The sequence below is a fragment of the Aotus nancymaae genome, unplaced genomic scaffold (assembly GCF_030222135.1).
Source record: "Aotus nancymaae isolate 86718 unplaced genomic scaffold, 86718_ANA_hifiasm-v0.15.2.pri h1tg000008l, whole genome shotgun sequence".
NCBI classification, from domain to species: Eukaryota; Metazoa; Chordata; class Mammalia; order Primates; family Aotidae; genus Aotus; species Aotus nancymaae.
The window spans coordinates 50,058,129-51,211,561 of NW_026988419.1; the positions used below are offsets into that span (position 1 = coordinate 50,058,129).

The 1,153,433-nt window shown below is 36.6% G+C and overlaps 8 protein-coding genes, 2 long non-coding RNA genes and 2 pseudogenes across 23 annotated transcripts; 4 read left to right on the forward strand and 8 right to left on the reverse strand.

Annotated features, from left to right (window-relative positions):
* Positions 1 to 32,966: 32,966 nt before the first annotated feature.
* On the forward strand, positions 32,967 to 418,378 carry PDE1A (phosphodiesterase 1A). 6 transcript variants are annotated; one of them, XM_012468608.3, is made up of 16 exons: positions 32,967 to 33,201; positions 33,917 to 34,027; positions 292,555 to 292,668; positions 315,889 to 316,071; positions 321,906 to 321,972; positions 324,960 to 325,076; positions 325,942 to 326,082; positions 332,094 to 332,194; positions 343,298 to 343,423; positions 348,633 to 348,734; positions 348,859 to 348,979; positions 361,539 to 361,620; positions 363,723 to 363,843; positions 364,340 to 364,527; positions 411,293 to 411,409; positions 415,430 to 418,378. In XM_012468608.3, the coding sequence occupies exons 2-15, from the start codon at positions 33,927 to 33,929 to the stop codon at positions 411,364 to 411,366; spliced, it is 1,638 nt and encodes a 545-aa protein (XP_012324031.2). In that variant the 5' UTR covers positions 32,967 to 33,201; positions 33,917 to 33,926; the 3' UTR covers positions 411,367 to 411,409; positions 415,430 to 418,378. The 6 variants fall into 6 exon arrangements, with proteins under 6 accessions (XP_012324031.2, XP_012324028.2, XP_012324030.2 ...); XM_012468605.2 differs by lacking the exon at positions 32,967 to 33,201 and adding an exon at positions 33,207 to 33,279; XM_012468607.2 differs by lacking the exon at positions 32,967 to 33,201 and adding an exon at positions 33,479 to 33,684.
* On the reverse strand, positions 406,459 to 426,063 carry LOC105728286 (uncharacterized). Of its 2 annotated transcripts, none has more exons than XR_010341443.1 (4): positions 425,923 to 426,063; positions 423,475 to 423,630; positions 418,477 to 418,599; positions 406,459 to 406,626 (listed from the first exon to the last, which is right to left on the reverse strand). It is a non-coding gene; the product is annotated as an uncharacterized LOC105728286 (long non-coding RNA). The 2 variants fall into 2 exon arrangements; XR_010341444.1 differs by lacking the exon at positions 425,923 to 426,063 and adding an exon at positions 425,545 to 425,711.
* A 3,158-nt stretch (positions 426,064 to 429,221) lies between these two features.
* PPP1R1C (protein phosphatase 1 regulatory inhibitor subunit 1C) lies at positions 429,222 to 594,245 on the reverse strand. Of its 5 annotated transcripts, none has more exons than XM_064372847.1 (6): positions 594,041 to 594,245; positions 570,348 to 570,409; positions 566,706 to 566,766; positions 493,188 to 493,225; positions 490,905 to 490,965; positions 438,276 to 438,555 (listed from the first exon to the last, which is right to left on the reverse strand). In XM_064372847.1, exons 1-6 carry the CDS (start codon positions 594,084 to 594,086, stop codon positions 438,467 to 438,469), a joined length of 357 nt encoding a protein of 118 aa, XP_064228917.1. In that variant the 5' UTR covers positions 594,087 to 594,245; the 3' UTR covers positions 438,276 to 438,466. The 5 variants fall into 5 exon arrangements, with proteins under 5 accessions (XP_064228919.1, XP_012324027.2, XP_064228917.1 ...); XM_064372848.1 differs by lacking the exon at positions 594,041 to 594,245 and adding an exon at positions 593,949 to 594,008; XM_064372849.1 differs by lacking the exons at positions 438,276 to 438,555; positions 570,348 to 570,409 and adding an exon at positions 429,222 to 429,374 and having other exon boundaries at positions 593,949 to 594,245.
* LOC105728294 (keratin, type I cytoskeletal 18-like) lies at positions 590,279 to 591,351 on the forward strand (annotated as a pseudogene).
* A 21,635-nt stretch (positions 594,246 to 615,880) lies between the features above and the next one.
* Positions 615,881 to 690,896, reverse strand: ITPRID2 (ITPR interacting domain containing 2). Of its 4 annotated transcripts, XM_012468598.2 has the most exons (18): positions 655,609 to 656,166; positions 655,225 to 655,270; positions 651,854 to 651,903; positions 650,967 to 651,023; positions 649,022 to 649,061; positions 648,835 to 648,933; positions 647,060 to 647,268; positions 645,505 to 646,202; positions 638,018 to 638,090; positions 634,770 to 634,858; positions 632,272 to 633,486; positions 629,976 to 630,053; positions 629,769 to 629,896; positions 629,223 to 629,373; positions 628,023 to 628,088; positions 626,588 to 627,052; positions 621,082 to 621,199; positions 615,881 to 620,104 (listed from the first exon to the last, which is right to left on the reverse strand). In XM_012468598.2, the coding sequence occupies exons 1-17, from the start codon at positions 655,817 to 655,819 to the stop codon at positions 621,095 to 621,097; spliced, it is 3,780 nt and encodes a 1,259-aa protein (XP_012324021.2). In that variant the 5' UTR covers positions 655,820 to 656,166; the 3' UTR covers positions 615,881 to 620,104; positions 621,082 to 621,094. The 4 variants fall into 4 exon arrangements, with proteins under 4 accessions (XP_012324021.2, XP_012324025.2, XP_012324022.2 ...); XM_012468602.3 differs by lacking the exon at positions 621,082 to 621,199 and having other exon boundaries at positions 655,609 to 655,834; XM_012468599.3 differs by lacking the exons at positions 651,854 to 651,903; positions 655,225 to 655,270; positions 655,609 to 656,166 and adding an exon at positions 651,311 to 651,408 and having other exon boundaries at positions 620,016 to 620,104.
* Positions 690,897 to 816,360: 125,464 nt separating this feature from the next.
* LOC135273750 (U6atac minor spliceosomal RNA) lies at positions 816,361 to 816,470 on the reverse strand (annotated as a pseudogene).
* A 43,238-nt stretch (positions 816,471 to 859,708) lies between these two features.
* LOC105728295 (histone deacetylase complex subunit SAP18-like) lies at positions 859,709 to 861,691 on the reverse strand. Its single transcript, XM_064372850.1, is given in 1 exon segment — positions 859,709 to 861,691. A coding segment is annotated over 1 exon segment (474 nt). The 5' UTR covers positions 860,430 to 861,691; the 3' UTR covers positions 859,709 to 859,955.
* A 6,724-nt stretch (positions 861,692 to 868,415) lies between these two features.
* On the forward strand, positions 868,416 to 872,452 carry NEUROD1 (neuronal differentiation 1). Its single transcript, XM_012468597.2, has 2 exons — positions 868,416 to 868,520; positions 870,078 to 872,452. The coding sequence occupies exon 2, from the start codon at positions 870,089 to 870,091 to the stop codon at positions 871,157 to 871,159; it is 1,071 nt and encodes a 356-aa protein (XP_012324020.1). The 5' UTR covers positions 868,416 to 868,520; positions 870,078 to 870,088; the 3' UTR covers positions 871,160 to 872,452.
* Positions 872,453 to 891,441: 18,989 nt separating this feature from the next.
* On the forward strand, positions 891,442 to 1,030,418 carry CERKL (ceramide kinase like). Its single transcript, XM_064373284.1, has 13 exons — positions 891,442 to 891,679; positions 950,473 to 950,715; positions 981,811 to 981,942; positions 989,258 to 989,321; positions 996,368 to 996,510; positions 1,005,611 to 1,005,685; positions 1,006,460 to 1,006,637; positions 1,006,715 to 1,006,774; positions 1,007,447 to 1,007,472; positions 1,007,568 to 1,007,676; positions 1,010,762 to 1,010,858; positions 1,023,877 to 1,024,046; positions 1,025,082 to 1,030,418. The coding sequence occupies exons 1-13, from the start codon at positions 891,442 to 891,444 to the stop codon at positions 1,025,161 to 1,025,163; spliced, it is 1,617 nt and encodes a 538-aa protein (XP_064229354.1). The 3' UTR covers positions 1,025,164 to 1,030,418.
* ITGA4 (integrin subunit alpha 4) lies at positions 1,024,505 to 1,114,368 on the reverse strand. The gene is made up of 28 exons (XM_064373282.1): positions 1,113,712 to 1,114,368; positions 1,113,248 to 1,113,369; positions 1,095,651 to 1,095,757; positions 1,095,429 to 1,095,558; positions 1,091,847 to 1,091,914; positions 1,090,418 to 1,090,547; positions 1,089,006 to 1,089,091; positions 1,088,263 to 1,088,325; positions 1,088,034 to 1,088,171; positions 1,084,744 to 1,084,855; positions 1,077,749 to 1,077,843; positions 1,076,354 to 1,076,444; positions 1,075,731 to 1,075,776; positions 1,075,205 to 1,075,359; positions 1,071,849 to 1,072,003; positions 1,054,292 to 1,054,441; positions 1,052,296 to 1,052,372; positions 1,041,647 to 1,041,797; positions 1,040,535 to 1,040,630; positions 1,039,819 to 1,039,898; positions 1,039,315 to 1,039,404; positions 1,037,521 to 1,037,611; positions 1,035,058 to 1,035,165; positions 1,034,075 to 1,034,200; positions 1,032,889 to 1,033,008; positions 1,028,660 to 1,028,758; positions 1,028,093 to 1,028,212; positions 1,024,505 to 1,027,599 (listed from the first exon to the last, which is right to left on the reverse strand). Exons 1-28 carry the CDS (start codon positions 1,113,906 to 1,113,908, stop codon positions 1,027,501 to 1,027,503), a joined length of 3,102 nt encoding a protein of 1,033 aa, XP_064229352.1. The 5' UTR covers positions 1,113,909 to 1,114,368; the 3' UTR covers positions 1,024,505 to 1,027,500.
* On the reverse strand, positions 1,072,011 to 1,075,198 carry LOC105730337 (large ribosomal subunit protein eL36-like). The gene has a single exon (XM_064373283.1). The coding sequence runs from the start codon at positions 1,072,810 to 1,072,812 to the stop codon at positions 1,072,495 to 1,072,497; it is 318 nt and encodes a 105-aa protein (XP_064229353.1). The 5' UTR covers positions 1,072,813 to 1,075,198; the 3' UTR covers positions 1,072,011 to 1,072,494.
* Positions 1,114,369 to 1,114,524: 156 nt separating the features above from the next.
* LOC135273656 (uncharacterized) lies at positions 1,114,525 to 1,121,039 on the reverse strand. Its single transcript, XR_010341446.1, has 3 exons — positions 1,120,964 to 1,121,039; positions 1,117,731 to 1,117,807; positions 1,114,525 to 1,114,602 (listed from the first exon to the last, which is right to left on the reverse strand). It is a non-coding gene; the product is annotated as an uncharacterized LOC135273656 (long non-coding RNA).
* Between the last annotated feature and the right edge of the window lie 32,394 nt (positions 1,121,040 to 1,153,433).

A 1,153,433-nucleotide genomic window follows, 5' to 3' on the forward strand; every position in this document is an offset into this window, starting at 1 on the left:
TGGATCACCTGAGGTCAGGAGCTTGAGACCAGCCCAGCCAACATGGTGAAACCTCGTCTCTACTAAAAATACAAAAAACAACTGAGTATGGTGGCACGCACCTGTAATCCCAGCTACTCAGGAGGCTGAGGCTAAAGAATCGCTTGAACCTGGGAGGCGAAGGTTGCAGTGAGCTGAGATTGCACTACTGCACTCCAACCTGAGTGACAGAGCGAGACTGTATCTCAAGAAAAAAAAAATCTTTGTATAGCTTTTGCTTTACAAACAATTGCCTAGTGCAGCTCCTGGTACACAATAGCTGCTCACAATTCCTTGTTGAATGGCTAGCTGAATGCTGTGTCAAGGAAGAGCATGTGGAGGAAGAGTTAAATTTGGGGAGTTGCTTATGCTAACATGCTTTCTTTTGAATCTACTTTCTCCGTGTTTTTGAGAGCCCTAGAAGATATGTTCTAGGTTTGGAAAGGCATTACATGTAAAAAGCTGAAGTGATACTCAGGCCCAATATGACTTTTTGGAGAGAGAATGGGAATATTTGAGTTCATTATGCAATAAAAATGAAATGGTAAAAACAAATGCAATATATTCTAAAATATTTTTTAAAGGTTTCAAAATAATTCTGTGTGATGGTTGGCTGGTAGTAATCATAGGAAGTCAAAAGGTGGATCAAGACCACACACCCCTGTGACTTTTACCTTTTCATCCAGAGTAATCTCTAGCTTCTCTGGGTATAGAAATAGACACCGAACTCTTGGCATAAACTCACTCTTCTTGAAAGAGGTCCAGATTGAAGTCAAGTACTGAGTTTAAGAAAACCTAATCCTAAGCTTTCTATCTACCTTTTTTTTTAGCAGGGGTCAAGAGTGAGTTGCCAACCCTCACTTCTTACTGTCCTGGACACTCGTATGCTTGCCACCACTTTAGTCCGACTCCACCAGGACAAATCTCAGTATGCCGCTTATCTCTGTTCGTACTGGTCACCACAGAAAGTCCCAGATTTCCTAAAATCCTGATATCCTTACCATTCTTTCTATAAGAATGCTTTCTAGGGGACATTGGTCTCTCAAAAGAGGACATTCCTTCTCTGCAGCCCTCTCAAGTGGTGGCTGCTTTTAATGCTACAGCTCTTAAATAGCTGGACCTGAAGTTGGGATTAGGCATTCTCTTTTCTCCTCATTACTGCTTTCAAATCATTCTTTTTCTTTCCTCTAAAACTCTGAATTCCATGACACCTACTGCTTTGCTCTGTTACTGTTACCAACTTACTCATGGGGCAACCCCAAGCCTCCACTTAACTATGATTTCAGCTTCTGGATCACCATCACTCTCTCCAACATTATCCCATTATTGGCAAAAATGATTTCTCCAATAATTGGCCTCTCATTCCTTTGACTGACTCTTCTGCAGTGATCCATCTTCCACCCTGCCACAGCCACCTACCGCTATTGTCAGAAGATACCTCTCCCTTTTACCTTGCTCTGAGCTTACTCTGCATCCCCCAATCGCACCTATTATTTTATAATAGATTATGCAATTTATAGGTTATTATGCCTATTTCTAATCATTTGTTTCCCCCAGATAGAATGTAAGTTCCTAAAGGTCAGGGATTTTTTTTTTAATTTGCTGATTGTAGGAAACATTGGCAAGTTATTCTCCAAATCTGTTTCTTTTTTCCCTGTGTACACTGGTAGTCTATATTTCCATGCCCCCTTGCTGTTTGGTGTAGCCTTGTGATTTGTTTCTGGTTGAAGGAATGTGAACAGAATTTATATACCATTTCAAGGTCTTGCCTTTATGCTCTTTTTCCCTCATTGCCAAATGGACACAGAAGATCCAACAGAGGACGCTGATGCTCTTTCCAGGATGGTGGAACCACAAGATGAAAACAATTCTGGGCTCCTGAATCAGCTCCTGATAGATGCCCACCAAACACACTCATTGATCTTTTACCTGGCACAGAGGTATAGAATCCTATTGTTAAGGCATGAAAACTATTGGATTGTCTGTTATAACAATGAGGTCATCCTGAATAATACAATAATGTGTCTCATGCACCTAGAACTGTGACTGGAGTGTAGTAACTGTTCATTAACATATTATTCCTATTTGCCTTCAGTATAATGGAATTAAAGGTCTTAAAATCACCAATACTTGCTTAACTATTATTCCAGAGCCAGTAGTAGACTAAGGCTAACAAAGAGTCTGGCTTGGCTGGAATTGCCCTGAATTCTGATGATCTGTGCCAGAAAAGTATAATAGTTGCCCAGAGCATGATTTCCCTGGAGAACGTGGTTTTATTCCAGCTATAATAACCAAATAGAAAAGACAGCGAAGTGCCCTATGAATTAATCTATTCCAGACTAAGTTTGAAACTAATTATTTATTTCATGGTATTTAACACCTTTGTTTAGAGTTCAGGGAATTTTTGCTGGACTGGGAAAAGACAAATTCAACTAGTTACATATCATTCTCAGACATTTACTTTCTTAACTTATAGGAAGAATTCTCTAGCAGGCTAAATAGATGTAGAACCTGGATTGTAATGCTGGTCTTGATTATCTTGGATATCTGGGGTCAGAAATTTGCTACTTCTTTTCTAGGAATCTCCATGGCAAAATGTTTCTCTTTTTCTTCAGTGATGGCTAGAAAAATCTAATAACTTTGAATAACAATGAATGTGCAAATAAAAATGTCTTAGAGAAAAGCTAAGACATAAAGATAATAACTAAATTGAGAATAATCAGGATTTCTGCTTGATTTTATTTTTATATCAATTTACCTTAACCAAACGTTACTATTTACAAAATGGAATTAAATAATACAGATAGTACAAACTATTTAATAACTCTGCCTATAAGTAATATAAACATACACACACACACAAATATGTCAAAAAACACTAGCTCGTTGAAAGAACCCTAATAACTTGGTGAAGGAATGAAAAGAATATGTACTCAGAATAATAGTGTTGCTTCTGTCTTCTGTATTACATGTCTATTTAAATTGGAAGAGAGTTCCTCAGTTTTACCTTTGCTTATAGTAAATGATTTGTAGCAAAATATAATTTAGATAGAAAAGAAAAAGGCATTTGTTTTCTATTTAAATACACAATGTGTTCAAATTTAGAGACATTTTCCGGATATCAGCCAATCATATTTTGATTTCCTAATTCACTCTTTCCTTCTCCAATGTGTTATACGTTCTATGCATAATACAATGTTATATTGCTGATTATATTACCATTAACTCCTGATTTATGTGTAACTCATGACTTTTAAATTTCCTATATTCTTTTAGAATTATTGGTTTTGTGCCTTTTTGTGTAATTAATACTTGTAATTTGAAAGAGACAAAATCTAAATTAATAGAAACATAATTCTTATTTTCAAGTTAAAGTAGAAGACTTTATCTTCTATGAAAACATCCAATAGAAATTGATTGTGCTTATTATTTTTTCAAGATTTTTGACTATTCAAATATATATCAAATATTTTTTCCATAAAAATGATTTTTTCAAGGAAAACTGCCATCTATGATTAAAGGATTCAAAACTTCTATAATCCAAAGTGAATTATATTTGAGAACTTCAAGGTAGTTTATAAATATTAATTTCTTTTATGATGTATACATACTAACATACATTTGCCTTCACTGCATACTCTCAGCTTTATAAGTTGGGCTTAAAACCTTAAACACATCTCTGCTTTCTGTTAGTCTTACAAATTGTGATTATCAAAAATACTTAATTGGTTATCCACATGGAACATTCTTTAGGACTGGTCTGCACACATTTAGAGAACATGTAGTGGTCAGTTTTTCCATTGTGAAATTGCTGTTTGACCTCAGAATGACCTATCTGAGAGAATGCAGAACCATGAGTGGAATTTTGTTCCAAGTGGGGAAAATATGCTAGTGGGGAAAATGAACTAGGGAATTACCAAAGGGACCTGTCCTACTCCAGATAAACGTTTAGGCAATAGGAGAAAAAACCTCATCCACAAAGAAAGGTAGAAGTCCATAATTTTGGGAAGTGCTCTAGCCCCTTTATTTAAAAAAGAAAAAAATTCTTAAAAATCTGTGGAAAAGCAGCATCTGCCTTCTTGGTCTGTGCGTGTTTTTGAATAAACTCCCAAATGTTTCTTTGACCTCGGCACAGTTTATTGAGAGCAGTTGTTAGGCACAGATTGGGATCCACATTACCCTAATCTGCCTTCCAAATTCCTTCTTGCATTTTGCTTGGTCGTATCCTGTGCATTTCGACTTGGCATTTCAGCATTTGTCACTGATGCTATTTTAAAAAGCAAGCTTGCTGTTGTTTTGGCTCAGGTACTTTAAAAACAAAAGTCGAAAGTCAAGGAACTATTTAGGAGATCTTGGGAAAAAAGGGAAAACTAGTTGTTTCCTGTTAGTAACAATTGAATCTGGAGCATAGGTTTCTTTAGGTGCTGATCTACTGTCTACTGTTTCACCTCTGGTGTCTGAGCAAATACTATATTCACTGACTTAAGATGAGGATAAAAGAAAATCTTTTTCCATCTTCCAGTTCCTTGGGAAAAAGCACAAACTTGGGAAAGGAGATGTTTATTTTAAACTTGTGATAGGAATTAAATAGTACCGAATTCCAGTCCCAGAAAAAAATTGTGATTTTATTTTAGGGTAAGCAATTCCCATATCTACATTTCTCTTTCAGACCCTACTTCTCTGTTTCTCGATATTGTTGCAATAAAAATTACTATTTAACTTTTTTCTTCAAAACTTACTTGTCCTAGGTACTAACCTCTTAGAGAACTGGGAAATAATTACTTTAGCAATTTATTCACATGATGGCATGAAGAGTAATAATTGAAAACTACGTAGTATTTATTCTAGTCATAGAAATTTCTGGCTCTTTCACAGGAGGTTTCTGAGAGATTTTTGGTCAGAGTGGACCTTCTGGTAACTGCCAAATTACATTACAAAGGCATCAGCCTAGTCTGTCTGAGTGTAAATAAATGTAGATCTATTTTTTTAAAGGATATTTGCCTATGTACACTTTCTATGTCATATGAAAAATATGTCAACTGTCTGCATAGTGTATGTGTTTTAATCAGTATTTACTGGGTATTGTTGGTTAACCTGGCCTGATTAGTAAAAACAGCTTACATGAAATAAGTTCTGATGCTGTTGATTAGTTAGCTCCTACCTGGAGTCTTTTCATCAAGAAAATATCTTATGCTCATCATCAAAGGCAGGACGGCATAAGATGGAGGGCTAAATCACACCAACTTTGGTTGGTTTCCTAAGACTTCCCTTTGGTTCTCTTTTTTGTGGGGGTAGATTTATTTTAGGAGATGACAGTTCTGCTAGATACATATGGACAGCAAAAGAGTGCTAGATCAGAAAGGGTAGGCTGGTAGTTTAGAACAGGAACCCGACAATGAGATGGAAACCCAGCACCCAAGATACACAAATGCCTCTTTTTGTATTTCGCAAATGCAGTCATTAATTAGGGCTGTTAATGAAGGCTTTTTTTGTTAAATCCTATTTTTAGATGTATTTACCCCCTATTCACTAATATACTTTCAATTTGATTTTAAAAAAATTAAAAAGTGAGTTCATCTGCTGAAGGAGCACTAACTTCAGTTAGCTGTGAGTGTCTCTCTTAATCATTTTGTATGATTCCATAAAAAATAATGTGAAAGTAACCATTTTGATGAAATATCAACTTGGAGGTAAAAACAGGAAATGATTAAGCTTTTTAATAACTTCTATTGTCCTTTCAGTGGTAGTTCTTTCAAATTAACTATATCTCTTGCTCTGTAGTAGTAAGCTTCCTTAAGATTATTTCAGTTCAATTCTATCACATCCTGTCATTTAGAGTTAATAAAAGGTTTCATTTTGATGGTGAATCCTTTCTTGTCCTCCACACTTCTTCCTCTGGTATTGGTTTAGCAAGGAAGAAGAGGGAAAGATCTGCCCTTTGAGGAACCAACAACAGGGCAATGACACACAGCAAGTTGGCTGGAATCTCTTTGGTTGACTGTAGCTCTTGTTCTTAGATGAGAACAACTACTCATGGGTGGTGGTGAAACTGCTGTTCTTTTGTGGGTGATCACTGCTTCCTTATCCATGTAGATTTCAAATGCTATCACCCTTGCTCAGTTGTTGCTTCCTCACAGGGCCTTATAGTGGCCTCTTGATGCACAGCCCTCTGATAGACGATACCCATCCTAGTCTCAACTTCATCTTTACCTTCTTGCCTCCCTCAGCAGATGGACCACCAAGAATGCCTTGCTCCTGGGGTACATCCATCCAATGAGTGGTCTCTTGGAATGGATATCAGCAAAATGGCTTTCACTTTGCTACCTTCTCCTTTGTCTAGCTCTGTATCAGACACCCTGGTACATCCTAGCAACAGCATATGGTAGGAATGCAGGTTGGACTCTTGGCATTCATGCTTCTGATCTGCCCCTTTTCTCCTGCTTCTTCTTGGTATTGCAACTGCCTCAGGTATTTTGCTTATCAGGAGCTCAGCCACTTTCAGGCAAGAGATGATTACCAATACTTGCTTCAGTAACAAGGGGAGACACTTTGAATACTCCTTTTGGTTGAAAGACCAGAGCCTAGAAAACTGATTCAAATAACTTTCCTCAGACACAGAGGGGATGAAGGGAGCAATGGATTGTTCTTCACGAATTCCATAGACTCGAAAAGGTCACTCCATCTTGCTTCTCTATAGAGTAAAAGTCCTCTTAAAATTCTGTATGATCAAAGTCAGTAGACAGGTTTGGCCTCTGTCACTTACTAATTACATTATGTAATTATACTAACAACTGGCAGGAACAGATCTTGGAATAAGTATAACTGACTGCTGGTAAGAACATAAATTACCATGTAGGAACAGCAGTATAAATTCCTGGAAAAAAGATCACAGATTTGACCTTCACTGTGCTGTGGAAGTCAGTCAGTATGTTTTACAGAGGAACAGACAGTTTTAATATGACAAGTCTGTTCATAAGGTGAGTTAGAGAGCTTTCACTTTAAACTTTGAGCTCTGAGCCATAAAGCAACAATCCAAGGTTGAATGACTTGACCGGAACATCTGACTAGCTACTTAGTAACAATTAAGACATGAAATCAGGCTTTCTCATCTCATGTGTTTTCCACTATAGTATTTGTATCCATCACAGTTATTTTAAAAAAATAGAAACCACTCTCCATATTTCAAATGGAAGGAATTTATTAAAGAGAATTGGTTACACTGGAAATGTAAGAGAAAAGAGATTGAACAGGGAAGAGGGCAACAACTCAGAGGACAGTAAGTGCAGGGAGCGGCCACTATTCCTAGCGCTTGAGTGGGCCATGGGAGCCCGTGGGTTAGAGGTTAGGACCAGGGAAGGGGCTGCTTGGCAGAACCACAGGGGATGGGATTATCCAGTGGGATCTGGAACCATGAAAAAGGCGTAGCCATTCTAAGAGAAGCCAACCACAGCAGAGAGACAAGGAATAGTATTTGATTTCTTCCTTCATCCTGTCTGTTATTCTTACACTTGTGTCTCTCTTTCATTTTTGTATTTTCCTAGTGAGTACATGGCTATGAACTAAGAAAACACATGGCATGTCTAATAACTAAGCTCTAAAGGGATATATTTAAAGGGTCAAAGGAAGCACACTTCCAGTAAGATTGGTATTTAACTATCATAAAATAATAAATAATTACACAAATAGTAAATGATAAAATGAGAAATGACTACTGTACTATTTATTCCTTTTCATCCTTATCACAACTTTTACAGTAATTTTACCTCTGTTTCTTTCGACCACATGAGAAGGAGATAAATAAACAAGGAGAGGAACCAGAAAGATGAGATGGGAAAAAGGGGAAGGCAGTGGAAGCATCAGAGAAGCCAATGTGGACATAAGAACAGACAAATCGAGGCAGAAAAGCAAGGCCAGTAACTATAATGATAAAGTTTTGAAATGATTCTATGCATACTACATTTCAATAGGCATTCTCCTCATTCAAATGAGAGGATGGGGGAAGGCTTAGGAAAGTGAGTGGAAAAATAGTATTTCAAACAAATTCTTCCTCCACTACATCACTTTGCTTTAGGCTGATCTTGATTTCTTGTCACCAGAGCAGGTGCCATGTGTTTAGCTCTCTGAGCTGGTGGTATGCCACAAATCCTCTTTTTTATGAATATTTTACACAACTTTTTCCTTGCAACTTAAACTCATCTAGACTCAAAGGTCTAAGTTTGGACAGCAAAAGGAAGCAAAAACAGCAAAAGAAAGCATCCTGTAGAAAAGATACTAAAACTTGACCATAAACAGAGGAGGGAAACCAGACAGCTGTATTGTACTTCAGTGATTTTTGTTTACTGTTATCTGTCAGGGCTAGTCCTGCTGCTGCTCTGAGCAAGTGGCACTGCTTTAATTTCAGCAGTATCTGTTTATCACCCAGCCCTGGTTGCCAGTTAACGCTCAGGTCATTAATTGCTTTGTCACCTCTTAGCCTCATTTGGGAAAGTTTATGTGTTCATAGTCCTGTAACTTAAACCAGGTCACTGATTTTTAAGAAGGTTAAGATTTTTTATTTTCTGCCTCTCGTTACTAAGAGACATTTACTGAAAAATACAGAGACCACCACTTAAGTAATTTTTCACCAAAGACATTCAATATCATGATAGAATTCAGGATGTGGAGGGAGACTGGCAGGTGGGGAAGGAGAGACAGAGAGGAAGAGTTGGCAGGACCCGTGTGTATCATCTTCTCAGTTTAGAAGCCCATATGGTGCTTCATAATGCTCTGCTCAATTGCCATATAGTTTTAGTCTATATCCTATTAAAAATAAACCCTATTAAGAAGAGTATTTCAGTTAAATTATAAATCTCATATTATAATTCATAAGAATTTTTCAGGAGTATCTGGAGTTTATATAGACTGACCTTGAAAGAGAAATTGAGACATCTATTTTTTAATGAAAAAAATTCTAAAAGAACTGTTTTTAATATTTAATTTGTCAAGGACATAAAGATTACATGTCTTTGTTTAAAATAAGGTTAAAGTTCAATTTTAATTTTCAAAATAAAATAAACCAAAATATAAAAAACAAAATCCACCAAAACACTGTTACCCATAATTGAGGCATCTCCTCTTCCTTTTACAGCTTGATGTACAAAGGTGTGAGTCCTAATTTTAAACCCTGGGATAAACTACCCAAAAAAAATCACAGTTCCTTCCTTCAAGAATCTTGTAATCTGGTTTACCTAGTGAAATATAGCCACAATAGCAAGTTGTAGAAGCTTATAACAATGGTTAGTGATATATTAGGGTTTTGTCTGTCAATGAGTAGAAGCTGGCTACTTAGAATTAATCATACAAATCTGTATGTTTTCTTTCATTTCCTGGACATTTTTTGGGAAAACATTAATAAAGGTACTTAAAAGAAAATGGACTTTATTTTTCACAATCATTTATATTTTAATATCTGAGCTACGTACACTATCAATATTTCATATATAGTGCAGTTACAAAGCATGACTTGAGTGGTCTGTGTAAGGTCACCCTCTCCTCTGATGGCTACCATTTCCAGTGCCCACTGCTTCCTGGATTTGTAACTTGAGGGAAATAGAGCAGCTGCCTTGAGCTGACTCACTCAGAGCACACTCTTAAAAACACAGTCTCCTAAAAAAGCCAAAGGAAAAATGAGATATGGAAGCAATGTACATCAATGATAATTCTTATAAATGTACGTACACTCTGATTTCCTTTATCATTGCATTGTGAGTTCTGTCTTTTGGACATGAAGACATATGCTTATTTTTATTAACATGATTTCCCCTTAAGAGATAAAGATACGATTTTGGCAGAGAAATCAAAACAAATGTGAGCATTGAGAAACATCCAAGTTTTTATCTTGACAATTGGCTTCTATACACCAGTTGGATATCTTCGAGAACCAAAAATTTATCATTCATTGACGCAAACCTATAGTGTAGAAATTCTAATGATATGACATGGAAACAAGAGATTTCTATTCCCTAAATGGGTATTGCTCTTTTATTGCTTAATAAAATAATAGAACATGCTAAGAAGGATAAAATGAGATTTGCAAACAATTTAAAAACTAGAAATACAAATGAAATAATTCAAGACATCCAACACTTGGAATATATCAGATACTATGTGTAATTTAATATATTCATTAAACTTACAAAAATGTTTAACTCATACAGAATGTTAGAAATTCTCATATATCTTCAGTGATGTTTTTACCCAAATTTATTTGGAAAATCTACTTGTTAGCAGTTTAGAAAATCTGGGCCCTTTCTGTAATGTTAAAAAATAATTTGGCCTTAAAGCACATACATAGAGATAGCTGTCAAATAAAAGATCAAATCCATCTCTTTGTAAAATTGAGGATAGCTTAAACAACTCACAGAATACATAACATATTTTGAAATATTTAAGATTAGATTTTTGACTTAAAATATATATTTTCTCTGAAATCATAGGTATAGATATTATAAAATAATAACTAATTTGAAAAGATAATGCCTGATTTAAAAATAATCCAATAAGGCTGAGGACAGTGGCTCACACCTGTAATCCCAGCACTTTGGAAGGCTGAGGCAGGCGGATCACGAGGTCAGAAGTTTGAGGCCAGTCTGGCTAACATAATGAAACCCTATCTCTACTAAAATACAAAACTTAGCTGAGTGTGGTGGTGTGCACCTGTAATACCAGCTGCTAGGGGCGCTGAGGCAGGAGAATCATGTAAACTCAGGAGGCAGAGATTGCAGTGAGCTGAGATTGCGCATTATACTCCAGCCCAGGTGACAGTGCGAGACTCTCAAAAAAAAAAAAAAAAAAAATCCAATAAAAGCAATGTATTTTATAATCACATAAAATTATTAAACTAGGTTAGTTATTTTCAGCAAATGTTTTTAAATTCCTAACATTAAATTCCCAGGTCGATTTTAATTTTCATGCTTTGGATTTGGAATTGATAAGTTTATTAGTTGGAAAAGAAATTTTAATATTTGGGTCTGGCCTTAAACCAGGTTTTCCTGCCCAAGTCACACATAAAGCTTCATTTACAATAATTAATTTAGGATTTTCAAGCTTAATATTTCCTTTTCTAACATGTAAAGATAATTAAGTCACAAGCAGATTTGCCTGTAAACATTCATGGCTAACAACACATTTTCAAATGTTCCACGTTCAGAGCATTAACATACCATTATCAATTAAATTAATTTAAATACGAACAAATGGAGACCTAATGGTCAGTTTATAATGGGTTTTAAAATAGTTACAAGTGTAATAGGCTTTTATAAACTGTATTAGAGATTGAGCCTCACGAGAAAACTCTAAGGTTGGTATGACAGCTTTTCTTATAGCCCATTCAATAGCATACTGATACACTGCATTTATTGAATGTTTCCTTCCACCAAAACCCATGGTCACCATGTTACATGTATTATCTCTCTGAAACCTCATGATAACCTAGTGAAGGAAGTTCTGTGATTAGTGCTTTATGTCAGAAGAATCTAGAAATATTAAGCAGTTTCTCCCAGGCTACTGTGTTAATAAGTGGTAAGACTGGGAATAGATCTAAGCTTATCTGAACCTTTTTGGCTTTTTATTTACAGATGAAGAAACTGAAATATAGAGAGCTTAAGTGTTTGGATCATTAGCAAGGAGTAGGGCCAGAACCTGAACCCAGTTCCTGTGACTCCAAATCCAGCGCTGATTTTACTCCATTACCATGCTGTGCCAAATTATTGTAAGGGGTTTCATAAATATTACTTTTTCATTTAAATCATGTGAAGTTAGTAGTGAATTTCAGTATGTTTAGATTAGATATTTTTGTATATATTTTGAACTCTATCCTCTTACATATAAATATATCTTGTTTCTTTGATTTCTGATTTTATAGCCAATCTGCCTTCCTTCCTCGCAGCCTTCCTTCCTTCCAAGATAATTGCTGCAATTATGTCGGGGGTTTTAGCTAATGGTAATGGGGAAGGCAGTTGGGTTTTCCTGCATGGAATAAGCATAAATATATAATTAGGTAATTAATATTTATTATTTTATGGAGCCTTTCAGTTGGGGGAGGTTGTATGCATACATATTAACATACAGTACAAAAAGTACATAGTCATGTATTTGTGTCAATGTGAATTAAGAGCAACATAAATGAATATATATTATGTTCATTATATTTATTAAAACTACATAAGTGAATGGAACATTTTATACCAGTTTTTGACAAACTGTATACATGTGAAGAAAGGTAAAACTGTGTAAGTCAAGATCATATATGATTTTGAATGTAAAAAATATGGCTTTACTTAAATCAAAAAATAACCAACTTAAAAGTTTTTCAATATAGAGAATTTGGTTAACTCAGACACTATTCGTTTTAAGAAGTAGTTATTCTGCATCAGTGTGACCAATGTAATAATTTGGTAAGGGCTTAAAGTGAGAGAGATTAGTCTCTTGGAAAATAACTTACTCTTCTGTATCCCTTGTCTCCTTCTTCATGCACCAAAACGCTCTTGACCTCTTCTGACTTCCTGCTTCTTCTTTTTTTTCTTTTGAGATAGGGTGTCCCTCTGTCACCCAGGCTGGAGTGAGGTGGCACAATCTCGGCTCACTACAACCTCTGCCTCCCAGATTCAAGCAATTCTCCTGCCTCAGGCTCCCAAGTAGCTGGGATTACAGGCATACACCACCACGCTCGGCTAATTTTTGTATTTTTAGTAGAGATGGGATTTCACCATGTTGACCAGGCTGGTTTCGAACTCCTGACCTTGGAAGGAGTTCAAAACCAGCCTGGTCAACATGGTGAAATGATCCACCTGCCTCTGCCTCCCAAAGTGCTGGAATTACAGGCATGAGCCACTGAACCTGGCCACTTCCTGCGTCTTTCAATAAATGATTTGATGTTAGTAATTTATGCCTTTGTGAAACTTCAGGTCAATGTCTTATTTCTCCAAGAATTATTTGCATTTTGATATTTCTGAGTAACGCTACAATAAAAAGGTTTCTCCTGAATATAATTTTAGTCACTATCAAGTGAGTGGGAGACATATTTGAAGGAAAAGAAGTGACTTCTTGAGCATAGCTGAATGAACTTTACTCCATATCTGCATAAAACTGACAGTGAAACCAACAAATCATTTGATAGATGTTTTTACAAGTGTTTATTAAAAATGCATTTCATTGTTATTTAATGTCCATTGTACTGAAGCTACAGTTAGGCTATTCATACTAAACAATCAGATGAGCTTGGCACTAAATAATCTATAACATGTACAGCAGTGAAATAATACAACCTCTTTTTTCCTGGCAAAATTAAGACTTTTAGTATGGGACGTGATACATATAACAAAATAAAATTATAGTTTTTTCTACCTAATAAACCATGAGCCAAATATTCCCATAGATAGTTTTAAATTAGGATAGAAACTATTTGTTTTTATTCAATTGCTTTGAACGCTAGTGGAGTTATGCTCACAAATGTTCCTTTTTGTGCTGATATTCAGAAGTTTGGTTTATAAACCCTGGGCTGTGTCTGAAAGCTCACTGTTTGTTCTGGGGACTCAAAATAAAACTAATAATGCAAAGTCACCACATGCCTAGCAGCTAGTGGGAGGAAGGAGAAAATCTTGAAAGCTTCCAAGGATTTGTGATGGCTCAAGAGCTTCTTTTGCTTATAATCTTTTATGATATATATTTTACGGAATTTAAGTTTGATTCAGATAACGTGGAAATTTACTATGAATAAAATAGACCATGTTTGTGAAACCCTGTCTCTATGAAACCCTATCTGACTCTAAGTCAGGAAAGAATTTTGTATGTTGAAGGAATGGAACAAAGGCCAGTGTGGCTGGACTAAATCAATAGGAAAGAGAGTGCAGGGGAAAAAGTCATACAGAAGGGTGCTTTTGACACACAAATCAGAGCTCAAAACCTTCATGATCTTGCAAATGAGATCCTTTAACGATAGTGTGGATGTACTGGCAGTTTCTAACGCTATAGATTGATTTCGACATAATCTTAGGTATGGATCTGATGTAGCAAAGGGTAGCAACATGAATGTTGGGTCAGGCCATAACTTATTACTACTGTAGGCTCAACTATATAATGTTGATGTTTCATTTTACTGAATGAGTACTTTTTACCACGTAAAATCAGAGTGAGTTTTAGAAAATCTGACACCACATGTATTTGATTCACCTAGTTTTGACAAATGTCATGGAATACAGTAGAGAAGTACTAGACCTAAAGTATTTCCAAAGAATATTTAGATTTAAAAATCTCTGCTAATCATTATTGAAGTTTTTCTCTTGTTTAGAATCTATTCATAAGATAAATATTTAAATAATTTTATAATTAAAAGTGAAATGTGTATAGTCAAACAAATGAGGACATTTTCCTTATATTGCATGAGCCAAATAAGAATACAGAGTACAGCAAAAATTCTCTAAATGAATGGTGCATGCCAGTATCTTTTTGTACCTTGTATTTCTTCCTTCTCACAGTATCTACAGAAGATATTGTTATTCATGCATTTATCTAGCAAACATTGGTGGAGCACTTACTTTATTTCAAACATTGTTCTACATTTCTGTGTATGTATCAGCAAGCAAGAGAGACACAGTCTCTCTCACCATGGAGTTTATATTTAAGAAGGAGCAACACACCATAAACAAGTAAAAACAGGGAAATGTGATTGGAAGTGTCACCTGATGTGGCCTGATGTTTTAGGTTGGATAAACAGACCAAGGAATGTTTGGTGCAGCATCCATTTGAGGATACGAGGAGGCAGGTGCTGGTGGAGGGAACAGTAACCTCAAAGACCTAAGTCCATGAAGAGTTTTGTCTGCTGAAAGAATAGAAGAACGGCCAGTGTGGCTGGACCAAATTAGTGGGAAAGAGAGCACAGGGGAAGAAGTCATAGAGAAGGGTGGTTTTGACACATAAATCAGAGCTGAAAACTTGCAAGAGCTTCAGTCTTGAAGAGCTTCAATCTATTGTTCAAAATCCTTCAAGAGCTTCCCATTACACCTGGAACAAAATCCCAGGACTTTTCAGGGGCCTCCAAGGCTCTGTATGCTATGACTTTTCCCATCCACTCACCCACTTTTCTTCTGTTTACTTCCTACCAGCAACATAACTTCTTGCTAATTGTCTAATATGCCAAGTATCTCCAGCATCAGGATGTTTTTAGTTGCTGCTCCCTTTGCTTGAAATTCTCTTTCCATGGGTATATACAGGCCTTAATTCTTCTTGTTCATTTTCTTTTTTTAATTATACTTTAAGTTCTGGGATACATGTGCAGAATGTGTAGGTTTGTTACATACGTATACATGGGCCATGGTGGTTTGCTGCAACCGTCAACCCATCATCTATATCAGGTATTCCTCCTCATGCTATCCCTCTTCTGGTCCCCTATGCCACAACAGGCTCCAGTGTGTGATGTTCCCCTCCCTGTGTCCATATGTTCTCATTGTTCAACTCCCACTTATGAGTGAGAACATGTGGTGTTGGGTTTTCTGTTCCTGTGTTAGTTTGCTGAGAATGATGGTTTCCACCTCATCCATGTCCTTGCAGAGGATATGAACTCATTCTTTTTTATGACTGCATGGTATTTCATGGTGTATATGTACCATATTTTCTTTCTCTGCTCAAATTTTAAAACCTTAGAGAAGCCTACCTTCAATATCAACGTAAAATCTAACCTCTTTGTATCCCTCAATATTCCTTTACCCTGCTTCTTCCAGTTGGTATGACTATGTAAGCCGTTACATCAAAGCTTACTTGCTTAAAATAGCAATGATTATTATTTCTCACAGTTTCTGTGAGGTCAGGAATTTGAAAATGGTTCAGCTAAGTGGTTCTGGCTCCGGGTGTTTTACGATGTCGCATTCACGCAGTGGCTGTGGCTGAGATAATCTCTTAGCCTTCACTTACCTGTTTGGCACTTGGTTTAGGAAGACTAAAAAAGCTGGGGATTAGAACACCTGGGTCTCTTTATAAGGACTCTCCAGCATGGTGGCTTCAGGATAACCAGAATTCTTACATGGTGGCTCAAGACTCCAAAGGCAAATGTCCTGAGGGAGAGAGTTAGCCACGTAGAAGCCATACCATTTATGATATAGTCTTGGAAAGTCAGTGAGTGTTACTTCTGCTGCATTCTGTTAGTTGAGGTAGTTACGAAGGTTAAGCCAGCTTCAAGAACGGAGGGGAAAGTGACAATGTAAGAAGAACATGTGTAATGGTATATATAAATATATTCTCCATGTTTGGAAAGTATAATCTTCCACATCCCTTTTTCTTTCTCCAGTGCAGACTTTGCTCTATTTATTTTCTGTTTCTACCATTAGAATGTAAGCCCTATAAAAGCAAGACTTTTACAGCCTTCTTTACTGCTGATCAATCAGGTTTTGCTACATAGATCATATGGTAGGCACTCAACACTTTCTGCTACTGAATGAATAAATATTTCCTGAATTAATGATCTATGAAACAATAGAAGTATTATGAAAACTAGTGTTTTAGAGATGGAAGAAAGTTGTATAAATTTCCATAAACTGTTCCAGAAACACAACAAGAGGATAGAATATACTAAAATTTTCCTAAACGTGCATTGGTTTTTATGACATGTGCCTCAGTAGAAAAAAGAAAATACATCCTTCCTGTATAACATTTGGAAAAACTAGTTTTTAAACAGCATCATACTTCCTGAGTTCTCAGTTGATGCAAATCACAAAAGTTGAGAAATGTGAGTTTAGATTGTAATCTGCTCATATGCACAGATTATAACATTGTAAATAGTGTGTTAGTCACAGCCATACAACTACCTTAATGTAGCTCATGCTATATCAGTGAAGATGACCTGTGTGGTACAGTGACCCTACTCACCATTTTGGACTGTTCACTTTACCATTTTCAGTGTGCCTAAATTTCTGCTTCTTTTAAGGCAGACTGTTTATAACCAGAAGGGAAGAAGTATTCCTTGGATTTTTAGTGAAACAATGGTAATTTTCTAAAGCCAAGGAATGTTCATTTAAAACCCATTTTCCATAATGCACAGTGTAGTGTTTTGTGACACAAACATGGGGATATGCATTAAGGTTGCCCTCTTAATAATAAACCTCCAGCACATGACAATCAGAGGCACAGAGAAATGGGCGATTTCTCATTCCAACTGAGAACAATCTAACTATTCACAGTTTAGTAGAATGGTTGAGAAATTAATTATTTACCACCATCAAATATACATAGATTTAAAAGACTGCAAAAGAGAAGGCAAAAGATCATTTTTCATAGCTGACAGAAGGATTACCTAACTAAAACTTCAAGATAATTAACTAAAGATCAAATTCAATGAGCTAATTGGATAGAAAATAACATAAAAATACCACTAGCTTTCTTATAAAGAGCAATGATTAGTAGACATAATGGAAAAATAAGAAAGCATAATAGCAATAAAATATAAAATACTTAGGAATGATGACAAGATATAAAGGAATAAGTAAAAGGCAAATAAACTATTTAAGAGTACAGGCTTTGGAACTAGACATGTCCAGGTTTAAATCCTGACTCTGTCTTGTACTAGACAGGGAGGGGGCTTAATCTCTTTGAGTTCACTATTCCTCATCTATAAAATGAAAGTAATATTAATCTGAGATTAACAGATAATGTATGCCTGGACAAAGCACTTTAACATAATATCTATTAAATGTAATTTAAAATGCATCAAAACGTTATTACTAAAACTGTAGGATTTACATAAGAATAGACTGATAGGGCAGTAAAATAGTACAGGTGCTTCAGGGACAAATACAGTACTTATATATAAGAAAATACTGTTTGAAAAAGGTCACAATTCAAATCAATGAAGGCAGCAGGAAAATTTTAGTAAATTATTCTGGACCATCATTTAAATCTGTGAAAAGAAATAGTTAGATGTGTTTTTCATTGAAACACAGGTAAATTTCATGTAAAAGAGAGCATTAAGTAAACAACATAAAGCTGCATGTAAATTAGAATAAAATTTGGGTCAATAAGTATTGACTATTGACTTTAGGAAAAACCTGTAAGGCAAAAGAGCAATAGCAGAAACACAGAGAAGAATTGGACAGATTTGACTACATAAAAAGTTAGGTGTAACATCAAACATTTAATAAAAATGGAATTACAAAAGATAAGGAAAAAAGGTAATTGCATCATATATGATAGGCCACAAAATTTATCTGGCAATTGATTTTTCTTCTTTAGACAGTATACTGAATTTTCACAATATGAGCTGAGAATGTCAGTGATCATAAACTTCCCTCCACTTCTCATCCTCACTTTTCTCCCATTATTTGGCAGCTACTCCATCACTTTTATTAAGATTCAAAAGATTATCAAACAGGAATTGATAATATTATGATTATGCAAAAGTTATTGATATATCAATAGAACATGCTGCATATTTGAAATCCATTGAAAAAATGTAATTCTTTCTTTTGCTTTTTTTTTTTCCACTCTGTCACCCAGGCTGGAGTGCAGTGGTGTGATCTCGTTTCATTGCAATCTCCACCTCCTGGGACTCAAGCGATCCTCCTACGTCACCCTGCCAAATAGCTGGATTACAGGCATGAGCCACCACGCCCAGCTAATTTTTGTATTTTAGTAGAGATGAGGATTCGCCATGTTGGCCAGACTGGTCCCGAACCCCTGACCTCAAATGATCCACCCGCTTTGGCCTCCCAAAGTGCTGGGATTACAGGCCTGAGCTGTGTCTGGCCTCTTATTTGCCTGTGAACAACTTTATTGAGGTATAATTTATATACTATAAAATTCACTGATTTTAAGTATATAATTCAGAGGTTTTCAGTAAACATACCAGGTGGTACAATTATCTTCACAATTCAGTTTTAGAACATTTTCACAGTTTCATCAACCCTGTAAGATTCTTATGTCCATTTACAGTTAATCCCGTTTCCTATCCCCAGCCCCTGGAAACAACTAATCTACTTCATGACTCTATAGATTTGCCTTTTGTGCATTTCATATAATTGGAATCATATAATGGGTGATCTCTTGTGTCTGGCTTTTTATAATTTTTGAAAAGTTTTTAATTAAAAAAGTTTAAGCATTCTTAAATTGACACAATAATTGTACATATTTATGGGATACATAGTGATGTTATGATACACAGAGTGTGGACTCTACCTCAGGGTAATTAGCATATTCATCATATCAAACATTGATCATTTCTTTGTATTGGGTATATTCAATATCCATCTTTTAGCTTTTTGAAACTATACAATACATTAATGTTGATTATAGTCATCCTACAGCATTACAGAACACTAGAACTTATTTCTTCTAAATATACTTTTGTATCCTTTAAAAAAAAATTTGTTTTTTTACCAAAATGATGTTAAGATTTGTACATGTTGTGGTATGCATCCGTATTCAATACCTTTTTACCGTTGAGTAGTATTCCATTTTTGGACCCATCACATTTTGTTATTCAACCAATTGATGGGCATTTGGGTCATTTCCATTTTTTTTGGCTGTTATGAATAATTCTGCTATGAATATTTGTGTGTAGATATTTGTGTAGATATATGTTTTTATGTCTCTTAGGTAGAGACCTAAGAAATTTAATTCTGTGTTTTTGAAACCAGTCTACTCAAAGGAAAATGTCTCAGTCAACAAGAGTATTTGGAGTTTATTTTTCTTATATGATGTCAATTTAAATTATTTCATATTTCAGTTTGGTTAATAATATATTCATAGCTTTTTGTTCAGAAATTTTTTTCTAAAACAAATTTTAAATTAAATATTTCATAAATACCAAAGACAGTATCTGTGCACCTGCCTATTCACACCCTGCTTAAGAAACACTTTCAAAAACAGTTGGAATGCCTGACATATTTCACCTCAATAGCATTCCCCTCTCTCTTCAGATGTTACCATTATTTAGAGTTTGATGGTTATCATTTTTAAAATTTCTTCTTACTACATATATATTTTCTAATTAGTAAATAAATAAATGCCATTATACTGTTTGAATTTCTACTGGACTTGTATTTTATGCAAAATTATTTTTGTGTGCTTCATCATGTATGTAGTTTTTTTTTTTTTTTTACTGCAGGTTACACATTTTCACTGTCATGTAATGCCCCATTTTTGTGAATTCACCAGTATTTATTCATTTATCAGTTAATGGAAAGTTATGTAGGTGTTTTCTCTCTCTCTTTCTCTTTCTTTTCTTTTCTTTGGCAAACAATACTATAAGTACAAGTCCTCACTTAATATCATTGACAGGTTCTTGGAAAGTGTGATTTTAATTGAAAGGAAATATAATGAAACCAGTTTTAGCTTAGGCGAATTGATATAAAAAGGAGTTTAGTTCCTGTGGCATACTTCTGGTCGTAAAAACATCACTAAATTTCTCAGTAAAGATCCTAAACACTTCCACTATGCAACACTGAAATACAGTATTAGCTATACATGTATTTGAGAAACATTAATAAAAACAAATAAGATAATGACTTACCTCAGTTTTAGTGAATCAGTGAGTGACAGGGTCTTGTGGTGGTGGGTTTAATCAAGGAATGTGTTTGCAAAGCAAAAATTGTAAGGAGCACTTCCTATCACCACAAAATTAAAACACAAACAATAACAAATAGGGTGGGCTTACTGAGCACTTTCGTACCTTGTCATTTATTGTCATGCATTTGTATGATTATTATCTACTTTACACATTTTTATTTTATAATAACTTACATTCATCCACTCATTTGTTTTTCAGAGCTTATTCCAGTTCAGGGTCCCAAATTGCAGAAGCCTATCCTGGTAGCTCAGGGGTAAGGCGGGAACAAGGCCTGGATAGGATGCCCTTCCGTCACAGGGTACACTCACTCAGGCACTCCATCACACAGGGACAATTGAGACATGCCAATTTACCTAACATGTACATCTTTGTGGGGGGAAAATTGGAGTAGCTGGATAAAATCCATGTAGACATGGGAAAAATGTGCAAACTGCACACAGACAGTGGACCTAACAGGGAATCAATTTTTTTTTCATCAACGTTCCAATGAAAGGAAGTTAAACAAAATGACATTATTTGAAGATCTGCTGTATTATTGTGTCTCATTTCTACATTTAAGAAAATGTTTTAGAGTATGCACATTTTCAGTATTTCTAGATATTGGTAAATTGCTTTCTAAAATGATTTTGCCACTACTATCAGGGAATAAGGCTTCTAGGCCCCCACATCCTTACAGTGTCTGCTATTGCCAGATAAATTTTTCACCAAAATTATTGTATATAAAAGGGTATATTTAGTATTTTTAGTCACCTTAAAATTTCACTGAATATAGTAATCTATTGTCCATTTCTGTTTCTGCCTCGGTGACTTTTTTTTTTTTTTTTTTTTTTTGAGATGGAGTCTTGTACTGTCACCTGGACTGGAGTGCAGTGGTGCAATCTTGGCTCACTGCGACCTCTGCCTCCCAGGTTCAAGTGATTCTCCTTGCCTCATCCTTCCAAGTAGCTAGGATTACAGGCTACTTGGAAGCCATCATGCCCAGGGAATTTTTTTTTTTTTTTTTTTTTTTTTGTATTTTTAGTAAAGACAGGGTTTCACTGTGTTGGCCAGGCTGGTCTTGAACTCCTGACCTCATGATCTGCCTGCCTTGTCCTCCCAAAGTGCTGGGATTACAGGTGTGAACCACTGCGCCTGGCCAGTGGCTTTCTTGTTCATAATTTTATCCATTTTTCTACTAATTTGTCTGTATTTATTTTATGGGTTTCTAGGAATTATTTACAGAATTTAGGTATGAAAACTCTGTGGGTTATGTTACATGCATTGAACTTAATTTTCTTAATCCATTTTTAGAGAATTTTAGTCTTCCTCTGAAGCAAATAACAGACATGCTGACTATCTAGAAGAGTAAAGCTAATGTTTCCCTCTGGAACAAAGATCTGGGATGCCTACTGCCCATTATAAAAGGTTCAAGTTCCCAAGCTCAAGATTTCTCTCCTGAAGCAAAAGTAGCTGAGTGTGCAGGTATTACCTGGCCGTTTTGTGTCACTTTGTGGGGATTGGGGCTCAGAGAAATTCCACAAAAATGCTGATACTCTGGTTACTGCTTTTGATGTGAGTGATAGATGTTGTTCTTTATCTCTGGCTCAGGAGTGTTTTCTACTAGTATTCAGAAAAATGTTGCAGGCTAACTTGATAGCAGGTAAGAATTGTGAAACCTCAGAGCTATCACAGTTAAGCTTGTAAGAATTGTGAAAACTCAGAATCATCACAGTTCATACTATCTTATTGTATTTATTCATAAAATAAGGTATACTAATTTTATTTATGAATGTTTTGATTTTTATTTCATTGATCATCTCTACTATTTTTCTGTTTTCTATTTTATTTGATTTCTGCTCTGATATTTGTTTCCTTATTTTATTTATTTTGTTTTAAATTTGCTTATCTGCTCCAGTTTCTTAATATGAATCCTAAGGTCATTGATATAATATCTTTATTTCTAATATGGATATACAGTGCTATCAAATTTCCTTGTACATACTGCTTTAGTACATCTCACAGATTTTGATATGTTATATTTTCATCTTCATTCAGTTCAAAATAATTTTTAATTTCTTTCTTGATTTCTTTTTGAATCCATAGGTTATTTCAAATTACATTAATTTGTTTCCAAGTATTTGGGAATTTTCCAAAGTTTTTTCTCTCAATGACTTCTAATTTAATTTCACTGGGGTCAGAGAATATACTTTGTATGATCTGTATCCTTTCAATTCAAAAGAATTTATTGAGACTTGTTTTATGGCCCAGAATATGGTTTCTTTTGGCAAATATCCATTGTGCACTTTAAAAGAAGGTGTGTATTGCTTTTGTTGGGCAGAGGGAATAAAAGTCAATTAGTTTAAGTCTGTTAATAGCATTATTCAGGTCTTTTATACCCTTACTGTTTTTCCTTTTATTTGCCCTATTAGTTATAAAGTAATGAATAGCAAATATTTGATTATATGACTATAATTGTGATTTTGTTTACCTCTCCTTATAGAAGAAAGAAAATACATGAACAATACATGAAAATCTTCTAGAATACACGAAATCTCTTTTATGTATTATTTTTGCTTTATATGTTTTGAAACTTTATTTTTATGTGCGTAAACATTTGGGATTTTTATATCTTCATAATGAATTTAAACTCTTTAACATTAGGATATGCCTTTCTTTCTTTTAATAATTTTTGCTTTAAAATCTACATTTTTTGATATTCCTATAATGACTCCAGTGTTCCTTTGGTTAGAATTATTATGGTATATATTTTTACTACCTTTTACTTTTAATTCATTTGAGTTTTTACATTTGAAGTGCTTTTCTTATATACTAGCATTAAACTCATTTATATTTAATGTAATTATTGACATGTTAGGATTTTTTTTTTCTCATTTTTTTCTTTTAAGTGGTGACATGTTAGGATTTAGGTCCTTATTTTTGCTTTCTTTTATTTTCTTCTGTTTTCTTTTTCTTGTCTCCTATGGGTTACTTGAGCACTTTTTTTTTGTAGAATTTTATTTTGATTTATCTATATCTATATATTTAAGTGTATTTGTTTAAATAGCTATTTTTAGCAGTTGCTTTAGATATCATATTATCTGTGCATAGCTTATTGCAATCTACTGATATGTCATTATTTTATCAGTTTGAGAAAAGTATAGAACTCTCACCTTATTTATGTCCCTTTACTTTCTCCCACTTAAAATAATTTTATATATTCCACTGTATACGCTTAGAACCACATCAGATGATATAATTTTTGCTTCAACTTTCAAACAGAATTTATAAAACTCAGGAGATGAAGAAAGGCTACGATATTTACCTGTATTTTTGCTTGCTGTGCTTTTTCTTTTTTTCCTAATGTTCCAAGTTTCATTTTATTATTTTCTGTTTGGAGAATTTCCTTTAGCTATTCTTTTAAGGAAAGTATTTTGGTGACAAATTGTGTTAGCTTTTCTTTATCTGTGATTGTTTTAGTTTCACCTTCATTTCTGAAGGATATTTTCACTGAATATAGATTTCAAGTTTGACAGATCTTTTCTTGCTGTACTTGAAAAAAGTTGTGCCACGTCTTTCTGTCCTCTATGGTTTCTGATGAAAAATCCATTGATTTTTCTCTACAGGTCAATGTTTTTTTTTTTTTTTCCTCTAGAGGTGAGATATTTTCTCTCACTGCTTTCAAGATTTTCCCCTTGACTTTAGTTTTCAGAATCTTGACTACAGTATATCTTGGTGTGGATTTCTTTGGGTTTACCCTGTTTGGAATCCACTCATTCTGAGTCTCTAGGTTTATGTCTCTTGCTAAATTTGGAAAGCTGTTATTCATTATTTCTTTGAGTTTTTTTCCCCGTGCTCTCTTTATTCTTTTCATCTGGGGTCCCATTACCTTTACTGTGGTTTGAAATTTATCTCGAAGGTGCTTATCTGGAGCAACTATACAGTTTACTCTGGTTTTTTTTTCCCTTATCTCTTAAAGATACGGTCCCTTGTTGCCTGATGGCTAAGGGCTTGAAAACAATGTATTTTGTCTGCTTTCTGCCTGATTTATTTAGATGGTCCTAATTACTCAATCTTGTTTGGAAGTAGAAGCCTGGATTTCTTTTTAGTAAGAGTTTACAATGTGTTTTGCTTCCCAAATTTGAATTTTCTTGTTTTCCACCAATTCTGGAATAGTCTTAATTGCTTCCTCTTCATATTTTTCTGCTTCTATATTCAATCTGTTTTAGACTTCTGAAAATACAAAGAGATTGTGTTAGTTTGTTTTCATGCTGCTGATAAAGATATACCCAAGACTGGGTAATTTATGAAGAAAAAGAGGTTTAATGGACTCACAGTTCCACAAGACTAGGGAGGCCTCACAATCATGGTGGGAATAGAGCCATATCTTACATGATGGTAGACAAGAGAGAATGAGAGCTGAATGAAAGGTTTATAAAACAATCAGATCTCTTGAGACTTATTCACTACCACGAGAACAGTATGAGGAAAAGAGTTCACATGATTCAATTATCTTCCACTGGTCCCTCCCACAACATGTGGGAATTATGGGAGCTACAATTCAAAATGAGATTTGGGTGGAGACACAGACAAATCATATCATTCTGCCCCTGGCCTCTCCCAAACCTCATGTCCTCACTTTTCAAAATCAATCATGCCTTCTCAACAGTCCCCCAAAGTCTCAACTCATTTCAGCATTAACTCAAAAGTCCACAGTCCAAAGTCTCATCTGAAACAAGGTAAGTCCCTTCTGCCTATGAGCCTGTAAAATCAAAAACAAGTTATTTACTTTGTAAATAGAATGGGGGTATGGGCACTGGGTAAACATAGCTGCTCCAAATGGGAGAAATTGGCCAAACAAAGGAGCTACAGGCCCCATGCAAGTTCGAAATCCAGCAGAACAGTAAAATCTTAAAGCTCCAAAATGATCTCCTTTGACTCCATGTCTCACATACAGCTCTGATGTAAGAGGTGGATTCTCATGGTCTTTGGAAGCTCTGCTCTTGTGGCTTTGCAGGGTACAACCTCCCTTCTGGCTGCTTTCATGTGCTGATATTCAGTGTCTGTGGCTTTCCCACAGACACTGTGGGAATGGTGCAAACTGTTTGCAGATCTACCATTTTGGGGTCTGGAGGATAGTGGCCTTCTTCTCACAACACCACTAGGTAGTGTCCAAGTGGGGACTCTGTGTGGAGGCTTCAACCCTACATTTCCCTTTCACATTGCCCTAGCAGAGTTTCTCCATGAGGGCCCCACACCTGCAGCAAATGTCTGCCTGGACATCCAGGTGTTTCCATACATCCTCTGAAGTCCTGGCAAAGGTTCCCAAACCTCAGTTCTTGACTTCTGTGCATTTGCAGGCTCAACACCAGTTGGAAGCTGCCAAAGCTTGAGACTTGCATCCTCTAAAGCCATGGCCCAAGCTGTACCTTGGCCCCTGTAGCCATGGCTAGAGTGGCTGGGATGCAGGGCACCAAGTCCCCAGGCTGCACACAGCAAGGGGGGTCTGGGACTGGCTCACAAAACCACTTTTCCTCCTAGATCTCCAGGCTTGTGATGGGAGGGGTGCCACGGTCTCTGACATGCTGTGGAGGCATTTTCCTCATTGTCTTGGTGATTATCATTTGGCTCCTCATTACTTATGTAAATTTCTGTAGCCAGCTTGAGTTTCTCCTCAGAAAATGGGCTTTTCCTTTCTGTTGCATCCTCAGGCTGCAAATTTTCCCAATTTTTATGCTCTGTTTTCCTTTTAAATGCTTTTAACAGCACTCAAATCACCTCTTGAATGCTTTGCTGCTTAGACATTTCTTCCACCAAATACACTAAATCATCTCCCTCAAGTGCAAAATTCCACATATTTTGCAGGGGCCTTGACTCCTGGGCTCAAGTGATCCTCCCACCTCAGTCCCCTAAGTAGCGAGGACAACAGACACACTCTACCATGCCTGGATAATTTGTGTGTGTGTGTGTGTGTGTGTGTGTGTGTGTGTGTGTATATTTATTTATTTTATTTATTTATTTTTTTGTAGAGAGTGGGTTTTACCATGTTGCCCAGGCTAGTTGTGAACTCCTGAGCTCAGGTGATCTGCCTGCCTTGGCCTCCTAACATGCTGGGTTTATGGGCATGACCCACTGCTCCTGGCCTCTTCAGATTTTTCTTATTAGCTAACTCTCTTTCTACTCTTACTTTATACATTGAATATATAATTTCAATGGTTCTTTTTTGATTAAAAAAGATTATTTTTACTTCTTTTCTCAATCTGAATGGTCCTTTAAAAAATAGCATGTCTTCCATTGGTTGTGTTTTGAGTCTCTCTTTTTTTCTATTTATTTAGAGTTTGAACACTATTTTAACTTATTAGGTAATTATAATACCTAAGGTCCTTAAAGATGTGGTTCTATTATTTTTTTGTCTAGTAACTCTCACTAGTGATAACTTGATTAACTATATGTTTTATATTTTGAATTGTAAGCTCATATTTGACTAGATTTATCTGTAAGAATTTTAAGAGGTGTGTTTGAGGATTCATTCCACCAAAGAAATTTGCTTTTCTTATTCTAGGTAACCTTGGATACCACTAACTCAGGATCACTTTAAGTTTTGCTGTTTCTCCGACAAAGTTGGTGGTGTTAAGTTTAATCAAATTCACAGATGGCAGATCCATTGTTAAAAATCTATCAAAGAATGCTTTTATTTTTTTTTTCCTCTCCGAGAGACTAAGCTGAAAGAGAAAATTTTTCATATACCTCTTGGCCACACTTATGCTTTCTTGTCCACATAGAAGCCTTTTATGGTTTCTATCTTTCTGGGAAAACCTTAGTTTCAAGTCTTCATACTGTACAGACTCAAACCCTTATTTACTGTTTCCGATATACTGATCAAAATACAAGGCTGTAGATTACTATGTTTGATAAATATACTTTCAGTTCTATTTTTTTATCACTGTTAATTTTGAACTTCATTTTATTAGGTTCAGCTGTGTATTCAAAATACTATTTATTAGAATTTTTCCAATATTTTAAAATTATTTTTGGTCTGGAAGTTTTAAGAGTACTTTAGTCTGCCATATTGTTCAGAAATTAATGTATTTTCCTAATTTTTTTTGTCAATGAGAAAATAATGTACTTTTATTATCAGTAAAACAGTATTTCTATTTTTTAAATATTCTTAATGAATTTAATCCTACTTTTTCTTGAAGCTATCTTTTTTGATCCCTATGATTTCTTGTTCTCATTTCAACTAATTTTTTCCTAGCACCACTTCACAGATGTCAATTTGGGATTTTGTTTATGAATTTCTATTTCTAGGTTAGGTATGTTTTTGATTTTACTCATGAATTACTTTTTTTCTTTCTTTCAGGTATATTAACTCATCTAATTATTTTTAAAGAGTATTTGAATGGTATGCTTTCTGCATTTGGTGTTTCTGAATGTGTCATCATTAATTTTTGAAATTGAGTGATAGCTTACTGGCTAAAGAATTAAAATTACTTTCTTTACCATTAATTACTGGGTGCCAATGTATTAGTCATTCTTGCATTGCTATAAAGACATACCTGAGACTGAGTAATTTACAAAGTAAAGAGATTTAATTGGCTCATGGTTCTGCAGGCTGTAAAGGAAGCATAGCTACTTCTAGGGAGACCTCAGGAAACTTTCAATCTTGGTGGAAGGTAAAGGGGAAGCAGGCACATCTTACATGGCTGGAGCAGGAGGATGGTGCTAAACCATTAGAAATCACCCCATGATCCAATTACCTCCCACCAGGCCCAACCTCCAGAACTGGGGCTTACATTTTAACATGAGATTTGAGTGGGGACACAGATCCAAACTATATTAGCCAATATAACCATAATATGAAAATCAATAAACTTAGTGACACAAATATTTAGAACTATTTTGCTTATAAATAAGGATGTAGTTTCTAAACATAAGGAACACCAGCAATGAATAAAAATAACTACAAATGATTTGGGAAATAATTGTCACTAAAATATATTGAATAATTATACTATAATCAAAAGGAGAAAAATCATGTAATATTATTAATAATAATGAGAACAAATAATTATTTAGCAATTATGATGTACCAGATACTGTTTTAATTTCTTTACCTGTATTAACTCATTTAATACATGAACACTATGAGGAGATGTTATTATTATGCTCATTTTATACATGCAGAAACAAACAAAAAATTGCAACTTGTAAAAAATCACATAATTCTTTCAGTGAAAGAATAAAGATTCAAACCCAGGTAGTCTAGATTTAGTGTATATGTTATATTGCATCTTGGCATTAATAGATACTAAATTCATTTTATGTATTTTTATTACCATTTCTAATAAAATATTAGGTAAACAGGAATGAAGGAACTACTTATTCTATTAGAGATATTTTACCTGACTGTAGAGTTAAAGCAAAATAAATAGAAACTATGAGAGATGAGGAACATACAAATTCAATCAATTTTTACTGTATTTTCATGACTATTTTCTCCATTTTCCCTTCTAGAAATTATATTGAATGTTTTGTTTTGGCAAATATATTTTAAATTCTAAGAATCTTTTCTTGTCTTATTTTTATTTTTCATGTCATAATTTTTTGGTGTAGCTTACATTTATGAATGCAATATCCGAATTTTTTCAATATATTGATTTTAAAATGTTACACTATTCTCTAAGTTATATTCTTTTTTTTTTTTTTAAAGAGAAAGAGAGAGAGAGAATAGGAAAGAGGAAAAAGGAAGAGAAAGAGAGAGAGAGAATGGGGAGGAGGGAGAAGGAAAAGAAAGAGGGAGAGAGAATGGGAGTATTGCTTTCTTGCCCAGGCTAGAATGCAATTTAGTAATGAGTATTGAAAACCTCTTTTATACTGATAATTATACTTAATGATGTAGTCAGGAAGGAATAAGGGAAGAAGATAACAAACAAACAGCCAACCAATATTTAATTTAAACCTATGAAATGCTATGCGATTACTGAGTGATTTACTTCCAATTATATAGTCACCTTTGGAATAGGTGTGAGGTGGTAATGTATGTTTTGTGTATTTGAAGTGGAGAGTTCTATAAATGTTTATTAAGTTTACTTGTTCCGGGTCTGAGTTCAAGTTCTGAATATCCTTGTTGATTTTCTATCTCGTTGATCTATAGAATCGTTAGCTCTTCTTGTTGCATTGATCCTTTTGCCATTATGTAATGTCATTCCTTGCCTCTTTTGATCTTTGTTGCTTTAAAGTCTACTTTATCAGAGGCGAGAATTGCATCTCCTGCTTTTTGTTTATTAGTTTATTTTTACTCTCTGTTTGATTGGTAAATCTTCCTCCTTCTCTCTGAGTCTTTGTGTATTGTTGCATGTAAGATGGGCCCGGATGCAGCATACCGATGGGTTTTGGCTTTTTATCCAATTAAAAGATATATAAGTTTAATACCGGCGTTTGATGCTAGCTGGCTGTTTTGCCCATTAGTTGATGTAAATTTTTTATTGTGTTAAAGTTCTTTGCTTTTTGATATATTTTTGGAAAGGCTGATATTGGTTGTTCCTTTATATGAATAGTACTTCTTTCAGAAGCTCTTGTAAAGCAGGCCTGGTGGTGGTAAACTCTCTAAGTACTTGTTTGTTCGCAAAAGATTTAATTTTTCCTTCGCTCATAAAGCTTAGTTTGGCTGGATAGGAAATTCTGGGTTGAAAGTTCTTTTCTTTAAGGATGTTAAATATTGGTCCCCACTCTTTTCTGGCTTGTAGGGTTTCTGCTGAGAGATCTGCTGTAAGTCTGATAGGTTTCCCTTTATGGGTAACCTGACCTTTCTCTCTGCCTGCCATTAGTATTTTCTCCTTCATTTCAACCCTAATAAATCTGGCGATTATGTGCCTTGGGGTTGGTCTTCGTGAAGAATATCTTTGTGGTGTTCTCTGTATTACCTGGAGTTGAATATGACCCTGCCTTGCCAGGTTGGGAAAGTTTTCCTGAATGATATCCTGAAGAGTATTTTCCAACTTGGATTCATTCTCTTCATCACATTCAGGTACACCTATCAAACGTAAATTAGATCTTTTCACATAGTCCCATATTTCCTGGAGACTTTGCTCATTCCTTTTCATCCTTTTTTCTGCATTCTTGTCTTCTCGTTTCATTTCACTGAGCTGGTCCTCGACTTCTGATATCCTTCCTTCTGCTTGATCAATTCGACTGTTTAAACTTGTGCATGCTTCGCGAAGTTCTCGTGTTGTGCTTTTCAGCTCCATCAATTCACTTATATTCTTCTCTAACTTGTCCATTCTCGTTAACATTTCGTCAAACCTTTTTTCAAGGTTCTTAGTTTCTTTGCATTGAGTTAGAACAAGTTCTTTTAATTCACAGAAGTTTCTTATCACCCACGTTTTGAAACCTGCTGCTGTTATTGGAACACACGTGTAATCTATTAAGCCTTGTTCCGTTACTGATGAGGAATTGCAATCCCCTGTAGAGGGAGAGGCATTCTGATTTTGAGTATTCTCTACCTTTTTACGCTGGTTTCTTCCCTTCATTATATATTTGTCCGTCTGTCGTCTTTATAATTACTGACTTTCTAACTGGGTCTCTGACGTCCAACTTGTTGATTCCCTGCGCCGAAATCTGAGCAATCCACTGAGCCGGCCAAAACAGCGGTGTTAAGATTGATGGTGCTTTTCTGCCCGGCAATCTCCGGACTCTGCACCAAGAACTGGCGTGCTAAGGCACCAGCAAAACCGCCGCGCCGGCCACAAGAGTCGCCCTGGCGACCCGTGAAGCTCCTCCACTGGGAATCTCCTGGTCCGTGAGCAACTAATATTCGTCTGAAAGTGTGGCGTCCTCTCGTTCTTTGCGCTTTCACTGGGAGGTACGTGCCCGAGCTGCTAATCATCAGCCATCTTGGATCTCTCTCCTATATTCTTTTTTAAAGTGATTTATTTTCATTTTATTAATACATCTTGCAGACATTAGTTATAAACTAGCAAAAAAAAAAATGATTTGAATTTGCTCTATTAACAGAAGTTGCTTTTTGATACTTCCTAAGGATGAAGATTATCTTGGTCAAGGATTTAAATAATTAACTGTTTTATCTATTTTTTTATTCATAATTTTATTTTATGAAACATTTAACGAAATGATTAAGGATTTTTTTTTGTGGTAAGTGACTGAATTAGTATACCTTGAGGTCTTAAATGTTAATGTGTGATAGAAGTTACATAGTGAAGGCAAAGGGCAAATGGATTGTAGTGATGAAACAAGATTCTTGCGACACATACTTAAATAGAATAGTTCTCATTCTTTATTTACCTTGCAGTGTTATTGGTAAGCTGGCCAATGTGAGGACTTGACATTTTATGTCATATTTAGAAAATCATCTGTATTGCCTCAAGGACTTTGGTATCTTGATTCATAAAATAATAATGATAAGAGTGATTGCTTTCTATGGAGATTTTTGGTTGCATTATTTCTTTGAAAGCAGAATATAGATGTTTGTTGACTATTTCATTAAAGAAATATCAGGTAAGAGTGTGTTAAATGAATATTGCTAGGATTACAAATAAAGGCACAGTGAGGGTAAACTTGGTACTTTCAGAGTAAAGATTAACTTATTTCTGACAACTCTGGTAAATGCTTATAGGAATGAAATTTTAATTTCACAAAGCTGTCTGCTAGCTAAAGACTTTACATTCAGATTGAATTCTGGAAATATCTTGCCTGAAAAAGGAAAACGAAAGCTTCTCTTGATTTAACTAATTTGCAAATCAGAAGGCATTTTCTATAACATCTTGCAAAGGTGCTTTTTACATACACACTATGACTGACTACTAGATATCATCAGTGTCATTTGGATAGACATAATAATTTTATATTGGAAGACTTCTTGTTAGTAATAGTTCCCATTTTTAAGGATTGGCTTTAAATCTGGAGAATGCCTCTGTTTCTCAGTTTTCTCAACTGCTGAACAGGAGTATTGCCTATTTCACAGGCTTCTTGTAAGAATTAAAAAAGGTAATATGTAGTAGGTACTGAGAATATTGTCTGAAACATTAGAAACATTCAACAAATACTGGATGTTATTACCTATCTTTGAATATCACTACCTTAAAACTCATAGTAACAGGCTAGTTTTCTTGCAAGGAGAAATAAAACTACATCTGGGTTTTCAAACAAACAAGAAGAAATATTGCTTATAAATATATTTTCCATAGCAGCTTGCAGATAGCAAGAGCTGTTATGGTGCTCATACTTAAGGTCTGTGCTTGTTTCAAAGAAAGCTCGCCATGTGTTGGGAGCTTGGCAGATGACTCAGTTCTGATTCCTTTTATGTCCACTCTCTTTCATTTTTCTTCAAAAATGCACAAGCAGCAAAGCATCAATTTCTCTCTTTTCCCTCTCTCCTCTCTCTCGTAAACACACACACACACCTACACACCTATTCCCTTTTCCTTCAAAAAACACACACACACACACACACACACACACTCACACACATGCATTTACAGTCTTTTCATTTTATTTATTTTTTAATCCCCAAAGGATTCATGGAGCAGGCTGTGTGCAGCTGCCGTATTTTCCACTGGTTAAATTGGCTGTTACCTACTGTGTGGAGTTGCTAGGAGAAGGTGAATAAGCATGATTACAGCATCAGTTGATGTATATATTCTTGCAATAACAACCTGTGGAACTGTGTTCTTTCTTCTGTATGGATCTATATATTATTTTCTCTTTGTTGTCATTAATATTTTTTGCATTTATTGTTAGATCATGATGTATTTTAAGTGTTAGTTTCAGATCAATTTAGAGACAAAAACGGCATTTAAACAGGCACTTTTTTTCTCAGGGTGGTGCTGCTGATACTGGCTCCTACCATCTGTTTCCTTATTACATCCTGCTCTCGTTCTCTTGGTAGAGAGGAATTCAGCTTCTTCTGGAGCGCGAAAGTCATTCACGTTTCTCTTGTGTATAATAGAGCTCGTAAACTGTAGGAATTCTGATATGCTTCAGTGCACAGAACAGTACAGATGAGCTGCTTTTGGGGAAAGCTTGAGTACTCAGTCGGTCAGCAGTACAGTAGCAGGCTCGCATGTACGGATTGTTCTTGTGAGGTCAGAGCATCTGTTTAAACTGCTGTCTACTTGAAGAGGGTGGTGAGGTGGTGAGCAGTGGATATATGCCTGTCAAAGTCAATAGCAAATCTGGCGGAGTCTTCCCTCAGCTTTGCACATCAGCACTGTTTTGATAGATAAGAGAGGCTACTGTATAAGTGTGTAAGATTTGTAGTGGACTGAGGAATGCTTGTTCTAGATACTGAAACTGACTGTAACTGTATTGTCTTAGGAACATCATCATGGGGTCTCGTGTTACAGAAATTGAAGAATTGGAAAACACCACTTTTAAGTATCTTATAGGAGAACAGACTGAAAAAATGTGGCAGCGCCTGAAAGGAATGTGAGTATGCTCTTTGCTTTTTATTTCCCCCTGAAGGACTTGACTATTAACATGACTAATTGTTGGTGCTATCCGCCTTTGTGGATTAGTTTCCTTTAGAAAGATTTTCTCTTGAAAAGCAAAACGTGTCTATCTCAGCTGGCAACTTGTTGAAGGGCGAATGGTTTTTTGTACTTGCACATTTTATTAAAGTAAGGTAACTTCTGGAGAAGTCACGTTACTGTCATACTACATGGTTTCTTTTATGAATTCTGTGTGCTGTTTAGATATATGGCTCAGATATGCAGAAAGGTAACTAAGAAAGCTGTTTGCTGGGATACTGCCCCAAATAAAATTTCCTTCAGGTAAGCAGAGGGAGAAATAAGGCTGATACTTCTTTCTCTGTGATTAGATTTTGAAAAACAATGAGAGTATTAATATGATAATAAATAATTGTACTTCCTTGTGATTATTTTTTGCTTAAATGATATTTCTATAAGAAAAAATGTTTACATGGAAAAAATTTTAACAGCATATCGAACTTATTGGAGAGTTTTGGTTTTAAATTAATCAGTTCACAGTTCACTTCTCTTAAGAGTATAGAATAATCCATAGTACATAATAGCCCTTAGTAAAACAGTTCAAGAATTATGCATTTATGTCAAGGATGGGATGTAATTACCTAAGTCTAACTTTAATTGCAATGCTATTCACCTTGATATTTGCATCTTTACATTTTTTCAGTTGTGTATGCTACTAGTTCCTGTTTAGTGTTCCAGCAACACATTGTATATATGCTTTATCTTAATTGTCATAATTTAAAAATCAGATTTAACATTTGGGTGAATATGTGAAGTATGAATATGAAGTTTACAGGCCATTGGGTATATTTGCAGATCACAAATGAAAATATTAATATATTTGCTTTTCTATAATAACAGCTGAAAGAATCCTACACTATGCAAAATAGATATTTTCTAAGATTTATATCTCTAATGCTCTGTTTACAAACTGTTTTATAAAATTCAGTATCTGAGTAAATTTGATGTCCCTGTTTTGATTTTTTTTTAAAGAAAATTACATCAAACTTTGTTTAGAGGTAAAAATTCCTTCTACTTTCCTCCATTTGAATGTATTTAATGATGTTTATGTATTTTAATATTGTTCTCTGTATATTTTCTTACTTCTTGAAGTAACACATGGCTTTACCGTGCACTAGTGTAAGAGCACAATAATGCAAAGAACATTTAGCAGAGAATAACTTTTAAAAAGAAAGCCATCTTTACATTATTTGGATGGACTAGAGAAATCCGTTTCCCAGATCCACTGAAGATTTAGAAATTACAGCTGTTGGTGAGGTTGTTCTCTAGGGGAACAAGTAATCCTATCAAAGAAAATAACAGCTCTCAAAATTAATTAGCATAAATGCAAATTAAACGTTAGCAGTCATCAGATGATTTATGTTTTAACCTAATGAGTGGATGAACATCTGTACCAGGAAAATTATGTCTCTCATCACAACCTATTTTAGATTTTTTTCTCCTTAGAAGGATGTTTTGCTTATTTTGTTTTGTTTGTATTTGTTCTAGTTTCCTGTAGTTACTTGAATGTATGAAGATGTATGGTGGTGGATTTATGCACATGTCTTTAAGAAATTTGGAAAGTGCTTTTTTGTTTATTTAATACTTTAAGGCAAAGTTATTGACTCACTGTATCAGTTGATCTTAAAGATCAATCTGTCATTTTATTTCAGAAAAGGGTGATAGAGTCATTCAACAGTAGATCTTCATGAATTGATAAAAAGGATATGCTAAAATACGTACATGCAAAATTAATTTTGAGTTGTGTTTACATTGAGCCAGTAAATAACCGTTAACTAAGTTTCTTTCTTTCTTTCTTTTAAAAATCTTTATCTAACTGACTAAAATGACTACTTTTGCATTGAGTGAAGAAGAAATTGCATTTTGGTACTATCACTTTAACTTGTACATTGACTTAACACATTTTCAGTGTTCCAGGCTTAGAATTGTCAAAGCAAGAAACTCTAAATCCAAAATCTGCATGACTAATGACAACCAAATTGTTTAATTATGGTCTTTTGAATCGTTTGCATTCAAAGCAGTGATATGAGGGACTCCCTATTCCATTGCTGAAATTGTCTTGCCTATTTAAAATGCAATATTGATTCAAACAGAATTTTAGCGTATCAAAATTGCCAGTCCTAGAATTCTACACTTAAGTTTTGGCAATTAAAATCATGCTACTCATTAAAACTATCAAACAATCAATCATGCAATAGTTTTCTTATTTTTGTTAAAGTAGACACAAGACTTTTAGATATTTGTTTAGAAAGTGATTTTTTAAATCTTTTACTGTATTTAACTTTACAAATACATTGACTTATTTTGGCATAATATTCTGTTTTTAATTGAGCTTATAGTAGGTAGATTTTAAGGATAAAAATAGAGAAGGTGAACGTAAAATAATGTTTATTCAATTATGCCTTAAATATAGAAATCATGAACCATTACAGGTAGATATATAGAGAAAATCTCTTATAGACATTGCTATATATAACATAACATTCTAGAGTCTTTTGGGTCCATAAAAATAATTTTTAAATTTTGGAACACATGTGGAAACATTGGTAACTAAATTAAAATATCATTGCTTCTCTACCATTGTTTTCTTTTATTGAACTCCTTCTAACTTATTTCATATAATATTTGACACACCATATAAAGTTATGTGCCAAGAAATCTCTTTTTCTTTGTGGCAACAAAGGTGAAACAGTTTCTTACTCCCATTCTGATGTAGACTTCTATGCTTTAGTCTATTAATTTTCTTCTTATATTTATAATCTTTTTATTTAGCTTTTTTCATTTTCAACCACAAATTTGTGACTCAGTATAGCAATTTAAATTCTACACTATAACTCATCATCTATGATAGTAGAAATATGGGCAAATAACTATGGCATCAGGTCTTTCATAAATTAGATTTAAAAAGAATTATATACTTGGCCATAAACTCTCTAAACTGTTTAGGGCTGGAAAACACTTCCTATTATGCCATCTCAACACCAAATGAAATTTCTGATTCAGAAGTTTCTTATGAATCTGGGACCTAGACTTCTTTCTACATACTAAGAAAACATATCGATAGTCTTTCAAAGATTGTTAATTTAACTGATTCCCATGTGGAAAGTTGAAGATTTTATAGTAAATTCACTTACACATTGTGTCGTTTTCCATTTAAAAGATAAATGCCTTTTTGTGTCATGTACTTTTTTTTTATTTAAACATACTAAGAGTTCCACAACTGTGGATTTTATTAAAAAATTAAACATATTTAAAAAACACTGGTGTTGCTCTTTCCAGTTAGTGACATTGTGATAAGAATTCAATCTAAGAGGTGACAGCATTATCAGAAAACTGAAAATTAGCATTTTTTCAGGTAGAAAATTCAGTGAAAACCATGAGAAGTTATAGGGAAAAACCTGAAACAAACTATTATCTTACTCAGGGATTCAATAGAAGAGAAGAAAGTATGCACTGCCAGAAACCAAAAATTACTGACAACTATGTAATACTCACCATGTCATAGTACTGATTGCCCCAATTCCTTCAGTTTTTATAAACACAGTACTAGAACCTATCACAATTTCGGTTAGAAGCTAACTTAATATCTGATCTGTAATTTTACATGTCCAGACACATACTTCCTCATCTCTTCTATCTGACAAATGTCCAGATATTAATATTAAGGCTTGGAATTATGAATGCAATGCTTGAAAGACATTAAGTTAAGCTTTTTTCTTTTTTTCTCTGTGATTGGTAGGGTAGTAAATGTGACTATCAGTAGTGAAGGACAAAATGTTTAGAAGCCAAAAGTGAAGGAGAGAAGAAAATTAGATGGTAATCCTTTAATTCGAAGCAACTGTTATTGTTGAAGAGGGCAGTTATATTGTGCAGTTCTCAGATGGAGTTGTCCAGGCCCTTATCAACAAAAGGATGTAGAAGAAATATACATTTAGAATTAAAATTAGCAAAAAAAGAGGAGGTGACAGGAGCTATTAGCATCATATTTCCACATTGGAACCATACTTTAGGATGAAGCTGCGTTATATATAAGACGCAAATTTGATCCTTTTACTCTTCTGCTTAAGCACCTTTAAAGCTTTGCGTCCTTCACAGGGTCAGTTTGTACCAGCTTGATCTTTAGAGTCTCCTCTGATGCCTCTCCTTCTGTGACACTTCTCCTAATCAGACCGAGGGTCACCCAAAAGAAATATTGCTTACCACGCCTTTGCCTTCACTCATTTTGTTCTCTTCTGGAGGAAACTATTCCTTCATTTTCCTCTTTCAGCCAGAGTTGCTCTTGTTCTCTACGAAACTTTTGGAGTTGTGTGGGAAAGTTTCTGGTGGTTTGGTGACCGCAAGGTGTTTCTGCATTTAGTGGGCAGCAGTGTCCAGGTGGCTAAATGTCCTACAGAGCTCAGGGTACTTCCTTATCAGGAAGAGCTGTCCCATTCAAAGTGCTGATAGATACCCTATTAAAAAATGCTCAAAGATTGCTGCTTAAATTTCACTTGCAAAGGAAATTCTTCCTGACCTTCCATACTAGATTAATTTTCTATTTTCAGCTGATAAATAACGTGAATTTCTCTTCTCATAACAAAATCCACCTTCCCTATTCAACCACAGCTTCCGAGTGCTAGAGCTATGCTCACTTAATTGGATTAGCTCTTGGATTCCAGCACATAGCACAGTACTTAGCACATAGGAGATAATGCAATTAATATTTTAAATCAACTAATGAATAAAATTCTGAATCTTACACTGGCTTTAACGAAAAAATTAGATCAGCCAGGTTGTCAAAATAGGAACTAAAATCAGATGGGAGAATTGGAGATACATTCACAGCTGGAATAAAGGTGGAGAAGGTGGAAGGAAATAATGTTTGCTTTATCATCTACTAGTTGTTAGAATTGTGCATATATAACACATATGTATTCTTACTCCCCACCAGTGTTCTTAAAAAGATAAGTATCTTAAGTTAGTTATTCAGCTAGTATCTGGTAGAACATGGGTTTAAACAGATCTGCCCAGCTCTAATGCTTTTATTTATCTTGCTTCCAAAACAAAAGAGATGACATTCTCAATATGCTTACTCAAATGACACCAGAAAAGAATCTACAGTGGTGCTCCTTAAAATTGAATTTCCAGGCTTGGGTTAAGCAGACTTATCACCCTCCAGAATTGTCTATGTCTTAATCCCCTGAACCTAAGGATGTTACTTTAATTGAAAAGGATAATTAAATGAGTCAATGGAGTTAAAGTTGCTAATCAGCTGACTTTAAAATAGGATTAATTATCCTGGATTATTCAGGTGAGTCCAGTGTAATCACAAGCGTTCATTTTTTCCTTCCTTCCTTCCTTCCTTCCTTCCTTCCTTCTCTCTCTTTCTTTCTTTCTTTCTTTCTTTCTTTCTTTTTCTTTCTTTCTTTCTTTTTCTTTCTTTCTCTCTTTCCCTCTCTTCCTCCCTTCCTCCCTCCTCCCCACTCCCTTCCTCTCTTCTCCTTTCGTTTCTTTTCTTTTCATTTCTTTACAGACAGGATCTCACTCTGGTGCAGTGGTGCAATCTCTGGTCACTGCAGCCTTGACTTCCTGGGCTCAGATGATCCTCCCACCTCAGCCTCCCAGGTAGCTAGGACTACAGGCATGTGCCACCAAACCTGGCTAATTTTTTATATACTTCTAGTAGAGATGGGCTTTTACCATGTTGCCCAGGCTGGGCTTGAATGCCTGGGCTCAAGTGATCCGCTGGTCTCAGCCTCCCAAAGTTCTAGGATTGCAGGCATGAGCCACTGTGCCTGGCCAATCACAAAAGCTCAAAAAGTGGAAGAGAGGCAGAAGAGAAAGTCAGAGGGAGTGACAAAGGCTAACTCGTCTGTGCTACTATTGAAGATGGTGCAAGTGGGCCACGAGCCAAGGGCAACCTCTACAAACTTGAAAAGGTGATAAAACAGATTCTGCCTAGAACTTCCAGAAGGAATGCAGTACTGCTGCCACTAGAGCTCAGTGAAATTTGCACCAGATTTCTGAGCTACAGAACTAAAGATAATTCATTTATTTCAAGCCACTGAATTTGTGGTAAATTTGTTACAGTAGTAATAAAAAACTAATAAATGCCTCCTATACCAGAAGAACACATCAACATGACCATTGCTATCCCCTCCCAACACACAGGTGCACACACACACACACACACACACGATCCCTAGTGGCGAAGCCCTGCCTCACTCTATGACACATTCGACTCAATTACTCTTTACCCTTAGCCATTACACAACTCACTGTACCTCCATCTAACCCTGACTTGCATGCCCAAAACACCAGTTTCCGCACCAAGCTCTGGGATTGAGGGTATTCACTGTATTCATTTCAAATGTCAAAAGAGAATGTGATTTTTCGTGGAAATTGTTGATAAGTCTGAACATTGTTGAGTATGTGATTGTTTTGATGGATTAATCAGGCAACTCAGTTTTTAAAAATCTGTCTTTTAATCATAATCATAACTTAACATAATGATTTAAGGATGATGAGTCTGCTTACCCCAAGTCTGGGAATTCAATTTTAAGGAGCACCAGTGTAAATCCTTTTCTGCTGTCTTTTGAGTAAGCATTTTGAGAATGTCATCTTTTTCATTTTGGAAGCAAATAAATAAGAGCATTAGAGCCAGGCAGATCTATGTTTAAACCCATGTTCTACCGATATTAGGTGCATTACTAACTTAAGATACTTATTTTAAACATAATCATAACAAAGAAAACCACTTCATGAAAATCCATTTTGATGTGTAGACATAGTCTTAATATTCAGTCCTATGTAACATTATGTTATAGTTTATAGAATTAACATTGTTAAGGTGGAATACCTTACTGATTAGGTAGCTTAGAAATTGAACTTAGAGCTAATCATATTATTTTCTAATACTACCTGCTTTTTAACTGAGTGTCCATGAAAAAGTTATTAGTTTCTTTAAAGTTCACTTTTCTTATTTGTAAAACCCATTAATTGAATTGATCACTCATTCACTAATTCAATAAATATACTCTGATTGTATACGATGTCAGGTACAATGTTAGTCACAGAAGCTTATGTTCCAGTAGAGGAGACAACAAAATAGTGAATTATAAAAAGCAAGTTAATATGGAGTAAGAAATGACCAGAAGAAAATGCACCAGGTGATGTGATCAAGTTATTTGGGGAAGGTATTTTGGGTATTCAAGGATGACTTCTTTTATGTTATTTTTCAACTGAGACATGGACAAAGCTGATATCTACCTCATAAGATGCTAGGGTGAGAGGTAGTGCTAATGAATGATACCCCTGATTCCTGCCCAAGTTCAGAATTAAGTGAGAGATAGGTTTAGGAGTTCCATAGATGAAAATCAAAATATCAGCTTATTGCAGATTAAACTTGCATGGAAGGACATGGTTTGGGTGTGCAGCTAAAGAAACCAGAAGGCCTTTGAATTCAACTTAACACTCAAAACTGCACACCTATAGAACAAAATAAACTTTCTGTTCACTCTGTTGAGTTTCTTTTGCTGTGTGGAAGCTCTTTAGTTTAATTATATTCCACTTGTCAATTTGTGTTTTTGTTGCAATTGGTTTTGAAGTCTTCCTCATGAAATCTTTGCCAGGGTATATGTCCAGAGTGGTATTTCCTAGGTTTTCTTCTAGGGATTTTATAGTTTAGATTTTATATTTAAGTCTTTACTCCATCTCAAGTTGATTTTTGTATATGGTGAAAAGAAGGGGTCCAGTTTTGGGGCTCCCATGGCCCTGCAGACCCTCACGGCGGTGAGGTGTGTGCCGAGCCCATCCGGGTGCAGGGCGTGACATGTGGGGAATAAATAGGCATTGTGACCTCAAAAAAAAAAAAAAAGAAGGGGTCCAGTTTCAATATTCTGCATATGACTAGCCAGTTATCTCAGCATCATTTATTGAATAGAGAGTCCTTTCCTCATTGTTTGTTATTGTTGACTTTGTTAGAGATCAGATGGTTATAACTTTATTTTTGGGTTCTCTATTCTGTTCCATGGGTCTATGTGTCCATTTTTGTACCAGTACCATGCTGTTTTGGTTGTAGCTTAGTAGTATAGTTTGAAGCTGGGTAGTGTGCTGCCTCTGGCATTGTTCTTTTTGCCTAGGATTGCTTTAACTATTCACACTCTTTTTTGATTCTGTGTGAATTTTAAAATAGTGTTTTCTAATTTTATGAAAAATTTCATTGATAGTTTGATAGGGATAACATTGAATCTGTAAATTGCTTTGGGCAGTATGGACATTTTAACAATGTTGATTCTTCCTACCTATGAGCATAGAATGTTTTTCCATTTATTTGTGTCTTCTCTGATTTCTTTAAACATTGTTTTCTAATTCTTGTTGTAGAGATCCTTTACTTCACTGATTAGTAGTATTCCTAGGTATTTTATTCTTTTTGTGGCTATTGTGAATGGGATCACATTCCTGATTTGGCTCTCAGCTTGGATGTTACTGGTATATAGAAATGCTACTTATTGGCTGGACACAGTGGCTCACACCTGTAATCCCAGCACTTTGGGAGGCTGAGGTGGGTGGATCATGAGGTCAGGAGATTGAGACCATCCTGGCCAACATGATGAAACCTTGTCTCTACTAAAAACACAAAAAATTAGCTGCACGTGGTGGTATGTGCCTGTAGTCCCAGTTATTCGGGAGGTTGAGGCAGGAGAATCACTTGAACCTGGGAGGCAGAGGTTGCAGTGAGCTGAGATCGCACCACTGCACTCCAGCCTGGGCAACAGAGTGAGACTTCATCTAAAAAAAAAATGTTACTTATTTTTGTACATTGATTTTGTATCCTGAAATTTTGCTGAAGTTGTTTATCAGATCTAGGACCCTTTGGGCAGAGATTATGGGGTTTTCTAGATACAGAATTATATATCTGTGAAGAGAGATGGTTGGACTTTCTGTCTTCCTATTTGGATGTCTTTTATTTCTTTCTCTTGCCTGGTCACTCTGGCTAGGTCTTCTAGTACTATGTTGAATAGGAGTGGTAAGACTGAGCATCCTTGTCTTGTTCCACTTCTCAAGGGAATGCTTCCAGCTTTTGCCCATTTACTATGCTGTTGCCTGTGTTTTTCATAGATGTCTTTTATTATTTTGAGGTATTTTCTTTAGATGCCTAGTTTGTTGAAGGTTTCTAACGTGAAGAAATGTTGAATTTTATTGAAAGCCTTTTCTGCATCTATTGAGTTGATTATGTGGTTTTTGTTTTTAGTTCTGTTTATGTCATGAATCACATTTGTCGATTTGCATACATTGAATCAATTTTGCAATCCAGGAATAAAACCTACTTGATCATCGTGGATTAAGTTTTTGATGTGCTGCTGGATTAGGTTCGTTAGTATTTTGTTAAGGACTTTTGCATGTATGTTCATCAGGAATCCTGCCCTAAAGTTTTCTTTTGTATGTGTGTGTTTCTGCCAGGTTTTGGTATCAGAATGACACAGGCCTCATTGTATGAATTAGGGAGGAGTTCCTCCTCCTCAATTTTTTGAAATAGTTTCAGTAGGATGTAGGATTGGCATTAGTTCTTCTTTGTACTTTTGGTAGAATTTGGCTATGAATCCATCTGATCCAGGACTTTTTCTGGTTGGTAGGTTTTTTTTTACTGGTTCAATTTTAGAGATCATTATTGATCTGTTCAGGGTTTAAATTTTGTCTCCGTTCAGTCTTAGGAAGTTGTATGTTCCCAGGAATTTATCCATTTCTTCTAGGCTTTCAAGTTTGTGTGCAGAGAGGTGTTCGTAATAGTCTCTGAGGGTTTTTTGTATTTCTATATGGTTGGCGGTAATGTCCACTTTGTCATTTTTGATTGTGTTTATCTGGATTTTCCTTTTTTTTCTTTATTAGACTAGTTATCAGTCTATCAACATTACTTATTCTTTTGAAACCCCAACTTTTGGTTTTGTTGATTTTTTGCACAGTTTTTCTTCACATCTCAGTTTCATTCCCTTCAGCTCTGATTTTGGTTATATTTTTCCTGCTAGCTTTGGGGTTGGTTTGCTCATATTTTTGTGGTTACTGTAGGTATGATATTGGTTGTTAATTTGAGATCTTTCTAACTTTTTGATGGGGGGTGTTTAGTGCTATAAAGTTTCCTCTTAACACTACTTTAGCTTTGTTCCAGAGATTCTGGCATTTTATATCTTTTTTTTTAATTAGTTTCAAAGTATTTCTTGATTTCTGCCTTAATTTCATTGTTCACCTAAAAGTCATTCAGCAACAGACTGTTTAATTTCCATGTAATTGTGTGGTTTTGAGATTTTCTTGATTTTAATTTCTATTTTAATTGCATTATAGTATGAGAGTGTAGTAGGTATGATTTCAGCTTTTTAAAATTTATTGAGAATTGCTTTATGGTTGAACATGTGATTGATTTTATAATAGTTGCCATGTGCTGATAAGAAGAATGTACATTCTCTTTTTTGGGGGTTGGGTGGAGAGTTCTGTAGATGTCTGTTAGGTCCATTTGGTTAAGTGTTGAGTTTAGGTACTGAATGTCTTTGTTAGTTTTCTGCCTCAATGATCTGTCCAATGCTGTCAGTGGGGTGTTGCAGTCTTATACTATTATTGTTGTTATCTAAGTTTTTTTGTAGGTCTCTAAGCACTTGTTTTATGAATCCTAGTGCTCCAGTGTTGGGTGCATATATATTTAGAAAAGTTAAGTCTTCTTGTTAAATTGAAACATTTATTGTTATGTAATGTCCTTCTTTGTCCTTTTTGGTCATTGTTAGCTTAATTTCTGTCTTGTCTGAATTAGGAATAGCAATATCTGCTCTTTTTTGTTTTTTGTTTGCTTAATAGATCTTACTCCATCTCTTTACTTTGAGCCTATGATTGTCAGCACATGTGAGATGAGTCTCTGAAGACAGCATACAATTGGGTCTTGCTTCTTTACCCAGGTTGCCACTTTGTGCTTTATAAGTGAGGTGTTTAGCCTGTTTACATTCAAGGTTAACATAGATATGCACAAATTTGATCTGGTCATGTTAATTGGTTGTTATAGAGACTTGATTGTGTACAGGCTTTATAGTGTCAATGGTCTACGTACTTAAGTGCGTTTTTGTGGTAGCTGGTAATAGTCTTTGTTTCTATGTTTAGCACTCCCTTAAGGACCTCTTGTAAGGCAGGTGTGGTGGTAACAAATTCCCTTAGCATTTGCTTAGAGAATATGAAGCTTAGTTTGACTGATATGAAATTCTTGGTTGGAATTTTTTCTGTAAGGATGCTGAATACAGGTCCCCAGTCTCTTCTGGCTTGTAGGGTTTTTGCTGAAAGGTCTGCTGTTAGCCTTTGTTCTCTTTGTAGGCAGCCTGCCTTGTCTCTCTAGCTGCCTTTAATATTTTTTCTTTCACATTGACCTTTGACAATCTGATGACTGTGTGTCTTAGGGATGGTCATCTTGTATAGTATCTCACAGGGGTGAAATACTTTTTCTGATTTCCTAAATTTGAATGTCAATCTTTCTAGTGATGTTGGGAAGATTTTTGTGAACAATATTTTCAAATATGTTTTCCAAGTGGCTTTCTCTCTCACCCTCTCTTTCAGGGGTGCCATTAAGTTATGGGCGTGGTTTTTAAATAATCTCATATTTCTCAGAAATTTTGTTCATTTAAAAAAATTTTTTTTTCATTATTTTTGTCTCACTGAATTGATTCAAGGAATCAGTCTTTGAGCTGTGAGATTCTTTCCTCAGCTTGGTCTATTCTGCTATTAATACCTGTTTTTGTATTATGATATTCTCGTAGTGAGCTTTTCAATGCTATCAGAACAGTTTGGTTCTTTCTTAAAATGGCTATTTTGCCTCTCAGCTCTTGAATCATTTTACTAGATTTCTTAGATTCCTTGGATTGGGTTTCAGGTTTCTCTTGAATCTCAATGATTTTCCATGCCATCCAGATTCTGAACTCTGTGTCTGTCATTTCAACCATTTCAGTCGGGTAAAAAACCAAAACCAAAACCAAAACCAAAACAAAACAATAATATTGCTGGGTAGATGTTATGGTCATTTGGAGGTAAAAGACATTCTATATTTGTGAGTTGCCAGAATTCTTGCATTGTTTCTTTCTTATCTGTGTAGGCTGATGTTCCTTTAATCTTTGAAGTTGCTATCCTGTGGATGGGGCTTTTTGCTTTTATATTCTTTTATGCACGAGGATTTGACCGTATTATAAGGTGTGTTGAGTTGACTGGCTTTGTTTTTGGATTGTCTCAGGGGCCCAAGTCTCAGCTCAGCACTCCTGGGCTGGATGCTGTAACACTGGGGGCTGGGACCTAGCCCATGACTTGGTTTTATGGCTCCTTGAGGTTAAGCACCTGGCACACTGGAGGGATTGAGGTGTTCCCAATTCACTGGCAGCAAAACTGATGTGGAGAAAGGTGCTGGAAAAAGTACTTTATTGGGGTTGTAGCATTAGAGTTTGTACGTGCACATGTGCAATGGTGGTGCTGGGGTAGTGGTGAGGTGGCGGACTCTGTATGCACATTCACTATTGGCAATGGGATGGTGGTGTGAGGAGGTCTGCACACAAGCACTGGCAGCAGCAGTGGTGGTATCTGCTTGTGCACTGGTGGTGGTGGTGCAGTGAGGTCCATGCATGTATGTTTTGGCAGCTGCAGGACACATTTGTGCACATCAGATGGCAAGGTGGTAGGGGATGCTGCAGGTGGGTGTAAACTGGTAGGAGCCCATCTTCAGAAGCTCTCTGATGCTCAGACAAGGTCTGCTGGTGAAGGAGCTATGGTGGTGGCCACTGGAAAGCACCGCAGTTCAGTATCTGTGGTTGCACTGCAAGTGGGTGTAGCCAGGCAGGGGCTCTGGGGAGAGGCTGGCAACAAGGGGACTCAGATTTGATTGGTTCTGTCTCATGGGAAAATAACTCTGTTCTGTCTAGATCTGACAGTCAACACAAGCCAGAGCCTGCTATAGGAGCATGGCAAGCCTTGGGGGATGGGCATCCCTGTGCTTCACTGTAGCTGTTCCCACACTGAACCCTCTGGGCTGTGTGCAGGCTTAAGTCCCAACCCTACCAACTTTCCAAGCAGCTCTCCCTGCCAGCTCAAAAGTCAGTATGTGTCATGGGGTCTCCTGCAGCTAGGATTCTGGAGGTCTGTGGTGAGAGTGGGCCACTCCACACCTCTTTTACTCACCCTGTCCCCAGAAGCTGATCCGGGCCACAAATGAGTCCTGGTGCTTGGCAATCCCATGCAGCATTCACAGTCTCCTTTCCCTTCAGCTTAGGGTCTGTTTCTTCTGTCCAATCTCAATGCCTTCTTCTGAAGATCTGCTTGAAGTGTGCTGGACTTCTTGATGATCTGGTCTCTTGGTGGGAGAAGCTTTTCTTGGCTACATCTAGTTGGCCATCTTGGTTCCTTGCCCTTGATTGATTTTTCAATTCCTCAATTTTCTTGCCTGTAAATGGAAATAATATCATTACCTGTCTCATAGGTGTTAAGAGAATTAATTAAATTAACACATAGATTATTTAGAACAGTGTCCAGAATTCAAGAAATCCTAGATTTTATCATTGTTATTGCTAATATTAAGTACAGAAACATAATTCTATATATTTTTCATGTACTTTTCTTGCTAGAATCAACACACAGAGTGGGGTTTTCAAGATGCAGAAAGAAGACTTCCTCTTAGCTCATTGAAAGTATTCTCATAAGGGGTCCCCAGCTTTCTGTTCACCAGAATCATTATACTTGAGGATTTGTGTTTTCCTAGAGCAGGAGCTAGGGTTATACAAAAAGAGAGAACTGAGGAGAAGTGGGCTTTGAGAGTTTCACTGGTAGAAGAATTGTCTCAATGGCATCCTTAGGTCAACATCTTGAGGTAGCTGTCTAGTGGATTTTATGTCTCTATAATCATGTATATCTCAGGGCTAGACTTATTTTCCTGAGTCACTCTGGCTTGAAAATCATTCTTTAGGCCTTTCCTTATTACAACCTGGATCTGGTTCACAACAGACTTGACTTCTAGGTAATTGTTTCATGTTCCATATCCATCCTTTGCTGATTCATGTTAGAAAATGCTGTATTTCCATTATGTTATCAGAGTTTGTCATTTAACGTATTTCAATTAGCTAGTCAAATGTAATATGTGCTTATCATCTGGTAGAGGCCTATAGCATAGTCCATCTGGTAGAGGACTGTGCTATAGGCCTTTTGGATATGAAAGAAACTCTTAATTACCATTATTAAATAGATGATAGTGTTAAAGCCTCATGAGAATCATATTCTTCATGTATACAGTCTGAGCAAGTTTTAGGCATGAATGACTATAGTTAAGGAAGTCGTAACAATAATAGGTCATTAGAGGGACATATATAAAACGTTATGACCCTTTTGGTTTCTCCTTTCAGCTATACTTTCTTGAAGCTTTTTAAAAAGATCAAATTTTATTTTATATGATATAAAATATTTTAAAACAGGGACTTTTACTAAATAGGCCCAGAAAAAGCTTTGTCATGCAGATAATTTTTGGTAGGCAAATTTTTAATATTTATAGTTATTCAAATAAGTTTATAATGAGTCATGAAAAAAAAAAAAGTAAAATCTCTAGGCACCAGAGTCTCCAGGAGAAGAAACCTGAGGTCAGCATTAACTAAACTCTGAATAAGTATGGATGTTCAAGGGATTCTTGTAAAATAAGTCCTAGATAATTTAAAAGAAAATAAAAATGAGCTTATTAGAATAACAATAGTGTACTGATTCTGGTCCATTTAAAACTGGACTTTCTAAGAGCTGGTGCAAAATAAGCTGTATTTGGAGCAAGATAAGAAAAAGCTGAACAACTTTGATATCAATCACATTTCTGACTACTTTAAATGGTTTAAAAATCTCTTCAAAATTGAAGCATAGTAGTAATCATGCTTTATAATTGTTTTCTGCCTGATACTTCCTGAAAGATTTTACTTTTTATCTGTATGGCTCAGCACAATTATTTCCAGTCTTTCTGATGAGGAAATTGAGCCTCTAAGATATTAAATCACTTGGCCACTATTTCACAGTGAGGAAGGGGAGGGCCAGATTCCAAGGCCAATACTTACTCCATTAAACACTGACTTAGGTAATTCTACTTAATACTCAAGTCTCACTATAAAGCCTGACATTTCAGGAATTAAAAGCTGTTCTCTTGTTTTGATTTTTCCACAGTCCGGCCATCTGTTTGCCTAGTTTTGCATACTCAAAGCTGAATACCAAAGGGAGTTATCATGTGACATACGGTTTAGATGTAGAAACTCTGCAATTTTGTCTCTCTACTCTAGGACATGTGCTACCATTACCTTTTAAATTAATTTATTTAAACAATGATCCTAGCTAATATCCACAAGGGAATTTGACATTTTCTAAACTCTTTTACCACCTTAGAGCTTGGACCTTTGCAAAATCACTGTAACTTATTTGGCCTTTGGTACTCCAAACAACAAAGAAAACCCTGCAAAGTAATGATGTCTGGGTGTCTATTTCAGAAGATTTTTTTTTTTAACCAATAAAAATAAATTCAAGAATTCTAACCGTTAAAACTAGGTATTTTATTTTTGCTTAAGCTACTACTGTCTTCTTCTTTTAACAAAATTTAAGCATGTAAGAATGCTCTTCCCTGAAGTAAAATGTCTTTCTCTTTTCTGTTTATTTTAGAAAAATAATCTTAATATAGTTTATTCTGCTTTACTTCCCAAACAGAACTGAAACTATACAGCATTTCTCTCAGGCTTTCTTAGATTGCACTTAGAGATGGGTAGTATATGGATTAAGGAGTTCCTTTAATAATTTTAGACCTTGAAAAATTTCCCGTACTTCCCACTGGTTGCAGTATCTTTATGTGTGGCCATTTGATACTTCATTTCCTTGCAAATCTCTTCTTCAATATCTTGAGTTTTCCAAAGATATTATTTTTTTATCTTCCAGAAATTCTTCCATGTTGTTGGTTACTCTTGTAGTAATGGCCCAATTTATGCATGACTTCCTGCATCCATTCTCTTGAATAATCTCTCTCATACTTACTTTTGGTCATACACCTTGTTTTTACCTCACCTTAGCAAATGTGACATGATCAAAGTCTTAGAAAGGGCGTATGCACTGGAGTTTATGCCCTTTGGAACCCTCAAACTAGCATGTGAAGAAGCCTTGTGAGGCCTACTGGAGGATGGCCATATGGGGCAGATATAAACTACTCACCTGAGGCCTCTCTAAACCAAACAGTCAACCACTAGACATGTGAGTGAGGACTACCCAACTTTCTCAAAACTGTAAGAAAACAATAAATGTTTATTGCTATTGGCCAGTAAGTTGTGGAGTGGTTTGTTGTACAATAAAAGCTAATTGACATGTACCTACTAGAGGTACATGTCAATTATGTACCTCTAATCATCTCTTAGCCTCTGAATTTTTCACACAATTCTTCTCTGGTTTCTAGTTTTTGTTTTTTTTTTCTCTACCTATCACTCTGCTTACTTCTTTCTTATCATCTCCTATCATTTATTTCTTTGAACTAATCACCAATTAGTAAATATTTTAGAGCTTACGAACATAAACATTGAGGTCTTTCTTTTTAGAAACACAGTCCAATAAAATTCATCTACATATTATTTTCAGCAGCAACACGGTGTCATCAATGACGTGTCCACATACAATATTTCTTCCAATACATGCTCTTTAAGCGGCTGTGTACTGAGCTCGTTTTGCTCTTAGATTTCTGTGAATGAATGTAATTTCCCACCAAATAGGAGAGAAGCACAGAGTAAAGTAGGGAAACTGCATAGTTGCATAAAAGAAGATGGTTCATATCCTGTTACCCTGGCAACAGGCACTAGAAAGGCCAGGGCTCCCCACACATCCTGTTGCCCTGACAACAGGTCATACAGGGCATGGGAAGACCCAGTTCCCAGTCTTCTTTGTAACCACAAAGACAAAGAAGAAAGTGGTGTTGCATCTTGTTCCCTTCCCACCTACCTATTTCTTCTATCATCTGAACCATTCCACAATAAGATTATCTTTCCAGATGTAAGATGGGGGCAGGAAATAGCGACTTCAGTTTTTACATTTATAAGCTCTGAAACATTTGCTAATTTTTGATTAGTTCAAAGGAGTAAATGATAAGAAAAAATGAGAGAGAATCAAAGTAGTAATGAGAATAAATTGTGGAAACCAGAGACACATTAATATTATAAGAACAGTTTAGCAACTGAAAGCTGATTTGGGGTATGCATCACTTAGCCACACTAGTTAGCTTTTAAAATTTTTAGGGAGTCATCACAAGGAGTCACATCTATAAAATGGCTGTTGATCTGGTTGCCTATGTTTTGCAAGCAGACAGTGCATCACTAACATCACAAAATGATGTTATGCTATACAAGTTTTCATCAAATGAATCCCCAATTCTATACAAAATTTTTCCTTTTTCATTCTTGTTCAGCTTTTTCTTTCTTTAGTCACTCATCTTTTCTTTCCACAAAGAGTTTGTAAGAAAGCAATCTGATCAAATTCTTTTTTTCCTCCTCTCTCTCTTTGTTCCCTGTGCAATTGGTTTGATTATAAGAAAGAAATATCATTTGTCTTTATAACTTATAGTTTATTTTAAAATAGTTGTCTGGGCTGGGCACAGTGGCTCAGGTAATCTTAGCACATTGGGAGGCTGAGGTGGGCAGATTGTTTGAGCTCGGGAGTTCGAGGCCAGCCTGGGGAACATGATGAAAGCCCGTCTCAACAAAAAATACAAAAATCAGCTGGGCATGGTGGTGTGGGCCTGTAGTCCCAGCTACTCAGGAAGCTGAGGTGGGAGAATGGCTTGAGCCCAGGAGGTGGAGGTTGCAGTGAGCTGAGATTGCACCACTGCACTCTAGTCTGGGTGACAGATCCAGACCCTAACTCAAAATTAAATAAATAAAATATTAGTATGTTCAAAACTGTCAAATACCATTAATTCTTCTACTATTAAATGTCACTAATTTGTCTGTAGATTAAAATATTAGTTGGCTTCTCTGGGTTAAAAGGTAGAGTAACAACTGTAAATTCTTCACTAAACTAGAAGTTTTATTTGATGAGATGGAAATGTTGGCAAAATCTTCTCTTAAAAAACAGGAAAGGGATTTGTGAAGAAAATGTTTTAAATTTAAATTGGATGTAAAAGAAGTATAGATGAACGTAGAGAAAGTATCTTTGGGAGAATGTAATCATGTGAAAGTTGAATTTCTGAAAGATCAGGTGGAAAAGCTGAGGCCTAATCCAAATATCATTAGGATGCCACGTGTGGTGCCTCACGCATGTAATCCCAGCACTCTGGGAAGCTGAGGCGGGTGGAGAAGTTTGACACCAGCCTGGGCAACTTGGCAGAACTCTGTCTCTAAAAAATGTTAAATATTAGCTGGGCACGATGGCAGAAGCCTCTAGTCCCAGCTACTCAAGAGGCTGAGGTGGGAGAATAGCTCGAACCTGGGAGGTCAGGGCTTCAGTTAGCTGTGATAGAGGGACTGCACTCCAGCCTGGGTGACAGAGTGAGACCCCGTCTCAAAACAACAGCAATAACAATAAAACAATAACAAAGAACCCAGAATATTATTAAAGTTATTAGTGTCAGAGAAATATTCATGATTATCTGAGACTACATTAGGCAACCTTTCTAATACTCTAATTGCACTTCATGTTTCACTGTTATTGTTTATTTAGTTTTTCTGCCTTCTAGGTAACCCTTTATCACACCATTGAGGTCACAAGAGGGAGAAAGTAGAATCCTTCTGCTCGTTAATATATGCTCAGCGCCTACCATAGCACATGGCATAAAGTAAGAGCTTAAAAATGGTTTAATACAACAAAAAATGATAATCAGGCAGTGTGTCACAACATTACAATTGAATAATACAGCCAGTGAAAGCTGTAATTGTTTAACATCAGCTGGAAGGTTATGAAGGTTTTATGGAGGATGTTTGAGCACTTTTGTAAAAAGGAAGAGAGAGAATGATCAGAAAAACTTTACCAGTAGACATTATTGGGGATGTTACTATATCACCGACAAGAACAAATAAACAAACAAAACCCAACAAAACTGAAAACCAAACATTGTACGATGGAACTTGAGAGTCTTTGGAAGACTGTTGTGAGGGATAAAGTCATACGATCAAAGTGCCCAAGCCCTGTGTCTGGCTCAGAATAAGCTTCTACAAATGATAGCTGTTACTGTAAATTACTTTTTTGGTATATCTATGTGGAAAACAATGTGTTCGTTTTTGCCCATTCCTCTGCCAAATGTAAGATTGTGGTAAACATTCACCCTAGATAACTATATAGTGGGTGGAGGTAGAGGAGATTTAAACACTGATTGAATTTCTTGTACTCCAAGGTTCTAATTTCCTAAGTTCTCCACCATGCATATACCAGGAAAACTGAAATTTCTGTTTCATGATGTAGCTGAATAATTAGGATTATGTTGACAGTATCTTTCAGTGATTAGTGAATGTTCTAGCCTCATGTGGCCTTGCAGCCTGGAAAATTCTTGGTTAGTGGAGACTACTGTGTGTCCTGTAAGGGATAATTGCCTGCTGAAGTTTCCCAATTGTGGTGAGTCAGACGGGGGAGATAAGCTGACTGAACTTGAAGACAATCAGGCCAAATACTTTAGAATTAGCTTCCAGGCTACAATGTGTTGTTCACTGCTGAGTTGAAGACTAAATAATCTTCTCTTTGCATGGGTCCTTAAAAAGAAACTTATAAGGCAAGGTGATCTTGAAATTTTCCAATGTAATTGAGGAATTTTAACATTTCTCTAGTTTCATTTTTTACCAGACATTCAAGTTCAAGGTGTGTGATGAACCTTGGACAATAGTCACCATTTTGAAGGTGTCACTTAATTTTTGTTCTTGGACTTTATCCTGTCATGTAAACAAAATTTCAGTTAGGGATAAATACTTGTAAAATGTTTATCAGAAGATGCCTCCTTCTAAAAGTTAACTCATCTGTCCAAAAGGAGATGCTTAACCATATGTGCTTAATGACTGAGAATGTTCCAAAATGAAATTCACAACCAAAATAGTAATACCCAGTTTAAGAGATTAAAATAGTCCTAGCATTAGTCCCCAAATGACTTTATTACATATACTTTCCCATTATTTTACATGAGGCAATAATTTTTAAAATTCCTTACTGTAAATCCTTACTCTTGCTTATCCTTACTTCTTGCTTATCTCCATTCTTATGTTTTTAAAATTCCTAATTCTATGCTAAATTTGCATAATATACACTTTCTGTAATTAGATAAGTTGATTGTATCTACCAATACTGCCTGGGAAACGAGAAATCACATGGAATCACTTTAGAGCACCTTGGAATTAGAAACATACAGCCAAGTAATCTTAAATTCCTTAGAGAAATTAAGCTCACAATGAAAGTAAAGAATTAAAAGAAAAGGCTGTCCTTGAGGAATTCAGATTGTTTTGTTAAGTATATGTCTTGTGGGTATAGCAATAAACCCTAACGTACACAGTGTGAGTCACACCGTGGTAATCTTAGCCACTGATTAGAACTGTCTTAAGAATGAGAGTCATTCAGAAAAAAAGAAAGTTATAGCCAAAGTCATCCAAACTATAGTGATACTTTAAAAAACATTGAGATACTTTGTAAAGTAAAACTAATATTCTTTTATTAAGTCAACTCTGTTGACTTATTAATACAACTTAATTATTTGTTTATTCTACAAATATTCATTCACTGGCACATGGAGAGTTCCAACATTATGCTAGGAACCAGGGGTATAACAATAAACAGTCCAGATACAATCCCTACCTTCCTGAAGTGTATATTTTGATGGTGGGGTTGTATAATAAACAGGCAAAAGAATATAATCTAATTTTAATAAAACAACGTATAGCAACAAAGTTCCTGGGAGTTCTAAAAGTCTCCATTTTAGACCAGAGTGGTCAGGAAGGAGCTTCTCGTGATGATGATTTGTGAAGAGAGACCTTAATGAAGTGAGTAGTGAGTGATGCCAAGGCCTGAAGCATTGCCCTTGGTGTGCAGAGGGAAGCAAGAGCACACACCCTGAGCAGGGTGCGTTTGGCCTGTTTGAAGAAAACTAGTTCAAGCAGAAGGGCTGGAGGAGAGTGGGAGAATTGAATGTGGAGAGATGGGCAGAAGTCAGATGACCCAAGACACAGCAAGCCTTGATAAGAAGTCAAGATTTTATTTCCTGCATGGTGGGAAGCCCTTGGAGCTTAGGAGCAGGAGGGTGGGTGGCAGATCTGACTGATGTTTTAAGAAGACTTCTCTGACCATTTTGTGAAAAATAAAGCTAAGAAATGGTGAGGCAAGGAAGGACAAAATTGAAAATAGGAGGATGTGTCGGGAGGCTTGGGTGAAGGTTCTGTAGCTTTGCTGACATTGGTGCCTTGGAGGTGGTAAGAAGTACAAAGATTTGGAATGTATTTTAGATTAGAGCTGACAAAATGCACTGATGAAATGAACATGGGTTTAAAGGATGGAAAAGAATGAGGCACAATGCCATGGGTGTGTGTGTGTGTGTGTGTGTGTGTGTGTGTGTGTATAAAAGAGAATGAGAGAGAGAGAGAGAGAGAGAGAGAGAGAGAGAGAGAACGAACATGAACAACTGGGTCTACAGTTCCTTATCTGAAACCCTGAAACCTTTGAGCCCAGATCCGAACCAAATTAACAGCTTCCCAAATTTTAGAAAGATAATCATGTGCCTATTCCAAAATTTACCAAACATTCCCAGTGTGATCTAGGGTAGCTCCATAAGCACATATCTGCAACAAAACATAAAAGTATTCACTTAAAGACAATACCTTCTCTCCTCTCAGTTCATGTCCAGTTTTGCTGTCAGAATGATCTCAGGTCCAGCCAAGTTTTGCTGCCAAATGAAAAAAGTCTGATTTTTAGGGTTTTTGAATTTTCAGTTGTGGATAAGGAATTGTTAACCTGTACTATTTCCTGAAATGGGGAAGATGGCAGTGGAAATAAAAACCTCTTTTAAACCCATGCTCTTGGGATGCCCACTACTTGCTCAAGTGGCCTTAACAAATAAATACATAGCTGGACAGATAAGGGGTGAGGGCTGGACACACTTTGGAGTTGTCTCTATGTAGATGTATTTAAAATCATAGGACTCAATGAGAACATTCAGGAAGTGAAAGTTGGTATAAGTGAGAAGAGGATTGAGGGTCTTCAGGCACTCCAACATGTAAAGGTCTGTAGGGAGTGAAAAAAACAATGGAGACACAGATACAGACACCCAGACACACACACATACACACACACAAACACACATGAGAGAGAGAGTAGGTAAGAGGTAAAGGGACTTATGTCTTTACCTCTTTAAGCAGTCACTTAAGTCTAGGAGCAGGGCAGCTTATCTATGATAGCAAGAGGGAAGCAGAATGTTTGGGAACATTTGTAAGTAGATAGGTGAAAACTGGTTACTTTTATTTACTCAGCAAAATGAAAGCAAAGGCTATTTGCAGAGAATGAAGAGGGGTGTGGGGTGGCATTTGAGGAGGGAGGAGAAGGTGGAGTCACCTGAAAGGAGTGTGGCTGAAGACAGGAGGACAGGGCAGGCAGCCTGAGCGCCCACCAGCTAACCTGTATTTAAAGTGAGATCTGTCTCCCTGTGCGCCTTTTTCCATGTTACATTCAGTTCAGCTGTTTCCATGCAGGCTCAGAGGCGCAGGGCAGATTCAGAACTAGGTTTACAGAGTTCATATTTTGCCAGAAAACATAAGTTTGATGGATGAAGAGAGGGAAAACTGGGGCTTGAGGGCGTCTTTAAAGGACAGGGTGTTAAACCTTGATTGACCATGAGATCTACGTTGGGTAGGGAGATAAATGAGGACATGGGAGGAAGGATGGACAGGGAGAAAGTGGGTGAGGTCAATGAATTGGTGGTAGAGAAGAGGGTAATGAATTGCTGGAATAAGGCACTTGAATCAATGACCTTTTCTTCTTCTTCAAGGCACAAAATGATATAATAAACACAGATTAGACAAACTTATACAAGAAATATACTTTGCGAAATGAATATATCGTAGAAGATTGTATTTTCCTCTGTAGAAGAGCTCTGTGAGCACCTTTACATTTCATTAGGAGGCTTTCTCTTCAAAACAGAAGAGGCTGTTTGAAAGCATGGCTATTCCTGAAAGAAAACAAAGCAGGCAGATCCAATTTTAGGATGCTTTTCCTTGACCACAGCTTTTAAAATATTGCCTATACAACAATGAAAGTTACAGTTGAACAGTGTCATCAAAACACATAACAGGGTTTTTCCTTCACCTTGCTTTAGTGACTGGGCTTTACTGTTTATGGTATTGATGGTGGTAGATGGCAAATTTAAAGTATGGATCAGTAGCAACAGGCGAAGCATGAGTTCAAGAACTGCAGTGAGATATGTTATTAACCACAAAAATGTGACAATTGTGTCACTATATAAGGGTTGTTGTGCTTCTATTTAAATTGATAGTAGTTTTAGTTGACTTAAGTAATTCAGGCCTTCAGATTCCTTCTGAAAAGCCAAATTGTTTTGTGAATTTGCACATGCTAAGCAAGCAATTAATTGTCCCCTTTTCTGATGATTTTGTTATCGAGACTAAAGTTTGTTTTGGTTGAAATTTTATAACAAAATAGTTACACACACACACACACATACAAAATAATGATACTAAATTATGTACATTGGTGTAAATGCAACTGCTATTACTACAATATAGTGTTGATCAGATGTGAGGAGAAGTGAAAATCATTGTTTATTTTGATTTTATTTTTATCACAATTAGTGTCATTATATATAGAATTTGGTGGGTCTCAGTGTTAAATAGTTGTAACACTGCCATGTAGAAATCACTGGATAGATTTTACAAGTACTTTTTGCTTTTTTGGAAATGGAATCTTCTATTTTCATGCAATAAACTAACTTGGGGATAATTATATGTGAGTTATATCAATATTAAAAAAATCTTTTGAAGTTTTAGTTGAATTTCTTATTCAGCATTGGAGGGTGGCTCTTATTTGACATTTAGTGTCAGGCTGCTTATCCCAATGTAATTCTTACAATTCTTGGACCCTTAGTGAGATGTTCCCATCAGTAATACTGTGCATTTTTTGGTTGGTAGATTAAACTTTCTTCTTAGCTCCTGGAGATTCTTTCTTCTGCTTTTCTTTATTTTTAAATAATAATTTGATGTAGTTGTTTTTTGATTTATCTAGTTTAAGCATTCTTTACTGATTTTATATAACATGGATGAAAATTGAGCATTTTTAGATCAAGCTCCTGCCACCCCCTCCTGACTGACCCTCCTCTCAATGTAGTTCTATGACTACTTCAGTGAATCAGTACTTGACGTTTATAATCTTATAACTGAATTGGCTTCACAGTTGAGCCAAGTAGTAAAATATGAATATGTTTCCCATAGAGTATAACTCCTTGTTTTTCCTGGGACTAATAAATATCTCATTTTAATCGTTAGTTTGTTGGCCTTGACTACAGCAAAATTATCACTAATTCTTTTCAAGTTTACCAAAGAACTGCAAAACCCTTCAATGTATTACCATCATGTGCTTCTTCTGTCCCACTCTTTTCCTTAGAGACATTTTGTTGTTATTGTTTTTAATTGGCATTGTTTTTCAACTTTTGTCCCCCAGCTCCAACTGGGACTCTCTAAAGCTTGGACAGTCATCCCCTGGGACTGCCCTTTGCTTTCATTCTGGGAAATCCCTTGAACACCCTTATGAATTGGGTCTGTTGTTTCCTGGATCCCATCCTTTCTTGTTTACCCTATTTAGGGGATGAGCTTCTCCAACAGTCCCTGAGATAGGACATTTGAGAAATACATGTATGAAAGTGAATTAACATGTGAAGATATATTTATTTTATTTTGATATAGGTTAATTGACTCAAAAATAAGTAAAAGATATTTTCTCTCAGAATTTTGCAGATATCAATTCATTGCCTTTTAACTCTTGGTATTGCTGTCAAGGAGCCTGATGCTTTTCAGTCTTTTTTTTGTGTGATGCTCTTCCCAACCCTCATAAGCCAGGAATTTTTCTTATTTCTGCTATTCTGAAATTTCATAATAATCACCTGAGGGCAGGTGCAGTGGCTCATACCTGTAATCCCAGCACTTTGGGAGGCCAAGGTGGGTAGATCACTTGAGGCCAGGAGTTCGAGACCAGCCTGGTCAACATAGTAAGAGCCTGCCTCTACTAAAAATACAAAAATTAGCCTGGCATGGTGGCACATGCCTGTAATACCAGCTACTTGGGAGCCTGAGTTAGGAGAATTGCTTGAACCTGGGAGGCAGAGGTTGCAGTGAGCTGAGATTGCACCATTACATTCCAGCCTGGGTGACGAAAAAACAAAAAACAAAAAACAAACACCAAAAACTAAAAAACACTTTAGTGGGATAATTTTTATACTGGGAAATAGATGTTTCCTTTCAGTCTGAAAATACATACCTTTCAGTATGGGGAACGTTTCATCTTTTTTTAATTTGGTAATTTTTTTCTTATTTTTCTTAATTTTTTTTTCTGGATTTTTAGTTCGCCTCTCCTGGATAAAGCCTAAAAGTTTCTTATATTTTTTCGCCTGTTGCCAATTTTTGCCTTTAAAAAAAAGTTCAAAACTTAAGCATCTATATCTCAGCCTTTGTAATACTTTTCTGAGAACTGATCACTTTCTTATTTTGATTCTTATTTGTAGCATTCATCTCTTGCTATGTATATAATAATTTCTATAGCTCTGAAATTGATTTAGTTGATTAACAATTCTTCTTCTATATGAATAGACTATTTCTCTGGAGTTGCCACTTTTGTGTGTTCACTTCAGTGTATCTTTGAGGTTAAAGGCTTTCCTCAGAGGTCTGGCGATTCTTGGCTGCCTGCTCACATTGCAAAGAGAGACACTGCAGAGCTCATTGACGCTCAGTGTAAATGGACAGTGGGCTTCATAACAGCATGGTGGGTGCTCAGTCTTTTAATTGTGTGGTTACCAAATGCCAGTACCTGTGTCCACAGGTCTTTCTTTGGAGCTATGTATTTTCTACATGGGAGAATAATCTCATATCCTGTCTAGCATGTTTAAGCCTTTTTGTGTCCATTCTAGAACTGAGTGAGGAAAAAAGTTGGAGCCATAACATTTATTATGTAGCTTTTACTTATTGAGAATAGAAGCTTAACCTCTCTCACCTCTGTGGTTTAATTTCACAAGAAAACAAACACTCCATTTCCCAAAGCAACATGGGAACAGTAGTTACCAGGTGCTGAGGAGGAAATTAAGGACCTACCTTGCCTTTACATAGACTTTCAACCAAAACCCTACTTTCAGCACCACTCTGCTTCCCTGACTGCTACAGTACATGGTATCTTAAATCCCTGCATCTTTTCCAGGATCTTTAGGGTGAAATGCTTGTTTCTGCTGTCATCCTTTACTAAGGTTTCTGCCCCTCCACCTAGTTTCCAGACTTCCAAAAATGAATCGGTTCTCTTGGATTTTGTTACTTCTTTCTTATTCATACTGTCCTTTTGAGGAATTTATAACATTTTCTGTTTTTACTATCTTTTCAGTGGAGTTTTAGGAGAGAACAATGATAAATGCATGTGTTCAATTAGCTATGGTTAAAAGAGATACACTAAAGTTTTTCAGTAATTTAAAATTAATTAAAAAAAATTTTCCACTTTGTCTGAAAAACCCTGTAAGGTAAGACCATACACTAACTCCATTTATCATATAAGGAAACCAAAAGAAGTGACCTTAAAGTAATTGCATTATATAGGGTTCCATGCAAGAAAGAAAACCCACTGTTATTTGAAATAGAAAGGAATTCAATACAGGAATTAGATGCTTGCAAAATCAAGGAACACGTGTAGGAGCTGGAAGTCAGGGTCACTACTGGATTACCAAGTTAAAAGCTCATCACCTTAGCTGTGATTCAGTCAGGAAGCTATGGCCTCTGGGATGCCATTATTACCACTATCAACCCGCTGCCTCTAGATACCTATGGAGCCAGTGGCTGGACATGTAAAGGCAAAATCCAGCTAATACAAGTGTCTCATGACCTTGTTTGTCGGCTAAAATAGCAGCAGAAAGATGGCTCTTCCTCACTTTGCCTTCCAAATGCTACGAGGCCCCTTTCAATTGGCAGTACCTAATTCATTAGAAACCTAGCTAAAGTGGCCTAGGAATATAGATTTTAACTTTCAAATCTCTCCAAACAGAATGAGTCCATCTAAATTATCTACCGCAATAACAGTTGGTTTGTGAGAGAGCTATAACCAGATCCCAGTTTTTGTCACTTTCAGTATTTTTCTTTCTACTGCTTCCTTTCATTAAGAAAACAATAATAGAAAAGATAAACTAATCACATTACAGTTTGATGTCCAAATAAATGATTATCTAAAATGCAATAACAATGTGATCAACATGTTTTCCTTTTAAGGTTTTTTTTTTTTTTTTTTTTTTTTTCCTAGCAGTCTTTGGTAGTATTTAAATGCTGGGCAATATTTTGTAGCCTAGTTTAATGTTATCTCTTAAGCAATATCTCTGCAGTGAGTGTGTGGACCTATATTACATGTTTAACATTAAACTAGGCTACTTAAGAGACACAAAAATAAAAGACAGCTTTTCCTCTAATTGGGTAGATAAAACAAATTCCTATTAATTGGGATGTATTATAATATTTGGAAGATATGTATTTTTCTTTATTGTTGAGAAGACTTCTATATCTGTTGTATGTCAGCAACTTTATAGTTGCTATCCCACTAACAACTATAAAGGTAGTTAGGCAGTGGGGTGAGCACCGGGTGGGGAAAGTATGATCGATTATATTAAGTAACCAAAGTGTAAATATTTCTGTATAGTCTATAGTCTGTTTCTTTCTGTCTCTTTTTTTTGTAAAGTAATATTGCCTTTGCCATTCTGAAGAGCAGTTCATTGACACTTCAGATTAGATAACTTCAAAAAATTATACTGACATTGGACTGCAGAGTAGGATTTAAATATTTTTGTTCTTTCTTTTATATCAGGCTGTTGCTTGAGGATATTTGAGATGACTCTTAATGAAAGGTAGGATTTGGATGGAGAGAGGGATAGGACAGGTGTCTCAAACTCAAATTCTATCAGGGACCATACTTGAAGGAGGTGGGATGGGTCCATACTGTAGCAGCTCAGAGACTACCTGTTGCCTCTTGGGGCAGGAGGCTAAGAGGCCTTTATATAAGGTCTTTACTTTCTCATTTAGAGAAAAGTTAAAAGTCCATATTTTAAAAATGTATAATCCTTTCATTTAAAAATGTTTGCAAACAAATCACAGCTTTAAAAATCACTGATTGGGTCAACATTCTGAAGGCCAAATAAAACCCATGTGTTACAGCATGTTAAAATGTGATTGGTTCCATTTTAGCTGTGACTGAGTCACTGAAGCCAAAGAAAATTTCAAAAGGTGCCAACCAAAGCCAGATTCTATATGCTGGACCACCCATACAGGAAAGCTAAGTGAGTGCAAAATGGGTTCTCTGGCATTAGAGACAGGTCTTCTCTGGTCTGTAATGAATGAGATACTGAAAGGGAGGATTTCAGGATTTATCTGAAGTGAGTTCTGTCAGAGTGCAGATAGCCTTACCACCCCAAGGAAAAGTCTAAAGGCAAGAGACTGTGACTGGAGCTGCCTTTGTCAGCAAGAAGAAAGAAGCTACAATGTCAGGGGCATGTGCTCTTCTGCAGGCCAAGTTGACCCTTAGAAAGAAGCCAACCTGGACAAATTCAAGAGATCCTGCCTAAGATGACTGCCTGGAAGTGCCAAGCAGCCCCAACAGAGTGGACTACTGAAACTAGGGATGAGAAAGGGAGTCCTTAGTGGTCAGCTAGAGGACAGCATTATGTGCTTTAGAAACTGCAGTGAGGAGACCACAGAGGGAAAAGCCAAAAAAATTCAAAAATTCTGTTGGGAAAAGGGAATCTCACCAGAGACAAAGTCAGCATCTAGAAGGAACCAACACAAGAAACCAATTACATCAGCTATATAAAACTGTGCCGTTTCCCCTAATTCCTTCCTCTTGGAGCCTAGTAATTTAAAAAGTTGGAGAGGAAGGGAATTCCAACTGAAAGAGGCCTGGGTTTGGGAGGGAGGTTAAGGCTTTTCAAATGCTTTGCTTTGAAAATAATATGTAATTCTGATTACATTGGATGTTGGGCATTTCGACTTCTGAGATGAGAACCATCTTGTGACTAAAAGGAACCAGAATGTCTGTGGGAGGTGGATTTCATCCAGTGGTGGAAACAAAGAAATCCAGAGAGTGTGAAGGGACAATGGTAAGAAAACCAAACAGTTACTCATGTCTGTAAGCCAAAACTATGGACTTGCCATTTGTATTCTCCGGGCTAAGGAATGGTAGTTAGGCAGAGGGGTGAGCACCGGGTGGGGAAAGTATGATCAATTATATTAAGTAACAAAAGTGTAAATATTTCTGTATAGTCTATGGTCTGTTTCTTTCTGTCTTTTTTTTGGTAGAATTCAAATGATCTTGTAAGCTCACTACACATTTAGATGAGTGAACAAAATTGATAGTTCTAAGGCTTTTTGATATGTAGATGATAAAATGTTACCTTTGTTCAAGAGACATCCCAGTAAAGACCATTTAACCTTCTTCAAATGATAATACATGACTCAGTTGAAGACTCAGTTATGATTTTGAATTCTCCTTTAAATCCCACCTCGATTGATTGTTTTGAATGTACATTTCTGAAGGACGTAACAAAGCCACCAAATTAAGGAACATTATCATTCTCTGATTATATAACTGCTCACATGCCATCATCTGGAATTTCTTCAAATAGTAGTGAAGAATGCATTGCAAAATATAGTCCGTGTCTGGGCTTGGTGGGTCACACATGTAATCCCAGCACTTTGGGAGGTTGAGGCAAGAGAATCACTTGAGGCCAGGAGTTCAAATAAAATATAGTAAGACCCTGTATCTCCAAAGAACAAAAAAAGAAAAGGTTAGTCCAAAAAATCTCCTTGCTGATTAAAAGTTTGTGTCAGTTAAAGACGGATTTAAAAAGTAGGTATAGCAAGACATGTTTGACTAACTGTTAAAGTTTTTGTTTTGTAATTTTCTGGTAGTGTTTTGTTGTTTGGGGTTCTTGTGGCTGTTGTAATGACTAGGATGATGTAAGCACAGAGTGGATATTTTATGCCATAAAAGAAGTGTGATTGAAAAGCCTGCTGGTCCCCTGACCTTTTGTTGCCACCATAATTGTACATGTGGGCATTACACTGACACTGATTCTAAGCCTGGAATTTGTGTAATTCCCCACACATTTAAGTATGTGGATAACAAAGGCAGTGCTAATGACTTTGGTATGTGGATATCTCTTGTCACAGAATCTCTCTGAGAGTTGGATTTTACAAAACATGTTTCACTGATGAAAAAATTTAGTTAGCCTTGTTTTATTTTTTATTTTTAGAAAGAAAGAAAAAAAAGAATAAAGAAGAAGAAGAAGAAAAAGGAAGAGAAAGAGAGAGAGAGAATGGGAGTATTGCTTTCTTGCCCAGGCTAGAATGCAATTTAGTAATGGGTATTGAAAACCTCTTTTATACCAATAATTATATTTAATGATGTAGACAGGAAGGAATAAGGGAAGAAAATAACAAACAAGCAGCCAACCAATATTTCATTTAAACCTATGAAATGCTATGCGATTACTGAGGAGTTATTTACTTCCAATTATGTAGTCACTTTTGGAATAGGTGTGAGGTGGTAATGTATGTTTTGTGTATTTGAAGTGGAGAGTTCTATAAATGTTTATTAAGTTTACTTGTTCCGGGTCTGAGTTCAAGTCCTGGATGTCCTTGTTAATTTTCTGTCTGGTTGATCTATAGAATCGTTAGCTCTTCTTGTTACATTGATCCTTTTGCCATTATATATAATGTCCTTCTTTGCCTCTTTTGCTCTTTGTTGCTTTAAAGTCTATTTTATCAGAGGCGAGAATTGCATCTCCTGCTTTTTGTTTATTTGTTTATTTTTACTCTCTGTTTGGTTGGTAAATCTTCCTCCTTCTCTTTGTTTTGAGTCTTTGTGTATTGTTGCATGTGAGATGGGTCTGGATGCAGCATACCGATGGGTTTTGGCTTTTTATCCAATTTGAATATATATGAGTTTAACACTGCCATTTGATGCTAGCTGGCTGTTTTGCCCATTAGTTGGTGTACATTTTTCATTGTGTTAATGCTCTTTGCTTTTTGATATATTTTTGGAAAGGCTGATATTGGTTGTTCCTTTATATGTATAGTGCTTCTTTCAGAAGCTCTTGTAAAGTAGGCCTGGTGGTGGTGAAGTCTCTAAGTACTTGTTTGTTCGCAAAAGATTTAATTTTTCCTTTGCTCATAAAGCTTAGTTTGGCTGGATATGAAATTCTGGGTTGAAAGTTCTTTTCTTTAAGGATATTAAATATCGGTCCCCACTCTTTTCTGGCTTGCAGGGTTTCTGCTGAGAGATCTGCTGTTAAGTCTGATAGGTTTCCCTTTATGGGTAACCTGACCTTTCTCTCTGGCTGCCCTTAGTATTTTCTCCTTCATTTCAACCCTAATAAATCTGGCAATTATGTGCCTTGGGGTTGGTCTTCTTGAAGAATGTCTTTGTGGTGTTCTCTGTATTACCTGGAGTTGAATATTATCCTGCCTTGCTGGATTGGGAAAGTTTTCCTGAATGATATCCTGAAGAGTATTTTCCAACTTGGATTCATTCTCTTCGTCACATTCAGGTACACCTATCAAACGTAAATTAGGTCTTTTCACATAGTCCCATATTTCCTGGAGACTTTGCTCATTCCTTTTTATCCTTTTTTCTCCAATCTTGTCTTCTCGTTTCATTTCACTGAGCTGGTTCTCTACTTTTGATATCCTTTCTTCTGCTTGATCAATTCGACTATTTAAACTTGTGCATACTTTGTGAAGTTCTCGTGTTGTGTTTTTCAGCTCCATCAATTCACTTATATTCCTCTCTAAATTGTCCATTCTCGTTAGCATTTCGTCAAACCTTTTTTCAAGGTTCTTAGTTTCTTTGCATTGGGTTAGAACAAGTTCTTTTAATTCACAGAAGTTTCTTATCACCCACATTTTGAAACCTGCTTCTGTTATTGGAACACGCTTGTTCTCCATTCAGCCTTGTTCCGTTACTGATGAGGAATTGCGATCCCCTGTAGAGGGAGAGGCATTCTGATTTTGAGTATTCTCTGCCTTTTTAGGCTGGTTTCTTCTCTTCATTATATATTTATCCCTCTGTCGTCTTTGTAATTACTGACTTTCTAACTAGGTATCTGAGCGGACGTCCGACTTTTGATTCTCGGCACCAAAATCTGAGCAATCCACTGCACCGGCCAAAACAGCGGTGTTAAGATTGATGGTGCTTTTCTGCCCGGGAATCTCCGGACTCTGCACCAAGTACTGCTGCGCTAAGGCGCCAGCAAAACCGCTGTGCCGGCCACAAGAGTCACCCTGGCGACCCGTGGGGCTTCTCTGCTGGGAATCTCCTGGTCTGTGAGCAACAAATATTCGTCTGAAAGTGTGGTGTCCTCTCGTTCTCTGCACTTTCACTGGGAACTATGTGCCCGAGCTGTTAGTGATCAGCCATCTTCAGCCTTGTTTTAAAATATAACAATAAATAAAAGTTTGTGGTTCACAAAGGCTCATGACTGAAAAGTTGATTCTTCTCTAAGTGAAACTGATTCACAAGGTGAATATTTTACTCTTCATCCAGAGTTGTTTTGAGATCATATAGGCAAAAGTGATAATTTATGAGATGATTCTATAACCCTAAATCATTTTCATCAGTAGGTCAGAGTTAAGCTCAGAATTTTAGGAATTTTGATAGAATCTTGCTATTATCAACAATTTTAGGCCGGGCATGGTGGCTCATGCCTGTAATCCCAGCAGTTTGGGATGCCAAGGCAGGTGGATCATGAGGGCAGGAGATTGAAATCACCCTGGCCAACATGGTGAAACCCTGTCTCTACTAAAAATACAAAAATTAGCCAGGTGTGGTAGCACCCACCTGTAGTCCAAGCTACTCAGGAGGCTGAGGCAGGAAAATCCCTTGAATCCAGGAGGCAGAGGCTGCAGTGAGCTGAGACTGTGCTACTGTACTCTAGCCTGGGCAACAGAGCAAGACTGTCTCAAAAAAAAAAAAAAAAAGTATGTGAGGTTTAGATTTGAAAGCCAAAAGTGTAAACAGATCTTGATCCATTTATCATCCATCAATTCACTCATTTGCAAATTCACCTATTCAAATTAAAATACACTGAGCTTCTACTATGTTTAGAGCTTGATGCTTGCTTTTTTAGATGGATAGAAAGATAATTAGTTGTAAACCTTAAGACGTCGAGCACTTAAAAGCTAGTATGAGAGTTAGACTTTGACACAAATAATCACATAAATAGTTAGATGTTGGTATAAATAATTATAGTGTAGTCCAATCTATGAAACAGGCAGACGAAAATAAGCCTGAGGTTTTGTAGTCAAGACTGAAAATTATCCCATTGGCCCAAAATTTCAGCCCACATCTAAAGGTACCAGGTCATGGGGCAACTGTATTGATATGGCAAGGCAAAGCAAGATGATAGAAAATGATCAGACTAGCCTATGACACCAATAATCAAGCAGTGGAGCATCAGGTCATGGTAATAATGATAAAGGTCATAAGTGCATGGAGTTTAATGGGCTGAACATATGCCAACTCTTAAGCAAAGAATCTTAATGTTACTATCAGACATCTGAATGCACAATGTAGAATGAGATAAAAATCCTGGGTGGTGCTCTGCAAGTGCATAGAGAAATGAGAAACACCTTGTAGGAAAAGTGGCATTTACCTGGTGTCTTGAAGGAGTTTATTAAGTAGCAATAAGGAAAATGATAGGGAAAAAGAACAGTGTCAGAATATGTGAGGTAATAGGAAAATATCAAGTATTTGGGAAAAATAGCATTCTATCCCATAAAACCACAGCAGATATGATCAGGTGTTTTGAGAGTGATATGGCTGTACATCATTCAGGGCTATTATAAACACTAGGAAACAGCTTTTCCAAAATTTGTCCTTTTTCTTAGGGCCAATGTCCAGAAGTAGATATGCTGGGTCAAATCTAAATTTCAAGTGACCAATTTTTCAATCACTGCCTGCTATTTTCCAGCCTCGTCCTTTTAGCACCTCAGCTCCAGTAGGTTTTCTCCCCTTCGGGGACCTCCAATTCATTGTAACTTCATGCTGCCTCTCTCATTCCTCTCTGCTCCTCCCATGTGCTCATGTTTCCCCAACAAGCTTAAACGCCACAGTCCATTATTATATCTCTCACTGCATACTCACTAAACTCCCTTGTCCCTCTCATGTATACACTTCCAGAAAAATGTTACTCCTGGTTAAATTCCACTCTCTGTTCATTTCATGCTTGCATTCATGCAGCTGGTTGCATTATACTGTCTGCTCTTACCCTAAACGTATGACCACAAACCCCAAGTGCACCCTATTCGTTGTCCACCAATCTCTGCATTTCCTATTAGGTTGGTGCCAATGTAACTGTGGTTCTAAAAGTAATTAAAACCATTAAAAGTAATGATAAAAACTGCAATTATGTTCACACCAACCTAAATATAACCATGAATGATTATCTTAAGCCTTTTCCTGCCTCCTCAAACCTCAGACACTTCCTTTCCTCTTGCTTCCTACTTCGTTGAGCAAATGAGTTACTGAAAGTACAGAGCCCTTCCCTGCCATGTCCACAGCCCCACATATCTCTTCCTACACGTTGCCTTCTTTTCTGCGACAGTCAATGAACTGTCAGTGCTCCAGTCTAAGACCATCTTCTTGTGTACTGAAGTATATTGTCATTCAAGGACATCATTCTTAAAATTGTCCTTGCTTTAGCTTGCATTATTTTCATTCTCTAGTGTGTAATTGTGATCAGACTATAAGTGTACCATAGTATTTTCAGGTTAAAAAAATAAAAATCTTTTAACGTGTGCCACCTTCAATCTAAGTGAAAGTATTCCTTTACGGTAAAACTCCTTAAAAGTTGATTACTCATTGTTTTCATTGCTCTCCTTCCATTTGATGTTGAATCCACTCTAATAATTTTTTCTCTCCCTTTCCACACCAAAACTGCTGTTGTTAAAAGTCACTGATGCCTCCACATTGCCAAATCAAATGTTTGCTTCTCCATCTTTATCTCTTTTAGCCTGTTAGCAACATTTAGCTTAAAGTTTCTTTTTGAAACACTTTCTTTACTGCTTCCAGAATAACACTTTCTTGGTTCTCCATCTATTTCATTGGCTACTTCTTCTCAGTTTTCTTTGATGATTTCCTCCTTATTTTTATACATCTGAATTTGGAATGTCCCAGGGCTCAATTCTCAGATTAATTGTCTTTATTTGTGCTTTTGCCCTATGTGACAATATCCAGTGTCATGGTGTTATTTTCTATCATTCTATCATAATCTGCTGATTAGTGCCACATTTATATCTGTAGCCTGGACCTTTACAGACTTTAAAACTCACAGTGTATCCAACCTCACTTGTTGCTCAGACTGAACATTTCCAAAACCAAACTCAGTTTTCCCCTTTATCCTTCTAGAAAACTGTCTCTTCCTGCAGACTTCCTCCTCTAAGTCAATGACAACTCCATTCTGTCATTTTCTTGTACCAGAAGCTTCTAAAAGCTTGAGAGACTTTCACTCACAGCCACATCCAATTCATCAGGAAATATTGTGGAATCTACCTTCGAAATATATCTAGAATCCAATCACTTCTATGTCCAATGCAACCTCCCTGGTTTGAGCTACTGTCATCTTTCACCTGGAATACCTCCACCTGCCATGGTCTGCTACAGTCTCCCTAATCCACTTTTCCACCACTGCTCTTTTTCACAGAGTGTCAGAGTGACCCTTTTAAAAAGGAAGAAAAGGAAGCTAGATCATGTCACTTCTCTGTCTGAGAGCTTTCATTGGCTCTTTATCTCGGAGTAAAATCAAACATCCTTATTCTTTATAATTCAGCCCTTCTCTTGCATCTTTTTAACTTCATATCCTATGACTCTTTTCTCACACAGCTCCATTCACACTGGCTTTCTTGCTTCTCTTTCTAAACTTGAGGCATGCTCAGACCCTAGGGCTTTTGAATCTGCCCTTTGCTCTTTTTGGTGCATTCTTTTCTGAGATACATTCATAGTGCACCCTCTCACCTTAGGGCTCTACTCAAATGTCATCTCTCAGAAAAGCTCTCTTTGATCACCTTTTATAAAATGCTCCCCCAATATCAGTCTGTACATTTTTATTCTATTTTGGTTTCATCTATAAACTTTTCACCTTCCAACATACTATTTATTTGCTTAATTGCCCATGCCCATTAGAAAGCAAACTTAATACAAGCAGGCAATTTTATTTTTTTTTGATTGTGCTCTCTTTCCAGGGCCTGAATCATTCCTGCAACACCTAGTTGACATCTACCATTTTTTTGCTGAATGGACAAATGAATAGCATCTATACATTCACACTGTTGAATCATATTATCAAATTGTGTATTACATAATTTCTGTTAGGGCCAGTTTCATCACACACTTATAGGTATTGGATATTACTTTTAATTTTTGCTACTTTGGTGGGCAAAATACAATAGAATGTTTCTGATTACTTATATATTCTTTCATCTTCACATTTTATGTATTTACTATTTTTGAAAACTGTTAATTTTGCATAAGACTTCAGTAGATAGACATGTATTTATCATTGTTTTAGTAATAGTTTAGTGTTAACATGTGAATTAACACTGTAGTACAATTCTAAATTAAAATAGAATGACTTACTATAAAGCTACTAATTCTAAATTAAAATAGAATGTAGTACAATTCTAAATTAACAAAACACTTTGGAATATATAATTCGCCAAATAAAGTGGCTATCTGAACTTTTATTAAATTATTTTCTTTTTCAAATGTTGCCTCTTAGATATCATTATCTAGTTTATTCATAATCAGTTATTTGCTTTTACCTTGAGTCAGTATATTCAGAAGGTCACAGTTGTGAAGAATCCACTGTGGCCCTTGGTAAACATATTCCAGTGTTACAGTCATCATAACTGAATCAAACTGGTTAATCACACTTTAATATTGACAGGTTACAAATTGTGAATTGTGTCCTAGTTATAAATTTCTGATTTATTAAAACATATCTATGTGATGGAACCAGTTTTGAGAATTTTTCAGAAAAAAAGTTAGTAATAACTGAAACTACACCCATTATATAAATCCAAAATTATGAGTGTTTTATTCAACTTATACTTTTTTGTTCAATATTGTAAACCACTTTGATAATATTTACTTATTATAAAAGAAAACTACAAATAGTGGCATATTCAGATCTTGACACATGGATTGAATAATTATTTGATATTTTTTCTGACATTAATGAACCCCTTTTGAACATATTATGCATGAGTCTTTCCGCTACAGAATATCTTTCATTACAAACTTTCTTAGGAAGTCAGTTCCAAATAAAAGATTTTGGTTTAATAACGACAGTTTAAACAGATTTGTTAAGATATAATTTACACATCATAAAATTTATCCTTTTAAATAGATGATTCAGTGATTTTCAAAAAATTTTTAGAGTTATGCCATCCTTAAAAGTTTCCTTGTGCCACTGTGCAGTCAAGGCCCACTCCTACCCATCCCCATAGCCCAACCACAGGTAAATGATCTCTCATACAATATGCAGTTCTCAGTGTTTTTGTAGTGGACATCAGAACTTCATTCCTTTGAAATTCCTTTTTATTGCTGAATAGTTTTCAATTTTATAGATATGTCATATTTTGATCATTAAATAACCAATTGATTGACAGGTTTTGGTTATTACAAATAATGCTGCTGTGAATATCCATTTACAAGATTGTGTAAATATATGTTTTCAACTCTTGAGTAAATTCCTAAGAATGGAATTGTTGGATCCATTCGTAAGTGTAGGTTTAACCCATTCATAAGTTGCTAAACTTCCAGAGTGGCCACACAATTTTATAGTTTTCCCAGCAGTATATGAGAGTTCCACCTTCTTCACTTTCTCACTGGCATCTGGTATGGCAGTTTTAAAAAATGAGAATCCTTCTAGTGAGTGTGGAATTGTATCTCATTGTGGTTTTAAATTGCATTTCTCTAATGACTGATGATGGTGAACATCTTTTGATATGCTTATTTGTTCTTCGTACAGCCTCTTTAATGGAATATCTATTCAAATCTTTTGCCAATTTTTAAGATGAATTAAATCCCTATTTTGAGTTTTAAGAGTCCTTTATCAATTCTGGTTACAAGTCCTTTGTCCAATATATGATTTACAAATATTTTTCTCTCAGTTTATTACTTGTTTTTTATTTTCTTAATGGCATCTTTTGAAGAATAAAGGTTTTTAATTTTAATGAAGTCAAACTTGTCATTTTCTCTTACGGATTATGCTTTAAGTGTCTTAATCTTTGCCTAATCCGAAGTCACAAAAATTCTCTCCTGTTTTCTACTAGAAGTTTTTGTATTATTAGCTCTTACATCTAGATCTGTAATCCTATTTGAGTTAACCTTTATGTATGGTTTGAGGTAAGTGCCTAAAGTCATATTTTTCCATATGAATATCTAATTGACCTGGAAACATTTGTTGAAAAGACAATCCATTTTCCACTGGGAGCTTTGTTAAAAATCAATTGATCAAAAATGTAAGGATTTACTTCTAGTCTTTCAATTCTGTTCTGTCTATATGACAATTTATGCCAATACCATCTGTCTTGATTACTGTAGATTTATAGTAAGTTTGTAACTTCATAGTGTAAACCTTCCAACTTTGTTCTTTTAAAAAATTATTCAGGCTATTCTAGATTTTTTGTAATTCCCTTTCAAGTTTAGAATCATATTTCCAACTTCTATTAAAAAAAAAAGACTGGTGGGATTTTGATAGAAATGTTATTATTTCTGTAGATCAATTCTTGGGAATTTTCTTGTTAACCAATATTAAGTCTTCATCATAAACATAAAATATTCATCTATTTTTATAATCTGTAATTTCTCTCAGTATTATTTTATTATTATCAGTGTACAAATTTTACACTTCTTTTGTTAACTCATTGTTAAGAATTTTATTCTTTTTGATGAGTTTTGAATAGAATTTCTTATTTTCATTTTTGAATTTTTAGTTGCTATTGTACATAAATACATTTGAATTTTTTATATTGATCACAAATTCTGCAAACCTACTATATTCATTTAATAGTGTCTAGTATGTTTATCTTTTATAGATTCTTTAGGTTTTTCCACCTACAAGATCATGTAGTCCATTAATAAAGCAAGTTTTACTTCTTCCTGTCTAATTTGTGTGCCTGTAATTGCTCTGATTTGTCTAATTGTACTGGGTAGACCTTCCAATTTGATAATAAACAGTAGTGAAGCAGGCAGGTGACCTTGCCTTAGTTCTGTCTTAAGTGGAGGGGTGTTCAAGGCTTCTCTTGGATGCCCTCTAAGTTGATGAAGTTTCTTTCTATGCTTTGTTTGTTGAATTTTAAAAAATCATGAATATGTATTAGATTTTGTCAAATAGTTTTTCTGCATCTATTAGGACAACGATATTGCTTTTTTGTCCTTTATTCTATTAATGTGATGGATTGTATTAATTAATTTTTATACTTTAAACTTGTCTTGCATCCCTGGGATAAATCCCACTTGGATGTGTTGTTCTTTTATATGTTGTTTGATTTGATTTGCTACTATTTATTTTTTACATCTTTCAGAAAAAATGGTGTATTTATTTTCCTGCTTTAACTTATACTTGATACTATAGCTTTTTTAAAAAAAACTTTTCTTTTAGGTCTGGTGGTACACATGAAAGTTTGTTACATAGACAAACTTGTGTCATGGGGGTTTGCTGTATGGATTATTTCATCACCTAGGTATTAAGGTATTAAGCCCAGTACCCAATAGTTTATTGATATTAAGGGTGTTAATGTATTAAGCCCAGTACCTATTGATATTAAGGGTATTAATGTATTTAGCCCAGTACCCGATAGTTACCTTTTCTGCTTCTTTTTCTCCTCCCACCTGCTGCTCTCAGGTAGACCACAGTGTCTGTCGTTTCCTGCTACAGTGAACATTTGCATACCAGTGTCTTTATGACAGAATGATTTATATTCCTCTGGGTTTGTACCTAGTAATGATATTGTTGGGTTGAATGGTAGGTCTGCTTTTAGTTCTTGGAGAGATTGCCACACTGTCCTTCATGTGGTTTGAACTAATTTACATTCGCACAAACAGTGTATAAACATTCTCTTTTCTCTACAACCTCACCAGCATCTGTTATTTTTTGATGTTTTAATAATATCTATTCTGACTGGTGTGAGATGGTGTCTCATTGTGGTTTTGATTTGCATTCTGTAATAATCAGTGATTTTGAGCTTTTTTTTCACATGCTTGTTAGCTGCATGTAAGCCTTCTTTTGAAAAGTGTTTGCTCACGTCCTTTGCCCACTTTAAAAAAAAATTATACTTTAAGCTCTGGGGTACATGTGCAGATCATGCAGGATTGTTACATAGGTATACACATGCCATGGTGGTTTGCTGTATCCATCCCCCACATCACCTACATTAGATATTTCTCCTAATGTTATTCCTCCCCAAACCCTTACCCACTGCTATCCCTGCCCTAGCTCCCCCACCCCCAACAGGCCCCTGTGTGTGATGTTCCCTTCCCTGTGTCCATGCATTCTCATTGTCCAACACCCACTTATGAGTGAGAAAATGCTGTGTTTGGTTTTCTGTTCTTGTGTCAGTTTGCTGAGAATGATGATTTTCAGCTTCATCCATGTCCCTGCAAAGGACACAAACTCATACTTTTTTATGGCTGCTTAGTATTCCATGATGCATATGCACCACATTTCCTTTATCCAGTCTATCATTGATGGGCATTTGGGTTGGTTCCAAGGCTTTGCTATTGTAAACAGTGCTGCAATGAACATATGTGTACACGTGTCTTTATAATAGAAGGATTTATAATGTTTTGGGTATATACCCAGTAATGGGATTGCTGGGTCAAATGGTATTTCTATTTCTAGGTCCTTGAGGAATCACCATACTGTCTTCCACAATGGTTGCACTAATTTACACTCCCATCAACAACGTGTAAAAGCGTTTCTATTTCTCCACATTCTCTCCAGCATCTGTCTCCTGATATTTTAATGATCACCATTCTAACTGGTGTGAGATGGTATCTCAATGTAGTTTTGATTTGAATTTCTCTAATTACCAGTGATCATGAGCTTTTTTCATATGTTTGTTGGCTGCATAAATGTCTTCTTTTGAGAAGTATCTGTTCATATTCTTTGCCCACTCTTTGATGAGTTGTTTTTTTCTTGTAAATTTGTTTAAGTTCTTTTTAGATTCTGAATATTAGCCCTTTGTCAGATAGGTGGATTGCAAAAATTTTTTCCCATTCTGTTGGTTGCTGGTTTACTCTAATGATTGTTTCTTTTGCTGTGCAGAAGCACTTCAGTTTAATTTGATCGCATTTATCTATTTTTGCTTCTGTTGCCATTGCTTTTGTTGTTTTAGTCATGAAGTTCTTGCCTATACCTATGTCCTGAATGGTATTGCCTAGGTTTTCTTCTAGGGTTTTTATGGTGTTACGTCTTATGTTTAAATCTTTAATCCATCTGGAGTTAATTTTTGTATAAGGTGTAAGGAAGGTGTAAACTATAATTTCCAGTTTCAGCTTTCTGCACATGGCGAGCCAGTTTTCCCAGCACCACTTATTAAACAGGGAATCCTTTTCCCATTGCTTGTTTTTGTCAGGTTTGTCAAAGATTAGATGGTTGTAGATGTATGGCATTACTTCTGAGGCCTCTGCTCTGTTTCATTGGTCAATATCTCTGTTTTGGTACCAGCACCATGCTGTTTTGATTACTGTAGTCTTGCAGCATAGTTTGAAGTTAGGTATCGTGATGCCTTCAGCTTGCCCTTTGCCCACTTTTTAATGGGGTTGTTTGTTTTTAATTTATTTAATTTCCTTATAGATGCTGGATATTACACCTTTGTCAGATGCATAGTTTGCAAATATTTTCTTCCATTTTGTAAGTTGTCTGTTTACTCTGTTGGTAGTTCCTTTGGCTGTGCAGCTCTTAAATTTAATTAGGTCCCACTTGTCAATTTTTCTTTTGTTGTGATTGCTTTTGGCATCTTTGTCATGAAGTCTTTGCGTGTTCCTATATCCAGGTTGGTATTACCTAGATTGTCTTCCAGGGTTTTTATAGTTTTGGGTTTTACATTTAAGTCTGTAATCCATCTTGAGCTGACTTTTGTATATTGTTTGTTACTATTTTATTAATGATTTTTTGGTATTTGTTCATGAAAAATATTGTTTTATAGTTTTTTTTTCATGTGATATTTTTGGGTTTGAATTTATGCCAAGAGTTGGGAAGTGTTCCTCCACCTCTATTTGATGAAAGAGGATGTGTAGAATTAGTATTATTTCCTTTCAAAAACATTTATAGAGTTCACTAAGGAAGACATCTGGGCTTGAATTTTCCTTTGTGGGAAGATTTTTGATTACAAATTTGATTAATTACTTATTGGTCTATTTAGACTTTTGTTTATCAGTCTTTTGTGGTGATTTAGATCTTTTTATGAATCACTCCATTTCATCTAAGTTGTCCAATTTTTTGGCATAGAGTTGTTCAAAATATTCTTTTATAGTTCTTTTAATTTCTGTAGGGTTGGTAGTGATGTCTACCCTTCCATCCTTGAGTTTCACAAGTGTGTCTTTTCTCTTCTAGGTTAACCTAGCTAAAGATAAAATAATTTTGTTGATCTTTTCAAGGAGCTAACTTTTGGTTTCATTGATTTTGTCTATCATTTTATGTTATCTGTGTAATTTATTTCTGGATCTTTATTTTTTCCATTTGGTTGCTTAGACTTTTCTAGGCTCTTAAAGTAGAACCTTGGATTATTTATTTGAATTTTTTTTTTTCTAATATTGATATTGAAAGCTATATTTTCTTTAAAACACTGCTTTAGGTATATTTCCTACGTTGATGAGTTGTGTTTTTATTAAGTTCAAAATTTATTGTAGCTTCTATTATAACTCCACCTGTCTGTGAATTATTTAGAGTGTGTTGTTTGTTTTCTATATACTTGTGGAGTCCTTAAATTTCTTTCTGTTGTCAATTTCTAATTGATTTATTGTTGCATTTGTGTACAATACCTGAATGATTTCAATCATTTTAAATTTACTGAGATTTGTTCTTTGGTTTAACATATGTGTGCATTTGTAAATAATGTGTATTTTGCTGATGTTGGGTGCTGTTGTATTATATTAATACAGCCACATCAGCTCCCTTATAGTTTTACAGTATAGCTTTTTCCATCCTGTTTATATCTTTGTATCTAAAATGTATCTCTTATAGATAGCATTTGGTTGGATCTGGTCTTTTTGTGCAGTCTGGTAATCTGTCTTTTGATTGTAGTGTTTAGTCCAGTTACATCTAATTGACATGGTTGGATTTATAGCTATCATGTTGCTGTATGTTTTCTCTATCTCACTTGCTTTCTGAAGTCCATACTCTGTTCCAAATCAAGTCAACTACTTTCAGCAGTGAAGCTGCTGGTTTCAAGGCCAGCCCCACTATGGTAAAATGTCAATGTTGACCCAGCTAGGGCAGTGGTTGGGATAATAGCTTTAGGCTTCTACAGACTCCCACTGTTGACTGATATTCCATAGTTTCTGGTGAGCACATGCTTCTCAATTTGATGTTTGCCTGTGGTTGATTTCTAGAGCCTGGAATGATTGTTCTGATAATTTGATCCAGTTGTATAGCTATTTTCACTTCTTTTGGTAGAGAATATTTGTGATATTTTATTGCTTCATAGCTAGAAGTCTCCAACATTTTGAATTTGATAAAATATTTTGATAAAACATGTGGACTTTCTTTTTTTGACAAACAAATGAAAAATGATACGTAAAAAACCCCATAATCATATTTTTTCCTTATACTTTAACTAGACTTTAAAAGTTAAAGGTTTTTATAACTATTAATTTTTTCCAATATTAATATGGTTTGATCTTATAGCAGTTTAAAAAGTAGTCGATAACCTAAAAGTTATGTAAATCTTATAAAGTTTAAGTTTTTTTAAAAAATAAAATCTATACTATTAACTTCCTACAGTTATTAATAGAGTGATTTTATTTTGTCATTGTGCTTAATCGGTTTTGTCAGACTCTAAATTTACCGTGGAATTAAAGCTATACAGACAGTTAATAATAAAATAGTGTGACATTGTTAAATTTCACTTTATTGTGAATAGTTAGTAAAGCCCAGGAAAAGACAGAGACTATACAGTTAGAATTAGGGGACCTCAGAATGTAAAGGTGGGGAAAATCATATACTTTCAGTCCTGTAGCTGAGATAGGAATATCTAATTGAACATCTCTCTCATTGAATCTGTGCTTGAATACCTCCATTCGTGTGGAGCTCACTAGCATACTGATGAAGTCTAATCCGTTTTTTTGAATAGCTCTATTTGACTATGAAGTCTGAAATGAAAAAACCTCCCAAATGCTGAAAATATTTCATTCTAACTATAGAAAAAGGAAAGAATTTCCATTAACTCAAAATGGTAATGACTGATTTGATCATCATAGAGAAACATAAAGGAATTTATAGATTAGAAGTTTCTGTTCTTGTGGAGGAAGGACCTGATTTAAAGCACGGTACAAAAATCCCAGATTGTGGGAATAGCTAGTGACTCAGGGTATCCTGGAATGCAAGAAAAATGAGTATGTGGGGGAAGGCACAGAAGAGCACCAACTTATAGTCCAGTCTTCTCTCTTTTCTTTTAGATTTTGTCCATGCAGAGCAGATGGCATATGGCCCCAGTGCTCTATTAAGTTAGAGTGAATCAGAATGAGAAAGTCCCAAACTAATGATAAGAGGCATCTGTTAGCTGGATATGAGCATTGACTTTAGAATCAGGTGAACTTGGGTTTGAATCAGCGCTATCCCTTGGCAGCTGAGTGACTAAGAAAAGATAGTTTGTCCCTGTTTTTATTTCCTCATCTGTAAGTGGGGCTATGATAACAGAGGTTGTTATAAGGAATAAATAGAACAATATACATCAAACTCTTAAGGCAGTACTTGTCACTTAAGTAGAACATTTGATAAATAATGGCTGCTATATATTGATGGAGTTAATTCAACAGATCTTTACTGAGTACCTACTGCATGTGAGATACTGCACTAGATGTTGGGAATATAACAGTAAACACACAGATTTTGACTTTCGTGGAGCTTATATTCTAGTGGAAAAGTCTAGGTAGAAAGATAGATATACATATATACGTATAAACTTGTGGAAGACCATGATAAGTGTGACTGTATTTTAACAATAATGGACATGTAAGTGGTTTCTTGAGGCCTAAACATAAAACTGTTTCGTTTTTTTTTACAATTGTCCCTAGTTGTTATTACATTCCTCCTTTTCACACAAAGTAGTGCCCCCCTTTAAAAAAAATAAGTCTTGTTTCATAACTTTCCAATCACTTTTGTTTATTAGTTTAATTCTTTTTGTTTCTTTAAATCTTCATCCGGTTTATTTTAAAGTATTAACATTATATCCAATGTAAAACTCTTCACATCCCTGGAAACCCTAAGTGCAAGAATGGAAGGAGTAGTCTTCTCTAATCTTGTCCCACCTTCCTTCCCAGCACCAGATCCTTGGAACCTGGAGAGGGGACAGAGGAGGTAAAGGTTTCCGCAAGTGGCTGCAAAGTACTGGTAGTGACTCCACAGGGAGGGAAGAGAGAAATTATTCCTTCCATGAATACAGCCTCCCTAAAACATGGCCTCCTTCTTTTTCCTATCAACCATCTAAAACATGGCCTCCTTCTTTTTCCTATCAACCATCTTTTTAGGTGTATGTGGGAGAGTGTGTGTGTATGTACATGCACATGTGTGCCAGTACAGTCATCCCTCACTATCCGTGGGGGATTGGTTTTAGGACCTCAGAAGATGCTCAAGTCCATTATATAAAATGGCATAGTATTTGCATGTAACATACACACATCCTCCTATACTTTAAATCAGCTCCAGTTACTTACAATATCCAATACAATGCCTACACATCACTTAAAAAGCATGGATTCAATGTAGTATGCCACAGGTGGCAAATTAAAATTTTGTTATTTGGAACTCTGTAGAAAATTTTTCCAAATATTTTCCATCCACAGTGGAAATCTACAGAGGCAGAACCCAGAGATACAATAGGCCAACTGTATTTCTGGTTCTGTTAACTGTCAATTTTTCAGAAAGCCTTTCAAGGAGGTGGCTATCTCTAAGAGGCAGGGCTCTCTGAACTTTAAATATGTTCTTTACATATGATGCTTTTGCTTCTAACTGTAGGTTTTAATCACCGTGTGCAGTTTCTGGCACCTGATACCATTGTGTCTTAGGTGTTAAATAAAATGACTGTTATTTGACTATATACAGGTTAGTAGCAGATTTTTGTAATTGGGAGAGAATATGATATTGGATTCCCTTTGGTAGAAAATTGTTGTTTTCTTCATAAACTTTTCTTTGCCTTAGCAGTCATACATGAAAACACTATTGATCAAGATGGTGAAGTTTTTTTTGGTCATTTATTTGTTTTTGTGATTACTGTTCTTTACCCTAATGATGCTGAATGTTTAATAGAAAAAGTCCCTTGTAATTGAAAGAGGAAAATAATTGGTATTATAATACTTTAAGAAATTTTGTTCTGTATATGAAAGTGATATGATAGAATAATTTTCAACAGCTTATCACTGACAACAGGAGAGAATTCATACTTAAATCCTTTCTTCCCTATGTACATAAAGAATCAAATGAATTCTGCAGGTAAAGTCTTTTACCAAGACCTTTGATAGTAAAATAAGTACAAGCAAGAAATTGTAATGCAAGATATGTATTTATATAGTACAATAATTACTATTTCTATCATGTATGATTTATATTTTGATGAGCTCAACAAATACTAAATACATGCAGAATATGATAGAGACTGAAATGCTATATATGTTTATTTTTTCTTTAAATTCTTCTTACAGTCTTTAGTGTTGTGACAATCTGCACACTAATGCATTTTTATCCTTTAGGACTAGATCAAAATCAGTCATGTGTCCTAAGCCTGGCTGTCTTCCTGCCTGCCTGTCTTTCTTCCTCCCTTCCTTCTTGCCTGCCTGCCTGTCTTTCATATTTTTCCTTTTTATAAAGAAGAGCATAAAGTTATATCTGTGAGTTTGACACCAATGATTCTGTCAATTAGGGGTTAAATTAGAGCTTTCACATTCCAACCTAACTTGCAAAGGCCAAATTTATCCAAGAATTGTTATGATTGCCAACATGGTAAGCTGTCAACATAACTCTTTTGGATGAACTTTCAAGTGGGAGTAAATGTAATGACAGGCATATTGCTTTTATGCATCTTTAAGATTGCCTACAATTGGTGATTTTTATAGAAGTAAAGTTCACTTTTCATGCTTTGAGTTTGTCTAAGAAAATCCTAACATTTTCTGTATAGACTGCTCTATAAACATGATCTAAAAGGATTCCATTTGTAGGATTAATACTCACATATATTTGCATTTGAGATCCTTAAGGCTTTTATTATTTTTCCTTACTTCTAACTAAAAAGGATTAATAGGAAGTAATATATATGCATGGTTTCAGTAGCTTCAAGTTAAAGGAAATGTCATCAATCCTATCTCTTGTGTTTTGAAGCAAGATGGTTTATATAAAATAGTACAACAGGACAGGAGTCATTTTTCGGACATTGTGACATTATGATTATAGTTTTGAGAAGAGAATATTGTTATAGTCAAGTCACTCAAGGCCAGATTAAGGGGTCTAGTAACCTTTTTAAAGTCATAGCTAGATTTATAATCCCTTCATTTCTTGCATGATGAGAGATGTAAAGTGTTCACTGTATTAGCCTCCAAATGGGATCTGGGGCATGAGAAGTTATAAAAAATGCCAATTTTTCCACACTAAGAAAAGAGTTTGTGCTAGCCAAGAAATTGCACAAAATTTTTGAGGCAGCAAGACAAATGCATTGGCAGTGATATCCAGATGCGATCAGTGCAGGTACTATGTTGACTCTTGTGTTGTGATTTTTCCAGTTAAAACCTGGTCTGAACTAAAAGGTATTTGCAGGAATAAATGACATGAGGAAATATAGTAGGTATGGAGGTGCCCCTGAAATAAGAGTGGCATATATGTGGTGTGTATATATAGTTTCCCCTTTCTCAGCTCAGGTAAGATATTGCTCATCTATCACAGTACCCTCTCTTACTGAGGCTGGACATGGTCCTCAATGCAGTGCTTTAGGAATTCAAGGCCAGTCAGAGAGAATGAGAAAGCAGTTTTTTTTTTTTTTTTTTTTTTTTTTTTTTTTTTTTTGCCAGACCGTTGAGGAAAAGGAATAACCAACTCAGTAGCAGGAATAACCAACTGAGTATTTGACTTAGAAATACCTAATGGATGTTTCTTCATAAATGTATTGAACAAGATGGTTGAAAATTTATAAAATTCCACTGGTGTTTTGTGGATTATAGCAAGTGTTAAGCCACAAAGAAATATATCTTTAGAGTTATTTATTTTCAAAATTCTACTCAAAAGAAGCACTCATCAAAGAAACAAAAGAAATTTAGCAATAGATCATTTTCACATTGGTGTATCCTGGTTTGAGCCACTTCTTTTTGAGATGAGTTTCAACTCTGCCTGCAACACTGTTTCAGCTCTACGTGTTGATGTGCTGTTCATTTTGTTTTTTTGATGTCATAACTCATATGACAAACTCTTAATAGAATTTAAATATTAGAAAAAAAAGTCTTTCTTTTGATTTACTATTGTATCTTCTTTCATGAGGTAAAATGTGTTATATATAATGGATTGCATTTCCCCCTTTACTTGGCTGGCAGGACGTTCAGAGCTATGTTATTTTTTACAAAAACTTTAGCCATGTTAAGAATTGAAACCTTCTTATGTAATTGTTGCTTTCTGGTCACTTTTATTATTGGTATTTTATTCTTTCATTTTTATGTTACTATATTCCAGTTCTGTATTTTCATTTTTATGGTAAACTTGCCCAAGTTCCTTTTTAAATGAATGGATCACTGAAAATGAGAAAATTAGAAAAATAATGTTATATAATTCGGATACACTTTGATTCTACTTTTGCTATCCTGCAACATTCTAAATTAATTTTATTAAATCAGAATTAATTTTGAGACTCAAGTAAATGTTCTAATCAGCAAAGCAATGTACTATCTATTAATAAAAATAATGCATGCATTATGAAATAACATGCTAAGATGGGTAACACTACTCTTATTTTATTATTTTATTTTATTTATTTATTTGAGACAGAGTCCTGCTTTGTTACCCAGGTTGGAATGCAGTGGGGATCTCAGCTCACTGAAACCTCTGCCTCCTGGCTTCAAGTGATTCTCCTGCCTCAGACTCCTGAGTAGCTGGGATTACAGGCATGAACCACCATACCTGGCTAATTTTTGTATTTTTGGTAGAGACGGGGTTTTGCTGTGTTCAATAGGCTGGTGCTTAACTCCTGACCTCAAGTGATCTGCCCATATCGGCCTCTGAAAGTTCTGGGATTATAGGCATGAACCACCCCACCCAGTCTTAAATTTTAAAAATATAATTATTTCTAGTTAATATATTAACCACCTTGTGGATACAGAACATACACATTTATTGTTCTGATATTTTACCTTTAAAAGAAAACTAGTCACAATATAAAAATAGCCCTTTTAATATTAATAGAATTTTTTTTGTGCTTATGTATAACATTTAGCTTTTAATATATTCCTTTGGAAACAAAATTTAAAAATTTGTTCTTTTCTCATATAGCCTTAGTGTAACTAGTTTTATTTTTTAATGAACATCCTACTTCTTCCAAACTTTTACTGTGTTATCTTAAAAACAATGTTAAAAACTATGTTATCTCAAAAAGTAATGAACAGAAATTCATCGTATAATATTTTGGCAAACAAGCAGTTAAGGATTTTAAAAGGGCTTTATTTCCATTGTAGTACTTTTTGCTGAGTATATGGCCCAAGGAAACTGATAAAACAGTTTTAATGAGTGAAATAGGATGAAATTGTGTATTAACTTCATTAAAGGCCAGACAGTTGAGGAAAAGATCTGGTATGTTTGAGAAGTGTTTTGTGGTCCTTAATATTGGAAGAAACAATGAATAGCCTGTATTTGTTTTCTAAGAGATAATTTCAGTCACAAAAATATAACCCCAGCTCTCCCAGAATATATTGGTAATACGAACTATTAAAGTAATAATGAGAATGGTAAAGCAATATAGTCTGGCTGTGGATTCCAGCTCTTTGGAGCTGCTTGGAAGACAAATCGCTTCTCAGTTTGCAAATTGATTCCCATCAGTGAGATACTGTATATGAAATGCCATGCCTGATTTGAAGGGTTTGGGCAGAGGAATGGGGAGACTCAATTACTTCACGTTCCCTGTCTTGCCTCCATGAGTGCTCCTATCAACACTATCACCTGACGGCCTTAGTCTGCACCTGTTGCTGCTGTCCCAGATGGCACTGATCTTGGTCTTTTTTCCCGAGGTCTCATCTTGACAGCGTGAATGTGGAAGTCATCCCATTCCTGAAGTCCATTGTTGCCATACTTGTTGAAGTAGTAGAAGGCTCTATCTTCTTACTTGGCTCCAGAAAGTGTCTAAGCTTCTACTTTACCTTTTCAAGAAGGTATATACAGTCCTTGAGATGGGTGAAGAAGCTACCTAAAGAGAAACACAGAGAGCTACATCTAAAAGTGCTGTGACAAGGGATAACCCAGAATGATGTCCAGCCACACTGACTTTTCTTTCAGACATAATCCATTTCCTATTTAGAGAGATACATGTGGCGGCATGTATCTTCCCTTTTGTGAGGAAGCTTAATTTCTGCATGTCTGAACCTAGTTTTCTGCATAACTTTTATTTTTCTCTTGGAATTCTATGTTGTCTTTGCATAAGTAAGATTTTATAGCATCAACTTGGGCAGTTGAGAGTTCTTGGTCTTCTCCTTACTCTTTTTTTGAAAGAGTAAGCCAAGGAGTTTTAGTAGGGTATACGTATATATAATTGTCCTCATATTCTATCTTTTTTCTATATTATCGAGGAAAAGCAATAACCTGATAGAACTTGTCTATATCATCAAGAGGACTAACCTAATTAAGCACTTACTATGTGCTTTATAATAATCTTATTTAATTCTCACAAGATCCTTAAAAATGAGGAATGTGCATTTTATAGGTAAAGAATACCAAGGTTCAGAGGAGTTAAGTGGCTTGATTAAGATCACATGTTAATTATGTATGGAATCTATGTTCAATTTTGGTGCATTTTGTTGGACCCCAAAGTGCATCCTCTACTTCTAGGGGAGCTTTTGGCCTCCTTGAGCAAATGTACATCTCCACTACTGAATAACCTACTTTGCTGCTGTACATGATGCCTGAGGCATTCCTATTGGTCCTTTCCTTTGATAAACATATTTACAAATACATTTTTTTTTCACTCAGGAAGAGCCTTTCTTAGCTTTAGTGAAAGAGTAAAACTTTCATCATAGTGAAATACTTAGACCCAAGTAAATATTTGCTCTATGTGCTTATCCATCACTTTACACAAAGTAGGTTCAGAATGCATACACACCAAACAAATGTTTATAAAGAGTGCTTATATACTGTTTGTGGGAGTGTAAATTAGTTCAACAATTGTGGAAGACAGTGTAGTGATTCCTCAAAGACTTAAAGACCGAAATACCATTTGACTCAGTAACCCCATTACTGGGTATATACCCAAAGGAATATAAATCATTCTACTATAAAGATGCATACATGTGTATGTTCATTGTAGCACTATTCACAACAGTAATGACATAGAATCAATCTAAATGCCCATGATGATAGACTGGATAAAGAGAGTGTGGTACATAAACACCATGGAATACTATACAGCCATTAAAAATGTTAAGATCATGTTTTTTTACAGGAACATGGATGGAGCTGAAGGCTATTATTCTTAGAAAACTAATGCAGGAACAGAAAACCAAATATCAAATGTTCTCACTTAGAAGTGGAGCTAATTGATGAGAACACATGGACGCATAGAGGGGAACAACACGCACTGGGGTCTCTCAGAGGGTGGAAGGTAGGAAGGGGGTGAGGATCAGGAAAAATAACTAATGATACTAGGCTTAATACCTGTGTGATGAAATAATGTGCACAACAAACCACCATGACACGTGTTTGCCTATGTAACAAACCTACACAGGTACCCCTGAACTTAAAAGTATACAAAAAGAAAAAAGGTAAAAATTAATAAAATAAAAAGGAAAAGCTTATGGGTCTGGACACTAAAGGTAGGCTTTCATGTTAAAGAAGTTCTTCTCAGGTTCTAAATGTATTTATTTTTAAAAATGTTTTGTTTTTGTTTTTTGCCTAAAGAAAATTTTTACTGTGAGGAATGACAAATCAGATTTGGTTTAGAGGGTCTGTGAACTTAATGCAGTTGCATTGGAGTTGATTATGTGGAAATTAGCTTTTTTATTTGTATATATTCATGGGTACAAGTGCAATTTTGCTACATTGATGTACCACACTGTCAGAATCTTCAGTGCATCCATAACTGGAGTAATGCACATTGTACCCACCAGGCAACCTCCCATCATCCACCCCTCCTCATCCCTCACACCCTTTTAAGTCTTCATTGTCCACCATTTCACACTCTGCTTCTATGTGTACACATTATTTAGTTTCCACTTACGAGGAGAACATACAGTATTTGTGTTTGAGTTGTTTCACTTGGATAATGGCCTCCAGTTCCATCCATGTTGCTGCAAAATACATGATTTTATTCTTTTTTTCATGTGGCTGAATAGTATTTCATTGTGTATATATACCACATTTTCTTTATCCAGTTATCCATTGTTGGACACTTAGGTTGATTTTATATTTTGCTATTGGGAATAGTGCTGTGATAAATAGACAAGTTCAGATATCTTTTTGATATAATCGTTTTTCTTTCCCTTTGTGTAGATACCAAGTAGTGGGATTGTGGAATCGTATGGTCATTCCATCTTTAGTCCTTGGAGAAATCTCCATACTGTTTTTCATAAAGGTGGTTCTAATTCTTCACCAACAGAGTATAAGTTCCTTTCTTTCCACAGCCTCTCCAACATGTTACTCTTTGTCTTTTTAATATTGGCCATTCTTATTGGTGTAAGATGGTATCTCATTGTGGTTTTAATTTGCATTCATTTGATTATTAGTGATGTTGAACATTTTTTCATATTCTTGTTGGCCATTTGTTGGCTTCTTTAAAAAAATAGTCTATTCATGTCCTTTGTCCATTTTTAAAAGGGGTTATTTGGGGAATATTTCTTTTGTTGTTGATTTGTCTGAGTTCCTTATACATTCCGGATATTAGTCCTCTGTTGGAAATATTTTCTCCTTCTAAATGGATTTTAAAATAAAAAAGTTTTAGAGGAAGAGTGTCTCATGAAACTCTTTTAGCCACTGTATTGCTGAACCATTGACTTTCTTGACATTCACTGAAGAGTTGGAACACTATTTCTATTCAAGAAAGTTTTCAACAAAAACATTCTTAAAAAAATAAGGAAATGAGAGGGATCCAAGATGACCAAATAGGAACAGCTCTGGAGTGCAGTTCCCAGCAAGAACAACGCAGAAGGTAAATGCCCGCCACATTTCCAAACAAATTTTCACTGCCCACAGACCAAGAGATTCCCGGGCCGAAAAGCACCACAAGTTTTCAGCATGGTGGTCTTAGCCGGTGATGGGTTGGTACACAGAAACTCACACAAATCTGGGTGGCTGTTTCAACTGGTGCCTGGAACACTGGGGAGACAGAGCTGCCCATTCAACTGAAAGGGAGGGAGCAGAGACAAGGAACCAGGCAATCTGGCTCAGTGGATACCACCCCCACAAAACAAGCAATCTGAAATGCTCTGGATTGAGAGTTTCCCAGAAAGTGCAGCTGGACCCACGACAGTCCAGCTCAGTGGGGGAAAGGGTGACCACCACTACTGAGGCAGTCTGCCACTACCGAGGCAGTTCACACAGCAGCTGGGCAGAGCCTGCGGCAGCTCAGCAACACCTCTGCTGGCAGACTGTGACTAGACTACTCCGTGCAGGACAGGACATCTATGAGAAAAGGCAGCAGCATGTCAGGAACTTATAAATAAAGCTGACCTTCCTAGGACAGAGCACCTGGGAAAAGAGATGGTTATGAGTTCCACTGTAGCAGACTTAAAAGTACCTGCCCAGCAACTCTGCATTGAACAACGGAGCTCCCAGCACAGCACTAGAGCTATTAGGGACAGATTGTCTCCTCAAGCAGCTCCCTGATCCCTGTAAACCCAAAGAGACACCTCATAAAGGAGAGCTCAGGCCAACATCTGGCAGATACCCTTCTGGGACAAAGATAACAGAAGAAGAAACTGGCAGCAACCCTTACTGTTCTACAGCCCCCGCAGGGGATCCCCAGGCAAGCAGGGTCTGGAGTGGACCTCCAGCCATTCTGCAGCAGAGGCACCTGGCTGTTACAAGGAAAACTAAGAAACAGAAAGAAATAACTTCATCATCAACAAAAAGGACATACACTCAGAGACCCCATCTGAAAGTCACCAACTACAAAGACCATAGGTAGATAAAGCCACTAAGATGGGAAGAAACCAGTGCAAAAGGATGAAAACACCCAAAACCAGAATGCTTCTCCTCCTCTGAAGGATCACAACTCCTCACCAGCTAGGGATCAAAGATGGAGGGAGAATGAATCTGATGAATTGACAGAAACAGGCTTCAGAAAGTGAGTAATAACAAACTTCTCAGAGCTCAAAGAACATGTGCTAACCCAATGCAAAGAAACTAAGAACCTAGAAAAAAGGTTAGATGAGATGCTAGCTAGAATAAACAGCTTAGAGAAGAATATAAACAACTTGATGGAGCTGAAAAACACAGTACGAGAACTTCGCAAAGCATACACAAGTTTCAATAGCCAAATCGACCAAGCAGAAGAAAGGATATCAGAGACTGAAGATCAATTCAATGAAATAAAATGAGAAGGCAAGAATAGAGAAAAAAGAGTGAAAAGAAATCAACAAAGCCTCCAAGAAATATGGGATTATGTGAAAAGACCTAATCTACGTTTGATAGGTGTGCCTGAATGTGACAGAGAGAATGAATCCAAGCTGGAAAACACTCTTCAGGTTATTATCCAGGAGAACTTCCCCAACCTAGCAAGCCAGGCCACGATTGAAGTCCAGGAAATACAGAGAACACCACAAAGATATTCCTCAAGAAGAGCAATGCCAAGGCACATAATGGTCATATTCATCAGGGTTGAAATGAAGGAAAAAATACTAAGAGCAGCCAGAGAGAGAGGTCTGGTTACCCACAAAGAGAAGCTCATCAGACTCACAGCAGGTCTCTCCACAGAAACCCTACAAGCCAGAAGAGAGTGGGGACCAATATTCAACATCCTTAAAGAAAAGAACTTTCAGCCTAGAATTTCATATCCAGCCAAACTAAGCTTCATAAGTTAAAGAGAAAGAAAATCGTTTATGGACAAGCAATTGCTGAGAGATTTCATCACCACCAGGTCTGCCTTACAAGAGCTCCTGAAAGAAGCACTAAACAAGGAATGGAACAACCAGTAGCAGCTACTCCAAAAATGTACCAAATGGTAAAGAGCATCGACACAATGAAAAAAATACATCAACTAATGGGCAAAACATCCAGATAGCATCAAAATGGCAGGATGAAATTCACACATAACAATATTAACCTTAAACATAAATGGGCTAAATGCCCCAATCAAAAGACACAAACTGGCAAATTGTATACAAAGTCAAGACCCATCAGTGTACTGTTTTCAGGAAACCCATCTCACATGCAAGGACACACATAGGCTCAAAATAAAGGGATTGAGGAAGATTTATCAAGCTAATGGAGAGCAAAAAAAAAAGCAGGAGTTACAATCCTAGACTCTGATAAAATGAACTTTAAACCAACAAAGATCAAAAGAGACAGAGAAGGGCATTACATAATGGTAAAAGGATCAATGCATCAAAAAGAGCTAAGATCCTAAATGTATATGCACCCAATACAGTAGCACCCGAATACATAAAGCAAATTTTTAACGACCTTCAAAGAGACTTAGAATCCCACACAATAATAGTGGGAAACTTGAACACTCCACTGTGAATATTAGCAGATCAATGAGACAGAAAATTAACAAGGATATCGAGGACTTGAACTCAGATCTGGACCAAGTGGACCTAATAAACATCTACAGAAATCTCCACCCCAAATCCACAGAATATACATTCTTCTCAGCACCACATTGCACCTACTTTAAAATTGACCACATAATTGGAAGTAAATCACTCCTCAGCAAATGCAAAAGAACAGAATCATAACAAACAGTATCTGAGACCACAGCACAATCAAATTAGAACTCAGAATTAAGAAACCAACTCAGAACTGCAAAGCTTTATGGAAACTGAACAACTGGCTTCTGAATGTCAACTGAATAAACCATGAAATGAAGGCAGAAATAAAGATGTTCTTTGAAACCAACGAGATTGAAGACACAATGTACCAGAAACTCTGGGACACATTTAAAGCAGTATCTAGAGGGAAATACATAGCAATAAATGCCCACCAGAAGAGCAAAGAAAGATATAAAATTGATACCCTATCATCAAAATTGAAAGAGCTAGAGGAGCAAGATAAAAAATACTCAAAAGCTAGCAGAAGACAAGAAATAACAAAGATCAGAGCAGAACTGAAAGAGATAGAGACACAAAAAACCCTTCAAAAAAATCAATAAATCCAAGAGTTGTTTTTTTGAAAAGATCAACAAAATAGACAGACTGCTAGCCAGATTAATAAAAAAGAAAAGAGAGAAGAATCAATTAGATGCCATAAAAAAATGATAAAGGGGATATCACCACTGATTCCACAGAAATAAAAACTACAATCAGAGATTACTACAAACAATTTTGTGCACATAAACCAGTAAATGGATAACTTCCTGGACACTTGCACCCTCCCAAGCCCAAACCAGGAAGAAGTTGAATCCTTGAATAGACCAATAACAAGGGCTGAAGTTGAAGCAGCAATTAATAGCCTACTAACCAAAAAAAGCCTAGGTCCAGGTGGGTTCTCAGCTGAATTCTACCAGACATACAAAGAAGAGCTGGTACCATTCCTTCTGAAACTATTCCAAACAATACAAAAGAGGGAATCCGTACCAAATCATTTTATGAGACCAACATCATCCTGATACCAAAACCTGGCAGAGACTCAACAAAAAAAGAAGACTTCAGGCCAATATCCCGATGAACATAGATGCAAAAATCTTCAATAAAATACTGGCAAACCAATTGCAACAGCACATCAAAAAGCTTATCCAACACGATCAAGTAGGCTTCATTCCAGGGATGCAAGGCTGGTTCAACATACACAAGTCTATAAAGGTAATCCACCACATAAACAAAACCAAAGACGAAAACCACATGATTGTCTCAATAGATGCAGAGAAAGCCTTCGACAAAATTCAACAGAACTTGATGCTAAAAACTCTAAGTAAACTAGGTATTCAAGGAACATATCTCAAAATAAGTGCTATTTATGACAAACCTACAGCCAATATCATACTGAATGGGCAAAAACTGGAAGTTTTTGGGCATCCCTAGACAAGGATGCCCTCTCTCACTACTCCTATTCAATATAGTATTGGAAGTTCTAGCCAGAGCAATTAGGCAAGAAAAAAAAAATATGGGTATTCAATTAGGAAAGGAGGAAGTCAAATTGTCTCTATTTGCAGATGACATGATTGTATATTTAGAAGACCCTATCATCTCAGCCCAAAATCTCCTGAAACTGGTAAGCAACTTCAGCAAAGTCTCAGGATACAAAATCAATATGCAGAAATCATAAGCATTTCTGTACACCAATAGCAGACTTAAAGAGAGCCAAATCATGAGTAAACTCCCATTCACAATTCCTACAAAGACAGTAAAATACCTAGGGATACAACTAACAAAGGATGTAAAGGACCTCTTCAAGGAGAACTCCAAACCACTGCTCAAGGAAATAAGAGAGGACATAAACAGATGGAAAAACATTCCATGCTCATGGATTAGGAAGAAACAATATTGTGAAAGTGGCCATACTACCCAAAGTAATTTATAGATTCAATGCTATCCCCATCAAGCTACCAATGACCTTCTTCACAGAACTGGAAAAAACACCTTAAACTTCATATGGAACCAAAAGAGAGCCCACATAGCCAAGACAATCCTAAGCAAAAAGAACAAAGCTGGAGGCATCACCCTACCTGATTTCAAACTATACTACAAGGCTATAGTAATCAAAACAGCATGGTACTGGTACCAAAACAGCATGGTACTTGTACCAAAACAGAGATATAGACCCATGGATCAGAACAGAGGCCGTGGAGGCAACACCACAAATCTACAACCATCTGATCTTTGACAAACTTGACAAAAACAAGCAATGGGGAAAGGATTCCCTGTTTAATAAATGGTGTTGGGAAAACTGTCTAGCAGTGTGCAGAAAGCAGAAAATGGACCCCTTCCTGACACCTTACATAAAGTTAACTCCAGATGGATTAGAGACTTAAACATAATACCTAACACCATAAAAACCCTAGAAGAAAACCTAGGCAAAACTATTCATGACATAGACATAGGCAAGGACTTCATGACTAAAACACCAAAAGCATTGGCAACAAAAGCCAAAATAGACAAATGCGATCTAATTAAACTCCAGAGCTTCTGTACAGTAAAAGAAACAATCATTAGAGTGAACCAGCAACCAACAGAATGGGAAAAAATTTTTGCAATCTACCTGTCTGACAAACGGCTAATATCCGGAATCTACTAAGAACTAAAACAGATTTACAAGAAACAAAAACAAACAAACCCATCCAAAAGTGGGTGAAGGATAAGAACAGACACTTTACAAAAGAAAACATATATGAGGCCAACAAACATGAAAAAATACTCATCATCACTGATTATTAGAGAAATGCAAATCAAAACCACATTGAGATACCACCTCATGCCAGTTAGAATGGTGATCATTAAAATATCTGGAGACAACAGATGCTAGAGAGGATGTGGAGAAATAGGAACACTTTTACACTGTTGGTGGGAGTGTTAACTAATTCAACCATTTTGGAAGACAATCTGGCACCTCCTCAAGGACCTAGAAATAGAAATTCCATTTGGCCCAGCAATCCCATTACTGGATATATACCCAAAGGATTATAAATCATTCTAGTATAAAGACACATGCACACTTATGTTCACAGCGGCACTTTTTACAATAGCAAAGACCTGGAACCAACCCAAATGCCCATCGACAATAGACTGTACAAGGAAAATGTGGCACATGTGCAGAATGGAATACTATGCAGCCATGAAAAATGATGAGTTTGTGTCCTTTGTAGGGACATGGATGAAGCTGGAAGCCATCATTCTCAGCAAACTGATACAAGAACAGAAAATCAAATACCGCATGTTCTCACTCATAGGCGGTTGATGAACAATGAGAACACAAGGGAGGGGAGCATCACACACTGGGATCTGTTGTAGGTGGCCAACAGAGGGACAGCGGGGGGTGGGGTGGGGAGATGGGGGAGGGATAACATGGGGAGAAATGCCAGATGTAGGTGACAGAGGGATGGAGGCAGCAAACCACATTGCCATGTGTGTACCTATGCAACAATCCTGCATGATCTGCACATGTACCCCAGAACCTAAAGTACAATAAAAATAAAAAAATAAGGAAATGATAACCTAAAAATTTTCTTCCCAAAGTGCAGTGTAATAAAGTGGTATGTAGTGCACAGCATCTTAACGTGTAAAAGGAATTGAGTTGGTATATCTTGGAGAAGAAACACGTAGGAAACTTTTAACTTACCTTCTATCCTACATCTAAAAACTAGTTTAATTTTAGTCAAAATTTGAGAAGTCATGATTCTAGAGATTTCTGTATTTTGCTTTAATTGAGCTTCTTGTAAGAACAGCCAATAACTGTACTATGTATAAAAGTTTCTTCAGGACGTCTAATGATTGTGTGACTAGGTGAGTTCAATTCTGTGGTAGGCGTAGGGGAACTTCTTGTTCATATTTTTCATCTGCATGACATATAATACCTTTGCGATATGGTATTCATTTTATTAAATAAACAGCTATTGAAATGTATCTCTTCTTTATAACTTTTGAAGTGTTCTAAAGCCACATGACTATGGATTATAGCTAATGGATTTAGAGAATATTTTTGCTGTAGATATAAATATATTGGTCTGTAGAGCAAGTTGACTTGCATGTTACCGCTTAGAAAAAATTAGTTCACCAAATTTTGGAGATTGTCATTTGCCTACTCTCTGTTTTTTAGATAAATGTATATAATTTTAACTATTTGAAATGGTATTCCACCTACATGCAGCAGTTAAGTACAAAAATCACTTAGAACACAGACAAGGTAATTCATGAAAAACAAATTGCTATATTAAAATAGTCATAGTATCTCTGTAAAAATGTGCAGTCTAATGTCATCTCCCACTGGATTGAGCCTAATGCACCTTATGCACCTAATTGAGCCTTATGCACCTAATGCACCTTTTCTTCTGAGTGTTCTATAACACAATAGAGATTCTCCTCATTCCATGAATGTGTTCATATATAGTACCTATTTGCAGTTCCATGAACAGTGCATACTGTCTCTTGCATCTACCCTTGTTTCAGAGGATGACTTCCTCCCATTCTTAAGGTCTCAATTTATAAAAACCTACTTTCAAAAGAAATCCTGGACTCCAAGACAGTAGTGGAAGCCCCTCCACTTTGAATTTACAGCTTCCTGCATGTATTTACTGACTTCACAGCATTCTTCATGTCTTCATTGAAATGTCTTATTTCTCTCTCTTACTAAACTATAAGTTCCTAGAGAGGAAAAATTATCTTCTTGTTTATTGTTAAATAGCTATTTCTATAATAGCTTTTGCTAGAGAATAGCTGCTCAATTAATATTTGGAGAATTGAATTAAACTGAACCTTTAGAATTCTGGAAAGCATTGAGACTTATGCCATTGAGTTTGATGTTAGCCGTAGTTTTTCATAGCTGCCATTAATCAGGTTAATGATATTCCTGTTAAGCTCTAGCTTTCTCAGTTTTTGTCATTAAATGTTAGTCTATTTTGTCAAATTCTTTCACTAAATTTACTGAAATGATTGCATAAACACCTCATTTTTTTACATTCTGCTTTACTGTGCTTCAGTTATTGTGCTTTTCATAAACTAAAAGTTTGTGGAAACCCTCTGTTGACCATGTCTACCAGTGCCATTTTTTCCAAAAGCATGTGCTCACTTATTGTCTTTCTCACATTCTGATAATTTTTGCACTATTTTAAACTTTTTCATTATTATATTTATTATGGTGCTCTGTGATCAATCGATCTTTGTTGTCATTATTATAATTGTTGTAAGGCGCCAACCACATGCAAATAAGACAGAAAACGTAATAAATGTTATGTGTGTTCTGACTGCTCCCACCAACCAGCTGTTCCCTCTCTCTTCTTCTCTTTGGCCTCCCTGTTCCCTGAAACATAACAATATTAAAATTAGACAAATTAATAATCTTTCAATGGCCTCTATAGCCTCTAAGTGTTCAAGTCAAAGGAAGAGCTGCACATTTCTTACTTTAAATCAAAAGCTAGAAATGATAAAGTTTAGTGAAGAAGGTACAATGAAAGCTGAGATAGGCTGAAAGCTTGGCCTCTTGCACCAAACAGTAGGCCAAGTTGTAAATGCAAAGGAAAAGTTATTGATGGAAATTTAAAATGCTATTCTAGTGAACGTGATTTATAAGAAAGCCAAACAGCCTTATTGCTGAATGAAGAAAGTTTTAGTGGTCCAGATAGACGATCAAACCAGCCACAACATTCTCTTTAGCCAAAGCCTAATTCAGAGCAAGCCCTAACCCTCTTCAGTTCTATGAAGGCTGATTGAGGTGAGGAAGCTGGAGAAGAAAAGTCTGAAGCTATTAGAGGCTGGTTCATGAGGTTTAAGGAAAGAAATTGTCTTCCTAACATACAAGTGCAAGATGAAGCAGCAAATCCTGATGGAAAAGCTGCAGCAGTTTTCCAGAAGATCTAGCTAAGATTATTGATGAAGGTGGCTACACTAAACAATGGATTTTCACCGTAGATGACCCAGCTTTCTATTGGAAGAAGATGCCATCTAGGACTTTCATAGCTAGAGAAGAAAAGTTAATGCCTGACTTCAAAGCTTCAAAGGCCTGGGTAATTCCCCTGTCAGGAGCTAATGCAGGTGGTGACTTTAAGTTAGAGCCAGTGCCCATTTACCGTTCTGAAAATTCCAGAGCACTGAAGAATTTTGCTAAATCTACTCTGCCTCTACTTTAGAAATGGAACAATGAAGTCTGGATAACACTACATCTGTTTACAGCAATGTTTACTGAATATTTTAAACCTACTGTTAAGACCTACTGCTCAGAGAAAAAGATTCCTTTCAAAATGTTACTGCTCATTAATAATGTGTCTGGTCACCCAGGAACTCTGCTGGAGATGTAAAAGGTGATTCATGTTGTTTTCATGCCAGCTCACACAACATTCATTCTGTAACCATGGACCAAGGAGTAATTTTGACTTTCAAGTCTTATTATTTAAGAAGTACATTTCATGAGGCTATAGCTGCCACAGATAGTGATTCTTCTAATGGACCTGGGCAAAGTAAGCTGAAAACATCTGGATAGGATTTGTTATTCCAAATGCCATTAAGAACATTTGTGTTTCATGGGAGGAGGCCAAAATATCAACATTAACAGGAGTTTGGAAGTTAACTGCAACCCTCTTGATGACTTTGAGTGGTTCAAAATGTTAGCAGAGAAAGTGGCTGCAGATGTGGTGAAAATAGCAAAAGAGCTAGAATCAAAAATAGAGTCTGAAGATGTGGCTGAATTACTTTAATATTGTAATAATATTTCAATGGATGTGGAGTTGCTATTTATGGATGAGCAAAGGAAATGGTTTATTGAGATGGAATCTACTTCTGGTGAAGATGCTATGAACATTGTTGAAACAACAACAAAAGATATAAACTAGTACATAAACTTAGTTGAGAAATCAATGGCAGAGTTTGAGAGGATTGACTTTAATTTCAAAAGAAGTTCTACTGTCAGTCAAATGCTATCAAACATCTTCACATGCTACGGAGATATCTTTTATGAAAGGAAGAGTCTATTAATGTAAACTTCATTCTTGTCTCATTTCATGAAATTGCCACAACCACTTCAAATTTCAGCAACCACCACCCTGATCACTCAATAATCATCGCACAGAAGAAAGATTCTCTACCAGGAAAAAGATTATGATTCACTAAAGATTCAGATAATCTTTAGAATGTTTTAGCAATAAGGAATTTTTAATTAAGGTATCTATGTTGTATTTTAGCTATAATGTTATTTCACACAATAAATTACCACAAAGTGTAAACATAACTTTTATATGTAGTGCAAAACCAGAAAATGTGCGTAACTCACTTTATTGAGATGTTAGCTTTATTGTAGTGGACTGAAACTGAACCTGTAGTGTCTCTGAAGTATGCCTATATATGTTTTTCCTCTCTTGATTCAAGTAATATGGCTAATTACATTGATTAATTTTCAGATGTTAAATAAGTCTTGCGTTCCTAGGACAAACATCTCTTGTAATGATATATAATCCCGTGTACATAATGCTCAACTTGATTTGCTAATTTTTTAAAACAGTTTTAATATTTGTTTTCAAGTGATTTGGTCTGCAGTTCTCTTGTTTATCTTTGTTTGGCTTTGGAATCAGGATAATTCTGGCTTAATAAAATAAGTTGGGAAGCTTTTTCTAATACTCTAGTCTCTGAAAGAGTTTGCAGATGATAGGTATTTTATTTTCTCTTTAAATATTTGATAGAATTCCCCATTGAAGCTATCTGGGTCCAGTGTTTTCCTTTTGGGAAGATTTTAATTACAAACTAAAAATTTGAAATTTAATATAAAACTGCTCAATTTTTAAAAATATTCTTCATGTGATGTTTAGGAATTTTCCATTTCATTTAGGTGCAAAATTTACTGGCACAAAGTTGTTTGTAATATCTTCTTCATATCCTGCAATTACCTTATTTTCCTTTTAATGTCCATAGAATCTGTAGTGAGGTGGTCTCTTCATTCCTAATCTTGGTAATTTTCTTTCCTCTCTCCCTCTTTCCTTTCCTCCCTCCCTCTCTTCCTCTTTTCCTTCCTTTCATTCTTCCTCTCTTCTTCCTTTTTCTTTTCACCTTTCTTTTCTTCTTTTCCTTTATCCCTTCCTTTTTTTCCCTTTCTCCTTTCCAAGACATAAGCTATGCATACATTTTAATCTCTAGCTGCCCTTTCAGTCTGGTGAGCCTAACAGCTCAAAAGACAAATCCTAAGTGCTCCTTTTACTTTCACCCATATGGGAAGAACAGAGTTGATTTTTCTCCAGTCTTCTATTCAGCAAAACTGTGTCCATACCCTGTTGATTTTTCAAAAATAAGGATTCCCATGAAAAGAATGAAGGCATTAGTTAGGAAGACTAGAACTTTGGTTGACTTCACAACTCTAATGGACAATTCTGCCTCCTGTATACATTTGTGTGCTCTTTTTGGATGCTTTAGCCAAGAGCCCCCTCCAGAGAATGGAATGATTAGTATGAGTAACACTCCTTCTTTAAACATATTCAGTGATGTCCTTCCGTTTATAGCTCAGGGTACATAGCTCTCTGTCTAGTATTCTAAGTCTTTATCTCTTTGGTTTTGTCAACTTTCCAATGTTCTATTTCACTGTTTCCATTTTCACCTCTCCAGGTGAGATGGTTTACTATTTTGCCAACACACCTAGTGGATTTATGTTTCTATGCCTTCACATTTGTAGGACCACCTCACTCCTTAATTTCCTCAATTTCTAATTTCTCCACATTCTCTACATACTCTTGAAGAACTAAAGCCCAGAGAGGTGACAGAAGTTGATCAATGACAAACATTTTCTTTGAGAGAATGAGAAAAGAAGACAAATGTAGGGTTTTTCTTTCCTAGCTCGAAGGGTCTGCTTTTACTCTGGTGAGAAATAGGTTGCCTTTTTAGGTTCCTGGGAGGATAATTCTTAGGAAGGGAATGTGGTCTGGGAAAGATAAACCCAATATCTTTAAATAGTAGGATAGGAGATGAAACTTGTGATAGGAACAAAAGTGAGGAGGATTGAGTTATTCCTGAGGATACGGGTTAGTTCAGAGGTTGTGGGACAAACAGAAAGTTATGCATTTAAAGGCATTATGAAGAAATAAGTGCCAGACACATTCAATACCTTAGGAATGAAGAACTGGCAGGTTACAAAACAAAAAGTGTAGGTAACACCTTAAAATTCTTTATTTAGATGACCCTAAATTTTATCATATTGTTTAGTGTAGTAAATATTTATGTAATTTTATTTATTTTTACAAATATTTTTTGACTACTACTCTTTCTTGGCATCACTCTAGACACTAGGGCCACAAAAGTGAACCATTTATTTAATGAATTGACATGTTCTCATCATCAAAATGCATATGCCAACATTTTACTAAGGCTTTTAGAAAAAATTGATTCTGCATAGTTATTTTAAAAGATGAAGTAATAATCTGATTGGGGGATATTAATAAATATCTTTCATGTTTATCTGTTGATAACTGAATTCAACAGACATTAAGTCAGTAAATATGTATTTGTGTCTAATGGACAAAAAATTATTGCTTTAAACTGCATCAAACATATTTTAAGGTTAATACTTTATGGAGTAAATTAGATGGTGCTATTCTCAAACATTGCCAAAGGACAGAAAAAAGAAAATGCTTTCTAAGCCAAAGAATATCTTATTTTCTACAAAAAAACAAAAAACAAAAAACAAAAAATTTGTAATTCCTGTGGTTCAGTAGGAATTACACAACTCCTAACTGAATGTATCAATATAAGCATTAAACTTTTTTTTGAGACACTGCTTTGAATTTTTTAAAAAAATCAAAGTAAATGGAGGTTCTCAAATTCCAATTCTTTTCTATGTATGCTTGGAAAGGAAAATTGTAAAAATTCTTAGGCGTAGATACTTACAATATTATTGGATGAAAGCAAAGCTAGTTATTCCACTGTGATTTGAAAAGTAAACTTTAGGTTAGATTTTAAATATTTGGTAGTTCAAAATTGTCATCTCCCAATAAATTATTATTACTACAGTCCTTATGAAATAAAGGCACTGTCTTTTTTGCTAGCCATCACCATTTATTTTTTATAATTGTCAAAGATTAAGTCAAATTAAACAAAATGGATGTAATGTCAAGTTAACAAATAGAGGTAGAAAGAAAACATACAGTTAATATTTTTTTAGTAGTCTTTAAGTTTCATTCTTCAATTAAATATTCATTCAAATACATTGATTGAGTACTCACCATGTATCAGTCATTCTGCTTAGCGTGAGGCATACAGTAGTGGAAAAAGCTGAAGGGTCTATGCACAATGGTGCTTTTCTTCTGGTGGTCTCAGCACCCTGGCCTGACTTCAGCAAGATTCTGATTAGGTATGTTTAGCAAGAATACCTCCTTCCTGCCGATGTTTCCCTTTAGTAATTTTGTATTCACTGACTACCCTGACCCTGATCCTTGGCTATGCATTCTCACTTGTCCATGTATTCAGAATTGAGCCTGATTCTCTACTGATGTTTCTTTTCTCCTTACTGCAATTGTCATACATAAAATCTGTTACTTTTTTACCATGTTAACTACTATCCAGCTCTGACTTTTCTTTGACAAAGAAAATAAATCAGCTATAGAATAGAAATAAGAGGTTGGTGCATAGTCTATTTTAGATAGGGTGGCCAAACTCCTACTGAGAGGTATTAGGTCAGTTTAGGCAGAATTCTCCTTACCCCTAATATTTCCTTTTTATTAATTTCCCATGTATTGACCTGCAGACTGCTCTTTGGCTATAAATTTTCACTTGTCTCTGCTGTTTTTGGAGTTTGGAGTAGGATATTTGTCTTATATCCCACTGCAAGAATAATTTTTTTCATTAACACCACTCAGAATTTCAGGTGAACAATTGTAGAATCTCCATGACACCAGTAGCCTAAAGAAAATATAGAAAGTTTTGGGAGTTCTAGGTTTTTGGCATGGTTTGGTATGGGTGACCAGGTCAGGATGGGGGAGAGTGCTTTCATAGAGTAGAATGGCCATCACTGTGGTTCTGAATACCCATTCACTTATCAAACAGATAAAATGAGACATGGGGCTGGCATAGAAGCAGTTCTTCCCTCGTCATTACTGGCTTCATATCCTTGCCAGGAGTTTCTTTGCCAGGAGATCGTTCTGTTACCATGGGCTCCTAAAAGTGTTCTTTGGCAGTCCTGGGTGAATCTGATTTCATGCTTATGCTTTTCCACAGCTTGCACTTGTCTGTGCCTTTGAAAATTAACTGTGAATTTGTAATAAGTGCTATATATTTGCATATTATTTTAACCTTACAGGGACTTGGGCATCAATTATCTTTTAGAGATTTGTTAATTAACAAAAGATAAAATTTTCGCCTTGTGACATGTATTTGTTCTTCCTCTCGTGGAGCAGTATGTGTGTGGGAAGATCTTGAATTGTTTCTGTTCTTCTTGACAGAAGAAAATAAAAGTGTATCTTCCACAACTCTTTTCTTATGGTAACCATTCTTATTTGAGGCTATCAAAATTCCAGCAGGTGATTTCTTTTCTAGTTGAAGTACAATGCAGCACAAATATTCTCTTCCTTCACACAAAGAAGTTTCACACAAATCAGAAGCTTCACACAAATCAGAGTGGGCTTGCTTTCTAAATCTAAAGGTTGAAGGCTAAAGAATAAGATATGTATAGTATATTCGTTGTGCTGTGAATGCTGTAGCATTCCAGGGGATATGACGCTAACTTTGCAATAGTTATTTGTTTTTTTAATTAACTAATATTTTTAGATACATTGAGACCCTTAGATTTTTTTTTTTTTTAGAGCAAGTTTTGCTCTGTCACCCAGGCTGGAGTACAGTGATGCCATCTTGGCTCACTGCAACCTCTGCCTCTGGGTTCAAGAAATTCTTCTGCCTCAGCCTTCTGAGTAGCTGTAGGCACCAGCCACCATGCCTGGCAATTTTTTGTATTTTTAGTAGAGATGGGTTTTTGCCATGTTAGCTAGGCTGGTCTCAAACTCTTGACCTCAAGTGATCTGCCTGCCTTGGCCTCCCAAAGTGCTGGGATTACAGGCGTGAGCCACCACACTCAGCCTACCCTTAGAATTTTAGTCATTTTATTAATACAATGCAGAAAATTAGTCATAAGAAAAATATAATTAGCATTTGATTTTAAAACTCATAAAACATTGTGAAAAACTTCATACCTTTTTATTTTTATTTTAAAATTTCAAAAAATAAAAGAAAAAATGTTCCAAGGTTTTGATATTTTAATTTTTAAAAAATCAGCAGAGAAAAATAATACCAGTATTTTTTATTGAGGGGGGGACATATGTGTCCCCTCTCACTCCAGTACTATCTCTAGGGCTCCCTGCCTACCACCTCCCCCCTTTTTTTCCTTATCCTTCTCTTAAGGTGGAAGTATCGCTAATTTGACTAGTCAATATCTAAGAAAATTGCTGAGAACCACTGCATACTAAAAGGCAGGACCCATGCTCTGTTCCTTCTTTTTCCCTTCTTCATGCACCAAATGAGCAGGTTAGCCTAGACCAGGCTGTCCTTGTCACTTGTCTCTCTCCACAATCAAGTCTAAATCTAATAGACTGTTATATACCAAGAGTTTGGATTTGAGGGTGTTGATCAGAACCCAGTCTTGCTTTTGAAAATTTTGTATATATATATATATATATATATATATATATATATATATATATATATATATATTTCTTTTTAAAGAGAATGAGCCCCCTTGGTTTAATCCAGCCAGCATTATCCATCTTCCTAGGCATGGGACTCGTTGACAGATGAACATGATGAGAAATTTTCTGGGGCATCTGGGAAAAATTAGCTTGGGTTTTTCATCTACTGTATTTGTAAGTATGAAGAGGTGAGACTAGCCTTTTTGCAGCCAGGAAAATCCACCATGAGGATGAGGCTTACTCACAGAGGAAAGGACAGCTGAGATACACAGAGGAAACATATCTTGATGATAGTATTTGAAACTCTAAATCAAACCATAGCTGAAGAAAGCACCAGCACTGGAATATTCATTTATAGATCCTGCATATTTCCCATTTTTCTTTAAGTTAGGTTGAGCTCCATTTCTGTCACTTGCAACATACAAGACTCTAACTGTTACAAGGGAATGTAGGAGGGTTAGAGTGTGCACTCCATCATGCGTTATGAGATGGCTGGTGAGGGATTATTGGTTGCTGGCTCAACTAATAATGATGGGATATTTTGTTTCCCATTTGGCTGTTATTCCCAGGCTTATCACTCTTGGATACCTTGTACGGGAGAGAGATGGGTGAGTCAAAGTAAATAGCGGAGCAGATTCAACATTCCTGGTTGTGAAACTGTATAGGTGCACCAGACACCCGTGCTTTGTCCTGAATAATATGGTGAAAAGTTTTTAATTTTTTTTAATGGAAACTACTTAGTTGACAATATTTAATATTTCTTTGCATGGCTGTACAATATATTATTTCATGTAATAAAATAATATATGCCAGAGTGGAAGTGGTTGAACTTTATTTTAGTTTTTTATATTCCTTTCAGATTCCTATAGTTCTATGCTGTAGAATAATATTTGCTAAAGAGTACATATCAGAACTCCAGGCTCACAAGCACTTCATGAGAAAAAGATTCCATGGCCAAATAAGTCTGTGAAATGCTGCATATAAGGTCACCTTCTGACCACTCATAGTATATTAAAAATGTTATATTAGTATATTAACCTTATATTAGTATATTAAAAATGTTGGAAAATAGTAAATAAGCTTATTTATTTTTGCTTAGTTCATTTGACCATGAATTCTCTTCCCTTTTAACCCTCCACTTTTTCTTTTCCTTGTAATACCAAGTGGAGGAGAGTGGGTTAAATAAGAATGCTACTCTTAGGTTGGTACAAAAGTCATTGCTGTTTTTGCCATTAAAAGCAATAACAAAAACCACAATTACTTTTGCACCAACTTAATAAAATGACAACATTCTCTCTCATTGAAAACCTGATATTTTCTAATTTGTATTTATAGTTAATCAGCAGAATGGCTTATTCTTTTTGTTCAAATCACAGTTGATTATTAGAGGCTCTATTATTTTTAGTCACTCTTGTTTATGCATACTTAATCCAATTTCTATCCACCAACAATTCTACTTGAACTCTGGTTTCATACATGAAAGAAAAGTCATCTTTAAATAGTAGAGCAAAGGAAAGAAGGCGAATGCAATATTAAAGTTATATACAGGTTGTAATCTGGGTGCAGTGGTACACACCTGTAGTTAGTCTCAGATACTTTGGGAGGCTGAAGCAGGAGGATTCTTTGAGCCCAGGAGTTAGAGGAAAACCTTGGCAAAATAGTGAGGCCTTTTAAAAAAATGTGTTACATATGGGTTTCAATATTCTATGAGATCAGAGGGCTTTTACTGTTCTTGAATGGAAGGTGGATCTGGTGTTGGGAAGTAGCATTGGGAAAGTGAGGCTTGAAGTATCTTGATGGGTTACTGAAGGGGCTGCTGGGAGTATTGAAAACAAGAGGAACTGTGTCTGAAGGCTTCTAGGTATGAGATATTCTCTTGTCCTCTGAGGGACAAAGATAACAATAGCTGGATTGATGGATTTTATGCAGATTATATTTTTAGGAAAGTCATTCTTGTGGTAGGTTGGAAGATGGACTAAAACGAATGAGGAAGATGTTAAAAGCAGTAGTATTGATTGTGGCCATGGACTAAATAACAGGAGTAAGGAAGAAGGAAGAACAAAAGATGCCCTGGCAGTTGTCAGTGAATGGAGATTGAGGTCGTTAGGAAGTGGGTTCTTTGACCTTAAGGGTTCAAAGTGGAATAATATGATAAAAGCAACTAAGTATTTATTGAGTTCCTGTTTGTACCAGGTATGGTTCTAAGCACAGTGCAGAATATTACTATTCTCTAGAATCTCAGAGTTTTGAGAAAAAAATACTGAAATACTGTGCATGCTACAGTGGATATTTATTAGGGGTTTTTGGGCTGCTCACATTCAATCTCCTTTGTAGCATTCCCCATTGAATGTTGGCAGTTACTCCTGTTATGGAAGCTAAAGGTGGCCAGACATTCCCTTTCCTTCACTTCCTGGCAGCTAGAGTTTTTTAGGGACCCAGGCTTAGTCAACTGATGCTCTTGACCAGATTCAGAATGTGGAGTTACTGATGGGAAGGCATTGAGTAGTTAGAGATCATTTGTGGATTAAGAGTGCAGCCAACCAGTATCCTTTTAGAAAATTCCTTTTCTGACCAAGTTGCACCTGGCAGGTATAAACACACGCATTAATGAATACAAGGCAGAATATAAAAGTTGATTTAGGAGAATAAGAAAGGGAGAACTTTAAAGATTGCTGTTAGTATTGAAGGAAATTCTCATGGTCCAGCCTCCTCTCAATATGTACTGGAGGGAGCCTTCTCAAGGGGGAGGCTTATAACATTTCCTCCTCTGGGAACTTAGATTATATAGGTTCTCTGAACTCTTCTCTTAAGATGTTAAGCATTTAGTGCTTTGTATTAGGACTTCTGTCTTTGATGTTGGTGCTTCAGACTTTCATTAACTAAATATTAATATTTTACACAGAACCCTTACCTGTTTGTTGAGATTAATTTAATAACCAATAATAGGTATAGGTATTATTTATCTTAGAGGTGAATAAAAATTGTGAGAAATCAAATGTATTAAAATTATAAAATATTTCATGAGTTCAGGGAACAGATTGCTATTGTGTTTATTATGCTTATGTGAAATGCTTTTACTATATTTTACAAGAATTTAAAAAAGAACAAGAGAAGATATTGCTAAGCTTCAAGAGTGGTCTTTAGAATATAATAGATGAAAAGCTGGACCACGAATGGCTAAAAGAGTGGATTAGCACATCTGTGCAATTATCAGGGCACTTAGCAACATTTTAATTAGTGAGAATTTATGAGTTAAGTTTTTTTTATTTTTGCTGTCTAGTTTTTTTGAAAAGTGGTTGCCTACAGCTTTGGCTTCCCCCACATTTTGCTTTGTTAAGAAAAACTCTTCAAATAAGAATAATTTCCCAATCAGAGGCAGGGTGATAAAATAAAATGAATATCAGATTGAATTGGAACCCTGGGATTTAGTCTTGAGTCTACTACTTCCTATAATCATCTCTGAGCTTTAGTTTTTCTCGATCAGACTCAAATGAAACCTCTTTATTTGCTTTAGAGCATTATCGTGAAGATTCAATTAACACCAGTTATAAAATATCACTCTGGTCACTCTCTATTCCCCTCACATAGCCTGTTAATTCTTACAGTTCTTATTGTACCTGATCTATTACTGAGTTTTTCCCATCCTGAGGTAGAATGGAAGATCCACGAACATAGGGACTTTACACATTTTGTTAACTTCTTTTTTCAAAAGCACATGACAGTACCTGACACAGACTATGTGCTGAATAGTTTAGGTAATAAGGAATATTGCTTGTTTTATTTTTTACTATAAATGCATTTCTTGCTTGTTACAGATTGGGGTTAGTTCCAAAGTGTTAGATTTGAGGACGCCTTCTCATATTTGATTGATGATCTTTGTTTGTTTGTTCCCATTGCACCATGGTTATGCCACATTATCTCAAGATGAGAACAGTGGCATTCTCCTAAAATTTTCATTCAAGCTATTTTCTGTAACTACAGTTGTAAATATGTATCTCAATATCATGCATTTCTTATGTACATTTGCTAATACTGATGCCTTATAGAGGAGGGTTTCCCTTATTATAAAGGAATATATAGAAATTTTGACTTGAACCTAAGAGAGCCTAAATTTTACTTTGCCCAACACAAGTCATAAACACAGCTACATCTTAAATAGAATCTAATGAATTTTTAATGTTTAGTATTTATCCCCTCATTAAACGAAACCTATTTTTACTCTAACCATTTTAAATTTCTTCCCTTTGCCATAGCTGTTATTTGTCCAGTTATTGTATGTGGAGAAAACGTCCTTACACAATATCAAAAACAATATATAAATCAAAAGCATTTTCTAGAGTTATTTCTGTTGAGTCCTGCTTGTCAGGACATGCATTTTTGTAAGATAATTTACTTACATAAGAATGAAGACTTTCTATTTTGAGGTTTGCCAGTCATCACATTATTTTAATCATCACTACCAAAATCATACATCAGCATTAATCTACTTTGGCATTATACTGTCCAAAAGACCTTTTCATAGAACTGTAGACTTTGAGAGCTGTAAGCTGACTTGAAAAGTCTAGAATGCTTAATTCCATCTACAAACTTATTTTTTTCCTGAGATTTTTATCTAGTCTTTTTTGTTTACACACAGATTTAATTGTTTGCAGGAAGACGGCTGAAGAAATCTTGCTTATTTGCAGTTTTCTACCTGTTTAAGTGCTTAATATAAACATATATGATAATTGAGAAAAATGGCCTACTATATTATATGGAGGTAATTTCATGACAAGGTCAATAAAATAAGAGGCCACTAGCTAGTATTTAGGAATATTTAAGAGTATAAAAATTTTGCAAAAAGAATCCATCAGGGCAGAAAATTCTTTATATTGTATAAATCATTAAGTTGCTCCTCTACCAAGAAAGTGTAGTTGTTCCTTGAGATCGAGCACAGCTCTCCTGGAAAAATGTATGCATCCTAACAAGAAGCGGAATGTGTACCAACCTAATCAGTGCAGATTGGCTGGTTTTCAGTGTTCTCAAAGGCATTCATACTGACTGTTAGGAAGTGTTTAAAAATGCTGGAGGATGCTTTTATGCTTGTTCCGATGACTAACCACAGGCATTTAGTGTGTGAGATGCTAGCCATCCTAAAATATACAAAATAGTCTCTTTCCTGCAAGAATTTCAAATTCCTCATCAGACATTTGTGTAGGAGAAAACCTGTTTATATTAATTGGAGCCTTGAGACTAATTTGATTTTACATGTAAACACACATGCACACTTTTTGTCAGTTGTTTACACTGATTTTCCAGGAATGCTACTATTGTACATAGTGATAAAAGATTGAGGATTGCATATCTATGTAGTTTAAAATTTCCTGAAGTTACTCAGCTGCATCACATCACTAATGTGATCATGACATTTGATTCAAGAACCCTTCACCGCCCTCCTTCTCTGCATGTGTAGCAGTTGTGCTCACAGTGATTGGTTCAATTGTTGGAGTACTTCAGAATCTCTAAGTGTCATTATGCCTGAGTGCTGAGAAATCTATATCATTTTATTATACTACTTTTGTTTAGGTATTATACAGCTAATATATTGTATTGATTCAAAAATTTGTATGTGTAAATTATGTCATTTATAAAATTCAGGCCAATAAAGGGAGCACTATAAAATAGTTGTTACTAAATAGTTGTTACTTAAAAGGTCTCTATGTCAATGCAGTGACTTTGAAACTAGTGTGCATCAGAGTATCTTGAAGGTCTTGTTAAGATCCATGTTGCTGCCCCCGGTACCCCACCCCCACCCCCTGCCAACAGTTTCTATTTCAGTAGGCTTGGGGAGGGGAGCTGATTGTATGCATGGCTGACAAGTTCCCTGGTAATGTGGATGCTATTGATCCAGGGACCACACTCTGAAGGAACTGGTCTAATAGGTTAGAGAACCCGATTAGAGCTAGGCAACTCTGATGACTAGTGGGGCAGCATTTTACATCCACCTTGAGATCACATCTATATGGTTTCAAAGATATGAATTAGATCTGAATTTTCTTGGGTTAATTTGAATAAATGAATAAATTGTGTCAAAAATAATCTAAATATATTTATTTTGAACAGTCAGCACACACACACACACACACGTTAGCAAATTCTTCTGTTAAAGTAATTCCCTACACCATAATTTTTTTTTTAATGAACAGGTTCAAAATTCTTTTGGAAAATAGACCAAATGGGGCATCCTATGTCCAATTTGACTATGGAGATGTCTTGCTAATTTTTTCTAGGACTAAGGAAAAAAAATGGCCTGCATCAAGAGGTACACCTAAAAGCTTTTTGAGCTCTTTCATCACCGTATCAGCTTCATAATGAATGACTAATAATGACAGTGCCAAAACAAAGAATTTACCTTAATGAGGAGTCTTGCTACCACCAAGCTTTACTGAGGTGGACAATGAAAACTTGAGCAGAAACTATAATTTATCCGATCATTTTTAGGCCATAAAAATTCATCTAGTCACTTCTCGTCACACAAAACAATAGTTTCAATAATGATATACCTAGTTGAATGAAATAAAGTGTCTGTCTTCATTTAAGGTGAAAGGTTTTCTTATCTGTCAGCTTGGCTCTGTTTGTGCGGACTGTCCATGGTAAAAAAAAAAAAAAAAAAAAAAAAAGGGTGAGAGTGCAGTCACCTTCTATTCTTTTTTCTTGGCTAATACCTGTCCACAGGACTGCTTCATGTTTGCTCGACTGGACGTGGGGTGAGAAGAAGGTAAGGGCAGGAAAGTTACAACTTGATTGTTCTGGTTTTGCCACGATTAAACACTGGCATTGCAGGGCTTTAGCAGACTTGAATGGAGCACATTTGAAGGTTACTGGCCCTCTAACTCTTCCTCTGCAAGTCCTCCTTTGATGGGCCTGCAGCTCACTGTCAAACATGAGGCAAGTTGTCACCTTTTTTGCTTGGGGCTTCAGTAGAAACTGACATGGGAAATGCCTCATTGCAACAATCTGTTCCAGTAAAATGTGGTGGCATTGTTCACTCAGCAGAAAAAGATTTTGTGGGTTAGTGGTGATCACAGAATCAAGGTGCCAGAAGCTAAACTGAACAAATCATGAACAACAAAGAAAAGGAAACAAAAGCTTCAAGGACATATGCAAATGAGGCAAGGATTTAACCTTTGTTGGGACAAGAAAATGTGTCTGTCTTGTTTGCTACTGTGGAACCAGTGCCCAGAAGACGTTCTAGCTCATGGTTGGCACTGAATGATGGATGAGAGAAAAAGGAAAAAAGAAAAGCAGAGGTGAGCAGAAGTAGTAAGAAAGACAAAGCCATGAAGGCAACAGGAGAGAGGGGCGGCTCAGAGCTGCATGGGCGGAGATATTCTGCACAACCCTGAGTGTCCTCAGGTTGCCCTTGTTCTCTTTCAGTGTTCTTGGTGCCATCAAAAGTTCAAGCAACTAGATTATAGGTTATGCAAATTTACACTGACATGTGACCTCAGGTCCCTGATTATGGCTTGAAAGAATAGCAGAATCCTTACTGGTAGAAGTATGTAATAAATTTAAGATGAATTTTTATGAAAAACGATTAACATTTCAAAAAAGGCTTAAAGAGTTACTTACACCATTAAGTAAGGTACAGCATTTTCTAATGATGACAGTTAATAATAGAAATAGATCTGGGGAATGTGTGCATATTTTTGTCTTTTCATATGTCCATTTACATACTAATACTTTATGCATTTGTATATTTAAAATAGTTTTGATAAAAAGAAAAATATCTTTCAAGCACGTTTATCCATAGTATTGGTCATCTAAATAAGATTCAGAACCCAACTTTCATTAACTTCAATGGGAATTACACAGGCTTAAGTTAGTTGTAAGTTAAATTTGTCAGAAGGGAAGGACTTGCATATGGTGATTCATGTACTTTTGATATTCTCGATTGTTTCAGAAACTGGTACAACAAACAGTGCCAGCTGTAGATAACTACTTTTTCCCCCCTTTACAGTCAATGTGCATTAATTATTGCAAATGTGAGAAATTAAAAAAAAATTTTTTTTTGCTTTGTATCTTTTTTTTTTTTGAGACGGAGTTTCGCTCTTGTTACCCAGGCTGGAGTGCAATGGCGCGATCTCGGCTCACCGCAACCTCCGCCTCCTGGGTTCAGGCAATTCTCCTGCCTCAGCCTCCCGAGTAGCTGGGACTACAGGCACGCGCCACCATGCCCAGCTAATTTTTTGTATTTTTAGTAGAGACGGGGTTTCACCATGTTGACCAGGATGGTCTCGATCTGTTGACCTCGTGATCCACCCGCCTCGGCCTCCCAAAGTGCTGGGATTACAAGCGTGAGCCACCGCGCCCGGCCCATGTCATTTTTATATGTGGTAAAAAGCTACCAAGTCGCACAGTGATATTCATGTAACATCTCTCTGATGAAGAAATTATAATTGCTAAAACATGGCTCTTTGGAAATTTGAAAAACAAAACAATACCGTTTTTTAAAAGGAATAAGCTTGATTTGATCTTAACCAGTCTTAATTTAATCGAAGCGCAGAGAATTTTCATTGCCCTAGTAATGTTGTTTATTTTGTTAAAAAAATATTTTTGAGGACTAGCTTGATGTCATTGGTGTATTGTTTCCTGTCATGAGTCAATAAATTCACTTTCATGGGCAAATGATTATGTTTTGGGCCTTGGGCTAACCGAGGCACATAACCTTAGGTGGAGTCACAAACTGACCAGCCCTGAATTCCGCTCATGGAAGATTTCATAGCTTATTTTTCCAGTTGGAAACTTTCTGGCTCAATGTGGCACTTTATGTTTCCCTTTATTCCATTCTCTTCCTTTGTCCATTCTCTCATTCTCTCTGGTTAGTAAATTTTATTGGTGCCACAGTCTTGAAAATTTGATATGTGCTTGATGGTGCTTTTGTTTCCTTCAGTAGTGAATAAAAGAGAAGGCAGTTGGCAGAGGAAGAATTAAAGATAATACTAGTAATGATGATTATGATGATTAAAAAGCCAACATTTATTGAGCTCTCATTGTGTGCCAGGTTCTAAGCTTAGAAATTAATATATTTGTATTATTTTATTTAATCTTGACAACAACCTTCTGAGGTAAAAATAATTTTAGCTAGCACATTTTATGTTGTAGTATTATAAGTGCTTTACATGGATGATCCAAGTTAGTTTAATTTAGTTTGGTATAATAGCTGAAGTGTAATCATTTAAAAAAATGTAAATGCTACATATATTATGAAGTTGTCAAAATTCACTCTAATTTCCTTTAGTTATTAGGGTAGCCCTATGCAGTAGTTATTATTCTCATGAGCCTATTTTAGTAATATGAAACGGAAGTGGAGAGATATTCAGGAAATTATCCAGTGTTGAATAGTTAGTAAGTAATGTAACCAATATCCAAATATGGGTCTTTTTCACATCTGACTTTATGAATACTAGGACTTTATGATTCTGTCCTCCTGTAATAGAAATAAAGGCAAAAATGCTGAAGAGTGAATGTTTAGTGTCTCTCAGAGAATGTGGAAAATAAACCTGTATGGCATAAAAAGCAGACAGAGGCACTGTCTCCTTACAACTTGAAATGCTGTTGATGATATTTGAACTACAAACACACTCCTTTGCTGAAGGAGTATAGGAAGAGGTAATGAGGTGAGGAAGGTTGGTTATTCTTATAGCCTCTCCTCATTTTTTTTTCACTATTCATGGTACAGAATGAATTTTTCCATGGAGCTGTTATTTTTTCTTTTCTTTCTTTTTCTTTTTCATTTTTGGTGAAGTTGAGTTAATTATCTTTTCATTTGCTTTTTCTTTTTTGGTATATTTTTTTCTGGGTCAGCCTAGATATTTGGCAAGGATTCTACATTTAGATAAACTATCATTTTGTGATGCCTTTTATTCACAGGCTTACTACAAGGTTTCACAAGACTAGTATCCTAAGAAGATTTAGAAGATTTACCAGGGAGTGTGTGTGTGTGTGTGTGTGTGTGTGTGTGTGTGTGAGATATGATCCTGTAAGTAGTACAATTCTGTTAATCTCCAATAGTTATTATTTTAAATTTAAACATATCTTTAAAAATAGAGAAGAATCAACTTTAAATTTGTATACTACAGGAAAAGGATATTGCTTTAGTATGTCTTGTCTCAGTTTCCCCAGAGGAAAATAGAGTCTGAACCAAAAAATCTCTATAGTGCCTTTTTATACCAACACCATAACCTATGTTTGTATCTGCTAAAAATGGAATTACTGTAGATTAAGACAACTCCGTAGTGTTAGTTTTTAAATGAAAAAGATCGTTTAGATTTTATCCCTCAAACTGCACTAAATTAAACCAATTTAGAACTCTGCTGAAAGTGAATACCTTTGTTGGTAGATGAAAATTGGCTGGCATGCACAGTCATTAGCAGTGGGTGATAGTTTTTTTGGATGTAATGTGGAAAGAACAGGGAGCTGTTTTGGAATGCCTTTGAAGTTTTTTCTTTCAGTTCAAAATATCTGAGATTCTTTACAATTTTCACAGCAGAATGGTCCATAACCCAACATTTCTTTTGGGTTCTAAAATGTCGCTTATACTTTACAATTGTGGAGTTTCGAGGTAGCTGTAAATCAGACTGCAACAAAGGAAATGTAAGTTAAAAGAATAATTCAAAATTAGCTCTAAATTACTAGTCTTTTAAAATCTGCTTTCAACACGAGAACAAAAGAACAATCTAAATGAGAAGACTAAGCAAATGATGTGATTTTATTTGTTTATTGATTAGAAACATATGCTCCAAAATAGTTTAAAATAAAGAAGAAAGGAGTGAGAAGGAAGGAAGGAAGGAAGGAAGGAAGGAAATCAAAAGTTACTGAGCACACCTAATGTGCCAAGCAAGAGTGTTAGAATCTTGAAATGTCAGGAAAGTCGAAGATTTGCAAATTAAAAGAAGGTTCACTGAGTTTATACTGCGGCACTAAAATGTTAAAAATGCAGCTTGTCTTCATATGTTGTTACTGGGGTCTGTGAAAACAGCAGTAACCTCAGGGTTGTGAAGCAAAATTACATAGTTAAAGAGACGAAGCCAGAGCTCCAAGAAGTTTGTGTTCTAGCCCCATAATGTCAGAAAGTTGACCAGTGTTTATGCTCATCAGAAACATCCATATGGCACATTATGGATGACACTCTGAAGCTCAAGCCTGTTTAAACAGTTTAGGCACAGTTCAAAAGGAGACATTTGATGTTAATTGATTGATTAATTAATTAATTCAGAAATCACTTCTTATCTGTAATGCCCAGAAGCATTAGGGAAATGTGTCATGGACATGAGAAACTATAATACATAGTAGAAAGTGAGTCATGCCATAAGAAAGTATAGATATGTTTGTGGTTGTTCAGAGGGAAAGAGCAGAGAGCACCAGTGAAAATAAGGTTGAAACTATAGACTTTGAGATGGGCTTTACAGGGTAGGCATGCATGCCTTGTAGAAGGGATCCCTTAGTCTTCAGGCCTACAATAGCATCATCCTTACTGGGAAGAGTGAGGACCTTTATTTGGTGGTGGTCTACAGTCTACTTGTGATACGCATTGCCATCAGCAAAAAGAGCTCTTCATGAACTGAACTGATAGTCAGGAGGGTCACTGGAAAGTTTCAGAATTTGGCAAGAATGGAAAGTAGAGGGTCGAGTGTGTTTATGGTCTGGAAAATCTGTCAGTTGATTTCGATATGCTCTTACGTGGACATTTCCAAGCTTTACCTGCTTGGAAATGATTGCTCATCGATGACATGAGATATTAGGACATCAAAACTAAGTGTAATATTATATAGGAATAATGAGAAACATGAAAATTTATGAAGGGAAGTATGATAAACAGTGATATGTAAAATATGAAGAGAGAGAGAGAGAGAGAGTGTGTAAGTGAAAAAAAGTTCTCAAAGTAAACATTTTCCCAGTGGCTGTCCTTTTGAACCTAACCAACTTTAAATGTACTTCTAGAGTTTAATGTATAGATTAAAATGACAAAAAAAAAAAAAGATTTTTTGCAGGTTTACTATGTATCAGGCATTTGTCTATGTGACCTGTATATATCATCTCACTTAAAAAAAAAGCACAGAAATCCCCTAAAGTGCTCATGATTATTTTCTCTTCTTTGAAGATGAAGAAATTTAACCTTAACTATTTTAAATAGTTTTCTGGGGATCACACACCTCGTTAGATGAGGAGCTGGGATTGTAATCAAAGCAGGCCATTCCAGAGTTCATACTCTTTATTCTGTACCAGAGAAGGCTGCTTAATCATTGAAGGGCACATAAACTTAATAATTAATCATTTGAACTAAAAAGTCCACATGCGTAATGCAGGTAAGCTAATTAACCAAACAACACTAGTAGCAAATTTGTTAATTGTTTTCTCCTTACATTTCTATTTACAAAGCAAATTTTCAATCTATACATGCTCTTTGCTTCAAAGCAAATAGATAATCTGTCCTCAGTTCTTAAATCTGATATTTTAGACAGAGAATACTTAGTCTCAGTCAAGGTATGTTGTAGTAACCACTCCTGACCAAAACAGGAGACTGCACTCAATTCAACAAATGTTTAATGGCAGTGAAATTTATCTCTATCCTCTCACCAGATTTTATCTGTGGTAAACAGCATGGCTTTATGAGATCAATGGATAAGATAAGTTTATCTTTGTCCTATGTTAATTGAACCTTGTGAAAAATTTGACTCCACTGGTATACCATTCTAACAGAGCTGAGTGGTCCACAATCTCTTCTAGGCAGGAGATGTGGTAATTGTGCTTGCTTTTCATCTAGTCAGCATTTTAAGATACCACAAAATAACCCTGGAAACCATTACTGGCCACTTTGCTTTTTAATTAATATATTCTGGCTATTATATTTAAAATCTGAATATAATGATAAAAGCTGAGATGATGAAAACACAATGCCATCCCTATGATTTAAGTCTAAATGAATCCAAAAAAGCGTACTTGTATTTTTATCTTGCATATTAACATTTTAAGTAGTGATAAATACTGAATATTCATGGCCCAGCATGTTACCTCATTTCTTTCATAACTAATTGCCTAATGAGGTTTGGTGAAATTCTCTTTTGATGCTAAAGTACCTTGAAAATATCTAAATATCATGAAAAATATTTTTAAATGTCATGATTGAGGGTTAAAGAAAATGCTTTTAGGAAGCTGTGCAGTTTTATGCCAACACACCAATCTTTAAAACAGTTCAAGTATTTTTAAGCTTCAATAATGGAAAAAACAACAATATTTGGCAGGAATGAAACAGGAAATGTTTAAATTGGTATTGCTCTAGGCAGAAACTTTTCCAAATAATAATATTAAAAGCTATATGATATTTCAGCTCTTAACATTGCCTAAATCATTGAATTATATTCTTGTGTTATGGATTTTCCTGTTTTGTATAGCTTTCCCATTGAAGCTAATTTAATTTTTATTGGCATAAAATATTATTTTTCTTTCAACTCCCAGATCAGCTCTCTAAGACAATATTTATCAGTTTCAACTCTCCTGAACGAAATCACTGGCATCCGTGGAACCTAGAAAAAATAATCCTGTTTAGAAGCAAAACAATGTCATTTGATTCTATGTCAAATGGGAAAATGGAATGTTTATTTTGAGGAGATAGCTCAAGGCATAAACTATTTACCCTAAATGATTTGTTTTACTGTTATTTTTCTATCAATAAAAAGCTGACTTTAGGCTATTATAATAACCCTATTGAAATCTTGGTATCTATATTTAGAAGCAAGTTCCTTTACAATTCCTCATTGTCTATTGGAAATATTTGTATTTCTCTATTTTCAGTAAGTGGTGTTAAGAAGTAAAACTTCTTTGCTTTTTGCCTGCAAAAGGCTTAAGTGCTGAGAAAGATGCGATCAATCACTTCCAGAAAATATAAACTCATTCAGTCGCACTGAATGCTCAACCATCACATTATGCATTTTCAATCATAATTATAGTATGGCTCAACATGGTCTAAAATTCCATTTTCTACAGCCAATAAAAACAATTTTTTGGCCCAGATCCAATGTATGCCAAGTTTAACTTGTGTATCTCAGGACTGTTTTAGCATACAAAAATCCCAGAGGATTAGCTATCTTTTCCACTCTTTTTCCTTGTTCTATTCAAAAAGAAGAATAAGAGTACTAAATTAAGTACTGAAGTACATTCTTTTGGGAAACATAAGTTATTCAGCTACATAAGCATACATGTAAGTGTGGATAGATGGAAATTTATTTTTAGTAGACAATGATATATAGAAGCTAAGGTCTTGGTACTAGGTGTGCCCATTGATACTCAGCTGTCATTATTTCTAAGCCTTCTCAGTGGTTTGAGCAAGAAAGCAAGAGAGAAAGAGAGAGAGAGAGATTGATAGATAGATAGATTTCTCTTCAAACTCAAAATTCATAAGCAGCATTTTGCTCAAGTACAATATAGATATTAACTGCCAACCTACTTTATACAAGACAGTGTTAAAGAAATGTATGGAATACAAAGTGAGTTATTCCTTCAATACAGTACAAAATGAGACAGGAAAGTAATAGTTAATGATTGATGAAAGGAAATATAAGTGCTATTGTAATCATGCTACAGATGATTTGAAACTGGAAGTAAATATACACAGTCACAACAAAGGGACATCTGTCTCAGATTTGATTCTCAAGGAATATTTCTAGAAGCAAGAGATACCTATCCTGAGGGTTAAATATTAAGCCAGAAACGGCTGGAGGAAGAATTCAAAGGAAACATAGTCTAGGCAAAGAGGTTAAAACTTGGAGGGAGAACATAGTGATTTAGGTGAACTGAAAGTCGTCCAATATTGCCAAAGCCTGTGTCTATTTAGTGGATGAGTAGGTTAGGAGATTTTGAGAGACATAGCCTATAATAGGCCATTCTCACATTGCTATACTTAACTGCCTGAGACTTGATAGTTTATAAAGAAAAGAAGTTTAATTGACTCACAGTTGCACGGGCTGTAGAGGAGGCATGGCTAGGCAGCCACAGGAAATTTACAATCATGGCGTAAGGTGAAGGGGAAGCAAGCACATTTTTACATGTTGACAGGAGAGAGAGATAGCAAAGGGGAAAGTGTCACATACTTTTAAACCATCAGATATTAGAACTCACTCACTATCTCGAGACCAGCAAGGGGCATATCTGCTCCCATGATCCAGTCACCTCCCACCAGGTACCTCCTCCAACACTGAGAATTACAGTTGAAGCTGAGAGTTGGGTGGGGACACAGAGCCAAATCATGTAATAGCTAGACTATATATATATATATATATAATATATGTGATTTATGAAGCTTCAATATAATATATTTTATGTAATATAATATGATATTAAATAGTTTGACAATTTAAGGGCATCTGGGAGCCATTGAAAGATTTTTAAGCAAATGGGAGTTCTATCCTTAAGGGATTTTTTTAGTTAATTCTCAAAGATAATGTGTGTGTACATAATTATTATCCAAGGTAGAAAGTTGTATATGTCCTAGGAAAATGAGAAAAACATGGTATGTGAGTTAAGGGTTGAATGATTAGTTCTACTTGAAGAATTCAGGTAAACATTAGAAGGCAGATTTCCCTGAACCACGTTCAGGGTGAAGGAGGAATATTTTGGTTGGGCTTAATACTCAACATATTCACAGATTACCCATTTTATTGATTACCAGTTGTTTTGTTTGTAAATCACTGTGAACACAGACGTCATCCTCCCAAAGTTGTTAACCTTGCTTATGAAATACGGCATCACAAACTTTTGATGTAGCAAACTTTATTGCAAGAAACAACATTTCAAGATAATGCTAAAATATACATTTCCTTTGACCTTTTAAAGTCTATAACTTCAGTATAATTTAAAAATTAAAGTTGTAACAAGTTTTTAAAAAACTTTCAAATTTAATATAATTTTAAAGTTGCAAGAATAGTACAAGGAACTCCAGGAACAATTGCTTAAATTTTGCCCCATTTATCATTGTCTTTTACTTTCTCTATACATGTATAATTAAACATACATATAAATATAAAATTTATTATATGAATAGAATAAAATTAAAATGTGTTATATAATGCATATAATTTTTATCACACATTTTCACATATATAGCACAATTGAAATCAAAGAATTTAACACAGATAAAATACTATCTAGTCTGCAGTTCTTATTCAAGTTTTGTTTTTGTCCCAATAATTTTTTATATCTAGGTCATTCCTAATGTAGAAACAAATCCAAGAAGATATATTGCATTTAGTTGTCAGGTCTCTTGGGTCTTTTAATTTGGAGTGGTTCTTCAACTTTTCCTTGTGTTTTTTGACCTTGACATTTTTAGAGTACAGGCCAATTATTTGTAGACTTCCCTCACTTTGGTTACATTTGGTATTTCTACCAAAAAAATGAGAGATTTTTATTTTTACTAAAATGAGTAGATTTGTTTTTGTGATATTGGGTCAGGAGGCACATAATTAATGCTAGTTTGTCCTAATAGCGATGCAATAGCACTATTATTTCCATTTTAAATTCTTTGAATTAATTAGAAATTTATAGAATGATACTTTGAGATTATACAAATATCCTGCTTCTTGAGAAAGAATATTTGGTGAGAACCAAATATTCACCCAGTGGTTTTACTATTCACTGATTTTCTAGCTCTGTCATTCCTTTGGTATTTGTTAGTTGGTGTTTTCTAGTAGGAAGAGCTTTATTCCTAGTGTATTCATTCATTTATTTTTATCAGTAATGACTCATGGATTCTGATTTTATTCAGTGGGCAGTAATACATAATACATTATTTATTTTGATGCTGAAATTGTCCCAGATTTGATCAATGAAGTCTCTTCAAGCTCATCCTCATGTTCTTTTGATATGTTCCCATCATTCTTTGAATGCATCCTTACTTTCTAGTGTGATGTATTCCAGATTTATCCTGCACTTTTTCTCTCCCCAGCCCTGGATTTAGCCTATTTTATAAGGAATCCTGATCACTTTTAGTAGCTAATCATATATAGAACCCAAAATTTGGGTGCTAGGTGTGCTATTGCTACTGTTGTGTCGTTGTTTCTTGCTCTTCTCACTGGACATAGCTAGGGTTATATATATTATATTTATAAAACCTGTAGCTTATACCAGCACCTCTAACTTCTAGCCAATGCCATAGTACCTATTTTAGTTCTTCCCCTTTCCATATTCAAAATTCCCTATCCAATCATGAGCAACCTGGCTCCCATTATTCTCAATATTCTTTTGCTCAAATTAATAGGAGATTTTTACATACAAAATGATTATATATAAAAATAAATTTATGGAGAAGAATTAACATGCTGATATGGTTTGACTTTTTTCCTACCCAAATCTCACCTTGAATTGTGATAATCCCCACATGTCAAAGATGAGGCTAAGTGAAGATAATTGAATCATGGGGCAGTTTCCCCCATAGTTCTTGTGGTAGAAATTAAGTGTCATGAGATCTGATGGTTTTATAAATGGGAGTTCCCCTGCACAAGCCCTTTTGCCTGCTGCCGTGTAAGACATCCCTTTGCTTTTCCTTTGTCTTCTGCTATGATTATGAGGCCTCCCAGCCATGTGGAACTGTGAGTCCATTAAACCTCTTTCCTTTATAAATTACCCAGTCTAAGGTATGTCTTTATTAGCAGCATTAGAATGGACTAGTATATATGCATTAGTATCTAAAAAATTTTTGTGGGAAGGGGAAAAATAAACTGAAGGAAGACTGTTATTACTCAATGTTTAGGCATACTAAAAGCTACAGTAATTAAACCAGTTTGGTACTTGAGCAGAAAAATCAACAGAAAAGAGAAAATAGAGCAAAACAAAAAATTAAATGTCTAATAAAAGTAACATTTTAAAGTAGAAGAGAAAATAGAGAATATTTTAAACACATAATATTGGGGTAATAAGCATTTTAGATAATTTGGAAAAATCAAATTATAATATTGAGAACATACCTTAAGGTTTGTGTACTGTTAATTTGCTTCTCAATACAACATTTTAATTTAGAATATATCTTGTTTTAATAATGCAGAAATATGTCACCCATTTATTATTTCTTTTTCGTAAATAAAAACACAATAGGCATTTACTGCAGTTGAATGGGAGTATATGATGCTTGCATATAGTCAAGAAGAATAGATAGCTATGTGAGAGGATTTAAAGGCATGTCTATAACTAAATGGCCTCCCATCAATCTGCCATAGTTACTTTCTGTTAGAGTTCTTGATAATCATGTCCTAGAATGTAATAAGAGGAATTTGTCATCTCCTAATATATTAGCAGATTTCATTTCTTCACCCAGTCAGCTGGCTCAGGGTACCATATTGAACCAACGAAACACAGAATATGCGAGTTTCTATAGAAATCAGAATGGGAAGAAAATATGTAGAATATTAACCCTAGATGATTGCTTCGGTTTGAGACTTGAACTTCCAGAAATCAAAATGAGAGAACTGGGATTCTGGAAGTGAACCCTGAAAGGAAGAGGAGAACATATGAGATAATCTGTGTTTGCTTAAATTATATGCTCTGAGCCAACAGTGTCACTCTTTCTACATATACCATAACCCAAAAATATTATTCAAAAATTCCAACTGAGGAAGACACAATTAGGGTAACTTTTCTTTGGGTTTATATTTCTGTTATGTTCCTACACATGTCCTCCCAAAAGAAAATATTCCTCAGAAACTTTAAATCAAGGCATTAAGGTAGAAAACAACAAATTCTTTGAAGTAAAATGTTGTCACGTAAACAGATAGTTATATGTACTTTTTCTGTGACTTCAAATATTTGTACAGTTGGCCCATATCTTCCTTTCATATTTATTTCCATGGGAAAAATCAACTGACGTGCTTGTTTTGTGTGCCTAATCAGAAAAATTCCCCCCAACCTTGAAGGTTTTCTTGGTTTCAGAACTTTTTGTTTTACTGAATATGGGATTGTTCCAGCACAGAAACTGCTTTAATTAAGGCCATCAGTGGCTTCCATGCTGCCAACTTTACTGGAAATGTTTAGTCGAAACGTTCCTCTAATTTCTCTGACTGCTCTGCAGCTTTGGTGCCAGTGACATCTTCTACTTGATGCCCTCTCCACTTCTATTGTAGGACAAACTTCTCCTGACTCCCAATTCTCTCTGACGTCTTAACTGAATACTCTTCCCAGCCCATCCCCTCAATTGCCAGATTTTTTTTTTCTTGGGACTTTACTTCTGTAATCTAAATGTTCTCTCTGGATGCAAGACCATCCAGAGCAAGACCATCTGGAGCAAGACCCTCCACATTCATAGTTTTATATTTATGCAACTCCCCTCTCCCATTTTTTTATATTGACAATTGTTTTCTATCCTCTTTCATCACACTATCCTCCTGCACCATTTAAATATCTAATTACCCATTAAATATCTTCACTTGAACCATCTTTTGGTATTGCAAACTCACTATGTGTCACCAATAAACTTACCATTATACTTCTTTTTATTACCAATCTGGGTCTTCTTCTTCTTTTTTATTGTATTTGGGCTCTGGGGTACATGTGCACGTCCTGCATCCTGCAGGATTGTTGCATAGGTACATGCATGCCATAGTGGTTTGCTGTCTCTATCCTCCCACCCCGTTGCCTACATCAGGCATTTCTCCTGGTGTTATCCCTCCCCATCCTCCCTGCCCCCACCGATGTCCCCCCCATCCATCCCCCCTACTTTCCCCTGTGAGTATTATTCCCTTCCCTGGGCCCAAGTGTTCTCATTGTTCATCACCCGCCTATGAGTGAAAACATGCAGTGTTTGGTTTTCTGTTCTTGTGTCAGTTTGCTGAGAATGTTGATTTCTAGGTTCATCCATGTCTCTACAAAGGACATGAACTCATCATTCTTTTATGGCTGCGTAGTATTCCATGGTGTATATATGCCACATTTTTTTGTCCAGTCTATCATCGATGGGCATTTGGGTTGGTTCCAGGTCTTTGCTATTGTAAACTGTGCTGCAATGAACATTTGTGTGCATGTGTCTTTATGATAGAACAATTTATAATCCTTGGGTATATACCCAATAATGGGATTGCTGGGTCAAATGGTATTTCTATTTCTAGATCCTTGAGGAATTGGCACACTGTCCTCCACAATGGTTGAACTAATTTACACTCCCACCAACAGTGTAAAAGTGTTCCTTTTTCTCCACATCCTCTCCAGCATCTGTTGTCTCCAGATTTTTTAATGATTGCCATTCTAACTGGTGTGAGATGGTATCTCAATGTTGTTTTGATTTGCATTTTTGCAAATTTGATTTGCATTGCTCTAATGACCAATGATGATGAGCATTTTTCCATATGTTTGTTGGCCGCATATTTGTCTTCTTTTGAAAAGTGTCTGTTCATATCCTTTGCCCCCTTTTGAATGGGTTTGTTTGTTTTTTTCTTGTAAATCTGCTTTAGTTCTTTGTAGATTGTGGATATTAGCCCTTTGTCTGATGGGTAGATTGTGAAAACTTTTTCCCATTCTGTTGGTTGCCGATTTACTCTAATGATTGTTTTTTTTTGCTCTGCAGAAGCTCTTAAGTTTAATTCGGTCTCATTTGTCTATTTTGCCTTTTGTTGCCATTGCTTTTGGTGTTTTAGTCATGGAGTCCTTGCCTATGCCTATGTCCTGAATGTTTTTGCCTAGGTTTTCTTCTAGGGTTTTTATGGTGTTAGTTCTTATGTTTAAGTCTTTAATCCATCTGGAGTTAACTTTATGTAAGGTGTCAGGAAGGGGTCCAGTTTCTGCTTTCTGCACTTGGCTAGCCAGTTTTCCCAACACCATTTATTAAACAAGGAATCCTTTTCCCATTGCTTCTTTTTGTCCAGGTTGTCAAAGATCAGAAGGTTGTAGATGTGTGGCATTGCCTCCAGGGCCTCTGTTCTGTTCTATGGGTCTATATCTCTGTTTTGGTACCATCCCCATGCTGCTTTGATTACTCTAGCCTTGTAATATAGTTTGAAATCAGGTAGTGTGATGCCTTTAGCTTTGTTCTTTTTGCTTAGGATTGTCTTGGCTATGTGGGCTCTCTTTTGGTTCTATATGAAGTTTAAAGTGGTTTTTTCCAGTTCTGTGAAGAAGGTCATTGGTAGCTTGATGGGGATAGCATTGAATCTATAAATTACTTTGGGCAGTATGGCCATTTTCACAATATTGTTTCTTCCTAACCATGAGCATAGAATGTTTTTCCATCTGTTTGTTTCCTCTCTTATTTTCTTGATCAGTAGTTTGTAGTTCTCCTTAAAGAGATCTTTTACCTCCTTTGTTAGTTGTATTCCTAGGTATTTTATTCTCTTTGTAGCAATTGTAAATGGGTGCATAAATATCTAGGATTGCTAGCTCTTGTTGTTGCATTGATCCTTTTACCATTAATGGTAATGGTATATATATATATATATTTCTCCATCTCTTTTGATCTTTGTTGGTTTAAAGGCCATTTTATCAGAGACTAGGATTGCTACCCCTGCCTTTTCTTGCTCTCCATTTGTTTGGTAAATTTTCTTCCATCACTTTCTTTTGACTCTATGTGAGTCTTTGCATGTGAGATGGGTCTCCTGAATACAGCACACCAATGGGTCTTGACATTTTATCCAGTTTGCCAGTCTGTATCTTTTGATTGGGGTGTTTAGGCCATTTACAGTCAACATTAATATTGTTATGTTTGAATTTGATCCTGCCATTTTGTTACTGGCTGGTTGTTTTGCCCATTAATTGATGTGGCTCCTTCACTGCATTGTTATTCTTTACCATTTGGTACCTTTTTGCAGTGGCTGGTACTGGTTGTTCCTTTCCCTGTTTAGTACCTCCTTCAGTAGCTCCTGTAAGGAAGGTCTTGTAAAGATGAAATCTCTCAGCAATTGCTTGTCCATAAAGGATTTTATTTCTCCTTCAGTTATGAAGCTTAGTTTGGCCAGATATGAAATCCTGGATTCAAAGTTCTTTTCTTTAAGAATGTTGAATACTGGCCCCCACTTCCTTCTAGCTTGCAGGGTTTCTGCTGAGAGATCTGCTGTGAGTCTGACGGTCTTTCCTTTGTGGGTGGCTCACTCGACCTTTCTCTCTGGCTGCCCTTGGGATTTTTTTCTTAATTTCAACCCTGGTGAATCTGACAACTATGTGCCTTGGGGTTGCTCTTCTTGAGGAATATCTTTGCAGTGTTCTCTGTATTTCCTGGATTTGAATGTTGGCCTGCCTTGTTAGGCTGTGAAGTTCTCCTGGATAATATCTTGAAGAGTGTTTTCCAACTTGGATTCATTCTCCCTGTCACATTCAGGTACGCCTATCAAGTGTAGATTAGGTTTTTTCATATTATCCCATAGTTCTTGGAGGCTTTGTTCATTTCTTTTCACTCTTTTTTCTCTAATCTTGCCTTCTAGTTTTATTTCATTGATTTTATCTTCTATCTCTGATATCCTTTCTTCTGCTTTATTAATTTGGCTGTTGAAACTTGTGTATGCCTCGTGAAGTTCTCGTGCTGTGTTTTTCAGCTCCATCAAGTTGTTTATGTTCTTCTTTAAGCTGGTTATTCTAGTTAGCATTTCGTCTAACCTTTTTTCAAGGTTCTTAGTTTCTTTGCCTTGGGTTAGAACATGGCCTTTTAACTCAAAGAAGTTTGTTATTACCCACCTTCTGAAGCCTGCTTCTGTCAATTCGTCAGATTCATTTTCTGCCTTTTTTTGTTCCCTTGATGGTGAGGAGTTGTGATCCTTGGGAGGAGAAGAGGTGTTCTTTGGTGGCTTCATCCTTTTTGCGCTGTTTTTTCCCCATCTTCATGGATTTATCTCCCTTTAATCTTTGAATTTGGTGATTTCAGGAGTCTCTGAGTGGACTTCTTTTTTTATTGAGGTTGGAGCTGTATCTTTTTTGACCTGTAGAGGGCGATGCTGGGCTCTCTCTGGTTCACTCAGGTTGTTGGGTGGGTGGTCCTTCCCTGGAGTTTGTTTGCAGGTGAGATTGGCCCCGCCTTCCCAATGGCCTCTCTCCCAGAGTGAGACAGTTTGTCCCGCTGGCGTTAGTCCAAATTATTGCCCAAGTCCCTGTGAGAACTTGTGGAGCCGGGCGGTAGCCGCTGCTCAGATTTGCATCGACTACCCATGGCGCCCCACCGTCTGGCAGGGCCCCCGTGGACCGTGGGTTGCTGGAGGGATGAGGCAAGCACGGGATCTGAAACGGAGCTCCGAGGGGGTTAAGTCCCCCGACCTCCGAGCCGGCTGCACATTTCACCCTGTCTTGATTTGCCCCCCTGGGCGGCTGTCACCCTGCGCTGCGGCTCCTTCCCTGGGCCCAATTCCAGTGCCCTATCAGTCCCACAGAAAAGAACCCGGCACCTAGTTTGGAACCGTAAGCCCTCCAGCCCTCTGCATCTCAGTGGCTGTGAGCTGCATTCCGGTGCTGGCTTCTCTCGGCCATATTGGCCCACCCCGCCCCACTACCAGCCCAATCTGGGTCTTCTTAAACCATCCTCCCAGATAATAAACCAGAAACCTAATTATTAGCTTAGAATCTTTTTCCTTTTTCATTCAGTACACTTGATTATGCACTAAGACCTATGCACTGTCCCTATTAAGATCACCTGAATACACTCTTTTTCAATTAATACCTTTGCCTTACTTCAAGCCACAGTCTTCTTTCACCTAGACTACTCTAACATGATTTTTACTGATATCCTTACACCTGTACTTGCAATCCTCAAAAATATTTTCTACTTTGTTTAGTGAGATCTCCCAAAACTGCAAAGTAGAAGGTGTCACTTCTCTGATGGTAGCCCGCTAGCGGCTCCCCATTGCCTATTGCATATAGTCTCGGCGCTTCAGTATGCCACATATAATTTTGGTCTCTGTAATTTTTCAGATTCATCTCCTGTAATTTCTCTTCATATTTTTACCTTCAAGTCATGCCAGGATACCTTCCTGAATACTACGATATTTCATGCTTCTGCATTATTTTCTACTGTCCTTTGACTGAACTTTTTTCCTACATTATTTTTCTAGTAAATAATTTTCCCCTGATGAACGTCCAAGCACTGGCTAAACCTTGCTAAAACAGCATGATTTCTTCTGTGAGTCTTCCTTTCTCTCCCTTCTTTGCCTCTTTTGTTCCTTTTATGAATGCACTTATTTAAGTGTATTAAAATTACTTTTAAAGATTAATTATGTTTCAAAAATTAAAATCAAAATTTACCTTTCAATATGCCTTGGAAGTGGCCCCATTGGAGATCAACATAGGACTTCTTAGTAAGCTGAACACAGCCAGTTTTCCCTCCATCTTGGAGCAGATTGTTGTTGTATTTTGATCGTGTATTGGGTGAAGAACTTGGTATTAAGAAAAGTCTCTGTCTTTAAATACAAGTAGCATTCAACAAGATGAAATGCTCACATTATGAGAGGTCTTAAAGTTGGAGATCAGGGAGACAGTAGATTTATTTTTACCAGCTCAGGAATACTTGAGAGGTAAGCCCTCTCTGAGAGAAAAAGCAAGAGGAATTTTATAACGGTTAGAAGGGTGAATAATTTGACCTTGAAAAACGCTTCAGATTCCAGAAGTCTGTGATTCTATTTATAACAAATATCTCATTACCTCAAGGTCAAGAAATTGGTGTTCATGAACTATACTGAAACAATGTGTACATGCAAAACAGCAGCAATGTTCTGTGTTTGCAGAACAACCAAGAGAAGTGATTTCAGAATCTCTATAAATTTAAGGTTAGAATTAATTAATAATATACTTGATGCTTATCACTGGAAAAGAAAATTATGAAACAGAGCAAAAGAAAAGAGTGAAGATAAAAATATAAAATGATTGTAAGAAACAGAGAGAAAGAATCAAAGTGAATCTTATTAGATGGCCCCAACCCTAGAAGGCACTAGTAATTAATTTTGTGGACTTCAGCGAAAAAGAGTCCTAGGTTCAAATCTTTGCTTTGTCAGTCTTAGCTGTACAATGTTAGTTATATCTAAAATTAGGATACTAATATTACCCCATATTGTCATCTGGGGAATTCAGTGTAATAGGATCTTTAGAATCCTCAGCAGTGCTTTGTATATATGTGCTCAGTAATGGCACCTTTTTTATTGGATATAGGAGCCAGTAATCTCATAGGTAACTCTAAGCTTGGAAGTCTATGAATGGAACCTATTCAGCCTCTTCAGTGAAAGTGAAACATCTTATGAAGTGATTTAGTAAAAGCTAGAGAATTTTAATTAATCAATTAATTCTTTTTATGATTTGAGTTGCTGCAAACATGATTTCAAAGAGAAAATTACCTTACAGACACATCTTTGTACTGGAGAGCCATTCTGTATGTTGGGGATATAGATCACAACTTTATTTGCACATTTACTAACGATTTTTTTCCCGAGAATTTCTCAGTAATGTTTTGACCGAAAGTTTTGTTTATCCACTTTTGTTCAGTGAAGATTATACAGAAAACAAATGACAAAATTTAAAGTTTAAAGCCTCCAAATATTCAGTCTTCTGTTTTTTATGGTTCATTCATCCATCCATATGTAAGGCTTGTATTGTAAGAATGACCCAAACCAGATTAATGTGTCTCTGACATCAAGTCTGAATTCTTGCTAGGGTTCAACTTAATTTAAATTATCAGAGAATTATAATTTAAAAAATATGGTTGGCCAAGGTGCTTTTTTCTTTAAGGCTGCTATTAAAACTAAGAATATGATCATGAAGGGGCAGTGCAATATGTTAGTAAGAACAAAGACGTCAGCATAAGAAAGACTGAATTCAGATCCTATTATTGTAATATACCAACTATACAGTCTCTGGCAGATTATACAACTTTTCTAAAGTCTAGTTGCCCTGAGTGTAAAATGAATGTATGAGAGTCTACCTTTTGGGTGTGTTATGTAGAATTAACTGAAACAGGGCATATAAAGTATAGTACCTGATAGTAAATGACTGCCAAACACATGCAACCTTTCCTGCCTCCACATTTTCCATTGGGTCATGTAGAGAAAAGAGCAGATGAGGGGAAATTATTATTTTCTAGTACCATAGAGCAAGATAAGGGTTCATAATGTTGAAAAAGATGCAGCATTTCTAGGATAGACTTGATTTCTAATATTCTATTCTGGTATTGAGCCATGCAGTAGACGATGCAGTAAATAATGTGTCCAGTATGGAGCTTGGGAAAGCACTATTGACCAGTTTAAAACTTGTGTAGAATTTGAATTTTGAATTTAATAAAATAAAGGCACAAATAAATTATGGTAACTATGGCATGTCATAGAACAATTAATAGTAATAATGTATTGATATTCAAAAGAAGATAGTAATTCCAAAGATGAGCTTGCCAAGGATAGATCATTACAGAGCACTTGGAGTGGAGGGAGTATTCAGTAGAAGCAAAGAGAAAAGCTGAAATTAGAATGAGTTTTTTAAGGAGTGAGGGTACAAATATATGTGGTATTTATTTTCTCTGTTAATAACTCATTTTTATCTTAGAAAGGTAATAAGGGTTGTAACCTATTTCTATACATTTGGGTTACGTAACCACACAGAACCTTACCAAATACACTACTGGAAGTCTGGCAAAGTCAGTGGCTTGCTTCTACTCAGTCAGTGTGAGTCATGATTATCTCTACTGCAGTCTGATTCTAAAAGCTTAGAGAAGTCAGTAGGTTAGCATTTAGGAATTTTCCGTTACTGACGTTGATTCAATTTGTTTCTTGATTGTAGCTCTGCACGTTTATTCATAAGCATTACTGGAAGCTTAAGCAGACTTAAAAAATTACTAATCCAATTTAGCATCATGTTGAAACCAAACTTAAAATATGGAGGAAGGCTGGTAAGGAGGACTCAATATTAAAGTTAAATTGATGATTTTGTGATGGACTTCAGAGCTGAAGAGAAACTAACCAAGTCTCAGTATGCAGCTACCTTTGAACAGCTTTTCACTGACTGAAGAATTGCAGATAAGAACGTCTTTGGCATGTTTGGGGAGTAATGGAAACCTCTGAATCACATGCTTTTAAACTTTGATATCACATGGACCATTTCCCTAATTATAACCCCTGTTTTTATGTGATGGTATGAACCTCTGTAACTCTGCAGATGAATGCCACGTAAGTGACACCACACTATTTCATCCACAATGTGCACTCTAAATCATGTATTATTGCATGGTACTCAGGGCTTATGAAACTCTGCTTGCTCTTCTTCTTATCCTGCTTGTTGAATATCTATTCATCCTTTGAGCACCTGTTCAGTCATCTCCTTTTTAGACCTCTGACCCAAGATAATTTTATATTAAGAAGACTTCTTTTTGCAATGTTCCTTTAACTACCTATTATACAAAAGCCATTTCCTTTTATAGTAGATTTATATGTTTCCTTGATTACACACTGAGCAATGGATGTTTGGCTATGAGACTCTGTTTTAAATTATTTCCTTTGTGGTTGTTGTTGATGTTTTCTTTTTTTTTTAATACTATGTAAGATTTTATTTTATTTTTATTTGTTACACTACTCATAGGAAGTCATTTGACTGGAAGCACTTAAGGTTGTCCGAACTTGTGGGAGTGCTAATTGGAGCCAATCAAACTTTAACTGACCTACTTCTACACTTCAGTGACAAGGAGGAATTTCTTCTATTTTGTGATGTAGAAAGCCTTGTTTCTGGTGGATTTAAATGACCAGGAAGTTAGCCAATGTGGGAAACAGCTTTTCTTTGTCATTAGAAACTATAAATCTGAACTTTATTATTAATTAATCTAGGAAAATAATAATTCTGGTGTATTTTATTATTGAATTTGTGGCCAATAAACTTTGAGTCTGATACCCAAGTCAAGGGAATCTAGTAATTCAGATGATTTCAGTGTGGTAGTGTTAAGAGGTGGGGACTTTTAAGAGGTGATTAGGCCAGGAGGACTGCTCCCTACTTAATGGGATTAAGGCCCTTTCAGAAAAAAAAGGGTTCATTTTCAATTAGAATTCCTTTCTGCCTTCTGCCATTTGAGGATGTAGCAAAAAAGCCCTCACCAAACCAGAGGATGACACCTTGATCTTGGACTTCCCAGCTCCTATCACTGTGAGGAAATGAATTTCTGTTCTTTTTAAGTTACCTAGTCTCAAGTATTCTGTTATAGCCAGCATGGCATGGACTAAGATACCATTGTATTTGCTCTCATTTGTATAAAGCTTCAGATTTGCAGAAGTGTAATGGCAAATATGAAACAAAATGTAAGTTTTAGAAAATGTTTTGAAGCATCACAAGAGATCAGTGAGTCTATTTTTAGGGTCCTGCAGTCATGTATAGGAAGAAATATATTTTTGGTATAACTTGACTACTTTATTTTTATAGTAGTCAGGATGAGTTACATGTTCTGATCTTTTCCTCAGTTATTGCCTCCTGCAGAATGGATTTATTTATACATTGAACAGATACATTTGTGAATAAAAAATTAAACAGATTATGATGCACATAGATTATGATACTTGCTGAGGGAGGCAAAAACAGTGCAGGTACAGGTACATGAAATTCAAATAGGGTTGTCAAGAGAGTCAAATCTCTGAAGAGGGACACTACAATGATATCTGAGTAATGAGCAGGAAGAAAAGCATTTCAAACAGGAACAGTATGTACAGAGGAGGCAGGATAAGAGTGTGAAGTATTCAAGGCACACAATGCCAGCACAGCTAGTGGGGAATGAGCCAAAGGTTTGGGTCTCGAGATGAGGGGTACAGTACATAAGGGATGGATCAGGCAGAATGTGAATATTGTGGTGTGGCATACTCATTATGCACCCAATGAAATGAATAAGAAAGCTTCATCATTTGTAGGAATAATGTGTTTGTCTCTTCCATTTTGATGGGTATGACCAGAAGCATGGATGTGAGGCACTTTTGAAAACCTAAATGGAAATTTTGAGCCTCTCTAAGACAATACTTCCGAAAGCCAGACTTTGTTCACACCAAAAATTATTTCCCAGATTAAGGCCTGTAGACTTGAAATTGGGTCTGTTATACACCATGGACAAAGTTTGCTCAGGAGATAAACTAAGATATTTTCTGCCACATAAAATGGGGAAAGCATCTCTTACACCCTGATGAAGTGTAGAAAAGGGAACCCCCAATGGAAGGTGTTTTGTGCAAATGGTCAAAGTATTTTGACTTCTTTCCTAAAAGCTGAAATCCCAGAGGAGGACCAGGTTTGGTTGAAAGTGAAAAGCTAAAGCAGAGTGGATTTTGCTGTGGTTTAGTGAGTTAGCTATGACAGAGTAAAAATGGTGGCATGGTGTGACCAATCCCAAGTCTTCCTCAGTGCCTGGGGAGGATGGAGGCTCAGGAAGTTCTGTCAGCCCTGTGAGGATGTCAAAAGCTAGCTGAAATGGGACAGTATATCTGTCATGAGCCTGCCATGACCACAGCAAGAGGCTAGGGGGTCCCAGACAGATGCCAAATGTTTGATAGCCTCAATAAAGATCCAGATGGAGGATGTGGGTGAGACTTAGAGGATATTGAAGCAACAAGGAAGGCTGAGATTGGCTCAATCCATGACAAATGATCAAGATTCCCAAACTGAGGCAATTAATCAGAGAAGCTATGGATTTTAGCTGTAGGTGTGTTCAGGGAACCAAGTCATAAGACAAATAAGGGACGTAGTTGTGGAGACCAGAGGACACAAAGGAGATTGGGGACCTGCAGGTTTGGGGCTGAGACCACCTCTTTCCTGCCACGTCAAGGTCATAGAAACCCACTTCCTTATAAACTCAGGTGTCACCTTGAAGAAGAACAATGGGTTGGAAGAAATATGAAAGATTATACATTTACCAGATATGACCGAGTTTTTAGAAAAAGAATATTTATTTACATAAGAAGATAATGAGATAGTATTAATGATCACTTTGTTCATGTATTCATTCACTTAATAAATAACCACTGAATGTCTTTTATATACTATGCACAAGGAAGACATCACATACTAATCCCTGCCTTTACAGAGCTTAGTGAGGGTAGTTCTAAGTTGAAGCTATAAGGAAAACAACAACAACAAACAGCAGCTCAATTAAAAAAAAAGATGCTATAATTTATTTTCACATTTGAGTAGTGTGCTGTGTTTTTAATCCTACATCAATGGGGATGAAAAGTATTCCGTGGTATACATGACCTTGTGGTTAAGGAAAGTTAAAAATGACTACAGAGTTTATTCTTGGCTGGACACTAAATTTAAATAGCTTGACATTTTATCATAGGGTTAGTCAGAGAGGCAGAATTTTAGAGCTGGAAAGGATCTTAGAGGTCATCTGGCCCAACCTCTTAGCTTGACTAATGAGGAAACTGACACAAAGGGAGTTGAAGGGAAACTTGCTGCTAAAGCTGGGGTTTAAATATGTGTTCTTTGACATTAGTCTAGGGATCTTTACAATAGAACAGAACTTTCATTCATATCCTAGCAGGAGATAATCTATAAGCCTATTCAATTCACCTTGATATCAAGTGAATCAGGGCCCTTTGGAAAAGTTTCTAGGGGTGATGTTTATAGGTATTGGGAACATAATTGGCAATGTTATGAAGAAGAATAGACACTCTCTCTAGTGGTTGGTCGTTTCTCCTTTTCCCCAATAGAATGTTAAATACAGCCCAGAAAGAGCCTGAGTGACCTCAGAGGCAGAGTGCTTGCCAGAATGACAGCCTAACTTAGTTAGGAGTAAAAGCTTGGGCTCAGGAATGAGACATCTGAGTTCAAATCCCAGCTCTTTCCTGTATGTACTAGCTTCTTAGTTGTGAAACTTGTAGCAAGAAATGTGTTATAAAAAATGAACAAAATGCTGAAAGTTGTGAATGACTTACCTTGGAAGGATAAATCAGATTTAAGTTATCTTGAAAACGATTCTACTCTCACTCACTTATATGAAGTAGTTTTTCCTCTAGAGGTAATGGGGTAGAGTTATGGCTAGTTTATAAGGAAGAATTTACACCCTGACATTTATCTTATGGTATAGTTGACCAAGTGGTGTTCCACTTTACTGGCATGATATTTCTAGTCATGACAAATGAAAATTGTAGTAGTGCTTGTATTTAATGCACATGTTTTAATTTTCATGGTTTTAGCAAGACCTTGGAACTTTTCTTGAGGGAGAATCACATGCACTCTTTATCTTTCGTGTATGGTATGTCAAAAAAAGAGAGAAAAGATTGGAAACAACTAAACGAGTTTAGGTGTGTGAGGTACTCTGATCTTACACAAGGCTAGCTTTAATTTTGGTGGATGGTAGAGAGGCAAGAGGAAAAGAAGCAGTGTTGTCTTTTTAAATTAAGATAATATCTCATGTATATCATGATAAAACTTAAAATGCCATCTAATCCTTTCTTTATTGCATTTCCTCTTCCCTCCTACATTTAATTTAAAGCTTATTAAAATATATAACTTGTAACATTGTGTTTAATTAAATGTTGTGTAACAGAAAGAACACACATGGGGTCTCACGTGCTATTTGACTAGACTTAAGTGGTTAAACTGAAAACCTGCAGACACATGCATTTTCCAGTGCTTGGGCTGGCATAATATCAAATGACCTTTTTGCCATTGCATGCTTTGGCACTTGTGTATTACAAACATGACCAGACCATAACAATGAAGAAAATAAGGAAAAGAAAACCTTACCTTTTTTCCATGATGCTTACAAAAAATACTGTGACGCTCTTAGGGTCCTTTTGGTTGGAAAAGTCATATGAGTTGATCTGTGTATTTTGTCACACAAAATGAGTTAGTTAGATGGAATTCTTGGTGTGTTTCAGCTGAGTGTTTTAGCAAATTAACATATTTATTGAGCACCAGTTATGACAGTTTCTAACAGCACTGCGTTGGGCAGTGTGTGTGTGAATGTTTAGACAAAGTCAACCTGACTTTGTTTTTGCACAACAGGAAAAATAAAAACACCATTTCTGACCCCCCCCAGGAAAAAAACTATTCATAATAAATTATAGTCTATTGTGTAAGAGACTTGGCCTTTTAATTTATGCCATATATTTTAGTATTTTGCACACTATAGTTGTGTTAATGTAAGAAATATATTTTTGTAATTTAATTAATAATCATTAAATCTTTTGTCTTATTGAATACTACATTAAAGTTGAATAAGTTGATAAAGCCAACTTTTTTCCAGTGTTAAATTGAAATGCTTCTTAAGAAAAAGCTAATAAAAACATTTAAGAAATAACATATTTTTCTTTGTGCCCAGTTAATATTTAATTTACTGATATCATCTGAATGCTCTATGGGATTTAAGATTGGTTTTAAATATAGTGCTTACCATAAAGTGAATCTAAACTTTCTACCTTAATCACAGGGGTCACGGTGGAAAAAAAAGAATATAAACCTAAGGTAACAAGGGATGTTATGGATTTCCTATGATTAACAACTTTAAGTTTCTTCAGTTGATAATCAAGGCTTTGTGCTTCAAGTTAGATTTCATACTTGCTTGCTGTTTGAACAGTACCTTGGCTACATGTTTATTAGTATTTGTGTTGAGTTCCTTCCATTGTGTTCATGTAGAAATTGTCTCACATTTCTAATTCAAAAGCAGACAAAATGAAAGTTAATTTTTAAAGGTTGATGGGCTTATTATTTTCTTAAATTGTCCCTCAGGAGGAATATTTATGCTGTATTAATAATATAGGTAAACTATGACTACAGAAGTTGAATGCTACCTACAAATGCAAAAACCCTTCCAGAAGACCTGTACAATGTGTTATTACTTATGGGCTTTCCTATGTACAAAGAAAGCCAAAGCATATGGTAATAATAAAGCACTGCTTCAAAGTTCTGCATCTAAGTTTGTTTATAGATGGTCTGTATATTTAACTGCTATATAGCACACATGTGAATTTATCTTTGGATACTTATTGATCATAAAGAGAACAATGACATAGATGTTACTGTATATAACTATATAACTATGTAGTATCTACATAAATATGTCATATGTAATATAAAATCATCTTTTTATTTATAGTTTCCTTCTTTATTTATAACTGTATATGGTAAGTGTGTAGTTTTTGGAGTATCAGGCATCATAACTTCTATTATAGTTTCTTTGCAAGAAGCAGACTAATCATATTTAGAAATAATGTGATAGTATCATTAAGGCTGGAAAGAAATATAGAATTCAATTAACATTATAACTTCATTTTAGAAACAAGAAAATGGGCTCAGATAGGTCAAGAAATTTGCTCACAATATAGAACTAGGACTAGAACCCTTTTATTTTATTTTTACTTCAATGCTCTCAGACCGATTATATTTCCTAGTACAGATTAGAACAGCTCAGTAAAATCAGTGATTTCCTTGTAACTCTCTTCTCCTTGCTTATACTGCTCAGGGAGGAAAAGAAAAAGGTGATTTTGCTCCCTGGAAGTATTTGGAGAGTGTCAGTACTACAGATTTTATCCTCCTTTGTGACGTTTGATCTTTATTTTTATGGATCATTCAACTGAAGGCATGCACGTTACTCATTTCTCTCCTTTTATTACATGTATATATTAAAAACATTCTAATCAGGCTTTGAAATGATTTAGAGTATTACAAATCTCTGACCTGGAATCTTATGACATTATTGATTGAATAGGAACTTTGTTAATGATTGAGATACAGGAAGGTCTCCAAAACAAGTTACACTAAAACATAAGCATTCTCTTTATCTGTAACTTGGATAAGAGTTCCTGCAGTGTAAGTCTGTCTTCTAAAAGAAAACAATTTTTAATGTCATTTATTTTCAGCTGTTCACAAATTCTTTTATATTTGCTTTTCTTTCTTTTTACTTTTATAAATTCAAATTTCATCATATAATACATAAACCATAGGCTCCTGGGCACTTTGGAGGGGCTTTTATTAAAAAGTATGTGGATGTGTGTGTATTTCCATCTATTTATTTTCCAAGAGATGTTTCCTTTTGGTTGGAAAGCCACATTTGGGTACAGACATCTGGGTATAATGTCACCAGCAGAAATTAGCAATTTTTGTTTTTCTAACTTTTGTAGCTCTGGTCAGTTTCACATGCGCTTCTATCAGTTGAAATGGCATCTTCAACTTCAGCCAAGAGGAGTAATGTTATTAGGTTATAAGTGCTAAAAATGATGAGTCGTCTCCACACTTCATCCAGCGTGAATAAAAGCAAAATTGTAAAATAATTATAATCTGAAACAGAGCCAGCCCGGCAACCCGAGCCTATCTTTCTTCATTAATTTGTATACAGTTCTTATTTTAAGAGAACAAACTTTCAGAGGGTACTCACATGGGACTGCTGAACCAGCTGTACAACTTTTATTTTGAAGAAAAAAAGTTGAGCCTCAGAACAGTCTGTTTTAAAAGACAGGGAGGGACTTAGCCGTTCTGAGCTTGACCAGCATGTGGAAGGAGAGCTCTCATGGCTGCGATAACTTAGGGAATTCCTACCTGGGTGGCACTTGGGGCAGGAAGTTTTCTGTTTGTTTTGTTCTGTTTCAGAGGGTCCTGTGCACTTCTCTTGCCTGGATCAACGTGACTCTTGGTGGTTTTTGCACACCCTGCTCTGTGGGGGAGTGCCCCAACGTGCCTGTCTTATGTGGCCTCTATGGACACACTGCTCAGCTGGCAGAGAGCAGGGAAGTTTTCTCTCAGCACCCCAAAAGAGAAAGAGGAAACTACCTTTTCTTTCTGGGCTCCTTGCAGCACAATAGAACAGGATAAGCTTCCACATTTCCTCTCTGGAGTTTCTGGAGTGGTTTCCAGGAAGAAGTTAAACCTTCACCTTTAAATGGATGACCATGTCACAATCAGGAAGAAACATCTCCAAAGACCCATCTTTAGGTAAGTAATGCTACATCCCAGGTGGCTCTAGAGCTGTCAGGAACAATAGTTTCTCTCCTTCATCCTTAATTTGGGGATTCTGCCACTATTCTACAGCAGAGCAATCAAGAATGCTTAAAGTTTAACTTTACGCATACCGAAGGAGTCTTTTTTATTTTCTATTTTCTGAAATTTCATGCACAAACTCTTATCAACTCTTGAAAATACATTTTAAAAACATCTAAACTATTCAAGCACATAAATGACATAGCACTGGAAAAACTTTGGAAACATTATGCAATCTCTAGATGTTTCTGTGGGCTGTTGCACAGCCTTCTAAATGGGAAATGTTGTGTTTAGTTCTTTCAACTGATTACAGGCAAGGGCAGTGTTTCAGTGCTGTGAATACTACACCTTTCTGGAGTTAAGTGCCGGGAGATAATTTGATAGCTACTTTACCAGAGTGCACATTTTACAGCTTGTTCGGGAATATCAGACTAGTTGTTAAAGAAACAATAGGGCCGTAGGAAAAATTTTACACTGTGGTGGAATCTATGACCAGGCTAAATGTAGATACAGTATAATGGATTGAGCTAAAGCTTAATTTTGGAGGGAAAGACACCCTTTCTCTAAGAAAGCAGCCTTATCTTCACTGACTCTTTAATTCTGGATTCTTTAGTTACTTATTATGTACTTTAGAATTTAGAATCAAAAATTAATAATTTTAAGAGTATCTAGAAATTGAACACTATTTTTGCCCCTTAAATCGGATTTTTTAGAAAGTCAATTATCCATCAGTTTTGTTCTTTCCACAAAATAATATTCTAAACAAAGCAGAGATACTGTATGTTAGCTATGTTAAAGTTAAGTTGCAACCACTGATTTTGGTCTGGAAGTAAATACAGGATGATAGAATGTATGGGTAAAATTTCTCTGTGGTTTTTATAATGAACGAGTAGACCTCAAGGAATATAATTATATAAAATGTGGCTATTTTTATGTACTGATTAAACATTACTACTGCATTATTAACAGCAACATTATACTTTTGTAATGCGTAAAACAAGATGTTAGCTTGATTTGTTTTAAAGCCTTCCTTTGAACATAACTTATATTTAAATTTGTATATATGGATTTAATATCGTAATCCTCATCTACTTAAATATGTTTTCGTTAAGTCTTATGCAATGATGTTGGTAAATAACCAAAAATCTAAAATGACTCCAAAAATATATTCACCAACCATATTTCTTAAAAATTTCTTCCAACTGTATGTAATATCTATATTTTCCCAAGTGCATGTGTGACTTCAAAAAAGCATGATAGCTGCACGGATGATTCTAAACTCAACACCAGTGAGGCACAACTCACGGAGAGCACCCACAGCAGTTTGGAAAGGCAAGGTTGTGTTGGATAAAATCAGATCCAACTAGCCATCAACATTATTGTATTAGCCCTTCGGAGAGCTGTTGGGATTGAGGCAGGTGGTTTTCACTAATGAGTGATGCCAAATCCTCATTTCTTCCTAATTTATTAAATATATGCTTAGGTGCTATGGGCAGGTGGATTACAACTGAACTGCACTTCTGTGCTTAGTTACGTAAAGAATAAAACTTTGTAGAAGCTGAGATTCTTTGCCCAGATAATTAGAATAAAATTTGTTAAATTCAAGTGATTGCTTCATGATGCTGGTACTCTCATGCTTTCACCTAGGCAATTAAATGTAGAAATGGGTCTTTGACTGAAAACAGATTGAAGCTATCTGTATATGGGAGCAGGATTTATAGGTCATCTGGCACATCGACAGTTGGCATTGCTTTTACCAGGGTATGATTGTGATGACAGAAAAGGGAGATGGAGAATATCTTAAAAGATTCGAATAACTATGCTTAATTGCACAGAGAAAGTCTGGGGCTGATTTCCATGACACAGACTTTCTGATCAGACTTTGGGGCTGATTTCCATGACACAGCTAGTTGTATTGTTAGGGGAGCTGGGAGTGGGCTAAGCTTGCTTTTGAATCATTGGTTCTTATCCCAAGTCTCACTTCGTTTTCTTGTCAGCCTTTCTTAGGCACCTTGTTCTCTTAGGCTTTCCCTGAGTTGTATGGCATATTACATTGAGGTATCTTTCTCAAGCCTGACTTTTCAGAGACCCATGTACCAGACCTTTCCTTCTCAATATATACTTGTAACTGCACCCCACTTCCTAGGGGCCTTGCACACTGGATCTCAATCTACTTGACAGGCTAATCTATACCAGTGTGTTTTATGTGTGCTGGTGGAGCCAGTTATAAGCTTAACAAAGATTTTACGAAAATAGTATCTTGGCTATTTAAAAGTAATTCATTTAAAATTTCAGTCATTAAGACATATTTGGCTGGGCACCATGGGTCACGCCTATAATCCCAGCAGATTGCCTGAGTTCAGGAGTTCGAGATCATCCTGGGCAACATGGTGAAACCCCGTCTCTACTAAAATACAAAAAATTAGCCGGGCATGGTGGCATGCACCTGTAGTCCCAGCTACTTGGAAGGCTGAGGCAGGAGAATCACTTGAGCCCTGGAGGCAGAGGTTGCAGTGAGCTGAGATTGCGCCACTGCACTCCAGCTTGGGCTATAGAGTAAGACTCCGTCTCAGAAAAAGCAAAAAAAAACCCAGATTAATCCAGGATTTAAAAAAAATATGTGGTTCACTGACATAGTTTCAAATTTCTATATACAGGATAATTTCTCCTATAGTTGAAGGTTCAGCTTTGATGCTAATTCCCTGACCTTCACTGATTGACTGCAAGTGTCTACTTCTGAGACCATGGTGCTTGAGAGTTCAGATATGGGGAAAAAAACTTATCTGCTTTCACATGACATATCATTGAGGATATATCTAGATAAATGTGGTACAGGAAGGCAATGGATACCATAAAGGAGGTAGTAACATCCTGGGAAATTGAAATGAAAGACATAGATCTCAGGAATGACTCATTCTAAACACATAAGTGACCTGAAAGATGTGAGAGCAAGAGTTTTTTTTTTTAATTTAATTTTCAAGATTTAATTAAAATCAGTTTTTCATCAGCACAATCATCCTAAATTTCAGAAAGTAAAAGTCATCCATCAAGTGGAAGAAGTTAGCTGAGAGGTTTTGGAGTAGACGGTGAACATTGAAATTTTGTAGCTGGCTAAGATATTAGGAGGCTTGAGAGGAATCTTCCATATCATTTAGATCCTGCCTCTAAGAATGCCTGGGGTTCCAAAATAAAGATTCCAAATTATTTCCTGTAGTCAGATTATCAAATTCATTTTTAAAAAATTTTTCTTGGAAATTTTAGATATATATTTTCATATCAGGTCAATGAGGCAAGGAACAAAGGCTAAGTTTCTTTTATGGCCAAGGCAGGAGTTTATATTATCTCCTTTATGTCTATCATGTGGAAGTGTGGTATCAATGAGACTGTTCAGCCCTAAGCAAATGTGCATGGTGAGTGCCTTTTGGACACGCTGTGGTTCTGCCTGCACAGGCTCTTCTAGACTGGTGTGGAGAAAACACGATGCTCCTTTTCCTCAAGAGAAACATTTTGAGTTTTATAATTTTCTGGGAAGAAAACGCAATCACAAAAGTGTATTAATATATTTTCAATCAATAATATTAAATCCCTCAGCATGTAATAAAATAAAATTACTGTATGTATATCTTTAAAATCCAAGATGTGAATTGGCACTTGAGATATGGGACCTTACATAGATACATTATTTAGAATTTTGAAAACCACTATTTCTATATTCCCAGAGATCTTTATCTCTGGTAATTATAATAATTTATCTCTTTATATGACTGTATTCATTAATTTGTGTTTTAATGTTAAATGAGATAACACATTCAAATGAAAAATCTTTATGTAACTTTAGTAAAATAATTGAATACATTTTTACCTTATTGTATACTCATCTTGCTTAGTAAACTTTCTATATTATGTGATAAATTGACCTTAGACTATAATAACAAGAAAAATCCGTTTCTTCTAATAAAATTGCGTCAGTAAAAGTATTTGTCTGAATTTCACTGCCTCAAAGCATTTAAGCCTGGGCTTTTGTGACAATTATTTTCTCTTACTTGATATTTTGTTTTATCAAATTCTTTTATATGTGCATTTTTACCATTTGTTTCTCCAAATTCTTTCTAGAAGTATTCAGTTAAAAAATGAATTTAAAAAGTAAATTGAAATGATTCTTACACGTTAAACTTTAGTATTCTTGGAACCAACAACCTTTTGAACCTCTTTCATGGTTCAGAAGTCGTTAAGTCACTTTTCTGGTGATTTTCCATTAGAAATAACACTAAAAAGCCACAAAGAAAATCATGCAGATAGGTCCCGATTAGGCCTGTAATTGAGAACAAGTCTATACATCCAGTATCAAAGACACAAAAGGCAGCCAGGTTTCAAGACTAGTGAAGATCATATTGGGATCTTTACAGCATTTAGATCACATGTTTCTTCTCTTTATGTCTTCTCAGAAGCTTTATTTTCACAAGTATCTGTTAGCAGAGGGATTCTGAGTGTGTATTTGGCTGACATATTTTCTTCACATAATGATGGATGTAGCAGTGGGGTGAAATAAGAAAGCTTAGAAAAAGAAAAGCACATCCTAATTTTGTTTGTGGACCTAATGGGTATGGTTAATACCTATTGCTGTTAGTAACTTACTGATTTTTGAAATGTATTACAAAGATCAAAGCAAAAAACACACACACACACATTTGAATGTAAAACAGTTAATGTTTACCATGAAAAAAATTTTCAGACATTACAGTGTCTTGTTATTTTTCCAGTTGTGATAAAAGTAGCTCTAATTTTTAAGTAGCCATACCTAATAAATAAACTATGCAGTAGCAAGTATTGATATTAACACCAAGAGGGAAAATTCATAGAAAATGATGTATTTTTAGGCAAGGTATATGCATGTAATCTTTTGGATAACTCTAGGAGGCAGTATTAAATCTACAATTAGTAATTTTGGGTATAGAATCAGAAACAGGGTACCGATTAAAATGTGGGGAGGTGTCTCTCACTCAGGAGCTACACAAATGTTGTTTTATCAGCTAGAGCAGCTTGATGATATGTACATTTATCTTAGACATTGTTAAGATTTGGAAGTGGCTTTTCAAAAATTTGGAATGATCAAAATGAGGAAAATCAAGATTATTCAGGTAAAACAATCTACTGGGATTATTAATGATTTTATACCATCTGGAAAATTTTACATTTAAAGTAATCAGCCTGTTTTACATAGTGTTTAGGTAAAAAGCAATGAAGAAAAAAAAAACCCAGTTATACTGGTGGATACTTGTTTAAAAGATGACCTGTAGGTATGAGGGATGGAATAAAGTTAAAGAAGCCTGCAGTATTTTTGAACATAGTCTCTTCAGTTCTGTGACTGGACATAATACAGTTTTGACAGTTAGTTCTCATGGGAAAGCTCCAGTTTATTTACGTATTTGATTACAGCCACTTGGACACGAGCTCTAATTGAGGAAAATTCAACATTTCCTGAGTTGGAGCTGCTGGAAGTGTATGGAGCAAGTTCCAGGACATCTGAAGGAATAGATGATATACTTCCAGATTTTTATCTTTGTAATATCCAAGCCTGCTGCACTGAAGTCTTACTTTTTGTTATGTAGAAGCATTAGTTCTGAGTCAAATTGGTATCTATGTTTAGTGTTTTGGTGTCTCCAGCCTTTAGGATTTTAGGATATTATTGTTAGAAGAGTTTTTACATTAAACCAAAACAGACATTTAAATATTAATTATATATGTATTAACCAGCTGCATATAGGCTTGAAACAATATGTGCTTTTTTTAAATGAAAATCATCACTTCAGCTCTAAAAATATTAATATTTAATTTGACTTTTTTAAGGGCCAAAGAGCTTGGAACAAATTGATTAGAAACCAATGGTAATGAAAAACAGTAGGGCTGTATCTTTATCGTATGAAAGTGGCAGTTTTGTCAGTTCTAACTGAGGTAGGAAAAGAAAATCCCTACCGGGTCAAGTCACTTTTAAATTATATCATTGAATTAAATTGGGATGAAAGCAGGGATATGTAATGATCTGGGCCCACCTGTTTGTTAGAGATCTGTAACAAAGATGGCAAAGACATATCTATTCCAGCAATCATGTGTCTGTGGAAAAAACAACAACAACAACAACAACAGAAAACAGAAAAAAAGAGACTCTTGCTAACATTTGGAGCCATTAGGCATTTACTCCTCAATCCAGCTGCATCCAATTATGTCTAACAGTGCAGTGGCATTTTATCCGCACCTCTTGTGCTGTGCATATCTCTCATTCTATTGTAATTACTTAAATAAGGGGATCAGCTCCCCTACAAAACCGTAAGGTCCCTGAGGCTAGAATCAATACTGAATTCATCTTTGCATTTCTCATAACTTTTAGTAGAATGTGTTTTATAAGTAAGCACTCACCCAAGTCTTCAACTTAAATACCTACAGAGACCACATGGGTATTGTAAATGTGTGAAGTAGGATGTGGTGGGAAGATAGTAGGTGGGAAACAAAAGGCATTTAGTTTGACATTTTTAAAAACACTGAAACACTAAGCAGGATCTAGCTGCAGACTGCTAGCTGGTGCCCCTTGAAATGAATGAAGAGTTTGTTTTGTTAGGTTCACACAGTGGTCTACTCTTCATTTTTAGGGTGAACAAATGGCCAGTAGAGCTTAGCTGAAAATTCTGGCAGCCACATCCAAGAGGTATGATAGGAGGATGAGTACTTGGTTCTTGTTTTTAATCCTTATTAAAGAATGAGAAAATCCATACACTCTATAGCATAACTATCCTGATAACTTGTACATAATTTTGTAGCATTAAAGGAACAGATGAAGTATATAATTATTGAATTAATAAAATGCATTTGTGTTAGCACCAACTTGAATTATTCCAGTATTAGGAAATTCAGTGCGTATAGGCATTTCAAGTTTGAACTTAACTTGTTAGAAAATACTTTCTTAAATTGCAATCTGTCTTCCTATCGGTACAACTTTTTTTATCTCTTTTACTGGAATTGGAACAAGAAGGATTTAAACTCTCTCTTCCATAGGCTAGCTCCTTAAACATTGAAGATGATTGTATCAGTGATTGCCGTTTGTAAATCTTTCCAAAACACAGTGGCTTTAAAGATCTGTGCCTGTGGGTCAGCTGAATGTTTCTGCTGATTTGTGACAGGCTTGGTTGATGTCAGTGGGGCTTTTCCATGCATCTGTGGCCAGATGGTGGATTTTCTGTAAACTGCCTTAAGAAGATGAGGAAACTCACAAACTTTGTCGAGGTTCTGATTAAGTTTGATTGGATTAAGTTGTTACTGTCCCACTGGAAAAAAAATTAAGAAAGCCACATGGCCAAGCCCAGCTTTGGTGTGGGAGGGCATAACCAAAGGGTATAGATGTAAGGAAGCGCTTACATTTGGGTCAGTTAATGCAATTCGTCTGTTCTTAAAATGCTTATGCTTTTTCTGATTCTTCTTTCCCTTAGTCCATCTGCAGTTCATTCAACCATGGAAGAGAAAGCACATAATTTGATCTTTATTTCATGTTGTTAAGTAGTCTGAGTGACCAGTTAGGACAGGAAAAAAATATATATATATGAACAAAGCAGTATAGTCCAGATGACTCTCATGTGACCCAATGGTCAAACATGGCTCACCTGACTCCAGGATTATAGCATTCCTGAGATTCCTAGTTTTAAGAAGTTTTAAAAAGTTAAAAGGTAAAAACGTTTCACCTAATTGCCTAAAACATGAGCTATTACATCCGTAATGACTGTCCACATTTTCCCAGTTCTTTTTCGAGAATTGATTTGTACCAAGTCTCATGCTAGCCGACTTGATGAAATTGGTTATTTTAAAAGAAGCTGGATATAATTAATTACATAATTCTGGGCAATTCCATTACAATTCCACTAAAACTGTGACATGGAAAGGAGGCTTTGAAAATAGTAATAACAAAATAAAGCTTCCTTATGCATTTGAATCTAATTTGAGTTCTAGCCATAATGTATATCCTCTTGGGCCTTAAATTTATTATCTTTAAAAAATTTCTCATTTTTTAATGGGATAGATTTATGATCATGCTTTCTATTATTGAATGCTCCTAAACACTACTATCATAGGTAAATATTTTCATAAAAACTGCAAATTATTTAACCTTTCTTTTGAAACAATTATTCACAAGATGAATGTTTTATAAAAAAATTGACATTAAATTTGCAGTTTACAAAATCAAAACAAAACACTACAAACGTCTGCATTTCTAACCAAAGATTTTGATTCGGTAGGTCTGGGGGTAGAAAGGTTTAATGTATTTCTACAAGGGCTCCAGTGTATGCTGATTCATTGCTAGATTTGGGACCTATTTTCTTAATGATATAATTTGTATGCACTAGGAATGGAAAGGCAAAATAATTTACAAAATGTTTTGGTAAGATCGACATCAGCATTGGAAATATAAGCCATTTTAAAAATTTCCTTTTTCAAGAAAAATCTCTGTTGGGTACAGTGGACTTCTGAATATGAGGAGGGATAAATTTCTCTTTAAAAAAAATCTTCAATGCTTTTTTAGGATATAGAACAGAGACAAACTACTGTGAACTTCAAAGCAATGATTCTCATTATTGGCTGTGTCTTGCAAACACTAGGAAATTTAAAAAAAAATCCCAATACTCAGATGGTATTTCAGACCTACTATATCAAAATCACTGGGTGAGACCCAGGAATCAGTGTTTTTCTTAAATTCCCTAAGCCACGCTTGAAAACCACAGACCTAAAGAGAAGCACAGATAAAGTACAGTAACAGAAAGGAAAACACTTGTGGGTGAACACTGAAGGGTGGATAGGATTTTGACAGGCAATTGGAAGAAAGAAAGAACATCAGCAAAATGGTATAGCATCAGCCAAGACATAGGAATGTAAAAGGACATAAAGTGCTTGGGAAAGTTTCAGGAATAGGGAGAATTCTTCAATGGCCAGCAAAGTGCTGAGCGTCTGCATGTGGAGGGATGTGTGGCTCAGTTTGGTTTGGGCTAGCGAGGCCAGGGCCATAGTCTGTCTATTTTGTGACTGTGTATTGTCACCCATGTGGCATGATGTTGAAACTGACAAATGCAATGAACTGAACTCTTGAGCTCAGAATTTCCAAAATGTCATTTTGTCATAGTACACCATTCCCCTGAGATACTTTGAACAAAAGCATAAAATAAGTTTGGAAATTACTTCCTGTCATACTCATTTTCCTCTTAGAGATTTACAAAGCGTATTAGAAGTTTTGTAGTAAAACTCATTTACTCTAATATTTTCCTAAACACTCTAGTTATGTGTAATACTTATTAATATTCCCAGTAAGTAGTGTTCCAAATAAACATATTTTTGTTTCCCTAAATTTCCTCAGAACATGCCTTCTTTATTTTTCTGAAATTCACTGTGCTTCAGCTAGTCTTCTGTCTTCTTTTAATTATTTCATTTCTTATTTATGTTTTCTGAAAGATAGCCTGTCCTCAAGAAATTTCTCCATAGTTAACATTTTTCATCTCCTCTTAAAGAAGTCAGGCAAAAAAAGTTGCCTAGTTGAGGGAATAGTTAATGTTTTATTACATAACTGTGATTATGTGAGTTTAAAAAAGGAAGAAGAAATATTTTGAAAAGATTGAGAGAGGATGAACAATGTCACATTACTGAAACAGCTGAGCATAAATTAAGAAATAACAGATGGAAGTTATGTGTGGATTATCACACCCAGGTGTCACTATACACCCAGTTGGCAGCATTTTACCTCGTCCTTGTGCCTTTTCCCTTGCTTCATCCTGAAAAGATTTTTAAAAATCATCACCCTGAAATTTACACTTAGTGAAAAGTAGACAGTTCAAAATCTACAAATAATGCCATTTTTGAAGAATGAGCGTTTGCAGATGTGTAGAACCCCATATTTAGTTTATATTTTAAATTTTATACATCTGTCATACTATTTGCTCACACATTTGACCTGTAAAATGAAACCATATAGTTCCCCATTTCATAGATGAAGAAATTGAAATTCAAATGGTCACAGGAAGTTAGAGAAAAAAACATGGGACACTGACATTAAGAACAAGCAGATTAAGTGTGGCTCGGCATTACAGATTTTGTTTTTGTAATAAATATGTTAGGAAACCTTAATGTGTATGCCAGGCGAGCAATACGGTTCTTCTTTGAGGTATAACCCATTCTCACTAGCCAAGGAAGTGATTTAAATTGCCTTAAACATTGTTTTTAGCTACTCAGAGTTATTTAATACCCATGATTTCCATGCAAGTTTTCTTTTCTAGACATGGAGAAAGAGAAAAAAAAAGCTGAGATAAGTAAGTTATATGTTTTCTGGGTCATATGATTTACTGTGATGATTATACAAATATAGATTTGACATGTCACAGATGATACACTTACTAGAAAATTTAGGACCTAAGAACTGTCTCTAGAAGAAGTAAAGACAGGAGGGGAAAAAAATAAAGTTCAGGCAGTTGCTTCGAAAGTGTTTCTAAACAGAAGAGATTTGTTGCTATCATAACATAAATAACATTTTCCTAGGCAGCAGAAAGACCTTTGTAGATCTTGAAGGGTGTGGCTTCTAGGTTGTATAAGACTAGAACTGGATTTCATTGTGATTTTATTAATAGAAATGATTAAAATATAATTTGATAGCCATCCTGTTATTCTATATTTTCAGACATTGCTTTCGGTCAATTTCCTAGTATCCAAAATGCTAAGAATTCATTGTTTTAATGGTGTTTTATTTTAATGTATTTGAAACCATTCTTGGGTGCTATGAAGCTTGCATGTTTTGTTATTTTAAAATATTTTACTTATTGTAATTTTCTGAAATATACTAAGAATTTATTTTCTGAGGAGAAAACAAATTCCACAGTTGGCTAGGCAAACAATATAAAGCCCTCAGAAGGCTATTTTCTCTCTTTTAAGAATAAAATACTTTAAAAGTCTTTATTGAAGGCAACATATTTTATGTGGTACAGAGTGGTAAAGGCAGAATTTTAAATAAACGTTTCTATCTCTAGGGTAGAACCATTATTTCATCATGTTTACTTCAATAACAATCTATCCCAAATTGTTGCTAACTTAAAAAATGGAAAATACTTTCTGACTACAGTCTAAGGATCTGAACAGCTATACCAAGTGACCACTGAGCTAAACATTATATCCAATTTCTTCTCAATTATTCTGTACCAACTTTTAGACAAATTGATGTAGAAGTTGAACTCCTAAAGTTGAAAATTTTTGATCCATGTGTTTAATCTGGATAATTTGTTCTGCTTTATCCTTCTTTCTGCCTACCAACACACAATTTCCCCTCTCCCTACTAGCTCAGTTGGAATTTAGCTCACTCATCTATTTAATGAAAGCCATGTCAACACTGAGCTAATGAATCTAATTTTTTTCCTCATTTAGATGTCTAGATAACAATATGATGCTGCCCCTTCCCACTGCCTTCTCTTTTCTTTCATCCTTTCTCCCTTGACAGAAACCAGAATACCTACCATTTTCTGTGTGAGAACAACTTGCTACATATCCAGAAAACAAGTGGTTATGCCAGTTACTATGTTATCCTAAGGAGTACTACCTACCTCTGTAAACAAACATTAGGACATTTAAGGTCACCTGAAATCTGTGAGTTTATATCTGAGCAAATAGTGGCCTTAGGACTTCTAGATAGATGTTGTTTCTGGTTTTCCCCTAAAGAATGAGACCCCTGGGAGGTCTGAAATTTCACATTTAAGACTCAAACTAAAATGCTTAGATGATATTTTCATAACTCATTGAGTTACTTGCAGATGTCCATTCTATCCATTCTAAAATAATTTCCTCTTATCTACTCCATCTAGTTACAATTCAATCTCTATCTTCCATTCATTTATCTTCAAAATGTAGCAGGAATTCTCTGCTGCTTCCATGTTTTCTCATTAACTTCTTCAGTCCTTTGTGAATACACCTCTTCTCTTAATCTCAACTCTCTTCTATTAGGTAATCCTCAAATTTACATGCTCAGATCTCAACTCTATTCTAAGTGACAATTCACATTTCTTTACATTTCTTAAACATGTCCACCTGATAACCTCCTGATACCCAATACTAATCTGTCCTAAAAATATTTATAATGCATTAATTATAATAATAAGTTCAGAAGCACATGAGTGAATATCTCTCCAAACTTTGTCCCTTTCAACACTAATGTGCCATGAGATTTAATAGATTTAACACACACATACGTGCACACAAACATAAACACACAGGCACACACAGACACAAAATTACAAGAGGAATTCCCAGAAGTTTATAATGTTTATGTTAAATGTAAATATTTAAGCCAAAGATATGATATTTAGTGGTTCCTAAATTGACAGTGAAACTTTCTTTGTGCCTGATAACTGTAAACATATCAAAGTCTTCAGTAAATTGTTTGAGAAATATTGCTTAAAGGAACAGCTTAGCCTCGCTGCTTTGAACCTCTTTGTTGATAGCTATTAAGGAAAGCAAAAAAAAAAAAAAAAAAAAAAAATTCCCTGTACTTTTAGTCCTCTTGTCATTTAAATTTGAAATCTCTGTTATTTTTTATTCGTCTCTACTTATCATTCATAAGAAAACAATTGTCAAGTCCCTTCAATTATGTCCTCAGAAAATTTCTTTCTCTACTCTTTAGTTTGTGCATCTTTACTTCAAAGCCCTCTACCCTCCCATTTAAAATTTTATGATATTTTAAAAATTAATCTTCTAATCTTCAGCCCCTCTTCCACAGTTTCTTCATTCTCAGGTTAGCAGATTAGTCTTCAAACTTTGTCATGGTTATGTCACTCCTTTCATTTGTAATTTTCAGTGGCCCTTTATTTTCTACCAAGTGAAACATGGATTCTTCTGAGATTGCAAGCACTTTATACCTACCCTCCATCTATTTCATCTCTTTCCTCCTTTCATAACTCTTATGCTACAGTCGTTCTGGGTAACTCATTGCTCCTAGGACTTATCTTATGCTTCCCTTTCTGAGCCTTTGTCTACTCTGCTTTGTCTGCTTTTATGCTTCTCTCTCTGTTGTCTGAACTGGCCTCTGTCCTTGTTTATGCTTCAGGTCCTAGTTCAAATGTCACTGTCTTTATGAAGAGCTCCCAGATTCTTCCAAACAGAGTAAGTTTTTATTCCTTTGAACTTGTCATGGCAGTAGTACTTTATTTGTAGCTCTGAATCTCTGAGCATATTTCTCAGAAATTTGTGTCATTATTTAATGCATGTCCTATTTCCCCTTCTTAGTGTAAATTTGATGGCTAAGCCCTTGTCATATCCATAGAATTATAGAATAATCAAGTTAGAAAGACTGTGTATCTAGTATAAGTGTCTTATTTCCTAGATAAATGAAAAACCCTAAGACATTAAATATTTTGGCCAAGTTCTCACAGCTAGTTAGTGATAGAGTCAGGACTAGAACACACATCCTCTCTCAATCCTGTGCTCTTTCTAGTCTAATTTCTTTGGGTCTCTTGTTCTTATAGCTCATGGCAGTAGTAACCATTGAACATCCACTACATGCCAGGGATCTTTACTATATCTAATTATAAGAGTAATACTGAAGTGTGAGCATTAGTATCCCCATATTAGGGATAAAGAAACTGAAGTTCAGTGAGGTTAAATAACTTTACTGGGTAGAAGAATTTGCAGTCAAAGCCAGGTCCACTTTATTTCAGTAACTATGCTCTAGAGACAGATAGTGAATGAATAAAGAGAACTATCTACAGTACAGGGTGGGATCTTGGAGTAGTCATTTTGGGAAACCAAAAATTTGGATAGCTATCTAAGAAACAGGTCTCAGCCTTCAAAATAGTTATATTTAGTTGTCAGGGAAGTGCAAATTAAAACCACAATGCAATACATTTTTATGTCTTCTGAAATGGCTAGATACAGAGGTCAAGAATTTATCCAGGGTTGGTGAGAGTTTAAAGCAGGATTTCTCAACTCCATTATTATTTGGGAACATATAATCCTTTTTTTTTTTTCAAGATGGAGTCTCACTCTGTTGCCCAGGCTAGACTGCCATGGCGCAGTCTTGGCTCACTGCAACCTCTGCCTCCCAGGTTCAAGCAATTCTCCTGCCTCAGCCTTATGATTAACTGGGATTACAGGCACATGCCACCACACCTGGCTAATTTTGTATTTTTAGTAGAGACAGGGTTTCACTATGTTGGCCAGGCTGGTCTTGAACTCCTGACCTGATGATCCGTCCACCTTGGCGTCCTAAAGTACTGGGATTACAAACATGTTGTTGTAGTTGTTTTGTGCATTGTAAGATGCTGAGCAACAACCCTGGATTCTACCCATAAGATTCCAGTAGCATCCTTTTAGTTGTAAAGACCAAAATATCTCCAGGCATTGCCAAATGTTCCTGGACATTTGCAAAATTATGACTAATTAAGAAACATTGATTTAGAGTAATTGGAATTCTCATACATGGCCAGTGAGACTGAAAGTAGGTACAACTTGAAAAACAGTTTGTACTATCTACTAAAGGTTAACATACGTATATCCAGAAATTTCAAACCAAACAGAAGTGAATACATACCCATTGTTATTAAAGACCTGCACAAGCATGTTCTTAGAAGCACTATTTATAATAACCTCAAACAGAAATACCACTCAAATGTTCATCAGTAGTACAATAGATAAGTAAATTGTGTGGAATGCTATACAGCAGTGAGAAAGGAGCAACCAAAAAAACAGTGTGTGCAAACATCACAAACATAATATTGAACGGAAGGAGGCAGATGAAAAATATACTATGTGATTCCATTTCTTTAGGGTTCAGCAACAGGCAACACTAATATAGTAAAAGGTGAAAGATTTATATGATCTGAAGAAAAACCAGAGTATGCAACACTAATGTAGGACAGTGGTTATCCTGGGAACTACTTAAAGTGAGCATGAAAGGGACTCCCTAGGGCATTGGCAACAAACATTTTGTTTCTTTGATCTGGCTTCTAGTTACATGGGTGTGTTTAATTTATGAAAATTATTAGTTGTGTAGTTTTCAGTATGAATGTTACACCATAGTGAAAAGTTAGGGAAAAAACTGGAGCAGATTCTATTTCGAAGAAGACACAAACTTCCCAAATTAGCCAATTACAAAAGAAGCTCATGGGAAAACCTGATGATGGTGTTAAAGTGAGATTGAGGAGAGACACACTTTGTAAAAGGCCTTAGTGTAGCAGGGATAGGCACAAAAGGAATGGATGGTAGTCTTTCCTGTGTCCTATCAATGGAAATCTGTCAAAAAATAATAAATGTGAAGAACAATTAAAGCTTGATGGGAAAACATTAACTTTTCAGTCCTCTATGTTTACCCAGATACCTTCCAAGTTTTATTATTTTACGTTGCTAATGAAAGTGATTATGCTATCTTGATGAGGTTGAGACAGAAATTCTTTGCACAGAATGAAACTGATCATCTGAGCACAGCTGTATTTTTCTGAAATACAGCCATTTATTAATTATACTATAATTCTTATATACTTATTAGAGAGACTCTCACATTAAATATTTAGATTGCTTATTGTTATAGTTGGGAAGAATTCATACAATACACATACTTACTTTAAAATAAGTCACACAGTAATAAATGTTTATTCATAGTTTCAAACTGTAGGTACATTTTCATTTATTTATTTATTTATTTTGAGACAAGGTCTTACTCTATCACTCAGGCTGGCGTGCAGCAGCATGATCATGACTCATTGTGACCTTGACCTTAGGCTAAAGCAATCCTCATGCCTCAGCCTCCCAAGTAGCTGGACTACAGGTGTGCACCACCATGCTTGGCTATTTTTAAAAAATTATTTATAGAAACAGGGTTCCACTATATTTCCCAAGGTGTTCTTGAACTCCTGGGTTCAGGTTATCCTCTTGCCTCAACCTCCCAAAGTGCTGGAATTACAAGCATGAGCTACCATATCTGGCCTGTGAGTGCATTTTAAAACAGTAAATTAGCTGAACTGTTCATTATATAGTTTTTTGAAAATTTTTATACATTTATTTTATAAAGTACATATTTAGAAACCATTTTTAGAAGACATCTTATGAAATACTACTCTGAAGATGGAAAAGAAACAGTAAAACATATTTGTTATTTTGAGCTCTTTATATTAAAATTATTATTCTTACTATTGATTATGACTTGGCTATATAAACTATGTGATATAAATGTCTTTATCATGAAAGAGGAAGCCTCACATTTAATTATATTAACATTTTAACTAATAGACCATATGGTAAACATAATACTAATGTTTTTGACCACTGCACTTGAATGAGATCAAGACTGGAGGTTCAATAAAAGCACATTTTGACTTCCCTTGTGTTTGTGGCATACCCAGTGATCCTCCCATGCATTCAATTGCTGTGAATGGAAGAGTAAGCAAAGAGGCACCCACAGACCCATTAGGAAGTAAGAATGTGATTATTTCATAACATCTGCAACTTGTTTGAAGCCTTTTTCATGGTTTTTAGCTATACATTTACTTTTGTGGTTTGCTTAGTGTCTGCCCTCTCCACTAGAATATATGTTCTGTATTCACAGAGTGGAGACTGGGTTTGTACATATTGTATCTCCTATACTTTGCACAGTATCTCCTGCCTAATTGGTGCTAGATAAATATTTGTTGAATAAACAACCTTATTAAATTTCCTTTAGAGACTTGGGCCTTATTTAATTGGTTATCTAATTAAGTTTGTATCCACTATTTGAGATTAATCATTGAAGTCTTTATTCCATTCAGTAGAAACTTCTAGCAGGGTATTCACAGCCTAGGAGTGGAACCAAAGTTAGAGACACTTTGAGAAAGGTTCTAGTTGAAGGGGGAAAAGGATTTGATTTTGAGGAAGAGCATGTAAAAGGAGAAGGGAAGAGGATTGAAAAATGAATCAAGGGAAATGCCCAGCATTATTAGGAGAGAGAGGATTTACAGAAGAACGAAGAAAGAATGGAGAGTTTTAGAGCAGCAAGTGACTACTAATAAAGCTGAAGACCAAGGAGCTACTGTGGAGGCAGAAGATCTGTGGCTCTGGTCAGTCTCACCGGGTCCCAGCTCAGCCACTAGCTAGTGGAACAAATCGCTTCACCATACTGAGCATCAGTTTTCTCTCTGCAAGATTAGGGGATTGGCTTCTAGCAGATTCCTTCTAGTGGATTTTGCAGTCCCTGAATTTTGTGAAAAGTTTCTGTGAGAGTGAGCAAAGACCATGGTGTTGATGCTTTTTGTTGGTAACATTTAAGCCCCACTTTAAAAGAATGGATGAAAAAGTGCAGTTTATGAACACCGGGTAGTGATAGAGAGAAGCTAAGTTGGTGGTGCAGAAGACACTGCACGCTAATTTAACATGGTCTTTTAGGAAAAAAATAAACCTCTTAGTCCACCCTTTATCACAGGTAATTGCTGCTGAAGGACCCTGAAATATTTAAGGGTCTGTAGCAGATGATAGGTCAGGGTCATGGCTAAGGGATAATCCTGATAGTTACCATTTAATAAGCACTTGATACATGAAGGTGCTTTTCATTTGTTATTTATGAAATGTATGTCATTCTAGTGAGTATCGTTCACATTTGAGAAATTAAAAGTGAAACTCAAGAGGTTCACTTTTTTTAGCTAACTTACTTAAGTTAATACAGCTAAAAAGTAGCAGAGCCAAGATTCAAAACTACATCTGTCAAACTACAAAATCCATGAGTAGTTCAGGTATGTCATGCTTGGTATGTCATATCATTTCCAAATAGCTTTGAGTAATAGTGTAGGAAAATAAAAGGTGGGAGGGATTTAGATAGCCACTGCTTTTTTTTTTGGCAGATACTTTAAAAAATAATTTTGCATAAATTAATTGACTAAATTCCAGTGGCTTATACCAGTGATCAGCCATGTGTGGGGCAGTGGGGGAAGATCTCCCTGGTATACTTCTTATTATCACCCTGTGCTAGCAATTCTAAACAGTATTGGCAATAACACACTCCTCAAAATCGATGTGGATGCTGTTGAGTTTTAATTACCTACTTATCTGTATTAATATAGGATATGTATGACTATATAGTGTATGCATATGTATATAACATATTCATACATGTACATACTACTTATTCTTTAAGAAACATTGTATTCTTTATGGGAGAAACTTCCAGGGCATTTCCAATTATTGGCTACTCTCCCAACATATGAAGGCTCAGCTACATACAGTTGCTTCAAGAGTGAGTGGTTGGTCAACTGTCTTTTGGTCACTGTGGTAGCATTTGTTTCAAATACACTATTTAAAATATGTTGGCCGGGCATGGTGGCTCACATCTGTAACCCCAACCCTTTGGGAGGTCCAGGTGGGTGGATTACTTGAAGCCAGGGGTTTGAGACCAGCCTGGTGAAACCCCAACTCTACTAAAAATACAAAAATTAGCCTGATGTGGTGGTGGGTGCCTGTAGTCCCAGCGACTCCAGAGGCTGAGGCAGGAGAATCACTTGAACCCAGGAGGTAGAGGTTACAGTGAGCTGAGATGGTGCCACTGCACTGCAGCCTGGGCAGAGTGAGACTCTGTCTGGAAAATAAATAAATAATAAAGTATGTTGAAAGAAGGAAAGCAAGAACTGTATCTAAAGCAAACTCAAATTATCCTGGACAATTATAAACTTTGGAAATGTTTACTAAGTATAATTCACATGTATGCTGACTTTTTTGATGAAATTTTTTAGTAGCTTTTTTCTCTTACAGCAGAGACATTTGAAAGGTGTTAGACTCAATCTGCAGAAACAAAGACATGAACAGCATTTAATTATGAAAGGGGATTTTGTAAATCTCTGCCAAACTTATATTTAAGACATTTCTTATCCACTTTTATATTTGTTGCTTCATGTGAAGAAAACATTTTGAAAGTAAATTAATTAAAACAAACTCTTTGCTCTCAGAGAAAATAGATTGATAAATCTGTCTATTCTACCTACTGAACATGAATATTTAAAGGAGAAGTTTAGACAACATCATTGAAATATATGCAGGATTTACAGTTAAAAACAAATATTATTGAGTACTGTGACAGAGCAACATGAAGGCATACCTTTTTGCCTTTGTTAATATAATTTTTAAAATCACTACATTTTTTATTTCTTGTATTACATGTAGTTTTAAAAAATTATTTGTGTTTTCAAACTGGTATACCAGCACAAGTTCAGCTAAAGAAAACGTTTACTGCCTGTATTTCTTTTCTAGTTGTTACTATTATTTCATGATTATTTCTGAGAATAATTTTTTATGCATATAAAAGGAATGTCAAAAAAATGATCTACTCCAGTGTCAAACATGCTAACTATGCCAGTAGCTAAAACTAAGGGTTATTTCTGTAAATATTCTTGGATGATTATGGGAAATAGCTTCTTATTTCATTATGTCCACCTAAATTCTGAGCACAGCAGTTGATAATATATGCCTGTTGAATGAAAAGACAGATGATACACGAATAATAAACAAATGCCTAAAATGCGTCATGCTTGGTCTGCTAGTATTACTGGAAATCTACATTTTTTTACTGTGAGCCAAGAAACCTAAAAATTAATTGACTGCTAGTTAAATCCATAAAACGACTCCATTAGGTATATGCTAAAGATGAGAATGACTAAATAAATATAGTAAATTTCGGAATGCTTAAGTTTAGTCCCCTAAACATAATCTGTAAATATGTTTTGTAATTTTAGGCCTGGTTTGGACTTTTATTTCATCTGTAAAATAGGAAGAAGAATAATAGAGCTATATACGGTTGAAGTGAGAATAAATAAAGTAATATACAGCAAGTGTTTAACAGCATGCTCAAAATATTCTAAGCACTTGATAAATGATAGCTGTTATTATCAAATAGGAAATTTAAATTTTTTTGGTAAAATTAATTTGACCTAACATGGATCCATAAAGCTTTCAATTTGAGGATAAAATACCTATAGAGCAATATTTTATTCTTTTTATTTGTAATATTTAAAAAATTATTATTATTATTATTATTATTATTTGAGACAGAGTTTCGCTCTTGTTACCCAGGCTGGAGTGCAATGGCGCTATCTCGGCTCACCGCAACCTCCGCCTCCTGGGTTCGGGCAATTCTCCTGCCTCAGCTTCCTGAGTAGCTGGGATTACAGGCACGCGCCACCATGCCCAGCTAATTTTTTGTATTTTTAGCAGAGACGGGGTTTCACCATGTTGACCAGGATGGTCTCGATCTCTTGACCTCGTGATCCACCCGCCTTGGCCTCCCAAAGTGCTGGGATTACAGGCGTGAACCACCACGCCCGGTCTAAAAATTATTTTTAATTGGCAAATTATAATTGCATATACTTATGGGATACAAGGTGATATTATGATATATGTACATAATGTGGAATGATTAAATTCATCTAATTAAGATCACCATCACCTCAAATACTTATTTTTTGGGGGGTGAGGTTATTTGAATTTTGCTCTCAGAAATTTTGAAATATACCTAATTAACTAGAGTTACTATGCTATGCAGTAGGTTTCAAAAAAGTATTCCTCTGTCTAACTGAAACTTTGTACCCTTTGACCAACATTTTTTCCAGCATCCCACTCCACCCAACATTATATTCTTAAAATTTTTGAGGAACAAAGATTTGGTGAGTGCAGTTTTTGATAAAATTAAGTGAGAGCCAGAAAATGATAAAATTGAAGTAATAAAAACCATAGTGGATAAAAGGAGCAAAATATTCTCTGAGATGCATATTTGTAGTTTCCTGCCTGTGAAGTTTATGTGAGGACCATTAGATAAAATCTATTCAGAACTTAGCATCGGGAACCACAATTCACTGACCCTGGGGGCACCATGCAGTGTTAGACAGCAATAAGCCTCCTTTCAATAGCAGCTGTGTCTTCTTGCTCTCCTTATATAAATGACACCAGAGAAAGTAGAAGAGTAACAATTAATTTAAATCTTTGATTTCCTTCATATTTCTCATGCTATCCTAGGGAAGGGCTTTGCCACTGGATCATATATGTATAGTCATGTGCTATATAACAACATTTCAGTCAAAAATGGATGGCATATATAATGACAGTGATACCATAAGATTAAAATGGATTTGAAAAAATCCTATTGCCTAGTGACATCATAGCTGTCATATGTCATAGCACAATGCATTACTCACGTGTTTGTGGTGATGCTGATGTAAACAAATCTACTGCACTGCCAGTTGTATGAAGGTAGAGCACATGTAGTTATGTACAGTACATAATACTTGATAATAAATGACTATATATGTTACTGGTTTATGTATTATTATACTATACTTTCCATTGTTATTTTAGAGAGTATTCCTTCTACTTATATTTTTGGTAAGTTAACTGTAAAGCAGCCTCTCGGAAATCCTTCAGGAGGTATTTCAAAAGAATGCATTGTTAACAAAGGAGATGACAGTTCCATGTGTGGTATTTCCTCTGAAGAACTTCCAGGGAGACAAGATACGAAGGAGGAAGACAGTGACACTGTCCTGACCTTGTGTGCCCCTAGGGTAATATGTGTGTTTGTATCTTTGTTTTTACAGAAAATGCTTAAAAATTTAAAACAAAACAAAACAAAAAAACCAAATTTTAAAAATAGAGAACGTCTTATAGAATAAGGATAAAGAAAATATTTTTGTACAGCAGTACAATGTGTTTATACTAAGCATTACTACAAAAGAGTCAAAAAGTGTTTAAAAATTTAAAAGTTTAATAAATAAAATTACAGTAAACAGAAGTTAATTTTTTTATTGAAGAAAGAAACATTTTTAAAAAATTTAATATAGCCTAAGTGTACAGGGTTAATAAAGTGTACAGTAGTGTAATGTCCTAGGCCCTCTCTCACTACTCCTTTCAATATAGTATTGGAAGTTCTGGCCAGGGCAATCAGGCAAGAGAAGGAAATAAAGTATATTCAGATAGGAAGAGAGGAAGTAAAATTGTTTCTGTTTGCAGATTACATGGTTGTATATATAGAAAACCCCGTTGTCTCAGCCCAAAATCTCCTTAAGTTGATAAGCAACTTCAGCAAAGTCTTAGGATACAAAATCAGTGTGCAAAAATCACAAGCATTCCTGTACACCAACACTAGACAAGCAGAGAGCCAAATCATGAGTGAACTCCCATTCATAATTGCTACAAGGAAAATAAAACACCTAGGAATACAACTTAAGAGGGACATGAAGGACTTCTTCAAGAAGAACTAAAACCACTGCTCAAGGAAATAAGAGGACACAAACAAATGGAAAAAAATTCCATACTCATGGATAGGAAGAATCAATATCATGAAAATAGCCATACTGCCTGAGTAATTTATAGATTCAGTGCTACACCAATCAAGCTACCACTGACTTTCTTCACAGAATTAGACAAAAATGCTTTAAATTTTATATGGATCCAAAAAAGAGCCCATAGCCAAGATAATCCTAAGCAAAAAGAACAAAGCTGGAGTCATCACACTACCTGACTTCAAACTATACTACAAGGCTACAGTAACAAAAACAGCATGGTACTGGTACCAAAACAGATATATAGATCAATGGAACAGAACAGAAACCTCAGAAATAACACTATACAGCTACAACCATTTGATCTTCAACAAAACTGACAAAAACAAGCAATGGGGAAAGTATTCCCTATTTAATAAATGGTACTGGGAAAACTGGTTAGCCATATGCAGAAAACTGAAACTTGACCCCTTCCTTACACCTTATACAAAAATTAACCCAAGATAGATTAAAGACTTAAATGTAAAACCCAAAACCATAAAAACCCTAGAAGAAAACCGAGGCAATACCATTCAGGACATAGGCATGGGCAAAGACTCCATGATTAAAACATCAAAAACAATTGCAACAAAAGCCAAAATTGACAAATGGGATATAATTAAATGAAAGAGCTTCTGCACAGTAAAAGAAATTATCATCAGAGTGAATAGGCAACCTACAGAATGAGAGAACATTTTTGCAATCTACCCATGTGACAAAAGTCTACTATCTAGAATCTACAAGGAACTTAAACAAATTTACAAGAAAAAAAAACCCCAACAAAAAGTGGGTAAAGGATATTAACAGACACTTCTTAAAAACGGACTTAGCTTATTTTTACAAATAGAGCTACATGCAGTGGTGTGCCAGTAAACTGGATCTATGAAAAGATGTTGTAAAAGTTCTTATTTGTAGCAGTTGCCAATTCCCATCCTGTAAATATTTCCATCATGGTCAATTTCAAGCTGTGATGTGTTGTCACCTGTCACTGGACTTGGAGTTGGGAAGAGATGAACACAGTGAAATCTCAAAAGCTGGCAGGAGCTGGCTCCAGCACACCACCAGAAAGCTTACCAGAGATCATCATACCCTGACCCCTCAAGTCACAGGGAAGGAAACTGGGACCAAAGCGAAAGCTAATACTCACATGTCTTCCCCCTCCAGCCATCGGTAATTAATTTAGTGACTTACTATACAATACCTCAGGGGTGGGGTGGTGCAATCAATCAGAAAGAGGAGGCAGTGGTAAGAAGCAGGCAGTCAATATAAAGAGTCCCAGGGAGATGAGATAAAGCTAACATAAGTTGATAGAATCAAAATAGATTAATGAAAAGAGGAATGCTATTCCTACCCACAGGTATTACTCTGTAACCCAAACAGGTTTAGACTTTTATCAACAATCAGTTTAAAAATCATTGTGCATTAGACAGGAGAGATATCTGTAGCTTCTTAAAATTTACTGCAATTCAAGTTTTATTTTTATTTTTCAGTCAATGGGAAAGTCACTGAGTAACTTCCTAGTGGTCCACTCAGATACTAGCACAGAAATGTTTGGTTCAGAAATTCACCTCCCTAGGACACATAATGTATGAGGAAGAGTGTCTTCTGTATTAGCCACAATAATAAAGAAAAATCATCAGATTTTTTTCTCTTCATTTTCTCACTTTCTCTTCAGATTCAATTTGTAATTTACATATTCTTTTAATTGTAGTGATTCTTTTTTTTTTCTGGATTTGAACTAAACAGCAGTAATTGACTTTTATCCTCTAAATTTAAATCTCCTAAGTTAATTAGATTAGCATTGTGTATGTCAAGTTTTTGTCTGTGTGAAAACAGGCATGGAATGGGAAGTTCAAATAGTATTATAATTATATATCTAAAAATAAGAATGAGTAGTTGAGTAACAACAGTATTTGCAGTTGTGGAATATAATCAGATTTTTAATGTTTTGGATTTTGAAAACAAATTAGACATTTAAACAGTTGTTCAAATACTATTTAAACCTTAATTATTTCAGTCTTAATTGAATAATTTTCGGGGGATAGGGATAGTGAAATAGAATCTAAGGAAAGAATTGAAGAGGCTTATCTAAGATGGCATTTTTTTTTGTAGTGTATTCTAACACCTGACTGCTTGCCAGCTTCAATTCATTATGTAGATCATGTTGATTTACTGTACCAAAGAACCTGTTGCCAGGCTCTTACAAAACCAGGGATAATAAACCTGAATTTTTAATTTTTCTAAAGCTGCAGGGAGGTTAGATTGAGACAAATTAGAGGACACTGAACACAAGAGTAGATGAACACCAGACGCTCAGTTTTCACGTTTCTAGCTACAAATCAATTGCATAGAGAACATTTAAAAATTGATTTTATAAATTGAGACAGACTTTCTCTATTGACTACTCTTCATATATAAGTTAAACAATCTGGCTGTAAACTGTGACCACTTTCGTAGTTTGTAATGCATGCTTTAATTTTATTTTCAGACATAGATTTACAATTCAGAAAGGCTTTAGTTCTATTGTATTTCTCTGACTAGTGAAAAACAATTACCATCATGCATCATTTAATGATGGGACTACGTTTTGAGAAATGTGTTATTAGGTGATTTTGTTGTGTGAACGTCATTGAGTACACTTACCCAAACCTAGATGGTGTAGCCTACAGCACACCTAGGCTATATGAAACAGCACATTGCTCCTAGGCTACAAACCTGCACACTGCACTATTGTACTGAATACTGTAGGCAATTACAACATGATGATAAGAATTTGTGTGTCTAAACATTTCTCAACATGGAAAATACACAGTAAATTACAGTGTTATCATCTTATAGGACCATTGTAGTATATGTGGTAGGTTATTGACCTAAATGTTGTTATGTGATGCATAAGTATACATAGAATCCAGGCACCACATGAAGAAATCATTCTCAAGAAAAGTGAATATGCTGTCTCCCAAACTTAGCCTAAAACACACCTGACCCCTTAAACAATAATACAAGCAGACAAGACAGAAGGCATCACAAATTAGTAGGTGACTTTTTGGTAATAAGTGATGCTAAAGGAATACTATGGATTTACTGAGATGAGGGATCAGTGACGCTGAATGGAAGAGTCAAGGAAGACTTTGTAAACGAGGCAGAAAATGATTTTTGCCATGAAGTAGGATGGGAGTTAGATATTTTTTAGGTAAGGAGAATAGCATGGGGATATGCTTAATCTATATTTGCACTCTTATTTTTGAATTCAGGGATATGAAAAACTGGCTATAAAGTGAATTGTTAGAAAAAACTTAGATTGCAGTTGTCAGGTGAGATAAAAAGTTGGTCTTCTGCTCTCCTTTTTGATGTGGAAGGGTCCTTGTGGGATGTCATTTTTAGAGCCAAAGAATGAGACCTCTTTCTTAGAAGCTGGCCTATGGAATATAAAGAATTTCATACATTTCCTATAGTGATTTCACCTCTGCTCTTCTCTGCCCTTTGGCTAATAGGCAAAGGATATCCAAGAGAAAAAAAGGCAGAGTTGTCAAATTTGGGGCTTGGATGATTTACCAGGAGCATTTCCAAAGCATATTTTTCTTCTTGTAAGATACAGCTTTTACAAAATTTTGTTCCTGTTGACATAAGTTATACCCCAAATTAAGCTGACCTTTTATTTCTTAAGTGGAGGAAGTCTCCAAGGATATACAGGTTTTTTAATGAATCAGAACTTTTATGAATCAGAAGTAGGGACTTGTAACAAAAAGAGAACACCAATGGAATAATAAAAACTTTCTGGTAGGAGTCATTAATGTTTGGTAACTGGACTTGAAGATGAGAGATGCTCTGACATTTTGGCAAAAGTGATATTCTCTACTAAACTTTATGAGAGAAATCTCTGTGAGAGATTTAGAGCAGGAAATCAAGATAGTACCTGCCATTATTCGGCCCAGCAAGTGGTCCTTCTCTTGCCCCAACCTGTTTTGGCCTCAATTTCTGAATACTTTCCCCAATCTCTCCTTCCTCCCACTCTATGGAACTCAAAATATATAATTCCACTTTCTCTTTGTGCCTTAAGAGAGTGACTCCTTTGAATGAAAACACAGTTATGCTTGATTCCTTAGTTATTTAACTGGAAATCTCCCCTGAGAGTGGCTCCTGAGAGTCTTCTGGAGGGCCAATTAGGGTTGCAGCAACTAAGGAGATATTGAGAGGCTCCTTTGGGTAAAGGTATAAGGAGGAGGGTGAAAACAAACACACGTGTTCTAAAAACTCTTTCTAGGGTCATATACAAAGGCAAATTATTTTGAAGAATTAGCCATAAAAGATTTGTCTTGAAATTATTATGATATAGACGGAGCAAATGTTTCTCATTTTATAGAAGTGTGTTCTAATGTGTGAAAGTATATTGCCACCTTATCAGAGAGGTTGCTAGCCTGAGACAACACTTGGGAAAAGATAAAGGAAAAATTTAATTTAGTTTGCTCAGGATCTGCTCTGTGACAAGTACACATAACCTTCATTTATCATGGGAAAAAGAAAAATAGCCCAATCAAAATTTGTTCAGTCATATGAGCAAAGAATTTAGTGGAGAAAAAAAAATCAAATAGACATTAAATCTGTAATTAAGATTGAAAACAGTCTTAATGCTTGCCATTACAGGAGACTGATTAAATTGATTATAGTATAATCAAACTATGAAACATAGGTAGCTATTAAAAGGAATGAAGTAGATTTCTACCTTAATCTGGAAATACTCCCCAAATATGTTAGTATTGAAAGAGTAAGAGGTAAACTCTATACTAGAATGGTTTGACTTAAAAAATAGGAGTGAGACTCTTTAAGTTTAGATACATTTGTAAATATTTGTGTTAATTGAACATTGAGAAAGTTGTAAAAGGATACACATCATAGTATTACAATTGTTAAGCTTAGATGGATGATATTGGTAAAAAAAAAATAAGAAGACTAACTTCTAATTTTATATACTAATGTATACCATTTTAAAACTTCTTCCAATAAGCATGTATTGATTTCATTATTTAAAACGCATAAAATTGAGGGCATATCAGGAGTTTCCAGGGATTAGAAGTAGAAGGGGCAGGATTTAACTAAAAGGGATCACGTAAGGGAATATTTTTGGCTGATGGAACTCTTCTATATTCTATTTTAATGGTGAGTAATAACAAATGAATCTATGTACGTGTCAAAATTCATAGACTTTTATACCAAAAAAGCACATTCTTTTGTAGCATATAAGTTTAAAAGAAAGTATGCTAGTGAAGAAAAAACCATAGGTTTAAAAACAATACTAAGAAATGAGTAATAAAAATGTCCTCCAAAATCTTCTAATTACAGGCTAAACTGAGACAAAAAAATTTAAAGAGAAAACTGGTAATAATTTTGAAAACTTTAGGGTATTTTCCAGTTTCAGCTCATTTTACCCTTGGCAGTCAACAAAATGTTATTTAATAGGATAGGTCAATAGTTCTGCTTTATAATTAACCCACACTGAAGTTTAGGGGAATTTGGTAGTTTACCAATAACTACATACCTAAAAGAACTTCATGTTGAAATTCAAATCCATGTAACCAAACTGCACGTTCTGCACATGTATTCTGGAACTTTAAGTAAATTTAAAAAAAAAAAAAGGAAGTTAGGATTTCTAAAAGTAAAGTTTCTACAGGATTCAAGCCATTTGTATGAATTAATTAGAATAAGGCAATAATGAAAAAACCAATTAGATTTAAGATAGCAGTATGCTCCTACACTGTAAGAGTAATCAAACAGACCTTATATATACGTAGTCACTTGTGGCTGGTACTCATCCAAGCACCCCGGAGGCTCAGTGGACATAGTGTTCTCTAATTATCATAATCACCTCAGTTTATAATTCAATTGAGGATGCTGAAACTAAGGTCATATATTTTTATAAGGAATCTTGATTCAACTGTGCAGAAGAACATGACCTATGCTCTTGTAAAATAGCTTTTAATGAAATAGTAGAGGATAGTCAATGGTAAATGATTTAATGTGTAGTCATCATAGTAAAAAAAAAGTATAATGAGTTTAAAATACATTTAGTAACCCTATGTTCACATCTATGACAATGTTGAACTGTGAGTTTTCATGTCAGTGGGTTCAAGTGGCATAGGAGGTCAGTAGTTGTATATTTAAGATTGAAATTTGCATTGTAATTCATGGATATGGCTATTTCCAGTATGAATATTAAATATCTGTTGGCCTTTTAAGTGGTCATAATTTAGAACTGCACATTTTAAATAAAAACTGTTTTACAAGAGTAGAATAAGAATTTCCTTACTCACTCCATCCAACTCAAGCTTTTTTTATTTCTTACATTTTCTCTTTTTGTCATTTTTTTCAGTGTCCAATGACGTCTTTCATTTCTTGCCTCATCTATCTAAACCATGTTCATCTGTTCTCAGCACAGCTGAAATACCATATATTTCATGTAAACATCTTTAGAAAGAATTCTTTCTATTTTCTGAACTATTATTATACTTAGAATATAATAGTCTTACATTTATTCAAGTTAATTTCATCTCCCCAAATAAATTGTAAGTGCAGAGACTGTTTCAAGCTTGTTTTACATTTTTCTAGCATCCACCCATTTAATCAAGTAGATATTGATTTTTCTATTTGAAGACCCATGCTATCTGGTGAGGGAGACACACAGATGACTGAAAACTTGTCCCTGATCTTTAAGAACTTATCATCCAGTAAAAGAGATAAGAAGCTGTATATGTGACTCCAGTACTAAATGTTATGTGATGTAGTATAATAGAAAACAACCAAAAAGACACTGCAGTGTTGCTGTAAGAGGTAGAGGACATTTCTTCTAATGGATCTTTGAAATATTCAGTGAAACTCTTCTTGTCTGTTTTCTTATTCCAGAATTTTTTTTTATGTCTGACATTAACAGTAGTAATTCTTAAAATCATATATAACTTTTTTCTGGGAAAGGTTTATTAAAAAATACCATTTTAAAATTATGATTTACCCATTTTTTTTCCTGCATTGGAATGTCTCTGAAATCATGTGTCATGTAAATGGTGTTTTACAATCACTTTTGGGGATATGGCAATCATGACATATAGGAAGAAACAATATGAAATTGTCAATATTCAACTGTTTTTGACTTACAAAAACAGCAATATTATATAACAATAGCCAGCCCCTTTGTAAATTTTGTTATTCCTGTTCATCTTGCCACCACCCAGTTATGTTAGGTGCATTATTGTTACCACATATTCTGAATTTGCTGCCTCTCAAAATGTTCTAAAAATATACTAGATATAGAATTGAAATGAAAAGTTATAGTGCATGCAGAAAGGCATGGAAACAGAGAAGTGAGACCTATATTTGACATTGAAATGAATATTTCCTATAAGATAAATGACCTCAATTATCTATTTCTTGCACAGCAATAACCAAGTCTTGAAGAAGCCTTCCCACATGTAGATAAAGCTGTGCTATGTTGTTTCTTAGATGCATGAACAAGCGCTGCTTTTTACTTCCTAGTCAATACAACCAGAGGTAAAGCAGTTGCCAAATCACCTGGAAGTGAAGGAATAAATGTCTAAGTGATAAGAAGCTGACATGACCACCAGTGTCATGAAAAAGCATTGTAAAAGTGTTTGTTCTATCTTTGATGGGCATCTGGGTTGGTTCCAAGTCTTTGCTATTGCAAACAGTGCTTCAATAAACATACCTGTGCATGTGTCTTTATAGTAGAATAATTTATAATCCTTTGGGTATATATCCAGTAATGGGATTGCTGGGTCAAATGGCATTTCTGGTTTTGGATCCTTGATGAATTGCCATACCGTCTTCCACAATGGTTGAGCTAATTTACACTACCACCAACAGTGTAAAAGCCTTCCTATTTCTCCACAGCTTCTCCAGTATCTACTGTTTCATGACATTTTAATAATTGCCATTTAGAAAATGTGGCACATCTACACCATGGACTACCATGCAGCCATAAAAACGAGTGAGATCATGTCCTTTGCAGGGACATGAATGAAGTTGGAAGCCATCATTCTCAGGAAACTAGCACAGGAACAGAATACCAAACATCAGTGTTCTCATTCATAAGTGGGAGTTGAACAATGAGAACACATGGATACAGAGAAGGGAACAACACACACTGGGGCCTGTTGGGGGCTGGGGGAAAGAGGATGGAGAGCATTAGGACAAATACTTAATGTATGTGGGGCTTAAAACCTAGATGACAGGTTGATAGATGTAGCAAACCACCATGGCACATGTATACCTATGTTACAAAACTGCATATTCTGCACATGTATCCTGGAACTCAAAAGTAAAATTTAAAAATATTTTTTAAAGTGTTTGTTCCAGCTTAAATTACGTTTTTGCCTTTTTCTTAGTGGTATAAAGTTAATAGCATATCTTAAATGGTGATGTTTTAGATACAGTGCAATAGAGTAATTCAGATGCCTGTTCTTTGAAAAACTTAAAAGAAAGCTTTTCATTTAAATTATGCTGTAAAAAAACAGACTTCAAATGGCTGGAAACTTTTGGAGCATACTCAGCCAGCACTTTTTTTCTAACTTTTTTTTAAATTGAAAGATAAAGTTATATATACTTACTGGGTAAAACATGATGTTTTGAAGTATATACACATGGTAGAATGAAAAAAACTGCCTAATTAGCATATGCACTGGCTCACATAGTTATCCTTTTGTGGTGAGAACACATTAATTACCTCAACTATTATGGCATTTTTTTAAAGACTGCAATGTATTGTTGACTATAGTTACCATGCTGTAACATAGATCTCTTGAACTTCCTCTTACTCTCTAACTGACATTCTGTGTCCTTTGACCAACATCTCTCCAACAACTTCTCCTCCTCCCATTACCCCAGCATCTGGTAACCACTATCTTCTCTCTACTTCTTTTTCAGATTCCATATATAAGTGAATTCATGCAGTATTTACCTTTCTGCGCTTGACTTTTACTTAACCTTGGGTCCTCTAGGTTCAACTATATTTTTGCAACTGACAGAATTTTCTGCTTTTTTATGGCTGAATAGTATTTTGTTGTGTGTATATACCACATTTTCTTTATTCATTCATCCATTGATGAACATTTAGATTGATTTGATACCTTGGCTATTGTGAATAATGTTGCAATGAACGTAAGAGTGCAGCTATTTTTCAGCATATTGGTTTTATTTTCTTTGGATATATATAGCTAATAGAAAGATTGCTGGATCATATGGTACTTATATTTTAAATGTTTTAAAGATGTCTCTACTATTTTCCATAATGGCTGTACTAATTTAAATTCTCACCAACAGTGCAAAGTTTCCTTTACTCTACATCCTTGCCAACAGTTACTATCTGTATTAGTCAGGGTTCTCTAGAGGGACAGAAATAATAGGACAGATGTATAGATGAAAGGAAGTTTATTAAGAAGCATTGACTCATGATCACAAGGTGAAATTCCACAACGGGCCGTTAGCAAGTTGAGGAGTAAGAAAGCCAGTCCGAGTCCCAAAACCTCAAAAGTCGGGACGCTGACAGTGCAGCCTTCAGTCTGTGACTGTCAAGGAAATGAATGACTGTTCAAGGAAAACTCTGCTTTTAAAGGATAATTTACTTGGATAATCTACTTATTTTAAGTCTAGCTTTACCACATAACATAACATAATCATGGCAGAGTGATATTTTCACCTATACTCAAAGGAGAGCTTATACAAAGGTGAGGGTTATTGGGGGACATTCCTAGAAGTCTACCTACCAAAATGTGTATTTGTTTATTGTCAAAACTTTCTCTTAATATTATACATACTGTAAATATTGCAAATAACAATTGTCACAGAAATGGATAATGACTTAGGAATTAGTGAAAAACACATGCGATCCAGAAACAATGACTATGTTTCAGCAAGAATAAAATAAAAATGAAAACATAGCTAAATGATTACTCTTTGGGAACAAAATTGAACTCAGTTAATATAACTTTTTAAGCAACTTGTACTTTCTGTGCAACACATGATCTTACACTGATACATTCAACAGAGGCCCTTTAAAAGGGCAGCTTGCCACCATTCTATGAACCCTATAGAGCAACTCTTCATTGACTACTCTGGCAACTATTCTAAATCACATTTCCTAATTAGATCTCCTAACAGTGAATTAAGATGTTTCATGACTGGGCTAGAAAGAGCATGATGATGGAGTGGGAGCTGATAGGAAGCTCGCCTTCCTCCCAGTATTTTAGATGAAAAATAACATTGTTTGTGTTAAAAATCTGTTAGAACTCCAGTAGTTCTATTTCTTCTGAGAAAAGTAAAAAAAAAAAAGTACACATTCACGAAGAAAGAGAAAACCTATCACAATCACATCAGAGTGATCATATAATTTTACTATCTACATATCTGTCCTGACCTCCTCTAGATCCTAAGTGCTTAGAGCTCATTACTACTTCTCCATGCCCATCGCTGCTTTGGCTAAAATACAAAATCACCACATCTGCCATGGCTTATAGTCTTGACTATGAAGTCAACAGGTATTCTTCTCCCAGACACACTACAAGCTGCCCTGTGTCTGACTTCTCATTTCTAGAATACTGGTGCATTTTTTAGTGCTCTTCAGCATAGTAACTGGTCATGGCCCAGTTGAGGTTTATTCAGTGATATTTATTGCTTTATTTAATAACTGTTAGTCCAAATACTTTGTGAACTGGATTATATTAGGCACTATACATGCCTAATAATTATCCTAAAGGCAATTTTTCTTATGATTATCCAATTATAATTATCCTAAGGATGAAGAAATAATTTTCCCAATTAAAAAAATCTATAAATGTTTATTGAAAAGACAGGTAAGGAGAAAAATTATAAGATTACTTGAAACATAAATTTCAAATTTTTGCAAAATTAGTCTTTCAGAAGATCTCATATAAGATAAATTTTAAATTGTTTTTATTTGCTATAAAATTAGCACATACATCATTCTTATTAAAATTAACAAGAAAATGCATTACATTGCTGGGAATGCGGGAAGGGCATGATCTATTCTATCTGGACAGGAGAGACAGAAAGCTAGGAAATTTAGAGGAGCTGGGTCTTCTACAATGAGTTGGTGTTGAAGAGGAGAATTGGGGAGAAAATAGGTAAATGTAGAGAGGCATAATAGAGTAAAAGACCATAGTAAGCATTAAGGAAAGGGTAGAGAAAAGAAAATTAAAAGAAGATATGATTTTGATAGATCTTGTCTGCCATGCTTAGAAGTGTGTCATAAGGATGGTGGTCCAGAATTTCCAGCTTTGCCTGTGAATTGCTGCAAAATAAGGGACTCATATAAGTCCCTGGACCATCAAGGATGAATAGAATGATAGAAAAGATATACAACTTCACTGAAACCCCTCCTACTGCTTTAGACTAAGTAAGATGATCCTGAAAAATACCCACTTTTGGAAAGAAACATATTTCATAAATAAATAATGTACATCTTTATTTTAGATGGAATATTGAAGTGAGGACAATGCTGTTAACATTTTATGAAATTATTTTATGTTGTATTACTATTCATTTTGTTCCAGTTTACCTTTACAGAACGATGCATTTTCATTTCCTCCATTTACAGGAATATTTAGTCATGCAAAATCCTTGCCTTTGAGTACTGCTTTATTCCTGTTTGTGCTGTTAAAGTTCAGCCAGATGGAACTTGTCCAAACCCTTATTTCTATCAGACATTTGAACAGCTGGGATTCTGTAGTTTCTGAGTTTGAAGAAAAAGATCTGCAGAGATCCTGTCACCAAGGGCCATGTGCTTTCATGATCTCTCCTAGAAGCTTTATATTCACACAGTTTCATTTGAAAAAAGCTAACATTTGTAATTTATGCCAGGATGAAAGAAAGAGTGAGAAGGAATTTCATCTAATATCTGGCTTTTAACGTTGCAGGACTTTTGTTACTGCTTTGCTAAATCCATTTTAGAACATTGTAATTATGTTGTTATTCTATCTTGTGAAGTATTTGGCATGAAGCATGGATTTAAGTAGTTCTAGAATGGAATTTTTTTGGAGGAGGTTAAGATTCACCATGTTTAACTTATATTGCTAAATAGAAGGTAATTATGACAAATTGGTGCTGGTATAGCATGTGAGATTTATCTCAAGGCTTAAGTAGACTTCAAAAAATTTGTCTTTTTTTACACTACTAAAAAAACAAGTTATTTTAAATTGTGAAAGTAGGTATCAGTGGGATTTACACAAAAATATTTCTTCCTATTCTCATTTTTTCAATTGCTTAACATAATGTTCATGCAAACTAACTTTAAAAGTTTTGTAAAAAATAAAATTCAACTTGTTTCATGTTGCCCTTGGGGACATGCTGAAAGTCTGAGCAAATACTATATTTAGATTAGGACTATCTAGTTTTGATATAGATAAAGTTTTGTTAAAATAAGAATGACCTTTAAAAATCCAAAAATACTGGATAATACGAAGATTTTGTAGTAAAAAGGTGTAATAACAAAAGAGCAGGATTTTCATAGCAATGTAGTTCTGACTGGAAGTAAAGTCAAAAGATTTGAGATTGACAGCTGTTAACAATACAGTGCATAACATGAGTCACATATGGTAGCATTTTATTTGGATAGCTCATTAGTTGCACATTGAAGCTTATTAAACAGTAACATAGTGTTAAGCTTTAAAACAGTAACATGGAAATGGGTCTAAGCATAACTTACAGAGTTCCTTCAATAATTATATTTATTACAGGTAATACTTGGAAAATTACCATGGTCCTGACAAGAATAGTGGAGTAGAAAGGGACTCCTAGAAATCACTTGGTCCCCAATTTTTAATTAATTGAGGTATAATTTATATACAATAAAACACAGATCTTAAGTACTTAGTCCAATAGAAATGGTCAGTTATTGACACAATATGCAAACACATGACCAATGAAAACACTGAACATTTTTATCTCCCCAAAAAATTTCCTCATGGCAAGTCAATATTGACAGCCCCCCTTCACCCAGAAGCAATCTTGTTCAAATTTCTATTACCTTATCTTAGTTTTACTTGATCTAGAACTTCAGAAAAATGAAATGATTTATTATGCACACTTTTGTGATAGGCTTCTTTAGCTCAATATAATATTTTTGAGATTATTCACATCGTTTTGTGTATGAGTATTTGATTCTTTTTAAAAAATGTCTGAATTGCATTTTGTTGTATGAATACAACACAATTTGTTCATCAGATTTCCATTTGTGGACATGTGGTTTATTTTCATGTTGGGACTGTTATGAATAAAGCTACTATGAACATATTTGTACAAGTCTTTTTGTGGACACATGTTTTTATTTCTCTTGAGTAAATACCAAGGAATGGAACTGCTTGGTCATAAAGAGATTGTATAATTAGCTTTATGAAAAACTGCCAGACTAACTTCCAAAATGGTAATACAATTTTTCACTTCCACTAGCAATTTAGAAGAGTTCTACTTGCTTCATTTTCTTGTCAACACTTGACAATGTCTGTATCAATCTGTTCTTGCATCACTATCAAGAAATACCTGAGACCAGGTAATTTATAAGAAAAAAGATTTAAATGGTTCATCGTTCTGCCGGCTGTACAGGAAGCATAGCTCTGATATCTGCTTCTGAGGAGGGCTTCGGAAGCTATGACTCATCGCAGAAGGTAAAGCAGAAGTAAGCATATCATATGGTGAGAGTGGGAACAAAAGAAAGAGAAAGGATCAGGGGGTAAAGGTGCTGCACCCTTTTAAGCCACCAGACCTCATGGAAACTCACTATCACCAAGACATCACCATCTCTCTCATGAGGGATCCACCCTCATGAACCAAATATTTCTCACTAGACCCCACTTCCAGCATTGGACATTACAATTCAACATGAGATTTGGGCAGGGACAAATATCCAAAGTATGTCAATATTATTTTCATAATTTTTTTACCCAATCAAGTGAAAGTTGATATGGTTTGGCTCTGTGTCGCCACCCAAATCTCATCTTGAATTGTACTCCCATAATTCCCATGTGTTATGAGGGGGACCCAGTGGAAGATAATTTGAATCATGGGGGCAGTTTCCCCCATACTGTTCTCATGGCAGTGAGTAAGTCTCATGAGATCTGATGGTTTTAACAGGTTTCTCTGCTTTTGCATCTTCCTCATTCTCTCTTTGCCTGCTGCCATCCACATGAGATGTGACTTGCTCCTCCTTGCCTTCTGCCATGATTGTGAGCCTTCCCAGCCATGTGGAACTGTTATTCCAATTAAACCTCTTTCTTTTAAACTGACACAAGAACAGAAAATCAAACACCACATGTTCTCACTCATAGGTGAGTGTTGAACAATGAGAACACATGGACACAGGGAGGGGAGCATCACACACTGGGATCTGTTGGGGGGGACTAGGGGAGGGACAGCGGGGGTGGGGAGTTGGGGAGGGATAACATGGGGAGAAATGCCAGATATAGGTGATGGGGAGGAAGACAGCAAACCACATTGCCATGTATATACCTATGCAACAATCTTACATGTTCTTCACATGTACCCCAAAACCTAAAACGCAATAGAATATATATTTAAAAAAAAAAACCGTCTTTCTTTTGTAATTTGCCCAGTCTTGGGTAGGTCTTAATCAGCATTGTGAAAATGGACTAATACAGTAAATTGGTGCCAGTAGAGTTGGGCATTGCTGAAAAGATACCCAAAAATGTGGAAGTGACTTTGGAACTGGATAACAGGTAAAGGTTGGAAGAGTTTGGACGGCTCAGAAGAAGACAGGAAAATGTGGGAAAGTTTGGAACTCCCTCGAGACTTGTTGAATGGCTTTGACCAAAATGCTGATAATATGGACAATAAAATCCAGGCTGAGGTGGTCTCAAATGCTGAGATGAGGAACTTGTTGGGAACTGGAGAAAAGGTGACTCATTATGTTTTAGCAAAGAGACTGGAAGCATTTTGCCCCTGTCCTAGAGATCTGTGAAACTTTCTAGTTGAGAGAGAAAGATGAGGTAGGGCATCTGGTGGAAGAAATTATTAAGCAGTAGCGCATTCAAGAGATGATGTGGGTGCTGTTAAAGGAATTCAATTTTAAAAGGGAAGAAGAGCATAAAAGTTCAGAAAATTTGCAGGCTGACAGTGCAATAGAAAAGAAAATCCAATTTTCTGAGGAGAAATTCAAGCCAGCTGCAGATATTTGCATAAGAAATTAGGAGCTGAATGTTAATCCTCAAGACAATGGGCAAAATGTCTTCAGGGCATTTCAGAGACCTTTGTGGCAGCCTCTCCCATCACAGACCTGGAGGTCTAGGAGGAAAAAATGGTTTCATGGGCAGGCCCAGGGTCCCCATACTTTATGCAGCCTAGGGACTTGGGGCCTTGTGTCCCAGTTGCTCCAGCTGTGGTTGAAAGGGGTGAATATAGAGCTTGGCCATACCTTCATTGGGTGCAAGTCCCAGACCTTGGCAATTTCCACATAGTGTTGAGCCTGCAGGTTCACAGAAGTCAACAATTGGGGTTTAGGAACCTCTGCCTAGATTTCAGATGTATGGAAATGCCTGGATGCCTAGGCAGAAGTTTGCTGCAGGGATGGGGCTCTCATGGGGAACCTTTGCTAGGGCAACGTGGGGTTGGAGACCCTACACAGAATCCCTACTGGAGCACCACCTAGTGGAGCTATGAGAAGAAGGCCACCATCCTCCAGACCCCAGAATGGTAGATTAACCTACAGCTTGCACTGTGTGCCTGGAAAAGCCACAGACATTCAATGCCAACCCATAAAAGCAGCTGGGAGGGAGGCAGTACCCTGCAAAGCCACAGGGGTGGAGCTACCCAAAGCTGTAAAAGCCCACTTCTTGCATCAGCGTGACCTGGATGTAAAACCCAGAGTCAAAGGAGATCAATTTGGAGATTTAAAATTTGTCTGTCTTGCTGGATTTTGGAGTTGCATGGGCTTTGTAACCCCTTTGTTTTGGGTTTCTCCCATTTAGAACAGCTCTACTTATGCAATACCTATACCCCCACTGTATCTAGGAAGTAACTATCTTGCTTTTGATTTTACAGGCTCAAAGTCAGAAGGGACTTGCTTTGTCTCAGATGAGACTTTAGACTGTGGACTTTTGGGTTAATGCTGAAATGAGTTAAGACTTTGGGGGACTACTGGGAAGGCATGATTGGTTTTGAAATGTGAAGACATAACATTTGGAGTGGCCAGGGCAGAAGGATATGGTTTGGCTTTGTGTCCCTACCCAAATCTTATCTTGAACTGTACTCCCATAATTCTCATGTGTTGTGTGAGGGACCCAGTGGAAGATAATTTGAATCATAGATGTGGTTTCCCCCATACCATTCTCATGATAGTGAATAAGTGTCAGAAGATCCGATGGATTTATCAGGGTTTTCCAATTTTGCATCCTCCTCATTCTCTGTTTGCCTGCTGCTATCCATATAAAATGGGATTTTCTCCTCCTTGCCTTCTGCCATTATTTTGAGGCTTCCCCAGCCATATGGAACTGTAAGTTCAATTAAATCTCTTTCTTTTGTAAATTGCTCAGTCTCAGGTATGCCTTTATTGGCAGCATGAAAACAGACTATACCAAAGTGGTAAATCATTGGATGTAATTTGTAGTTCCTTTTTGGCTACAGTGACATTGAACAGCTTTTTATGTGCTTATTCATCACTTATGTGTCTTATTTTGTGAAGTGTTTATTCTAGTATTATGTCTATTTTTATTCTCTTGATTACTGATTTGTAGAGGATTTTAATATGTTCTATATGTAATACTTATGTCAGATATATGTCTGATAACTTTTTTCTTCTAACTTGTTACTTGCATTTTCATTTTCTTAATAGTATTTTTTAAACTGTCTCTTAAATAGCAGAAGTTTAATTGTGATGAAGTTAACTTTATCAGTTTTCTTTTATGGTTAGTGTTTTGGTGTCTCAAGAAATGTTTGCTTGTGCTGGGGTTACAAAGATTTTCCTATATTTTCTTCTATAAGCTTTATAATTTTATCATATGTGTAGGTCTTTGATTCATCTTGAAATAATTCTTATCTATGGTGTTAGGAGGGGGTAAAGTTTATTCTTTCTATATGAATATTCAAGTGTTCATGATGATATCCTAGAATGTACGTATCAGTCTTTGAGAGTTGTCTGTTTCAATTTGACTCATGAATAAATGTACATATATTTTTTAAGTATCACATATGAAAAAATAATGTTTTAAAGAAACTTTGACTAATCGTATATGTGGATTGACTAAATTTTTAATTTTTTGAACATTAGTATTTTAATATTTCTCCTCCAACATTCACCAAATACTTAGTAAATATTTATTGATTGAATAATTGAATGACTGCTGTGGCAAAGCCATTGTAATTTATTGGTTTTTGTCCTTTTCTATTTATCATATATCTTTTTAGTCCCTTTACAAGGTTTGTACATAATTTGGCAACTCAATGAAGTCATTGTGTGAAAATCTGATTTCTTATCCTGTGATATTAATAGCATTTTATCTCGTTTTCTTGTCATATATCTCCCCCAAACATTTCCGGTTACATGTATTTTTAAACTGTCTCTGCCTTAATTCTTCCTTTTGCCTTGAAACAAGTTCATGTGAAATAAATTACTCATTTTTCATCCTTGCTAGTCACCAAATTTTGTCCTTTCTCTTTCTTTACTCCTTTAGTTGTGTGTTTCTCAAGTGAAGTGCTGTGATACATTTCTAGCAATCTGTGACTTTTCCTATGAGAAATTTGAGTTTTCACTTTAAGGAAATTTTATGAAATAGACTTATTCTGTTTCAGCTATGTGAGAACTTTAAAACTATGATTTATTAGAGTTTTAGAACTACCTTTGAATTTCTGTTTTTAAGTCAGTCATGACCAAATCACTTAAGATTAAATCTTTTCAAGTTCTTGAACATAAGATGTGTGGATTACTGATATTAATAGATTGTTGAAGAAGTAATTTACACTCTTGGTTTCTCTGCCCTCTTTCCTCCTTCTTTCCTTAGCAGTCCCTTGTCATTTGGCTTCGCCTTCCACCATTTTATTAAAGTTGGAAGTTGTTCTCCTGACAGTACCACTAGCAGCCCAGGCCACCCCTCAGGCCATTCCAAAAGAGGCAGATTGGATAGTAATTGATTCCACTTCCATTATTGTTACAATGCAGTGTTTGATACTAAACTCCAAAATTCAGAATGCCTGACTCAAGTATATCAGTGAAGCCCCTGTGATGTCTTTTGCCTTCTAGTCTTTTTCACAGACAACCACGGGCAAGAACTGGCATTTTCTGAGGTCATGGAACTGCTCAGCCTCAACAATTTCTCCTTGTCACTACATATTGTCCCAGTGCACAGGGCTTGGGCTTTTGTCTTAGTCCCTTTTCCTAAGTCATGAGTAGATCCCTGGACTGCACACTGTTCCCTTCCTTAATCACTGTCCTTATGACATTTCTGTTTTCTGTGCTGCCTTGTTCCAACCTATCCTTCTGTACAGGAAATGGAATTTTGTCATATGGCTCATCTTGGTGTTTGAGCCTTTTCTCCTACAGGAACACTCCCTGGGTGCTAACCATTGTTCTGCCTCACTCCTAAGCATTCAGTCAGTTCCTGAATTTCTCTGTGTTCTGTATTTTCCCTTGATTGGTTCTCTAGTGTGAATAACTTTGGAATTTGGACCTGAGATTGTGGCATAGCACCCTCTTAGACACTGTAACTTCTCACTGTTCAGGGTCAGACAAGGGGATGGAATTTGTTTCTCCAGTCCCCATCCTACCTAGCCCTAAATTCCTCACTAAATTAGAAAGCTATGCATCCTTTGTACTTAAGGAACTGCTGTAATATCAGCATATAACAGTGTTACCTGTTTAATTCTTTGTAGTTACTATTTTTACATCCTGATCTGTGACATGTTCAAAGTTTTTCTTAAAAATGCCTTTTAAAAAAGAACACTGAAACCCATTCCTGCTTACTTATAGATAAAATGATCACAATTATCATTTTATCAAACAAATATTTATTGAATTTATGCTACACACCTAACGTTTTAGTTAAGATACATTCCACATTTTTACCAATACTTCTTCCCTATGTAATGTCAAACACAATACCTTCCTCCTTATAGCAGTTATGCAGCAGATGAGTTGCGTAAATACAAGAATTACATAAATAAAAGTAAAACCACAGCTTTACTGTATCCTCAGAACTCTTATATCTTGATATGCAAGTCAAGATATGCACATTTGAAAAAGATGATGACAATTAAGAGTAATATAAATATGTCAAAGTTGGCCAGGAGTGGTGGCCCACGCCAGTATTTTGGGAGGCCGAGGTGGGTTCATTGCTTGAGCTCAGGAGTTTGAGATCATCTTGGGCAACACGGCAAGACTTTGTCTATACTAAAACTACAAAAATAAAAATAAAAAAACCAAGCATGTTTGTGCACACCTGTGGTCCTAGCTACTCGGGAGTCCGAGGTGGGAGGATTCCTTGAGCCCAGGAAACGGAGGTTGCAGTTAGCCAAGATGGTGCCACTGCATTCCAGCCTGGTGACAGAGTGAGACCCTATCTCAAAATAACTAATTAATTAATTAAACGTTAATTCATGTTGTAGGTTATTTTAACATTTATTATAAAAGTAAGATAATTATGCATGATTTTTTAATGAAGCAAGATAATACTGTGTGTTAGGAACACCGAAACAAATGGTTATTACTACCGCCTTTGGGAGGAGTCATTTTTATCCTAAAGAGCATCCATGACCTCCCAGATCTCAAGTATGCAAATTGTTAGGGAAAAACTTTAAAAGTGTCTATTACGGCAAAACTGTAAACGCGTCAATTGTTCTGCCTGTTTGCTGAAATACTGTCGGGGAATCCGCTTGTACTTTTACTGGGAGCTTTTCATCACCTGTCTCTGCAGCCTTCTCCCTTTGCTCAGCTCCTGAAGTCCTGTTAATAATAAACTTTTATCAGAATAAGTTTTCATCTCAGGAGGCCTGATAGTCATTTTATAAAAATAACATTTCAAATAAAATATTACTTGGGGAAGTTTCTTCTGGTTTTCTTCTCTTAACAAAACAGAATTTGGCAGGGCCTTGATCTTAAATAGAAACTGATGCCTGTAGGTATTAAAAGAATAATTTAATATGGAAGAAGTCTATATTTAAATGTTTATAGTACATACTTTATAACTATTTTTTTCATAATCTTTTTTTGGAACTGTTGTTCTAATGTTTTTCAAAGATTTTAGAATCAAGTGACATTAAGTTGTGATTCCATCCAGCTGTTGCTTTGGATGGGCAAAGATTTTCTGCCTAGCCTATACCTCTGGGAAAACTTTTCCTTGTATTTCTCAGACATGATAATTGATTGTGTTTGAGTCATTCTCTTTCTCTTTTGCTCTACCCTGTGGTAAGCCTTTAGAGCCTCTTTTTGCAGTTTTTCTTTTTTTCTGGTTCTTTGTTGTAAGGTTTCTGAAGGCTCCTGAAAGATTGTAACTTCAGCATGTTCGATGATAACTCATTCAACAAACTCCTAAATCTCCTATAATCCCATAACTTTTCTGTTTCAGTGGCACACTCACATAGACCTGTCTTTGAGATCTTGAACTTTAGAAGTCCCCTTTCTGATCACAATCTTGTTTCTGTCTTTCTGTAACACATATGAGCTCATCATAATCTCTTCCTCCCAGTTTTCACTCACTCTTGGCTTTCTGTTTCTATCCAGACTGAAACTCATAAATCTAACAGCAGTCTCACCAGTGACAGCAGTCTTGCCACATTCTCTGGGTTCTGGCTTGTCAAATCTCAGCTCAATCATCTACCCCTTCCAAGCTGCTCCTTGCCTGAGTTGTGCTTAAGAAAAATTGCCTGACATTGTTGTCAGTCATCCTTAAATAAAACTTCAGTCACAATCAGCTCTTCTTGATTCCCCATCAGTCTCTCACATTCTCTCACCAATTGTCTGAAATCTTTACAAGTTTCCTCAAACATTCAACCTCAGCAACCTGTCTGTTATCATCCTTTAAAGGAACTAGAGTCCATCAGGCATGCAACCTATTAATTTCGTTCACCTCCATGTCAAAGTTTATCTAATTAATCAGCCACCCTTTCTTCCTATTTTCTTATCTTGCAGGAAAAAGATGAACCTCCTTTCTAAGGCTCCTTTTACTCTTACCTTCATTTCAAGTAATGACTTTATCTCTAACCTTCCATTTGCACTACACGTAATTTTGATTCATTGCTTCTAATTCTTCATGTCCAGTTTATTTGTTATGACACCGCAATTTGACTTTAGTTCTTTCCATATCAATGGAACTTCTTCAAGGTCTAAAAAGCATTACCTGATGGCCAAATGTTTTTTTCTGAGTCTCTTTTTCTTCTCATCTTTCTTGACTTATGCTGCAGGATTTATTCACTGCTGACCACTTCTTCATAGTGTTCTACAAATACACTACTTTATTCGTATGACACCCCAGAGGCCTGAAATTCATTAGAGGTAATCTTGGTAAAGATACAGCTACTATGCAACATCTCCCCCTCATTTTAAATAAATGCTTTGTCAAACTGAAAAGGACCACTTTACTTGTATTTTTACTGCAACGACCTTTTAAGCAATCAATTCTATTTTAAATAGGCTACATATAATTATATTTTATGTCTTCTAAATAGATGTTAACAAAGCGAAACAATAAACCTGTGTGATAAGAAGCTATTATATAAAAACAATGTATCAAGAAGATTAGCTTAGTAAGAATATACACTGCATGGGCTTGTGAAAAGAGAAAATGGAGTCACTGGGTTAGGCATACTTATTAGGTGACTTTTGAGGATGTCATTAGAGACAGACAGAATGCAGAAATAGAGAGGGATAAATATCCTACAGAAGCAGCCTTGCTGAGACACATCAAATTTGAGATAGAAAGATGGGGAAATAATCTAAGGTGGTATATATAGTGGTTCTACCTTGATTTGACATTTAAAAGGATTTAGTGACTATTTAACAATGTTTTATCCAAGTCCACCTCCCAACAACTAGGACAGTTGAGTAACCAAAATATGCCACTACTTTAGATAAAAATTAACATTTTCCTTTCCAAAAGGATAGTTTATAAATCTTGAAATAATAATGTGACAGCAGCTACCATTTAATGAGTGTCCACTATGGGCAAGGAAGGGATTTCATATATTTACCCCTTAATCATAACTCCCAATTCTGTAAGGAGAGATTTATTATCCTTATTTTTCAGATGTGGAAAATGAGTCTCAGAGAGTTTAGGTAACATGGCCAAGATCACTCAGCTGGAAAATAGAATGGACTCCCATCCCAAGTTGCCAGTCTTTAAACTTCTTGCTCTACCTTTTCATGACATTGCTTAAAGCTCTAGATTCAACAACAGAGACTGAGTTGCAGCCCTAAGTTTCTGTTATTTACTTATGCAACAACAGATGAATCATTTCATCTCTCTCAGCCCCAGTGTAGTCCTCTGAAAAAAAAAGGGGGGATGAGAAGTTTAAGGAGAAAATCAGTGAAACTTGAAATGTAGACATTCTATAAGACAAGTGACATGGTTTCTTCAACAGATAAATGACATGAATAAAAATGAGTGGGAAGGGGAAAATGTTACAGATTGAAGGAGACTTAATAAACATATCTACCAAATGCAATGTCTGGCTTTTGGGTGGGTGGGGCTGTGGTGTTCTTGACTTAAGAAACTGAAAAAATACGTATGAGAAAATAAAAAAATTTGAATATGAACTCCATATTTGATGATACTAAGAAATTATTGAAAATGTGATAATGATATTAGAAAATGTTATGGAAAAAGTGCCATATGTAATACTGAGGCATAAACTGGTGAGGTGATAGTAAATGTGAGATTTACTTTAAAATACTCTTAGAAATATAAGCAGAGTGGAGAAGGATGAGAAAAGATTAACAAACTTGATAATTGTTGAAGCAGAGTGGTGAATGTATGATAATTCATGATACTAATGTCTCTACTTTTACATGTGTTTTAAATTTTTCAGAAGAAAAAGTTAAAGAAAGACAGAGACCAGTGATGGTTTCATGGATATAAATTTATCTACCAAATGATCAAGTTGTATACATTAAATATATAAAGCTTTTTGTGTGCCATTATGTCTCAATAAAGTGGATCTTTTTAAGACAGATAAGACATAAAAATAAGATAGCTATTTCCTGGTTAATGTTTACATTTGGCTTTAAAAAATTACATATTAAGGCATCTGTGCATGGCAAAATATAATTTTATTCTTTAATGTATTAAATATGAACGAGATTTTTAAAATTCACTGACTAACCTGTAAATGCTACTTGTCCCATCAAATGCGGTTTTGCACTTGAATTGGCTTTGCTACATTGGCACATTAATTTGTTAGGACTCTTCTTTCAAGAAATTAAGTACCTAAGATGAAGTTCTTTTGTTCCACTTGACATTTTATTGAAAGAACAAATTCTCACCACTAGATTTTAAAATATATTAGAATGTTTTTATTCTAAAATGTAATACAGATTTTAAGTTTTTAAAGCTGGCTTGAACTTGAAATATAAGAAGATAAAAGGATTAAAAAAATGATGTGAGTAAATTTACTGATTCTATCATATAATATAGATATCATACTCTTGTAAACAAATGAGCAAATTATTTTTACATATGATTCTAGTGTTTCTAGTAATAAGAGACTAAATAGTTGCAACAATTAATAATTCAGTGAGATAGTTTTCCTAAAAGAGCCTTAATATTAAACTCAGCTGGCATATATTTTTAAAAATCTTTTCCACATGACTTCTAAATCAAGGAATTAACAAAAACAAGCTTGTTTATTTTTTGTAACTTGAAAATTTAAAAAACCATTTCATATTTTTGACTGAAAGAAGCAAGTTATATTTTTGCCTGCATTAGAGATCACCACATTAGTGATCAATGTTAATTTGAAGAAAGATGGTCAACGAGTAAATGAAATCTCACTTGCCTTTTGTTTGCAACTTTTGTCAGATTTATGATTATCTTGTCATAGTAACAAAGCCCACAATGATTTAATATAAGCTTGTGACAATGATGCTTTACTCTGTTTATTTCTGTACCACTCTGATTGCTCAAGGATCTGCTCTCATTGTTCCACATTAGCCATGACTGCCAAGCCCACTAGTCAAAACAATTTCACAATTGAACATTAATGGACTGAAGAACATTAGCAGAAGCAAATAGAAGCAGGATACCATAGTAACCCATGTAGTCTGAGGAAATAATGTTCTATTAAAGGGAAAGCTAGTGTCCCAAAATAAAGCTTTACATAAACAGTCTGGCTTCTCATACATAAAATGTCTCTTCATATGAAACGAACTTTCAATTTCATATTGTCCATATTCCTCGTTTTAATCATAGTACTTTAAAAATTCTATGAATATTTAATTCATTTTTCAAATTTAAGAACAATAGGTTATTAAATTAATGAGGATGGGGATACAATTATTTTACAGAGCGGTGGTTAGTTTAGGGTGTTTAAGGTTATGTAATGAACTTTAAGAGATAAAACAGGCAAATCATAATTGATAAATCCATGTGATTTTAGATCTAGCTCTAACAGAAATGTCACCTCACCCATAAAGGTGTTTGGGAAACACGTTGCTCATTCTATCTCTTTTTTCTCATCTTTTTACTGATATTGGTCAATCATCTGTTTATAAACAAATATTTTTACAGTGGATCTTATCTTTTTTTGAGGCAAACTCTTTAATATTGGAACTTTTGGAACCACTCTTGAGAGGACTACAAAAGTCAAAATAGCACTAAACACGTAAGGAATAATTAAATTTTTAAAATGACTCTAGAAGAGAAACTTCTCACAGTGCCTGCTCCTATAAAAGTAATCACAGTTTCTCACAATTCACGTCATCACTTTTCAACAGTGTGTTGCTGACTTTAACTGTTTATTGCCAGATGAACATCTCTAGTAGTCAGGAGGCAAATTCCTGCACGTCGCACTCCTTTTAACATCTCTTAACAGTTGGCAGTCCACCTCAGAGGGGTGCGGTAACTAGCAGAAGTGAGAACCATTGATTTATTGAGTGTCTATGGGATATAACACCCTTTAATAAGTTTTAGGCACTTTTTTCATCTGTAGTTTGATTTCAGTTACGTGGAGGGCAATAGAACATGAGGGATAGATTTCTAATCAAGGAGGCTAACAAGTAGAGATTTTTAGCATACATTCAATCAAAAGAATTCTGGGATGGGTCAGCATATTTTTAATGATGAGAAACAAAATCAAGTCTAAACAATATTAATTCATCATTGCAGGCCCAAGACACTTGTAAGAGAAAGAGACACTGGTAAGAGAAAGAAAGGAATAAGGAGAAGAACCTAGGATGAATAGAAATAGGAAAGAAGGGGCACATGATGAGCCAGCAATTTACAACCAAGAATTAACAGGGATGTGCATTGCTGTTAGTTTTATCATTTGTCCATTTTGTGACTGAGAAGCTGATTCAGTTTAATCTGATTCTCCTTGCTTTGTAATACATATTTAATATATTTATACTATGCTAAGTTAAATGTATAGGGTTCAAAATTATGCCGACAGAGGAATGATCCAAAAAAATGGACCTGTATTTAATTTCATAAAAACAGGAGAAAATAGCAAAAGTGGAAATAATCAGTTATTTTAATGGTTAGCTTGCAAAAGAGGAATCACATACATTCACTGTGACCTATATGCAGGATGATTGGATCTGCATATTTACCTGGCATCATCTCAGTTTATGCCTGCTGTCCCTGTGTAAAATTACTAACAACATCCTATTTCATTCTTAAAGAGTTCTGGTTTGCCTGATAAAGAATATGAACACTCTACTCATAAATTGAAGTTATAGTGATATAGATTTTTACTCAAAATTATGAAGAACTTTGTACAAATTGAAATTGTCCAGTAATGAAAGGCATCACATTAAGAACCAATAGAAACACTGGCAGTCCTCAATCAGATACTGAAAAACTATTAGCAATGAGTTTTTAAGAGGCCTAAACCAGACAATGGTAAGCAGCAGATGTATTCATTTGAATTATATGAAAGTGCCAATATTTGTCTGTTTTAGACATATAAAAATGTCAGTTTATTAACTGAATACAACGTCTGTTTTAGACATATGAAAATGTCATTGAATTAACTGAATACAATGTCCACCAACACCTGAGAGTCTATTTTATATTTATTATGCTGTAAAAACACATTCCATGTTTGAAAAGTAACATTTTTTAACTATAAAATCTTAAAAGTTCTCCATTAGGAAGTATAAAAATTAAACTACATCTTTATCTGTTACAAATGTAGTAAGATATTAAAATAGAAGGGATAGCATTGAAAGTTGAGAGAAAAGTTGGGTGTATTTTAATGCCATGCTGTCCTGAAATGTCAGAGCTATGTGCTAGCTTTTCCTGTGAGGGGTAAGATTCCTAGCAAAGAATTCAGAGTAGGTTTTTTTTTTTTTTAACCAAAGTCTTCTAATATAGTCAGAGAATGCTATAAAAACCATGTTAAATTAAACCAAAATTGATAGAGTTTAAGATTACTGAGAGGCATTTTATTGAACCAAACAAAACACAACACACAGTAAGAAACAAAGGAGAAAATATGAAGTTAACACACATGGGACAGGGTGTGAGATGGGGAGAAGGACTGCCTACCTCAATCCTGTAATACACTTGCTTATTATGCCCTACCTGTCTCTTGGCCACATCAACCTTTCTTACTGAAGGTATGGTTGTAAAGACTAGAGTTGCCATGAAGAAGAGGACTCGGAAGGAAGATACTTAGAGCCAACCTATCCTTGTTCTATTGGAGATATTTAGGGCCGAGACCTGGGTAATTGTTATAGCTTTCACATGACCTGCTGAATAGTCATGTGTTTTCTCTGTAGATGTAGAGACAGAGCATAAATGGAACCAAAACTGAATCATGATGCGTACTACAAATGGGTGGCTGACTTGGTGATGATATATACCTTTCTGTCTGGAGGTGGCACGATCTGTACCAAGGCTTTTTTTTTTCTATCTATTTCCATCTATGAGTGATATTCTTGGTTATACCATTCATTTAAAAAAATATGTTCCATTTATTCTCTCTATCCACAGGATAGATGTCCATGTCTTACAAGTTACTAATTTACTTTCTATCAATGCTTAACATGTCTTATGAATTTTAACAATATCTGACAAGAAATCTCTTGCTTACTATCTATACTTAATATCTCTTGTGAGTTTCATCGATTCCATTTCTTTTTCTTGTTTTCTGCATAGAAGAATTAAACATTCTTAAGTAATATGACAAATACACACTGCAGCACCCATAGGAGGGAGGAAGGAGAGGAAATTAAGAGTGAAAGGCTGAGTATCTCCATTTTAGCTTTAACTTGAGTATCTGTGATTTTTACTTTTACTATTTTGTATATTCTGTATGAGATTTTGTATGACAAAGGTGTTCCAGTGGTGTTAATAAGAGGATCAGAGGCTGGTGCAGTGGCTCACACCTGTAATCCCAGCACTTTGGGAAACCAAGGCAGGTGGATCACCTGAGTTCAGGAATTTAGGACCAACCTGGCCAACATGGTGAAACCTCATCTCTACTAAAAATACAAAAATTAGCCGGGCATAATGGTGGGTGCCTGTAATCCTAGCTACTCAGGAGGCTGAGGCAGGAGAATTGGTTGAACCCAGAAGGCAGAGGTTGCGGTAATCCGAGATCATGCCACTGCACTCCAGCCAGGACAACAGAGTGTTGTCAATCCATCAATCAATCAATCAATATTTTAAAAATTAAGTGAATTATAGCAAAATAAAAATATCGTCTTAGATGAAAAGTTATGGTTTAAGTAATTTGAGTTGCCCAGCATCATAATTATTTCAGTGATTCATCAAACTGTCCACTCATCCATCTTTCTAGCAAGTATTACTTAGATGTCAGATACAGTTCTAAAAACTAGTGATACAAAGATGCACAGTCTTAGCACCCATGCTGAAGTAATTCAGCCTGCTGGGGAAGACAGAGAGGAAAAGTGTCAGTTAAAATCCAGTGTAATTCTTTTAAAGGGGTCTGCTCTGGAGATGCAGAGGAGGAGTGAGATGGGCAGGCACTGTAAAGAAAAGCTTCATAGAGGAGCCGAAGAATGAGCAAGAATTCATAGAGGTGGAGGAAGAATTGAGATGAGGGGAGGAAAAAAACATTAATTGCAGTTAGTCAAAATGACATCATTGAGGGGATAAAAGAGAAAGTAGATTCTACATGAAGAATCATCAGGAAATGAGACTTAGATACATCAGATTATGAATGGTTTTTGTGCTCTGAAACGAAGATGATAATTAATTCTGAGATTGAAGGAGTACGCTTGAAGAGTTTTAAGTATGAGAATGTCATGGCCATATTTGTAAGAGAGGAATGGAGAGGAGCAAGACCAGGTTGATTAATAGGTGATGACAACAGTCCAAATAGGAAGGGGTTGGTGCAAGGAGTAGTGAGTGACAGTCTTAGGTTATTTAGGGAGCAACTGAAGATTACATCACATCTCCCAATTTCTGAATAGCCCATTTCTAGCTCTTTACACTACCATGTCACATTCAAAATACTGGTTAATACCATACATACCTATAAAATATATTTGGCTTAGATTTTAAATCTGTAAACTCTGTGTTGACTTTTTAGTCATTTCATTTGTTGCATCAGAAAGATTTTCCCCAACCTTATTCCCCTATTATAAAATTTAAGACTGATGACATTCACACATATTCAGGAAGTGCAACTAGTGTGTTTCATTAATATCACTGTTTCCTCTCATTAAGATACAAGGCAGATTGTTAGCCAATATAAAATAGTTATTCATTTTAATATGGAACAGCTATTTTCCAAACTAGTTTATCTATGCTCATTTTTAGACATAGTAGATACTTGTTCCATGTCTTCTATCTATAAAATTCATGATATATGTATATCATAAAGTTACTACACATACTCATCCGAGGTCTGACTCTCTACAATGATATATGTAGTTTGTGGTATACATCTTTTATTGAGACTAGTGCCTTGTTAATTTCTGATTCTAGAAACTTAACTCTAGAAAGTAAAAGCATTAGTTTCTCATCTCTCCTCATGAAACCACTCCATGGTCAATGCTGTTGTCGTTCAATGTCTTCAGCAGCCTAACCCTTTACCTACTCAGTACTGCATGATGCAGAAAATGGTCTTGGAGAATTCAAATGGCCTTCCTAGCCTCTTTCTTCTTACTCTGTCCCTGATCACAGTGAATTTTCACTATAACACATTTTCTGTTATTTTCAAACAAATAGAGCTTGCCCACCACTTCGGATATTGGCCTGTGTTATTCCCACTGCATGGAACACACTTCCCCCAGACATCCACATGGCTCGTTCTTTTAATCCCCTCAAGTCTAAGTTCAAATGTCACCTTCTTAGAATGGTCTTCTCTTATTGTCTTACTTAGAGTTGCTACCCTGGATCAACTCTACCTCACTCTTCTATTTTTTTCAATAACACTTGGAATCTTCTTATATATTATATACTTTATTGTATTTATTTTCTCTCTTTTCTCCTCCAATAGTATGTAACATCTTTGAAGTAGGAATTTTTATCTTGTTTTCTTTTCTCTACTTTGTATAGGAATATATATGCATGTTATTATTAGTTATTAAATGTTAAGTTCAGGTTCGGGGTACATGAGCAGGTTTGTTGTATAGGTAAACTTGTGTCATGGAGATTTGTTGTACGGATTATTTCATCACTTAGGTATTAAGCCTAGTACCCATTAGTTATTTTTCCTGGTCCTCTCCCTCCTTCTGCCCCCATCCTTCATTAGGCCCAAGGGTGTGTTGTTCCCCTCTATGTGTCCATGTGTTCTCATCATTTAGCACCCACTTCTAAATGAGAACATGTGGTATTTGGTTTTCTGTTTCTGTGTTAGTTTGCTAAGGATAATAGTCTTCAGCTCCACCCATGTTCCTGCAAAGAACATTATCTCATTTCTTTTTATAGCTGCATAGTATTCTATGGCATATATGTACCACAGTTTCTTTATCCAGTCTATCATTGATGAGCATTTAGGTTGATTCTATGTCTTTGCTATTGTGAATAGTGCTGCAATGAACATGAGCATATATGTGTCTTTATGATAGAATGGTTTATATGCCTTTGGGTACATGCCCAGTAATGGGATTCCTGGGTTGAATTGTATTTCTATTTTTAGGTCTTTGAGGAATCACTACACTGTCTTCCACAATAACAACCACATTTTCTATAGATAAGCTTGAAAATAAGATAAAAAGGTAAATTGACAATTTAAAGAAAAACAACATGTTAGGCAAATTGTGCCAGTTTGCATGGGAGTTTCTTGGTTTTAACATGAAAGTCCTTTGTCCTGGGAACCCTCTCAATCCTGTGCAGACCAGGACAGTTGGTCACTTTTTATTCTTTTAATTGTCTATTATTTAAGTTTTCGTAACATAATCACCTGTTTCTGTCTTGCTGTGACATGGCTTACTCTACATATTTTATTTTATTTCTGTTCTATTTCTACTTTTTTCTTATGCTACTGCTGGCAATACTATGGTTTCCAGCAATTTTTAATAAGATTACAAATGTTTACCCCACAAAAAGACCTGGGGGACATCCTTCTTTAACTGATAAGTCTCTAACTGGTATAATTTCATTGATCTTGTGGCTTGATTTGCAGAATTAATGCATGTTCTTCTTGCTAATACTTTTCATGTTATTATGAAGAAAGAACCAGACTAGCAAACATCTGAATTCTAGTGCAAATTCTGCCACAAATCTCAAATCACCTCACCAACATGGCCTTTGTTTTTTTCTTTCATAAAATGAAAAACTGATGCTAAACCAAACTCTTTACACATCCAGCGTTCTAGGATACTAACATTCTGTGTGGTTTCTTCTGACCTGTGGTTGAAACTGTTCCTTCTGCCTGTAGATGGCTTGGCAGCTGCTATGTCCTCAACCAAAGAAGTTGGCAGTTGGGGAAAAGCAGGAGCCTCCCTGGATCTAGAAAGGTCAAAAGAATTTTGGTCCCCTTATGTTATCAGTGTCAGTGTCTGACCTACATTTTACTAACTCAGATTTCCTCATGATAAAAAGGATGAAAAAGTGTGATGTAGCTCTTAAACCTTTTCCTACTGAAGTGGCTATGTTCCCTGCTAAGTTAATTTTCAAGAGATCCAACTGTTCTGTGAGCAATTTAAAATTTAATTTGAATTTAATGATTTATTATCATTTTCCTCATAAAATGTAACGTGGCTATGACTAAAATAATATACACACAGATATAAGGTTGAATTGTGTGTGTAGAAATTAAAGAAAACCTAACTGTTCATATTTTTTCCTTATCCTCTAAATATTTAGCTGTGTGCTATTTGCTATTCTTTCATAAATTGAATAAAACCTGTGGACAAACAAGTATTTTATCTAAATACAACTCTTATATTTAGATTTAAAAATCCTTGGGGGGAAAAATGTTAGCAAAAGCAAGCATAATCATTTGCAATTAAATACTTTATATTTAAATGATGCTTAGGTGTTTAAAGATCACATTTTTTTGTCTATTAATCCTGACAGTATGGAAACCTCAAATACCTTGATTTGATCACTCTGCATTATGTATATCTAACAATATTTCACATGTACCCTGTACATATGTACAAATAATAATAAATATTAATAACAGAATCCTCATAGTGATGTTGGAAAAAAAGCAAGTGTTCAAATCAGATTGGATTCAGATTTTTACACTACCACTCACTAATTGTAAGTGCTTGGGGGAATCAGATCGGACCTCTGATCCTTAGTTTTGGCCGGTGTGTAATGGTGATTGCAGTGTCTGTCTCATTTACGCAACCCTTTTCCAAGTCTTTGTAGAACTAAATGAGGTAATGCTAATAATGTATCTAGAAAAGTGCCAGACAAATAAGCCTTTATTATTATTATTCCTATTCACAGATAAATAAATTGAGGGTCAGAGAGGCTAAATGATTTGTCCGACTGACGTAACTTGTAACTCAAGGACCCAGGATTTGTTTACAAACCCCGGGTGCTTTCTCTGAGAACCACAGTAATATTTTAAAGCTTGTCAAGAATCCATGCAGCAGATCAACTGAGTATAGAGCTGAATTATGACTTTTTGGGCCATGAGCTTTTTTGCCTTCATGGGCTCCTTCTACCATAGGGGGAAAGAAAACTTTTAAAAATGCAAGTGGTATTGAATATAATAGTAATATACATTACTATTATATTCTATTTGTCTTCATATTTTAGAGGAAATTAAAATAAGAACATTTTCATAGGTCTCTACATGCATCATAGGCCCTGGGCACCATGCCCACTGTGCCTAATGGTTAAACCAATCCTAAATTAGAAAAAAAAAAAAAACTGCCTCATATGGAGATAAACCTAACATGAATAAAGGATCCTTCTATCCCTATGTTTGGTCTTGCAATTCAGACTGTTCCAGTGCGGTCTCCCTGCAACCCCCACGGTGCCTTCCTAAGTATACTATAGTTAGCTCCTAAACTGAGTTAGATAAAACTGGGACACCTGCCAAATCCAATTGCCTCACACTCTGTGAGTGATGGATGAGATTATACAAATTTAAAAGTCTGGATAAAGAAGTTAATATTTTAAAACACAACAATTCTTCCACGTCAGATAATGAAATCTAAGATTAATCACAAACAAATGTGTACTAGGAAATGTAGTAATTCATCATGTCTTCTCCAGAAGTCGTGTCTATGTTAAGTGTTCCAAAACAGTGTCAAAGTCTGTGTCTGGAGTTGGTGTAATCAGGAAAGACAAGGAGCCCAGAGTCATGCATTTTAAATGTGTAGTTTTCATAGAATAATCTTTGGGAGAAAGAGGAATGCTACATTAAAACTTTTGTAGCATTTTCTTTATGGTATTCGGGTTCCATTTTGAGGGCTCTATAGTATTTAGCAGTTCCAGGTTTGAACTATATAAAATCATTGGACCATCTTCAAGAAACAAAGCTAAATAAACATGTAATTCCTTGGCAATCTCAAGATAAGCTTGCCCTTCTTTGCTGGGTAATGTTTGGTGTGGTGTGACCATCTGAGTTTCCTCAGACTGGAAGGTTTGTGAATGCAGGGAATAGAAGCTCATGGGAAAATGCCTTCTGTAACCTTTTCCCTGTTACTTTTCTTGACTGCTGGGAGCTTTAGTCTTAGTGACATAAAGTGTGTCTATGACATACGATCCCATACAGATCTTAACTACTTCATTACTATACTGATGTGGATGTCAAACAAACAAAAAAAATTCATTAAAATGACATCAATAATCTTTCTGATGCATGAAAATAATGTTTCAAAGTGAGGGAAATATATTAGTATAGTTATATACTTAAGCATCCAAATTCTTAGACCCAGAAACTGATTTCAAACTGAAAAGGTCATTTACATAAATCATTGATTTGTCAGCTAAGAGCTTGTAAATTTGTCCTCTCTAAAAGCAGTTTTACATTATAAAGTCGCTCAATAAAACCTTTCAAGAATAGGATGGAGGGGTTTATTGCTGTTATTTATTACAAGTTTTAATGTGGTCATTTTGAGTTTGCTTTTTAAAAGAATATCCACTAAATGAGTTAGTGTGCTCTGAAAGAATGTACTTAAATTTTGCTTCAAGTGGATCCTGGTTATTATCAGTTTCAAACTAAGGAAGCAGAGCTGTTTATGTAAAGTTAACTTAGATTTATTAAACTTTTAAGAGTTTGTGTGGGAAGAAGCTGTGCCTACCTTTCCCAAAGACTTACACATGTTCAAACAATGTTAACTTATTCAAGAAACATGTGCAGCTACATGTTAGGAATTCTAATAAGTATTGGAAAGTCAGAAAGGAAAGAAAGAAGAAAAGGAAGGAAGGAAATGGAAGAAAGGAAGATGATAGGACAGGCAGTTAAATAACTAGGGTTACGGAGTCAGATGGCCTCAGTTTAAATGCCATCTCTTCTAATAACAAGAAACAAAACCTTAAGGAAATTACTTAACTTGCCTCTCCTTCAGTTTCTTCATCTGTAACACTGGGATGACAACAGTCGAACCTTCTAGGGCTGCTATGATAATCAAATGGATTTATGCATGTAAATTGCTTGGAATCTTGCCTGTCACTTAGTAAGCCTTCAAAAAAAGTTAGTTATTAGCTGAATATTGTTGCTGCCAAGAAACTCATAGTGTAGTAGGAAAACAGCAAGATACAGATGCAGCTATCATATAGCACGAGAAATACTGTGAAATAAATCTGAACAAAGTGCTAGAGGAGGCACAGAGATCATACCAATGAAAAAAACACAGTGGTGACTAGGAAAAGAAGATAATAGATAATGGATGAAAAACATAAATGCAGAACAGCACAAAGGAGGTGAGATTAATTCTGATTAGTTGGGTTAGACAAAACTTCAGACAGGAAGCTTCCTGATGCATATTAAGATTTAGAAAGTATGCAGATATAACAGCATCAGCAAAGGCTTGGGGGCATGAAAATAAAGGCACACGTAAGAAGTAGTGCTGGTTAAGTGAGAATGGAGGGAGAGTGGCTGAGCTGAGGGAGATAAATCTGAAAAGGAAGATTAGAATCAGGCTACCCATGGCTTTCCAGAACTCTAACATATGAACACTAGGAAGCCATTAAGTATTTACATGAAAAGGTGGTATTATTGGATTTGTCCATAAAAAGATAACTTAAAGTGAGGAAGAGTGCAATCGTGTACACCCAAAACACAAGCCTAGGAAATTCAAGCAATGAAGAGGATAATGTAAGGTGACTGAGAAATGGTTGAGAGCCAACCAAGAGATAGCCATCCACTTAGAGGCAAGAACTGTAACACAGCTCATCACAAGTAAATAGGTGCCAACTTCCCTACCTGGATCTGCAGGCATCTGTGGAACCATATGGTACCTCAGGACTAACTGCTTGTAGATCTAACACATATTTCATGATCTACTCATAATAGTCCATTTATTTCTTTGAGGCATGCACCTTAACTCAAAGGAGCTGCGTTTGAAAGGCATTATGAAACAATTTAAATTAAAATCAAGTCTGGAGCTCAAGATTACTTAGAATACAATAGAATTGGTGAAAAGTCACCAATTTTTAAAATTAATCATTCTTAGTTAAAATTTCTCATAGCATTTTTACCAGGATATTATTAATGTTAATTACTCCTGCTAGGATTTGATATATGTGAAATAATGATATTCTAATTTAAATCATAATGATCCTAATAGCCAAAGAAATAGACACACTTTTTGCAATGCTCAAAATCTGTTGGCAGTATAATAACCCAGTACAGCTCAGTCTTGCAATATTGTAGGTTGATTTCCTCTTCTAAAGAAAGGTCAATGAATTTGTGATTATCCATGTAATACTGTTTTATAAGCTTTGTCATATACATTAAGAAGACTTAAAGTGAATAACTGATTTCAGAGATGACTGAAAATATTGATGTCATCTACATGTTCAGACTACTAGTTCTCTTCTCTCTCCTTTCTGGTTTTCCTTTACTCATTTCTCTGTTTTTTATTTCTTCCTCCTCTCTCTTTCTTGCTCTCTGTCTCTCGCTCTTTCTCTCTAACTCTTGCTCTCTCAGTAGTTCATTGAATCATTGTTTTTTAAGAATCACTTTTCTTTTTTATTTTAATTTTGTTTGAGGCAGTCTCGCTCTCTCCTTCAGGCTGGAGTGCAGTGGCACCATCATGGCTCACTGCAACCTCCACCTTCCAGGTTCAAGAGATTCTCCTACTTCAGCCTCCTGAGTAGCTGGGACCAAACCCCACTAATTTTTGTATTTTTTTAGAGATGGGTTTTCGCCATGTTGCCCCAGCTGGTTTTGAACTCTTGAGTTCAAGTGATCTGCCTGCCTCGGCCTCCCAAAGTGCTGAGAACCGGTTTTCATAAAAATTATTAGATCATAAGACATCAATAAGAAATCTCTATTTTAATAAATTAATAATTATTAATTGATATTAATAAAAAATTCTTAATATGATTTTACTTTTCGAAATTTAGATGCAAAAAAGTATTTGATACAATATAAATACACAAGGTCATGTAATCTTTTGATTTTTTTTACTGTCTAGACTTGTGCTACTAAAGTATTCCCTAGTCACTCACTACTAATGTCTTCTTTCCTGAATTCCTGGTTTCAAGTGATCCTCCTGCCTCAGCCTCCCAAAGTGGTGGGATTATGCACATGAGCCACTGTGCACCATTTAAAGTCCTCTTTCTTTGGAATTTTAGTAACACTGCAAAACATCTTTTCATTTTTGTATAGTTTAATTTTTTTAATATCAACATTCAGCAGAGTAGTTCAAAAGCTCTTGTTACAATCAAACTGACTTTTACCTGCCTGAAAATTGTGCAACTCTTGCATACTAGATATTATTATCCAACTTGGACTTTCCGATTCTAGAATATGAACAACTCATAAAACTATAGGTAAACTTAGTTTCTCTTCAAGTCTCTATAACTCAATGCAAATGAAAATATTTCAAACAAATTATTTTATGGGGAAGAGTCATTTGAAACCAAAAGCCTAAAATTTTATTAAATGTGTTCTTAATTAGAATTGTTAACTTTGAATATTACGTTGAAGGAACTAAACTGAAATTATGAGTTGTCATAGAAACAGCATTGCTGCCAAAACTCTACTTTAATTAAAAGCCTTTTAAAAAAATTTACCATGTAATCATTTTTAGGAAAAAAAAATGCCTTAGAAAATTTGAATTCGATAGCAATAATTTTTATATTAATGGATACATGTAAAATTCAGATGTGTGATGAGATACGGCACACTCTGGCTGTAATAATAGCTACATAAAACATATAGAGATAAAATCCAGTCATTTATAAATAAGATTGAGGTATTATTTTGAATTGTCCTTAGTGTTACATTTTTATTTTCAAAGTTAGGTTTATTTTATAAAATCAAAATAGCAGAATAAAATTTAAACATTTTAAAATTTAAAATGTTTAAATTTTAATTCTTTGGCCTAAGGTTTTACAAATATGAGCCATTTGAAAATATATTTGTATACTTACACTTTTTTTATACTGTGAGTATCAAGACAAATTCAGAAATCGATTTGGTTTTATCTGTTGATAGGGATATGTCGCTAAGTCCTAAAGGTAGGAGTAGCCATATTTATTTTAGTATAATTCAGCAATTGCTATAACTGGCAACAGAATATTTACATATATACGTTTCTTTTTTAATTTAATAATGTTTTCTTGTATATATGAGAAAGATTGTCTAATATTAAATACTAATGTCAGTTAAAATACAAGGCCTCAGCTTACCTCTTATTTTATCCAGGGAACTGTAAAATAAATACTACATTAAGTGAAGTGCTTTAACACTTCAGATATGTGCTGGCTGTAATAGTCATCACTAATTATAGATCAAAAGTTCTCTGAGGATCTTATTAAAAATGCTTTGGTTCACTTTACATTGGATAGGGTCCAGGAACCTATTATTAAAAAGTACCCTTACCCTTTTGTATGACAGTTGATTAGCTGTCATACTGATACAGCTAATCAACAAACCTATAATTAGAAACTTCTGGTCTAAAGTTCTAGTGTTCTTTTAAAAATGATCTTTAAGGTAATAGTAGGTACTAATATTTGAATGTTATCTAACATATAACCTATTTATTAAATTTCCACATTTCAATATTTTTCTGTGTTTAAAAGTTACATTAATTGTTCCCCCTTTAACCATCCAAAAGCTGAGCACCTTATTTTTTCATGCATATATGGTCTTTTTTCAAGCACCAGTTACTATAGATGTTTTTCACTATGGATTTTCTCTTAAAGTGGAGACAGTGCCCTTATCTGCCAAATCGTTCTGACACTTACTGTAAGACGTCATGAATAGCTATAATCAACTTTTGATGACTGACCTGCATCCAGATGGTTGTCAGTAAAGCCTGATTTGAAATACAACCTTAAGGTAGAAAATGTGATTTTCCTGTATATAAAACTAGCTTGTTATCTTTCTAATTTAAGGGGACACTACGTGCTTGATAGGATATGCCCCTGTTCTTGCTTTAAAATATTTTGGGTGGGTAGATTCTATAGTCATGGAATGTCTACTAACAGTCACCAGTGTGACATTGCATATAGTACATAATAGCTGGGCATTTGTTTCTGATGAAAATTATGGTATTCAGGATAGGTTTGATTATGCTGCAGTGATAAACAGCCTTCAAAGTTGGGTGGAGTAAAAAATATAATTTATTTCTTGCTTACACTGGGTGTCAATTATCAGTTGAAGATTGGCAGGGGATTCTGCTCCATGTCATCTTTATGTATCATCTTTACCTTTATGTATTTATGAGATCTCATTCGTGAAAGTATGGTTGACAATTTGGTTATCAGACTAAAGTCTTATGGTTACAAAGTGATATATTTTCAAAAGTATACAGTACATAGATTTACTGATATAATTACAGCCACCTAAGAAGAGTTCCTAAAATGCAGGTTTCTGTATATTACTTCTTAGAATCAGCATATAATTAGATTTATTAAAATTAGATTAAGTTTAATAAGTTAAAATTATATCCATTATTTAACCAGAGGCTTTAGGTATTCAGAAATTCCAGTTTTCAATCATACGGATTAACTGACAATTTAATGTAGTGAGTATTTTATTCTGTTTACTCTGTGCTCAATCTCACATAAGTGAAACAGATAGGTTTTTGTATTATAAATATAAACTTCTATTTTAATTCCCATTCTAATTAAATTTAAGATTTTCATTATTTCCTTTCAATATATGTGTTTGTGCATACTGTAGACATGAATTTAGATCTATAAAATTATGTGTCTTAGAACTAGAAGGGAACTTATGAAATTACCTTATTTTTCCATCTGTCTTCCATAGCTAATGCTATAACAAAACATCAAAATGTGTTAAAATATCAAGCAAACAAAAATTCCTAGCAAGTTAGTGATTTTTTTTTGTTTATACTTCAGAATAGAAATGCAAGAGTTAGAACATATATAATATTCAGATTTACAGCAATCGGTACGTGAGCTTACATTTTCATTCCATAAGTATATTTGCTTTTTATAATATGCATTTCACTCCAAATAATTCTGGATTTAGCAAACACAATAAAGCTGCTACCATTGATAAGTGCTAATGGTCTAAATAATCAATTAGCTGATTAATTTTTAGAAAACAGGCAAAACAGTACATAATTTAACTTATTGGGCCTGTCTACTTCTCCTAACAAGTGTCTGTTTTTTTAGCTTGCAGCTGTAAAATCCACATGTGACTTTTCCATAAGTAACTGTGATAGTAATTGTCAAGGTACATCTTTGCTTCTCCAGCTGTTTATATTTAACTAGCTGTACTTTATAGTCATCTCATTGAACTCTTAGGCCCAGCTCAAATGAAAAGCGCTGTTAAAGTATTGAATTTTTGTTTATGTCACACATATTTGAGATATACTAGGTCAAACTGTTGATTTTTTTTAATGATTTTAAAGTTCTCAGTTTAGAAGCACAATTAACTGATAGTTTCTTTGACTCAAGATGAAATGCAGTCACTGCTTAATTGAATGCAGCAGTTGTGTTTTGTTTACAAAATCTTATCTAAAATAAATGCTTTCTGTCACATATCAAGTCAGCTACTGTAGGCAACTCTTTTAGTCCAGCCAGCAAATGGGCAGAATGCCCACACAATTAAGAGGAAAATTAACTGGGAAAAGAAGACACAACAGAGTGAGCATGACTTTACAGTAAATTGGATGTCCTTGTGCTGATGTCCATAGTTTATTTCTTTCCTTTCTTTATTGGTTTATTTCCTCTTTCTTTCCTTTCTTAGTTCCTTTTTTTTTTTTTGAGATGGAGTTTCGCTCTTGTTACCCAGGCTGGAGTGCAATGGCGCGATTTCGGCTCACTGCAACCTCTGCCTCCTGGGTTCAGGCAATTCTCCTATCTCAGCCTCCTGAGTAGCTGGGATTACAGGCACGCACCACCATGCCCAGCTAATTTTTTGTATTTTTAGTAGAGATGGGGTTTCACCACGTTGACCAGGATGGTCTCGATCTGTTGACCTCATGATCCACCCGCCTCGGCCTCCCAAAGTGCTGGGATTACAGGCGTGAGCCACTGCGCCCGGCCCTTAGATCCATTTTTTTAAATTTCACTTTTATTTTGTTTCAGTATTATATATTTGAGCCCCCTTTTTGTAGAATAGATTTAACCCTACCTAGAAGCCAAGAAGTTTTAAGGCTTCATGGATGCTGGCAGAAGGCACAAGACTCCTGAGTTCAGAAGCAAAACTCTTCTCTTCTTGTGCATAGCACTGCAAGCAGTATGAGTGTTAACATGCACATTGATTCTACTTGTCCTCAAGTCCCACAGGGGCAACATGACATAGACTCAGGTGGGCACTGCTCGTGCAGTGGCTTTGCATCACAGTTGAGGAACACTGAGTTTTGAAACCCATTTTGTACCGTGAACGTAGGCAAGCCTGCTCTTTGTCCTAATGGGATACATTACCTCATCCCTCAAGGTGGCTGGAAGCAAACGATGTGAGAAATAGCCGGGGTAAAAAGTGGTTGTGGTTCCACAGTCTTGGCACGCACAGCAGGACATGTAAGAGTGAAGAGACCCGTGAAGGTCTCTATCTATAACATCTTTATGTATGAAAATTACAAATGTTTTGACACGCATGACTCTTATTTTCGGTAGGTATGTGTGCATATTTCTTATATATTTTGGAAATATGACTAACTGAATGTATATATGGTAAACTATTAATATGCATTACCCGTTCATTTTCTTAACCCAGTAATGTCTTGGAACTTCAGCATCATTAGTTGAATTATTAACATCAACTAATTATGGTTCAGATTCCTTGCCTTAAAAATTAACATTTTATGGGTCAATAAAGTTTGTCTGCACAACAGAACAGGGATGATAGAGTCTTGGCTGTGATTATACTTTCAGAAGTGAGTACAGATTGCTATGATTGATCACAAATGTCACGGTAAGGTGCCAAAGCTGACACTTGAAACACCTCAGATGAAATGATTGGTTTGTGACATGCATGGAAAATCATTCCAAATTTGTGATGAAAAATGACATTCTCTGATATCACGCTGTCGGAATATTTTCATCTCTTATTCAATGTTTTCTTCAGTGTTTATATGCTAAATTGGCACTGATTTCCCCCAGCTTCCAGCTTGATAATCAGGTCCTAAAAGATAGCTGCAAAATGTGTCCAATCAGCCGACCCTTTTCAAAGTTATCTTCTAAGAAATTGGATTTCATCAGTTTGAGACTTTTGGATAAAAACAAATGACTAGAAACTATCCCTTACTTGTGGTCATTTTAATGTACCAAAGGTTTAAGCATTTATCCACATTTACCTCTATTTAAAAAATGGAAATGTAGATGATTACTTTGGGAAAAACAGGTTAAGCTGTAGGAGCAGTGGACTAAGAGGGAAAATTGTCTGTAGTCCTCAAGTGCTGCTAGGCAAAGTGGGAGTTTAATGAAATTATTTCTAGAGTCCCTAGAAGACAGGGTCTGCTTATGTCAAATGCATTTTTCTTCTAATTATCCCAAGAAGAACATGTTCTGTTGCTGTTAATATTCCTGAAACAAGAACAAGCAAAAACATCTTTTACCATAAGCCAACCTTGCATTTATCATAGTTCATAAAAACAAAGAGAAACTATAAAAGTTACAGAGAGGTAACAACTGGACCCTTTCTTTGGGATAAAGAAAATCAGGATCCCAATATTATAGGGCAGGAGTAATGATAGGTGGGTGAGTCAGCCTGTGAGGGTGATATTGGTAGTAGCTAGGGTGGGGGCAATACTGTCCCTACAGCTGGGTCCTGAGGGCCTCTATCTTCGTCCCTCCTCTGGCACTACTCTGGCCATGCCCCACTCTACAGATGAGAAGTCCATGGAGATAACTGGAAATGTCCTCACAGAGTCTGCACACGCCACTCTTCTTGACTAAGAATGAAACCTGGAGCCTTGGAATTCCATGTCTACGTGCATTAGAGTCTGCCTCTAGGCCTGCATGAGCTTTTCTTCAGGTCTGCCTTCCATGGATGGACTAGCCTGACGGTGATAACTACCATTTACTTCCCCTGCCGTGAGAGGTTTTCTTCCACATCTACTTTACTTCAATTGAGACTCGTGGATCTCAGAACTTCTTTGTTAGGGAGAGGCAGATTTCTCTTAAATGTCTTAGAACTCTGTAGCTCTAGTTACCTGTATGTTTTTCATCTACCTACTGTCAAGTATGAAAAAGTCAGATTGCAAACGGCCTTTTTCGTCACTTGAGAACTCACTTGTCTCACTTTCAGCCAATTATCTTGTTGAATCTCTGACTTACAGAACTTCAGTTCATACACATGTATTGTGTGTTGTCTCTTAAGAACATGCTTGGCTTCCAGGAGCTTTGGAACTTTCCTGTGCCTTCTTTCCTTAGCTGATTTCCATGAACTTGATCCTCCACTTGCTTGCTTTTGCTGTTTTTCAGCTCTCTTGTTATCAGTGAGGCTCCTATTCTGGTCTCTTTCTGGTCAAGCCACAGTACTTTCTTTCCCCTTTTACTATCATTCAATTCTCTTTGAATATTCTCTTTTATAATGCATTTTCTTCTTCTTTATTACCTTAAGGATGCTTTTGTTCATTGTAAATAAAATAATAAATGTTGATGAAAGGTGTAAGAAGATGTAGAGAGATCTACTGTAGCATTTTCTCTTACAGGAGTATCCTTGTTGTCAATGTACAGTGTACCTTAGGCTGGCTTCTTGGGTGTGTAACCTGTGTAGTCACACAGAGCTCTGACTCAGAAGGAACTCACGCTTGATTTAAAGCCATGCTGTTGCTGCATGGCTGTAATGCTACCTACTCTGAGGTGAAAGGACTGCTTGAGGTCAGGAGTTCAGGACCAGCCTGGGCAACATAGGAAGACTCCATCTTAAATGAAAATAAAAGTAAATAAAACTGAACAAACAATACCCCATGCTGTTGCCATCTTAGCAATCTTACAAAATTTATCCTTGAATTCTATTTTGTAATTGAAGATTAATGGGATAATGAAACATGTGTCAGGGGCTTGGAGCCTAGGCTCATTCCTGGGGTGTCTAGCACCAGCCTTTTCATGACTACTTTTTCCTCTTCTGGGGAAAACAGTCTTTCTCCTCACCTCTCCCTGCAGTGCTAGGTGACCACTGCCACCCCCTGGGAGGCAGAGATGACAATTTATTGTGTGTAGTGAGGAGTGAGGGAGGTTAGGAGGAAAGGGAGTCCTGAATTCACTTATTGTCTTCAACAGGGGCAGAGGGATGAGGAAGATTGGGGTCTGTCATGAGGAGTGTTAGAGTAGGATGAGGTGGTGATTGTCCTGACCATGGACTGGCAGCAAGGTAGCCTGCTTTTAAGGATCCATGGTGGTCCCTTGTTTTCTGTAGGATGGGACAGCGGGTGCATGGAAAGGTCAGATGCCTGCTGTGATTTCCCCAGAGCCTGCCCCAGCTGTGTCCTGGTGTGTCACTCCTGCTGATGGAAGGGGAACCCAGCAGCCATCAATCCTAAGTGGGAACCTGACCTAGCCATGCAGTGAGCCCAGGTTGCCAGTGAGAGTCTGCACTTAACTGTTAGAATCCAAGGCCTCAGGGAATATTTCCACAGCCAACTCTGTGATGGAGGAATTCTTCCTTTTTCCATTCTTCCTGGTTCTGGGTTGGCTTTGTTCTGACCAGCTCAAGGAACCCTCTGAAATAAGAATTATGCAATATTGGTGATTTTGCATACAAGTTCAATGCTCTTATATTTGCATTTAAAACTGACATTGCATAACATGAACACAAAAAAATAAAAACTGATAAAATCTTTAATTTTTCTTTACCTAGAATGCAATTATATAGCAATTGAAAATCATCATGACAAGTCAAGAAAAATGTCATGGAAGAAAGAAAAAAACATTATACCTCAAACTGCACTTCTTTCCTGCTTTTTAAAAAGGGGCTCTGCATTTTTATTTTGCACTGTACCCTGCACATTCTGTAACTGGCCTTGTATGTAGCCATTCTTTGTGAGAAACTACTTCTACCTATTCTCAAATAAAGATGCAAAAGCTAGCACCTAGGATATAAGCATTCTCTATAACCCAGCAATTCCACTCCAAGGGAAATATCTAATAGCAATGCATACACATATTAATTTAAAGCCATATACAAGAATGTTCACAGAAGTTCCATCTCTCTTGCCCAATACTGAGAATCATCCAAATGCCCAATAAATTCTGGGAACAGATTACATCCACAAGCAACAATATACATTAATCTCCCAAAGATATCCCAAAGATATACAGAAGAGTATACACAGTATAATTTCATGTGTATATGTTTTAAAAATAGGCAGAGCTAATCTATGATGTTAGTTACTGCGATGTTAGAAGTCACAGTAATGGTTACACTTGGTGGGGGCAGGATAAGTACTGAAAGAGGACATAAATGGAACTTTTAGGGTCCTGATAGTATTTTCTTTCTTAATCTGGAAGCTGATATTAATTTGGAAAAGCTCATCAGGTTGTAACTTAAGATTTGTGCATTTTCTATAATGTTTGTTATATGTCAGTAAAAAGTAAAAAAAATACAGTAGAAAATCTTGCATTCTTCTATTCACCCACTGCTACCCTCCAGAGGCTTAGGCTATCTCTTCTTTTAAATCTATGTTTGCATGTGTTTTTTGTTTTGTTTTGTTTTGAGAAGGAGTCTCACTCTGTTACCCACGCTGGAGTGCAGTGGCGCAATCTTGGCTCACTGCAACCTCTGCTTCCCAGGTTCAAGCAAGTCTCCTGCCTCAGCCTCCGATGTTTGTGCTTTAATTTTCAGATCAAGTACCATGTCTAGAAGACTGTGGCTTTGGGAAGAAATGCAGTTTGACAAATCTTAATCTTCCTAATCAGAAGATTGATGGTTTACAGAAATTTCACGTGCCTTTCAGTATCATAAACACTACTAAAAATTCCACCAATTGGGTCTCTGACCAAGAAAAACAAAAAACATGACAGAAAATCTAAACATAAATGCCTGTCACTGAAAAGCTTTTCCATTCAATTTGTTGTTGTAGTTAAGATCCCAAGAACTCAACAGCCATATTACTTTGCTGACCTATGCTGGCTCAGTTGGAGGCCAGTGTTTGATTTTGGCAAAGGGAAATGGAAAGTGGGTCTTTTTCAGAGAGATTCTATGTTTATCCTGTTTATTTATGATATTTTAAAAAGTTAAATTGTAAACCCACGGAGGCTTCCCTTTTTCTCGGTGACCTCCATTTTGTAATCTTCAGTATATTGAAATACTCCTGGCATCCACAGCAAAGAGCTTTCTAACTAAATAAACTTAACAGTCAAAGGTCTGGTCTGTACGTACCCTTGAGTTATTTGCAATTCTCTTGAGACTGAAATCACTATAGCAATGACATTTTATTCTACCTAGATCCTTATTGGAGATGCCTATTAATATAACATTTATCAGAACAGATTAGTTTATTTTGGTGTTATAATAACACTTTTTACAGAAATTTAAACTGTCCCACCTCCTTTATACAGCCCTTTCCATCATCCATTCTTTCCTCTATCCACAGACAAAACCATTTAGCTCAATCTGTTTTAGTAGAGGAAAGTACAGAACAATTTGAACTAAAAATTTAGAATAGGTTAAATTACCCTCTCAGACATCTAGTAGCCCAAAGCTCTGGCACAAGGTAAGATTTTGAGATCCAGGGATACAACTGGGAGTGTAGCTAAACATAGAACTAAGGTGAACTGAGAGCTACTTTATGGATTTAAAAAATGGAATGAAATGAAGTGGATGGAATAGTGTAGAGTTGATTCCAAAGAATCAATTGAATAGATGTAATCGATACAGCTTAGTAAGATGTGCTGAAAAATGGCTGGAACATTTGAGAAGAACCAGGAGAAATTCCCTGAACCATGAGAGAACATGGGAGGAAATATTTTCTAGGGAATTTATGGCCCTTGTGTTAGGTAGTCTGGGCTGATTCCTGTAAGTAATGGATACCCCTAAAGTCAGAGATCACAGAATACTGAATTGTTCTATACATGTTCATTGGCCCCATTCACCTTCTCTGTCTACTACTTTTCTCTTAAGTATGATTTTTTCCTCTATTGAAAGGGTCTGACAATCTGCCTAAGTTCCTGAAGATTCCTAGCAACATGCACAAAATGGAGAACTGATGTCTTTGTATTTTTTGTTTACTTTCCTTTGCTCATACTGGCTTCTTGAAGTCTATTAACATAAAACAAGTCTTTAATTTAACAGATACATTATTTTTCTTAAAGATTTGTGATTATAGCTAAGTAATAGATCCCAAGTAAATGACAAAAATGCTGGCTGGTTTTACATCATCGTAGTATGGGTGAGTTTAAGTGCAATAGTCTTCTCAAATCTCTAGGAGTGGCAATTGACTTAAATGTGTCATTTCATTGTGGATAGCACTACAAATCTTTTTTCCCCTGAAAATACTTGCTGCTTCTTTCAAAGATAATTCTGTATTACCATTCAATTTTTTTCTTACACTTCTCCCCTCATCTAGTATAAACCTTTCTAAATTTTCAGTTTGTACGCCCTTCCTTCATGAAGCTATTTCTGATCCTCTTTGTTAAAATGAATACTCAAAACTTTGTGCCACATAGTGCTTTGTTTATATGTCTCCTATGGGTTTGCACTATAATTATTTATATACAGTCTTGTTTTTTCTACCAGTTGGCAATTTCTTTGAAAATGAAGAATGTAGCAAAACTCTCCAACAGGATATATGTAGGAGCATACATCCTATTCATTCTTATTGCACAGTATCTAGCATGGCACCTATCTTAAATTAGGCAATTGATATGCATTGGAGAGTTTCACTACATGGGCAAAAAAAAAAAAAGAAAACACTCCAAGGACAGAATTCATGCTACAGTTAATAAAGATTTCAATCCCTGATTATACCAGAGGCAAAGAAAGTAATATTATTAGAAGAGATCACGAAGGAGGGAAACATAGTTTTAATGAACTAAATGGATACCCAAGTATATTAATTTTGTGACTGAATATGTGAGTTATACAGAAACATAGCAAAAATGAGCTATTATACTGAAAACTCCAAAGATTTTAGTATTAATTTTTGAGTTTACTCCTTTATATTAGACTCATAGTTAGGCAAATTGCTTTCTAGCAGTCTGTGCATACTCCTTTCTCCTTCGGTTCCTAGCATAGTAGGTCAATGTATGTATCAAAGGGAGATCTGGAGCTTTACACAAAATTAAAATTAAAATTAAAAATTTCTGATAAGGATTTAAGTCAACATTTTCCGACTAAATGGCTTTTACATATCAGCCAGAAGGAAAAGCAAAACTCAACTTTTAGGTAACTTGTTTTTCTTTCTGACCTGGTTGAGGACTTAACCATTGACCATTAGGTCTGTCTTTACATATCTTTATCTCAGCTTTGGTTTCAAAATAATTTTCTGAAAAACAATACAGGGTCTTAATAGTCCACTTCTTTGCTAGCTGCCAAATGAAACCAAAGTGCTTCTATGAAGGACAAGCAAATTTTCTCAGAAGTCTTGTGTGGAATACTTGAGATTTTTTTTTCTTTGGTGTGGGCTTAGATGTAGACAGATATGTGTTCAAATCCTGGCTCTACCATTTATTTTCTAAGTAATCATGGGCTTGCTATTTAAATCCTCTAAGTTGATTTTCTCATTATTGACATAGGAGTCAACCATCATTTTTGTACAGATAAGTAAATATGCACAGATACCTTCGTTTGTATGTGTATAGATCATCTTTAAAAGGTTACAGGAAAAACAGGTTGCAATTGTTTCCTTCAGGGAGAGGAAGTGAATGTACTGCAGGTCAGAGATGGGAGACAGACTTACTTTTCAGGGTATACCCTTTTATACCTTTAGAAAATTGTACAACTACATGTATTATTATTTTAAAAGTAAACTGCTTGATTTCAAAAGTAATGCAATAAAATATGAAATAAAATTTCTAACACTGTTCGTGACATGGTACTCAGTAAATACTATCTTCATCTTCTCTATTTTACCTCCAACTTACCCTCCCTGATCTGGTATCCATAAGAAAATATGCCCACTCTTTCATGGAAATTTTAGTTCTGCCTTATTTTATCTTGATCTATCCTTGTGTTCCATTAAAGGAAGTTTTTCCTTTTGCAATTGTTTGTAATCATAAAGTGAGCTAAAATTTAAGATTAATTTTCAAAACTTCTGAGTATTTATTTAGCATTTTATTGGTAGGGATAATATACCTAAAAACTAAATATTTTACATGAGTAACACCTAAAGTAGATAAATACTAAATATATTTATGTTTCTATAAAATCTAAACTTTATATTATCCCTCCCCAATCCCCTTACCCCATGCTATCTCTCCCCTAGCTCTCTCACCCACCAACAGGCCCCGGTGTGTGATGTTCCTCTTCCTGTGTCTGTGTGTTCTCATTGTTCAACAACCCACTTATAAGTGAGAACATGCAGTGTTTGGTTTTCTGTTCTTGTGTCAGTTTGCTGAGAATGATGGTTTTCAAATTGATCCATGTTCCTGCAAAGGATATGAGCTCATTCTTTTTTATGGCTGCATAGTATTCCATGGTGTATATGTGCAGCATTTTCTTTATCCAGTCTATTATTGATGAACATTTGGGTTGGTTCCAGGTCTTTGCTATTGTAAACAGTGCTGCAGTGAACATACGTGTGCATGTATCTTTATAATAGAACGATTTATAATCCTTTGGGTATATACCCAGTAATGGGATTGCTGATTCAAATGATATTTCTATTTCTAGATCCTTGAGGAATCACCACACTGTCTCCTACAATGGTTAAACTAATTTACACTCCCACCAACAGTGTAAAAACGTTTCTATTTCTTCACATCCTCTCCAGCATTAGTTGTCTCCAGATTTTTTAATGATCGCCATTCTAACTAGTGTGAGATGGTATCTCATTGTGGTTTTGATTTGCATTTCTCTAATGACCAATGATGATGAGCATTTTTTCATATGTTTGTTGGCTGCATAAATGTCTTCTTTTGAAAAGTGTCTGTTCATATCCTTTGCCCACTTTTTGATGGGTTTGTTTGATTTTTTTTTTGTAAATTTGTTTAAGTTCTTTGTAGATTCTAGATATTAGCCCTTTGTGAGATGGGTAGATTGCAAAAGTTTTTTCCCATTCTGTTGTTTGCCAGTTCATTCTAATGATTGTTTCTTTTGCTGTGCAGAAACTCTTAAGTTTAATTAGATCCCATTTGTCTGTTTTGGCTTTTGTTGCTATTGCTTTTGGTGTTTTAGTCATGAAGTCCTGGCCTATGCTTATGTCCTGAATGGTATTGCCTAGGTTTTCTTCTAGGGTTTTTATGGTGTTAGGTCTTACGTTTAAATCTTTAATCCATCACATTAGGAGAAATACCTAATGTAGATGATGGGGGTATGGAAGCAGCAAACCACCATGGCATGTGTATACCTATGTAACAATCCTGCGTGATCTGCACATGTACCCCAGAACTTAAAGTATCGTAAAACTAAATAAATAAAAAAAGAGAAAGTGATAAAGAATTAACCATGAGCTTCTTGGAGCTATCTGCGTCCCTTACCATGAATCAGGCAGTCTCCCATGTTCCCATGTGGGTAATCTGTTATCAGAGAAGTAAAGGTATTCTCTCACACTTCTGCTGTGTATGGGATTATAGACGCTTAAGCTTCAAAATAAATACTATGGGATTTTTTTAATTAAGAAAAAGAAAATCTAAACTTTAATAACATAGTTTGTCTGTTTTTGTTAAGACATATAGATCTAAAAGCCTGATGATAGCATATTTCTTTAAGAAACATTTATGTTGTCTACTATGTGTGTGTCTGATACCCACACTCTTGGGTTACTTCATTTGAATTAATCAGACAAATTTCCTTCTCCTTGTAGAGGTAACATTGCAGGAGACAGATAATAAACAATACGAGTAACAAATAAGTACATTCTTTTGTATGTTGGATGGTGGAGTATGCTATGGAAATAGCACAAAGAAGACTTGGGGGAGAGGATATTAGAGTGCTGGCAGCGTCTTCAGCTTTAACAATGGTGGTTAGAATGGCCTTGAGGAGAAAAAGACTGGAGCAAAGACTTGAAGTGGATGAGGGAACAAGCTACACAGAACCTGGGAGAAGCGTATTCCTGGCAGAGGAAACAACCATTACAAAGACTGTCTAAGCAGGAGCATGCTGGCGTGTTCAACAAATAGCAAGGGAGCCAGGGTAGCTGCAGAACGTGTAAGAGGAGGCATGGGAGGAGAGGAGGTCTCTCAAGTCATATTAAAGAGCTCAGTTTTCACCTTGAGTGAGATAGGGAAACATAGATGGCTTTTGGCAGACAATGGCAAGCTCTACATTTTCTTTTCCTTTCTTTCTCTTTTTTATTATACTTTAAGTTCTGGAGTACATGTGCAGAACATGCAGGTTTGTTACATAGGTATACATGTGCCATGGTGGTTTGCTGCACCAATCAACCTGTCATCTTATTAGGTATTTCTCTTAATGCTATCCCTCCCCCCACCCCCGACCCCCTAGCATGCCCCAGTGTATGATATTCCCCTCCCTGTGTCCATGTATTCTCATTGTTCAACTCCCAACTATGAGTGAGAACATGTGGGGTTTGGTTTTCTGTTCCTACGTTTGCTGAGAATGATGGTTTCCAGCTTCATCCGTGTCTCTGCAAAGGACATGAACTCATTCTTTTTTATGGCTGTGTAGTATTCCACGGTGTATATGTGTCACATTTTCTTTATCCAGTCTATCATTGATGGGCATTTGGGTTGGTATTAAGTCTTTGCTATTGTGGATAGTGCTTCAATAAACATACATGTGCATGTGTTGTTATAGTAGAATAATCAGTAATCCTTTGGGTATATATCCAGTAATGGGATTACTGGGTCAAATGGTATTACTAGATCCCTGAGGAATCGCCACACTGTCTTCCACAATGATTGAACTAATTTACACTCCTACCAACAGTGTAAGGTTCCTGTTTCTCCACATCTTCAGCATCTGTGGTTTCCTGACTTTTTAATGATCACTATTCAAACTGGCATGAGATGGTATCTCATTGTGGTTTTGATTTGTATTTCTCTAATGACTAGTGATGATGATCTTTTTTTCACGTATCTGTTGGCTGCATAAATGTCTTCTTTAGAGAAGTGTCTGTTCATATCCTTCACCCACTTTTTGATGGTTTTTTTTTCTTGTAAATTCGTTTACGTTCTTTGTAATTTCTGGATATTAGCCCTTGTCAAGTTTTCTTTAAAGGATGACTCTGACTGCTGTGTTCAGAATAGATGATAGAAAATTAAGAGAGGAAGCAGGAAATAATATTTATTAGTATAATATAGGCAACAAATTGTGTCCTAAGTCCTGGATTTCTATATGAGGTAAAGGAGAAAGATAACACAAAGATAACATGAAGATGTGTGGGTTAGCATCTTGAAGAACATGCCACCATTCACCAAGATGGGGACAGCTGAAAGTATCAGAAATGGAGGGTGAAACCCTGGCAGGTCATTTACTGGTATATTCAATGTGAGAGGACTATTAGTTATCTAAGTGAAGATGGTGATGGGACAAGAGCTTCAGGCTGAAGATATATATGTGGGAGTAATTTATAAATAAAGCCTAAATAAATAGCAAATAAAGCCCAAATAAAGATTTGAAAATAGTCATCCATTTTAGCCCTCCAAACACGCCAGGATATCCTGGTTGATGATTCTAAGAGAGCGGTGTAGAACTGGTAGAAAACCAAGGAAAAGACAGTGCACTGATTCAGGGTGTTTTCTCTGAGGTCACTTCAAAATGAGGTGTCCATTTAGATTGTGGGTTTGGGACAAGCTCTTTTTTTCTGCACGTGCCTCTGTCAGAGAAGTCAAATAACTGACACTTTGAGCTCGAGGCCCGGATGAGATGCTCTCTTAAAATCTTTGAAATCTTCGTGTGAGTGTGTGAGCACAGTTTATGTGTGTATATGAGAGAGAGAGAGAGAGAGAGAGAGAGAGAGAGAGAGAGGAAGGAAGGAAAGAATGAAAGAAGGAAGGAAGGAAGGAAGAGAAGAAAGAAAGAAAGAAAGAAAGAAAGAAAGAAAGAAAGAAAGAAAGAAAGAAAGAAAGAAAAACAACCCCAGTACACACAACACTATTACTTTAAAGATGCAAGCAGTTTTCCATCTTGCAAAATTAAAGATATGAATACACCTTTGGTACTGAATATTTCTTTGTCCAGAAAATAACCATGAGTATTGACATAATTGTAAAGCAGAGGCCATGACTATAAGTGGAGCTGTTTAAAAAGCCAAGATGAGCCAAAAAGGGGCTCTGCTGTGAGTGATTGTGTATAAAATAGTATGGAGTCTGGAGACAATTAAATTATGTCATATATAAATATAAAGCTAGGAAGATTGAAGCCAATTTGCAGTCATTAGTAAGAACAAATCAACATGCAATGTATTTATGTATATTTATAATCTTGTTTTCATTTTTAAATATTTGTTCATATTTTCAAATATATATAATATAAAACATTATATATATTTTATTGCATATTTATAAGATTCCCTATATTCCTATATTTTTGTAGTAAGATACAAAATATGAACAATAATTTCAATTAAATTTCAGTTATGGCATCAAAAATATTGATTAAGAAGGCCAGGCTTCATGGCTCACACCTGTAATCCCTGCCCTTTGGGAGGCCAGGACAGGACAATTACTTGAACCCAGGAGTTTGAGACCAGCCTAGGCAACATAATAAGACTTTGAATCTACAAAATATATTAAAAAATAGCCAGGCATGGTGTCATGTGCCTGTAGTTTCAGCTACTTGGGAGGCTGAGACAGGAGGGTCTCCTTAGCTCAGGGAGGTTGAGGCTTCAGTGAGCTGTGACTGTGCCCGTGCACTCCAGCCTGAGTGACAGAGTAAGACTCTGTTTAAAAAAAAAATGATTAAGAGATTATTATGTCTTTGGAAGTAGTAATGTGGTCTTTGGATATTCTTGCCAAAAATAAAATATGGTCTATAGTCTTTGGATATTATTTCCAGAGATAAAACATTTAATATCTTAATTACTAAGCATAATAAATCATGAATGGTAATATAATAATTCTGGTTCAATACCCAATTTAATTGTTATCACAACTAATTGATAAGCATATGCAAAAGCACAGTAATAGTGTGGAAGACAAGACACAGACCTGTATAAAATCCTAACCTTGTCAATTAGGCTGCAAAATTTTTTAAGTGTAAGAATTTTTAATGGTTGGAGCAATTTTAATGACAAATTTTCTAGTTTTTTTTATCTTAGAAGAAACATGCTATACTAGTATCTGTAAGAATAAAATTCAAAGATCATTTAGTTAGGCCACTGCTTATGGCATCAGATTGAAAACCTTCAGAATTATTTCATATTTAAATAATATATAGGTACTATGAAGTGGTTAGTTGGTATAATGTTGTATATCTATTAAAAGTTAGCCAGGGAATAAGGGGATAACTATTAACTTTAATTTATAGTGAATTAGCAGGAGTTAGGCCTGCCTGTTTAGTATTACATTTCCACCAAAATGCCCAAAGAAAAACAACCTTGAACTGTGGCTATACCTGAATTGACTGTGTCCTTACAAGAGGTGACATTGTAAATTGAATTATGCACACTCTAAGTGGATGAATTGATTCACACAGAACATTCAGGTGGTCAACCAATGATTCTTATGGGCCTATTTTTATATAGGACAATGTATCCACTCCATAGTCTAATTATTAAAAATGTCGTAGTTGGCCGGGCGCGGTGGCTCAAGCCTGTAATCCCAGCACTTTGGGAGGCCGAGGCGGGTGGATCACGAGGTCAAGAGATCGAGACCATCCTGGTCAACATGGTGAAACCCCGTCTCTACTAATACAAAAAAATTAGCTGGGCATGGTGGCACGTGCCTGTAATCCCAGCTACTCAGGAGGCTGAGGCAGGAGAATTGCCTGAACCCAGGAGGCGGAGGTTGCGGTGAGCCGAGATCGCGCCATTGCACTCCAGCCTGGGTAACGAGCGAAACTCCGTCTCAAAAAAAAAAAAAAAAAAGTCATATTATTCTGGAGCTCTGAACCTCTCTTAATATATCTAGTTATAGGTACAGTAGAATATCTAGAGTATAGGCACATTAGAATATCTACTTATAGGTATGAAAGAGTCTATTGACTTTATACTCTTGCAAAAGAGCTCCTATGAAATTATATTATATAATATTGTTCCACATTAATGATAATTATTTGTATATTTTAAATAGAAAATTCAGTATAAATTAACTTTGTGTTTAAGTGATGTATTTTGCTTATGAATCTTTGAAAAATATTTCTGTACAACAAACCCTCATGACATATGTTTACCTATGTAACAAACTTACAAATATACCCTTGAACTCAAAATTTTTTAAAAAATACTATATATAAAAAACAAACAACAAGAACAGCAAACCTTTCTGATTTGGCTACCAAGTCTGGTTCAGGTATAATACAAAGAAGTGAAATGTTCTCAACCAAAACATAAAAGATTGTTTAATAGTTATAAAATGAACATTTGACACAAAATTTCTGGGAGCAAATTCTGCTAATATATAAAAGATAACTAAAGAAAAGGGCCGGGTGTGGTGGCTCATGTCTGTAATCCCAGTGCTTTGTGAGGCTGAGGTGTGAAAGTCACTTGAGGCTAGGAGTTCCAGATCAGCCTAGGCAACACAGTGAGACCCAGTCTCTACAATAAATAAATATATATATTTAAAAGTAGCCAGGTGGGTGGCACTTTCTGTAGTCCTAGCTACTGGAGAGGCTGAGATGGGGGGATCGTTTAAACCCAGAAGTTTGAGGCCACAGTGAGCCATGATTGTAACACTGCACTCCAGCCTGCATAACAGAGCAAGACCATATCTCAAAGGGGATAACTAAAGAAAATTTACCAAATGTGTAGTTTATTCAAGGGAAGTGTTCCATGTGAACACAATAAAGCACCAGAGTAAGAATAGCTTTCTCCCTATTAATTGCTCACTCAGTGAAGTTACAAAGAAAATTTCACAAGTAAGAGTTTATGCTATATGTGGGTGATGGACAAGATAATACTGCATGTCATATTTGTTTATCAAAATATGTGACCAGGCCAGGTTGGAGTTTCTGGGGCTGCTGAATCTTCAGGGAAGAGAACTATAAGGTTGGAGTTTCCATATGAGTGCACCCTAGGACTAAACAAAGATGATTAACAATGGGGACATCTTCAAAAATGCCATTAAAACAGTTATTGTCACAAATATTGCTGTTTTTATAGTTACAAATTTAGAAAAATAGCCTCTACATTCAAGCATGACTCATAGAAATGACTTCATCAATAGGATGCAGTGGATGAGGAGTTAAAAAACTTGGCTTCTTGAGCCAGATTGGCTACTTCTTGGTCTTGTAATTTAGAAAGAATCCCAAATCCCTTAAATTTTGCTTCTCTCCTTAATAAAATGAGGGGAATTATTCATGTCCATGTTCCTCTCTATATGCTGCAAGAACTGGGACTGAAAGGGTTGATGTTTATAAAAGCGTTTTAAGTGAAACCCCATCTCTACTAAAAAATACAAAAATTAGCTGGGCGAGGTGGCACATGCCTGTAGTCCCAGCTACTCGGGAGGCTGAGGCAGGAGAATCGCTTCAACCCAGGAGGTGGAGATTGCAGTGAGCCGAGATCATGCCACTGCACTCCAGCCTGGCAACAGAGTGAGACTTTGTCTCAAAAAATAAAATAAAATAAAAAGTGCTTTGAAAGAGTAAAGTACTATTGAAAATTTAGGTTTTATTATTATTGAATAGTCAAGTGCCTGTATGCTCAGCAGCATATTAAACAATGCCAGAGCATGTTAGAAAAAGTACAAGATACAGTTGCTGACATAAAACAATTTACACTTTCGAAGCTCCTAGAAGAAAGTAATACTTCAAGTCAGAGTCCAAAGAACTGGAAGACGACTTAGGAGTTAAATTACATATCCAAACTCTGCATTTTATGAATGAGAATTCTGAGACCTAGAAGATCCATTTGATTTAGCCATGATTCCACAACCAGTAAGCCTGGCATAACCAGGCATTATGACTTTAAGGTAGTAATATAATACCACACCATTATAGTGGTTAGGAAGCAGAGAGAAGATAAGCCTGTCCCTGTGTGACATTTCTAAATATTCATGTAAAAGTTGAACATTATATTAGCCTAAAATATGTAAGTGTGTAATGAAATTCTTGTTTAAAATTTGAATTAGATTATGTAAAATTGGGGTATGGGTTTATTACACAATGTATATATTTATGTTTCAAAAGTTTGAGAGTTTGTATGCCAGCTGCTATGAGATGAACCTGCTCTTGTTGAAAAGGGAGTTAGTGACTGTATTTTGGAGTCTTGGTACCCTTCAATTTACCGACAGTGTTTTAGGATGTCAATAAAGAAAAAGTTTACCCTTCAAAATTTTATCAAAAAATTATTTACCTCTGTTTTTCTTACAAAAAAGACTGGATGAGTATGAATATGCTTATGCCCTATTTCTTAAGGGGAAGTTTACTTTTAGCTGTGTGCTATCCATTGCATCGAGGAAATACAGTGTTTATTCCATTTCAAAAGATTTCTGAAGGAGAGGTAAAACAAATTCTCTACAATACATCCATTTGATCTGTTAAAACATTCATCATCATTAAATTATTTTCAATACCCAGGTTTCAGTTAATTTCCTTATGTTTTAACATTAGGGCTACAGAAAAGCTAGCTATTGTTCCTTACATTCCAGCTATTTAATAGGTACATAACATAGTCATACAATTTTCACAGAAAACTCTTTCTTAACCACTTTTCCTCCTACTTAAAAATCTGAAGATGCTAGATCTAGTTAAGGGCTAGCTTCTCTTTTGTATTCTGTTTCTAAGTTTAAACTTTCCATTTTCTGAAATTTTACAAGAGGTATTTTATGAAGTGAGTTTTGTGAGACAAGGTGCCCTTGGCTTAGTTTAATGGCCACAAGAGAAAGGAAGAGTGGGAACTCAATATAGCCTATAGAAGCTTTGTTCTTCAGTACTCATTTCACTTGGAGACTCTCTGAAAGTCTTGACAGCAAACTAGTCTTCAGTGATGAAAGCAGACATTACCCATGCAGAAGTTATGGTGGTGCATTTTGTTAGACGTACTTTCTGAAGAATAGCATTTAAATTGGATATAATTTGCCTGAAAGCAAAAAGCAGCCATTTGCTTATTTTGAAACTCTTTTGACAGTTCTGTAAAGCTGTAGACTGCATTATTTCATTTTAATGTTTACCTTGGCCTTATCATAATTAAACAATCCTCATAAATTGTTCTTTAATGAAAGTTGCATTTTACAGTATAATCTCAGTGATCTACGTCCAAACTACACAGCAGGAGCTTGCTTTATCAGGATTACTTTGAGGCATGTTTACATCTCTAGAATGAAGTAGGATATTGAATATATGATTATCATTCCCTCTGCCCTAAGTAAATTGGGTTTAGGACTTTAGAAAATGAAAACTCTTCTTCCTCTTTCACAAAACATGAGAACAATCGCAAGAGTTTCATGAAATCTACATGGAGTAGACCTGCTAAATCAAAATTTCATGGAGGGTTAGTATTTTTAAAAAGCTCTACAAGTGATTATGAGTGGGCAGGTTTGGGAACCACTACCAGAGATGGAAGTAGAATATTCAGTTTCCTCTGAAAGAGGGACTAGCCCTTGCCTTATGACTCCCAGTAGTTCAAGATTTAGAAGTACAGTATTGTCAATCCAGCAGATTGACAGGACTTGTAGAACTCAGGCCATTTTTTTGTGAGCATTTTAACACAAACAATTGAATTGAGTCACTTTTCAAAGCAATTATGTTCTGATGATTATTTGAGTTACATATTATTACAGTAATGAAAGCATCTTATTCAAATTAAGTAAGCTTAATTTTTATTGAATCTAGATTTTGTTTGAATTTTATAGCTCTTTTAAAAAATAATTTTCAGGAATGAGATTTTTATTGCCATACTCTCATTTATAGAATGGAAATTCATGGATAAGAGCATCAGTTTATATCAAACATTTTCTTAGGCAATTTGAAAAAAAAGTAATATGAAATGAGGCAGGGTAAAAAAATGCACCTTTGAGAAATACAAATTTTATTGAAAGTCTTAATCTATTAAACAAGTGGAAGAGGTTCTATTCATTGTGTCTCTTTTAGTTCTACCAAAGGAGTCCCAGTAACACACCCTGTAAGATTTTCTTTTATGCAGTGGTACAAAGAAGAGGAAATAAGTCTTGAGGTTAGGGCAAGGTAATCCTTTGGTAAACATATATATAAAAATAATATCTTCAGCACAATCTTTGAGGAAGAATTTAATTAAAATTCATATTCTTCAGAAAGGCACTGATAATCATCAAGTGAAAATAAGGTTAAGAGTTTCAAGCAGCTCATTAAATGCAGTCTAGTTACCATTGAAATGTTGGTTACTGCCATTGGGTACAGTCAAGCAAGATAAAACAGATGACCTACTTGTCTGTCATCTCGGGCCCTTGTCTCCTGGTTAAAAATAAAACCATGTGCTTAGTGGAAGGGTAGAATCAGTGATAGCTGATGCTGTGATGAGTAAAGTGATTTTGATCACGTAGGTGCTTGTGCAAGTTAAAATTTGAAGTGCTGAACCACCAAGAAAGGAACTCTCATGTTAGTTCAAGTTAACTAACATTTATTAAAAGCATTTTACACAATCGTTTCATGAAGTCCCTGCAAAATGAGTGATATTATTCCTATTTTAGAGATGAGAAAGCTGAGGCCCAGAGATGGCTTAAGTAATTCCACATCAAATAGTTACTGGGTGGTAGAGTTGGGGTTCAAATGTAGGTGCTGCCAGCTCCAGCATCCTCACTTCTCTTGTGGCCTCACTCAAGGAAGTAAGAGAATGAACTCAGTGCATCCAAAGTGTCATGCATGTTTGAATAACTGTCTCTTCTCTGTAGCCTTACCTCTGAAATGATGGCATTAGAATATTTTAATCCATTCGAACTGTGCTAATAGTGTGCAGGTCTTGCTGAAGGACATTTAAAAATGGAGGATCCTGTAGAAATATACTTAAAGTCATATGCGATATAGACCTAATGGCTCTATAACATCAAATGACAGGTAACTCATTGAGGATGAAAATTGACAAAGAAAGTTTAGGTTTAGTGCCTAATATTTTGACATAGACGTTACTAATAACAGAGGGATCTCACACTGTCTTTTTTTATTTAATCCTATATTTACCTTTAGTGCACTGAAAAGGATCATTTGCTTTTTGTCTAAAAGGTAACAACATGCATTTACTCCAATTTTACAGACTTCTATCCTGTGATGCTTATTAGGATAGGAGACCTTTTCAGACCAGCAATCAAAGGCCATTGACCATGGATGGGGAAGGAAGTGAAGCAGCTTTCTAATGAACTTCTGTTTGTTATCAAGTGCTCTGGCATCTGAAAGTGCAAAAGGCCATTCTCCAAATTATTTGGATACTTTGGTGAAAAGCTAATTTCTAGATTCTAGGGGCTAATTTTTACAGTGGAGAAGATGAAATGACATGCTATTTACCAAAAGTTTTGAGTAATTAAAAATTTTATGACTTTGAAAATGACAGTTATTTATATTCTATTAAAGATTCCACACACTCTACCATGTAGATGGCAAATTGAACATAACTCCACATTATGCTGTGCTTAACTAGATATGTTCCATACACTGTTACATGAAATTAACTGTCAAGCTCTTAACATGCAGGCTATTTTCTTTCTTTCCACTTAATATTCTGCTTTATTATTGTATGTATTTCTTTCATGTGAAAGTCACAATCTTTCAATCTTTTTCTGCTGAAATCCTTTCTCTTCATTTGAGGTTTTGCATTTTACACTGTACATATAAGGTAAAGTGTATACATTAAACTCCAGATAAGGAAAATATGACCTAAGTTGTATTTACCATTTACCGTGTACCAAGTATTTACCACTTATAATGTACCCTTCTAAGTACTATTCTATACATGTGTTTTATTTTAATTCTCGCAGCCAATTGTATCATAGGGACTTTTATTTTTATTCTCTATTTTTTTTCTAAAAAAACTGGGATACATGTGCAAAATGTGCAGGTTTGTTACATATGTATACGTGTGCCATGGTGGTTTGTAACACCTATTGACCCATTCTCTATGTTCCCTCCCCTCACCTGCCAGCCCCTAACAGGCCCTGGTGTATGTTGTTCCCCTTTTCATTGTTCAACACTTACAGGAGTGGGTTTTTTAAATACTTAAGCTCTGGGATACATGTGCAGAACATGCAATTTTGTTACACAGGTATACATGTGCCATGGTGGTTTGCTGAATGCATCTAACTGTCATCTACATTGAATATCCCTCCCCTAGCCACCCACCCCCCAGCAGGCCCTGGTGTGAGATGTTCCCCTCCTTGTGTCCATGTGTGTTCATTGTTCAACTCCCACTTATGAGTGAGAACATGCAATGTTTGGTTTTCTGTTCCTGTGTTAGGTTGCTGAGAATGGTGGTTTCCAGTTTCATCCATGTCCCTGCAAAGGACATGAACTCATCCTTTTTTATGGCTGCATAGTATTCCATGGTGTTTTTATTCAGTCTATTATTGATGGGCATTTGGGTTGGTTCCAAGTCTTTGCTATTGTAAATAGTGCTGCAATAAACATATGTGTGCATATGTCTTTATAGTAGAATGATTTATAATCCTTTGGGTGTATACCCAGTAATGGAATTGCTGGGTCAAATGATACTCCTGCTTCTACATTCTTGAGGAATTGCCACACTCTCTTCCACAATGATTGAACTAATTTACACTCCCACCAGCAATGTAAAAGCATTCCTATTTCTCTGCATCCTATCCAGAATCTATTGTTTCCTTTTTAATGTTTGCTGTTCTAACTGGCATGAGATGGTGTCTCACTGGGGTTTTGATTTGCATTTCTCTAATGATCAGTGATGATGAGCTTTCTTTCATATGTTTGTTGGCCACACAAATGTCTTCTTTTGAGAAGTGTCTGTTCATATCCTTTGCCCACTTTTTGATGGGGTTATTTTTTTCCTGTAAATTTGTTTAAGTTCTTTGTAGATTCTGGATATTAGCCCTTTGTCAGATAGATAGATTACAAAAATTTTCTCCCATCTGTAGGTTGCCTGTTCACTCTGATGATAGTTTCTTTTGCCGTGCAGAAGCTCTTTAGTTTAGTTAGATCCCATTTGTCATTTGGGCTTTTGTTACTATTGCTTTTGATGTTTCAGTCATGGAATCTTTGCCCATGCCTGTGACCTGAATGATATTGCCTAGGTTTTCTTATAGGGTTTTTATGGTTTTAGATCTTACATTTAAGTTTTTTATCCACCTTGAGTTAATTTTTGTATAAGATGTAAGGAAGGGATCCAGTTTTGCTTTTCTGCACATGGCTAGCCAGTTACCCAACACCATTTATTAAAAAGGGAATCAGTTTCTCATTGCTTGTTTTTGTCAGGTTTGTCAAAATCAGATGGTTGTAGATGTGTGGTGTTACTTCTGAGGCCTGTGTTCTGTTCCATTGGTCTGTATATCTGTTTTGGTACCAGTACCATGCTGTTGTGATTACTGTAGCCTTATAGTATAGTTTTAAGTCAGGTAGTGTGATGCCTTCAGCTTTGTTCTTTTGCTTAGGATTGTCTTGGTTATATGGGCTCTTTTTCAGTTCCAAATGAAATTTGAAGTATTTTTCTTTTTCTAATTTTGGGAAGAAAGTCAATGGTAGCTTGATGGGGATAGCAGTGAATCTATAAATTACTTTGGGCCATATGGCTATTTTCACAATATTGATTGTTTCTATCCATAAGCATGGAATGTTTTTCCATCTGTTTGTGTCCACTCTTATTTTTGTGAGCAGTGGTTTGGAGTTCTCTTTGAAGATGTCCTTCACATCCTTTGTTAGTTGTATTCCTAGGTATTTTATTCTCTTTGTAGTAATTGTGAATGGGAATTTACTCATGATTTGGCTGTTTGTCTATTATTGGTGTATAGAAATGCTTGTGATTTTTGCACATTGATTTTGCATTCTGAGACTTTGCTGAAGTTGCTTTTCAGCTTAAGGAGATTTTGGGCTGAGATGATGGGGTTTTCTAAATATACAATCATATCATCTGCAGAGACAATTTGACTTTCTCTCTTCCTATTTGAATACCCTTTATTTCTTTTTCTTGCCTGATTGCTCTGGCTGGAACTTCCAATACTATGTTGAATAGGAGTGGTGAGAGAGGAATCCTTGTCTTGTGCCGGTTTTCGAAGTTTCCAGCTTTTTCCCATTCAGTACGATATTAACTGTGCGTTTGTCATAAATAGCTCTTATTATTTTGAGATACATTCCATCAATACCTAGATTATTGTGAGTTTTTAGCATGAGGGGGTGGTGAATTTTATTGAAGGCCTTTTCTGCATCTATTGAGTTAATCATGTGATTTTTGTCATTGGTTCTGTTTATGTGATGGATTAACTTGATAGATTTGTATATGTTGAACCAGCCATGCATCCTAGGGATGAAGTCGACTTGATCATGGTAGATAAGCTTTTTGATGTGCTGCTGGATTTGCTTTGCCAGTATTTTATTGAGGATTTTCACATCAATGTTCATCATGGATATTGGCCTGAAATTTTTTTTTTTTATTTTTTTTTATTTATTTTTTATTGCATTTTAGGTTTTGGGGTACATGTGAATAACATGCAAGGTTGTTGCACAGGTGCACACGTGGCAGTATGATTTGCTGCCTCCCTCCCCTTCACCTATATCTGGCATTACTCCCCATGCTATCCCTCCCCAACTCCCCACCCCCCCACTATCCCCCCTCCCCCGCAACAGACCCCCGTGTATAGTGCTTCCCTCCCTGTGTCCATGTGTTCTCCTTGTTCAACACCCGCCTATGAGTGAGAACATGTGGTGTTTGATTTTGTGTTCTTGTGTCAGTTTGCTGAGAATGATGTTAGGTTTTGGTATCAGGATAATGCTGGCCTCATAAAATGATTTAAGGAGGAGTCTCTCTTTTTCTATTATTTGGAATAGTTACAGAAGGAATGGTACCAGCTCCTCTTTGTTCCTGTGGTAGAACTCAGCTGTGAATCTGTCTAGTCTTGGGCTATTTTTTTTGGTTGGTAGGCTATTAATTACTGTCTCAATTTCAGAACTTGTTATTGGTCTATTCAGGGATTTAACTTCTTCCTGGTTTAGTTTTGGGAGGGTGTATATGTTCAGGAATTTATTGATTTCCTCTAGATTTTCTAGTTTATTTGCATAGCGGTGTTTTATAGTCTTCTCTGATGGTAGTTTGTATTTCTGTTGTATCAGTGGTGATATCCTCTGTATCATTTTTTATTGTGTCTATTTGATTCTTCTCTCTTTTCTTCTTTATTAGTCTGGCTGGTGGTCTATTTATTTTGTTAATCATTTCAAATAACCATCTTCTGGATTCCTTGATATTTTGAAGAGATTTTGTGTCTCTATCTCCTTCAGTTCTGCTCTGATCTTAGTTATTTCTTGTCTTCTGTTAGCTTTTGAATTTGTTTGCTCTTGCTTCTCTAGTTATTTTTAATTGTCATGTTAGGTTGTTGATTTTAGATCTTTCCTGCTTTCTCCTGTGGGCATTTAGTGCTATAAATCTCCCTTTAAACACACCCTTTAAAACCCAGAGATTTTGGTACATTGTGTCTTTGTTCTGATTGGTTTCAAAGAACTTACTTATTTCTGTCTTAATTTAGTTATTTACCCAGTAGGCATTCAGGAGCAGGTTGTTTAGTTTCCATGTAGTTGTGGGGTTATGAATGAGTTTCTTAATCTTCAGTTCTAATTTGATTGCATTGTGGTATGAGAGACTGTTTGTTAGTATTTCCATTCTTTTGCATTTGCTGAGAAGTGTTGTACTTCCAATTATGTGGTTAATTTTAAAATAAATGTGATGTGGTGCTAAGAAGAATGTATATTCTGTTTATTTGGGGTAGAGAGCAAACTCCAGAAGACCTGCAATGGAGGGGCATGGCTGTTAGGAAGAAAACTAACTAACAGAAAGGAATAGCATCAACATCAATAAAAAAGGACGTCCACACAAAAACCCCATCCTAAGGTCACCAACATCAAAGACCAAAGGTAGATAAATTCACAAAGATGAGGAAAAAACAGAACAAAAATGCTGAAAATTCCAAAAACCAGAAGGCCTCTTCTCCTCCAAAGGATCACAACTCCTCACCAGCAAGGGAACAAAACTAGACAGAGAACAAAACTTGACGAATTGACAGAAGTAGGCTTCAGAAAGTGGGTAATAACAAACACCTTCGAGCTAAAGGAGCATGTTCTAACCCAATGCAAGAAAGCTAAGAACCTTGAAAAATTGTTAGAGGAATTGCTAACTAGAATAACCAGTTTGGAGAAGAACATAAATGACCTGATGTAGCTGAAAAACACAGCAGAAGAACTTCATGAATCATACACAAGTATCAATAGCTGAATTGATCAAGAGGAAGAAAGGATATTAGAGATTGAATATCATCTTAATGAAATAAACCATGAATTCAAGATTAAAGAAAAAAGAATGAAAAAGAACAAACAAAGCCTCTAAGATATATGGGACTATGTGAAAAGATCAAACCTATGCTTGATTGGTGTACCTAAAAGTGATGGGGAGAATGGAGCCGAGTTGGAAAACACTCTTCAGGATATTTATCCAGGAGAACTTCCCCAATTCTAGCAAGTCAGGTCAACATTCAAATTCAGGATATACAGAGAACACCACAAAAATACTCCTTAAGAAGAGCAACCCCAAGGCACATAATCGTCAGCTTCACCAAGGTTGAAATGAAGGAAAAAATGTTAAGGGCAGCCAGAGAGAAAGGTCTTGTTATTTACAAAGGGAAGCCCATCAGACTAACAGTGGATCTCTCTTCAGAAACCCTACAAGCCAGAAGAGAGTCAGCACCAATATTAAACATTCTTAAAGAAAAGAATTTTCAACCCAGAATTTCATATGCAGCCAGCCAAACTAAGCTTCATAAGTGAAGGAGAAATAAAATTCTTTACAGTCAAGCAAATGCTAAGAGATTTCGTTATCACCAGGCCTGCCTTACACAAGCTCCTGAAGGAAGCACTAAATATGGAAAGGAAAAACCAGTACCAGCCATTGCAAAAACATACCAAAATGTAAGGACCATCGACACTGTGAAGAAACTGCATCAACTAACAGGCAAAATAACCAGCTAGCATCATAATGACAGGATCAAATTCACACGTAACAGTATTAACCTTAAATGTAAATGGGCTAAATGCCCCAATTAAAAGGCACAGACCAGCAAATTGGATAAAGAGTTAAGACTCATAGGGACTTTTAAAAATCTCCTTTTGTAGATGAACGAGCTAAAGCACAGAAAAGTGAAGTAATTTCCTCAGCATCAAAATTCGAGTCCTGAAGCATAATGTTTCAAATCATCTACTCCCTAACTGTGTGATCTTGGCTAAACAACTAAGCCTCTCTATGCCGCCATCTGCTCATCTCTAAAGAAGGGCAGTGGGGATACAAAATAAATAGGTATACTTCAAAGAGTTCATAGCACCCTTGGTAGAGATGTTTAGTGAGCAGGTAAAAAGGTACCTCTGGAATTTAAGAGGCAAGGCGGAGCACTATGTCTGGAAACTAGCCATTTATAGCTCCCAGTAGAAGCCCAGTGAGACCTCCAGGAAGAACACATGGAGTGAGATTTCCCTATGGCACCGGGGAAGGGAGAAGTATTAAGAAATGAAAGTGATGCTATAAAGGACCGTGTAGGAGAGAGGTTCAAGAAACGAGCAGAACTGAGAAAGTAATGCTAGAGAAGCCAAGAAACTAGCCAGCAAGGCCAAAGATAACTGTTTATATTCTGAGGACTAAAATCAGATGACTATGTTTGGCAATGAGGTCATCATTGACCTTTTGAGAGACTCCTTTCTAGAGCTATAACAATGGCAGTGGGATTGCAGTAGGTTTGGAGGTAGAGGGCAGGAGGAGCGACAGAGGCACTGTAAGCAGTCTTGCAGAACGAGACAGATACAGCCAGAGAGAAAACATCTGAGAGAAGGGCTTGCACAAAAGGGACATTTATGTGTGTTTCTTAATAATATTTAAGGATCAGAGAAATAATGGGGAGATTGAGAAGGCTGGAGAGTGATAAACTAAGATAGAAGAGAAAGAAGTAGGCTTATAACCCTTCTGAAAAGATTTATTTATTTATTTATTTATTTATTTATTTATTTATTTATTACTATTATTTTTTAGAGTGAGTTTCACTCTTGTCGCCTAGGCTGGAGTGCAAGGTACGATCTCTGCTCACTGCAACCTCTGCCTGCTGGGTTAAATTGATTCCCCTGCCTCAGCCTCCCTAATGGCTAGGATTACAGGCTCTTGCCACCACATCCTGGTCTGACCAACACGGTGAAACCCCATCTCTACTAAAATACAAAAAATTATCCAGGCGTGGTCATGGGTGCCTGTAATCCCAGCTACTTGGGAGTCTGATGCAGGAGAATCACTTGAGCCCGGGAGGCAGAGGTTGCTATGAGTTGAGATTGCACCTTTGCATGCCAGCCAGGGCAACAGGAGCGAAGCTCCATCTCAAAATAATAATAATAATAATAAATAAAAATAAAGAGACATTTGAGTAGAAATCTCAAGGCAGCAAGAGATTCAACTTTATGAATATATGGATAGAAAAAGTTTCAGCAGAAGAACAGAGGGTGCAAAAACCTACAAGTGCAGAGATTATTTTGATATAGTCAAGGAACAACTAAGATGCCACTATGGCTGGAGTGGAATTTGAAAGCACAGGGAATAGGAGGTTGACAATTTAAATTTTACAGCCATATACAGTCATCTACTATGCCTACCGGTAAAGACGGCTCTAGAAATGGATCACGTGTGAATTATTGTTAAGTATAATTTTTTATGCCTTAGTGGTAGTTGTTTATATTTGAAATTATTAGACCACTTTAAGAACCTATGAAAGCTGTGGATTCTTTCCCTAGAGAAAAGCACATCTTTACACAAAGAAAGGAAGCTGCTTACAATTTTACAGAGTTCTTGGAACTCTAGAATCCCTTCCACAGACCCCAGGTTAAAAGCTCTTGCTATGGAGATGAGATACTGTCCAACAATATTCTTCAATGTTACTTTGATTCTAAATAATGCAGAGACCCTTACTCACCTGTCCTTGAATAGTTTAGTATCAGGTTTATTGTTACTTTCTCTAGTAGTATTTCATGGTGGTTCCCCATGGAACTCTAGCCTTTCAGTTCCTTGATCTCCTCATTCTAGATTTTCTCCCCATTCTCTTAACCACCCGCTCCTGTGGTCATCCCCTAGACCTAATAACTGTACCCTTTCCACAATCTCAGCTTCTAGCATCTCAGTCTCCAACCTTCAAGTTGCATCTCATCCTTCAAGTTCACTCCCTCTCATATTCCAACTCCAAAAATTATTGATCACAGTAGAATATATAATATGTTAATCTCACTGCTTTTTTACTATGTCCCTGAACTATACCTTTATTTCTCTCCCCAGCTTATACTCAATGACCTTCCATGTACTACTCTCAATACACTTGTTCCATTACTTTCTATATTATTCTTCAGAAAAAGTCCAAATAACATTACATTGAACTTTTAAACAATTCACACCAGTACTTTGATAGTGTTACTGAATAAAAACAAATCCATGCTTAATATTCTGTGTTTAAATTCACCATCCACCTCAATTATTCCCCTACTGTTTCCTGGCAATCATACCATGTTTTCCTACTGCTCCAGGCTTATCTGCTCTCTTAGAAAGTATTTCACACCTGGTTAAGTCTTGGGAGATTGTAAGTGTCCAGGAATTTATCAATTTCTTCTAGATTTACTGGTTTATGTGCATAGAATTGTTTGTAGTAATTTCTGATGGTAGTTTGTATTTCTGTGGAATTGGTGGTGATATCCCCTTTATCATTTTTATTGCATCTATTCGATTCTTCTCTCTTTTCTTCTTTATTAGTCTGGCTAGTGGTCTATCTATTTTGTTGATCTTTTCAAAAAACCAACTCCTAGACTTATTGATTTTTTGAACGTTTTTTCAGTGTCTCTGTCTCCTTCAGTTCTGCTCTGATCTTAGTTATTTCCTGTCTTCTGCTAGCTTTTGAATTGATTTGATCTTGCCCCTCTAGATTTTTAATTTTGACAATAGAGTGTCAATTTTAGATCTTCCCTTGCTTCTCATGTGGGCATTTAGTGTTATAAATTTCCCTTTAGACATTACTTTAAATGTGTCCCAGAGATTCTGGTACATTTTATCTTTGTTCTCATTGGTTTCAAAGAACATCTTTATTTCTGCCTTCATTTCATTATTTATCCAGTAGTCATTCAGGAGCAGGTTGTCCAGTTTCCATGTAGTTGTATGGTTTTGAGTGAGTTTCTTAATCCTGAGTTCTATTTGATCGTACTGTGGTCTGAGAGACTTGTTGTTATGATTTCCATTCTTTTGCATATGCTGAGGAATCATTTACTTCCAATTATGTGGTCAGTTTTAGAGTAAATGCGATGTGGTGCTGAGAAGAATATATACTCTGTGGATTTGGGCTGGAGAGTTCTGGAGATGTCTGTTAGGTATGCATGGTCCAGATCTGTGTTCAAGTCTTGATATCCTTGTTAATTTTCTATCTTGTTGGTCTGTCTAATATTGACAGTGGAGTGTTAAAGTCTCCCATTATTATTGTGTGGGAGTGTAAGACTCTTTGAAGGTCGTTAAGAACTTGCTTTATGTATCTTTATGTATCAGGGTGCTCCTGTGTTGGGTTCATTGATATTTAGGATAATTAACTCTTCTTCTTGCATTGATTCTTTTACCATTATGTAATGCCTTCTTTGTCTCTTTTGATCTTTGTTGGTTTAAAGTCCGTTTTGCCAGAGACTAGGATTGCAACCCTTACTTTTTTTTTTTTTTTTTGCTCTCCATTTGCTTGGTAAATCTTCCTCCATCCCTTTATTTTGAGTCTATGTGTGTCTTTGCACGTGAGATGGATCTCCTGAATACAGCACATGATGGCTCTTGACATTTTATCTAATTGTCCAGTCTGTGTCTTTTGATTGGGGCATTTAGCCCATTTACATTTAAGTTTAAAATTGTTATGTGTGAATTTGATTCTGCCATTTTGATGCTAGCTGGTTGTTTTGCCCATTAGTTGATGCAGTTTCTTCATTGTGTCGATGGTCTTTACCATTTGGTATGTTTTTGCAGTGGCTGGTACTGGTTGTTACTTTCTAAGTTGAATCCCTGAATAGACCAATAACAAGGGCTGAAGTTGAGGCAGCAATTAATATCCTACCAACCAAAAAAAGTCCGAGATAGACAGGTTCAGCAGAATTTTACCAGACGTACAAAGAGGAGCTGCTACCAATCCTTCTGAAACTATTCTAAACAATACAAAAAGAGGGAATCCTCCCTAACTCATTTTATGAGACCAACATCATCCTGATACCAAAACCTGGCAGAGACACAACTACAAAAGAAAATTTCAGGCCAATATCTATGATGAACATCAATGCAAAAATCTTCAATAAAATACTGGCAAACCAAATGTAACAACACATCAAAAGCTTATCCATCACGATTAAATAGGCTTCATTCTGGGGATGCAAGGCTGGTTCAACATGTGCAAATCTATAAACGTGATCCATCACATAAACAGAGCCAAAGACAAAACCACACGATTATCTCAATAGATGCAGAAAAGGCCTTCGATAAAATTCAACAGCGCTTTATGCTAAAAACTCTCAATAAACTAGGTATTGATGGAACATGTCTCAAAATAATAAAAGCTATTTATGACAAACCCACAGCTAATATCATACAGAATGGGCAAAAACTGGAAGCATTCCCTTTGAAAAGTGGCACTAGACAAGCGTGCCCTCTCTCACCATTCCTATTTAACATAGTATTGGAAGTTTTAGCCAGAGCAATCAGGCAAGAAAAAGAAATAAAGATTATTCAATTAGGAAAAGAGGAAGTCAAAATGTTTCTATTTGCAGATGACATGATTGTATATTTAGAAGACCCCATCGTCTCAGCCCAAAAGCTCCTTAAGATAATAAGCAACTTCAGTAAAGTCTCAGGATACAAAATCAATGTGCAAAAATCACAAGCATTCCTATACATCAATAACAGACAGACAGCCAAATCATGAGTGAACTCCCATTCACAACTGCCACAAAGAGAATAAAATACCTAGGAATACAACTAACAAAGGATGTGAAGGACCTCTTCAAGGAGAACTACGAACCACTACTCAGGGAAATAAGAGAAGACACAAACAGATGGAAAAGCATTCCATGCTCATGGATAAGAAGAATCAATATTGTGAAAATAGCCATACTGCCCAAAGTAATTTATAGGCTCAATGCTATCCCCATCAAGCTACCATTGACCTTCTTCACAGAACTGGAGAAAACCACCTTAAACTTCATATGGAACCAGAAAGAGCCTGCATAGCTAAGACAAGCCTAATCAAAAAGAACAAAGCTGAAGGCATAACACTACCTGACCTCAAACTATATTACAAGGCTACAGTAATCAAAACAGCATGGTACTTCTACCAAAACAGAGATATAGACCAATGAAACAGGACAGAGGCCTCAGAAGTAATGCTATACATCTACAACCATCTGGTCTTTGACAAACCAGACAAAAACAAGCAATGGGGAAAGGATTCCCTGTTTAATCAATGGTGTTGGGAAAACTGGCTAGCCATGTGCAGAAAGCAGAAACTGGACCCCTTCCTTACACTTTATACAAAAATTAACTCCAGATGGATTAAAGATTTAAACATAAGATCTAACATCATAAAAACCCTAGAAGAAAACTTAGGTATACAATTCAGGACATAGGCATAGCCAAGGACTTCATGACTAAAACACCAATAGCAATGGCAACAAAAGCCAAAATAGACAAATGGGATCTAATTGAACTGAAGAGCTTCTGCACAGCAAAGGAAACAATCATTAGAGTGAACTGGCAACCAACAGAATAGGAAAATGTTTTTTGCAATCTACCCATCTGACAAAGGGCTAATATCCAGAGTCCACAAAGAACTAAAACAAATTTACAAGTAAAAAACAAACAACCCATCAAAACATAGGCTAAGGATATGAACAGACGCTTTTCAAAAGAAGACATTTATGCAGCCAACAAAATGAAAAAATGCTCATCATCACTGGTCATTAGTGACATGCAAATCAAAACCACATTGAGATACCATTCACGCCAGTTAGAATGGTGATCATTAAAAAATCTGGAGACAACAGATGCTGGAGAGGATGTGGAGAAATAGGAACACTTTTACAATGTTGATGGGAGTGTAAATTAGTTCAACCATTGTGGAAGACACTGTGGCGATTCCTCAAGGATCTAGAAATAGAAATGCCATTTGACCCAGCAATTCCATTACTGGGTATATACCCAAAGGATTGTAAATCATTCTATTATAAAGACTCATGCACACATATGTTCTTTGAGGCACTATTACAATACCAAAGACCTGGAACCAGCCCAAATGCCCACCAATGATAGAGTGAATAAAGAAAACATGGCACATATACACCATAGAATACTATGCAGCCATAAAAAGGATGAATTCATGCCCTTTGCAGGGACACGGATGAAGCTGGAAACCATCATTCTCACAAAGCTGACACAAGAACAGAAGACCAAACACCGCATGTTATCACTCATAGGTGGGTGTTGAACAATGAGAACATATGGACACAGGGAGGGAAACATCACACACTGGGGTCTGTTGGGGGGTGTGGGGCTAGGGGAGGGGTAGCAGGGTGTGGGGAGTTTGGGGAGGGATAACAATGGGAGAAATACCTAATTAGGTGACGGGGGGATGGAGACAGCAAACCACCATGGCATGTGTATACCTATGTAACAAACGTGCAGGATCTACACATGTACCCCAGACCTTAAAGTATAATAAAAAAAAAAAGAGAGAGAAAAAAAGAAACTATTTCACATCTTCTTGGTCTCTGCCCTGTCATTCTTGAATGTAGTTTTTGTGACTTTGCTTCTTATTTCACTGAAAGAATAAAAGCAATCATAAGAGAAATTGAGATATTTCCTGCACATCTACCTACCTAACTGCACCTATATTCGCATATTCTACCTTCATTCCTATAAACATAGAAGAGCCTGCCTGTTAAAGCCATGGCCCCTACTTAGACATCAAATAGCATTCCTTCTCACCTTCTCACTTTATTCCTGACAGTGCTCCCTTTCTTCACTTCATCAGTTTGTCCTATTGGATTTGTGCTTTCAGCATAGAAACATGTTTTTATCTTTTATATTTAGAAAACACCCCTCCTCAACCCACATTTCTCCCAGCTTTCTCCCCACTCTTCATCATCTGTAAGAAAGTTCTAATGTGTTAACTGTGGGTGCATTCTCTACTTTGTCTTCCTCCATACTTCTCAAACCCACTGGAATCAGGCTTTTTCCCTGGGTCTCCAGTCAGTCTTCAGTGACATTGTGTTGTTAAACCCAGTGGTCACAGCTCAGTCTGCTTATAAAAACTATTAGCAGCATTAGAGATACTCCCTGATTTTTTCAATAATTTCTTCACTTGGTTCTACCCTCACCTCACTCATTGGCCACTCCATCTCAGTGACTTCTGTTGATTCTTCCTCATCTCCTTACCATTAAAATTTGAAGTAATTTTAAGAACCTTTGCCCCAGCCATGCTGACTTCTTTACTCTTCCTCAAACACTCAAGCATATTTCTGTCACAGATTTTAATTGGCTTCTGAAAATAAATTTTTCTCTGCCCGGAATGGTCTTCCTGCAGATATCCACATTACTTACATCTTCTTTCACTCAATTCTCTACTCCAGCATCACATGATCACTTTTTCCAATACGCTTTGCCTTACTCCTTCCAAACAGTCACTCCTTCTCTCCTTTACACTGATTAATTTTTCCCCAGCATTGATCACCGTCTAACATTACATATTTACTCATTTGCCTATTTTCTGTCTTTCTTCAAAGAAATGTCAGCTCTATTAAAACAGGAACTTTGTTTTATATACCATAGTGTCCCCAGGACTTAGAATAATTCTTAGTCATTCTAGACATTCAATAATTATTTGTTGAATGAATGAGAGATAATGAACCAATTTAGCATCACAGGTATCTCTGTTGAGATGTTTACTCAAAATAGTCTGCGAACTTTTTGAGCACAGAAATAATATCTTGTTTACATTACAAATAAATAAAAGTCTTAACATATGCGTTTACATGTTGAATAATTGAAAGACTTAATCGCCAATATTCAGAGAAAGATAAAGTGTGTGCCTCCCTCTAGTCTCGGATGCTAATCCACACGTGAACTTTTTCCTTAAGGGCTTCTAACTCACTCTTGCAAAGTAAATGCAGGGATAGTCTTTTTTATAAATTATTATTGTGGTAAAATAATATAAAATTTACCATTTGTAAGCATACAATTCTGTGGTATCAATTACATTCACAGTGTTGTACAACCATCACCCCACCCATCTCCAGAACTTTTTCATCATTCCAACCTGAAACTCTGTACCCATTAAACAGTAATTCACCATTCTCTGAAAACCACTTTTCTACTTTCTGTTTCTGTGAATTTGACTGTTCTAGCTATCTCATGTATGATTCTAAGAATCATAAAGTGTTTATCTTTTTTGCCTCTGGTTTATTTTACATAGCATGGTATGTTCAAGGTTTATTTATGCTGTAACATGTACCAGAATTTCTTTACTTTTTAAGGGTGATTAATATTTCCTTGTATGCATACATCATACTTTGTTTGCCAACTATTTCATCAATGGACATTTGAATTGTTTCCCCATTTGGTTGTTACGAGTAATGGTATTATAAACATTAGTCTACAAGTATCTGTTTAAGTACCTGCATTCAATTCTTGTGAGTAGATATGGCTCCACCATTTTATATTCTCACTAGGAATGCACAAGTGTTCCATTTTCTCTGCAGTTTTGCTAACACATACTTTCTGTTCTTTTTAAAATATGTATATATATTTTAAATATATATATACACTAGTCATCCTAATTGGTGTGAACTGATATCTCATTGTGGTTTTGATTTGCATTTTCCTAGTGATTAGTGATGCTAACTGTCTTCTCATGTGTTCATTGGCCATTTATATAGCTTTGGAGAAATGTGTATTCAATATTTGAGTCCCTTTGCCAATTTTTTTTTTTTTTTTTTTTTTTTTGAGACAGAGTCTCACTCTGTTGCCCAGGCTGGAGTCCAGTGGTGTGATCTCAGCTCACTGCCACCTCCACCTTCCAGGTTCAAGCAATTCTCCTGTCTCAGCCCCCTGAGTAGCTGGGACTACAGGTGCACACTGCCACACCTGGTTAATTGTTTGTATTTAAGTAGAGATGGGGTTTCATCATATTGCCCAAGCTGGTTGTGAACTCCTGACCTCAGGCAATTCACCTGCCTTGGCCTCCCAAAGTGATGTTTTTGAGTTGCAGGAATTTTTTAAAAATATATTTTGGATCTTAATCTCTTATTAGACATATGATTTGCAAACATTTTCTCCCATTCTTTGAGTTGTCTTTTTACTCTGTTGATAGTCTCCTTTGATGTACAAGTTTTAAGTTGTAATGAACTCAATTTTTTCCATTCTTTTCGTTACCTATATTTTTGGTGTCATATCTAATAATTTATTGCCAAATCTGATATTATAGAGCTTTTCCCTTATGTCTTCTTCTAAGATTTTTTTGTAGCTTTAGCTCTTATCCTAGATCTTTGATCCATTTTTAATTTTTGCATATGTTGTATGGTAAGGGCACATATGCTTTTTAGTCGCATTTAGTGTTATAGGTTGACATAGTATCTATGTAACTTTAAATTAATTACTAACCAACAAGTCTATATTTTCCATTACTCTCATATTCGGGACTTATATCTTCCTATTTCTAATTACTCAGCATGGCCTGAATTTTTTATCATTTTTGCTCCTGTTGACTAGTCAAATGTATGATTGTACCCTGGGATTTTAGCTATGATGCCTTAATAAGATAAGAAAATAGCAGTAAATTCAAAGTCAAAATCTTGGATTGAATCCCAGAAATAACTAGTTCCATGACCCTGAGCAAATCATTGAAGCTTTCTGAGCTGCAGGAGTAATAGTATCTACCTCAGAATTTGTTGTGATAACCTTTGTGAAAGCAACTGGCACGTAATAAACACTTAAATGTTTCCTGAACTTATTGCTCAAGACTGAAGCACTAATTTTTTTCTGAGTGACTAATTTCAGCGGACTTGGTTTTGCATTGAGGGCAGTCAACCATACAGTGGGTAGAGGATGGAGGGGACAAACCGTCTATGCTGGGGGAACAAAAAAAGAATAAGTTCCAAGAGATATCATAAAGGAGTACAGATGTGGGATAACATGTGCTATGAAAGTACCCATAAAACAGTGATTTTATTTTCTTGTAGTTTTGGGGCAAAATGTGAAACCTCAAGTGAAAAGTAACATAATAAATTTGACCTCTAATGTAGATTATGCTTGGCACTAGGCAGAAAGCCTAAATTTTTCAGATTCGATAGAAGGTCTCTGATTTTCATCTGTTTTTAATTTTCTCATATGCAGGTAATTATGACAACTAAGTTACTATGTTTTGGAATCCCCTAAACTTAGGCATTAAGATGATTTTATGCACATCATTTTCATATTTAGCAGAATTAGAGTTTTAAAATATGCCTAAAATTGTATACATTGATTATCTTGTATGCATGGTCCCAAAATGGAAATTTTAGTGGATTAAGTGATGAAGCCAAGATTCTTGTGAGGGAATTGTGGTTGAATAGATTCTGCTCCCTCTTCTATAATCACTGAGATATAGAACCCTTAGTTCTATATCCCTCCTCAACAAAACTGAAATAATACTTCTTTTCCTATCTCCCTCACAGCAATATATTGAGGTTCATGTGAAATGAAGTATATAAACTTATAATGAATATTTTTTTTTCCAGGCATCTTGCTAGGAAATGAACAGTAAAAATTAACACCACCACCAACATTTATGGGTCTGTCTTTCACTCTCCTATCAGTCTTAAAACATAAATGTCTTCCCTAGTAGTTTGGTGAGTCTCTGATTGATTCCCTGGCCCACTAGGAAAATCTATGCTGTAACTGAAAAGGCCTGCACAGCCCTACTGCAATGTCAGGCCCTACAGCTGTGCCCAGGATGGTGTGGCCACACACTGACACACTGGCTTACTTTGCCATTAGCTCTCTTGAGACATATTCTTTGTCAGGAGAACAGCACAGGAAAAAAAAAACCACCTCCATGATTCAATTACCTCCCACTGGATCCCTCCCATGACACATGGGAATTATGGGAGCTACAATTCAAGATGAGATTTGGGTGGGGACAAAGCCAAACCATGTCAGCTTCTAATAGTCTGGAATCTGTGAAGTCTAGAGTTGGTTCTGTGGTTTACTATGTGCCCAACATCATATTAAGAAATTTCCATGCAATATTTCAATCCTGGTCTGTAGATTCTTCTCTTATCTCTTTTTATAAAAGAGAAGACAGAGTTAGAAAGAAAAAATAATATGCCCAAGATCACACAGCTTGTAAGTGGCAGAGGAGGAATTTAAAATTCAACATGACTTTAGAGCTCTTATTTCCAATGATTAGGGACGGAACAGCAGACTGTCCTTCTAAAGGTAATTACCTTGAAATTAAATCCAGAGTAAAACATCATTTTCTAGAACCCTAGAATGGTGAAGCTGGAAGATAAATTAAAATAATATCTAGCCTGGTGGTTTATAAGTTGGTTTCTAGTCATGAAATTTTTCTCTTAAATAAAAACCTTACCTGGAAGCTTCAAGCTATAAAACATGCAAATTTGGAGAGCTGTATGAGGAAAGAAGGGGCAATGGGAAGCTTTGTATGACTCTCAGCTTGAGACACTCTCTAGGTGAGTGTCAAAGAAGGCTTTTTGATTTAAGTCTTAAAGGAACAATTTGCAAAACTGTAAAGGCCAAGATCTTTATTCCATCAATGAAAAAATGGGTGTTCAGCAATGTAATTAAAATGAAAGAATCATTTTACTGTTTGTCAAAGTAATAGACTCTCTTCTTTGTGGCTTCTCTCTCTCATGTTTGACCCATCCATACAAAAATACTTACCATATTTTTGTTCTTTTCATTAATTGTTGAAATTCATTGTTAACAGTGCCTGATACTTTATAAAAACAAAAAAAAATGCTAAGATTTTAGAAAGAAAGGTAACTTTTCATAGCTACAGGTTGATTTGTAACTAATCATCAGACTTGTTCTAACATATATTGCCTTGGGGAGAACTTGTAAACTATTAAAAATGAAACACCGTGTCCCTTCACAGAGAAATAAGCAAGAACTAGAGAAGTATGCCAATTGAAACTACAGGAGAGCTTGAAAATTCTGGCTGTGAGCTCATGAACTGGAATTCAGTCAGAGGGCACTAGTAAATGTTCTTTCTGGAAAATGCCATTACTCCTGCTTTTAATGATCATCTTGGTTTTAGGTCTCATGCAACATGCAAAACGTCTATATGCTTTAAATAAATAGTCACTCACAAGTCATTAGCAGTTATTTGCCCTAAATGTTATTTTTTTTGCTTTTTGTTGATAGCAGAGTTATGTTCTTTAAGCATTTTATTAGGACCTATTGCATGAAATTGAATGTATAAATAGATACAGTAGTAAATAATTTAATTAATGATTACATATTGTATTCCACTAGTGAAATAGGACAAAATATTTTGCAAAATATTTCACTTGCATAATAGCTTACATGTGGGATATTTTTGGTTTAGAGTGTACCTTGGAAATCAGATCTCATGGAGACAAAGGAGTCACAAAATAAGTAACAGTGAATTTGCTATTATAAACCATCAAGATCTTCTGTCAAATGACATGTGTAAATTTACATTAATCATAGGTCTTTTGTAACTAGCCCATTGAAAATTGTTCAACTGAAGTTAGCTAAGAACATTGGAAAAGTAATTTATTGCTAAAATTAACAGCTAACTTTTAAAATGCTGGTTGTATTGAGACCTGAAAAGAGTGAATTCAAAGCAAATACCTACTTATTGCAAATATCTACTTACATAACAAAGATAAACACAAATTTTATTCAAAAATATTTTTACAGTTCCAGATAATATTGTTTCTAATTTTTACTTGGATTTATACTATAGTTTAAAAATTTTGTCAATTTAAAAAATATTATTTCTTGAGCCTATGGGAAGCTGTATTTTTTCTCAAGTTTTCTTCTGCAAATTTCCTTTTGGTCAGTGTGGCCTACACAGAAACAGCCCTCATATTCCAGCACCTCATAGAGAATCCGGCAAGTTACACCAGCTATCTGCTGAATGAGTGTATACGTGCTCTGATAATTATCCCTGTATCCACTCAAATAACCTACAAAACCAACTAACTGTGTTCTTGGGTCACAGGATTAAAGGAAATGGATGGTATCTTCCTATATTGAGCTTATGTTGTCACTAATATTAGTGGCAATAACTAGCCTCATGCATTTCTTAGAATATTAATTAATTAATTTAATTAATGAATATTGTTACTGTATTTGTCCAGTCTTGACTATGAGCCAAGACAACTTGTGTAACTTCCAGCTGGCCCTTATTTTATAGGTCCTGGTGAATGAATGGCACTGAATATAGGTGACATAGGTCTACCAGCCTTTAAATCCACCAGAGAATGCAGACCACTGGCAGAGTCTATATTATTCTAAACAAGAATAAAATGTGAAAATGGAAAACTGCTTCTTAATTTGTCATAGTCTTATAATCCAGTAGAGACTGAATATTCAGAATATTATAGTCTAACTCTGAAGAAAATAATCCCATTACATGCCAATGAAATAATGTGTATTATCTTTATTTACTTTGTCACACCAATTTTTGTGTTTCTTGATGAGTTGTTGTGCTTGTCAGTGGGAGCTGAAGTCATTCTGGCAGCTTCTAAAGAACAGCTGTATAGATATGGATGAGTCAGCTAGGAAAAGTGCTTAAATATACTTCTTACTTCTATTGTCCTTTTGAGACCTCAGAAAATGTGTTTGGGGAAAATTATCCCTTAACTTGCCACAGGAGTAGATGAAGTCTACATAACATCACTCCATTAACGCATATTATGCTAATTGTTCAAGTAAAGTAACTTCCGTTTAGAAGTATAGGAGTAAATAAAGATACAATTACTGCTAAATATGAATAAATTTAAGATAGAAAATTAAGGGCAGACCACAATGAGCATTGTTTAGTTTTCAATTAACTTAAGCCCAGAAAACAAAAGGTTAAACTGGGATTTAGATTTAAAAAAAAAATTTTAAATCTCTTTTGTTCACTAGAAATTTTATCACCCATGTCACAGTTGTTGGTTTAATAACATTAATAAAAACCTGATAGAATATGTTTAGGTTATGTAAAAATAGGTGTTATTAGTTTCTCTCCTAACTCTGTATAATTCTGTTGAGAATTTGAGTCAGTATATCCTCTTATGGCAATCAAAAAGAATCATTTTATCCTGAGGTAAGAGGCATATTGCACAATTTCTTTTTTCAGCAAAGCAAAAATTATCAGTGGGAAAATCAATACATGATGAAAAATAATCTTGCATTTTCAAAACATGAAGACATGAAAGGTAAAATGAGAGAGGGAGTGATGAAAAGAAAATCTTCATTCTCCAAGGCAGTTCTCAACACATTTTTATAAACATAGGAAGAATGACTAAGAAAAGAGAATAATGAGTAATTCATGCTGAGAATACTAAGACATATTGAAATAACTGTGGGCTGAACAAAGTCTTAAAGGTTATGAAAAAGAAAGGAATAAAGAAGAGCTCATATCATATAGACTGAAGTTGGGGGTGACTAGAAAAAATTAGGGCCGCTAGTGTTCTGCAAAATTTTAGAAGCCACAGAACATTATCATGTTGCTGCAAAACTATTCCTTTCCTCCTGGAGTCTCCATGGCACTGAAGTGAGAATTTGGCAGCAGCTGTGATCCTGTGGGTGAAGTTCTTTTCATTCACAGGATTGTCATATGGGCCTCAAGAATAAGTGCTCCAGGGAGTGTGGAACCAGAATTTAATTTTCAGTAAAACAGCCTTAGCACCTCGTAACAATGCTATCTGTGAAAGCTGTTCTTGATTACATGGACTTATGTATATAACATTGTCAGTCTTTCTAAATGAAGGATGTTGAAAATAACAAATGGCAGGAATCATTTCTCGATATGAAGCATTAGGACTTGTGAGGCCAGGGAATAACATGATGTGGGGCAGTGATTTTCAGTAGGGGACAACTGGGGTAACAGGATGTGTGTAGCTTGAAATACATCATTGGCATTGCAATTTTATATTTGGAAATTAAAAATATAATTTGATTTGTATTACAAATTACAGGGATTGAAATTCTTGGCTGGTGAGAATGCAGATTATAGTGATCTATACTGAGGGGACATATTAAATCAGCTAAAATTGTGAGGCTGACATTTTCATGTTTGTGAAAGCAGAGACAGGTTTTTAATGTTTGAGAAACTGGTTTATTTAAAAGAAAATATGTATTATAGCCAGAAAATTCTGTATTTGAATATCAGCCTGGCTAGTTGTACAGCTGGGGCACCTGATTTGTACTCCCTAATAATCATATTTGCACAGAGTTGGACAACCATATCTGTACAATAAGACATATAAATGTAATAATGTTTAAAGCATCAGGCATATGAATTAGCCAAAAATTAATTTATTTTCACCCCCATCTACCTATTCCTTTCTCCTTTTAACTCTTGCTCACCTCTTTCTAGCTTTCTCATGTCTATTTATTTTCCCACCCAGAATGTAAGCATACTCAAGAATCAATTAAAAACTAAAAAGAGAACAACCACCATTGTTCCTAGGTCCCGGCCCCATTATGACACTGACTGTCTCCTGATAGACTGGATAAAGAAAATGTGGCACATATACACCACGGAATACTATGCAGCCATAAAAAAGGATGAGTTCATATCCTTTGCAGGGACATAGATGAAACTGGAAACCATCATTCTCAGCAAACTGACACAAGAACAGAAAAAAAACCACCGCATATTCTCATGCATAAGTGGGTGTTGAACAATGAGAACACATGGACACAGGGAGGGGAACATCACACACCAGGGCCTGGGGGTTGGGGGGCTAGGGGAGGAATAGCAGGGGGTGGGGGATTGGGGAGGGATAGCATTAGGAGAAATACCTAATGTAGGTGACGGGGTGATGGATGCAGCAAACCACCACCATGGCACGTGTATACCTATGTAACAAAGCTGCACGATCTGCACATGTACCCCAGAACTTAAAGTATAATAAATAAATTTTTAAAAATTTCTGGTTTACATTCATTGTCTCTTCTTTCTCATGGTGCAGTAAAGCCTCTGCCCTTTGCAACTGGCTTTGATCTTCATCTGTCCCACGGAAGCTGGTCTCACTGAGGTCCCAATTTCTTTGGTTGCCAAATGTAATCAGTTTTCCAGATTTTTCTCTGGACCTAATCTTCAGGATCACTGGTGCTATAATTATTCTTATTCTTATACATTCTTCCTTGATGTTTTGTCCCTCAGCTTCCTCTCTGCCTTCCTTTTTCTTATTCTCTTCTTACCGAGTTCATCTTTTCCTGCCTTCCTCTTACATATTGTTATTTTTATGGTTCCATCTTTACCGTGTTTTCCTTCTGTCTTTATCACGTCTCCTGGAGACATTAGTCCACACCAATAGCTTTACCTACTATTTATTACTGTACATATGACTGTGAATAACCTGCTTCAAAATCACTTAGGGATACTTAAAAGATGTGCATATTCGGGGCTTGACCCCAGACCTTCCTCTGTCCCACATTCTGATGAATTCCAAGTCTACGTCATCATCTTAAATCTCTTTCCTGAGTGCCAGAACTAAATGCCCTACTTTCTGTTGGGCAAGTTCTCTTGCATGTTCCATAAGTATCACAAGTTTAGAGTGCCCAGAATTGGATCCATCATTTCCCTCAGCTCAGCCTACTCCTTTCTCTCCCATAACCACTATCATGGTGATGCTCACTAATCCCACACTTTCCTAAACCCAAGCGTCCCTCTTTCTCTGTTCCTGCCACAATCCATTAGTCATTAAGTTCCTCTCTCCACCCTTCCTGCCTTCTCATGTTTCTCACTTGGATAACAAAATATCCTCCAAGTTTCCTGTTGGATTCCCGTCACCCTTAGATTTATCCTTCACAATACTGCAAAACTGCAGGAGTGCTATTTCATGCTTTAAATCAGTCACTGAATTTCCCACAGTCCTCTGTATTAATTCCAAACTTCTTAATGGTACAGATGGTCCCTGCATGCTGTCCAGGATCATCAGCTGCCACAGAGTCCCTTGCCTCTAATAATTGGCAGTTTGCTGAAGGTTTCCTGCTCGTGCACGCCTTCAGGCTTTCGGACATCATTATGTATGCCTCTGCTTTTCCTTGTCGCAGCACTCATCATCTTATACGATGATTGTCTTGTACTTGCCTGTCTGCATTTCTAGTCTGTAAAAATGAGAACTGCATGTTGCATTGTAGAATTTGCCACAGCATGAATACTACTTGGTGCATAGTAAGTGTTTAACATATATTTGTTAATGTAATGGCTGTAGTCCTTTAAGGTGGATGATGGTAGCATTGAGTGGAGAGAATGATACTATTCAGAATGTTCTAGCTCAATGAATCATAGTTTTATCAAATAGTTCTCTTAGTCTAAAAAAAAGTTTATGAGAAATGTTCCAAGAGCATCTGTTTTCTTAAAAAATTAAGCAAAAATATTTGAAACAACTCTGGAGTTACATGTATCATTCCAAGTGTCATAAGGTATAAATGCATGTGAATGCTAACATCTGGTTTCTGTGAAAATATGTTTAAGTGTGTGTATTAAGATATACTGCATAAGTAAACTTGTCTAAACTCCAAATCAGAATGTATTATTTGGAAGCAAGATGAAGCCAAAACACAAGCCTTTAAACCTAAACATAGGCTGGTCAGAGGAAAAACAATGAAAATATGATCATCCTTAAACTCTTACAAAAGGATCTAAGAAATTTTTCATTCTTTTAAATGAGTATGTCAATCCAACAGCTATTTGGCAGATTTTCTTTACTTAATACTAAACCAGCACGTATCCGAATGAGACAAACGCCCATGTTTTTCCCTTTATTTTCAAAAATTAATTATACCCAACTTATACAATTTTTTAAATGCTTTCATATATTCAGTGTGCAGTCTGTATAATGCTTAATGAAAAAAATACAACATACAATATCTATTATCATGCAATTTTATAAAGAGAAAAAAATTAAAAAATAAACTCTTTATTCTTGGTTCTCTGAATATCCTCTCTTCAATCCCAAACCAAAAGTGAAAATGCCAACAATATTTTTACAAATATTTTAGTTATTAACAAAACTGACATTGCAAGTCCATTCTTAACACTATGAGTTTAGTAGAATGTGAAGTACTTTAGATTAGAATTCAAAAGACCCACCCTTATCTGGGTCATTTACCAAACATATGGTCTAGGGCAGATCACTTATTTCCTTTGAATCTCAGCTTACTATTCTGTAAAATAATGATAATAATTCCTGCTTGCTTACTTAACATTTACTTAATCAAATGAGGAAAAATATGTAAAAGATCTTTGTAAAAGTTTAAACATGTAAATTAATACATCAGTATAATGCACTGCAACTTTATAAAACGTTACACTCTTTCAAAGTTTCACCACATAAATTACCTCAGTTTTATGTTAAAGTCCTCTGTTACCCTACTGACCACATGGATGAGTTAGAATAATCTGATGTGCATCTTGCTCATTGAGAACCTGTGCAGAACATCTTCAACTCTTAGATGTGCCTGCTTAGCAAGGTCCTCCAACTAGATTTAGAGACTTATTCAATTACTGCTCAGACACCAGGATGTCTCCTCTGAGTTCACAAACAACTTCCAGATTCTTCTGATTTCTTACTGCTTGGTCTTTTTTTATTGCTTCTAAAGTCACTTGTGAACAGAGCTTTGCCAGACTCCTATCATCAGTGTCCCCAGTGGAAATGATGTGTTTGCCGGGAGATGCTCTTTCTTGGTGCTCCTAACACTGCAAACACTTTAAGGGCAAAATGTATATTGAATTTCCCAGATCCTTTCTGCCGAAACCCCATAGTGGTTCTTGAAACTGTGGGAAGAATATTTCTCTTCCCTACTCTGTGCTGAACTGAATTGTCTGTGCACTAAAGCATCCTACATGTGCCTCAGTGTCCCAGAAAGTCCCTCATGAAAATAGATAACCCAGCTAGGTAATCTTTTTTTCTAATAGAGACAGTTCTTGAGGTTGCGCATGGGGACCATTAGCTGACACAGATGCAACTTGAGCTTTTTTTTCTTTAAGTTCTGGGGTACATGTGCAGAATGTGCAGGTTTGTTACATAGTTATACAAGTGCCATGGTGGTTTCCTGCATCCATCAGCTCGTCATCTATATTAGGAATTTCTCCTAATGCTATCCTCCCCTAGCCCTCCATCCCCCGATGGGCCCCGGTGTGTGATGTTCCCCTCCCTGTGTCCATGTGTTTTCATTGTTCAGCTCCTACTTATGAGTGAGAACATGCGGTGTTTGGTTTTCTGTTCTCGTGTTAGTTTGCTGAGAATGATGGTTTCCAGCTTCATCCATGTCCCTACAATGGACACAACTTGTGCTTTATATGCTCATAATGCCAACTCCTCCTCACAGGGAGGAAGCCCAGAAGTAACTCTTCTCTTTTCATCCAAAACATGTAAAATAAACTGGTGTGTCTTCCTTGAATGAATGATCAGACATTGCTTTCTTTTCTTTTTGCTATAGAATTTAACTTTCAATTATATGCATTTTGCTTTTAATTTATTTTCTAATATTTGTCTCCTAGGTTTCTAGATGTAAGTTCTGAGAGAGAAACTGTGTCAATGCTGCCATTATCATAGTTTCAGTACTTGGCACATAGTAGGTGGTAAAAAAATAATTTCTGAAGAATGAGTGGATAAATAAATGCTTGAAAAAATACTCAAAGTAACATTATTTTCAAACTTATTAATGAAAATGATTGGAGAGACCACTTGCATATAAAGACATTTTAATTTTGGCCATATAAATCTTGATATCATTCCATTTTTTTTCCTGAAGACATTTTAACAGTTTTATAATTAAAAAGGTATACTTTAAAAGTTAATCAAGGAATATTAATCAGAATATTTTACTAAGCCATTCTATGATGATTTTTTAAAGAATTTAAAGTGTTTATGGAAAATTCAGGGTCTAGATAAGAAAACATACCTTCCAGACCCCTGAGCCCTCACCTTTACACACTTGTTTTGATATGCTTGTAACTCGGACAGTCTCAGAAGACATTTAGTTCTAAGAAAATTAATCTAACTGAATAAAAATTACAATTTTCCCCAAGGTTTCTTTTTAAAAAACAGCTTTATTGAGGCATAATAAACATATAATACATTGCATGCATAAAGTATACATTTTGATAAACTTTGATATATATTCATCAAATTGCTACTCCAATCAAGATCACAAAAATAGACATTAGCCCAAAAAGTTTCCATGTGCTCTTTGAAAATTTCTTTGTTCCTTCCCTGGCCTCCTGGTCCCAGGCAACCACTTATCTGCTTTTGATCACTATCAATTCATTTCCATTTTCTAGAACTTTACATAAATGACATTCTTTTTGTCTTGTGGCTGCTGTTTCTTCTGCTGCTGCTACTGCTTTTTTCTTTAAGAAGTAGGTCTCACTATGTTGCCCAGGTTGGAGTGCAATGGTTATTCACAGATGCAATTCTACTACTAATCAGCACGGGAGTTTTTACCTTCTCTGTTTCTAACCTGGTCCAGTTCACCCCTCCTTAGACAACCTGGTGGTCTCCCACTCCCAGGAGGTCACCCTATTGGCATGGTGATCCCAGAATTCCTGGATTCAAGCAATCGCCCTGGCCTTCTGGTAGCTGGGACTACAGGAACTGACTTTACCCAGCTTCTAATTTCTTTTCTTTTCTTCTTTTTTTTTTTTAATGAATGAGAGGTTCTCATATTGCCCAGGTTGGCCTTGAACACATAGCCTCGCCTCTTTAAGTGCCAGGACAACTGGCCGGAGCCACCGCGGCTCCCCCAGCTTCTAATTTCTTTTACTCAGTATAATTATTTTGAGATTCATTCATGACACTGTGTGTATCAATTATGCGTTCATTGGTATCCACTGGAGTAGTAGTCCACTGTATTGGTATATCATAGTTTGTTTATATTTCTATTGGTTGATGAACATTTGGTTTTGTTTTAGTCTATTTGGCTATTACAAATAAAGCTCTTATGAATGTTAATGTACAAATCTGTGTATAAACATATTGTGTTCACTACTTTTGAGTAACTATCTAGAAATGGCATTGCTGGACTGTATAAGAAATGTGTATTTACCTTTAGAACATGCTGGGTTTTCCACAGTGACTGCTTCATTTTGTATTCTTACAGTACATGAGTTTCAAGTTGCTCTACCTCATTGCCAGCACTAGGCATTCCCAGTCTTTTTAAATGAGTTACCCTTTAATACTTGATCAATTAATATTTTCATAGTTGATAATTACTCAAGTGTACTTAAGTGGACTTCTTCATATTATCTCCCCTTAATAACCCACAAATGTTTCATCCTATATGCAAAGAAAGACTTAAAATCAATCAATAAATAGTGTTTATTATTAGACATTGATAGCAGTAGAAGCCACACGCTTCTTTCCATCCCTCAATATGCTCATCAATAAAGATCAATACAGGTGAAATACCAAAGTGTATGGAAAACAAAATATGAAAAGAAAATAAAGTGCCAACTAGAACAAATTGAAGATGTCTGCTCTTACTGCTTCTATTCAATGTAGTCTGGAAATTCTAGCAAACTGCAACAAAACGATAAAAAGAAAGAAAAATCTGGATTAGAAAGAATTAAAACTGTTATTTGCAGAAGATCTGATTACGTATGTAGAAAATCTGAAGTAATTTAATTTTTAAAACTTGTAGAACTAATAAGTAAGTTTAGCAAGATAATAAGATACATAACATTTACAATAGCAATAGATATTCTGAAAATTTTTAGGATAAATCTGACAAATGATGTGTAAGATCTATGTACTAAAAATTTTAAAGCACTGCAGAAAGAAATGAAAGAAGTCACAAATAAATAGAGAGGTATACTATGTTTATGTCAAGACTCAAATGTCAGTTCACACTGAGCTGTTCTATAGGTTCAATATAACCTGCCATAATCCCAGCAGGTTTTTTTTTTAAAGTAAAAAGTTTATTCTAAAATCCACATGAAAATACCAAGAACCTGTAATAGCCAAAATAAATTTGTAAAAAAGAACAAAGTTAGAAGACTGACACTACCTGATTTCAAGATTGATTATAAGCTACAATAATCAAGATAGTGTGGCCTCATTGGCATTAGGTAGAAAACAGAAAAATGTAATAAAGTGGAGTCCATAATTAACCCATTTATATACATGGACAATCTATTTTTTACACAAAGGTACAAAGAAAATTCAGTGGAGAAATAATAGCTTTTTCAATAAATGGTGCTCTCAGTAATTGGATGTCTATCTATATACAAAAATAAAATAAACTCCTAGCAGTATCTCACATCATTTATAAAAAATTAACTCAAAATGAATGATAGGCCTAAATGTAAAGCCTAAAACTACAAAACATCTAGAAGAAATTACAAAAGAAAACCTTTGTGATCCTGATTTAGGCAAAAATTGTTTAGATATAACATAAAACATATAATCTACAACATTAAAAAAAGATGATGGACTTCATTAGATATTTAAAAACCACAAAGGTTTGCTCTTTGAAAGACGTTGCACAGAGAATGAAAAGATGCCAAGGACAGGGAAAAAATATTTGCAAACTATATATCTGAAAAAGGACTTATAACAAGAATATATAAAGAACTCTCAAAATTCTATAAACAAAAATAAAAAATTTCCACTAAAAATGGGGAAAAAATCAAAAAGACACTTTTATCAAAGAGGATAAATGAAAGTAAGTAAGCACATGAAAAGATAACTCATAGCAGCAGAAGCATTCGTCACTAGGGAAATGCAAATAAAAACCACAATGAGATACCACTACACATCTATTAGAATTACTAATTTTTTTTTATTATGACCATTAAGTGTTGTCAGGAATGTGGAGGTACTAGAACTTACATAATGCTGTTGGGAATACAAAATAATGCAGTCACATTGGGAAGACGTTTGGAAGTTTCTTAAAAAGTTAAACTTATACCTAATATGTATTTCAACCCTTTCACTCCTAGGTATTTATCCAAGAGAAATTAAATCATGCAAGATACAGAGACTTACATGTGAGTGTCCCTCAGCTAGGGAATGAATAAACAAATTGTGGTTCATCCATTCAAAAAAAAATAGTACTCAACAATAAAAAATAGTACTCAACAATAAAAAGAAACAAACTTCTGATAGAGGCAATAACGTGTTATTCCTAAAAGCATTATGCTCAGGGAAAGAAGCCAGTCACAAAAGGCTACAAATGATATGCTTCCATTTATACGACATTTTAGAAAAGCAAAACTATAGGGCCAGAAGTAGGAAGAGAATTGATGGAAAAGGCAATGATGCAGCTTTTAGGGGTGATGGAAATGTCCTGTGTCTTCAGTGTAGTGATGGTAACATGACTATATACATTTGCTAAAATGTATTGATCTGTACACTTTAGAAAGATTATTTTTATTACATAAATTATACATCAATGAACCTGACTTTTAAAAATATATTTATGCACATGAAATAGTAAACAGAACTGATTAGTAGTGGAGAAAACCAGGACGTGCTGAAGGGGTCAGGAAAGTTTTTCTGGAGTAGGTTCACTTGAGTTTGCTTAGAGAGTTTCTATCTAAATAGGTTGAAGCAGATGAGTTAAGTTATACTATGAGTTAGGAAAAACTTACTGCTATTCAATAATCCAACATTTTAGTGGCTTAACAGAGGAATGATATATTTCTTGCCCACATGGCAGTTCGCTTCAACATTCAGGAAGCGTTCTTCCCACGGATGAGGCAGGATATCAAACCTAGAGTGTAGGTCGTTGTCATCCTCCACTGTGTCTTCTATATCTGGCCTGGAGATAGGAGAAGAAAGATAGGGAAGCAGAGCGCTTATGTGGCAGATGGAGTGGGAGATTTTGGAGGACAGGCATAGAAATTGAGTTTATCATTTCTGCCGGCACTCTATTGGCCAGAACATGGCCACATGACCTTGTTTATCTGCAAAAAGCACTGGGAGATCTGGTTTAAGCTGGGTTCCTAGAAGAAGGAAATGAGTTTGGTGAGCACATAACAATGACTCTGCCACAGGTGGGCCAATGTGAAAGTGAGATGTGCAGCCAGGGAGAAGTGAGGAGTTCAGTTTGGCTATAGGAAGCTGGTAACATTGGTAAGGGAATATGGCAGAAACTAAAGGAGGACATGAAATGTCAATCTATACTGTTTGTAGGGGAATAAATTTGCATTAAATACTTTGCAAAGTAGGATAATACTTGCCTATCACTCAAAGATATACCGAGGATGAAATAGAATAATATATTCAAGCTGTCTCTCAAGGTATATAAAGCACTAAATGGGTATATGACACATTTTGTATTAATCTGAAAATAAAAAGTTGCTGCAATTGCAAAGCATTTCTTTCTTTTTCAATGATTTCCCTTCGAAGTTCAAAGTTTTTCCAATAACTTTTGACTTTTGCTATTTCCTCCATAGACCCCTGAAGGAATAGTTATTTCCTTTGCCTATCTCATTCTCCTCTAAAGAGAAGATATTAATAAGTTATTAACTATAAAGGAAAGGAAACCACAGGATTTCTTAGAACACTTCTTTTCATTCCTGCTGTGTTGTAGCTAAGCTATATAGTGTTACCATCTGTGCTAATAAAAATAACAATCATGTGCACAATGGTGAAGTGAATGATAGACTAATTTTTGGAAAGATGAAATCAAGCCCTGCATTTGTCTCTTCTTTCTGCAGATTTCATTTCTGCCTTATCCATATTTTCTGCTTATCTTTAGTATGTTCCTTGTGCCTTGCCTCAATTACTCTGATAACTCGGAGTATCAGAGTTATTCCCTTAGGGCTGTCTGCCAGCTAGTCACTTCTAAAACGAATTTGATGTTTTTTATTGCATTGGCATTCTCTTCCTCTCTCTTTTCAAATTACCTTCGTGATGCCTTTGAATCTTATTTTAACTATTTTATTGAGTTCCAAGGCAACTTTTCCACCATACTTGAGCTATTCACATCAATCACATGCAGTTTTTTCACTTCTCCCTGTCTATGTCAGAAACATTCTTAAAATTGTTGTTTCGATATTTTCCATCAATTGTATTTCATGCATATTTTACCTGACTGCATATATCTGAAAAATAAGGTTTTCTTCATCAATTCATTCTTCTCACCCTTCAAACAACTCCTCATGTAATTTTGACTGAAATTACCGATTTGACATTCAAATTAAATAAACTTACTTTTTCTCATCTTTGATATTTTTTGATCAGAGATCAAGGATACAGTAAATGCTTTATAGGATTAAAAGATAATTGTGACATCACTGGTAGGAAGCTGGCCTTCTAAGTTTCTTCTAACACTTTGGGTACTTATTTGTTTTATTTTTTATTTTCTACATGCCACATTTCATTGATAAAAATGGAGATGTCTTAAGTTTTGGTTAGGTAAAAGTTCAATAAAGTATATTTTTGTATATGTGATTATCCATGATTGTGGAATTATAACGATGGTATGCTTAATGTTATTTTCCATTTTGTCACAATTTATTATCTTAATATAAGTGCAACACACTGATTTTTTGTTACTTAATATAACTTTAGAAGGAAAAAACATGGTTATGCAAAATAAAGGGATAGTTAATAGGTCTGGTCTCCTTTCAGAATTAATGCAATTGAGTCTCTTAAATGAAGTATTAGATCCAACTTTTTACATAAAAGAAAAACCTCAATCTCATGAAGCAAATTCTCTTTTTTCCCTATGTGAACCTGTCACTTATTTTTTTAAAGCTAGACTAATGCTATTTCATAATTTGCTAATAGATATTTACCTAGCATTTAGGACAAGTTGCAGAAATAGGACATAGGTAAGATAAGGGCATAAATACTATTCCAATTTAAAAAGGAAAAATAAACATGGCAGATTTCTCAGCATGTATATGTGCTTTGACTAAGCTGAATTTTAATCAGTGTTAGAGATTTATAAATTGTCCACTGTACTTTACAAGTAAGGAAACATATATTTTGCCTTCAACTAAGTATAAAAAAGCATTTGGGTTGTTTCAAACACTGTTATACTTTATAACTCACATTGTAATTGTAAAAAAGATATAAAAACACACAATTGGATGAAAATGAAAAACTTTTACATCATTACTGTTTAAAGTTTAAAAAATTAAACTTGACCAAATTATACTTTTTATTGTAATTTATTAATTTATTCTGTAGCTATTTTGTTAATTTCTAGATCATTTTATCTTATTTTATCCTTAAAAGTATTCTGCCTTGTTAAAAATGAAGGGAGAGAAAAGATGACCCACATATGGATTTAGTTAATTTACAGTTGCTTATACCAAGATTTGCTTTATAAATTTCTCAATGACTTTAAATTACTTTTCAGACTTTTAAAAAGAGATTTATAGCAATGCATTTTATTTGGCACTTCAATATTTAATATATTTTTAGCAATTTAAAAGTGATGATTTGTACAAACCACTTCCATCTTTATTGGGGTTAAATAAAAACAATTTCTCTTATATTGCTTCCATAATTGCTTTCCTTATAGCATTACACTTGAAAGAACAACCTTTTTATGCTTCTTAGTTATTATATATGTTACGTATAGTATTTCTTCCTGAGCACTCTAAGTTGGATGAGATTTTGTTCTGATTTAGGCTATAATTAGCTTGTGCAGAATAATATTGTCAACAACACCTGCCATATTAAAAAGAGTAATTTTCCCAGTGGACATTATTTTTCAAATTCAATTTTCATGTAACTGTCAATGTCTTAATGCTAAATGTTCAAAAACAATTATGTTTAGTTTTTTTGAGGGAGCTCTATATAGTTTTTCATAATGATTGTACAGTCCTACCAGCAATGTACAAGGGTTTTCTTTCTCCACATCCTCGCCAACAACTTGTTATCTTTCATCTCTTTTGTTATTTTAGTCTTTGCTTTTGTTTTGAGACAGTCTGTATCTGTTGTTCAGGCTGGAGTTCAGTGGCATGATCATAGCTCACTGTAGCCATAGACTCCTAGTCTCAAGTAGTTCCCCCACCTCAGTTTCCCTGGTAGCTAGGTCTGCAAGTGTAAGCCATGATTCCCAGCTAAACATTTTTTTTTTTAAGTAGAGATAGGATCTTGTTATGTTGCCCAGGGCATTTTCGTGTTTTTGATAGTAGCCATTCTGATAGGCTTCTGGTGATATCTCATTCTGGTTTTAATTTGCATTTTCCTAATTATTGGTGATTGTCTGTGTTTTGTGCTGCTCTAACAGAATACCACAGACTGAGTAATTTATAATGAACAGAAATTCATTGACTCACAGTTCCGGAGGTTAAAATGACAAAACTCAAGAGGCTAGCGTCTGGCAAGGAACTTCTTGCTGCATCACCCCGTGGTGGAAGGTCAAGAGGGGGTGAGAGTGAAAGCACATTCCTCTTTTATAAGGAATCCACTCACACAACAAAAACCCATTCCTGTGAGAACAGCATTAATGCATTCATGAAGGCAGAGCTCTTCTGGCCTAATCACCTTTTAAAGGTCCCACCCTCTAATACTTTTATAATGATAATTAAATTTCAAAATGAATTTGGGAGGAGACAAACGTTCAAACCATAGCAGTAATGTTGGGCATTTTTCATATATCTGTTGATCATTGTATGTCTTCTTTGGAGAAATGTCTATTCAGGCCCCTTGCCTATATTTTAATCAGGATGTTTTCTTGCTATTGAGTTGTTTAATTTCCTTTTATATTACGAGTATTAACCACTTAACAAATACATGCTTGTAAATATTTTCTCCCAATTGGTAGTTTCCCTCTTCACTCTGCTAATTGCAGCTTTGCTATGCAGAAACTTTTTAGTTTGATGTAATCCTATTTGTCTACTTTTGCTTTTGTTGCATGAGCTTTTGGGGTCACGTAAAAAAAAATCAATACCCAGACCAATGTTGCATAGTGTTACCCCTGTGTTTACCCCTGTGTTTTCAGAGTAGTTTCACAGTTTTGGGTCGTACATTTCAGTCTTTAATCCATTTTGAGTTTATTCTATAAAGGGTGAGATAAGGATCCAATGTCATTCTTTTTCTGCATTTTTTTCAATACTTTTTATTGAAGAGACTATCTTCTTCCCATTGTATTCTTGCACTTTTGTCAAAAATCAATTGACTGTAAATGTTTGAGTTCATTTATTAGTTCTTTATTCTATTCCATTGGCAAATGTGTCTGTTTTTATGCCAGTCCCATGCTGTTTTAATTACTATAGATTAATATGATAGTTTGAAATCAGGTGGTGCGGTGTCTTCAACTTTGTTCTTTTTGCGCAAGATTGTGTGAGTGTGTGTGTGTGTGTGTGTGTGTGGTTCCATATGAATTTTAGGATTATTTTTTCCTATTTCTGTGAAAAATGACATTGTAATAACAAAAACTATATGGAGATTCCTCATAAAACTAAAAATAGAGTTACCATATAATCCAGGAATTCCACTTCTGTGTATGTATGCAAAGAATTTGAAATCAATATGTCAAAGAGATATCTGCACTCTCATGTTCACTACAGCATTATTCACAGTAGCTAAGTTATGGAATCAATCTAAATGTACATTATTGGATGGATGGATAATGAAAATGTAGTGTATATATATACAATGGAATACCACTCAGTCTTAAAAAGGAAGAAAATTCTGTCATTTGTGGCAAAACAGATGAACCGTGAGAGCATTATGCTAAGTGAAATAAGCCAGGCAAAGAAACTTATTAAAGAATAAGTTTCACTTATGTATAGAATCTAAAACAATTGAACTCAAAGAAACAAATAGTAGAATGTTGGTTACCAGAGGCTGGGGTGGAGGATATGAGGAGATATTGTTTAAAGAATATAAAGTTTTAGTTAAAGGAAAGGAAAAAGTTTTTTGAACTCTATTGCAGAGTATGATGACTATAGTTCAAAATAGTGTATTGTATATTCTAAAATTGTTAAGATAGTAGATTTCAGATTTTCTCATCACAAAATAATAGTAATTGTTTGAGGCGATGCATATGTTAAGTAGCTTGATTTAATCATTCCATTTTGTATACCTATATCATAATATCACTTTTACCTTATAAATATGTACAATATTATTTGTCAATTTACAATATAATAAAAATAATTATCTACTTATAGTAAAAACAACAACAATAATACATCACTTTAATCATCAGAGAATAAATTTTAAAATTGTAAAGCTCAGCAAAAATTTTAGATTGTTTGATTTTTATGAACTTTATAATCTCTTTATAGAGCTATTGATAATCTCTTGCAATTTGTAGGATTTCCAAAGTGCTTTCTGAATTCAGAGGCATACAATACTGAATTTTAGACTATGACAGAAACTTGGAATTAATTTAGAGCAGGGACCAGCAAACTATAGTTTATGGACTAAATCTGGTTAGCAGTCTCTTTTTATAAAGTTTTATTGGAACACAGGCTCATTTATTTATGGATTATTTGTAAGGGTAAAGCTGAAAGTATATGCCTTGCAAGGCCTGTATTTGACCCTTTAAAGAAAAAAATGGCTTATTCACGATGTAGAGGAAAAACTTAACAAAAGGGGAAGTTGAGGCACTCGAGATTAGTTGCTCTCTCATTTTGAATTTCCCCAAAAATAGACTCTGAAAAAAAGATTCAAATTCAATTTATTTATTGTGAAAGTAGCCCCAACAAACTTCAGTAGAGGATTGGGGAAGAGAGACAAGGCAGGAAGGAAGCCAATAACGTCAGTTTTATTAGGCAAGTGTTATTAATTCATGTGTTTTCTTGGTGCACAACTGAAACTCAATCCTACAGAAGGACTCTGGGGAAAAATACAATGCATGTTTCTCAGAGTTATTTCATCTGAGGGACCATGGAATTAGGGTCTTTATTGAATGTTTATGGCAACACTGCCTGCATCAAGCAAGTTTATTAGTACCATTTTTCCAATAGCACATACTTATTTCATGTCTCTGTGTCATATTTTGGTAATTCATGCAAACTATATTGTTATTATTATATCTATTTTGGTGATCAGTGACCTTTGATGTTACGATTGTAATTGTTTGGGGGCACCACTTAATCATGCCATATAAGACGGCAAACTAATTGACAAATGCTGTGTGTATTCTGGCTGCTCCACCAACCAGCCATTCCCTTAGCTTTCTCCCTCTCTTTGGCCTTCTTATTCTTTGAGACATAATATTATTGAAATTAGGCCAGTTAATAATCCTAGAATGACCTCTAACTGTTCAAGTAAAAGGAAGAGTCACACGTCTCCCACTTTAAATGGTAAGCTAGAAATGATTAAGTCTAATGACGAAGGCAAGTCGAAAGCCGAGACAGGCCAAAAGCTGTTTGTCTCTTATGCTAAACAGTTAGCCTAGTTGTGAATGCAAAGGAGAAGTTCTTGAAGGAAATTAATAGTGCTACTCTACCGAAAACATGAATGGTAAGAAAGCAAAACAGCCTTATTGCCGATACGGAGAAAGTTTTAGTTGTCTGGATAGAAGATAAACCAGTCACAACCTTCCCTTAAGCCAACGCCTAATCCAGAGGAAGGCCCTGACTCTCTTCAATTATGTGAAGACAGAGAGGTGAGAAAGCTTCAGAAGAAAAATTTTGAAGCTAACAGAGGCTAGTTTATGAGGATTTAAAAGTACGCCATCTTCATAACATAAAAGATCAAGATGAAGCAGCAAATACTGATGCAAGAGCTGCAGCCATTTATCCAGAAGATAGAGGTAAGATCATTGATTAGGTGGTTTCATTAAACAACAGACTTTCAATGGAGGTGAAACAGCCTAATAATAGAAAAGATGCCATCTAGTACTTTCATTGCTAAATAGGAGAAGTCAATGCCAAGCTTTGAAGCTAGACATTGACTTCTCAAAGCCTCAAAGGATAGGCTGACTCTATTGTTAGGGGCTAATGCAGCTGGTGACTTTAAGTTAGAGCCAATGTTCATTTACCATTCTTAAGAAGAAAGTAACAGAGCTATTCTGCCTGTGCTCTAGAAATGGTACAACCAAGCCGGGATGACAGCACACCTGTTTACAGCATGGTTTACTAAGTATTGCAAGCACACTGTGGAAACCCATTGCTTGGAAAAAAGATTTCATTTCAAATGTTACTACTCACTAACAATGCACCTAGTCACCCAAGAGTGCAAATGGAGATGTATAAATCAATGTTGCCTTCATGCCTGCTAACAATACATCCATTCTGCAGCCCCATGGATCAAGGAGTAACTTTGACTTTCAAATCTTATTATTTAAGAAATATTTCTCGTAAGGCTATAGCTGCCATTGATAGTGATTCCTTTATCGGATCTTGGCAAAGTAAATTGAAAGCATCTGGAAAAGATTCATCATTCTAGATGACATTTAATGATTCCTGAAAGGAAGTCAAAACATCAACATGAACAGGAATTGGAAGACGTTGATTCCAACCCTCAAGAATGACTTTGAGGGTTTCAAGACTTCAGTGAAGATGTTGTAGAAACAGTAAGAGAACTAGAATTAGAAGTAAAGCCTGAAGATGTAGCAGAATTGCTGCAATCTCATGTTAAAACTTAAGTGGATAAAGAGTTGCTTCTTATGCGTGAGCAAAGAATGTGGTTTATTGAAATGGAATCTATTCTTGATGAAGATGCTATGAACATTGTTGAAATAACAACGAAGAATTTAGAATATTACAAAAGCTTAGTTGGTTAAAAAAAAATCTTAGTTTGTAAAGCAGCGGCAGGGTTTGAGAGGACTGACTTCGATTTTGAAAGAAGTTGTGCTGTGGGTCAAATGCTACAGATAAATATTTTATGAAAGAAGTAATCAGTCAGTGTGACAAACTTGATTGTTGTCTTATTTTTAAGAAACTGGCACAGCTACCTCAACCTTCAGCAACCACCACTCTGATCAGTCAGCAAGCAGACCATCAACACAGAGGCAGAACCCTTTACCACCAAAAAGATTACAACTTGCTGAAAGGCTCAGATGATTGTCAGCATTTTTTAGCAATGAAGTATTTTCAGTTAAGTTATATATATTTTTATACATAATGCTATTTCACACTTAAGAGACTACAGTGTAGTATAAACATAACTTTCGTATATACTGGGAAACTGAAAATTTTGTGACTCACTTTATTGCAACATTTGCTCTATTGCAGTGATCTGGAACTAAGCCCACAGTATCTCTGAGGCATGCTCATAATTGTTTGAGGGCTTTTCATGGGGGTATTAATTCTATTGCAATCTGTCTTCCCATGTTCAGGGGCAGAAGAGGCTTCAATAGCCAGAGAAAGAAGTCAGATAAAGAGACTCAAGAACTGCAGTTGATAGTTGGGCTGGCATGTATTGAAATATTAAGGGCTAAGTTATTATGGGTGTTTGCTGTAATCCAACCTGCCACTATTAATATCCACTGATGCCTCAGTTAATTTCACCCCATCCTGCTATATATATTCTTCTAGGTGGCAAGAGATAACAACTGCTTTTAAAAACCCAACAACTTAGTACAGGAGAAGTAATGGTAGATTTTGTAGTCCTTACTGCTGCAATTAATCTTAAAACTAGAATGAATAATCATCGTGCCCCTCCTCTATTACTAATTCTAGATTCCTCTCATCCTTGGCCAGTACTTCTGTAGGTGTAGGTTGTTTGTTCTACGTGTAACAAAGACTTTCATCCTGAGGGGTCTGAGCCCCTGATTACTATGACCTTTTCAGATAGAGGTTGCTGTAATTGTTTGCCCATGGTTATCACTAGGCTTGAGGGCATCAAGAGCTCCTCAGTGAGTGCCCTGAATTCTAAGACATACTGCTTGTTATCATTTTGCATCCATACTTCCCTCTCCTCACTTTGATTATGATTTATTATTTGTGTCAGCATACTTACTCATTTATATTTTCCTTCTAATATATCAGGATCAGGATAACAAAATGATCAGGTAGCAGCCATAGTTCAGTAGAACCCTTACTCTATTCTCCCTTGTAAATGCACACCTGCACCACTACCACACCTTGGAAATCAAGTGTGTCTTTTACAGCTGAGCTGAAAGTGTAACAGGGGAAGCACACACCACCCAAGTGGGTCACTTGGAGAGATAATAAAAGGGCACTCTTAGTTTGACCTTTTGGTTCTCAGAGCCAGGTATTCCACCTATTACAGCACCATATAGTAGCCACTGGCATTTAAAGGATACTATCCAAATCCCACAGGGTAACAGTGGTATCTACAGAGTGGCTTGTTTACTTGTGCCTTTAAGAAACGGATCCAATATTCTGTCAGGCTGGTAGATTTGGGATAATGCAATATATTGTAAAATGAATGATATTTCACAGTCATTTACATTTCGTCATCTTTCCTTTGCTGTAATATGGGTTCTTTAGTTCAAGGAGGTGTCATACACCATCTTGTGATGATAAATCTCTCATTTTTGAAGCCCTTGGATAGTATTGCTAGATGAGACACTTAGAAAAGCTAAACCCATAAATAAAATATTTATTGATCCCAATAATGAAAAATTACTGTCCTTTCCAGGTAGAAAAAGGTCAGATATTGTCAACTTGCAACCAAGCTGCAAGTTTGTCTCTGATTTTGAGAAATCAGTCATTTGAGAGGAAGTAGCTTGAACAGTTTTGTAAGAGAGAGCCCATACATAGCCTACATCCACGTCACAGTAATTATTCATTTCATGGGCCATTACACAATAAGTGTAGTAGCCAAGAAAAACAAAAACAACTTGTTCTACTAGACATGTAATTCTATCCATTTGTTTGTTCAGTGCATCTAATTCAGAGGACATTTGTACAAGAGGCCAAGATCTACATACTTTGTGCCTACTTCTGTAATTCTTTCCACTATTTCTTCTCTAGACATTGTTATCCTTAGTCTTCCAATCTTGCTTTGTCCAAAGCCACTTACCAAACATTCAAGTCATTTGCAGCTGCTCAGTAGTCCTTATATATCCTTCTCTTGAATATATATTCTTCCCCTGCACAACTGATGGCTAAATACACTGCTTAAAGCTCTGCCCAATGCGAGGATTTGTCCATACTATTGTTTTTCAGGGCTATCACTGAGTGAGGAGTTTTCAGCCTCCAACAATTTATCACAATGGCCTATCAATGAACCAAGTCCAGGTTTTACCCTAGCTCCATTAGCTGGTCATATGGAACCTCCCATGTTACCATAAGTACGAAAAAGGTGTCAGTGAAACACGGAAGTCTAGTCTACCTGTTCCTAAAGCTTATTTATATGTTCTCAGTATATTTGGTATATTAGGCTGTATCTGTTTGATATCCAACTCACCTGATGAGCAGATCAGTGAATAGTATGAAATGGGGCAGAACTGACTTTAAAATCTGAAGAGGCTGTGTTAATGGTCATGTTTCTTTCTTGGTGCTAGATGTGCAAAGTATAATAATTTCTTCTTTACCTTGGGGCCTATGTCCCAGACAATTGGACTACTACAAACTTCACCAATGTGATACACTCCTGAGTTAGGAGGATTTATCTCCCACTATCTGTCTGACATATGTCACAGTATGGTTGTCCTTATTGTTAACTGCCGCTCAAGTTTGAGTAGCATGCTAACATCAAAACAGTGCACTGGTGTGACTTTCTGAAGGATGTCCAAGTGATCAAGGTCCCTTCAAACTATATTGTGTTGGACAGCAAGAAAGTTAACAGTCTTGGTGTATTATCAAGAACACATTGTTATGCAACCATGTGAACCTGAACTGCTTCTGATTCTTCTTTCTGATAGGTATGGAAAAATATTTATCAGTTCAGTAGTTGTATACTCTGTATCAGAGGCTCTTTTACTCTGCTGTAGAACAGATATAGCACATTTAGCACAGAAACTGCAAATGAAGCTGTTGTTTCATTAAATTTGTAGTATTTGACTGTCATGTGCCATGTTCTAGGCTGTTTTTGCAGGTCCAGAGTGGTGAATTAATTTGGGATATGATGGAGATGTCCATCCTTCAGCTTTAAGTCATTGATGGATGATTCAGCTTTAAGTCATGAAATCTCTGCCATTTCATCTAGGATGGCACATTGCATTTGAATTACATTCCTGGCCAGAGAAGAGGAAGCAGTACTAAGGACTTGTACTTGGTCTCTCCTACCATAATGGATCTTACACACCTCAGAGTTATACCACAAATGGAGTGAGGGGATAGGACATTCATATACCAATCAAGGCATGATTCTGGAAGCATAGCCACATGCATAGGCAGAGTGCGCTCTGTGATACAGGGAGAGTTCTCAGCTAGAGATTTAAGTGCTGGATGTTGGAAGTAGAAGAGACATGGACTGAAATCGTTAAGGCTGAACAGATAGGGCAAGGCACTGACAGCATCTTTTGTAAGTGACACCTAATGTCTTAGTGTATGTGAAGTAGAATGGAAATAAGAGCACAGGCTTTTTGACTTGTTTGGTGATCCTACATTAGACTGTTACTTTCACATTTGTCCTTAGGGAACATTGTCTAGTTTTCACTTACTTAAAAGTGGCATTTATAAAAATGAGCCCAGATCCAATTTAATGATCAAACCTCCTCTTTGTTGTCAGCCCAAGGATAAAGATTAAAAAATAGCTTTTGTCTTTTTCTCCATTGAATTCAGGAAATGGAGTTTAATAAGCAAATGGGTGGGAAGAAGAAGAGGAAAAGAGGGCTAATAAGATTTTTTTTCACTAATGGAAAAGATCAAAACCAAGAAAAGACAGTGGAAGCTTTGTGTAATAAGTAACAGTTTTTATAACCCTGTAGCTTCCAAAAATTACTTCATAGTTAACCAGTGCAATGGCAGAATATACATCATAACATATCATATTAGTCAGCATTCTCCGAAGAACAGAGTCAAGAGGATATATTTGAGAAGAGATTTATTATAAGGAATAGCTCACATGATTATGGAGGCTGAGAAATCCCAAAATCTGCTTTCTGTAAGTTGGAGACCCAGGAAAGCAGGTGATATAATTCCAGTCCAGGTCTGAATGCCTGAGAATCAGAGGAGCCTATGGCACAAATCCTTGATCAATGGCAGGAGAAGACTGATGTTCTAGCTCAATTAGAAAGGCAAAAAGAAAACAAAGGGTGAATTCCTTCTTCTTCTATCTTTTTTTTCTATCTAGGCCTTCAATTCAACATTAGTGAGGGAAATCTATTTTGCTAGGCCCACAAATTTAAATACTAATCTAATTGGGAAACATTCTCACAGCATATCCAGAAATAATGTGAAATCTGAGGACTCTATGTCTAGTTGATATAAAATTAATCATCACACACATTCAGTGGCTTGTGGGATAGATTTTAGAGCCTCCAAAGGTAATTTTGCTAGGTGTTCTTCATGTCGAGATTGGTGTGCTCTTTATTAGTCAGCCTCGTTTTTCTTAGGCAATAGATCATAGGCCACTCATTGCTAAAAATACTAAATGGAAAATTCTAGAAATAATTCAGAGATTTTACATTGTAAGCCATTCTGATTTGTGTGATGAAATCTTTTGTTGTTCCACTTTGTCCTGCCAGGGATGTAAATCATTCCTTTGTCCAGTGTAGCCATGCTGTGGACCTTAGGGAAAGGTATATATATATATATACATATATATATATATATATATATATATATCTGTATCTATACCTATATCTATATCTGTATCTATATCTATATATCTATATCATCTATCTACAAGTAGGATTTCCCCAGTAGTAGCCACATATACTCAGACATACAATTATTTGCAAAACCAAATATATTTTCTTCAGTTCACCCTATTTGATAAGTAGCAAATGTGTGCCTTGACATTTGCCTTGACATTTGATAAGTAGCAAATGTGTCCTATATGTATGACAGTTGGGAGAGATGTATCAAAACTAAGAAAAAGATGATAGAAATCTACAGTGTGACACTGGGGCACAGCAGCCCAGAGAGCCCAAGGTGAGCTCAAAAGCAATCCCAAACCTCAAATCAAGGCAATATACTTTCAGTTAGTGTTTTTTGGTCTCATTCCATGGACTCTTATGTATCCCACATGCCTTTATTTAAGCTTACCATGGATATATTTTTAGTTTCTGAGTACTGACTAGTATTAAAATTGAAAGCTTGAAAGCATTACCTTGCTTAAAATATTCAACCAATTGTGAACTCAGAGTGTTATGTTTTGCATGTGTTCCCACATTTAAGTTATATAATGAATAAATTTCTAGTATCTAGCAAGCCACATTTGTATGACTAGACCATGGTGGACTTCTTTCTAATGCTCAAATATTGGCAATGTGACCAAAAAATTCTAATTTCTTTTCCTTATAAGGAATCAATAGTTAGCAACATCCAGGTTTCTGCATTTTTATAGTTCTTATTCAATAATGTTAAATCAAACTTTTTTCTCTCTCAATATATATATAATTCAAAAATAGGACTTTAGCTAATTTTACAAAGAGACAAATTTGTAAAGTTTTAAGTTATTTTAAAAGTAGACATTTTAGCCATCAGTCTGAATGACTGACCATCAGAATAATGTCAGGGAACTCACTTAAAATTCTGAAATTAAGACATAATCGTATCCCTGAAGAATATGAATCTATAGGTCCCAGTCAGGGCCTGGAAATTGACGTGTTATAAACTCTCCTAATAATTCTGACCACTCTTTAGATTTAAGAAAACATCTGTGAAGAAAACATTTATTTGACTTTAAGAGATCTTCCATCACCAACTAAAACACGTTATGACTGTCTGATAGTAGATAGGTGACATCCATTCTTTTAAATTTCTGTTAATCAATTTACAAAGTAGTGATAAGACTACCTTTTATTTTGATTGGTTTCTTTTGGTTGCAATAAACAGAGACTTAACGAAGTTACCTGAAATTGCCCATGGAAAACTGGGGCTCTCAGCTCTAGGCACTGCCTCTCCTTCTCTCTCTCATGGGCCAAAGGACTCTCTTAACTGGCATTTCTGTTTCCCTTTGTTCCCTTATAACTTTGATTTCTCATGACATCTTATGACCCTGATTGCACCTCATGGTTCACCTCTGTAAACATCCTTTCATCTTTACCTGCCAGTATTAACTGCTCATTAAAGGTTATGTGTGTTTTTTTCCTTCAAATATGTGTTAGCAAATGAACAATTTCAGTACCAAGTGAGAGAAAAAAATGTAGGTCATTAATACTGAAGTAACTAAAATGTTCAGAGTAATAATGTTGTTGCAAAATTGCTGTTCTCTAAAGATTTTTAAAATCAAAGTGTGACTTTTTTCTTAATTTATTTTATAATATTTCTTTAGTAAAAATAAATTCTAAAGTTAAAATTGTAGCATAGAATTGACAGTTATCACTTAACCTCTGTAAGAATTCTTTAAGAATGATGAGTTAAGAACACTGGGTCTTCTAGAAAGAAAGGTGCATCAAATTCTTCTTCAGAAGGTAATCTTATCCCTTATACATACAAAGCCTTCTAATGATATGAATATTTCAAAAAGAAGAATATCTTTTGCCTTTATCATAGAGATATTTATTTCCAAATTGGCAATACAGTTTTATAGATCATGCTATACTACTAGACTTCTTTTTTAAAACTAAGAAATATGTCATTTTTGAAATTACAAGTAACAGTCATGCTTCCTGAGCATGTTTCTCCTCCCAATGATGCAAAAGGATATTTAGGGGAGGGGAAACACAGTGAATCTATTTATACTCCAAATTGCCTACAAATGTTATCAAACACAATTTTAAAAACATTCCTTGAATGTCAGAAATGAAATTTTATAAATAGGCACATAATTTTCTCCAAAATTCAGCAGTGCCCTTTCAGCAGACCCTGGCACTGTCCTTACCCAGGACTTTGTCATGCTTTTGTGTTTGTACCGCAGGACCTTGTTTTCGACTTGTTTCCTCATCCCTGTTTTCCACTCATTCCACTTTATGCTCTAAACAGTTGCCGGATTAGGTTCCAAATTAAACAAATTATATTAGTCTCCCGTGTTCCCAGAGGGAATTGGTATATTTTTCTGCAGGAAACTTAAGGCCCCTAGCCACAGAAATAAATAGTTACAACCACAGCCTCAAAGAGTTGACAATCCAGAGGCAGTATAGTCATGTAAACACCTAATCATACCAGCGTGAATAAATATGAAAAAGAGATGTGCAATACTGTTACCAGAAGGGGTGATTAACCCTGTATCAGTAGGTCAGGAAGGATTTCACGAAGAAGAAAACATTTGATCTAGTTCTTGAAGATGGACTAGCAGTTTGCCAGAGTCTTGAAGACTGACTAGTACCTGCCAGAGCAGGTGTAGGCATGCTGAGAAATTTCCTTTGGAAATCTCTGAAAGCAGTAGGAAGCCTGAAGAGTTTAATATTGATTGAATGTGTGTGTGTTTTTTTAAGATCAGTGGTAGTGTACATGAAGGGTTACTTAGGCAGGGCAAGAGGTTTGGAAGGTCTAGAAGGAGGATGGACCAGTTAGTAGACTGAATTATTAGTCCAAGCAAAAGATGGTCAGGATTAGAGCTAACATTGTGGCTGCAGGAAAGAAGAGGAGAGTTTAAATACATGAGCTATGATGGAGAATCAGTGGCATTTAATGTCTAACTGTACATGATGAGTTAGTGTAAGTGTGAAGTCTGAGATCAGATGAAAACCACATTTCTAGCTTGCAGGACTGGGTAAAATGCTGGTGCCATTTATATAAAATTCAGTGTAGGTGGGAAAGAACAGATTTGGGGGAAAATTCATGAGCTTCAGCTGAGGTTATAGAGGGTGAAGTTACTGGTTAAAGTTCTAAACAGAGAACTCAAGTAGGAAGTGCTGATAGGTGGCAGTAGATTTTCAGGGGCATGTAGACTAAAACGAGAAGAGAAGCAACAAGAGAACCCTGGGGAACACTATCATCTAAGCAGAAGGATGAGAAAGGAAACAGTAAAAGTCTCTAAAAATGAGAGACCAGATTGGAGCAAAAGAAGAAATCAGTGCAGTGACAGGCATACAAGCCATAGAAATCCAGAGTTTCAAAGAATGGACATGGGGAGGCCCCTCCAGGCAAGCAAAGGGAGGCTAGATTCTTTATTCTTTGTATATAGGACAGAGACTCATCTGTTATAGTTTTTTTCATATTTTAAGATTAACCAAGCTTACCAGTAGTTCTACCCTTGTTTCTTTCATTTTATCCCTAGTTAGTATTGCTAGACAATAGCCATAAGGTTGAGAGAAATTAGTAAACACCTGAAGACTTTTAGTCTTTCCACCAAAAGATTTGGATATTACTAAACGTTTATCTTGTTTTATTTTTTTTGGGAAAAAAAAAAGGCTTACTCAGAAAATGTATACAAACATACTAATACATGCATATTGAATATACTTTCCTTCTAAAGTTTTGGCATTAATTAATTCTGATAATTCCTGACCTTAATGGACCAAAAAGGCTATAGAATATGTAAAATTTTCTTCAGAGCTAATTTTCTGATGATCTCAATTACTGAGCATATTACTTTAGAGTAACAGAGACTGTCTTTTTAATTTTTTTAATTACACAATTGAGAGTTATTTATTTTTTATGTTTTTCATGTTGCAATGGCATGCATTTTTTTCTAGCAAAATCGAGCATCTTTATCACAATAATTCAATATAACCTTTAACAAATTTGTTTGGAACCTATATAAAATGTAATATGGGGTTTATGTCGGTACAGAATATGTTTGATCCATACATAGTTGAGTCTGTCTTAAGATGAGATTACATTTCTAGTTATTTTTCTCTTAATAAGTTTTATAATTTTTGAAAATTATCACTGATTTTATTCATATTGATTTAAAACATAAAAAAAGAATAATAATAGAATTATTAGATTAAGGATAATAATAGAATCTAAAGAGAAGATGAAAATTTTAGAATTAAGTACATACATTTGCCATTAGTAGACAAAAAGCAGTATGTTTCAGTCCTGGAAATCCAGTAAGGAAGTTGAACAAACTGCTACATTTGAGAAAATAATTGTAGAAACTGTCCTTCCTGTTAAATGCTAAAATGGCCCCTCTTGAAATCTTCTTTTTCTTGAACCAGAAGAGTAAACTAAACAAAGAAGCGTTTGTGATTAAAGAGATACAGTATTAAAACACAGGGAGTGATGTCTAGCCCTAGTTAAAATGTTAATACCCATGTTATTTAACTTGTTCTAGCTGCTATGTTACCACTGCTTCTCTGCTTCTGTGTCCTTTATGTGAAGCTGGGCTCTCCCTCAAGCGATTTGAGGGGCTCTGAAAAATGCTTGCCCATAATGTCTTTCTTCTTGTTCAGCTATATTACCTGAACTCTTAGTAATTCCAATGGTGTGTTTTTAAATAAACGAAATTTTAGCTAGAAAGGCAAGTAAGTATTTCAATCTTTAGCCTCCATTAATATAGGCATTAAAATTAATTTATGCAATTTTCTAATATCTAAGCAAACAGAAAGAGAACATTAAGAACAAAGGGAACAGAATTGCTAAATATTGATGTTGTAATGGGAGTGGGTGGGGATCCTAACTTTAGGAATTGTGTAGATTCTAAAGGTCCAGGGAACTCTAAAGAATTATGGACAACCAGAAGTAGCAAGGTGAGGAAGAGTGGTATATTAAAAAGATATAAATCCAGGAGCAGGAGGCCTGGAATTCTAGTCCTGACTGCCCCAATGACAAATTTCTCTGAAATGATTTGATTCATTGTCAAAAGAAAGATCTTAAACCAGATTGCTATTTTAAAAATCTTTCAAAATCTGAAATTCTGAAACATATGATTTCTTAACTTCTAATGTCACATCATTTCTAACATTCGATTGTACTCAAGCAGGAATGGGCTGAGGGAGTGATTAAGTAGCAAAGTCAGAGAGGGAAGCAAGCATAGTCATCCACAGAAATTCCACAAGCCAGTTTGGCAGCTCCTAGGAGATAACACGTCTGACATTGATGCTACATCGGTGATCTGTGTAAGAGTTCAAGTTTCCCCCAAGCTAGTTGCACTTGCATTTTCTGTGGTGTCTCCCACAGGCAGAAAGTAATGTTATTGGTAGTTCTTTTTGCAAGTATTGAATTGCTGGCCATGAAGGTAATCCTGGGTAGATTTGCCAGAATCTACTATGCCTCACATCATCCAGGAGAACTGGCTAATTATTATAGACTGAACCTAAAAGGATACCTTGTGAGAATGATGATATTCAAACTTAATATAGAATGCCTGTTAATAGACAAACTTGTTGACTGCAGTTTCTTGTAGTCCAGGACATAGAGATTACATTGTGATTTGTAAATTGTGTTTACACTGTGTATAGTGATTATGTTTGATAGCTTTCTAATTTGGGAAAAGTAATTAATTTGCCGCTTTCCCCCTCAGTTGCCTAAGCTCACACAGTTCTTGTAAAGTAAGTATGAAAAGTGACTAGCATATCAAAAGTTCTCAGCAACTATTAACTGCTATGATTTTATTTCTACAAACATTCTACAGGAAGGACATAAAATAGAAGTCTTCATTCCACATTTGCAAACTAAAATTGTACTAAAACACTTATCAAATATTAAGAACTATCTTTCATTGTTTTAAGTACCAATAATTTGAGTTTCCTCGTAAAACTGTTTTTAATTTTTTATTTTAAATACCATATAATACACTTGTTCTCCCTTTGAACTGAGATTTCTCAATGTAAACGAGAAGAACAGTTCAATTCATTAAATTAAAAAGGATATTTGTTCCAGGCTGAAAAATTAAGTGGTTTACTACACATAAAAATAAAATTTCCTTGAAACAAAAAACACAGGTTCCTACACTAGTGAGAAAAAATGTATTGTCTACCATCAGACATTACATTCAGGGTCTTAGGCTCAGTGGAAAGAGAAAAGGTTACAAGTAAATTGGTTAGCTCTACACAGTTCTTTAGGCAAAATTTGACCAGTTTGTTTCCTAGTAAATCTGACTTTCAGTCACAGGTATCTTGTAACGCTAATGTAAGAAACAAACTTGTTTTGTCTTTTTCAGCTCAGTAGAGTTGTTTGGTGGTATGAAAGTATGCCTACCTTAGTGCACAGAAAGTTCAGCAAATTTTATTCAGGAGTCAAACTGTACTGAACTAGCCCTGTGCCAAACAGGGCAAGTATTCTAGGTAATAGAGTTCAGTAGGGAATAAAACACTGAAGGATCTCTGTCTGCATGTGGAGGCATAAATAGAAAGGTAAATAGACTTGATAGATAGGTGATAGATAGGCAGATGAATAAAAAATAAATAGCTATCTGACAGAAAGAAACCCACCAAATTGTCATAAGTTGTATGCAGAATGCTAAAATAGATCGATGTGATAGAAAGTGATTGGGTGATTATTTTCTACTGGGTTGTCAGGCAGGGCTTTTCTGAAGATATGTCATTTAAAATGAAGTCAGTGGGAGGAAGACACCAGCTATGTGATAGTTATGGAAGAGTGTTCTAGAAAGAAAGAAGAGCTGGTATAAAGATGCTAGGGGATCTTACAGATGGTCAAGGAACAGAAAGAAAATGAATGTGAGTAAACCATAGTGTATGATGAAGAGGCTGAAATGAGAAGTTCAGCAAGGTAAAGCAGGGCAAGATTATGAAGTGAAGGTAAGGAGTTTGGGTTTTAGTCAGTGCCCTATGAAAAGACACCGAAAATTTTAAACATAAGAGTGAGATGATCCAATTTATGTTTAACAAACAAATAAAACTCTAGCTTCTTCTAGGAACTGGATTGTAAAAGGAGTAGGCTGGAAGCACAGAGGCAACAGAGGGAAGTGGGGCAATGTATGGCTGGTTGTTCATCATACCTATCACCTCTCTTTCTTTGACACACAGTCAGATTGCCTTTTCCAGCCTCCCTTAAAGTTAGATATGATCATATGATACATTTCCCTCAATGTAATATGAGTGGAAGCTGTGAGCACCACTTCCAACTCTAAAACATAAAACCCTCCACATATAACCATCCATGTTCTTTCCCTCTCCACCAGCTTAATATGAGTGAAAACAGTGGCCATGGAAGAAGCCATGTATTAAAAACAGCAACATCATGTGATGGAAGGAGCTTAGGTCCTAAATCATTCACTAATCAGGAACTCACAACTAAGACTTCTTATGAGTAAGAAGCAAACTGATTATGTTAATGACTGCATTGAGAATTTTATGTCTTACAGTGTTTAGCCTTATCCTAACTAAAACAGATATTAATGCAGTAAAATAAGTGATTTAGATGGTGGGTGTAATGATGAAGGAAAGGTGATGAATAGATAGCATATACAGGAGATAAAATAAAATATATCTTGGTTGAAAATTGGAGAAAAGGGGTAGGGAGGAAGGTAGGGAGGGCCCCTAAATTGCTCATTTGCGAGCTGTGTAAAACAGACTGTCATTTACAATGTTAGATATCAGAGGAGGAGGAAATGTTATGAGTCCATTATGACACCTGTTGATTTTGAGGTCTCAAAGTGCCTTCCCAGATTGGCTTTCTAGCATCATTTTTGAGTCTGGAGATAAGGAAAACATTCTTTGCTTAAATTAGCATTAATTGGGCTTGTACTATGCCATCGTGCTAAGCACTTCACATGTATTCATTTAATTTTCTCAACAAATCAAGTAAAGCAAACTGTTAGTTTTCCAACTTTACAGATGAAAACACTAAGATGCTTACAGAGGATAAATGACTTGCCCATATTAAAGTTTCATGATAAGTAGTGGAGTTGAACCTGTACCTTTCCAGTGGTTGATAATAGTGTTTATTTGATTTATCATTCAGGGGTCTGTGAATCTGCTACTCCTCTGCTGACCTCAGCTAACATCAGCCGGGCCCGGCTCTAGGCTGCAGGTTAGACTCAAGTCTGCTCCACATGTTTCCTCATTGTCCTCATCCACCTACTACTTGAGATATGTTCTTCCTATGGTGGGTCACAGGAGCCTGGGAGGCCAAGCCAAGCTGCTACATTTAAGGCTGCCACTTGTTTAAAGATTCTGTCTTGCCATTGGCCAAGGCAACTCTTATTGTCAAAGTCAACATCCGCATGGGAAATGGTTAGGAGAAAAAGGTTATACTCTACTCACTCAGTTTTTTTCCTCAATTTCCCTCCTTTCCTTCCCTCTCCTAAGTGTCCTTAGGCATAATTTGACCAGATTGTTTCTTAGTAAATCTGACTTTTGGCCACTTCCTTCCCTCCCTCTGCTAAGTGTCCTTTTGATTAAATTAGTGGTTAGCAAAATTAGTGCAAATAAGAAATGGTTCATGCATTTTAATTGTCCTTAGCAGAGAAAGGGAAGGAAGGGAAATTGAGGGGAAAAAAAACAACTTTACCATTCAAACAAAAAAAAAGATGATGCCAGAGAAAACAAGAAAGGAAAACACTCTGAAGAGTGTCCAGAAGTGAAAGACGGTGCAGAACTTTGAGAAACATGAGGACCAAGGAATATCCTTAGATGTAACCATGGAAAAGTCAGGATGGCAGAAGCAAGAGCAGTTGCAGTGCCATCTTGAGGAGTGTGAGGCAGGCACTGGGGAGAGAATCAGAGGTGGCAAAATGATTATCTGGGTGGAAGTTTGCCGTAAAGAGAAAGTACAAAAACATAAGAATGCTGGCTTGAAGAAAGTGAAGATAGCTAGCTAACTAGTGCAGTGGTTAAGACTACATGGCTAACTATCTAAGAAACTCCCAAATAATTATGTGACCTTAGGCTAGTTACTTAACCTCACGGTGTCTCAGATGCCTCATCATAAAATGAAGATAAATGTAAATTACTTCATAAGATCAACATGAGATGAAAGGAATGATTATATGTAATGTGCTTAATAAATGTTAGTTATTATTATTTTATTTCCAGAATGGGAAAATATTCAACATGATCCTATATTGATGACAAAAGCCTTGTTTAAAGAAAAGATAAAAATTTAGGGAGATTTTATATTTTGTCCTTATTATTAAAAAAAATTACCACCCATCTATATTTTCTGTTGACTTAGGTAAATGGGAGAAATCTAATCATCTTTTTCTGAATCATTTTAGCCAACATCCCCTTTTTAAGAAAGATAAATTTGTTGTATATCTGATAATTAATAACACTATATTAAATTTTAATTTACATTCCTTTCCCTCCAAAATATATTTTATATGCAAAGATAGTGAAAACAACAAATTAGCCAATGCTTCTCCAAATTTGTGAGTTTGCTCAATTTAATTTTATCTTCCAATTTTACATTTAATTATCAGTCATCTTATTAAACTCTTGGTGATACGTCAGTAAAATCCTCTAATGCAGCTATTTGTTTATAAGTATAAATGTTATTTTGTATTTAAGATTTGTTCTAGCTAAGAATTAAGCTAAGTCAATCTACCATCTGATGATTTCTTAAAATCTTTCATGTACTGTAAGGCACAGACTCCTCAAACTAGAATTTAAAATCATAGACAATGGAGCCTCAGATTCTATCCTTCGGTTCTTTCATATGTGCCATCTCCTTTCCTTACTGCCTTTCATTCTCCCAAACTGATTCTTGCAATAGGCCTGATAAGGGTTATCAGTTCACTAGCTGCTTGAAGGCTGGGACCTAACACAGTTGTACTCAAGAGAAAGAGAAGGTATGTACTTGATTGTTATAATGTTTACTGTTATAAAACCACCTCCTAGAAATCCTAAGTGGCAGTAGATTTTGTGTGTCATCGAAATCTTTCCTTAGAAAAATATGTTAAAATGAGGTTTGATAATAGATAATCTTTTACAAATCATGATGCTTTTTACAAGCATGGGGGTGTTGCCATGGAGTCCTAGCTAACCACTAATTTCATCAAAAGCATCCTCCTTTGTACTTTCACTTCATAATCTTTATATCTATCTTTGTCAAAAAGTGTCAAATTGTAGTGATGTGATGGTTCTTTGTCTTCTGTTTGGGGATGAAGAACCCAGTTCCTAAGCATGATTTTTTTCCTTCTGGGTGGATGTATCTTTTGTTTCCTTCTAGGAACACTTCAGGATGTATCTTTATAATGCTTATGATTTAACTCATTTTTTTTTTCTGAGCTAAAAGTTGAAAAGATTTTTTAAAACTCATAACAGTTTCATAAATAAATAATATCAAAAGCCCAGAGCCCTATATTGTTTTGTCATTTTCTCAAATCTAATAGTTTGTGTTGTATAGCATTTAATGAAAGCTGCCACTGAGTCATAAACTGTGTGAGAGTGTGTGTGTGTGTGTGTGTGTGTGTGTGTGTAACTCAGGTACACTTTATACCAAAACCATGCTCTCATATTGATAAGGTAGACTATTCAAAGAGATATACAAAGAGTTTAAGCCATTTGTTGTATTATTTTTGGAAAGGTTTGATGGTCAAAACATTACATCAGAATCATTTAATTATAACATACAGGTGACCATTTACTACTATATGTAAAATTTACCTGACCACACATAAGTGGACACTTAACAAGTGTCCAGATTTTACTTTGCCATTACATTACCTAGTCCTTAGGAATGATTACTGGAGCTGACAGTTTATACTTTAAGGATTTGAAAAGAAAATTTTGCTTTCCTATTGCTTATTAATATTGACTAATACTTAAGTATTTACTAAATTTACTAGCCATAATCTTAGTCTTATTTCCAGCTTTATATATATGGAAACAGCATCGATTATGAGAGATTTCTACTTGTTTTAGACATGCCTCTTCTATGAATCAACCATATGGCTATGTACAGGTTCTTTAAAACTTTAAGGCTCAGTGTCCACATTTTCCAATTGAGACTATTTCATTAGGGCTTTTGTGAAGATTAAGTGAGTTTTAATAGTTGATTTAATGAGCTGGATACCAATTATAATTGAGGACTGAAAGATTTATTATGACACAAAACATGCACATAGACTGTATATTTATACATTGGGTCAATTATTTATAAATTGCAAAAAACTAAACAAATTAAATTCTTGGTGTATGTAGGAAAATAACACCAAGTTTTGGAATTATATGTAGATACACACACATAACTAACACAAATCTTCAATATTAGGATATGAAATATGAAATGGGTATCTCCTTACATATAAATATTGCGATGTTTGAGTGTGCTGCATGCAACAGAGCTGAGAGTTGATATTTGGTGAGAATATATGCTTTGTTGCTGAGGTTTTCATAATCTTGAGTTAAGTAACAATGACACTTATGAACTTAAATAATTCAAAAGGGTGAATTTTATTCACATAGAAAATTTATCTTAGGGAAGATGTTTGATAGCTAAAATTAGGGCAGGACATCCAGGGATCCAGGCCACTAACTTGAAAATCACATGTATATAAGGATGCCACAGTGAGATTTCCTGAAAATGATCCTCTCTTCATGGAGCAAAGAGATAGTGAGACCTATTTGAGCATGGATAGTGAAGAAAGGAAAGAGCTCAAGAGTGACAAAGTAGTGAGGATAAGTGAGTGGAATAGTGGTAGAAGACTAGGATTACTGTTAAATATCTTCTGTAAGAGTTAGAGATGAGTGAGTTGAGAAACCAGAGTTAACTCAATGGGGCTACTCCCATAACAAGATTAAACTGTCATCATCCTGTCTGTTAAAATAACATCATTGAAGGTAACAGTGTTCCAGATGACAGAAAGGCATTTGGGTAGCCAATAATAAACATTCAAAATGGTATCAATAATATATTTGTTGCCTTTCTTTACAATTTTAGTCACAGGTTTTTAAAAATTTCTTAACTATATTTAATATTAAACTCTAAGACATTTAGTGTTAGAAGCAAAATTGATCATTTGCATGTTCACAGCATTGAAGAATATTTTTCCTTTCAGCCAATATCCACTTGCTAAATGAGAGCGAGAGTACAACTATCTAAGCAGCCACTGAGAGGAGTAATTTTAAAAAAATGATGACATTTTCACAAATCGATTTCTTTGGACACACTGATATTTGTCACACTCCACTGATTTCTTCAGTTCTCTTTTGGCTGTAAAAGCACGTGGTGAATATAGTGTACATAGAGTATGCATGGTAATTTTTTCTTTCTTAGCAGCAGTAGGAGCAACGTCTTTTCAACAGCTGGCTCTTTTATGAAGCAGTTGATTATTGGAGTTCGGATTGAGTTTTCTGGTCTAGATGGTTAGTATTCAGATAGGTTTCTTGAGATTACTTAGCTAGTTTATTGGCCGCATTTTAAAGTTGCATGACCATTTGTTCCAAAGGCTTGTTTTAAGTCGTTTCTTTGAAAAGCAAGGTTCTTTTAAACACCACTAAGACAAAGCACTCGTTATAACATTCTTCAGCATTTTTTTCCATTGGACATTTTAAAAGCAAATTGCGGTAGAAAACCAGCATCTGTGTTATAGAACTTGACAGAATATCGCACCTTCAAAGGAAAATGAAGTAACTGATAAAAACAAAAAAATTAATGCTAAAATTAACAAATGAAAATGACTCATGCATTTTAGAATACACAGACTCCCTTGAGTTTCTGGACCAAACTTGATTCTCCCTACTATCTAAGTGGACTTTCTCTTATAATTATTTATTTTGTATTTCCTCAGTTATTCTTTCTGCCCCAGAAAAAAACGAAGAGATTATCTTCTATTTGTGAAAAACATCTCTGTAATTTTTCCAATACCAAATGGGTAATGTCCATTTGCATCAACCCTGTAACTTTCCTGCTTCATCATTATTTGTGCAGTTATTTAGATATGTCATTAAAAAGAAGTTTTTACCTTACTGCCACCTTATTAGTATCATTTTGCCAATTTAATCAGGCAGCAAGAAAAGAAAATTCTTACTTTTGAACAAGATGATGGATGGTCACAAGTATTGATTTTATTTCCAACTTGAAACTTCATAAAATTGAAAATAAAAATTTATAAAAATCAAAGAGAAAAAAAGAGAAGGCATTAGAGAATAGGATATTTTAGTGAATTTTTGAAAACTGTAAACAGAAGGAATAGTGGTAACTGCCAGAGCAGAGTCACTAAGCATAGGACTCCCCCAATAAAAGAAATGAAGAAAAGCCTTTAAATTTTGAGAGAAAATACTTTTCAATCTAGAATATTCTGTCAGATTATCAATCAAGTGGGAAGAAAGAACACAATTTTAGCATTCAGAAACTCAAAGATTTATGTCACATACACACTTTCTTGGAAACTACTGGAGAATGTGCAAAATAAAAGAAAAATTCAGAAATGAAGTCATGGGATCCAGAAACAGGGGATCCATCAGGGAATGTGGTCAAAGGCGACCTCAGGACCACAGCTGCTTAAGATCTGGAGAGCAACTCATCTGGATGTCACCCAGAGACAGAGGTCCAAGATAGATTTCCAGCATGAAAGAGGAAGTGCTGATTGATATTTGGAAGATGTAAATGGAGTTTGGGGAAAAACTGGATAGACATTCAGAATATAATGCCAGTAAAAAATATGGTAACTCATTACTTTGAGTAATGAAAAAAAAAGCAAAAATCCCAGGCATGGAAATGTAATCTTCATATACAATTCAGCGATGTAATGAACACTATATGTCTGATCATAAAAATGTAAACCTTGATTATTAATAAGTTGCAAGTATTATAAAACAGTATTTTTGGTAACTTAGGGTAAGGTAAAATGGGGCAGATATGTAAAAAATACCTAAGTCCTTATTCATCATAACAGGAAGCCAATAGGTAGTATCCAATATCAATAAACCAAGAGATAACAGAATAGGCATACTATTTTCAAATGTGGAGTAAAATCCCAGAAAAAACAATCAAAGTATTTTTAAAGAGATGTCCCAGTGAACAGAACATAGGATGGGACTAAGTGGATGAAGAAACTGCCAATTTTAATAAAAAGATTTCAGAGATAAGTAGAGAGAAACAGAAATTAAATATATTTAATTTTGTTATAAAACTATATATATTTGTAAATTAAATATGCATATTTAATTTTGTCCATAATTTATTCCAATAAAGATGTTTTAATAGTGAAGGTCAAGTTCAAAGAATAAGAAAGACAAAAGAAAACCTTAATATTTAGGCCTTAGAAAGATCATTTCCTTAAGATATGTAGACCCTATACCACTGAAGCCCTAAAGGCTACAGGGTAGGTATTCAGGGTGGATATTCTTTCAAGCATATCGACTGTGGAAAGACAAAGAAAGCAAGATTTAAAAAATTTGTTCATGAATGTATATTCCACAAGGAAGGTTACTCTTACCAGTAACGAAAGCCATTATGTTTTGATGGTCATTGGCTCCCCAGGGAACCAGTCCTAAAGAAGGCTGATGGGACTCCTTTATTTTCTATGGTGCTGGCATGCTTTGGGAGTTCCTGTACATTACAGTGATTTAAGTTGTGCTTGCCTAAGAATTACAGTGTGTCATTTTTTCTCCTACTAAAGACTGTTGTTGAAAATCTGCTCATTCTCCAACTCTTGACAGTGAACATTCATTGCCTACATGAGATTAAAAACTAAACTAAAAACTGATAATTTACTTTTTAAGAATCCTGCCTCTGTACCCTGTTTTCATTATACCTTGGTTATTGTTTTTGTTTAGGATTTTGGTTATTGTTTAAAAGAACATAATGTATAGGAGTCTCTGAAAAACTATAAAAGTCTCTGTCATTTACCAATGTAAGGTATCTGAGTTAGAAAAGAAATGAACTTGAACTTTGGAATTTAAACTTTAAGCTTTTACATTAATGCTTCTGTTTCTAATACTCTGTACAAATCTGTATAAACTGTGTTTGGCTTACTTTAAAAAGTTTTAAAAAAAAAACTTCAAATATTCTTTGATTAGTCTATTCTACCAGACTTTTCTTCCCCGCAAAATTGATCATTGCTGAGCTACTGTAGAGAACAGGGTAAACTTACCAAAGTGAAGGCTCCTTCTGGAATGTTAAACAGGTGTTGACTTCTGAGATTGCCCTTACACTTGGATCAACGTAAATCACTGTTTCAGTTAGACTTTTAGTTTTGATACGTATCTATATAATTTTGAAGTCTAGTCCATAATACACAAACAATGTATCTATTTACCACTATACTCTAGATCAAAACTATGAATGAAGTGCTAAAGGATCAAAATGACTTATAAACCTTTCTGATATGATAGAAATGCAAATTTTACTGATAATGATTCTTTGAAGACTGTATTTTAATGCTAAACTTTCTCTATATCTTAGTCTACCAAAACATAGAATTGAAGTCTTTTAGTGTCTGTGGTTAAATAACTGGAAACATAATGTTAAAAATTTGTGCTGGGGTCATCTTCTTCTGCAGATTGATGATTGTTTGTGTTATATCCACTGGAGACTTTGAAATTAGAAGACTCACTCAATTGTTTAAGCTTATTAAATCACATCCTTAACTGGGCCCATTTCCAGACTAGTCCTTGTCTTGATGTGAGTTGGAATCTTTGTAGAGACAAAGGAAAGGGTTGAGAATTTAAGACTTTTACTAAAAAATTGTCCTGTTTAATCACTATTTTAAATGTGTTTTGTGAAGAAATCTTGATCTTCCAAGAAGAAGTCATCAAGACCTCTTGGCCATATCACATACAGTAAATATATCTGTCTGGTACTGTGGATTGATTGACATTGAATGCACTGTAATGGAGGATGGTACTTGACAATTATTCAGTGTAATCTAGTTATGATAGGGACACACTAGAGTTGGATAGGGCTAACTGACATTGTGAACCATTCTTGGTGAGGAGCTTTCTGATAGCATTACATACCACATTGTTTTTCCACAGGACAGTTTAATTCCATCTGAAACACCTGCTGAAACTTGTATCAGTGCATCTCAATATTGATGGAATTGCACTTACTTCAGTTGAATGAGAAAAACTTCGCTAGGGATCAGGTGCCTCTCTTGTATACAGTAGCTCTGTAGCAAAAATCTAGACCATTAAGAATACCTTAAACACAACCTAGGGCAATTTTTTAAAATATTAATACATTATGTTATGTTTAAGATCGGAAATCCATCTGCTGAGTTACTTGCCTTGTTTGCCTCATGTAAGGGCAGACATGAACTTACAAGAGAAGCCCAACTAGGTGGAGAATTCTATCGTGCCTATGCAATGAAACTATGGTGGTCTCCTGGGAAACACTCAGCACTTGACCTTCATTTTAAAAAATCAAAAATTCAAATGGGTTATGGCACTACTGCTGTGTGGATCACTCCCAAATGAGTTGCTATTTGGAGCATAGCCTCTAAGACGAATTTTTGTTGATTTACATTGTAGGAACTCATGAGAACCATGTCTTTACTAGTTTTCTTGAAAGAAAGAAGAAACAAAGAAATGGAGAAAAGAGAGAGAATGGAAAAAGAAAGGAAGGATGGGAGAAAGGAAGGAAAGAAGGGAGAGAGGAAGGAAATGTTTTTTTCTGGTCATTAATTTTTAAATCTCTTAGATTCCTCCTTTATTTCTAGAGTTAGGAGCATTATTTACTATCCTGTATGTTGAGGGTGTTGAAATTAATTGTACCAAAATTTGTAATGCCTTGTTAATATGTAATTTTCAAAAGGTAAAAGTATTACTCTTGTGCAAATATACATTGAACATATGCCAAAGTTTCTATTTAAATCATTAATAATGAGGAAATCAGTAAGAAGCTATGATTGATTGAAAGAGCATTTAAGAAGTTAGATATACATAGGCAATGTTTCAATAAAATGGCTGGGTTAGATGTAAAACTAGCTGAGGTCTAATGAGGTCATGAACTTACGAGGGTGCCTGTTCTGCCAAATAAAAATTATTTTTATTCCCACCAGACAAAAATCTGCAAGTTAACAAAACAGCCTTGCTAAACCTAGGCCCTTTAATCAATAGCAAACAGTAAGATGAACTAAATACCTTATTCTAGATACCATTTGGTTGCCTTTGTCTCTGTGTGACAGAAACAACATGCCACTGACCTTTCTGCCTTATTTGCAAATCTCAGAAAAACTTTCTGACACTTTCTGGGAACTGTGTACTGTGGTTCTGGGCCTGCTCGCCTAGGATCTGTTCCTTGCCTTATCCCTGCCCTGCAGTACTCTGTATCATCATAGCTGAATTTCCCAGGTTCCTGTCAGCTGGCATGTGCTTGGATCTGGCCAATGGCATATAAAGTCAGGATAGGTGAAGAGGAAGAAAAGAGCCAGGGTACTCCTCTCCCTCTCATTCTGCCTGCAGGAAGCCTCCTTTACATCAGTTGTTCTCTTCTGTGGTTTAAGATGCCTGTGGACAGTCTCACTGGTGCTTCTCTCTTCTGCAGAATTCCCAAAGCCACTGGGGTCTGGTGATCCTGCCTTCTTCCTTTGACCCTCTGAAAGCTTCCTGCAGTTGCTTATTTGGGGGATCCTCACTATTCCCTGGTTGTCTTCTCATCTCCCATCATCCAATTAATCAATTGTAAAAATTAAACTTAGATTTAAATGTTCAGAGTTGTTTTGTTTTCCTAGTTAGACCTTAACTAATTTATTTAGGAGTGTTTTTTTTTTTATTCCTATTGTTAAGCTTTGCTAAGCAACTCAGAAGTTTATACCAGTGATGATGCATTCTCAAAACTGCTTCTGTCAATGTCAATACAACACTCCAAATATATCATAAGGAAAGAAGTATTTACAATGATCCTGAGAGATTATGGCTATGAAAGCTACATTTCTACAGAAGCAAGGGAAATTCTGTAAAAATCAAACATGGGTTTTTTGTTATCCAATTTTAGTTTTGTCTTGAAACTTAAGTATTCATACATACATGAAAGAAAGCAGAGAGGAAAAGAGAGAGAGAATCAATCAAATTAGAGTCTAAAATATTTTTTATAATTCATATAACAACCTTCACAATCAATTCTTTTAACTCAGTTTTATTGCTTTTTATGCCACAAATTGCATCTCCAAAAAATTGGTCTTTCCAGAGACTCTTTTTTAAATGACTTGATTTTCCTATCACTGAGTATCAAGAGTAACAGAAGGACTTCTCTGCTCTCCAATAGTATCTGCCATGGAAATATTTCTGGTTTTAGATATTTTTGTGTTGTGTAATCTATTGTAATTGGAAAAATATCATGTTGACTTTTCTTTCTGTGGTTTTTTTTTGTATGCATGTTTGTCTAAAAATCTATTTTTAAAACATTTCCTTCTCTGCTAGTGCATTTTTGAAGTGTGTTGGTACATGGTACTGCATTAATTAAGAATAAATATCCCAAGTCATTTGATATATTTGTTTCACCCCAAAATTCATAGGTTGAAATTCGAATCCTTTCAAGGTAGGAGGTTGGGCCTTGGGGAGGTGATTAGATCATGAGGGCAGAGCCCTCGTAAATGGGATTAGTTTCTTTATAAAAGAGGCCCTAGAGAGCTGGTTTGCTCCTTCTGCCATGTGAGGTTATAGTGAGAAGACAGCCATCTATGAAGTAGGAAGAAGGCTGTCGCCAGGCATTGAATATGCCAACACCTCAGTCATGGATTTCCCAGCCTCCAGAACTGAAGAAAGAAATTTCTCTTGTTTATAAGCCACCCACCATATGGTATCTTGTTATAGCAGCCCAATTGGTCTAGTATATCACTTTTAACCAGTCCTTTGTTATTTTTTATGGAACTGGTGCTGAGATTGCTTTGCTCAGCCTAATAGTAATGGACTTGACTGGTTTTCACCTGCTTAGTGCTTCAGGAGCACCCAAATCTCACAACTCTTTGCCCAGCCAACCTTTTATCTACTTACTTTCCTTCTTTCCAAGCTACAATTTAATTTGATTTTTGTAAAAGTACTCAATACACTTCTTTCTTCTGATTTTGCAAAAAGAAAAAAGAAAATATAAATTAAGCCATCATAGTTCATTTTGTCATATTTTTCTCTCTCTCTTCACTTAATATATATTTTCTTTTTTTTAAATATTTTCTTCTCTCTATCTACCTCAAACCTGAAATATGTGTATATTTTCAGTTAGTTCAGTACATGAGCATGATATATGTGACCAAAAGGTGTGGGCATATATATATATGTGTGTGTGTGTATATATGTGTGTGTGTGTATATATATATATATGTAAAATGTTAAATCTATTTTTTCTTTTACCCTTGGCTTTACCATGTGCCTAAAAGAACCTAGAACTGTATCTCAACATCACTATCAACTTTGAATGCTTTATAGCCTTTCAAAATCTTTTTTATTTTAAATTCAAGGTTAATTTTGACATCTTGTTATTTTTCAGTCATTTAAATTTGTCACGGTCAGTGATTCCAAAACTACCAAGTAAAGGACCTGACTTCTTCTTCTTTTTTTTTGAAGAAAAAAAAGGAAGAAAGAAAGAGAGAAAAAAAAGAATGAAGAAGAGGAAGAAAAAGGAAGAGAAAGAGGGAGAGAGAACGGGAGTATTGCTTTATTGCCCAGGCTAGAATGCAGTCTAAAAATGGGAATTGAAAACCTCTTTTTTGCCAATAATTGTGCTTAACGATGGAGACAGGAATTTATAAGGGAAGAAAATAACAAACAAGCAGCCAACAAATATTTCATTTAAACCTATGAAATGCTATGCAATTATTGAGGAGTGATTTACTTCCAATTATATAGTCACTTTTGGAATAGGTGTGATATGGTACTGATAAGAATGTATGTTTTGTGTATTTGAAGTAGAGAGTTCTATAAATGTTTATTAAGTTTACTTGTTCCGGGTCTGAGTTCAAGTCCTGGATATCCTTGTTAATTTTCTATCTCGTTGATCAGTCTAATATTGACAATGTGATGTTACAGTCTCCCACTGTTATTGTGTGGGAGGCTAAGTCTCTTTATAAGTCATTAAGAACTTGTCTTATGTATCTGGGTGCTCCTGTATTGGGTACGTATATATAGGATCGTTAGCTCTTCTTGTTGCATTGATCCTTTTACCATTATGTAATGTCCTTCTTTGCCTCTTTTGATTTTTCTTGCTTTAAAGTCTATTTTATCAGAGGTGAGAATTGCAACTCCTGCTTTTCATTTGTTTATTTATGTTTGCTCTCCGTTTTGTTGGTAAATCTTCCTTTGTCCCTTTGTTTTGAGTCTTTGTGTATCGTTGCATGTGAGATGGGTCTGGATACAGTGTACCAATGGGTTTTGGCTTTTTATCCAGTTAATAATATATATGAGTTTAATACTGCCATTTGATGCTAGCTGGATATATTTTTGGAAAGGCTGATACTGGTTACTCCTTTATATGTATAGTGCTTCCTTCAGAAGCTTCTGCAAAGCAGGCCTGGTGATGGTGAAATCTCTAAGCACTTGCTTGTTTGCAAAAGATTTCATTTTTCCTTCACTTTTGAAGCTCGGTTTGGCTGGATATGAAATTCTGGGTTGAAAGTTCTTTTCTTTAAGGATGTTGAATATTGGCCCCCACTCTTTTCTGGCTTGTAGGGTTTCTGCCGAGAGATCTGCTGTTAAGTCTGATAGGCTTCCTTTTGTGGATAATCTGACCTTTCTCTCTGGCTGATATTAGTATTTTCTCCTTCATTTCCACCCTAATGAATCTGACAATTATGTGCCTTGGGGTTGGTCTTCTTGAGGAATATCTTTGTGGTGTTCTCTGTATTACCTGGAGTTGATTATTGTCCTGTCTTACTAGGTTGGGAAAGTTTTCCTGAATAATCTCCTGAAGGGTATTTTCCAACTTGGATTCATTCTCTTTGTCACATTCAGGTACACCTATCAAACGTAGATTAGGTCTTTTCACACAGTCCAATATTTCTTGGAGACTTTGCTCATTCTTTTTTATCCTTTTTTCTCTAATATTGACTTCTCGTTTTATTTCATTGAGTTGGTCTTCGAACTCTGATATCCTTTCTTCTGCTTGATCAATTCAACTGTTAAAACTTGTGCATACTTCACGAAGTTCTTGTGTTGTGTTTTTCAGCTCCATTAATTCACCTATATTCCTCTCTAAATTGTCTATTCTCATTAGCATTTCGTCAAACCTTTTTTCAGAGTTCTTAGTTTCTTTGCATTGGGTTAGAACAAGTTCTTTTAATTCACAGAAGTTTCTTATCATCTACCTTCTGAAGCCTACTTCTGTTAATGGAATGCACTCATTCTCCATCAGGGCTTGTTCCGTTGCTGATGAGGAACTGTGATCCCCTGTAGAGGGAGAGGCATTCTGATTTTGGGTATTCTCAGTCTTTTTACGCTGGTTTCTTCCCATCATTGTAAATTTATCCACCTGTCATCTTGGTGATTTCCGACTTTCAAATTAGGTTTCTGAATGGACGTCCAACTTGTTGATTCCCAGTGCCAAAATCTGAGCAATCCACTGCGCCAGCCAAAACAGCGGTGTTAAGATTGATGGTGCTTTTCTGCTCGGGAATCGGCCAAAAGGGGACCCAGTCCTGCTCACTCTGCACCAAGAACTGCCGCACTGAGGTGCCAGCAAAACCACTGCACCAGCCACAAGAGTCGCGCTGGCGACCCGTGGGGCTCCTCCATTGGGAATCTCCTGGTCCGTGAGCAACAAAAATTCGTCTAAAAGCATGGCGTCCTCTCATTCTCTGCACTTTCACTGGGAGCTACAATCCCGAGCTGCTAGTGGTCAGCCATCTTGGATCTCTCTCCAGGACCTGACTTCTAAGTTAAGTCACTTTCCTTGTGACTTGGACATTTTACTTAAACAGGGAACTATATCATTAAAATTCTTTTTATTATTATCAAAAGACATTGGTCAATTCCCCAAAAGTAAATAATCACAATATTTTAGCTCTTTCAGTCCTTCTGTCTTTTGGAGGAAGATTTATATTTCCAATTATATATATAAAGTATATAAATATAAATATAAAGATTTATATTTCATATATATATATAGTAATATGATTTTACTGTTTCTTGATTTATCTATTTCGGACTTTATGGACATCCACAGTGATAACAGTACAAGAGGATATACGTACAAGAGGAAATAACTCTTGTACATTAACTTCAACTTCCTTACTCTAATCTTCTCAAAAGAGAAGACACTTTAATTTTTTTCTTTATTATTCCAGTATCTGTCTTGCTGTCTTTTTGTCCACTTCCTGGGATAGAAATTAGACTTTTCCCACTATCTTTCTGTTGACATTTTCATGTAAATTATTAGTGCTAATTTCCAAAAGCTCTTTCATCACCATTTATTCCATTTAAAAAGTTGCATTAATTTTGCATCATGGATCAATCTCTTTTCTCAAGAGTTTTTTGTTTTTTCTTAATGGTTCTTTTTGTCTATAGCCATATTACCCTGAAGGCGCCCAGTCTCACTGGTCTCTATTTCAATTTATTAAGTCATATTAATGTTTCAGTTGTGAGCATCAATGAAGAAATTTTTTAATCTACCCAGATTAAATGCAAACCTTTTGTCTATTTCTTTTTAACAATTTAAAAAAATTATACTACAAATTCTCTGACTCAGTTATTTCACATGGGTAACACAAGAACACTTGATTGGTTCCTTGTTTAGAGTTGATATGATCTTACTGTTTTCTTATCTTCAAGGAGAAACAAATTGATCTTGAAAGCATGTCTAACTCTTTGAATGTTTACCTTTCTGTACTTATAAGGAACTCGTCAACAAACTTGACATTACATAATGTCCATTTTTGTAGAAAAAAGTTAATACCTCTTGAAGTAAAGAAGTAATTTACCTATATTGTGACTCCTTGTGGAAGAGAGAGAACAATTATATATTCCTTTTTACTTAAAACAATTTTTCAATCACATATTCTCTGCCACAATGGGATTATTTTGCTCCGTTAAATGTAGACTATAAACACATTTTTAAAAGTAATACTGTTTGCCATACTATTTTTTGTTATACATATTGAAGATAGACCAACATAATGTTTTATATACATATACAGTCAAGTGATTAGTACACTCAAGCAAATTAACATATACATCATTTCATATAAATAGTTTTTTTTGGTTTTATTTGGTGGTAAAAGTACTTAAAAGTCTATTCTCATGGCAAAATTCCAGTATACAATACAATATTATTAACTGTAGTCCTCATACTGTACATTATGCCATTGATCCCATTTGTTTTCATTTTGTTCAATTATAAAAATTATTTGGGGAATTATTTATCCCATAAAATAAAGGTATCGTGGAGCTTTACAGTTATATTTGCCTATATTCAAAAAACACTGGAAAAGTCTTTAAATCCATAAGCCTTGCATTTTGACTAAGGTTAGGGTTTAATTTCCTGAGCATTGACTGGCAGAATAGATAAGACTTCATTATTTAATGGATTTTATTATCAATTTTTTATTGTTTTAGAGTCAAGCAGGATTTACTGAAAATGACACAGCTGCTTCTGTTCTGACAGTTTCTATTTATGCAATTTCATGCACTTCTGCTTATGGCCAGATTTTAATGTTAATGTATATTATATGTATATAATTTGTTTTAACCTTAGCTCTTTTGATTCTTAGTATGGATTTCTTACAACCATATCATTCTCACTTTTGTATTTTAATCATATCACAAATGGGAACATTGATAGTAATGTAATAATTATAAATTATTTTAATAAATCTTATTGATTTAATCATTATTTGTTATTCATGCTCTGTCACATGAGGGATATCCTGTGTATTTTATATCCTAAAATTTAAAAAGACATGTATAGACACACAGGATTTTTCCATATGAGAATATTGTTAGTTATGTAGATGGTCATTTTGCAAGATTGGGTTATGTAACCATAACTTAGAAAGTATTCAGAGTACTTGATTATAAAAACTGCATCATTTTACATTGAGTAACTTCATTTGGAATATAGCAGTTCTATATTTGAATAACTCAATAATTCTCTACAACTCAGTACTCTTTGTTCAAAAGTAGAAATTATTTGTCTTCTGCAATTGCTTGATTTAATCACAGAGCCAATCAATTGCTTTCAAAGACGGTATTGCTATTTTGGTTTCTGTCTTCTTTTAAGTGTCCTGATCATTAGAAGTTAAGGAAGTCTCTTTAAAAACTAGCCATATCAAAGTGTGCTCAGCATATACTTTTTGGCTGATTTTTAAAGACTTATGAATTATGAAAGATTTGTGTCATTTTCTTTGGAAAAAGATCATTAGGAGCTTAGCGATGCTTTAGTTTTTTTTCATGTCTTTGATAATATAACTTAGAATTCTAAATATTTTAATAAAATTGATGAAAAGTGAAGGTATATAACAATAGCATCTATTTAGCCCATACCCTTTTTCTTTCTCAAATTACTGACTACAAATTTTAGTTTGTAATTTGCAATTTGATAAGTGCAGACACAGGCATACACTTGTGAAACCATCACCATAACAAAAAAATTAACATTATCCATTACTCTCAAAGTTTCCTTGTACCTCTTCCTCCCTAATTCTCACTTTCTCCATTCCCAAACAACTACTATCTGCTTTCTGTCACTATTAGGATTGTCTGCCTTTTTAAAAATGTTATATGAATAGAATTCTCCTCCTCCTCAATGATTGCATCTAGTTTTGTTGTAAAAGTAATTTGGTCATCTAGAATGAGTTGGATAGTATTTATGATTGGTCAATTTTCTGGAAAAGTATGTATAGATATTATTACATCCTTAAATGTTTTTTAGTAAAATCTTTTGGGCCAGAAGTTTTCTTATATGAAGTTTTAGCTACAAATTTCATTTATTTGTTTCTTTTTGATATTTGGTAGTTTGTGTTTTTAAAGAAAATTATTTTATCCAAGTTATTGAATTTATTGGTCTAATGTTGTTTATATTATTTTGATTTTATAATAACAGTCAACATTTTTGTCTGCAAATTCTATCATCTTTGTCATATTTGGGTCAATTTAAACTCATTTATTTTTATCCTCATCATGGGTGAATTTTTCTGTTTATTTACATACCTGAATATTTTTTATTTGATGAGAGACCAATTGGGAAAACATCATATACAAGAAATTGAAATTATAAGTAAAGTCAGAGAAATGCAAATGCTGTCAATGAGAAATTAATAAAATTTGGTTTGGTTTCTATGTAGGTAGTGATCACAGTGGACAGGCATCTTCATAGGACTTACGAGACTGGTAGCATCCCAGATATGCCTGGTAACCAAACATGATTAGGCAGTTACAGATGGTAGGAATGTGGGAGAAAGAGATTTCAGTAAGAGGGAAGGACTTGAATGTAAGATGATGTGAGAGTTTTTGAGGAACAGTGACTAAACCAGTTTGCTTAGAAATTAGGATGTGCATAAAAGAAGCAATGGGGAATAACTATAGTTTAACATTTGACCACATTGTTTGCATGTCATACAACCCTCAGAGGTTGCAACTACCTTGAAGAAGGTATTGTGGTGCACACACAGGTACCCATGCATTATACACTATATATGTATATATCAGTGTGTTTTGTGTATATCCTTATTTATGTTCTTATATATGTACTAATAACTATATCTAGATATATATTCTTTTACACAGCCCCAGGTGCAGTGATAGACACCCAAAAATTATTTATTTAACTGAACTGGGTTTTTAGTACCTTTTTAGCAATGTTGTCTATACTGTTTGATACAACAGCTGTTAACTTGTTTTGCTACCAAACACAGTAGCCAGTAGAGTCCTCATCCATGATTTTCTGGGTTAGAAAATGGAGCATCAAGAACAGGCCCTCACTCTAAGCTTTGGGCACCAGAACAACTTATCTATGCCAGAAATTAAGAATATTGTTTTCTACTCAGCTTGCTCACACTGATTGATAAAAGAAGCAAAATCATTATTAAAGAGTTTTCACTAAATTAAGGGAACTTGTTTATTTTATGCACATGACTTTGTGCATAAAATACTTTATTTTCAACTCTGAGAATTTGCCTATCGGATGGCTTAAGAATTAGATAAATAGGATGTGATTATCTTCTTAAAAATAGAAATAAGTTTGTACAGATATATACAATAAAGCCTTAACATTTTGGAAACTACCAGTATAGAACATATGATCATTTGAAAATTATGAAGATGTTTGACCTTGTATTATCTAGAAAGAAAGTAAAATAATATCTGAAATAAGATTGTTGAGGATTATTGTATATATAATTTGATTATAAAAGCATATTCACAATTAGGATAGTAATGATATAAATGATTACAGTTAGGACAGTAATGATATAAATTATTCCATTAAACTGATGTTCTAGTTATAAATAATATTTTTACAATATAAAGGTTTTCCTTTTTATGTAAATAGAAATGTGCACTCACTAATGAAAATGTAGTGCAACAAGCAAAGGACAAAAAAAGAGTCCTGGTAACCCCCCAATATACATTCCTATCCAGTCTTTTTGTGTTGGCATTGTGAATTTAGGCGTGTGTGTGTGTGTGTGTGTGTGTGTGAGGGGATATGGTTTTACTGAGTTATAACTACGTGTAATTACATTTTCTAGTTGGGTGGTAAACCTTACTGAAGTGTTTTTCCCAAGTGGAAGTTTTATGTCGAATTATAGGTTTATATACCTAATTATGAATATCAAGACATAATTCATAATATTTTGTTTTAAAACCACATTGAGATCTCCATGTGAAAGGGCATGTTCATTGTGCAAGCATTACAGCCTCTTGACTATCACAGGTCTTATCAGTCATAGCTGCAGATGGGATGATTCTCCTAAGAACAACCACAGGCTGTTGTGAGTTAGGAAATGCACTTGTCAATGGTCTCCCAAGGAGTCATCATCCCATTTGATAATGATGATTTCTCCATTCTTTAGTGCCTTATTTTGATTCATTCTCTATTCATTTACCAGTGTGTTTTTGCTTCATCTGCATATAAAAGAAACTACAAAATAATCATGGCTTAAATGCAATTTTTGTTGTTCTTGCATCAGAAACAAGTCCAGAGATGGGCGATTTCATTCAGGTGGGCCCATAGCATGATATCCAGACCACTTCCATTTTTCTTTTCTACCATTCTTAGTGTGTGGTACACACTTTCTTTTGCCAGGTCATTTCATGTTCCCAGATGGCTACTGGGCCTTTAGACAGTTCCGCTGCATTCCAGGCAGTAAGGAACAGGCAAGGATGCAGGAGAACTCCTTCCAGCACAGCTAGCTCTCTCCAAAGAACTGTTGTGAAAGTGTCACCTAACAACCTCCATGCACAGCTCTGGCAAGAATTTAGTCATGTGACCATACCTAGCTTCAAGAGAGCTGAGAAAATGTAGTATTTTTAGTGGGAAAATCACTAACAAACAAAAATAGAATGCAGTTTTTCAGGAAAAAGGAAAGGCAATCATTTAAAGTATTTATTGCTTTAAACAATGTTACACAACCAAGTAGAACCAAGCTGTATTCAAGTAATTTTCACAAGAAAGACATATGATAGCATATTTGTAAGCCATTGCAGAACTACGGAAAAAAAAAACCAAAATTTTTTTATTTTAATAAATAAAGGATAATTTGATGAAGAATAATGTTCTTGGGTCATAAGCATGACAAAAATCTCAAAATCCTCTATATCTTGATCTGTTATCATCACATTCAGTGTTTCAGACAAGCCTTACAGCCAGGCTTAATTTTCCTTTCTAAGTAACCTGTTTTAGTTGTATTTTTGTTGTGCTTTGTTTTGCTTATTCTGTATTAATAAGATGTATTTATTGGTGCATACAATTTATTTTTCAATGTTGTTGCCTGCTAATATTTTATCACACAAAGTAAATGGCACAAAAAAGGAATTGTTTACAGCTTCCTGAATAAGAAGTTACCATGTAGGTGTGTCTTTTTTCCCATAGAGAAATGAACTATTTCTTATGGGTGGAGAAATGTCAAATAGCTTTGCTGAAATTCTTAACTTGCCTTTGTATCTTCACCCTTGGCATTGGAAGTTATCCAAAATAAATTGCTAAAAATCTGCTAAGTTATCTCTATGGGAGTGCCTAAAAGTAGCTGCACTCTACTCTCTCTGTTGCAATACCTTTGAATAGAATGGAACTAAATTCTGTCTGATGACTTAGGAAAATAAACAAGTAGTCTTCATGTTGCTTATCTATAGTATGGAGAGAGTAAGTATGTTCCTCTTGCACTTGGTGAAGGGCAGTATCTTCAGGAACACGTGGCTGACAATTTAATGCATCGAAGTTGCCAAAGCTATTACAAACTTAAGGTAATTTGTAGCACCTTATTTTATTAGCTATCTATTGCTGTATAACAGTTATCACAAGGCTTGGGGCTTAACATAGTAACATAAATTATCCCATGGTTTCTGTAATTCAGGAATCTAGCTAAGTCCTATGCTTTAAAATTCCTCACAGCATTGGGACACATCATCCTAAAGACTCAAATATGAGAAAATATTTTCACATTTGCCTGAAGTGAAAAACGAGTGCAGGAAGTATGCTACGGGCACACACATGTATTTTTTCTTGTCTCAATTAACCTTCTGAGGAACTTTTGCCTTTCATCTTTGTCTTTATTGCTTTATACAGTAAATAAGAGCTAATCTAGGAGTCAGAAGATCACTCTTTTTTGTTGTTTATTTTATGAAGTCTTTTAATTTTATTTTTCAATTTTTTATTTATTTCAATAGTTTTTTGGGGGGTACGGGTGGTTTCTGGTTACATGAATCAGTTGTTTAGTGATGATTTCTGGGATTTTTGTGCACCCATCACCCGAGCAGTGTACACTGTACCCAATATGTAATATTTCATCCCACACACCCTCCCACCCTTCCTCTGTGAGTCCGCAAAATTCATTATATTATTCTGATGCCTTTGCATTCTCACAGTTTAGCTCCCACTTAAAAGTGAAAACATACAATATTTGACTTTCCATTCCTGATTTACTTCACTTAGAATAATGGCCTCCAGCTCCATCCAAGTTGTTGAAAAATACACTATTTTATTCCTTTTTATGGCTGAGTAGTATTCCTTGGGGTGTGTGTGTGTGTGTGTGTGTGTGTGTGTGTGTGTGTGTATCTATCTATCATTTTCTTTACCCATGCATTGGTCAATGGGCACTTAGGTTGCTTACATATTTTTGCAATTGTGAATTAAAAGGAGCATCCTTTGAATATTCTCCTAGTGTCAACACTGAAAAAGCAGAAAAGCCATGGAATAAATTATAGGAATATACTTTTCTGAAAACGTCTATATTGTCTTGAATTTTCAGGAAGACTATCTCTGAAATATTGCACTTAAACTACCTACCTATACTCTTAATATTATTGAGAGCTGAATATAATTTCTAATAATTTCTTACATAATAAAGATTGGTCTTAATTATGTCAAAGAATCTGAAAATATTGCTCTTTGTTGACTTGGAAATAGCTATGTTAAAAATCTTAACTTAGTGTATTTAATACTGTACTATTTTCCATATAGTTACAATAAATTCCTTTCTGCTTCTCTCTCTTTGGCTATTTTTTGAAAAAGACTAAGATGCTTAGTGAAGCAGCTGGAAAGAGGTGACGTTAACGTCATTGACTTGAAGAAGAATATTGAATATGCAGCATCTGTGCTGGAAGCAGTTTATATCGATGAAACAAGGTAAGTTTTAACCTTCCTCTCTTTTATCTTCTTTGCCTCACTCCCCTCTTTGTTCCTCTTTCTTGAACCTCCTTTATCTCAAACCAGAATTTAGCATACCTTCATATGAAACCGAAATCAAATCTCATTAAAATATGAAAGGTTCTTCTTCATGTAGCTAATTGACTGGACTGTGATTCTCTAAAATTAATACACATTTTAATTCAAATTCTTGAATGTCATAAAATAGTCAAACACTAAAGTTATAAAGTGAAAAAAAAATCTCATCTTCCCTTACCCTCACTCCCCTTGGGATCAGATTTTTAAATGTCAGAGATATATGTAGGCTTATATTGATATTCACTGATGTAGGGATTTTCCCTATTATCTCAAATTTCAGAGTCCCTTTAGGAAAATGGGTGTTACATGCCCAACATTCTCATGAGATGTGTCTATCAGGCCCTCTATACAGGGATTGCTAAGGGGCAGTCCCAAATGTGTATTTTTGATTATCCAAACCTAGCCTCATAATTCTCAGTAGTAAGGAAATTAGGAAAGGGGACTTATTTGAAGAGGGCTACCAGCTTAGTGCTGTGACCTTCAAAGAGGCCTTTCACCCGTGGAGGATATTTTCCAAATCCAGATGTTACCAATGTCTCTTGGTGTTCAAAGATATCTGGTTCCTATTTCTTTTCTCAAAAAGGATAAAAGTGACAGGTGAATTAGGGCTACCTGTGAATTCAGAGGTAAGAGAGAACCTGTGGGAAGAGAGGCATATATTTCCAGAGTTTGATACGGAAAAGGCGCTAATTTTTTTCAAAGCTACAAAGCAGGTAGAATAGAGGTCTCTTAAAGTACCCAAAGTACTTAAGTCAGTGAAAAAGAGGCTGCATAGAGTGAATGATGGCATAAGACCTAGGATAGGAATTATAAAAATTAACCTAAAATATCAGGAAATATATGTTCAATGTACTATCTTGGTGTTAGCAAGTTGTCTCTGAAGGATACACAAATGGTTCCCAGAAGAAAAAAATAGGCAGCATTTGGGCATTTATCACATAGGTGACAGCAAAACCACCAGTCTAGCCAGCCATTCCTCCCTCTCCCACCGCATTGCTGAACGACCAGAAGCAGCAAAGTGATTGGAAACATGGAGGTGAGGACACCCACTAGGCCCTTTTCACTCTCTGCAGGTATCCGTGCGTGTGCCAGGCCTAAGCTTGGGGAACATGAGCAATGTAAAACCAGATGGACAACTACATAACACTAGTTTTTATTTACCTATGTGTATTGAACTTCACAGGCATGCAGATACACACACACACACACACACACACACGTTGTTTAATAAGTAAAAAATTCACATGATGAGATTCTTGCCTGGTCAGTCTACTCTGTTTCTCATAAATTTCTTCTATGTCTTTCCTGTGGTTTATTACATATTTTTATTTTGTATTTTTCTCTCCTCCTTTCATGGAAGGGAGTATACTACATAAACATTTTTTCATTCTGCTTTTTTTCATTGAACAAGGAAACTTAAAAGTATCCCTTTATTGTATTCTCATTTTTTAAATATTTAACAATGAGAATATTTACTAATAGCTGGCAGAAGAGGCCATAGTGAGAGCTTTGTTGCACAAGTGATTCTTTTTTTGTCCTGAGAATGAAACTCCTCTACTAAAGCATAGCTTGGAGACATTATTTAAGGAAAAGAAAATAGGCTGAGCACAGTGACTCACACCTATAATCCTAGCATTTTGGGAGGCTGAAGTGAGCAGATCACTTTTGAGCCTAGAAGTTCAAGACTAGCCTGTGCAACATAGCAAAACCTCAGCTCTACAAGAAAACATAAAAATTAGACAGGCATGGTGGCGTGTGTCTGTAATCCCAGCTACTTGGGAGGCTGAGGCGGCAGGATCACTTGAGCCTGGAAGGCCGAGGTCGCAATAAGCTGAGATTGCGCCACTGCACTCCAGTCTGGGTGGAAAGAAAGAAAGAGAGAGAGAGAGAGAGAGAGAATAACATGGGCATATTTTTAGACTGTAAATTCTATACAGAATTGTTTTCTTGGTGAATGTTCACTGAATGTATATGAATGTACATGATTCTTCTAAGTAAACAGAATCCAAAGTACAAATATTAAAAATACCTGATGTTGTTCCCTTGCTCCCTCTTTTTTATGTGTGCTCTTACTGTTCTTAAGATGACTGAACTTAACAGATTAAAGATTTTATCAATCTGTCCTTGACCAGATATTTTCTTTTCTATTTATCTATAAAACTTAAGAACCAAAGAACTATTTGAAGATTTACATTATTTATCTTCGAATGGCTTACTGCTACCTGGTTTGCCTAAGTGTCCTGTCTTTCGTTTGATAGATTATTATATGCTTTATTTATTTGTTCATTTTTGGATACATTTCTGTTCTCTGAAAAGTCTGACTCCATGGATATTTGCTAACTTAGTTCCCTATGATCCCTAACTCATTTAAATGTATGTTATTACCTAAAGTATAGCTCGTTTTCATTTGAAAATTGCTCTTTTGTGGGGAAAAGAGGTTGAACACAATGCTGCCCTGTTTCGTGGTAGGAATTAATTTCTTTTTTTCCTTCTTATAACAAAACATCCCATTCTTAATGCCACATTATTCCTAATATTTACTCCAAACTTTTATTATTTTATTATAATGCTTCCGTGGCATCATGATTTTTAAATTGGATTAATAATAATATCCCACATTTGTATCATCTTCAAAGGGCTCTTAGTTTCATTGTCTCACATTAATCTCACCACAATCCTATGTGGTTGGCAGGATGATTATTACTTTCTGCATCTTACCAATGGGAGAATTAAAGCTCTTAGAAGGAAAATGGTTTGACAGAGGTCATGGATGGAAGCGTTGGCAAAACTGGGACTCAAACCTAACCCGTGGCTTCTTACTTAGTACTCCTTCCTCTATACCTGGCTCTTCTCAGAGTATTCCTATAAAACAGAATGGTTTTTAATGACCTTTGAAAGATTTAGATGACAACATATAAAACATTCTGATAGCTGGACTTGTAAATCCTGTAGCTAACACAAATTAAGGGCTTACTATGTGCCAAAAAATCTTCTATGCATTTTATATGTACCATTTTATTTAAACATCATAAAAGTCCTATGAGACAGAAACTCTATTATTACCATTTAGTATATGAGAAAACTTAAATCACAGTAAAGTTACATAGCTTATCAAAGGGAAGACAGGAGTTGAAGAGTTGGATTAAGGCCTTGGCAGTTTGACTCTAGGACCTGGGCTATGAAGCACAGTTCCCATCATCATCCCTTTTCTAACATTTGATAAAAAGGTGATTTCAGAGACACTGGAAGTTTGATGAAAGTGAACAGGTTGTCAGGATAGTCAGCCTCAGTGATGTACTCATTGTGTTGCATCTCTCCAATTCTGCCTTCAGTAATTTCATGTGGCTAGCTTGAAATCAGCTACAGTGTGAGTATTCACACCCATGAAAAATAATATGCTACAAATCAGACTTTGTTTTTTCTGGAGAGTCTGTTGCTAAACATTTACCATCATACCACAGGTCAGACCTAAGATTACCTCTTGTAAATCTTCTAAGAGCTGTGATTTTATAATCAAAATATCAGCTTAAGAATTTTTGGAGCAATAAGAATTCATGTGGTTTGATTTTCTACATACTTAGTAAGACACACAGCAGTAAACTGAGGATGTTTCCGTTGAGATGTCTATACAATTATTAAAGTATCATTTCCCTTAAAACTATCAGTAATACAGAGGTTATGTAAAAGGAGTCAGGTCCAAGAAGCGTTTAGTTGCTTTTGAACTTTAAAAACCTTTTGACTTCGGAATGTTTTTTGATAGATAATTCTCTTTCTAGAAAAAAATGATTCCATGAGTATTCCAGAGAAGTATTGTTTTAAAGTTGGGCTGGACTGAAAGAAAACAAGTCAACACAAAATAAAGCAAGATAAAACACTAATTATTAATTGGTTTAAAACACACATACACACAGGGCCTTAATGAATGCAGAATTTCAGTTAAGAAAGCAATCAAATCAAAAATGTTCCTTTAAAGATGGTTTTGCTGAGATAAACAAAAACAATTTCTGAATTCTGACTCTTAGTGGAGATTATAGCACAACACCTTAATGAATATGACTGTTGGATTTTCTAAGACATTTTCAAATGCAAATGCCAATACTTTATGAGTGTGGTGTTCAGATGTGTCTCTAGAGGCTATTGTTTTTCAAACTTACACAGTTTCAATCCAGAAACATGTGGCCTAAAAGATCTGTTCAATTGTCCTTACTTGGATTGGGATATTGCCAAGCAAAGTAGCATCTTTGGCCTCATGAATATCAGGGCAGGAGCTGTCTGAGAGGTATACTTTTAAGATGGGTATCATGCTTACTAATACCTCCTAAAAACATAATTCATAACTTTCTTTGGTTAACATGAACCAATGTGTTTCTTAATTACTATGGTTAGAGCATAGACTCTGGATCCAGAAAGATTAGGTTGTTCAAAGTCTGGATTCTCTACTTAATACTCTCTTTCTTTAAGGAAGTTACTTAACATCCCTGGCTTTACCATCTACGAAATAGGAGTAAGGACAATGTTCACTTAATAGAGTTGACATGAGAATTAAATGTATCACAATGCCTAACAGAGGCGTTAAATTTTACTTAAACTAAAGTTTAAGTAATAACAAAATATTTCTATTTTAAATAAAATTTTTATTTATTAAGTATGAGTAAAATGCAAATAACTCTGAGATACATAACACATGAAAGTATGTGATTTACATTTTCTAATAAAGGTGTCGAATATTTCCCTGAGAGCAGTTTTTAATCCTGAGAAAATTAAAACAGGTGGGCGCTGGTTACCAAGGAATAAAAGCGTAAAATGATGGAAAGAGTGCCTTTCCCTTAATACAGAGTCAAATTATTTCTGTAAAAACATCCTCAGTTGGCTTTTGTGTCTTACTAAATCTAAGGATCTTTAATTTGGGGATAGATACTGCATTGATGTCAATCAGTACTTTAAGAAACTAGTCTGGTGGAAAGAAATTGAGTGACATTCAGGGTACATTAGAGGCTAAGACCCTTGAAATCACTGAGTAGAGGGATTTTCCAAGGACTCCTCACTCATTTAACAAATACCTATTGAGTACCTGAATGGAATACCAGGCACACTGGTAATCAGAATCAGGAGCAAAATTGTGCAGGCAGCTGGTGGCTAGAAATGGGTCTGGAATTGTGAAGACAAACCTAGGCACAAGAACAAATACTCAAACAAGAAATAGAGTGATTGAGAGAGAGACCCAAGCAACACTGACAGATGACCAGGAGGAAACATCAAATAGCAGCAGTAACTCATAATCAGAGGGAGTAACATAGGGTAAGAATTTATACAGAGTCAGACTTCCAAACCAGATGTGTCCAGACTTCTAGATTTGCAGGTATTTTTGAGTGTTAATGAGTTTGTTCTCTGGCAAAGCTCTCCCTGCCTATTCTTGAAGACATGGCTTCTAACAATAGAACTAAAGGCAAAATATGTCTGGAATATGCTAGATATATATGCATGGAAGTTCAGAAATATAGTACCAATTAGAGATGTGAATTACAACTCAAGGGTCTCAGATTTTTTAAGTACCTTTACTTTGATGCTAACCTTCAATAGTTGGAGAGCCTTTGCTATTTGAATATGTTCTCCATCCTAAAGTTCTTGAGAATGCCCAGTGATTGTTTACTTATTTTGCCAATCTGTCCTGGCTGTCACTTTCCTCTGCAACCAGCTCTCTGCCTCCAAACTGATGAATTGTTCCTTTGCATTTTTTCCCTTTTACCTGTTTTTTTTCCTTAAGTCCAGCTATCTATAGCCAGGCTCCCAAGCATGAGCTCAATCCCTTCCTCCTGTTCTCCAAACTGAAGCTAAAATCAGCTATAATTGCTGTAAGGCATTAGTGATAGATGCTTTCAAAATCTACAACTTAAGCCCTTCCATGGAAGTCCCTTATCAAGCATGTCTCTGCATCCTCTAATGCCTGATGCCCATCTCACGAGACCAGCTTATGATCCACTACAGAACTCCTTTCGACATGTCTTGCTGTCCTGAGATCAGGACGTCAAGTTCTATGACCAAGATAAAGACAAGGGGCAATCAAAATTAATTTCATTCATCTCTGAGGATCAGCCCCTATGCTGAAAGACTGTGCACTCTAAATTCACATTTAGAAAAAACATGACAATTTTTTGAAGAACACAGAACGTGAGAGTGATGCAGCTGTGCTCATGGTGAAGACAACCTTGCACATTACTTTCTGGAGATGTTTAGCCTCTTGGAATCTCATTGTCTCAGTCTTCTAAATGCCAGAGGAGAGACTTTACTTTACTTTAGCATAACTAAAAGATCTATTCAAAAGATTTTTTATAAAACAAAAGAGTTATTCTAATGCCTGGTGCCTGTCTCACAGAGACCATCTCACAGAGTCTGCACTGAAGGTAAAATAAAGCCTATGTAGAACAAACCAATTTTTTGACTTCTCAAATGTCAAAGTTTCTTCACTTTCAACCATTAAGGTTTAAAAAACTCTTGGAATTCCATATCAAAATGGGCTACCATGTTATCCTTATAATTGAAGTCAAGGGCGGGGATAAAATTGGAGGTGTAGAACAGGAGGGTAGTTAAGGACAGGCAGGTAGTTAAGGAGAATATGAGTATTTAAGGTAAGGCACAGAACTACCAAAGAGGAGACTAGAAAGCATACACACCAAAGCAGCAGGCATATACGAAAAATATGAAGTGCCAAATTAGCAGAAAGCAGGGGTTCTGAAAGGAGTAAATCAAATGCCGCAGGGTGAACCACTGGATCAGTTAGGAAATTCCTGATGCCCTGAAGTAGAGTTTCAGCAAAGAGGAAAAGCTACCAGCCAGAAGATGATGCTATGAGGAATTAATGTGGAATGGCTTCACAAAGAAATTAGTATAGACTATTTTTCCAGAATTCGCTAGAGTATAAAAAAACAGAGATAGGCCAATCTACCGATTTGGACATATAATTGAGGAATCCTTTTTGTGTGTTTCTTTTGTTCACAATGTTTTTAGGATGAAAGGCTGGTATCTGTAGCCTGGAAATGAAAAGTTAAAAAAACGTGTTTGGCATAACAGAAGCAAAAATGCTTCCTAGAAAGATTAGTCAAGAAGTTATCCTTGGGAAGTTATCTAGGAAGAGAGAAATAGCCAAACATTGTTTGAAAATGTTGATGTGGCCAGGCATGGTGGCTTACATCTGTAATCTCAGCACTTTGGGAGGCTGAGGTGGGCAGATCACAAGGTCAGGAGTTCGAGACCAGCCTGGCCAACATGGTAAGACCCCAACATGGTAAGAAATATAAAAATCAGCCGGGTGCAGTGGCACACACCTGTAGCCCCAGCTACTTGGGAGGCTGAGGCAGGAGAATCGCTCGAACCCTGGAGGTGGAGTTTGCAGTGAGCCGAGATTATGCCACTGCACTCCAGCCTGGGTGACAGAGCAAGACTCTGTCTCCAAAAAAGAAAAAAGAAAAGAATAAAAAAGAAAATATAAATGAACTTGGAGCTAACTAGTGCACAGCCAAAGGTCTTCAAATAAGCAAAACATGAGTAGTATTGTAAAATCAGAAATCATTGGCATTTCATTTTAAACTCAGCTGCTTAGCATGGGTAAATGTGCTGCAATAATTACGGCCAACATATTGATAATGGGCTGCTAAACTTGGGGAACAATGTGGAGAGCAAACTCTTTATGTTTAATCACTACAACCTGCACATCATGACAGCACTGACTCTTGTGTGCTCCTTTGGCATTTAGAGTCAGAATAAGAGAGAGGAAAAAGAGAAATAGATTGGACTAATGAATGGCTTTTATGAATATTTCAATTGGTAAGTGATAGGAAACCCAACCAAGCCAGTTTAAATAAACCATTAACTTACTAGCTTTCATGGCCAAAATATTGATGGCTAGTGGTGCCTATAAACATAGATTGATCTAGGGCACAAATGATGTCAGCAGTTCCACCTCTCTGTTTTGCTTGCTCTGGAATGGCTCTTTTGATGCTTTATCTGGTAGGAAGATGGTGGCAATATTTCCAAGCTTCACATCCTACACCATCAAATCCAACAGGAATGAGAAAAGTTTTCTTTCCCAGAGGATCCGATAAACATCCTTGTGTTTCATTGGCTCTAGTTAGGTAACATATTTATCTTTCAACGAATCATTGTGTTCGGGGGAGTTGTATGTACAAGGTCAGTGGTCAAGCATCCCATGAGATAGGTAAGTGGTCAGTTCTATTTAAATCATATGCCTAAGAACAGAGAATGGAGGAGGGCGCTTTCCCAAACAACTGTGTTCTCTCTGCAGTGAAAACTGAAATGTTTCTGTTAGTGTCACAAGCAGGGAGACCTGGATCACGGTTTGTGTGGGATGTGGTGGAAAGCCCTTGACTGACAATTCAGCAACTCCTTTCTCAGCTTTGTTCCTAGTAATGATTAGTTTCTAATCATTGTTTTTTTTCACATGCCAAATGAAGTCTTCAGTCCCTTTTTGTTCTGGAATTCTATGATTTTATCCATGGTTCCAAAGTCCACCTGTAGAGACCTGCTCATGACTCAGTTACCCTGACTACCAGGAGGGTGTGACAGGAGGAAGCTGCTTATCATTTGCTTAGCATTTATAAATATGGGCTCTTGTATTCTTCAAATTATTTCCATTTGGAAAAGTCCCTGAGGAAATCAGTTTGAGGAAAATGTGCTAAGACATTGCTGGAGCTCAGTGAATCATTAAAAATCAAGTAATGATTTCTCTGAATTCCATTTTTATGGTGTGAGTTGTGGGGAGGGGTGGCTGTTTGGAGTGTTGTGTTTGTAGGCTGTTCTCACCCTGTAGGTGGAGTGTGAAAATCACTTAGAAAAAGTTGCAATACTTTTTGGTTGGTTTTCCCGTTTTCTGTCCATCTGTGGTGTTTTACTTTCTACAAACTTTCAAAAACAGCCTCACTAATGAAAAGGGGGGGGAAAAAACCTGACCAGATCTTTTGAGAAATGACTAACAAAAAAGCTCTATATATTGAATAAAATCTATTTGTGATATTTTGATTCAATGTAATATAAATGAATATTTTCTGGATTTTAAAAAGATGTTTTAAATATTCTTTTCTAATAATGATAATAATAGTGAAAATTTACAGTTAAATCCAAGGAGACATAATATTCAATTTTCATATATGATTCCATATAATTCTCAAAAATTCCTATAAATTAGATACTTATATTATTTCCATTATAAAGTTAAAAAATTTAAGCCATAAAGAAAGTAATTGAATTGCTTAGGATTATATAATTATTAAGCATCAGAGACAAGTTCAAACTTAAATGGAGTCTATCTGGCATCTATTTTTCTCTTTTTCCCTCACCAACAGAACCCATTTTTTTTCCCTAATTCTTTACTCTCCTTTTTAAGGCCAGGTAATTCAGGGGACACCAGCCTCGGCCCCAGGCTCAGGATGGATGACTCCTAATTTATTTAAACCAGTTATTATTCCCTACTTCACTAACCAGTGAGTTTAGACTTGGACATATGATGCGATTCTGGCCAATGAGAATTGCATAAAGGGCAGACTGATAGAGGTGCTGGCAAAAGGTTTCCTTTTCATAGAAAGGGTGTCTTATCCCTCTGGGTGTTGTATCTACATCCGATACTTACAATGAATACAGCCATCTTGCTTCAAGCAGAAAGCTAAACCTAATACTAAAGTCGATGATGAAGAAAGATGAAGGAAACCTTAGTTCTTGGTGATATTGTTGACTTCCTGATTTAAAAAAAATTCCTTACTGGAGTCAACTTATTTTTAGCTTTTTTTTAAGGAAAATAATCAATTTCTCTATTATTTGAGCCACTTTGGTTTAAGTTTGATGTCACTTGTCATTGAGAATATTCTTATAGCCAGGTAGGTTGGACTTGTTCCAAATTCATGTTCTTCATCTCTAATCCTTCCCAGGAGTCACTTTATCCTAACAATAAATCCTAATGCAAATGTTTGATTTCTAAGTTAGCTACTAAGAATTCATAAACCATTTTTTCATAAAATGAGGTAATAGGCTAAGTTTCCAAGGTAAACTTCAAAACATTGATCCCATCATAAAGTCAAACAACATAGGTATTTATTGAGCAAGTATCAAGTACTAGAAATCAGGGACTTAAATTTTTCTACATACAAAGATATTAGTACATTCTTGACCATATTTGTATGCCTACTTCCAAATATATTTTCATTCTGTCTACTCTCCATCTCTGTTAACTCATTTTCATCTTCATCAGTTTAGCTGGAGTCAACATTGTCTGTGAGGCTGTCTCAGGCCTATCTGTCTAGACACACATCAGTCAGTTCCTCACAGGGACCTTTCTGTCCTGCAGGTTCCACCCAGGAGTAAAGGCTGGAGACAGGGTGGGGCATTCAGCTGGCTTCTGCTCCAGGATCCTGGAAACTTGCCTGGAGCATGCTCCCACCCTCCTCATGGTTTGTCTTGGATAGGAGGTCAGGCAAGATTCAGCGTCCTTTCTCAAGATCTCTCCTGCCTTTCTTTCTGACTCCTTTTCATTAACCTGGAGTGTTTTCAGATAATCATAGGAATAGGAATTTTGTTCAGACTCATCACATATTCTTCAATTATCTTTTCCTAGGTCTTTCTTCCTTCCATGGGACATGGATTATTTCCTCCTTCAGGCTATTGTGTGTCATTTACAACTTGAGTCAGTGAGTGAATTCATGGCTGATCATATATACAAAGAGATACAGGATAGCAGCAAATACTTTTTTAATTGTTTTTTAAAAATATTTTTTACACATGAAAAATATCATCTTTTCCTACGTGAAACAGAACGTGACTGAAAACATTGACATATATAACATATGCATCAAAACAAATAAGTATGACTTTATTCCTCATCTGGGCTAATACCTAACTAGTGCAAATACCTGAATATTTTTAAAAATCCCTGAAACCAGAGACCCTATGCCTAAGATTTTATACTTTTATTCATTTATTCAACAAATATTTATGCAGGACACACTATATACACTGATACTTATTTCACTATTCTGTTTGGCTACTGTTACCTTCCAGTTGTCATCATCTCCACTATTTTGGCCTCATGGGTTTAGAAAGAAATATATTCCTTTTCTCCCCTTACACTCTTGTCTTCCAAATATACCCTGCTCTACTAAGGACACATTCACCACCCGTGGTCTGTTGGAAATGGACTTTTTAAGTTTGCAATCAAGTAACACACAGATAATTTCCATTTGTAACATCATTATAAAAGATTCATTAATTAAAATACTTTCATGGGGACTCTTCTGACTGTTCCTCCCTATGTAATTCACCAATATGCCTCATCACTGACAGTGAAATAATGTGCATAAGGAAATAAGCAGTGCCATTCAGTACATGTCATAGAAAAGAAGTAAAACATATTTTCTTGGTAGACAGCTTCCATTAATTGGCAAGCTGTGAATGAAGAACAGTGTTCTCAAACATTAGTAGTCATTGAAATCACCTGAAGGGCTTGTTAAAACAGGGTGCTGGGTCTCACTCCCAGACTTTCTGATTCAATTGGTCTTAGAGCATGGGAAGTTTCATTTCTAACGAGTTCCCAGGTGATGCTAATTATTCTGGTCTAGTGACCACAATTTGAAACTGCTCTATTTGAGGATGTCACAATGAGACCACATGAACACACACTCACACACACACACACACACACACACACACACACACACACAAAAGAGAAACAGAGAGAACATTATAAATTTGATGGTTAGAAATTTAAGATCTTGTCAAGACTATGCTCCCAGTGTTGTTCCAAGCTGAATATAAGATAACTTTGTGCTAAAATGCTCCCCAATCCAACCTCCAGGAAATTTCATCAGGAAATAGAGGCAATAAGCAAGAGGTGCTGAACTGGAGCTTAGCAGTACCTCACAGCAACAAGTCTTGGGTTCCTGGGAGACCAGACCTGTCCTTTGGTCCGTGGTTTGGTCCCCTCTCCCAGGTCTGGGAAACCATAGGCCCTTAGCCTTAATCTGGGAGCTGCAGCCCCACCCTTTTTGTCCAGTCTGCACCTGTTAGTAATCCTTGGAGGGACACAGATGGAGCACGGAATGCCCTTCTCCTATGTCTCATTTCCCCAGTTAGAAGAGGCAACATATCTGTTCTCTGGAAGGTGCAGCAGGAAGACAATACTAGAAAAATATTGTTTTATTGTGATAAAATATACATAACAGAATTTACCATTTAACTATTTTTCAGTGTAAAATTCAGTGGAATGAAGTACATTTACAATGTTATGCAACCACCGCCATCATCTGTCTCCAGAAGTTCTTTAATCATCCAACAGAAACTCTGTACCCATTGAAAAATAATTCTCCATTCCCACTCCCCTCAGACCTGGTAACATTATTCTGCTTTCTCCCTTTATGAATTTTCCTACTCCACTAGGGAACATTTTAAAGTAGGTAAAAACTAGCTTTGGAGATCTCTCCCACTGCCTCTTCACAACCCGTAGAATCCTTACTTTATTCTTTGGTTCCCCAAAGTCCATTTTGATCAACTTCTTCCCACAATGTCTTCAACACTTTCATTCCCATGAGGCCCTCCTTGTTCTAAGTGTTAGAAAAAGGAAATCTGCTTAGACTAATTCATGCAGATGTGTAGGTAGTGAGATGTTTACCAAGGGCTTGCTTTCTCTGTAACAGATGAGCAGATGCTCTTCTAAGTGCTTTCTCTGCACTTATCCATTTCATCTTCACAACATCACCAGTAGGCATACTATTAGTATTGTCTTTTTTGTGCTGACAAAGGAATTAAGACTCATGCAGATGAAATATTTTTTCCAAGACTAAACATTTGATAGGTGATAAAGCCAGGAGTTTGACTCCGGAGGCAGTCTTTCTAACTACAGAGGATGCTTATTAATCAACATTTGGAAATTAGTGAAGCATTAGATTCTGTGCCTAATGGAATATTTCCAAAAATGTTTTTGAGCCAAGAGGATTTTCTGGTTGGAAGCCAAGAGTCATCAGCAAGGCCTTGGGCAATTTTCTGCCTCACCCATTATCTCAATTTCCATCCCCAAATGACTCCAAAAATACAATCTTGATCCCAGCTCTCTAAGCAACTTGATCCCAGCTCTCTAAGCAAAAGGGTCTCTCTAAGACCCTTTCCCTCAACATTCTTTGGGCCCTTTCTGCCTGTCCTGGGGGACAGGACCTCCATTGCCTCCACCTTTGCTTCCTATGGTGGGTACAGAGGAGGCACCAAGCACTCCTTAGACCTTACCTTGGAGAAAGCCACATCTAACTTCAACATTAGCCTTAGTTGACCTCGTTTACATAAAGATTGGCCTTTTGGTAACTAAGCTAAGGTTGGCATAAATGACTTCTCCACCCAAAAGTTCGGTCTTCATAGCCACTCATATACAATGGTCATCTTCTCACAATTAAAAAAAGTGGGGAGGGGCTAACAATACCAGAGGAACGTTGAACAAATCTATCAGGAAACTGTTTTTTTAAAAAGTTGCTGAGATAAATTTATAAGCCTGCCATTTTAAATTCTTTTTGAAACAAAACAGGGAATAAATAAACATGCTTCAGTGGTGGCCTGAAAGAAAGAATTCAAATGTATTTAGCACTTAGGAAGCAGGTTACTGACAAGTAGATATGGCATTTCAAATGTATTACCTTTTTCCATCCTGACATTTAATTTATTGTACTTGAAAGTGTCCTGAAATCATCCAGGTGTATTTCTCTAAAAGAAAACAACTTAACATACCAGCATTGGAAAATAAATTTAAGCTTCCTCTAACTAAAAATTTCCTGATAAATCAAACTCCTTTAAGACTTTTTAAGGTCAATTATTTTTAACACTAAGTTTCAAGGCAGAAATGAGATAGAGAAAATGATTACTGGCATTAGTATGGACCGAATATGAAGGCAGTCTGGGTACTTAGTAAGAAAAATATGCGCTTAAAGTGGAGGATAACATCAGTCAGTAACTCAGACACTGAAACCAGACATTCGTGAGCAAAAAATGTGGCATGGACATTCCTGATTGTATGACTTTGAGCAAATCACTCAAGATGTCTGTGCTTCAGTCTATTTATCAGTAAAATACAAGTAGCAATAATAATTAAGTCTTCCTCAGAACACAGGCATAGGTTAAGCAAAGAAATGATACTAATGGACTCTCCTATGAGGAAATAACTTACTCCAAAAAGAATATTCCTACTATGGAAAGATGAACCACCCTTAATTCCTCTAGCTGTCCTTGAAGATATTTGCAACATATGAGTTCAGTACCACTCTTAGCCCCAGGCCAATGAAGCTGCTTCCCTGGGCACCATTCCCCACTTCAGGGGGCCTGACAAGGGTTCTCTTTGGTGTTCCCCTCCACATGGTGTGCCCCTGCAAGACCAAGAAGAAACTGGAACCCATGGATTTCTTTCCCCTCCAGGTACTATAGGACCCTGGAATTACCTGCCCTTCCCTGTATGTTTCTTTACCATATTTTAGGCAGAAGACCCCAGAATTCTCTTCCCAAAGATGCCCATACCTGTCTCCTACATCTTACTGGGCTTTCTTATTGGGTCTTTTTTCCCAAGGGACCCAGGACACCATTGGTGTTATACCCTTTCAAACCAAGGGGTGGCCAAGAAGCAGCTCCTTTCAAGGTTAGGTAGGTTGCTGGAAATTGTACTTGGGGGCTGAGGTTTCTACCTGCGGTGCAGAGTGGAGCTTCAGGTGGCTGGCCCAGTGCTGTCACACAAGGAGCTGAGAACTTTCAGTTCACCCAACTTGTCTGTTTTTTATGAAACTTATTAAAAGGTAGAAGGATAAAACATAGAGCAGTATATTCACCTCATATATAAGTTTAAAATATTTAGTTAAATGGTATTTGGATAAATTATGCTTCTACCCTGGGCCCATCCAATGTTAGGGGCAGAACTAAATGTGTTCATTGCTGGGTGAAATATGTCCTTTATAAGAATACTAAAGCAGGAAAAGAATACTGCAAACTTGAGAAACCAGTTTCTCTTAATCACACCTAGCACTTGAATTTTAGCACTTAGTAGATATAATTGTGGGTACCAATTGCCTGGAAATAACCACATCAGTACACGGGTGTAATCATTTTCCAAGAGTCCACTGTGGATAGAAATATTTTCACTGACGTGTAATTGTAAGAGTCAAAATCCCATGACCTCTCCTTCCGTGGCTGCCTCCTTCTTTACTTCCCTTCCCTGCAAACTTTTTAGTTCAAAATATAAGCCCTTTGGGAGTTGTGTCATCTGATTTCAAGAGAAAATCTGGATTATAAATAGCTCCAAAGGATCAGTTGATTCACAGATTGGATGAATTGGAAAATTGGTCAGTTTTCACAGTTCACTGGCCCCCATCTGCACCCAGGCCATGTTTAGGAGCCCTTGACTTTATGCTTTATTGATTCCTCTGGGACTAAAACTAAAGGGATATCAAACACCAGTGGAAGTATTTTTCAGAAGTAAACAGTGATAACATTTTACACATATATTCTTTATCATTTCTTTTTCTGTATAGCACATTTTAAGAATTCCATTTTTTTTTTTTTTTTTTGAGTTTTGCTGTGTCCCAGGCTGGAGTGCAGTAGCACAATCTCAGCTCACTTCAACCTCCGTCTCCTGGGTTCAAGCAATTCTCCTGTCTCAGCCTCCCCAGTAGCTGAGATTACAAGCGTGTGCCACCACACTTGGCTAAATTTTTGTATTTTTAGTCATGACAGGGTTTCACCATATTGGCCAGGCTGGTCATGACACATTTTAAGAATCTTAAGGAAAATGTACCAGTCATAATTTTTTCATGTTGTGTGTTTCTTAAACACAAAGTCTTCATTTTTAAAAAGCATCTACAATGTAAATGATTATGCACAGTCTGCCCTTTAACATTAGAATAAAGAGTAATGAAGCTATTAGATGTTTTTAAAACAAAATTAATTATGATATTTGAGATACTATTTTATCATCTTCCTTGCACAAATTTCTTTCAAAAATGAAATAAGAACAAAATGTAGTCCTATATGTTTTACATGTGGTATAATCTTACACAAGTATTCAGATATTTTCATGTCTTAGATAAACATATAGGAAAATTATGTATAATAATTCTCTGTCTATGAAAAGTCCAGGACAGCGATGGCTAGTCCATACTGCATTGTAGTTTTTGTTCCTGTGCTGTCTAGCATGGTCAGATGAAACTTGAGGAACTGCTCATGGTGCTCAGTAGGAAGAAGACAGAGTACAAGACGGGTATGAGAAAAAGGGAAAATGAATAAGTAAGAAGAGGTAAATGGAGGGGAGTAGGGAGAAACATGTCTTTGGGTTTATTAGTTTATTTTAAAAATTTATCCTAATTTAGGTTTGATCTACCTGTTTTTCAACTTTCTTTTCTCCAAACTGGAATAATTATCTTACTGAACCTGTGTCAACTTACTTATGTCTTCATTAGAAGTTTCTTACTCTGTGTGATAAATGAGCACAAAAGCGCTAGTATTTGACAGAAATACTGAGTTTCTTGGCTAAAGGCATATAAACAATGCATACAAATTTTTAAAGTTTTCTTTCCTGTGAATTTAATTCAAAATGCCATCAAAAATGTTTAGTTTTTTTTCTACACCAAATGAATGTTTCCCCACAATTTGTTTCAAAAATATGCAACATGATTATTTAAGAACAACTTAATCTAAAGGCAGTGAAGGAGATGATTGGCAGCAGTGAATTTGCTTCCAAGATGTTGCTGCATAAGCAGCAATAAATTTGATTATATCAATCAAATAGCACAGGATTATACACTAAAACTTCTACCGTTTCCATCCTTACTCCACTCATGAAGGTAATCACTTACAGTTAGTCTACTGTAAATATTTCTGAACATTTTATAGCCATTCAATGGATATATATTGACCCCCTGCTCTGTGTCACACATGATTTTAGAAGCTGTTGATACAGCAGTGAACAACAGAAGGCCAACTTTCTGGTCTCTAGGTGTTTGCTTCCCAGGCTGCTAGGCTGTAAGCATAAAATGAACAAACAACCCAGTGGACTATGATATGGCATCTAGTAGTGGTCAGTGCTAAGGAGACTATAGCAGGATAAGGTCGGACATGGTGGCTCATGCCTGTATACAATACCAGCACTTTGGGAGGCCAAGGCGGGTGGATCACTTGAGGTCAAGAGTGTAAGATCAGCCTGGCCAACATGGCAAAACCTAACCCCGTCTCTACTAAAAATACAATAAAAATTAGCTGGGCATGGTGACATGTGCCTGTAATCCCAGCAACTTGAGAGGCTGAGGCAGGAGAATCGCTTGAACACAGGAGGCGGAGGCTGCAGTGAGCCAACATCAGGCCCCTGCACTCCAGCTTGCATGACACAGTGAGAATCTGTCTCCAAATAAAAAAAAGTGAAGACTAGAGCAGGATAAAACGACAAAATAAAAATGTTTACTATTGGGGATGAGTGCAGGGATGCCCTCTGCACCTAAATGCAGTAAAGAAATGATTCACAAATATCTTGAGTACAAGATTCTAAGTAGAGGGAATAGCAAGTACACAGGCCCTGAAGCAAAAGGAAGCTTGGCAGCTTTGCATCAAGCAAGGCTAGTGTTGCTGGAGCAAAATGAATACAGGGGAGCTGGTTAAAAGGTGAGCTTGGAGACTTAGCTTAATGTGGGGCTTTATGAATTAGGCATTGTGGTTTGACTTAAACTTTAAAAGAGGAATTCTGGCTGTAGTAGGAAGAAGAGACTGACAGAGGTCAGGAGCAAGAGGAGGAGACCAGTTAGCAGGCACCACAGTAGGCCAGGCAAGAGATGATGGCAGCTTGGCCTCTGGCTCATTCATTGCAGGTGGGAATGCAAAATGGTATAGCAAGACAGTTTGGCAGTTTTTGCAAAACTAAACACTTATTATACCATCCAGCCATTGTGTTCCTTGGCATTTACTCAAATGAAAAAACCTGCAGCTGTTTATAGAAGCTTTATTCATAATTGCCAAATCTCAGAGAAACCAAGATGTCCTCCAATAGTAGAATGCATAGAGAAACTATCTATGCATACATCAGAATATTATTTAGCAATATAAATTAGCCATCAAGCCATGAAAAGACATGCAAGCCAATATTAAAAAGTCTAGCCTTTTACTATATGATACTAAGTATCTGATGAAAAGGCCAAACTAAGGAGACAGCAAAAGATAATAGTTGCCAGGGACCAGAAGTGAGGGAAGGAAGGCTGAATAGATGAAGTATAGCGAGTTTTTTAGGGCAGAAACTACCCTGTATGATACTGTAATGGTAGATATATGTTATTATACATTTATCAAAACCCAAGAATGTACAACAGAAAGTGTGAGTCCTCATGTAAACTATGGATATTAATTAATAATTATGCATTAACATTGGCTCATCAACTGAAATAACTGTACCACAATAATACCAGATGTCGATAATAGGGGAACTGTGAAAGTGGGTGTGGAGATGAGATGAATGGGAATTCTCTGTACTATACACTCGATTTTTCTGTAAGCCTAAATAATAAAGTCTAAATGAAGAAAGTGCCTGAGATTGGGCTCTCAGGCAGCGATAGCATAGTACAGAATTCTCTAGATAATCACACTCAATCAAAAAGGAAAAATTAGAAACTTCTCGTCCAGAATGAAAAGGTCAAGGTATGTTGACTGACTATAGAGGCTTCCCGCATTTCACACACTGGAGTAGCAAAGATGTATGCACAGGCAGATGGAGATCTCAAAGGCCATTGTTGCAGTCATGCTATAGAGCAGAGAAAAATCTTTGAGAAACAGACCTGCAGTTACTATTTCTGTCAGCTGAGGAGAAATTTAAGTCAGTTCTTACACTCAGGGACAGACATCTGAACTCATACCCAGATTCACTTCCATTCTTCTGTACCTGTTCTCCTGGTCCTTCTCTTCAACCTTCTGATTTGGAAAGAAGTTCTCTCATACAATACTGAACAAGTCTCAAAAAGAAACGAACACAGAATCCATACCAAAAATACCACAAGAACAAAGGTGGAAAGGATAGGGAAAAACACATGACAAAGATCTCATGCCAGCAGAATGTACAAATCTGTGCCCTCATCCTAAGAACTCAAGAACTTCATGAAATCATCAATTCTGTAGAAAAAAAAAAATACAATTAAGACAAAGAAAAAGATTTCAAGAGATAAATAATATGATAATATGAGGAGGTGAAACGTGGGTACACACAAGTCGGTCAGCAAATGGAGGAGGAAAACTAGGCTACCCAGTAGAGATAGCCAAGCTCAAAGTCACAAAACTTAAAAGAGACATTGCTGAAAACACAGTATAGTATTTTACAAATAAAACACTTTAAAGGTTTTTTAAAAAAGAAAAAGGTAAACAAAACAGTGTAAGATTAAGAGATTAATTTTTCCAAAAAAGGTTTAGTGGAAAAATGATAGATATGGAAACTAGATAAAAAGAGATCCCTGATAGGCATAATCTATTTCCCCAAAGAAGAGAACCAAACAAATGGAACAGAAAAAATAGTATAATCTGAGAAAACATTAATAATATACCATTAACACTTTGAGACATATGTTTACAGAAAAAATGATGCCCAACTCAATACCAATTAGGGTCTTTGAAAAGTAGTGAACTTCCAAAATAAAAGACCATTTTTGCAATTGTGCTCAGTTAACAGTAGCCTCTTAACTAAATTCAAAACACCATTCTTATACAACTTTTTCTATTCCTCCTATAGCATGTACACTAGTCTTTTAGACACATAAATCGTATCACATTCTGCTTAAAACAATACAATGACTTGCCATTGCAAATACGACAGAATCCTTCCCAGGCCTGGTATTAGCTGACTTATAGCTCTGTTTGTCTCTCAACTTGAGTCATTCTCTCTCTCACTCAGTAGACTCCACCAGATTTGGCCTCCTTCCTGTTCCTCAAACATGCCCATACTGATGCTGCCTCGGGCCTTTGTGCTTGCCCTTCTTTCTATCTGGAATAGATAGAACACACTTCCCCCAGACTTTCCTATATCTAATTCTTTCTCATTCTTCAGGTCTTAACTCTCTTATCATCTGATCTAAAGTAGCATTTCCTCTCATAATTAACCTTATATTACATTATTTTATTTTCAGTCTTTTTCTTTTAAAATATAAATTCTACCTGAGAGGTGACCGTTCTAATTTTTTCAATTTTTAATCACTTCATTTAGGTTGACAATAATTCTGTAATGTGTAAACAGTATTGTGTTTAGATATGTAATTGCTAAAAAGGCATTTTAGTCCATTGCAAATAGTATTTTTACACAAGAAATAGGACTGTTATGTTCTATTAAGTGAATATTAATGGAGAACTGAGTCTTTATCTTCTATTTTGTTTATAACCTACACTGGTAGTTATCACACAGTGTTCATAAATGATGGAAAGATTATTTCTTATCCAAACCAACAGGTACACAACAACACATGCACGAGAGAGAGAGAGAGAGAGAGAGAGAGAGGTATATTCTAGGGAGGGGCTCATGTGATTATTGGTGCTGGCAAGTCTGAAATTTGCAAGGCAAACTGGCAGGCTGGAAACCCTGGCAGGAGTCAGTGTTGCAGACTTCATTTCAAAGACAGTCTGAAAGCTGAATTTCTTTCTCTTTGGGGACTTTTTCTTTTTTCTTAAGGTTTTCAACTGGTTAGATGAAGCTTATCCATAATTTAAAGGATAATCTGCTTTACTCAAAGTCTACTTATTTAAATGTTAATCACATCTAAAAAATACTTTCACAGCAACATTAACTTTGGTGTTTGACCAAACTACTGGCCACCGTAACCTACCTATGTCAACACATAAAGTTAAACCTTACAGAGACAGTTGTTGCTTTTGCAAGATTCCCTTTTCAACTTATACAACACCATACTCCACACTCTTCCCTTAACGCACTCTTTTCTTTATTTGTATATCCCTGATTAATCCATATCATTCTTTCTCCCTAAAATTATATGCACTTTCTTCTCAGTGAATAACCTCATGTATCATGATTAAGGATTGCCAGCCTCCTAAGTACCACTCCACTATGTGGAATATCACTTCCATATGCTGGTTTTGTCTTGTTTGATGATCTCTCTTGCATCATTTATGAGTATAGAACATATAGCCTTAAAGCCATCAACAGGAAATTGACAGTGGAGAAATTGGCACCCACAGCCAGGTTTCTGTCATTCTAAGGAGATTAGCTGACAAAACTAGGCTGCATTGGAATACTTGAAACATGGTGACATCACAAGATTACACCACAATGATTCCTATTCCACCTGTCCTACCTACCCTGTGGTTGTATTTGATCACTGCATAAGATATAGTAGAAATGGCATAATCTTTAAAGTAATGAAATTTTCAAGCCATGTAGTTTAGTGAGTTGCTGAAATGGGCCAAGGAATCTAAATTCAAACGGGCAAAAAGGGAAACAAACAATTTTACTTTAATTTTCAAGTTCAGTGGTTTAGGGGTAAATCAAAATCATCAAAATGTAAGATCAGAAAGAAAGTTAAAAATCTTGTAAGTATCAATCAGTATTAACATCCAACTCTAAATCTTTTTCATCTTTATATGTATACATGTATCTTTGTGACTCCAGCACTTATGTTTATTTTTTTCATAAGGCATCTTATAAATGCATTCATGCTTGTTTAATATCATGGAAAAGAAATATTGGCAAATGACTATCTTCTGCAAGTTTATAGAAAACAGCAGCACATGTGGGAGATGATTTAAAGGAACACAAAGAATTGCTCTTCTGCATATTACTTTTTGGGCCTCTCTTTGGCCAGGTTGAGATCTTTGTGGAGATATCTTGTTTTTTGTCCTTTGTTTTGTCCCTGCTTCTTGAGATGGCCTGTGCCTTGTTTCCGAGGCATTAGCATGTATGTACAGCCATCTCTGGCCACCTTCCAACATCTGCTCATAATCCTTAGGCCTAGGTCTGTGCAAAGATATTTTCAAAAGCAGATGAAACCCAAAGGTTAAAGCTAACATGTGCCAAATGAGTTTTTGGGTTGGTGCACAGATAAGGAAAGAACGGAGTCAAATGACAGGCAGAGCTGGCCTGTGTTCTTCCTGGAGGCAGAGCTCAACTATTCTGCAAGCTGTTTCTGTATCTGGTGGGGAATCTCTGGGATGTTGCCAGTTCAGACCTTCAGGAAGTTCCTGACAGCTGAAGCTGACCAGCATTAAAACAATGGTGTTTCCTTAGTTTCCTCTTTAATGGCAGCTGTTGTTACTCAGCAGTCCAGTCAACATTATCTACCTGGAGCTTATACAGGAGCATGGTCGTGGTTTCAGTTCCTGTTCACTGCCTCACTCACTGAGTTGATTTCCTTGGCCAGCAGTTGTAAACCCATGAGCTCTTCACCCCACTGGAGGTGTCTTTTCCCTTTAGACTGTTTGGTCACCTGAAATGAGCTTTAAACATAATCTATTCTCATGTGTTTTCATTCTTTTCTTTTTCCTTTTATAATCTGTGATATTGATTAAATGGATCTTTTAGAACACTTAAGTTGTTGTTTTCCTGAAATTCAGAGGTATTTATTCAATGAAATAGCACCTATGAATGACTTTTTATAAATTGCAAAGCCTTATTCAAATAGCATGTACTATGTGTAAGGTATACACAAGATTATTAAATATATGACAACCATTATAAATTCAATCCCTCCTTTTTCTTTCCATTTCAGTTGTTTCCTTTAATAGCAGACATCTGTTTATGAATTCTCTTCCCTATCTTTCCTTAGTTTTATTCATTATTAGAATAGCACACTAAAGATATTTACAGTAGGTACTTCTAGACTGGTGTATAATTGCACTGAAATGTTTGGGAAACTGCAAATGCTCAAATCTATTAGTTGTTGCCTTTGTATGATCCATTTGAGAAATTAAGAGCTTTCCAAATGTTAATGAATTTTTTTTTCTTTCTTTAGAGAGTACATCTTAAGGAATAATCAGAGAGTGATCGGCTATATTTTACATCCCATTGCAATACTTGCTTTCTTGTTACCCGTTTTTCTTCACTTTTTTAAAATGTTTAATCTGTATAAATTTTTGTAGAAGACTTCTGGATACTGAAGATGAGCTCAGTGACATTCAGACTGACTCAGTCCCATCTGAAGTCCGGGACTGGTTGGCATCTACCTTTACACGGAAAATGGGGATGACAAAAAAGAAACCTGAGGAAAAACCCAAATTTCGGAGCATTGTGCATGCTGTTCAAGCTGGAATTTTTGTGGAAAGGTAAGTGAAATTGTTGGTATTCCAAGACAATAATATTTGAAAGGCAGTAGATAGGCACATTTTATCAAAGGTATGAGCAGTCTGTATTTCACTTATTGAGGAAAACTGCAATCATAATTATAACTAGAATGAACAAATTTGGGACTTTATCATGAACTTACCCATAACAAAAACACCTGGTCCTGGATGCATTCTTTTTATTTATTTTAAGTTGACATGAAGAGTGAAAGCAAAAACTTTCGAACGGCCTTTCTCCTCAAATGAACCTTTGTGAACAATTGTTTAAAAATAATTCTGACACATGTATATGTTACACAACTAATTTTACCTGAATAAAAGGTAACATTTCATTAAATACATTCTACACTGGGTAGCAATCCACTTGTCAGAATCACTCAGGCCTTTCTCTGCCATAAAGACAGAAGACCATGCTCTTCCCATCTTTCCATAATGGGAGGAAATCTCTATCATCATCACTTTTGATAAGTTTTTCTTTTTTCAACATTTCTGTCACTGAATATGTCAAGGGATATTTGATGGCCCCTAGAAATGCCTACTTACATCATCAGAGTCTCCAATGCAAAACACTTGTTAATATGACCCGATTTTACATTCTTTCAACCCTTAAGAATACAGCTTGTTCTTCCATTGAGGAAACAAGATGTTTCCTAGAACTAAAACTACAAAAAGACCCAAAATGAACATTTTATGTTTGACAAAATTGAAAAGTAGTTATCTGAAATCCCTTAGATTAAAAAAGAATTATATGAAATTATATGTAGAAGGATTATTTGAATATTTTAGAAACTAATAAAGTTGAGGAACAGAGAAACGTTTTTGCCAATATGCTTAAAATTAAATTTTAGAGAAAATGCATTCTTTCTCATCTTCTGTTATCTCTAGGCATTACTTTTAATAAACATTACAAACTTTAATTTTTTTCTGCTAAAGGGACAATGGAAAGCATATTTGAATTTCAAAATAAAGGGATGGAGGAAAATTTACCAAGCAAATGGAGAGCAAAAAAAAAAAAGTAGGGGTTGCAATCTAGTCTCTGATAATACACACTTTAAACCAACAAAGATCAAAAGAGACAAAGAAGGGCGTTACATAATGGTAAAGGGATTAATGCAACAAGAAAAGCTAACTATCCCAAATATATATGCACTCAGTACAGGAGCACCCAGATACATAAAGCAAGTTCTTAATGACCTGCAAAGAGACTTAGACTCCCATACAATAATAGTGGGAGACTTTAACACCCCAATGTCAATACTAGACAGATCAACGAGACAGAAAATTAACAAGGATATCTAGGACCTGAACTCAGATCTGGACCAAGAGCACCTAATAGACATCTACAGAACTCTCAACCCCAAAACCACAGAATATACATTCTTCTCAGCACCACATCACACTTATGCTAAAATTGACCACATAATTTTGGAAGTAAAATACTCCTCAGCAAATGCAAAAGAACGGAAATCCTAACAGTCTCTCAGACCACAGTGCAATCAAATTAGAACTCAGGATTAAGAAACTCACTCAAAACTGCACAATTAGATGAATATCTGTAAGTGTAAATGAGAATGCATGGCATGAAATATATTATACAACTTAAAGATGGTTAAATACACTATGCAATTTAAAGATGACTTTTCTCTAGCATCAAATTAAAAAAAAACTAAATAGTACATCAGAAAATCTGTGAGAGAATCACAGATAAAACATGAGAGTATGTTTGATTTGCCAAAGGAATGTATATTTTGCCTTTTTGTTTAAAAAAAAATTGCAGAACTTGGCAAACTGGGAAAAAATGTAAACTGTGGAGGAAGATCAACTGAATTTCCATTTCCATTCAAGAGAAGGCTATAATATATAAAATACATATGAATATGCTAAATTTCAATTATTTCATATGTTACGTAAAATACATTTTATTTAGTAGCTTATGAAAGTATCAAGTTGTACTTAAGGTAACTAAATTAGTAAGCAGTCTTTAAGAAATCAATGTGCTAAGAACATATGGAAATAGTGTTTTTTATCACTGTTGAATCCTCACTAGCAGGTGCATAAAAATAGTGGGACAAGTTTATTGTAAATTTTCAAAAGTAATCATCTTCAGTCCTGACCACTGCAAGTCTGCTTGAAGTCTTGTTGCTTCTTTCTTCAAACACTCTCTCCCAAGATTCAATACTGCAGCAAGCCCTGGCAACTACTTACCCAAATGCATTCTGAATCCACTTCCTCATCTCCACTCCTGCAACCACAATCTAAGACTCCACTATCTGCCGTCAGAAAAATGACAGCAGCTTTCTAACTGGGCTCCTCTCCTCCTCACTTGACCACCCCAAGTCATTCCACAGTGATGTTTTTAGAATATAAATTAATTTCTGTCACTTTTATGCTTCAAACTATCACAGAGTTTCCCAATTCACTTGAGCCTGGCTAGGTCCCCTTTTACTTTCTGGCCTCATCTACTGCAACCTTCATCCTTGACTGAACATGTATACCAGCCTGATTTCAATTTCAAGAACATTTCTAAAACTGTTTCTGCTTTGGAGCCATTCATCCTGTTGTTTTCTCTGTCAGAAGTGGTTCTCCCCACCCTTCAACGTGGCGGGCTGGCCCTTTTACCGTTCCAGAGGTCTTCCTGGATCACTCTATGCTGTTCCTCACTATTGCTGCCCCAGCCAGTGGTTTACCTCCTAACCCTTTTCCCTGTTTGTAATCATATATTACCTAGTATTTTTAAAATTTACCTTCACCACTGGAATAAGCCCTGTGAAACAGCAACAAGAGTTTCCTTACCTTCCACTAAATAAGTCTGTTGCCTCACAGAGTGCCTGGTATAAAATAGTGTTTAATTTGTTTGTTTGTTTTCTTTTTCCTTTTTCTTTTTTTTATGGAGTCACCCAGGCTGGAGTGCAGTGGTGCGATCTCAGCTCACTGCAACCTCCACCTCCCGAGTTCAAGAGATTCTCCTGCAGGAATTACAGGCGCATGCCACCACATCTGCCTAAATTTTTTTTGTGTTTTTAGTAGAGAGGAGGTTTCACCACGTTGGCCAAGCTGGTCTCGAACTCATGACCTCAGGTGAGCCACCCACCTCGGCCTCCCAGAGTGCTGGGATTACAGCCGTGAGCCACTGTGCCTGGACTTCAAATGTTATTTTTTAAGAATTTTTAAATTGTATTTTGTGATTATTATAGAAACTTCCAAAAGTAATCCACTACATTTCCAGCTGGACTTTGATCACCTTTAAGAGCTTAGAAAATTCACTATCCTTTTTCAGAAACTTGTAATATATCACTTGTTTACTAAAGTGTGAGGCAACTGCATTAAAGTTTCTCTGATGCTCATTCTAATTCAAGGATGGGTCATCTTAATTTTCCATCTTAGTTTTCTATTTCTAATTTTCCATCCTTGAATTCTATTCCTGACTATAGAATTAGAAAATAGGGAAGTTTTGCTATCTTTTTGGAAGGGTAATTTTCTTTGTCTTCCTTTACATTCCATGTAATGAGAAAGTACATTGCTATTCATTTCTCTATTATCTCAAGTTTAAGAAACTCAGTAGCATCAGAGGTCCCACTGAGGCCAGGGGGCTCTAAAGATGTAAGATTTTGAACCAATGATACTTGCTGCAAAGTAATAGTTACAATAATAATTAAAAATATGGCTTTCTTGTATTAAGAATAAGTTACTCTTCACAAAAAGCTTATAATTACTCTCATTTTGCAAATGAGTGACATTAAATAGTTTTCCAAAGGTCACACAGCAGTGAGTGGCTAACATGTGATTCAAAGCATGTGCTCTCTTTGCCTTTCTGTGCCATGAAGTCAAGCCAAGATAATATTAATTAACATTTTAAAATTTATTCCTGAATGATTTTTATATTGGCCCTTTTATTGGCCCTTTTATATTGGCCCTGTTTATCATCCTTCCATTTTCCCTGCACTTCCATTTTTTTAGTATTAATAATAATGTCTAGGAACAGGTGGAAAAGACTGTTTCCAAAAAAAAAAAACCTAAGTATCATTGTTGATAGTAATTATTCTATATCTTATATAGTATGATTAGTAGTTCCTTGCTTTGCAAGATTGGAATAATTATACCTATATCAATGGAATAATTAATATAAGTATTTTTGGTTATAACTGTTCTAAAGTCTTTCAATAGAGATGTAGGATAATTTCTTATTCTACTGATCACCCACATCCAAAAATAATTTATAATTATTTAAAATAAACATAAAGTGAAAGCATGAAATCTTTGTGCTTAAGGTCTCTAGAATAAAATGGACACACTTCATTAAGAAAGCCTAGGCTGGAAAGGTAATAAAAACAATATTTTCATTCTGAGCTTCCAACTAGTCAAGACTTAAAAGGAAAGCATAATGAACTGCTTAGCTTTGATTATCTTTAACAAATGATAGCTTTTACATAGGAAGTAATATGTCCCATGCATTTTTAACGTAAGGAACACTGAATCAAAAAATTTAGTATCTTCTATAGTGGTTTTATAAAAGATGAAGAATATTGTCCATGTGACCATTCTTACATTGACCATATTTATCATGACACTTAATTAACTTATGGTGTTGTCCAGTCCTTTTGTAGGGAGAATTGAAAGTCATGTAGGCTGGGAATGCAGCTTGTTGTGGACTAACTTGGTATAAAAATTAAGAGATATGATTAATAATCAATTGAATTCTTTTTTCCCAGGCCTTGGTGGAGGAAACATGTTTCTTTCAGAGTCCTGAATAGAAGCACTATAGCTATTTCACACGCTAGGCTATCATATTGATTTGTTTCTCACATGGAGGGAGTTCTTATATTCGGTTTATGTCATTTGGGCTGCCCAGCAGAAGATGGAAAAATTCAAATTACCTATTAATAAAAACACTTTTGTTGGCTGGACACAGTGGCTCACACCTGTAATACCAGCACTTTGAGAGGCCAAGGCGGGCAGATCACAAAGTCGGAATTTGAGACCAGCCTGACCAACATGGTGAAATCCTGTCTCTACTAAAAATACAAAAGTTAGCTGGGCATGGTGACACACTCCTGTAATCCCAGCTACTCAGGAGGGTGAGGCAGGAGAATGGCTTGATTTCGGGAGGCAGAGGTTGCAGTGAGCTGAGATCGCACCACTGCACTCCAGCCTGGGTGACAGAGCGAGACTCTGTCTCAAAACAACACAAAAAACAAACAACAAAAACCACTTTTGTTATTGATACTATTATGGAAATTAAGATAACCTTGTTTTCTTTCAGAATAATCTTTCTTAAATAATATTGAATGACAATTTGAACAAACTTAAACAATTTTTGCCAATATGATTTCCACAATATCATTAAATTAAAAAAGGGAGTTATATAAATTCTGATGACACTACATATTCCCCTCTGTAATTTTAATTTAAAAATACAAAATAAATATTTTAATGACATTTAGCTTCCAGACTAAACATTTTGCCATATAAATGGACACAAAACAAGTACATTCTGCTGTCAGAGATATGGTAGCATGTTAGAAATTTGCTGCATATGCAAAGTGCAGTGCATCATTTAATACGATAAAGTTCAGGGAAGGGTATCTTTGCTTGGAAACTAAAGTCACATTAACTTTACAGGGTGATTGTGTGTAGAGAATATATTACATTGCCACATTGTAGATGCTTAGTAAAAGGTGACTACAGTTATTATTGTTGACACAAAGGGAGTCTGTAACTAATGATAAGAGGTGAACATATCAAGAGTAATTTTTTCCCTTAAATTTAAGAAGTAGTTGAAAACTTTGAATTTTATATATACATTTTGTCTTTTTTAGGATGTACCGAAAAACATACCATATGGTTGGTTTGGCATATCCAGCTGCTGTCATCGTAACATTAAAGGTGAAATAATTTCAATTATTTTCATTTATAAAATGATCATTTTAAAAAATCTTCTTAAAAAAGCTAGGAGAAAATGAGAATAGGTCTTTACTGCAGCCTACATCTTAGAATGTTAAAACATTCAGCATATTCTAACAATTTAAAAAATGAACTGTGTTCCAAATCATGACTCATTGTAGACTTAAATGATAACTGATTTACACAAACGACATCAACACATATATATGCATGTTTGTATGCACAACACGTGTGATTGTTTTTCTTAATTTTATTTATGTGGATCTTGAATTCATTTTGAGATGGCACTATACTTGTCAGAATGTACGTATTTTGTTATGAATATATTATGGAAGAGTTAAATGCATGTTATGAAAAGATGTTTTAGTCAATTATGTTTAAATGACAAAACATATAGAATGAAATTCTTCAGGATTGTAGGTCTGAAAAAATACACAATGTAAGTTAAAATTAAGAAAGAAAAAAACTTCTCTCTCTCGTCTTTGGCTTCTCCTATGGCTACACTATTCTAAGGCCCAATTGCAGTGCTACATATGTTAGAAATTAGTAGAGTCGAAACTCCGAAGTGGGTAAATTTGTTGGCTCACATACTTCTCCCCATTATGTGTGTGTCTGTGTGTGTGTGTTTGTGTGTGGTATTTATGTTCATTCTTTCTAAATGTTATTTCTATAGAGGCATTTTGTAGGCCTCTCCTTGTAAATTCCTTGTTTCTTTCTCTCACCTAATTTGGTTAAGGGAATTTAACGTTGTCTCCTAAAATGTCTCCATGGTGGTTTTTCTGCATTAACTAAGAATTTAAAGGATGTTGTCAGTGGAAGATCTTGTGTTGATTTATTTCTGACTTACTGTACTTCTTTTTTAATTTTAAATTTGTGTTTCTAAAAATTTTCATTTAAGCATCTTCTTTGCATTTGTTTTACCTCTGCTGCATATTAGATTTTAATCTCATTAATTTTAAAAGGTAGTTCATTTTTCTTGGGTGCCTTTTTATATTTGGGTTTCTCTGCCTCCTCTCAGATCAGAGGGGACATTAGATGCTCTTGGGAGTGCAAACCCTATTGTGAACTGCGCGTGCGAGGGTGGTGTGCTCCTTATGAGGTGGAACAGTTTCATCCCAAAACCATCCTACCCCAACTCAGTCTGTGGAAAAATTTGCTTCCACACAACTAGTCCCTGGTGCCAAAATGTTGAGGACTGCTGCATTAAAGGATATTAATCATTCCTTGGTTCTTGAGAGATTTTGCCTTCTCTATTATTTCCTTAACAATGAGCAAGAAAATTACTCACTTTTATTTATTTTGAGAATATTTGCTTAAAAACCAACTACCAAAATATCTTAGTATGAGAGAATATAGTATTTTTTTCTAAAATGTCATATAGTAAAAAGAAATAAACTAACAGGTTGAGAGAGGGAATATCACCAAGTAAGGAATGTTTAGTTAAATAATTCTTATTTTCTGAGAAGCCTCCTTGTCTTGTTTGTTCTCAATGTAATGACATAAAAGCCAAGCATCTGCAGTAGTTTACAAATGTAAATCATCAGTGTTTATAAAAAATTCTCAAGAAATAAAGAATTAAGCTTTTACCCATTGGGAACCCCCAAGTTGGAACTGTAAATATGAATAGCAGCCTTCTAAGAGTCTGGACTAACTCTTGTTTGTTAGCTTTGGAGTTTGATAAAAGATTTGTTGGCCTCCTTTGAGATTTACTGATGTAAAATGCCTCCTAACAGAACTTACAATAACTTTTAATGTATAAAGAGATAAAGCAAGCATTTGGGGATCAAATAAGGGCCAAATGCAAGGAATTTAATAATGACATACAAACAAACCAGAAACTATTTCATTGGTGTTTATTTTCAAGTGATTAAAAATACCATTTGAAGCTCTCACTATTCTTTTTTGAAGGAAGCATTTTTTAAAAAGATTGAATACTTTTTATCAGATTTTTAGTTTAGCTTTAGCACATAGAGTTGGCCTCCATAAAAATGTGTTAAATGAATAAAATTTGAAACATGCCTACTCGAATAAAAATTAATGCATAGCTTTATGGTTGCCCACTTACTGTTCAATACTAAACCTACTGTATGTTTATAAACAGTAGGCCTTCTTGCTAGCAGTTTCTGATAACCGTTGGAATGGACTACAGTGCTTCTTTAGATTTTTAAAGCAAAATCATGAGGTAGCTACAGTTTATGTCTCTACTCACTGCCCTCTCTTACTGTTAGGGAGTACTTTCCAGTTTCCCTACTAGCCTGCTTATTTACCTTGGGAATTGCATGAAATGCAAGTATTACTATCCTCTTCCTCAATTAAAAGGCCCACTTCCTTTTTCTCACCACCTGTCCCTCAAGCAAATTATTAATAAGTCAGTCAAAGATAGAGCAAATAATAATAGGTGAAAAGTAGTGTAAAATAAAAATACCTTTTAATAATTAAAGATAGTATATACTCTACCACTCTATGGTATTTACATCTTAAAACAGGACATGAATATCAAAACTTTATGCCAAACTGCAAACTCTCATGGTGAAATTTCAAGCAATGTAGCACATGAGTAAGAAAGAGAAACTGAGATTATGTCTGTATTTCCCAATTGACATCACCTGTGTAACTAGCAATTCTGTCCTAAATTGAGGCCCACGCTGGGGAAATGAATTATGGCAGGAAGTTGGAGAAAGATTAAAGGTAAGAGCAGTATTATGGTGTTATCAAATGTATTAAATCAGTTTAGTAACCTTGAGATTAAAGAAAAGGTTTTGGTGCTTTATTAAGCATTAGGGCCTCACTTTTGTGGACTCATGGATACTAACTGGTCCTGTCCTATGAAACTTTGGTCAAAGTGTAGTTTGACATGCTAAATTGAAAGACAACCTGCTAAATGTACAATGGCTTATCTTTTGAATAAATTCTCATAAAAAGAAACAGTATGATATTGGCACCTAAAATGTCTATTATTTTTTCTACAGGATGTTGATAAATGGTCTTTTGATGTATTTGCCCTAAATGAAGCAAGTGGAGAGCATAGTCTGAAGTTTATGATTTATGAACTGTTTACCAGATATGATCTTATCAACCGTTTCAAGGTCAGAAACAGGGAACAAAAGTGAAATGCTCTTAGGATTGGTTATTTGAATAAGAATGAAAATGCAGAACATTGAGTAATTAAGCAATTCATTTTAGGATGTTTTAGTTAGCCGGTCACAGAATTACAGGGATGAGGTCACCACATGATAGAACCATTCTCCACAACTCACTGACATATCTATATATCCACCTAGAGATCATGAGGCCACTATAGGCTCATTCCAGCAAGATGCCAACATCCCCTGACTTATTTACAAAACACTCACATAGGGATTGGCAGCTATGTCTTAAAGAACTATGACAGTCTCTAATGTTCCTAAAACATAGAATGAACCTTTATTGCCAGCTTTTATTAAATTAGAATGAGGGGCTTCTAATTAACTTCATTTAGATCCATCCAAGCAATAGATTTTTTACAGACTACTGAGCAGTCTGTAGCTTATTACTTTGTTCATTTCCTGTAGAATCATCACATTGTTAGAGCTATAAAGTACTGGGAAATAATCTATTTTAACCTCTTTGTACTAAGATAGAAGAACTAGACTTTACTAATTGTAACTGGAAATGTTTATCCTTTTAAGAACTGGTCTTTTAAGAACTGGAAGATATTAAAATTTCAAGGCTATAGTGTGAGTAAGGCTATCACTTCATCTGTCCTAGTTAAATACTTGGGGGTTATAGTCTTTCTTTTTGGGATCAAAAGCTAACATGTTTATGAAGTGGTTTTTCAGAACAATCTACATTTGACATAAAAAAGCTACTGTCTATATCTGACTCACTAATATGTTCCATGACAAACTGTGCTCAAGTTGCTTTAGTACCACTTTTTTGCTAAAATATAATTGTAATTATTACTTTCCACAGATTCCTGTTTCTTGCCTAATTGCCTTTGCAGAAGCTTTAGAAGTTGGTTACAGCAAGTACAAAAATCCATATCACAATTTGATTCATGCAGCTGATGTCACTCAAACTGTGCATTACATAATGCTTCATACAGGTATCATGGTAAGAAAGTCTTTGTAACTGGAGTTTGTTAGTTTGGAAGCGTTAACTTCCATTCCTGTAAGTTCCTATTGTCTTTTTAATGCCCATAGACATATTACAAGTAAGAAGTATTATAAATAATAATTGCCTGGGTTTTTGAAGTTTAATGAGTTATAATATACATTTTTCAAAAAATATTTTAAGTCAGTGCAAAAAAGATAACCAGAGGCAAATAAAAATAAATATTTTCCAAAATTTGGACTACAGAACATTTTTGTTTATAAATCCTTTTTTTCATAGGAATCAACCAAAAAAAGTGAGCTTGAGAAAGTCTTTAGAATAAAAGTTATAGCACCCTTCTCTCACTCATCATGTGCTCCTAACCTGACTTTAGTTTCTTTTGCTCTCTTACTTGTATTGCTAATCACAGTCAAATTCTAATATGGATTTGGGGAAATTACTCACGTGAATTTTTCCAAATCTTCCTTCCTCTTCTTTGCATTTGATGAATCAATGAATGAGTGACTACATGATTCAGCAATACAAAGCCTGAAATAACAGTGAGTGTATGACAGGAACTCTGAGAGAGTTGGGAATTTTTGTAATGACTTAGAACTCAGGATGATTCCCAGAAGGTAAAATGTGAGGAGCTGACCTTCCTGTGAAGGTGCCAAATTGAGCTAGGTTCAAAAAGGAGCAGGCCGTGTGAGATTTCTAAATCTTAGCACCTGCTTTAATCGTGAAGTGCAGTGAAAAAAATGCCTTTTCAGCTTAGGAGGTAACCAGAATTTCATCATTTTAAAATATGTTTCTGCTCGAGTACATTTTTTTTACACTTGCTACAAGTGTAAAGGGAGCCAAATAAAAGTCTTCTATATCAGCTTCAGGACATCTGGTGTAAAGGTGACATTGAAGAGATGCAGGTGTCATATTACTGGGTAAATAGAGAAAATCAAATCCACAATGTGGCTTTACCCTCAGACTTATAAAGAAGACCGTTGCAGGACCAAAGAAGCCATTCCAACTTCTCTGTAAGACTGGGGAATTTGGCCCAGCCTGGCATGACTCGTAGAAAGTTAAAATTGTTAGCAAAGATCACATAGTCACTTTCTGAGACAGCTATGACTTACCAAATGTAAATGTAACTTTCTGATTTTATTCATCCTTTAGCAAAAATGTGTCACTGGGCTCTTTACTTATCCATTAATTTGGCTGTTACAGAAATAGCTTGTTGGTAGACCTTTAGTGTTGTCCAGAATCAAGAAAATACATTTGAACTAAAGAAAATAATGAGAAGTTTTACCATAGACATAGAAAGGAAAGACAAAATGAATTTATGAAAGTTTTGACTATTTTGTCAAAACTAGGTTGTACTTTCAGCTTGACAGTTTTGGGAAAGTTATTTTAACAAGTTTTGTGTACATTGAAAAGTGGTGATAGGTGACAAATTTCATGCATACGAATGTGTTGTTTCTCTGAAACAAAAAAGGATTATAAAAGTTTTCATTAGCAAAAACTCTTTAGTTCTTTCTTATGCCTCAGATTTGATATAAAGAAGACTGGGTCATCTACATTAGTGTTTTAGTTGATGACCTGCTATTTCAGGATGGCCCTATCAGTGTGACATTTATGAAGCACTCCAGTAGCAGCCCAGTACTGTCAGGAGACTAATGCATCTTGTCATCTGCAAGATGTTTTAAGGACTGCTGCCTGAAAGGGATTGCAATGAAGCCATTGTCCTTCTGTTTGTTAATGTCATAAGGGACGCCCTCAAGTCTGGGAGTAGACAATGCAAAGGAGAGTTGATGCTCATACACCTGCTTGTCTCCCTCTCTCTCTGTCACTTGATTCATTTGTAGTCCTGTGCCATGGTGACAGTGATGCACAGTAACTCAGTCCATTTGCTAAAGAGCAAATGCTTTATAAAGTGCTGTCAAGCCACCTTCAAATGTCTCTTTGAATATGAAATTATCCAAGGACCTTGTCCAGAAAACATTGCATCCTGGCACTGTGTTCTCTCTAATACTAAGAGTAGAAGGAAGAGAGATGACTTTAAATCCAGTTCCTTTGGAATTTTCAGTGCACTGACTATACCCAGAAACAGTCTTCCACACTTTGGAATGACTGTATCTTTCTCTGATCAATCTACGAAACATTTAGCACTATGATTTTCTACAAATTATGTGGAAATTCTGTTCTTATAAATGGCTCCCATATGATACTGTTTGGAAGAGGAAAGAGAGTAGGGACTCAGAGAGCAGTCGGACATAGGTTTGAAAACGTGCCCCACCACTTTCTAATTCACTAGCTCTCTATGTTGCTTCCCTTGTCACTAAAATGCAGTTAATAATGTCAGTCACCTTATAGAATGGCAACGAAAAGTAAATAAAATCATATTTGTAAAGCACCTAACCTAGTACCTAAAATGTAATAGCTATTAACATACCTTAATTAATTAATTGTATATGCCAATTTTCTATACTGGTAACTTACAACAAACTACTTCAGCTTATCCAAAGGGATAGAGAAAAATAGTGCCCAACCTCATAAATTCTGGCTAAAAGAGTTGTTAATTATGTGTTTTTAGATACATAAAAAATTAAGAAATAAATTGTTTTTCTGACTTTAAATTCTCCCTCCTTTATGTATAATACACATAGATAGTTTTTCTATCTCACAGGCACATACACACACATCCTGAGTAATTCAGATATGAAAATTACATTATAAGTCCTAAATCAAAACTCTATTAGCTTCTACCCATTCATACAGTAAAATTAGCTAGAAATTCTTCTTTTGAAACTTTAGAAGAAGGTGTTCAGCATATTGCCTTCTTTATGTGATAAATGCTATTGTGATCTATGGAGGAAATAGAAACTTTGAAATCAGACAGATTTGGGTTTGCACTCCTGCTCTTCCGCTAGATAGAAATGTGATCTTTGAAATGTTGATCCAGTTCTCTAGGATTCAATTTTATTATCTGCAACATAGATATAAAAATATTTATCTATAACCACCTTATAAAATGGTTATAAGAATTAAATGAGACCAGCTAACTAACGTGTCCAGTTAACGTTAATTCCCTTCCTTTGTTTCTGTCATAATATATGCTGTTAGTAGCAGTCAATACCTCCTTATAAGTTGATGACTGCCCACTCTAGAGTAAGCCTACCTGAGCACTTCTCCAGACAAAATGCAACCTACAATTCTGATTAAATGCAATGTCTGCATTGCTCATGACTTATCCCTTTATTTCTGACCCTTAGGAATCAGAAGAACCTTGGATTTGTATTGACCACTGCTATAGTTGGGAAGAGTGACAGGATTTAGCCTCATTCTATCTGGCTTGCCCTTAGGAGTCATTTATAAAATTTATGAATTTAAGCACCTGTTTTCCGAGTTATAATTCTTTTTGATACCAGTGCAAAATGAATCAGCAGCTAAGGAGCTAACAATCAGTCCAGAATTCTACTTTTGCTAATACAAAGTAGATGTGTTTTTAAATTAAGTGTTAAAAGTTCAGTGTTTCTCTCTTCCTATACTAGTTTGTAGTGGAATTTAATGATTTAGGCTATAGTGCAAAATAAGAAAGGGGGATTTGTGGAGAAATTATTATTTATGTATGGGAGGCAGAAATTAACCAGAATAAAAACAGGAAATGTATTTATAATAAATTTTCACAGCTAGCAAGATAATAATTTCAAATATTTATGTGTCAATCACTAATTAATTCCATCTCTGATTTTATAATTTCCTTTTACTATTGACACTTTATATTCTGTATTAGCTTAGTAGATATTGAATGCTGCTTTTTTAAAAAAACCACACATATTTATAAATACATAACTTGAACACCCCCAAAAAGTTAAAGAAAATAAGTGATTTTTTTAAAGAAACCATTTTCTTTAATTAAACAGTGGTTTTCTAGGGTACAAAACTAGTTTAACTTCAATTGCTATTCATTGCATGGTGTTCAGTTCTGTAGCTTCATTGGGAACATTGGAGGCTCAGTCCCAATTCAGCCTATAATATAAACCAACATAAGGTCACTTTCGTCCTTTTAATGACACACAATTAAATGCATCTGTGAACACAGAACAGCTAATTATATTAACTGCCTTTGGTTCTGAAAATTATTTCTGCTTCATTCATCCAACTGTGAGGCATTTATACATAATTACAATCGCTAATGATATGTTAGCTATTATTTCCCAGGTTTAATGCCTTAATCAATACATTTAACATAATAAGTTCAGAAAAATGCCATTTATTCTTTATTTTACCATATGACAAGACATGATAGGCACAGTGCATACATGAACTCAAAACTTCTTCTTAAAGGGGGAAAGATCACTATTGCCATTTTCACCAGAACTGTTGCTGAGAGGATAAATAACTTATTTTCCTGAGGATTAACAGAGATTTTAAACCAGGACTGATTCCATGGTCTTTTACCACTGTTACTTCTTTCTAATGCAAAAATAGTGAATTGCAATTTAACAAACAAATAGTAAGTTCCTAATATGTACCAAATATCATGATAGGTTATGTAAAGGGAGCTAAGATAAGTAAGACCATATCTTTCATACCTATGCAATTCAATTGCCACTGCCTTCATTTTTGATTCATGGACCTACAATGGCTTTCTTTAATATTTTATACAAAATCTAAATTCATCAGTTATCACCAACATAGTCCATTAACTCTTTCCATACTCTCCATACTCTTCAATTACACTTCACTTGATTCTCTAACACAATTGTACTATTGACAATTCTATTTTAATACAGACCCTATAGTATGATTCGACATTTGCTATATTTTAAATTCCTCTGTCTCCATCCTTGCACTTAACTATCAATCTTTTTCCATCCTTTTCCCAAGATCCACTGCCACCAAATAGCCCTTCTGTCTATGCTCTTAAATTGCATCTTTATTCTGCAAACTTTTATTGAGTGTGCATATAGTTTACATGATCTCTTTCTGTTGTTTTGTGCAAGGTCTTTTATTGTTTTAAGTGTATAGAATAAGACCACTCAGAGTGAGCTTCATAGCATTTGGATTCTCCATTCCTACCATCAAGTGCCACTTATTTATAGTGCTGTATAGTAGAACTTGTTGTGATGATGGAAAAGTTTTATATCTGTGTTTTATGTCTAAATGGTAACCACCTGTCACATATAACCAATGGGCATATGTAATGTGGCTAGTGTAACTGAGAAGTGAGTTTAATTTTACTTAATTTTCTTTATTTTCAATTTAAATAGTCACATGTGGTTATCCTACTGGCCAGTGAAGTATAAGGGTTTTACAAAATGTGAGTGATGAATAAACTATTGAATTATTTTTGAATGAATTAATAATAGTAGATAACTTTTATTAAAGCATCTAATTAGTAACTGAAAGATGAATGTATATAAAGCAGATAGTCATGGATTTTACATGAAAGTATTTTTTCTTTCTTTTTGCATTATTAAATTTAATTGCACAACCATTTTTATGTCTTATGGATAGAAAATTTTGTGAATTCCAGAAACATTTCTAAATCTTTAAATATGAAAATAAAGTGTACTTTCTCAGTGAGAAAAGTGAATATTTTAAATTTTTGGATGAAAATTTGTTTCATAGTAGATTGTTCTACAACACTTGGATTAAAGACATTTTAATGATGTATGAGCTATATGTTAAAAATCACTAAACTGCAATTGATTTCAAAAGAACCCAAACAGGTATGGCTGTAAATTCAAAATCCAGTTAGCATTCACCTTTTAATTCATGGAAAACTACTCCGTTTTCAATTAGCAAGGACAATTGTATCCTGAATTTTGAACTTATAAGCCATGAAACAATCATTGACCTCATAAAGCATCCATCATGCACAATCAATGGAGGTAAAATAGGAAAAGAAATTAAAGAAATAACAAATAATTTTATATGATTACATATACAGAGTGCACCGAAAATCCTTGTCAAAGAAGGGAAAGATGGTATCTACTTCTTGAATATAATGGATTGTTTCTTTAATTTACTAGCACTGGCTCACTGAACTGGAAATTTTAGCAATGGTCTTTGCTGCTGCCATTCATGATTATGAGCACACAGGAACCACAAACAACTTTCACATTCAGACAAGGTAAGTTTGAAAAAATACTAACTTTCGTTGGTTAAAATTTGAAATTTATTTTTCTGTATATTAGTTACATAAGAGGATTTTTAAAAAATAATAAAGCTTCTAATAAGAATAGGTGTAATGAATTTTTAGCAAAATTTCTTAAGCCGCTAACACTTGGATCAATCAATGGCTATTTTTCAAGAATCTTGTATATAGTATTTTGTGGTATATTTAACAATTTAAAGAACATAAACTGTTTAAGACAATCTGTCTCTGCCCAGAATTTACACTGTGAACTACCACACAAGTCAGACATCTATTCACTGAGAAATCTTGCAACATAATGTTTATGGTACTGGTTTGGTGTCATTATGTATTTGAAAAAAATAAAATTGTGCTTCTGAAATAAAAATGCAAAAATCAAAGAAATCTCATTTTCAGGTCAGCATGAAGTATTAAATTTAAAATAATTAGAAAATGAAATTCCTTAATGATGGTTACAATGGGAGTTATTTAAATCAAAATACCAGAGTAGAAGTATGTTAGTCTGTTAGGTCTGCCATAACAAAACACTGCAGAATGGGTGGCTTAAAGAGCATGAATTTATTTTTTCACAATTATGGATGCTGCGAATACAGGATCACAGTGTCAGCTGGCTTGGTTTCCTCTGAGGCTGTTCTTGACCTACAGACAACACTCTTCTTGCTGTGTCTTCACACGGTCTTTTTTCTGAGCACATGCACCCCAGTGTCTCTTTCTCTTCTTATATGGACACCGGTCATATTGGACTTGGGCCCCACTCTCTTTAGTTCATTAACCTTAATTACACCCTTAATAGTCCTTTCTCCAAATACAGACACACTGAGGATTAGGGCTTCAACATATGAATTTTAGAGCAGACACAATTCAGTCTATAACTGAGAGTTACCCTAAATTCTTTTTAGTTAGGCAGAGAAGTCAGCATCTGAGAAGCAGGATTTGGTCTAGGCCCCATCAGGATCCAATTTACATAATATGTGTGGGATCCTGAAATTTCTCTTTCACTAGTCAGGATGCTTAATAAGGAGATATATGTTAAGAGCTGATGTCTTTCTGGAACCACTGTATAAATCTCCATTCTTGTGAAGGAAAGATTAAAACCTGGTTATTATTTTTTTTTTCTAATTAGGAGACTTTATTTCTTAGAGCAGTTTTAGATTCATAGAAAAATTGGACAGGAAGCACAGAGTTCCATGTGCTTCCTCCTGCTACCCTAAAGTTTCCATTGCTATTAACATCATACACTGGTGTGAGGTATTTGTTACAATTGATACATTGTTATTAACTAAGATCCATTGTTGACATGAGAGTTTACTCTTTGCATTATGGGTTCTGTGGGTTTTGACAAATGTATAATGTCATGTATCGACCACTACAGTATCACACACAATAGTTTCACTACCCTAAAAGTCTCCTGTGCTGCATCGATCATTCCTCTCTTCCTGCCCCTTTACCCCTGGCAACCACTGGTCTTTTTAATGTCTCTTTAGTTTTATGTTTTCCAAAATGTCATATAGCTGAAATAGTACAGTGTACAGTTCTTTCAGACTGGGTTCTTTCACTTAGAAGAATGTGTTTAATGTTCCTCCATGTCTTTTCATGGTTGACAGCTTATTTCTTCTCACCGAATACTATTCCATTGCGTACCATAGTTTGTTTATCCATTCACCTTTGAAGCAAATCTTGGTTGTTTCTAAATTTGGGCACTTATGAATAATACTGATATAAGCATACATGTGCAGGCTCTTGTGTGGTCAGTTCATTTGGATTTTTAATAGATGTATTTTTAACCAACTGATTTTCCAGATGTGGGGAGTTATTGTTTGATGTGGGGAATATAGAAACAGTTTATTAAAATATTAGACAGTTTAGAACTTAAGGGACCCTAAGATGAGTGAGATCCACAGTACAGATCATCTGGTCTAATTTCCATCATCTAAGAATAGAAAATGAAGACCTCAAGAGGTGAAGTGGCCTGTCTATATGTACCTGGTCAGTTGATGGCAGTGGCAGAATTGAGAAGTGAGAAGAGGGACACTCACTCTCAATCCAGCTCCTTATACAACTCTGCTCCCATGGCCAGAGACAGACACATGATAATTCCAACCTGTTAAAGCCTGAAATGGGGTGGGCTTACACACTGTAGCTTTTTGATGGAGACAGAAGAAGAGTTGCAATTCAAAGAGGGAAGTGTTGGGGAGGACATTCTGTGTATCCCTGGAATGGAGGAAATCCCAGGGTCCCTAGATTGACATAGATTGAAGGGAAAAGGAAAACCTCCGAGTCTGGTTATGTAGTAGAAATATTATGTATCTGCCCATATTTGCAGGGCATAGGGAGTTTTTTGCTTTCATTTGTATTAAATGTCAAAGGGAAACAAGACTATGCAGATCATTTTTGCTGACTGAAGGCTCTGTATATCCACTGGATCCACAACATGGAGGATTTTAATTAAAGATGTCTCATTAGGGAGCTGGGCTCTGTACAGGAAAACAGCTCCGGAGGTTTGAGAAGAAAGCAAGTGATTTGTTATCAGTGAATACTAGCTGCTCTTTCGACTTTGAAAGGTAAAGGCCAATGGGCTGGCCTCTCCCAGCAGTAGTGTTAGATCATTACTCCAGCTTTCTCCTTTTACTATTCATCTGCAACTGGATGAAAAGTCCTGATTTACTTACACATTTGACTTTGGAGAAGGAGGAGGAGGAGGTGGAGGAAAGGAGAGGGAAAACAAGGAAGAGGAGGACAAGGAAGGGTACATGGGGGCAGAGAAGAAAGAAAATCATATATTTTTTCAATTTATATTTTAAAACTCTGTATAAAAATGGGAAAAAAAATTCTCTAACAGAGTCAGTTATTTAATGGATTAACTCCACATGAACTTGAAAATTCCATGAACCAAAATGTTGTAATGAGCAAAATGCAATAATAGAACATGATTTTTAACTCTCACTATTGCCTTCACATTTCATCCAAGAAGAAATAAGGTTATATGTCATTGATATCAGTAATTCTATTTGATTTTATATTATTCATTGTTACTTGGATTAAGAGTGTTTTTCTAATCTGGAAACCAATTTACTACATAATGCAAAATGGCTAAAATGCGATTTGGAACATAGGGCAAGGCTAGATTTGAGTTAAATGCAGATATTATAATGCTTGAAATCCTTGAAAGTGTAAATAAATGGAAATAATTTCCTCTTTGTGAAAAGAAAATGCCAGGCTACATGTTACCATGGATACTGGATGTTGCTCAGAGTCTGTTCTTTTCTTAGCAGTCAAAGACCATCTCAAACATTAGACCATGCTGCATTCTCAGCATCCTTGTTAGCTTTATGAGACAAAATCATGTACACTTTGCTACAATTAAATCTGGTTCAAAACCACATCTTAGCTTGTTTCTGAAAGGGTAGATGGTGATACTTGGAGCCATATCATGCGTGTAAGAACCCTGACAAAACTGCTATGACTAGATTTGGTGCCATATAGTGCAAATGTTACTGGAAAATCACAGTTTTCTCCATGATCTCGGCAAACTTCTGGAAATGCATACAGTGTTTTGCTTGGGCAAGATCTAGTTAATTATCTCTTCAATAAGAATTACACATACGTTTTGCTAGTAAAGATTTCTGTATATCGAGGTATGATTATTGATTTTAGGCCTTAACTAAGATTGTTAAAAGGAAATCTATTTTAGAAATATGTGCTATAAGCTAAAGACATATGTCATTTCACTTTTATGATAGTGCTAGAAACAAAAAAAGAAAGTAACTATTCTAATGCCTGGTAGGTCATTTATCATATGTTGGATGAATAATAAGCTTGGTTATCTGGTGGATTATCAGATACAGATCTTAAACAGGTTCTTTGTATAAAATGCCGGATTTATTTAGTTTTTGGTTTTCGTTGTTGTTGTTTTTAAATAGTTTTTATTGTGTACATTTATGTTATATAACATGATGTTATAAGATACAGATGGAGGGTAAAATGATAATACAGAATCAAATTAATGTATCTGTCATCTCACATAGCTACCCACTTGTGTTGTTATTGTTGTTTTAGTGGAAACTTTCGTGTTCTATTTTGTCCTTTTTTTACTCTATGATAAATGTTCAGTGGCAGGGCCAGTGCTAGGTTATAACTAGGACTTTACACACTGAAATGCCTGAAATGGTAAGTCTGGAGTGAGGCAGTTTTACACCTTACAGCCTAAGTATCTACCAAGAGACAGGAGAGTGAGAGAAGCCTGGGTGTTGGATAAGTGGTAGCAAACTTGCTACACGTTTTAACTTGACTTTCTTTTTTGCTGTTTTTGCTGCCAACCTTCAACTTGCCAACTAATTGAATGAGTTAGCCATTTTAAGACATTGAACATAGTGGTTTTGCTTCCATTCCACACTTGCATAATGATCTCATAACATAGGAGAATAGAGGAAGGAGAAGCCCAGGTTCCATTATACAGATCTGAGAATGCTTGAAATATTTCAAACAATGTTAGAATACCAAATTCATCAATGCAACTTGAGGTATATAAATTTATTTGATAATCAAATTATATTAAAATACAGACAGGTGAAAAATGAAAACCTTCCCTTGATGTCTTCATCATTTTAAAAATAAAATGTTCCTTATAAATGAGTTATGAAGCATACCTTTTAAGTTTTCTTTAAAAATGATTTTCTCCATCTTAATTTTAAAGCAAAAGGATCTATAACATTCAATTGTAATCACGACATTATAAGAGAAAAAAAAACTAGAATCATAAATAGATCAAATGATTTTCATCATCCCCTTCACCTACTACCAAAAGTAATTTTAGTTTAAAGAAACAGGGATGGTAATCAACACTCTTGAATGGGTACGAAGGGGTTTGTTCATTCACTGATTGAATGAAGATGTTAGGTAATTTTATTCTTTTTGATATATCTAGAGTATTCTTCAGGTATCTGGATTACAAATGAAAAGGAAAAGGCATAAACATTTAAACTATGATAATGAGAATTAAAAGAAAACTAAGCACCACATCCAAGTGGGATTTATCCCAGGTATGCAAGTCTGGTTCAACATTTGTAATTCAATTAATATAATCTGTCACATCAACAGGCTACAGAAAAAAAATCACATGATCTTATCAATAAATGCAGAAAAAGCATTTGACAAAACATTCCAACCCACATTCATGCTATACACTCTAAGAATAGAGAGGACCAGCTGGGCGTGGTGGCTCACGCCTACAATCCCAGCACTTTGGGAGGCTGAGGCGGGTGGATCATGAGGTCAAGAGATGGAGACCATCCTGGTCAACATGGTGAAACCCGGTCTCTACTGAAAATACAAAAAAATTAGCTGGGCATGGTGGTGCGCGCCTGTAGTCCCAGCTACTCGGGAGGCTGAGGCAGGAGAATTTCTTGAACCCAGGAGGCGGAGGTTGCGGTGAGCCGAGATCGCACCATTACACTCCAGCCTGGGTAACAAGAGTGAAACTCCATCTCAAAATAATAATAATAATAATAATAATAATAAAGAGGACCTTCGTTAACTTGATAAAGAATATCTATACTAGAGTAGAATTGTGGTTACCAGGGACTGGAGTGGAGGTAAAAGTTAGGAAAATGTTGGTCAAAGGATACAAAATTTTAGTTAGATAGGAGAAATAAGTTCAATAGATTTATTGTACAATGTGGCAACTAGAGTTACTAACAATGTATTGTATTCTAAAAGATTGCTAAGAGTAGATTTTAAGTGTTCTCACCTCAAAAAATAAGTTGTGAAGTAATACATATGTTGATTACCCTGAGTTAGTCATTCCACTGTGTGTGTGTATATTTATATATATATATATATAGAGAGAGAGAGAGAGAGAGAGATATGTGTCAAGACATCATCTTGTACATGATAAATATATAAAATTTCATCAATTAAAAAGTAAATAATTAGAAAAATTGAATATCTATTTATAGAAAACCTACAGCTAACATCTTAATGGTGAAAAATTTGAGGCTTTCCCACTAAGACTTGGAACAAGGCAAGGACATCCCCGCTCACAACTAATTTTTGTAGCATACTGGAAGTCTTAGATAATGCAATACAACTAGAAAGGGAAGTAAAAGGCATGCATCTTGTCCATATAGGAAATCTGAAAGAATTGACCAAAAAACTCCTGGAACTAATAAGTGATTATAGCAGGGTTGCAAGATCCAAGATTAATACACAAAAGTCAATTGCTTTCATATATACCAGCAATAAACAAATGTAATTTGAAATTGAAAACACAAATGCCATTTGCATTAGCACCACCTAAAATTAAGTATTTTGGTATAAATGGAACAAAACATACACAAGATCCTTATAAGAAAAACTATAAAACTCTGATGAATGAAATATTGCATGGACAGATATTTCATGTTCATGGATAAACTCAAAATTGTCAAGATGTCAGTTCTTCCCAACTTCATCTATAGATTTAATGCAATCCCAATGAAAATATCAGCAAGTTATTTTATGACACTGACAAAGTGATTCTAAAGCTTGTATGAAGGAACAAAAGACTCAGAATAGCTAACACAATTTTAAAGGAGAAGCACAAAGTTGGAGGACTGACACTACCTACCTTTAAGACTTGCTACAAAACCACAGTAATCAAGACAGTGTAGTATTGCTAAAAGGACAGAAAAATAGATCAACGAAAACAGAATAGAGAGTCCAGTAATGAATCTACAGAAAATATAGTCAACTGATATTTGACAAAGGAGTAAAAGCAATACAATGAAGCAAAAATAATATTTTCAATAAATGGTGCTAAAACAACTGGACATCCACATGCAAAAGGAAAAAGAAAAAAAGAATCTAGACAGACTGCTATGGTTTGAATGTGTTCCCCAGAATTCATATGTTTCAAACTTAACTCCCAGTGTAACAGGGTTGGGAGGTCAGGCCTAATGGGAGGTATTGAGGTCATCAGTATTCTGCCATCATAAATAGATTAATGCCATTATAAAATGGGGCTTGACAGAGAGGGTTTGCTCTCTTACACTCTCGGCCCCTCTGCTATGTGACACCTTCCACCATTTGGTGATACAGCAAGAAGGCCCTCACAAGAAAATGGCATGTTGATCTTTAACTTTCCAGTTAACAACTGTAAGAAATAAATTTCTTTTTTTAAATAAATTACCCAACCTCAGGTATTCTGACACATCAGCATAAAACACACTAAGATACAGGCCTTCCACCCTGTAGAAAATTAACTCAAAATGGATCACAGACCTAAATTTAAAACAAAAAACTATAAAATTCTTAGAAGATTTAGATGACTTTGGATTTAGTGATGACTTTTTAAATATAATATCAAAGGCACAACATATGAAAGGATTAATTGATAAGTTGTATTTCATTAAAATTAAAAAGTCATGCTCTACCGAAGACACTATCAATTAACTAAGAAGACAAGCCACAGACTGGAAGAAAATATTTGTGAAGAACATCTGAAAAAGGACTATTACCCAAAATATACAAAGAATGCTTAAAACTCAACAACAAGAAAACTATCAACCAAATTTAAAAATGGGCCAAAAACTTTATCAGACACTTCAGTAAAGAAGATACACAAATGGCAAATAAGCATATTAAAAGATATGCCATATCATGTCATCAGAGAAATCCAAATTGAAACAATGAGATACCAAATAGATCAATAGACAATACACATCTATTAGAATGGCCAAAATCCCGAACACTAACACCACCAAATGCTGGTGAGAATGGAGCAGCAGGAACTCTCATTCATTGCTGGTAGGCATGAAAAATGGTATAGCCACTTTGGAAGACAGTTTAGCAATCTACTACAAAATTGAAATTACTCTTGCCATATGATCCATGAATTGCACTCCTTGGTATTTACTCAAAAAAATCAAAAACACATTCACACAAAAACCTGCACACAGATACTTAACAGCAGCTTTATTCACAATTGCCAAAACTTGGAAGCAAGCAAGGTGTCTTCAGTAGGTGATTGCATAAATAAACTGTGGTATATGCAGACAAGAAAACATTGTTGCTACAAGGAAGTTAGTTATCAATCTGTGAAAAGACATGAAGAAAACTTGAATGCATTTTGCTAAGTGAAAGGAACCAATTTGAGAAGGCAGTTGTATTAGTTCTCACACTGCTATAAAAAGCTACCAGAGACTGGATAACGTATAAAGAAAGGAGATTCAAGACTCGTAGTTCCACATGCCATACAGAAGTCATGGCTGGCGAGGCTGGGAGGCCTCAGGAAACTTACAATTATGTCAGAAGGCTGAAGGGGAAGCAAACATGTTTTCACATGGTAGCAAGAGAAGGAGTGAAGGGGGAAGTGCTACACACTTCTCAGCAACCAGATCTCATGAGAACTCACTATCATGAGAACAGCAAGGGGGATATCCACTCCCATGATCCAATCACCTTCTACCAGGTCCCTCTACCAATACTGGGGATTAAAATTCAACAAGATATTTGGGCTGGGGACATAGAGCCAAATGGTTTGACTCTGTGTCTCCTATCAAAATCTCATGTTGAATTGTAATCTCATAATTCTCATGTGTTATGGGAGGGACCTGGTGGGAGATAATTCAATTATGGAAGGGGTTTCCCCCATACCCTTCTCATGGTAGTGAATAAGTCTTATGAGATCTGATGGTCTGATAAGGGGAAAACTGTTTCGCTTGGTTCTCATTCTCTCTCTTACCACCACCATGTGAGACTTGCCTTTCACCTTCCACCATGATTGTGAAACCTCCCCAGCCATGTGGAACTGTAAGTCCAATAAACTTCTTTCTTTTGTAAATTGCCCAGTCTCAGGTATGTCTTTATCAGCAGCATGAAAACAGACTAATACTTTACTCCACTTCTGACCCCTCCTGAATCTCATATCCTTCTCATATTTCAAAACCAATCATGCCTTCCCAACAGTCTCCCAAAGTCTTAACTCATTTCAGCATGAACTCAAAAGTCCCACTCCAAAGTCTCATTTGAGACAAGTCCTTTCTGCCTATAAGCCTGTAAAATCAAAAACAAGTTAGTTACTTCCAAGATACAATGGGGGTACAGACATTGGGTAAATGCTCCTATTTCAAAAGGGAGAAATTGGCCCAAACAAAGGACTATAGGCCCCATACAAGTCTGAATCCAAGCAGGGCAGTTGTTTAATCTTAAAGCTTCCAAATAATATTTTTTGATTCCATGTCTCACATCCAGGGTATGCTGATGTAAGAGGTGTGCTCCTACAGGCCTTGGGCACTCCACCTCTGTGGCTTTGAGGGTACAGCCTCCATGGCTGCTTTCACTGGCTGGTGTTGAGTGCCAGTGGCTTTTCCAGGTGCACAGTGCAAGCTGTCAGTCAATTTACCATTCTTAGGTCTAAAGGACAGTGGCTGATATGGTTTGGCTCTGTGTCCCCACCAAATCTCATCTCAGATTGCAATCCCCATGTTTCGAGGCATGGTCCTGGTGGGAGGTAATTAGATCATGAGGACAGCTACCTCCATCCTGTTCTCATGATAATGAGGGAGTTCTCATGAGACCTGGTGGTTTAAAAGTGGTAATATTCCCCCTGCACTCTCTCTCTTTCTCCTGTTGCCATTTAAGATGTGCCTTTTAAGATGTGCCATTTAAGAAGTTCCAGTTTCAGGTCATTTCCTTCTTTATACAAATGAGCATAGGCTTTTAGATGCAGCCAGGCCACATCTTGAACACTTGGCTGCCTAGACATTGCTTCTACCAGATGCCTTAAATCATCTCTCTCAAGTTCAAAGCTCCACAGATTTCTAGAGCAGAGGCACAATGCATCAGTCCTTTTGCTAAAGCATAGCAAGAGTGACCTTTACTCCAGTTCTCAATAAGTTCCTTATCTCTACCTAAGACCTCCTCAACCTAGGTTTCACTGTTCATATCACTATTGGTATTTTGGTCACAACATTTAACAAGTCTCTATGAAGTTCCAAACCTTCCCACATCTTCCTCTCTTCTTCTGAGCCCTCCAAACTGTTCCAACCTCTGCTCATTACCCATTTCCAAGGTTGCTTCCACATTTTAATCTTTATAGCAATACCCCACTCTCAGTACCAATTTTCTGTATTAATCCATTCTCACACTGCTGTAAAGAACTACCTGAGACCTGATAACTTATAAAGAAAAGAGGTTTGATTGACCCACAGTTCCACAGGCCATACACGAGGCATGGCTGGGAGGCCTCATGAAACTTACAATCATGGTGGAAGGATGAAGAGGAAGCAAGCACATCATCACATGGTGGCAGGAGAGAGAGCAAAGGGGGAAGTGCTACACCCTTTTAAACAACTAGATATCGTGAGAACTCACTCACTGTCACAAGAACAGCAAGGGGGAAGTCTGCCCCCATGATCCAATCCTCTCCCATCAGGTCCCTCCCCTAACGTTGGAGATTACAATTCAACATAAAATTTGGGGGGGGACAGAGCCAAACCATATGAGCAACATGCTCTGTGAGTCCAGCTGCATAACATTTTGAAGAAGGCAAAACTATGGAGACAGTGAAAAAAATAAGTGGTTACAAGGGTTAAGGGAGAGAAAGGGATGAAGAAGTGGAGCACAGAGGGATTTTCAGGCAGAGAAACTACTCTGTATGGGACTATAATAGTAGATACATGTCATTATTCATTTGTCTAAACTCATAGAATGTACAACACCAAGAGTGAACCCTAATGTAAACTGTGGACATCAGATGATAATGATATGTCTGTGTAGGTTCATCAATTGTAACAAAAATACCACTCTTGTGGGGGATGTTGACAATGGGGGAGGTTCTGCATGTGTGGAAGAAGAAAATATATGGGGAATTTTGTACCATCTTTAATTTTGCTATGAGCCTAAAGCTTCTCTAATAAATAGAGTTTATATAAAATTTAAAAATATCATACAATAAAAAATAAAATAATTTACTTCCATAATACTCACTGTTCAATTATAGGATTGTTACTGGTCAGATGACTTGATACTTGAGTATGTCTTATTAGACATTCATGATGTCTAAAGAATTTCTCTACCGGGCATTTTGTTTTTAATTCTTAGGTCAGATGTTGCCATTTTGTATAATGATCGCTCTGTCCTTGAGAATCACCACGTGAGTGCAGCTTATCGACTTATGCAAGAAGAGGAAATGAATATCTTGATAAATTTATCCAAAGATGACTGGAGGTAAGTTTCACAGAAAACCTAGAGGAAATTTAATTTCAGGAAAGGGAAAAATTATGTGATTTAAAGTTAAGAAAACAGATGGAAGTCGATGCCTTCCCTGTATTACAAACTAAATTACTGTTGACTGGATGACTCTGAGAAGGATTAGTACTTAGGGACTTTGTTCTGGAGCCAGACTCTGTTAGAGGGAGCTGAAGTATTTTCAGGTTAACTCAACATCCGTATGCCTGAATAAGACTACACAATACAACAAATACGTTTTCATGCATAATAATACACTCTTTGGAATAGAGCTCTGCTCAATTTTTATCAATGTGGGGTGTTACATAATTTCAAATTTTAGCAATATATTTATTCTTTCATATATATATTTTTAAATATGTGGAGTTGAGTTTTTTAAAAACAAAGTTAAATACCTGGGAAGAAATCTCAAATATACTAAAATGACCCAAGTGCAGAGGAAATCTTACATATTTCTCCAAAGTATCTATTTGTTTGAAAACAATTACATGGTATGTTGATACTTATTGTTGTGCATGGAAAAATGACAAGATGTACCCCCATCCTTCTGTATAGCCTTTCTTCTCTTTTTCTTGATCCTTTGGTTATTATCATCTCCTTCAATTGGCAATAGGGTTGATGGACTTTGCAAATAAAAGTAAAGGACAATCAATTAAATATGAACTTTATTAATCATAGAATCTTCTTAGTATATGTCCCTAATATTCTATGGGACTCACTTATACCAAGAAAAGAAAAGGCCTGTATTTATATTTAACAAAAATCTTATTAAAAGTCAGTTAATTGACTAGAAAATATTTCCATTTGAATGTAAATATCAAAGGTTTTTGCTTTCATTCTTGTTTCTTAAATCAAGCTACAAATAAATATCCAAAAGGAAAGTGACAATAAAAACATTAAAAAACATAAAAGATAAAAATCGGAGTTTAAAATAAGCTTAAATATCCTCTGAGTACGTTTTCAAATTTTCAAAGTTTCCTGGTTTTTCAAGGCCAGTTCTACAAATATAGGCTCATTTTTGCAACTCTAAATGCTATCAGGTAGCAGGAAGATGGCACTTTCTTTTGAAGACTGAGTTGAGGCCTTTCATTTTACAGTTGACCCTTGAACAATACAGAGGTTAGGGGCACCTCCCTTGAACTGAAAACCCATGTATACTTTTTGACACTTCAAAAACTTAACTATTAATAGCCCACTCTTGATAGGAAGGCTTGCCAATAATATAAAAGTTGATAGAGACATAATTTGTATGTTATGTGTATTATATACAACATTATTACAATAAAGTAACTAGAGAGAAGGAAATGTTATTAAAATCATAAGGAAGGGAAAATATATTTACTGTTTATTAAGTGGAAGTGGGTCATCAAAAAGGCCTTCATCGTCTGTCTTATATTGAGTGGGCTGAGGAGGAGAAAGGAAGAGGAGAAGTTAGTTTTACTTCTCAGGTGTGACAGAGGGGGAAAAAAATGTGTATAAGTGGTCCCACACAGTTCAAACCTAACTGTATTCTGCAGGAAATAGTAGCCCAAGAGGATTTACAGTCTAGAAATGTCAGGATCTAATTGTAAAAGAATTTTAAAGAGACCACTGTTGGGCTATGTAGAAATTAGATGGGCAAAGGTAGGAAGAAGCAGACAAGTTCTGAGATATTTCCTAAAGCCTGAGAGAGATTATTTACATGTAGGGTATTAGTTTATTTTCTTTTTTTTTTTTTTTTTTTTTTGAACTTTCTTTTTTTTTTTTTTATTGCATTTTAGGTTTTGGGGTACATGTGAATAACATGCAAGGTTGTTGCTCAGGTGCGCACCTGGCAGTATGATTTGCTGCCTCCCTCCCCTTCACCTATATCTGGCATTTCTCCCCATGCTATCCCTCCCCAACTCCCCACCTCCCCACTATCCCCCCTCCCCCCCAACAGACCCCCGTGTATAGTGCTCCCCTCCCTGTGTCCATGTGTTCTCCTTGTTCAACACCCGCCTATGAGTGAGAACATGTGGTGTTTGATTTTGTGTTCTTGTGTCAGTTTGCTGAGAATGATGGTTTCCAGGTTCATCCATGTCCCTACGAAGGATGTGAACTCCTCCTTTTTAATGGCTGCATAATATTCCATGGTGTATATGTGCCACATTTTTCCTGTCCAGTCTATCATCGATGGGCATTTGGGCTGCTTCCAGGTCTTTGCTATTGTAAACTGTGCTGCAATGAACATTCGTGTGCATGTGTCCTTATAGTAGAACGATTTATAATCCTTTGGATATATGCCCAGTAATGGGATTGCTGGGTCAAATGGAATTTCTATTTCTAGGTCCTTGAGGAATCGCCACACTGTTTTCCACAGTGGTTGAACTAATTTACACTCCCACCAACAGTGTAAAAGTGTTCCTATTTCTCCACATCCTCTCCAGCATCTGTTGTCTCCAGATTTTTTAATGATCGCCATTCTAACTGGCGTGAGATGGTATCTCAATGTAGTTTTGATTTGCATTTCTCTAATGACCAGTGATGATGAGCATTTTTTCATATGTTTGTTGGCCTCATGTATGTCTTCTTTTGTAAAGTATCTGTTCATATCCTTCGCCCATTTTTGAATGGGCTTGTTTGTTTTTTTCTTGTAAATCTTTTTTAGTTCATTGTAAATTCTGGATATCAGCCCTTTGTCAGACGGGTAGGCTGCAAAAATTTTTTCCCATTCTGTTGGTTGCCAATTCACTCTATTGACTGTTTCTTTTGTCGTGCAAAAGCTGTGGAGTTTGATTAGGTCCCATTTGTCTATTTTGGCTTTTGTTGCCAATGCTTTTGGTGTTTTGGTCATAAAGTCCTTGCCTACGCCTATGTCCTGAATGGTTTGCCTAGGTTTCCTTCTAGTGTTTTTATGGTGTTAGGTCTTATGTTTAAGTCTTTAATCCATCTGGAGTCAATTTTAGTGTAAGGTGTCAGGAAGGGGTCCAGTTTCTGCTTTCTGCATATGGCTAGCCAGTTTTCCCAACACCACTTATTGAACATGGAATCCTTTCCCCATTGATTGTTTTTTTCAGGTTTGTCAAAGATCAGGTGGTTGTAGATATGTTCTTAATCAGTGATTACCATTCCCAGAGATAATTTTTATGATATTAATTTTTGTTGTTATTCAAATAAATAAACCTTTTTTTCTACAAACTGGACTTTGTTGCTATTTCAGTGTCATTTTATTTCCTATTATATTTTGTTATTTATCATTTTAAATATTTTATTCTAATAGTTTATGACTGTAATTTTCTTTAAATTTCTGTTTGGTAACTTCAGTCATTTTAATTGAATGTTTTTATAGAATTGTTTTAACAAATAGTATACATATTATTTAAATTGTAGAATACAACACATCCAACATTTTCCAAAAATCCAAAAATATTTATTTGCTACTACAGCTTTAATAACATTTACTAAGAATTAAAATATGGATATCTTCTTAAAGACTCATGTTTTCTGTTTGCAAATCTGTTTATTTCTTAAAGTACCTTTAGTAAAAATAAATGCCTTAATCTAAAAGTTTTCACAAAAAAATTTATAAATTAACATTTTCTTATTTTGCCTAATTCATTAGCATATTATTAGTTGATTATTGATAACATCGATCATTTATGTGTAAACCACAATGTACTTATTAGATTCTATAGACTTCCTTAAACTCTAGTCTCATTATCCTTAGTTAACATGAACGTTTTTATTCAGTTGCTTTTCTAATGTGAGTCTTGTCATATTTTCAGAGAAAACAATACAATTAAGAATAATTTTATTCACTACCTTTAATAGCTTCTTTTCCCTTACTACTTGAATAAAAGTAAAAGTAAGCAAGCTATCCAATATTACGAACAGTAAGCAGAGTATTGATTCTCATGGCTTCCGTCTAAAAATTCAATAGAAATTTTGAGTGCCCATGATTTTCAGCAAGAACCTTCAATATGTAGTTTTTTTAAAAATCAAATAATCAAATAGATTATATCATCTTTAGGTAAAATATCTTTGTGCAAGATAATAATTCAAGTTTCCATCACACTTTTGGTTCAGCTTATTCTATGGGGCACACCACACAATGAAAATGAAATATGTTTTCCAGTACAAGTGATTTTTTTAACTTATCTGTACAGAGCAAACAAGGAATTGTGGAACATGCAAGCATTTGCTGGGGTGCCTTATTTTCTATTAACTGTGAGGCTTTGTGATATGGTTATTGTATTTGAAGTGTCTTGGTTAAAACTGTCAGTAATACCAATTGCTCTTTCTATGTTATGTAGGGTCAGATCCCAAAAGCTTGAACAGAGAATCACTACCCACTTTAGCATCTTGGTTTCTCTGGGGTTCTTATGATGGAAGGTTAGCACAGTGGAGTGGTCTATGTGTCTGCTTTGGAAGTGGGAACTCTTGGGTTGAATCTTACCTGCGCCATGTACTAGCTGTGTGACTAGATGACTCAGTCTCCTCTGGTGGGAAATATTAATACTCCCTCAGAGGTTGTTAGGAAGATTACATGTCTTTATACACATAGAAAGCAACTAGTTACTAAAGTATTCTAATATCTCTCTATATTATATGAAGACATTTAATCTTACAGTTCAGTGCCTCACTGATAATTTATTGAAGGAATAGCACTGATTTCATTAATAGTAGTAGTTTTGTTAAAAAATGCAAAATAAAGAAGGATCCAAGAGGGTCTTGAAAACTCATGCCCTTCTTACCCCTATCTCTTCTCTGAGACATCAAGCCTTTTAGTTTCATTGACCATATGGATTTAGAATAGTCTCAGGCCCCACTGGGTTAATTTTTTTCCTCAAAGGATGCAAATAATATACAACACTATATTTGGAATAGTTTTTCTTTAAAATGGCTAAAGTTCCCTTCAGATTAAAAATGATAATATTTAGGAATTATGAGTGCAGGAGAGTTGTGGGAGTGAGAAGGGAGAGCACCAGCTCTTTAGGGAGGTGTGAACACCATTGCAATTCACACTGCTGGTAACTTCTTAGATCCATGACAGTTAAAAAGTAAAATAATGTCAAATTTTTGTGTAGACTTTCACATTTAAAAGTAGCGTCTTTTGTGTTCATATCCATTAAGAACAATAAAACATGGTGAGTGATATTTATGGCAATGTTCCACTTTGGAACAATAAAGAGCTGAATGAACCTTTCTCTTTTTGGTGACCCTACAGGGATCTTCGGAACCTGGTGATTGAAATGGTTTTATCTACAGACATGTCAGGTCACTTCCAGCAAATTAAAAATATAAGAAACAGTTTGCAGCAGCCTGAAGGGTAGGTTTTTGTTTGTTTGTTTGTTTGTTTGTTTTATCATGTTAAAGTTCCATGGCTTGTCCTCAGAAAAGACTGTAATTTGTTCCCTTGTTCTGAATAATTAAGCATGTTCTTGGTTTGACAGGATTGACAGAGCCAAAACCATGTCCCTGATTCTCCACGCAGCAGACATCAGCCACCCAGCCAAATCCTGGAAGCTGCACTATCGGTGGACCATGGCCCTAATGGAGGAGTTTTTCCTGCAGGTGCCTCTTTCACACACTGTGCGAATGTTTTTGGAAACAGTGACTGCCCGTATTAGCCTACACCTTTCCTGTACCGAATCCAGGGCTTGTGACTTACTATTATCCACTGGCCCCCACACATTCTTGGGGGTTTCAGCAAAATTTATTAATCTTTCAGAAAAATGTATTAAGTAGTCCTATGTAGTGTGATACATGTTTTAAAGAGAGTCAAGTTTTGGATATCAGATGCCACTCTCGGGAAAGAAAAACATAAACAGCTAAGAATTGTTGTCTGCTGTTAAGACATAAGTGCCACAGCAGAGACAGCAAATAGCTTTAATAAAAAAAAGGAGAAGAGGATATGTAACAGTTCTGAATAAATCTTGCTGGCCAGAATTTCAATGGAGGCAGAGAAATACAGTTTTTAGCTGGCTGGACACATGCTTAAGTGAAATAAGCAACAACAACAAAAAATCTAGTGTTACATCAGAAACAAGCCTGGATAAGGATTGTGACTGGTGTTCTGTGCCACAAGTACTCATCTTTTCTTTACACATGTTCCTATTTTGCAACACCCACAATCCAAGCTGGAGCACTACAATACAATTGTGATGCAACCCACTCAGAGTTAGCATCAAATTGCACAAATAAAGGGCTCAGTCTTCCACAAGGTTGGCTCCACTTCAGATGCCAGCTACAAATGGGGCTGTGAGACACCAGCACCTCTGAGCACTACCCTCTCTAGGTTCATTGGTTCCCACTACCCTCTCTAGGTTCAATAACTTGCTAGAATGGCTCACAAAACTTCAAAAGTGCTATCCTTACAATTACAATTTTATTGTAAAGGATACAACCCAGGAAGAGCCAAATGAAAAGGCCCATAAGGAAAGGTCTGGGAGGGCCCTGGACGCAGAGCTTCCTTGCTATCTCCAGTGGAGTTCTGGAGTGCCAGCCTCCTGCCTTGTTAATGTTTTCATCAACCAGGATGCTCTACTGAGCTTTCCTGTCCAGAGTATTTATCAGCGTTTCATTTCATAGGTGTGGTTGATTAAACCATTGACCATGTGATCGAATGCAATGTCCAGCCCCGCTTCCTTCCCAGATATCCCCCAGCTGGCTTAAAAGCTCCAACTTTCTAATCAGGAGGTTGGTTTCTGGTGACCTGGCCCTATCGTGAAACTATCTAGGGGATAGGCCAAGAGTTGCTTCATTAGCATAGAGTCTCCTATCACTCAGGAAACTCCACAAGTTTTTGAAGCTCTGTGCCTGGAACTGGGAATGAAGATCAGACAATTTTTTTTATTATATCACAGTCCTATTTAGATAAGTTATTTTATTTCTTTATTTTCAGATTATTTTATTTCTCAGCGTTGTTCTTTATTGTGAATGTTTATTCATTGATTTTATACCTGTTCTGAAGATATAAACATCAAATATATTACTATGTTTGGATGACTCAGGTTTCTGTCTCCCATTGTTGATGGCTATAATACATGGTTTCACTTTTACATTGCAATTCATATTCCTAGAGAAAGGTACTGAGTAGCATCTTCTAAATTCAAATATTTTGATACTAAAAATAGCATTAAGAAATATTTTAATAATTTACTTTGTGCTAAAGAAATACACTAAATGTAGGCCGGGCGCGGTGGCTCACGCCTGTAATCCCAGCACTTTGGGAGGCCGAGGTGGGTGGATCACGAGGTCAAGAGATCGAGACCATCCTGGTCAACACGGTGAAATCCCATCTCTACTAAAAATACAAAAAATTAGCTGGGCATGGTGGCGTGTGCCTGTAATCCCAGCTACTCGGGAGGCTGAGGCAGGAGAATTGCCTGAACCCAGGAGGCGGAGGTTGCGGTGAGCCGAGATCGCGCCATTGCACTCCAGCCTGGATGACAAGAGCGAAACTTTGTCTCAAAAAAAAAAAAAAAAAAAAATACACTAAATGTAAAAATTCTGAAGGCTAACTGCTTATTATGATCAATTAAAAATTATAATAATATACTCAACCAATGAATAACCAGAAAATGATAACTCTAAAGAGACCTTAGAGATCTTTACTAATAGCCCTGTGATATTAGAGATGCAAAAACAGAAACATAAAAAGACAAAAAGATTTTTCAGGTTAAGAAGACATTTTTAAATATCTTAAGTTGAATGATTTTGAAAACAAAATTGTTGGATTTAACTAAAGCAGTACTTAGGGGAAATTTTATAGCTTTACATACTTACATTAGAAAAAACAAAGGTATAATAGTCTGTTGTCTCTGTTTCACCTTAAGAAGCTCGAAGTTAAGAAACTTGAGTCCAGATAAGTTAATGAAAGGATATAATAAATATAGGAGTAGATATCAGTGAAACAGAACAAAGACAAACAATAACAAAAATTAATAAAGATAACATTTGGCTCTCTGAAAAAAGTAAGGAAATTTCTTGCAGGATCAAAAAGAGGAAAAAACTATAAATGAAAGAGAATATCATTATAGAGCCTACATTCATCAAAAAGATGAGGAATATTATGCATAATTTAGGCCAATAAAATTGAAAACTTAGATGAAATTGTCAATTTTTTTGAGAAATATAAATTACTGAAACAGACACAAGAAAAAAACATGTAGTCTGAATATTCATATATCTTTTTTTAAAAGTTGAATTTGTGGTTGAGCATGATGGCTCACGCCTATAATCACAGCACTTTGCAGATCATGAGGTCAGGAAATCAAGACCATCCTGGTTAACATGGCGAAAACCCGTCTCTACTAAGAATACAAAAATTAGCTGGGTGTGGTGATGTGTACCTGTAATTCCAGCTACTCGGGAGGCTGAGTCACAAGAATCTCTTGAACCAAGGAGGCGGAGGTTGCAGTGGCCCAGATCATGCCACTGCACTCCAGCCTGGCAACAGGGCGAGACTCCGTCTCAAAAAAATATATATTAAAAAGTTGAATTTGTACTTTAACTCTTCTTATGAAGAAAACTCCAGGCTTAGACAGCTTTAATTCTTATTTCTGATTTCAGTTCTCAATATTCAATTAAATTGAGAGATGGTGAATTCTCTCAAACATTTCAGGAAGAAATAATGCCAGTTTTACACAAATTCCTTTATGACATAGAGGAAGAGGGAAATTTGACAGCATAATTCCTGACAATACCTGACAAAGACATTTCAAGGAAAGAAAATTACACATCCACATCTGACATAAAACTAAATAAAATTTTTTTTAATTTAAAAATTTTTAGGAAATCAAATCCAGCAATTTATTAAGGAAGTGCATATCATATCATAACTTTAGTCAGTTTAATATTTAAAAGTTAATTAATTCACTATATTAAAGGAAATAAAAGAAAAATATATTATCAACCCTATAGATGTGCAAAATGCATTTGACAAAATTCAACTGACATTAATTATATGAACTCTGAGTAAACCAGAAGTAGGAGATCTTCCTCAACCTGATAAAAGGTATAGCTAATGTAACACTTCAGGATGAAACATTGAACATTTTTATGTTCTAAGATGATTATAGCTACTCTCACCACTTCTACTCAACCTTGCATTCTTCTATAGAAGTGGTGAGAGTTGAAGTTCTAGCCAGTACAGGAAGGTGATAAAAAACAAAGTATAGATTGAATAAAAATAAATAAAACTGTTATTTGCAGAAACATGAGCATCTACATAGAAAACCTCAAGCGATCTACAAAAGGCTACTAGAATTAATAAATGAGTTTATTATTTGTAGGATCAATTCCATTTCTGTATGCAAGTTGCAAACAATTTGAAAATGAAATTTTAAAACAATATGCTTTATAATAGCATAAAATAATAAAATATTTGGGGATACATTTAATTAGATGTATATGAAACCTCCACACTGCAAACCACAAAATATTGTTGAGAGCACTTTTAAGACCTATGTAAATAGAGAGATATATTATGTTAATGACAGAAAAAGCCAATATTTCTAAGATGTGAATTCTTCCAAAATCGATTAATAAATTTAACATAATCTTTATCAAAAATTGCAACAGGCTTATTTGTAGAAGTTGAAAGGCTGATTCTAAAATCTGTGTAGAAACGTAGGACCCTAAGGCAGCCAAAACAATTTTGAAAAAGACTAAAGAAGTTGGAGGATTTACACTTCCTAATTACATGGGTTAGTATAAAGCTACAGTGATCAAGGCACTGTGTTATCGGCTTAGAGCATAGGGATAGGCAAATAGATCATTAAAATAGAGGAGTGATTTCAGAAACAGATTCAGATGTAGAAAGTCATTTGATCTTCTACAAAGGCACCAAAACAACTATGGAAAAAGGAGTCTTTCCATGAAAGGAAATGGAACAATATATGGGAAGAAAAGGAAACTGGTTCCCTACCTACACCTTACGCAAAACCTAATTTAAAATTAAAGGGCTTAACACAAAACCTAAAACTATAAAGCTCTTAGAGGAAAACACAAGAGAATACCTCTCTAATCTTGGGGGTAGGTAAATATTTCTTAGAGAAGACACATAAAGCATTACCCATAAAAGAAAAAAAAAATGAAGCGGACATAAGCAAAATTTAAAACTTCTGTTCTTCCAAAGGCACTATTAAGAAAATGAAAACCATAGACTGAGAGAAAATATTTTTACTACAAATATCTGTCCAAGGATTTGTATCCAATTATTGCATATAGAACTCTCACAAATCAATAGTAAGAAGAAAATTAGGGCCAATATATGAAGTTCAAAAACTAGCAAAATTAATATATGGTGACAGAAATCAGACTGGTCAGTGACTATATGGGTTAGGGTTCCTTGGATGAGGTTAAGGCAACTTTCTGGGGTTGATGGAAATGCTCTATATCTTAATCAAATGTTATACAAGTATGTTCCTGTTTATACACTTCTGATTTGCACATAAATTTCCCTTTAATATTTTTTAAAAATAGTATATCATAATGAAGGTGGCTCATCTCTGACCTAAAGAAGGCCCTAAAAAAAATACTGTGGAAAAAAACTAAACTAAAATCTGAGAGACTCCTGAAAATTACCATTAGGTCTCCAAATAATATCATGATTTATATTATCCTTTTGTTTTACTGATTTCAAAACAGACAAAGAATACCTGACAGGATCATGAGATTAATGAATTCAAAGAAATTGAGTGAGGTGTTTTGTAAGTTCACCAATTTCTGGATTTTTAAAAGTAAATGACTTTCAAATCCCCTTCAGAAACATATGCAGCAAAACAGAAAAATGTGGAGTTAAAGGTCAAAATAAGTAAGTTTGTACTGCCAACCAATATGTCTTTCAAGCAAAACAAGTATTTCTTTATGAAACTTACACTGAAATATATACTGATTCTAACAGGTAAAATGTTTTCTTGCTCTGAACTAACTAAATAAATCCCATAGTACCCTTATTTATTGTTGATCATATCACATAATGTACACCTTTGGGGGTAAATAAGCAATGAATCTGAAACTCCTTGGTGTATGCATTACTCTGATTTGACAAAAAGATATGGAACTGTGTCTGTGTATCTATGCAGATGTCCTAGAAATGAGCAGGACTGCAGTGGTTCTTGTATGTTTTATTTTTGCTCATCCTCGCATAGCCATCTGTAAAACTATCACTTTGTCAGATCCATAGTACTGATACCTTTCTGCTATGCGTTTAGCCAAGGTGACTGGGATTTTCATCTCAGACAGTGAAAACAACACTTTTACAAAGCAATTTGCAAATATATGTCTTCGTTCCTTTAGAAAATACTAAGCATCTAAATACTGTGTCTTAAATCCACTGGCTGTGCTAGAGATTTTGAGGTAAATCAAAGGAGGTCTGTCCAGAACTCATCATGGTCCTCAGCTACAATTTAAATGTAAACATTTTGTGTTTCTTGTTAAAGACTGTATTTTATGTATATTGGTCAAACATAAGAAGCCTAATAATGCGAAATAGAGAGATAATTGGACTTGACTTCAGAAAACTCAAGGGTAAGCCCTAGCTTTTCATTCTTCCAGGAGTGGGACAGATGAGTCTTCCCCTTCCTGTCTGTACATATGCCTTCTTCCTTATTCCCATCCTGCCTTCTTCCCAGGATGATTGTGAAGAACAAAGTGACAGAATAAATTTAAGAAGGCTTCAAGTGTGAGGAATTGGTGGTATTTATTATCCTGCTAGTCTATTTTAAGCTCTATATTTTTTCCAAGGCAAAGTATCAGTATACTATACCATTGCTTATGAAATATTTTGTTGTTTGGTAGTTACTTAAAGCTGAACTTCTAAAGATCTGGGAACAATTTAAAAGCACGTGTCCAAAACAATCATCAAGTTTTAAAAGTAGCCAATTAAGAGAAGTATTTTCCTTTTTGCTCTGCAGAATGTAATGCTAGATTTGAAATTCCTTCTATTGGTTTTGAACAAAATTAGAGCCTGAATAGAAATTCAAAAAATCAGAAAACTACCAAAAGAAAGAGCTGATTTTTAAAATTTTTCAAGAGCAACCTTTCAAGAAAGGTTTGTGTGTGTGTGTGTGTGTGTGTGTGTGTGTGTGTGTGAATATTTCAGATAAATGCGGAGGAATTTTATGATGTGTTAACTTCTAAATCAATTTCTTATTAGTTTGTCTACCAAACTCATTGTATCTAATAAATGGGCTCAGACACCAAGAATTTTTAAAATGCCATATATTTCTGGTAGATAAGCTATTTGTATTATTCTTAAAAATTCCATAAATATTATCCCATTCTTCAGTGCTACTTTAGTTTCACCCTCTAAAGCCATGGGAAACTAGCCAGAGATCAGAATTGTATCAAGAATTTGCAGTCTTGAGAAATGCTGATTTCTGACTCTTGAGTAAGCAGCTGATGGTAAAAGCCAGTGGAGCAGGTTCTCATTTCCAAGGCATTTTCACAACAAGCATGTGATATTTATCAATATGATTAATGTCTCCTCGAGTTTTCACACACATCAACGCAGTTGCCTCTACTGACAGTAATGGGTAGATTTGGAGGATGCTACATTCATTTTAACAATGACTGATATGAGAGAGAGATCAGAGGTGGAGATACCAGCCAAAAAAATAATCATTAGTAAGAGAAGACAGGTTTTTGCTTTTTATTCTCCTCTTGAACACACATGTCAGATTGGTAAGATAAGAAGTCAATGCATTTATATTTTTTACAAAAATAGTCACTTCCATCAAAATGTGTTTGTATTTTAAACTAAATAACAATAACTAAGTGAATTTTTCCCTTCCTCAACTAGTTGTTTTGTGACACATGAAAAACATCTATATGTGAACCAAAGCTGCATTGATTAATAATTATTACCTTGTTAGCCAAGAAGAAAATAATAATTGGAAATGCAAGTTATCTGGAAGGAAAGGTCAAAATGGTTATTTTACCTTGAATTGTATACAGTCAGGCCTCTCTATTTTTAGACGTTGCTAGACGTGAAGTGTGTTATTTCAAAATAAATTTTATTTTTCATAGTAATACAAATGTATTTAGTTAGTCCATTCTCAGCCAAGGATCTGGCATTTTACAAAATCATAAACATAACTCCCAAAATCACATAAATGAAAAGAACTGTAGCTATGAGCCAAGATAATTTTAAATGTAAAAATTAAAGCTTCTAGTTTCAAGAGCTATAAAAATACTATAAAAACTGATTACCCCAGGGGTTCTAATATTCCATAAAATATTTATAACACTCACAGAAATACAGTTATATCCGACCACATATTTTACTGAAAGTGAATGTGTTAGTTGCTATAATTATTAAACACTTAAATGTTTTTCGTGGTGTTCTTTGAATTCAGAAAGGCCCATTTACAGAAGTAAAGAAGGGTAATTAGATGGCCTAAATTCCTTAAGTTTTCCAAATAAGGCTAAGTTAGTGCATCCTCCTCTCCTTTCGCAATTAAATTCTTCTAAAGAACTAATGGGCTCTCAAATTCTACCCTCAGCCTCAGAGTGTCTCCTAAACTGTGGTCAGGGGCTGCCTGCATATTTGTTACTGTCCTTGCTTCTTTGTCTAAAACTGAAGTTTCAATGAAAGGGTTTTCTCAAGATTTCTGTACTATACCGTCTTATCGTCTTCATTAAAAAAACATAGAAATTCTTTTGGCTTCAGAGAAATGTAAAACACAACAACAATGACAACAAAAATGTGCTGTTAAGTCATTGGATTTCACACCTTATTAATGGCTGTCAGAGCACTTTACACTGGTAGGAAAGCATTTAAAAACCATTGCTAGTTCTCTGTTATAGCCTCTCAGAAAAGAAATTTCAAGGATCTCCAGTGAATTGTAAAGACGGGTACAAGCTGTGGAGCCTAAGAACCTCAAGGTGCCTCGAAGGGACCACTTTTTCTACTTTCTGCTGATTTTTTTTTTTTTTTGAGACTGAGTCTCCCTCTTGTTGCCCAGGCTGGAGTGCAGTGGTGCAGTCTCAGCTCACTGCAACCTCGGCCTCCTGGGTTCAGGCAATTCTCCCGCCCCAGCCTTCTGAGTTGCTGGGATTACACGCACCGGCCACTATGCCTGCCTAATTTTTGTATTTTTAGTACAGAGAGGGTTTCACCATGTTGGTCAGTTTGGTCTCGAACTCCTGACCTCGGATGATCTGCCCACCTTGACCTCCCAAAGTGCTGGGATTACAGGCATGAGCCACTGTGCCTGGCCGCCTCCTGATTTTTAAAAGTGTATTTTAGGCTTCCTGATGGCAGCACCCTCAAATGACAGCAAAACCTCCAAGAAAAGTATAAACTCTTCTTACACAATGCTTATTGTGATGACTCCTGGTTTTACCTTGATGGAAAGTAAATATTCCCTGTCCTGGGATAGAATGAGGAAATTATAAACGTGGCCAAATTTATACTCAGAGATCCTAACATTCTCTTTATACGAGTTCTAGTTTCTTCACAGTTTACCTACAGGGCTCCCTACTAATCTTGCAGTCATGGCCTTTATTCACCCTAAAGAGTAAATAACACTTTGAAATATTTATAAATAAATTAAATAATTAATGTACTTTAGCATTCAATTTGACAGTGAAAATTTAATATTCTAACTTAATTGTGGGGTACAGGAAGCAGATAGAAAATAAAATCTCTTGCTTCATCTGTAGAAAGGTCAGTCCTGCATATATCTGTCAAATTCCTAAGCCCTATATGAAAAATGTTGCCATTCAACATTCTATAAAATTTAGCTCAAGAAAGTGGCTGGGTGCGGTAGCTCATGGCTTTAACTCCAGCACTCTGGGAGGCTGAGGTGAGTGGATTACCTGAAGTCAGGAGTTCGAGACCAGCCTGGCCACCATGGTGAAACCCTGTCTCTACTAAAAATACAAAAAATTATCTGGGTGTGGTGGCGGATGCCTGTAATCTCAGCTACTTGGGAGGCTGAGGTAAGAGAATTGCTTGAACTTGGGAGGCGGAGGTTGCAGTGAGCCGAGATGGCACCATTGTATTCCAGCCTGGGCAACGAGGGAAACTCCATCTCAGAGAAAAAAAAAAGAAAGTAAATCACCATAATGCCTTTTTCAGTTAAGAACTTGTACCACAGAGCATAAAAATACATCTATTAAATGTGTGCTCTTAACATACTAGATAGCAGCATCTTGACCCCCCCATCCAAAAAAAGTTAAATGTAGCTTAGCTGCATTTAATAGATACAGTCATATAATATTTAGGGTGATGCAAAAGTAATTGTGGTTTTGCAGTTATAATTGCCAATATACAACTGACTGTATCTTCTGACTCTAAGACTACTGACAATTAAACCACGAGTACTTTTGCACCAACCTAAGAAATATACAAAAAAATAGAATGCAGTTATATCTGCATATATTAAATAAGCATCTCTAATATCAGGTTCCCAAAAGCCTATCAGTAGCTTTATTTCTATTTTATTTTATTTTATATTATTTTATCAATAGTAATATTATTACTTATATTTTAACATAAGCCATTGATATTATTCTTGCACCTTATCCTCAACATGTTAGAAACCAAATCCATAATAATATTCAACGCCCACCCCCCCACCAAGATCATCTGGTCTGCATTAGTGGCACCAATAGACCCCTCCTTTCCATTCACACTGGAAGCCAAGGAATCATCAGCTCACCCCAAGTCATCTCTCATATTGAAGATAAACTAATCTTTCAAAAGTGGAATTCCTTTCTTGTCAATTCCTTGCTAGAAAAAAGAAGGAGAAAAAACTGATGCCTATCTATTACATGCTAAATTAAGCACTACTTCAATTTCCTGTGTTTTAAAACTATTTGATATATTCATTAGACATCATAAATATCTTTAATTTGCACATATTGCATTCATATTATTGCTACTATAAATTATGTTTCTTTTTTTTTTTTTTTGAGAGGGAGTCTCACTCTGTTAACCAGGCTGGAGTGCAATGGCACAATCTCAGCTCATTGCAACCTCCGCCTCCCGGGTTCAAGCAATCCTCCTGCCTCAGCCTCCTGAGTAACTGGGACTACAGGCACATGCCACCACACCTGGCCAATTTTTGTGTTTTTAGTAGAGATGGGGTTTCACCATGTTGGCCAGGATGGTCTCGATCTCCTGACCTCATGATTCACCCACCTCAGCCTCCCAAAGTGCAGGGATTACAGGGCACAAGCCACCGCACCCAGCCTAAAATATGCTTCTTATTAGCTAAACTTAATGACTACTAAGTGGCAGGCACTGTCCTTATGCTTCATATAAATTATCTTAGATAATCTCAGGATAGATACTATAATATCTATTATATTTTATTCCTAAAATGTGTAAATCAAGATCACAAAATTAGGTAATAGATAAGGAGAATTCATTTCAGCAAAAGTTGTGCTATGTCTGAAGTAAGAGCAATAAGCCCTACAACAGCAGCGATTCAGCTGACTGTATCTTCTGACTCTAAGACTAATGGGATTAATAATTCCCTTCCATCTGTCCTTTAAGCTGAGTATAAATAAGAATTTCAAATGGAATTAGTGTTATTATTATCCAGAGGAACTAGGGGAGTTGCTGGCAGAGGTCACAGAAATTCTTATTCCTTATTTTCTCTGAGTTATGACAGAGTAAAATGTCCTTTTTGTAACTAATTTTGCTACTTCTTTGATGGTTATGTCTAGATTTTCCCCAACATTTCTGATTCCAGACTTTCTGCCTATAACTCTCATAATCACAGGCATCGTTTAGGGGAACTGCACGAGAAGATATTCCAAAAAAAATTTGTAAAGCTGCATGTAGACATGATGTTTTAAAGAGTAGGATATAAAGATGTTAATGGAAACAGAGTGAAAGGAAACTGAAGTCCTTAGACAGGTATTTTATCCTAAGTTATGGACTTACGATGCAAGGCTGGTGTTCCTCATGAAGGTATACAGCCAATAAATTCGGAGAAAATCGAACCTAAAACATTCTTTCAAATGGCCAGGCAATTGCAATGAACAAGAACAAAGAAGTATCCTCTCCTGTTCCTTTCATAAGCACATCCCCTTTAATGCAAAGGAAAAAAGACAGTTTAATAAACCTTGCGATATTAAAGGTTTGACCAGAACAGCAGCCTGTGTTTTAGAAGATGAAAATCTAATTACTTCTCATGATGTAAAACCCAAATATAAATGGAATTCTTTAATATATATGCTTAATTAATCTATTTTAGATGGGATCAAATGATTAAAAAGCTATCGACATTTCAATTTTCTCTGATAATACGTTAGAATAAATTTATGCACACTGAATGTAAGAATGTTGAAGATAGTCCCTATTTTTTTTTTTTTCTGAGACGGAGTTTCACTCTTGTTACCCAGGCTGGAGTGCAATGGCGCGATCTCGGCTCACCGCAACCTCCACCTCCTGGGTTCAGGCAATTCTCCTGCCTCAGCCTCCTGAGCAGCTGGGATTACAGGCACGCACCACCGTGCCCAGCTAATTTTTTTGTATTTTTAGTAGAGACGGGGTTTCACCATGTTGACCAGGATGGTCTCGATCTCTTGACCTCGTGATCCGCCTGCCTCGGCCTCCCAAAGTGCTGGGATTACAGGCGTGAGCCACCGCGCCTGGCCCGATAGTCCTCATTTTATATTGAGGAAGATTTCATAAAACTTGGTTAATGAATAGAAACGTTTCAAAATGCTCGTTTACTTTTAATTTTGAAAAACAGTTCTGTCACAAAATTTTGACATTAAAGGTCTATTGGTATACTTGGCATAAATAAATTAACTTGGATTGTTAATTAAATGTCAGATAACACACTAAGATGGCTAGGTATTTTACGGTGACTTTAGAAAATTCCAAAAATAAAACGTTTGTCTCTTTACAGTGAAGGGATTGTAATGCAAAGCAAAGTCTCCAGGTGCTGAAAACATTCATCATTTTTCTCCCTGCAAACTGTCCTCAAAAGGAGATCATCCAAGAAAAATTATATAAACGTGGACAATAGTTTTTGGTTTTTACAAAAAAGTAGTGCTAATTAAGAAAGGAAAGATGTGACTTTTCTAGGCTTTCTATCTTAGGTTGCTCGTTATTTTAGCTTCTCCGACCCAAGTCTATACTAACGTGCTTTTCTTTCTCCAGGGAGATAAAGAAGCTGAGTTAGGGCTTCCATTTTCCCCACTTTGTGATCGGAAGTCAACTATGGTGGCCCAGTCACAAATAGGTAATACTGATGACTTGTGGTGGTGGAGTATGTGTGTGCTTGTCAGTTTTCAAATGTATAAACCATATTGTTCAAAGGGCAACTTCCATGAAAACTTCATTCCATATTCATGATAAATTCGATTTTTAAATTGATCTATATGGTGCTAAATAAGAATTATTGAAGCATTTTTCACAAGATGAATTCAATAAAGCAACATTAGTAAATATAATGGTTATCATTACCTTTTACAAAATACAAAATTTTCTTCTTGTGCCGGAGACTATTTTATGCTGTTTTTCTGCTGATTATTGTTTTCTGTAATTTAATTTTTTAGCTATAGGTCAATTCAATGAAAATGTTAGTATACTTTTTCTATCACTAAGTTTCCATGGTATGCTTAATGTAGTAGTGCACATTTAATTTGGAAAAATATTCTCTCATGATGTGAGATTAACCAGCAACAGGAAATTTGCAAAATGATAATGCTCCCAACCACATTTATTCCTATCATCTGTATTTGTGTTGGGGACTTCAAGCCCAGTCCATTATTAAAACATATTATTGCTGTGCTATATGGCTCAAATACTTGACATAGTTATTCCTTGAGCCAGCATTTTTGTTACTGAATTATATGATCAATAAACATAAGGATCACTCCTTACCTCTGTAGTTATGCTCCGGCACCACGCATCACAAAGATTTGGGGCGGTCAGCTGTTGGAAAGCTGGGTGCTCTGACCTTTTCCCTTCCCATCCAAGTTTCAACAGCTGTTTTTCCAGAGACCATAACACAGGGGCCTATCCTTGTTTAGTAAGTGTGTTAGTGGCAGGCTAAGGACCTGATGTGGCAAGCTGAGGAGAATGGAAGTTTCTGAGGCTTGTTGCTGTAATATAAATTGCTGCCATGTTAGTAGAGGTGATGCCTCAGTTGACAGTCTACACATCTCAGGCATTTAAGAACACAGACAGAACTAGAAGTAGTATGCTGGGTGGTCAGTTAACATTTACTTAACATGAAGGCGTCAATTAAAACTATTGATTTAATGTGAAGGCATCAATTAAAAGTATTGAAGTTTTATTAAATTAAAAATGTGCCTTATTATATACTATAAGTAATCCAGTTACTTGAAATGTGAATAACTTCTATTCAAGCATCTGATGGACAGTCTTGAAATGTGCATACTTTCCAGGACATTATCACTTAAAAAGCCTCCCTCCAGCTATTCTCCTATATTGAGGTGGTAGTTTATTGCTCTCAGATGTGTTTCTAACAACGAACTCTTGACTTGAGGCACCCACACCAGTCCTGGGATCTGGGATGTTGCTGTGTACACAGACCTTAGAATAGCTTGTTGTCTCCTCCTCTGCCTAAACACAGGATGGAAAATTCTCCCAGAGGACAATGCCCTTTTCTCTGTGTGTCATTTTCTATCTTGATGAGTGCTTTAAATGTAAAAGTCTTCATTCAATCCTGACATCTCAAAGTGGTGGGATTAATGCTGTCTCCCAGAGATGTTACTTTTCTCTTCACTGATTTGACAGAACACACCCACATGCTGTGAACTAACACTTTACATTCAGAGAATAATAAACAGAAATTTGAAATATTAACACAACGGCAGAAAGCTCTAATATAGTAAGAAACAAAAAGTAATTGTCTTCCTGTTACCTGAGAAAAATCTTCAATTATTTAATTTCTTTCGAGCTTAGATATGATTTCTTGTTGGTAAATAATAAAAGTCAAAATGCACATAATGTGCTTTCAAAAAGGAGAATGACCCCTGTTGTTGATAGAGGAAACTATAGTCACTCTCTTTAGGTCTAAATTTATTGTTAGCAATAGTATATAAGGCTGAATAGTAAATAGAAAAGCCAATGTACTTGAGTTAGCAAGCTTAAATTCTGTACCTTCCAGGACTTCGAGGATTATTTTATAGAGCAGTTAGACTATCTCTAGATTGTTATTAGATTAAAACAATATCAAAGGGTAAGCAGAACCAATATTTTAGTTGATATTTGCTATCCCAGGATTGTCAGAAGCTCTTTATTATTTCTGATTTCAGAATTCAGGAAATTGTAACACTTGAATTTATCTCTGTCTTTTCATTTTGGCTTTTGTAGGTTTCATTGATTTCATAGTAGAGCCAACATTTTCTCTTCTGACAGACTCAACAGAGAAAATTGTTATTCCTCTTATAGAGGAAGCCTCAAAAGCCGAAACTTCTTCCTATGTGGCAAGCAGGTATGATATTTTCTTTTTTGCATCACTTTTCATCTTTGTGGTGTTTAGTAACCTTTTCCTTAATGATTATCTCTATTTCTCACGTCTAGTCAGGGAATTACAAGAATTGTTTGTTAGTATTGCCACCTAGTGGCTTTATATTATATTGCACCTGCCACCTAGTGGCTTTATATTATATTGCATCTGCCTTTGAGAACAAGTTTAATACACAAAATACCAAATACTAAGGTGTATAGCACCTAAGCAACAACCTTGCATGTTTATCACATGTACCCCAAAACCTAAAATGCAATAAAAAAAAAAAAAAAAAAAAAAAAAAAGAAGAATCCAGTGTGGGGAGAGAGAGAAAGGAAGTGAGCAGCTGCCACATACTCAGAACTGGAACAGAGCATCTGCTATCCTGGTTTTCTAGTCGGTTTTGTAAAGTTTTTCAGGTTTTCTTTTCACCCCATATCCTGACGTTGGTGTTTTTTGTTTTTTTGGTTGTTACTGTTAGCTCAACCACCATTGTGGGGTTACACATTGCTGATGCACTAAGACGATCAAATACAAAAGGCTCCATGAGCGATGGGTCCTATTCCCCAGACTACTCCCTTGCGGCAGTGGACCTGAAGAGCTTCAAGAACAACCTGGTGGACATCATTCAGCAAAACAAAGAGAGGTGGAAAGAGTTAGCTGCACAAGGTAGTGTTGCTTATGAAGCTTTACTGCCATCTCTGTCTTCACTTCTCCTCTAAGAGTTTGAATTATTGTTTTAGATTTCTTCTTCTATAGCATACGTAAGCCCTTGATGGTATTTGGAATTTGGCTACTCTGATTATTCATGAGAAAGTTGGCTTATTTATTAGATAAAAAGAGGTTCTGCTTTGTCTGTGCCACATGGGCTGCAGACATGTGTGTCACTGGGTGGTGGCAAACTGGATACTGAAAAATGAAATAATGAAATAGTGACAAAACTGTGGTACAATATAGACTCCTGTGCTTTCGTAGAGGTGCTTTCCAGCCTGGATGTTACTTGGCAAGTGGCTTTGTGTTGCATTAAGTGTGTTATCACTTCATGTCAGAGATTTCGATGTGTTTTTTTCTGTTTCACTAGGTTGCTTTTTTGACTTAGAATTTCACCCATGAATTGGGGAAATCATTATTAATTAACCACCACAGAAATCAAATGGGAAGGTAGCTGATATGTTATTTTTGACATATCAGCTGCTTCAAATTAATTAATCCACTTAGGAGGTTTGTGAGTCAGTATTCAAATAGTTATTATCTTTCATACAGGAATTAGCTTTCATATGCCAGATCTGGCCTCTGCCTCCTCTCACATTCATTCCCACAGCTCTGTCTCCCTCGTACACTACACTCCCTGCACAGTGGCCTCCTGGAAGTTTCTTAAAATACACCAGGGTCTTGGCAGTTATTTTTTCAGCCAGAAATTCTTTTTCCTTATGCTTTTGGCAGCTTTAATGTACCAAGGAATAAACTTATTTTTCTTAAAATAGATAATAGAAGATCAAAATAAATAGAGTGTTAAATCATATTTATAGTCAGAAGGACTCAATATTGAAATATGCCAAAAGTCAACTGTAAATATAACATGTTTCCAGTGAAAATTCCAATACATTTTTCATTGAATTTAACAAATAGAACCTAAAATTTATATGGTATTGCAAATAGCTAACAATAGTCAAGACACTCCCAAAGGAGAATAAAGTAGGAGTACTTGCCATTTAAGAAATCAAAATTTACTATTATACTGTAGTAATAAAGTCAGTGTGGCTGTGATACAGAGACAATAAGATGGACCTCAGGAATACACCAGAGGGCCAGAAACAATGCATTAATTCCTGCAGAACTTGACAGGTGACAGACACACACATTCATATATGCAATCTTTAGTATGTTCTCACTGATTTACCATTATGATGTTCATTTCTTCCTGTTTGTCTGAGCTACTATCTGGAGCCATTTCTCTTCATACTGAAGTACTTTCTTTAGTATTTTCTTATAATACAGCAATGCTGACAGTTAGATTTCCTTAATCTGGGAATGTCTGTATTTTACTTTTATTTATGAATAGGTTTGCTTGATTTAGATTTTTTTTTTCTTTTAGCACTTTTAATGTGTCATTCTATTGCCCCTGGCTTCCATAGTTTCTGATACGGTGTTGGCCAAAAATAAATTGTATTGTTACTTCCTTGTATGTACTGAGTCTTATTTTTTTTCTTTCTATTTTACATACTTTATTTTGACTTTCAGCAATTTGATGATGATATGTCTAGGTCTTTTTTTTTCTTCTTCAAAATTCTACTTAGTGTTCATTGAGCTTCTTAAATTCATAAACTAATGATTTGCATCAAATTTGGGAAGTTTTCTGTGATTTTGTTCAATGTTTTTTTTAATGCCTCTTTCTCTCTGTTCTTTCTTCTCCTGAGGATCCTATTATGCATAACTTAGGATTCTGGAAATTGTTCCAGATGCTCTGGATCTCTGTCAATTTCTTTAATTCTTTCTGTCTCTCTCTCTCTTTCTCTCTTTCTTTATTTCTTCCTTCCTTCCTTCCTTCATTTTTGATTGCCTACTCTCTAATGATTTATCTTCAAGTTTACTGTTTCTTTCTCTGCCACCTCAATTCTACCGTAGATTTCACTGAATTAACTTTTCATCTCAGCTACTTTTGTTCTGTTTTATTATTTCCATTTGGTTCTTTTTTATAATGTCTATTTCTCTGTTGATATTTTATAGTTTTTAGTTATGGTTAGCATATTTTCTTTAATCCTTCAGAATTGTTTTCTTTAATTTTAAAACCATATTTAAAAACTTGTGTTGAAGTCTTTAAAGTCAATTTTAAAACTGACTACAAATAGCCTTTCCATGCCTCTCTAATTTCTAGAATAGTTCTGTTAAACCCTGCTGGTCTACCCCTTATCCCAACTTGGACCCCAATCTGAGGCTAGCAAAGCTTGGAGTATTTCCCCTCTAGTCTAAGCTAGATTCACCATTTTATGTTCAAGTAACCAGAATTACTTGCTGCCTTCTCCCATTCCAAGTTAGTCTACCACCTCCACCAGAAAAGTTGGTTTTTGCTTCCATTCCCAGGTCAGAGTTGGAGAGGAAGATGGAGGGGTGGGAGCAGCTGCAGGCCAGAAGGTCATAGGCTTCTGCTATTTTTACCTGAATGTCCAAAAATTTTTTTTAAATAAATGTTTCTCAAATTATTGTGTACCCTTGATTGATTTCCAGAGTCATTGAATAGTTGTTTTTGTTAATGCTGTCCAGTTTTACACTTTTTTTTTTGGAGAGAAAAAAACTCACCTTCTTTACATCCCTACAGCAGGAAGTCTTCTTCTTCACCATAGATTTTAAGGGAATTAAATGAGTTTATCAATATAATTTGCTTAGAAGTATCTAGAATACTAAATGCTATATGAGTTGACTATTATTACTATAACTATTATTTATTATGTTTCTGCCAAGTGTTCTAGAAATAAGGGTTATAGGGCTACTATATAGAAATTATTACAGAAATTAAGGGTATCCCTAATGCTGAATTCTAAATCCAGCAAAACTATTCAGAAATGAAGTAAAAGACATTCCCAGATTAAGAATATCTAATTACTTTAGGAATTGGGGATAATTTCTATATAGTAAGCTGGTAAGAAAAGGCTTGACTGAGGAAGAAATAATTTAAATAAATACACAAAGGAGGTTAGAAAGAGAACCATGGAGAGGTCTGGAATAGTGGCGGGGGGAGGGCAATAAATTTTTAAACAGAGGGATTGATCACCACATTATCTAGGAGGCTGAGCTTGCCTGATGTGCCAGAAACAACAAGGGCAGTGAAGCAGAAAGAAATTGGATAAATGGGAATAATGCAGACAACGTGATGAATGGGTAGTGTGTGCCTGACCTTTGGTTTTGGCCCAAGAAAGATAGGAAACCAAATGTATGGTTTTGAGAAAAAAAAGTTGATTGATGTGAGCTGAGGTTTCAAAAGGATTACTCTGTTACAAGATGGAAAATATTCTTTTGTTTAAGAGGCAAAAATGGAAACAAGAAGACCAGAAAGAAGGCTGTTGTTCATAACCCAGGAGAAACATGGGAGCTTAGACCAGGTAGCAATGGTTGAGAGAGTGTATAATTTCTGGATACACGAAGATTGTGGCTTAAACATTTGCATGAGTAGTAGGAGGGTAAGAAAAAAGAGATTGGATTCTTAATATACAGGTATTTTGAAAGCTGGACTGATAGGATTTGTTATCAGATTAGATGTAGGAAACAAAGTCAAGAGAAGAACTAAGAATGATGCCAGGTTTTTTTTAGTTTTCTTACATATTATTTGTTTATGGGTAAAATTACATAATCATTTAATGAAACAGTTTGGCATTCTGTAGCAAATTTGAAGATGCATATGCCATACTTCTCGACAATTTTACCTCTTTATTTTTACCCTAGAGAAAATTTTGTGCATATGCATCAAAGACATGCCTAAAATATTCATAGCAGCATTGTTTATGAATGCAAAATAAAGTGGAAAAAACAGTAAAACTGATTCATATACTATAGTATGTTCATATTATGGAACAGCATAAAAGTGTTAAAGAAAATTTAATGATCACTAACAGGAATGAAGAACACAGTGTTGCACAAAATAAGCAAACTACTGGGCTTTGGTAGGCGGTCTTCCCCTGGTACTGCTAAGACTGGGAGGTTTGGACTGAGCAGAATTCGCCACAGTGCAGCAAAGAAGTTGTGCCCAGACTGCTTCTCTAGATTCATCCTCACTGGGCAGGGCATCTCTGCAGGAAATCCAGCAGCTCCAGTCAGGGGTTACAGACAGAACTCTCAACTCCATGGGACAGAGCACCTGAGGGGAGAGGCGGCTGCAGTTGCAGGTTCAGCAGACTTAATCTTTCTTGACCGCTGGCTCTGAAGAGAGCAGCTGAGCCTGACAAAGGGGATTCTCCCAGCACAGCGCACCAGCTCTGCTAAGGAGCAGACTGCCTTCTCAAGCACGTTCCTGACCCCGTGCCTCTTGACTGGAAGAGACCTCCCAACAGGGGTCAACAGACACTTCATACAGGAGAGCTGAAGCTCCCAGAAGAAGGAGCAAACAACAATCTTTGATGTTCTGCAACCTCCACTGATGATACCCAGGCGAACAGGTCTGGAGTTGACCCCCAGCTAACTGCAGCAGACCTGCAGAAGAGGGGTCTGACTGTTAGAAGATAAGCTAACAAAAAGAAAGCAACAACAACAAAAGCATCAACAAAAAAGACCCCCACAAAATCCCATCCAAGGGTCATCAGCCTCAAAGATCAAAGGTAGATAAATCTAGGAAAATGAAGAAAAAGCAGTGCAAAAATGCTGAAATTCCCAAAGCCAGAATGCCTCTTCTCCTCCAAATAATGATAACATCTCTCCAGCAAAGACACAGAACTGGACAGAGAATGAGATGGACAAATTGACAGAAGTAGACTTCAGAAGATGGGTAATAACAAACTCCACTGAGCTAAAGGAGCATGTTCTAACCCACCACAAAGGAACCAAGAACCTTGATAAAATGTCACAGGAGCAACTAACTAGAATAACCACCTTAGAGAGGACTCTAAAGACCTGATGGAGATGAAAAAAACACAGCACAAGAACTTTGTGAAGCATACACAAGTATCAGTAGCTGAATCAATCAAGCAAAAGAAAGGATATCAGAGTTTGAAGACCATTTTGCTGAAATAAGGTATGCAGACAAGATTAGACAAAAAAGGATGAAAAGGAATTACCAAAACTCCTGAGAAATATGGGACTGTGTGAAAAGACTGAACCTATGATTTATTGGAGTACCTGAAAGAGAGGGGGAGAATGGAACCAGGTTGGAAAACACACTTCAGGATATTATCCAGGAGAACTTCCCCAATCTAGCAAGGCAGGCCAACCTTCAAATTCAGGAAATACAGAGAATACCACTATGATATCTACAAGAAGATCAACCCCAAGACACAAAGTCATCAGATTCTCCAAGGTTGAAACAAAGGAAAAAAAGTTAAGGGCAACCAGAAAGAAAGGTCAGGTCACCTACAAAGGGAAGCTCATCAGACTAACACAGATACCTCAGCAGAAAACCTACATGCCAGAAGAGAGTAAGGGCCAATATTCAACATTCTTAAAGTAAGGAATTTCTGAACCCAGAATTTCATATCCAGCCAAATGAAGATTCATAAGTGAAGGAGAAATAAAATCCTTCACAGACAAGCAGATACTAAGGGATTTAATTACCACCAGGTCTGCCTTGCAAGAGATCCTGAAGGAAGCACTAAATATAGAAAGGAAAAACTAGTATCAAGCACTGCAAAAACACACCAAAATATAAGACCAGTGACACTAGGAAGAAACTACATCAACTAGTGTGCAAAATAACCAGCTAGTATCATGATGACAGGATCAAATTCACATATAACATTATTAACCTTAAATGTAAATGGGCCAAATGCCCCAATTAAAAGACACAGACTGGTAAATTAGATAAAGACCCATCAGTGTGCTGTATTCAGGAGACCCATCTCACATGCAAAGACACACATAAGCTCACAATAAAGGGATGGATGAAAATTCACCAACCAAATGGAAAGCAAAAGAAAGCAGGGGTTGCAGTCCTAGTCTCTGATAAAACAGACTTTAAACCAACAAAGATGAAAAAAGACAAAGAAGGGCATTACATAATGGTAAAGGGATTAATTCAACAACAAGAGCTAACTATCCTAAATACATGTGCACCCAATACAGGAGCACCCAGATTCACTAAACAAGTTCTTAGAGACCTATGAAGATACTTAGATTCCCACACAATAATACTGAGATACTTTAATACCCCACTGTCAATATTAGACAGCTCAATGAGACAGAAAATTGACAAGGATATTCAGGACTTGAACTCAGCTCTGGATCAAGTGGACATTATAGACATCTACAGAACTCTCTACCCAAAATCAACAGAATATACATTCTTCTTAGTGCCACATGGCACTTATTCTAAAAGTGTTCACATAATTGGAAGTAAAACACTCCTCAGAAAATGCAAAAGAACTGAAATCATAACAGTCTCTCAGACCACAGGACAATTAACTTTGAATTTAGGATTAAGAAACTCATGCAAAACCATACAACTACATGGAAATTGAACAACTTGCTCCTGAATGACTCCTGGGTAAATAATGAAATTAAGGCAGAAATCAAGAAGCTCTTTGAAACCAGTGAGAACAAAGAAACAACATACCAGAATCTCTGGGACACAGCAAAAAGCAGTGTTAAGAGAAAAATTTATAGCACTAAATGCCCACATCAGAAAGCTGGAAAGATCTCAAATCAACACCCTAACATCACAATTAAAAGAACTAGAGAAGCATGAGGAATCAAATCCAAAAGCTAGCAGAAGACAAGAAATAACTAAGATCAGAATAGAACTAAAGGAGATAGAGACAAAAGCCCATAAAAAAGGAAAAAAAATGAATTCAGGAGCTTGTTTTTCAAAACAATTAAGAAAATAGACCACTAGCTAGACTAATAGAAGAGAGAAGAAGAAAAGAGATGAATGAAATAGATACAATAAAAAATGATAAAGGGGATATCACCACTGACTCCACAGAAATACAAACTACCATCAGAGAATGTGATAAACACCTCTGTGCAAATAAACTAGAAGAAATGGATAAATTCCTGGACACATACACCCTCCCAAAACTTAACCAGGAAGAATTCAAATCCTTGAACAGACTAATAACAAGTTCTAAAATTGAGGCAGTAATTAATAGCTTCCAAACCAAAAAGCCTAGGACCAGACAGATTCACAGACAAATTCTATCAGAGGTATGAAGAGGAACTGGTACCATTCCTTCTGTAACTATTCCAAATAATAGAAAAGGAGGCACTCCTTCCTAACTCATTTTGTGAGGCCAGCATCATTTGGATCAAAAAACTGGCAGAGACAAAACAAAAAAAAAGAAAACATCAGGCCAATGTCCCTGATGAACATCAATGCAAAAATCCTCAGTACAATACTGGCAAACTGAATCCAGCAACACATCAAAGAGCTTATCCATCATGATCAAGTCTGCTTCATCTCTGGGATGTGATAAACATGATCTATCACTTAAACAGAACCAATGACAAAAATCACATGATAATCTCAATAGATGCAGAAAGGCCTTTGATAAAATTCAACATCCCTTCATATTAAAAACTCTTAATAAATTAGATATTAATGGAACATATTTCAAAATAATAAGAGCTATTTATGACACACCCACAGCCAATATCATACTGAATGTGCAAAAGCTGGAAGCATTCCCTTTGAAAGCCAGCACAAGACAAGGATGCCCTCTCTCACCACTCCTATTCAACATAGTATTGGAAGTTCTGGTCAGGGCAATCAGGCAAGAGAAAGAAATAAAGCGTATTCAAATAGGAAGAGAGGAAGTCAAATTGTCTCTGTTTGCAGATGATTTGATTCTATATTTAGAAAGTCCTATCATCTCAGGCCAAAAATTCCTTAAGCTGATAAGCAACTTCAGCAAAGTCTCGGGATACAAAATCACAAGCATTTATATACACCAACAATAGACAAACAGAGAGCCAAATTATGAATGAATGAACTCCCATTCACAATTACTACAAAGAGAATAAAATACATAAAAATATAGCTAGGAAGGGATGTGAAAGACCTCTTCAAGAAGAACTACAAACCACTGCTTAAGAAAATAAGAGAGGACACAAACAAACGGAAAAATTTCCATGCTCATGGATAGGAAGAATCAATATTGTGAAAATGGCCATACTGCCCAAAGTAATTTATAGATTCAGTGCTATTCTCATCAAGCTACCATTGACTTGCTTCACAGAATTAGAATAAAACTACTTTAAATTTCATATGGAACCAAAAAGGAGCCCATATAGCCAAGACAATCTTAAGAAAAAAAAAAAAAAAAAAAGCTGGAGGCATTATGCTACCTGACTTCAAACTATACTACAAGGCTACAGTAACCAAAACAGCATAGTACTGGTACCAAAACAGCATAGTACTGGTACCAAAACAGATATATAGACGAATGGAACAGAACAGAGACCTTAGAAATAACACCACACATCTACAATCATCTGATTTTCAACAAATCTGACAAAAGCAATGGGAAAAGGATTTCCTACTTAATAAATGGTGCTGGGAAAGTGGCTAGCCATATGCAGAAAACTGAAACTGGACTCCTTCCTTACATTAAAAAATTAACTTAAGATGGATTAAGGGCTTAAATGTAAAACTCAAAACCATAAAAACCCCAGAAGAAAACCTAGGCAATACTATTCAAGACATAGGCATGGGCAAAGACTCCATGACATAAATACCAAAAGCAATTGCAACAAACCCAGAATTGACAAATGGGATCTAATTAAACTAAATAGCTTCTGTACTGCAAATGAAACTAGCATCGGAGTGAACAGACACTCTACAGAATGGGAGAAAAAATTTGCAATTTAGCCATCTGACAAAGATCTAATATCCAGAATCCACAAGGAACTTAAACAGATTTACAAGAAAAAAAAAAAAAACCCATCAAAAAGTGGGCAGAGGATATGAACAGAAACTTCTCAAAATAAGACATTTATGCCACCAACAAACATATGAAGAAAAGTTAAATGTCACTGATCATTAGAGAAATGCAAATCAAAACCACAGTAAGATACCATCTCCTGCCAGTCAGAATGGCAGTTATTAAAATGTCAGGAAACAATAGATGCTGGCAAGGTTATGGAAAATTAGGAACAATTTTACACTGTTGGTGAGAATGTAAATTAGTTCAACCATTGTGCAAGACATTCTGCCATAAAGACACATGCACATGTATGTTTATTGTAGCACTATTTACAATAGCAAAGACATGGAACCAACCGAAATGCCCATTAATGATAGACTGGTTAAAGAAAATGTGGTACATATACACCATGGAATACTACGTGACCATAGAAAAGAATGAGATCATGTCCTTTGTAGGGACATAAATGAAGCTGGAAGCCATCATTCTCATCAAACTAACAGAGGAACAGAAAACCAAACACCACACGTTCTCACTCATAAATGGGAGTTGAACAGTGAGAACACAGGGACACAGGGAGGGGAAAAACACATACCAGGGCCTGTCAGGGAGTGCAGGGCAGAGGGAGGGAGAAAATTAGGACAAATACCTAATGCACACAGGGCTTAAAACCGAGTTGACATGTTGATAGGTGCAGCAAACCACCATGGCACATGTATCCCTACATAACAAATCTGCACGTTCTGTACATGTGTCCCGGAACATAAAGTAAAATTTTAAAAAATAAGCAAACTGCTGAAATATAGCAAGATGCCATTTATAGAAAGTTTAAAAACTAAACAATAGGTTTTAGAATACATATATGATAAAACTAAAGGATTTTTAAAAATATATTCAAAATTGTTCTAGGGAGCAAGATGAGTTATTTATTTAGAAATAAGGAGAATTTTACTTCCTAGATTGGGCACTAGACACACAAAAGTTCATTTTATCATTATGATTATGTCTAATATATGTGCTTTATATATACATATATAATTCATTTATACACATGAAATATTGCATGAAAAAGAAGAAATATGATAAGCTATTAAAATGCATCTACTAAAATAGTCATCAATTTTAAGTCAGTATCAGATATTATCATTTTAATTTCCCGTCACCTCTAGTCTCATACACTGAAGACGAAAGTTTCTTTATTACAATTGCATTGAGATGAAAATAAGCAGGTCATATGATGTTTAGAGCTTTGGAATAATTAATTAAGCATCAGGGCTTTGAAGATAATTCCAGATGTTTGGTCATCATATTAATCCTTAAGCTATATTTTACAGATATCTCAAAAACATCTCCCTAGTCCTGGAGCAATGAGAAACTGTAGTTCCTTAGACTCCAGGGTATGAGGCTCCTGGGTCATCAATAACACAAAACCTTTTTTTAAAGAAAAATTTTATTCATTAAGCCTTCTATTAAGGAGCTTGGAAGATTTGTCTTAGAATGTTGTATGTAAACACATTTTTGACAAGGGGTCTTTTCAAAAAATAAAACAATGCTTTTCATCATCCCCCAACTGTTTCCTTTTTTGCTTAATATCCACTTATGGTGAGGAAAATGCTTTCATCCATTCAGCGTTTCTCAGCATCTTAAGTCTCCACCCTTTTCTGCACTAGTGAAGAGCCAACAAGAGATTTTAAGCAGGTGTATGTCTATTCTTCTAGTGAGGCAGGTAGAGGGCAATAATGAGAAGAATTGTCCCTCCCTTCTATTTCCACCTACAAAGTCTCAGGCAAATCATGTAAGCTTTTTTGGTCTCAACAAATGTGATTATTGAGGTAATAACACTGGCTGTAATGAATGTTCACTACTCAAGGAAGTAGACATTCTCATGAATCCTTGACCAAACTCCAGTTTGCTCCAGACTCTTGAAGATCTAAGAAGCAGCTTTGAGAGGAAGATACCTATATATGGAATTAGAGAAAAATCAGAGCACTTTTGCCTATACTGGACCAGTAGGATTATAAATGCCCCCAATAATAAAGGAAATCATATACAGAAAAGCAATGTCTCAATTTTATAGGGTCATATAAATTTAGCTCATTTTCATTAGTGGCCTATGTGTGTGTGTGTGTGTGTGTGTGTGTGTGTGTGTGTGTGTGTGTGTGGATACACACATAACATTCATATACACAGGTTTATTATACATTTTACTGATAAGAATATGTAACATATAATTTATAATAATAAAATATTCAATAGTCTTTGTTGTAAATTTTATATAGCTGATTGATTCTCAAAGAATGCTTTTTGTTGACTTTTGCCAAATTATTTTGTCCATAGTCACTTATGGTCACTACTGAAAAGTGAGTATAGTTTAGAAATGAATGTTGGTTGATATTTCATTTATGCCAGAAGTACAGAACCAGGTATGGTGGTGCACACCTGCAATCCCAGTGACTACAGAGGCTGAGGCAGGAGGATCCCTTGAGCCCAGGAGTTCCAGGATGCAACAGAGTCAGACCCCATCCCTGGAAAAAAAATTTTAAGGCCAGGCACAGTGACTTATGCTTACAATCCCAGTGCTTTGTGAGGCTGAGGCCAGAAGTTCAGGATGATCCTGAGCACCACAGAGACACCCTGTGTCTAAAAATATGATGAAAGCATAGAAGACGTAGGTCAGAACTTGACTTGTTCATCAAAGATACAAATGACTTCTTGACCATTTGATTGGATAATGGTTTTCAATATTAGAAAAAGTTTCTTCAAATTTTGTGCTATTTATAATGTAATAGCTAAAGATATAATACAACTTTAAATTTAATCTCTATTTTAAACATTATCTTCATCATTTTACACGATAATAAAATAATAAGTTAAGTCTTGATCCATAACTTTTGATGATTTTTGATGATATTCATGGTGTAAATATTCCCAATATGCCAGTTTCAAGCTATCAATATGATGTGTCAGAGCATGGAGTTGGGAAAAGATGTGCACATCATATATTTTCTTCATACAGATATGGTAAACATATCAGGACATGTCTTAACCTCAAGACATAGGTAATAGTAACATTTCTCAAAATAATTAGGCAATGGTGAGTTTTATTAATAAATATCTATTATCCTTCTTTTAAATATAATTTATTTAATTCTAAGTGCATATAATTTTTATAAATGTCTTTAACAATCAGCTTGCAAAAATTCCTGAAAAGTAAAAATTCGATCTGAAGAGCCTGTAGGGGCCAGTTGTACCACACTGCTGTCTACAAGGCTGTGTATAATCCATGTCTGTCCCCAACTACTTATCTGGCTGATTTGATTCCCATTTTTCTTCCCATTGCTGGCTTGTTTTATATACCCCAGCCACATTAACCTCCATACTGTTTCTTTCTTTCAACACATCAGGTGTTTCCTGCTGTAGGAGCTTTTTTTTACAGCATCTCTCTATCAGTAATGTGTTCCTACCAAATACGATGAGGTTGCCTCCCTGTCCTCTTTCAGGTCTAGCTTCCATTGCAACCTTGTCAACAAGGCCGGTAAAAAAATTTTATATTCCACCCACAACGCCCACAACGTGCTCTTCTGATTTCCTTCTCAAGTACTTTACCATGGCATTTATTACTGTCTAGCTTATAAATAGTTGACCTATTATGCTTCATTTTTATTGTCTGTTTTACCCCCTTAAAAATAAGATTCATTAAAATAAGGATATTTGTTTCAATCACTGACGTATCTCAAGCTCTTTGAACACAGGCTGGCATAAAGTAGGAATTCAAATGATTGTCTATAGTAGGCAGGGAACAGAGAGACAAAGAGAGAGAGAGAGAGAGAGAGAGGAGGGGGTGGAGAAAGGAGAGAAGAAGGAAGGAGAGAGGGCTACAGTAACCAAAACAGCATGGCACTGGTACAAAAACAGATACATAGATCAATGGAACAGAACAGAAACCTCAGAAATAAGACCATACAGCTACAACCATCTGATCTTTGACAAACTTGACAAAAACAAGCAATGGGGAAAGGATTCCCTATTTAATAAATGGCATTGGGGAAATTGGCTAGTCATATGCAGAAAACTGACACTGGACCCCTTCCTTACACCTTATACGAAAATAACTCAAGATGGATGAGAGACTTAAATATAAGATGTAAAACCATAAAAACCCTAGAAGAAAACCTAGGCAATACCATTCAGGACATAGGCATGGGCAAAGAATTTATGACTAAAACATCAAAAGCAATGGCAGCAAAAGCCAAAATTGACAAATGGGATCTAATTAAACTAAAGAGCTTCTGCACAGCAAAAGAAACTATCATCAGAGTGAACAGACAACCTACAGAATGAGAGAAAACATTTGTAATTTATCCATCCGACAAAGGGCTAATATCCAGAATCTACAAAGAACTTGAACAAATTTACAAGAAAATAAAATAACCCACCAACAAGTGGCCAAAGGATATGAACAGGCACTTCTCAAAAGAAGATATTTATGTGGCCAACAAACATATGAAAAAAAGTTCATCATTGCTGGTCATTAGAGAAATGCAAATCAAAACCACCATGAGATACCATCTCATACAAGTCAGAATGGAGATCATTAAAAAGTAAAACAAAACAACAGATGCTGAAGAAAATGTCGAGAAATAGGAATGCTTTTACACTGTTGATGGGAGTGTAAACTACCATTGTGGAAGTGTGGTGATTCCTCAAGGATCTAGAACCAGAAATACCATTTGACCCAGCAATCCCATTACTGAGTATATACCCTAAGGGTTATAAATCATCCTATTATAAAGAAACATGCACACATATGTTTATTGCAGCACTGTTTACAATAGCAAAGACTTGAAACCAACCCAAATGCCCATCAGTGATAGACTGGATAAAGAAAATGTGGCAAATATATACCATGGAATACTATGCAGCCATAAAAAGGAGGCGTTCATGTCCTTTGTAGGGACATGGATGAAGCTGGAAACTATCATTCTCAGCAAACTAACACAGGAACAGAAAACCAAACACCATATGTTCTCATTCATAAATGGTAGTTGAACAATGAGAACACATGGACACATGGAGGGGAACATCACACACCAGGGCCTGTTGGGGTGTGGGTGGCTAGGGGAGGGATAGCATTAGGAGAAATACCTAATGTAGTTGATGGGTTGATAGATACAGTAAACCACCATGGCACGTGTATACCTATGTAACAAACCTGTACGTTCTGCATGTATTCCAGAACTTAAAGTATAATTAAAAAAAGAAAATTTAAAAAAAGAAAAAGCAAATGAGATAGGCTATTCTGTTTTATGCCAAGGTATAGGACAATCTTAAAGCGTTATTTGAATTATTTAAATTATTTCTTCCCAGAAAATATTTAAAGGATTATAAAAGCCAGTTTAAAAACTTGAGCACTGTAACAGAGTGTAAATCATGTATTTGCCCTTCTTTGTGTTCAGTGTCTAATGTAGAGAACTTTAAAAATAGATGCAAGAAACAGTTGTTTTATATTCCCCTGTCTCTCAGAGTTTCTCTTGCTCCTTCTGAATATTACAGTTTGAATCAGGCTAAGTCTTCCTTTTGGTTTCAGAGCATGTGAAAAATTGTCACTGAAACAATAAATAAGTAATCAATCTAAGTGCCACCTTTATCTTCCTCCTTTGCTTCTCTGTGAAAAACCTAGGTCTGCATCCATGGATGTCATCAGGAATTAAGGCTGAATGGCTTCAGGCTCCATTCCCAAGCTCTGATTCTGTGGACAGTTAGAGAGGCTCTATCAGTTAATATTTTCAAATCACCTTTAGGACTACTAGATAACAAGCTGCTCAGGGAGAATGAATAGCAGTGTTAGCCTAGGCATCCCACCCAAACCAGTTACAGAGCAGTGACTCTCAAAGACCTACATTCCCCAGTGATATTTACCTGCAGTTTTATCTCACAGGTCTCTGCGAGCTTTGGGGGCACATTTTTTTCTTATTTGCCAGCAATCCCTATGAGTACTCACCAATGGGCCTTACTCTTCCACATCTGTTGCTTAGAGAAAGTAAAAATTTATTTTTTGAAAGAAACAAAAACATGTCAATGCCACTTGTATTAAATTACTTTAAAAAGTTGTGTGTATAAGGGATGTGTTCATAAAATATTTGCTATTCCTTTCCACTATCTTTTTAATTCAATCAAAACCCTTCATGTAAAGCATACTTCACTTTACATTATAACTTCCAAGTTCCCAGGACTGTGAATCCTAAGCAACTCTGAGAAAATATACGTGTAACTTTTACATTTCAAAAGGGACAAGTAATCAAACAGAGGGAAGCAAAGTCTTTCAGAAATAAAAACTAGAGCTTGCTATTATTCTCTTTCTCTCTAATTATGGTTCAAAATGTAATTAGAAGTTTAAATAAGATCATGTTAATAATTTTATATATGTTAAATTATTAGTAAGTTAAATTAATTCTTATCTTATATATTTCCTCTATTGTTCCTATTTCCAATTTAACCTCTTCAGCTTTGTCTTCAGCTCATGATCTACATCATGTTATCAGTACAGTAGAGCAGGTGTATGCATTTGATAGAATGGAAAGTTCAGAAGATCAGAATCACGAAGTTCAAAGAAGTGATATTTAAAGTCACTTAACCCTAGAAGAGCTTAGATAATAGTTTGAATGCTGAGTGTGTGCTTGTGTGTTATCCATTCATTCACTCAATCCTTTATTACAAAGGCATAACTCAATAGTTTTCAACCCAGGCTACCGAGTACCAGCTTGGCCAGGAGACCCTGACCCAGGCAGTGCTGAAAGTAATGAGAGGCAGACACCCAGAGGGAACAACATGGTGGATCTATCCAGGGGGCCAGCAGCCTATCAAGCTGAAAGCCTCAGGGGCTGACAGCATTCCAGGCTGAGGGCCCCCAGCAGATTCTGCTCTGTGTATTTAGCCTCTCTTAAACAGGTGATTCTTATTAATAAACAGGTGTTCTGTATTTACTCATAACTAAAAAATATACCAAGTAGGCAGCTGTTACCCACCTACCACTAATTACAAACTAAAAGGTATTCTCGGGGAGGGAGGATCCAAGATGGCTCAATAGGAACAGCTCTGGAGTGCAGTTCTCAGCAAGAATAATGCAGAGGGTGAGTGCCCACCACAAGTCCGAACAAATTTTCACTGCCCACAGACCAGGAGATTACCAGGCTGAAAAGTACCACGAGTTTTCAGCATGGTGGTTTCAGCTGGTGCCAGGTTGGCACATAGAAACTCACACAAATCTGTGTGGGCGTTTCAACTGGCACCTGGAAGGCCTGGGAGACAAAGCCACCCATTCAACTGAAATGGAGGGGGCAGAGACAGGGAGCCAGGCGATCTGGCTCAGCGGGTACCACCCCCACAAAACAAGCAATCTGAAACGCTCCAGACTGAGAGTTTGGCAGCAAGAGCAGCTAGACCCAGGACGGTCCAGATAAGTGGGGGGAAGGGCAACCACCACTACCGAGGCAGTTCACACAGCAGCTGAGCAGAGCTTGCATCAGCTCAGCAACACCTCTGCTGGCAGACTGTGACTAGACTACTCTGTGCGGGGCAGGGCATCTATGAAAAAAGGCAGCAGCATGACAGGAACTTATAAATAAAGCCGACCTTCCTGGGCACCTGGGAAAAGAGGTGGTTATGAGTTCTTCTGCAGCAGACTTAAAAGTACCTGCCCAGCAGCTCTGCATGGAAAAGTGGAGCTCCCAGCACAGTACTTGAGCTCCTATAAGGGACAGACTGTCTCCTCAAGCAGCTCCCCGACCCCCGTATACCCAAAGAGATACCTCATACAGGAGAGCTCAGGTTGACATCTGGCAGGTACCCTTCTGGGACAAAAATAACAGAAGAAGAAACCTGCAGCAAGCCTTACTGTTCTACAGCCCCCGCAGGTGATTCCCAGGCAAGCAGGGTCTGGAGTGGACCTCCAGCACTCCTGAAACAGAGGGGCCTGACTGTTAGAAGGAAAATTAAGAAACAGAAAGAGAAATAACTTCATCATCAACAAAAAGGATATCCACTCAGAGACCCCATCTGAAAGTCACCAACTACAAAGACCACAAGTAGATAAAGCCACTGAGATGGGAAGCAACCAGTGCAAAAAGGATGAAAACACCAAAAAGTGGAAAGCCTCTCCTCATCCGAAGGATCACAACTCCTCACCAGCTAGGGATCAAAGACGGATGGAGAATGAATCTGATGAATTGACAGAAACAGGCTTCAGAAGGTGGGTAATAACAAACTTCTCAGAGCTAAAAGAACATGTGCTAACCCAATGCAAAGAAACTAAGAACCTAGAAAATAGGTTAGATGAGATGCTAACTAGAATAAACAGCTTAGAGAAGAATATAAACAACTTAATGGAACTGAAAAACACAGCATGAGAACTTCACAAAGCATACACAAGTTTCAAATACAGAGAACACCACAAAGATATTCCTCAAGAAGAGCAACCCCAAGGCACATAACTATCAGATTCACCAGGGTTGAAATGAAGGAAAAAATGCTAAGGGCAGCCAGAGAGAAAGGTTGGGTTACCCACAAAGGGAAGCCCATCAGACTCACAGTGGATCTTTCCACAGAAACCCTACAAGCCAGAAGAGAGTGAGGACCAATATTCAACATCAGTAAAGAAAAGAACTTTCAACCTAGAATTTCATATCCAGCCAAAGTAAGCTTCATAAGTGAAGGAGAAAGAAAATCCTTTATGGACAAGCAATTGCTGAGAGATTTCATCACCACCAGGTCTGCCTTACAAGAGTTTCTGAAAGAAGCACTAAACAAGGAAAGGAACAACAAGTACCAGCCACTCCAAAAACGTACCAAGTGGTAAAGACCATTGACACAATGAAAAAAAATACATCAACTAATGGGCCAAACATCCAGCTAGCATCAAAATGGCAGGATCAAATTCACACATAACAATATTAACCTTAAACGTAAATGGGCTAAATGCTCCAATCAAAAGACACAAACTGGCAAATTGGATAAAAAGTCAAGACCCATTGGTGCGCTGTATTCAGGAAATCCATCTTACGTACAAGGACACACATAGGCTCAAAATAAAGGGATGGAGGAAGATTTATCAAGCAAATGGAGAGCAAAAAGCAGGAGTTGCAATCCTAGTCTCTGATAAAATGGACTTTAAACCAAAAAAGATCTAAAGGGACAAAGAAGGGCATTACATAATGGAAAAAGGATCAATGCATCAAGAAGAGCTAATAATACTAAATATATATGCACCCAATACAAGAGCACCCAGGTACATAAAGCAAGTACTTAACGACCTTCAAAGCGTCTTAGACTCCCACACAATAATAGTGGAAGACTTTAACACTCCACTGAGATCAACGAGACAGAAAATTAACAAGGATATCCAGGACTTGAACTCAGATCTGGACCAAGTGGACCTAATAGACATCTACAGAAATCTCTACCCCAAATCCACAGAATATGCATTCTTCTCAGCACCGCATTGCAGCTACTCTAAAATTGACCACATAATTGAAAGTAAATCACTCCTCAGCAAATGCAAAAGAATGAAAATCATAACAAACAGTCTCTCAGACCACAGGGCATTCAAATTAGAACTCAGAATTAAGAAACTAACTCAGAACTGCACAGCTTCATGGAAACTGAACAACTGGCTCCTGAATGTCGACTAGATAAACAATGAAATGAAGGCAGAAATAAAGATGTTCTTTGAAACTAACAAGAATGAAGACACAATGTACCAGAATCTCTAGGACACATTTAAAGCAGTGGTGTCTAGAGGGAAATTTATAGCAATAAATGTCCACATGAGAAGCAAAGAAAGATCTAAAATCAACACTGTATCATCAAAATTGAAAGAGCTAGAGGAGCAAGATCAACAAAACTCAAAAGCTAGCAGAAGACAAGAAATAACAAAGATCAGAGGAGAACTGAAGGACATAGAGACACACACAACCCTTCAACAAATCAATAAATCTAGGAGCTGGTTTTTTGAAAAGTTCAACAAAAGAGACAGACCGCTAGCCAGATTAATAAAAAAGAAAAGAGAGAAATTTCAAATAGATGCAATAAAAAAACGATAAAGGGGATGTCACCACTGATTCACAGAAATATAAACTACAATCAGAGATTACTACAAACAACACTATGCACATAAACCAGTAAACTTGGAAGAATGGACAAATTCCTGGACACTTGCACCCTCCTAAGCCTAAACCAGGAAGAAGTTGAATCCCTGAATAGACCAATAACAAGAGCTGAAGTTGAGGCAGCAATTAATAGCCTACCAACCAAAAAAAGTCCAGGTCCAGCTGGGTTCACAGCCGAATTCTACCTGACATACAAAGAAGAGCTGGTACCATTCCTTCTGAAACTATTCCAAACAGTACAAAAAGAGGGAATCCTTCCCAAATCATTTTATGAGACCAACATCATCCTGATACCAAAACGTGGCAGAGACTCAACAAAAAAAGAAAACTTCAGGCCAATATCCATGATGAGCATCAATGCAAAAATCTTCAATAAAATACTGGCAAACTGATTGCAACAGCACATCAAAAAGCTTATCTGTCACAATCAAGTAGGCTTCATTCCAGGGATGTAAGGCTGGTTCAACATATGCAAGGCTGGTTCAACATATGCAAGTCTATAAACATAATTCACCACACAAACAGAACCAAAGACAAAAACCACATGATTATCTCAATAGATGCAGAGAAGGCCTTCGACAAAATTCAACAGCGCTTTATGCTAAAAACTCTCAATAAACTAGGTATCCAAGGAACATATTTCAAACAATAAAAGCTATTTACAACAAACCTACAGCCAATAACATACTGAATGGGCAAAAACTGGAAGCATTCCCTTTGAAATCTGGCAGTAGACAAGGATGCCCTCTCTCACCACTCCTATTTAATATAGTATTGGAAGTTCTAGCCAGAGCAATCAGGCAAGAAAAAAAAAATAAAAAGTATTCAATTAGGAAAAGAGGAAGTAAAATTGTTTCTATTTGCAGATGATATGATTGTATATTTAAAAGACTCTGTCATCTTAGCCCCAAATCTCCTGAAACTGATAAGCAACTTCAGCAAAGTCTCAGAATACAAAATAAATCTGCAGAAATCACAAGCATTTCTATACACCAATAACAGACTAACAGAGAGCCAAATCATGAGCAAACTCCTCTTCACAACTGCTACAAAGAGAATAAAATACCTAGGAATACAACTAACAAAGGATGTAAAGAACCTCTTCAAGGAGAATGGCAAACCACTGCTCAAGTAAATAAGAGAGGACATAAACAGATGGAGAAACATTCCATGCTCATGGTTAGGAAGAATCAATATCATGAAAATGTCCATATTGCCTAAAGTAATTTATAGATTCAACGCTATCCCCATCAAGCTACCAATGGCCTTCATCACAGAACTGAAAAAAAAACACCTTAAACTTCATATGGAACCAAGAGAAAACCCACGTAGCCAAGACAATCCTAAGCAAAAAGAACAAAGCCAGAAGCATCATGCTATCCGATTTCAAACTACACAAAAGGCTACAGTAATCAAAACAGCGTGGGGGTGGTACCAAAACAGAGATATAGACCAATGGAACAGAACAGAGGCCCTGGAGGCAATGCCACACATCTACAACCATCTGATCTTTGGCAAACCTGACAAAAACAAACAATGGGAAAAGGATTCCCTGATTAATAAATGGTGTTGGGAAAACTGGCTAACAGTGTGCAGAAAGCAGAAACTGGACCCCTTCCTGATACCTTACACTAAAATTAACTCCAGATGGATTGAAGACTTAAACATAAGACCTAACACCATAAAAACCCTAGAAGGAAACCTAGGCAAAACCATTCAGGACATAGGCATAGGCAAGGACTTCATGACTAAAACACCAAAAAGCATTGGCAACAAAAGCCAAAATAGACAAATGGGACCTAATCAAACTCCACAGCTTCTGTACAGCAAAAGAAACAATCATTAGAGTGGGGAACCAACAGAATGGGGAAAAATTTTTGCAATCTACCCATCTGACAAAGGGCTAATATCAAGAATCTACAAAGAACTAAAACAGATTTACAAGAAAACAAACAAACAAACCCATCCAAAAGTGGGTGAAGGATATGAACAGACACTTTTCAAAAGCAGACATATATGAGGCCAACAAACATATGAAAAAATGCTCATCATCACTGATTATTAGAGAAATGCAAATCAAAACCATATTGAGGTAGCACCTTGTGCCAGTTAGAATGGCAATCATTAAAAAATCAGGAGACAACAGATGCTGGAGAGGATGTGGAGAAATAGGAACACTTTTACACTGTTGGTGGGAGTGTTAACTAATTCAACCATTTTGGAAGACAATCTGGCACCTCCTCAAGGACCTAGAAATAGAAATTCCATTTGGCCCAGCAATCCCATTACTGGATATATATCCAAAGGATTATAAATCATTCTATTATAAAGACACATGCATACATATGTTCATAGCAGCAGTGTTTACAATAGCAAAGACCTGGAACCAACCCAAATGCCCATCGACGATAGACTGGACAAGGAAAATGTGGCACATATACACCATGGAATACTATGCAGCCATAAACAATGACGAGTTTGTTTCCTTTGTAGGGACATGGATGAATCTGGAAGCCATCGTTCTCAGCAAACTGACACAAGAACAGAGAATCAAACACTGCATGTTCTCACTCATAGGTGGATGATGAACAATGAGAGCACGTGGACACAGGGAGGGGAGCATCACACACTAGGGTCTGTTTTTGTTCTTCCCTCCTCATGGAATTCTCTTCCTGGGCCCCCTCCTCCATTCTGCTTATTAAAATCCTACCTGTCTTCCAAGATTCAAATAAAATGCCATGTTCTCCAAGAGGCCTATCACTTAGTTTTATAAACATAGTTGTCTCATTCATACTGTAGTGTAGTTGGACTGCTTATCATATTCTGCTTTGCATTCTCAAAATAAGAAGTGAGAAATGCATTTGCAGGAGGCCTACCCAAATCAGAGTTCTAGTAGGAATGGAGGTGGAGAGGATGTTTAACTACACGTGCTCTGTCAATGTTGATGAGAGGAAAGTTGGCACCACTTTGTGGAAGTCTGATATTAATGGTGAGTCCACATAAATGAAATAGTATTACCCATTATTTTGTAATATGTTTTTTGTTTGTTAGCTAAATGACCTTAAAAATCTGATAAATAGCAAAAGTGCAAACTAAATGTACGGGTTGTTCCCTGAAAGTTTCTCCTCATGTTTTATGTCTGTATTTCTATGTTTTCTGATACCTCAAACCCAGTCACTTGCTCTAAGTGTACTTTGCAATATGAGTAATGCATGCAAGAGTTCATGGGAGTGTTGTGGCTTCTAAAATCTCTGGGATAAGAAGTGTGAAAATTTGGGAAGTAAAGGTAATGATGGGGAAGAGAATATTGGGTTGGATGTTGCACTATTGAACAGAGATAATGGGACAGAGTAAGTTAAAGACTTTGGGTACAAGGTAGGGAACAGCTCTCAGAGACAGTTCCCTCATTCTAGTGCCGCTCTCATCTAGAAGGAGTTTGATGTGTGAGTAGAATTTGACTGGGTCCATGTATAATGCCCACATTAAGGACAGGCTCAAGACTTTGTCATATGCCCCAATAATTAGCCCAGCTCCAAGTACTAAAAATACTTCCAAATTATTGGAAGCTCTGAAGTCTTAACCTTACACCTTGAAGAACGGAAATCCTTTCTTTTGTCACCACTCATCTCTTCTCTCTCCAAAACCTATAGGCCTGCATTCCTCTTGATTCTAGGTCTCTATCCATCTCTCTTCTCATTCTGCTTCTAAAATACTCCCAATTGTTCAGAACAATTTAGTTCTGGCCTAAAGCTTAATCAATTCAACAAAGCAAAAGCCTGAAATTGCCCTAAAATGACACCTATAGTTCTTCAAACAAAAATCACGTACCATATATAATATGCAATATTGCATATTGTCCGGTTGATCATGGTTTGTTTGTTATTTTCAACACCATTAAAATCCCTATAAAAATTTAATTTCCTCATTACCTTCAGGACTTTTTTCAAAAACCTTAATCACTGTACCTATGACCTACCTTTGTAATTAGAAAATCATAACATGAGTTACTGAGTTAGACAGTTGCTTATTTTTTTTAACATTTTATGGTTTATTTAAATCATGTTTTTGCTGGAAAAGCTCATAAATTTTCTCAGTAGAAAACAAAAAAAATTAGAATAGGTCTTATATCACTGGTTAAAAAATTTAAAAACAAAACTAGAAGTGTTTTCCACTAGAAGTGAGAGAAACATTTAAAATTGATGGGAAAGTATTAACATTTAAAAAAGATCAAATTTGCCTTATGATTAGCATAGTATGGTAATATATTGTGATAGTTCACTAAACTTTATATATTGTTTATATTTGAAACATCTTAAAATGCAATATTGTATATTATGTATGGTAAATGATCTTCATAATTATGTTGGTATTAATTCCAAATCAAATGTAGATTCATATTCTACATTATCTACATTATCATTCCTAAATCCAAGGTGAGAACCGAGGTCTAAGGCAGCAAAGTAAGTCTCCAGCATCACAGATGTGTACATGTATTACAAATGAATCTAACTTTCTCATTTCTTTTCAGTTTCGTATAGCACACAGAAAATTCTGGTTTGTAGCAATATGGTAGGAGTAAAGACAGAAAGAGGAAAGAATTTCCTGTGAAACCTTACCCCAAAGACTAGCATAATTGCTCCATCAAATCAACTTCCGTCTAATCTTAGCACAATTTATCCAGTGAGCTTACAAATGTACTCATCAGATTATTTATATCTCATAGATATTTTTATTTTTAAATGTTAAAAATTATGAATTTGGGAGTAAAATTTTATATCATTTATTTATTCACCCATTGGTCATTTATAGAAAAAAATTTTTTAGAGCTAACTCTACAAGGAAAGAATTTTAGTCTGACAAAAGTGAAACTCAGAGAACCTAAGTTATTTGTGTAACGTCACACAATTAATTTTTGAAAAGGTGGGGCTTTTCATCTATTTTGCCCAAATTCAAAACCAGTAACCTTCCTAAACATCTATACTCCTTATGTTCTCTAAACTTCCCTCCAGAGCAAAAAGTGTGCCCAAACTCTACTGACAGAAGGATTCTGACAGCAGAACTTAAAAATATTTTAAGTGATATTGTGCGAGTGTGTGTATAAAAGAGAAAAAGAGAATGTGTGTGTGTGTGTGCGTGCGTGTGTGTGTCCTGTTCACTGTGTTTGCATGGACAACAAAAGTAGGAAGGAAAGTATAGGGAGCGGGCCTGCATCCCATAGAGATTATTCGGTGGCTTGGTGATAAACAAATTTTTTCCCAAAGGTGGCAAGACTAGGACATGAAAGGATCTGGGTTGGTAGGAAGATGAGTTGTCAGATGACGTACTCTTTACTAAATTTGAAAGTAGAGATGGTCTGTGAAGCTGATCTGTCTTGGAGTAATTCTGAGATGTTTGCTTATAGTTAGATATAGTCAGAATATAAGAAATACTATTTCCAGAAGATCCCACTGATCCTCTTCATCCAAGCTATGCATTTTGTCCCTCCCACTTGTTTGCCAGGAACCTTAGCAGATGGTCCTTATTGAGTATTATAGATTTATTTTTCTTTCTCCATCCCATATCTCATTGTTATGATTAAAAGTTTTAGCCAATACTGTCTTTACTATTATTTTAGTTGTATCACTCAGAGCTTATGACATTCATTGTGTTGATATATAAAATCTATGCCACATTTGTGGCAACTAAATAAATATAAGTAATTCTTATGGTATAACTTTCAACATTTATGTTGCAGTATGTTTTTTTCAATGTACAATAGTCTTCCCTTAAAACTGTATTTTCATAACTCTCCTAAACTGGAGATGGAATCAATATAAAGTCTTATAAATCATAAAGAGAAGAAACCTAATTCAATGAATTCACAATTGTTCTAAAAGCCATGTGTAGCCAAAATTAAGATAAACTCCTATAGTTTATCTTAATGCTTATGAGTTTACCAAATGCTCATGAGTTAAAGAAATTATTTATGATATTTATATTCAATTACAAAAACAGGATTATATTGGGCATGATTATAACTTGTCAGATACACACACTGCACACACACACACACAGTGCACACACGACTTAATAATTTTCTTGATGCCTTTTCAGGAGATTAAGAACGATAGAGCACAACTCCACCTGAAAATCATGTTATAACCTATGTGAGAGCATTAGCTCTTTCAGGTCTGTAATTTAATTAGAAATTTTTCTTGTTGTTGTAGCATATTTAAACACTATTTTAATAGGAAAAAGATATTTCCTGATGATAAAGGAAAAGAAAACATGAATTTATTCGTTTATATTTTGAAAATAAATCACAGATAGAATATCATTTCCTTACATAATAAAATTCTACATCCAAATATTTGCATACTGTTTGTCAGCAGACAATATTAATAGGTTTCAAGATAACCTCTCACTAGATTCTGAAAGTGTCTGCTCTGGTTGGTATCAACTAGAGTTGGGCTCCATAGGAATCCGGGCAATAACAATTCAAGTAGAGCAAAAAATAAGTTGAATTAAAAAGAAAAATGAATCATCTTAAGATCACCACTGATGAATACAAGAATCACAAAAGTTTCAGTAGCAAAAGCAAAATATATTAAAAATTAAGGAAAATATGCCAATTATGTTTCTCTTCATAATTTTACCACAGTAATTTTTATAATCATGGCTGATTAGAAATGCACATTATAGTTTTTTTTCATAACTTCTTCCATCATTTTCTCTAAATTATTAAACTAAGTACCTTTTTTTTTCAGAAGCAAGAACTAGTTCACGGAAGTTTAAGTTTATCCATCAGTAAACACCTTTAAGTAAAACCTCATGCATGGTGGCAGCTCTAATTTGACCAAAAGACTTGGAGGTTTTGACATGCTTGTTGGAAATCTACCTTATCCTGGGTGAGAAGGGAATCCATTTTTGCAGCCTGCTCAATAAGCATCATGAGCCACATAAATAACAGTTGTAAACTCCTTGGTTCACCCAGCTCAACTACTATGGAACAGATTCATCTAGTGGCTACATCAGCACTTTGTGCTTTCAAATATCTATTTCAATGGCATTTTGTGGCATTTGTCTTTACTGAGTGCCAATAAATTTTCTTTGAGCAGCTAATCGCTAATTTCGTCATTTCTGCAATAAAGCCTGGTCCACCTGTTTTCACCTTAGATTGTCCCTTTTCTAAAACTTCAAAAAGGTAGTGAGAATTTAAAAAACTTAATTTATCTTTTACATTAATTCTACCATTTGTCCTCTTGGACAAATGCTTTAATGGTTTTCTGAAATTAAAAAGAAATAATTTTAAGGAACAGATATCTTGTAAAACATGTTTACATTGTAGTGAGGGCAAATGGCAGGGGTGAAATGTATTATCCAAAAAACCACCAGATTGGCCAAATAGTAGAAAGGCGAGTTTTACTGGCAATATCAGTTTGCAAACTGGGAAGAGACAGTCTTCAGTGTGTGGCAAAGATGCTCTCTCTTTGAAGAGGGGAAGGGCAATTTTTATGCCTCACAGGGTCTGTATTACACAATAGATGCATACATATTCAGCAGGTTTGGGGAAAAAGCTATACACATTTATGAGCAGAGTCAAGCACATGCCCAATGGGTAAACATACATGTAATGTACATCCTATGTTCATTTTGGGGTGGAGATTTAGCATTAAAATGAGGAGGAATTTGGCTTTTTCTGTCAAAAGAAATATAGAATACAAAGACAGTTTGTGGACAGTCTCTGTAAGCTGGCTGAAACTGGCTGAGATCTGCAGTTGCTTCTCAGGGAAGAATGTTTGTAAGATTGGTCCTCAGTCTTATTAAAGTTGTACTGGTGTGGCCTGTAAATCAGGAGAGGTCTGATAATTTTCCCGATATCTTCTATTGTTAGGGAGTTTAGCAAAAAGTGTGGTTTTTCTTGTAGCCATAGGAATTTAGAAAGTTTCATGACAGTCAAGCCCTCAACCCTCAACCTGGAAGTAACTTTTGTTTTCTTAACCTTAGGGTTCATCTTAGTTAATAAGGGGGCATTTATTTTGGTCTCTTAGAACATAAACGGTTTACTGTACTGCTTTTGTTGGACTTGAAATTGACTTGTCTATTACATAATTCAGTTTAAGTTTAGCCAAGTTATTTCTTCCTGGACAAAGTCTGGTTTTTAAAAGCTGCTTTCCTACATCTTCTTTTACTGTGGTCAGTTTACTTAATAGTTTACTAGACTAGTAGGAGCAATCCAATAATTAATTAGCTAAGAATGGCTGATGTCTAACATTGAAAAATGTATTTTCACAAATAAGTATATTTATTTCTTCTATCTGGCCCTGCCTTCTCATGGGCTGGGGAGCGGGGGTGTAGAAAACTTACCTATAATACATGATCAGATTAGTCAAGATTCTCCAGAGGGACAGAAGCCATAAGATATATATGTGAAATGAAATTTGTTAGGAAGAATTGGCTCATGCAATCGCAAAGGCAAAGTCCCACGATGAGCCATCTGCAAGTTGGAGAGCCAGAGAAGCTGGTAGCTTGGCTCAGTCCAAGTTCAAAAACCTCGAAACCAGGAAAGCCAACAGTGGAGCCTCAGTCTGAGACCAAAGGCCTTAGACACCTCCACTTCCCGGAGGCTGCTAGTACAAGTCTCAGAGTCCAAAGGCTGATGAACCTGGAGCTGAATGTCCAAGGCAAGGAGGATAAATAGGAGTCCTACTCAGAAAGGGAGAGAGAGAGAAAGCCAGAGCAAGCTGCATGTCTCTCTTCTTCTACCTGCTTTGTTCCAGCTGCTCCCCCAGCTGATTGGATAGTGCCTGCCCACATTCAGGGTGGGTCTTCTTCTCTCTCAGTCTTCTGTATTCCAGAAATACTCTTCTTCATCTCCATTGTGGAGCAGTAGGCCAATTTCCCCTTAGTAGCCTAAATCAGTTGCCCTAGCCAACACCCTAACTCCCTTTTAAGCCTGTTGACTCAAGAATCATGAGGAACCCAAAGTGGCTGAGTGACGGTGTTAATTCCCAGTTCAATGGAATCATCTTTGTGTCTCCTGGTAGAAGCATTCCTCCCTCTGGAACCAAGTTCCCTCCAGAACTAGGCCAGAAGAACATAATGTTGCAGGAACAGTGAGAAAAACTTCTGCTAGTGGGTCACTAGGGGTGATGGTAAGTAGTTCCACTTCCATTCCACTTCCATTTCTACCCATTGATTCCTGGACCTGTGACTCTTGGCTATGGGAGAAACAGTACCATATATTGGATGCTGATTCAGAACATATACAACTTTCTGGAGAACTCTGTCTCAGCCCTGTGAAATACTGTAACCTATCTGGTACTGTAACCTATCTGGTACTGTAACTCTGACTTCCAAAGGCCACTATACCATTCTATCAAGTCAGCTTTTTCAGAATGATGAGAAACATGCTAAGACTAGTGAATTCTATGAGCATGAGCCAATTGCTGCACTTTTTCTTTGAGAAGTGAGTTCCTTAGTCAGAAACAATGCTGTGTGGAATAGGATGGCAGTGAATAAATCATTATGTAAGTCTACAAATGCTAGTTTTGGCAATAGCATTGTATGCAGGGAAGACAAATCCATATCCATAGTAAGTGTCTATGCCAGTAAGGACAAAATGCTGCCCTTTCTGTAATGGAAGTAGTCTAATGGAATCAATATGCCCTGGGAAATAGTGCCACATCAGGGCTCACTGTTGGTGTCTGACTGCTTAGTCTTTGGCCTCTGAGTGCTCACTGTTGATCTCTGAGTGCTCAGTCTACAGCAATGGCAATAGCCAGATCAGTTTTAGTGAGTTGAAGCCCATGTTGCTGAGCCCATGATTCACCTCTATCCCTACCACCATGGTCACGTTGTTCATGAGCCCATTGGGCAATGACAGAGGTAGCTGAGGAGGAGGCTGACTGATATCCACAGAATGGGTCATCCTGTTCACTTGATGATTAACAGCCTCCTCTGCTGATGTTATTTTTTGATAAGTATTCACATGGAATACAAATATTTGTACATTTTTTTGCCCACTCAGAGAGGTCTATACACATAATTCTTCCCCAATATTCTGTTATTAGTATTCCAAATATGTTCCTTCTGAGTCCTTGACCATCCAGCCAAACTATTGGACCAGATATTCTCATCCTGCGTCAATTGATTGTAGGGAACTGCCCATGAGGGCACAGTACAAACTGGGAGAGAGGAGGCAGTGTAGAAGGAGAGAGGACTATGGGCATTTGGGCTGCTTCATGTAACTTACTTGAGCCTTCAGGACCTGCTTCAGCCCATTATGTGTATACCACTACCATCTGACGGTAGACTACTGCTGTGTCTGCCCAACTTTATGGCTTAATGGGCCAAAAAACGCCCAGTTAATGGTAGGCAGTTCAGGTCACATGGTAATTTGGTGGCCCAAGGCCAAGAATTCAGCTTTTACTAAGGCCTAGTAGCAGGCCAAGAGCTATCTCTCAAAAGGAGAGTAGTTACCTGCAGATGATGCCAGGGCCTCATTCCAGGATCCTAAAGACCTCTGTTGTGATTCACCTATAGGGCTCTGCCAAAGGCTCCAAACAGCTTCCCTGTCTGCCACCGATACCGCAAGCATGCAAGCACCATTGGAGCTGCTGGGTCATATGGCCCAAGTGGTAGAGCAGGTTGCATAGCAGCCTGGACCTGTTGCAGAGTCTTTTCCTGTTCTGTGCCCCACTCAAAATAAGAAGTTTTTTGTGTTGCGCAGTAAATGGGCCAGGGTAACACACCCAAATGTGTTGCCTCCATAATCCAAATAGGTCGACTAGGCATTGTGCCTTTCTCAGTTGTAGGAGGAGCCAGATGCAACCACTCACAGTTTACTTCGGAAGGGTTATCTTGACAGGCCCCACACCACTGGACTCTTAGAAATTTCACTGAGATAGACAGCCCCTGAAGTTTAGTTGGATTTATTTCCCACCCCCTGACAATACACGTCTTGCCAATAAATCCACAGTAGTTGTTACTTCTTGTTTACTAGGTCCAATTAACATAACATCATCAATGAAGTGAACAGGGTGATATCTTGTGGAAGGGAAAAGCAATCAAGATCCCTGCAAACTAAATTATGACATAGGGCTGAAGAGTTTATATACCCCTGAGGTCGGAGGGCAGAGATATATTGCTGGCCTTGCCAGTGAAATCAAACTGCTTCTGGTGGGCCTTATGGACAGGTATTGAGAAAAAGCATTTACCAGAACAATAGCTGCATAACAGGCACCAGATGTGTTAATGTGTTCAAGAATGAAACTACATCAGGTATAGCGGTTGCAATTAGAGTCACCTCTTGGTTAAGTTTACAATAAGCCATTGCCATTCTCCAGGATCCATCTGTCTTCTGCACAAGCCAAATAGGAGAGTTAAATGAGGATGTGAAAATCACCACATCTGCATCTTTCAATTCCATGATGGTTGCACTAGTCTCTGCAAACCCTTTAAGAATGCTACCTTGTTTTCTATTTACTATTGTCCCAGGTACAGGCAGTTCTAATAGCTTCCATTTGGCCTTTTCTATCATAATGACCCTTACCCACTAGTTAGAGAACCAATGTAGGGATTCTGCCCACTGCTAAGTCTGTCTATTTGAATTATGCACTTGGAACTGGAGAAATAACTACAGTATGAGTTTGGGGACCACTGAACCTGAGCTAAAGCTCCATTAATCACCTGACTCCCCAAAGCCTCTACTAACTGGAGGGCCACAGTGATGTTTTCAGTTTCTTGAAATCAAATGTCGGTTCAGAGCCAGTAGCCAGTCATCCCTGAAAAGTCTGATTATTTTCCTTTCCCTGATAAAAGGCCAGAGGTCCCTTTGAGGAAATATAGGAGAAAGAGTAACAGTGTAAGTTTTATGTAGTGCACCAGGGTCTCTCCTCAATGGAACCTAGTCTCCCGTTCACTTAAAGGGCTCTGGGTCTGTAAATTGGCTCAAGTCTAGAAATTGATTGAGGGGTAGTGATTCCCTGTTGTTATGATTCGAGTTAGATTTTGTTCACTTGACCCAGAAATTTTGTGCTTTTACAGTTCCAGTAAAAGCATAGTAAGTTTCCCATCTATTTTACTTCTAGGAACATCGTGATTAATTAGCCAATGCTGGAGGTCTACACAAGTCAGATTATTCTGATTATTGCTTTGCCTCTGCTGTTAATTCTGGTAACTATGCCCACCTTGCCTTTGGCATTTGAATGCCATCACCTGGCCCCTTCCACCCAGGGATCCAATTATTCCCATGGCATTTAGCCTTTTTTTCTTATTAAGTGATTGTAGTTCCCACTGTAAGGTCTGGAATGCAGAGAAGAACAATCTCAGAGATCTTTAAAAATTCTAGTGCTACCCTCACAAATTTATTTCTTAAAATACGAGTGAAAGGTGTATCTTCTGGACCCTCCCAGTGTGGGTGAGTAGGTTTTAAGTGACAAGACCACTGTAGCATTCCAATTTTTCCAAGCATTTTAATTCCCTCCACTAAGTGTAACCAAGGTAGATCAGGCATCCCCAGCTCACTCATGGGGTGGGCTATCTTTTGATCCATCTTCCAGCCAGTTGGCCAAATAAACTTATAGTGCCTTTTTTTTCACTCCTTGAGCTGCAATATTAAATGCAGAATACCTGCTTAGTGGGCTCATATCAATAAATTTGGCCTCATCCTTTGTGTTTCTTCCACTGCAATCCCACATCCATAATGTCCATTCCCACACATCTTTCTTGGATTTCTGCTGTTTTCAATTAGAACACTCAAGTAGTTCTTTTGAAGTATAGCGCACTTTCTCTTTGGTCACGCTCTGAACCTCCCCTCTGGGGTTTGAGTCTAGTTATAGGTTTACAAACATGAGGAGCGGTAAGGGTAGGTCCTGAGGAGAACCAGCATTGTCTTGCCTGGTAACTGCTGCAGGGGAGACCATTACTGTTTTTTCTCAGCAATGCAGTTAATCTCAGAGAGGGGTGGAAAGGAGATAGCACTGTGGGTGGGGGTGCCGCTGCCTCTGAGGGTGGAGAGGATAAAAAATACTCATCAGAATTTAGGAGCTCAATGTCCCCAGCTCCATCAGGATCATCCCACACATCCCCATCCCCATTGAGATAATTCTATTTTTAGCAGTAGACACCAGGAAGGGGTTAGAGTTCACCTCTTTTGTAACTCAGCCAATGGCATGCAGAGGGCTTGTGTTTGATTTTCAGCAGTTTAAGACCTATGGCTACAGAATAGGAGATTCTCCTTCAGGACACACTTAGAAACTTTTAGGGTATGTATGCATCTGGAGCTGGGAGCTGGAAGTCCTGAGCTCAGCATCTTTTTGTTTTTTCACTTTGTCCAATGATATTAAGAGCACCCAACTCACTTCGTTATTATTCCTTGGTTTTCCACAAGAGTTTGAAAGTATGCAGAGAGTCACTAAACTCCTTACCCTGAAAGTGGTGAATTAGGAGCATCAGGTGCATTTATTATGTCTATAAACAGTTCATGCCAAAGACTATTTAGGTTTAATCAGATTAGAAAGTCAGTTTCAGAAATCCCAAAACCAATTCAGGAAATTCATTTAAAAAATACTGTTCCTCTAGAACCATTCCTGGAAGTGTCTGTATTAGTCAGGGTTCTCCAGGGGAACAGAACCAATGGGATATATATGAAAGAGACTTTATAGGGAAAATTGGCTCACACTGTCACAATGGCGAAGTCTCACCACCAGAGGCCGCCTGCAAGATGAAGAAGCAGTTAGTAGCATGGCTTTCAGGGAAGCCGGTAGTGTGATTTCATCAGGGTCTGAAAGCCTCAAAACCAAGGAGACCAAGAATGCAGCTCCAGTCTGAGGCCAAAGGCCTTAGATCCCACCAGGAAGCGACCGGTGCAAGTCTCAGAATTTAAAGGCCAAAGAACCTGGAGTCTGGTGTCAAGGGTAAAGGATAAAAAAAGTGTTCTACTCAGGATGGGAGAGACAGAGAGGCCAAAAGAGAAAACGAGTGTCCCTCTTCTCCTGCTTGCATTGCTCTACTCACACCGCTAAATGATTGGATGGTGCCTGCCTTCATTGAGAGCTGCCCAGTTCACTGACTCATGGGTCAATCTCTTCTGGACACACTCATAGCCATACCCAAAATGAATACTTCACCACTCAATCCAGTCAAGTTGACACCTAAAATTAATCATCACACTAAGAAAAGCCAAAACATAAGAGGCAGTACATTATATCCAGGGAGGCAGCATAATATACAGTGAGGATCTAGGACTCTAAAACTAGACTATCTTGTGCGATTCTGGTTCCTTACTTATTAGTTATGTAATCTTGGACAATTTATTTAAACTTTTTTGTGTTTCAGTTTGCTCATTTATAAAGTAAGGATCACAAAAATAGTCTCTGTCTCAAGAGCTGTTAGGAGGATTAAATGAGTCAATATATATAAAGTGTTTAGAACTTGGAATTTTCTACAATAATTCTTTTTTTAAAATTTGAGAAAGGGTTTCACTGTGTCATCCAGCTTGAAGTGCCATGGCATAATCACAGCTCACTGCAGCCTCAAACTCCTGGGCCAAAGACATCCTTCTGCCTCAGTCTCCAGAATAGCTAGGATTACAGGCACACACTACCATGCCTGGCTAAATTTTTACTTTTATAGAGATGTGGTCTCACTATGTTCCACAGGCTGGTCTTGAACTCCTGGACTCAAGTGATCCTCTCTCCTCAACCTCCCAAAGTGCTTGGATTATAGGCATGAGCCAAGCACTCAGCCTACATTAATTCTTATTGTCCTCCTGGGCTCACAGACTAAATGGATATTTTATAGAAAGCTTCCTTAAAGAAGTGTGCTATGGAAAAACATTACTTCCTCGTGATGATTTTGATATGAGATTATGCTTAATTCATGACAAAACATGCAATGGTGCAGTCCATCAATCAGTCGGGTGGATTGCTGTATGATGAATTATCTTGGTAGGTGATTTCTATTACCTTTTCATTCTTAGTTAACCTATCAAGATAGTCTATGAAGTTTATCCCCAAATATCTCTCAAATCCATCCAGTTTTCTGTATCAGTAAATGAAGCAATGGAATTGGCTTGTTCTGAATGGTTAATACAGTTGCTCACTCTATATAATTATAAATGAACCATCTTTATCTAGATACTTTCTGTCAAGGATTCTGCCATTTCATAGACTTGAACCCTTGGGGGGAAAAAGGGATTCTAAAAAAGAATGTTCTACAAACTTAAATTTTCTCAAAAAGAGGACACTTTAGCTAATCCACTAAACTTGGTTTATGTCAATTCAATTCTTTCCTGAAGGAATTTTTACTGTTTTAGTTTTTATCTCTTATAGTGTGCCTAGATTTAGACTGTCTACAGCCCAAACTCTTCAGTTTTCCTAATTTTACTTATTCTAGGACTGCTATTCATACTTTGGCTAATATAATTTCCTCTTGTTATTGATAGGAATCTAGAAAATTCCCAGTAATCATGCAAAAAATGTATGACTGAAGTATTTGATCTCTGTCGTATGTCCTTAATTTCTGTATTTTGTTCTTTCTCCAAAGAAAAAAAGTTATACAAAGTGAAAAGGAAAGGAAAAGTGATCTAAAACACCTCTTCAGGTAGGATTCAGTATGCCTTCACGGGAAGATTGCAAAAACCTACAAGAAGCTGACGCTCAAAGTTTATTACAGTATCATCTTCAGAATATAACCAAGGCCCATTCTCTAGCAAGACAACTGGTAGTGAGTGATCTCGGAAGTCATGCGCTAATTTTGATTCATGTCAGGAAAATTTTGTAGAGTTAGTGATAAAAATTCAGTCTAAGTTCATATCAACTCAAAAATAGTAATTCATCACTCTGGACATGGGATTCATTCTGAAGGCTTCTGTGTTCCCACATTACCCCTTCCATCTTAGATGAGGCTTCTATAAAATATGAAGGCTGTGTCTGCAGTTTGAATATGCAAAGTGTGCACAATTTGAGATCTTTAAGATCTACGATGGATGCTTAGCCATGGGGTTGCAGATCAGAGAGTCATAATTCATCAAAACAGGCCAGGTGCAGTGGCTTGCACTTGTAATCCCAGCACTTTGGAAGGCCAAGGCGGGCAGACACCTGAGATCAGGAGTTTGAGACCAGCCTGGCCAACATGGTGAAACCCTGACTCTACTAAAAATACAAAACTTAGCTGGGCTTGGTGGTGTGTGCCTGTAATTCCAGCTACTCAGGAGGCTGAGGCAGGAGAATCGCTTGAACCTGGGAGGTGGAGGTTGCAGTGAGCCAACATCATACCATTGCACTCCAGCCTGGGCAACAGAGCAAGACTCTGTCTCAAAAAAAAAAAAGATTATCGAAACAAAAATGATAACAGCGTTTGTGCTTCTCTACATATTTTGATTTTTTAAGCATAGATACTTCAGTTATATATTTATACTGGATTTTAAATAGAATAGCTTCTCATTATTCTTGGAGTCCCAATGTCTATTATTTCTCCTTTACGGTATTAGCAGCCCTTTACTTTGAAATCCCCAAGGGTAGAGGACTTGTGCAGGCCTTGCTACTTGGGTTCTTTTTAGCTCATTTTCTACTGCTGGGTTTATTGCAGAGAATAGTAGTAAAAAGAGAATCTTATTTCTTACAAATGCTGCTCACACTTCTTAATATCATACTACTCAGCCACCCTTGAAGAACTGAATTTCAAATCCTAGTAGCTTGTCAGGGAAGGAATGAAAAATGTCGTGTTTACTCCACATTTCCCAACTAGAAACTCCAGCATTTTATTTTTCCAGATGACTAGGAATGCTCTCACCCTTTCAAATCAATAGATACTTTCCCCTTTGAGTCAGGGCTTTAGCACTCTGTGACCAAACTCTTCATCTAAGTAATAAAGTTCATGGCTCTGGGTTAAAAGCCCAGCTCTGTCACTTATATGGTGTATGACCTTGGGTTAAAAAAAAAACTGAAAGGATAAAATGATAAAATTTGTGAAGCACTGAGCACAGTGCTTGGCACATAGTAAGTGTTTTCCGAATGTTTACTATTGTTTTTACTGTTTCTACCAATATTGTTCTTAATAATTATAAACTTGCACAGATAACTTTTGATTAAATTGAGCTATAGTAACACTTCATGCTAAAATACATATAGACAGATTATTGATACAGCTGGGGAGGCCTCACAATCATGGTGAAGGCAAAGGAGAAGCAAAGTGATAGCTTACATGGCGGCAGCAAGAAAGTTTATGCAGGAGAACTCCCATTTATATAACCATCAGATCTCGTGAGACTTAACACTACCACGAGAACTGCATGGGAGAAACTTCCCCCATGATTCAATTATCTTCACCTGGCCCCGCCCTTGACATGTGGGGAATATTATATTTCAAGGTGAGACATAGGTGAGGACACAGCAAAACCATATCAATTTCCTAGAGCCATTCATGATAAAGATGAATGATACGTGTTTATTCTACATGTGTATATCTAGTGTATCTAGTTCATATTTAATCAGATAAAAGAATTTAAAATATAAATATGGTTGTATATTGCATCATTTTAAGGTTATTGCATAAAGAGCCAGAATTTCCCAGCTGGATATGGTGGTTCATGCCTGTAATCCTAACACATTGGGAGCCCGAGGCGAGTGTATCGCTTGAGTCCAGGAGTTCAAGACCAGCCTGGGCAACATGATGAAACCCCATCTCTACAAAAAATATTTTTAAAAAGTAGCTGGGCATAGTAGTGTGCTCCTGTAGTTTCAGCTACTTGGGAGTCTGCTGTTGGGAGGATCACCCGAGCCCAGGAGGTGTTGGTTACAGTGAGCCATAATAGCACCACTGCACTCCAGCCTGGGTAACCAGAGTGACACCCTGTCTCAAAAACAAAAACAAAAACAAAACTCCAGAATTTAAAATTTGACATCTTTTTTATATTCATGTTTGGGCCCATTAAAAACAAAACAAAACAAAACAAAACAAGAGCTCAGAATCTTATGAAAAATCATAGGTGAGAGATTTCATGTGGTAAAATTATATAATATGAAAGCATTGTTGGTTTTCTTTCTGACATTCTTAAGCAACTTGAAAAATAATCTGTTAGTATAATATTATGTTATAAAATTCCACATTGAAAGTAGAACCTTCATTTGATTTTTTAATTTGTAAATTGAGAAATGGTAACAAACCAGAAAATTTAAGAATTGATTTTTAAGTGATTTCTGTAGTAGTCTGTTCTCACACTGCTAATAAAGATGTACTTGAGACTGGATAATTTATAAAAGAAAGAGATTTAATGGACTCACAGTTCTGCATGCCTAGGGAGCCATCACAATCATGGCAGAAGGCAAAGGAGAAGCAAAGGGATGGCTTACATGACGGCAGGCAAGAGAGTTTGTGCAGGAGAACTCCCATTTATTAAACCATCCGATCTTGGAAGACTTATTCACTACTATGAGAACAGTATGGGGAAACTGCCCCCATAATTCAATTATCTTCATCTGGCCCCGCCCTGGATATGTGGGGTGAGATATGGGTGGGGACACAGCCAAACCATATCAACTTCCTAGAGGCATTCATGATAAAGATGAATGATACATGTTTATTTGTATATATCTAGTGTACATGTATAGGAGAGTGAGAATTAATGGTTTATGTTTAGAACAATGCACCTTGGGATTTTTTGTTTTTGTTTTTACAGTATTGTCAACATCAAAACAAGTTCAATCATATTCAGCATTCTCCACTGAGGCACAGAAATGGATTTATGTGCTGACATTTTAATTAAGGGCAGTTAAAGTTTGTTTGTTTTGTTTTCTTAATCCAGCCATACATAGAAAACTCAATCAACCAGAATATTTTATTCCGAGTACTTAAAGCCAAAATGTTTGCTTCATTTTACAAATTATTTTTTCCAAGTTCTAGCTTTTGAAACTCACTTAGGTAGATACTTAAAATCTATATTCTATACTTAATTTGTTCCATTTATAAAAGATAAAGTATGAAGTTTTGGCACATCTCTCACAATCAATTTTATTTTTATTTTTTATAGACTTAGGGCATACAACTGCAGTTTAGGTATGTGGATATATTGTGCAGTGAATCTGGGCTTTAGTGCAGCCATCACCTGAATAGAGTATATCGTACCCACTAAGTAATTTCTCATCCCTCACCTGCCTCTGAACCTCCTACCCTTCAGTGTCTCCAACATTAGACTCAATTTTTATCTCATCTTTTCATCCTAATTGAGAAATGAGAGCAGCCCCACGTTGCCTCTCACATCAACTTGCCTTTAAGAGCCAAATTTAATAATTTCCGTGGCTGGTTCCTGCCACTCTTTACAAGAGATAAAGTGATTTCAATGGTTTTAACTTCACCACTCCAGAGCTTCTCTCTCCATTGCCACCTCCCACTTCTCTACCTTCAATCAATGCCCGTACATTTTTATCTTCTCCCTGCTCTCAGAGCCTGCTTTAAAGATCTGCAATTCAGTCACAAAGATCCCTTATAGGAATAATAGCATTTTAATAGGTGTCAGAGCCTTCCTTTAAAAGAACGACACTCTGGGATGTGGACAAATTGAAACCTTCATACGCTCTGGTAGGAATGTCAAATGGTGAATTCACCTTGGAGAGCAGTTGTACAACACCTCAAAAAGTTAAACACAGAGTTACCATAGTACAGTAATCCCAATCCTAGATATACACCCAAGAAAACTGAAAACACATGTTCATACAAAAACTTGTACCTACCTTGATAGTAGCATTATTCATAATAGCTAAATGCTGTACTGCATTTACTATAGTATAATTACACTTAGTACAATGAACACCATAATTAACTACTGGAAGAAATCCAAATGTCTGTTAATTGGTATGAATAAATAAAATGTGTATTGCCATAAAAAAGAAAGGAATGACACTCTGATGGGGAAATAATTGCTTCAGCCAGTGGGTGGGAGCTCATTCGTTTTCTCAACTGGGCTTCATTTCTTCCCTGGCACATCTTTTTCTTTTCAACCTCTTGCCTTTGCTCAGACTCCACCATACCTCCTCATCCCTTCACTAAGAGCATACTCCTACCTGCGTGCCACCAAAACATACACAGCCTATATACCCAATTTTAGACAACTCTTTCAAAAACCAGCTCAACTATCTCCCACATTGTTAAACTCAGTGGAACTTAAACACTAAAATCTCTGGGTATTCGACAAGGTATTAGCTTCCCCAAGTTGAGTATAATTTCACTGATTTGCAGATGAATGTACATATAAATTTTTCATTTTCCATAGATCACCTGTAAAACTTCCTACCTATCTAGATGCCTACCACATACACATTGGGTGTAAGTCTAGACCTTGCTAAAGTAAACTGTTGTATTTTCCTCAGAATCAGAGGTTTTGGTTTTTCTTTAGTGAACCAGTAAATAATATACCTATTTCTTGATTTGTATCTTATGTAACACTTTATGGAATAAGGTATTACTTCCTCTAATTTTACAGGGTTGCAGCTAGCACATTTGGGAATTAAGTGGAATTTTCTTTTTCAGCCTTCTTTTTTTTTTTCTGCTTAGTGTAGTGTCCTCTCTTCTCTTATGATTGCCTTCATGCATACCACAAAGTAAAAGAAAACATACAACTGCTTATTCTCCAAATGCATTAAAATTGAGAGGAAAAAATAGAGAAAGTGTTTCCCCTGGTATTAAAACAGATTTCTTTTTCCCAGCATGTAAGGCAAACTACATTATACAGATGCCAAAGCACCAATTAAAAACAGAATATCTGATTCATCCTACATTACATTTCTCCAATGACTGTAACTTTAAATTTGATCACAATTTATTCTAGTTATCTGCAATATAAACTATATAAATTGTCTTAAAATAAAACTGAAGCAACTTAGAGATGTGCCTGCTTAAGGAAATACTATTATATATAGCAAAGGTAATATTCTTCCCATGAAGAAATAAGAATGCAGTGTTATTCAGAACTAGTATTTCTGTTGAAAAGACTGCACAAACCAATTCTGTGGTAAGTATTTTTGAAACACCATGTACTATTGCTGGTAAATATAACAAATTAACTAGAGCATTGCTCTGAGTAATAGCTTGTGATTCTATCTCCCAAATTCACCTAGGGTGTGGTGCCTTGGAATAGTCAGTTACACCTCTAATCATGTCTTTCTCATCTCTAAAATGAAAATCATAACAATGATTTTCCTACTCACATGCAGGGAGGGATTGTTGGGCTAGATAAGTCAAAAATAGCGAGTACAAAGTAAGCTACTAAATTAAATAATTGTGGTTTTTATATCCACATGAGAAATGATCTTTTAATTATGGATTTGATATATTAGAAAAATACAAAAAGAACATCAAGTTTATTTCTGTTGTGGGAAAATTACTATTTAGAACAAAACTAATTTTTTTAAAGGAGTATATTTCTCCTTGAAGAGGTCCTTTATATCCTTTGTTAGTTGTTTTCCTAGGTATTTTATTCTCTTTGTAGCAATTGTGAATGGGAGCTCACTCTTGATTTGGCTCTCTGTTAGTCTGTTATTGTTGTATAGGAATGCTTGTGGTTTCTGCACATTGATTTTGTATCCTGAGACTTTGCTGAAGTTGCTTATCAGTCTCAGGAGATTTTGGGCTGAGACAATGGGGACTTTGAAATATGCAATCATGTCATCTGCAAATAGACAATTTGACTTCCTCCTTTCCTAATTGAATACCCTTTATTTCTTTTTCTTGCCTGATGGCTCTAGCTATAACTTCCAATACTATATTGAATAGGAGTGGTGAGAGAGGGCATCCTTGTCTAGTGCCAGATTTCAAAGGGAATGCTTCCAGTTTTTGCTCATTCAGTATGATATTGGCTATGGGTTTGTCATAAATAGCTTTATTATTTTGAGATAGGTTCCATAGATACCTAGTTTATTGAGAGTTTTTAGCATAAAGGGCTGTTGAATTTTGTCAAAGACCTTCTCTGCATCTATTGAGATAATCAGAATGGCGATCATTAAAAAATCTGGAGACAACAGATGCTGGAGAGGATGTGGAGAAATAGAAACACTTTTACACTGTTGGTGGGAGTATAAATTAGTTCAACCATTGTGGAAGACAGTGTGACAATTCCTCAAGAATCTAGAAATAGAAATTCCATTTGACCTCGCAATCCCATTACTGGGTATATACCCAAAGGATTATAAATCATTCTATTATAAAGACACATGCACATGTATGTTCCCTGAGGCACTATTTACAACAGCAAAGACCTGAAACCAACTCAAATGCCCATCAATGATAGATTGGACAAAGAAAAATGCGACACATATACACCATGGAATACTATGCAGCCATAAAAACGATGAGTTTGTGTCCTTTGTAGGGACATGGATGAATCTGGAAACCATCATTCTCAGCAAACTGACACAAGAACAGAAAATCAAACACTGCATGTTCTCACTCATAGGTAGGTGTTGAACAATGAGAACACATGGACACAGGGAGGAGAGCATCACACACTGGGGTCTGCTGGCTGGGGGTTAGTGGAGGCACAGCAGGGGTGGAGAGGTTGGGGAGGGATAATATGGGGAGAAATGCTAGATATAGGTGATGGGGGGATGGAGGCAGCAAACCACATTGCCATGTATGTACCTATGCAACAATCCTGCATGATCTACACATGCACCCCAGAACCTAAAGTACAATAAAAAAAGGAGTATATTTAAAGTCTATTTAAAGAAAAATATTAGGCAAGTGAGAGGATAGGTGGCATATGAATACGGCAGAATTGGTGAGGGCACATTACTCATGATTGTAGCTTGGGAAACAGTTGAACTAGAGGCCAATATTTTGGTTGGCATTTGTCAGAGGGATCCAGCCCCTTGAAGACTTTGGGCAGATAGCTTTCAAGCTGTGTCTCAGCTTCCACAATTGTTCAACCCTACCTTATAAGGTTGCTGTGAGGGAGGCTGGGCATGGTGTCTCACATCTGTAATCCCAGCACTTTGGGAGGTTGAGGTGGGTGGATCACCTGAAGGTCAAGAGTTCGAGACCAGGTTGGCCAACACGATGAAATTCCATCTCTATAAAAAATCCAAAAAAAAAAAAAATTACCTGGGCATGGTGGTGGGTACTTGTAATCCCACCTACTTGGGAGGCTGAGGCAGGAGAATGGGTTGAACCCGGGAGGCACAGGTTGCAGTGAGCTCAGATCATGCCATTGCACTCCAGCCTGGACAGCAAGAGTGAAACTTCATCTCAAAATCATCATAATAATAATGAGGTTGCTGTAAGGATTCAGGGAAGTGAGGTGAGTGAAGCACTTAGAATAGTGCCTGCCACCTAGTAGATGTTCACAAAGTATTGAGTATTATTGTTATATTTTCAATTGTATAATAATTTATCCTAACAGGTTATTTCTCAGATAGTTAGTGAAACCCTGACTGGAAAACAAAAGTCCCTAATATCCTCTTGATGGTGTGCTTGGCATAATTCCCCACAAGTGTTATTTACACCACCAGGAGTGTAACAAATGATTCTAATATGATAAAAGTGACCTCACATCGCAATCTAAAAGCCTGGATTCGCTAAATTTAGAGGATTTCTGTTTGTTTTGGTAGGTCTGTCTCTCCTATAACAGCCATCCTCTCCCTGCTCCCTGAAGAACTGAGACTCTGTTTATAAAGCAAACCCATAATATTTCTACCATTTTACAAATTACTTTTGTTAGATTTTGAAATTTTTGAAACTGGTTGGGATGATCACATAAAACTCTTTGAAATGAACAGAATTATTTGTGGTCCTTTATTTTCACTCTTTTTCCTGGCCGACAAACAAGTTTATATGCACTTTCTTTAACAGGCCACTTGCATTCATTCCTAAAAAGTAGCTTTCTATATATATGACCTTGCAAATCCTTTCAGTAAAATGAAATTCAAAGGTCACGTTACTGGTCTTCTTGAAGTGCCAGTGAATTAAAAGCCAGTTATTTTGACTTCGGGTTATCTATTTATCATCTGCATTGAGGAAAGTCAACTGATATTCTGGGCCTATTCCTTGCCTGAAAATTGAAGTTAGACTAGATCAAGTTTTAATCCAGGGTTACATAGATGGGGTCAGGATACTTAGAGAGGGATTTCTTTTTACTAGTCTTTAACTGAAATTTATCATTTCCTTCATCTGTAGGAAACAATACACACCAACATTTATGGTATTTTTGTTTGTCATCAATAGAAACAATATATATTTATTTATTACCTACTTTTTATACAGTTTAGTATAGCAACCTTGAAGTATCATTTGATATTATTATTTCAAAACTACATAGATATTAGACCTTTTTATTTAATGCACACATCACTAGGTTTACTTACATATGTTGATAGCTGTATTTTGGAAAGGTGGGCATAGGTTTCACCAGACTACAGGAGAAGCCTATGATTCAAAACCATTTGGAACCTTGGTATATGGATGTTTCTCAGAGCCTTTTACATGATCCACTCTTTGGCCATGAAGGTCATCTAAGATGATCTTTAATAGATTGAAAATGCAAATTATTTCCTCTTTATGGGAGAATGATATATCAGAATAATATGACTTTTTTTTATGAAGTACTAAGGGTCACTAACTAGTATTGCCCAAGTTAATTGTGAAAGCTTCTACAACTAATTTATCAACTAAAAGTAATATAATTTGGATTTGCAGAGGACTCTAATATTTGGCTGTCATAAAAATTGTGTGTCTACCCCTGAGAAAAGCTGGAATTTTAGTTTTCAAGGAAGACCCTTTTTCAGTGCTACAAAACTCTTGTCTTGAGTTCATCAGAGTTCTTAATTGTTGCTAATCACATGTACAGAATTACTATCGGGTTTAATATATGTATCATTTGGGGGATCTGTTATTTTTTATAATTGCTGGCTTGTTACCATTTGATTACTTTCTTTGTTTTTCTTTTACTCTTTTATTACTGCTGAGTTTTTTATCCACTAGAAAAAAAAGATAAATAATTTGGTGGTGGATGGACCTTGATGTCCTTTCCCCATTCTAAAAACTTCTCTAGACCAGGTGTGGTGGCTCACCCGTGCAATCCCAGCACTTTGGGAGGCCAAGGCTGGTGGATCACCTGAGGTCAGGAGTTAAGAAACCAGCCTGGCCAACGTGGTGATACCCCATTTCTACTAAAAATACAAAAGTTAGCTGGGCATGGTTGGTGGGTACCTGTAATCCCAGCTACTCGGGAGGCTGAGGCAGGAGAATTGCTTGAACCCAGGAGGTGGAGGTTGCAGTGAGCCGAGATCGCGCCATCTCACGTAAGCCTGAGCAACAAGAGCGAAACTCTGTCTCAAAAAAAAGTTCTTTAAAAATTTTTGAGAACCAGTGAATGAATTAATTCTATTCCTTTCTTGTAATTCAGTCTGTTCCTTTTACTCTGTTCTGTTCTATTCTAGACTGTTTTGTTCTGTTCTAATCTAGTCTTAAGTAACAGAATATTAAATCAGAATTTTAAGCCAGGACTCTAACATGATAAATGTAAGACTCCTCTAGCATGATAAATGTCAGAAAAAAAAGCTGATTTGTGAGACAAGAATTTCAAAGAAGATTCAAAAGTCAGTAATAAGATGCATAAAAACCTTACCCAATTCAAACAAATGAAAGGGTCAGGTTACTGAGCTTGAAAAAAAGATTTATGAAAAGGATTCCTTTAAAGAAATCTCTGCTATTGGGAAAAGTGTAGAATCTTTCCTTCTTCACCTTAAATCAAGGAAGAGCTTTACCAAGACCCTTGGAGAAATTGAAGTTAAGAGTATATTGGGAATGGAATCTAGTTCCTACCTGAGAGATCTAAAGAGTTAAATGGTGGCAGGTGAGCCAAAGGAGAGACGGCAATGCAGGTTTCAGCATTTTTTCCAGTCGTTCACGGAAACAAATGCTTCGAGAATGTGTCATATGAACTAATTGTACCCACCCACATTTGGAAGGGTGATGGGACCTCAGCAGACAAAAGTTGGAAATGTGCCAGCAAATTTCCAGGGGCTGTGGACATTGTAAAGAAGCCAGAGATTTGGCCAGGCACAGTGGCTCACACCTATAATCCCAGCCCTTTGGGAGGCTGAGGTGGATAGATCATGCAGTCAGGAGTTCAAGACCAGCCTGGCAAAGATGGTGAAACCCCTCTTTACTAAAAATACAAATATTAGCTATTATCTAGGCCTGGTGGCAGATACCTGTAATCCCAGCTACTCAGGAGACTGAGGTGGAGAATCACGTGAATCTGGCAGGATGGGGCAGAGGTTGCAGTGAGCTGAGATCACGCCACTGCACTCCAGCCTGGGCGACGGGTGAGACTCCATTTCAAAAAAAAAGAAGCCAGAGATTCATGGGTCTTATTAAGCCACTGAAAAGCCATGGTCTTTGGTGAGAAGTCTGTTTAGAGCCCATGATTGTGGTCACAGAAAATAAAATAAAGGCAGCTGTAAACACCTGCCAGGTCTAGTGAGTTTATAAAGCCATCCTACAACACTGCTGCCCCTCTTAGCCTCCTTCTCTCCCCTACGCAGGAGTCCAAAGTAGCCAGTGGAGGAAGAGCAAACAAGAAATGAGAGAAACATCAACCATATACACCCCACCCTGCTCCACACACACATGCACCATTTCTGGGTTCTATAACAAACCCAAGGTGGAAAAGGAGTCTTATCTTTGTTTGATAATGTGTATTACATGAGACCAGACCTTCTCTTGTCTGATTTGAGACTTTGGCAACTTAATGTGATCACAGGATGTTTTTAGTTCTCTAAGAATGATCACGAAAGTGATGAGACTACCTGACATTTTGATCTTGGCTAAGAAGTCCCCATTCTCCATATTTTAAAGACAAATTTGCTTTGTAAATAGCACCTTATAAATTCCGTATGCTCACTAATTACTTAACCTCAACAAAAATCTGCTGCAACTGAGTTGATACAGTCCTATAATATATGTTAAAGGAATTATAACAAAGTTATTTGGTACAAAGTTTAATCGTTAGAATATTTTTACTCAAATTTCAGACACAAAGAATATTCCATTGTATATGACTATTTCCTGAAATATCAAGTTATTTAAAGTAATTGACTCAAAAATTAATTTCTGTTAATTTTGTTTACTTTGTTACTTATGTAATAAGACACTTTTATCTATACCTTTTGCTTTATACTTCTATTTTCCTAGATTCTTTACAACCTCCCAGAAATGTTGAAAGATTTCCCATGCTAATATTTTATTTTTTCTTCAAAGTTGATATGGAAACTGAGTGATTCCAAATTAGTTTGTCTTGACATTGCATCTTATCCTAAACACTACTATCCTTCCATACTCATTTTTTTAAATTCATGGCAACTAAGCAATATATGGTAAAAGACATCAATCATTAGAAAGTTTATTTAAAGGGATTTGTGCCAATTAAAAATATTCAGAAAAACATTATGATTTTTACATGGGATTTAATAGATGTTTAAACATGTTTCATCTATTTTATTTCTGTATTCCCAGATTAAATTGCAGCTTGAGAAAGTTATGTAACCACCAGAAGATAGCTTGTTATGCTCTGTAGATCCACAGGCTGAAAGGAAAATGTTTGGTATCTTGAAAAAATGTGCCACGAAATCCATTGTAAAATCCAGTCTTCATTTTACAAAGTGCCTCAGTCTCCTAACCTTATTAGTTTTGTCCAAAGCCTTATTTTGTTTTGTTTTTGTTTCCTTATATTTTTAGGTGAATCTGATCTTCATACGAACTCAGAAGACTTAGTAAATGCTGAAGGAAAACATGCTGAGACACATTCATAGGCCTGAAACACCTTAAAGACTTCTGTTATTTTAAACATGAGAGGTAATTTTATTTTATAGACAAGAAACTTAACTTCTAAAATAAATGATTTGCAGAATACCATTAGAGATAAAGTTATCTTATTTAAATGCCCTCCTGGACTTTTTAAAAAATCTCCATCATCGATCCTTTGAGACAAAACCTTAACAGGTAAACTTTAAATATTTACCTTTTCAAAGAGTTCTTAATTTGTTAGTCAACAAAAAATGTATTTACTGGGATTGAAATTTTCATCCTTTAAAAAAAAAAATGGCTGGGCGTGGTGGCTCACACCTAGAACTTTGGGAGGCCAAGGCAGGCGGATTATGAGGTCAGGAGTTTGAAACCAGCCTGGCCAAATAGTGAAACCCTGTCTCTACCAAAAATACAAAAACTTAGCTGGGCATGGTGGTGGGAACCTGTAATCTCAGCTACTTGGGATGCTGACTCAGGAGAATCCTTTGAACCAGGGAGGTGGAGGTTGCAGTGAGCCGAGATCATGTCACTGCACTCCAGCCCAGGTGACAGTGTGAGACTCCGTCTCAAATAATAATAATAATAATAAAGTTCATGGGGATATTTAATCCTCATTTCTTTTTTCACGTCATGTAGGAAATGTTTTAGACTGATTTCTAAACATTCATGTATGAATGTTTTAGACTGATTTCTTGTTTTATTTCATGTAAAAATATGAACGTTTATTCCCAGTAATTAAAACAATGCAAGTACCAATCATGTTTGTTAAAATCTGTGCATGTGCATCTGTGGTTCTCATTTTAAAAATTCAGCTTCTAGGGCTTGTTTTCAGTCTACCAAATTATTAACTCTGGGAGCAATGCCTTGAAAATTTGAATTTTTGATGAGCCAGTCTGTTGATATTTCTGTCCACTAAAATTGAGAACCCCTGTCATGAACTGCTAACATATATGTAGGCAGTTAGAAAGGAGGAATGTGTATTTACAATGAGGATGTCTTAATATCTACTAAAAAGAAAAAGATATAAAGAACAAAACCCAAGAACAAAACACGCTTGTTGGGGTGGTGTGTTGGAGGCAAAAGAAAATGCTGAGGGTAGCATTCCAAACCTTAGAGATGTTATTAGTTCCACAGCTGTTACTTTAGATATGAAAGAGTTAAAACGTGATTCACTTTTAAAATAATTTCTTCCTTAACATTCTTGAGTTACAAAGACAGCTAGTTGTAAGACTGTCTTTTATTTATAAGAATAGTTTCATTAATAGCAACAATAAAGTGTCAGGCACTGTGGTGAACATCTTGCATATATTATCTCGCTTAATCTTCTCAACAATTCCAGAGTTAGTGAGTGTGATCCCTATTTTGTTTATAAAGCTTGGGGAGAAATCAAGTTCAAAGTGACTATTCGGCAATGAAAACCCCTCTCTATGTTTAACAATTATATTGTTTTATATGCTACATCAGTTCCTCTCCCTACTGTCTATCCAAACTATAAATTTATTACCTCTAGAGCCTATGATCATTTTAGAAGAGTCCTTGTGTTCTCATGATACACAGCAAAGTCCCTGAAGTATATTTTAGGGAAAACTAATTTAGTGGAAGATTTATAGATGTTTTAAGTAACAGAGTTTCATTGGCAAATGTATGTCTTTAGAAAACCAAGTAAAACAAAATCATGCAAGATACTTTCCTACAGGTCATCTCCAAGCCAGTATACACCAGATATCATCAAAATGAAATTTTAGGATCAGCATTTCCCAGACTTTTATGATAATGGATCTTGAATATTTATGAAAATTTTCAAAAAATTGCATGTAGATAATAGGTTACTAATACATTTGTAAAAATAACTGTTCATTGTATGAAAATACCTAAGGCAACTTATATGCATACATATATCTGTGTGTGTGTGTGTGTGTGTGTGTGTGTATCTGTAAGTAAGAAACTGATATTTCATCAGTAAAAGGTTTTGATGTGATTCACTTGGTAGTTAATGAAGTGTCTTTTTTCATTTTTCAACTAAAAGGACCCCAAAGCCAGAACAGTTTATGGCCCCCTCAAACTAAATATAATATTTAAACCCTAGCAGATGGTTTGGCAATTTTTTTTTCTGTCAAGGCCAATTAAATTATTCAGCTTTTTTCACAGTTTGAGAAAGCCCTGCCTTTGGTGCTCAGTCTTCCGGGAAATGTGGTCTTCAGTAGCACCTTATAAATTCTGTATGTTTACTAATTACATAACCTCAATTGAAGTCTGCTGCAACTGAGTTGATACAGTCCTGCAATATATGTTAAAGGAATTATCTCAAAGTTAATTGGTGCAGAGTTTAATTGTTGGAATATCTTTACTCAAACTTCAGACAGAAATTCACATGCCTTCCAAAAACAAGTAGGTCTTTTAAATGAGGGAAGTGGGCAAGGTCTAAAAACAACAGGAGGGGTAACAATTGGCAACTGTGACTCACTCATGGTGTCTGGGAGACAACAGGCAGTGATCAGTCTTGGAAACAGAGAGGACACAGCATACCCAGCCTGAAGACTACATTTGGCCACTCTTGGGCTCTGGCAGATCTTCACTCTGAAAGAATGAGGGCCCAGTGTTGCCAGCTGTTCATAGTGGTTAAGAGAGGTTCTTAATGTAAACTCTTCCAATTTTTCCTATTGGCTCAAAGTTTTTTGAAATGCTTTGTGGACAAGAAAAAAAATATGTCTGAGGGTCAGATTTGGCTTGCAGGCTTCCTGTTGCAAATTCAGCACACCTTCTTTGTGACTGATAGCTAATTCTTTTGCTGGCCACCATCAAAGAAAGTGTAGCTATTATGGTAGCCTGGCCATGTCTCTGAAAGCCATTGCCTGCTTTGTTCTCAATGTGTAGGTCCCACTGTGAGGCACTTTCCCAGAAAATATTGAACTCTGATTAAGTCTGTGCTATATTGAAACTTTATAAATCAATGTGCAACACTACACTTAGAACAAAAAAAAGCCCTTAAAATCTACTTTTCACATTGTTGTATAATTTCACCATCATTTCTAAGACATTTTAGTCCATGAAAGTGTTTTGTTTAAATTTTTTTTATGTTTTTATTAAAGAAAATAAATAAAATTAAAAAATAAAAATAAAAAGTGCCAGAGAATGGTTGGATATATAATACCATTTTAAATGGCATATCATTTATCACATTATCTTTCTGGCACTTTAAAAGCAAGCCACTGTCAGACCTGTTACTCACTGGAAGGAAAGTGTTCCCTATCACGACCAATGCCTGCTCTTTAACATCAAGTGTACAATCTAACAAGAGACCAGAAATTGATGATTTGTGGGATGTATTTAGTCAACAGACTTGCCTTGACTTTCACACTGATTTAAAGTATCTTTTGGAATGTCTGTAGACAGGGTTTATGTTCTTTAGTTCACTCTAGTCCCTGTGAGTCTAGTTTTCTTACACTCACACAGACCCACTTAACTCATTTACACTACCTGCCACGCCTAAATGCCCATCTGATCTAGAGAACCAAAGTTTTTACTGGGATTGAACACACACGTACATCCAAACACACATGCACACACCCAGAGCAGAAATAGGAAGGGAAATTCCAACTGATATAAAACCACTATCTATTATATATGCTGAGAAAGCCCTTATTTTTGACAAGGTATATAAACTGCAATGTGAATTGCCACACAGTAATTGATACCTGTATATGAGTAAATGATGACCTTCTTTCTATGTTTTCTTTTCTTTTTATTTGTTTATTTTTGAATTCACAAATAAAATTGGTGTGCAACATGTTTTTTTGAAATTGTAGACTGGCTAAATCAAGCTGATTAACATATGTATTACTTCACATGCTCATCTCTTTTTGTGGGGAGAACTTTTAAAATCTACTCTTTTAGCAGCTGTTTTCAGGAATATGATACATTGTTTCTAAACTACTGTAACCGCATTTTACAGTAGACCTCTTGAACTGATTCCTTCTATCTAAATGAAATTTTGTACTCTTTGACTAGCCTGCCCAACCACTGGCCACTCCTTCTCTGATATACATTTTCATTTGGATTTTATTTCAGGACAATGAAAACAACATGAAAACATCATAAATTCTCAACCTTCCACAAAGCTATAGCTCCTCTTTCAACACAGAATTGGATTGGGCCATTTTAATTGACTCCTATACAAGGAATTAAGAAGAACATAAATTTTGAGCTAGTAACTCTGGCCAAATAAATACACTCAAGTTCTTATCGGAGTTTTTGGCCAGTGCTTCTGCCATTTTTTGCCTCCACAATTTGGCCTTCTTCAATCAAGCCAGAGAAATTTTTGAGACAAGAGTTGGACAGTTTTTAATTTTTCTTGCTCTGAACCCAGTCATAATGATTGTGCAATGCATGTGCAGAAGATGAAATAATTTAAAATTTACTTCCTTGCACTGTCTTACACAGAGTGCTATAACTATAATTTTTCAAGGTCTTAAATAAAGGGAAGCAAAAACAAAATTATGGAAAAAAAATCTTTTTGCAGTGATGGGGAATGGACTATTTAGATTGTCCTTCTTATTTCAAATGCATAGGAGCAAAATGACAGGTGTGACTGCCAAGGAGTTGGTTGAAGTGCCAGAGAAATGCTACAATCCAACAATGGAGCATCAGAATCCCAGCTAGGTGACCTGAGGAACACTGCATGTAAACTCTCATGCTAAGAAATAGCAGTGAAACCTTTCTCTGAACCCCGTGGACCAGCCTGCGTCCATCATAACCACCATGGGTGTGGTTACAAGCAAGTCACATGCTATCTGCAGTTCATGATAGGACCATCAGCCATTGGTGGAGACAGACACTAGAATGGAAAATGAAATTTGCCTGTGGGGTGTTTATCCCATCAGGATGTAACAAAACATATTACCAGCCAAGAAATAAGAGACAAGAATGTGTATGTGTGTTCAAAAATGTCTATGAAAATGAAAGCCAACACTTTTCTGTACAGATAACATTATTTGACGTGACTTTTCTATTTCACTACACAGAAACAAACTGCAGCCCTCAGAGGCCCTGCTTCCTTGTCATGTTTTGCCTGAGCATGTGCAAAGTCTTTCCTTTGCTCAAAGCTGAAAAACTACCTTTATGTATTATTAGCTGACAATAAAGCTCAAGCACAATTAGATGTTGTAACTTTTCACTGTACAAGCATTGCAATGATTGTGAGCTTCAGTGAATTTGTCTTTGTGAAAGGTAGAAATTGGATGGAAAGAATCAAGAGTAGCCATCAATTAAATCATGCAAAAGAGGATCCATCCATCCTAACAAGTTTTCTGCTGCACCTGCTTCATTCCTGGGTTCCACAATGCTAAGCAATATTTTAGAAAAAGGATACATTCAGAAGCTTTTAAGCCTAAGTAGTGAGATTTTATAACTCATAACTTAGATCTCTCTTAATGTGTAAGCCATATTCTATATGCATATTTAGTATGCATCATTCATTGTAATTTAAGATATATTTGGGTGTAGGCTGTATAAAATGCTTTTAATTGTTCTGTGAATAGATCCTTAGCTTTAGTTTCACCAAAATCTCATGCAAAACACAGCTAAATAATTGAATTGTATCATAGACATTACAATGTAATTGATATTTTAAATGTAAGCAGTAAGATTGATCTATAATAACGTGCTGGGGGAAAACATTTATAGATATGTACATCATGGTGACTTATTATCCTTTCAAATGGATTTTTATTTCTATTTATGGAGAGACTGTAACTACCGCTTTGAATGTCTTTTTAAAACAAGGCATTTACCAGCTAGAAAATATTGTGCATTTAATAGAATCTATCTGGAGAGTCTAATTACTATTGTTCCTATTTGAGCCAGTTGTCTTTCAGTAAAGCTATAGAATCTCTCAAAGAAGGAGTAAATATAAATACTACTTCTCAAATGTCGTAGGAAGCATATCCACTTTGTTTCTATTAATATTTTAACATCTATAAGACCTTATTACTAAAATAATAGAATATAAAGAATTCATCAATTTATGTACTTGGGATTTAACCTAATTTTCCAGGTTTTGCAACTTATAAAGCACTGTGACCAAATTTCCAGAGAGAGTGCAGAACAAAAACAGTTTCACTCCTTCAGAAGAATTGTCACACTGCTGCTGTACTTACTTTCCTAATCTCTATCTGCTACACTCCCTCCTTCTCTTTCTTTTTCTTTTAAGCTTTTATATTTCTTCCTTCTCTTGTTATCCTCTCTGTAAGACAGCTACTACTTAGCACTAATTAATAGAAAGTCAGAGTGGAGCTTATCTGTGCCTGTCCCTTCTGCAAACATTAATATTGAGCCCATCTGAAGAGAGGGATTGATGAGTTAGGCTGCTGCACCTTGAATGTCCTGCTTTGCATTTTTAACCTCAGCTCCCCAACGTATGTATCCTGCAAGTTTATATGCCTTTTCATTTAACCAAAACCTCTTTTATTTAATTTTTAACATGACAACCTACAATTCTTGTGTTTTTATTATGGTGTATTTCTCTGTTTTTCTTATTAAATGTGATTGCTAAATAAATCATATTTGAGGGAAAACCTTGTGAAACATTTGGTGTTTTATGTAATTCAATTTAGTGGGGCATTGAAAAGTTGGAGAAATTGGGGAAAACCTAAAGGACACCAACTTAAAAATTGATATGAGTTTTGTGAGAAAGTGCTTTTTGCTCTATAGAAGAAATACTTATTGAATTACTTATTATTATACCTACTATTCTTAAGCTCCTGGCTGGAAGCATGGTGCATATATGAATATGGAAACCTTTCCTCTAGAAATTTCAGGTCTCATAAAGGAGAAAATCTACACAGACTATAATTTATACATAATAACTAGGATACCACATAAAAAAGTAACCAGTTGCAAATAAAATGCACCAATGAATATTTGAGGAGGTAATAAACTGCTTCTGTCTTCAGAGCTTTCAAGACTAAGTGGTGCATCACTTGGCACTTAATAAATAAAAACAAAAGTTTACAAACATTGCCTATTTTCCATGTGCGGCCTCCAGGTAAATGTTTAACAATATTATCTCAAATCCTGACAATAAGGTATTGTTATGAACAAAGGAAACCAAGTCTTACAGAATAAGCTTTGTCCAAGGCTATGCCGGTCTCCGCTGGCAGACTCCATGCTGGATTTAGTTCTAGGTTTCTCCAGCACCTTGTTTTCTTTCTACAACATCCACGTGGGGCTGGGCAGAATCTCTGTGAAGAAGAGCAATGTGAATAAGGCAACACCAGAGAATAATAAAGAAGCAGCGTGATGAGTCAAGATGAAGATCTAGTGAGTCTCAATTAATTGAATTAAGAGTAATTGGCATGGTATGTGTTAGCCCTTAAGCTGTGTTTCTATGAAGCCAATGAGTTCTGGAAGAAGGTGGAAAAACCTAACTGGTTATCAAACACATGACACTTAGCGGAATTTTTTACTTTAAGTATGAGTACGTGATAAATTTCCATCGAATATCAAAAAGCTTTCAAATGCTATATTTTAAATATAGAAGTTCATTTTTACATTTAGAAATATAATTTAGATATAAAACATGTATTTCCTTTGGAAGCTATAATATATTAGTCTTCTGTTCTCTGTTTAATTGCTTTTCTAAATACGGCAAAGCTTATCTGCCATTTAGTACAAGTCCTAGACAATAAAGACAATGTATATTTTAAAGTCAAAAGAGCAAACACCTAATAATATCCTGCATTATTATATTCTTAATTCTTTGAAGGTACTGTCAATATTTAAGATACAGTTTCTATATATGGGCCAACATTATGTTTAAAGCTCTAGTTGAGTCTTTTTATTCCTTAATAAAATTAGTTAATTTCTAGGTAATTTGCTTAACATGTGTGAAGGTTGGAGAGCTTCCTTTGCATCTCAAGTTGATATATTTTTATCTCTAACAATTAAAGAGTAGAATTACGTAGTTTTAGTTTATTGTAGTCATACTAGTGAATATTATCTTACATTATCTCTTTTATTTTCTACGACTACTCTGTAAGACATTATTATTCCTTATTATAGGTAAGGAAGTGTGGCAGAGGAAGATAAAATAATTGGTGTAAGGTCAGGCAACTAGTAAGTGGAGGAACCCAGATTTGAAGTCTGAGGGAGTCTGACTCAAAACCACTAGGCTAGGTTGCCTCTGGCCACTGGAGTAGTCTGGCATGCATCACGTCCTGCGCTGCACAAGGGTTCAAGGACCTAAGAGGGAATGGCGGGGCATAAAGAAGGACACAGACACAGACATAGAAACAGAAAGCTGGGTGGGCCAGGTGGTTCGGGAGGTGAGGATGTCAGTCTCTCTGACCTCAGCCTAAGCGTACTTTATTTTATATGTTCACAAAACACATAGCAGAGGGAGGGTGCAATTACTTAGAACAGCCCATGGTTATTATTCTCATACTTCAGTTAATATACTTCAGCTAAAAACTATCTTGCAGCAAGGTCAGCGAAAGCTGGTTATCTCCCTAGGCCCATCTGTTCTCTCTGAGACACACATACTTCTACTGTGGTTTCACTTCCCTGAAGTTCAACGAAAGTTCACAGCAGCCTTGCTGCTGATCGCCCCGGAGGGAGTATGCTACTCCGGCTCCCTACAGAGTAGGATCTGTCATTTTTTTTCTATTTATGATATTCATTACCTTCCCTTTTTACTCTTTGTTCCATTTTGCAGGCTCTTGTCCCTAAAAACTACCACATTGAGAGGGAAGAATTTTCAGTGTCCAACAGCAGGACTGTGTGTGTTTTGGTGACCAATTTAACCATATATTACTGTACACAAGGTGTCTGATTTTGGTGGATGGGAAGAACCATTTTCCATGCTTAATATATGACTTTAAAACATGCTTTTCAAGTAACCACTGGTGCTCACTCTAGACTCTTGCTACTCCAAATGTGGCCCACACCTGTGAACTTCTTAAAAATTATCTCAGGTTTCATATTAAACTGGAATTGGCATTTTGCAAAGATAACTTGGTGATTTCTATACAAATCATTGTTCTAGACAGTAATTACATAATAGGGAGAAAATTCTAAATACCTACTAAGCACTTTAATACAATGTTGTTTTTCTTCACAGTAGAGGTTCTTAATAAGTGCCTTTTGACTCCTGTACCCTTTCTCAGATCTATCAGCAAACATCATGGGACAAAAGCCAAAGGTTCAGGCTCTTTTGTCTTTTAATGATGTGTATGTATCTGTATTGATGAAATGTAGTTCCTTACATGAATAGTTAGAGGAGGACTTGGAAGAAAGACATTAGGCTTGGAAAAAAGACATTAAATGTGTGAGCATGACCATTTGGCTTTTAGAGCAAAAAAAAATCTTTGAAAACAAAATGCTTTATAAGAGGCATTAACATAGTTGGTTCATCCTGTTCTCATTGTCCTATAAAATATTGTAATTGAATCATGTCGTGTACAAAGGCCAGCTTTACCTTACACAAGTGATAAATACATAACTGTTAACCTAAAAACATAGTTTGATGTGTTTCACTCTTATCTGCCAGCATTTTTTAAACCTTAAAATACAGAAAAATTTATGGAAAATATACTTGAAATGTATCGGGTAGGATAAGGGAGAGGACATTAAACATTAGAGCTAATTGTCAAGCCTAGGGGGGAAGGAAAAGAGTTTGTGTTCACTTGGAAGCAGCAAGCCATCTGAGTTCAGAAACATAATATACAAGGGAAAAAAAGAGAAAACAGGGAGCTGAGATTGCTTTATAGAAGAAAGGGAGCTGGGTGTATTTTCACAGCGACATAAGCCCAGAGAATGTGGAGGATGGGTAGCTGGGAGGCCTCATTCCATCTGAGACTGTGGGGTGATACAGAGAGTGAGAAAAAGATTTGTATTAGGCAATAGGAATGAGGGAGAAGTGAAAGGGCAAAAAGATGAACGGTGTGTGAGAAACATTTGTTCTTTGGTTTACCAAAGAAGCATTGGCTTCGGGCAATTGAATTTGGTTGGGCAAACCTTTCTGCATAAGACACAACTTTCTGTCTTTTTGAGTCCTGTATTCACGTCCCATCATAAGCCAACCAGCAGTGTAATCGCTTCTTGTGTGGGTGTCTATTTTTCTGTTTAGGATTGGCACGTTGAAAAGGTTGAAACATGCATGGGATTCTCAGGAGCCTCCCCTGACCTGAAGGACTTTTAAATTACTCTAACTGAATATAAAACTCACAACATTCAGCTTTCCTCTAGGCAAAGCCAGGCTCAGACAGCCCTACTAATGTGGCAACGTCACACCTTCTGGTGTTTCTTGCTTTTAGAGCACAGAGTTAGACATGCACCAACCGATTCAGAAGTCAGATGCTCCAAAGGTAATGGGAACTAAGCCTGTGAGGAGGTACAAAACTGAGGGGCTGTAACATTAATCCATGAGCTGTAATTTTCAATTTTAATATAATAGACCAAAGACAAGTTTAATAAATTTCTGGAAGGTGAATAGTAATAGCCACTAAATGATATTATATGTTGAAATATACAGCTGAGGTATACACACACACATACACACACACACACACACACACACACACATGAAATCTTCCTGATCTCATACCATATGGAAGAAAAAATTGATATTATGATGATCTGTAGTGAGTGAGAGTTTATATGAAAAGCAGGAATCTATTTTTTTCCAAGTCAAATGTTTTTCCTATAGATGATATGATCCTATAAATTATCTTTTAGAGAGTACATAAAGAACCCCTACTCCCCCAGGCAAAAAAAAAAAAAAAGCTTTTTTCAAAATCCTTGACTTTGGATGTTGATGGAATATTTGACTTTTCTCTCAGCTTCATTGGAATTCCATCTTACCATTTCTAAATTACTGCATAAACAAAGATATAAAATATGTTCTTTTTAATGTACTCATCCTAAAATGAGTAAGGTATTAAACTGCACTAGAATTCATTATTAAAAATTGATTTTCCGATGAATAATACCATATATGCATATGAACAAGTGAAAATAAAAATGTCTATTTAGAATTAAGAATATTCCTGTGCATCAAGTATGAATTAATTTTACCTTAGTATGTGTGCGTCTTTGTGTGTATGAGTGTATTTGGGCATATAAAACTTGATGGTTTCAGATGAAATATTAAATTCAAGATTTCAAGTTTCTAAACTCCTTGTTTTCTAACTCCTGCTCCATTCATTAAAATCACAATTTTCCCACTGAGAAACAGAAGAAAATGACAGCTACAGCACCTTTTAAATAATTTTAATAATATTTGTCTTAGATTACAAAACCAGTATGCATTTAATCCCTTATTTTTAAACAAACTCCATTTTTTTTTTTTTGTTACAGATAGCATCTACATAGTATTCTTCACTTAGTCTGCAAAGTAGACTAGGCATTCCATAGGGTCAGGGGTGTATGTTTTGTTACTTTGTTTTGTCTAGCCTAACGCAGCTTGCATACAGCATAGCCTAACTGTTTCGGACAGAATGTGTTAAGTTGACTTCAGCTATATATTTCTGAAGCGTTTTGGGTTTTAAGATTGTTGTGAGAATTAAGTATATTGATAGAGATAAGGAACTTAGAGCCTATTGACTCATGTACTAAGTGAATGTTAGCTATTATTTGTTCATTTATATTAGCATTTTTTCCTGGCTATGTGATGCAAATATATTAGGTTGGTGCAAAATTAATTCCAGTTTTTATATATGAACACATAAGTCTGCTAAGTTCTAAGTTTCTTGTCTCTACCAACTTATTTAATTCTCACAGCAATCCTAAGAGATAAATATTACTGTTATATCCATTTTATAAAGAGGAGACCTGAGACAAAGGAGAATCAATGTGTTCAAGGTCTTCCATCCTAGAAGATGCAGGATTCTGATTTCAGAGTTCATGTCCTCAGCATTGTTTTACTCTTTCAAAACTAAACCAAACCCCAAGAGACTGCTGAACTTGACAGAATCTATGATATTTTCAACTGTTGAGAACCTTGCTGTGGCATTGTGGTCGGGTCAATTTAAAGTTAAAGCATATCATTTCTATAAGGATTACAGCCTCATATCTTCTTTCTATTCAAAGAGTATTGCATTAAGTCTTTACCACTTTACCTGTGTTGAACATCTGGCTTCTCTTTCCAGCTCCTTTTACTTTGTCTTTTCTGCATACTGTTATTATGTTAAATCTCCCTAATGAGTTCTTTAGACATATTGCTCCTCTTCTAAAAAACAGTTTCTCCTTGTCTACATCAGAGGTCAGCAAACTTTCTGTAAAGGGTCAGACAGTAAATATTTTAGGCTCTGCAGGCCACATACCATTATACCACCCCTCATCCTGCTGCTCCTCCTCCCTCTCTTCTCCTTTCCTTTCTCCTCCTCCTCCTTCATCATTTTCTTCTCCTCCTCCTCTTTCTATTTCTTCCAGTCCTTTTCCTTTATCTTCCTTTTCTCCTTTACAATCCTTTAAAAATGTAAACCATTCTTAGCTAGTGGGGAGAGAGCATGCAAAAACAGGTCATGTGGCAAATTTGTCCACAGGCCTACTCTGCACAACGCTACTATTTCAGCTCAAAGAACTCAGTGCCCTAGGAATAAGAATGGGGCGGCTTGTGCCAGTTACAGTCACCCCAGGAGCTCCAGCTTCCCCAGGCCCTGCTAGCCACCCTGAGGACTGCGAAGGTCACTATCTATCTCTAGCACACCTGCCACTCATTCTCAGTACACACATCCATTTGGAAGGCCTGGCTACAGCACTGATTCTCAGCCCTTAGCATCCATCAGCATGGCCTGGAGGGTTTGCTAAACTACAGAAGTCTAAGCCCCATTCCCCAGAGATTCTGATTCAGTAGGTCTAAGATGGAGTCTGAAGCAAAGCTAATGCTAGTAGACAGGGGATCTCACTTTGAGAGCCACTGGACTGCGGGTTAATCTTAAACTCCTTCGTATAATGTTCAAAGCCCCTCACAGCCTAACCCAGCCCATTTTCAGTCATAGCCTTCATTACAGTATTCACTGTTCCTGAGTGCCTCTGCACTGAGTGCCTCTGCTGACTGAGTCTTGCTGCCTCCTTCGCCATCTTTACCTGTCCCCATCCCTCCTTCCTCTAAGGATCTATGCATTTGCCCTCTCTCTCACAAAGCCTCTTGTCATTCCTCTCCAGAACTCCATCTACTCTTTGGATGAACACTTATCTACTATCCCTCTGTGTGAGAGAATTGTAGCTCTCTTTCATACACTTGCTGCTAGATTTTACACATAGTAAGTGTTCAGTAAATATTTGTTGAATAAATCAATGAAGACAGGAAGGAAAAGTGTATTATTATTTGTCCTGCTTGGTATATGAGTGAGTCAGTCCTTTTCAGATAATATCTCCAGTTAATTCAGTCAAAATAAGACCCACTTTTCAAGCACTTTAGATCTGCAGAATCCTAAAAGCCATTTATGTTTTTTTCTCAGAGCAGAAAAATGGGGATTGCATTAATCCTTAATAGCATACTAAAAGCAAATCTGAATTATGTGAGAGAAACAATAAGATTTATTCATCTCTCTCTTGTCTCTATGATGGAGAGATGCGTATGCTGGTGTAGAGATATGTTCATAACAGCAAATCCTAAACATTGTGAAGGAGAAAAGCTCACATATCCGAGGTGATTTCCTGTAGCCTTGACGATTAATAGTGGGAACCTTATAGGATTTAGAACAATAGTGACTCTAATCATTAGTCATTGGTTGTTGGTAGCTGCTAACCTTAATATTTCCTAATCTGAAGACATTTCTTAACCATTAATACTTTGATAGAATGATAAAATAAATAACAAAGAATATTTAAAAGATCCAGACAGTACCTGACACATTGTTGGCCTTGATGAACAGAAATTAATCTTATTTTTCATTTATCCAGATACCATTAAATTTGTTACATTTTATGTGGAAGACCTAAGGCAAGAAATAGCTCACCCAAGATATCTTATGAAATTTGGCCTTCTGTTCAATTTTGGACTTACTTTGTCATTTACCAGTGCTATGTTCTTGGACAAGCCTAAATTTTTTCATCTATAAAATGGAAATAGTAAGAGTGCCTATGTAACAGGTACTTTTGGAATGATTAAATGAATAAGGTGTTGAGAATATCACCTGACACATAGAAAAACAGAAATAATATGAGCTATACAAATAACCTACCTAGAGCTTCATCCTTTTCTTTTAAAATTAGTTGATATTTATAGTTTCAAGAGCATAGCATGGCTTTAACTTTAGCAGCAATATCTTAAAAGTCCACATGATGGAGAAGTTGCTCCATGCAGAGTAGACCAGCCATTCCATAGTAGAGATCATATTATCATTAATTTACCACTCATGTCCTTGCTTGAGAGGAAACGCAAAATTATACATATAGATTAGACACAGAAAGATACAAATTTATAGATTTATGTATATGTGTAGGTAGATATGTTGATTTGCTCATTGGTTGCTATCTCATGTAGATATTCTATTTGGGGAACAATTTTAACAAGAATATTAGAGAGAAAAATATCAACATAAAGATAAAATAACACTAACCTTTAGATTTCATAGACGGCTCGTTAAATAAAAAATATCATCAGACATCCAGGTGCACTGAGAAGCAACAATAACAGTTTCTCAAAGAGGAAAACTATGAACACACACACACACACACACACACACACACACAAACAGCTATGTACACACACACACACAGATATGTACACACACACACACACAAAGAGCAGCAAACTCCCCAGATTTCGCAGACTCTTCATTAGCAAAACAAGCTTTCTGAAGAGGAAATGAGAAAGGAGAGGACTTTTCATAACGTAGAAACTATCCATGCGAGAGGAACAGACGCATTTAACAAGCACAGTAAGTCAGATACAATCTAAAAGTCGAGTGAGTCAACATTGAAATCATCATCAAACCTTTCCTCGGAGAGAAATGGGGGCAAAAGGAAAACAGCCACGGTGCAAAAGATGCATTCATGCAGCAATGACTTAGCAGTAGCGGACAGGAAGCTGCTAAGAACAAGTTGTGTGGCCAGAGAGGAAGAGGGAAGGAGCTGACCTTGCCCTCCCTCAGGTCCTCTCCCTCTGGCCATCTTTCTCTTTTCACCGGAGCCCCTTGTGAGAACCTCCTCACCTCTGTTCCTTTGTCCACTTTACTCCAGATGTCCCCCTCCATTCTCACCTGGCTTCTCCTTAACAGAAGAGAATATGAAGATTGTAACTGTGGGAGGTATACGTGTCTTTTGTTTTTGTTTCTGTTTTTTGTTTTTTATTTTTTTTTGAGATGGAGCCTGGCTCTGTCACCCAGCCTGGAGTGCAGTGGCGCAATCTTGGCTCACTGTAACCTCCGCCTCCCTGGTTCAAGCGATTCTCTCGCCTCAGCCTCCAGAGTAGCTGGGACTACAGGCATGTGCCACCATGCCTGGCTAAATTTTGTGTTTTTGGTAGAGATGGGGTTTCATCATGTTGGCCAGGCTGGTTTCTTAACTCCTGACCTTAGTTGATCCACCAGCCTTGACCTCCCAAAGTGTTGGGATTACAGGTGTGAGCCACCGCACCTGGCCCTTTAGTAAAGTTTTAATTCTTTGTGCTTAATTTAATAGAAATCAGGTTAAATTTCTTCTCTATCTTTCTTTTTAAAAGCTTCTTTTGTATTTCAGTATAGCAAAAGATTTTTTGTATATACATATATACATATTTAGTGTACATTATATATATATGTGTATATATACATATTTTACATACACATACATGTGTATATAGAGATATATACAAACACATATATAAACTATAGACACACACACACACACACACATTGGTCAATAGAAAAAAATTTTAACCCCACATTGCACAATGAAAGAAAACAAGGAGATTAATTTTGGCAACTATATTTTCCCCAAAATATTGCATTAAATTATCTCATACAGATACAGTTTTGGGTGTTTATAATGATAATGTCTTATTTTTGACACTTTTTTGCCGGTACTAAAAAAAAATTACTTTAAAAGTCTTATTTAGTTACCAACCAGTTCCAATTAACTCCTTCCTATATATTCCATTTATTCTGACAATGAAAATGTGTAGCTCAACCTTGCTATCATATACAAGTCCAGGATTTAGTAATATAACTCCTATCTTAGAATTGACCTTCATGTCATTTTAGTTTTTAGACTATTGGGTGTTCTTAAAAGCAAATAAATGACCAATGTAATATTTAAAACACTTGAAAATGTAACAAACAAGTGACAAATTATGTATGTCCCATTAGGGTAGGAAAACACATCCACAGAATATATGCTGCAGGAGAAATGTAACAGGAAACTCACTCATCTACTACAAGGCCTTGAAAAATGTTGGTCTCTGTAAACAATACAGAAAGAAAAACATTCTTTTCTAATTACGAAAGAGATGTTCAACCATCTATAAACGTTTTTTTAAAGTTCTTGTTGTTCCCTTATTTTGCTTCATATAAAGCCACGTTGTACCTTTAATACTTTTGAGAATAATGCGATTTGAAGTCAATTAAACTCATTCCTCAGCTTTTGAGGAGAGCAGCAGGTAGAATGTTGTCTTTGGCTCCTCATTAAGTAGTATTTGTTCCTTTCAATGGTCTATTATCTACAGCATAATCCATAATTCCACATGTAGGTCTGGGTGATTAAGCTTTTTCATATTATTTTTATTTCTTTAGCAATACAAAGTCTGGGAGTAGGAAGTAAAAGTTAGTACTTAAGTCCTAGGGCAAGTAGGGAGGATAATAACAGTAAACAATTTGTGAAATTATTTTTATTTTGCAACTTATGAGAAATCGAGAAAGGGAAACAAATTAAAGATTGATGCCTTGTTCTTTAAGAAAAGATTATACTAAGATTGTCATGAACTCAGCAATGCTCTCATTTTACATGATAAAGGTTATTTTAAGAATATAAATTTAAACATGGGAAACATTTTTAAACGAATCAAATACTTTTTTAAAAGTTTCAAATTTACGTCTTTTATTTCTTATAGGCCATCTTACTTTGAAGCCAATGCCCAAGAATTAAAGTAGAACTCAGGTTTTTCTTCCTACCTTAGCCTTATTAGCAAAAGTATCTGCCTATGCTAAATTTATGTCTGAATTGCAGGAAGTTTCAATACATAAGGAAGTATAAGAAAGCATAAGTCTATGGTTCCTAAGGAGGATGGGCTTTTTTGTCCTAAAGTCTATCACAACCCAACCAGATCAGAAGCTAGCTAGTGGAAGGGTTTGTTGGATTATTGGTTCATTTGGGGCCATTTATCTTCTTTGGACTCTCGTTTTCTTATCTATGACATAAATCCTACCTGTCATACAAATTTAATGTTATTATTAGCAGAGAAACATAGGTGAAGCCACTTAATTAACTGTAAAGAATTGAACAAATTTTTACTAGCAGGATGGCAATGACAATAAAATAGCTTTTCTATTTTTATAAGTCCAATGCTTAATTCAGTAGTTGGCAGGTAGTAGGCCATCAATAAAATTTGTGGGACTAAATTAAATCAAGACCAATGGAATTTGAAAGAGAAACAACGCAATAAATAAACACAGGGGAATCTGGAAAAGGAAGGAAATGTGTTTGAAAAACTCCCTGTTGTAAGACAAGGCTCAGATTCCAAAATTAGAAAATGAAAAATAAATCACTTAAAATTTACCTAAAATCAAGGTCCCTTTTTCAGTTGTAGAGAGAAATAAATTAAAACCAAAGAGAAGAACTTGACAAATGGTGTAACATAAATTATTAGAAAAACGTAAAGTGAAGAAACACCTTCTCAAAAACATGTCAATACTTATGTATAAAACATCTAAAGTGCTTCAGGAGGCAATCCAGTAGAAAGCAACACGGTGTCATGATGCAATCGGAGGTGGTGGTGGTGGTGGTGGTGTTTGTTCCCTGTTGAGATTTTTCCAAGCTCAAGTAGAAGCACAGCACTAACATGTCAACTTCTGGTTGTTACCAACTCATTTCGCACCTGGAGGAGAAAAAGAAAGTACTTCAGAACACAGTGGAAACCTTCCAGAGAATTTGAAACCATGTCATATAAATCTCGGTAAAGGGAAAAATCTGGTATGCAGCACTTAGGAGCAACAGAACTTGTGTGCTAGGATAGAGTCAATTATCCAATTAGCGATTTGTAAGAGGAAAATTATCCTGGAAGAACTTTTAAATTTCAAAAACAACAAACAAAAAACCGGTCTCCACCATTTAGGTCATTTTCTAAAGGGAAATTTTAAAAGACAGAAATCAATTGGTTCAATGCTTATTTTATTATATACATACATACATATGCATGTGTTTGTGCATTTCTAACTCAAGCAATTTTGTTCTATTGGCTGTCATACAAGCACACAGATATCTTTTCTCCTCTGAGCCCATATTCTCACAATACTGTGGCTTTCTGTCTATTCTCATCTCTTCGTTTTTCCTTTACAGCTTGCCTGCAGTTCTTGAAAGAAAATTAGACAGGAGAAACAGATCTTAGAGTCAGAGGGGCCCTGACAAGATTATCTGATCCTCTATTGTATCATTCTCCACATTTTACTGCGCAGAAAACTCAGTTCTAGAGTGGTTAAAGGACTTGCCCAGTGTCACACAGCTTTAATAAAAAGGAGACACTACCTTTTGCAATAATATTACCTCGTTTTATTTCTTTCTGGAAATTTATCATTATTAGAAATGATTTCATTACTTTATTAGTTTACATGTATTTGACTGTCTTCAAACATTAAAATATACACCCATGAGCTTAAGGACTCTCACTATCTTATTGATACCTTTAATTCCCAGCACTTAAACAATGTTTAACATGTCATGGTTATTCATACATATTAATTGAATAATGAACTATAATTTTGGTCTTGGGTTTGTAAAGGATAGCTTTTAAAACTTCACCAAATAATCATATGAAAAGCAGCACAGATTAATTAATAATATCTGACTGGTTCTATCCAGCCACATTACTTAATATATGCATTTTTAATTAGCAAAAATATCTACAGAATGTTAATATTTTTAACTCCTTGACATGTGTAAATAGTCTGTGGTTCCTTGAAATGCCTTAAGGAAGAAGAAAATCCCAAAACTCTGTTCATTTGGGAATCAGATACTGCTGAACGTTCAACAATCACCCATGCTGACTTTCATGATGAGAATGCTAATTTAGCTGGGATTTGGCAAGGCACCTGGTTACACATATTTACTTTCTCCAGCACCGTTGCATTAAGGGCTAGCCTGGTGACAAAGGCTAACGTATGAGACATTAGTTGAGGGTTTCTGGAAAGTCTTCTTCTTCGCTATAGGTTCTTCCCCTTTTTCTTCCAACTGTTCTTTCCACTTGGCCCAACCAGATGCCTGGAGCAGCAGCTTGGTTGAGCTGTGAGTTTACAACTCTGGGAATATTAAGGAAAATAACAATTGTCTGTTTCTTATCGATGTCTTGATTCACCGTTCCAGTCCTAGACATTTTATTTCTTGACATAAACATACCTCTACAATCTACACCATTGTTTGCTGGTTTTTATTTGCTGCCAAATAATTTTCTACATGACACAATTTTGAACTTTCTGGGTGTAAATTTGAAGAAAAATTCTCTAGGCCTCACTTTTCCTGCCTGTAAAATGAAGGGCATAGACCAGAACTCTGCTTCATTTTCCAGCTCAGAAAATGCTAGCACCTCTAGGCTGCTCTCACCTCGTGAAAACAAAGACATGGTAATGTCCTTGACAAACCTTATGAGTTTATTTCACCAAACTTTAGCTGGACTTCTGGTAACCGTCTGCCTTTGTAAGTTAACACTTGTTCTGAAGAATTATTTGCTGAATATACTCTAATATTCTGTTACTTTTAGGATTCTAATATGGTAATTTTATATACTCCTGGGAGTCTCACTATGTTCATTCCTTCAAATCAGCTTCATTGTTACTGAAACTCAGAGAAAAGAGAAAACCCTGTTAAGTTGTGTTTGTACAGTAAGAAATTAAAAACAAAGATGAATACGATATCATTTTAATTTACTTCATCCAGAATTTTTTCCTTGTTTCCAAGTTACAAATTTTCTTCTTTGCCTACTTTTCTCTCTCATCCACTCTCATACTATTCTTCCCTCTACAGACCAAGTCTCCACTGCTTGCCTATTATTACACTCAGTAGGGGAAGTGGCTGCACCCCCTACACACAATGTCTGTGTCCAAAAAATGAATGTCAAGGAAAGATCTACAGTTGAGTGGTAGCCTCTTTACAAAATGTCATCAGGCACCTATCATTCATGTAGATTATTTCAGAATTTAGAGGACATTGCTCCATTGCTGTGTGAATTATGTTAGATGTTTACATTTCACACATTATGTGAGATGTTTATTTACTGAAAATGTCATTTAAAACTGAACATGGCAGGGCGCGGTGGCTCACGCCTATAATCCCAGCACTTTGGGAGGCCGAGGGGGGCGGATCACGAGGTCAAGAGATCGAGACCATCCTGGTCAACATGGTGAAACCCCATCTCTACTAAAATTACAAAAAATTAGCTGGGCATGGTGGCGCGTGCCTGAAATCCCAGCTACTCAGGAGGCTGAGGCAGGAGAATTGCCTAAACCCAGGAGGCGGAGGTTGCCGTGAGCCGATATCGCGCCATTGCACTTCAGCCTGGGTAACAAGAGCGGAACTCCGTCTCAAAAAAAAAAAAAAAAGAAAAGAAACTGAACATTCCCCCCCAGGATTTTTATAAAGTTTTTTTCTGATATATAGTTCTTCAAAATGTGATTATGTTATAAAATCTAACAATTTAATTTTGTTAACATAGACAAAACAGACATTTAGGCAATGTAGACATTTCGGCAACGTAGACATTTCTTATTAGTTAATACACCTAATGGGGCTTTGAGGACTGGTTTTTGGAATCACTGACTTAGAAAATAAGGAAGGGAATTTCTTTCCACATTCTGCTTACTCAGAGAAAGCAAATACTAAAAATTGCATATGTATATAAACACTTTAATGTAAGTAGACATGCTTTTTCTATTATTCATTTTGCAATTAAACTGTTTGCTTTTAAATAGTGGCTGAAAAAACATATAAAGACTTTAAAAAAATAATGCAATATACATGGTTTATTTATGAATGAGTAAATCTGTACCACAATTAAATTAACTTTGTAATATTACACTTGTTTGCTATGACAATATTTAAAAGTAGTCCTTCCCTAAATGCCCACATGAGAAAGCGGGAAAGATCTAAAATCAACACCCTAACATCACAATTAAATGAACTAGAGAAGCAAGAGCAAACAAATTCAAAAGCTAGGAGAAGACAAGAAATAACTAAGATGAGAGCAGAACTGAAGGAGATAGAGACATGAAAAACCCTTCAAAAAATAAATTAATCCAGTAGCTAGTTTTTTGAAAGGATTAACAAAATAGATAGACCAGTAGCCAGACTAATTTTAAAAAAGGGAGAAGAATCAAATAGACACAATAAAAAAAGATAAAGGGGATATCTCCACTGATCCACAGAAATACAATCAGAGAATACTGTAAACACCTTTATGCAAATAAACTAGACAATCTAGAGAAATGGATAAATTCCTGGACACATACACCCTCCCACTAAACCAGGAAGAAGTTGAATCCCTGAATAGACCAATAACAAGGGCTGAAATTGAGGCAGTAATTAATAGTCTACCAACCAAAAAAGGCCCAGGACCAGATGGATTCACAGCCAGATTCTAACAGAGGTAAAACAGGAGCTGGTACCTTCCCTTCTAAAACCATTCCAAACAATAGAAAAAGAGGAACTCCTCCCTAACTCATTTTATGAGGCCAGCATCATTCTGATACAAAAAGCAGAGACACACACACACACACACAAAGAAAATTTTAAGCCAATATCCCTGGTGAATATCGATGTGAAAATCCTCAATAGAATACTGGCAAACTGAATCCAGCAGCGCATCAAGAAGCTTATCCACCACGATCAAGTCGGCTTTATCCCTGGGATGCAGGGCTGGTTCAACATACACAAATCGGTAAATGTAATCCATCACATAAACAGAACCAAAGACAAAAACCACATGATTATCTCAATAGATGCAGAAAAAGCCTTTGATAAAAATTAAACACCCCTTCTTGCTAAAAACACTCAACAAAAAGGTATTGATAGAGCGTATCTCAAAATAATAAGAGCTATTTATGACAAACTCACAGCCAATATCATACTGAATGGGCAAAAACTTGAAGCATTCCCTTTGAAAACCAGCACAAGACAAAGATGCCCTCTCTCACCACTCCTATTCAACACAGTATTGAAAGTTCTGGCCAGGGCCATCAGGCAAGAAAAAGAAAAAAGGTATTCAAATAGGAAGAGAGGAAGTCAAATTGTCTCTGGAGATGACATGATTGTATATTTAGAAAACCTCATCATCCCAGTCCAAAATCTCCTTAAGCTGATTAGCAACTTTAGCAAAGTCTCAGGACACAAAATCAATGTGCAAAAATCACAAGCATTCCTATACACCAATAATAGACAAATAGAGAGCCAAATCATGATTGAACTCCCATTCACAATTGCTACAAAGAGAATAAAATACCTAGGAATACAGCTTACAAGGGATATGAAGGACCTCTTCAAGGAGAACTATAAACCACTGCTCAAGGAAATAAGAGAGGACACAAACAAATTGAAAAATATTCCATGCTCATGGATAGGAAGAATCAATATCATGAAAATGGCCATACTGCCCAAAGTAATTTATAGATTTAATGCTATTCCCATCAAGCTGCCATTGAGTTTCTTCAAAGAATTAGGAAAAACTACTTTAAATTTCATATGGGACCAAAAAAAAAGAGCCTGTATAGCCAAAACAATCCTAAACAAAAAGAACAAAGCTGGAGCCATCACACTATTGACTTCAAACTACACTACAAGGCTACTGTAACCAAAACAGCCGGGTACTGGTACCAAAATAGACATATAGACCAATGTAACAGAACAGAGATCTCAGAAATAACACCACACGTCTACAACCATCTGATCTTTGACAAACGTGACAAACAAGCAACAGGGAAAGGATTCTTTATTTAATTAATGGTGCTGGGAAAACTAACTAGTGATATGCAGAAAACTGAAACTGGACCCCTTCCTTACACCTTATGCAAAAATTAACTCTAGATGGATTAAAGATTTAAATGTAAGACCTAAAACAATAAAAACCTAGAAAAAAACCTAGGCAATCCCATTCAGGACATAGGCATAGGCAAGACTAAAACACTAAAAGCAATGGTAACAAAAGCCAAAATTGACACACAGGATCTAATTAAACTAAAGCGCTTCTGCACATCAAAAGAAACTATCATCAGAGTGAACAGGCAATCTACAGAATGGGAGAAAATTTTTGCAATCTATCCATCTGATGAAAAGCTAATATCCAGAATCTATAAGGAACTTAAACAAATTTACAAGAAAAAAAAATCATGAAAAAGTGGATAAAGGATATGAACAGATACATTTCAAAAGAAGACATTTATGTGGCCAACAAACATATGATAAAAAAAGGTCATCATCCCAGATCATGAGAGAAATGCAAATCAAAACCACAATGAGACACCGTGACATGCCAGTCAGAATGGTGATCATTAAAAAGTAAAAAAAACAAAACAAAAAAACAGATACTGGAGAAGATGTCAAGACATAGGAATACTTCTACACTGTTGGTGTGAGTGTAAACTAGTTCAACCATTGTGGAAGACAGTGTGGCAATTCTTCAAGGATCTAGAACTAGAAATACCATTTGATACAGGAATCCCATTACTCGGTATATACCCAAAGGATTATAAATCATTCTACTATAGACACATGCACACATATGTTTATTGCAGCACTATTCACAATAGCAAAGACTTGGAAGCAACCGAAATACCCATCAACAATAGACTGGATAAATAAAATGTGGCACATATACCCCATGGATTAGTATGGAGCCATAAAAAGAATGAGTTCATGTCCTTTGCAGGGACATGGATGAAACCATCATTCTCAGCAAACTAACAAAGGAACAGAAAACCAAATATTGCATGTTCTCACTCATAAGTGGGAGTTGAACAATGAGCACACATGGACACAGAGAGGGTGTAGAAGGGGAGAGTTTAATATACAGAACAATCAGAGAAAGCTCTTTGGTTGGCTTGGACCTGGAGTTATTCAAGAATAAGTGGGGTGATTAAGCACTTGTTCATGATGTTGAAGAGGATCATGAATTAGATAAGGTTAAGACAGAAGGCCTCTGAAGTCCCTTCTAACTCTAATAATATACACCAATTATTAAATGCTCACTAAGCTTGACTAAATATTTTATAGGTCTTATATCATTTAAGTCTCATAACAACCCAGTAGGTTAGGTATGACTGTACTCATTTTACAAATGAAGAAACTGAGTCTGAAATCTGGTAGAGCTTGGATTTGAATCCAAGTCAGAATGACTTAAAGCCCAGCTACTAACAACTGTATTATAAATGTAGTCTGGGAAATACAGTTTCTGTTTTGTTTCACTTTGTTTTGTTTTGGTCAGTTTCTTTGCCCATTCTGCCAAACTGAAGCCAAGTTGCCTTCTAGAAAAAAAAAAAATGTAAACTATAATTGTGTGGAAAGTAAAGTGAAAAGCCATTATCTCAGCTGGTTTCCTTCAAATTTCTGAGAAAGTCAACACAATTCCCAAGGAAAACTTGAGCTTTTAATTGTGATCTCTTTGTGTTTTCAGAGTGGAGAATAGAATAGCTTGGAAGAAACCACATTTCCCAAAGAAAACTTATGCTTTTAATTTGGATTTCTTTATGTTTTTTAGCAATGGAGAACAGAACAGAAAAGTCCAGAAGCTATTCTGTTTACTACCATTACAAAATCAGCAAAAGCTTTGGTTTCTTTTTGTTTGCCTGAATCCTTTTGAAAAAGCATTTTAAAAGTATCTGTTCAAGGAAAGGGAAGGGCAATATTATGTTTTAGTTCCTCAGAGTGTCTCAAATACTTTCAAGAGCACTGAGATGTTTTCCAAACACAAATAATTCAAAATCACTCAAAACAAATAAGAGCCTTGGCCAGGTGCAGTGGCTCATGCCTGTAATCCCAGCACTTTGGGAGAACTAGGCGAGTGGATCACCTGAGGTTGGGAGTTCGAGACCAGCCTGACCAACATGGAGAAACCCCGTCTCTACTAAAAATATAAAAATTAGCCAGGCGTGGTGGGGCATGACTTGAATCCCAGCTACTCAGGAGGCTGAGGCAGGAGAATCGCTTGGACTTGGGAGGTGGAGGTTGTGGTGAGCCGAGATGGTGCCATTGCACTCCAGCCTGGGTGACAAGAGTGAAACTCCGTCTCAAATAAATAAATAAATAAAGGGCCTTAATCAGGTTTTAAGTAGAGAGAAACTTGGGAAATAAACATACAGTCACAGCAGGTGGTATAGAAACTTCAGAAAGTTTTGGCTTAACAAAGGAAAAGTCTGGAAGGGGGTGGAGAAAGAGAGAGAAAGAGAGGGATAAGGGGAGATAGAAAGAGAAGGAAGGAAGGAAGGAAAGGAGGGAGGGAGAAAGAAAGATGGAAGAAAGGAAAAGTAGAAGAGAGATGAAACTAAAATAGTCATTTATACATGTGTTATGCTTACCAATGGGTTTCACACTTATTAAGGAAAAATACGAAGGAAAATGGTTGTCAACTGACTGTATTATCTTACAACTCCATAAAACTCTCTTAACTTCTACATTACAAAACTCAGATTCAAAATTAAAAACAATCATTTTACATATTTAAATCTTGATATTGAGATCCCACAGTGGATTTCACATTTGATTTTTTTTCCTGCCTTCATTGTTTTTTCTACTAACTTTTGAAAAATCTTTTCATTTTTTTATCCATGATACATTTGAATTTCATTAATACTATTAATATAGGAACCAAATTGGGTACTCTTCCATCCCCCCGAAATTTTGTAGTTTAGATACTTGGCATTCACAAATTATGTAAAATTAAAATTGTTCAAAAGGCCCAGAACTTTAAATTAAGAAAAAGCCATTTTCAATAAATATATACTGTCATATAAAATATTGCTTTATGCTAATGATTTATCTCTTTTGCCAGTTCTATAGGGGTAAAAGTATCTTTCTCTTATTTTTATAATTTCCAGCAGAGTATCTTTTTAGGGATAAGCTCATAAAAGATATTTGTTGAATTAATGAATAAACATCTATATGCATGAATTAATGGAATTTCTTCTTTATAATATGGAAGATTTATACACCGCTAATTATTTGTCAAATGCAATAAGAAATAGATGGTCCAAATTTCAAGTAATAGATAAAAAAGAAGGTAAGAAGATTTGGCATGGTTTTTTATCATTTTTCTTTCTTAATAACTAGAGAAAATGCTGGAAAATATACACCTCACAACTTAGAAAATGAAGAGAATTCTGTAGTTTTATAATCAACCATTAATGTGTCATTGGGAAAAAGATGTTTAGTATCTAATATTGTTGTGTATTGAATCAAGAAAACTGGCATTTATTCATCATTTTAAAATGAACCCTGTTCTATTCTGGATACAGAAATATGACAAATGTAAATCTTAAGCTAAAACTTTTATTCGATATTTCTCTTTAAGTTAAAGCCACACGTGTACATACACACACTCATATCTAAATTTATTTAATATTTATTTTTTACTCTTTAAGTGATGTTATTTACACGTGCTGTTAGAATGCAAACCTTATCATTAGGACATCAAGGGTTAAGCTCTGGCAGTATTAAAGTTAGAACAGTCACATGTCTGCAAATCTCTACATAGTTAAGAAGAAGAATCACTGCAAAATGAATGCTTATTCTTTAATTGTAAGTGACGTGGAACAACATGTACTTAGTTCTAAAGTTCAGTCAAGGAGACTTCCGGAAGGTGCATAGCTACTGTATGAGTGTGGGGTGCAGCGATGGAGGATGCTTCTGGAAGTCTAGCAGTGGAATTCCATAGTATACTCAGAAAAGTTAATAGTTCAGTTATTTCCAAGAAGCCTTCTTGCTGCAGACCACTAATTAATGGTCCCGCTGCTCCTCTCTTTCACTGGTGCCTTCGTCTTCTTCAGGGAATGCTGATTCATTCTGGCCTTTCAGATGCTTAGCCCCTGAAATTATAAAAATTACGCAAAATTTAAATGATTGTCATTGCTGGAAGATTACTGTGCTGCAAGAGATAAAGAAAAGAGTGGGAAGTTTTCATTTGATGTTCATGTGTTTTTCTCCAAGAATCTTAACAATGTAGTGCTATATAAAGTTTTTAATTCACTGAGCAATAAAAACACACCCAGCTGAATTTCCATTAAAGGCGGGCTATCTTTTATAATTAAAGCTTCTCCATTAGAGATTGCATCACAGCCTATTAAAAACCTGTTAACTAAAAATCTGCTCACAGGTTCTTATTATAATTCGCATGTATCACTTAGTTCAAATATTGCTTTTGGCATCCCTCAATTCTATTACAAGAACTATTGAAACTCCTAGGAACAAAAGGATGTGTGTGCCATTTCTGTAACTTATAAACAACAAAACAATCACAATATTGTGAATCTCCTTTCAGAACCTAAACATACCATTGTGATTATGGAACTTCTCTATTCAGAATTCTTCAGTAACTTCCCCCACAGCCTACACGGTGGGGAAAACATGCTACACAAGGCTTTTATGATCTGGGCTCTCCACCATTTCTCACCAGCCTTTCCTGCTTTCAGGGTAATTTACACTTAACAGCACTAACCTACTCTTCCCCCTGGCCACTCCATGCTCCCTCAGGCTTCCATACTTTCCTTGACCTGTTCTCACTGCCAGATATCTTTATCCTGCACACATACCTTATAATCTCCCACTCATCCTTCTGGTATCAGCTTGCCTCCTCTCTGATGGGTACTCCAATTCTCCATGTCTGTAGATTTTCTTATGTTCCCCCCTGCTCTTGGAACATCTATTGTCAGTTACCTTATAGAATTGTATTTATTTACATAACTTTCTCATTTGATAAAACTCCTTGATGTTTAAAATATGTAATTTCATTTTAGAGTCCCAGGCACAGTGCTTAGCAAACAGTAGGCATTCATTAATATTTATTGTCTAAATGATTGATTGAATTAATGAAATAACAATTTGGCATATGCCTTTGGCAGTTCCACAATAATCTATCTTTAGATGTTTTTCAAAATTATTTCAAATTTAGAGTATAAATCAGAAGACAATTACTACAACCACACTCAATCTACAAAATTATCTTTCATTCCCTTGAGTTTATTCTGTTAAGACATTAGCTGAAACTTTATGCATCTAGTGATGGTTAATGGGGTGGGTGGGGGAAATTTTACACTTTTTTTTTTTGAGACAGAGTTTTGCTCTTGTCACCGAGGCTGGAGTACAATGGCACGATCTCCACTCACCACAGTCTCCACCTACCAAGTTCAAGCGATTCTCCTGCCTTGGCCTCCCAAGTAGTTGTAATTATAGGCATGCACCACCACAACCAGCTAATTTTGTATTTTTTAGTAGAGACTGGGTTTCTCTATGTTAGTCAGACTGGTCTCGAACTCCTAACCTCAGGTGATCTGCCCGCCTCAGCCTCTCAAAGTGCTGGGATTACAGGCATGAGCCACCGTGCCTGGACCATTTTTTTGTATTTTATAAAATTGGTTTATAAGATTTTTAAAGTATTACTAAAAAACACTCCAGTAAGAATTGATAAATGAAAGGAAGTCATTACTCATGTTTGCTATAAAGCAAAGAGTCTCAAGAAATGTGTAAGTTTGCATGTACTGCTTTCAGCAGCCTCAGAGTGCTATTTGGCAAAGAATGACATCCTTGGGCTTTATGGATTATCTTGCAAAAATATTTTATCAGTTGTAATAATATTTAAATACTTTAATTTCATCTGCAAACACAGATTACTCACAATTCTTCTTGACCTAAGACTGCAGGGAGAAATTTTTTACTAAGACATGGAATTCATTTCATACGATCATAAATTATTTGAAAAAGAGGTCTCAGTGCTCAGGGAAAGGGAAGAGTGTTTATTGAGTGTCCAACCAGTCACTCTGCTGGAGTCTTACATGCATGAGTCACTAAACCTCAGAATTCCTTATGGTAAACACCTGGATAGTAAAATTTAGACTTAGAGAAGATATATGATTTGTACAATGTTATTAAGGTATTGTGATGCTAAGAGAAGTTCTGACACATCATAGTCCCTCAGTATATACTGAATGAATTAATGAGGGTATGAATGAGCAAATCATAAAGTTCCATTATTAAGAGACACTGATTCATTTTCACCTTTAGCTTTTTGGCTGCTGACACAAACTTTCTATCATTCTCTAGGATTTATCACAGGTTTTAACCTGGCATCAAGGTCTTGGGGTTCCCTCTGAGATATTAAGGCACAGTAATTATTCAGTCACCTGCCAATCTTCTTTCTGAGCTGAGGTTGACTATATCTCGCCAAGTTTGCAAAGGTTCTAATGACTCTAGAGCTCATCTTTTTCATCCACAAGGTGACTACAGAGTAATAAAGCTGTGTTTAAGATAATGTTCTTTAAGTAAGAGGTAATGATCCAATGTTCACATTGATTTGTCTAAATGAGAAGATCAAATGTAAAGGGAAAAAAATGAGTAATTAAGATGTCTAACTCATTAATCCATTAATCACCCACTTTCCACACTTGAGAATAGGTCTGCTTGTTTACCCTGATCCACATTCAATTTATTTTATAATAATAATGGTCACAAAGTTATATGAAAAAGCCAAACCTTTTTAAAAGTAAAATCACTCACTTGGACAAATGTTAGAAGGTCTTCCTTAGCCCTGTGGAACTGTGACATTACTATTTCCAGGTGAAACATTTTGATGAGGCAGGAGCTGGTGACATGTTACCAAAGAGCCATTCAGTATAGTATCTACCACAAATTCTTTGATTCCCAAAGCAGTTTACTCTAATGCCATCTTTCAATTGGATAATGAATAATTGGGTTAATTTGTGCTTTGAAGTAATCTTCAAGGCAATCTTTCTCTTTTTCTGTCATCAATATTCATCTGATTATGGATGCAATAATGCTGAGATTAAAGTGAGAAGTCTGCTGAGGACTATGTATAGATTTCTTTCTCCCCACACCTCTCCTGCATCCCAAAACACATGTATAATTTGTGTTTTAATTTTCTTTAAACCCCCATTTGATTTTTGAGGAGGGTTACATTTGATGTAATTCTAGAGGTGGAGGAAAATGAATTGGTCTGGGGGTGTTGCTGAAATTCGCAGAGCTTCCTCCTCTGCCAGATGCTAATGAGCATCAGGGAAATCCCTCCCCTGCATAGGGTTTGAGGCTTGGCACGTAGCAAACAGCCCTGGGAGCAAGCACAGACTCAGCCACGGCTGCATATGAGCAGAAGGCCAAGGAATCCCAAAAAACACAAAGGAGGTTCTTTTCTTCGAAGCAAAATGAACACACAGGAAAAGGAACCATGTAGAAGACAAGGGTATGCCATATAAAAATGTGCAGGAATGAAGAAAAGAAAGTAGACAATAAAAGAAGAAAAGGAAAAGAAAGAAATGTTGATCCCAAGCAGACTATAATACTTATTCTCTTCTCTGTTCTGTAGATCAAATGGTTAAATGCGGATTCAATGAAGTTGTGAAGTAACTGAGTGAAGAATTTTGAATACTGAATCCATAGAGGGGGCTTTATATTTGGCAAACCACAGGTCAATATTTTTAATCAATTCATTTGAAGCCAAAGATAGGAGGCTCATTATATTTGTAGATGACACAAAATTTGGAAGAGAAGATGACATGAGTGGCAGAGCAAGTAAAGGTTTCCAAGTGCTGGAATGATGGCCTAAGCAATTAAGGAAGAGTTCAACAGAATTTTTGTTTTTAGAAAGGTTAATTTAGTTCTTAAAAAAAAAGTATGAGGGCAACCTTAGTTAACTATGGTTAGGGATTTTAGGTGACCACAATTTCACTTGACCTGATAAGAGCTACCCGTTTCTAGGCACAGAGCTCCTGGCAGTGTTGTTGGTATTCCTAGTGGCAAAGTTGGCCATATAAGAAAGGGAACTGCTCTCTAACCATGTGTTGGTCATACTTTTCCTGCAATATGCTGCCTAGTTATCATCTGCATTTTGAGAGGACCAATTCAGAGGGGAATTGGGATTACAAGTAGTTTTATGACATCACTTTTCTGGAGGAATTATAGATGAAACTGGAATATTTAGCATAGAAGAAACTAATAGAGGACAATAGAGGCTGACTTTGAATTCTTAAAATACTGGAAAAAGAAATAAAATTAATCTACGTGGCTTCTAAGAGCAGAAATGGGGTTAATGGCTGACATTTATGTGTATAAGCAGATTATAGCTCAATATAAAAAAGAAAATTCCCATATTCTTTATGTTTGCCCAGAAATAAACAAATGAGTGAGCTTCTCATCATTGTGTATGTTCAAGTCAAAGCCATAGTTTCATCTCTGAGGCAGGTTACAGATGATTCCTGCATTGAGTAGGAGGGTGAACTCATAACCTTGCAGATCCTAGGATGCTATTAATCCACAAAGGAAATATTCTGTACTATTGAAAAATTAGCTCTATTGTGCATATTATAAGTTACAAAAAAGTAATTATAATGTCAAATGACATAATGGCCCAAATTCACATTTTAAAACTAATTCTCATAGGGAATAGCAAATGTAATTGGATTCATTTTATTTTTTCAACTACATATTTCAGACCATGTAAATCATTCTAAAGTCCTCTAGGGAATCTGTGGGTGGATTTTAAAGAGGCTCTGGCCCTCTTGGAATTCTATTTATAGTGTATTTGTGCTTTTTCAAGGAAGGAGGTCAATAGTTTTCAGCGGAATCTCAGAGGGGTCTCTGATCTGCAAGTAATTGTGAATTTGAATTCTAATCTCTTTAAAGATGAAGAAACAGTTTCAGATGGTGAAATGACTTGCTTAATTTCCCACAGTGGTTACTGGCTGAGCTGGGACACAAACTTTGGCCCCTGACTCCTGTTGGCGTCTCCTTACCTGGGTCACCAGGACCTAATCTTCCACTATTATTTATTTTTTAGAAAGTTAGAATCTGAGGAAACTATGGTGACTCAGTATCATGATGTCTTTTTCTTTATCAGATTATTTTACATAGCTGGTAGATTTTAACTTTTCAATCTTTTTGTTATTGTTGTTATCATTTTTTAATAGAATTTGGAGTAAAAAAGATAATAGAATTTGACCTTGCCCAGGAACACTCCCAGAATAAAAACAAGTTACAAATAGCATTTAGATCATTTAAAAAGAGCCAGCTTTTCTCTCTGTTGTTCTCAAACCTGGGACTGAACTCTGGGAAACACAGGAAAAACTATTGTGGTCCAGTCTGTAGAGATGAGACATTGTCATCAAGCAGTATGTGTTAAATATTATAAAGCCCCCACTGTGTGCTGAGCATAAGAGAGAAACAGCTACAAATCATCTAGGGATGTAGGCCAAAAGGTGATGATGTGCTTATAATGAAGCTAATTCAGTGAAGAAATGCTATGGATCAGTAGAACAAATGATGTATTAGGAAAATTCTGATAAGAAAAGAAGAACTCCAACTCAAGGGATAGTAACTTGGACAGTCATTTATTAATCAATATGCTCACTAGTTTATGGGAAATGGCAAACCTGAGGCCTATTGCAAAAACTATTTGCAAAATAGATTTCACAGGCGTTGGTTTTCTGAAATCCCGCTATGTACAAAGGAGTGATTTCAGTGGCCTTACAAAGATGGCTTTCTAATGGTTCCTTGAGTATTGACCCCCTAAGGTTTATCACAGAAATAATGTTAGGAAAATCATTTTTATATAATAATATGTATATTTACAATGTTATAACTCAATATAATTTAATCTATAATATTTAATATATAATGTAATACAGAAAGGTCCCTCAGTAAAGGTCCACCATCTCTCAGATTTCACATTTCTCAAAATGCTTTTATCTTTATTGTAATTGTTCAATTCTCTTGTCATTCATTTATAATGAACAGCTATGCATTAATACTCAAGGGTCACAGACATCAAGGGACATATTGATTTCATTTCAAAACTAAAAGCATATTATTTCCTGAACTCATCATAAATGTGTCCCTTTCTATTTTATTTGACGTAATTTATATGTGACAGCACAGTTAATCTCTGTTCTAATATGATGACTGGCCAATTAATATAAACTGCAAATCAACACGTGATCATTTAACTTCCCATTACTTAAGGAATCATTTCTTTGCAGAAGAATAAACGTGCAATATACTTTTCATCATCCATAAAAATAGGAACAACATGTTTATGTGATATTCGTAAGTGCGTTTTGTATATTTTTACATATCATATACTTTACCAAAGCTGTTACCCAATAGCAAAGCTGGGATAAAAAGTTTACCAGTAAATACTAAGAAGGTAAGGAAAAAGGTACTATTACATATTAATGTTAGAAATATGAATTAAAACAATATCATTGGAAAATAATATGGTATCACTTATCAAAATGTAAAGAGCCCACATCTTTATCATCTCTCTCTCTCTTTTTAAAAATGTTGCAAGGATTCTGCTGCTTGGCCTAGGATGAGAGCCACTTTAATAGACTGATTGCCTCTTTTGCCCTCCATAGTGCCCCTCTCTCTAATATCCATTTTTCTTCTGAAGCTAATGCATTCCCCACGAATTTATAAATAAAGTTAAATTTTTAAGCCTACACAAAATGGAAGTAAACGATGTTTAGGCAATTTCACTTTACAAAGAGACAGAATGGCTCCTTAGCCTGCAAGACTTGACTGCAATTTTTGAACACAATAGTATATCTAAAATAAAGAATGCATCGATCAGCAGGAGTCAGTGGTTAGCCCTGAAAGCACTAAAAGTAAAATAACGAAAGAAGAGTTACATTTACAGCCAGAGAAGCAAATGTTGTCTGTGTTTTTCAAGCATGTCCAGAAAGAACATCCTGTGCTGGCATTTTAGAAGGCTCTGTCCTTCAGGTAGGGTACATCCCTACTGAAGCAATGGTTATCACAGGCTACCATAGACTGATGCCAGTGTGTGTCCCAGTCACATAATTCAATCACCCAGCTCTGATTCTGAGCTCATGAAGGAAAATCTCTGATAGCAACAGAGCTACCTTACAAGGAGAGAAGGCTCAGACTAGAATAATATCGTCTTTACCTGACAGTAGTCATTTATTTTGAATTGATAAATTAACATTCTAGTTTTATATGTCAGTTTTAAAAATTATATTTTATTTTTAATTAACACATAGCAATGCATTATTTTAATAATAAACTTTATTATTAATTTTAATATAAATATGGAGTACCGTGATATTTTGATACATATGTATATTTTTAAATGATTAAATCAGAGTTAGTAGCATATCCATTACCTCAAATATTTATCAATAATTTATTTAAAATCCTGTTTTTTAGCTCTCTTGAAATATATTCTGTATTATTATTAATTGTAGTAAACTTGCTGGGCAATAGAACATCAGCTTGCTTACAAGGAGAGAAGGCACTGATTAGGCTAGCCTCATCTTCACCTGAAGATGATATGGCTTATTTTGAATTAATAAATTTGCATTCTACTTGTATATGTCAGTCCTGGCATGCTTTTTATTGAGTACAAATACTCCAACTTCAACTGATTCTGAGTCATCATCAAGGAGATCATTTGGGAACATGCCCAGTGGAGGCTGAATCTGGCTAGCAGCCAAAGTAAGTGGCAACTTGCAGGGAACTCTGGAGGTGGGGAACTGACACTACTTTACTTTAAGACTTACTATAAAACTGCAGTTATCAAGACAGTGTGTGGTGAAAAAACAGACAGAGAGAAGAATGGAACAGCATAGAGAGTCCAGAGACTGACCCATGTAAATGCAGTCAACTGAGCTTTGACATAGAAGAAAAGGGAATACAATGGAGCAAAGAGTCTTTCCAACAAATGGGAACTGGAACAACTGTACATCACACACACACACACACACACACACAAAATCTAGGTTCGGACACTACACTCTTCACAAGAAAACCCAAATCAATCCAGACCTCAATGTAAAACACGCGTTTATGATACTCCTAGAAAATAACATAGGAGAAAACCTGGATGGCCTTAGATATGGCGATGGCTTTTTAGATTCAACAGCAAAGACATAATCTATGAAGGAAAAAAACTGGCAAGCAGTTTTTTAATGCTTAAGATATTTTAATTTTTTAATTTAAATGTTTTGATGCTTAAGATATTTTAATTTAAAATGAAATATTCAATTAAAATTAATTTTAATTTAAAATTAAATTGAATAATTAAAATTAAAATTAAAATATCTTCTCTGTGAAAAACAATGTAAAGGATGAGAATAGAAGCCATAGACTGGGAGAAAATGTTTGCAAAAGACGCATCTGATAAAAAGGCTACTATCCAAAACATACAAAGGACTCTTAAAACTCAACAGTAAGAAAACAAACAATCCAATTAAAAATGAAAAATGATCTGAACAGCCAAGGAGATAGATAGATGGCAAGTAAGCATATGAAAAGATGTCCAACATCATCTTTCATTAAGAGCTTCAAATTAAAACAATGAGATACCACTGCACACCTATGAGAATGGCTGAAATCCAAAACACTGACAAAACCTGAAGAAACACTTGAGAAATGCTGGCGAAGACATGGAGCAACAGGAATAAGAAATGGTATCGCCAGTTTGGGAGACAGTTTGGCAATTTCTTACAAAGCTAAACATACTATACAATCCAGAAATCACTGTTTTGTATTTACCCAAATGAACTGAAAACTGATGTCCACACAAAAACTTGCACATAGATATTTATAGCAGCTTTATTCATAATTGCAAAACCTTGGAAGACAAAATAAATAATATTTGCTGGAAAACTGGATATAGATTATAAGAAAAAGAAGAGTCAAGTATATACCACCAAAGTTTTTGGCCAATGTAACTGAATAAATCGAATCATCATTAACTAAGTTGGGGAAAATTTAGATGAAAAAAGTTTTTTTTTGTTTTTGTTTTTGTTTTTTTTTTTTTAATTGCATGTTTTTGTTTTTTTTTTTGAGATGGAGTCTCGTTCTGTCTCCCAGGATGGAGTGCAGCAGCACGATCTCAGCTCACTGCAACCTCCACCTGCCAGGTTCTTGCAATTCTCCTGCCTCAGCCTCGCAAGTAGCTGGGACTATAGGTATATGCCGCCATGTCCAGTTGATTTTTTGTATTTTAGTAGAGACAGGGTTTCACCGTGTTGCCCAGGCTAGTCTTGAACTCCTGAGCTCAGGCAATCCACCTGCCTCGGCCTCCCAAAGTGCTGGGATTACAGAGGTGAGCCACTGTGCCCAGCTGAAAGTTTTATATAGAATATTTGGGTTCAGTCTGAACATATTAAGATTTACAATGTATACCCAAATGAATATGTGATTATACATGTCTGAAATTCAGGCGAGAACATGTTTGTTCTCTGTATATGTTGTGTCTGAACATATTTGAGATTTACAATATATACCCAAATGAATACATGATTATACGTGTCTGAAATTCAGGAGAGAATTCTGGGCTCAGGTATTAATATGGAAGTCATCATTATTTAGACAATATTTAAAATGATTAAACAGGTGAAGATCACCAAGAAAGGGAGTGAGTAAAGAAGAAAATGAGGAGGTTGAAGAGGGATAACATGGGGAGAAATGCCAGATATAGGTGATGGGGGATGGAGGCAGCAAACTACATTGCCATGTATGTACCTATGCAACAATCCTGCATGATCTGCACATGTACCCCAGAACCTAAAGTACAATAATAAAAGAAGAAAACATGTTCAGAAGCTAAGCCCTGTAGTACTCCAATATTGCCAGTCCAAAGAGAACAGGATGACATAGAAAAGAAGACCGTCCAGGAACATTTTATGAAGAGGAAAAAACCCTGGAGTGTAGGAGCATGCAAAAGAGTATACTTACAAGTGATACAACCTTAGATTGTCAAAACCTGCTGAGAAGCCAAATAATATGATCACTTAGGTCCCAGGCACAGGCCAGAGGGTGGAGCCCTTGCTGGGAACGCGCCCTTCTCTACTCAGCACTTCCCTGCCCCCTTCCCATACCAATTGTATCCTTATAAAAGGGAGAAATTTGAACACAGAGACAGTTTTGTACAGAAGGAAAATGATGTGAAAACACACAGAGAAAACCATCTATAAGCCAAGGAACATCTGAGGCTACTAAACACTAGGAGAGAGGCATGGAACAGATTCTCCTTCAGTCCTCAGAGAAATCAAACTCTCAGGACACCTTACCTCAGGCTTCTGGTCTCCAAAACTGTGAGACAATACATTTCTGTTGTTTCAACCACCAAGTTGTGCTTGTTATGGTACATCGTAATGGCAGCCCTAGCAAACTAACACATCCATAGTGTTGAATTTTGTATAGGAAATCTCCTCCATCCTCCCCACCACCATTGTGATACATCCTCAGTTGGATTTAAAACACAGCCACTGAGTTCCTCCTGCTGCCAATGAAACATTCAGCTTCTCCGAAGCACCTGCTATCAGACTGTATCAACTCTTCCTTTCCTTTATGCAGTCATCTACCAACCTCATGATCATATTTACATGATCTCTGGAGATTAGTAACTCCCTAACTTTCTTTATACCTGTACTCTCCTAAAATCATTCTTGAAGACTTCAGTCTCCACCAAGATGCTCCATTCCCTCTCCCGTCATGATAAAGCTTCCTTACCTAGACTCTCACACCTCTACGCTTCTCTCTTCCGTGGTACTCATCAGACAAGACTACAATTGTGATAAAAATCCACCTCTCAGGCTGGGTGCGGTGACTCACACTGTAATCCCAGCACTTTGGGAGGCTGAGGCGGGCAGATCACGAGGTCAGGAGATCCAGACCATCCTGGCCAACTTGGTGAAACCCTGTCTCTACTAAAAATACAAAAATTAACAGGTCGCAGAGGCGAGCGCCTGTAATCCCAGCTACTCTGACAATAGCTTGAACCAGGGAATCACAGTGAGCCGAGATCACACCACTGCACTCCAGCCTGGCAACAAAGTGAGACTCCTTGTCAAAAAAAAAAAAAAAAAATCCACCTCTCTATAATTATAAAATACCTGAACCCAATGGAGAAGCACAACTGACAAAAGTTTACAACTATGCTGACTGATGTCACATAATTGATCACAATTTTTAAATGGGCTTCAACATTTCCTGAAAAATCTATGCTATTTTCCTCTTTTTAAATCATTCTTAAATTTTCTCAGAAGGCTATTTACTCCTTAAATCTACAACATTCCCAAACTTTCCTCAAACTCAGCTGATTTTACATAGTAAAACAAAGCAATTGTTAAAGAAATGACTTCAGCCTGGCCAAATCTACTAATATATTTGAATCTGAACCCATATATCTGCCTTATCTCATAAGATTCAAACTTTGTTTTTTTCACCCCTCATTTTTTTTTTTTACAATATCTCTTCCCCTATTAAAGAAGTACTCCTAAAATTGTAGCCACTCTCTTCTACATTGCCGATTTCTTCCATTCTGCTAAAATATTTCTAATGTCACGAAAACATATTTTAAGATCTCCCAGTTCAGGAAACCCTCTTTTGACTCTGTGTTCCTCTCCAGCCACCAACCCCTGACTCTTCTCCCTTTCATAGCAAAACTCCTTATAGTGTACTAGATTGTCACTTGGAAATATTTTCTTAACCCACCCCAATTAGATTTCTATGCCTATTATTCCATTAAAATAGTTCTTGTTAAATTTTCCAAGTGCATCTAAGAAAATTTCCAAAATTTTCTTAGATAGCTCTTGTTAAATTTTCCAAAATGCATCTAATAGTTCTTGTTAAATTTTCCAAAATGCATCTAAGAAAATCTACTGCTCAGTTTCACATCCATTTTATACAAAATCTTGGCAGCTTCATCACAATTGAACACTTCTCTTTCTCAAAACACTTGCTTTAAGATGACCCAACAATCCTGTTTTTCTACCTACATCATTGGCTACTCATTCTCAGTCTTTTCTGCTAGATAATTTTAATCATTCTTACCCCTTCATGTCAAACATTCCTAAGGCTTTGTTATTGGATGTGTTATCTATTTGCACTAACTCCCTATGTGATCTGATCCAGTATCATTGCTTTAAATATAATCTATACTTTCTTTCCAGCCTTTTGAGGCATAATTTGCATTGTCCTGATGATTAGTGATATTGAGTAAATTTTCAGATACCCGTTGTCCATTTTGTATGTCTTCTCTCAAAAAATTCCTCTTCAAGTCCTTTGCTGGTTTTTGAATCATGTTATTTATTTATTTTCGCTATTGAGTAGTGTGAGTTTCTTATATATTTTAGATGTTAACTCCTTATTAGATATACAGTTTGAAAATCTTTTTTCCATTCTGTAGGCTGCCTTTTCATTTTGTTGATTGTTTCCTTCGCTGTGCAGAAGCTTTTTAGTTTGATGTAATCCCACTTATTTAATGTGTGTTTTTGTTGCCTTTGCTTTTGGTGATGAATCCAAAAAAATTATTGCCAAGATCAATGTCAAGAAGCTTTTTTCCCCTGCATTTTTCTATAAATTTTACTGTTTTAAGTCTTACACTTGAGTCTTTCATCCATTTTAAGGTAATTTTTATACAAGGTGTAAGATAAGGGTTCAGGTTCATTCTTTTGCAGGTGAATATTCAGTTTTCCCAAGATCATTTATTGACAAGACTATGCTTTCCCCATTGTGCATTCCTGGTGCTTTTGTCAAATATTAGTTAACTGTATATACACAGGTTTATTTCTGGGCTCTTTATTCTCTTCTATTTGTCTATGTGTCTGTTTTTATGCCAGCACCATACTGTTTTGTTTAGCTTTGTAATATATGTTGAAATAGGAAGTGTAATGCTTCAAACTTTGTCCTTCTTTCTCAAGTTTGCTTTGACTATTTGTGGTCAGTTGTGGTTCCAAACAAATTTTAGGATTGTATTTTCTATTTCTGTAAAAACTGCCATTGGAATTTTGATAGAGGCTGATTGAATCTATAGATAACTTTGTGTATGGACATTTTAACAATATTAATTTTTCCAGTCCATGGCCATGGCATATCTTTCCATTTATTTGTGTTTTCTTCAATTTTTTATCAATGTCTTATAGTTTTCAATATACAGATATTGTACTTCCTTGAGTAAGTTTATTCCTAAGTGTTTTATTATTTTCTATATTATTGTTAGAGATTGTTTTCTTAATTTGTTTTTCAGATAGTTCACTATAAGTAAAAAAAAATACAACTACCCTGAATGTTTGCACCGTGAAATCAGAGCCAATATATTGTTTTATTCAGTGACTAATCAGCAGAGGTTAGAACAATGCCTGAACCTCGCAGATGCTCAATGAATTTTAGTTGAACAAAAAACTAACTTCAGTCTCACTTTCACAATGCTATTCCCTACTCAGAGTATGAATAATTTTCAACCTGGTGAAATGTTTTTCCGATGAGGGAACTTTTACCCGATCAATTTAGGTCATACTGAAACTGCATTTGCAAAAATTATACAGTGAGAAAATCATGACCGTGAAAGAGATCTGAACTAACTGATTCCATTTTGCTTCTAACCTCCAAGTTATCCTTGTTTATTCTTGGGCATAGGCCAAACTAACTTTGAGAGGATCTTACATTATAGTTGGACTTTGAAACAAAGATGATAATAGTCCTTTCCCAAAACAAACCCCTATTTGCAGGGTAACAGACTGCCTTTGCAGAACTAACAAATTAACCACGAGATTAGAAATTATGGTTTAAGAGTCATGCAGTTAGAGGACACAGGGTTATACACTTTCTCAATTGCTCCTGGGGTAGCATCACTGTTGTAAAGCCTACTTTTGGTGCTCGAGATATTTTTCAGATCTTGCATTTGATGGATCGGCTGGTACCACCTGGATCAATAAACTGACTCATCTGGTCTTGTGGCCTTTCCACCTAGGAACTGACTCAGTGCAAGAGGACAGCTTCAACTCCTTATGGTTTCATCCCAACCTGACCAATCAGCACTTTTTACTGCCTGACCCTCTGCCCACCAAATCATCCTTAAAAAACTATTCTCCAAAATTTTAGGGAGACTCATTTGAATAATATAAATCCCCTGTCATCTGTTCAGCTGGCTCCATGTGAATTAAATTCTTTATTGTACTTCCTCTATCTTGATAAATTAGCTGTATCTGGGCAGTGGGCAAAATGAACCCACTGAGTGGTTACAATAATTCTACGATAAATAGAGGGTTAGAGTGTTTCGGTCTGGAGTTAGTTTGTTCATCTTGGTCTCCTATGCTATTTTAATTTACCAGTCTATACTTGCATAGCAATTACGATTCTCAAATTTCACTTAGTGGCAAGAGAGAGCACAGTAAATCTTAAAAATGGAAGTAAGAAATGGTGCTTTCCCCAGTATACAATGCTCTCTGACCACCAAACATAGTTAATTAATCCCATCAGGTCCATGGCTTTCACAAGTAAGTGATGTAAATGAACTTGATTAAGTATTTTGGTCCCCTCAGTGATTCTCCTGTTACTTAAAATTTTCTTTTATTAAAAGTGTGAATCCTGATGAATTTATAGTCTCAAAATATGCTGGATTCCCTCCATATCCTGAGGCTGTTTTCTTCTCCTTTCTCTGTGGAAGGCCTCTGCACAGTTTGTTTCTCATTACTCATCTCCAGAAAGCTTCTTGAATGAGGAGATTATTTTGCTTTTCGGCCTCTGCTTGACCTGAGGACATGCAGTTTACACTCTGAGCTTTGCAACTGTTTTGCTCTGACCCTGCTTTTCTGTCAGATTTACCATTGTTCACTTAAGCATTCTTCTTCACAGGCGGTTTTACTCTCTGACCATCCTTTTAAATAATAGTAATTCATTGTATCTGCAGGGGGCTAGCTGACCTACTTTCTTCTTTGATTTGCTGCCTTACAGTTGGTCTGTTTTGGTTGTCTTCCACATGTAAAATCATAGCCTCTCTTCTTTTTACATACATTTTAACAAACTCCATAGATAAGCTAATACCATTTCTTTAATTCTTCCTATTTACAAAATTTTTTGAAGAATACTTATGCAAAGGAGCAATGTATTGCTCAAATTTTATAAGGAGTAGCAATTTCATACAGATTACATGAAGGAGAGAATATAGTAACCAAAATTCTTTCTTGAAATGATAACTTTTTGTTATTTCCACTCTATTTTATTCAAATGTATTTAGAGGATAAAAGCAATGACACCAACACCATATGACAGGTGTGAAAACCAAGGCCTGTTTACTGAAGTCACAGAGCAAGAAGCAGTTACTTAATCTAGAACACAGGTTGTCAGCCTTTTATTTCATATTCTCTGCATCAGAAAGCAACACAGAAGGCAAATAAACTGCTGCTTCCTGGGAGTCGCAGCAGAGTTCCCTTTCATGCTTTATCGGTTACTCAACCATTACCTGATGCAGTGCAAAAGAAATCACCACCAGGAGGTAAAATGTATTTCATGGTACTCAGAAGCTGGACTCTTGAGAACGGTTCTCTAATGGATATTTGGTGACATTGAAATGAACTGTTACTATAATAATTTAGGTATATTAAGGATAAACTGGCCTAAAAGCAGAAACACCATTGGTAGCATTGCTTCTATGTATTCTCAGATCCAAACTCCTTACAACTCAATTTTTGGAACACAATTTTTTTCTACAATTGAAGGCTGGCTGCTCTGGAAATTTGCCAGTGGTACTACCAGAACGTAATTTGAAGTAGGCAAAAATAAGGGTTATAGTTTTCTAAGTTTCAGAAGATTTGTTTATTTCTCACCAGGTTAACATTATCCCCTAGATATTCCTAATTTGTTCTTTATGATGGGTGTCTACTGCTGTTTAGTTCTTTTCAGCAGTGCTCTCTGCCTTCCCTTTCTTATAGGGAATGACTTTCCCCACTCTCCTTCCTTCAGAAACCACTCTCCTCATGACTCTAAACATGGGAAAACAATCAGCCCTGCCTGCTTCTTATGTCGCCTTGCCCTCTGATCATTGGGCCAATCACAGTCCTTCTTCCATGATCTTGCTGTCTTGAACCAAGTCATCATTAAAGAGTTTTCGCATTGTAGATGGTGTAAGATATTGTTTGATCTTGATGACTGTGTTTCCTACTTCTGGTGACAGCAGCTAGCGCGGAGGCTGAAAACAAAGGGAATGGCAAAGAGGCAGCCTTTATTTCCTGAGGTTCAGCTGCCTCCTTCCTTTCCTGGAAGTTGGTTTGCCCTTAATAATGGAAGTAACCAAGTAGTCTTTCAATAAATTTCTCTTTTGCCTTAGCCAATTGTACTGGATTTTTGACATGTCAAAGTCAAAGTGTTCTAACCTTTGCATTCTCCCTGTCTTATATGTTCCCTGGAATCTCCTTTTGAGATAGAAGACAGGAAAGGAAAATGAAAGGCAACTGAAATACTTTTTTCTTCTGTGCCCTTACCTCTGAATGACATATGATGAACTGGGAAAAAGAGGTGGGAAGTGTTTCATTATATCTCAGCAGTATCTTTCTAGTTATATCTAAACATTAGATCTGTACCAGAACTAAGGTAGAAAGTTTGGGACTTTTTTTTTTAAGTCACTAATTGTCTTCCTATGGACAAGGCAAAGAAAAATTAACATCCCCAAATAAATTAGTCCTTGAGCTTCTCCTTATCTAACACACCATTTCAATTTGGATTTGAAAATACAAGTAACCAGGATCTATGATTCTATAATTCTTGATGCCATACATATTTTTAATGTTATTGTTCATCTGTATTCTCCCACTTGCCTAAATTATCCTGGCACTATGATCACTGCCAATTCTAGGAAAGAGTGAGGTTTGGTTTAAGCATGACTTACCTCAGCCTCCCCATGGGCCTCCCTGTAGGTTAGTGTGTGTTGAGACAGAACAGCTTGTTCCTTTTTGTTATATATGAAATATCATCATAAGAAACCCCACATCCATCATAGTTGAAGAAAATCCAAAGTTAATGAGTATTTTTCCTGTTTCCATTACTCAAGAAATCTCCAAATTAAAAAGTTTCTATTCCAAAAAACTTGTGGTATTTAGAACTCAATCTATATGTCTACAAGTACAGATGTAACAATGTGAGGAATTTTTTTTCCTAGGCTGCTGGTATACAAATCTTCCAGAAGGAAAGACCTACACTTGCTGTTTCGATAAACTTGTTCATGGTGGAAGTCAGGGTTTGGAGGTGTCTGTTATCAATTGGCATCTAGGATATAGAGAAAACGGTAGGATTATTACACGTGTGAAAGAAAAGAAATACTTTTTCTTTTGGAAGAAAAGAAGGGAAGGACTCAGTAGAAGCTGAGCAGTGAGTGTCTGGGGGAAGAAAAGAGGAAGAAAAAACATCTGTTTGATCATGTGAGAAGTAAAAGAGACCTGAAAGAAGAGAGATGTCTCATGATGATTTTAGAAGATTTTGCCTTGGAGCATTTGATATGAAATCCTCTCTTCAGTTTATTCTGTGAAATGATCAGTATATTCTAAATTACCCACATGCACCTATGTGCAATGATTTATTCAGAGAGCAAGAAGAGAAAAAGCAGAGAAACGTAATCTAGGTTTTATGAGAGTCATTCTGGGGAGACTGCAATGGCTACTTAATACAAAAAGTTACAGAAATGCACAACCAATAGATCCATTTCAAGTCAAATTAAGATGAGCCTTGTTTCTGTAACAAAATACATTCCAAGTTAAATGGAGGGTGCTAGAAACAATTTCTTTAAATCTCACCAATTTCATGGAAAGACTAAAGGGATGAACCAATGACTGTTAGTCCCCATCCCAGTAATAAACTAAGTTTTTATTCCCATGTCAATTCACTTAGAACTTGTATATGTGGTTGTTGGTGGTAGGGGTAGCAGTGGTAAGATTCTGACTCATTTGTTCTATACAGGAGTGATTCCCAATTGTTACGTTTTTCTATAACTTACTTGAAGACACATCAGAATAAAGAATGTGATATGTGTGAATGTATGTGTTCAGGAGTGAGTGTGTATTTTAACCTAGCACATTTGGGGTGGTAGGTAAATATTTCAAGTACATTAATAAGAACTACCACTTGAGAACTAGTTAGTGAACATTTAAAAGACTAATGAAAAACCTCCTCCAGAAGAGCACTAGTTGTAACTCCAATCAGGACCAGAAAGTTTATTAATTAGCATATAATGTACTAGAAATCATTTTTCTTTGGAGAAATGAGTGCTATCAGAGATATGTATATTAGCTGGACATAGTGAATGGGTACCATTGTATTTGCATAAATGGGTTTAAAAGTCTAGTAATACGGTGGCTCACACCTGTAATCCCAGCACTTTGGGAGGCTGAGGCGGGTGGATCACGAGGTCAAGAGATCGAGACCATCCTGGTCAACATGGTGAAACCCCGTCTCTACTAAAAATACAAAAAATTAGCTGGGCATGGTGGCACGTGCCTGTAATCCCAGCTACTCAGGAGGCTGAGGCAGGAGAATTGCCTGAACCCAAGAGACGGAGGTTGCGGTGAGCCGAGATCACGCCATTGCACTCCAGCCTGGGTAACAAGAGTGAAACTCCATCTCAAAAAAATTAATTGATTAATTAATTAAGTCTAGTAATAGCGTATGTTCTTCAGAGTGAAACCTAGTTTTAAGATTCCAATATATTCTGCGTGCAGTCCTTATCATCTGATTCTGATTAAACGTTTAAGTTAATCCTGCCACCAAGAAATTGTCAGCTTTTTCTTGAGCAAGCTTTTCATGGAAGTTAGACGAACTTGAAAGGACAGAAGGCTGAGTTGCATTGACATTTCAGAACAACTTATATGATTTTGAAAGAAGGAGCTACTTCATAACAAACGTGTGCAGGTGACAAAATTGGGACAGGAATCAGGGTTTGTGGAAATAGAACTATGGCCTTCACTCTCACAGCTGGGAGATAACAAAGGAACCAGCCATGTTAATCATCTGGAGAAAGGGAATCCCAGTAAAGTGAACTGAAAATATAAAGGCTGAAGGCTGTTTGGCCTATTTAAGAATGAGGAAAAGGACCATTGAAGACAGAATATAGGAGTGCATTTAAAACCAACTGTAGATTTGTGAAGGGAGGTCACAGGAGTCAGAGCCACCAGATCATGTAGGGCCTGATTAGCTAAGCTAAGAAGTTTGATCTGTTTCTAAGGGCATTGGAAAGCCCTGTCGGGACTCAGAACACAATACCCCAAAACATGGCATCTTAGCAATTAAGAAATCCTCAGAAGCAAGGTTACTCTGATGTTCCCCTGAAACATGGTCATAAAGAAATTCTCTGACTTTCCTTGCCTGAAAGTAGGGTCATATGATCCTCAATCTAGAGAAGTCGCACGCTATACCTAGAAGCCAAAAAGAATCTGAACAAACAAGCCTTGCTAAATTCCCCCCAGTTTTTACCACTAAATTGTACCCCTTTTTGTCCAATTATGTTTCCCCACAACTACCTAATTCTTTCATCAGACAGCATAAAAATATACAATTTTCTCCAGAATTTGGGGTTTTCATTTCTGAAGTCTTGTAAAACTTTGATTAAATAAATTTATTATGCTTTTGTCTTGTTAATCTGCCTTTCCTTATGGAGTATCAGCTACTACCTTTTTTTATAGATTTTTTTGTGTGTGTGTCTGTGATACAGTCCTGCTCTGTTGCCCAGGCTGGAGTGCAGTGGCATGATCTTGGCTCACTGCAACCTCCACCTCCTGGGTTCAAGCAATTCTCCTGCCTCAGCTTCCTGAGCAGCTGAGATTAAAGGCACAGGCCACCACTCCCAGCTAAGTTTTGTATTTTTAGTAGAGACGGGTTTCACTATGTTGGCCAGGCTTGTCTGAACTCCTGACTTCAAGTGATCCTTTTGCCTCAGCCTCCCAAGGCCTCCCATGCCTGGGATTACAGGCATGAGCCACTGCTTCTGGCCAGCTACTACCTTTTTGATGAATGAGGAAAATATATTATTTTTTCGCCTCTACAGCCCCATTGAAACATAACTTATTTATAAATTGAAAACTAACAATATTATGGATTATAGACACTACCATATGAAGCGGCCAAGAAAGTGACAGACATGGATAAAGGAGCCCTACTATAAAAGACAATAGTGTAAGCTCAACAATAAATAACAACTGACAGTAAACTTAGGGCTTAGGGATACAATAATGAATGGTGGGAACTTTGCAAATGATGACCATGTGCTTTATCTTGCATGTGTATGTTCCGGGCATGGTGGTGATGGGAGAGCCTTCACTCTGATCCAGGTAATTGTCATCATGCAGAGATGAGAGTCAAGTATGGCTACATCTTCTTACTTTCTGAGACAAGCCAAACATCTAAAATGTCATGTTAAATCTTAGGTTTAATGATAGCAGCTAATTATAAAAAGATTATACAGGGTAAGTAAAAAATGTCACTTTTTTTTCAAGACCAAGTCTTGCTGTTGCCCAGACTAGAGTGCAGCAGCATGATCTCAGCTCACTGCAACCTGTGCCTCCTGGGTTCAAGTGATTCTCCTGCCTCAGCTTCCAGGGCAGCTGAGACTATAGTCATGTACTACCACAACCCAGCTAATTTTATTTTTGTATTTTTAGTAGAGACGGGGTTTCACCATACCGGCCAGGCTGGTCTCGAACTCCTGACTTTGTGATCCACCTGCCTCAGCATCCCAAAGTACTGGGATTACAGGTGTGAGCCACTGTGTCCAGCCACCATGTCACTTATTAAACGGGGCCCATGAGCTTAAACGGCTCATTCATGAATGACCTTTGATCTATACATAGACACTCCTTGGTTTACAATGGGGATACATTATAATAAACCCATAGTAAGTTGAAAATGTCAAAGTCAAAAATGCATTTAATATACTAGCCCACTGAAGATCATAGCTTAGCCTAGCCTACCTTAATCCATTTATCCCTAGTGTTCCATTATTGGAATGCTAAGTATGTGGGAGTTATTTATATATCGTACCGCTCAAGGTCATCACCAAGGTCTGATTTTTTACACATGTCTGCAATTCAAAAAAGTGCAACCTCCAACATAAACACTTACATTAGTTCTGTAAAATCATATCACAATGCAGTTCACTCTAGACGGTCAGTTGTCTGACCTCCTGACCACATGGCTAACCCAGAGCTGCAACTCACTGCCCAGCATCACGAGAGACTATCGTACTTCCTGTCACTAGCCCAGGAAGAGATCAAAATTCAAAATTTAAAGTACTATTTCTACTAGATTCATATAGCTTTCCAGGCCAGGCGTGGTGGCTCATGCCTGTAATCCCAGCACTTTGAGAGGCTTAGGTAGGTAGAATGCGAGCTTAAGAGATTGAGACCATCCTGGCCACATGGTGAAACCCCATCTCTACTAAAAATACAAAAAATTAGCTGGACGTGGTGGCGCACACCTGTAATCCTAGCTACTTGGGAGGCTGAGGTAGGAGAATTGCTTGAACCCAGGAGGTGAAGGTTGCAGTGAGCCGAGATCATGCCACTGCACTCCAGCCTGGGGACAGAGCAACACTCTGTCTCAAACAAACAAACAAACAACACAAAAAAACCCATATAGCTTTCCCACCATGGTAAAGTTGAAAAATTGTCACATTGGGGACCAGTCTGTACTGAATGTTTAATTTTCAGTATATTTGAAATCTCTCTGATATGATATGGCTCTGTGTTCCCACCCAAATCTCATCTTGTAACTCCTGTAATTCCCATGTGTTGTGGGAGGGATCCAGTGGGAAATGATTGAATCACAGGGGCAGGTCTTTCCCATGCTATTCTCGTGGTAACAAATGGGTCTCACAAGATCTGATGGTTTTAAAAATGGGAGTTTCTCTGCATAAGCTCTCTTTTTGCCTGATGCCATTCACATAAGGTGTGACTTGCTCCTTTTTGCCTTCCATCATCATTGTGAGTCCTCTCACAATGTGGAAGAGTTTGGAACTGCGTGTAACAGGCAGGGGTTGGAACAGTTTTAAGGACTCAGAAAAAGACAGGAGAATGTAGGCAAGTGTGGAACTTCCTAGAGACTTGTTGAATGGCTTTGACCAAAATCTTGCTAGTGATATGGACAATAATGTCAAGGCTGAGATGGTCTCAGATGGAGATGAAGAACTTGTTGGGAACTGGAGTAAAGGTGACTCTTGTTATGTTTTAGCAAAGAGGTTAGTGGCATTTTGCTTCTGCCCTAGAGATTTGTGGAACTTTGACCTTTGGCAGCTTCTATGTGGTGTTGAACCTGATCGTGTACAGAAGTCAAGAATTGTAACTTTGCCTAGATTTCAGAGGATATATGGAAACACCTGGATGTCCAGGCACAAGTTTGCTGCAGGGGTGGGGCCCTCATGGAGAACCTCTGCTAGGGCAGTGCAGATGGCAAATGTGGGGTTGAAGCCCCCACACAGAGTCCCTACTCGGGCACCACACAGTGGAGCTGTGAGAAGAGGGCCACTGTCTTTCAGACCCCAGAATGGTAGAATCACTGACAGCTTGCAACTTGCACCTGGAAAAGCTGCAGACACCAAATGCCAGCCTGTGAAAGCAGCCAGGAGGGAGGCTGTACCCTGCAAAGCCACAGGGATAGTGCTGCCAAGACTATGGAAAGCTACCTCTTGCATCAGTGTGACATGGATGTGAAACATGGAGTCAAAAAAGATCATTTTGGAGCTTTAAGATTTGACTACCTTGCTGTATTTTGGACTTGCATTAGGCCTGTAGCACCTTTGTTTTGGCCAATTTCTCCCATTTGGAATGGCTGTATTTACCTAATGCCTGTACCCCCACTGTAGCTAGGAAGTATCTAACTTGCTTTTGATTTTACAGGCTCATAGGTGAAAGAGACTTGCCTTGTCTCAGATGAGACTTTGGACTGCGGACTTTGGAGTTAATGATGAAATGAGTTGATACTTTGGGAGATTGTTGGGAAGGGATGAATTGTTTTGAAATGTGAAGATATGAGATTTGGGAGAAGCCAGGGGCTAAATGGTATGGTTTGGCTCTGTGTCCCCACCCAAATCTCATCTTGTAGCTCCCATAATTCCCATGTGTTGTGGGAGGGACTTGGTGGGAGATGATTTAATCATGGGAGTGGGTCTTTCTCATGCTGTTCTCATGATGGTGAATGGGTCTCACAAAATATTATGATTTTAAAAATGGGTTTCTCTGCACAAGCTCTTGTTCTGTCTGCTGCCATCTGTGTAAGATGCAACTTGCTCCTCCTTGTCTTCCATCATGATTTTGAGGCCTCCTTAGCCATGTGGAATTGTAAGTCCAATAAACCTCTTTCTTTTGTAAACTGCCTGGTCTCAGATATGTCTTTATCAGCAGCATGAAAATGGACTAATACACTCTCTTTACCCCTCCTTCCATGCAGCTTAATTATTCCTTCTTTGTAGGTAAAAAATGCAGACTTTCAGACTCATCCCTACATTTTTTTTTTAATTCTACAATTCAACAATAAGTAAATCGATGTATTTGTTGAGCATCACTATGTTCTAGGTGCTTAACATATATGAAAGGACAAAAGACAAAGATCTGTGAACTTTACAAAGCCCTGGGAAGACAGGTGCATTTAAGGGGTAAGTGGAAATGTTGGGAATAAGGATATCCTAAAGGAGATTGAGGGTGGAAAGGTAAGGGAGAGAAAGAATAATTGCAACAAAAAGGTGAGGAATAAAGCACTATTAAAGGCAATCAGTGCTATAGAGAAAAGAAAAAGAAGCAGGGCATGAGGGCATTGGAAGTGCTGATGGGATGGGGGCAGGGTGGGGGTAGGTTTCCATACATAACCCAACTCCAATCTCCTCAAGGCTTTGTAGAACTTCTTTGTATCCTCACTACTCCATTCTTCCCTTCAGTTTACAAAGCATACTCAAGTATCTTCTATCCTAGAAACAAGCCGGCAAGTAAAAACATCCTTTAACCCTGCATATTCCTCTTGCTAGAATATTTTTTTAAAGAAAAACAGATGTCTTTGCATCTGGCTCCGCTTTCTCACCTCCTATTCACTCATCCACCTATCCAGTGTGATTTCCACCCTAATCTCTTTACTGAAACTGTCTATAGATAGCCTTATATTGACTTAATCCACTTAGGGTTTCTTACACTTTAATATTTCATCATACTTCAGTCCTTGCCACTGTTAAAAACTCACTTTTTCCTGAATATTTGACTTTCCTCGGCTTCTGAGATATAATTCTTCTGAGTGTGGGGAAGTTCTCCCTACTACTTTTAATTAATTCTCCTTCTCAGTCTCCTTTGTGCTCTGTTTTTCTTCTTTTCCTACTTAGATTTAAGTGAAAGTATTTGCCCAAGGTTATATATTACTTCTTTAAGGTTGGAGAAAAGTCCTTCCCCAATACAGGCACTATAAACTCAACATGTCCAAAACTATTAGTTTATTTATTTTCTTTTAATCATGGTCTTGGTTAACAGTTTTGATTATCTGTTTCTGGGAAATGAAGGTAAGACTTGTGGACAATTCCACCTGCCCTAGGAAGTAGGTTGTCTATTTTTATTCTCAAACTTCAAAGTTTTTATGTTTTTAAGTAATGATTTATATTCCCATTCAACTGTGAAGACTATACATGTGTGAATGGAGAGTATGGGTTTTAATACGTTTGTCTGAAACTTTAAATGTTCTTGGAAAACTCACTAGTTATCATCTGAAAATACTTGATGTTCAAAACCTGGAATATTGTCTACCTTTATTCTCAGGGAAATTGCTGGAATGTCATTGCTGGAAGATTGCATCCAGAATGTTTTATTTATTTATCCTAGAGTAACTTTTCAAATAAGATGTTGCTTAAATATTAAGCACAGCATTTAAAAAAATGAACTCATCTAGTCATCAAATGTTTCAAATGCACTGTTCAGAAGTTGTAGCAGAAGAAATTCTTGTTTGGTTTTTACCTGTTATAAATAGAAAATGTCACCTAATTTACTACTTGTTTAAGATTGGGAAAACATTTTTTACCAATTACCTCCCCACAACATTATTTTAGGAAAGCATATTGAACTACATAGCTTCATCTCTTTCTGTCTCTCTCTCAGTTTTTCTCTCTGTCTTGCTCTCTGTCTCTCTCTCTCTGACACATACACACACAATTTTTAGTTCAAGAGAATTGTTTAACAGTAGTTTGACATAACATCATGTGATAAAATGAAGCTTGGCTTTGGTTCCAAACTGCTGCCCAATCAGAATTAGCATTCATTTGTACACAAAGTATTTTTGTATGATAGATTTGTTAATTCTACATAGATAGGAATGTACAAATTAAATGTACAGCACATATACTAAAGGAAAATGAATATTTCTTGTGAGACTAAATATTTATATTTGAAATGATTTGCTTTTGGTTAGGCTTTCAGATGAAAACCAAATTCAAATATATTACTTGTGAATATGTGAGTATAAAAAGATAATATAAATATTTAAAAATGGAATATATTTAAATATATTAAATAGTTTTAAAATATTTGTGCTATTAGAAGATAATGATGAGTACAGAGTAAAACTTAGGAGGCTTATTTACCTGGAGAACAAAATTATAAAACCTAATTTTTAGAAATTGATATGTACTGTTATTTATCTTATTAGTAACAAAGCATATGACTGAGACAAAATACAATCAGATTAATTAACAGTGTAGCAATGATTACTGTGAATAAAGGAAATTACCCTCTAGTTATCTACCATGTTATCATGCTATTCTTTGAATATTGTTGTTTTAAGTTATACTTGTTTTGTGCTATGTAATGAAAATAAGACATTAGCTATAGAAATATCTGTACCTATTTGCATTTATTAAAAAATAAAGAAGCTAAATATGAGACAAAATATACAATCCATAAACAATTATGATTATTGAAGATATACATGAAACATTTAACTCAAAGTTAGAAAAATCTAAAGATTTCCTAGAAAAGGGCTAGTTTTTCCAACTTTGAAATATGCACATCTCAGCATGCTCATGCTTGGAACAATTTGAGATACCAAATGGATTGTGGTAGCTGGGCCAGTTAAAACCACAAGTAAGAATTAATCTCTTCCTCTTACTACTCTTTCTAAGCTACTGCTGAGTAGGGGTGGTCTTTAGGGATTTGGCATGCTAGCTACCTACAACTTCAAACGAGAATTTACTACTGATAGTGCTTTCAGTGGCAGTATTTAGTTATTCTTGGGTTCAGATAATCCAAACAGCTGGGATCTATTTCAGAATTGTCTGGCTCCAGCTGGACATGCCTTTGAAAAAAATTCTTGAACAGAGCTGGATTTCCACTGTAATCACACGATTTAGTTTACAAAACCAAGAAATAATTGGTGGTCCTGCACAGGGCCAGTTTGACCTGGCTGTCTAGATAAAAGAAGGTCCAAATTCCTATTTATTTTTTCTTTCTAGCATTTGAGATTGTCTGATTCTGTTTAAAAGGCCTAGAGTTCTAGTTCCTATCAGGATTTTGTTAAGCTAGTGTAAATGAATTTGAATAAGGAATGTTGTGTGCACCAGGGAATGACTGTGATTCATTTAGGCTAAGCATGTTTATAGCGTGATTGCTACTAGTAATCCTATTAGCAAATTTGTTTGTATTAGTCTTAATTACATTAAACCAAACACGTAAGTCTAAGGGAAGAACACATTACTACAAAGTAGAGAGAAAGAAATAGTCAATGTAGTGGGAATATCGATACAACTTTCTGGGACAAAAGGAATCAAGTGGTAAGAAAACTGCCAACCGCCCAGTTAGCTTTGCCTCGTTGCCAATCTCTGTCTAGTCATGGAAGTCACCAACATGTATTCCTTGGTTACAGCCTCATTCTATGTCCCCATCACCTTGACTGCTACACACGAAGTCTGATAACCAAGCAGAATAATAAACTCTACATATGGGGTTGCTTAGTTGAGCATCAGCAACCCTCCTCCTAAATTTATCCAACCATTGTTACTAGTTTAGTGATGGTTCAGGATCTTGAAATTTAATCATTGGCTAGAAGATTTTCACAGCAAGAGGTCCAAAGACATGTTAGAAGTATTTGTTTGTAATAGCCTAAAGCATTGAGCTCAAAATCTACTGATAGTAAAGTCCTTGAGTAGAAATGGAGAATTGTTACAAGATTTGCTTGCATCTTCCCTGGTTATCCCAGCAAACCACAGAGGGAAAAATTCGAAACAATTACCTTAGAGATCTACCTGCAAAGCTTTAAATATCATGCAGTGTCTGTCTGCAGATTGGAAATGCATGTAGGCTTTAAATTTTTCCAAATAAAAAGTCAGAAGGAAAATTTCACAAAAGTAAAAAAACAAAAAACAAAAAAACTACCAAGAGCTATCAAAAAGAATCCTATTGCTTAAAAGAAAGCCAGCAAGAGATCACTCTTCTTCTGGAAGATGATGATAGCATTTGGATAAGGTCATTTTCATTGCATAATTTGCAGCACTAGACTGCCATCGCTCCAATTCCTAAGCCCACGGTTATGCCCTATGAGAGCTCATTAAATATTATGCATTACTTTTGTGTAGCTTATAAGGCTTTGTAAGGATTTCCAATTTTGAGCAACAAAGAAAAATACATGATATTATAAACTATGGACTATGACCAAAAGTTGTGCCACGATTGATCAACCCACTTCTAATTCTTCATTTATTCAGTACCAAGTGCTAAATAGTGTGCTGGGCTCTGGGGATCCAGTAATGATCAAAATAGACATGGTCACTTTTTTAAGGCGCTTATAGTCACAACCACTCAGAGTTCTTTCATTCACTCAATAGAGATTTCCTGAGTATCTACTATGTGCCAGGCATTCTTTGGTATACTGGAATATGCACACAAAAAAGAAAAAAATTCCTGACCTCATGGAGTTTATTTTTAGTGGGCAAGTCCAGATAATAAGCATCAAAAATGATTAATAAGTAAATGATAAAATTTGTTAGAAAGATAAAAGTACCATGGGAAAATACAGAGCAGAGTAAAGGAATTCAGGAGTTGTACAAAGGCCTTAAATGCAAGTGGGTGACTGGCATTTTTAAGGAACAACAAAGAAGCCAGGTGCTTCAGGCAGAGTGAGCTAGTAGGAAAGTAGCCTGCGAAAAGGTCAGACAGGTCACAGGCTACAGATCCTGGGTCTCACAGGCATTACGAGGACTATAAAAATCACTCTGATGTATTAAGAATAAACTACAGGGTACAAAGGTGCACACTACAGGCCCATTTAGAGGTTACTGCAGTAGTCCAGGTGAAAACTGTCAACAGCTCCAACAACAGTAGTAACAACTGGCTTCATGAGAAATAACTGGATACTTTTTAAGGGTAGAGCCAATAGGATTTCCTGGTAGATTGGATGTGAAATGTGAGAGTTAAAAAGAAATAAAAAAAGTCTAAGGTGCTTGGCTCATGGAACTGGAAGGAAGAAGAGGTCATTAGCTGAGAGAAAGAAGTGTTTTTGTATTTTTTGGTATTATTCCCTCCTGTAGTGAAGAGATTGGTAGAGGACAGAAGAAAATCTGGGTTTCTGTCAGGGACATGTTAAGTTTGAGATGTCTGTCAGATCAGTCACATAGCAGGTTTTACATAGGTAGTTACTGTGTTAATTAATGAATTTATATGTTTCATATCACGGATTATATATATGTACTCACTGATATAGTGTACATAAATACAGTCTTATTTTTTAATCCTTCAGTTCCCATCTTGGTATAAAACAGTCTCTCGTGCTGGTAACTATCATGCATATTTGCTGTATTTTCTTCCATTTTTTCTTTTCTTTTCTTTTTTTTTTTTTTTTTTTTGAGACGGAGTTTCGCTCTTGATACCCAGGCTGGAGCGCAATGGCGCGATCTCGGCTCACCGCAATCTCCGCCTCCTGGGTTCAGGCAATTCTCCTGCCTCAGCCTCCTGAGTAGCTGGGATTACAGGCACGCGCCACCGTGCCCAGCTAATGTTTTTTTTGTATTAGTAGAGACGGGGTTTCACCATGTTGACCAGGATGGTCTCGATCTCTTGACCTCGTGATCCACCCGCCTCGGCCTCCCAAAGTGCTGGGATTACAGGCTTGAGCCACCGCGCCCGGCCTTTCTTCCATTTTTTCTACAAAATTGAGATCACACAGCAGATAATGCAAATATATAGGTAAGTATTAATCCAGATTTTTTCACTTAATGTTTTGCGGTATGCGATTTCCTCACATCATATGTTAACAGATTCATAGATGCAGAATCCTATAACAAGAGGTCATGCATTTTTCTGTTTCTTGAAAAAGTGGTACCAATTTCCATTTTGGTAACAATGTATGAGCGTATCTTTTCCTACACTCTCACAAATTTTGAGTATGATCCTTTAAAAGAAAAATTCTAAATTGATAGATAGCTTTGCTTTGTATTTTTTAATTATAAATGATATTTAGCTTTTTTTAAATTTTGAGACACAATTATTTTTCTATAAAGTGCCTGTTTCAACTTTTATTCATCTTTCCTTTAAAGTGTTAGTATTTTTTCCTTAATTTATGACAGCTGTTGACATAATGATGATAACATTTTTTTTCTACTTCTTGCTAGTCTGTCACTTATCTTTCAATAATGTTTTAGCTATGGGTATATTTTTCTCTTGGAATCTATAATCCTCTTTCTCATGTTCTTTTTCTTTATAAACTCTTAACATTGCACTTATATTTAAAATACATTTTATAAATGTATTATATTTCCACACCTAATATCTTATTAGTAACCATATTTCATCTGTGTTATTTTGTGGTACCATTTACAATTTTTTACTTTATGATCCATCTAGAGATTTATTTATGGATTTAACAATACACTTTCATTTGACCTGAAAACTAAGATATACTGGAGGGCGAGGTAGAACAAACATGTGTGTTATGTGATCAGCTCTCCTATCTGTTCCCCCTGCCCACCCTGTTTTAAAACAGTTTCCCCCTGTGGCATGTTGCAGTGTCATTTATTCATTGAAAATAAACTACAAATATCGGAACTTCAACAAATATAACTAGGGTCGATTCTGTCGTACAGTCAGAGCAGACAGTTGCCTTAGGCAGCAAAAACATTACATGCAGCAAATTCTTTAGGGATTGTTTTTAGTGTAAAACGCTAGAGGCAACAAAAGACAAGACATTTCCCATTTTGTCTAAAGTAAATTGAACCAGAATTTAATTATCTTCTGGAAGTACCATCTTTGGCACCCATATTCATGTTTATACTCCAATTAGGGCTGAAGGATAAAGCCACTTACACTATTGATAAACATTTCAGAAAAAAATTGGTAACCTACACATTTTCTACAATAAAAGGATGAATATTCATAACCTTTTACTTTTTGGGGGAGTAGTGTGTGTGTTTATGTGTATGCAGATGGATAGGAATGTGTTTATGTGTATGCAGATGCAGAGGGAAAAATTGCAAAGTAAAATAGATAAGAAAAAATTAAGTTTTACCTTCAGGAAGTCCTACTCAGTGCAATTAGACAAGAGAAAGAAGTAAAGGGCATCCAAACTGGAAAAGAAGTCAAACAATCTCCGTTTGCTAATGATATAATCATATACCTAGAAAATCCTAAAGATCCAGCCAAAGGACTCCTAGATTTCAGATATGAATTCAGCAAAATCTCAAGTTACAACACCAATGTACACAAATCAGTAGCACACCAACAAGGACCAAGCTGAGAATTAAATCAAGAATTTAATCTCTCTTACAATACCTGCAAAAAAATAAATGATATAATTATATACCTAGAAATATACTTAACCAAGGAGGCAAAAGATCTCTACAAGGAGAACTATAAAATACTGTTGAAAGAAATGATAGGTGACACAAACAAATAGAAATACATCTCATGATCATAAATTGGAAGAATAAATATTGTAAAATGACCATACTGCCCAAAGCAATCTACAGACTCAATGCAAATCCTACCAAAATATCAACATCATTTTTTTCACAGAATTAAGAAAACAATCCTTAAATTAATATAGAACAAAAATGAATAGCCAAAGTAACTCTGTGTAAAATTAACACATCTGAAGGCATCACGTTACCCAACTTCAAATTATACTACAAGGCAATAGTAGCCAAAACAGCATGGTATTGGCATAAAAGTAGATACACAGACCAATACAACAGAATACAGAAACCAGAAATAAAGCCAAATACTTAACAACCAACTGATCTTCAACAAAACATACAAAAACACAAAATAGGGAAAGGACACCCTATTTAATAAATGGTGCAGAGAAAACTGGATAGCCACATGTAGAAGAATGAAACAGGATCCCTCTCTCTCACCACATGCAAAAGTCAACTTAAGTTGGATTAAAGACTTAAATCTAACAGTTGAAATCATAAAAATCCTAAAATAAAACCTAGGAAAAACTCTTCTGGACATTGGCCTAGGCAAAGAATTTACGACTAAGACACCAAAAGCAAATGCAATAAAACAAAACTAAATAAATGGGACCTAATTAAACTAAAAACCTTCTCCATAGAAAAAGAAATAACTATCAGAGTAAACAAACAGCCCACAGAATGGGAGAGAATTCTTGCAAACCATGCATCAAACAAAGGACTAGTAAGACTGCAAGAAATTCAAACAAATAAAAAAACACAAATAATCCCATTAAAAAGTGGGCAAATGACAGGAATAGATAGCTCTCAATAGAAGATATATATAAATGGCCAACAAACATTTAAAAATGCTCAACATCACGAATACTCAGGGAAATGCAGATTAAAACCACAATGAAATGCCACCTTACCCAAGCCAGAAGGGTCATTATTAAAAAGTCAAAAAGCAATGGATGGTGATGTGGACATGGTGAAAGAGAACGCTTATACACTGCTGGTGGAAATGCAAATTAGTACAACCTCTATAGAAAACAGTATGGAGATTTCTCAAAGAACTAATAGTAAGTAGATCTATCATTTGATTTAGCAATATCACTACTGGGTATCTACCCAAAGGAACGAAAGTCATTATAGCAAAAGGACACCTGCACACATATGTTTATCACACCACAATTCACAATTACAAAGATATGGAACCAAACTAAATGCCCATTAACCGATGATTGGATAAAAAAAATGTGGTATATATACACCATGAAATACTACTCAGGCATTAAAAAAGAACAAAATGTCTTTTGCAGCAACTTAGATGTAACTGGAGGTCATTATTCTAAGTGATGTGACTCAAGAATGGGAAATCAAATACCATATGTTCTCAATTACAAGTGGGAGCTAAGCTATAGGTACACAAAGGTATACATTATGCCACAGAGTGGTATAATGGACATGGAGACTCAAAATGGGGAGGGTGAGAGAGGGGTGAGAGATAAAAAACTACATATTGGTTACAATATACAGTACTTGTATGATGGCTGCATTAAAATTTCAGACTTTACCACTATACAATTCATCCATGTAACCAAAACCCACCTGTACCCCTAAAGCTATTGAAATAAAAATAAATATATGTATGAAAAAAATCACTTTCAACCTAATTATTCAACTCTTTGTTTTGAAGACTCAAACTAAAAACTTATACGAAATTGAAAGTATGAAAATAATCGGCTGGGCGTGGTGGCTCACGCCTGTAATCCCAGCACTTTGGGAGGCCGAGGTGGGTGGGTCACCTGAGGTGGGGAGTTTGAGACCAGCCTGACCAACATGGAGAAACCCTGTCCCTATTAAAAATAGAAAAATTTAGTTGGGCGTCGTGGCACACACCTCAGCTACTCACGAGGCTGAGGCAGGAGAATCACTTGAACCTGAGAGGTAGAGGTTGCAGTGAGCCGAGATGATGCCACTGCACTTCAGCCTGGGTGACAGAATGAGACTCAGTCTCAAGAAAGAAAGAAAGAAAGAAAGAAAGAAAGAAAGAAAGAAAGAAAGAAAGGAAGGAAGGAAGGAAGGAAGGAAGGAAGGAAGGAAGGAAGGAAGGAAGGAAGGACATAATCTAATCTTTCTTTTGTAACTTGACTTCTAGACTTTAGCAACCTGAAGAATTTATGCAACTATAATATCACAAATATCTCAAACCTCTTTTTGACTCTAGGACTCACCTAAGGCCCCTTTAAAAATTTATGATGCTCTGGTCCCGCCCAAAGGCCTTCCGAGTATATATATGTAACAGTGTTCCCAAATACCTGTATTCCAGTTGGGCTGTGTTGATTCTATCCCACAGGGTACCATGGTCTCCCACTGGGTGTCACCAAACTCCAACAAGTATTGCAGCTTCCCAACAGGTACCTTTTCGCTCCATAAACCACTGTCATCAGGAATCCTTAGGATGCCTTTCTGCCTGTATGTTATAGCTGATTAGAGAGGTCCTCTAGTAACATTCTTAGGCCTTCAATGTTTAACAGTGCTTTTATTAAAATATATCAATCTTGAAATTCTTGTATTGCTATTGCTGGAATAATCAACATATATTCAGTGCCTATTGAGTCTATGTTCTTCTGGGACTTGGATGCAGAGCCAGTGAAGGCAGGGCAGTAAATAAGTGTGAGTGACAGAATTGACCCTGTCTTCAGAATCAGGCTTCCTCCATGACCAAGGCCGTCTTACCAGGCCAAGCAGAAACTCAGAAAACCTTGTCTGTTTGACCTTCGGAGTAACTTTCCAACCTTGATTTTATGCCAGACACATGCACATATGCTTTAGAGACAATGTACCATGTTTGTCAAACATAATTTGAAACCTGCTTGAAAACCAGGTGAGATCTTTTCTTTTGAGACCTTTGGGAATTTGAGTCCTGGAAGAAGATATTATCCTAATTGCATCCCCTCTGATCACCTAAGTTCTATCACTTTAAATGCAAATGACTTCCAATTTCACATGCATGCATTCATCTGTCGCTTTATGAGTTTGTTTCTATTCTTTGCATGGTTAAAGTGAGAATTCCTAACTAGCTTACAAGATTCTTAACTGCAAAAAATGTATTTGTGTGTCCTTATGGAAAACAGAGTGGTAGATAAAGGAAAATACATAATCCTGCTCAAATCTCATTATGTCGGTGTCTGCTTTATCAAAGTAATAGCTTTTGTTTATTTCTTTAAGCTTCAGGAATAAAAAATACATTTTTTAAAAAAGAATAGGCATAGGGAGGTATGTAGTCAGAACTTGGTATTTGTTTTCCCATTAACTACAAAGTTTCTGCCCATGAAGCTTTTCTCCCTGATGTTTATGACCTTATATGTGGATGTAAGGAATTGCTAATATGCAGGATAAACAAATCTGTATCCGTAGTGAAATAGGCATAGCCTTTTATGCAGGCAGGATATGAGGTATATGTGAAGAGTGGCTGAAGTGGCTTTTCAACCACACACATTAGACATAGTTAATGTAATTCCTGCTAAGTGCAGGAGTTTTTATTATGACATATTTTAATATGGCACAATATTTTTTTACAAAAGGCATTCAGAAGCTATCCAAGTTCATTTCTAAGTTAACTCTGCTAGCTGTACTTTAGAATTAAGTCTCTCTCATTAGCTTCACTAAATGATCACTTTTATCTGATCAATGCTCTTCAGAATCAACACTCAATAGGTGATAAATATATGTTGATTAATCTAGCAATAGAAATATAAGTATATCAAGAGTTTCTATCACAATTTTCTACTCCTCTATGTTTAGCTACTTCCTATAACTCCTGCAACTGCAATGTATTGAATCTTCTCTTTGAAAGAAGTCTGAAAAGAGGTTAAAGTTATCATTTGTATTCACCTAGAAACTGAAACTTGAAAAAAATTATATAATACTAATAGCCGCTATTTGTTGAATGGTTTACTGTGTGCTCTTTCTCATTCCCTTTAACCTCCTTTTTTATAAATATGGACACTAGTTGGCACTATGCTCAGAAAGGTGCACTACTTACCTCTGCATTTGCCCAATAGCATCTAAAGATGTAGAAACCAAATTCTTCCCAACAATTGCACACACTGCACCCAAACCGCACTGCCTTGTTGAAATGCAATCAAACCTGGAAATATGCTTTAAATGAAGTTAATCATCACATGAAGCAGCAACCAAATAAGTGCAAGACTTTTAAAGAGTTTATGTCAATACGGTGGTAAAATTATATGTAATAACTAGTATGTATTGACCACAAATGAAAGGCATAGTACTATATTGAAGCATTTTACATACAGTTTTCTCATTTAATTTTTATGAAAACCTTGTGAATAGGCATCTTTAAGATTAGATAATTTAAATAACTTTCTCAAGGTCATATTTTACTGATAAGAAAACTGAGGCCAGAGCTATAAAATGTCTCAACAAAATCAATGCATATTAAAATGGCTTTATTTAAATTTTGTGGGTTAGAAGCATAGTTAATATTTTCCTTTTTTCCCTTTAAAGCTTCTCCTTTTCTACAATGAGTCAGTCTGTACGCAGAGCCTCTAAATAAGGCCAACTTACTGTATATTATATTTCATATTTCTTTTGTCATTAAATAGGCATATCATCTGAATTAAAGGAAATACAGTTCTATTTCTACCTGAAATGAGTGTTTATGTGTATTTACAAGATGTGTTATTATGTTACGGTATTATTCTATTTTTTTGTTTTGTTTTGTTTTGTTTCTTCTGGATAAATGTTAAAGAGATCCTGACCTAGAAAAGGAGAAGTGAAAATATAACAAGTGAACTTCTCTCAAGATCCACTCTACCAGACCAAATGGTGGATTAGTTATGGCAACAAAGAAGATGAAGTCCTTATAAATGATATTGAGGCTTTGAATCTGAGAAAATGGGGGATAGTGATATCATTTACAGGAATTGGAGGATCCACTGGCTATTCTTTGGGGATGAACATAAAAGCAGTTTTAGATGGCTTAAGTTTAAGATAGAGCAGGTCACTGGGGGATGTGCTGTCGAGAAGCTATGCAGTGGGACATCTGTAACTTAGGTGAAGCTGGAAACTGCTTGAACTATACATGGAATTTGAGAAGTCACAACTAAAACTTCTGCAATAGGCATTGTCCTAGTGCTTTATGTACAGCAACCTATTTAATCCTCAAAACAACCCAGTGAGGTAGGTAGTGGGTTGAATAGTGTCCTCCAAAATCCATGTCCATTTGGAACCTCAGAAGGTGACCTTATTTGAAAGTAAGGCCTTTGCAGATGTAATTAAAATGAGACTCGACAGGATGAAGTAGCCAATATTCTAAATCCAATAACCGGTGTCCTTATCAGAAGAGGAAACAACACAGACAGACACAGAAGAGCAGGCCACGTGAAGAGTGAGACAGAAACAAGTTAAACTCCCAGGAACACCTGAGAACATGCGGAAAACATCTGGGGCCACCAGAAACTGGAAGAGGAAAGAAAGGATCCTTCCCTATAACCTTCAGTGGGAGCATGGCCATACTGATTTGTAGACCTCTAGCTTCCCAAACTGTGAGAGGAAACATTTCTTTTGTGTTAAGTACTAAGTTTGTGGGAATCTGTTAAGGCAGTCCTTGGAAACTGGTACAAAGTGCACACTTTTATTATCTCCATTTTAGAAGCGAAGAAAATGAAGCACAGATAAGGCATCCAACCCACTCTCTCAAGGTCAGACAGTTAAATGGAACTAGAATTCAAACTCAGATTTTCTGACTTCAGATTTTTGCACTTAGCCACTACTTATACCGCCTCTATTATTTTTTATTACCTGATAATAAAAAATGATCTAACCTGTGTATAGGGAATGAGACACAGCACAGCATTATCTGAAGGCAAACTGTTGCTCAGAATATGTAAAACATCAGGCTCAAACCACTTTTTCCTTATCTAGCTATTAGATTATAAAACCATTGTTTACTGTCTTGTCAAAACCTAATATACTAAAATAAACATATTTTCTATATAAGTAGCAGTAGAAAGCTATCAGAGACATGAATTTATTTGTAATAATCTATGACAACATCTACAACTCATTATCTAAATCCTCTTCATCAGAATATAGTGTTTACATAGCTTCTTTTATAGCCTGATTTAATGGTTTCTGGAACCAATAATTCCGTAGAGTCAACTATATTTCTGATCTTGTCTCCATATCAGATAATAAATAGAATTTTATTGTAGATTGTGTAACTATGGAAAAGTCACATCACATTAACTTCTTTAAATAAAAACTACGTATTTTATATAATTGACAGTGTGTTATCTGGCCATACTTTCAGAAGTTTTGGAAAGGAAATGATTTCTCTTTGACATTCTCTGGGTCATTCTGCTGGTTGGGGCAGAAACCCAGATTTCTCAGGAGTAGTGTTTACTACAATGAAAATGCACCTACTACATATTGAGCACTATACATACATTATTTTTCACTCGCAATGACTCTTTGAGATTATTATCTTCAAATTACAGATACGAACGAGAAACAGTAGAAAGGATAAATAGCTGGAAGAAGAATACACAGATTTAAATTGTCAGAGCTGGGATTCAAGTCCACGTTTCTCCTACTCCAGTTCTCCCTCTTTCTGCTATTTTTTTCCTTTTCCAAATGAAGGTGGTTGTCAATACCAGAAAGATGAGATGCACAGGATTTTAATTGGTCAGTCTGAAGAAGACGTTAATTTCTTTATGTCTTTCCTTTGCCACTCCTTTATATGGAGTAAAGGTATCTTAAGGACCTCAGTGAATAATCCTCTGCCTTATGAAGGAATAGAGCTGTTAATGTGGGGCTGATAGACTCATGAAGCTCACTTTGATTAGGGTTGTCCTGAAAAAATTACCTGCCTACTCTATCTGGAACCTGCTTTTTACTGCAAAAAGTAAGACACAGCAGGAATACATAATGGTTTATTAAAGACAGATGGTGAGCAAGGTGGCTCACAATTTAATAATCATAAAAATAAGAAAGCTTTCTGTTGCTTATTTCTTTAGTTTAAACCCATTTCATACCAAAAATGAAACATTTTTCTCCTAAGGAGCTCTGGTTCTTTTCATCCAGGCTGGAATGCAGTGGCACGATCTTGGCTCACTGCAACCTCGGCCTCCCGGGTTCAAGTGATTCTCCTGTCTCAGGCTCAGGAATAGCTGGGACCACAGGTGTGCGCCACTACACCCAGCTAATTTTTTTGTACATTTAGTAGAGATGGGGGTTTACCACCATGTTACCTATACTGGTCTCGAACTCCTGATCTCAGGCAATCCACTGCCTTGGGTTCCCAAAGTGCTAGGATTACAGGCATGAGCCACCGCGCCCAGTCGCCCAGCCAGGGTTCCAGTTCTTAAACATTCTTTTCTACTTGTACTTTTTAAATTTTCTGAACCAGCAGAGGGAGCTGTAGGGTCACAAGCACTGTGCTCTTTTTAAAATGATGTAATGAGCACTGAATGTGAAGCGTTCCTGTTTTCACTGCCAATGAAGAAAATACTGAGTCAATCCTCCTTGCCTATGTAGTGTTTATTTAAGGGATAAAAACACTCCTAGGAGGCTCTGTTGGCCAATTATCGGGGTAGAACAGAACATTATTAACAGCACACACTGTAGTGGCTCCATGGGATCTGCTCTGGTCTATTGAGTAATTATATAATTATGTGAAAAAATATATTTATCTCAGAGATCAGAAGGGATTAAAATGCCTGTCTGAAAAGCTAAGGATGCTGATATAGATGCAAAGAATTCTTTGGTTTGGCCTTACAAGTAAAACATGGGACATGTGGTAATTCAACAATTAATTAATCTTAATAAAATGAAATAAAGCTTTGACATTGCCAATGAGGCCCTGTGATATTTACTTTTGGGATATTTTTCATAGATAATTTCAAAACACTTATATGTTAATTAAAATTAATTCACATAAAAATTAAGACTATCAGGTGTTTCTCGTTTTTATCATGGTTCTGCTCTCACAAATGTATCTTAATCCAAAAAAACATTTAATTTAATGACATTTTATGTTACTCAAAAGCAAACAGTTTAATGTAGCAATGTTTAAATTATCTGAAACTTGAAACTTATTTTGCCATTCTTTGAGGTCATAAAAGAGTTTTTGTTTTTATTTATACAAATGGGTATTCACATAGTACTTTTTTTAAAATTTGGAGGTAGACTAGAAGTTTTCATTATGTCTAGGACACATTTATGTGCCCAAGTAATTATAGAAAATTAATTAATAATAATCAAATGACACTGCCTACCATCTTGTAAGAAAGACCCAAAGAAAAACTAATTCCATTATTATTTTTACAGAGTTTAGGATGAATAAGACTGGTACAAAGGAGTATACAGGGATCAACATTTTCAGATAGGCTAAGAATCTTTGGCAAACAACCCTCTCTCCCATATTGCTTCATGGTAGGATTTACAGGTGTGTTTTTTAAAATCCAATTAAGTTTCTTAATAGTAGAAAAATTAAAATGTTGAAGAAAATAGCATAAGCAAGATACTACAGGCATACATAATTGAGAAAGATTAATAGAAAGGTATTTTGAAGAAAATTATTGGAAAAGTGCTAATTAATTTATTGCACAAAGAGGGAATTATATCAAGGGATAATGGTAGAGTTAGAGGGTTTGGGAGAGTTCTGACTGACTTCAGTAACCAGCAGGACTTAAAGCATAAACGAGAGCAGTGTAAGAAATCACAGATTCAATGCTCTTTCCCTCTCTTCCCCTGATTTTTATGTATATTATTTCTTCAGTAACATCACAGGCAGGAACAGGTGCTTCTTGCTTGCATTTTTAAAAATGACGAACAGACAGAAAGAGAGGATTTCTCTTTCTGTCCCATTTTTCTATTACAGAAGTTCAGAATTCTTGATTTATAGATAAATTTAGAGATATTAAGAACTGTTCTAAAAGATTCAGACTAATTCCCACAATCACAGTGTTTTTTCAAGGCAAAAATCAACATAATAAGCTATGGGACTAAATGTAGACTCAAAAAAATAGTACATTATAAGCATATACTAAAAAATAAATACATTTAAACTATTTTAAATATTTTTTTGATTTTTACCATACCAAAAAAATTGTTTTGAGACCTATTTTTACACAATGTGAGCATTATTATGCAGTGATAATTTTTGACACATAAAATATATTTTTTTCATGGAAGTACTGTAAGTTGAGGCAAAGCCCATCATCTCAAGAGTATCAATTGAAACTCAAAAGGAAACTCCAAAATTTGAAGTAGGAGGCTCAGACTTCATGGTTTAAACTGAAATAGACACAGTAGTGCATAGAGTCAACAGTCAGCAAGAATTAAAAAACTCTTTTGAAAAGTGGGCTTCAAACCACTTTCCTGCCTTTTAAAATATGCATTATAATAGAAATAGTGCAATTATTTTCTTAGTGACTCTGAATCATTGTTTTGATCATCTTCGTCCTACACAGTGATGGTGTTTAAATTTTGTGTGTTTCTGCCTCTGCTCATCAGGCATCCAGCTTGCACATCCGCAGCCATTTTACGCCTCACTTCTGACCTCCTACTTCCTTTTCATTTGTTCTTAGACTACCATGGTCTAAGAGGACCAACCAGCTTTTAAGAATTAAATATTTAGTAATAGGCTGACTGATGGCCTCAGATTCAGAAGGCAAATGATAGCCATTTCAAGCTCTCAGAGGCTCTATGAATTCTAGCTTCAGCTGTATTTGCATCTGAATTGCCTTGTGGATATTACATGTGTGAAAGCATGGGAGAATCTTTCCCTAAGATAGCCTGTTGGCAGTCAATTAAAATAATTTTAAGTTTGGCTTTGAAAATAAAATGTGGCAAATTTATACATAAAAAAGAATAAAATGATAGCTTCGGCGTACCTACCAAGGATAATGAAAATACAGCATAGCTCCCATAGGTAATTATACCAGAAAAGATGCAATGTAGAATACAGATCATAAATTTAATGCTTCTCAAATAACTTTTATATTGTGCACATAGTAATTTCCGGAAACTGTAACCTTTGAATATTCTTATCCCACTTGGTATTTTTTCTCTTAATGAAAAATCCCAAACTAAACCTTCCTCAAAATTTGACCTATGGTGATTAGAATTTGGTAGTTCATTTGTTTAAAGGAACCCAGATCTGGGAATGCAGCACAGAGTACAAGTTCAATAAATGTTTGTATATTCTTTGACAGCATTGCTGGTATCTTTGTCCCACAGAAAACACTTGACAGAAAGAGTGCCTTCTAGTTCAGCCACAACGGAGGTGCTGGGTATTTTGCCATGACAATCTATTGAGAAAGGAATTAATAAAACTGCTCTTAAAATTATCTTGCATATCAGACTCCTTTTTGAAGTTCAAGCAAGAATATAAGGTCTTAGGAGGGAAAATGTTTATACAAGCTTTATAGACCAGCACAAGTTTGTGAAGAATGTAATCTTGTCTTAAGTTTGCCCCACTAAGAACCAATTTCTCAATTTATCTTGATGTTTTTATATTTTAACACGTTTTACAGGGATTTCCACTGATCTATTCTGGAAGATAATATGATGAGTATTTTGACATCTCTAAGTCATAGCTACTACTTAGAAAATCTAAATGCATAAAAGAAAAAGAAAGGTTGGTGCTAGCAGTTGCCCATTCTTGTATAAATAAGAGCACTGGGAACAGGCAGATAAACTGAGGCAAATACAACCTATCATAGACTAATTTTTAAAAACTAACTCTGTGAATCAACTACTTTGTCCTTTAGCCCTGGCCCCAAATCTTTAAAGCACTCACAAGAAATACTGCAACCTATCAGGCAATCTTCAAAATTATCCAGAAGTGCTCTATTGACTCGGGATAAAATCCCAACTTCTGTGCACAGGACACAGGAGGCCTTTGACAAGTCCCCTGCATCTGTTCAGTTTTTTCTCCTCCACAGGTTCTGCCCCCAGTCCACAGTGTTCAAAGTTCATGTGCCCATTCACATTCTGTGCCTTCAGGTCTGCCAAACCCTCTTTCTGGAATCCACCCCTCATACTTCTCTAGCAAAAGCTCACTTCTCCCTCAACTTACAGATGCCATTCACTTCTTCTGTACAGTCCTCCCTAGCTGTGACAGGAAGAGCCAGATATTTCCTTCTCTGTGTTCAAATTTCATTGTCCATATCAATCTCAGGGAACTTACAAGTATTTTTTTACATAACTTCTTTTTCATTTGACTACATTTTTCATATAAACAGGGACTGTATTAGCTTATCTTGAACTAAAAGAGCCTAATAAATAATCTGGCAGATAGGCAGCAAGCATTTTATTAGAGTCTAGAATGAATGTGTGAGTCAGTGAATAAATTTGTAATTTTGTTCAATGTGGCTAAAACTAAACCAATGTATGTTTATTTTTAAATCAGAAAGATTATTCACTCACTGATTCACCATTGTCTAGGAGCCTTCTAAAATACAAATAGAAGACAAATTAGAATGCTCCTGGAGGACAAATAGAACATGGGCCCTGCCCTCAAGGACTCTGCAGTCTAGCTAGAAGGAATTACAGATATCACATCTATGGGTGTGTAAGATGCATTCTCAGTCTCAAAGAAGCATAACTAAAAGAATTTAGAATTGGGAGGAAGGCAGACAAAGAAACACCTTTGTGTAAATAACACTGCAGAACAAAAGCGTAGAGGCCAGAAACCATGTATTATTTTCAAAGAACTGAATGCAGCTCAGCATGGAGAAAAGGAGCCTGCATCCCGAGGCCAGGCTAGACAAGAGTGAAGAAGCCAATTCATCAAGAGCCTTGCACATCATTTCCAGAGACTTGCTCTAAAGGAATTAGTGAACACTTGAAGGAATGTAAAACAAAAGAGTCAGATTTGTGTGGTCAGCTGTCTGGGAGTGGGAGAAAAACTGGAGAGAGACAAGATTAAAGGCAAGCTTGGTTGGAGTACAAAATTGTTATTACATAAGGATCAATAACATGAGTTTAAAATACAAAAATTATTAAAAACAAAGGTACTAAGCATTTTGTAAAAACAGTAGTATAAAAAGATCTTGTAAAAACTTTCCATCAAGTTATAAGGTTGCAGGGCCTCTGTATTTTAGTTAGGGCAAACAAGATAGATGGGCAAATGGGAAAAATGAAGCCCATTGCTATTCTAACAGAACTTCATAGGACACCCTAAAAAAAGGCTTGGGTCATGACTTAGTTTTGTAAAGGGGAAGGACAATTGACATGGGAACTCTGCTCTTCTGTAATCCTCACTTTCCTCTAAAATAAACTATCTTAGTTACCTTTCCTAGTTTTTTGTAAAAGCCAAATAATTATACAAAAGCATATTGTATATGTTGAAGCACTACGCAACTATAAGGTATTATAAACATCTTTTTAAAAATCTTTGATTTGATTTAAGTAAAGCAAACAGATAATCATCAAGAAGGCTGCCAATCTATTATTAATTCCACATTTATAAAGGGGTAATACAAATCTCATCTCAGAAAACATCAGGGAATACTCCATTAGGTATAAAACAAAGGAGAACAAGTCCATAAAAATGGCATCTGCCTATTCTAGTAATGAAAAATTGTTTTTACTTCCTGAAACTCCTATTAGTGTTAGTATGAGTGAAGTGTGTACATCTTAGCATGCTGATAGCTCTGACACTAATGGACATGGTGTACACACATTTTTGCAAGTAGATAGATTACTCCATTTTTAGTAATCACACGCTTATTCAAACATATATTTTATAGTATACTGACTCAAATAGGAATTAAAATTATATTTGAGGGCTCCTTGGAGAAAAGGCTGATTTTAGGACTAGGAAAAGCAATACATAAAATGAGCCTAGAGTATCTTTCAGTCCTAGAAAGTAAGGACATGCTAAAACAAACCAACACCCTGACATTAATGGGGAGTGTAAATGGGACACAGGAGTCAATGGAAAATCCCCTAATGGCCAAAACTGGAACTATTTGAGCAAACAAAATTAATAATATAGCATGGAGTTATAATCCAAAGTATAAAATAAGTATCTATGTGTTCATACTGATGAAAATAAATGAACAAATAAATCAATGGGGGAGGAGAAACAAATTTGTGCAGAAGAATTCCAAATGATTTATGTGTGTACAGGACATTTCCTTCAAGGAGGTAGAGCCCAGCTTCCCACTCTTTAAATGAGTATTACACACAGTGACTGCCTTCCACAGAGTACAGTACGGAAAGGGAGTGAAAAAGGATAACTTTATACTGAAGAATCCCCAAAACTACTACCTTAGTCAGGTGATCAAGGTCAAAATTAACAGCAATAAACTACATCGATAGTATGTGCCCTTCATATCATGGGATGAAATGTCACTTTATCTCTACCATATTTCTTCCAAAAAACCACTACCCCAATCTAATGATGAGAAAAACATCAGACAAATCCCAATAGGGGATATTCTAGAAAATACCTAACCAGTATTCATTACAATGTTTAAGGTCACCAAAAACAAGGGAAGTCTGAGAAATTGTCACAGCCCAGATGAGCCTAAAAAGACATGAAACCACACATAAAGTGGTATGCTGGATAGATTCCTGGAACAGAAAAAAAGACGTTGGAAAAAACTAAACAAATACAAAGAAAATATGGACTTTAGTTAATAACAATGTCTACATATTGATAAGGTGATTGGATCATAGGGGTGGATCCTTCATGAATGGATTAGCACCATCCTCCCAGTGCTGTTCTCTTGATAGTGAATGAGCGAGTTGTTGTGAGATCTGGTTATTTAAAAGTGTGTAGCACCTCTCCCTCCCTCTCTTCCTCCTACTTCGACCATGGAAAGTGCTGGCTCCCCCTTCACCTTCTGCCATGACTGTAAGTTTTCTGAAGCCTCCTCAGAAGCTGAGCAGGTATCAGCATCATGCTTCCTGTACAGCCTGTGGAACCATAAGACAATTAAACCTCCTTTATTTATAAATTATAAATCTCTTCTTTATAAATTACCCAGTCTCAAGTTATTTCTTTATGGCAATGCAAGAACTGCCTTATACAAGTATGATTTACTAATTATAACTGTGCCATACTATACAAGACATAAATAATAGGGAAAACTGGATATGGGGCATAGGAAAACTCTCTGTACTATCTTCAAAATTTTTCTTTAAATCCAAACCTGTTCTAATATATAAAATCTAACTTTAAAATATGTAATTTGGGTTAGGATTTATTCTGTTTTAAAGATAATACTATTAAGAACAAAGACACAGATGTGAAGCAGAAATTTCAAAATGGACTCAAATGAACAAGAACTTCGAATGCTTTGGAAAGTGATATTATCTACATAGTCCCATTAGTGGGACCTATTTAGTCTTTGCATGGCAGCAAAGGTCTTCGTGATGGTCCATGCAGAATTTAACTGTTCATGTTATGGCATCATCTTAAATGCTTCGCAAGTTTGCATGAGCCCAAGGAATGGTAATGGTATGAGCCATGCATGCCACTTTTCCAATTGTGTGTGCCTGATCTAAGCATGTTCTCTACACATTTGTTTCATTCACTCCCTACAGTAATCCTGTGTGGTAAGTATCACTTTCATTTTCACCATGAGAGAAGTGAGACAGGTTAACCTGTGAAAGTTGCAGATAGTAGGATGAAATCGCTTTTTTGTCAGGTCCAACACACTAAAGCAAAAAGCAAAAAGGAGGAGTTCATGTTTGTATGGCTGAGATACTGTCTCAGGGACTTTATAAAACAGCCTCCATTTTACTCTCCAGACTTATGTGTAAATATGACTGTCCCTTCTGTGATCTGAAAGTGGCCTTACCCTTCTGTCCAGTACGCCGATGGCGAGTCTCCTCCCATCCCCAGATGTCTTTGTCTAAATCACTATTAAAGGACTTAACATGGCATGCTTTATCCACTTGTCTGTTGCTTCCCCCAGACTGGTCTCCCACAGGGCCAGGGCTTTGATTTTCACCTCTGCATCCACATCAGTTTAATGCAGCATTCCATACATGGCAAAGGCTCCTAAGTGATTGTGGCAGTGTGTTATTAGTACTTACACAATTGAATATTGCCACTTGCATATTTGGGAAAGATTTAAAGAAACTGATTCATGATTCAATTATTCAAACCAAATGCAAAAGTTTGTCTTTTACCCTGCTTCTCAAATAGAAAGCAATTTTAAAAGCTGTTATGTTATTTATACAGAGAAATATAAATTTAAAAGATTAATTTTAAAATAGGTAAATATATAGAGACAAATGAATGGAACCATATTGACAAATGGTGTTCTCCTTTTCAAATGTTTAAATGGAATCACATGAAATTAATTAAGTTGCTGGACTCTATTTTAAATTTGCAATTTGATTGATCTCAAGATCTTTTAGACCTTTTAACCTAATAATCCATGACAACATCATACAAGATGAAGTTCACTCATACTTGCTGGTATTTTCCTCTTCCTTCATTCTCTCTCAATGTTGATCTCCAAAAAAAGACATCTTAGTGACTTTCAAGAAAGGTACATCCTCAAATTGCTTCTCCAACCTGACCCCACCCTCCACATCCAAAGATATGAGGAAAGATGAGCATAAAACTCAGTGGAAGAAATTAAAGAGAAGCAAAGGAAGTGGGTCTGGAAATACAAGCATACTTGGGTTTAAAAAAAAAAAAGAAAGCAAGACTTGTATATATTTAGAATGTTCCTTGTTATCTAGAAATCTGTTAAAATGTTTCCTGAGTTGCATAAATAAGCCCCACCCTACACAGTAAATAAACTAAGCCAGCACAGATAAAAAAAGCCAAGATTTAGAAAGGCAAATGTGATGAATACCTGAAGAACACCCACAGAGGATCAGGAGTGTTTCTAAAAGGAATTTAGTGTGGTGGAGATGGCCTGAGGAGAAGCCCGGGAGATCTTGCTGCCTTCTCTTCCTGCCCTCAATTTTCAATGTGCAATAGGTAACAAGAGCAGGATATTACAGCTGATCTATTCCTTTTGAGAGTTTTTTGAGTCATAATTATAAGGAGATTTGAAATCAGGAAGAGTGAATTGGTCACATTCCAACACAGTCATGATTAATTTACCTATGTTGCCGAAGTATAGGCAGCATTTATATGGTGTGATGATTTCGTGCTCATCCCCCTGGCAAGAAATATTTATTGCATAATCTGCTATAGCAACCCAAAATTTACCATCAGCTCTCACCTTTTTCTTCAGCTATTTTGAAATATAAGACTTATTAATTTAAATATCAGTACCTCTGATAGGAATGTTGGAATAGTTGGAAAATAAGGGACATAGTGTCTGAGGACAAGAGCTAGGTGAAATGAAGGAAAAGCCACATTTGTTTAAAAGGAAGCAAAATGTTGAAGATAAACTTCGCACATCTGTCTGAGGCTTAGTGCTAAATAAAAATGGAGTGAATGTTGCAAGTGTGATAATCTGTGTGTATTTTAGATCTAGATATGTTAAATCTGACTTTTCAATTCCTACTGGGATAAGAATAAAGCTATTTTACTCTCCTGGAAGTTCTCTCATCTCTCCTCCGTCTCTCCCAAAATCATTCCTTCATGCCGCAGGGTGAAGCAGACATCGAGGACTATTCACCACTCTCAATCCAGGGCTCAAGTAATTATTCAAAATAGTTCCACATATTGAATGCCTGATCTAAGCATGTTCTCTACACATTTTGTTTCATTCAGTCCCTACAGTAATCCTGTGTGGTAAGCATCACTTTCATTTTCCCCATGAGAGAAGTGAGACAGGCTAACCATGTGAAAATTGCAGATACTAGAGATGAAATTGCTTTTTTGTCAGGTCCAACACACTAAAGCAAAAAGAAAGAGTTCATGCTTGTATGGCTGAGATAAAGACTGTCTCAGGGACTTTCTAAAATAACCTCACAAGAAATACTTTCTTTAGGACTACTGCAATTCAGATAAGATGTTCTCAAAAGAATACCGTTCAGTAATGGCATCTGCAGCCATTACTGGACAGGTATGTCCAGCAATGTAACTAAACTGCCATTTAATTATATTGGCAATTAGCTGATGCCAATTCTGGCTCTGAGTGTCCAAAACCAATAAACTCTGTTTCCAAGCAGCTTACATGAACTTCTCCCTGTGCCAATAAAAGCTTCCCTTTTCCCTTCCCTCTGCAGATGCATATGTGGCTGGCCATAACTGTGCAGCTTGGTCATAATCTTTATTTCTATTTCCCAAATACATTCAACATATTTGAATATATTTTTCTTTGTTGTTGTTTTCTGGGGTTAACAACCCATTGATTTTCTGAAGGTTGCACAGCTAAAAAGTGGTGGCATTGAGGTTTGAACCATGATGGCTTGTCCCTCAAAGGCCATGTCCTTTCATATTTAGTCTCATAAATTACCATGATCAGCAGTTTTCCCTGACTGGAAGATCATGCTTCAGTTGGTGGTCTGAAGTACGTCTTATTCTTGCCATTCTTGCCACTTTCATCTTCCACCCTCCAAAATCCATGTTAGCCTTCTTATTGGGCCTGGTTGATTTGCTCTCTGATTTATTCTGTATTTGTATTTATTGTTTTATTATGAGAAGAGGTTGAAAAAAAAATATCAAGATCACAGCCATCCTTGGAGAGAAAGAAAAAAACTTATGTGTTAAAATGCTGTAAGCATATGTCTTTTTGACATACCAGAAGAAGTCTTTTTGACATAGAAGAAAAATATCCAGACACTGAAGGTTTTACAAGAAATTACAAAGATTGGGAGGAAAAAGATGTTTTTCAGAAGTAAGTGAAAAATCTGACGGGCTATGCATTAAGAATGGTAATGCAATACTAACAGGCCCTGCCCTACAAAGTCATTTTTAAGTCAGCTGCTTTGTTTAATGTTCAAAGTTCCGTTTAAATCAATAGCACTTACTTTGCTTTCTTCAGTAGAAGGCATTTGCTTTCCAGTAAAACACACACACACACACACACACACACACACACACACAAAATGGGGATAGAAATGAGTCAGCCATTTCCTGTCCTAACATTCAAATCCACTTTTCTGAAAACATGATTCAAGCTGTCCAACAATAATTTAATTGGCTGTTCTGTAAATTACAAGGCTGACCACTATATAAACACCAGAGAAGTGTGCATGAGTATTAGTCATCAGCTATCATTTTTCTGATAATCTGAACTTTCTATGTATATAATCATGAAATACTATACTATAAAAGGTTATGAAAAAGTCTGCTTTCTATGCAAACTTCAACTTCTGTCATTTTTATGCATAATATGTATCATAAATTTATGACTCATGGTTAGCACAAGGTATCTGAAATAAAGCAATGTATCTAATAGGAGTGCTGATGATAACCTCTGGTGAAGGAATGGAACCCTGATATAATAAATCTATTTGATAAATGGTTAAATGGTGGCAACAAGGAGATCAATGTGAATTGGAGGGGGATATATGGGCTGCAGGTCTCTCTTTTAGCTGTGTTTTGTTTCATATATTTGTTATGGACCAGATAAAAATAACAACATAGGTTTCTCTTTTCGGTGACGACACACAATTGAGATAGTTGAAAATAGAATCAATCATATAATCAGGATATAAAATATAACATGCCAATGTAACAGCCGGTCTCCAACAATAAAGAATTCAATTGGGATGACAGTACTGTCTTAGTTTTTGATTAAAAAAAAAATTAAGGGCTGGGTGCGGTGGCTCATGCCTATAATCCCAGCACTTTGGGAGGCTGAGCAGGGGAGGATCATGAGGTCAAGAGATCAAGAGCATCCTGGCCAATATGGTGAGACCCTGTCTCAACTAAAAATACAAAAATTAGCTGGGCATGATGGTGCACATCTGTAGTCCCAGCTACTCACGAAGCTGAGGCAGGAGCAACTCTTGAACCCAGGAGGTGGAGGTTGAAGTCAGCCGAGATTGCGCCACTGCACTCCAGCACTCCAGCCTGGTGACAGAGCAAGACTCTGTCTCCAAAAAAAAAAGACATAAAAATAGAAAATACATGGTGAATAATATGGAAAGCTGTACCTGTACAATACCTGGACATTTTGAATTTATGGTCAGCTCACTATTTGTCAACGATATGTAATGCTGCCAGCAAAAGCTAATAAGATCTTGGGTTGCCTTAATACAATTAAAGTATCTGGGTTGAAGGAGGTTTCAGGCTTAATTGAAGTCTCCACAAGTTTCTGATCAGCACACATCTTACTATTAGGTTCATTTGGAATGATGCACTTCTAGAATAATATAGGCAAAGTAGAACTTATTAGAAGATCAAGAATGAAGGCAAAATAACTAAATGACAGGTATAATTGACATCAAGATATTTCAACTGGGAAAAAGAAAACTTAGCATAAGACAAAGACCTAATAGATACCTTGAAATATTTAGCTATCTGTCATTTAAAAATTCACAAATGGAAACAAGAATCTGTGAGTACAAATCCCTTTTTTCATTTTACAATTTTTTTTTAAAGACTGGATCTCACTATGTTGCCCAGGCTGGCATGCAATGGCTATTCACAGGCATGACCATAGTGCACTATAGCCTCCAACTCCTGGGCTCAAGCCATCCTCCTATCTCAGTCTCCCAAGCAGCTGAGACTGCAAGCATGTACCACTGTGCCCTCAGCAAATGTTTTTACACTCAATAATTGCATGTTCCATTCCACTGCAATTTGAAGAATTATACATTTCAGAGCAATTGTGTCATATTTAAGATTTCAATAACATTTCCTTTATTTATTCATCTTTCTTATAACTGAAGCCTCTTAATGTGCCCACAATGTGCCATGGGTTACCATTGTTTAATTTTGTCTTAAAATATTTATTTCTAGCTCTTAGGGACAGGTAAACCAAATAAAATATGTGAATTTAGCTTTCTTTTTGATTTTATCATAAGCAGGGGACTTCCAAGGGAAGTTATAAATGGTTATAAATGAGAACCTACATGACTTGTAATAATACCCTGAAATCCTCTTAAAATAATTACTGTGCTTTCTCAAGCCATTAACTTATGACCACAAATGATTATCATTAAATGAGCATCTTGGGGGGACTTGACAGTATAAGGCTTTATGCAAAAATGTCTAATAGGACTAATTTCCCTAAATGTTAGGATCCCACATTCTTTTGATATTTGAGAAATAAATATAATGAACACCATGGGCCCTTGAGACTTTCGGTTTAAGATTTTCCTTTAAAAATAATACTATTATTCTCTGAGGACATGAGAACAGTATCGCTTTATTTAGCTTAAGCAAACCGAAAATAGATCAGAGGAAATAATGTTCTTTTCTTTTCTTTTTTTTCATTATTCCAGGAAACAGAGGAAATAATTAAATGAGTGAACATATATCTTTCCTTGTTGCCCACTCATGCCAAAACTGATGTGTCTTGAAAGTACAAAATCACTTACAATGGGGGAAATACCCTTAAAATTTAAACTTGTCTTCAGAGAGAGATGCCTAGTAGTCTCAATAATTACCCTAGAATAAAGTACAATGCCGACGATTGTATTATGTACTGCAGTCTTATGAACAAGCAAACATGGTGTTTTATAGCTGCATGAGGAAGGAAGTTTACTGAAAGTAGCTATTAATGTGTTCATTTATATCCTGCCTCCCTGAATAGGCCCCAAATCTAGAGAGAATACAGAGTGGGAAATTTCACTCCCAATTTAGCCCTCTCTCCAGACTCCAGGGGAAGCTGCTCAGCTGGCCTCTCATGCAGTTGAAACTGAGCTGGACAAATTGAGCATGATCAACCACCAGGCCCACAGCCCAAGCACCAGACTGGAAAAAAACATGAGCTAGTGGACTGGACAGACTCTACCTCAAGTCAGGAACATTTCAGTGTGAGAAGTAAGAGATGCTTTCCCTGGAACCCGATGTTGGTCAAGATACTGCTGGGTCTTCTTTTAGCCGTTCCAATTTTGGAGAAAATTCTGGGAAAAATCCAGAATCTGAACTAGATTCTTAGTTGTTGTTTCAACAGCTGTTACATGTACAGCGAATAGCTGTTTGATTTTCTTAGAGCTGCTCCTGACATAAGACAATGAGGCAACACTTCATATTCAGTCTCCCTGAAATTAAACTTATTCTGCTTTGCTTTACAAACCAAGAGAAAAATGGCAATCATCTGCCAACACTGGCAAGAGTAATTAGGGCTTCTGGAAATATCTTTTTAAGGAAGTGTGTGAAGAAGGGGTTAAAAAAAAAATCTTTGTCATTATTTTGGAAATTCTGAATTTCTAGACTGAAATCCTTAGATCCCTAGTTATATCTTGTCCAACCCCATATTCCACTCTGGATGAAACTAAGTTTTAAGTAGATAATGTGTCTTACTGAACATCAACATCACACTGCCAAGTTGCAGAGCTGAGACTAGATCCAGCTTATGATCAAATGTGTGATCCTAGAGAACAGATGGCCAACCAGCCATGATTCAGCACTCATGACAACCCGAAACAGTACCTGAACAGTACCTTTCATGGTGGGTGGTGTGTACACACTCTGCTTCCTTTGCTTAGGGGATGCATTCTGTGACTGTGGAGAAAGAGAAAAAAGTAAAAGCCTTAGATTTGGATACAAAGTACAATGCCATCAGACCTGTGAGGGAAATAAATACAGTTCCATTATGAAAAGCTTTCCGATTTCTCTCTGCCATAAAATAGAATCTCATTAATGAGAAATTATATATATATGTTCAGTCATATTACAGACTTAAGAGATATATGGAGTAGGGTCTATTTAATCTTAAGATTCTTCATTCACAGCAGCCTTGAAATCATTTTACTTTCCCACCTAGTAACATTAATTTATTTTAAAAAGAAAGAGAAAAAGAGACACCAATCCTTTTCATTTAAGAGAAAAACAGTCTGAGTTCCATGACAAAGTATATTCCAAAAGCTACGTCCATGGAATAACAGTATCTGTTCATGGGATTATTGAGTGATTCAGGAGGGACACTGAGGATCCTCGGAAAGTAATAGCAATCTAACCCTCTTGAATTGGCGTGTTCAACTATTACCTCCATTTACTTTGAATTATAATGAGGTAACATCCTTCACATGTTCAAAATGTAAATTCTTTCCTAATAAAACTGCTATGTGACACTCCTATCTAAGCATTATTGGATCAGGATAAAGTTATTTTGCATTTCAAAATGACAAAAATAAGAACTTATTTCAGGGTCAAAATACAGATAAGGACATAGAGCTATATATAATAGATATACATATTATTCATTTAACAAATTATATGATCTACCCCAATTAGAAACTGGCAAAGACTGCGTTTTAATAGTATGTTGATTTGTTTTAATGTGGCATGGGAAGGGGTATTAATCAATGAGTTTTAGTGTCTAGAGCAATTATTTTGACTTTGAAAAGTTCAAGTGCAAATAGTTACAACATACTATTTGAAGATTGTTCCAGGCTTGCTATGCACATTAGGAATAACATAATGTACAAAGTTTGAAATAAACGAGAAACTGTTTTATATTGTTGTAAATAGACCTTGAGGCATCTTTCCTCATACCTATTAAAGATTAATTGCCCTTAAAGGTATCATCAAGATGTTATTTATCTAATGCAAAAGCAATCAATTAAAAACTAAAAACTTCAATAAAACAGTTACCAAATCCATATCAGCTGAGTAAATAATACAAGCAATTTTCTCCAGAATAGAGTTTTGTGATACCTGTATTTTATGCACAGGTGTAGACAGGGGAACTCTACATTAATGTTAAATACGTGAATGATTGACATTTCTGGGGCACTTCTATTTTTTCTGTCACATCTGGCTGGTTTTGAGAAGCAATCACTTCTGGGATTTTTAATGTTTAGTTCCACACACATATATAGAGATCAAATGGAAAATTAACTCAACAGAAATTTTTTATTGTCGTTAGTAACACAGTGTAAAGTTATTAATAAAAACTACTTTATGTACGAGTTTAGTTTTCAAAGCATTTCCACTTTTACTATCTCACAAAATTTTCAGAAAAGTCTTGTGATATACTATTTGATATTTTGTCCTTTCTACATTTTCCTATTTAAGTATTGCTGTATGCCTCCTCCTGCGATCTTGGGAATTGATTATTAACTCTGCATAGCATCCTATTCAATATTTATTTCATTTCTGGGAACAGGTTTATTCACTTCGTGTTCCATATATTCAACATTATATACTTCCCTGTCCTCTCCTGGATCCTATTTTCTACAAAAACTTCTACACATGCATTTGGAGGGAATAGGGAGTGACAGCGTTCAGACACCCTGCTGAATTTAAATCTTAATACATTTCTAGGCGAACTCCTCAGATCTGGTTACTCAGGCTTTGGAGGACTTCAGTCCCCCTAGACTTTGGCTTCAGGTTTTTGGCTCTACACACCAGAAGACCCTTTAAGAGATGTCATCCCTCCACCCCCATCTACTTGCTCTGGGATTCCAACATTACTTGGCTTAGCCCATGGTGTGTATATATAGTCACTCAATAAATTGAATTTGTCAATACCATATTTTGCCATTAAAAGTGATGTTTTATTTTAGAAGTTTTTTTCAGGGGTTAGCATTACATAAGTAGAGAATAAAGGTAACTGAGAGGCAGAGATTTTAATGATGCTATATTACTGTTTATTCAGTCAGAAAGAGCAATCTGAAGTTTTATTCCAGTTGTGTCATATTTTATATCACATCAAATCAAGACAATTTTTGCATTTTTAATGGATTTGAACACATGTATACAAAATATTTTTAAAAACTTACTTCTCCTTGTGTGTTGGGCACCCTCTTGTCATCTATTTCTGTAAGAGAAGTAGGTATAATGTATTATGCATGTAATATTCTTTCTTGTAATACACATATTAACATTTTCAACAACACATATCAAAATGATTTAGTAATTGCCTTATACTTATATAAAACCATAACTTACAGCTAGGAAGGAGAGGGAGACAGAGGTGGGTGGTGTCCTTCTGAGATAACCTTCTCCCAAAGGTTTAAGAAAGGTATAGAAAAAGCTTTCCTCTTGACATCCCAGATTTCTCACCTTTCAGCAGTCCAGAAAGAGGACCAGGGAAACGACTCTTAGGTGTCATCAGCCTCACAGTTAAGGTTTCAGCAATTTCCTATCCTCACTGATTCTGCTGCTGCTGCTATCCATTAATGAGAGCATCTGTCAAATTTCCTCAAGTTTGTCACTATCCAAATCAAATCTCCTTTCCCACTCAGTCCAATCACCACGATTACAGTGAAGACAGCATCCTTTCTATATGTCTCTGGAAATAACTAATTGCTCCATCAAATATTTCTTATGGCAGTGCTTGGGTGGTTCTTATGACAGTGCTGTGTATGAAGGGTTGTGAGGAATGGTGGGGTGGAGGAAGAGGTGCTTGCACATGCATCTTCCATAGCGGGAAGATGTTCTAGGCTGCGTTTCTTTTTCACCTTGTCATCTACATTGCATGGTGTCTGCCTCTTGGCTTCTTGACCTAGGTCCCCTTTCCTAATCCTGAGCCCAAGGCTCAAAAACTAACCAACCATGATCCAAAAACTGAATGAGGAGTTCATTAAAGAATATCTGCTTAAAGACAATGATGTAGATCTGTATTGACATGAAAACATATGCTATATAAGTGAAAAATATTTCAAAACTAAATGAATGGTATTTTTTTTTTTTTTTTTTTTTTTTTTTTTTTTTTTTTTGAGACGGAGTTTCGCTCTCGTTACCCAGGCTGGAGTGCAATGGCGCGATCTCGGCTCACCGCAACCTCCGCCTCCTGGGTTCAGGCAATTCTCCTGCCTCAGCTTCCTGAGTAGCTGGGATTACAGGCACGCGCCACCATGCCCAGCTAATTTTTTTGTATTAGTAGAGACGGGGTTTCACAATGTTGACCAGGATGGTCTCGATCTCTTGACCTCGTGATCCACCCGCCTCGGCCTCCCAAAGTGCTGGGATTACAGGCTTGAGCCACCGCGCCCGGCCGGTATTTTTATTTTATAAAGAATAGATGTCTATAGATAGAGTGGTATGTGTATATATATCACTATATATATATATATATGCACAGAAAGCTACCATTATGTTAACTGTAGTTATCCCGGGGTGATTACATGGCACATTCTGTTTTACCCCATTTGTACTGTTTTTCTTTTTATAATGAGTATGTATTACTTTTATGACAAAAAAGCAGTATATTTGTATGTATGTGGATATATATACACAAATATATATACATATATGTAGTAGAACTTCTCTGTAAATCCAACCATGCACGAAGTTGATATTTCATATAGTAAGAGAACAAAATGGCTAAACAGCTAGGAATGGGAATAGTATATAAAACCATTGTTTATTCTAATCTGATATCTTGGTTGCTAAATGCTAAAAAGTTATGGAAACTTCTGGTAAATTGTACTTTCTTTACATGAAGGAGGGCAGACACTTAGTATGGCGATCACAAGTGTCTGATGCAATCACCATAAGTATGTGGGGCATTGTCAGGCAGCTATGAATATACTAAATTGAACAATCCTGTCTATCAATGTGAAAGCTTTTGCTATCACATTATTATTAAATATCAAATCTGATCCACTGTAACAATGTGTGTAGTTGATCCATTAGATTATTAAATGCCAGTGGGGTTTCTTAATATTTTGCTTTTGATTAGGAGTTTATAAAATTCAACCCAAGACCTACAACTTTATGTTTTAGAAACACAATGGGATCCAATCATTCAGTTTTCTACTTTTCCTACTGTCTCACAACGCCCACTAAGACAGTGTTTTCCCAAGGCAACTATGAGGGCCTCACTTATTAAATATTTCAATAAAACAAGTTTTTGTTTTGTTTTATTTTGTTATTTGCTGTTGTTATTGATTATGCTGATTAAATCAACTATGTTGTGAAGGCAAGATTTAAAAAAATTCAGTCTTATATTCTTATCATGAAATTAAAACATAAAAATTAAATAACTCACCTTTCAAGTCAAATTGACTCAGACAAAAGTACAAAGGAAGCCAATAATATAGTTTTTTTGAGATTCACTGATTTAAGTGTATTTCTATTTTTCTTAATAGATTGTCACTAAATCGGGGAGGTTTATTTTCTGCTTCCCAAGCACCTCATATAAATACACACAAACATAAACACACACAGACACACACACAGACACACACACAGACACACACACAACATGCTCATAGAGCACATACAATGGGACAACAGACAACCACAATTACAGTGTCTCTCTAATTTGTACCAAGGAAGTTATAGTCAAAGAATAACTCCGAAAATATATGCAAATATTGCCAGCTCTTTACACAAAAACATCAAAATGTTCCTAATACTATCTCCAGGTATTCCTTGGGGCCTCAAATTCTGACCCCATTGGCAATCCCAGAAGTCTTCAGGAAACTGGATTCCACATAAAACATAAGAAATACGTTTCAAATACTGTTTAGCTCTCTCATCAAACCAGAAAAAAAAATTATTTTGGAGTAGAGTTGAACAAAATCTGTTCATTTGCAGGTTATCCATAATCAAAAACTGTAAATTTTCTGAAAGAGGCATTTGTAGCTATTCAAGCCATATCTTGTTTATATTTCTCCATTCATTTCTCAAGGACCACTTAGTCTGAAAGGAGAAATTTCTCGGTTTGTGAGGAAAATGTCAAATTCATCTAGGTACAACATTTTAAGAAATACTGTCATCATTAAAGAAGTAGATAGAAATTTTTGTTTTGAGTATTGATTAGTTAGAATGCTAAGATATTTAAATTCATGAAAGAACAGGACAAACTGAGAATGCACGTGGATACACACATAAACTACAAGCACGCAGCCTCTGCTTGTCTCAGTCAATGAGAAGATCTCATTCAATTTTTGAAAACTAGTTGTAATAAAAAATTAAGTGCCTACAAAAATGAAGTGTAAGAGCAAAGGAAACAGGAAGACCATGGTCAAAAAATAAGGAAACGTGAACGATAATAGAATGAGAATTGTAAAAACTAAGAAATGGACGGAATGCAGAGAGAGAACACCAAGGAAAACCTAAGGAGCCATGGTTGAGGCTGGCAGAAAAATCTGTCTTGGAGAAAGCACTGGAGAGCACACATAGTATCTAATACTGTTTCTTCTATTTGTCTGTTGTGGCCACACTTAAGCCACGTAATCTTCCCCAACTACAGAGTTCTTCATGTGTGATATGAGAAAGAGGAAGCATAATAATTCTTACTCTGTCTTCCTCATTTTCTCATATGTTTGTTTGGAGGAATAAAAAAAATGAGAGCATAATTTCCCGTTCCTTAAGTACAGACTGTAACTTCCTTCCAAAGAGTGCAGTGTGGAAAACGAGCGGGCGGAAATAACTATCTTTATGGTGGGGAAACTTTATTCTGCCAGGTGACCAAGGTCAACACAGGTCATAAATCATGTTGACAGTATGATCCCTTGATATGATGCTATGAAGATGGCACTTTATATCAATGATCTTCCTCCTCAAACCCCTTAAGCCCCATCTAGTCATGAGAAAAACATCAGATAATATCCCAGTACAAGGGCATTGTACAACATTGCTGACCAGTACTCTTCAAAACTGTCAAGGTCATGAAAAACAAGAAAAGTCTGAGAAACTGTCATAGCCAAGAGGAGCCTAAGCAGACATGATATTTAAATGCAATGAGGTATCCCAGTTGTGATTCTGGCTCAGACAAAAAGGGCATTATAAAATATCTCACTAATCTATGGATTTCATTTCATAAAATATATCAATACTGGGTTATTTATTGTAACAATTTAATAGTGATGAGTTAGAATATTAAGAATAGGGAAACTATGTGTGATGAAGGTGCTGCATGGGACTTAAAGTGCCCTCTGTTCAATTTTTCTGTAAATCTAAAACTCTTTAAGAAATTAAGTCCATTAATAAAAACTTGAAAAATAAAACATCACTAAATACAAATAAAAGTCACCTTAAGAGTACATTTTTGTTCTTACTGTCAGAATTCTGTGTGTATTTTGAAGAGCAACAGAGAGTCATGATTAAAAAGTAGATAATATAACTAAAAACAAGGTCATGAAAATATCATTTGGAAGTGTTATATGCGGCCAGTTAAAGAGATATAAGAAAAGGCAAGAGCTAGCTTACAAAGAGAATATTTTAAAGTTTAGTTGAAGTTGTTGAAAGCTAATGCAAGCAAAAATGTGTTAGAGGAAACAACGAGGAATTAAACAATTTTCAAATAAGTCCAGTAATAATGGAAACACTTTACCTTGATATATTTACTACTCAATGTGGAGAGAGAATGGAACAAAGTATAAAAGAAATGACCACTAGTATCTGTTTGATTAAACATATCCCCCAGCTTATTGCTTCTGTGAATTTATTCCCTATATCCGGAAAACTCCTGCTCTCATACTGAATACTACCATCCCTCAGAGTTCTGTTCAAGTGGCATTTCTCCTGGGAAATCTTTCCCAATTCATGTCTCCCCGATGCCCAATTGGAACTCAACCCTCCCCCAGTCAACACCCACAGCACTTCCTTTATGCCTGTCTCATAGAACTTATCACCATATACCCTTTATCATGCCCATTAGTGTTTTTATCTCCCACGTAACCTGTTAAAAAAATGAGGATTATCCATCATGTTTGATTCTTCCACAGCTCTTAGCACAATAGCTTAGCTGACACACAATAACAACCTGTCAAATAAATTTATCTTAATGCCTACGTTTCATAAAACCAGACCATCTATTCACTGCTTCTCTGTATTCCAAATTACAATAGTAGTCCAATTATTTGCTCATAGTAGGTGCTAAATACACATTTTTAACAGTTTTTAAGTGTTCGGTTTGCAAACTTTTTAAGGCAGAAGACATTACTTCCATTTTTAAAAATCAATTTACTAGGTTCAAATGCTACACAACTCAAATTCTTATAAATATTGCCTAAGTGGCTCAAAGGGAATCTTAGAGGGAAAATAAGGATGTATGACTTTCCTCTGTTGGTTTCTAGCGATTGGGAAGATTTCTATTTTGAGGACAATATGTATAAGACAAATTAAAAATAAGTGGTAGACAAAGTCAAATCAGATATATAATTTTATAGAAACTAGCCTTAGACAATAATGAAAACCATGGAAATAAATGATTTATTCAGGATATTGGCTGCTGAAGAGCACTGACCTATATATAGTAGGCTTTGGTAAGAAGATATTCAATTTCTTAGACCAAACCCCAAAGTCTTTTGATGAATTTAGATAACAGAGGGTCACTTGAGTCTTTATTTTAGGCAGCTATTTTGGAAATGTAAGGGGGAAAAGTCAGTTTAGTGGAAATTGGAGAGCTTCCAATAAAAACAGTCTTGTAAGTTCATGCTTTTAAGACTCTTCTGCTCAAAAGCAATAGCAAAGGCAGATTAAATACAAAAAGAGATGACTAAAAAGATAAAGCCACAGTTGAAAATTAGTTAAACATCTCCAAGGACCATAAATACAAGAAAAGCAAAAAATGCAATAAGCAGGTTGGAAACCATGGGCTTGAAAGTCTTTAGATCCAGAAGCAGACTGAGGCAACTAGAAGTTGTAATCCCTCAGCAGGATTGACTTTGTGTGAAAAAAGTGACAAAGGCCTAACTTGCTGCCTGGAACTGGAAGCAGGGCTCTCTCATCTATGTTGACTCATCTGTGTATCTAGCAAGAGGGGAGAAAGTGGACATCTTAGAACAAGCCGCCACAAGCTAGGTGAGTGCCTCTGCTTCACTTCTAGTATCATCATAAAGCAGGAGTCCTTGATGTCCCAATTAAGATCTCATTCTAGGCTAAAAGTATATAGTATTGAATAAAGAAAGACTCCAGAACATTAATAAGGAAGAATGAGCATAAAGGAGAGAAAATTCCCATTCACAAGCAGTTGAAAATTAAAATTTCAAAACATAAGAAGAAAAGGAAATTTTTTTTTTTAATATTCCTTAGAAAGCAAGTGGAAGATGAATTCTTCCAGGTGAAATGAAATCAGAGCAGTCTTAAAATGTCTCCAAAATGCATATATTTGGGACTTACAGAGAGATGAAGAAGAAAGCATATCCATTTTTAAAAATAAAAAAAAGTTGAAACCAAAAATGGCTAAAAGAAAACATGAACAGATAGATGTAAAAACAAAAACTTGAAATTCAAAATGTAGTCATGAAAATAAAAAATTCAATAAAGGCAAAAAAGCTCTAGCCTAGACTAAGAGAGAGAAAGAGAGAGAGAGAGTCAAATATATATGTATAGTCTGTACACACACACATACACACACACATATACACACACACACGGCAGAAGGAAGAAAACAGACCAGTGGTGGTTTGGAGACATGAGCAGTGAGGCAGCAAATTCCCTGGGTTTCTTTTTTGACTCATATATCCTTTACTGCATGCTAGAGAAACTGGGAACCTGTAAATGCTAAAAACAGCAGACCAAAATTTTTTTTAAAAGCTTTCAAGAAAGCCTACTATCTCTCATCAAAGGACCAGAAAGAGGACCACGTAGCAAAAACTTGTACACAATGACTGCTCTACTCCAGATATGGAAGGAAAAGAAACATGGCCTCATCACCACCCCTGTAAGAAAAAACAGAGTAGAGAACCTAGATTTTCATGCTCATCTGGTTGTAAGGAGGCACTCCTCACCATCCACTCTGCAGGGAAATAATTAGAGAAGACCAATTGGAAATGCTAGAGGTAATGAGACTCTCTTTCATGGTATCAATATAGACCACACGGAATCTTGGATTTTTACCACTACTCAGTGATAATAAGATGATATTCCTTCCCCAGCTCTGCTGGAGGAATCCAAATGGGAAGATGGCACTTTAACAGCTATCCAGTGGTAATGAGGTATCCAGAGAGAGATGATACCAATAGGGAAAAAGAAACTCATAAAACAGCAATTTCTCATGAGAAATCATGAAGCCAGAAGGAAGCAGCACAATATTTTTCAAGTATTGAATGAAATATCAACTATATATTCTATATTCAGTAAAACCATCCTTTAGGAATGAAAGAGAAATAAAGTTTTCCTTTATCCACCATTAGACGAAGGAAAACTAAGAGAAATTGTCACTAGCAGACATACCTTAAATGAATGGCAAGGGAAGTCCTCTAACCAGGAAAAAAAATGATTTTAAAAAGGAGTCTTAGAACAACAGGAAGAAAATAAGAATGATGAAAAAAGCAAAAATTTGAGTAAATATCATAGGCTTTGCTACCTCTCTTGAGTTGTCTAAATTATGTTTGACAAGTAGATAAAAAATTACGGCTCTTAACCTATATAGAGGACATATTTAAGACAATCATATAACTAAGAAATGGTAAAGAGACTTAGAGGGAAGTAAAGAGACTTAGAGGGAAGTTTCAATACTCACTCTGATAAAAGTTGGCACCAGCTAACTGTGATAAGTCATGTATGTATAATAGCACAATTGCTAAAAATCTATACAAAGAGATACAGTCAAAAATGCTATAGATACATCAAAACGGAATTATAAAAATGTTCAAGTAACCTAGGTGAAGACAAAAAAAATAAAGTAGAAACAAAAAACAAAGTGACAACTGGAAAACTAAAATTGTAGATGTAAGTCCTAACATATCAGTAATTATATTAAATATAAATGGCCCAAATATACCAATTAAAAAATACACTTGGCCAGGGATGGTGACTCATGCCTGTAATCCCAGCACTTGGGGAGGCCAAGGCAGGCAGATCACCTGAGGTCAGGATTTCGAGACCAGCTTGGCCAACATGGTGAAACCCTGTCTCTACCGAAAATAGGAAAATTAGCCAGGTGTGGTGGCACACACTTGTAATTCCAGCTACTGAGGAGGCTGAGGCAGGACAATCACTTGAACCCAAGAGGTATATACTGCAGGGAGCTGAGATCATGCCAGTGCACTCCAGCCTGGGTGACAGAGCGAGACTGTCTCAAAAAAATATATAACCACCTTGGCACAGTGGATAAAAATCAAAATAACCTAACTATACACAAGGGCATTATGCTGAGTGAAAAAAAAAAGTCCAATTTCAAAAGGTCAAATACTGTGTAATTTAATTTATATAACATTCTTGAATGACATTTATTTATTAAAGATGAAGAAGAGATTAGTGGTTGCCAGGGATCAAGAGTAGTGAGAGGAGGAAGGAGTGGGTATAACTATAAAGTGGTAGCAAAAAGGAGAACTTTGTGGTCATGGAATAATTCTATTTGATTGCCATAGTAGATATACAAATCTACATGTGATAAAATTCCATAAAACTATAAACACACATTATACTCATGTCAATTTCATGGTTTTGTTATCGTACCATAAATATTACCAGTAGAGAAATCTCAGTGAAAGGAACCAGGAACCTCTCTAGGCTACGTTTAAAACTTCCTGTGAATCATTTATTATTTCCAAATTAAAAATTAAAAGAAACAAATTATGACAACAAAAATTCAAGATTGGAAATAATTTAAGAGAAAATTAATAAATCAAAAATGTTACTGAGAAATTTACCCAAATCCAATACCAAAAGATAAAGATATGAAAGACATGAAACAAAGGTTAACAGACATAAGAAAGAGATTAAGGATCTGCAAAAACATATAAAAGAGCAGATTTAGAATGACAGGATAAAAGGAATGTTAAAAAATGTTTTATAAGTGAAAAGATACATAAATATTATAAATAAAACAGATGCCAAGAAAGTAAATCAAAATAACTCTAAGCCCAGACCATAGTAGTAAAAGTTTATAACACCACATTTAAAGAGAAATATCAAGGGTAATAAGAGCTAGAAAAGATGATTATTAACTGTGGAAAAATCTCATCTTCAATAACAAACAACAAAGGCAAAGGCATGAAAGTAAATAAAACTAATTTTCTACTCACTAGGTTGTATTCAAAAAGGACGAAATACAGCCATTTTCATACAATTGAAAAAGATCAATAGTTACAATGAGCTTTATTTTATCGATGAATAAAATTGACATATTTATACATTCCAGAGTGTTTAAAAATAAAAGATAAAATATTCACTCGAAGTGAATAAAAACAAATGTTTGTACATTTTATAAACATTTTAGCTGAAAACAATTTTTACCACAAGGTAGATTATACATCTCCAAACAGAATGGAAGATGGAAGAAACTGCAGACAATTGTTTCCAAAGCTCTAATTTTATCCTACTCTAAGAGCAGAATTGGTTTGTTTTTTTCACAAATATCTTTCTTGAACTGATGAAATTATGAACATAAAAGTCCTTTCTTTTAAAAAACATACACTTTTGTTTTGTGTAATAAGCCTGTTTTTCCTTGGTTCCAAAATAACTTCAATTTCCTCCCTATTCTGAATTTTCACAGAGTATCAAAAAAGAGAAAAAATTTTTTAAAGGGAAACATATTATTACATTTTGTTTAGAATTCAAACATATGATTTTTTTTTCTGGCTCACTCATTTGGGAGCTATTCTAATAGCTGATGGGAAGTCAGTCTATGCTAGTCATCTGTCAATAAATTATGATTTTATTTTACTAAAAATATTAGAACATGTTAATAAAAATTGTATGTTTTGTGATTTCAATTAATTTTACACCAAAAGGTTAAGACATAAATCCTATTCCTAAGATTCAGTGGATAATATCTTTTTCTTAATTTATAACCAGCAAAGTGGCAGCCTGCTGTGTTGGGGCAATGGCCTCACTTTTGTCATATTAACGTCAGACACCCAAGCAGTGAGTGTCAGAGGAGAAAGCAGGATTGTGGGCCATCCTAAACCAGTTAGTTATGTAGAATTCACCAAAATCAAAGTAAATTTCACAAAACCACTATTGCTGTGTGAGATGACATGACACACAAAAGAAATCAACTTGATTATTTCACTTATCAAGACTTTACTTTGGCATTGTCTAAAAATAACTATTAGCTGATAGAGCCAAGCATGTCTGCTCTAATAGGAGAAAGGAAATTGAGATTTCCCAATATTCTCTTCTTTGCATGGCAAAGACTAGATTTGTGTTCAGTAATACATGTTTTATCTGACCATTTCATTGACACTTGTTTTATCTGAAAATTTACCTTTATTCTATCGCTTAAAACTAATCCTAGGAAAGAGGTTAGATGAATTTCCTGAATTACCTGGAACTACGAAGAAAAACCAAAAGCTAAATTTTTATTTATGTTGCTAACATTTTTGTTAGATAAAATGATATTTGATACTTTTAACTTCTATCAGATTTATTATTTAAAAATCATCAATCTACAATTGACACAATAATTTTGTCAAAAATATAAGAAAAATATTTAGTATTAATCATTGCATTATCACAATTTTAAAAAGGATTTTGTAAAATACTAGCTCTCAATCTCCACTAAAACTAATACATCTCATATATACTTTAATATCCAAATAACAAATGGTTTAACTGTATTTAAAGAGTGGGAATAAATGTAGAGAGGTCATTATGTCACCACAATTCACTCTTATGTGCAAGTAAAATTTATAAGAAGTGTTGTCTGTTTTCTAAGGCAGTGGGAGTTACCTAGCACAGCTGTGAAAATTCAACATCCTTTCACACTGAAGTTTAAATTGAAAAAATAGAGGCCATGTAAGTTTATGAAGTATGGTGATAAAATAATTTCTTGACTTTTAAAAAAATGTCTATCAATGGAAATACTGCAACTGATGTGGTGGTAATATTTAGTTACCAGAAAAAACCATGGCTAAGTCTTATGAATATTACAACTTCTCCCTGTATAGGTCTGCACTGGAAAATCACTAATTAAACTGCAGTATTACAGCAGTCCTGATAAGTATTACTAGAGGCTGATTCTTTACCTTCCCACATCCTTCAATCTGTAACAAGAGAGTGATCACTACAATTCCACAGACTTTAAACACTAGTCAGCATTTAAATTTTTCTTTCATCTTTCAATAGGCACTAAGAACATATTTTGCCCAGAAAATACTAATAAGATTGCAGAATAAAAGTCTCAATCATGCATATATTCTGTCCCCACTTCCTTTTCTCTTCTGTTGAGCTAGTGTTTAAAACAAATGCTGCATCTTTCTCCATCAATTTCCCCCATGAAATTCAAAGTATTTGGGTGAGGATAGGTTATTTTCACATCCAGCCTATGTGTCTCCAAGGATTATGACAGGCTCAGCTGCTGTCGTTTTGTTTTTGTCTTAAAGCAGGATGTGCTTGATTCCCTTCTTTTTAAAGTTACTCAAGAGAAAATGTTGACTGCTGTAATAAAAGCTGGAAGAAATTGTAGTCCAATGTGTTCTGAGACCGATACTCTAGGAAATGTATGCAGAGTACACTGAGATTGATTAATAAATGAAGTGGAAAGAATCTTCTATATTAAAATGTTTTTCTTTTGAAATTTCCTGTCAGTTTTGCACGTGTTTTATACTCCAGTTTTTGCCAAAGTTTAATTATTGGCTTGTGGATGACAGGTGAGCAGATATGATTGAGGTAAGATTAGTGTTTAATTTGGCAGGAGTCTGGAAGAAATGAATAAACAGGCAAGGCTGTGAGATCAGTGAATGAGTTATTGCCAGAGTGTGACACTGTGATCAGAGAACCAGGTAAGACTGGCATCTGAGCAGGTAGTCCTGACACGCTTTCAGAATTAACACATGAACAGAAAACACAAGCAGAGGCTTGCAGGGTAGAGAGTGGGCTGCAGAGACAGCACTTGTGTATCCAAAAGACCAAACTGAAATAAAGTCAGCAACTGGAGTGGGGTTCTGAGAGATAATTTAGTCCTAAGGACCAAAATTAGGCTTTTTAAAGAACAGTACAAAATAGCAGGTGGTATAAATAGTTGGTGAAGATAAATTTTTATGAAATCAAGCATTATCATCAGAGACATAGACACTAAGAGCCTGGCTATGAGAGAATAGCTACTAGGAAACTGAGTAGAAACAACAGGAGATAATCACAAAACTAGGAAAGTAAGCAAACAAAAAAATTGCCTTGAAGTTTTGCATGAAGTAGTATGGATCAGTTTACAGCACATCAATGATATTCCTTAACAGAACTAGAAAAGCAGAATAAATTATAAAAGACAGCAAGACCCGAAGAAGCAAAGAAAACTGTGGAGAGTAGAAACATTCAGAGCTAGAGGCTCACAATTCAAATTTGGCCCCTGTCAGAGCATCACTACAGGAGAACAGAAAATCCAGAAGAGATTTTGGCAATTGTGTAATACTAGAGTGATAAAATTGAAGACTTCAGGGAATTTAAACATGCAATTTGTCTCTGCCTTAAGACATTTGAGAGTTTCTGAAGCTATATGGGGTGTGTGAATAAATAATACGGAAATCTCCTGAAAACAGACCATAAATTTAAAAAAATACAAAGACCACAGATCATTAGTTGAAAGGCCTAGAAAAGACACAAATCAGAGGTAAATGGAATCATAATAAAACTAAAATATGGACTTTCCTAGCACAATTTGTTATTGGAATACATGATCAGTTTGCTATTCTGCCTTGCAGAGGAAAAGGTAAATCCTTTCATGTTTGGGGGCCTGAAAGAAAGTTCAGCATATTTCTCAGTTTTATGTTCCACCCCTCTGTGTAATAAGTTGAATAATAGCCCAGTTTGCAGCCAAGGGATTATATTCAACCAAGGCTACAAACTGGGACACTTTTCAAAACCTTAGTATATTTTCATTAGATTTTGTTTATAATCTTTTCCTGCATTATTTTGTGGGAAATAAACAATTCTGTAGAGAAGTAGCAACAGAGAAAAACAATTTATGGTCCTCTCTTTGAGGTGCCCTAGAGAGATTTTTGTTTGTTCTCTTTTTTTTTTTTTTTTAAATGGAGTCTCATTTTGTCAACCAGCCTGGAGTACAGTGCATGATCTTGGCTCACTGCAACCTCCGCTTCTCAGGTTCAAGTGATTCTCCTGCCTCTGCCTCCTGAGTAGTTGGGATTACAGGTACCCGTCACCATGCCCAGCTAACTTTTGTATTAGCAGAGACTGAGTTTCACCATGTTGGCCAGGCTGGTCTTGAACTCATGACTTCATGTGATCCGCCCTCCTCGGCCTCCTAAAGTGCTGGGATTATGCGTGAGCCACCGCACCCAGCCTGCCCTAGAGATTTAATCATAAAGACATTGGTGCTACCATTGACAGTCTCAGAAGGAATTTACCATCAGATCTCTGAAAACAACAGTGAAATCTTAATTATCACATTTCAGCAGATTCTATATTGTTGTATCTAACATGTTTCCCATCCAACTACTCACCAGGCCCAATCCTGCTTAGCTTCCAACATCAAATGAGATGGGGTGCTTTCAGGGTGGTATGGCGGTTGACTGTATCTGACATGTTTGAAGGTAGAATCTCCTTCTTTACAGAGACCTTTGAATTATAACTATTGACTAGGTCATCTACAGTTGAACAATGCAAGGAGGGGACACAGACAAAACTTCCACAGAAGGCTTTAGACCTACTAATTCAAAACAATCAGTGACCCATGAGCTTTCAGAATTGAATGGAAATAAATCAAAGACAAATGAAAGAAATTGTTATACACAGCTCAACTTCATTTTGCATATATATTTGCCATTTCCTTGTGTTATTAGCATTCTAGCATAGACTCAATCTGTTCAAAGTGCCAGAGAAACCAATCATGTATTTCTTACCTATAGCAGAGGACTAGAATTATGATTTATTTTTAGTAGGGCTAAAGGTAGTAGGGCTATGCCAAATCTCCTAAGCCAGCTATAGTGAAGCCTGTCTTCCTGACTTATCAAACTCTCCTCCTTTCCAAAATGAGCTCTATTTATGAGTCCTTTGCTGGGCTCTGCTGAAGGCCTGTCATTTGGGGCTTCATGTTAAGCCACCAGGCAGTGGTTTCAGTTATGTTTTTCTTTGAGTTCTTAGAGTTAGTCAAAACTGGGGCCCAAATTGAAACCACCAGAACAATAAATTTATATGCACTGGAAAGGGGAATGTGGGGAAAAGAAGAAAATGGTAAGAATAGTTTTACCCTGTTGTGCCAAGATTCACACAGCTGTATTTTTCTTTCAATATTATTTATAGCTTTCCATTTTAACTGATGAAAGTAGGAACACAACCTCATTACTTAATAGATTTTTATCTCTCTGAACCCCCTAAAATGAGTCTTTATAGGAGATGCCAATAAGAACCTGGTATAAGATATTCTCTGTGGAAATAGTGGTGGAAATGACAAAGAAAACATAAGATGGATTATGCTGATTTATTCAAAAAGAACTCTCAACCAGTAATTGTCTCATGATTCAGGATGGAAATCTTCCAAACTACCTTTCCGCTTATATTTCATAATTTCTGCTGCCACTTCCAAGCATAGTGAAAGAAGAGCAGAAAAAGCAGATTATTTGAAACCTCAAGAGTCTGCTTTTCATTAGTATTCTCAATTTTTATGAACTTAATTTCTCTTATAAGACATATTTTGTCTTACCACACAACCATTTTATATGAGAGCCAAAGAACTATTGCATCGTCTTATCAGTTGTGATTTTCAATCATTGGTATGTTTTTCTGCCTTCTTGGAGTCTGAATTTGCCACGTTTGCTCCAGAAAAATAAGTTATTCATTTAATGGATGGGTTTTCTTTGGGGGTGACATCAGTTTAAACAGCAATACTTATTCCAGTAATTCTAGTTTTTTTTTTTTCAAAATGTATCTTCTTTTGAGAGAACTACCTAGAGAACTGATTGTAAAACATAGATTACATAACTTTTATAGATTAGAAATAATTATCAGCTGTTTTAGGCAATGCTGGAACACTAATGAAGTGATTAATGTGCATTATATCCCTTCCCAATAATATACTTTTATGTCATTTTGATCTGTAATTTTTTTTTTTTTTGAGACAGAGTCTCACTCTGTTGCCAGTCACCAGGCTGGAGTGCAGTGGCACAATCTCGGCTCACTGCAACCTCCGCCTCCCGGGTTCAAGAAATTCTCCTGCCTCAGCCTCTCGAGTAGCTGAGACTACAGGTGTGCTCCACCATGCTCAACGAATTATTGTATTTTTTTTTTTTAAGTAGAGATGGGGTTTCTCCATTTTGGTCAGGCTGATCAACTTTTGACCTCAGGAGATCCACCCACCTCAGCTTCCCAAAGTTCTGGGATTACAGGCATGAGCCACCAAGCCTTTGAATTGCTAGTTAATAATTTTCTATGACTAATTTGGGGATTATCATTCATGCATACAAAATAAAGCAAAGTTATGTTTGATTTTGTTTCTCTCTCTCTCTCTCTCTCTCTCTCTCTCTCTCTCTCTCTCTCTCTGTGTGTGTGTGTGTGTGTGTGTATAATTTATTGCACTTTAGATTCTGGGGTACATGTGCAGAACATGCAAGATTGTTGCATAGTACATACATGGCAATGTGGTTTGCTGCCTCCATCCCCCCGTCACCTATATCTGGCATTTCTCCCCATGTTATCCCTCCCCAAACTCCCCATCCCCCACTATCCCTCCCCTAGTCCCCCCACAACAGACCCCAGTATGTGATGCGTCCCGCCCTGTGTCCCTGTGTTCTCATTGTTCAACACCCACCGATGAGTGAGAACATGCACTGTTTGATTTTCTGTTCTTGTGTCAGTTTGCTAAGAATGATGGCTTCCAGATTCATCTATTTCCCTACAAAGGACACAAACTCATCGTTTTTTTATGGCTGCATAGTATTCCATGCCGTATATGTGCCACATTTTCCTTGTCCAGTCTATCATCAATGGGCATTTGGGTTGGTTCCAAGTCTTTGCTATTGTAAACAGTGCCTCAATGTACATATGTGTGCATGTGTCTTTATAATAGAATGATATACAATCCTTTGGATATATAACCAGTAATGGTATTGCTGGGTCAAATCGAATTTGTATTTTAGGTTCTTGAGGAATCGCTGCACTGTCTTCCACAATGGTTGAACAAATTTACTACTCCCGTCAATAGTGTAAAATTGTTCCTATTTCTCCACATCCTCTCCAGCATCTGTTGTCTCCAGATTTTTTAATGATCACATTCTAACTGGTGTGAGATGGTATCTCAATGTAGTTTTGATTTGCATTTCTCTAATGACCAGTGATGATGAGCATTTTTTCATATGTTTGTTAGTCTCATATATGTCTTCTTCTGAAATGTGACTGTTCATATCCTTTGCCCATTTTTAAATGGATTTGTTTGTTTTTCTCTTGTAAATCTGTTTTAGTTCTTTGTAGATTCTGGATATTAGCCCTTTGTCAGATGGGTAGATTGCAAACATTTTTTACCATTCTGTTGGTTGCTGGTTCACTCTAATGGTTGTTTGTTTTGCTGTGCAGAAGCTCTGGAGTTTAATTAGATCCCATTTGTCTATTTTGGCTTTTGTTGCCAATGCTTTTGGTGTTTTAGTCATGAAGTCCTTGACTATGCCTATTTTCTGAATGGTTTTGCCTAGGTTTTCTTCTAGAGTTTTTATGGTGTTAGGTCTTATGTTTAAGTCTTTAATCCATCTGGAGTTAATTTTAGCGTAAGGTGTTAGGAAGGGGTCCAGTTACTGCTTTCTGCATATGGCTAGCCAGTTTTCCCAACACCATCGATTAAACAGGGAATCCTTTCCCCATTGCTTGTTTTTGTCAGGTTTGTCAAAGATCAGATGGTTGTAGGTGTGTGGTGTTGCCTCCGAGGTCTCTGTTCTATTCCATTGGTCTATATCTCTGTTTTGGTACCAGTACCATGCTGTTCTGATTACTGTAGCCTTGTAGTATACTTTGAAGTCAGGTAGCATGATGCCTCCAGTTTTGTTCTTTTTGCTTAGAATTGTCTTGGCTATATGGGCTCTCTTTTGGTTCCATAAGAAGTTTAAGGTGGTTTTTTCCAGTTCTGTGAAGAGAGTCATAGGTAGCTTGATGGAGGTAACATTGAATCTATAAATTACTCTGTGCAGTACGACCATTTTCACAATATTAATTCTTCCTAACCATGAGCATGGAATGTTTTTCCATCTGTTTGTGTGCTCTCTTATTTCCTTGAGTAGTGATTTGTAGTTCTCCTTGAAGAGGTCCTTTACATCCTTTGTTAGTTGTATTCCTAAATATTTTATTCTCTTTGTAGCAATTGTGAATGGCAGTTTGTTCTTGATTTGGCTTTCTTTAAGTCTCTTATTGGTATATAGGAATGCTTGTGATTCCTGCACGTTGATTTTGTATCCTGAGACTTTGCTGAAGTTGCTTATCAGTTTCAGGAGATTTTGGGCTGAGACAATGGAGTCTTCTAAATATACAATCATGTCATCTGCATATAGAGACAATTTGACTTCCTCCTTTCCTAATTGAATACACTTTATTTCCTTTTCTTGCCTGATTGCTCTGGCTATAACTTTCAATACTATATTGAATAGGAGTGGTGAGAAAGAGGGCATCCTTGTCTATTGTCAGATTTCAAAGGGAATGTTTCCAGTTTTTGCCCATTCAGTATGATATTGGCTGTGGGTTTGTCGTAAATATCTTTTATTATTTTGAGATACATTCCATTGATACCTATTTTATTGAGAGTTTTTAGCATAAAGGGCTGTTGAATTTTTTGAAGGCTTTCTCTGCATCTATTGAGATAATCATGTGGTTTTTGACTTTGGTTCTGTTTAGGGGGTGGATTATCTTTATAGATTTGCATATGTTGGACTAGCCTTGCATCCACAGGATGAAGCCCACTTGATTGTGATGGATAAGCTTTTTGATGTGCTGTTGCATTCAGTTTGCTAGTATTTTATTGAAGATTTTTGCATCTATGTTCATCATGGATATTGGCCTGAAGTTTTCTTTTTTTGTTGAGTCTCTGCCACGTTTTGGTATCAGGATGATGTTGGTTTCATAAAATGATTTGGGAAGAATTCCCTCTTTTTGGATTGTTTGGAATAGTTTCAGAAGGAATGGTACCATCTCCTGTTTGTATGTCTGGTAGAATTCAGCTGTTAACCCATCTGGACCTGGGCTTTTTTTTGGTTGGTAGGCTGTTAATTGCTGCCTCAACTTCAGTCCTTGTTATTGGTCTATTCAGAGTTTCAACTTCTTCCTGGTTTAGGCTTGGGAGGGTGCAAGTGTCCAGGAATTTATCCATTTCTTCCAGGTTTACTGGCTTATGTGCATAGAGTTGTTTGTAGTAATCTCTGATGTTAGTTTGTATTTCTGTGGAATCTGTGGTAATATCCCCTTTATTTTTTTTTATTGCATCTATTTGATTCTTCTCTTTTCTTTTTTATTAATCTGGCTAATGGTCTGTCTATTGTGCTGATCTTTTCAAAATACCAGCTCCTGGATTTATTGATTTTTTGAAGGGTTTTTTGTGTCTCTATCTCCTTCAGTTCTGCTCTGATCTTTGTTATTTCTTATCTTCTGCTACCTTTTGAGTTTTGATCTTGCTCCTCTAGTTCTTTCAATTTTGATGATAGGGTGTCGATTTTAGATCTTTCCATGCTTCTTATGTGGCATTTATCAGTATAAATATTCCTCTAGACACTGCTTTAAATGTGTCCCAGACATTCTGGTCTGTTGTGTCTTCATTCTTGTTGGTTTTGAAGAACATCTTTATTTCTGCCTTCATTTCATTGTTTATGCAGTCAACGTTCAAGAGCCAGTTGTTCAGTTTCCATGAAGTTGTGCAGTTCTGAGTTAGTTTCTTAATTCTGAGTTCTAATTTGATTGCCCTGTGGTCTGAGAGACTGTTTGTTATGATTTCCGTTCTTTTGCATTTGCTGAGGAGTGATTTACTTCCAATTACGTGGTGAATTTTAGAGTAGGTGTGATGTGGTGCTGAGATGAATCTATATTTTGTGGATTTGGGGTGGAGAGCTCTGTAGATGTCTATTAGGTTTGCTTGGTCCAGATCTGAGTTCAAGTCCTGGATACCCTTGTTAATTTTCTGTCTCATTGATCTGTCTAATATTGACAGTGGAGTGTTAGAGTCTCCCACTATTATTGTGTGGTAGCTAAGTCTCTTTGCAGGTCATTAAGAACTCGCTTTATGTATCTGAGTTCTCCTGCATTGGGTGCATATATATTTAGGATCATTAGCTCTTCTTGCTGTATTGATCCTTTTACCATTATGTAATGCCCTTCTTTGTCTCTTTTGACCTTTGTTGGTTTAAAGTCTATTTTATCAGAGACTAGGATTGCAACTCCTGCTTTTTTTTTCTCTCTCTCTCTCCATTTGCTTGGTAAATCTTCCTCCATCCCTTTATTTTGAGCCTATGTGTGTCCTTGCATGTGAAATGGGTTTCCTGGATACAGCACACCGATGGGTTTTGACTTTTTATCCCATTTGCCAGCCTGTGTCTTTTGATTGGGGCATTTAGCCCATTTACATTTAAGGTTATTATTGTTATGTGTGAATTTGATCCTGCCATTTTGATGCTAGCTGGTTGTTTTTCCCATTAGTTGATGTAGTTTTTTTATTGTGTCGATGCCCTTTACCACTTGGTACGTTTTTGGAGTGGCTGGTACTTGTTCCTTTCCTTGTTTAGTGCTTCTTTGTAAGGCAGGCCTGGTGGTAACAAAATCTCTCAGCAATTGCTTGTTCGTAAAGGATTTTATTTGTCCTTCAGTTATGAAGCTTAGTTTGGCTGGATATGAAATTCTAGGCTGAAAATTCTTTTCTTTAAGAATATTGAATATAGCCCTCACCCTATTCTGGTTTGTAGGGTTTCTGCTGAGAGATCTGCTGTGAGTCTGATGGGTTTCCCTTTGTGGGTAACCCGACCTTTCTAACTGGCTGCCCTCAGCATTTTTTTCCTTCATTTCAACCCTGGTGAATCTATGATTACGTGCTTTGGGGTTGCTCTTCTTGAGGAATATCTTTGTAGTGTTCTCTGTATTTCCTGGACTTGAATATTCCCTGCCTTCCTAGGTTGAGGAAGTTCTCCTGGATAATATCCTGAAGAGTGTTTTCCAGCTTGGATTCATTCTCTCCATCACATTCAGGTACACCTATCAAACATAGATTAGGTCTTTTCACATAATCCCATATTTCTTGGTGGCTTTGTTCATTTCTTTTCACTCTTTTTTCTCTATTCTTGCCTTCTCATTTTATTTCATTGAATTGATCTTCAGTCTCTGATATCCTTTTTTCTGCTTGGTCAATTTGGCTATTGAAACTTGTGTATGCTTCACGAAGTTCTCATGTTGTGTTTTTCAGCTCCATCAAGTAATTTATATTCTTCTCTAAGCTGTTTATCTCAGCATTTTGTCAAACCTTTTTTCAAGGTTGTTAGTTTCTTTGCATTGGGTTAGAACATGTTCTTTTAGCTCAGAGAAGTTTGTTATTACCCATCTTCTGAAGCCTGTTTCTGTCAATTCATCAGACTCATTCTCCTTCCAGTTTTGTTCGCTTGCTGGTGAGGAGTTGTAATCCCTTGGAGGAGGAGAGGCATTCTGGTTTTGGGTGTTTTCATCCTTTTTGCACTGGTTTCTTCCCATCTTTGTGTATTTATCTACCCGTGGTCTTTGTAGTTGGTGACTTTCAGATGGGGTCTCTGAGTGGACGTCTTTTTTGTTGATGATGAAGTTACTTCTTTCTGATTTTTAGTTTCCTTCTAACAGTCAGGCCCCTCTGCTGCAGGACTGCTGGAGGTTCACTCCAGACCCTGCTTGCCTAGGGATCACCTGAGGCAGCTACAGAACAGTAAGGGTTGCTGCCAGTTTCTTCTTCTGTTATCTTCATCCCAGAAGGATACCCACTAGATGTCAGCCTAAACTCTCCTTTATGAGGTATCTCTTTGGATACATGGGGGGTCAAGGAGCTGCTTGAGGAGACAGTCTGTCCCTTATAGGAGCTCAAGTGCTGAGCTGTGTGCTCTGTTGTTTTGTTCTGAGCTGCTGGGCAGGTACATTTGAGTCTGCTGCAGCGGAACTCATAACCACCTTTTTTCCCAGGTGCTCTGACTGGGGAAGGTGGAGCTTTATTTATAAGTTCCTGATGTGCTGCTGCCTTTTTTCAGAGATGCCCTGCCCAGCAAGTAGGTGGCCTAGTCACAGTCTGCCAGCAGAGGTGTTGCTGAGCTGCAATGGGCTCTGCCCAGCTGCTGTGTGAACTTCCTTGCGGTTTTGTTTATAGAGATATAGTTAGAACTGCCTCAGTAATGGCAGTCTGTCTCAGTAATAGTGGACTGCCTCTGTAATAGCAGACTGCCTTGGTAATGGCGGATTGCCTTGGCAACAGTGGACTGCCTCAGTAGTGGTGGATGCCCTTCCCCCCACAGAGCTGGACCATTCCAGGTCCAGCTGTCCTTGCTGCCAAAGTCTTAATCCAGAGTGTTTCAGATTGCTGGTCTTTGTGGGGGTGAGACCAGCTGAACCACATCACCTGGCTCCCTGTTTCAGCCCCCTTTTTATTCAGTTTAATGGGCGGCTCTGTCTCCCAGGCATTCCAGGCACCCATTGAAACAGCCACCCAGATTTGTGTGAGTTTTTTGTGGAGACCCACTGCACAGGCTGAAACAGCCGTGCTGGAAACTTGTGGCACTTTTCAGCCAGGGAATCTCCTGGTCTGTGGGCAGTAATAACTTGTTTGGAAATGTGGTGATCACTCACCCTCTGCGTTGTTCTTGCTGGAAACTAAACTCCAGAGCTGTTCCTATTTGGCTATCTTCTCCTATTGTGCAAAGTTATGTTTAACATTGGGTTTCACAGAGAGTAGAACAGTGGTTACTAGGGACGGGGTAAGGGCAGAGGGAATGGGAGGATATAGGTCAAAGTACAAAGTTGCAGTTATATAGGATAAATAAGTCTAGAGAACTAATGTACAACAGGAGGTCTATGGTTAATAATGTATTCATACTGGTAATTTACTAATAGAGTAGATTTTAGGTACTCTTACCATGAAATAAAGAAGGAAGGAAGGAAAAAGGAAGGAAGGGAGGGAGGGAGGGAGGGGAAAGAAAGAAAGAAAAAAGTAACTATATGAGATGTTTGTTTTGTTAATTTGCTTGACTGTAGTAGATACTTCACTATGTATATGTATATTAAGGTAAGTATATCAAAATATCATGTTGTAAACTTTAAATATACATACAGTAAAAGATTAAACAAAATAAAATTAGGTTTCAATGTATTCTTATAAAGCCAAATATGACTGGACATTTGACAATTTTGAAGCTTTTCTACTTTGATCGAATTGCCAAATCACAGAATTGCTCATGTAAGTCATATTCTTATTTTATAATTATTCTATTTTATATACTCCATGGATGAATAATTTATTTTTTTCCAAACCCTTCTACATTTTGAACTGTGTAGATATAACCATTGCAAATGTCAAAATAATTGTATCTGAGTATCACTATTATGAGTAAACCAACCATTAACATAAAATAAAGCAACATTCTCTTTAACTAGAATTCTGTATAACAAGAGGCAAACTTTTCCTTTTTAGTTATAGATAGAAAATTTATTCTTAAAATCACAAGATGTTACTGTACACATTAAATATATATGAATGCTTACTTTAAAAAGTGGTAATCTTTTCATGGCTTAATCAGCTGAAAGTATCCTATCATCAATGGAAGTTTTTTTTTTTGTTGTTGTTACTAAGAGAGAGGTCAATATTCTTAAAATTCTATTTCAGTTTTTATAACTTTTTATCGACTTGAAAAATATAGAAATTAACTTTTGTCACTTGATCATCTGAAATAAACATTCACCTCTCATCCTAAATAACATGCCTAAAAAAAAAGCAATGCTTTATTTATTTCGTTTTAAAGATGGAAGGATTAAATATCTGTATAATTGGATTCTGTTTGCAACTCTTGGTATTTTTACCTATCCTAGAAATCTTAACCTTCATGCAGTTTCTCAATTTTCTTGTCTCAAATGTAATTTACTTAAGGGTTGCACAGTATGTTCTAAAATATAATTATTTATAGTAGCTATATAGAAGAACTGTGAAAGGACAGACCTGTAACAAAATACCAGCTCAGTATATTTGGCACCAAGTTCAGACAGGAAAACAGAATATATGTATATCTATAGATAGAGAGACAGAAAGATGAAGGAAAAGTAGCTTTATCTTTGTATAAGCCTTAAACTAAACCATTTTTTTTCTTATAATGGCAATTCAAGAGAAAAATAGAATAAAAGTGCATTTAAATGCAGTTTGTAGATTGACACCTATGATAGTCTGTGTCTTATGTCAGGTTATCTGCCACTATGGATCAAAATATGCCCAATATTTTAACAATAATTTATTGCATATATACTCTGTGCTATGCATCCTTTTAGGAACTGAGGTCCAACCCTCCTGGGGAGTTTAAACTCTATTGGAAAAGGCAGATGATTAAAAAGCAACCACAGTATAGTGTGATAAATAAGGGCTGCAACAGAGGAAGCACAGAGTGTGGGGGAAGCATATATCAAGGCCATCTATCTTATCATTCTTTCCTTAAAGGAAATAAATATTTATAAGCTTGCTGCTGAGATGGCCAGCAAAGGTGAGTGGGCATGGAAGTTGGGTTGGGTAAGACTGGAGATGAGAAAAGGTTTTCATCAGACAAAACATCTTGTGGGAATGTCCATGAGGTGTGAGAGAGCATGACTTTTTTAGAGATTAGAAAAAACTTAAATATTTGGACTATAGAATGCCAAGGGTAAGTTCAGAGAGAAGAGGTTGAAGACTTAGTAAGCCTAGATGATTTTGGGATTTGAAATTGTATTAAGAAGTTTGTAGTTTATTCCAAAAGTGATGGAAAACAAATGAAGGGTTTTAAGCAGAATGAGGCATGATCAGATTGCTTTTGTAGAAAGATCATTCTGACAGTTATGTGAATAATTCATTGGAGGAGTCCATCCTAGATACAGGTAGCTCTGTTAGGAAGACATTGCAGTTATTCAGGTGATGATGAAGGTTGAACCAGATGAGAGAGATGCTTAAGAGAAAGAATGGACTGGATTTGCACACTGACTCAATATGGGTGAGAGCAGGAGGACAGGTGACAGAAAAAGTGAGTCAAACATATCAGTTTCTGGCTTAGATTTTAAGTTCATGAAATTGTTTATATTGTGGTATTTACTGATTATCCAAGTGGGTAGAATTCAGAAATAGTTACTCTCAGGAGTGAAAGCAGGGCTGAAGACACAGATTTGGGAGTCTTCACCATCTAGGTGGTCAATAAAGCCATGATAGAGGATGAGAATGCCCAGGAAGAGGGTGGAGGACTAGAGAAGCAGAGGGCCAGTATAGCCACTCTGAGTAATAGCAACAAATAAGGAATAGACTGCAGGGCAGAGGCCTGTAAAAAGACACAGGAGAAGCCCAGAGTTGGAGGGGGAACCTCATGGTAACCTATACAACTTAAGTCATTCTTCAGAGGAGGCATGAAGTTGTCCTGGGTCAGCTGTTCCACGTTTACATGAGTAGCACATGTATAAACTGCTTACACATGGCTTGCTGTTTAGGTAGATTATTTAAATCATACCATGTCTGGACGTATATGTGGTTAAAAAAAAACGTTGATATGTTATAGAGCTTTCTCCTATTTTTTTCATGTTCTATGCTCGATTTCAGCATATATGACATTATGGCAGATAAATCAGATATCCTTTGCTTGTTATTTTTCTAATTAAAGTTTTTTAAAGCAGTATTTTGAGGTCAGTATATAATAACCATATTTCAGACCTTTTGAGGAGTTTTGGCAGGAGGTTGGGGGTATCACAAGACTCTTTGGAAATCTGTTCTTGTAAAATAAAATGTTGGTGGTTTAAGAAAATAATTCAGGAACAGATGGATCAAATTTACTTCCACACACATGAATTTGAATATGAAGTGGTTGACCAAATGCATTTTGCATTCATCTAAATATAACTCTGTGAATAGTGAACTGGCAAAAAAAAAAAATAAATAAATGCTGAGTTGTATATTCTTTTGCTTTTCTAATATTTGGCCATTATCTTTTAATAGTCAATTTTTAAAAACTTTTTCTGGCAGCTCATTGTTTGGAGTTGCATACATATTTTTAAGATTAAGGAGAAAGTTTTTAAACAAATATTCTTGTTCAAGTTTCTTAAGGATTACTTATTGTAGCAGATGTTTCAGATGCCCTGCATCACATCCCATCAGCCCACCCCTGGTTTCAGAAATAGCTGCAGTAAACAGTTCCAGAAAGGCTCTCAATCATCTCTAGTTGACTGAACCTATCTCATTTTCTGTCCTTTTCTTAAAACTAATACCTCCAGCTTCCCTGTACTTTTTAATGTGACTTGGTTTCAGTACCACGTTTTCCTGTTCGTCTCACGACTCATGCCACCTCTTAAAAGCTGATGCACAGAACTGAACACAACATTCCAGACTAAGGTATAAGGCATTACAATTCTGTTATTGTAGCAAAAGACTAAGATGCTCTTGTTCACTACATTCCACCTCAACCTCATGCCACATACATCTTTCCTCTTTCTCCCTAGGGCATTCTCTGACTCTAGGAAAATCAAATGCAGGTGAAGTTAATGCTCCTGGGGGAAAGTTCACAATTAGAATGGCGATCATTAAAAAATCTGGAGACAACAGATGCTGGAGAGGATGTGGAGAAATAGGAACAGTTGGTGGGAGTGTAAATTAGTTCAACCATTGTGGAAGACAATGTGGCGATTCCTCAAGGACCTAGAAATGGAAATTCCATTTGACCCAGCAATCCCATTACTGGGTATATATCCAAAGGATTATAAATCGTTCTACTATAAGGACACATGCACACAAATGTTCATTGCAGCACAGTTTACAATCGCAAAGACCTGGAACCAACCCAAATGCCCATCGATGATAGACTGGACAGGGAAAATGTGGCACATATACTCCATGGAATACTATGCAGCCATCACAAACAATGAGTTCATGTCCTTTGTAGGGACATGGATGAACCTGGAAACCATCATTCTCAGCAAACTGACACAAGAACAGAAAATCAAACACTACATGTTCTCACTCATAGGGTAGATGTTGAACAATGAGAACACATGGACACAGGGAGGGAAGCATCACACACTGGGGTCTGCAGGGGGGAAATAGAGGAGGGACAGTGGAAGGTGGGGAGTTGGGGAGAGACAGCATGGGGAGAAATGCCAGATATAGGTGATGGGGAGGAAGGCAGCAAATAAAATAAAATAAAATAAATAGTTGGCAAAATGGGATACAAACACAGGTATGAAATAATCACACATTATATAAAAAAAAAAGGCAGATAAATACATTATAAATTAAACTTTAAGCACTATAAAGCTTCCAAAAGCAGAATAAACAGTCAGAGGTTATCAATTTGGGGGAGGAAGCAAACATGACAACATTTTGTTGCTGGGTAGAGTAAAGGGCAACTACATTAACACATGAAAGAACATATGTTATATGACCCCTTTGGTCTACTATGATAACGTTTTTCTTTTTTTTTTCTTATTGATTGCATTTTCTTAGCTCATACAGTTTATATATCAAAAGTGGCTACATTTGGGACTTTTTTTTTTTTTTTTTTTTTTTTTTTTGAGACGGAGTCTTGCTGTTATCAGCCCAGGCTGGAGTGCAATGGCATGTTCTTGGGTCACTGCAACCTCTGCCTCCTGGGTTCCAGAAATTCTCCTGCCTCAGCCTCCCGAGTAGCTGGGATTACAGATGCCCACAACCACACCCAGTTAATTTTTGTATGTTTAGTAGAGATGGGTTTTCACCATGTTGGCCAGGCTGGTCCTGAACTCCTGCCCTCAGGTGATCCACCCACCTCAGCCTCCCAAAGTGCTAGGATTACAGGCGTGAGCCACTGCATCTGGCCTGGGACAATTTTTACTAAGAGAAGTGCTTCATATAAAGTTCATATCTAATGTCAATGACATATTCCATTTTTAAAAATTGTGGAGAACCTTAGATTAAAACACATCCAATGCAATTCCTATAAAAATATCAACATCATTTCACACAGAATTAGAAAACAACAACCTTAAAATTCATATGCAACCAAAAAGGAGTCTGAAGAGCCAAAGCAATCCTATGCAAAGTGAACAAATCTGGAGGTATCACATTACTTGAATTCAAATTATTCTACAAGGCTATAGTTACCAAAACAGCATGGTACTGGTATAAAAGTAGACACCTAGACCAATGGAACAGAATAGAGAACCGGAAATAAAGCCAATTACTTACAACAAAATGATCTTTGAACAAAGCATACAAAAACATAAACTAGGGATAAGACACCCTATTCAATAAATGATGCTGGGAAAACTGGCAAGCCACATGTAGAGAAATAAAACTAGGTCCCTAGCTCTCACCGTATATAAAAAGCAACTCAAGATGGATCAGAGTCTTCATTCTAGAAGATAATATAGGAAAAACTCTGTAGCACATTGGCCTAGGCAAAGAAATCATGACTCAGACCCCAAAAGCAAATGCAACAAAAACAGAAATGAATAAATGGGACCTATTTAAACGAAAAAGCTTCTGCACAGCAAAAGAAATAATCATCAAAATAAATAGAATACCCAAGAAATGGGAGAAAATATTTGCAAACTATGCATCCAACAAAAGACCAATATCCAGAATCTACAAGGAACTCAAACAAATCAGCAAGAAAAAAAAAAAAATCCCATTAAAAAGTGGGCAAATGACATGAATACGCAGCTTGCAAAAGAAGATATACCAGTGGCCAATAAATTTACGAAAAAAATGCTCGACATTACTAATCATCAAGGAAATGTGAATTAAAACCACAATGAGATACCACCTTACTCCTGCAAGAATGACCACTATTAAAAAGTCAAAAAACAATACATGCTGGTATGGATGTGGTGAAAAGCAAATGCTTATAAACTGCTAGTGGGAATGTAAACTAGTACAACCTCTATGGAAAACAGTATGGAATATTCTCAAAAGGCTAAAAGTAGATTTATCATTTGACCTAGCAATCTCTCTACTGGGTATCTACCCAAAGGAAAAGAAGTGAATATATCAAAAAGCACCCACAAGCATATGTTTATTGCTGCACAAATCACAATTGCAAAGATACAGTACCAACATAAGTGCCCATCAAATAATGAGTGGATGAAGAAAATGTGGTATGTATACACCATGGAATATTAGTCAGCTGTAAAAAGAATGAAATAATGTCTTTTGCAGCAACTTGGGTGGAGCTAGAGGTCATTATTCTGAGTGAAGTAACTCAGGAATGAAAAAAAAACAAATCCTGTATGTTCTCACTTATAATTGGAGCTAAGCTATGGGTACACAAAGGCATACAGAATGAAATACTGGACTTTGGAGACTCAGAATTGAGAGACTGTGAGGGGATTGAGGGATTAAAAAACATATTATGTACAATGTACACTACTCGGATGTCAAGTGCACTAAAATCTCAGACTTCACCATTATACAATTCATCCACATAACCAAAAACCCCTGTACCAGGAGTGGTGGCTCACACCTGTAATCTCAGCACTTTGGGAGACCAAGGTGGGAGGATCACTTAAGTCTGGGGGTTCAAGACCAGCCTGGGCAACATAATGAGATCTTATCTCTACAAATACAGAAAAAATTAGCTGAGCATCATGACACACACCAATAGTCCCAGTTACTTAGGAGGCTGAGGTTTGAGAATTACCTGAGTCAGCGAGGTCGAGGCTGCAGTGAGCTGTGATCATACCACTGCACTCTAGCCTGGGAGACCGAGTGAGATCTGTCTCAAAAAACAAAAAAACAAACAACAACAACCCAAAACCCACTTGTACTCCAAAAGCTACAAAATGAGACATCTCTAACAGGAACCTGGTTTGAGCAGTACCATTTGCAGGTTACCTCTATGACACTTTCAACCAAAATTGTATGGAACAATTCGAGATGACAACATAGGAAAGGAATTCAAAATAGGCCAGTAACAAGTTCATATTTCTCATCCTAGTGTGATATTTATTCTGTGTAATAGCAACAATAGAAAATGAGATCAATACTTATAGAAATTGAAAAGTAAATTTTGCAATATTATGGACAAATGAAGAGTATGCAAGGTTAGAATTGTGTAGGAGAACATAAAGAACATCTACTCCAAACTCATACTCAAAGCAAGGATTCTTTCTGTGTGTCATAACAAACTGTCTCTCAATAACAACTTACACAGTTTAAATAAAAGGGGGTGAATAATAAAAGGACTTTTGACACAATCTCTTATAAAGAAGTAAAATAAAATAACCATTAGAGAATTATTTTCTATACTGAGCTGGAGCTTCTGCCCACATCCTTGTTACTTATGGTAGTTGATGACTCTTAAAAGCTGATTCTTAGAACTGAGCACTACACTCCAGATGAGGGCATGTCATAGCTCTCTTAAGGTCAGGAAGGACTGTATCAGCTGCCAAACACATTAGGCATTCACAGCCTATTGCTGGATTTACATGGATTTGATTCACACAAACCCTTTTCCTTTCTTCTATATGCAGTCAACTTTAATTAGTTAAATACAGGATCTTACGTTCTTCCCTGATAGAGTTAATCTTGAAGGGTTTCAACCTATCTAAATGGCTTGTCAGGATCTCTTCAGCTTTGATCCTGCCATTCAATGCCTACATACATCTTTTCAGTTTGTGGGCATTAACAAAACTTCACTTAACGTCATCAATAAAAAATATCAAACAAATCTAAGGATGCAAATATTAAGACAGAAGCAAACCATTAAGATAGTTTATTCCGTGCCCATAATTTTAAATCTAACTATACCTAAAGATCCACTGATCCTTAGGTATAGTTTTAAAATTATGAAAATTATGAATAAGGCTGGGTGCAGTGGCTTATACCTGTAATCTCAGCACTTTGGGAGACCAAGGTGGGCAGATTGCTTGAGCTCAGAAGTTCAAGACTACCTGAGCAACATGGCAAAACCTTGTCTCTACAAAAAACACAAAAAAATTTAGCTGGTCATGGTGGTGTGTGCCTGTAGTCCCAGCTAGTTGGGAGACTGAGGTGGAAGGATGAATTGAGCCCAGGAGGCAGAGCAGCAGTGAGTCATGATCAGGACACTACACTACAGCCTAGGCAATACAGTGAGACCTCATCTCAAAAAAATATAAAATATAATATGTGTGTGTGTCTGTGTATAAATTGCCTGATTGTATTAATATTGTAACCCAATTATTCTCCACAGTAAATACAGAGATCTCAGGAGATATTTCCCAAATATCTTACTGATATATATGTGGTTTCAGCATGACTTTGATCAATTAATAGAATAATGAAAGTGTAGAAATAGAGTTATGAGGAAGTGATTTGCTTTTAATGAACCTACTCGTTTCTAGGAAATGACTACATTTTAGATTACTGAGATGTCTGTAATAGATTTTGCTTCAAATTCAGGTGCAATTACAGTTCACAGTTTCTAAACTCTGGTGCTTTCTTGTTCATAAACATCATGACTACCTACAGTCTTCTGGCAGCTCATTTATTTCACCTGTATCTTTATATGTTGACATCAATAGCTTGATCATAATTGCTATTCTTTTATTGCCTGGTGTTACTTTTTTCCTGAGCCTAGAAAGCTAAATTTAAAGTAACAAGCTCTGCTATTTTATTACTGAACTTAGATTTGAGTCTTCTTTAACAATATTCATATTTTATCCTCACTTGGAAGAGAATTTTTCTTGTAGAAAACTGTGAAAGAAATATGAGTCAAAGATCTCTGCCTTTTTCATTTGTTTTTGTTTTTAATCTAATATCCTGGCATCATAACAAAGCAATTGGGAATGCCCTTCTTCTTTTTGCTCCTAGAGAATCTAAAAGCTATTTTATGTATATGTTTAATGGTATGTTATTTTCAAGTCTCAATTTGTTCTGGTATTTAGCTTCTCTAATAAAATTCCTACAAATCCACTCCCTCTTTGAAATTCACATGTTGTTATGTGTTCCTTTTTTCACCTTTGTGTTGTTTCTAAAAACTAAACATCTAAGGTTTTATCATTATTGAAAGATGCTGATATAACAGAAGGGTAGGATAAAAATCCAGGCTTCTAGTGAGTTCACCTTGAAAATGCAACTTACAAATATAATTTACAAATGGGTTATTTAATAGTACATGCATTATACATACACACACACATATTAGGTTGGTGCAAAAGTAATTGTGGTATTAGCCATTATTTTTATAGATATACACATATTAAAAGTCGTGTGTGTGTATATATATATATGTACAGAGAGAGAGAATGTATATATCAGGTTAAATTATAGTAATAATATTGTTTTTGTTCTCAATAAATTTAGAATTATGAAATGTTGATAGTAGAATGCAGAGATACCTTAGAGATCACCTAGATAAATATGTTTTAATTATTTTAACTATCTAAATACTAAAATTATGTTTATGCAAGATTAAGTATTAGTATGACTGTGTAGCGATTTCATGTTCAAAATGTTTTAGCATTTTAGTTATGCATGTGAAATAAGCAGCAAATAATAATGGTAATAATCCAATAACTACTATTTAATAAGTACTTAGTTTGTATCAGGACTGTGCTAAGCATTTTAACATGTTATATCCTATTTAATCTCTTTCAGGAAAACTATTGGGTTTTTATTATCAGCTTTCATTTACAAGCAATAAAAGAAGCAAGTCACATATTTAATGGCAAAATCAGGATTTGAAGCCAGTTCAAAGCAGGCCACATGAGTCCTCAAGAGAAGAAACTATCTAGAGTTACGGAGACAATAAGAAGGAAAAGCGCCTTTTGTGCCACCAAATAAATTGAAATCAAATTCAGGTTAAATTTGTAGCTTCAGCCTTCTAAGTCACTTTCTTGAAAGGACTTGTTTTGGAGCATCTGTTTTCTCTCCTGCTGCTCAGTCACAATCCTTGTACGTGAAAAAGTACGTGTGTGTGTGTGTGTGTGTGTAAGTAAAAGCACAATGAAATGACGGAGTGTAGCATGCACAGCATTAGTCTTTATAGTAAAATCATTTGGGGATTAGTCAGAAACAAATTAAACTTTTTCCCCTTAGGATATTTAGAGTTGGCAGCAAGAAGACTGTATTAGACTGTTCTCATACTATTATAATGAACTACCTGATACTGGGTAATTTATGAAGAAGAGAGGTTTAATTGACTCATAATTCCATAAGCTGCACAGGAGGCATGGCTTAAGAGGCCTCAGGAAACTTACAATCATGGCAGAAGGCAAAGGAGAAGCAAATGTATCTTCACATGGCCAGCATGAGAGAGAGAGAGAGAGAGGGAGAAAGCACGAAGGGGGACACACTTTCAAACAACCAGATCTCATGAGAACTTTATCATGAGACAGCATTTGAGGTATGGTGCTAAAACATTAGAAACCACTCCCATGATACACATCCCACCAGGCCTCACCTCAAATACTCTGGATCACAACTTAACGTGAGATTTGGGTGGGGACGCAGAGCCAAAGCATATCAAATACTGTGAAGTAAACTCTATGAAGAAACAAATTACACATAGTTTCTCACAGCAATTTCTTTTAACTAAGGCACTTACATGAATCATTAGAGGCTTAGAGTGGAAAAAAATGAGAATGAAACAGTCATCAAAAGTTGATGAAATATTGTGAAAAAGTATTTTACTTAGGCATTGAATGTAAAACCAGCTTTGTATAATAACAACCATTTTGCCACTTATTTGTGCTATAAACTTTCATTGTGAATTGGGCATTCTATTCAGTGATGGGAATGGGGGGAAACAAGGTAACGTGGTGATGAAGAACCCAGATTCACAGTCAGACTACAGAACTATTTAACAGATGTGCACGTGGGCATATAGTCACTTCCCATTCCCTCACAAAAATTTATTGGGCAACAAGGAGTTGCCAGGTACTAGGGTAGGTGCTGAGAATACAAAGGGGAATAAGATACAATCCTTTCTTTAAAAATGAGACAGACCCAAAGTAATCACAATGTAGTGCATTAAAGGTATGTTAAAGGTGGATATGGAGCCACAGGAGTACAGTTCAATCCACAAAACTTTCATTGCATTCCTAATATGTGCCTAGGACCATGATAAGTGATGTGAACATTTGTTATTTTTGGTGGCCTACCATCCTATTTTCTTTCCAACAGCAACCTAATAATTTTTGAAGAATTACATTTTTCCTCCTTGGGTAAGTTTGATGAGACTGTCTTTTAGATACGTGGATCTACTTGAAGCCTACTCATTTATTGACATTCCCACATTTGACTTACATCATTCTAATTTAAGCCTTCTATTTAGATTGACCAGAATTAATTCTAATAGGTAAGAGTAATTAAAACATAAATCAAACCAGTCCTGCCTTTAAAAGTTTATAGTCTATTTGTAGAGAAAATGTTTCAATATAAAAATATTAAAAATATAAATTTGTGATGTCATGATGCTTTTTCTGCCACATCTCTGCTCTTTAGTCTCAATGGCCTTCTTTTAGTTCCTCAAACACTTTATTCTTCTTCCCACCTCAGGGATTTTGCATATCTTTTTCCTTCTACTTAAAAAACATACAGTCTATTCCCTATTTTGCACTTCAAGTATTAATTCCATGACTAAATCCTCTTCGACCACCTAGACTAAGCTACATCTATCTTGTTATATACTCTGATGCCACCTTTTAATCCAACTTGATAGCATTTATCATGATTATCATAAATTAAACATTTGTATACTGATTTATTTGACATTTGTCTTCCTGTCCTAAATAGTGCAATTTATAAGAAAAGGATTTTACCTCTATTCGGAATAGGGCAGTTTCCTAGACATAGTAGGCATTCAAAAATGTTTCACTGATTGAATAAATTAATGAATAAATGCATTATGGTGTGCTCATGGGGTCAAAAAACACTGCACATTCTAGAACATTCTAGAAGACACACATTATAGCCTGGAGTTAAAAAAGCCTTCTTGATTCTAAATATGAATCTAGACAAAGGAGGAATTAACCACTCACTGAAAGATCAGAAGAGCTTTGCAGGAACAGAGAACATCATGAATACAAGGATACAATTCTAAAAATTTTCTGTGTCCTGGTACCTAGAAGCAGTTCAAAGTGAGTAAAGATGAAATTGAAAAGGTAAATAGGAAACATCTTAGTGGGCCATTAATATCACACAAATGAGCTTGAACTTTTTTCTGCACTACTTAGAAAATTTTTGAAGGGCTTTATAAATTGAGGAATAATGTGGTCAGACGTATATTTTAAGAACATGACTCTGTCGGAAAAGAGAAGACTAAAAGCAAAGTTGGCACAATGAATGAGACAAGGTTACTGGAAAAGAATGGAGATGATAAGGGCCTGAGTTACGCAGCGGTCATAAGGGAGATGTGGGCCACATTTGAGAAATATTTCAGACACAAAATGGGCAAAAAATGAAGGTTAGTTGGATGGTAAGGAATACATGACAGGAAGCAAGTTTGGGAAGTTAAAGGAAGAAATAAATTCATTTTTAGACATGATAAGTTGATATGCCTCTGGGACACCCAGAGTTAATCATCCAGATGATTTTTAAACATGGACAGCTAAAGATCAGGTAATATTTTTGGCTCAAGACACTGATTTGCAAGTAATCAATATATGACTGACAGTTTTAAACTATGAGAGTAAATAAAATTAAGAGAGTAAGTATAGGTGTTCCAAGGAGAATAGGTATTACAAGCTCTGGAAAGTTCCATGTTTGTGTGGTAGGAAAATGAGGAGCAGAGCAAGATGTGGCAAGGAAAGGAGGGCATCACAAAAATCAAGGAAGAAAAGAATTGCAAGAATGTTAACACGACTAACAATGGTAGGTAGTAGAGAGGGATCAAGGACTTTAAACATGATCACTGGATTTAGCAATTATTGGATAATTATTAATAGTAACATTTAACAAAGCAATTGGAGTGGAGTGAATTTAGGGGTAAAGTCAGACTGCAACAGGCTAAAAAGAAATAAGAGATAAAGAATTTGCAACAATTCTCTCAGGAAGTTTGTCTGTGAAGGGCAGAAGATGAAGTAATGCCTAAAAAGCTCACGAGAAGTTTTGTTTTCAAAATAAGAGGCTTGAATATATTGATAACTTAAGGAGAAAGCATTAATATTTATTGAGCACTTAATATATTGAGCATTATTCATCCCATCATGCTATTGTAATCCTCATAATAGGTAGAGGAATTATTAACATTTTTATAGATGAGAAAATTGAAGCTCTGGCATTACATAATCCAGTGCAACTCACACAGCTTGTAAGTAGTGGAACTAGAACCTGAACTCAAGCAGTCTAACTTTGAGCCCGCAATGCGAACTATACTGCCTTTCAGCAGGAGTGGAGACACTGAATATAATGGAAATTAATTCATCAAAAACTAAGTATGTGATGGGGCCCACTATGTGTGAGAAAGTGCTCTAGGCTCCTGGAATACACCAATGAACAAAAACCTGACAAAGATCTTTCCCCTTAGTAATGGAGATAACACAATAAATAAGTTAATTATATGGTATATTAGATGGTAATAAGCATTGCGGAAAAACAAACCAGTAGAGCAGAGTAATGGGTCCGCGAATTAAATACAGTAGTCAGGGTAGCTCTCATCGAGAGACTGACATCAAAGCAAGGTTTGAAAGAAGTGAAAAAGTTAACCATGTCTAGAAACAAATGCAGTAGTTGATGTTCAGTTCTAATGAAACCTGTATGTTAACTCTTCTTTAGATTGGATTAGCTAAGTTGGAATGGATGGCCCCGAGAGTTTTGGCTGAACTATGAACATTTCAGAAAGCCAATTTCCATGCTTTTCTGCTATGATTTGTTAGTGTATTACATCACTGTAACCACAAATTTAAATGTTTAAGAAAGAACAATTTACCTTCTAAGAATGCAAAAATAAATATGAAACTTTAAATTGATACCCAGGGGAATTCCCCAGGAAAGGGCACCAAAATTTCTAACTCTCTCCAACAAGCTCCCCAGTTTAAGAATAGGCTATGGGCTGGGCGCGGTGGCTCACACCTGTAATCCAAGCACTTTCGGAGGCTGAGGCAGGTGGATTGCCTGAGATCACGAGTTTGAGACCAGCCCGGACAACACGGTAAAACCCCGTCTCTACCAAAAAATTAGGCATGACGGCACATGCCTGCAATCCCAGTTACTTGGGAGGCCGAGGCAGAAGAATTGCTTGAACCCAGGTGGCGGAGGTTGCAGTGAGCCGAGATCGTGTCATTGCACTCCAGCCTGGGCGACAGAGCAAGACTCTGTCTCAACAAAACAAAGCAAAGCAAAACAAAAGATTGGGCTATGGTCTAGAATGTGGAAAAAATTATTTTAACAATATTTCAAGTATAGTAGTTATCAATTGACTGTGCACTGAAATATTTTAAAAATTAGTACTTTAATCTTTCCTCAAACTGTTTTCCTAACCCTTAAATTTTTTGGTCCTAATTCTATTTCAGGATTTATAATATTTACATTATCTTCCAAAACATAGTTATTTTATCTTAAATCTAAGGATAGGTATGTACTCATGAATACTCTGCATTACAGCTTATTCATCCTGAGTCCTTTTTAACTTGCTCAGGTTTAGCTGGATTTCATCGTTAATTATTTTTTTCAGAGGTCTCATAGAAAACTGTTTTTAATTCTTACATGCTAAAGAATATCTGTACGTTGAAATACAAAGATAATTTAGCTGGTGTAAATATATGTTGCTCCTACCATATTCTGTAATTTAGTGTGGTTATGAGGAGAAATTTGCTTTTTATGCCTGTACATATGAAGAATTACTTAGTATTAAAATTTCAGGCAGGGAACACTGACTCATACCTGCAACCTCAGCACTTTGAGAGGCCAATGTGGGAGGATTGCTTGAGCCCAAGAGTTCAAGACCAGCCTGGGCAACATAGTGAGACCTGGTCTCTACAAAAAATAAAAAAATAAAAAATAAAAATTGACCAGGCATAGTGATGCATGCTAGCTACTTGAGAGGCTGAGTTGAGAAGATTGCTTTAGCCCAGGAGATCAAGGCTGCAGTGAGTTATGGTGGTGTCACTGCACTCCAGTCTGGGAACCAGAGGAAAACCTTGTCTAAAAAAAAAAAAATCAATAATTTAATACTAATATTTTCTCTTAGTTACACTAGGCAAGTTGTTGTTGGATAATCAATGTTCTTCAGCTTCATTTTATCCATTATTAAACTTTAAATTTTGCTACTATATGGTTTGTTTTTGTTTTTTTCTTTTGGTTGGGGGGACAAGGATGAGGCCAATTGTCCTTACGTTGGATTGTCTTTGCCGTCACTCTTTTTTTCAAGTTGTTTCCATGTCTTTTCCCTTCACATGAACTCACATTTTTCTTCCAGATCAGTAATTTCACTTGTAGCTTGCCTATTATATTTTCTTTCTTTTTAATTTGTAATGTATTCATCAATGCAGTAGTGGTACCATTTTGGTTTATTCTCTCCATTTGATTTCACTCTTTATTATTATCATCTGAAGTTTTAGCTGTGGGATTATGATATTCATGTTGTTATTCATTATTTCTGCATATTGAGCATTGATGAGTAAATTTTTTTGTTTTGTGCATGATATGCTTTTCCATATTGCCTTCTTCATCTGTCGATAGCAAGCCACATTGTGGTTTTTTACATTTTTTCTATGTGTTACTTTACAAAGTTACCATTCCATTTCTTTATATTTTGATATGATAAACCATAGATCATTCTTGATATCATTTCCACTTTATATTTAATTTATTATCTTCTTTCCACAAGTTACAAGTGAGAACTGGGTATTTCTACATCCAAATTTCCATAACCTAAGCATATGTCTATGGAGGAGCAGGGAAGGAGAGCAACACTGGTCTTGGCTCTGATATTTCTTCAACATATTGTTAAATTTCCTGCATTAGGGTTCACTCCACCTGTTAGCAACATTCATCATTTATAAGGGAGATACACTTATTGTTCTCATTAATTATGGAAGCCTGGCTATGATGATTTCTAATGGTTTCTCAAGCCACTACTAAGAACCTGAGATTCTACAGGAGTGGTTAATAGTTCCTACTCTTCAAGGTTTTATTTTCTCCCATAAGATTTGGAAATTTGTATAGAAATCAGCTTTAATCAAAGTCTTTTCAAATTGGAGGTTTTAAATAAAAATTCACAGGATTAATCTGTGTTACGTATGGGTGTGGGGATGGAGCAGGAGTAAACAGCCACTCTTAGTTGGGATAGACTATTTCTTTCCTTCACTGCCACATTTTAAAGTCCATGGCATAGAGATTTACTAGTTTGCCTCTTTTGGTGTTTTTAGTGTTTATCTTATTATTTTCCTACAGGTTTTACTGTTTTAATTTCATAAAGAATGAAGGCAACTTTATTAAATTTTCTATACCTAGATTTATGAATTTGGCTTTATCTCTGATTTTCCCCCAGAGCCTTGCAAAGTGGTTAACCTATGCTTAATAAACATTTTTGAATTTAATTGAAAATGCAAATTGACTTCAGGTGAAGATAGTGTTAATCAAAAAATTTTCATCAATTTGTGACTTACAACATGTGGTAGTTTCATTAATTAAATTATTTGTTTAATTTAAACAATAGCATAAATTAAGTAAACAAAAGATACTAATTCAGTTTGACATTTTTAAGAAAACATACAGTTTAGATCATAACTGAAAGAAACATCTATTGTAAGTGGTTCATTGCCAACCCATTTTAGAATCTTTCTTGCCTCTTAACTCTGATTGTAGCCCTGTTGTCTTGCAGCTTTTCAACTGTGGTCTCTCCTTCCCCTGCTATTTCTGGCTGCCCCACAGATAATTATCCAGCAATGTGTCAGGTGAGTAGCTCTAATGTCTAACGTTCATTTCTTTAAAATGACCACTTTCTGTTTTGTGTAGGAAGGGATAAAATATACCCTGATACTCTCTAGATATTATTAGCTGCTCTTTTACCTGCCTTCCTTTCACCTCTTTAGCTCTTTTCTGTCTGATATTTTATTTCTTTTGAGGAGCAGTTTTTAAGTCAAGAGAAATTACCGTCATCTTCTTTCCTATATTAAAAAGTCTAACATCTTAAGAAAATAACCGTTTTTTGGCCGGGTGTGGTGGCTCATGGTTGTAATCCCAGAACTTTGAGAGGCCGAGGCAGATGGATCACGAGGTCAAGAGATTGAGACCATCTGGCCAATATAGTGAAACCTCGTTTCTACTAAAAATACAAAAATTAGCCGGGCGTGGTGGCGCACACCTGTTGTCCCAGCTACTAGGGAGGTCAAGGCAGGAGAATCACTTGAACCTGGAAGGCAGAGGTTACAGTGAGCCAAAATTGTGCCACTGCACTCTAGCCTGGTGACAGAGCAAGACTCCATCTCTACATAAATAAACAAACAAACAAACATTTTTTATTCAGTAAACAAAGGTTGATGACTTGGGCCATATGAATAGCTTCTTATCCCCCAAAGAAACTTCACAAGGGTGTACTCCCCACTTCTTTCTAAACAATGAAAGACTCTTCTACAACATGCATGAGAGACAACCATCAAGATTCTGCCTGAGCTACAGAACATTCATTTACACTCCAGCCCATTCTTTCCCATGATGGAGAGTAGGAGGGACCGGGACTACCAGCCTACAATATTGAGAAAGAGAAGTCACCCAGGCTTTGAGAGAAAAAGAGGGCATGGGATCATGAAAACCAAGGGTGGAGAGAATTTCAAGAAGAAAATTGTCAGCATTTTCAAAAGAAGCTTAGATATCAAGACAGATAAGTACAGAAAAGAGGCAAGTGTATTTGGATACAGTGACCTTCCAGAGAGGAGATTTAGAGAAAGCCAAATTGAAGTGGGTTGAGAATCTAAAAACAAAGTCAGACTAACCTTTGGAAAGTTAACTCATAAACAGCCAGAAAGAAATCAAATAGCATTAGAAAAAGTTGGGTAAGGTCAGAACAAAAGAGTTTTTTCTTTTTCTTCCACTTAAGATACGGACTCCTACTCACCTTAAAAAGCAGAAGAAAGGAAGATAGAGGGGAGAGAGAGGATCAGGACACCAGAAAGGACAGGAATTTAAAACCCTTATGAAAAGAGAAGAGAAAAAGAATCAAAGAACATTAGGAGAAACTTCATGTTGAGAAGAGTTGTGGTTTCTTCTGAGGCTGTCAGGGAAACAGATGCAAAATGGTGTTTAAAGTGTAAGGGGCCACTAGAGAATGAGTTGTTCTACTCTAGGCTTCTGCAAACAATTACCTTTACTCTTAGGTCCTTCATGCTCGGAAAGCCTCCTCATGTGGCTCTCGAAAAGAAAAAGGGATAGGAAAGTACAAGTTGCACAGTCCTCCTCACTCTCTAGCCCCCAATTCCAGAATTCATGAAAATGTCTAATAACATATTTTATCTAAGATATTGCTCTTCTTTCAGCTAATTCTGTGTAATTATAATGTGGAAATTAAAACATACAATCTGTTTACCTCAGATCTTTCTTATCAGGCACCACAGTATGAATATTTTTAAATATAGTAAAATATCTCACCAAATCAAAATGAGGCTACTGTAAGTTAAATAAACATAGGGCATTGTAGTCCTTTAAATCTTTACAGTTGTTGGCAGTCTCATGCTGCTCTGAAAACTAATTATGTACCTAATGAGGCTTCAATATTAAATGTCAAACAAATAGCTAACTGGCTTAACCCAGTTTCAATGGTTGTAGTTTCAGGGAACTGACTTCTTAAGCATCCCATTTATTTAGTATATCTGATGTTCTCAAGTCACTGTTACAGAGATGGATCTATCTGCCACTGCTTACGCTGAAAAACATTTTATCAAATTAGTTGCTAAGTTTGGCTTCAGCTCAGGAATTTCTATTTAATATGTTTTGCTGATTTGATAAACCTCTGGATCTGATCCCTGCAGCTTTTTTCAATTCTGTCTTATGAAACTGGATGTCTTTCATAAAAATTTTGTGTTTAAGAATACCGGATTTGTGATCAGATCTGAGTTCAAATCCTAGCTCTGCCCACTGATTTATTATATGGTATCAGGCTCATTACCTAACCTCCCTGAACTCACTTTCTCTTGAAAAATGGGGAAAAGAGCTGTAAGTAAAAACCGAAAGAGACACTTACCCATCCTCTGTAATAAACTTGCCCTAAGTAGTTTGGGACCCTTCTAAAAGGTTAATAAAAAGAATAATCATTTTTGAACAAGCAGCATAGTACCATTGTGTCACCACATGCTCAGGGCTGAGGGTGGCCAAAAACCAAGAAAACATGTGTTGGCTGGTTGAAAAGGCTCGAAGTTGTAGTGACTATGCCCAGTAGAGCTGTAAAAATCATTAGAAGTTGTACATGTGATACTCCACCCAAGGGACCCCAAAAATATTTGATGAGAGAGAAAGTACTATACATGGGTTTGGAGGGCCCACTTTAGCAGGTAATGGCCACCATGCAAAGAAACTTCAGGAATTATTGTAAATAAGACTGCCTCTAGCTCCACAGATTGACAAGACTTAGGTAACTTCAAGCTGTATCTATAATGATATAAACCTTTACTGTTTCAGAGAATCTCTGTATTTGGTTTTATTTTTGAAGTTGAATTGTTATGTATAAGCATTTTCTCATGGCATAAATATACTAATAATAACATCTCAGTAATGTAATGTTGCATTCAGTATCTGTGTTTAATATGTTATAATGTAAGTATATATACACTATACTTTTTTAAATGACTAACTTCATTTTCACTACAAAAGTATTTTCTTTTTCTAGGTTTCTGATTCCCTAAGTATCCATACTTAGCTTCCTGCTTGACTCTCTCAACAGTCTCATTTTATACTCATCAGCCAATCAAAGATTAAAGTCGTCAATTGATTCATTTTTTTCAATGCCTCAGAAATTAGTTTTTTCAGTAGATTGCTTTCCCATCCCCCAGTCAGATCCTTATCACTCTTTCCTACACTATTCCACTGGTCTCCTAACTGACTTTCACGCCACTCTGTATTTCAGATTGCATGCTGCAAGACTGAACCTCATTTAATGACATCATGTTCTAGATCATACCATGCCAATAATTTTTATTTGCAAGAGAAATTCAGAATTATTCATCCTGACCCCTCTGGTCCCCACATACCTAAATTCTCAATTATCTGTGTTAACCATCTGCTCTAGTCTAACTGGCCTGAACAATCTTAACTTTATAAGGTCTACCTCCATGATTTTCCATAAGCTATTCTTGGAATGTAACTCTGACTCTTCCATAAAGTCAATTCTAAAAACATCAATCTTCTGAGAGTTATCACTCCTCCAAACTCTTACATCATTTACTGTCAACATCATCCATTAAACAATGAATTGTCTACTTATTGGAACACTTTTATATTGTTTCTCATTTGTTTTAGCTGTTCTAATTTCCTTGTCTTGTTTCCTTAAACTAGTTTGTAAGCTCACTAATCAGTTCTTTGAGATATATTTTATTCTAATACATCCAGCATAGAAACTAGACTTAGGAATTATATTCTCAATTTTTTTATTTTGGCTTAGTTTAGGTAGATCATTATAGCCAAGAGCTTTAAGGTATAAAGTCATTTTTTCACATTGCTGTCCATGTTTTTTTGCTTTAAATATCTAAGAAGACAGGATCACAAAGATAAATTTTGAGGAAAGTTAATAGAAATAACTATTATTGATTCATCAGAATGTATAATACATAAAGTCTCAAAAACTTCAACTACAACTTAAATTATAACCACGCTCTTCTATCTGACATTAATTTAGAATAATGATCATTCCTCAATATAACCAGCACATTTTTTTACATTGCAAAACAAAAAAAGTATGCTATTTCCCTTTGTTGACTTATGGTAGAAATCTAGAGCTTCTACATCATACATCTCTTTTGAGACTAACAAAGGATGTACAGTATGACAGTTTCTATGAAAATAATGTGTTCTTTAGTAAACTCCTATTAAATATATGGAAGTAAATGAATGTGTTTTGCCAAATATAGTGATATACATTTTAATTTAGTTCTCTTGTTGACAAAACACAAACTCACAGAAGAAATTGTTTTTTTCATCACTGCATCTACAGTACCTAGAACATGTAGTCAGTGCTTAATAGTTATTAATTGATTGAATAAGTGAAAAAATTATATCAATTCACTCCTATATTATTTAAACCTTAACATTCTACCATGCAATTGTACTGCTAGCCTCTGTGAAGGACAGATGCATAGATAAACAAAACACAAAACTGTTATTCAGAAAAGTTCACAATCAAGTTGAATGGACTGAGGCCTATTCTAAAGTCATGGAATTTAAGAGTTGGAAAGACCTTTACCTTACCTAATTCTAAAACCACTCATTTTTTGGTTATATACAAACCTAAAGCCATATAAGCAGAAACAGTGAGAAGGAGAAATTAGTATAAATTTTAAAGTACGGAATATAAAAATTAGAGTGAATTTAAAAATTCTAATGATGGTGATTTTAGCAATATGATAAGGTAGGTGGACAATGGTTTAGAGTTAAAATATGGACTTAGATCAGTCCCCAAATATAAATTATTAACTCTAAAATGTATTGATAAATTTTGATTATATATATACATACATATATGAGTGTGTTTCCAGAAATGTAATTTTTTTCACCATCAGTTAACTTATTGCTAAATGTATACTAAATAAATGCATAAATAAATAAATGAATAAATGCCCTAAAGATATAGTTGATCCACTTAGAACGTCTACTGTTAGCAGAAACTTAAAAAGCCTGTTGGCCTACCAAGTATTTGGCAAAGACTTCAAAGATGGCTAAACCTCTTCAAAGATGGGTAAACTATATACTATCATGAATTTGTGATGACAAGGAAAAATTCTTTTTGGATTATGGATAAAAATGAGATTAAAACTTTAGTTCTATAATTGGAAATTTGGCAATGAATCACACAAATTTGATACTTTAAGGCCTACCCTATAAAAATGGCATAAAACTTAAACAGATGTCTAACCACTTTTAAGTTGCTAATAGAAGGATAAGTAAAATTGACCATAAAATCAAGAACTCAGACTCACAGTTTGTTATAAGAAACAAGGACAAAATAAGATGTGTATTCTGACTAAATGGTTTCTGTGTTTTATAGAAGCTGTAGTATTATCATATTTCAGCTGGAAAAGACTAGAAATCAGTTTCTCTTTCAAATACATACACAAATACTGCTATAAAGATACCAGTTCAATGGATTTTCACATTTAAAATGGAAGGAAAAAGAAAACTTTTGTTAGACAACTACCTTGTGCCAGTAACTGTATTATTTAATTTAATCTTCATATTAATATTTACATAAAGTGAATAATACTGCACTATTTTCCAGAAAAAGACATTGCATTTCAAGAGGAAGCAGAGCAACATGGCCAAATAGAAACCTCTAACAGTCATCTCCTCCCCACCTGTAGGAATACCAAATTGAACAACTATCGACACAAGAAAGCAACTTCATAAGAAAGAACCAAAAATCAAGTGAGCAATTACAGTCCCTGGTTTTAATGTCATATCACTGAAAGACGCACAGAAGAAGGTAGAAAAGACAGTCTTGAATTTCTGATGCCACCCTTCCCCTATCCTCCAGCAGTGACCATATGGTGAGGAGACAGAATCTGTGCTCACGGGAGAAGGAGTGCAGAGACTGTGGCACTGGGTCTCAGGGCTGTACTGTCACAGCAGAAGGCAACACAAGGCAAAAACCAGCTGGTGCCCTTGGAGGGGGCATTTAGACCAGTCCTAGTAGAGGGGAAGCATCCATCCCAGCAGTTAGAAGCTGAGACTCAGCTAGCCCCACCATCACAGGTTAAAGTTCACTCTGGGGTCCTAAGTACGTCTGAAAGGCAATCTAGGCCACAAACACTACAATTTCTGGGCAGTCCTGGTGCTGTGCTGGGTTCAGAGCCAGCATACATGGGGTGCACATAACCTAGTGAGATACCAGCCGGGGCAGCCAAGGGAGTGCTTGAGTCACCCATCCCCCAACTCAGGCAGCATAGCTTGCAGCTTTGATAGATACCCCTTTACTCTGCTTGAGAAGAGAGGATAGAATAAAGAGGACTTTGTTTGTGGCTTGGATCCAGCTCAGCCACAGTAGAATAGGGCACCAAGCAGAGTCCTAAAGTGCCCCATTCAAGGCTCTGGCTCCTGGATGACATTTCTAGATATACTCTGGAACCAGAAAGGAACCCAGTGCCTTGGAGTGAAGGAACCAGTATTAGCCAGATTCATCACCTGCTGACTAAAGTTTTCTTGGGCATTGAATAAACACCAACTGTAGCCAGCAGTATTCACCATGGGCCTTAGGTGAGATCCAGGGCCATGCCGGCTTCAGGTGTTACACAACATAATCCCAGCTGCAGTGCCCATGGGGAGAGACTCTGTATTAATTTGTTTGCACATTGCTGATGAAGACATACCAGAGACTGGGTAATTATAATGGAAAGAGGTTTAATTCACTCACAGTTCCACATGGCTGGGGAGGCTTCACAATCATGGCAGAAGGCAAGAAGGAGCAAGTCACATCTTACATGGCAGTAGGGAAGAGAGAATGAGAACCAAGCAAAAGGGGTTTCACCTTGTGAAACCATCAGATCTCATGAGACTTATTCAATACCACAAGAACAGTATGGGGGAAATTGCCTCCATGATTCAATTATCTCCCACCACGTCACTCCCACAACACGTGGGAATTTTGAAAGTCACAATTCAAGATGAGATTTGGGTGGGGACACAGCCAAACCCTATCAGACTCCTTCTGCTAGAAGAAAGGAGAAGAAAGAGTAAAGGAGACGTTGTCTTGCAGCTTAGGTACCAGTTCAGTCACAATGGGATGGAGCACCAAGAGGACTTCTGGGGTCCTGATTCCAGTCATAGCTTCTGGACAGCATTTCTGCACCTGCTCTGAGCAAAATGGGAGCCCACTGCCCTGAAGGGAGAGATCCAGGTCTGGGAGCATTCACTACAAGCTGACTAAAGAGTCCTTGGCCTTGAGTGGACAATGGTGGTAGCCAAACAGTATTCACCATGGACCTGGGGAAGTGGTAGCCATGAAGAGTCTCCTTCTGCTTGGGGAAAGGAGATGGAAGAGTGAGAAGGACTTTGTCTTGCAGCTAAGGTGGCAGCTCAGCCTCAGTAGAAAGGAGCACCAAGTAGATTTCTAAGGTTCCTGGTTCTAGGCTCTGGCTCCCACATGACATTTCTAAACCTCCCCAGGACAGGGTGGTGTTTGCTGTTGTGAAGGGAAGGACATTGGCCTGGCTGGATTTGCCACTTACCACTAAACAGCCCTTGGGCCTTGAGTGACAATTGGCAGTGTGCCAGGCAGTGGTTGCCATGGGCCTTGGGCAAGACTTGGTGCTGTGCTGGCTTGGGTCTAAACCAGTGCAATCCCAGTGGTGGCCACAGTTCTAGGCACTTCTCCCCCAGTTCTACACAGCTCAGCACAGAGAGAGAGAGAGAGACTCTGTTAGTTTGGGGAAAAGTAATGAAAGATAACAAGAGTTTCTGCCTGGTAATCTAGGGAATTCCCTCAGATTTTAGCAAGACCCTCCCAAGACCCTCATAGAGGCAGTACCTCTATGAGTCCTGAAGAATCACAGAATGACTGGGCTTCAGGTGCCTCCTAATGCAGATTCAGCTACAGTGACCAAAGACAGATTACAGCCACTCAATGCCCTTTGAATACTTGGAAAGCCTTTTCAAGAAGAACGGGTACAAACAAGGTTAGACTACAAAGACTGCAATCAATACCTGACTTCGGTGCCCCAAAATCAAAGAATATGCACAAGCATCAAAACCATCCAGGAAAACATGACCTCAACAACTAACTAAATATGGTACTGGGAACCAACTGAGAGTGACAAAGATATGTAACCTTTTAGACAGATAATGCAAAATAGTTGTTTTGAGCAAGCTCAACAAAATTCAGGGTAACACAGAAAAGGAATTCAGAATTCTATCAGATAAATTTAACAAGAGATTGAAAAAATTTCTTAAAATTAAGCAGAAATTCTAGAACTGAAAAACGTTATTGATATACTGAAAAATGTTATTGATATACTGAAAAATGTATCAGAGTCTCTTAACAGTAGAACTGATCAAGCAGTAGAAAGAAATGGTGAGCTTGAGGATAGGCTATTTGAAAATACACAATCAGAGGCGACAAAAGAAAAAGAATAGATAAGAATGAAGCATGCCTACAAGATCTAGAAAATATCCTCAAAAGTGCAAATCTAAGAGTTGATGGCCTTAAAGAGGAGGTAATTAAAGAGATAGGTGTAGAAAATTTATTCAAAGTAATAATAACAGAAAACTTCCCAGACTTAGAGAAAGCTATCAATATTCAATTATAGGGAGGTAGAACACCAAGAAGATTTGACCCAAAAAAGACTACCTCAAGACAATAATCAGACTTCCAAAGCTCAGTATAGAGAAAGGATCCTAAAACAGAAAGAGACAAGAAAAATAAATAAATAACATACAACAGAGCTACGATATATCTGGCAGCAGACTTCTCAATGGAAACCTTACAGGCCAGGAGAGAACAGCATGACATATTTAAAGTGCTGAAGTGGGAAAAACACAAAACCTTTACCCTGGAATAGTATATACGGTGAAAAAATCCTTCAACTATGAAGGAGGAATAAAGACTTTCCCCAACAAACAAAAGCTGAGAGCTCTCATCAACACCAAATCTGTCCTATAAGAAATGCTAATGGAAGTTCTCCAAGCTGAAAGAAAAGAATATTAATAAGCAATAAGAAATTATCTGAAGGTACAAAACTTACTAGAAATAGGAAGTACACAGACAAATGCAGAATATTATGACACTGTATCTATGGTGTACAAACTATTCATATCTTGAGTAGTAAGACTAAATGATGCACCTATCAAAAGTTATAACTACAACAATTTATAAAGATATAGTACAATAGACATAAATAAAAACAATAAAAAGTTAAAAAGAGGTGAGGGGTGTATGAAGTTATAATCTACAGTTTTTATTACTTTTCTCTTTGCTTTTTTCTTGTTTGTTTGTTTTTGCAATCAGTGTGAAGTTGTTGTTAGCTTAAAATAATGTCTTATAAGATGTTACTGGCAAACGTGGTAACCTCAAATCACAAAACATACAGAAGATACACAAAAAAATAAAAAGCAATAACTAAATCATACTACCACAGAAAAATCACCTTCATTGCAAGAAAAATAGGGACTGAAGGAAGACCACAAAATAACCAGAAAACAAATAACAAACGCAGTAGCAAGCCCTTACTTGCCAACAATAAGATTAAATGTAAATAGACTAAACTCTCCAATCAAAAGACATGGTGTGGTTAAATGGATTTTTTAAAAAAGACCCAACACTGTTGCCTACAAGAAGCACACTTCACCTATAAAGACACACATAGACCGAAAATAAAGGGATAGAAAAAGATATTCCATGCCAACCAAAACCAGAAATGATATGTGATATAAGCCATACTTGTATCAGATAAAATAAACTTTGAGGAAAAAACTGTAAGAGACAAAGAGGGTCATTTCGGCAGAGGATATGATTGTTACATCCTCTTAATGAAGAGGTCAGTTCAGCAAGAGGATATAACAATCATAAATATATATGCACCCAACGATGAAGTACACAGATACAGAAAGGAAATATTAGTAGCATTAAAGCGAGATATAAATCACAACACAATAATAGCTGGAGACATCAACATCCACTTTCAGCATTAGACAGATCGTCGAGAGAGAAAATCAACAAAGGAACATAACACTTAATTTACACTACAGATCAAATGGACCTAATAGATACTTCCAGGTCATCCAATGACCACAATATACACATTCTTCTTCTCAGCAGATAGATCATTCTCAAGGGTATGTTAGGCCACAAAACAAGTCTTAACAAATTCACAGAAAATAAAATCATTTCAAATATTTCTCTGACCACAGTGGAATAAAATTAGAAATCAATAAGAAGAGAAAGTTTGGAAACTATACACACACACATGGAAATTAAATAACATGCTCCTGAGTGACCAGTGGGTCAATGAAGAAATTAAGAAGGAAGCTGAAAAATTTCTTGAGACAAATGAAAATAAAAACACAACATACCAAAACCTATGGGATATAGCAAAAAGCAGTACTAAGTGGAAACTTTATAGCAGTAAGTGCTACATCAACAAAGCAGAAAAACTTCAAATAACCAACCTTAAAATGCATCTTAAAGAACTAGGAAAGCAAGAGCAAACCAAACCTAAAACTAGTACAAGAAAATAAACCATAAAGAACAAAGCAGAAATAAATGAAATTGAAGCAAATAAATAAATAAAAGATCAATGAAATGAAAAGTTGGGTTTTTGAAAAAATAAACAGAATCAACAAATGTTTCACCAGATTAAAAAAAAAAAGACAGAAGACTCAAATAAATAAAATTGGAGACAAAAATGGAGACTACTATGAATAACTATATGTCAATAAATTTGAAAACTTTGAAGTAATGGATAAATTCCCAGACACATACCTATCAAGATAGAGCCATGAAGAAATTCAAAACCTAAATAGAGCAATAACGAGTAATGAGATTGAAGCCATTATAAAAAGCCTCCTCACTAACTAAATCCTGGCACCCAATAGCTTCACTGCTGAATTTTACCAATCATTTAAAGAACTAACACTGATCCTACTCAAACTATTCTGAAAAACAGTGGAGTAGGGAATACTTCCAAACTCATCCTATGAAGCCACAAGGACCATGATACTAAAACCAGACAAATACACATCAAAATAAATTAAAAAACAAAAAAAAACAAAAAAACTATAGGCCAATATCCCTGAACATTGATGCAAAAACTCTCATCAAAATACTAGCAAACTGAATTCAATAACACATTAAAAAGATTATTCAACCAGACAAATACACATCAAAATAAATTAAAAAACAGAAAACAAAAAAACTATAGGCCAATATCACTGAACATTGATGCAAAAACTCTCATCAAAATACTAGCAAACTGAATTCAATTAACAAATTAAAAAGATTATTCATTGTGATCAAGTGGGATTTAACCCAGGGATGCAAGAATGGTTCAACATACACAAATCAATCAATGTGATACATTATAGCAATAAAATAAAGGACAAACACCATATGATCTTGCAATTGATGCTGAAAAAGCATCAATATCCCTGTACGATAAAATCCCTCAGAAACTTGGAATAGAAGGCACAAACCCCCATACAAGGAAAGCCATATATGACAGATCCACAGCTAGGATCATACTGAATTGGGAAAAAACTGAAAGGCTTTCCTCTTAGACGTAAAACGACAAGAGCGACCACTTTCACCCTTGTTATTAACATAGTACTAGAAGTCCCAGCTAGAGAAAGCAGACAAAGAAAAGAAATAAAGTGCCTCCAAATTGAAAAAAAAAAAAAAAAAAATCCCTGTTTGTAGATGATATGATCTTATATTTAGAAAAACCTAAAGACTCCACAAAAAACTATTATAACTGATAAACTAATTCAGTAAAGTTGCAGGATACAATATTAACATACAAGTACCAGTAGCATTTTTATATGACAACAGTGAACGATCTGTAAAAAGAATCAGGGAAGTAATTACCTTCATAATAACCACAAATAAAATAAAATATCTAGGAATAAACTTAACAAAAGAAGTAAAAGTTTTCTACAATGAAAACTGTAAAACATTGATGAAAGAAAATGAAGAGGACACAAAAAATGCAAAAATATTTTGTGTTCATGAATTGGAAGAATCAGTATTGTTAAAATGCCCATAGTACCCAAAATAGTCTACAAATTCAATGTAATCTTCATAAAAGTACAAATGATACTCTTCACAGAAATTGAAAAAAACTATCCTAAAATTTATAGGAATCACAAAAGACCTAGAATAGCCAAAGTAATCCTGGGGGGTGGGGGGTGGGGGTGGGGAAACTGGAGGAATCACATTACCTGTCTTTATACTACAGAGCTATAGTAACCAAAACAGCATTATGAGAGCATAGAAACAGACACGCAGACCAATGGAACAGAATTGAGAACCCAGAAACAAATCCACACACCTACAGTGAATTCATTTTTGACAAAAATGACAAGAACATACAACAAGAGAAGGACAGTCTCTTCAATAAATTAGTTTTGGGAAAACTAGATATCCATATACAGAAGAATGAAACTAGACCTCTATCTCTCACCATAAACAAAAATCAAATCAAAATAGATTAAAGACTTAAATACAAGACCTCAAATTATAAAACTGAGAGAAAACATTGGGGAAACTCTCCAAGGTTTGGTCTTAGCAAAGATTTCTTGAGTAATACCTCATAAGCACAGGCAGCCAAAGCAAAAATGGACAAATAGGACCATATCTAGTTATAAAGCTTCTGCACAGCAAAGGATACAACCAACAAAGTGAATAGACACCCCCACAGAGTAAGAGAAAATATTTGCAAACTACTCATATGACCAAGAGATAATAACCAGAATATATAAGAAACTCAAATAATCTGATTTAAAAACCCACAAAGGATCTGAATAGATATTTCTGAAAAGAAGACATAGAAATGACAAATAGGTATATGAAAAGTTGCTCAAAATCACTGATTATCAGTGATACGCAAATCAAAACGACCATGGGATAACATTTCATAATGTTATAGTGGCTTTTATGCAAAAAATAGGCAGTAACAAATGCTGGTGAGGATGTGGAGAAAAGGAAACCCTCATACACTGTTGGTTAGAATGTACATTAGTACATCTACTTTGGAAAGCAGTATGGAAGTTCCTGAAAAAAACTAGAAATAGAACTACCATCTCATCCAGTAATCCCATTGATAATTTATACCAAAAAGAAAAGAAAAGAAAAGAAAAGAAAAGAAATCAGTGTATTAAAGAGAGATCTGTACTCCTATATTTATTATAATATTATCCATAATAGCCAGGATTTGGAAGCAACCTAAGTGTTCATCAACTGATGAATGGATAAAAAATGTGCTATACACAATAGACTGCTCTTCAGCCATAAAAAAGAATGAGGTCCTATCATATACAACAACATGGATAGAACTGGAGGTCATTATGTTAAGTGAAATAAACACAGAAAGACAGGCTTCACATGTTCCCACTTATTTGTGGGAGCTAAAAACTAAACACATGGTGATGGAGACTAGAATGATGGTTACCGTAAATAAATATGCACAAATTATTGTTGACTGTTATCACCCTGTTGTGCTATCAACACAGGGTGATAACAGTCAACAATAACTTATTGTGCACTTTTAAATAAGTTAAAGGGTATAATGAGAATGTTTGTAACACAAAGAAATGATAAATGCTTGAGGTGTTGGATATCTTATTTACCCTGATGTGATTACTACACATTGTATGCTTGTATCATAAATATGTACACCTACTATATGCCCATAAAAATTAAAAATTTTTAAAAAGAAACTATATTTCAAGAAAATTATGTTGCTTTTGTGGGATCCTTTGATGGCTAAGTAGTAAAACTGAGATATAAACCCACGTTTATCTCACATCAAAACCCTCATGCTTTATACTACTACCTTCAAAGTAAAGTTATCAGAAAAGCCCCTTTTGGGGGTTTTTTAAAAATTGCAAGCTGTCAAGAATGATAATATTATCATTATTGAAATAAAGCATTATTTCAAAACAGTGAATGTAATGATGAAATATTAGAGATGGGAGTGTCTTTTGAAACTATCGAGTCTGTCCCTCTCTACCAGTTTGCCTTAACCAAAGGCATTGGCAGTGATCTCGAGGGGTCTATCCCGTATTATATCAAGCATGATATAATTCACTCAGACCTCACACTCAAATGTAATTTGTTTATAACTACGTTATTTAAGTTGCAAATAATTAGCTGATATTATATTTTATAGACGTTTAGCAAAGGCATTGATTTCTATTTTGCCATATTTTTACATATACTGAATGCACTGAAAATTTTCAGGTCTTACATTTTTTAATCAGTCCAGATAAAACTCCTAGTCTCCAGGCACTTTGCCTCTGTTGCCTGACAGGAAAAGCATGGCCTTGGGAAAAGAAAGACAAATTGCCTTACTAAGGTTACTTGGTTAGTGGAAGTCAGGACAAAATCCACCATTATCTAGTTCTCTTTTATTTCACCACCACATGCCTCAATGTGGCGTTATTCTCAAGAGCATGGAATTCCAAATATGGCACTATGTACAAGGCAGATTTGGGGACTGACATTCAAGTGGTTTCTGCTATGAAATGTTGGACTTAGAATGAAATTTCAATTGGATATTAAATATAATTTAAAGGCAGAAGAATATATAACTACAGACTTAGTAGTATGTTAATATTGTTACTGCTATTTTCTAAAATAAATAATCCATAATATATATACAACCACAGAATGATGAAACATCATGAGAAATCAGTTATGTGGTATATTAGCATATACGTAGATAGACCTGTCTCTGTGTGTGTGTGTGTCCAACAATAACTAAAATTGTTAAATTTCAACCCAAGTATCAAGAATGTTATCTCATCAAACCTCTTAATTTTATAGATTCAAAAAATGAAACTCTAAAGACATGAGGCAATTAGCCCTTTATGTAGCTAGATCATGGCAGACTTGAAAAATCCAGATTATTTATTATTGTTTTTGTTTTTTAATTATTCCCTTACGTCTTCTGTATAAACAAAAACCAATAAACAATTTTTATAGCTGAAACATGAGAATATACATAATAACCTAACCAGTTATACAAGAAAATACCTACTATATTCTCATTTGGAAGACCTACATGATGAATAAATACTCTGAAAGCTGTCAAAAAGCAATAAGAAGGCAGATTAACCAGTTGAAATCCTAACATTACAATGTCCGTGGTTGTCACTTTGATCATTGCTCAGACTTTAAACTTCTTGCTGCTTTGTAATAACTCAAATACTTCAATAATGGCTCACGTGCAGGGTAGTGTTTCAACTTCTTTGTGTTATACTCCTAATGGTACATGGCGTCACACGTTTCCACACATCTGCCTCACAAGAGGAAACTGCTTAAAACTTAAGACCGTTGTTTAAAAGGAACAGATCAGCCAGAAAACATGTCTCGAGGTTTTAAAGACAATCTTTCAATTGGTCCATGTGATTTTGCTAAAAATTGTAACCACATTCAACTGTAATACTTATCCTGTGGGCCTGAGAACCAATGTGTGTCTCCAGAAATTAAGGACAAACTGGCTGAAGCATCACTTCTTTTCCTTCCTAGGAAATCTTGTTTCATCAGTGCTGTATACCATCCATATATGCAGATCTGATTAACTTTAAATCCATGGTTAGTCTCTCATCTAATCCTTATTTTCTGACTAAGAAATAAAAAAGGCAATATTTTTAAGACTCTTCAAAGGTTCTAGTGAAGATCAAAGTATATGTCTTTGATCTTTTATAACCAAAGCCTCACTTCCATATATCAAGTCTTTATTTAGTAAGATCATAGTGATAATATCAAATTAACCATAATTCTGTTTCATTGACTTTTAAGTTGCTAGTTCTTTAATTTCAGCTAATGGTCTTTGGGGACCCTTCATCCCCCAACTCATAAGATCACCATCAAACATAACTAACAAATGCAATGATGAGATTGGCAGAATCTCTAGCCGAGGAAAGAAAAAAATAATCTTTGTGTTTCAACAACTTCCAAACTATTAATGTTGTATTTACAATGACTACTATTGGCTCTAATACTGTGATGCCATAGTGCCAAACACTTTTTTTTAAATTTTCATCTTTTAAAGTACCCTATGAAGTAGGCGTTATTAGTTACGTTTTACATGTGAGTAAACAGAAGCTCCAAGATTGGGTAAATTCTTAAAGTGACAGACCCAGTAAATGACATTCAAACCTAGGCCTTTTTGGTTCCAACGTTAACATCTTCTGTTATACCACACTACCCGGCAAGCAATATAATTTTTCTAAGGTTGGGATTGAAGAGTCTGAGACTAAGAGAATGGATAGTATAGTTAGGCATATTTCTGAGACTTGAAAATAATGGTAGAAATAACACAAATGATACAAAATATATGTTTATGTGGTATGTAACAGATGCTCCTAGTTACAGATTGAAACAATTTGCTACTTAGGACTTACAAATCTTCAAAACTTTCAAAACCATACTTAGATAACTTGTTCAGCCACACATGCTCACTTTCCTAAAAATTGAAAATGAAAGGATATAAAACTCATCAAAGAAGAATGAAAAATGTTTTTCTCATTATACTTTGAATATGAATGGATATATTGAACTGAGGCTATACATTTTAAGATTAGCTATCCCTTAGAGCCCATATATGTGGAACAGTTGTCAGGGAGGGGATAATAACCCATGCTCCAGATTGTCTGGCAGCATGTTAGTGACTCAGCAGATCAGCAGATGTGAGTAACTAATCTAAATTGCTTAGCTAATAATGTACATGTCTAATTGAATTTATTTTAATGATTAAGAGCAGTAATCTTTCTCAGATAGTTATATTGAGCCTATAGTATACATATTGCCAACATTATCAAAGTAATAATTACTAGGTAAACATTTCTGTTTTTTATAAGTACATTGTGCTTACTCTAAAAACATCTAGTAAATTAGTTTTTAATACTAGAAGCTCCATTATTGAGGCATTACTTCTGGAATGTTATGAATATTTCATATGAGATTAGAATGAGGGCTATTTTATCTACCATGTCTAGAGTAATGTGTTCCATTCTGAATTCATTACCATTCCCACTTTCCCCCAGATGGCTTCTGTCTTGTTAGAAAGGGCCCCAGAATCTATAGCTTTAATTCAATATATTTTCTTATCACCACCTCCAATTTTGCCATTCAATAGATCATCAAGTTCACTAAATCTAAATCTCTATGCACTCAGGTTTCTTTATCTGCAGCCACAGGGACTTTCTTAAAATAAAAAATGAGCATGTGAGCCCTCCTTCTTAAAACTGTCTTGTGGTTCCTAATCCTAACTCTTTAGAAATGTTTATAATGCCTGCCAATATGGCACCTGCCAAATCTCCACCCTCCACCTAATGGCACACCATGCCACATCGTAACAGGCTCTATTCATGGCATTGAATCTCTAATGCCTTGTCATGTTTCTGGGCTTTTACCTCTGCTTTTCTTTTTGTCTTGGATAGTCTTCCTTGCCTTCATCTTAAGATTTCAGCATATTCTTCCTTCCCCTCCCCTATCATTGACTGGGCTATATGTTCCTACTGTGTGCTTGTAAAGCATCCTGTATTTCTGCCACCACAAGCTCCATCACCTTTCATTGTAAATCCTCACACTCAGCACATTACCTGGCCCCAGTAACTATCTGTTGAATAAATGAAATTTTGGTGCTACGCTGAAAATCTGTGTATTGCTAGGGAGCAGAATAATGAGACATCTAAAAATATTTCATAATTGTAAAGTTAAACGTACATGCAAATTTTATATAAGAGAGGACTGAGAGCAAAGAAGATGTCTGTCCCTAAACACATGAAGAGTGTTCAGTTGGAAGAAGTACTGCACTTTTTCTGAGATCTTTTAAAAGAGCAGACCAAGACTAACAGGACAAAGATTCAGGAAAGATATTTTAACTAGATATACAGCATGCCTTTCTAAAAACTGGAGCTCTCCAGTCACAGCCCTGATGCTTCAAAACCAGCTGAAATCCTAACCACTGGAAATGGTCAAGTGGAATCTGACTAATCATCACTTGAAATTCCCGGAGAAAGTAATCCAGCGTACAGTTGAGATCAAAATTGGGTTATGTGTTCCTACTCTAGCTTTTTTCAATTTTACTGTGTACTTGATTTGTTTATGAAACAATCTTTGTCAAGCAAAATTAATGAAAAGGGGATGGTTTTAGTGAGAGTTGGGGTGGCAATTGAGCAGTTTTTTAAAAATAATTAAACTTGTGCAAGTCCAAATGGTAGTGTCCATTTTACATACACACACACTAGACACACACACACACACACACACAAACATACATTCAACAAAAATCATAGAGGTTGATCATTGATTTTATTAGCTTGGAGATGCTACAAGACTGATTTATGTCCACTTTTGGTAGAATGTAGGAAATTCAGAAATACAAACTGCTACTTAACTGTACTTTACTTAGTGATATTTTTTCAGCTCTGAGCTGCAGGAAAACATATTTCTGTGTATGTCCATGTCCAAAAATGAATGAAACAAAATGGAATCTGAGTTTCTTAAAAAATGCAAGTGTTTAGTAAAATAGGGTACTGGTGAAGACATTCTAAGTAGAAAAAAATTCTATCAAAGATCTAAGGTGGAAATGGTTAGAAGACAAGTAGCCACTCTGCCCAGAGATAAAGGTCCAGGCCTAAGAATAAAGTTGAATTACAGGTTTTGTATTTCTTCAGGCTAAGAAATCTAAACATTGCAGTTGCAAGAGCAAAAGGTGAGCAAATGCAGTGAAATAAAGACGACTGTTTGGAAAAGATGAGGCAAGATTATGCAGAGCAGATCTCAAATGTAAACACAAATTGCAGATATTTTCATCACAGTAGATTAAAAATTGACAATGTATGTGACTCCTTTATAATTCAGTGAGTCCATTTCCCTAATATGCTGAGAGTTTGTCAGAATGTTATTAATCTCCACTGCCGAAGGAAACTCCCTGCCGTTTTCTTGACTATGGGAGAGAATACAGGTCAATTCCGTCCCAATATAAGAGTTGATGGCAGTTTTGTGGGATTTGTGGTTTTGTTTTTGGGGTTTTTATGCCATCACTCTTGGTGGTATAATTGTACCAGCTATAGAAGACAAAGGTGAGAATTACTATGTACAGATACTTGGGGGTGATCTTATAAACACAGATTTCAAGTATATCTTTCTCCTCTCAAATGTTTGGTGGCATTTCCTGAGGGTATTAGAGTATTTAAATTTGGAAATTTTAAAGCATGTAAATCAGTCTAGATCATGAGGCATATTAATAAACAATGTCATGAAAAACCTAATATTTTGCTTTTCAGTTCTTTGAAATATCATTTTGGTGCATTACTCTTAGCCATTTTTTCTTTTATCAGACAGTCAACCAAGATTATTGACGAAAAGCAGGATCCAAATATTTTACTTTAAGCCCAAGGAATCTTGCTCATATTACATAATCATTTTTATTAATAAAAATGTAAATTCAATAACTTGTATAGAAACAAAGTTTTGTTTTTCGTTGTTATTGTCTTGTATTATTTTGTTTCAGTTTACATATACTTTTTAGAGTATAAAATTTGGAGTAGGTAATTGTATGTTATTCCTTCTCAATTGATTTTATGTCAGTTTAAAGTTTATTGCATATCTCAAAAAGTTATTTTCTCATAAGGAATTTGACACTAAAGTTTCTCAGGTTTTTTATTGAAGTGAAAGGTAGATCTACAGCTCTAAAAACAATGAGATAATTCCAAACTCTAGCTGCAACACAGAAAATTTTAATACTGAAAAAAAAAAAAATACCTTGATGAAAAGAGGGTTGTGGTATATAAGGAAAAAATGCTAAGAAGAATATCAACATTCTAAGCAGGAAATGAGGAAAGGGAGCTGGTGCCTGCTATAAGCTCATTGTTATGCAATATAACAGCAATATGTCCACAATGATACACATGTTAATAAGCACCCAGCTAACAGAAATACATAGAACATAACGTTATCTAACTCAGTCAGAAAATAATATAGCAGCTGAAACGTTGTAATGTGAAGGTACATATATATATATATATATATATATATATATAAGACTTCAAATAATTCAGTAGGGTAAAAGTAAGTTGTTTCTATGAATTCCTTGTGTATAAAGTGAGGGAAAGGAAGGATGTAATACAAAATCCACTCTAAAATGATTTCTCGTACAATCATTAAGTTCTGCTTACATAGAAATCTTACCAGAAAACACGTCAAATTGATTTTGGGGTGAAGTTGTATAATTTTAAATGCATTTGATATGTAATGAACGGTTTGATTTTCAGTACTGACTATAGGGTTGCTAACTATTTCCTGATAGCTTATTGCTAACAAAGGTAATAGTTTAAGGACAGTTACTGGATAAAATATTTATTTTACAACTCAAAGGAAATGAAAAGAAAACCTAGCCCCTATTTATCTGGGCACATACCTAGTGAACATTAAAGGAAAGTATACGACCATCCAGTAGGACAGAAACTGTTACAATTTGATGGTATTGAATTGAACTCTTGAACTCCTATATTCTTATAAGAAAGCAGCCAAATTGATTGTGTATTCAGTTTTCTAGCATTACCATTTTATTGATGCTTTAAAATCAGATGTGAATAATTTAAAGACAGTAAAAGAATAAAATTGGTCATTAAACAAAACATATTCAGGATTTAAATTCTTCTAAAACTCAAGGAGTTCCAAAATCATCATTTTGTAAAACTGTCTATGCATCTGCAGCCACGAATTACCTGTGATGCGTACCTTAAAGCATGTCTATACTAAAACAGTGAAACAACAAGTTCATGTCTTCTACTACTAAAATTCATTCTTGTTGAGATGATTCCAAAACTTTGTTCAGCCTGTGTTTTGTGCTTCAAAGCCCACTTTAAATTATGCCCATAAATATTTTATGTAGGAACTCATAATAATCCAATGGGCACATCAGCAAGTGTAGGTACTTGTGAACTGAGAGGACAAGAATAAATCTTGTGGAATACTCAGGTTAGTTTTAATGACCTCTGTTTTCCTTCCACAGTGAGGGTTGCTCCATCCTCAGAGCCTTATTTGCAGCCATCCTATCCAGAGAGAAACTAGAAAGCCTCATGTACATGCATCTTTCTTCTTTCAATCCACATTAAATTTTATTAATTCCAATATCTATTCCTTCATGGCATTATCTGGTGACAGAAAGGCATCGGATAATCAACTGGAGCAAATGTATTAATGGATCCAATTACTGAAACCAAAGGCTAACCTGATTAAGCCCACCAAGCCTAACCTGCTTTATTTGCTTCTAATCACTTACTTCTAGTTGGTCTTAAAACCTAGATAGCTAAAAGTCACATAACCAAATAATGCATAACTAAACTTTCATTAGTTTCCTTATAGATAACATCTCTGATGTGTATGTCTTTATGGTAAGTGTTGCTAAAAGTTGTTTTTCAGGAGCAAGAGTGCAACTCTTGTCCAGTTCTAATTGATTGAGACCACTGATCCTCCAGCTTGGCCTGCCCAGTTTGCCCAAAACATGACCGTTTGATGTCAGGAGGCCAAAAACTCCACCCTCAGATGATGCTAATGCCACCATTTTTGGAACATGCATCCTATGAAGAGCCATATAGATTGATTACACTTGCACAGAATCCTGATTATCGCATCAATCACTTTTCCCCACACTTTAGACCATCCCCATTTCTATCCCATAAGTACTACCAAGCTCTGATTTCAGGGAGGTGAGTTTGAGATTTGTTTTCTCATTTCCTCTCTCAGCAGACTTGTGAATAAAATCTTTTCTCTTTTACAAAGGCCACCATTACAGTGATTGGCTTACTGCTAGCTGGCAGAACGAGCCTGGTTTGGTATCATGATATATTACTCTTAATGGTGCAAAATCTTCCAGCTGAAGTGGTCCAGAAAGGTTTCATGAAGGAAGGGGGATTTGATCTGAGTCTCATAGGACAAGAAGAACCAAAATGGAAGAGAAGGGAAAATGACAATATGTGCACGTATTGGTCATGTTTTGAGTTAACTAGAATCCAGATGTCCCTTAGCCTTGCAATTAATGATGGCTTAAGTCAAGACAATGATTTTAAAAAATAAATGTGTATATATATATATACATACACACTTATTTTTTAAAATCAATGCCTATATATATATATTTATATATATATATATACACACATACATACATACATACATACAGGCAAGCAAACACAGAGATGAATAAATAACAAGGTTCAGCTCTAAGGAGGGAATAATGGATGATATTTATTTTTCCTATTTGGTTTTCTGATTTTTTGGTTTTTAGCTTATGGAATAATATATCTAGTATTTACAATACTAAAGCAGTCTTCTTAACTAACGAATATCAAAGAAGAGAAAGAAAAATTTAGCACTACCACTTCAAAACCAACTCACTTTGGAATAAAGATGAAATGCATACTGGGATATCAAACAGAATCTCAAAGGCCAAGCTACGAAAAAGAGCTTGCTTATATTTTATTCCATGAAAAAGACAAATAAAATAGAAAGAGTATTATGTTGCTTATTTACAGAAATAAAGATGTTATTAATGGAGTAGGAAGTACATTGACCTTGGTTATAAAATCTATGTGTACATTTCAGACCTACTTACTGAAATAGTTTTTTGACCTTGAAGAGCTCACTATCACCTTCTATCTGTAAAACAGAGTTTAAAATATTCATTCGATAGAGTTTGTGAAGACATATACTGTAGAACAAATAGATTGCAAACTATAAATCTACCAAAAGTAAGATACATTTCTATAACCCCCTTTAAATTTGCTTTTGATTTGTTATGTTTTTCTTTTTAAATTATTTTACTTGTAACTTAGAGGCAGTTTTTTGTATTTTCTATACTAAACATGTTTCAAAATATATTTTGAATATGTTGCTTATTCTGTAACTATCTAAATGAAAAGTACAGCTGGTGTTTGCCTTGATTCCAATGATGGCTGTGTACTGTAGATCTAGAATGTGTGAAAATATTTGCAGACATCTCCAGACCCTTAAGTAAAAAATTGTCCTTTATTGGCTAAGTGAAGCAGGAACTCTGGGCTATTCACCAAGTAAAATGACCTGTGGTAGAAATTGAGATGATCCGTTTTAGCATAATCATTCATGCCGTTTTGCTTCACTGAAATGTGATGGTGAGTGGGCCTCTGGCATTATTTCTTGAAAATATTTTAACAATTGGAGGCAAGTGAGAAGTGCTTAAAATCCACGAAGAAAGAGTGGATATTCCTAAAAGCATTTGGGGAAGCAAATCCAGCTTAAGCCTGTTCCTAGTTGATCAGAAATCTTTACACATTTTTGAAAAATTATTTTCAATAGGAAGTTCTCTATGGCAAATAAACAAGGTTCTTGTGTTCTGCTTCATGAGCCCTCTGCAAAAATAAAAAAGGAAATAAAGTGGTAACATTAACCATAATCTAACAATCATCTTCCTTTCTTCTGTTCATTTCCTTTTAATCAAGTCTCAACTTTAGTGCAGTTGTCAACAATTTGTGTAATAAGATTCTATAGACTGTAGAGGAAATGGCTGATTTATTCAAAAGAAGAAATGAGATTGATGTGTAGATTATGATGAAATAGATGAGCTATTCATGAGAAGACTCCAGGTGCCTTATCTTAACTAATTAAAAGCTAGGGCAGGTAAATTACAGGATACAAATTAGAGCTTATGACATGAAAGTAAAGCTGCCATAGTCAATCACATATCATATAATTATGTCTGCCAAAAGCCTCTCACACAAACCAGAATGGGCAAAGACTGAGTCTAGCATCAATAGTGTTGCCAGCATGCATGATCTCACTTGATTCCAGCAACACAACCAATACCAACATTACCATGATTCCTGCTTCCTCTAGGAGGAAACTAAGACTCTGAGATTTACTCATGCCACTAGTGAAACCCATATTCACTGATTCTAAGGTTAGGGCTCTTAGCCCTACACAAAATGACCTCCCAGTGTTAAAGTCAAAGAAAACTAGTTTGAAAGTTACTGTGTGAGTTCAGAATAAAGCGATATGTGTCATAGATACAGCAGAAACAATAAAAACACAGAGAGCAGGTTCAACCTATAAAATAGAGTTAACAGAAAAGACATTGATATATTTTTCAGGCGTGAAAGAGAGACAGAGGAGTCAGAGACGATCCTAACATTTTGTGGTTTAGCAATTAGAAGAATGGGGATAAAATTAACTGAAATACAGTAGTTGAAAAGTTGTCTTCAAACATGGATGATACATTTTAGTTAGACATTGACTTTCAGGTGGTAGCTGGAGGAGCTCACTTTCTACATCTAATTATAATACTTCTGTCCATGAATCATGAAAATGGGCATATGAAACCTACTCAAATGAGAATATAAAGTATTATTAATATTGAATACATGCAACTTATTTTTTAAAATACTCTTTACGTTTTAAAAAAATTTAATAAACTACATTACTTGAATCTATGCCAATAATTTCAATGTTTTTTATTCAAGGTTGCTTTTTAAAATAATATGATTTGCTTTTAATCTATTGGTTTTTAATTCAAGATGTTAGAAACAAAAAAAAATTTCTTATTAGCATATTCCATTTAAAACCTGAATTTACAAAGCTTTTCATGACACTTTGGCAGGTTCAGGCCTCTTTTGTAAGTTAGGTTACTTAGTGGATATGGATTTATTACCTGGTTAAATAGTCCATGTGGGTTTTATTTTTTTTTACATGCAGTTGGATATCTACTTCTGTGTGCAAGTATATGTGTGTTCATGCATCTAAATATTTGTGTATATATTTTCTAAAAATCTATTCTTTATCATCAGACGGGAAAAAAGCGTAAAATGATATTGCATCATTGAAGCAAAGCATTCTAAAAATTGGATTCCAAAATAACTGTTCTTATTCTTCTTTGTTGTACATCCAGTTCTATTTTCACAAGCAAGTCAATCTGTATTTATATGTAAAGAGTGTGATTCTGAAAATTGTTTCCCATAATGATGGAAAATTGCTCCCAGAGAACAAAAAACAATGAAAGTTTATAAATTCCCTAGCTTTTTAGTTAGAACAGTCCTTTTTTTCCCTCAGCATTATTACCAAGGTCAAATTGTAATTGTATTCTGACCAGATTGTCAATATATTTCTTTCCTGATGCAGATTTTGGCAATTTATTTCACAAATAGCTTTGTTAAACACTCTAAGTTTTACTATATCAAATTATTCTAAATGACATAAAGTCATTAAGCTAAATTCAAAGATAATATTCTACCCAAGACCAGAAAAGACTCACAGATATAGGTGTAACATTTTCCAAACAAGTTAGAGAAGAGCTGAAGGGGCTGGACTGAGTATGGAGAGGGCAGAGACAGCACACAGACTGGGAGGGAGAAAGTGAATTCTGAGCTTCCAGATTGTCACAGCTGGGACTATTGCTTCAGGACATGCCTTTCCCTCCACCTCTGGCTTTTACAGGTCCTTCCTGAGCCCCATGTAGACACTTGTTCTAAGATGTCAAGGATAATGTTTTGTATCTTTGGAGTCGTTGTGTTTTAGAAGTTGCAGCAATAACTGCAAAAGGTAAGATTTCAGGTACTTTGGAAACTAATTTAGGGTGATACTTTCCAGTATCTCTAAAATCTTACCACTTTGGTGCCCCAATCTGTTATAGTGCTTTCTCTATGTCATTTGCAGTTTTATCTGTTTAATCTGAAAGCCTTGAATGGAGCTTGTATTCTCCTAGCAGACTACAGTTCCCATCACAGCCTCCTGTACTTCTCAGAGCCCAGGATCTCATCCATGTCACCTGCCTAGACCCCGTGGCATTTCTGCATAAGCCCCTGGCAAATTCTGTCTGGAATTGCATCTGGAATTGTAGAAGCTGTGACAGATGACTACTTGGTGGAAGTGATGCCTAGAAAATAATTGGAGGAAGACACAAAAATCCCCAGGCTCAAGAGCTTGCTCCTGAACAATTCCAAAAAAAAAAAAGGAATTTGGAAATACTATTTTTCCATCAAGCACACAGCTTGGCTAGGTTTATTGTTAGTGGTCCACTGATTTATGATCTTAAGAAATATGACTGTCAACTAGAAGCAATTAGAAAGAGCTGCAATTTTTTCTATCAAATTTGAAACTGAACAACTGTTAAGCTACCCAGAACAACTGACAATGATGTCATCTGTGTCTAGTACTATGCAGGCCCAAAAATGGGTATCTATTTATTCAATGGACTCAGACTACCCTTCTTGGAAATGAATGTATTCTATATTTATTGAAACATAGTGGTGTGGGAAAACACATGCATTTTGGTGACACTTCAGCCCAACTACCTTACGTGGCTTCTTAAGTCTTAGGAGAATGAGCTACTTTTCTGAGGAAACTCCTGCAGTAAGCAGTCTTCTAAGATTCATATCCAGACCTGAGCGATTCCAAAGCTTCTACTCTTAAGTATTACATGCCTGCCTCCCAAAAATAATCATTGTCACTTATCAGGCATCTAGTTTGTGTACTGTACTTTACAACATTTTAATCTAAATCCAAAGAATCCTGTGATAGACATTTCCTTACTCAATGAAATATATTTTGTATTTTTGGCATATACTATTGGTTTTACTATAAAAATACATATGTCAGATTATGAATATGTCTCAGATAAGTTTCTCCATGTGGGTAGGAATTATGAATATGTCTCAGATAAGTTTCTCCACCTGTTTTATCCTCTAGAACAGTAACATTGTGCTTTAATCAGAGTTGGTGTCAAGAAAGTTTGATGGATTGACTTTGAATTTGAGGATTTTTTTTATTCATTTAAGTTTAATAGTTCACAGGCATTTAAAATCTACTCTACTAGTAATTTGGAATAAATAGTAGAATTTTAGCTCTGACCTCAATCCTTGATAGCTTAAAGCCCAAAGATCAAAATAAGTCATGCAAATGCTTTATGGTCTAGGAAGCATAATAAACAATTGTCTGTATGCCTTGGCCAGAATTAGCTTTACTGTGGTTTCAGCAGCTGGGATTTCTGTTATTACAATCGTATCATGGTATATCCAGACATACTATTCTCTGTTACCTAGACCACATGTTCCCAGAGGATTTAGTAAGGACTCAATACATTGAATTGAATATATAAACCCATAAACATCTTTAAGAGTAGAAGCTAAGAGAAGAATATTAGAGTAATAGACAATGAGTCAGATTATTCAGGGAAATCTTTTGCAATTTAAGTGAGTTTTGTGCTGAAATTTTTTTAAAATAAGAGACATTTGTGAAAAAGAGACTGATTTATGCAAGTGAGTCAGTCTAGACTAAGTCTTAAGAGTCAGCATAAAAGAACTGCTTCAATAAATAAAGAAAGGTTAGACGGAATATAAAACAGAGATGATGTACGAAAATGAGTGAATAAAAATGGAGTGGAATCAAAATTGAGCAGCAAGAGTATTTGATCAATCTCTCTAAAGGATTTTTATACTCAATGCTCAAACTTTTTTTCTTTCCACATACTGTTGGAATATGAATTTCATTTTTGGTCAAACACAAATCGGCCACAAATATGTCAATTATTTGCAATAATTTTTTCATAACCTTATGAAAAACCTAGCATTGGTAGCATGCTTATTTTAAAAAATCTTAAGAACTCATATTTCATGAAAATTATATTGGCAAACAGGATATGCTCAGTTAAACCAACACTACAGTATAGGATACATAATATTTCCATAATTGTATATTCCTCTCCTGATCAATGAGGGGTACTATAGATCTTTTTTTCTTATCCACTACTACTGTTTTTTGGGAACACTATTCACCAATGCCTAACACCATCTTGATTAGAAAAAAGCTGGGCCATCTTTGAATAAGAAATGCAGGTCCCTTTCATTTTTCTTTCATTTAATTTGAACATTGGATTAGCTACTTTGAACACTTACAATGTAGTAAGCCTTTTCACTATCAAGAATTGGAACCTCATCTTTTGCTCACAATTATTCCAATTGATTGGGCTATTTGGCTGCACAGACTGAAGAGTTAAGGGAAAATAAGTCAATTAATTTACAGTACATGAATCACTGAAATCCACATGTGCCACTTCTCTTTAAATCATTCAGTATTCAATAACTCATAAATATTGAGGGAAACACACTTTTCTGACAATTTCTTGGAAATTAATACTAGCTAACCCTTCAATAACCGTCAAACATTGGGCCATTTTTTTCTATTATATTGTCATTAATACAGGACAAGGCAAAATAAATGCTGAGCAATCAGCAAGGATTGTGGATCCAAATGAATTACACCCACATTTAGATAAGACTATTTAAAATGCAACATGACTGTGTGGACAATGGGCCAGTATAGCGTTTATTTGAATACATTTAATTGGAGGTCCCTGAGAGTGGCTGGTACCTCAAGATCTGGGCCTGACAATGTCTTATCCAGCCTTAAGAGTCCCCCAGAAACTTCTCAGTGTGATCCCTGGAGCCCAGTTGTTTCTTGACAACACAATCATTCGTTTTACAAAATAGAGGGTCTCCATGAAGATAGATTTTGTGCATGTGATGCCTTAATATTGGAAATAAATTTCCATTTTCACTTTGTTGACCCTGAAAAATTATTATTTTTGGATTAAAAAATCACCAGAAATTTCTGGAGCCCCCTTGTGTTTTGAACAATTCAATCGGAGTCCAGCATTATTTTCTAGCTATCATCCAATGTCTCAGGAATCCAATCTAGAGGCTTCAAAATCTCATTAGTTAACTTAGTTTCAGAATCCTGAAATACAGGCCTTATTTGGAAATATGCTACATAGGGTATGAACTGTGGCTTCTTTTTCAGTTTGTGGAGCTGAATAGCCAGAGCAATTGGACATCCCATTTCTCTCTAGTGACTGGCCTGCTGTCAAGTTTGAAAGGAAATAGTATGATATTTAGTATCATAAATCTCTTATGTTGCCTATTAACTAACTTTTGGGAACCTGAGGCATCTGAGAACAACCTTTGTTTTTATTCTTGATTTCAAAGGATATTTGACAATAAAAGGGTCAAAGATAAAGTCGATTTTCCCCAAATTTGGCTGTGATAGGAAGTTCAATAAATATCCCCCAAAAAACTATTTTACCTTATGTTTCTGATTCCACGTTTTAGATGTACAGCGAGCTTTTAAATGACGTCAAAACTCCTGGGTACTAACCCAAATCTGCACTTAGTTCCCAGCCTCTTACAGCTCACTCATGTTTAATAGGCATCAGGTCCATTAAATATAATTGTAACCATATTGTCTCTGCTTAACAGTAAATGGAAAACAATGGATGCCACAAACTTTAATATTCAGAAGACCTGATCTAGGCTGGCTTCTTACTGGAAGGCTGTGTCCAGCTCTGGGCTTCAAAAGCAGAGAAATAGGGAGAATTTGGATAGAGTTTATTAAAGCCCTTAGGGAGATTGAGAATAAAAGAAAATAATCATTCATTCATGTATTTTAAAAGGTGGGAAAATGACTTTTTATTGAAGAGAACAAATGAAGAGCTATTTTAGAATAAAGTGGGGAATTTATATTTAAGTTTGGTATAGAAACTATTTTCTAACATCTGAAATTATCAGAGCTGGAGTTGAAAACCACGAGTAATTATGGATTCTTCTCTGAGGTATATAAAATGGAATGAGTCTCAGGGACTTGGGTTGGATTATATATGTCTGTCGTGAAGATGTGTGGTTAGAGTAGGTATTTTCTGAAATTATTTTCCAACTCTAGATTTCAAATGCTGGTAGCCAAATATACAGTCTTTTCATAATTCTACTTAAAAACAAGTAATACTTAACAAGTGAACAAGTCTACTTAAAAACAAGTAATGTTTTTAAAACATCTGATGTTTTAAAAAGACTTAAATAGACTTAAAACATCTATAGATGTGATGGAATAAATTATAGAAAGTGGCTTTGCCATTTATTTCTCTATATAGACAATTTACACATCAGCAACTCTCTAGATAAAAAATATAAGAACAAACCAGTTCACTACAGATTATACAAAATTAAAAGCAAACAGCACACAGTATAAGAATAGGTAACAATGCTCTCCTGTGTAGCTTCAGAGAGCTTATCATAAAGAGGCCCTTAATCAGAAGAGGAACTGAAAATAGAGAAAGAGAAGCAGTTTGCTACAAAGGTCACTCACATTGGTAGCCCCAGAAAACATTAGAAAAAGAGGAAATATAGGATCTTTGGTGATTCCCTACACCCACTATCTCAGTTTTTCAGTATCGTTTTGCTGCCACCTGGCAGTTCAGAGTTATTTCCAGGAGCAAATACATTGTTTCTGCTTTTTCTGCCATAAAGACATACATTTGCTGATAAACTTTCCCAGACCTCAGGCCTTCAATTTAAAAATTTTAGTTTCATTTCCCATTATTTTGAGTTAAACTGATTTACTAACCCATGCCTAAGGGTGATATATATCCTTAACAGGTTAAGTATCTGTTTACATAGTGCTTCTACTGCTGAGAGTTCCAGGTCATTTGTTAGAAAGGGACTATGGGACATTACACTGCCCCTAGAATGCAACTAATCAGGTGCCTACCTCATCTAAGCATTTAGACCAGCATAGATGAACTAGCAAACACAAAATCTAAATATACATGCTGAAAGATCTTTCTGTCTTTCCTCTACAAAATATAAACAGAACATATATATATATGAACATATATATATATATAAAATCATTCTTTCAAATACTACTATAATTGATTCTTTCTGCAAACACTGAAAAGGTTAAAAAAAAAAAGCAAGTTATGTCTAATTCATTTAACAGTGATTGCAGTACACTGATCTTGTCTTATGAATTGGAATAGTTTATTAATTATGTTTCTATAATGAAGAATTTAATTTTCTTTGCTTTATTAATTGACAATAAAGAAATAATTTCAGGGATTTGAATTTTAAACAGCATTAATGACAGATGATTCCAAGAACAGCCAATTATTCCCTGGCCAATTTCAGTGAATTGAAGAGATTTGTTTAGTTTTACCAGGATTTAAAGCTGCACCCAGTTTCTGTTTGTCAAAGAACATACTGCTTTGGGGTGACTGGAAAAACAATTGCTTAAAAATGGTCATTTAACACTTATGATGGTTTTTGTTGTTACTGTTAATTGTTTTGTTGTTTGATAGAGAGTGTTCAGATAATCTTTGGAAAAGGAACTATTGGATAGGGCAGAAATATTTAGAGCAGATGAGATTACGAAGATTCTCTTTTTCTTGTTATATCTTCATTCTTAAATATCACATGCAAATATTGTATTTCCAAACACATCAGTTAATGACACCTAATCTTTGCTGCACTTTGCAATTTTAAGTCATGTTCATGCTAACTCTTTTGATCATTACAACAACCATGTGAGATTGAAAGAAAGAACATTATAATCACTATTGTGTAGATAAGAAAATAAAGTTGGAGATATCCCTCACCCAAGATCACATGGCTGGTTAAAACCAGCATCCAAGGTTGATTTGGTTTGGTGTTCTTTTATTGCTGTTTGTTTGTTGTTATTGTTATCTTTTTTTCTTTTTTTTTGGAAAACTGTCAGGGGGAAATTCTTTTTTTTTCATATATATATATATATTACTGTACTTTAGCTTCTGGGGTACATGTGCAGATCATGTAAGATTGTTGCATAGGTACATACATGGCAATGTTGTTTGCTACCTCCATTCCCCCTGTTACCTATATCTGGCATTTTTCCTCATGTTATCCCTCCCCAACCTCCCTACCTCCTGCTGTCCCTTCCCTAGTCCCCTTGCCAACAGACCCCAGTGTGTGATGCTCCCCTCTCTGTGTCCATGTGTTCTCATTGTTCAACACCTGCCTATGAGTGAGAACATGGGGTGTTTGATTTTCTGTTCTTATGTCAGTTTGCTGAGAATGATGGTTTCCAGATTCATCCATGTCCCTACAAAGGACACGAATTCATCATTTTTTATGGCCGCATAGTATTCCATGGTGTATATGTGCTACATTTTCCTTGTCCAGTCTATCATCAATGGGCATTTGGGTTGGTTCCAGGTCTTTGCTATTGTAAACAGTGCCGCAATGAACATACATATGCATGTGTCTTTATAATAGAATGATTTATAATCCTTTGGGTATATATCCAGTAATGGGATTGCTGGACCAAATGGAATTTCTATTTCTAGGTCCTTGAGGAAGTGCCAGACTGTCTTCCAAAATGGTTGAATTTGTTAACACTCCCATCAACCGTGTAAAAGTGTTCCTATTTCTCCACATCCTCTCCAGCATCTGTTGTCTCCAGATGTTTTAATGATCACCATTCTAACTGGCATGAAATGGTATCTCAATGTGGTTTTGATTTGCATTTCTCTAATGACCAGTGATGATGAGCGGATATTGTTCTTTTATCTTTAGAGTTATTTCCCCAGTAACCTTAGTGCTAGATAATTTTTACTGGGAAAACTATAAGCTTTCAAGGGTTTTACTACAAAAATCCATCACTAGTCCAAAATCTCTAGTTGCCATGCACACTGATGCAAGTCCTATACACAGTCAAAGGCTGATTAGCTCTTTGTAGACTATTCTAGTGTCCATAAACAGGGATGAAGATGCAAGCAGGTGAGGTACTAAAATAAAGTAGTTCTCTGTGAGATGCTATTTGCATCTAATTTGTCTCCAATGGTGCTTAAAAAAGAAAGAGAAGGATGAGGTCAATTAGAGAAAAGAGACAATACCATCTAGTAATTGGGAGATTTGACAAGAAAAAGGTTTCTAGAGAAAAACTAAATTCATTCCCAGTGATATTTAAGTACAATTCCTAATCTACTAAGATAAGTGGTCCAGACAATGGATTTATTTTGTTTGGATTTGCTTGTTTATAGGGCTTGAATGACTAGTCACATTATAAAATGTTCACCATGTAGTGCAAACTGAAATTTTCAAAGCCAGTGCCAGTGGAAATGTATAGGCTTCAGTATCAGAATTATCTGCATTTGTCTCTGGAATCTGTCACTGCTAGTGGAATAGCTACAAAAATCACTTCACCTCTCTGATATACACTTTCCTCATCTGTAAAATGGCACATATTTGGCACTCAAGAAAAAGTAGGTACTATTGTGGGAGTTCAAATGAGAGTGATGAAGGTCACTTGCATGACTTCACTATGTTCAAACAGCAACAATGTCTGTACACCTCTGAAAACTGCTTTCCAGGAGATGGAACACCTAGAAATCAAGTTGTGCAGTACTCTTCAAGGCAGGCACAGGGAGGAAAGTTTTAGGACATTGCAGAAGTGTCTGCTACTGCGAGCAAGGCAGTGATGGAAAATTGCTATAAAATTACCCCCCCAAATTATGTTCATACTTGTATTTATTTTTAAACTGTAATTACATTCATTTGCACCTCTTATTTAACCAAATATAAGTAAGTTAATATTTATTGAGGTAATATATTTGAAAATAATTTTAAATCCAATGGCACTTTAAAGTTATAGGATCAAACTATAATTATTTGTTTTCAACAGAAATAAATTAGCTTATTTATTTTCCATCACCTCAAAATTTTCTTGGATTTGGGTTCAACGATGAATAGTCTATTAATTTACTTTCTTTTTATATGTTTCTCTAATTAGAAAGGAGTCTGAAAAAGTCAAGGACTATTTCACCCTGGTATTCTTAGATCACTCACTACAGTCTATTATTCGACATATTATGTTTCCACTGTTTAAACTCCTTTTGTCAACCCATTATTGTTTATACCTGCAAAAAATTCAACACCAAGTTCAGCCTGGTTACAAATTAATGCCATGACCTTTCCTATCCTACTTGTATATCCAGAGGCAGCACTCAAATGTGAGACTAAAACTCACCCCACTCAATAAGTAAATAATTACACATGATAGTCTTTTATCAGGAATAATAATGCAATTTTCGTTTTTACAGGAAATGGAAAATAAAACCTCAACAAATGGATTCGGCCATTCAGAATGGCTCTCAAATAGGCAGTGCTGAAAATTGATCTGGTTACTTGTCAATTACATTATTTAGAGATGACATCAGCAGCAAAGCTGAAGCCAACGCTGGGCCATTGCCCACACCATGTCAACCTTTCCAAATAAAAAAACCCTACTCTTTAAAGATATAAGCATCTCTAGGACTGTAATTTGAGCTTTGAAACCTAATTAAACAGCTTTTCACCAGCCTCATTGACAAGCAGTGATCCATGTTCCATATAAACACCTGAACATATGACAGCCAGTGCTAGCAAAACATTTCACAGCATATCATCACTAGTGATGAGAAAATACAGAGAAAATTTCTAGAGAAAATACAGAGTATTGTTTGACATGGTTCCTATAATATTTATTTCTGATTCTGTTTATGATCCATTTTATAGATTAGCTTTTTAGAGTATTGCTAACTGAAATCTTAAATCGAAACTTTTCGGTAATGACATGTACTTTGACGTTATTCAAACAATTCCATTATGTTCCATCAGTGTGAAAGATATTAGGCTTCTTTACCTGGGGGGTTATGGTCATTGAGAATCACAAGTGATGCTGGCGTAGGTCTTCTTTTCCTGATCTGTGAACAACAAAAGCCCAGATATTATCAGTGAGAATCAGACACTGCCCCAGGTTACTCTGCAGCTTGCAAAGCTGTCTCATCCTCATCTTTCCCCAACATAGAAAAGCAAACTCTGGAGGGCCACACAAAGTGCTCCTTTATTTTATTTTGAAGTAATAGAAAGCCACAGAATTGAACTGTCTGATAGTAGTGTCACCCTCTTTGACCAAAAAGCTACATTTTCACAGAAAAGAAATAATTATAAGCATTTGAATGATACAACCGAAAAATAATTTACAGTGAAGGTATGGAGATGACCTGGTAATGTTAGTGACTGGCTTGGAGCCTCTTAATATTGGTGATGCTTTCAAGCTGCATTAACCTTATTTTTAAACAGGAGAAGGAAGAGCTTGAAAACCTATTTCTAGCAGGTACCACGGTTAAATTAACAGAATAAGCTTTGAATTTAAATTAATTTCATTAACTTTTTAATTTTCTAGTATAATATTTACAACAAATCAACAAATGAAGAATAAATATGGATCTTATGAGAATATGTAATTTATTACAAACTCTAAAGTTTGGGGTTATTTTAATTTTAAGAGTTATAGGAGCATAGTATTATTAGAATTCCTGAAATGTAATATCCTTTATTTGTTTAATATATTCATTTATGGATAAATTTCTAAAGTAAGTGTCAGTAGGATAGAGAATAAAATGTATCAATGACATCCTGTCCAAGATAGAAGCAACACCCCAGGGATTCAGCATAGATAGACACATGTTCAAGGTTACAGTTACCTGGCCTGAGTCTAGATGCATCTACCTCAGATTGTCAAGACATCCTGAAACACTGTGAGTCACAGATTAAATAATGATTTTTAAGACTTTATATCAAATACTTGGAAAAGGATTCAAAAATAATTTAAGTTTTATGAAATGAATGGATTAGGTTGATGTCCTTATAAATTTCTTTGCTTTTGCCTCCTCACAGTTGCAGTTCTAAGAGATGCTGTTACATCAAGAGTCTAAGTAAATCTGAATATGAAAGGTGATACAGATGTAAGCCAATATGAGACATGGAGAAAGAATCCAAGAAATGTTAAAAGACTGTAATGTCTGAACAAAATGATTTTAAAATCGTACAAAAAGCTACAAATCCTAGCTACAATATTTTATATAAACTTATAATCACTGCTTTGGGTTCATAATAAAAAAATATATGAAAATAAAATATTAGCCTATAGTCTGAAACTATTTCAGGATTTAATGATTTTTATTGCTAAATCAATCATTTTAGTTTATAAAAAATGAAAAAAGTTGCTCATTTTGAGAATTCTTAAAAAGTTGCTCTAAATGTTGAACCTGTTATTTTAACGAGCAAAAATGAACAGATTCATGAATCCAAATCTGAATTGCTTACAGAGCCATTTTCCCCTCATAGTTGATAATTTTATATCAAGTGAAGTGCTGTTTTAGCTAATAGTTCTCCCAATGCAATTTAAATACACAAGTATGTATAAAAACCAACTTATGTCTTGTTTACATATCTTGAAAGTCACAGTTAGCCAAATCAAGAGGTAAAGAACCTTTCAATTAATAACAAGAATGCATGTTCATATTACCTTATGTACAAAAATTTTTCCCCATCCAATTTCACTTACCTGCTCTGCTGCTTCAGGTGCAATCTGACTCTGGAATAAAGGCACAGCAAATTGTATCTTTTTGGGACTGTTGGGCTCCATGGTAATGATGATAATTAGTCAGAGATATGAAGAGCTCAGAAAGACTAACCCTAAGTGGTGTCTGAGATGTGTTTCCTCAGACACACTCCGCTAAGCCACACAGAGTGCTTCGTAATAAATAGCTGTAATTCCAGAGCGAGCAAGTGAAGATGCAGAGTTTTGAGTAATCCCCTTCTTCAAAATCCACAGTGATGCCTGGCTTGCCTGTTCCCCCACCAATCCCTTGGATCCTCTCAGCACAATACAGAAAGGAACAATAAGCTAATTGTGTGCCTCTTCACTAATACACATGCCAAGCATTCACTCAGCAGCTAATTGAAAATGCAATGCTAGCCTTGAAGGACCCACTGCCCTGGGATTTGAAAGAAAGGCTCTATCCACCGTACATTACTAACCGGCTGCTCAAAAGTGCAATGTAAGCTCCCTCTGAGTATTGCAGGGATGGGCCATTCATTATTGATGAACATCAAGCAGGAAGTTTTTAGAGGTGGGGGCAGGGTTTGGGTATGGAATCATTTCTCTTAGCAACTTATAAGTCAGACACCTTTGCTATTTCACACTCAGCCATGTAACAGTTGAATGGTCATGGAGGGTGAGCCACAACCAATAATATCAGCTATATTTATGCTATCAGATCTGGTTAGTTTAGACTCATCCTAGGAGGCAGAGCATCTGTGATATAGTGAGGACAGCGTTACTCCAGAGCTTAGCAGATCTTAATTCGAGTTTCATCTTCAACATTAATAAGCTCTTTGGCCTCCAGAAAATTACTGGCTATGTCTAAGGCCTCCACATCTCCATCAGAAAAATGAGGGGATTCGACTCAATGACCTTTAAAGTCCCATTCTGTTCCAGCATTCTAAAATTGTAGTTCACAGTTTTCATTAGAGTGGAAAGTATTGTACTGCTAAATTTAGCAAACAGCTTGGAAGTCACTGCTGCTTCAGTGACCTCTATTTCATTTCCTGGTGGAGCTAGTTACATTCTCTGACGTGGAAGAATATAGAAATGACTAGAAAATATTAATAGAAAGCTACTGGTAGTCAACATTGTGGCTTGTTGTCAATAATAGAGATGTATGCAAGATAAGGACTTGAAAAAAGCATGAAGTGAGTAATGTTCAGCGGATAGGCTAGTGGTCAGGGAACAGTGGGACACTAGCCTGATTGCCACATTAGTGAATGTCAAAGAGGAGGTAGTAACATAGCCAGATGGCCTTTATGCATTCAAATACTTTCGTGAAAGAAGCATGAAAACGAAACTGTTTTAATGGAACAGAGAACTTAAGATTTCTACTTTCTTGAGAGGCATTATGTGATGAATACCAGATTTTTAAATATGTTTTTGGATTTGCTTAATATATTTAGACATCAACTATGATTTCAGGTATTTACAATTGAAGTTTTTATTTTTTAAATTCTGATTCTGTAACAGGAATCCATCGTCATGATTTAAGTAGGCAACATTCTGTTGAAGGAATATAGAAAGGAATATGCATTATTCAAGTAATTTTCTATATTCACTAGAGGAAAAAGCAAAGATGTGGATGTGAAAGTGCTTTCAGGTGGAGAACAGTGCTGAGTAGCAAGAAATTTTGTAATGAGTTCATCCCTGTAGTGTCAAAGGGAAGTTTATAAGTTACAACATTTTATGTAACAGTTTACAAAAGTCTCCAGAAAAAAATATAAATTAATATTATTAATGAAGTTATTTATTTGAACATGTCTTCAAATTATATAAAAGTAAAATATGACAATATTTTTAGTGAGGAGTTAATCCAAAACTTCATATAATGTAGTAATTAAGAACATGCACTTGGCAGCCTTGAGTTCAAGCTTTAGTTCTGCTACTTACCAAGTTTATCAATTTGGGCAGTAAGAGAACTTTCTTCTTGTGAGGTTTAGATTGCTTCATTTCTGAAAAGAGCTCATTAAAAGGCCAGCATGTAATTACTCAATAAAAGATAACTATTATTATTCTTTCAGCCAGATTTTTCAAAAGGCTTAAAGATACACATTTTCAACCAGAATTACTAAGAATATCTATCTACTTGGGATAATTTGATATGACTTAGAATAACAGGTGATAAAGTAAAATTTCATATATGTGTTTGGTATAAATACCAATAAAATGATTCTCATTAACTACTAACTAATTCCCCTATTTTGAATAGTTTGACCAGAGACAATATTGTAGGTAAATGGGCTATCTAGACACTTTAAACTTCTTGTTTTTTATGAGGCCAGCTTCTGTGCATCCATTTAGATTCGGTTGAGTATCATTGCTTCTAGGAAGACTTTGTAGATTTACAATTTTCCGTATTGGATTTAAACTCATCTCTCTGTATTCTCAAAGAACCAAGCATAACTCTATTTATCATAATAACTACCTCTATGTCTTTTGATTATTTAGTATTTTGCAACTTTATTTATTCACATAGTAAATATTTGTTGAGTAGATACTATAGTCTACTCCACACCAGGGCTTTTGCTATGGCACTAGAGGAGAGATTGTGTGAAAAGGTGTTTGAAATCCTTTTAAAGCTAAATTGTTACTCCAAGAACCACTTAAAGTGCAACTTAAATGTGAAATAATCTTTAAAAATGTTACTATAGAGTTTGCATGGGGGGTATAATTTTCCTAAATATTAAGTGCACATTTTTTGTCCCTGTTAGAGACAACAGTAATAATTAACCTTTATATGATACTATGTGCCAGGAACTATGCTAAGTGCTTTATCTGCATTAATTTATTTAATCCAACAATTCTTGGAGGTAGATATTATTGCTACCCTCAGTTTAAAATTAGGTAATTGGGAATCGGAGAGTTTAGGTAATTTGTCCAAGGTCATCTCGCTAATATATATATGGCAAAGCCCAGTTTCAAACCCAGGCAATTTTGCACAGGGCTTGGGCTTTTAATCACAATGCCATCATGATGGCCACTGTAATGTAAGGCCTTTAGAGAAGTCAGTGGAAGTCAACAGAATCTCCACAGTGATTAGAGGTTCTGACCACATCAGTTCCATGGTAAAAGATCTTAAAATGACATGGCATATAAATGAAAGAAAAGCAAGTAGCATGACTAGGATACTATTAATCAAGAAACTCAATCATTGCAAATTAGATATCAATATAGAATGGAGAGCCTACAGTTGGATGTTGTACCACCAAACTGACTGAAAAAGAAGCTTCTCTCTCTCTTTAAAAGTAATGGGTTCAATCATTAAAGATTAAAAAGGCCTCTAGAACAAGCAATAATATAGTCTCTCTTCAAAGTAAGTGATACTGTGAGTAAAGATGATAAAACATTAGGAAAACAGGCCATTAGACCTTCCTAATTTTACACTCTACTATCTATCTTGCCCTACTTTCCATGATTCCTCAAGACCCCCATACCCCATACTGGCCACAGTTCATCCACCATCAGTCCTTCTGTGGCCTCCCCTACCTCCTTGGGAAGCCATCCTGCCTACCCACCAACGTTTTTTTAACCCAAATTATATTTATCTTCTAATTCCACCTCCTTAGAAAGAGACCTTCAGATTCTCCACACAAGAAGTGTCACTCAATTTGTTTCCTCTCCTGGCATTTAATTATATATAGTTTTATGTTATTCTATAATAATTTCCTATGTGTTTCTTTTGCCTCTTTTCCTAGACTGCAAATCCCTTCCCATTCTCTCTTAAACATAAACATAACAAGCAAGATGCTGGTCATCTAGTAGCAACTACATAAGTCCAATTAGATTTTATCTAATATTATCAAAAAACATAAGGCGTTCCATTAAACTGAATTTTCTTAAAGACTACAGCTCACCATTTTAAGCCCTACACCTTGCTATTACTATTTCTTGCTGTAGTAACTGCCTCCAAATACCATAGATACATAGTTCTTATGACTGCTTTTAGAGTTCTTTTTCTTTATCTGGTAACTGCCAATACTTGTTTTTTGTTACCTCATATTAGCAAGTGCTTTATTTGAGGGAAGAGTAGGGAAAGAAAGGGGAAGAGAGGAGAGGGGTGGGGAGGGAAAAGCAAATTTTTAAACTTTTTAATGTATTTTCTATTCAAGCTTTGTTTTAAATATCTTGAATTCGTGATTCTTGAAAGATATGCAGATACATGAGACATTACTTTGTTCAACAATTAGTTGGCTAACTAAATGCCATCAAAAATAAAAACAAGTATTTATTAAGCATGCCTACATTAAACGCTGGAAGTACCATAATGAACAAAAGCAGAAAAAAATAAGAGTATCTAGATATGAGTCCATTGAGAAGATTCCTAGCCCTAATTCAATGCTTTTCTATCTCTTTTATTCACCTAAATGCTGGCAGTCACATTTTCAATGCACCCCCTTGCATGTCCTCCTTCGATTCTAGCTGTAACTTTATTAATTTCCTCCATCAAAGGAAACCTATCAAATGCAAGGGAGAGTGACAATATTATTGGAATTTCATAGAATTATCTCAATTATATTCAGTGTAACCTGTTGGAGACCTCCAAAACCTTCATATTAATATTAAATTATTAGTGAACCATTGATACCTAATTGAGACAAAGAGACCTATCTATAAAATGTGATTGAGTCCCAATAATATAAATAAAATGGACTACTCTTTCCAAGTACTCATTTAAATTAAATATCCCCCAGGGAAATTATTAGCTATAGTTTAACTCTTGCAGAATGTCTTCTAAGTTCAACCATGCAATTTTAAATATTAAATTTTTTTTCGGATCTACAGCTATAAGAAACCTTATCAGACTAAGCTCACTATATTGCAATCTCTATTTAAATCTGAATTCCCACAGCACTTAAGTATAAAAATACTTGCAATCTATATTTTGCTTAAAGGCTAACATCACTGATTCAGTCATTCCACATTTATTTAGTGCCTACTATGTTCTTTAAAATTTCTTTTTAATCATTTTGCAAGTTCTCATCTTCACTGACTCTAACAATTTTAACTTACTCTAGAATCCTCATATCAATCAGTGGAGTATATATGAGTGTTGAATTGAACTGAATAATTATTAGTATGTTACATAAATACTCAGGATTTTTTTTCTTCTAGCCATACAGACACTATTTTATTAATGTATAATTTTTGTATAGTTACTCAATTATGCTTAATCTTTATTCTTGTTGAGGCAGTTTCACTAAAGAAAGCCATAACCTCATGAAGAATTTGTAGCAAGTCCATATTAGCCATGATGCTATAGCAGTGAGTTGACATCAGAATAGGGAACTCCAGAGATTTGTAGAGCTGACTCCAGAAATTTGTAGAGCTAAAGCACTGTGGGTCTTTATTGATGCCACCCTTGGGGAGACAGCTCAACGGACAGTCCAGGAATAGGAGTGTCATGATGACACAGTCAATCACAGCCCAATGTGGACCAGGAGTGTCAGAAAAATTAGACCATGAAGACTTTTAAAAAGACTTCAGCTCCGGTCCAGCAAAGGCACAAGAATAACATGAGGAAGAGTTGGAATTCACTTTCACTCCTCTCTACCCATCTCCCTTTTCATTTGTTTTGGTAACTTTCACTTTTATGGATTTCCATAGCTTAATGTGTGCTTTTCCCTGCTTTTTGTTTTGCAGAGATGATAATTAAATGAAATTGGACATTGCAATGATTGAGTCTACCTAGAAATGTATTCTTTCCAAAATGCTTTTATAAATAGTATTTATTCATCCAACAAATATTTATTAGTATCTCATTCTATGACAGACACAGTAACATAAACAAAAATACAATAAGATCCCAACCTTTAAAGAACATATAGTTGAGAGAAGAAGGTAATCCTATACAAATAAGTACCATAGAGCTGGCAACACCATGATCAAAAGGAGATATAGGAAGTGGAAAGGGGACCTGGGTAGGAGGGTGATGTCTGACTGTGAGCCACAGACATTCTTTTATTTGCCTACATGTGTTGTTGTTTTTAGTTGCTACAACATTTAAAATACACAAAAATAAACATATTTCACTTCTTAATAAAATAGAAAGTCTTGCAAAGCTGGGCCCTCATATCTACAAGGTTACAGAGCTGCCTTCTGTATGCAAAGCAGTGAGTTTTTACATAGAGACAGGCTCTATCACCTCTAACACTGTGTACACACTATTCACACCCAGTTAGCTTCACTCAATCCCTGACCTAGAGGAAGAAATGACAACATCGTATGCCATGCAAAGAAATGTGGGATTTACTATGAAGGCAATGACAGGAACTAGAGAGATTTACGTAAGAGAGTATTGTAATTTGATTTAGGTTTTTTAAAGAATGATCACTGTGGTGCCCATGTAGAGGTAGATTGGAAGGGGTCAAAATCAGAGACAAGGTTATCTGAAGATGTCATAAAAATCTACTCAAGAAATGAAAAAAGCCTCAAATAAAGTAAAGCAGTGAAAATGGAGAGGAAGATGGATGAAATATGGTTATTTGGATGATAATAATGGAAGAGAGAGTTAGAAAAATGATGAACTATGAATTCAGATTTAGCAGCTTAGCATATGGAGTTATATCACTCAGTAAAAGATAAAATGTAAGGATAAGATGTAGAACAACAACAAAAAATCAATTACTCTAGACTTGGGTTAGTGCACGTGTGACATCTAGATAGAAATACTGCTTACATTTTCTCATTATTAAAATTAGTGAATATTAAAATTTAAAATAAGGATAAAATTCCTATTTCATAGAATTGATATGAGGATTCCAAGAGATAATTCATGAAAACTGTTCAGCACATTGCATGATCGTGACTCAAACGGCTGGGGATGATTTGAATAGCTAGGGATTAGAACACTCTGGAGCTTCTGAACTCACATGCCTGACACCTGGGCAAGAATGACTCAAAAGCTAGGCTCAGTTGGGGGTATCTGGGTACCTATTTTTGCAAAAATGGAGGCAACAATCTCTCTCATTCCACACATTTTTCCAAAATGGCCCTTACTAATCTCCCACCAAGAGCTGGAGTCAAATTCCCCTCAAATCTAGGCTGGCCTAAGCAATTCATCTGTAAACTATAGAATACAGGTAAGGTGATGCTTCCTGAGTACTGAGGCTGGGTCATAAAAGGCCATGGTCATTCCAGTCAGTTCCCATGTAACATCCCTCTCCAGTCCCTCCAGCTGGGACTGCTCCATCTCAGAAACCAGCCACCACACTGTGAAGAAGAAGGCAAAGCCACATGGAGACCACATGTGAGTGCTCCAGTGGACATCCTCAACTGAGCCTAACCTGTGAGTCACTCTTGCCCAGGTGTCAACCATGTGAGTTCAGAAGCTTCCAGAGCATTCTAGTCCCTAGCTATTCAAGTCACCTCCAGCTGTTTGAGTCTTCTGATCTGATACCCCAGACATCATGGTGCAAAGAAAAACACTCCAGCATTGCTCTGTCTGCCTACTCTCCAAATGTTCAGAACCCAGGAGGCATGCAGTGAAAAGCCTAAGTCACATGCAGAGGTAATATTGTTTGGCTGTGTCCCCACCCGATTTCCACCTTAAATTGTAATAATCCCCACATTAAGGGTGGGGCCAGGTGGAGATAATTGACTCATGGGGGTGGTTCCCCAATACAGTTCTCTGGTAGTGAATAAGTCTCATAAGATCTGATGGTTTTATAAATGGCAGTGCCTGCACAAGCCTCCTTGCCTGCCACCATGTAAGACATCCCTTTGTTCTTTCTTTGTCTTCCACCATGATTGTGAGGCCTCCCTAGCCATGTGGAACTATGAGTCCATTAAACCTCTTTCTTATAAACCACCCAGTCTCAGGTATGTCTTTAATAGCGGCATGAGAACAGACTAATACAAGTGGTCACATGCCACTTCCTGTCAACAGCCCCAACGGAGCCCAGACTTTGAGTCATCACAGCCACCCCATGAGACATGTGAGTGAAGAAGCCTCCAGGTAATTCCAGTCCCCAATCATGTGAGTCAGCTCCAGTTGTAAGAATTCCAACTGAAGTTCTCAACATAGTGGGGCAGAGACAAGTCATTTTCACTTTACCTTATCTGGATTCTTGACCTACAGAAACTGTGGACATGAAAAATGGTTGCCGACCTCCCAAAGTGCTGGGATTATAGGCATGAGTCACTGTGTGTATAATTTAGGCTAATTCTTAAAAAAAAAACAACACCTTGACAGTTAAAAGAAAGTCTTCTTTAAACATGGGGCCTTACAGTACAGTGCAAGAACAAGAGGGGAGTGGAGCTTTTTAGATTTGTTTTACAGATGAATCAGACTTAAATAAATATTTCCTGGGCTGCAAGGAGGTAGCCAGTGGGGAGAGAGGTTTAAAATACTCAAGAGATAGAGAAGAGAGAGGAATAGGTAGATATAGATTGATACAGATAAAATTTATATAAAGATGAGGAGGATTACTCAGGATTCCTGAACAGGAGGCCAGTAGCCTTTGTGGGAGATTATAGGTATGCTTCTCTTACTCAACAATGTAAATAAACAAATAAATAATTAATCTGCAAAATTCTTCACATTTTAAAAAGTTTGATAATACAATGGAAGAAAATAATGTCATAATAAGATTTTATTTAGTTTGGATTCAGGAGTAACTTCTAGAACCCTGCTGTTGGTAGGGTTTCCAAATAATTTTCAGAAATTTTATATAATGTTTAAATAGTATAGCTGTATCTAGTATAATTTTATGGTAGATTTGTATCCATATATATACACACATATGATCATGCATTAAACACACACGGACATATACATATACACTTACTTATACTTTTGTGTGTGATGTGTGAAAAATGTTTGGAAGAACATATTCTGAGATGTTAATGAGGTTGTCTCTTGATGGTAGGTTTACAGGTCATATCTTTTCTCTTTATGATTTTCTATGTTATACAATGAGCATATTTGAATTTTTTAATAACAAATTAACTGCCAGAATAACAAAGATAATTTTTAAATAATATTTTTAAAAATTCTTTTGCATTTTGATGCAGAAAAAGATTTTTCACACCCTCTCTTAAATCATAGAAATTAAAATAGAGTACTTTTTCAAAAAATATGCTTTGTCTTCTAATGAAGGACAAGCTACTTTGGATGAGATTATTATTTCCAAAAACATATTGGATTTACTTCCCTTACTTAATACAAAAGAACACTGTTCCTAACATTCTTAGATTTATCTATAAGAGCAATATTACAGGTATACAGAGGGCCTTTCAGTATGGATTGTACTTGACATATGTAATACAATGGAAAGGTACTACAATAATACTTTAGAAGGGATCGGGGGAATGTGTTCTTATAGTTTACTGTTAAATAACTATTATTTTCTTGATTTATCTTTGTTAATTCTTTCCTTAAGCTACGGATAACAAGCGCAACATATCTTTTTTTGTTCACATAGTTAAAACAGAATAAATAAATGTGTTGTCTGAGAGAGAAAGAGAGAGAATAAACATGGTCAAAGATGAAGCTTCTTAAATTTGAATGAACTTCATATTTTCTGCTCAGAGGAATTGTTCAAAATGTAAATAGTATTATGCACTATCACTGCTATCACTGATGCAGGCAAAGCATGCACTATATTCTAGCAATAGTTATCAATCAGGAAAGACTTGAAAGAACAAATTCTCTCAAAGTCTTGCCCAGTCTTATCTTTTTAGATGTCTTTCAAAAGAGAAAATTGAACAGAGAAAACACTCTAAATACAAGGAAATAGGCAACAAATAACTCTCAGGCTGATGTACTATCTCCAGTTTAGTTCTTCAAAACATTGCATCAGGAGCAATTGATTTAAATTACCCCAAGTTTTTAGATTCATAATTTTTCAAAGCAGGGTTTTAAGAGTCCCTTAAGTCAGTGCCTTGTAATCCCATATGATTGATTTCTGACACAATCTTGACAGTGATCAAAATTTAGGACTCCTTTCATTTATTTTGCAGGTATCAGGAAAAGCATTTTGGGTACTGTCTTTATTGAGAGACATTATAAATGATCAAAGACAGGAAAGACTCCGCTCCTGATAATGGTGAAGCACTGTAAAATACATATAATCTTTTAAAAGATGTTAAGGTATAGCGAGTGGAAAATCATGTAGTTGCGAGCAGCTACTGCTGCCTAACTACTCTCACTTTCTCTGGAAACCAGGGAGATGTCTGATTTACAGTTCTCAGACAAAGGGTGTCTTCCAACCTAAAGTGACTGTCTTCTGGTGTTTTGGTCCACCTCCCATTTCACCCCTCCACGCTTGAACATTCTCAGATTGTTTCTAAAAACCACATAGAACAATTGGAAAATCTGAGTTCCTCAATTCCAAGAAGGACCCACTGTATATAAGGTTGACATGGAGATGCTTCAGATTCATCTTAATTCTAGAAGAATCCAATCTCAGAGTGGATACCAAATCTTTGTGCAAGGGAGTAAGGCCACAGTCTTTTCCAATTATAGTTTGTGACAAGACTAGAATCTACATTCTGTGATAATATTAAAATGCAGATAAGCGCACTTTCATTGAATTTCTGGTTGTTCTATGAAGTGTTTTAACAGCATCTTCTGTTCAACTCATTTGCACCTGCAAATATACTCTATGTAATCCAACTTGGAATTTATGTAACATAGATAAATATCAAGTAAGAAATATTCTCAGAGTATAATCTTCTGTATGTTATTTTAATTAATATTTACAACTATCTTTTGGATTTCTGTAGGAAAGAGTGACAAACAGCACATACATGATTTAAATCAACTCTAGATATTGGTTCCACTTCTCTTTCCTTAATGATTTTTTTTTTACCTGATTTTTTTTTACCTAAAGCTCTCTACCCACACATATATAAAGCCTTATAAATACTCCAAGGTAGCATAATTACCTGATTTAAATTTCAACCCTTATCCCTCAATCTTAATAAAATGCTACCATTTAACATAATGTTTAAAAGGCAAGATTCAAGGAAAAAACAAGTCATCAAATGTTTGTATAACTCACAAACTAATCAATCCCCAGAAATAAAAACTTGGTGCTAACAGTAATTGATTAGACAACCTTTTCAAAATATTTTTTAAAGAAAACAGAGATGTAAATTTAAACTAAATATAAATATAATTTGAAAGTTTCATAGAATATAGATGTCAGTGGGGCCATACATTACATGCTGTGTCCATAGTGAGTATGCTTTTTCTTTTTCAAGAAATATATTTGATTAGAACATCTCTGCAAAAGCCAGCCAATTGCTTTTTGTATTAACAGTGTTAGAGAAAGATCTACTTTGCCAAAGTCCCTTTCTTCTGTCTTTAAACTTCAACAAATGATCAGCTCTCAGTTGACACTTAAATATTCATCGTTTTGCCTTTTTATGATCACTATAAAACTTGACAAACAGCTCTCTCCTGTCTTGCTTCTTCTGCTTACCTCCCTATCTGTCATGTAAATAGTGTATGCACTTTTAGTACTTTGTATATGTTCTCTGAGTTCTAACATCCATTTAAACAAAAGTAAGTTCTTTATAAAATGATTTCAAGTTTTGGCTTTATGTTGCTGCAGTTTAGCAATCTTCTGGCTCTGAGTAAACTCTGAAAAAGAGCTGTTATTGAGTGCTTGTCTATGTTTCCATGCAGAATGTAGGCTTATTCATATCTACAAATAGTGGAACATTAAAAATAAAATAATTTCCTGATTAGGATGAGTCACTTTCAGCAAAAGCGAATGTCTTGGTAAGAACATGAAACCTGTATTGAGTGTCTGCAAGCATTTGCCTCTGTGTCTTAGTCACGGTGACCTGGAGTGGGTCTGGTCTGGCCTATGAGTCAAAGTTGCTTACTGAGTATATTTTTGCCACAGCAACCTGTTTTGGGGATCACAAGTGTCATCCCATAGTTTCTGCTTCTTGAGAATTTGAGCTGTTATACATCTTTTCTTATGATTTCCTAATGACCTAGTTTTAAAAAGGGTAACATATGACTCATTAAACTGCTTGTGTAATATATGCATAATGAGTTTGGAAGCAAACAGATAATTCTTAATTCAGAAAGAACATGAAATTTCTAGCAGGTTGTAATGTGCTAAGCCTTATTTTCCAGTACAAATAATGACTCATGGAATAAAATGGATGATAGAAGTAGGTAATTAAGAAAGTATGATAAGAAAATCAATTTAGCTCATCATCTGGCACTCTATAGAATATAGAAATTAAAACCTTACCTTTTAGGCACACCTTAGGCCACGTACACCATACTCACCACTGAACCTACTCTGTCTTGAGTAACTGCAGCCCTTTCACTTCTTACATGTGGTCACTTTGCTCGGAACATCCTTCTACCCTGCCTTTGCTACTTAGCAAACATCTCTACTTTAGGACTAAGTTCAAATGCCCCTTCTGCTAAAATGTCCTCCAAGCGCTTAGTTACTCCATCCTCTGGACTTTGTTGATACATTGGTTTTTTTGTCCTATTAAAAAGTAATTACACTAATAATTTATATAAGTGATGAATACACATTTATTGTCCATGTCCACATACACCTCCAAAGAAACAAGATGCTCAGCATGACCTTTTCCACAGGCTTCACTCATCTGCCACAGTGAAATCATCTTTTGTTTGCCATTTTTCCTACATCACACATTTTTATCTTAGATTCATTCTCTGACTTACTGAAGTATCTTATTTAGTAAGCTTTATAGAAATGATTCATAGGCATTAAACTTTCTAAGAGTTCCAATATCTAAAAATGACTTTCTTTCCCCTCCCACATTAGTGAATTTGGCTGAGTAAAGAACTCGAGGTTGAGGGAGAAGACAGAGAATGATAGCCAAATAGAAGTCTCCACCAATTGTCCTCCTGGCAGAAACACCAAATTAAATTACTATTCACACAAAAATCCTTCATGGGACCAAAAGTCATGTGAGCAGGCACAGTACCTGGTTTTAAGTTTATATCACTGGAAGAGGTACTGAAGGAGATAGTAAAGATGCTCTTGAATAGCAGACATCATCCCTTCTCCATCCCCCAATAGTGGCTATGCTGTGCAGAGAGAGAATCTGTGCACTTGAGGAAGAGAGAATAAAGTGATTGTGGAACTGCATTGGAACTCAGTGCTGCCCTGTCAAAAAAAAAAGGAACATCAGGCAGAATGCAGCTGGCACCCACAGATGGATCATTTATATGAGACCTAGACAGAAAGGAATCATCCATCCCAGCAGTCAGAATCTGAGTTCTACCAGGCCTCCAGACCATGGCCTACAGTACTCTGGGGCCCTAAATAAACCTGAAAGGCAATCTATGCCACAAGGACTGCAATTCCTTGACAAGGTCTGGTGTTCCCTAAATAAACCTGAAAGGCAATCTATGCCACAAAGTCTGCAATTCCTTGACAAGGTCTGCTAAGTGTGGAGTCAGCAACTTGCAGGGAACGTGACCTAGTTGGATACCAGCTGGGAGTGGCCAAGGGAGTGTTTGTGCCAGCCCCCCAACCCCAGGCAGCACAGTTTGTAGCAACAACAGAGATTCCTTCCTTCTGCTTGAGGAGAGTAGAGGGGAGAGTAAAGAGGACTTTGTCTTGCAACTTGTATACCAGCTCAGCCACAATAGAATAGGGCCACAGGCAGAGTCCCGAGGCCCCCATTCCAGGACCTAGCTACTGGACATTTCTAGACACAACCTCGATGAGAAGGAAACCTGCCGCCTTAAAAGAAAGTACTCGGTCCTGGCAGGATTTGCCAACTGCTGATTAAAGAGCCCTTGGGTCTGAATAATCAGCAGTGATAGGCGGTACTCGGTACTCGCTGTGGGCCTTGGGTGTGACTCAGAGACGTGCTGGCTTTAGGTGTGACTAGCACATTCCCAGCTGTGGTGGCTGTGGTGAGAGACTCATTCTGCTTGAGAAATGGAAACAGAAGAGTAAAGGAGAAACAGCTTGGTCACAGTGGGGTAAAACACCAGGTGGGCCCTTTGGGATCCTGATTCTAGGTCTTGGCTCCTGGATAGCATTTCTGGACCTATCCTGCAACAGAGGGGAGCCCACTGGCCTGAAAGGGGAGCCCACTGGCCTGAAGGGAGAGCCCAGGCCTGGCAGCATTCACCACAAGCTGGCTGAACAGTCCTTGAGCCTTGAGTGAACATCGGTGGTAGCTAGTAGTACTCTTCATGAAGTGGGGCAGTGGTGGCCACAGAAGAAGGCCCCTCTGCTTATGGAAAGGAGGGAAAAGAATAGGAAGGGCTTTGTCTGGTGGCATGAGTGCCAGTTCATTTTCAGTAGAATAGAACACCAGGTAGATTCCCAAGATTCCTGACTCCAGGCCCTGGCTAATGGACAGCATTTCTGGACCCACACATGGCCAGGGAGAAATTGCCACCCTGAAGGAAAAGGCACAAGCTTGGCTGGCTTTGCCACCTGCTGATTGTAGAGACCTAGGCCCTTGGGCAAACATAGGTGATAGCCAAGTCGTGGTTATCATGGACCTTGAGCAAGACCCAGGGACCCAGGGCTGTGCTGGCTTTGCACAACGAAGTACAGAGAGAAAGACTCTGTTTGGGGAAATGTAAGAGAAGAGGAGTCTCTGCCTGGTAATTCAGAGAATTCTTCAAGATCTTATCCAAGACCACCAAGGTGGCACCTCTATTAGTGTGGAAAATTCACAGCATTACTGGGCTTGGAGTGCCCCCTAATGCAAATATGGCTGCAATGACCAGTATCTTAGACCACAACACGCAGGTCCCTTCAAATACCCTGAAAGCTTTCTCAAGCAGGATGGGTACAAATAAGCACAGACTTCAAAGACTACAATAAATACTTAATTCTTCAATGCCCAGACACCAATAAACAACCACATGCATCAAGACTATCCAAGAAAACATGACCTCAAAAGAAAAAAAAAAATAAGGCACAATGCACCATGGACCAATCATGGAAGACACAGAGATATGTGATATGTCACCTTTCAAGACAGAATTCAAAATAGCTGTTTTGAGCAACTTCAGTGAAATTCAAGATAACACAGTGAAGGAATTCAGAATCTTATCAGATAAATTTAACAAAGAGATTAGTATAATTAAACAGAATCAAACAGAAATTCTGTATTTGAAAACTACAATGGACATAATGAAGAATGCATCAGTCTCAATAGCAGAATTGATCAGGCAGAATAAAAAATTGATGAGCTTGAAGACAGGCTGTTTGAAAACACATAATCAGAGTGGACAAAAGAAAAAGAATAAAAAACAATGAAGCATGCCTACAAGATCTAGAAAACTCTCTAAAAATGGTAAATCTAAGAGTTATTGGCTATAAGGCAAGCTACAGAGAGAGATAGGAGTAGAATAGAAAGTTCATTCAAAGAAATAACAGAGAACTTCCCAAACCTAGAGAAAGATATCAAGATTCCAGTACAAGAAGGTTATGCAACACCAAGCAGATTTAACTTAAATAAGACTACCTCAAGACATTTAATAATCAAACTCCCAAAGACCAAGGATGAAGAAAGGATTCCAAAACTAGCAAGAGGGAAAACAGCAACAACAACAACAAATAACAAAGAATGAGTTTCCAATACACCTGGCAGTAGACTCCTCAATGGAAATCGTACAGGTGTACAGGCCAGGAGAGAGTGGTATGACATACATAAAGAGCTAAAAGAAAAAATGTATCCATCTTAGAATAGTATATCCAGAGAAAATGTCCTTCAAACATGAAGGAGAAATAAACACTTTCCCAGACAAACAAAAGCTGAAGGATTTCATCAACACCAGTCCTGTCCTACAAGAAATGCTAAAGGGAGTTCTCCAATATGAAAGAAAAAGACATTAATAGCAGTAAGAAATTATCTGAAGGTACAAAACTCACTGGTAATAGTACACAGAAAAACATAGAGTATTATGATACTGCAATTGTGTGTAAACTATTCATATATTGAATAGAAAGACTAAACAATAAACCTATCAAAAATAATAAGAACAAAGTTGAAAGAATAAGAAGTACAATAAAACATAAATAGAAACAACAGAAAGTTAAAAAGCAGGAGGGAAGCAGCGGAGAAAGCAGAGAAAATTGCCTTCACTAAAAGGAAGAAAGGAAAGAAGGAGAAGACTATAAAACAATCAGAAAACAAATAACAAAGTGGCAGTAGTGAGTCCTTATTGATCAATAATAACATTGAATGTAAATGGACTAAACTCTCCAATCAAAAGACACAGAGTGGCTGAAGGGATAACAAAACAAGACCCAACTATCTGTTCCCTATGGGAAACACACTTTACCTATAAAAAATACATATAGATAGAAAATAAAGGGATGGGAAAATACATTCCATGTAAATGGAAACCAAAATAGAACAGTAGTAGATATACTTATATTAGACAGAATAGATTTCAAAACAAGAACTATACAAAGGACAAAAAGGTCATTATCTAATGAAAAAGGGGTCCATTTTAGCAAGAGGATATAACAACTATAAATGTATTAACTCAACCCTGGAGTACCCAGATATGCAAAGCAAATATTATTAGAGTTAAACAGAGAGATGGATGCTAATACAAAAATAGCTAGAGACTTCAACACTCCACTGTAGCACTGGACAGATCATCTAAACAGAAAATCAGCCAAGAAATTTTGGACTTAATCTGCACTATATGGACCAAATGGCCCTAATAGATATTTACAAAATGTTTCATCCAACAACTACAGAATATATATTCTTCTCCTTAGCACCTGAATCATTCTCAAGATCAGACCACATGTTAGGCCACAAAACAAGTCTAATAAATTTTTTAAAAAACCTGGAATAATATCAAGTATTTTCTCTGATCATAATGGAGTAAAACTAGAAATTGATAACAACAGAAACTTTGGGACTTTACAAACACATGGAAATTAAATAATATGCTCCTTAATGACCAATGGTCAATGAAGAAATTAAGAAGGAAGTTGAAGAATTTCTTGAAACAAATGAAAATGGAAACACAATGTACGAAAACCTATGGGATACAGCAAAAGCAGTACTAAGAGGAAAGTTTGTAGCAATAAGCACCTACATCAACAAAGTAGAAAATCTTCACATGATCAACCTTACAATGCTTTTTAAGGAAGTAGAAAATCAAGAGCAAACCAAACCCAAAATTAGTACAAGAAAAGAAAAAAACATATCAGAGCTGAAATAAATAAATGAATTTGAAACAAAAAATAAAAGATTAATAAAGAAAAAATTTGGTTTTTTGAAAAGATAAAACCAACACACTTAGCCAGACTTACTAACAAAAAAAGAGAGAAGACTCAAATAAATAAATTCAGAGATGAAAAAGGAGACATCATGACAAACAGCATGGAAAATCAAAGGATCATTAGAGACCACTACAAGCAACTATATGCCAATTAATTGGAAAACCCAGAAAAAAATAGATAAATTCCTAGACACATACAACATACCAAGATTGAAGAAGTTCAAAACCTGAAAAAAACAGTAATAAGTAACAAGATTAATGCTGTAATAAAAAGTCTCCCAGCAAGGAAAAGCCAGTCACCCCCCGCCATGCCCCACATGGCTTCACTGCTAAATTTTACCAAACAATTAAAGAAGGACTAATACCAATGCTATTCAAACTATTCTGAAAGACAGAGAAGGAAATACTTCCAAACTCATTCTATGAGGCAAGTATTATTACCCTGAAATCAAAACTAGACAGACACATCAAATAAAGAAAATCACAGGTCAATACCCCTCAGCATTGATGCAAAAATGCTTAACAAAATACTAGCAAACTGAATTTAATAACACATTAAAAAGATCATTCATCATGACCGATGAATTCATACAAGGATGTCAACATGCAGAAATCATTGATATGATACATCATATGAGCAGAATAAAGGACAAAAGCCATAAGATCAATGCAATTTATGCTGAAAATGCATTTCATAAAATTCAGCATCCTTTTATGATTAAATAAAACACTCAAAAACTGGGTATAGGAGACACATACCTCAATGCAACAAAAGCTATATATGACATACCCACAGCTAGTATCATACTGAATGGAGAAAAACTGAAAGGCTTTCCTCTAAGATTGGGAACATGACCATAATGTCCACCTTCACCACTGTTATTCAACATAGTACTGGAGGTACAAGCTAGAGAAATCAGACAAGAAAAAAATTAAGTGCCTCCAAATTGAAAAAGAGGAAATCAAATTATTCTTATTAACAGATGACATGATCTTATATTTGTAAAAATCTAAAGACTCCACTTTAGAAAGGCTGCAGAACACAAAATTTACATATAAAAATTAGTAGTGTTTCTATATGCCAATGGTAAACAATCTGAAAAAGAAATCAAAAAATAAGTACCTTTCCAATAGCTACAAATAAAATAAAATACCTGGGAATAAACTTAACCAAAGAAGTGAAATATTTACAATGAAAACTATAAAACACTAATGAATTAAAATAAAGAGGGCATGAAATAATGCAAAATTATTTCATGTTCATGGATTGGAAGAATCAATATTGCTAAAATGTCCATACTCCCTAAAGCAATCTACAGATTTAGTGCAGTTTGTATCTAAATACCAATGACATTCTTTATGGAAATAGAAAAACTATCCCAAAATTTACATGAAATCACCAAAGACCCAGAATAGCCAAAGCCATCCTGAGAAAAAAAAAAAACTAAAAACTAAAGGGATCACATTACCTGACTTCTTCAAATTATGCTTTAAAATTATACTTTAAAGCTGTAGTAACCAAAACAGCATGGATAGTACTGGCATAAAATAGACACAAACCAATGGAACCAAATTGAGAACCCAGAAACAAATATACATATCTACAGTGAACTCATTTTCAACAAAGGTGCCAATAACATACATTGAGGAAAAGACAGTTTCTTCAATAAACAGTGCCAGAAAAATGGAATATTCATATACAGAAGAACAAAACTAGACCCCTATCTCTTGCCACATACAAAAATCAAATCAAAATGGATTAAAGACTTAAATCAAGCACCCAAACTGTGAAACCATTAAAAGAAAACATTGAAGACATCTTTCAGGACATTGGAGTGGACAAAGATTTCTTGAGTAATATCTGACAACCATAGGCAACTAAAGCAAAAATGAACAAATGGGATCACGTCAAGTTAAAAATATTCTGCAGTGCAAAGGAAACAATCAACAAAATAAAAAGACAACCCACAAAATGGCAGAATATATTTGCAAACTATTCTTATGACAAGGGATTAATAACCAAAATGTATAGGGAACTCAGACAACTCTACAGGAAAAAAATCTAATAATCCAATTTAAAAGTGGGCAAATGAGCTGAATACAGAATTCTCAAAAGAAGATATATAAATAGCAAACAGGTATATGGAAAGGCACTCAACATCACTGATCATCAGAGATGTGCATACTAAACTACAATAAGATGTTGGGCGGGGTGTGGTGGCTCATGTCCGTAATCCCAGCACTTTGGGAGGCTGAGGTGGGTGGATCACCTGAGGTCAGGAGTTTGAGGCCAGCCTGTCCAACATGGTGAAACCCTGTCGCCACTAAAAATACGAAAATTAGCTGGGCATGGTTGCAAGCACTTGTAATCCCAGCAACTCGGGAAGCTGAGGCAGGAGAATCTCTTGAACCCGGGAGGTGGATGTTGTAGTGAGCTGAGATTGCACCACTGCACTTCAGCCTGGGCAACAGGGCAAGACTCTGTCTCAATAAATAAATAAATGAAATGAAATAAACAACAATGAGATGTAGTCACCCAGTTAAAATGGTTTTTTTTTTTTTTCCAAAAGACAGATAATAACAAATCCTACTGTGGTTGTAGGGAAAAAGGAACCATTGTATCTCGTTGGTGGGAATGTAAATTAGTACAGCCACTATGGAGAATAGCATGGAGGTTCCTCAAAAAACTAAAAAATAGAGCTACCATATGATCCAGTAATTCCACTGCTTAGGGTATACCCAAAAGACAGGAAATCAGTAAACCGAACAGATATCTGCTCTCTCATGTTTATTGTAGCACTATTCATAATAGTCAAGATTTAGAAGCAACCTATGTGTCTATCAACAAGCCAATGGATAAAGAAAATGTGGTACATATTTTTTGGAGTACCATTCAGCAATGAAAAAGAATGAAATTTGTTATTTGCAACAGCATGGATGGAACTGGAAGTCATTATGTTAATTAAGTGAATAAACCAAGCACAGAAAGACAAACTTTGTATGTTCTCCATTATTTGTGGGAGCTAAAAATTAAAACAATTGAACTTACGGCAATAGACAGCAGAATGATGGTTACACGAAGCTGGGAAGTATAGTTGTGGAGAGAGGGAGTAGGGCTGGTTAGTGGGTTCAAAAATATATAGAATAAATAAGATACAGCATTTGATAGCATACCAGGGTGGCTGCAGTCAACAACTCATTATACATTTAAAATAACTAAAAGTTATAATTGGATTGTTTCTAATACAAAGGAAGGATAAATGTTTGAGGTGATGGATACCCCACTTACTCCTAGGTGATTATTATGCATTGCATGTCTGTATCAAAATATCTTATGTACCTCATAAATATATACACCTACTGTGTACCCATGAAATTTAAAAAAAAATTAAAATTTGTAAAAGCAAGCATAAACGAACTCTAGGTTAATATTTTTTTCCACAACTTCAATATTATTTATTAACTTTCAACATGGGAACCCTATCATTAGAAATCTGATTTTTTTCTCTTGAAAAACTTTTTGGATTTCATATTTATCCTTGGTATTTTGAAATTCTATTAGGTTGTGTTTAAATGTGGATAGCATTTTTTCTGTTCATGCTACTCAGAAACTCTTTGGATCTTTTAAATATTTTGAATGAATTGCTTTTATCCTAAATTTCTTCAGTAAGTTTATGGTTTGGGATTGTTATCTATATTTATAATTATCTTTATCAAACAGAATTGTTGGATAATGTTTGTATTGCATTTCATCAGATCAAATGAGAGCCTCTTTCATTGTCACTGAATATAAGTTCTGAATATAGAAACTTGCCTTGGATGTTTGAGAGGAAGCCAGACTGAGAAACCTTCACGATGTACAAATGACTTTTCTTTAGGGTCTTGGGGATCCCCATCCCGTCTGTGTGTTGTATATTACCTTGTATGCTGTCCACCCTGGGAGCATCCTGTGTCTGAACTCCTACTTCAGAGTGCCCCTCTCTCAAATGTGTCCTGCGGACAAAGGGAATCAGTGATTCTCCTTCCTTTCCCACACCCTAATGTGGATGTGAAGGTCCCTAGTTGGCTCAGGATCTGCTTTTCTTTATCTTCAGCCCCAGCCTCCTACAAGGGACTCTCCTAGGAAAACTCACTGCATATCAAACACCCCTCTAGGCTTCATTCTGGAGTAAACACTGCTGGAGTCAACAGCTGCTTATTGAGGATAGGGGGTGGGGCCCAGATTCTACTAAAGTCTTTAATTTATTGCTCTGATACCTGGTCCAGGGGCCCTTCTGGCTCTTGCTTTGTTTGATCTGAGCTTGATGTTTCTTTGTAGCTTCCTTAGAAAACTGCTATGATGGGTCGTCGGCAACACCTGAGTCCTGTCCTCTCGCTCTCCTCCCTGGACAGCATGAGCTTCACCACTCGCTCCACCTTCTCCACCAACTACCGGTCCCTGAGTTCTGTCCAGGCACCCAGCTGGTCAGCAGCGTGCCCAGTGGTCGGCAGCATGGCCAGCGTCTATGCAGGCACCTGGGGCTCTGGTTTCCAGATCTCCACGTCTCACTCCACCAGCTTCTGGGGTGGCATGGAGCCCAGAGGCCTGGCTGCGAGGATGGCTGGGGGTCTGGCAGGAATGGGAGGCATCCAGAACAAGAAGGAGGCCATGCAAAGCCTGAACGACCGCCTGGCCTCCTACCTGGACAGAGTGATGAGCCTGGAGACTGAGAACCAGAAGCTGGAGAGCAAAATCCGGGAGCACCTGGAGAAGAAGGGACCCCAGGTCAGAGACTGGAACCATTACTTCAAGACCATCAAGGACCTGAGGGCTCAGATCTTTGCAAATACCGTGGACAATGCCCGCATCGTTCTGTAGATCGACAATGCCTGTCTTGCTGCTGATGACTTTAGAGTCAAGTATGAGACAGAGCTGGCCATGGGCCAGCCTGTGGAGAGTGACATCCATGGGTTCCAAAAGGTCATTGATGATACCAATGTCACTTGGCTGCAGCTGGAGACAGAGATGGAGGTTCTCAAGGAGGAGCTGCTCTTCATGAAGAAGAACCACAAAGATGAAGTAAAAGGCCTACAAGCCCAGATTGCCAGGTTGACCCCAAATCTCAGAACCTTGCCAAGATCATGGCAGACATTTGGGCCCAATATGACAAGCTGGCTCAAAAGAATTGAGAGGAGCTAGACAAGTACTGGTCTCAGCAGATTGAGGAGAGCACCACAGTGGTCACCACACAGTCTGCCGAGCTTGGAGTTGCTGAGATGACACTCATGGAGCTGAGACATACAGTACAGTCCTTGAAGATCAACCTGGACTTCATGAAAAATATGAAGACCAGCTTGGAGAACAGCCTGAGGGAGGTGGAGGCCCGCTATGCCCTGCAGATGGAGCAGCTCAACAGGATCCTGCTGCACCCAGAGTCAGAGCTAACACAGACCCAGGCAGAGGGAACGCGCCAGGCCCAGGAGTATGAGGCCCTACTGAACATCAAGGTCAAGCCGGAGGCTGAGATCACCACCTACCACCGCCTGCAGGAAAATGTTGAGGACTTCAGTCTTGGCGATGCCCTGGACAGCAGCAACTCCATGTAAACCATCCAAAAGACCACCACCTGCTGGATAGTGGGCAGCAAAGTGGTGTCTGAGACCAACGGCACCAAAGTTCTGAGACATTAAGCCAGCAGAAGCAGGGTACCCTTTGGGGAGCAGGAGGCCAATAAAAAGTTCAGAGGTCAAAATTTAAAAAAAAAAGAAAAAAGAAAACTGCTGTGATGATGTGGCATATGCTCCTGCTACGGCCTTTATTTTGCAGTTGTCCCTCTTCTGATTTCTCCAGCAAGGTGATTCTATCTGCCCTTTACCTTCCAAGAATCACTCAAAATTTCTGGTCTGAGTTCATCTTTTAAAATCAGGGTATATAATGGAATTGTCTACTAAAATATCTGCTATCATTTCAATGGAATTTCTGTAATTCCAGCAGGCATAAAAGGGGAGCTAGAGCATGTTTTGTTTCATAACTTTCATGAATTGATTACATTGTACTTTAGAGCAAGTGTTCTCTGTTTACATGAGTGACCCTCACAAAGAAGTGATTCCCAGATGGCAGCATGAACATTTTAGCTGTTCCCCACTGCCTGACACAGTTGCCTGTAAGTAAAGAAACTGCATAAACAAGGACACAAACATCGAAAAACACAATGGCCCATGGCAGAGAGAATTCTGAGTTTTCTGTTAATGGAAAACACCAACAGTAACTATTGAAGGGGGAGCGGGGAGAGAGTGTTTGGAGAAAATGATGGAAATGGAGGATGAAAAACTTCTCGTGTGACGTTGAGATTGTTCTTGACTCTTTGCTGAGCTCCAGTTCTCCCATTTGGATGAAAGAACAAAAACTACAAGATTGCCAAGATTCTTTCTCTTTTACTCACTATGTGCTTCTATGAATTTGATACTGGAAATCAACAGACGTTACCAGACCATTGATCTCACAGTGACTCCAGACAGAAGCCATATGGTTTGTGCTCATCCTAAAATGAGCAGAGCCAGGCTTTGGAAAAATTGTGAAAAATTATCTTTTAAATTTTTGTTGTTTTCTGTAATTTATGAGCAGATCTTCTTTCCCTTCAGGCAGTTCTCCACTATAATCTTTGGTTTTCTTTCTTTCAACCACCAAGTCTAAATGATGTATGCTGTAGCTAATTCTACAAATCTCTGATAAGGCATTAATTGATAAAGCAGGTGTTAGCTGATAAAGATTGAGGGCAGATACTTTATACAGGTATCCACAATTTTTTGAGGCAATATTTACCTTTCATTTTGTAAGACATTTTTAGTATAAGTCTTATAACATAGTTATAAGGAGAAAAATTTTAGTTATAAGACATTTTTAGTATAAGTCTTATAACATAGTTATAAGGAGAAAAATTAACGTACAAATCACATTGTTGAACAAATTTGCCATCTAATAAAAGCCTAATTATTTTAGATCACCGGAGCCTCCTACAATGGCCTTGATTCTTCAGCATGACTACCTAAGTTAAAAACATAATTAATTGTATACTGCAGACTCCTAAAACACTTAAAAAGATAAAGTCATACTAGTAAAATGATATATAGTGACAATGATGTTGGAGGACAGGCACACTGCTCAAAGCTTTCTCCAATTACAGTCTGTGCATGGACAGACAGCCACCTCTCTCTCACCTGCTATCAGGTTTCAGTGTACAGAAAACTACAATTTTAAAAAATAGTCATATGCACCTACAATGTAGTTTTTTTTTCAGTTGACACTAAAATGACTCATTTCCTATTATGTACACGCACACAGATGTCAAAATATTCCCACATACTTTTGCTAGAGTGCCTGCATTTTAAATTGGATCTAGAAAGTTCTAAGCTAAAGACTGGCCAACCTAAAATGTTATTTAAAGACATGTATTAAGTAGTTTATGGGTTATGTACCATTAAACTTTGCTCTGTATAAAGCAAGTTCAAACAGACATAATTCTTAATTTCTAGCAATATACAATATAAGAGACATCTTGTTCATTCCGAACCAAATGATTAAAAATAACAAAAACAAGTTTATCATTGAGTAAATAAATAATGATATTTAGCACTTATCTGTGTAGGGAGAATAGTTATTCACCAATATTGGCGTTTCTCAAAATGAGGTTGCTAATTTCAAGGGAAGTTTCTACAAAATTCTTAATTGTGGTCTTTCAATTTACTGACAGTTTAAAAAACAAACTATGCATTTAGAATGACTAAAATTTACAGACTGAGGCTCCCAAGTATTGTAGAGAATGTAGAGTAACTGAAATTCTCGTATACTGCTAGTGGGAGTTAAAATGCTATGATCACTTTAATGACTTAGTTATAAGGAGAACTTATGGCAATATCTATTATAGTAAAGCTTAACATGTGTAGTCTATGCAATCCACTCTACTCTCAGGTATTTACACATTTCTTCTAGAAGTACAAACATTTGTGACTCAAAATACACTTAAAAGAAATTTATAACAGCATTACTCATAATAGTCCCAAATTGGAAACAGCCCAAACGCCCATCAGCAGCAAAATACATTGTAAAACAGTCATATAATTGAACACTCCAGAGCAGTGAGAAAGAATGAACAACCTCTAGATGCTACAATGTGGATGCATCTCTCAATAAGTCAAATATACAAGACAGACAAGAGTACATAGCATATGATTCATTTACATAAGGCTACAAAGCAAGCAAAACTAAGTGTAATCAGAGTACTGGTTACCTCTTCAAGGGGTCTGTTGACAGGAAGAGAGTACAAGAAAGACTTCTGAGGTACTTGTATTATTCTATATCTTGAACTGGTGCTGTAATTACCTTCAGGAAGAAAGACCCATTGCCCAAGTAACAGCTGCATGGACATTGTTCATCCACTCTGTTCCCTTTCAAGTTTATGCCATTGCAGTGTATACAGATGGTGTTCCCCTCTTAAGTTCATGCCATTGCAGTGTATATAGGTGGTGCTTCATCCACATCCCTATTGATACTTCTTATGATTCCTGTGCCCATCCCCAGCTTTTGTATATTGTACTTCTAACAGCTCACAGCTGTGATCTTCAGGGGACTGTCCTTGGTTTACTGCAGCCTCTTTGGCCATACTCAGAGCAGGAAGTGCAAGGAGCTATGGCCAGCACAGGGCGAGCTGTAGACAATGACTCCTTTTCCTCAAGCCAGGTCAAATTCAGAAATGTCATTTCCTTTGCACAGCTCCCTGTAGGATTAGGCTGAGAAAGGGAGTTGACCTGAAATCAGTCCTTGCTTAGCTATTTCCGCTTCCTTGTTCTGCTTCCCTTAAGCCCCTACTGATTTGTCCTGGGAGTACTTCCTTAGCATGTCTCCTGCTCAAATGTTCTTATGTCCAAGTCAGCCTCTGAGAATCAGACTGAAAACAGCTATATTGGAAACACAGTTATCACAGGATGTAGCTTTCTTTCCTCAGTACCCTTCAAAATACTTCAATCTACTTTCATTATTGCTCAGTCCCTCTTAGGAATTAGACCTTCGAAGCCTTCCATTAATTAAATGAATACACAATCTGGGAGGCATGACTCATGAATCGTTTATCAATTATTTGCACTTTAGCGAAATGCAATGGCAAGATTAGCAATGCTGTCATCCAACAAGACCCTCAGCCACCAGAAGACTCAACATTGGCTGGTGTGTGTGGGGGTAAGGAGCAGTGTTCAGAAAAGTCCAAAGTACAAGCCTTGCCAGGAAACAGAAGTTAAGTGGGGCATGGAAGAGCGATTCCTAAGGTATGCAATGGGCATTATCAGATTTTGATTACTTGGGTAGGAAGAAAATAAGAATACTCAAAACTGAAACAGCTTTGAGCAGAAGACAATCTAATTTCATAAATTTTATCTAGGACTACCCATGAACTAATATTTACTAATTCTATGTATAAACAATGGAATGAATGTCTGTTATGATTCAGTAAGTTAAAGGGACTTACAATATTTCTAAGTGGTTGAGAATGGGTAAATTACTACCTGTCCCAGAAGACTGAGATGGCTCCACGAATCGAGTGGGATTCCAAGGGCTTGCTTGGTAAGAGTTAGCACAATTGTTTTTTTTTCTTTTTTTGAGATGGAGTCTCACCTGTCTCCCCAGCCGAAGTGCAGTGGTGCTATCTCAGCTCACTGCAACCTCTGCCTCCTGGTTCAAGTGATTCTCCTGCCTCATCCTTCTGAGTAGGTGGGATTACAGGCATGCACCAAGATACCCAGCTAATTTTTGTATTTTTAGTAGAAATGGGGTTTCATCATTTTGGCCAGGCTGGTCTCAAACTCCTGACCTCAAATAATCCACCCGCCTCGGCCTCCCAAAGTGGTGGGATTACAGGCGTGAGCAACTGTGCCTGACCAGAGTTAGCACAATTATTCAGTGGCAAAGCACATGCATACTTATTTAAATTAAAACAGCTGATGAAATTTTTCTTCCCAAAATCAATTTTAAGATTTAACAGTATGAACAGCTCATGGCATGAGCTTTAGAATTAATTACAGTGCGACTCAAGAAACATAAAATTATGTAACATTTCAGATGAAAATTTCAAAAATAATATATTTTAAATCTATACTTCACAATTTCAATTTACTTACAGTAGCTAAAATAATCTTAAATTGCCATTTTTTAAACACATACAAAAATATGTTAAATATTATATGACTGACTTAATTGGATTGAATGGTAATCAAAATTACCAAAAGAAACTGTAACATGAAGGATATGAACAGATACTTTTTTCAAAAGAAGACATTTATGCAGTCAACAGACATATGAGAAAAAGCTCATCATCACTGCTAAATAGAGAAACGCAAATCAAAACCACATTGAGATACCATCTCATGCCATCAGAATGGCAATCATTAAAAACTCAGGAATCAACAGATGCTGGAGAGGATGTGGAGAAATAGGAATGCTTTAACATTGTTGGTGGAAGTGTAAATTAGTTCAACCATTATGGAAGACATTCTGGCGATTCCTCAAGGAACTAGAACTAGAAATACCATTTGACCCAGCAATCCCATTACTGGGTATATACCCAGAGGATTATAAATCATTCTACTGTAAAGACACATGCACACATATGTTTACTGCAGCGCTATTCACAATAGCAAAGTTTTGGAACCAACCCAAATGCCCATCAATGATAGACTGGATGAAAATAAATGTGGCACATATATACCATGAAATACTGTGCAGCCATAAAAAAGAATGAGTTCATGTCCTTTGCAGGGACATGGATGAAGCTGGAAACCATCATTCTCAGCAAACTAACACAGGAACAGAAAACAAAATACCACATGTTCTCACTCATAAGTGGGAGTTGAACAATGAGAACATATGGACACAGGGAGGGGAATATCACACATCAGGGCCTGTCGGGGGCTACAGGGCTAGGGGAGGGATAGCATTAGGAGAAATGCCTAATGTAGATGACGGGTTGGTGTGTGCAGCAAACCACCATGGCACATGTATACCTATGTCACAAACCTGCACATTCTGCACATGTACCCCAGAACTTAAAGTATAATAATAAAAAAAAAGAAACTGTAACACAAAGTGAAATGAATGAAACCAACAAAAGTATATGATATTAAAATATGCGTAGACAAAACACTAGACCAAAGCACACCAACATTTCAATGGTGCTTATCTCTGTGTGCTAGAATTGAAGATTATTTTATTTACTTCTTAATAATCAAGAAAAGTGTTATTTATGAAAAAGGTAATGTATAAGGTCCTCCCTCTAATTTAAATTTCCCTCAAAAAGGGCTTAGTAGATAAATGTTACTTTAGCATGGGCAAGTTTCGAAAATATATTATTATAAAGGCTTGTGTGAATCGAGGTGTAGACATTTACTTTGATCTTTTTGAATTACCACATATTGCCTAGAAAACATTCTAAAATAGAAAGCCTCTCGGATGCTAATGGAAGTTTTTGTTGGTAGCTGCTGAGATACAACAATCAGACATTTTAGTAACATCTATTTCCTTGACTGACAAAAATCAAAAGGGAAAGGATAATTACGTTTCAACACAAACACACGGCCTTTACCTGGTGGAAAAAAAGTTATATTTGTGTCGGTCTCCCTTAAGTAATTGTTCAATGGTCCCCTTCAAGTTATAAATGTCAACCAATTTGAAAGCATGGTAAAGAGGAAAGAAATATGAAAACAAATTTCACAGAAAAGGTACAGCTGATGAAAACAGGAATCTTACCAAGGGAGTTTTCAAATATCAAGTTTCCATCACATTGAAAGGTATTAGTTGTGACTCAGAAGGATGATTTACTTCATATTTGGCATTTCCTGTGAGTCACACCTTTCATCTGAGCTTCTTAGAATATTTTATAGACACGAACCTCAAAAACATCTGTATTATTCTCTGTTTTATAAATGGACAAGTCATCAAAGAGCTTATAAAGTTGACAGAGGTCACCTAGGATGAGACTGATTTTTGTATCAGCACCTTTCCCCATGACAGCCCTCAATTAGAATTTGAGAACTCCACAGCTCCTGTCCTAGCACATTTTGCAACATGAAACCCACCTCTTTTACTTTTTAATTTTTTTTTTTTTTAGACGGAGTGTTGCTCTGTCGCCCAGGCTGAAGTGCAGTGGTGCAATCTCGACTCACTGCAACCACTGCTTCCCGGGTTCAAGAGATTCTCCTGCCTCAGTCTCCCGAGTATCTGGGACACGCCCAGCTAATTTTTTGTATTTTTAGTAAGACGAGTTTTCACCGTGTTAGCCAGGATGGTCTCAATTTCCTGACCTTGTGATCCGCCCGCCTTGACCTCGCAAAGCGCTGGAATTACAGGCATGAGCCACCGCGCCCAGATGGAGACATGCCTAGAGGAAAAATCTCTTTATCCACATACATACTGATACATATCATCTATCTACTCATATAGATATGAAGATATCCTAGAAAGAGTTCATAAACAGTAAAATGCCAATAAAATTATAACTGGCCAAGCTCAGCTCATGATCACGGATGTTTGTTTCTGTTTAGGCAGCCAAAAATAAAATGGGGAAGTCTGTAGGAAATAAATAGAAATGTTTGCAATATTTTTCCTAACCTTTTGTCAATTGCGATGATTCTGACGTCTCTTAACTCTTAAGCAGAGATCAGATGTTTCTGAATTTTCTTGGTTCGTGGCTTTCTAAGGTCTCAGCACATTTTTCACTGTGTCCTCAGGCCAAAAGGAGTACATAGCAGTTCCAAGTATAAAGTTAACAGTGAGCTTCCAACTTAGAAAGAGTAATTGGCGTGATGTCCGACAGATGGCGCTGTGCTTACCCTCGAAAATTTAAATTATTCCGCGGTGGTCCCGGACTTCACAGCTGGAGGCGGTCGGGAGAAAGTAAGTGGAGGTGGGGGTGGCAGGGCGGTGTCTGTATGGGTTGTGGGTCTTTGGGAGTGGTGGGCGATGGGGGATAGGATGGGGGTTAGGGTGAGGGGTGGGGTGGGGGGCGGTGTGCTTGTGAGTGTGTGTGGTGGGGGTGGGGGGACCCGGTGTGCGTGTGTGTGCACGCGTTTGTGTGTGTGGGGGTGTGGAGAGGGAGGTTAGCTGAGGGGGGTGGTGGGGTCTGTGCCTGGCCACCTGAATTCAGTTTGTAAACCACAGCTGTAGATCACACATAAATTCGGTAGTCTTGGTCTTGGTAGAAAGAATTTGAAAACAGACGAAAGGGATTCCATGGAGGTGTCTCTCATTTGAGAAACACCAGAAAGTTATCTGGCCCTAATTAAAAGGTCTATTGGTGTCTTTTAAATCTAATTACTATTGTGCTTGCCCCAGTAAAGAGAGAAAAGAGCTGTCTCTTCTACTTGTCACTTGTAGGAAGCCTATGTCAAACTTCCATCTATCTCCTCTTCAGACAAAAGCCTCCAAAATCACAAACCCATTACGTTGTTTCGTTTGACTTAATCTTTTCCTGTTTCATTGTCTATGAATCCTTCCCCAATCCACATAAAGATAACAATATGAATAAAATTAATTTCTGCTTGCATCTGAGTCACACGAAAATAAATACACAGATTTTTGTACATACAGTAGCTTTGTTTGGGACAGTCAGACTTGTAAGCATAAATGAAATTTGTTTTCTAGAACCTTGAAGAGATACCTAGAAGAAATAGGCAGTCCTCTGACCAACCCGTACTAAACTTTGATAGCAAATGTGTGTGCTTGCCAATTGAATGAGAGCAGCTGCGTGTATTAGGATGCCCTGGACAGAGGAAATAGTGGTTTTGCATGAATCTACCGATGAGAAATTATAAGAGGAGAATCCTTATTTTTGTTGGTTTGAAGTTACAAGAGTAGAATCCTTGTTCTTGTGTGTTTGTTTTTGAGAAAGGGTCTCACCCTGTCACCTAGCCTGGAGTGCAGTGGTGTAATCACATCTCACTGCAGCCTAGATCTCCCAGGCTCAAGCAATTCCCCAAGCAATCCTCATGCGTCAGCCACCTGAGTAGCTGGGACTACAGGTGGGCACCACCATGCCTGGCTGAATTTTTAATATTTTGTAGAGACAGGGTCTTGCTTTTGACCAGGATGGTTTCAAATTCCTGGCCCCAAGCAATCCCCTGCCCTAGCCTCCCAAAGTGCTGGGATTACAGGCATGAGCCATCACACCCAGCAAGAGCAGAATCATTTGAATTACAGGTGTTGATTTGCTGTGGAACGGTTTCTCCTGTAGGCAACTCCATGAGGCATATATTTGGGAGAAGAATAGCAGAAATTTATCATTTATCTATTTCCAATGATTAGTCTCCTAGGCCATACCAGGAATGTCAGAGAGTTTCTGATGAGAGTAAAATACTTTGCTCAGAGATAAGCGCTTTTTTCCAGAACTATAAGCGGAGTGTCTGCCAAGGGCCAGGCACTGTCTAGGTTAAGGGGGAGATCAGGGGCCATGGGAGGGGATGAAGTAGGATGACTCTTGCTGCCACTGAACTTAGCCTGGTGGTTAAGAACGACAGGAGATTTTTACATCTCAGAGGAAACAAAGATATCAAGGACACTTTCCTCTCTTACCTTATTTTTTTTAAATGAGAGGGTTGGACTACATGATCTCTAAGTCCTAATGCTCTGATTCTAGCACCATACAAAGTTCATTTCAAAGTCAGTGAGAGTTGCAGCAACATAAATAGACCTCAGGGTATAAACACTATGTAATCCAAATGGAAAATAAAGATGACAGACTACATGTTTTAAAATAAACTCACTGTGGTTTTTAATTCTCATTTCCAACCTTGAATTTTATGAGTATCGATTTCCTAAGAAAGTCTACAACTGCTACCTTCCTTAAGTACCTTTCTATTCATTTTAAATAAGGCCATTAAAAATTTTCAGGCCTAGTATATATAACTTCCAGTTTAAATTTTCTCTTACCCTCATTTAAAGGGTCCTTTTTATGTAACTAAAATGAAAGGTTTAATCTTGGACACACACAAAATTAAGCTAGACATCTACTGAGCATTTATAAGACTACATTGCTTTGCCTTAAAGAAAAAAAAGAAAACTTCCCTGTGATGTACTTCAGTGATATAACATGTCATTGACAACACAATGGGATGGGCAAACTGAGGGACAGAGACATGGCATTTGTAATTTGCTTAAGGTCATACGGTTATTTTGTATATCTGTATCATATTCATCTTATTTTATTTATCTCCCATTGTGGTACTATGGGGTAATTTTCCTACTCTACAGACAAGGAAATTGGGTTTCAGAAGTAGTAGGTTCTTAAAATAATAATGGATTTGAAACTAGGTCCACCTCTCTGAAAACTTCTTGCAGTTTTCCCCATACCAAGTGAGATTCTAGCACATAATCTCTACTTTCCAAATTATATGAAAAGGATATCTTCATTTTTTCTCAAAGAATAAGAAAGAGGCAGTTGCAGAAGAGGGAGTAAGGTAACAAGTAATGTTACAGAATTACCATTCTATTGCCCCACAATGTTTCCAGACTTATATTTCCCTAACCCTTTCTAGAGCTTATATGTATCCAAATTAAACTACCGCGATTTGTAGACCACACCCCAACCAGCCTCAGTTTCTTAGTTTAGTCACTTCTGTCCTAGAATTCTTTTCCTCTTATTTCTGTTTGCTAAAAACCTATTCATCCCGGAAAGTCTCCTTCATGAACCATTCCCCTTGCATGGATACTCCTTATTTCCCCAAATTGGGTAAAACATTGCACACTTCAGATTCTCTAGTTCTTTGCTGGTCCTTGACCAACAAAGGTTCCATGCAGCACGTAGGAACATTGTGCTGAAACATGCATGCTTCATAGCCTTGTTCTTCTGACTGTCGGTTGTGGGACCTTAGAAAACTTACTCAAACTCTGTGAGCCTCAGTTTCCTTAATTACAGAGGGAAGAATATAATTCCTACTGAGATAACATCTACCCTGCAGAGATGTTAATATGATTATCATACCTCCATCAGTGATAATATGTGAAAAGAAAATGAATGTGTTATTTCTCACTGTTAAAGATAAAACTATAGATAACGTCCATAGTTGGCGTATTCATTCTTAGGTAATGTTTTGGCATTAAACATACCAGCTAGTCCAATAATGCCCAAGCTCGAGTTCAGTAAAGAAATAGAATATCTAAATTCTTATTCAGTGTCAAGCTTTCCCCATTCCCAGAATGGAGGCCCAAGGTGGAGTGGAGATGTGCCTGGTTTCTTAAGAATTTTGTAACTCTGCCTCCTCCCACACTATAGCAGCCACAGCTCTGGCTTCTCCAAAGTCAGACTAAGGAAAGAGGGACCAGAGTAAGGAGCTGGGTTATGCAAAGAAGCTGATAAAATGTGGCTTTGGTGCTCTCTGGACCGCAGACCATTGCTGACTCTTTCTTGGTTGGACACTTTTGTTGCTTCTTCAGAGCTTCTCGCTAAAGATCTGCAATGCAGTTTCCTTGACCTTGGCAATGCCTTCTGGGCACCCGGTAACACACTATTTTTTCCTGTATACAACCCACTGAGGTAGTTGTTTAAGAGTTTCTGTTTTCAGATAACCCCAAGTCAACTCACTTTTGCAGGGTTAGGGGAGGAGAGGGTCTCTTTTTATTTTTAATTTTTTTTCTGGGAGCCAATTTGAGTGAAAGTGCAGCCTACTCCCAGTGCCCCAGTGGATTCCTTTTATATCTCTTGGCTTTAGACTTTTCAGACTTAAGTAAACACTACTGTCCATTTCTATTAATTTCCAGGATACAGATATCAAAATCTCCTCAGAGTCCTCATGAAGCCCCACTCATTGGCTTGAAGAATCCTGCTAATTCCATGAGGAGGGACAGAGAAGACCATTTAAACTTCACACAAAAACCTTTGTTCTCCAAGTTTCCCTTCTTACACTAGCTGGAGTACGTGACCATGCTGACAGAACCATCTTGTTATCCCTTAGCAAATTATGCACAGGCAGTCTAGCACCCCACTTCAGCATATGAGGCATTGGGTAGGAGGAGAGAATTATTCCTTGGAATCTGTTATATTGTTCTTTATCTTTGTGCCTCATTTGAAAAACCTGCTGCACAGATAATGGGCCTAAGGTGCAGCTGAACCATGAATGTGAATGTCGTCAGGAACCAAGGATGCTTTTCTTTGTCTTTATCTCTTTGGGGCCAAATAGTACCTTAACTCTGCTCACAATCCATTCTGTTTCTCTGTGCACATATAAAAAATGGCCACCCCAAGTTTCTAGTGTTATATTTTGGAATATATCTGGTCTGCTCCCACAAATCAGCAGAAACTGACTAGCTTGAATCCTGATTCAAAATTTCTAAAGATGGTATTGTTTAAATGCAGTGAAAAAAAATCATAGGTATGAAACGAATCCTGAAAGTGAGCAGAGCAGGTGAGTCATGGTGAGTTAACAGAGAGGCCCCTGCCTGCTTCCAACCCAGGTGGGGAGAAGGGTGGGTTGGACAGTAAGCTGCGTGATAAAAATGCCCAAATACCTGTCATGTATGGGGAGAAACAACTTTTCATCACTCTGGGCCTGGAATTCTAATTGGAGGCAGCCTCAAAGAGTATTCCATACCCGACTAGGGTGGCACCATATAGTGGAGATGCATAGGGTTTATTTAAACACAGAAGACCTATCACAGTGCTTGTGTTCCAGTAACCCTTATTTTACTTAATAATGGCTCCAAAGTGCAAGAGTAGTGATGCTGGCTATTTGGATATGCCAAAGAGGAGCCATAAAGTGCATCCTTTAAGTGAAAAGGTAGAAGTTCTCGACTTAAAAAAATAAAGGCAAAAATTATATGCTAAAGTTGCTAAGATCTACGTTAAAAATGAATCTTCCATCCATGAAAGTGGGAAGGAAAAAGAAATTTGTGCTCATTTTACTGTCTCACTTCAAATTGTGAAAGTTATTAAAGTTATTACCGCATTGTGTGATAAGTGCGTAGTTAAGTTGGAAAAGACATTAAATTTGTGTGCAGAAGACATGAACAGAAATGTGTTCTGATTGACAGCCATCAGGCTCTTTTCTATTCACAATTTTAGGCATCTACTAGGAGTCTTGGAATACATCCCCTAAGGACAAGGGGGAACTACTATATTGGAAGAAAACCTTTAAAGTAGCCAGAGTTGAAGGGTAGGGAGTGGAATTCATATCATTTACATCTTATATCATTACATCTTGAGAAATTCCTAGAGAGTAGTTATACCACTTCAAAACCTTACATGAAACAATGGTGCCCTCATTTAGAAAGCATCTCTTTTACACCTCCACAATACTCAAAGTGGAGTTAGAGGTCACACTATTCTAACTAATCTAAAGTCAAAAAGTCTTTTTCAGCATCTGGAACAATTTACACAAAAGTAACCTGTCACTAAACCATATCAGTATTCACAGATTTTTTTTTTAATTTAAAATTGAATAATGTTATTTCTTACGATTAATTAAACTTTTAGCACTTTTAGAGTATTTGATTTAATACTTTGTTTTTCTAAAGGTTTTATTGGTTTATAATTGAATGATAGTGTTTGGCATTTATATTTTTATAAATTATGATTTAAATTATATTATGTAATATAGTCATACCTTTTGTATTTAAAATTCATTAAGCAGTTAGTTTCATTAACCATTTTATTTTAAGACTTCTGAATGCACTTTAAAATTTTTTTTAATCAATACTGGTTCACAATTTTGTATGAAATAATTGCCAAAATAATTGATATTGTAATTGTACTGCCTTATTGGAATTATAATTCAGAAGAAATTACCCTGTGCTGCTCAGTTTGAGAGAAAATATAATTAATTACATTAGCACATTAAAAGGGAAAATCCCAAAGTTGAAAACAGACAAAAAGTTGATTCTCTAAGGGTATATAGCTTTGTTTCAACTTACTATTTTCTATTAATTAAAGTATATTATAATTCTGAAAAAGAAATGTTAATTTGTAGAAAGCTGACAGAAATTCAAATAATTTTTGTTCAATAACATTTCAAATTAATTTTACACTATAGAGATATAAATAGTTTTTTTTCTGATAGAAAAGAGTAAAACCTAAGATTTTAAATTTTAATGTAATGAACTTATTCCAGTATTTTTGCCAGTTACTATAATATTTCTGCTTGTCCTGTGCATTTAGCAATTAGCTTTACTATCCCTCTAGTTTCTTCAGTTATTAATTCAGTCTTTGGCATTTGTTGATTTTATATTTGGGTCATGCTTTTAATTTTTTGAAATTTATGCCTTGATAAGCACCAAATACAAATGGACATGATGAGCAAGTTGAGTTTTAGAGAAATAAAAAAATTTCATTTCTGCACATTCACTTCACAATGAATGAATTAAATACCCATCTCATTTGTGTTGTAGGATCAGTCAAACGGCATGGAATCAACAGATTTTCATCTTTTCGTACTATTCCTTGGGCTTCTGCCCCAACAGTGTCTAAACACTGGACACAGTCTCACTACCTGATCCCTGAGAAAAGTACTGTAGCCCATCCCTGACACCTCATCCATGGTTTTGCTTTTTGCAATTTCAGGTACCTGTGGTAAATGGCGATTCAAAACTATTAAATGGAAAGCTCCAGAAATAATTAACAAGTTTTAAATTGTGTGCCATTCTGAGGAGCATGAGAAAATCTCAAGATGTCTCCCTCTGTCCTGCCCACCATGTGAACCTTTCCTTCGTACAGAGTATCCACGCTGTACATGCTGCCTGCCCGTTAGTCACTGATGTTGTCTGCTCCAGACATCCAACCATCAACATTGTCATGGCTCCATGATGCAAGATCACCCAAAAACAGATGATCCAATTGTGGCCTAACTCTACGTCAAAGTGCCTACATCATTTATCTCATTTCATCTCATCACGTAGGCATTTATCATCTCACATCATCACGAGAAAGGTGAGTACAGTAAGATATTTGTGAGAGAGATCCCATTCACATAAATTTTATTGCAGTATATTGACACAATTGTTCTATTTTATTATTAGTTATCGTTGTTAACCTCTTACTTGCCTAATTTGTAAACTAAACTTTAACATAGATGTCTAAGTACAGGAAAAAGCATAGTATCTATGCAGTCAGTACTATCTGGGATTTCAGGCATCCTCAAGACCTCTTGTATTATATCCCACATGAATAAGGGAGACAATGCTGTGTACAGATCTTTTTCAATGTATGCTGATCACTGATGATCATTTTAGGAAAGCAGATGGACATTTAAAAAAAAATGGCACAACTACAAATGTAAGAAAGCCCCCAAAATTCTTTTGTCCCTTGTCTTTTGTCTAGAGTCCCTAGTTTTTTTCTAATCCAGTGAAAGGACGTTCTGTTAGATTGTTTACTTTTAAATGAACCTTGAAGTTCACAAAAGATTGTCGCTTCATCTCCCTGAGAACTATCTTATACATAGGATGTGTGGTCTTTTCTCTACAGGAAGTTCTTTTTCTGTAAGAGTAATCTCAGTTGAACAGAGAGTGTCTCATCTGAGAATACCCAGCCTATACAATACCTGATTCTCCAGGGACCCTGCATATAAAGGTTGTTGCTGCTGTCTGGTGGTGGTGGTGGTTTTTCTCAAATAATAGTCAAAAGATGAAGGTCAGAGTGGAATGCTGTGGAGTGCCTAGTTTAGGACAGCAGCCTGTTTTTCTTTGGTGTTGGAAAATCAGTTCTGCATCACATCCCTGAGGCAAGCAATTTTAAGGCTTGGTCTTTGTCTTCTAAGTGGACTGAGAAAAGTACTAGGAAAACAAACGTAAACTAATATGAAAAAAGTTATCCTGCCATAGTCAATCAGAAATAAAGACCTGACATTCACTCTGTCATTCAGTACAAAAGTAGACTAATTAAATGACAAGGAGCTAAAAACTGAGATTCCACCATCAGTCAACATTAGGTCTTTAGTTAATAAATGGAGCAAATTGGGTTTGTTTCTTTGTAAGTAAATAGCTTTGAATCCAGCAAAAGTGATTGGTTGTTCAAACAGTCGAAAGCCACTTATATAGAACATGCATAGAATTGTTAACTCACAGTGACAAATTCCATGTATGTCCCTATGAAGCTTGGGAAACACAAACAAGGAAAGCTCATTCACATTTTTAGGTTTTCATAAACAACGTTGACAAAGAAAAAGATGGGCTGCTGATGTTTTTCCATTTCATCTTATGAACATTTCACTCTGGAAATTATCACCAGAGCTAAGGTGTTTGGGTTTGCCATAATAAGACTGTTTCATGAAGAATGTGGCTCGACTGGTACTTAGTTACTCTTGACACTGCAAATGCATGCTGAACAGGGGAGACATACTCCACACAGGGTCTGAGACAATTCCAAATATGTACCTGCTGCAACACCACCTTCCAGTCCGCAAATGCCAAATACAAAAGAAAATGTCCCAGATGTATTTAGGCTCCAATTCACCTCCTCAAACTCAACATCACTGAAGTGAATAATAGAAAACACAGAATAATCCTTCATCATTGTTCAAACAGGATTCTGTCAATATTTAATGTTTCTACCGACCACATTTGGTAAGATATGTGCTTCCTACTTTATTTCCCATGATCCTTGAACTGTTCCTAATCTAAGCAGTTAAAACGGTAACCTCTTTGATCTGAGATTTATGGTCAAAGATACTTATGTAATCTTTCAACTATACCATATTTAGTAAAACAATATAATCTCCATGATCATGGGAAAGAGTACTACTGTGGTAAACAGAAGTGTAATGTTGTTATCTGACAAAAGCAGCGTACATCTGTTCTGAAGCATTAGGTATAGTTCTGGGTGATGCATTTTAAGAAATACAAAATAAAGCCAGAAAATATATACAAAGGAATCATAAACTGTAAAGGGGGTGTTGATAATAGGTAGTGGTTTGGAAGAAACTACATTCTGAAAGAAAAAAAAGTCTAGTGTTTTTCAATCTCAATCAGAGTGACAGTTTATTTGAAGACCTTAAAACCTGCTAAAGTAATGGATTGCAAACAACACCTTGTTCCTCAAATCCCAGTCATATTAGAAATAAGAAATGCCCTTTGAAGACAGAAACATAAAGATTTAAGACACATAAAGGAGAATGTTTTACCCAAGCAAGATAACTCATAATCTGATGCTACACAACAGTAGCGTGAGTTGGCCTGCTTCCAAACTCTAAACATTTGAAAATCCAAAGCCTTCTTTGTTTTATATTGTTTCCTCTACCTTCAGTTCAAGTTAATAAATTCTTTAAAAGTCCTTGTAGATTTCATACATATCAATTGATAATCAACTCCATTAGACAAAAACCAAATTTGCAAAGTTCTTCAAGTTAAGCCCTTATCTATTTGGGATCTTCTTGAGACTGCTATGGGAATATAACTTTAGGAGTCTTGGGCACTTGGACACTCAATTATCTAACAGAGGAGAGGTGGAGAGGCGGCCTTAAGATCCTTAAAAATATCTTTTTCTGTTTGAAATGTTTTGTGAGACACCCTTTCAAATCTTTTTTAAGTATTAACAAAAATCTTATAGATCTACCCTCGAGTTTATCTTTTCCAGAGTCCTTTTTATTTTAGTAATTTTTTTGAAAGGATCTGAGTATAAGACACAATTGTATTTCAAACCTGGCACGTTCTGACTCTTTTATATTTAAAGGTTATTTTTAGCTCATCTCTCTTGTCTCACATTTTATCATAAGTGATGAAAAAATCAGGTGGCATTTTGAATATTCTGCCTGGAAATCTTAACTAGATCTTTGAGTTTAGCAGTTATAGTTCCACTTTGCCACATTATCACAAATGATTATGTTAGCAAATTCTGTGCCATCATCCAACAAGGATTCCCTTTTTCTTTAGCTTCCAATACCATTGTCCTCACTTTCCTTTAAACCTTCACTGAGAGCCTCCTCAAGGCCTTTCAGGTTGCCACTAACCCTCTACTTAAGAGTCTTTGGCTTTCACTAGGCATCTCTTCAAAGCCATTCTGGCTTCTTCCCACAGTCCAGACCCAAAGCCAATGCCAAATATAGGGTTTTGTTATGGCAGCATCCTACTTCTAGATACCAAGATTTGTAAAAGGTGTCTATGGGCAGATAAAGTATCCTGAAAGCTTAGTGTCTTGAAGCAACAGCAATCATTCATTTTGTTCACAGATCCACAATTCAGGCAGTGCTTAACAGGGACAACTTGTTTCAACTCAACATGATAGCACCTGGGGTGGCTTGACTAGCAGTGGAAAATCTACATTCATAATAACTTTCTCATGTGATTGGCAATTTGGTGCTGTCTGTTGGCTGGGAGATTCCCCAGGGCCAAAGGCCAGAAGCTTCTGTCTTCCCAGACATTTTCCCAATATTTTCCATCTAGTTCAACTTCATTTAACAAATATTTATAGAACACTTACTACATGCCAAACACTGTGCTAGGTATATGATAGTATGTAAGGCATGTTTCTGTCTTATTATAATTGGGAAGACTAAATGGTTAATTGAAATATAGTGTAAGAATGAAAAAAATTAAAAGATAAGTACTACACACACATGAAAATACATAGAATTGAACCACTGACACCATGTACAAAAATTAACTCAAAATGAATAAAAGACATACATTTAAGAGCTAAAATTACAAAATTCTTAGACAATAAAGTAAGCATAAATCTTAATGACCTGGGCCAAGCAATGGTTTCTTAGCTATGACACCAACACCAGGCCTCTTCCCAGGCTTCTTAGTCTTCCTGACAGCATGGTGGCTGGGTTCCAAGACCAAGAATTCAGAGAATCAGATAAAAGTGCATGCCATTTTTTATGTTCTAACCTTGAAAGTCACAGGTCATTACCTTCACCACACTGTATGTTCAAAGCAGTCACAGAAAGCAACTGGTTGCAAGAGGAGAAAGATATAGACTGCAGTTCTCAAATGAGGAAATTGCAAAGTTTTAGAAGAGTATTTGGGATAGAAGATATTTTTGGACCCATCTTTAAAAAATATAATCTGCCACATTAAGTAAACAAAGACTTGCATATAGACAATAATTTATAGGATGTATTTTTTATCACTGATGTCAAAATTATGGAAAAGAATTAAACACTTCATAATATAGCTATTTTTCCTCTCCGACAGTAAACAAAATATATCTAGATAGATTATAGAACTGCCTGAGTTTGGAAATCCTCATGTTTGTAAAGTGGACATACTCTTATAAAACATTATCACACTAAAATTTAAATGATTACATATCTCAATCAAAATAACCTGTTGTTTTTAATAATGGGGGAAAAGTCAATATTTTCCATCTGGTTCAACTCCATTTAACAAATATTTATACAACACTCACTACATGCCAAACACTATGCTACGAAAATGATAGTATATAAGGCATGTTTCTGTCTTATTATAATTGGGAAGACTAAATGGTTAATTTCAATATAGTATAAGAATAAAAAAATTAAAATATATGTATTACACACACATGAAAATAAATAGAATTAAACCACTAGCTGACACCATGTACAAAAATTAACTCAAAATCATAAAATTACAAAATTCTTAGGCAATAGAATAAGAGTAAATCTTTATGACCTGGGCTAAGCAATGGTTTCTTAGATATAACACCAAAATGCAGAAGCAACAAAAGACAAAAATAGATCAATTAAACTTCATCCAAACTAAAAGCTTTCATGCTTCAAAGCACACCATCAAGAAGGTGAAAAGACAACCCATGAAATAGGAGAAAAATGTTTCAAATCCTGTATCTAAGGAACTTGCACCTAGAAAATTTAAAGACTTCACATAACTCAATAATAGGAAGACAAATAACTCACTTTAAAAACAATGGTTAAAGGATCTAAATTTCTCTGAAGAAGATATATAAATGGCCAATAAGTGCACAAAAAGATGCTCACCATCATCCAGAGAAATGCACGTGAAAACCACAATGAGCTACCACCTCACACCTACTAGGATGGTTAGATTTAAAAAATGACTATTATAAGTTTAGCAAGGATGTAGAAATACCTAACCCCTATATGCTACTGGTGGAGATGTAAAGCTGTTCAGTCACTTTAGAAGACAACCCTCAAAATGTTAAACATAGAGTTACCATATGACCCAGCAAATCCACTCCTAGCTGTCTACACAAAAGGAATGAAAACACGTTTTTAGAAAAATTGCACATAAATGTTCATAGCAGCATTATTTATAATAGACAAAAAATGAAAAGGTCCCAAATGTCTATCAGCTGATACATAGATAAACAAAATGAGGGCATATCCATATAATGTGAGCATATCAATATAAGGAAATATTATTTGGCAATAAAAAGAACAAAGTACTGAGGCATGCTACAACATGATAAACTGTGCAAATATTATGCTAAGTGAAGAAGCCAGTCACAAAAGTCACACGTGGTATGATTCCATTTATGTGAAATGTCCAGAATAGACAAGTCGATAGAGACAGAAAGCAGATTAGTAGCTAACTAGGGCTATGGTGGGTGTGGGTTGAGGAGAAATAAGGAGTGACTTGTAGTGGGTACTGGGAATTTAGAAGGTAATAAAATGGTTTAAAATTAATCGTGATGATGGTTGCAGAACTCTGTAAACATATTAAAGACCATTGATTTGTATGTATTATTAAATGGGTGAATTTTATGATACGTGGATTGTATTTCAGTAAAGCTAATATGTGTCTAAACACACATATGTACACTTTATGCACATACACACATTTAAGTGTATGTACTAGGTACATTGGAAGCACAAAGTGGTGATTTCTGCTTGGTGGGTCACAAAGGGCTTCATGGAAAAATTGATGTTTGAAGTATGGGTGGCATTGGAGGAAAAGGAAAGGACTTTCAAGCTGAGAGGGCAAAACTAGCAAATACAGGGAAGCATAGAGCATCATGGTTGAGCATGGCTGAAGCACAGCTGCATATCGAGGGCTTCAAGAAATGAGGCTTGGAGAAAGGAAAGGGATGCATTTGGCTGGACGCAGTGGCTCACACCTGTAATCCCAGTACTTTGGGAGGCTGAGGAGGGCAGATTGCTTAAGCCCAAAAGTTTGAGGCCAGCCTGGGAAACATAATGAGACCCTGTCTCAATAAAAAAAATTAGCTGTGTGTGTTGACACGGCTGTAGTGCCAGCTACCTGGGAGTCTGAGGTGGATGGATTACCTGAGTCTGGGAGGCTGAGGTTTCAGTGAGCTGTGATTGCACCCCTGCACTCCAGCCTGGAAACAGAGTGAGACCCTGTCTCAATAAAAAGAAAAAAAAGAAAGGGATGCATTTGGACTTTAACTTGAAAATAATGAGACATCCGACTCTGAGCAATAGGAGTGAGGAGGTGACAGGATCATATTTGCATTTAGAACAATCACTCTAACAAAATGGAAAAATATGGACTACAGGCAAATTCTGGTGGGCAGAAAGGCCCAGGTGGGAAATAATGCTGTAATTCAGGGAAGAAGTAAGAGGGTAGAAACTAAGACATTAATAGTAGGGACAATTGGATATGAAAGAATTATTATACAATCTCAGGACTTGGTGAAAAGAAGCCAAGTACCTGGCATATAATAGACAATAAATATTTGCTTAGTGGAATTGGACCTTAGTGTAACTTTTACTTAGCTATTTCAACAAGGGGAAAATGTAAAAAGTAACCTAAAATGGCTAATGCTTCAGATGGCATGATCTTTGTATAGAATATCTTTTTGAAGGGAAAGAAATGATGTACAGTATAATCTATAAATGTACTTTCATGTACTTAGAATCTGTAGAGAGGGGCTCAAGTATATAGAACCACTCACACATTTCTTCTCGAGGAGAAGCCAAATATATATTTTAGTAACAAAATAACCACCAAACCAGGGGGTTTTTATGGATGTTGCGAAGCTTTCTTTATAGTTGTGTTTATAGATCAGCACTGTTAATTAAAAGCCTCTTAATTTTTAAGGAGATAGCTATGAAGTTTCTCACTAGCAACCATAAAAATAGATGGACCAAGAAGAAGCACTTGCTGCATACGGAACGTTTTTCTAGCTTTGTACCAGAATATTTTGGAGATGCCTAAATGTTCCTTGTTTGAATAAGAAACAAAAAGTTGGCAGTGGCTGTCACTCCTCCTCTTCTTTTTCTTGCTTGTAATGACATGCCAACTTCACGAAATACTGATGTCCACACTTCCTGGTTCTCTGTCTCTTAAGATACACAAGTCATAGTTAAGTAAATATTCCTCCCTCAGCAATCACCTGACCCAGAGCTGTACATTCTTCCCTCTAGCAGGAAGATGCTGCCTGTTCCATGGTAGTGTCTTAAAAATTGTTGTCCAAATTTTCTGCACTATCTAGCCATTGAATATTTATTCAACTTTAGATTGTATGTCTTTCAGAGCTAAATCAAGTTGAAAATCACTTGGCTATCAAACATTCATTAGAATTCTAATATTCTGAAGAGCAGAACCTTTCAAAATTAAATATTACAATGACCTCTGGATAGAGTATATTTTATTTGTAATGTTTCTATGTTGATAAATGAAACCATTTAATTCTGAGTGCTAGCAAGTATAAATGGCTTAATTTGTCTGAAAGTTTGTTCTCAACTTTTAAAAAACTCATCTTCACCAGCTTAGAAAATTTTAAAAGGCTCTTCTCTATAGTTTGCATTTCAAAAGAATATTTCCCAAATAAAAAAATCACAAAACTGAATAAAAACAAAATGCCCATACATATATGTATACATTCACACATGCAAATATACACACACAACACATACTCTGATAACTGTCCATTCCTCGCTGAGAATCACTATGCTAGAAGGTTTTTAAAAGCTCAGTTCAGTTGTTTGTTAATTAATTTTAAAAATAAGAAACAGAGAAGAGAAACAAGATAATCCTAAGAGGTATTAGTATAAAGACATTCTTATTAAAACAAAATACTAAAGGGCTACAAATAACCAAACTAAAAATGCCAGTTTTCTGAAGCCCCGAATCCTTTAAGTAAATAATACAAGATGATGTATTGCATCACTGGCAACTACCATAATCAATGATGCCAATTAATGGTGCCAACTAAGTGTATTCTTCAAAATAGTTGGAGAGACTTCTGAAAAATATATCTCATGTTGAACTTTTCCTAAATTAAATAAAGATTAGGCAGGACTAATTATACGATTTTTACATTTAATGGTTTAACATAAAGTTGGAATAAAATCAACTGTATTTTCACCCATGTTTGACTCAGATAACCAATACAGTGTATTATCTTGATATTTTAATATACTGCTAGATATTTTATATTTTTCTTCTATTATCTCTTGCTAATAACTAATATTTATGGAACTCTTACCATATACTAGGCAGCTAACTAAATATTCTTGTGCTGTTACACCTTGTTAATCTCCCCCAATAAACCAAAGAGGTAGCTACAATTGTTACTTCTCATTTTACAGGAAGGTGAGACTTAGGTATGAAAGTGGCAGTGCTAGGTCTGGAATTGAGGCCTATCTGCCTCTAATTGAATCCCTCAATGTTTATATTTTTCTACTCCCTTCAGTTATGTATATTTTCAGCAATATTTTCTTAAAAACAAAGTAAACACAGATGTCTTTAGTGTTTAGCAAGCTCAGTACACAGACTCAAACACAACCTAAAATCTCAAGGGAATTTCTTGAAGGAAAAGAAGAAAAGAGCAGAAAGGTAATGCTGAAATTGAGAACATGCTATTAAAAAAGTACATATTTCCTGAGAGTGCCAGTGGTTAGAATTTTTTTATCATAGACAAATTTTTCTCATGAAAAGATCTAAATTTAGGCTAATACTAATTCTCCCAACTGCCTGTTCCTCTTTTCCCTTTGCTTTTGGTATTAACTGGAAAATATAAGTATTTTAGAGAAATTTGTTTTGCAGCCAGCTTTGCCATAATGCAGCTAATCCATTAAGCAAGAAATATATAAATGGACTGTTAGACACAAATTCAAAACCTTTGGGAGGTTTACCCTGTTTAGGAAAAATAGCCCTAAAATCCTGAGTAATGATCACAACTGTATACTATAATCCATGTACACTTTCTGATGATGAATTAAGTTTCCTTCAATGCTTCTATACCCCTCTAAAAATAATTTCTGCCATAACATTCCCCATGTATCCAGGGGAATTACAGGCTGTTTCATTCATTTCTCTTTCCTATTTCTCTTTCCCATAGAGCAGAATGGACCAACCAAAGACATCTAGAGAATTAATACCTACTCTAAAAAATAGTTTAGGAATATACCTAATGAAATCATAATGTTATTTGTGTTCTGCTTTCAGCTTTTTATGCAGTTGAAAAACAATGATAACAATAAGTTATATCAAAATAAAAATTCACTTTTGTGAATTTTGAAAGACGACTCATGCTAGTAAAATTAGGAAATTAGTAAATGGTATAATCAGGTCATTCAAAAATTTACTTTGTCATTAGTTCCTTATACTCAATAGTTGTTTATTAAATGTTGGTCAAATGAAAGTAATTGTAGCAAGATTTCAAAATAGAAAAATAAAAATATGAATGCTCAATATTTGTCATTAAAATGCATGTCTGTTTCTAAAAGGCGGTAGTGGGGACAGTTTGGGTCCACACTCTGTTCCTACTATGATTCAGCTAGGGTAGATCTAGATGAGTTTATTTAAGTGGGGGCATTTTAGCAGACAGCAAGAGAGCTTTCCAGTGTTAGAGAAAAAAAGAAGATAGGAAGGACAGCAAAATGTCTGTCTCAAGCACTTCCACCCACAAGTTCCACAGGGGTGTGCCTGAAAGCAGAAACGACCAAAGATTGTTTCACAAGGGATTCATGTGAGAAAGCTGGGTTATAAGCAGTGCTGCTACGCTACCAATGTAGTGAGGGGTGATTCAGCAAGAGAAGCACTCTCTTTACTTCCATACACATGCAGTGTGCAACCTAGGCCAATTGAGGACCCCAGTGCAAGGGCAGGGGAGCAGTGGAACCCTCAACAGAAAGAGCAAGAGAAGAGGAAAGCAGTTAGAATTGACCCATTAGGACTGTCGTGAAGATGTATGAATAACTCTCTGGGAGCCCCAATATTAATGGATGAGATTTAGGAGAGGAAACTATCTTTCAGCACATGATGGAAAAAAAGAAACATATATCAGTAGTCATTAATGCATTCCCATTTGTCATCACAGACTAAAGATGACTGGGTGAACACATCATTTTATTGTAATGTCTATATCTTACAGACATCAATAGGTTAATAACAACATAAGTCCTTTTTGACTAAACATAAATCAAGACATTCACAACTGAGATTCAACTGATGACCCTGGTGATTCTATCAAGAACAGTCTCTGCCCAGGGACAGAGTTCTAATAGGTATTTGTGAATCGACTCATCAGATATCTGCTTTATAATACTTCAGAGGCTTTTTTTTGTTGTTTTTTTCACCTTGGACTGCTGAAATTATTTGAGATGTACTGAAACAAAACCATGAATCATCAGTACACGGATTTACTAAACAATTAACTCAGGAACACGAATAACAAATTAGTGTGTTGTGCAGAGGTGAAATATGACTCTCCCTGAAAGGAATGATAAGCTCCTTCAAACTCCAATGGCTATAAATAAATTCCATATCGCAGACCCGATCTCTTTCTGCAGCATCTCTAGACTAATTCTTCATTGGGTCTCATTCTGGTTCTTGACTGGTTGACTCTAGAAGCATTCAGATGGTCTCTGCATTTTCTCAATATCCAGTCTACACAATATAAGGACTTACTACCCATTGCCATCAACAGCAATCAGCATTTTTGTTTTTTCTTTTACTGTGATCATTGTTGTCACACAGCCTTCCTTGGCCGTTGTATAATTCCACAATGCCATAGGTGGGCCCTCTTTTGGTCTCTTTTCTATGTGCTTTTGCTTACATTTGTTCTTCATTTTGAACTTTGGCTATAATGAAAAGTCTTTTGAAGAGGCCTCTAAGATGACATCCCCCTGGAGATTAAAATACTTTTCCTGCTTAACAAATTCCTTCCTGTGAAGCATCTAGCAGACAGGTAGTTAAGACCTACTATCCTAAGCCCTTGCTACTAAAGTGCAGTTCGTGGCAGCACCATCAACCTCACCTGGGAGCTTCTTGAAATGCAGAAATTCAATCTTTATTGTGCTTGAAAGAACACAATAAAGTTGAAAAGGTCAGTCCTGGATCTATAAGTTCATGTTCCATCTTTCCCATTTAATGCTTCAACTTGTCAAAACTCATCTACCTGTCACTTATCTTTACCCATCACCATCACCATAACAGCTAACACTTATTTGAACTGTGCCAAGTGCTGTGCTAAGTTCATTTACATTCTTCGCTAACAACTGAGAAATAGGCACAAATATCACCATTATGGAGTGAGCAAATAAGTTCGTTGTTCACAAAAATTTAGTCTTTCTCCTTTGGGTGTGCAAAAAAAAAAACCCTTGTGAGGAAAACAGACTCTTTGTCTGATATGCATTATCTTTTAATATATTTGTAACTCTGCTGAGCACTGACATTTTGTATGCAAGTCGTTACTTATGATTTATGACAGTATTACTTATTACACTGGCACTCTGTATGTAGACTGTTACTCAATATGAGTAATAGAACATCAATTGTGGAAATGAGAACAAAAGAGAAAAGGCCTCATTCAATAGCAATAAATAGAAAAAACTGTATAGGAATTATTAGATATGACATTTTAACATTTAGAATGCAATTAAAATAAATGTTAATTAAATGTTTTCATTATGAATAAGATGTTTCAATATGAATAAGATTCTAAGTCATGCTTCGAAATACAGACTCTCAGCTTCAATTAAAGGGTGATAGAATGCTTCCACTTCCCACTTCCTAGAAGTGCTGTAATTTTCTTCTTTCCAGGAGAGGAAAAATTCTAAGAGAACATACACTTCAGTTTTGCTTAATTCCTTCCTTAAGACCACAGTCCCATTTGTACAGGTGAAGAACATGGGCAATACAGCATTTCTCCAGAAACTGCCCAAACTTACTCTTTACATTCTTTTATATACACTTCACTGCATTCTCATTTTCCTCTGGAAAGGCTGAACATGGCCAGCTGAGCAAATATTCCTAACTGAGATAATGCACTCTTAAATGTACTGAAATTCAACTGAATATATTCAGAGGAAAATGTACTTCATATCTGAAATGTACTTCAAAATCTGCCTATTTTTCTCATGGTGTATCATTCACAGCAACTCCAAACATGAAAATCACCATTTCAAGATTCTTTCTCTTCTAGGCTTTGCGCAAGCTCTTAGCATAATATGCACAAACTATGAACTTGGCATTAAAAAAATTGCTTTCAATATGTACATGGTGATTCAAACTCAATCTATGTATTCTTGGTAATTCTTGCTAATGTTCTTGACTACTTGAACCCCAGCCTTTGCATTTCCCATTACTTAAAGAGACTTCACTCAGATCACATACTTGGTAGACTTCTCTGACCACCCAGACTATAGTCTCTCAAATTATTTTAGTTACTCTTTGATATTTCTAAACCTACCCATAAATTAAAACATGCCTTCACTTTCTTTTTTTTAAGACCCTTTCATTTTTCATTTCCACATAGCAGCCAGCACAGTGGCTTGAATATGATAGCTTTCAAATGTTAAGTCCACAATAAAATGGGGAGAAGGAACTACAACTCTGATAGTTGTTGAGATTCCTTTCATTCATATACTATGTAGGTAATTTGAGCACTGTCTCAGCCTATTATCACAACTGTTATATTTCTAATTTTGATTGTCAAAATCTGGATATCTTGTATTGTCAAAAATGAACTAAAAGTGACTTCAAAATTGAATAGTTAAAATAATTGATTACTAAATATTAATTTGGTTAGTAATAACAAATGTTATTACTGCTGTTATTGAACAGAGTTAAATAATATTTTAATATCTATTATTTGTATTTTAATAGAATATTTTTAAAGAGAAGTTTTATTTGTCCTCAGATGGTAATTATTATGACCACAGAACTAGATGAGCCAAAGAGGCCTCAATTGTTCCCTCTTTCCAGGGTGGTCTACTCCTAAACTTCATTTTTTTAAAACATCATAGACACTTCCCTAGGAAAAGAGAGTATCACCCTATTGGGTTATACGGTGCAATTCTTTTGGACTTCATTTATTACCTATCAAATCTAATTCAAAATTTTCATGTTGCAGTTTAAGAAACCACTAAAAACATTTTAGGCAAAATAAATACTTTATTGTTTTAATTTTTTTTTAAAGAAATCAGCCTTTGTGTGATATTTCAAACATTTATAAGCCTTTTAGATTCTTTCAAAGAACACTGTTAACAACTCAACCACTTTTGATTAAAATATCACACACAAAGAAACAAAATAGGAGTTGAAAAATTATAAATGCTAGATGAATAATTCTAATAACATTTGGTGGTTACTTTACACATTTATTTGACACATATAAAACCGAATAGGAAAACATTTTCCTTTTTTTTTTTTTTCATAAAAACAAATAGCTTTCACTGGTTAAAAGTGAACTAAAATCATTTTATGTATGGAAGAGAACAAATCTAAATTACTTCCATTTTAAAAAAACAAACACCAGCTTATTCATTTCTATTCATTCAAGTCATGGGCTCCATTATTTGGATGATACTCTACTGGGTCTAAAAGACAGAAGAAGAAACATCTCCATCTAATAAAGAAGTCTGGACAATGCAAAAACTGAAAGTACATAGTGTTTAACATAAGGCACATTTCGAAAAGAAAAATACTACATAAGAAATGATAAAATTACATTTGTCTTGAGTAAAGCAACAAGGCTTACAGTGTAAGAACATTAAGTAGTTGTAGGTAACCTCATATAATTCTATCCTACTGCTATTAGTAACCTCTTCAAGAATTAAGAGCAATATTTTTTTTAACAGAACAGTTTTTCTTCTTGGTAGTGACATTAAGTAACAGCAGTGGAGGGAAAAATTGGTTGCTTCAAGCTCTCAAAAAATGAATCAGTTATTGCACAGTAAATACCTCATAGAGGTCAGTGTTTTAAGAAGCTAGTATGAAGAAATATGTTATTTATAAGTTGGGTAAGTCTGGAAGTCTTCAAGTTTTATAATTAATTCTAATAGGGAATAAAATGAAAAATATTGACATACAAATAAATATTAGGCTTTTCAAACTGCTACAGTTTTTGATAGTTTAGAAAAGAAATAGCAAAGTGCCTAAGTTTCTATGTATGATTTTTTAAAAGATACACTTGAAGAAATACACATTGTACACTGTATACAGTAGCCCAGTTCAGCAGCAAGTATCTTCTAAAGCACAAGTAACACCTCCACCAGTGCCTATCATTGGTAACTGCAGTATTACACAGCTAAGAGGATCCATGCCAACCTTAAAAAAGAAAAGAGAAGTCAACTTTAAAGCTCTTTCAAATACTCTTATTAAAAGCTTCTTTAAAGGGGGATGAGAATTTTATGCAAATATATATGGATATAAACATGATTATTCTGTAACCTTGATGCATCTTCCTGAGAGTTAATTATTTTATCCTTGGCTTTAAAAAATTAATTCCTATTAATTGCTTTATGACATAATTTATTAAAATACTTTCCAATTTCCTATACCTAAAATTGTATATTATACCTTCCAAAGTACATTTGTTTCTCATGTTTTATTCAATGAGTATTTTAGTTCTATTAAAAGTATTATTCTGCTCAACTGCATTATTTCTTTTAGCATTCACCAAGAATTATTATTTATATATATTATATAAAATGAAATTGGAGCTAAAACAGGGGGATCACTTGAGGCTAGGAGTTCAAGACTAGCATGGGCAGCATACAAGACCCCATCTCTATAAAAAATTTTTTTAATGTAATTAGAGCTATGAGATAAAATGAAAGTAATTCATTTTACTACGTAAGAACCGTAAGACAGTTTTTTGAAATAAATTATTATTAGAAATGAATCTATGGGATATGTTTCTTTAAAAGATAAAAATAATTAGGAAAGATACTTAGAAGTTGTGACTAATTCACAAAATCTTGTTCTTTAAAACTGTACATTTGAAATACTATTAAAATCAAAATAAGATTCAGGTTTGAAGGTTCAATTCCAGGATTTGTTACTATAATGAAATTTTAGTAAAATGACCCAATATAGATAATTCTTGAAGATTTGTATTATGGGATTTGATTTATAGTTCAAATAGGCTTGGGTGAAGTTTTCACACTGTAAAATAACATACTACATACTTTCTAAAACTCAAAATTTAACTAGAGAGCCAGACCTGCATACTAACAAAACAAAGAATAAAATACAAATTACTAATTTACATTAGCTCAACGAAGAAATTCAGAAAACTTTACCTATAATTTCCGTTTAATGATAATCTTGCTTAGAATTAGATGCTTTACTTGAAGATACTGCTGCCAAAAGTCCACTTACGATTTCCCGTCTGATTTCCCCAACGATAGACTCTTTAATCTAGATTGGAAAAACAATAAAATAAAAATTTACCAACATGAATATAATCCATTTTTTCCTGTTTTTTTAAAAAAACAAATAGCATTCAATTTCTTAATTTCACCTTCATGTGAATCTCCCTGTAATACAGAGAGAAAGTGGGGAATCGAGTCCATCTATCCTCCAACCTAGATCAGACTCTGAGGGCTGGTCTAGAATTATTCAGCTAACTAGATGACCAATATCACAATTCATAAGGTGAGGACATTAGAAAATGTTATTTCATAAATTAAAAAACTTGTAGTAAATACTTTATTTCACGTCAAAAAAATAATCTGGAAGGACTTCTTAAATGTTTTTAGTATTGTCTACCTTTGTAAGGTAATCAGCAGATACACAAGTCTTCTCATTGCTGAGAAAATCCTTTAGAGGAAAAATAATATACAGGTATACTGCCTGTTTATACCAACTGACAGCAAAGTATCTAAAGACAGTATATATTGTTCTAACCTAATACACACATTTTAAATGGGAAAAAGAAATTATCATTTAGTACAATTTATTTTAAAACATGAAAAACATCCTCAAAACAACCATACTCTAAAAAGTAACTTTTTCTTTAGTTGCATGGTACGATTGCCACCTGTCTACAGCTTTTGTTTACCATATACATATAGGTTATGAGGCTATACATCTCATTTTATTGTTGGAAAAGGCAAATAGACCTGAGGCAATTACAATTCCATCAGGATTTTCTTCTCCAGATGATGTCTAAACACTTACATATGCCTATCTCCACCTTTTCTCTCTAATGACACAGCAACACTTTTAAATAGCCCTTTGTGGAAGCTATAAATGTGTATTTCCTGAAATAAAATGATAATGTGTTTCCAAATAAGCATTCGAGATACTCTCAACAAGCTTTTAAAAATTTTACATTTCCAGTTTCCTGTCAGCCAAATTATTTCCTAAAATGTTCCTAAGTACATCTCAAACACATCTTAACTGAAATCTTTCCAAAAATGGCACTATATTTGTCCATCATGCAAAATTGGTACACAATACATAGTTATACATAGTTATTCAAAGAAACAAAACACACATTAGCTACCAACTATCTGTACTAGAATATATTTAAATAATATAAGCTTTTCACTTTACCTTTTATCAATATTTCTAAACTTCAAACATCAAAAGATTTTTGAAGCACATAGCACTTCAGATTTACTTTTCAAACAAGTATGGGTTAGATACAAGTATTATAAAAACCAGAATCTTAGTCACAATATATAAAAACAAATACAATATACTGAATTAGAACCACTGCAAATCTATATGCACAAAACAATGAGTATAGTCTTTCCAGTCCTGCTACCAATGCGATATGGCCATTTTATTATATCTCATTATCCTTCATCATTCAAAAAATAAATTAGCCAACATGTATTCTTGACAAACCAAAAATGTGTGCCAACCTTTTTTGGGTGTACAGACATTACTGGAATAAAGTGCTCTCCTATCAAGCGTGTCATAATTTCAATGGACACAAAATGAACACAGTTTCATAAAATATTTATTTATTAGTTTTTTTGAGACAGAGTCTCCTTCTGTCGCCCAGACTGGAATGCAATGGCGCAATCTCGGCTCACTGCAACCTCTGCCTCCCAGGTTCAAGCAATTCTCCTGACTCAGCCTCCCGAGTGGCTGTGATTACCACCACACCCGGCTAATTTTTGTATTTTTAGTAGAGACAGGGTTTCGCCATGTTGGCCAGGTTGGTCTCGAACTCCTGACCTCAGATGATCTGCCTGCCTCGGCCTCCCCCAAAGTGTTGGGATTACAGGCGTGAGCCACCGCACCCAGCCAGTTTCATAAAATATTAAGGAAAACTAATTTATTAATTCATTAATGACATGAAAACAGAAAAAAAATTGATAAATGAGAAACTAGTATGGGATAGAATTCCCAGAGAATGGCAGCTTTTACGTGGTATGTCACAAAAAGGAAAGAACAATTTCAGATGACAATGGAGATAGAAAACTCTGTAGCAAGTTGGTCTCAAATGAGAGGGGCACATAATGGAGCCTAACTGCCAAGATGGATCCCTCTAGAGAGTAGAAGGGAATGAGAATAGGAACAGTGAGGTCAGATGGAAGGTGTACTGTGAGCTCCTTCAGCGAGCGGATCAGGTCTCATTTATCAGTGTATCTCAGCATACAGTAAAGATGCAGTGTCTGAATGAATTGATGACAGAGTGAGAAAGTACAAGAGCAAGAGACAATATGAGACACAAAAAGGAAGAGAAAGCAGAAAAACAAAAGCAGACTACAGGTAGAATAGCCCTGAAAATAACACAATATATTTAATAATTTATTGAAGGAAAAAAATGTATGGACAAATAATTTAGTTCTAAAGTCTCCCATGCTGTGGAGAGGCTGGAAGGATTCGAAGTGAGAAAACTCCCCTGGGATGTATTGTAATATTACCTTTATAAGCACAATTTCCAAAAAAAAAAAAAAAAGTAGGCTAAATACAGACTACCTGAGATTGAGAAAGGCATACTCATTGATAAAACAAAAAGACTGAATTCAAGTCTGAAGTACGGGGCAACACATCCACTTATTGTGTTCTACTGAGTGCCTACTAAGTGGCAGCTATTACAAGTGATCACTAAAAGAAGTTTCTGTAAGAACACATGAGCAAGCTGTATATTTACCAAAATACATGCGTAAAACATCTCAGATGTTCTGTAGTAAAGATCCCAAAAGGCATGAACCAAGTCTATAAACTCTAATTAACAAAGAACTCGCTAAACACAAAGCAATCTATGTTTACTCTTTGACACATAATTTTGTTGAATTTGCTTCTGTGGGCATATATGCATTTATTCTATTAAGTAATCCTTTTATTTACACACATTTATACATTTTTAAAGCAACTGCAAACAGTTTCAGGCCACTATCACATACATCACAGTTGACTTGGGCAAATTTTAAGACAGTATGTACTTTTTTCCTACTACAATACAATGTACATGCAGAAAAGAAATATCTTTAATATGACAAAAATTTAGCTATTTAATGAGTGTATTAAATATTTGTCTGAAAACACTTTCAATGTTGTCCTTCAAAAAAAGGAATTCTACTGTAGTAACACATTATAAATGATGAAAACATTTTTTTAAAAAACCTCACTTAATGGTACAATGAAAGAAACAAAGGCCTGACAGATACCACTGTTTTCAGGCATCCATGAATGCAGTAAGAAAACTTTCCTCAAAGTGCCTGCCAAACATGCTTAATCCTCACCTGCAAAACTGTTCAACCCAAGATTAAATCCTGCCTTCCTGAATGGTGGCTTTGTTAATGGGATTAGGGGCTCAGAACTGCTAGGAAGACAGAATCTAATTTAATTTTCTTGGTAACTGTACACCAAGATTTAAAAAAACTGGAATTTAGTACAATAAGTAGTTAGGTAAAAAGGTTACCAATTTGAATGACTGGAAAAAAAAAACAACCTGAATTTTAAATACTTTATAAATAAACAGAAAAGCATTATAACTAAGATAATATTAACGTAAACTATTTTTTAAATTATAACTGGCATTAAACTAATTTATTAAATGTGCTTTTAAAGTACTTCGAAATAATTTGCTTTCTTAAGTACAACAATACTCCTCTTATGCCTTGTTTGATCTATACATACTTTGCTTGGTAAGTCCTTTGAGACAGTAAAAGAATAAATGTTGAACCCAACTTACTTAAGCCTATGCTAAAGTTAGAACTAAGTAGTTTCTAATTAATGGTTTAAATAACAAATTCTGAAAAATTCTTTGAACATTTGCCTTGCATGTTAGTTTAAATGTCTGCAAATTATAAAATCTTTTATATTTAATGAGAGGTTCTTTTAAATGATTAAGTAATTCTCTAGGAACAAGGCAGCCTAATGGGAATAACTAAATTTTCTCTATGCTATGTTTTATAAGCTAAAGAATTAACATTCTAGTGTAAAATGAACACTTTTATTCTTAGGAAATCACCTACAGGACATATAAGGTCATTAAAACTTTAAAAATGAGGATTCAAATGTGCATTGAATGGAGTATTTGTGCTAAAAGAGCAACATAAAGTATTCAAAGAAAATTTTTGTACCAAAGCAAGCTAAGGGGAACAAAAACATCACATTTCTAGAATTAAAAAAAAAGTTACCTTAAAACCTGCTTCCTGAGTAGGGTGAATGCTGAGTTTGCTAAATATTAGGCAGCCACAGCCAACTTACAAAAATGATTACATTTGTAGGAAAAATAAATTTAAAGAATTAAGACCTTTAAACTTTTAGTTGGTAGAGTCATAGCATCATGAAAATAAATTACAGACATGAAGTCTTCTGCCGTAATACTTGTTTTGAAAATGTGATTTGTTTCACCATGATTGAAATTTAGAAAATTGCATATACTACAAATTTCACATTGGCTTATGTATACAATTTAATCCACAGAATACTACTAGATAAACACAGATAACTGCACTGAGCTGTTTAAAAGGGAGCTTTTAAAATTATGTATTCTATTCCTTCCTATTACCTGATCTCAGTGCTAAAAACATTTATTTTACTAATTTACTCAACCTCTGACCTTTCACTACTAACCTTCATGTGTAATATTTTTTTGCAGTTCTTCTGGTCATCCAGAACTACGGTAATGCTTCAAGTTCTTATGCTGCTATCATCTAGGGCAAACCCTCTTTTCTTAGTATATTATGATTTTTGAACCAAAAACACCAAACCAAATCAATCAAATTATTTATACTTACTAATATCACAATCATTTTCTCATATCAACTAAGATTATAAAAAGAATATATATATAATATATATTTATTTATTTATTTTTATTTTTTTTCTGAGACAGAGTCTCGCTCTGTCGCCCAGGCTGGACCACTGCAATCGTGCAATCTTGCTGCAACCTGTGCCTCCTCCTGGGTTCAAATGATTCTCCTGCCCCAGCCTCACGAGTAGCTGGGATTATAGGCATATACCGTGCCCAGCTATTAAAATGTAGTTTTTAATCCTCGACGAAACCTAAACTGTAATTCCTCACTTCGTAGATGTGGAAACAAGAGGTCCAAAGGGTATGTCTTATGTTTATTTTGAGTCCCACATACATCTTTATCACCACAGTGAACACAGAGAATTGTAATTATTTCACACTAGAGTATGAAATTTGCAGAAATGCCATTACCAAATGTATCTTAACAGACACAAACTCGATCAATAGGAAAGCTAATTTAAAAGCTCTGTGAAAATTACTGAATACAGTGAATCAACAGAACATCCTATAATTAATATTCAATCAAAATCTCCTCTAACACGTATCTCCAAATAAATGAATTAAACACAGATTTTACCCACCTCCCGTATGACTTGCTGCAACTCATCTTGCTCCGCATTTTTATGCATTTCCTCAGCAGCCGGCATTACTGGGAGTTTTCCATGCCCTTCTTCCACTTCAGATTTAGGTCCTATAACCTCTGGGGCTTCTTCAGCTGCATCAACTTCCTCAGAACTTTCCAAATCTGGAGGTGTCTGTACAGAGCCTGTTCTAGAAGGAGCCGTTGGCGTTAGAGCCACCGATGCTCGGAATACTTTCTTCCTCGCCACTAATGGGGTTTTGGGTTTGCCCACTGAGGCAGTACAAGGTACTCCAGTTTTTTTATTAGCATGAGAGGGACCAGAACATACAGAAGATGATTCTGATGTTGCTTGGGAAAAAACAGATTCTGAGCTTTCTCCAGGAGGAATTTCAAATCTCATTTCTCCAAGTCCTAGGCCCAATTCAGACTTCAGGTATGACTGTTCCTGCATCAGTTCGGTGACCTGGAGTTCATAAAAAAATGTTATTTTTATTTCTTGAAATTAAGATTGGTAGCTAAAAAGAAAGTTAAAGTCCTGGTTGTTACTACTGCCCAAAATCACATAATTTGTAAAGACATAAACCTATTCCATTAATTTAGTAACTACTCAAATTTGTAGAAACAGTAAGTGAAATTTAAGTTCCTACTGAGATCAAACAACAAAACAGGTAACCAGAATGCATAGTAGGATGAAAATTTACTTGTTACCACCAAGGTGTCCAAATTACTTGTAAGTAAGAGTAACTAGTGAAAAACAGCTACTCATAGTGCTTTTGCCTCCAAATGAACTAGTCTAACACATAATAAAAGTTGGTTTCTGTTAAAAACTTAGTCATATTACAGTTCTAACTACCTAAAGAACCCAGGATCATACCACAAAAGCACATTTCTCCTGAAGTGTAAATTAAACATCTAATTTTTTTTAAAGACAGGATCTTGCTCTGTCACCCAGGCTGGAGTGCAGTGGCACAATCAGAGCTCACTATAGACTTGAGCTCCTGGGCTCAAGTGATCCTCCCACCTGGGCCTTCTGAGTACCTGGGACTACAGGCACACATCAGCATGCATGGCTAATTTTTAAAGAGAAAGGGTCTCACTTTGTTGACTAGGCTGGTCTCAAACTCCTGGCTTGAAGCAATCCTCCCACCGCTGTCACCTAAATAAAGTGCTGGGATTATAGGCACGAGGCACTGGACATGCTTTTTATGGTCCATTACCTCAGAAAGATAAATCACTATTTCAAATAAGATGGCTTTCTAGTGGCTTAAGACACAGTGGAGTTTCAAGAGTGCCAAACTCACTTCCAATCAACTATAATTTATCAAATTATGTATTTAAAACAAACATACATTTCATCTAAACTAGGGAAACTATTTGTCTATGAAATGTTGTATTATTCCCTTCCCCAGTGATTTAAAAGGAAAGAAGCTTACTGGTTCCATTATATTCGATGGAGAAGGGCATGACAAGTTATCAGCGCTTCTACTGCCACACATTCCCTGAAAAGGTAAAAACAAGATACACACACACACACACACACACACATACACACATATATATATTTATAATGTACATATATATTTTTTAAAATTGCAAGAGTTTCATAATAAAATTAATTGACTAATTAGTGCCTGGAAGCATCCCTTCATGTCACAAAGGTTACCTCAAGTGTCACAGGTCCCATAAAATGCATTATTGTGAGTTAAAACTGATAAAATATGCAGAGGATGTTCTAGTTCTCCACTATCACCAACACACACTTCTCAGAATGATAGATGAAAACCATGTTGAAAAGTACATTCATTAGCAATACAGATATTCTTATTCTATGCTATACATACGTGTGTGTATACACAGGTTTATTCTACTTCATTTGTAGTACATACACACATAAGTGTATGCGTGCATATTCATCTTTTTCATTTTAACAACATCAAATACACTGCTAAGAATAATTCACTCTTTCAGCATATCAAAGCAATATATTCTACAACTTCAAAGATATTCTCAAAAATAAAAATGCAACTGTTGAAGTTCAAATGTCATGGAAAGAAATATTAGAAGTATAAAAAGTGGTACAAAAAGTGTTTCTTTTTATTCTCTGGGATATATAGATCTATCTATATATACATAGGAAAATATATATGTATCAATACATATATAAGAAAATATATATGTACCACTTGATTCCTTTAAAAACAAATGGAAAAGAATCTAAAATAAAGAAAAAGTTTAAACACATATTTATTTAATGTTAAGAAAGAAAAAAATGAGTAAAATACGTATTTGTGTTCTCTGTAGTTACATGCAGCTAGTAAAATTTATATTAGTCATGTTAATTCACTATCATTTTTCCTTTAGAAACCCTCAACTTTTGTATTAACCCTTATTCTTTCCAATTATTAAAATTTATCATTAAAAATTTGCCATATTTCTAAACATACTACTTATGACAATTACTACAAATTGTAAATTGTACATTTAAATGATTTGTGGGAAAGCTCCTTAAAGAGTATGCATGCTTTTAATACCATTAAAATAAATGATTTGAAATGAAGGCACATGTCCTAAATTATTGGAACATTATAAATAAACCTTGGGTGAAAACTCTGACCACCCTCCAGGTAGCGTACCATGAGTGCGGAGGAGCGGAAGGGTGAAGGCATGCGCACAGCACGAAGCTGCTCCTCCAGGCCCAGCAGGCGCTCCTCCAGCTGCAGTTCCAGGTCCTGAAGTTCCATTCGGACGGAATTTCTCAAGCCCTGGAGCTGATCAACTTCAAACCTATTGGTATGGTGAAGGGCACAAAGTTTGAAAAATGCAGTTGGGAGATTCCTAATCACAAATCTTTCAACAACTACTATATGCTAACAGAAGGTGCTGACATCTCAGGTTCTGTAAATTAGTACAACATCAACTACAATAGGTGTACCCACTAGGACATCGGTCTTTCTTCCCTTATCCTCTCACAAATATCTCAAACACTGGACCCTGAGGATACTGAAGGCACACAAGTTTACTTAGTAAAACACTATGTATGACTAATTTTATCAACACTGGTTCACATAACAGATACAAAGTATACAGCAGTAGAATCAAAACCTAATTTCAAAAAACGTAAGTTGAAAAGACTGAATGAAAAGCTTTTTGAGCTGTGGCAAGACAAAATGAACTTTTACCTTTCCTCCTCAGTCATATGATGATAAACCATGCTTTGCTGACGCAGCATTGCCAATTCTAAATCCATCATTTGTGTTCTAAACAAATTCAGGCTCCGCCTCATTACCTGGAGCTCCTGAAAAGTATTCTAGAATGCAATAGAAGAAAATTACAATTCTAAATTCTACAAATTATTTTGGAAAACAAAGATGTAAGTAAGAACTTACTTCATAAAGAGGTAGAACAGATGATTTCTGAGTACTATATGGAGCAGCAGCAAGATCAGGTCCTCTCATCATAGGGTACTTCAAAAAAGTAAAAGTAGGATTAAAATCAATGTTAAAGTAACTACTTCCAAATTACTTAAGAGGTTAAAAAGGCAGAATTTGGGGCATACATATTTTTCTCTTTAAGGCAAAAGGATCCAAAAATCCTTCATATTGTAAGCAGGAAAAAAGAAATCAGTCCTCAATGACATCTACTACTGCTAGCAGTTCCAAGTATAAGCCAATCTACATGGGAGGAGGAGGCGAAGGAACATACATAGTTCAGATCTATTTATTGTTCAGGGCTTCCCTCTTACCTGGAGAAAGTTAAAAAAAAATCAAAACTCAAAAATGTAGAAGCCCTTGCAAATATCATCATGAGATTATAGTGATTATTAACTCTGCTGGAAAGAGTAGCAAGCAATCATCATCATCTTTCTTAGACATCTGAGCACTTCCTATATCCCACTATTTTAAGCAGTGAGATAAAAACATAAAAGGTATCCCCAGCCTTCAGGTGTCCTCATAGTGTAAGGAAAAATAAAGGGAACTTTTAAAAAATTATAATACTGTGGAAGGAGTGCTATGATGGACACACAAAAATTCAGATTACATGAACTTTCCAAAAGTGGTGACACTACTTGAACTGAGCCTTAACAGTAAGTAGGGCTTGATTATGCAAAGAAAGGCAAAGGCAAGGTGATTCAGGTTTTTTTTTTTTAAAAAAAAGGTGGCTTGTAATCTCAGCACTTTGGGAGGCCAAGGCAAGAGGATCACTTAAGCCCATGAGTTCAAGGCTGCAGGGAGCTGTGATCACACCACTGTCTCCAGCACTCCATGTGGGTGACAAACAGAAACTTGATTTTTATATTTAAAACAAAACAAAAGACAGCATGTGCAGACACCTAAGAACACACAACTGTTTAGAGCCCTGTGCATAGTTCTCCAGGATGGGTGGAACACACAGCTAAAAAATGAGGCTGGACAAGTCAGAGACCACATCACAGAAAGCATCTGTCTACTAGTGTGGTATGGGGTGGGCATGGGGAGATTTACTAGCTAAGTTATTGCTGGGACATCCAGGAGAAAGATACCACAGCTGAAGCAGAAGAACAAAGTGGCCTAGAAAGAAAGATGCACCATGAGGGTGCAGGTGGACAGGGCCCTGGAAATTCCCAGCTTGACATAATAACAGCTGCAAGGTTAAACATCTCTGTCACAGACAGAACAACATTTTCTAAGGAGGAACAAGAAACACTCACATTCTGGTTAAACAGAAAACTGTTTGGGGACAACTGTCATGAGGATAAAACCTACAGTTAAGAGGTGTATCTTACTATAACTTGAGAAGTTACACCTTTGATTTTTACTTTCCAAGTGGCTCCTGTCTACTATGTCATGATGATAAGAGATCTATTACATTCATTCTAGGCCTCCTGACTCGTTGTTGAATGCTCTCATGACTATATTACATTGCTATTTTCTTCAATCCCCAATTGTCTAAATATGACGTGTTCAGAGAGAATTTTCAACAAAATGTAAAAGGCAAAACTGAAGACAACTCACTTATTTTCAAAGATTTTTTTGAAAAGTTATTTCCAGTCCACTAACAAATATGAGAATGGTGACTTTAAAAGTGACAAGACACACAGAGCGTTTTAAATCAAATTCACACTTTACCTTATTTTTTTTTCTGGTCTGGAGTAGTTCCAGTCTTTGAGTCCAGTGGAAGTAGACTAACTCTGTGCACAGCATCAGGGGTCAGTAGGTGAAGGGAAAAGCTTAGTCAAAGAGCTACGAGCAGAACCAGGAGAACGTGGTGCCACAGAAGCCAACAGGGAGAAAACTTAGAAAAGGAAAAGGTAGTCAATATGTTCAAACAGCAGAGAAAAAGAGAGAAAGTACTTTGAGAGGGAAGATTTCTTAATAATAGAAACGACTTGACCAAGATTGCAGACTAAAACAAAGACAATGGATAACAGACTAAAAATGGGAGGATAACTAATGAACAAAATCTCTCCTCTAGGAAAGGAGACAGATTATGAGCAGAGAAATTGACTTTAATCAGAATTAGTTACAGCTTCTCCCTCGAAACAGGAGAGAAGGTAGAAAAGGAGGGGAGATGCAGATAAGTTTGGGCATGTCAGAAAATAAAGCTGTAGTTGTTCACACTTGATGAGCCTTAGGTTCTCTGTGAATTAAGAAGTGCTCAGAGCAAAAAAGAAAAAAGCTAATAAAGATTTACTTTTTCTCATACCTGTGAAAGATTCTGCAGTGAGTTTCTAATATCATGTAATACTCTTCGCAACTGCATTTCTATGGCTGAAGGAGGATTCACAGAGCACACTCGGTAAGGGTAGGTGGCATGTCTATGTGAGTAAGGACACCCAAAAGGGGAAGCGAAGGCACTACAGGTAACCCCTGATATGTTGGGCACACTGTGAGTGCTCAGAGTTCTTGTGTGCTCACACAGGGGCCTTTCTTGCCACTCAGAGTGGATGGAGTGAAGGGAGCAGGTGGACTGAGACATTGGTGGTGGAGCAAGCCGTGAACAGGTAGGAGTCCTTCCATGATGGCAGTCCTCCATGCGCGGTGCCTCACTCTGGGGGGCTTCTTCTTTCTTCACAGATGATGGAGAGATGAAAATGGTCGATTTAACTAACGACTGACCATCATGTTCCATTACCCCCTTTTCCAATTCCTGCTCTTCTTCAGGTGTGTACTTATAGGTGAAGGAAGGTGGGCTGCATCTGGTCTCTTTTCCTGGAGATAATCGAACATTGACAGAGGACACAACCCTTACTGGGCTCAATAAGGTGGTTGGTAAAGACTGAGACCTTCTGAGAGGATAGCCAGCTTTTGCAAATAAGTACCTTTGTTTTAATACATCTTTTGATTTTAGCAGGCTACGCCCTATTCTTTGATTAGACAGACTGCACACCTTCATTTGAGCTCTTTGCAAAGCTGTATTAACTCTGTCCACAGAAGAGGGAGGCCCTGTTTTATTTTCAGAGCTCATATCACTGCATTTAGCTTCAATAGAAGCCAATGATTTCGGAATATGGTGTGTGATATACTGAGTAAATTCACATTCACTGCTTTTATCCACATCACTTTCAGCACTTGCTTCCCTCAGTAGCTCTACCGTCTCTGCTGGAAACAAACCCTCTTTCACTTCAGTAATTTCAGTAACATGATTCCCCGGACTACAGGTGGACTGTTTATTTCCTGGATTCTCAATGGTCTTGCACTGAGGGAAATCCTGGCTGCCTGATTTTCTTTTGTCAGCAACTGCTGCTGCCACCTTCTCTCTTCCCTTCTGAAGAGGGATGAGAGACTCCTCCTCTGACTCATTAAAATACGGCTGGTCTCGTGCTGCCGGTGTGGCAAGGTCTTCACCAAATGACGTAACTGTTGTCTCACTGTCACAGCTATCAGCACTACTCCCCATGGCCTGCAAGGACTCCTGAACCTGTGAAAAGGAAACAGGTGGAAAGATGAAGAATCTATGTAAGAAGAATCATTAACAAAATACCAAACCGACATGGTGCTTCTATAATTTCAATGTCTCCAGCACAGTTGTGGCCCTGCTGCTGATCAAAACTGTTTTATTGCCCCTGAGCAGCAACCACAGTCCCCCTTCCCCTCACTTTCTCACAAAGATTATTTCAGAACTTCACTATTTTCCTAAAATTCCCTTTCCAACAACCTCCCCCTTTCCTTTCAATACAACACACTGACTCACAGAGAAAATGGACAAACATTTCCTAACATTCTGCCCCAACATCTATTAACTTCCTTGTATCTCTCCCCATCATTCCCCCTTCTCTCCAATCTGAAAGGAAACCATTCTTTTTTTCAAAGCGAAGCCCTCCAACCTTGGTTCCTGATCACATCCTCTCCAAGACCAGGGTATCTCTCCAGTTTCATCCCAGATTTTTCTGAGTCAATTCTTCTCTTATAGTTCTTTCCCTTAGCTGAACAACTTTCCCAAGTCATTCCATATTATTATAAAAAGACAAAAAGACCCCTCACTCTGAAGCTATCATTCTTATTTGAAAAAGAGGCAACATTCCTATCTTCTCTTCCTTATCTTCTGAAAGTTTCTCCTCCATCTCCCAGTGTTTCTGTCCACTTGATTATTCTTTCTCAGTGGCCTAAGATATGCCTCTTTTCTGTTTACCCCTTAAATGCTATATTCCTAAAGCCTCTTTTGGTGTTCTTTTTCTTATCCCAATTTTCTTGAAAATATGCTTACAGATGTTTCAAATGCTTTTTGTGTGCATTCTGTGTACTCTACATATAGACTATAAGCTTCTTGAGGATAAAGATGTGCCTGTTCTCTGGGTCACCTCACACAGCCTAGCATAAAAATTAGTATAACACTCAGTAAGCTACGGGTCCACAATTGATATCAGTTATTAAAGAGGCAAAACAATTACTGTAAAATACTGAAACACGATGGTTTTAAAAAAGAAAAATAACAGACAAAACAGATAAATGATCACAATAATCTGTCTACTAGTAGTCCAAAAATTAAGGGTAAAAATAGATTAAAAAAAAAATATTCAGAGAGAAGAATTAATGAAATCTAAAATTTATAGTCAAATGCTCAGATAACATCTACATGCCAGGAGTTTTGTTCTGTCACTTGAAAAATAAAGATTACACAGACTCAGTATTAAAATATGTAGTTATTGAAAACCTTAAAACGAGGAAGATAATCATAGTGCCTATTAGAACAGAAAATTTTACCTGAAGATGATTAAGGGATAGGCAGTCTGTAGAATCTTCAGCAAAACCACTGCTATCAGAATGCTGACTTGCCGTACGTAATAGATGATCTATGAATTAAAAAAAAAAGTGGCTATAAAAACTACTAAATAAGACTTTACTGAGAGTAGTATTACTATAGATATGTAACATTCTTCCGAATTTAAAAAATATAATTAAGGCCAGCAAATTAAATAATCTGAAATGCAAGCATACCTAAATGTCTCTGATGTTTTAAATGATGCAAATGTGTAAGGTATGAAACAATTCTTTCATAACAATTACATGAAATTCAACAAAATAGCTTCAACTACAACATAATATTGTTAATCTTACAGAATCTTTCCGCTCATTTTTCTGCCTCGAAATTCTAATTCCTGGTTAGTATAACCTATAAATGTTTTACGTAACTAAAAAGACCAACTAAGCATTACAAGTATGATCACATTCTATCCACACTACAACTACCACAATGGGAGAGACTGCATGGTTCTTACATTCACCAAGTGAGAAGCTTCAAGAGACAGCAAAGTTCTGCAGAACTTCAAAGCAAAAGGCTAAAGTGTGTTTACCAAAACCATACCATATTCATTTAAGATATGAACCACACAGAGAAAGAGCCAAATAATATAACTGATTAAAATCTAAAATCTATTGAAGTCTACTTGGTTTGAAAAATATCCCACTGTAGACTCAATTTCCACAGAATACATTTTTCCCATTAAAAATTTAGAATACTTCTGTAATTTTTTTTGGCTTTAACAAGACTGCAAAATGAAATATAAGGAATTATTCCATATCCTTGATAAGTCTAGGTAACCTGGAATACTTGTAAAACTGAACTGAAACTGAAACTAAGCTGTTACCACCAGTACTGATCAGGCATTATGTTACTTGGTAAAATGATTAATGTCTTAGGTTATAGCAGTTATCACTATAATTATGTATTTTCATGTCTCTAAACTAGATTGTGAGTCTTCTGAAGGCAGAAATGATTCTTCTTTGTATCCCAGTACCTAGAATGTGCTGACAATAAGTAATGTTTGCTGAGTGAGTCAATGATACCTATTTCCTTAAAACAAATGCAGTCATTTAAATGATTTAGAAGTGAAACTGCCTATCTGGCTGGGCAGGGCCAGGTGCCTGAGAGTGCACGAAAGCCAGAGTGAGCAGCTCTAACTGGTTCTTTCTGCTAAGGTCTATTTTATCTGTAATAGATTACAGTCTATTCACCAAGTTCACCTCACAGTTGTTAAGCCCTGTCTGAGTACACATACAGTTTAGGTCATAATGTATGTAGACTGCTTAGACTTCAGAGCAGGTTTCAGGCAATGGGTAAAACGAGGAGGCCTGGGTTCAAGTTCCTGCTGTGTTTCATCATCATAAGCAATGGCTTCTCTCCTCTGCAAAATGAGATAATAATTCTTCTATCTATCTCACAGGGTACTTCAGAAACTAAGCAGAATGCAGGAGAGACTGTTTTGTAAACCATAAATCACAATCTAGGTTCTTCAGTCAGACATTTCTGTTTCCAAAAATACAGTTGTCAACAGAAAAAGGTGGAACTACAAAAAAGATTAGATCTCTGTCCTGAAGATACAAGATATTATTTCTAATTAAAAACTAGAAAGTTAGAGGAAACATTAAAGTCAGAATAAAATCTGGAAATTTTGTCTAGTATCATCATAAAGAAACCAAACAACTGTCTGTCCATTCTCTGCTAAAGAAAATATTGTATGTCTTTTTTAATAAGAAAAATGTTGGACTTTTCTCAACATATTTACTGAATGCTACCTTGTAACATTCACTAAGTCACTAAACCTCTCTGGGCTTCAGTATGTAAATCTTGGTCTGGATTTGAGATTAAGGTAATTTTAAATTCAAAATTCCTATTACCAAACTGCTATATGCATTTTTATAAAACTTCTGAAGAAAATATATTACCAGTGTTTCTAACTCTGCAGTTATGATCAAGCTAAGATACTTATATAGCATATAGGCTACTTTTCAAAATGATGAAAACACTATGTTGTTCTCTCTTCTCTCTCACGCACACAAACACAACCATTTTACTATTAATTTATAAAAATCTGACTGAGAAAAGGAAAAAACCCAGATATGAATATAAACCACATCCAATCATTCCTACCACAGGGATCTTGCTCTTAAAACATCTTAAAGTAACTTTATTGTTTTCTTATCCTTCTTTTAATGCATGGCAAGCTGTTTTTTCCAATGTATCCTGTCTACCCAACTAAAGTAAGGACTTCTTAATGACGATGAACTCGGCTCAGAAGCACATACATACATTTATGAACTTACGAGGGGAAAAAAATTAAATAGTAAAGTTCATTTTAAGTCTGACCAGATCTGCAGCGACCTAGTGAGAGTGAAGCTCTTGTTTCTTAATACCATACTGCAATAAAAGAAAAAATATATGCAAATTGTCTCCTGTGAAGTAATTTCAGAGATCAGGAGGCAACAAACATGTAATTTCCTATTCTAGGAACATACATACAAGTCTTTGTTTTTTTTAAAAAAAAACAAGTGGTTCAGCATGTGTAAAGTTTTAAAAATAAACAGTCCTACCTTCAGTGGTCATTTTCACTTCTTCCTCTTTCCCTTTCTCTAAAGCTCAAAAACTTAGTAAATCCAAAGATCAGACATTTTTTGTTGTTGTTACAAGTTAAAAGTGAAAGGAATGGATTCAAAGGTTCTTTGGTCAATAATTAATAAGTAAGAGAGGAACAATATCTACAGCCACTCACCTTTGATCCACAGTTTGAATTTAACTAGCTTTAACTATTGCTAAAAAAAAAAAATGGGTGGTTTCTGCTAGAGGAATATTCATGTGTTATACCTAGGAGCTATATTTATATAATGAAGCACCAAAGATAGATAATACCAGTATATTTTTCAATCATAACAATGTAAAAGGTAGTCCTAATCCATTGATCACTTCTCAATTAGCTCTTGCCCAAAGGTGAAAAATACTTAGAGTACACAAAACTGTGTAATGAGGTCACTGCAGAAAAGTAAACTAATCAGTTTATGAGCTCAAAAGTCTTAAAAAAAATACAAAAAACTTCTACAACCAAACAGTAATGAATCATGTGTTCTTTACCTTTCTACAGTCATAAATACTACAAATACTGATACATAAACCCCTTTTGCAAATCAACTAATACTTGATAATGTGCTTGAGAACTAGTGGATATTGGTCCACTTACCTCTTTTTGACTTCGTAAGACCCAGCTGGTAAGTGGCTGGAACATGAGGAGCTTCTCCCTCTGTACTTTGAACCTAAAGAAGAGTTTTAAGTAGTTAAAATTAAATGAATCTAAGACAAACTGACTTCTTGAATAACCACCTATTAAACAAATCAACCTAACTCAAGTGCACCAAAACATTATACATATTTAAACTTAAAGAAATATGATCTCAAAATTATTAGAATGTTCCACAACTAAATTTTCTGGTCTATTTTCCAGTTAACAATAGCACTCAAGTTTGTAGCAAATAAAGATAACTGATGGAAACGAGTGCATCGGATGTGCACTAGCTTCCATCATTTTACCCTGTAACAATTAGCTCTTAAATACTAAAGAACATCCTAGTCAAGTGTAAAAACTAGCCCATACGGTTTTTTAACCTTAAACAAATTTTAATAACTACTTCATTAAAAAAAAAATGTTGCTATTACATGAAAAACAGATCCATAAGAAAAAGTTCTCTAAATGTTGAACTTCAAAGTAGGGTAAATTCCAGGAGAAATTCTAATACACTCACTGCAGCACATAATGACCAACACACAGTTGAGGTAATTATAAGTCTTGCATCTTTGAAAACGGAACATAGTGCTACCACTGCAGAATTACTAAATTCCCCCAAACTTTCCGGTATCAAAAATTGCTCATGTGTGAGACTGAAAAAATGTTCTTTCAAGACATAATTTGGGAGCTGTACGTGGAAAAGCAGGTTTCAGGACAGAACTAAAATAATGAAAGATATTAACCATAAATCCTCCCTGAAACACTGTTCAAAGAATGTATCAAACCCAGAAGTTGTCTTTTTGTGCTTTATTTTTCTATCTGCACGAGTACATAATTTAGGAATTTTCAGATTCCTAAATCACCATCTCTACCCCACAAACACTCTGTCTCTTCTAACATAGTTAACTCCACGTCAACATTAAATACATGGGGAGTGGGGAAGATGTGCAGTATCACTTCACTCTGTAATGATTGGTTCTCAAATAGTAAAGAACATCCTAGTACAGTGTGGTAACTGGCCCAACATATGGGTTTTCAACCTTGAAAAAAAAATCAGAGAACTAATAGCTAACATATTTTAGGAAAAACTGGTAGTTTTTAGTTAAGAAGCTAGTCGATTATAAGAAATATTCCAAAGAAAACCCAAAGGTGAAAGATATTACCCAATTTAAAATTTGCTCTGATTTGTGGTATCTTTGCTCTATATAGCTCCATGAACTCAAGTTTATGAATCTTTTGAAAACTGAAAGCACGCTGCTCATGCAAAACCATCACCTGTAAGTCAGATATATAAAATAGATTCCACTACTTTTATTATTTTAAAATTAGAATATATTCTTCAAAGCAGCAGACACACGTTCAACAGGAAAACCATTGTCTTGTATGCAAGGGAACAATGTGCATTTTCTTTTTATATTCAACAAAACATCTATTATTAGCTTCTATTCAGGCTCGATCTACTTCAAATAATTTTCTGTAAAGTAAATATCAACCAGATCAAAAAATTATTACAGAAATCCAAATGCCTCTTTATTTATGTTCTAGGGATTCTGGCTTAGGCACAGCATTAATACACCAAATCTCTCACTTTCAGATTTTAAAAAAAATTTTCATCTAATTTATTTATTTTGAGACCCCATTATGAGACCGGCTAATTTTTACATTTTTGGTAGAGATGAGGTTTCACCATGTTGCCCAGGCTGGGGTCTCAAACTCCTGGGCTCAAGCGATCCACCTGCCTCAGCCTTCCAAGTGCTGGGATTACAGGTGTGAGCCACCGCACCCAGGTGTTTACTTTTAAATACAGCATTATCACATATTCTATTTCCTTAGACTTATGAAATTAATCACAAAATAACATGACTTTAATAAACACCTATCCTCAGTGTACTATCCTTCAAGATGCTACTCTGTGGCAAAAATAAATCTACTCTATGCTTTTACTACAACTTCCATAATTAACTGCAAGAAAGGAACACTTCAAAAAGCTGAGAGGGTCATATTTTACTAATAAAACTACTAAAGTTGGGATTATTATTCTTGTTTTCCCAGCAAAATCAGAGAACTCACTTGCTGAAGAGAGAAACAGACATGCCAGTGATAATGGGTGAATTTCTTATTTTATTACTGGTCACAATTGTGGAAAAGAAGGCAGTCAAATTTGAGATGGGATACACCACAGAGAATTATGAAGCAAATACAGAACACAGAACTTAGATTTACGTGACAGCCTTTCCCTATTCAATGGTTTCAAATGCTCCGGAGAATTCTGGTCATTTTGCTCCAGGCAGCTTTTCATAATTAACAAGAATAGCCAAATAAAACTGAATTGAGTGATGGGTAACAGGTGTTCATTATACTATTTTCTCTAATATTCAGGTAAGTTTGAAGCTTTTCATAATAAAACAGTTTCATAATTTTTTTAAAAAGCCACTAAACCAAAGTGATAAAATTGCTTGGTCTCAATGTTTTGGGATTTAAAGATGCATGAAAAACAACTTTAGAATAACCCACACATTTGGGTTACTTCATTTAAAAAAGTTTTCATGAAACAATGACTGTATCTTAATCAATGTTCAGCTAATATGACAGGCGCCCACTTTGGTTTCTTTTTTTAAAATGCACTTTTTGTTTCAGTGAACCACTTTGGTGTCTTAACAGCTGTCATGTTAGCCTCGACTGAGAGGGATCTTCTAGGCACAATGTGTATTGTATTCCACAGAACAGCAATACGTGTATGTTCTAACTCAAATAACCCTTCCTCTAAAGTTTAAAAAGACTGTATAGCTGTTGTCATTGTATAAACATTATATATATAAATGGTTTTCAAAGAAAATCAAAACTAGAGCTTTAGAAATTACAGTTCTGTCTAATTTCTAATGATAGCTCAAAAAATGTCAAAGGAAATCATTATTTTTCCAAAGTCATAGCATGGTGCTGCACATCAGAGGATGAGTTCTTGTATGATGGCTGACTATACCAACATATCTGACCTTTAGCAAATTGTATGGTATAGTTAAAAGGAACCTGAATTCAAGTTTTATTCATTCCACTTACTGGCTAATGGCCTCTGACAATTATCTGCAAAAATTATCCATATTTTTTTCTCTTTTTTATTTTATTTTTTGAAATAAGGTATTGTTCTGTGCCCAGGCTGGAGTGCAGTGGTGGAATCATGGCTCACTACAGCCTCAACTGCCTGGGCTCAAGCGATTCTCCCACCTCAAGCCTCCGGAGAAGCTGGGGCCACGGACATGCTCCACCATGCCCAGCTAACTGTAAAACTATTTGTAGAGAAAAGTCTTGCTATGTTGCCCAGGCTGGTCTCAAACTTCTGGGCTCAAGTGATCCTCCTGCCTCAGCCCCCACAAAGTGCTGGGATTACAGGTGTGAACCACCATGCCCCGCCTCAAAATTGAAATTAACTTTAACTGCAAAATTAAAAATTATAATTTCTACTTCACAGGTCCTTGGAGTGATCGAATTTGACTATAAGTCAAAGTACTTTGAAACGGTAAAGCAGTAAGAATGTACAAGAGATCCTCCTCTGCCAAACTACACTGACATTTGCTGTGCTCCTTCTCCCTGTGAAGCACTGATATCAAAGGCAATATTATAGCCCTCAGAAAGATGATGAAGAACCACTGCTATAAAACAGTATCAAATGATGGAGAGGATGCTTCCTCATTTGTAAAGGGAAGAAACTAGTAAATGAATTAAAAGATCTCTTTTCGTACTAGTTTATGATTCTATAAATTACTTGCAAATGTTTATTTTAAAAAAATACTCTCGAGTTTTACACATACACAAAGAATATCATTTATTTTTAATGTCAGGTAAATCTTTTTAAAATAAAAATTAACTTAGGTTTTTTAGGTAAGTATCACATAACAAAACAGCAGTTAATTGGGCTTTGGAGTAGCAGACATCTGCACATGTCATATGTTAGAGTTTATATGCTAGGGCAGACTTATCTTCAAAAAACATACAGTTAAATTTGAAAGGCCAAAGGAACAACTATCTGTCAAATATCTGACTGATGTGGGATTATTTTAACTCAGACCAATAAACATAAAAAAATCCTAAAACTTAACAAGTAAAAATGAGTAGTGAGATATATTAGTTAAATCAATAATTAGTATGAAGACAGGACTAGAACCAATTACTAACACATCAGTAGCTTAAAAAGATTATGTATATATCCAATAATGGTTATATTTAATTAAAAATTCATTTATAGGGCAAGAAGACCACACAATAAATTGCTTACAGAAATACAGAGATAAAAGGTCTTCTTCTTAAGAAGCTTTTCCTTTACACCTAAAAGATGAACATCTGCTTGAGAAGAATCATTTTGGTTTAACTTGTCAATCATTCATACTACTAATCTATGGCTTCAGAGAGTTACCATGATGTATTCAAAATAAGCCAAATAAGATGTATTCAAGAAGAACACAAGAATTAACGAAGCAAATCATTTGGAAGAATTGGAAATTCAAGACAAGGTTTTACGACTTTTTATAAATAGTTATAGGCTGGACTCAGTGGCTCACACCTGTAATCCCAACACTTTGGGAGGCCAAGGTAGGTGGATCACAAGGTCAGGAGTTCGAGACTAGCATGGCCAACACAATGAAATCTCTTCCCTACTAAAAATACAAAAAATCAGCTGGCTGTGGTGGTGTGTGCCTGTAATCCCAGCTACTCAGGAGGCTAAGGCAGGAGAATTGCATGAACCCAGGAGGTAGAGGATGCAGTGAGCTGAGATCGCACTTTTGCACTCCTGCCCGGGCGACAGAGAAAGACTCCGTCTCAAAAAAAAAAAAAAGAAAGAAAAAAAATAGTTATAAACATTTATAACTATTTTAAATAGTCTACAAGACACTTTATAAGGCAAGTTGACTTTTAAGTGAAAGTAGTCTCTGGCCTTTTCTTTTTCTAACATAAGAAATAGAAACTTCCATTGTACCAGGCCAGGATCAGTCTCATCATCTACTTAGCGCTCTCTACACTTAAGTATTTTGTCTCTTTGCTGCTGGTGACTGGGATCTTACCTCCTGTCCAGATGGATTAGGCGACTTCATGCAGTCAACATGTCTGCAACATTTTCTCCTTCCTAGCTTCCCAAAGCAGCTCATGCTCAGATAATCTTTCTGAGAACTAATTTACTGAGAGAGAGACAGCGCTCTAACTTGTATTTACTCATTGTTTTCACAGGAAGAAGGTTCCCAGCAGGAATCAAACCTCAGTGGAAATAGGCCCCAAAGAAAAATAGTAACAAACTACCCTGAATAGGATCTAAAAGTCAGCTTCAATAAGATTGTTCTCTTTATTTGTCAATATGTTTCAAATGCTTGGGAGAAGAGGAAATTAAAGTAACACATTATTTCCTTTCTTTATCCATTGTTCTACAAGCTCTCTTTAAAGTTCCCTAAGGGATGAAAACACAATTCCAGGAGGTTTTTAATCCATATTTTAACTGTATCTGAAGATACATTATTTTCTTTAAAATTCCCCATATTTACAATGTAGCTGTGGTCGACCATATATTTTTTTGGAAAAAAAAATCTTCCATTATTTTTCAACCACCAAGGCATGAAATGTCATGCTTCAAAAAAATGTTCACATCAATGCCACATTACTTTCTTCATTAACCTTTTTTTGCCAGTAGAGGGGGCAAAAAAACCCAGCCTATAATTAAAAATTAACTTGCCACAAAGTACATCTAGCACTTCATGTAAGTGTTTTAAAAACTTTTTGTGTATGCTATCTTAAAAAAATTTTAAAAACTAACAAACTACAGTTTAGAATTCAGAATTTCAGAAATTAAAAAGAAACTTCCTTGACTTCTTTCAAGAGTGACTTACTTGAAAATATGACTGGTTGTTCATTCAGAGTCACCAATATTAGATATGCAATTACCTAACATAATTTGTACAGATCTTTATGCCCTCCTATTGTATTAAACAAGGAAATTAACTGTCATATCTAATTATCATAGAAGAGGAGCCCTAATGGTAAGTAAAAATTTACACTTTAATTATGAGTGCTGGAACAAGTTTAGACCAGAACAAAGTCAAAAAGGAATCTGAGTGAAATAGAACCGAGGTTTTAATGTAGTCATCACAAAGTAGTCATCTTCCACACTCATTATGATGAGAAATAAACTACACATCAGGAGGTAAACATAGAAAAAAGAACTATATATAAAGAAATAAAAGGAAAAAAGCTCAAAAGAAAATGTAAAACATTCCAAGGTGCTGCTCCTACTTACTTTTTATTTCACTATTCAGTTGTAATTAAAGTATTAACCACAAAAATGTACAAATCTGTATCAGTAACTGAAATTTTGCAATAAATGAAAAATCTTCACTAATGTGGGAGAAAGAGACTCACCTAAGAGGACATTTATGAGCTGAATCAATTATCTCATTTTCTAATTTCCTAAAATAATAGTGTGTAATGTCAACACTACTGTGAACTATTACTAAAACGAATCTAATGCAATAAATCACAAGACAAATTGCACATTACATAATTTATAGCCACAACTCTTCACCAGCACACATATGCCTCACTTTCCTCGTGTAAAATGAGACCACTACTAAGTGCCTCACTGACTGCAATGAAGTACTTCAAGAGCCAAGAACAGTGCCCAGCACAGGGTAGATGCCTGATAAACGTCAGTTTTCCTGCCCCAAGCTATATATAACTCCAACACAAAAGTATGGGTTCCTACTATTCAGCAGCAGTTTTAGCTGAACCTCATTCAAAATAAGTATCTTTATCTTGTCCAATCCAAAATTTATGTTAACTAGCAGGTATAACATTACTGGACACAAACAAAAAGTAACCAAACGTTGGTCTTCTAGGCTTGCAGAAACCCTATTCAGTGCCCTTTCAAACCTCCTTGTTCAAGGGTCCCTATCCGCCCCATGCAGGTATGTAGTATCTTCATGTTCTTTCCAGTCATATACCAATACCTATCCCCAAAGCATTCTTCACATATCCTTACCACTGAGATATGTTAAGAAAAGCTTGCCCAAAGGCACACAGCAATTCAGTGGCAGACAGAACTCACACCCCTGTTTGATTTCAAAGCATGTGTTTTTAACTATTATGCAATATTGCTTTGAATTTAAATATACTCTCTCAGGGCTTTCTTGAGCATCAAAATCTTACCCTTGAGAGAAAAAAGAGGGTTAAGGTTCAAATATCAGCTAGTGGATGAGTATCTGGAGTTGCTGCTGAACTGTCCCATTACCTCGACATCACATAATCCTGAGATCAATTCTTGGTTTGTGAAACATAAACTTGCAAAGTCAAAATTAGGATAAATTTGTCTAGTATAAATCTATTAGCTATCTCTCATTTTAAAAGCATTTTTGGTACTTTTTTTTTTCTAGTTTGCAACTTGAAAACAGTTTTAGTAATTTTTTACTTACCTCTTCCATTTCGAAGGAGTCCTTCTGCTGTGTCATTATATTTCTTATGGATGGTATTGTCAGTGGTGCACATGGCTCTTTTTCAGGTGCAGATATATGCACACTTTTCAGCTCACTGCTATTTTCCAGCTCACTAAGGCTGGATATGTTGAAATCACTACCTAATTTGGATTCTGTATCAGATTCCTCACCCAGCTTATTCTCATAACTTGGAGTTTCTTTACTTTGTTCATTTTCAGTTTCTTGGTTAAAATTACTATTTGCTTCATGAGAAATTCTATCACTATCAGCATTCTCCATTACGGTTGCTGAACTACCAGAGACTTCTTCTTTAACTGTAGCCAACAAAGAAGATGACTCTTTCTTCTTTATAATTTTTTGAGACTTTTGATCATTTTTATTGCCACTTTCTTCAATCACTGAAACATTTAGAATCTTTCCTTTATCAACTGTTGGAGAAGGGCTACTACCTTCCCCTTTCTCTGTTTTATCAACACACAAATTTAGTTTTGATAGTGTTTTCATTAAACGATTTGCAGTGTTACTTCGAGTTAAAGGTGGAGGTGAGTCTGTCTCCTTGTTAGAGGTCACTGAGGACATACTTCCAATTCTCTGCAGGGGAGTCCCAGAGACTTGCGAATATAAAGAAGAAAATGCATTGGCCACAGTAGTAAGCACTTCAATTTGACGAAAACGGCCTACCAAAAAGAAAGAATATTATTTATATGTATGTTTATGTTTATATATACATATATACATGTATTAAATGTATATACTGTTCAGAATTTCAAAAATGACACTTAGATCACAAAGATTATAAAACCCTATTTTTTCCTTATCTAACACTTAAACCTTCTCTACATTTATTGGGTGGGAAGAAGGAGCAAGATTTTTACTCTAAGCACTAGCATTTATATTTTTAAAAAATCAGAAATAAGCACAAAGCATAATGGCAACACTGAATAAAACAGAAAGAACTAGCTATTGGATCTACAGCTGTGATTCTATTTTTAAGTCTGGAATTCCATTAAGACTCTTTCAAAATTCTCCTAAGAAAACAGTAAGTATATATTTTATACCTAATTTGCAGGGGGAGGGATTTCTTAATCTCTTAAAACTAATCCATGAACAATACAGGGAACCGTATTTTGGGAACTTTTGGCTAATAGAAAGAAAATAAGCAAAGATATGAGTGAAACTGATCAAATTAGCCAGACTAGTTCCTGAAATTGACTGACTTCATTTAAGCATAACAAGTCTCCTCCCTACTTCTTTTCTTCTTGAACAAAAGCAATCTGTAGATAAGGATGAGGTTCTGCAAGTAAGTTATGGTAAAACTTGAGTCAAGAATTGGGAGAAAGGGAAAAACAAGTAAATTAACCACCATAAATAGAGTAATATAATAGCTTAAATTTTAATATGTAAAAATAGCTTTTGTGTTGATTAATCTCTTTACTGTCCAGTGCTATTCCTGAAATGAAGGCTTAGAGTAAGATCATCTTGTTGTAGATGCTATAATTTAAGAAAATAATATACTAACACTTAAAAACCTTACTTGTTAAAGCATAATTTGGGTTTTCTACTTCCATCCGTTGCATTTGAGCACTCAAAAATACTTTAATATCTATCCCTTTAGCAAAGGATGATGAATTAAAAAATCTGGAAGGAATTTTAGCAGCAATATCTGGTTCATCACGTCCAAATCCAAGATTATAAAGAATTTCTTCAGGATCTTCCTCATAAAGTTCCAACAATTCTGAAACACTACGAAAAAAGGGGCAAAAAAGGAAACATGAAAATATAAAATGATAGTCCACACCACATTATAAATACATACTATTGATTTCCTGTGATAAAATCTTTTTTCTCAGTTCTTAAATCTTTATTTATTTTACCACGTTTACACATGTGTACTAAGGAATAAACAGCCCTTATAAAGGGTTCATTGTCTCAAGTTGCTAGAATTGCAGAACAGAGCTAACCCCAAAGAACAAATTCAGAGATTCCCTACGTGATTCCTCACCTGATTTTTTTTGTCATTTTAAGAGATTTCCTGTAAAGCAGCTAAAACAAGTAGAGGACAGATGATGGAGAATAAGGAATAAACAGATTAAAGAAGAAATGAAAAGGAACTGAGGGACATTCTGTAAAACTTGAGCTTTTCTGCTATTCTTGTCTAGGAGTGGCAACTGTGCTAGGAGGGACAATACAGGTAACAAGCTGACTTCAGAGAAGTGAGGGAGGAGCTTACTTTCAAATTCTCTCCAACCACTTCCACTGAGGAAGTAGGAGGAGTAAGGTATGGAGAGTATGGGTTACACAAAGGTAACTACTGTAATTCTATTGGGAATTAAATATTAAGTATCCCTTCTCTCTCATACCAGTGATAATCCAAGTTTTCTAAGACTCACTGAAGAAAATAGGAAAGTTGGAGATGGAACTTCAATAGAGAGACATTTCAATTTCTTTCAGACAAAATGCTTAAATCTTAATATTTTAACTTAGATAACAGTTTAAACTGGATTCCACAGGCACATGCACTGATGTATTTTAATATACTCTGTGTGTGTGTGTGTGTGTGTGTGTGTCTGTGTCTGTGTGTGTGTCTGTGTGTGTGTTTTGAGAGAGCATCTCACTGTTACCCTGGTTGAAATGGAGTGGCACAATTACAACTCACTGGGTACAAGTGATTCTCCCACTTTAGCCTCCCAAGTGGCTGGGAGTACAGGTGGACCACATCACATTCAGCTAATTTTTGCATTTTTTGTGAAGACAGCATTTTGTCATATTACTCAGGTTGGTCTTGAATTCCTGAGCTCAAGTAATCCACCCACCTTAGCCTTCCAAAGTGCTGGGATTACAAGTGTGAGCCACTGTGCCTGGCTATACTACATATTTGAAAAATCTTTGGTTTACTACGTTGAAAAAAATTCTGCTTAAATATCAAGCTGTAACTTAGAAAAATTTATTCTGATTTTTGTGTCGGAGTTAACTCAAGTCTTTATAAAGAACAGAATGAATTTTGGTCCTCTGCAACTAGAAGTTACTCCACTATGGAGTTCCTCTTTCAGGTTGTTGAGAGGGCTCAAAATACTCATTTATGGATTCCAGCAGCATTATAAACCTACTTGTTGCTTTTTTTCAATCTCAAAACAAAACAAAACAAAATCAAAAAGAGAAGCTCCTATCAGTTGTGCTGCTCCAAGAAACACTCTTCTTGTGTTCTTTATGATTTCATACTATCAAGGTCAAATCCAAGACTGAAAAAAACGGTAAGAGTAGGTCATCTGTAACACAATGTAATTCCAACACAATTTCAGAATAAGTTACCTTGAGACTGTTCCACTACTTTTCCCAGATCCAGTGGAATTCATACTTCTCCCTTTCTGATGAAACTGTAGTCTTCTCTCTTTGGCCAAGATATTATTGCTATTAAAAAAAAATCAGATTATATAAAACTTTATTTTCATTAATGATCTTCATTTTTTAAAAGGAATAGAACAAAAGAGCTACATACCAGTTTTCAATTTGAGCATCACTTTCATGGAGGTGGTTGGCTACAAATAAAAACAATAAATGTTGAGCACAATTGTTAGTAGGACTATACTATGATACAATTATCAAAAAATCAAATTACCTACAATATTACAATTAAATGGCTAATATATTAAACACTTATCTTGGTCCATTACATCTGCAGTATGAAACGTGATATACAGATAGATAAGAACAGGCCAGGAGCTTTTGAAGGGTTGTTTCGGCAACATAAAACTAACTACTCTCCTTAGCACTTAAAATAAAAAAACGTATAGGTAACCAATTAAATTTCTTTAACAGGTTAAAAATAAGTAATGAGGAAGTTATGTAGCATATATGTGGTGCTAATTATTACATTTAAAAGATATTAATGAAGAATATCTTAAGAGAAAAACATGATTTAAGTGTGGCAACAGTAGACGTCAGTTTCTAATGTGGATTTTTTTAAGGTTATAACTGATTTTTCATGCATACAACTTGAAAACTACTTATTTCAACATAAATTTTCTTTTAAAAATTGCCTTTCGACTTTATAATAGAACTTTAAAGTTCTAAGCAGGTAAGTGTTAATGTTTAGAGTTAAATTTACATCATTTAACCTTTATAGACAAATATAAAGAAATTTAATTATAAACATATCTATTTCAGCATACTTCAATTGCTTTTCATTTCTGACCTGTAAAGTCATGATAATTTTGTTTCTTTGTACCTCCACCAGAAAGGTGTCTCACTCATAGCACTCAGTAATTATTTAATTAATGGAAATAGCCTTGAAATAATTTTCAGTTAAACAACATAATAGCTTTATTCTTTTATAAGACTCCTTTTTAGGTTCTGGTTTCCAAAAAAATCATTCAATATTATCAACTACCAAGGCAAATATCAAAAGTTCTAGTTACAATAATATTAAAGTACATTTTAATAAGGGATTGACGACGTGTTCCATTGTACTGACTGGAAAGCAGTAATTTTAAGCTCTTTATAGAGTTTGAAAATGTACAAACAGAAATAGTAAGAACTAATATATTCACATTTTTCAGAGTTTTAAATATTAGAAGGTTCTAAATAAGTAATTTACCTTACAGATGCATTTAAAAGAGCAAAAAAACCAAGGATATTAAATTCAATGTATAAATTCACTATTCATCAACTTACAAGTTTTAAAGATTTTTTAAATTCCTTGCTTTTAAAAAAAAAAGTACACATAAATAACCGAACTATACAGCTATGAATAATCTATTCAGTTTGATCAATGAGCTACAAAATATCTTTTAAAATACCAATAATTTAAAATCTTTAATTTTATATATGATAAAGCTTTATTAAAAATCTACTGCAAAACATTATATAACCTGTAAAAGTTTTTTAAATAGCACAACACACTTTTTAAAATCTAATCCTTTCTGGAATGAACACCAGCATCATTTCTAATAAAATTCTATTAACTCTGCTATTTTGTCTTTCTCCTTTAATCTTCTAAAAATCAGAAAAAAGGGGAAAAAACAGGAGATACTTAAATACAAAGAGAAAGACAAGCTGCAGCTGTAAGTATGACATAAGTCTATTTTGTGCTAAAAATAAGCTTCAATTTCGTTTTCCCATGTATAAATATTTAAGCGTCCTTCCTTCTTCAGGACAATTCTTCCCTCAGTTATATTACCATAGTTTGTTACAAACTGTTCATTTAAGCATTTAGTCCAAGAAAGACAGATGAACACTTTACAATGGTTTTTCAGAGTCACCCCTGTATGTATCCTACACACTATGACTCGTTACTAACATAGAAAGGTAATGTGAAATGTGCCTGAGCCATTTTCAAGACCTTTAAATTTAGCTTGAGGATCATAAACCTGAAAGCATTAAACTTTCTCATTTTTTAAAATTTGAAAACTATACAAAAATACAGTTCTTCCAAACAAACATACCTTCAGCTCCCAATGACAAATCATCTTCAAAACTTCCTCCATTTCTCACAAGCACACCTGAAAGAAACATTTGAAAACTCATTCTGGTGTTCTTTTCCTCCTGACTCTCATACAAAAACACTGCTTTACTTAAAACAAATTCACCCAGCAAAATATCTTCTACAGTAAAATGTTTCAGACTTGAATGTACTCAGACATTATTCTGATTACATAAATTCAAGAAGTAGGTAAAAGCTTTTACTTTAACATAAAGAAACCACATTTCCAGCAACATAAAGTTCTCAGAAGCCAACCTACAGGCTGTTTCAAACAGATTTTTGAAGATGTTCAATTAGACTACATACCAAGAGTTTCATGGAAAACCAGATCCTGGAACAAATATTCTTCTTATCCATCTTATATTAAGTCAGGAGCTGGATTTTCCTGACACTGTAAGTGCTTTTTATATGCCTTGCCTCTACCTGCACATGCTTGTTGTACTTTGAACTTTAGAATTCTGTTTTGAACAGGTGGTAAAATTTCAGGTGTGGCAATTTCAGTTAATGTAAGCAAAGAAATGCTGCACTAAAGTTGACTCAACTTTTGTTCACTCAATAAGTATTTTCCTTATATTTGCGTAACATATTTTTATAATTAATTAGTCTTTATAATATCTAACTGGACAATAAAGATGTAAGTTTCCCCTTGTGAAAAGGCTAGGCAATTTGCTTAAATTCACTACTGTTTTACAGTTTATAACAAAGTTTCTCCCTTTGGCTTCTAGCTCAGAACAGCATGTATTACAACCATGAATATCACTTTCATAACTCACATATATACTTTTGCCCAGAAGACAAAGAAGTAGAACTGTCATAAAGAACAGATTTAGAAAGGCAACCTTCTCTTACCCTTGAGTGTATTACTGCTTTGTTCATCCAGCGAGGCTCCCAAAGGTGTACTGAAACCATATAAACATACTAGCCTTAGTTTTGTGAAAGGCTGTCTGGAAAGTTGTCATTACGCAGCCTTACTTAAAGAGTTCTAGCTAAATAAGCTTCTAATCACAGTTAAAACTCTCCCCCTAAAACAGACAAGGAATGCAAGTGGGTTACATAAGTAATATTCACTAACTAAGCAAATACCTATTATCAAGTCAGTTCAGCAGGAATGATTTAATCATGTCTGATGTGCTAATAATTAGGAGCAAGAATGGCAATGACAAATGATGTGAATTGGCATTTTTCTTTGCAAAAAAGAGAATGACTGACAATAAAAGCATTAAGAAAATGTCTGTTGCTCTCAACCCCTTCCATCAAAAAAGAAAACACAATTAGAAGAAAACAAATCTTCAGTTATAGATAACTTAAACTTAATAAAATTAAAAAGTAAAGAATAGTTGGAAATGAGGCTCAACACTTTCCTTAAACCTCATCTGTTAATCTACCACTAGCATTTCAAAGTATCACCTAGTGCCTCCCTTACCCCAACTACTATCTTTTTCTTTATATAAATGTAGAGGCTTATGATTTGCTTTGTTTTCAAGCTAAAAAATACATATATTCTTCATTTTACTTTGAAAATTACTAAAATGTTGACTTGAGAATCAACATTAAGATTAGCCATTGCTAAAATTTTTTCATTCTTATAGTTCAAATACAGATAACAGAAATATCTTTTTTTCAAATACAAAAATAAACACAATTCTCTCAAAACTAAGTTACAGTAAGAAACACATTGTTTTATTTCAGAAGGTCTGTTTTGTGATACAAACCTTTCTTCAGTAACAATTCATATCTGTTAAAAATTCACGAGATATGGGATCAATCATGAAAATATCAGTTTCAAAGAAATGTTACTGAAATGCTGATTAAATGTTAGAACTTTCCACAAGTACACCAGCAATGGCAGCTCTTTAAAAATTAGTGCTTTTGAAATGTAAAAGAAATCACAAGCAATTACTATAAATATATTAATAAAATCTTTAAGCAGATTTTCATATATATTTTAATAAAATTCTAATGAATGTCTTTAAGAAACCATTCTTCCCTGAAGGCTACTTTCTTAGATGTAAATATTGTTTTACTTTGCCCACAGATGTCTTTACTGGTCTATGCACTATAGAAAATGGCAAATAAGCAGAATAACAGGAATTCTCCTTCAAAAATAAATATCTCACTTTTATATTTGCTCCCTTCCAAATTCTATCAAAATCTCTATCATTTTTTAATAGTTAATTCAGTAAGTTTTTATTTAGTCCCCCCCGCCCCACAAATGGTTATCAAAATAAAGACTCCCCTTAAGAAAAGAAAACATGGTATCTTTATTCAGGATATGGACGGCACTAAAAAACAAAGACTATCTGAGAACTTATCAAGTGGGTAAAATACTATCTTCAGGTCATTTGTACATAATAAACAAAATACATAGATGTCCAACTCTGGGAAAAAACTTGAGTTGTTATTTAAAATAAAAATACAGTTGCAACATATCCTAAGTTAAAGCTGTGATAATACAGCCAGCGTTAAAAGACTACTTGTTCTAGCTTTCCTGGATACAAATGAATGCCACTCTTGTGTAAATACGTGCAATTTTAAGAACAAGAAGGAAATCCATGAGAGAAAGAGCAGCAGACTACAGAATCTGCCCATATAAATCAGTATTGGCAACAAAACTTCTGAAATTGTCAGGGATTGACTGTGTCCTGGGGAAAGTCAACATTTGCCTACTGCATTTATCTCAAAAAAGATGCACTTATTTACTGTCTACTTGATATGATCTCTTACACAATTTTAAGTCCTATACATCATTAAAATAGTGTAATTCTCTTGCTTCTAATTTTTAAAATTCTTTTGAATATGCACTTGAATTTAAACAATGAAACACTATAAATGTATTTGTAATGCTAAGCCTATTTTAAGAAACCTAAAGTAAGCCAACACTGTATTTATATAAAGAGTCAGACGAGAGGCTTTAAAAGACTTAAGTAAAAGTAACAAAACAACTTCTTAGACACATTTCTAAGAGGAAACTTGAAAGATACTAGTATCATCAGATCTCTCCCAAAAGGTCCTGAACATGTATATTTAAATTTCAGGCTTTTAAATTGTAGACTATTTTGGTATTTGACAATTAAATGAACCAGTAGTATATTAATACAATTTCTTGATCCATACTTTGAGTGGAGTACCTAATATCTAAGGTTTCTCTGAAAACCAGGAGATTGATTTACAGCTAGATAGTAAATATGGGGTCCAAGGACTTCAAGCAGTGTATTTGCCTCCGTGTATCTTTAAAGAGAAGTTATTCCATATATTTCACAATGTTTCAGAAGGGTCTATGACTCTTTCAATAAAGGGTACGAATTCTGTAATGAAGTGTTCAATAGGTTCCACTGGATTAATCAAAACAGGGCATTAATATCATGGTAGCCAATATTCTGTGTTTAGAGGAGGCAAACTTGCATATATTAAGAATCACTTTCCAAAACAAAACAAAACAAACGATCCTAACTCTAGCACTTGAAGAAAATATTAAGAAAGCCTAAATTGAGAAGGCAAAAAATATGCTCAACAGCAAACACCAACAAAAGTTTAAACGCTACATTCTTGATTAGCACATTTTGCTGTAGTCAGATTTACTTGCAATGTGATTCATCTCCTCTGTATTTTATCAAATATTTTTGTACCAGTTGCCAAAGCATGTAATTAAACAGATTTATGCAGTCTGAATGCTTTTAAAGTTCTATTCCCTGAGAATTCAGTGCCATCTGACAATTCCATGTTCAAGAAGTAAACTACAAGTACAAAGTTAGCTAGTTTTAATAGCTCCCCAAACAGAAATAAAATTAAAGTCCATTTAGTGTAGTTAGGTATATTAAACTTGTCTAAAACACATTTGAAAGGAAAATGATTCCGTGCCAGCTGTACAGATGTCAAAACTAAAGCAAAATAAAATATCCTGTGAAATGTGAGAATTCTTTCAAATAAAAACAGAACAAACAATATGGCACGATTGTTTTGGATTTCTGATCTCTGATGCTGACACTATGCGCGGGCAGCTGAAGTCCTAACTGTAAAGTCAACACGGTCACCAAATAATCAGCGGTCACAGCACTTCCATTTCTAATCACTTAGAGGAGGAAGCTATCCGTCGGCTCACTTTCCGGTTTGTATCTTACAACGGTCGCGGGACCCACAGGGACACGGCCCGAGTGGCTCTGCTCGAGCGTCCAGTCCCAACGGATCTCCCCCAGGACGCGGGCGGCAGAGGGAGCACTCACCGGCAGTCCTTGAGCCATATCGCGATCTTCTCGTTGGGCACGTTTCCTGGAGGGGTAGAGGGAGAGGACAGCACGTTACGGACCAGGAGCCCTCCGACAGCGGGGTCACCCTGGACCCTCCCAAATAGGAAAATCTACCACGGCAAATGCAACCTAAGTGACACGTCTCAGTGTCCCTTGGCAGAGAAATGGGATGGCACCCAGTGGTCTCTGCTGACGCTGGGGACGCCTCGTCCAGCGCGCGCGTTTCAAGGTCGGAAGTGTCCCCTCTCCCCTCGGCCTACAGTGCCCGAGGTTCTCCCAGAACGTGCGGCACGAACCAGGGCGCACGAGACTCTCCCCAGCCCGCCAGCCTCCCCCCGCAGCCCGGCGGGGCGCACCGACCTCTTCCCGCCGCTGCCGGCAGCTGCGCGCCGGGGAGGTCCTCCTCCTCGTCCTCGTCCTCGTCCTGCGTCGTCGCTTCTGTGGACAGATCCTCCGTCTCCGACGCTTGCCAGGAGCTGCGGCACTTGGCCCAGGCCTTCCTCCTGCGACTCGCCACTTGCCACTCCAGTTCCTCCTCCGCCTCCGCCGACCCGGTCAGGGGCCGGTCCATGGCCGCACGGGGGGCTCCGCTACCCCAGCCGGACCCTGCGCGAGACACAGCGGCGGCGGGGACCCCCGCCCTTGCTGTCAGCGCCCGGCCGGGCAGGGGGCCCCGGGGAGCAGAAGCGGGCGCCGGAGGAGGAGGAGGAGGAGGAGGAGGAGGAGGGCACAGGGAGGGAGGGAGGGAAGGAAGGGGAGGGAAGGGGCGGAGGGCCGGCGCTTCACATGAAGCCGGCGGGGCGCGGCGCGGGAGCGCGAGTGGCCCGAGGGAGCGCGGCTGGGAGCCGAGCGCCGGCACGGCCCCTGCTCCCCACCCCCAGCCTGACGCTCCCCGGGCTGGCCGGCCGCTGCGCGTCTGCGCGCCTTCCCTCGGCGGCGGCCCACGCCCCCTTCCGGCCGGGGGCGCGCGGGGCGCGGCGGGGCGGGGCGCGCCGAGCGCCGAGCCAAGCCAGCCAGCCCGCTGTTGCTGCCCGCGGAATGGGAGAGATTTGTTTGTTTGTTAATAATCTTTCCTTCTCTCAACTCCTCCTCCCTCACCCAAAAATAGAAAGAAAGTGGAGAGGCCAAGTCTCAAAAAACGCCCCCTCGAGAAAACAAGTGTCTGCTTGGGCGCCCTGAAACGTAGAGTTGGAAGAATCGCCTGAATGTAGACTATTTAGTGTCCAAGGAATTGGGGTAAGGACGGAAAGAGAGGTGCTTGATTGGTGTTGCCAAAATGTCAAAAATGCAAAAGACCAGGCTTCCTGGAGTGCTACTTTCACACTTAAAGTTATTTATCGTGGTTGTGTTATGAATGAAAATGAATGGTGAAAGGATATTTAAGCTGGAAATTTCACATTGAGGTTGGACTTACGTGAGGGAGAATAGAGGGAAGAATAATTGGGACTATGTGGAGATAGTTGCTGTTGCTTGGATTTTGGTGAGGCAGCATGCTACAAGAAACAAATAATGTCAGGGTTCAGAACTGTTTTTAAAGCCAGCTTCGACATTCCCTTTTCTTATGTTTAAATTCTCATTAGCAAAAAGCCTCAAATTCTATCCAAAATCGGACACAATGTGACGGGCATATCAAGCAACAGTGTCCCCCTAGATGTTACATCTAAACTGTACATCTAAGTAAGGCTTCCAGTATTTTATTGTACTTGGCTATGAGCTGGAGAACAAATTAGAACACTTTTTAAAATATTAACCTGATTGAAAAGAATATTTTGCATAGACGTAATATTTTAAGGAAGGAATTATTTTTATTTGAAGTTAAATTCAAGAGCATAGTAAAATTCCTAATGGAAGCATTTGAATTACAAGGTAATTAAGTGCATTGTCATTGATAGCTACCGGAAACCTTAACTTTTGGAGAATTTGGAATGAAGAATGCTCTGAAGATGAAATAGTGCCTGGTTTTTGTCCAGGCATTTACACATAAGTCATAGACCACTAAAATAGCACACTGATTTTCCTGCCTTCATTCTTTCCTATCTCCTTTCTAGTGCATTGCTCCAGATTTACAATTTCCAGGACATCCCTCTCTTGTCTGAACCAAAATCAGCAACTTCTAATGGTTTATTAATATCCCCAAGATCAAATCCAAAATCCAGACTAGCTTTCCAGAACCATCAAAATATTCTGCTGAGCTTTAAATATGTATTGCCAAATTTCAGGGGAGTTAGAACAGTGATGCTGATACCTCTGTGGCTTGAAATTTCACTACTAGCAAATCTTTTCTTTGAAACTCTAGGACTTCTCAGCCTTCCAGGGTCCTGTAGTAGGATGCCGCTAACAGTTTAATGGCTATCCAAAATAGGCCAGAGTCTCACTGCCTGTGTGGAAGATGAAAAAGAGTGAAAAAAGAAGCTACCTAGGAAGAGGCATTGAAAGGGCCGATCAAGTGCCACTAAATATGCTGCCTTCACAGTTTTATCCAGGGTTCTCATGTATCCCACCCTGTCTTTCTGCTGCTCCCAGCTTCAATTCTATCATATCTGATTGCTGTTGCCTACTCTGTTTTTGCTGCTTAACTCATTCCTGTTCTTTCTATCCAGTACCTTCATGACTTTCCAAATCTAGCTAAGCCAAAATTTTTTGACTCCACCATTCCACCACTTCTGATCACATCTCTCCCACAGGGACCTGACATACAACAGCATGTCTACGTCATTTATTTGAGGACTGAATTGTACAGTAAATAATATGACTGGCCCTGGAAGGTATGTTTGGTTTACTAGCCAGATTGTAAACTTTGAGAGATGACAGAACATTCTTCAGCATTCTTCTTGCACCCCTTACACTTGTAAATGCTGATCCCACAAGGGATAATGAGTCTTCTTGAGGTAGTTTCTATTTTTTTTTATGTTCTTCAAAGAGACACTTAAATTGATTTTTTATTTGCTTTATATTATTTCTATAATGCTTATATTTCATTTAGTTTTGCAGTTGTTTAAATACACTTTCAGATGACAACAATAAATAATTATCGTGACAGGCAATAATGAACTATAGTTTTAAAAAAGTCAAACAACCAGAGTCAAATAATAAGGGGGAAAAAAATACCAGCAGGTAACAGAATATATACATTATGAGTCTCCAGTAGCTCAAATGTATGTTTTCTTCTACGTTTTTTAATGGAATACGTTAAGGGCATAGAAGTATAGAGAAGGAAATCCTTGAAATAGCATGCTGTTGCCTTGAAAAGTAAGTTTTTTTTCATTGTTTTCTCAACTTTTACTGATTTTTTTTAAATGCCCAAAGTATTTCATTTATTCTATAATGAATACTTCACATGAGGAAAGTCTACATGTTTGCTTCTTCAAGGATTTTTTTCCAAACAAGTATTATATTGTAGATCAACTGCAAATATACATTGCAAAGGGCTACAAAAAGAGTATTGTCTGAATCACTGATGCTTGCAAGGTGGAAAAAGAAATAAATTTACATTAAATGTGGATAATTCCATCCATCATGACATAGTGGAAACAATGTGGTCTTTGGCGTTAGACTGAAGTTTGAAATGTTTCCCTCTTTTTCAGCTGTATGGTATAAGGCAAGACAGTGAATATCCCTGGGCCATGACTTTTCCCATCTTTGAAATGGCAATCATGATAACTACCTTCCCAAATTGATGTGAATCTCACATGAAATAATGTAGGTGCTCAGTATAGCTCTTAGAATTATTATGTTGCAGAAAGCAAAAATAAATCAATTTCATATGTGGGAATAATCCTCATGCTAGTAAATGGTATCTATCATTATGCTTGTGCAGGTGTATTTTAAAATTGGCATAAGTTCAGGAAAGGACAGAAAACATATACTTTGGTTAAATCGGACAGTTTTATATGAAAAAGCTTAAAAAAATAAGGGAAACATTGTTCTTGGTTTAATTACTCTAGATATTTAAAATTATAAAACAAGATTTACTATTGAGTAGGCTAAGCCATTTTGGTTCTATTTATGGTATTGCTTCTTCAATAATATTTATATAATCAAAAATTTTATTTTATGCATCAAAATCTTAGTTATCTAGAATCTGATTAGAGAGTGGTAGAGATGGAATTATTTCTTCAAATTCTTACCTTTAGTTAAGACAAAAGGGGGCTCAGAGGTATAAGGTAAGTAGAATTTCAGGTTAAATGAACAGAGGAGCATTTTATATTTTGATAGTGTTTCCTGGATTAAAAAAAATTCTATGTAAAATAAGAATGGAAAACACTGCATATTATATCCCCTCCCCTTCCTCCACCCCAGCCCAGTCACAATGAATGTTAAAGACTTGAGAAGTCTTCAAAACTTGTTTTTTTAAAATTGTTTAATTTTTTAAACCCAGTAGTTCTAAAATTCATTTCAACGGGAAGGCCCCTCAATGTATCCATTAACATTTCCAGGGATTTGCAAGAGCATAAAAGAGAACAAAAGAAAAATATTAATAAATAAGAGTAAACACTTAAAAATTTTCAGAGACTTATTTACAAATCATGTAATTGAACTATGAGGAACGCTGGTTAGTCTGACTTAGATGGGGTCATTGATATATTCCTCTATTATTGAAGCCGTTATTAATTATTAGAGTATTTCTGACTATAGTATTTCTGATTATTGTATCTTACGTTAAAGCAATAAAATTGCATGTTTAAAGCCTATAAACCTTTCGATTGTTCTTAGAGTTCTTCCACATTAGCAAAAATCCAAGGATTTTTAGATTAGTTACTTTTCATCATAAGGAAGAATTAATATGTAGAATAGTCCATTATTTTGATTTCTCTTATTTTCCCAAGTACATATAAGAAGGAGAAGCAGGTGTTAATACCACTAGAATTTTGCCTTGCAAGTTATTTATACAGTCTGGGAAATTATCAGATTACATACTTTCTGATTTTGTGCATGTTAAAGGCTTGTCAGATTTATCACGCATTCTCAGATCACCATTTATTCAGTTTGCCACATAATGCTAAATTTACTCTTCTCTCAGTGAAACCTTGTGGCCAGTTTGTTTTCTTTTCAGTGACTCAATTCTCTGGTGTTTCTGAGCAACAGGTAAGAATGGCTCATCTATTCTTAATCAACAATGAAGTGAAGCAAGATTATGTAACAGAATAGACTATTTGGTCTGTTTCACAAATTCATAAAACAACTCAAAAGAGGTTTTGAAATCCTTTTTACTGAAGATAGTTACACATGAATTACAAACATTTTGCTTTCTATCTGTGAAGCCTAATTCTCAAGTTTGGATCAATCCTTTTACTTTTTCTTCTCAGCCCTGTCCTAAAATGTTGCTTTCAAAGTTATCTGACGTTTTGAATTATAAAAGCTTTTAAAAAGATATATCTGTCCATATCAAATGCACAGTCTATACCCATGCCAGATGATATTAAGAATTTTTCTACAATACGTTACTGAACAGGAGGATCTCATTATTGAGTTTGCCACTGTTAGCACTGTCCTATTATGTAGTCAATTTCTCTTCAGTATTTAAGATTATATTCTAGCTCTTTTGTTTATGTATATGATTACTTTCTCTTTGGAGCCATTTAGAATTTAAAAAGAAATTACAGCTCACTATGCAAATATTTGAAATTATATATTTTCATATAAATCTCTCTCTATATATTTTATGCAGACCAGGAAAAGGAAGGTTTGTGACTAGATGAACCATCCATCTATCTAATACTGATGTAATTTTGAGAGTTTTAAATGGTACACACCTTATAACGGTTCTTTAGCATACACACACACACACACACACACACACACACAAAGTCTTCGAAAAAAGAAATAAATGTGGTATGTGCCTGAACCTGAATAAATGTAAACTGCACCGGCCTCTCCCAGCACGTTTCCCTTCCCTAATCTCCCTTCTGCAGCTCCTTTATGCCCATCTCAGGACAAATACAATCTGCATTCAGAACAGGACCGTTTACAAGTTGAATGGAGTTATTTTGGGTGAGTCATTGAAAACACAGTACAAAACCTTTCCTCACTCACCAGAAATGCATTTTAAAAATAAAGCCAAAGCGAACAAGGCTTGGCAAGTTTGAGGGTGGACAAAATGGGGAGAGAACAGGTCTTCTGCCAGACTCAGATAGGATTCTGGTAAACCAAGTTTGGCTATTTCTTTACATTCAACTCCACCAAATCCCATCACCAACTAAAAAATACTAGCTTAAGCAGGTAGGACTTAAAAACAAAGACACTTCATTTAACATTGTGATGGTAAGCAGATATATAAGAGCTTAGCAACAGTTTAAGCCCCCCTTTTTGTCTCTAATTCAGAAACTATAAAACATATATATTTAATAACCCCATTCTTTTTGTTAAATAAATATTTGACTAATAGTGACTTTAGGCCATTAGAAAATGTTATATAAATGCAATATGCAATCCTTTCAAATTGCTTTTAAAACAGGTCTCAGAGTTAATCAAATAATAAAATACTAAAGGAGACAGAGCTATGGAGACAGAAAATAATAATCTAGTTTTTAAGAAACTTTAAAAATTGAATTACTATAATTAATACAAGTCTATACCATGGCTTGTTGAATTTTAGATATTTAACATGCATGTTATTACAGACTTATGTATCCATGTAGATTCTTATTTGTCTATGGAACATATAACTTATTCTGTATCCTGCAGATAACTTTCTAGCAGAAATACAAGTGATTACTTTTCTACAACCTGCTACAGATCAGTTGAGGCTTACATCTCATGAATGGAAAGAAACCTAGAATCATTAAGAAGAAATTCTTAAACACATAATGGGAACATAGGACACTTGATATAAAATTTGAGAGTCATCAAATAATTTAACTTAGGTTGACCCAGCAGATTATTGTGAGCCAATTAACAGGTGCTATAGAGGGTCCTACAGTTAGAAGTGTTGCCTGTTTACAAATGGTGCACCCTGAAGTTGTGGGAACAAGCCAGTTACTACTCTGGCAAGTAATCTCCTTGAACTCCCTTGCAAATGATCAGTTTCCATAAGGCAGGCTGATAATTGTTGGTAAAGGGAATGAAAACTGTTTGAAAGTTAATGTGACTATGGAAGTACAGGGTCATAATAAACAAACAGATATTTCCTGCTATAATTAACAGCAAAGCAAGTACTCTGGTTTCCTACATTTTGGGGACTTTTTTTTCTCCTTCCCTTTTATGGTTAAGTAATTGTTTTTAAATTATAAAATAACAACTTATACAGCCTTCAAAAATTCTCTCACCAATGTAGGAATTATTTTATCTCATTTATTTTTATTTAATGTAATCTACATATGATCAAAAACTAAGGGAACTTAATATTTATTGATAGGAACTCAAAATTAAGAGCTTCTCCATAATCTTGTTTCAAAACAAACTGAAAAATGAAGCAAATTTTCATCAAAATTTCTTTGGGGCAAGTAAGTTTATTATAGCTGTTAGGTACCATATTTGGCTTGGATTACATTAGTATTAAATAACTAAAGCTTTGTGTATTAATAGACTGTTATTAAATAAAAGAACTACAGGGTAAAGGTCAGCACACAGGTTGTTTTTGCTTAATTGTTAAAGATCCCCTGAGCCCACGTCTTTCCAATTCTTTTTAAACAAGCCAGTTCAAGTTGGCACCTTAAAATCCTTTAAATACTGTAATTACAATACTACTGATAATCAGTTTGGAGAAGTACTACTAGACGAGCAGTTATTTCAGTGGAGCCAAGTAAATAACAGTGTTAGAAATGGATGTTTTTGACTGAGCACTTCCATCGTGTCAGACGTGGTATTTTGGTCTGGATTTACACTGTCTCATTTAATAAAAAAACTATACGTGTTTGTATTATTCTCACTTTATACATAAGGAAACTGAGCCTCTGAAAGATTAAAGCTAGTAAGTGGCAGAGAAGAACCAGGACTTACTCTACCCCTAAAGCCCATTGCTCCTACCTCCCATGTACAACTGTCTCATAGTATTTCAAGCCCACTGTTAGAGAAACATTAGCAGTCACTTAATCTCATCATACTGAAAGGATTCTTTACTTATAGCTGATGGGCAGAGCGTCAGTGTGACCCATAAGTGAATGGAATCTTGGGAACGGGGTTGGCCTCCTACAACTCCATTTTATGGCCCCTTACAACTCCATTTTACAGGGAAGGAAAACTGAGCTTGAAACTTTAAGTAGCCTGCCTGAGGTCAGCCAACTAGTTAGTGAGAGAATTAGGAGCAAGAATCCATATCATCAGTTCAGTGTGCTTCCCACTCCACCACACAATACTTTCATCAGGAAGGTGTGGGCAGGAATTAGAGTCGTATGCCACATAACAACGTCTTGGTCAATGATGGACCTCATATAATGGTGGTCCCTAAGATTATAATACAGAAGTTTAACTGTACCTTTTCAATGTCTATGTATACAAATACTTGCCTCTAAGTTACCATTGCCTACAGTATCCAGTAGAGTAACATACTGTACACGTTTGTAGCCTCAGAGCAATAGACTTTATCATCTAGGTTTGTATAAGAGCCCCCTATGATTTTCACACAAAGACAAAATTGCCTAAGGATGCATCTGCAGAACATATCCCAGTCACTAAATGATGCACGATTGTATAAAAATGTCAACACCTTAACATGAACATACTAGTGTATATCATAAACGTTTCTCATATATATATATATATATATATATATAACAGGAACCTGATAAGAACAAAGCCATTGCAGATAAAATGAATACATTTTAAAGCATTAATCTAGAAATAAATGATATTATAAACCAAAATCATTTATACCAAGCACATACTCTCAGAATATGTGCAACAAACACTCAAAATGTTTTTTTAGGAGACAGGAATATCTGTTGGTTTGTGATTAGGAAAGTTCTGGTTTAAATGCAAGTAGGACATGTCTCTACTTTCTCCTTGACAAATTAAAAGAAATTAGTAACCTAGTATATGCATTTTCACACGGGTCCAAATCTAGCTATGCACTGATGGGATGCCAACATGAACATAGTTCTGCTCACTGGATATATGTCATTTATATTTTTCATTTTTCACTCATTCATTCAACAAATGTTTATTGAATATGCCAGATATTATGAAGCCCCTGTGTTACGATAATGACAAAAACAGGCTTGTGCTGCCATTCCTTCCCATAATGGAAGCCTTTCTGGGTGCTCATATCATTCTTCCTCCTCCTTTTCTTCCTCCTCTTCATTCCTTCACCTTTTTTCTTTCCTGTTACTTTCTTATTTTGCTTTTTCTCTTCCTAATATGAAACAGCTAGTTGGTGCTTTTTTATTACCATAAATTATGTTCCAGTCTACTGTGTGGCTCATGTAGTAGAAGGAAAAAATTCTGAGTAAAAATGTTCATTCTAGTCTTATTTATATAACAAAAATCAAAATAATAAATAAGAGAAGGTGTAGTTACATTATGATATAGCTGCTCTATAAAATATTTTGTAGCCATTAAAAAATAAATTTTGCAGACAACCTAGCAGTATAGTATGATATGTCAGCTTTTGAATATCATTTGAAAGACCTTCCTACTGTACTCTTTCCAGGCCCCTGACTACACTAGTTAAATCACATGTGATGGCCTTTGGAGCAGCTGTGACCAGATTTTAAACCAGAAGAAACATCATTTTCTGCTAGACCTCAGATAGCCATTTTAAAGATGGTAGGGGTGAGGAGTGGCATGGTGTGACTGTGGTTAAGGGAGGAGTGAACTAACTCTAATGTAGCCTATTATGCTGGTGCCCATAGTGGAGATGTGGGTAAAATTTACCCAGATTTTCCACACAGTACTATGCAATACCACAAGCCTTTATTCATAAGTTGGTTCTTTGAAAAATCTTCCACTTCATGTAGAGATATAGCCATTTAAGAGTCAAGCAGTAATCCTATTCCCCTCTGGGAATCTCTGGAAAGCACTGCACTAGACCTGCACCATTCCCATCAGATGATTACATCTGCCTTGAGATATGTATAGTGTTTTTTAAATATGTTTAAAATGTCACCATGTATCTAAAGTTACATGCATTTCAGCAGAGAAAATGTATGTGTGAGATAAATCAAATTTAGGTTGTAGTCAGAAGGATGTTCCTTTCATATGAACAAGTTATCTGAACAGCCCTACAAACATAAAGCCAAGATTTTTAAAACTGCTTTTATCTTAACAAACCTTCTCAAATGATCAAAAATGGAAAAATAAAGATTTTAGCATCCAAGTTTCTTACCAATATGCATTATTAACATTCCTCAGTGAAGCTGATACTTCAGGTCCAAAATTTATAGCTCTATCTAGCTACATTTCTGGAGAAGACTCAAGACTGGCAATAGAACCTCTATGAACCTGAGTATGTTATTCAGCTTGTGTTTTAGTCCTCTTAGGATAACATCCTATTCTCCACAAGAGAAAAAAGCCCAAGACTATAACATCTCTGCCCACCCACATTCTTAGAAGACTTCTTTAAAGGGAACCATAATCAGAAAGTGAGGATTTCTGCTTCTCAACCTAAACTCTGGCCTTCCGAGGAAGCATCAACTGCCAGATATAAAACCTGGAGTTTTAAGATTTTATGTAGGAAATATTAAAACCATTTAAAACTCTATGTTTAAGAAAAACAATATTCAGAACATTTTTCTAAAGGATAGCAATTCAGCTACTATTGTAACTATAAAAGGTGAGTGCCTTAATAGTATTAAATGATTTTCCAGAAGATGGTTTTTACAAAAATCATTCTGTGATTTGTGCAATGGTACTTGCCTGTTCTGATTATCAACATGAGCAAAGACATGAAATAAAATTACTATCTCTAAGAAGGAATCTATCTACCTGAACGTTGATGGTATGTCACCCTGTATTCTCTTTAGGAGGACCTCAAGAGAAATTTCTTTTGACAATATTTGTTCCAAGAATGAGCGAAATTACCAGGACATTTTTTTTATATCACATGGATACTGGGTATTGGATAACAAAGTTTCTGTTTTCATATTGACTGCTGGAGAAATTGAGACCCAAATGTGGAGCTCACCTATTGAGTAGGTCATCATGGTATCCATCTTAAACCTTACTCATACATCTTTTTTTGTCCCCATCCTTGTTTTATTCTTTCTTCTTCCATTTTCTTCTTTTCTCAAAATAATATTTTGTTACTTTTGATGTTCCTTTTTTTGCAACGTGACAAGGAATAGCTAAATAAAATGAGAAAATTATGCTAAATTTTGCATTTACTATACAAATGTGTATGTTCATAGAGGAATATTAGGAGAGAAAAGAACAAATATGTTCTGTTGAATGGCAAATTATGGCTGGCTTTTTTTCTTTTTCAAACTTTTTGAAATTGTATTTGCAATTTAGGGGTGAAAAGTTATTTGAACTTTGAAAGCTCTAGTTATTCCAAAAGCAGGAAGAATGTGCAGAAGTATGTGCATCACTCCATGCAATGTTTGATTATACTAATCAAATGGGGAACTGTCATAAATTGTGTGGAAAATCTGTAGTAAATTTTACCCACATCTGCACTGTGGGCACCAGCATAATAGGCTACATCAGAGTTAGTGCACTCCTTCCTTGACCACAGCCACACCATGCCACTCCTCACCCCTACCATCTTTAAAATGGCTAAGTGAGGGCTAGCAGAAAGTGATGTTTCCTCTGGTCATAGCTACTCCAAAGGCTGTCACCACATGTGATTGAACTACTGTAGTTAGGGGCCTGGAAAGAATACAATAGAATTGAAGTGAATCAAACAATACTGAAAACATGACATATCATACTATAGTGCTAGAATGTACAGAAGCATGCACAACTTCATGCACTGTTTGATTATACTAAGACAAGTGGCGAACTGTCATAAATTGAGATTGGAATGGTAGGTGAGAACCAGGTTCCAAGATCCTAGTGCACTATTCTAAGGGATTGTCTTATTGCCAGTAGGAAGTAGAAAGCAGCCTTCAGTTTGTAACTAAAGTGTTTTATAGAAAGATAATTAGCAACTGAGTAATTGGAGGAGTAGGACAAGGGAAGTCCTCAGACGAGAACTAGTTAGGAAGCTTATTAGTATGAGGAAGGAGGGAGGTTGATAAAGACTCAGTGGAGACAGAAGCTGCAGTGAGATTTGACAGATTAAAATGAGTGATGAGGAAGAACTAGAATGACCCCTAAGATTTGTTTTCTCCTTTAGGTCAATGGGCAGGTATTCATGTCATTCTACATGATAGACAATTTACAAGGATTGGGTATTTGGGGTTAATTTATTTGAGAGTAAGGAGAATAAAATAGAAGAAGGAAAATTAGTTAATTACTGGACATATTAGATATGATGGGCTTATAATACATGCAGATGAAAATGTAGCCCCAGGCATTCAGAAATACCACTCAGAGATGAAACTATGGGTAAAAGTTTGGTTTAAAAATATAGAGAGAGAGAAATTAAGGAGTCATAAGCATATAGATGGAATCTATATATATATACATATATTTATATTTATATTTATATTTATATTTATATTTATATATAGAGAGAGAGTGTTTTGAACCATTAATGCCAGAAGCCATGTTTCTATATGTTCTTGGTCAGCCCTATTCCTATTTTCCAAGTAAGCTATTCCAAACCTACTGAGGCAATAATAATCAATGACCTCTAAGACACCAAATCCAGTGGATTTTATAATTATTCTTATAGCTTTTGGTAGGATTGACTACTTATCTAATTTCTTTCTTGACCTTACATTTTCTGATTCTCCTATTCTCAGTCTCCTCCATTGGCTGTTATTCTTCTACTAGTTTTATTGTTCTGTTTCTGAGAAGAGCTCCTCTCATGTTCATACACTGTTCCTGAATGAGGAGAGAGTGGTAGGAGATAAGCAAGGGAGAGGAGAACCACTTGAAAAAACAGAGATCATTTGGGATGTTTAGCAGAGGGATGCCATGAGCTGACTTACATTTTAAGAGACTCAAAATATTGTGTGTAAAATAGACTAATGGGGTAGAGATAGAGGTAGAGAAAAAAAGAGAATTATGAAATAATCTAGGATTGTACCAGAGTGGGAGTTACGGAAATGATGATAACTGATGAGGATTACGAAGATAAAGTCAATAGGATTTGTTTATCCATGCAAGGTGGTATGTCAAAGAAAGAAAAAGGAAAATAAAGAATTTTTTTTAGTTGAACAACTAGAAGACTAGAGTAAGAAGAGACGGTGAAGACTTCCAGTGGAGCAGTTTTAGGGGAAACAAAAGTTTGTTGACTGTTAAGTTTGAAAAGCCTGTTAGATATTCAAGTAGTGATACTGATACTGATACTGATTAAGCGCTTGGATACAAATACAGAGTTATGAGCCAAATTTTGGACTAGAATATAAATTAAGGAGTCATAAGCATATAGATGGTATCTAAAGCTGAAGACTAGTTGGGGCCACCGGGGGTGGGATGGGGTTGATGAAGAATGAAAAGAAGAGATATCCAAGGATCTTGTATACTCCACAATTTAGAGGCAGATAAATGAGAAGATCCCAGCAAAGGAGGCTGAGAAAAATCAACTAGTTAGGTAGGAAGAGAACCAAGAGAAAGTGGTGTCCAGAAGGTGACTGTACAAAAAGGTTTTAAGGAGAAGGAAATGATCAACTCCACCATCTTCCTGAGAAGTTAAAATGAACACTGAGAATTAACCTCTGGATTTGGCAATAGAGATGTTATTGCTGACTTTAACAATAATTGTGGTGAAATCATGAAGAAGGATGCCTTGATTAGAGTAGGAATCTGTTGGCTGGTTCCTTTTAAGAGAGAGAAATAGGAAATAGCAGTGGTATTCAAAATAAAACAGTTAATTGACTAACATAGAACAAAAGAGCAGGAAAGTCGTTATACAGATATATGGCTATTCACAATCACAGATGTCTATGCTTGGCTAAGCCTGAGAAAAAGTAAACTTCTAAAGTTTTGACACTTCTGAGTTAATTACCAGTTAATTGTAGTGTTAGGCCTTCTTACAAGTACTATAATTTCTCATTAATACAGTAATGAGAGAGGTAAGGTAGAAACAGTAACTGTAGACATGCATATATGTAATATATGTGTGTGTATGTGTATACGCACATATATACATACACAAACACATATATACACATATATGATAAAAGGAAGGATAGAAATAGGAAAAGAGCTAAAAGAAAGGTATGATTGAAAAATGGTTTTTTTTATTTGTCAGGGATACATGGGAATAACACAGCTTATTAGCAAAAGACAGAAAGAAAGAAGGAAAGAAAGAAAAAGAAAGATTAATATTTAAAAAGATAAGATCTTGAGAAGAAGAGAAAAATTAATCTTAGAAGGTTATTTCTTTCTCTTAGATGGAAAGGAGGTATAAATGCACCAATGTACTTAAAATTTCAGGGGGAGATAATTTAAAGGCATTCACACCTAATGTCCCATATGTACTCTAAGAACTAGGCAAGATAATCTGCTGAAGTGATGGAGCCTGAGCTATTTGGATAATTTAAAAGGGTAAAGATTTTGAATAGCTGTTATTCAATATGGAAATAAAACTACAAGGGAAAAGTAAAATATTCATTTATTCAACAGTTAAGCACCTGTAAAGATTAGCTTGTTTGCTCATAGTAACATACCTGTGAGATGCGTTCAATTATTATTCTCCTTTTGCAGATGAAGAATATCAGGCACAAAGTGGTCATTGCTATTTTCTCAAAGGCAGACAACTAGTAAGTGGAGGAGCCAGGAACTGAGCTTCATGCTCTGAACCATTTTGCAGTGCTACCTCCTAATATTTCAACATTCGAAAAGGCCCACCTGGCAGTGATATGACTTTATTTACCAGGTATAGGTATATAGGTGTTGAATTTCAAAAGACCAATGTTTAAGATTCATCCAAGATAGGAATTTAGAGGTTGAGTGTGATAGAAGTTTGAAATATGGAGGAAAATGAGGGCTTAGTTGTTGAGATAATCCACAGAACGCAGACTAGTTGGAAGAGAGAGGGCAGGAGGAAAGCAAGTGGGCTTGTAGAAGGGTTTAAAGACTTGATTCTTTGCTCTTTTCCTAAGGTTTTAAATTCCTTATGAGGTCAGTGGGCCACTTTGATAGAAGTAAGGAGCAGCAAGATAGTTGAAAGGGGCAGGAGCTCAGATTGCAACAACATGATGTTGAAGTGTAATTGTGGGAGGTGAAGAATTGCTGGATGACTAGGTAGCACTTGGGCGTGGCACTGGCGGAACACTGAAGTCCAAAGGCATTAAAGGCCCTTGTAGAAGAGGAGGTCAAGAAATGATGAGTCTAGGGTGTCGGGTGGGGCATCCCTATAAATACTGAAGTCACCTATGAATCACTCAGGATGACACAGGAAGGGGTGGAGAAAAGGACTTTAGAGACCAGTGGATTGCAATGAGTCTGATGAGAGAATGATCTAAGACAGAGTAAGTTAAAAGACTAGACAGCCATGATGAACAGACTGCAGACGGCAGTCATACAGGCCACTCTTTTAGCCACCTACCTCTCTGAGCATGATGGGGAAGCCAAAAGTGCTGTGCCACTGAGGTGCCCAAACTGGCAGCATTCCTGAAGAGCTTTTTAAAGGGGCTGAATGTTTGAAATGATAAAAGGCTTAAATTACCCCAGAGGTCCAACACATTAGCAAAGTAAATATTAACACAGTCGTATGAATATAGCAATATTAACACAGATTAGTTTGTCTAGCCCATTTAAAACCATTATCACTTAAGTACAAATAGAGGCCTGAAGATAAAGACACATTTTAAAAGGAGGATTAGTGGAAGCAGGAAGGGAACATAGAAAATTAAGGTGGAATTTGGCTAGGGTAATGTGAACAGCTAACATAAGGGAGAAGAAAAGAATGGTGAACATGGAAAACTACTTACTATGTGCCCCAGGAATAATGCGAGAAAGGGGAAACTGCAAATGAGCCGTCTCCTTCCCTCATTTCAGTCTCAGTAAAAATTATTTCAGATTCAGTGATAACGCAATTTCTCAGCTCTAACAAAGAGTCTCGAAACAAAGTATACATTTTCACAGAAGAAAAATAAAGGCCAGAAACTTCTGCATAAATATGACAGTCGATAACTTTCTGTCCTTGAATCAGAAGCAGGGTAAATTACATCCTGTTACAGAACTACTTACTTAATATTGGCAGAAACTATGTTTTAATCAACAAAAAATCAGATTTGCCTTGGTGATTTATATCATTGGTTAGCTATCAAACCACCACTCCCCCACTTTCTTCTTTACCACAAGAATCACTTTTATGCCAGTGGATATTGGCATCTGCAGATAGCACTAAGAGCTATGGCAGCCATCCTGTGACCACGAGAAAAGCTAGCCTGAGAAGATAAACCAATATGCTGATAAGGTTTCCAGATTTGGAAAACAGAAATGCAGGGCATCCAGTTAAATACCTGTTTATAACGAATAGTATTGCATGGGATATTCCTTTAAAAATATGCATTGTTTTTCCAAAATTAAGATTTCAGTGGTGTATGTATTTAATCTGGCAATTCTAGATGCTAGGGATAAAAAACGAGAAAGAAAGACTCTAACTCAAGGAATAAGTAATTGAGCTTCTGTGTTAGCCAAATCTGGGACTGTCTAACTCAAAACATTTTAATTAATATTGGGCAAATTTTCTTTGCTGTCAAGCCAGTTCTTTCTGCATTTTCTGTTACTTATAGCCCAAAGTGTACTTACTCATAGAGTTTTATCATCTCTCTCATTGAGTATGATAATAACATATCATTCGTCCCTAAGTATCCACTTAGAAATTCTAGTTCGTATTTTCAAAAAGTCTCGTGAAGGTTGTTCAATATAAAATACATCTATGTTTTAAGAATTCATAATTTTATGTCTTTGTGCATCACCTCATAAAGATTATTTCTGCAAAGCACATAACATGTTAATGTTTTCATCTGTACGGTTTGGCTGGATTGGATGATTTCTAAGATCTGTAGTTTAGAAAATATTATTGTTACTATAGGACAATGTAGGATATGATATAAAAGATGTAAAGGTGGGGCAGATACTTTCTTACTTGGCAAAGCACCTAGCGATTAAGCCATACCACAGAGATTATCCAATATTAAAATTAATTATATGATAAAAGGTTTTTTGACAGTAGCCACTTGTTTTAAGAATTAATAGGACAATACTTATATCACCACCATCATGAAAAGGAGTAATTCAGTAACTTCAACCTGGTGTTTCTTGAGTTATTAGTAAAATAATGTATTTTTTTATCCACGTAAGTTTATAGTTTTGCCTGTTAATATCCCAAAAGAACAAAGTAATCTCAGGCAAAATAAAACAAGATAAACAATGGAAAATATTTAGATAATTTTACAGGCTGTGTGGCCCTGAAAGCAATAGAAGTTAACATTTTCCATCTACTTCCAAAGATTTACCAGAAGCCAAAACCAGGTTTTTGAATACTCTTTAAATTCTATCATCGGTATAACCACAGTGATTCTAGAACAGAGGAAGTTTTACATGAAGTGACTTCCCATGGTCAGTGGGGAAAATGGCTTAAGCTTACAGAGCTTATACAAATGTATATCACAAATGGTGATATACATTTGTGTGCATGTGTGCATATCTGTGAGTATGTGTGCACATCTGTGAGTATGTGTGCACATGTATGTTTGTGAGTGGCCCAGAGGTGGATGCCCACCCCCACACAAGAAGCCTCTCTCTGCTCTTTCCCCCATGCTCATCATTAAGGCAGATCCAGACTCACAAAACCAGAACAAGTAAAATCAGTTTTACTAATAATGTTTCCAGGGTTATGAAATGGAAGGAGGGAACACCAAGAAGTTTACAGTACACATTGTCACCTGACATAGCAGCACTCCTCAAATTCTGCTCTGATCTTTCTACCTACCTCATCACTCTTCTCCTCTCTCTTTCCTAACACAATCTTACTTAAATACAATTCAGCTTGCCTTTCAAGTTTGCATAGCTAGGAAAAACAGAAATATTACAGTTACATTATAGAAAACATTCATGTTAAAATGCTGTCCAATTACCACTATTCTTACTTAAACATACTTCTTGACAGACATCTCTTATACACCCCCCAACAAGCATATTTTAGTGTTCCTTCAGCAAAATCAGGTGAGTCCCAAAAAGAAAAAAAAATTGCTCCTTAGAAAAAAAATAATATTCTCTGTATCATAACATAGAAACAAACAAAAAACATGGTACATACATGAAGGCAAACACACATACCCCAAAGAAGAACAGTGAACTTGAGAGAAGAAAAAGGAAGGAGAAGCAGAAACATTTAACATTTTAGTTAGCTGGTCTAAAAACATTGACAGTGGGAGAAATACATTTAGAAGACAGATCTTTTGTAGGATGATTTTTGTTTGGAATTCATTTTAACCTATATATCAAGATCTGTTACTTCTTTAAAAATAATGATTTGCTCCCCCTTAAAAATTAATAATCACACAATAAACTCTAAGCATCATTCATTAAATTTACCTTGGAAAGATATTTCCAGTTCAGTGATTCTCTTTTTATTATTTATTCATACTAGGTAAAATTTTGTCTCTATGTCTTGCATAACAACAACAACAACAAAACAGAAATAAAACCGATAAATGGAAAAGAACATCTCTCCAGCATCATTTAACTCAAACCTTTGGTAATATCCATTGTTTTTCTAATATAGTCAAATAATATTTCTATACTACCCTAAGAAAGACTGTTTTACTTCAAATAGCTTTTCTCTAACTAATACAGCTTACCCATAAGCAAAATACCTTAATTTATGCACCCTGCATTCCAACCTGGGAGACAGAATGAGACTGTCACACACACACACACACACACACAGAGGACTAAAAGAGTCCTTCTTCAATATGACCCATTTATGAATTCAAGCCTATCCACTTACAGAAACACTTTTCTCCATTCAAATCTGTCTTCTTTCTCTAGTGAACATGCCCCCTGCCCCTCCCTCACTTCATCCCTGTTGCTTCTCTTCCTCTCTTACTTGAGCCTCTCAACATCAACCTTTTCCAGAAAGCTCTTTCTGAGTTTTCCAGTCCATATGGTGTTCTACTCTCAGTATGTGAGTTTAGCATTCCATTGTTCTGACTACTAACTAACTGGTTTATTCTTAATGCTCTGCTATAACCTCCATCTGCCCTTGCATTTCTGAAACATACTAGAAATTTCTCTACCAAAGTTTGTTTATTCATTATTCCTACTGTGAATCTGAATTGCCAGAAACATGAAAGTTAATGACCAAAAAATAAGAAAGAGAAAAACAAAGTTTTACTTGTTTTAAAAAAGTACATACAGGACTCCTTTCCTCTTACTCTGGAGAGCAATTTCTAGGCATTTCTCAGGCGAGTTACCAATAGTGACATCATTTCAGATTTAGGTCTCCATCATAGTCGTTTTTCTCCATGATGCAGGTGGCAATACAGTGGTTTTAAAAATTGCTTTTTACAAGGATTTCTTTTTCTCAAACTCATTCTTACTCAGAATTTCACACATGTGGAAGAGATGCCAATGGAGAAACCCTTGTTAAAGAGCCTGCAGTGTGTGAGGTGAGAGGTGAGGAATAGCCTGCTTGACCCTTCCTTAGGTAGCTCCTGTGGTTCCTCCAGGGAATTCTAGAGACATTTTGTAGAAATGGCGGAAACCTTGGTCTTGGCTCTGCCACTCTCTGTCTGTGCAGGGTTGAGCAAATCTCTTTCCTCAACCTTAAAAACAGTGAACTTGGCTGTCAGTGGTAATACACAGAAACCAAAAAGCTTTATAATGCAAGCAGTAGTCAAGACAATTAAAAAAAAAAGTCCATGACTATGCCATTTCAATGTTCTGTTGTTGTATTAGGCCAATAATTTTTTATGTTTCCTTAGAAAAAAATTGTTTTATGATGTTGGATAAAAGAATCTAGGATTGATTAACAATTTGAACAATTGTGTTTCATTTGCATTCTGGTTTGCGGATTACCTTTTAAAAGTAAATTTCAGTTTTAAGAATTCTACTTTAAGGTAGCATTTTTTTAAGTAACCAAAGTTTGTATTCAATATTCACAATTTCTAATCTGTATTACTTCAAGGATACAAGCAGTGTAACATAGTGTTTCTACATAGAAACAATCTGGTATAAATATCATTCAGATATTTGCTTTGGCATGTGTTCACTTAACAGAATGTGTGAAGAAATACACAAACCCAGTGTCAGGCAAATACCACTAAAAAGTACTGCCACTCCAGTTAATAAAATGTACTGGTGAAATTTCAGCCAAAATTTCAGTTTGGCTGTATTTAAAAACTAGTTCTATGGTGCACGGGTTCATTTGTAAATGGAGAAAAAAAGGCAGGCAAAATGTAGTAAGTTCCACTTGATTCAGGCAACCTGTTAAATAAACTGTTGCTGCTTTTAACTGCAGCATACTTTAATGTGACTGCCAACATCTATAAATTTTTTAGAATGCCTGGTTTTCTCATCAGATCAACTTGACTCAGCTATCAATAAAAAAGTGCCTTATTCGGCTTGATCACAACTGTTGATACTGCTGTTAGTCTTTTTACCAAAATATTCTAGTTTACAAAATAGATTTATAACATGAAAATCTCAATAGAAAAGCCAATTCTTCTATGTGTATGTATGTATTTGCATATATGTGTATGCGCATATAATTTTATAAACATTTATTGTTAAAGTCATTTCTAATGAATTAAACTTTAGAAATAAATTGTACATATAACTTACAAAATTTAGTGAAAATTTTTTTCACCACAGTGCCCTTATTATTAAAAAGTTATATAAATAATTTAAATACGCTTAAATCGAGAATATTTAGAATTTCGTTTTTTTTAATGTTCTCAACTCAAAGAAAAGATACTTGTTTGAAATAAGAAATATGCTAACTTCTCTGATTTGATCATTACACATTGTATACATATGTTGAAATATCACACTTAGCCCATAAATATGTACAATTATGTGTCAATTACAAATAATAATTAAAAATAATATTCAGTTCATGTACATTTTTCCCATTCAATAAAGTGTTGTGTTACCTTTCGTACAAGATGCTTTACCTAACTTAATATGAATTGAGTACTAAATTTGATACCCAGAAACTTTCACACTAATAAGGACCATTATAAGGAAGTACAGTATAAGCCAATTACCATCTTAACGATAAAGGCATTGCTTTAGTATCACATTTTTGAATGTGAAAAAGCATTTGAGATCTGAGGTGAATCAAAGGGGAACTTTTTTGCCTGGAAAAGCAATAAGGAATTCCTGGTCACATTTACTGTCCCTCCTCCCATACAGCTAACATCAACCAGCTTTAAAAGCACTGTAATTAAAAAAAAAAAAAATGTTTGGCAGGAAGGATGATTTTGATTAGGGAAAGTCTGAAGGTGAAGGAAAAGGTAAAGAAATTAGATAAGAAAGGGAGTTATGGGGCTTTTCTGTCTATTATGAAAGTATGTTTATTCTTAGAGGAAATTAGCTATAAAGTTATTAAATACATTAAGGCATAAGTGGGAGTGCAGCTAGGACAAATAAGATGTAATGTTTTTATTTTGGCTGCATTCAACTCTGTCTCAATTGACCATTCCTTGAGAGAAGAGTACCTAGCATCAAACAATGGAGAATGTCAAGTAATATTTTCTCTCAAACTCTGTCAGTGCCTTGGATTTAGTAGCTCATCAATGTTTTTATTTGGCTTAATTAATCTGAAAGTTATAATTGGTTATATATTCCTTTTTAGAAAGATGTTGACTTTGTGACTTTAAGGAAAAGAACCCAGTATTTTTAAATAACTCAAATACATGAAAATAAAAACCAAGAAAAAAAGTGTCCTGGTGGTTAAAATGTTGTAGTTCATTTTTTGAAAATCTCCCTTTACTATACTTTTGTGTACCGTTTATCTATATCAGTTCTTTCTTTATGCGCCAAGTCAAATGTTCCTCAGAATTTTAGTAATAATAAAGAAAAGTCTGTTTCTTCCAATTTCTCCAAAGTTAAGTATTTTAAGGGGAGAAAGGCAAGAGGCAAACCTCATAATCTGAAGTTATTATGAGTCCCTACTAGAAAATATAGATTCAGTGCATTTTATGTTCAACTGGTAATTTATTATCATTGGTACAATTTTATATATCATAGAAGTGTAGCATATCTAGTCTGAATATGATGTTTCTAAAGTAGGAGCTAGATATTTGTGTTCAAGTTTAAAACCTCCTGAAATAAAAAGATGCCCGAAAGTAAGGCTAAATCAGCTTTACTGCATAGTCTAAGGCTACAAGAACTGTTTGTAATTATTTCTATGAAGAACAAACTTAGTGCAAGCTAACTTAAAGTATCTATATGAATGGAATTGCAAGTCATACTAAATTAGAACGGTATTAGTTTCACTCTACAATGAGACTTTTTTGGAATACTTCATGCTAGTCATATCATTATCAACAAACCAAAATTATTATTCTAATTATTTTGTTAAAATAATTATTATTCTAATTATTATTCTAACAATTATTATTATAATTATTCTAATTATTATTCTAATAATTATTACTATAATTATTCTAATTATTTTGTTAACATGCATTATTTGATATGCCTCTTCTGTAAAATATCAACATTAAACACTATAAAATTGTGTTTCATCTCTTGCAGTATGCAGATTTCTCATAGAAAATGTACATATAGCATGGCACATTATAAATTTTGACATCACAAAGTGAGAAAAATAATTTTAAATTGATTTCTTAAAATACAGTTCTTAAGAACAAGTATCTGTGGAATAGGGTTAGAAATTTTTTATTTCATAAGAGGTCAGGTAGGAACTTTGTAGGCCTTAGGGACTTAGTAGATGTCTTGGCTTATGTCTTAGTTTTATAGTCTTAATAGCTTTCTAGGCCTTAGTAGACTTTATGGGCCTTCTAATCTAAATTACAAATACTCGATTCTGCCATGATAGCACAAAAGAAGCCAAATGCAATATGTAAATGAATGAACATGGGGCTGTCTTTCAATAAACTTTATTTTCAAAAACAGGTAGATTAGATTTGACCTTCAGGCTATAGTTTGCTGACTGCTATTGTAAACATACAACCATTTTTTATTTTCGCTGATTAACAAAGATGATTGAAAAACATTTCCCACTCTAGAGTTATTATGAGGATTATGAGAATCAAGCAAATACAACCACTTTAAAACTGGAAGCATTTCATTTATATATGAACTGTGGTTCTGATTACAAACATGACATAGTCAAATATTAATATGTAAAATGGGTATTACTTACCTTCAAATATATTAGGATGCCTTTTTAAATATTACAATAGATGAAAATTATTTTATGTTTCTAACACGAGGGGAGGCCTGGAAATAGTTATGACTCTCTATTATGGTTAGTTCTATCATAACTAGGACATTTGTTTAAAATTAATTTGGTACATTTCAACATGGTGTGTTTAAATACATGGAACTGGCACCGTTTCTTTTCTACAACTTGAAAAATAGGCAGATACTAGTTTTTAAAATAAAATAGATGTCCCATGTTCAGTAATCCTTCTGATTGACATTAAAATCAGCATTACGGCCATGTGATTATCGAGGCTGAGAAACTTGGGAAAGAAGGAAACAAGTTGAAGAAGTCATGCTTACTTTGTTTGGAACAGCCAAAAGAAATTAACAGCTTCATTGACAATGGAAGCTGAGGTCAACTTTTCATGGGAAAGTCAAGGAGATACTAAACAAGAACTTCTTTGTGTATATGGGGAAATATAAGCTCTGATCCAAGCTAGTTATATACATTAAAATATATTAATGTATAGACTGTTCAGATTAAAAATATGCTTTATCTGTTATAAATTAAATAATTCAGATTACAACAACTAGCTCACAGATTCATTAAAACTTTCCTGCTTTAAAGGCAGCAACAACAAAAAATTCCTTCACATTTTTAGAGAAATACATCTTGTAACTGAAATTGCAGAAAGCAAAATAAAAATAAAAAAGAGAAAATGTGTTTTGTAGTTTTCAGTCTCAGAGGAATCTTTATATAAATTATGATATCCACACTCAGTGTGCTTAGGAGCATTCACATGTCAGCTAGTGAGGTGACTTTAAAAAATACTTTATATGTTACATAATCTAAGGAAACATTTCTAATTAACCAGGTGCACATTACAAGATTTGCATTTTTAAAGCGCTTATAAGGGAGACCAGAATATTTTAAAAGATAAGGGAACTAACAATTCCAGTAACTTTATCACTTATTTGAATTAGGAGCAAACCCTAGACAAGTTAGTGCTAATCAGATGTTTTTCTGACCTACATAAAATGATTCAACCCTCCCACATCTAGTTACTGGAGGAAAGAAACACCAAATTGCTTAATATATCATTTTTTTCCCTCGGGTTTGGGATATCCCCTCTTGCTTCTCAAGTCTTATATGAATTTGATGCATATTTCTATTTTTGTACTTACTATATTACATTGTGAATATTTCTGTTTTTAATCCATATAAAATGAGTTCTTTGTAGGGACAAGTATATATTACTCACAGTATCCCTAGTCCCTGGCACTTAGCACACTATTGGTTGAGTTAAAGATGATATCACAAAAAGTTTCACTGACTCTGATATTAATATTGTTGACATATATGATTTCTCAACATTCTGGCACCACACAAATAACTTTTTCACAAACTATACAGGGAGGCATTAGATGAACTACTTTTTCTATGTACAAGGTTGTCTTTCATAGTTAAAAAGTACTATGTTGAAATTTTCTAAGGTGTCCAACTCGTTTTATATTTTAATTACTTCTTGATAAATGGTTTCAATAGTAAACTTGCACTGACTAGTGAAATCCACTTTTTAAACTTTTATTTTAGCTTTTGGGGTACATAATGAAGATGTGTTACACAGGTACACATGTGTCATGGGGATTTGTCTTATATATTATTTCATCACTCAGGTATTAAGCCCATTACCCAATAGTTATCTTTTCTGCTCCTCTCCCTTCTCTTACCCTACCCCTTCAAGGAGACCCCAGTTTGTGTTCATAAGTTCTTATCATTTAGTTCCCACTTATAAGTGAGAATATGCAGTCTTTGGTTTTCTGTTCCTGCATTAGTCTGCAAAGGATAATAACCTTCAGCTTCATCCACATTCCTGCAAAAGACATGATCTTGCTCTTTTCTTTGGCTGCATAGTATTCTATGTTGTATATGTGTCACATTTTCTTTATCCATTCTGTCATTGATTGGCATTTAGGTTGATTCCATGTCTCTGTTACTGTGAATAGAGGTGCAGTGAACATTTACGTACCTGTGTCTTTATGGGAGAATAATTTATAATCTTCTGGATCTATACCCAGGAATGGGATTGCTGGGTCAAATGGTAGTTTTGCTTTTAGCCCAATCACCATACTGCTTTCCACAATGGTTGAAACCCACTGTTAATATATCTTGAGATAATATGTATTTAGGAGTAGATGCTTAATTCAACACTCCTCTATAGTGCATCTATGAGCACTGAGTGTAACTTGGTTACTAGGTGTAACTTTGTTGATCTACTGCCATGATAAAGGTTAGAGTAAAACACTACAAATAATATTTTTCACACAAGTCAGAAAGATGCTTTTCTATTAGAAATACAAGAATTTGAATATATAATAGCTTAGTTTCCTCAGGAAAGGATACCTAGAAGCAGAAAGTAGGGAATAGTTCTCTCAGTTGCTAATGAAGTTATTTTTCCTGTGAAGTATATATTACCAATAGACTTTTTTGAAGTATATATTACCAATACCAATGTTTGACTTCCTCAAATCTGTGGCATACATTATATTTAAAAGGACTTTAGCCTATGCCTCAATATCTCTGAGCACCAGCCTATACATCTAAGGATACTGATTATTTGGCTCCAGAGTATACATTATTGTGTACATGCATTTGTACTCTTCTCCTTTACTTGTATTTCCATGGTTGGTGAAAGAGAACTTCTTTAACCTTATCCCTTTGAAATTAGTCCTCAGCCCTATGGCACATTCCATATTCCAGCCTCCATGAGCTATTGCAAGCATTACTGTTCCATGTCCTCTCACAGCCTTTGCCCCTTTGCATGTACAGCATCCTCTCCATGCCTTTGCCTGATATTTCTTCTGCTTAGGATACTTTCTACCCCACCCAAACCCATGACCTAATTACTACACACATTTCAAGACCTGGTTTACCTGCAAAACTCTACATAAGCCATCTCCAGCCCTTCAACGCTGGATTAAACGCCTCATTACCAGTGCTCCCAGAACACCTATACAGAATTGTCCATTCACTTCTTGTTTTTTTTTTAACTATTTAAAGTGTTATCTGTGAAGGCAGGGCCTGTGTCTTATCCATTATTGTATCTCCTTGTGGAGGCAGAGCACTTAGTAGTAGTATTATCTTGGGCAAGTCTCAATCTCTCCATGGCTTGGCTCCTATCTGTAAAATAAGTATAACACTGCTTACCTAGTAGGATTGTTAATAAGTACCCAAATATGTACTTGGTGCCTTTTCTAAGCACCTTGCATGCATGATCTCATTTATTGCTCAGCAAAACTTTATGAAGTATATAGTGTTATTACCCATATTTTATAAAACACAGAAAGATTAAGTAGCTTGTCCAAGGATACACAGCTAATAAGGACATAACTAGGATCTGAAACCAGACAGTCTAATTCCAGAGCACTCATAAGTTCTATGCTGCATTTCACTTTGCTGCATAACTTTTAGAATGTGGTTCAAATAATTGGATTGAGCTACCAGTTCTATTAGATAAAATAAGGATGTTATATTTGAGGATCTTTATTTTCATGTATTTTCAGCTTTCAGAAGGTTTTATGAGGCAGTACTTTTTCTCTCTCTATTGAGTAAGTTGTATAGATTCAAAAAGGATCTTACTAAGTACAATTCCTTCTTAAAATATGTTTTAAAGTGCCTCATTCCAAATTAAGGAAAAATATCAAATATCTAGAATAGTTATAATTTTCTTACTTTAGCCTATAAGTCTTTCTCATAGGCCTCGATATAAAAACACATTCAATTCTTGCTTCACTTCTCATCTAACCATAATACTAAATGTTCTCATTCAATATATTACTTCCTTAAGCTTCTAAAGCATCCTGGTGGTATCTAGGAGGCCCCCAAGTTCGCTTAGACAGGAATCCTAGATCCCCCTGTTTTCTGCATTCTTGTTCCTTTTGTCAATTTATTTGCTTAAAAAATCTATTTTCACAGTTATTATCTTTTTCTTTTAGATAGGAGATTAGGCAAACAAACTACACTAAAAATCAAAACTCAACTTACATTAAGTTCTCAGTTATGAACAATCTCCTTTTTCTAAACATACCAGTTAAACTTTTCTTGAAAAGATTAATTTGTGATAGGTCTTAAAAGTGAGGGATTTAGACTTTATTCTGTAGTCATTGGAGAGCTACTGATGACAATGAGTTGGGTAAAATGCTTTACAAAGATTCAACTGGAGGGTTTCAGTAGGAATTTAGAAGGAAGTTATGGAATTTAGACTGCAGCTAAAAGACTGTTGCAGTATTGCAGATGCAGAGTGTGAGAACATTGACTTGGGTGGGGGCAGAAGGGAATACGAAGGGTGCTTTTGAATGATAATATGAAGCAAGAATGTATAGAATTTGATGTCTGACAAGATACCAGAGTATGAGGAAGAAGGAAAGGGAAGACCCATGGGCTTCATTAATATTTTAAGGCTGGGTGACCACACTAATTATGATTATCATGAACAGAGATGAAGAATCCTGATTTGGGCCACAGGTATGGAAAGTGGTTTAGGGTGCTGGAAAATAAGAGGAAGAATAATTTGACTATAGTCATGTTTCATGTAATGGCAGTACATCAGCATCTTATATTTTATAAACAGTAGCAAGATTTCTTTGAAATAGAAATTAATACATTCTAAAGCCCCAAAAGTCTTATTCTTGAATTCTCTTTCCTCTAAATAACTTCTAAATCATTAAAGACCATGAGTTACTGACTTTCTAAAAATATTGGGGGCCAGGTACAGTGGCTTATACTTGTAATCCCAGTACTTTGGGAGGCTGAGATGGGAGGATTGCTTGAGCACAGGAGTTTGAGGAGACTAGCCTGGACAACATAGTGGGACCATATCTCTACAAAAAAATTTAAAATTAGTCAGGTGGGGTGGCACACGCCTGTATTCACAGCTACTTGGGAGGCTGAGGTGGGAGGATCACTTGAGCCTGGGAGGCTGAGGCTGCACAGAGCCATGATCATGCCACCACACTCCAGCCTAGGTGGCAGAGTGAGGCCCTGTTTCAAAAAATAAAAATAGGATATCTAACTTAGTTCTATTCAAAATTGTGAATGCCTTCTAAACATCCAGCAAGAATTCACATATATCATATACCACTTCCTTCTTGAAAGGTGATATTTAAAAAGCAGTTCCTCAAATACCTTATTGTACCTAAAATAATCCTTTCATAGTATATCTCCTGTCTATTGAATAAATAAATTAATAAGAATTTAGCCAGTGAACAGTTAGTTTTAAACTATGTAAGAGTGATCAAGTAATAAATAAAAAAAAAAAGAAAAAGAATGATCAAAGATAAAGTCTGTTACAGAGCTATCCACATATTAGGGACAACTGAAGTTGAGAAAATGCAAAGGAAGTGAGATCCAATACAGAAGACCAAAAGATTTAGGAATATGTTTGTAGTATAACTAAATTTAAGATATGAAAAGGAGAGCAGAGGTAGAAGGTTGTATAATGGCACAGAAACAAGGGAGTACAAACAATAAGTGTGGACTATAATGATACATTCAATGGAAGATCTAGGAGAGAGAGCCAGAAAAAGTTGCTGCATATCTGTGCATTCTAGTGGAAAAGCCAAATGAGTAGGAGAGGAGTGAAATTGCTGGGTTTTGGCATTCATCTCACCCGCACAATTTACATTTGTTTGGTTCACAAATGCAAGTAACTGCAAATCAGCCCTCACCTTCATTTCTGCACTCTATGTATATAGTTTGCCTAAATTCTCAGTGCAGCTGACCATGTATCATTGTGCCAGTCACAATTCAGAAACCTTTTTTTGTTTGCCAGGTATTGTTTGAGTGTGAAAAAATAAAACCAAGTGACGCAAGTAGCCTTTCTGTGGCAGTATTGTTTGCTGAAGCTATGATTGGATAAAGTCCAGTAAAACCTTTAAGATAGGCTCAGATATAAATAAATAAGCAATGTGTATTTTGAAAGAAACTTCTGGAAAAGTCACATGATTCCATAGCTTTAACTGACCTTAGAAATCAAAGGTCCTTCATCTACAAAGAAAAATTTTAAGGCCAGTAGAGATTAAATGACCTGTTCAAGCTCACCAAACTAGTTATTGCCAAATCTAATAAAACCAGAAGCCAGTGGAATTCTTATTCCCACTCCATTGCTCATTTTATATGTCATTCCATCTTCAAATGAATTCACAAAACTCACAGATGCCAAGTTTTAGCTCAGACATGAGAAATACTCTAATGTATATATATTTATTTTATATATCTTTATATATTTATATGTAATATATAAATATAAATTATATATAGTATATATTATATATAAAATTTATATATTTATATATATATTTTTTCTATACAGACCAATCTAGTGACAACATAAAAGTACCTTTACTCTGAGACATTCTGAAATTAACATTCTCTACAATTCCAAATTGAGTTTTGGGAAGCAAAATTTTAATCAAATATTTAATATCAGATGTTAAGCAAATTAGTTCAATTGAAGAACTTCCCAGATTTTATCTAGCTGTTCTTTAGTTTCCCAGGTTAGAAATGAGAACACACTATGATAACCTTTCCCATTGGGACTTTGAAAAGGTTTTTATGATAATAAAATTCACATTGAAGAACAGACATTTTTTTTGAAGACACATCATTTTATAGTGAAACAGTATAGATAAAACTAGCTCAGTTCTTTTTAGATAAGGCCAGTTAACATTTTCTCTCTTTCTCTATCCCTCTTCTCCTCTGTCTCTGCCCTTGGTGAGTAAAACAATCTCCTAAAGATATTAAAAATATGTGATGATATTATTAACCATTTTCAACCCTCATAGTCACTATGTCATCACATGTAAAGATACTTGTTGCTTATGGTAGGAACAGCATATGATGTGAATTTATTTGGTTTCATCAGTATTTAAAGTTAAGCTATTTTGTTTTTTGCAAGACAATTTTATTTCAGCTCTAACTAACATTAACAACACCTTAGGAAAACAACTCAAAGTAACCCAAATCACACACACAAAAACACACTCAAGCCTTTTTGCAACTGCCAGATACCTGCAGATGAACAAAAATGGTCACTAGAAACTCATTATATCCTTAAAGATTCATCTTTCAGGCCTTTATGAACAGAGAAAAGACCATATAAGTACAATATTATAGTAACAGAGAATATGGTTTAGAATAAGGGCTAATTTATTTTCCACTAAGAATTGCTATGGTTTTATGCAATTCACTTCTTAGGCGGTTATGAGGTTACCCAGAATAAGACAAAACGCATACGAGTCTAGCCAGGTAGGCTTTGGCAGTTACTGACTTAGAGAGACTCAGGAAGGCTATGGGAGGCAGAGACAAGGCTGGGAGGGGCACAAAGTTGTTATACTTCAGGCTGGAGTCCAGGGAAGTCAGGTAAGGCCAACCACAAGCTGGCAAGGACCATTGTTCTGAGTAACCAAAGCCCAGAGTCCAGGAAGGCAGTGAGTTGGAAAGAAAGGTTCAGGAGAACAAGTGACAGCGAAGGACAGAAGCCATTTGATTTCTACCCTACTTTGTTCTTCCCACCATGCATGGTCATGATAGGCCCTTGACCACTAATTACTACTAGAAAAGGTCAAAAGTGTGCTTGAGAATTCTGCTCTCACTGAGTCAGAGGAACAAGGACAACTTAGGGCACAGAGTTTTGTGACTTTAGATCCCATATTGCTGACTTCCCTATTTTAATATTCCCTGTTTCCAAGCCTCCAGCTTTGAAAGAAGTGACTGGCTATATATACCTGTTATGCTCTTGATGTGCCAATTACAACAAACAGGATTTAAATTTGTGAGAATAAATATTGTAACTGCTGTTTTATATATATATATATATATATATATATATATATATATATATATAAAATAACTGCTGTTTAAATATTATAAACTGCTGTTATTTAATTTCCATTCACATATTTGATTATTATATCAATTATATCAAGATTAATATTTGATCACTTATGATATTTACAGATGAGTCCATCATTTCACAAGCTGTGTTATCTTGGGAAAGATATACAACCTGATTGAACCTCATTTTCTTCATCTATGCCAGAAGATTCAATGCCATACAGTATAGAAAACACTAATCAACTGAACACTATCCTAATAAAATACTATTTCTCAGGCCAGAGTTGGCACTTGATATAAATTATTTCCATTAGTTATATTATTATCTTATTTCTATTATTCTTTTGTTAGCCAACAAATACTTACTGAGAACCCTACTATATATAAGCTGTTCTAGGTCACTAGAAATAGGGTGGTAAGCAAACAGGACATCTTTGTCCTCAGGGAGCTTGCAATCTTGCTTACTTGCTCTGTTTATTTATATATGCCAATTAACCACTTTCTTCTTCACAGAGTAATAAAATATTTGAGAACATGATTAGGCAATAAGGAAACCCAAAAATGTGATGATCATAATCCAGGATGTGGATCACTTAAAATATTAGTAAAATACCTTGTCTCATTGCAAATTCTGGCAAATCAGATCACAACAGACTAAATTCACTATTTCAAGTTATCTGTCTTTTAAATATAGCATTATAGAAGAATAGTTCACATACATGTATTCATAATATTTGCTTAGATATCTGCTACCATTTTATTAAGAATTACTTTACTGCATTTGATATACCTTGATAGCTTCTCCTATGCCCCACACTCGTCTTTGACTTCTCCGCTCCTGAAATATGTCTGTATTTATAGCTAAAACATTATCTCTTTAAAAACTTCACATTTAAAGAGGAGCTGATACCACTCCTTCTGAAACTATTCCAAACAATACAGAAAGAGGGATTCCTTCCCAAATCATTTTATGAGACCAGCATCATCCTGATACCAAAATCTGGCAGAGATGCAACAAAAAAAGAAAACTTCAGGACAATATCCATGATGAACATAGATGCAAAAATCTTCAATAAAATACTGTCAAACCAATTGCAACAGCTCATCAAAAAGCTTATCCATTACAATCAAGTAGGCTTCATCCCAGGGATGCAAGGCTGGTTCAACATATGCAAGTCTATAAACGTAATCCACACAGAAATAGAACTTAAAAAAAACCAACATGATTATCTCAATAGATGCAGAGAAGGCCTTCGATAAAATTCAACAGCACTTTATGCTAAAAACTCTCAATAAAGTAGGTATCAATGGAACGTATCTCAAAACAATAAAAGCTATTTGTGACAAACCCACAGCCAATATCATACTGAATGGGAAAAAACTGGAAGCATTCCCTTTGAAATCTGGCACTAGATAAGGATGTCCTCTCTCACCACTCCTAATCAATATAGTATTGGAAGTTCTAGCCAGAGCAATCAGGCAAGAAAAAGAAATAAAGTGTATTCAGTGAGGAAAGGAGGAAGTCAAATTGTCTCTATTTGCAGATGACATGATTGTATATTTAGAAGACCCCATCGTCTCAGCCCAAAATCTCCTGAAACTGATAAGCAACTTCAGCAAAGTCTCAGGATACAAAATCAATGTGCAGAAATCACAAGCATTCCTATACACCAATAATAGACTAACAGAGAACCAAATCAAGAGTGAACTCCCATTCACAATTGATGCAAAGAGAATAAAGTACCTAGGAATGCAACTAATACAACTAACAAAGGATGTAAAGGACCTCTTCAAGGAGAACTACAAACCACTGCTCAAAGAAATAAGAGAGGACACAAACAGATGGAAAAACATTTCATGCTTATGGTTAGGAAGAATCAATATCGTGAAAATGGCCATACTGCCCTAAGTAATTTATAGATTCAATGCTATCCCCATCAAGCTACCAATGACCCTCTTCACAGAACTGGAAAAAACCACCTTAAACTTCATATGGAACCAAAAGAGAGCCAGCATAGCCAAGACAATCCTAAGCAAAAAGAACAAAGCTAGAGGCATCATGCTACCTGACTTCAAACTATACTACAAGGCTACAGTAATCAAAACAGCACAGTGCTGGTACCAAAACAGATATATAGACTAATGGAACAGAACAGAGGCCTCGGAGGCAATGCCACACATCTACAACCATCTGATCTTTGACAAACCTGACAGAAACAAGCAATGGGGAAATGATTCCCTGTTTAATCAATGGTGTTGGGAAAACTGGCTAGCCATATGCAGAAAGCAGAAACTGTACCCCTTCCTAACACCTTACACTAAAATAAACTCCAGATGGATTAAAGATTTAAACATAAGACCTAACACCATAAAAACTCTTGAAGAAAACCTAGGCAAAACCATTCAGAACATAGGCAGAGGCAAGGACTTCATGACTAAAACACCAAAAGCATTGGCAACAAAAGCCAAAATAGACAAATGGGATCTAATTAAACTCCAGAGCTTCTGTACAGCAAAAGAAACAACCATTAGAGTGAACTGGCAACCAACAGAATGGTAAAAAGTTTTTGCAATCTACCCATCTGACAAAGGGCTAATATCCAGAATCTACAAAGAACTAAGATTTACAAGAAAAAACAAACAAACAAACCCATTCAAGAGTGGGCAAAGGATATGAACAGACACTTTTCAAAAGAAGACATATATGAGGCCCAGAAACATGAAAAAATGCTCATCATCACTGATTATTAGAGAAATGCAAATCAAAACCACATTGAGATACCATCTCATGCCAGTTAGAATGGCGATCATTAAAAAATCAGGAGACAACAGATGCTGGAGAGGATATGGAGAAAAAGGAACACTTTTACACTATTGGTGGGAGTGTAAATTAGTTCAACCATTGTGGAAGACAGTGTGGCAATTCCTCAAGGACCTAGAAATAGAAATTACATTTGACCCAGCAATTCCATTACTGGGTATATACGCAAAGGATTATAAATCACTCTATTATAAAGACACATGTACATGTATGTTCATTGTGGCACTGTTTACAATCACAAAGACCTGGAACCAATCCAAATGCTCATTGATGATAGACTGGACAAGGAAAATGTGGCACATATACACCATGGAATACTATGCAGCCATAAAAAAACATGAGTTCATGTCCTTCATAGGGACATGGATGAATCTGGAAACCATCATTCTCAGCAAACTGACACAAGAACAGAAAATCAAACTGCATGTTCTCACTCATAGGCAGGTGTTGAACAATGAGAACACATGGACACAGGGAGGGGAGCATCACACACTGGGGTCTGTTGGGGGGGCTAGGGGAGGGACAGCAGTGGGTGGGGAGGTTGGGAAGGGATAACATAGGGAGAAATGTGAGATATAGGTGATGGGGATGGAGGCAGCAAACCACATTGCCACGTATGTACCTATGCAACAATCCTGCATGATCTGCACATGTACCCCAGAACCTAAAGTACAATTTTTAAAAAAACTTCACATTCACACATAATAAAGTAATTGTTTCATATTCATATGCTCCATTTTTCTAATTATCTTTTCTCTATATCAACCCATCTCAAAAGTAAATATAGTTAAGCCTTCAATATTTTTTATTCAAAAGACTGAATATTGAGCTTCAATTCTCTCCTTTGCTAAAGGTAGTTGGCAGCTTAGGGGATTAAAGTGTTATGAACTTTTAGGAGAACCCCTTCCAGCATGCATACAAGAAGAGCAAGGACACTCAAAGGAAGAGAATGTGAAGCCACCAGTGAGAGAGGAGAAACCTAGCTGAAGTGGTCATCCCCAAGTCAGCTTTTTGCTATACTGCTCAGCAGGAATGTGCCTTATTCAGGCAGGGCAGTGCAGTGCAGTGCATCAAGGCACAGCACAAGATGAAGTTGATCTTTCAGTGTATAAATTAGGGAAACTTGGTAGCTTTCCAAACTTTTCTGAGAGGGGCTTCAGTCTCTTTTTTAAAAAGTAAAAGGAAGTATTTCTATATCTACTATCAACTAATCATCGTAGTATACCCAATTACAAATGTGTTGTATTACTCACTCTTTTGGATCATTTATAACATTATAGCTCTCCCTTAGATAAGATAATCAATACATGATTACACAGGGCTTGTCATTGTTGATATACATAGGTGTGTTTACACACACACACACACACATACACACACACACACTACAGAATATGACTATCCAAGGCAAGAGGGTCTCTGTTGTGGGCCTCATGCTTCAGAGAATCTCTCTGTCCTTCCTCTGGCTACAGTTCCTTGACCAGGACAAAGAATCTTGGAATCAAAGGATTGTACCCACCCATAGCTTGAGCCATAACCTCTTCTTTGCCTTCTGTAGTTACTTGAAATCCCCGAATTTCATTCCCCACCCACATATGGCCATGCATCTGCTTCAGCTTCTTCCACAGGTCTGTTCCCTGGAACGGATTGTCCCATGGGTATGAAACACTTCTAGGTCTGAGGAATGCCCAAATGGCAGCTGTTTTTAGAGTGTCAGGATGGAGCTTGGATATGTGGGCAGAAGTGGCTTCATGCATACTCTTAAGACCTCTCATCTGGCAAGGAGGAGCTCATTGTGGGAGATGGTGGTGGGAGCAGGTGCAAGGATGGGCTTGGGCTATGTGCTGTAGAGCAGGATCATCCAGCATCTCTACTTCTTCAACATGAAGCTATAAGGAATCAAAGAATTTTAAATTTGAACCTTGCCTTTAGGTATATTTTCTAAGGTAGGATAGAACACACTTTATTAAAGATATCTAGCAGGATTTATAACTCAGCATATTGTATGTGGGCCTCTATTTGTACTCTTTTTTCTAGTCTCACAAATGTTAGGGAAAGGCTTGTATGTATATATTAAATCAAGAGTTCATTTTCCTAGCATTACTGCTGTATAATTTTATAAGGGAATGCCAAAAGTTCTCTACATTTTATAAGGTGAGTTTCAGACTGTGATTTCATACTGAGTCCACATCACATTGGTTTGCTTTCCCCAACATGTCTCAGCAAAATATTATACAATCTGATTAAACAAAGCCTCATTCCCACACCAGCGCCACCTTCCTTACTTGGCAAAGCTTAAATCTGGTAACACCCTTTAAAGACTGTCACTTCAGCCACATTTAAAGGAAACAGCAATTAGGACTCAAGACAATTTTTTTTAAAGTTGAATTCTATTTCTGATTAGAAGGTGGGTAAAACAAGAAAACATATTACTAAAGAAATAACATACTTTAAGCTTTTCTTCCCATCCATTTCTATTAAAAAAAAAACAACAACAACGAAACAAAACCCAAATCTTACCAAATTAAACAACCAAAACCAAAACAGAAATAAAGTTGAAACGAATGGGATCATCGTACTATTTATCTCCCTAATACTTCTAAGCATAGTAATAATAAATTAGTAAATACTTTTTGAGAACCCTTTACAGGCAGAATACGACTGTGCTTCTAGGTCATGGCAGTCAAAGGACACATATACAATTTAATGTGGAAAATAAAACATAACAAATGCTAGTCAAGATAAAAGAGTCTTAATGTCGCGGTGGCTCACGCCTGTAATCCCAGCACTTTGGGAGGCCGAGGCGGGTGGATCACGAGGTCAAGAGATCGAGACCATCCTGGTCAACATGGTGAAACCCTGTCTCTACAAAAAAAAAAATACAAAAAATTAGCTGGGCATGGTGGCGCGTGCCTGTAATCCCAGCTACTCAGGAGGCTGAGGCAGGAGAATTGCCTGAACCCAGGAGGCAGAGGTTGCGGTGAGCCGAGATCGCGCCATTGCACTCCAGCCTGGGTAACAAGAGCGAAACGCCATCTCAAAAAAAAAAAAAAGAGTCTTAATGTGAAATCAGGGTCAGGAAGGATTATTTCACCATCAGCAGTAGATAAGAATTGAATATATTTGGTGTAAAGGCAAGAGGGCATTCCATAATTGCATTTTGATTTTTTAATTTAACTTTTTTTACTGTGTATATGCCTCAATCATAGACCAACTACTACTTGGAAACACTGAAACTAAGGGATGTTTGCTTTAGCTGCCAAAATAGAGCAAGTCTGAGTGCACCTAGGATCATGCAGTAAATGTGAAGATTTGGGGGAACCTTGGAATGATCAAGTCTAAATGTGGAAGGTATTATATCATCTTGCTTTCACATATCTAGGCCACAGAAGATTAGCCAGCTGCCCAAAGTAATCTGAAATAGAAATCACAAACAGGGGCAAGGATGAAAAGAGAAAAGTGGGGCATGAATTTTCAGGGTATTATTCCTGAAAAGTAATGACTAGTGAAGACAGTAATGGCTGTAAAATGCACTGAACTTTCTTGTAGTAAGTAGATTTTTTCTTTGGATATTAATATTCAGTGGGAATATAGTACATAGGCAACAACAACTGATTTCCAACATGTACTTCAGTGTGTCATTGAATCACTAGAGCCATATATGGCATAAGTGATGAACTGATCCCACTGTACACACCCAGTGTGTGATAACTGATGATACTCAAGGTAGACTGTTTATAAACCATCCAGATTTCTCTACATATAGCTCCTTGGAATTAAGTCATTCCAGTGACAATGTTGACTACATTCTGCATTGTTAAAATATAAATCTAGTTATTATAAATTACTAGGTCCTGACTATCCCTAATTACCTAAACCATTATTACGTCTCTAGTGGAAGTTATAAACCACAATATGATCCACAGATTATGACTTGGGAAATATCACCATAGGCGCTTAATAAAGTTTGTTGAATTAGATTGAAGTTACATCATAAATAGTGCTTCTGCAAGGATGCGAAATGTATCATAGTAAAATATTTTGTTTTGTTGTTTTAGTTTGTAAATGTATTGAATTTTGAAACATTATCTAAATAAATCTTAGGTATGATACAATGTATAATCTATTATGGCAAAGTCTTTTTGAAAAGAAACTGTGGTAAATGGAGTTAGTATGGAAATTATACCATTTGTGTTAGAAATAGAGGAAAAAATTGAGCTGAACCAAGCACTCTCAATCTCAGATCTCAGCACTTGCTGTTCCCATTGTATGATATACTTTTTATTAGTTTATCTGCTATATTGTTATAGTCTAAATAGTTATCTATTTACCTAAATAAAGGTAACTTTTTTATATAAATCTAGTTATATAAATTTATATTTAAGATTTATATAAATAAATTCTATGCTATTTAGATAGCATAAAGATTTATTTATCATAAATAAATAAAAACAAATCTGCTATACTACAAATAGTTCCTGAAGTCTTCAATTTCTGCCTGTTACCTTCACCAAAGAGATCCTCTCTGACCACTCTACATAAACTAGTAACCCCTTTCTGTATCACTTTCTATCCTCTTACTCTTTCATTTTCTTTATAACACATATTAATATCTGACCGATTATATACCTATTTTCATAAATTTTTTACCTCTTCTCTTTAGAAACTGTACCATGAGGACAAGAACTATGTTTTGTTGATTACTATATCCTCAGTATTATATACCTAGCACATAGTGGTTCCTCAGTAAGTGTTTGTGAAGGGAATAAATGGATGAATTGCTAAGTTCTGTGTAGGTCAAGATTAAATTCCTTTTGAAAATTCTCACCCATTTTCACCTTAAATATAGTAAAAGATTTTTGGAGGTAAGAAATGCATCCAAACATCTGGGATATTTAAAAGAACAATACCCACACAATATTCAAAAGCAAGAACAGTATACAATGTGTACAAATATACAGAACAAATTTGATACATAAAGCCCTCAGAGTTGAATTTGCTTGCTAGGATACTCAGTGACAGATAACTAACATAATTACTAAAGTTATAGCTTCTTTGTTAGTGGTTTAAAACCACAGTTAATTTCAAAATATGATACTAGGACAACTGAATATCTACATACAAAAGAATTAAGGTAGACCCCTCCCTCACACTCTATACAAACATTGATTCAAAATGGATCATAGAAGTAAGGTAAAAGTTAAAATTATAAAACTCATAGAAGAAAACATAAGTAAATATGACATTGGGTTAGGCAATGGTTTCTTAGATCTGACTCCAAATTAAAAAGCAACAAAAAAATAGATAAATTGGGCTTCTTCAATATTAGAAAGTTTTATGTTCCAAAAAACAACAACAAGAAAGGAAGACAGCCCACAGAATGGGAAACAATATTTGCAAGTCATGTGTTTGACAAGGGACTTGTATTTAGACTATATAAAGAACTTGTAACTGTATAATTTTTTAGAAAATAAAAACTGGGAAAGTATTTTAATAGGCATTTCTCCGAAGAAGATATACAAATGGCCAAAAGCACATGAAAATATGATCAACCTTATTAGTTATTAGGGACATGCAAATCAAAACTATAATGAGATACCACTTTATACCCACTAGGATAGCAATAATAAGCATTGGTGAGGATGCAGAGAAATTGCTCATGGGTATGTGAACACCAGTTCATACCCATCAGCAATGTATAAGGGTTTGAAAACAATTTGGCAGTTCCCCAAAATGTTAAACATAGAATTACCATATGACTTAGCAATTCCACAACTAGGTATATACATGAGAGAATTGAAAACAGGTCCACATGTTTGTAAAAAGCTTGTATATAAATATTCATAGCAGAATTACTCATAGTAGCCAAAAGTGGAAACAACCAAATGTCCAGTAACTGATAATGAATAAACAATAGTGGTATATTCTTATGATAAAATATTATTTGGCAATAAAAAGGAATGAAGTGTTAATACATGCTACAACATGGATGAACCTTGAAAACACTATGCTAGATGAAAGAACCCAGTCACAAAGAAATATTACATATTATATTATTCTATTTATATGAAGAATCCAGAGTGGGGAAATCTATAGAGCCAGAAAATAGACTAGTTGTTGCCCAGTGCTGGGCTGGGGTAATGGAAGCAGAAATAGAGAATGACTGCTAATGAGTATAGGGCTTCTTTTGGGGATGATGAGAATATTTGAAAATTACATAGTCATGATGGCTGCACAACTCTGTCAATATACAAAAAATATATATTGAAATGTACATTTTAAATGAGTGAATTTTAGGGCATGTTAATTGTATCTAAATAAAGCTATTAAAAATATATGGTCAATTCAAGCAGAAATCAAAGATAGCTAGCAAAAATATCACTGTAGTCACTGAAGTTGTCCTACATAATAAGGCCATATAGAAGAGCATCAACTCTTCTCCTAGAGGGGCTCAGATTATACTAAGGCAATAGAATTCTTCCCTCCAGGACCAGTTCTATTCATAGGCAGTGCAGAAAGCCTCTAATTTAAAAGGTGCTCAAATTTTTCTCCTATTGCCCAAATTTTCTCCTCACTATTTTGCTGCAGGGGCTGAAATGCCTTTTACAGTCACTGTGGAGTAAGTCACGAAGGGCCTTGGTGAAATAGAAAAACTGCATGTGGAAATTCATAGTACCTTAACTTATTAACACTCATAAGAATAAGCTTATGAACTTAGCCAGGCATTTTGATAAGGCCCTGAAGGAATGAAGTGCTAATTAAAATTTAAGGAAAGAGAGAAAAAAAAATTAATACCTGGCAGATAGCCCAAAGCAGTTATTTTCAGAAATAAAATCAGAACGATACAAATGTGGGATGGCACTAAAGACTAACTTTTTGTGTATCATAATTTATCCACCTTGTCTTACCTCTCCTGCCATGTAAATCAACTTTAGCCAACTAGGCTAGATTTATACAATTTTAGCCTTTTGTTCTTTAAGCTTTATTAGGCAAGTTGGTAAATCTAGGATTATAAATCATAATCCTTGGCAGTGAAAAGCCACTGAAGTGTTCGTAAGAAGGAGAGTGCCATGATCAGGTGTTTCAGAAATATCATTCTGGCTGCAATGTGGAGAACAGATTTGTGGGGAATAAGACTGGAAGTAGGGAGATGGTACAGGGAACAGCAACTCACCAAAATGATATGAAGATTTCTTCAAAGTGAAAACGCCTGAGCTATAACAAATACAGAAAAAAAAATCTTATGTGAACTTCCCTTATCTGATAAAAGTAGAGTCAGCCAGCACAAATCACCCCTCCTGGGTGGTCTCTAGTAAGAGAAGCACTTGAGCCTTCAGCACTGGGACGTTCCAAAAAACAAAGTTTAAAAAATCCTAATTAAAACCCCTGTTATTTGAAACTCTAAACTATCCCTTTATTAAGTTAGTGTATAAACCCCTACCCCTAGCTATTTACAGAGTCACTTCTTACGGGGTGCTCCCTCATGCATGGGAAAATAAACTTTTCTCCATTTAGTCTGTCATTGTCAATTAATTTTCAGCCTCTTCCACACCTCCCAACCACTACCAACCAACAAAATTGGTAGAGGAAAAGGGTTTTTTTTTTATTCTCTCTCCCAAAAATAGGTTGGGAGGCTGTTGCAATAATCCTGGTGAAAAGATAATAGTGGCCTGAACTAGGGTAGCAGCAAAGGACAGCAAAGTATTTCAAGTACTGTAGAATCAACAGGGCTTGGGGTTGGCTATGGTCAGAAAGTAGTGGGAATGAATCCCAGGTCTCTTCCAAGTGTCCTTCAAAGCCTAAATTTTTGCTGGCTGAATGGCCTTCAACAGGTAGAATGTGCTATAAAACCTTGTGTTGGGATCTGTGTGGGTCTGGTGATAGATAGGAGGTGGCAGACAGATTAAAAGCAGGTGAAAGAATTTCTCATGGAAAAACCTTCTGGTTTAGCAAAAACACCTTGGTGAGCCATCTTTGGTTCTATATTTGGAAGTTGTCTAAGATGAGCTAGTAATTTGATAAATAACATTACATTGCTTGCATAATAAAATAAGAAGAATGTTTTGCTTCAGCTAGAGATCAAGTGTTGGGGTCAAGTGTTCCAAGACTAGGAAAAGCAGTGGGAGATAACAGAAGGTAAGGAAGATGGCCCAGCAAGACATCCAGAGCCAGGTCCTGAGAAAATGGACTGGCTGGTGGCCAGTTCTGCTGAACAGGGATGTTTGATACTTAGGTTAATGCTATGGGCCGTGCTGTGCTGCGAATATAATACCCTTGTATTCCAAGACACACAACCCAACTGCCAGGTGTGAATGTGTTTTATGGAAATAAGTGAAAACCCATATTTTCACATCTGGGTCCATGCAGAATGGATAAAAGGGGATAGCAATAATAAGTGAAATGGGGGGTGAAGATGGCAGCAGGGGAAACAAGAAAATGATGTGTTTCACACTATTCATAAGACACAGGGTAGGGGCAAAAGTGGGGTCCTTTTTATTCTACTATTATAGGGCTACAAAACTCTGAGCAAGCTGGACGATTAGAGCCACCAAGACAGCCAATACATGGGTAAACATCTAACAGAATCTTTTCAATTACCTTTCTTAAGAATTCTAACTTCTAGGCCGGGTGTGGTGGCTCACGCCTGTAATCCAAGCACTTTGGAGGCCAAGGCGGGCGGATCACCTGAGGTCGGGAGTTCAAGATCAGCCTGACCAACATGGTGAAACCCCGTCTTAAAAATAAATAAATAAAAAAGAATTCTAACTTCTAAATTTCCTTATTCTTCATTTCTGTGTAAAAATGAAAGTACTCCTCTATTTGTAAATGTAGACTATCTGGGACAAATATCTAATGGTTCAGAGTATTAAAAGAGTTATGATCTGTATCATGTATGAAATGTACCAGTTAAATGATAGAAGAGCTGAGTGTTGGAACACAACAAAGTAATATTGTCTGGAGTAGAGATAATATTGCAAAATTGTTAATCTTATGAATCTCTTCTTAGTGCTTCAGCATTATGTAGAATTTTCTTAATTAAGACTTCTGAATTCGTGAAAAAGTCTAAATTCAGTATAAAGCTAGTGCCTTTCTACCTGGAATGCGTACTGAGCCTGTGAAATAGATTGTTTCAGAAAAATATATTAAAATGTTTTATCTAATCTTTTAAAGTTTGTTTGCTTATTGTTTAAATTATTCTCTAATAAGGCTTCCTTTGAAGCAGGGCAGTTTAGAAAATAAATAATGTACTTGGAAATTATCCTCATGGGTTAATCCTTTATACAATCATGTTCTTCATTCTGATTTTCACAGGCCCATAGAGACATAAATGTATTTACCAAGTTATTGGCTCTCTGTGTGGTTACCACAGGAACTCTAATGAAAAATTAGATCATTTTCTCCCCCTGTTGAGATCAATTAAATCTGTAGGCTACTCTTGATTTTCAAATAAGATCTAATAGAATGAACTTTGAAAATAAACTGGAAAATGCAGGGTTTTTAAAGTGAAAAAGCCATTGGTGCTTGGTTCAGAGTCTCCTCTGGATTTGTATAAACTACTTACATTATTTTGATTTCATAATATGGATCTATTTTTAACTTTACATAAATTAGGTTTTAAAGATTCTGTGGAAATTTTAAAATTAAATTCATTTCCTTTTTTCAGTAGTGACAGAAAAATACAAATTTGAGCATCGTAATTGGTCACTGGCTCTTCTTACATTACTATGTGGCATGTACAATTACTTGCAATGAGAAACAATACTCAATAGTGTCACTAAAGTACCTTTACCAGCCTGACATACTAAGCAGGTGGTAGTTAAAATGAAGAATTGTTTTTGTCTTTGAAAGATTATTTAACTTGTCACTAAGACTGGTTCATAACATCATCTAATAGAAAAGATATGCTTCTAGTTTGAGACCACCCAAGGCAACATAGCAACATCTAAGATCCTGTCTCTAAGAACAAAAAAACAAGATATACTCCTTGATCTTTTATGTTAAACCATGTCTACACTGACACGTTGGCATAAATTTAGTAGGCTTTTCACATACAACTTTTCAATAAAACGCACTATCTCTAACATTGTGATGGCAGGAAATTTTTGCAATAGCTTTACAAAATGGGAAGTGGACAAAACATTTCTGTTTTTAGACATAAAAATTCAGGAAATGAAACATACCCAGTCTGTTAATTACACTGTCTGACTGAAATTGCTTATTTTACAATTACCAGATCTCTCCAATAGTTTTCTTATAGCCATGGTTCTCTCTGGATGTATCTGTCATTTGAGAAAATTTCAAAAGGAACAATAGGAAATTCATCAATAAAACTTTCTCCTTCTCTCTCCCCACTCAAAGCTACAATAAGGAGTCAGACTCTAAGAGAAAAAACTATTTGTTTCTGTGCATGGAATAAACTCATTAAAAGTACATCTCTAGCAATATTTTATTATTAGAATGTGAGTATTTTGAACTTTTTTGGAGTTTCAAGCCTTAAAATTGATCAAAATTTTTTTTTTTAAATTAAAGATTACAGCTTAGAATCTCTCTCCCCTTCAGCTTCAAATATATAAATTTTGCATGAAACTACCCAAATAATTAACATAACTAATAAAATTTGGGGTCACCAACTTGAGCCCTTTGCAGCAGCAGTTGTGTGAGTGGGAGAAATGAGAGAAAATTCCTAACATATCTCCCTCCCACTGTCCTTTCTTCCTGATAAAGGTCACAGAATTGTTTCAATTTAGCTTTATGATAGACTTGGGTATAGACTGTCAGAGCTAAAAGAGATTCTTTTAGTCATCTAGAGTCATTCTCTTACTTTATACAGAAGGAGAAACTGAGATCCAGAGAATTTAAATGACTTCGACAAAGTCACAAAGCTAAATATAGTGGGATAGGAGCAGGGAGAGTTTTCTCTGTTTAAATACTTGTTGTTGCTAGTTCAAATGTGTCAGCCCTATAAGAGATTAATTCAGGTAAGGCAGCTAAAAATACTTGCTGTTTCTCAATATAACAAAGATAGAAAAAAATCTAAAGCATAGGAATGAAAAGAGAAATAGCCCACAGAATAAATGAGACTCATCATTTGTGCTTTGCTTTTTAAGCCATTGGGCCAAAATCACACTTATTATGATCTTGGTAACCAAAAAAGAATCTTGTTTCTGGAGTGCTTGTAGAGACCTGAATTAGTCATAAGCTTCTTAGGAAAGAATTCATCTTTTGTTTGATATTGTAATGATTCTTGATCAGAAAGGTAAGCAAGCCTTTTTTATTGTTACAGGCCTAGTTATATTGCAATTGCAGTTGTAACAAATTCTTTGGAAACCTTTGACTCAGTTTTGAATGATTTTGGTATGAATTAGATGATCTAATGAGGTCCCTCCTGGCTCTTTCTTTCTCTGCACCTACCAGTGCCAGCACAACAAACTTCACACGTATGGTTAAGGGAATTACAGTAGCCAGGAATGATAGAATTTTGGATTGTAGATGTATTCAACTTCAGAAATAACCATAGGAAGTTTATTCCAAAGTATTACCAAACTTATTCTTCTAAAAGATTTCAATGAAGAACACTCAAAGCCAATATCAGGACAGAACAACTCGGTTGACTTTGGACCATTTGATAATATAAGTGAGAGGTCTAGCTTCTAGTTTCCCTTTAACTCAGTTCGTTTTTCTACCACACATAAATCTGTATCGCCTGTGGCCAGAGGATAAAAATTCTTTTCTAATCTACTTTTACAGGTAGGAGATTGATCAAAGGCTACATTTGGTCTTTGAAGTTTTCCATTTTGCTAAAAATAGGAAAAAAGTACTCTACCTTTATTTCTGAATTTTCTAGGAACAAATTTAGCTTGACATTATATTAAAACACAACATTTAAAATAATGGCATCTTCTTGACATTCCAGAGACATACTTGAAATAAGTGATGCCAAAAGGAGCTAAAAATGGTGAAGGAAATTACAGAAGTGTTTGACTATCATCCAAAAGATTCTAACAGTTCACTCAGAGGAAAATTTCCTTCCACCCTGCAAGCATCTTAAGCTTCTGTAACAAAGAACGCTAAAGATTGTAATTGACTAACAAAATACAAAGCAAGTGGCAAAATATTTTGGACTTGGTAATTTTTTGATTTACATACTTGACCATTTTATCAGCAAAAAGTACTAGGTGGAATATTTAAAAATCAGAAATAATTTATATATTATAGAATTTATTCTATTTGGAAATAGCAAAGTTCATCAGTTTTTTTATAGCAAATAGAAACTTTTAAATGCTCAAATATTTAACTCCTGGCTCTCTCCTTTATGGCCCCTACCAACACTGTGAATAACACTTTATGCTCCTTCTTATGAATCAACATGAAATTTGACAATACTTTCCTTTCCTCATTTTGGATATGACTCACTGCTCTTGTAACCTCCAAAGACCAAGAACCCCTGCTTTAAAGCAAGGAAACAAAAGGAAAAGCATCTTTAATTCAAACTGGTTTACCCAAAGACTTCTAGTTGTTATTATTCAACTGACTTCTTAAGTATGCATTATAAATGAATGCCTTAAGTGTCCTCTCTTCAACTTTCCCTGGGGAAATCAACATAGAAAAGCTGGAGAAGAAACCTGACTGATAAGTCCTGGACTTGAAGTTTATCAGCAGTTCTACTTACCCATCCATTATCTCTAGAATGCTATTAGATGTTAGCTTTGAGAGGATTTTATTTTATTTTCAAGATTTTGGATCATCTTCCCTCCAAACCTCTCTGACTTTGCATACAGAAAATAATAGATCTGAGCTATTTCTCAAAAGCCTTTCTAATTTAAAACCTGACTCTCAGATTTAGAAAGTGCTGCAGAGATGATCTAGAAAGGCCTGTGGTCTTTCAAACAATATTGAAATAAAAGGGAAAAAGGAATATGCATTCTAAGTAAAACTCCACTTACCCTTACTGGAAAATAAGAAAAAATAAATAAAAAGCTGAGGCCCCTTTACTTTTTCAAATCCTAGAAACATCTAGTCCCAAGAGAAACTGTTTCTTGGTTTAGAAGAGTTGAAGTTAAACAATGATCCTTTTTCCATTTCAGAAAAAAAAAAGAAAGAAAAAAAGGCCAGCAGAGGCAAATGCTCCGTTGGACAAATTGTTTCAACAGATGTTCATTGTCCCAGGGAGAAAACAGCCCCTACTTTGCAGCTTAGCAATTGCACATTTAGAAGCTTAAATATTTTTAACTTGAAATGATCCATTTGGTATGAATGAGATGTAAATATTAAAATCATTTATGTGAGCAAGTGGTTACATTTTACTATTAAAGTTCACAGAATGTTGGTGACTGTTGTTTGGACTTCATGTCATAATATGGCGATACAACAGTTGGTCTACAGAAGCTGGGCTACAGTCTAAGGGCTTTTAAAAAATCATTTACAGGCCGGGCGCGGTGGCTCAAGCCTGTAATCCCAGCACTTTGGGAGGCCGAGGCGGGTGGATCACGAGGTCAAGAGATCGAGACCATCCTGGTCAACATGGTGAAACCCCGTCTCTACTAATACAAAAAATTAGCTGGGCACGGTGGCGCGTGCCTGTAATCCCAGCTACTCAGGAGGCTGAGGCAGGAGAATTGCCTGAACCCAGGAGGCGGAGATTGCGGTGAGCCGAGATCGCGCCATTGCGCTCCAGCCTGGGTATCAAGAGCGAAACTCCGTCTCAAAAAAAAAAAAAAAAAAAAAAAAAAAAAAAAAAATCATTTACAATGGTACCCCAGAATAATATTAATAATTATAGTAATATTTAAAGGGTACTTATGATATACTAGGCAGTTAAAATTATCCTTGAGATAGGAACTATTATTATGATCATTTTAAAATGTGGAAACTGAGGCCCAGAAAAGTTAAGTAACTTAACTAAATCACACAGCCAAGAAGTGTTGGCACTGGCATTTGAAAGCAGGCAGTCTGACTTTAGGGCAGGGGTCAAAAAACCTTTGCTGTAAAGGGTGAGGTAGTAAATATTTTAGGCTTATACATCTTAACTATTTAACTCTGTGTCTGCAGCACAAAAGCAGACTTAGACAATATATAAATGCAGGCATATGGCTCTGTTCCAATAAAACTTCATTTATAGACACAGAAATTTAAATTTCATATAATTTCTATGTGTTGCAAAGTATTGTCCTTCTTTTTTTTCCAACTGTCTAAAAATGTAAAAACAATTCTTACCTCACAGGCTATATAAAAACAGGTAGTGGACCGGATTTGGCCCATAGACTGCAGTTTGTTAACCTCTACTGTAAGCCTTAATGACTATTCTGTCTCTCCCTAGTTGTGTCTTTTTAGGTTTTCACAGCTAACAGAACTGTATCTACATTATAGCCTTATCAATGCATGTCAGTCTATTATAATAGAGAATTATTTGCAGAAATAGGATTGGCTACGTTATATTTATTGGGTTGACTCATATGAAATTTGTCGATATTGGGCTGTTTTGGCTTACAGAAGTAGCAATTTCATAGGTTTCAACATAATATTTATAAATGTCTGTTTCCTTAGGAGGTAACACTTTTATTAAAGTTAATAAAGTATAAGCCAGTTATCAGGGGAACATTAAACTATACAAGCATCACGTGTGGTACACTGGATGATCTTTAAGTTTCCTTTAAAATCTTTCTAAGAATTGTGATAGCCTAGGCCTAAAGTTATGAAGAAAGGGGAACTTCACGTCATTACATAATTTCTCTGTGACAAGCACTAAACTGTATTGTTGCATTTAGTTTCCATAATGACACTGTGAGATAAATATTTTTACCCAGTTCACAGTAGAAGAAATCTAGAATCATGAAGACTAACTTACCCACATTCAGAGTGCTAATGAATGGCAAAGCCTGGACTTGATAGAACAAATGACTCCTCTTTGCTTTGCTTGCATAACAAAAGCTATTTCATTGCAATCTGTCAGTCACCACTAAGACTTTTAAGATAAAATTAAATCACTGGAAAATTATAAGGAAAATTATTTGAATATCCCTCTTTTTCAATAAAGTCCAAAAATATACTCACACAAATTTTAAGCATTTTCTATAGTCATTATTTATATTGTTTCTTTGGAATTTTGAATGCCAATAAACTCCTAGTGAGCAAGATTCAATTTATTTCTAATTTGAAGAGAAAAGGAATCATCTTTTGGTAAATAAAATTGCAGTAAGTAAATGATTACTTAAAATGATAGCTTTACAAGGTGAAAATTTTAGAGCATCAAGTTTTTCCTAATATTTTAACACATTAGTAGAACATTTAACAGGAGGATGCATGCATTTCTGCATATATTAAGTAGACAAGGTTGGTCAAGGTGTCTTACACCTGTAATCCCAACATTGTATAGGTGCTCAAAAATATCTGTAGAATGAGCAAATGATTATTCTATAGAATGAAATATCTGTAGAATGAACAAATGACTATGCTATAGAATGAAATATCTGTAGAATGAGTAAATGACAACTGAAAATTGATTTGGGCATGGAAATCCAGGAGCACAGTGATTCAACAGATGATTATTGTCTTGCTTTAATGAATCCTTCTTTATCCATTGCTTTTAGAAGCAATGAGGGAAATAATCCACAAGTCGTTCAGACAAAGCACTATTTAGTTATATGCACAGCATAAAGATAATGTGACCATTGTCATTTTAGTACTGGCAATAATCAAGGAAGGGAAAACTGGATAATCCAGTCAGATCATGATTCCTAGATCTTAAATAAGCAGATTCCAGAAAGTTCAATTAACAAATAGGTGTGATCTTATAGGCCAATATTATGAATAAAAGGAATAAAGTTACATGGGACTTCAAGACGTTCTCAAAACAAAAATTCTGACCCATAATTATGTGTTTAGCCACTATAACATATGTGAGACCTGTAAAGCAGGATTTCTTATTGACATTTGAAATTGAACACTTACTTTGTTGTGGGAAAGTGTCCCATGCACTGTAGGATGTTTAGCAGCCTGCCTGGCCTCTACCTATGAGATGCCAGGAGTGCTCTGCCCCCTCTGTTGTGACAACCAAAAAAAAAAAAAAAACACATCGTCACACATTGCCAAACTGAGAACTACTCAAAAGGAAGAGAAAGAGAGAGCAAGCACTCTCAGGTTTTAGAAATGTCTACAGAAAACATGGAAATAGGAACATATGAGAATGGTTCAAAAATAACACCACAGCAGTTGAGGAAAGGGTTAAAATTCAGTATAACAAAAATTTTAAGGCAAAAGGAAAGGAATGTCCCTATGGTTATCAAAGCAAGATTGAAGGTTGGTAGTAATTGTGTTTATATAAACAATAGAACAATTAAAATTGCTGGAATACTTTGCCTATATCTACTTCATGTAGGTGAATGATCTAATAAAGAGAACATTTTTAGGAAACTAGATAATAAGAAAGCACTTTATTAAGATATATATTATTCTGAATTTCTAAACTTATGAAAATTTCATCCCAAAAGATGATAAGGGAAATCAGCAATCAAAAGCACAATAATGTTTTCAGAAATCTTTGAAATGACATTCAAAAGATGTACCACAGGCTGGGCATAGTGGCTCATGCCTGTAAGTGAACACTTTGGGAGACCCAAGCAGGATTGCTTGAGGCCAGGTGTTTAAGACTAGCCTGGGCTACATATCCAGACCCTGTATCTACCAAAAAAAAAAAGAGAGAAGATCGACTTTTTAAAAAATTTATAAACTACTTAGTAAGGATCCCTGAAATAATTTTAAATTCTAGATCAGTGAAAGAAATGTCAAGTGCCTGAGAACTGGTTATCAAAAAACATCTTGAGTTCACAATAAATGAGATATGTCAACCTCATACATGACTGGATTTCTTGAATGGTTGATCAGAGTAATGCTATAGAGTGAATCCAGTGTATTTGATTTTCATGAAAAGTTTGCCAACGGCTCTTAGGCTGTCTGTGTTCTTACAGACAAACTTAAAAACCATGGGCTAGTTGAAATATGGCTTATTTAGTTTACACCAAGAGCTAACCATTCCCCCCTCTTCTATACATCCATATTTGTTATAATGCTTTTGGGGATGTGTAAGGCTCCTCAAAATAAAGTTTTAAAGCCATTAGATTCAATAAGCAATAAATGCCCTTATGATTTTATGGGATATCAGTCACTATGTTCTACAAAATACCAATGAACACAATTCAATTTCTCCTTAAGGATGAACAAAAATTTTATAGCCTAATTTCCATCCCAACCTAGATGGACTTTATTCTTTTTACAAAATTTTTAATCCACAGAGAAGCAAGTCAATATCAGTTAATATTTATTAAACAAAAAATTCTCAGAGTTGAAATCAAGATTTTCTGTTGCACTACCAACTATTTCCTATGTAGGTATTTTATTAACATCACAATCACTCTGCTCTACTGGCAAAGAAGAAACAGTGTGCTAGATATGGGAAGAAATCTACTTATAAGATACCATCTCAGGCTGATTTTCACACCACTCCACCCATCCCACACAATCACGTCACCTTGCTCTAGCAGTGGTAAAAAAAAAAAAAAAAAAAAGACTAAGTAAAAATTTTTACCAGCATATATATTTTAAGCACCATAGTACCAATAATATCAAGAGTACATTTTCAGGACAAAGAGCCCTTTCTGGCCAAAGAAAAAGTGAATAAAAGAATGTAAACTACAACAGAATTGTTTAATTCCATCTTACTTGGAAAGAAATGCACAATCCCAACAAAACTAAAAATGGTAATGTCACACCAAGTATACATAGCCACAAACCATGCATTTATTTAAGTGAGCTACTTCAATTTTACTATTACATGAATTAAAAATGCAGTGTAATGAATTTGTGACAGCTGATGATCCTGTAAGTCTTTAATTAAAACATAAATAGGAATAGGAATTCAAGAAAGGAGACTCCAGTTTGAAGAGCTAAAAATAAATGAATGGATTGCATGTTCATATTCAACTATCACTTCATTGACATTATTTCACATAATAGTTTCCTTACCAAAGTGTTGGTTCACATGTGGAAAATCCAAATCATATTATCAGATAAAGGCATGCTGCAATCATTTCTTTCCAGCATTAACTAGAGTTCACATTACACAGGTCATTTTTATACTTAGGTGGCCTCAAACCCTGCACAAATGGAAACTTACCTAATGAGACAACAAATATTTGACCTTACTTGTATCCATTTTGATGATCTTCCTTTTAAAGGAAATATGTTTCTAAAGAAACCCAGAAGTATGCAATACATGAGGTAAAATCTTTGAAATAGAGGATCAGTAACAGCATTCAACTAGGTTCATCTGCAAAGTTAGCAAGACCTGTTTTCAATGTGCAATCAGTGTAAACGCCATGATGCTAAGTTTAAGTATGCGAGCTTGCAGAGTTCAACCTAAACCTAGGAAAGCATGAATTCAAGAATGGGATGATGCTTTGACCCAACAAACTTAACTCACAGAGTCCTTTTCAAACCCTGCCCCACATTATACACAGTGAGCACTGCATTTGTGAGCCTGGAAGCTACTAACTTTGAATCAAGAAATACTGTTTTTCTTTCAATGCAAATGAACCAAAGTAAAAGACAGAGAGAGAGAGAAAAGAAAAGAAAAGGAAATGCTGTTTTTCTCCCTGAGGATGACAAATGACTTTTTCGGTTTGTATCACACCTTTTAGTACACTCCATTAAGTGCAAGGACCCTGATTTTACCTTCATTGTTATGGAAAAATCATCAAGAAAATAAATCACCAAAAGAGGGGGAAAAAGATGCTGAAAATATATATAGGTGTGTTTTTTAAGAGAAAGAAGTAACCAAATTATACTTAGATACAAGATCAACTAATCTTTTTGAAGTTAACAAGCTATAAAGCCCATTTTGTAATTGGAACCAGTCAAACAAGATTTGAAATATTTCCTAATAGAAATAGTAATATTTGCTTCCAAAGCATTAATATCAATATTTCAACCCTAAGCAGACTCACAGCCTCTTGATTTACATATATTTACTACTCTGAAAAGAAGAACAGGCTCGAGAGCCAGTCTCACAGATGTCTGTTATTATTTCTACCTCTTTCTTTTTTCTCAGATCTTCAACTGGAAAAAAAATCAATTTGGCATGATCTTACATGAAACTATGTCAAGTAATATCATTATTTTAGATCTACTCATTCACTCAAGATAAAAGCATTTAAGTGATTTAGGAAAAGTTAAGCACAGAAAGAAGGTAGCACTTTTAAATCCAAATCCTACCTGGTAAATTGAAATAGAACAACACTCCCCAAAGCCTTCTTGATTTGCTCTCCTCTCCTCAAGGGACAACTAAATCACAGCGGGCTATATTCTTAAACCCTAAAAGAAAAATCAGGAAGCTTGATCTGTGCACATAATGGCCTGCATAATGTAAGAAAGCACTGTTTCTTGGCAACTAGAAAACAATCCTTTTCAATTAACTCACAGCAATTGGCCCACATTTGTTGTTAAACACAGAGTAAAGAAAATGTTTTAAGAGCTAAAAGGAACCTGGTAATAACTCATCAAGAAAGTCAGATTTGTTTGTTCATTTTGGAAAGCATTTTTTATTAATAGACTGCTGACTCCAATTGCCTCTTTGCTAAGAACATCTATCGACATACCTTCTCATTTCCTTGTAGCATATTCTTTACTTAAAACCCCAATCCCAAATAGTTGCATTTGTTGTTGCAGAAACATATTGGAAAAGTAAAAGGTAGTTCTAGCAAACCAGTGGTGTGTGATTATCCTGGTCTTGGGCATTTTAGTATCATATTTTGCTTTCTAAAATATCAGCTTAAATGTAGCTCTAGTTGCTTGTTAGGATCGCTAATTCAAAACAGTTGTATGTTATAGTCTCTTAGCTGTTAAAGACCACTTCCAGAAGGCACTAATTTTGGATGATATGTAGGAAGTGCAGCTGTGCTAGGTTGATTCTATGCTAACTTGACAGTTTTAAAAGATTTATATCCACATGAGGATTTAATGAATTTGGACAGTCTTCTTAGGATGCTATGCATTCTCACATACATACTTGAAATTTCATATATCAATAGAGATTCTTATGTGGACCCTTGTTTAAGAATCTCTGCTCAAGGAGGCAAGTCTCTGGAAAACATATTATACCTAGCTAAATTTTGCTATTAATCAAACTTAATTGCAAATGGTAAAGCTTTAACTATTATGGTTATATCTCCTAAATGAGAAGACAACTTAAGATGTACAATTTCCCTATCCAATCAAAACCAAATTAGATGAATTTTATCTTCATTACCCCTCCACTTTCCAGGATTAAAGAAAAGTATATACTATGATGCTTTACCTCCAACAGCTCTTTTGTTTTTTTCTCTTTTATCATCTAAATCTCCCTAAAACGTGTCCAACTTGTCTTGCTATCATTAATGAGCAATTCTTCTTAGGTAATACTTTAAACACATATCCTTTTGTAGGCAATATCTTAGCACAAAGCACTTTCTTTATTGGTGGGAATTTGGGGCAGTGTTGTAAACTGTTGAAGGTGCTGTGTTTGAATAGACCTTGGGTAGACCTTCTGGCATCTTCAAATCATACTCCAGACAGCTGTGTACACTTTCCCTGGACAGAACTGGCTGGGATAATTTTACAAGTGTTTCTTCAGTCTTAATACTGACTTTTCCACTTGCTAGCTCTATGCCCTCAGGCAGATTTTTTAAACAGTCTGTGTCTCAGTTCCTTTATTATAATGTCAAATGAAGTTAATAATATTTACATCATAGGGTTGTTGTGAGGATTGTCTGAGATTACACATGTAAAGCTTCTTTTAAAAATTCCCAGCAGATGATAAGTGCTCAAAATTTAGCTATATTATTAACATCATTGTTGTTATCATTATTAGTATTCCGAAACTTGATAAATTTCAATTCATTTCAAATTTAGGATTTCCAAAATCCTATATAATCTCTATGTAAAAATCTTAATGTAAAGACTTTTGGTATATAAAATACAAAATTATTTTTTTCCCTTTTTTACATATTACTCCTCATTTATTCATCTATACATCTAGCATCTGTAGGTTTTATAAGTCCTTTTGCTAATAAAAGAAAATGCACAATTATTTTGAAAAGTGGATTTTTTTTAATCTTTCTGAAAAATATTCATGTTAAACACATTGACTTAAATAATTTGACCAAAGGCATAGAGGAGCAGAAATTCTGTGAGAGTCTTATAAGACATTTTATTTCATGCAATGTAATTATTAAAAGATTCATCAGCCTTTTCTTTACATTCTTAAAATGTATGGACCATTTGCTTTTGGTACCCTTTTGGATGTATTTTTAACCAACAGCTGCAAATCCTAATGTTTGAAAGTAAATGCATGCCAAAGTGGAACATAAAGACTCCATCTGATCCTCTCCAGCTTAGAAGGCTGGTTTAATTTAAATCTCAGCCCAATCCATTGCGCATCTCTCAACCAATATACCACACCCGCTCTGTGCCAGGAAATAATTCAACATTATTAGTAAGGGACCAACAGAACCAGTCTTCTTTGGTGGGACTGCATTTAGCTACGGAGCTAGATGTTTATTAACTGCTTGGCACATGATTTTACCTATCTCTTGTTCTTTATTTATGACAACCTTGATTTGCTCTAGTATCTTGAAATAATTTCTGGTACAGGGAAATCAACCTATGAAATCTGAAGAAAATGAAAGGATAGTATTTGTTTAAAAGTGCTAAACTTTGGAAATTGTAACAGAAACTCTGGAAAATATCAATCTAGTGTCTCTCTTCCAGAAGACTGGGTGTAATGTGAAAGCAATGCTGCATATACTTTTGGGAAACTTGATTCCTTATCAAAAATTCTATAACAATCTAAGTCACAGGCTCTTCTCTTCTATAACTCAGAGAAAAGCGTAAAAGCATAGCATTGATTAGTAACTTTTGAATGGCTTTATTTGTAATACAAGTAAAATGTTGAAATATAATTTATTATAGAAACATTAGCATGCAAATAAAAATAAAATCAGAACTGTTATACAAATATATATGGAATAATCTGTCATGGGATTAGACTTAGTGAAAAATACGAAATTCACAATCTTTTCACGGTGTATAAAATTTCAAACCAGACATTGACTCTCATTACACAAATTGATGAGAACTGTGTGAAATGATTCTTCTGGTTAGTACTTAGTGATGAAATACTGGGCTGGATGCGGTGGCTCACACCTGTAATCCCAGCACTTTGGAAGGCTGAGGTGGGTGGATCACTTGAGGTCAGGAGTTCAAGGCCAGCTTGGCCAACATGGTGAAACCCTGTCTCTACTAAAAATACAAAAAATTAGCCAGGAATGGTGGTGCATGCCTGTAATCCCAGTTACTCTGGAGGCTGAGGCAGAAGAATAGCTTGAACTCAGGAGACAGAGGCTGCAGTGAGCCAAGATCATGCCACTGCACTCCAGCCTAAACAACAGATTGAGACTCTGTCTCAAAAAAAAAAAAAAATTATGAAATATATCACAAAATGAAATATTTTATAGGCATTGAATAAACTAGAAATAAAAACCTAGCAGATGATACTCAGTCAAAATACAGCAGAATCAAACAAATTATTTCTAAGTTCTCCTTTTTGGAGATCAGAAAAAAATTGGGTTTAAGAAACTGCTTGGACACCCATCAGAAGGGTATTGTTTCTATAATCTAAGATTCTAATTTTCAAACTTTGCAAGAAAGAAATGCCCTAGGAAAATTTTTGAGCATGCAGATTCTCAAGCCTCAATTGTAGAAATACTGAATGAATATGTATTTGGGGAGGCCAACATTTTAACAGATTTCTGGGACTGACACAGGTAGGCTTACAGCCACTGTTGAGAGCTATTGATCCAGGGAAACATGGATAGCTTGGTGTCTCTGCTTCCTAACAGAAGAAACTTTTGGACAATTGAAAGAGGAGGAAGGTGGCCAAAAGGAAGAAGTATGATTGGTCATACGGGAAAACTGGAAAATGTATTTCAGCTTCCCTGGGCCAGAGAACAGAATAGAGAAGGGTGGAGATGTACAGAAGATGTAGACAGACCTGTAATGGTCTCCTCCCCACTCTACCTGCAATGCCATTTAATGTAATGGCATAGAAGCCAAAGTCATCACAATAGACTACCAAGCTGACCTCCTCTTACTTTTCATTTCTCATACTCTCCTGTGGCTGACTGCACCCGGCCTGCCAACTGAAATACAGCAGCCTCCTTCATTTCCTTCACATCTTCCCTTAACTGTCATCTCAAAAGCCCTTCCCTAACCACCTTCTCTAAAACTGCAACCCCTGCCCGCCCCACTGACACTCCCCATTCTCTTCTTGCCTGATTTTTTCTTTCATTCTATACTTAATGCCACATTCTATACTTACTTATATTTTTCATTTTCTGTCTTCCCCATTAGGCTGTAAGCTCCAGATAGCAGGGGTTTTGATCTCTCTTGTTTACTGGTATATCTCCTGCATCTAGAATATTACCTGGTGTTTCGTAACTGCTACTACAGAGGATTAAAAGTAGTCCCCATTAAAAAAAAAATCACATGGATAAAATTTAGGGATAGAAAGGATGTATCAGCACTAGAAGTGGATAAAACATTTATTTAAAAGTACTGTTTTTTTCTTCCAATTCCTCTGTGCTCGTCTAGGAAAAAGAAAAATAAGAAAGAGCCAAAGTATGGGAACATTTTCAACTGTTACAGGGCTTCAAGGTATATTTGTTTTCCATTCTTTCACAAAGGTAAGCATGTAGTTATTGTTTAACCCTATTGAAAGCTAGTAATTGTGTCACCTTAGCCTTGGGGAATTAAAAAACAGGAAACATTTTATCAAGGTGCATAGATTCATAAGTAATATTTTAAAAGTTTGTGTGAAGGGTGTTAAAAGCATTGCTTTTGAATAAAACAGCATTTAAAGAAAATAAAAACCTATTTTTTGGTGAAAGCATTTTTTAAAATCTAGAAATTTGCCCTCTATACTCTGTTTCTTTACATATATGTCTAAGTCTTATTTTGGTGAACAAAATTATTAAAAAAATACGCCTTAGCAATGGAAATGATTATCCTAGTTGATAATGGCAAGATTACTGCATTATATTACAGATGTCTTTCTTCCAAATTGCATAACATATACAAATTAAGAGCAAGGATGACCTTACCAGTTCATTTCAAAAAGGAAGAAAGGGCTAGGCAACCTCTAAATCTTTCCTCTACTCCTTCCCCACTCTTGTTTCTCAGGCAAATTCCCTTTTATTTTTATATTATACTAAACTTTCCTCCCATAATAAAATGAAAATACCTTTAACTTGATTACTATGACAAGTAATGGCCTGGTGGCTTTTCAGCGTTTTTACCCAGTAGACGGCTGAACCTTGCTGAGACGTGAGAAATGCTTTGGGCTTTCTGCTTTGCACTAGGTACAGAAGTCAAGTGATGCTCTCAAAGTGATGTGTATCATTATAAGTCTCTTGACATTTCATTCCTATTCTATTCCAACATCTTCAAAATTCAAAATCTCATCATCACTATATTAAAAACTGATCATGATATCCATATTCTCTTCAATAATATTCTCTATGTATGTACTCCTCCCAAAATATTCTCATTCTTTCTCTCTTACACACACACACACACACACACACACACACACCCTATTGAAATTGTGTGCTTATTCTTATCTGAATTGTTAACTGTGCATCTACTCTGTAGTAAGCACTGCTATTCCATGTTACAAGTAAGGAAAATGAGCCACAGAGAAGTTATATTCCAAAGTTACAGTTATTTACCAGAGGGGCTAAAACTCAATCTAATGTTAAAACCCAGACTAACTTTAAAATATATGCTTTTAACCACCACACTATATGGCCTCTCCTCAACCCCTTGCCATGTCCAATAAACATTTGTACTTGAAAATTCCCACTAGTTTTGTGTGCCAAATAACAACATAAATGAGAATGACTGATAAATCTACTGCTTATAACCCTATGAGTGGATATCCTTAGTCCAATTAATATTTTTCGGTTATTTCTAAAACAACAGCAAATACTTTTAGGGACAAAAGAAGCAAACATTTTCATGCACAGTCTTATATAATGATGTACAATTTAGACCTAATCCCTTTAGCCCAGAGATGGAAAACTGACACTCTAAACAAATCTCATTGTGTTCTTTCGTGCTGCCATAACAAGGTATTTAAAGGATGAAATTCTGGCTGGCAGATGGACTTCTTGGCATCACTAGACATGCAGCACAGAAAATGTTTTGTTTCAAAAGCTTTGAACAAGATGCCTGACATTTCTCAGTAGATATTTCCATTTATGAACGTGATAACTTGTTGCATGGGAGTGTTGAGGGACAATAACAAAGCTTTTTAAGACTTTTGTCCTGTTTATAACTTTTTATGATGTATAAAAAGTACATTTACTGAAACTCATCCTAACTTGGAGTCTAGGTATTTGGTCTTGGCATATAATATTCCCGTAATTCCTCTCCTCCGCATGAAGAATATCGCTGTATCCAGCAACACAAGAAAATTAAGACACTTTATGATACTCAGACTAACATAGAACAGAAAAAGACATTTAGTTGTATAACTGTGTGGCCAAAGTTGCTTCCTGGAACAGAGGACCTGAAGAGCATCCACACTTCTTCCAGATCACTTAATTGCCATATGTTACTTGAGATTGCTACCAGATGATCATAACTCCACATCTTCTTGGAGTGTGGACATCTGACTTCTTTTCAAAAATACAAATAGAAGATCTGGCAATTGATAGAGTTTGCCTCTGTGTCCCCATCCAAATCTCATCTTGAACATGTGTCTTAGGAGGAGGCTGGTGGAAGATGATTGGATCATGGGGGCAGATTTCTCCCTTGCTGTTCTCATGATAATAAGTTCTCACTAGAGCTGATGGTTTTAAAGTGTGGCACTTCCCCTCTTGCTCTCTTTATCTCTCCTGACACCAGGAGAGATAAGATGTGCCTTGCTTCCCCTTTGCCTTCCACCATGATTGTAAATTTCCTGAGGCTTTCCCAGCCATGCCGAACTTTGAGTCAATTAAATCTCTTTTTTTTTTATAAATTACCCAGTCTCAGGTCTTTCTTTATAGCAGTATGAAAACAGACTAATACAGCAAATCTAGAAGTCTCTCTTAGGCCTAGAATGGTCAAAAAATGAAACAAACAAACAACAACAACAAAAAAAAAAAAACAAGAGAAGAACACCAGTCAGTCCTTTACTTTTACACAGACAGGTGATTACAACATGCAAGGGAGCCAAAAGTAGTGTCTCTTCTCTTCTTGAAGAGCCAAGAGAAAGAGACCTCACATGGTGCCTTACTAATTTTAGTATCACTCACAGAATTCCTTTTCTTTCCCTATCAAAATTCATGTCTTCAACAAACACTTATAGAACATCCCATATGTGTCTGGTACTATCACGCGACTGGTAATACATGAGAAAGCCTAACAGCAAGGAGCCCTGTGGTGGACTTTTAAAAGTGGCCGCAACATTTTTAGACATTTCTTAAATTGAGAACTGAATACACATTCCCTCACTTTAAATCTGAGTGTGTTTATAGCTACCTTAAGTAATAGAATTAGGGACAAATGATGCTATATGATTTCTAAAGCTAGATCATAAAAGGTGATATGGCTTCTACCTTGTTCATGAGAATGCTCACATATGGGATTCTGAGTTGCCATTTAAGAAGTCCACCTACCAGAAGCTGCCGTGATATGAAGAAGCTAAGCTATGCTTACAGGCCACCTGTGGGCACTCTGGTTGGCAGTTAATGTCAACTGCTGGCCATGAGAATGAGCCTTGGATGTCCAGCTCAGTCAAGCCTTCAGATGATTATAGCCCTAGCCAATATTTGACTAACACTGCAAGAGAGACTTGAGGTAGGATCTGGCCAGTGGAACCCTTCCCAAAACTTGTTAAACAAAATCATGAGCAAGACAAAATAAATTTTGTGTTGCGCAAATAGGTTTTGGGTAGATTTGCTATGTAGCAAGAGTAACAGGTTATTACTTCTTGGAAGTAAAGTGTTTAAAGAACCAGTGAGCCTCAAAGAGGGTATCAGTAAAGGCTTAAAGAAAAGTGAGTGAAATGTTATCTGAGCCTGGAAGATAGGAGCCTTTGGATCTGTAGTGGTGGAAAGTTTAGGAGATCTGTCACCTGTAAAATTAGAAATGTACCTAATGAATTAATTGATCTGGCTAAGGATATTTCTAGGCTAAGTGTTGAAAATGACAAGTAATTTATTTAAGCTGAACATCATAAAATGAAGGTAAAGTGTTATAAGCTAAAGAAGAAATTACTCATTTTTCTAGCAGAATGAAAACAAATATAAATGGGCCAGAATTTACTGAGTTCAGAAATAAAACTTTTTATCTCTAGTCTCTCCCAGAAGATGACTCTCAATGATAAGAAAGAACCCTGGGTAAAAGATCAAATCCAGAATGTTGTCAGAAAACATGGTCCCAGGATAAATATGCATTCAAGTGTGTGACTGTAAAACCTTTCCTTAAGACATTAGAAGGATTTAAGGTAATATCTCATAAACTCTTTCAAAAGGCCTTCTGTGGACTTTCAAGACATGCCTCAAAGACTCTCAGTGTTAAATATTATCTTTCTAAAAATCTTAAAGAATAATTTTATAGCAGGCTCGTAGAGAGCCCAAAGTAGAGATCTACTCTGAGATCAACTGTGCCATTAATTTTTACATATGAACATGCTGTTCAACATTGAATATTTTAAGCTAAATGAGGTATCATACCATTACATAGCCCCCCAAAACCTCAAGTTGCAGATGAGGGTCTTTTTTAGAAGTTTACCTCAACATCCTCTAAAATACAACATTCATTTTGGAAGACGTGTGCTTTGCCTGATCAAAGATTGCTACCAAGATGCATTTGTGGAGAGACCCTTTGATCCTGGGCATCTGTTGAATCACTTATCAGGTTAAGCATTGCAGCCTTAGGAGAACTACCTGTTGATCATTAGCTAAACACATTTTCAGGCAGTTCAGTTCAGGGAACAGACAGAAGGATTTTTGAGTTTGAAGAGAACATCCTATGTTGCAGTTATGGTAGGTTTCAGAATCAGGAGTGTGAAGGAGATCAAAAGAAAGGTTATAGGGCCTGGCATTAGGAGATACACATGCTCTCAGTCCTGCCAGGGCTTCACCTCATTGACAGAATCCTTGACAGAATTAAAAAGCATACTTGATACTGTGAAGAGTTGCTGGAACTCGTAAATCCACTTGCCCACCATGTACCAACAGGAAGGAGAAAAGCTCTCTGGATATGTGTTGATGCTAAAATATTTTGCAATAAGCCATATGACAAGGTGCTATTGAACAATTTGGAAAATCAGGTTCAGCTGAAGCATGTTATTACAAGAGCAATGTACAGTAAGGCATTATAAGAGAAGCTTTAGAACTCATGGGAGATCTAAATTCTCCTTGTTAGCAAATCTTGACACAAGAAGAGAAAAGGATGACCAATGTCTTTATGCAACCAAACCAAATGGCAGCGTTTAACTGAAGGTTTCAGCTGAGACTTGGAAATTGATGATAATGATGCTGATTTAACAGCCTTCCCAGTCAATTAACTACCCTGCAAGTAGGGTCCCAAGAAATGTTCTCTAACCTCTGCTCTGGCCTGAAACCCAGAAAAAGTGGGGAGCCCTAGGGAGAGACTGGGTTTGTTAATTTACTTTTAGTTTATCAGATCTGACCACAGAGAGAACACCTGTGACCATCTACTTACAAATCACCTTTAACTTAGGTGGTTCCTGTGTGTGTGGTGCACATTCAAGAAAATGTAGAGAGTTTCCAGGTGAAAGGAAAGTATCTTCCCTCCTCCTCTTCAAATTTGGTTATAGAAAATATCAGTATTTTCTAGGAAATGATACTTATCATGAGAGACTTTCCATAGCTATCTGGAAATTGAAGTAAAAAACAAGGAGCAACCAAGTAGATCAGTCATTCCTGCAAGCAAAATTCTCCATAGATATTCTGGATCTTTCTTGTAGGAGGCAGAGATCATGCAGTTAGGGACAGAGAAGAGGCTGATGCACCTTCCCTGTATGTAGGTGTTATTAAACCAGAAGTAAGCCTTGATCTGAGAGTAGAAGTTGGTAGAATATACTGAAGAGAATTGTATTTTTCAGGTCCCATATTTTCTACTGCTATGATCTTTAAGAACAATTGTATAGCCCCCCCACAGCAGTTCACATGTCACGGGATATCTGCTAATGTAAGGAGATGCCTCCTGATTGGGCTGACACAGTGGCAGTACTTGTATGAGTACTAGCACTGTGCAGGTAAGGAGGAGAAACTTTCCCAGTATCCAAGTGATAGAGCAGAGCCAGAAATCAATACCTCAAGGGTCAGTTCAAATCCCCAAAGAGAAAAGGGACTTGTTTGGGATCAGAGGAGGAGGGTGAGGCTTGCGTGCTACAGGTAAATTCCATGTTTTCTGTCCCCCATGCCTCAAGAAGAGGATTTTCATGAAATATGACCAGTGTCTGGGTTTTTCCCACTCAGGGATGCTATATTTAATGCTGTTGTGTGCTACCCAGATACCCTTTTAGAATCAAGGTAGTCACTATACTAGTTGACTGGAATTTTGGATGCTGAGGGCTCACAGCTGTGTCCTACTTGAGGCACTGCCCTTAGGTGAAGGAAGCTGTCTCGCCCAGGGCTATCTGCTCTCCCTGGCACACACAGCACATCCAATGCCTAGGCAATGCAGAGAACAAAAGTTTGTCCTCCATGCCTCTGTTCAGGACACCTCTAAAGGGCCACTGCACCTGCAGAAAACCCCATAGGAGAGACGGAGTCTATTCCTGTAATTACAGCGTGAGTCAGGCTTCTCTTCCCATGTGTTTTGGGTTAACATTAATTTCTTTAACACATTAATTGAAATATTTTGGTTCTAATTTGATGTAGAGACACTTTGCAAGATGCGATAAAAATAAGAATTGTGACCTGGTCTCTGACTTCAAGGAGATTTTAAACTTACAGGACAGATAAATGACTCCAAAGTATAATACAAGGCTGTGTGTTCCAACTGTAAGGTGCTAAGACATTTATTCATCCACTTTATGCACCTGCTGTGTGCTTTGTGCAGAGATATAAAGATAGCAAAATGTGAGCTCTACCATTAAAGATTTCAGAGGAGGAAAGATACATTTTTGACAGGACTTTCTTCATGGAGACTCTGTTTATTAACTTCTCACTTCCTGAAAGATTTGAGCTGGATCATAAAAAGTATTTCATAGAGGGTTGGGGGTGGTGGAATAGGAGGGAAATTCCAGGTTGAAGTAATAACATAAAGGCAGTAAATGGAAATCCACTTTCTCATAATAGTTACCAATGGGATCTTTCAAAGTGGAGCAGAAGAGTATTTAACAGGCAAATGGAGTTCATGGTAGGGGGAGGCCTGAAGATAAAGATGCTCAGGTCATCTTGGAGGAGAGAGAGGAGGACTCTTGGTATTCCCCTGACCAATTTTGGTGGTAAATGGACACATGCAGAAGTTAATCCTGAGAAAGGCATAGCAACTAGGGGCTCAGACCTCCTCAGGGAGAAGAGTCTGGGTCGTCCCACCAGGTAAGCAACCAAGATGAGCAGATAAGATAGTTAAGGGTGAGAGGAATCTAGAAGATGGGCTTAGTAGATGAGAGAGACTATAAATATCAGGTGCAATCTAGAGACTAGCTGGAGGGGTAGGGATAGGGGTAGGATAATGCCAAGGGGTTGGGAGGAAGGAGGGGGAAGGAAGGAGGGGTTGGGAGGAAGGAGCCTTTTCCCAAGGAAAAGGCTGACATTGTAGCTTGTCACACTAAGCTTCCTCTTAAAACTTTTCCAAAATTGTAAGTAGGAGACAAACTACAATTTTGGAAGGGTTGTTCCCTCGTGGGGAGAACATACAATATGAGGCTAGTGGAATGGAGTGGCACGAGGTGGATTGTAGTGTATACATTTGAACACCTCCCAGATCCCCTTCATGATCAGGGCACACTTCGGATACCTAAGGTATTGGCTCTGACAACTCGCAGCTGTGTTCAACTCTGGAAATTGCTCTCAGCTGAAGGAAGATGCCTTGCCCAAATCTATGCCCCAATTCCTTGGGGCAGCCCATATCCAATGATTGATTCCTTAATGAAGGACATCTTTGTAGGAGCATTTTGGCCTTGCGAGATCTCTGTGGCATTGGCTAAGGCAAATGTTTCAACCATATCTCATTTCACTTCTGCCTCTGCCCTGTGTTTTTTTTCTTGCACCTTCAGATACAGCTTTTGAAAGCACTTCTAATAAACATCCTGCATGCAAATCTCTGGGAAACTTTACCTGTGCCAATAGGGTATATTTATAAAGCTGAATCTCTAAAAAGGGATGATCCTAATGCATCCTTTATTTATCTTTTTAGAAACAGGGTCTTGCTTTGTGGCCCAGGCTGGATGCAGTGATACAATCATAACTTCATTTAAAAAATATATTTTTTTGGTAGAGATCAGGGATCTCACTGTGTTGCCAGGCTGATCTCAAACTCTTGGCCTCAAGTGATCCTCTTGCCTCAGCCTCTCAAAGTGCTGGGATTACAGGTGTGAGCCACCATGCCTGGCTTGCCTCCTTTATTCTGATAACCTCCTTAAGAGGTGGTGTGTAATGCTCAGTCTAGGAGATATATATTCTGCCTAAAATAAGGGAAAGAATTTGGAAATCACAGGAAGAAATTTCATAGGAAGGGAACAAAGATCACAAGAGGGGATGAAAATGAGTTAAGAAAAACTGATAAACGTGTAAGGAGGGTAGTGTGTGAGGAGGATATAGGGTAAATGCACCTGATAGCAATATCTTAAGCATACCCTTAGAATGAGCCTTTAGGACATCTTATCTGAATGTGTGTTCTGAGCTTGGGAATCTGGGAGTGGCTAACTCAGACATTTGTTCTTTATCCATGATAAACATCTGAGCCCTGGCCCATCCTGTGGAACACAGGCTGTACAGGGGATTGAGGCCCTCAGTTCTTTCTGGGTTAAATGAAGTTTGCCAGGTAGAGGTCATCAGGTGGAGGGCGTTAAGTGAAAATGCTATATCAACTGCATGCTGTTTGCAAGTGGTTGCCATTTTCCTGCCCAGCCCACTACCACTGGGCTGTGCAGTTCTGTTGTCCAGCTGGCTGCCACTGGACTGTAGGTAAGGCAGGTATCTTGTCTAGCTCACTGCCACTGGAACATTTCTGTATGTAAGGAGGTTCTCCTGTCCAGTCTGCCACCACTGGACTCTTGCCTGAGCCTTTAATAAAGCCCCATGACTTCTTTGCTGGCTCTGGGTCTCTTCTTAGGCCTCTTGAACCTGGTGCCTTCCCTACTGAGGTTAATAGGGCTTTAGCGTAACAGGAGAGTCGATTTCTTGTTGAAACCAGAGAAGTGACTGAGTTTTGTATCCAGACTGAGGTGGAGGTGAGGAGTTAGGCATCTGTCAATATAGGAGTCACATACAGTATCTAATCCCTCCTCTACCTCCTTAAAAATTATCATGAAAAAGCCTTGAACTTCTACAGGTGATTGAAATTTGAACTTTGAGGGGCAGAAAAATTCATAGCAAATATCTAGATGACAAAATACATTTGATGTATCAAGTGGTTTTCCTCTTTTAGAGCTGAACTTGTTTTTATACCAGTATCTTTTCCTAAATAATTATTTTAATTATTTGCTATGATCATTGTGATTTATCATCACCTCTACTATAAACTCTGGGGTCATCTTTGAGTTTTCCTTCAGTGGCTATATCTAATATGTCTGGAAATCTCATAGGTCTACATTTCAAATTCAAGAAGTTCTTCAATCAAGAGGAATATTAGACCAACCATAAACCTGGATCTATATAAAGAAAGGAAGAGTGCTGGAAGTTAAATAAATCAAGGTAATAGAAAACTTTCTTACTTTAACTTACTCTAAAAGATAATTGATTGTGTAAAGTAAAAACTGTAGTAATGCATTATATGTTTATTGCAAATGTAAAAGTGAAACGTGTGAAAAAAAATTGCACCAAAGTTGGGAGGAAGGAATTGGGTATATACTGTTTTAAGGTTCTTATACTACATATGAAGTAGTATTATTTTAAGGTGTATCCTGATTAATTAAACATGTATATTTTAAAACATACAGAAATAACTAAAATATTTATAGAAAGGTATATCTAATATGCCCATGGTAGGAATAAAATAGAATTTTAAAAATCCAAAAGGAGGTGAAAGTAAAAATAGGAAAAAAGAAACTAAGAACAGATGAAATATTAGGAAAAGCTAGTAAGGTGATAATTGAATCAAACATAAATAATTAAATGTAAACAGTATAAACGCATTAATTTCAAGATATATATTGTCAGATTTTTTAAAAGCAAGATACAACTGTATACTACCAGGAATTTATTTTAAATATAAGACATAAGTACAAAGTAAAGAGATAGGAAAGATACACCATTAAAACTAATCAAAAGAAAACGAGGCTGGGCGCGGTGGCTCACGCCTGTAGTCTCAACATTTTGGGAGGCTAAGGCAGGCGGATCACAAGGTTAAGAGATCAAGACCATCCTGGCCAAAATGGTGAAACCCCGTCTCTACTAAAAAATACAAAAATTAGCTGGGTATGGTGGCGTGCACCTGTAGTCCAAGCTACTTGGAAGGCTGAGGCAGGAGAATTGCTTGAACCTGGGAGGCGGAGGTTGCAGTGAGCTGAGATCACATCACTGCACTCCGGCCTGGCAACAGTCTCTGTCTCAAAAAAAAAAAAAAGAAAAGAAAAGAAAACAAGAGTAGCTATATTAATAACTGAAGTAGACTTAATGAAATTTACTGGGGATAAAGAGGGCTATTACATAATGATAAAGGGATTGGTTCTTCAAAAAAAAAATTATCATTTCACATGTGTAGACATCTAATAATAGGACTTAAAAATACATGAAGCAAAAATTGATAAAAATAAGGCAAATCTACAATTATGGTTGAAGATTACAACACTATTCTTGCAGGAATTGATAGGACAAAAAGAAAGAAAATCATGGAGGATAGAGAAAACCTGAACAACATTATCTATCAGTTTGACCTTATATATATAGAACACTTCACTGTAGAGTACACTTTTTTTTCAAGTTAATATGGATCATTCATTAAGAATGACCATCTTCTGGGTCATACAACAAATCTTAATACATCAATATACTTAAATTAATTGAAATAATATAAAATGTTTGAGACTTCTCAAAAAGATATATAGAAAATCTCCAGATATTAGAAAATAAGACTAATTATTTCTAAATAACCCATTTGTCAAAAGAGGAAATTACAAGAGAAATTAGAAATAATTTTGAATTAAATGAAATTAAAGCATAACAAATCAGTTTGTGGGATGCAGCTAAAGCAGTGCTTAGAAAGAAATATATAGCAGTAAAAATTTTTATGGCAAAATATATTAAGAATTCAACTATTCAGTTCTACTTATGATCTGTCATTCTTCCTTACCTAGATTATTTAAAAGCCTCCTAACTGATTTTGTAACTTCTACTCTTGCCTGCTACGGTCTTTTTAAAACAGCAGCTAGGGTGATTCATTTAAATCCTATGTCAGATTATGCCACTGTGCTCAAAATCTACATTGATTATCCATTTTTTCTCAGTGTAAACATCAACTTTATGAGGCCACCTTGATCCTATGTTTTGTTCCACCCCTTACCTTTGTGATCTCATCTCCCAGTTCTACCTCTTCACTCACTCCATGTGAGCTCCATGGCCTCCTCGCTGTGCCTGAAACACATCAAGCACTCTCCTGCCTTGAACTTAGACACTAGCTATGCCCTCTGTCTAGAACAGTCTTCTCTCCAAAAGTCACATGGTTAACTCCTTCAAATCTTTCCCCAAATATGCTCTTCTCAGTGAAGCTATCCTGGACCATCCCCTTTTAAATTGCAACCTGTCATTCTTATATCCCTAATTTGCCCTATTTTTTTCCCCATAGCATTTATCACTTTCTAACATAATATATATTTTCTTTTGTAGATTTCTTTTTATCATCTGTCTTCCCACTACAATATAAACTCCTGGAAGACAGTGATTTTCTATCCCTCTGTTTTTCCTTTTTTCTTTTTGCCGGTATATCACAAATACTCAAAAGAGTGCCTGATGTGTAGTAGGCACTAAATACTTGAGGGATTCAAAGAAGCAAGGAGACAAGGAGGGTGTACAGGATTACTGAAGAAGGGGAAAGGATCAAGGGGAGAAGAAACTTTCGGCAATTTAACTCTGCGAACACTTTAGGAAAGATTTCTAAGTGTTTGAAGTATTGGTGCAGCAGATTCCATGTTTGAACATGTAACTACTCTCAAATTCAGTGCCCCTGAATTTCCTCTTCTTATTTGTCTATTTCTGTGGTGAGGCCTTCAGAAATCTTTTTATTGTAATTTTCATATTGCTTTCCATTTCTCAACATAATTTTGTAGATTTTCTGCCTTCTTAAGGCTAGTATTTATATGAATAACATGGGGTTCACAATGGGAGGGGTGGCAGTATGTATGTCCATATACCTGGAAATTATATGTCAACGTACAGATGTATACTTAATCTTGGGGAGGGAACTATAGTTTTTCATATTTTTAAATGGGCCTATATCTCAAAAACTTTTTAAATATTCATTGACTATATTTATAAGATAATTTAGGTTTAAGAATGCATACCTTGGAATGTTTAGAGCCAACTGATCTTTGACAAAGCCAAGAAGAACATACACTGGGGAAAGAACATCCTCTTCAATAAATGGTGCTGAGAAAAATTAGATAGCCACATGCAGAAAAACAAAACTGGACACCTACCTCACCATATACAAAAATCAATTCAAGATGGATTAAAGACTTAAATGTAAGACCCCCAAACTAACATTACAAGGAGAAAACGTACAGAAAACTCTTCTGGGCACTAGTCTAGGCAAAGAATTTATGACTAAGACCTTAAAAGCATAGACAACAGAAACAAAAATAAGCAAATGAGACTTGAGTTTTTACACAGAAAAAAGAAACAACAGAGTGAAGAGACTACCTGTTGAATTCGAGAAAATATTTGCACACATCCAACAGGAGACTAATATCCAGAACATACAAGGAACTCAACAACAACCACAAAACCGGTTTCATTAAAAAGTGGGCAAAGAACATGAATAGACATTTTTCAAAAGAGGACACACAAAGGGCCAACAGATTTTTGAAAAAATACTCGAGATCACTAACCATCAGGAAAATCCAAATCGAAACCACAATAAGATATCATCTTACCTCAGTTGGAATGACTGTTATTAAAAAGACAAAAAATAATAAATGTTGGTGAGGACGCAGATAAAATGAACTGTTAAATTATTGGTGGGAATGTAAATTAGTACAGCCTCTATGGAAAGTAGTACGGAAATTTCTCAAAGAATGAAAACAAATAAAATAGAACTACCATTTGATCTAGCAATCCCATTACTGAGTATCTTCCTAAAGAAAAAAGAAATAAATATATCAAAAAGGTACCTGCAGTTATAGCACTATTCACAACAGAAAAGATATGGAATCAACCTAAATGTCTGTTGACAGATGAACAGATAGAGAAAATCTGGTGTATGTATATGTGTAATGGAGGCCAGGCATGGTGACTCATGCCTGTAATCCCAATACTTTGTGAGGCCAAAGTGGAGCATTGCTTGTGGCCAGGAGTTCGAGACCAGCCTGGTGAATATAGTGAGAACCTCTCTCTTGAAAAAATAAAAAAAATTAGCTGGGCCTAGTGTCATGCACCTGTAGTCCTGGCTTCTCAGTAGGATTGCTTGAGCCCAAGAGATCAAGGCTGTGGTAAGCCATGTTTGTGCCACTGCACTCCAACCTGCGTAACACAGTGAGACCCTGTCTCAAAAATGTACATGTGTGTGGTGTACACACACACACACACACACACACACACACACATCTTGGAATCAGACTACTCTGAATGTAACCCCTTTCTCTGTCCCTTACTAGCTGTGCAATTTTCAGCATATGCTTTAATAATCTGAGTTTCTGTATCATGTGTAAAACATGTGTATATGTATATATGCATATATATGTGTGTATACCACACACATACACACAATGGAATACTATTCAGCCATAAAAAATGAAATCATGTCTTTGCAGGAGCAAAGATGGAGCTGAAGGTCATTATCTTAAGTAAAACAGGTCAGGCACAGAAAGACAAATATATGTTCTCAAAAATAGGTATTAAAAAGTATTCACATGGACATAGAGTAGAATTATAGATAATGGAGACTCAAAATGGTGAGGGGCTTGGAGCAGAGAGGATGATGATAAAGTGGTTAATGGGTATAATGTACATCATGCGAGTGATAGATACCCTAAAAGCCCTGGCTTAATCATTATTCAATCTGTGCTTATAACAAAATTACACATGTACCCCATAAATTAGTACAATTTTTTAAAAAGATCGTGTGACTTGGAGTCAGACTGCTCTGAATGTAACCTGCTGCTCTGTCCCTTACTAGCTGTGCAGTTTTCAGCATATGCTTCAGCAAACTGAGTCTGTTTCCTGTGTGCAAGGGGGATGCTTATACTGACCTCATTGTTTCTTTTTTCTGTGAACACAAAAAGACATGATACATGTACAAGGCTCAGCAAAGTATATGAGACTTGGTCAGCACTCAAATGAAAGTTATGACTGTTACTAGTGTTTGTAAAATCCTGGCTTTAAATCACTGATTTAAAACTCAAAATAGTTTCCCTTTATAGTGTTATCCATATTGAACTCCCTAGGCAATGTAACATAACATGTAGAGAGTCAATAAAAATATTTTTTACATTCTACATGTATATATATGGATGACTGTATAAATTTATCATAATAGATAAATTAGAATACATTTACATGGACTACATAAATGTATCCTAATGGAAAACAACTACCATGGGGGGAAAAAACTCTTCATTCACTCTTATTCACTGAACTAATGATTACTCAGTACCTTTGTTTCATAGGGTACTACATATATAGCAGCAGTAATTTCCTTCAGGAAAATTATGAAAGGAGTTATGAAATCTCCAAACATAGAATCTCTAAGTGTGAAACCAAGACACCTCCCTTCCTACCCAGTACCCACCCACTAACCTGTCAGTAGCTATGTAGATGACCTCAACTCCAGTTTCTGCCATTGCAAATAGTTCTGTGGCTTTGGCAAGGCCTATCTTCGGGATATTTCTTAGATTCAAGCTGCTCTCCCCAACTTGTTTCCTAACAGCAATGTTCTCACTGCCACCAACCTTCTCCCTATCTCCATCTTGAGTCACATAACTCAACCTCAATTTTGCCCCAAAGTTAAATGTCCTCAAAGGAAGCTCCACATCACTATCATTAGTATCATGTGACCATGTTATTTTTTTATTTTATTTTGAGATATGGTCTTGCTCTGTCACCCAAGGTAGAATACAGTGGCATGATCATAGCTCACTGCAGCCTCAGCCTCCTCAGCCTCAGCTTCCTCAGTAGCTGGGACTATAGGTGTGCACCATCTTGCCTGCAGCTTATTTTTTATTGTTAAATGTTTTGTAGAAAGGAGGTTTTCATTATGGTGCCCAGGCTGGTCTCAAACTTAAGTGCTTAAGCAACCCTCCTAATTTCCATCCTTCCAAAGTGCTGGGATTACAGGGGTAAGCCACTGCACCCAGCCTAACCATGTAATTTTCCTAGCAGCAATGAGGTGAGATGAAAGGGCCAATGATAACAAGAGAAGGATAAAATTCCAAATTCCCCTTCCCCTCAAAAAACTCCAAAGTAAGTTATACATGTATAAAGAAATCTAGGTCCTGAAGTTTACAGTTCTTTCTTGATTTTTAACCACAGCTGCATTTTTTTCTTGAAACTTATCTGTAGTGCAAATGACAGTTTCCATGTCTTAAGGGTTGCCCGCAAAGTGGTTTCATTATTAAACCTATCAAAAAAAGATGGACAGCAACAAGTTTAGGTTTGATTTCTTTAAATGGACCAAATTGGCACATTTTTCACTGTCATCCCTTTCCAGACAATAATAAACATACTATTTAAGTCTGCCTCAAAGAATGGAATGCCATCTACAAGTGCATGTTTATCAGTGTGGGTAGGAACCTTGCTTATTCTGACAGTTTGGATTCGTGGAAACTTCACTAGAATGCTACCGTGACCCTTGTTCGTATCTTGTATTTTCCCAGTCACCCTGTGGTTTTCTGTCTAAAGCATACTACACCTTCTTCTATCATATTTTGAAAGTTCAATTCAGAATCATGTCACTGGCTCTGTGAAGAAGTTTAATGTCTCTACTGTTCAGCCTCTCATTATCTTCCAATTAATTATGTTCCTCAGAACACAATGGGCATAAGAATTTAAACCATCAACTTTACTTTCTGAGATGCTTTTCTTTCACAAATTAGTGTTTCTCAAAAGTATATTGTGAAAATAATGACACTGACATTCTAGAAAAACAAGGCAGCTACCTTTCTTTCAACAGTTCTCTTTGAGCTAGCAGATATAATTTTACATCTATAATTACCTCACAGACTGTATTTCAAAACACTGCTTTAAAGAGAGCTGGCATTCTTTGTCCTAACGATGATGAAACATAGAGGCAGTTATTAAGGAAAGTGTATTTTGAGAATGAGAGTGGGCCCTAATTACAAACAAACAAAAAAAGCACAGACATTTGAATGATGGCCAGATATAAAGGATGAATCTTTAGCAGTTCTTAAAATTTTGTCCTTACCAGCAGGGTGCAGTGGCTCATCCCTGTGATCCCAGCACTTTGGGAGGCCAAGGTGAGTGGATCACTTGAGATCGGGAGTTTGAGACCAGCCTGGCCAACATGGTGAAATCCTGACTCTACTAAAATTACAAAAATTAGCCAAGTGTGGTTGTGTGGACATCTGTAATCCCAACTATTTGGGAGGCTGAGGCAGGAGAATCGCTTGGACCCTGGAGAGGAATGTTGCAGTAAGGCAAGATGGCAGCACTACACTCTAGCCTGGGTGACAAGAGGGAGACACCATCTCAAAAAAAAAAAAAATGCCTTTACCATTCAAAATAATTTTTGAAAATGGAAGCCACATCCTGCTGACCCATTTATGTAATCCTCTTTTATGATCTGTACCCACCACTATTGTTATATAGCATGTGACTAGATATTTATTTTCATACAGTGACTGGCAAAATCAGCAGATAATATTCACACACTAGATGTTTATTGACTCTTTACGTGTGAATATCTCTATGATGTGTCTTGTAAAATAGAAAATATGAGACATGGCTCTGTCCTCAAGGAATTTGCAGGTAAATAAGAAGAGACATGACATTGACATAAATAACTATGTTATAAGACAGAAAGATCCCTTTAAACATCCATTTTATTTCAGTGTAGAAAACAAGCACATTCCTAGATGAGGCTTAAGGGAATCACATAAGAAGGATACCCTTTGGTCTTCTTCACAGCCATTTCACTTTATTTGGTCCCTTTTTCATTTCCTGCACTCTCTGCCCCTCCCTCAACACCCTCCCACAAATAAATACAAGAACAAATTCTGAAGATTTACTTTTCTGATGGCCGACGCATGAGAATTGCACACAGGTGCTTTGTCTGAGACTCTTTCCATGCTAAGTATAAAATAAAGTGAACTAACTCAGATACAAATCTCATGCCTTATTTCTCTAAAAGTGTTGTATATCTTTAACCTTAACACAGGACATCAGTAGAGATTGTTTATTAAAAGAGGAAATTGAAACACACAGAGGCCGTTAGCCCACATTTTAGATACCAGATTAATTATCAGGCTGGCATTAGAATCTTTTTTTTTTTAAAGAGGAATTAGGCTGTGTTCCTAGTTCTGGGGTAACTAGGAATTACTATTACTAATTACCCCATCAGGGGACTGAAAAAAAAAGTGATCAAAGAGTTTAGGAATATACAGTATCAGCAAACAGTCCCTGCTTTATCTCCTCAGAGTTCAAGCTACCCCAGGGTGAGGAAGTAATGATCAGAATTCCTCAGGACTCTTCCCTGCCATGAGCTGGGAGCACATCGCTGATACTGGAAAAGCCAATGACATGTACCATTTGGATCCAAAGCCCCGGCTTCCAGTTCTACTTCTCTGATACATTTTTTCCCTCTTTAGTACTACAGATTTCTCATATCTGAGATTATACTACCTTCCTCAAAATATACTTTGCTTCTAACTGGGAGCACCATCTTCATTTCAGATCTTTCTTTTCTCTTTTCCCCTGGTCAGAGGCCCATTATTCCTTCCTCCTGAATCTTCACCATACTATAGGCCTTTATAAAACAAGCTGTGGGGAAGAGGGGTGCCCAGAAACTGAAAGAATTTAAAATGCTACAGTATAAGCTGCCCTTTCAGGCTTTATTTGCTTTTCACATCCTATGTTCACTTCTGACAGTGAAAGGCAACCATTTCCTTAGTGTATCAATCAACCAAAAACAATACATCAAAGCTCTAACTAAGTTCCAGGAACTGTCTAGCACATTATCTCCTTAATGTCTAGAGAAAATACCTACCGAACCTCTTCCCACACTTTATATTGTCATCCTCCCTTGTTATGGTACTCTGATCATTTTAGTCTTATACCTTTCAATAGAGAAAATTGTATTTAAGGAAATAAAATGGAAAAAAATTAATGAGGCTTATGTATTTATAAAGCATCAGGATTCATAAAAGTATTCATAAAATAGCCAGGATATTAGCTATGTTAATACCATCCATGGTTTCATACAACAATATTTTCTTCAAAGTTATCCTAAAGAGCAATAGTGAGCAAGATCCTAAATCCTTAAGTAAGCACTAAATAAATACACATATTCAAACCAAGAACTGGTGAAAGGGCATTTGTTTTCATAGAATTTCAAATCCTAGTCAATTATGTTAATAATACAAAAGCTTTTGTAAGAAAGAAATTCTTATTCAACATCTCTTTTCACCAGGAAAAAAACCCAGGTAACAAAAACCATAAGCAATAGCATCATGCCTTATTTACTGCCAAAGAAATTGTAAGTGACTCTTTTTAAGCCAGTAAATTATTTTCAAGTCAAGCCTGTTCTTTATAGACTTCACTGCACAAAATAATTCTTCACTGCATTGAATCCAAAGGTTATCCAAAATTCTACATTAAACAGTAAAACAAAAAGTCAAAATTGTAAGGAGCCAGCTCTGGTTCTTCTAATTATTACTCCATGATTCAAGCTAATGAGTTTTTTTTTTTTTTAAATTAACTGTTGATTCTTCTACATGTCAATGTTGGCAGTGACTTCTTTGAGGGAAAAATAAAGCTGCTATTTGAAGTATTAGGAGTGGGTCTAAATTCCCTAAATTCTTTAGTTTATATTATTTTGAAATACTCCTTTTCACCAATTGCATTCACTTTGAAAACTCTGGTCCTGTTGTAACATACATACTATTGGCAATTATCTGCAAAATTTTTCCAAGAGTAGAGCTGGCCTTGACTCCTTAAAGCAGTATCTCTTCAGGATCCAGAAAGGCCAAATGCAGGATTTCCCACATCCTGAAATGTGATTCTTTTACTACCTCCTAGATATAGCTTGCTAAACTTTCTGCCAAGATTTACTCAGAAAGTTTGAGAAGAATTAAGAATTTAGAGGAAAAAAAGGCTGAGGAGTAAGGACAGAGTAACTGAATGCACAGTATTATAGTACAGGCCACTCATTTCCAGTCAACTTACAAAGAATGTGCTAATGATATTCCCATTATCAGTGTTTCATTAGTATATCCGGTTACAATATTATAATCATCTACAGGGCAAGAATAGGGCTTATAGGGTTCTATTAATTCAGTTCTTAATACTATGCCAAAATTGACATATAATAGATGCTTTCAGGCAATGCCTGCTATAACCTAATGGGGCCAAACACATCACAAATTAGGAGAGTAACAAGCAAATTCCATTTAATTTGTTTTTACAAATATAGGACTTGAATGACGGAGTTTTGTATGAGTCATGGCCACACACAAACTCCAAGTCTCCCTTCTAAGGTGTCCCCAGCTCAAAGCCAAATTGTGGTGGAAACTGTTTTGCCTCACCTTTTGGTTACTGCTTCCACACAACCCTTTGTATGGGCGGAGTGTACATTGCTATTCCCTTCTTTGACTGCTCTCCTTTCTCCTCTTTAATTTTTCATTGCCATTTCCAGAGAAAGCTGTCAATAATCCTGAGTTACGAATGTCTCCCTCCTTTGAAGTCTTAACAGTCTTGTCTAAAGAAAATAGTCTTGTCTGTATGTATAGTTATGTCTATACCACATAATATAATTATGTACAGTGTTCTACCTAGGTTTGTGGGCTGAATTTCCCCAGCTAGACTAGAAGTACTTTAAAGGCAGAGTCTACCTCTTATCATTTTAATCCTTCAAGTGCTTTCCCCATTGATGGACATGTATGGAGAAAAATACTTCCAAGTTCCCATACGTTGCCAAACTCTAGACCTATCTAGTATCAGGCCCTCCTGTGTTCTGCCAAGGTACAGATCTCACTCCTGACACACTCTTCCCTTACTTCCTGTTTTCTCCCTGCTCAGTAAAACACTGATGTTCTTGGAGCTCTGGTTGATAAGTAGTTCTTCTAATAATAATCTTCCTTGACTATGGTGTTTTAACAGCGGCCAGCTAAAGACAAGGCCCCTGTCTATCTAAACTGATAATGACTGAAGATCATGGCAAAATTAGTGTTCAAAAGATCTGGAGACATTGCAGGAGTGGGTGGGGGGTGAAATCCCTAAACTTATGTAAAGTAGGTAGTCAAGTACTCTAGCTGGATATAAGTCAAGACATAGGCCCCGCATCCTGATGATTCAGCACAATACCTATTTCTAGTTACTTCCTTTTGCTTCAGGGAGGCTGTTACAGTAAGTGTTGATCAAGAATGATAAAGGTCATGCTGATTTTTCAAAAGTATGACTTATAGTATAGAAAAAAGATCAGGTGAAACATTACCTTTAAAAGACAGAACTAATATGTTTGACAGGCTTACAGATAGAAAACAACTCTGGAAATAGCATAGAAGACACATCAGAAAAAAAGTTCCCAGTGTTTTAAAAGAGCTGATGTAGTGAATCAGAAAAAGAAATAACAAAATGAGTTGATGATAATGGAGAAAACTGTGAATCTTTTCAGAAACACCATCGCTCAAACATTGGTCATACTACATATTGATTTTAACTTTCCCATAATTGAAAACATGGTGTTCAAATATGTGAGTAGTGAGGCAGGGAGAGTTGGAGAGGGGGAAATAAGAAAAGCTGGGAAAGTTTATTATCTTCATATTATTTATATATATATATATTTTTTTAATTTCACATTCTACCCAAAGCAGACAGTTACAATGAGGCTGCTGATGAGTGACTTATTGAAGGGATAGGACTGATTTAACCAGTCTTTGGTTGCTCCGTGTCATATACTCTCCTAAACTCTTTATGTTTGTTTACTGATTTCTTACCAAAATCCATTGCAAAGAACTGTGAAGAGTCTGAGATTTTACCCTATTTGTAAGATAACATGCTAGATTGTCACAAATGCATGGACCTGGCAAAAGATATGAGACTCCTGGGTCAGAGACAGAGGACTTTATTATAGGTTGAATATGTCTTATCTGAAATGCTTGAGACAAGAAATGTTTCAGATTTTGGAATATCTGGATGTATGTAAGGAGATACCTTGAGGATGGGACCAAAGTCTAAATACTAAATTCATTTATGTTTCACATACATCTTATACACATAGCCTGAAGGTAATTTATAAAATATTTTCTAAAAATTAGTGCATGAAATGAAGTTCTTACTTTGACTGTGCCTCATCACACGAGGTCAGGTGTGCAATTTCCCAGATGTGGTGGTATGTCAGCACTCAAAACATTTCAAATTTTGGAGCATTTTGGATTTTCAATTTTGCGATTAGGGATGCTCAAATTTGTATTCATATCAGGAATACTAGAGTACCACCATTTGTACCAACTCTCTGAGGGCCAGATGATGCCTACATTTGGAGATAGTACTTTTACAGGACAGAAATCCTGAGATTAGGTAACCCAAATATTTCCAAAAGTCAGGATGTATGCTCACCTTTGCCCCAAAGGGAGATATTATCTTTATCATGCTAGACAGTCAGCTCACCTGCCCTTTGCTCTGGAGGCAAATACTATCTGTATCTTCCAAGGCAGTTCGCTATACTAACATCTTTAAAAGGATAGTCTGAAACAAAAATTGTCAGTATTTCTGCTGTAAAGACAGGCAGAAATGGGAGAAACCTATGGAGAATTATGTAACAACATCTGTGAATAGATATTATCATTAACTAATTTTATAGGTGCAGAAGCTAGAAATGAAAAGTTAAATAATTTGCCCAAGGTCAAACCCAGATAGTCAATTCCAAGAGCTGAGGATATTAACCAGTGTGATTCACTCATTTTCTCTTGAATGTAAACATTATTATTTAAACATAGAGCAACATGCAAAAGTTCTAAGTGTCATCATCCCAGCACCTTATGTTTCTCATCTAGAAAATAGGCAAGGTGCCAGTGGGGAGAGGGCTTAGGTTAGAGGCTCAGGCTCTCTTTGAGATCCCTTCAGATTTAGTATGTCCTGATTCTAAGATTTGTCTATTCGAATGAAGAAACTGTGTGTGTAAGCAGATGTGATGCAGACTGGAAACTGAAAAATAAGAGCATCTATTCGTTGTCAGTGTACATTTAAAAACTTTTGTCAAGACCTTTGCATTCCTTAATTTTTATGAGATTCTTGAGAAAAGTGAGTCTTGAATTACCACTTAAGGTATTTTTGGTCTTTCTAATTATAGTTCATGGCTAGGGTAAGCAGATACTTTATTTTCTAACTACCCCTATCATAAAACTTCCTTTTTCTATAATATGAGTGAGAATATTATGTAAGAATAAACTGAGAGCAGTCTTCAAGTTGTTTATGCCTGGAATGTTGCCAGGCCGGCATGTGCTGGATGGAGCACTACCAAAGAAGGGAAAGAAAAGCAAAGGAACTGCAGAAACATCGGGGACATAGTCAGACTGTGACTCTTCTTCATATCCAGGGGACACCAAGAATTTCTTTTTCTCAAGTTGGAATCTAGTTTTAGAACTACCCGTAGATACTGACTGACACTCTAACCCCTGCATAATATCAGACACTTCATCTTATCACCATTTAGATCGTGGTCACAAGCTGCCTGTTGTTATGAAGACCTTTTGAAACCTCAGGACCAGAGAAATACAAGAGCGGCCCTCCTGCCCCTTTATATGTTGATGTTCCCTGGAGACTGTCCTTGACCCACTTCTCTCATTCTGCCTACTGTCTTCAGGGTGTCTCATCTACTCCCTGGGCTTCAAAGGCCATTTATACCCTAATGACTCCCCAGACTCTAAATATGCTTCATCATGCTCTCCTGAGGCCTTGGCCCATATAATCAACTTTCTGTTGGAAATCTCCACTTGAATATGTTAAGGACATTTCACATTCAACTGTTTAAAATGGGCATCACCACCCTCTAAACCCTCTTCTTCTCCTTACATATTCTCCATGTCATTTAGGGGCATCATCATCTACTCAGGAATCACCACATTCTGTTAATACTCCTTCCTAAATTTCTGTTTCCACTGACAACGTCTTTGTAGAAATTGCTATTAACTTTTATCCTGACCATTATGTCAGTCTCTAATTGATCTTCTGAAGCCATAATTCTCTCTATAAAATGCACACCTGATCCTGTCAACCTTCTTCATAAAATCACTCAATGTTTAGAAACTCCCTCAGCTATCAACAGGGTAAAGCCTGAACTCCTAATATGACTTTCAAAGCCTCTATAATTGTGCCCTTGCTTGCCTCTTTAGCCTCATGGTGCCTGAGTGCCCTCATTCTAGCCACTCTTATCTATTTTCAAATCCTCACACCAACCTGTTTCTTTCTTCCCCTCCCTCACAGATGTCCTTCCTGCCTTGGACACCATTTCTATTATAAAATAACCAATTCCTACTCACCTTACTCACCTGGAAAAAGATCATATATTCAGAGAGCCTTTCCTGACCCATAGACCTCTATGGGCTCCCATAGTGTCTTGAGCATCCTCTATCATTAATCTTGGTTTCGTTTTCTAGTAATTCTTGATAGCAATGCCGTCTGCCTCATTGGATGTTAAGCCTGGAAATGGCATGACTGTGCTTGAATCTCCAGCATTTGGCCTGGAACATGACACTTAGTAGGAGCAGGTTAAATTCCTGTTAAGTGAATGAATGAACCAATAAAGGATCTGCCCAGGTGCACTTTTGTGAGTTGGAGAGTTGACAGGTGTCAGTGAAGCAGCGCCCAGCCTTTTAGCTTGACTTTTCCTAGACTTCTTTCCTAAAATGTAAATGGTAAGGCCCAATTTCTTGGATTGAGGCTCAAAGTGCCTCCTCTTGATTTCTTAGAAAAGTCAGGATTTAACAGCAAAAGTTAAGACAGTTCAGGATCAATCTTCAAAATAAAGAGATAATGCCAGATTTTTAATGTATCTGTTCCATACAATGTTTTTCTCTTTTCCCATGTTTAATAATGGAAATTTTACAAAATATAAAATGTTTAAAATGATCACATTTCTCCTTTTTAGCCTCCAATTTTTAAAAGTATCTTTCTTTAGGAGAATGGAAGGACTATTTGTGCCATATAAAATAGGAATTTAAATTAGGATGTATAACCATATTATATTGCCTCTGATTTTAGTCATTGTGTTGAATGCCATTGAGTATATCATAAAACTATATCCTGGATTACACAACAACAGGAAAGAGGAAATGCTTTCCAGATCATGAGTTTAAATTTTGGAATTGCAAAGCAAACTTTTATGAAAAGTTTCCTCCCGGCCTTCAGCCCACCAACTCCGGGGACATTTCTGTGATGTCTGAGCTAAGCGGTATTTCTGTGGGGTCTAAGCATTACAGTTGCCATTCAGGCAAGAGGAAGATTTAGTTTTTTTTCTTTTTTTAGTTTAGGGGGAAAAGTGAAATTTAGGTTTTTTCCAATTTAGGGGAAGAAGAAAACTGGGTCATCCAAGTTTTTTTTATCTATCCTTTCACTTATCACAGACTATGTTGTATGCATGATCCAATGATAACCATTAAGTGTCTGCGAAAAACCTAGAGAAAAGTTATGTGATTGCAAAATTATGATCTCAAGAAATAACAACTTCTGACTCCTACCTTTAGCCCCATCAATAGAGCAGCATGATTATAATTAGAATGAGCATTCAGGTTTGTCCAGGACAGTGTTTGTTTGGTCTGTTGTCCTGAGCTAATTTTTTGTTTGTTTGTTTGTTTGAGACAGGGTATCGCTCTGTTGCCCAGGCTGTAGTGCAGTGTTCTGATCTCCACTCACTGCAATCTCTGCCTCCCAGGCTCCAGTGATCCTCCCATCTCAGAGCCCCAAGTAGTTGGGACTACAGAGGTGTGCTGCCACATTTTTAGTAGAGATGAGGTTTTGTTGTATTCTCCAGGCTAGTCTTGAACTCCTGAGCTCAAGTGATCTGCCTATCTCGGCCTTCCAAAGTGCTGGGATTATAGGCATGAGCCACTGTACCTGGCCCTGAGCTAATTATTAAGTGATTCTTTTATTCTCAAAAACATCTTTGGGATATAAATTATGTAGTTATTTTACAAATTTTGATTATTTAGCATAACACCAACTCACTCGGTTTCTTTTTTTTATTCCTCATTTTATTTTTTGAGAGTTTACTATGTGCCAGCCATTGCCATGGCTCTTTTTCACTTGTACTCTAATTAATTTTTTTACAACAACTCCACTATGTAGATAATGTCACTGTCTTAAACAACAGGAAACTGTGATTCAGAAATGTTAAAGCATTACCCAAGGCCACACAATAGTACATGATAGCCAAAATTTAGATGCGTTTCTGGGCAACTGAAAAACCATTCTCTTTCAATTATATTATGTGCAGGTTCAAAATGGAGCCTTAAAAACATACCTCCCCTAACCCTTCTCCCTCTTCCAACCCTACTCCTGCTTCCTCCTGCCCACGTAAATAAATAAAACACGCAGACTGAAGCAGCAAGCAACCCAGAGTGGTTTGGTGCAAGACAGAGGTTAGTTGACTCCTGGATGATGGTACTTGACTGACTTAACCAGATACTGGAGTAAATCATGAATTCTAATAGCTCAGTTGTCCCGAATATGTTTTCAGATCACTCTGTGTGTCTCCAGGGCTTCCCTGAAAGAGAAAAAACTACTCCAGAGAACTTTCACTATGTGCTTCTCACTCCCTTTGTGGTCCTGGAAACAGAACGGAACTCCTCCCTAGCCTGCTGCCCACTGCAACCAGTCTTTCCCACACCCCAGATATGAAGAAAGATAATCAGGCCCTCAAATAGAAGTTTCCCGATTATGAGTCATGGCTTACTCAGCCTTTGTTACAGAGAACCTGGAAGCCTTTGAAATATGCTGTTGATTTTGGCAGTCTTAACTCCCTGTGCTGTTATCAAGAAACAAGTTACACGACTAATTTGCTTGAGAAATTACCTCTGTAATGAGAATATTAAGAAGAGCCTATGTTAAAGGAGCTGGTGTTTAATATACAGTGTTTAATGTCAGTATATATGAATATCTACTCATTTCCTTGAACAATACTTCATAGCCAATAGATCCTCAATAAATAGCTGTTACACTGAATTAAATATAAGCTAACATTATTATCGGGTACTTTCTATGAGCCAGCGTTATAGTAAGAGATTTTTTTTTCTCTTTCTGTATACACACATACACATATTGTATGTATATGTAAAATAAACATATATTGTGTATTTTATACATGATACATATTATCTTAGGTATAATAAATACTTAAGTATAGACATTTAAATTTAATTAAGCTAGATATGAAAACAACAACATATGTCAGCATAGCTCCCTTAAGATTAGTTATTTTTGTAAGTACTTCATAGGGATAATTTCTGAAACAATTATGTACTATACCAGGGTAGACATTATATAGTTTCAAGAAAAATGAATTGTTATATTCATTTAAGTTAAATTAGATATCTACTGTTATAGCATAGATACTTTATAGCCCTTATCTGCAAAACATAGATGATAATATGGACCAATTATGAAGGTTGGCAAGCAGATAAAATTGGACAATGCAGTGAAGTGCAGCTCCCAGCATTTTGCAGGCACTCTACAAATCAATGACCTCTTCGTAACTACAGTAAGACTTTGGATATAGATAGGTATTTAGGAGAAAAATCTTGTTCAGCATTATGTGTAAAGGTACTGCTTAAATACATGCCTTTGTTCTATCATTGTTAATACTGTTATTAATATGTAAACTTTTTTTTAACTTTTATTAATCTTTATTTAAAAGATGTAAGGTAGAACACATTTAACACTGGTACAATGGCAGTAGCAACTTTATAAATGTTTATCTATATGATTCCCATAGGATTTTTTTTTCTTGCCTGGCTTCATTATATAGCAAAGCATCTTTTTTTTTTTTTTTTTTTTTTTTGAGACAGAGTCTCGCTCTGTCACCAGCAGGCTGGAGTGCAGGTAGTATGAACATGGCTCACTGCAGCCCCAACCTTCCAGGCCCAGGTCATTCTCCCACGTCAGCCTCTCGAGTAGCTGGGACCACAGGCACACACCACCATGCCCAGCCAATTTTTTTTTTTTTAAGAGATGGGGGTCTGACCTCGCGATCCGCCCACCTCGGCCTCCCAAAGTGCTGGGATCACAGGCGTGAACCACTGCACCCGACCTAATTTTTTAATTTATATATTTTTCTACTTAACATACACTTTTCTTTCTTTTTCCTTTTTTTTTTTTTTTTTTGAGACAGAGCTTCACTTTTATTGCCCAAGCTGAAGTGCAGGAGTGCAATGAGGCAATCTCAACTCACCACAACCTCCGCCTCCCAAGTTCAAGCGACTCTTCTGCCTCAGCCTCCCGAGCAGCCGGGACCACAGGCATGTGACACCATACCTGGCTAGTTTTGTATTTTTAGTAGAGACAAGGCTTCTCCATGTTGCCCAGACTGATCTCAAACTCCCGACCTCAAGTGATTTGCCTGCATTGGCTTCCCAAAGTGCTGGAATTACAGGTGCGAGCCACCATGCCCAGCCAACATATACTTTTCTATAGGTATTATGTTTCTAGTTAAAAAAAAAAAAAAGGCCGGGCGCGGTGGCTCACGCCCACAATCCCAGCACCTCGGGAGGCCGAGGCGGGTGGATCACGAGGTCAAGAAATCGAGACCATCCTGGTCAACAAGGTGAAACTCCGTCTCTAGTAAAAATACAAAAATTAGCCGGGCATGGTGGTGCGCGCCTGTAGTCCCAGCTACTCGGGAGGCCGAGGCAGGAGAACCGCCCGAACCCAGGAGGCGGAGGTTGTGGTGAGCCGAGATCGTGCCATTGCACTCCAGTCTGGGCAACAACAGAGAAACTCCGTCTCAAAGAAAAGAAAAAAGTTAGAAACAGAAAAACCAAGGGCCGGACGTGGTGGCTGAAGCCCGTAATCCCAGCACTTTGGGAGGCCGAGGCGGGCAGATCACAAGGTCAAGAGATCGAGACCATCCTGGCCAACATGGTGAAACCCTGTCTCTACCAAAAATACAAAAACTAGCTGGGCTTGGTGGCACGCACCTGCAGTCCCAGCCACTCGGGAGGCTGAGGCAGGAGAATCGCCTGAACCCAGGAGGCAGAGGTTGCAGTGAGCCGAGATTGTGCCACTGCACTCCAGCCTGGCGCCTGGCGACAGAGACTCTGTTTCAAAAAAAAAAAGAAAGAGAAAAACCAAAATTTTATTAATCTTTATTTAAGAACAAAACCAGATGCACCTTGGTTGTTTACATTCTCTGGTTGCTATTCAGTCTCAAAGAACATACTGGGAGCATATGATAAATAGTAGTTTAAGGAAGCTATAACACTTAGTGAGTTCTCAAATGGTTGCAATATAAAATCTGTCATAAAAATCAGTAAAAGATACAAGGTAGAATACATTTTAACACTGGTACAATGGCAGTAGCAGCTTTGCAAATATTTATCTATATGATTTCCGTAGGACTTTTTTTTTTTATCTGCCTGGCCTCACTATGTAGCAAAGCATTTTTCTTTTCTTTTTGAGACAGAGTCTTGCTCTGTTACGCAGTAGGCTGGGGTGTGGTGGTATGAACACAGCTTACTGCAGCCTTAACCTCCCGGGCTCAAGTGATTCTCCCACCTAAGTCTCTCAAGTAGCTGGGAGTACAGGCACACATCACCACACCTGGCTATTTTTTTGTTTTTTGTAGAGATGGGATCTTGCAATGTTGCCCAGGCTTGTTTTGAACTCTTGGCCTTAAATGATCCTCCTGCCTCAGCCTCCCAAAGTGCTAGGATTATAAGTGTGAGCCACTGCACTGGGCCATAAAGCATTTCTTTCTTTCTTTTTTTTTTTTTTTTTCTGAGACAGGGTCTCACTCTGTTGCCCAGACTGGAGTGCAGTGGTGTGATCTCGGCTCACTGCAACCTCCGCCTCCAGAGTTCAAGCAATTCTCCTGCTTCAGCATCCTGAGTAGCTGGGAGTATAGGCACATGCCACCATGCCCAGATAATTTTTATATATTAATATATATATTTATTATATACCCATATATATTATATATATATATATATATATATATATATATATAGAGAGAGAGAGAGAGAGAGAGAGAGAGATGAGATTTCACCATGTTGGCCAGGCTGGTCTCAAACTCCTGACCTCAAGTGATCTGCTCCACCCTCAGCCTCCCAAAGAGCTGGGACTACAGGCATGAGCCACTGTGCCTGGCCTCTTTTTTTTTTTTTTTTAAGACAGGGTTTGACTCTACTGCTCAGGATGGAGTGCAGTGGCACGATCTCAGCTCATTGCAACCTCTACATCCCAGGCTTAAACCATCTTCCTACCTCAGCCTCCCAAGTAGCTGGGACTGAAGGCACATAACATCACACCTGGCTAATTTTTTGTATTTTTTGTAGAGACGGGGTTTTCATCATTTTGCCCAGGCTGGTCTTGAACTCCTGAGCTCAAGTCATCCACCTTCCTTGGCCTCCCAAAGTCTTGGGATTATAGGCGTGAGTCATGGCGACTGGCCCCAGCATTTTTCTTACGATCTTTTATCCCACAGGAATGGTCAAGTCATTTAGCATTAAATGAATAGAGTACATGGTGGTTTACAATATTATAAACATTATAAGTGCCCCATAAAATATTATTGTTATATTCAGCTGCTTTATTCTCAGTGATTATTCCCTTTATTTTTACATAATATAAATGTAGTTAGCAGGTTTTTTTTTGTTTGTTTTTTTTTTGAGACAGAGTCTCACTCTGTTGCCCAGGCTGGAATGCAATGGCACGACCTTGGCTCACTGCAACCTCCCCCCCGCTGGTTCAAGCGATTCTCCTGCCTCAGCCTCCCGAGTAGCTGGGATCACAGTCGCACACTACCATGCCCAGCCAATTTGTTTGCATTTTTTTAGTAGAGACGGTTTCATCATATTGGCCAGGCTGGTCTCGAACACCTGACCCCGTGATCTGCCTGTCTCACCCTCCCAAAGTGCTGGGATTAAATGTGTGAACCACCGAGCCCAGCACAGGTTTTTAAAAAAACAACTTTTACTAGAAGCTGATATACCTCTTAACTTCATTACCTATTTAATTTTCTTTTTCCTTTTTTTTTTTTTTTTGAGACGGAGTCTCTTGCTCTGTCACCCAGGCTAGAGCGCCGTGGTGCGATCTGCTCACTGCAACCTCCGCCTCCCAGGCTCAAGCAATTCTCCAGCCTCAGCCACCCAAGCAACTGGGACTACAGGCATGTGCCACCACTTCTGGCTAATTTTGTATTGTTAGTAGAGATGGGTTTCACCATGTTGGCCAGGCTGTTCTCAAAGTCCTGACCTCAAGTGATCTGTCTGCTTCAGCCTCTCAAAACGTTGGGATTACAGGCGTGAGCCACTGTGCCCAGCCACCTGCTTAACTTTCATACATAAATGTGTTATAAATATAGATGTGGATCTCTGGCTGGCTGTGGTGGCTCATGCCTGTAATCCCAACACTCTGGGAGGCCAAGGCAGGTGGATCACCTGAGGCCAAGAGTTCAAGACCAACCCGGCCAACACAGCAAAACCCTGTCTCCACCAAAAATACAAAAATTAGCTGGGCAAGGCGGTACACAGCTGTAATCCCAGCCACTCGGGAGGCTGAGGCAGGAGAACTGCCCGAACCCAGGAGGCGGAGGTTGCAGCGAGCCAAGATCGAGCCACTGTACTCCAGCCTGGGCAACAGAGTGAGACTCCAACCCAAAAAATATGTATATATACATATATATACACATACATATACTTGGGAGGCTGAGGCAGGAGAATTGCCCGAACCCGGGAGGTAGAGGTTGCAGTGAGCCAAGACTGCGCCACTGCACTCCAGCCTGGGCAACAGAGATTCCCAATTCTCAGCCCCCTGAGTAGCTGAGATTACAAGTGCCTGCCACTATGCCCAGCTAATTTTTTGTATTTTTAGCAGAGACAGGGTTTCGCCATGTCAGCCAGGCTGGTCTTGAACTCTTGACCTCAGGCGATCCACCCACGTGGGCCTCCCAAAGTGCTGGGATTGCAGGTGTGAACCACCACACCCGGCTGGGTGTTTTCATTTGTATGTTTTATGGATCATCACGTGGAGTCAGGCAGAGTTGGCATCAGTTTTGTTCATCAAAGCTGTTTGTAGAAAGTGGTGGGGCTGCCCCAGTGGGGCCAGGGCCCGCGCCTGAGCCAAGCGGACGGCAGGAGGAGGCGGCAGCGGCGACCGCGGCGGCCGCTCGCTCCTCCATCATGGAGGCCCCGGGGCCGGCCCCTAATATGTAAACTTTAAGTATTAGCTTTAAAGTTGACTTGGGAAGGTAAAATTTTGTAGTCTACAGTTTTTCAAAGATAGATTCTGAAGATTTTGCCTGAAAAAAGAAATACTCTTTTAAAAAATGTGCTTTTAACCTAAACAGTAGAAAGGAGGTTAAATAGAAAAGTTCTCTTTCTCCCTCTAAGCCTAAGCCAATCAGTAAGCAGAGCTCTCCTGCCCATTAGAATTTGTTCAAGAACAGACAGGTAATCTAATGTAGGTCAAGACCCAAAGAAAGTTTTCAAAGTTGTTGATAAAGGAATTTCTCTGTTCTTATAAAACTTGCTGAAATACCTGGGTTCTCCTTTGTTAGATACTTCTGTGCATAGATTCAAGGCTTAAAACCACTGCAGTCATCTTGCTACTGTTTGAAGATTAGGCAGATACACAGAGGAGATAATAGCTAAGAGAGAGGCAGAGGAATAAAGCTGTAGAAATTATATTAAGCCAACCTAAGGGATAAATCTTGACTAAGGCCAGTGAGTTTTCTGAAATTATAGTACTAGGCCAGAAACATCAGCTTCATCAGGGAATCTGTTCAACTACAAAATCTAAAGCCCTATTCCAGAAAAGTGGAATCAAAAACTTAGGGTGGAGCTCAGCAATCAGTGCTTTAAGATGCCCTCAGGGGATTCTGATGCAGACTAAAGTTTGAGAACCACTGGTTTAAGCCAGTTTGAGTAATATTTTCTGTTACTTGCTCTCAAAAGTACATTAAATGTAACACCTAATGAAAATATACTCAAATTGACTAATGATTAATTAACATAAAAGATTCCAGAAAGGGAAATCATGCTGTAATAGGCCTGGAAGAGTGCCCTGTTATAGTGTAGTAGCTGTACTCAAAGGTTTTGGACCCAGGCTGCCTGGGTTCATATCCCAGTTCCACTACTCATTAACTGTGTGACCTGGAGCAAACTTGCTTAGTTTCTTCCTCTGTAACCTGTACGTAATCTTATCGCAGTTTTGAATATTAAATTAGTTAATAAATAGAGAGCAATTAGAAAATTTCCTGATGTTTTCTAAGCACTAGGTACATGTCAGGAATTACTATTACCATTGACACGCAAAATATTCATTACATCAGAGGAGTCCTAAAAAAACACCATGCCTGACTAAACTGACCACATTAATATTCTTTTAATAATGTGAAATTGTTAGTGCCAAATTACTCTCACAATGGTATTCGGATTCAAGTAAATATATATATATTTTTTTCAGATAGAGGCTTGCTCTGTTGCCTAGGCTGGAGTGCAGTGGCGTGTGGTCTGCTCACTGCAACCTCTGCCTCCTGGTTTCAAGCAATTCTCTGCCTCAGCCTCCCAAGTAGCTAATATTACAAGTGCCTGCCACCACGTCTGGCTAAATTTTGTATTTTTAGTAGAGATGGGGTTTCACCATCTTGGCCAGGCTGGTCTTGAACTCCTGGCCTCCTGATCGACATGCCTCATCCTCCCAAAGTGCTGGGATTACAGGCGTGAGCCACCACGTCTGTCCCAAAGTAAATAATTTTATTATGAAATGTGTATCTCATTATAGGGATAACACTATAATTGTTTATTAAAAAATTCTTCTGAAAAAATAACTCAGAATCTAATGTTAATTTTTTATTTACTAAACAAATATGTACTAAGGACCAATTAATAAGGTGTAAATAATTTTTTTTTAAATGTAAACACAGGCACACACACACTTCTCTCTAATAAAACTAGAAAAAAAGGCTGGATGTTAATAGACATGTTAACGTTCATCTTTGGGCAATGGAACTATGGTTTATATTTTTGTTTTTATATAATCTATTTTTAAAAAAATATCTTGTTACTATTTAATAAAAGTGCATTTCTAAACAGCAAATAAAAATTACTTTTCTTTGAAGAAAAATAGGGGTCCAAATAATCTCAGGGCATTCAGGTGTCATCTTTCATTTGTGATATAGTAGCCAATCAATTCTGCATTGTACAGCACTCAGTTTCCAAATTCTAGGTTGGTTTTTGTTCCTATAGGAAGATTCAAGCCAGACAGAATTCACTACCCGAGTTTAGGACCAGCTCGTGTCTAACCCCTAGACTTCAAGAGTAGAAATCAGTTGTGGATGCTTTAGGGCAGAGCATAGGCACCCAAACCCACAGCCAGTGGAAAGATGCTTAATGAACCAGTCCATTCTGCCTAAGAGTCCTTTGGGCTTCAGATTGGAGATGCACATAGTAAGGAAGTTGGACAAATGTTTGAGGTTACAAATCTCAGGAAGTCTTAATCCAGAATCCAGCCTAAGATCTCTCTCTCACACTTGTGTTCATCAAAGGACAGATTCTCCTGGCTAGATTTAACAGTGTTCGGTAATTATGTACTCATGAACCATAGTAGCAAGTATTCACGACCCAGAACTCTAGAAAATCACAATTTATAGTCAGGTAGACAGTACATACATTCAAATGACTATTTACTGAGTTGATTTGTAACTATTCATTTACCTCCTATGCTCCTGTTCTATTCCCATCACAAACTAAACGGGACAGTGAAAGAATGGTAGCCAATATGTAACACAGTTAAGAGCTTGCCTCTGTAAAGGTAGTCATAAGTTTTAACCCCATTCTAAATAATGGGATAAAAGTAAGTTTGATGGGTCATGCATACAAAACTGTATGACCTGTCAGACAGCTAACTTCTCAAACCTACCTCTTTGAGCTGTTTTGAAGGCTAAAATAATACATGTGCAATGCTTAACTCAGTGTCTGGTGCAGAGGAAGCACTCAGTAAAGGTTAATCTTTTTTTCTTTTTTTTTTAGCTCTTAAGTTCAGGAGTACCTGTGCAGCTTTGTTGAATAGGTAAACCCCCATCATGGGGGTTTGCTATACTGATCATTTTGTCACCCACATATTAAGGCTTGTACTTATTAACTATTTTTCTTAATCCTCTTCCTCCTCTCACCCTCCAGTAAGCCCCAGTGTGTATTGCTCCCGCTTATAAGTGAGAATATGTGGTATTTGGTTTTCTGTTCCTGTGTTAGTTTACAAAGGATAATGGCTTTTAGCTCCAGCCATGTTCCTGCAAAGGACATGATCTCATTCTCTTTTATGGCTGCATAGTATTCCATGGTGAATATGTACCATATTTTCTTTATCTGATCTATCATTGATGGGCATTTAGGTTGATACTATGTCTTTGCTATTGTGGCTAGTGCCACAATGAACATACACATGCATGTGTCTTTATGGTAGAACAATTTATATTCCTTGGGGTATATACCCAGTAATGGGATTGCTGGGTTGAATGGGATTGCTGGGTTAAGGTAGTTCTGTTTTTAGCTTTTTGAGGAATTGTCACACTGCTTTCCACAATAGTTGAACTAATTTATACGACCACCAACAGTGTATAAGCATTTCTTTTTCTCTGCAAGGGTTAATCTTTAATAATATTATTTGTTTTGATGTGTGGGGGGGTTCTTCTACTGTCTATATTCTCTACTATTATTACTACATAATGGAGTATAAGCAGCAAATGCCATGGAGGTAAAACTCTCCTAATATATGTACTTTCTTAACCTTGTAATGAAGAAAGAAGGAAATATAAACGTTTGTGTGATAATTTCCAGACAGTGAAATTTTAGTGATTTCAGAAATGCTGGGCTTCTAGAGAGCAAATAACCAAAGGAAATTAGTATATTTGGCAAATTGTTACTTAGCAGCCTGTGACTTAGGCCTTGCTTGGGCAAGTTGGCAGCAGGGAAAAGAGTAGCAGACTGATTCCCAAGCAAAAGGGTGCTGAGCTTGGCATCTCCCTGATGGTAATAACGAAGCTCCTAAGAGCTACAAAATCCCTGTAAACTTCAGACCCTCCTTGCTCCATCCCTGAAGTCTGTATCTAAAGCAAGTAGAGGCCAGTCTCCTCCTGGACCTAGAATAAAATGGGTCTCCTGAGGTCCCTCCAAACTTGGGGCAGCCAGTGTCACACCAGGCTGCACGTGCTGCCCTCACCAGGTCTTCCTGTCCCATTCCCTTTGTTTAACTCTCAGTCTCGCAGCTGTGCAAAAACTAGGCAAGAGGAAGTTCCAGGCCACAATGTCAGATACCGTCTTATTTCACACAGCCACCCTTATTTGTAACCTACGAAGGGAAATGTGGCATTGATGGAAAATGCTTTAGCGTACATTATTGAAAGAAAGAGCTTAAGTGCTAAATCGTATTTTATGGGAAAAGAGACAGAGGAAGTTCGCAAACGGATGATTTTCAACAATGCAGTTATGTTTCTCCTTTACTAGGCTCATTTGGAGGATAAAATAAATAAGACCTTGAAGCCAGTTTTGGAAATATGTCAAGTTGTAGAACTGAAATGATCTAAACAAATGTTGTGTCTGTTAAAAAACCTCAAGGGATCCAAAAGGACAATACTTTAAAGGTTAACAAGGGTACTTTGCTCATTAGGGTCTTCTCTCTTCTGCCAGAATACCTTGTCGTAAAACCTCAACTATGCCAAATGTCTAAGGCTTAGAATAATCACTGCATCTGTTACATGCTCTGGAGAATATCAAGGTTCTCAGACTTTCTCTTAGTGAAGTAAAATAGAATTCTGGGTTTGTTGTTAAGTTTAAAAAAAATAAAAAGTATGATTCACTTCCTATTCAGACTCTAGTTTCTTTAAAAAGTAACAGTTGAACCCTTTTGCCCAGCCCATACGTTTTCTTTATTGTATGTTACATTCTATTGTTAATTAACAATAAGCATGTTCACAACGGGAAACCTTTGATGGATTCATTTTTAGAGTAGAGTTAACATGGGACTATTAAAACTTAGTAGAGAATCAGAGATCTTGAGTCTACTGGATGTGTTAGCTGCTCTAGAGCTTCTAATTCAATGCAGAATTAATTCTGAAATGGTCTCTATCTTACACCAAACAACTAAAATTATTTTTTCTCCTCACATTTTAAGAAATGCAAAGTTTCAGCAAGAACCAAAGCATCAGGGAAAAAAATAGGAGAATCCTTATTCTACATAGTTTACTGATCATAAAATCACCATATGCTCCGTTGCTTCCAATTGACCCCTCCTCAAGCATTTTCATTAAGTTATAGGGAAAATCAGAATACAGAATTATTCAGGAAGCATATTGGAAGTACACTAAAGGAAATGGTAGTTGCATCGAACTAAGAAAATGAACATTTTGATAAACAAATGGGTTATTTCTAAAGAGACAATTTACCCTTCGAAAATATTTACAATTATATCCAGCCCAAATTCGTGCCATTGTTATGATTTCAACATGTCCTGGCCAGAACACAAATTTATTTTTTACAAATCAAAGAGGTTTAATTATTTCACAAATTAAAGAGGAAAAGCTCTTAGCACTGAGACCCATCAACTCAAAGAATTGCTGTTTTCAGGATAATTGCCAAGTGTCTGCATGTAGTTTGATGTTCTTATGAGTTGAACTGTGTAAATATTCACACACTGGAGTTCTATCCCCTAGTGTGGAACTCACATTCAGTGTGTGTAAAAATTCAGAATGTGATCTTATTTGGAAATAGCGTTGTTGCAGATGCAGTTAAGATGAAGTTATATGGGAGTGCTGTGGGCCCCTTAACCAATATGACTCATGCCTTTATATAAAGGGGAAATTTGGACACAGAGACAGAGACATGTACACAGAATCATCATGTGAAGATTGGAGTTATACTGCCATAAGCCAAGGAGCTCCCAGACGCTAGGAGAGGGGCCTGAAACAGAACCTTCACTAATGCCCTTGAAAGGAGCATGGCCTTGCCAACACCTTGATTTCAGACTTCCGGCCTCCAGAATTGTGAGATAATACATTTCTGTTGTTCTAAACCCCCAGGTTTGTGGTACTCTGTTATGGCAGTCCCAGAAAACTAACAGCTATTTTTTTATCCGACTTTTAAAAAACTCTTTCTAAATTTTGCTGCCCCTGTCACACATGACACAAGATATCAAAGCAAAGAAAGACTCATGAAACAGAGTTATGGCCACATACCCTTCTCATTCATTCACTTCCCTTATCCTCCTGCCTCCTGTGTACCAAGACCCTGTGCCATAGTAGAGGTAATTTCACAAGACAGCCGACTTGCTGACTTTCTTAGCCCATGCTCTCTATAGCGGAAAAGCATAGCCAACCTTTCACCTGGGCTCCATTGGCTACCTGGCTATATGAAGCTCACCCTTCATTGTAAATTTTCTTGTCTGACTTCGTTGGGAAGTTAGTGTGACATTTTACATGGACAAGGGCCCCTTGCCCTAGCAACTTTCCTTTCCTTTGACCAAAAGAGCTGAAATTCTCTCCACAAAGCTAAGAGCCTTTCTTTTCTGTTGGCCTATGAAAGAAACTGCTTCCTCCTGACATGCTCACCCACTCACACTCACACAAACACATACACACTCACACTATAGAAAACGTTCCAGTGGCATTAGTGTGTGCTCAATGGTCTGGTAAGATGTTCACAAAGTAATATGAGAGCAGACTAGCACAAGCTATTGAAGAATAGTGTATTTGAGAGACTGACATAGAGTTTATACAGAAATAAAACAGAGAATGATGGTAAGTAAAAGAATTGTGTCGTGAACTCAACAGACACCCTGTTGCTTGTAATTAAGAAAACTGAAACTGCAGGATATTTAGTATGTGTGCCATCTAGTTTAAGTTTGCTGGAATTTGACCAGTACCGTGTTTACAGATTGGCCCAACTTTTGTAAAAACCTCTTTGTTTCCCTTACTTTCAAACATGTTATAAATTCATTAAATGGCCCAAGACTTTGTCGCTAATTTTCTCCTGTAAGAGATTATAAAAGGAGTATTTGAGCCCAAGGCCTCCAAGCAGGATTCAGGTATGGGAGGAAATGATACTGATGATTCATCCATCTCTAAATTGGTGAAGTATCATATTGGATACTGGCAACCTGATGACCAGATCGCATTTGAAGTCGGCATCAGTTCTGAGCACAAAGTTAAGTGAATCAATGACTTGTAAACCCAAGGCCATGAGTAAGTGTGACTTGGTCAGAGTGAAAAAAAAAAAAAAGGACAGGAGATTCCAAACCATGCACAATCTGCTTTCCAGGACTGCTTTCTGCTAACGATCTGCATTCTGAGGATCTGTAAATATGCCCAGATATAACCAAGTGATAGTGCATTAAGTGGGAAAAATAGCATATAAAAATGAAATCTGCACATAATTCAAGAAGCCCATTTTGAATAATACTTTTGATGCTCTATACTTTTTCTTTTTATCCTGTAAAAATAATATTTTGTCCATCTAATGAGAGACTGGCAGAGAGGATAATGAAGAAAGCGAAAGAATGCAGAATTTAAAAACTAGATGGTCTGTCCCTGAACAATCGAATGTGCTGAGAATGTATCATTTTAGAAAGATTCTAGCATGGAAAATCCTAAAGTCTCTGTGTGTAGTATAGTAAAGTGCTGCATAGCAACGTTTCAGTTAGTGATAAGCCACATGTGTAATGGTGGTCCCATAAGATTATGATACTGAATTTTTAATGTACCTTTTCTATGTTTAGATATGTTTAGATACACAAGTACCATTGTGTCACAATTGAATACAGTATTCAGTATAGTAACATGCTGTATAGGTTTGCAACCTAGGAGGAATAGACTGTACAATATAGCCTAGGTATATAGTCGGCTGTACCATCTAGGTTTGTGTAAGTGCACTCTATGATGCTCACAAGGACCAAATTGCCTAATGTGCATTTCTCAGAGTATATGCCCATCATTAAATGATACATAGTTGCATTTCCCAGTTTAGAAAATGTCAAGACTTTTCTTCTTTAAACTGCTCCCTGGTTGCAAACTGGTCATCCATGGAAATGGAAACCTAAAGAAATGTAAGTTGGGTATTAAAAATAGATTATTTTTTGTGATATTAATATCCTGCAAGATTAAAGTAAAATAAATAGTGTTTCCCACCTCATTCCATCTTAAAATACAGTGGTGCATACCTGCAGGAACAATTTCTACCTCTCTACCTCTAAAAAAAAATTACTTTAAAAAAAAATACTTTGAAACTGTTGGCAAGATCAGGATGGCCAGTCCTGTGATTCAGGGCATTGTGGAGCACCTAATCTCATTGTTTGTCCTGAAAACATGTGAAACTCAGCACCCTAATATGAACCTCTTTCCCCAACACATTTTTTAAGTAAACTTTTCTTGTTTTAGAATGATATGAAAAAAAATTGAGACGATAGTACAGAGTTTCTGTATACACCACACCCAGTTTCCCCTATTATTAATATCTTACATTAGTATGATCAGCCTTCTACAATTAATGAACTAACATTGATATATTATTAAGTAAAGTGCATACTTTATTCAGGTTTCTTTCATTTTTACCTAATGTTTCTTTTCTGTGTCAGGATCCCATCCAAGATACCATTTAGTCATTATGTCTCCGTGGCTATGTCAGTTTCTCAAACTTATCTTGTTTTTTGGTTTTGTCTGTTTTTTGTCTTTGAGACAGGGTCTCACTTTGTTACCCAGGCTGGTTCATTGCAGCCTCAACCTCCCTTGCTCAAGCAATCCTCCTGCCTTAGCCTCCTTAGTAGCTGGAACTACAGGTATGCACCACCATACCCAGCCAATTTTTCTTAAATTTTTGTAGGGACAAAGTGTCACTATGCCAAACTCCTGGGTTCAAGTGATCCTCCTGCCTCAGCCTCCTAAAATGCTGGGATTACAGGTATGAGCCACCACACCTGGCTCTTACCTTGTTTTTGATAACGTTTAGTTTTGAAAAGTACTGGTTTGATAGTTTATAAAATATCCCTCAATTGGGATTTGACTAATTATTAAACTGAGGTTATATGTTTTTGGGAGAAAGATCAAAGAGTTAAAATGCCATTTTGATCACATCTATCAAGGGCATATTGCCATCAATACAGTAACATATTGATATCACTGTTGGTGTTAATTTTGATCACCTGGTTGAGATGTGTTTATCAGGTGTCTCCACTATGAAGTTATTCTCTCACCCCTTTCTATCATGTACCCTTTGATAAGGTGTCCCTATGCACAGCCCCCACTTAAGGACTGGGAAATTATGTTGTATCTCCTTGAGGACTGACTACCTAAATTATTTGAAATATTTCTGCAAGGGAAATGGTCTCTTCTTTATTATTTATTTATTCAATCATGCATTTAGGTCAGTATGGATTCATGAATATTTATTTTATACTTTGGATTATAATCTGATGCTACTTGACATATTTTGGTTGAATAATTTTTATATTGTGGATTATAATCTGATGCTACATGAATATTTATGTTATACTTTGGATTATAATCCGATGCTACTTTATTTATTTTGGTTGGATAATTTTTATACTTTGATTTATAATCTGATACTACTTGAACATTTATTTTATACTTTGGATTATAATCCGATGCTACTTTTTAAATTTTGGTTGCTCAAATTGTCCAGTTTTTACCACTGGGAGCTCTTTCAGTCAGCTGTTGTGTCCCTTTGATGTACCCCTACCATTGTGTTGTGTTTGTTTGTTTGTTGGCTTTTTCTGAGTAGTTCCTTTTTTTGTAGCACTACAAATATGCTAATCTTATCTTGTGTATTTCTTGTTCTAGTCCTAGAATCAGACATTTCTTTCAAGGAGTTCTCATTCCTTTTATTGGAGAATGGTATAGGAACCCAAGAACTGGATGCTTAGTGTCCATGCTACTAAAGTATTATTGCTTCTTGGCCCTCTCAGCTGACATATCAGTGAGATATCTGTGTGAACACTAGCCTACACATATTCACATATCTCTGAATATTTCCATATGTAACCATGTTTATATATGTAAAGCTAAACATGAATTCATACTGATGCCTCTGACTAATCCATTACCACATGGGTTATTCTGGCCTAGTCCCCTTGTTTATCTGTAACCTCTCTTTCCAACAGTGAGACACTTGACATCTAGTACTCATCATCCATTTACTTAACTGTTCAATTTCAGTATATATGTATAATTGTATTAAAACTTTTATCCCTGGCTGGGCACAGTGGCTCACGCCTATAATCCCAGCACTTTGGGAGACCAAGGCAGGTGGATCACGAGGTCAAGAGATCGAGACCATCCTGGCCAACATGGTGAAACTCCATCTCTACTAAAAACACAAAGTTAACTGGGCGTAGTGATGTGCACCTGTAGACCCAGATACTCAGGAGGCTGAGGCAGGAGAATCACTTGAACCTGGGAGGTGGAGATTGCAGTGAGCCAAGATCGCGCCACTGCACTTCAGCCTGGCGACAGAGCAAGACTCCATCTTAAAAAAAAAAAAAAAGTTTTATCCCTGTGGGAAACAACTTCATCAATGAGTAGACAGTGCTTATGTATAATTTCTTTTGCCATCTTTAAAATTTTAGTCATACAGACTTCACTCATTTCTTACTCATTACTTAGGTCAGTAACCTTCCCCTACAGGACCTACAGTGAGGTTGTTTTACACATTTGTAATATAGTTATAATCTTTGTCACATTGTACATTTCATCCTGGGATTCTCCTAACCTCATAAATGATTTTTCTTTAATTTGTATACATTAAGCTTCACTCTTTACTGTACATTTCTATGGATTTTGACAAATATATAGTGACACATATCCATAATTATATCATACAGAATATTTTCATCACTCTAAAACTTCTCTTGTGCTGCACTTGTTCTGTGCTCCTCTTCTCCCACACCAAATCTCTGGCAATCACTAATTGCTTCCATCTCTGTAGTTTTGTCTTTTCTAGAATGTAATATAATTGGAATCATACTGCATATAGCCTTTCAGACTGACTTCTTTGACATAGCAATATGCATTTAGAATTCATCCATATCTTTTCATTGGCTGATGGTTCATTTCTTTTTATTACTGAATAGTGTTGCACTGTATGGATGTACCATAGTTTTGTTTTTTCATTCATTCACCTGTTGAAGAACATCTGGTTGCTTCCAGTTTGGGACAGTTATGAAGAAAGCTGCTCTAAACATTTGCTTGGCGATTTTGGGGTAGACATAAGTTTTCAGTTTAGTTGGTTAAACACCTAGGAGAACAATTGCTGGATCATATGCTAGGACTATGTTTAGCTTCCTGCAAACTATGAAACTGCTTTCCAAACTGGCTGGACTATTTTGCATTTCTGCCAGCAATCAATGAGAGTTCCTTTTTTTCACATCTTCACCAGCAATTGGTATTATCTATTTTTGGAGTTTTAGCTACTCTAATAGGTGTGTAGTATAATCTCATTGTTATTTTAATTTTTAATTTCCCACTAAGAAATGATGTTGAACACCTTTTCATACACTTTTTTCCATCTGTACGTCTTCTTTGGTCTTCCAGTCTATTTAAAAATACTTAGATCATTTATTGATTGTTAAAGCTGTATTTCAAGTTTGTATCACTTTCTTATTAAATATTCTTTCAAGAGAAAATTTCAAAACTTTGCCACAAATTTGGATTAGATGGACAAAACCCTCCATACACTACCAATTGTGGTATTACTGGTAGAAGGAATCCATTTTAAATGAGTATCATGTATATTTAGCAAATTATTTTATTGGTAGTCTACCTATAATCTTAAGTACTATTAGAAACTTCCTCCTTTCATATCCAAGTAGGAAGACAGTGCTCATATACTTTACTATGCATTACCTAACAATGAAGAAGACCGACATATGCCTTAGTAATAGCATTGTCTTGTTTTGTGTCCTTGAAAAAGTCACTTTCACTTTGCCTTGTGAGGCCTCAGTTTCTTCATCTGTTGTATAATGGGGTGAGTGCAGATAAGCTAGAGTCCCTTTGACCACTGTCATTTTCTTTTTTACTCTTTTCTATAGTCTCAGCCACTGACCAGAGGCTCATTAACACAGGATTCTTTTCTTTGTCTACCTTTCCTCCTACCATGACCACACTGAATTTTCCTTGTTTAGATGTTGGTACTCTTTCCAGACCACTCCTTAAGTTCAATATGTGCTTTCTCTCACTTTTATTATCTAGAGATCAGTTTCCCTTGTTAATATGCTGTGTTTCATTTTTTTCATATCACATCTAATTACAACTTGTTTTGCTTGAGAGTAATTAAATTTTATGACAGCAAATTAAATACAAGTTGATGGCTTTATGGTTTATCTGAAAATCATCCCAGACTGCTTACTAGAACCTAAATTAAAGTTGTTTCCATCTTCCACCAGGACTCCTTCATGAACAGGATATGGTTCTTGATGAATTTCAGCTTTTGGACTATTCTTTTTTCTAAAGGATAGATCTGAGAAGCCAAAAAACTGAGCCTGAAAAACAATCAGCCACCAAAGAGTCTTACTCAGGATATATTTGATAAACTCCCTTTTCCTTGTTGTTAAATGTATCCTGTTGCCTTGAAAGAAAGGAGTACGCCTACCTATACAGCGAGCAATTTTCTCTCCAGTGAGTACCTTACTCATTCAAGTTCACCATAGGTCAGGCTAAAAGCAGTCCTGGTATGATTCGTATTTCTCACCACAGACATCCTTAACTGCTTCAGGATGTATGACTAATCAGAAGAAATATACACAGCAGGCACAATATATGACACACAGCAACCACTTGCATAGATCGCCATTGTGTTTAAGTTGCACAGATGGCCCCATGAGTCATTAACTTTTATAAAACAACTTCAAATTCAATGTACTGACAGAGAATGTATATGAGTATGCCTTCAAAAAGTTCAGGTACGTCAAATCATAGACAACTGAAAAGCAGTGTCTCCCCTTTACACAGAGTGATTTACAAATCTAAGGATTATGTCTTCAAAACCAGAAAAACAAAACTATCTCTAATAGGCAACTCTTCTGTTTTTCTTTTTCAATCTCACACAGAACTCAAAGTACAGGTCATAGTTCAGGGGCTTGAAGGTGTTCACAGCTCCCCCGACTGCATTTGCCATTTAGTTTGCATGTGACGTTTTACTGGTGTTACTGTGTTACTCTTGTACTACATCTGGCTGGCCAGATACATATTTCTGGCCTTGTCAATATCTGAAATCCAATAAAAGTTTATTACAGAATTGAAACAAAGAAGAGTGAAAGGGGTTTGAATAAGGGCTGAAGAGGTCTCATCTTTAAGTAAAATCTGTGACTGATACCAAAGCCTTCCCCCAGCAAACAACTGAAGGCAGCTTCCTGTGAGGTGACGTGCTTATCTGATCTGCCCACTCTGGGTGGGCCCTCAGACTTTAACAGCTAAAGTAGATCCAGATACTCTCGGGTATAATAATAGCTGGAAGGGTTTTAGGTGGAACTTTACAAAGATGACAAACTTAAAATTAAGGAATAATTTATGTATGCAGATTACTATAGAGTTAACCCACACATGAAATCAACCACAAAAAAAAGTCTTCAAGTGTATTACATGCACCCCTATCTAATAAGGAATTAGTTCTTTTGAACAAATAAAATATTCTTTGACGATTTGGGGGTCTAAATTTCTAAGTTTCCAATGGTTCTATGTATTTTTCAGCTGTCCAGTTTCCACTGTTGCTGTTTTGTATGTCTAAGTTGGTTTTTTCCTAGAAAAATAATAATAAAAGCTAACTTTTCTTAAGGACTTTCCACATTTGTAGAACTCTTCTAAATCCTTTGTCTGTATTTTAACTCATGTTATTTCCTTCTATCATGGACCTTATTACTATTTTTCAGGACGTTCTCTATCTCTGAGTCCACAGCTGCTCAGTGTTAGACCTTAAAAGCTGTCTTATCAGTTTCGAAAGTGCTGATAAGGCTTTCCTTTAGTGCTCTCTACTGAATGTGGGTGTGGAGTTAGTGACTGTCTGGGAATGACTGCTCTGTCTCTGTGGCTTTGAAATCTCTGTCTCTTTCTGCCTGTGTCCCACTTGCTGAATGCTGAGTGAACTTCTGGCATGTAACATCTAGAATGGAACCAAATTCGAAAAGCTTTGCCCATTGCACATGAGTATGGATAATATGACTCTCTCTGTGAAAGATCAATAATAATAGTGCTACATGAGAAGAATCATGATTACTCTTGTAGGTAACTACAACAAAAATCTAGTATTGCCAATTACTCATCTACTATTTTGGATCCATCACTTATACAAGCTATATATGTACTGTCTGCTACCTAATTTAGCTGCACTGATTCATTTTTCACTTTCCATCTCTCAAATGTATTTTGCATAGATAGCATTCTGAATAACGAAGAGTTTCTACATATCTCTTATGGCAAACGACATTACTGGTGTACAGCTTATTCCACGTAGAAGGATTTTACACTTGCCAATAGAGATCTCATTTTACAATCTGTATATTTCTGTTAGCACCCAGTTCAGAAATAATACAATTACTAATTTAAAATGATTAATATTTGAGTCCTTACTGTGCTAAGTACTTTATATTTATTATCCCCCTTAATCTTCATGACTTTCCCATGAGATAGATCCTATTCTCAATCCAGTTTGATATAGGATCAGTCTGAAGTGAATTAATGTTAAACAACTCAACCGTTAAGAGTTGAAAACAGGTCTGCTGATTCTGAAATTTGGTCTTTACCATTATAGCTGTATCTTACAGATAGTATTCAGCTAACAAAACAAAGTGAAAGAATTCACTTGTTAGATGAAGAAAGATCCTAATATTCTTTCTCCCTGTTCATGTAAAATGACTAAGGAAAGTGGAGAAAAACAAAAGAAAGTCTTGGTCTTCAGCAGCAGCAGAGCTCTTTTTCCAGGCTGTGTATAAACACAGCTGAGCAGTAACATTGAAAATGTTGCTTACAACCAAGGGGATAGATTGAGTTTCACCACCTATCATACTGACTTGTACTTAGAAGACACTCAACAACACATATTGAATTGAATACAAGTATGTTCACCAGAACAGCTAGCCTCAGTAAGGAAGGGAAAGGTAGCAGAATTACCTAACCTTTGGATCTTTTTATGGTTTGCAACCTGCTTTTGAAAACCACGTGTGTAACAGTAATGCGCTTGAGCTGTTCCTGCTTGATGGTATTTACTGGTGTTACCATGTTACTCTTGCACTACATCTTTTTTTTCTTTCAGGCTTCACAGTGGTGCATAATACAGACATGACAGATATTATTCATATTAGTAAAAAACACTAATATCTTTAGTAGTGCACATATTTAATAATGTACAGTGGATATTTGATTGCAATAATTCTGAAGATTGAAAACTGCCAAGCAGAGAGGGGTAGTGAGCAGTTTATACCTCATTTTGCTCTGGGAGAATTGACTTTGGTGAGCTTTTAAAATCTTGAAGATATAGCTGGAAGCCCGTATTTTCAAGAATCTCTAGATTATAAAAATTTAATCCAAGTGCTGCTGCTTCAGACAGATATATTGAGTTCTATTTAATCCCATAATTGAGACTATTAGTAGACTTTGCCCCTGGAGATTTAGAGAATTCTTCTCTTCTCTGCCCCAGTCTTAGACTGCCTAATGATGAAAAAATTAAAAAATTTAAAAAAAAATTTTTTTAATTCTAGTTCTTGGAACATTTGTGTCTTTTATTTTGATTTGAGATGGAGTCTTACTCTGTCACCCAGGCTGGAGTTCAGTGGCCAATCCCAGCTCACTCCAACCTCCCTTCCAAGTTCAAGCAATTCTCGTGCCTCAGTCTCCCGATTAGCTGGGACCACAGATAGTTGTTCACAGGATTATAGGAATTGAGACCAGGCTGTGACAGGAGAGACCTACCAACTTCATCCTTCTCCCACCTCCCATTGCAGGTGAGGCTATGACAGGAAATTGGTCTGGGGTTTGTCCTCTGCTGCCTGGACCAAACTGTGAGTAGCTCAGATGTGTACTGTTTAAGATAAAACAATCAGGATTTTGGTAAATAAGGGAACAACTGCAGTGATCTCTTCCAGGCCACTGTTGCCATATTACAGACAAGTAGGGGCTGAGGGAGAAGTGGCATCTCATCTGAAGGAAACAGATAGTGCCACTGTCAATCAATGAAACAAGTATGACCTCATTTAAAACAACAGGAACAACAATAAACAGGCCTACACTAGAGTTTGGAGGTATCCGGATACTCCCATTTGTGCGTTTGAGCTTGTCTCCATGAGCCCACAAGCTGTGGGAGTGAGTGAGGAACTCTGCAGTCCAGTTGCGTCTGCGAGTCCTAAGTAACCACCACTGATAATAGCTGTTGGTTACTCCGTATTAGATTTCCAGGTCTTCAAGGAGGTCTTGTTAAACTCATAGACTGGTGTCACCAGTGCTAAGGGGAATTAGAAAGAACCCTCCTTAGTGCTGAAGAAGTATCTTCAGTGTGATCACTTCACCTCAGACAGGTCTACCCCAACATCCGCAGAGCTGGGTGGGAGTACAAAGGAGACTTGCACTCCTATGTCCAAATATTTAAATGTTATAAATCAAACTACCTAATTTCTTGGAGTATGTCTTGTCCTCCTACCTTGACAAATCTGTCTTCATAATGACTTGCAGGACAGTTGAAATTTAGAATTCTCCCTCCCCTCCTCCGTCTCCTGCCCATCACCCACAGCCCTCTTTTTCCATGCTCACTCTGTCAATCTTACATGAGGAAGGGCCTTGTTCACCATGTGTGGATATCCCAGGTCATGCTTCCAAGCTCCACACACCCTCCCACAGAAAACAGTCACCATTAGCTACACATTGAGCCCCCAGAGTTGCACACAGGGATGCGTTAGCCTCAGAATGGGCCAGAGAACAAGCCTGAAGTCCTTCCAAGCAGAAGAGTCTTGAGTCCTGGGTACCCAGAGAATGGTCTAGAAAAGGGGAAGTAGGCCCAATGGATTCTGTACCCCATGGAGAGCAGTATGGCTGGAGGAAGGTTGGAGCAAGTACCATTGCCCAGTTCTAAGAGCAGGAATGCCTGTAGAGTACCATTTTCCCAAATGATTACCTCCAAAGTGGGAGCAACAACAGAATCAACAGTGAAATGGAAAAAAGGGATCCAAACAGAAGAAACTGTAAGGATTAATAGCCAAATGTGACAAACTTTCAGAGATTACAAGATCCCTGAGGAACTCTCAGAAATAGTTGTAACACTTTGAGAGAAGCTTATTTCAAGCAAATAGACCTTTGGAAGGTTCACTCTAAAATTTTGATTTGAAAATAAAGGGTTGCAAGTTTGGAATATGGATGACCTAGGAGCAGCTTACATTGCATCATTCCTTCCTTACAATGCATTCTCTAGGTAGGATAAAACAGGCTCAAAGGTGATGAGACTGATCTGCAATCACATTTCCACAGCACAGGAGAAATGTCCAGTGCACTTGCATGTCAAAAATGTACTGAGAAAAGTAGCCAGAGGAGGTCAAGAAAGTTTAGGGCAGGTTTATTAATGAGAACTCAGCAAAGTACCTTGCTCATGCCTGGAAACACACAAAAAATTATCATTCCATTGATTTCCCTTCACAAACCTTCCTACCTGGCTGATTTTTGCTGTTGAGTTAATTGACTTCCTGTTTGTTGAGAATTTTTTAATATCGTTTTTCTATTCCCTTTGCCTTATTTTCTACAGTGGTGTATTTCTCTTTCTCCCCTCCCCTCCCCTCCCCTCTCCTCTCTTTCTGACAGAGTCTAGCTCTGTCAGCCAGGCTGGAGTGCAGTGGTGCGATCTCTGCTCACTGCAACCTCCGCCTCCCGGGTTCAAGCAATTATCCTGCCTCAGCCACCCGAGCAGCTGGGATTACAAGCACCTGCCACCACATCCAGGTAATTTTTGTATTTTTAGTAGAGGTGGGGTTTCACTGTGTTGGCCAGGCTGGTCTCAAACTCCTGACCTCGTGATCCGCCCTCCCTAACATTCCAAAGTGTATTTCTTAATGCTAAGTATAATGGAGTTCTACTTTGAGTCAATATCATTATCCCACTTCCCCAGTATAGGATTACTGGCCTTATGGAGACACTCCTTACCTCAATCTCATGACTTGGGAATTTTTTTCTGGCCATTTTTAATGCTTCTTTCTCACACTGTGTGACTAATCTTATACCCCTAGACTACTATACATATACTTTGCACTTTCAATGAAGTTTTAAAAGGAGTCAAGAACATATATAACCTATTGAGCTCCTAAATTGTGCTAGATACCTTTATCTTCATAGCAATCCTCTGTGATAAAAACAACAAAGCAAAGACAGCACTCCCCCTGGACAGGTGAGGAAACTGGCAGAACTGCTTAAGGCCGGTAATGGTGAAGCTAGAATTTCAGCCTCAGTCTGACTCATTCTGTGTCCTTTTTATTATGCTAGGCTCCTCCTGTGTTTTGTAATACAGTAATTTATTGAGCATGCTTTTCTGAAAGAAATAAATCATTATAGTTACTACTCTGTGACCCATAAAGTGTGGTTGTCCTGAAAATGTTAGAGCTAAAAAGAATATTAGAAGAAATGTCTAGTCTGATTCTCTTATTTTGTAATCCAGGAAACAGGAGCTTAGAGACATTGAATGATTTACTGAAGATCTTGCAGTCAGTTGTATATAACCTTAGACCTTGTTCTCTAAACTCTTATTCCAGCTTGTTTGTCAGTTTCCACAGACTTTTTTAGGGGTCCATATGAACCCAATTTGCCAATCCTGAAAATGTAAATGTATAATATTCTCTGTGTCACCATTTTTTAATCTTCCCATTTCAATAATAAAGCCCAATGTTCTCTAAATGACAATTTTGTAACTTTGAATTACAAGTCCACAACTAAAATTCAGAAACTGAAAAAGTATATACAGATAGAGTGTTACCTTTCAAAATATAAGTGAAAAGTTATTAATGTTTTGTTATCAGAAAACTGATAGTGTCTAGAATATTTTTAAAGGTAGAGTACTTGGGTTTTAAAAGAAAACCTTTACTCCCTAACTATTTCATTAATAACTATATAATTGCCCTATGAATAAATTACGGAAATGAATTATGGTAACTACTGTGATTTATAAAGAGATAAAGTGTGGCAAAATTTACTTAACTTCAATGATGTAAAGTAATTCCCAGTAACACACTCAAATAGAACAGCTTATGAACCATGGATCGGAAGGCTAACATGTACAGGATCAAAATGAAAGTACTAGATTAAAATAGTGAATTGACATTCATTAGTAGTTAAATCTTGATTCTCCAGCATCCTGCCATTTCTACCACAGCATTAACAGACAGTAATCATCATGTCAAAGAAAATAGGTGGGGTGGGGGGCTACGAGAAGAAATGCTCTATCCTTGCCATTCCTGGGAGTGATTATGCCATAAGGAATTTCATAACAAACTAAAAGGATTAAGATTAAAAGAAAAACAGCTCATCAAAAAAAAAAAAAAAATTATATGTGTGGGATCACATACGTTTTCAAAGCAGTACCTGATTTATTATTCAGTGTTGCTCCAGCATAATGTTAGAATTCTTACATACCAGGAGCCAGAAAACTCAAAGTTTAAATCAACAGCCAGCTGCTTTATTCAGCTTATCATGTGTGTGGTAACAGGAGCAGTAGGATAGATGTTAAGGAGTTTCACTACCCACCCACCTACCTAATCACTTATCTGTGTATCTATCATTGTACTTGCTTTGCACCATGTGTAAATGTATGAACAGCCCCACATTCTAATATTTACTCAGTTTGCTTTGGGAATAATCATAAAACAATTATGTTATTTAAAACTGCTTACATTTTTAAAAATTTGGGTAAGTCAATAAGGAAATCCTCAAAACAGTTCTTTTCATAAATATACCATATTTTTTCCTTTTGGAAAACATAATTTTTCTCTCTTGGGAAAGTAGCAAAACATTTTATTCTATGGATATGTGTGAGATTTTCTGGCAAAATTAATGACTAAATCTAACCGTAGAACTTTTTATTTTATAAGAATAACATAGTGTACTGACACAATATAGCAAGTTATATGACGTGGAGTTTTAGAGAAGTCACTACCCTAACATATCCCTTATTTGAATTAATTATAGGCATATAAAGCAACTTCAGTATAAAGTAGTGTACAATACAAACTGGGAGAAAATAAATGTATAGTCTTTTAATTTTCTGGGAAAAGATACACATTAGATGATAATATAGCCTTGGCCACCCATCAAAAAAATCTATGACCTGCTTGTCCACAGCTACTCTCACCTGTCTTTAACTTCCCTGCTGTCACAGTGGAGGAAAGGTCTCTCCTTCTTTCTGAGGCCAAGTTATTCCACGTGTCTTGTGAATCCCATCTGTGAACACCTTCTATATAGACTTTGCACTATTACCTCTACTCTCCCCGCACTGTATCCTCAAACTCATTCCCTCTCATTAATTCTCCCCCTTAACCTTCCCTTTCAACAGCATTTAAACTTGTCTAAGTCTTTTTCATTTTACACACACACACACACACACACACACACACACACACAGCTCCTACTGTCCTTCACAGCCAAACTTTGCAAGCCTTGCTATCTTGAATTTCTTTCTTCCTTTTACAAAATGTATTAAAATATTTCACATACGTATATACTTCTCAACCTACTTCAATCTGAATGCCACACTACCTAAACTACCCTTGCTTAAGTCACCAATGACTTCTGTGTTGCTAACACCCACAGCCAGGTTTGATCTGGATTTTACCTAACGTCTTCTCAGCATTCAACATGGGGAATGTTCTCTGCTTCTTGAAATAGCCTCCTTCCCTGAATGATATGCTACTTCCTTTTTCTCTGTCTTCTCTATTTTTCCCTCCCAGTCTCCTTTAGTATCTCTTTCTCCTATACTCCATGTTTGAATGATGGGACTCCTTGGGGAACTGTCTGAAGTGCTCCTCTTTTCTCTCTCACACCACTCACGTCCTAGGCAATCTCAACCACTTCTGTGTTGCATGTACCATTTGTACGCAGACAACTCTCAACATATATACCCAACCCAAACCTGGATTCTACAATCCAGAATGATCCATCTGATTGACAGTTCAACATCACTTAGGTATAGCACAGACAGCTGAAACTCAACATGTCGAATTCTGAACTCCGTTTTGCACCCAAACCTTTCTGCTAGTGTTTCCTAATGAAGAGTGCATGACTTACTCCCTATTGCTCTTGCCAGAAACCAGAGAACAGGGTTGGACCAAAACTCAGACAATAGCAAACCATTTGTTCAACATTTATTTAGTGGGTGTATTAGTTTCCCAGGGCTTCCATAACAAATTATCACAGACTTGGTGTCTTAAAACAACAGAAATTTATTCTCTCATAGTTCTGGAGGCCAGAATACTGAAATCAAGGTGTCAGCAGGGCAAGTTCCCTTTGAAGTCTGTAGGGAAGAAAGTTTCCTTGACCTTTCCGGCACAGGAGGAGGCCCCAGGCCTTCCTAGGCTTGCAGCCGCATAACTCTAATCTCTGCCTCAATCTTCACACAGCATTTCTCTCTGTGTCTCTGTTTCCTTTACTCTTCCTACAAGGACATCAGTCACTGGATTTAGGGCCCACTCTAAATCTAGGATGATTCCATCTTGACATCTTTAGTTACCTCTGCAAAGGTTATTTCTAAATAAGATCATATTTTTAAGTTCTAAGTGACAAATTTTGGGGAGGGCACTATTCAACTTACTACAGTGGGAGTAGAAAGGAAAAAATTTCTTAAGTGAAAAAATGTAGATAGAAACATACTCACTTCCACTGGCCAAAGCAAGAAAATAGTCTGGGGAAAAAATGGCAAAACTCTTTTCACAGTTTCCACAGTGTTTGTTATCTCAAATTATAATTTTTGTCCTTTGATCCAAACTTAATAATTTACTGTTCAGTATACAAAAGGATTTTAGAGTAGCACTTTCCAGTTCAAAGTCTTGAATCTCTTTAAAGTACAACATAAGAATACTGTTAAATTGACAGATCTCTGTCAATGTATAAGTGCTTGCAGGAAACTTTGATTTTTTTTCCTCTTAAAATGATTGTGTGCTATATATATGTTTATTATATAATTTGTCAGGTATGTGTTTATCAGCCCCTATTTGAATGAATGAAGTTCCAAATTAGCATAACTCAAAGTTTTATTCCATATACAGAAAAAAAAGTGCTTCCCCTGTACAGTGTGATGTGCAACAGGTGACCCATTCATCTTGGTTTGCCTGGAATTTTCAGTTTAGCACTAAAAGTTCAATATCCTGAGGACCTCCCTCCCCCAGTTAGTTAATTACCCCACTGTACGGTTAATTTATCTTGATGTACAACATCTCATTATCTCCACCTGCAAGAGAAGTCCTTTCTATCTCTCATCCAGGGATCCCATTCCTTCCTGATTGCATATTCGGGATTCCTTAATGCTTATGGAAATGTTAGAGTCTGGGAAAAGGGAATATTGCCTAGCTTGGTCTCTGTCAAAGTTCTCACAACAGAGAATGATACTAGTGGCTTAGTAACCTGGCCTTGGAAACCTGTGAGTAAAGGATACAAGCTGATAACAAACCCCAGCTTCTGTAGCAAACACAGGAATCAAAGTAGCATCCTACTCTATGGAAGCAAATATTTGGGGTGAGGAAGTGCTTCCCATCTTCAGTGATATGTGGGCACATCCTGGTGGATTCCTCCCATAGAGTGGCTATGCCTTGTGAGTTATAGCTCTTTCAAGTTTTAGCCAACTCACTGGCATTTAACAGTGCAAATTCGGACTGTATTGTACTTACCTTGCTGGGCACTGCTTTGTGGCCCATCAGCCATGAGAAGCCTTTGTGAATGCTGGGTCCTGGGGATCTCACAGGGAAGAGGGGGCAACCTCAAGAAAGGGGAAGTGCTGCCTGTGCCCTAAAGGTTGGCTCAGAACCCTGCACAGCCAAGACCCACTGTTCTAATGGCTACCACTAGGGCTGGAGCAGAGGCCTGCCACAGAGGTTCCTAGGGAAAGGCACCCTCACTGCCCCTACCACCACCAGTGTCATAGTCAGCCATGGATTTTCATTCCCTGCCTGGCCAGAATCCAAGGGATGTATAGCTCTGGTCCTCAGCCTTCTCACGGCTTACCCACAGCCACCTGCTAGGTACTCACTACCTCCTCATGGACCCCAGATCACCGTCTTTCCAACTCCTTCCCTCTTGCCAACGTTTTCCCTCTCCTGGCTGACAACTCCTCTTTAAAAATTGAGTTTTCTCTCCTTATATCTGTCATTTTAAGGGAAGCCACCTTGGTGATTGGCTGGTGATTTCCTGTCTCCATTCATATTGCGACTTATTGTTAATTCATCTCATAAGGGAAGGAAAGCAAACCTTCAGTTTAATATCTAGCTTTGTGCCCTTCTGTATTATATCTTAGTAAATGATTGATAGAAAAACTAGAGTCATGGCTACAGGGAAAACACCAAGATGAGTTCCAGGTTTCTATAACAGAAGAAATGATATGGTAGCTCTTCCTAGTTTCTTCTATAACAGAAGAAATGGTTCTGTAGTAATGATATTTTTGTAGTGAAGACATATGATTCTTCTGCTCCTTCTAGCCATAGACACCTTTGATTGGGGTCCAATAACTGATTTCCTTTACACTAAAATACTCTTCCTGGATTGAGTAGTGTCCAAGGCTGTGGGGTCATGTACTTGAACAGTACTACTCCATTGTCTTATTTTCTTCCCATTTTGTCAGAGCTCAGCAGCAGTTAACCTAATATATGTGGCTGCTGTTTGCTTGTTTTTTGTATCCACAGCTTGAGCCATCCATTTGTTTATTTTGGTTCTTTTTAAAAGGCCCTCTTTGTGGTCTTAGCCCTGTAACTAGATCGAGTGGAACAAGGAGTTAATGTGTAAAGTTTTTCATCTTCAGAGAGTTTCGTTTCAAACTAACTCTGGGTCACATGTGCACTGAGTTCAGTTTTTGTTTGGATAGAATGCTTCAGCTTGGACAGAAAGAGCAGGAAGTGGGACATTCCAGCCCCCAGGCAGCAGCTTCTGCTTGTCAAGCCTTTCTTGACAATAAGGTCACAGACATTTAATAAAGGCAGCTCTGGGAAGTAATTTACAAATTATGCTAGGAGCAACAACAGAAAAAGGTTTATTATTAAACTAGAAATGATATGTGCACACTAGCAGAAATCAGGTTTTAAAATAAGTTTACCTCCAATCCATGTTTCAGGAGACTGAGCCAATTACAGAGAAAGACACTTTAGGTGGGAGGGAAACCAAGGCCAGAAGTAGAATCATACTTCCTGCAAATCATCTGCGTGTGTAGAGGACATTAAGGAGGAGAAGTAAAACACTCTGCCCGGGTTGTGAAGGCTGGCAACCGGAAAACAGAGCAAAGAGCTGCTTTTAGGAACACAATGAAACACATTCAAGTTTCAGCCATGAAGTGACCTTGGAGGGCAAGAACAGCCATCAACCCTAGGTTGGTGCTTTCTGAATAAGGAAGCCAACAAAGAAGCCATAAAGCATGGCTGCAGCTCCTACAGTTATAACATGACAAAACATGCATTCAAAGTAAATGATTGATCACCTTCTGGTCTTTTCTGAAGTCTAGGGTTGACAAGTTCTTGGCATTAAGTAACTGTTTCCTGTTTCTTTCATTCCATCTCTGGGAAGGTCCCAGCATACATTCTACATCATTCCATCCACTGACAAGGAGACCCTGTGTGGACCTGGATAAACCAGAAATAAGCTCTGACATCTTTCCTGAATTCAGAAGAAGCAGTGCTGTCTTTGGGGAGAAGACTCAAATACCACCCAGTGTCAGGATGATGAGTTTATGGTTAACTTAACATAGCCCAATTTTTCAATTATGCTAATAGTGAAATAAGGGTCAGACTGTCAATATCTTCAAAGAGAAAAGATGGCAGATAATGTACTTTCTCATTGTAAGCATACTTTATCATTCTAATGTTCCACAAAGAATCTACATGTACCTGAATCAAACATTCTAACCAGGCCAAGAAATCATTCATGGAGTAAAAATGGAAACTGTCAAGTTCATTACAAAGCACAGCTGCTTGGGAAATTAATGAACTCTTATTGATGTCTTTTTTTTTTTTTTTTAAGCAAGAAGGGATAGCCTGTCAAATGAGATTGTTTATGGATTCAAAATTACCCAGGTCACCAGTTAGTTATTATGCTCAAGATGGTAGCCTGTTCTTAAAGGGATGCAATATCCTACTAGTCTCCCAGCACATTGTGTTATTAGTAATGCCTTTTGTGTTTGAGCTAGGAGGAAATCCAATGTCAAATGAAAAGGGTTTCTCCTTTTCATGAATTAGCCTTTCTTTAGCCACGCCATCAAAAAAAAGTGAGGACACTGCTAATTTCCCAAATCTTTTCCAGGCTGGCACCAAATGGATTCAAGTGAATCACTGAATGCCTTTATCTCCGAGTGACTCATGCTGTTGAGAGCCAGCTTTATGGATTTGAAACCCAGCTAAGCTCTCACTGCCTCCTTTGTCTTTTTACATAGTACAGCTAGGTTTAAGTGAACTCAAAAGTTGTATTTGACCTGTACAACTTGTTAATAGCTATCCCATAAAATTGTATCTGTCAGTCCATTGGATCTAACTATTATGCTGATACAATCTTTTCTTTGCAATTTAAAATATAATCTTGACATACTTCTGGGAAACTGTGACTCTATGATGTAACTTTATAATGTGGTATGTCTACAGAAAATTAGCATCTGTTTTATTTTTAAAGAAAAGATGAAGATATAAACCCATTTCTCATCTTCTCTAACTTAACTTTTTAAAGATGACAGTATACATGAAAGTGCCATTAACCACATTTTACATTTTAATCTGACATCAGAAAAGAGAATCTTGTCTAGCCAAGATAAACTTGAGAAAACAGCAAAGAAGGAATTTAGCTAGATGTTTTTATTAAAATAAATGACTAAATCAAAATATTTTTTCAAATAAGATAAAATCAGCCCTGCCTTTATTAGGAAAGAAACAAAAGGTTCAATTTCATATCAAGGGTGTATATCGCCTTTCTTTAGGAAGAGTTCAAGGATTTGGAAACTTCATGTTGGAGTTCCTAATTATTGATTTGTCTTAGAACTCAAGAATTGCTTCTGAGTGAGTTTCTGAAGATGTAAGTTTGTTGCAGACTATGAAAAGGTACAGAATTTCAAATGGTCTTAAAGGCCAATGTCACTGTTTCTTTAAATAATTTTTCTCATATTTGATAAACTCATATTTCATGAGTGTAGAAGCAATGTGAAGTTAGTGCTCCCAATCCCTGCATTTCAATAGATCAAAATCAAGTTCAACTAAAGAGCCATAAAGATAAGCACTATCAATTTGCTAAGCTGTTATTGCAAACACAGGGACTGACTAACCCAAACAGGTTATATGACCCATTAAAGCAAAAGATATTTTGCATCCTTCCTTTTGAATAAAACTGCTTACCACTGTCATTTGTATCTTAAAATACACAACAAATGCTAACACTTAATTATGGCTAACATTTGTCAAGTTCTTGCATTTGAGACTGATAGTAATAAATGTACCCTTCCCTCAAGAATTTAAAGTGAAATATTCAACACTTTCAATATATAGTTAATTAAAGACAAAAATATCCAAAAGTGCAGTAAGAGTAAAACTGAGCTATATTTTAGCAAAAAGAACAAAGAGTTTTAGGATACTTAAGTTGAGACAAAAACTGACTTACATTTTCATCTCAGTTCAGGTACCTACCAACTATATAACCTTAAGCAAAATATTTATTCCCTCTAAGCTTTGGTTTACATGTATTAAAATTGGATATTATTTTAGAATATTACTGTATAGATTAAGCAGGAGAACATGTACAGCAAGAACTCATTTTTTTTTAATAAAAAGCAAGTACTGTGGGTTTTCTTTAAATAAAAAGGTTAACTTTATTTTATTTTAGTTTTAGGACAGGGACTCACTCACAGTGCAGTGGCGTGATCATGGCTTACTATAGCTTCAAACTTCTTAGCTAAAAAGATCCTCCCACCTCAGCCTCCCTAGTAGTTAGGACTACAGGTATGTGCCTACGTGTCCAAATACTTTTTAAAAAATTTTTTATAAAGATGAGGTCTCCCTATGTTGCCCAAGCTGGTCTGGAACTTCTGGGCTCAAGTGATCCACCCACCTTGGCTTCCCAAATTGAGGGGATTACAGGCATGAGCCACAGTGCCTGACCTCAAGTATTGTAATTAATGAAAACTTGCTCCTATACTGCTTGATATTCTCAAACTATGTGTTTTTCTAAAATAAAACTATATTGTTTCTGGTAATGCCATGATTCTGATAGGTGAGCTAAGGCAAAGTCATCAGGATTGGCATGATAACATTCCAAGATCTTCAGGAGTTGGAAGATGGTGTTTGTGAGACCCAGAACTGTCTCATGCACTACTGTTACCAATTAGGACTGTGAAGTAAGGAATTCACTCAAACTGTCCTGCTTTTCTTTTGCTCCAGCTTCTTTGGATCAGCTGGATTTTAGTTATCTAAGTCAACCATGTAGTATCAGTGGCAGTATAAGATTAAACAGATGCACTGATGAGAAAAAAATAACGTGAGATGACCACACTTTAGTTACTGAAGTTCTGCACAACAGGATGTTCTTTCCACACCACCTCTTCCTCTCATTCACTGGGGATGACAAGTTACAGTGCTTTGATGCTTGGCAACTTATCATTCCAAAAGGAACTTGGCATATCAATGAGTTAGAAATGTGTGTTGAACTTGCCTTCCTTTTTCACGGGAGTTTCCAGAGAAACCTGTAGATGTTGGCAGAGAACATATAACTTTTTTATAAAAATATAAATTAAAGCCTTTGAAGGAGCTAGCTATCTGAGAAGGAGTTAAAACTTACAAGAACTATTACTATAAAATTTCTGTAAAAGAAATATAATTGTTAAGAAATCTTAAATAGATAGCACTGGGGAAGACACCATAAGACATGAAAGATCTAGCAATCATAAATCAACTGATAATGATACCTAAGGGTATTAGGTAAGGCACATACCAATATTTAAACAACATTTAACCTTTGTGCAGTCACCCAACATTCACTGAGTGCCTATTGTGTGCAATGTACTATGGAAGCTATGTGAAATATGCTAATATGAAACTGTCTGACTTCAGAGTCTATGGTTTAATGGTGGAAATAAATTTAAAATTTATTATTTTTGATGCTATACAACACTATATACTATTTGTGAATACAGTGTTAGAATCACTAAGGGAAGGTAATCTTACTTGGAAGCCTTCAGAGGATTCTTGGCTGATGTAATACCAGATCGAGGCCTTAAAGCATGAGTGGGAGTTAGCTGCTGGTAAATCAGGAAGGAAAGGCCATTCCTACAGTATGAGACCAGATGAGACCAGCATTGTTCTCTGTAAATGCTGTTACAGGTAAGAAACAGCATTTACAGAGAATAATAAGCAAGTCAATGTGGAAGCTTAGCTTAAAACAGACAATGACAAGAAAACAACAGTGGTATGTAGTTTGTGAGATGCCTTTTTTTTTTTCCTTTGCGATGGAGTCTCGCTCTGTCACCCAGGCTGGAGTGTAATGGCATGATCTTGGCTCACTACAACCTCTGCCTCCCGGGTTCAAGCGATTCTCCTGCCTCAGCCTCCTGAGTAGCTGGGACTACAGGCACCATGCCTGACTAATTTTTGTATTTTTAGGAGAGACAAGGTTTCACTATGTGGGCCTGGCTTGTCTCAAATTCCTGACCTCGATCCACCCGCCTTGGCCTCCCATAGTCCTGGGATTACAGATGCACCCAGCAGAGAAGCCTATTTTCATATTAAAAATTTTAAATGCTATGTAGAGGATCCATAAGACAGTACAAATGATGAATAGCTGTTGAAGGCATTTAAGCAAGGGAGCAAAATGAGTCAAATTTATATTTTCTTTAGAGCTGTCAGATAGTGTTGTGGAGTGTACAGATAGTGTTGTGGAGTGTACATTTGAGTAGAAAGGCTAGAGGTGCAAGAACTGTTAGAAAACTTGCATTAATCCAAGCATGAAATGACAAAGGTCAGAACTAAGATTGTGGTAGTAGGCATGGAGAAAAGGAATTCACTCAGGATGCATTTGGAGACAAATCTAGCCAGGCAAGACAATTGATAGGGTAAGTAAGGGGTGTAAAATGAACATCTGGATTTTTCATTTGGGTAATTGAAAGTTTGCTGAAGCCAACGAAGAAAAGAGAAGCATAGTTCCCCCTTATCCACAGTTTTGCTTTCTGTGGTTTCAGTTTCCTGCTGTCAACTGTGATCTGAAAATATTAAAAGGAATATTCCGGAAATAAACAATTCATGTTTTAAATTGCATGCCATTTTGAGTAGCATGATGAAATCTCATGCCATCCCACTCCACCCCACCTATGACATGAATCATCCATTTGTCCATCATATCCACACTGTAGATGCTGTGCATCCTAGTAGCTGTCTTGGATATCAGATCAGCCATAGCAATTTGAAGTGATTGTGCTCAAATCACTCTTATTTTACCTAATAGTGGCCTCAATACACAGGAGTAGTGATGCTGACAACATGGAAATGCCAAAGAGAAGCTGTAAAGTACTTCCTTTAACTAAAAAAGTAAAAGTTCTCCACTTAATAAGGAAAGAAGAGAAAACATATGCTGGGGTTGCTAAGATTTATGGTAAGAGTGAATCTTCTACCTATGAGATTTTTAAGCAAGAAAAACAAATGTTTGCTTGTTTCGCTGTCACACCTCAAACTGCAAAAGTGCATGATAGTAATTAGTTAGTATAGAAAAGGCATTAAATGTGTGGGTGAAAGGCATGAAGGAAAACATGTTCCAAATGAGGACAATGGGGCTTGGTTCTACCTGAGGTTTTCAATATCTACTGGGGGTCTTGGAATGCATACCCCATGGATAAAGGGGGACTACTATACTCTAAGAGGAACCAATGGAAGAGGAAAGATGAAATTCAACACAGTCAGTTGTACTTGAGAGGACAGTGAGCTATCTAGGTGACAATGACCAATAGAAAATGGATGCAAAAATTTTAAACTTGAAGAGTTGAGACTGAACACACACACACCAATATATATATTCACATATATATGGTAGTCATTAGCAAGTAGGTATTAGTTCAATCAAAAGAGATTTTTATCTTAATCTGTTTTGTTGCTATAACAAAAATACCATAACTTGGGTGGTTTATACGCAACAAACATTTATTCCTCACAGATCTGGAAGCTTGGAAGTCCTGTTCCTCGTAGACAGCACCTTCTAGCTGTGTTCTCACATGGACAAAGGGGCAAGATAGCTCATTGGGACCTCTTATAAAGGCACTAATTCCTGTCATGAGGGAGGAACCTTCTTGATGTAATCATCTCCCAAAGATCATGCCTTCTAATACCATCACATTGGAGATTAGATTTCAGCACATGAACCTGGGGAGAACACAAGCATTCAGACCATAGCAATTTTACTCAGATGAATCATCTGGAATGAGAAGAGCAGTATATGGAGGATGTAACCCAAGAGTATGGCAACATTTATATTATGAGTATAAGAAGAGGTTTCTGGAAAAGGATGGTCAGAATGATACAAGAATAGCTAGAGGGCTGCCGTTTAGCAAATATTAAGAGAAAAGGAAGCTTCCAAAAATAAAGAATGAGCCACAGCACCAAATGCAGCAGACGCCCAGCAAGATAAGAACTGAAAGCATCCATTGGATTTAGCAATTAATAAGACATTCAGTGACTCTGGGGAGAATTATGCTATCAGAGTGATAGAAGAGGAAGTCAGATGTGAGGGCAGAGGAGCAAATAGTGATAAAGCAAGTAGCGAAACTCTTCTTTGGAGAAGTGTAAATCTGGGATAGTACTATGGGAAAGCCAGTGGAGAAACAGGGTATTTGCTAACTGATTGTAAAAAATGGGATTCACTTGTACACATTTATGGTTGAGAGGAACATAAAAAAGTACTTCTTTTGCTTAATAAAATCAAAGATACTATGGATCTGAAAGCTTTCTTAAAATTCATTTAAAACCATATTTCATTTCCCACCAAATCTTTCATCTACATGCCTAATATCCTTCAATTTGGACTGATTGTGCTTTTCCTGACAGTTTCAGCCAACATTTCTGCTGGCACCACCAATAAGCTATGAACACAGTAACAATAGAGAGAGAAATAGGAGGGGGATGATGAGGCCCTGAAACATTGAGCCTGAATAATCACTTTCTGAAGGGGTCCAGGTTAGCTGGTTCAAGTTAGCCAGGTTAACTTGGTTAGCCAAGTTGGCTGTGTTCCTTTGACATGTATCCAAACTGCAATCTCAAATGCCAAATAATGCAGAGCCCTGAAAAGTTATATGTTACAAAGTATGGGCTTGGTCCAGTTTAAGGGTTATTATTTTTTCCCAAAGACAGGCCATGGTATCCATAAGTGGTGGTTTGAAATGAAGCAATTACTTAATTATCTTATTTCCCAGCAGAAGGTGCCACCTAGCAATTACTGTTTGGCTGCATTCCTCTTAGTGTCATCCCTCCTCCATGAACACTCAAGGGTGTTGAAAGCAAGAGCATTGTGACAACACTCCTGGGTGTATGGTACTGACTTTGGCTAGCCCAGCAGCTCTGCCCAGTTTCAGGTGGCAGACTCTTCTCGGTTATTACCGTGATGATAATACCAGGGAAAATCAACACACAAAGTAAAATTTATTTTTGCTGCTTATCTGTTACTTCTGGTTATTTCATATGTTTGCTGTAATTATTTAAAAATAAATCTTAAGGACTTCTTGCATTTGGAACATGAACCTTGACGTTACAAAAAGAATTTATAGTAGAACAATTTAGAGTTCTTTGGGTATATACCCAGTAATGGGATTGCTGGGTCAAATGGTATTTCTATTTCTAGATCCTTGAGAAATCGCCACACTGTCTTCCACAATGGTTGAACTAATTTACACTCCCAACAACTGTGTAAGAGTGTTCTTATTTCTCCACATCCTCTCCGGCATCTGTTGTCTCCAGATTTTTTAATGATCGCCATTCTAACTGGCGTGAGATGATATCTCAGTGTAGTTTTGATTTGCATTTCTCTAATGACCAGTGACGATGAGCATTTTTTCATATGCTTGTTGGCTTCATATATGTCTTCTTTTGAAAAGTGTCTGTTCATATCCTTTGCCCACTTTTGAATGGGGTTGTTTGTTTTTTTCTTATATATCTGTTTTAGTTCCTTGTGGATTCTGGATATTAGCCCTTTGTCAGATGGGTAGATTGCAAAAATTTTTTCCTATTCTGTTGGTTGCCGATTCACTCTAATTAGTTGTACTTTTATAAGCTGCCTTAAATTCTTTTGGGAAGGAGACGGAATAGCCATAAACTTGTAAAAACCCAGTAATGTTCAATGGGGATACAGAAATCAATTCATGACAAGTTTACTGACAAATCAGAATGCAATTAGCAAACTGAAGAGAATACATAAGGCTAGAAATATATTTTCCTGGTGGCTTCTAGAAGTAAGGTGGTAGCATTTAGATCTCTCCTTTGTTTTTGAAAGATACATCTACCAATTACCCATTCTAGACAGGTAGTGGAAGATGAATTTAGACTGAGTGAAGACCCATCCTAAATGTATAGCTATGAGCATTAACACATCAGCAGCTAACCTCCATGTCTTTCCTCACCTTCTAAACTTCTGTTGAGTAATGATGTGGAATTGAACTCTGCATCCCCGTCTCCCTCCTCATGCTTCCTCCCAAAAGACTGTTCAGCTACTGTCCAAACATCCTAATAGAGCTTGGAATTAGCCATGATTTCTAGAAAATTATGATTTATGTGTAAGTCAGCAAGCTCTCTTCACTGAGAACCTTCAAGGTAACTGAGAAAAATCTCCAGGTTAATCTGCTGAGAAATATGTGAGTTGCTTCCTAGACTCTGGAAAATATGGCTAAGTTGAGATAGATGATACATCTCTCTTGTATCTCTTTCACAGCTGTCAATGGTAGCTGAGGTCCAGAATAGCTCCTTGAAAATAGCAAACTCTGGTAAAAGTCTTCAAAAGCTCATTCCTGGGAATTTAACAAGTTTGCTGTTCCCAAGTTCTGGCGAGATGCTGCAGCTTCTTCTGTTTAGTATTGGAGCTACTTTGTTAAAAAACCACAGGAAATAAAACACTAGTGTCACAATAAGCCACATTCATTTTTGTTCATGGCTCAGAAAGAAAAAAGAATCAATAAATAATAGCTGACTAAGAAAAGATAATTAGGTATAAAAACTATAGTTGTTTATTGACAAAACAAGAAGCAGGATCACTGGATTCTCATCTATCTTTTTTCCAGAAAGATTAAAATATGTTCAGATAACAAAAGATTTAGATCTAAGATTTATAACACAAGCTTAAATTTTAAATATGCTCTAGAAAAACCGTATTTTCCAGTACTAAAATGGTAAGTTTTGGTAAATCAGAGGTCAGTGTTTTCTGTGTTTTCAGTGTAATTATACATTGATTGATACATAATAGGTACTAAATTAAAACATTTTTAAATTTCAAAATTGAACTTCAAATGTTCTTAAAGTTAGAGAGAGCTAGAAAACAAAGGACCATTATTCTGAGAAGTTTTGTTTTTGATAATCCTTTCTTAAGGGTGGAGGGGAAAAAAAGCCTTTGACTGCCTACCTAGGAAAGAAAACTTTAAGAAATATTCTTACATTAAGAAATATTCTAAGTTGAGTTTCCTAACATTTCTAAGGGCCTATATACAGGCCCTTAGAAATACAGGAAAGTATTGTAAATGCTTTCCTAGTACCACTACTAGTGCCTACAGGCTACACACTAAAGAATTCATAGGGTATGTAACACAGTACACATATACACACAGACACATACACACACAGACACACACACAGACATAGCTAGCTATGGCATGTTATAGACTTGCCATTATCCTAATTAGTTATCTGCCTCCACTTTAATAACTACCGCTGTTTCTTCTCTTCCAGGCTGCTAGCCCAATCTTTATTTCTCCATGAGTGCAATCGCACCTTTCCCTACTCACAGTCCTCAAATCCAAGTCATGAATCTAATACCCCTGATCAAAAGATTGAGCTAATATAGGAGAGAGTATATAATTGGCTGAATATGGATTTTAAAAAAAGCATCAGAGCAAATTGAGTAACACCTAACAGGAAAAATAAAACGATCTTTATTCACACTATTGTTTTCAAAAATGTGAAATTTTACTATCGTGCCAAACCATACAATGACTAACCAGAGAAGCCAATAAAACATGACAGTTCCTGTGGGATTAGGTAACAATGAAAACCTAAAGGCTTTGTGAGGTATGTGCCCAAAGGCCTCTTGTCATCAACCACCTATGCCAGTTATTAAAGACCAGCATAGACACAACGTTGAAGGAGGTCTTATTTATTTTAGAATTACTTCATTAATCCACAATGAAAATTAAAAGGAGCTAGATTTGAGAATAAAAAACAAGACCATCAACAGCTCTCCTCAACACTGCAATTATTTATTTGCATAAATAATAATTTGTATACGAGCAAGCCTGTGGATGTCTTGAGAATGCCTGCATCAATCTTGTAATTGTTCATTTAAAACTGAGTTCAGATTTTGATCACAAAAATTTCATTATATCTGAAAGACAACCTAACGGTTTTAGAAACATAGAAAGATATTTTTATGTTGCTGCCTAGAAACCATTGATAGAAGGGAAACTTTAGACTACAACATTCTGATAATGACACTCCTGTTTATACTTTCTCATAGTTATTTTACTTTATTAGTCCTTAACTATCTCATCCTCTAAATAGAGACGTTTACATCCTCTCCCTCTGCTATACTGCTAAGAGATCTGTTAGGTAACCAATTGAAAAGGTGTCATGATATATCTTTTACAGACATAAAGCCTGTGGCCCATTTCTAAGAGGCTTTTACCTTTTCCTTCTCCAGAGTGGGCCTGGCTTCCTTGAAAACCTCAAAGAGAGGATTGAGTTAAATGCTGAAGACACATAAAAGCACCTCCATTCCTACTTCTCCCATTAAGCTATGACTCATTCTCCAAGGGTAGGGTAGTGGCTTCCTCTGGAAGTTTAATGTCACGTGCAAATTGCTCTGTTAGGTAGCAGATCTAGTCTGTGAGACAACGTTAATGTATAAAACATAATTACAGCACTCTTCATGTCAAACTAAATAGGGCAGCAAAGTATTCACACAAAGCCTGATGGATTATCTATGATCAGAAGAATAAAACTAACGCTGGCTTTAAGTGTCATTTCCTGGTAAATCCAAGCGCTTTTTTGCGTGGTTGGCGGGGGTTAGAGGCAGAAAAAAGAAAAATCGAGTTTAAGGGAAAAGCTTACCAAGCTCTCACCTTATGTTATTCTTTGGAAGGGGAAAATTTTTCATAGTCATTACACTTAAATACGTAGATTTGGCTGGATTCAACTCTTCATACCCACCCACACCCCTCCATCTACCCCTCAATGACTCTTTTTCTTCCTTCCATTTCCACATCTCCAAAGTGAGATAATAATAATGGCACCTAACCTAGGAGTCGTTGTGAGAAATGAGATAATAAACACTCGACCCATTCATCATGAGAAGTAATAAAGTCAGTAATGAAGGCAATTTCATTTTACGTTTATGGTGTCCTGTTGGTTATTGCAGATAAGAGAGAATGGATCTGTTGTTTAGAAGTATATACTTACAAGCTAAAGTGACGTAAGGCTGGCAGGAGGAACTCTAAAGGAAATGATTGACAAATGGCAAAGTAACACTCCTCCATCTTTCCTCAACTATTTTCATTGTTGTATGTGATTGAAGTCTTAAATAAAAACAACTTCCTTCATATCAGAAATTTGGCTTTGGATAAGGAGTTTCCAATTGGAGGGTGACTGCTGATAAAAGGGCTTGGGAAATGTCATTTGTTAAAGTAATTAAGAGCTTTATGCTTATCATGAAGCTCTTAATGATGGACAGCTCTTCCTTAGGAATCTGGTTAGGGGGACACCCCTGAAAATATGCATAGAAATAGATATATGGTAGTCTTATTTCCATGTTTTTAATACACACAAAATTGCATGCCATTTATTAGTTTTTAGACATTGGTTTGCCAACTGGGGCCCTCAAAGACAGAGGAGAAAGTTCAGTGTGTACCAAGTGTGGCTGGTCAAAAGCAAGGCCTGGACATTGTTAACAAAAGAATGGCAGCATTATCCCCTCCAGCAGGTGGAACAAAGACGAATGAGAGGGCCAAGCCCTCTGAAAGCTATTAAAGATTAGTCTTTGACAAGCAAGCTCCTTTCAATAGTGACTTCTATTGTTTCCTAGGACTGGCTGGTCGGCTTTCTGGTTACAGTTTGCTCGGGTCCACACAGCATAGATACTAACGCTTCTGGGCTCTGCCTGAAAATCTGCACAAAGCCAGGTCTGATGCTCTTGTCACATGAGATACAGGTCCTGGCGTGGTGTTCCCAGCCCCTATGTGGGAGTAGAGGACTGAGACAGGCCTCTTTGAATCCTTTATCTTTCTTATTTATTTGGCTCTAAGTTGCTGTGAAAAGGGGTCACTGTGGAATTGCTTGCAGGCACACTCGTTCTGGGGCTAGCAGAGAAAAGAGGGCAGATTCTGGGGAGCCCAGATGCTACAGCCAAGAGCTGTTAGAGGCAAGGCCTCCAGTTTCTTCTGCAAGGGACAGAGGAGCCTTCTCTGCAACAGACAGATAAGGCACGTCCCCTGGCAGACGGTGTTTTGATACAGTGTAGGAAATCAGATAAGAAGTCTGGCATGCAGATGTGGCAGCAAATGGTTCATCAAAATATTCTAGAAGTCAAGGTCTGGGTGGGATTTTAACCCAGCACACATTAAATGGAATAGAATTAAGAGTAATTAGCTGGATTCCGTGGCTCATGCCTGTAATCCCAGCACTTTGGGAGGCTGTGGTGGTAGGATTACTTGAGGTCAGGAGTTCGAGACCAGCCTGGCCAACATGGTGAACCTCCTTCTCTACTGAAAATAGAAAAATTAGCTGAGTGTGGTGGTGGGCACCTGTAATCCCAGCTACTCAGGAGGCTGAGGCAGGAGAATCTCTTGAACCTGGGAGATTGGAGGTTGCAGTGAACCAACATTGGGCCACTGCTCTCCAGCAAAAAAAAAAAAAAAAAAAAAAAAAGAATTGAGAATAACAGGAAATGTTTCTGAAAGGGTTATGTTGAGGATCAGAAAACAATACCCTAAAACATGGTGATTTAACATGCCGAACAGAAGTCTCGAGGTCTCTTGACCTTCCCCCACCTGTCTCTCAATCTTCTATCTCTTCCAAAGCACAGAATGAAGTTATTCCCTAACATTCTCTTATCTGCCTAAAGTAGGAACACACCAAAAAAGAAAGCAATTGCCTCTGGTTCCTTCACTGAGTTTTCATGAACTGAACTCATATCACAGGAAGAAAGACTGAAGTCTGGCAGCAATACCTGGATAGACTTTTGTCACAAACCATTGTATGCCCTGCAGGTTTAGTAGACTTTGTCCCAGGCCTATGCATACAGTGTTCTTCAAGCCCATTGAATTCCCCTAAAATCATTTAATACCCTCCCCGTAATATCATCTACACTTCCTTGTCTCCCCTTTTCCTATAAAGAAGGGTGTGTAACCATCTCTACCCCACTGTGTGGTTGAGTTACCACTCTGGGGTTCTCTACTGTACATGTTAATAAATTTGTATGATTTTTCTCCTGTTAATCTGTCTACTGTCAGTTGATTTTCAAGGAACCTTTGGAGTAGAAAGGGAAGTTTTTCTTTGACCCCTACGGTTATAGTAATATTGCCAGTAGAAAGTATTATGAAAGCAAAGTGAAAGAAGGTAAGGGTGGCCCTTAATTTAACCATCAGCATTAAAGATGGCAGTGAAGATGAGTTCAAATGCTATGTTTCTTTACAAGTGCTTTATTGACTGTCAACACTAACAGGCTTATGCAGGTGAGAATCATGTTATTTTCCCAGATATGTGCACTCTCTTCAGTGTGGAATTAGGAAGACGACCACTTGAGAGGTTAAGCCCCAACCCCTCATTTTCAATGAGCTCTAGATTAGAATAAGATAAAGACAAGCATAAGGGCTGAGAAAGTGGGGAGAATTAATTTACCTGATCATGAAAGTTTCCGAGATTCCTTGAGACCATGGCTCAGTGGATATCTTCCCTGAGGATTTTCTTTTTGTCACTTTGCAATCTTATTTTTCCTTTTGCATCTTTGTAATGCCTTTTTGCTGGCCTCAATACACTTCATGTCCAAGGTGAGAAGACATTATCAAACAGTACAGTACCAAGTTAAAGTCTTGCTTGCCTGGAAGGGCTTGTAATCCATTTCATGATCATCATCTGAAGGGCCCCACTGGAACCCAAACCCCTGTGAGGCCCTCAATACTACATCCTTCATCATTCAGCCTACTTGGAGTAGACCCACCTTGGAGAGCACAGACATACAGAAAATAGAGAAAGGGGGTACCATTGCCCCATGTAAGTGTAGGCAAATAGGATATTTTGTTGTGGCATTTTTTTTCTTTCTTTCTTGATAATTTGCATAATTGCAATACTCTTTTGATTCACTTTGCCAGTGGGGAATTGGCTCCTAGCCCTGTAAACTGCTTTTATAAAAAACTGGAAGTCAAGAAGTAAACCATGTTGCTCCAATTAGCCTCAAATCTGACCTAATTCGCTGTTGGACTAAAAGAGAACTTTTTAGAAAAAAATAAAATCAGTACCCATCACTTTAGTATCTGAGCCCTAAAAAAAGTAGTTTCTGTCCTCCTTCTAGCTGAGAGAGAACTGAAGCCTTAACATTCTCATTCAAGGCCATTGCCTATGCTGTCCTCTTGCAATAGTTGCACAATAGGACTGAGGATGAGGGGAGATGGTGAAAGATGAAAGAATAAGATTTTATTACTGTTACCCAGTCAGCCCCTGCCCACCAACTGGAGGTCAGAGAGTGCAGAGAAGCAAAATCACCTCCACCAGAGAAAGGATGGAGTGGTAGGGAGGTGATAGAGAGACATTCTTTGTAACGGAGAAGTGTGTATATTGGCTGAAGAACACGCATTCTGTTGTATGCTACTGATTGTTCAATTTGTTTACATGGTAACTCACTTATGTATGCTGCTGCCCTTTGTTCTTTAGTAAAGATAGATGGTCCAGCAGAGCGAATCTTTGTTTCTAATGAGCTCATCTGCTCCTGCAGTCTGTGCCACACCTGTAATTATAATTAAGACCCATTGCTTGGGATGCTGTAATCCTTTCTGGTGAAACCAACTGTGAGTGCACAAACTGAGTTACTTAGCAGAGAATGCCTGTATTGAGAGTCAGCTTCATTAATCCCTTTCATTGGTTATTCCAGCTGCACTTAACCTTCTATTAAGATGTAGCCAGGTGTGGTGGCTCATGCCTATAATCCCAGCATTTTGAGAGGCTGAGGCAGGAGGATTGAAGCCAGGAGTTCGAGACCATCTTGGGCAACAAAGCAAGACCCCCATCTCAAATAAATAAATAAATAGCGGCGTTGTGTGCCTCTAGTCCCAACTACTAGGGAGGGTGAGGCAGGAGGATTGCTTGAACCCAGGCATTTGAGACTGCCATGAGCTATGATCATGCCACTGCCCTTCAGCCTGGCAACAGTGAGACCTTTTCTCTTTAAAAAGATGTAGATGGTTGACTTCTTTTTATTCACATGGAGGGATCCTCACATTTTCAAGGGAGTTGTGACATTAATATATTGCAACTGATCGTAACTGGGACATTCTGGCCAAACAATGAGGTGAACTTTTCTGAAAAAGATACCTGATACCAAGAATTCAAAGTATTGCTGAAGTCATACCTTATGGATGAAAGAAAGAGAATCCATGTAGAATCACAAGAAGAAAACTCCTAGGAAATGGTCTTAATATAATGTTATATGTTGACTGTTCATTTTGATCACATCTTTTTTATGAGATGGGTATGTTTCAGCACTAAGACTGTGTGCTGTTAAGATAATTTAGTAGTATGAATAGTCTGCCATCAAGAAAGAGCAGCCTGACAGTTTTACACACTGTCTTTAGATGAAAAACCTTAACACAGAACTTTTTTGTTTCACTTATACTGAGACTTAGGGACAGCAGGCCTTGTTCTAAAGTAACAGAGTTCCTTTTTTCTGAAGAGTCATTGTTTCTCTTTGATATAATGTTCCTTCTTAGAGACTTGATAAGAAAAGGAATGTGTGATTACTGGGTTTGTATGCAGTTTGCAGTTATAACCTCTTTTTTTCCCAGCATCAAAATAGGAGGAGTGGGTTTTTTAATTCACTTAAAGCAGATAAGACTCTGCCCTTGACAAGGTTTGATTTCTAAAATCTGAGCCCAAATATTACAGCCTTCAATTGGTCTATTGTATTTCAGTCAGACAAAGGGTTTTTAGTCAACTGCAGTGGCATTTCAGTCTTTTAATCCTGCTGCAAATTACTGGATGTACCACAAAATTTTTCTCTGGCATGTCAAATAAAATTCAGCTTCGGAAAACAGAAGAAACAAAATTGAAACAAGTAAGAATGATCTAGGACAACAATAATTAATTCCCACGTTTATCTTACGAAAAGGGCTTTTGGGTGGAATGAGTGTGTTTCACAAAAATATCCATTCATGAAAGGTAAAATTGCTTTTTAAGCAAGGCCTGAATATCTCTAAGGAAAAATCCCAGAATTTCACAATTAGCCATGAACATTGCTTCAAACTGTTGTTCTCAAAGTGTAGTCCCTGGATAATCAGCATCAGCATCACTTAGCAATTGATAGAAATGCACATCTTTAGGTCACACTCAAGACCTACTTACCCAGAAACTGGGGCTGGAGCCCTGCAATCTGTGTTTTCACAAGCTTTTTAAGTGATTCTGTTGCTCACTCAAGTTTAAAAACTACTGGCTTAGATAAGTACCCCAGCCTCCTATCCAACCTGCTTGTCTCCAGGTTTCCATCCACAAATTATTCTCCACACTGTCTCCACAATGCCCTTTAAAAATATTGATTCACATTCTATTATAAAGACACATGCACATGTATGTTCATTGCAGCACTATTCATAACAGAAAAAACATGGATTCAACCCAAATCCCCATCAATGATAGACTGGATAAAGAAAATGTGGTACATATGCACCATGGATACTATGCAGCCATAAAAAAGAATGAGATTACATCCTTTGCAGGGACATGGATGGAACTGGAAGCTCCAGTTAACTAGGAAGCTCAGAAAACTAACACAGGAACAGAAAACCAAACACCACATGTTCTCACTTATAAGTGGGAGCTGAACAATGAGAACACAGGGACAGAGGGAGGGGAACCTGTCACATACTGGGGCCTGTTGGGGGTGAAGGTAGGGGGAGCATCAGGAAGAATAGCTAATGCATGCTGGGCTAAAAACAGAGGTGAATCTGTGCAGCAAACCACCATGGCACACATTTATCTATGTAATAAAACCTGCATATCCTGCACATGTACCCAAGAACTTGAAACTTGAAGAAAAATAAAATAAATAAAATACTGATTTAATTATGCCACCCCCTTCCTTAAAACTCTCTTGGAGTTTAGAACTTTAGAAGTTCCCCATTGTTGTTGGGTCAGGATATTCATGGTATTGAAGGCTCTTCACCCACTGGTCCCTTTAGCTCTAGCTCCATCTCTCCCCACTTTCTCTGATCATTCTACCCTCCCTTGCCCGCCAGCCCACATGCATATACAGGTGCACACTCACAATTCACACATCCAGGGAGCTCTAGTTATTCTGAGCTCCTTGAAGTTCTGCACATACACTCCTCACTCCTAGGCTCTGTAGTTTCTTCCCTCCTGCCTAAGTATCCTTTCTTTTTCCTTCCCACCCACTCCTTCCAACCTCTCTTGATCCAGATGACTTGTTTTCCTCCTTCCATAATTTGTCCATTCTTACTCAGCTTCTGCAAGAAGCTTTGCCCCAAACACCTCTGCCTACAACTAGGCTAGGTTCCTTTACTAGGTGTTGCCACAGAACGCTGTATATTTCCATCGTTGCATTCACCACTCAGAATTACAATTACTTACTTGTCTTATCCCCTCCTCCAAGCTACAAGCTTCTAAGTGGGAGTGACTCTCCCTTACAGTCTTGATACCCCAGCCTCTAGCCTAGGGTTTGGTTTATGGTAAGCATTTAATAATAAGTCAATGTTGACTAAATGAATGGGCACATCTTTTGGTATTACAATTACAGAAGAACAGAACTAGATCCTGACAAATCTATTTTGTGGGAATTAACACCTTGATCCCCTTGTTGCTCAGTCCAGTGTTGGTTGTTGCCATTAAGTCATACTGCTGTTCAGACCTAAGGAAAAATTCACCCAACCTGTTTTGTGTGCCAGCTGCTCTGCTCTAGAGAGAAAATGGGGACTAGCTGATCCCTTGGGTTCAACTTATAACACTTTTAACCAATCAGATTCTGATTTTGTGATGACGTATGCTAGGAAAAGTGACGTCCCTGTACCAAGACAGACTGACATACACTTTGTATATTGCCTCCCACACCCTCTAAATATGTGGCTCTTCTATCCACTGTATGGTACAGGTTCTCTTGGATCTTGGCTAGATGCCAGTGGTCTATTGGTCTGAAAGAGCTAATGAGGTGGGTACAATGGGGTCCTGAAATGGGAAGATCATCTCACATAGTGGGTGAGAATGTGGACTCTGGTGTCCGACTGATGGTTGAAATCTCAGCCCTACCTTATGCTAACTGTGACATGTTAGTCTCTGTTCTTTCTAATGTATAAAAATGTTTCTTAGCTCATGGCACTGGTGTAGGGACTAAGGAAGTTGATTTACCAAAAGCACTTAGCACAATGGCATGTATAAAATGCTTCATAAACATGAGCAAAAATAAAGCTTAATAAGATAATGAGTAACTTAGCCAGGTGTAGTAGCTCACGCCTGTAATCTGAGCACTTTAAGAGGCTGAGGTGGGAGGATCACTGGAGGCAGTAATTTGAGGATGCCGTGAGTTGTGGTCACACCACAGAGGCCTGGGCAACAGAGCTAGACTCTGTCTCTAAAAAATGAAAAATTAAAAAATAAAAAAATTTTTAAAAAGGGTATTGAGTAATTTAATGACCAGTTTCAGCAGGGGCCAGGCAAACAAAAAAGTCCAAATACAAGTTAATATCATCCCATCTCCCTGAAGTATTCACATTGAATTTAAGGGAGTACTATGACCGTTAATGGATTTAACACTCACAGGACTTTTTTAGTGTACAAATGCTATGCACAGGTTTGAGTGTGAGAGACTATGGCAGACATTTCCAAGAAAATCTAAACTATCCCTGTTTATTTAATATGTGGTCAGCTCCTAATCTTACTCTGTACCCTTTGGAATGATGCAAGCATTAAGCCTCCCTTGAATTCAATGGGAGTACTATGCCCAGACAGGCTTCATGAAGCACAGTGAGAAAAAGGGACAGTCCTATAATAAAGAATGAAGTTGAATTTTCAGTTGTCCTTAGATTATTACATTAGTCATATCATATAAAAGGAGGGATTCAATGAACTAGGCCTATTAGTATGGAGCTCAATTGGCCCTTTTATACAAGGCCTGTACTAGAGATGACATTCTGCTTTTTTTATTCTCTAATGACTTCAAAAAGAGAGCTTGTACTCTGCCCAGGAAGGATAAGGAAATCCACTGGCATTATTAATGTGTTATTATGTTTATGGGGACATGATGATTGAGTAAAAAGAATTAAAACCTCTTAAAAATAACATTACCAATTTGATTACAAAATTGTCAAACATTTGTTGACTGTATCTTCACTCTTAATACTTTTGTAGAGCTTAGACCCAAATCAATCAAATATATACTATTTATTGAGCTTATATTTTAAGGCACAAAAATCTAATTCCAACACTTACTAGCTCAGAGATGTTATTTCACATCTGCAAGCCTCAGTTTCCTGATGTGTAGAATGGAGCTCTGTGAAATTGTAAGTCTTACTTAGAGTCTGCAGATTAAATGAGGTCATCTCTGTGAAGCGAGAAGCGTAGAACCTGGCTCATGGACTTAGTAAATATTAGCTACGGTAATCCAAAGGCAGTGTACCAAATATATCATTGGAGGATGTTTAATTGGAGATCCTGATTGCTCACATGCCATTGTATGGCCTTCAAATCATTGAAGAAATATGGGTACACCATACCCATATCCTCACCTGTCCTTATGAAAATCCCAGTGGCAGCTCAGAGCAACAGACTGTTGTGATGGATAGTTAGCTGTGGTTTTCTTCATCCAGAAAGTTCCTCGACACATTCTAAAGACAAATACATGTGAACTCAGCTAAGATGGAGCAGCAGTTAACACTCGGAAACATGTTCTACTCTTAAGAATGACTGAAAATGTCAGTGTTTTATCTCTTCTGTCATTTACAACTTTTAAGAACACCACATGGTCCTGCATCTCCCCATTTTCCTTATTTTTGACTTCCTGCCTCTTTCTTTCTCTACTGCACACCCCATCTTGCTAGCCACACTCTCTCCATATCTGTGTTCTTGCTCTTCTCCCACCCAGATTTCCAAGTCCCTCCTTCCTCTCTCCACCTCATGTTTTACCTTCCACTTCCTTTACATTCCACTCTCAGTACCCTCTTCTATAAAATCTTTGAAGAAAGCCAAGTTATACATATTTTGTGTGTTGCATTCATTGAACTGATTTGGCTAATGAAGCTGTCATTGGTGTAGTGCTCAGAGTTGATGCAGAGGAATAGGGGAGCTAAAGGAGTACAGAGTCTTCAGGAGTACTGTGCAGAACAAAAATATGAACTCAAGGTGAGGTTATTGAAGTGAAGAATAAAAACAGATTGAAAACAGACTTGTTCATTCTATCCTGGGATTTGAGATTCAATGAGTCTTCCTTGGTGCCTGAATGGGGCGGTGGTAGTCTTAATAAAACTAAAAAAGACATAACATTGTAAATTTATGCAACAAGTTCCCCCACAGAGTTTTACAAACTGGAAATGAAAATCATTTAAGAAAGGATTGGGTATGCCATGACTTGTCGATCATATTAAGTTAACTTTCTTTGACTGAATTCCTTGCTGTTCTCAGGGTCAAGTTATAAATTACCTTGCCTTCAGAGCTGTATTATCAATTCTGGGAATACAGCAAGCAGTAAATTTTTTATTTCATGCATCTCTCTATAAATGTAAACATTGCAAGTTTAGAGTTATAAAGAGTGAAAATGTTACTTCAGATAGAATAGTAGAAAGAAAGATAATAACTGCTGTGGTGTGTAATCTATGTTTATGTCATCATTACTCTGCAGAAGTTATTTAACCTGTCTTATCATGCCAGAATACTGCAGGCTTCACTTTCTACCTCTGGAAGTCATGACTGATACGTTGTTTGGCCACATTCTGTCAAGAAAACTCTTCATTTTATAATATATGGATGACTACAAAATGACAGTGTACACCAAGGCAACAAACCCCAGGCATAACCTCTGGTCTGCCAGAAATCATAAGTGATGACAGTTTCATATTTGACATACCCATAGGCAACTATATCTTTGAATATGGTCTGTAGTAATTTTTTTTTCTCTTATATATGCATACATTCAAATGCCCCAGGCCAGAGAAGGATCACACAATGCCTTATATTTTCAATCATAACTTTTAAAATCAGCACTTTATACATATAGGCTTAAAGAAAAACATGTGGGTCAGCATTTGGGAAGTTGGGTGAGGTCCTGATCTTTTGCTTCTGTTTCCTTCCCCATACCCAGTTAAACCAGACAAATAAGTTCATGGATACATGGAAAGGCAGAGCTAGGACCAGATTACTGAAATTGGTTTCTGTTTTAAATGACATATATGTCTGTTAGAGTGGAGAAATTTCCATATACGAGTTATAATTTCCCCCTTTGGAGGTATTCAGTTTGACATGTATGTTTTCAACCACAGGTATCTCATTTGAGTTTCTGGCTTTTCCCCTAGAATAAATTTACTATAGTTTTGGGGGCTTGCAAGGGCAGGTATAAGGGAGTTTATCTGTAAGTGCAGAACAGACAGGAAGCCAGAAACACTGAAAGCTCCTTTATAAAGGATAAAATGGACATAATAAGGAAATTCAAACTTTATTGGATTTATTTAGTGGCTTTCCCCCAAAGAGCTCAGATACAGTTGTGACTGTGTTTATTTGAAAGAAACAAAATTGTGAGTTAAATAGATTGTCTTATCTTTTCAGAGTCATAGTTAGATGTGCTTTCTTTCTCCTTACGTGTATTTAACCAAGATTACTATAAAATTCCTTTGTATAAAGATTCCAAGAAAATTCCAAAGTGGAACAGGAAAAAAACAAGATTTACAATTTGTGCCCAGGAAAAGGGACTGTCCCTCCCTTCTCAGGAAAAATCAAACCTTTCAAATGAAGCATGAGCTATGCCCTGGTCAACAGATTAGGGCTATATCTAGCAAGATAATGGGCTCTGTATGGAAACACCCCATTTCTGCTTTCACACAGTTCCTTTCTTGGAAGCCTATGCAACAGTGTAAATACATGTTAACGCTTCAGAGAGTTCTAGTCAGCAACAGGTTTATAAATGGAACTCAGCATTTGAATTCAGAACCACTGTGTACAGCCCACCTCTGTCTGTGGCTTGCAAATTTGATCAATATTTTTGAATAAAAGAGAGATAGGAGAAAATAGTGTATTAAGGATAGTTATAATTTTGGTAAATATTCCAAAAGCTTGATCAGAGCCTAAATTCTGAATTTAAACATTTGTTTTCCAAATGCTTTGGGCAGTGGAACCAACAAAAGGCATTTTCAGGAAACATAATGAGGCTAATCTTCCTACAGTTACTCAACACCCAGCAACGGTGTTGAGTACTAAGGAGGTCATATGGCTTCCCCTTAAAACTTGTGGGACATGGATGCCATTTCAGCAGCGACACAAAGAAGCCAATGTTAGCAACTTGTCTGAGGCCCCACATCCCAATGTAGAGATTGTGCTGTCTCTCTTCTGATTCTTTCCCCCAAGCTATTACCAGGTTCATTTCAATTGCCTTCAATCACTTTCTAGGTTTCTTTCCCAGAAGCTGAGTTTTTACCTGCTTGCAGACCTGGACCTGGATACAGCTGGGGTTCTGTTTGTGTATGACACTTTTCTTTCCACTTCAAAATTGCATTTTCAGTGTTAGTGCTACCCTAAAAACAAGTGGAACAAGTTTCTTAGCACTGGAAAAAACAAATCTTACCTTAGTAGTTTCATGTACTCTCTTCTGATTTCCAAGATGACAACTAGTGGTTCCAATAAATTAAACACAAAATTAAAACCAAGCCAAACCAAACAAAAGTAAGAAAAAAATATATATTAATATAGATTGATTATTAATAGGTTTAGTGGAAGAGGGCTAGTCCTGATGGTTTTTCTTTTCTACTGACATGTTTTAATGTGAACCTCTTATGGGAACATTTTGGACACTGTCTTTTTTTTTTTTTTTAAGTTTTATTTATGGCTTTCTAATAGGTTCTTCTTTTTTAAAAAATATATATTTTATTGGGTTTTAGGTTTAGGGGTACATGTGAAGAATATGCAAGATTATTGCATAGGTACAAACATGGCAATGTGGTTTGCTGCCTTCCTCCCCATCACCTATATCTGACATTTCTTCCCATGTTATCCCTGCCCAACTCCCTACCCCCCGCTGTCCCTCCCCTAGTTCACCCCGCACAGACCCTGGTGTGTGATGCTCCCCTCCCTGTGTCCACGTGTTCTCATTGTTCAACACCCATCTATGAGTGAGAATATGCGGTGGCTTGATTTTCTGTTCTTGTGTCAGTTTGCTGAGAATGATGGTTTCCAGGTTCATCCATGTCCCTACAAAGGACACGAACTCATTGTTTTTTATGGCTGCATAGTATTCCATGGTGTATATGTGCCACATTTTCCCTGTCCAGTCTATCATCAATGGGCATTTGGGTTTGTTCCAAGTCTTTGCTATTGTAAACAGTACCTCAATGAACATACATGTGCATGTGGACACTATGTCTTAATCCATAGAAATGTCTTAAGGGATATAAAGTTTAGGTCCTTGAAGGAGGCATTTTGGAGCAGGTAGATCTTGTATTGGTCTCCACATGTAAACATTTGGCTATCGCTGTATCCACCCACAATTAGAGCCAGTGTCTGATATTTTATAAAAGCAACATGAACCACAGGAAAAATCTCTGAATGAAGATTTGATAAAGGCACACCATGACCAATTTTTCAAAAAGGTTGAGACTAAAAGGTACCTCTGAAGTTTCATAGAATTTTCATTCTCTATTCAGTTTCTGAAGGTAGCCTTGTCTGCAAGTTTTATATCCATCTTACCCTTGCAGAGTTGCACAGGAAACAAATTCATTCCACTGCATTAAAAGCACCTACCAATACTTTCAGGGCTGTTTTACTCCTGTCACATCAATAGATACATCTGAAACTTAGTGGCCTGCCAAGATTGAGAACAATTAGTTCTCAGATAATTTTATCTATTGTAACACATCATCAAATAGAAAGTATCACTAATTTATCTTTGTTTTTGTATTAATTCTTTCTCAACTCCCATTCTCAAGGAGAAATAAAGTGGAGTGTGTAGTAGCCATACTGAATTTAAGAACATAATATTTGAGATTCTCTTCACATCCTAGGAAGCATGGGCATTGAGAATTCTCAGTCCACATACTGTACAAATTCTCTAAACAAAATGGGTCTTGACCCTGAACAGTTTCTTACAATGCTTCCATTGATAACGTAAGACGTCAACTACCAAAGCAAATGTGATGATGTCATTGCTGATAGTGTCCCACCAAATCACTTGCTCAATGAGACAAAATAAATCAGAATTGCAACACTCTGGTCAAAGAACACATTCCAGCAGTGATAAGATCAGAGGAAGTATTTAGATGCCAACCTCTGATCAGGAAGAGGCAGAGAAAACTATGTAAACTACATAAGCACCCTTCAAAGATAAATGATATTGTGGCTGAATCTTTTGGAGAAGAGAGTGTTGCTCTTATATAAGGCAGAAATGCCATGGAATGAAGCTTCAAGTTCTACCACATGACTTAGCAGAAGGAAAAAAGGCTATTTATATTCATTCTACAATGCTCACAATTTGAACTTGGGACATTCTCATCTTCATCAGCAATAATATATATGTACACATAGCCCATGAAAGTTTCCCTAGTAAAGGAATGAGCATTCCATTTTATATACCATGCCTAAAACAGGTTTCAGTAGCAGACAAGTAGGTAGATTTCCAGAAGCATGGTCATCTCTGAATACAAGAATTTCTTCCTATTTTAACCCTTAAATTCCTGAACCCAGTGTGGGGCAGTCTATGATTATTTGAACAGAAGTTAAAGGAAAACACCAAAAGTTGTAAGGAGTGACAACTTTCATAGATTCCAGTGAGAGACCAGCATTGAAAGAGGACAACTCCTAAGAACACCAAGTACTCAGGACACTGGGTTCTAGGATTTTTTTTTTTTTTTTTGAGATAGAATCTCGCTCTGTCACCCAGTCTGAAGTACAGTGGCATGATCTCAGCTCACTGCAACCTCCACCTCCCAGGTTCAAGTGATTCTCTTGCCTCAACCTCCTGAGTAGCTGGGATTACAGGCACCCACCACCACACCAGGGTAATTTTGTATTTTTAGTAGAGACGGGGTTTTGCCATGTTGGCCAGGCTGGTTTTGAGCTCATGACCTCAGGTGATCCACCTGCCTCAGCCTCCCAAGATGCTGGGATTACAGGCGTGAGCCATGCCTGGCCGAGCTCTAGGATATTTCTTTTTAACTCTACTGATGGCAGTCATCACAGTGATACCCAAGGTGTATAAAAAATCCACCAATTGTACCATAGATTTATGTAACAAGTATTAATTAGATGTGCATAGGACCATGATAAAGAATAGAGTGCTTGCCCTGAAGGTGCTAATTTATAGCTGGGGAGACATACAAGTAGACAGGCAGTTGCAGCTTAGGTAGAGCAAAGACTAACATGGGTCACAGAGACACGGAAAATGGACACCTCCTTTAGTAATGGCTTCCAAAAGAAGAGCAGGCTCAACCTAATGCTGAATGATGAGTTCGAGTTAGTCATGGGAATGGTGAAGAGGACAAAAAGTCTTTCCAGGCAAAGGAGAAACAGTCTATACAAAGGTACAGAAGCAATGAAACATGGCAGTTGGGAGAAATGAAAGCAATTCATAGTAGTAGGCATGTGGGAAGCTCTAGTGGAATAGCAAGAGAAACAGGCTGGAAATGTAGGCAGGGGTCAATCTTTGAAGCCTTCTTTTCCCACTTTCTTTTATTCCTTTATAGACCTTGGAAGAATGGAAGGTCTCAAAAATCAGGCTTTCTTTTGGTTTACATGGTTTACTTCCTTTATCATCAAAAAGAACCAAAGTTACAGAACTGATTGTGAATTTTCATGAAAGTTTTTTCAATGATTCACTATCTAAAGCTCAAAAACAATAAAAAAAATAGCAGGCAGAGTTTCAGTTATCACTGAAAATTTTTTCAATGATTCACTATCTAAAGCTCAAAAACAATAAAAAACAAAGGCAGAGTTTCAATTATGGCTGATTCTGTGAGCAGGTGTGATTGAGGTTAAGTTAGAAAGGCCCTTTATTCAGAACTATGCCACATCCATATAATCCTTCTAATTACTTGTCGTGGAACCTGAAATTGTCATTAGAGATTTATCCTTTTATTCCTCTAAGAAAGAGTACAACCAGAGTGTACCAGAGAAACTTTTTGGAAAACTTTGTGCAATATATACTAATGTTGACCATATATACGATTTATGACCTAGTTATTTCACTTCTAGGTATATACCTGCAGAAATGAGTATATGTTCATTAAGGATATGTACATAAATATTCATGGGAGCACTATTTGTGATAGCACCAAACTGTGGAAATACCCATCAATAATAGAATCATTAAATTAAATGTGGTATATTCACACAAAGAAACACTGTATAGCGGGGTGGCTGGCAAGATGGCTGAATAGGAACAGCTCTGGTCTGCAGCTCCCAACGAGATCAATGCAGAAGGTGGGTGATTTCTGCATATCCAAATAAGGTACCAGCTCATCTCATTGGGACTGGTTGGACAATAGGTGCAGCCCATGGAGAGTGAGCCAAAGCAAGGTGGGGTGTCACCTCACCCAGGAAGCAAAAGGGTGTCAGGGAACTCCTTCCTCTAGCCAAGGGAAACCCTGAGGGACTGTGCTGTGAGGAATGGTGCATTCTGGCCCAGATACTACACCTTTTTCATGGTCTTTGCAACCCGCAGACCAGGAGATTCCCTTGGGAATCCTGTTTGCTGTAGGTCTGCTGGAGTTTGCTGGAGGTCCACTCCAGACCCTATTTGCTTGGGTATCACCAGTGGAGGCTGAAGAACAGCAAAGATTGCTGCATGTTCCTTCCTCTGGAAACTTCATCCCAGAGGGTCACCCAACAGATGCCGGCCAGAGCTAGTTGGTTTTGTTTTATTTTTTCCTCTTTCTTTTTTTTTTATTTATTGCATTTTAGGTTTTGGGGTATATGTGAAAAACATGCAAGATAGTTGCATAGGTGCATACGTGGCAGTGTGATTTGCTGCCTTCCTCCCCTTCACCTATATGTGGCATTTCTCCCCATGCTATCTCTCCCCAACTCCCCATCCCCCACTGGGTTTGAAGCACAAAACTGGGCAGCCATTTGGGCAGACACCAAGCTAGCTGCAGTAGTATTTTTTCCTACCCCAAGGGCACCTGGAACAGCAGTGAGACAGAACTGTTCACTCCCCTGGAGAGGGGGCTGAAGCCAGGGAGCTGAGTGGTCTAGCTTAGCAGATCCCATCTCCACGGAGCCCAGCAAGCTAAGATCCACTCGCTTGAAATTCTCATTGCTAGCACAGCTGTCTGAAGTCGGCCTGAGATGCTTGAGCTTGGTAGAGGGAGGGGCGTCCCCCATTAAGAGGATTAGTAGGCGTTTTTCCCCTCACAGTGTAAACAAAGCCACCAGAAAGTTCAAACTGGGCAGAACCTACCTACCACAGCTCGGCAAAGCTGCTGTAGCCAGACTGCCTCTCTAGATTCCTCCTCCTTGGGCAGGGAATCTCTGAAAAAAAGGCAGCAGCCCCAGTCAGGGGCTTATAGATAAAACTCCCATCTCCCTGGGACAGAGCACCTGGGGGAAGGGGTGACTGTGGGCACAGCTTCAGCAGATTTAAATGTTCCTGTTTGCTGGCCCTGAAGAGAGCGGCAGATCTCCCAGCATAGTGCTTGAGCTCTGCTAAGGGTCAGACTGCCTCCTCAGATGGGTCCCTGACCCCCATGCCTCCTGACTGGGAGACACATTCCAGCAGGGGTTGATAGACGCCTCATACAGAAGAGCTCTGGCCAGCATCTGTTGGGTGACCCTCTGGGATGAAGTTTCCAGAGGAAGGAATATGCAGCAATCTTTGCTGTTCTTCAGCCTCCACTGGTGATACCCAAGCAAACAGGGTCTGGAGTGGACCTCCAGCAAACTCCAGCAGACCTACAGCAGAGGGTCCTGACTGTTAGAAGAAAAACAAACAGAAAGGAATAGCATCAACATCAACAAAAAGGATGCCCACACAAAAAACCCCATTCAAAGTCACGAACATCAAAGACCAAAGGTAGATAAATCCACAAAGATTTATCTACCTTCAGTGCAAAAAGACTGAAAATTCCCAAAACCAGAATGCCTCTTCTTCTCTAAAGGATCACAACTCCTCACCAGCAAGGGAACAAAACTGGATGGAGAAAGAGTTTGACAAATTGGCAGAAGTAGGCTTCAGAAAGTGGGTAATAACAAACTTCTCTGAGTTAAAGGAGGATGTTCTAACCCAGTGCAAGGAAGCTAAGAACCTTCAAAAAATGTTACAGGAATTGCTAACTAGAATAACTAGTTTAGAGAAGGACATAAATGACCTGATGAAGCTGAAAAACACAGCATGAGAACTTTGTGAAGCACACATAAGTTTCAATAGCTGAATCAATTAAGCAGAAGAAAGGATATCAGAGATTGAAGATCAACTTAATGGAATAAAGCTTGAAGACAAGATTAGAGAAGAAAGAATGAAAAGGAATGAACAAAGCCTCCAAGAAATATGGTACTATGTGAAAAGACCACACACACCTACGTTTGATTGGTGTACCTGAAAGTGACAGAAAGAATGGAGCCAAGTTGGAAAACACTCGTCAGCATGTTATCCAGGAGAACTTTGCCAACCTAGCAAGACAGGCTAACATTCAAATTCAAGAAATACAGAAAACACCACAAAGATACTCCTTGAGAAGAGCAACCCCAAGATATATAATTGTAAGATTCACCAAGGTTGAAATGAAGGAAAAAATGTTAAGTACAGCCAGAAAGAAAGGTCAGGTTACTCACAAAAAGAATCCCATCAGACTAACAGTAGATATGTCTGCAGAAACCCTACCAGTCAGAAGAGAGTGAAGGCCAATATTCAACATTCTTAAAGAAAATAATTTTCAACCCAGAATTTCATATCCAGCTAAACTAAGCTCCATAAACAAAGGAGAAATAAAATCTTTTACAGACGAGCAAATGCTTAGAGACTGTCACCACCACGCCTGCCTTACAAGAGGTCCTGAAGGAAGCACTTAATATGAAAAGTAAAAACTGGTACCAGCCACTGCAAAAACATACTAAATTGTAAAGACCATCAACACTATGAAGAAACTGCATCAACTAACAAGTAAAATAACCAACTAGCATTATAATGACAGGATCAAATTCACACATAACAACATTAACCTTAAATGTAAATGGAGTAAATGCCCCAATTAAAAGACATACACTGGAAAAATGGATAAAGAGTCAAGACCAATTGGTGTGCTGTATTCAGGAGACCAATCTCACATGCAAAGACACATAGCCTCAAAATAAAGGGATGGAGAAATATTTACCAAGCAAAATGGAAGCCAAAAAAAAAAAAAAAGTGGAGAGGGTTTGCAATTCCAGTCTGACAAAACAGACTTTGAACCAACAAAGATCAAAAGAGACAAAGAAGGGCACTACATAATGGTAAAGGGATTAATGTAACAAGAAGAGCTAACTATCCTAAATATATATGAACCCAATACAGGAGCACCCAGATTCATAAAGCAAGTTCTTAATGACCTACAAAGAGACTTAGACTCCATACAATAATAGTGGGAGACTTTAACACCCCATGTCAATATTAGACAGATCAATGAGATAGAAAATTAACAAGGATATTTGGGACTTGAACGCAGTTCTGAACCAAGTGGACCTAATAGACATCTACAGAACTTCCCACCCCAAATCCATGGAATATACATTCTTCTCAGCACCACATTACACTTATTCTAAAACTGACCACATAATTGGAAGTAAAACATTTCTCATAAAATGCAAAAGAACATAAATCATAACAAACAGTCTCTCAGACCACAGTGCAATTAAATAAGCACTCAGTGTTAAGAAACCCACTCAAAACCGCACAACTACATGGAAATTGAACCACCTGCTCCTGAATGGCTACTGGGTAAATGATATTAAGACAGAAATAAATAAGTTCTTTGAAACCAATGAGAACAAAACACAATGTACTGGAATCTCTGGGACGCAGCTAACGCAGTGTTTATAGGGAAATTTATAGCACTAAATGCCCACAGAAGAAGGTGGGAAAGATCTAAAATTGACGCCTTAACATCACAATTTAAAGAACTAGAGAAGCAAGAGCAAATTCAAAAGCTAGCAGAAGACAAGAAATAACTAAGCTCACAGCAAAACTGAAGGAGACAAAGACATGAAAAACCCTTCAAAAAACATCAGTGAATCCAGGAGCTGGTTTTTTGAAAAGATTAACAAAATAGATAGACCACTAGCCAGATTAATAAAGAAGAAAACAGAGAAGAATCAAATAGACACAATAAAAAATGATAAAGGGGATAATACCACAGATCCCACAGAAATACAAACTACCATCAGAGAATACTATAAACACTTCTATACAAATAAACTAGAAAATCTAGAAGAAATGGATAAATTCCTGGACACATACACACTCCCAAGACTAAACCAGAAAGAGGTTGAACCCCTGAATAGACCAAAAACAAGGTCTGAAATTGAGGCAGCAATTAACAGCCTACCAACCAAAAAAAAAGCCCAGGACCAGATGGATTCAGAACCAAATTCTACCAGAGGTACAAAGAGGAGCTGATACTATTCCTTCTGAAACAATTCCAAACAATAGAAAAAGAGGGACTCCATCCTAACTCATTTTATGAGGCCAGCATCATCCTGATAACCAAAACCTGGCAGAGACACGACAGCAAAAAAGAAAATTTCAGGCCAATATCCCTGATGAACATCAATGTGAAAATCCTCAGTAAAATACTAACAAACTGAATCCAGCAGCACATCAAAAAGCTTATCCACCACGATCAAGTTGGCTTCATCCCTGGGATGCAAGACTGGTTCAACATACACAAATCAATAAACGTATCCATCACATAAACAGAACCAAGGACAAAAACTGCATAATTATCTTAATAGATGCAGAACTGGCCTTGAATAAATTAAACACCCCTTCATGCTAAAAACTCTCAGTAAACTAGGTATTGGTGGAATGTATCTCAAAATAATAAGAGCTATTTATGATAAATCCACAGCCAGTATCATACTGAATGGGCAAAAGCTGGAATCATTCCCTTTGAAAACTGGCACAAGACAAGGATGCCCTCTCTGGCCACTCCTATTCAACATAGTATTGGAAGTTCTGGCCAGGGCAATCAGGCAAGAGAAAGAAATAAAGGTAGTTAAATAGAAAGAGAGGAAGTCAGATTGTCTCTATTTGCAGATGACATGATTATATATTTAGAAAACCTCATTGTCTCAGCCCAAAATCTCCTTACACTGATAAGCAACTTCAGCAAAGTCTCAGGATACAAAATCAATGTGCAAAAATTGCAAACATTCTTATACACCAATAATAGAGAAACAGAGAACCAAATCATGAGTGAACTCCCATTCACGATTGCTACAAAGAGAATAAAATACCACAGAATACAACTTACCAGGGATGTGAAGGACATCTTCAAGGAGAACTACAAACCACTGCTCAAGGAAATAAGAGAGGACACAAACAAATGGAAAAACATTCCATGCTCATAGATAGGAAGAATCAGTATTGTGAAAATGGCCATACTGCCCAAAGTAATTTATAGATTCAATGCTATTCCATGCAGCTACCATTGATTTTCTTAGCAGAATTAGAAAAAACTACTTTAAATTTCATATGGAACCAAAAAACAGCCCATATAGCCCAGAAAATCCTAAGGAAAAAGAACAAAGCTGGAGGCATCATGCTACCTGACTTCAAACTATGCTACAAGGCTACAGTAACCAAAACATGATATTGGTACCAAAACAGATATAGAGACCAATGGAACAGAAAAGAGGCCTCAGAAATGATGCCACACATCTACAACCATCTGATCTTCAACAAACCTGACAAAAGCAATGGGGAAAAAGTCCCTGTTCAATAAATGGTGTTAGGAAAACTGGCTAGCCATATGCAGAAAACGGAAACTGGACCCCTTCCTTACACCTTACACAAAAATTAACTTAAGATGGATTAAAGACATAAACATAAAATGTAAAACCATAAAAAAAAAGAAAACTAGAAAACCTAGGCAAGACCTTTCAAGACATAGGCATGGGCAAAGACTTCATGACTAAAACACCAAAAGCAATGGCAACGAAAACCAAAATTAACAAATGGTATCTAATTAAACTAAAGAGCTTCTGCACAGCAAAAGAAATTATCATCAGAGTGAACAGGCAACCTACAGAATGGGAGAAAATTTTGCAATCTACCCATCTGACAAAGTGCTAATATCCAGAATCTACAAGGAACTTAAACAAATTTACAAGAAAAACACAAAAAATCCCATCAAAGAGTGGGCAAGAGATATGAACAGACACTTCTCAAAAGAAGTCATTTATGTGGCCAACAAACATGTGAAAACAAAAAGCTCATCATTACTGGCCATTAGAGAAATGTAAATCAAAACCACAATGAGATACCATCTCATGACGGTTGCAACGGCAATCATTAAAAAGTCAGGAAACCGCAGATGCTGGAGAGTATGTGGAGAAATAGGAATGCTTTTACACTGTTGGTGAGAGTGTAAACTAGTTCAACCATTGTGGTAGACAGCATGGAGATTCCCGAAGTATCTAGAACCAGAAATACCATTTGACCCAACAATCCCATTACTGGGTATATACCCAAAGGATTATAAATCATTCTACTATGAAGACAAATGCACTCGTATGTTCACAATAGCAAAGACTTGGAACCAACCCAAATGCCTATCAATGATAGACTGGATAAAGAAACGGTGGCATATATACACCATGGAATACTATGCAGCCATAAAAAAGGATGATTTCATTCATGTCTTCTTCAGGAACATGAACGAAGCTGGAAACCATCATTCTCAGCAAACTAACACAGGAACAGAAAACCAAACACCGTATGTTCTCACTCATAAGTGGGAGTTGAACAATGAGAACACATAGACACAGGGAGGGAAATATCACACACCAGGGCTTGTTAGGAGGTGAGGGGCTAGGGGAGGATTAGCATTAGGAGAAATACCTAATGTAGATGATGGGTTGATGGGTGCAACCACCATGGCATGTGTATACCTATGTAACAAACCTGCACATTCTGTACATGTATCCCAGAACTTGAAAAGTATAATAATAATAATAATAATAATAATAATAATAATAAAGATCAACTTTACTGAGACTGGGAAACTAGGTTATTGTCTCAGGCATAATGGCTTGAAGAGAGCTGCCTGGCAGATAGCTTTTGACAACACTAACCTCTCAATGCAAATCATTACACACTTTCATTATCCCTATTCTTAGGCAAATTTACTTACTCTATAATAATCTTAACTTCATAAATCTAATGTCTCATTCTTTACTTCCTATAAAAATAAAATCCACATATGCCTTTGACATAGTTCCAGGCATCCTACCTGATTAAAGAGTGGCCTTATTTTAAACTCAATCTCCTTTTTAAAAAGTTTAATCTGAGTAGGCACTAACTCCAGGATATAAAAATAATTTGCCAACTGAGTTAGTTAGCAAGAAATAATATGAATATTTATCTGTTTTTTCCTGATTTAAAGTAGATAAACAAGCAAACACATCACCTCAGTGAAAGCCATCCAAAGGTAATTTCAAAACTCTTCAAATTGTAAAGGAAAGAAACAGCCAAGGGAATGAATTTTCAAACTCAGTTCCAGTACATATCAGAATATCATGACATCATGACAACGATTTTCTGAATAGTTCCAAAAGCTTTGGCAATTAAAAAAAACTTTTGCGCATCAAAGGACACTATCAAGAGAGTGAAAAAACAACCCACACAATGGGACAAAGTATTTGCAAATCAATATCTGACAAGGGATTAATTTCCAGAATATATAAAGCTCAACAACAAACAAATCCAAACAACCCAATTAGAAAAATCAACAGCGTACTTGAATATCCATATCTGCAAAGAAGATATACAAATGGGCAATAAGCATATGAAAAGATGGGCAACATCGTTAGTCATTAGGAAAGTGCAAATCAAAACCACAGTGAATACCACTTCACATCCATTAGGGTAGCTATTATTTCTTAAAAAGGAAAATAATAACAAGTATTGATAAATATGTGGAGAAATTGGAAAACACGTACTGCTGATGGGAATGTAAAATAGTTCAGCTACTGTGAAAAACAGTTTGGTGGTTCTCTAAAACGTTGAACATGTAATTACTGTATAATCCAGCAATTTCACGTCTATGTATAAATCCAGATGAACTGAAAGCAGGAATGCAAACAGGTACTTGCACACTAATGTTCACAGCAGTATTATTTACAATAACTACAGTAACCAAATAATAAAAATAGCCCAAATGTTCATCAATTGATGAATGGATAAATGAAAAGTGGTATATACATACAATGGATGATTATTCAGCCTTAAAAAAGTAAAATTTAGATACCGTGCTACAACATAGATGAGCCTTGAAATAAGCCAGATGCAAAAAGACAAATATTGTATTCCACTTAAATGAGAAAACCTCAACAGCTGGGCCCAGAAGCTTCTTGTGACCAGAGCAGGCCCCATGAGTGCTTACAGTGATTGTGTGTTCTAGGAGTTAACACGGTCACCACCTTGGTGGAGAACAAAAAAGCTCAGCTGGTGACGATTGCACACGACATGCATCCCATCACGCTGGTTGTCTTCTTGCCTGCCCTGGGTCGTAAAATGGGAATCCCTTACTGCATTATCAAGGGGAAGGCAAGACTGGGACGTGTAGTCCACAGGAAGACCTGCACTACTGTCGCCTTCAAACAGGTTAACTCGGAAGACAAAGGCACTTTGGCTAAGCTGATGGAAGCTGTCAGGACCGATTACAACAACAGATATGATGAGATCTGCTGTCACTGGGGAGGCAATGTCCTGGGTCCCAAGTCATGGCTTGCATCGCCAAGCTTGAAAAGGCAAAGGCTAAAGAACTTGCCACTAAACTGGGTTAAATGTACACTGTTAAGTTTTCTGTACATAAAAATAATTAAAATAATACGAATTTTCCTTCAAAAAAAAAAAAAAAGAGAAAACCAGAATAGGCACATTTGAGAGCTTATAATGGATGGAGCAATAGAAAGTTACTGTTTAACTGGTACAGAGTTTCTGTTGTGGAAATGGATGGTGGTGACATTTATACAAACTTGTGGATGTACTTAATGCCACTGAGTTATATACTTAAAAACAGTTAAAATTGTAAATTGTATTATGTGTTTATTTTACCACCATGAAAAGATACCAGTTAAAATAAAAACAAAAATTATAAACTACCTAAGAGTAAATCTAAGAAAAGATGAAAAAATTATCAAATCAGTTGAAGATTTATAAATAATAGCTATATAGAAAGATATACCATATCCATGATTAGACAGAGTCAATGCTATAAAAATGTCAGTTATTCACAAATTAATCTGAAGATTCAATGTAAATCCAATTAAAACTAAAAGAAGATTTTTTGTTGTTTGTTTTGTTGTTCTTGTGAAACTAGACAAGTTGATTCTGAAACATAAATAGGAAAGTAAATGGTCAAGAACAGCCAAAGCTCAAACTGAAGAAGACATAGACAGAAGACTGAAGCTAGACATTATGATTTATTATTATGCCATAGCAATTCAGACTGTAGGGCTCAAACAAGGATGGACATTATGCTAATAGCTAGTGGGATGTCATTGGTATGATGACTATTGATACAGCTCACTCCCTTACTTCATCTCCTTCATTTCAAATGCCATCTTAGTAGTGAGCAGTAAGTAATATGTAAAATAACAATGTCTGCTCCTCCCACCCACACTACTGTCCTTATTCCCCTTCTGCATTTTAGTTTCTCCATAGCAATTTAAAACCCTTGAAAATACTCTATATTTTACTTCTATATCTCTTTATCGTATCTTACTATAGTATAAACTATACAAGGGCAGGAATTTCTTGTTATTCACTGCTGTGTCCTCAGGGTTTGGAACACTACCTGACAAATACAAGTGTTCATTTTTTAAGTAAATGAATACAACAGTTTAGAATACTCAGAAACAGACCCATTCATATAAGGATGTCAACTATATGGCCAAGCTTGCATTACAAGTCAGAAGGGAAAGGATGAATTATTCAAGAAAGTCACTGTTTTCTTTACCAAGTTTTCAGCTTCTCTTTATTCCTAAATTTGCTTAACATTGAAAGAACTCAATATTCTAATAAATAAAACAAATTTATTCCTAAATTTGCTTAACATTGAAAGAACTCAATAAATAAGATTTATTTTACTCTCTCACCCTATAGATTGTTCCCTTAGTATCAAAAAGACACAAAGTTGCAGGACAAAGTGAGACAATTAGCTATCCATATAGATTTTTTTTTAAAACTATTCCTTACATCATACCTGGAAATGGATTTCAAGTGGATTAAACACTTAGAGGTGAAAATGAAAATTTTAGAAATAGAAAAAAAGAATTTTTCAAACTTCCAGATAGGGAAGAACTTCTTAAGCAAGGCAAAAAAATACACATTTTAAAGAAACCGAGGGACAATAATGTAATTTGGATGTCTGTTCCCTCTAAATCTCATGTTAAAATGTATTTCGGAATGTTGGGGGTGGGGCCTGTTGGGAAGTAACTGGATGGGGGTGGGGTGGTTTAACACCCTTGGTGCTCTGTGAGTTTTCACTCAGCTAGATCACATGATATCTGGTTGTTTAAAAGTCTAGGACCTCCTCTAACCTCACTCTCTTGCTCCCGCTCTCGGCATATGACATGCTGCCTCCACTTTTGCCTTCTGCCATGACTGTAAATTTCCTGAGGCCTCACCAGAAGCAGATGCCAGCACCATGCTTCCCATAAAGCCTGCAGAACTATGAGCCAATTAAATCTCTCTTCTTTATAAATTACTCAGTTTCAAGTATTCTGTATAGCGATGTAAGAATGGTCTAATACAGATAATTTTTACTACATTAAAATGAAGAGCATCTATTATGTGTACCATTATAAAAAGGGGAAAAATACAAGTTACAAACTGGCGAAAGTATTTATAGGAGCATAACCAATGGAGGATTAGAATCCAGAATATTTAAAGAAAATCTATAAGTCAATAGGAAAAGATGAATAATGTAGTAGGAAAGTGGGCAAAAACCATAAATAAGTAATTGTTAGAAATCAAAGACATGCAAATTAGAACCACAGTGAAATACTAATTTTTTACTCTTCTGTTTGGCCACAATTTTTTAAAGTTGGAAAATTTCACGTCTTGGCTGGGTTGGAGCAATAGAGCTCTTATCCATTACTTGTGGGTGGGTAATTGGCGTAACTACTTTGGAAAAAATACCCTCTGGCTCAGCAAATTTATTCTTAGGTATTCAGCTTAGAAAACCTGTTACACATGTACATCTGGAGTCAAGTCCAAGAATGTTAGAGAAGTGTTACCCAGAATAACAAAATACTAGAAACAACTAAAATATACATTAACTACAGAATGGATAAATGAATGTTACTAGTCATACAGTAGAAAACTACGTAACAGTGCAAAAGGATGACTCATACAGCATTTGTCAACATGAAAGAGCCTGGAAACATAATGCTGAGTGAAGGAAGCAAATCACAAAAGAGAGCATATGAATCTACTTATATAAAGTTCAAATCTAGGAAAATGTAAAGTCATTTCTTTTTTATTTATTTATTTATTTATTTTAGAGAGACAGGGTCTTTTTTTTTTTTGAAAGAAAGAAAGAAAGAAAGAAAAAGAATAAAGAAAAGGAAGAGAAAGAGAGAGAGAGAATGGGAGTATTGCTTTCTTGCCCAGGCTAGAATGCAGTTTAGTAATGGGTATTGAAAACCTCTTTTATACCAATAATTATACTTGATGTAAACAGGAAGGAATAAGGGAAGAAAATAACAAACGAGCAGCCAACCAATATTTCATTTAAACCTATGAAATGCTATGCGATTACTGAGGAGTGATTTACTTCCAATTGTGAAGTCACTTATGGAATAGGTGTGAGGTGGTAATGTATGTTTTATGTATTTGAAGTGGAGAGTTCTATAAATGTTTATTAAGTTTACTTGTTCCGGGTCTGAGTTCAAGTCCTGGATGCCCTTGTTAATTTTCTGTCTCATTGATCTATAAAATCGTTAGCTCTTCTTGTTACATTGATCCTTTTGCCATTATGTAATGTCCTTCTTTGCCTCTTTTGCTCTTTGTTGCTTTAAAGTCTACTTTATCAGAGGCGAGAATTGCATCTCCTGCTTACTTGTTTATTTTTACTCTCTGAGTGGTTGATAAATCTTCCTCCTTCTCTTTGTTTTGAGTCTTTGTGTATCGTTGCATGTGAGATGGGTCTGGATGCAGCACACCAATGGGTTTTGGCTTTTTATCCGATTAGAATATATATAACTTTAATACTGGCATTTGATGCTAGCTGGCTGTTTTGCCCATTAGTTAGTGTAAATTTTTCGTTGTGTTAATGTTCTTTTCTTTTTGATATATTTTTGGAAAGGCTGATATTGGTTGTTCCTTTATATGTATAGTGCTTCTTTCAGAAGCTTTTGTAAAGCAGGCCTGGTGGTGGTGAACTCTCTAAGTACTTGTTTGTTGGCAAAGGATTTAATTTTTCCTTCGATTATAAAGCTTAGTTTGGCTGGATAGGAAATTCTGGGTTGAAAGTTCTTTTCTTTAAGGATGTTAAATATTGGTCCCCACTCTTTTCTGGCTTGTAGGGTTTCTGCTGAGAGATCTGCTGTAAGTCTGATAGGTTTCCCTTTACGGGTAACCTGACCTTTCTCTCTGGCTGCCCTTAGTATTTTCTCTTTCATTTCAACCCTAATAAATCTGGCAATTATGTGCCTTGGGGTTGGTCTTCTTGAAGAATATCTTTGTGGTGTTCTCTGTATTACCTGGAGTTGAATATGACCCTGCCTTGCCAGGTTGGGAAAGTTTTCCTGAATGATATCCTGAAGAGTATTTTCCAGCTTGGATTCATTCTCTTCATCACATTCAGGTACACCTATCAAACGTAAATTAAGTCTTTTCACATAGTCCCATATTTCCTGGAGACTTTGTTCATTCCTTTTCATCCTTTTTTCTCCAATCTTGTCTTCTCATTTCATTTCACTGAGCTGGTTCTCGACTTCTGATATCCTTTCTTCTACTTGATCAATTTGACTGTTTAAACTTGTGCATGCTTTGCGAAGTTCTCGTGTTGTGTTTTTCAGCTCCATCAATTCACTTATATTCCTCTCTAAATTGTCCATTCTCGTTAACATCTCGTCAAACCTTTTTTCAAGGTTCTCAGTTTCTTTGCATTGGGTTAGAACAAGTTCTTTTAATTCACAGAAGTTTCTTATCACCCACGTTTTGAAACCTGCTTCTGTTATTGGAACACACTCGTAATCTATTAAGCCTTGTTCCGTTACTGATGAGGAATTGCGATCCCCTGTAGAGGGAGAGGCATTCTGATTTTGAATATTCTCTGCCTTTTTACGCTGATTTCTTCCCTTCATTATATATTTATCCGTCTGTCGTCTTTGTAATTACCGACTTTCTAACTAGGTCTCTGAGCAGACGTCCAACTTGTTGATTCCCAGCACCGAGATCTGAGCAATCCACTGCGCCGGCCAAAATAGCGGTGTTAAGATTGAAGGTGCTTTTCTGCCTGGGAATCTCCGGACTCTGCACCAAAAACTGGCGCGCTAAGGCACCAGCAAAACCACCGCGCCGGCCACAAGAGTGGCCCTGGTGACACGTGGGGCTCCTCTGCTGGGAATCTCCTGGTCCGTGAGCAACAAATATTCGTCTGAAAGTGTGGTGTTCTCTCGTTCTCTGCGCTTTCACTGGGAACTACGGGCCTGAGCTGCTAGTGATCAGCCATCTTGGATCTCTCTTCTCCATTTCTTTAGAGATTTAGTAAAGTGATCAAGAAAAGCAATGGCCTGTTAAAAGAGAAACTGAATAAATGGACACAACAGTTGGTATAGTTGTTTCCCCTAGCTGAGAAAAGTAGTACGGTCATCAAGACAAACTTTAATGTATGTATTTTGCCAAAAGCGGACATTCTTGTCATTTGGGGATTTTTTAAAAAAGAAAAGGAAAAATAAAAATCTTAAATTATCTTTCCTTGGCAAAATTTTTCATGACATGTCAATCAAATAACAACAAAAGACATAAATTATATGTGGTTTAATTTCTGAGCTTTTTGTAGGACATCTTTCACAATGTGGCATACACCACATTCTTCACAATTAAATTTCCCAAACAGCATGGAAGTTACTGTTCCTTCCTGGTGAAGGGGCTCAATTAACTCCTGGTCCTGGTGTTCAGAGTCTAAAATGGCTTTGCTCCCCTTCAAAGTTGTAATTGTGTAACAATTGCCTATAAAGGAAATTTATGTAATCATGTCTGGCTAGCAGGAAATTCAGCAGATAAGTGGTCAGACCATTACATGGCAGCCTTAATGGATCAGCAGCTCAGTCTGTCTCCGCCTGTCCCAAATCCCCATTTTGCTCTACAGAGTCTGGATTTTGTCATAGGATGATTTTGATATCATCATCATAGTTTAATTATTCTTAAGTATTGGAAATGTTAAAATAATTAGTTAAAACACCTTAGCAAGGAAATAAAAAGTTTTATAAAACTTGACATGTGAATTTATAAACTTTTATCGGCTAAAAGGTGCTAAATAACTGGAGCAAAGAACTTTCAAACAGCAGCAACAACCAAAACCACTTTTAAAAAATGTATTAGAAATAATAAATCTGTAACCACGGAACAAATTTATGGTCACTATTTCCTGTAGAAGGATATGTTTTTCCCCCTTACTTTATTTGAAACGGGAAAATTTTCAGTCCACAAATGCATTAGAGTCACTGTTAAAGCTTCATAAAACACAGGGAGAACAATTTTCATATCTTTAAGTTATATAAAATTTCACTGGGTGGTTTCTATTGAGATGCACATAGTACAAACATAAATCATACTACATTCTACTATATCATCCCCCAGGTTAACCTATCTCAGTATACACTTATTATATATAGGTTTGGGGAATTAAAATTCTTATTTTGGATGTTTTATTTATTATTATACTTTAAGTTCTGGGGTACATGTGCAGATCGTGCAGGATTGTTACATAGGTATACACATGCCATGGTGATCTGCCGCATCCAACCCCTAGTCATCTACATTAGGTATTGGGAAGGGATAACATTAGGAGAAATACCTAATGGACAGGAGACTTTTAAAAGGCTTTTGGAAAAGAGTATTTTACAATGGAGTGAACTCTTAAAGTGGTAATGCTGGGCAAGGTGGCTTGTCTGTAATCCCAGCACTTTGGGAGGTCGGGTGGATCACCTGTGGTCAATAGTTCAAGACCTGCCTGGCCAACATGGTAAAACCCCATCTTTACTAAAAATACAAAAAATTAGCCAGGTGTGGTGGCATGTGCCTATAATTCCAGCTACTCAGGAGGCTGAGGCAGGAGAATTAGTTAAACCCAGGAAGCGGAGGTTGCAGTGAGCCAAGGTTGTGCCATTGCACTCTAGCCTGAGCAACAAGAGTGAGACTGTCTCAAAAAATACACACACACACACACACACACACACACACACGATACTAAATTCTGTATGCGAGTTTTAAATTATCTGATTTTCCTTCGGGAATTTTTTTTCTTTTTACCTCTTACCTCTGCAATCCTCTGGCCTACTCACAGACCAGCATTCTGGAGAGATAGAGTTTTGAAACAGTTAAAAGAAATTGATTAGAGAGCAAGTGTGTAGTTTTTACATAAGCATTCATTGGCCAATTAACATGCCTTCTACCCACTCACTAAACAATCTTGGGCATGTTAATTCTCCATCGTGAGTCTCTCTGGTTCTTTAAAAAATGAGAATAACAACACTGACTTGTTTTGAAGAGGAAAGAGCTAACATAGCCATAAAGATTTTAGTTCATCTGCGAGCCTGTGGAAGGCTGATCTCTATTATGAGTCAGTGTGCAATATTCACCTAGTTGCTTCCTTTGGGGAAAACTTATGGAAACAAAATAGTACCCATTAAGAAATACAGGTTTTTCCCTTTCACAGTTGCCAAGCTTTGTTTATTTTGGGGGTTGTTTGTTATATTTTTTTTTTTCCTTTTCTAATTGTTTAAGGTGTTTTGGAAATAAGATCATTATCCTTGTGGGTATCTGCTGGGTAGAGGACTCTTGAAGGTCAAGATTTTTGCATGATTCATCAAAGGAAATAATGAGGCAGTGAGTAAATTTAAAGTCCAGACTCAGATTCTTTGTGGAAAAAAAATGGGCACTGAATTATTTTTTAAAAAATCAGTTAAAAGAGAATATTTTTGGAAAAGTATTACTAACTTTAAGATTGGACACTTTTTAAAGGCATCATTACAAAGTTATACAAATATATCAAAGATTATGATTATTATAAATATCATATCCAGTTTTGATAAAAATAAGTCATAAAATGAGAATGTTTCCCTTTCCCTACAGGTTTGACTGATCATGGTAATTAATTTTAACATCTGTTAAGATCACTTGCTTAGTAAAATAATAAATTATCAAATAGCAGGGCCATAAAAGAAAAGTGACAATTACGTGTACATTATGCACCATATGGCCCAATTCAGTACCAATATAGGGAACACCACAGGCTTGGTAAACAATATACATAATATGACCTGTGTTAATAAGAGTAGATTTTTATCAAGCAGTGAAATACAGTCATATGATAAATTTTGTCCTCACAAAGATTAGGCTAATATCATTAGCTGTTTATTGCAAAGGAAAGAAATCTTTTCAAATTAAACTCATGATGGATTTTAATCACTTGGCTAATGTTAGTAAATGATTATGCCTCGAGCCATTACGATAATGATCATTATTAGCAAGAGTCTGTTTTCACAATGTTTCTAATGTTTAAAATTAATATAGAAGTCAAGAGTCATTAAATCATTTCACCTGCAGCAGAATTTAAAAGATGCACATATTTCACATAGCTGCAATTTAAAAACAAAACCTATGAAGGCAGTGGAAAAATACACAAGAAAATCAAGCTATTAACTACAGTGCCACCAAGCGACCAACCTCAAAATTCCATGTATAATCAAAAGGGCAAATATACTAAGGAAAATAGTTACATGCAGAAAAGAGACCACAGCAAGAACCTCAGACGTATGCTGATTATGGACCTCAATGAATCTGAGAACTCTAAGAGGTCAACTTTTAACTATTAGAATTAACTATGCTCATCTAGGAAACTTCAGGAATCATCAGTGGCTTGCCAGAGAGCTTGCAAGTTGCTGAGTTTGAAACCCAGATGGAGCTAAGTCCTTTAAAACAGTAGCTACATTTTCAAATGTAAGAAAACAATGTATGTTTGAGTGATATAAAAGGGGTGACCATTCCACACGAAATGGTGTGGACTTCAAACACAAAGAATAAAGTGTGAACAAAAGAGAAAATTATAATAGAAAACATTTAATCATAGTCCCCAGAATCTTTTCTAGGTGTCAGGTTTAAAGTATATAGAATGTTGAAATCAGACTAGATGATTTCTAAAGTCACTTACCAGGCCAGAAATTCTGTGGCAAAGATCATTCAAGTCATGTGGCTCCAAAAATTTTATGTGAAACATGCACATATGTGCTGTACCGGATGAGATTGTGCTCTAATAGTTGAGTTGATAACACATCTCAATTGAAGTAAAACACTAACGAAAAATAGAAAAAAATTTTAATCTTATAAATCCAGACAAAAATAGTTTGGAAATAACTCTTACCAGTAATGTTTGAATCATTTATTTATTCATTTATTCATCAAGTGTATCTTGAGTTCTAACTATGCGCCAGGCATATGGGCTAAGTTCTAGGGATAACATACCATAGGAAATATTTTCCAAGATGGGAAGATTTCATTCATAAAAAGAACTCAGAGCTAATTACATGAGGCTAAAGAAATACTGGTTGAAAAAGGATAAGAAGTTAGACTGGTTTCCAAGGTATATGTAGATTCATTATAGTCTGTGGAGGAAAATATCTGACCCCACCCTTATGAGCTGTCCCTGGTAATGCTGTTTTCATACTTAGGTCAAGCATCATAAAACCAACAACCAACCAACCAACAAAAATGACTAAGGGAGTGACAAGTATGAATGACTAATGGGAGAAACTTAGGAGCTAAATATAAACCATTTTACTGTATAGATTGACCAAACCAGGTCTAAAAATAGAAAACTAATGACGAGTTGATATTGTTTTCCAGTGCACAAGGAGATAACCATGGGAGTGAGCAGTAAGATAGAGTTTAGAAGAGGAAACTTCAGATAATTTCAGAAAAAATACTTCCTGTCAGAGAAAATCATCCCATTGATACAATTACTAGAGAGAAATGTTAGAAATTCCATTTGTCAATAGTTGGGAACCCACTAACTGAAGCTCTGGGGCATGTGTTGTTCTTATCCCAGGAGCAGAATGGGCTGCTGGTGCCTCTCAGTCTCTGATTTACACTCTGCAAATGCTCAGGGCAAGAGTGGAAAATCATCAAGGAAAAGCAAATGCATTCTCTGTGGAATATGGAAATGGATTATGGCGTGTTTCAAAGTTACAAACTATTCAATTAAGTCATTTCCCCTTCACTTGTGCTTCCCTCCTATTGGTTTCAATCAAGGAGCTAAATAGACCCAACAGTCTACTTTCCTGAGGAGGGAACTGGAGTCCAGTCCTTATGCCACCAACCAAAAGTAATATGAGAAATATTGTTGTTGTTGTTTTTCTAAAGAATGTCCACACTTGCCAAGCAAACAGCTCAAATTTCTGGTTCTCTTTGTCCTGTCCTGAAATAAACAAACATGCAAAAATGTCACCTGGGCAAGATGAGTTAGTCCAAGAGTGTTCAGTGTGTCTGATCACAGCTGACTTGTCTACACCCTCACAGTCCATTACAAGGACCTCTGGGAAATAAGAACATGTCCTGATTTTGTTGGACAGGTGCAACACTCAGTCAGCTCATACTTGGCTCTAGTCTGACCATGCCAGAGAGGGCCAGACATTAATTATCTTCTGTTGTGTATTTTAAGGGCAGGAAATAAAAAACAACTAGCTTTTGGGTTCTGTGACTAGGCACCTCTGCTCAGCTTCTATCCCCAGCTTGGAGGTTGGAGCTCAGTGGTGTTCTCATAACTTCTGCCTAGTGGTTTGGACCTTATCTCTTTGAGTTAACTATATGACTTCTGACTGTTTTCATTCATATATTTCAAAAAGGCAAATATAGGAAGGAAAATAGTTGCCATATTTCTAGACTGACAACTGGCTGCGCCTTTGTTTGTTTGCTTCCTGATATAGTTTTCTCCCTGTCTTAGATCTGTGCTACGAAACTGATGTTGATTCATAAATCTTTGTAGTAATCTTTGCTTTGATCTGTGAGGAAATCTTTAAAAATTGATTAAATCTTTCAAGATGCATCTTCTCAGCTTTGCTACTACAGAAACTTTTTCATTTCCAGACCTGTGCCTGTTTGTCATGTAAAAACAAATTTATTTTTGTCATTCCAGGTATAATTGAACAATTACAATAACAGTCATATCTCTGCTAACGTAATAGATTATAGTTTAAGTTGTCCTTTAAGCTATAAGTTATTAGTAGTCACTTTTATAGGTAGTTTTTTCTTAACAACTTGTGTCTTTTTGTGTATGTGCAAAGAATCAAGGTAGTCGAATTTGTTTTATTTTAATATGAGTGGTTAGAAATGCAGGTTCTAGAATAATCATACAACTGATATATCCAATTAGTTTACCAAAGCATTATCCATCACAGCTTATTATATGTACTCTATAATTTTCTTGCATAAGTAAATTATTGTTATTTCTTTTAAGTATAGCTGGCATTCACATTTTTCCTCAATCTGTAATTTAGAAATTTTGATAACAGACATGTAAATAGATGGTCTTTCTTGATGAGTTATAATTAAAGTGTCAAACATTTACTTAATGTTAGGAAATAGATAGTCTTAAAATGCACCTATTCATATACCTCAAATGGACCCACATGACTTCAGTAGCTGAAAGTAATTATAATAGAAAATTTCAATTCTGCCCTATGGAAGAGTACAAATACTGAAGCTCCAACACTTGTAAGAAATATGCCACAATTTGCAAAATTTTTTTATTTACAGAAATATCCATTTATTCTCACACTTGTTTTCAGCTGTTTTGAGAGAACAAGCTGACATGGACAGCATCAGTTAGCATCATTACCTGAATTCTCCTTGGTAATTGGCTTTAATTGTCAGAGCATAAGGCTAGGGAATGGAAGATATACTATATGACTTCTCTGTTCATATATCTCCCTCCTTTCCACCCTTCCCCACCTTTAGTTTGTGAGGTGTACTTCCCAGTCACATGGGTTTTAGAATTCTATCTAATCAAGGAGTTTACACCCAAGGCATAGACCACAGATCAGAAGTAATCCTAATCATTTGAAATGGCATGGAACCAAAAAGAAGAATTCTAACTTCCGCATTATCATGCTATTATTTCTATAAAACAAAGAATTCTTAGAAATCAAAAAAATTCTTAGAAATTCTTAGGAAACATTAGATTCTAAATCTGAATCTTAGAATCTTAGGCACTTTTGGAATTGGGATTAAATTATACATAGTTTTGTTAATAATAATGGGTTAGATCACATGAAATTACCATTTTTTAGTTGACAAATAATTGTGTATTTTTATGTAGTGTGTAATGTGATGGTTTGATATATTTACACAGTATAGAAAGATTCAATCAAGCTAATTAACATATCCATCACCTGACATCATTTTTTTGTGGTAAGAACATTCAAAATCTATTTTTCTAGTGATTTTGAAATGTACATTATTATTGACTGTATTAGTCTATCCTTGTTTTACTATGGAGAAATATCTGAGACTGGGTAATATATAAAGAAAAGAGGTTTAATTGGGCTTATGGTTCTGCACGCTGTACAGGAAGCATGGCGGCATCTGCTTCTGGCAAGGCAGAAGTAGGGAACTTTCAATCATAGCAGAAGGCAAAGGATGAGTGAGACATCTTACAAGGCTAGAGCAGGAGGAAGAGAGAGAGGGGAGAGGTGCTACACACTTATAAACAACCAGATCTCATGATAACTCAGTATCACAAGAACATCACCAAGGAGATGGTGATAGTCTACTCCTGAGAACTCCACCCCCTTGATCCAATCACCTCCCTCCAGGCCCTACCACCAGCATTGGGGATTCTAAGTGAATATGAGATTTGGGTGGGGACACAGACCCAAACCATATCATTAACCATGTTCAAAGTGCAGTGCAGTAGATCACTAAAGCTTATTCTTGCCATCTAAATAGAACTTTATAAAAACAATGGTTAGATTCCACAAAGTGGCAATGCCTCAGCTGTATACATGGTATTAGGCCCAAAGGCCTGATAGGGGAGTGTTAGCCTGTTCTCCTTTCCTGAAACATTGAAATTACAGTTTTCATAGGTTAAGATCAAATGTTGGCAACTTCATAAGGGTTAACTGCATAAAATCAGAGTATATAATAAATTTTATTAAACAGAGCTATATGCTAGGCATTCTATTAGATACATTTTTGTTATATTAGAGTTTTACAAAAATAATATTTTAAATTTTAAACTCTTGCAGGGTTGATATTGTTATTCCAATTTATAGAGGAGAAAATGATGTAATTTGACAAAGTTGGCATGGCTATTAGCTTCTGGTTTAAACCTATGCTTCTTTTTTTTTTTTTAAGGTGGTGAAATGAAGGAGTTGTTAGCATGCCTCTCCCACTTGGAAAGACAAAATAGTGTGGAGAGACTCATGCTGTGAACTTTTTTCCAAGAAGCAGTATGGAAACTTAACAGGAAACTGAAAGAAACCACAGACCCTTTTAAAGAAGCAGCAGGCTGTAGCCTACACCATGAGCTATGAAGATAACTGTAAGTCCCCAGAATGTTCGGGGGAGAAACTGCCTCTAGGATATACACTCCCATTGGGGAACCTGGCAACCCAGGCCTCACAGGAGGCCCTCAACCCTACCCAGTGCTGGAGCTGATTTAGTGAGCAGTGGGGAGTATATGAGAAGGAGTGGTATTGTGACATGCTTTGTGTGCACTCCCAGATGCCAGTGGGGACAAAGGGAAGCCATTTCTGATCCTACCTCACAGTGGACCTCATGGAAGTTGTCCAGCTAACTCAGGTAGTGGTCACAGAGAGAAGCTCCCAACTGAGATTCGTGATATGATCTCAAGTAGGGATGAACCCCTTTGGCCGTGGGCATAAAGTGTGCTGTAGCCACAGGTGCAGAAGCTGGATGTCCCTGCTTGGGGGGCAGACTAGGAGAGGCATGATCTGAAAGCTATGGTTTCTTTCTCAGAGGGGAAGGTTTATGGCCTAGGGCAGTTTGGGGTTCTGAGCACAGGCTGCCTGGAACCTAGCTAGCTGCTGCTAGTGGAACACTTTGGGTGCGAGACTTGCCTTGCTAAGTGCATGGAACCTGTGTAGGGCTTACTGCCACCTGCTACTCCCCACTACCTGTGTGAATTCTTCTGTGCAGCAGAGGTAGCTGTACTTCTCCCTGAAATATCACCCCAGAAGCCAGAGAACCTCCCTCTAGTCCCCACTGGGGCTATTACTTGTGCCCACATATGGGGAGCCAGAGCATGGGCTTGCCTGACCCACCCCAACCTGGCTTTGCCCCTCCACCTGTCTGGTAGCTTAACACAAAGAACAGGGACTTTGGGGAGCTCTATGGCTCTGCCCATTGCCTGAGACACTAGAGTATCTCCCCTGGGTAACATAAAGCAAGCACAAATTCCACTGCTGCCACCATAGCTGATGCTCTTTTGCAAGCGCCACCTCCTTGCTGAAGGTGAAATGACACAATTCATTACAGCATCTCCTGGTAGAAAAATACAGCACCAAGGAATAAGAAAACTTATGAGTGACCTCAGCTATCACCATTGCCTGTAACATCCTGGCTAACCAGGAGGTTTTGAGTGTGCTCATGTGACCAGTTTATTACTCTACTACAATGGGCATTTGAGAAAGCCAACACAAGTCAGGATATTTATAACCAAGGAAATCTCTCAAAATATGTTATTCCCCTGTCACCTCCATCAGAGCTGGCGCTGGTACCTGCGGCTGGTCAGGTCACATCACTGGATCCCTTTCAGACATTCCCCGGTACCAGCCTGGAGTGTGGCAGCCCCACTGGGTTGCTAGACCCAGAGAAGCAGCAGGATTCATAGTAGTCTGGCCCTCAAGGACTCCTACTCCTAGAGAAAGGGGGGTGCTCCACATCAAGAGAGCAGGAATTCTGATATTCCATGCAGAGAGGGACAAAAGAATCCAGATGGCAAACCTTAGGTCACAGAAATGTCTGCCCGTGAGAAGTGTCTTTCAAAAGAGCTACAGATGCAGTGCTGGGCTCGGTAGGAAAAGTCTACTACTCTACCCCAATAGTCAGACAGCCCTGGTGCTCATAAAGGGTCTTGGAGAAGGGGACTTCTCCCCCTTGCCCACCACTGCAGACACAGCTAGGACTTCTCCCATGGGAGCTCAGTATGGGTGCACCTGTAGATAGCCTTTGTGGGACATTTCAGGGTTACTACATTCACACAGGAGGAGTGCCCTCTGTGTTCAGGCTTGCACAAGGGGTAAAGTCACAATCCGACTCTACATGGAATATCAGAATTCCTACAAATGAAAAGAGATGCCTGTCTGATCTGAATACCTAGAACACTCAGTCAAAGCGTGACTCGAAGGAGGTCACTTTTCTATTGGCCCTGTAGGGAACCTGGGGTGGCTCCCACCCTTCTCCCTGAAAAGACCCCAGTGTGTTTCCCTTCGAGCTCCCCAGCCACCACTGTCAATGCTAGGACCTCTGTCCACCATTGGATATTGAATTTGCTAGCTGGTTTAGCTACAGCTGGCTTTTACTCATGGACATCTCCTGTTGGCCTGAAACCTGAACTGCTCAAACCAATGAATAAAATACTGGGGAAAAAATAAATTTAAAAGTATACCACTGGAGAATGAGATAAGCATCATGAGACCTCTGCCATTCTAACCCCACAGCAGACAGTGAACCTACTTACACACCCAGCACATTGTTAATACAACCAGTATCTGAGAAAGCCATCATACAAAGACAAGGAAATCATAGAGAGCCTTCATCACTGAAAGAACTCAGAGCCACAGATCCAAGATGGCTGATCACTAGCAGCTCAGGATTGTAGCTCCCAGTGAAAGTGCAGAGAATGAGAGGATGCCACACTTTCAGATGAATTTTTGTTGCTCACGGACCAGGAGATTCCCAGCGGAGGAGCCCCATGGGTCGCCAGCACGACTCTTGTGGCCATCGCTGCCGTTTTTCTGGTGCCTCGGTGCGGCGGAGATCCCCGGGAGCCAGACCGGAGATTCCAGGGCAGAAAAGCACCATCCATCTTAACACCGCTGTTTTGGCCAGTGCAGTGGATTACTCAGATTTCGGCACTGGGAATCAACAAGTTGGATGTCCACTCAGAGACCTAATTAGAAAGTCAGTAATTACAAAGATGACAGATGGATAAATTTATAATGAAGGGAAGAAACCAGCCTAAAAAGGTAGAGAATACCCAAAATCAGAATGCCTCTCCCTCTACAGGGGATCACAGTTCCTCATCAGCAATGGAACAAAGCCTGATGGAGAACGAATGCATTCCATTAACAGAAGTAGGCTTCAGAAGGTGGATGATAAGAAACTTCTGTGAATTAAAAGAACTTGTTCTAACCCAATGCAAAGAAACTAAGAACTTTGAAAAAAGGTTTGACAAAATGCTAACGAGAATAGACAGACAATTTAGAGAGGAATATAAGTGAATTAATGGAGCTGAAAAACACAACACGAGAACTTCATGAAGTAAGCACAAGTTTTAACAGTCAAATTGATCAAGCAGAAGAAAGGATATCAGAGGTCGAAGACCAACTTAATGAAATAAAATGAGAAGACAAGATTAGAGAAAAAAGGATAAAAAGGAATGAGCAAAGTCTCCAAGAAATATGAGACTATGTGAAAAGATAGTGTAACCTATGTGTAACCAAATTAGGTTTCAATAAACTATAAACATTAAAGTCACATGCTTGAGGGGAAAAAAGAAAAAAACACACAGTTAAATAAAAAATAAATTCAAAAATAATTAGAAGAAATATTCTACTCAAATGAAAAGGAACTAAAAAACTAATACTAGCAATATGATAAAACAGAGTTCTATAACACTCACAAAAGATCACACTAGTTCTCCAGCAATGGATCCAAATCAAGATGAAATCTTTGAAATCCCAGCACCAACACCACAGAAATATAAAAGGTCATTTGAGACTCCTATGAATACCTCTATGTATACAAACTAGAAAATCTACAGGAAATTGATAAATTCCTGGAAACATACAACCCTTCCAGCTTGAATCAGAAAGAAATACCAATCCTGAACAGAACAATAACAGTGAGATTGAATCATAATTTAAAAATTGCCAACCAAAAAAGAGCCTAGGGCCAGATGGATTTATAGCTGAACTTTACCAGATATTCAAATAAGACTTACAATCAATACTACTGAAACTATTCAAAAACATTGAGAAAGAGGGAATCCTTCCTACCTCATTCTATGAAGCCAGTATACCCTAATACCAAAGCCAGGAAAGACCATGACAAAAAAAAAAAAAAAAAAGAAAAGAAAAAGAAAGAAAGAAAGAAACTATAGACCAATAGCCCTGATGAATGTAGATGTAAAAATACTCAACAAAATATGAGCAAACCAAATTCAACAGTACAGTGAAAAGGAAATTCACCGTTATAAAGTGTGTTTCATCCTGGGGATGCAGGGATGGTTCAACACGGACAAGTCAATAAATGTGACTTATTACATACACAGAATTAAAAACATAAACCATATGAACATCTCATTAGATGCAGAAAAAGGATTTGATAAAATCCAGCATCATTTTATGGTAAAAACCCTCAACAAACTAGGCATAGAAGGAATATGCCTCAAAATAATAAAAGTCATACATGACAAACCCACAGCCAACATCATACTGAATGTGGAAGACTTGAGAGCATTCTTTCTAAAAACTGGAACAAAAACTGGAAAATCCACTTTCACCACTTCTATTCAATATAGTACTAGAAGTCCTAGCCAGAGCAATCAGGCAAGAGAAAGAGATAAATGATATCCAATCTGGAAAAGGGGAAATCAAACTATCTTTGTTTGCTGATTATATGATAGTGTACTGAGAAAACCCTAAAGACTTCTCCAAAAGTCTCATAGATTTGATAAATGAATCCAGTAAAGTCTCAGGTTACAAAATCAATGTATGCAAATTGGTAGCACAGCTATACACCAGCAACAAGCAAGCTGAGAATCGAATCAAGAACGCAGTTTCTTTTACAAAAGATGGAGAAAACAATACTTAGAAATATACTTAACTAAGGAAGTGAAAGATTTCTACAAGGAGAACTATAAGACACTGCTGAATGAAATAATAGATGACATAAACAAATGAAAATACATCTCATGCTAATGATTGGAAGAATTAATATTATGAAAATAGTCATACTTCCCAAAGAAATCTAAAGATTCAATGCAATTCCTATCAAAATACCAACATTATTTTCACAGATTAAAAAAAATCCTAAAGTTCATACAGAACAACAACAACAAAAAAGCTCAACTAGCCAAAGCTATTCTAAGCAAACAGAACAAATCTGGAGATGAAAGGCATTGCATTAGCTGACTTCAAATTATACTGCAAGGTTGTAGTAACCAGAGCAGCATGATACTGGTGTAAAAGTAGAGATATAGACCAATGGAACAGAACAGAGAACCCAGAAATAAACTCAAATACTTACAACCAACTAATCTTCAACAAAGTACACAAAAACAGACTAGGGAAAGGATACACTATTCAAGAAACGGTGCTGGGAAAACTGGATAGCCACATGTAGAAGAATGAAACTGGATCCCTATCTCTCACCATATACAAAAATCAACTCAAAATAGATTAAAGACTTAAATCTAAGACCTGAGACCATAACAATTCTAGAAGAAAACCTAGAAAAACCTCTCTGGACATTGGCCTAGGCAAAGAATTTATGACTGAGACTCCAAAAGCAAATGCAACAAAAACAAAAATAAATGAATGAGCCCTAATTAAACTAAGAAACTTCTGTACAGCAAAAGAAATAATCATCAGAGTAAACAGACAACCCACAGGATGGGAGAAAATATTTACAAAATATGCATCCAACAATGGAATAATATCTAGAATCTACAAAGAACTGAAACAACCCAGCAAGAAAAAACAAATAATCCCATCAAAAAGTGGGCAAATAACATGAATAGACAGCTCTCAAAAGAAGATATACAAATGGCTATCAAATATATGAAAATATCCTCAACATCATTAATTATCAGGGAAATGCAAACTAAAACCACAATGGGATACCATCTTGCCCCAACTCGAATGGCCATTATTAAAAAGTCAAAAAGCAATAGATGTTGACTTGGATATGGTGAAAAATGCTTATACACTTCTGGTAGAAACAAAAATTAGTTACCAGAGGTTGTAAATTAGTACAACCTCTATGAAAAACAGTATGTGGATTTCTCAAAGAACAAAAAGTAGATCTACCATTTGATCCAGCAGTCCCATTACTTAGTATCTATCCAAAGGAAAAGAAGTCATTATATGAAAAAGATACATGCACATGCATGTTTATCATAGCACAATTCACAATTGCAAAGATAAGGAGCTAACCTAAGTGCCCATCAACTAATAAGTGGATAGAGAAAATGTGGCATATATACACCATAGATTACTACTCAGTCATAAAAAAAAAAGAATAAAATAATGTTTACAACAACTTGGATGGAGATGGAGGCCATTATTCTAAGTGAAGTAACTCAGGAATGGAAAACCAAAAACCATGTGTTCTCACCTATAAGTGGAAGTTGAGCTATGGGTACACAAAGGCATGCAAAGTGGTGTAATGGAGACTCAGAATGAGGGAGGATAGAAAGAGGGTGAAGGATTAGAAAGAAACTACATAGTGGATATGATGCACACTACTCAGGTGACAGGTACACTCACACCTCAGACCTCATTACTATACAATTTATCCATGTAAACAAAAACCACTTGTATCACTAAAGCTACTGGAGAAAACAAAATAAAACAAAACAAAGACCTATGCCCTTTTCACTGTGCTATGCTGTTTCTTTGGATAATTGCAGATGTGGTCTCTCTATTTCCCCCTACCTTGTTCATAAATTTTCTCTAAAATTTGGTCAGGTAGACACCAAGGTTTAACTTTCCATTTAACACTCATTACTTTTAGATAAAACCCATTCCAATTTTGTTTGACAAAGCTGTAGTTTTGTATAGCTTTGTTATAAACCTTTTATTTCAAGTGACTAGAAATCTGCCATGCTGTACTGCCTACTTCTTGTTTCTGAAAGAGTTTATGCATTTAGCATTCTTTGGTTACACATTTAGCATTCTTTCGATAGATGAAGGTAACCGTGTATTGCCACACTCAACATTCCCTAATTCTTAGAAACATTACTGTATCACAGAAATTGTTGATCATCCAATTATGGTTTATTATGTAATAAAAAGCATGGCAGTAGTGTTGCGTTACTAACTGTAAATGATTTCAGCTTCCTGCTTTTCTGGGTGGAAATACAATAGGAAAACAATTAGTGAGAAAGATATTCATGCAAGCAAGGATTGGGCTTGTATACATTTATTTTCTTTTAATTTAGAATAAACACAAATGTGCATGCAAATAAGACGCATTCCTGAATACTGCCAAGTTTGGCATCTTGGAATAGGATATGTATTTGTTCTGTTTATTAATTAGAACATATAATTCTTGTTTTTGAGGCATCAAATAAGTATAAAATAAGAGACTAAGAAAAGAAATTGCATAACTTATATGCTACAGCATGAGAAATATCAATTTGAAAATGCTTTTCCAGTCTTGTTTCATAGTTAGGGCATATGATGTGGAGAGACCCTGGACTGGGGGACCCATATGGTGTAGGACCAAAATTTGCCTGAAAATGGACAGTGACTGCATTACAGATATACATTCAGGGGTGGACTTGAGAAATAGTGGAGAGGAAAAACATCTTCCCATTGGGCAGAGCTAAGAACAGTGTACCTGATTATCCTTTTGATATGCAAGAAATGGTCCAAGAGGAGAATATATAAAGATTCCTAGACAGTGGACAATTGGTGGGGGCTTGGAGGAAAAAGGACTAGAAAATAAGATGCAAGAAATTGTCAGGAGAGGCACGTGGGACATGTGGGAGTGGCACAAAATGTTTTTTTTGTATTACATGTTGACAGCCACCAGAAAGCATCTACCATTGAAGTACTGAACCACAAAGTCGACAAAATGACTTGCCTGGTTGGTATTAGCTATTCTTTCTCATTGGCCATTCAAGAACCAGCATGAGTACAAAGGCTGTGTACAAGTCCATCAGCATAGACTCCTATTTACAAGGCCAATGTAATTATTTCTGCCTTTGAATTTCAATACCAAGCCCCTGGCCTGGTACTATATTTGATAAGACCAACCAGCCACTTCATAGCAAATTGGCTACACTGGACTGCTTCCATTCTGGAGAGGCTGTTGGTTCATCATCATAGGAAAAGATACCTATTTCAAGTATATATTTGTCTTTGCTACTTACAGAGCCTTAGCCAGCTCTGCTATCTGGGGACTTATGAAATGGCTTGATCCACAGGCATGGATCCTACACAGCATAGCGTCCAACCAGGGGAACCACTTCAAAACAAAGGAAGTACAAGACTGGCTACACTGGATAAGATCCACTGATCTTAACATATACCACCCTACTCAGAAGGCTAGATCCATGACAAGACCATGGCATCCACTGATCTTATGTACCACACATGCGTAAGCAGTCAGCCTCAGTGAGTACTTGGATGACCTTCTAAAGGCATAGATGAAGCTTCAACTCGGAGGCAATTCTCTGAAAGGATAGGGTACCATTCTTTAGGATGTAGTATGTGCATTAAATCAAAAACTTCTGTACTGTGCCATGTTCCTAGAAGAAAAATTGCATGGATCTGGGAACCATGGAGTAGAAGCAGGATTGGTCTTACCATTCTTCCCAATGATACACTGCAGGGCCGGAGAGGAGGTGGGTGGGACAGGTCTCATATTTCCCACAATTATGAACTGTGCCAGCTTAGAAACACTGGTCTGCAAAGAGAGAACTCTCATTTCAGGAGCTAAAGAAAGGTTCATTAAACTGTAAGCTCTGGTTGCTACCAGGGCACTTTGGACTCCTTGTGTCCATGGACCAGCAGACCAGGAAAAGAATAACCTTCCTGGCAGGGTAATTTACCATGATCAGCAGGAGGAGGTAGGGCTGCTTTTATCCAACAGGGCTGGGAAGGAATATCTGTACAACTCAGTTGATCCAACTGGGCACCTCCTGATACCTCTTTGGCCCACTATAGTGGTTAAAAAACATGTAGAGCAACCTGGTCTGAGAAATATAGTATTGCCAAAAGCCCAGACATCTTAGAATAAAAGATTCAGATAATACCACTCGGTAAGGCAATTAATTATACATGCCAAGATGGTAGCTGAGAGTGGGGGAATTTAGAATGCATTCTGGAGGAGTAAGGGGATGAGTACCAATTACAGCCCTGAGACCAACTGCAGTGATAGGGACCATCATGTATCCCACTAAGTTCCCTCTAAGATCCAATCATGAAGGGAAGCTGATGGGAGCCATGGAGGAATTCTCCCCCAAACCTGAATGGAGAAGTAGATACACATAGTGTAAGGGGTGGACTGTGATGGTGCAGATCTGCTGTGGGGAACATAGTTGACTGATGGCCCCAATTTCTGCTCCTCTGGATCCATTACTGTGTTCACACTGAGGCCACATCTTCCACAGGGAGCTGCCAGACAAAGATTGAGTAGAACGAGGGTAGTATTCCCAGCCCATTCCCACTAGACCCTGAATTCCTATGACTGGCCATTTTGGTTTGAGAACTCCCCAGCTTCTCAAGTCTGGCCAAAACTTTCTTTTTTAAAAAATTATACTTTAAGTTCTGGGGTACGTGTGCAGAACGTGCAGTTTGTTACACAGGTATACATGTGCCATGCTGGTTTGCTGCACCCATCAACCCATCATTTACATTAGACATTTCTTCTAACGCTATTTCTCCCCTCGCCTCCCACTCCCCAACAGGTCCCAGTGTGTGATGTTCCCCTCCCTGTGTCCATAAGTTTTCATTGTTCAACTCCCATCTATGAGTGAGAACACATGGTGTTTGGTTTTCTGTTCTTGTGTTAGTTTGCTGAGAATGATGGTTTCCCGCTTCATCTATGTCCCTGCAAAGGACATGAACTCATCCTTTTTTATGGCAGCATAGTATTCCATGGTATATATGTGCCACAGTTTCTTTATCCAGTCTAACATTGATGGGCATTTGGATTGGTTCCAAGTCTTTGCTATTGTGAACAGTGCCACAATAAACATACGTGTGTGTGTGTCTTTATAGTAGAGTGATTTATAATCCTTTGGACATATACCCAGTAATGGGATTGTTGGGTCAAATGGTATTTCTAGTTCTAGATCCTTGAGGAATCTCCACACTGTCTTCCACAATGGTTGAACTAAATTTCATTCCCACAAACAGTGTAAAAGCATTCCTATTTCTCCACATCCTCTCTAGCATCTGTTGTTTCTTGACTTTTTAATGAACGCCATTCTAACTGGTGTGAGATGGTATCTTATTGTGATTTTGATTTGCATTTCTCTAATGACCAGTGATAATGAGCATTTTTTCATGTGTCTGTTGCCTGCATAAATGTCTTCTTTTGAGAAGTGTCTGTTCATATTCTTTGCCCACTTTTTGATGGGTTTTTTTTTTTTATTGTAAATTTGTGTAAGTTCTTTGTAGATTCTGGATATTAGCCCTTTGTCAAATGGATAGATTGCAAAAATTTTCTCCCACTCTGTAGGTTGCCTGTTCACTCTGGTGATTTTTTTTTTTTTTTCTGTGCAGAAGCTCTTTAGTTTAATTAGATCCCAAGACCTAAAACCATAAAAATGCTATAGGAAAACCTAGGCAATACCATTCAGGATATAGGCATGGGCAAAGACTTCATGACTAAAACACCAAAGCAATGGCAACAAAACTTTCTTAAAACTACATTGCAATTTGAGACCCTTTCTACTCAATTCTTTTTCTCTCTCTTTCACAAGTGTGAGACCTGCATTATAGTCTGAATGCTTTCCCTACCTTCTTCTGCTCCCTCCCTGCCATCCTTCATAGATTTTTCACCAAACATATCTCTTGCAGGTCTACTCTCATCTTGGTGACTAATTCCTTAAAAGACCTGAATGAACACAGAAACCAAATCCATTGGAACATTCCTCACTGTTGTGGCCAGAAGTGGTCAACATCACAATTTTTTCAACAGTTGGCTCTTTCCACTAATGATGAGAACCAGAATATCCTTCTCCAAAGAAAGCCAAAACCTATTTTCCAATCTCTCCTTATAACTCTAATAATTAAAAACAGTTAATATCCTGCTGACCTAAGGCAGCTGAAAGTGGGAGATGGAAAATAGAATTAAATGGCTAGAAATTTTAACCTAACTATTATCCCCAGCTAAGTTCTTCCATCTCCACAATCTCTATCAGCAATGCCTTCCTTGTCTATCATCCTATCTACAGGTCTTTAACAAATATTTCTTAAGTCAATCCTTGTATTTCTTCCCATGTCACCAATTAAGGGATTCAAAATACTTGAAGTTATATATACCCGACTGCCTCACTTCCTTCATGTTCTCACAAATGAGAATTCCACCAGCCAAATCCAACACTGTGCTAGGCCATTTTCTTCCATTCTATCCCCTCATTTGGGAGCCTCTGCCAAAGTGCACCATATGCTTTTCCTGGCTTATCCTTTTCTGCATGTAAAGCGTACAATGTACAGAAGTAGAGCAATTGCTCAAATGCTTCTTCTGACACTTATTCTGAAAATGTGGGCCAACCATTTTTTAACCTAAGCCTTAGTGTCCTCACTCGTAAATGAAAGTGATCCTATCTCCCTCAGGTGGTTGCTAAAAGTATTAAATAAAATTATAGTTACAAATTTTAAGAGGGCACTCAAATGTTAGTTATCATTATTTATTGATTACTTTTCTCCCCCATTCAAATGGATCCTAAGCCACAACTTTTTCTTCATAAACTTTTTCCAATTTGATAAAATGGAGACCAGTTTCCTCTATTCTGAACACGAATTTACTCTTTCTGTATGTGATTATAAAACAATACCTATCTGGTATTGTTTTATACACATACAATACCGCATACCTATCTGGAAACATCCAATGCTGCTTCACTCTTCTCATCCAGTTTTCTATCTGTCTTAAGTGATGTTTTCTCTCATATTTTACATTCTCCTTTGGGGAAAATATAGATGAATAACTATTTTGACACATCTAACCCAGAAATTTGAAAAATTAAGCACATAATGCATGCTTAAAATGAGAATTGTGGGAAGTTGTATTGAGGTAAAAATATTGCCACTCCCTGACAAATCTTTCCCTTAGAGCCTGTCCCAATTACAAGATTGTAATTACTGCCCAAAGATAACAGGATTGGTCATATGGCTTGATGTGTCCAATTATTGTTGAGCACAAGTGACATATGTCATTTCTGAACAAAGACCTTAAAAGCCATTGTGGAGTTCACCATTATTCTTTTTCTCCCCCCTTTTTTTTAGATGAAATCTTGCTATGTTGCCCAGGTTGGTCTTGAACTCCTGGGTTCAAGCAATCCTCCCACCTTAGCCTCCTGAGGAGCTGGGATTACAGATGTGCCCCACTATGCCTGACTTTTGCCCCTTTTGTCACAAGAAAGTCAGTGTTTCAATAAAGACGTTCTCCTTCAGCTTCAATGTTCAGTAGAGAGAATCCATAGCAGACATGTAGTGTTAGAAATAACCCTTTGCTTTACAAAGAGATTTTGGACTTGATTGTTCCTAATGCATAGCTGACTGATACAATCATGATAGCATAACCTCTGCATGCACCATTCAATTTTAATGTATCTGCCCACAAACTTAGGTGTACAAGAAAAAGTGCATGTCTTTATCTTTCCTTATATTAACTGGACTCCTTTGAGGCTTAAGTTTAGGAAGCCAAATTCAGGGTGATTTATAGCCATTTGTGCCTTTCACTCTAATATGTACCCCCACTCTGGTAGGACCACAGAAACTACCGCTGGAGTTAATAAAGAAAGGAGAGAGGTAAACTTGAAAATATCGAGGGTAAAGCAAACTAAAATCTCAAATTATTATTTAGCCATATTATTAAAACATGGATTAATACAAAGTTAGAAAAGAATACAGAGCATACTGAAATCAGATCAGTGTAATTTTTTAAAATCATGAACAATTCTTTCATTAAAGCCCTAGTACTCCTGAAGACATACTAAAAAGAAATGTGAAAATAGTATTACTACATTTTGCTTGATTTTTGGTTTTATAAACTAAAATATGCTTATAATTTCCATTATTCTACAAATTTCTACAAAATGAACGTAGAATGAAACATATGGATGAATAAAGAAAGCTTCATTTGTTGCCAAATATCTTCTCTATATAACATCTGGATATTAAAACATCTGCATGACTGACAATTTTTCAACGTTTCATCTGGATGTTTGACAAATATGGAGAAAATGTTTCCCTTCTAAATCTAATTTTTATTCTTATCCAGTACTATTCTAATAGCATATGTGTTAATATCCCTGTCATCCTACTCTTTTATCAAATAAAATATGGATACTATTTTGGAGCAAAACAATAAATTGTTTAATTTTATAGTGCATGACACAGTACAAGCTCTGAGAGTTAAAAAGGGAAATTTTTAGTAAATTATTTCTCCACAATAGTCACTCTATTTCAAGAGAGATTAACAATAGAATATATCTAAGCACTCACTCCACATTCCATGGTCTCTATTGTGTATGCTCTTTATGTGAGACAAGAGAATTATATTCTTTGGCCAGATGCTGATACAGTCCTATGGCATCTACATGGATGTCTGTTTGGCACTTGGAGTAAGGGAGGATATTTGATTGTACTCTTGAGGTTATGGAACATGGAGACAAGCATCATAATCGTCCTTTGCAAAAACTCCAAGGGGCTTAGTTACATGCTTTTCCCTTGTCAACATCTGTCAAGAACCACATGTCAATTACTACTCCATCTTTTCTCAGGTAATAAAGAATAGAGAAGTCCCAAAAGAGTAGTTTTTATCTTTCCAACAATATGCCCCCAGGTCTTTGCTTTTGGATCTAACCCTCATAAATTTTTGTCATTATCTGCCTACAGGGATCTTGGCAAAGAAGGAGCCTTGAATGGAAGAAAAAGGTGTTACTTCTAGTACAGCAAACCATATGTGAATGCATGGTTTTGGATGTTTAATGCAAAAAAAGGCAAGGCAAATTTAACCAAGCCGTTTCACTTTCACAAGGGGCATCCCTGTGTTTTACTGATAAAACTTGCTGATTCCTATTCAGTCTCATAGTTTTATACTTGTACAACTTTATTATCTTTTATTATTTATTTATTGGCTTGTACACATGTGTGTGTATGCCTTACCTAGAAAAAAAATTCCCTTATAAAGCAGTGAGCAATTAAGTGCTGATGCCATACTCTATAGCCAAGTTTATCATGCCTGGAGTGAACCCTATTAACCACCTATGCTTCAAAACAGATCATGTGAGAGCCAACATATTTTTTATGTATACCCTAAGCAATTTTGTTTTCTTCTAAGAGACAGTCAACAAAAATGGACGATTATTTTAGCAGAATATTTTCATGGGATAGTTAGTTAATTGCACAATGTTAAATTATCACTTGCCCTGAATTCTAAATGCACCATTTTTTGTAACTTTCAGATACAAATCAGTAGAAAGGCTCCATATTTCAGCTCAGACAAGTAGGTAAGCAGTGAGCATCTAAGATTAGGTGTGCACAGAAGTAGATAAGCCATAAAGATATGTAGGTACATTGCCACAGTTTCTCTGTAAAGAAAATTATTGGAAGGAGTTATTTAACAAATCTCATAGGTGGTAAGCCTAAGATGTCCTGAGGATCTAAGTTCTGTTGTGAGTGTTCTAGCTGCTTTTTCTCCCACCAAAATTTAATAGATTATGGCTTTTCTCCTTTCAGTTGATCAAAATTTTTGAGACCCATTGTGTACAGAAGAGCATAGTTCTAGGTGTTAAGAACCAATTGCAACATCAAGAAGATCCAGATCTTGCCTTCAGGAGTTTAGTTGGATGACAGTGCCAGACATTCCTACAAATAATTCTACAAAGAATGCTATGTGGTGGATTAAAGGATGGCCATAAATTCTTTGCTGCTTCTTCCACTGAGCAGTGCAGTGACGTCTCTTTCCCCACTCTTTTAATCTGAGCTAGCCTCATGACTCCTTTGACCAATAGAATGTGGCACAAGTGATGCTGAGACAGTTCTGGGCCTCACCCTAAAGAGGACTGGGAGCCTCTATTTTCTCCCTGTTGGAAAACACCTCCATGCTGTAAGGAATTCCAGACTATTCTTTTTTTTTTTTTTTTTTTTTTTTTTTGGGGGGGGCAGAGTTTTGCTCTTGTTACCCAGGCTGGAGTGCTATGGCGCGATCTCGGCTCACCGCAACCTCCACCTCCTGGGTTCAAGCAATTCTCCTGCCTCAGCCTCCCGAGTAGCTGGGACTACAGGCGCTCACCACCATGCCCAGCTAATTTTTGTATTTTTAGTAGAGACAGGGTTTCACCATGTTGACCAGGATGGTCTCGATCTCTTGACCTCGTGATCCACCCGCCTCGGCCTCCCAAAGTTCTGGGATTATAGGTGTGAGCCACTGTGCCCGGCTGACTATTCTTTAAAAATAGTGCATGTGGAGAGGTTCTGGAAGAGGAAAATCTACAAGGAAAGACCCCACATGAAGGAGAATTTAGGTATCATAGCTGATAACACTAGGGCCCCAGGCATGTGAGAGAGGCTTTCTTGGACCCTCCAGCCAGCCCAGCCAGCCATCAATTGGATACAGCTTCATGTGTGACTCCAGCCAATCCCAAGTGAAAGAGAAAAACCATCCAGTGAACCTAAATAATCTTGAGAAATAACAAGTCATTCTTTCTTTAAAGTTTTGCACTTAAGAGTGTTTATTACACACTAATAATTAACCAATACAGCTTACAAATCAACATACATACCAAAATTTGCAGAGAGATGTATAGGAGCATCAAATGGGTATACACAAGGATTTCTGAATAGAGGAACGATTAGAAGTTACAAGAGATGGCTTTGGGAACAAAACCTACATTTGCTTCTCTATTCCACCACTTACTACCTCTGTGATCTTGGGCAAGTCAGCACATTTCTTGGATTTTTACTTTCTTTGGATTCAGTATAAAATAGAAATTCAGTATATAAGATAGAAATAATAACTCCTATTTCATTAAGGTATATAGCAAAGGTAAGTAAATTAGATAATATGTATAAAGATCTTAGCACAGTGCCTCATCCAGATTAAGAATTAACTGCTAGTTTTTGTTCTTATACAGTAATCGTGAGAGCTTTCTGAAGAAAATGAATTTTGATTTGCATAAAAATTAATTCATAGATCTTTATTCTGTAGTAATGAGATATACTGAGTTCAATTCTCCCTGAATCTTCAGTTACAATTCACATTTCTCTTGTTCCTAGTTGGATTACAAATTTCTATTATGGTCTCTATTTTAAAAAGCAATATAGTCATTTTATACAAAAGTCGCTGGGGCAGAGGCTAGGATCTGCTTCAAAACCCACATCTTTTTCCTCTTGGGCACACAATTAGATGTAGTAAGGTCATAGATTCTGACTAGTGGAATGTGGGTTAAAATGGTAAGCAGCACTGCCACGCCTGGACTATAAAAAACCCCTGCCTGCAATATGCCATGTGATATCCTCTCCCAGTTGGTTGGAATGGAAGTCCTCACAGGGTGACTTATAAAATCTCCATGTGGAAGATGGTAGATCCACAAGATGGCAGAGGATCCTTAAATGCAACGTAGGAAGGAAGTTACCCAACCAGGAACTGCTCCATTGGACTGACAGAATTAGGAAATACTGTTGTGTTGAACCACTGATACACTTTATGTATTCTAGCAGCCAGCATTACCATAACTAATACAATTTTAACGCCATCTTTGCAATACCCCACAATTGTCTTATTTTTCTACTCCCACTATCCATCCTTTTTTCTTCAAAAGTAATCCTCTTTACTTTTCATTTCCTTCATTATCTACCTCCTCACCTTTGTTAATTCTTGTCTTTCTTTCTTCTTTGTCTCCATTAAGACAATCATGTTTTACATCTTCTCTTCTTAAGAGCTGTGAAGATTCTTCCCCAGTGAGCTTTCTCTAACTAAATGGAAATAGAAACTTGCTCCTTGCTTCCTTCTTAACTGCCATTTCCGCTCTTTTTCAAACATATGACCTAACATGCATAGCAGGAACTCTGGATATAGGTGATATTTAAATATCTGTAAAATGGTGGATTATTTTTAAATGCTTAAAAATAATAATAATTTACAACTATTAATAGCTAGTATTTATTGATTAATTATGCTGAAGGCACCATATATTTGATGTCAATTAAGTTATATAGTAGTCATAATAAATCTGTGCAGCAGGAATCATTATTACCCCCATTGCACAGATGAGAAAACCAAGACTCAGAGTCTTTAGCAATTTGCCAAAATGATATGTCTGGTCCATGAAAGAGGTGGAAAATCTGAAGCCAGAGCCTACACTTGTACTCATACCCTCCCTAGCTCCTCAACATGTGGTCATAGACAGTATGTCCTTTTAAGGTATATCACCTGACTGTATACAGGAAATATATAGTTACGAAAAAAAGAATATATTAAAATCCTTGTTCATGAGCTAGACCAAATGTCACTGGCAGTATCCAGTTGGATACTAGGTATTAGCCTAAGCCATTAGTTGCATTAGTCCCATGTTCTCTTTGACAGGAATTTTTGTTTGGTTATAATGGAACATCCTTTTGTTCATAGGATCAGATGCTCTGCTTCTAAGTAATTGATCAATGCTGGTGATCAGTTTGCCTTTTCAGTTGACTGATTACCTTTATTCTGACTCCAGTGGTGATAGCATTCTATGCCTTTTCAGCTGGGAGCCTCTTCGCAATGCTAACTATTTCACAGTTATAATTTTACTTATAACTTGGAAAAAACACTCAGAAAACATCATCATGAAGGCTAGCATGTATCAAGCATTTATAATATGCCAGGCATTATGCTAATTACTTTATATTTATTTCATTTAATCCTCTCAGCAACCCAATATAATTGGAATCATTTTATTATACTTTCAAAAAAGAGAAAATTGAGACAAAGATACTAAGTTACCAAGTTCACACAGCAGAGAAGTGACCTAACTTAACTTTGAACCCAGAGTCTGCATTTCTAGCTGATACAATGTCTCAAAGCACAATCTCCAGGCATTTGGTCTCAAAATGGCACCTGGAATGATGGATTCTGACCCAGAGAACATTTTGCATGAAGCTCTGAATACATCTTGGCCTCTGCTGTTTGTCACTGGGCCACATTCCTGAGTTATACTGGCAGTGTGAAGCCCTAAATTTGATGGCTGGCAGTTAATAGTATATAAATAAAATTAATGCACATGCCTTTTAAGGGATGTTAATATTATTGTAGTTTTCTCCAAAAGACAAATTTTTTAAGGGCACTAAACAGTTGGGTACATACGAATTGATCTTTATACTTCCTCCCTACAAACACACACCTAGGAAACAACTTCTCCCAGAATATCAATACCACTTGGTAGCAAACTTTTTTATCTGAGATACAAGCACTCAATCTCCTGAGTATGAACGTGCCATTTGTGGATGCTTTTTCTACATATATTCTAAAAAAACAGCATTATATTTGGCCAAAAAAGGAAGCCCCCTACATGGGGGATAAGTGTGTTATACTCTTCAGGCTATTTTTTTTTTTTTTTTTTTTGAGATGGAGTCTCGCTCTGTCACCCAGGCTGCAGTGCAAAGGCACAATCTTGGCTCACTGCAACCTCTGCCTCCTGGGTTCAAGCGATTCTCCTGCCTCCGCCTCCTGAGTAGCTGGGATTACAGGTACCCGCCACCATGCCCAGCTAAGTTTTGTATTTTAAGTAGGGATGGGGTTTCACCATGTTGGTCAGGCTGATCTCAAACTTCTGACCTCATGATCCACCCACCTCAGCCTGCCAAAGTGCTGGGATTACAGGCATGAGCCACTGCGCCCAGCCATTCTTCAGGCTTTTTAGGACCTGAAAAGAACATGTAAAAAAAGTACCAAAATCTCAAAAAAAAAAAAAAAAAAAACCTATGTATGTATACAAATATACTTAAATTTTATATATGAATAAAATTTATGTAGCTCAGTGTGCATTTATTCCTGTCTAATAGAGACATGGAACTTTGTCTTCGGCCTAAGTATTCAGCCAATATCTAGGCCTTCATTTATCTTTTGTCTAGGAGTTTAGAAGATAATCAATAACCAACTTCACTGTCATTTCTGGCATCCCAGGACTTATATGTGACCAGTGAGATAATTGGGAAATTACCATCATATCTAATTGACTTACCAAAATCAATAACATAAACAAAGCATATAATTTGGAACATTGTTCACTTTCAAATGTAGGTTATCATTCTAAAAACAATCTGAAGTGTAGACCTCCTTAATGTTTTTTTTTGTTATTGTTACTATCTTCTCATTCAATTGAAAAATCGATGTATAGGTTTTTTGCCTTAATGCAACAAATGTATTTCTTAAAAAAGAGAAATGAACTCAAGTCTACAAGATTATACACTAAAAACAATAGGGGTTATGGGCAAAATAGTATCAGGATTAAGTCACTCTGCAATTCCACTCAAAACATATGAACTTTATAATTAATGTGCTAACAAAAATGATAATATTCCTAGTAAAAATGCCAGCACAGCTTTTGAAAAGTTAAATGACTAATAAAGAAAGAAATACTACTGTATAAATAGGACTTTGCAAACAATAACAGCATGTCTGGCTCATTTTTAAAAAATTATTATCATTTGTAGAGACGAGGTCTCACTATGTTGCCCAGGCTGGTCTTGAACTCCTGGGCTCAAGTGATCCCCTGGCATTGACCTCCCAAAGTGCTGGGATTATAGGCATGGAGCCACCACACCCAGCCTTAAGCTGCTTTTAACAACATTAAATGGAAATTGAGCTGGGGTCACAACCAAATATTACTATTCTAATAGAAACTTCTAGGACATGGGAATAAATATGAAATCTTATCTACATTTGTCATAAAACTATGATAAAAATTTTAGTAGTCAAATTTCTAAAGTTTGACAGGCATGGTGATGCCCACCTGTGGTCCCAGCTACTCAGGAGGCTTAGGTGGAAGGATCACTGGAGACCAGGTGGTCAAGGCTGCAGTGAACCGTGATTGAACGGAAGTTGTACTTCAGTCTGGGCAACAGAGTGAGACTCCATCTCAAAAACAAACAAACAAACAAAATCAGCTTAATATTGATTTTAACACTCAGTAATATAACTTATTTACCTCTATCCTTTAATTTAAAAATGAAGATGACTTGTAAATAATGAAACACAGTTTTAAATATTCTAAAGCTGTATTGTCTAATATGGTAGCCACTAGCCAGATGTGATTTAAATTAATTGAAATTAGATAAAAGTAAAAATGCAGTTTCTCAATCACACCTACCACATTCATGGGCTCAGTAGCTACTTGTGACTCGTGGCTACTGTACTGTACAGTGAAGCTATAGAATATTTCTATTATCACAGAAAGTTTACCAGTGAACGATAGTTCTACTGACCTACAGCTCTGCCTAATTTCTGAAAAGTGCAATGATTCATGGGTCAAAGTTGCCACTAGATAGCATTAGCATACCTTTAGGAACCACCAATCTGTACAACTTTTTATTTCCTGCCCCTACAGTGGTGTTGAAAAATTATTCTCTCCTGGTTTTGCCTTGGATTCTAGTGAGAGAGGGAGCCCACCCAGGCACCCTCAGACGAATGGGCCAACCTTTGCAGCTGCTGTCAGCACCCTGCCCAGTCCCTGGTTCTTTTGACTTCAGTGTGCACCAGCCACTTTCCAACGGCCAGTATTTCTATTTCTTTAGCCAAGGCCTTTTTCAGAAGCTGCTGTGAGACACTCTGCCCATACACCTGGCAAGCCAAGAGTGCCTGGGAATTTACACCCAGTAAAGCTAGCCTTCCACTAGTGATGAATGGAAGTTGGTGTAAAGCACTCTAGCTCCCCACTGCCTTAAGTAGAAAACCTTTGAGTTGTGCGTTTTGCAGCATTTTCCAGAGTGGCTTGTCACGGTAGTCGACTTAATAGTGCACCCTATATTGGGGATCTTGCCTTTCTTATGTCACTTGTTCCCACCTCATCTGTTTATTTGCATCTCCAAATAAACCCCTTGTGTGCAAATCCTTGCCTAAGGGTCTACTTTTGAGAAAACCTAAACCAAGACAAAATTCAAATTGAGGGAATGGGGGAGAATTAGAAAGGGGAGGGGCTTACAAGAAGAAAGAGAACTAGCATTTCCAGTGTATATCATTAGGTTGCAAACTTTTTCAGAGCAAGAACTGTTTCTTAATTTTCTATTCCTAGTTTGTAGCACATGCAAGACCCTCAGTGAGTATTAAAGCTTACAGTGTTTCACACATGTGATTTCTCTGATATACCAAAAACCCTATTTGGGAGCTATTATAGCTATTTTTCAGCTGAGTAAATTAAAGATCAAATAATTTAAATAATTGCCCAGAGGCATACAGTCAGTGACAGTGTTCAGCCTGGAACCAGGGTTTCAGGCTCTAAGCCCTGAGCTTGTCCCTGTTGCTGGTGCCACCCATGTGCTGGTCATCCCATTGACTTATCTGAGGGCCTCTTAGCTGGTCTCAGCTACTCCTACTTCAGGGGAGAATTGCAGCACCGTGCTCTGTGCACTCACCTCTGCCTGACTGAACAGAATGAAGTGTGTTATTTATTTCTGCTTCTGCTCACTGTTGTGTGTGTTGTCAACATTCTTTTCAGAGACCATGGCTCTTTATCTCTAGGTTTGATCCTAAAAACAATTGTAAAGAGGACAATGGAAAATTCCTGGATTCCTCCGGGCTCATCTCTGGCAGTGCCAACCTCTCCCAGATTCGCTCTCTGAAGTCTCAAGGACCTGTGTTGTCACATGTGGCCCAAGCAGTTCCGAGACTCCGGAACCATCAGAAAGAACTTCTACACCCCAGAGGATCCTTCCAGGTTTGGCCCTCTGCCCTCAGTTCCAAATCTTTTGCTCTTTGAATCTTCTACCTGAATTATTGGCTTGATTCTTGACTGGGGCTTTATTTCAGATCTGTGCCATAAGGATATTTTCCATTTAAGAGGCAGTATGAGGTTTCAATCAAGCTTGTTGGCTTTAGAGGAAGAATGCCTGAGTTAGGATTGATTTCCATAACTTTACTTAAAAGGAGAGTGTGAGACCTTGAGCAAATTATTTCAAATTCTCTGTTTTTATTTTCTTGATCTGTAAAATAAAGATACTAAAAACACTCATTCCTTTAAAAAGTGTCCATAGGTTGTTATGAGGATTACATGAAATAACCCTTGTAAAGCACCTGGTCTATTGTAAACATGTAATTACTATGAGATAGTATACCTTCTATATAAACCCTCCTTCTGCCCACCTATCATAAGTCCAATTCAGACTCTAATAAACCCAAACCCATCCCTGATGGGGTGGCCAGGGCATCAATTAATATAGAAATGGAATTTAGATTAACATGTTACCTCTTTCAGGATTGAAAGGAACTCTGGGATTTAAGATTCCTCAACCCAAGATGTACATTCTAATGAGAAAAACTTTAGAAAGAAAGCCCATTTATCAGTGAGTGCTGCAAGTTGGTAGAAAACACTTGCCTCCACGTAAAAGCCAAGCAGTTTATCTCCCAGTAATTCAGCAAGGCCATGCCAAATGCTCAGAGTAGGTTAAACACCACATCCAGCACAGAAGGTGGCAGAGATACTATGACAGACACGTGTGTGTGTCTTTATAGCCCAATTCTGTATAAAGAAAAGGTGGAGCTTATTCAAATGGAATAATTAAAAGCTGAGAGGATTTGAAAAATAGAAGTCATCTAGTAACCTCTGTTTGTCTTTCTTATGTGGTTAGCTATGGGTATACTATTGATTTCTTATTAACAACCTTTTATTTTTAAAGTGGAGGCTGTATAAATCTATAAGACTGCATTTCCTGAACCAACAACTTGGGTACAAAATCTGACAAATGTTTCCCCCTCTACTTTTTCTATTCATGCATTTGTAAAGCATTGTGAATTCTTGTAAGTTAAATTCTACTATGCCATATATTTAAGGAAGCACCTAGTAGTGAACAGAACAAACATATATCTAAAAATGGGCAAATCTGGGCTGGACATGGTGGCTCACGCCTGTAATCCTAGCACTTTGGGAGGCTGAGGCGGGTGGATCACCTGAGGTCAGGCGTTCGACTGGCCTGGCCAACACAGTGAAACACCATCTCTACTAAAAATACAAAAAACTAGCTGGGCATGGTGACATGTGACTGTAAATCCCAGGCACTCGGGAGGCTGAGGCAGGAGAATTGCTTGAACTCGGGAGGTGGAAGTTGCAATGAGCAGAGATCATGCCACTGCACTCCAACCTGGGTGACAGAGAGAGACTCCATCTCATAAATAAATAAATAAAATGGGAAATTCGCCAGAGAATCTCAGTACTAAGGCAGAAAACCTGAAGCGATGGTGCCTCAGTTTCTTGTTTGTTCCCAAAAAGCTCATTTTCCAGCTCACACTTTCAAATTGGAAAGCTTTTGAAGAAAATTCTGCTGCCACCTTTCCTATATCCTGTGATAAACTACAGTTCTTATGAAGACAAAGGATTTAGTCACACAATTGGAGTTGGTGGGAACATTTTTTTCGGCTTCTTTTTACCAAACAAGATGGAGTCAGTCTCGCAGGATATAGAGCAGTGTGTTGTGAGAAACTTGCCTTTCGTCTGGTTGGTTTATACGCTTTTAACAAGCTGTCCTGAAGATGGCGCCACGTGCTTAGCTATATTTTCTACCTGTATCATTGGGTGATTTCTGAAACCACGGCCTAAGGAACAGATGCACAGACTTCTGGAAAGATCTGTAGGAAATACCACCTTGAAATGATATTACTGTGTTAAGTATAAATATAAAACTAAGTCACCCAAGAAACAATCTGATTCAATTATCTCTAAATTTTCAGTTAAGGGAAGGAATTACAGAAAAAAAATACAGTCAATGCTATTTTGAGTCAGATCAGTGGCATTTTCTGAAAGCCAAATTCCGTCTCTAATACCCTTTGTTCCCTATTCATAGTCAATGGCAGCAGCCATACATCAAGTGGTCCAAGCCAGAAACTTGAATGACGTCTTTGATCCTTCTATTTTAACCTTCCGAACCAGCAACTTCACATACCAATCACCTAGTCCTATCTATTCTAAACCATCAATGTCTCAAGTGTGTCCATGTCTCTCCATTCCCAGTGCTACCAGTAAAGTCCAAAAGCCCCATTACCTCCTCCCTGCAGTACTGCACTAGTGGGTTAACTGTTTCCCCTTTAACACAGCTTGCTCCATCTAGAGTGACCTTTCAGAAAGATAGACCTGATCATGTAATCCACCCCCATCCCTTTACAATCTTCTAAGGCTCCCTAGTGCTTTCAAGTAAAATCCACACTCTTTTGTAGCTTATAAGGCTTTTTGGGAATCTAGCTGTTCCCCACTCCTCTAGCTTCATCTTACAACACTATTTCACTTGTTCTTTAACCTCGGTCATAAGCTTTCCAGTTCCTAGTATGTTCGCATCTGGACTGTTTATTCTTCCTGATCCTGCTTGTGCTCCAGCAGCAGCTGCAATTTATTCCTCTTCCATAGGCCCAGCCACCACACCTCCATCTATCTAACTCTGGTTCATGCTGCAGATCTCGGTGAGAACATTATTTCTTAATAGAAGTAGTTCCCTAGAGCACATTAGGACTCACCACTCTTATTATTCCACAGCATCATGTACTTTCCTAATTTTAATAGGCATCTCATCTTATCATAATTATTTATTTTCTCCTCTATTATAAACTCTTTGAAGGTAGGGACGATGTTCTTACACACATTCTTACAATGTCCTATAAGGCCTTTGTATTAGTCCATTCTCATGGTGCTAATAAAGACATACCAGAGACCGGGAAATTTATAAAGAAAAAGAGGTTTAATGGACTCACAGTTTCACGTCTGGGGAGGCCTCACAATCTTGGCAGAAGGCAAAGGAGGAGTAAAGGCATATCCGATGTGGCGGCAGGCAAGGGAACATGTGCAAGGGAATTCCACTTTATAAAACCATCAGATCTCGTGACACTTACTCACTATCACTAGAACAGCATGGGAAAGACCTGCCCCCATGATTCAATTATCTCCAACAGGGACCCTCTGATGACACGGAGGAATTATGGGAGCTGTAATTCAAGATGAGATTTCAGTGGGGACACAGCCAAACCATACCAGCCTTATATCATCTGCCTCCATCACCTTGCCTTTCTGACTTCGTCAGCTGAGACTCTTATTTCTTTGCTTCAACCTCCTTGCTTGTTCTTCTAACTTGGTTCCTCTAGCTTGGCCTCTTTGTTGCTTCTCTAACTGCCAGACATGATCCTGCCACAAGGCCTTTGCACATGCTATTCCTTCTACCTAAAATGCACTTCCCCAAGATTTCTGTGTGGATCTCTCCCTTACCTGCTTCAAATTTTTATTCAAATGCCACATTCAGTGTGGAGTATTTTCTTTCTTTTTTTTTTTTTTGAGATGGAGTTTCACTCTTGTTACCCAGGCTGGAGTGCAATGGTGCAATCTCAGCTCACTGCAACCTCCGCCTCCTGGGTTCAAGCGATTCTCCTGCCCCAGCCTCCCGAGTAGCTGGGACTACAGGCACGCGCCACCACGCCCAGCTAATTTTTGTATTTTTAGTAGAGACAGGGTTTCACCATGTTGACCAGGATGGTCTTGATCTCTTGACCTCGTGATCCACCTGCCTTGGCCTCCCAAAGTGCTGGGATTATAGGCGTGAGCCACCGTGCCCTGCAGTGTGGAGTATTTTCTAACCATTCTAATCTATTCCCCCTACCCACTGCCAATGTTTCTATCCCTCTCCCTGCTTTATTTTTCTCCTTAGCTCTTATTACACTTAATACATGCATTAGTCCATTTTCATGCTGCTGATAAAGGCATACTGGAACTGGGAAGAAAAAGAGGTTTAATTGGACTTACAGTTCCACATGGCTGGGGAGGCCTCAGAATCATGGTGGGGGGTGAAAGACACTTCTTACATGGCCGTGTCAAGAGAAAATAAGGAAAATGCAAAAGTGGAAACCCCTGATAAACCATCAGATTTCATGAGACTTATTCACTACCACAAGAACGGTATGGGGGAAACTGTCCCCAGGATTCAAATTATCTTCTCTCACTGGGTCCCTCCCTTCCCACAGCACTTGGGAATTATGGGAGTACAAGTCCAGATGAGATTTGGGTGGGGACACAGAGCTAAAACATATCATCCCACCCCTGGCCCCTCCAAATCTCATGTCCTCACATTTCAAAACCCATCGTGCCTTCCCAACAGTCCCCAAAGTCTTACCTCATTTCGGCATTAACCCAAAGTCCACAGTCCAAAGTCTCATCTGAGACAAGACAAGTCCCTTCTAACTATGAGCCTGTAAAATCAAAAGCAAGCAAGTTACTTCCTAGATACAACGGGGTACAGGTATTGGGTAAACATAGCCATTCCAAATGGGACAAACTGGGCAAAACAAAGGGGTTATAGGCCCATGCAAGCCTGAAATCCAGCGGGGCAGTCAAATTCTAAAGTGCTAAAATGGTTTCCTTTGACTCCATGCGTCACATCCAGGTCATGCTGACACAAGAGGTAGGTTCCCATAGTCTTGGGCAGCTCTGCTTCTGTGGCTTTGCAGGGCACAGCCTTCCTACTGGCTGCTTTCACAGGCTAGCACTGAGTGTGTCTGTGGCCTTTCCAGGCACATGGTGTAAGCTGTTGATGGATCTACCATTCTGGGGTCTGGAGGACTGAGGACCACTTCTCACAGCTCCATTAGGCAGTGCCCCAGTAGGGACTCTGTGTGGGGGCTCCAACTCCACATTTTCTTTCTGTACTGCCCTAGCAGAGGTTCTCCATGAGGGCACCACCTCTGCAGTGAACTTTTGCCTGGGCATCCAGGCATTTCCATACATATTCTGAAATCTAGGTGGAGGTTCCCAAACCTCAGTTATTGACTTCAGTGTACCCACAGGCTCAGCACCACATGGAAGCTGCCAAAATTTGAGTCTTGTGCCCTCTGAAACCATGAGTCAAGCTGTACCTTGGCCCCTTTTAGCCACAGTTGGAGTAGCTGGGATGCAAGGCACCAAGTTCCTAGGCTACACACAGCACAGGGACCTTGGGCCCAGCCCAGAAAACCATTTGCTCCTCTTAGGCTTCTAGGTCTGTGATGGGAGGGGCTGTTGTGAAGACCTCTGACATACTGTGGAGAGATTTTCCCTATTGTCTTGGGGATTAACATTCAGTTCCTTGTTACTTATGCAAATTGCTGTAGCCAGCTTGAATTTTTCCTCAAAAAAAGAGTTTTTCTTTTGTACTGCATCTTCAGGCTGCAAATTTCTTGCACTTTTATGCTGTTTCCCTTTTAAAATGGAAAGGAATGCTTTTAACAGCACCCAAATCACGTTTTTTTTTTTAGATGAAGTTTCTCTCTTGTTGCCCAGGCTGCAGTGCAATGGCGTAATCTCGGCTCACTGCAACCTCCACCTCCCAGATTCAAGCTATTCTCCTACCTCAGCCTCCTGAGTAGATGAGATGACAGGTGCCTGCCACCACACTCGGCTAATTTTTTTATTTTTAGTAGAGATGGGCTTTCACCATGTTGGCCAGGCTGGTCTCAAACTCCTGACCTTAGGTGATCTGCCTGCCTTAGCCTCCCAAAGTTCTGGAATTACAAGCGTGAACCACTGCACCCAGCCCCAAGTCACCTTTTGAATGCTTTGATGCTTAGAAATTTCTTCTACCAGATACCATAAATCATCTCTCTCAAGTTCAAAGTTTCACAAATCTCTAGGGCAGTGGTAAGATGCTGCCAGCCTCTTTGCTAAAACATAACAAGAGTCACCTTTGCTCCATACAAGTCACCTCTGCATACTTGTCTCCCAACAAGTTCCTCATCTTCATCTGAGATCACCTCAGCCTGGACCTTATTGTCCATATCACCATCAGCATTTTTGTCAAGACCATTCAACAAGTCTCTAGGAGTTTCCAAATTTTCCACATTTTTCTGTCTTCTTGAGTCCTCCAAACTCTGCCCAATACCCAGTTCCAAAGTTGCTTCCACTTTTTTTGGTATCTTTCAGCAATGCCCCACTCTACTGGTACCAATTGACTGTATTAGTTCATTTTCATGCTGCTGATAAAGACATATCCAAGACTGGGAAGAAAAAGAAATTGGACTTATAGTGAGGCCTCTCACATGGCTGGAGAGGTCTCAGAATCATGGTGGAAGGTGAAAGACACTTTCTTACATGGCAGCGGGAAGAGAAAATGAGGAAGATGCAAAAGGAGAAACCCCTGATAAACCATCAGATCTTATGAGACTTATTCACTATCATAAGAAGAGTATGGGAGAACCCACCCCATGATTCAAATTATCTACTACCATATCCCTCCCACAGAACATGAGAATTATGGGAGTACAATTCAAGATGAGATTTGGGTGGGGACATGGAGCTAAACCATATCAATACACTTTCATGGTTTATTGTCTGTCTCCCTCCACCAAAGTATATGCTCCATGAGAGCAGGTATTTTTGTCTCTTTGATCTGTGCACCTGGAGTAGCACAAAGTAATCAGTGGAATTATCCATCCTAGCTCTGTCCTCATAATTTCATGGACTCATTCTTTTCATCTTTCTTGGTACTAAATCATTCTAGTTTATGAGGGGTAGGGGAAAATTTTATTTTCACATGGAAAGTCTTCCCTCTCTCTTATTACTTGAGTTTCCTATTTCTAGAACAAGTATGTTTTTTGGAGAGTGGTGGTAGGTGGACAAATCAGAACTAAAAATAAAACTTCCCACAAAAATGTAAAAGAAGTAATTAACTGAGGCCCTGTAAGTTTTAGCTGCTTCCATATAATAAATTTCCTGAAGACTAACTGAATATGTGGCATGACACCAGAGCTGCCAATCTTATTTAAAAATGTCTCCACCTGAATAGTTCCAAGGGTCCCTTATCTTTCTGTTATTTAATGAGATACTCAGAGAAACTCTGATTCCCTCAAGTCACTGGGTCACCTCCTATACTGAAAGAAATGTGTTTGTCTGGCTGTATGCCCAGCTTATTTGTGTAGAAATGTGAGATTTCTAAAGCCAAATCAGCTATGCATTTAGATGTAGCCCAATTTCCTAACCAGGAAATGGCAAAGAAGAATCAGGTTAAATGACTGTAATATAGGTATGTAGTTATTTTGAAAAATTCCAACACCCTGCAATGATCTAAGGGAAAACAACACTCAGTCTTACCATATTTAAGACCGATTCATGGCAAATGATTTATCATGAATGTTTGCTTCAGCTTCCATTTTCAGAGTTGTAAGATAAGCAAACAGATGTTTACCACCCTTAATTTCAAAGAAATATATTGCAACTGCAGTTAAACACAGTTTTATTGAATAGGTGAAATATTGTTACAGGAGAACTGAGAACAATAATTTATAATACAAAATAAACATAAAAGTAAAAGTAAGAATCTTTATATACCAAAATTTAAATTTTTGATAGAAGATAAATATCTTAGTTAATTAAAGTTAAAAGGAATATCTAACGCTATGTTTGATTAGGAGCATTAAGTACAAGATTTGAAAGACCAGCTTGTACCTCTTCATCTTTACGAAATAATGCAAGACTTAACAAAAAAATAAGGTCATGGGGTTACAATTTTAAAAGGAGATTGAAAAGGCTGCTGTTTAGAGACATTCTAACAATGATGAAGATATGGGCAAAAATTAGGCTGTAAATGATCAAGATAAAGTTTGAGCCATACTTATCATGTAATTTAAAATAAAGGAAAAGAATTGGAATGTTCCCAACATACAGAAAAGATAAATGTTACAGGTGATGGATATCTCAGTTACCCTGATTTAGTCATTATACCATTGTATGCATTCGTCAAAATATCACCTGCACCCCACAAATATGTACAAATATTATGTATCAATAAAAAAAGATAAAGTTTGAGGAAAGAAACAGGAGAACAGCAACCATCAATTGCATATTGCTGGAGTGAGTTCAACAGATAAGAAAATGAAAGCCTACATGGTAATTTAATTAAAATAGCATCCAGGCCTGAAAAAATGGAGGGAAAAGAGAGAGGTGGAAACACAAAGAATGACTTCCAGAAGAATTCTTCATAATTGGAAGAGATCAGGATGGACGAGTGGAGGCATGATCAAGGTTCAGAAGAAAGGTAGAAAAAGGTGGCCAGAGGATGAATGAAATTATGTAACTAAGGGTCTCAGAAGGCAAGGAGAATCAAGGTAAGCATGATGCTCATGCTACATGCTGTGCCATCGTCATGTTCTTTATTTCTGACCCAGGAATCTCATGTCTTCTGCCAGCATCCATGAAAAGGTGACGGACTGTCTTGTTAGTTTGGAAGTGTAAATTCCCTAACCCTAACAGTTACTACAGGATCTCTTATAACCTTTACTTTGTCCTTGTGACCCTCCAAGGGGATAGCATGGCACCAAGCATTTTACTTGATCATGCAAATTCATTTTCCTATACAAGCAATTGCAAGTACTAAGATTTTGCAACACATACCTTAGGAAGCACTGTTCTAAGAACACTGGTGTAGGCCTGGGTAGAACACGTATAAGATTTGAAAAGACCTGCTTTTCCAAATGTATCTTTCTGTGGCCTGTTATGCTACCCTGAAATCCCACCATTTGAATGGCTCCTTTGGTAAAATGCATTATTTCCAGAAGGCCCCTATTATAATGTAAAATTGTTGCCTGGAGGTATAGTATAGGAGTATACATAGATTACATATGAGGAGATTCAGAGAGAGTGAGAGTTGGGCTCAGATAGAATGTGGAAAGTAGGTTCTAGGTTAGGAAAGCTTCTGAAATTAAATTTGTGTCTGGGGGAAAAAACAAACTGAAGCACTGCAGTGATGGATTCTCTTTTTTCTCCTCTTCAAATATAATACTTATAGCCAGGATTTATGTTCAAAGTGAATTGCAAAAATGTTTTTCTTGCCGCTCTATTCTCTCTGTATTAATTGTATCTTTTTGGGGTTTTTTGTTTTGTTTTGAGATACAAGGTTTCACTCTGTTGCCCAGGCTAGAGTGCAGTGGCATATTCATAGCTCACTGCAGTTGAACTCCTGGGCTCAAGTGATCCTCCCACCTCAGCCTCACAAGTAGCTGGGACCACAGGTGAGCACCACCATGCCCAGTTAATTTTTAAATTTTGTGTAGAGATGAGGTTTCTTTATGTTGCCCAGGCTGCTCTCAAACTCCTGGCCTTAAGCAATCTTCTTACCTTGGCCTTCCAAAATACTGGGATTACAGGCAACACCCCCCACCACCACAATCCACCCCCACCTCCAGACAAGTCTTCTCTTTCTGTTTGAACTGGAATGTAAATTAGTCCTTAATCCCAAGTGAGTAGTTAAAACTTTGAATATTAGCTTTGTTTTAAAAGGAGGCTTGAATCAGCATCATTTGGGAGAGCAGGAGGAGGAACAGATAGGCCGTATGGCAGATATTTTCAAAACAAATTTTTCATTCCCTTAAGGACACATTTGGAGGTGTCAAAACAGGACAAGTAAGGTACTGAACTTAAGCCTTATATTTCCTGACTCTGCCTAAGCTAGCCATCTGATGTTTGTACTTACATTTATTTTATTGCATTTTGGTTTAGGCTTTTTTATTAAAGCAGGAAAAGGAGAGATTTATAATAGATATGGCTCAATGATTCATTCAATTATGACAATTTCTGCTTGGAAACAATGAATATTCCAATGTTCTTACTTGAATCACAACTTTTTAGAAGCTGTTTATCACAGTTACTTAACTTGTACATGATTTTGCTATGTTATCATCACCATTTGGGAAAAGTTATTCAGAGCGAATGCACTAGGAGATTTTGTATTTTCTCTGTCCAAAATAAGTTGTGTGTACTCAGCATGCAGGGCGTTGGGCTACGAGGAACTAAGATTTTCCCATTAAAAAAGAAGTCTTTCTGTAAGGTGTTTACAATGTGTTCTGCACACATCAGGCTCTAGATCAAAGCCAGGACCACCACCATGTTATCCTACAATGGTGTTTCAAACATCACCCTGCCATATAAGCTATCACGAGAAATGTGTGAGATGTTTCAGAATAGCCAATTAAATTTCTTCAACTTTTATAGCCAGATATAACATAATATATTATCCCTCAAAGAAAGTATTCATGGATCAACCAACTTTCAGTTCTTTTGTAATGGTCAGGTTTACCTGCATTCATGGGAAGCCTCTGAAATGTCAGCAGGAAAGCATGATCTTGGGGATAGACAGCTTATCAAATACTAGGTCATTTGAGTCTGATGTATTCTAAATCATCAGGGCACGTCTGTCATCCTTTAGCATAAGCCTCTTTTGGATTCCTACATGGCAAAATTTCAAACTCAATGAGAAGTATGACTGCATATAGGTTATCCAGTTATTAAAAACAAACTCCACAAGCAAACTGTGAACATAAGACTGCCTGCCAAGTGTGATGGTGATGCCTCACACCTGTAATCTCAGCTTTGGTAGACCAAGGCAGGCAGACCATGAGGTCAGGAGATCAAGACCATCCTGGCCAACATGGTGAAACCCTCTCTCTGCTAAAAATACAAAAATTAGCCAGGTGTGGTGGTGTGTACTTGTAGTCCCCGGTACTCGGGAGGCTGAGGCAGAAGAATTGCTTGAACTCGGGAGGTAGAGGCTGTAGTGAGCTGAGATTGTGCCACTGCACTCTAGCCTGGGTGACAGAGCGAGACTCCATCAAAAAAAAGAAAAATGAAGGAAGGAAGGAAGGAAGAAGGAAAGAAGGGAGGGAAGGAGAAAATAAGACTACTAGCAACATATTTTCATCTCTGATTACAAATGTGGCCCTCCTTCAGTTCCATATAATTCACATCACAATATACTAGCTCTTTCAAGAATTTAACAGCATTTTCTGGCATAGAAATGTCATAAAAAAATTCTAGCTCATCAATACGTTGGACCTAAAATAAGTCACTCACTAACAAATTATCACAAAAATTGGAGTACTTTCATTTTATCTTCCAAAATCTCAAAAGAATTTGTATTGAGAATTTTTCTTACACTAAAATAGATGGAGCAATTTTTTCCTGGTTTGGTCTTGGGAGGGTGTATGTGTCCATGAATGTATTTATTTCTTCTAGATTTTCTAGTTTATGTGCATAGAAGTGTTCATAATATTCTCTGATGGTTATTTGTATTTTTGTGTTGTCAGTGGTAATACCACCCTTCTTGTCTCTGATTGTATTTATTTGGATCTTCTCTCTTTTCTTCTTTATTAGTCTAGCTAGCAGTCCATCTATTTTATTAATATTTTTGAAAAACAGCTTTTGGATTTATTACTCTTTTCAATGTTCTTTTGTGTCTCAATCTTCTTCAGTTCAGCTCTGATTTTGGTCATTTCCTGTCTTTTGCTAGCTTTGAGATTGTTTGCTCTTGGTTCTCTAATTCTTTTAATTGTAATGTTAGGTTGTTAAATTGAGACCTTTCTAACTTTTTGACGTGGACATTTAGTGCTATAAATTTCCCTCCTAACATTGCCTGAGCTGTGTCCCAAAGATTCTGGTATGTTGTATCTTTGTTTGTTTGTTTCAAAGACAAACAACCCCAATAAAAAGTGGGCAAAGGACATGAACAAACACTTTTCAAAAAGAAGACATACATGTGGCCAACAAACATAAGAAAAAAAGCTCAACATCACTATCATTAGGGAAATACAAATCAAAACCACAATGAGATACTGTCTCACAACAGTCAGAATGGCTACTACTAAAAAGTCAAAAAATAACAGATGCTGGCGAGGATTGTGGAGAAAAGGGAACGTTTATACACTGTCAGTGGGAGTGTAAATTAGTTCAGCCATTGTGGAAGAGAGTGTGGCGATTCCTCATAAACCTAAAGACAGAAATCCCCTTTCACCATGGCTGTAAGTTTTCTGAGGCCTCCTCAGCCAAGCAAAACTGTGAGTCAATTAAACCTCTTTTCTTTATAAATTATCCACTATGAGGCATTTTTTTGTAGCTGTGCGAACATAAACTAATCCAGAGAATTGGTACCAGCAGAGTGGGATACTGCCATAAAGATACCCAAAACTATGGAAGCAGCTTTGGAACTGGGTAACAAGCAAAAGTTGGAACAATTTGGAGTGTTCAGGGGAAGACAGTAAGATGTGGGAAAAATTGAACTTCCTAGAGACTTTTTGAATGTCTTTGACCAAAATGCTAATAGTGATATGGACAATGAAGACCAGGCTGAGGTGGTCTCAGATGGAGATGAGGAACTTGTTGGAAACCATAGCAAAGGTGCCTCTTGCTATACTTTAGCAAAGAGACTGGTGGCATTTTGCCCCTTCTCTAGAGATCTGTGGAACTTTGAACTTGAGAGAGATGATTTAGGGTATCTGGTAGAAAAAATTTCTAAGCAGCAAAACATTAAAGAGGTGGCCTGGTTGATTCTGAAAGTCTTCAGTTTTATGCATTCACAAAGAAATGGTTTGAAATTGAAACTTATATTTAAAATGAAACCAGAGGATAAAGGCTTGGAAAATTTGCAGCCTGACTATGTGATAGAAAAGAAAAACTCACTTTCTGGAGAGAAATTCAAGCTGGCTCTGAAATTTACATAAGTAACAAGGAGCCAAATGTTATTATAATATCCAAGACAATGGTAAAATGTCTCCAGGGCATGTCAGAGACCTTTGCAGCAGCCTCTCCCATCACAGGCCCAATGCCTAGGAGGGAAAAATGGTTTTGTGGTCCAGGCCCAGGACCCCACTGCCCTGTGCAGTCTCAGGGCTTGGTGCCCTGCGTCCCAGCTGCTCCAAGTCTGGCTGTGGCTAAAAGGAGTCAAGGTACAGCTGGGCCATTGCTTCAGAGGGTGCAAGCCCCAAGCCTTGGAAGCTTCCACATGGTGTTGGGCCTGCAGTTGCACAAAAGACAAGAACTGAGCTTTGGGAAACTCTACGTAGATTTCAGAGGACACACAGAAACACCGGGATATCCAGGCCTATGTCTGCTGCAGAGGTGGAGTCTTCAAGGAGAAACTCTGATAGGGCAATGTGGAAGGGAAATGTGGGGTTGGACCCATCACACAGAATTCCCACTGGGGTACTGCCTAGTGGAGCTATGAGGCAAGGACCACTATCCTCCAGTCCCCAGAAAAATAGATCCACTGACAGCTGATACCTTGCACCTGGAAAAGCTGCAGACACTCAACACCAGCCCGTGAGGGAGCTGCTGAAGGCCTTGGGAGCCCACCTTTTGCATTTGCATCAGAGTACCCTGGATGTGAGACATGGGGCCAAAGGAGATTATTTTGGAGCTCTAAGATTTAATGACTGCCTGGCTGGGATTCTGACTTACATGGGACCTGTGGCCCCTTTATTTTGGTCTATTTCTCCCATTTAGAGTGGGAATATTTACCCAATGCCTGTGCACTCATTATGTCTTGGAAGTAACCAACTTGCTTATGATTTTAAGGCTCATAGGTGAAAGGGACTTGTCTTGGGTGAGACTTTGGACTTGATCTTTTGAGTTAATGCTAGAATGAGTTAAGAATTTGGGGGACTGTTGAGAAGTCATGATTGTGTTTTGAAATGTGAAGACATGAGATTTTGGAGAGGACAGTGGCAGAATGATATGGTTTGACTGTGTCCCCACACAAATCTGATCTTGAATTGTAATCTCTGTGTGTCAAGGGAGGAACCTGATGAGAGGTGATTGGATTAGGGGGGCCGTTTCCCCATATACTGTTCTCATTATAGTGAATGAGTCTTATGAGATCTGATGGTTTTAAAAGTGGCAGTTTTTCCTGTGCTTTCACTTCACTTCTCTTGCCTGCTGCAATGTAGGATGTGCCTGCTTTCCATTTTGCCACGATTGTAAGTTTCCTGAGGACTCCCCAGCCATACAGAATGGAGTCAATTAAACCTCTTTTCTTTATAAATTATGCAGTCTCAGGCATTTCTTTATAGCAGTGTCAAACAGGCCAATACATACACTATGAAATACTATGCAGACATGAAAAAGAACAAGATCATGTCCTTTTCAGGAACAGAGATGAAGCTGGAGGCCATTATCCTTAGCAAACTAACATAAAAAGAAACAGAAAATGAAGTACCACATGTTCTCACTATAAGTGGGAGCTAAATGATGAGAACAAATGGACACAAAGAAGGGAACAACATACACTGAGAGGGTGGAGGGTGGAGGGTGGGAGGAGTGATGGGATCAGGAAAAATGACTAACAATACAAGGCTTAATTCCTGGGTGATGAAATAATCTGAACAATAAATCCCCATGGCACAAATTACTTCTGTAACAAACCTGCCCATGTACACCTGAACTTAAAAGTTAAATTAAAAAAAATTACAAAACAACTACAAGAAGAAAAATGAGATGGAGCAAAATATTTTAGCAGTGGACAGAGATTTTGGTTTCTTTGTTTCATTTTCTCTCAAGAACTGTTTTTTTTTTGTTTTTGTTTTTTTAGTGTTTCTTCCTTTATTTCAAGGATAGAGTGTATATTATAAAAACAAACACTGTTATGCCATTGAGTTTTTTTTTAAGATGAGAAAATGTACTTTTAGTCTACTGAGAATTAAGAATTAGTAGTAAAGGCAGGAATTATTTTTCAAATGCCACCAAAGTTGCAGTTTAATAGCATAGTGTTCCTTAGGTCTTTTCCTGCTGGAACCCAAGATGGCTGGAGTACTCTGAGTCACTAAACCCTTTGTTTAACTCAGAAAATTTCCTTAGCTTCTGTCTCCTTTTTTGTTTCAGCTCTTCTTACCTTTTTCTGATGTCCCCATTTTCATCCCGTGGCTTTCCTGGCTTTGATTATGCTCCATTTCAGATGCTGTCAATAATACCCATAATTTTTGGACCTTACCATTACAGTGTATGCTAGGCAGACTTTCAACTGCCAGCACCGGCAGCTCATTGTAGAGCCTGTTCCACCTGTGTGCATAGGAGCAGCCTTCAGTACTGGCTGACAGAAATTGGTCTATACACAGGCCGGGTCTCTCATAGTCAGGTGGAATAACTCTAAGGCATATATTGTATAATGGCTCTGTGATTTCTCCAGCAGTATAAAGCTCCAGTTACCCAAAGAAGTAATTGCCTGATAACACACCCTTTGTTAACACCCTTAATTTTCCTAAATCGGTTCTCTCCACTCCCCTACCTATATGTGCTGGGATAATTTCTCAACTGAATTTTTGTCTCAGAGTCTACTTTTAAGGAACCCAAGCCCAGATATTGCCACTGGATTTCCTTCTTTTCTTACATGCTTCTAGTCTATATTCAAGTGATATTGTATCCTATCTTCAAATTAGGCAGGCAGATAACATTCCAACTCTATATATCTTGAGGTGAGGCTGGTAATTGCATGCATATTTGTACTTGACAGGTATGATTTTATATGCAATAGATTTTTCTTTTATTGTATCTTTCTGTCTGTAGATGAATTGACGCTAATATTCTCATGTCTCCCAAATCTGTATCTCCAGGCCAGAGCTCTCTTTCAAAACTTCAGCAAGTATATCAAATGGTCCACTTGTCACCTGGATATGCACACAACCATCAAACTTCACATAAACAGTCTTTAGTCCAACACATTTCCCATTAACCTTGCTCCACTCCCAGACTTCCCTGTACCATTTACCCAATTGCTTAAATCACAAACCAGAGAAAACCCTTGACTACTCTCATTTAACCCAATATCAAATAGTCATATGCTACCTTCCAAGTTATAGACAACTCAATTTACAGTAGCTTAAATGATGTTGTTTTCTTTTTCTCACATAATAAGTAGGTTCAAGGTAGGTTGCTGTGGTGTTGATTCAATAACCTAAAAATGTCCAGCGACATTTCTACAATTTATGTGGTATTCCCTGATGGAATTGAGACAGAACTGCATCACCTTTATGTTCAAAAGAAAGAAGCAGTCTTATGAGTCTCTTTTACAAGGAAACACAGCTTTCCCTGAAGAGCCTCCCAGCAGACTTCTCTTTATAATTCACTTGTCAGAATAGGCCAAATGACTACCCCAGGACAAGGGAGACTGAGAAAACAGGGAACAGGATTGTTGTAATTGGGCTATTCCAATCAAGATCCATTTACTCAAGATGGACACATTGGCTCCTCAGAAAGCCAGAGTTCCTTTAGCAGGAAAAAATTGAAAATACAAAATTGATTAAATAACTTGAACTATCTGCAACAAATCCCCACCCCCCTGCACCTTCCTTCCAACCAAATATCAAGTTGGGTCTTATCCTTTAAACATCATGAAAATATGCCCATTTCCACCACTGCCCCCACTTAATATAAACTACCATCATCTGTGCTTAGAGTTACAGCATTAGACTGTTTTTTCTTTTCTTTTTTTTTTTTTGAGACGGAGTTTCGCTCTTGTTACCCAGGCTGGAGTGCAATGGCACGATCTCGGCTCACCGCAACCTCCGCCTCCTGGGTTCAGGCAATTCTCCTGCCTCAGGCTCCTGAGTAGCTGGGATTACAGGCACGCACCACCGTGCCCAGCTAATTTTTTGTATTTTTAGTAGAGACGGGGTTTCACCGTGTTGACCAGGATGGTCTCGATCTCTTGACCTCGTGATCCACCCGCCTCGGCCTCCCAAAGTGCTGGGATTACAGGCATGAGCCACCGCGCCCGGCCAGCATTAAACTGTTAATTGTTTCTCTGGTTTAAGTGATAATTCCTTTCCACCAATCTCTTTTCCAACTTCACCCGACCTTTTATGTAGGTAAATATGAACTTGTTATTTACTTCCTTAAACCACTTCTATGACCAACACCAGGCTATTTCTTAGCTCTGCTCACCTTCTCCCCTGCTTCAACTACCTCTCCCCTCCCACTCACCCACTTTTAGTTTACTCCTACTCATTGTTCAAGATGTTCTCTCACTTTTTCCCTCCTGTTCCTTTCCTCAAGGCTGTCGTGGGTATATAATATTGTGTTATTATTATTTCGTTATATGATTGTCACCACCATCAGAAAGAGTTTCTTTATAAGTAAAGCATTTGTTTCATTCAATTTAGAGTCCTTATTACCCAGCAAAGTACCTGGCACTAAGAGTTCAATTAATACTTATGGAATGAACAGACTGATTAATTTTAAAAGAGTAATTGAATGATGATTGTTGTTAATTAAAAAAGTTGGGTAGTAATTGTTTCTCTGGATACCTACAATAAGAGAACAAACAAGAAACAATACAACAAAATTATTAGGAGTATAATTTCTCTATCCCCTCTACAGTTTAACTCCATAGGGTCAACTCCCTGACCTTGAGCTAAACATTTCTTTGTATGTATAATGTGGATAATGACACTACTTAGCTCAAAAGGTTGTTATAAGGATCAAAATAGTTAATGCTTGCAATTCCAAGTAATGCATAGATTAACACCCAATGCATGGTGAATGTTATAAAAGTTTTAAAAATAAGTAAATAAGGCAGCCATGATTCCTGTCCCTACAGAATTTATAGTCTAGGTCAGTGCTGTCTAATAGAAATACAAGGTAAACCACATATGTAAGCATTTCTAGTGGCTATACTAAAAAGTGGCTGAATTACAAATAAGATTGATTTAAATAGTTTATGGTAACTGCTATATCAAAAATATTATTTCAACAGGTAACCTATCTAAAAAGTTACATTCTTTATTTTGTACTAAGTCGTCAAAATTCAATGTATTTTATACTTACAGCACATCTCAATTCAGATGCTTCTTATCTGTATTTAGATCTCATAAACTTACAGTTGAAAAGTAGACTCACATGTCCAAGTTGTTCCAAACATACTTTATAATTTTACTATAACTGATTCAGATATCAGTGTTAATTTACAATTTGTAACAATTGAAGTTCAGAATTCAGTTCCTCAGTCATACTATTTACAGTTATTGTCCAAGAGCTGCATAGGCTGGCATGGGACTAGAGGAATGGTGATAAATAAGCAGACAATTATAGAGTGTGACTGACACAGAGTACTGTGTTAGGGCAAGGATGGAGTGCTGTGGGAACACATAGTAAGGGTACTAATGAAGCTTGGCTGAGGGAATTTATCAAGGAAATTTTCCTGGAGAAAATGCTATCTTGAGACCTCAAGGATGAGTAGGAGCTGGCCAGGTGATGAGGGAGAAACAGCATCTATCAGAAGGAATTGTGTTGGGGTTGAGGGGAAGTAGAGCATTTTCACAGACCTGAACAAATTTCAGAGTGACTGATGCATAAGGTGTATATGTGTATATAGTAAGTGGAGGATGAGCTATAGGGAAAGAGGTGGAAAAGGGATCAGTTGAAAAGGCTAAAAACGTTAGGGAAAAAATCATGAATGAGTTTTATGAAACATGTTAAGGAGGTCAGACTATCCTGAAGTTAATGAGGAGCCACTGAAGGATGTAAACCTTCAGTTACATGATCATGATATGTTTACTAAAGATCATTCTGGCTACAGTATGAAAAAAGTTTAGAAGATAATCAATGTCCGTGTCTCACATCCATAAGATGGCTACTATCCAAAAAAAAAGAAAAGAAAAAGAAAATTAAAAAAAACAGAACAGAACAAACATTGGTGGGTGAGGATGTGAAGAAACCAAAACCCTTGTGCACTGTTGTTAATAACATAAAATGGTCCAGTCACTGTATGGCACTTCCTTAAAAAATTAAAAATAGAATTACCACATAATCCAGCAATTCCACTTCTGGCTATATACCCAGAAGAATTGAAAGAAGGATCAAAGAGATATGTGTACACGTATGTTCATAACAGAGTTATTTACAATAGCTAAAACATGAAAGCTACCCAAGTTATCTATAGATAGATGAATGGGTAAGCAAAATATAATATATACATACAATAGGATATTATTCAAGCCTTAAAAAGGAAGGAAATCCTGATACATGCTAAGCGAAATGAGCTAATCACAGAAAGACAAATACTGCTTGGTCCCACTTATATGAGGTACCTAGAATAGTAAAAATTAGAGAGGCCGAAGTAGAATAGTGGTTGCCAAGGGTAGGGAGAAGAGAAAAGGGGAATTATTGTTTAACTGGTAGAGAGTTTCAGTTTTGCAAGATGAAAAGAGTTCTGGAAATAAATGGTGGTGATGGTTGCACAACAATGTGAATGTTTTTTAATATTAGTGAACTGTACATTTAAAAATGGTTAAGATGGCAAATTTTATGTCATGTGTATTTTAACAAAACTTAAAAACCAAAAACAATGGCTAGGCATCAAGTTAAAAAGGTTGTTGCTGAGATGCAGGCCAAAGATAAAGATGGTAGCTGAAATGAGACAAGAGAAATATGAATGGAGAGACACAGGTTGAGTTTAAAAATATTAGGGGTACAATTAACAAGAGTTTATTGGTGATTAAATTTAGTCTTGGGTGAGGGAGAGTAAGGAGTTAAGCTATTTTCCAGATTTCTAGTGTGAGCAACTAATGTGGATAATGATGACATGCATTGAGATAGAAAACAAAGAGGACACATAGACTTGGTTGGGGTTGGGAGTAGAGAATATAAAAGGTTAGCCTTCAAACACGTTGATTTTGAGGTATTTATAGGGAATGCAAGGGGAAGTCATCTTGCTGGCAACTGGCAACATAGTTCATAATTTCTGGACAGATCTTGCGAGCCTTTCTCATGTGCAGGATAAAGGTATAGGAGTGGATGATCACCAAGGGTAGTTCATGGATATTTATAGTCTGTCTGCCAGCACATTCCCCTTAATTATTTTGAGTATTTTACATTTCTTCACCAATAATTTGTGTGATTTGGATAGGACTCCACCCATATTTGGCCCCAAGGATAGAATATGAAACACACCTGGCCACAGTGATTGGGGTATAAGGTTGGCAGCCTAAACTAGTAAAATAAATGTCTGTCTAAGGATGTGTGCAGGAGTTATTGATTTAAAAATAAAAGTCTACTCCACTCAATCGTATTAGACTAGAACCAGGAAAAATATGAAATTAGAGTTGTTGCCATCTTGCCACCACAAGGATGAGAACAACTGGAGGCCATCACATTGAGCCTGAGAAGGAGTCTAGTATATAGGTTTGAGATGAAGGGCAATTGAGTTCTTTTTATGTCATTTCAGTTCTGAATCCAGCCATGCCTGAAGCAAGACCAAACCCTAGACATTTCAAATATGTGAGCCAATGATGTGCCTGCTTTTCTTACACCAGTTTGAATTGTATCCTAATGAATACGGGCAGTCCCTGCTCTGCATAGTAGTGCAGGCAGGACCATAAAAAATGACTTTACAGCCAGATGTGGTGGCTCACACCTATAATCCCAGCACTTTGGGAGGGTGTGGCAGAGGACCATTTGAGGTCAGGAGTTCGAGACCATCCTGGCCAACATGGCAAAACGCCGTCTCTACTAAAAATACAAAAATTAGCCTGGCGTGGTGGCATGTGCCTGTAGTCCCAGCTACTCAGGGAGCTGAGGGGGGAGAATCGCTTGCTCCCGGGAGGCAGAAGTTGCAGTGAGCTGAGACCATGCCACTGCACTCCAGCCTGAGTGACAGAGTGAAACTCTGTAAAAAAATAAATAAATTTAAAAATGACTTTACAAGCTGAAAGTCTGAAAAGTGATCTTAACAATTAATGGGGAAAATTACAATTGGTCCAAGACCTTTAGATTTTTTTGTTAAAATATTAAAAGTCTCTTATTTTGGGAAACTAAAAAATTACAAAACTAATATGTAGTATACTGAAAATTTAAAACATTAGATAATTAAGCATTCAAGTGTTTTATTTCTTTGTAAAAGTGTATTGAAAGTGGTTTGGACAAGCATTTTTTCTATGCCTTAGTGAATTATTATACTCCTTTATAAATTTGGATCAGCTTCCAACATTTTACCTTTTGCCCTTTCAATGTTGTAAAATATCTCTGAGATTTCCTTTCATTTGAAGGGTTTTTTTTTAAATTACACACATATATTTAACAGTACAGTTTTACAGAGTGCTTAGAGCTCTTTTCTTCGTATTTATAAAAGGGCTTGAAACATATGAACTTTCTTTCTTTTTTTTTTTTTAACGGGGTCTCGCTATATTGCCCAGGCAGGTCTCGAACTCCTGGGCTCAAGCTATCCTCCCGCCTCTGCCTCCCTAAGAGCTGGGATTACAGGCGTGAGCCACAGTGCCCGGCTGAACTTTCCATTGGTAATCATACAACAGCACACCCAAATCTAATTCCTAAATAGATGATGCATTATAATTTGTTTAGAATTTAAAGGCTTAATGGCAAGAATCAGGGGAGGAAAGGAGTAAGTTTATTTTACATAACTGACCAAAAAATAAATGCAAGATAATAAATAGAATTTAATATGGCCTCGTGTGCCCTGAAGGAGGTGGTGAACGATTTGGAGGGATAATTGCTATGTCCAAGTAATCTCCTATTTGGAACTTCTGCAACTGCAGGGTCATGGAATCATCAGTCCCCTCTCTGCCAGGTATGGTGCTGCCAACCTCCTTAACTCGATAGCCAGGTCTTTTAACATCTGTAAAAACAATTGCAAAATTGAAGTGAGTGCCCTTCTTTCTAGCTTCTGGGTAGACTTCTTTTACTCAACTTGTCAGTTATTTCAATGTTGCATCCATCCAAGTGTAGATTTGCAACTCGCTGGATGGTACGTTTCCCCGGGAGAACTCGTCCATTCGGTGGTGGCGAGGTGGTGGCAGCCGTTGTTGGTGGGGAATTTCTGCAGCAAGCAGAAGGCAAGTCTTCTCGCGGTCAGTCGGTTTCTCTGGCTCCTTCTTAATTTCCTCCTGGGTAACGCGTGACTCCACCGCCATCTTCCTCCTACGGCCGGCCTGTTTTACTTTACTGTTGTTATTTCCTCTGGGATATCTTCATCATTTTTGTCACAACCACTTTCCTCTTTTAAGTCTATACATTTGCCTTCATGAAGTTCCTGTGGCTGCAAACATAGTCTTTTGAATAGGAGGTGTCAACATTCCCACAGTCAGCTATTTCTCCTAAAATTCCATTAATATTCAATTCAAATACTGTGAAGTCATGCCAGTTTCTAAAACACTAAAATCTGCCTTCACTGGCAGTGAAATATTTCTCTTCAGTCTCCTTATAATTACTATTTCCTTTCAATGCAGCACCTGACTTCAGTGTTTGGCCTACATGACAGTTAAGCTGATCGGGGTTTTGTTTTCATTACACTCTTCGATCCTAAGTAAAAGTAAATGCTCCGTTCTACCCTAAGTAGCTTTCTGTTCTGAGTGCGATTTAAAGTAAACAATATTGAAGCTATATTACCTTGTTTTTGAATGATTTGACTTCTTCAACATCATTTGTTCACTACCTTCAGGCAGTGCTAGGTCTCATCCTGTCTTTACTTTGCGGTCTCCATTTTCAAATCCCATCACATTCAATTTCACTTTCAGCATTATCACTTTTACTTTATTTGCTGCACTTTAATTGCTGTTGGTCACTTTTCTCTACTACTGATTTCTTTAACGTCATATGAGCTTAATACAAGGAGAGAAGGAGGCAACCCAACCAAGACTTTACTGTCTGTGCACGAACTAAATAACAAATAGGAAGTGACCAATCACTAACAGAATTTGAAACGACTGATGTGATTGGTCACTGACCATGATACATGTCTGTTATTTACACAGAGATTCATGGACTAAAGAGCTAGCAGTGAAGCTTATACTTTAAGCAATTACTCACAATACACTGTGTAACTGAAATTTGAACCATGTTACTGCCTTATCAAATTAAATGATTTCAAGAGAAAGAAGTTGTATAAAAGTTTGTATAGTGAACAATGGGAAAGTGAGAATTTGCCTCACATCAGGCAACTGTGGGTGTCTGGTCTCACAGCTTCTCATCTGATGCTGGGATGGCAGGGTGGGCAATTCCCTCTGGGAGGGCTCTTGGCATTCATATTCCTCTTCTTGATGCTTTTGTCATCCTTTTCCTTCCAAAACTAGCTTGCCTGCCTAGGGAGCGAGTAAAGTCAATGAGTGTGAGTTATGTGAGAGTCTCAAAATACCAGACCATCTCACAAAATAGCAAAGATGTCACAGGAGGAAAATAGACTGAAGTATTTATTGATAAATTGGGAAATTGTTTTTAAACATCTGGACCTGTTACAAGTAAATTATCTGTTATGACATCATTGTCTACAAAATGTGCCTAAGGCTTAGGCACATTTGTGTCACATATGTATGCATGTGTTTAACTATTTATTTGTTTATTATTAGAGCCTAACCTCATAATCAAATTGTTCTGTTTGAGCCCCTAAAGTGGCTTGTCACTGAGTGAAAGTAATTTCCCATGGCAGGTGCTCCCAGCAGGTGGCTGCTCACGGTACCTGCATCCGAAAGGTAGATTTAGCCAGAGATTTTATTTTAATAAGAAACCCGTATTGCAGCCGAGCCACCACTGGGTGATGTGCCAAAATTCATGTCTGCAGCATGATTTATTATGTGAAAATACCACAGAACTAATCAGTGGAGTTACTAATTAATACAAATCTGCATTTTTTGCATAAGCAATTAGTGTAAGGAGAGAGCAGTGAAAGTGGAAGTTTGCCTCCTTTAATCTCAGTGCCTACTCAAGCGGAAAGACCCACCAGGGCCAAACTCCGAGATCTACATTTGGAATTTTCCTCCTTTGATTAGTTAAAGACATAAAAGGTCAAATTATCAATATTTAATTCAAGTGAAATGCATTTGTTAAAAAGGAAAGAAAACATTTTATTTAAAGAAGGTGAGACTCTAGGGATGAATTCTTTAATCAAAAATGATTATATTTCTCATTACAGTGAAGTCTGAATAATACTTGATAAGGATTTTGTTTACTACTAATAATGATATTTTGAAAATTACATCAATAAGTGTGTGTGGGGGGGATGTGGTATATATTTCTCAGATTTTAAATTGCCAAAGGAGCTTTCTCTTCTCAATTATGTCTTTACTAGACTTTTCCAGTATATCTTGGATAAGTTATGAGTACTCCATGTGTAATATTTTAAATCTGGCATGATTTAGCTAATTGTGTGGCTCACTGAATCTGAGTAATACCATTTAACTTCTGTTGGCTTATTTTTTCATTCATTTACCATAAATTGTTTACAATATGAAATAACTGAAGCATTGATAAAATGATGGTGAAAAAGATTTATATTTTCAATAAAATTTATACTTCATAAAACATAAGCAAAATAAAAATCATGTTTAGAGATATTCTTATTATTTCTGTGGACAGTAAACAAGAAATTCATTGGACAGAAATTCTGTGGACGGTAAATAAGAAATTCATTTTGGTTTTGAAGCTGTGTGGCAAATAAGTACAAATGTTGGAATAAGGACTATTTCTTAACGTTATTCAATATATGATTTCTGTCTTTGTTTCAGACTAGACAGCTCAAATTATAGATTAAGCTCTTTCCTTACCCCTAAATCTGGCTATCAGGTTTTCCAGAAAATTTACTGTGAATATGCGGCTAATTAGATGTAGACTTACAGGACTCTTTGGTTCAGACATGGTGGCCAATGGTTTTTTGTTTTGTTTTTGTTTTTAAAACAAAGCCAACAGGGAAGAATGGAAGGAGGAAGGGAAGGAAAGAAGGAAGAAGGGGAGGGAGAAAAGGAAGGAAAGGAGGAAGAATGGGAGGGAGAATAGCAAGGAGAGGTAAAAGAAGGAGAGGGAGAAAAGGAGAAAGTAGGGGAGGGAGGAAAGGAGGAAGGAAGAAGGGAAGAATTTCTGCTGAATCTAGTAGGCGAACGTCAGGGCCTGTGGAGTGGGAATTGTCCACGGTGCTGATAAGTTGAGGAAGTCATTCCTTCTACAAGTTGCCTGGGGCTGAAAACCTGGTTTGCCGGCGTTCCTCCCGTGCCTTTAGGAACTTGCCCCGGTCTCCTCTCCCAACCCCCTGCAGCAGCCATTGTTCTTGGGAAGCTCCGGCGCCGTCGGTGTGTCACGGCTCTCCACTCCCGAAGCTACACACAGCTACCGAGGATTTTTGTTTACTTGCTTCTTTCTGTTAAGGCAAAGATTGGCAAATAGCGTGTGCTTGTCAGTTCCCTGGCCCTGCGATCCCTTTTGAACCGCAAGCTGTTCCTCGATCCCTGGGAAACAGGTGTGCGCCCTCTGCTCACGCTCCTCACCCGAGAGCAGGTGCGCCCGTGGACATACACTCACGGACAGTCTCACCCCACCCACTTATACACACACTTACATACACATTCACATTTATTGACACACATCTTCACACAGTCATGTTCACATACATACTACCAACCACACACTCATATGCACACACGATTTGCACACACATTCACATAATCTTGCACATTCATAGGCGTACACGGATTCGCACACATACATTCAAGTGCAATCACACACTAACACTCTTGCACACACAGCGCATCGGACGCACGAGGCCTTGAGCAATTGTGCCGGTGACCCACACCTGCCAAGATGGTCCTACTGCGTTGATTTTACATTGCTGGTTCTGCGTGTTGGATGGTTTAAGGAAAGCCCCTCAATCCCGACGGGGAATCAGAGACAAATCCTTCCAAGGTCTGTGGGAGCCGAGAAAGGAACCACCGAGGCCTCGTCGGGACTGGGAGGGCATAAATAATAAATAAAAAGGCCCAGGCAGGCGGAGCTGGGGAAGCCCGGCACTAAATCACTCCCCAAATCACAGTCGCATCGTGCTCCATCCAATAGCTCTAAGCGATTTGTAGGGTTGGGGGTTGAAATCAATTTTTTCCGTTCTCGCAGGTGCAATATGAATCAATTATCTTAATTAAGATTATGCCGCAAGCCCAGGAGATTTGGGGAGGACGGGTTTTGCGCTCGGGGCGACGGCGAGGCATTTTAATAGCATCTCTCTTGCGCATGGCTCTCCCCGGTTGCCTGCCTGTCGAGCCTGGGCAGCTCCAGCCTCAGGCCAGGACCCGGGAGCCCAACTGCCTCCCCTGGGGCGGAGGCGCCGCGTCAGCGGTCTAGTCCGAACTCGCGTCAACCGCCCACCTCCCACCCCCCACCCCTCGAAGCTCTCTGGAGCCTCTGAGCTACCGGGCGTCTGTAGGACCTGCAGCTCTCAGCCCTCGACTCCTGCGGCCTCTGCGCCCCACGGTCTCGCGGGCCCCTCGGTTACCCCGTCCCCCACCCTCGTCTCCCGCCCCTGGAACGCGCCCAGGCGCGGACACCTCCCTCCTAGGTAGGGCGGGGAGAGGACGCGGGAACCTCTCGAGGTCTGCGGGGCCGCCCAGGCCACACTTGATCCTTTCATTGAACGCAAACCTCCCTTTGCAAGACCCAGCATCTGTTTCCCTGAGAAACAGGTCACCGCCGCGGACGCCGGCCCTGCCCTGCTCTTTATCTTGGCCCTGTGAATGCTTCGCCCCCACCTCCCACCTCCCACCTCCCGCTTTCGCCTCCAGCCACACGCTTCCCACCCCCTACGTCCGGGCCACTAGCCTCCATCCCTTCCCCACCCCCATCCCTCCACACGCCTCCCCCTTCCCCTCCGCCCGGCCCAGGCCACACTCCCTTCTCCCCACCCCCGGCCACACGCCTCCTCCCGCCCCCCTTCCCGCCGGCGCTCCGGCTGCCGCTGTAACGGCCGGGACGCCCGGCCAGCTCGGCGCGCTCAGAGCGGGGACCCGGGAGGCGGCAGATTTGGGGCATTGCTCGAGGGCAGTGAGTCATGAAAGCGGCTTTTGTTGCCCGCGCGTGCGGTTCGCGTGCCGCTGGGTAGCCTGCAGCGCCCAGTGGGGACTGGAGCTGGGGGAGTACAGCTAACGGGCAGCGAGGGGAGAGAGAAAAAACTTAGGGAATCAGGAGGGGGGAAAGTGTGCAACCGTCCAAACGTGTCCAAAGAGAAGAAAATAAGGAGGCGGGGCGAGGCCGCGGAGAAGGTCCTCAGCGCTAAGCCACGCCGTACCTTCAGCTCCGTCCTCTCTCGGCGTCCGGCTGACTCTGTTCTCTTGCCCCGATATCTCGCGGCTTCAACCCCAAACAAAATGCAACTCAATCCAGGCCTTGTCTGGGCTCCTCCTTTTAGGACCTAACTACCCCCCCATCTCCCGGGAGCCCCGTGGGCACTGGCTGAGCGTCGCGATGCCGGCGCCCCGGGGTCGAAATTCTCCGCGCAAAGGAGGGTCACATGAGATCGCTGCAGGCTGGGAAGCCCAGTAACAGCCATCGTGAGACCCAACCTCAGCCCGGTCTCTGAAACATCCTGGAGTGGCCTTTCCTTTGTACAAATCCCTAGACCTGAGCTAACAACGCTCAGTGGGATTAGAGATGAATTTATCAAGGGGAGAGGGAGGAAACAGACTAGTAATTCCCACACTTTATGTATTTGAGTCTACGTCTGGCAAAACACTCGGGCGTCCCTCTGGCCCAGGAACATCTGACTCCGCCATAATTCTTCTGTATTGTACGGGATGTAGCAAACTAGAATAGTTTCTGCTTTCTGAGGGTGACGGACAAGGATTTAGCAGAGAGACCTCTAGGCCACCCCTGACCTCGGGGTTAGCTGGAGTCCGTTCTCCCACTCTGTCTCCAGATATCCTCTGGAGTTTCCCAAGGTTGGAAAAACGAGAGCCTAGGCACAAGTTCCTTTTGCCTGCAGCACGGTACGCTGCCAGTCCGGACAGCTGCCGGGCGAGGCGCAGCACTTAGCTTGGCCCTGCCGCAAATGTCCTCGGACCTCTGGCTGTAAACCAGCTTCTAAGGGCTAGTACTCCGACGCCTCTCGAGTTTTAGCCCAACTCTGAAGATACAGACAGTACAGGGGTAAATCCTGGGACCAGGCTCCTGGGTGAATTATTTTATCTTTTCCTATGCTCTTTGTCAGCCAAGTGAACGTAGAAAAGCAAGCAAAACTCCGGAACCTCACAACGATTCATGCCACGCTTCGGTGGCACAACTCCTTTCTTCCTTTTTTAGATTCACACTGTGCAAGGAAGGCTGCACCTGCCACCTTCAGACACCAGCGATCTGGCTAGGACCCACCGCCTCCACCTCCACTCTCTCCTCCGTCCCCACACTTTCCCAGATGCACCCCACTCCAGCCACTCAACACTGACACTGTTTGCAGACTCGAGGGATGTTTAGGGCAACTGCCTTTAAATAAGTAATTCACGTAAGAGGTATTTATTGCAGAGGGCTTCAGGTCTGAGAGGGGGTAAGGAGTCAGTTAAGGAAGGAATAGAGGCAAAGCTGGGAAAGAATGAACAGACAGGCCAGTTTCTTTCTTTCTTTTTAAAATGTATTATTCTGGAAGATCCTTGTTCGAAGAGAGTAAAGAATGACTATTTAGGCAACAATATATAATGGCTCCTTCAGAACTGATCGAGAATTTCTGTAGTCTTTGCTTGACCTGCAAGGTGGGAGCTTCAAATCAGAGGCTTTGAACCCTGGAAGAGTTTGCAGCCATTAATCTTTCCCGGGGTTGTGCTAAAGGCATTTCTAGAAAGAGCTCGGAAAGACCGGTTCAACACACACCCATTCCATCTTCTCTTTGAAAAGGTTTGTTTGAATCAAGTGTGTTATAAAGACTCGAGATTGAAGGGAGCAAGAGCGCAGGTCCGGCTGTGGTGAGGTGTCCACCACCGTACTTGTGGTCAATGCTTGGACTAGAGAGCCGAGGCCATGCAAAGAGGGCTGGCCAGGGAACCGGAAGGGTCCCTGGACTAGCTAAGTGAGGGTGCCCTTTGCAGCAACCCAGTAGCTATGGTTAGAGGGCAGAATCTAAGCGTCAAAGAAGCCCCCAGCTCCCACACAAGAGAGCGCAAAGGCCAATGGAGCCAAGGCCTCTGGAGAACTAGCTCGCTTTGAGGACAAGATCCTGGGGATGGAGGTGGGAACTGACATAGAGAGAAGGTCTCGAGGGACAGTGGTAGGTGAGGGTCTGGACACGAAGGATTGATTGCATGTATGGTAGGGATAGAATGGCAGGTACACATTTTCTGTACGGAAGGAACTGGGACGGACGTCCGGTTAGGGAGGTTGGGGAACTAATCTAAACGCTGCGTTTACAGATGAAGCGGCTTTTACATGGCGTGTATGTTTGCTTAGAGGGGCCGACGGAGATTAGAAGCCACCCTTTGGCGCCAATGATCAAAGCATCTGCTAAGGAGAAGCCAAGGGATGGGCCTTTCAGAGAGGGCAGGGAGTCATGCTGCTCTGAATGCCAGTGCCAGGGCAAAGAATCGAAAGGAGCTAGGACTCTTCACTGCGTGCCTCAGTCTCCCCGCTTCTGGCTCTTTCACCTCTGTCCTACTCCCGGTGCGAAAGCAGGCCACTCGTTTTGACCTAGACCTAGTCAACATTAGCTTTTCCCTTCCTTCCTTCAAATCCCCTCCCCCCACATCCCCGGTCCCTTCTGCCGCCTGAAAGGGTTAATCTCTCCTGCGGGTAAAAACAGGTCCGCGGAGTCTCTAACTGGCGACAGATGGGCCACTTTCTTCTGGCCACAAAGGGGCCGGAATGGAGCGCTCCGCGGCATACAAATGGGCAGGTCACGTGGTTCTAGGCTCTTGGCTGGACTGGGAAGACCATATGGCGCATGCCGGGGAGGAAGGAGAAGGGGCGGGGGTAGGGGTGGAGGGTGAGGGGAGCGGTTGTCGGAGGAGGGCGGGAGGAGAGCAAGGCGTGGGGAGAAGTAGGGAGGAGGGGAGAACTAGGAGCGCACAGCCTGGACGCGTGCGCAGGCGCCGGGCGCAGAGACCTGCTAGCCGCTCAGCTCGCGGCCCCGCCCGCGCTTAGCATCACTAACTGGGCTATATAACCTGAGCGCCCGCGCGGCCAGGACACGAGGAATTCGCCCACGCAGAAGGCACGGCGTCCGGAGGCCCCAGGGTTATGAGACTATCACCGCTCAGGACCTACTAACAACAAAGGTAATTACAATTCTTTCATTTTTTGCTATAGAATAGAAACAGTAACTGAAGACTGATGCACCTACATATTCTGTATGTGTGCGTTTGCAAGCGTGTGTATATGTGTTGAGACCAGCATCTCTCTCCATAATTGCCCATAACTACTCACACAAATGAGTAATGTCACTCAGATACCCCCTGCAGTCTTTCTAATTTAAAATTTAAAAATTTAGGTTTATTTTGTGAATAGCATAGGAGCTTCTTGGATTTTTTTTTTGATAAAAGAATACACGGTAACCATGATTAGCTGCTAGTGCTGATTTTAAAGTCTCAAAAGCAATAATGACTTCACTTTCTCACTTCTTGCAGTAAGAAAAAAAAGCTGTTATCTATCTACAGAGTGTGCATGTATTTTATCTACATTGGGAGTGTCAATCTGTGTTTTCAGTGAATGAAAGGGACATGGATACCTTGAGTATTCACACCATGGAAAATAAATCAGATTCAGAGATAGTTTAGTTGAGAGTGGGGGAAAGTGGAGAAGGGGAGAGGGACTCACTTCTGCTACCTGTTACCGCTCCAGAGGCGGCCAAGTCCCCAGCAGCCACTACTGGAGCCAGAAATTCAGTTGTTTTACTAAAGGCTTTTTATTTTCCTTATTAGAAGCGGCAACTTCGCCGTTGCCAATCGCTGACCATTATAATTACTAAATCTTTTAAAGGGAGGTTTGAGGCGAACTTTGAAAAGCCCCAATAAAGAACGGGCGGCCCTTTCAATGGGCTGTTTATTAGAGAGGAGCCTTCCGCACCTGATCCCCGGCGCGTGGGAGAGCGCTCTGCGGCGTGCCCCCAGCCCTGGCCCTGTACCGATAGCTTTTGTACAAGGTGGAAATTTAGCGGCAGGCCAGAGATGGAAGGCAAGAAAAGAATGGCAAAGGTGGAATGGAGGATCCTGTCTACTTTTATTGCCAAATGTTACATTGATGGTGAAACAATTTGGTGGAAACTATTTTTCCTCCTTTCTGCATTTACTCTTCAGTATCCGTAAGTATAATCTTCTTAAAAATCGCTCGCTGCCAGTGTTATTAAATTACGCAATGGCTCTTCAACTTAAATCTCTAAGTACCTAGAAGCCAGAACAGAAATGGAAGCAGAATGTGTGATTTTTTCAACTCATTTTTTGGTGGAGTTGCGAGCAACTTTGAACACATTTGGATAAACATGAAGTCGCTGAAATATACAGTCATTTCCACACACATTATCCTGTTGGGCAACCACCATAAACACATTTAAGTTAATCACTAGGATACATACACATATGCGTGAGTGTTGTATACATATACATATTCACTGCCCTCCCCAAGTCCTGTCCTCACTCCTACGTACCAGAGGGGCACACGCCCGTGCCATTATAAAACACTACATTTAACTTTTTCTCAGAGGCATTCATTTTGTAATGAGCAGGTATTTTTCGCATGCATTTGTAGAGGTTTAGTGGGTGGAAGCTGAAGGCGTATCTAGCTTTGAATATAGCTTTTTCTCCTTTTCTTTCTGTTTGCCTCTCTCCTGTTGAATGTAGGAAACAGAAACATGACCAAATCGTACAGCGAGAGTGGGCTCATGGGTGAGCCTCAGCCCCAAGGTCCTCCAAGCTGGACAGACGAGTGTCTCAGTTCTCAAGACGAGGAGCACGAGGCAGACAAGAAGGAGGACGACCTTGAAGCCATGAACGCAGAGGAGGACTCACTGAGGAATGGGGGAGAGGAGGAGGACGACGACGAGGACCTGGAAGAGGAAGAAGAAGAGGAAGAGGAGGATGACGATCAAAAGCCCAAGAGACGCGGCCCCAAAAAGAAGAAGATGACCAAGGCTCGCCTGGAGCGTTTTAAACTGAGACGCATGAAGGCTAACGCCAGGGAGCGGAACCGCATGCACGGACTGAACGCGGCGCTGGACAACCTGCGAAAGGTGGTGCCCTGCTATTCTAAGACGCAGAAGCTGTCCAAAATTGAGACTCTGCGCTTGGCCAAGAACTACATCTGGGCTCTGTCAGAGATCCTGCGCTCAGGCAAAAGCCCAGACCTGGTCTCCTTCGTTCAGACGCTTTGCAAGGGCTTGTCCCAACCCACCACCAACCTGGTTGCGGGCTGTCTGCAACTCAATCCTCGGACTTTTCTGCCTGAGCAGAACCAGGACATGCCCCCCCACCTGCCGACGGCCAGCGCTTCCTTCCCCGTACACCCCTACTCCTACCAGTCTCCTGGGCTGCCCAGTCCGCCCTACGGTACCATGGACAGCTCCCATGTCTTCCATGTCAAGCCGCCGCCGCACGCCTACAGCGCAGCGCTGGAGCCCTTCTTTGAAAGCCCTCTGACTGATTGCACCAGCCCTTCCTTTGACGGACCCCTCAGCCCGCCGCTTAGCATCAATGGCAACTTCTCTTTCAAACACGAACCGTCCGCCGAGTTTGAGAAAAATTATGCCTTTACCATGCACTATCCTGCAGCGACCCTGGCAGGGGCCCAAAGCCACGGATCAATCTTCTCGGGCACCGCTGCCCCTCGCTGCGAGATCCCCATAGACAATATTATGCCCTTCGATAGCCATTCACATCATGAGCGAGTCATGAGTGCCCAGCTCAATGCCATCTTTCACGATTAGGGGCACGCCAGTGTCACCATTTCCGGGAAACGAACCCACTGTGCTTACAGTGACTGTCGTGTTTACAAAAGGCAGCCCTTTGGGTACTACTGCTGCAAAGTGCAAATACTCCAAGCTTCAAGTGATATATGTATTTATTGTCATTACTGCCTTTGGAAGAAACAGGGGATCAAAGTTCCTGTTCACCTTATGTATTATTTTCTATAGCTCTTCTATTATAAAAAAGTAATACAGTAAAGTTAAAAAAAAAATGCACCACGAATTTGGTGTAGCTGTATTCAGATCGTATTAATTATCTGATCGGGATAACAAAATCACAAGCAATAATTAGGATCTATGCAATTTTTAAACTAGTAATGGGCCAATTAAAATATATATAAATATATATTTTTCAACCAGCATTTTACTACTTGTTACCTTTCCCATGCTGAATTATTTTGTTGTGATTTTGTACAGAATTTTTAATGACTTTTTATAATGTGGATTTCCTATTTTAAAACCATGCAGCTTCATCAATTTTTATACATATCAGAAAAGTAGAATTATATCTAATTTATACAAAATAATTTAACTAATTTAAACCAGCAGAAAAGTGCTTAGAAAGTTATTGTGTTGCCTTAGCACTTCTTTCCTCTCTAATTGTAAAAACAAATTGCACAATTTGAGCAATTCATTTCACTTTAAAATCGTTCTCTCTCTCTAAAATAAAAACCAGAATCATAACTTTCAAGAGAATAAAAAATTAAGAGATGCATTCCCTATCAAAACATATTAATTCAACACATTACTTGCACAAGCTTGTATGTACATATTATAAATGCCAACATACCCTTCTTTAAATCAAAAGCTGCTTGACTATCACATACAATTTGCACTGTTACTTTTTAGTCTTTTACTCCTTTGCATTCCATGATTTTACAGAGAATCTGAAGCTATTGATGTTTCCAGAAACTATAAATGCATGATTTTATACGTAGTCACAAAAATGGTGGTTTGTCATATATTCATGTAATAAATCTGAGCCTAAATCTAATCAGGTTGTTAATGTTGGGATTTATATCTATTGTAGTCAATTAGTACAGTAGCTTAAATACATTCAAACCATTTAATTCATAATTAGAACAATAGCTATTGCATGTAAAATGCAGTCCAGAATAAGTGCTGTTTGAGATGTGATGCTGGTACCACTGGAATCGACCTGTACTGTAATTTTGTTTGTAATCATGTATATTATGGTGTAATGCACAATTTAGAAAACATTCATCCAGTTGCAATAAAGTAGTATTGAAAGTAGTAATTGTTGCATTTCTTCTTAAAGGGATTTTGTTTTTATTTTGGGGGAAAATAGTTGCTTTTTTTCTGAGTTAAAAAATACTAAACACTATATGTAGAATAAAAGAAAAGAAAAAAGTTCACCTTGGCTTATGGTCTTATCTGTCTGTCTTGCATAGGGAGTCACCAGCTCTTTGTAGATAATGAAAAGACCTAACTAATAGTTCATCATTTGGAGTATGAGATTGAACACGGTACAAACAGTGCGTTTTTCCTTTGTTTTAAGTGGCTTAGCCTTTAAGTTTTTTATTTATATTTTTAAAAATTTATTCTATTTCTTTTTTTAAAAAAGGTCGATTTTGTTAATTATTGACAAATAAGACATAAACAATTATCCTAGCTTAGTTTGTCTACACATTTAAGACATATAAAAACATTACCATTTTCTTGGTGTTCTGTTATATGTACATTTTTCTGAACAGGTTTATCTTGCAAACCAGTACAATCCCAGAGAAATTTATATACCTTTAGAAAGTACCAAAGGTAAATGGGTTAATTAATTTAAAGAATCCAAGAGAAGTGACATTTTATAATTATTCTACAAACATCTTTTGATGATTTCCATCATTTTCCCATGAAAAAGCGTAATGGATTATTTGTACTGAAGAGAACGCTATTTGTACTGTATTTTAGGAAGGTGTAATTATTCCTCTCCCCCCATTCTTTGGGGCACTATTCCGTTGTTTCATGAACACAACTCACTGGAAAATCTTACAATGATTCTGTTTATTGTTAAGTCCACTTCAAAAACAAAAAAAAAGAGTTTGGCATTCCTTTTCCTCTGGATGTATTGACTGACAGTCATGATTCCTAGGGAATATCATGTTGGCACTTGTGCCCTGGCTCTACTGTGGTGCTCTGATTACTGTCATTAGTAACTCCATTGTTTCTACTCTGATTCGGGTGCCACATTGGATGACTACCCCCCTTCCCAAGCTTGTTCCTTTAATCTCCTTCTCATTGGTGATTTAGGGGTTCCAGAAAGCTGACCTCATTTAGCAAGCTGCTCCAGAAAAATGTGAGTAATGTAATGGACAGGAACAATTAGCCATACTAATAACATTGCCAATGAGGCTGCATCAAGCTGTGACAGTAGCAGTAAGGAATATTTCCATGTTAAAAAAATGTTTGAGAGCAATTTAAAATATATCATTTTAACATGTTTTCTATCAGCCTTCATCACATGACAGAAATACTTTTAAGTTAGTCCCAACTTTATCTAAAATGCAGCAATCTCATTTCAAGTGAATCAGAGTTTTTATTTTGGAATCAATCTGTTGCTTTGTATATCCTGGATTGTTCTCACTGTTCTTACTTTAAGAGACATAATACTGATATGATACGTGAATACTATCAGCGTAGGAGATCATGAAGTGAGCATTTAGACCTGATCTAATCTATTAAGTAGCTCAATTTCACCTGCAACTAAAATTAGACATCTTCATGCAAACTAAAATCTGTTACTGTAGTGAAGAGAAGAAATAAAATAATGACATTTCAAGAATTTCAGCTTTCAAAATAGCAAAAAGGGAAATCTAGACTGCATTCTTTTGTAAGGTAGAAGTGAAGACTATAAGTTAGGTTTGATTTTTTTTTTTTTTTCCATTTTGCCAATACAACTTCATTCTAAAACATAGGGATTCTTTCAGTCAGTCAAGGAGTAACTCACATGCCACCATCTTTTATTCAAAGGCAGGCACAGATGTTCCTTCTGCAGGGGAGGATTTAATTTATGAAAATGATATTGTTTATGCATGAATGAACTGCATGCACTCTGCATAACACATAGCACTTCCATCTGATCAGAGAAATACCACAGAACCAGTGCCAATGTCAGAAACATATTCTACAAATTTACTCACTTAAATGTTTAATGAATATTTGGAAGGCATTTTCAAACCATAAGAAACATTTTAAATTATCTTCTTCTTTTATGAATTGCTACCCATATTTCAAAGAGATTCTTACAGTTTTTGTAATTGGCTAATGCTTATAACCAGTTTGTAAGAAAAGAACATATTTTACTAAATGAAAACCAACCAAAAAAAAAAAATACTGGCAAGTTTGGCTTCACTGGAAAAAATATTTCTTTTAGTTTTGCTGTTTAATGCTTGTCATGAATAATACTTAGGATTCTATATGTTTCTTCATCTTGAGCCACAACTATTCCTATCAAAAAGATGCTTAGGTATATTTGTTTCATGTGAAAATCCTATGAATAGTTATTTCTAGAAAAAGCTGGTATGCAAAATCAGGGTGAAATTTCACAGTTGAAGATGAAATTTTGCTACATATAATAACTGGTGTATAATTACCATTGAATAGGTTACTTTGTATAACATATTGTATTTTATATAACCAATTGCAACTATATAGTATGATCTATTCACTTTCAATCCTTAAAACACTTATATACAAATTAAAATGAAAGATTATAATATCTTATAAACCTAAAATTAAAACATTCTTATGAAAGATTATAATATCTTATAATCTTTCATAAGAATGTTTTAATTTTAGGTTTATGATATATTACAGTAAAATAACATTTGAAATAAATTTTATGTTCTAATTTATTAATCTTAAAATCTCTCTTATGTTTTTACATTTGAAAATCCTTACACTCTCACAAAATTAATGCATTTTCTCAAAGAAGCTAGCAATTACTAAAATGATATATGGATCATTAGCTAACAGTTTGAACCAAGCTGTTTTAGTTCTATAATTATACAAGAAATTTAGAGTGAAAATATCTATTAAGCAATTAATAAAACTAGGTTTCAAAATATTAGCTGACTTTCTCCTAATGGGAAATGTAAAATAGCAAAACTCCCTCTTAAACTACACAAAAACCTCCTCACTTATCTTTTTCTTTCCCTCTAACACCACTTACTTCCTGAAAATTATCTAAATAAAATCTTTAATTCCAGGGTCTGATAAAGAATAAAAGAGCCAATGCAACATCTTGTGGAACACCAGGACTGAAAACTCTTGTTGTTACCATTGCAAAGAGGCGTTCTGGCGTCAGATGCACAGTGATTTGTATGGTGGCATAATCATTGGCTCCCGGCCAGGCACTATGTTTCAGAGGACACTATTGTCAAGAACCATTCAACTAGAAATCTGCACTGTATGTGCTCAAAGTTGAGATCATCTGCCTTCCTATGACAGGAAGAATTCTGTGCTGGCAATTGACTCATGGACTCTCTTCACACACACTAAAGCTTGGTCCAATGGCTCTGATGGAATTAACTGTGCAGCCAAACTAGTGGCATTGATGAGACAAGGCCACAGTCTCTGGGGACTCTGGTTAAATTGCTAATTTTAAAATGCAGAGTATTATGTTAATGCTGGATTAAATCTTCAGATACATTAAAAGTGGATTTGACCATCTAAGCATTATTGTGTTATTTGCCCAGCTAATTTAGAGGTAGATAGATAGTGACAATAACCATCTCTACAGAACCACAATTCTCAGACATGGATCGAATTTTGAAATGACATGGAGAAATAAACAGTAAGTTCAATCTAGCATATATAAAGTAACTTGGTAACTGACTTTTCTGTTAACAAGATCAAAAGCTAACCTGCTTTACACTTTCATGTCTAAGGATAGCCATCCAGAGAGGTGGCTTCACATATTAGGCCAGTGCTAAGTGCTTTTCATTCACTTACATATTGCATCATCAAAGCAGCCTCCTGCCTTATTTATAGATGGGGACACTTCAGGAAGTTGAAATACCTAGATATTTGCATTCTGTCTTCCTTTCTTCATTCAGATTTTTTTCAATGCTATTTTTTCAAAGAAGCTTTTCCTGATTCCCATTTAAAATAGCAACTGACTTCAACTCCACCAAAATCACTATATTGCCCCTCCCTCTTTCCAGAGCATTTACCTATCAAATGTTATCTTGTCTACTTATTTGTTTAGCCTATTTTTAAACTATTTGTTTAGTTTCTTTTTAAACTATCTATCTCTAGATCTTCTAAGCACCACAGAAACAGAGACAAAGTTGTCTCTTCTGTTTGTTGCTATTCCTCTGTTGCTTAGAAGACCTAGAGGATCCTCAATAAACATTAACTTTCCAAGGGAATTGAAGAACACTAATGTGATGCCAAACCTTTGCCTTAACCACTATGCTATAAGTCAAGTCAGTACAGAATGGAGAGGACCACAGATTATTTTCAGTCTAGCAAATGTTATAAACATTGATTCTATAAAAATAAAACAATTGAAACTAATTTCTTATTGTATTGCATGGCACCGAATTCCTTCCACTTCCTTTTCAAGGATGGGTAATCATGAGTTGTCAGCCATAGTTTCTTTTTATTGATATCACTTGGTTAAATATAACCTGGAATTGGAATAAAGGAAAAACTATTATAGGCTCTTTCTAGACCATGTATTTCTTTTTTTTTTTTTTTTTTTTTTGAGAGAGAATAGGAAGGAGGAAAAAGGAAGTGAAAGGGAGAGAGAGAATGGGGAGGAGGGAGAAGGAAAAGAAAGAGGGAGAGAGAATGGGAGTATTGCTTTCTTGCCCAGGCTAGAATGCAATTTAGTAATGGGTATTGAAAACCTCTTGTATACTGATAATTATACTTAATGATGTAGTCAGGAAGGAATAAGGGAAGAAGATAACAAACAAACAGCCAACCAATATTTAATTTAAACCTATGAAATGCTATGCGATTACTGAGGAGTGATTTACTTCCAATTATATAGTCACCTTTGGAATAGGTGTGAGGTGGTAATATATGTTTTGTGTATTTGAAGTGGAGAGTTCTACAAATGTTTATTAAGTTTACTTGTTCCGGGTCTGAGTTCAAGTTCTGAATATCCCTGTTAATTTTCTATCTCGTTGATCTATAGAATCGTTAGCTCTTCTTGTTACATTGATCCTTTTGCCATTATGTAATGTCATTCCTCGCCTCTTTTGATCTTTGTTGCTTTAAAGTCTACTTTATCAGAAGCGAGAATTGCATCTCCTGCTTTTTGTTTATTAGTTTATTTTTACTCTCTGTTTGATTGGTAAATCTTCCTCCTTCTCTCTGAGTCTTTGTGTATTGTTGCATGTAAGATGGGCCCGGATGCAGCATACCGATGGGTTTTGGCTTTTTATCCAATTAAAATATATATAGGTTTAATACCGGCGTTTGATGCTAGCTGGCTGTTTTGCCCATTAGTTGATGTAAATTTTTTATTGTGTTAAAGTTCTTTGCTTTTTGATATATTTTTGGAAAGGCTGATATTGGTTGTTCCTTTATATGTATAGTGCTTCTTTCAGAAGCTCTTGTAAAGCAGGCCTGGTGGTGGTGAACTCTCTAAGTACTTGTTTGTTCGTGAAAGATTTAATTTTTCCTTCGCTCATAAAGCTTAGTTTGGTTGGATAGGAAATTCTGGGTTGAAAGTTCTTTTCTTTAAGGATGTTAAATATTGGTCCCCACTCTTTTCTGGCTTGTAGGGTTTCTGCTGAGAGATCTGCTGTAAGTCTGATAGGTTTCCCTTTATGGGTAACCTGACCTTTCTCTCTGGCTGCCCTTAGTATTTTCTCCTTCATTTCAACCCTAATAAATCTGGCGATTATGTGCCTTGGGGTTGGTCTTCTTGAAGAATATCTTTGTGGTGTTCTCTGTATTACCTGGAGTTGAATATGACCCTGCCTTGCCAGGTTGGGAAAATTTTCCTGAATGATATCCTGAAGAGTATTTTCCAACTTGGATTCATTCTCTTCATCACATTCAGGTACACCTATCAAACGTAAATTAGGTCTTTTCACATAGTCCCATATTTCCTGGAGACTTTGCTCATTCCTTTTCATCATTTTTTCTGCATTCTTGTCTTCTCGTTTCATTTCACTGAGCTGGTCCTCGACTTCTGATATCCTTCCTTCTGCTTGATCAATTCGACTGTTTAAACTTGTGCATGCTTCGCAAAGTTCTCGTGTTGTGTTTTTCAGCTCCATCAATTCACTTATATTCTTCTCTAAATTGTCCATTCTCGTTAACAGTTCGTCAAACCTTTTTTCAAGGTTCTTAGTTTCTTTGCATTGGGTTAGAACAAGTTCTTTTAATTCACAGAAGTTTCTTATCACCCACGTTTTGAAACCTGCTTCTGTTATTGGAACACACGTGTAATCTATTAAGCCTTGTTCCGTTACTGATGAGGAATTGCGATCCCCTGTAGAGGGAGAGGCATTCTGATTTTGAGTATTCTCTACCTTTTTACGCTGGTTTCTTCCCTTCATTATATATTTGTCCGTCTGTCGTCTTTATAATTACCGGCTTTCTAACTGGGTCTCTGACGTCCAACTTGTTGATTCCCTGCGCCGAGATCTGAGCAATCCACTGAGCCGGCCAAAACGGTGGTGTTAAGATTGAAGGTGCTTTTCTGCCCGGGAATCTCCGGACTCTGCACCAAGAACTGGCGTGCTAAGGCACCAGCAAAACCACCACGCCGGCCACAAGAGTCGCCCTGGCAACCCGTGGGGCTCCTCCACTGGGAATCTCCTGGTCCGTGAGCAACAAATATTCGTCTGAAAGTGTGGCGTCCTCTCGTTCTTTGCGCTTTCACTGGGAGGTACGTGCCCGAGCTGCTAATCATCAGCCATCTTGGATCTCTCCGACCATGTATTTCAATGCATGTTATTTTTTTCCTTTCAGTTCATTATTCTTTCAGCAATTGTTGTTATTCTATTTTTAGTGTTATGTAAAATTACTCTAGCTCATAATTTCTATTTTAAAGTGTTTAGTGTATAAACTCAGCACATCAATACTATTTTTTTAGTGTTCACTCTCAATGATGTCAGTTAAGAGATCACCATCACTTTTGGTGACGTCAATGAAGGGGTATTACAATGCTTAAGAGAACTGTTAATCCCTTTCCACTGGTGTCACTAACAATTGTAGTGCTTGTTTACTCATAGCAGGTATGTGACTAAGTAATGTTAACATCAAAGCAGAGAAAGGATAATAGAGTGTTCTAAAAAGAAGATTTTGTGGCTGGGTGCAGTGGCTCACACCTGGAATCCCAGCACTTTTGGGAGGCGGATGGGGGTGGATAACTTGAGGCTAGGAGTTCAAGACCAGTCTGGGCAACATGGTGAAACCTCGTGTCTACAAAAAATACAAAAATTAGTGGTGCGTGATGGCATGCACCTATAGTCCCAGCTACTTGGGAGGCTGAGGTGGGAGGATCACCTGAGCCTGGGGAGGTTGAGGCTGCAGTGAGATGTGATTGCACCACTGCACGCCATCCAGTTTGGGTGACAAAGTGAGACCCTGTCTCAAAAAAAAAAATTATTTGAGATAACATCACTTGTCATTGTTAATAGATAACTGAATAATCTTTATTCCAGCCAGTGACTAAATACATAATAAATGATAGTACAAATGCATATAAATTATAACTAAATCTAAGTAGTGATATTTTTCATATTTCTTTACTAGAATAAGTTTTTAATAGAGGCAAGGCTACTTGTTTAGATATCTTAAAATATCAACAAAAGATTTTTTGATAAATAAATTAATGATTCCTTGACTCTGATTGGTGTATTAAAAATATTAAACAAAGAGATATTTTGCTTCCCAAGGTTTCATTTTCATCTAATTAACTACTGGTGCATTTATATTAAAACATATTGTCAAGGGAAAACAGATAGATAGATAGATATAGAATGTATGTGTGTGTGTGGTGTATGTGAGTGTATGCTGTACTTGGCTGAATAGTATCCCTTTCCCTTCCCTACCTCTCTCTCAAATTTATGCCCATCCAGAACCTCAAAATGTGACCTCATTTGAAATACTGTCCAGACTGAATTATATAAAATGTAAATTAATACAAGTTCCTGCTGGATTAGGGTGGGCCCTAAATCCAATCACTGATGTCCTGATAAGAAGATAGAACACAGATACACAGATACATAGGCAAAGGCAGAGATTGAAGTGATGTGTCTACAAGCCTGGGGCCCTAAGGATTTGGGGCAAACATCAGAAGCTGGGAAAGAGACAGGAATTCGCAGCTTCTCCCTCTGAATCCCTAAGAAAGAATCTGTCCTGTTGACACCTTGATTTTAAACTTCTTGTCTCTAGAACTGTAATACAATACATTTCTGTTGTTTTAAACTACCCAGTCTGTGGTGATTTGTTATGGCAGCCCTAGGAAACTGATAGGTATACTAAAATTTCTAACAAATTGATGTTAAATATATATAAGTATAGGAGAGTTTATTTAAATTCTTCTGAAAATGTCATCTTAAACTTTTAATGAGACAATATATAACAGCCAGTATACTTAGTTGATATAAGGTTTGATATTGAAAAAGCTGACAAAAACAGCTATTTAATAAGCATCTGAATTATATAAAAGTTGTATTGTTTATTATTCATGTGAATGACCTAAACTGACATCTACATTTAGTGAAGTGTGAATGGGCCTAGCCAATAAACTATGGGCAATTTTTTAAAAGTCTTATCTTTGAATTCATAATAAAGTATCAAATATCAGCTATTATTTATTCTTCATGTGAAGAAAATGTCATATTTATTTGATTTGTGGAGCAGCATATATATTAAAAAATAGAGCCTCTGAGAGAACAAATGTAGCATTTTCCTGATTTCACAGACTCATTAAACACACAATTTTATATTTAAAATTACATTTTTTTTAAAAAAATAATTCTAGTCCAAATGAATTTAGGTGCCATAATTTCTAAAAATTCTGTCTCTATTTTTGCATTTTTTAGGGCCTTGAGCCAGAACTCTTCTTGTGACCTTAAAAGGCTAAGACTTCAATTTTAGTTACATGGGGCTTTCATCTGATTATTTGTCTATTTTGATTGCTCTAAATACAAGTTAGTGATCATTTCATCTGAAGGTATTTAATTAGAAGTTTGGGTTTTATGTAGATCTGGGGTTCTATCTTGTTTTTAATCTTTATTGGTTTGTTTGTTTTGGGATAGTTGGTACTTTCACCTCTTATGCTTGCTTTCTTTTTCATTTCATGCCCACCCTTAGTCAGGTGAACATCAGTAAGGAATAAAACTTTGTTGTTTTAAGCCACTGGAAAAGTTTGAAAACCACATCATAACTCTGCCTCTGCTAACTGATAAAGATAATAACTTATTAAGACAAAATGTTATGCAAGAAGACTTTACTGGAATAGAGAAACTTCCTTTTTTATGTAAGAAATATCTATAGAGACGTGTCTTTCTTGTGACAAATGTGATATGTATGTGGATTAGCGGTCTGGAATGTGGTAGCAGTTAGGTACTTGGAGGAGAGAATTCGAGCAGAATAGAAAGACATGGAGCAGAGGATGATGCTCACCCAATAGAAAGCAGAGTGAAGAAAGACAGGAAAATTGTTTTTTTTTGCATTATATTATTTGAGCTGTGGGATCAAGTCTTTCCATAAGCCATCCCTATGCCTCTAAGTAGGTTTTATTATTTTAAGCTGGCTTGAGTTGGGTTTTCTGCCACACACAAGAATTGCCTGATACAAGAGAGGCTTTGATTTTGTTGTTGCTTGCTAATTTCTATACACTAAGATGGAGAAAACCCTGGACATAGTGAAGATGAAATTGAGGACTTCTGAAAGTCACCACATTAACATAAACTCAGGTGTGGTTGAAATGGGATTGTTTTGAATAACAAAAGATGCGCCTTTTTCCTTTTTCTCTCTGAGTTGTTTCAGCAGCTAGTGACAAAAGCCTAATACTATAACTACGACAAGAACAACAAAAACTAAACTTTTGCTTTCATCTCTTGGGAATTACAAGGATTTTAGGAGCTCTGTCCAGAAGCCAGTGATGAAGATCAAAATATATATTTCTTATTATGTCACAATATCACACACATACATGATATCTGTAAGATAAGTGAACTACATAAAGCTCAAAAAGTTTCTAAAGGAGTTGTGTCCATTTACACAGTTTGTAAGCCAAAAGTATCTGTGACAAATCTGAATCAATTTAGAAGTTCATTTTTCCAGTGTTAAGGACATGCCTGTGACACAGCCTCAGAAGGTCCTGATGACATGTGCCCAAGGTGATCAGGCTACAACTTGGTTTTATACATTTAGGGAGACATTGGACATCAACCAATGAATATTAGTTCAGTCCAGAAGAGAAGGACTACTGAAAGTTGGGGCTTCCAGGTCATAGGAAGATTCAGAGGTTTTCTGATTGGCAATTGGTTGAGTTATTATCTAAAGACCTGGAATTAATAGAAAGGAATTTATCGTGCAGATGGAGCTTCAGGTAGCAGGCTTCAGAGAGACTAGATTGTAAAGGTTTCTTATTAGACCTAAAAAGTCTGTTCTACCAGTCTTAAGGTCTCTGTGTTGATGTTAATGCTGGTCAGCTATGTCTGAATTCCAAAAGGGTGGAGGGTGTAATGAGGCATTTCTGACTCGCCTTTCCCATTGTGGCATGAACTAGTTTTTCAGGGTAACTTTGGAATGTCCTTGGCTGAGAGGAGGGGTCCATTGAGATGGTTGGAGGCTTAGAATTTTATTTTTGGTTTACAAGTTTAACATGAAAAGCCTCTGTACCTCCAACTTTTTATGGATAAAAAGAAGGCTGAAAAAGCTACTTGGCTGCAATCATGGGCCATTTCTTGGTGAAAAGAAGAATAATATGAAGGGGAGAGCCAAAATCCCAGAGGCTGCAGCCAAGAGCTGCTGAGAGTGATGAATTAGGGAACCACTCTCAGGGAGCAGATCTGGATGTGAGATAGGAACATTCTTTTTCCCAGGGTCTGGGAAACTGTTAACACATGCCTTCCTGAATTTCAGAACTGCTATGGGCCAGTGATTGTGATGTCCTTTCTATATTTTTCCCTTTTTGATGGGAGCATTTATCATGCTTATCTTCTCCCTGTCTCATCAGTATGTTGTATTTGTGTGGGAAGATAACATGTGTTTTTAGTTCCTAGGTTCTCCAAATAAGAGGAGCACCATAAGATGCTTGATTTTGAACTTGATATCATAATTGGATGAGACTTGGGAATACTGAAAGAAAATGAGTACATATGGCAAATAGGAGGGATGTTAACCACTGACAAACACCCTCACAGGGTCCACTGTGTTAGCTTGTCTGCAAAGATGGCTGCCAATAATTCTTTCTATACATATATACATTCTCCTAGTTAATGTGACTGTTTCATCTGCCAGCAACTGAAGGGCTTTATTTCCATTTCCCCTTGTGACTTGTTTGATTAACAGCAAGAAGCAAAGTAATGCTATTCTGGTTCTAGACCTGGGCCTTAAGAGGCATGACAGCTTCTGCTTTTACTCTCTTGAAACTCAGTGTCATTTTTTTAAAAGCTCAGGTAGACTACTTGCAATGAGGGACCACATGAAAGGAGATAGGCCCAGCTAATTTTTACCTATTCCAGCCACTCCAGCTGAGATGCAAGACATGCAGATGAAGCCATCTTGGCTATTTCAGCCCCAGCTGAGCTTCCAGTTAAATGCAACTACGTTCAGTTGATACCTCACAGAGCAGAACTGCTTAGCTGATGTCATCCAACTCACAGAACTATAGGAAATAACAAATCATTGCTGCTTTAAGTCAATAAGTTTGACTCTTTTTTTTGTTATCCGGTTAACAAATCCAGATGAATTATACAGCCTGGGGGGAAAAAAGAAGATAGTGCACTGTTAGTTGCCTCATCAATATTCATCTAGAACTTCTTTTTCCATTTTAGTAGGTCTCACCTCCCAACTGGAAGCTGAAAACACCTTTCCCAGTGTCTCTGGGAGCTACAGCACAGGCATATTGCCCAATTCTAATCAACAGGATATAAGAGGAGGTCTGCTGGGTGGGATTTTTGAAAATTTTTTTTTCTCTGGTTAAGGAAAAAGAAATGCCCAAGGAAAACCTACAAATGCCCCTTCCATTGTTGCTTTTGGACGTTTTTTGAGAGAGGGTATGATGCTTAGCACTTCTGTAGCCATCCTGAAGCCAACAGTAGAATCCTTGTTGCTACCTGGTGATAGTGAAGTACAAAGCTGCAAAGCTCTTGATTTCTAATGACACAGTATGGGATGAACCAATCCAGGAACAGCCTGACTCTGAACCTCCTTTAATGTCAGAAATAAAATCTTATTTTTAAACCACTGTTAGTTGTACAGGTTGTTGACATAGGCACTGAAGTGCCCCCAAATGGTGACAAATAATGAAGCAAAAGTCAAAGACAGCAAGTCTGGTGCCAAATTTTTTGATGCGTATGGGTAAGAAGCTGAAGAGAGTGAGCTATTTTCTTTCCTTTTTGAATTTATTTTTTATTTTTGTGGGTCTCTAGATGTATACATTAGTGAGCTATTTTCAATAGTGAGAAGGGATGTTGCCACTTAGCATAATGCCTTTTTCACAACTATCATAGAAACTATATATACATATAGTACAGAAAATGAGGATAGATTTCTGACTTAAACTGCCTATTTCATTTGTGTGCCTGGATACATCTAATTTAAGATTCTACAATACAGCATTGCTAGCAGTTACTGCGGGAATATTTCAAGCTCCCTATTTGGTGGAAATACATTGCAAATTTTTTGCTCCAAGTTTATGAGTATTAGAACCTACCTAAAAAGGAGCTTTTTAAAAACTTGAGGAAAGGAAAAGTGAGGGCCTACTCTTCCTGCCTGTGTTCCTTCTTGTTACTGCTGATTGAGACGCTAGAGATCACACTGAGTGAGATGCGTCTTAGAATACAGCTGAGCAGTTCACCTTTAACACTTTCCATCTGAGTACAGAAAACTGGCACGTGCAGAAAATTGGATATTCTGACTTGGTGGGATTCTAGGATTTGTTCTATTTTTTTCTGTAATTGTTGTAGGGACATATGGCCCTCTACCTTTTGGGCAGCAGGAGCTAGAATAGCAGGAACATTCTGACAAAATTTCCACTCAGCATGAGAGGGAAGCAGTCCCCTTGACACACTGATGATGTGCCCATTTAGCATTAAAAGTGATTGAGAGATGGACACAACTAAAACTCACTTCACTCAAAATATATGTTGATATAAGAAAGTAAATACAATCTGCTGTTATGAATCTTTCATTCTCACCAATGAGACATATGTTAAATAATATTTGAAATGTATAAAGCGATTCAATTTAAAAAGTTTACTCATTCATGCATTTAACACATTTATGGAGCATCTGTTATATAAATGCACTGTTTTAGGCACAAGAGGTAGAGCCACATATAAGCAGATTAAATCACTGGACTCATTGAGGTACCAATCTGATATGAGAGAGTAGACTGAAATAAGTAAACATATAAATCAACTACATACTTTTACACAGTATAAAGTGCAATGAGAAAGATAATATTGAATAGGTGTTAACTTCGGAATGGCTGGACAGGGAAGACCTTTTGAGGTAACGTGAAATTGGCCTGAGCACCATGTAAGCTATATCATGGTGAAAACTGTTCCATGGTGAAAAGAGTAGACAGCAACAGCAAAGGCCCTGAATGAGAATGAACTTGGCTTATCTGAAGAGTAGAATGAAGGCCAGTGTGGTAGGACACATACTGATAATAGAAGAAAAATGATAGAAGAGAGAGGGTTTGAGCAGGTGGGCAGGAATTGGTCAACATAGGTCATAATAGAAGTTTGGAATTTATTCCACATGCAGTGAGAAGTTCCTAAAAAAAAAATTTTATAAACTGGAGTTTGAGAAAGAACTATGTTAATGATAATTTTTTTTGTTTGTTTGTCTTTGTGTTTTTTTTTTTTTTGAGACGGAGTTTCGCTCTTGTTACCCAGGCTAGAGTGCAATGGCGCAATCTCGGCTCACCGCAACCTCCGCCTCCTGGGTTCAAGCAATTCTCCTGCCTCAGCCTCCCGAGTAGCTGGGACTACAGGCGCGCGCCACCATGCCCAGCTAATTTTTGTATTTTTAGTAGAGACAGGGTTTCACCTTGTTGACCAGGATGGTCTCAATCTCTTGACCTCGTGATCCACCTGCCTCGGCCTCCCAAAGTGCTGGGATTATAGGCGTGAGCCACTGCGCCCAGCCTGATGATAATTTTTATAGCAAAAGCCCTCACTCATTTGTCACATAAACTCCAAACTTCTAATTCAGCAGAGACTTAGGGAGATCAAAGGGACTACCATAGGATTACCCACTGGTTAAAATTCAGATCCATAGCAGCTGGTCCTGACTGGAATTAGACTTCCTTGTCTGTTGCCCTCTTTGCAGTGGGTCTGAATGTCTCTATCGGCTGTGAATTTTTCTGCCTCCATCTGTGGTTCTGAGAAGGTGGCCCAGGCTTCTGGAGTCTGTCCCATTGGCCTATAACCTCAGGATTTGCTGCCCTTCTTTTGGAAATTTGGGTATTTGTTTTCAGAACATACTTAAAGGCCTCTCGAAAACAATGTTAACAACAGCGGAATGTTTTTTATGGTGTTCTACTCAGACTTGGATTTTTAAGAACCAGGGATGGAGACTGTATTTCCAGATCTAGTCAAATCCCTTCCAAACTTAAAGCAACAAAGTGCCTTTTAAACTAGGACTTGTACTGTTTAATGCTCTGGAATCAAACACCCAAGCTTCAGCCAAAGGAGAGAAAGCAATGTTCAGGAAGCTTTCTGAAAGTTTTTTTTTTTTTTTTTTTTTTTTTTTTTTAAGACAGAGTTTCACTCTTGTTACCCAGGCTGGAGTGCAATGGCGTGATCTCGGCTCACCGCAACCTCCGCCTCCTGGGTTCAGGCAATTCTCCTGCCTCAGCCTCCTGAGTAGTTGGGATTACAGGCACGTGCCACCGTGCCCAGCTAATTTTTTGTATTTTTAGTAGAGACCGGGTTTCATCATGTTGACCGGGATGGTCTCGATCTCTTGACCTCGTGATCCACCCGCCTTGGCCTCCCAAAGTGCTGGGATTACAGGCGTGAGCCACCGCGCCCGGCCATGAAAGTTTTTTGAAAGCAATTTTTATGTATTAGTATAATATATATATGAATCACTAATGAGAAAATTGATCTTCAGAAACTAAAGTGAAAAAAACTGGGGTATCTTTGTATCATTGTTACAGATAAATGTCGAAGAAGTTCATTACTTCTTTCAGATATTAATTGAGCACTTACTGTTTACTAGGAACTGTGATAGATACTGGAAATTCAATGGTGAATGAAATAAATTCTATGCCCTCAAGGAGCTTATATTCTAACAACAACTTAAAATTTACTGAGTGTTCTCTATATTTCAGTACTGTTATTAAGTGCACTAACTCAGTGGGGAAGCTAGATAATAAAGACGTATGTAATAAGAATTAATAACAAGTGCTGTAAAGAATAATAAGGCAGGTTGTGGTAGAGAGATTAATGGCAGCCTGAAGATGTCCATGTTTCAATTCCCAGAACCTGTGAATATGTTACCTTACATAGCAATAGAGACTTTGCAAATATAATGAAGAATTATCTGGGCAGGCCCAATGTAATTATAAGAGTTCTTGTAAGATGAAGGGACAAAAGTCAAAGACAGAGGAAAAGAGAAGATCGCAGGATAGAAGCAAAAAGGACAGATGTTAGGTTGCTGGCTTTGAAGATGGAACAAAGGAACATGAACCAAAACAAACACAACAAAACCCACAGGTGGCCTCTAGAACAGCGGTCCCCAGTCCCTACAGCATGTAGTAGTACCTGTCTGTGGCCTGTTAGCAATCAGGCCGGAGGTGTGTGGAGGTGCATGGCAAGTGATGGCCAAGCAAGCATTATCACCTGAGCCCAGTATCCTGTCAGGTCAGTGGCAGTACCAGATTCTCATAGGAGCCTGAACCCTATTGTGAACTGCATATGCAGGGATCTAGGTCTGTGCTCCTTATGAGAATCTAATGCATTCAAAATGCCCATCCCTCAATCCTGCCTCCATCTGTGGAAAAACTGTCTTCCACAAAATCAGTCCTAGGTGCCAAAAAGGTTGGGAACTGCTGCTCTAGAAGCTGGAAAAGAGGAGATATATTTTCTTTTAGAGCGTAAAGAAGGATACAGGCCTGCTGGCACTTTTAGTCCTGTGAAACTGATTTTGGATTTCTGAACTCCAGAAATGTAAAATAATACATTTATTCTGTTTCAAGCCACTAAATTTGTGGACTTAGTAATTGGATACAGCAGCAGTAGGATATGAATACACAGGTTTACAGGATGGTGAATTATGGAGGGTGCTTAAGAATCGCCTCTTTGAGGTGGTGGCCTTTAAAGAGAAAAATGAGCAAAGTAAAGGAACGAACCATCTGGTGGGGGGAAAAGCAGTCCTGTCAGAGGGCACAGCAAAAGCAAATGCTCTGAGAAGCGACTATTCTCAGAGTGTTTGAGGACTGTCAAGAGGAAAACGTTAGTAGGTTATCTTGGAGACATAGCCAGGGGCCAGAATATGAAGGACCTCTCACCTTGCTAAGCATTTTGACTTTATTCCAAGAATAATGGGAAGTCATTGAAAGGTCGTGAGCAGGGTTATATGCTCTTGTTACTTTTTAAAGCCACAATGTAACTCCAAAATGGAAAATCAGCTCTGGGCTGGAGGTGCCAGCATAGCGGAAAGGGAAAGCAGAGAGATGGGTTCGGGGAACAGAGCCTGAAGTTGTCCAGCTAAGAAGTGCAGAAGTGCAGATTGGAATGAGAGCAGGCAGAAAGGACTATACGTGCTAGATGGAATGGACAGGATTTGCTGGTAGATTGAAGGTATGAGACAAAGGAGACATGGATGATTTCAAGGATTTTGATGACACTACTGATTTGAAACATTCTGAAAGGAACAGGTTTGGGCTGGAAAATCATGAGTCTGATTTTAGATGTTTTAGAAGCTTATTGGACAGCCAAGTAGAGATGTCAGGTAGGCAGTTGGACATAATATCTGAAGTTCAGGGGAGTGATTGGAGCTGGTGACATCATTTGCAGAGCTCTGGATAGTACATAAAGCATGGGATAGTGTGTGGGGATAGATCCTAAAGACAGAGCCCTAGGGCACTCCAGCCTTTACAGCCCTGGAAGAAGACAGCTTATTGAAGGGTTGGGGGGTGGGGAGAAGAAAAGAAACACAACTCTTATTACTTCCATTGTCAGGACAATTCAGAGCCACTGTTTTTGACTTTCTGGCCTGAGTGAAGCTTGAAAAATGTCAACTTGCCCCTTTGCAAAGGTCCTAAGGAGTAGCCATTGGCTTGGCCTGTTTGCCATGGCTCTGGGTGAGCTTTTAAAATGCCAGTGAGCTCTAATTGTGTTGATTGCCTAACAGCTGTGAATACAAGATGCTGACTCCAGAACTGCAACTCATTCTGCAAAGGGCACCATCCTTTTCCCACTAATGACTGCTGAGCAGAGCCACCTGAAGCCTGCATGGGGTTTAGCAGCAGCTGCACTTCTGCTCTAAGAAATAGCTCACGGCAGTCAGATCAAAGTGAAGCTCTTCCTTGCTTTTCCTGGAAGCTTGGGTACTTACTGTTAGAGCATTAAACAGTAAGCGTCCTAGCTTAACTGGTGCACAGCGCTTTATGTTTGATGGGGAATTGGTTAGGGCTACAAACCATCTGAGCTAAGAACCTTGAGAAACTCCTGCTATAAATAGCTTTTTCTGCGACTCTGTAGTGTGACCAGGAATGAGGACAGAATCTAAGAGTTTGCTGCCTCTATGATGGAACTGTTTAGGCACTAGAATGCTGGAACTAGATCTACAACCCTATGAATTTAATTTCCTCTGCAACTCCCCTACTCCTAACTTGTTTTCAATATGATAATGACCTTTTTTTTTTTTTTTTTTTAAAGCCTTCTGCTTTGCCTCCCACTCTGCTCTGCTTCCCAGCGACTCTTTCTTCCTGGCTGCTTCCCCGTTACAAGCACTCAGCTCCCAGTGTTATCACACTGCTTAGAGCAGCCATTATCAGCCTTGGCTGAGCGAGCATTGGAATTACCTGGGAACTTTTAAAAATCCGGAAGTCTGGGTCTCACCTCCAGAGATTCCAGCTTAATTGTCTTAAGTGCGGCCTGGACATCTGGGTTTTCAAAAGCTCCCCAGGTAACTCTAATGTGCAGTCACTATTGAGAATCACTAGCCTCCAGACTCTCTGTATTTTCCAAAGTAACCTGCAGCTGATTTTAGAAATCTCGATTATCAAGAGAAAACGGTGAACCTCCCAGGGCTCTACTCCTTTTCCAGGTGACACTTCTTTACTTCAGTGCGTGGAGGAGAAGCCCTGCTGCTTGCCATCTCCCTCAAGGGAGTGCAAGACCCAGGCAAAGACAATACTGCAGAGGAGATACTTTGGGGAAAAGTAGGACCCTAAATGCTTACACCTGGAGGCACTTAAACTTTAATACTGAATTTGTCAGATGCAAATTTGTCTATGCAAACAAGGGCCTTATCTCTAGCTTCCCCTCAGGGGTTTTGAAGGTGCGCTAGTATTCTGAAACAGGGTTGTAAAGCACCTACTCTGCTCTCCAGGGAACCTTCTGGAAAGGAGGTGGAGAAACGGAAGCTTCCACCCTTGCAAGTGTGTTACGTGGCCAGCGAGAGCCATCACCTAGTAGTTTCTACATTTGTGATATTTGGGGGCCAGCCCCACACCTATTTAACAGGGATCTGCATTTGAACAAGATGCCCAACGGATGATATGCAAGTTAAAGTTTGAGGAGCGCTGGTTTAACTGGGGGTTACGGTAAGTGCGGAATCCTACTTTACAAGAGAAGCTGGGCGAGGGAGCCACTTATTCTCCCTCCAGCTGGGTCTTTTTGTGGTAAGTGGCGAAGCGGGGAGGCTGGAAGGCCAGGGTGCTGGACTGGCTCTGGCGCGGCCCCGCCTGCCCGCCCCGCCTCCCTCCTGGGTCCCTGCCCTGCACGTCGTTGCTGTGGCAGCGTAGGACGCGGCTAGAGCTGGGCTGCGGCGCCCTCCATCTCCTCCTCCAAAGGTCTCCCCGGCCTCCCGGCTCGGGCCCAGCCTGCCGCTCCGCCATGCCACGGAGGAGGCGCAGGAGCCGGGTGAGTGCCCTGGAGGGCGGCCGGGAGGAAGAGGCGCCCCCGAAGGCTGCCGCTGTGCCTTCGGCGCCGTTAACGTCCCCGCAGCAGACGGAGGCGGCGGCGGAGCGGATTCTGCTCCGGGGCATCTTCGAGATCAGGAGGGGCAGCTGTGACGTGGTGCTAAGCGAGCGAGCCCTTCGGTGGCGGCCCGTTCTGCCCGAGCGCCCGGCGGGTGAGTGCCGGGCCTCAGCGCCTTCGCCTCCCTCGGCACTTCTTCCCTCTCCCCGGCCCGAGGCCAGCACCGCGCGCTCTCACTCCACCCTCCTCTCTCCTCCCCTCCCCCGCTCTCCACGCTGCCGGGACAGGTTCCCGAGTCCCCAAGACGCCTCCTCCAGCTTCCCAGCCGGGAACTCACGCCCCTTGCCCCACCCCAGAACCCCCAGGGGTCCTCTCGCTACCGCGCTTTCTCCCGCCTCTGGGACCTTCCCCGGGCAAACGTGACGCTGGGCTTTTGCGCAGCGTCTCGGCAGAAAATCTGGAGCCCCAAAGGGGAGATAATTTACAAACGTGAGAAGGTCACTTACTCCGCCACTCCAAGTGGAAAAAGTTTTACTCCATCAACTTTGATGTTCCACTGAAACTATAAACATTTTACAGATATGCCTACACATAAGTTCTGAATCCAGCGCTCATTTTGCTGACTTGAAAATGTAACCCCAGAGCGTTGGGAGTGATTCTGGATTTTTTTCTACCCCTCACCTTCCTTGCCATTGTCTAGAATCAAGACTTCTTCAGGCTCAGTCTCGAAACTTTTGATTTTTGATATTGACCCTAGAATATTGGATTACAGTTTCGCGATGGTTAGTTACATCAAGCGGTTTGCGTACATTTGCCTTTTATTGACTTAAAATTTTAGTTACCTAAAGTTATAATGCTGTAGTTTATAACAAATACTTCGAATCTATTTTCACGTCTTAGTCAAATAGTCTTATAGACTTACAGTTATCTTATAAAGACCATCTTACAATATAGTCTTATTTTCAAGTCTAAACTCCAGAAATACTCCCCATTGTTGAATTAACTTAGTTGAGAGTGGTGAGCTTAGATGTGAGGAACTACCATATCAAGATCATCTACTTGCGAGGAGATGACTTGGGAAACCTTGGAATTTGATATTCAACCTCTTTTAGTTGAACACAAATTTATGAAATTAAAAAAAATTCCTGTTGGAAAACAAGACACAGTGGGCTATTTATGTTACAGAATAGAAAGAGTCACTGTCTTAAAGTTTCTTCCTCAAAAGTCTATGAAACCAACTACCAGGGCCCCAGCACTGGCTGCAATTGTGAATTCGGCCTGTGCTGCGTGTGCCACGCTTGGTCACTTCATGAAAATGGTCTTTGACCTTAATTAAAATGTTTTCAGGTGTTTTAAAAACCAAGATGAAGTATTTTCTTGAATGTTTTAAATTAAAAGCTAGGCATATGGTATAGAATGATTTGTCTTTCAGGCAATTCCAGTTATGCAATATAGAAGTTCATAATTACAGTTTGGATTAGCCCAAAGAGCCAATTTAACCTACAATGCTGCTGAAATACTATAGAATTAAAATGAGACATTGTGCAATGAGAGGTCACACAAACCAATGTTGCAGTATTTGTGTATGAAAAAAATGACATGAGAAAAGAAACACTGTTTTATATTGAGTGGTGCTTGAGAAAAATAGGTTCAATTAGCACTCCTGGCAGTAGAGTTCTAAAATACATCTTGACAGATTTGTAACTTTAAAGGTTGTAAGTACTGATTCTTTATGTTTAATTATGCCCTAAAACCATTTGGTTTTCTTTTCCTTTATTGTTAATTACAAAAAAGATACAGGTGTACCTTTTCTTTCCTTTACTACTCTTTTCCTTTACTATTAATTACGAAAAAGATCCACCTGTACTTCTTTTTTGTAATTAATACCTAGTATTCAAACCACTTTAGGCCTCTAAAATTGAAGGCACAGAAGAAGCCTATCACCTTAGTAAATACTTCTATTTATAGAAGAAACCAAGAGATGTTTTATTTAAATAAAATGTAGCCAAGCGTGGTGGCTCGTGCCTGTAATCCTAGCTACTTGGGAGGCTGAGGCAGGTGAATTGCTTGAACCCAGGAGGCGGAGGTTGTAGTGAGCGGAGTTCGTGCCATTGCACTCCAGCCCTGGCAACAAGAGCAAAACTCCATCTCAAAAGAACAATAAACAAAAAACAAACACTGGGAAATAGGAAGATATTAAGAGATGATATATTTAAATGTGAGAAAGACTTTCTGTTGTTGAATAAACATAGATGTGAGTGGTAAAAGATGAAATGGAAGAGGAGCTATATCAAAGTTACTGTACTTGGGAGGACACGATATGGTAGGATGTGGTCGGGGGAGAGCATGTCCATGTCTGGCTGTCTCAGAAAAGGATGAGGGTAGGTAGGGGAAGTCACTGGACATTATTAGAACATATGTACGTTTTCAAGACTGCTTAGCTGGTAGTGTTTTTTGTTTTTTTTTTTTGAGACAGTGTCTCACTGTTGCCAGGCTGGAGTGCAGTGGCGCCATCTCTGCTCACTGCAACCTCTGCCTCCAAGGTTCAAGCGATTTCCTACTTCAGCCTCCCAAGTAGCTGGAACTACAGGCATGTGCCACCATGCCCAGCTAATTTTTGTATTTTTAGTAGAGGCGGGGCTTCACCAAGTTGGCCGGGATGGACTTGATCTCTTGATCTCGTGATCCATCTGCCTCGGCCTCCCAAAGTACTGGGATAATAGGCATGAGCCACCATGCCCCACCAAGGCTGCTTAGTTTTTAAACCTCATAGTGCCTTAATTGTTTTCACTGATGAAATAAAATACCATGTGATCTTTTTCTAATTTTCCATCTGAGTAATGAGCAAAGACATTAATGTATTTTATGAAGGCTATGACTGCCAAAATTGGGGCAAATTGATGGTCTTGTTGACAGGGTAAATGAGCATAACCATAGTAATTGTAGTTCGTTTTATTGGGTTCAGGGGTGACTTGGAATAATGGATGTGTTACCCTTCCCTGTAGAAGTGAGGCTTTCAAAAACAGGCTATAAGTCAAGTTGGGAGGCACAAAAGTATCTTCACTTTTTTTTTTAAGTCAAAAAAAATTTTAAATCAAATGTGTGATATAATGTTATGCATGTGCTGCTTAAGCACATTAACTCAACCAGATCCAACAGCTGGTCTAATAACTTTTTAATTGTTTTAAAAAAATTTAATTGACACATTGTAATTGCACATATTTATGAGATACTATTTGATGTTTTGATATTTATGTTGTACAATTATCCAATCAGAGTAGTGTATCCTTCACTTCACATATTCATTTCCTTGTGGGTTAAAATATTCAAAAGCTTCTCGTTATTTTATAATATGCAGTATCTTACTGCTAACCATAGTCACCTATTATGCAACAAAACACCAGAATTTATTCTTCCTATCTAATTATACCTTGGTATCGGGTGACTAACCTCTCTCCGTCCTTCCTTCTCCCCTGCTCTTCCCTGGTAACCACTATTCTAATCTCTACCTATATCAACTTTTTTATAATAGAAAAATATTCTGCATGTGAATGACATCATGTGGTATTTCTCTTTCTGTGTCTGGTTTATTTCACTTGACATGATGTCCTCCAGGTTTATCCATTCACAATTCACAGGACTTTATTTTTGTTTTTATGGCTATTATTCCATTATGTTTATATATCGCATTTTCTTTATTCATCCATTGTCTGCTTAGGTTGATTCCATGTCTCGCCCATTGTGAGTAGTGCTGAAATAAACATGGGAGTGCAGATTTCTTCAACATACTGATTTTATTTCCTTTGGATATATACCCAGTAGTGGGATTGCTGGATCATATGAAATTCTATTGTTAATTGTTTAGGAACTCCCATGCTGTTTTCCATAATGACTGTACTAGTTTACAATCATACTAACAATGTGTTAAGTGTTCTCTTTTTTCCATATCTGTGTCAATACTAATTTTCTTTTGTCATTTTGGCAATAGCCATTTTGACTGGAGTGAGGTGTATCTCATTGTGGTTTTGATTTGCATTTCCCTGAAGATTAGTGATATTAAGCATTTTTTTAAATGTATCTGTTGGTCATTTGTGTATCTTCTTTTGAGACGTGTCAATTAAGGTCTTTTGCCTATTTAAAAAATCAAGTTGCCGGGTGTGGTGGCTCACGCCTATAATCCTAGCACTTTGGGAGGCTGAGGTGGGTGGATCACCTGAGGTCAGGAATTCAAGACCAGCCTGGCCATCATGGTGAAACCCCATCTTTTAAAAAAAAAAAAAAAAAAAAAAAAAAATCAAGTTCTTTTTGCTGTTTCGTTGTTTCTTTTATATTTTGGATTTTTTTAAATCCCTTTGTCACATGTATAGATTGCAAATATTTTCTCCCATTCTGCAGCTGTTTTCACTCTGTTAATAGTTTTCTTTAAGGTGCAAAGATTTTTCGTTTGATGTAATCTTATTTTTCTCTGTGCTTTCGAGGTCTTATTTTTAAAATCCTTGCTCAGCTCAGTGTTGAGAATAATTTCCCTTTTGTTTTCTTCTAGTAATTACATAGTTTCAAGTTTTACATTTTAAATCTTTAATCTATATTGAGTTGATTTTTGTATATGGTGAGAGGGAGGGGTCTAATTTCATTCTTCTACATGTGAATATCCAGTTTTCCTACTACCATTTGTTGAAGAGACTTTTTTCCCTGTGTATATTCTTGACATCTTAAAAAAACCAGTTGGCTGTTGTAGGTGCATAAACTGGTTGTTAGGAGCATGTTGTTTCCATGATTTGTGAAGTCGTCAGTTTTTCTTGTTGTTGATTTCTAGTTATTTTTCTTCTTTTGTTTTTCTTTGAGACAAGATCTTGCTTTGTGTCCCAGGCTCAAGCGTGGAGGTGTGATCTTGGCTCACTGTAACCTCTGCCTCCTGGGCTCAAGTAATCCTTTCACCTCGGCCTCCCAAGTAGCTGGGACTACAGGCATGTGCCACTGTGCCTGGGTAAATTTTTTTGTTTGTTTTTTTGTATTTTTAGTAGAGATGGCTTTCATTATGTTGCCCAGGCTGGTCTCAAACTCCTCGGCTCAAGCAACCTGCCTACCTTGGCTTCACAAAGTGCTGGGATTAGAGGCATCAGCCACTGCACCTGGCCTGATTTCTAGTTTTATAATGCTGTGGTCAGAAAAGATACTTGATATTATCTTTTTAAATTTGTTAAGACTTGTTTTGTGGCCTAACATGTGAACCATCCTCAAGAGTGTTCCACGTGCATTTGAGAAGAATGTGTGTCTGCAGCGGTTGAATGGAATGTTCTGTAAGTGTCTGCGAGGTGCATTTGGTCTATGGTGCAGCTTAAATCCAATATTTCTTGATCTCTGTGTGTTGTGTTGGGGTGTGTGTGTATGTATGCATGTCTAGATAATTTATTCATTATTGAAAGTGAGGTATTAGTCTTTTACTATCATTGTGTTGAAGTCTATCTCACTTTTTAGGTTGAACATTTGCTCTATATATCTGGATACTTAGGTATTGAGTATATGTTTGTTTACAATTATTATATCCTCTTGTTGAATGGATCTCTTTAGCATTATGACGTTTTTACAGTTTTTGACTTAGTCTATTTTGTCTGACATAAGTATTGCTTCTCCCACTCACTTTTGGATTCTGACTGCATGGAATATCTTTTTCCATTTCTTCACTTTTGGTTTGTCTTGAATGGCGAGGTAAGCCTCTTGTAGGCAGCATGTAGTTGAATTTTTTTTCCAGTCATGCAACCACTTTATAACTTTCAATTAGAGAATTTAATCTCTATGATTAAATTATAATTTAATCACATATGAAAGGGGCTCGGGTTTACAGTTTTAGGAATTACATGTGAAAGAGTTTCTGGTCTCTGGATGGAGGAGTGGGCTGGGGGTTTGATCTTGTTCAAGTAAAAACAGTGTCTTCCGGAGAGATTCCCCCATACCATGCCTATTATTTACAGGAAGGTGATTTAGGAGGCACAAGTTGGCCATCCTTTTCTTCTATTGAAATGCAGTGTGGAAGTCAAGGGGGAGGTGATCCTAGATGCCTGGGTCGCCTTCCTCACCTCCCCCCCCACTCTCATTCTCATTTTCCAGATCCTCTAAAGAAACTGATTGATAATGATGGATATAAAACACTTGTGATGTGGTTTTTGTGGTCTATTCCAGCAGTAAAGGATTTCTTAGCCATTTAGAGGAACAAGGGGGGATAGCAGGGGAGTAGTAAACAAACACCCACTGTTGTTATCACACTTATGATGAGGGTTTTTGGTCCTCCCAAGTCTGAGGACCAACCTTTAAACAAGAACTCAGGGTTGAATTTATGCCATACCTGCACAGGCATGTGTGCTAGTGTGGTTACGTTCTTAACTGCACAACCCTGTTCGTTTATGTGCAGGCAGCAATTGGTTAGTTTGAATTTTTTACAGACTCCTCCTTCAGCTGCTAGCAAATAATCTAAAGCCAACCATTTCTCTTAAATGGCATTTCTTATTTGAGTTTCTTGTCCGGCCAAAATGGACAGAGCTTTGCCCTTTTCATTAACGAGTATTTCCAAGGCAGCCTGCAACTGGATGATCTGATTTAGCATATAGATGGGAGTCCAGTGTCCCCATGGGCCATTCCCTGTCCCTGTGGCAGGCCTATAGTACTCAATAATTCTTTTCGGTGGTCACTTATTATTTTCCCATTTACCTATTTTCAGACTTCTTTTCTCCCGGGCGGAGTAGACTGGATGTCCTAACAGCTCACCTGTCTTAACAGATAATAGGAAAAAAGAAGGCTTAATGATGCCTATGACACAGCTACTTGTCCATCTTTCGGGCAGCTGTAGGTATGCTCTATGTCCGCATATCCAGTACAACCCAGGAGGGGCTGTCCAGTCTCTCCGGGACCCCAGGGTGATTCCAAGCATCCTGTAATTTTGGAAATTCTAGGAGGGGGTTCTTTTCTGTATAGTTTGAGCCCCTCCAGGTTATAGTGTCCACTGCTTCATTATACAATCAGTGCCCTATGCAGCTAAGCTTTCCAACTGAAACAGTGAAGTCTGTTCCTTCTCTGGCCAAACAATATTGTCCAATAATTGAAACCTTTAAAACCCAGAAACTGTTGGTTTGAACGCTTTGAACTGAGGTCAGGTCAGGGACAGGGTCAGAGGGTAATAACTCACGGGCTTCCCATGGCCACCTGTCACCCATAGTCGTCCCTCTACATACATAGCAAGAAGTAACATTGAGGGAATGGGCCATATTTTCAGCAAGTTGGAGGAACAAATTGTCTTTTTTGGAAGTTCCGGCACTGGTTTATTTAATATACCATAAAAGTGCTGGTACACTGACCGGGCTGAGTGTTTTTGGATTTTTCCCTGAATCTGGATACTGACTCCAGGGTCAAGCCCTTTCCCATCAATTCCTAGCATTACACTCTCCCCTTTTTCCCATTTAGGGTCTTGGGGATTTGTGATTATTAATTCTACTGGGTTATAATGTCCTGAGACACAAGGGACCTTACTCCCTGGAGTGGTGTGTCTCCCTTTTACAAGATGAATGGGATTATTTGTATTATTTTTCCAAGCGGCCCAGATGACGCATGATCCCAAAATGCAATTACTGCACCAGTAGGTTCTCTGGCCGATATACTTATGCTCTTTTGCATAACTTTGTTCCCATCCAAGGGAACCACAACCCCCCCTACTGAAATGATAGGCATTGATGGCTGCACAGGCATCAAACCTTAGTATAACCTGTTTTGGGCTTCCATTGTCCTCTGTTTTAGCTTTTAATTTAGTAGGGCTATTCCATTGCCCTGTTAGGAATCTAACTTCAAAAGTTGCATGTGTAGGGGCACTGATGGGTCGTAGCATACATTGGACTGTCCATCCCCTGGACTACACACCTTATACTGAGTACCATTATATAAACAGGTTCCCTTCTGTGTTCCTGTACATTTAATAACTGGAGAACAAAAGAATGGCAGTGACTTTATGTCCTACCTTAGTAACCTGGTGTACACACTGAGAGCATTCTTCAAAATCAGTTAATGTCCCTACTGTACAAGTCCAAATATTAAGAACAAGTCCCATGATGAATTTCCTCATGCTTCGGCCGTGTGTGGACCAGCCAGTTTCCCGGATGTGGTTGGAGCAGGGCTTGTTGTCCTTCTTAAGGTGATTTTGCAGTCGTCGTCTGGGTTTGGTGTAGCTTCCCAAGTCTCAGCTGCTGCTGGTTTTCACACAGATGTGGTGGATCCAGGCTGGGATTCCCTCTACCTTTACGGCTGTGGGAGTGGTCAGGATCATGGTCTGGGGTCCTTTCCACTGTGGCTTTAGAGGGGCTGCATTCCAGTCCTTTATCCACATGTGATCACCTGGTGAGAAAGGGTGAACTGGGGAGAATAAGCTTACAGGACATCTTTCATTTATTCAGATTGAAATATCCTGAGTGATTCTCTCTAGAGCTGGTAACTGGCATCCTAACTCAATCTTTCCTGACTCCTGAGGAGTTCCCAGGAGTTCGCTGGAGTGCCCGGAGTATGGGAGGGGGCCTATGATATAAGACTTAACAGGGGGAATATGCTGTCCTCATAGAGGGAGTGCACCTAATTTGGAATAACACAAAGGGAAGTGCCTGTACCCACTTTGATCCTGTTTCCTGACACACTTTCCCTAAGCTATTTTTGATGGTCTGGTCCTTTTTTTTTCACTTTTCCCGAACTCTGAGGGCAATAGGCAGCGTGCAGTTTCCAAAGTAATACTCCAAGGCCATTGCTGTCTTCTGGGCCAAATTTGCCACAAATGCTGGTCTGTTGCCTGATCCAATGCACAGTGGCAGTCCAAACCTAGGGATGAGATCTCGAAACAGCACACGGGTTATTTCATGGGTTTCCTGGCACCAGGGGCAAAGTGGCAGAGTTTAGGGTGTTGCACAAACCCCAATGGTGATGCGGAGATTTTCACTTTCTCAGGCTCAGGTATTTGGTAGGCCTAGCATCTGTTAACCAATGATGTCCTTTGGTATTCATTAGGGTCACTACTGTGTGGGGTGCTTTCATATTTAAATTCTTCCTGGAGTTGATGCTAGAACTTCAATTGCCATTCCTTTTTTTTTTTTTCCTCTTTCTGACACATACATCATGAGAGGCTTTGTTAAATCAGATAGCCCCAAAGCCAGGGCTGATGAAAGTTTCGCTTTTAGTTTCTGCCCCATTCAAACAGTTTCTTGACTTCTCCCCTACCCACTTTGTCACTTTGTGTAAAGATTCGGCCAGTACTGCAAAGTTTGGAATTCACAATTTACAAAACCCATGGCTCCCAGGAACTCCCTCACATGCCTTCTAGTCTCGGGTTCTGGCAGGTTGCAGATGACTTGCTTCCTCTCTGCTCCTAGGCTGCGTCCCCCCCGCAGATGGTGAACCCCAGATATCACACTTGCTGTCGGCAAATCTGGGCTTTCTTTTTAGACCCTTTATACCCACAGTCCTCCAGGTGCCAAAGTAAGGCAACTGTTCTTTTTGTGCACCCGGCTGCTCTGGGGTGTCCCAATAAAAGGTCATCAACATATAGGGGCAGCATGCAGCCTAAATGCAGCCTAAGTCCTTAGCAAGAAACTTCTGGGGGGTAGTCACTGACTAGTGCCTCCCCAAGGATGGTGAGAGAGTTTCGGAGCCCCTGGGAAGCTGGGACCAGGTGTACGGGGTGGTCACACCTGTTTCTGGATTTTTCTCATTGAAATGCAAATAGCATTTGACCAGTCTAATGCTAAAGAAGTATTCTTCCAATCAAGTTAACCAACTATCCTCTGATGGCAATAATCCCAACTGCATGCACAAGTTGGGTGCAAGTGGGTGCAAAGTCACTGTAGTCTGATTAACCAAACGCAAGCCCTGCACTGGCCTGGGTGGAAATACCAGTCTTCAGTCCCTGGTTAGGGAAGGTCTCCACCTTCCTTCCTGAGGGATGGTGAGAGCTTGGATAACCCCTGCCTGAGGCAGTCTTAGCTGCAGGGAGTCCTCATTATTGAATATGATAGTTGTAGCTCTTAATGAGCATAACAAGTTTTGCCAGAGAAGAGGGGTAGGGGCAGTTCAGCAAGTATAAGAGTCTGTTTTCCTAACACCTTAGTAGCTCTAACAAAACTGGTTTGTTTCCTTCGATGGGGGGTTACAGGGCTGTCGTCCAGACCTTGGGCTCTTTGGGGGCAAATGAGCCCGGCCCCCTGCTTTAGTCCAGTGGCCCTTCCATTAGACTGAACAGAGCTCCTTTACTTTTGTCTGAAGACTTACGCTTTAGGGTCTTCCTGTTTTCCTGTTAGCTGGGGACACCTGTCCTTTCAGTGCCCCACTTCTTTATAGCAAGTACACTGATCACGTTGCAGGCGCGGCGGGGCAGACTGCGGGGCTTTCCAGGAACCCCCCTTTCCCCACACTCTTGAGGGCGCTCATCTAATAGCAGCAGCTATCAAGTTGGCATTTCATTGAGCCCGACACTGATTTTCTCTGACTTTCTGTACTGCTCACTGCTTCTTGGTTCACAGACACCTGGTTATCTCTCTCCAGAAACTGTGAGGCATTCATGCCTGCAAATCCTGCCTGTTTCTGCAATTTTCATCTGATGTCTTCTGCACACTGACTGACAGATGTCGTATTTATCATGCATTGGTTTTCAGGGCTTTCGGGATCAAAAGGAGTATACATGTGAAACGCTTCACCCAGCCTCTTGTCTGTGTTAAAAAGATACATAAGCAGCCTATCAGGAGTGGGGTTATGAGTCTGAATAATCATTTGCAGTAGGTCAACAAGAGCCCATGGCTTTTTGGTATCAAAATCTCTTCTACCGCTGGGTCTTCCAGGACATTGGGGTCCATGTCTCTGCCACTGACTCTGCCCTGTCCAGGCACCAGATCTTGGGAGTCCGCATCTCTTGGTAGGGGAGGGGGGATTTTTCCTAGCAGTCTGTCCCCTGGCCACTAAAACAGTCACTGCCTGTCCTCTTAACCACTTTGGAGGGTTCAAAAACTAATTGCAACCATAAGTCTATGTATGGAAGTTGATCAAGGTGTTCTAGCTCACCGCATATAACCTCATGCCTTACTTTGGAGACAAGAGACCTGTCGAGGGTCCCCTCGGGGGGTCAACCTACCCCAGGTGCTGGCCAATGTACCTCACATAAAGTCCTTAATTTCTCTGGTGTCATAGCTACTGTATAATTTCCACTAAATCCGTTCTTGAAGTCTTTCAGCATGGTCTCTAAAGGAGTGGGTTTGCTATGAGCGTGACCCATGCCTACGCTCCAAAAAAACAATTCCCACAGTTAAGAGAGTGTTACTCCACCCACAGCAGTTCCCACCAAGCAAAACGCAGTACACACTCTCCAATTTACACTCACTTCAATCCTTTTACAACGCCTAGATGGCAAAGGCTCCTCCACTCAGCCTTATGTGACTGTCTCTAATTCCAACTAGCCTTACAAAATGATCGAAGTATGAGGCCCCTTCTAATGGGCCTGATACTCCCACCTTTCACAGCTGATGAGTCCAGCTGGACCCCTATACACACACACACAAATGCTCTCCTCCCTCCACCCAAAATGAAACCATAAGCAACAGCTTCCAAGGTTAGTTACAAAAAAGTGGGGAGAGAGAGAGAGTGCCAAGCTCAAAAGTGCCAAATCTGGCACCCGTGGGTGATCAGGCCACACTTCCATCTAAAGGAGGTGGGCAGGTTTCCCGGGACCAATCCTACCATGTTTCTGTTGTCCAGATGTTCCTAGTACCCGTTCCGTCTTGGTGTTCAGCCACTGGGTGGATCCACACTGTGGGGGCTTTCCTGCTCTGCTCTGGCGAGGCTCTCCACTGGGCAAACACCTGCCCAGGAGCACTTTCAGGAACTGTGTCATTAGGCAGGAGCCCCCTGTAGGGATGCTTTGAAGGGCTAGGCAAACCATCTAAGAGGCTTCTCTGGCCGTCTGCCAACCGAAACTCGTTTCCCAGTTAGCGAACCAAACGAAGCAGGAGCAGCCATGAGAAACAGACCTTTCAGACACCGAACTAGAAAAGGAAGGGGTTTTATTATTACGGCCTGGGAGCAAGGCTTTATGTTTTGTCCAAGCAGCCAAGCTCCCGTAACAAAGAGAAGCTCTGCCTTTATATAGGCTTACACTCTAGATACTACACGTGAAAGAATCTTAAGTTTACAGCCTTAGAAATTATAAGTGAAAGGGTCTTGGGTTTATAGCTTTAGAAATCACATATGAAAGGGTCTTGGGTTTACAGTTTTAGGAATTACAAGTGAAAGGGTTTCTGGTCTCCAGATGGAGGAGTGGTCTGGGGCTTTGATCTTGTTTAGGTAAAAACAATGTCTTCTGGAGACATTCCCCTATACCATGCCTGCTATTTACAGGAAGGTGATTTAGGAGGCACCAGTCGGCCAGCCTTTTCTTCTATTGAAATGTAGTGTGGAAGTCAAGGGGGAGGTGATCCTAGATGCCTGGGTCTCCTTCCTCACCATGTGTTCCTTAGCCATTGTAGCTGTTGTTGTTTTTGACCAGTTTGACTTTAAACCTTCATCTAGAGGACTCAGAGATTTACATAGTACCATGATATCTTGGGGGCATTCTGCGTTGGATTTATAAATTTACCTCTATTGGTGATTTTTATACTTTAACATGTGTTCATGATAGGTATCATTTTTTCATTTACAGCCGTAGCACTCCCATAAGCATTTCTTAAGGCTGGTGTAGGAGTGATGAATTCCCTCACCTTTTGCTTGTCTTGGAAGGCTTTTATTCTCCTTCATTTCTGAAGGCTAATTTTGCTGGATATGGTATCCTTTATCCTTGGCTGATAGTGGTTTTTTTTTTTTTTTTTAACACCTTGAATAAATTATCCCTTTCTCTCCTAGCCTACATCAGTAATAAGGTTACTGAGGAGAAATCTACTGACAGTCTAATGAGTATTCCTTTACATGTAACTTGATGCTTTTCTCTTGCAGCTTTTAGAATTCTGTCTTCAACTTTTGACAGTTTTAATGTAATGTGCCACAGAGAGAATCTTTTTGGTTTTAGTCTAATTGGGAAACTTTATGCTTCCTTAATCTGGATGTCTATATCTCCCCCAATATTTGGGAAGTTTTTAGCTATTTCATTAAATAGATTTTCAGTGCCTTTCTTCAACTTTCCTCCCTCTGCCATTTCTTTCTTTTTTTTTTTTTTTTAGAAAGAAAGAAAAAGAATAAAAAAGAGGAAGAAAAAGGGAGAGAGAGAGAGAGAATGGGAGTATTGCTTTCTTGCCCAGGCTAGAATGCAGTTTAGTCATGGGTATTGAAAACCTCTTTTATACCAATAATTATACTTGATGTAAACAGGAAGGAATAAGGGAAGAAAATAACAAACAAGCAGCCAATCAATATTTCATTTAAACCTATGAAATGCTATGCGATTACTGAGGAGTGATTTACTTCCAATTATGTAGTCACTTATGGAATAGGTGTGAGGTGGTAATGTATGTTTTATGTATTTGAAGTGGAGAGTTCTATAAATGTTTATTAAGTTTACTTGTTCCGGGTCTGAGTTCAAGTCCTGGATGTCCTTGTTAATTTTCTTTCTCGTTGATCTATAAAATCGTTAGCTCTTCTTGTTACATTGATCCTTTTGCCATTATATAATGTCCTTCTTTGCCTCTTTTGCTCTTTGTTGCTTTAAAGTCTACTTTATCAGAGGCGAGAATTGCATCTCCTGCTTTTTATTTATTTGTTTATTTTTACTCTCTGAGTGGTTGATAAATCTTCCTCCTTCTCTTTGTTTTGAGTCTTTGTGTATCGTTGCATGTGAGATGGGTCTGGATGCAGCACACCAATGGGTTTTGGCTTTTTATCCGATTAGAATATATATAACTTTAATACTGGCATTTGATGCTAGCTGGCTGTTTTGCCCATTAGTTAGTGTAAATTTTTCGTTGTGTTAATGTTCTTTTCTTATTGATATATTTTTGGAAAGGCTGATATTGGTTGTTCCTTTATATGTATAGTGCTTCTTTCAGAAGCTCTTGTAAAGCAGGCCTGGTGGTGGTGAACTCTCTAAATACTTGTTTGTTGGCAAAGGATTTAATTTTTCCTTCGATTATAAAGCTTAGTTTGGCTGGATAGGAAATTCTGGGTTGAAAGTTCTTTTCTTTAAGGATGTTAAATATTGGTCCCCACTCTTTTCTGGCTTGTAGGGTTTCTGCTGAGAGATCCGCTGTAAGTCTGATAGGTTTCCCTTTATGGGTAACCTGACCTTTCTCTCTGGCTGCCCTTAGTATTTTCTCTTTCATTTCAACCCTAATAAATCTGGCAATTATGTGCCTTGGGGTTGGTCTTCTTGAAGAATATCTTTGTGGTGTTCTCTGTATTACCTGGAGTTGAATATGACCCTGCCTTGCCAGGTTGGGAAAGTTTTCCTGAATGATATCCTGAAGAGTATTTTCCAGCTTGGATTCATTCTCTTCATCACATTCAGGTACACCTATCAAACGTCAATTAGGTCTTTTCACATAGTCCCATATTTCCTGGAGACTTTGTTCATTCCTTTTCATCCTTTTTTCTCCAATCTTGTCTTCTCGTTTCATTTCACTGAGCTGGTTCTCGACTTCTGATATCCTTTCTTCTACTTGATCAATTCGACTGTTTAAACTTGTGCATGCTTCGCGAAGTTCTCGTGTTGTGTTTTTCAGCTCCATCAGTTCACTTATATTCCTCTCTAAATTGTCCATTCTCGTTAACATTTCGTCAAACCTTTTTTCAAGGTTCTTAGTTTCTTTGCATTGGGTTAGAACAAGTTCTTTTAATTCACAGAAGTTTCTTATCATCCACGTTTTGAAACCTGCTTCTGTTATTGGAACACACTCGTAATCTATTAAGCCTTGTTCCGTTACTGATGAGGAATTGCGATCCCCTGTAGAGGGAGAGGCATTCTGATTTTGAGTATTCGCTGCCTTTTTACACTGATTTCTTCCCTTCATTATATATTTATCCATCTGTCGTCTTTGTAATTACCGACTTTCTAACTAGGTCTCTGAGCAGACGTCCAACTTGTTGATTCCCAGCGCCGAAATCTGAGCAATCCACTGTGCCGGCCAAAATAGCGGTGTTAAGATTGAAGGTGCTTTTCTGCCCGGGAATCTCCGGACTCTGCACCAAAAACTGGTGCGCTAAGACACCAGCAAAACCGCTGCGCCGGCCACAAAAGTCACCCTGGTGACACGTGGGGCTCCTCTGCTGGGAATCTCCTGGTCCGTGAGCAACAAATATTCGTCTGAAAGTGTGGCGTCCTCTCGTTCTTTGCGCTTTCACTGGGAACTACGAGCCCGAGCTGCTAGTGATCAGCCATCTTGGATCTCTCTCCGGTGCTGCCCTCTGCCATTTCTATAATGCAAAAATTTGTTTAAATTTTTTAAAAATACTTTACCTCTGGGTTATTTCAAAAAACCAATTTTCAAATTTTGACATTCTTTCTTCTGCTTGATCTGCTCTATTCTAGAAGCTCTCAATTGTGTCTTTATTCACTGCTTTCTTCAGATTTCTGTGTTTTTAAATGATATATCCTGTTTTAATTTCTCATTCATTTTAAGACATTTTCCTGATTTCATTGGATTGTATTTTCTTATATCTTGCTGAATTTCCTTAAGGTCATTATTTTCAATTTTGTTTGAGGCATTTAATAAAACCCTTTTCTTTGGGGTCTGTTACTAGAGACTTTTGTGTTCCTTTTGGGGTTTCATATGTCCTTGCTTTTTCATGTTTCTTGTGACATCTGCACATCTGGTGGAATAGTCACATTTCCAGTTGTAAGGAGTACTTTTCATAGGGAGAGACTTTTCCTGTAGATGGGTCCTAGAGTGTTGTTTGGGTATGGTACATTGGCTTTGGTTTTGGGTGGATTCAGTAGCATGGTCTCTGTGTAGTTTTTTCAGCTGTAATCTTCATCAGCAATGTCTGTGGTTGCCTCAGTGGCCTAGGCTAAAGGAGTTTTTGACGGTGGTATAGTTTTGCTAGGGACAGGTGTGTCAGGCTGATTGTCAGGTTGGACACTTGCAGGCTCAAAGGGCTGAAAATCTGTCTTTTGGGCTCCCCAGGATGATTTTCTCCAGCTTTTCTTCCATATTTATTTAAAACTTTGTTGTCTGGCTCACAGTGTTCTTTATCCAAAGTCTGGCCATTGGTGTTGGTTATATCACAATCATTATTAAAACTTCAGACTTTGTAGACCTCTTCCATTTTGGTGACCTTCACCTCCATTCCCCTTCACTTGCTTCTACCCATGACCACATAATAAATGTTGTCATCTCTACTGAAGGCAAACCAATCCCATCTCTTCATCTTCATCTAGAAATTTGTTTCATCTGTTACACTTTCTTTCTTTGGTTTTTAGCCTTCACTGTCTACCAGCTCTTTAACTTAAGCACAGAGATATGTTCAGGACTCTCCCATTCTAACGGTTCCCTGCCTTGATCCTACAAGCTTCTTTCTTTAGCTGCTACTTTGCTTTTCTTTTTCTTTTTTTTTTGTTTTCCCTTGCTCTGATAAGCTCCTAGAAAAATTGGCTTACTCTCACTGCCTCTGCCTCCGTTAGTTCACCTCTTAATTATTCTTCAACCGTCTGAGACCTGGCTTTGTTCTTTCTCTACTGAAACTCTTCAAACAAAGATTAGCAGAAGTCTTCTAATTGCTCAATCAAGTAGGAACTTTCAGTCCTTATCTTTTGTATTTCTCCTTCATTTGACTTTGACTTAATTCTCTTGGCTTCTGTAATACCACCAGCACCTAGTTTATCAGTCTCCCATGGGGACTTCATTCCATCTGCCTGCCAAATGGTGGAGTCCAAAGAAGTGTTGTCTGATCTGCTGTTCCTCGTCACGTGCTTTCTGGGTAGTATTGCCCATTGTGGTTTTCATCTACCATCATCTACCTCCAGGAGTGCCAAAAATTTAGTAAGTTTATCAGGAAAGCAACTTTTCTTGCTCTGTAGACTACTGATCTTTTGTTCCCTATCATGGTTATGGACCCTACTAGTTATTCAGCATCAGCTATCAGAATATTTAACTTTGCTACTTAGGTTTGTGTAAGTTATGGGACAATAATTAGGATAACTAGAATTAGCTTGTAACTTATGTTGGATAGATCCATAGAATTGCATTTAAAAACAGAAATCTGGAGAATGCAGTGGTAAATAAAAGACACAATTGAGAGCTTCAGGAATAAACTAGATCAAGCAGAAGAAAGAGTTTCAAAATTTGAGAATAGATTTTTTGAAATAACCCAGTCAGAGGAAAAGTATTTTTTTAAAAAAACAAGCAAAGAAATTTTTGCATTACATAAATGGCAGAGGGAGGAAAGTTGAAGAAAGGCACAGAAAATCTATTTAATGAAATAGGGGCTTAGTATGTGAAGGAGTATTTAGGAGGCTATCTGGAATGTTATCTAAGTCAGGATTCTGAGGGTAACCCCAGCCTCATTGTCCCTTACTCACTATTTCTAAACACCCACCAATCCTGCCTACTTTATTTACTTAGTATGTCTCAAATCTGCGATTATTCTCTGTCCAACCAATCACTGCCCTAGCTCAGGCCTTTATACTCTCTCGCTTGACCTACTCCTTCACCTCCTTTGAACTTGTGCACAAATCTTAGCTTCTTAGTAAAGCTTTCTCTGATCACCTGTATAAAATTCCCATCTGCTACATACTCCTGGTTCCCTTTATTGCCTTATATTCCTCAGTGGCATTTATCTTCTTGTATACTATATGTGTAATCTCTGTCCTTTCTGCTGCCACCCCACTTCAAGATGGCAAGGATTCATCTGTTACATTAGTGACTGTCCTAATAGGAAAAAAATGGCATGTTTATATTAGGATAACTTGAAGAATTTTTAAGTCAGTATTTATAAACGTGTAGGCAGGATAAGGGATAGTGAAGTACTCTTGGGACTAGTAATAATTGGGCAGGTGATATTATTTTTAAGCTCACAGTGAAGGAGCAGGTGCCTGAACCTGGATTCAGAGAGACTATGTAGAGGAGGCCACTAGGCAGGAGCTGTGAACTTTGCCTCAGCTTGACTGATTTCCTCACTAATTCTGCAGGGAGGGAAGTGGGGACTAAATTATCCAATCTCCCTCTTTTCTGGCCCATTTCACAGTCCAAAGCCAACTTTAAACCAGAGGGCAAGGGGAGCACTTGGTGTAGTTCATGCAGTGTGGCCTCCCAGGGAACAGGGGAGGTGGAGAAAGATGGAGACTAAATCTAGATGGGGGAGAGGGAAGATATTCAGAATATCTTTTTCTTCACTGTCAGCACCTTAAAGAGTGCCTGGCGTATAGCTAACATTTGTTGAATGAATGAATTCATTACTGGTTTACTGGTCTCATGAGGTTTAGTTTGGCCTAGTCTAACTTGATGACAACATTCCTACATACTTGATACCAACTCCTCATCAACTACAAAAGCATATTCCCCTCTCCCCTCTTTTAAACATCAAAACTCTTTAGAAAAAATTCTTAAATGCATCCCCAGTATATAACAGAAAACTACAGGTGCCTTGATTAGAATAGTGGGTAAAAGACCCCAAGTCTGTCTGCTTGGTTTTCTTCTTTGCCTAGCAGGAATTGACTGTCTTGTTTGAAGCCCACTGAAGTAGAAAATGGGGTGAGAGACACACTCTTCAACATGGCTTAAGATTTCCATGCTTGGCTCCTGCCTTTCTCTGCATCCTTATTTCTCAGTAGTTCCCTCATATTTTACCATCCTGTAATTGAAAGAATTACAAAACTAGTTCTGTATGCACTTTTTCTTGCCATTCCAGCAGCTGGGAATTAGCTTCTTTTGTGCTTCCTTTTTTTTTTTTTTTATTTGAAAGACTACATGTTTACATTCATTAAAATTAATGAAGATTCATTACAGTTGTTTCTTCTTTAGGCGTAATTGGATCTCATATACTGAGACATTGAATAAAACTTTGATTTTTTTCCCCATTGTATGGTAAGCTCCTTGAGATTCTTTTCAACTTTGAGTTATTCCAGAATTTCTATTATAAGAGTTAAGGTTGGCCCACTTCTCTGATGTGAGGTTCATGGCAGGAAGGTTCCATGTTGCTCTGCTGCAGAGTAGAAAATGCTGAGCCAGGGCATAAATAGATTAGGATGCTGCCATTATAATATAAACTGTGTTTATAAAAGGCTATCATCAATTCAAAAAATATCTTTTTCATTGACTGCAGTGGTGCTTGATAATCTTTCTGTTACAATCTTAAATTATAGCCATTTTAATTATAGAATCATGCATGAGTTCATGTTAAAATAAGGTAATTATCAAGTTAACTGTGACCTATGAGAGAGAAAAATCCTGAAGGAATGACAGAGGGATCAGGTGAGTGTTTTTGAGGTCAATTGCAAGAGATCAGACAACTCTGGGTCATAGGACCCTGCCAAGGCAGAGCAGGTCAAGTGCTGTGCCCAATAGTGCCAGCCCCCAGTATGGTGCCAGGGACCGGGTGTGAGAAGCCAAAAAGTGTGAATACACCTCAGAAAGGGGATGTAGACAGATACCACAGGCTAATTTGCATATTTCATGATTTATCCCTTAGCTTGTACTGATATTGGATCAGATATTTTCAGTGTTTAGTATTTTCAAAAGCATCGCTAATCACCTGTTGGCATTGGTTACATCTCAACCAAGGACAAATTTCTAGGGCATGTGTTTACCAAGTGGTAAGCTTTTATTTGAAATGTTAAAGCAGAAGATTCAGGCATTTTTGTGCCTCCCCAAAGCAGGATTTGTTTACTGTCCTGTGTGAATAAATGTAGTGTCATTATTTCCCATAAAGGAAAAACTACTGATGGGGAGAGTAAGTAATGGGTAAGATTAGACAATGTTAAGCTCATACATTAGTATGTTTAAGAATGATCAGTTTAGGGATCTCTGTGACAGAGATGCCAAATGCTCATAATGCTATCTCATGTTGGAAATACGTGTCTCCTCCACTCTTTTCGGTCCCCTGAAGTGACGGCCCTTTAGGGATTGACAAATAATATACATATTTCTGTACTGATATGTGAATTATCTAAAACAAAAATTTCACAAAACAATTCTTTCCATTGCCATTTAAGAGTCACTCAGGGCCGGGCACGATAGCTCACGCCTGTAATCCCAGCACTTTGGGAGGCCGAGGCAGGCAGATCACGAGGTCAAGAGATCGAGACCATCCTGGCCAACGTGGTGAAACCCCATTTCTACTAAAATAAAAAAATTAGCTGGGTGTGGTGGTGCGTGCCTGTAGTCCCAGCTACTTGGGAGGCTGAGGCAGGAGAATTGCTTGAACCTGGGAGGTGGAGGTTGCAGTGAGCCGAGATCGTGGCACTGTACTCCAGTCTGGCGCCTGATGACAAAGCAAGACTCTGTCTCAAAAAAAAGTCACTCTGATATGTTCTGTTTTCATTACAAACAAATGCTCATTATGATTCATGAAATTAACTTCATAATTTCCTAACGGATAGCGTCTTGAAGTATGAATAAGCACTACAGGATCTTTCACAGCTTCCCTCCCCCAGCTCTCTGTAATCTGCTTCCATCTGTGGTGTAGAAAAGGTTTCAGGATGGCCACTGAAGGCCCTAGGAAGATATCTAGTCTCAGCAAATGGTAAGATGTGTAATGGACTTTGCACAGGTTATTTAACACATCTGAGTTGGTTTATTCATCGGCAAAGTGAGGGGCTTCTATGATATTGTCTCTAAGTACTGGCAGTTCTGACCACCTATGAAGTTTCATGTTAAAGAAAATATCTATTTCTATGGCCTTTAGGTGTTAGGGAATTTTGTCAAATAAATCTCAGGTTTAGTGGCCAATGGGGCAACCGTCTGGTGTGTGTGGAGGGGTGTTGTATTTTACAACAGGAATTTCACAGTCCTAATGAATTTCTAATTAGAAGAACCACCTGGGAAATACAGGTCAAAGTCCTTTGCTCTCCTTACTCAGCTTTGGGGCACAGTGACCAGAAGTGGGCAATTGCAATTGGCGTAGGTATTGTCATTGGAAAGGAAGAAACAATTTTCTGGAAGAAAAGAGTTGGTTGAGGCTAGTTTTAAGCAGCTGTTTCATGATGGATAAAAGGACTAGCTCATCCATTCTTCATTCATTTTACTGTATCAAATTTTTGAGTAAAGATTTTACACTATGCTTGATTAGCATTCAAATATGTTTCAAAGGTTTTTAAAAAATAAAACTTGGCTTTTGAATCATAATTATGGCTTATAACTTTATTTTTCATACACTTGCTCTCTCAAGTTACCAATTTCATGTTGTTTTCTCAAAAGTGTATTCCTGCCACAACTCAGAGCTCAGCTGAATTAGAGCAGTGACTAGAAAATCTGAGAAAGCTGAGCTTCAAAATAAGGCCTGGAAAGTGTTTCTTATTGTTATAAGAGAGTCAAAATGATTTTCTTGAGCTTTAAGTTTATATATTTACTTGAAACTCAGCAGTGTGAAAGATAATGTGCAAAAATTTGAAAACGAGAAAAAAATTTCAAAACAAGAGTTAGTGATTATGTGGGACTTCGCAGAGCAGTGTATATTCTAAGTATTAATCTGTCTAAGCTGTTTGGGAACAGATGTACATGAAACAGATACCCAGTGTTCTGTTGTGTACACCCCAAGTGAGACATCTGTCGGTAGACTGTGTGGTCAGAAATAATGGAAGCCGGGGTTAAACCCCAATATGACCTATTACTCATGTGAATTATTGAAGGACTAATTACTCAGTAAAACATGATGCTTTGATTCATCAGTCTACACATTAAGAAAAAAAATGCCTCTTTAGAAAAAGATTTAGTTCTGTTCCTAAGCTGTCAAATATAAAGATATTTTTAAAAGATGGATGCAAAGTTCCATAGTAACTGCAAATACTATCTGCCTATAAAGTTTTAAAATGTTTTGACAGGTCTACTAATGTATAAAAATATTCTCAAAGTTTTTAGCTTTTTATTAGGGTAAGTTGGGTCTCACAGAAAACAAATGTAGAGTGAATTTTCTAAAGGAGGACTGTCCAGTTAGACTTCCTGAAATGGGAGTGTACTATATCTGAACTGTACAATACCGTTGCTGCCAGCTACATGTGGCTATTGAACAGAAACATGGCTAATGTGATTGAGAAGCTGAATTTTTAATTATATTTAATTTTCATTAATTTGAATTCAATAACTTCATGTGGTGAGTAGCAACTGCATTGGACAACACAGCTCTGACACATGGAAAGTTGAAAATGTTTTCTTTATTCCCAGGCTTTCATTTTAGTGTCTTTGTTTCTACATAGGAAGATATGGCTTTCAAAAAATGAACCTGAATGTAGAACTGATATGGTCATGCAATTTGAACTGCCTATTTAAAGATAAAGCAACTGAGCTTAGACATTTCAAAGTGGCAGAATCCTTTAACATATTTTGTCAGCTGGGCATGGTAGCTCATACCTGAAATCCCAGCACTTGGGAGGCTGAGGTGGGTGAACTGCCTGAGCCCAGGAGTTTGAGATCAGCCTGGGCAATATAGCGAGACCCCATATTAGGGAAAAATACATATACACACACACACATACACACACATATATAAACATATTTTGTGTGTACAAAAATGTTTTTATTATATGTGGACTAGTTGGTTACTAGTAAAGTTAAAGTCTTGTCTATAGAAATCATTGTGTTATTTTTCATAATTGTGATATGTCGTTTGAACTGAAATTTGGCAAATTCGATCTTACTACAAGAGTAATTACATAGATTTGAAATGGTGACTAGCTTAGTCTGTGTACTCTGACCCTGTGAACGTCTGGAAACTAATGTTCTTCCTAAATATGCTACAACCATGTGGCACCATCTGAAGGCAAACACTTTTTAAAAACTGATCTACTTTTGGAGACCCTTCCTCTCTCTCTTCCCTGCACCCCTATGGGTCTAAAACTGGCACAGAACTTTTCCCCTAGGAGTGGGTTCATTGAAACCAAGAGACATGCAAATTGAGAATCAGATAGGCTAGACCAAGGTCACTAAACCAGAGAGGGCAATCCAGATGGGGTTGTCCAAAGCAGGAAGTTCTGAAGTGACTTGCAGAAATCTAAACATGGCCAAGCTAAAGGAATAGAGAACCAGGGCAATGGATATAGAGAACAGAGCAATTGAGTATGCAGGAAGATGCTATTGCCTAGACAGGACATTCTTATACCCTCTGTAATTTGGGGAAATGGACCATCCTTGTTGAAAAGGTCAGGGATTTAATAGATATAATTCATTGCAGTTGTATAATCTCAGCGCTAGAATACTCATAACCATATTGCTTGTTATCCCACCTACCTGTCACTTGATTGGGTTATTAGATTACATTTCAGACATTGACAAGTCTACAAGCATCATTGAAATCCTAAACACAGACTTCTTTAAAACCTTCTGACTGTATTCCTGCCCAAGTTTTAGAAGTACTGTGCCAATGATGGGGGTAGTATATACTGAGCAAGTGAGTTTTGATTGTGTGTGTCTGCATGTGTATGTGGGTGTGATGAGCAATGAGAACGAACTCTCTGCTGTGGCTCTAAATGCTCTTGTGTTGGCCAAAATCAGTATGTGCTAGGAGAAGTAAAACAAAGAAGAGAGAGGCATGAAGTTGACAGACATTAAACCATTAGCTGGCTTTTGACATGCAAACCAGAATTTGAGGAACCTTAGTGTAGTGGATGACTGAATCCAGAGGTAGACAGTCAAGCAGGAAGGTACAGGTACCAAAAGTATTCACAATTGGTCAGCATTTTTGTTTTTATCATTGGTATGGTGTTATGAACTTATATTAAGCCTAAGGGTAAGTCTAAAATAATGTACCAGCTGGCATCAGGGAATTCCTGCATACATTCCTAGATTTTCATTAGAAACAGTGTTTTGGAAACTACCACTGCTGCTACACAATAGTACCCAGTGCTTGACTGAAAATAGTGAACACTTACATTTGTTTACTCTGCCAGCTTCTGTGCTAAGTATCTTATCTTGTTTAACCTTAGCAACTAAACTATATAGTCTAGATAGGATTTTTATCCCTAGGGCCCAGAGGTGTTAAATAACTTGCCCAAGGTCATGCTATTAATGCAGTTGCTGGGGTTCAAAGCTAGGCAGTCTGATTCCAGAGCCTGCACTGACCCCATTAGGTTATGTTGCTTCTCCAGTCAAGCAAGCAAGAACTCTCCCTAATGCCGTCAGGAATCGGTCTGATATCCAAGTTGGTGATACTAAAGCGTCATGGTCTGAACCAAAATAATAAAAACCTTTGAAACAATGTTAGCTGACTTCTTTCAGCCTTTTAAGACAGTTCCATCTTCAACAGCTTATTCCATTTTTCTGGCCACTTCCAATTTCTGAACAAATGAAGAAAATTGGAGTGATAAATTCGAGTTTTTAATAAGGTTTTTTAATCCAATATTTTTTCATAGAAACCACCAAACATACCCAAATGTAGAAACAATTATATAATAAGCCTTCATGTTCAACCCTAAGAGGGGTAAGGCTCTATGTGACCCATTACTGAGTTTAAACAGTTTTCAATTTATGGTCAGCCTTGTTTCACCTGTACCCTACCCACATCCCTTCTTCCCCTGGAGTGATTGAAGCAATTCCTAGGCATCATATAATTTCATCTATAAACCTCTCAGCATGTTTCTCTAGGAGATAAAGATTTTTAAAAAATTGTATTACTATTCAAATTTAAAATAATCTTTATAATTTTAAATACCCAGTTAGTGTTCAGATTTCCCTAATAGTTTCTCTATTTTTTAAATATGTCAACACTGAAATGAAGTCCATATTGTAGTTGATGGCTATGTCTTTTAAATTTTCTCATCCACAGATTCCTCTTTTATTTTCCTTTCAATTTATTTTTTGAACAAACTAATTTCTCTGCCCTGTAGTTTCCCATGGGCAAGAATCATCTTCAGACTGGGATGCCCATCAATCTGATACCTGTAAAGGGGATGAGGCAGGCTGGGGAAGTGAGAGCCTCAGACCACGATCGGATGTCACAAGGTCTTTGCTTACCTAGGGTGAAGACTTGGGAAAAAGACTGCCCATTAGGAGTCCTGCCTTGCACAAAAGTGGCCAGACTTTAGCTGTGCTGTCACAGGCTGTGGGCTGCCTTGGAAGTGTAGGACCTCAGCTCCTCTGAAGTTGAGGATACCAATCCTTGGTGGCCATTGTAACCATAACTATACTCATTGCCCTGGCATGGCAAGTTCCTCCTCAAACGTGGATCCTAGCAGCCACCATGACCAATGAGGTATTTTATTGTTATGATCACTATGAACTCAGGGATTTAAACCTGTTAAATACTCAATTCACAGCAATGGCTATTTTTACTGATCTTCAAATTGTCACAATTTTGGATTTTTGGACCAATGGGAGCCCCTTCATGTTGACTTCTGAGTTCTTTTGACATTCCCTCAGCTGTCTCTTTGATAGCTTCCCTGCTTTCTGGAATGGCAAGTTATTCCAGGTTCATCCTGAACATTCCATGCTTGAGATATGGAATCAAGCTAATCATTAGAGAGGTCTGGTTCCTTTCATTGGATAGTGGCATTAGAGACCTCAATTTGAGAACTAAGCATGATCATTGCAAAAACTTCCCCTATGTGAACCTTGTTACTTAGGTTTTTCGAAGAAGAGAGATAGAAAATATGTTTTTTTTTAATTAATTAATTTATTTTTTTGCTTTGTTTTTAAAGGAAAGATGTATCATAGGATTATGCTGATACTTTCAAGTGCAGGCCTAAGCTTTTTACATGGTCTCTTTTCTCCTACCCCTAAAGTCCTGATTCCTAATTATAACAACATCATTACTCATTTGCTTTATTCTGCACTATGTAGACACAATAGAATAACACCACCAATGCTGCCAATCAAAAGTATAATTATTGAAACCCACTTAAGATAGTTCTGCAGTTTTTTTTGTTCACACAGTGTACACTATTAGGGAGGTGTAGACAAGTTACTATGTTTTAAAGACATTTGGAATAATTCGTATCTGTGAAGTTATGCTCCCAACTTATTTGTGTTTTGTATTGTTTCATTTTGCTTTGTATATTTAGGCATTTCTTTTAAAAAAAAAAACAATTTTATAGTTATGTGAAATACTTATATGGTTCCAAAGTCAAATCTGCTAAACAAATTATATTCTGGGAAGTATAGCTTTTCTCTATTTCCCTTCTATGCCTTTCCTTCCTTCCTGTAGGTAGGGAAGCTTATTTGTTTCTTAAAGCTCTGGGTTGCTCTTTTATTTTAAAAATATAACTAAACATGTGCATATATTCCTTTCATTACCCCATAGTACCTGCCTTTGTAAACACACGTATCATATTTGTTTTTCCACCTTGATTTCTTTCTCAATATGCCCAGAAGATTACTCTGTAGCACTATGTGGCAAGAGTCCTCGTTTCCTTTTACATCAGCACCATAATCCATTTTGTACTATTGCTTATTGACCTCTGTTGGAGGATTTGGATTGTTTCTAGTCATTTTTCTTACTGCAAATAGTGTTTAATAAAAAACCTTACTTTGCATTTTGTATTTTTTTAATGTACTTTTAGGATAGATCCCTAGAGGTGAGATTATTGAGTCAAAGAATAAATGCATAATTTTGCTCAATATTACCAAATTCTTTCACAAGGGTTGTGCAATTTCTAACATTTAGGGAGCACTTATTATGTACTGGGGTCTCTAGTAGGCTCCAGGATGCTATAATCAATTTGACATGATTTCTGTCTTAAGATATTCACAATCTTCAGGAAGGTATATTGACAGAAGAATAACTACATGATCTATTTTGTGTGCAATTGAGGTAGTACTTACAGAGCATTATAAATGCACATGGAAAAATAGGTAAGGGAGAAAATTGTTCCCTGTTGAGTGGGCTGAGGGGGAGGTTAGGAAAAGCTACAGAGAAGTTCGAGGGTAAACTTGAATGTGGGCCTTGAAGTATGATTAGGAGTTATCAAGTCAGACCAAGGAGCAAGGAAACCATTCTAGAAAAAGAAAATTTTGAAAAAAATGCTCAAAAAAGGCTGCTTTGGCATATTTGCAAAATAAGAACATTGTCTCATTTATGGGGGAGATGACAGGGCTTTGTTATTAGTCAGTAATTTATACAGGACTTTTAATAGCATGCCAGGAAGTTGGCATCTCAACCTGAGTGTTGAGGAAAGTGTGACAAAGGCTGGGTATTAGCTGAGATCAGGAATTTTTGCTTTTTTGGTAAATGAGGTAGCAGGATAGATTATAAATGGGCTCCACACTGAGGAGCCCAGTGTGATGGGTGATCCACCAGAAGATCAGGAGGCAGTGGCTGCAAGGCAGGGAGAATGGCGAGGTAAGCCTGGATGCAAGGGATTTTGTCAAAGACAGAACATAGAGGATGTGAGGCTTAAAAAAGGAAATAAATGGTAGCGATGCTGAGATTTCTAGCTTGGGCGGTGGAATAGATAATAGACACTGCACAAGTTAATTTTTAAATCAGCAGAATAAGCAGCATCTTATTTGAAATATATTCTACCAAATGTTAGCATCAGATGTGCCAGTGACTAGCAAAATGTGTAAACAGAAGGAAAGTAGCTTGGAAAGTGCACAAACGGGAGAAACTGCTCCTGAAGGACTGTAAGTTGAACCCTTTTAAGCCTAAGATCTGTGTTTCCTATGAGCCCTAGGCTCTTTCCTTCTGTATCCTGTTTCTTATTAGAGTAGAGGCTACTTAAAAATAATCATAGTTTAAAGCTCTCCATTTTCAGAAAATATTATTCATTAGATGTTAGTAAATAACATGATCTTTGTACATTTATAATATATCTGCATTATTGGAATGTAAAAAGTCAATGAAATTGTCATTTTTAAATATGTCAATTTTCAATTTTTATCTGTGGAAAATAACTGCTCATACCATTTTAAGCTTAAAAGTTCTTCATTTACTTAAAATATTCATGTTGATAGTTGGTCAAATACAAATTATTATTTACCCCAAATTAATCTTTAAAGTTTGCTAAATGTTACAAACATAATTCAAAGCGCTCTTTAGTGTCCATCTGTGCAGGAAAAATAAGATCAATACAACTGAGCAGCTGTTAGCATGTATTGGTTTCCTTATATTTTAAGTATGTTTTCATGTTTTGAAAGTGTAAAGGGATGATAGTATATGTTTTGTTGTGGTTTTCATCATACAGATAAAAACTTATTACAGTTGAAAACTTGGTGAACATAATACATTGTGAAAGTTGCATTCCTCACCCACTTATCTAGATACTTGATTTAAACACAGTAAAATAAATAACATGGATACATTTTTTGTCATGTGATTTGATTTATAATGTTTTTTAAAAAGTAGAAACAAACTTCTCTCAAAGTTATTTTTATTTCTTAAATTTAGCATTTTTCCTATTTAAGGAAAAAACATTATGTCTTGGTACCCTAGCTTCTGAACTAAAAACACATCTGTCATTTTATAGGTTGTTTTAATGTTTTTCATTGGGATCAGACTTACTCTGGAAACATCTCATGGGTGAGATTTACTTTTATGAAGTGTTTTTGGCACTTGAAGACCTTCTTAGGTGCATGCCAGACTCATCTTGCATCCAGTTCTTCTGCATGGAAAATATGTGCATTGAGATTCTAAGTGCTTTTTCAAATTTGACCTTCTTAGAATATGAGTCCCAACAATTAGGAAAACGATGGAATGGCTTTTGGCTTTGACTTTTCAAAGATTTTCAGTCAGTAATATTTAATTAGCATTTATTGTGTACTCTGTACCTTTTTGTTTGATATGGCTAGTTACAAAGGAATATTCTAGAAGCTCTCAGCCTTCTGATATTGAAGGTGATAATACACTAGTAAGTTATGTGTTGCTTTTACACTAAAATAATGTTGCAGCAGTTACTTATTCCTTAACTAGTGGGTATAGGGCACCAGGTTGAAATCATTGATTTTGAAGTGAAGAATTCTTGTTTATATCTTAAACTAACCCAGTATGTTCATTAACATTGAGAATAACAATGATCTTTTCTCATTATTCTTGAGTAGACTGGGTAAATCAGAAAACCCATGTTAGAGGTCCCTGTAAAAACCTCAGTCTTACGTGGTAAGTGTTCTGGCTTTATAAGAGTTTCAATAAAATCAGGTAAATTTAAACTCTAATTCTACATACTATTATGTTCAATTTACTGTTAAACAATGCTATGCACTGGAATAGAAATTTTCACCTTAATGGAAGCCCTGGTCATTACCGCTGCTGCTGATGCTCTTTTGTCTGCACATACTGTTGCAACATAATGTGTTGTGCATTTGATACGGATATTATCATATTGCCATAAGGAGCTGCTATTATTTTAGACACCAACTGATTCCATGATAGTGTCAGATTTCTTTAACATATGCTTATGTTTTTGTACAAATGACCCCAAGAAACATCTGCTAGTTTTGTGGTGGTATCTACTGTTTCTCTTTTAGAATTTGACCTGGCAGTCCCTTTTCAACGTGAATCTACAATATTTCATTAGAGTAGTCTTCCTTTCTAGTTTTTATGCCATTGATATTAACAAAATTGAGTCAGTTTTATGGCATGATTCAGAAAGAAACTGAAGTGGTCTATGCATGTTATTTTAAAAATATCTTTTTCACAATTGTGCCTTTACATTTTTTATCATTGGTTGACACTTTAAAGTTGAAAAGTGCCCTTTTAATGGATCTTTTAGATACCAAAATCTTAATTTGAAAATTTCTGTCTGTTGGTCCTGAAATTACTCTCTGAATTTGGTAAGAAGTGTGCAGTAGTTGTGGTGTATCCTTGGTCAGTTTATATCCTGTGCTAATTGCTAATCTCTCTTAGTTTCTTCGATGGGTGTGTGAGGACAAAGGAAGTGGAATTTTTTATAAAACTGAAATCTTTGCCTTATGGAGATTAGAGAAATTTCTAAATAAAACAAGCCACTCATTCTATTGTAGTTAGGATCCCTTCTTTGACTTGCTTTTCACAATCTTGACTGAGAAGAAACAATCAAGATTTTCATTGTCTGACACTTTCTCTCTCCTGCTTTTCTTTTTGCTTCTTGTAAGACAGCTATTACGTTTTTAAAGACAGCTATTTATTAAAAAACAATGTGAACTTTTATTTAGGGGACTTAAACTTGGAACATCAACAAAACAGAGAACAAACAAAACCACCTTTCCAACTTTATTTTATTAGATGATGCTATCAGTACAATTTTGTATTACCTTCACACTTGATACCAAACCTAAACCCAAGGAAGTGTGTCCTGTGTTACAGCATATCCCTCTGTTTAAGGTAATAACTAGAACAGTTTACTTTTATTTTCTACTCGTCTGCTCTCTGTACATCAGCTGTTGTCCGCCCTCAGCCTCGAAGCATGTCATCGTTTACATCTCCATGCTCATTCAGTCATCTTTGCTGCTCTTAGTCCCCTTTTTGTCCCTTGGGTGACTTATGTCATTAGGACAACCTTCTGTCCCCACTTGGCTGAAACTGAGCTGAGGCCCTTGCCAGTTGCATTAGGTGTGCCACCTCTTGTGGCTCAGTTTGTGCCTCTGTGATATCTGTGTGCCTTCTACTCCAAAACTCCATTCTGCTGGAGGTGGCAGAATGACTGGAAGCTTTAGTTTTAGTGACAAAACCCAAGCGTGGCTATGATGAGTGTCTAAGTAGCTTTCATTTAAGCCTGAAATAGGAGAGTCACGGGCCTCTATGTCCCTTGAGAAAGAGGGATTTCCCTCAGCCCTCTGAGCCCAGCACTCAGCTATTATAAGTGAGCTGGTGAGTATAATTTCCCTAAATTGTGGTTTAGTTTCCCTATGTGTAGGACTGGAGTGGGACCAAGTAAGGGAAGTCCCTAGTGACCTTTCTGCCTCCTGAGGAGGAGGCCATTTACTTTCAGTCATAGCTTCCCATCTGTCTGTCCCCACTACCCTATCCAAGGCCCTGGAGGAGCTACAGGAGGAGGGAGGAGATTCATGGAAAAAGGCCTTCAGGTACTGGGTATATCTGGAGTACCATATAAGTTTAAAAGACTCTTTAACAATTTTCCTCCGATACTTATTACTGCCTATACTTGTTAGGTTTTAGTACAGTGAATTTTGTCTATCATGGGGGTGAAGAAAATAGAAATATTCCCATTAACTTTGTATGGTGCTTGGTATGATACCCTGAACAGATGCACCCATAATTGTTTACTTGATGTTCTTTTCAATAAGTCAATTACATCATGGGAAATTGAAGAATAGCAAAGTTAATTTGTTTAATCATTCTATGGGAAATGTTGCATGCTTGTTCACTAGAGGAACATTGGGTGTCTCCCGTAAAGGACAAGGCTTTGTTTTGTTTTTTAATAAGACACACTCTTTATAATTAAAACAAAATCCCAGTGTTAAGGGATTACTGTTTTAAATAATTGGATTTCTTTCCTTTTTTTCTCTGATCCCTATATATGAGAAAAAAATCTAATGGTGTCTTAGGGTAATAAATATTTTCCGATTAAAAAGTTCTCTTAACCACTGAAATTTAATAATACTTCTCAAAGTTTATTGATGATACATTTTAGTAAGGTTGAAAATTTTATGTTTTGCAAAGGCAAAGATACAAAAACTAGTGAAAAACAGCAAACTGGAAACACTCTTTTAAAATAGTGGTATATTTATCTTTGCAATAAATTATTCAGAAATATAAATAAACTCATTATGTAATTTTATTTAAATTTGTTCTCAAAATACTACATTTAGTACTCTATATTTTCTTCTTTCAGATAAATGCCTTCCTGAAAATGGTATTTTGATATCTAGAGATGGCTTAATTTAACAATGGTGGGGGTAAAAATGATATATAGGGAAAAGCAAAATGTGACAGTCCAGCCCTGTTACCTTTAGAGAAACTCTCAGAATAAGCTATTTCCTTCTCTTTCCCCTTTCCATACTCAAGAGCCCTTTTCTGAGACTCTTAAGTCATGTGTGGGCCTTGGAGAGGATAAATAACAGGGTGGGTGGTAAGAGGGGAGAGTGCTTTGCTTGAGGCAAAGTTTTCATCCATATGGGACCTTCCTTGAGCCCTCCCTTCAAGCTCCTTAAATTAGACCGTGAGCTCCTAGGACAGAGGTCATGTGGAAAGCTGCATTAGCATAGAGGGAGAGTGGTGTGGAGGGGTGTAAGATGCAAAAAGCAACATTAGCACAGAGGAGGGGTGGGGTGGAGGGGTATAAGGGGAATGAGATATGAAGTGGTTGAAGGGCCGTTTTTCTAGTTGATTACCTCTGACTCTTTTCAAATGGACCTGTTTCTCCAATTAGTCCTGGGCTAATCTTGACTCTTAACTTTCCAGGTGTATCATTCAATGCTGGTTTCTCCTGGGTTTGGAAGCTCTGAGAAGCACTGGTTCTAGTTCAATCACAAGAATTTCAAAGAACCAGAAAAATAAAATATTTTTTCAAAAAGTAATGAAAAAAACTTTTAAAGAACCAGTGAGAACCTGGGAGTAAAAATATTGAAGACTTTTGAGAAATTTTCATCTTTACCCTTCAAGTAGGCAACATGAGAAATTCTTGTAAATGATGCCTTCAGATCCTTCACAAGGTTCTCAGTTACCTACATCTGTACTCCCTAGACTGTGTTGCATCCCTTGTTATGTTGACTAATTCTCAACTAAAATAATTCAATGGCCTCCCAATGTAATCTGGTATTCTAATCAATAAGTTAAGCAGTTATTTGACTTTTCTCTCATTGGCATTAAATATCCAGTGCCAACATTTGGAAATATTGGAACACAGAAATGAAAAGATTCAATCAGTGTCTCTGCTTGCTATGTTTTCCTTGATATGGCAATACAACAGGTCACTCTTTGAAGAACATTCAGAGATGCTAAAGAAGAAATTAAAACTGAAGACAAGTCAAGGCAGGATAGTGTGGGAGTCTGTTAGGGCTGCCATAGCAAAATACTACAGCCTGGGAGGCTTGGACAGAAATTTATTTTCTCATCATTCTTGAGGCTGGAAGTCTAAGATCAAGATGCCATTGGAGTTGGTTTCTGGAGAGGGTTCTCTTCCTGACTTGCAGGAGGTTATCTTCATACAGCATCCTCATGTGGCCTTTTATCTTTGCCTGCATGGATAGAGATCTCTGGTGTCTTCCTTTTAAGAACACCAGTATTAGATTAGAACCCCACCCTATAACCTCATTTAATCTAATTACCCCATTTAAGGCCCTGTCTCCATATACAGTCACACTGGAAGTTAGGGCTTCAACATATTAATTTTAGGGGAATACAAGTCAGTCCATAACAGGTAGATTTGCTATAATACTCCTTTACCTAAATATTTTTCAACCTTGAGAGTGGGTTTAGGCCAGGTGTGGTGGCTCGTACCTGTAATCCCAGCACTTTGGGAGGCTGGGAGGGTGGATCACTGAAGCCCAGGAGTTTGAGATCAGCCTGGGCAACATGGCAAAACCCTGTCTCTACAAAAAAAAAAAAATATAATAACTAGCTGCGCTTGGTAGCGCTCACTGTAGTCCCAGTTACTCAAGAGGCTGAGACTAAAAGATCCCTACAGCCCAGGAGGCAAAGGTCACAGTGAGCAGAGATTGCACCACTGCACCCCAGCCTGGGTGACAGAGTGAGACCTTGTCTCAGAAAAAATGGTGGGTTTTATTCTTCCTCCTAAATTCCTATTAATAGTGAGTTGAAGCTTTTTTTTGTGTGTTTTTTTTTTAATACAATGGCTAATGTATAGTTACTTAAAAATGATATATAACACCAAGAAATAAAGAATTATTAGGAGAGTCAAGTGAGATGGAACATATTAAAATGCTTGGAAAGATGGGTAATTTTTAACATTTTAAGTAGGTTTTCTCAACTCTAACTCTGGAATTTGGTCAATCTAATCAGTCTAAATGTAGCACAAATAACAATCTTAGTTATATAGACAAATAGAAGTAGTAGCTCTCAAAGGTAGTGAAATACATCTGAACTTCACTAACAATGTCATGAATTTGCTTGTTCTAAAGTTTTCTGAAAGTAAGAATTCATAACTGAGATTTTTTTTGAGGAGAGTAGTGGCAGACCCCTCCCCCATTTATTACGTTTATTTCATATTTTGGTACCGAAATCAGTGTTCACTTATCTTTGTGTCTTCCTGATAAATCTTGCCAATAAATAATTACCTTACATATTGAAAAGTTCTTAGCATTATCACGTTGCTGGGGGCAGCCTTAAAAGGCCACGCAGAAAAGTGACTTAGGCGGCTATTACCCTGCTTTATTCAAGTCTGAACATTTACTTTTCTAGTACAATCAGAATACTGACGTACATTTAAAAGTGCAACACTGCCCTATCTGTTATCTAAATCCATTGTGTTCCTGAGAGGAAATACCAGAAAAGAGGGCACCAATATTATTTTTCTGCTGTTCTTGATCATAAATCATTATCTTTTTTTTTGATTACACATTCTGCTTCTAAAAGATAACTGAAGTTGAAGTTAGTAGAACTAAGATTTTTACATAAAATCATAGGAAAGATAATTTTTAGGATTATTGAATCATGTTGAAAAATGATATAACCATATTAAAAGATGGTAAGGACTAAAATGAGTTAATTCCATTTGGAAATAGTTAAATTAGAATTTGCTTCTGTTTTTGATGAATACTGCTTTTTTAAAAAAATCTTTTGAGTATTTAAGCTTTTACTACTCTAGTCATTCTCCCTAAAGTAGACACAGAAACGTGTTCTTATCTTGATTTGGTAAGGCTCTGAAAATGCAAAGCAACAGATGTTGTACCCAGCATAATTATATGTATCCTGGAAACACATCTTTATTGAGTGGGATTTGTTCTTGGGGAAATAAAAATTTGGCAAACAAAGGGCATTAACTTGCTGATCTCAGCAGTAATTACTTGGGTTAGATTATAATAATCCTGTGTAGGTGGTAACTGAATGCATATATTGGAAGATAATATAATTCTAAAATACGTATATTAAAAGAAAAATGAACTTGTGTAAACTTAAGCTCATTTATCCCCTGGAAGAGCAGAAAATAATTTCATTTTTTTGAAAGTTCTTTGAACAGCTTTTTGGAAGAGGTTTCCAGGATTCCAAATCCTAATATGTGTATTGATACTGAGGCTTTGGACTAATTCTCTGGGGGTTACTGCCTTTTTTTTTTTTATGCCCACTGAAAATAGAGCATTTCAAACAAATAAACTGATCTCTGATCTTTAAGCATCCCAGTAACCCTTTGAAACAAATCCATAGTTATTTGTACCAAGGACTGTATTAAAGCAGTACTGTCTGTGTTATTTATTCCGTTCCAACGTCATTTTTAAACATCCTCTTTCTTCTCTCCCAGTAGGTAAAGTAAAGTAGAGCGCTTAGGTCTGGGTCATGGAGGAATTATCTGGAGGTCAGTTTGAGAGCCACTGTGTAAAACATTTCTTAAATAGGTAGCTACAAAGTTGTGAAGGCCCTTACAAAAATTTCTGAAGTTGGTGGTATTGGTTTTTGGAGTCTGGAGCTTAAATAAGAGTTTGTCAGTAGTCATGGTCTAAATAGTTGGTTAGTACCAAGGTCATTTAATCATTTTTTTTACACACAAAAAATATTCTGAACACAATTGAAACCTTCAGGACAAGACATTTATGTTTTAAGAATATCCTTAAATGATTCCCGTCATGTATCTTATTTTATTATCTTAATGATAAGCATGTATTTTTTTGTTGTTGTTGATCTTATAAATGTGCTACCATCTAGTTTTTGATTCCTAACAGCTCCTTCACACTAAAATATTGCCATGGCACAGTTTTCCCATCTGTTGAGAAAAGATGGCGACTAATAAGAGTGGCACATTTCAGGGCTGGTGTGCTATCGCAACATCTAGTGTTTTAGTACTGAGGGCAGTGAAGTATGCGGTGTTCCTTACAGTAATGGAGTGTGGGAATGTTTTCCTCTTAGCAAAGTCTGTGTATTTCCACAGCTGAACTCGGGATCCAGAGAAAAACCACAAGATGATAAGACCAGATGATTGTGATCAGATTTCTGTTCCCCACTACGTGATCATTCATTTTTGTCAAAAGAAATACCCATCCTGTCCTGGGTTGGAATTGGTAAAGAACTTTGCATTGTGAGTAGGACACATAAAACATTTTAGGATGAATAGAAGTGGAATTTGATAGATTTCCCCAAAATGTTTGGGAAAAGATTTATGCCTCACTAGGAACAGCAAGAGTAGCAGCATCACATGAGTCAACTCCTGGTAATTTTTAATTCTTGCTCTTATTTCAATTATATCGTCTCATTATTTTCTCTCTCTCTCAGTTTCTACATTTCTCCTCTTAACCTATTCTGTAAATTTCTTAGTAGACTTTTTTTTTTTTTTTTAAACCAATGGGGGTTTCCTAGTTTGCTTTAGGAGGCAGTCAGGATACCCCCTTTTGTAAGGCAGTAAATTGGAAATAAGAATCTGGTGAAGGTCCACATGATGGTTAGTTTCCATTCTCCATTGTACCAAACTCTGCAGGGAAAGAACCATATTTAACCTCAAATCTTCAATTATTTAGGTCAGAAAACACTTGGCATAGAAGAGACACTCAAATTTTGCAACTCAATAGATTATTGATAGAAAATATGTTTGTTGCCTCTACAAACAATTTGAAATCAATATGATCTCTAAATATCTTCAGATTATTAGGGGCAAATATTGTATTAAAAGAATAATTCTTTGAAAAGGAAAATCTGGCTACTCTGATATCACCACTCTGTTGAAAACTAGGGAAGATAAACTGGCTTCCAGCCAATGAGAGTCCATGTGGACCTACTGCTGGCTGCAGATCCCTGATTCAAAGGCAAGAGCCACATACTGGTTTGTCTGCTGAAAATCAGGAGATGACCTCCCTGGTGGAAGTCCACGTGACTCATCTCTGCATCCTTTCTCCTTTCTACTCTGATTTCTGTAAGGGTCTCACCTCTTTCCTCAGTACCCACTCTTAAGAACTGCTTTTCTCCTTAACATGATCCTACCAAAAAGTATCAAACAGTACCTTGATTTCCTTTCTGAGGTATTTAGGGAGCATATTTACTTTGTCAGATTCATCAGAAGTTTGGCTTCTTGGTAGGGTTGTTAAATGGACAACATGTTTGGGTGATTTGGGAGAGAATGGGAGAAGCCAGGCCCCTCTAATAGAGCAACCCTGGGGAGCTGTAGTTGATTCACTTCCCAACTGTCCTGTACAGTTAGGCATGTGGCATCCAGTGGGTGACTGACCAGAGCCACCATCTCAAGGGCAGCTGTTCTTTCTCTCCTGTGCCTTCTCAGTTCTCTTTTGTGTTCTCATTACTCCACCATATTGGTTTTTCTTGATTTTTTTTTCAAGCGAATATCACTATTTGCTTCTACTGCACTTCCTTTTTTATTGTTCTCCTTTTCTCTTAGTCTTTATTGTTTTCCATTTTGAACATTCAGAGATCCATCAAGAAAAGCAAAATAACAGAAACGGAGAGGTAAACACCAGTCGAAGTATTATAGTAGTATATTACTATACCCTGAAAGTCATTGAAAGATGGTTTTTTGGAGTCAGAATGTCTGCTAGAATTTGGAATTTGCCACTCCTGAGACTAGGGCAAGCTAAACTTTTAAGTTTATCTGTTTGTCCCTCCTCACAATCTGTAAAATGGATCCTAATAATAGTACCCAATTTATGGCGTAGTGAGCATTCAGTGACACAATGAATCTAAACGTATTTGCACTACACAGAACAGAATTTTTGTCTATTATTAAATAATTTAGCATTTTAGGTGTTAAAGAAAATTTAGATTAAATTGGATATTTGTCATTTTCCTTATGAGAGGGTAAGTTTCTGTTTTGTTTGCCACTGTTTCTCTAACTCCTAAGATATTTTCCACCAGGTAGAGATGCAACAAGTTTGTTGAATGAATGAATGAATGCATCTCTTCTAATCCTCTTATTTTAGGAATGAGCTGTTAGGCTCAAAAGCAAAAGCTTTTTCTTCAAGATTGGTAACAGAGTTGGGGACTAAATCTAAGGCTTTCTCTTCCTACACCAGTGTCCTTTCTGGGAGCACAGTGCCATTTGCTCAATATTTGTTTATTTATATGGTAAATGAATAGGAAGCTGTGTGGTAGTAAGAGGATAAACTTTGATAATGAAGTATGCTTGCTATCAAATTCTAACATTCTTATTAAAATAATTGGCACACCATTTATCTTCTACATTTTCATCTGTAAATTGAGGTGATTTCTACTTTATAGAACTATTGTGAGGATTAACCGAGATAATCTTTGTAGAGCCCCTAGTCCCATTTTTTTTTTTTTTTTTTTTTTTGCTCACCCCAGCCCCCAACTTTGTAGCTAGACTTCTTATAGATTCACTTTATTTTTCATTCCTTCTCGAATCGCCTGTGGTCAGATTTGACTCCTACCACTCCACAGCTCACTTGTCAAGGTCAGTCCTCATCTGACTTTACCTATTAAGAGTCTGACAAGTAGTCACACTATCCTCCTTGATAAAACTTTCTTCACCTATCTTCTCAGATGTCATTCTTCTGGTTCTCCTCCTACCCCACTGGGCTGCTTTTTCCCAGTCTCTTTCTTGGGTATTCTCATTTTCCCATGTCTGTCCTCTAACTTCTTATTGTCTCTGATTCTGTTCTCTGGTTGGACCTTCTCTAGTTTCTAGCTTCAAATACTATCTAAATGCTCATGTCTTTTAAATTTATATCTCTATTCTAGAGCTCTCCTCTCAATTCCAGATTTATAAATCTTCTACTTAAATATTAACTTAGAGGTCTAATAAACTTCTCAAACTTACTGTGTTTTACAATGAACTCCACATTTTCTCCTGTAATCTCTAAATATGTGCTTCCTATAGATTTTTCCATTTCAGTAAGTGGGAACTTAATTATTCTGACTGTCCAAACCAAAAGCGCTTGGAGATCGGCTAGATTCCACTCTTTCTCTCATTCTACATCTGTACCATCAACAAATCCTGTTGCCTCTTCTTTTGAAATATATCCATGTTTGAGCAGCACCACTGCCACCATTGTGGTGTTATACACTCTCATTTCTCACCTGGAGTATTGTATTACTAATATCTGTCTAACCATGTCCCCCATCAGTCTCTCTTCTCCATGGAGCAGCTTTGTTTTTGTTTTAAGACTGGGTCTTACTGTCGCCTAGGCTGGAATGCAGTGTTGAGCATAGCTCACTGTAGCCTTTAATTCCTGGACACAAGTGATCCTTTTGCCTTAGCCTTTCCAGTAGCTGGGACTACAGATATACAATCACACTCGACTAATTTTTCTTTTTAACTTTTACTAGAGATGGGGGGGGGTCTCCCTTTGCTGCCCAGGCTAGTCTTGAACTCCTGACCTGGAGTAATCTTTCTGCATCAGCCTCCCAAAGTGCTAGCATTATAGACATGAGCCACTGTGCCCGGCCCAGATGCTAATTTAAAAGTGTACATTACAACACATCGTTCTTCTGCATGTTGAGTGTAAAATCCAATGTCTTTAATGTAGTCTATATCTCCCTAAATGGGCTACTTGCACCTGACCCCTCTACTCTTATGCCTTATCCCTCTCCTGCTTTCTCACTAGCACCAGCCACATCTTACTGTTACTGTTCCTTGAACACACTAAACATGCTTTTGCCACAGGACCTTGATGCTTACCGTTCCCTCTGCCCAGAAACCCTTAGAACCAGCTGTGTGTTAAAATTGAGATATTTACTGATTTTTTTTAGAGAGCTGAATGGGGTATATATAATATATTATATAACACTCACAACTGGTTCGTGGTCGTGTTTCATAATCAAACAATATTTCTGAATGAAACATTAAGAATACCCATGCTAAGAGGGATAAGTAAAAACTGAAATCTCATTGTCAATTCAGCTGCAGAATGAGGTCAGCTTAGGATTTGCTGCCAAATGACTTAAGAAAAAAATGTTTTTGGAGCTTTGGGCATTTCAGAATTGCAGACGAGAAATTCTGGACCCGTACCTACACAGCTTGCTCCCTTATTTTGTTCCAATCTTTGTTCAACAATTATTTATTGGGTAGTCAAGGAAGATCTCTGTCTAAAAGGCTTCTCTGTGTGGAACAAGACTGGCATGTGAAAAGTTTCCAGTTAACAATATTGAAAGAGTGAATGAAGCTCAAATCATTTTTCACTCAAATACATATTATTTAGAAGACAGTGGCCAGTTTAAGAATAGTTAATCATTATTGGAAGCAAAGTACTATTTGATTAGGGATAGTTAACACAAACACGTATTAGTATTAGGGATATGTGAAATACTTAATGGATGAGTCATCTGCTGACATAAAACCCATTATCTGTTTTAGTTCCTGGTAGCCTAACTGGTTGAACTTTGTCTCATTGATCTGTTATTGATTTGGCCTATAACATTAAGTTACTTTTTAATGTAATTTCATCCTTTTTGATTGCTATGTGTGTTCTTCAAGCATTTTCAAACAGTTGATAGATAGTTGAAAGATATCGCTATTTCAATCTACTTAAAATTTTTAATACATTCATTTTAAGTACCACTTATAGAACTAATTGAAAAATAAAGGATAGTGAAAAACTTCTGTGAAGATCTGAAATTTTAACATTCATTTATTTTCCTTATATAGAGGAACTTAGTCTCTCTAAAGGATTATGTGTAATAAAATATCATAATGATATTTTTCTTAGTTTTGGTTGAGTATACTCCACAGGAGAAAGTTAAGCATGGGTAGGAATTATTGTAGTACCACATTCTCAAACAATTCTCCAGTAAGAAAGATTTTATGTATTTCCAGAAATCATTTTTCTCCTCTTTAGAGCTTTGGGACCATAATGATATTTAAATTGCTAATCTGTTTTAAGTAATTATAATAAATTGTTTAACATTTATATTCTATCAACTTTGTAATTTGTATAATTTTTTTCAGGGGAACAATTGAAAAATTTTTAAGAAAATTGGTAATACAGAAGTTGTCTTACGGTTTTACTATATTTTAAAAAGTTGACATCTGATCTACTGACTGAAATCCTTCAATCTTTTTTTTTCCTCTCCAAGATTAGATAGAGTGGATGTGATTTTACTTTTTAATTTGCATTATGGAGAGTTTTTGGGAGTTTTATGAAAAGGATTTTTTTGGGATTTTACTTTTTAATTTGCAATATGGAGAGTTTTTGGGAGTTTTATGAAAAGGAATTTTTTGGGAGTTTTATGAAAAGGACTTCATTTATTTTGATAGTGATACTTAAGTTGCATAAGAAGATGCTTTTTTAAAATATAAGTGGTCATTTGCGTGCAGCCTTAAAGTTAGCAAACATGCCTTTGAGTAGTCACTATTTTTGAAGGTCTTTATTTATATCTGATTGCAATGGCTTATATTCAACAGTGCTCCTACTAAATGAAATAAAAATGGATGCCTCTTCTGCTACAGAGGCACAGGTGGACATCTTGGTAGCAAGCCCCATGCGGTGTGACACATGGCACAGCCCAACATGGGGGCAAAGAGCATGCGGCTTGAGCTAGGAGTCATTTTATGGCTCCTTTACTGTAGATTTGTGTTTTTCTGTGGAACAACCATTATTGGAGATATTTATATAGTATAATGTTTATTTTTCATTAAATGCTTATTATGATTTCTTAAAAAGAGTCAAGACTTGATTAGCAGAACCTATTTAGAAGCCAGAGTTCCCCTGCTCCACCCCTTGCTATCTATATAAATGATATTTTTGACTCTGTCCTTTATAATGTTGGCACCCTGTGCATATTAGATGTAATCAGGGCTGAAAGGAAACTTGAATCCATCTGGAAGCAATAAACTTTTCTAAAAGACTGCACAGTGTTATTTAATCCTGTGACTTCTTACTGTGAGTGAAATTAAGGTTTGATGCAGTTGTGTCACATCGTATTGATATCAAATTTATCTTTCTAAAAAAAACTGACAGTAGTGTTACAGCACAGAGGAGAGGATGGCTTGCTCTAATCCTATAAGCTATTTTACATTGATTACATGCTACATAGTATATTTAAGTATATAAAATACTTGATCTAGAATGTTTAAGCTTTCTCTAAAATTTTCTCATCAGGTAATACTTTCTCACCTTCACCTTTAATTCTGGCTTCTTACCATAGTACTATGCGGCAGTAATTGTGTTATGATGAATATCATTTAAAAATCATTATAAAGTAGAAACACACTTGTATAATTACCATCTATGTAGAATGCCAAGGTAAAAACACTGAGCTTATTTTAGTATCTGACTTTTTGAATCAATTTAAGGCTTTTTCAATATAAGTGGCTTCCTTTAATTTCCACTCCAAAATGTCCTTTAAAATTTTGTTTCACTTCAAATACGGTGGTAGGGTATCATATTTCATGTGACTAGGAGTCTAAATTATAAGCTGACTAGCATAATTTGTGAAGTATATGTGTGCTTAAGATTTAAGGTATTTATTAAGACTTTAAATTTTATTAAGACAAACTTTTTTTTTATTGTACTTTAGATTCTGGGGCACATGTGCAGATCATGCAAGATTGTTGCATAGGTACATTCACATCAAGGTGGTTTGTTGCCACCATCCCCCCATCACCTATACCTGACATTTCTCCCCACATTATCCCTCTCCCACCCTCCCTCCCACTATCCCTCCCGTAGCAGCCCCCCGACGGACCCTGGTGTGTGATGCTCCCCTCTTTGTGTCCAGGTGTTCTCATTGTTCAATACCCACCTATGAATGAGAACATGCGGTGTTTGATTTTCTGTTCTTGTGTCAGTTTGCTGAGAATGATGGTTTCCTCCAACTAAAAATAACTTAGAAACTTAGGAAATTTGACTATATTTTATAAGTAATTTCCTTGTAATTTTTCTTTCTTGTGAAATTAATTCTTACTGATTTACTTAACTATCTTTCTCAATGCCAAAAATGAAAACCAAATGTATTTGTCAACTATATGCTTTTAATTGTGGAAATGAAAGATTCATATCCCCCATTTGCCTAGCATATTAAAAATAAACATGACCTTTGTCTTGAATGTTATTAAGTTGTATTTTAAAAATCAAACCATGATAAACTATATTAAAATTGCTTATCACCTTCCCTTTGTCTCCAGTAAGTCTAGACCTAAAAATACTCATTATATGAATAAACGGATTTTTACAAATACTTTTTAGAACATCTTGAATTAGGTGTGTTTGAAGCTTACTTTTGGATGTTCAGTCAACTTGGCTTCTGACAGTTTCTTTTTATCCTCCCTCTCTTCTCTGCCACTGTGCACCCCAAAATGATCCCTGACTGCAGTGGTGCTGTTGCTGGCATCAGGAAGGTGGAATGAGGAGTTCAGATATCCTAAAGGCTGTTAGGTGAATGTCTTCCACCTCTTTTATGTTCCTAGGACTAGTCTTCAAGTAAAAAATAACAATTACTTTAATCTCTCAGGTAAAGGTTCTTCTCCTTTCCAGCAACACAGATCTGCCCCTGCCGAGTTCAGACATCCTGAAATTTGAACAGTTGTTCTGAATACTTTCTTGTCATCTTATGATCAAATAATGAGAGCATTGAGGGGAGAACTGAATGTGCATGGTATAAAAGTGAGACTTTTACTGTTTTTAAGTAGCAGAACTCTTTGGATAATTTAGAGGGCTGTGCGATATCTTTACCATGACAGCTGGGAAGTGATGGGATCTGACCTGCAGAGGTACTACTTTGACTGAGAATAATGGCAGAGGTGAGAGCAAAGTACATAGGACTATCCTTGAGGTTCTCAGGAAAAAAAGAGTATCAGTGAGTTGAACCGTGAGATGTAAGGGCCTTTACCAATAAGGAAGCCCATACTCAGACATAATCCTTAGACCCTGGCAATAGAAGCCATGTGGTTTAGATCTCATCCTGTTCCTACAGTCCGGCAAGTCCAGGCCACAAAAGGTTTAAGCACTCTATCCTTTGTTCTCATAGAAACAGCTGCCCATGGAGGTTCAGTTACACTAATATTAACATTGTAATATACACAAAGAAGTACCTGGAATGTAGTTGGTATTCAAACTTGTTAAATGAAAAAAGTAAACTTTTGGACTTAATTTGAGCTACTACGGTTTCATTCTTTCTCTAATTCCTCCCACTACCACCATCTTAAAAGCACTATTTAATTAGTATTTTATAACAAGTGATTAAGGGTTTTCAAAGACCTTTGAACCTTCACCTTCTGGTAAGTTAATAACTTCTGATATGCGGCTAAATGTTATCTGAGTAATAGTGGACCTTAATAGTTCAGAGGGACTGAAAAATGCAGGTTATTTTTTAGAAGAGTGACTCGGTGTGCTTTGACAGTTGGTTAATGTTTGAAAAGACTGGAGTCAAGAAGGCCTTCCATGTGCTAGGAAATGAAGGAGCAAAGGTCCAGAGGTGGAAATGCATACAGTGTGATTAAGGGATCTTCTGGTTGATAGTAAATACAGCCAATAACAAATTTTATTGGAAGCCTAGCCTGTGTTTGAAGCATTAGCGAGGTGCTGGGATACAGAGATTAGAGATGAGGATAATGATGAAGATATTGTTGAAGTGAATTACTGAGAAGCTAGAGAAAGGGCCAATTACCATAATCTGAAGCTCATAAGGAATCGGTGCAAAGATCATCTGGTATGGTATATATGAACTGTGTATGTAGCTGAAGTGATATGTGTACACTGATATGTAGCTGAAGTGATAATGCCAAAGAAATGACTAGATTTTATGATTAAGATGAATCCATTAAGGTCATATTTTCTATTGATGCCATTTTTGGAGACCTTCCCCAACACTGTACATTTATAAATGTTTTTCTTGAGGCACTGAGATAGAAGTGGACATATAAAAGGAAAGGCCTGGGTAAATACATAAGTAGATAGTAAAATCAAGGGATAAATAATCTCAACAAAAGTGCCCTTCTTGAAATGAATGAAAATGATGAAAGCCCATCACATTGCATGATGAAGTTAGGGTATAGAATATGAAGTATTTTGAATTGGTTTATTTCATTATGTTTCAGATGTAATAGGAACTTGTTGCATAGAAAGTGTAAAAATAATCTAGCAATTAAACTTTAGGTATTTAATATAAGATGATGAAAACAATGCATAAATCATGCCATTTTAGGCTTCATTTTCATAAGGTTATGCCTGTCTTTATAAGATTGTATAACAGGAGTTCTAGCTTTTTGGTTTGGAACCTCGTTATACTTTGAAAACCATGAAGACCGTTTATTTAAGTTATAACCATAGATATTTGTTATATTAGAAATTAAATAGACATTAAAAATATTTACTATTTAAAAATAACAGTATAGCTGGGTGTGGTAGCTCACACCTGTAATCTCAGCACTATGGGAGGCTGAGGCAGGCAGATCACTTGAGGTCAGGAGTTCAAGATCAGCCGATATGGTAAAACCCCATCTCTACTAAAAATACAAAAATTAGCCAGGTGTGGTGGCAGGCACCTGTAATCTCAGCTACTCAGGAAGTTAGGCACGAGAATTGCTTGAACCCAGGGGTGGAGGTTGCAGTAAGCGGAAATTGCACCACTGTACTCCAGCCTGGGTGACAGAGCAAGACTCTGTCTCAATAAATAAATAAATAAAATAAAAATAACTGTAAATAAGTTCATTGCATATTAAAATAAATAACATATTTGTATTAAAAATAGCTAAACAGTCATAAGAGCAATACCTCTCTACTATTTTAAATTTTTTTCAAATCTCCCTTTTCTAAAAAAAAAAAATTGTGTAAGTTTAAGGGGTACAAGTACAATTTTGTTGCATGGATATATTGCTTAATGGTGAAGTCTGAGAATTTAGTGTATCATCACCCAAAGAATATACATTGTACTCATTAAATAATTTTTTGACACTTACCCCTTCACCCTCTTGAATCTCCTTTGTCTATTATTCCACACTGTGTTCCTATGTACACATTACTTAGCACCCACTTATAGTGAGAACATGTGGTATTTGACTTTCTGAGTTTTTTCAAGTCTGGATTAATAGAACATAACTGAATTCTCAGAATGCTTCTGCTTCCAGTCTGTTATGAATATGTTGTTTTGATTGAAGTATCTAAGGAAAATCCAGTTTAATACACATGTACAGCTGAAAAGGAAGCGTCTTTTAATAATATGTTCAGATAATTGTGGATGTTCTCTTTTGATAATATAGCAAAACTTGTCAAGTGCTAATTTCTTCAAGGCTGGTTATAATGTAGAATCTGAAAACATATCAATTTAATTGTGGTCTGCTATTTGAAAATTTATTGGTCTGTCTTATCCTTTGAATGGATATTTTTTACCCATGTATGATTTTATAATATCTTGTATTGGCCTTTTGGAAAATTTTGTTTACTCTTTTACAAAGTCTCTGTGTTGATACATTTTATTACATAATATTTTCAAAAGTCTAATAATATCACTGCCAGTCTCATAAGAAAATTCTTTAAGATTAGAAAGCTGTTAAGCTCATCATCATACAAGTTTTACAAAAATCTAATTTTACTTGAAACCTTGTATTTTTTCTTTGACAAAGCTCTCAGTTGCTTTCCTTTAGTGATTGACTCACTTTGCTCATTTTCCAGAAAATGTTTGCCAAATGCTGGTGCCTAAATACCAGAGTCTGTATTGTCAGTTGATCTTGCAAGTAAAAAGTGGTGTTCTATGAAAAACAGCTAGTTCAGCTAGCTGTTCACTTACACTGAAATGATATAAGTGCTTCTCCTGGAGCAAACCACCACTTCCATTTGTAGCAGAAATGCTGTATATATACTTTCCATTGTTATTACCCATAAAAATTTTTAAAATGTATTCAAGGGTAGAGATTTTTAAAAAAATAAGTGTTATTGCTTAATCAAGAAGAGTCAAATGAAATCGGATTTTTTAAACTGAGTTTGAGTTAGTGAAGAATGATCAATTACTAGTAAAATTTGGTGCCCCACCTTGGTTCATACTGACACTCCAGGAGTTTTATCCACTATTTCTTTTGCACCTTTAGTACAAATGTCAATGGTAAAAAAGATAAATAACATCTTTAATACTATTATAAAAATCATTTTTACCCTGTGTACTCTTTGAGACTACAAATTGAGAATTGGTGATGAAAGTGTTTATCATAAGTGTTGAAAGGATTTACTTAATTCACCAATTTCTCCTCAATATTTGTTTATATAAAGCAAGACAGCAGCAGCCCTATTTGTTTAAACCCTAGTTTAACCTGACATATAGACAAAACATTTGATATATAGACATATAGACATAACATTTTATTAATGGTAGAGATCTAGGAAAAAATAATTTCTAAGAACTAGCCAGAATAGTTAGAATCTGAATAAATCATACATCAAGAAAAAAGCTTTAGAAGATTGTCTGTGATTGAAAGTCAAACAGCTCTCATTTACTATTATTCTGTTCTTTTTCAAAGAATTTACCAATTTTATGTGATATTTATGATTAAACATAAACCATGTAATTTAGCATTGTTAGTGTCATAGGTATTAAATGTTTGGAATAAAGATTAGCATTTTATTGTCTATATTTTAAAATTCAATAACATTTAGATTTTGACTGTTTCATTAATTCATTTTAGACTTCATGTGAAAATATCTGTATATCCTCAAGTGCTTACATTCTTAAGTATCTCAGCCATTTACACGTGATAGAAATAACTAAATGAAAAAAACTGCAGATGGAAGTTCAATATTTTTTGTTTGAACTGATAAAATGTGACATTTGCATATTGGACTGGAATTTTCTGTCTTTCTGAAAATGATCGAAAATGTTTCTCTAATTCTTTTACTGGATAAGAAGGCTGTTTCTTTGTTGTCACTCTTGATATGTATTTAGGAACTTAAGCTTTTCTGCTAACAAATGTTATATCATAAATCTTGAGGATAGTAATACATTGTGATGGGTTTTCAGTAAACTACAGCAACAGCCCTAGCCCTATTTGTTTAAACCATGCTTTAACCTGATTATTAACAATTAAATTGTGTTTTCTTCTTTAAAGTGTATTTAAAATTATTGGTCCCTTGCTTCACAGATTTATCTCAGTATGTGGTGTATTCAAACAGAATTTTGTATTTTTAATTAGGGGATTAGATAACTAATTCTGAAGAGCCAAAAAAAAATTGTTAGACATCACATTGCTTAACCATCTAATATACCATAAGTGTGCGTATACACTATGTTGTGGGAGCCATCTATCAGGCAGACCTGTTTTTTTAGGCAGTATTTTAAAAAGTGGACATGTGCAGAAACTGTGAGCACAATTAGCGCCAAGCAGATAAATCCAGCTCTAATCCTGTTTACGGTCTACATCAGACAGATGTGCCAAGATTGATTTAGACAAGCCCGAGGCTTACAGTAATATTTTTAAAAGTGCCATTCACCGTTCTATTTTTGTTAAACCTTTGCTAAATAGTCTTAAGTGTTGTTGGTTTTGCTCTTCTTATTAACCACTGTAACCTACTTTAAGCAGGTCCTGCTTTGCTCTTACGGTGACAAGGTAACCTGCCAGGAGAGGTTATCTTTATTCCCTGTAATTAAGTTGACTTTTTCCCCCTAAGAAAATACAACAATAGGAAGTGGGTGCTGAATTAAATAAATAGCATGATACCCAGTAGATGTATACTTAAATCCCTTGCAAGAACAGATGGTCCCCAGTATCTCTGTAAGTAATGTGAGAGGACAGTTAATGTTCTGAAACAACTAGCTATAACCAGTATGATACTAATGAACCAGTAGATTTCAAATAATAAACCACATGCCACCAAGCAAAATTATATATCATTCATAAGGATTTAATTCTCATACCTGCAAGAAAGTGTCAGTACATGATTTCTATATTTTTGTCTACTCATAAGAAATCAAATATCGGTTTATGAATAGAGTTCCATTTCATATTTTTTACCAATAAAGGTATGTTTTGACATTAAGGTAGAATTAAAGTTACATTTGAAATACATGTCCCAAAGTATGTGGGAATTTTTTTAAACTTCTCTTTTACTATACTGTCTGCATATATTGGGCTGTGTATGGAAATGTGGCTTTTACATACAATTAGGAAAACAATTGCTTTTATTTCTGGCAGAAACTCATACTATAACAGGAGTAGCTAGCATAGATAAAAATTTAAGCAGCCATATAAGATGTAATTTTTTTGGCACTTAACAATTTATAAGTAAAATTTTATAAACAAGTATTTTTCTGATTCATATGGAAAATAAAATGAGTCTGAGTCATTCTTAAAGTGATACTGCAAAGGTGTATAGATAAGCAATCCATTTTTAAATATACCCAAAACAACAATTTTCTCTCTCAATATGGTTTGTTTTTCCTTTTTTCTCTTTAATCATATTTCTCATATGTATTTGTGTATTCTAAGAATGTCCAAAGAGTAAGTGTTTTGGAGTGGGGGTTGAGAAAGAAAGATCTTTTTAGATTTCAGCTGATTCTATAAGATGATCTCTAGAACCTTCAACCTTCAACCTTCACTGAGGTTAGCTGAAGGGCTTTTCACCTGGAAACCTGAGAAACCTTAGAAACCTTCTGCCTTAGTGCTCTCTCAAGTCTAGGAAGCCAGTGGCCTGAGGCCCCACAGAGCCAGCTGGTCTACTCCTCATATGAGAACTTCAGAAATAATACAAAAACTAGCAAAGCACCATCTAATTTGATAACTGATTAAGCAATATTTAGATGGCTCAAGACTTTAAATACAAACATTTTAAGCTTGTTTATAGGATACTAACAAGTTTTATTCCCAAAGACTATATTCAGAGTGAGAAAATAATTTTCCTTAAAGCTAATATTATACACATGTTATGTGTATACACATGTTAGGAACTAGTTATGTGCAAAATCAAGTGAATCTTGTGATTAGAACTGGTCAGATTTACTCATGTAACATAAATGGTTAGTATTGGCAAAATGAGTAATAGATCAGGTTTTCTATGTGAGATATTGACACTTGAGAGATTTATAATGTTTTACTGCTGTGAAAAATGGAATGCTGAAGAATATTTGTCTATTGTTACACATTTATAAACAGAATTCACAAATTACTAATTTCAAATAACTAAATATTTCTTGTAAGTCTATAGTTTTTGCTTTTAATTTCTTCTTGTAACTTTGTGAAAAAGACCATTCATATGTAAACCTCAGATTTTGATCTGCACACAAATGCAGAAGTAGAGATTGGAAGCGTGAGCTGGAAAAGCAGGAAATACTGCTCAGATCCTTATAAGGATTTTCGAATTTTCACTTCTGGGTGCTCCTGGTTGCTGCAATCTAACTTTCCATCTCCTTGAAGGCCACCTCAGTTTCTGATGAAATACTCCTCAGTTAATTTATACATATGCCGTCTTGCTGTTTTCCTAAGGAGTACAGGCAGAACTGTGATTCACCTACTGTTTTAAGTTTGGCTAGATTTAAAACAGATTATCTCACTTATATGTGGAATCCAAAAAAGTCGAACTCACAGAAGCAGAGAGTACAATTTTGATTGCCAAGAGCTGGGGGAGCGGGAGGCAAGGGTATGACGGTGAAAGGATAGAAAATTTCAGTTAGATGGAATGAGTAAGTTCTGGATCTATTGTAGAGCATGGTGACTTTGGCTAATAATGCATACTTGAAAATTGCTAAGAGACTAGATCTTAAATGTTCTCACCACATACCAAGAAAAGGTGTGAGGTAATGAATATGTTAATTAGTTTGATCTAATCATTTCACATTGTAAACATGTATCAGTACCTCACATTGTACAGCATAAATAGATACAATTTTTAGTGGTCAGTTATGCTGTAATAAACATATACATAAACATGTATGATTTTTATTGGTCAATTATACTGTAATAAAACTGCCAAAAATAGTTATAATTTAAAAAGTAATTTGGAAGAAAAAATAGCAAGTGGTTGGAGATTAAGGAAGGTGGGACCAGTAAATCTCCCGAGGAGAGGCATACAATAGTTTTGTTTTTTTTTTTTAAGTCCTTCATTAGTCTTATAATTTTTAATATGGATAATTTCTTGACACTAATCCAGTTACGTATCTATGAGAACGCTGTGGATAAAACTAAAAACCTTAAAGTTGAGTAAAATAAACCAGATACAAAGAAGCACACACTTTACGGTTACATTCATATGAAGTTCTAGAAAAGGCAAAACTAAGCTATAGTAACAATCAAAATCATAGTCCTGAGGAAATTACTGGAGAGTGGCATGAGGAAATGTTCTAGAATAGTGGGAAAATTCTATGTCTTTATTGGGATAGTGATTATGTGAGTGCATATACTTGACAAAACTCATGGAATTGGACCTTAAAAATCTGTATTTTTTTAGGTAATTTATACCTTAATAAAAACCAGAACAGATGAGGGTTAATGAGTGTTTCCTTGAAGGTCTTTATATGGGTCAGTTGATAAGGAGTTGTGGTAACAACCATCCAAAATGCTTGGATTCAAATCATGGATCTGTTTCTACCAGATGTATGACCATAGACAAGTTACTTAACATTCTTTCTTCAGTTCCTTCCCTTTTAGGAGAAAGCATCTACTTTTTGTTGTAGAGATTAAATTAGATAATACAAATGAAGTGCCTAGGGCAGTGTCTGGTGTGTAGCACATGTTAAGTATTAGCTACCCTTATTTTTTAGGGAATGGAACTTTTTAAATTAAAACAAATCAAACTATTTTAGGATAAGCAAGTGAAACAGTCTTTTTTTAATCACAGAAATATTTTCACTGAAGACAAATTAGACATTTATATAAGCAAAGTAAACTTACAATCTCATTACCATTCAAATTTTCATATGCATATTCATACTTATATACATATGAAAACATTACACATATGTTATATATTCTATAAATATATACAAAACAGTAATGGAAATGTGCTGTACTATTTTGAACACCTTTCTAGTCAGCTCTACATTTTATTTACTTTTGAGACAGGGTCTCACTCTGTTGCTCAGGCTTGAGTGCAGTAGTGTGATCTCAGCTCACTGGAGGCCGGACATCCCTGGCTAAAGCAATCCTCCCGCCTCAGCCTCCTGAGTAGCTGGGACCACAGGAAAGCACCACCATGCCCAGCTTATTTTGTTTATTTTTTGTAGAGATGAGGTCTCACTATGTTGCCCAGGCTAGTCTCAAACTCCTGGGCTCAAGTGATCCTCCTGCCTCAGCTTCCCAAAACACTGGGATCACAGGCATTAGCCACTGCACTGACCTCTACATTTTAATAGCTGAATAGCCTTCTGTTATATGAAGATACTTTTTTTTACAGAACAAATACTCCATTATTGTACATTTAGGTTGTTTCCAAGTTTCACTCAAATAATGCTTGGGTAAGTATTCTTTTAGCTAAATGTGCATATTATTTATTCCCTTAGGATAAATTCCTGGGAGTAAATTGCTGAATCAAAACCGTGTATATTTTAAAGAATTTTCCTTTTCTACATTAAAAATAATTATAATGTAATTCTGATTATAGGAAAGAAAAATTATGGTGCTTTATCAGAAAAAATTAATCTCATATTTCATACCTCATATTGGATATTTAATAGGCAACCAGTTTTAAATTTGTTGTGTTTTCCACTGGGATTTCTTTTTATCTCCTTTAATAAAAGCAGGATCAGATCCCTCAGATTACTTTGTAACTTACTTTTATTCTACTTTTTCATACCTCTTAGCATGAATGTCTTTCCAGACCAGAATACAGAGATCTCACTTACTCATTTATGAGCTGCAGAAGATGACTATGATTTATTCAACCATTCTCCTATTGAAGAACATGAATATTGCTTCAGATATTTTTGTTATTATAAATATTACTGCAATTAACATTTTAAAGCTTTTGATACATATTCCCCACTTGTTCTTCAGCAATTACCTTTTTTGCATTCCTACTAGCACTGGGGCTACTTCCCTTTAGTTGTACCATCATTTAGCATTATTTTTGATCTTGTGCCAATCTAAAAGGCAAAAAGTGGTATCTTGTTGTTTCAATTTGCATTTCTTTGATTACTAATTAGGTTGAACTTTTTCATATGTTCACCGATCAATTTGCATTTCTTCTTTTGTGAAATGCCTGCTTGGGTCTTTTATGTACTTTACCATTAAAGTGTTTTTCTTGATTAAATAGATTATGTAACTGTCATATGTTGCAAACATTTCTGTCCATTTGGCCTTTGCTTATGACTTTTTATGAGTCTTTAGCACTTTATAGGTATTAAATAATTCTAATGTTAAACATACTGATCTCTGTCTTCTTTGTGTCTTAGGGATTTTTTATTTATGGTTACATAAATTTCTAATCTATAAATACTGGTGTATATTATGAAATAAGGCTCCATTTCCTTTACAAAAGATTAATCGGTTTTAAATCATCCTTTGCTATTTCTAGCTGAGCTTAGCTGCTACCATGATCACATCAGTGAATTTTTAAATGTGTAATTGTTTCCTGATCTGTTCATTTCTCTATCCCTAGATATTTTTGTTGTTATAGCTTTACCAAATATATCTGATAGGGCATCTACTCCCCCTCATTACTTTTTATTTGTTTGTTTAGAGATGGAGTTTTGCTCAGTCACCTAGGCTTGAGTGCAGTGGCGCAATCTCAGCTCACTGCAACCTCCGCCTCCTGGGTTCAAGCGATTCTCCTGCCTCAGCCGCTTGAGTAACTGGGGTTACAGGTGTGCGCCACCACACCTGGCTAATTTTTGTAATTTTTTTTTAGTAGAGACAGGATTTTGCCATGGTGGCCTGGTTGATCTCGAACTCCTGACCGTAGGTGATCTGCCAACCTCGGCCTCCCAAAGTTCTGGGATTAGAGGTATGAGCCACCATGCCTGGCTCCTTCATTGCTTTTAAAACATTTTCTTAATGTAATTATTTTAAGAAAAGTTTCAAATAATTTAATGAGATTCCTTGTCCATTCCTTACATTAAAAAATGTGATTTTTGATTGAAGTTCTATTATAAGTGGTTATTAATAAAGAGATTACTGTCACGGAAAATATGTAATCTTGGAACTTGTTGTATCTCCACTTATTCAATTCATTGTCTCTCAGTAGATTTTGAATGGCTCTTTATCCCACACAAGTCTAGAATCATTTTGCTAAGTTTATTCCTAGACATAACATGCTAATTGATATGGGAATCTCTTTAACTCCATTATGCCTTCTTGGATGTAGACATATTTGTAACCAGCTTCCTCACTGCATTTTTAAATTAGGCCTAATGGCTTTAAGTTTATTACTTTGGATTTTACCAAAAAAAAAAAAAAAAAAAGTGATAACACCTTTAAATAGTTACAGTTTCAGATCCTCTTTTCCCCTAACCATCAATTACTGTCTTTTATTTCACTTCCTTATGTATTGACTAGGATGTCTAGAATAATTGAATAGAATGAGTAATTGATAATAGGTATTCTTGAGCTGTTTTTGGAAATCCTTCTGCATTTCAGTAATGAGTGTGATGTTGGCACTTGGTTTAGTATCTTTAAATTTGCACTTTACAAGATGTTTTACTTTGGAATAGTCATTGAATTGTTAAGTAAAGTAAAGCACAAACGTGAAATTCAGACTAAAGCACAGGACTTCAATGAAAAGTGAAAAGAGTTTATTTCATCACTTTGATTTTTTCTTTCTCTCAGTAGCTGTTTGTCCCCTCTCACCCTCTGGCTTCCTTCCTTTGTGCTCTTACTGTTTTAGGTTTGACTACGTAAGAAGAAACTGTACATTTATATGTGGTACAAATCATAACTAATATTATAAAATTAGCCTAGAAGAAATGATTTGCAATGTATATAATAAAGGACTGATTTCAAGATTATTTGAAGGGCTTTAAGAATTGGTAAGAAAAAAATAGGCAACCAGTTAGAATAAGGCAAAGCATGTGTAGAGGCAACTCTTAAAAAAAAAATACAAAAGTGAGATGGGTCTAATGGTGCACACCTGTAGTCCCAGCTACTAGGGAGACTGAGGCAGGAGGATCACTTGAGCCCAGGAGTTCAGGGCTGTAGTGCACCATGATCATGCCTGCGAATAGCCACTCCACTCTAGGCTGGGCAAACATAAGAAGATTCTGTCTTTAAGAGAAAAAAAAAAAAAAAGAAAAAGAAAAAAGAAATGGAAAGATATTCAGTTTTGTTGTTTCACTAGCTGATTTTTGGAAAACACCCACAAATATAACCAAGCCCACAAGTTAGGTGGGTAAATGATACATTTTATCTATATGCATTCACCAATGTGAAGCAGACGCCAAGCAACACCCCCATGTGGAAGACAAGCTTCCTTAAACTTCATAGGACACTATTTTCCATGTAGTCCATCATAGCGTGAGCATTTTTCATGACCGTTGGTAAGCCTGCTTGCTTTTATTCTTGAGGGCAGAGGAAGGGCGTAAGACCTCCCTGGTCTCTTCCAAGTGTTCTGGGGACCTTGGCCATAAGCCTGCTTGCTCAACAGGTGCAAATAACTGGTAATAAGTTGACCAGATGCAAGTGTATCACTGATGATTTGCTGTGACTGAGTTTGGTTTCCTTTGTATATAATGCCATACTATTCAACTTTTAATTTCTAAGATATTCTTCCTTAAAAGAATCAGGACTTCTTGAGGAATCCAGATGAAGTTGAAACACTGTTTTTATAAGAGAGTAAGGCTGCTTTCAAAGACATCTATAGTTTGTAACAAAAGAGCTAGATTGAAGGGACTCTTGTTCAGTCTGTGACAAGTATGAGTGTTAAAATGGAAACAAGAATTTTTGTTAATGTAACTTCATAATATGATCAGGAGGAACAAACAGTCTAAAATGTGTTAAAATAGTGTGGTCCAGGGACTCAGGGTTGGTGAGGTCACAAGTTTACATAATATTGCTAAGAAGTATTTCACTCTACTTCTCTCCAAGGATATGGTGGAGTTTTCCAGAAGTTATGGGATGCGTGGTGATGGCCTTGTCCTAATGGAGTGTGTGCTTTGTGCTTTGCATTTTTGTCCTTTAAAAACTCTGTTTTAATTTTGAATAGAATAAGTATAGATAGATATAACCTACATAAACCAAAGTTATTTGTGGCCCTCAGTCTTTAAGGGTACACGGTGGGGCCTGAGACTAAAGAGTCTGGGAACTGCTGCACTAGAGAAAAGTCTGACTGATGTAGGTTAATCAGTGAGTATTTACTGACCAGGGGAAGGGCAAACCATTCATTTTCTAAAGACATGCAGAGCATTTCATAAAATACTTTTACTCTACTGATTAAGTGGTGAAAAACCTGTTGAATTGATACTTTGAGAGTGTTGAGTTTTAGGTCACTGGCTAACTCTAGAAGTGGACCAGGAGAAAACCTGAAATGTGAGTCTTCTAAGAAATAAAAGGCCTGAAAATGTTTAGCATTACCCTATCCCATGACCACAATAATTGAGAAAAAGGCTTCTCTTTTTGCTCCCCCCTCTCCCTCCCCCTTTCTCCCATTTCCTTCCTCTTCCTCCCCCTCCTTCCCTCTTTCTTCCCCACTTCCCTCCCCTTTCTCTCCCTCCCTCCCCCTTCCTCTCCCTTCCCTCTCCCTCTCCCACTTCCCTTCCCTTCCTTCCCCTCCCTCCCTCCCCCTCCTCCCCTTCTCCTGCTTTCCCTTCCTCCCCCTCCCTCCTCCTCTCTTCCTCCCCCTCCCTTCCTCCCTCTCCCGTCTTAGTGACCATAGGATCATCCTTACTCCAATTGAAGGATAACATTGTTTGTACTTAAAGGGCTAAAAAGCTAAGAGTCTCTGCTTTCTGTTAGTTTTAGCACTTGAGTCATTTCTGTATCTGTTTCTATTGGTTACTTTTTCTCCTATTTTGGTTCATATATTTTCTGCTTCTTTACATGTCTAGTGATTTTGGATTAGGTAAGTGATATTGTGAATTTTACCATGTAGAGTTGCTGGATTTTTTAAAAAATTCCTGTAAATATTTTTTGGCATTGTTCTAGAATGTAGTTACCTGGAAACAGTGTCATCCTTTTGACGGGCTTGCTTTTAAGCTTTGTTAGTTGGAATCACAGCAGCCTTTAGTCAGCTCACTAAGGAACAGTACTCTTCTTTTTTTTTTTTTTTTTTTTTTGAGACGGAGTTTCGCTCTTGTTACCCAGGCTGGAGTGCAATGGCGCGATCTCGGCTCACCGCAACCTCCGCCTCCTGGGTTCAGGCAATTCTCCTGCCTCAGCCTCCTGAGTAGCTGGGATTACAGGCATGCGCCACCATGCCCAGCTAATTTTTTTGTATTAGTAGAGATGGGGTTTCACAATGTTGACCAGGATGGTCTCGATCTCTTGACCTCGTGATCCACCCGCCTCGGCCTCCCAAAGTGCTGGGATTACAGGCTTGAGCCACCGCGCCCGGCCAGGAACAGTACTCTTCTAAATACTTACCATAATGTCATATGAATTTTCATGATTTTCCCCTTTGGCTGGTGGGAACACCTGTGTCATCTCTGAGCATTGTTCTGTTAATTCTTTTAGTAGTTCTTACCTGGTTTGACACATCTGCTGGTCAATACTTTCAGTTAAAGTCTCGAGGGGACATCTGAAAATCTACAGAGTTCACTGTTCACCCTTATCTTCTGTAGTAAATTGCACAGTGAACTCTCAGGGTTCACTTGGTCTTAGTCACCTTGGCCTTCCTAAATCCAAAGTTCTCCTTTACTCAGGAAGACCACCAGGCCCCATCAGGATTCTCCTGTCTGTCCTGTGACCTGTCCTGTGAGCAGGCAATAGGCTGGGGCTATCATAGGGTTCACTTTGTTTTCCCCCTCTTCAGCTTCACTGTCCTGTGCAACCTGATGTCCAATGTCTGAAAACTGCTGTTTCATGTATCTTATTGTGCTTTTGTAGTTTTAGGTGAAAGGTGAAACTAGTTTCTATTATCCCACATTGGCCAAGGCAGACGTTTTGGAAGTCTTTTTTTAATGTCTAAAACACGTCTACTTTGAGAGTCAATTGAAACGATCTTTTCCACAGTAATTATTTTCTGACCTATAGTTTAAAGATAAGTCATGAAAATTTTATGCCAGTATTTTTTTTAAGTCTGATTATGGATAGATTCAGGGGGCTATTTATTTCCTTTTAGATTGACAGAGTTGATAATATTTCTTGCTCACAATAATTGTTTTTCTTCTTCTTTTTCATATGTGTTACTTTAATGGGAATGTATATTTCCTTTTCATTAAGGCTGCCTTCAACAATTTGTCATAAATTCACTTCTGCTGGTGAATTCTATCTACTATTTTCTCTGTTTCTTTACTTTATCCTTAGTACCAAAGAGCTCCTCATGTGATACCAATTTATTACTAAAATGTCGCCCTGTTTGTTATTGGAATTCTTCATACATTGACTATCCTCAGATGTTGAATGTTGTAGGCCTGTGTAGCAGGGACTCTCTTCTATTTATTCTATTTTTAATCTAATTCTTGACAAAATAAACCCAATTTATATTTTCTTTCCCTTTCCATCTCATATAGGGACTGGCATAAAGGGCAATCCATACAATTACAAATGATAAAGGTATTTTTTGGTTTCAACTATTATTCATACACTTAAGATATAGACACTTTTTTTTTCTTAGCAGTAGTTCATTTTTAACTTTTAGGTTCAGGGTTACATGTGCAGGTTTTTTATATAGATAAATTTGTGTCATATGGGTTTGTTGTACAGATTATTTTATCAAGCAGGTATTAAGCCTAGTACCCATTAATTATTTTTCCTGATCCTTTCCCTTTACCCACTTTCTACCCTCTGGTAGGTCCCAGTATCTGTTGTTCCTCTCTATGGAATACAATGGTTTTAATTGAAAATTTAAATTTTTTTTTCAGGTGATTCTAAGTATGACTGGCTATGTAAAGAAGAATTTATTGAACTCAAAGACATATTCTCTGTGAAACTGAAACGGCGTTGTTCTGTTAAACAGCAGAGAAGTGGTACTTTATTAGGTATCACACTCTTCATTTGCTTGAAAAAGGAACAAAATAAACTAAAGAATTCTACACTTGATCTTATTAATTTAAGTGAAGACCACTGTGACATATGGTTTAGACAGTTCAAGAAAATATTGGCAGGTAAGTACTCCTTATGGGAATTTTTAAAATCAGCTCAGTTTCCTTGATATAGATGATTAATCTAGATGTGTTTTGAATAAAAGCAACTTTTAATGATGTTGAGGTAGTTTCCTTCTGTTCCTAGTTTTTGTGTGTTTTCGTCATGAGAAAGTGTTGAAATTTGTAAGATACTTTTTCTACATTAAGATAATCATATTTTTCCCTACATTCTGTTAATATGGTATCTTACATTAATTGATTTTCATATGTTTAACCACCCTTGCATTCCAGGAATAAATCCCCCTCAGTCATGGTGTATTATCTTTTAAAGATGCTATTGAATTTGGTCTGCTAATATTTTGTTGAGGATGTTTGCATCAATATTCATAAAGCATATTGTTCTGTAGTTTTTTTCTGTACTGTTTGACTTTGGCATCAGGGTAATACTGGCTTCATAGAATTGAGTTGAGAAGTAGCTCTTGAATGACCATTTTCATGAAGAAGCTTAAAAAATATGAAATAAAATTCTTAAATAATTTAGCTCACTTGAGAGTTGTTTTTAGAAGCATATTTATTTTTCTATTAATGTCTCTTTTGAACTTATGTAAGAATGTATCCTCCTTCCACTCACACACTGATGGCAAGTGTGTATATGTGCTCTGTGGCCTAAAAATAAGAAGTTTTTGAATAATCACAAGAGGCCATGCTTTATACTCTGGTAATTGAGAATTACCTATTTCACAGTAGCTTTTTATAAAGGTTAGTATCCAGAGAAAAGAGAACATGTTCATTAGAATATATCTGCTAATGAATTCAGTGTACCTGAAATTTCTAAATGACATTTTCATATTTTGCATACTAAATAAAATTCCTAAGTACAAATATGCAATTCATAAGTACAAATACGATGCAATTTGGATTTCTAGAAGTTATGTAGTTAAAATATGATCTGTTTTAGGATTGATTTCTTTTTGTCGTAGGTTTGTGAATCTTGCTTGTTTTTCCTTTAACTCGTTTCTTTTTGTTTGCCATGTCGATCAGAGTGGAGGCAGCTTGTGTAGTTGATGGCATAGTTTAGGGTTAGATGGCACAGGACAGAAATGGGTGCTAGACAAAGAGCAGTCACAGAGCGATGTTAGAAATTTCCAGTTTCAGCATCATTGATAAGGAAAACCATGAGGACCCAAGTTGATCAAAGGCAGCCAGCTAATAAAGTTATGCTCCTGGGAGATGAGCTGAAGTGACATTACATTAAAATTGGAAGACCCTCTTACTAAGTGGCTCCATGCTTCCCTGTTAGCCTCTTTGGGACTTCCAAAAAGACTTGCTTCTTGCAAAGAGGCAAGAACCCACAGAGGCCATAGTGTAGTTTATCTTTCTGAAAACATAGAAAATATGTATAATTAAATAAAAGCACTTTAATAGTGAATCTTTTACAGTGTTATTTCAAATATATGTCAAGTGATTTAAAAAGTAAAAATAAAAATGAAAATAATTTCAATGGAATTAAATTTATTAACATGACCAGATATTCATAAGACTTGCATGGTCTTGTCTATAAAATAAGGATATGTCATTTAATTAGGAGAGTCAGATATCTTTCTTGCACTTAAAGTCCGAAGAACTCTTCTCCTATGGGGCTTATGAAGGGCTAGGCTGAGGCAACTTCAATATATCTCAGCAATAAAACCAGTAGAAAGTAAGACGCAGAGGACATCACAACAAAGCTCAATCCAGTAAAAGCAATTTTATAGGAGTAGAGGGACTTGTCAAAAACAAAAACAACAACAAAAAACACTGTCCAGATATTCAGCTTAATGCGTGATGTTTTGGTTTGGTCTAGGGTTAAATTGTAGACAAATTACAGAGATGAATAAACTACATATCCTTTGCTGTACCATCCTCTGAAAATGTTACTTTCTGAACCTTTGATTTTGATAAGAAAATGGAGGCACTCAGGAAGTCATTCTCTGGCATGGTCTTGGAGAACAGAGTGATTTTGCTGATTAAAAGCAAATAGATTGACTTTTTAAATCAACTCATGCAAACAAACAGTTTTAAAATCCTCTAATGAAAGTGAAGGAACCTAACCAAGACTGATACATTACTGCTCCATCTCTGTACCAAAGTGGACTCAGGGAGTCCTATGGGAGATGCTGACTCCTTATCCCACTCCCTACAAAGACAGTTCTGGGCCATCTTCATCAGACACAAATGAATGGTTGAGGCTCCAAAGCTCTCTACATTTTTTTTTTTTTTTTTTTTGAGTATCTCACTCTGTCTCCCTGACTGGAGTGCAGTGGCACGATCTTGGCTCACTGCAACCTCTGCCTCCTGGGTTTAAGCAATTCTCCCTGCCTCAGCCTTCCAAGTAGCTGGGATTATAGGCACCTGCCACCACACCTGGGTAATTTTTGTATTACTTAGAGGAGATGGGTTTTCATCATGTTGGGCAGGCTAGTCTTAAACTCCTGACCTCAAGTGATTCCCCCTCTTCGACCTCCCGAAGTGCTGGGATTACAGACATGAGCCATTGTACCTGGCTGGCACTTCTCTTTTAAAATTAGTATTTCAAGAGGTTTTGTCTTTAAGAAATTTCTTTCACTTTCAGGTCCATGTAATTCTGATATTTATTAAAGTGCCTATCCAAGGGGTTTTGGTTGTTTTGTTTTGATTTTCATGTTTCAATTTTTTTTTAATTTCTGCATTAATTTTGTTTATCCAAAATTCAGGTGCATGTTGTTGTTTCCATATGTTTGTGTGGTTTTGAGAATTCCTCTTGTTCTTCGTTTCTAATTTTATTTCATTATGACCTGAGAAGATGCTTGATATGATTTTGATTTTTTTTTATCTTAATGAGACGTGACTTATGACTGTGGTCAAGTTTAGAGAATGTTCCATGTACAGATGTGAAAATTGTATATTCTGTGTTGTTGAGTGGAATATTCTGTAGATGTCTGTCAGGTCCATTTGGTCGAGTCTGACTTAAGTCCAGAGTATACCTTTGTTAGTTTTCTGCCTTGGTGATCTGTCTGGTGCTGTCAGTGGGGTGTTGAAGTCCCCCATTATTATTGTATAGCTATCTTTTTTTCCTTAGGTCTAGTAGTATTTGTTTTATGGACCTGGGTGCTCCGATATTGAGTGCATATTTATTTAGGATAGTTAATCTTCTGGTTGAATGGAACCCTTTATCATTATTTAATGCTTTCCTTTGTCTGTTTTTACTGTTGTGGTTTTAATGTCTGTTTCTCCTCATACAAGAATAGCAATATCTGCTTTTTTTTTTTTTATTTTCCATGTGCATGCTAGATCTTTCTCCATTCCTTTACTTTGAGCCTGTGGTTGTCATTACATGTGAGATGGGTTTCTTGAATTCAGCAGATGTCCTTTAAGTGAAGCATTTAGGCCACTTATGTTCTAGGTTAACATTGATATTTGAGGTTTTGTTTCTATAAATTTGATATTTGAGCATTGTTCGGTAGTTGTTTTCCAGTCTCAGTTGTGTAATTGCTCTATAAGATCTCTGAGCTTTATACTTTTGTGTGCTTATATGGTAGCAAGTATTGTTCTTTTGTTTCCATGTTTAGAATTCCTTTGAGTATTTCTTGTATGGCAGGTCTCGTGGTGACAAATTCTCTTAGTGTTTACTTGCCTGGGAAAGACTTTACTTCTCTTTCATTTATGAAGCTTAGTTTGGCAGAATATGAAATTCTTGGCTGGCATTTTTATTTTCTTTAAGGGGACTAAACATAGGCCCCCGATCTCTTCTTGCTTGTAAGGTTTCTGCTGACAAGTCCTCTATTAGTCTGATTGGATTTCCTTTATAGGTAATTTAGCCCTTTTCTCTAGATGCCTTTCAGATTGTTTTCTTTGGTGTTGGCCTTGCATAGTCTGATGGACTATATGCCATCTTGTATCTTGCAGGTGTTTTCTGAGTTTCTTATATTTGGATGTCAACCTCTCTAGCAAGCTTAGGGAAATTTTCCTAAATTATTGCTTCAAATATGTTTTCCAATTTGCTTACTTCTTTCTCTTCTCCATCAAGAATGACAATAAGTCATAGGTTTGGTTGCTTCACATAATTCCACGTTTGTCAAAGGCTTTGTTCATTTTTCAGATTCTTTATTTTTGGCTAACTTGGTTAATTTGAAAGGCTGGTCTTCAACCTCTGAAATCTTGCCTTCCACTTGGTGTAGTCTATTATTAAAACTTGTGTGTGTGTGTATGTGTGCTTATGTGTGTTTGAGATGGAGTCTCGCTCTGTTGCCCAGGCTGGAGTACAGTGGAGATCTCAACTCACTGTAACCTCTGCCTCCTGGGTTCAAGTGATTCTCCTGCCTCAGCCTCTGGAGAAGCTGGGATTACAAGTGCATGCCACCACACCCGGCTAATTTTTCTATTTTTAGTAGACACAGGGTTTTGCCATATTGACAGAGCTGGTCTCGAACTCCTGACCTCAGGTGAACCGCCCACCTCGGCCTCCCAAAGTGCTGCAATTACATGTGTGAGCCACTGCACCCAGCCTGCTTCCAAGTGTATTTCGATATTCCTTTTAGTGAATTTTTCAATTCCAAAAGTTCTATTTGGTTTTACCTTAATATGGCTATCTCATGTTTCATATCCTGCATTGTTTTTCTGGTTTCTTTGAAATGGATTTTAAATTTCTCTTGGATCTTATTGAGTTTCCTTGCAATACATATTTTGTTTCTTTAATCTGCCATTTCAAAGTTTTCAACTTGGTTAGGATCCATTGCTATAGAGCTGGTGCAATTCTTTGGAGGTGTAAAGACATTCTTTTTGTACTGTTGGAGTTCTTGGGCTGATCCCTTTTTATTTGAAGGGGCTGCTGCTTCTTACTTTTGAATCTCCTATTGTTTGGACAAGACTTAAACTTTTTTTCCCCCTGAGGGTATGACTGTGGTGTATGTTGTGTGTGATCATTTGACTTTGTTTCTGAGTGTTTTCAGGGGGCCAAGACCCTGGATTTCTTAGGTGTAGTAGCTTTCTTAGATGCTGCTTGTTGTAGCAATGTATTGGATATATGAACTGACACACTATCTCATGTGAGGCTGAGGGTGCAGAAGTCTCAGGAAGTTTATTTTGTGGAGTAGCACTAAGCCTTTCTGGTAGCAGGCTTTTTATTTGATAGCACAGTTCAGGCTGCAATCCAGTAGGTGGCACTTAAGAACCAGCTTGCCCTCAGTTAGGTTGATGTCCAGTAGAAAGAAGCACCTGCTCTGACAGGGGAGTGGCAGGAAGAGATTGTGTTGGTGTGTGCTGAGGCCTTTGGGGTCAGGGGCTGGGGGTTGGGGTGGGGAGGTGCACTAGCTCCTTCTCCAGTACTGGCAGGAATGCGATCTACTTTTCTATCATGCCCCATCACAGGGCTCATGACCTTAAGTTCATAAAGATTTTGTCCTTTGGTTCCCAGCCATAGTGTGGCTGTAGGTTATGGATATGCCCCTCTGAAGGCCACCACCAAAATGGTCTTGGGGCAGAGCCTTTTCCCCGAGTCTAGGGCAGGCAAGTCCATGACTTCTATGTCCTCCATTGCTGGGACACTGCTGTTCTGTGTGGGGATGGGGAATTTGACCCCACCCTTTATGTAAGCCCAAGTGGCATAGACTCACTTTCAGCAGGGGTGAAACCATCTTGAAAAACATGAAGAACTCTTCAAGTACCTATGCTGGCCCCCACTGGAAAGAACCACTGCTGATCTTCAACAGTGTATGGGATGTGAGGGCATTGCCAGAGATGACCTCCCTCTCCGTGTCCATTTCTTGACATGGCGTTGCCCCCTTTAGCGATTGGGATTGTGCTCACATTTCTTTTGTCCCAAAGGGGTTTTGGCAGGTTGTGCCCCACTCCATTATAGATGGCCTGCCCTGGGGGATAGACTTCCAGAGGTTCCATAACTCCCTGGGAACTTGCTGGTCCCCTGGGCTTTTCAAAGTCAGAACAGGTTATGTGGTATGTTTGTATGGAATCTAGTGCTACAGAGACTCAAGGGTAGAGAATCCCTGCGCAGAGCAGAGGCCCACCACTGGTGCACAACCAATATGGTGATCGCTATCTCAGTTTTGGTCTGAGGGGAGTATGGAAAGACCTGCAGGAGCTGCCCATTGAGTTCTCTGTCCCTGGGAAATTCCCAAATTGCCACCAATAACGTTGCCCTGGGTTGCAAGGGGTGGGGCCCTGAGATTTTTGGGAGTTGATCACTGCCAGAGTCTACCTGCTTTTCTTTTTTGCACCCCAGCTTCTTCCCATGGGCACTCCAAAAGGTCCTGGCTCTGTTCTCTCAATTTTCCATTAGAAACTTGTCCATTTGACAGTAACTTTGATCTTCTTTCTAAGAAGAACTGGCATCCAAGGTCTGTGGTCAGCCATGTTAGAAAAAAGAAAAAGAAAAACTAGTTTGTATTAAATTCTGAATGCCTAGTGGCACTACTTAACTATTTAAAGGATTGTTAACAAAAGAAAATCTTCTTAAACCAAAATCCCAATTTTTTCAAATTTGTAACTGAAAAAAATAAATGTATGAAGACATAGTTCTGTACAATTTGCTTAATTAAAAGAATAGGGATAATTACTAATAATTACTATTTATCTTGGACCAAAAGCATGTTAGTTTGACATTTGAACCCTTTCTACTATAGTAAGTAGTGGTGTGAAAAATTCACTGTAAGAGTCTGCAGACATAACAAATTATCATTAGACTGCCGAGACCGCCACGTAATAGAGCAAGCAGAGAATGTAAACTAAGCATATTAAAAATGATCAACCAAAAAAAGAGAAATTGAAAACATAAAATAATAGGGTGCTATCACAAAAGGATAGCATTTGTGTTATGACCTATGTACACATGAGTATCAGTTTTTAGAATTTTATCCTTCTTAGGACTTGTTCCTGAGGCTGAGGATTGAGAGGTTCTGATAAAATAGATCTGACTGGGTCCCAAGCATGGGCTTTCTTTAAAAATCTCCTCAGTGATTCTAATGTGTTGCCAGGACCAAGAACCATGGATGGCCAAGATTTTAGCAGCACAGTTTGATTTAATGAACATATGTAGAACCCTGAATGCCACACTTAACCAAAGAAACCTATGCAGGGATTAATTATAGGTGACAGAACATGCTATATTCTTGTTATTAAATATTATTAAAGGTTAACCAATACTGATTCCTGAGTCATGTAAAGTTCTTACTTCTTTTCCAAGAGTTTTACTTTATGACTGGTTTATGGGATCCCGGAAAAGATGTGGCAAAGGTTCCCTTAAAGTTTCTCTTGTCCAGCAACAACCATAATGCAGAACCTCTACCCTTTCAGCTGAAAGCTATTAGCTCTTTAGAAATGTTTCATTCTATTTATACTTGGGATAAATGACATCAGGCAGTTTTCCCTAGGGCTTCCCATGGGCCCTGGTGGCATTTTTATTCTAAGGGAGGGATATATTTTTGCAAGTAATTGCTCATAATTATCCTAAAAACAAATAATTGGTGTCTTATTCAAGGAAATTGTATTCCTGCTTTAGTCATTGACAGAGTATCCTGAAAATAGGAGTTAAGTATATCCATTGTCATGTTATTTTTGATATATTTCAAATCCTTTTGCTAGGAAGAAGCCCTTTGACTGTGCTTTGTATAACAAAACTTCTTTGGAGAAATCAATTTAGATAAAATTTATCAGATCTTATGTGATTATATTCAAAATGCTAACTGAAGATTCTCTATTTTCAGTAAAATGTTGAATTAAGTTTGCATGCTGTTAAATAAGTTAACATTTCTTCCTTTACTAAAGTCATTATTTTAAAAATTTAAATCCTAATGATAATAGCTGATATTTATTAAGCATTTAGTATGTGCCATTTTTTTGCTAGCAACGTTTATGAATTATCTCATTAAATCATAATAGCATCAAGAACTACGAATGTTTTTATGTAAAAAGGGAAATAAAATTAGTTTGAGTTTTGCTGTGAGGTTTGAAGAATGAAAACAACGTATGACTTAGAAAATAGTATAATTAAGTGAATTTTATTATTATACTCATCATCTCTTAGTTTATAAAAGAAAAAACCAAGGCTTAAATAATGTAAAAATCAGTTAACAAGGTTAAACAACTGGTAGGAGGTAGAGGAGCTGGAACAGTCTGTACATGTCTGAATCTGGAGCAGGAACCCTTAACTGATCTGCCATTCCAGAAGCTCATCAGTTACTCTACAATACCTATTAAGTATACTTTACTGTATTTAGGTTTATAGTAGATTTAGATACTACTATAAAAACAAGGACTTCAGACGCTTGTTAGAAAGTATCCATATCGTCTTGTTTGATAATTGTCTCTCTCTAGTGTTCTTTTCTAAACATCATGATTCAGAATTCCAAACTCTTGAAGCAGGCAACTTTTAGGGTCAGCATTAATAATTTCTCAATACTTAAAGTTTCCTCATGACGGTTGCTATTACTGAGATTTCTGAAATGCCTTGGGCTGAATTGGGTGTGTACTACGAAAAAAATGGCAGATATTTCTTTTTGTTAACCTAAAGGAATTTTAAAAACACATATGAACACACTGGTTTGTGACTGATTATCAAGCTTTATGTTTAGCAGCATTTCCTAAGCAAAACACAAATTCTGTAAACCTACAGAACTAGATAAAACGTTGACGAAATCCTTAGATGAGAGTATAATGGATTGTCACTTAATAACATTTGTCACTGAAAAGAAATGATGTAAAAAGTAATAAAGTTCTACTCGCACAGTATGAATAAATAGGAAGTACATAATATTTTAAATTAGGCAACAAATCATTATTAAGCCCCTTAGCATTCATTAGACTACCATTAATGATAATGAAATTGTGTGGTATTTATGCAGATATATGTAACTCCAGGAATTTTATTATAATTGTGTATGAATATATTTGTTGTTTTAGGTAGGTAGTTGCGTATTTGCCGTAGCTATATGCTGAAGCATTCTGGTAATAGTTTTCAAATCAACCATTTTTCCTCATTGATTATCTTTAAAGCAAAGGCATCTATTTTTTACTATATTTTTTGAAAAAATACCTTAAGTGGAAAATTACGTATTTTGAAAAAGTGCATTTTCAGTTTTTACTAGTTTCATAACTTTGTCCTTTTTTCAGTGGAAAGAACAGAGATAGGCAAGGGTGAAGCCTGTGTGTGTGTTCAGGTTAGATGCTGGGCCCTTCATAGCATCTAATGCCAGGCTGTGTTCTCTTGTCAGTGCCTTCCCACTTGCTAATTAAGCGACAGAGCCAGGAACTCTGTCTAGAATGCCCCCTTCTCTTGTTTGCCCAGTGAAATCCAGTTTGAAGTTCAAGGTCTGGTGCAAACCAGGTGAGCCTCTGCAAAACTAACTGCACCTGAGCAAAACCAGGCACTTACTCTTTAATATGTTCCTGGCACTGCTCGTACTCTGATAGAACACATCATTACTTAATGTTAATTGTGGGTTCACAAAGGGGATACTTTTACTTTAAAAAGACTGTAACTCTTCTTAGCACAGAGATTATTAAGTGCTTGGAACAGAGCTTCACATATAGTAAGTGTTCAATAAATGTTTGTTATTTTTTATTTCTAACACTTGGCACAGTGCCTAGCTCAGTAAATGTTGGTGAGGTGTGCTGAGTATACTGCTTATCTATTATGTGGTAGGCAGTATTCTAGTTGATTCTGTTATAGACCAACTCATTTAATCCTTATTACAACACTTTTATTATAGTCAATATTTTTTAATCCTCACAGATGACTAAGGAATCAGAACTCTAAGGGACTGGTTGACTGAGAGATTGGTCAGGAAGTGGTAGAGCAAGATTCCCATCCAGGCTTTCTAATTCAAAAACACATTTTTATTTTATTTTATTTTGTTTTGTTTTACTGTACCACACTGCCTCCCAACAAAAATATTTAAAGCCTTAATCTTTTCTTTCTCTTTCTTTCTTTCCCTCTTTCTTTCTTTCTTTCTTTCTTTCTTTCTTTCTTTCTTTCTTTCTTTCTTTCTTTCTTTCGAGTAGTGTTTTCTTGAAAGGCAGGGTATAACTGACTATGCTATATATTTGGGACTAAGTATATCATGGTCAAGTATATTTAAAATGTGGCAACACTGGAAAGGAGTCCATGAATGAGCTATGTGGGTTGAAGGATTTCTAAATGAGAAACTGATAAATTTGGTTAGCAAGGAAAGTCAGCTAGTTATGAACGCTTGATATTGGCAAAAGAGAGGATCCTTTAAAATCTAAGGGAACAGAACTTTCCTGTTCTCTGAGTTCAGTGCAGAGTAGATAGGCTCCAGACAGCCCAACTTTTACTAGTGGTACTTTAGGGTTTTTTTCCAAAAGGAAAATGCCATTCTTTACATGCTTCTGAATTGTCTCTCTTGTCAAAAATAAAAATTTTCATTTTGTTGCAGTACATACAGAATCAAAAGACTTTCAACTCCTAACTGCACAAATGTTTGTTTTGAAGCTCTTTAAGCTGTTTACCACAGATACTAGTAAATCTGTCAGAAAGGAGGTGACTTACTTATCCTTGTCCCACCAGATATGTGGGAAGGATGACTACACTAGATAGCATGGATGGGTCCTCTGTTTATCTCCTTTTACTTGAATGGCAAATACATCATTGTCAGATTAATCAATTAGTCATTGTGACTGATTGAATTTTTATATGGATAATCTGGGTTTGGTTCCTAGCTTTAGCACTTGGCATCTCTGTATCTTCTATGATCTCCTATCTGTAAAGTGAAGGTGATAATGCCTATCTTGCTAGGTTATTGAGATGCTTAACTACGTAATGTATGTAAAGCAGCAGGTACTCAATAAAAGGTAACTCTTACTGTTTTTGCCATAGCTCTCCAGGTATGTGTTGAGCTTCTATAGAATCCATAACCCGAAACTCTTTAGCCCTTTGAGACCAAGATTAAGCATTGTTTTTCCAGAGGAGAGGGTGAGAAAGATTGCCATTACCCTAATAGAATTCATTATTATCACCATCATCATCATCATGATTTCTTGGTGTGTCAGGGAATGTACTGTGTTTCACATTACCAACAGATGTTAATTTTCACAATATCCTTGAGACAAGAAATTATCACATTTTACAGATAAGGTCACACAACTATAAAGTTGTGGAATTGGGAATCAAATTCAGGCAGTCTGTCCCCACAGTCCATGTTCTTAACCCACCATGCTCTCCTGGCACTTTAAAAGTTAGGTGGCATACTCCATAGTCTATAATGTTGCTGCAAAGATAATCTAATTTTAAATCTGGTGAAGTTTGTTAGTTGCTGTTTTTGATATGCCATTCAGATTGTGCTATACTTATGACTCCTACCTTGGTTGTATATGTAACTGGGCATCAAATATTCAAATACTCAAAAAGTGATAGGTGCGAATATAATATTTTATAGTTAGTACTTATGTAATCTGTCTTCTATATGTTTGAGGGCTGATTCTAAAATATTGTTCTATATTTGACTTTTAGCTAAAACAATAAGCTTTTTTCATATTAATTATACAGTTGATACCATTCTCATGTCACTAACATGTCCATAAGCAACAGTTGAAATGGATCTGGGAATTTTAGAACTGTCAGACCCAGAAGATGAGAGAAAAATTTTAAATGTTTATATCATTAAATCAGCTGGGTTGAGAGAGAAAGAGAAAGACAATTCAGATTTCTTGCACTGGTGGATATAAGTGCTTTGAACTGAAATAAAGGAGTAGGTGTAGGGAGAAACATAAAGAAGTCTTCCTTTTACACAAGTTGAAATTGAGTTTTCTTTGAGGTATAGAAGTGAAGATATTTTAAGAAGCTTCTTAAAGCTTTCTGATGTGGTTTTTCAATCTGTTTCTATTAATTTGGCAACATTTCTTCACTTTTTGGCACAATAGAATATTCCAGGTTTATCTCACACCTTCCTTGCCCTAGCCCAGGAATCAGCCATTTCTCTAAGAAATGTGGTTCCTTTTAGTGGGGAACAGTATTGGGAAACCAAGATCTAGGAGCTAAATGTACTCCTAGTGGTTAGGAGGTCATAACTTCTAGACTTTTGCAGCAGAAGGAGTTAGGAAATATGTATTAGAAATAATGAGTTTAAAGTGATCTTGCTAGTATCTGTACAATCCTACAAAATTCTTCCCTGTTTCTCCTTTCTATTTGTGTCTCTTTTCTTCCATAGTAAGAACTGTGGCTCCCAACAACAAAGCATCTGCCCATTTGCTCAATCATATAATGTACAAAAACTCATTTCAGAAAAGTGGCTGCCAAACCACTAAGAAAAATAAACTTGCTGAAATTAGTTCAAGATTTATTGGCAGCTCTTTTTTTTTTTTTGGCCCCCTAGACTGAAAGTATATATTTCAAGTATTGTGTCCAAAAGTTACTTGGGTTAGCTTTTCCACCCTTTGTAATAGTAATATTATTTACTTGAAATACAGTTGGCTTTGTTTTTATATTCAGTTTTCTCTATATCTTCATTAATTTCATTATATATATTTAATATGTAGGACATTAACATGTTTCTAAAAGAAAAAAATACTCCATGCATCATTTCAATCTAATCTCGATTACCTCTTATAGGTAACCAATTGCACTGGTTTCTGGTTTATTTTACTTATATTCCTTTTTGAAAAATTACCATATATATGCTTTTAAATTTTCTTTTTTTTTACACAAAAAGTAACATATGCCATATATACTTTGGCACTTTCCCTTTTCATTTAAGTGTATACTGGGAATTGCTTCATACCATGTCACAGAAAGCTTCCTTATTTTTTTAATAGCTAAGTAAGACTTCGTTGTGTTGTCTGTACCACATTTTATTCAACACTCCCCCATGTGTGGACTTTTCAGTTGTTTCTGGTATCTGCAATTACAAATATTGCTGCAGTAAACTTTGTGCATATTTTTTCTTGTAGGTAAATTTCTTGAAATGGATTTCTGGATTAAAGGTTAAGTACATGTGTAGTTTTGTTAGATATTTGACAAATTCCTTTCTGTTGAGTTTATATCATTTTTTTAATATTTACCAGAAGTGTATAAAAGTGTCTATTTCTTCAGAGCCTCACCAACAGATTGTATGTTTTATGTACTTTTATGTTTTAGAATTTTTCCAATGTGATAGGTAAACAATGGTGTATCAGTATAGTTTAATTTACATTAAAGTTGAGCATCTTTTCATGTTCAGCTCGTCTCAGAGCTATTTTTAATGTCTTGTGAATTGTCTTCATATCATTTTCCCATTTTCTATAATACTTTTGGTCTTTTTCCTCCTCAATTCTTTTTTTTTTTGAAACAGAGTCTTACTCTGTCGCCAGGTGCCAGGCTGGACTGCAGCGGCACGACCTTGGCTCACTGCAACCTCAGCCTCCCGAGTTCAGGCAATTCTCCTGCCTCAGCCTCTCGAGTAGCTGGGACTATAGGCACACGCCACCACGCCCAGCTAAGTTTTGTATTTTTAGTAGAGATGGAGTTTCACCATGTTGGCCAGGATGGTCACGATCTCTTGACCTCGTGATCTGCCCACCTCAGCCTCCCAAAGTGCTGGGATTACAGTTGTGAGCCACTGCACCTGGCCCCTCCTCAATTCTTACAAGTTCTTTGTATTTTAGGAATATTAGTCATTTTATTTGATATGTTACAAATATTTTTCTCCCAATATATAACTTATCTCTTGACTTTTCTTATAATGAGTTTTTTATGCAAAGTTTTTAATTAAAACCTTTTATAGGCCCAGGTACGGTGGCTTATACCTGTAATTCCAGCACTTTGAAAGATGGAGGTGGGCAGATCATTTGAGGCCAGGGTTCAAGACCAGCCTGACCAACACAGTAAAACACCGTCTGTACTAAAAAGAGAAAAAAATTAGCTGGGCATGGTGGCACATGCTTGCAATCCCAGCTACTCAGGAGGCTGAGGCATGAGAATTGCTTGAATCCAGTGGGTGGAGGTTGCAGTGACCTGAGATGGTGCGACTGCACTCTAGCATGGGCAACAGCATGAGACTCTGTCTCAAAAATAAATAAATATATAATTAAACAAAACCATTTATGGGCCAGGTGCAGTGGCTCATGCCTATAATCTTAGCACTTTGGGAGGTCAAGATGGGTGGATCATTTGAGCCAAGGAGCTGGAGACCAGCCTGAGCAACATGAGGAAACCCCCTATCTACAAAAAAAACAATTAGCTGGGTGTGGTAGCATGCACTGGTAGTCCCAGTTACTCAGGCGGATCACATGAGCCAGGGGAGGTCGAGGTTGCAGTGAGCTGTAATTGTGCCATTGCACTCCAGCCTAGGTGACAGAGTGAGACCCTGTTTCTAAATTAAATCAATACATATATACATACCTTTAAGTAGTTAAATTTACATACTTTAATGCAACTGGCTTTTGCAACGTAGTAGCCTTTCTTTACACTCTACTTATAGATAAATTCACCCATATTTTCGTCTAGTACTTGTATAGTTTTATTTTAGTCCATTTGGAGTTCATTTTGTGTGTGGGAGATGGTATTGATCCTACGTATTTCCAAGTAGTTGTTACCCAGTTATCCCAAAATAATTTATTAAAAAGTCTATCTTTGTCACAGACTGGAACAAAATGAATTAAAAACTTAAATGTAAGACTTGAAACTGTAAAACTACTAGAAGAAAATATAGGTGGAAAGCTTCATGTCATTGGTCTGGAAATCATTTTTTTTTTTTTTTTTTTTTTGAGATGGAGTTTCGCTCTTGTTACCCAGGCTGGAGTGCAATGGTGCAATCTTGGCTCACTGCAACCTCCACCTCCTGGGTTCAGGCAATTCTCCTGCCTCAGCCTCCTGAGTAGCTGGGACTACAGGCACGCGCCACCATGCCCAGCTAATTTTTTGTATTTTTAGTAGAGACAGGGTTTCACCATGTTGAGCAGGATGGTCTCGATCTCTTGACCTCGTGATCCATCTGCCTCGACCTCCCAAAGTGTTGGGATTACAGGTGTGAGCCACTGCGCCCGGCCCCTGGCAATCATTTTTAAGATATGAACTTAAAAGAACAGGCAACAAAAGCAAAAATAGACACGTTGGATTACATCAAACCAAAAAGCTTTGTACAGCAAAGGAAACAACTGAGTGAAGAGACAACCTATGGAATTGGAGAAAATACTTATAAACCACACATCTGACAAAGGGTTAATATCCAAAATATGTAAAGAATTGCAACAACTCAATAGCAAGAAAACAAACAACATGATAAAAAATCAGCAAAGGATCTAAATAGACATTTCTCTAAAGACATACCAATGAACAACATGAAAAAATGCTCAACATCACTAACCATCAGGGAAATGCAAATTAAAACCACATGAGATATCACCTCATACTTGTTAGAATGGCTGTTATCAGAAAGACAAAAGATAAGTATTGGTGGGGTGTGGAGAAAAAGGAACTCTAGCACACTGTTAGTGACAGTGTAAATTAGTATAACCATGATGGAAAAGAGTATGGAGGTTCCTCAAACAGTTAAAAGTAGAACTGCCATATGATTCAGCAGTTCAATTACTGGGAACATATCCAAAGGAAATGAAATCAGTATATTGAAGAGATCGGTATTTTAATGACTATTGTAGCATTATTCCCAATAGCCACGATAAGGAGTCAGTCTAAGTATCTATCAATGGACAAATGATAAAGAAAATGTGGTGTGTATGCACAATGGAATACTATTCAGCCTTTAAAAAGAAAGAAATCCTGTCATTTGCCACAACATGGTTGAACCTGGAGGATGTTAGCTGAGTGTAATAAGCCAGGCATCAGAAGAAAAATGATCTTACTTATATGTGGAATTTTAAAAACTTGAACTCATCAAAATAGAATAAAATGGTAGTAACCAGGGATATGTGATAGGGTGAGGGATCAAGGAGATGTTGGTCAAAGGATACATTAGTTAGACAGGAGGAAGAAGTTCAAGAGGTCTGTTGTATACCATGATGACCACAGTTAATAATAAAGTATACTTGAAAATTGTTAAGAGTAGATTTTCTGTTCATACCACAAAAATGATAAGTATGTGAGATAATGCATATGTAAATTAGCTCAATTTAGCCATTCCTCAATGTATATGTATTTCAAAACAACATGATGTACATGATTAAATATATAGTTTATTTTCAATTAAAAATTTTAAAAAATTCTCTAATTGGTCTTTAACATATAGTACACAAATCTTTTCACAACTCTTTATAATAGAACATATGTTCTTGGAATGCTAAAAACTTTTTTTTGGAGGCCCTGCAAATAACTAAAAATTTAAAAGTCACACATAATTACTTACATATGATCCAGAAAGGATACTTTGAAAAAGCTTTTTAACTGATAAAATTATTGTGGTAAAACATATTCATAAAAGTATTCTCTACTATTTTTATAATTTTCTAGTTCATGAAGGATTAAATATACAATTATCTCATTGAATTGGATTTTTTATGAAGTTAATTGTATTTAAATGCTAATTATTTTAACCAATTTTGTGGTTGACTTCTATGTAGGTAGGGGGAAAAAAAAAACACTTTCCTAAAGCCAGTTACATATATCTCTTTTTAGTTTAGATTTTTAATTGGGAAAAGTGATAGAGTTAAATAGGTTACTCTATAGCATCTTCTAAAATGAGTAAAAATTCATTATATCAGGATAAAAAATGATAAAGATGTATCAATAACACATTTGGCTGAATTTTTCTTTCTTCAATGTTCTCTTGCTCTCTATCTAAATAGTCTTAGCTCTTTCATCATTTGAATTCTGAAGTATTGAGGTGATTATTCTGGCAGCAGGTGATTCTTTCTACTAATTACTGTTCAGTCAGTGTCAGTTATTAGAAATAGAGATATGTTTACATTGCTGGGCTTCATGTAAATTTAGAAGTTATATGGCTTTGTTTTTGCTTTGACTGTGACATTAAAATTATTTTCATCTGTATATGTAAAGATCTGCATCTATAAGTTTTTGTGGATAATAAGGTGACATTGATACTTTTTAATATAAATTGCCAGCATAAAATATCTCTAACTCAGAGCTCTACTGGAAAGCTGTCAAATCTTATGTAGGAAAGGTTTTTACCATCACTGTTACACATTAACTGGGCATGGTTTAATATTAATAGCTCCTAAGACTTGTGGTTAACTGAGGTTTCTATTTCCTGTGTTTGGGTTTTGTCTTTGCAACAACTTGGTTGCTTTTCTGTGTAAAATAGTGGTGAATATTCACAAGAGTATGACAAGGTTCTGGGCTCTTAACTTTGATGAACACCATGCCATTTCCATCGTGCTGCACTCAAAACAGCACAGATGTGAGTCTGGGAGTGGCGTCCCTGCCACTCTCGTGAGCCTTTGTTTGGAGAACACCCTGATTAACCCCCACCTTTCATGGTTCATTGACTCACTGATAGATCAAGTTTAAACTAGTATATATTAGCACATTTGTTACCAACAGAGGAACAGTTGGCCATTCTGTTTTACATTGCTGGTTCACTGCAAACCGGCGTGCTAAAAAGGTCTATACTCTAGAGTATGAATTGGGAAGTTACCAAAGGATTGAGAACCAAGTCAGTTGCATATTAATGTCGAATTATACCTGTATTTTAATCTTGGATTATCTACTTTGGGGATGCATACACTATTGTCAAGTTATGAATAAATGATAATTACCACTTTGAAATGCATCTTTTTTTCAAGTAGTTTAGGGGATTTAAGTATCTCAATATAACTTTCATATTAAACAGTTTGCCATAATTGGATGAGAGCAGAGCTAGGTCATGACTACCTGATATCTTGTGTTGGAGCATTTTAAAAATGTTTTCCAGAGAGTTATTTGTATCTAATGATTATACATAAGTCTTTATAGTACACTGTATTTCTAGGTTACCTAAAAATGTTAATTATTTTATTTAGTCAAGAGGGTTAGGATGTGTGTCTTGTCTCAGAAAAAAAAAACAAAACTAAACTGTTCTATTTTTATCAATTAATTTTCTTAAAATCTAAAGGTTTCTTTTTTCTTTCTTACCTTACTAACCTAGTTACTAAAGCCTCTTAATGCTTTCTTATTCTTACAGTTCTTTTCATGGGAGATAGGTTTACTGCATCATTTGGCAGTTTCAGAGGGTGAATTTTGTCTTGGCTTCATCTTTCCTTACTGGTTGCCATCCCCTGGGCCACCTGCTTTTTTGCATTTTTCTTTTTCTTGTGAGATGATGAAGCTCCATGCCCTGATGGGGCTGAGGGACAGTGCTCTGTGTCCAAGCCTAGGATAAGGCAATGAGCTTGCTTTTCAAAATAAACTAGTGTCATACAGGCTGCTTCTTTTAAGTCCACTGTCAGATTATAACTGATAATTTGTTTCTGGAAGGCAAACCGATTTAAGTTCTGAGCAAAAGCGTCGGTATTTATTTTTAATGCTGCTATAAATTTAAAGTTTTAATTTAGAAAAGATTTTTACCAGCTCTCAAATAGATTTTTCTACTGACTTTAAGTTTGTAAGGAGTAGGTATGAGACAGGGATTGAATTACTTTTTTGTTTTTAAAACTTAACTTGGCAGTAATAAGAAGTTGTGGGCCAGGAGCCGTGGCTCACGCCTGTAATCCCAGCACTTTGGGAGGCCGAGGTGGGTGGATCACGAGGTCAAGAGATCGAGACCATCCTGGTCAACAATGGTGAAACCCCGTCTCTACTAAAAATACAAAAAATTAGCTGGGCACGGTCGTGCGTGCCTGTAATCCCAGCTACTCCAGGAGGCTGAGGCAGGAGAACTGGCTGAACCCAGGAGGTGGAGGTTGCGGTGAGCCGAGATCGCGCCATTGCACTCCAGCCTGGGTAACAAGAGCGAAACTCTGTCTCAAAAAAAAAAGTTGCTTGTTTTTTCATGCTAAATATTTCTTCTAAGAGATTTAGATATCTATCAGAAAACTTACTTTTGATAACTGATTCTTTATTAAGAATTTACCTTAGCTTTTTTGTCTCATTTTAGGAATTAATAGAAGTTGTTGCAATTTTAGACTTATTTTATAAAACAATTTAAAGAAGCTTTTTGCGTAAATGATTGTTTTGCAGTGTTGTGCTTTTGTTTTCTTTAATGCAATTGAAATTGCAGTTTTATAATTTGTTTTTATATTTTGGGTTTTAAAAGAATATTAGTTATTTATGTATATTTATTGGGCATCTACTGTTTGCCAGACACTATTCAAGGAATTAGTAAACATAGAGAGCAGAATCACGAAGTTCTTGACCTCAAGGAGCTTAAATCCTAGTGATAGAGGGAGAATTCAAAAAAATCAAATGTGTTTGTATTATGTCAAGTGATGGTATGTACTGCCAGGCAATGAGATGAAAATATTTCCTCTACTATACAGAGTAGGCAAGGAAGGTTTCATTGACTGTGGAGCTTTAGAAGAAAGCTGAAAGTAATGGGGAAAGAAAGCCATATAGATAGATGAAGGAAGAAAATGGTCCAATCAGAGGAAACAGTAAGTGCAAAGAATTGACCAAGAAAGTCATGTTCAAGTGGAGTCAGCAGGGGAAAGACTAGGTCACAAATGCAGTTGAGGGTGGGTCATGAAGGGCCTTACAAGATTTGTATATTATTTTTCTGAAAGAAAAAGTGGATGGCTATTTGGGGGTTTTAAAAGATAAGTAACATAACTTCCTTTTAAAATGAATTTGTGGCCACTAAGTGGAGAAAGTATGAATGGATAGAATAATTGAAACAGGCAAGCAGGAGACAGGTTAAATGGAAAATAGATTAATCCAGGCAAAAGATGGTGACTTAAATTAGGTTGGGAATGGGAGAGATGGTGACATATGTTTAGACTTTGGAATTTCCAGATAGAGCTGGCTGACATAGACATGTCATTTACTGACATAGGTTGACATAGACATGGCAGATTTTTTTCTTTTCTGAGACAAGGTCTTGCTCTGTTGTCCAGGCTGGAATGCAATGATGTGATCATAGCTCACAGCAGCCTCAGACTCTTGATATCAAGTGATCCTCCCACCTCAGCCTCCCCAGTAGCTGAGATTACAGGCATATGCCACTGTATCCAGCTAACTCTTTTTTTTTTTTTTTTTTTTTGGGTAGAGACAGTATCTCTCTGTGTTTAGGGTGGTTTTGAACTCCTGGCCTCAAGCAGTCCTCCCACCTCAGCCTCTCAAAGTGTTGGGATTATAGGAGTGAGCCACAATGTCTAGCAAATATATGGGGGTTATTAACAGGATAAGTCAAGGATGACATTAATATTCTGTTATGGAAAGTGTCAAACATAGAGAAAATATAAATGTTTTTCCAATGGGCACCCATATTTTTAGCACCTTGATTCTACAGGTCTTAACATTTTTCTGTATCTGCTTGAAACATTTTATTCTGTCAGTGTGTTCTAAAGTGAATTGTAGACATTGTGATAGTTCTCTCCAAAATGCTTCAGCATGTAGCTCTAAAAATAGGTATTTCAGATAACCACATATCATTATCCTGCCAAATCAATGAACGATAATTGCTTATTAACATTTAATACCTGGTCCGTAGTCAAATTCTCCGTATTTTCCATAATATCTTTTATAGTTAACTTTCACTAACTAGAGCCTACTCAAGAATTATTCATTTAATCAATTACATTTAAACTATAACATTACAACATGATTTTTCATCATATGTTTTATTCTTTCTGACACTGACTTATGGAAGAGACTAGATGATTTGTCCTGTAGACATTTGATCACCCATAAGAGTCGCTTGGAGAGCTTAGATTACTAGTCCCCACTCTCAGAAATTTTGATTCAGTGGATCTGAGGTGGCTCTTTCCAGTGAGCTGCTGGTGATGCTGGGCTGTCATTCTGAAGACCATACTTTGAGCACTGTTGTGGTACCACTATCTGATAGCTTCTTTGTGGTGTTGTTTAACTTGTTCTGTTGCCTGCATTTCCTATAAACTGAATTTTCAATCTAAAGACTTACTGAGTTTCATGTTCGATACTTTGGGCAAGAATACTTAAGTGGTAGGACTTAATGTTAGGTAGCGCTTACTTCTGACTATCCCACTATTCATGAGGCTAAGCTAAGGAGGTGGCAGCCTGATCCCTCTATTGTGATGTTTCCATTTGAAACTACTAGATAATTTGTTGAGTGGAAGTTAGAGACCAGGTGGAATATCTAGTTTTCAATAAATATTTCACCTAATGGTTTTAACACACATAGATTATCCTTGCCTGCACTAATTATTTAATTAGGGATAGCAACATGGAGACTTTCTAATTCAATCTTTTTTTTTTTTTTTCTAGATTAATGGCATTCTTTTTATTTTTAAAAGGATGTGAATTCAAAACTGGGGCTATTTTGTTATGCAGAAATATAGTGCATATTATAAAGGTAGAATAAATTATTAGTTAACTAAGCAATTTTTAATTACCAGTTTTTGGAGTAAGGCACTAAAGTTTCTGACCTGAGCAAGTGGAAAGATAAAGTGGTCATTTAGTGAGATGGGCAAGACTGTGGATAGATAGACTAAGTTTGGTGGGAAAACCAGAATATCAATTTTGAATATGTGAAGTTTGAGATGTTCATTAGAAACGTGTTGATGAGGCCGGGTGCAGTGGCTCACACCTGTAATCCCAGCACTTTGGGAGGCCGAGGTGGGTGGATTACCTGAGGCCAAGAGTTCAAGACCAGCCTGGCCAACATGTGAAACCTGTCTTTACTAAAAATACAAAAATTAGCCGGGCATGGTGGCATGCACCTGTAATCCCAGCTTCTTGGAAGGCTGAGGCAGAGGAGAATCATTTGAACCTGAAAGGCAGAGGTTGCAGTGAGCCAAGATCCTGCCACTGCACTTCAGCCTGGGTGACAGAGCGAGACTCCATCTCTCTCTCTCTCTCTCTCTCTCTCTCTCTCTCTCTCTGTCTCTCCACACACACACACACACACGTATATAATGTTGACAATATTTCAACATTATAAAATATTGAATAAAATAAAATATTCTGGCTATTTTAGGTAGAAAGGCATTTTATACAGATACTACTATAAGAGGATACGACTGTAGTACATTAAATATACTGGTGGCCTACAACTGTTGCTGTGTTGCTTTTTCCTCTTCATCACACACATGTGGCCTCATGAAACATTTTCTATGACCAGCACACTGAAGGAAATAAAAGGAACCTAGTTCAGAGATAGTTCTGCATGATATAACAAAGATGAGCTACTAAAACATTACAATCATACTCAAGAGTGTTCCCCCCAAATAGCAGGGAAGGTCTTTCTGGTGGACAGAACTTTAATCAGTTGATATGAATTGTCAGGGTGTGCTGGCCAAGGGATTGATGTTTATCAGTGTATGGACAGTGGTTCAGGGTTTGGTGAAATAATCAAGAGTTGAAAGGAAAAGATTGGTGACAAAGATGTATGAGGTGGAAAGTATACTTTCACAGAAGAACAGAATATGAGGAGATTGGTGTTTTTTTGTGAATGTTCAACAAAGAAAATATGTTCAGAGGAGGAAATAGGTAGGCAAGATGCCCCATTCTACAGATGCTAGCATCACTGCAAAGCAACCCCAAGGCTTCTGCAATAAACACTTAAAGTAGCACTGGGGCAGGGATGGGAGAAATAAATGGATTTAATAAGCACTGCTGCTTACCAAGGTTGATTGGGATGCCACTATTGCCAAGTGTTCTACCTGCAAACAGATCAACCTTGAGCCTTGGATATGGTACCATGTCACAGAGCGACCAGCCAGCCACCTGGTGGCAGGCTGATTACATTGGATTTGCTCCATTATAGAAGGTCAGTGGTTTGTCATTGCTGTGATGAATGCTTACTCTACATATGGATTTTCATACCCTGCCCACCATGTTTCTGCCAGCAATAACATCTATGGCCTTATTAAAAGCCTTAGTCAATAAAATGACATCCTATACAATATTGCTTTTGATCAAGAGACTCATTCACATGAAAGTAAGTGAGGCAATTGGCTGACAACTACAGGATTCCATGGTCTTACCATCTTTCTGTTGTAGCATATTGTATTCTACCTGGAAGATAAAACCTTGTAACATTAAAGTAGTTTTTAGTTCTATAAAGAGAATACAGGGGTCTATGAATCAAGAAGTGGAGGTAGAAGTGTCATCTCTACCTTTACATCTAATCACCTGTTCAAAATAATTTTACATCTTGCCTCTGCAGCTTTGAACTTTGCTGATACAGAGGTTTTACTGTGAGGAAACAATACTTTCACATAGGAACATGACAGTTATTCAATTGAATTGGACATTTAGAATAATCTGGCCACATTGCTGAACTGTATAACTGAAATAATTAAAAAAAATGAAGATGCTATGCTGGCAAAGATGATTCTGATTATTGGGAGAAATAGTGTTGCTGCTGTTACTCAGGACTAAGACTATGTCCAGAACCTAGGAGGAAACCTGGGTTGCCTCCTCGTAGCAGGATAAAATGAATGAGTACATCGTCTAAGAAAGGGAATATGGCCAAACTGAACCCAGAAGACATAGGAAATCTGAACAGATCAATTAACACCAAAGAACCAGGCATTTTTTCGTACTTCTAAAAAAGTACCAGACTGATATTTTCACAGAGATGTCTATTATACTCTTAAGGAACAGGAAACTTTAATACTATTTAAACTATTTTAGAGCGTAGAAAAGGAAAGAAAACTTCAGATTTTACTTATAGAGCTCACATGAAATTGATACCAAATTCTGAAAATGCAAGTCCAAAAAGGAAAATTAGAGATCAGTATTACTTATAAATGTCAAACAGCTCTTAATAAAATAAGAATAGGTGGATATAGTTATTAACATGATAAATATGCTTATTACATTTTAAAGACTATGTGGAGGAACATTTGAGGTTTTACTTTAGAACTGACAGGAATGTCCTTTATTATGAGCACTATTAGTCATATTTTTCTGATGGGACAAATGCAAGTAGACTATGGAAGAAAATGAATGGAATGAAAATTGGAAAGGGGAAATTAAATGATTATTTCTAGATAAAATAATTGTTAACCGGGAAATTCAAGATAATAAAGGGAAAGCCTACAATTAAGGAGTTAAGGAAAGGGCTGGGTATAGAAATCAACAGTTTTGATATACGCAGTCTATACTTAGGAGATGAGTTGGGGAAAAGACATGTTGACAGCAACAGAAAACAGACAGGAGATTATTTATATGGAAAAACATACCACATTTCTATACAGAAAGATTGAACATCGCAAAAGCATTATTCTTAAAATTTATATTTAATGCAATCTCAAATACCAGGAGAATTTTTTTAAATAGACAAACTTCTATCAAAGATCATATATAAAAATAACCAAAAGAGATGAAAAATTCTTTTAACAAAGTGATAAGGAGAGACCAGCCTTATTCACTATTAAGTCTTTATAAAGCTATAGTATGTAAAACATGGTACTGACATATGAATAGATCAGTGGATCTCAGATGGGCAGTTCAGAAAGAGATCCAAACACATTAAAAAATTTAGTACCTCTAACGGTGGCATTTAAAATCTGTAGGGAAAGATGGATTTCCTAATGAATAATGTTGGGATAGATTGCCATCTGGAAAAAAGTAAAGTCAAATCCCAACTTTTTACCTTTTATCAAAATGAACTTCAGATACAATGAAAAATATAAAATTGAGACTGTAAAAGTATTAGAAGAAAAAATATAGTTTTTGAGTCTCAAAAGGGGGCTCTTAACTATGGTACAAAGTCCAGAGGCCATAAAAAATGATAAATTCAAATGTAGGTCCATTTAAATGAAAACTTTCAGTATGGAGAAAACACCATAAATTATAAAGGCAAATGACACACTAGGAGAAGTATTTGTAACTCATATAACACACAGCCTAATTTTCTTACTGTATAAAGTACTACCATAATTCATGACAAACTATGAAAAACTGGCAAGCGATATACACTAAAAGTTCATGGAAAAAATAATAACTCTTAAACATTTGGAAAATTTTACAACTTCCATCATGGTGAGAGAAATGGAAATTGAAATTAGAGTGACATACAATATTTCACCTCTCATTTCTCAAAGATCAAAAAGTTTGAAAATAGTATGGGTTTATGTTTATAAGGATGTAAGAAAACAAGCAGTATAAATTCCTTGTAGAGTGAAAATTGGTAGTAATAAGAGAAATTTACTGACTACTTACTATCTGCCGGGCACTTTTCTAAGCACTTTACATTTAAGTATGTATCACAATTGCCTTATCCAGAAAGTATTATCATTATTTCTGTATTACACATGAAGAATTTGAAGAACAGTTAGACAAGTAATCCAAAGTCACACAGTTAGTAAATGACAGAGTGAAGATTTGAGACCATTTACTTTTACTCAAGTGTCTACTTTTGGTCGCAGCTCTGTTCTATAGTGAGTGATTTAACAATACATGATAAAACCTTAAGAGTGCATACTCTTTGATCCAATGATTCTACTTCCAGAAGTTTGTCCTGCAGTTTGTCCATTTTGCATCAAATAGATGGAAAATAGCATTCGTTGCATTGTTATTTGCAGTAAAGGAAGATTGGAAACAACCTAAATATTTATCCTCAAGGGCTTATCCATACAAAAGAATTGAAGTAAATTCATCCAAATGAATATGAGTCAGCTTTAGACAGAGTGAGATGGCATCCTGTATAGTGATATGGAGTCATCTTTAAAACACAGTAAAAGGAAAAAACAAGATACAGAATAGCATGTAGGGAAGCTGCTGTCTATGTGAAAAACTATAGAATATACATGAGTTTTTGTACATGCATAGAATATTTCTAGATGGGGCCAAGCATGGTGGCTCACACCTGTAATCCCAGCACCTTGGGAGGCTGAGGTGGGGGGTTCACTTGAGTCCAAGAGGTTGAGACCAGCCTGGCCAACATGGCAAAACCCCATCTCTAGGAAAAATATAAAAATTAGCTTGGCCCGGTGGTGCATGCCTGTGGTCCCAACTACTTGGGAGACTGAGGTGAGAGGATTTCTTGAACCTGGGAGGCAAAGGTTGTAGGGAGCCAAGATCATGCCACTGCACTCCAGCTTGGGCGACAGAGCAAGACACCATCTCAAAAAATATATATTTCTAGAATGATTCTCAAAGTGATATCAGTGATTGTTTTGTAAGACGGAAACTAGATATCAGTAAATGAGCTAAATAAGGAGACTTCGAATTCTATAGCATGTGTATGATTTACCAATTCAGAAAACAGTCAAGCATGTGGTTCTCAAATGTTTGCAGTGAGGTCACTTGGTGAAAAGTGTAGCCATGTCAGACAGATGTAGGTTCAGATTCCAGGACTTCCAGGACTGATGAAAGGGAAAGGGGCTTTGGAGCTCCTTTAGCTCCAGGCAGCATTGCTCCTTTCCCGGCTTTGACATTAGCTGGAGGGAAGACAAATTCTTAGAGCTCTAAGTGCTTGGGGTAAGACCCTTCCCCCACTGCCTTACTCTCCAACCGTAACTGCTGCCAACAATTCTTACCTCTTCCACCCCATGTCACTGCCTAAAACCCTTCATCACCTGAACTCCCATGCCTCTGAGTCTCTGTGCACCTTGTAGCCTGACACTGTCCCCTACCCTCCTCAACTCCAGACACCATTTTACACTGCCTTCTGGAATGAATAGTCCATCATTAGCAAAATCTCCTGTATTTTCAATCTCCTTTCTAAATATTTTCCCCACGTTCTTGCTATAGTAGAGACTCAGCTCTCCCAGGAACGTATAGCTTTCCTTAGAGTTCTCTAAAGTGGTAACTGGTTTCTCTCTCATACATTTTATACCACTGGTTCTGGAGATATTGTCAATGTCTTGATGTCTTCCTTCCATCTCTCTTCAATTTCAAGACCATATTTTTTTTCTCTCTTAAAAATTCTCAGCGCTAAGCTCAATCTATTAGATACTTCTATCTGGCACTACCAGTTGCAGTCCTGTGCAGACCACTGAGGTACTTTCTTTACTCATTGAAGACTTAAACTATCTTACTTTCACTCTTACTCTCTCTGACACTGCTCCTATTAAAATATTATATATATTTATAATATATATTTTTAAGCTATTCTTTCAGTTTCTAGTCTCCTCTCCTTCAACGAGGATGATTTCTAGAACATTGGTTCTCAAAATGTGGTTCCTTTGCAAACATCATCAGCATCTGGCAACCTGTTATAAATATGAATTTCTAGATAACATCCCAGACTACTGAGCCCAAAACTCTGGGGGCTGGAGCCCAAGATCTATGTTTTAAGAAGCCCTTCAGGTGATTCTGATGAATATGCCAGTTTCTTAGATCTTGTCATCACTGACAACTTTCTCTGAGACCACAATTCGAGTCTACAGGTTTTTCACTACTACTCATCCATCTTAAGTCCTTACTTTCCCCTTACCAGCCAGACATTTGAGTACTCCTGGTCTCTTCTCTTTCACATAACTATATCCAAAGAGTCAACAAATGCTGTCAGCTATACCTTCAAAATACATGTGGCATCTAACTTTTAACCTCCGCTGCAGTCATTCCAGTTCAAGCATAACCATTTCCCACCTGGAGTATTGCAACTGCTCTTGTTTGGTGGCTTTTGACCCTACTTTATCTACTTTCCACAAGGCAGCCAGAGAGTTTCTTTCAACACCTAAGGTTATGTGGCTTCATTGATTGAAATTCACCATGTTTCACTTCTTACTCTACAAAAGCCAAAGTCCTTGTAACTGTCTACAAGGCTTTAGGGTGATCTGTCCTTTCCTGGCCAGGAAGTCACGCCCACCTTTGCCCTCCCTCTCTCCCACTACTAGCGATCTTCATTTTGATCTTTAGAATGTATTATATTACCATGTGATATACTCTTGTTTCTTTCTGCCTTGTGCCATTTGAGTGGAAGCTTCACAAGGGCAGAAGCTTTTCTTGTTCACTGACAGAGCCTCAGTTTCTGGAACTCTGCCTGATACACCTAGCAGGCATGTAGTTATTTGTGAATAAATGAGTGAATATAGGAAGAGAAATAAATAAAAGTTGTTTGTGTGTGATAACACTGTCTTTATTGGGACTGCCCCTGCTTGAGAAGTAAAGCAGGGTATTCCAATAAATTTACCAGGTAAATTAAATTTAATCAGGATATTTAATCTGACACTTGGCCTTTGGGCTTTAAGCAAGTTTCTTTTTCCTGTTGTGTTTCAGTAAAAGTAAGCTCTAGGTTATTTTTAGTAAGCTAAAAGTAAGCTTAGTCATTCTTGGTTAAAGGACAGCAATATTATCCTTTATGGTGTTTTTTTTAAACCTAATCCAGAATCATACCTTGCATTTAATTTTCATGTCCTTAGTCTCTATTAAAGGTGCTACCCTTTATATTAATAATTAGAGTAATGAGGGATAGAGTTTAAGGATATATAAATATTTTGACCCCAACTGACTGTCACTGGATGGCTTTAGCACCCATTGGTGATTCTTATCTGCAACAATAATTATTATGATGACTGGAAATAGTGATTTTTCTCACTTTATAATTTTTCTATATTAATTACCTTAATATTATTCTACTATAGAACAGAATGTTCTCTTGTATTTTGTTTGTTTAGTGTCAGTATTACTCATGGAGTTGGTTGTTACTCAATTCTGTATTGTCTCAGCTTGGGGTCTTTCATCAGAGTCCTTTCATGTAAATGATATAAGGATGAGTAATAGAGAAACCCTACTCTGAGACAAATTTCAGAGAGGTGACCTCTGTTTCTGATTACAAGGCTTCAGGCCTGGCACGGTGGCTCACGCCTGTAATCCCAGCACTTTGGAAGACTGAGGTGAGTGGATCATAAGGTCAGGAGATCAAGACCAGCCTGGCCAAGATAGTGAAACCCTATCTCTACTAAAAATACAAAAAAAATTAGCTGGGTGTGGTGGCACATGTCTGTAACTCCAGCTACTCAGGAGACTGAGGTGGAGAATTGCTTCAATCCAGGAGGTGGAGATTGCAGTGAGTCGAGATCATGCCACTGCCTTCCAAAGTAGGCGACAGAGCGAGATTCTATCTCAAAAAAAACAAAAAATAAAACAAAACAAAAGGCTTCATTGAGGAAGTGTTGTTTGAGTGAACTGTGAAAAGTCATAAAATTTTGACAAAAGTGGGGATGGGGTGGAGCGTAAAGAAAAAAGTGTCTGAACAAAGGAAGGCTCAGCAGACTTGGAATTCGGCAATAATACAGTAGTTTTGGACTTTGATGAGGAAGTTGAAATGGAACATAAAAACCCTCTGCACTTAGCTTCATTTATTTGCTCAGGCAGGTCTCACTGCCCAAAACTTCCACCCCTGCTGTTTTGCTATAGGGTGGGATGAGGGGTAATGAGGGAGGGAATTTTAGGGAGTGAAAACAGTACAAGCCAAAAGCCCAGCTCAGATACTCCCTTCTTTTGAAACCTTTTCCAGATCCTTAATAAGGATTAACCACCTTCTCTCACACACCCTTTTGTACTTTGTGCTTCTCTGTTAACAAATCTATGTTTTGTGCCATCTGTATTTGTGGACACATCTTCCTCCTTTAAAACACGAATCATATCTTAATCACTTGGCCTTTCTTCCCAGTACTTAGCACAAATGCTCAATAAATGTTTCTTTAACATGTGTGACAGAAAGGAGAGGAGAGTGATTGGTTGGGATTGGGAGCAGGAGGGCTCTGAATGTCATTTTAAGGGGTTTGGGCTCGCTCTTCAGGCAGCAGTGAGCCACAGTCACCTTTGAACTGTGCAGCACTGATCAGAGCTGCGATGCCAAAGGATACGGTGGAAGGGGAGGACAGCCAGCATGCCTGGGCACCGGCCCCAAGTCAGAGCACGTCAGTGGGAGAAGGGAGAAGGCATGGATGCAGGTAGTCACCATCTTACAATTCTGAGACCCCATTCAAATGTAGCAAGGAAAAAGGAAGACATTGAGCACGGATTCGGGGTTTCCAGCTTGAGTGAGGCTGACACAGGCTTCTTAACAAAAAGCATCCTAGGCAGTTTGACTGGGAGTGTTTAAGGAGTTCATCATGACTCTATCTTTTCTTCATCTAAAATTCTCCCTAAAATCAAAACAGTATGTCCTGTTGAAAGATTTTATTGTATTAAATATGGTGAGAAATGAAACATTGTCTCTACTTGAGGTATGAAACCCTGGCTCCTTGTAGTGGACGGTTTTCACTTCTCTTTAATAATGGCTTTTATTAAAAATAGATGTTAATAACTGCTTCTTTAATCTTTAAACGTGGCCCTCTGAGAGCAGCTTATTATAAAAGAAACGGTTGTCTGCTTTCCTTTGGCTCCTCAGTCCCTCCTGCCCCTTCCTAACAACAGAAAATTTGCTTTGCACCTGCTCCAACTGGGTTCGAAGAGATAAGCATCTTGCAAGCCCAGAAAATTGTAGTATCAAATCTCAGCCCCAACTGTGAGGCAGCACTATCATCGAATCCCTGCTGAGAGGCGATGCTTTCCCAATTCCCCAAAGAGTTCTTTCTCCCCTGGCCCCTTTTCAGGCTTGAACTCTGACCGAAACCCTCTTTTTAACTCCCAGCATGCACTGCACTTGGTGCTGACACTGACCCATCCCTGCTTCCTCTATTCTGCCCTGGACTCATCAGTAGGTCAGGCGTTGGTAGCCCTGGGGTCACTGGGGTGCCCAATTCCAATAATGAGCACATTTAGCTAAGGAGAGGAAATGTACCCTTCTATTTGTTACAGTCCATTGCTTTTTTCCAGAAACAAATGCTAAAAGAACATTTGATATATTGTGGTTTGGTAAATATACATACACATTGCCTAATATTCACAAAGTTGTCTGGCTTTTTTTGGTGCATCTTCCTTCATAAATGTATTGTTCTAACTCATTCATTTTAAGAGGGATATGCCTGTTTCACACCTAGGAAAATGTAAATGTTTTAAAATAAAGTTATATTCAGGAATACTCTTGCAAGAATTTCAAATAAAAATAGCAAATACTATTTAAATGTGTATAACATTTTAACAGAATTGTGTGTCATTTTAAAGGGAAAGAAGAAAAATGCTGACAAGCACTTTACAACTTTGTCTTTAAAATTTCTTCTTAGGCTTTCCAAACAGACCGAAGTCATTAAAAATATTCCTTAACCCCCAGAGTCACAAAAAAGAAGCTACCCAGGTTTATTATGAGAAGGTTGAACCTCTGTTGAAGCTTGCAGGAATAAAAACTGATGTAACAAGTAAGTAATTTTCAGAATATAATTTCGCCATTTACAAAAACATACAAAAGCAAGATAACCTGAATTTTTTCTAAAGGCAAACTTGGGAAACTATTTGTAATATCCACAGTGTTTTTATGTCTTGCATAACCTACTGCAGCCAGCTCCAGAGTTATTATTTATTTTCCTTTTTATTGTTATTTTTATTAGAATATTAATATTTTTTCTTTGAACTTTTTCAGATTTTTTTCATACCTAAATTGTCAGATAGAATTCTAAAGGAAGCTGTATACTTGTTTATATATTCATTGAGATGTTTGTTATTTACACATTAATGTTGCAGTTAGACAAGCAATTGATTTTTTGCTCACTTATATAGTTGATGTCTTTCCATGGAATTCTTCCTTAGGTTGTTTTCGTTCTGACTCTGACCCCTGCTGGTTAGGTCAAAACTAAGCACTAAACTGCTGATTTTATTAATAGATGAATTTAGAGATTCCAGAAGCTTAAATTCATGGTGTAAACTAAGAAATATACTTAGATTTGTGGCAAGGAAAATAGAAACTTGTTAATACAAAAATTAATAGATGACTAGTAATATCCTTTTTGATTTTTTGACTTTGGCAACCACATTCCTTTGTTTCTTTGAGACTTATTTTCATATGGTGGGGAACTGAGTAGAAGAGGCGATGCTATGGAGAATCGCAACTTCTCTAGCTTTATTTCTATGTGACTTCACTCACAGTGGAAATTTGCAATAAATTTTAATTGATGAAAAATATTATAAAATAAGCCTACTTAAGGGATAAGCCCAGAGTTCGCTTGGAATTTCCTAGTCCCAGTTACAAATTCCTGGGGAAGGGATTCACAGTGATGTGGCTTTACTCAGCTGTAAACGAAGGAGATAGGTTTCAAGATGTAAATACTGTCATGGGAGACTACACCTAGTGACTTGATGGATTGAGGTAGAAGAAAGTTCCTAAAAAAAGAGCAAGTTTCGTGGGAAGGTCAGCCTCCATGAAATGCATCTATGACTATAGAGGTTAAAGAGAAACTACCATGAAAAACTCAAGAAGAATTTCTGAGTTAAAATAAAGTTATAGTGAAGAAATTAACCTTTCATGTTTGTGACTTTTGGCTTATTTAGAGGTGATTTATAAGGAAGAGAAAAAATTCAGATTTATGTTTCCTTTCTATGGAAGATTTTCAAAGATTGGCTAAAGGAAAAGTTTGAGATTTGTATTAGGGTGAGACAATTAAAAGTTGAATAAACTTATTGGCATACTCAATGACTATTTTGTGTCATTGATTTTACATGTGACTACTACAAAGCATCTTGACATGGATATTACTATATAGTATTCACTTCAAGAATCTCATTGTATGCTTGCTCTGTGTTCAACATTGTGCAGGATGCAAGATGAATAAGCTATCATACTTGCAGTTGAATGGCTTTCCAGGTTATTAGGGATTCAAATATATACTTAAAGCTATATTAGCTGGGGTATACATAAAAGAACTCTGATGTCTCAGGTGATATTTTGATGGGAAAGTTCAAGGAAAGCATTTGAACTAGGCAGTTTTTAAGAGGCAGAGAAAACAAAAAGTGAGGGGAGGAAGTCAGGCTAGCAGGCAGTACTGTAAAAGTGGTGGTGGTGGGGAGTGTGTGTGCATGTGTGTGTCTGTGTGTCTGTATGTCTGCGTATGTTATACCCATACATCTTGAGAGTTTGTTCCATAACTGTTCTACTTTCCTCAGTTTTGACATTATCTGAAATCTTATTCTATCATCATAAAATAGCTGCCAGTGAATTTGATCCTTTCTTATTAATATCCAGTGAGATGGGGAGTGGTGTGAATATGTGTGTGAGACAGACGCAACATACGTTAATCCTGATGATGATTTAAAATTTCTTTCAGTTTGGGCACAGATACTGTATTAGCACATTCAATCTGGAATAATCATTTCTTTAACCATCAAAAGTCTTCCTAGAGACTGAGGGTAGATCCCCTTTTCCTGAAGGCTAAAATGCTTCAGTTGAATCTGGATTCTGTTAGGGAGAAGAAAGGGCAAAATGATTTCTAGGAAGGCTCCCAACAATGTATACTACAGGAGGTGGAAGTCCAGGTTATAGGTGGATCCTTATACTACACTCAGCAGTTTACTCATCATGCATTCATTGATCTACAGTTGGTGTACATTTTTCTTTATCATAGTGTTGTAATCTGGTTTGGCAAAGATGACTCCACCAGCAGAATTAAAATTAAAAACGAAGAGAGAAAAAGAGATTGGAGAAAATAAAACTGATACACAAGGCCTGAACTGAGGCAGAGGAAATCATCAAAATGTGCTTTCCTTCTTAATTTTATTGGAGACAAAAATATGTTCTAGGGTTTTTTCTCTAAATGTGTGAATATTACTAAGTACTATATTTACTTTAACACAAAACAATAGAATATTACCTAAAGCAAATTTAGAATTTACTTATATTTGTTCATAATGGCTAATTATTAGCTGCCTAACACTCCTCCTACAGGCACATTTATAAAATTACATCATTTGCTTATAAAACCATTTTAGTATGTGTATTGGCTCAATATTTATGAAAAAATATTTCTTGAATAAATCTGTGAATATTTGAAAGTTTTAGTCTTCCTGCCTATCTTACAGTGTTATTTTTGTGATTGAAATAATATATTTGAAACTTTGTGTATTATAAAATACTACAGAAAGATGGTCATAATACTGTTTTAGTTTCAAAAATTATGTCATAGTAAGATTCAATTCATACTTTTTTTTTTGAAAGAAAATTTATATGAAAGAGTAAAGCAAAAAGAGGACATTTCTTCTGCATGTCCAGTGGGACTATTGTTTTAATGTATTCTTGTGTGCATTGGTGAGTCCAAATGGAACTGGAATTACAAAATAAATCCTATATGATGATGAGTTCATCAGGAAATAGTGCTATATAAATATGAAGTATAATTTGAACAATTACAGCTAGATATATATACTATAAGATGCTGTAATTTTTTCATAATTTTTTAAAATGGATCTTACCACATTAATAAAAATACACTTCTTTCATTTTGGCTTGTGCTGAAATCATAACTACTTTTGAATATAGATTGGCATCTTTTGAAATATTTGTGCTAAAGTTGCATTTCTACTCTGCTACCACCATCAACATAGTATCTTATGTAATAATGGCATCAGAAAAACTTCTGGGAGAACCTGGAAAGAATTATTTTTTCCTAATTGCCTATTGGTACACAAATCAAAGAGTATGAATGATAAGCCCATCCTGGCATATGATATCATTTCTCTTCTAAAAGCAGGTTTTAGAGATTGTACCATTAAAGGTGTGTGAGGTATTTTAAGGATCAGAGATCCATAGGATAATTTATAGAACAATAGAGTCAAAAAGTTAAGGCAGCAGAGAAATCAGACTGAAAAGAACTTTCGAGGCTATATGGTTCAATTTTCTCCTTGTGGGTGGAGCACAGGTGTGTGTGGCACTCAACTTTGATTTAGCCACCTACGCTAGAGGCAGAGTATGTTGTCACTGGACAATACTGTTTGACATTTTTATGAATGTTCAGAGTTACTGTACATTTGGGCAGATTAGAAAAGGCACCTCCTCTATGCTGAATTACAAAAAGGTGCCCTTTCTTCCAGGCTAATTCAGCCTAAGGTAACCGCTTGTCAATCAGGAGCACTAGCTAGATTGCAAATCCATCCTTCCCTTTGGCCAAGTGCCTTTGTGCTAGGCATAAACTGTACAAAATGAGAACTCGTGAGCTGACATTTGCCTGTTTGTAATTTTTATCTACTAGAGTTAATGCTATTTATTTTAGTAATATGAAATAAATGTGCCCCATCTATTGTAAAAGAGTCATTGAGTTATTTGAAGACAGGTATCTGTCTGCCCCTCATCTGTTGGTCATGATAGCTGCTTCCATCTCCTTCAGTTACTTTTTGTATTAACAGAGCTGCTAGACCTTATCATGGTCATTATCATTATCATAGTCAGAGACATTTATCTAAAGGAAACCTTGATCTCTGCCAGCTCAGGACTCTTGGGAGTGCCTGTGTCATCAGATAATTTTAACTCCTGGTCAGAGAGCAGTGTTTGTTGTCATCTTCTTCTTTCTCCTATAATCACGTTTTTAACACAGCTGTTAACAAGCCTGTTTGTAGTGTTTCTCTGGTTGTTTTTGGTCTACTTGAAGCCTTCTATTTCTTGGAAATGCCTCTTGGCATTCTAAATCTCACCCAGCAAAAAGCTAGGCAATCTAATGAAACTGTGTCACAAAAGATTCCAGTAGCCTGAGGCATCACTCCTTCCAGTAGCCTGAGGCATCACTCCTTCCAGTTTTACCTGCATTTTAATAAAAAAAATCTGAAAAGTAGATGTTCATGCATCATGTCTAGCTCGAGAGAGAAATAATTCTGTGAAAAAGATTCTGTTTATTACCTCTTAAATAATTTTGGATATAGACAGCCAATCCCATTCCCAACATTCAGATGTGAGTTAGGAAGTTGGAACTTGATGCCTGGGGACAATGAAGACTCATTAATGGGGTTTATACAAAAAAGTGATATAATTAAATATGTATCTGAAAATGGTTATTCTGGCTAGAGTTGGGGAGAGGTTTGAGGGAGACAACATAAAAGGCTATTGTAGTACAGGTTGAGTATCCCTTATCTGCAAAGCTTGGGACCAGAACTGTTTCAGATTTAGGATATTTTTAGCTTTTGGAATATTTGCATTATACTTAACCAGTTGAGCATCCCTAATTTGAAAATCTGAAATTGAAAACGCTCCAATGAGCATTTACTTTGAACATCATATCAGTGCTCCCAAATTTTTAGATGTTGAGACATTTTGGATTTTAGATATTCTGATTAGGAATACTTAACTTGCCTACACATAAAAGATAGATAGTGATCAGATCTAGGGAATTGGCTGGTAGAAATGGAATGCTATGGCATAATTTAAACACAGAAACAACTGGCCTTGGCCATGGAGTGGTTCTGGATACTGGAGGAAAGAAAGAAGTAATTTTCCTGTCTTGGAGTGGATGATGGAACAGAAAAAGAACAATGTGTTTGAGAGAGAATATATTTGAAAGTATACATAATGGATTATGTTTTGAGCTTACTAAATTTGAAGTACCTACAGGACAGGAAGAAAATGACATTTCAGTATTGTATCCTGTGCAAGAATTTTATCACCAAACCAATAAATGTTTTCTTATGTCCAAATCAAATTTCACCTGATTTTATTTCAGCTGATTTCCTCATCAACATTCAGTATTAACCTTAAGACCTTCTCTTATCTTGTCTTCCTGAGGAAGTTGCATTTGCATTGAAGAGGGGAGGGGGAAATTCCCAGCAGTGGGAACTGTGTTGGAAGACCTGTAAACTGTGAAGACTTTACATCTCCTATTTAGAAAGAGCACAGGTTGGCAGTTTCATAGGAAAAGGCAAATAGATGAAAGAAGAGGCTAGGTTACATTTTTTGAAATTCCATTTGTCTAGCAACCCTCTCTTTATGTTGTTTGGAGAGGGATGATTTGAATCTGGCTCTCACTGATTCCAGGGCCCACAATACTCTGTCTAAATACATATTTGGTTCTTTCTACTATATCTAAATAGTAATCCAGATCACTCTTTATCCTTCTGCCTGGTTTTTATAACCACCTATTACTTCGTATTATAGATTCATTATTTCATTTGCATATATTGTCTATCTCTAGAATGCAAATTCCTGAGGCCAAAGTCCTATGCATTTTGTTCATTTTGCTAATATATTTTATAGATGTGGGTAGTCAGATTCTTTTCATTTTGTTTCTTTGTTACAGATCTTTGATTTTATTGAACTTTTACAATGTTACTTTAAAAATTACTATTTTCAGACAGCTTGCATTAATGTATAATCAAATTCCACCCACAATTTCAAAAAAAAGACTATTACAAATCTAAAAATAAAATAAAAATAGCATTTCGATCATAACACAGTTTTAAAGCTCATTATTTATTGGATTTGAAAAACTTTACTAATGTAAGCTTTGGTATAAAAGCAAGACTTGGTAAACTCATTCTTAGCATAAATAGTTTTTCATAATCTTAATTATTTTTAATGTGTATATGTAAGATGTTTTATTTTGCATTTTAAGGCTGCAACTACTTGCTGTAGTTATAAATGAATGATCACACATTTTCTATGATAACCTTTCAAGTTTATTAATATTAATATTTTATATGTAGTTTTATTATGGCTTTCTTCTGATTAAATTTAATATAGAGAGGTTTTATTCATGTGAGTGTTAACGGCATTTTGAATAAGCTATGGGAGAATTACAATGTAACACTGCTGGATACAGAATGATTCTTTTAGACACCAAGACTAATAATTTTTAACAATATCTAAAAACATTGTAGGAAAAGCTTGAACCGTGCTGGCACCAGGGACAGACAGGCATGAAAGATTAATGTAATCTTGCATATAATGACGCACATTCTTACACAAAAAATCCATCTGCAGTGTCATGTCAGTCAGCAGAAATCTTTGATGGGTGGATACAGCTGGGCTGTCTCTTCTGGCAGAACTGCCCTGGAAAATGCTAAATGTGGTTGTGATGCTTGGTGCCATCTGCAGTGTGCCCGTTTATCCTGTCTTCACTGGCATTTACAATACTGCATAGGGCATCAGTGACTGTGGAGACAGCGATACGGAGTGACAGATTCATTTCCTCAGAGGATCTGGGCTCTGATGGGCCTGTGTGCCACCCTCTTTCTTGGGTCTGGGTTTCTTATCATTGGTGTTGGCTTTACATTGTATTTTCACATCCAACAGTTCCAGTACACATTCTTCTGGTTTGTAAATCTTACACTAACCTTTCGACTAATTTATTCATGTAAGGTTGCCAAACCGATTTAACATTGACTGTTCGATGCCAGCTAATATGCCTTATTTTCAAAATACTGCTGCTCCTAAGCCTCTGATTTAAAGGACATGTGTCTTATTTAGGGAATACTAAACAGACAGGCACCAAGATAAATTCTGTAACCACTATGTGTGGGATATTCCAAATGACTTATGTAGTTGAAACAAATATATGATCTTTTACATAAAGCTATAAAACACATCAGGCCACTGTACTTAATCTTCTTGCCCATGATTAAAATATAAATATTCAAGAATAAATGTTGTTTTATGAATTGGCCATATGTTTATCATATTATTTTGCCAGAACAAGTTAAAAACTCTAGATCATTGTTTAACTTTCACTTTGTGTATGTCTGTGTGTGTGTGTTTTTTTTTAATAGTAATGGAATATGAAGGGCACGCTCTGTCACTGCTCAAGGAATGTGAACTCCAGGGATTTGATGGGTAGGTTATATTATTAATCAGTATGTATCATAAATAGTTTATGTATTAAATGCTTTCACTAGTTTTTAGCCATATATTTGAAACCTAACATTTACAGCTCTATCTTGTTCATATCTATGTAATACTAATTAATGATGATAATATGACATGATCATCTACCTCTCAGGATCTGGTATAGGAAAGCAAAGAGAGGAATCTAGTTATAAGTACTGGGAAATGACGGTGTACTACCCTATACTTACTAATGTGCATATATTTGCATCTATAATTATTGGCTTTTACCATGTATCTAGAAAAGCATTGATGGATGTTATACTGGTCACATGGAGGAACTATTTGATGATCCTCTTTTGCAGATTAATTGATAGGTTTGATAGCTACCCATTAGTTAATTTGTATGTGATAGATTGAGAGTAGATATTTTATAAATACAAGTAAATAAGTGTATTATTTTCTGAAAGAATAAGAAATAATTTTAATTATCTCATAATGTAGTGACTATAATATAGGTATGTTATTCACAGTGGGCATTGGAAACCATTGTTTGCAACACATTGAAGTGTACAGAGATTCTTCACTGGCATGCAAACATTAGAACCAAGGCAAGTGATACAAATTTCACTGCCATTTTTTAAAATTAGGTGAACCAATTTGCTAAAGTTTTCAATTGATGTGTAAGACTAAAACTTATTATATTCCTTTAGGGAAGATTTTTTTCTGAGAGTAGATATTTGAGAGTTTAAAAAGGTGACAAGTGTGTGAATTATTTGTGTTACATGGTGATGAGCAGGGGCAAAGACCCGTAAGGTCAGGAAAGGCAGTTAGATCTGTACTTTCACCAAAGTGAAAGGCATTAACCTTCCCAAAGAATGGTTTGAATGTGTTGGGGAGGGAAACGATCCATCAAAGTGGAGCATTGGCACGGCGATTTTTCAGAAATGCTTATTCATTTATTTATTTGGATGAGAGAAAACAACAGTTGGTGAGAAAGAAAATTTGGTAAGTAAAACATGATTTTTCCAAAAGGAATTTAGTTGAGGGAAGTAAACTTGATAGCAATATTATATAAGTATTGGGAATCAAAAATACAGGGTAGGAGATTACTTCAGAACTTTATACTTAGAGGTAGACAAAAACATTAACAGGCTTTGTTTAGAAAATTGTCCCACGAGTATACAGTTTAAGAAGAGTACTTGGGGGAATCATGCCCACTAACTACCTATTTTAACATACTGCATAGTTCCTCACTAGACCTCATGAGTACATGAAGGTAGGTGCATTGCAAATGAGTCCCTGCTTCAAAACTTGATTAGATAAAGAACGAGAATAAAGATATCACAAATATTAAACTTGGTCTTACACAGCAGCGTTATAAAGTGTTCTGAATGTAGTATCTATTAATATGTTTTACTGGTATTTGTACTGGGTAAAGGGATGAAAAGAATTTTGCAGAATGAAGAAAGACTATTCCTGAAGTGTAGTATAGTAATATTTTTTCTCTTTACTGGAACATATTTAATCCTTATTTATTTTTTATAGCAGATGTGGTTATTTTTCAGTGTAGCACTAAAAGATGTATAGATTTTTCAGTTATTACTCACATTTTAAAAACCAAATAGTTTGGCCTAACCATTATTTGAATTGAGTTATGTTATGTAACTGTTTCTAAACTCTATGGCATGTTGCTTTATTTCAGACTTACAGTAATTTCAAATTTCTTCTGAAAGTCATCTGTGTTCTAAGATTCTTTAAATTGGGGGTCCCCAACTCCCAGGCTGCAGACTGGTACCAGTCGGTGGCCTTTAAGAATGGGGAGGCACAGCAGGAGGTGAGTGGCAGGAGAGGGAACATTTCTGCCTGAGTTCCACCTTCTGTCAGGTCAGCAGCAGCATTAGATTCTCATAGGAGTGCGAACCCTATTGTGAACTAGGCATGCGAGGGATCTAGGTTGCACTCTCTGGGTGAGAATCTAATGCTTGATGATCTGAGGTGGAACAGTTTCATCCTAAAACCATCCCTTTCCCACCCTGCCTCCCAGTCCATAGAAAATTATCTCTCCACCAAACAAGTCCTTGGTGCCAAAAAGGTTGGGGACCACTTTAAATAGTTTATTTATTTTTGTGGGTTTAGTTTTCCCAGTAGAAGCTGATATGGTCATTGGGGTCATTATCTTAAAAAAAAGGCACTTTTAAGTCACTGTACTTAGAATTACATAGAGAGGTATATGAGGAGAATAATAGAAACATAGTTTCTTCAGTTACTTCAAAGGAATAATTCTCTTGAAAGTAAAATTACTTGAAAAATGGAATATTCTACACTGGTGAGTTTTCTATTCCTGAACTTGCTCTAAAGAGTGGCTATAGGAAAATTTTTTGGGAAATTTATAGAAAAGGTACAGAGATGGGAGAAGGTTAACCCCAAAATGCTATGACATTCTGATGAGAGACAGACTCATATTTCTTTAAGAACTTTAGCCTGAAGCACCTCCATCTGATGCTAGTGGAACTATTAATAGGAAGTGATTAGGAAATCACCTAATAATTTGGTTTCTAGATACAGGCTGAAGAAGTTAAGAGCCAAGAAAGATTCTGTATTTAGTATTTAGTAAAGCAAAATGATTTGGTAAGTAATGTTTAAGAAATGCTATTTGCTAAGATTCTGGAGGTTTTTTTTTTTTATTTTTTTCAAATGAGTTACATATGTTTCTATGAGACATATTGTGACATTTCTAAACCCAGAAGAAACAGTGTATCAGTACATATGACAGCTGGCTCTTCACTGCTGTGTGTCCTAGGAAACACTCTCAGATCCACTGTTAAACCTTGTAGGAGCTTCAGATTTATATTGCTCCCCATTTTACTGGAATGAGTAAGTTTATGAAGGAAAATAAAAGAATATCAGCTGCATAGACTTGAAGCAGTAACATTTGCATTTGTAAGTGTGATTATAGTTTTAAAAATCTGTAGATTTTTGCCTGAACCCAGGAGGCGGAGGTTGCGGTGAGCCGAGATCGCGCCATTGCACTCCAGTCTGGGTAACGAAAGCGAAACTCCACCTCAAAATAAAATAAAATAAAATAAAAATCTGTAGATTTTATGCAATTGTAAATATATGAATTCTTTGCTATTAATATTTGTTTCACAATTTTTAAAAAATTATTGAATTACAGTTTTTTCTCTTGTTCATTTCACCATTAATTAGGCCCGAAATGATCTGGACATTATTTGGATTATATTGACATTTTATTAGATTGAACATATCTATATTACTTAGTAAGATATAAAAAAAATCTATTTTCCAGAAAGGAAAAAACTGTGCATCAGAATTTCAATATTATAGTCAACATTTCATAGATGACGGGTTCATAGATAAGTATAAAAACATCCATTAAAAAATCTTTATCACTCGTTAAAAACGGACGTATATTATCACTCAGTTTTACTTTTCTAGACAGAATCATTCTGTTTGGAGCCATGGCAAGGAGTTTACTTATTTTGAAAACAAGATTTGTTACATGCAAAGGATTAGTTACTCTAAGGTTTATGTTTTAGAGTGACTCAAGAGTGATTAAGTCTATAAATGATTGAATATTTTGCTTTTTGTCTTTCTTGTAGTATTTAGATTCCTGTGATATTTTGGTATGAAGCCGTTGATGAAAAATGCCAAACTGTAAAATACTGCCAAACTGCAAATTATTTAAAGAGGTTTGTTTTGAGCCAAATACGAGTGATTGTGGCCTAATGCAGCCTGAGTCCTGAGAACATGTGCCCACAGTAGTTGGGTTACAACTTGGTTTTATACATTTTAGGGATACAGAAGTTATAGACAAAGACATAATATATGTAGGGTATACATTGGTTTGGTCCAGAGAGGAGGGACATCATGGAGCGGGTTGGGAGGGGAGCTCACAGGTCATAGGTAGATTCAGAGATTTTCTGATTGTCAGTTGGTTGAAAAGTTAAGCTTTTCTGAAAGATTTGAAGTCAGCACAAAGAAATGGTTGAGTTAAAATAAATGGGGTTGTGTAGGCTGGACACAATGGTTCATACCTGTAATCCCAATACTTTAGGAGGCCAAAGAGGGGAGATCACCTGAGGTCAGGAGTTTGAGATCAGCCTGGCCAACATGGCAAAACCCCATCTCTACTAAAAATACAAAAAATAGCTGGGTTTGGTGGCATGCACCTGTAGTCTCAGCTACTCAGGAGACTGATGCAGGAGAATTGCTTGGACCATGAGGCAGAGGTTGCAGTGAGCTGAGATAACACCATTGCACTCCAGCCTGGGCAACAGAGCAAGATTTGGTCTCAAAAATAAATAAAATAAAAAATAAATATGAAGATAAATGGGGTTGTGGAAGCACAGGTTCTTATTATGTAGATGAGGCCTCTAGATATCAGGCTTCAGAGAGAATAGATGGTCAGTATCTCTTACTAGACCTTAAAAGCTATCACACTCTTAGTTTAATCTCTCCTGGATTAGGAAAAGACCTGGAAAGGGAAGGAGATTCTCTATAGAATGCAAATTTCTCCTGCAAATGATGGCTTAGCAGGACCATTTCAAAATATGTCAACAAAATACATTTTGGCATAAAATACTTTGATTTCCTCTAGGGCCTGCTATCTGTTATTTAATGCTATGCCAGAGTCAGGTTGGAGTTGGGGCTCTTATTGCTACAAAGTCTGTTTTGTCAGTTTTGCGATCTATATCTTAATGTCAGTGCTAGTCAGTTGCACCTAAACTCCAAAAGACAAGAAGGTATAAGGAGGCATATCCAACCTCCCTTCCTGTTACAACCTGAACTAGTTTTTCAGATTTTCTTTGGGATCTTCTTGACTAAGAGGAGAGAATCCATTCAGTTAATTGGAGGACTTAGAATTTTATTTTTGTTTTTCAAAACTTATTTCCCATATTAAGTCACTGTACCTGAACATGATCTTAATGATTGAATAGTTATTAACATAAATAAGTTCACTTAATTTCACATTTGTTCTACTGTTAAACTGTTTTTCAAAATAAAATTCTTCTAAGGCTATTTTACTAAGTTTCACATATAGAAAAGGTATCTAATATATTGAATAATATTGCAGTTTCTAAGGCCAAATTGTCTTATTTCAAACCCCTGTTTTATTCCTACTGGTACGATCTTGAAAAAGTGACTTAATTTTTCTATGCCTTAGTTTCCTAATCTGTAAATTGAGGGTAATAGTACCTATTGCATACAATTATTTTCCCACTTAAATGAGTTAATACATGGAGAATGCTAAGGAAAATGTCTGATATATATAGTAATTACTGAATATTTCTTTATTGTTATAATTGTCATTTGTATTAGTTTCAAAGATGTAACACAGAATGTATTGTGACAAAACTTCAGATGTTTCAGAACATGCTCATAGGGAGGTCACCTTTAATAACTCTAGCAATATGGATGATGCTGTAATTGTATTCAAGATTCTAGGAGTTAAGTGTTGCCATCTTATGTATATAAGGGTCAGGTTCTTTGGTGCTAAATTATATGACTTCACCGAGTCGTTTTGGTCATACCCATATGTCAGCATGAAGACAGGCATGGATCAAGAGTTACATTTAATTTCATAGATTAGAAATCTCATAGAGATTTTTGAAATCAGGTAAGTTTCAAATCAAACCTTGGTTTTTTCATTTATAAAGATGGGGCTGATACCTATTTTGCAGACTTCTGAGGATATAATATAAATTAATAAACATATTGCCTGATATATAGTTTGTCCTTAGTAAATATCATTCCTTTTCTCTGAATAGGTGGTCACATTGTGAACCTCTGGAATTAGTTTAGACATAAGAAAAAAACGCACCTAATCAAAAATGACCTGAGTCATATATTGAGTCTTCTAATGAGAGTAGACTTGGATATCCAGGTAGTGGGATGAGGAAGATGGGGACTAGAAGGGCAGATGGTGGGAACCAACTGAAAAGACACTTTCAGCCTCTGGTCACCACCCTCCAGAGCTTCCTAAACTTAGAGAACCAGTAACTATTGCTGGTTGTGGTCCATAGGCAGTTTTGTTGGAAATACAGTGTTTTTAAATGTATTGAATGCTAGTTGCTAGTATTTACAAATTAGGAGACTCAGCCTTAAATCGGAATCTCTGGCTTCTCTAGAAAAACCAGATCTGGTTCCCTTAGGCCTCCCATGTGATGTGAGTGGGCCACAGCGAGGAAGCAGCTGCCCGTTTAGATTGAGCCTACTTTCCATTCCTGCTGGGCCTTTGGAGCCCTTGAGTTGTGACACCTGCTTTCACTGAGGCAAAAATCTACTTTCCATTACGTAAATTGGTGACATTTTGATACATAAGAATATTTTGCCTCTTTTGAACACAAATGATTATGAAATGAATTTCTGGTATCTTATGTTACTTTCCTGGATTCCATTCCACCCCCATAGTCTACTTAACATAAAATCTTAAAAGATATACTGGTAGTACTACCTAGGATCAAAGGCTAATAACATTAAACCTAGAAGTACCATATAGCAGTAATGTCAAGGAGATGAAATCCAGGTCGGGTTTGTAATGACTACATTCATATACTAATGATAATTAGCAGTTTCTGAAAGCTTCATATTTTATATGATTTTTTATTGCTATCTGTCTTTTCAGAACTTTATTGAGAATTAGGATTTTATGACTTTGGTTGGTGTTAGTTGAATGAATTGCAGATGACAGTATTATTAACATAAACAAAATGAGAATGATATGGTTTGGGATGTTAACAGAGCAAAACACTAGTCAGATATGAGTTAATATGTTCAAATGTTTTCATATCTCTTAACACACTTAAAGTTATTTTGTCTATAGGGAGTTATCTAGTTATTATGTTTGTGAAGTAAACTTTACCTATTTAGTGTTTGTGTCTTATTGACACGTACTAACATGTTTGAAGGAGCATGTGAGTAGTCATGCACATAGACTACAGATTAGTAAACCATATTGAAGTCTAGATTTCATGAATTATTACCAATCATTCTGAAGTTTTGCCTTCTTTGCTTAATTGATATCTTTCTAGTGTTGTCTGTGTTGGTGGAGATGGATCTGCTAGTGAAGTAGCCCATGCTTTGCTTCTGAGAGCCCAGAAGAATGCTGGGATGGAAACAGACCGAATCCTGACACCTGTCAGAGCACAGCTTCCACTTGGCTTAATACCAGCAGGCAAGGGAGTGGCTACAGATTCATTAAACTGACCCTTCTCCCTCATTTCCTTTCTTACTTCCTAACCTAGAGAGCATAACACAGAGTTAATGAACAGACTTTGAAAGATCCAGACTTCTGGCATCCCCACTAACAAATGTGAGACTTATGACAAGTCATTTAATCTCTTAGGAGCCTTATTTTTCTAATCTGTAGAATAGAGATCACACATATATTATTCACTTTATCACAAGGTTATTGTAGTACTAATCTTTGGGTTAGTAAAGGGTTTAATATATAGTTAAACTTTCAGTATATGGAATGGTTATTCTTCTCCCTTCCCATAGGGAAACCAGGTAGGAGGTTTCAAAACAGGGCCACTCCAGTCTAGCTGCTTATAATTCCATATGAGGTGAATATGGTAACTTGCATAATTGAAGTATAACCAGATAACCTTGAGAATGCCAGAATTACTTGTGACTGGAAGGAGGATAAGGTTTGGAAGGGTGCGATTCTTAAGGGCAAGGCATTTTATCTTTTCAGTCACTGCCATTTCTTCAGCACCTAGAATAGACTATGCCACAGTGATGCTCAGTGAAGCCTATTAAGTGAATGAATGTAAACAAGACTTCATATAGTAAATGACACTTAAATTAGGTCTTAAAATGGGTTGGAGCTGGCCTGAAAAGGTGACAATGAGTTATCTTCTTGGCTGCAAAAATAATAAAGCAAAGGCAAAACCCAGGAGTGTTTGAGGAATAGTGAAAAGGCCATTCAATGGGAGATAATGGTATCAAAATAGACCCAACCATGGAGGCTCCTGCATGCCCCACAGTAAGGGCTCTGAATTGTATTTGATAAGCAGTAGGAAATAATGGGATGTTTCAGAGCAGGGGGCAACCTGATTGGAGCTTGTTCTAGAAGGGTTCATTTTGCCTCACTGTGTGGAACGATTAGAGGATGGGGGCAGAAGAAAGTAGAGGTCAGAGATAGGGAGAACCATTAGAGCAACACTGTGGTTCAGAAAAGAGGAAAACATCATTCAAAAGTTGATTGTATTATACAATCACTCATCCCAAATTATTTAAATAAATGATAGTGAAGGAAATTATGTTTTCATTTCAAAAGTCACACATCACTAAAAACAGAATGTTTTTCCCTATGATAATAGAAAATAAAGAAAAACATTATATTTTGATAACCCTATTCATTTTGTATGGATTTTAGTAAATTTAGTCTTGTTGATAAATTAACAGAGCACAAGATATCCAAATGCCCTTTTAGAGTATAAAGTCTTTCAGAAGAGCAAGAATTTAAAAGGAGAGAGATATTCAAATATATTTTGATAATTGTGGAGTATATAGGAAAACCTCAAATGGTTTCTAAGTAGAAGACAAAAAGATGCATTTTGGGCTATCTTTTCATGGCGTTTTATTTCTTGGCGTTTTTGTTTTACTTTAGTAATTCTGAATAAAATGGTGGAAACTTTCCAACATTTCCCTCCATGCCAAGTGGATGTGCTTAGGACACTGTCTTCCTTAGTACTAAAATTCCCAAGGTCATTCACTGACTGCCTTACATCAGAAATAGAACGATGGGTGTCCCTACAGGTATGCATTTGACATAAATTGGGTTGTTGGCTATAAAAACTGGTGGTTATGTTTATGTTTTTTGTATATAATTTGGATGTTATAAAGGAATAGCATTGAGTTTTATCACTATTATAATTTTTAAGAGTATTTCTGATTTGGGGAGTATTTTATGTGTTCTTTGGATATTTGTAGTAATGCTATTTTAACAAGTCTTGTTTAGAAGACACAGTATGCTGCCAAAACTCTGGTCATTGTATAGGAGTTCTAGCATTCTAATTCCTTCTAATAGGAGGAGAAAGTCATGTGTGGGATATATTTAATATGAGGACTCTATGCCTAGTCAGGGCTTTAGATAGAGAATGGGAACAAGAACTAGGCAGGAAGTTTTCAAGCTGAACATGAGACAGTGTGCCTTTGAAGCCATTTGCCTCCTGGAGAGAGACACCCAGAGGGAGAGTGTTTAGTAAATTAATCCACTGAGCCAACAGACTAAGCTGCTGAATTATGGTCAGACTCAAATGGATCAGATGTGGGGAAGCCTGTATTTGAACTGCTGGCCATTAGGAATGGTGTTTGTTGCTATGGGAACTGGTGCTAAGGAACTATACTGAGAAGACTCTGATTAAAAGGGGGAGGGGGAATGGAGAAAAGCTCAGAGGACATAAAAATAAAAAAACAATCCAGTTGTTGTAAAACAAGGCTGAATCCACATACTGATGGCTGTGAACCATATATTCCTATAGAGTTTGCGTAAATAAATTCATGCTTTCCAATTAATTTGAGGAGAATAAAATATTGCCGAGGGACTGTTAATTTCTATGATATTTCAGGCAGAGAACCAAAGTGTAGGTGCCATTTTCATGAGAATTTTAGATATGCTTGACTAGGAAGTCATTACATCACATTTATCTGTTTGGATGTGGAAGACATTAACAGCCTTATGAATATTCATGGTGTCTGGTTAATTAAGTTAATTGTTCTGCAGAAGTGCTTGCACTTCCAAGGACGATTTTTTTTTTTCTTTTTTTTCTTTTTGCCTCTGTAGTTTCTGCCTGGTATTTCATCAGTAATTCTTTACATGAGCTGCTACTTCTGTCCTTACTTTTTGTATTTGGAACATTTTAGCAGCTCTGGGGAGGGAGTAGTGGGGAAAGTTTCTGGTAGTGTTAAGAAAAATAACTTTCAGGCTAATTAAAATGTTTACCTTGAGGTAGAACATTTATAGCTTTTGTGAGACCATTAAAATTACACCATTGTTATTTATGTGAGCAGCATGTTCTTTTGGCATGTAGACATCTTTTCAAATAGAGTGCAATTTCCTGAAACAAAATGTAATCCATCTTTCAGATTATCCCAACAAAATATAGAACAATCTATCATTTTGCAATTTTACATACACTTTCTCATAAACTTCCTTTTTTTCTTCAGAGTGTCAAAACCACATTTAAAGACTAAGGTACAGATTAATGAGTAGTCAATGACTAAAATAATTTTCCTACTTCTAGTCATGTCAGTTATCCCTGCCAACTTCTACAGAATTAGAGAAAAGTTGCAAAGCCTGAGAGGACATAAACAGTTTTTAAAGCCATCTTTAGCATTCTAAAAAGAAATTGTACTTGGGCATACTCAGCATACTTCAAACTCACAGGGAATAAACAGTCTTTTTTTTCTTAAGTCATGCTATGTGTCATTCTCTATTGTACATGATATTATGTTTTTAATCTTTCTAGAGGAATGCTTTTATGGTCTACTCCTAATTAACCATGGTAATGGAAGAAATGTGTTTCATGGAGTACTGTAATCCATCGATAATTCTAAATATCTCACTCTAATTATGTGTCCTCTTCTAAAACCTTTACCACAAATCTGATTGGGAAGCACAATGGATTGACTTGTTTCCTCCTTTTTTCCCAATCCTTTCCAGATTTATTAGCAATTATATGGTCAAAGGCCAGGCTTGAGGGCCGCAAGATCACTGGAAAGGCCTGGATAAAGATCCACAGAGTAATAGGTTTCTATACTACTTGTTCTCAAAACTTAGGGTTCATAGACTCACCTTGTGAACTTGCTAAAACAGAAACACCTGGGTCTTCCCTCCTCCACACACATTCCAATTTTATGAGTTGGAGGTAGAATGTATGTTTGTATGTTTTTAAAAAGGAATGTATGTTTTTAAAACGCTCCCAGGTAATGATGCTGCTTGGACCATGCATTCCAGAGGAGGTCCTTACCAAGTCACTGTGCATACAAACCACCTGGAGGTCTTATAAATTGCAGACTCTGATTCAGTGTGTCTGAAATGGGACCTAAGAGATAACATTTTAAAAATAATATTTTTTTTACTTTCATTAATACTTCTATTAATTACTGTTTTAATACCCATTATCCTTATTTATTTTTAAATTGATAAAAATTTTATTGTATACAATGTGATGTATTGAAACTTATACATTGTGAAATGGCTAAATAAAGATAAACATGCATAAAATTGACATAATGATCACATACTTATTTTGCATTGAGAATACTTAAAATTTCTGTCAGAAATTTCCAAGTATATAATGCATTATTATTAACTATTGTTTTAGTCTGTTCTCATGCTGCTGTAAGAAAATACCCAAGACTGGGTAATTAATAAAGGAAAGAAATTTAATTGACTCTCAGTTCAGCATGGCTGGGGAGGCCTCAGGAAACTTACAACCATGGTGGAAGGCAAAGGAAAAGCAAGGTACATTCTTCACAAGGTGGCAGGAAGGAGAAATGCTAAGTAAAGTGGGCAAGAGTCCTTTGTAAAACCATCAGTTCTCATGAGAACTCACTTGCTCTCACAAGAACAGCAGCGGGGAATCGCCCCCATGATTCAGTTACCTTCACCTGGTCTCTCCCTTGACATGTGGGGATTTGGGGATTAAAATTCATGATGAGATTTGGGTAGGGACACAAGGCCTAACCATATCAACTATGGTCACCAGGTTATAAAACAGATCTTTTGAATTTATTCCTCTTAACTGAAATTTTCTATCCTTTGACCAATGTCTCCCCAATCCTTCCCACACATTAGCCCCAGTAACCACCATTTTACTCTTTGCTTTATGATTTTAAGTTTTTCAGATTCTACATAAAAGTAAGATCATATCGTATTTATCTTTCTGTGGCTGGCTTATTTCACCTAGCATACGGTATTCCAGGTTCATCCATGTGTTATAAATGACAGGACTTCTTTAATGCCAAAATAGTGATCCATTGTGCATATAAATAAGCTGACCATCCCTAACCTGAAAACCTAAAATCTAAAATGCTACAAAGTTAGAAATTTTTGAGTGCCAGCATGATGCCACAACTGCAAAATTCCATACCTCATGTGATGGGTAGCAGTCAAACTGCAGTCAAAACTTTGTTTCATATAAAAAAATTTAAATATTATATAAAATTATCTTCAGGCTATGTGTAAAAGATGTATAAAAATTAAATTTATGTTTAGACTTTGGTTCCATCCCCCAGATATCTCATTATGTATATGCAAATACCTGAAAAGTTGAAATCTGAAACACTTCTGGATTTTAGATCATGGATATTCAACCTTTACCACATTTTCTTAATGGACACTTAGATTTATTCTGTATCTTGGCTATTGTGATTCATACAGCGACAAATATGGGAATGAAGATACCTTTTTGACATAATGATTTCATTTCCTTTGGATACATACCCAGTAGTGGGATTGCTGGATCATATGAAAATTCTAATTTTAATTGTTTGAGGAACCTCCATACTGTTTTCCATAATGGCAGTGCAAATTTACATTACCACCAATAGTGTTCAAGATTTCTTTTTCTATACATTTCCTCTAACATTTGCTATGGTTTTTTTGTTTTGTTTTGTTTTTGTCTTTTTGATAACAAGCATTCTAACAATTGTGAGTTGATATTTCATTGTGGTTTTAATTTGCATTTCCCTGATGATTAGTGATATTGGGGATTCTTTCATATGCCTGTTGACCATTTGTATATCTTCTTTGGATAAATGACTATCAGGGGCCTTTGCTAATTTTTAAATGAGGTTATTTACTTTCTTGCCATTGAGGTATTTGAGTTCCTTATATATTTTGGAGATTAACCCCTTATCAGATGTGGGGTTTGCAAATATTTTCTCCCATTTCATAGGTTGTATCTATTGATTGTTTGCTTTGTTGTGGGGAAGCTTTTTCATTTGATGTAATCTCTATGTCTGTTTTCACTTTTGTTGATTGTGCTTTTGGAGTCAAATCCAGAAAATACTTACCTAGATAAGTGGCATGAAGCCTTTCTTCTGTTTTCTTCTAGTAATTTTATGGTTTCAGGTCTTACATTTATGTCTTTAAGCTTTTTGAGCTTTTTTTTAAAATATATATAGTGTGAGATAAACTTCTAATTTTATTTTTTCTGCATGTGGCTATCTAGTTCTTTCAATACAGTCTATTGAAGAGAGCGTCCTTTCACAATTAAATTTTCTTGACATTTTTGTTGAAAATCAGTTGACCATAAATACTTCGGTTTATTTCCAGGATCTGTATTCAGTCCCAGTTGTCTATGTGTCTGTTTTTATGCTAGTACCATGTTTTGATTGCTATTTTGGTGTTTATTTTGAGGTCAGGTATTGTAATGCCTCTGTACTGGTTTGGCTTCTTGGGATTTTTTGTAGTTCCATGGAAAGTTTAGATGTTTTTTTCCATTTCTGTACCAAAAAAAAAAAGCCTTTGGAATTGTGATAGGGATTGCATTGAATTTGTAGATTGCTTTGGGTGGTATGAAAATTTTAACAATATCTTTCCATTTGTTTGTGTCTTCCTCAGTTTCTTTTATCAATATTTTTAGTTTTCAGTGTACTGGCCTTTCAAGTTTTTGGTTAAATTTCTTGTTACTTATTTTTAAATTTTAAGTTCTGGAATACATGTGCAGGTTTGTTACATAGGTATACATGTGCCATGGTGGTTTGCTGCACGTATCAACCTGTTGTCTAGGTTTTAAGCCTCACATGCATTAAGTATTTGTCCTAATGCTCCCCCTCCCCTTGACAGGCCCTGGTGTGTGATGTTCCCCTCTCTGTGTCCATATGTTCTCATTGTTCAACTGCCACTTATAAGTGAGAACATGTGATGTTTGGTATTCTGTTCCTGTGTTTGCTGAGAATGACAGACCTTCATCCATGTCTCTGCAAAGGACAGGAACTAATTCTTTTATATGGCTGCATAGTATTCCATGGTGCATATGTGCCACATTTTCTTTATTCATTCTGCCATTAATGGGCATTTAATTTGGTTCCAAGTCTTTGCTGTTGTAAATAGTGCTGCAGTAAACATAATTGTTCATGTTTCTTTATAGTAAAATGATTTATTAACTTTTGATATACATCCAGTAATGGGATTGCTGGTCAAATGGTATTTCTGGTTCCAGGTCCTTGAGGAACTAGAACTGTCTTCTACATGGTTGAACTTATTTACATTCCCACCAACAGTGTAAAAGTGTTCTTATTTCTCCACAGTTTTGCCAGCGTCTATTGTTTCCTGACTTTTTAATAATTGCCATTCTGACTGACGTGAGATGGTATCTCATTGTGATTTTGATTTGCATTTCTCTGATCATCAGTGATATTTAGCTTTTTTTCATGTTTGTTCGCCACATCAATGTCTTCTTTTGCAAAATGTCTTTTCATGCCCTTTGCCCACTTTTTGATGAGGTTGTTTTATTTCTTGAAAATACATTTAAGTTCCTTGTAAATTCTGGATGTTAGACCTTTGTCACATGGGAAGATTGTAAAAATTTTCTTCCATTCTGTAGGTTGCCTGTTCACTCTGATGATAGTTTCTTTTGCTGTGCAGGGATTGTTTTCTTTTTCAGATAGTTGTAAGTGTGTAGAAATACTAATGATTTTTGTATGTTGATTTTGTGTCCTGCAGCTTTACTAAGTTTGTTTATTAGCTCTGATGATTCATTCATGGATCCTTTAGGGTTTCTTAAATAAGATCATGCCTACAAACAGAGGCAATTTAGCTTACGTCTTTATGATTTGGAAGACTTTTATTTCTTTCTCTTGCCTAATTGCTCTGGCTAGAACTTCCAGTACTATTTTAGTTCCATGGAAAGTTTATACCCATTTTCACAGTGGTGAAAATGGGTATAATGTCTTCTTGAGGAAGAAGACATTGTCTCTCAACTCATGAGAGTCACATTTTAATAAGCACTCAAATGTTGTCATTCCTGCTTGACAGTAGGCCATATTCTGAGTAGCAGAGGTCACAGCATAACTTGCCTTTTGGTTAATCAGTTGGAACCAGTTTGCCAATTTGTTAAAATAAACTTTGCATTGGTATTACTAGAAATCTGGTTTAATTATGCTTATTTATTAATAATAAATATGCTTATTAATTCTTAGATAGGTACCTAATAAAAATGATTTTAATGATCTCTTGGTTGATAATGGCTAAGCTGCCTCAGCTTCTCCAGTTTAGCAACCCAAATACATATTAGTTCAAAGTAACAAATTAAAACAATTATATATGATCACATAGGAATGCTTCTAATTAACAAAATCCAGAGGACTGGCCTTTGCCTTGATAACTGGAACACACTGCATCCATGCTTTCACAGCTCTCAGCTATTATTGGACTTCCTTGTCATATTCTTTCATTCAAGAAAAATTGCAGCTTCATTCATTCCCTTCTTAATAATTTTAAATTCTCTTTAGCCTCCTGGGAATGAGAGGGGCTAGCTGGTATTTTCCCCCGTATCTCAGATTTCAATCGCATGTAAACATTAAAGGGGCCTGACTTGGGGAGCTCTTTGCCTCTGTAGACTGGTGGGGAAAATACAGGTGTGTCTTAAATTATTCTAATGATCATGAAAATCAGAATCTTCATACGCGGGAAATACCATGGAATTAAACATTTTCTTCAATGTGGGAGACATTTGTCAGATAATAGAGGGAATTCTCATTAGGCTAAGAGCTTACTTCTAATATTCATTAAATGTATTTGGAGTATATCTTTTGTAGTTTATAGTTATTTTATAGTTTTTCTCAGTTATTGTTTGGGTTATTTTCTTTTTTATTTATGTTTGCATTTGTCTCTGTTCTCGAGAGGCACCCTCTTACTGTTGATCATCATTTTGATATAGAAGCTAAAAACCCATTCATTAAGGTTGGATGGAGTGAGCTTTGAGACAGCTAGCATTTGGAAGGTAGAAAATAGACATCCATAATTTTAAAAAGCTGTAAGAAGATACTATCAACTATTTTTAAATTTCTAAGCTAATAATCAACAAATAATTGTGCAGACATTTGATATGCATCTATACTCTGAATGAGAACTTAAACTTCCACTAATATTTTCATTAACTTTTCTGTTACTATTTTCATTAACTATCTATAGATAGTTTTACTATCTATAAATTTTCATCTCAACATTGCAGAATGACATCTATATAAAATAAGAGCAAATGTTAATTTAAACACATTCTACCCTGACAGTGCATGTTTTAAAATTGCTTTGGCAGGATCTACCAATGTATTGGCACATTCTCTTCATGGAGTTCCTCATGTGGTAACTGCAACATTGCACATTATAATGGGTAAGAATTCTTCCAAAGCAGTTCATATTTTATAAGTAAATTTTGATTTATGTAAGGAAGGCTATCTTATTTCCATCAGACTTTAAGGAAAGGCAGGTTCTTTGTCTCTGAAAGTAGAGAAATGTTTGACTAAAAAACCAAAAGGCAATGCTTTACTATTTGGACTGCCTATCTTTTCAAAATACTTGCCTTGTAAAGAGCAGTAAATGAAGTTTTACCATAATCTCTATAGAAAAAAATATTGTAGTGATGCTCAAAATAATAATTTTATAACCAGATTGAGAAAATTAATGCATACTCCTTAAGTATATCCAACACTGATGTTGGACTTACCAAGACTCTAAGACTAGGATTATGTTATAAATTAAAAAACATACAGAAAAATAATTTCAGCCATTATATGTCTGTAGATATTTTATTATCCCAATTGGTAGAAAGCATAAAAGCTCAGGTATATGTAATGCCAAACTACTGTTAAATCTAAGTTTACTTTGCCCATCTACTTCAACTTCATTTCTTTGACCATGTTTTATAGGAAATAGCAATAAGCTGAAAAATTTACTACTCTGACTTTCTTTACTAATACCTGAAAAAGTTAAAAATGTCAATTGCTGTAGTTATAGGTAAAGGGAGCTGAAGAGAAAGTGAGGATGTTCACAGTCTACAGTACCTTGAGATATTCTCCTATAAGTCAATAAATATGCTCTCTTATGTTTGCTGTTTTGATACAAGTCCTACCGTACTCACTGATTAATATTTAATATAATATTCAAGGGCATGTACAGCTGGTCGATGTCTGCAGCTTCAGCACCACTGGAAAGCTTCTTCGCTTTGGGTTCTCAGCCATGTTTGGCTTTGGTGGAAGAACTTTGGCTCTGGCAGAAAAATATCGATGGATGTCCCCGAACCAAAGGAGAGATTTTGCCGTCGTTAAGGCACTGGCAAAACTTAAGTAAGTCTTTTTCTTAAACCAAAAATTTTGTATCCCAGAGTCAATGACTGTTAATAGCAAATTTCATTATATTTTAGGCCAGAAGACTGTGAAATATCATTTTTACCATTTAACAGCTCTGATGATGTACAAGAAAGGTAAGTAAAAACTCAATGTAATACAGATAACCTATATCTTTCTTTAAAGCATAAAACATTCTGACATAAACAATTGATCAGACTTAGGATCTTTGATGATTTTTCTAACACAGTACTAAAGAATATAGAATTACAGACTCCTACGGATCCTAGTAAGCAAACAACCACTCATCAGCCTTTTTCTCTTTTCCCTTCCTCCCTCTTTTCCTTTCCTTTCTTCCTTCCCTTTCCTTTCCTTTTTTTCTTTGCTTTCCTTTTCCCTTTCCTTTTCTGTCTTCCTTTCCCCTTCCTTTCACTGTTTATCGAGTGACTACTCTTTGCCAGGCACTCTGGATACGACAATGCACCAAAAAATGAACAAAACACACAGTTTTGTCCCTCATGAGAGTTTTGGTCTAGTGTTTAATACAAATATTAATCAAAGCTATATTAAAAAAGGGTTATAGTCTTTAAAGAAATAGAAAATTATTGTTCCTTATAATACTAGTTTACCTTTACAAGAATCAACACATTATAATGTTGGCAGCAACAAAATTGTACACATAGTTTTACTATCTAATTAAGAAAGTAATATATGTAATGAGGGGTTCTCTGATTTTCTCATATTTAATAGATTTTTTTGTGTGTGTGTGTTACCTGTGTTATGTCTTTGTTTTGTTTTCTTACTTTTAGGAGGGAACAGGGATCTCCCAAATATGGTGAGTCCAAAAGCATCTCCTTGAGAACTATGCCAGGTTCTGTTGCCATTTTGCACTGGTGAGGGAAAATAACCAATCACTTCCATTACCTTTAGGCTGTAATGATCAGTGGCAAATGATCCAGGGTCAGTTCTTGAATGTCAGCATTATGGCAATTCCTTGCCTGTGTTCAGTGGCACCTAGAGGCTTGGCACCGAATACCAGGTGAGTAAGCATTTTTATCGAATCATTGATACATTTCTTATAAACCAATTTTTTTCCAGTATACCCGACTAACTGTTGGTTAGCTAGAAACTTAACAGGTAGTTTCTCTTTGTATATTAGAGATTCTAAGGGATTTGTCACAGTAGGTTGAGAAGAACTGTTGAACTGGAATAATTAGCAGATGATCATTGACTGTTTAAGGTCACTGAGGATAAAATAATATTCTAGGTTTTATTGACAGATTTTTATCATATGCCTACTTTGCTTGATTTATTCATTTAGTTGTTGAGGACATTGTATTAAATACTGATATTTTTAATGCAAACATAAATATCCTTAGCATGAAAAGCCCACATATGTATATTTGATACTGCATTAATCTGTTTTCATGCTCCTTATAAAGACATACCCAAGACTGGGTCATTTACAAAAGAAAGAGGTTTAATGGACTTACAGTTCCACGATGCTGGGGAGGCCCCACAATCATGGTAGAAGGTGAAAGGCACATCTCACATGGAGGCAGATAAGAAAAGAGAGCTTGTGTAGGGAAACTCCTGTTTTTAAAACCAGTGGATCTCATGAGACTTACTCATTATCACAAGAACAGCACAGAAAAGACCCACCCCCATGATTCAGTTATCTCCCATGGTGTCTCTCCCACAACACATGAGAATTATAGGAGCTATAAGATGAGATTTGGATGGGGACACGAAGCCAAACCATATCACATACTTTTAGTCAAAGGAAACATTTCAGTTCTATTTAATGTGAATAGTAGTGCACATCAATCTCCTGCCCACATTTTCAGTTGAATGAAATACAAGACATCTTATATGTATAATTTTAGGCATTCCTTCTCTTGCACATTCTTCTTAAACAGCTGTCCATTATGGGGCTGAATATATTTCTTTCCTAAATCCAATCCTGTAGAGCATAGGAGAAAGGATTATGAATGTTGTGAAATATAGTCAATAAACAGGGAAATACTTTAAGTTAGAGAAGAAAAAAGAGAAACTACAAACTTGGATATTGAAAACCCAGCTGGCAAGGTCCTCATTAATTACATCTAGTGCTAAAACTTGTGAGGAGTATTTTGTATCTTGTGTGATTTAGAAATTGAGCCTGGTGGTTTCCCTGCACACCCTCAGAAATCCCAGATAGCTGTGTGCTGTCCTAATGTAGTTTCCCTGACTAAACTTGAAGACTTGGCTAGCTGACCAAGCAATGGATATCTAACCCCGTTTGCTCAAGGACCTTCTTGGGAGCATAGTCCTGCTTTTCTGGGAGCAATTGATTCATAGCTCCTTCAAAGCCACTCATAAATGTTCAGCTTGACTGGAATTCCACTGTTGACTCTCCAGGCTTAATTGGTATTGATGAATTTTTCAGAGAAGGATGACTAATTAGAGATTTCTTCTGTGGTTTATAATCACAACACGCCATCTTTGCAAAGGCCTATAGACCAAGCCTCAGTTGACCAGAGATTTTTCAGAAATGTAGCTTCTGATGAATCAGGATGATTGAACAGGAGACTTCATTTTCTGCTTTTTCCTGCACCATGATAAATAATAATTTGTGTTAAAATAATGCAAATGGCTGATAGGAACTAATATTTTAATATTCTATGTATTCTAAGATTCAGTGTGTTCATATATGTGAAACATTTAACACAGTGCCAGCCATGTAAGTTGTGTTTCTATTTTAAGTAAATATTGCGAAGCAGGCATAGGATAATGCTTTTAATGTTTATAAAATTATGCAATTAAAAAAAATAAAAGATGCACAGTAACGCTACCATGAATATTTTGGTACTATTTATTTTTAATTGGGAAGAAGAGGCGTGGTGGAAAGACTAGTGAGCACAGAGTATTGGTGCTGATGACCATTTTGTTTTTCTCTGTGTGCCTTTGAACAAATCACTTTTTAAATTTTTTTTATTTTTATTTTTTATTGTATTTTAGGTTTTGGGGTACATGTGAAGAACAGGCAAGATTGTTGCATAGGTGCATACATGGCAGTGTGATTTGCTGCCTTCCTCCCCTTCACCTATATCTGGCATTTCTCCCCATGCTATCTCTCCCCAACTTCCCACCCCCCACTGTCCCTCCCCTATTTCCCCCCAACAGACCCCAGTGTGTAGTGCTCCCCTCCCTGAGTCCATGTGTTTTCATTGTTCAACACCCGCCTATGAGTGAGAACAGGCGGTGTTTGATTTTGTTGAACAAATCACTTAAACTTGGAGTTGTCTTTTCCTTCTATGTGAAATGAGTGAATGATGAGATAATCTCTAAGGTCCATTATAGCTCTAACCTGAGCTTCCATAAGATACCAAGAGCTCTTTCTTATGTTGTTGTTATTCTTAGATTAACTTCATGTTTGCACTGAAATCAAGCTAGAAGTCATTTGTATGTATTTCTGCAAACTGCCTTCTATAGCTCGATGCATTTGTGAGTGGCTGTTTTGTTTTGGCACTAAATCACACCTCTGAATTTTCAGTCTCTTATATTGGATGGAACAGTTATGCAAGATTAAAATGTTCAGTCATTTAACTGAACATGTGTGGCAGCATTTGTTCACTCCATTTCATCCATCCAAAGGCCACTTTGATTTATTTCATTTCCTATGTCATTTGGACCTTCTGTCTATAAATAAATATTTAAATCACACTTTAGATTTTAGAAAATGTTGAGCTATTTGTTACGCCACTTGTGCATATTAACTATTCTATAATACATCTTTTAACAACATAGTTTCACATTTAGAATTTCTAATTACATTGGATTTTAAACTATGTCTTGATATGTGAGTAGGATGCATGATGGTTTGTTTTGTAAAATACTCTAATGTGGGAGTGTATTGAGAAGGAAGCCAGTGATTTAATAAAGCTTGTTTGAAAGGCTGCATCATTTAAAAAATAATAGCAAGATACGGTTTATGAATTTCAGGTAAATGAAACATGGTGATGATTTATCTATCCTGTCCAATACTTTTAGTAAACAGTATATTTGTTATAAGGAACAGTATGTCATAATTTTTGGTATACTATCTCAGTAAACTTCTTAATGTCTAATACATTTAATTTCAGGTTAAATAATGGAAGTATGGCTCTTATAATTGCCCGAAACACTTCTCGGTCAGAATTTATAAAACACCTGAAAAGATATGCCAGTGTAAAAAATCAGGTATAGTAAATTCTTTTTGTTACTTATTCACAAAGCTATTAATCATGGAGAGAGAGAGAGATGCTGCCAGAGTTGACATCGAGTCCTGCCTCATAAGACCTTATTTTCTGCTGAATATATTAATCTTTTTTTCCGATCTGTTTCATCCAAATTTTGAAAAGCATATACCAGTATTAATTGGCCTTTTTTGAATGATGGGTTAGTGGTTATGTTACTGGTGATGTATATGTAACCACAAAGATAAAATTGAAAATGTAGTGTAATGTTGCAATGTGAAATAAATTAAGGATAAAATTACATACTCAGGCCATTCTCCAGAATGAAAAGTAGTGAAATTTGAGAGTTTAGCCTTCTTGATATTATGGCGGCAGACTCTCTAAAGTTACAATCTTTAGATTTTCCTGACATCTGTTTGCATATCTGCCTATGCTCATTGATTGAAATAGATTCTGTGTATTTAAAAATGTAACCCTTTTATACAGATATTTATTTAAAATGAGAATGTGTGAAGATATATATTTCTAATTAAATGATTTGCTTTAAAGAGAAACAGTAACTATTACAAGCCGTATAATTTTGGCAGATATTTTGACCTGATTATTAGGAAAATGATCCTAGAAATATGTGAATTTCTGAAATTGTGAGTCTTTGAAATACATGGGTATGGTTGTAAAACCCTATAGTTTCACGCATTCTTAAAGGTTTAAAATGGTGCTTGGATGTAGTTGGGAGAGAACAGGCGGGAGGAGGAGGAGAGTAAACTCAGCCAATGACTGGCAGCTGAACCTTGCTTATCTACCTTAGCCATTGCAAGGCTCTCCATTTTTGCCTCATTATAATTTCAGACTTTCTTAGGCCATTCTTAAGAAGTTTGATCTGTCTATAACATTATTTGATCCTCATGTATTGAGCAACTAACTGGGCCGTTTAGGAACTTAAATCATGAAAAAAAATTAGATACAGTCTGACTTTCCTTATATGTCAAAGTAGATCAGCAGATAGAATGTAGGTTGTGAGCCTATGTAACAACTTTATGTGTGTTTGGGGGAATATGGAGATTTATTATTTTTCAAAGGAATATATGCCTTTTCATATTTTACTAAATTTCTAAACATTAAAGCCAATTTTTTTAAAACCCAAAGCAGTATATATTCATTGCTGTTTTTAAGGCAGAAAACAGAAACAGAAAATAATTTAAAGCACTCAAAATTCCGTGTTCCTTGAGATAAGTATCATTACCTTGGTAGAATTTTTTTCTGAATCCTTTTCTATTAAATGAGAAGTTAAGTGAGTATTAACCTCATTCATATACCCCTATTTGAGAACTTAAGTGAGTATTAACCTATTAATGTACCCCTGAGAAACTATGTTAGGGAGGTGTGTGTTGCACAAATTGTTTATGGAAGGTCTCTTTTGAAATTGCCCATGGGGCAAGTTTCTTTTGTAAACATTCTTTTTTTATTTTTTATTTATTTATTTATTTTTATTGCATTTTAGGTTTTGGGGTACATGTGAAAAACATGCAAGATTGTTGCATAGGTGCATACGTGGCAGTGTGATTTGCTGCCTTCCTCCCCTTCACCTATATGTGGCATTTCTCCCCATGCTATCTATCCCCTACTCCCCACCCCCTGCTGTCCCCCCAACTCCCCCACAACAGACCCTAGTGTATAGTGCTCCCCTCCCTGTGTCCATGTGTTCCCATTGTTCAACACCCGTCTATGAGTGAGAACATGTGGTGTTTGATTTTGTGTTCTTGTGTCAGTTTGCTGAGAATGATGGTTTCCAGGTTCATCCATGTCGCTACAAAGGACACAAACTCATCGTTTTTGATGGCTGCGTAGTATTCCATGGTGTATATGTGCCACATTTTCCCTATCCAGTCTATCATCGATGGGCATTTGGGTTGGTTCCAGGTCTTTGCTATTGTAAACTGTGCTGCAATGAACATTCGTATGCATGTGTCCTTGTAGTAGAACGATTTATAATCCTTTGGATATATATCCAGTAATAGGATTGCTGGGTCAAATGGAATTTCTATTTCTAGGTCCTTGAGGCATCGCCACACTGTCTTCCACAATGGTTGAACTAATTTACACTCCCACCAACAGTGTAAAAGTGTTCCTATTTCTCCACATCCTCTCCAGGTCTGTTGTCTCCAGATTTTTTAATGATTGCCTTTCTAACTGGCGTGAGATGGTATCACAATGTAGTTTTGATTTGTATTTCTCTAATGACCAGTGATGATGAGCATTTTTTCATATGCTTGTTGGCCTCATGTATGTCTTCTTTTCTAAGGTATCTGTTCATCTCCTTCGCCCATTTTTGAACGGGCTTGTTTTTTTCTTGTAAATCTGTTTTAGTTCGATGTAAATTCTGGATAACAGCCCTTTGTCAGATGGGTAGGCTGCAAAAATTTTTTCCCATTCTGTTGGTTGCCGATTCACTCTAATGACTGTTTCTTTCGCTGTGCAGAAGCTGTGGAGTTTGATTAGGTCCCATTTGTCTATTTTGGCTTTTGTTGCCAATGCTTTTGGTGTTTTGGTCATGAAGTCCTTGCCTACGCCTATGTCCTGAATGGTTTTGCCTAGGTTTTCTTCTATGGTTTTTATGGTGTTAGGTCTTAAGCTTAAGTCTTTAATCCATCTCGAGTTAATTTTAGTGTAAGGTGTCAGGAAGGGGTCCAGTTTCTGCTTTCTGCATATGGCTAGCCAGTTTTCCCAACACCACTTATTAAACAGGGAATACTTTCCCCATTGCTTGTTTTTATCAGGTTTGTCAAAGATCGGATGGTTGTAGATATGTTGTGTTGCCTCCGATGCCTCTGTTCTGTTCCATTGGTCTATATCTCTGTTTCGGTACCAGTACCATGCTGTTTTGATTACTATAGCCTTGTAGTATAGTTTGATGTCCGGTAGTGTGATGCCTCCTGCTTTGTTCTTTTTGCTTAGAATTGACTTGGCTATGCGGGCTCTCTTTTGGCTCCATATGAAGTTTAAGGTGGTTTTTTCCAGTTCTGTAAAGAAGGTCATTGGTAACTTGATGGGGATAGCATTGAATCTGTAAATTACTTTGGGCAGTATGGCCATTTTCACGATATTGATTCTTCCTAACCATGAACAAGGAATGTTTCTCCATCTGTTTGTGTCCTCTCTTATTTCGTTGAGCAGTGGTTTGTAGTTCTCCTTGAAGAGGTCCTTTACATTCCTTGTTTGTTGTATTCCTAGGTATTTTATTCTCTTTGTAGCAATTGTGAATGGCAGTTTATTCTTGATTTGGCTCTCTTTAAGTCTGTTATTGGTGTATAGGAATGCTTGTGATTTTTGCACATTGATTTTGTATCCTGAGACTTTGCTGAAGTTGCTTATCAGTTTCAGGAGATTTTGGGCTGAGACAATGGGGTCTTCTAGATATACAATCATGTCGTCTGCAAATAGAGACAATTTGACTTCCTCCTTTCCTAATTGAATACCCTTTATTTCTTTTTCTTGCCTGATTGCTCTGGCTAGAACTTCCAGTACTATATTGAATAGGAGTGGTGAGAGAGGGCATCCTTGTCTAGTGCCTGATTTCAAAGGGAATGCTTCCAGTTTTTGCCCATTCAGTATGATATTGGCTGTTGGTTTGTCATAAATAGCTTTTATTATTTTGAGATACGTTCCATCAATATCTAGTTTATTGAGGGTTTTTAGCATAAAGGGCTGTTGAATTTCATCGAAGGCCTTCTCTGCATCAATTGAGATAATCATGTGGTTTTTGTCTTTGGTTCTGTTTATGTGGTGAATTACATTTATAGACTTGCATATATTGAACCAGCCTTGCATCCCTGGGATGAATCCTATTTGATCATGGTGGATAAGCTTTTTGATGTGCTGTTGTAGTCGGCTTGCCAGTATTTTATTGAAGATTTTTGCATCTATGTTCATCATGGATATTGGCCTGTAGTTTTCTTTTCTTGTTGAGTCTCTGCCGGGTTTTGGTATCAGGATGATGTTGGTCTCATAAAATGATTTGGAAAGGATTCCCTCTTTTTGGATTATTTGGAATAGTTTCAGAAGGAATGGTACCAGTTCCTCTTTGTATGTCTGGTAGAGTTCGGCTGTGAACCCATCTGGACCTGGGCTTTTTTTGGGTGGTAGGCTCTTAATTGCTGCCTCGACTTCAGACCTTGTTATTGGTCTATTCAGGGTTTCGACTTCTTCCTGGTTTAGGCCTGGGAGGAGGCAAGTTTCCAGGAATTTATCCATTTCTTCCGGGTTTTCTAGTTTATTTGCATAGAGTTGTTTGTAATAATCTCTGATGATGGTTTGAATTTCTCTGGCATCTGTGGTGATATCCCCTTTATCATTTTTTACTGCATCTATTTGGTTATTCTCTCTTTTCTTTTTTATTAATCTGGCTAGTGGTCTGTCTATTTTATTGATCTTTTCAAAAAACCAGCTCCTGGATTTACTGATTTTTTGAAGGGTTTTTCGTGTCTCTATCTCCTTCAATTCTGCTTTGATCTTAGTTATTTCTTGTCTTCTGCTAGTTTTTGAGTTTTTTTGATCTTGCTCCTCTAGCTCTTTCAATTTTGACGATAGGGTGTCAATTTTAGATCTCTCCTTGCTTCTCATGTTGGCACTTATTGCTATATATTTTCCTCTAGAGACTGCTTTAAATGTGTCCCAGAGATTCTGGTATGTGGTGTCTTTGTTCTCGTTGGTTTCGAAGAACATCTTTATTTCTGCCTTCATTTCATTGTTTATCCAGTCAACATTCAGGAGAAAGTTGTTCAGTTTCCATAAAGCTGTGCGGTTCTGGGTTGGTTTCTGAATTCTGAGTTCTAACTTGATTGCACTGTGGTCTGAGAGACTGTTTGTTATGGTTTCCGTTCTTTTGCATTTGCTGAGGAGTGATTTACTTCCAATTATGTGGTCAATTTTAGAGTAGGTGTGATGTGGTGCTGAGAAGAATGTATATTCTGTGGATTTGGGGTGGAGAATTCTGCAAATGTCTATTAGGTTTGCTTGGTCCAGGTCTGAGTTCAAGTCCTGGATATCCTTGTTAATTTTCTGTCTGGTTGATCTGTCTAATATTGACAACGGTGTGTTGAAGTCTCCCACTATTGTTGTGTGAGAGTCTAAGTCTCTTTGTAAGTCATTAAGAACTTGCCTTATGTATCTGGGTGCTCCTGTATTAGGTGCATATATATTTAGGATCGTATGCTCTTCTTGCTGCATTGATCCTTTTACCATTATGTAATGTCCTTCTTTGTCTCTTTTGATCTTTGTTGCTTTAAAGTCTATTTTATCAGAGATGAGAATTGCAACTCCTGCTTTTTTTTGCTCTCCATTTGCTTGGTAAATCTTCCTCCATCCCTTTATTTTGAGTCTTTGTGTATCCTTGCATGTGAGATGGGTTTCCTGGATACAGCACACTGATGAGTTTTGGCTTTTTATCCAATTTGCCAGTCTGTGTCTTTTGATTGGGGCATTTAGTCCATTTACGTTTAGGGTTAATATTGTTATGTGTGAATCTGATCCTGCCATTTTGATGCTAGCTGGCTGTTTTGCCCATTGGTTGATGCAGATTCTTCGTTGTGTTGATGCTTTTTACCATTTCATGTGTTTTTGGAGTGGCTGGTACTGGTTGTTCTTTTCTATGTGTAGTGCCTCCTTCAGGAGCTCTTGTAAAGCCGGTCTGGTGGTGATGAAATCTCTGAGTACTTGCTTGTTCACCAAGGATTTTATTTTTCCTTCACTTATGATGCTTAGTTTGGCTGGATATGAAATTCTTGGTTGAAAGTTCTTTTCTTTAAGGCTGTTGAATATTGGCCCCCACTCTCTTCTGGCTTGTAAGGTTTCTGCTGAGAGATCTGCTGTGAGTCTGATGGGCTTCCCTTTGTGGGTAACCCGACCTTTCTCTTTGGCTGCCCTTAGCATTTTCTCCTTCATTTCAACCCTGGTGAATCTGATGATTATGTGCCTTGGGGTTGCTCTTCTAGAGGAATATCTTTGTGGTGTTCTCTGTATTTCCTGGACTTGAATATTGGCCTGCCTTGATAGGCTGGGGAAGTTTTCCTGGATAATATCCTGAAGAGTATTTCCAGCTTGGATGCATTCTCTTCGTCACCTTCAGGTACACCTATCAAACGTAGATTAGGTCTTTTCACATAGTCCCATATTTCTTGTTGACTTTGTTCATTCCTTTTTACCCTGTTTTCTCTAATCTTGCCTTCTCGTTTTATTTCATTGAGTGGATCTTCGACCTCTGATATCCTTTCTTCTGCTTGGTCAATTTGGCTGTTGAAACTTGTACATGCTTCGCGAAGTTCTCGTGTTGTGTTTTTCAGTTCCATCAATTCACTCATATTCCTCTCTATGTTGTCCATTCTCGTTAGCATTTCGTCAAGTCTTTTTTCAAGGTTCTTAGTTTCTTTGCATTGGGTTAGAACATGTTCTTTTAGCTCATGGAAGTTTCTCATTATCCACTTTCTGAAGGCTGATTCTGTCATTTCATCACACTCATTCTCCATCCAGTCTTGTTCCCTTGCTGGTGAGGAGTTGTGATCCCTTGTAGGAGGAGAGGTGTTCTGCTTTCGGATGTTTTCATCCTTTTTGCGCTGGTTTCTTCCCATCTTTGTGGATTTATCCACCTGTCAACTTTGTAGTTGTTGACTTTCCGATTTTGGTAAGTTTAAGTCTGCAGCTGCAGAACTCATAAACCCCTTTTTTTATTTTCCCCGGGTGTTCTGTCCCAGGGAGTTAGGGTTTTATGTGTTTCTGCTGTGCTGCTGCCGTTTTCCCTGCCCACAAGGAGGCAGCCTACTCACTCTCAGCCTGCAGAGGCTTTGCTGAGCTACTGTGGGCTCCACCCCACTGCCATGTGAACTTCTCTGCAGTCCTGTTTATATGGGTGTAGTTAGAACTGCTTCCGCTATGTTGGCCCGCCTCTGTAGTGATGTACTCTCTCTGTAATGGTGGGTTGCCTTGACGACGGCAGGTTTCCCAGCAACTGCAGACTGCCTCCATAATGGTGGACGCCCCTCCTCCACAGAGCTGGATCATCCCGTGTTCAGTTGTGCTTGCCGTGAAAGTCTCAACCCAAAGCGTTTCCAACTGCTGTTTTTTTGTTTTTGTTTTTGTGGGGGTGGGACCAGCCGGGCCTGGTCACCTGGCTCCCTGCCTCAGAGCCTTTTGTTTTTTAGTTGAACGGTCGGCTCTCTACCAGGTGACCTGGTCGCCTGTTGAATAGGCGCTGGGGTCTGTGTAATTTCCTGTGCGGTGACCCACTGCACCAGCTGAAACCGTGGCTCTGAGATTCGTGGCGCTTTTTTGCCCGGGAATCTCCTGGCCTGGCTCCCTGCTTCAGCTCCCCTTGCTGGCTAAGAGGGGACACACTCTCATTTCCTCTGCCCTGGGAGCTGCTGCGCCGGCTGAAACTATGGCTCTGAGATTCGTGGTGCTTTTGTGCCCGGGAATCTCCTGGCTTGGCTCCCCGTTTCAGCTCCCCCTGCTGGCTAAGAGGGGACTCATTCTCATTTACTCTGTGCTGGGAACTGCTGCGCCAGGGCGTGGGCCAAACAGTCGCGCCGGCCGAAACAGCCATGCTGGTGACCCGTGGGGCTCCTCCACCTGTGAATCTCCTGGTCTGTGAGCAGTAAAAATCTGTCTGGAAATGCGGCGTCCACTCACCCTCTGCACTTTCACTCGGACCTGCAATCCTGAGCTCCTCCTAACTGGCCATCTTGGATCACCTCCAACATTCTTTTTTTTTTAAAAAAAAAAAGTCAATATACCTTTCTTCTGATTTTAAAAGCAATGATTACCTTAAACATAAGGACAGATATACAGAAAATAACAAAAATCTGTTCGATAAGATGTTTTCTAGGCCGGGCACAGTGGCTCATGCCTGTAATCCCAGCACTTTGGGACACCAAGGTGGGTGGATCACGAGTTCAAGAGATCGAGAACAACCTGGCCAACATAGTGAAACCCAGTCTCTACTAAAAAATACAAAAATTAGCTGGGCGTGGTGGCTCATGCCTGTAGTCCTAGCTACTTGGGAGGCAGAGGCAGGAGAATCACCTGAACCCAGGTTGTGGAGGCTGCAGTGAGTAGAAATGGCACCATTGTACTCCAGCCTGGCGACAGAGTGAGACTCTGTCTCAAAAAAGAAAAAGAAAAAAGAAAATGTTTTCTAAAAGAAATAATGTTATACAGGATATATCATATTTTCTCATAATACTCTACCAGGCATATCTTGCTTTTGATACAAGAAATTGTTGCCTGTGTGAGATTCACTAGCCTTAACTCTGATTTATTTATCAACTTTCAAAAAGTAAAATCCATATTGCTTTTATTTTTTGCAAATAAAAGTTCTAAAATATTTTGTATAGTGTATATAGTAAGAATAATCAGATTGATTCCCAGGGTGACTGTTTTCAAGCAATGTTAATTTGATTCATTAGTTATCCACACAGGTGTGTGTATTTAGGCTCTTTCCTTCATGGTGACATTAAAAATGTGAATTTATATAAATTTTGTAAGATTATGACAATCAGATCTATGTAAAATCATATCTACTGCATAATTTGTAGCAGTGCTGCTATTCAGGAAGGGAAATGTGGTAATTCAGTTTAGGGAAAGTAACATCTGCTTCTCTGAACCATGTTTACCAGGTTGAATAAGTGAATGTTACTGTATAACACTGTAAAACAGATTGAAACCACCATGTGTGGGGTGGCTCCTGCTGCCTTCTTCATCTCTGTGTGAAATTAGATAGAGGGTGAATGCTATCCTTCAGAGTCCTTGCAGCTCCATCCTATTGCTTTGCCCCCCTTCACTGTCCACACTTTTCTCTTTCATTGTGACCGTTTTTGGTAGGGAGTTAAAAACCTTAAATGTGAGTGCTTCCCAGGGATTTGTTTGCAGCCCCCTCATCTTCTCAGGATACCCTCTCCTGGATGGTCTCATTGCCCCTCACTTTTGAACTATCTAAGCATCATGTCCTCTCAAGGGTTCTGTCATCTCGTCTTATCTGCAGGACCTCTTTGGCTTCTTGTATGCCACAGAGGTTCTAAAACTCACTGGCATCTTGAGGCCAACGTGTCTACAGCTGACATTTTCCCCTAACGTTGCCCCTTCTGTGTTGTTCTGTGTGGGTTAGTGGCACCAGCTTCTACCCATCCAGGTTACCCTGGACTCCTCCATGTCGCTCATTCCTCACTACCAGTTCCCTAACTTGTTCTATTGGTTTCTTCTTAAATGTTTCTAAAATTTCTCTCTCACCTTAATTCAAACTTTAATCCTTTCTTACAGTAGATGCCTTTCAGCCTTCAGGTTCTCTGGTCTTGTCTTCTATACCTCCTTTTAGAGAAACTTTTTTCTAAGACATACATTGGATTTCTCTTCTGCTTAATTCTTCACTGCCTTTCTCTTATTGTCAGAACAATATGGAATTTCCTCAGTCTGGAACACGAGGCCTTTGTATTCAGGTCCCTGTCTGTGTTGCAACTCTGCCTCTTATTACCACCCTCCACCACATTCCCAGTGTTTCGGCATTGTATTCATTGGCTAGGGTTGCCATAACAAATATGACAGAAAAGATGGCTTAAACAACAGAAATGTATTTCTTTCATTGTTCTGGAGGCCAGAGCTGCAAGATGATGGCCGCAGGTTTGGTTTCTCCCGAGTCTTCTCTCTCTGGCTGGCACATGGCTGCTTTCTCACTTCACCCACAAATGAGTGGTCTTTCCTCTGTGTATCCCCGATGCCTTTTTCTATGTCCAAATTTCCTCTTGTTATAAGGACACCTATCATTAGATGAGGGCCTAAAGGCATCATTTTAGCTTAATCACCTCTTTAAACATCTTATCTCCAAATACAGTTACATTCTGAGGCATAGAGGGTAAGGATTTCAACACAGGAAATTGAGGGCCAAGGGGCATGATTCGCCCATAGGAGTCACACTGAATTCTGTGTAGTTGCTTGACCATGGCATGCCTCTCATTTTGTAAATGCTTTGTCTCTCCAGACTTTCCTTTCCAGGCTAAATCGTCTATGTTCTTTAAGACTCAATTCAAATGGAAAGTTTTCCCAACATCCGGAGCCTGTTTGCTTGTTTCCTGCGTTGAACACACTTGCACCATCACAGTACTTCTCTGTATCACAATTGGAACTGTTTACTTCTCCTCCCCATGCCCCAAACATACCCTCACACATGATGCTAAACTGTTGGCTCCCTGAAGTCCCACTTAACAATGTTTGTGGCTTCACAGTTAAAGCATTTGAAGGATGGCTAGACCTTCATTTTGTGAGGTGTGCCCATGACAACTGCTGATTTAAGGTAACAGACTTACTGGTGATGGCTGTCAATTCTTGGCATTGCTTGGCTTGCAGCTGCATCACTCCAGTCTCTGCCATCTTGGCATTCTTCTCTCATAAGGACAATCAGTCATAGTGGATTAGGGCCCACCCTAATGACTCATCTTGATATATCTGCAAAGACCCTACTTCTAAACAGGTGACATTCACAGGTACCAGGGGTTAGGACTTGAACACAGTTTGGGGAGAATATAATTTAGCCCATAACAGCCAGTTGTTAACATATTTAAAACACAATCTCTAACATGAATGATTATTCAGATAATTCTACAAGGATGAGGCATGTAGCCACGGCTTTACACCCGAGGTGGGAGGCCTAATGCAGTAACTATCAAACAGTTTTGCTTGGGGCCCTCTAATTCAGTACCTCAGTCACAACAGCTGATGCGATCACATCATCTACCGTTTAGCTGTGTTTACTATACAGTATAAACTGGAAAGTCTGTTGGACCTTGGTATCTACATATGTAAAATATGGGTGCTGGGAAAAATATTAGGTTTCTGTCAACTTTTAAAACTATGTGTTTCATTGAGATTTATAAGTGGAAAAGAGGAAAAAGGTATGTGGGTGATGTTTAATTAGGAATGTATCTCCTGTCATTTATCTAACAACTGAAATGAATAATTATGTATTTCCACTAAAGTGATTTGGTTATAGTTTGTTTCAGAAAATCATAGTGCTTTTTCAGTATAGTTTCCTTAGGCAAACAAGAAAAAAATGCAAGTCGAAGTTTACCTTGCACCATTCTATAGTGGTCAGTAAGTAAACAGTGATCTTGCAACTTGTGTTCATTGTTAAAGTAGGAATGGGGCAAATAAACAGCTGTTAAAATCCATATTTGATTGGTTTTCTCTTTTATTTATTTATTTTTACTGCATTTTAGGTTTTGGGGTACATGTGAAGAACATACAAGATTGTTGCATAGGTACACACATGGCAGTGTGATTTGCTGCCTTCCTCCCTGTCACCTATATCTGTCATTTCTCCCCATGCTATCTCTCCCCAACTCCCCATCCCCTGCTGTCCTTCCCCTATTTCCCCCTAACAGACCCCAGTGTGTGGTGCCCCCCTCCCTGTGTCCACGTGTTCTCATTGTTCAACACCCGCCTATGAGTGAGAACATGTGGTGTTTGATTTTCTGTTCTTGTGTCAGTTTGCTGAGAATAATGGTTTCCAGGTTCATTCATGTCCCTACAAAGGACACGAACTCATCGTTTTTTATGGCTGCATAGTATTCCATGGTGTATATGTGCCATATTTTCCCTGTCCAATCATCGATGGGCATTTGGGTTGGTTCCAGGTATTTGCTATTGTAAACTGTGCTGCAATGAACATTCGTGTGCATGTGTCCTTATAGTAGAACGATTTATAATCCTTTGGATATATACCCAGTAATGGGATTGCTGGGTCAAATGGAATTTCTATTTCTAGGTCCTTGAGGCATCGCCACACTGTCTTCCACAATGGTTGAACTAATTTACACTCCCACCAACAGTGTAAAAGTGTTCCTATTTCTCCAAATCCTCTCCATCATCTGTCTCCAGACTTTTTAATGATCGCCATTCTAACTGGCATAAGATGGTATCTCAATGTAGTTTTGATTTGCATTTCTCTAATGACCAGTGATGATGAGCATTTTTTCATATGTTTGTTGGCCTCATGTATGTCTTCTTTTGTAAAGTGTCTGTTCATATCCTTTGCCTACTTTTGAATGGGCTTGTTTTCTTTTTGTAAATCTGTTTTAGTTCTTTGTAGATTCTGGATATCAGCCCTTTGTCAGATGGGTAGATTGCAAAATTTTTTTCACACACTATTGGTTGCCGATTCACTCTAATGACTGTTTCTTTTGCTGTGCAGAAGCTGTGGAGTTTGATTAGGTCCTGTTTGTCTATTTTGGCTTTTGTTGCCAATGCTTTTGGTGTTTTGGTCATGAAGTCCTTGCCTACGCCTATGTCCTGAATTGTTTTGCCTAGATTTTCTTCTATCTTCTAGGGTTTATATGGTGTTAGGTCTTATTTTTAAGTCTTTAATCCATCTGGACTTAATTTTAGTGTAAGGTGTCAGGAAGGGGTCCAGTTTCTGCTTTCTGCACATAGCTAACCAATTTTCCCAACACCATTGATTAAACAGGGAATCTTTTCCCCATTGCTTGTTTTTGTCATGTTTGTCAAATATCAGATGGTTGTAGATGTGTGGTGTTGCCTCCAAGGCCTCTGTTCTGTTCCATTCTCTTTTAAAAGAAGATGTACTTCTAATTTTATCTTCAGAAGGTATAAACTTCTGATTACAGATTATGTCTTCTGTATCTACAGGCCAGTATTAAAGATGATATTTATTTGGAAAATCTACAATATCATTATTATATGCAGCTTCTCACAGATCTCCACTTTTTTTGGAAGACAAATCTTGTTTTATGACAAATACTTGTCATAAAAGATTTCTTGATGCTAGATCTAAAAGAAGCCAAAAGACTTCGGCTAAGAGATTCTTTCTTCCAAAGAAAGTAGAGATCCCTGTTCATAATCTCAAAGTGATAAAAATGTCAGCATGCATGTTCATATTTACTTGTGAGAGGGGGTGAAGTGAGCTTCGATTTGTGTTAGTAGCTAGAGATAAAGCAAATATCATGATTATTTGTATTTATTTTTAGTTTAATTTTCCATTTGTTGAAACTTACACTGTTGAGGAAGTAAAAGTTCATCCAAGAAACAATACCAGTGGATATAATCCAGAGGAGGAGGATGAAACTGCTTCAGAAAATGGATTCCCTTGGAATGTAGATGGCGATTTAATGGAAGTTCCATCAGAGGTCCATATTAGGTAAGTCTAATTATTTCACTGCTTTATATGTCAACCAGTAAACATAAATCTATTGTTACAATGAAAGCTCTCTTCTCTCAACTATCAAAGCAGGCAGTTGGTTAGTTTTTTTTTTTTTTTTTTTTTTTTTGAGACGGAGTCTCGCTCTTGTTACCCAGGCTGGAGTGCAATGGCGCCATCTCGGCTCACCGCAACCTCCGCCTCCTGGGTTCAGGCAATTCTCCTGCCTCAGCCTCCTGAGTAGCTGGGATTACAGGCACGCACCACCGTGCCCAGCTAATTTTTTTTTTGTATTAATAGAGACGGGGTTTCACAATGTTGACCAGGATGGTCTCGATCTCTCGACCTCGTGATCCACCCGCCTCGGCCTCCCAAAGTGCTGGGATTACAGGCTTGAGCCATTGGTTAGTTTTTTAAAAAATCAGAAGATCAGGGAAGCATAAAGAGACATTCACAAATTTCAATTAAAAAAAGTACATTTATTCATCAATTGTTATGTAGAGCCAAGGCATTTGTTTTGGTTATGTGTGTCTAAATTGGCTTTCTAATTTTTTATTGTACATAAACTATACAGATAATGTCTACAACTTCCATTTTAGATTTTTTAAAATGAATCAAGATCTTAAACCTTTTAGTGGAGCCATCTGAGTAGTAGAGTGTTAGATTTTAATCTTTCAGTCTTGTAGTTTCCTCTCACTCATAATTACTGTAACATTTTTTGTTCAGAAATTTGCTTTTATTAGGTGTTTATGAAGCATTCAACTTCCTTTACATAGTAACAGTTTTACATATTAATGAACAACTGGTATAAACAGGTTTAGGAACCTGCAAACTCGTCCTTGGTAGGCAGTGGAGAACATTAGACAATCAAGGAAGTCAGCTAAGGCGGCTTTAGAGTAATTACTGTTGTTGATTTATCACAGCCTCTCAGTTTTCTAGATTACAGCTCTGTCATGAATTCTATGTTTATCAATTTGTATTTGGCATTGTATGACAAGTTGATGAAATAATGAATTGTACATATTTTCTTTATAGATTGCATCCAAGACTTATCAGTCTTTATGGAGGAAGCATGGAAGAAGTAAATGATTCCAAAGTCACCTGTAATTGTTTCTAAAGGAAATGTGCAAACTAGAAGTTTAATATCAAGAAATATGGCCATTCTTTAAACCTGTGGTCCTCACCCTTTTTGATACCAGGGACCAGTTTCATGGACGATATAGTTTTTCCATGGATGGGGGGAATGGTTTCAGGATGAAACTGTTCCACCTTAGATCATCAGGCATTAGATTCATATAAGGAATATGGCACCCTAGATCCTCACAAACCAGTTCACAATAGGATTCACACTCCTATGAGAATCTAATGCTGCTGCTGATCTGACAGGAGGTGGAACTCAGGCAGTAATGCTCAACTGCTCCAACCTCTTGCTGTGTGGCCAGTTGGGGATCCCTGCTTTAAACAACAGGATCCTAATAGCAATAGCTATTTTTGATGTTACTAACAATTAGCCTCTACAGTTTTAAAAGTCAAGATGAAATATCAATTCCAATTTTGGTTTTTACAGTGTTTATTGGATGCACAAAAAAACAGGCAACATCATAATATATCATCAATTTAAATGAAATAATTTGGATACTTTCATTTTTCAGGATTTGAGCCCATTAATTATGTTGTCGGCCCTAATTTTACTGATCCCTAATCCAGAGCAGTAAAATTTCAAAATCACAGTTATATATAGACTACCTACCTGCCAAAACAACAAGAAAAAAAAAAAACCCATCCCTGTCTTCTTAAATTTTATTTTGAACTGGGCAAAATTTAGCCAAATACATAATTGCATTTCTCTTATATCAGAGGGGCCTGTGTTGGACAGTCATAGCACTCTGCTTTCAATGTGCTCAAATAATACCTAAAATATATAGTCGTTTCTGAGTAGGAAATAACCAAATTTAAATTTCTAGAGAAGGCAGTTCTGAATTGGGGCTTGATTTCTCCTCTGTGATCCTCAGACATTCTCCTGAAAGAATGACTGACTGGACTCTATACTTCATCTAGAATTGTAAAGACTGCTCTCTAATAACAGATATTCAGAATTCAGCCACAGATAAAATTATATTCTGCAATTATCCAGCTCATAAGCATAAAATAAATATTACAAAAAGTGATTCTATTTGCAAATGAAAGGTATTTAAATTATTTAAAATCCAGAAAGTTGTTATTTAATTTAAAAAGAACTTCATAGACTATGAACAAACTATAAAAATACTTTAGCTGTCACTTAACATTTCGTGAAAATTTTGATGTCTCATTTATATTCATTGTATACAAATTGAATCAGCATCTTTCAGCTAAGTTTATGAATTTTGTTTCTCCATTTCCATGCAAGGGAACACTTACATTTGAAAAGAGTAACAAACCATAACATCCAAGCAAATATTTGTGTGATAGTCAATATTTTATACAGTACGTGTATAAAGTATAGACCCCCTACTTAGTCTTTGCACCACTTTGATTTTTAAAAAGTTATTAGTGAGGTAAGGTTTCCATATTTTTTAAATCAGTGTATATTAGCTAAAGTGCAACACTCACAATCTTTTGTTTCAGCATATAAATTTGAATATTTACGTACCTTTTTTAAATAACAAAATATTTAAAGATGGTTCTTAACTATTTACTCCTGGGTATGCTTGATAAAGGTGTGTTATAGGAAGTATAACAGATATATATTTACATAAACACACATTATATATACAGAAAGATGGGGAAATCCATAGCTGTATAAAAAATAATTATCTAGAAGTCATTTCATTAAGCTCACACCAGTGTACAAGTTCAGTCTGAATATTGCCCATTAGGCCTATGATATTCATACTCTGCTAAAAAAAAAATGGTTAGAACAAAGCCTATAGGAAATGTATTATAAATAAAAGGCTTTAAAGTGATAATGGTCTACCTTCCACTCATTAGAAAATTTCAGAACAGCTCTCTAAATAATTCTACTAAATATTTTTAAAGAACATATTTTGAACAAATCTCAGAGATGTATTTGAAATGAACCTCTTACCGAGGCAACCACATATGGTGAGTAGTATTTCTTTGAAAGGAAAAATATTTCAAGTCTAAGACTTCTCCAATATGATTCAACTCAGGTACACTTTCAGGATATCTTCAAGGGTTTAGTTTTCTTGAATAAATTGAATGCTTTAGTGTTTTTCTACCCATTTAAAAGCTGAGAGATTATCTTTGGCTGTATTATTACCTTGGCAGTTCTTCTTTCTCAAAGAGTAATCATTGCTAAGATTTTCCCCTTGCATGAAGACATAGTATGTATGTCACAAGATCATGAGTAAAACAAGTTCAAGAAAAATTCATGTTTTCTTGTAAACAGTGTCTTAAATTTCTTAACTACAACCTGAGTCTGTTTTCCATTCTCTCAATTTGAAAGAAGTCTTTAATCATCATCATTGCTTTTGCTGTTGATATAACTCCAACTGTCTCTTCTGTTTTCTTCTTGTAGGATAGATTTGTATTGTCTTTTAAAGAAGCCGGCCTGAAAATAGCATTACATAATCACTAGTGTATAGTTATGAACACTCTTATCTACTATACTCATTTCTAATATCTAAGCAGTTAACACCAATATTTCTTAAATTGTGTCCCTTGTAACATTAAACTGTGTCCCTTATAACATCATAAAGGTTTTTTAACAGGTAATTAGTTGGGGACATACTGGGTTAAAAAAACATTTGTTTTTAATGCAGAAATTCTCAGTGATATATGCCGCATTCTCTCCAAAATTGATATTCAGTGTAATCTGCAGTCTTTTCCAAATGCTTTTTTAAAAGGACATCTTTCAAAACAAATTAAGACGGCATATTTTTCTAGAAAGAGTTTGGTGTTGAAGAGAAATGTGAGATCAGTACTGAGCAACATAAAAAATTAACATTAAAATACTGAAATATTTAACTTGGAAGCCAGAAATTGGCTTTGAGAAAATAATGTCACTTTGAGTAGTTTAACGCTAGTAATTCTTAAAAGCTTACCTTCCACATAACATAAGAGATCAGTAAAAGTACAATAAGTCCAAGTAGCAAGCTACTTGAAATAATCACTATGGTGAAATGACGTTTGGGTCTTTGATGATGTAGTCCTTCCAGTAGAACCTACATGAATTAAGAAAAAAATTTAAAAAGCAAAAAAACCCTACAGTTTAAAAACTTGCTTATTATTTCCTTTAAAGCCCTGCCATAATCCCCAATAATATTTAGAACCTCCCACCCCATTTTCTTGCTGGTTCTAATATAACCACAGGAAACACTGGTAACTGTTTAGCAGAAACAGTGAGTATGACGGGTTCTATCCATGACTTTTCCTCCAATCTATCCAATACTCACTGCTGCCCAGTTCACCTCTCTAAAAGAACTGCTGTATCGTTCCCTCCTGCCAGTTGTGGAAAATGCCAACTCTCAACCAAGCATTGAGGGCCCTCCATGAGCTGGTCACACTCTACTTTCCCAACTCAGTTACTCAAAAGGAAGTAATTATAGACAGACACCCTTGGAATGTGTTTTCCTATAATTTTAATGTAGCAGTTAAGAGAGTAATCTTACATGCACAACGTTCTCATCCTTGTTTAGTTCAATAACTCTTGGATTTGGCTCTGGAAAAGCTGTTGCTCTTATTTCAAACTTGAGGGCTGAAGTCTCATCCTGTTTAATAATAGATCACCATAGGCTGATTTATTTCATGAAGACTATTAATAGAAATAATTTATCAGGATCTTTACCTTCTATTAGAGGTTTCCACAATTTATCTTCCCCAATTTACTTCAATACTTAAAATTAACTGCAGTGCTTTCTTTGGTTCCCAAAGTATGGTCTTGGTATTAATTTATATAGTATTTCATTGAAATCCTTTGATTAAACATAGCTACCCTGCAAATAACTTGATTTAAATATTTATTAGACAACAGCAAGTTACTAGTTACCAATGTTCTCCACCCTGCCACCGCATATTGAATCTCTCTTATTTGGGTTTTTTATTTCTTTCTACATTAAATACATATATAGAATTCAAATATAAAATCAGTGGATGAACTCAGAACTTTACTATCTAAAGCAGGGACTTTAAAACCCCAAATCCATGGAGCTTGGGAATCTGTGGATGTGCCTTACAAGTTCTAAGAATCTTCAGGAGATGTCTGCATTTGCTGAGGGAGATGACAATATATTCTTTAGTCAGACTCTTTAAGAGGGATATGACCTTTAAAACTACTGTGCAAATGTGATTTAACATTTTAGAGCCGAAAATAAATGACAAGCTTCATACAGAGCTAGAGCAATGGTTCTCAGCAGGGAGGATTTTATCACCTAAGGGACAGTCAGGAATGTCTGAAGAAATTGTCAAGTGTCAGAATGTGAGAGGTGGTACTACCAGCAGTGAGTGTGTAGAGGCTGAAGATGCTACCAAATATCCTACAATGCACAGGATAGCCCCTGACAACAACAATATCTGGTCCAAAATGCCAATTATGGCCACTGAGGGGAAACCTAGACCTAGAAAGAAAGAGAAGGCAAATTGCAAAAGGTTAAATGACTTTCTGATGGTCTAATGACTTCACTTTTAGCACAGTTGAAACTAGAATGGATATTTTTTCTTTGCCTGTCTAGTGTATCTTTGTCTTAACCACTGTTTGGTAATTTCAAAAATCCCACTTGAAACATAACAGCTGCTATTTCCTTTGGCTTCCTTTGTGCCATGAACTATTACCAAGTGCTTATAAAAATCATCTCATTTATTCATATTGAACAAATGAGGAAGCTGAAAAGCAAAACTCCAGATAACATTAGTTTTATCTCGAGCTAGTCCTCAAATATACATGCTCCCTTCTAGGAAGAAGTCCAATATTTATTATTTTTAAAATTGAAATGTTTTTGTTGATGAATTTTGATGATTTCATGAAAGCTTTAGTTTTTCTTAACTATGTTTTTTAAATAAAAGACCTTCAATAAAATTCAACATCCTTTCATCCTAAAAACTCTCAATAAACTAGGTATTGATGGAACATATCTCAAAATAAGCTATTTATGACAAACTTAGCCAATATCACACTGAATGGGCAAAAACTGGAAGCATTCCCTTTGAAAACCAGCACAAGACAAGGATGCCCTCTTACCACTCCTATTCAACATAGAATTGAACATTCTGTCCAGGGCAATCAGGCAAGAGAAAAAGTCTATTCAAATAGGAAGAGAAGAAGTCAAATTGTCTGTTTGCACGACATGATTGTATATTTAGAAAACTCCATAGTCTCAGCCCCAAAACTCCTTAAGCTGACAAGCAACTTCAGCTAAGTCTCAGGATACAAAATCAATGTGCAAAAATCACAAGCATTCCTATATACCAACAATAGAAAAGCAGCCAAATCATGAGTGAATTCCCATTCACAATTGCTACGAAGAGAATAAAATACCTAGGAATACAACTTACAAGGGATGTGAAGGACCTCCTCAAGAACTACAAACCACTGCTCAAGGAAATGAGAGAGGACACAAACAAATGGAATAACATTGCATGCTCATGGATAGGAAGAATCAACATTGTGAAAATGGCCATAATGTCCAAAGTAATTTAGAGATTCAATGCTATTCCATCAAGCTACCATAGACTTTCTTCACAGAATTAGAAAAAAAAAAACCACTTTAAATTTCATATGGAACCAATAAAGAGCCTGTATAGCCAAGAAAATCCTAAGCAAAAATAAAGCTGGAGGCCTCATGCTACATGACTTCAAACTATACTACAAGGCTACCATAACCAAAACAACATGATACTAGTACCAAAACAGATATATAGACCAATGGAACAGAACAGAGACCTCAGAAATAACACCATACATCTACAACCATTTGATCTTCTATAAACCTGACAAAAACAAGCAGTGGGGAAAGGATTCCCTATTTAATAAATGGTGCTAAGAAAACTGGCTAGCCATATGCAGAAAACAGAAACTGGACCCCTTCCTTCTACAGAAATTAAGATGAGTTAAAGACTAAAATGTAAAACCCAAAACCATAAAAACCCTAGAAGAAAACCTAGGCAATACCATTCAGGACATAGGCATGGTTAAAGACTTCATGCCTACAACACCAAAAGCAATTGCAACAAAAGCCAACATTGATAAATGTGATCTAATTAAAAGCCTTCTGTACAGTAAAAGAAACTATCAGAGTGAACAGGCAACCTGGGAGAACATTTTTGCAATCTACCCATCCCACAAAGATCTAATATCCCGAATCTACAGGAACTTAAATTTACAAGGAAAAAAAACAACAACATCAAAAAGTGGGTGAAGAATATGAACAGACACATCTCAAAAGAAGACATTTATGTGGCCAACAAACATGAAAAAATACTCATCACTGGTCTTAGAGAAACCCTAATGAAACACTACCTCATGCCAGTTAGAATGGTGATTGTTAAAAAGTCAGGAAACAACAGATGCTGGTGAGGCTGTGGAGAAATAGGAACACTACACTGTTGGCGGGAGTGTACATTAGTTCAACCATTGTGCAAGACAGTATGACAATTCCTCAAGGATCTAGAACCAGAAATAACCATTTGACCCAGCAATCCCATTACTGGGTATATACCCAGAGGATTATAAATAATTCTCCTATAAAGACACATGCACACATATGTTTATTGCAGCACTGTTCACAATAGCAAAGACTTGGAACCAACCCAAATGCCCATCAACAACAGACTTGAGAAAGAAAATGTGGCACATATACACTATGGAATACTATGCGTCTATAAAAAAGAATGAGTTTACATCCTTTGCAGGGACATGGATGAAGCTGGGAGCCATCATTCTCAGCAAACTAACACAGGAACAGAAAACCACTGCATGTTCTCATTCATAAGTGGGAGTTGAACAATGAGAACATACGGTTACAGGCAGGGGAATATCACACACCAAGGCCTGTTGGGGAGTGGGGAGGTGGTAAGGGGAGGGAGGGATAGCATTAGGACAAATACTTAATGCATATGGGGATTAAAACCAAGATGACAGATTGATAGGTACAGCAAACCACCATGGTACATATATACCTATATAACAAACCTGCACATTCTGCACATGTATCCCAGAGCTTAAAAAATGTATGTGTGTGTGTACATATATATATATATATATATATGTACACACACACACATTAGATTTTAAAGATAGTTTGAAGCAATTTGCAAATAATTTAAAGGTATATGAAATGTAAGGCAGTCAATTTATTTAATAACGTTCATAGGCAGTTGGGCATGCTTTCTAAAATAAACATTTTAATTTTTCCATAGTCTATTTTAGTCCTTTTTTTTTCTTTGAGACAGAGTATCACTCTGTTGCCCTGACTATAGTGCAGTGGCATGATCTTGGCTCACTACAACCTCAGCCTCCAAGTGATTCTCATCCCTCAGCCTCTGGAGTAGCTGGAACTATAGGCACAGGCCACTTACACCTGGCTAATTTTTGTATTTTTAGTAGGGACAGGGTTTCACCATGTTAGCCAGGCTGGTCTTGAACCCCTGCCCTCCAGTGATTCTCCTGCCTTGGCCTCCCAAAGTGCTGGGATTACAGGTGTGAGCCACTGTGCCTGGCCTATTTAAGTCTTTATTACCTGTTAATTATTAAAGTCATTCTACTTTTTCAGTGTAGCTAATTGAAGTGTTAGAAACAGTTTTAGAGTTTTACTCCAAAATTTTATTTAAACCTTAATTTGTTGAATGCCTTCAAACTATCCTGCCTATATGACTGAACCAGGTTGTCAATGTATTTTAGACTTACCATTTCTAAAATGGATGGCCGGCCTTCCAACTGGATATGAACACTGGCTTCTTTTCCACTTTCCATTTTCCCAAAATTACACAGGAAATTTAAACAATGTGGATCAGCTTTTACGCAGTACTTGAAAGGAATATTAAAGTGCTACATTAAAATTTTCAACATTGGAAAATATTTTAAAAATATTTTATATAGAATTTAATATATACTCTAATAGCATTTTCAAAATTATCTTTCTATAAATATGAAATTAAACATCTGCTTTCCTTAGTGGCATTTAAAAATTATCTTTAAACAAGACATGAATATTTATTTTGTAAATTATATTGAAGTATTTAAACTGGAGCATATGTTCTTATTTGTATTAACAATCTTCTGGGACAGAATTTTTTTTAAAAATGTTCCTAATCAGAGTCTTCCTAAGTTACATATTCTATGTTTGTTGTAAACGTGGGTCATTTCAAGGTAATGACTGCTTATCCAGTTTCTTTTCATAAAGTCACTAATATGAAAAGAATGAAAATTCTCATGCCATAAAGGTTGCCCACATGAATACAGCATCTTGGTATCCTGAAATGCCTGGAACAATGTCTTGTTGGCAAATAGTGACATTTGTTAGATAAAAAATGGAGCTATATAATGTATAACATGTGTGTGTGTGTATTTATTTATTTATTTATTTTTCCGAGATAGAGTCTTGCTCTGTCACCCAGGCTGGAGTGCAGCAATGCAATCTCGGCTCACTACAACCTCCACCTCCTGAGTAGCTGGGATTGCAGGCACCTGCCACCACGCCCGACTGATTTTTGTACTTTTAGTAGAGACAAGGTTTCACCATATTGGCCGGGCTGGTCTCAAACTCCTGACCTTGTGATCACCCCACCTTGGCCTTCCAAAGTGCTGGGATTACAGGCATGAGCCACTGCACCCAGCCAACATATTTATATAGGGGATAGACCCTGGGTCTATCTCAACTCTCCAATTGTGTCTGTTCCTTTCATGCAAGAATACTAACTAAACTTGTCTTCTCAACTCTCCAATTGTGTCTGTTCCTTTCATGCAAGAATACTAACTAAACTTGTCTTCTCTCTTATCATTGGAGTGACTGCTCAAACCCATTGACTTGATTTTCAGTGTCTCACTTCTCTGTCGAAAAGCAAGAACTACAACCTAAAAAACTGAAACTTACCAATAGCCTCTTATCAGTCTTGGAAAAGAACTGGAATATGCCTTTCAAGGTCTGCATTGTACTTTGTTGCTGCTCTAATGCACATTCTCTTTGATAATTTTCAAAGTGGCATTCTCCAGTAGTAGTCTATGAAGATAGAAAGCAAGAGAAATCTTATCTTTCAACATTGGGAAAAAAAAAAGCAAAAAAGCAATATGGTTTTAAAAGTTCCAATAGCTTATCTTTACTAAAATACATCAAGTACTTCTGAAATTGTGGAATTTTTTGACATATTTGGGAGTGATTAAATATCTGTGGCAAACACACAAAAACCCAGCCCAATTACAGAGGGTTGGATATAGGATCTAAGCTGATAAAATGACCTTAACCGTACAGAAATGTGAAAAATGATATCAGAACATTAGCATGAAATTAAATATTTGCCTTCACAGGCAAAACAGCATAACACCATATCCTTCTAAATCTGGAATTTAAGATTTTCAAAAATCACACCTCAAACCTATTTAGTAGATGTGTTGACTTGTCTGCAAGCTGACAAGCTCAAAATAATTCTGATGGAATCATCAGTGCAAAAATATTTGTTCTTAAGAAGTGGTTTGAATAATGCTCCCTTAAAAAAAAGGCTATAATCTTCATCTTTGAATAGTGGTTTCAAGTTCTATGAAGAATTCTACTAATAAGTTACTTCTACAGGTCCATATCACACAAAAATGACTCTTAAAATAATTATTCAATGGAAATGGTAGAACATAATTCTGTTATTGTATAAGTCAAATGTAAAAGTCCCACTGTAATTCTGTAGCTCTAATGAAATGTATAATATTCAAAGCATAACTTAATGCATGTGAATTCATAGCTTAGAGTATGACTGAAGATAACAATTATCCATTTTAGCATCATTACTTGAATAAAGGATTGGTTTGCATTTATTTTAGTATTTAAGACACATAATAAAGGTTAGGTGGAAGAAATACATTTTTTACCTGGACATCCAAAATGTTGAACAGCTTATCAGTTTGGGGGCTAAAGGAATTTGGTACCATTATTTCCACACTAACATTGGGAGCCATGCTATTGCCAGTGTTGATAACCTGATAATAAGGAAAAAATTTTAACAAATTTTCTTTATAAACATAAGTACAGATATCAATGAGCTTTTAGGTGATCCCATATATTCCTTGCAACATTTATCCTGGTGGAGGTTTGTAGTTGGCAGCTGCACAACAAAGGGAGACAGGATATCCACAGTTAGAATTTAAGATAGCAACAGAATTTTTAAAGTTTGTTAATAATTTCAAATGAGTCATTATTTCTAACCTTCTAGTTTTGGTATTGTTGAGACCAAAATATATAGGCTGATGGTTTATTGGAGAAACAGTCTTAGGAGACATAAACAATATGTACCTTTGTATGTTACATTATATATTTTAAAAATATGATCATTTGGTTTTCATGGGGTAGGCCAATATTTTACTATTCACCAGCTAAGGAAAATACTAACACGTGTTCTTAGTGTTCCCAAGACAAAAGTTTAAAAATGGCAAGAGTTATGACCAAAACTCAGGTATTGTAATTCTAAATCCTATGATGCTATCACAAAATCACTATGCTGAGAGGATAATCAGCAGGAGAAAGTGAATAAAAATGTATTCGTATTCAGGAACCACATTCAGAAAATTACAAACGAGTATGTTGTTGGGTTTTGAGAAAGCACGACAGGTTTTTAACAATACTGTTCAAAAAATGCAGGAGGATGATAAATCTGGGGATTGAAGATTCCCGAAAAAGGAAATGGGGCCAAAATATAGCCTACTGAACTGGCAGTTTAACTATAAAACCAACACAGTAAGTCAGAAAGAGATGCATCTCAATACATCGATTAAAAAAGACTTGCAGAACTGCAGTCATTTTTTGAATGCATGTAACATCGATGAAGAAAGTAAATGTCTCTAAATTGGGAACAGGTGGTAATTGCTAATCCATAAAAGCACAGGGCAGTTGCAGAAGGAAATGTCAGCAACAGATACCTAGCAGTGCCCAGTACTACAGACAAGGTCTTCTCGATGCCACTAAATAACTAAATTACAATCATCTGTTTGCCTAACAACAATTAGACCTCTAAGAACAAATCTACATAGTTGGCTAGACACAGAAATCCTATATACTGCAAGTTTCTCCAGTCCCAGTCACTACATTATAAATTCAGTAGAAAATACTTAAGTATTAATTGTAAATTAATAAACATTCTAGAGTCCAGTTTGGTTTCTGTTTTAGTTTATCAAAGCACAAACTCCCATTGGGTTTTAAAGGGCATTTCTTGGGACGTCAAAGTAGAGGACTAAAATTTTTCAACATTAGTATTAACTAGTGTAACAAAAACTGGAGTATACATACAATCAATAGGATTTCAAGGTCATTCTTTTTCCACAGATCTGGGGCAAGGCCCAGGAATTTGCATTTTGTATATGTACCCCAAGTAATTCTAATACACATTTTGACAAGCATTGTCTTACAAAATATTACACCTAATCCAAGATTCATTCAACATCTATAGATTATTCTATAAGTATGCTTGGACAGTGCTTTTGGTTCAAAGAATATATTTTTTTGAAATTATCTTTATTTACTAATCACCAACATCTTTGATACCACGAAAATCTCAGTTTCACATCAAAATTATTTTTATTATTTTTTTATTGTACTTTAGATTCTGGGGTACATGTGCAGATCATGCAGGATTGTTGCATAGGTACACACATGGCAATGTGATTTGCTGCCTCCATCCCCCTGTCACTTACATCTGGCATTTCTCCAAAAATGTTTTTAAAAACTTAGGTTTACATCAGTCTCCTAATACTTCTGAATAATGATAGTACTCTCTACTTTAAAAGTTATTTAATAATTGATAAAGCACTTATCACAGCTCATAAACTTATGGCTTGAAAGGCTGACCCACGTGACCTTAAATGGAGATGGGCAGTAAGAGCCTGCTTTACCTTGTAATGTTAAGGCTTTTATAAGGTTTGAACCAAGAAGAAATTTCACTGATTTGCATCCAAAGATGCCTTCCATTGGCATGTCCTGTTTCCTGTATACATCTCTAGCAAATTCAGCTCATCCCATAACTTTGCCTGTTTCAGGCATTATCTCTGTTACTGCATGCTCTTTCTCACTTGTCCCATAAGGGGATATGGGCTTGAATACCAGGGACAAGTCAAGTGGAAGGAAAGCAGTAGGGGCCTGAGAGGCAGGAAGTAGGGGTCTGAGAGGCAGGAAGTACCCCTGCTGCAGCCCCACGCCAGCCAGCCATGGTCTACAGAGGCTGAGGGACATTATAGGTGTACAATGTCCCTTGGGGCAATGCATCAGTGACATCCTTTTAGGTTTTTACAAATATCCACACAATTAGCTTTTCTTACATGGACCACACAATTAGCTTTTCTTACATGGAAAGTTAAGTTCATTTTCTCCACCATGCACGTTTCAGGCTCATTTTCATCATTTGATCCATACACAAATGAAGTTGGGTTTACAAACCTGGTGGAAACAAATTCAAATGTAATTAACTGTCATTCAATGACGTGTTATAGAGAGTCTTTTTCTATAGACTGGATTATAGCATATTTACAAGGCATCATGAAATACTTTTGGTTTTATGGCCATATATAGATTATATTTAAAAAGAAATTAAATTAGAAGGCCATGTGCTCTGACCTGGGTGACAATATCTGTCCTCACTAATATTCTTTTCTTGCCTTTCACAACACTACACCTTGTTCTTTCTACTGACCATTCCTTCTCTTTCAGCCCTTAAGTGATTCATTTAAATTTGGCAAATGTGGGATAAATTATTGGCTTTTTCCTAGGGCTCTTATACCTCAATTTATGCTACCCATTTTGAAGTCATTTCTTTCCATTTCATGATCCCTGCTGGCTACTTATAAAGAACCCCAAGTCTAGGGAACAAGTCTAACACCGTTAAGTATGATACACTTTTTGTTAGAATACAAGGCTGTTACTCCTTTTTAAGGCCTGTGATTCGACATTTTTATCTGCAATAAACTTAAGAAAGATGTTTCTATGGAGACCTCCACTCCATAAGGTGCTCACATTTGGCAGCTAATATTAGGTAATCCCAAATTAGAAACCTATGCAACAGGAAAGAAATCAGAAATTCAAATAGCATAGATTTAGGCAGTTCAATAGGTGAACATCACTTGTTCAAAATAATGAGATGTGAGTAACAGAAAAATGGGAAGGCACTCATAAGCTAGGAGGAGTGGCAAGATAAAAGTTGAACATCCAGAAAACATGCAATGAACTTTTATTTGCTTACTCATGATTCTCTAGGTCTTATTCTCCTGTGAATGGCTTTTTTTTTCTTCCTGTTGGCTTTATCTCACACAGTTGACACCGTGTGATCAGCTTCAGACACTGACAATTTACATTTACATGGCTGTATATCACCTTTCTAAGTGGATAAAATGACTGGGGGATGGTTTAGATTTAGAGCAACAGTAAAGGCTCATCTGTCTTATTTGTTCTGTAACTCATATATTCTATTGTGTAAAAATGTAGTTTTAAAGACTAGCAGCATGAATAAGTTCCAGTGGAATTACTGAAGATTTTCATGAGCCCCTTTCTTTCTCTACACATTTCCTTGAATGAGAAGGGGATCAACTCAATCATTAAAATAACGAAGAAGCAATGAATTCTGATACTTGAGCTTTGGTTGAGGAACTCGGTGATCCCATAGGTATAAAAAGAGGACAAGAGACTCCTTGCAGCCAGATCCCTCACATCTCAATCTATTTGCCACATATGTAGATATGGGACTGCAGAATAGTGATTTGGGCAAATTCACACTTCTCTGAACTTCAGACTTCACATGGACATTGAGTATGATTATGCAGGCTGCACATTGCTTAATTCTAGGTGCCCATGGATGGCATAGGGCACAACTGAAGTCTCACGGTGACCTGCTAGCTTACTGGGGCTCTCCCAGTAAGAAATCTCCTCCAGCTGGGCACTAGTTTGATGTAGTATCAGTGATGATTATAGAGTGGATTATTATAATGGACAGCTAAGCAAAGGACCATAACAAGATAATTATTAAGAGATCAAAACAGTATAGTATCCTTTATTTAAAAAATCCAGAATACAGGTTTTTCATTAATGTAAGAAGCAATAAAACTGAAAATCAGCTCTAAATTTGAAAGGAGGCCTTTCTGTCTACTTACCCATGAACACTTAGCGTAACCTCATATTTTAAAGGTATTGCTACAGTCACTCTGTTATGCTTCAGATTGTCCACTTCCCCTTCATTTTCACTACACAAATAGAAAACACGCTGTTAGAATTCACCAAGCAGACAAACCATCTTTAGAGGGAACTAATTACATACCCTCTATACCTAATATACTCAGAGGTTTGTTTAAATGCTTGTTGGAGAGTGGGGATAAAAGCAGATGTGGTAGTAAAAAAAATTTTAGGACAAGTTTGGAGAAAATTTCTTTCATCATTTAAACTGTTATCATTTGCTTCTAATGCTAGATAGGGGAGTTTGTTGTAGTTGTTTGGTTTTTTAAAAAACAGACCATGCAAGAGAAGTTTTCTCTTACAATTAATGGAACACAGTTTCATGGTTTTCCTAATTCCCTCCTCAAAATATGGGGGTACATTTCTTCTAGTACTGTTTTTTTGTTTTTTGTTTTTTGTTTTTTTTTTTTTACAATAAACTATACCAGGTAGCATGCACTGTGATACTGAGGTCCTCATCTGCTCTGCTGAGTGAGCTCACATCCAGGAGAAAGCTAATATCTATCTGTAAAACACAGAACAGGAAAGTCCATTAAAAAAAATCTTAAGTACATTTTTTTATCATCTGAAATTTTTTTCTTAAAAGTTTTTGTTCTGTGGAATGTAGAACTGAACCTATTCTAGAGGCATTGGCTACTTCTCAATTGGCAGTAAGATTCAGGGAAGTTGCTGGGTTTGTGATAATTTTAGAGTACATGCATTTCCACAAGTAACATTCAGAGACAAAGCCTTCTCCGAATGTGAATGCAGGCAAGTCCAGACTGACAAAATTAGAAATGCTTTCACAACTTGAGCGAAGACTCTTGCCAAAAACACCTTTTTGTATAGCAAAGGTAACATGTCTGGCAGACAGGACCACCTGGGGTGGGGGTGGGGGTGGGGGTGGGGGTGAGGGGTGTTGGGGAAGGGTGTGTAGGGGGAGAATTCTGATTGACACATGCACAGACCCTCCTTTTACAACAGTGAACATTGCCAAAAATATAAACACAAAGCTCAAAGATTTCAAGAACCAGTTTTATTTCATCACTCAGCTACCTACTTTAAGCTAAAATATATATAATATTTTATATGCAACATAAAGATAGGGAAGAATAAAAAATATTATGATAGTGAACAAAAACCATAAATGTGAAACACTTACCTTTGAGAGATGATCTACATATATATAGCCAATACTGCAGTCAAGCTGTACCATGCCAGAGTTATCTGTGACTTCGCAGTTTATTTGTTTCTCTTCCTGATGGGAAAAATGAAACAACTGGCTTGGACAGGAAGGAAATAAAAAGTTTGTAACATATGTTTAAGGATGCTTATTGAAAAGAATAACATCCCAGAAGTATTTGCTTTCCTAGGGAAACTATTTTCTATTTATGTTTGAGATTAATAGAAATATAAATAAATGATACATAAATGTGTTTGTATATGCACACAGGTATACCATAGTATTCAAACAGATTCTCCACAAAAAAATATCTGGACTTGTTTTATTCATCTTGGTATATCCCCTATTTAATCCAAGTTCTAAATTCCTTGAAGAATCATGAGGCGATGAATCTATTAGGTTCATATTTTAATGGCCCTCTTCTGTCTGGTATGTGAGAATGTGTTTAACGTATTTAATCAAAATAGCTATAATCTCAATAGGTGTAATGAGGTTATAATTGAAGCAAGTATAAAATATTTTAAAAATACAGTCCCTGAATATTTGAATTTCCACTCTTACTTTTGCAAGTAGGTTTCAAATGCTCTACAGAAAGAAGGTAGTATATATTTGTGAGCGGTTGAGGGTCACTCTTGGTGTGAAGGTGTGGTCCCTGGACAAAAGATGAGTGAATTTGATAAGGGATAGAGAAGATTCCATTAATTGTTTGAATGTAACCTTAAAATAAAGAACAGTAACTCTAGAGCCCAGCATGAAGGACCAAGGTTACTTGTTCAAGGACCACAATCAAGGGGCATACATCATCACTGTTCCGACATCAGACATGTGCTGACTACAGCAACGAGAATGTAAAAGCACCCGGGCAGCTTCCTCCTACTCCTAGCACTAGAAAACAGGAGGTTAATGTCTTTGGACTTAAGACCCAAGAACTTGCCATTCTGAGCATGGGCACGTAGGAAGTCTGAAAATAATTAAGAGCCTAAACATTAAGACTTATACCCCAAATCAATGAAGTGAATTCTACCATTTACTTTTAAAAAATAAAGTAAAATACTAAGTAGTATCATGCTATTGTGGTTTACAGTACTTACCAGCTCTAAAATCTTAATGAAGTAAAGACCCATGGGTAGTGCGACATGTAGAGTGGTTTCATATGCATCATCTCCAGCATTAAACAAGGACACATTCAACATTAATGTCTTCATACTCCCAACAGCAACATATGTTTTATTTTCATGGGGCCTAAAGATTAAGTAATATTATTTAGTTCTTGTTTAGGAAATAAACATCCCTCTCTCTCTTTCTGCATATATGTACACAAGCATGCATATATATATATACACACACACATATATGTATGTGTGTGTGTGTGTATATATATATAATTTATGCTGAACATAGCTTACTGAGTTGGAAAAACAATTATGGGATTGACCCTATGCAAGAAGATGTAAACTTGTATTAAAAAGAACTCTTTCTCATGTTTTTGGTAAATTCAGTCACCCAAGGAAAGTTTGTTAACTGTAATTAAACTGGTGTATTTTCTTACTTCTTTTCTGCTTAACCTGTCACTTCTGTAATTTTAACATTTCCCTTATTATTTTACAACGTTTTTTAAAGGCAAATCATTTTTTCTTTTCTTATAAGCCTAAAATAGACATTGAATCAGCTGCTACCTGAACCAAGGGAGGAAAATGGACAGAACTGGTAGAAAAGGAGAAGACTAGAAGGAATGCTTGGTAGAAGTGAGCAAGGCATGAGGAACAACAACTACATCTCCCAGCAAGTGCATGGCACTAAAATCTGTTGGACTAGAATTAAATTCTGAAGCAGCTGGTCATCTTCATCAATAACCAGGCCAAATTAAAAACAGAATTGGAGAAATGCTTCATCCTCCTGTGTATTACACAAAGTATAGATTATTGCAAATCCACACATATGCGTGAGTTCAAGTCCTGGCACTGCCAGCGGTTCTTCGGGTGGGAAATGATTTAGCATTTTTAAGCCTCAGTCATCTGATCCCATACTACCTACCATTCAGTGAAGATCTGGGTTATGTATACTGTATGAAATCCTTAGAATATTTTAAATATGAAGTATTTGAGGCATAAGGAACTTATTCAAAGGCCACAGCTGGAATGTTCTATAGTCTTGAAACAATTTCAAATTTCTACACAGTTCATTCTTTTCCCATTGAGAGGGTTAGAACAGCTAGGTGCTAAGGAAAACTTTCAGTTACAGCATGTTATTTTATTAACTTTCCCCAAAGACAGAAGTTCTTAGATATCTAGCAATTTAAAATTTGGAAAAATTAGCTCAAAGTAGAGAAGTATGTGACCCAAAGCAAAATATCTGAGGATAAAAATATATATATGTATATTCATTCACCTAGCACTGCAGAATTTAGAAAGTTTCTTCAATAATGTTTAAATTGTGCCATTCGAACCAACATTTGTATAGAAGATTAGTGTTTGAATAAACTATGGAAATACTAAAGATACAGTAGGAATTTAGTTTTTGTGAATTGATTAAAGATAGAGTATGTAAGGACAGAGTTTAAGAACATGTTTAACAATTTCTGCTTTTAAGCATTACTTGAAGATTCATGAATGAATATAACTGAAAGTTTCTGTACAATAAATCAGGGACTAAGTTCATTGTTCCCAAATACCAACACACTTTACTCCTTCCTACAGCTGATAAAGGACAGATGTGTAAATAAATGCAAAAAAAAATACATAAGTGAGCAAAAGTTATGCACAGAGGGCTCTGGGAAACCAGGAAAGGAAACCATTTTTGCCTGCGGTAGTAAAGACATGATACTTTTCCTTCTCTACTACAATGGTTATTTAAATTGGCTGCCTCAGGAAAGATTTTTAAGTCTGAAAATATCATCATTGAACCTAAAATAACTTGGATTGGGTTCCTAATTGATTTCTCTGTCTCAAGTCCTTCTCTTCTCCTTTAATCCCATCTTCACACTGCCAGAGGGACATTTTCAAGAAAGCAAACTAGGTAATGGTAAGTGTCTGTTTAGTACCTTACATTGCCTTCAAGATAGGAGTTCCAAATCCTTAGCATGACACAGAGGCCCTCCAGAGTTGGCCCCTGCTTCACTTTCACTGCACAATTTATTCTCTTATTTCAGTCATATTTATCTACAAACAGGCATCTAATACACCAGGATGTTTTGTATCTTTCTTCAAGCTAGCCCTCCGACATCAACATCTCCTCCTCATGCATCTGATTTGTACTTATTCTTCAAGATTTAGCTTGGATGTCAATAATTCTTAGCTGGGTTCCAGCCAAAACTCACTATTAACCACCTTCACACCCTGCACTGCTTTCCCCTAACAGTGTAAGGTGGCAGCTTTTCCCTCTCCCAAAGCACACTGGGCAATATTTTCACAATGTCAAGTTTCTATCTGGTTTCTCTCACCACTAGACTAATTTGTCGTGGGGAGAAGATGCTGTATCATGATTAACATGCTTTCTCAGAGCCTAACAACACAGTGTTCAAAAAATATATGCAGGCATGTACATGTCTGTATTAAACATAAAGAAGGATTTGGTGGTGTCCAAGCAACATGTCAGAAAATACTGGGGAAATTAATGGATAAGTTATTGACCGACAGAAGTCTACGAAAGAAGCAGCATAACTACCATCACCTTATAACCTTAAGCCATGTTTATCTGTTCTGTGATGGTATACAAATTCCAAACGTCTCACTAAGAAAGTAAATTTCTAGGATTACGTTGTTGTGATCTGTACCCCATTTAGACGATCTAAGGTTTTAGTGGTGATAAACCTACTGAAATGACCTATAAATTAATGGCATCATAGGACCATGGCAAAATCAAAACTGGAAGTGTGGTATGGTTTTTGAGAATTATTCTTATAAACCTCAGAATATGCAGATAAAATAATTTTGGACACTTTTCCCACTTTTATAACTCTAATAATATAACTTCTAAGCAACTGGGCACTTTAATGCTTAGTTCTTCCTTTTTTTCTGTTTTAAACATCAGAATACATGCACAGAAAAATGCACATATCCTAATTGTACAGCTCAGTTTTTATTAAACAAGATGAAAACGTGTTAAAGTAGCACCTAGATCAAGGAAAATGATAAGAGCAGCACCACTGAAAAACTCTTTGGGCTTTTTCCTTCCTGTTATTAGCCCCACCTCTTTGATTTTTAATCATCTGAATTGGTTTTGCTCAGTTTTGTATTTTATATAAATGTAATTAATCTTTGAGTATCTGAGTATGTAATTTTTGGGAATCTGTTCTTTTGCACGGCTCCTTTTATTCAAAATTTTGTGAGATTAACATATTGATGCCTGTAGTGGTAAAATGTTTATTATCATTGGTGAATACAGTCTATTTTATGAATATGCCACATCTTATTTATCCTTTCAGTTATCCATGGGACTTTGGACAATTTCCATTTTTGAAACTATTGCAGTTTTTTGGTGGACATACATGTGTAATTCCATAGGCCATATACATATTTATATCTATTTTTATGTTTCTATCTAGGAGCCGATTCTTATAATTTTTCAACCCAGGATTAATTCCTTAAAACCTCTGAATCTTGACTTACTTTGACAACCAGTCTAAATTATCCTGAAAAATTATATTTAAAAAACAAAACATACTATAAGGAACTATTTTTAAATAAAAATATGTATTTTAGAATTTCCATAAACAAAGCAAGCATACTGTAGAGCAGAAGTCTGTAAATCACCACCTGAAGGCCATTCTGCCCACTTTAGAAAATAAAGTTCTGTTAGAACACAGCCATGTGTCTGCACTACAGTGACAGAGCTGAGTAGTTGGGATAGAGATCTCTGTCCCACGATGACTCAAATATGTACTATCTGTCCCTTCATAGAAAAAGGATGCAGGCTCTTGCTATAAAGCAATCTGATTAATGAGTAAATTAATTACAAAATAAACATATAACATATTACCATATTTACTTTACTTTAGATCTATTTTGTACTATTCCGACTATAGTGGAAGCTTCATTTTATCAGATGGCAAAGGATGCAGTTCTTTACCCCAAGAAGCCATATAGAATTAGAGAAAATGATCTCTCAGTCCTCACAACTCCTCCAGACACGGAAAAGAAAGGAAAGAACACTTGCTATGTATCATCTCTACATTGGGATCCTTGATTTGAGCAGCTGGATATGCGGAAGAAGTGTAATAACTAACAAAGCAGTAATTCTAAACCCTGGGCACCATTGCAGGGTGGAGGAGTCTGACTGATAGTGTGCTACCACAACATTTTAGGGAACGGCTGTGATTTACTCGTGCCTGTGTTGTAAACCTTGGGGTTAAGTAGTACACATCTGCTTGGTGGCACTGTTAAATGGGAGAGAGGAAATGTGTGGGGACATGGCTGTCCTATATTCCCTGTCCCCCAACTCTGTAATCATATTAGAACTAAAGGAACCTACAAGGTTCTAAAAGTAAACTTTAGTTTGACATTAAAGTCTAATTAAGACTTGTAGAAGAGCTGCCCAGAAATAGACATTTATAAAATATTCTGGCTTGTAACCAAAGCATTAGTCACTGAACACCTTTGGGAAAGAAGTTGGCACTTGGACAAGCAACAGAAGGTGAAAGCACTGCATAAACAGCTAGGTTCCACGACAACAGCAAATTAAAGAGAAACACAACGTTCACATTACAGCAGCCAGACTCCTGATTTATTTTCCATTTTTAAGCTATTTTGCCACATTACCATAATTACAATTCTACTCTTTTTTCTCCCAAATATACATCTTACTATAAATTGATTCATTAACGAGATGCTCTCAGAAAGATACCTACCAGCTTCCTATGTGAGACATAATAAAGAACCAGGTGCACATCTGGAAGTGCGACAAGACTGAACCAGAGCTGTCCCTGGGACTCATAGTTCATTCTTCATTAAAACATGCATAATGCAGACCTGAAATTTACAAAGCAGCCTAGAATCCATGTAACTTAAACAAACCAAGGTACCATGTACATACAGAATCATAACTTAATAAATGACAGAGGAAAAATAGAAAAATGATATACTGCAGCACCAGGCTCTATGTGTTTTCTGAGTGAATAATACAGTTTTATTTCACAAGAAGTGCTCCGCAAGTCTTAATACAATAAATTCACTTTGTCTCCCTAAAATGAATTAGGGCTTGATAGCTAACTTGTTTTTAATCAAGATGCTAGAATAAAATATAATGTAAACTGATTCCATACTTCACTATGTCAAGACACACGACTCATTTATTTGACGAAAGAGTAACCTGCAGCAAGTAGCCTACGGGCCTAAGTAACATTTCATCATCTTTTTTTTTTTTTCCCTTTACTACTGACTTCAGGGGAAAAGTCAATACTGAAGACTTCTTGCCTACTGGAATAGACAGGTTACCAGACATTTAGGAAGATTTTACTGAAGAAAGGCAAATTCATTGAGGTCAAGGGGAGAACAGCAGAAAAGTTTAAATTAAAAGATCGAACCAGTAATTACACATCTTAGTGTATAAAGCATATAAATCCATTCTCCCCAAACTGTATGCAGTCAGTGTGGCAAATATTCCTACTATTTCCATTTTAAAAATGGACAATTTCATCAGACTAGCTCTTTGGGGGATTAACAGCATAGTGGCAGATGTTGCTCATTGCTTATTGTCTAGCCAATGGTGATTTCCCTTCTTAGCTGCCAACACAACCCTGGATTATTCAGGAGACAGGCAGCATTCCCTTAATATGTCAGAAGATAGGCCTCCAAGTTCAACTTGTGAGAATGTATCACAATAACAAAAAAAATTGAATCAGGATCAATTTACTGTGATCATGATGACTCCATTCTCCTTCAACCATGACAGAACTGGGGTAAACAGGTAACACCGGTCTGGTTAATCAGAATACATCTAATAACGCACTACCCTTCCTGGAAGGGCAACTGAAAAAGAACAAAGCACTTTTGCTCTTTTCCCCGTTCTCTTGCTTGGAACCTTGATGCTGCTGCAGCCATATTGTGATCATGAGGAAAAGCTGAGAGAGCTGGAAAGATAACCATAAATGTCTAGTCTTTGGTAGCTGTTCACCAAAGCTGTGAACATCCTTCCTCAAGACTGCTTTTTATGCAAAATAATTACATCTTTTTATCGTTTAAGTCACTATTAGTTAATTACTCTAAAACTTGCAAGTAAAACTATTCCTAACAGATACAGAAGCAATTGTTCAGGGAAAGCTTACATCACTCACTCTGGAAGCAGGACTGAGGTGCAGAAATGTATTGTGGTGTCATTTACATGAGTAATCTGTACAAAAGATTTGCTTTTAAACTGCCTATGTGATGGCTAATACCTTCTATTATGTTTGTAATCTTGAAGTCATGTTGGTTTCTCTTTATTTTGCACTAGAAGTCCTTTCAAGTATAGTTTATTGTCCTGAGCATTTAGACATACAGGAGGAAGTCTCGACTTAATGAAGAGATGAGAGAGAGGATAAGCACTGTTTAGCGTACTGTCGACAGTTTATTATTGTGGTCTTCAGAAACTCACGCTCTTTACTGAGTAAATACATTTACCTAAAACAGGTTTATTGCTCCTGGGCACATAAATACCATTAGTGACAGCAGAGTTATAGCTGGGAGAATGCATGGAACATATGGTCACAATTCACCTACTGTTTCTGAGAAAGGAGAGAGGACACTTCTGTGGGAGAGACATATTTTTGTCTGATAGTGTAATTTACTAAAACACAAAGTACTTTGTCAGAACCTTTCACTGTGAGTCTAAGAAATTAATTAGGAGAGTTCTCCTTTGAAAGTTCCTCAAATAAATTATCGTTTATCTAATAGAAATGCATGGCCTGTATCTTTCTTAGTTGATACAAAAGGTATGGTGCCTACTACTTTACATGGACATTCATGCCACTTCAAACCTTGTAAGACTGCAAACTACTGAGCCAGTCACAGCCAGCTATATTCTCAGAATATAAAGTTTTTATGCAGAATGATGTGTTGAATTGACAATGTTTCATTATATGACCAAACTAAAAAAACTTTTCATCATCTATATATATTCCAACCGTAATATATCAAAAACAGTAGTGACTTTTATTGAGCCTTCATGTAAATCAGGCTTTGCACTAGGGACTTGGCCTGCATTATCATCCTTTAAGACAACCTTAAAGAGTTGGTACTGTTTTTATTCACTTAGCAATGAGCAAAGAGGTCTAGAGAGGTTAGATGTCTTCTCTGAAAAGGTCACTAGTAATACAGTAGATATGGGATTTGAACTAGGTCAGTTTGACTTCCAATCTGGAAGCTCTTCACCACCACAACATTGGTTCTTAGGTTTCAGTGTGATAAGAACTTGGAGCTCTATTAATTGTGAAGATCTGTGGCCTGGTCCCGGTTAGCTCTGACTTGGATGTTCTAGGGCTTAGGAACCTGCATTTATTTCAAATATCCCATGTGATTCTCATAAAGGTGGCTCAGAGACAACACCTTAAGAAACACAGCCTTACACTCCATTTAAAATCATAATGGGTTTGATAGGCTACAAGAAATATTGCTTCAAATTAAAAATGCAAAGTAGATATTTTGTTGTGAGAAAACATGTAACAAAGAAAAATAAATAATTCATTAAGATACGTTTTCATTCTTCAGGAAAGAAGCATAGTTAGTAATACTTTTTTATAAATATCAACGTCTCATTTTCTCTTAGGCCAGAGAGACCACAATGAAAGGTAACAGCAGAAGTGTCTGATTTAAGAGAATGAAAACCTCCTTTACTTGCAGCTTAGAAAAGATTTCCCCTACACAACTCTTATTCTTATCAAAGGCCCACGAGGGTAAACATATCAAGACAATTAAGCAGTTTAGGAAGAAAGAAGAAATGGGAAGATTATAAGTTATTCAGCTAAGAAATCAAAAAAGGCACTGCCCTATGTGTTGGCATACAAAGTACTCAGTAGTCACTGTTTTTGGATTATCTTAGCAGTCAATCTGGGTAACTTAAGTATAAAGTTCAATCATCAATCAAACAGGTCAAGTCTTTTTGGCTCTGGACTATGGATGCTCAAGGCTAAACCGGCATTGCCTAAGTGATAATAATTAATTGATTCTCTGCCATATGTGATCCCACCACAGTAGGGTACTCAACCCTATCTGTCAACCTTTTTACTTATTCCTAGTTGACTCCCTGACCTTTATCGTAATAGCTATTTTCAATCTTTTTCATTCCTTTCAAGTTCCCAAACATATCCTCAATGCCTTCAATTACCATATGTAAACTTGTTTTTTATCCTAGCTATCCATGAGTTCTCTATGTTTCCCTTCTTTCCACACTGAAATTTCTTAATATCAAGCATCTTTTCATAGCTTGTTAGATCAAGATAAGGAGATTCCTAACTAAGGCTAATTCCTCTACCTATAAGTCTGATCCCTTTTGGGACCTCATTCCATTCTCCGCAAGCCTCTCCAGTCACCTGCAGCACTCCAGGCACTCTGTTAGGCACTGGGAACACAAAGGTGAAAGGACAGGACTGTGCTTTGCAGCAGCTTCCGGGACAGTGTGGAGAGAAACAGACTCTCGATAATCGTGAGCACAGTGACACAAGAATAGGGGCACAACAGAACTTAAGTTTAAGTAGCTGGAGACCAGGGGGCTCCCCTAGGAAACAGCTGAGATTTAAAAGATAAATAAAAGTGAATCAGGTAGATGAGCAGAAGAAGTGAGAAGATATCGAGATTCAGAAGAGCATGGCACAGCCAAGCATCTATAAGTATTCAGCCAATGATGAAAAAATGCCCTCGGGAATTGGCGAAAAATACCACCAAGGAGTTTAGATTTTAAGTCTGAAATGAGCCACTGACACTGTTATCAGATGTGTATGTTAATAATGCAAAATCAGATACCAGTATCCTAGAAAGCGGGAGAGCTTAGTGATCTAGGTAGGATAATGGGTGCCTAGTTTGGAGCAAAAGTGGTAGAGATAGCAAAGTATGATGGATAAGAAAGACATCTAGTTGGTAGTATTGTAGAACTTAATAGTTCTGAATATCAGAAAAAAGAAAGAGAAAAGAATGCAGGTTGAGCCCCAGGTTTCTGGCTTTGGTAACTTTCTAATGGCCATGTCATTCCTGGATAGTGCCTGGGCAGACTGAAATTATGAGGCACCCAAAAGGACATGTCTAAAAGGGAATTTGGTATGTGGGTAGGTATGACATTCAGAGACGCTGGTTTGGGCATCAGCAGTGTAGTTGAAGTTGCAGTTTTGAGCAAGACTACCGAGGTTGAATATGGTAGAGAGAGAAAGGGCTGAGGGAGGACCATTTAGGGTGCCAAAACCAAAGATCCCTCTAAAACAGCTGAAAAGAAAGGGCTAAATAACTATGAAGAGAATGGGAGTAGGACAGTATCATGAAAATTAGAGGACAAGACACTCAAAAGAGGAGTGAACAGTGCTGTCAAATGCTTCAGAGGAGAATTCAAGTATGGACTGAAAAGCACCTGCTGGGAACTAAGTTGAAGGTGTCTCCCTCCAATTTATTCTGTTCCCTGCCTCTGGCCCCCATATATATTGTATATATATCAAATAACAACATTTGAGATATATATATACACACACACAAATTCCTCAATTGAACCTACTTGTTCCCAGTATACTCTCCTTTCTTTAATCACAAATGCTGCCATTTGGCTACTTCTTCACTGAGTGTTCTATCTTAACAGTTGCCAGTGATACTCATTTTTCCCCACCAGTCACATTTTATTAATAAATAACAACTTCCATGACCTTTCTTCAGATATTGTGCTATCTGATGGTTTTACAAATTTTACAACATTAAGTCTCCCTTTTTATATTTTCCATTGGCTATTTCACCAGGGACTTGGTTCTCTTCAATCCTCTCAAGATGCTTTCTCAGTCTCCTATTGGGACTCCGCATTCTTTTTAATCTCCTTGAATAAAATTGTCCTCCAAGATTTGATCCGTTATTCTTTTCTTATGAAATTCATATTTCCACCCCTTGGGCCATCTCACAAGTCACTAACATATAGAGGAACTTCCAAACATAATCCTGAACTAGATTTTCAAGTGGAATGCCACATATAAAAGTCCCTCCAATTCAACATGCCCCAGATTAAAGCTGCTCCATTTATTTTGCAACCTCCCAAAAACAGTTCCCTATTTTCCTGCTCTGTCATTGATGCATCTCCTTCCTGTCTTTCACTTGCCTTCTATGATCATCCTCAACCAGAAGTGTTCATTCTGTCTCTCTCTGGTCTTTGTTTTCACATCATCCCTTTGATATGTAACATGGTTTGAATATAGGGGATCCAGACATGATGCAAAATTGCAATGGTTTATTTCCCATCATAAAATAACAACAGTAACCAACATTTATCTAGTCTTCACTATGTGTTAGATGCTATTCTGAGCACATCATTTCTATTTCCTTTTACTCTGTTTCCCCTTCAATGAATTTAGAAGATTAAGATGGTTTATTCCTTTTCAAATTTGTCAAATTTGGATTATATATATATCGGTCTGTGTGATATAACCAGTTTTCTAGGTGATAAAAAGCTAAGCATTGTGTAGTGAAATGTTGCTAATTCTTTAAATGCTATTAATTTTCAAGGGTCAGCTCTTAGTCCTTTTCATTTGGGAATGCAAATGCACACACTCTTGATGAATAGCAGAGACTATAACATATATACTTACCTCAAAAACCCAATCTTTGCAGAAACCTGTAAATCAGCAGAACAATTTTCATGGGTACAAAACCTTGCAAAGTTTATCTGGAAATAAAACGACAACATTTAAAATTTTAATCAGCAAGTATATTTATTCTTTTTTTAAAGATGACATCTGTGATGCATGAGAAAAATAAAATTAATACATCAAATTGACAACTCCTTATTTTATCTCTTTTAAAAAGTTTGATTTGAGAATTAATAGGGTTCAAACAACAATTACTTGCAGGACTAAAAGAGCTAGGTTCTAAATAGGTAAAATTTAAAGCCCAAATTTTATAAGTGAAATAAGATTTGGAAAAAAAAAGTTAAATGAAAGGTATTAAAGGAGTATAGTAACTGGCAAGATGTTTTTCACTGGGTTCCTCTCAATTTTCTGGTGCTGCAGTTTGATCCTATTTATTACATGTAAGCATGGCACTTAATTTTGGCAGATGTCAGGACAGTGATTTTATATTCATTGAAATTAGCTACATGGAGATATTTAGAAAATTTACTTAGAGGAAACATTGAACAAAATTAAATAAGGGTTCCAGAATTTAATTAACTCTGAGCTTTTTAATAAGATCAATAAACACTACAAAGGACCTGAGAAGTCCCAAGGAATAAGCTGGACAAAAGGAAAAAACTGGGAGCAATTAAAGGAAGAGAAGATAACAGGAATAGGTAAAGGAGAGAGACAGATGCAGAAAACAAAGAGAAATGTAGAAAGTCAGAAGGAGCCAAGCTCATGAAGTGGGAAGTGTCTAGAGTACTGTCAAATAGCGTGCTAGACAAGACAGTGCCTACACCTGGGGGAACGGTGTCAATCTTTCTCTAAATAAACATGATTTTTTTTCTGCCATTTCTATTTGTCAAGCAGGTTGTTCTAAGAATCAAAATATAAATTAATATAACTACAAATTGCTAAGCTTTTGGCTTGTGTACTTGCAATATTGAGATTTTCACTATTGAAGACATTTAAAAATAGTTGATGTTGAAAACTGAAGTTTAACAGAAGAGGAAAAACAGCCCCTGACTTCCCTAAGTATTTTCATATGAGGCTATAGAGAAAAATCTGCTCTTAAGTTATCTTCATTTGATCCTGTATTCTAGACTAGACTAGTGGTGACTGTAAGCTCAATTATCTTAAAGTGACTATGGGGCAATTTTGTCTGGACAGGATATGAACTAGACCTTTAAATGTCCCTTTCATCTTTTACATTCTGTGTGTCATTAGTGAACGTTCTAATGAAGGCTTTTTACCATGCCCGGACACATCCTGTTTTTGGACAAACACTATGTCTTTGTGATGACAGACAGTAAAGGTCTGAACAAAAGGACTCCTGACAGTAAATATATTGTCAGTGAAACCAAAATATTATGGGATAATTTAGAAAACAGTTCACTGGTTAGAATGTAAGATCTATTTCAAATGCAATTGATCCTGGGATGTGGTTGAAATGCATATAATGAAAATTGAAAAAAGAAATCATTGTATAACATAAATGCGTGTGTCTATAGATGGATAAAACTAAGCAAGGAAATTCGACTATGAAGACATGAGGAAATCTGTTAGTAGGATGAGAGCAACGGAGACAGGAAATGAGGAAGATAAACTGAGGACACATGATGACACTGAATAACTAACTTACAAATGCAACCTTCTCCCATTATGATTTCTCTCTAGTAATATCAACTTTCTTCACTGGCAAGGGATCACAAACAGAACATTAGCATTTTATATATATGAGAATCTACTATTGTGACTAAATTCATATTTTAAAATATTCACTTCAATATCCTAAAGGGAATACAAGCAATTTTAAAAAATAGAAAATAAGACATATAAATCTTTGTTTTTAAAAATTCATAAACATTTCTACAAAAATTCAGACATATAGCTTTCTTCAGAATTACACCATATTTAAAAAATTTAGCTATTTATGCCACATAATAATTTGAATAAAGGAAAATATTCCTACCATTTTTTTAATCATGTCTTTTTCTTTCTTCTGCTGAAGAATTGGCTGAAGTGGTGGGAATTCCTCTGTGCTTCGTTTACTGATGACGTGATGCCCAAGGTGGTAAGCAGCTTCAATTTGAATTGGGGTGAGGATGTCCCGCACATCTTTCTAAGGAAAATCACAACCATATGCATTAATAACAAAAACAAGCATATAGATTAAAAAATATAAAACTCCTTTCCTGCATAAGGCCAAACACTATACATGGAAGTCAAAGCAAATACTTACCTCTTATCTAAATCGTTAAAAAAAATTGAAGATGTATTTTTTTATATCACAAAATCACGTACGCTTATGAAAAACACAAAAAGAATAAAAATGCAAAACAAAACCATACAATAATAGTTAAAAACATCTATACTTGGGAATATTTTCTTCCATGCTATTTTTTATGCATTAAAAAACTTGATATTATAACATAAGCATTTTTCATGGTAAACTTTTTGTAAATAATTTCAAAGTGCTAATCATGTTATTCCATTTAACATTACCCTATGCGTTTTCAATGTTCTCAATAACATTTTGGTAGATTCATTTCACTTCAGATATATTATAAAACATCCATTACTCCTTTTTTTTTTTTTTTGAAGAGATGGGATATCCCTCTGTCAGCAGACTGGAGTGCAATGTAGCTCACCACATTTCTGAACTCCTGCTCAAGCGCTTTTTCTGCTTCAGCCGTCAGAGTAGCTAGGATTACAGGCATGCACCACCATGCCCAGCCAGGTTTTTCATTTTTATAGAGACAGGGTCTTGCAGTGTTGCCCAGACTGATCTTGAACTCCTGGGCTCAAGGGATCCTCCAGTCTTGGCCTCCCAAAGAGCTAGGATTACAGGTATGAGCCACCATACCCAGTCCTTTTTTTTCTTTATGGAACTCTTCTATTTTATTTTCTAACATAATCAATGGTATATAGGAAAAGTATTTATTTTTTACATCTAATTGTATATAATGGTCACTTTACTGATTTTCTTATTGTTATAGTTTTTTTTTTTTTTTTCATTTTCATTTTCATTTTTGAGTCAGAGTCTTGCTCTGTCACCCAGGCTTCAGGGCAGTGGTGCATGATCTCAGCTCACTGCAACCTCCCTCTCCTGGGTTCAAGTGATCCTCCCACTTCAGTCTCCCAAGTAGCTGGAATTTCAGGCACACACAACCACACCCAGCTAATTTTTGTATTTATTTTAATAGAGATGGGGTTTCACTGGTCTCAAATTCCTGAGCTCAAGTGATCCGCCTGCCTTGGCCTCCCAAAGTGCTGGGATTATAGGCTTGAACCACTGCACCTGGCCTTTTTTTTTTTAAGTTGATTGTGCTTTTGTACTTCACAAAGAACTCTTGAATTTGTTTACCAATTACACAGAAATTGTAACCCATTCACAATCCATTTTGCTCTGTATAACATTCTTCTAAACTTGATATCTTAACTAATTTCTACACCGCATTGCTTATACCTATTCTTGTTTATACGTGGTCACAAGGTTTTTAAAATAATTTTTAAAATTTATTGTCTTCTGTCACCAGTTTATCACAACTGATTGTCAATTCTTATATTTTAACCTTTATTTCTATATGCAGACATTTTTCTTTTAAAAATATTTTCTATCAACTTAAAAATGATTTTATCTTTTCATTTGTTTGCTAGCCTTGTTAAAAAAAATTCCACATTATCTTCAACATTATTTGCTTACACACAGTGAAATAATCAACAAGAAAATATCTTTGAAAGCATTTGTCATTCAATTAAGTAAGCACTTCACTAGACAGTAAAAGTGTCTTACACTCTGAAGTATATGAAAACAAAGAGAGTCAGCCCTCTGTATCCATCAGTTCCACACTTGTGGGTACAGTCACCTTGGATCAAAAATGGTTGGCAAAAAATAAATGGCTGCATCAGTGCTGAACATGCACAGATTTTTTTTGTTGTTATTCCCTAACCAATACAGTATAACAAGTATTTACATAGCATTTACATTGTATTATGTATTATAAGTAATTTAGAGATGATTTAAAGTATATGAGAGGATTTACAAAGGTTATGTGCAAATATGACACCATTTTATATAAGGGACTTGAGGATCCTTGGATTTTTGTATCCAAGTGGGGTCCTGGAACCAGTCCCCCATGGATACTGCTGGACAAGTGTATATGAAAATCAGGTAACATATAAAACGCAGTGTCTCTTAGCACCCGTTCAAGCCCTCCACAGACAGAAATGTGATTTTCTAAGTGTACTCAGCAAAATAGACTTCTCTTTATCTAAAAGGGCAAGGTAATAAGATTTTACTACTTAAGTAACCTAAGAGGATTTATAACAGAATTCAATTGAGAAATTACTTAAAGTAAGACATGTTGAAAAGAAATCTATAAAATAAGATCTTAAGCACTGCAAAAATTAAAAGTAGAAATGATCTCAGGATGTGAGAGAGCAGTTCACATCAACACATATAGCCCACCTACACAGAAACTAGTGGGGAAAATATGCAGTTTTTGTTTTTCTTGGTATTAGAATTGTTGCTATACTCAGGAGATAATTTGAAGAATTGGTCACAGACTGCGATGTCTTTCATAACAGTGAGAACACATGGACACAGGGAGGGGAGCATCACACAATGGGGTCTGTCGGGGGAAATAGAGGAGGGACAGCATGGGGTGGGGAGTTGGGGAGAGATAGCATGGGGAGAAATGACAGATATAGGTGATGGGGAGGAAGGCAGCAAATCACACTGCCATGTGTGTACCTATGCAACAATCTTGCATGTTCTTCACATGTACCCCAAAACCTAAAATGCAAAAAAAAAACCAGATTCAACAAATTCCCTCTTGACCATTAAAAAGTCAAGTGTTTTCACCCAGGCTAGACATATCAAACCACAATTGAGGTTTATATTATGCTAGATGAGTTCCTCAGAGTAGACCCATGACACTGCAATTGACAGACCTCCTACTGGGTAATGTCAGTGGACCAGGTTTCTATTTATCTATAGACATTTCAGGATTGCAATATGGCTTAAACATTACTGCTCCAAAGCAAATAAGGAATAGATTATCTTCAAAGCTCATCAATTAATAATCCTTATGGAATATGGAAAAAATCCCTATCACACAAATTAGTGCTGTGTTGCCATATTATTTATATAGTAACTTTTGATAAAAATCAGTGAAGTAATTTAATAAAGATGACACACACCACCTAAAGGACTATATCTTTTCTATGTCTTTATGTAATTACAAACAAAAAGGATGTAATCTTTTTTTTCTCTTTTCATTGACAACATTATCAATTTAGGTATTTAGTGGTTAAAAGCAATAGTGGTATGAAGGTAGAGAACTGGTGTTCAAATCTGGGGTCCACCACTTATTATCTATGTAACACTGGACAAGTTTCTTGTTTCCAGCTTAGTTATCTTATCTGAAAATGGGAAAAGTAACAATTATGGTGGTTATACCTATACCTTATTGTTGTGACGATTAAATGGCATAATGTCTGTGAAGCAGACATAAGATTTGTATGTTGCTTCAGAATGCAGGTATATAAGCCAACCAAGAAATCACTAAATTTCAGTTTCCTAGAATAAGATATTCTGGTAAACATTTGAAAGGAATAAGAAAACTGAACTACTGCCAACCAGTCAACATTAAATAGAAAACTAGTTACAGAACAAGGAACACAGCTCTATTTATTTAAGTGTTTGGAAGATCTGGAGCCTGAATCAGAGTACTCAAGATCCCTGATTACTTTTCCATTCTAATACAGAGATGCTTTTATTAAATTACTTGGTAAGTGATCATCTCAACATGAAACCTTGACCATATAGGAATGCTGCAAATCAAGGCCAAATCCCAAGTTATCGACTTGTGAAAATGAAACAGCTTGAAGCCCTGAGTATTACAATAGCAAACTTGATTAAATTATTCCCTAAGTGTAGGAGCTAGACAGCCACTGATTGTCCCTCCACATGTCCACTGTTTTAATTCTTCTCAACAAGCTTGCTTTGACCAAATCACATGCTATCTAATTCATACTAATTTTCCACAAGGTCTTCTCTACATCTGGTGTATATTACTTTCATTATCCTAATTAGCTATTAATTATGCTTTTCTTGCAATATATAAAATGTACATGCACTTTTGCAAAAACTGTACAGATATTCACACTTATTTAACTTTAACAGCTCCACCTAAGGACAAAAGCTGTAATAACAAAAATGTCTTAAAGTGATTAATTAAATATTTGGGAGTAAAAAAGTAGATTTGCTTAAATTTTTAAATTTGGATGGCCATGTACTATGTATATTAAAAATAATGAAGATTCCATGCCACATTTTTATGGACAATTACATAAAATAGGGTGCCCACAAGCATGCAAATTAGCACATGCCTGAAATTACATAACGTCTGTCTTCTTGCTTGACTTTCATGGAAATCTGTATTTCTGGACAACTTGAGAGCTGAGCAAAAGGCCCATGTCCTCCTGTTAGTTTATTTAAACGGTGGGGCCAAAACATTTATAAGATATCACTAAATAAAAAATAATGCTGGGAATAAATATTTGAAGATATCTATTCATGGATCTACTGTGTTCAAGGTGGCTCTAGGGATATAAAACTGAAAGTCAGTAACTGTCACAATGCAAGTTCCACAAATCCACATAGACTGTGTGGGCATAAGTATTGTAATATAGGCATGCCCAAATACAGAAGAAACAGGACCACTGAATCTATACATAAAAGGGTCTGGGGAGGCTCTAACACAGGAAGATTTTAAGCAAGGAAATACTAGATTTTTGAAATACCTCTCTGGTGCCAGTGTAGGGGTCGGGGAGGAGAAGCTGAGACCAAGACATAGAGTGGTACCTGAACCATCATCATCTTGTATAATTATAGTCACTTTATCTAGTAGGCTTGGCTCAAGCGGTAGAGAACAGTCAGACATGTGGCAGTACAATTTCCTGAGAAAATACAGCACCCCCAAGACAAATGCCCTAACCATTATACCAGTAGGACATTCTCAGATTTTTCTCTAATAGAATTTTTAAATAGCACCAAGAACATAGCATTCATACATTTGTTAAATTTGTATTAAATTTCTGCCTTATGTAATGGATTGTGCTAGCTCTAAGAACACAAATATGCAAAAGATAATATCTTGTCTCAAATACCTTGCAGTCTAACAAAGAATTAACATATGTTATAATAATCCATTCACTTCTGGAATACTATAATATTAGTACAGTTATACAGTTTGCTTGGACAGATTTGCAGCAGAAATGTCTGCATATATGAATCAATTCATAATGTGCTATGGTTAAAAAATTACTTAGGGCAAATAACATTTTATTAAACTATGTATATGTATCGCTCAACAATATAAGCAAATAAAATTTAAAAAATACAAAAATATATTTACTAGTCAAATACACGTTTGCTTTCCTGAAATTACTATGGAAAAAAGACAAGTTTTAGAAGTCACCTAAAGATTTACATAGCAAAATAAACTCCCTGTATTTCAGAAATCTAAAATTCAGAAATTTGAGCAATCAAGGGAAAGAAGAGAACTAATCTACTACACAGGTAGATTGATGTCATGATTTTAATAAAACATGCTAAGGCCACTGAATTTACTGGATCCCAGAATATTTCTGGGGACAGGCATTCTTCATTCAACAACTAAGCCAATATTTCTAGCCTTATTGGAAATGCAGACAGACAGGGAATCTTATTGCTTCTTTTGTTATCCCAGTGTAGCACCCTTCTTCTCTTCTCAAATATTAGTGGATATTTTGATGCAGAGATTCCATCAAGATCATCCAAGTGATATCATCCATCAAAATTTCAAGGGAAGTTCCACTACCATGGTGGTTCTAACATTTTTAAAAACTGCTTCAAGTTACAATTTGGGTTTCTCTAAATTAAAATTGCCTCAAAATTATCCCTTAAGAAATCTCTAAAATTTGATCAAGTTGTATATTTAAATAAAGCAAAAACAAAGATTTTCATATACCTACATGAATGGGGAAATATCTTTTCATAGAGGACAATGTGATGTCTAATAGAAGAGGATTTCAATAGATAAAACACTAAAAGGTATAAATGAAATTAACCATTTCCCTTCTGTTACAGAAGCATCATCATGAACTCTCAAAGTTAAATTCTATGTTCTGCTTTAGCAAAATCTAATAATTGTATGGCTCTAATGGCAAAAATTAAAGCTTGGCATAATTATAATCAACTAAAATACAACGGTTTTTTTTAAAGCAAAAAAAAGAAAAAAAAGATGTTTCCTTATCTTATGAGGAAAAAAATTATCAGTCAAGGAATCCTGTGTGATACTATTTTAATTATGATTAGACTTAAGAAAACTGATTCCCTTACCAACTAGATAAATGAACACATAGCCTCAGAAAAATAACATGCCAGAACAAAAATCTACATGCAGCTTAATATAGATCCTTATTAGATTACTAAAAATGCCACTTCTAGTCCAAGAAGATCTAGTATAAAACTAAAGAATTGTGATTAAAAAAGAATGATTATTTTTTTAAATGTAAGTTTTACATAAACTTAAGAGCTGGAATTTTTTTGATAGCCAAATTCCCTACCATCAAAGAACGTAATGGATTTTTGCAAGTAAAAGTAAGTTTAAAGACTTTCATTTGCATGAGGTAATCAAAGAATTGTGAGCAAAAATAAAAGCAAAATTCAACCTTTTCCTCACCTTTAAGTCTCCAAGGGCTTTTATATTTTATAATATCTATGAAATCTTTGCAGTTGATCCCTTTAATAGTCAATTCCAACAATTGATCCTACTGGCATCTCCAATGCAAATTTCTTTCCTGGTCCCTTACCCTCTTGGTGTGCCCCCTCCTCAGCCTGCTTTAATTCATTCTCTTGACCAAACCAAAACCCTGGTTAATTGTAACTCTTCATCCACTCCTGCAAGATTGAACATGACTGGAAAAAACCGCACCACACAAGCTACACTCACTTTATGAGTGCAAGTGGTCCTGAACACCATCTGACAACCATCCTGTATTATTTCATTATTCTCACATTCTCCTAGAAAACTATTTTATATCTTCTTCCCAAACTCCAAATACCACTTCCTCCATCCCTACTCTTGTTGATGAGTTTGCTTTAGTTCAGAGAATATTAAAGCAATCAGACGAGAACTTCCATGGTCCCCATCACCACATTTACCCAGCATCTGTAAGCACATACTCAGATGAACTAGGCACGTGCCTATCTAGAACCAACCCTTTCACTTGTACATTTAATCCTTCCCTTCTTGCCTTCAAGAATTTAGTTCCAGTTCTTCTCCCCTGTCACATGTATCCCAAGCTTTTCACTCTACTGGAGCACGCTTATCAGCATAAAAACATGCTAATGCTTCTCCCATCTTAAACGACAAAAACCCAGAAAACTCTTCACTCCACTTCAGCTACTGACTCCCAAACTCCATTTCTTTGGTCACCTTTGGGCCAAAACTCTGTGAAAGAATAGCCTATAACATTTCTGATTCCTCTCCTTTCCCCCACTACTTGTCTGAAATGCTTTTGTCACCATCACCAACATCCTCCACATTGTAAATCCAATGGTGAGTTTTCAGCCCTTATCTTATTCGATCAAGCTGCAGTATAAAAAAATCATGCTTTCTCCCTTTCCTTTATTTGCTTCACTTCCAGGACACACCACACTGTTGACTTCCTTCCTTTCTTACTGGTTGGTCCTTCTTATCTCCTCTGCAGGCTCTTCTCACCAACCTCTTCATGTAGTGGCCCAGAGTGCAGACGCTGGCCCTCTTCTGAGCTCAGCCATCTTACACAGCTTTAAATACCATCCATATGCCAAAGATATATTAAGTTACCTTTCCTGTTCTCTGCCTCTCCTCAACTCAAGAATATACAAAGGCTTAGTTGATATTTACATTTAAAATAGGTCTTTCTAGCTAAGCAGGCCCATAACTGAACTCCAGAATTTTCTACTCAAAAGGTGTTCTCCTGCAATATTGTTTCAGTCAATGAAAACTACATTCTCTTAGTGGCTCAGGCTAAATATCCTGGAGTCATCACAGAGCCTCTCTTTCTCAAACGCCCAACATCCAGTCTGTCAACAAATTATAAATTGGATGTCAGCAAACTGACTTCAACTACTTCTTACCACATCTACCGCCACCAGTTTTGTTGGAAACATCTCTCACCTGCATTACTGCAGTAGCCTCTTCTCCGTGGGTGGACCCTTGATCTCCTACTCTATTCACAACACGGCAGCTACACAGTGCTGCTGTGTTAGATCATGCGACTTCTCTGTCAAAATGCTGTTATAGATCCTCCTTTCTCTCAGAGAAAAAGGCACAGGTCCCCCGTGATCTTTCCTCCCACCATTCTTCCCTTTGCTTATATTTCTAGCCATCCTTGCCTCCCCATGGTCCTTTAAAATAACCAGGTACATCCTTAGGTCTTTTGACTCAGCTTTTGTTGCTAGAATACTCTTCTCCTAGACCAGGGGTTCTTAAAGTATGTGTCCCCTGGAAACTTGGCAGAAATGCAAATTCTCAGGCCTTACTGCAGACCTGCTAAATCAGGGATTCTAGATGGGGGCCAGCAATTTGTGTTTTAAGAAGACCAACAGGTGTTGTTGCTATAATACCCTAAACATATGAACTGCCCTAGATATCTATGTGGGCAACTTCCTTACTTCCTTCAAGTCTTTGCTCAGATATCACTTTCTGAATGAAGCCTACTCTGAATATCTTATTTACAATTTTACATGCCACTCCTTCTCCAGCCCTGCACATTTCTGTACTCTGCCTTCCTTTTCCATTTGTCACCCTTATCTTCCAAAATACTATAAAATGTATATTTTCATATTATTTTTTGTCTCGTCCCAGTAGACTAAGCTCCACGAGGGTAGTAATCTTTTTATGTCTTATTTACCGGTATATACAGAATTTGATACAATATAGGTACTCACTAAATATCAAATTAGTTGAGTAAATGGTCAGTAGGGACAACTATATAAGTAAAGCATCCCTAACCAACAGACAGGCAGGGAGTCCTCTGACAAGTGAGGGTTGTGGGCCTGAGTACACAATTAACAAGTGATATTTCATTTCATTGTAAAGAGTGCAGAGATAAAATAGACATATATGTTAACACTCCCGCTCCTGGTACTGGATGCATTTTATGGAACACAGGAAAAACCCAGGCATCCTGATGGCTATTCATCTTTTCTGGTATTATTGGGAAGATGGAAGAATTCAAGTTGCTGTCCTATTCTTTCAAACTGTAGAAACTTTTGAGTATTAATGTTTCCTAATGCCTTGGGCTACCACCCTGGTGGAGGTAGGAAAGTACACTCATTACATTCCTACACCTTCCTAAGTAACAGCTACAGATCCTTGACAGAATTCAAGTTCAGCGTAGCTGCAACTGTAGTTCTTGTCCTCTGTGTGGGTATGTTACAAAGGAGAAGGTTGGAGTAACTTTATGCCTTTCTATATATGAGTTTTAAAAGTGTTGCAAACACAAGCAAGGTAACTTAGGAAGAGAAAAAGATACTGAAGGAAACAACCATTTTTAAAAAATCTCGGAGGATGATCCAAGATGTCTGGTTAGGAGCAGCTCAGGATTGCAGCTCCCAGTGAAAGTGCAAAGGGTGAGAGGACACCACATTTCCAGATGGATTTTTATTGCCCACAGACCAGGAGATTCCCAGGTGGAGGAGCCCCACGGGTCACCAGCGTAGCTGTTTTGGCCGGCGCCCCAGCGCGGCGGTTCCCGGTGCAGAGTAAATGTGACTGGGTCCCCAGTTAGCCAGGAGGGGAGCTCCAGGAAGCTCTGGGAAGGCAGAGTCGCTCATTCATCTGACTTAAAAAAAAAAAAAAAAAAAAAAGGGTGGGGACTGAAACAGGGAGCCAGGCCAGGAGATTCCTGGGCAAAAAAGCGCCATGAATCTCAGCGCCGCTGTTTCAGCTGGCGCAGTGGGTCACCGCACAGGAAATCACACAGATCCCGGCACCTTTTCAACAGGAGACCTGAACACCTGGGAGAGAGCTGACTGTTCAACTAAAAAAAAAGAAAGGCTCTGAGGCAGGGAGCCAGGTGATCAGGCCCGGGTGGTCCCCCCCCACCCACACACACAAACAGCAATTGGAAACGCTTGAGAGTTTCACAGCAAGCACAGCTGAACCTGGGCGGTCTGGCTCTGTGGGGGAGGGGCGTCCACCACTACCGAGGCAATCCGCCATTGCTGAGGCAGCCTGCCGTTGCCGAGGTAACCCACCATTACAGAGAGAGTCCATCATTACATAGGCGGGCCACCATTGCCGAGGCAGTTCTAACTACACCCATATAAACAGGACTGCAGGGAAGTTCACATGGCAGCTGGGCGGAGCCCACAGCAGCTCAGCGAAGCCTCTGCAGGCAGACAGTGACTAGGCTGCCTTCTTGCTGGGTAGGGCAGACCTGAAAAAAAAAGGAAGCAGCACAGTGGAAACTCATAAATAAAGCCCTAACTCCTCAGGACAGAACACCTGGGAAAAAAAAGGGGTTTATGAGTTCTGCTGCAGCAGACTTAAACATACCTGCCCAGCAGCTCTGAATGAACAACAGAGCTCACAGCTCAGCACTTGAGCTACTATAAAGGACAGATTGTCTCCTCAAGCAGCTCCCTGACCCCCGTATATCCAAAGAGTCACCTCATAAAGGAGAGCTCAGACTGACATTTGGCAGGTATCCTTCTGGGACAAAGCAGAAGAAGAAACTGGTAGCAACCCTTACTGTTCTGCAGCTGCTGCAGGTGATCCCCAGGCAAGCAGGGCCTGGAGTGGACCTCAGCAGTCCTACAGCAGAGGGGCCAGACTGTTAGAAGGAAAACCAAGAAACAGAAATAACTTCATCATCAACAACAAACAGGATGTCCACTCAGAGACCCAATCAGAAAGTCAGCAACTACAAAGACGACAGGTGCAAAAATCCACAAAGATGGGAAGAAACCAGCGCAAAAAGGATGAAAACACCCGAAAACAGAACACCTCTCCTCCTACAAGGGATCACAACTCCTCACCAGCAAGGGAACAAGACTGGATGGAGAATGAGTGTGATGAAATGACAGAATCAGGCTTCAGAAGGTGGGTAATAAGAAACTTCCGTGAGCTAAAAGAACATGTTCTAACCCAATGCAAACAAAATAAGAACCTTGAAAAAAGATTTGACAAAATGTTAATGAGAATGGACAACTTAGAGAGGAATATAAGTGAATTGATGGAGCTGAAAAACACAATACGAGAACTTCACAAAGCATGCATAAGTTTCAACAGCTGAATTGACCAAGCAGAAGAAAGGATATCAGAGGTTGAAGATCAACTCAATGAAATAAAACGAGAAGGCAAGATTAGAGAAAACAGGGTAAAAAGGAATGAACAAAGTCAACAAGAAATATGGGACTATGTGAAAAGACCTAATCTACGTTTAATAGGTGTACCTGAATGTGTGATGAAGAGAATGAATCCAAGCTGGAAAATACCCTTCAGGATATTATCCAGGAAAACTTCCCCAACCTAGCAAGGCAGGCCAATATTCAAGTCCAGGAAATACAGAGAACACCACAAAGATATTCCTCTAGAAGAGCAACCCCAAGGCACATAATCATCAGATTCACCAGGGTTGAAATGAAGGAGAAAATGCTAAGGGCAGCTAGAGAGAAAGGTTGGGTTACCCACAAAGGGAAGCCCATCAGACTCACAGCAGATCTCTCAGCAGAAACCCTACAGGCCAGAAGAGAGTGGAGGCCAATATTCAACATCCTTAAAGAAAATAACTTTCAACCCAGAATTTCATATCCAGCCAAACTAAGCTTCATAAGTGAAGGAAAAATAAAATCCTTTGTGAACAAGCAAGTACTCAGAGATTTCATCACCACCAGGCCTGCTTTACAAGAGCTCCTGAAAGAGGCACTATGCATAGAAAAGAACAACCAGTAGCAGCCACTCCAAAAACATACCAAATGGTAAAGAGCATCAACACAATGAAGAATCTGCATCAACTAATGGGCAAAACAGCCAGCTAGCATCAAAATGACAGTATCAAATTCACACATAACAATATTAACCCTAAACATAAATGGACTAAATGCCCAATCAAAAGACACAGACTGGCAAATTGGATAAAAAGCCAAAACCCATCAGTGTGCTGTATCCAAGAAACCCATCTCACATGCAAGGATACACAAAGGCTCAAAATAAAGGGATGGAGGAAGTTTTACCAAGCAAACAGAGAGCAAAAAAAAAAAAAAAGCAGGAGTTGCAATTCAATTCTCATTTCTGGTAAAATAGACTTTAAAGCAACAAAGATCAAAAGAGACAAAGAAGGACATTACATAATGGTAAAAGGATCAATGCAACAAGAAGAGCTAACGATCCTAAATATATATGCACCTAATACAGGAGCACCCAGATACATAAGGCAAGTTCTTAATGACTTACAAAGAGACTTAGACTCCCACACAATAATAGTGGGAGACTTTAACACCCCACTGTCAATATTAGACAGATCAACCAGACAGAAAATTAACAAGGATATCCAGGACTGGAACTCAGACCTGAAACAAGCAAACGTAATAGACATTTACAGAACTCTCCACCCCAAATCCACAGAATATACATTCTTCTCAGCACCACATCACACCTACTCTAAAACTGACCACATAATTGGAAGTAAATCACTCCTCAGCAAATGCAAAAGAACAGAAATGATAACAGTCTCTCAGACCACAGTGCAATCAAGTTAGAACTCAGAATTCAGAAACCAACCCAGAACCGCACAGCTTCATGGACACTGAACAACTGGCTCTTGAATGCTGACTGGATAAACAATGAAATGAAGGCAGAAATAAAGATGTTCTTTGAAACCAACGAGAACGAAGGCAAAACATACCAGAATCTCTGGGACACATTTAAAGCAGTGACTAAAGGAAAATATATAGCAATAAATGCCCACATGAGAAGCAAGGAGAGATCTAAAATTGACACTCTATCATCAAAATTGAAAGAGCTAGAGGAGCAAGATAAAAAAAAACTCAAAACCTAGCAGAAGACAAGAAATAAGTAAGATCAGAGCAGAACTGAAGGAGATAGAGACACAAAAAACCCTTCAAAAAATCATTAAATCCAGGAGCTGGTTTTTTTAAAAGATCAACAAAATAGACTACTAGCCAGATAAATAAAGAAAAGAGAGAATAACCAAATAGATGCAATAAAAAATGATAAAGGGGATATCACCACAGATGCCACAGAAATTCAAACCATCATCAGAGATTTCTACAAACAACTCTATGCACATAAACTAGAAAACCCGGAAGAAATGGATAAATTCCTGGACACTTGCCTCCTCCCAAGCCTAAACCAGGAAGAAGTCGAAACCCTGAATAGACCAATAACAAGGTCTGAAGTTGAGGCAGCAATTAAGAGCCTACCATCCAAAAAAAGTCCAGGTCCAGATGGGTTCACAGCCGAATTCTACCAGACATACAAAGAGGAGCTGGTACCACTCCTTCTGGAACTATTCCAAATAATCCAAAAAGAGGGAATCCTTCCCAAATCATTTTATGAGACCAACATCATCCTGATACCAAAACCCGGCAGAGACTCAACAAGAAAAGAAAACTACAGGCCAATATCCATGATGAACATAGATGCAAAAATCTTCAATAAAATACTGGCAAGCCGATTGCAGCAGCACATCAAAAAGCTTATCCACCATGATCAAGTAGGATTCATCCCAGGGATGCAATGCCAGTTCAACATACGCAAGTCTATAAATGTAATTTACCACATAAACAGAACCAAAGACAAAAACCACATGATTATCTCAATTGATGCAGAGAAGGCCTTTGACAAAATTCAACAGCCCTTTATGCTAAAAACCCTCAATAAACTAGGTATTGACAGAACGTATCTCAAAATAATAAAAGCTATTTACAACAAACCAACAGGCAATTTCATACTGAATGGGCAAAAACTGGAAGCATTCCGTTTAAAATCTGGCACTAGACAAGGATGCCCTCTCTCACCACTCCTATTCAATATAGTACTGGAAGTTCTAGCCAGAACAATCAGGCAAGAAAAAGAAATGAAGGGTATTCAAATAGGAAAGGAGGAAGTCAAATTGTCTCTATTTGCAGACGACATGATTGTATATCTAGAAGACCCCATCGTCTCAGCCCAAAATCTCCTGAAACTGATAAGCAACTTCAGCAAAGTCTCAGGATACAAAATCAATGTGCAAAAATCACAAGCATTCCTATACACCAATAACAGACTTAAAGAGAGCCAAATCAAAAACGAACTGCTATTCACAATTGCTACAGAGAGAATAAAATACCTAGGAATACAACTAACAAGGAACGTAAAGGATCTCTTCAAGGGGAACTACAAACCACTGCTCAACGAAATAAGAGAGGACACAAACAGATGGAGAAACATTCCATGATCATGGTTAGAAAGAATCAATATCGTGAAAATGGCCATACTGCCCAAATTTACAGATTCAACGCTATCCCCATCAAGCTACCAAAGACCTTCTTCACAGAACTGGAGAAAATCACCTTAAACTTCATATGGAACCAAAAGAGAGCCCACATAGCCAAGTCAATTCTAAGCAAAAAGAACAAAGCGGGAGGCATCACACTACTGGACATAAAACTATACTACAAGGCTATAGTAATCAAAACAGCATGGTACTGGTACCAAAACAGAGATATAGACCAATGGAACAGAACAGAGGCCTCGGAGGCAACAGAACATATCTACAACCATCCAATCTTTGACAAACCTGACAAAAACAAGCAATGGGGAAAGGATTCCCTGTTTAATAAGTGGTGTTGGGAAAACTGGCTAGCCATATGCAGAAAGCAGAAACTCGACCCCTTCCTGACACCTTACACTAACATTAACATCAGATGGATTAAAGACTTAAACATAAGACCTAACACCATAAAAACCATAGAAGAAAATCTAGGCAAAACCATTCAGGACATAGGCGTAGGCAAGGATTTCATAACCAAAACACCAAAAGCATTGGCAACAAAAGCCAAAATAGACAAATGGGACCTAATCAAACTCCACAGCTTCTGCACAGCAAAAGAAACAGTCATTAGAGTGAATCGGCAACCAACAGAATGGGAAAAAATTTTTGCAGCTTACCCATCTGACAAAGAGCTGATATCCAGAATTTACAAATAACTAAAACAGATTTACAAGAAAAAAACAAACAATTGCATTCAAAAGTGGGCAAAGGACATGAACAGACACTTTACAAAAGACATACATGAGGCCAACAAACATAAAATGCTCATGATCACTGGTCATTAGATAAATGCAAATCAAAACTACATTGAGATACCATCTCATGCCAGTTAGAATGGAGATCATTAAAAAATCTGGAGACAACAGATGCTGGAGAGGATGTGGAGAAATGGGAACACTTTTCCACTGTTGGTGGGAGTGTAAATTAGTTCAACCATTGTGGAAGACAGTGTGGCGATGCCTCAAGGACCTAGAAATAGAAATTCCATTTGACCCAGCAATCCCATTACTGGGTATATATCCAAAGGATTATAAATCATTCTACTATAAGGACACATGCACATGAATGTTCATTGCAGCACAGTTTACAATAGCAAATACCTGGAACCAACCCAAATGTCCATCGATGATAGACTGGACAGGGAAAATGTGGCACATATACACCATGGAATATTATGCAGCCATCAAAAACGATGAGTCCGTGTCCTTTGTAGGGACATGGATGAACCTGGAAACCATCATTCTCAGCAAACTGACACAAGAACACAAAATCAAACACCGCATGTTCTCACTCATAGGTGGGTGTTGAACAATGAGAACACATGGACACAGGGAGGGGAGCACTACACACTGGGGTCTGTTGGGGGGAAATAGGGGAGGGACAGCAGGGGGTGGGGAGTTGGGGAGAGATAGCATGGGGAGAAATGCCAGATATAGGTGAAAGGGAGGAAGGCAGCAAATCACACTGCCACATATGCACCTATGCAACAATCTTGCATGTTCTTCACATGTACCCCAAAACCTAAAATGCAATAAAAAAATAAAATATAAAAAATATAAAAAGTCTCTGCTATGTACAATCCCAGCAGTAAATGGTATCATTTAACATTTGCAATATGGTGCAAAGGCAATGGCTGAATCCTGCTACCATCAAAACCACGGTAATACTACAAATATACATGCAGAAAAACACTTACCTCTGTTAATTATTTCTGCTACAAATTTATTCCAAAAAAGGTGTACAATTTTGAAGATCCCTTATTTATAGGAATGATGCCAAGAAACACAGAACTGAATAAACCAGATCACTTTTACAAATTTAACACAATGTGTTTGTGAATATCTAATGTTGGCCTTTTTATTCCCTTTAAAATGGTCTCAATATTTGTCTCCACAATTGATTAAGGTAAATAAAACAACATCTACGAAGCATGAAAAAAAGAACCTCTTTAATTCCTACCATATAAATGATGGTTACATTAATATTCTATACTTTTGGCTCTGAACTATCTAATAGCTTTATTCTAGTACAACAATAAAAACTGTTAAGGGAAATAAGGAAATAGCATGGGGATTATTGCTCTTAGCATTTAATAGCGTATTGGAGCCTTGATGCTTGCTTGCATTTGCTTGGAATAAGTATCTAAGGGAAAATTAAGCCCTAAGCTGAAGCAACTATTTGAAATCCCAGAAAGGGCTCCTGGGAATAGTTTGGCTTTTTGTGACAATAGATTTTCTGATGAAGTACACCATTCCCTAATGAAAAAGACCTGGCACAGCTTCATATGATAAAATTTGACCAATGTGAGGAGTGTGACGATCAGTTTGGGAATGAGTGTTTTAATAAAAGAAACATGAAATTGACTGTGCTTTGGCAGGACATACCCCAAACCATCATGAGAGCTGTCGTCCTGGCCCACAGATGATCCCTACCATGCTACAACTGTGCAAGTTCTCATTGACATCACTGACAAAGCTGGCACGGAGACAAAGACATAATCCAGAAGCAGTCATGTTGGATTCTGCTTTGTTGGAGTCATATGAAAAGCAAACTAACTTCCCTGCCCCACCAACCCATCCCCTCAAAATGTACCATGAAATAGATCTGAGGCTCAGTAGAGCTACTGAAGATGTACATTTCAGGCAAGTAGATAAACAGATAGGCAAATTGAAATTTTAGAAAGGAAAAGACAGTGTTTTCAAATGATGAGGTCAAATGTGATAAATGTGAAAAAGGATGATACACTAAGACGACTCTGAATCACTTGGATTGAGATTGTCTAATACTTTAACTGGAACAACAGGTCATAGTTAGGGGTGGTAACAGTTGCTTTTATCTACATTTTATAAAAGGATACCAATACAATAAGTTGCTCTCTGTCGACAATGTTGAAGTTCACACACGTATTAATAAAAAATAGTTTACATTACCCGCATAAATGCTTGATGTGTTCTACAGTTAGTTACTCTGTTGGACACTTGTATGCTTCTTGTGATCACGTCAGAAGTTCCATTAGAAGAAAAATAGAATCTTGATGAAGACTCTGCCTTTCTGTTCACATCCAAACTCATGTTATAAAACAAAACTACAAAAATATAGAGAATTGCATTAATCTAATTACCTAAATGCATCTATTGTTATTTTTGAAGTGATAATAGTCAAAGTTATACAGACTACTGGAAATATTAGTATCTGGAATTCTCTTTATTAAACAGCTTTCTAAAAACTAGCCTGAAATATAAAAGAGGGAACAATCAACATACAAATTTTAAAAATTGCTTTTATAAATAAAGGTTTACAAACTTTCCTCTACCTCTAGGTTTCTATTAACATTAAAATCTTTAGTTATTTGCTTAATTCTTCTATAAATAAAAATTTCAAAAATATAAAAATTGTTGCTAATAAAAGTCTTGCACAAAGTTTCGGATTCCTTTGGAGTCCTTTTTGTCCTCAGAACATCAACTAAGGAAGTATAGACACAGGACTGTGTTTTCTATCTTATGTGGTTATAAGACTAATTTTTTTGGTGGGGGCGTGCAGCTGTTTTTATTTCAGGGAGACAGCAGGGGAGGGGGCTCAGTCTTTCTTGGCAGCAGCTTTCCTCATGGCAGCCAAGACATTGCTCAGCTCCTCCCGCTTCCTCTTGGCCCGGATGTGTGTCCCCACCCTTTTCTTGATGAACTTGAGGGGCTGTTTGTCCTTGGAGACCTTCAGCAACTCCATGGCACGCCGCTTGTATGGGGCAAAGCCACACACCTCCCGGATCATGTCCTGCACGACCTTGGTGTGTTTGGTCAGACGCCCGTGGCGGCGGCTGTGCCTGGGCTTGCTCACGTTCTTGGTTACCTTGTGGCCCTTGTTGAGGCCCATGGCCGTAGGATACCAAAGAGCCATGGCTGCTACTCTCCAATGGCGACCGTGGCGGAAGAGCTATATGACTAATTTTATATATGACTAATTTTTTCATATTTAAGACTCATTTGTTTGTTTCTGATTTGAAGGCTTGCTTTTTTATATACATGAATACATGTTTAAGTCAAATCTATAAATATGATTTTCTCAAAAATGTCTTCTTTCCAGTCTTAATGCCCTGATTCTCTGTTCTTCCTCTGTGTTTTATTGGTTTCTAGTTTGACCTTCCAGTGTTAATTTGTGCAATAAAAAAAAAAAATCTTTCAATAAATATTCTAGTGGTTTGGCAGGGTTTATTTCAAATCTGACATAATAAATATTAATCTGCTCATGAAGATCTCCAAATTAGTAAAAGAAGAAGAAGAAGAAGAAAGGAGGAGGAGGAGGAGAAAGAAAGGAAGAGGAAGGAGGGAGGAGGGAGGAAGGAGGAGGGAGGAGGGAGGAAGAGAAAGGAGAAGAATGAAGAAGGAAGAAGAAGAAGGAAAAATTTAAAAGCAAACAAAAAATTCCAAGCCACATCTTACCAAGAAAATGAGAACAATTTCATGAATCTAAATGGGTTCTTTGCAATGCAAGCTGAATCTAATTGTCTGCTGAGGTGTCACTCATTATATAGAGGCAATAATTCATAAGTGATAGTTTAAAGAATTTATGTAATTGACATTTTCATTTTTATTTTAGGAGTGACTTATACTTCTAGAAGAATTTTACCCACTTACTTCAAGGAAACATAAACATAAAATCTATATTACTCTTTATACATTTCAAATAAATCCTTCAATCATCTTTTTATTTGGAAAATAATGAAGTCCAAGCCAATTGGATTTCAAAGTTATAACTGAGATTCAATACCTCATAGACAAAGCACTGCAACTAAAATAGCTGTCTACAAGTTCACTGCCCTGAGTTCAGAAAAAGAGTAAATGAAAAAGAGGTGAAAAATAATCCACTCTCAGAGTCAAAATGTCCTGGATTTATCAAACATTTAGGTAATTAATGTGAATTATTTCTCCCAGGAGTCATTTTATGATAATTATAAGGTATATTTCTCTAATAATGTGATGATTATTTACGGGTTTTAGATGTTTGTCTTCAACTATTTTTAAAAATATCTGGTCACAATGGAATTGTTAGTAGAGGAAATACTGGTTTTACATAAAGGGAAAGAGCCCCATCTACTCAATGTGTGTCTTTCAGATTATCCATCAGTTTGTCTGTGTTAATGTGTAATTTACTTTGATGCCATGCACTCAAACTGCCATTTTCCAATCAATAACTAGATGAAGGCTTGCCCACCCTCTTATCACTGTAGCTCTGGCCATGACTTTTCCAGGGCACTATTAAAAGTCAGTCTGATCTAAAGTAGAGATACCAGGCTCATTGTGTACCTTTCATTACAAGTTAATACATACTAAGACCTCTATTACATATCCATGGTATGATTTAATACGTATGTGGGCCTTTCACGATGTTTAGATGACAGCAGCCTGCAGGGTCATGAATATGATAAACTCTTGACAGGTCCTAATAGGGGATCATAACTTTATGAATTATTAATCTCCAAATGTTAATCCCAGGTATGCTCTTCTCCTACCACAGGCTAGTTTCACTATTCTTATATTAGCCTAAATAAACATAATTAAGAACATTAATCTGCTAGCAAAAATGTAATATGTATAGTCACTTATACATGATTTGGGATTCCCCACAATTTTGGATGAGCTGTATCAGTGATACTTTCTCCACAGCAGATAACTGAGAGTTGCCTATACATAGGGAAATGGGTATGGTCCTCAGGAACTTGTAGTCACAGTAAATTATTAACAGGTGTATTATTTATAGAAATTAGAATCAGGTCTAGTTTCAGTTTTTTAATATTTATTTTTATGATTGTAACTTTTTGAGACAGGGTCTCACTCCATTGCCCAGTCTGGAATGCAGTGGTGTGATCACAGCTCACTGTAGCCTGGACCTCCTGGGCTCCAGCCTCAGCCTCGTTTAGTGCTGGGATTATAGGCATGAGCCACCATGCCTGGCTTTCTTTAGTTATTGAAATTGGATAAAATATGAAGAAAGCAGTTTCACAGGTTAAGCTCAGTTGATTTTCCTTAAACTAATATGGCAAGTGATACTATGTCCTTTGCTTCTTGCCATAATCTCTAAACAACTACAGCCTTCTAATGTGCCCAACTCATTGGTTAGAGCAAAGCAAGAATCTGGAAGATGAAGAGGAAAAGTATGCATCAGGTGGTTTCTCTCCCCTGCTCTCAAGAGGAGCTCCATTGGTGAAAACCAGTGAGGGCTACAAACAGGAATGTGGGATTAATGAGTGAACTGCACACCATCAAGCATTAATTCTGTGGGGCATGCTCACCAACGTAGCCTGGAACTTCCTTGCCCTTATATGAGAAACAAAGTGTTAGATCCATGCACACAGAAGGCCATCCATTTTCAACACAGTCAAATTTCGTTCTATTTACTGACTCAGGGTGGCTTAAAGAAGCTTCAACAATTACTACAGGTCTTGTCCTAAGGAGGAAATAAAATTAACAATGTTATTGTAGAATTATTTTTCCTTAAGAAGATAACTGTATTTGTTTTGTCAGTTTACATTCATCAAGTAATTTCATGAGCCTTCCTTATTACATGTGTACATACTAATTACACTAATTTCTGTTAATAGAGGAAAAGAAATTTTATTTAAATGTCTAAAAACATTGACTTTGATGATTTAATTATATCTATGTAAGGTGAAAAAAATACCCTCAAGTTCAGTAATTAAACGTCCAAATACCAAAAGAACATCATGAGGTCACTATCACTGCCGATTTTAAACAATGCCTTCTATCATTTACAATTAAACCAAATTGTCATTAAGCAGTAAAATGTATCAGTCTTACCTTAGCAGTACAGCAGAATCAGACCGAAAAGAACCAACTGCTACGTCTGTAGGATAAAAAACAACACAGATTAATGATCATCATTAGTCAAAGAGAATTACTTTTCAGCCATAAATACTTAACTACATATCAACTTGACTACATAAAAATACTATTTACAGAAAATTAGAGAATATATGCTAATATCTTAATATTCATTCCACTTTTCTCTGAATCTATTCATGTACAACATTCATCCCATTATGATATAACATAAACTTTATGATAAAGACAGCTTTACTAAAACAAAATTCAATTTCGGACTAGAAACATTCACTCAAATTTCCTTTCTAAATAAAAAAAAATTTCTTTCTTTTCCTCATCATGTTTGATTTTCATGAGTGTTTCCATTTTTTCAGAAACACAGACTATAACATTGAGCAACTAACACTGTTAAGCTGAGGAATTACTTGATAATTTTTGGCCCATCCTTGAATTCAAGAGAACTTGAAAAAAAAAATTATTGAAAAAAAAATTATCAGCAAGATGAAGTCTTTCATACCAGTTTTATGTACTTTACTATAAAGCAGTATCTATAATAGAGCTTATTTTGATTTATAAATTATGATAAACTTTATACTCACCTACATATCCATTATTATCTGCATCGATTTGTCCTGATATAGACTGTCCAAACATACTTAATGATTTGCTGATCTGAAGTCCTTCAATTCTCTGAAAAATAGTAAAGTTGAGTGGAAGTAGTTTTTTGAATACTAGTATACCAGAGAAGCAATGATTTAGTTAAATAACGACCTTTCCCAGGCACGTCTTGGCACACTTACTAACAAAATTGCAATTTACTTAAATCAAATACTTCTAAGGGTGACAAAATTTTCCAGCTTGAAATGAACAGGTGACATCTATTTTGTGGCTAAAAAAATTTACTTTACTTTACTTTATGAGCAAAGGGAAAATTATGTTGTATAGATTTTCTAAAATAGTCCCGACTCCCTCTCTTTTTAGAGTTGGGGGTCTCACTATGTCACCTTGGCTGGCCTTGAACTCCTAGGTTCAAACAGTCTTCCCAGCTCAGCCTCCTAAGTAGTTGAGATTACAGGTGCACGCCACCATGCCTGTCCTCCTTAGGTCTCTTCAGGCTCTGTATTTACTTACTTGCCCAACATGAATAACTAAATAAGTAATGTGGAAAACATGATGTCTATAATCACTTAGTGGATCCTATGATTCAGGCTTTTCATAAAAGCTACTTTTTAACAAGAACAACCCTAGCCAGATACGTACTTTCCATTCCATATATCTAATTTCATGTTCATATACAGATTTATAAATATTAAGCTGATATCCATACTGAGAAAATTAGTATTTTTACTAGACAAATACATTTCTTTCATGTCAATTACAGAGAACGATTTGCTCATTTTTGTCTAATTAAAAATAACTGTACCAGCTAATATTTCCATGTAACTATCATGGGAAAAACTTTTCTCTGCATATGAATGTCATTTTTTTCTATACACTGAAATGCCCTGAGTTTTCAACATATAGAAGTGAAGTAAGACTAAGATCATGAGACTTTATTAAAGTGCTATCATCTTACTACTCAACAGAAAGAAACCCAGAGTATCATATGTATGATCAATCTCTCTATGCAATCTTCATGAAATACGGGGCTCTAGCCACAAGGCCAAGACAGAGTTAATCCAAATGAGCATGTTTTAGAATCACATAGAGATTACCTCAGAATACAGTTTAATGAAATACAAAGAGAAATCTTTAATGGGCTATAGACAAGCTAGGGTGGAAATGAACTACAACTCTTACTTATGGAAAAAGGGAATTTGAAGAATTATTAATTCCTTAAAAGAAGATCATTTGCTATTATACGTAAATGGTAAAATAAAGTGTTAAGTATTTGAAAGAGAAAATGAAGAAAAATAAGTCCACATAAACCATGGACATTTTAAAGGATGCTCCTCATCACCAAAGCTTCTTTTGGAAATAGAATAGTATCTTACCTGAGAGAAGGTTGACGAGATCCCATCTGCACGGCCATTGTAAATATAAATAGCGCCTCGCAAGTCATCTTCTTGCGGAGCTCCGATAGCAACATCTATCCGAGAATGTAAACAGTGGAACGATACATTTTTGATACAAAGAATACAACTTTGAAAACTAACCATATGATCCTTAATTCGTGTCATGTAAGAAAACTCTTATGAAAAATAACACTCAGACAGAAAAAAATTAATATACAATCATCATCATGTACAGGATTGCACACAATAGTTTGTAAATGGAAGAAAACAGAGTGGATGCATCTGAGAGACAGACTCATAAAATAATTAGGGCACAGGCTCTACAGCCAGACTACTGGGGTCTGACCTGAGCTCTGCCACTGGGCACTGTTGCACTAGGCTGGACCCATTTCTTAATCTGTGTTTCAATTCCCTCACCTACATAATGGGATCATAATAAAAGCCACTCTCAGCATAAAAGGATATAAGTTATGTAAAGTACTTAGAGAAGTGCCTCACATGTAATAAATTCTCACAATCTAGGAATATGGTCATAAGATTTTTTGAGAGTCTAGATGTACCTTATTTGCAAAATGACTTTTAAATTAACTCCTATTCCAATGAAAGTGATTAAGGTGTCTATTAGGGATATCTGCACACACACACACACACACACACAGACAGGATTTCAGAAAATGGATTTGTTCTGTAAAATAGTAACTATGTCACCTTTCTGTATTATTGATAATTACATCAGACTATGACACCAAGGGAAAAAAGATCTGATCAATGATATAAGAAAACCTGAGTAAATGACATGGTTGCTTAAATATTCTACAGTTGCAAGAGCATTTCATTTTATCAAGTGTTGTCTATTTATTCACATATTTATATGCAATTTATTACTTTAATAGAAACCTAATGTACAGTTCATCTTCATGATATTACTTATTACTGTCAAATCTAAAACCTTTTTATCAACTATAGTGGTAATTTTTGACTACTATTCCAATGAGAGTAAAAATACCTTTGATGTATAACTCTATGGTAAACACTGTAAAATAGTAAAAATGCAAAGCTTTTCTATTTCCAGTTAAAAATAAACAGCAGACACCTATATTTACTTTGTTTAGACATACTAAGGCTAGCCTTTTTTGACTTGTACAAAGTTTTTCAAACTTTCATATACAAATATGCCCATTCATTTATTCATTAATTGGACAGCTAGTGAGCACCTACTATATTCTAGGCATTTGTCGAAGCTGGCAAAACAGAGCAGTACCATAAAAAGAAACTCATCGTCTAGTAGGGAGGAATGGCAAGCAAGAATAGAACAGTAACACAGGATGTAAGGAGGAAGTGATGGAAATTAGGGAAGGCTTCTCATAGAAGATGATGCCTAAGATAAGATTAAAGTATTCATAGGTCATAGCCAGGTGAAGAAAAGGGGAAATGCACTTTAGAGACAGGGAAGAGCCTGTGCAAGGGCAGGGAAGCAACAGGCAGCATGGCATACGTGAAGAATGGCAATTGGTTTGGAATAACTGAAGTCAGATTTGTGCAGCATAAACACACACAGGAACAGAGGAGCAGGAATGGGAAGAAGAGAAAGGAGGAGAGAAGAGGGATGTGAGAAGAAGGAGTGGGGAAAAGTATAGCCACTGAAAAGAAGACAGCAATTTCTTTAATCTGGGCTGGGTTTATACTTCCACCACTGTGGTTAAATCTCTAGAATTTTCCATACATTGATTCTTGATGATAACACATGAATAAAATAGCAAGCCTGAATCATGAAGTAGTTGATGTACAGAAATTTTTATAGTATCTCTTATTAGCAAGAGTGATCTAAATTAAGGCAAATATTTAGAAAAAAATACAGACAAGCCTTTTCAGCCAAAATATTTTAAAAGCCCAGATAAATTTTTTTCCATACAGAGGACACTTGGGAATATTCAATCTTCGGCTATCTCATATCAGGTGCAAATGCTTACTTCCTGGATTACATTTGGATCTGTTATATAATACAGTTCTAGCTATCATTATACAAATAAGAAAAATACATTTTGAAGTATATACAATGATGTTTTCCATGCTTACACAACTTAATTTTGGACACAATATACAGAACACAGATATTTAACGACTGCTTTAACTTTTCATCCGAACATTTTATTTCATTCTGTTAGTATAAATCATAATTATTAGTATTATTGTCAGCCAATATTTACATAATGTTTACAATATAGGCACTGTGATATGGGATTTGTGCACATTTACCCAAGTAACTCTCACAACCACCATATTAAATAAATGCTCTTTGACTCCAACTTTACGGATGATGAAACTGAGGCGCAGAGTATAACCTGCTCAGGGTGACAGAGCCAGGGTGTTGTGCAGCTGGGATTTAAACCCTGCAGCCTGGCCCCAGAGCCTGGGCTATTACCATGCTCTATAAACTCATTAACAACAGAGGTCATGCCCCCAAATTTCCCTTCCTAATACCTATTCCTGTTCTGTGTCAATGAGGTTCTGTCTCTGTCTCTGTCTCTCTCTCGCTCTCTCTCTCTCTCACACACACACACACACACACACAGAGAGAGAGAGAGAGAGAGAGAGACAGAGAGAATACCATTCAGTCATTAAAAAAAAAAAGAAATGACGTATTCTACAGCAACATGGATAGAACTCGGGGGGGTCATTATCTTAAGTGAAACAAGCCAGACACAAAGTAAGATATCCTATGCTCTTACTCATAAGTCAACGCTTTAAAAGTGTGTTCATGTGGACATAGAAAGTAGAATGGTAGGCAGTGGAGATTCAGAAAGGGGAAGTGTTTTGGGGGGTGGATGATGAGAAATTACCTAATGGATAAAACATATGTTATTTGGGTAATGGGTACCTGCAAACTCTGACTTGATCACTATGTAATTGATGTATGTAACAAAATTACACTTGTATCCTATAAATTAACACAAATTTTAAAAAGTACTCAATGATTTGATAATATGTCACTATTTCAGGTGCACATAATAGTACAGCTGGTAATTTACAATTGAAGAACTTATTATGGTTCTGCTCTAAAAATATTCAAACATATAGTCTAAAAGTCAGATAACAAGGCTCAACGTGAACCAATAAATAGTGGTCTTGTCAAGTCTATTTTACATATGAAATCAAAAATGCTATTTTCTGTCAGTCATGTCAGTTATATTAGTCTGTCTGACCAATGTTTTTCATGCTTTTGATGAGTTTTACATGAAACTTTTGCCAAATCAATTGGTCATCATCTTCGAAAATGCCTTGTGTTTCTTTCTTAAGGACACTGGACATACAGTCTGATTTTTTTTCCATTTGAAAAAATTGAAAAATGATATGACAAATGCCAAGATAACTTAAGGTTGCTATGCAAAGTACTACAAAATTTGCATAATAAAAAGATATTAAGTGTGATTTGCATCCAATACTAGAGATGGAAGATAAAAGAATAGGTAGTGTTTTCATTCTCTTTCTACATAATCCTACACTTCTTGCCATGAACACAAAGTATCTTTACCTATCCACCCAAGAAAAATAAAATGAGAGATGTGGCAAAGTAATAAATACATAAAAAAAAAACTTGTAAATGCCTGCTGTTTCATCCAGGCAGACATGGTGGAAAGGAATTAAAGATCTCAGGAAAAAACTAGGACACCCTGACCCTGCTTCCACATCAGCAATGGTCATGCTAATATCTAAAATATAGAAAATGCCTATTCATGGGCAAAACAGAAGATAAAATACAAACTGGACCAAGTAGAAGAAGATATATGGCATTATAAGCATTCACTGAAGTGTTAATGTAGCCACTAAAAGTAAATATGCGGTAAATTATAAATGACATTATAAACAGCACAAAAATACACAGGAATATATTTCAAAATCATTTGAATAATAACCTTCCAGATACAAAGGTATTACCTTTAGGAGTGGAGTGCTGACGGCTCTCAGTGAAACAAGAACTGCGTGGAGTCCAGGGTTTTTATATAGGAACTGAAAGACTGCACTGTCCCCTGAAAGTCCCCTCCAAAGTCCTCTAAGTTTCATGGACAGAACACTCTCTGTCCGTCTGTCCTTCACACCACTGGAAAATTACTCAGGCTTTTTCCAGGTACTAATTTTTTTAAATTGTACTTTAGGTTCTGGGGTACATGTGCAGATCATGCAGGATTGTTGCATAGGTACATACATCGCAATATGGTTTGCTGCCTCCATCCCCCTGTCACCTATATCTGGCATTTCTCCCCATGTTACCCTCCTCATCCTCCCCACCACCTGCTGTCCCTCTGTTAGACACCCCCAACAGACCCCAGTGTGTGATGCTCCCCTCCCTGTATCCATGTGTTCTCATTGTTCAACACCTGCCTATGAGTGAGAACATGTGGTGTTTGTCTGTTCTTGTGTCAGTTTGCTGAGAACGATGGTTTCCAGATTCATCCATGTCCCTACAAAGGACATGAGCTCATCCTTTTTTATGGCTGCATAGCATTCCATGGTGTATATGTGCCACATTTTTGTCCAGTCTATCACTGATGGGCATTTGGGTTGGTTCCAGGTCTTTGCTATTGTAAACAGTGCCAAAATGAACATACATGTGCATGTGTCTTTATAATAGAATGATTTATAATCCTTTGGGTATACACCCAGTAATGGGATTGCTGGGTCAAATGGAATTTCCTTTTCTAGATCCTGGAGGAATCACCACACTGTCTTCCACATTTTGATAAGGAATTTGCCTATTGCTCAAGATAGTTTTACAGCTCTGACTAAAACAATAATTCAAATTTGTCATTGATATTTTGATACCACAAAAATAATTTCTCATGTGTGCATACATATATTTTTTACATTCCAAAGAGTAAAAATAGTGAATGGTCTTCCTTAAATGTGCCAATTAAAACAAGACAGAAATCATAAACCAAGTATTTTACTCAACAGTGATTTTTCATTTTTAAAAGGAAGAATTGGGATTGTCTCATACAACACGTGTGATGTATCAAAATGCATAAACATGGTTTTATCTCTAGGTTTTTTTAAGTAGAATCCTTAAATTTGCCACTAAATAAGGCTTATGCTTTCAAGCATTAATTTTATTTTCCACTTGATTGCAGAACTATAAAAAAGGGTGCTACCATTTTCTCATTTATTATGGCACATATTCTGTACCTGGTATGGTACATCTGGTCCAAAATAAATGTTCAATAAATATCACAGAGTTGATTACTTATCAGATGCAACATAAAGCATAATAAAACTTTCTTTTGTTTAAAATAAAATCAGTCTTTTAATAAAAATATAATAACAGTTTCTCATTACTGTTCATTAAAACTACACACTTCTGAATGGAGAGATCGGTTATCAGTGAATGCTTTTCTATGACACTGAGTGACTGCAGAGGATCAGTGCTGATCTGAATTTATAAAAACTCTCAAGAGATGTGAACTCAATGTGATCAGTGACGGCAGTGGTGTAGTGCATGGCAGCGGTGTAGCACACGGTGTGGAGTGACGGCCGGTACAGAAGTGCAAACCAGGTGCCCTGACTCCTTTCAAGGAAGGGCATAAAATAGGACATGATCCCTCTTACAGTTCCAATCAAACAAAACAGCTACACCACCATCCTTCACCCCTTTCAGAGACAAGGTATTTGTGAAAATGAGTCAGTGCCCAACCTGGGGTCCCAGTGGGGAAAGAAGTACAGGGAAGCTAGTGATGGGTGGGGTACAGAGAGACTCCCCTCCATACATGTTTTAAAAATGTGTCATGTGTTATGTGTAATCATAATAACCGAAAGTATATACATATTTTTTTTTCTTTCCTTTCAGTTTTAAAACCGTAAACAAAAAATCCAGAACGGTAATACTTGTATACCACATTACACTATTTTACGTTTAAGGTTCACTGGAAGCATATATTCAATAATGGACTTTTTCTGTAAAATAATTCATTTTATATATTTAAAGTAGATTGCAGCATCTAGGTGCAAGAAGACATTAAGGAGGTGAAAATGTATAATACCCTGTCACTTATTTTTAGCATCTGAGAAAGCTTTAGCCTAATATTATCATACACTAGTTGTCAATGGCCTTATCAAGAAGACAATATGAACCTGAAAATAAGTATCAAATACTTATGTGCTGAACTCCAGGAAATTGTGCACTCTCCTCTTACACCTATTCATCATTTTATGAATCATCATTCACAGTTTTAACAGACTCAGTTACTTACCACTTATAACTAGATTGATAAAAGCAAATGTTAACAAGAAATGCTGGTAGATGCAGGTATTGCAACAACAGGACTGGCATCCATGGCGATATGCACAGTCACCACACTATCATCTAGTCAATTAGTGAAAGACTTCAATATCAGTGGGTGAACAGCCACTGTCCCTAGGCTTCCCAGTGGCCTCTCAGAATCTCTTCTGGAATTCCCCAGATTCTCCCACAACATAGCTATGGGGAATGCCTGGTAGAGCAAGGGGTTTCCATAACCCTGTTCCAGCTCAGCAGCCAGCCTCTGTCGGGTTTGGTCAGTGTCTTTATTGTACTGATAGCTAAATACCATGGTCCAATGAGTCTATGATACACATTCACTACCCATATTTTATTATTTCTGAAATCAGGATCTTTCTTAACATAGAAAAATGGTGGCTGTCACAACTTAATAGGCAGCATTTTTTAGGGACACATAAATAACAATGCAGTTTCTAATCAATGGTACCTTAGAATCACTGAAATAAGGTATTTTGACTATCATCTGTTATTAATAGTGGTAAAGACCAATGGGTGACAATTGAGGAGAAGTCATAAGTAACACTAAAGAAAAGAAAAAAGTTAGCATGCCATTCTGGCTCAGTTTTCTCTAGGAAGGCAAACAACACAAAACTTTAATCATATTTTTTTTCCGTAAACCATTTTGAAAGCAGAAATCAAGCACCAAATTGATAATTTTAATTACCTTCAAAGCCATCATTGTCAATGTCGCCAAGATTTGCTATAGATTCTCCAAATCTTGCAGCGTATTTGTCACTTCCAACGAGGTTTGTTTCCATTGCATTCATTACTGCTCCCTAGATAGAAGGGAGAGAAAAGGTGTCATTATAACACTCTCCGACAACTTTACACATGATTTACTGTTGTAATTGGATATGGATTTTTTTCTAATGCGTCAAACAAGCGGACAAACCACAGACTGAGCTTTAGTACACACATCTCAGTTCAATTCAATAAATATTTATTGAGTCTGTCAACACATAATAGTATGATTAGAGCTCAGAGGACATAAAACATTGTAAAACTCGTGATTTCTAGCTTTGAAAATCCAATAAATCATTTTGATAATTCAATTTAGCAAATATTTATTGAGCTTCTACTAAAGACAACACACTGTGCAAAGAGTGAAAAGGTGAAAGGGGGCAAGGCAGTGTGTGTATAAATACTCCCTTTCCTCAAGAAGCCCAGAGTTACAGGGCGGGCTTAGCACAAGCATACAAATGACTAAGAAGTAGAAACTGCTTTGCAATATCAAGAAGAAAAAAAAGAATATCTAATTATAACAGAAGAGATTTCATAAAGGAAATGGCATGCCAGGTGGCTATTGGAGGATAAGTGTAATTTTGATAAACAGAGAAAACTAGCAGAAATACAAATTCCAAAGAATTTGGCTCTAATGAATGGTATGTATAAGTAATGAGACAAAAATGTCAGATTGCAGTCTTATAGTGTAGCATCTTGATTGTTGAGAAAAATTTACTCTTAATTTAGGGAACAACAGGAAACACTGAAGGTTTCTGAGGCGAGGAGTGACATAATTGAAGCAGGCCTTTGGAACCAGCAGCAATGGAGCATAGATCAATCAACTGGTAACTAGGAATGAGGAAGATGAGTTACTACAGTAAGACATTCAATAATGTAATAATTAGCTGTCACAATAACAGCTACCAGTTCTCTTTGCAAACTTTGATCATGTCAGTCCTTTGTATTTAAAAAACAAAAAAAGGCCATGTCGTTTCAAATCTATTTGGCATTCCCTAGGCACACACTTGTTCTTTCCTTGTCAAGTGTTTCTACTTGTGAATTTTCCAATTGAAAAATTTCAATTTTTGTCTTTCTCAAATACTACTTCCTCTGTGAAACATTCTTGACCCACAGGGAATCATTTCTTCCACTTTGCATGTAGTTATAATGTGCCACACACTATGCTGTAGTCAATTGCTTCCTCCCATTGGTGTCTTCACTAGATCCTGAAGTCCTGGGGTCAGCACTAGAATTATTAGCTCTTTTTATAAGTCCTGGTTACATTTCAGATACTCACTAAATGTCACTTCTTTTAAATGAAATACGATGACTGGGAATCATCTCTATAAATATAATCACTGACACCGAAGCAGTGAATGATTGTATCAAAGGAGTCAGGGATAAAGCAGCTTGGCTCCTGAGCAAATATCTAAATTAAAGAGCAGAAGGATGAAGAGGCTCCAGGGAGAAGAGACAAGATACAGACTTCTTCAAGTATTCCCTAGTCACTGAGAGTGGTGACTGAGAGTTCACTGGGAACCCCAGAGAGCTATTTTACTACAAGTAGGTAGAAGCCAGAGTCACTCAAGTACCATTCTTTCTCGAGTTCATTCAAAAAAAATTTCACCTACTTGACCAGGACTCTTCCAAGCCCTGAGGAAACTGTGGTAAACAAGGCAGACAATTTCTCTCCAGGTGGCATCTATACTACGGTAGAATAACAGACAATACCAAATCGAATCAATGTAAATAAATGCCACTTAGTGGTTAGCGCCATTTCAGAGAGTTGAGAAATGAGAGGTTACACAGGAATGAGAGGGAACAAAGGAAGACTAATCTATAGCGGAGGATTTAAAAGCTGAAATCAATTATTAAATTGATCCAAGTGTTTAATAAGAGTAGCACCTTGGGGTACGAATGAGGGAAGGACAAGAGGGTAGCTAACTGGTTAGTAGGGTTTATCTGTTTTTTCTTAGTGAGATTAAGATTTCAATGGGGGGAAAATGATTCTATATTGCTTTACTTTAGGTATATATGGGGATGTTTAGTTGTAAAGAAGAAGATAAGAGGAATTTGCAGCATGAAGATGTAGCAAGTACCAAGACCACTAGTTTTGGAAGTGGAAATGTGACATCTACGGAAGAAAATTATCTGATATCACTATTAATGAGCTTCTAATGATCACTGTGTAGATAATTTGCTTTTATTATTAAATGTAGGTTAAATGCAAACTAGGAAATACCACAGCATAAATAACTTCCCTGCTCTATATTTTAAACTTTGAGAATCTTCCATTTATAAGACTAGATGTTTTCGTTCTTAAATTGTAACGTTTAGTCTGATGCTTAATATAAGAACTTGCTAAATGCTCTGAAACCATTTACTAATCATAGTTACAAACACTTGAAACAGAGTTCACTTTGTTGAATCCTGACTGAAAAATGCTGTGCCATAGAAATGAACCAGTTTTCTCACAAGCCCACTCTTGTTTTCAAATCAAAGCAACAGGCCGAGAAGATCTCATTAAGACCCTATCAATTTTTTGTTTTAAGGTCAAGTATCTAGCCTTGCAAGATAAGGCCAGCAGATGTCTTTAAGCCGAATTATCAAGTGGTCAGTTTCTACCACAAATTATCACTAATAATTTAAAATTGAATCATAGTCAGTACTTACCTATTTATACAATTAATATATTTACTTTGGAATAAACTGTGCCAATTTTATACTCTTATAAAGAGTATAATTTATTATGAATTATGAAAATTAACATTTTAATAACACAACTTGTTTGTAATTGTTTTCAAATCAAGAAGTTGAAAATTATTTAATTCTTCATCTTCTAATCCTAGTAATATTTTATAATTTAATTTACATAAGAACCTTAACTAGAACTATTAAGAGATCCACATTTTGAAGGAGGTATAAAAATTATTCTTTCAAATTAGATTAGTATCAACATAAAGAAATTTCAACTACGAGAGAGAACACATATAAGCTGTGAATAGAAAAACTCCCTAACAACCTATTTCATACTTCTGGAAAATCAAAATGGGACACTTTCCCATTCATCATCATATTCTATTGCATTTTTAGCGCATCAGTACAGTATTAGAATTTTAACATATGTCAGTAAAAGAAACCTAAAAATAATCTCAGATCTCTGTAATAAGACCAATTTCAGTTTTGATTATAATTCCATAAATGGCTTCCAGTTGGGGCACTTGTACATACCGAGCCAGAGTTGATGTACACAAACACGCTTCCTTCCTCTCTGATGGTGCTCTGCATGGGCGCTCCCACCAGCAGATCTGAGAAGCCATCTGCGTTGAGGTCCACAGCACAGACAGAAGCTCCAAAGTACGAGCCAAGCTGTCTCAAAACAAACCAGATCCACTCATTGAGAAAAAAGCAGGGCTATTCCCAAAAGCCCTCAGAGATACTAAAGGTAGGGACGTATTACCTTTTTACCTTTCATTTCATGTAAGATACTTAGTTCTTTTGCTTCAATGCTGAATATATATGCCTGTAATTGGGGAAATAATTAGAGAAGTTTTTATGAATACCATGTATTTTTTTAAAAACCCACTCATTTCTGTTTGATCAAAACATGCATTTTTACAACTTATAGTTAATTGCTCAAATATAAAATGAAATCCTTTTAAGAGTGACACAAAAGGGTTAGGGATCCACTGTTACATTAATATGCCTTACTTGCAAAAGTATTTTCTCAGGAATTATCTTATTGATCCTATCGAGGGGGTACAGGAAAAGTCTGCCTAAGTTTTCAAAAGTAAGCCTCAGAAAAGTTGAGTGACCAATGTTCACATAGCAACCCAGCAAAAACTAAAACCAGAAATAGTTCCTTCTTTCCAAGTCTTACCACAAAACAGGTAGCTGCCTCAATTTCTTTTCAGCTGTGAAACTGTTCACCATGTACTCCCTGGACATTTTTAGGTAGTTCTATCTTAGAATTTTTTTATAGGAAACAAAGTCTCATTTGGCTTTTGTAATTTTTCAGAAAGCTTTTTGCTAAATTTATTCTAAAACCATAACATCTTTTACCAATGCCACTAAATGTAATAACCTGATTATCATTACTAATCTTCCTTTCCTTACAACGTTTGCAGTTTCTCCTTCAATATCTTATTCAGGCAATGTATTTGAATGTTCGTGAAGAAATAAATATAAAAGCGTAATTCTTACTTTACCAATCTGCTCATGTTGAGGAGCTCCTCCGACTACTTCAGTAGTATCCTGACTCCGAAAATGACCAGCTCCAACTGAATATCCTTTAAGAAAAGGGAGAAAGTATGAGAGTCCTGAGTAAAGCACATCATATGGTAATATGGGTAAAACAGATCATAAATCTATTCATAAAATTAAATTATGCTGAGTTTAAAATGACTACATTAAGCAGTTTTAATATTTAGCATAGTGGTAACTCAAAATTGGTCATTTATTGTCTTTTATGCGATTTTGACATGTGTCACAAAACTATAGTCATATGGCTTGTATTTCCAAGTGTTAGAAACTGAAAATAGCATCTTTACATCTGGTTAGTCTCTGTGCAATATAATCAGTTTCTAGGATTACAACAGACATATTTAGAGTATATTAAATGTAATGTCTCAACTGGAGAATATTTTAAACTTTAAATAAAAATCCTGCTAAAGTTCAACTTTTTGCCACCAAATCTTTCTTTTGTGATGACTTTTTGATGACAAAAGGTAAAATATTTTTATTTTATGTGATAAAAGGTATATCAGTTATATTTGTTAAACTATTTCAAAGTATCCTTCAATCATAAATAAGAAAACTTGAACTGTAGCAAATTTTACTTGCAATTTCTTCTGTTTTTATGGAAGTAGTACTTGTTTTATATTTCTAAGTATAAGATGCTCACATTTGACACATAAACAGTTTAAACAAACCTGGATTTTCTGAAAACCTATAGGAAAAGCACTTACTTTCTTGTAATGGACATTAATGTCAGAAAACTTTGCATTTCTGTTGAAATACAGATGATAAAGTATCCCACTATTGACTTATGAGATGATAGAGAGGAGGAGGAAGACGACAAAAATAGTTAAACTCCGGGAAATATTTTAAGAACTTATGAGGTGAAGGTCAATGAGCCATTTTTAGACCCATATGCTTCATGGAGCCCCTTATCCGGAATGCAGTGGACAGTACAACTGGCCTTCAGTTGGTCCTTTAAGAAACTACACTTACTTATGCAGATGTTTAAATGAGTTAATTCATGTAAAGTTCTCACAAAAAGTTCCTGGGATATGGGAAGCACTCAACAGAAGCTACCTGTATAATCAGTTGACTACATAAAGACATAAACTTACTAATGTTTCCTAACTGCAAGGAGTAAACTGTGAGTTCTACTAAGAATTATATATTGATGACTTTAGTCAAATGTATAAATGTAAAATATTAAGCTAACTAAAGTTTCATAAATCCTATCCTTAAGAGACAGTTTCTGAACTGCCTATTACTGTAATTAGTAGCCATTTACATCTTTGGAAAATACAATTTTCCTTATTTATAATTATAGTACTAGTATTTGTAAGACAGAAATAATTTGAGTTTGTCAACTTTTATAGTACCTAAATAACTTCCAAATTTTACTCGATTTTGTCTGTCTAAAAAAGCCTTGTATTTATTTGTAGTTATATTGTAGACAAAAAGAGAGCCAGTCCAATAAGATGATCCTGGGGCTCCCATCACAATTAAATCCTGTAAAAAAAAAAAAAAGTATTAAAGTTAAATCTTACCACCCTAAACCTCCTCCAGATACATAATAGATAGTGAAGAGAACATATTTTCATAATAATAGCGATTTCTGAAGTAGGAACATTTTGTGAAGCTAAAACATATCAGAAAAAAAAGAGCCAGATAAGTTGGCTAATGGATTTCTATCGAAAAGCAGAATCTCAGAGAAGAAACTCTGAAACTGTCTTTTAACACATTTATCAGTGGATTTCAAAAGTTGAAGGGAGAAGCACCAAACACTAGAGTAAGCTTTTGGGAGAAAGGCAATGTGGTTCCTATTAAAGAAAATCATATGTGGGTAATTCATTAGTGCTCATTATGAAGATAACCATGTGTTGCCAAAGAATAAAAAGTGGCCTTAATTTATTTCAATTTGCAAAGAACTACTGACTAATTTTCCTAATAATATTAGCTTAGGGGAAAAGAGCCCAATGGAATGTGGACTTTTTTGTGATATATAGGAATTTAGGAGAAGGAACAGAAGATTGGAAGAACCATGCCCTTGTCTGGTACAGTATGAAAAGTTTCACCAATTAAATCTATTTAGCATATTTCTACATTTCCTAAATAACCCTAAACTTCAAAAAAAAAAAAAAGGTCAACTTAAACTGAAGAAAGTATTTTCTTTTTAAGCATTTTAATATGACTGTTAACATTTACAGACATTGTTAACCCCAGACTTAATATGGCCTGATCTTCATGGAGTCAGAAAACATTCCTGAATTCATAGAGGGTTTTTAAGAAAAAATGAGATTTGGGGTTGAGTAGAACTGTGCCCTTTCACAGATATCCTAGAGTGTTAGAAGGAGAGTAAGAAATCTTGGGAATATTGTCTATCTGATTTAAGGGGATATTAAGTTCTTAAATTTCCCAATTTCCATGATTTTAATTAAAAATATAGACTGATATGCTTCCTTAGCCCCTCAACTGGAAATTTAAAACAACATACTTGGGTTGATATTTTTAATACCTAAGTTAACAAGGCAATTAATTGTACCTATTTTTTATTTTCATTAAATTCTCAATGAAAGAAATACTTTTCAGTATAGATTTAGTTTGTCTTATGTAGTATAGCCATCTAAATGTTGATATTTTATTGAATAATGGAATACTGAGTGGCAAAATTTAAGTTGTAATACTCAAATTTAAGAGACATGATGCAGATATTGCACAATTTTTACTTTAAAATGTAAAATCAGTCTTCTAAACCATCGGAAGATTCTATATGTAAACATTTATAGCAGCTATTTTTTAAACTATTACCTTTGTGTAAAAACTAGATATTCCAGCTTGACATGATGCAAAATGTTCTCCAAATTTTTTCACATAATCTAAAATGAAATATTAAAACAACTCAGAAGTTTATCTTAAAGATATAATCTCCACAATTTGTTTTTTTAAATAAATCCTTACAAAAACTTCCTTTAAGGTTTATAGTTTATACTTTTTAAAAAAAGAAAAACTTTAATCTTGATATAATTTAATAAATCCTTTCTATATTAATATTCAATATATCCCTATGAAATGGCAATAAAAATATCTCCCTCTACCTCTTCTTCATAGGAAGCACACACAGCATATACTCAAAAAAATTTTGTCAAATGAGTAAGACAGACGTAGGATTTCTGATTTTTGTGTCCATGTTTTCTTTCTACTATATATAGTTAAAGTGTACAATGTTTGATATACATATACATAGTGAAACGGTTACTACACTTAAATTCTTAACATACGCGCATCCTCACAGTCATCTTTTTTGTGCATTTAGAGTGAAATCTACTCTCTTGGCAAATTTCCAGTGCACAATACAGTAATTAACTCTAGTCCTCATGCTGTGCATTAGATCTCTAGACTTATTCATCCTACACAAATGCAGCCTTGTTCACTTTCACCAACACCTCCCCATACCTAACCCTCTCTCTACCCCCAGTCTACTCTATGTATTTGACTTTTGTAGATTCCACAGATAAGTGAGATCATACAGCATTTGTCTTTCTATGCCTAGTTTATTTCAATTCAAATAATGTCCTTCAGGGTCATCCATGTTGTCATAAAAGACAGGATTTTAAAGGCTTAATAATACTCCATTGTATATGTTTATGTATATATGTGTGTATGTATACACCTCACCCATAATTCCTTATCCATTTATATGTCAATGGACACAAGGTTGTTTCCATAACTTGGCTATTGTGAATGCTGCTGCAATGAACATAAAAGCACAGATCTCTTTATGTGGTACTGATTTCATTTCCTTTGAATATACATAAACCCAGAAGAGGGATTGCTGGATCACATGGTAGTTTTATTTTTAATTTTTTGAGTAACTTCTCTATTGTTTTCTATAATGGCTGTACTAATTTCCATCCCCAACAGTCTACAAGGGTTCCGTTTCTTTCACATCCTCACCAACACTTGTTATCGCTTGCCTTTTCGATAATGACAGTTCTATCAGGTGTTAAGTGATATTTCATCGTGGTTTGTAATTTGAACTTCTTTGATAATTGGTGATGTTAGGCAGCTTTTCATCTACCTATTGGCCATTTTGATGCCGTCTTTGGAAAGAAAGCCATTTGGGCCATCCCTTGACTATTTTTCAATCGGATTTTTTTTTTTTTTTTGATGTTGAGTTGGTGAGTTCCTTAACTCTTTATCAGACGTATGCAAATACTATCTCCCATTCTGGAGACTGTCTCTGCACTCTGTTGATTACTTCCTTTGCTACGCAAGAGCTTTCTAATTGTTTGTTTATTTTTGCTTTTGTTGTTTGAGCTTTTGGTGTAATTTCCAAAAACTCATTGCCTAGACTAATGTAGCTTTTCCCTTATGTTTTTCACTAGGCATTTTATGGTTTCAGGTCTTATGTTTAAGTCTTTAATCCTGTTCACTTTGGTATATTTGCTAAGATAAGGGTTAAATTTTATTCTTTTGCATGCAGCTAGCCAATTCTCCCAATGGCATTTTTAAAAAAATCTTTCAGGTTCAAGGTTCATGTGCAAGTTTGTTGCATAGATAAATTACATGTTGTGGGGGTTTGGTGTACAGATTATTTCCCCATTCAGGTAATAAGCAGAGTACCTGATAGGCAGTTTTTTGATCCTCTCCCCCTCCCACCCTCTACCATCAGGTAGGTCCCAGGGCCTGTTGTTCCCTTCTTTGTATCCATATGTACTCAATGTTTAGATCCCACTTATAAGTGAGAACATGTGGTATTTGGTTTTCTGTGTTAGTTTGCTTAGGTTATTGGCCTCCAGCTCCATCTAAGTTGCAGAAAGGACACAATCTAGTCCTTTTTTATGGCTGTGCAGTATTCCATGGGGTGTATGCATCACATTTTCTTTATCCAATCTCTCACTGATGGGCATTTAGGTGGATTCCATTGTCTTTGCTATTGCCAACACCATTTACTGAAGAGAGTAGCCTTTCTTAGATTTTGCCCAACTGAAAATATAGGTTGAATCAAGATCTGTATGAACATGAAGGTCTCTTATTACAAAGCCTCATGAATGAATGCTTTTGGAACTCACTAAGGGGGCAAAGCTTTGCTTCTTTCAAAAAAACAGACATAAGTAAACTTCTGTGAAAGTAAGAATTGGAACCACAGCTTCCTTTTGGCTTTGCTAAGCAGAGAACTTAAATAAATTGCTAAGTCATTTATAATTACAATTTCCAGTCAGAAAATTCCTGATCTTTCCAGTCAGGAATTTTCATTCCTTTTAAAAATATATATATCTTACCTGGTCCTGTATTTTACAAGTGTAGATTTGTTAGGTTTATGACATCTTGAGATTTTCATTGTATGTGGCTAGGTAGATCTGAGAAAAACTAAAAACTCTACTCTGAAAATATTTTAAAGATAAACCATAAACTATTAGGAAAAATAAGATAAAAAACATACAGAAAACTAGACTGAGTTTTACTGCAACTAAGAATTCACTAATCACTTTTTTTATCTTTTGGGTATCCAAAGGCAAAATAGCAATATATGTAATATACACTGCTCTGTGACCTCACATTCCAGGGAAGAAATAACCAAATATTATCAAGAGTTGAACTCAAATTCTTGGCCAAAGTTTTGTCAACTAATCAAACTTTTCATTGGATGCTGGGGGATTTGAGGGTGAGGGTGGTTAGAAATTAGAAATTGGCATTCACATGTTTCTTAGCTTTCTAAAGACACATTGTTGGATTTTAGTTTTGCTGCAGATATCACTTGACATGTTCTGTTGACATTCACCCCAACTCTGCTTACTTCTGTTATTTATGTCCCAGCTCCATACTTGCTGATGCTACCTATAGCATAGATTTACCATGAGAAAAATGTTTCAAACTCAAGACACCAATCTCTTGCTGCTTGAAGGAACACATGTGAATTAGAAAAAAGATAGTGAGTAGGAAGGAAGGATTTGCTTACACTGATTACTTTATTCTTTCCAATTATTCCTGAAAGCTAAAGGTAAAACAGGAAACCTAAGGTCTTTTTCTTTTTAACCAGACTTCCAATATAATTTCACAATTTTAAGTATCCTATATTTGCTGGGCACGAGACTCATACCAAATTGAAAGTAAATTTAATGCAAAAGTGAGTAATTCCCAGTTAGATTTCAGAGTTATTCAAATTGTAAAATTTTTATAGCACAAAGTGCATTTATGAAAACGAATGCTATTGCAATTGAGTAAGGAAAGAAAATGAAGAATTGGGTAGAAATTGGGTAGTTAAAAAGAACATAATTACTTAGACTATCTCCCTCTCCTCTGAATATCTAAACTTGAACATAAATTTAAAACACTAAAAAGCATTCACTTACTTATCTTGAGCTAATTAATATCAAAATTACGCCTTACCTTGATAACACGGAGCTATTCTTTTACTCAGTTCTGCTCGTAAATCAGGGGGTATTCCATAGCAACCACCAGTGGGGAGCTTATTTTCATTCTTTATGTAAAATATATTTTTCCATCTATGCCCACAAGTCTGAATAAAATAAAAGTAGACCAAATGATGTGAAAGCTGCACCCAGGATAGCTGGTTTCACGATGGATTGGTAGATCAGTTCCAATACCTACCACGATGGATCCATTTTCTCCTGGCTGTCTGGAAAGTGTGACCCCCAACCACTGATTGTCTCTCTCTTCCAAACAAGTCTTTCCACAGGGTTCTCCATTAGGGCTACCTACAGCATTTGAACATAATTTTATCATCAGCTGTCTTGAAAACATTCTACAAAAGCAGAGAAAATAAACTGTGCACTCATCCCCAGTATTTTTCCGTTAACCAGTTCTCTAACATCTTACACTCAGTGCACAATGTGAGGATAATGAATTAGTCTGTGCCAACATAATTCTTCTCTAATACAAGGTGGCTTTTGTTTGTGGAAATGACCTCCAACTGATAGCACCATGAAGAGACAGACTCGATCATACAGGAGATAGCTAACAGGACTAGGAGTGGGGAAAACCAGTTAAAGCTAATACCAGGTTGTGCAACTACAACTGCTGTGTCTAATGTTTGGAAAATAACCATTTATCTAACAACATAAGCAATATTATCAGAGCACTTTTAAGAATGTTTCTTCTACCGAGATATCAAGAATAGAAAGACTATAATACATCCTCAGCAATTATGGTACAATTTATTGGAGCTGGAAGGTGATGATTAAGCATGCAGACAGTGGACCATGGAATTAGCATACCAATAATTCCTTGCATTTAAAGAAACTGCCCTGTGTTTCCATTTATTGGAATATGATAAATTATTTAGAAAACCAGATTATTTCAGTAGTAAATTAAAAAAGCTTCAAGAGGCACTTTGGCAAATCAGGAATAGCCAAAGTCAAACATAAATAAAATACTCATGTACTATATAGTACTTCTATACTGTATAAGAAGAAGTAGTCTTCACAGTAATAATTTTTGTTAGCAAAAATTATTTGTGTTATAGCTGGGTTCCTATTGAAATCCTATGTTAAATAATTTTAAATAAGTTACTTTAGGGGAGAGTAAGATGCAGTATTTTTGCTGTCTTTATTTTCACCCTCTTCAGTTGGCATATGACAAATCTATTGCACCTGTTCTTCATTCCAATGGCAAATAAATACATTGATTGGATAAGGCTGTGGAACTTGGGTTTAATTTTGAAAGCTGGTCACTAGGTACCAAGTTTTCATGAATTTATGGTGACCATTCTCCATATCATTGGCTCTTTTCTCCTCCTATAATGTTGACCCCTAAAATGCAACTTCCTGGGCAAACTCAGAACACCTACAGAGATAAGGCTAATATTTGTACCAATGGGGGTCTTGCTATGTTACCCAGGCTAGTCTTGAACTCTTGCTTCAGGTGATCCTCTTGCTTTGACCTCCCAAAGTGCTGGGATTACCAGCAGAAGCCACCATGCCTGGTAAGGCTAATATTTGAGAAGCGAAATTATTTGCACTAAGTCTCCTGGGTAGGAGAGATTATGTTTAAGGAGTGTGGAAGATGTTTGTTTATACTTTTGTTTGTTTTCCAAAATGCTATTCAGGAGAAACAAAACCTTTAGTCACAAATGAAATGAAGAAAATGTTCAAGCCCCTCGTCTGGAGATTCTCCTTCAGCAGGTCCAAGTGAGGCCCTGATTATCCTAGGTCAGTGGTCCCCAATCTTTTCGACTCCAAGGACTGGTTTCATGGAAGACAATTTTTCCATGGGCAGTGGTGAGGGTTGGAATGAAACTGTTCCACCTCAGATCATCCGACATTAGATTCTCCTAAGGAACACACAACCTAGATCCCTCACAAGTGCAGTTCACAATGGGGTTTGCACTCCTATGAGAATCTAATGCCACCACTGATCTGACAGGAGGCAAAACTCAGGCGGTAATGCTCACTGGTCCACCGCTCACATCCTGCTATGCAGCCCAGTTCCCACCAGGCCATGGGCCGGTACCCATCCACAGCCTAGGGACTGGGGACTCCTGTGCCCTAAATGGTTCTTACGGTCAGGAACACTGCCACAATGATATGCAGAGAATGTTTTTTGGGGTAGACTACACATAGAATAATGACAACTCCCACTAACTGGTAATGGCTTCCTGGAGAACTAGACTGAAAGGAGGAAGACTAAAAGGTCTGGACAAAGAATGCAGGGATTCATTAGCAATGGTTGCTATTAGAATTGTAAAGGAGTCTTGCTGTGGCCCAAACCTTGATAAACAATTGTCCAGGTGGACATTATGTAACCTCCATCCTCTCCTGTCATCTTATATTCAGTACACAATGTGAGGATAAATGTGAATTACTCTGTGCCAACATATTTATTCTCTAATACAAGGTGACTTTTGTTTGTAGAAATGACCTCTAACTGGTAGCACCACAGGAGATAGACTCAATCCTATAGGAGATACCTAACAGGACTAGGAGTGGGGAAAACAAGTTAAAGCTAATATCAGGTTGTACAACTACAACTGCTTGTCTAATGTTTGGAAAATAGCCATTTATCTAACAGCATAAGCAATATTATCAGAGCACTTTAAAAAATGTTTCTTCTACTGAAATATTAAGAATAGAAAGACTATAATACATCCTCAGCAATTAAGGTAACACAGACTTTCAGGTCTGTGTTAAACTGAGAAAGGAAGGGATGAAGAGAGAAATGACAGGGAAAGAGAAGAGGAAAAAAGAGGGAAGATGGTAGGAGAAAACAAAACTGTGTGTGGGAGACAGGTAAGGTCTAAAATAGGGAGTTGTTATTGTGGCTACCTGATGCCAAACCAACGAAATTAAAGTAAAACAGAATGACAAACAATGCATTTTATTTTCATTGTAATGCATTTTTCAATTTTCACTAAAATCAGTTTTTTTACTGTCAAAAATAGGTAATAAATGGTAGATTCTGTCTACATGAAGTTGAAGCTCCTGCTATTTGCTACAACAGCCATGTTAATAAATACCTTCTGAAAATACTAAAATTTTTATAAAGTTATAGTCAACACTCAGTTAACTAAGACAATTGATCAAGAGGGAAATTAAGGACAGGAGAGATGGAGGTCACAAATAACATGGTATGCTTAATAAACTCTTTCATTAAGATTACATCCAATATTTAGAAACAAATCTATTATTCTAGACAGAGCCACCCAGAAGATTAAAAACAGACAATAGTTTTGAACCACAAAATACCATGTAAATAGCTTGATGAAAATGGCAAAAAGTTACGTGCAAAAATAGCATATTGTTACTTGTTTCTTAGATGAACTGTTTTGTGAATTTCTGAGTGAAGACTAGACAAACTCTTGCATTATGAACTGTTATCTGTTTAATATTCTGCATTGCCTCCTCCTTTAGTTCTAGCTTCATCAGGTGACATCACAATGTCATCACTGCCCAGTCTCACACTAAGATGACAAGCAAATTCGTGAAGCGTTCCATATTTTTCAGATACTTTACAAAAGAAGACATACATGAGGCCAACAAACATATGAAAAAATGCTCATCATCACTGGTCATTAGAGAAATGCAAATCAAAACTACACTGAGATACCACCTCACGCCAGTTAGAACGGCAATCATTTAAAAATCTGGAGACAGATGCTGGAGAGGATGTGGAGAAATAGGAACACTTTTACACTGTTGGTGGGAGTATAAATTAATTCAACCATTGTGGAAGACAGTGTGGTGATGCCTCAAGGACCTAGAAATAGAAATTCCATTTGACCCAGCAATCCCATTACTGGGTATATATCCAAAGGATTATAAATCGTTCTACTATAAGGACACATGCACACGAATGTTCATTGCAGCACAGTTTACAATAGCAAAGACCTGGAACCAACCCAAATGTCCATGGATGATAGACTGGACGGGGAAAATGTGGCACATATACACCATGGAATATTACGCAGCCATCAAAAATGAGTTCGCGTCCTTTGTAGGAACATGGATGAACCTGGAAACCATCATTCTCAGCAAACTGACACAAGAACACAAAATCAAACACCGCATGTTCTCACTCATAGGTGGGTGTTGAACAATGAGAACACATGGACACAGGGAGGGGAGCACTACACACTGGGGTCTGTTGGGGAGAAATAGGGGAGGGACAGCAGGGGGTGGGGAGTTGGGGAGAGACAGCATGGGGAGAAACGCCACATATAAGTGAAGGGGAGGAAGGCAGCAAATCACACTGCCACATATGCACCTATGCAACAATCTTGTATGTTCTTCACATGTACCCCAAAACCTAAAATGCAATTAAAAAAAAAAAAAGATTTACACACATCACAAACTACTCACTTTTCCATTTACTAACATTACTTCCTTGAAACATCTTTCTCTCCATGGGAGTGCCTCTCAGCTCTCTGGGAAAAGAACTACTAAATCATTAGGCTATTTTAGGATGTGTCCCATGTAGTCTCACCAGAGTCCTGGGGCTTTATTTCTAGTGTGGTTCATGTCCTTCCCGTCTTACTCTAGGTTAAAAATAATGACTCTTAGAAACGGGAGAACAAATGGTCCTCCAGAAGCCACAAGAAAGAGATGTTTACCTAAGAATAAATATGGGAAGAGCTTTCCCAGGAAGCCAGTGATGTGGTTCATTCACCCATGAGCAGAAGAGATTTCAAATAGAAAATCATATGACAGGTGTGTAAGTGGGAAATTGATGGGGTGGGGGGTCAAAATGCCACTAGATGTAATCTCACATCTGTTACAATGTGGTTCCAAACAATATTGCCTTCTAATATATAGATAAAATTTCTGATTCATTAATTTTCAAATATCTTCTATACAGTTGTTAGTTAATCCACTCTTTGATACTGACAGATGCCTCTCAACATCAGCAATCAAGAGTTCTTAGACACACAGGATGCGATCACTCAGAGGAAATTATGGTGAAATTGATTAATATCCTGTAGGAAGAAGTATTTTCATTTTTGTTAGGGTTAACGACATTTATTTACAATGTTTCTGCCCTACTTCCAAGGCTGAGTAAATAGTGACTGCATTCATCTTGCCCAGGACTGTATCTTTGTCACAATCCCACCCCCAACACACAGTCCAGAAATGGGTGCTGAAAATGGAAAAGTCAGTAAAGGAAAAACAATTCAAAGCTTCTATTATGGTTTGACTACACATCTTTTTAATTCAAACATCTGTAAAAAGAATGAGTGCACCACCAGAAAGAAAATTCATAAAAATAGTCATGACACAATCATTCTTCCACAGAAGAAAAACCACTCTTAGTAAGTGAGCAAATACATATACTAGATTTAGATATGTTTCTCCTTTTCACTTCTTAACACTGCTTTTACCATAAAGGCAGCCAGCCCCCAACAGCAGTGATAATACTGAGGTAACTTTCAAGTACTGGCTACAGGCTAGAATCTGTTCAGAGAACATCCTGTAAGCCCCCATTAGTGTTCTGGGTCTTTTAATTTCTGGAACTTTTTCCCCTGTTTCTATTTTTTTATAGAGACAAGATCTCACTCTGTCACTCAGGCTAGAGTACAATGGTGTGATCATAGCCCACTGCAGCCTCAAACTCCTGGGCTTTTGCAATCCTCCCACTTCAGTCTCTTGTGTAGCTGGGAACATAGGTGCCCGCCACCATGCCCAGCTTCTCTTTTCTTTTTGTTGTGCCTGTGGAATGTTGGCAGAAGAGGTAAGACGTTCACATGATCAGCTTCTGATCATGGCCTTCTCCGAAGGTTTTCTCCCTTAACCTGTGCGATCCTGAGTCCATTCCTTCCCATTCAGTACTCAGCCTTGACTGGTCATTAGAATCAACTGAAGGGAGTTTGAAACCAGTACCTCTACCTGGGCCCCACTCTTAGAGGCTCAGACTTGATGTGTCTGGGTTAAGAACCCGTTACGAGATTTTTTTCAAAGCTCCCCAGGTAGTTGTACCATATGGTTGGGCTTGTGAAAAACTGTTCTACAATGTAGCTCAGGGGTGTCCAATATTTTGGCTTCCCTGGGACACACTGGAAGAAAAATTGTCTTGGGCCACACCTAAAGTACATGAACACTAATGATAACTAATGACCTAAAAAAAAAAAATAGCAAGAAAATCTCACAATGTTTTAAGAAAGCTTGTGAATTTGTGTTGGGTCACATTCAAAGCCATCCTGGGCCACATGGACAAGCTTGATGTATTAATAGATCGTTATGCCTTTTCTTGTATATATATATATATTTTAAAACCCCGTTTTAAAAATAAAAGTAGTATCTTTTTGTTCCCCCTTGGTTTTAGTTACCTATTGAAATAGCAAATGTTAAGCAAATTTTCTTTGGGTAGAAATGTAATAGTTCTAATTTGGTCAAAAATGATGATTATTAGAACTGCCATGAGAGCTAATTCTCATGAATTTCTCTGACAGAACACCATAAATAACCTCAGATTATTATCTTTACATTTTATCCAAATGTCATGCTGAAGTGATTTATAATCTGGTTTTCAATTCAGTTCATACATTACTCATCTAAACTCTCAGTAAATCAAATCAGCTCCAGAATTGAAAAAGTACTTTACATGGTTTAACATAAAAGAGGTCAGCAGAAATTAACATGTGATAATTTTCCCTTTTAAATAACTAGAACGACTAATTCTTTGCACAGTTGAAAGCATTTTTCCACTAGATATTTAAAAAACAAAGTCACATTAAAACCATCATTCCCTGTTAAGCTTATCTTTCTCTTTCCTCTCTGTCCTATACATATTTTTTAATTTGGAAAAGAAAATATAAAAATGCATGCTTATTACTTCAGTTTCTTTCTTCCTACTGATGTGTATCAGTATACAAATGTGAATATAAATGTGAACAGGAATTTTGATAAAAGAAAATAAAGTTAGTACAAAGCCAGTTAAGTATATTCTTTACCCTTCCCCCTTTCATTGTTATTCTAGCACCAGTTTTAGTGTCATTGCTCCAAGTGTGACAGGGACTATGGGAGATTAGACATTTAACCTTGTATGTCACCTCCATGAGGGCAGATTGACTTTTGTTGACAGCAGCTTTCCCATAGCTCAAGATAGTGCCTTACATGCAGTAGGCAGGAACCCAATATGTATAAGGGAGGGAATTTTGAAATACATTATATCATCACACACACAAAAAATGCTTTGCTAGAATGTACTACTGTACAATTATCTCCAAACTTTGAGGGATTTAAGCTTTGGAGAGGTCTTTTCTCTTTACTATGATTCTTTCCTACTTCTCTTCCAAACTATTATTTTCTTCAATTTTAAGACAGTCACAGATGGTCTGAAAGGAAACAGCCTTTGAGTTTGAAGATCTTTACAAAGCATGATTTGTGAGTAGGATGACTTAAGACAGAATCAGCTGGAGTCCATAGAAGATGACTATCTCAGAGGGTTTCTTCAAGGACTGCAGAGTAAATGAGATGTGTGTGACGTGCTTGGATGAGAGCCTCGCAGAGAAAACATGCAAATGTTAGTTGCTATTGATATCGTCATCAATATTATTTTAAGGATTAATTTAAACATATTAAGCTGCACATGCATCACAGCCTACAACCTGGTTTATAAAATATATGTGGCATATTCCTATTGGGGAACTGTAATCACACACATTAACTCATTTTACACCCACAGCAGTAGCTAAGGATGACTGTATTATTAATTCTATCCTACAAAAGAGAAAATTAAGTCTTAAAGGAATCAAATAACTTGCCCAAATCCATAAGTGGAAAGATTAGAATAAAGAATAACATCAAGCTGGGCACAGTGGCTCACGCCTGTAATCCCAGCACTTTGGGAGGCCAAGGCGGGCGGATCACGAGGTCAAGAGATCAAGACCATCCTGGCCAACATGGTGAAACCCCATCTCTACTAAAAATACAAAAAAATTAGCCGGGCATGGTGGCACGCGCCTGTGGTCCCAGCTACTCGGGAGGCTGAGGTGGAAGAATCGCTTGAATCCAGGAGGTGGAGGTTTCAGTGAGCCGAGATTGCGCCACTGCACTCCAGTCTGCTGGTGATAGAGCAAGACACCATCTCAAAAAAAAGAAAAGAAAAAATCTTTGATCTCTAAGTTATTTCACTCTACAGCACAGAGTAGCTGGGAACATAATAGAACTCTACAAATACTTCAGACATATGAATTAACTTAAATATATTCTGAACCTTTTAGCTGAAAATGTATAAAATATAGAAAATCTGCCCACAGACTGTACAATCAACTTTCACTTGTGCAAGAAAAAGGTCACTTACTTGGTCTCTATCTTGCCCTGCTGTCTTCCTCCATTTAGAATAGTTCTCAGTATTTTGGTATTTCCACTAAAGAAAGTACCACCAGAGTTAAAGGTCAGACTCAAAGTTCTTCTTTCTATCTAACTTTTGATGGTGCAAGTGAAATACTTCGTGAATGGGAAAGCTTGGGACTTTCAAATGCAATTAAATGTCTGCTTTGTCTACCTGCATCATTGTACCGTGACTTCCCCACCAATTTAGATATTTGACTGGGGCTCTCAGTCTGGCTTTCTGGCTACTAAGACAACATACATACTTAACTGATATTTCAAAACTAGTGATGTGATATGAAGTTTTGGAAAAGCAGTAAAAGCCCTTACCCTCTACCAACTGTCTTTTTTTTAAAGCTGAAGCTCTATTCCACTGTAAGAAAAATTCTATACATTTTAAACTGTTCCACCCTAAAGTTTTTCTTAAGTAAAATAACAATGAAAGATGAATGACTCTTGTTCTAAATCTGTATTTTATAGTCATTCAATCAAGATATTTTTATAAGAGCAATAATTATTGTAAATAATATAATCCCTTCACTCACATAACTTCAGAATATTAGGAAAAATATGGGATTAAAAGTAGGAAAATCAATTCAAATATGACAACATGACAAAATTTATCATTGCAGGGCTATGAGGACGATAGAAAACTTGTGCCTGTGCATGCGGGAATGCCTGGCACCTAGTAGGTGGTCAATAAATGATCAATGCCTCTGCTCATCAGGGTATGCACATTATGGTGCTTTGAACTGAGCCAGCAGAGGGCGCTCACAGGGCTGCAAGAATTGAACAGCAGTCCAGCTTTTTAATCCAAATGGCCCATTTAGTTTCTCCTTTCATGTCCTAATAATAAATCCATTAATGCTAATCCATATAGTAATTGACTATATTAAACTATGTACTTTTTTTCACACATCTAGTTAAACCTGGTGGCAATGTTTCTAAATAACAATGATGTTTATGAATTCTACTGTAATAAAAAGTAAATTTGGGTAATGAAAAGTAAAATATCCAAGTTTTAGAGGTGATACAGGACGTTAAAGTACTAAACTTCTAAAATCCTTTTCTTCCAGCTAGTCTAGTGGCAAATAGAGTCAAAATAGCAAAACATCAAAGTTAGAAACCATTCTCGAAATATTTTCTTTTTGGAAACATGTGTCCTGAAAAAGTCTACAATTTCAGCTTTCTATTTAATTTTTATTTTATTCTATTCTATTTGTAAAGAGTTCAAGAGGTAAACGTCCCCAGAGAGTAGTGCCAAGCTTACGGTTGCAATTTTATAAATCTGGGCTGGTCCTGAGTCATCATGAAGCCTCAGAACTCTGTATAACTAGGTCACTTGTGGGTTTGATTCTGGGTTCAGGGGCCTCTGCCAAGGACCTTGTTCTCAAACTTCTTCAAAATCCCTCAGAAAATGTACACAAGCCTTTTCAATAACTAAAGCCAAAAAATGTGCCCCAGCTGATAACATTTTGGAGGCATAAAGAGGGAAAGTTACTCTCTAATTACTAATCCTTATTGCATGCTTACTATGTACCAAACACGGTTTTAATACATGTAGACATGGATTAACTCACTTTTCATAACATCCCTATGAAGTAAGCATCAGTATGACCATCCCAATTTTATGGATGAGGAAGCTGAAACAAGGGATGTTGAAGCACTTGCCCAAGGTTATGCCACTTGTATGTGGGGGAGGAAGGATCAAAACTCACACTATCAACCACTATCCTATGCTGCCAGACAATAATTAGCTGTTAGTACTTTTCCATTATTTTCAAATATGGACATTTTGAGTTATCCCATGCTATACTATTCTGAAAAAACCTACTAAAAGAATATGTTTTAATCTCTAACATTAGAAAATAAGGAAAGAAATTTGGAACTTCCATGGTTTTCCATTAGTCTCTTGGATTTAAAAATACACTTGGAAACCGGTCACTAATGTGTGACTACCACCTTGTAAATCCTTGAAACGAGAATAATACAAAAATGTAAACAGAAAATACTCCAGGGAAATCTGCTTGGCGGTCAGTATTAAAGTTCTGGGTTTGGTTTCGGAATTCACAGGGTAGGATGGATGTTAAAAAACAAAACAAAACAAAAACAGCAACAAAAGAATTAAAGGAGGTCAGGAAGATAGGAAGGCTTAAAAATATATGAGAGGAAAACCAGTGAGGAACGTATCATATTATCCTGACCAATGGAGGGTCAAAATGAGATGAAGAGTTATAGATATCAAAGGACATTTCTCTGGGCAGAGTTTAAAAGATAAAACAAGATGTTACAGACAATGATTGGCAGACAAAATGATGATAGTCTAATGACTTCTAGAAAGCTTTAATAAGAAAACAAAGGCTGGTATTGTGGTGAGGCAGACCTCGAAGGGATAAAGAAACAGATGGTATACATTGACCAGCATTTTACATAGGGCGTAATGTCAAAAGAACACGTTTAATAAGGAGTCCCATAAAAGGGGTTTTTAAAACTAAGTCCACAGTCTTACTATTTTCTGAACATTTGTTGTGAATTATAGTATTTTATGTAGTTTATATAAAAAAGGTTTCCCATGATTTTAGAAGTCTTGGAGGTAAACTGAGAACAAGCACACTGCATGACTGAGTCCAGACCGGTCACCTGTATGACCACTTCTATATTCTAATTAGATGTTTCCAGCTAATCTTAAAATTTTAAATCCCTGCTTTTAAATTCCCTTGGAAATAGTCATTTCCAAGCTCCCTATCTCAGGAGTAGGTGTTACTGTTTAAACTGCCTGATATGAGGCGTTGGAACCCCAAGACTGACCTAGACACTTTGGAATGAGGCTGAAATGTGCAGTAAATCCCTGAGGATTTTGCCCAAATATTAAAAACAAAAATAATTGCACATTTATTGAGCCCTTACGTGTACTCTTCAAAACCAGTTAGAACTGGCTTCACTACTCAGGTTTTGCTCCTTCAGGAAGCCTTCTCCCATTCATTTCTTCTCAGCATTCTGTGCCTGTCTATTGTCATGCTTATTACATTATCTCATAATTAATTATCCATTTACCTGTCTCTCTCATCATCTCAACTGAGTTCTTTGAGGGCTTCAACCATGTCTTACTCAACTTTGTATTTCCAATACACAAGTAATCGATAAAATGTATTAATGAAGGAAGAACCCAGTTAAAGAGTTATTGACACTTGCTATCATTTCTCACTTCTCAACCCTCTGCAGTGGATTCACCATTAAAGCTTGTCTTACCAAGGTTACTAATGAACTAATTCTCTCCAAATCCAATGAGGCTTCACAATTCTCACCCTGGTTAATATCTTTGCAACTTAAAAGTTGCCAACTACCTGGTCAACATGGTGAAACCCCGCCTCTACTAAAAATACAAAAATTAGCTGGGCACGGTAGCGCGTGCCTGTAATCCCAGCTACTCAGGAGGCTGAGGCAGGAGAATTGCCTGAACCCAGGAGGCGGAGGTTGCGGTGAGCCGAGATCGCGCCATTGCACTCCAGCCTGGGTAACAAGAGCGAAACTCCATCTCAAAAAAAAAAAAAAAAAAGTTGCCAACTACTCATTTCTTCTCAAAACACTCTCTTCCTTTAATCAGGTTAATGTCACATTGGCCTGATCATTTCTTGCTACCTCTTTGGCTTCGCCCCTTGGCTTTTTTTTCTGCCTCTTTTCTTCTCCAGTGGTTCTCAAGCATGGATGAATACTGGAATCATCTGCGAACCTCTGGAAACTATTGGTGCCCTACCTAGACTTACCCCAGAGATTTTATTAGTTTGAGATGGGCTGCCAGAACTGTTAAAGTTCTGTAGGAGAATTTAAGTTGCAGCCAGACCTGAGCAGCACTATTCTAGCCACTTCTCAAATTGTAGGAATCCTCAGAAATTTGTCATTGGCCTTTTGATATATTTACCCCAGAGAGATGATAATCAAATTGGAAGTAAATTAGGTTATGTCAATTACTCTCACCTCTGATTTGCTAGTACAGACATCTCTACTGTCTACCACACTCATATATGGAACTGATTACTAGACATTTACTTCTATGTCTCACAGGAATCTCAAGCCAATGAAACTCATCGTTTTCCCAGAAAACCTGCTGCTCTTCCATTTTTCAGTACATTGTACCATCATCCATGTCACAGCCCAAGTTAGAAATTTTAGTAACATCTTTGGAACCTCATCTCTTTCATTCAGTAATTACCAAGTGCTATCTTTTAAATGTCTTCAAAATCTGTACGTTCTTTTCCATTGCTACTGCCACTGTCCTTGAACAGACACTTGTCATCTGTAGTCATAATTTTAACAAAATCTTCCTAATGTCTGTCTCACTGCCTTCAGTCTTGACCCAGTTACTCCAAAGCATTCAGTAATCTGCAACCAGAAGAATCTGTCAAATATGCAAATCTGATATCATTTCCCAGTTTTAAATATCCTAGGGTAAATTCATACTTACAGAGTTGTACCAAAAATAATCCCTGCCTGCCTCTCATAACCTACAGTTCAGTTCACACTCCATAGTGCAATTGTATACACTTCTCTTTTAGTTCCTCAAAGGGGATCTTCCTCTCAAAGACTTTAGGGTCTTTATACACACAGTTTGTTCTGTCTGGCAAGCTTTTCCATAGCTTCTTCCTCTGGTTAACTTCTGATTATTTTTCAGTTCCCTCACTTGAACACCAGTTCCTCAGGAATGCATCACCTTATTGTCTTACCTAGATTAAATCTCACCATACTTTCCTACAATAACCTCTCCTATGGACTGTAAAGCCCTTGGGACAGGAGTATTTGTATGCCCAGGTTCTGGCCCTTAGGCATCCCTCAATGAACAACTGAATGGATAAATTGCCCACATGTGCAATGAATTTCCACATCTGGCCCTAGAACCGTTGCCAAGGGGATATATTTTTAAGTCATTAGGTGTATCACTCAGTGACCAAGTAAGCTTAAGGCAAAAAATAATAATAATAATAAAGTACATAGAAAGCCTCATCTCTCAAATTAGGTGGATATGTCATCCTTTTGGAGATGAAGTTTGGGAAACTGCTGGAAATAAGGAAGCTTCTTTCTGGTAACCTGATAGTTTATTAATGAAGCTCTCTGTCTTGATTTTCTGCATAATTGTATAATAGGCTTCGTTCAGGGATGATTTTTCAAAATGACCAATCTGCATGAATTTCAGCATCATAAGTTACAATTTAAAGCATATTGAAAATGAATAAGTAAAAAAGCTATCAAGAAAAAAACATATTTGAAGTTTCAACAGTGAGATATTTGCTATTCAATGTTAAGCTAATAACTCATATGAATCACGTAGAAGGGAGGATTAGGTAATCATTAGTTTAATGATGCAATGCTAATTAAATTTTTTCAAACAGGTTATGTAATATGAACCAGGAGGCTGGCTAAGGTAATATAATTTCCAGAAAGAAGTCTAAATATGGATAATGGTGACTACCTTGAGATAGGTCTTTTCCATAAGAAAAAGAGGCACAGGCAGCTTGAAGGCTCAGTAACTACAGAACACTTAGTCTAGAAAGGAAAGTGAAAGTTCTACTCATTTATGCATAAATGCCAGGAAAGCATCGCTAAAAAGTTCGTGTTATTTTACACAGGGAACTTTCTCTACAGCAGTACTGTCCAATTGAAATATAACACAAGCCCATAGGAAAATTTAAATTTTATAGTAGCTGCATTAAAAAAGTAAAAAAAAAATTATTTAACTTCCTACTTTAACCTAATAAATCCAACATATTTCATTGTGTAATCAATATTAATTTTAAAATGCTTATTTCAATATATAATATAAAAACTAATGAGTTTTCTTATGCTCAATATTTGAAAGCCAGTATGTAATTTACATTGCAGCCCTCTCATTGCTGACTAGCCACATTTTATCTGTTCAAAGCCACCTGTGGTTAGTGGATACTATACTAGATGGTGTAATTGTGCAACTTTAGACTATTGCCCAAATGAGTGTCAGTGTGTGCATAATGCTGTCAGTGGTAACTCCAAAGTAATGAAAGATCTGCAGTGTTATCTGCATAACCAAATAAAGACCACATTTTTAGTGTAATCTGATAATCGTTTCTATATTTTATTATGTTCTAATTCTTTCAATATTGATAGTCCATGGATGGACTAAGTTAACTATATTGAGTCATTATTTGTGGCACCCTAATTTAGGAACCAGCTGTGATGAAAGTTTCCTTTAAACAAGCTTGAGGATGCAGAGTACCCCAGTGGAAAATGGATATGTGGAAATCACCTGGATCTTCTCAGACATAGTCTTCATGAGCAAGTCTGAGCCCAGACCCTCCTGACAGAAAGACCACCTTCCTCTGGTACAAAAGAAGTGAGAGAAGAGATGTCTCATGGGCAGTCAGGGAGGTAGAAGGTGACCAACAATACATAAGCAGGAAGAAAAGCACCCTGTGGTACTATCCAGGCAACTCTCTCGATGCCAGCTCTGCAGTCAACTCGCTTGACTAAAGGAGTGTCTCATACCTAACATCTCTTACCCTGGGCATTCTAGATAAACGAGCATGCTCACTTCTGCTTATGGTATGAATATACCGTGGTATGCGACAACTTATCCAGAGGGCAGGGTGGGGGAGATAAGGACCTCCTCTTTTGAGGGGAGGAGTCTATCTGAATCAACAGTTGATATGAAATTCTACAGAGACTCAAAGACTAGTCCATGTGGATATTTTTAATTGCATGTGAGATGGACACCATTTGAAGACCCCACACCTTCAGATTCTTGATAGCAAGTAAAGCTATTCCAAAGGAAAGAAGATATCTTAGTGACATGGCAATCATAGATTAATCTTTAGTCATTATGACATTTTTTTCTTGAGTCAACAAAATATTTTTCATTGTTTCGTTTCAACTTCTACCTTTTAATGTATTATATTTTAATAACTTTTAAACTTCTGGTTCAGTTTATTGTCTCTATTAACCTCAACCTGCTTATTACAGATAACATACAAATAATAGATTTAAGTAAACAACAGAGATAAGAACTGCTTTTTAAATGTCTGTGTCAGTACTGAACTAAGCATTTTTGAAACATTGGAATCACCCACATTTGAAACAGGACAAATGAAGCTATTTTATACAGAAGATACACACACACACACTCTCTCTCTCTCTCCTATAGAAAATGGCTTATCTATATTTACACACACTCTTGAAACTTCTTCATACAAAATAGTGCACAGACCACAAACTTAAGAATCCTAAAATACATTACCAACGTATTGTTTTCAGTGTTTTATTTCTAGACTGCAGCCTCAATATCCCTATTTTATAGCTTTAAGCTATCTCTGGATTTATTTTGAATAGAGATCGTTTCTTTACATAAGGAATAAAAGATGTGTATTCTTTAGGACATTACATGAGAAATAACTTCAGTCAACTCTTCGACAAATACTCAAGGCTATTACTATCACCATTAATGTTTTAACTCATTGACTAGGAATCTTGTCTTGTTTTTTTCATCTCAGTAAGTACCTTATGGATTGGCCTAAATTTTGAGAAAAATTTTCTATCAGTTCAGCTCATCATTTCTAATCACTTATCTTACTCATCAATCAGGTTGATAAACTTTCACGTCATTTTATTCATTCATCCATCCAACAAATCTTCGTTTAATTCATGTCTATTGCATATCTACCATGTTCACATTTCTCTGAGAACAGTCAACCCCCATACTACAGACATGCCCAAATAATTTTTCCTTCCTTCGGCAGGCATTATCTTAAATTTTATATTATATTATGACATGATTTATCCAATTAAACACAGACATCCAGAAATAGATTCAGCGTCCATCCAGACAGGAAGTAGGCACTAAATATCAGTTATAATGTCATGGATCAGGAAACTATGACAGGACAACCAAAATAAAATTGCTTCCTCCCGAGACCTTGCCAAGATCCTCTGGCAGACTAAGGTTGTCGGCTCCACTCCCTAATTCTTCACCCACAACTCTCTCATGCAATAAAAATTATGCTTTGCAAAGTCATTCCAAATGTATGGATCTGTGAATGTTTTAAGCATTCCTACTGTGATTTTTGAGATTGAGGATGCTTAACAAGAGGCTAGGGCTTATTCTACATGCAACAGACAACTTGTGGACTTTAATGAGTGCTCTGAGTTGGAAGTTAAAATTCCATTATGTTTATACTCTTTGAATTCATTTGAATGAAGGGAACCAGCTTCACGGTTTGAAAAAGAGCAAAGACTATTATAAAATGCAAAAGAAGTTAAAGATCCAATAACTAGCTAATCGCAGTCTATTTATACCGAAGATAAATATAAAGAAGTACCAATTTTGTTCACCATTTACAGATGACCCATCAGCTCAGCAGACAACATATTAGACCATTCATCTAATTTTATTTGCAGTGAAGATGCATACATGGAAGAAAATGGCTTAGATTTTGGACCCATGCTGACTTTGACTTTAGTTCCCACCTACCACTCACTAGCTAACTTTTAAAAAGATTATGTGCAACTCTCTGAGCCACAGTCCTCATACATAAACCAGGAACAATGTCAACCATGACCCAGGGTTGTTTTGAGGGGAAACAAATTAAGCAATATGTATAGCAGTAACTAACACTTTGGAACAAGATAGGTCTTGTTGTTGAATATCAGTTCCTCTTTCTTTCCCCACTTGCCTGTGTGCAACAAATTTGCCTTTGGCTTTGAAACATGAAACTTCTCCCCTCCTCCAACAGGACAAATTTTTCAACTTGTCACAGATCTGAGACATTAAGAAGTGACTACAAAAAGACCCATTTAACATGAGTTTTGGATGACAGTTTGGGGAATGGAAAATTATATGTTAAGCTTCAGGTTAACTATATTAACAACGGAGATAACAATTTTCCTTACATTTTCTTTTACACTGCATATTCGAAGTAAAACTATCTCTTTTTTTTAGGCCCTTAGGTTAAACGACGGGATATGGGATCTATTCCAATTGCTATTCCCGCTATGCCCCTTAGCCTGTTCTTTAAGAAGGTTAATAGGTCAAAGATGGAAATAAAATTCTCAAGTCTTGGCTTAGCTAGATCCTGTCCTTAATATGCTGAGACTCTAAAATGTGCTTTACACATGGCGAGACGGGGAGAGATGAAGAGAAGGTATCATAAGAAAATTTTTTTCTAGAATAGTTTTGTCAGAGTACTGCAATCGTTGTCATAACGAAAAGGGAGAACGATATTAACAGAAAGAAGGGAATCTCTTTTATATTACAGAGGGAAGATGAGATACGGAGTTAAAACTGAAAACGTACACGCTTTAAACCACAAGTAACAGACGACTTGAATCTTTCCAGGACTTGCCCTATGATGGGGTCCACACAGGGGGTCAGGAGGTCACTAACTCCTGGTCCCACACCCAACTCACCCAGCTGGAGCTGTTCGCACATCCGGCCGGGATTCTTCCCGATCTTGCATCTGTAAATCGCCCCGGGATGGATCACTGAAGCGTTGGCGAGCCAGTTGGCAGTGGGCGCACCCACTATAAGCCTAAAGCGAGACACGTGCACGTGCGCTCAGACGTGAGCTCTGCTGCCCATTGAGCTCCCCGTCGCAACAGATGTGCAGTCTGCAGCAGGGCAGCTTCCCTACCTCCTCCTCCGCCCACCACCCCCTACTCGAAGCTCCAGGACCTTGCGCCAGAACGCACCCGGGCCGCTGACACCCCAGGATAAGTTATTTTCCCTGGCAGATCTCCAGCGAGCTGGCTCTCGCAGCGTTTCCCTCCTGCCTCCTTGGGAGGGAGGAAACTTTGAACAGGGCAGGGAATCCCTGGGGCGCCGCTCACGCCGCTCTGAGCTGCCAAGAGCGCACCGCTACGACTCTACTCACCATCGGTTCGCCCCGTGGCTGTGCAGCACGACCGAGTAGCCGAACAGCGTGTTGGGGGGGCCCTGGTAAAGCAGCGCGCTCTCAGTGTCCACGTTGTAGGGGTGGCCGTGCGGGACCCCCAGGCACAGCAACAGCATCACTGTCTCCCGGACAGCGGCCCTTCGGGGGCCGGGTCCAAGCCTGGCTTCCCAAGCCATGCGCTCTCGGTGAGGAACATTCAACACTAAATGGCCACTGCCCCAAAGTTACACGGGATGCGACGATTGGCCAACAAGGAAGAGCGCCCCAAGAGATGAGGCGCAGCGTGTCCCGCGCCCGCGGGCGAGAGGAGAGGAGGGAGGAAGGGAGGGAAGAGGAGGGGAAGTTGGCCCTCTGCAGTCAGAGCAATCCGGCCGGCCTGGGATGCGTGCACCCACCGGGCCCAACGCTCAGTTTCTGCCGCCGGCCCGGAGCTGCGGGTGCTTGCGCTTGTTCTCCGGGCAAGGGCAGCTGGGTGGGGTCCCGGGCGTGGTGCGGAGACGCAGGGCCGGGCTCCGTCTCCCCCGACGCGCGGCTGCAGGGGGCGCTGGGGGACCTCGGCTGCGCAGGACGCGCGACCCCGTCCCGGGCCTCCCAGCCCGCAGAGCGCGGGATGGCTCCCGGCTGTGCAAGAACGGACCTGGATGGGGCACGGGGCTTCCCCTTTTAACCGTAGTTAGGGCCTAGAAGCTGTGTGGCCCCAAACCTCGCGCCTCTCGCTGTGACCGCCCAGCCTCTGCGGCCAGCCCGGCGTGGCCCAAATACCAGCCACAAACTCGGGGGCGAGGCGGCGAGGGGTCTGCGCCGAGGAAGCCGTCCAGTTCTTTCGTCGATAATTAAGCACTGTGTCTTGTTTTCAAGTGTAGGCAACCACTGGAGAAATTATCAAAAGTCACAAATTAAAATTTAAAAAAACAAAAAACTTGCCGAAGGCCACTGGGGAACATTTTAGTGACAAAGACGTTATGGTTCTTCTCTTCAAGACCCACAGCTCGGCACCCTTCTATGCCCGCTTCCTTCCTCCCCACACTTCCTCTGCAGCCCGGGCTGAGTGCGTGAGCAGGCGAGCAGCAGTCGCTCCGGCTGAACGGCAGGTGGTTTAGGCTGTGGCTGACCCCAACAGAGAGGTTGGGACAAGGAAGCGCTATGACCTGATTCACTTTAACCAATTCGGATTGCTCCAACTGGTTCTTGATGATCCCGCTTTTCACGAGCCCACTCAGTTGCCACGGGACACACCTGCTGTTGGGAGTGTAAACCCCTGTGTGGGGTCAGGGTCCTAATGAGCCTCTGAAATGTGCTCGAGGCCCTCGACCCAACACACCTGAACTGGGTAGTGTGTCTCATTCTAATGTAATCCAGGTATGCCCTGCTTTTCTTTTTTCCTTTAGCAACCAGAGAGACAGCCATAGATGATTATTAGACTGATATTTTCAGGAGATGAAGGTCTAGTTTTTTATTGTTGCTATATGTAAAATGAAAAGAAAGGAAAAGTCTGCATCCAAGGGTGTGTCTATGTGCTAAAACCATACTGGAATAACATATCTGACACTGTAATGGCAGATACATAATTAAAATGCTTATTCATTTATTCAGCACATTCATGGAGGAGGCACTTGGCTAGGCCCACAGGATTCCACCAACAGCAAGGCAGGACTGACAAACACCTTCAGAAAATATTTGCTCCAATGGTAGGCAGAAAAATGGGTACTAACTAGAGAAAGTTCCAGGTGAGGGCAATTAAAGAGAGAGTCGAAGGACCAGGAGGCTTGAATCAGGCTAGAACAGGATGAGCAATAAGGAGGGCCCCAGCGGGGCCAGGTAGAGGAATTGAGAACACTTGCCTGGCTAGATAGAGTATTTAGCTGCCCCACACACCGGTTGGTGTGATATGAGGCTAACTTAGGGAAGCAGGGGCACATGGTGAACCTCATAAGCCAGGTTAGGAAATTTTAATCTATGCTGGGCCTGACAGGAAGTTGTTGAAGGATTTGTCTTGGTCAGCTCTGGGTTTCGGAAGTGTGAACACAAGACTGAACACAGAAAACCTAATTTTGGAAGTCCCTGCAGTAATAAGTAGAGAGAGGATAACGCCGGACTAGGAAGCGGCAGGAAGGAAAAAATAGATACAAGATTCTGAGAGTCAGAACTCCAAAGAGCTTGGTAATAGTACTGATAAATAGGAATGTGTGGCTGAGATGAAGGACTCAGGACGAAGCCCAAGGAGAAGTATTTCTCTTTCTTGAAAGACTTTCTTCTCAGGACACCACCTGATTCAATTTTTTTCTTCTCCTTTCCTATCTGGGGGCTCTGAGTCTCCTGTGCTGGCTTCTTTTTCTCCACCATAATTGTTGAAAATTCCCAGGGCTGTTTTGGATTTGGGGACTCGGTGTGTGGTCCTACCATTCATGGAGGAAAAAAACACTGAGAAATGAGGTTATATGCATGTACTCATGCATGCAGATGGGGGCATTGATGGGTTAAGTTTTAGCCATGTGGAGTTTGAGATGTTTGTGAAATGATAGGATATTCTAGCCAAAGCCAATGCAATTATTTTCACTCTGTCAACAGGCAAAACATGAGGAATATTAACTTTCCCTTACTCTTTGCAGTAAAAAATCGATACGGTGTGTGATAAATCTATTGTATAAATGAAATGGCTTCCAGAAAGCTAAGCAAGGCCCATGGTGAATGGTTCTGTTCTGTTTCTTTCTGCAGTGGTGCTGAGTGTGTTTCTTACTTAGTAGATCTACTTGCTTATTTTAACCCAGTTCCATGATTAGCTCACATTGTTGTTATTCTGAACTATGCAATTATTCTTGTTTGCAGCTTCAAAACCTCCAGCTGAGGCCAAGGAGGCAAGTATATTAAAGCCACTCTGACACCCTTCAGAAACTGGCAAAACCAGATCTTCTGATCCGAATCCCTACTAGTTTCTTTCCCTCCCTTGACCAAAATCTTTTACATTGAAAGCCACTCAACACAATTCATTTCATAGCGTAGTTTCGGCGACTAAAGTCAGTGGGGTGGTTGATAAGGCAGGACTTTTTCCCATAGTTATGGTTATAGTTATGATTCACTACCTTTCAAGAAATAGCCACCCTACATTATCTCACATGCTATGTTAGCAGAATTTCCTTCCTCCAGGGCTTAGAAAAAAGCTTGCTTTTCCTACTGTCAGCAGGAATAAAGTGTGTTTCATGTTGCTTTGAAAAAAGACTGAAGATATTGGTATCTCTCTAATCAATGCTTCTGAAGACAAGTCAGGGGATGGAGGAAGGAGAGGGGAAGGACATTTAAGAAAGATTCATGCCTATTCCTAGCTTTGAACTAGACATAAATATTTGGGCACTAAATTATTAAATGTCATTAGATTAATATGTATCAAGTGCCCACTATATGCCAGAATATGCATTATGAACTAAAATTATAGTAGACAAAATACAAATAATCTTTAACCTTGTGTAGAAAGTCTTTCCTGGTAGAGAGGGTTCTAATGTGGACTCACCCTATTTTTCAGTTGTTATCAAAAGTAAGCATCTCTTCTTCTAGAAAGACTCTCTTCTCATGATATCGCCTTATTAAGCTTTTTTTTTTCTTTCTATCTGGCCACTCTGAGTCTCCTCTGATGACTCCTTTCCCTCCACCATAAGTGCTAGAAATCCTCAAGGTTGTCTTCTGGAATCTCTTTCATTCTCTTTCCATCTTCCCTCTTTAGGAGATCTAACCCATTTCCTATGTCTTTAAATGCCATCTAAATATCATAAGTCATTAATAGAATCAAAAACAGAAGCAGTATGATTATTTCCATAGATGCTAAAACAGAATTTGAAAAAATTCAACATTCCTTTATGATAAAAATCCTCACCAAAATGGATATAGAAGGAACATACTTCAAAATAAAAAAGGCCATATATGACAGACCTACAGTCAACATTATACTGAACATAGAAAAATTGAAGGCCTTTCCTCTAAAGACTGGAACAGACAATGATACCCACCTCTCATCACTGTTATTCTACATAGGACTGGATGTCCTGGCCACAGCAATCAGGCAAGAGGAAGACAGGAATGGTATCTAAATTGGAAAAGAAGAAGTCAAGTTAGATTTGTTTGCAGACTACCTGATCTTATACCTAGAAAAATCTCAAGAAGCCACCTAGAAACTGTTAGATCTGATTCAGTAAAGTTTCAGCATGCAAAATCAACATACAAAAATTAATAGCATTTATATATGCCAACAGTGAACAATCTGAATAAAAATCAAGAAAGCAGTTCCTTTTACAATAGCTACAAAAAATATACAATACCTCAGAATAAATTTAACTAAAAAAGTAAAATACCTATACAAGAAAAACTATAAAACTCTGATAGAAGAAATTGAAGAGGACACAAAAACCCAGAAAGATATTCCATGATGATGTATATAGGTATTATATATAATTATATATATATAATTATGTGCCATAGTTAAAGGCCAGATCATAGGGTCCTTTTAGGCCATACTGAGTGTGGTTTGTACTATAAGAGAGCAATGGAAAACTATTTAAAGGATTTAAGCAAGGGAGTAGATGCATGATTCGTTTAGAATTTTAAAAGTTCATTTAGCTTCTGTGCAGAAATTTGATGAGGTAGGGGAATGACAAAGAAAGACCATGTAGCAGATTATTAAATAGCCTAGATAAAATTAAGCCATCTTGGGAAATGGTAGTAGCTGTGCAAAAAAGATTAACGTAAGATGGGCTCGAGATATATTTTAAAGGTCAAATTGATATGACCTCATGATTGATGAAGTTAGAGGGAGGTATTAATGGTTATTTTCCAAATTTCTGGCTGTCCAGTTGTTCTGGAAAGAAAGAGATTGGGTGGAGGAATAGTTTAGATGAGTAGTCAGGGAACCAGAACTCAGTTTTAGATCTGTTACATGCACAGTGCCCACTATACATCCAAGTGGAGATGTCCGGTAGGCAGTAGAACAAATGAACCTGGAGCTTTGAAGAAAGGTCCAGGCTGGAAACATGAACTGGGGACTCATGATATTTGTTTATTTTTTTCATGTCAAAAAATTGAGGGTATATTTAAATAACTCATGAAATAGCCAATTGATTTACCAATATTTCAACATGTATATAAAAAAATCAAACTTTACTTTCAAATGATGTATTTCTTTTACCTGCTGAGTAAAAGAACTTTATGCAAAAGCAAAACAAGGATTCCTCAAGGATCTAGAAGCCAATTATTGGATGTGTAGAATATGATAAGATAGTATAATTTAAATTGTACCTTCTATGTACTCTTTCTATTGTACTCTTCTATGAGGATGTTTATCACAAAAAATGACAATCATGGATAATTTTAGAGTATTGTTTCTTCATGTATTTTAATTGTATCCTTGACTGACCATTTAATACAGTTACTTGATAATAGTTGTGAATATATTTTTCCTTTTTAAACATTTTTTACAATGGTATAATGTTCACATAAAATTTATCTTTACCATTTTTAAGTGTAAAGTCCTGTGGTAATAACTAGATTTTTATATATATATATGATCCATATATATATATAGATTATATAATCTATGGATTATATATATAATTATATCTATATAATTATAATTATACCTATATACTTTTATTTATACTTTTATCTATAATTATATAGATATAATTATATATAGGTATTAATACATAATTATATATATAGGTATTATATATAATTATATATATAATGCTTAGCACATGATAAATAATGAGTAAGTAGACCTTTCTCCTTCATCACTCTTTTCTTCTCTTTTACCATCATCATCATGAATGTTATATATTTTTTTTAGAAATGAACTACCTACAGAAATAAACTATGCATAAAAATCTGAAATCAAGGTAATGACTTACATGTGGAAGATTATTCTAGTTAATAAAGAGCTATTTATGTCTATATTTGCTTAAACTTATTTATTCACTCATTCAACAAATTTAGTGAACTCCTGCTATGTGTTACTGAGAGATGCCATGCACATCATGGCAAAAGGCATTGGGATCATTATCTTGTTTAGATGGGCATTCCAAAATGGCAACATGGCAATGAATAATACATAAATATTTCCATTTTTTTCTTGTCACTTTTCAGTATATACTTGTCACTTTTTAATATATATGAGTAGATGATTTCTTTTTTCTACAGCGTAACTATCAATATGTTATTTCTCAACTCTCTCCTCAAAAGTATCTTAATAGTTCCTCCCTCTACTCAACCCAAATAAATTAGAATTTCTTGCCTGGGACTTTATGCGATCCATATATAACCTCAAACTCACTTTCTTTTTATGCACCCCAAACATAACCTATTTTTCCTTCCCTCTCAGCATGTTCCCTTTATTTTGGTAAATTGACAGATCAAAGCCAGTAGGTGTCAAATGCCACACAAGATGGTGCGTAACAGAGAAATTCAATGGATGGAGAGTTTTCTTCTGGCTGGGATGTTGGGGCAATTTTTCTGCAGAAGGAGGGTAATTTTGATAAATATTACTTTTTACCAGCCTTTTCAAAACTCCTGAAACTACTGCTACTTTTTAAACCAAGTCTATATCATGCTTCAGTTCAGAAGAAGAAACAATTGCTTCTCTTGTTACAGTGTATAAAGGACTTGGTATAAAATCATTCTCCTCTCAGGGCACACAGTTATTATGTGACAACCTTTTATCTCGTAAGTAATCTGACCTGGAAGATTGAATTTATACACTGGAATGATTTAACAACTGGTCCACACTGGCTCCCAAAGGTTCACAAGACACACAGATAGTTTGCAGCATTGCTTTCCTTTGTTATTAGGAGTTAGAATCTGTTATATGTAAAAGTGCTACACAACAGTGTCTTGCCACCAGATTCTCACACACATGGCTTCATCTTTCAGAAAAGGAGTTCCAAGCATTTTGGAAAGGAGGATGGTGAAAAAAGTATAATTATGGATAAAGATCACACAGTAAGCATATATGCATATATTCAAGCATTCTGAAGACACAAAAGAAGCTAATGATATGTTCTTATTCATCAATAGCCAGCAATCTAACTGGAGAAACACATAACTTAAAATTTAGGAAACAATTTCAGAGCAACTTACAAAATATGTTGTGGATATAGCACAAATTACATAGTGGGATTTTCAGAGTAGCAAAAGGTTGTATGGGGGACTAAAAGAAATTTAATTAAATCTTAATCTTTAAACTTAATCTTACTTTTTCTCTTTCTCTTTTTCTTTCTTTCTTTCGCCAGGCTTAACTGGAGGGACATAGACATTTGTCCTTGTAGACTAGACAAAAGAGATAAGAGAACATGAAAGACTAAAATATCATCAGTAAATAGGAAGAATATAAACAGTGAAATTAGGCTATACCACTTCATAAGAATAATGGCAGGAAATAAGAGAAATAATTTAATGCACTGAAGTTTACTGAACTGTTTAGAAGCCAGCAGAATTTTGGGAAAAATAATTATAATTTTCATTAGTAAAATATTGTACATATTACCACAAATAAAAAATAATATCAGCTCTATCTTATGTCTGTGGATTAAAAGGCCAGCAGACAGCCTGGATGTGCTATTTTTGGTATACACTGGGAATAAGCTTTGTTTATAACAGTTGCACAGTATATTGGCCCAGTAAAGTAAATTTCCTCTGTTTACAGAAACTAGCATAACTATTTTGATTTTAAAACTGTATGTTGTTCATTTCTTTAAAAAAAAAAAAACCTTGTTAGAATGGTGGCTGAAAGTAAAAATTTTTAAATTCAAGTCTTTTTTTTTTTTACTTCTGTCTACAAAGTTGGTAATACTAATTCAACACAATAATAATATAAAAATTTTATTTGTAAAATGTAGAAATATTGCTTATTCTTTTAATGGTTCACATAAAAATCTGCAGGCTTATTTAAAACCAGTTTTAGAAACTAAACAGGGATTTGGGAGACCTGAAGTTCCTAATAATGGAATTGTCCTTGTATTTTTACAACTTCCTTGTTATTAAAATGAAAGGATTAAATCAGATTGTCACTAAAGTTACATTCATTTCCAAAATGTTATTGTTTTTAGTTTTCATAGACAGCAAGAGAACCCTCATTTTTTCAGAGAGAACCCTCTTCTTTCATGCAACAGGAATCAGAAAACCACACACAGATAGATGAACCGGTAAAGAGCATTTGAACAGTTGATAACTCTATTCCAAAAGATGAAATGGTACAACAGTAAGAATAAATATATGAATCATGAAGAAACATCATCTGTCTATATATCAACATCTATAATCCACTATCTATCTGTATCATCTTCTTAGCATATTGTGTCCCAGTTAAGTATAAGTGTATTAGAAAACTTTAACTTTTCTTTCCAAAATTATTGGATAACACTCTTTTCTAGTGTTTTGCAATTGCCTTTCCTAAAACTCCCTTTCCTTTGTACTCTTACATATGTAGATTTCTGGTAAATTATAATAATAATAATAAAAATAAATTATACTTGTTTAGATCATTATAATTTATAAAATAAATTTTCTTGGCTGGGTGTAGTGGCTCGCACCTGTAATCTCAACACTTTGGGAGGCTTAGACAGGTGGATTACCTGTGGTCAGAAGTTCAAGACCGGCCTGGTCCACATGGTGAAACCCTGTTTCTACCAAAAATGCAAAAAGTAGCTGGGCATGGTGGCGAGTGCCTGTAATCTCAGCTATTCAGGAGGCTGAGGCAGGAGAATTGCTTGAACCGGGAGGCAGAGGTTGCTGTGAGCCAAGATCACACCACTGCCCTCCAGCCAGGGCAACAGAGTGAGACTCCAGCTTAAAAAAAAAAATTCTCAAGCTGCATTAAAATATATATGAGGTTATTAACAGTAAAGCTTGAGATCTAAGCAGTACTGGTATAGTACAATAAAATGATAGTCAATGATATAAAATGCACCATGATAGTCAAGTCTACATTTAAAAAAAATGGGAACATAATTTTCATCTAAGGCTTAATCTGACATTATTTTTTTCATCACTAAGTGAGCAAGCAAGATCAGTACTGCAAAACTCAGAGGCAAAAATGTCAAAAGACACCTAGACAGATCACTGACAATTAGATATCAGGAACAGGGAGAACCTCAAAGAAAGAGAATATTCCTGGAGAAATATACACTTGATTGAAGATGATTTCATTGTATAATTGAAGAACATTAGAACATTTATAATGAAGATTGAGCTTGAGTAATGGTACATGGAAAGATTGAAAAGATTCTGTATTTATGATTAACTGTCCTAATAAAAGAAAGTCCCATTAATATGATATTAATATAAGTAAAAATAGGGCATATAGGAAGAGTATGTATAGGAACCAGGTCAAGAGAATAGAGGAGAAGCAGCATTGACCATTTTAGTAACAATTTTCTTGACCACAACCAAGTAAATATTATCACTGATTCTATAGGGAGGAGAGATTAAAAATTAATTTCAGAAGTCTACAGCCTACTTGATTTTTTAAAGTTAATAGTTAATAGTTAATAGAACCATAAGGTACACACAGTTCATATTTCTCTGTGACTTTGGTGAATTCTAGGTGATGCTTTTATTGATAGTAGAAGTGCTGAAATACCAGTTTTAATTATATGTAGAGTTCTGACCTAGGATTATCTCAACAAAAAATTGCAGTAAATATTTTGGCTATACTTACCAGTTAAGCAGCAGGTAATATCTTACCAAGGTTTATTTCCAGCAGCTTAAGTAAACTTCAGATTACAGGTTTACATACATTAACTTTATTAATGTATAGAAGAAAATATTGAGTTTGGTAGAATGATTTCTTTGACTTTAGAAATGAGGTAATGGCTTCAAAATGTTAAGGGCTTTGCCCAAGACCACTGACTACATTTCTGAGTCTCTTAGATTCCCTTAGATTATACTGGACTACAGGGACAGCAATCAGAGTGGGTACCAGGTTTCACATCTGGAATAAAAATGGGCCAAAAATAAGAAGTGCCTAACCTTCCTCAAGTTCGAGTTAGAGAAACGAAGAGCATGGGGAAATGGGATAGAACTGGGGGAGACAAAGCCACATGTAAGGTTTCAGAAACAGACAGACACTTACCAAACAGCAACAGATCCATATGTCTCTGGGCAACGGCTGTGAACAGAGCTGAAACTTCCATGACTTGTCTTTGGTACTTTAAAGATACTGAAATTGGTGGGGGCTGGTAGCTCACACCTGTGATCTCAGCACTTTGAAAGGCTAAGGTGGGAGGACTAATTGAACCCAGGAGTTCAAGACCAGCCTGGGTAACATGGCAAAACCCCATCTCTCCAAAAACTACAAAAATTAACCACCGTGGTGGTATGATCATGTAGTCCCACCTATTCAGGAGGCTGAGGTGGGAGGATTGCTTCAGCCTGCAGTAAGCCATCATTGCACCACTGCACTCCAGCTTGGGTGACAGAGCAAGATGTCAATAAATAGATAGATAAATAAATAAATAAATAAATAAATAAATAAATAAATAAATGATATGGAGATTGCCCAGGGAATATGTTAACAATAACATTTTAACAAGCGAGTGAGACTGTTTGTTCAAGGTCTGGTCAGCTTATTCACATTTACTTTTTTAAAAAAATATTTCCCCCTGCAATGTATAGAGAAGAGACAATCATATGCTATTTGTGTGTAGAGAAGAGAACCTCAGTACCTGAAGACATCAGAAAATGTCTACCTGAGTAAACATCTACGATTATTCCAAAAAATTGTGTCTTTAAATGTTGATAGCATCTATTTGTTTAATTCCTAGCTTAACTCATTTTAGATTCACAACTTGTTTTCCTTGTAAATTAAGGAAGTCATAGAAATTCACACACTTAATCATTCTCTTTATCAAGACAGTTTTGAGAAGCTACTCTACCTTGCTTAGTGTTTTTCATGTGCCTGAGTCAAATGTTAGAAAGTGGATCTGAAGGAATGAAATTAAGCAGAATGAATCTTTAGATTCATGTATGTTTGGTTGTCATAATGAAATGCTTTATTTAAAATAATTATTGGACTACATTATCTTCCCATAGTCAAGTATAAATATAAAAATATATCTGTTTCAAACTCTAGAATGATTATAAGGTTATTTACACTTGAGACATAATTGCCCCTTCTATATTTCTGTCCATATTTATGAGGGTTATGCTAAAATTTAATAAGCTAATACTGTAAAGGCCCATGGTTTTATCAATCTTATATAATTATTTAGGGCCAGCAGACATGGACTAACAGCAGAGCTGTGGGCCCTGCAGTAGATGAAGTAGATAAAGTAGATAAAGCAAGGTCTGGGTGGAGATAATTCAAATCTAATCTTACCACTCCTTTAAAACCGTTACTTCCACCAGCATCACATTTTGTTCAAACATGGGACAAGTTACTATATGGCTTTTGGCTGTTAAGTGATTTTGGAAGTGCTCATAAATCCTCATGAAATTCAATTCAGTTTTCAACAAGTAATGGTTTAGGGAATGGGCAAGAATGCTTTCACAGCTCCACTAAAAAAATTTTCATTTAATCAAATAAAATTTTAGTGGCTTGACTGAAATGAATCCTTGTTATGGGATCATTGCTGGTATTAACAGTAGATACTGCCAATGGGCATTTTTGTAACTTTGAGTCCCTTAGGTTTTTGATGAAATAAAAACTACAAGAGCAGAGTAAGGGATGAGAACAGGATTAAACCTTTCTCACTGTCCTCATAATAGACTCACCTTCTAAATCAGACTGTCAGTAGCATCAGACATTTTTTAATCCCAGAGAACTGTCTTTAAGAACAACAACAAAAGTCCAAGATTTTATAACCTCATTTGATAATCTTTCACAGACAGGAATTCCAAAGGGCTTTTGACTTCAATGCAGAGAAATTCCTTATTTTTCACAAGCAAGACATCAGTTAAAAGAGACAGGAGGTGTACACAGGCTAAGAGTATTGTTTGAAGTGAGATGATAGTCTGACTTGTAAATAACACCAAAGATCTGTATGGGAGTTGAACTGAAGAAAGAAACACTTAAGGGCAGCCTTCTTGTTCTTCTATATGCCTCTGATTTGTAACTCAGATGTCTGTTAACTGATTACAATCTGCCCGCTCTTATTTGTGACCCCCCGACCTCCTGTCAGTGCCCATATTCTCAGAACTCAAATCTGCTTCTTTCAGGTTCCCCTATCACAACAAGAATGACTCTGATATTATCCCGTTAGCCTATACGGTAAATGCTGTTCAGTCGACCAGAGGCTTTTGATTTTCAAACTGGCTTTGCCCTCATGGACAAGTTTTAGGCACCATCAAATAACTACATACCAGTTCCCTGTTTTCTTCAAATTTATTCTATGCCTAATCATTCTTTCTCTGTTAATATTTAGTGACACCTACCCTATGCCAGGTGTGCCTGGTGCTACAAATACAAACAAATAAGGCAGGATCCCACATTCAAGGAAATTACTGTATGTACAAATGAGATTGATGTAAAACAAATAAATAAAATAATTTTCTAAAAGTGCAATATTCTGTGTGGGAACAAAGAAAGGAATGGCCAGTTCTGAGAGTCAGGTAACACTTTATCAGAGGGGGACAACTAAATGGAATCTCTCTGTATGAGCAGGTGCTTACCAGGGAGATAAGGTGGAGCACTAAGACAGTCTGGAATCAGGAAACTTTATGCTTCAAGCTAGAACAGGGAGTGGTGAGAACAGACAGAAGAGGTAGGCAAAGTTTAGATTGCATTAAGCTTGTATGCCATGCTAAGAGGTATGGATTTTTAGTGAAGTCAGAAAAACATACTTTATGCAGTAGAATAATGTGCTTACATAGATTGAAGCATGGGAAATTAATAGACAGTCTAGTTAAATGACTGATGTATTAGTGTAGGAGAAAGATGCCAAGAGCCCTAATTAAATGTCTTAAATGGCTAAAGAGAAAGGGATGAGGTAAGGGCAAGGGAGAACTTGAGCATGGTATCCGTAGTTTTGGGTGACTGGGGAATGTCAGTCATTGTGATAAGGTGTAAAGGAGGGGAACAGATCTCAATGGGAGGATAATTAGGGTGGAGTTTATTGTGGTTAGCTTGAATTTTCTGAGATATGCAAGTGAATGTATTTCAGAGACAATTAAATATATTATTTTGGACTCAGAAGAGACATCTGTACTAAAGGTATTATCTTAGTAGCATCATTAACATATAGGTCGATGGTGGAGAGATATGGAAGAAAAATAGAAGGGAGCTATGGAAAGAATCTTGGAGGATAACAGACTTTTGGATCCAGCAGAGGAAAAGCAAACCATAATCAGATCTAAGAAAGAATCAGAGAGCTAGGGAAACGAGGGAAATGTTTCAGAAGACCAAGAGTATAGAGTTTTAAGAAGAAAGTGACCTACATGTGAATGTGAGTTGAAGGTCAAATATAACGGGGGATTTAGTAATTAGAGGTTTTCAGGGAACACATAGTTTATAAGACTTAGAGTGTCTGGGGGAAGATGGGTGAGAAAAATGAGTCTTGGCACTGACCCTGGGGCTGCACGTTTGTTCTGCAGCCCCAGAGATCATCACAGGCTTATTCTCTGGACTATCATGAAGACCAAAAATCAGTCTCTGGAAAGGAAGTCTGCTCCTTCTGAAAATTGGTTTTTCCATACGGCTGGTCCTCTTTTCCCTACCCACTCTTTTCTGCTGGCATAGGCCTCATCTTCTCTTTTTCTCCTATAACTACCAGATACCAAATCCTCCTGCAAATCTCCACCTACCAGCTTTGGTGTTAATCTTTAATTTTTCTCTCTTCTCTAAGGATGACACTAAGCATGCCAATGGACCATGGTAGCTTTACTACCCCAAGTTCCAGCTACTTCAGTCTCTTCAAATTTGGGAGGAAATGATTCTTCAAAGGAGGTGATAGGCATATGAATCATAGTACTTAAAAACCTCACATGGAAAATATAGCTATATTAAGGAGTATTGGAAAAGTCAGGAGACAACAGGGCCTACAGGCATGAGCCAAGTTTTGGTCTCCGTAGGGAAAAACTGAATGCAGTCAAAGACATGGTTGTACTTGGACATGCCACCCCAGACTCTATTCTCAGATGTTAAATCTTCTTGGTGTCACTGCTCCATGGCACAGTGCTTGGGCTGAGTGATCAGCATGTAATTATGTTGTGGCATTTCAGATACAGAGATAAAAAAGGTCAGAAGGTCTCGAAATTTTAAGTGAGTTCATCCCACCAAGGTGCTCTGGTAATGTTTTTGAGAGCAGGTTGAGTTTTAAGTAAACTTGGAGATTTCAGAATCTGGGAGAATTTGAAGCATTTCCAAGGAACCAAATGCTTTCAATAAAGTTGGAATCTTATTCTGGAGAATTTAGAGGCCACAAACTTGACTGTTTGCATTTTTGCTAACTGGTGAACTTGAAGCCAAGGCAGCTCTGATGTTAACTAGGGATGTAGAGTGACTGTGAAACAGACACACACACACACACACACGCACACACACACTTTGTAAACTTGTGCTCTATGAAAGTGAGAGAAGATAGGCAAGTTGAGAATGCAAGATCTATCTGCACAAAAGATGTTACATATCTTGCACTCTAAGCAGTATTTTCAGTCAGTTGTAGGTCATATATTTTGAATGGTGAAGCAGAAATTCCAGTGTCAGGTTCTTAGAAAAACTTGCTCATCACCCCCAGGTGGTAACAGAACAATCCCCAATGAGAGCAAAACACCTGGAGAATGTCTCTAAGACAGTGCTTCTCAAGTTTTAATATGGGTGTGAATCATGTGGCGATCTTGTTAAAATGCAAATTCTGATTCAGTAGGTCTGGGTAAGGCCTGAGATTCTACATTTCTAACATGTTCCCACCAAACTGCTAGGATTTCTGGATTACACTTTGGCAGTAAAATTTTAAGAGAATATTCTTAGTTGAGTCTTATTACACAGTTATATCAGTAAAGTATAAAGTCTATTGTCAGAAATGCCAGCAGAGAAAATCTAAACTGAGCAGCTAAGTGTAAATCAATATTTTTGGTCAATATCTTGTGGTTGAAAAATTAAATTAGACTATGTAATGAAAATCTATTTTGACATTTAGTTAGAAGTCATATAAATCCTTTTTTAGAAATGAGATAAAATTTTGTGGCATGCTATTTTTTTTATGACCAGATTCAGTGAATTGTAGTTAGAAATCTTGTCTCTCCCTGTCTGGATATTGTCATCGTAAAATTTCTAGTATAGTTTCAGATTTTTAACCTAAATTAAAATGCCTTTTTGAAATACCATCAAACAGAACTATGTGTAAAAAATACTTTTACCTGTTTCCTTTATTTCTTCCTTCTTCCCTGTGTGTCTGTCTGCCTGCCTCTGGAGGAGGAGGAAGAGGAGGAGGAGGATAGCAGCTTTCCTAATAACTCAAGTTTATAATTATTTTAATTAATAATTGAAGGGGAAAAATACAAGAAGCAATTTTCTAGCTGTATCCTTATAGGAAGTTTGATGTAAACAAGGCTTCTAATTCTTGAGAATGAATAACATTTTTGAGACTTCAAATCTTAGCATCAAGCATTAATTTTGGTAAATTCTCCCAAGTAGGTGATCTTTTTTGCCAAGAAAGACTTTAACATTTAAATCCTTAGATGTTTACAGCCTGCTGTGGACTTTCAAAACACATCACTTATATACCATGATTTTGAGACATACTATTTGATTCTGTAAAATTCATTCCTTTGTCCAGTAATGGTGTTTTGAAGAAGATTAGTTCTGTGAACCAATTATTTCCCAAATGAGAGTTCCATGGTCACATAAAGTTCAAAAAAATCTAAGTAGTTTAGTTCTCTTTTGACATCCATAAAGCACATAATTATCTGAAAAACCATGAAAACAATTTTTGTTGCACTCTGTTCATCACATACTTTGGGAAATGTTTGCTTTTTCCACTCTTCTATCTGTTCTTACATTGATCAAGTTTTTGATTTAGAACTAGGCAGAATGCCTTTCCTTTTATCATCAGTGACGAGACAGTCTTTGCAGAAACTTCCCCAGTTGACTATCTCTGAAGTCTTTTTGGACAAGCAGGATATGCTGAGCTGTGTGGGATGCCACGAAAGTGAATGGTCAACAAAGGGGAATGGGATAATCAGGACATAATTGGACCAATCTTTCCTTGTTTATTTTAAATTCGGGGGTACATGTGTAGGTTTGTTATGTGGGCATATTGCATAATAGTGAGGTTTGGGTTTCTAGAAAACCCATCATTCAAATAGTGAATTGTATCTAATAGGTAAATTTTCAACTCTCACCCCCTCCACCCTCCCCTATTTTGGAATCCCCAGTGTTCATTATTTCCATCTTTATGTCCATGTGACCCATTGTTTAGCTCCCACTTATAAGGGAGGACATATGGTATTTGATTTTCTTTTTCAGAGTTATTTCACTTAGGATAATGACCTCCAGCTCCATCTATGTTGCTGTGAATTACATGATTTCATTCTTTTTCATGGTTGCATAGTATTCCATGGTGTGTGTGTGTGTGTGTGTGTGTGTGTGTGTGTGTGTGTGTGTATTACATTTTCTTTATCCAGTCTACTGTCGATGGACACTTAGGTTGATTCCATGATGTTGCTATTGTGAATAGTGCTGTGATGAACATAGCAGAGTGGGTGTCTTTTTAATAAAACTTTCTTTTCCTTTGGGTAGATACCCAATACTGAGATTTCTGGGTCAAATGGTAGTTCTATTTTTAGTTAATTGAGAATCTTTATGCTGATTTCCACAGTAGTTGAACTAATTTGCATTCCTGCCAACAATGTATAAGCATTCCTTTTTCTTTCTGGAAATAATTTTATAATTTTAAAAACATGTTATTTTTGACTTTTTAATAATACCTATTCTGATAGGTATGAGATGGTATCTCATTGTGGTTTTAATTTACATTTTTCTGATAATTAGTGAGTTGAACACTTGGTCATGTTTTTGACTATTTGTCTTCTTTTGAGAAGTGTCTACATGTCCATTGTCAACTTTTTAATGTGGTTATTTATTATTTTTCTTCTTGATTTGTTTAAGTTACTTATATATTCTGGATATTAGTTCTTTGTCAAATGCATAGTTTGCAAATACTTTCTCACATTCTGTAGGTTGCCTGCTTACTCTGTTGATAGTTTCTTTTGCTGTGCAGAAGCTCTTTAGTTTAATTAGGTTCCAACTGTCAATTTTGTTTTGGTTGTGTTTGCTTTTAAAGTCCTAGTCATAAATTCATTCCCTAAGCCAATGTCCAGAAAAGTATACCCAGGTTTTCTTCTAGGATTTTTATTTTTTGAGGTCTTACATTTAAGTCTTTAATCCATCTTGAGTTAATTTTTGTATAAGATGATAAGTAGCACTCCAGTTTTATTCTTCTGCATGTGGCTAGCCAGTTTTCTCAGCACTACTTATTGAGTAGGGTGTCTTTTCCCTATCGTTAATGTTTGCTGGTTTTGTCAAAGATAAGTAGATTGTAACTATGTGGCTTTATTTCTGGGTACTCTGTTGTATTCCATTGATCTGTATGTCCATTTTTGTACCAATAACATGCTGTTTTGGTTACTATAGGCTTGTAGTATAGTTTGAAGTTGGGTAATGTGATGCCTCTGACTTTGTTCTTTTTGCTTAGGATTGCTTCAGCTATTTAGGCTCTTTTTTGCTTCCATATGAATTTCAGAATTGCTTTTTCTAATTCTGTGACAAATGAAATTGGTAATTTTATAGAAATTGTGTTGAATCACTTTAGAAAGTATTGTCATTTTGATAATGATTCTTTTTATCCATGAGCATGGGATATTTTTCCATTTGTTTGTCCAGTTTCTTTCATAGTGTTTTGTAGTTCTCCTTATAGAGATCTTTCACTTCCTTGGTTAAATGGAGGTGAAAGTCTTATTGCTAGATGTTTTGGTACTTGTGTTTGTTTTGTTTGTTTGTTTGTTTTGGTGGGAGGGAGCTATTACAATTGGGATGGAATTCTTAATTTAGTTCCCAGCTTGAGCATTGTTGCTATACAGAAATGCAGCTGATGGTTGTGTGTTAATTTTGTCTCCTAAAAGTTTACTGAAGTCATTTATCAGGCCTAATAGTCTTTTGGAGGAATCTTTAGAATTTTCTAGATATCAAGATCATATCACCAGTGAAGAAAGATTATTTTTCTTCTCTTCCAATTTGAGTGACATTTATTTTTTCATCTTGCCTGATTGCTCTGGCTAGGACTTCCACTACTATGTTAAAACAGGAGGGGTGAAAATGAACGTCTTTATCTTGTTCTAATTCTAAGGAGAAATGCTTTAAATGTTTTCCCATTCAACGTTGGCTGTGGATTTGTCATAGATGGCTCTTATTATTTTGAAGTATGCTCCTTTGATATCTAGTTCATTGAGGATTTTTAACATAAGGGGATGTTGAGTTTTATTGAAAATATTTTCAGCATCTATTGTGATGATCAAATGATTTTGTTTTTAAGTCTATTTAGGTAGTAAATCACATTGACTTGCATATATTGAACTATCCTTACACACAAGTGGGCTAATCGTGACTTCTCACTTGGGACTGATGCATCACATAACATTGGAGCACTATTAGCAAAAAATAGAAGTAGGGAGGACTTCTGGGAAGGTAACTAACAGTGCCCAAAGGAAATTTTTTAAAAAAAGTATTCATCACTTTCACTGCTTTCATACTGGTTTAAGCCAAAATCTTTTCTCATTTCTGCAGAAGCTTTGGACTGATGCTTCCATTCTTAGTCCCTTGCTATCAGTCCTCCAGATGGTTGCCAGGACAATCATTTAAAATCATAAATCAAGTCATGTTACTTCCCTGCTACAAACCTTCCAAGGGCCTTCCATTTCATTTAGTATAAACTCCAGGCTCTCGGTCATGGCTAAAAAGTCCTGGGAACTTTTGCAACCTTTATTAGTCTGTTCTCATACTGCTAATAAATACATACCCAAGACTGGGTAATTTACAGGAAAAAAAAAAAAGATTTAATGGACTCACAGTTCCACATGGCTGGGGAGGCCTCACTATCATGGCAGAAGGCAAATGAGGAGCAAACTCACTTCCTATCATGGGGTCAGGCAAGAGAGAGCTTGTGCAGGGGAACTCCCCTTTGTAAAACCATCAGATCTCGTGAGACTTATTCACTATCACAAGAACAACATGGTAAAGAGCCCCGATCCCCATGATTCAATTACCCCCAACTGGGTTCCTCCCATGACATGTGGGAATTATGGGAGCTACAATTCAAGATGAAATTTGGGTGGAGACACAGCCAAACCATATCATAACCTCACCTCATGCTTTGTTCACTTTATTCTAGTCTTGGCTCTTTGCTCTTCCTCCAAAATGCCAGGTTATTTTTTTTTCAATCTCATACCATTGACACTTTCTTTTTCTTTTCTTTTCTTTTTTATTTATTTATTTATTTATTTTTGCTTGAAAGTTTTTTTCTTCAGATTTTCACATGACTTTCTCCCTTATTTCTGTTCATGTAGGGACAATGTTCCTGATCAGACTCTCTAAGACACTGCTTTATTTTTCTTATTCGCTCTTTTTGTCATATAATTATATAATTGTCTATATTCTGTCACTTCAAAATAATATTTTAAAATTTAAAATATTAAATCATGAGTTGACCTCCTTTATCTCTGAATGTCAGCACTTAACAACAGTCTCACATTATAGACTTATAAATATTTGTAGATTACATGAATGAAATCTATGAAGTTCAAAGAGAAACACATCATAGCCAGTTAAAATAGAAGATGATGGGTTCTTTGTAAACAAAAAAATACAGAGTAGTGGCATTCATTTGGAGACCTTCATAAGGAAAACTCTGAATAGCAAAAATCCTATTGACATCTTTGATGTCATTTAGACCCAGAGATGGGACTGAAAATACTGGATGTTAACAAGTTTAAAATATTGGATTTGCAATGCAACAAAAACAAAAATAAATGAATAGGATCTAATTAAACTAAAAAGCTTCTGCACAGCAAAAGAAATAATCAGCAGAGTAAACAGAAAACTCACAGAGTGGGAGAAAATATTCACAAACTATGCATACTACAAAGGAATAACATCCAGAACCTATGAGGAACTCAAACAAATCAGCAAGAAAGAAACAATCCCATCAAAAAGTGGGCAAAGGTCATCAATAGACAATTCTCAAAAGAAAGTATACAAACAGCCAACAACCCTATGAAAAAGATGCTCAACATCACTAATTACCAGGGAAAGGCAAATTAGAACCACAATGAGATAACATCTTACTATTGCACGAATGCCATAATCAAGAAGTCAAAAGCAATAGATTGGCATGGATGTGATGAAAAGGGAACACTTTTACACTGTTGGTGGGAATGTAAACTAGTACAACCACTATGAAAAACATAACACAGATTTCTTAAAGAACTAAAGGAAAAACTACCATTCAATCCAGCAATCTCACTACTGTGTTTCTACCTAGGGAAAAAGGAAGTCATTATATGAAAAAGACACATGCACATGCATGTTTATAGCAGCACAATTCACAATTTCAAAGATATGAAACCAACCTAAGTGTCTGTCAGCCAACAAGTGGACAAAGAAAATGTGATATATATACATACATATATGCATATATATACATATATACCATAGAATATTACTCATTCATAAAAAGGAATGACATAATGTCTTTTGCAGCAAGTTGGATGGAGCTGGAGGCCATTTTTCTTTTTTTTTTTTTTTTTTTTTTTTTGTTGAGACGGAGTTTCGCTCGTTACCCAGGCTGGAGTGCAATGGCGCGATCTCGGCTCACCGCAACCTCCGCCTCCTGGGTTCAGGCAATTCTCCTGCCTCAGCCTCCTGAGTAACTGGGATTACAGGCACGCGCCACCATGCCCAGCTAATTTTTTTGTATTTTTTTTAGTAGAGACGGGGTTTCACCATGTTGACCAGGATGGTCTCGATCTCTTGACCTCGTGATCCACCCGCCTCGGCCTCCCAAAGTGCTGGGATTACAGGCTTGAGCCACCGCGCCCGGCGGGAGGCCATTTTTCTAAGTGAAGTACTCAGGCAGGACTGGAAAACCAAAGATTGTATGGTCTCACTTATAAGTGGGAGCTAAGCTATGAGGATGCAAAGGCATAAGAATTATATAATGAACTTTGAGGACTCTGTGTGGAGGATGTGATGGCTGGCAGTGGGGTGAGGGATAAAAGACTACCTATTGGGTATAAGGTACACTGCTTGGGTTATGAGTGCACCAAAATAATTACCACTAAAAAATTTATCCATGTAACCTAAAACCACGTGTACCTCAAAAATTATTGAAATAAAAACAAAAATTATTCAAGCAAAATAAAAATAAGTAGTTCCAGGTGATAAAATGCATGTGCAAAACTTGATTTTAAAGTTCTGAGTCTTAATAATCCTAGTTGAAGACCCATCTTAGCCCTCTGCTGACACCTCTGGCATCTGCAACTCTACCACTTTAGATGTTGGAACTAGAGACTTTTTCTTACCAATATAAGGGAGAGTTACCTGTAAAGATTTAGGAAAAAAGTACTGATTCTTAGAGAAAGTCATAGATTGAAATGAACATTTTAAATTAGACAGAATCTAAGGTATCTTCCAACTATTGGGTTTTAAATTCTAGTTTTCCACTTATCTGAAAACTGATCCCTCCTTACATTCAATTCTATTTAAAGAAAAGTTCCTTAGAAAACATCTTCTAAGACATTAGAATTTAAGTCTAGTTCATTCATAAATTTACCAGACAATTTTATCTGAGTTGGGCATTGTTTTACATATAAAGAATTCAAACTAATTTTCTTTATATGCAAGAATATTTTGAGTATAGATGATACTGTCAGATGTTAACACGCAGTTTAATTTCTGTTCTGTTTTTAAAGCTTATTGCTTGTCTATCATGCTTTGTCTGTTATTCTATATGTTAAATTCAAGTAGCAAGATTTATAATAGAAGTTAGATTTTAAAAATCTGAAACCAATTAAAGACATTCACTTTTAACATGGCCTTCGTCCCAGAAGTTTTATATTAGCAATGTAAAGCATTCCAAGCTAATAGAAAAATTGGATTAATATTAATATGAGAGGTTATTTTTCAAAAGGCTTTATAGTTATGTCAATGACCTAATGATAAATGTTCCAGTAAAATTAAGAATGCTTCATACATTGTCACTGAATCTTGCACATGTCACAGTCTCCCTTTGGACAATAGACACAGAACTGTTCTGTTAAACAGGGCTAAGAAATAGCTGTGGCAGGGACTACTGGCTGTTCACCAAAGTTCATTGGCCCCTTCTGCTCTAGTAATACAGTTGGGATCAGGATGTGACCACAAAATCAGGAACTACATTTTCTAGCATTGCCACCCCTCATCAGTCCTTTAGAAAAGTAAGACTGCATGACTTCATTTTCACCACTGGAAAATAAGTGGAAGTGAGGTGTACCTCTTCCAGGCCTAGTATAAGAGGCATTCGAACCAGAGTGACTCCATTTTGAATAGGAGCTGGGTAAAATAAGGCTGAGACCTACTGGGCTGCATTCCCAGGAAGTTAGGCAATGTAAGTCACAGGAAGAGACAAGGGGTCAGCACAAGGTACAGGTCACAAAGACCTTGCTGATAAAACAGATTGCAACAAATAAGCGGGCCAAAACCTACCAAAATTAAGATGGTGATGAAAGTGACCTCTAGTCGTCCTTGTGGCTCATTACATGCTAATTATAACATATTAGCATGCTAAAAGACACTCCCACTAGTGCCATGACAATTTACAAATGCTTGGCAATGTCAGAAAGTTACCCTACATGGTCTAAAACAGAGGAACCCTCAGTTCAGAGAAATTGCCTACTTCTTTCCCAGAAAACTCATGAATAATCCACTCCTTGTTTAGTTTATAATTAAAAAATAACCATCAAAATAGTGAACCAGCAGCACTTGGGGCTGCTCTGCCTATGGAGGATCCATTCTTTTATTTCTTTACTTTCTTAATAAACCTGCTCTCACTATGGATTTGCCTTAAAATCTTGCACAAGTTTCAAGAACCCTCTCTTGGGGTCTGAATCAGGACCCTTTTCTGGTAACGCTGGGATTTAAAACATTGGGCATATATTCATTCATGTTCTTTCCTCTTCCCATAAACTGGAATAAATACTATTTAAAGAAAACTGCCTTAGAAAACATCCCTCATGGAGATAAGGGCAACAGTTTGGATAATAATGCAGACAGAAAATGGAGAAATCTGATCCCAGAATGACTGTGTGGATCACACAGCAGACTGCCTACTTGCTCTGGATTGATATGTAAGGAAGAAATAAAGGCCATTTAAAAGTCACTCCACTGTTAAGTAATAGTCACGCCACTGTTAAGATGTATCGTAATAGCATTATAGCACTTTGGCTGTTTATGCTACATAATACAGGGGCTAACGCCATCTTGAATGCCCTCCTACCCCTCTTTCATGTTCTGCTCTTTTTTCATGGTAGCTCCTCATTCACTGGAACCCTCAGGAAGCTACCTACATGTGTGCTCTGTTTTGGATTGCTGTCTTCATGATTTTGGCTTGCTTGACTTCTAAATCCCGAGTCATGCTGCATTTAGTTTTAGCTATTTGGCTCTTTCAAAGGCATCTAATTAACTCAGTCAATTTTTTAGAAGCTTATAGACCATTATGTCTGATAAAAGGCACTATTTTACCTCAGAGCTATGACTTAACCCAAATGAACAGATTTTTTTTTTTTCTTAATTGGCAGAAGTTCCAGCAGAAGGCCACAGATTATTCCAGTGTCTGTTCAATTATATTCTATAATGTTGAAATTTCCCTTGTGTAAAAAAAGAAAAAAAGAAACTTTTTCCCTTTCAGATTCTCAGGTGAGAGCAGAGCTAAGCTTCCCCTTCCAAGACAGAAAAAGAACAAAATTGAGGCTGGGATCTTCTCATTTCTTTGCCACTCTTTTGCTAGGTGACTAGAAGTAAGAGATTGTCCCAGATTTTAACGTGAAAAACATAGGCTTAATTTATTTCAAACTGTCATGAACTAAATAAATATCAATTACTATCTACTATCTGTAAACAAATTTATCTAATGAGATTGTGTGACTCAACTTAGATTTCAAAAGTTTCCATTTACTTGTTACAATGAGTCAGAAGCTCAAAGTTTCTGAGTACTGCCTTGTACGTTCCAGCTTAATTGTCTTTTGAGGCAAGAAGTGAAAGAATTTGTAAATGACACTAATCAAAGAATATTCATATTTTCTGGGTCACCTCCACTTATAAATCAGAGAATAACAGGTACTCATTCTACATTCCAGTTTTTATAACACACTTTACAATACTTTGCACACTGCTGGGTGCTACTCTTTCATGGGACATGAAATAACTTACTGGATCATGGTCAACATATGAAAAAGTATAAATAGAATTAAATAGTATAATAGTGCTTTAACTATAATTTCAGTAAGTCTTGTTTTGTGAAATTTTAGTTTCCATTTTATATAAATGAGAGGGTGAGTATGAATGTGTACTGCGTTGTGATGCAAAATGTATTATTTACTATTAAAAATAAAGTTTTAAAAGGCTTAGTCCATCAGCTCATTTTCGAAACAGGATGACTTCACTTTATGGATGCCTGCCTACCCAGGTTACTGCCTTAATATCATTGAATGGAGTCTCTTGAATTAATCTTTAAAGTGCTACGGTACCATGTAATATTAAACTACACATTTATGTATCAGGGAGTTAGGTCCAGGGCCATCCTTTTGCAAAATTATTTAATTCTCTGTGCTTCTATAAAAATCAATCCCCAAATCCCAACACTGCTGTAGTTTACATAAAATAATGCCTTTGAAGAGAAAAGCTTCCTCAATATAAATTTGTCTGTGGTCAGTAACTTAATTTACACATGAACTGAACATATACTTCTATAATTTTAAGTTTCCTCAATCATGGACAATATCATGCTGTACTCAGAGCACCATAGAGATTCTTTCTGGGAAATCACCAATATACAAATTAACAGCTTATATGAGAAGCTATTTATTGCATTAAAAGGAATTTGTTCAGATTCATGCACAAATCCATTTGTGGCTTCTGAGATATCTTATCTTTTAGGGGGAGGAGGTTAGGAAATAATTTTTTATTCTAAATGCAAAGAAATAGATTTTACTTGGTAGAATGCAAATATCTGTAATTTGCATACTATTTAGATTTTCAATATTTACATGTAGCATGCTTTATATTCTAGATAAAATTACTCATAGATGGATGCATTCATTTAATTATTATACATATTAAAATGTACAAAACATTCACCAGCACACTCAAAAATATAAATCAAGGGATAGGAGAAACTTCTGACTGATTGCCTTAGCTGGAAATACTGAAACACTAGTTTATCTATATATAGATACGTTCATATCTAGTAGCTTAACTAATAACCTGCACCACTGTCTATTGACAATGAAGAGAAAATCTGAGCACAAACATGATTGAACAATGAACACGTGAAAATAATTATACTGTCCTGAAAAGTGGTTTAACTCTTTTTTTTTTTTTTTTTTGAGACAGAGTTTCACTCTTGTTCCCCTGGTTAGAGTGCAATGGCTCAACTGCAATGTCTGCCTCCCAGGTTCAAGAGATTCTTCTGTCTCAGCCTCCTGGGCAGCTAGGATTACAGGTGTACACCACCATGCCCAGCTAATTTTTTGTATTTTTAGTAGAGACAGGGTTTCACCATGTTGGCCAGGCTGTCCTTGAACTCCTGACCTCAGGTGATCCACCTGCCTCAGCCTCCCAAAGTGCTGAGATTACAGTTGTGAGCCACTATGCCCAGCCGGTTAAACTTTTTACTGTAAAATAGTCTGCTTTTCAGAAATCACCCCTCTGAGAATAATCTACAAACTCACTAATTTACCCAAAACCACCACCATTAAGAATGAAAAAAGATAAAACATCAAAACCATGTCTTAAGAACACTCGGTTATAATAATTTTGTTATTCGAAGATTATACTGTTAGTACTTGAATTGATAGTTCATTATTGTATATTTGAAAGCTTTATGAAACAACTTTACCTTTTCCCTATGTAATGTTATTGAAAAACTGTTCAAATAATCTACAGGCTTTACACATTCACTAAAGCTTCACCATAAAATAAATCACTTTGTGTTAAGAGTCTCAGTATCTGTGAGCACAGAAGTGTTTGAAAAATATACAAAAAATAAAAAGGACAAAGAAAATAAAGTGTATTTTTCAAGCTTCTCAGATACAAAATTTATGATTATTTAAATTGGCCCTAGGATGCTGTTTATCATTTTGTGTTATCTTTAGAGGGGAGGGAAAGGAAAAGAGGAGGGAAAGTCACTTGTTAAGCAAATGAATGAGGCCTTCCTACCTTAATGCTGGAGGAGGACTTTTTTTCAAGCACTTGAGAAGTGTGCAAACACTGTAATTGCCACATGAACAAAGGCCATTCTGCACAGCTCAGCTCACCCTTTGATATGGAAACTACAAATCTTTTAGTAAATCAGGATTTCCAGACAGCAACCCTTGAGTCCCGCTGGTTTATACAACCCTTTCCTCCTAATAAATTTAGATCACAGGTGGTTTTTAGTGCTTTGCTTTGTGCCTTCGCAATGTATCAAGGAGGTCTTAGGGCACTGTCCTTCCCACCTGGTAGATTCTACCTTCCTACCTGGTAGAAATTAGTGGGGGTTATGTAGGTGATATGTGAAAGGTATTTCCCTAAATGCAAATTATTTTTTCTCTGAGGAAAAAAAAAAATCCCTTAAGTTTACCTTTAAACTTTGAAACATAATTTTTGAAATAGTGTTTTCCTATTGTTTGTAAGATGTAAATGAGGGCAGAGGTATATCCATGAGTTATGAGCTTAGTTATACATAATCATTTGTAGAAAATACTTTATGGTCTCCTAAATAGATATACACAAAGTCAATTTACCCTCTTGAAAATATAATCATCGATGATTTGACATTGGACTGAGTTCCAAAGGCTCAAGAAACAGCAATGACTAGCTTGAGGAAGAATTTGGCAAACAGAAATTTTCTATGGAAAAATTGGTCTCAGTGTTAACAGCAGAGATCCTGTCAGGAAAGGGTTAGCATGCTCAAAAAAGTAATTGAAATAAATTTAATCAAGGTGTAACCACTAGGGAATGTCAGGTCTCTATACGCAAGCCTGGAGCCTGAAACTCTGAAGTCCTGCTTGCCTCCGCTGATGTCTCCCACCCGCTGCCTGCATTCTCCATTGTCCCTGATCGCCCAGCAGAGCTTTCCCGGACAAACCCCTCACCCAACCATGCCATCTTAACTGTTCTTATGATAATGTAAATACCTCTCACCCAATCCTGCCATCTTAACTGTTCTTATGATAATGTAAATACCTCTCACCCAACCCTGCCATTGTAACTGAACTTGTGGTCATGTATACTCCTTGCCCCTACCCCCCAGCACTGTAACTGAACTTACTCTGCAACACCCCTGCCCCTGCGAAAAACTACCCAAACCTATAAAACAAACTCCTATCCCACTGCCCTTTGCTAATGACCTTTTTGGCCTTAGCCCACCTGCATGCAGGTGAATAAACAGCCATGTTGCTCACGCAAAGCCTGTTTGGAAGATCCCTTCATTCAAAGCATGTGTTTTTCAACAGGGAGTATATCCGAGTCACATGGCACCAAAGTATGTGAGCAGTGGTGAATCTGTAGGAGACTACAAGAACCTCAATTCTTGCTGCCTCAGAAGAATTTGACCATGAAGCATAAGGCAGAAGAAGAGACAGGCAAATATGAACATTAGTTAAAGATTTTTCAAAAGTTTAGAGCAGAAACAGAAAGAAGTACACTTGGAAGAGGTCCAAGCAGGTGACTTGAGAGATTGAAATGAGTGATTAGACTTTTTACTTACGGTTTTATAGTTTGGCCTGCTTCTGGGGGGCTGCGTCCCTTATCCCCTGATTCTTCCCTTGGGGTGGGCTGTCTGCATGTGCAGTGCCCACCAGCACTTGGGAGAGATGGCATGTCCAGTCTGTTTACTGATGTTGTACGCATGCTCACTTGAGGCTTTCTTCTTTTACCAGTAGAGAGTTCCTGCCAGTTAAACTCCACCATTTTGCCTCTTAGTGCACATACTTGAACCACTCCCCCAACTCCTGAGATCTTATCAGGAAGCTGCTGATCATCAGTTTCAGGTGTTTCTATCTACTGGGAGGCAGCCTCTTCCTGGCACCGGCAATGACCAATTATTATTTGAGAGAGACAGCTTAACAACCGCCTGGCCATCACCAGATGGTTGCCTCACATTCATGAAGCAGGGGTCTCTCTTGCCCTGCTTATGTCCGACTAACTACTGACTGTAACAAAGAGACTATTTGAAAGTGTGAGGTGAAGGTTACGGGTAGCTACAAAGGGATGGTGAGACACCAGGATCACCACTAGACTTGCAAGGCAAGGTGAGGAAGGAGCTATCGGGTCCTGGAAAGAGCTGTAGATGTAGCTGATGGAGAGTTACCCTACAGGAGCCATGGCAGTTGGGGAACCAAGCTACTGACAGCCCACGGTCTGCAATGAAATAAAATTTATGAATCTCTTCCCCTGGTACTCTAATCTCCTGTCAGGAGCTCTCAATGCCTAAGGTCAAGCAGAAGCAAGAGGGCAAGAATACGGTTAATGTACCCTGTAGAAACTGGCCTCCTGACACTCAGAGCAGACTGAAGATGCCTAAAGAATGAGCGTGGAAGAGCAAGACCCTTTGATACACACAGATTTCCTAAAATTTGATCTTGAGAGCTGTTTGTGAAAGAAAACTCACTGAATGGAAGCTCATATATACAGTGTTAATGTTGACAGTAAAGGTGGGATTGTGACATCTTTTTGGTTTATTGATCAGCCCAACTTCTTTAAGGAAGAAGGCAGGGTACCACCATCCTGAATATATGGGATGCCTTTTAATTCCTGAAAACTGATCTTTCTCATTCCCCTCTCCCCCCACTTACTCACTTACGCAGTGTATAATAACATTGCTGAGCAGATTTGTCATGAAACAGGCCAGTTGGCTAGCTGTCAGTCATAGATTGAGTCCTTTATAGATGTAAACATCAATCAACGGGTTCCAAGGTCATACATTTTATTATTTTCTTGACTAAGTCCTTCTCACATGACCAGTGTGTGTAGGGAGGGGATGCAGAGGTATAGTTGGGAACAGTGCAAAGAGGAAACTGATATTGACACCCTGATTTTACCAAGGCAACATTATCTTTAAGTACTGAAAGAATGAATTCACATATTAATAGAGTAACGTCATCCTTGATAACAGTTCTTGCTAGTAATTCTTTCTAGTGTAATCTACATTTGCATACAACTTCTGATTTAACACTTATAACTATCTATCAGTGGATTGGCCACATTTTATTTACTCCAGTTTTACAAATAAGGAAACTGAATTATATAGATCTTAATGACAACCCCAACTCACATAACTAGTTAGTCATGGAGTCAGATTTAATTCAGGCTTTCTAATTTTTCTAATTCTAAATACAGTTCTTTTGTCACAGAAAAACACAAGATATACTCTAATTATTAATACTTCCTATTTTTGTATTATCTTTTTGACATTCAGGTATTACTTCTGAGGCAAACATAGATTTAATACTAACAATGAACCTAATATCATTGAAAATAAAATGACTAAAAATGGCTAAAAAGGAATTTTTCTGTTATCAAAGTCTGTTAACATTAGAGAATAACCGAAGTCCAATTACTTGCAAGTAACATTTTTTCCCTTACAGGAGATGTATTTAGTCTCAAAGTATAAGGCCAAATGTGCTGCAATCATATTTTGAGTTACAAAGGTTATTACTTGCTAGGAGAAAAAAAAAAAATTCAAAAGCTGTTAGTTAAATCATATTATATATGACTTGTTTAATAGAGAGAAAATGGCTTAACACAAATAATTTACTATAGAAGTGTTCTAAGATGTTTTATGCCAAAAATATAAAAATATTGTGAAAAATTATTTCTGACAATATCAATGGTAGGAAAATCAACAAAAATAAATGAAAATTCAGAGCCTAACTAGTGAATCAAAATTAAAAGTAATATAACACAAAATTCAAATTATTGCTGCTGTGCATACAGTACTTCTCATAGAATTATGACTTTGGAAGGTTTGTGAAACTATAACTCCATAAAACCTCATTGACGTAAGTAATATTCCAGTCCCATTTTTAAAAGCAGAGGCAGATGTGTCTGAGAATCGGAAGAGATACTCAACAGCAGATTTCATTACAAAGTAAATCCACCTTTTGCTGACTTCTTATGCCAGATGATTTCTCCTGCTTGCAATTCAAAGGATTTGACATCTTAAAGATTGTTATAATTTAGCTAAACAATTAAAAAAGGATTAGCAGGCTTTTTCTATCTCAAATTAATAGAAACTTCTGCATTTAGGCCAACATAGCTTCTATATTTCTGTTAGGCAACAGAGAATTATTTTCTAACACAATGTGTCATTTGCATGGAATTCTGCTTGTATTTTTTGGCCATGTTTACAACATGCTTAAAATTGAGTATTATAGAGATTGATGTATTTGATGTAACATTCTTAGAGATGTTTCTCCTCTACAAATTCTCATAAAGATAATGCCTTGAAAGGTCTTCAAAAAAATAATCCCATGCTGTAGATTGACAGTAGGAGAAACATTTGTCCTCTGAGGGTCATTTCTTTCATCCAGCAGGGCCCTAGTTATCCACATTCATCTCTGGGCAGGACAAAATTGCAACAGATCCATGGCATCTCTGTTTAGCATTGAATGCTACCAGAGTGATGTAAATACCATCACCAATTATCATTCAATAAATGCTGAATCTGCAAGTACATCTGTAAACTGCCATTTCTGACTAGGAGAGTAGAATCTTTGCTTTTTAAGTAGATTTATTAAGGCAAAATTTGAATGCCATAAAACTGACTCATTTTAAGTGTATAATATGATGATTTTTACAAATTTAGAGTTGTGCGACCATCACCTCAATCTGATTTTAAAACAATTGCATCACTTCATAGAGACTCTTTGACTTTTAAATTTGTGAAACAACTGTTCAAATAAGTGACTCCTATTTATGAAAACAATATAGAAATATGATTATAGCCGGGCGCGGTGGCTCACGCCTGTAATCCCAGCACCTTGGGAGGCCGAGGCGGGTGGATCACGAGGTCAAGAGATCGAGACCATCCTGGTCAACATGGTGAAACCCCGTCTCTACTAATACAAAAAATTAGCTGGGCATGGTGGTGCGTGCCTGTAATCCCAGCTACTCGGGAGACTGAGGCAGGAGAATTGCCTGAACCCAGGAGGCGGAGGTTGCAGTGAGCCGAGATCGCGCCATTGCGCTCCAGCCTGGGTAACAAGAGTGAAACTCCGTCTCAAAAAAAAAAAAAAAAGAAATATGATTATAAATACTCTAAAGTGAAGTTATTACTTAACTTGTGGATTTTTGTAGTCAGAGTAATACCTAGAAATCTTTATTATTGAGTTCACAAGGTTTTTGGGTAAAATGTAGTTGCTGTATTTTATTCAATCATGGAGATGGCTGAAATTCTAACTGAATTACTTGTATGTTGCATCAGTATTTACTGAAGCAGAATATTTTCCTAAAACAGGGAAAAAATTACAATTCATATTTCCACAAATAATTTTACAAGCTGATCTTTAGCCTTTCTGAGAGATGAGAGTGTTTCTTTTTATAGAGCCATGAGGCTTGGAATCTATTTAGATAAATACTCAAGTCAGAAAGGACAAGACCCCGTTGCTGAACTGAAGCAACTGTTTCCATTGGTAGTCTCTCTATCAGCACCAAAACTGGAAATGCCACTCAAGAAAAAGGCCATCAATCCAAACAGCTTTCTAAAATCAGGCAATTACTTAGTGGAGGCCTGAATCTTCTAAGAAAACTAACTTACAGTTTCTGCATTTATAAATAAAATTTCTTTTCTGTGTGTTTTAGTTTCCTAGTGCTGCCCTAGCAAAGTACCACAAACTGGGTGTTTTAAAACAATCGTAATTTATTCTCTCATGGATCTGGAAGCTAGACATCTGGAATTAAGGTGTCAGCAAGGTCATGCTCCCTCTTTGGCTCTGGATAGAAGTCCTCCTGCTTCCTCCTACTTTCTGGTGGTAGCTACACATCCCTGGCATTCCTTGGCTTGAAACTGCATCACTCCAAATTCTGCCTTTGTTATCACATGATATGTTTCCCTGTGTGTCTATGGCCTCATTTTAACCTGATTACATCTGCAAAAATCTTTTTTTTTAAAAAAGGATATATTCACAGATACTAGGGAATAGGATTTCAACATATCTTTTGGGGGAACACAGTTAAACACTCAACAATGTGAGCATTTAGGAATCATGAAATCCATGCATGTGCCTTTGTTGTAAAGGTTAAAGACTTTTCAAAGAGCAATGAATCCCTCTGAGGTTATATGTTCAGGTTGAAATGAGGTTGTGAGAGGTCAGGTATCTTCTCAGATCATGTAGTTCCTCCTGCATATTAAAACATCAAAAAAATAAAATGAGCCAAAAGTGAAATTTGTCTTTTCCTATTCTTTCAATATCTGAAGAATTTTGTGAAATGTATTTAGTGTTTATTGGTAATAAACATCCTTTATTTGTTATCTAGTCTTTCATACAAAATACACATGCAAATATTCTGAAGTAAAACCATGACTCATTTCTTTCTCCTTGTACCTTTGCTTTATAGATGTAGAGAGTGGTCTTCTTTTACAGTTCAATGTGAGTTAGAAAGTACAGTTTCTATAGAAACAAATATCAAAGATCAGGTATATGAGTTGTACATATTTCAGGCACTTGGGCCTTATCTCTCATCCTCCCAGTCAGAGTCTTCTCCAGGCATTGTTTACACAGCTTTGTCTTACAGGCTGATATTAATTTTATGATTGTGATAGGTAACAGGATGTTAAATAGGGCTTTTCTTGTTTGGGTTCCTGCAGAGGCCCAAGCAAGAGTTGACAAGTATGTCCCCACCTTCAAAGTGGGGTGCTAACCAACTTCAACAGACTGGTACAAGAGGGAGACTTTGCTTCCCTTAGCAAACTACTCTTCTAGCTTTCAAAGAAGTTAAAAAGGCTCAAGAGAGGAGAAAGGGTTTAAAAGAGGATTCTTAAAGAGCAGTATCATTGGACTGTGATTCTTTCTGAGGAAGAGAGGGTTGAGAGGTGTACCCTTGTTATCTAAAGTCAAGTGGGAGTGGCTTTAAGGAGGCCATGCAGAATTTCATATGTGTCTCCCCTATGAACTGCAGTCATGCCTGAGAGTCTCATGATGACAGGTGGCTGGCTGAAGTAACCCATAGTGACAGGAGAGTTCTGCTCTTGGAAGTAACTGCATGGCCTACAGGGGCCAGGATGAGGACTTCATATGAGAACTATCTGGGGTTTTCTTGGGTTCTGTCCCAGAAGGCTGCTGGAGGGTGAAGGAAGCCTTTGCAGAAAGTCTAGAGGTGACTAGATAATTAAGGGCTGAGGGAGAAACAATGGAACCAGCAGAGAACTTGAGAAGTGCAGGTGAGATATCGCTAGAGATGAGGGATCTCAGAAAAGCCCAAGGAAACACCCACAAGAGAAAGGGTCCCTTTAAACATTTGCCAAACCCCCCGAAGAACTGAAGCCATGGACCTTTCAAGGGGAAGAAAAAGAATCAGTTCTACAAAAACACCTCTAAATGACTGTGATGGAGAAATAAGGAAGCTGGTTTCTAATTTTTAAATATGTTCTATTTTCTCTTAAAAACACATGGGCACAGGGAGAGGAGCATCACCTATTGGGGCCTGTTGGGGGGTAGGGGGCTAGGGGAGGGATAGCAGGAGGTGAGGGGATTGGGGAGGGATAGCATTGGGAGAAATACCTAATGTAGATGACAGAGGGATGGGTGCAGCAAACCACTGTGGCACGTGTATACCTATGTAACAAACCTGCACGTTCTGCACATGCACCCCAGAACTTAAAGTATAATTTTTTTTTAAAAGTCAAAAAAATACCCCAAATATCCTTATGTGTGATGGGTATTCTTTTATCAGGTAACAATTTTTTGTAATGAAGAGAGAGCCCGTGGAGGTCATTCACCAACATGCCGTGTCATATACATCATGTACATGTACACAGACTCCCAACATTTAAATATTAAAAAGCATGTCTGTATTTTATAAGCATTCTCTCAACGAATAAGCCTCAACTCAAGGCAGTGTGGCAAAAATTATTGCTGTAATTGGAAACCTGTGTTTCAGCAAGGTGGTGATTTACAATAGACAAAACTGTTGAATTTGTCTTGCCTGTTCTTCAACTGCACCTCTCATCCAAGAGGGGACGTAGTACACATGATGCCGTTTATACCTCTCTGTCATCTGTCCATCACCATTACTAGTCTTTTCCAGGACTCAGAATTTAGGCAGCAGTTCACAAAAAGAACTCAGGTCCTAGGGTGCTTCTTTTGGTACCAGAACACATGTTTTGGGGTCAGGAAAAGATATTCTCTCTTAGAAACCGTGGAGACATTTTAGTCCTGCCCTATAGTCCATATCTTAGTAGAACATTTCTACTTAAAAGTTATGACCTCATTGCAGCCACTAATTCTCCTTATAATTTTACCTCCAAATAAATTCCTCTTTTCAACTTCCTTATTCTGGTAAATGACGGCACTGTTTTCCTTAGTTACTGAGAATTAAAATCATTGTCAGGTTTTACTTCTCCATCTACTGTGCATTTAATACCTAAGTTCTGCTCTTCATGTTTTATGAACAGCTCCCATAAATGTATCTTCTTTAGCAGTTTTATAAAGTTTCACTAGTTGCCTGAATTTGTTCAGTCTGCAAAGTTGTTTTCCCAGCCTTCAAGTTCTCCTGTCTTTTGGTTTATCCTGTACATAGTAACCAAATTTCTTTCTCTAAAACACAACTTCTGTTTATCACTCTGTGGTTAAGAAATACTTTGTGGCTTCCATTGACCTCAGAATAAATGAAAAACTTCAGATGGAATTATAATATCATTCAGGCAGATGCAGCCTCTCTGAACCCTACCCAGTATATACTTTAATCTTACTCTGGTAAAATACCTTTATAGTTTCAAAGGTAATTTCATTCATTCATTAAAAAATGCTTGCAACTCTGCTAGATATGGGATACAGCAGTAAAAATGAAAGACATAGTCCTTGAGCACACATCATTTGGAGTCCAGAGGGACAGATAAATCAAACAAGTTTCATGTCTGGAAGTACCAAATGCAATAGGATAGGAAAGGCATAAAATACCGAGGCTTGGGTCATCAGCGAAGGCTTCTCAAAGATAGTTATACTCACACTGAGGCCTGTAGGCAAAGCAGGCATTTTCTAGTGAAGTGTGGTCAAGAAGTCTACCAAGTAGAAGGAAAATAATGAGTGAAGGTCTAGAGGTGAGACTGAGCATGACTAGTTTATGCAATTGAAAGCAATTTTGCTTTGTTAAAATGTAGTGTATTGGTACCCAAGAAAGGCAAGGATAAATCTTGCAAGGTAGAATAAAAGCTTGAACTTTATCTTAAGAAAAATGTGAAGCTATTCGGCATTTTAAAGAAAGAAAATGAGATGAGCAGATTTGCCACAGAAAGTATACTCTGGCTGGTGGTTGTAGCATGGGCCCAGAAAAGAAGCAAAGGACCAGGTAGGAGACTGCTTCTGAGACCCAGATGTGAATTTATAGTGGACTAGACTTGTGTAGAGGCAGTGAAGGCAGTGAAGGTGAAGGGAAAACAGTGCTGTCATTTACCAGAATAAGGGAGTTTACCAGAAAGGGGAATGGATTTGAAAGAAAAAATATAAAGAGAATTAGAGGTTGCAATGAGGTCATAACTTCTAAGTAGTAGTGCAGTATTCCAGTGCTAATAACTGCAGGAAGCTATTTCCAACTTAAGCCCAAAAGGGATAAGCAGGCAGGAACTCTGACCTTAAGTCCAGTAACACATAGCCTGAGGTATACCCAGAGTGGGAAAAATATATATTGCCACTCACTGTTCTCCCTCATTCCCTCCCTGTCGTCTTATGCCAGTGCTCACCGTTGTTCTAACTCCAACAGAAGACAGAAAGCAGTAGAGTCGTTGACGCCATCCATGTTTTATCAAACCCCTGGGTCATGGAGCCAAATGAAGAATGAGGGTAAGTAGAAGTAACCTACACAAACTTATTGTTAGCACTATTATACACCTCTGGAGCTTTCCCTTCCTTAAGCTCACAGTTGTGTTTAACAATTTTGGCCACTTCTTGAAACTCTCCTTTTGTGGCCCCATGACCCTGCAATCTACCTGTCTTTTATCTCGGCCTCCTTTGCAGTATCTCTCCCTTTATTTAAAGGCCGATGCTCTCAGAGATATGGCTCTTCAAAGGCTGTTTTCCTTTCATTGGCCCTAAGTGGGTCTCATCTATTCCTATTGCTTCAGTCATCATCAACAGCTTCATGATTTCCAAGACTATTTCGAACTCACGTATTTTTCCTGAGCTTCAGGCCCACTTCCTTGTCTGTCTTATGTGCATGTTTACTGAGAAGTCTCATAGACACCTCAAGATCAACATGTCAAAACTGAACTATCATATCTAACCTCAAATCCTTTCCACTCACATTTCCTACTTTAGCAAATGATACTATCATTCTTACAATTGCCCAAAATAGGAATTTTGGATTCATCCTTGACTTAACACAGTTGTAATTAGAATTTCTTTTTTTTCTTTATTTATTCTAAAAGACTACTGGATACATGTGCAGAACGTGCAGGTTTGTTACATAGGTCTATGTGTGCCGTGGTGGTTTTCTTCACCTATTGCCCTGTCCTCTAAGTTCCCTCCCTACACCACCAACCCCCAACAGGCCCCGGTGTATGTTATTCCCCTTTCTGTGTCCGTGTGTTCTCAATGTTCAACTCCCACTTATGAGTGAGAACATATGGTGTTTGGTTTTCTGTTCTTGTGTTAGTTTGCTGAGGATGATGGCATCCAGCTTCATTCATGTCCCTGCAAATGACATGATCTCAGTCCTTTTTATGGCTGTGTAGTATTCCATGGTGGTGTATATGTTCTACATTTTCTTTAACCAATCTATTATTGATGGACATTTGGGTTGGTTCTATGTCTTTGCTATTGTAAACAGTGCTGCAATAATAACACATATGTGTGCATGTGTCTTTATAGTAGAATGATTTATATTCCTTTGGGTATATACCCAGTAATGGAATTGTGGTGTCAAATGATATTTCTGGTTCTAGATTCCTGAGGAATTGCCATCATACTATCTTCCACAATGGTTGAGCTAATTTACATTCCCACTAATAGTAGAAAAGTGTTCCTATTTCTTCACAGCATTGCCAGCATCTATTGTTTCTTGATTTCTTAATAATCACCATTCTGACTGGTGTGAGATAGTATCTCATCATGGTTTTGATTTGCATTTCTCTGATGATCAGTGATGTTGAGATTTTTTTCACAAGTTTGTTGGCTGTGTAAATGTCTTCTTTTGAGAAGTGTCTGTTCATATTCTTTGCCCACTTTTTGATGGGGCTGGCTTTTTCTTGTAAATATGTTTAAGTTTCTTGTAAATTCTGGATATTAGACCTTTGTCAACAGGTAGGTTGCAAAAATTTTCTCCCATTCTGTAGGCTGCCTGTTCACTCTGATGATAGTTTCTTTTGCTGTTTAGAAGCTCTTTAGTTTAATTAGATCCCATTTGTCAATTTTGGCTTTTGTTGCAATTGCTTTTGGCATTTCCATCATGAAGTCTTTACCCATGCCTACATCCTGAATGGTAGTGCCTAGGTTTTCTTCTAGGGTTTTTATGGTTTGGGGTTTTACATTTAAGTGTTTAATCCATCTTGAGTTAATTTTTGCATAATGTGTAAGGAAGGGGTCTAGTTTCAATTTTCTGCATATGGCAAGCCAGTTTTCCCAAAACCATTTGCTGAATATGAGATCCTTTCCACATTGCTTGTTTTTGTCAGGTTTGCCGAAGATCAGATGGCTGTAGATGTGTAGTGTTATTTCTGAGGTCTCGGTTCTGCACCACTGATCTATACGTTTGTTTTGGTACCAGTACCAAGCTGTTTTGGTTACTGTAGCCTTGTAGTATAGTTTGAAGTCAGGTAGCATGATGCCTCCAGCTTTGCTCTTTTTGCTTAGGATTGTCTTGGCTATATGGGGTCTTGTTGATTCCATATGAAATTTAAAATAGTTTTTACTAATTCTGTGAAAAATGTTAATGTTAGTTTGATGGGAATAGCATTGAATCTGTAAATTACTTTGGGCAGTATGGCCATTTTCATGATATTGAGTCTTCCTATCCATGAGCATGGAATGATTTTTTTAAATTTGTTTGTGTCCTCTCTTATTTCCTTGAGCAGTGGTTTGTAGCTCTCCTTGAAGAAGTCCTTCACATCCCTTGTTAGCTGTATTCCTAGGTATTTTATTCTCTTTGTAGCGATTGTGAATGGGAGTTTATCCATGATTTGACTCTCTGCTTGCCTGTTGTTGGTGGAAAAGAAGCTTGCGATCTTTGTATTTTGATTTTATATCCTGAGACTTTGCTGAAGTTGCTTATCAGTTCAAGAAGTTTTTGGTCTGAGATGATGGGGTTTTCTAAATATAAAATCATGTCATCTGCAAGCAGAGACAACTTGACTTCCTCTCTTTCTATTTGAAAATGCTTTATTTCTTTCTCTTGCCTGATTGCCCTGGCCAGAACTTCCAATACTATGTTGAATAGGAGTGGTGAGAGAGGGCATCCTTGTCTTGTACTGGTTTTCATAGGGAATGCTTCCAGCTTTTGCCCATTCAATATGATATTGGCTGTGGGTTTGTCATAAATAGCTCTTATTATTTTGAGATATGTTCCATCAATACCTAGTTTATTGAGAGTTTTTAACACGAAGGGATGTTGAATTTTATCAAAGGCCTTTTCTGCATCTATTAAGATAATCATGTGGATTTTGTCTTTGGTTCTGTTTTTGTGATTGATTGTATTTATTGATTTGCATATGTTGAACCAGCCTTGCATCCCAGGGATAAAGCCAACTTGGTAGTGTTGGATAAGCTTTTTGTTGAGGATTTTCACAATGATGTTAATCAGGGATATTGGCCTGAAGTTTTCTTTTTTTGTTGTGTCTCTTCCCAGTTTCGTTATCAAGATGATGCTGGCTTCATAAAATGAGTTGGGGAGGAGTCCTTCCTTTTCAGTTGTTTGGAATAGTTACAGAAGGAATGGTACCAGCTCTTCTTTGTACTTCTGGTAGAATTCAGCTGTGAATTTGTCTGCTCTTGGGATTTCTTTGTTTGGTAGGCTATTAATTACTGTCTCAATTTTGGAGCTTGTTATTGGTCTATTCAGGAATTCAACTTCTTCCTGTTATAGTCTTGGTAGGGTGTATGCATCCAGGAATTTATCCATTTCTTCTAGATTTTCTAGTTTATTTGCATAGAGGTGTTTGTAGTATTCTCCAATGGTAGCTTGTACTTTTGCAGCATCGGTGGTGATATCCCCCTTGTCATTTTTTTAATTGTGCCTGTTGGATTCTTCTCTGTCTCTTCATTGGTATAGTTAGTGATCTATTTTATCTTTA

Bases quoted from the DNA above. Each gene is read 5' to 3' on its own strand.
- PDE1A (XM_012468605.2), top strand. From the start codon at position 33,212: ATGATTACAGCATCAGTTGATGTATATATTCTTGCAATAACAACCTGT. The intron at 321,973-324,959 runs GTGAAATAATTT...TTTTTTCTACAG, and splicing joins CTGTCATCGTAACATTAAAG to GATGTTGATAAATGGTCTTT. The intron at 348,735-348,858 runs GTAGGTTTTTGT...TTGGTTTGACAG, and splicing joins AGTTTGCAGCAGCCTGAAGG to GATTGACAGAGCCAAAACCA.
- PPP1R1C (XM_012468603.3), bottom strand. From the start codon at position 594,086: ATGTCCATGCAGCTGTTACTTGGGCAATGGGTCTTTCTTCCTGAAGGT. The intron at 493,226-566,705 runs GTAAAGAAGCCT...CTTCTCTTACAG, and splicing joins CAATGACCATAACCCCCCAG to AAATAGATGACAAGAGGGTG. The intron at 438,556-490,904 runs GTACTGTTCAGG...TTATAATTTCAG, and splicing joins CACACCACCCACCATGAAAG to GGGCTAAGCATCTGAAAGGC.
- ITPRID2 (XM_012468598.2), bottom strand. From the start codon at position 655,819: ATGGACCGGCCCCTGACCGGGTCGGCGGAGGCGGAGGAGGAACTGGAG. The intron at 655,271-655,608 runs GTCGGTGCGCCC...CTACCCCTCCAG, and splicing joins GCCGGCAGCGGCGGGAAGAG to GAAACGTGCCCAACGAGAAG. The intron at 649,062-650,966 runs GTATGTTTGTTT...TTTTATTTGTAG, and splicing joins TTTGTCATTGGGAGCTGAAG to CCAACCACCTCCATGAAAGT.
- NEUROD1 (XM_012468597.2), top strand. From the start codon at position 870,089: ATGACCAAATCGTACAGCGAGAGTGGGCTCATGGGTGAGCCTCAGCCC.
- CERKL (XM_064373284.1), top strand. From the start codon at position 891,442: ATGCCACGGAGGAGGCGCAGGAGCCGGGTGAGTGCCCTGGAGGGCGGC. The intron at 1,005,686-1,006,459 runs GTAAGAATTCTT...ATAATATTCAAG, and splicing joins AACATTGCACATTATAATGG to GGCATGTACAGCTGGTCGAT. The intron at 1,006,638-1,006,714 runs GTAAGTCTTTTT...ATTATATTTTAG, and splicing joins AAGGCACTGGCAAAACTTAA to GCCAGAAGACTGTGAAATAT.
- LOC105730337 (XM_064373283.1), bottom strand. From the start codon at position 1,072,812: ATGGCTCTTTGGTATCCTACGGCCATGGGCCTCAACAAGGGCCACAAG.
- ITGA4 (XM_064373282.1), bottom strand. From the start codon at position 1,113,908: ATGGCTTGGGAAGCCAGGCTTGGACCCGGCCCCCGAAGGGCCGCTGTC. The intron at 1,084,856-1,088,033 runs GTATGTACAAGT...CCTTCTATCTAG, and splicing joins TGTACATCAACTCTGGCTCG to GGAGCAGTAATGAATGCAAT. The intron at 1,033,009-1,034,074 runs GTAAGTTTCAGT...ATTCCTTTCAAG, and splicing joins AGACTGATAAGAGGCTATTG to TACTGCGTAAAAGCTGATCC.